Source organism: Capra hircus, chromosome 1 (assembly GCF_001704415.2).
Source record: "Capra hircus breed San Clemente chromosome 1, ASM170441v1, whole genome shotgun sequence".
In the NCBI taxonomy this organism is placed as follows: domain Eukaryota; kingdom Metazoa; phylum Chordata; class Mammalia; order Artiodactyla; family Bovidae; genus Capra; species Capra hircus.
The window spans coordinates 58,680,461-59,833,893 of record NC_030808.1 but is presented as its reverse complement, the minus strand read 5'-3'; the positions used below and the strand labels follow the sequence as shown (position 1 = coordinate 59,833,893).

General features: G+C 38.5%; 2 protein-coding genes across 16 annotated transcripts; one reads left to right on the top strand and one right to left on the bottom strand.

Annotated features, from left to right (window-relative positions):
- Positions 249,019-1,097,090, top strand: ZBTB20 (zinc finger and BTB domain containing 20). Of its 15 annotated transcripts, none has more exons than XM_018039833.1 (13): positions 249,019-249,090; positions 331,394-331,522; positions 421,931-421,982; positions 477,316-477,361; positions 593,284-593,357; positions 614,112-614,213; positions 716,242-716,289; positions 919,890-919,929; positions 1,039,687-1,039,787; positions 1,048,030-1,048,192; positions 1,048,576-1,048,763; positions 1,077,020-1,078,624; positions 1,090,299-1,097,090. In XM_018039833.1, the coding sequence occupies exons 10-13, from the start codon at positions 1,048,182-1,048,184 to the stop codon at positions 1,090,718-1,090,720; spliced, it is 2,226 nt and encodes a 741-aa protein (XP_017895322.1). In that variant the 5' UTR covers positions 249,019-249,090; positions 331,394-331,522; positions 421,931-421,982; positions 477,316-477,361; positions 593,284-593,357; positions 614,112-614,213; positions 716,242-716,289; positions 919,890-919,929; positions 1,039,687-1,039,787; positions 1,048,030-1,048,181; the 3' UTR covers positions 1,090,721-1,097,090. The 15 variants fall into 15 exon arrangements, with proteins under 15 accessions (XP_017895322.1, XP_017895610.1, XP_017895356.1 ...); XM_018039934.1 differs by lacking the exon at positions 249,019-249,090 and adding an exon at positions 296,043-296,238; XM_018040121.1 differs by lacking the exon at positions 593,284-593,357.
- TIGIT (T-cell immunoreceptor with Ig and ITIM domains) lies at positions 1,122,440-1,139,753 on the bottom strand. The gene is made up of 4 exons (XM_005674945.3): positions 1,139,575-1,139,753; positions 1,138,011-1,138,340; positions 1,135,239-1,135,345; positions 1,122,440-1,123,199 (listed from the first exon to the last, which is right to left on the bottom strand). The coding sequence occupies exons 1-4, from the start codon at positions 1,139,636-1,139,638 to the stop codon at positions 1,122,969-1,122,971; spliced, it is 732 nt and encodes a 243-aa protein (XP_005675002.2). The 5' UTR covers positions 1,139,639-1,139,753; the 3' UTR covers positions 1,122,440-1,122,968.

The window sequence follows — 1,153,433 nt, the reverse complement described above, 5'->3', positions numbered from 1 at the left end:
ATGAAAACATTTCACATTTTAATAGTTAACCCTCTCCTATGGCCCTTATGATGTTCTTTGGAAGGGTCAGTACATCTAGACTATAGTCCTCAGTTATTAATTAGCTATAAGCATATCTTGTATATGTGATTAAAGCCCATAATTTATTGACTTTATGTACAGGAAATTATCCTAGATAATCTGGGTAGGCCTGATTCTTACCAGTTGAAAGGCCCCAAGAGCAGAGCCCATACTTCCCTGATGAAGAATGAAGAAGAAATTCTGCCTGTGGACGTAATCTCCTACTGGTCTGCTTCTCTGGTTGAACCCTGACTGAGAGTGCTGAGTTAAGTTTTTTCAGTGTAAATTTCCAAAGGGAAATAAATTATTAGGCAACCGTTAGAGGTAACACTAACTCTTACAGTCTGCTCTACTAGTTTAGACAAGCATAAAAAATATGGTTGGGAAGAAAATACAGCCACATTCATACAAATATGATGACTGATAATATGGTTATGCAATAGCAGAGCCATCATGGGACAAGAGTAAATTTTTTAAAGCTAGCAATAAGTCAACAATTTCTGGTCATGTTTGAGAGAGCCATCTAGAAGGCATAAATCTCCAAACAGAGATAAGCACAGAGGGCTGAGTGTCTGGACCGTAAGGAACTAGACTGTGGAGAACTTCTCCGAAAAAAAAATGATAGCTAGTAGATACTCAAAGAAACATTGGTAAGCAGGCATTTGTGTGATCAGTAGTTTTTAACCATCATTATATATCAGCGGCATCAAGGCAGTGGGAGTGGGGTTGAAAAATATAGATATTAGAACACCAACCCAGAGACTGTGATTTTCATTGTTCTGGGAGAAGACTCTCAGCATTAACTTTTTTAATGAGTTAAATAATTCTAATGGGAAGGAAGAGTTGTAAGTCACTGGATTAGGTGAAACTGAGGAGGATAGACAAGAATGCTTCAAACAGTTATTAGCATGTTCAAAATCCTGAAAGCGGGAAGAGAATTCACCTCAGATCCAATTGTCTGCAAAATAGGAAGATATTTGCATGAAACATAAAGGCTGAACTTTTGTACTCCTTTATCATCAGTTGATTGGTTTAGACTGCTCCCGGGGAAGGCATGTGGCTTTGGACAAGGCAGGTGCCTTCAACCAAGGACAGTTTCAAGAAAGCATATCAACTACAGACTATCAGCAGCCCACACACTCACAGCTGTGGGGTGTATATATTATCAATAATTCTGAAAAGGGATCTAGGTGGTGTAACAGCATAGGTAAGCCCTTGTTCCACTTGGAGCCACATGGTGAATTCATCCCACCTGAACTCACATACAGAACCAACCCGTCAAAGAACCAAGCATGTCCTTTTCCTTCAGTATCAGCTGGTCAAAAAGGAAGCACCTTCCAACTTTTAGAATCATGGATTATTAGAGCAAGAAGGGTTTTTTAGGGTCATCTGCCATTCTGTAATTATGGTGACACTGAGAAAAGCGTCAATAACTCTAGTTAACTAGATTGGACTTCCTTTGTGGCTCACCTGGTAAAGAATTCACCTGCAATGCAGGAGATCTGGGTTTGATTCCTGGGTTGGGAAGATCCCCTGGAGAAGGAAAAGGCTACCCACTCCAGTATTCTGGCCTGGAGAATTCCATGGACTATGCGGGCCATGGGGTCACAAAGACATGTCTGAGCGACTTTCACTTTCACTAAATAACTTAGTTTTGCTGGAAACTAGCCATATAACTTGATGAACCCATTTTTTTTTCTCTGACTTGAGTTTTAGTTCTAAAATGCTACCACTGGCCTAGAAGCTATATGATTTATCTTTCTCTCTCTTTAGTCTTTATTGATATTTTCTGATTACAAAATTAATATATAGTATTTAAAAACTGGGCTTCCCTGGTGGCTCAGATGGTAAAGTATCAGCTTGCAATGCAGGAGACCTGGGTTCAGTCCCTGGATTAGGGAGGTACCCTGGAGGAGGGCATGGCAGCCCACTCCAGTAGTCTTGCCTGGGAATCCCAGTGGACAGAGAAGCCTGGTGGGCTACAGTCCATCGGGTCACAAAGAGTCAGATATGACTGAGCAATAAACGCACCCAGCACACATTTAAAAATTGAAACATTATAAACCATGCAATAATTAGAAAGAAAAAATGCCCCACAACTCTGTTCTCTGCATAGAGCCTATGTTAAATATATGTGACACATATTTAGGGTTCTCTTTTCTTTTTTTTCTTGTGTTAGAAGGAAAGATGTCTTACAGAACAGTTTTAAAGATCTTTCTGAAAATTTAGAGTCATACTGAGTGATTCCTGTCATTCTTTAAACTGATTTTTCTAGAGATCAGTTCTCTCCAAAAGTATGTGAACTAAAAGTAGGGTAAGGGCAGCTTTTTCTTCTCTCCTTTATGCCTCCCTGTCTTTGCATTAGAATGTGTCATCTGATTCTACAAAAGTCTGCAGATAAGGGGTAACATACCCTATTTGGCTGATTCAATATGGTCTGAAATACCTGCTGCTTATATTGTGACTCCTAGACTGGAACGCTAAAGGGCCTCTTTGGCTCCTATGGCTATATTTTGTTGCAGCGATATGCCTAAAATGAGCCATGGTGACAAGAGGCAGATGCCCTGAATGTCCCAGGATGAACTGTCATGGTGGACAGACACTCCACTGTGTATAGACTGTGGCTTGGCTACCAAAAGCACATGTCTGGAATGAATTTCTGGACTTTCTGTTATAATGAAGCCAATGCCATAGGGCTAATTAGCAAATGTGAATCCTAACCTGCCTATGTAGTTGTTGTCACTAATTAATGTAAAAATAAGAGAAAAGAGATAAAATGGCAAAATAGATATATAATTCTATCATACTTGTCTCAGTTACTACAAGAAGCCAGGAGGGACACAAAAGTAATTTGGAAAATATAAAGTTTTATTCAAATGTCAAGCTTAAAATAATTGTTTATAATACTTTCTTGCAGTATTTAGGTAGGTATTCTGGATACTTCTGTCATTAAGTTCTGCCTAAGTGAAATTATCATAGCTGATGTCACGATGGTGTGATCACTCACCTAGAGCCAGACATCCTGGAATGTGAAGTCAAGAGGGCCTTAGGAAGCATCACTATGAACAAAGCTAGTGGAGGTGATGGAATTCCAGTGGAGCTATTTCAAATCCTAAAAGATGATGCTGTGAAAGTGCTGCACTCAATATGCCAGCAAATTGGCAAAACTCAGCAGTGGCCACAGGACTGGAAAAGGTCAGTTTTCATTTCCATCCCAAAGAAAGGCAAATGCCAAAGAATGCTCAAACTACTACACAGTTGCACTCATCTCACATGCTAGTAAAGTAATGCTTAAAATTCTCCAAGCCAGGCTTCAGTAATACGTGAACCGTGAACCTCCAGATGTTAAAGCTGGTTTTAGAAAAGGCAGAGGAACCAGAGATCAAATTGCCAACATCTGCTGGGTCATTGAAAGAGCAAGAGAGTTCCAGAAAAACATCCATTTCTGCTTTATTGACTACGCCAAAGCCTTTGACTGTGTGACTCACAATAAACTGTGGAAAATTCTGAAAGAGATGGGAATACCAGACCACCTAAGCTGCCTCTTGAGAAATCTGTATGCAGGTCAGGAAGCAACAGTTAGAACTGGACGTGGAACAACAGACTGGTTCCAAATAGGAAATGGAGTATGTCAAGGCTGTATATTGTCACCCTGCTTATTTAACTTATATGCAGAGTACATCATGAGAAATGCTGGCCTGGAAGAAACACAAGCTGGAATCAAGATTGCTGGGAGAAATATCAATAACCTCAGATATGCAGATGACACCACCCTTATGGCAGAAAATGAAGGATAACTAAAGAGCCTCTTGATGAAAGTGAAAGAGGAAACTGAAAAAGTTGGCTTAAAGCTCAACATTCAGAAAACTAAGATCATGGCTTCTGGTCCCATCACTTCATGGGAAATGGATGGGGAAACAGTGGAAACAGTGGCTGACTTTATTTTTCTGGACTCCAAAATCATTGCATATGGTGATTGCAGCCATGAAATTAAAGGACGCTTACTCCTTGGAAGGAAAGTTGTGACCAACCTAGATAGCATATTAAAAAGCAGAGACATTACTTTGCCAACAAAGTTCCATCTAGTCAAGGCTATGGTTTTTCCAGTAGTCATGTATGGATGTGAGAGTTGGACTATAAGGAAGCCTGAGCACAGAAGAATTGATGCTTTTCAACTGTGGTGTTGGAGAAGACTCTTGAGAAGACCCTTGGACTGCAAGGAGATCAAACCAGTCCATCCTAAAGAAGATCAGTCCTGGGTGTTCATTGGAAGGACTGATGTTGAAGCTGAAACTTTGGCCACCTGATGCGAAGAGCTGACTCATTTGAAAAGACTCTGATGCTGGGAGGGATTGGGGGCAGGAGGAGAAGGGGACGACAGAGGATGAGATGGTTGGATGGCATCAGCAACTCAATGGACGTGGGTTTGGGTGAAATCCAGGAGCTGGTGATGGACAGGGAGGCCTGGCGTGTTGCAGTTCATGGGGTCGCAAAGAGTCAGACACGGCTGAGCAACTGAAGTGAACTGATGTTATTTTGGCCACATTCATTGGGTGAGTACAGTTATGGTGTTTCTAGAAAGTATAAAAAGAAATTAAGGAAACAATTCCATTCACCATTGCAACGAAAAGAATAAAATACTTAGGAATATATCTACCTAAAGAAACTAAAGACCTATATATAGAAAACTATAAAACACTGATGAAAGAAATCAAAGAGGACACTAATAGATGGAGAAATATATCATGTTCATGGATTGGAAGAATCAATATAGTGAAAATGAGTATACTACCCAAAGCAATCTACAGATTCAATGCAATCCCTATCAAGCTACCAGCGGTATTTTTCACAGAACTAGAACAAATAATTTCAAGATTTGTATGGAAATACAAAAAACCTCGAATAGCCAAAGCAATCTTGTGAAAGAAGAATGGAACTGGAGGAATCAACCTGCCTGACTTCAGGCTCTACTACAAAGCCACAGTCATCAAGACAGTATAGTACTGGCACAAAGACAGAAATATAGATCAATGGAACAGAGTAGAAAGCCCAGAGATAAATCCGCACACATATGGACACCTTATCTTTGACAAAGAAGGCAAGAATATACAATGGAGTAAAGACAATCTTTTTAACAAGTGGTGCTGGGAAAACTGGTCAACCACTTGTAAAAGAATGAAACTAGATCACTTTCTAACACCACACACAAAAATAAACCCAAAATGGATTAAAGATCTAAATGTAAGACCAGAAACTAAAAAACTCCTGGAGGAGAACATAGGCAAAACACTCTCCAACATAAAATCACAGTAGGATCCTCTATGATCCACCTCCCAGAATTCTGGAAATAAAAGCAAAAATAAATAAATGGGATCTAATTAAAATTAAAAGCTTCTGCAAAACAAAGGAAAATATAAGCAAGGTGAAAAGACAGCCTTCAGAATGGGAGAAAATAATAGCAAATGAAGCAACTGACAAACAACTAATCTCAAAAATATACAAGCGACTTATGCAGCTCAATTCCTGAAAAATAAATGACCCAATCAAAAAATAGGCCAAAGAACTAAATAGACATTTCTCCAAAGGAGACATACAGATGGCTAACAAACACATGAAAAGATGCTCAACATCACTCATTATTAGAGAAATGCAAATCAAGATCACAATGAGGTACCACTTCACACCAGTCAGAATGGCTGCAATCCAAAAGTCTGCAAGCAATAAATGCTGGAGAGAGTGTGGAGAAAAGGGAACCCTCTTACACTGTTGGTGGGAATGCAAACTAGTACAGCCACTATGGAGAACAGTGTGGAGATTCCTTTAAAAGTTGCAAATAGAACTGCCTTATGACCCAGCAATCCCACTGCTGGACATACACACCAAGGAAGCCAGAATAGAAAGAGACACATGTACCCCAATGTTCATCACAGCACTGTTTATAATAGCCAGGACATGGAAACAATCTAGATGTCTATCAGCAGATGAATGGATAAGAAAGCTGTGGTACATATACACAATGGAGTATTACTCAGACATTAAAAAGAATACATTTGAATCAGTTCTAATGAGATGGATGAAACTGGAGCCGATTATACAGAATGAAGTAAGCCAGAAAGAAAAACACCAATACAGTATACTAACACATATATATGGAATTTAGAAAGATGGTAATGATGACCCTGTATGCGAGACAGCAGAAGAGACACAGATGTGTAGAGCAGACTTTTGGACTCTGAGGGAGAGGGTGGGATGATTTGGGAGAATGGCATTGAAACATGTATACTATCATGTAAGAATCACCAGTCTATGTTTGATGCAGGATACAAGCTGCTTGGGGCTGGTGTACAGGGATGATCCAGAGAGATGATTTGGGGTGGGAGGTGGGAGGAGGGTTCATGTTAGGGAACTCATGTACACCCGTGGTGATTCATGTCAATGTATGGCAAAACCAATACAGTATTGTAAAGTAAAATAAAGTAAAAATAAAAATTAAAAAAAAAGAAGTTTGGTGTTTCTTACTGCTCAAGGATATTCCACACTGAGGGATTTTGATACTAGTCCCTTCAGTTTTATGATCAGATATATGTATGATCAGATATTGGTATAGTGTAGAAACTGTTTCATCCCTTTGGTTTAATAATCAGACAATGAAGTCATGTACTTACTTCTTTATCAGTTGACAATTTGAAAAAAATCCTTAAATTGTTTCTCACTTTAAATTAATCCAAAAGTAAAAGTAGGCTTCTTGATGCTCCTGTACCGCTTCCTTCTGCTCTCTCAGTTCTAGAGTTCCTCCTTTTCTATTGCTGAGGCTCACACTCCTTTGGGTATCTAACCTCTGCTTTATTTCAAGCCCCCTGTGTTCTCAGCTTTACTGTCAGGGACCCACTGCTGATTCTGTGTGGCACTATCTTTTGAGCTTCTCAGGCATGTATTATTGATGCTAACAATAAGGAATACTTTTATGCAAGCACATTTCTAGGACCTGGTAACATTACAAAAACAAAAACAAAAACAAAATAACAAGGCTGATGACATTTTTATGATTATCCAGTTCCACCTGGTTTGAATTTGATAGCCTGTTTAATAAAGCTCGGCAGAGATAACAGTAAGAGAAGATGGAGGTGTTTGAGAGAATCACGGTGCATAGGATCACACCTGCAAGTCCGAGCCAGCTCCTCCTGCTAATCAAATTGGTGACGCAATCCTCTCGTTTCCAAGGAGTCACCTCTCTCTCCAGAATGACAGAGAATACCTTTGAGTGCTTCTTTCTCTGCCCAGATTCACAACCTCCTACCGCTTGAATAGTCACTACTGCAAAAGAACCCAGTGACCCCATGGCATTCAGCCTCAGCCCAGTAGCTTGTTGTTGTTTTCTTTTAATCCTTGCTGCATTGAATTGCAAATCCAACCATGCCTCAGTGAAAGCACTTTTATTTCTGACCTGAATCCTAACTCCCCTCTTCCTCAGGTGCTCCAAAACCCTGAGGAAATGTAGTCAGCCCCAGTTAAGGCAAGACTCTGATCAGATTAGCTCCCTGTTTAATCAGACTTTGAGGTAGACACCAAGAATTGAAGAATCGATGGCTGAAGACCCTGATTCTGTAGAGTGTAACCTGTGAAGGTAACTTTGGGCCCAGATACTCCAGTTTTATCATGAAAATCAGGGCAGAAGGCATATTTGCATGTTTTAACAGGGAGATTTAAACCATAGAAAAAAGAGCTGAAAAACCTTACCAAGGGGAGGCAATAAAAGTATGGACTAATAAAACTTTGGATCCTGTTTACTTCTTTTAAGCATTTATCCCCAAAACAATTATTTTGATAGCATAGGGTCACAGTCCTTTCACTCTTAAGCCCTCTGGCTTCTTTTCCTAATATGTAAAATGTATTGAATGATTAACACAAGATGATTCTTAAACTTTCTGCTTTGAACTTTCTGCTTTGAACTCTCGTGAGATCCTCAGGCCCCATCAAGTTTTGTTTTATTTTTTACAGAATTGTTTTATAAACATTTTTAATTAGAGCACAATTGTTTTATAATGTTGTGTTGGCTTTTGCCAAAGAACAATGTGAATCAGCCGTAAGTATACATATGCCCCCTGTCTCTTAAACCTCCCTCCTACCACCCACCCCATCTCACCCCTCTAGGTTGTCACAGAGCACCAAGTTGAACTCCCTGTGTCATTCAGCAACCTCCCACTGGCTATCTACTTTACATATGGTAATATATATGTTTCAATGTTACTCTCTCAATGTGTCCCATCCTCTCCTTCCCCCACGGTGTTCACAAGTCAGTTTTCTATGTCTGCATCTCTATTCCTGCCCTGCAAAGAGGTTCATCAGTATCATTTTTTTTTAGATTCCATTGGCATTAGTATATGATATTTGTTTTTCTGACTTACTTTTCTCTGTATGACAAGCTCTAGGTTCGTCCACCTCACTAGAACTGACTCAAATTTGATCCTTTTCGTGACTGAGTAATGTTCCATTGTATATATGTACCAAAACTTCTTTATCCGTTCATCTGTCAATGGACCCTATAATGTTTTTATGGAAAAGATATTTTGAGGAAAGTATGAGGAGACTTCAACACTGATGTTCATTCAACTCCAGTATTTGGCAAACATTAACTCAGTGGTGATCACATGAAAGCACTCAGGTGAATAACCACAGCACTTAACTGCAAAGAACTTATATTTTACTGAAGAGACAGAACCATCAAGCATATTCATAATCCAATGTGGGCAGTATAGAGTCAAGAGACTGGAGTGGGGTGCCATTGCCTTCTCCATAGATGATATTATGAGTATACAAAAGAGAGCTGTGCTACAGTTTACCCTATGAGATCTCAGAAAAGAGCCTGTTGAATTTGTCTGGTTATCTTCCAACCCAAGTATGTCATCAAAATTAGAGGCTGGCCGAGACAACTTTATGTATTTGGTTATGTATCCTAAGGAAAAATAGGTAACCAGCAATGTTTTAAAATATTAATGTATCTGTTCCTTAAGACGTGCCAAACATTAGGGCTGGAGGGTTTGTTATTGAATGCTTTGCTACTCTTTGACTTTGTAGGTTGTTGCAGAGTGTGCTTCCTCAGGTACGGACATAGGCCTTTTCTCTTTCTTAGACAATGTCACTGCAATAGAAAACACACTGGATCACTAATCAGGAGACCTGGGTTTTGGTTTCGGCTCTGACACTAATTAGCAAAGTGACCTTGGCTAAATTACTTAAACTCAATCTTTTCTATTAAATGAAATGGTTGGATGAAATGATACCCAGGTTTCCTTCCAGTTTTGATAGGATAGTTTCTGTTTCCCTGTGACTCTCTTATAGTCTCTGATCTCAAGGGTATCTATGAATGTGTTGACAAAATAGGCTCAAAACATCAGAAATTAGTATGACGATGTGTCACAGGTTGGGTTCCTTGGGGAGTAGGCTCTGCAGATTATTAAGCAGATGGTTTATTGGGAAGGCTTTTGGGATGGATTCCAATGGAAGGAAAAGGAGGGAAGCAGAAATGAGCAGAGGGACAAGTAGAGCTTTGATGCGGTCTCAGAGGAAAACACAGATGGGGTGAAACTTCAGAGATATCCTGAGTTGGAAAGAGGGCTATGCCTCGATACCTTGTGTTGAGCAGTCGTTGGATACAGCCTGGGATGAAGCAACTCTCTTTAGTCAAAATAATTCTCAAAGAGGGCTGACAATCAAGGGCTTTCTGCCAGCAGCACTCTCAGTAGCTGGAAGAAAAAGCCCTTCATTCCTGAAGAGGATAGTACATCACAGCATCTTCCTCAGAATGTCTGTGTGCTCTCCCTTTGGTGCACATTGATAGGATATATTCGAAAATACATTAACACAGTGTCCATACTCAATAGATGTTCATTTGCCCATCTAGTCTACCCACCTACCAATCCATTCTTGTTACTTTTTTTTCTTTTCCAGAGTTTACAGAATTGAAAGGAGAGAATCAGTTGGTAATTTCTCTTACTAGCAAGAAGGGATTTGTGTTTAAGGAAGGAGATTAGACCTATTGATTCACTTCTAATTTGAAGCTACCTTCATTCTATGATTCTATACTAATTAATAATAACTATGGACTTGGGCTTCCCTCATAGCTCAGTTGGTAAAGAATCTGCTTGCAATGCAGGAGATCCTGGTTCGATTCCTGAGTCAGGACGATCCACTGGAGAAGAGAAAAGCTACCCACTCCAGTATTCTATGATTCTATACTAATTAATAATAACAATTGACCACTGCTACGATTTGCAGAGTTTTTGAAAGGTGCTATTTTATTTGATCCTCACAACTAACTAATGTGCCAGGATAAGCTGCTATTAATAATCTCACTGTAGAAATGAAGAAGCTGAGCACAAATCTAGTAACTTGTCCCAAACTAGGATGAAATGTTGAACTGTTGAATCCAGACCTGCTGATTTCTGGTCCAGGATTGTTTCCGTGATGCCAGAATCAGCAGAGCCTTACAGGCTATGAAGCAGCTGATAAGACCCAGGCCTGGGGTAGCCTGCCTCCCTGGGGAGTCTTCTCAGCAGAAGCTGTGTTACTGGGCAGCACTAACTTGCAGGTAGGCAGGAGCCCATAGGCCCCTTCCCAGTGTTTCAGTTCCCTACATTTCAGCCTCCTGCAGCTCTGAGCCTGTGCAGAATCCTATGTGTATATTGCCAGTGGACCCATTAAGCTGGTACAGTAGAAACTGTTTCCTGTGACTTAGTGTGAATTTATGATGAGGAAAAGTCCAGGCAGGAAGATAAAATGTGTCATCATCCCATAAACAGTGCTTCTCAAACCGTAACCTGCATTTGAGTCACCTGGAAATCTTGTTAAAGTGCAGATTGATTCTGGTTCAGTAGATCTGGGGTAGGAACTGAGAGCCTTCATTTTAAGCACGTGCCCAGGTGATGCTGATACTGCTGGCTCAGGAACTATGGTTTCCTTCTTTCCCAATCACAGAAACCTACAATCTTTCACAAAAGAAGCTCAAGACTGGTACTAGCTTTAAAGGCTAATTGAAGCCGATAATCTGAAAAAAAAAAAAAAAAAAAAAGCCATAATTTTAATGTAGTTGTAGTTTCTTATTTCTTACCACTTCTTCCTAACCTCCTGCACTTTCTAAGGGAAAAAGGAGGAAAAGATGGTAGCAGAGAAGGGAGAAAGGGAAGAAAATAAGAGAGAAGGAAAGAAAAAAGAAAAGTGAATTGGGAACATAGTATGTGGTCAGAACCAACTGAGCAATAGATTTCTGTGTTGCTAGCAACAGGTGCCCCCTGGAGCCTCTTCTTATTCATCAGGATCAACATTATCCATTTTGTGAAAGAGAAAAGGCAGCCATATGGATAAAACCTGCAGGCGCCAGAAGGAAAGATGCTTGTCTGCAGCATCTTTCCCTCTGGTAAGTAAGGGGAGTCCTTGGGGTTAGAAGCCCAGTGGAAAGCCCCATGATCCTGTTAAACCAGCTCCAGTTAATGGGCTGTGGCTGGGTGTTTGTGTAGCAGAGAGCCCCTCGCTGCAGTCCCTTGGGTGCTGGTTTGCTCCTTGATGGCTTCTGTACTGGAGAACATGGCTTCATTTCCGGGCTTCCGGGGCTGACGGAGGGGGTGGGTAGAAGCAAACGCTTTTGAAGTGATTTTTTTTCCCCTAAAACATTCAAATTGCATTTTCCTAAGGGGGATGAAATATTTTCTAAGTTTTTGCCATATAGTTTCTCCAAGCAATAGAAGGAGGGGGCAGGGAATGGAGGCTGGAAACAGCCTTAGTCAGGAATATTCTCTGGGGTATTACCGGCAGAGTTGCAGGGAGGGGAGATTTTTTTCTATGAGACAAGCTCTCTAAAAGCAAGGAGAAGAAATGTGAAAATCAGGCCTGCTCACCAGGGAAAAACTGTCAATGTGGTGGTGGAATATACATGTGAATGGAATATTTAAAACAGGCTTGGTCAAAGCTCCAATTCTGCGCAGAGCAGTATCTTCCTGCCTCTCCATCCCAGTCTCAGGGTCGGGGTGTTGAACGGGCCAGGGTTGGTGCTGACACGACAGCCTTTGTCTGTCTGTGTCTTCAAGGGTATGTGTGTGTGTTTTGGTGGGGGGAGGTGAAGGGTGTTGGGGGTAGGGAAGGGTGTGTGTGTGTGGTGGGGGAAGGGTGACAGCAAGGCTTTCCAGGAGCATGAGTCTCTGGAGACTTCGGGGTGGAGCTGAGTTCAGGCCCTGGCGCCAGCCTTCCAGAGAGAAATCAGAAGCATGGTAATTAGGCATCTCCCCCCTCAGGCAAATGGGGAAGGAGTTTGCTTTTCTTAAAACACCAGCCTGCAGAGATGAAAACCAGGAGGAAACAGCAGGATTCCCTGCCACCCCCCACCCCCACCCCCAGGGCTCCTGAGGCCCCTGGTGAGAGGTGGCCTTTCCCTGAGCATCTGTCGCCAGTGCCACTCACTGTTGGTTTGAGCATCCTGGTCTCTTTCTCAGAGAACAGTTTTTTACCCACTTGTTTGAATGATTTATCACCAAGAAATCACATTCTATCCGTGAACACTGAAAACTGCCGTGACTTTCTGAGGAAAAATGGCAGAGAGAGGCAGGGAGACAACAGGGATGTGTCATTTTACTTAAAGGAAATCTCCATGGGACTGAAAATAACTGAAAACTTAAAAGTCTGTTTTACGAGAATGGTTGCAGTTTTATAACTGATTTGCACATGTTATTCTATTGGGTTCCGAAAGAGGACCAAGGTGAGCACTGTGATTGCTGTTTCTTTGTGAATGAGGAGACTGAGAATCTGAGAGGCTGTGATTTGCCCAAGGTCACACAATTAGTAAGTGGCAGGTCTGGGACTCAATTAAATGTGCCTTCTGTATTATGACTATATTATGACAGCTCTCCAGAAATGAGCTGTTCCGTGGCTTGACAATAAAGAATCCGCCTGCAGGGTAGGAGACTGAGGAGATGGGTTCCATCCCTGGGTCAGGAAGATCCTTGGAGGAGGAGATGGCAATCCGCTCTAGCATTCTTGCCTGGGAAATCCCATGAACAGAGGAGCCTGATGGCTTACAGTCCAGGGGTCGCAAAGAGTCAGATGCGACTGAGCATGCGCACACACTACACGCTGTATCGCCTTCGCATGGCAGCCCTATCTGCCTTAGGACCGGTTTGACTATTGCCTGTAGAAAATAGATCATCCCCCTCCACTTTGTAATTCTGAGCCATGTCCTTGGTTTTTATTCTCATGAGGTTTCTTTTTTTTTAAAGATCAAAATTTCCCATAGTGATATAAGGGGAGGTTGCCAAGCCTGTCCTTCTACCCACTGTGATTTCAGGGGGAGCCCTGGGTATCAGTTTTGCACCCTGGTTTTAAAATGATCTGACACCCCAGCTTTCGTCACATTTTGGTATAAAGCAAGTTGGAGGCAGTAGAGTAAAATAGATATTAGCATGAGCTTTGAAGTCAGATTTCCCTGAATTGTTCAGCCCTGCCACTGATTAACCTTTCTAGGCCTTAATTTTCTTATATGTGAAGGAGAAATAATAATAATACATCTGTTAGAGGAACTCGGTGAGGGTGAGAGTAAAGAATGCATGTGAAATGGTAAGGAGGGTACCTGGTCCCAGAATGTTGAGTGCTAAGTCACTTCAGGTGTGTTTGACTCTTTGTGACCCCACAGACTGTAGACCACCAGGCTCCTCTGTCCAAGAGATTCTCCAGGCAAGAATACTGGAGTGGGTTGCCATTTCTTTCTCCAAGGGATCTTCCTGACCCAGAGCTCTAACCCATATCTTCTGTGTCTCTAGCAATGGGAGGCAGATTCTTTACCATTGATACATAAGAGCAGTCTACATGCTGAGATGGAGCAGGGAAGCTACAATGATATAAATGTCATTGAGAGTCCTGTTTATCCCAGGTCACTTTACTATTATAGTATTGAAAGGGCTTAGTGATTATTGTTTATTATTTTTAACACCCAAAGTCCTGTATTAGAGATTACAATCAGATTGAACCAGATAAATCCAAAATCCTTTTCTATCTTTGATCACTGTTGGATCTGTGGCCTCAGGCAAATTACTTTAGTTATCTCATTCTATAAAACTGCAAATATAATCTATCCCCTTTGTAATTGTGGCATGGAATGGAAATAATGGTTATAAAGTGACTCTTGATGACAAATATATATTCAATGCACAATAAATGGAATATATTATTAAAATACTGAAATGTTTATCAACTAAAATTTAATACAAATATTAAAATATTTACAGGCTATTCTTCCATAAACCACATGCTAAAATATGAATATACCCCTGGGGAAAATAATGCACCCAGTTTACTGGTTTAATTGGCTTTCACCTTAGAAAGAATTGGTGAGGTTTCAAGGTATAAGACAAAGAGAGAAGGGTTTTGGGGACAGTGAGTGGTGCCCACAGACTAGATTGGAAACAGATGCCTGTCATTAAAGTGTGCTAGCTGTGCACATGATGCTGGTGAGGGGGAATATGGTGGCTCAGACAGCAGAACTTCTAGCTCTGAGAAGCGTCCTTCATCACAACAGTACCAGGTGGGCACTGAAATTCCATAAATATTGTGTATCAAGTATCAACCAAAGTTTATAAAACTGAAGAATGAAAGAGCTTAGACCTAAATCCAAAGGCCGTTCTCCCCTCTTGTATCAAACTGCCTCATTACTTCTTCTTTTTCTCAGTTCGTATAATTTACTGCAGATAGCATGCAGTTTAGAAATTCACCAACTTATTCTTTAACAACACAAGGTAAATGTTGTTTTGCTATTAAACACATATTCCAGGAATTCATTCAATATTCATTTAACCAGTATTTGTTGGAAACCTCTTACTTGCCAGGGAGAATAGAGGAGTATGTCAAGGCTATATATTGTCACCCTGCTTATTTAACTTATATGCAGAGTACATCATGAGAAACACTGGGCTGGAAGAAGCACAAACTGGAATCAAGATTGATGGGAGAAATATCAATCACCTCAGATATACAGATGACACCACACTTATGGCAGAAAGTGAAGAGGAACTAAAGAGCCTCTTGATGAAAGTGAAAGAGGAGAGTGAAAAAGCTGGCTTAAAATTCAACATTCAAAAAACAAAGATCATGGCATCCAGTCCCATCACTTCATGGCAAATAGGTGGGGAAACAATGGAAACAGTGAGAGACTTTATTTTCTTGGACTCCAAAATCACTTCAGATGGCGACTGCAGCCATGAAATTAAAAGATGCTTGCTCCTTGGAAGAAAAGGTATGACCAACCTAGACAGCATATTAAAAAGCAAAGACGTTACTGTACTGACAAAGGTCCATACAGTCAAAACTACAGTTTTTCCAGTAGTCATGTATGGATGTAAGAATTGGACCATAAAGAAAGCTGAGTGTTAGAAAGTGGTGTTAGAGAAGACTCTTGAGAGTCCCTTGGAAGCAAGGCGATCACACCAGTCAATACTAAAGGAAATCAGTCCTGAATATTCATTGGAAGGACAGATGCTGAAGCTGAAACTCCAATACTTTGGCCACCTGATGCAAAGAACTGACTCACTGGAAAAGACCCAGATGCTGGGAAAGATTGAAGGCAGGAGGAGAAGGGGACAACAGAGGATGAGATGGTTGGATGCCATCACCGACTCGGTGAGCATGAGTTTGAGCAAGCTCTGGGAATTGGTGATGGACAGGGAAGCCTGGCGTGCTGCAGTCCATGGGGTTGCAAAGTTGGACACAACTGAGTGACTGAAATGAACTGACTGACAGAGGATGAACAATTCATAAAACAAAGCCCCTCACCTCCCAGAGCTTGCAACCTGATAGAAGAAATAATTGCAATACAAGGCAGAATGTAAAAGATGCCAAAAGAGAAGCATGTCTCTCTGCTTCCCCATTTCTCCTTCCCACAGATAATCAATAATTAATCCTACTTTGGATTTTGCTCATATTTGTCTTCCAAGGAAACCAAATGTTTTGCATATATTATTTTGTCATCCATTCCAAAGGTACAACAGCTTCATAGTTCAGTTCCAAAAACCTATCACCTTGTAAATCTGTGTGCAGCTAATCTCACTTTCTCATGCCATTCAGAGCAGTGACACAGTGTCTTGCAAGTTAGCATCAGTAATCTCAAGTAAACAGCACCAGCACTAAGGGTCACACATCTCAGTTTTTTTAGGTCTGTCTGGGAGAAGGCCATGGCACCCCACTCCAGTACTCTTGCCTGGAAAATCCCATGGATGGAGGAGCCTCGTAGGCTGCAGTCCATGGGGTCACTGAGGGTCAGATATGACTGAGTGACTTCCCTTTCACTTTTCACTTTCATGCATTGGAGAAGGAAATGGCAACCCACTCCAGTGTTCTTGCCTGGAGAATCCCAGGGACGGGGGAGCCTGGTGGGCTGCCATCTATGGGGTCGCACAGAGTCAGACACAACTGAAGTGACTTAGCAGTAGCAACCCTGATGGAAGACTGACTATGAGCTGGGCATAGTGCTGAGGGCCTTACTTTCATCATCTAACACACACATAAGTTTAAGAGGGTTGTACTTACTTTTGGATAAACACTCTTATTGCCATTTCCTTACAAGCAAAGGAACTGAGACTCAGTTTGGTTAAATAACTTGGTTTCAGCCAGGAAGTGAGTCTGGAATGAGCTGGGGCTCAACCACAAATCTGATTCTTTAAAGCTCAGGTCCTAATGACTATGCCATACCCTTTCCTGAGATTGGGAGATTCAAGTAAAGCTGCATGTATTTAAAGCCTGGGTGTCTGAGGAGTCTGTGGGAAAGAACCAGAAAGACAGGACTTGGGAAGCATCCAGGTTTAAGGTGAGGCCATGAAGCATGTAACAGTAAGAACTCTTGTTTGAAAGGACTGAAGCCCAGCTCAAGCTATCATAAATTATTGAGGAAGTTTCTGACTCAGAGAAGCAAACTATGGCCAGAGTGGGAGACAAGTGGGTCCAGCAGCATTCATCTAGGGAAATAAAGGCTTCAAGTCTCTGCCTGTCTCTGCCCCTCATACTGCAGCTCACCCCATGAGGCTGAAACCACGTCTATCAGCTGCCTTGGAATTTTATCTTTAAAACTTCCTATGAGGAAGAAAAAACTGTTCCTCATAAGATCCAGTTAGAAAAATCCCTAGAAAATTTCTGATTGGTTCTACCTAGCAATTGTTTACCTCCCTGTGGCTAGGGTAGCACTTTGATTGGAACATTCCCATCAACAAGAAGATAGGAGTAAAATTGTTTCCTCTTGTAGAAAAAGAAGAAAAAGAAATATGGGGGGAGCAGATCAAGATGATCGAGGAGATCAAGAGTAAGAGGATGTGGGGCTCACCTCCCCGCATGAGCCGATCAGAAATACATCAACGTGAGGAACAATTCTCACTGAAAACTAACTGGAAACTGGCAGAAAGAAGCCTGTACAACCACAACTGAATTTAAAAAAAAATTATCATATCAGGTGGGAAGGGAAGAAAAGCCATCTAGTCAGGACATGTGCCCCTGGGAGTGGACTCAGGAAAAAGAAGATTACACAGGTGGAAACCCATCTTGGGGAGTGAGTGGGTCAAGGTACAGACTGGGAGATCCCAGTCCTGGGGTCCTGCTCAGAGGAGATAAGCCCATTGACTGGTTGGAGGATAGTTGGCACAAATAGAAGGGCTGTGAAAGCCTGGACTCCACTCGTGAGTCACACTGGCTAACCCTACCCTTAAAAACATGTTGAAGGATCTTCTCCAAATGGAAAAGAAGTAAGAATATATAGGAAAGGGAAAGTTTTTACTTGGAAAGGCAAATAGTAAGAACTGAAGATCAACAATGTAAATAAGCCAATACTTTGACTAAAATACAAGAAGAAAAATGCAAAAGCAGCTATAATTACAATAAACATTTGAGGGAAAAGCAAGAAGATGTAAAATAACATGTGGAAGAGAGAAATGAAATGTGCTTGAACTTAAATGAATACCAGTTTTAAAAAGTATATACAATTACAGGGCAACGTATATGATCCCTACAGTAACCACAAATCAAAAACCTATGATAGATAACAAAGAGAAAAAAGAAATGAACCCAAGTATGCTACTAAAGAAAATCATCAAATTACGAAGGAAGAAACAAAAAGAAGAAATGAACAGAGATGAACTAAAAAAACAACCTGAAAACAAGATTTAAAATGCAAATAAGTACGTACTTATTAATAATTACTTTATATGTCAGTGGACTAAACGCTTTGGGAAAAAATGACATAGGATGGCTTACTGGATAAAAGAAACAAGACTCTTTGATATGCTACCTACAAGAAATTCACTTCAGGGCTAGAGGCACACACAAACTGAAAGTGAGGGGATGGTAAAAGAAGTGACCAAATTAGGGCTATGGGATTCACAACCTAGTATGTATAAAATACATAAGCAACAAGGGTAAGTTGTATAGCACAGAGAATTATAGCCATTATCTTTATGGAGTATAAACTATAAAAATATTAAATCACATTGCTATACATCTGAACTAATATTGTAAATCAACTATACTTCAATTTTTTAAAAAAGAGATGTTGAACAGAAAATAATAGCAAATTAATAACAAATGTTTACTACAAGTTGAAACCAGATTAGCTATCAGAAGCTAATTATGTATGGAAAATACACCTTAAAATAAGATTTTTTTTTTCCTACCTTATAAGCCTTCCTGCTGCCACATGCTAATCCACACCAATCTAAGATCTGCAACATCAGAGGACTGGAGCATCCTGTGTCTCAAACCACTGCTCTCCATGATTCAAACATATTGTTGTTCCTTTGGCTATTTGTTATACACAAACTCACTCTTTCTTAGATTATGCGAGCTGTTTCTCTGAAGTGATTTTCCCCTAATTATTCAGATCTCAACTCAAATAGCACCTCCTTATAGAGGACACCCCTGACTACCTTAAGCACATTTGACTTTATTTATTATTTTTTGGCTGCACCACACAGCATGCAGAATGTTAGTTCCCCAACCAGAAATCAAAGCTATAGCCTTTGCAGTGGAAGAGTGGAGCCTTAACCACCAGCCCACCAGGTAAGTCTCCCGACTACCTTTTTATGACAAAGCAATCCTTTGCCTTTTTTTTATCACATCATAGTGCTTAACACCACTGATATTCTTATTCTCTTTTCTCCTGTCCTCATTTCTTTTATGTTCTGTCTCAATTCCCTAAAAAAAAAAAAAAAAAAAAAGTTCTACAGGAGCAGAGATCTTTTCTATCTTTTGTCCCTTCATAATGCCCACACCTACAGTAGTCTGGCATACTGTGTAGGCCCTTAATACATCTTTGTTTAATAAATAGCAGAATGAATGAATCCTAGCCTTAGAAGGGACTATAGCATTTAACATGAAAATTTATATATAAGAGGTGCTTCAACTGTGTTTTTGAATTAATTAAAAACAGAAGAATCCAGAAAACCTATATTATTGGAATGTTAGAAATATTGCTGAATTAGAATCAAATCCTCACACCGAGGTTGAACAGCAAACATCCACTTTTCCTTTCTACATTCTTATCAGATTATATGAGCTATGTGAGAGTGATATTTCAGAAAGGCCTGGCTTCTTGCACAGCTATCATTTTACTGAGCGTATCTCATATTCCAGACATCATATCAGGTACTTTACATGCATCAGCTCCAACTCAGAGAACCAAAACTGTAAGTAATTTGTTGTTTAGTCACTAAGTTGTGTCTGACTCTTTGCCGCCTCCATAGACTGTAGCCCTCCTCTGTCCATGGGGATTCTTCAGGCAAGAATACTGGAGTGGGTTGCCATTTCCTTCTCCAGGGAATCTTCCCGACCCAGAGACCAAACCTACATCTCCTGCATTGGCAGGCAGATTCTCTACCACTGAGCCGCCAGGGAAGCCCCAGTAGGTAATTTTCCCAGGTCCCAATGTTTATTAAAGGCAGGAATGGGATAAGAACCCCCTCCACTCCATCACAGTGTAAGTGTTTTCACAAGTACTCTAGCACAGCAGTCTCCAACCTTTTTAGCACCAGAAAGGAATTTCATGGAAGACCATTTTTCCAGGGACCAGGAGTAAAGAGGATGGTTTGGGGATGATTCAAGTGCATTACACTTATTGTTCACTTTATCTGTAATCTGATGCTGCCGCTGATCTGAAAGGAACTACCAGTCCTTGGCCCAGAGGTCGGGAACCTCTGCTGTAGCAGATCAAGAAGATTTCAGAGTTGTGTGTTTGATGAGATTTAATAATTGGCATATGCCCACAAATCCATCTCATTTTTATCTGTGCCTGGCATGTGGATGAAGAAATGAAACTCTGTTCGTGGTTTTCCCAGTTTTTGTGTCTTAGGACAGTGGTTTAAAAGTATGATTCTCAGACCAACATGACGGCTTATCCTAAGGACATATTAAAATGCAGATTCTCAGGCTCCATTTTTTACTTACTGAATCAGAAACCTGGGGATGGCAGGGGAGGGCAAAACTCTTAAGGCCTCCAGATGACCCTGATTCATATCAATGTTTGAGAATCACTGCTTTAGGGCATGTTTTCAGAAGACAATTTCAACTGAAGGGTACCTAGGTATCAATGGAGAAATGGGGGTAGAGTGACCAGTTGTCCCATTTGTTCAGGCCTGAAGAGTTTTCCAGGATGTGGGGTTTTTAGTTTTAAAACCAGGACAGTCCTGGACAAAGCAGAATGACTTAGTTATTATATTAGTTTTTATTACTATTATAACAAATTACTAAAAACTTATAGCATGAAACAAAAATATTTGTTATTTTTATAATTCTGTAGATCAGAATTCTAACATGAGTGTTACTGGGCTACAATCAGTGTTAGTGAGGCTGTGTTTCTTTCTGAAGGTGTAGAAATGATGCCTTTTTTTTTTTTTTTTAAGTTTCTAGAGGCCCCCTTGCTCTGACTTCAAAGCCAGCAATGCTATTTTGCTGTAACTAGCATCCTCTAGTCATCTCTTCTTCTGACCATAGCTACGAAAGGTTCTTTGATTTTGAGGAAGGACCCATGTGATTAGACAGGATGATCCAAGATAATCTTTCCTTCTTAAGATCCTTAATTTTCTCACATTTGCAAAGTCCCTCTTGCCATGAAAGGTAGCATATTTATAGGTTCCAGGAATTAGAATTCCTGGATTAGAATATCGTTTGGGACCCAATATTCTGCCTACCACAGTTACCATGACTGGAAGTCTGGAGTGTGGGAATTTTCAGTATTGAAACCAGTAAAATCCTAGGCAGAATCAGGACAAGTTGGTCCCTTGATTGGTGGTAGAGGGCAGAGAGGAGCTTTATTGCTGCGGGAGTGGCCACATCATGCTGCAGTGAAAAAGACTCTAGAAGCAAACTCTGAAGTCAGCAAAAGTCAAAAGGAGGCAGGTCTGTTTTCCCGAATTGCCTATTCTGTGATTTTGTGTAACCTGATCAAGCTTCCTCTCTTTCATGCTTCTGTCATGATCTCCCATCTGTGGATTTGTGTGTGTGTGTTGAGCATAACCACACTAATTTATTGTTAGTCACTAACCATGGGTAATTCACTGTTGCTTATAAAATGCTACATTAACTACTGCTACCATTGAGTTACCAAGTTTGAGGGAAACAAAAACAAATCATGACTTTAATTGTCTGAATCTGGCTCTGTGTGTGTGATCAGCATGTGATCAGGGCCTTGCTGAGCCCTGAAGAGAACTGGGAAAACGTATTAGCAGAAGTGCAGGCTGTAGTAGTGGCTCTTGCAGGGAAGTAATGTTCCATGAGTATTTTATTGTATAGAGCAGATAGTCAGGATTTATTTATTCCCTGTAAATATCTGACTGTCTCTAGTTCTACCATCTCTTCAGGTGAAACACCTCCAAAGAAAATGCCTTCTAAAGTGTCTGGAAATAAGCGCACATATAAAGTAGTGATCATGCTGCTGAAGCTTTGTGAATTTAATATAAACATGGGTAGATGAAACCAACAAGTGTTCCTCTTCATGTTAGCCAGGAGACTCGGGGTGGAAGTGGTTGAAGGTTTTGCCCCTGGAAGGTCATAGGTGCTATCCTACTCTACATTATGACACTGACTCTTTTCTTTAAGGAGAGAGCATAGTCCTTGTAATGAAGATTGACATGGAAGGACTCAAATGCCAAATCTTTCCCTTACTCACTGTGTGAGCTAAGGGACATTTCTCATCTTTCTGATCTTAATTTTTCTCATATTTAAAAAATAATAATACCTTATATTCGTGTGAAAGTTAATAATGTTGTTTTTGTTGTTGTTTAGTCACTAAGTCATGTCCAACTCTTTGCAACCTCATGGACTGTAACCTGCCAGGCTCTTCTGTCCATGGGGATTCTCCAGGCAAGAATACTGGAGTGGGTTGTCATTTCCTTCTCCAAGGGATCTTCCCAACTCAAGGATTGAATCTGCATCTCCTGCATTGGCAGGTGGGTTCTTTACTGCTGAGCCACCAGGATATATTTGTTGTGAAAGTTAATAATAACATACATTTAAGTAAGTATAAAGTGTCTGGTACAGAGTTGTTAAAAATAAATAGTGATTATTAACATTATTGGTTCACTTTTCAAAGACATCTCCAGTAATAATTGAGGGTTTGTCAAGATTGTTTAGCATAGTAGTAACTATTTTCACTCCTTGAAAGGCCATTCATTTAACACACTTTCTATTCTGTGTCAGGCTGAAACTGAGGGGATAAACTTAATAAATGAATAATCCACATCTTCTAGGAACTCTCAGTTTCCCTGGAGAAATGACACTTGCTTGAATGGGAAGCATCGATTAATGATGTTTGGAGAAGAGAGCGTGCCACACTTTGGGAGCAGCATGACTGAACCAGAGCACAAAGGTGAGATCCAGCCTGGTCTGTGTTTGGAATTACACATAGCTTGCTATGCTACATCATTTTAGGAAGGAACTAGTCAGAGTTGAAGCTGAAAACACTAGCTGAATCATGAAAGACCTCCTTCCTGCATGTTGGCAGGAAGCTTAGACGTTATCTGTGCATGGTGGGGATCCATCGATGGTTTTAAGTAGGGAGTGATGTGATCTAATTAAGATTTTTAAAATGTCACTCCGGCCATTCTATGAAGAATGGATTGACAGGAGGGAAGGATGAAAGGAGATCAGCGAGTTGGCTTTTTCAACTATGTTATCTGCATTTAACAAGAACGAACTAAGGTTATTTCATGAGACTTCAATTAAAGAACTAAAAAGAGCAAGAACAGGGTTAAGGGAACCACCAAGACTGGTAAAGTACTCTGGGACCAGCAACGGCGGGAATGGTTACCAACCCCAGGCATGAGGGGTGGAAGGGAGAAAATAGTAAGAGCTGGAGCACCCGATGGGAGCTGAAACCTTGTTTAGGGCAGGTCCTCCGGAAGTTGACCCCAGAGGAGGGTTACTGTGTAAGTAATTTATTCAGGAAGTGCTTCCAGGGGGACTTGGTAAGGAAGTAGGGGAGAGAGATATGCATGGACACGGTTTCCCCAGCATCTGGTGGAAGGAAGGTGCTACACAATGAGTTATAAGGTGGAAGGGAGTCAAAGGGCCTGGTGCCAGGTCCTCTGCCATGTAAATCATGCATATCTCTTATTTTTAGTTTGACCATCTGCAAGGCAGGGAAAATGCATCCTTTCAGAGCCATTGTGGGCATGAAATAAGGAAGAATAAGGAAGGGCTTTGTGAGAGGGTATGCTAATGCCAGGTGCTCTGATGTAGGAAAATTGTAAATATTTTAACCTGACTAGTCTGGGGAATATGAGTTCAGAACTGGGGCCACGTGTGGGGGCTGCTTCTCAGGTCTCCTGGCCCCTGAGCCTGCGCTCTCAGCCTCATTTCAGACAGTCTTTGGACACTATGACGAGCCGCAAAGATACTGCTGAATAAATTTTTATCATGTTAAGAGTAATTTGGAGAGATGTTTTTAAATATTGTCATTTTAAAAAATTGAGTATAGTACTTAAATAATGGTATGTAGGTACAAAGTACTATGATGATTTTATTTTTAAAAGCAAAAGTATCTTTCAGCAACTGTGAAACTGGGGAGATCCCAGCTGGGAGAAGGATGTCAGGTCACATTGTCCTCTCAGCTCACTGAAGCCCCTCAATAAAATGGTTTAAACCTCCCCCTCCCCCCAAAAAAATCAAAAGTATCTGATTTAGAGGCATTATCACAGTATGGCTCTGTTGGCAATCAAAACTGTTATCTTATTGGAAATCTGAGGACATATCAAATGAATAGAATTGTTGCTCCCTTAAATGATGTCAAAATCTAATTAGTGTTATTATTGGCATTTTATGTTTCCCCAAACTTTTCTATAAACATCTGGGCCATAGAGTAATTTCTTACTAAATAATAACATCCATGACACTGTGAGAAACTTGGTAAAACTTTGATGTGGAGAACCCTCTTCATCTCTGAATGAGAAAGAGATATCTTGAGGAGAAAGGCAGAGTAGCAAAGTGCCGAGGCATCTGATTCCCTTATGATCGATGCACAAGTTAACTTCCTCTGGTGACAGCAGGAAATACTGGTAACCTTGGCAACACTGGTGGCCCTTCCCATCCTTTTTTAATTGAAATAGCTGTTGCTAGGATACACCCTAAAGCGAAACAGAAGAGAAAAGAGGGGGAGCAAGAAAATGAGAGAGATGAGAATGGAAGGGGGAGAGAGAGAAAAAAAAAATAAAGACAATGAGAATGAAAATGAGAAAGAGGGTAAAATGAAAATATCGGGTGGTATTTGAAGGGCAGACTTCCATTGATTACTACCAAAATGAAAGAGCATGGGGTGGGGTAACAGTACAATGTTAGTTCCTGATTTACTAAAAATCAATAATTCATAATTCATTTTGAGTTTTCTCATGCAAACTACATATCCTTAAATGTGGGGGTTTTCATATTGGGTTGGAAAAGAAATGTTTATTAGCTCTCTGTCACTTACCAAACCCCCATCTGCATTCTTTCTTCTGAGGCCTCATTTCTCCACTAGTCTGAAAGTAAAGTTACTGCAAAGAATAACATTATATTAAAATGCAGTGAATGCTCCCTGTCAGGAGGACACAGGTGAAGTTTCTCCAGCATCTCAGGGAGACCATGACCCCATCATCCATGCTTCTGCCCTCACAGCTTCCATCCACGCCTATGCTTGGCCATTCCGTGAAGACAACTTCAGCAGCTGACAACCTCTGAGTTCAGGGAACAGGTGATGATTGCCCTGGGTGATTGTAGCTTTTGGTAGCCAGGGAGTCATATTTTTCAGGTGCTTTGGGGAAAGGAGGAAAGCAGTCTGGGGCTAGGACTTGATATTATACCTATAACAGAATATAGACTAGGTTTCAGTATTTTTTAAAGGTTAAAAGGAAACAAAAATATGAATTAAAAGTTACGAGCAATTTCTGCCTTCTAGGAAGAACTTTAACGTTGAGCAGAATATCCTTTGTTTTGGAAAGAGCTGTCCTCTGAAGATTCCTACGTTAGAAGAACCTCCACTGCCACCCGCCAGGGGGAAGAAGTGTCTACACTAATGTTCTTACCCTGTTTTCTTATTTGTCTTGGTCAAACAAATGTTTATTTATCTGCTATAGATGTCCACGACTGTTGGGTTAAAGTTGGGATGGACACTGGTCATGTAGAAAAGTAGTGTTTCTTACAGTCTGATTCTTAGACCACTCACATCAGCATTACTATGCAGTTGGCTAAAAGTCTTTGTATATGGGCTCACATTACTTATTTTTGTGGATATTCAACACATTTTTCCGATGATCCTTATCAGTAGTATGTTCCTAAATGTTTACCCTATTGCCTCTTGAGTTGGGGGTGGGTAAAGCAGCAGCACTGATTTATATTATTTACCAATTCCTCCTCTTCCACTCCAAATAGGGAAATTGGAAGAATTATTTAACAAATCTGATGACAATAAAAGGGAGCTTGGTGATTTTCTTTTCTATCAAGGACTATTTTCACCACTCTCTAGATCAGGCTTGCAGCTGACATTTATATTTAGCAAGCTCTGCTTTCACCTTGCCTCCTCTCTTCTCAGAAAACAGATAAATCTTCCTGTTTGATAGTCGCTGCCAGTCACACCTTTCTTCCTCTGTGTCTCCCCTTCTCCCTCCAGCTAATCCATCTCTTTGCAGAGTATGTATCCCTTCCTCCCGCAGCACTAGGTAGATGCTCACTCTTTCCCCGTATATTGTGTTTATAGCTTTATTTTCAACATGACTAACAAAACTGGGATTTCCAGGGCTGATTCTCTGCTTTCCCTTCTTGAAATGATATCTACATAAGAAGGGGCCATAAGAAAGTAAGAAACTTAAAGAACTGATCAGACCCAGGAGAGGAAGTCTGCTATCTAAGACTAGAAGTTGATTAGCTCTCATCTGTTCACTCCAGAGAGAAGTCACTGAAAATTCACCTCCCTACCACAGAGTCAAATACATTGCCTTCTTCAACCTGAGGCTGACCTCTGAGCTGAGGTGTAATCTTATCACCCACCTCATCACCCTGTCACCTGATAATAAAGCCCTGTCAGAATCTTCTCAACAGACCTTATAATGTCTATTCTTCTCAACACCTGGGGCCTAACCTCAGAGCAATGATCTCAAAAAGATGACCCTAAAGTTCCTTTCATTGGTTATAGGATTAGCATTATACATCAATGTCCTTTTCTTTTCCCAGTAGGTTATGAGTTGGGTGGTTACAGAGCCAAATAGCACAAGGAGTTTAAGGATCAAAATTGTTTATCCTGACTCATCCTGCTGTGATTTAACAACCAAAGAGCTTAACAGTTCAGCCTTCATTATTTTCCAGCTATGAAAGACAAATAATAACATCATAAAAGCTCCCCTCCCACCATATACACACTCATTTCATAAGTGTTTTTAAAGGAAAAATGGGGACAGAAGTTTTGTCAGTTCAGGATAAATCTTCGGGTTGACTTGAGAACAAAGTTGGATGGTTTAATGTGTCATATAAAGGTTTAACATTTGCAAAGAGTTCTACTTAAGTGCTTTGTATGAGTCATCCCACCTGCTCTTTCCAATAACCCTGTCAGGCCTTTACGAAAGAGAAAACAGGTTCAGAGGACTTGAAGTGATGTGGGTGGAGCCAGAATTCAAACTTAGGTGAACTGGCTTTCCCTAATGACCCTCAACTCTATATCTCAGATAAAAGATAATTCTCTATCAAGACTTTTCTCTTGAGCTCCAGAATGTATGTCTAAGTACCTGTTGGGCACCACTACCCTTTGGAGATCGACACTGCAAGACAAAGACTGTTCCTGATCTGAAAGCTGCTTATCCATCAGGCCTTATCACTTATCCCCCTCTCCCTCTCATACTCTACACCTGATCCCTACTGAACGACTTGCAGTTCTGCAAAAACAAAAGCACATACTGTAATGGCTCCTGTGTTATCCCACATGTATCTTTCCTTTGGGATCGAGACATACATTTCCACAACTCCCAGAAATACTGGCTGTGGCCGACACATAGCTGAGAATTCCTGAAGGAACCGCCTTACATCAAAGGAAGATATCGTGCACAAATTTGCACCCCAATCCAGAAGCAGCATATACCCCATGACTGGTCAGTGGAGGTGTATAAAGCCCAGTACTCAAAAGGGGAGACCTCTGAATGCCATTCCAACTCAGTGCTTCCCCATAGGATGGACTGAGTTCTCTGTTGGTACCACATTGCTGTTCAGCTTCCCCCTCTGCTTAATCCTGCTCTCCTTACTCTTTTATAAGTATTTTCCTTCCTAAGAGTCCTCTCCATAATAGTGCATTCAAATCTCTGCTTCACAGTCTGTTTCCTGGGAAATAGTTGGTACCAAGACATGTCTTTGAAGTGCAATTTTGGAGCTGTATTAGTCTTCGAATAGCTGACGATGAGGAACCTGTTACTGGTGGTACATCGAATGGAATTTGGGTAATTCCTAGAATGTTGTCACAATGCAAAAGTTACATCTATCACTGATGGTAAATTGGAATGGAAACTAAAAGAGAATATACTCCAGGTGAACTGCCTCAGATAATCGAGAGGTTCTGGGAATGCAATGATTATAAAAGCCATAGAATCAGATGGGTTTGGCTGGGAAGGACTGAGAGCAATTAATCTCAAATTCAGGACAAAATTAAAAAGCCAGAGGGCCTGAGGGCAGAAAGGCAGAGGACCAAACCCAGAATGTGATTTAAAGTGTAGTAGATTCCAGAGAACATTGATTTGTTAACCTGGAAAATCTGCTTCACCAAGGTTAGCGCCTTAACTGAAAAGGAGTAAAGCTCTGAGGCTTGGGATGGGGTTATTTGGGTTGATACCCTTGAAAATCTTGAATCTCTAGTCTCCTCTGAACCCCTAGAAATGCTGTAGTTCTTCAGGTTAAAAGCTATCACATTCATTTTTTCTGCAAGACATCAAGATAAGATACATGCCTACACCTCCTTTCCCTTCCCCTTCACTTCACCATTTTCCCTCTTGGCCACCAGAACAATAACTAGGGTCACAACATAAGTGGCTTGCAAAATGTTTGGTCTGTCTACTAGCAGAAGGAAGGAACTATGTACCCAGAGAGCTGCAGGCCCCAGCCAACATGTGTTAACAGGACCAGGAAAGAATGAATGGGACTTGAGCCTGATCCTGGATCCAGGTAGTAGGGGAGGGAAATGAAGGCAAAACAAATTTGGATAAGGGAGAATTTATTTATGTGGGAACATTATCCTCTGATGCAGGATTTAACACCCAGTCAGCGACCCAGGAGACAGTGTTTACATGCTGCTTGAATGGTACTTAGAAGCTTGGGGAAAGCTATTCAGTTCAGTTCAGTCGCTCAGTTGTGTCTGCCTCTTTGTGACCCCATGAACCACAGCACTCCAGGCCTCCCTGTCTATCACTGACTCCCAGAGTTTACCCAAACTCATGTCCATTGAGTCAGTGATGCCATCCAACCATCTCATCCTCTGTCATCCCCTTCTCCTCCTGCCTTCAATCTTTCTTAGCATCAGGGCCTTTTCAAATGAGTCAGCTCTTCAAATCAGGTGGCCAAAATATTGGAGTTTCAGTTTCAACATCAGTTCTTCCAATGAACATCCAGAACTGATCTCCTTTAGGATGGACTGGTTGGATCTCCTTGTAGTCCAAGGGACTCTCAAGAGTCTTCTCCAACGCCACAGTTCAAAAGCATCAATTCTTCTGTGCTCAGCCTTTTATAGTCCAACTCTCACATCCATACATGACCACTGGAAAACCATATCTTTGACTAGATAGACCTTTGTTGGCAAAGTAATGTCTCTGCTTTTTAATATGCTGGCTAGGTTGGTCATAACTTTCCTTTCAAGGAGTAAGTGTCTTTTAATTTCATGGCTGCAATCACCATCTGCAGTTATTTTAGAGCCCAAGAAAATAAAGGCAGCCACTGTTTCCACTGTTTCCCTGTCTATTTGCCATGAGCTTAGTTTTCTGAATGTTGAGCTTTTAGCTAACTTTTTCACTCTCCTCTTTCACTTTCATCAAGAGGCTCTTTAGTTTTCTTCACTTTCTGCCATAAGGGTGGTGTCATCTGCATATCTGAGGTTATTGATATCTCTCCCGGCAATCTTGATTCCAGCTTGTGCTTTTTCCAGCCCAGCGTTTCTCATGATGTACTCTGCATATAAATTAAATAAGCAGGGTGACAATATACAGCCTTGACGTCCTCCTTTTCCTATTTGGAACCACTCTGTTGTTCCATGTCCAGTTCTAACTGTTGCCTCCTGACCTGCATATAGGTTTCTAAAGAGGCAGGTCAGGTGGTTTTATATTCCCATCTGTTTTCAGTTTATTGTGATCCACACAGTCAAAGGCTTGGCCCTTGCTAATTAAAAATACCAGAACTTCCATGGCACATGGTGAAAGAAGAGATCAAAAGGTTCAGAGAAGACTTGCTAGAGAGGACGTACTATGTAAAGCAGAAACCCAGTGGCTAACCATGTTTCACTTAAGAGTCCATAGGGTACTCCCTCTACCATAATAATAAAAAATGCACTGACGAGAAAGTCACCAGCATGAATAAGATGCTCAGTGTTTGCTGTCCTCTGTAGGCTAGTGCTGAAGATAGAAGATGCAATTGTAGAATTGGGAACCCTGATGGTAATGAAGAGAATGCCAAAATAATACACGTTAGGTGATAGCACCTACTGTCTAAATCAAGATCACAATCATCACCATAAATGGACAGTCTGAATAAGAGCCAGGAAGACCTAACCCACACAGGGCCAAAGAGATGGCTAATATAACACAGTGTGTCTCCAGGCAGTCAACAAGGGTATGCTTGATCTATTCAGGAGGTTAAGGGAACTTATTCCAATAAAAAGTCAAAATCCCTTGTTCAGTTTCTGAGCCAGTTCTCAGCCCCAGATCCCACTACTTGAAGAAGTCAGGTCTTCAGGAGGAAGAGATGTGAAACCACATATTAAGTGCACATGAGAATTCTCTCTGTACTTCCTCAAGGCATCTATGACTATTTTAATAATCATGCCCCAAGAAAAAATAGGAATATCCAGTAATTTCAAGTCAGAGAAGGCAATAGCAACCCACTCCAGTACTCTCCCTGGAAAATACCATGGACGGAGGAGGCTGGTAGGCTGCAGTCCATGGGGTCGCTAAGAGTCAGACATGACTGAGCGACTTCCCTTTCACTTTTCACTTTCATGCATTGGAGAAGGAAATGGCAACCCACTCCAGTGTTGTTGCCTGGAGAATCCCAGGGATGGCAGAACCTGGTGGGATGCCATCTATGGGGTCGCACAGAGTCGGACACAACTGAAGCGACTTAGTGGTAGCAGCAGTAATTTCACGTAGTGTGATACATAGGTTCTAAGTGAACAGTGGTAAGGGACCTGAAAAATTATGTGGCATTAACTAGAATATGAGCATATGAGAGCCAAATAATAAATAAACACCTGGTCTAATTCCATTTCAGTGAGTTCACTAGGTTCATGGATTCAGTATGTAATCATTTCCTTAATCCCCAAATGTAAGGTTGGAACAGGCACACTTCATATTTGGCAGAATTTCTGTATTGGTTCCTTGGCCTTCGGAAGACACATGCCTTCCCCAACCATCCAAGATTACTATCATATTTGTGAACAACCTAATGTATTCATGGGCTTTCCAGGTGGCTCAGTGGTAAAGAATCTGCCTGCCGATGCAGGAGACGAGGGTTCGATCCCTGGGTCAGTAAGATACCCTGGAGGAGAAAATGGCAACCCACTGCAGTATTTTTGCCTGGAGAATCCCATGGACAGAGGAGTCTGGAAGGCTACAGCCCATGAGGTTGCAAAGAGTCGGACACCACTGAGTGACTAACTACAACAACCCCAAAGAAAAAGCTCGACACTTTTAAGTCCTCTTTGGGTTCTGGAGTGACATATTTAATACTCAGAAATTTGCTTCATCCCATTCACCAATGTGACACAGAAAGACTATGAGCTTTGATTAAGACCCAGGTCAGAAAGGGCTTTGTAGCCTGAATGGCTGACATATATGAGCCTGCAGTACTGCAACACTAATGGTTATCTGTGATGGGAAAAGATATTTGAAGCTTGTAATCAGTCCCAGTAGGCAAATTTTAAAGTGGACTCCTAATATTTTAGAGTGATGCTATAACATCTGCAGTAAACTGCTAGAGATCAAGATAGCATTTGCAAAATGAGTCTTGCTGTGCTCCTGGGACCTGATAGAGGAAAATCATGGGACGCCAACTGATTATGGAGCCAAGACTGCCCATCCTGAACTGGGTCTTTTTGACCCATCAAGCCATGAAGTCAAGCTGAACTAAGATGGAAGGGGTATGCATATTCACTGGATTAGGAATGGCAGAACCATAAAGCACAAAAACGCTGTTAGGAGCACAGGGTCATCTGCCACTGTTGCAGCGATACACCTTCCTCAGATCACACCTACAGCTTCACTGTCCTCAGTGGAAACATTGTCCTCAACCGGGTGATCCTGTTATTTATTGATTAAAATAAGACATTTTGTGATTGGCAGAGGAGTACAATTAATAATTATTCCTAGACATCAGGTATAAACCAGAATCCTCTAGGTACACTGGGTTTTATGGTGACCCATCCTTAATTGACAACCACTTTCCAGACCCTTACTAGGATTTCAAACTTTTAACTTTATATCCAGTTGCCAGTATTTTTTAGAGTAATAGGTGATACAAAAGGAAATAAGATTTAGACTGTTGGTCACTTTTAAACAGTTTTAGAGACATATCAAATAGGGAAGCAAAATTTAAGCAGCTCGTACTCTTTCTGTTCAATGACTGATTGGAGCCAGGCTTGGAACAAGGCAGTAAATAGAATTACCAAATGTGGTAAGTTTTCAAGAAGCAAAACAATGGTAGGTAAAACTTCTGGGTGGAAGAGAGGATAAAGGACTGATCCATAATGGGCATACTGTCTAGTCACATGGTCCCCTCCAAAAAGTATTTATAACAAAGTCACAAAAATAGTAGTTTAGGCATCAGAATAAGTGGATGACATTGATAAAATATATTCAAGGTAAATACCATCCCTTACTCTGACAAGAGAAGTACTAACATGTAACGATGCTAAGCAAATATCACTTCCATATTTCCTGGCGTGGAGGCTGTTAAATTCCTAGTCATGATAATACATATTAATAGGAGGTTGGAAGTTAAATAAACATAATTTGAGCAAGTCAATTCTCTGTGGTATGCTTTTTGTAACGGATGAAAAGCTAACTGAAGTGATTAGTCACTGTAGAAATAAGGTATTGATCATATAATAAGATGACTTCGCTTTCAAACAGCATGGAGCCCTATTCAAAAGCAATCAAAGATACCATGTTATTGGGTCCTCTCAGCAGCCCCAAGAGCCAGGAATTATCTTATTGTCCCAATAGTATAAGTGAGATGATTGTGGTCCAGGGCAATTAAATAATTTGCTTATTGTTTTACCTCCACTGAGGAAATTGGAACTATAACCCATATCCCCAGGTATCCCTTATCCACCTCAGGATCCAGTGTTCATTGTACTTGAGTGCCTAGAAAAAGAATTGACCTTGTGAAAGCTGTGGGTTTAGTGACATCTGACCATCCATTTTGGCTGAAGTCCATTTCTTTGGTTTTCATATCCCCTAGGGATAATCCATCTCACTCAGCCCCTTCACATTCACCATCTGACCTGCCATGCTCTCTGAAAATTGCAACTGTGTTTTACCTTTGGAGCAACCAAATTCAATTATAGTTTCGGCCTTTGTGTTTCCTCAGCCTTTTTTCCTATACAAATTGATGGTGACAGCAGCGATACCAATTCAATTACATACCATCTTCTGGTTCCCAGTAATGATTCCGAGTAGGTCAACAGGGACTAGCTAGGAACAAGGAGGACCATGAATTAAAAGGAAAGGATAAGGAGTGAAAGCCCAAATTAGAGACCCATTTTCACTTACTGGGAAAATCTGAGCTAACTTCTTTCATGTAATAAGCAAAATAAATCATGGAAAGTGAAAGGAAAGAGTGGGTTGGCCAATTTATGAAAGAGTAATTCTAGAAAGGATTAGAGAGCTTTACAATTATATTGCCTAGGTGAGCAAAACCTGAGTGATACAAAATTAAGCATTGTCTTATCAAACAACTGGGTGTTGTAATAAACACATCACAGAAGGGTCAATTATCTTTGGCACTTCTATTCATACAAAATACATTTCTATACTGAATTCTCAGCACATAGCAGGTTGTTCTAGAGTAGAGAGGCTGCCGAGAACAAAATAGTTGAGCCACTGCCCTGATGGTGGTTACACTCCAGTGAGGGAGACGCAGGGGTCACACAGCTGCTACGGAGAACCAAAGGTAAAGGGACTGAGGGTCATGTGATAGATAAATGCTATTTAGGTAGAAGGGACAAGGAGGACCTCTCTAAGGAGGTGACATTCCAAAAATGAATGAATTGAGGCACAAACATGTAGCACACACTTCCATGGAGGGGCAGACGGTAACGACATTTGTTTAACCTTTGCGTATATGTCTAGTGGCAGACTTTAAAGGTTGCTATTTTTATAGCTGTCACTTATCCTGGAAATGACTGTTAAGAGGCAAGCAAATAATTGTCTCCCAAATGCTAAACTGAATCCTCTACAAAATGAAGCCAGCTTACCAAATTGAATGCCTTTTTTTTTTTTTTTGGCTCCTATGGCAATCCTTTAAAGCCAAGTTTTAAACAGCGATTCTCTTTCTCTTGCCCTATTACTTGTTACCTGATTATCCACTCTTAGTCAGCTATTTATTTTTTCTGTGTTTATAGACTGTTTTGTGGACTTCTATATTGTCTTGGGCAAAAAGCCTAACAATCAGTAATTTAGTCTGTCTTTTTTCTTTAAATCAGAGTTTTGGTTTGCACATAATAAACCAGTGTGCATTTCCAATTAAATCAATTCAGCAAATATTTGTGGCCTAAATATTATTAGCAAGATAATGTTTTTAGCACAAAATGGGAGAAAAAGATGAGCAAACACTGTGTAGCTCTTAGACAACATAGTATGTGTATAGTAGATAAGTGTACAAATAACAATATGAGGGAGAAATTAATTTCTTTCTCAAGAAAATCTCATAAAATTGAGAGACATTCGATGAGGAACATAAATTACTTCAAGAAGGAGGAATGATTTGAAATGAGTCTTAAAAGCAAGGTAGGATTGTAAACTATAAAAAGAGACCCAGACGGCATTTCAGACCGAAGGTACAGTAAAAATAAGTAAATGAAGACAAATAGAGGTAAGGCAGGTTTGGAGGACAGATACTCCAGGTTGGTTGAAATGCAGGTCATAGGGGTAAAGAGTGCTAAGTAGTTAGATGGTGTCAAAGAGGCCAGGTCAACAATATGAAGAAACTGGAATGCTGGAAAGCAGTGGGATTTCCCATAGGGTGTTGAGTTGAGAGGAAGTAGACAGAGGTGGGAGACTGGCTTGGAATGTACTTCTAAGGTACAGAGGAGAGATCATGAAGGTCTGAGATGTGGAGCAACGGCACTAGGAACCGTAATTTCTGAAAAGAAACACAAACTTGTGATGGTATCCTTAAGGGATCTTGGCAATTGACTAGATGTGAGGCAAGGTAGAGAAAAATGTAAAGAGGATTTTTTAATAATAATGGCACCTCTTGGGCTGAGTTATTAAGAAGAGCAAATGCAGAGTTCAGTTTAATAAATGGTAAGGTATCGCCAGGACAGGCAGGTGGAGATGAGTAGATGGCAATCTGGGATTGGACCTTGTGGGAGATTTGCTAGCAGAAATCATCTCAAAGGTGAGAACTGTGGCCGTAGAAGGGGATCGAAGCACTGGGGAAATAGCTGCAGAAAGAAAAGGGCAGGGAGCAGGGCTCTGATTTTAGAGGTACTTTCTTATTTGTTGGTTAGTAGCAGCAGGAAAAAGAACCAGAAATGTTAAGAAATAAGGAGCAGTAAGAGGTAGGATAGCAACTTACTTATGGAAACCAAGGGAGGTAACAGTTACAAGGGAAAAAGTGTAGTCAGTTGTATCATATATATCCTTGGGACCCAGGAACTAAGAAAAGGAACTAACTTTCCTAGAACTAACAAAAGGTCGTGGCATTTATTTCTTAGTGATGAAGGAAAGCTTGTTTCGAGTAGGGTGTGTATAAGCACATGTGTACGCAAAGGGAAAGGAGCTAAAGAGCTTATGTAAAAACCAAAAACAGGGTAAGAATTATTAACACAGCACAAGGGAAAAGGAAGAAACTAACATTCATTCTGTGCTTACTCTGTCCCAACACTGTGCAAGTTATGCTCCGTCACTCAGTCGTGTCCGACTCTCTGCTACCCTTTGGACTGCAGCCCGCCAGGTTCCTCTGTCCATGGGAGTTTTCAGGCAAGAATGGGTTGCCATTTCCTCCTCCAGTGGATCTTCCTAACGCAGAGACTGAACTCGTGTCTCCTGTATCTCCCGCATTGCAGGAAGCTTCTTTACCCGCTGAGCCATCAGGAAAGCCCTACTATGCAAGATACATTTATATTTTCTTATTTGGTACTCGTATCAGCACTCTATGGAAGATATTATTTTCTCCTATAGATGACTCAGAGGTTAAAGCATCTGCCTGGAATGCGGGAGACCTGGGTTCAATCCCTGGGTTGGGAAGATCCCCTGGAGAAGGAAATGGCAACCCACTCCAGTATTCTTGCCTGGAGAATCCCATGGACAGAGGAGCCTGGTTGGCTACAGTCCATGGGGTCGCAAAGAGTCGGACACGACTGAGCGGCTTCACTTCATAGATGAAAATACAAGGTGCAAGGAGGTTAAACAAGATGCTCCGGGACGTACATCTGTATCCACAATAGCTCTGAAATTCTAGCCATTGTGTGGCAGGGGCCAAAGGCCATGCTTTCTCTATGACACCATAACTCCCTCTTGAGGCAGGAGGCCTAGGAGCTAGGTTCAGTGCGTTTGGCAGGGAAGAATACCAGAACCTCCTCCTCAGAAATGGAAACAAAAGAAGTGAGGGATGGTAAAATACATACTAAAGCGGAAGTCATCTGCCGTGAGTGACTGACCAACACCTCCATGTTACAGGCAGAAAAGTGGAGGAAGGACTAAACGGTTCACACACTGTCTTGAAAGACAGGAAGTCTTCCTAGAAGACTCCTGCCTACGTTTCAGTAGCCCAAACTCATCGACACATTGCTAAACCTACTTGCAAGCTTGTCATTTTTATTTCAAGTTGGGATAATGACCAGAGCTTCACATATGTTAATGGCCATCCTAATCACCTGGAGATTTGCTTAAAATTGCAAACTATGAGCAGGGGCTTAAGATTCCTTATTACATACAAATGCTTAGTGATTGCCTGGCTGCTGGTCTGTAAACCATACTCTGAGTAGTAAAGTTGTGGACCAGTGGTACGCAAACATTATTGTGCCTCCGGATCACCTGCTAAACGAGATAAACCAGGCTTCTGGCCCCACCCTCAGTGTCTGATTCAGTAGGCCAGAGTGGGGCCTGGGAATTTGCATTTCTTAGACTCCACGGGATGCAGAATGTTGCTGGTGGGTGGGACCACACAGGAAGAACTACTGATATGACTTCTCTTGATGACAGATGGTTGAGACACTGGATGACAGAGAGACATGGCATCAAGAGGGGAGCAGGGTTTGTTGATATTTCTGCCTTCATTTGATTGTTGGTGATAGCAGTACCATTATATTCACACTCTCACTTGATTAAAAACAAATGTCCACTATCAGCTGGCCTGATATATATTCTCAAGTTTTCTCCCTCTACACTTTCTCCAAGTTAGGAGGAATCCTAACCAAACTGCAGTGCTTATTCAGCTAACCGTCAGTACTGAGTTTCACAGTGTGTGAGTGAAATCAATATGTAATACGAAGAAATTAAAATATCCTAGTGTTTCTGGTCAGAATAGTCTCCCCACCTTAAAGGGAGACTGTTTTCTTCATAGTTAGAAAAGTTAACGTACTCCACTCAATCTCTTGTTTGTTTTCTGTCAAAATTATTGGGTTACCTTACTGATTAGCAGACCTGGCCAATTAGCCTGATGATCTCATCACAGCTTCAACTTCTCCAGCTGTGAGTTACTTTTTATACTGACTCTTTCAATTAAAAAAACTCCCCCAGCTGAGACAAATGACGAGTAAAGTGATAATGCCCACCAGCAATGTATCCTGACTACTTATTTAGAGCAGCGTAAGTGGTACAGCGGATCCATGGGATAGAAACCAGGGAATGAACTGTGCTGCTGTGTGTTGAGGCACTGAGGAAGCCCACAGCTCCTGGCACATGTGAATAAAACTGGTGCTAAGTTCAACTGAATCTCATTCCTACTGCAGGCGATATATAGGAATCTATGAAAACAGATGAGAGTACTTGGGGAACATGCCCAAGATTTATTCACTTATGTCCTGGAGAGGCAAGAGTAAGAACAAATTGGCAAAGAAGTAGGAAATGAAAATGAGTAAGAGAAGTCCCCTTCACAAGAACATATCATCTTACTTTGTCTAGCCCTTGTTCCTGCCTCCTCAGAGGAAGTTTTTCTTCCCCTGAGAGAAAAACTCAGAGGTGATTTTGTTTTTCCATAGGTCCCTTTTTGTTCAGTGGGCAGTAGGGTAAAAGATTTGTCAAAGAATCCTCATAGTTCCAGCTTCTACATGGCTTCTTGGTCTTTAATGGACACTGTGTTTATGTTCCAAAGAGCCCCTAAAAATAGAAAGAACTTAACCTGCAGTATAAGTCTTTAATGAGGGCCACTTCTCTAGGCATGTTCACTTCAGACTTTTATTTTCAAAAGAAAAGCCACCTTAGAAGCTCGATGAGAAAAGAAGAATAGTCGTAGAACAGCTAAAAGCATCTTTGTCATTCAGACCCTGACTGCATTAACAGGATGGCTGGCAATCACCTTGTGCCTTGTTCAAAGCCTGCCATCTCTGCAGGCTTCCAGCTCCTCCCCTCCAGCTTGCTCTCTGATCAGTAAGATTCTCTGTGTCTCTGCGTAAAGGTCATGGAATCCTAACAGCTGCAAAACATTTCGAAGGGGGATTAACTAGCTTGATTCCAGCCTACTGACTGAAATACATGACTCAGAATGAGAATCTCAGATTAATACTATGGATTGTCATCCCAGTTGCAAGGGAATTCAGACACCTATGTAACCCCTCTTGGAAAAGGAGCTATCAGCATCATTTCCTCAAGGCTCCTGGAGAGAATAAGCAATGAAGTGCTCAAAATTCCTCAGTGGAGTTCACTTTCAGCCACAAGAGTTCCAAAGACAATCACAAGGACCAGATCCATTCAGTGTCATAATGCCTCAATTTTCTAGAGAATGTAGCTAAGACCAATGTAGGAAGAGACTGGATGTAGACAAAAGAAAAACACATACACAAAATTCGCTAAATTAACTGATTAATTGAAATAAACATAGAAACCACAGCTGGTTTCCAGTCATGGGGCGGAGTTTGTGAGGAGGGCTAGCTCTGACAATTTGGAGTGTGGTGTAGACCTAAGGAGTGTGGGAGCAGCAATATGTTTATTTGTGCTTAAATAGAAACACAGATAGCTAGTCCAAGCAAGAACTTCCTCCACAGAAAGAAACTGCAAATAACCCATCCCCTGGCTGCCAACTAGAGGCTTATTTTAGGAAAAGTAAGTAGGAACAGGCTGCAAGGCCAGTCCAAGAGAATTTAGAGGTGTTCCTCCCACACACCAGGCACTCATTAGCATGTCTCCTCAGCTTCTGAACCATGTAACAGCTGCAAACAGACAATAGGGGGAAACTGTCACAGAGAACGAAAAAGGTCCTGGAAAAGCCTGTTAATTAAGAAAAGATGGAGGGGGATGTGTTTTTAGAAAGCAATACAACTCCTGAACAGAGGGAAAAAATTTAATAGAGAGTTTTGAAAGACAATGACTCAAAGGAAAATAAATCAAAGTAAAATACGTTATCACTCTGCAAGGTGAAACCACAGTTACTTGTTCCTCAAGCATTTATCCCGCATTTACTGAGAAATGCTGAATTTCATGAGAGGAAAAGAAATGAAATTAGACAGTTTATATTCTTCAGCAATTGGCATTTATTTACAAGGATAAAATTATACCAACAACTGCTATGTAAAATTACGTTTTGGTCACTTATGAGGTGGAACATACCAGCTGTTTAGAACTGTTTACTTATTATAAGCACATCGCTAGGATGAGTTTAAAAGGATGACAACTTAAGATGCCACCATTGACTTTGGAAGAACAGGAATGTTAAATGTAGGTTGTAGAGCCAGGTTGACTGTCTTTTTTCATTTTTCATTTCTTAAAATCCATCAACTAAAGAAAATAGCCCCCTACTTATTAGCAGCTCACCCCTACCACAAGCTACATGTTATTTACCCAGCAGAGAGTTCAAGGTCACTGCCTAGAATAGAAGAAACAGGAATGGTAGGCAATGCAAGCCCAAGAGCAGCCAAACAACGCAGGTAAAAGTTAGACCAGAGCAAACAGAATCAAGGACAAAAGGCAAATGCGAGTAGGACTCCTGAGGGACTTAATGGAAAAAAGCTGCTTACAAAAAAAACAGGGAGAAGAGTCATTACAGAATTAAAATTCAGATCACATTTGATGAAAAAGGACAATAAAAATAATTTACTGATTAATCACCGTTACTCATAATCACCACCTTATGAAGTGGTGATAGCAGCCCCATTTTCCAGATTCAGAACCTTGCTATGGAGCAGAGACAGGGATCTGCAGAGCCAGAATTAATGTTATCAGCTGATGAGCTAACCACTACAACATCTGGACTCTCAGTTCTACTGGACTCTGGAAACTGCAAGTAGATACCAAGAGCAGTGGATTCTGGAAATTTCCATCCAATGCCCATGTTTCTTCTCTTATCATAGGCTTTAGGTTGGGCCGTGTGCATCTAGCTTCTATAGGTAAAGGATAGCACAAAGTCAAAATGAATGGCATCTTCAGCCCACAGCAGACCACAGACATTGCTATATGTGCCATTTTCAACCACTTGAGTCCGTTATCTCCCTCCTCTGGAAGTGTCAGCCTGGAGCCTTTGTTCTTCTGGGTAGGCCAGAGTACATGGAGAAAAATGGAGCTTGGCAATTGCAAGTAATGCCCTGATGTGCAGAGAACCAGGCTCACACCTTTGAGAAAAAAGGCCCTTTCTCAGAGGTGCTTCAGTACATCTAGCCTATATAGCTACCTGCCTCTTTAGTCTCTGCAGGAAAGAGGTCAGGTTCCAGGGCTCATGTGGGCACTTAATTCAAGTGAATGGACATCCAGGAAGTTGGGGATGAGGAACAAAACATTCAGTTACAGCACAGGGGCAATGCTACCCGTGTTTATTTGCAGGTTCCAATGGCTAACTTCATCCAGTTCTAAAAAATCAAGTTTGAAGACAGAGTGACAAACATGATGAGAAATATCCTAGATTCTCACATTTCTTATGACTGGCTCTGAAATGGATCTGATAAGCCCATGGATGTGCGTAAATGCTAATTGTCTGAGAGGAGCAACACCTGGAACTGAGGCTCAGTTTATTATTCTGTTGTTTTTAATCTCCATGTTGAGTTTGCCTCCTAACACACCCAGAGAGGGCATCCAAGTGAGAGACTGAGAAGGAGGGCGCCACTGGAGTGGAGATGTGCTTAATGTAGACACCATTAATAAATCACTGATAGTTAAGATATAGATTGGATGATGGGCGGCAGATGGGAAGGAGGTATGTCAAATTGCTTTTCTCATATAGATTATTGGATTAACAAGGAAGCAGCAGGCAAGTGGCAAACTGGTGTAACAAATTGCTATCATAAAAAAAAAAAAAATTGAACTTATCCCAGAATGGTAATAAGGCTCTGTAGGCCATTAGCCCTTCGGAGAGGTGCTAGAAGTGGGAATATCCCTCTGAGATGGTAATACAGAGAAAGCTCTCCATATGCCTCCTCCCCTCACTATTGTACCTAAGCACATCCTGGTGAGAGGAGGGGGATGGGACATAGCCAGACAGCAGAGGGAAATGAATTAATGAATGGCTTAGCAGGTGCATGCCCCACATGACAAGAGATAAACGGAAGTATATACACCGCACCATTCTGGCAACGAATGCTGGTTGCAACCAATACTGCTCTCTCTATTTGCCCCCTGCAGACTCTCCAGCTTCTTCTTTTGAAAATTTTCAAACCTACTGACAAGTTGCTGCTGCTGCTCGGTTGCTTCAGTCGTGTCCGACTCTGTGCAACCCTATGGACTGCAGCCGGCCAGGCTCCTCTGTCCATGGGATTCTCTAGGCAAGAGTAGTAGAGTGGGTTGTCCATGCCCTCCTCTGGAGGATCTTCCTGACCCAGGGATAGAAACCGAGTGTCCTGCAATGCAGGTAGATTCTTAATCGCTGAGCCACCAGGGAAGTCGTTAACAAGTTGCACTGGTAATAAAATGAGCACCCAGTATTATGCAAGGTTCACCAGCTGCTAATATTTTGCTACATTTGCTTTGTCTTTAATTTTCCTTCTCTCTTTTTGGTGAACTATTAAGTGGTAGACACGAAAATGCTGTGGTGGTATATGTATTTTCTGCAAACAAGGTCATTCTCCTACATATTCACAATGGATTGATCAATTTCAGGAAATTTTAGCTTTCACAAGTAATATTATGCAACATACAATCTATGTTCAAATTTCCCAAGTTGTTCCAATAATGTCTTTTATTCCTTTATTAAAAATCCAGGATTCAATTTAAAAAATGCACTGTTTAGTAATCATATCTCTTTAATAATTTATATTCTAGAACTGTGCCTAGCTTTTCTTTATAACTGTTAAGACACTGACATTTTGAAGTGTCTGACCAGTTGTTTTGCAGACCATTTCTCACTTTAGATTTTTCTGATTGCTTCCTCACGATTAGAATAAGGTTGAACATTTCTGGCAGGATGTGTCACTCGTAGTACGTCACTTCAGGAGGCATATGCTGCCAGTTCGTCAAACTTGGTGATTGTAAGTTCATCATTTGGTTCAGGTGATGTTGTCAAATTTCTCCATTGTAAATAGAGCCTGTCCCTTCTGTTATTAATAAATAATTCTGAAATGGGGTGATTGTAAGACCAATGTTTTACACAATAGTTTTAGCATGTTTTGATGATTTTTGTTTGAATCAATTCTTACAGTAGTCATTGATAGCCTTAGAAAATCATTTTACATTCTTTCTATGCTTAAGACTTGTTATTCTTTTGTAGAAATAAATGTTTCTTTTTATTTTCTCCATTCACCTCCGTTATTTTTGCTACCACTATGGCCTCAGAGAGGTTTACTGTAATCCATTCTAGCCAATATTTATAATAATATTCTAGTTGTCACAAATTTGTTCAGTGTAAGCCTCTTTAATCTGGCATCAATGATTTTTTGACATTGTCTTATCAGTGTTTGAGCACTTCTTTACTTTTTGATTCAATTCAATGCTCCTGGCTCACCCTGTACCTCACTGCCCCAGATATAGGGTTTGTCAGTTTTCCAGGGAGTCCTGGTTGCTTTGAATGGAAGCTGGCAGTTAGAAACCAAGATAAGGTGATAAGTACATTCATTGCTACTTAAGTATAATTACTTTTAAGCTCTTTCTTTGAGTTTGTACTGATACTTGCAAGTCTAATCCAAAACAGCAGAGTTCTCCTTTCCCCTTTCCCCATTTTTCGCCACTCTCCTACCATGAGAATTCCATGCCCACCAAACACCAATATATTTGCTTGTTTGCTAAATTGTGCAATACCCACAGAATTGTTTCAAACTAGTCAACCACCAAAAGTTTCTTTTCATCTTTAGAAAATATACCACTGAAGGTGGGACGCAGTCAGAGTGAGGGTCAAAGCTTTTACTGGAATTAATTCTGGCTTTGCTTCTTCGACATAGAGTTCAATTCATGTGTTTGTATTCAATTTCTAGATTTTACTACATGCTTAATAAATTAATAATGTTTTCTGAATATATAAAACATTACTGTGGTTTAAAGTCAAAAATAAATTGAAACATAAACTTAGAAAATATCAGCCCCTCAAATTATTGCTTCGTTTCACCCATCTCCAATAGACAACCAGTTACCTTAGTTTCTGTGTTAACCATCTTGTGCTTCCCTCCAAAGATGTTTATTTATATGCATGTGTGTTCAGATTTCCTTTTGTTACGAAAGTGATAGCAGACCATTTTTACCTTGTTCTTTTTCCTTTCAATATGAAATTTTGCAATTAGACACATCTTTCTAAATTCCTTTGCTCTGTTTTTTCAACTTCTCAGGTAATGAAATTGTATCTTGGATCCAGGTAAAATGAGTGGTTCCTGAAGAAAGAAGTTAAGAACATGAAAGAGATGAGGATTGTGTTAATTTTCTAACTGGCATACGAACTTATGTGTCAGTATTTCACTTAATATATTTCTGAGTGTGCTTCAGATGGTCCCTCAAGTCATAACCAGGTAAGGGCACTCACTAAAAATTCTAATTCCCAAGCTCCACTCCAAATCTACCAAGTCAAATTCTCTGTAGGGTAGAGGTCAGGAATCAGCATTTTCAAACTAATGGGTGATTCCATGGACCTTCAGAGAAGCTTAGGCTATTATGAGAAGAAGAAGACTCTGTTTTTCACTTGCATGTTTAAGGCTTAAGGCTGCTTTTCCTATAAGAGCATGATTTTCTTTTTTTTTTTTAATTTTTATTTTTTACTTTATTTTACTTTACAATACTGTATTGGTTTTGCCATACATTGACATGAATCCACCATGGGTGTACATGCGATCCCAAACATGAACCCCCCTCCCACCTTCTTTTTTTAATTTTAAGAAGTTGGTTTCTTTTGGAGTAAGGTCTGAGCCCATCTGCATTACTGGATTAAGCTAGCTAGATAAACTCTGTATTCCTTTTGGATCTTTGAGATGAATCAGAGTTGGATGGAGCATACTAGAACCACACCGAACTTTCTCCTAACTTCTAAACCTCAGAGTAGAGTTTCCAGGGAACGGTGGCCTTCCAAATGTTCCAAGTTTCAATCCATACTACATTTCTGCCAATGGATAACAGAGGGAAAAGGTGGATGGCAACTTTAAGTATCTCAAAACCCTACCATTTCCATTACTTCTTCCACACTCCTTAGCCCTTCCATGTTCTCCAGTAGGGATTTGAAGATGCCCAAGGGCACACTGTCTCATCTAAAGTTAATGGTTTTATTTAAAAATGAGATACTCTTGGGGGAAGGTAGGGGAAATTAATCGTCAACTCCATTTTGCAGCTATGAAAATTGAGATGCAGAGAAGCAGTGTGGATGAGAGGCTAGTTGAGAGAGCCCTTACAACACTGTGAAGTAGTTAAACCTTGCCTTTAATCATTTTCTTTGAACAGCCAGTGTTTATCAAGTACCTACTATGAGCCAAGGACTGTCCTCCATGCTTTTCCTTCTTCAGTTCATTTAATTTTTATACCACCTTTATGAAGCAGATACTATCACCATCTGTCTCTTACAGGTGAATACACTGCGACTTACAGATGGTATTACTTGTCCAATTTGCATAGTGAAGCAGGAGCTAAATCTATGTTGCTGCAACCAGAACCCAAGCCCTTAACTGTTACATAACTGAAAAGGGCTTCCAGAAACATGGTTCTTTATGATACTAATCCAGGTGCTCAGTGTCAGAGTCTGTTGACGGCTATCCTAAGGATTTCCACTTAACAGCTGACAAGCTCTTCCCCTCGAATTCTTAAAAGGGCAGGGATTCAAGAAACTTTTTTGTGACCTCAGCCAAGCCTCTGTGCTTTCCTAGGATTGTGTCCTCATGCTGTGAAAACGAGAGGGAAGAAAAAACATTTTTAAAAGTATATATACGTATGCGCACACACTCACACACACATATATATGTGAAAGATATAATCTTTCGCTACTGATATAATCCAAATGCCTAATTTACATTTTCACACTAAGGTTTTAGTAGTTTTGTTTGCTTCTTCTTTATTGCTTTAATATTTGAAGGTGCCCCTCTTTATTCCCAAAAGAGGCTAATGTATTAACTCCAAGAAATCTCTAATAGCGCAAATTTCCAGACAGAAAATCCAACGAGTATTGAAATGCTGCTATATCCTGATTACATTTCTTTTCCTGTTCTGAGGACAACTGTGTTCAGAAAAACACTCTCAGAGATAGGCTGGATAAATTGGGAACAAGGCCCAGCTCTCTGAAACAGGATTGGCAGAAATGAGGTGAGAACACAGGGCCCACAAGCCAGCTGGCATACATGGCAGGGGTCCCTCCCAGGCATCAGAGATTCAGGGCAACCATAGAAACCATATGCGTGAGAAACACTGGCAGACAAGGGATAGTATATCAGAATTGTCTCCACATGGGGCAAATCCCAGGAGATGTGGTGTGCTATTGGTTTCCAGGCCCCGATCTTCTGGTGTTGGGGAGCAAAAACTCCTCTGTACCCCACCAGTTAATGAGACAAGAATCATTCTCACCCTGCGTGGTGTTTTCTGTCTCAGGGACCCCTTTGCTGATGGTTGCTGGATAGAAATAACCTGCCATCAATTTTAAGGTTTATGAAGACAAGACAGACCTTACTTTGCTAGGCCTCACAGCTCATGGCTCTTCTAGACAGTGGGTTCTAACTGTATATTGTATTAATTGAAGAATAGGGAATGAAACCAAGTTCCCAAGGTGGAGAAATCCAACTCACCTTCTAGGTAAAATGAGATAACATGTAGCCCATTCTTCTATTGCTTGTAATTCATTAAATCATTCAACAAATATTTATTGAATAGCGCTTGCTTATGTATCAGGCACTCTATTAGAAGCTGAGGCAGTAAACAAGTCAGGTTTACAAGTCCTACCTTCTTGGAGTTGAGTACATATTGGTGGAGGCATGGAGTGAAAATGTAAACAAATAGGAATTTCAGATAGTAAGAATTGCTATAAATAAAATCTTGATATTGTGATTTGTAACAAAAAATACATATTTGATTATTCAGATGACCACAAGATAGTAATACTTCTCACATATATTTATTCCTCCTCCACAGTTCAAATTTTATAAGTGTTGCAAAAGTGATAAAGGTCTCTTTTGACATGCTGATGAGATCACTTTTTAAAAGCACCTAAAGATGGGGGCTGGTGCCAGTGGAGCCACCCTTGTGATTAGAGGGTTGGAACTTCCAGTCCTACCTCCTGACCTCCAGGCTGGGAGAGAGGCTGGAGACTGAGTTCCTTCATCAATGGCTGAGAATTTAATCAATCATGCCTATGATAATGAAGCCTCCCTAACCGCCACAAAGGATGAGTTTGGAGAGCTGCAGGGGTTGATATACATGTGCAGGTGTGGGGAGAATGGCACACCAAGGAGGCATGGAGGCTCCATCCCCTTCCCTACTCCTTGCCCTATGCATCTCTTCCATCTGGCTGTTCCTGAGTTATAACCTGTTATAATACACCTGTGATCTAGTAAGTAAAATGTCTCTCTGATTCCTGTGAGCCACTCTGGCAAATTAGTGAAAACCCAGGAGGAGGCCATGGGAACCTCTACTATGAAGCCAGTTGGTCAGATGCAGAGGTTACAACCTGGGCTTGCAGATGGCAACTGTCATGGGGTGAGGGGGGAGCCCAAACCCCATATTGGAATAAAGTATACAAAGAAAATTAAAGCAGGATAATTGAATAGAAAATGATTGAGACAGGGCATGGGAAATACCTTAGGCAGGAGAATCTGTGAGCAGGTGAGGGTATAAGAAACTCTAAGCATGTTGGTCATAGTCTTTAACTAAAGAGGGTCTCAGTGAAGCCTGGAAACTATTTCTAAATTCATCAAGAATTTTTGATACTAGCATAAAGGCAATACATGCACTTACTAAAACATTTTTAGAGCATAGTATGATATAGACTTGTATTAGGGCAAACTTCGGTAGATGGTGAGGGACAGGGAGACCTTGTATGCTGCAGTTCATGGGGTCACAAAGAGTTGCACACGACTGGGTGACTGAACAGCTACAACAACAGGATATAAAAAGCCCAATATCCTCCCCTCAATCCTACTACTCAGGGCGATGTTAATATTATCAATATACATAATATTATTACCTTATAATAATACTGTATCTTGTATATTCTTAAAAAACTCCTATCTTTGTATATGTAAATTCATGTATATGAGTAACGTTTATATACAAGTGGTATCATATTAGCTTACTCTTTTGAACCACTCAGACCCCCTTCAAGAAACAACTTCTTGCCTAGTTCCAAGGGATACGATGAACTGATGCCTCCTGCCTCCTTTTAAGGGTGACCTCAACTTTTGAGCCAACAATGTGGTTCCATCAGTGACTGAGCTAAACTATGGTACAAGGCCCACCCATTTCTACTAAACTGACAGGTCTCTAAGGTACATTTAAGTTACATCTAAGTTGCATTTAAGTTACTTTTTGCTTTGCTCTGTTTTGCTATTAACAACTATACAGCAATTATCATCCCTAAACATATATGCTTGGACTGCAAGGAGATCCAACCAGTCCATTCTAAAGGAAATCAGTCCTGGCTGTTCATTGGAAGGACTGGTGCTAAAGCTGAAACTCCAATATTTTGGCCACCTCATGCGAAGAGTTGACTCATTGGAAAAGACTCTGATGCTGGGAGGGATTGGGGGCAGGAGGAGAAGGGGACGACAGAGGATGAGATGGCTGGATGGCATCACTGACTCGATGGACGTGAGTCTGAGTGAACGCCGGGAGTTGGTGATGGACAGGGAGGCCTGGCGTGCTGCGATTCATGGGTCATAAAAAGTCAGACATGACTGAGCGACTGAACTGAACTGAAACATATATGCATGCGTGCCTGTTTTTCTCCACCTTCTATCTAACAATGTTCAATATCTAATTTTAATTTGTGCCAATCCAATGGAAGAAAAATCGCATTCTACTAATGCTTTATTTTGCAACTTCATCATTCCAAGTACATTCAAAATTACTCTCTTACTCATCATTTGTGTTTATCTCTGAGCTTCCTCTTTGTGTTCTTTGCCTTTTTAATACCAGGTTGTTGGTATTTTTCTTATTGATTTGCTGGAGTGTTTTGTAAAAGAAATTAACTCTTTTCCATAAATATTGCAAATACTTGTTCTTGTTTGTGGTTTGATTTTTAAAATTTTAATGGCATTTTCCTTATTCAATAGTCTTAATTTGCATGAGTCAAATTTATCTTTTTTCCAATATAGCTTCTGGGTTTTGTGTCATGGTTATAAAGCTCTTCTCATCTCTAATAATATTTTCAAAATAAGTCCTTATCTAATTATAGTATTTTTATATTTTTTTCCTTTAAAATTTGGGTTTCATCTGCAATTTTGATATAATGAAGTAGAATTTCAGCTTTTATTCTTTTGCCAAATAATCCTCATGGTCTCTAAGTATTCCATCTCTTATGCGCTAATTCTAGATTTTTCTTTTATAACAAACTCAAACTATGTATCTACTTGGTTCCATTTCTAAACATTGTATTCTATTTTACTGATCTACTTTGGTAGCCTTCATGGATACGAAACTTCTTTGTTATTGTAGATTTATCATCTTTTAATAGCTCATAGGAACTAAATCTTCTAATTTTTGACTCCTTTTAAGTTATCTTCTTTCTTTAGAATCTCCTAGGCTATTCACTCATGTTTATTAGTAATGTTTCTTTTTTACATTAGTTTCCACAGAAATCTTTTGCTTTTGGGTGAATAGCTAAAATGTAAATCTAAAACACCTTCAATTTTAATCTTTGATTTATTTTTCCAGGTGAAGTTCAGCATTATTTTAAGTTCTCCCCCCAAATTTTGTTACTTCAAATGGGATTTTTAGAGTAAACAAGCTTTTCATATTATACTATAATCTTGCAAGATATTACCACTGGAGGAAAGAAATGGTGAAAGATACATAGACTCTTTCTGCATTTTTATCTTACAACTGCATGTGATTCTATAGTTACTTCAAAATTAAAAGATTTTCTTTTTTTAAATACCTAGTGCAATGTCTGATACATAGTAGATTCCCCATATTCTTTAACATAAATTCTTACAGGTACTCTTCAGTTTGAATTCATAAATATATCTCTCAGGCAAAGGTTAAATTAGTGTTACATTCCCACATCTCTAGCAGACTGGTTTGAAAAACAGCAATTAAGCAGTAAGAGAATGTGCACTAAATTATAATAATTGTCTTCTGGATCATAGGATCTTCTTCATTAGGGTTCTTTTAATTTTTGTAGCAATTCCTATATTTAATCTTTTTTCTTGGTTTGAAATTTCTCCATAAATCACTAGCACCTCTTTCCCTTTTCAAGTTGGAAGGAATGGACTATGTACATGGGTGACATGTCACTTTGCATTTTTAATTTTGAAACCAGAAAATCTTCACTTACCACTTTTCTAGGAAATGCAGATTACTAACAGACTCAGTCCTAAGAAAACATTAGGAGGTCAATAAATCCTGCCTTGAACAGCAAGCTCATTTCCCCTCCAATATCATCCCTCAGAGAATTCCTAGGGGAGGGGTTATAGTTTCCCTTTGCTTCCTAAAGTCTCTCTAATGTTAGTTCACTTAAACTAGCTCTGGGTCTTTGCTCAACATGTATTCCCCCACCTACAGTGTTGTCAAAACTTAATTCTCTCCCATCTATGGAAATCTTATTTCAGAAATTCTGTTTAATTTTTTTGTTCAGAATATTTTATGTAAGATATAAAGGGCCCTTGAGATGAGGTAGTATAAATGTGAAATCAGCTGCTGTAGCAACAATCTGCTAGGCTAAGGGCCTTTCTATTAGCATGTGTGAATCAGTTTATACATGTTCTAGCTAAAGGAGTTGTTCTGTTCTTCTAAAGGGTGAGAAAGGATGAGTAACACATTCAGCAGAAATGCACACTGGGAAATTCCTGTAGTGTTGGTCAAACTGAGGATTTAGTTCTGACAAGATCAGTAGTTTTATCTTATTTATCTCTAGTACAGAATTGGCCTTTGCTATGAAGAAAAGTTATGATCAACCTAGACAGCATAATAAAAAGCAGAGACATCATTACTTTGCCAACAAAGGGCCATCTAGTGAAAGCTATGGTTTTTTCAGTAGTCATGGATGGATGTGAGAGTAGGACTAAAAAGAAAGCTGAGCACCGAAGAACTGATGCTTCTGAACTGTGATGTTGGAGAAGACTCTTGAGAGTCCCTTGGACTGCAAGGAGATCCAACCAGTCCATGCTAAAGGAGACCAGTCCTGAATATTCAATGGAAGGACTGATGCTGAAGCTGAAACTCCAATACTTTGGCCACCTGATGCAAACAACTGACTCATTTGAAAAGACCCTGATGCTGGGAAAGATTGAAGGTGGGAGGAAAAGTGGACAACAGAGGATGAGACGGTTGAATGTCATCACTGACTCAATGGACATGGGTGTGGGTAGACTTCAGGAGTTGGTGATGGACAGCGAGGCCTGGTGTGCTGCAGTCCATGGGGTCACAAAGAGTCAGACACAACTGAGCAACTGAACTGAACTGAACTGATGAGAGAAAAATAAAAACAAAAAAACTAAGATCAGTGATTGAAAAGAAGACCAATGGCTAATAGAGATAACTCTCTAATGATGACACAGTTTATCATCTTAGAGAGACAGAGAAGGTAAAACCACTAACCCCTACAAGAAAAAGCCCCCAAGGACTTTTGATACAAGATAAGCAAAACAAAATCTCAAATTTCAACAGGGAACTGGATTCAGATTCAGGGGAATAATCTGACTAAAGCCTATCACTAGCTCAGTAATAGATTTAACTATATTTAATGATCATTAGGAAAGTGTAACAAAAGTATTATTTTGAAGAAATAAAACTTCAAACTTTTAAGTTTTCTTAAAACTCTTCTCTGTCATACTGGCCCACAATAATTTCAACTGTCTATTAGAGCACATTGCTCTTGATATAAAAACACTAAATATTTTTTCTAATCTCAGTTTAGCAAGTCCAAATCTTAGGCCCTTGGATGACATCATAATAGACAATGGTCATTGGAGTTAAAAAAAAAAGGGGGGGTGGTTAAATCATAGAGCTATTAACTAGCTATGTAATCTTGGGAAATTTACTTAGACTCTAACAGTCTGTCTCTTAATTTGTAAAATGAAAAATATATAACCAATCAGTAAGATTTTATGGAAGAATTAGAGCAAATATACGCAAAATGGTTAGTACATGCAGAATTCTCTCCCTGACCCCCTAAGGCTGGGGTCAGGGAGGAAATGAGTTATTAGAACAAAGAAGTCTGGAGAATGGCCCTACAACACTGAGATCCAGAATCCTGAAGAAGAAGCTCTGCCTGGCTGATGCTGATGACTCTGATGCTCAGAGAAGAGTTCCCAGGAAGCAGGACTCAGCTGGTACAAACATTTGTGAGGAAGAGGCTGAGTATGGGCAAACGGAGAAAAAACTGCAAACAGAAACAAACTGCTGTAAGCCTTTGCCGCTGGGCCAAGACATGGCTCAGGCGAGAGCAGGAAGCCAGCAGGAAGAAGTGACCATTTTCTTCCCCTCCTCCTGCCTTCTAGAATCCCTCTAGTGTTCTCTGTTGACAGAACCTCATGATAACCAGCTGGCAAAGCAGCAATGCAGTCTGTGGAGTCCCAGACACAGCAAGACCAGAGTATAGAAGATTAAGTTTGAATCTGAAAATCAGTACCTTGATAACCAGCACATTATTTTGTTTTTAATCATTTGTTATTTACCCATAAATTCTGCTCACAGTTGTCTTGGGTCAGCTTCAAAAATGATATCTATTGATGTATCCATTGAAATAGTGACAAGGGAGATTTTTTTTTAAAAAGATTAAGTGTCCAAAAAATTAGACTCCTGGGCTTGCTCTGCCAGTATCTGGTATTTTCTTTAATTTAAGGAAAAATAAATAATATATTTGTGTTGCCTTTTGTGAGGTATCATAAGGGCCATCTAATATTATTCATTTGTTTTGTATAGTATCTTAGTAATTTTTTTTATAGTAGGAATTCTTGGCTAGCTATATGCAACCTGTTTTTCTTTTCTATGAAATAGGAGTCCTGGACCAAATGACCTTGATTCTGTGTCCAATATGAGTTTGTCCATCTCTGCCAATACTTCCTCCACCAAACAAGGCCTATCTTTCAGTAAGTATATAACTAAATGTTTGGCATTGTCCTAAGCCCTGGAGTGGATTTCCTGTATTCAGGATACTATAATCTATAAAGGAGACATAAAGACAAGTAGAAGATTATATCATACTCTTTTAGGTGTTCTGAAAGAGGTGCACACAATGTGTTAGGCAAGCATGGAAGAAGGGTGTTTAATCCAAACTAAATGTGGATCTTGAATCCTGAAAGAAGAATGAGAATTAGGTAGCTGAGAAGAGACAAAATAGGAATAAAAGGAAGAAAATGGGAGGTCATTCCAGGTAGAAGGATAGCATGTGCAAATGTGAAGACATGGGAGGAAGTTGCTTTCAGTACCCACCAACATGAGCATAAAGCCAAACAGATCACAATTTATATTGTACACTTTTAGCTAGAATTTTAAAATTACTAGATAGCAACATTTTAAAAGCACTATTATTTCACATAACAGGAAATCCAAAAGAAGGTATTTCTAGAATTGACTGATTAAGTAGTTTAGCAATATCAGAGCTCCTCTTTTATGTTGTTGTTTTTTGTTGTTGTTCTTTTGGCAAATTCAATCTTCTGTGATCCTCTGACCTTTCTTTTCATAACTCCAAGCATCATGTTCTCAACGCAATGCCCAAAAGTGAAATTAAAGGGCAAATCTTTCTCCATATGGATTTCTTCCTTTTTTAATCAGGGAGGATCATCTTTCCCAAAACCTCCATACTATTCTGAACTTCCCCAAAACACACAGCCTAGAATAAGAGATGCACAGAGGTAGTTTCTGTGGGGAGAAGGGCTAGGATGACTGAAACAACAGAAGAGGGAAAGTCAATGTACAGATACATTATTAAGCTGGCTACTGTCATAGGCAATTGTGTCTTCAGAGGCCTCTGAAGAACCATGTAGGCCATCCTTCAGGATTGTCCATTCAAGACACAGAAGAAGGGAACACTTACCTCTCAGCTTCTGTCCCCCACTAGACAAGGGTTGATGCAGGAAGTTAAACCTGTTGTACTTCTGTTCTACAAATGCATGAGTATATCACAGGGAGGTACAGAGATGGTCCAAGACAGAAAATGAGAAATTCACTGAGATAAAGTGCTGTGAGCTATACTGAAATAAATGCCTGCTTGTTGCAGCGATGGCCAGAGCAGAGAGGTGAGCTGAAGGTGAACCAGGTCCCATGATGATGTCTAACACACATCCCAGTGGACTTTCCTTCCATCTTCACTGTGAAGAATTATACCCTGACCCATCTAAGAACTGCAGAGGTGTTAAGGAGAAGCAACAAAAAGAGAGCTACAGGCTTATCTTCCAAAGCATTCAATTAATAGATAATGCCTAAAACGAACAAACAAACAAAGAGAAATAATTAGCAGCAATTTAGATGTGTTAGCAATACAGAGGTATATTTCAAAAGAAACGGTTTTAGTGTCGGAAGAATTTTCCTTGGCAGAGCAGGAAATAGGGCTACAGAGCGCTGTTAGTTTTTTTTAATGTCATATGTTCTTTGATTCCTTAAATAAAGTTCATTTTAAACTTTGATTAAAAAGAATCAAATGTTAAAGTTGTATGTGGAAATTAACAAATGCTGCATAACTTCCATGATGCATATACCTTATGCTTTCAGATGCCATAGGTGTCCTGGAGATGTCTGAGCTTAGGTTAGAAAGAGCAAAGTCAGGGAATCCTACTAGAGCATGGTACCTAGCTCACAGTAGTACAGAGCCAAGAGATGCTTAAGAAAGAAATGGAAAGAGGGAAGAAAAGAACGGAGGGCTGAGGAGAGAAACCTCTGATTAGTACCGCCACCATCACATGCTCATCCATCTGTGTATCGGAAAGGTGTCCAAACACAGCAAAGCCAGCCTGGAGCTTTCAACTTAGAAGCTTCACTATGAAATATTTTTAACACATTTACAATAAAGACAAAAACGGATGCCTAGGACTTTGTTTTATCTTTCTGTTCTTGATTCCAGGTGGATAAAATTAAGTAATGGCATAATGCTAGAGTCTTAAATATCAAGGCGGTGCTGGTTATACACATAAAGAATTCCTCTGATGAACACTTGTGCCAGGCAACACAACAGCAAACCATCCTCCTTCCCAGAACTTTGTTGTTGAGTCTTCAGATGCTGCTATTTTCGGTAACTCCATAGAAAACAGTAAATGAAAAGTGGAAAAATGACAATTCTGTCCAGTCGAAAGGAAACAATGAATTTCTGAATTTAATATACTGGAACATCCTTTAATACAATGACATGATAGCTTCTGCCTTAATGTCCCTAGTGCTTACTACGGTGCCTTGTATGTAGGAGGTGCTTTATAAATTATTGTTGAAGTGGATTAATTGTATGGAATAGTGGAATTTATTTGGCATGTTTCCCAGCTATTCTATCTCCTCTTTACCCTGCTATTATTTATTCCTTACACTTGTGTGTGGACTGGCATGTTTTCTATATTTCCTGTCACAAACCTCAGTAGTAAAGGAAAGAAGACAAGAAAAGAAAGAGGTAGGATGAAAGCAGAAGGGGGAAAAAGGTGGAGGAGAGAGAGAGAAAGGAGAGTAGGGAAGGAAAGGGAACTGAAGCTTTGGACAGGGTTCCTGAGGAAGAATTGGTGGAGAGGAGAATGAACTAAGGCTGAGTAAAATTTCTCCCCCAACATTCTTCCACCCGTGGATTGAGCCACGCTAATTCATTCAACTTATCAACATCTTCAAATTCCCCTGTTTCCTTTATGTTCATTAAAAGAAAAAAAAATCCCCATTGTAAGCTTCTATTTTAAAAAAAAAATCTGAATACACTTGTATCCTTTAAATGTCAATATCTTTACCTCACAATTCCTTTGATTATTTTTATATTCTTAACATAAAACTGATATTAAATAGGCTGGCCTCGGTGACATGGAAAACACAGTTTTGTTTCCCAAGCCTGACTTACTAGGTTAGAGTGCTATATTCAGCACAAGATAAATACCATTCAGCAATGGAATGCTGTGAACAAAAGCTGCTGCTCCTGCTGCTGCTAAGTCACTTCAGTTGTGTCCGACTCCATACGACCCCATAGTCGGCAGCCCACCAGGCTCCCCCGTCCCTGGGATTCTCCAGGCAAGAACACTGGAATGGGTTGCCATTTCCTTCTCCAATGCATGAAAGTGAAAAGCGAAAGGGAAGTCGCTCAGTCTGACTCCTAGCGAACCCATGGACTGCAGCCTACCAGGCTCCTCCGTCCATGGGATTTTCCAGGCAAGAGTACTGGAGTGGGGTGCCATTGTCTTCTCCGGTGAACAAAAGCTACTAGGCTTTAGAAGACTGTAGCACAGTATTTTAGACTGGATTTGAATTTCCTTTCTACTTCTAATATTTGTCTATCTTTAAAGAGAAAACTGTTGAAATTTTGGTGACACAAATGAACTGTGATATGGGGTCCTTGAAAGAGCTCAAGATGACAGAAACAAAAACGATTCCAGACTAGTAAAATGGGTACCAGTATGAAACCCCAAAGGAGCGGAGATTACATGTCTTAAAGAAAAAAATGTAGGAAGGGTCGGTTAATCTTTAAGATATTACTGGATATTGTAGGACTGATGGTGGGTGATTATTTTCTGTTCCTATTAAGGGAAGAACAAGTGCTTTATTATCAACCAAAATGATTAAATTTAAAAGAATCTCTTAACTCAAAGGTTAGTGATACCCTAGGCCATATTACTATACCAAATCCTCTGGGAAACCTTCTGTGGAATTCTGCTATTCAAGGGAACGAACTTACTTTTGGGTTACAGTCTAATTTCACATTCTACAGCCTTTGAGGTAGAATGTCAGCATGTGGCTTTTTTATTTAGCCATGTTATATAGAGTTTGCCTTCCTCTAGGATGAGGAATTCATACAGTTAAACTAACCATAACATCCAGCTTACCACAGTATAATTCAGAAAAGTGAAATTTATAAATCCAATCACTTTCATTCTCAGGCTGGTCAGCCAGTTCTTAGCCTGAGTTCTTAAGGATACTGTGTCTTGTTATACTCTAGATGTAATTCTAGTTTTTAGGACAACTGAGCACCAAGTTACATGTTCCCCTGAGTTTCATTCCCAAAACAAGTCTCCCTTGAATCAGTTTTGTTATTTAAAATGCCCACCACAGTTATTATCCTCCTACTTATCTGTACAGATTGTTATTATTTTCATTCACTGTTTTTCTGTTATGTTCTGCTGCTGGTCAGGCTCATTATAAAACTCACATTTAGAAACACAAATTTTCATCAGTATGTTTCAGCTAACTCAGTGGATGGGAAAGCAATTCACAGCTAGCGGGGAAGCAGAAAAATCCATCAAAATGATTGGCATTCTTAAGTCTCCATCTTTTTCCCAGCTTTATCTTAGGTCCTCATTGGCACCCCACTCCAGTACTCTTGCCTGGAAAATCCCATGGACAGAGGAGCCTGGTAGGCTGCAGTCCATGGGGTTGCGAAGAGTCGGACACGACTGAGCGACTTCACTTTCGCTCTTCACTTTCATGCATTGGAGAAGGAAATGGCAACCCACTCCAGTGTTCTTGCCTGGAGAATCCCAGGGACGGGGGAGCCTGGTGGACTGCCGTCTATGGGGTCGCACAGAGTCGGACACGACTGAAGTGACTTAGCAGCAGCAGCATGTTATTCTATTCCACTTAGGCTCCATGATTTTAGCTATTACTTATTCACTGATAGCTATATATGTTCAGCTTATCTCTTGAGTTCCTGATTTAAACATCCAAATGAATGTTTCAATTTGTACTATATCTCAAATCCAACTTGTCCAAATTTGAATGTCATAGCCTTCTCAACCCAGTTCTCTAAATCATAAACTTAGCTGTCATTTTGAATTCATTTGTCTTTTACCAACCTATATTTAAAAAATCACCAATTTCCATCAATTAAACTTCCTTAATAGTTTTCAAATACTCTTCTCCCCATCTTCAGCATTACTATTTTAAATCATTATTTTAGTCTTTTGCCAGGACTCCCTGGTCCAGATTGATCTATATATGTATTTATTCTTATCTCAACACATATCATTTATTCAACAACAACAACAAAACTCTGCAGAGGCCTATTACATGCCTAGCTCTGCATTCAATATTTAAAAGGAAATATACTGTTTTCAGGGATAGTTTGAGATCAGTGGGAGAAATGAACAAAAGTAGATGAAGGCAGTGAAGCCATTTAAGATTGGTTATCTGTTTTAATTAAAAAGAAAGTCACAACTTTCTAGTGAAAGAAATGGAAAAGGAGAGGGACTAAGAAAGTAATATATGCCTTATTTTCACTGAAGTCTGAAGCAATCAGAAAACACAAGCTACGGGTGCTGTAATAGCCTAGGGGGAGATGGTATTGATGTTGTTATTGCTTCATCTATATTGGGAGTGAAGCTGAGTGACTAAGCTATGAGGGAGAAGCAATAACTTGACCCAGGTTTTGATAGGTAGGGCTGGGTGCCCCCAGAAACCAGATTGTAGTTTTCTGCTATATTAAGTTAGCAGTGCTGGGCATAATGCACCTGTTTCTCACTTCTTGCTCTGCCTAACAATTTGCTTTTTACATTCTGGAGGCTGCATTCCATAGAAGCACCTGATTAAGTGAGCAATGAGCAAAATTAGATAATGATACAGTACCTAAATGAGTCAGTAAGAATTCAACCGAGCCACAGTCTAAGCCTGAGGAAAACTGTTTGCAACAACCCGTGTTTATGAGGAAATGGGAAGGGCTAGGAAGCATAATGTAATCAGTGTTCAATGTTATTGTGTTGGTTCAGACAGCAAAATCTTACTAAAGGTGTCAGAAATTTCATCAAACTTGGTATGAACTTAGTGCACCATCTTGATTCTACCCAGTGGATTCTGTAGAACCATAAAACTTGGAGCTGAAACAAGCCTCTGAGATAGTCTCGTCCAGTTCTTTCACTTTACAGGTGAAGAAATCAAAGCCTAAAGAGATTAAGAAAGTATGTATCTGAAAAGTACTTTGTATGTCCTCCTTCAGTGTTCTGGGTGAGCAAAAGTTACCTCCTTACAGTTCAAATACTCTAATCTTAGTTCAGGTCGTCAGGATAGCACAATTCACTAAACCTGTTGGGTCAGGAATCACTGATTTCTCCACACCATAAAGGCTACATTTTCAAGTTGCTTTAAAAAAAAAAAAAAAGGCAGAAGAACATGGCTGAGATTGTTTTTAATAGTTGCATCACTGATTTCTGATCCCAGTGTATTTTCTTTGGAAGTTTCAGCTGTCTCTTAGAAGGTCTGTAAAAGGTATTATTTGGTTGCCCTGAATATTTTACTTTATGATTTTATTTCACTGTGACCTTCACAGAGTCATGTATTTATCTGATATACTCCTTTTTTTCAGCTGTTCTTTCCAAGTAACAAAGGCTAACTAGGTTAAAACATTTAGAGGGAAATACTGGGTCAGGAAGATCCCCTGGAGAAGGAAATGGCAACCCACTCCAGTATTCTTGCCTGGAGAATCCCAGGGACAGAAGAGCCTGGTGGGCTACAGTCCCTGGAATCGCAAAGAGTCAGAAACGACTGAGCAACTAACACACACACACACACACACACACACACACACACACACACACACCACGCACCACACACCACACACGCACACACACACACGCACACACACACACACACACACACACACACACACACACACACACACTGCCTCAAAGGGGCTTCCCAGGTGGTGCTAGTGGTAAAGAACCTGCTCAAATGCACAAGACCTGAGAGACTTGGGTTCAATCCTTGGGTTGGGAAGTTCCCCTGGAGGAGGGCATGGCAACCCACTCCAGTATTCTTGCCTAGATAATACTATGGACAGAGGAGCCTGGTGAGCTATAGTCAGTCCATAGGGTCGCAAAGAGTTGGATATGACTGAAGTGACTTAGCACGCACGCACACACTGCCTCAAAAAACATGAAAAACTTACCAGATATATTTAGCATACTGATTTGTACATACGTACATACAGACACACAGCCTCACTATTCAGTCTAGCATTCATCTTTAATGTATATATATGTAAATATATAGTGTATATATATGTAAATATATGGTGATAATTACAGGAAACTCTCCATGCTTTACTTCTCTTAGACTATAATGATATACTTGCAGGTGATTGAGAAACAAAGGCTCTCTTCTCATTTTTCTTCTTCTTTTTTCAAAATGTAGCCCTAGGAAAAAGATCCAGCTTAATCCTTTCTTGACTGGAGGGCCCAGGACATGAAGAGTCTAGAGTCAGTGGAACACGCAAAGCTCATCCCTGCTGGCAATGAGCTTTAGAGAGTCACTCAAGCCAGAAAAGGCAATTTGGACTTCAAATTCTGCTGTCTGTCCAGGTAGTGTCCTTTCTGCTGAATCCAGAGAATTCTTGCCAATCTAGACACTCACAGATTGTAGTGTGGATTTCTGCCCAGGGAAGCTGGATGGCTACCAACTCCTGCTTCACAGAGAACCATTTATACTGCTGAAAAGTTTTCTCGTGGTCATGAATCACACACACAAACAAATGAAGTCTGAAAGGAAGTTTTACATGTGGGGAAGTAGCCCTGGGAAAAGGTAACAATTACATGGATAGGAGAGATGACCTACCAGATGGTTTTGAGAAGTACAGACTGGGTCAGTCCTAGAAAAACTTTGGGGGAGAGGGTAGGTACATTGGTGCAGAGAGTTGAGATTTACTTGTTATCCTTCCAACCCAGTTATTATACATCTTTACTCATTCTTGATACCCTAGTAAAATAATTGACCAAAGTTATTAATCATCAAGCATATATAAAATCAGTTAGATACTTCATGTAACTCTAAAGAGGTATAAAAATAACTCCTGCACGTAAAGAGTTTATTATATATAGTTGGGTAGAAAAGACAAGAAGGCAAGGAAGGTGGAATGTGATTTAAAAATCCAAATGAATCCTGCAAAGATTCTGTTTCAGGTGAGAGAATCTACAAGAGACAGTGTGTTTCAGAAAAAGAACCACATGGCCTGAGCTATAATTGAAAGACAGTGTGGTACAGACACCAGTTGCCACTCAACATCTATTTTCCTCTTTATCCTTAGGAAAAGAAACCTAACTCTATTTGTATGGAAACCAAGTCAAAAGACATTTCCAGGTGTACTATACACCTGGTTGTAACCATGTGATTGGGTTCTGGCCAATGATGTATAAGCTAAAGTGTTGTGTGGACAACCAGAAAGGCTGCTTAAAAGGACATAAATCATCAGGCTCCAATTTTATGTGTCCTTTTTTCCTCTGTCTCACCTGAAACTTGAACATCCTTATACCTTGAGGATAAGATCCATATTCTGGGATGAGAAGCAAAAGGGGCACAAGACCAAGAGAATCTGCAGGCTTTTAAAGGTAAAAGTCTAGACCCGTGGCTTCCAAACTATGGTCTTGACCAATCAGAAATATTTTTTTTCTTCTCAAAATTGGAAAGGATAAGTCTTTATATGTTTTAACATAAAAACAGAAAAAAATTAATCCTCTATCATTATTGTCATTTCATATAAATAAACGTTTTACAATTAAAAAATAAGATTAATCTCATAGCAATTATAGGTTGAATAATTTTACCATTAAGAAAAAATTCACACATTACCCTATTTTTAAAATTTATTTCAATATGGACCATCATCAATCCTTTAATAGATCAACAGAAGTCTATTCACTAAGGCTTGGAAATTGTTCTCCAGATTTTAGAGATTTTATTCTAGAGTGTTACCTCTCCTGGAGAAGGAAATGGCAGTCCAATCCAGTATTCTTTTCTGGAGAATTCCACGGACAGAGGAGCCTGGCGGGCTGCACTCCATGGGGTCAGAGAGTCAGACACGACTGAGTGACTAACACATACACACACAGTGTCTCCCCAAATATGATATTTAAAATAAATTTGAGTTGTAAATGTGATGATTTGGGGTGCTGTGTGAGAAGGTTTCATATCATGCCTAGAACAGGCAATAAATAACATTGGATCAAATAGTGAAAAAGTTATTATGCCTTTTCCTGTTTTCCTTCAGCCCTTCCAACTAGAGAGGAAACTCAATTTGATACTACTCAATCAGTGATCTGATACTAAGGTAATCTTCCATTTAATAAAGAGATAATGGATATCAATATCAGAGTCTGGAAAAATGCAGTAAAGAATAATGAGTTATAATTTAATTAACATTGCCTTGTTTCCATTATATTTATAGTTAGCTTTCTTTTTATATTAAAAAATTTCCACATTTTAAATAGTGATTTAAAAATTCCCTTTTAAAGAAGACAGACCTAAAGTTCAAGGTTTTTAAAATTTATATAAAAATATACTAAGTAGCTAATCATATAGTGTTACTTGAAAACTAATGAAGATGGTACATGAATGATTGAGTAAATGGAAACAATTACGTGAGGGCCATAAAGAGTTATCTGGTCGATGGCTCTATCTCTGAAACCAGGACAGTCACTCAAAATGAAACAACCTGGCTAAACTGGAAGGTTTGGTCTCATCCTTGCCTTCTCTTGGCCATGCCTTTGGCTTTGCTTTTGCTGACATCCTTTACCCTGATCTGGTTAACCTGACCCTAAATCTTGCCTATTCTTTATCTGAAGCTCTAATCCCTAGTGCTGAAGTTATGCCCACTTTAATCCTCCCTTGTCCAACTCTGGGCAGCTATAATAACAGCTGCTGACAACTTATTCTATGTGGTAGAAGTCTCATTCTGAACCTCGACCACCACCTTTACTAACGTACTCACCGCACTTAGTGAACTCCACCTCCATGCCAGAACTCATTGTCAGTCTGAGACCCCAGAAGTATTATCAGACTTCCACCAAAAATTCAAAAGGACAGGTTATAATTAAGGAACTTTTCAGAAAAACTGAGGGAAAAAATGTTTCTATGTTCTTACGGAACCAATCCATTTCAGCTCAGCTTAGTCATTAGTTTCACAAACTAGATATTTTCCTAAAATTCTATCTTATAAAAAATTTGATTCTATAGAGTAATCATTATACCTTCCAGAAAAAAAAAAATCTCCTTCTAGTAGAGCTTAGAGAAATATTCACCTTCCTTCTGCTCTATGAAGCCCATCAAAATTTCAAGTTTTCAAACAGATTTCCTTTCAACAGTCTGTGCTCTTTTCTCCCATAAGAGTACTGTTCTTTGACTCCAGAAACTCATACTTACTTTACTAGCTCTTAAATAAATTTAAGAATCAGACTGAAAGGGTCCTTACAGTTTGTCTAATTAACCTTCCATACAATGTTAAAACTCCTTCTACCATAAGCCTCTAATGGGAAATAGTTTTCACTTTAAAATGTATTAAATCACCAGAAAGTCTTATGGCATTAGCTGTTTTTCTAAAAGTGATTAAAATTGCACTGGGATATCTGCATGCTCAGGCTGAGGCCGGTCAGTCCACAAGAGATGGATGGCCAGGGTTGGTGATATGTGTTATCTGTGGCAATGTAACCATATTTCTTATTGTAGAACTAACTGACCCATATAAAAATGAACTGATGACCTCTTCATCACTTGGAACCAACACTCATCTGGACCAAATACTAACATTTATGGTAGTTAAACAGTTATATGGGAAAGATAAATGCCCTGAGATGAAAAAAAAGTCACATTAAGTTGGAAACATTTAAATTATTATAAAACTGCAATGTTGCATTTTAACAAAACTGCAAGTATTTGGCAAGACCACCTGGTTTCCATTCAAAAGAGAGTGGAAGAATATTAACACTTAAAGATGTCATTAATTATGATAGGTATTTTCATCTATTTTACCTTTTTTAAGCATAATAATTTATAGAGATTCAATGTTTGAAGTCACTCACTCAAGGTCACATAACTTAGTAAGCAGTTGATCTGTGATTCAAAAGTTTCACTGTAACCGGGGACTGACCCATTATACGCTTGTCAGAACTCATGGAACTACACTATACAGAGTGAACCCTAATGTTCAGTTCAGTTCACTTCAGTCACTCAGTCATGTCTGACTCTTTGCTACCCTGTGAATCACAGCACACGAGGCCTCCATCACCAATTCCTGGAGTTTACCCAAACTCATGTCCATTGAGTCGGTGATGCTATCCAACCGTTGCATGCTCTGTCGTCCCCTTCTCCTGCCCTCAATCTTTTCCAGCATCAGTGTCTTTTCAAACAAGTCAGCTCTTTGCATCAGGTGGCCAAAGTATTGGAGTCTCAGCTTCAACATCAGTCCTTCCAATGAACACCCAGCATTGATCTCCTTTAGGATGGACTGGTTGGATCTCCCTGCAGTCCAAGGGACTCTCAAGAGTCTTCTCCAACACCACAGTTCAAAAGCATCAACTCTTCAGTGATCAGCTTTCTTTATAGTCCAACTCTCACATCCATACATGACGACTGGAAAAACCATAGCTTTAACCAGACAGACCTTTGTTGACAAAGTAATGTCTCTGCTTTTTAATATGCTGTCTAGGTTGGTCACAACTTTCCTTCCAAGGAGTAAGCATCTTTTAAATTAATGGCTGCAGTCACCATCTGCAGTGATTTTGGAGCCCAAAAAAATAAATTCAGCCACTGTTTCCCCATCTGTTTGCCATGAAGTGATGGGACCGGATGCCATGATCTTAGTTTTCTGAATGTTGAGCTTTAAGCCAATTTTTTCACTCTCCTCTGTGTTAAGTATGTTTGGAGGCTTCCATGGTGGTTCTTCCATGGTGTCTCAGAGGTTAAGAATCTGCCTTGCAATGGAGGGGACACAAGTTTTATCTCTGGTCAGGGAAGATCCCACTCACCTTAAGGCAGCTGAGCCTGTGAGGCACAACACCTGAGCCTGCATGCAGAACTACTGAAGCCCATACACCCTAGAGCCTGTGCTCCACGAAAGGAACCCCCGCAATGAGAAGCCTGAGCAAAGCAACAGAAGAGTAGTCCCTGCTCATTGCAACTAAAGAATAGCCCATATGTGGCGACAGAGACCCAGTGCAGTCAAAAATAGATACATAAAATGCTATAAATAATAGTGTATCAGTATTGGTTCATAAATTGTAACAAATATAGCACATTAATTCAAGATGTTATTATTAGGAGAAATTATGAGAGTTAAGTATAATAGAATTTTCTGTATTTCTCAATTTTTTTGCAAAACCCACTACTGTTATAAAAAAGTCATTGATTTTAAAAATAATTTTTAAATAAATAAAATATTCATACACACACATTTAACTCATCATTCCTTCTCCCACTCTCCCCTAAACTCACTCCAGTCAGGCTTTCCATGGTTCCGCCTCTGCATGGACGCCGAGTGCATCAGGGTCATCCGAGACCTCCATTTCCACGTGTATAATCCTCAGGGTTCATCTTACATCACTTACGATACCATTAGACACATTAATCACAACCTCTTTGTTGAAATACTTCACTTTTCTTCCAGGCATCACATTCACATGTTTGTTTTTTGTTTTGGGTTTTTCTCTTTCTTGACCTCTCCTTTTCAGCTTTTGCTGATTTCTTCTTTCCTCTCTGACCTCTTAACATTGAAGGGCCCCAGAATTTAGTCCTTTTGACTTCTTCCCTTTTCTATCTACCTCACTTCCTTGGTAATTTTATTTAATCCAATGACTTTAGATTATGCTGGTGATTCTCAATCTTTTTAAGGTTCAGAGACCTATTCTTTCCCTAAAATTTAAACTTACATAACTGTTTAACATCTTATATTAGTTAGGGCTCTCCAGAGTAACAGAACCAAAAGGAAATTTATTATAAGGAATTGGCAAATTGGCTTACATGATTATGGAGGCTGGCAAATTCAAATATGCAGTGTGGGCTGATAGGCAGATATCCAGAGTCAACTGTTCAGGTAAGTCTGAAGGCAGGCTACTGGAGAATTCCCTCTTGCTGGGGAAAATCAGTGCTTTCGTTTTATTCCCTTCAGCTGATTGGATGAAGCCCACACATTATGAAGGGCAATCTGCTTTATCCAAAGTTTACCAATTTAAATGTTAATCTTGTCCAAAACATTCTGCAAGTAAGCACTTGTAATTAACCTTCACACATCTCAAACATAATTTGACCAATCTCCACTTGTTTTCTTTCCCCAACTCAGGTAATGAGAGCTCCATCCTTCCACTTGCATCAGCCAAAAACTATGAAGTCAGTCTTGGTTTGTCCTTTCTCTTACAACTCACATTCAGTTTTTTTCTCTCCCCCTCCACCTTCACTATCCTGGCCCGTGCCGTTATCATCTTCTTCCACAAGTTTAGCAAGAGCCTCTTACTGGTCACTGGATATTTCTCTTACCCTCCTCCTCAGTCTGCATTACTATTTCTCAAGCTGTATTGTGGATACACATCACCTGGGGATCTTGTTAAAGACAGATGCTGGTTTAAGAGATCTGCGGTGGGGCCTGAGAGTTTCCATTTCTGACATGCTCCAAGTGATGACCATTTTCCTGGTTCACAGACAACACTTTGAATAGCAGAAATCAGAGTGATGCTTTTAAAACACAATTGAAATCATGTTTCTCTTCTGGCTCAAAATAATCCAACTGTTTTTCCAATTCACTCAGTGTAAAAGCTGTACTCCTTATAGGGGCCAACCATCCTAAACGATCCAAACTCTCTGAGTTCTCTCTTTCACCTTCATTTACTACTATTCTCCCGTTTGCTGATTCTACTTCAGGCACACTGGCCTTCTCAGTGTTCCTCAAATAAGACAGACAAGATCCTACCCCGGGCCTTTCTGCCAGCTTCTCTCTGCCTGGAAGGCTTTTCCTCAGCAACTCTTTTAAGTCCTGACTCAATTGTCACATTATCAGCAAGTCCTACTTTATTATTTAAAATATTTTTATCTTAAGATGGATGATAATTGATTTATGATGTTGTGGTAATTTCAGGTGTACAAAAAAGTGATTCAGTTATACATATACATGTATCCATTCTTTTTCAGATCATTTTCCCATATAGGTTATTACAGAGTGTTGAGTGGGTTTCCCAGGTGGCACTAGCGGTAAAGAACCTGTCTGCCAGTGCAGGAGATGTAAGAGACTTGGGTTCGATCCCTGGGTTGGGAAGATCCCCTGGAGGAGGGCATGGAAATCCACTCCAGTATTCTTGCCTGGAGAATCCCATTGACAGAGGAGCCTGGTGGGCTACAGTCCATGGGGATCACAAAGAGTCAAACATGATTCAGCGATGAACACACAGAGTATTGAGTAGAGTTTCCTATGCTATACAGTAGATCTGTGTTGATTATTTTATATATAGCACTTGTATGTTGATCCCAACCTACTAATTTATCCCTCCCCCCTACCCTCATGTTTCCCCTTGGTAACACAAGTTTGTTTTCTAGGTCCCTGAGTCTGTTTCTGTTTTGTAGATAAGTTCACCTGTATCATTTTTTTAAAATTCCACATATAAGTGATATCATATGATATTTGTCTTTCTCTGTTTGACTTATTTCACTTGGTATGATCGTCTCTAGGTCCATCCATGTTGCTGCAAATGGCACTTCATTCTTTTTCATGGTTGAGTAATATTTCATTGTATATATGTGCCATTTTTTTCTTTATCCATTCAGCTGTTGCTGGACATTTAGGTTGCTTCAGTTCAGTTCACTTGCACTTTTCAGTTTCATGCACTGGAGAAGGAAATGGCAACCCACTCCAGTGTTCTTGCTTGGAGAATCCCAGGGACGGGGGAGCCTGGTGGGCTGCTGTCTATGGGGTCGCACAGAGTCAGACATGACTAAAGTGACTCAACAGCAGTTCAGTTCAGTTCAGTCACTCAGTAGTGTCCGACTCTTTGTGACCCCATGAATCACAGCACGCCAGGCCTCCCTGTCCATCACCAACTCCCAGAGTTTACCCAAATTCATGTCCCTTGAATCGATGATGCCATCCAGCCATCTCATCCTCTGTTGTCCCCTTCTCCTCCTGCCCCCAATCCCTCCCAGCATCAGAGTCTTTTCCAATGAATCAAGCCTTCCCATGAGGTGGCCAAAGTACTGGAGTTTCAGCTTCAGCATCATTCCTTCCAAAGAAATCCCAGGGCTGATCTCCTTCAGAATGGACTGGTTGGCTCTCCTTGCTGTCCAAGGGACTCTCAAGAGTCTTCTCCAACACCACAGTTCAAAAGCATCAATTCTTCGGCACTCAGCCTTCTTCACAGTCCAACTCTCACATCCATACATGACCACAGGAAAAACCATAGCCTTGACTAGACGGACCTTTGTTGGCAAAGTAATGTCTCTGCTTTTGAATATGCTATCTAGGTTGCTCATAACTTTTCTTCCAAGGAGTAAACGTCTTTTAATTTCATGGCTGCAGTCACCATCTGCAGTGATTTTGGAGCCCAAAAACATAAAGTCTGCCACTGTTTCCACTGTTTCCCCATCTATTCCCCATGAAGTGATGGGAATGGATGCCATGATCTTCATTTTCTGAATGTTGAGTTTTAAGGCAATTTTTTCACTCTCCTCTTTCACTTTCATCAAGAGGCTTTTTAGTTCCTCTTCACTTTCTGCCATAAGGGTGGTGTCATCTGCATATGTGAGGTTACTGATATTTCTCCCGGCAACCTTGATTCCAGCTTGTGCTTCTTCCAGCCCAGCGTTTCTCATGATGTGGTTGCCTCATGTCATAGCTATTGTAAATACTGCCTCAATGAACACTGGGGTGTGTGTATCTTTTAAAATTATGCCCAGACATATGCCCAGGAGTAGAATTGCAAAAAATTGAGTCCTACTTTAACTATCCTGCTTAGAATTAAACATACCTTCCCTCCCAGCATTTCCCACCTTCCCTGCTCAGGTTTATTTTTCTCCATAGTACCTTATCACCTTTACCACACAGGCTAATGTACACACTCATTAGCTGTATTGTCTATCTCCCCATCAAAATATAGTCTCCTTGAGGGCAAGGATTTTGTTTTCTATATGCTCACTATTATATCTCTCACTTACCAACAGTGCCTTGTACATGGTGTATACTCAATAATCATTTATTAACTACGTGAATGAAAGAATAAATGAATTCAAAGGCCATGCTTATTTCAGAATATGATTGTCTCTCCCCAAATCAAAAACTTAGCAAAGCTTCAGAAGAAACAGATTCAAAAGAATGTCTATAATAAAATTTTGATTTAGAAAGACAAATGCAGGTAATGCTTATTAAATACATATGACTAATGCCACCAATATAATATAATGAAAGGCAACTTAAACAGTGTGAGCTGGTTCTTATAAGATAGTATACTGTGTACAAAAAGAAAATGGAAGAAATTTTGTGTTAATAGTGATGAGTCATGGGTAATAAGTACATTTATACTTTCCAACATTTTTATAAAAATATAAATAAATTTGTAATAAAGATTTTAATCTATGCCATATAATTTTGGTTCTATAATGTCAAAGTTTAAACAATTATAGTTTCATTTATGATGTGCTAAAACAGAAATAAGCTGCTACATTAATGGACCCTTTGTTTCAAACCTCAGAAGCCATCTAGTTATTTCACGCTGAAGATAAATGGATGAAAGAGGAAGATCACAAAATTTCCAGAAGCACACAGTCAGAAAATCAGGCTGAGGCTCAGCTCCAAGGCTGATTAGCCCTGAATAAGAACCAGATCACCCATTTAGTTTCCTGAATGTGTGATCTACCCATCACAAGGCACAAGAGACAGCACAGTTTTCAACGCCTAGGAGACCCAGAAGGGTATCATAGGAGCAGCTCCACTACTGCCCCTGACTTTCCACACCCTTCCCTCACACTCTGCCAACACTGCAAGCAACAGAGATTCCAAGCAGCACCCCCTTCTTAGGTCACACACCTGTGCCTAGTGGCATGGGAGGTGGGAGAGCCATTTTGGACTCTAATACACTTAAGGGACTTACCAAAATATAAGAAAAGCATTTAAAATGTATTGAGTAACTACAGTTATGATGAAGGTCTACTCTGAGCGCCAAATCTGACAAACTCAGACTTCAGACTCTCAAACTATTAGGTCTCTGGATTCAAAGCAGTGATATGCAAGAAAATGTTTAATGACTAGCTTTTTGGACAGGAGACACATGATTCCTGTGCTGTGCTGTGCTTAGTCATGTCTGGCTCTTTGTGACCCCATGGACTGTAGCCCACCAGGCTCCTCTGTCCATAGGGATTCTCCAGGCATGAATACTGGAGTGGGTTGCCATGCCCTCCTCCAGGGGATCTTCCCAATCCACAGATTAAACCCAGGTCTCCTGCATTGCAGGTGGATTCTCTACCATCTAAGCCACCAGGAAAGCCGACATGATTCCTAGTGTGTGCCAATTTCCATGCGGTAAATACTTCAAACATGGCGGACATCTAGCTATCAACACATCATCATTGAATCCAGGGTTTGGGGAAGAGATTGTGCATGACTTCATTCCAAAGTGTTTCCACAACACAGAGATAATAAATACAAATCTGCTCAAGAGTAGAGCTAATAGCAAAACATGTTTGGAATCCTTATCATCTTTGTTTCAATATATTTAATTGAAAGTTTATATAATTTCATTTTTAGTAATGGATGTTTAACAACTGGCTCAGGATTTCTGAAAGTTTAAGAATTGGCTCTTGTGAGCTGAACTGCTGACTCCAATACACCATGGGCTCAAAGTAGATGATGTCCTTTTTTCTACATAGCTGGTATCTTTACAGTGCGTGCATGGATGCATGCTGTCTTTTTAGTCATGTCCAGCTCTTGCGAACCCATGAACTGTAGCCCGCTAATCCTGAAAGATGATGCTGTGACAGTGCTGCACTCAATATGCCAGCAAATTGGGAAAACTCAGCAGTGGCCACAGCACTGGAAAAGGTCAGTTTTCATCCCAATCCCAAAGAAAGGCAATGCCAAAGAATGCTCAAACTACTGCACAATTGTACTCATCTCACTCACTAGTAAAGTAATGCTCAAAATTCCCCAAGCCAGGCTTCAGCAATACGTGAACAATGAACTTCTAGATGTTCAAGCTGGTTTTAGAAAAGGCAGAGGAACCTGAGATCAAATTGCCAACATCCACCGGATCATCGAAAAAGCAAGAGAGTTTCAGAAAAACATCTGTTTCTGCTTGATTGACTGTGCCAAAGCCTTTGACTGTGCGGATCACAATAAATTGTGGAAAATCCTGAAAGAGATGGGAATACCAGACCACCTGACCTGTCTCTTGAGAAACTTGTATGCAGGTCAGGAAGCAATCGTTAGAACTGGGCATGGAACAACAGACTGGTTCCAAACAGGAAAAGGAGTACGTCAAGGCTGTATATTGTCACCCTGCTTGTTTAACTTATATGCAGATTACATAATGAGAAACTCTGGGCTGGATGAAGCACAAGCTGGAATCAAGATTGCTGGGAGAAACATCAATAATCTCAGATATGCAGATGACACTACCCTTATGGCAAAAAGTGAAGAGGAACTAAAAAAACCTCTTGATGAAAGTGAAAGAGGAGAGTGAAAAAGTTGGCTTAAAACTAAACATTCAGAAAACTAAGATCATGGCATCTGGTCCCATCACTTCATGGCAAATAGATGGGGAAACAGTGGAAACAGTGGCTGACTTTATTCTTTTGGGCTCCAAACTCACTGCAGATGGTGATTGCAGCCATGAAATTAAAAGACGCTTGCTCCTTGGAAGGAAAGTTATGACCAACCTAGACAGCATATTAAAAAGCAGAGACATTACTTTGTTAACTAAGGTCTGTCTAGTCAAAGCTATAGTTTTTCCAGTAGTCATGTATGGATGTGAGAGTTGGACTATAAAGAAAGCTGAGTGCCAAAGAACTGATGCTTTTGAACTGTGATGTTGGAGAATACTCTTGAGAGTCCCTTGGCCTGCAGGGAAATCCAACCCGTTCATCCTAAAGGAGATCAGTCCTGGGTGTTCATTGGAAAGACTGATGCTGAAGCTGAAACTCCAATACTTTGGCCACCTGATGCAAAGAGCCAGCTCATTTGAAAAGACTCTGATGCTGGGAAATATTGAGGGCAGGAGGAGAAGGGGACGACAGAGGATGAGATGGTTAGATGGCATCACGGACTCAATGGACATGGGTTTGTGTGGACTCTGGGAGTTGGTGATGGACACGGAGGCCTGGCTTGCTGTGGTTCATGGGGTCGCAAAAAGTTGGACACAACTGAGTAACTGAACAATACCAACGAATGAGCAACATGTAATATGGTTGATGATGATAAGTGCCATAGAGAAAAAATATAAAAATAATGAAAGTTATGGGGAATCCAAGGGTAGATTGAGGGGTGGGGCTGTCACAGAAGAACTAATAGGTAATTCGATACTTGAACAAAGCCCAGACGGAGGTGAGGAGACTAATATTAAAAGCCAAACGTATAGGATGAGGTCCTCCTCCTCTTTCACAGCACAGTATAAGACAGGATTTTTTGGGCTGATGTTTCAGACATGGATTGTTCAGTATGTCTGTTTCTCCAAACAGCGGCCACCCCCAGAGCAGTTGCAGTCTGCACACATTAGTCTCTCCTTTCCCTTCCTCCTCCTTTCCCATTCAAACTCTGGCTTCTCTCAGTCCTCTCTGACTCATCCTGCTGTTTTATTCTTGGTCATAATTCTGTGTTCTGACTCATTCAGTTCTAATCACTGAAAATTTACTTCCTTTGTAACAAGCGCTATGCTAAGTAAGAGGAAAGATTACAAAATAGCCCAAGATCCTTGAGGGCCTTCTGTCTAAATACAGACAAAAAAGACATAAACAAGCCCCTTCTTTTGACAAACCCTGTGCCAAAGTGTTACTGCCTACAAAATGATCTCTATTTTTCAAACAAAGAAAATGTATAACATTAAGTAAAAGGAAACATAATATGATATACATCAAATTGGGAAGAGGTTTATTCATTATCAATACCTCTACCTTTTTATTATTCCCCAAATCCTAAAAATGACATTTTTCTAGCAGACAGGTAGTAACAGGATATGTATTATTCATGCACTCAAAGCACCTGCAACGTTTGTATTTCAGAAAAATACCCAGATCTCTTCTAGATCACACAGTAACAATTATGCACCGGCTAAAAACGGAACAACTGGGGTTTTGCTGTTGATCATAAAGGTAAAGTTTATTGATTTAAAAAGAACTTGTCCAAATTGAATATTTATTTATTTGTGTTTCTGATTTAAAAGGGGGCAGTGTTTTGCAAGCAGGGATATATGAGTCAGAGAAAGCTTTTCCAGCATCCTGCTTTGGTTGAAAAGAAAGAAAAAAAGGGGATTAGCAATTGAACACCTGCTTGATGCCAGGCACTGTGGCAGATACTTTCCAATATATTATTCTATTAACATATGCCATTTCATGAGACACACACATATACCCAAATATAGGAGGAAGGTACTATTACTATCCTGAGTTTAAATAAAAGGAAACTGAGTTTCTGAGAGAACTTAAATGTTTCCAACGAGCATAGCTTATGAGTAGCAGACATACGATTCTAGGTGTGTCTGGCTCTGAGAACCAGGGTTACTCTACTCGTTATGTTTCTCTCAGATGAGAATGTCATGTTGATGAAGCCATAAGGTTGATCCTTACCTTGTGTTGGCTTAACTCTGAGCCAAAGCCTACTCTCTTCCACTGTCCAAATTCAGGCCAGAGCCTTATGTATCCAACGTGTAGTTCAGAAAGACACCAAATAAGAACGTGTAAGCTAGATGAGAAGAAACCCATCCTGACCCCTAGATAAAAAAGGGTAAACCTATACATTGATGGTGTGTCATCAGTGCCATTTTTTTTGTGCCCAAATGCTAGCAGGATTTGACCTTTGTCTTTCTATAAATCTAAGTTACTTTCTGTCCCTTAAATGATAGAGTATCATCCTTCATAATGCCAAAGAAGGCAATTATAAAGATCCCAGTGGTCTAGATCAGGAGAGGAACTAGCCAGATGCATTTTGATTAATCATAGCCTTCTTAGTAGAACTGGTTATTAGTCATTCAGTTATGTCCAACTCTTTGTGACCCCACGGACTGCAGCACTCCAGGCTTCCCTGTCCTTCACCATCTCCTAGAGTTTGCACAAACTCATGTTCATTGAGTCAGTGATGCCATCCAACCATCTTGTCCTCTGTCGTCCTCTTCTCCTCCTGCCTTCAATCTTTCCCAGCGCAGGGACTTTTTTGATGAGCCAGCTCTTTACATCCAGTGGCCAAAGTATTGGAGCTACAGTATCAGCCCTTCCAATGAGCATTTAGGGTTGATTTCCTTGCAGTCCAAGGGACTCTCAAGAGTCTTCTCCAGCACCACAGTTTTCTTTAGTGCTCAGCCTTCTTTATGGTCCACTCTCACATCTATTCATGACTACTGGAAAAACCATAGCTTTGACTATACAGACCTTTGTTGGCAAAGTGATGTCTCTGCTTTTTAATATGCTGTCTAGGTTGGTCACAGCTTTTCTTCCAAACAGCAAGCATCTTTTAATTTCATGGCTGCAGTCACCATCTGCAGTGATTTTGGAGCCCCCCAAAATAAAGGCTATCACTGTTTCCATTTATTTCCCATTTATTTGTCATGAAGTGATTGGACCAGATACCATGATCTTGGTTTTTTAATGTTGAATTTTAAGCCAGTTTTTTCACTCTTCTCTTTCACTTTCAACAAGAAGCTCTTTAGTTCCTCTTCACTTTTTGCCATAAGGGTGGTTCATCTGTATATCTGAGGTTTTTGATATTTCTCCCAGCAATCTTGATTCTAGCTTGTGCTTCATTCCAGCCTGACATTTCTCATGATGTACTCTGCATATAAGTTAAATAAGCAGGGTGACAATATACAGCCTTGATGTACTTCTTTCCCAGTTTTGAACCAGTCAGTTGTTCCATGTAAGGTTCTAACTGTTGCTTATTGGCCTGCATACAAGTTTCTCAGGAGGCAGGTAAGGGGATCCAGTATTAATATCTCTTTAAGAATTTTTTCCACTTTGATGTGATCCATACTGTCACAGGCTTTAGCATAGTCAATGAAGTAGATGTTTTCTTGGAATTCTCTATGATCCAACAGATGTTGGCAATTTAATCTCTGGTTCCTCTGCCTTTCTAAATCTAGCATGTACATATGAAAGTTTTTGATTCACATACTGTTGAGGCCTAGCTTGAAGGAATTTGAGCATTACCTTGCTAGCATGGGAAATGAGTACAGTTGTGTGGTAGTTTGAACATTCTTTGGCATTGCCTTTCTTTGGGATCGGAATGAAGACTGACCTTTTCTCGTCCTGTGGCCACTGCTGAGTTTTCCAAATTTGCTGGCATATTGAGTGCAGCACTGAAGCATCATCTTTTAGAGTTTGAAATAGCTCACCTGGAGTTCTATCACTCCCACTAGCTTTGTTTGCAGTGATGCTTCCTAAGGCCCGCTTGACTTCACATTCCAGGATGTCTGGCTCTAGGTGAGTGATCACACCATTGTGGTTATCTCGGTCATGAAGATTTTTTTGTACAGTTCTTCTGTGTATTCTTGCCACCTCTTCTTAATATCTTCTGCTTCTGTTAGGTTAATACTATTTCTGTCCTTTATTGTGCTCATCTTTGCATGAAATATTCCTTTGGTATCTCTAATTTTCTTGAGGAGATTTCTAGTCTTTCCCATTCTATTTTTTTCTCTATTTCTTTGCGTTGTTCACTTAAGTTTTTCTTATCTCTCCTTGCTATTCTTTGTGACTCTGCATTCAGATGGGTATGTCTTTCCTTTTCTCTTTTGCCTTTCACTTCTCTTCTTAGTAGAATAACCAGCCAAAAATTGCTGACCTTACATGTCTGCTTATCCACTACTGCCCTTTTACTAGGGATCTCAGTTGTGAGTTCTGAATTCCAGTCTCCATTACTACTGCTTCAGTGTAGAGAATGATGCTGAGTGTGTATGTTTATGCTGATAACTGGATACACATATGGCAATGATTAGAGTGGTTAATTAATAACATAAGCTGAAGGGGTTCTAGGGCTCCTCCAGGAGAGATTAAATGAATCTAAATCCAAACAAACAATAAATTAGTTGTCTTCAATCCGTGCTGCAGCTTATGTCATCACTAAATTTGATCAACATATAAAACTTATTTTTTACAACTGAGTGAACACATGGTCAGCAATATCTGTGAAACAGATGATGAGCTAGGTGGATTTTGACATAGTTTGTGGAATGAGGTACAACTTCATGCCAAATAATAGATAAGAGGTATAGCAAGAGGGCAGCCTGCGGTAAGGAGATATAGGAACTTTATTTTGTTAGTGTGTAAGACATTGTGATCACACAGTGCTAACACCCAGTCAAAGGTTCTTAAAAAAGGCTCTTACAGATTACGGGTGAATCCAGAAACCACCTCTAAGGAGTTAGTTTTATTTAGTTATCCCTCCATTGATTTAATCAGATTTTTCTAAGTGTGTACTGTGTATGTGAACAGTTTTAGGAAACTGCTTCAAAAGAGAGAAAATAATAGCAAATGAAGCAACTGACAAACAACTAATCTCAAAAATATACAAGCAACTTCTGCAGCTCAATTCCAGAAAAATAAACGACCCAATCAAAAAATGGGCCAAAGAACTAAATAGACATTTCTCCAAAGAAGACATACGGATGGCTAACAAACGCATGAAAAGATGCTCAACATCACTCATTATTAGAGAAATGCAAATCAAAACCACAATGAGGTACCACTTCACACCAGTCAGAATGGCTGCGATCCAAAAATCTGTAAGCAATAAATGCTGGAGAGGGTGTGGAGAAAAGGGAACCCTCCTACACTGTTGGTGGGAATGCAAACTAGTACAGCCACTATGGAGAACAGTGTGGAGATTCCTTAAAAAATTGCAAATAGAACTACCTTATGACCCAGCAATCCCATTGCTAGGCATACACACCAAGGAAACCAGAATTGAAAGAGACACATGTACCCCAATGTTCATCGCAGCACTGTTTATAATAGCCAGGACATGGAAACAACCTAGATGTCCATCAGCAGATGAATGGATAAGAAAGCTGTGGTACATATACACAATGGAGTATTACTCAGCCGTTAAAAAGAATTCATTTGAATCAGTTCTGATGAGATGGATGAAACTGGAGCCGATTATACAGAGTGAAGTAAGCCAGAAAGAAAAACACCAATACAGTATACTAACACATATATATGGAATTTAGGAAGATGGCAATGACGACCCTGTATGCAAGACAGGAAAAAAGACACAGCTGTGTATAACAGACTTTTGGACTCAGAAGGAGAGGGAGAGGGTGGGATGATTTGGGAGAATGGCATTCTAACATGTATACTATCATGTAAGAATTGAATCGCCAGTCTATGTCTGACGCAGGATACAGCATGCTTGGGGCTGGTGCATGGGGATGACCCAGAGAGATGTTATGGGGAGGGAAGTGGGAGGGGGGTTCATGTTTGGGAACGAATTAAAGGTTTTAAAATTTTTAAAATAAAAAACTAAAAAAAACAAAAAAACAAATATGCAGATCATTAAATTAAAAAAAAAAAGAGAGAGAGACTGGTCCCAGGTAGAAACAATACATGTATTAACGGCCGTGGAGCTCACCCATGGCCTTGAATCAGATGTGAAGAGCAGCATAATGCAGTGCACTTTTCCAGTTCAATGTGTGTTTATAGGACTCACTGGGGACCTTCAGTGTCTCGTAACTTTTAATTGCCAATGAGCCTCTGGCAGGTGTGGCTTACCCTAATGGACTGAAGATATATAAGATGCTTTCAGTTACCTCCGGGCTTCCAAAGTGCCCCAGTCAATGGCAAATCTTTTTTATTGGCTTTTACGAGGTCCTTCTCTGTGTCCTCAAAGCAGGGGAGGCTATTGGAAAGAGATCAGTGCAGGTTTTAGGGAGTACTGACACATGCTTTTGAAAATGAATAGAGGGGGTGACTTCTTTTGATACCATTGAAAATCGCTTGTGGAATCAAGCTGATATGGATCAGCCACAAGGACTGTAGTACTGATGGATGACACAAATGAATTTTCAGCAGCATCTAAGTCTATTGATTCTATCCCCTTTATATTTTGAAAGTGTTGTTTGGCCAGTAGCCTGAAGCTTTCCCGGAGGGCAAGATGTTTTGTAGAACTGACTACCTCAGAAAATTAATACATATCTGCTCACTTTACTGCTACAGGTATAACTTTCTAGGTCTACCACAAGAAAATACCTAAAACTGGGTGGCTGAAACAACAGAAATTTATCATGGCATTTCTGGAGTCTAGAAGGAGATCACAGTGTCAACAGAATTGTTTCCTTCTGAGGGTTATGGAACTGTTTTATGCCTCTAAACTTGTTCCAGTGGTTTTGTGGCAATGTTTGGTATACCTTGGATTAGGGTAGCACCGCTCTGATCTCTGCCTACATCTTCACATAGTATTCTCCTGGTGTGCATATCTAGAAGCTCCACCCTACTCCACCATGACCTCATCTTAATTAATTATATATGCAACAACCCTGTTTCCAAATAAGGTCATGTTCTGAGGTGCTAGGGGTTACAACATCAACATATAAATTTTAGGGAAATATAATTCAACCTTTAGAGATTCCCTGATGGCAACGATGGTGTGTTCACTCACCTAGAGCCAGACATCCTAGAATCTGAAGTCAAGTGGGTCTTAGGAAGCATTACTATGAACAAAGCTAATGGAGGTGATGGAATTCCAGCTAAGCTATTTCAAATCCTAAAAGATGATGCTGTTAAAGTGCTGCACTCAATATGCCAGCAAATTTGGAAATCTCAGCAGTGGCCACAGGACTAGAAAATGTCAGTTGTCATCCCAATCCCAAAGAAAGGCAATGCCAAAGAATGTTCAAACTATCACACAATTGTACTCATTTCACATGCTACCAAGGTAATGCTCAAAACGCTACAAGGCTTTAACAGTATGTGAAATGAAAACTTCTGGATGTACAAGCTGTGTTTAGAAAAGGCAGAGGAACCAGAGATCAAATTGCCAACATCTGTTGGATCATAGAGACAGCAAGGGAATTCCAGGAAAACATCTACTTCTGCTTCACTGACTATGCTAAAGCCTTTGACTGTGTGGATCACAACAAATTGTGGAACATTCTTAAAGAGATGGGAATACCAGACCACCTTATCGGTCTCCTGAAACCCGTATGTGGGTCAAGAAGCAACAGTTAGAACCACACATGGAACTAGTGGTTGAAAATTGAGAAAGGAGTAAGTCAAGGCTGTATATTGTCACAATGTTTATTTAACTTCTATGCAGAGTGTGCGTGAAAGTCACTCAGTTGTGTCTGACTCTTTTCAACCCCATGGACTGTAACCTGCCAGGCTACAGGAGTTCTCTATCTCCATGTCCATGGAATTCTCCAAGTCAGAACACTGGAGTGGGTTCCCTTCTCTAGGGGATCTTCCCAACCCAGGAATCATTGCAGGCAGATTCTTTATTGTCTGAGCCACCAGGGAAGCCCAAGAATACTGGAGTGGGTAGCCTATCCCTTCTCCAGCAGATCTTCCCACCCCAGGAATCAAACCAGGGTCTACTGACTCAGTGGACATGAATCAGGACAAACTCCAGGAGGTAGTGAGGGACAAGGAAACCCGGCATGCTGAAGTTCATGGGATTTGCAGAGTTGGACATGATTTATTGACTGAACAACAATGATGGATCAGGCGGTAAAGAATCTGCCAGCAATGCAAGAGATGCAAGAAATGTGAGTTCAATCCCTGTGTCCAGAAGATCTTGTGGACAAGGAAATGGCAGCCAACTACAGTATTCTTGCCCAGAAAATCCCATGGGGCAGAGGAGCCTGGCAGACTTCAGTCCATAGAGTCGTAAAGAGTTGGACATAACTGAGTGACCATGTATACTATACTATACACTTGATTCAACCTTTAATGATAGGAAAGGAATAGGCAGAACCTATAACCTGTTTCTAAGATCATGGCATCTGGTCATATCACTTATGGGAAATATGTGGGGAAACAATGGAAGTCATGACAGACTTTATTTTCTGGGCTCCAAAATCACTGCAGGTGGTGACTGCAGCCATGAAATTAAAAGACACTTGCTCCTTGGAAGAAAAGCTATGACAAACCTAGACAGCATATTAAAAAGCAGAGACATTACTTTGCCTACAAAGTTCTGTATAGTCAAAGCTATGGTTTTTCCAGTAGTCATGTATGGCTGTGAGAGTTGGACCATAAAGAAGGCTGAGCGTCAAAGAATTGATGCTCTTGAACAGTGGTGTTGGAGAAGATTCCTGAGAGTCCCTTGGTCTACAAGATCACACCAGTCAATCCTGAATATTCATTGGAAGAACTGATGCTGAAGGTGAAGTTCCAATACTGTGCCTACCTGATGCAAAGAGCTGACTTATTAGAAAAGACCCTGATTCTGGGAAAGATTGAAGTCAGGAGAAGAAGGGGACAACAAAGGATGAGATGTTGGATGGCATCACCAACTCAATGGACATGAGTTGAGCAAACTCTGGAAGATGGAGAAGGATGGGGAAACCTAGCATGCTGCAGTCCATGATGTTACAAATAGACATGACTGGGTGACTGAACAACAACAATATCTTGCTTCATGGAATGAATATAATCCAATATAAACTGTAGAATAATCTCAGAGGCCACAATGATGACTGAACTCCACAGACAAGACTCACAAAATTTGCAAACCTGACTCAAAGTGTAAAAGGTACAGATCAAGTTATTTTCCTTTCCCAACTTGGCAGCACTGTCTTGTGGCCATTTTACACAATCTGAGAGATCTGCTTATTCCGGTTTACTTGCAGTAAATGCTCTTGTTCAGTTGTGTCTCACTGTTTGCAACCCTTTGGACTGCAGCCCTCCAGGCTCCTCTGTCCATGGGATTTTCCAGGCAAGAATACTGGTTAGATTGCCATTTCCTTTTCCGGATGATCTTCTCAACCCAGGAATCGAACCCCCTTCTCCTAAGTCTCCTGCATTGCAGGTGGATTCTTTACTGTTGACCCTCACTTGTGGAACACTTAACTAAATAGTAGATCATTAAGGTAGAGAAATTTGCTTTTGCAAAGTAATATTTACATTATATTCTATTTTTCATATTGTTTGCTTTAGAATCGCACAGACATGTAGATAGAAAATACTTGTATATAACAAAACAAAACTATAGAAAATATTTGTAAATCATTTCTCATAGAAAAATTTTATTATAATAGTAATTACTAAACTCTAGAAAATCCAAAGAAGACACTAAAATTAAACTGTGAAATTGTATCTTATATCCCATGGCAGTCCTCTTAGCAGTTTGGCTGAAATTGTCACTAGTCTCAAGTTATGCTAACATTTCTACCTGTGCATGCAAGATAAATATTCTACTTTTTCATACTTTATTTCATTTTTGAACTTAGCAGCTGCTTACCCTAAATCTTTGCCAGGTAAGACTCGAGTTTTTATAATAGTCCAGGTGGAAGAGATAATAAGACCCAATTTAAGAGTTGAAATCCTTGCTTATCATTGGAGCTCAGCCTAAAATCTGCTAGGCCATGTGGTTGTCAAGCAACCAGCTAATATCCTATAATGATCTACAAATTGATGCCTGTGCTGAATGAATGTTCTAGTCCAAACCCAAAGCTTTACACAGTTAATTGAAAGCTAATGTCCTCATTAGTGGTTGTTAGAGAGGCTCAACAAGTGCCGTTTGCATGTGCTAAGCGTTGAATATTTATTAGACATGTTGTTTAATATCAAGTAGGAGGAACTGGACAGTCCATCTGTTGGTAACTATAAGAATAAAATGATTGTTTGGAACTGCTCAAACCATAAATATGTTCAGGAGAGCTGATGCCCACCCTACTGTTTACCACAACTGGTTAATCTACAGCACATCTTCCTGGTTCCTGACTCTTATTCTCTCTTAGCAGGGTCTCAGTATTACCAAGTCCAGACTACTTCCAACCCCGTGGGTAGTGCTCAGATCTCTTATTATAGTCCCTGTCAATCATCTGCCATACAACTTAAATTAGGTGGAAAAAAAGAAATCTCTGTAGTTGATGTCTATAAGGCCGTTTTGGTTGATATTAAATAAGGGTAAATTTAAAATACATTGATGTTTAAAAAAATTATATTTTTCTTAATTGCTCCTCACACAACTAACCCCCGTTTTTAGGATTTATCCTGACATGTTCTTCCTTTGACTGGTTGGTTGTCTTTTTTTTGAAATTTATTTTTAAGAGACAGCTACTTTAAGAAAAGTCCTCTAAAAAATGTTAAGTGATTGGTACTTGCTAAATTATTCAGTTGATGTACTGATCAACTCTTATGAATTTAGGATTATGTTAGATTCTGCAAGGGATAAAAGAGAAATAGTCATGCAATCCTTTTTCCTCACTGACATGGAACCAACCTTCTTTTTAAGTGTCACAAACCACTTTAAAAAAAAATTAAAATAGGACTCACAATAATTTCCCTTTGTTACCCAATTCCTTCCACGGTGTTCCCGCAGGACCCACTTTTATTGCCAGCCCCATAACGTGTGCCGTGTGCTTTGCTGTTCAGTGCTCTCGGACTTTCTGAGACCTCATGGACTGTAGCCCACCAGGCTCCTCTCTCCATGGGAATTCTCCAGACAGGAATACTGGATTGGGTTGCCATGCCCTCCTCCAGAGGATCTTCCCAATCCAGGTCTCCAACATTGCAGGTAGATTCTTTACTCTCTGAGCTCCCCATAATAGCCTAACTTAATTCTGTCTGCTCTGATACAGTTTCTTTAGGCCAAGGGCAGAATCTTCCTCTTTGTACCAGTGGATCTAGCATGAGTGAACATATGCGCAGAACATAGCAGGTGCTCAGTGAGTGCTTGATGAATGAATGAAGAATTGAATACTTATTTTATACTCTCTCTTCTAGTACCTGGGTCTACTAACACAACTGTGATGCTTCTGGATATGCTTAAGGATATTTCTATGGCCTCTAAAGAGAAAATTCTATGTGAAATTAAAGCCCTAGGTTGGTGCCAAAATTGTGTCTTATGAGTAACCTCAATCAATCAACTTAGATATAAAGCCAGTCCATTAACAAAGACAAATATCTTTTTGGTAGCTTTGTTTATTAGAACTATCCAACTATCCTTCTGAGATTATATAAATATTCTGTATCCAAGCAGTAAAATCCAATACCCACTAGCCATATGTGGCTGATATGACTGGGGAACTACATGTTTTATTTTACTTTATTGCAATTAAATTAAATAGCCACATTTATTAGACAATTCTATGTGGTTCAGAATATTAATGGACTTCAGTGTTTTGCTATTAAATGCATGCTGATGCGCTGCCATAGGTGGTAACACAATTTAGCTTCCTGACTTGTAAAGGTCCATATTTCTAGTACACTTCTTTGTCTAATGAAGTCTAGATTTATTATAGGAAACTATAACGAATGTACCACATTTACCAATTTTCTTCACTGTCTGATATCACTGAACAGCACCCTGATTTGATAGCAGCTTCCCTGAGTCAGGAAGATCCCCTGGAGAAGGGAATGGCAACCCACTCCAGTATTCTTGCCTGGAGAATTCCATGGACAGAGGAGCCTGGAAGTATATAGTCCATGGAGTCGCAAAGAGTCAGACATGACTAAGACTTTCAGAAAACAAAGAAAAAAGAAAAAAAAATTCTACCATTTTTCAAAACAGCTTTTTAAAAATTTTAGGAATATTATAATACAAAAATATGTTTATCTTACAATTTTAAAGCAGAAAATTATTTACACTTCTGATGTAGAAAACATAGGATAATTCCACTTGTGACTAGTTGTTTCTAAAAATGTTACAATACATACCACATTCTTGAATAAAGATTTGATTTATCTTTGAAAAACAATGTTTTTAACCTATTTATGCCTCAAATATTAGTGCTTTTTAAACTTTAAGCTAGTTAAAAGTTTCATTAAATGTGCTAGCTTTTTAACACTGAATTTTGGGGAACATTGGTGTTATTTTCTGCCTTTCTGTCTGTAATTTTTAACCTCAAATTTCTCTCTGTTTTTACACCTGGCTCCTTCACTGAGTCCTTAAAATCTCTTCACCTCAGAGAGATACTTTTGCCATTGATTCATTAACTAATTAGAACCTTGTTCTTTGTCTTTAAACTGATAATTCTTTCACTCTTAAAAATAAAATTCACTTGATTTTAAATTCACATAACTTCCAATTAATTTTCTACTTCATCTCAGTAGCCCTCAATTTTAAAAAATAGGTATTCCTTAAAAAGTCCTTTCATAGGAAGTATTGTAGGGTAAAAATGTATACTTTGAAAATTCAGAAAGAAAATTATTTCACTAAAATGATAATTTGCTGAGACAAACAAGAAAATTATTTTTAGGTATGCAAGAGCTGAGGGGCAAGTGTCTCTGTGGATATTTTAACATATTCCCTATGCTAAATCCAAGTCCTAGATGTTACACCAGGCACAGAAGCTGTGCCCTCCTAGATAAAGGTAATGATAACATTCGTAATAAAATAATAATGTACCCCTATGTGTCAGGCTGTCTCTCTTTCTCACTCTCTCTCTCTCTCCCTCACACACACACCCCATGCCCCACCATGGGACATCATTACTGTCATTTCTCAAAGAACAGAAAACAGAATCCAGCAGCCACAGCCAGTAACCCTTAGTGGTAGAAGAAACCTCCACAGCTTTTACTGACTCTCCCAATCTCTCCTTGAAATAACTGCCTGGAATTCAGAAGACTTCAAACTTCCAGACTTCCAGCTAGCCAGATAAGTAATATTTATTCAGTTTCCTCACATATATTGGTACTATTCTTGGTACAGAAGGAAATCTATGAACTGTAGATCCTTTTTTTTTTTACATTTATGCATATTATCCTGAAAGTTATTTTTTTTTGAACAGTTCTGTGGAGATATAATTCACATACCATAAAATTCACTATTTAAACACTTAAAGTACAAAATTCTTGTGGTTTTATTATATTCACAGAACTATACAACACTCACCACACACAATCTAATCCCAGAACATTTTCATTAGCCCCGAAAGAAACTTCTTACCGGTTAGCAATCACCCATTTACCCCCAACTCCAGTCCTTGGCAACCACTAATTTATTTTCTTTTTCTACGAATTTGCCTCCTTGGGAAATTTCATATAAATGGAATCATACAGTATGCAGTCTTTTGTGGTTGGCTTCTTTCACTTAGTATAATATTTTCAAGGTTTATTCATATGGTGGCATGTAACAAGCAATGGCACCCCACTCCAGTACTCTTGCCTGGAAAATCCCATGGACGGAGGAGCTTGGTAGGCTGCAGTCCATGGGGTCGCGAAGAGTCAGACACGACTGAGTGACTTCACTTTCACTTTTTACTTTCATGCACTGGAAAAGGAAATGGCACCCCACTCCAGTGTTCTTGCCTGGAGAATCCCAGGGACGGGGGAGCCTGGTGGGCTGCCGTCTATGGGGTCACACAGAATTGGACACGACTGAAGTGACTTAGCAGCATGCACAAAGATTCTGACTGTCAGTATCCCATTACATGAACATACTCCATTTTATTTATCCAATAATCAGTAGATGGATATTTGGGTTGTTTCCACTTTGGGGCTATTATAAATAAGCCACTATGAACACTCATGTATAATAATTTTGTGTGAGCATATATTTTCATTTCTCTGGGTTTAGACTTAGCTGTAGAATTGTTGAGTTATATGGTAAATCTGGTATAGAACTGCTGAGTCATATGGTAAATCTATCTTTAACATTTTAAGGAACTGCCAAAGCTGTTTCCCAAATGCGCTGTTTTACACTCACACCAGCAATGTGTGATGGTTCCAATTTCTCCATATCCAGCAGGATTCATCCTTACATCTTATCACATGAAACAGTTTAATAAAGGGGAATTTCACACAAACATAAAATTCAAGGATGCTTTTCCAAAGATTAATCTACAGTACTATTGAATTATCCAGAATGAAAAAGGAAGAGTTCAATAGAATTAACATTGGTCAATTTGAGTCCTGGCTTGAAAAATACCTCATTTAATAAAATAACTATTTTAGAGGTTCTGTCTCAAGTGTAGAATCTAATCAATTAGAAGTACCTGTTCTGTTGAATTTCTTGCTTTGATCATTGCATATTTCTTTCTGCTTAGTTAAGGACTTTAGCTCTGGGTCCCAGACAAAGTTTGATCATGCCACCATATATAAAGTGCCTTACAGAGGACTGAGATAGAAAATACTCAGAATGTGTATAACCGTTATTATCTTCATAGTTACTGATATTTTAAATATATCTACCAAAACAAGTACTCATTAACCATGCTGAAAGTTTAAATTTTGTTATGACCCAACCTAAAGTTGGCCTTTCTATCTACATTTTCTAAGTGGTAGAAATTTCAAAAGATATTCTTCATGTCTCCCTACGAAAACAAATGAAAATCATCTCCAGGCAAAATGGCTTTTATACATTCTAAGCTCATAAAACCTCTAAAACTTTGACTTGAAAAATGTTTAATTTGGATGATATAGCATATTCCATAGTGTCTAGCAAAGTACTAGACACATATTGGGAACTTAGTAAGTACTTACTGAGGGAAGAAAAAAGGGAGGAGAAAAGGGGGGAAAAAAAGAAAAAGGAAATAAGGAAGAAAGAAGAGGTAGAAAGAAGTTAAGAAAGAAATTTAAGGATGCCCCTGTGATATAGAAAAGTGGGTATTCACTAGAATATAACAATATCCAGAGATCAAGGGTCTGCACAGATTCTGAACCTCCATAATATACTGTATAATACCACAATATGTGAAACTTCATTAGTACTTGCCTATATATGAAAAGAGATGATTATAACTGAGTTTAAGTACCCTTTGATACCTGTCGCTAGTGACCAGATAAAAACCTGGGGTCGTCTAGAGGAATGGTGATGTATTATCATGAGGCCCATCAGGAAAGTTTAGAGGAGAAGATAGCTTTGTAGGAGGGCACCAGAGGTAAACAAATCAATTTAAGAAGTCATTAATGCTGAATAGGTTAAAAGAGAGAAAGGTATAAAACGTATAACTCCAGTAAGCTCTAGAAAAATATGACTTTGCAAACTAATTTGAAATTCTCTGATACAGATTTCAGAGGTTCCCACAGTCATCACCTTCAGTCATAGGAAACTTCTCGCCACTAAGTTTATCCTGAGTGAAGGGAGAAAAACAGACAAAGTAGGGGCACAATGACTCGGGAGTCAAGCACATGAGAGCAGACATCAGTTCCTCCAAATACCAGAGCTACAGAAACAGATCAGTGATGAGTGCGACAGAATAAGCCTCTCCCCGCCAGAGACCAAGTGTCCACATCCTTTAACCCCGTCTTCTGTCAACCGTCCTTCAGCTAGAGTGCAAGCTGGAAATAATTCAATCAATTCATTTGTGTGCAATACAATCTTTACTCCTCTAAGTATATTTGGGTTTTATTTAGGCATCGGTTCCTTCTGGTCAAATAAATGATGCTGTGTTAGTACTCACCCAAGTATCAGTGAGGGTCAGATGAGGGGATGCATTTTGAATAGTCAGGGAGAAGGGGTATGAAGAAGGCAGCAGGGAGGATCTCAGTAGCTCCTCAGAGCATACACCATAGTTAACACCTTCCCTACCTTTCGCGGAGCAATTGCTACACATCTTATGGGGGGAGGGGGCAGAATGATACATACCAAGTAGATATCGAAGCTATCAATCATTGTGCTCTGGAGATGTGGTCTGATTTCAAGGGGTCAAGAAAGCATGAGGAAGTATAGAATACAGGCAATTAGATTGGGGAAGAGTTCATGGTGTCAATTTCAGTTTCTGGAATCAAGGTCAAGGGACATGGATTTGAGTTCAACGATGACAGAAAGTTTGTGTAATTTACTTTCTCTCTCTTTTTTTTTTCCATTATCTGTAATGTTGAGGCTCATTTTAAAAAAGACAAAATCATATTCCTTGTACAGATGTAGAATCAACACAGGCCAAGATTTTGATGAGGGAACCAAGAAGATTCCACAACTGGTTCAAAACAGAATGCAAGGAGCCACATAATTGGAGCCAGGTAAGGAATGCTGAATTTACAAATGCAGTAAAATTAATATAGATTAGTAAAATATTGGTAAAACTAATATAGTAAAATATTAGTAAAACTAATATAGTAAAACTAATCTATATCCATAGAGTGAAAACTAACTGGACTCTACCAGAGGCATTTCTATAAATAGCTATTATCTGCACTACTATCAGTTTTTTATAATTTAACTTTTATCTTGGTAGAGTCGTAAAATATTCTCATCAAAGATAAGAATCAAACAGGACACTCATCAAATTTTAGTCTTTCACAATTTTTCCTTAAAATAGATTAGATGATCTCTTGGGCTTTTTCTAATTCTAATATTCAATTAGTTTCCACAATCAGTAAAGGGAATAATAGAATAAGAAAAAGGATAAGAAAACCAATGAGTAAAGAAGTCTGAAAAAATTTAATTTCCACACTGCTAACCTGGTCTCATCACCAATAACCTTCCGTCTGTCTGTCTCACATTCTGGAATTGTGTGCTTATTATTAATAGGTACCATACTAGTTTAAAGAGAAAGGGGGAAAATCATAAATCACAAGAGACTTTAACCTTATTATACTCATGGATAAATGGCAAAGCCTTCATTGCACATTCACTGGGTGCCAATGTAATACCATGATCCTTGGTTGAAGTAAAATTTGTTCTTGGTTAGACTGACAAGGGTAATTAATGCTTCTGTGGAAAAGCCCTGATGCTGGTTACTTTATGTCATGTGAAAAAAAATCCCCTATTCACTCCTCCCTCATCTGCAGTTAATGCTGAGTTATGAATCACACAGTGACAGCCCTGCAAAGACAAGCAAGGGGGGGGCCTGCAACAAAGCACATATCCAGGACTGCAAGAGGCGGCACGCTCACCTCCCCAGAGCAGAGCTCAGGAGGCCTTGACTCACAGGCTATAGTCCAAGAGGATCCCCAGGGCTCTTCCCAGGCTGCTGATGCTATTAGCTTTGGGGCCATTTGGCCAGGTTTGCCTCTCTCCCTCACACATATCCCTTCTTTTCTCTCTTTCATCAGGGCATGTCATTTAGTAGCAGGCCACACAATTAGGTGTTTTGGTTATTTTACTGTAACAACCATTATCTCAAGGTCTAGTGAAGAGAAAAATTATCTTGGTAACTGCATAGCAATAAAGTGGTAGTAATTTCAGAGGAATTTGTGTTTGTTTAAAAGAGGAAGTTCAAACAACTTTTGAATAGGGGAACTTTCTTGAACAATCAGTAGGTTTCACAGATGAAGAAGTGGGCTCAAAAGTGGTCAGGAATTAACCCAGTTAGTAGAGGATGCAGGTGAGATTGGTCTTCCTCCAAAATCTGATCCAATTTTACTGCCTCGCAATGCTGACCACAAAGGAAAGAGTTTCTTACAGAGGGAATTCCTGATGATGAGAATAATGAAATTACAGAGTTGTGAGGTCTTGCAGAGAACTCCCATACTTTACTGTGTTCATTTACTCTGCTCATGGAAAACCTTATTGCCCAGAAAAAATTCTGGTAAAAAGGAAACCCAACTTTCTTCTCTTTGTTAAGGTGGGCTCATTGAGGGGAAAAAAAGTGGAGCAGCGAGTGGGAAGCAGAGGAGCATGAGTTCTGTGTGCTCCTCAGGTCTTCAGTTTCTCCCTGGACCCATGTGCAGGTCTGTCTTTACCACAGCCTGGACAGAGTGTCTGGTCATGCTCAGACTGGGAGAGCATAAAATAACTCACCAGTTAGTTCTTTGACGGATGTAGAATCACTCTTAACCTGCCCACGAGTGGGGTTGGGGTCAGCAGGGATTGAGGGATGAAGCTCTATGAAAAGTGAAAGTGAAAGCTGCTTAGTCACATCTGACTCTTTGAAACCCCATGGACTGTAGCCCGCCAGGCTCCTCTGTCCATGGAATCCTCTAGGCAAGAATGCTGGAATGGGTTGCCATGCCCTCCACCAGGAGATCTTCCCAACCCAGGGATCAAACCCAGGTCTCCCACAATGCAGGCAGATTTTTTTACCAGCTAAGTCACCAGGGAAGCCCTTCACACAATTAGTGCTATGACTGAAAGGAACAATTACATGGAGCTCATATAGGAATTATTTAAATTAACAATTTTAAATTTGCTAACATTTATTGAACACAACCTCTATGTCAGACATGCTCTGTTCATTATGTCATTTGATCCACTCAAAAGCCCATGATGTAGGCCCTGATGCTATCTCATGTTATAAGTGAAGATGGTAATTAACTTGTGTGAAGTCCCATAGTTAATAAACAGCAAAACCAGGCTTCAAATCTGGGTCTGACTGACCGGCTCCCATCTTAAGCATTGTACACAGAGCTTCATGAGGCTTCCCTGGTGGCTCAGATGGTAAACAAACCCCCTGCAATGCAGGAGACCTGGGTTCGGTCCCTGGGTTGAGAAGATCCCTTGGAAGAGGACATGGCAACCCATTCCAGCATTCTTGCCTAGAGGATTCCATGGACAGAGGAGCCTGGCGGGCTACAGTCCATGGGGTTTCAAAGAGTCAGATGTGACTAAGCAGCTTTCACTTTCACTTTTCATAGAGCTTCATCCCTCAATCCCTGCTGACCCCAACCACACTCGTGGGCAGGTTAAGAGTGATTCTACATCCGTCAAAGAACTAACTGGTGAGTTATTTTATGCTCTCCCAGTCTGAGCATGACCAGACACTCTGTCCAGGCTGTGGTAAAGACAGACCTGCACATGGGTCCAGGGAGAAACTGAAGACCTGAGGAGCACACAGAACTCATGCTCCTCTGCTTCCCACTCGCTGCTCCACTTTTTTTCCCCTCAATGAGCCCACCTTAACAAAGAGAAGAAAGTTGGGTTTCCTTTTTACCAGAATTTTTTCTGGGCAATAAGGTTTTCCATGAGCAGAGTAAATGAACACAGTGAAGTCTAGGAGTTCTCTGCAAGACCTCACAACTCTGTAATTTCATTATTCTCATCACCAGGAATTCCCTCTGTAAGAAACTCTTTCCTTTGTGGTCAGCATTGTGAAGCAGTAAAATTGGATCAGATTTTGGAGGAAGACCAATCTCACCTGCATCCTCTACTAACTGGGTTAATTCCTGACCACTTTTGAGCCCACTTCATCTGTGAAACCTACTGATTGTTCAAGAAAGTTCCCCTATTCAAAAGTTGTTTAAACTTCCTCTTTTAAATGCAAATTCCTCTGAAATTACTACCACTTTATTGCTATTCAGTCACCAAGATAATTTTTCTCTTCACTAGACCTTGAGATAATGGTTGTTATGGTTAAAAAAAAGAGAAAAAAAAAGTGATTCAAAAATTGAAAGAATCAACATTGAAGAGAGAAGTGGAAAAATACCAAATCACTACCCCTAAAATCACAAAAAGCACCTAGAGAGAAGAAGTGATTCCAAACCTGTATCACAGGAAGTAAACAGAGGAGGTGAAGGAATGGACATTAATACAAAAGACTGAGAATGTGAAGGACACTAAAGTATCATATGTTTATTGCCTTGCAAAAATCTTTTCTCAATCAGCAATATCACCTTCAGGTTTTATACATATCTTCAATGCAGCAGACTTTCGGGACCATGCAGAGCCTGAGGACACCATTACATTTAAAAAGTATCTTTATGACTGTATCTTTAAACAATACCAAACAGATATGCTGTATTTATTTTTCATTTTGTTTCTCACTTACAAAAAAGATATCTGGCATAACCAACTAGCAGACTAAAGCTGTGAGTCAAAAGACTACCTACCAGTCCAGAAAGATTACTGAGGCCAAAAAAGCAATATAAGAGTGGTCATTTATCATTGCCCCTCCCAGCCCACTGTGTCACCAGCATCACTCCCACACACACATACTCATGTCCAGTAATTTTTAACAAAGGAATCGAAGGCATAACTAAACTCTGCTTCTGCCTGTGTGTGATTCACTTCTGTTAATTAAGACCAGTGTCTTGCATTGTTGGACTCCCAAGGATTCCCCAAGGCCCAACCTGTCACTAATTCTGTATCACTTCTTTTTTACAGCTCAGTGTCTTTTCTCTCTGATGACCATGTTGGAAAGAAATTTTAAAGTAATTATAATTGATGGGTCTATTTTGTTTGTGCTTCAAAGAGCTAACAGGAAAAGAGCCCAAAGAGGAAGAATGTTACCAGGATGATTCCACATTTAACTAAGAGATTCTTGGACTCTCATTTGAGGGGGAAAAAAAAAAATGGCCTAAACGTCACAATGAATATTTATTGAGCACTCACAGGTATGTTAATGGCAGTCACAATTTCAGACAGTAGCGAATGCGTTTTTTTATTAAAAAGGCACAGGAGTAGAAGTCAAAAGACATGGGATTCTGGTTGAGAATCTGAAAACATTCCCTTTCAATGCCCTCTGAGTTCTTCCCTCTGAAGAGGGTTTTCCTGGCAGCCTTAAAGGGTTATGTAAGAATCAAGAGAGATAATATATAGAAAAGTGCTTGATAATCTGCTAAGTATTATATAAATATATATATAGCTGCACATAAGATCATTATATTAAAAGACAAACACACCTCGGAAATTTAATGAAATCAAGATGAATACTACTATTGCAAATAATGCCTTTCATCTTACAAAATGTACAACAGTAGTAGGGACAAAATAAATGTTTAAACAATGTTTCAGGGACTGGGTAGTCAGTAGCGCTCACTCACTAGCAAAGCATCTCACTATTCTACCTCAATCTACCAGTATACATGACACTCCAATTTATGTCTTTGCAAAAGTAAAATATATATAATTTTTCAGTATTGCTTATGAACATCAGAAATTGCAGTGTCAAACCCACCTATGCCAAAGACTGAAGTATGTTTCATCCTTTGACACACAGATGTGGTGTTTCAAATGACAGGTATGGTTAGCATACAATGCCAAAACTTTTCTCAAATTACTTCCACCCAGTCTAACCCTTACTGTCCATCTCACAAGTCAGAAATAGTGTGAGATTACCTGGGGAACAGGGACTATTTCTCACCCACTTCCAAACTTTTAAGGCAGGAAAGATACGTATTCAACTTACTGGAAACATTTCAAAACTTTTGAAAATAGATAAAACTATATAGACTGAGGTTAAATGCTCTTTAAATTGCATCAATTAAAATGCAACAGTTTAATCAAAACAAAAATCTGTTAACACTGAAAATTTGAATATTTTAATGTAACTTAAACAATATAACATTTTAATTACTTTATTTCTATTTGGGTGACATTTTGCTGTCTACACAAAATTCATTGACAACTGGCAACATTGCATCATTTTGCCTCACTAGGCATAAATTCCTATTGGGGTAGCTACATAGTTCACAGTGATTAGTATTTCTCTGTTAACTGTTGCCAATACAGAAGAGTGGGTTTCATAAACAATGTCTATACTATGAGACCCTATCCCTGGTTGTATTTGACTGATTTAGGGTGGACACTTACCTCCAAATTTTCTCCTAGTATTTTATTATACTTCTGTACTAAAAGGCACAATTACTTTGGTCCATTAAAGAACTGGTCCACTAAATGAGTTCTCTAGTACTTTCCCAGAGCCTATTACTAATGGCTAGTTGCCCAATTCTTCCTTGGAATCTGTAAGATAGCTTGCTGCTGCTGCTGCTAAGTCGCTTCAGTTGTGTCCGACTCTGTGTGACCCAAGAGACGGCAGCCCACCAGGCTCCCCATCCCTGGGATTCTCCAGGCAAGAACACTGGAGTGGGTTGCCATTTCCTTCTCCAATGCATGAAAGTGAAAAGTGAAAGTGAAGTTGCTCAGTCGTGTCCGATTCCTAGCGACCCCATGGACTGCAGCCTACCAGGCTCCTCCATCCATGGGATTTGCCAGGCAAGAGTACTGGAGTGGGTTGCCATTGCATTCTCCAAAGATAGCCTAGTATGTGTCTAATTAATTATTTTTTAGCCTAAGTTATTTAGAATTCATACAGCTATTTGTAGTCAAAAGAATTTTAATAAAGAAGCTGTTACACAAGTTCATCTTTCCTTTGTTTATTGTAGTAGGCAGAATTCTAAAACGGCCCCCCAAATTCCACAACCACGTGTGCACCTCCCTGTATCATTCCTTCCCCTCGAGTGGATGCAGACTCTATGAATATGACAAGATACCACTCCTGTAATTAAGTTACTAAGGATTGAGTGAGTGAAAGTTGCTCAGTTGTGTCCGACTCTTTGCAACTCCATGGACTAAAGAGTCCATGGAATTCTCCAGACCAGCATACCAGAATGAGTAGCCTTTCTCTTCTCCAAAGGATCCTCCCAACCCAGGGATCAAACTCAGGTCTCCTGCACTGCAGGCAGATTCCTTACCAGTTGAGCCACAAGGTAAGCCCAAGAATACTGGAGTGGGTAGCCTATCCCTTCTTCAGGGGATCTTCCCAAGCCAGGAATCAAACTGGGGTCTCCTGCAATGCAGGCTGATTCTTTACCAACTGGGCTATCAGGGAAGCCCTAAGTTACTAATAAGATGACTTTAATAAAAAATGAGATTATGGGTGGGCCTGACCCGATTAGGTGAACTCTTAAAGGAGAGTGGGTGATTTTTGAAGTTACAGAGATTTTAAGCACTTATGAAAGAGATTGTGTGACAAGTAATTGTGGGTAGCCTCTAAGATCTCAAAGTGTACCCTGCCTAAGAGCCAACAAGAGTGAGGGTCTCAGTTTTACAACCATAAGGAACCACAAGGTTGAATTCTGCCAACAACCATATAAGCTTGAAAGAACAATCTTACCTCCAGGAAGGAATGCAAAAATTAACACCCTGATCTTTTCCTCACAAGACTGACAAGACCTAACTAACCTATGCCTAGACTGCTGACCCACAGAAACTGAAAGATTATAAATTATTTTGTTTGTAAGCCACCAAATTTCTGGAATTTGTTACATAGCAATAGAAACCAAATACAGTTATCCATTATTTTGCCTGACATGATCTGTGACTCTTTTCTGTCCCTGCAATTATTTGAAAATTTCCAGTTTCCCATGGTTATACCACTAGGACACTATCTTACTTTATACTCCTCCTCTTCTTCCCCTTCCACACCTCTGCCCATATGTGGTTCAGCATTCCGGAGAGTTTGAACCAATCAGCCAAGGTTAGGTGGGTGGTAGTTTAGTTGCTAAGTCCTGTCCAACTCTTGTGACTCCATGGGGGTAGCCCACTAGGCCTCTCTGTCCATGGGAATTCCTCGGCAAGAATACTGGAATGGGTTGCCATTTCCTTCTCTAGGGGATCTTCCCAACCCAGAAATCGAGTCCACGTCTCCTGCATTGCAGGTGGATTCTTTACTGAGCCACCAGAGAAGCCCCAGTCAAGGTTGCTGCTGCTGCTAAGTCACTCCAGTCGTGTCTGACTCTGTGCGACCCCACAGACGTCTTAGGAGAATTGATAAACTATGGTTCAGCACCTTGGAGAGCAGTCCCTGTACTGCCTGCCAATCCCTTCCTCCATACCTGTGCTCTCCACCAGACTAGCCATGGCTCCCTCAAGAAAATGAATTCTGTTGAACTCTGTACTCTTCCTATTCCACAGTATCTGTAGAGAATATCTACAGACAGTAACCAATAGAGGAATAACTACTACATGCATCAATGTCTGCTTCTGTCCGTAATTTAGACTTATCTCCGCCAGAAAACTTTCTACACTACTCCGGTCTGCACTGACATTTCCCATACTTACCTTTTACAGTATCAGTATGCATTATACAACTTGCATAAATTATCTTAACCCCCTCCCTCAATCTAATGTTCTCTTTTCTTACATGGTTACAACTAATTCCTTCAGGGAATGAATCATATTTTTGTACATTTTATAGCCTCAAGTACAAATCACTAAGCCTTTATTGGTTAATGGGAGCCATACACAATAACATTAACTTTAGTTAAACTTTTAGTTTAACTAAAAATTTGAGGAAGGATTTCTACCCCCCTGGTGTACACTCCCTTTATAATTCCCTTTCCTTGAGTGTGGGCAGAACCTGTGACTATGATGGGACTTAAAATATCAAACTGCAATTTTGTGGCCAATTTCTTCATTAAATTCTATCTTAGACGCTGGTCTAAAAAGATAAGGATTGGATCTGAGGAACTGAGGAAGAAACTCATGGACACTGGCCAATCCCATGTCCAGACTTCCTCAAACATCAAAATGATAGGAGAACCACAAAGAGTTACATCAGAGTGAACAAAGCACCTTGGGTCCCTTTCTGTTTATTGGAGGTAGGGTATCTACAGTGGTGCTGCTGGTAGGCACTCAGCATGGAGAAGGGAACCAGCTAGATCAGAGAACCTGAAAAGGAGTTTCCCAGGATTTTTTCCTACCCTCTGTGGGAGTGGCGATGAAGGTGTCCGGATATAATGTATGCTTCCATATAGAGCAAAAGTATGCTTCTTAGCAAAGGGACATTGCACAGGCTCATTTTAAGCATTCTGGGTACTTAAATTTTTGCTTGTGCAATCCTTCTATTTCTGAACCTCCACCTCAGATTATGCAATTCTCATTAGGTGACTGTGCACTGTAGAACCTAAGAGTTTTCTATTTCTGTTTATTTAGGTGCTTCCTGAGAACAGGCATGACTAATTCTGCCACATGTGTGGAAAGGTCAGTTCTGTAGTTGCTATTACAATCTTCCTGGAACTGACTGAAACAAAATAAAAGTTCTTCCTCAAGGGAAAGTGAGGCATATAAACATACAAGTATAATGCAGCATGAGAACCGACACAATGGAAACATGCTGCTGGCCAGACTGCTCCTGGAGAACAGAGACAACGGGAACTGGCTCCTTCTGGAGAAGGTTTTAGGTTGGAAGATACACCACGTAACAAATTGGGAAAAACATACAACTGGAAACCTAAAATCCCACGGACGGAGGAGCCTGGTGGGCTGCAGTCTATGGGGTCGCTGAGAGTCGGACACGACTGAGCGACTTCTCTTTCACTTTTCACTTTCATGCATTGGAGAAGGAAATGGCAACCCACTCCAGTGTTCTTGCCTGGAGAATCCCAGGGATGGGGGAGCCTGGTGGGCTGCCGTCTATGGCGTCGCACAGAGTCGGACACGACTGAAGTGACTTAGCATAGCATAGCATAGAAACCTAAAAAGTTAGATATTTGAGGGAGGGTGCTGATAATGGAGGAATCTATACATGTGTGGGAACCGGGGTATACAGGAAACCTCAGGACCTTTCTCTTAACTTTGTTGTGAACCTCAAACTGCTCTTTAAAAAAATAAAATCTTTTTTTTTAAAGTAAACGAATAGATCATTAAATAAAATTAAATTTTTATAACCAGTAAACACAAACTAAAAATTCCTGAACTAAACCATTTAATGTGGAGAATGACCTAAAGCTCATTAAAAAGATTACATGTGCATGCAAGGATTCATTAAGAACAGTGAGGGTCAAGAGTCATGTTACTGAGTTTAGAGTCAGGTGGCATTGTCTCTCTTTCCCCAGGACATTTTCCTTGCTCTCTGCTCCATGGGAGTGGTACATGGGAGTGGAATGTGACAACTTGGAGTGGTACTTTGTCTGCATGTCAGACTAAATTGACATTGATCCAAATGGATATCAAGACACGATTGCAGAGGAAGCACCACTGAGTCAGTGCTGGCAAAGGAGGACCCCAAAAAAGGAACAGCTGAAGCAGTGTGGTATGTGAAGTGTGTGGGCATAGGTGTGTAGGAAAGGATGTCAACACCGTGAGTCAATGACCAAGGACAGGTGGGAGTGCTCATACACGCAGGCAGGACAGAGGAAGTGGTCCCAGTGTATTATATAAATGAATGAAAGAGAGATGAACTGAAGCATAGAAGTTAGAGGATACAGGAGGAAGGAAGAAAAAGAGAAACAAGCAGAGTCCAAGAAGTAGATGGTAGCAGAGGTTCAAAAACAGACAAGGATACTAGGGGAAGAGAGAGGAAGGGTGGGAAGTGGGGGTGGGGAGAGTGAGAGAGGAGGTATTATCCATAATGGCAGGTCAGTGGGGGCAAAACTCCAGTTTGCCTCTGGGTTTCACAAGACTGTCCATTCAGCATGTTCTATGGAACACTATGCCCTAGAAATATTTTTATTTTTTTAAGCTCAAGGAAGAACTTTTCACAGTGTTTTCTCCCCTCCATCTATTCTGCCACCCCTCTTCCCCATTGTGCGATTTCAGCAATATTTCTCTGTATCTTGAAAGCACACATATAACAAGTAACCTATTATAATCATTGCAACATTTTTAATGAATTTAATAATTTTCTGATGGGGAATTGGAACTTATAGAAGAAACATATTTCGCCAATTCTTTAAAGGTAACTTCTGTCAGCTGGAAAGAGAGGCACATTAATTATACTCCTGTGATCCAGCAACAAACCCTACTAGGATAGCCAAGAACTGGGCAAGTGATATCTGCAGTTATATTTAGCTAAGGGCCAATTTTTACTTTGCACTCCAGTTTAACCCGTAAAGCCAAAGAGGAATGTAACAGCAGCACTGTGAGGACCCCCGAATGCAGCTATAGCATAGTGCCATGGTCAGACGTAAGGGCCCTTTCTAGCCTGTCATGTGTGGAGGCAGAGCAGCGTGCCTTCTTACTAACATATATAACTCTAGTACAAGCAGGCTTCCCATGTGGTGCTAGTTGTAAAGAATCTACCTGCCAATGCAGGAGACACAAGAGATGTGGGTTCGATCCCTGGGTCAGGAAGATCCCTTGGAGTAGGAAATGGCACACCACTCCAGTGTTCTTGCCTGGAAAATTCCATGGGCAGAGGAGCCTGGCAGGCTACAGTCCACTGGGCTGCAGAGTTGGGGGCAACTGAGCACACTGAGGACACAGTAGAAGAATAAAGGGACATCAGAAAAATCTTTCCCCTCCTCTTTTTGCAGCTCCTGTAGTCAGCCTCTCTTCTCCCTTGCTTCTTATTAGGAAAATGTGATGATCTGTTTCTCCAAATGCTGTAAAATCATACAATCATGTTCCAAATACATGAACTGATCTACAATGGTGATTTAGCCAAATATTCTACTTACAGTGGAATCTCATTAAATAGAAAAGAAAAATAGGCCCATAAAAGTGAAGAGAAAAATGAGATTCCCCCACTTGGCCACCAGATTTATGATAACATACTCTCTAATTTTTCTCCTAGACTAGCAGTTTCAAGCTACAGAAAAGGGTCAGGAGACTGGGCTGAACTCCAGATGGGTAAAATATTCCTTAGAGACTTTGGAAAGGAAATGGAATCAAACTAAACAGTCAGACAAATAAAACACAATCCAAAGGAGCTGGGAAGAGCAGCAGAAACAAGATAGTAAGTGATGAACTGAGAGAGTAGGTCTGTCCTGTGGTACTTCCTCAGTGCAGGACAGGGATTCAGGGGCTCACTGGAGAGCCCATGTCCCTAGTCCACCTAGCAGAGGGACCTCTGGGAGAAAGAGCCTGGTGGCTTTGTACTTGGCCAGCGATTTTCCAGCCATTGCTTGAACACTTCCCATGTCTTAAAAATGTACAACTTTGCCAGGCAAGCTATTCCATTGTTGGACACCTCCACTTACCAGAAAAGATGGTCACAAGACCTGAGTCAGAAAGTTCTGCCTCCTCTTTATCTCTTCATTATAGAATAACAGCAGAACTTGCCTATACATTTTCTACTTTCCACCCAAGATCCTTTATTATTACTAGTTGCCTGTTTTTTTTTTTTCCAAAAGTAAGCTCCTGTTAGATTTTTGCTTTCCTTGACTATTTATCCAAGTACCTGACACCCCTTTTGGAATTCATTTTTGATGTTTGCCTTGCCATCTTGAGCCTGGGTCCATTAAAAATGCCGAACTGGCAGCTTCCCTCTGTGCAGCCCCTTAGTTTCTAACTAGATCCCTTCTTTTCCTTCTCATACAAATTATTCACAGTTGTATCCACAACTTGTTCATGTGTTTCAACTCTTTGACCCATAGAATTATGTTTAGTTACAGTGTTTTTTAATATATAGAAGGGATAACATTGTATCACAGTGAAAAATACCATGGATCCCGAGGTACAAAGAGGGCATGTGTTGATAGTCGGATGAGCACTGCAATAGATGTTCCCCTTTACTTGGCCCCTCGGGAGAGTTACTGCACAGGACAGGAGTACACCAGCACCCCTTGAGAAGGGGGGTGCTGAGCCAAGCCCACTCAGAAACGAAATGGTTTACTTCCACCAACCAGGCTTTCGAGATGAGTGATTCTAATCTTTGCTTCAAGAAAATCACCACTCTCAATGAGTCGTAGATATTTGGGTGACTTCAGAATAGTGAAAATTACAAATATCAAATCCACAAATGTTAAAAGCCTACAACAGGGATCAAAACATTTACAGGAAACAGGCTGGAAACATAAATGAGTAACTCGAGACAGTTGGAAAACAATAGCAAGTGGTAAAGCCTATGTTTAATTGAGAAGGAATAATAATCACAACCACAGCAAACACTGATATGGCAGTTATTCTCTACCAGGCACAGGTTGAAGAGCTTGACACATATTCATTTATTTAACCCTCCAAACCATGAGGTTCCCTTGTCTCCCAAGGAAGGCAAAGGTAGGAAAACTGGAACACAAAGCACTTAGGTTAGAGGCGCATATCTCATGTAAAGGAGGCAAATACTACCCAGTTCAGTTCAGCTCAGTTGCACAGTCATGTCCGACTTTTTGTGACCCCATGGACTGCAGCATTCCAGGCTTCCCTGTCCTTCACCATTTCCCAGAGCTTGCTCAAACTCATGTCCATCAAGTCGGTGATGCCATCCAACCATCTCATCCTCTGTGTCCCCTTCTCCTCCTGCCTTCAAGCCCCACAAATTGTTGTCATTAAAACTAGTGTTTCAATGCTATCAAGACTTGTGATTTTATAAAAGAAGCTAGGAATTCAAATGTGTATGTGAAATCTTAGTTTTGAATTATGGCTTGTGATCCTTAAACATATTTTATGGACCAGACATGTATAGTATTCAGCCCAGAGAACACTAGCTTGTGTTTCTGATATGTAGTATACTTTAATAAAGGGATCTTCCTCAAGAATGACATTTCTTCAGTTAGTACTTTTAGCACTTTCTGGAAAAGTGACAAGATTAAGAACTCCTTCTGAACAAGCCAAAAATAAGGGAAGGGAGGAAGACAAAGAAAGGTAGAAATTCACTCATTCATTCCTGGGCTGTAAGTCTTTTGAGTACATGCACAAACCACACTGCTGCTATACTAGACCACAGTTTACAAATTTCAGAATGATACACGCACACACAACTAAGTGTATAGCAAAGAGAAGAGGATCCTTTCTGAATCTTCTATAGCCCAAGTGCATTACGACCATCGCTACATTCTTGCCCTCCTCTGATCCACTCCCAAATGAAGCTTCCGCAATCTACCTACTTCCAATCTACCTCCCTCCCAATCTACCTACTATTCCAGTCCTTTCAGCTGCCCCACACCAAAAATCTCTCCAACCATCCCAGGATTCCAATTACAGTATAAAAAGTCCCTTCTGGACATCTCTACTACCTTTTTAGAGGCCAGAGAAAACTCTTCTGAGGAGAGCATGCAATGTTAGAATAATAAAGTTCATAAGACTACAGATATTTTCTTTTAAAAGTAAAATAAGGCTTAGACAGATAAAGCAACCTGTGTAAGAGTTTAGAAGCAATCTGTGAGCCTCATTCCAGTGTTCTATACTGGTTTGGATTTAGGCTGGTGCAAATGTAATGGTGATTTTTGCATTGTTGAAATTTGCCATTTGATATTGGAATACATTCTTAAATAAATGCGGTTATGTTATACATCATTTTAATGTGCATTTCTCACTTTATGTTTTTTTGCTAATGACATTACTTTGCTGTTCATTTTATATTTATTGTATACTATGGAAATGATGTTAGACAAAAAGCTAATTCAAGCAACTTTCTCGAGTTCAAAATTGGTCATAAAGCAGCAGAGACATCTCTCAAAATCAACAACACATTTGGCCCAGGAGCTGCCAACAAATGTACAGGGCAGTGGTGGTTCAAGAAGTTTTGTAAAAAGACAAGAGCTTTGAAGATGAGTAGTGTGTAGCTGGCCATCAGATGTTGACAATGAACAAACGGCAGCAATCATTGGATCTGATCCTCTTAGAACTGCACAAGAAGTTGCCAAAGAACTCAATGTCGATCATTCTATGGTCGTTAGGCATTTGAAGCAAATTGGAAAGGTTGAAAAGCTCCTTAAGTGGTTGCCTCATGAGCTGACTGAAAATTAAAAAAATAATAATAATCTTGAAGTGTCGTCTTCTCATTCTATGCAACAGCAATGTGGCATTTCTCAATTGGATTGTGACATGTGATCAAAAGTGGATTTTATATGAAAACAAGTTCAGTGGTTGGACTGAGAAGAAGCTCCAAAGCACTTCCCAAAGCCAAACTTGCAACAGAAAAAAGGTCATGGTCACTGTTTGGTGGTCTGCTGCCCGTCTGATCCACTACAGCTTTCTGGATCTCAGCAAAAACATTACATCTGAGAAGTATACTCAGCAAATTGATGAGATGCGCTGAAAACTGCAATGCCTGCAGCTGGCACTGGTCAGCAGAATGGTTCCAATTCTTCTCCATGACAACACCCAACCACACATTGTACAACCAACACTTCAAAAATTGAACAAATTGGGTTACAAAATTTTGCTTCATCTGCCGTATTCACCTGACCTCTCGCCAACGGATTACCACTTCCTCAAGTATCTCAACTGCTTTTTGCCTTCTTCAAGTATCTCAACTGCTTTTTGCAGGGAAAATGATTCCACAACCAGCAGAAGGCAGAATATGCTTTCCACGAATTTGTCAAATTCCAAAGCACAAATTTTTATGCTAGAGTAATGAACAAACTTATTTCTCATTGAGAAAAATGTGTTTATTGTAATGGTTCTTATTTTGATTAATAAAGATGTGTTTGAGCATAGTTATAATGATTTAAAATTCATGGCCTGAGACCATAATTACTTTTGCAGCAACCTAATTCTTGCAACCCTAACTATCTGGGAAACTTTACAGTGTCCTGAAAGCAGATACAAACAAAATCCAGATCATTTTTTAATTTTTTGCTTTAATGTTTTTCCTTGACGCAAATATCTTTTTTTTTTTTTTCCCTCTTGGCTAATCAAAATTCATTGTTCAAACATGAATCACTACTCCCAAGAAGTCTTCCCAGATACCCTTTCCTTACATCAGGCTCAAATGAGATGTTCTTATGTGCTCTCTCCGCTAACATTTACAGTTCTCATCATGTTGTACTGTAGTGGTTCTTTAGGTGTGTTCCCTGTTTCCCTCAACTCCTTCCTCTTGAGGACAGTGGATAGGGTTTTGTTTTTGTTTTTTTATTGTTGTGAATATAGGTCCTGGCAAGTTACTGACAGAGGCGCAGAGAGCTGTCAGAAAAAGTTAAATGAATGGATGAGTAGATGCTCCTCTCTACCCTTTGGGAGACATGAGCAGCTGATACCTCTACCAAATTACCGAATGTCTGAGGATGAACTCTGACACAGAAGAAAGCAAAAACTTTCTTAATGACCTTATCCTTTAAGGGAGGTGAAAAAGTGAATCCCTCTTCCCAGACCATTTATTTCTATGATGATGGATTCTTAAGGAAAATTTGTTTTACCAAAGCTAACTAAAGTACTTATAATGCCACTGATTTTTACCGTTTAATTTTACAGTTACCTCTTCTGTTTGAATATGGACTCTGGTAAAGGGGGCATGGGAGGGAAACAAAAAGATAATTCTCCAAGCGTGGTCTTTGTATATGGTACAAATTAGAACTGGGCTTGTTTACTTGGCTAGAGTCAGCTATTGGAATGTCAGAACCTATATTACATTCGTCTGATGTTGCTTTGAGGCACACTTGTGTGTGCTGCGTGCTTTCTTTTCTTATTTCTCTTTTATTTATCCATGGGTCTTTTAGGAAAATTCCTTTTCTAAAATTCATCCGATCTCAGCTATATAAAGTCAGAGAATAGTTTTCCCAATGCTAGCATGATAAACAAAGGGAGAACAGCGGTGTCAGCAGAAATAAAATAAAGAACCCCCAGGGCCTGTATAGCTATCCTCTGAACACCAAGAAAATACAGGTTAGAGAATATAAAAATGAGATTTCTCATATACGGCCTCAATATATTTTGCTTTTAGCACCTCCTTTCAACCCTCATGCCAACAATCTCAATTCAGAACCTCGTCATTTCCAATTTGCATCATTTCATTATCTTCCAACTGATCTCCAAGACTCCAAATTCTAACCCCTCCCATCCTCACATCTTCTAATCCATTCACCATGTTCCGGAGTGACCCTCCTGAAAAATTATGTTACTCCTGCCTAAGTTAAGTTTTACCACCATTTACTTGCTTAAAGACCCTCAACATCTTCTATGAGGCCAGTATTACCTTGACGCTGAAACTAAAGATGTCACAGAAAAGTATGTACAGACCGATATCCCATACAAATATAGACACAAAATTCCTTAACAAAATACTGATAAACCAAATCCAATAACTTGTAAATAGTATTACATACCACACATAAGTTACATTTATCCTAAAAATGCCTAGGCTCCTCTGTCCATGGGATTCTCCAGGCAATAATACTGGAGTGGATTGCCACTCACGCTTCCAGGGGATCTTCCAACCGAATGATCAAACGCACGTCTCTTATGTCTCCTTCCAACCGAAGGATCAAACCCACGTCTCTTATGTCTCCTGCATTAGCAGGCAGGTTCTTTATCACTAGAACAACCTGGGAAGCCAAAGTTTCTATAACATATGAAAATAAATCAATGTACCACATTAATAGAACAAATGACAAAAACCATATGATCAAAAATACAATTTGACAAAATTCAACAACCTTTCATAATAAAAATACTTAAACTAGGAACACAAGGGAACTTTATCAACCTGATAAAAGACAGCTATAAAAAACCCACAGCTAATATCATACTTAATGGTGAAAAAGTGAATGTTTTCAGCCTTCTCTAAGGAATAAAACAGGACTGTACGCTCTTGCTACTGTTAGTCAATATTGTACTGGAGGTTCTATCAGGAAAAACAGGCAAGAAAAGGAAATAAGAGGGATACAAATTGGAAAGAAAGAAGTAAAACTATCTCTATGTGTAGATGACATGATCTAATATATAGAAAATCTGCAATATTCATCAAAAAGCTATTAGAACCAATAAATAATTTAAACAGTGTTGCGAGATAAAGATCAATACATAAAAATAAATAATTTTGTATATACTAGTAATGAACCACCTGGAAGTGAAACTAAGAAAACCATTTTTTACAATGGTATCAAAAAGAATAAAATACCTGGGAAAAAATTTAACCCAGGAAGTGTAAGATTTGCACACTAAAAGTCATAAAACATTGTTGAAAAAAATTAAAGAACCAAATAAATGTATAGAAATCCCATGTTCATGAGTTAAAAGACAATGATATTCAGATAGCAATACTTCCCAAACTGATCTACAGATTTAACATAATACTTATAAAAATGCAGCTGTCCAGATGATCCTAAAACTTGTATGGAAATGCAAAGTTGGAAGGTTTATATGTTCCAATTCCAAAACTTTCTACAAAGCTATAGTAATGAAGAGAATGTAGCATTGGTATAGGTTCAATATTTAAATCAATAGAATATAACTCATATCCCAGAAACAAGCATTTACATTATGGTCAGTTTATCTTCAACAAGAGTGATAATTTAATAAGGAAATAATAGTCTTTAACATGGCAACGCACTCCAGTATCCTTGCCTGGAAAATTTCATGGACAGAGGAGCCTGGTGGGCTGCAGTTCATGCGGTTGCAAAGAGTCGGGCATGACTGAGTGACTAACACTTACTTACTGGAAGAACTGGATATCTACATGCAAAAGAATGATGTTGGAGCCCTACTACATTCCATATACAAAAACTAACTCAAAATAGATCAAATAACTAAACATAAAATCTCAAGTTATAAAATTCCCAGGAGAAAACATAGGAGTAAATATTTGTGACCTTAGTTTAGGCAGTTTCTTAGATATGGTACCTAATGCACAGATGATGAAAGACAAAAATAGATAAATTGGATTTCATCAAAATTGAAAACCTTTATGCTTATAGGAACACCATCAAGAAAGTAAAAAACTAAAATCATGAAATGGGAGAAAATATTCACAAATCTTTATGTCTTACAGGATATTTGTATTCACAATACATGAAGAACTTCTACTTCTCAACAATTAAGTCATACAACCCAGCTTAAAAGTGGTGTTGCAGACTGAACTGGGTATCCCCTCATAATTTGTATGTGGAAGTGCTTATTCCAATGTGACTGGGAGAGAGGCCTTTATGGAAGTAATTGTGGTTAAATAAAGTCATAAGTTTGAGGCCCTAATCCAGTATGGCTGGTGCCCTTATAAGAAGAGTTTTGAGGTACATGCACAGAAAAAAAAATCTCATGTGAAGCTACAATGATAAGGAAGTCATCTATAATCTAAAAAGAGAAGCCATAGGAGAAACAAAATTTGCAGATACCCTAATTTTGTACTTCCATCTGCCAGACAGTAAGAAAATAAATTTCTGTCGTTTAAGCCAACGATTGTGTGGGATTTTGTTATGGTAGCCCTCACAGACTAGTACAAATGGGAAAGAACTTAGATAGGCACACTAATGACATATAGGTGACCAGTAAGCACATGCAAAGCTCAGGATCTGTAGTCATCAGGGAAATGCAAATCAAAACCACAATAAAATACCACTTCACACTCACTAAAATAACTAAGATTTTTAAAACACAATAATAAGTGTTGCCAAGGAGGTAGAGAAATTGGAACCCTCATACATGCTGATGGGAGTATCAAATGGTGCAGCCACTTTGGAAAACACTGTAGCAGTTTCTCAAAAAATGAAACATAAAGTTAACATATGACCTAAGAATTCCACTACTAAGGTATAACCTAAGAGAAATGAAAACATACATTCACATAAAATTTGTATGAAACTGTTCATAGTAGTTAAAAACTGAAAACATTCCAAATGCCCAAGTGATAAATGAATAAATAAAATGTAGTATATCCATAGAATGGAGTCCTATTCAGCCATAAAATGTAATGGACTACTGCAACATGCTACAACATGAATGACCCCTGAAAACATTATGTTAAATGAAAGAAATCAGTCACAAAACACTATACGGTTCCATCTACATAAAATTTCCCATAAAGGCAAATCCATATAGACAGAGGTAGATGAGTATTTGCTAGGGGCTAGAGGAAAGAGGAAAGAGTGGAGAAGGCAATGGCAACCCACTCTAGTACTCTTGCCTGGGAAATCTCATGGACAGAGGAGCCTGGTAAGCTGCAGTCCATGGGGTTGCTAAGGGTCAGACACGACTGAGCAACTTCACTTTTCACTTTCATGCATTGGAGAAGGAAATGGCAACCCACTCCAGTGTTCTTGCCTGGAGAATCCCACGGGCAGGGGAGCCTGGTGGGCTGCCGTCTATGGGGTCGCACAGAGTCGGACATGACTGAAGCGACTTAGCGGCAGCAGCAGCAGAGGAAAGAGTGACTAATAACTGATTACTCGTGAGTATAGAGTTTCTTAACAAGATAACAAAAATGTTCTGAAATTAGATTGTGGTGATCATTGTACCTGGCTCACCTGGTGGCCCAGATGGTAAAGAACCAGCCTGCAATGTGGGAGACCCAGGTTTGATCCCTGAGTCAGGAAGACACCCTGGAGAAGGGCAAGAAACCCACTCCAGTATTCTTGCCTAGAGAATTCCATGGACAGAGTAGCCTGGTGGGCCACAGTCCATGGGGTCACAAAGAGTCAGACACAACTGAGCAACTAACACTTTCACTTTCAAGAATGGTGAGGTCTAGAGTATCCATTTCTCTAGGGTTTGTTTACCCCTGCTAATGTGGTGCAGCATATTGGGATCTCTACTGAATATCCCAGGTATTTAACAAAGAGTCTTTACTCTGACTGATTAGATCTTGAAAGTGTCTCAGTTCTTGATATCTCTTGGAACTGTTCCGTTTATATCTCCCCAACGGTACTAATATGACCATGTGGAGCTGTGCTTTCCATTATTCACAGCTTCATATTCATCCACATATATAAGGAACCCCTATGCAAGTTTCTGGAGCTCTTTTTTTATATAGCTCGCCTCTATCCAGTCTTCTTCTCTGCAAGTTCCGGATACCATCTCCACCTCTCTATCCCTAATCTCGGTCTCCTTGATTCAGCGAGCACACCAGGCTTTGCTTTCATTTTCTCTTCCTACCTTATGGTCTAGAAGATACCTCGAGGTGCAAGCTGGGGCTATCATAGGGCACATTTCATTTGTTTCCCTCGTGTAGGAAACAGTCCTTATTCTTATTTCCAGTTATATGTTGGATAACAGTGGGAGGGCACATTGATTTTTTTAAGCTAGAATTTATTTGGAATTATTCATCTTTTAGTAAATAAATGAGCCCAAATGAATTAAATTGTGATCCTCTCTTATTGTAGATAAGGATCCCCTGCCACATTCCTTCAAAATTGCTTATAAAGTCTCCTTTGGAAGGATTATGTAGTTTGACTCTCTGATAAGAGCCATCTTCAGAAGGTGTTGTCTGAAATGTTTAGAAAGAAAATCATTCTGATACACGGATAGGTATCAGAAAAGAAATCTCAGCACCAGCTAATCCTTGGTAGGTGATGTTAAGCTGAGGGTTGAGGCTAAAGTTTCAGTACCCTAGGCATAAAACACCCTACTGTGAGCCTTGGATAAGCATAGTCAAATAGGCGGTGTAGGACCAGTCTTCATCTGTGGAACTGTTTGACAGTAAGAAACAACACTGCTAGCAGACTAATCAGACTCCAGTTCTCTCTCAGTGAGAGAGTAGTAGGTGAGTTTCATTTTTGGACTATCTAAGTAGATTCAGTTCAGTTCAGTCACTCAGTCATGTCTGGCTCTTTGTGACCTCATGGACTACAGCCCCCCAGGCCTCCAGGTCCATCACCAACTCCCAGAGTTTACCCAAACTCATGTCCATTGAGTCAGTGATGCCATCCAACCATCTCATCCTCTGTCGTCCCCTTCTTCTCCTGCCCTCAATCTTTCCCACCATCAGGGTCTTTTCCAATGAGTCAGCTCTTCACATCAGGTGGCCGAAGTATTGGAGTTTCAGCTTCAACATCAGTCCTTCCAATGAACACCCAGGACTGGTCTCCTTTAGGATGGACTGGTTGGATCTCCTTGCAGTCCAAGGGGCTCTCAAGGGTCTTCTCCAACACCACAGTTCAAAAGCATCAGTTCTTCTGCACTCAGCTTTCTTTATAGTCCAACTCTCACATCCATGCATGACTACTGGAAAAACCATATCTTTGACTAGATGGACCTGTGTTGGCAAAGTAATGTCTCTGCTTTGGAATACGCTATCTAGGTTGGTCATAACTTTTCCTTCCAAGGAGTAAGCGTCTTTTAATTTCATGGCTGCCGTCACCATCTGCAGTGATTTTGCAGCCCCCCAAAATAAAGTCTGTCATTGTTTCCACAGTTTCCCCATCTATATGCCATGAAGTGATGGTACCAGATGCCATGATATCAGTTTTCTGAATTTTGAGATTTATACATTCTCTGAGAAACTCTTTATGATGATATCACTCCACATACTCAAGTCTATAGCTAATATGAAATGAATTATAGCTGTGATACACAAATATGTTCATATAATTTTATATTTTGAATCAACCTCTTAAGACTTTGTCATTCTTGGACATTTCAAGAAGTCTGGATACGCTGCTAAAAGCAAAGGTGGAGACTCAAGAGGATGATTCAAAATATAAAATTATATGAACATATTTGTTTATCACAACTATAATACATTTCATATTAGCTATAGACTTGAGTATCTGGAGTGATATTATCATAAAGAGTTTCTCAGAGAATGCATACTTTTAAAAAGCATTTAATTTACAAAAAATATTCTACCACATCCCTAGTAGTTTGCACAGCAAGTTATTCTTACAAAAGTTAGCTCTGGAAAGCATTTAACTTTCTACAGTAAAACACGCACATACATACCACACACACATATAATTACATGTAGTACTATGCTGCATATAATGATATTTCTTTTCTGATTTCTGTGATTATTTTAGCAAGAGGTCAGCTTGTTCTCATTTCTGATAAAAATAAAGCTGCTAAAAACTAAGTGCTCAGATGTCTGTCACCTCTAATGAGAGAAAGATACCTAGTATGGACAAATTTTATCACATTTTCCTTGTGTGTAGGGAAGTGACTTCATTGAGCATCATAGTTTTTAAAGAATAATTGGTATGGGGATTCAATGATAGTGTATATAACCCTAATTAACAAAGTGAGGGTTCAAAAATGGCAAGAAATAGTAATGCTGTTTAAAAACAAATCTCTAAACAATAAAATAAACATCAGTATTTTAGCTACTCAGGAAAAAAGTATGTCAGATTTGCATTAGTAACATTTACTCTCTCTAACTCTGTGCTGATTATTTCCAAACGTTTGTCTCTTGCCTTCACCTCTCCCCTGAGCTTCGATTTCATATATTCAATTGCCTATTTGATGTGTATACTTAGGTGTCTAATGAAGGGCCTAAATTTAATGCGTCAAAAAGATTTCTACTTCTGCTCATACTATCCCAACTGGTTCCTCTAACTCCTCATTGGCCTTACTTGCCCAAGCCAAAAAGCTAAATCGTTCCTCAACTTTCCAGCAGGATCATTCATGAAAGACGATTCTCTCCATACTTCCCTCGGCAAAATTCAAATCCAATTTGAATTGCTGAGCGAAGAGAAACAACAGAGTCCTCTTCTAGTATCAAGCAGAAGATTTTGCATTTTAAGGACTAGAGATAAGTTCCAAATCGTTTGTCGCTCGTGTTCATTTTACGAAGCCTCCTCAGCAAAATCAAGACAGCATTTCAGCACAACGACCTCCCAGTGCTGCTCTATGTGCAGTGGGTGTGTTTGTTTCCTGTGATAAGTGTAACCGGTTACCCCAAACTTAGTGGCTTAAAAAATAGAAGTTTATTTTTTTGTAATTCTGGAGGCCGGAAGTCTGAAGTCAGTTTCATTGGTACTGGCAGGACCACTTTCCCTCCAGATACTATAGGGAAGAATCCATTCCTTGCCTCTTCCAGCTCCAGTGGCTGCCAGCAATCCTTGGTTTGTGGATACACACTCCAAGCTCTGCTTCCACGGTCACACCACCTTCCCCGTTTCCACCTGTGCCAAATATTCATTCGTTTGATGGGGTTTCTCTGTGCCCTTTTATAAGAATCCATGGGCATTTAGGGTCCACCAGGATAACCCAAGATAATCTCCCCATCTCAAAATTCTCAATTTAATCACACCTGCAAATATATATACATATATATTTGCAATATAAGATAAAATTCCCTTGTAGATGGGTTAGGATATAGATAGCCTTGTGGGTGGAGCTGGCATTCTTAAGACTATCACATTTGTATATGTATTTCGGGCAAGGCCCTTAAACATACTGCTGATAGAATGCAGAGACCTTGAGTTTATTAAAAATCCAACTGCAATCAACTTTGTATCTCTAGAAGTTGAATTGATGTCTTCTTCCCTAGATACTGTAGAGTAGAATCCTTTTTAATGTTTTCCCAATTTCTTGTTATTTATTATTACCTAGAGCACAGTTACCGGAGAAGGCAATGGCACCCCACTCTAGTACTCTTGCCTGGAGAATCCCATGGATGGAGGAGCCTGGTAGGCTACAGTCCATGGGGTCGCTAGGAGTCGGACACGACTGAGCAACTTCACTTTTACTTTTCACTTTCCTGCATTGGAGAAGGAAATGGCAACCCACTCCAGTGTTCTTGCCTGGAGAATCCCAGGGATGGGGGAGCCTGGTGGGCTGCCGTCTATGGAGTCGCACAGAGTCGGACGCGACTGAAGTGACTTAGCAGCAGCAGCAGCAGAGCACAGTTACAAATAATCAGTTCTTATATTAATTCCTGCAAGTAATTATTTTTTCTGAATTATTCCAAGACTTGTCAGCTTCTTGTCACTGAAGGTATGCATATTGATAGTTTCACTCAGTGAGCTAAAAAATCAAATCCATTTTCCTTATCAAAGGACTGTCACGCTAAAGGTCTTGGTGCTTTTCTTCTATTTTCAAAAAGGAGAATTGCGTCCTAGACACTGTATCTTGTGTGTTTCTTTTAATGTTATTCAGGGAATCATTGTTGTTGTTGCTATTATTCTCCCATTTTATGATCAGATCTTTTAAATGTTTATTTTGGAAACAAAGCTGTGTTCTCTCTGCAGAAGGGCTGCTTTATTCCCACCTAACAATTACATTTAATGCCAGGCATTGAAAAGGTTCAGTGCAGCCAAAAAATCCCAGAATTTGTGATCAGAGATCTAAGGTTTCAGTTCTGATTGTGCCATTTTCTCAGCTCAAGTTTTCTCCTTCGCATAATGGAGGTGGGTTATAATAAAATCTACAGAGCAATGTTAAGAGAATTAAATGAAGTATGTTCTGTGAACTGTAAATTATCATTCAAGTTATAATTACAGTTACCTTTGAGACTCTCTCATAGATGCCTTTGAAACAAGGTTTTAGTTCAAATGAGCCTCTGTTCATTAATTTCCACTTCTTCGTTTAACACTTTCACTGAGTACCTACTGTCTGTTAAACAATGTTCTTGGTTCTGGAGAGCCAACAGTGAATAAAACCAACTAAGTCATTGCCTTCATGGCACTTATATTCTAATAGAGATTGTTAAGCTCTTAAACCCTGTCTTTAGAGACTTTTGCTAAGAAACCTGCCCTTTCAGATGTCTGTTCTGTTCTGGTTTATGGGGAAGTGATGCATGCACTCATTTTTCATTGACTCAACACATCATCGTGCATCTGCAATATATCAGAATTTCCTATAGAAGCAGTCATAAAAATGACAATCCCTCCCTTTGAATAACTTAATCCCACAGGAGAAATAATAAACTGGCAATGCTACTAGAAGAGCTTCCCTGGTGGCTCAGCAATAAAGAATCCGCCTGCAATGCAGGAGATGCGAGAGACATGGGTTCGATCCTTGGGTCAGGAAGATCCCCCTGGAGGAGTAAATGGCAACCCATTCCAGCATTCTTGCCTGAAAAATTGCATGGACGGAGCAGCCTGACAGGCTACAGTCCGTGGGGTCGCAAAGTGTCGGATATGACTGAGAGACTGAACACAAACCACAAGCTGCTAGAAAAAGAAAAAAAGTGCAGCATCCTGTGAGAGCTCCTAAGAGAGAGCACCCAGCCCAGGTCAGGAAGTCTCATCTTCTCAGAGGTGATAACATCACAGCTGTGTCTGGAAGAGCTAACTGGGTTAGTAAGGGAGAGGTTGGATAGACATTCTGGCAGATAACTAATACCGTGTTAATAGTTAATTTGGGCATTTGAGCAGCTGCAGATGAGAACACTGAGGCACGGCGCTGCTCAACTACAGGACATTCAAATAGCATAATCTATAAATTTGGAAGGTTTCTCCTTCCCATCCTCCCATATAATAAAGTACTTAGAAGCCTCATTTTAAAATTATTTTTATCAGTATTTGATGCCTGTTAGTTGATATGCTAAGTAAAGGTCTTCTTTATGTTCTTTCTAAGTGAATGGGGAGTCAAACATTCTCAACTGGCTGGATCATAAAGAACTTTTAATGACACTCTCATTGCTTGGCAGGCAGGTTTTTCACAATAGAATGAAAGTCTTTGACATTTGTCTTGACACATACCTCTGAGTGACTGGTCTATCATTTCTCATAATTTCCCTTGGTTAGTAATAGAACCCAAACTGGAGCAGTGTGAAGAATTCTGATGGAGACTAAACAGATTCAGCTGTGGGATTTGGTAGTGTAAGGACAAGGACAATTCTAACGCCATTTATTGATCAAGTATTTTTTATTTCCAGTTTAGCCAATTCACCTTATTACTTGAAAAGTTACTGATTAACCTGGTATCTTTGGCTGCTGCTGCTGCTGCTAAGTTGCTTCAGTCGTGTCTGACTCTGTGCAACCCAAGAGACGGCAACCCACCAGGCTCCCCCATCTCTTGGATTCTCCAGGCAAGAACACTGGAGTGGGTTGCCATTTCCTTCTCCAATGCATGAAAGTGAAAAGTGAAAGTGAAGTCGCTCAGTCATGTCCGACTCTTAGCGACCCCATGGACTGCAGCCTACCAGGCTCCTCCATCCATGGGATTTTCCAGGCAAGAGTACTGGAGTGGGGTGCCATTGCCTTCTCCTGTATCTTTGGCACTACCCATTAATTGGGCTCAATATTTTTGTACTTTAGCCCCAATTTTATTTTTGAATACTTTTTAGAAATCATTTTGATTCTTCATCTTGGACTAGACATATATTTCATGTTGCCAAAAGCCAGATAGCATTGTAAAATTGACTATAGGGTGACCAAATTTCTATAGGACCAAAATCTATCCTTCATTATGTCTGGGTTTCTGTTCAATGGTTGCTCTAAAAGCTAAATCTTTTTTATGATGGTGTATGGTTCTATTGCCCTTTCATGGCCTGTTTATGTTGTAGTGAAGACTATCAAGAGATTGGTGTTGATAGAAATCTGATGAGTTGATTCCCTTCCTGGTAGAAATCTGATGGTTTTATTTCTTTCCTCACAAAGACAGCATTATCCCATTTTTTTATGGGAACATAGGTAGTGATTGGAGAAGGTGATGACGCCCCACTCCAGTACTCTTGCCTGGGAAATCCCATGGACAGAGGAGCCTGGTAGGCTGCAGTCCATGGGGTTGCTAAGAGTCGGACATGACTGAGCGACTTCACTTTCACTTTTCACTTTCATGCACTGGAGAAGGAAATGGCAACCGACTCCAGTGTTCTTGCCTGGAGAATCCCAGGGACAGAGGAGCCTGGTGGGCTGCCGTCTATGGGGTCACACAGAGTCGGACACGACTGACGTGACTTAGCGGCATTAGTGACTACTCATTGGTTTGTTGCCTGAATATAAAACATGCCTTTATTATGACTTCTGGCTTTTGTGAAGGCGTCATCTTTTGATTCAAACTTGAAGGGTTAGACTAAGCTAGTTAAATTGGCACTGAGTCCAGTAATAAATTATTAACCCCATTCAGTATTCAATAAGAAGGGTGGTTCTAAGACAGGAAAGACGCCTCCCCCTTTACCTCCCTGTGGAGGTGACTGTCATCTTTCGTTTGAGGTATTAAGAATGGCCTTCATTGTTTGTATGACTTCTCATAAGAAGAACTGGTTCTTACTGCTCTCTTCAGTGCTTCTCCTCTGCCACGAATTGACCTGACACCGCCACGTGTTATTGATGTGATTTGTTCCATCCAGACATCCCCTGAATTCACGATGACTAGGTTTCTTTTTCAACTGAATGCATTCTGGGATTGAAAACTCCCCTCTTCTTGACACAGTGCACTAAGAATCATGGTGCCAGAGCAGAGGGCACTTATCAGAACAGAGAAGAACCCCAGCGCAGAACACGCAGACCAGACCAACGGAGAGCTACAGTGCCCTATGGACAGCACCAGCACTCGAAGGAAAGGAAGCCTGATGAAGAGCTAGAATTGAAAAGCTGTTTCTGCAGCGATGTCACCAAGATGGTGGAGTAAGAGATCAGCGTCTGTCCCCTCACAAAGCTCCACAGTTAGACAGTGGACACTTGGACACAAAGACATTTCTGGGAGAGCTCTGGAGTTCACTTAGGAAACTTCAGCAACACCGTGGAACGAACAAACAAACAAACTTGAGAATAGCCACACACCAAGGAAAGATGAACAGCTCCATTTTGTCTGTGTCACCCCGTCTCCTAGGCCAGCACCGGTCCACAATGAGACAGAACTCCCCAGCCAGAAAAAGCTTCCTTCACTTAAACTCAGTGCAGGGTGAGTGACCAGGTTTCCTAGCCTTCCCAGGCACGATACAAAGAACCAGATTCATTTCACCACCGCCACCACTCCTGATAGGAGCGGGTATAGCTGAGATGAATAGAGATGGTTAGGAACAAGGAAGAAGAGCAGGAGCGACCAATATCCTCTGTGCAGTGGAAGCGACAGCAGTTCCCAGTGACCGTCCCTTCTGACGGCCCTGGCACTTTCCACAGCCGAAGAAGCTAAGGGCCAGCACAGCTGCTTAGAGCGCCTGCAGATTTCTCCAAGCTCTGCCCCAAGGATGTTCACACTTGCTGATGCCCACCAGCTGAGTTCTGTGGTCTTCTTCCTCCACCCCAACTCTTGAAGACTCTTGAAAGTCTGGTCTCTCTTCCTCCAACATCCTGGAGCCCCTGGCTAGAGCCAACTGGTGGCTTAAAACGGCACAAGTTTATTATCTAACAGTTCTGGAGGTCAGATGTCAGGAGCTGAATCCCCTCTGGGAGCTCCAGGGGAGATTTCAGTTCCTTCTTTTCCAGCTTCCAGAGGCTGCTTACATAGCCCAACCTCTGCTTCTGTGTTCCTGTCTGATTCTGACCCTCTTAGGTCTCTCTCATAAGGACATTTGTGATCATATTGGCTACACTTAAACGGTGCAAGACAGTCTCCCAATTTCAAGATTCTTAACTTAATCACATCTGCAAAGTGTCTTTCACCAGGTAAGGTAATGGACTCACAGGTTTCAAGGACTGAGACTTAAGATATCTTTGATAGGCCATCATTCAGCCTACCACAGTGGGGTGAACACTCAACAGTTATTTTCAAAGATGGAGATTTAGTTAACAATAGTCAATAAATCCTTCTTATAATCCGTGTAGTCCAATGTGGCTCTAGTTGACTCAGATTCACTGTGGTGTTCAAGACTCAAATCTGAGTAAACAGCATCCATGCAGAAAGTAACTGACGACATGGTGTCAGTCAGGCTCTCCTGCCCCACTCTCTCATGGCCTCGTACCTTATGTTCTGTAAACAATGTTGCTGACCTTGGTAGCACTGCACCTGCGCACCCACTTGGCCATGGGCCACTTTTGTCTGTCTTAGTATGTCAGTAGTCTTTGAAGACTCTCTAACGCTGCTGCTGGTGCCCTGAGAGAATAAACTTGCCTACAGTCACCATGGCTCCTCAAGTCTTCTTCCAGCTTCCCTGGTTGCACCTTATCTACCCTGGATTCAGTGAACAGTGTGAGTGGCAAAACAAGAGCCTACATAAAATTGTCTTAGTGAGATATATTTTATCTAGAACTCATGTGTGCTATATGGTACACAATATATTCCTTCATTCAAGTCACTGGTGTAAATTTTGACCTGCTAAAAATAGAACATTTTCTAGTCAAATAAAGACCTCTTTTCCTTAAGTATTAAACAGTAGCTACAAGTTATTAATTCATTTAATGATCCATGAAGTGTTTTACCATTGTATCCCAAATAACATGAAGGAAAAATAATCAAACCCTTCACTGAAATGCTTAGGTACTAAGTTAATGACACTTTTCCTGAATTACCAGTCAATCATCACCTTAAAATGATGTGAAACCAATATGGCTTCACCCGTGCTTGATGAGTGCATATTGGTTCTTGGTGATCCCTGTATTCTCTTCTAAAGGTTCACAAACTGTATATTTAAAAATCCAATCTCATTTGCTGATTAAAACTAAAATTCAGTTATTCAGTTCATACCTTCTGACATGAACATGTCTCCCTTTAAAAACTGGAATAGCATATGCAAGTCTCCAGTGTTTTGGTACCTCTCTCCTGCCACAGACCTAAGGTTCTTCTTACTCTGCATAGTTAGAACCATTTTTGTCAATGTTTTGTCTCTCTAAAGTTTACCTCATTCACTTCACTTGTGCCTTAGGCTTCTTGGTGCATTTCTTATATTCCAGCCATTCTTTTATATTCATCTTTATGTTTCTCTTTATGTCTTTTGTAAAAGTCTTTTATGAATCTGGACTTAGAGTAAAATACCTATGCAACTGCATTATTTTCCTTAGATGTCTTTCCTTTTGCCTTTCTCATTGAACTTTTAAAAACTTTTATACAGCCTGAATTACATTTATAGGACATTCTGCCCTTCATCATCTATTTTCCCTTTCAAAGTCTCAAGGAAGCATTTTAACAACTGGCTTTGAAAGTCTAGGGCACATGAATAACTAAGCCCAGTGTTCCTTTTCTTTGGTATTAAGCATTTACTGTTACGTTAACAATCAGTTTTTCCTTCTCAGTCAAAAGCAAGTCAAGGAAGAATTTGCCTGCATTTAATCTCTTACTTTCTCAGTAATAAAATAGTCAGGTAGTAAAAAATTTATCAGATGTCCTCCTTTTAGCCAAGTTTAGAGTTCTAACAGATTTCAAGAGAATTGAAGTCTCCTGAAACACCAATATATATCTTTATAATCTGCCTTAAGGAAGCATATTCTGTTGAGGAGGATTGTGAAACTTTACACAATATCATTTCATCCAGCTGCCCCCTGCCATGCTTACAAACTCAAGTTTATAAATTTGCATAAAGTTGGTATATTTTTTTCTGGGAGGAGCTTCTTCCCACCTCTTCTTTTTGATTGATTTCCACTTGCCATATTCCTGTCTAGAATCTATTAACATCATGCTTAATGATGCCTAAAATTGTGTTACCTCCTTGACAACATTTTGGGTTCAATTTATTACCCATTTTTTTGTGAACTAATTATGTGCCAATATAAGGCCCAAGTATCTTTCAAGATCAGTTTACAGAATGTTTTCACATGATAATTCCTTCACAATACCTATTTAAAAAAAGAGATATCATTGCATAAAGCTAATGTTAAGTTGAATCTTCAAGCCAAAGCTTACCAATAAGAAATAAACAGATTCTGACACATGTCACAGTGGAATATTATAGCTATACAAAATATAAGTATGTAGATGATCTTGATAAAGGGAATTAAATGCAGCCTTGTATATGGAAAATGTTATAAGAAAGAAGATTACTGTGCTGATTCCAGCTATGTGAAAATGAATACAAACATATGAACAGCAGTTGAAGAGTGTTAATCTCTGGTGTTTAGTTTTCAAGGGCAGTTTAGGGTATGTTCAAGGAATTCGAACTTTAAAATTGCAACTAAGTAATCAAAGCCATATCATATTTTTATTTGTACAATGAGACAACCATCCAATTGAAATCTACTCCGCAATCATCATTAGCTGAACCAGATGTAATAGATAAATCAATGAAATTCTTGTTAAGTATTATGGGACCAGAAGAAAGGGAAAAAATGATTCATTTGCTATTTTTAGTTGTATATCTATCTCTGGAAAGAGCAAAGAGTTTAATTGGAAGGTTTATGAACTCCTAGGTTTCTCAAATGAAATCAAACTCAAAACTAACCTGCATCAGACTCATCTGGCATTTTTGTAAAGAAAATGGACATCTCTGATCCTCATCTGGCCTGATCCAGTCACAAATCAAGACTCCTAGAGCCTGGAACTCAACCTTTGAGAAACACCTCAACTGATTTATAAGCATTCTAAATTTCGAGAACTCAAGCATTATCATATAAGATTTCATAGAAGCCACAAACCCCTAAATCCTGGGTGTACGATAACTTTTCATAGCTATTAATAGATTTATAATAGCTTCATGGAGTCAAAAGAAATTTTGAGATGACTTTTCTCCAAGCAAAGTATATAAGTATTATTTATCTACAGAGACTGTAGATTAAAAAGATTTTAAAAATGAGATTAAAAAAATGAACCCCCATCTACAAATTTTTCTTGAAGTGCTACAGTTTTCAAGGTATTTTTGACAAACAATTCTTTACAACTCTTTTCCGCTTTTTGTCTCAAATAAGATTTATGATGGAATGAGCCATCTGAAAGACTTATTTACCACATAGACTGGTCAAGATCACAATTTGATGGGACATTAACAGAACTGATTTTCTACAATGATAAGCCCTAGTATTTAATAACATAGGATGCTTATAGTCATTATGGCAGATCTAAAGGTTTTTTCTTAAGTCCCCCAGAAAAATCAGCTAAACCTAAGGTAGAAATTAGGGAGTAACTTGCATCATGAAGGATATCAAGAGTTTCTCTCTTTTTTTTTTTAATTTTTATTTTTGCTTTATTTTACTTTACAATACTGTATTGGTTTTGCCATACATTGACATGAATCTGCTACGGGTGTACATGAGCTCCCAATCCTGAACCCCCCTCCCACCTCCCACCCCATATCATCTCTCTGGATCATCCCCGTGCACCAGCCCCAAGCATCCTGTATCCTGTATTGAACATAGACTAGTGATTCGTTTCTTACATGATAGTATACATGTTTTTCTCTTTTAAAAATTGCATTTCTTACATGGCAGATCTCTTTAGCACAACACAATCTATGGCAGTGAAAATGATCAAGCTTTGTTCCAAGTTACATTGAGATTGTGGACTTCAAACTTGATAATGGCGCTGCATTGAATACCTTCGTGGCGAGAGAGTGAGTGCATTTTGTACTTCAGAGCCAGAGAATAGAATGCGGTAGATTGAAAAAATGGAGTGACAATATTTTACAGCTCTTAATATCAAGAAACAGAATCTATGTTTCCACTCTTTGGATCTGAGTAGTCTTATGACTTGCTTTGACCAATAGAATGTACCAATTCTGGTGACTGCCCCATAGCTTCCATATTTGCCTCTGGGAATACTCTGCTCCCACATAGGGAAATAGGCTAAACTACTGAGTGAGAGATCACGTGGAGAGAGACCCAGACAACATCAAGGCCCAAGACATGTGAGCAAGATCCCATTATATCCTTTATCCATGACAGAGAGGGAAAACGACTGGAGGTGCATGAGTCACTTCAGCCAAGACTGCAGAACTATACAGTTGGTCCCAGACAACACAAAGAATTTTGAGAAATACTAAGTCATTGTTACTTTCAGGCACTAAATATTGGAGTGTTTTTCTATATATCAATAATGCAAGTTGCAATATTATTTGCTATTTCATTAAAGAAGTAGGAATAAAGACAGAGATTTTTACTAGAGAAGCGCTAATAAAGACATAAAAAGCATAGAACATATTTTGAAGATAATATCTTATTGTGACAGACAAGACCATATATGATGCCCAAACCCTCCTTCAGGAAAGAACTTGCTGCCCAGATGTAGGAATGCAGTTAGCAGACAGCATCTACCTGTCAGCCCTTCAGGGTTTACCTCAGCTACTGAGAAATACCTTTCCTAAGGTCATGCCTTAACTAGGGAAGCCCACATTCAGTGACTTAGTGAGGTGGGACTACACAGTCCCAGCAATTTCAGTCCAAAAGCTGAAATGCTCAGGAACAGTTCTTGCCCAAGAACTCCCCACTGGGTTGTCCAAAGCTTTTAAACATTTTGTGAAAATATTTGTACTAGGGGCAGTTTCCAAGTGGTTGTAGAGTATAGTGGCAAGCATTAGCTCATACATGATCAGCTTCTAGGTTTACTCTGATAAAAATTCCCTCATTTTGTTCCCTCAAGACTGATACTACCAGGTATAATGGGGAAGTGACGAACTATTTCTCTACTTATTTGTCAATGACTGCCATGTTCTTGCCAGTTAGGCAAAGGAGGAAGTTTTCACCATTTACCTGGAAAACTTTGTTTTCCAAAGTACAGGGAAGATTTGATAACAAGTCAGACCCTGTCTTGAGACTTGTATTCATTTGTTTAATAAATTAAATAAGTTTCATCATAATAATATTGAACTATATATTTTTCAAACCATTTAAAGTTTTTCAAATCATTTGATCTTCATAATGATTCACCAGGATATGCATATTTATTCTCAAATTTTTTAAAAAAAGGAGCTTTAAAAAAACTCAATGTCATGAAAGTAGTAAATAATATGGGAAGGATTTGAACCTAGCTCTGTCTGACTCTTTAGCCCATGTTCTATCTGCAAGTTCACTGCCTTTTATAGAACTAAGCATTGACTTAAATGGAAGTGCAACATGATGGAATAAAGAGCATGGCCTAAAGGCCTACAGTGAATAGTTCTCCTTAGCATTCATTACTAAGAGAAAGAGAGAGGCAGAGACAGAGTACATGGCAGAAAGGCAAAGAGAAAAAAAAAAAACAGAGAAAGAGAGAGGGAGAGAGGAAGGAAGGAGTTGGAAGGATGGGAAGTGACCACAATAGGAAAGACCTAATAGAAGTCTAACAGGAGCAGCTGCGTGGCACTGGAATGACTTTCAGGAGAAACCCCACGTAAAAGGGCAAAAGAGAAGCCCCAGCAAGACAGCAGGAGGGGTGAAACCATGTTTAGAATCAACCCCATACCTGCCAGCGACACACAGAGGGCTCAAACAAGTCTTATATGCACCTGGACCCAGAGGCCCACAGAGACAGACAGAACTGTGTTTGAGTGTCTCCTGTGGAGTTGATGATCCTGAGGCTCAGAGAGAGAAATGAACTTCCCCGGATCACCCAGCTTCTGGATTCAGGGAGTTCCAAAGTCCTTTCTTCTTCACCACTGGGTCAAGTGATGCACCATATACAAGCCCTTTCAATGGCATGCCTGGGAAACTTGAGGAAGACCGCATCTCCTCAGCAAGACAGTAGGCACTGGATGGGCGGCCACACAGTGCTGGAGCGACTGTGAGGAGTTACCCCACGTCCAGGGGCAAAGGAGAAGCCCCAGAAAGATGGTAGGAGGGGCGAAATCGCATTTAGAATCAAACCCCATACCTATCAGAGATGCTCACAGGGCTCAAACAAACCTTGTGTGCACCAGGACCCAAAGACCCCACAGAGACTGAGGCACTGAGTGTTTGAGTGTCTCGGGTGGAGGTCAGGGGCAGCGGTGGACTGCTGCAGGGGCAGGAGCTCAGGGTGCAGCAGACCTGGGTGTGGCATAAGCCCTCTTGGAGGAAATTGCCATTAACCCCACCACAGAGCTGCCAGAACTTACACAGGACTGGGAAATAGACTCTTGAAGGGCACAAACAGACCCTTGTGTGCACCAGGACCCAGGAGAGAGGAGCAGTGACCCCGCAGGAGACTGAGCCAGACCTGCCCGGCAGTGTCCAGGAGTCTACAGTGGAGACATGGGTCAGCGGCGGCCTGGTGCAGGGCTGGGGGCACTGAGTGTGGCAGGGCCAGCATGGGACCTTTCAAAGAAGATCGCCATTGTCTTCATTATCTCCACCATAATTTGAAGTGAAGGGAAGTGAAAGTCACTCAGTCGTGTCCAGCTCTTTGTGACCCCATGGACTATACAGTCCATGGAATTCTCCAGTCCAGAATACTGGATTGGGTAGACTTTCCCTTCTCCAGGGGATCTTCCCAACCCAGGGATTGAGCCCAGGTCATCCACATTGCAGGCAGATTCTTTGCCAGCTGAGCCACCAGGGAAGCCCATTGTTTGACCCCAGGTAAATAACAGGGGAAACACAACTCCATCCATCAACAGAAAATTGGATTAAAGATTTACTGAGCATGGCCCCACCCATCAGAACAAGACCCAGTTTCCCCCTCAGTCAGTATCTCCCATCAGGAAGCTTCCATAAGCCTCTTATCCTTCTCCATCAGAGGGCAGACAGACTGAAAACCACAGTCACAGAAAACTAACAAAGCTGATCACATGGACCACAGCCTTGTCTAACTCAATGAAACTATGAGCCATGCCTTGTAACACCAAGACAGACGGGTCATGGTGGAGAGTTCTGACAAAACGTGGTCCCCTAGAGAAGGGGATGGCAAACCACTTCAGTACTGTTGCCTTGAGAAACCCATGAACAGTATGAAAAGGCAGAAAGATAGGACGCTGAAAGATGAACTCCCCAGGTTGGTAGGTGCCCAATATGCTACTGGAGATCAGTGGAGAAATAACCTCAGAAAGAATGAAGAGATGGAGCCAAAGCAAAAACAACACCCAGTTGTGGATGTGACTGGTGATGGAAGTAAGTCTGATGCTGTAAAGAGCAATATTGCATAGGGACCTGGAATGTTAGGTCCATGAATCAAGGCAAACTGGAAGTGGTCAAACAGGAGATGGCAAAAGTGAACATTGACATTTTAGGAATCAGTGAAGTAAAATGGACTGGAATGGGTGAATTAAACTCAGATGACCATTATATCTACTACTGTGGGCAAGAATCTCTTAGAAGAAATGGAGAAGCCATCATAGTCAACAAAAGAGTTCAAAATACAGTAATTGGATGCAATCTCAAAAACAACAGAATGATCTCTGTTCATTACCAAGGCAAACCATTCAATATCACAGTAATCCAAGTCTATGACCCAACCAGTAATACTGAAGAAGCTGAAGTTGAATGGTTCTATGAAGACCTACAAGACCTTCTAGAACTAACACCTCAAAAAGATGTCCTTTCATTATAGGGGAATGGAATGCAAAAGTACAAAGTTAAGAAATACCTGGAGTAACAAGCAAATTTGGTCATGGAGTACAGAATGAAGCAGGGAAAAGGCTAATAGAGCTTTGCCAAGAGAATGCACTGGTCATAGCAAACATCCTCTTCCAACAACACAAGAGAAGACTCCACACATGGACATCACCAGATGGTCAACATCAAAATCAGATTGATTATATTGATTATATTCTTTGAAGCCAAAGATGGAGGAACTCTATACAGTCAGCAAAAAAAAAAAAAAAAAAAGACCAGGAGCTGATTGTGGCTCAGATCATGACTCCTTGCCAAATGCAGACTTAAATTGAAGAAAGTAGGGAAAACCATTAGACCATTCAGGTATGACCTAAATCAGATCCCTTATGATCATACAGTAGAAGTGAGAAATAGATTTAAGTGATTAGATCTGATAGACAGAGTGCCTGAAGAACTATGGACGGAGGCAGGGATTATACAAGAGGCAGAGATCAAGACCATCCCCAAAAAAAGAAAAGCAAAAAGGCAAAATGGTTGTCTGAGAAGGCCTTACAAATAGCTGTGAAAAGAAGAGAAGCAAAAAGCAAAGGAGAAAAGGAAAGATATACCCATTTGAATGTTCCAAAGCAAGAAGAGATAAAAAAAGCCTTCCTCAGTGATCAGTGCAAAGAAATAGAGGAAAACAATAGAATGGGAAAGACTAGAGATCTCTTCAAGAAAATTAGAGATACCAAGAGAACATTTCATGCAAAGATGGGCTCAATAAAGGACAGAAATGGTATGGACCTAACAGAAGCAGAAGATATTAAGAAGAGGTGGCAAGAATACACAGAACTATACAAAAAAGATCTTCATGACCCAGATAATCATGATGGTACGACCACTCACCTAGAGCCAGACATCCTGGAATGTGAAGTCAAGTGAGCCTTAGGAAGCCTCACTATGAACAAAGTTAGTGGAGGTGATGGAATTCCAGTTGAGCTATTTCAAATCCTGAAAGATGATGCTGTGAAAGTGCTGCACTCAATATGCCAGCAAATGTGGAAAACTCAGCAGTGGCCACAGGGCTGGAAAAGGTCAGTTTTCATTCCAATCCTGAATAAAGGTAATGCCTACCACACAATTGAACTCATTTCACATGCTAGCAAAGCAATGCTAGCTTCATGCAAGCCAGGCTTTAACAGTGCATGAACTGTTAATTTCCGCCTACATCCACTGGATCATCAAAAAAGCAAGAGAGTTCCAGAAAAACATCTACTTCTGCTTCATTGACTATGCCAAAGCCTTTGACTGTGTGGATCTCAACAAATTGTGGGAAATTCTGAAAGAGATGGGAATACCAGACCATCTTGCCTACCTCCTGAAAAATCCATATGAAGCAACAGTTAGAACTGGACATGGAACAATGGACAGTTTCCAAATTGGAAAAGGAGCACATCAAGGCTGTATATTGTCACCTGCTTATTTAACTTACATGCAGAGTACATCATGCAAAATGCTGGGCTGGATGAAGTACAATCTGGAATCAAGATTTCAGGGAGAAATCTCAACAACCTCAGATATGCAGATGATACCAGGCTTATGGCAGAAAGTGAACAAGAACTAAAGAGCCTCTTGATGAAAGTGAAAGGGAAGAGTGAAAAAGTTGGCTTAAAACTCAACATTCAGAAAACGAAATTCATGGCATATGGTCCCATCACATCATGGCAAATAGATGGGGAAACAATGGAAACAGAGACAGACTTATTTTGGGGGGCTCCAAAATCACTGAAATGGTGACTGCAGCCATGAAATTAAAAGATACTTACTCCTTGGAAGAAAAGTTATGAACAACCTAGACAGCATGTTAAAAAGCAGAGACATTATTTTGCCAGCAAAGGTCCATCTGTCTAGTCAAAGCTATGGTTTTTCGAGTACTCATCTATGGATGTGAGAGTTGGAGTATAAAGAAAGCTGAGTGCTGAGAACTGATGCTTCTGAACTGTGGTGTTGGAGAAGACTCTTGAGAGTCTCTTGGACTTCAAAGAGATCCAACCAGTCCAGCCTAAAAGGAAATCAGTCCTGAATATTCATTGGAAGCACTGATGTTGAAGCTGAAACTCTAATACTTAGGCCACCTGATGCAAAAAAACTGACTCATTTGAAAAGACCTTGAAGCTGGGAAAGATTGAAAGTAGGAGGAGAAGGGGACGACAGAGGATGAGATGGTTGGATGACATCACCGACTCAATGGAGATGAGTTTGAGTAAACTCCGGGAGTTGAAGATGGACAGGGTGGCCTGGCCTGCTGCACTCCATGAGGTCGCAAAGAGTTGGACACAACTGAGCGACTGAACTGAACTGAACTGAACTGAATAGAAGCCTATGAAGTCATGAAAAAGATGGAATGAATGAATGTGAGAATCCTAACACTGCTATGTATGAATAAGGATCCACTCACTAAAACTCAAAGTGGTTAACTTTAGGACAAATTAAAAGCACCACTTTACACAACATTGAGTGAATTTAAAGTACTCGTTATCTCATTAAAATAGTAAAAATATAAGAGTTATAAGAAACACTTAAATAATTTTATGAGCACCAGATCCTTAATGATTCATTGGAGGAACTCAGAAGATTTGGGGTTGGGGGTACAAAAAGAACCCCATAATGCTCAGTTCCCACAGCCCTTCCCTGATCCTCTGCCAGAGGCAGAATTTTGGGTGGACTGACCTTCACCTTGCCCTAGTTTAGCATTTTTTATACTCACTTGCTTGCTTCTGGGAGAAGTAACATGCTGCTCTGGCAAAATTTGTCCTCATAGGACTCTGGAGTCAATTTCCAAACATTGAAAATAATCCCCCTTTTTTTCTCCCTTAGAGACAGAATGGTGTGGTGTAGGGGCAGGAGTGGTCCAAGGGCAGCTGAGCCCCTCCCTGAACTCCCAGAGTAGCTTCCCTAAAAGTCTAAAGCCTCCTACTTAAATTTAACTCCTAGATTTCTTGAGTACAAAGCTCTTCTCTGCCCCTGCATTGTGCCTGCGGTGAAGGGGGTTGAATCATTCCTTCTCACTCTGCAGTTCAATACACTTTTTTGTTCTCTCTTCATCTCCTGCCTCTCCCCTCTAGGGCGAAGTCTCTCTTGAAGAAACGGCCATGCTTCATTTAATCCTGCTGCAGCCAACTGCTGCAGATGTCATGCTTCTGATGAGACATTAAATCAAGGTAAACACTAATCCCCCAGGCTGAAGCATCTATGAAGACAAGAAAAAATGTGGCTTCACCTCACAGAAACACTGCCGTCAATTCAGGCCCTCCAGACCCCACACCCACAGAGTTAACTATAAAACATTCCCGCTGGAATATGTTAGAAGCAATATTTAATTTGGTGAGAAAAATATTTTCACAAATATTGCCTGAATACCCATACTTTTGAGAGTGATAGATGAAAATTAATAAAATTATGCATTGAAAGAGAGTGCTCACATTTTCAACTTAAAAGATCAATATAATCTAGATTCTTGTGTGACCTGAGTATAATGAAATGAGATAAAGATGTTTGAAAAAACCAAGATGTCAACTCTGAATTGCCATTTCAGAAGTTTTTCCTCTAGATGTTTTAATCTTTCATATTTCAATCTAATGCACCTGGAATTTTGATGTTACTTAAGAATATAATTCTTTTTTTTCTCTTTTTTATTTTTTAAATTATGAAAGTATGATAACACATTTACCAGGAGACTTGGAAAATAGAGAACAAAGTTACACATAATTCTATTATATATTACAGGTTTTTTAAGTAGAAAAATTAAGATATTTAGAGTTTTCAATATCAAACTTTCAAAATTCAATATAATAAATATACAGAAAAGTAGAAGGATATAGTAGACCTGAAAAGTACCATAAACCAATTCAACATAATTAAGATTTATACAATTTTCACACAATGGTAGGATACAAATTCAACTTCCCATAAACTAGGAGACACTGGAACATATCTAGGGGCATAAAACGAGTACAAAATTTTCATGGTCTAAAGGTAATGAAAGTACAGAGTCTGTTCCTTTATCACTATGGAATTATGTTAGAAATCAATATCAAAAGATATTTGAAAATAACCCACATATTTTCAAGTGCAATGTGACATTTATCAAGAGATCTTTGACTTAGCCATTGAAAGCCTCAATAAAGTTAGAAGACTAAGAAAGCACAAGGGGTGATTGCAGAGAAGAAAGCATTTAAATTAGAAATTAATATCAAAATGAGAAATTAATACCCAAGATACTTTTAAAACCCCATGTGTTTAGAAATTAAATATCTACTTTAAAATGATGAATGTAAGAATATAACTTGCATTTTTAAAACTAATTTTACCTGTATTACTTATTGGGAAACAATTTTATACTGATAAAATCATATATGTTAGCCTATGTCTAGGTTGTCTGTTTTGCCCACTGTTTCCTATACCAGCACCATACTGGTTTAATACTTGTGGTTTATTGTATGTTTTAATATCTAGAGCCCAAGTCTCTTTATTTTTATAAAATTCATTGTTATTCTCACACCTTTATTCTTCCACTAAATAATTCCTTAAAATGCTTCTCATTCAACATTTGTGAACAACTCCATTTATAGTAGTCAAGACTCTAGACACCAGAGGCAAAAACTCAAATTAAGTCAGCTTTAAAAGGGAGCAACACTACATGCAAGAATTAAACCCAAACTGGTCATAATTCTATATGGAAAATCTAAAACTAGAAAGTGTCTGGGGAAAAAGTTTAGGAAAAAAATGTCATGGCCTTAGGTTTAGTATTTTTTTTCTTTTTACACATAGGACACTAGAAGCATAACCCATAAAATAAAACAATTGGCAAACTGAAATTCTTCAAAAGTAAAAACTTCTGTTTTTTGAAAAACATTCCAAAGAAAATGAAAAGACAAATCACAGACTAGGAATAAATATTTGCAAAACATAAATTTGATGAAGGACTTGTATCCAGAATCTATATTCTAATCATATTATAATAAGAAAATAAACACAATTATAAGTGGGCAAAAGATTTGATCAGATACTTCACTAAAGATATGAATGAAAAATCAGCATATGAAAAGACGGTTGATTTTGGTTTGAAACCAAGCTGCTCCTCACATAGCCTGGGTAGTACCACCAGGGTTATTTAATTATGATTCTGTAGAAAAATTCCAGGAAGTCCAATTTATTCATAATAAATAAAATACTGGAAAAGCATTTTAAAAAGACACTTAGCATCGTTTTTCACTAAAATTACAAGAGATACCTATTAGAATTGCTCAAATTAAAAGAGGAAAATAAAACATGAAATGCTGGTAAGAAAGGAACAATAGAAATTTTCATTGCTGGTTGAAATGCGAAACAGTACAGCCACTTTGAAATAGTTCAGAAAATTCTTATAATATCAGAAATATATTTATCAAAGTACTCAGCCGATCCCATGTTCGGGTATATTTACCCAAGAGAAATGAAAACGTGTCCATACAAAACCCTGAGAAACAATTATTTATTGTGGCTTTCTTCATATTCACCAAAAGTGAAAGAGTCTATATACTCGTGAACCCATGAATAAACACAACTGTGATATATCCAAACAATGCGATACTATGGGCGTCCCTGGTGGCTCAGTCAGTAAAGAATCCAGCTGCGAAGCAGAAGACCCATGTTCAACCCCTGGGTTGGGAAGACCCCCTGGAGGAGGCCATGGCAAGCCACTCCAGGATTCTTACCAGGTGAATCGCATGGACAGAGGAGCCTGGGGCCTGCAGCCCACAGGCTCTCAGAGTCAGACAAAACTGAGGTGACTAGGCATGCAGGGAAAAGACAAAATTATAGGGATAGAAAAATTCCACAGTGTTTGCCAGGGCCAGGGTAAAGTAGGAGCCTGCCCAGGGGTATGATGAAGCTTTCTGGCGTGACAGCAATAATCTCTATCTTGATTGTGGCAGTGATTATACAATTTTTATACATTGATCAAACTTCATGGAACTACTCATCTGAACAGGGTAAATTTTACTGCGTGTAAATTGTTCCCCAATAAACCTGTCCAAAGAGGGGAGGGGGTGGAATTTAGAGGCTCATATAGTTAAGATACTGAGTGTTTTCTGATTTCAGGCACGTTTAGGCAATGTCCCTTGTCTTTCCTTCCTTCGTATTGGTTTACTCTTTCCAAGTGGTGTGGCCCACCATTTGCTTCCATTTTACAATGATCCTTATAGCTCATAAACTCAAAACAAATTCCTCTTCTCCCATAACAATGGAAATTCTTCCCAAAAGACACTAATTGGCCCTACTTAGGCCTTATATCCATTTCTGGTAATCAGTATCTGAGCTCTGGGAAACGAGATACTCTGATTGGCCACCCTGAGTTATTTGCCCACCCTTGGGTGGCAGGAAATATGGCCACATCAGATTTGCTTGATGCGGTAGAGGAGCAGTTTCCAACAGAAAGGGCAGCCAGGCAGACATAATAACAGATGTTCTGACACCCTCACTTGTGATTACCGCATACCAGTGATCTATCTGCTGCTGTTGTTGCTCAACAATACTCATCCAGGCCTTCCTCCCTCAAGCTGTGTTCCATGGAAACTGTACAGCATGTTTTCCAGATTTTCATCTTGTAGTTATAAGTTTTCACTTACAACACATCATTTGCTATGGACACTTCTCCCTTTTTTCACATGAGCCCACACCAGTGTCTTCAAGTTGGAATGGCTGTTCCATGCTGAGAGACTGACTTTAAGGTAGAATGCACAACTACCTTCCAGGCGGTGATCTGACCCGCCACTTTGATGACAGCACTCCTAGGAAGCAACACTGCTTTCACACTTGCCTGGGTCTCATCGGCTCACTCCGCAGTTGTCCTGATACAGAGCAAGAGAGGAGAAGACCAACAGGTGAGCCAGACTGACTTGCATAATTGATCTCACTATATACAAGCCCAACCCAGGTACAGTGCTGCCATAGCTCTCTTTCAACTTCAGAGACTGATTATACTGTCTGTGGATTTTTTCAGCCCCCTCAGGAAGTAAACAGTTATGTTTTGGAAGAAACCTTAGGGACTATTTAGTACAAAAGTCTTATTTTAGATTTCCTGCCCATTTGGGTCACCACAGAGCACTGAGTAGGGTTCCTATGCTATATAGTAGGTCCCCATTGCTGCTGCTGCTGCTGCTGCTGCTGCTGCTGCTAAGTCGCTTCAGTCGTGTCTGACTCTGTGCGACCCCATAGACGGCAGCCACCAGACTCCCCTGTCCCTGGGATTCTCCAGGCAAGAACACTGGAGTGGGTTGCCATTTCCTTCTCCAATGCGTGAAAGTGAAAGTGAAGTCGCTCAGTTGTGTCCGACCCTCAGCGACCCCATGGACTGCAGCCCATCAGGCTCCTCCGTCCATGCGATTTTCCAGGCAAGAGTACTGGAGTGGGGTGCCATTGCCTTCTCCGAGGTTCCCATTAGTTATCTATTTTATGCATAGTAGTAGGGCTACCCTGATAACTCAGTTGCTATCTGCCTGAAATGAATCTGCCTGCAATGCAGGAGACCCTGGGTATGATTCCTGGGTAGGGAAGATCTGCTGGAGAAGGGATAGGCTACCCACTCCAGTATTCTTGGGCTTCCTTTGTGGCTCAGCTGGTAAAGAATCCACCTGCCATATACATGTCAATCCCAATCTTCCAGTTCTTCCTACCTGCTCACTTTGCTCCCTCGGGGTCCATACATTTGTTCTCTATTTCTGCCTTGCAGAAAAGAGAGGATAAATGGCTGGTTCACTTTGCTGTACAGCAGAAAATAACATTGTAAAAGAACTATACTCTAATAATTTTTTTAAAAGTCAGCCTTTGCAAGTGAGAAAACAGAAAACCTGAGAGCTTCTGCTACAAGATCTCAGACTAGAATCTGGGCCTCCTTATCTTTTGACCTGTGCCCTTGCCACTATTTTTGATGCTTTTCTTTTTTCTGAGATTTCCCTCTGGTTAATGATTTGTCTCTGAACTTTTCTACCACAAATGAATGTAAATGTTTTGAAATGCAAATCAGTCAAGGTTGCCACTCATTTAGTAATACATTGTGATATTAGTGTGTTATCCTGGGAGGATGTCGAGTTTAGCGAGCTCTGAAGTCAGAAAGACTTGAATTTGAGTCCTGGTTATAAAAGTTATCATTTGGGTGACATTGGCAAATTACTCAGCCTTTTCTTATCAATAAAATGAGGGTAGTAATATTATTCCCTTTAGAGTATATTATGAAGAATAAGATTTTTAAAACATGTAACATATTTAGTACAGAGTCCTTAAAAGTGAAAGTGAAAGTCTCTCATTCGAGTCTGACTCTTTGCGACCCCATAGACTATACAGTCCATGGAAATCTCCAGGCCAGAATACTGGAGTGGGTAGCCTTCCCATTCTCCAGGGGAATCTTCCCAACCCAGGTCTCCCACATTTCAGGCAAATTGCTTACCAGCTAAGAGAGTCCTTTACCAGCTGAGAAAGTTCTTACTCCCAGTTCTCACTGAGAGACTGGAATTGACATATATATTGCAGGCGGATTCTTTACCAGCTGAGCCACAAGGGAAGCCCAAGAATACTTGAGTGGGTAATAATAATAATAAAGGACTGCTAAGTCCTTTACTTAGCAAAATTAACCATCTTATCAAGTTTTCTCATTGGTCTATGCTTCTACCCTAGTCAAGAGACTAGGTGAGGAGGGAAGGAAGAATAAAAATTTTTCAGTGGACCTAACAGACTTAAACTAGTGATTTTATTTGATGCTGTTTTAAGAAAATATTGATCTCTTATGAAAATACTCCATATCACTGTGTTGGATTTTGCTTTGGGGATGAATGATAGCTTTAGGGCAAGAAAAACAACTTTTGGTATTTTACTAGGTAACAGTGAAGTTTAATATCTTGGTCTCTTACAAGTCTGGGATTGTATAGAAGGAAGCTCAGGTGAAGATTTGGGAAGCTAAAGGACAGGATAGGACAGGAAAGACTTGCCAAAATGGCACAGAAGTGTAGAGCACGTACAGAGTTATTCTTGGGTAAGTCAAGGAAAAAGAAATGGAAAGGCATCTTGGCAAAAAGGTCAAGTCTAGGAGAGCAGCTGAATAGACAGTTGATTATAGGTCAGTGAAATGAAGGGTACTTTCAAGAACAAGTAGCATGAATCAGAAAATTAATTGAGGATCTGAGTTTCACTATAAGGAGCTGGGACAATAAGACAGTGGATCATTTGATGGGAATTACTAACAATGACCCTGGGTTCTAAGAAATGAAATTACCACTGCCACTAAGAATTCCACATATGTTATGCCCAGGATCAGGATTGAGCCAGACTGCTGTAAAGTCAACAAACAGGATAGAGGGGGAAATATTTTAGGACAGAATGGGTAGTGATGAAACAGTGTCCTGTTTATAAGAACGTCTTACACAGTCTTCACATGACAACAGACGTTCACAATCCATATAATTTGAAATAGAAATAAAGAATTGATTGAAATAAAGCATGATTGCAGAATTTATAAAGATATTTTGGTACATATGCCCAGAGGCATCTAAAAATATGGCCATGTTTTGCAAAATTAAGAAAATAAACTGAATACATTAATGATAGAGGAGGCATTGCACTAAAATCCAACTGACATATTTGTAAATTATTTTCAAGAATACTCTAAGACTCTTAGGATGCAGGTTATTTACTGAAGTGGGAGGTTTTCTTTCAAGTAACTTGCAATTATTCTATGAAATTCAGAAATGGAAAATTCTACAGCCGTGAATAGTTTTGGAGTCATGAATAATTTTAAGAATAAGTAAGGATGCCAAAAGGGATACTTTCATTACTTAATACAACTCTGTGTGTGTGTGCGTGTGCGTGTGTGTGTGTGTGTGTGTGTGTGTGTGTGTTAGTAGAGAACATTTAGAAACATGGATCAATGTGTGGGCATGGTGCAATGTGTGGGCATGGGAACTATTAAAGGAAAATGGAGGGACTGAATATAAGGCAAATCAGTAATTACAGAGATCATTTTTATGGTTTCCAAGCTGTGATTTATACATATCTAAAAACTCTGGATTAGAGTCTCAATGAAAAATCCAAGAGAAAAAATAAGGAGGAAGCTTAGTCAGAAGCCCCCATACTCATGTCAACCAAAGTGATTCTTCTTTTCATATGAGCTATGACTAGAGATTGATTCCATAGAACATTTTAAACAAAGGACTCCAATATTTATCTCAGAAAAATTGTTAAAGATTTAAAAATGAACAAAAATAGATTACTGAATATCCTGTCAAGTACCTCCTTCCAGGTTATTTTATTTGAAGAAGCCTATACCTTTCATTGCCTTTGAAGTATTTCACAGCTCTGTAGGTTATAAAATACAGTAATGCAAAAGGATTCTTGTCCATAGGAAGGCAAAAGATTTGTTTTTTCCTGAAATATTGCCTTGTGGATACTGACAAGTTAGTATCCATTACTAAACTTGTTTCTTGTTACTTATATGTGTGTGTGTGTTTAAATTTGGGAGGGGGAACTAATTGTTGCATCTTACTGGCTCCCTAATTAATTAATAAGTTAAATAAAAGTCTTTGACATTTGTTCATTTTATGTTAGTATGAGATTTATAATTTTACATTTGAAGAGATCATCCTTTAAAACTTATAATTATTGGCAGCTATTGATGTAAACACCATAATTCACAAATAAATTGTATGTCAAAATGACAGTATATTGTTAGTATCTGCACCGTGATTAAAACTCAGATTTCACAATTTCCTGCCCAGTGTTGATGATATTCATCTGAGACTCTGATCACTGATATTTATAATTTGATGAGAAGATTTAAACTTATTAACATACAAAGATTTACTGAATATCAAAATATAAAGCTAGTCAATTAAATTTTGCCACTTATAACAAAATTAGCTCTGTCTTATCTGAGAATTTATATAAAATATATGATTTAGACTGAAATAGGACATCGCTAGACTGAAAACAAATTATTCTCTACTTCCCCAAGGGAGGTACCTAGTATCAAAAAACTTTTGCGGTCTCATCCTTTTTTCTTCCTTGACACACATGATGGATGAGAGTCACATGTATGACACACTCCCATGGACACAGATAAAGTGGTCTATTCATTATATACAAATTCCTGTAAGCTGACTATAACTTTTCTTACTTCCTTCTTCAAGAGAACATATCAGAATATTGATAAATGGGAGACTATTAAGGGTTTATTCTGAGACAAAAATTTTAAAAAGGCAAGTCACTGCCAGAATTGGATGTTTACACAGCTATAAGGAATAAATTATCTGAACACGTTTCACATTTCACAACCTGGGGATTTACTCAACCCAGGGTATTTTAGCTCCCTGGTTGATAATCACTGGTTCAGAGAGATGTTAACCTTTCTTTTAAATAAAGGGAACAGAAGCAGGTATCCACAATGAAAAGAAAGCAGAAATATTTTTTAAAAAATGTTTTAAAAGAGATAACTAGGATTGAAAGAAAATAGATTTCTAAGGGAGAGTCCTGGACAAGAAAGGACTAAAGAAGAGAAATAAAGAAAGATAAAGGCCAGATAAAGTAGCCAAACAAAGGAGGAATGAATTCCAAAGCAACTCTTTAAGCATGTTTTGTCTTCTTGTATTTTCTGATACAGAAAGTCTATACTCCTGTTACAGGTAGAATCTTGTGCCCCCCAAATTCAGACGTCAAAGCCTAATCCTTAGGGCTTCACAACGTGACCTTATCTGGAGTTAGGGTTTTTACAAACAATAATCAAGTTGAAACGAAGGCACTAAGCTAGCTCTCATCCAGTCTGATTGCTGTCTTTATAAAAAGGGGAAATTTGTAAATAGATATGCCCACCAAGAGAACACCATGTGAAGATGAAGAAAGAGATTGGGGTGATGCTTCTACCAAAGCAAACTAAGACTGCCAGCAAGCCACCAGAAGCTAGGAAAGAGGTACAAAGCGGACTCTTCCTCAGAGCCTCGGAAGGAACCAACTGCGCTGGCACGTTGACCTTGGACTAACAGCCTTCAGAACTAGGAGACAATTAATTTCTGCTGTTTAAACTACCCAGTTTGTGGTACTTTGTTATCACAGCCCTAGAAAACTAATATAATTCCAAGGCAGTGGCAGCAATTCTCAAGAAGATGGGCCATATGCATGGGTTAGGTAAATGACTTTCTCCGCTGAGGGTCTAGAAACTGGAAAGAATTCAGGGCAAGGCAGACAAGGAACCAACAACTAAACAATGACTGCCAATTAATGTTAATTCAATGGAAAAGAAAGGAGGAAAATCAAATATTTTATTATGTATACCCAAAACACATTAAAATAAGGAGAGGGTTACCAAGTGCTTCTAGGGTTCAGAATTATATTTCTGGCAGCAAACAGGTCAGGCAAGGTGGAGTATGAGATAAGCCTGAAAAGTCAGACTCTTCCAGCAGCCTGGTTTTCTCCAGGTTTAAAATACTGTGGGGAATGCGACTGCCTGCAGCCTGAATGGTAATTAATTCTCTGGGTGAAACAAAACAAAATTAAAATGCATGCTAATTTTTAGCTATTCTCTTGAAAGTACGCCAAAGTGCAGCTCTGTAAGTTTTCAAGGGTAGTGAAGAAAGCATTACCATGCTTGTACTCACTTATAGGACCTCTGGCCTTTATATCCCTGCATATGATTTCTCATAAACCTTTTAAACAGGGAAGAAGGGACACACTGGAATTAACAACACTGTTAAAAATTAAGTGCATAAGAGTACATGGAGGATAAAGAAGATACAAATTGGCAAAAGACACATCAGACTGTTAAACCAGTTTGACTATCCTGGGGATCACAATAAACTGTGGAAAATTCTGAAAGAGATGGGAATACCAGACCACCTGACCTGCCTCTTAAGAAACCTATATGCAGGTCAGGAAGCAACAGTTAGTTAGAACTGGACATGGAACAACAGACTGGTTCCAAATAGGAAAAAAGAGTACATCAAAGCTGTATATTGTCGCCCTGCTTATTTAACTTATATGCAGAGTACATCATGAGAAACGCTGGGTTGGAAGAAGCACAAGCTGGAATCAAGATTGCCAGGAGAAATATCAATAACTTCAAATATGCAGATGACACCACCCTTATGGCAGAAAGTGAAGAGGAACTAAAAAGCCTCTTGATGAAAGTGAAAGAGGAGAGTGAAAAAGTTGGCTTAAAGCTCAACATTCAGAAAACAAAGATCATGGCATCCAGTCCCATCACTTCATGGGAAATAGATGGGAAACAGTGGAAACAGTGTCAGACTTTATTTTTTTGGGCTCCAAAATCACTGCACATGGTGACTGCAGCCATGAAATTAAAAGATGCTTACTCCTTGGAAGAAAAGTTATGACCAACCTAGATAGCATGTTGAAAAGCAGACATTACTTTGCCAACAAAGGTCCGTCTAGTCAAGGCTATGGTTTTTCCAGTGGTCATGTATGAATGTAAGAGTTGGACTGTGAAGAAAGCTGAGCGCCGAAGAATTGATGCTTTTGAACGTGGTGTTGGAGAAGACTCTTGAGAGTCCCTTGGACTGCAAGGAGATCCAAGCGGTCCATTCTGAAGGAGATCAGCCCTGGGATTTCTTTGGAAGGAACGATGCTAAAGCTGAAACTCCAGTACTTTGGCCACCTCATGCGAAGAGTTGACTCATTGGCAAAGACTCCGATGCTGGGAGGGATTGAGGGCAGGAGGAGAAGGGGACAACAGAGGATGAGATGGCTGGATGGCATCACCAACTCGATGGACGTGAGTCTGAGTGAACTCCGGAAGTTGGTGCTGGACAGGGAGGCCTGGCGTGCTGCGATTCATGGGGTCACAAAGAGTCGGACACAACTGAGCGACTGAACTGAACTGAACTGAAGATACTTTATTGTCATGTGAAAACGTCGTATCACCAGTTATCCCTCCAGTCATTCCAGAATCCTGCTTCCCTACAACAGCTCTCTACTGTCAATAAGGCATGACCAGTGTTCCCTCGTGTAGACCATGATCAGAACCCCTGGGGAAAGAAACGGAGAGAAGTGCACTATCTCGCCTTGAAAGTAAGTAGGATTCCTTAACTGTCAGTTGTCAAACAGCTGTCACCAAACTTGCATCACAATTCTGGGTATGTGATATTCTCTTATCTGAAATATCCCCTGTAGACACTAGGCTCTACCCTGGAGCATCATTCCTCTTAGCTTTTCTCCTTTCTTTGGTTTTTCACTCCTTGTACTTTGCTTCTTAGTCGCTTCTACTTAACTGTATTCACTTGCTAAATCAAGTGATTTTTACATTTTTTACTTCTGCTCTTCCAGAACCTGGTGAAGAGCTGAACCTGATGGTCCCAATTCCTATCCAGATGGACTTCCCCTTCTCACTAGGCCCATATCTTATGTACCTTAACCTTTCTTCCTCAAAAATGAGACTCTAATCCTAACATCCTTAGTTTCACAGCTGAGCAAATAATTGGGGTATATATGCCTGTGGTTGGAGAGGAAACTCGAGTCCTTTCTTCAAACATCCACAGATCTACTCCTATCTTTTAAAATAATTAAGTAAAACATCTTTACTTGCTCATTTTCAACATCTGTCTCTTCCCTTATTCTTGCTCCTCAGTCACTTATATTGTTTCTCTGAAAACATAAGATGAAGAATCAAAAACCTGGATGTAACTCCTAACCATTTTCCTGCTTTATAGAAGGAAAGTCCTTTAACTTTTTATTATTATTGCCTGTAAATGGGATGATTATCATCAGCCTGACTATGATACAACATTACTGTGAGAAGAGAATGCCTGAAAAATTCTGGATCTGACTGAAGTTTAAAAAGTTAGTATGTTAGATGTTTGATGTTTTACAGTTTTGTCTGAGAGAAGAAATTCATAAGCTAGAGATGGATAGGTTAATTAAACCTTATGTAAAAGTTAAAAAGGAGCATGAGTAAAAAGACATGGACCAGAAAGTGGTGTCTTTTTAATATTTCAGATTTTAAAATGTTAAACATTGACCAAAAAAACATTGTGAGTATAAGACTATCTGAGGACAGTTTGAGGAGGATGGCATTTGGCCAAAACCAATAAGAGCTTCTGCTCACGCTACTGCCTCTTTCTGGAATTCTATTCTGGCTCCTCTCCTACTGAGCTAAGTCTTTTTAGTTCTCTTTGATAATTCCAACCAAAATCGATCTTGTCTCCTCCTGACTGCCCAGAGCACAGACGATCTATATCATTTACTTCAGGCCTTAATTAACAGGTTATTGCACATCATCTAGATTTCTATGTATTCTTTAATCTGTTAATATTCAATAGCTTCTTAGGTTCAGGTGATTTATACCAGTCCACAAAGCTGAGCACAGTGTTAGACGAATATTATATGTTATCTATTTGCCTTTGCATTCTATCTTATGACGCTTTCAGATTCCTGCTTCCCTTTCCTAGATTTTATGTATGTTATTCTTTTTAAAGAGTCAATTTTCTAAAATCACCTTCTGGATCTTGGAAAATTCTTTTCATAGTTATGCTTTTTCTTTTGAGTTTCCACAATAACTTTACTCTCCTTGTTCCACAATATTTCTTCATGCCACCATACTGGTTCCTAGTCCCTATATAGCTAAGTATTGCTGAGTCCTCTTCTTTGATATACAAGTGGTCTGGACTGATATCTGCAACAGGGACTTCTACAACAGGGAGCTGAAATGGCCCACTTCCTCATTTTCTGACACTTCGAACAGTTGGGGTTCATGTACACTGTAGCCAACACTCTCCCTGTCCCTTTTCTCAACTATATTTTACTTGTGGAGACTATACTTCCAGACTTCCTATAATGCAATGCTCTATCAATCTGCTCTTCTCCCGCCTGAGTTATTTTCCCCCTTTTTTCTGGTGTTATAGGTTCTAGTTGGATATAAAAAGAGAGGTCTTCAAATATTATGAAAACGGTTGAAGAAGGAAAGTGAAAGTGTTAGTTGTTCAGTCCTGTTCGACTATTTGTGACCCCGTGGACTGTAGCCCACCAGGCTCCTTTGTCCATGGAGTTCTCCAGGCAAGAATACTGGTGAGGTAGACCTGCCCTTATCTAGGAGATCTTCCTGACCCAGATAGCAAACCCAAGTCTCCCAAACCCTGGGTGGATTCTTTACTGTCTGAGCCACTAGGGAAGCTGATGAATATGCTTAACACTACTGATTATGCTTAACACTACTGAATAGTAATCTTAAAAATGGTTTAGATGATAAATTTAATATTGTTTAATTTTTAACCACAGTTACAGAGAGAGAAAGGTCTTTATCTGGAACAAAGAAAAGGGAAAAAGCAGAAGACAGCATTATGGCTACCCTAAAAGTGATGGAGGTGCAGCTGCCAAGTTTTTATATGAAACAGAGCTTTTGTGAACCAAGGAGCATACCCTGAAGGTGAGGAAAGAGAGATGAAGGTCCTCCTAAGTACTTCAGTTATTCATAATAAAGGTAAGTCAATAGTTGAGTCTTTTAATCTAGATCCAAACACCTTGTAGTGAATGGACATTCCCTCAGATGCCAACAATAAGTTGATTATCAGTCATCCATTTTCAGCATTACTGCAAATTTCTACCTTTTTCTCATCTTCATAGGCATATTCATAGGAAGACATAACAGAACTTAAATTAGGAGCCACTATCCAGGTGATCTTTTACACAAGAAGCCCCATTTTTTTTAAAAAAATGCTCATTAAACAAATTTCAAGTCAATTCTCTATTCATGTTTAAAAGTTCTCAACCAAGAAACAAGCAGCCTAATACCAAGTCCCTGAAAAATTTAGAAATGGATTAGAAAGAGAGAAACAGTTATGAACTATCAAGATGGGAAATGACAAGTTCCAGGCACTTTCAAATATTTTAAGTACAGTCTAAGAACATGGGAAAAGAAAAAATTACAGAGAGCCATCCTGGTAAGTTCATTGCAAAAATATTTTTATTTAAGAGAATAATTGTCTTCGACAGTGACCTAATGAGCCTTAGATTGTTCATTAACATATCGCCAACATTCTGTTATGGTTTCCAGCTGTGCAGAGAGCACCAAGAAGACAGAAAACCAAGACAGCCCACTATCCTGTGGAATCAACAATTTGTGTATAAAGCTTATAGATTCCAGAAAAAGATCATCACTCATACCACAAATATTTACTGTATAAACAGAACCAGATCTAGATTTCAAATGAGCAGAACAAGCAGCTTGCTTCCAGGGTGTGTGATAACAGAGAATTTCAATGTTTCTTCAAATTATTCAGAGGCCTTCCTCTCTTCTCACCCAAAAGGCAATGCTCCCATTAATGCCAACTATTTGCATAACTATTTGCATTAACACCTATGCTTTTCTCATATCAACAAGTTGCTACCTTCAGAGGCAGGAAGAAGGAATCCAATCAAAAGGTAAGTTACAGTAGGAGAAAACATTTCATTTCCTTTTGTTGTATTTAATTTGGTTTTACTGGGCTCATACTATCTGAAGCCACCACGTAGGTATTGTGAAATATGCACAGATACCAAAGTACTATTTGAGCCCCCCAGGGAGCTTTATATTGGAGGAGGGAAAATGTACCATAGTTCAAGTGTCCATGGAGGAAACAAACAAAAAAAAAGAGGCAGTTGATAGTAGATTACACTAGGAAAAGGCAGTCTTAGGGTCCAGTCAGTGATACTATCCCAACATTTTCAAATCCAGATTCAGCAGCGCAGTCTTTAGAGACTTGCTCTGATCTACTGACTGGAAAAGAGGCTACACAGAAGGGTTGCTTTCAAAATTCTAGAATGTATCAGAGGCCCTGAATGATGCCAAATTATAAGAGTGGTTTTAGGGGAAAATAAACACTACTGTCCATGCCTTGCAGATTGATTATTTCACTCACAATATTTGTTGAGGGCCTTCTGTATGCCAATCACTATTTTAAGAACAGGGTATGTGTAAGATGTTATATAAACATGCACTACTGAGAATCAAACCCAGACCATCCAAATTGGATCTTCCCTTTGGCTTTCTTGTATTGCCAGTGGCATTTAAGGATTTTTCAAGATATTCACTTGACACTATCTATGTTATCAGAAACCATTGCAGTCAGAAAATTAGAATTCATTAACAGGCAGATATTGTACTTGCTACTAAGATATATGAAGCTATATTTATCCTGCAGTGTAACATATCTGCTTCATCAGTGCAGGAACAAGGCAATCTTTCATCGGATGAAATAGCCTTGAAAGCTTCGTCACTGCAGTGCAGCAAGAAGCTACTAAAATGGTTCTTCCTGGCCTCTTTCTTAAAAAAAAAAGACTGCACCACCTCCCAAGGGCTTCGGATGCAGTTGCTATAGCAACACTATATCTGAGTCAGAACTATTAACAATCACCATGGCAACAAGTGTCTCACTTGCCATTTCCAGAAACTCATTGCATTTGGACTAGAATCATCACACCATGTAAAAATGGGTGGGGCTTTCTTCTCACTAAGAAACAGGATACTTTCTCCACATAACTTAACCCTAAAATATTTTAAATAAAATAAAGCAAAAGGAATTATAAGGGAATAATACTGTCACAAGCTGATTATCTTCTTTTCTGAAATACTGTAAATTGATGGAAATAATGGTTAAATGTTAATAATAGATACAGTAGATTCATTTCTTCCAATAGGATCCAATAAAATCTTTGGTATACAAAAAGTTCCTTCCTATTTTGTAAATTCCCATAACTGCTTTATTTCTTTTGTGCAGTTCTTTTCTGCCTCTGCTAATTTCCCTTTTTCCCCCTCTGTCAAACACTCTCTTGAGTTGAATATTTAACAGAGCAGAATTCTTTAGAGATTTGTGTATCACACTTGTCAAGTTAGAAGCAGCAGAAAGAATCGCACGTATTTCTGGAATTACGTCAATAATGGAGTGTGTGGTACTCCATGGGAAGTGGTCACAATGGGGCTGCAGGGCCATCTTATTTCTTTTCTTTCTTAAACATAAGATGGTAAGAATGGGCAGTGTCCAGATTTTCATCCAGAGTATAACCTCTACTAGTGATTGGACGCTGGAGAAGAATCATGCTTTAATATATACAAAGCAGCTCTAGTCTCCAGATCTATTGGAGCATCATTGCTCTCACGTTACCTTCCCTCCTAGGTGTCCCAGTCTACCTCTTCACCTCCTGATCCCGGTGCCTTTATCACACCATGTCATGTCCCACAGTGACATTTTCATGGGGTCTCTGTCCTGGATCAGAGTTGCTAAGGCCAGATAATGTTGACAGGTAACTTTCAGAATAGGTTTTCCTGTGTATTGACCCAAAGAAGACAAAAACAAAACAAATTTTCCTTAACAAAAAGCCAAATTATACCAAACATCAAAGTGATCTTTTTCTTTTCCAAGTATCTTGTTCTGTGAAAACAAAATATTCTGTTATGATGTGCCCTTTCTTCCCTCAGAGCTCAGAAGAGTGAAGACAGGCTCCAGAGCAAGTGAACTTTGGTACAGAGAACAGAACTTTACTAGTGATGAGAGAAGGGAAACGGAGATGACCCTTCTTTTCACTGTGAATATCAGGTTATTTTTGCTCATGATTATGTAGAATGGAAACTGAAGAAGAAAGGTGGGCAATACCAAAGTGTCTTATTAAGCCAATGTGATTAAGTATTAGGAGGTCCTTGAGGAAAGGCTCTCTAGCCTATTTTTGAGAGGTTAGAAGGACTCCAAGGTCAAGGGAACATTGGACTGAAAGTTGCGGGCTACCTGTAGTCTAGGGTAAACAGGTGTTCAGAAAAAGGTTGTATTTTATAATGCACCCACCTCTGAGTGAGGCTATTACATTGCTGCCCTGACTTGGGTCTACCCAAGAAAATAGGAACTAAACTTTCTCCAGAAACTATAAGTGACATCAGAAATGTTCTCATTTACGATTTTCTTCTCTGAAATGCTGTAACTGTCTATAGCTGCTTAACTGTTGATTTTTCCATTTTTCCCCCTCCATGTTCTAAATGAAATTGAGCCCATGTCCTTCTAGAAAAGAAACCTGCCTTGTCCCATGGTGTGGATAGTCAGGTTAAGGGTCACCTTCATATTAGTCAATTAGGAGGGCTTTTGCTGGGAGAATCATACTCTAATGGGCAGTTTTCATGGTTATTTGTGTATCAATAAATCACAGAAGCACTAGCTTTGGACTCAAATCCCTCTTCCTTACCTTAATAGCTGTGAGACAATGAGTACAAACTTGATCACACTGATCTCATCTTCTCTCATTTTTGAGAGACAGCTAACAATACAGGGCTTCCCTAATAGCTCAGTTGGTAAAGAATCAGCCTGCAATGCAGGAGACCCCAGTTCGATTCCTGGGTTGAGAATATCCTCTGGAGAAGGGATAGACTACTCACTCCAGTATTCTTGAGCTTCCTTTGCGGCTCATCTGGTAAAGAATCTGCCTTCAATTAGGGAGACCTGGGTTCAATCCCTGAGTTGGGAAGATCCCCTGTAGAAGGGAAAGGCTACCCACTCCAGTATCCAGGCCTGGAGAATGCCATGGACTATATAGTTGCAAAGAGTCAGACACAACTGAGTGACTTTCACTCTCTTAACAATAATACATAGTTTATAGAATTGTTTCAATGATTAAACTAATATACATAGAATTCCTACTACAGTACTTGCCTCTCAGTAAACACTATTATTGCATTATTGTTGGATTCAATTTGTCTACTCATTGCTTCCTATTTGGATAGAAAATATATATAAAATATTTTTGACTTAAAGATTGTTCATTCGTTTATTCATAAATTCATTCAAAAAACATTTATCTGTGAGAGGCAGGGACAAGATGCAGGTCTTGCCTGGTAGGAGTTATAATTTTCTAATATTGAAGAAAATAGTAGAGGTGGGAAATCATTGTAAACGATATTTTGGCTTCAGAACTAAACAACAGATTTTCCTCAGCTGGGTGGAGTGTTCAAGATTTATCTTTGTGGACTGCTCTCCTTCTCTAACACAGCTCTTAATAGGTAAATATGCCCATGGGCTTTTTGTGCTCCATTTGTGAAGCTATAGTATAGGTTGTCCCAATACTGCCATTAAAATTGCCGCTTTAAAGTGTTTGTTTCTCTTGGCTATAAAAATGAAAGTTCCCTGTAGACTGGAACTTGGCAAACAGTTTGATTAAGTTGGGCTCTTTTTATTTTATGCTCAAAGGGAAGCAACATGACCTAGTGAAACAAGATGCCTGAGGTCAGAAAACTGGACTTCCCATTCTGACTCTGCCATTGAGTTATATTTGGAAAGTTCCTCAGTTTCTCCCTGCTTGAAAAAAAAAAATGGAGACTAGTTTCTGCCTCCTATATTTTATTATAATGTGAGTAAAAGGGTTAAATATTATAATAAACCCTAATTCTCTCACATGCTGTCTCAAAATAGTGAAGTGAAAGTCGCTCAGTCGTGTCCAACTCTTTGCAAAATGAATTCTCCAGGCCAGAATACTGGATTGGGTAGCCTTTCCCTTCTTCAGGGGATCTTCCCAGCCCAGGGATCAAATCCAGGTATCCCAAATTGCAAGTGGATTCTTTACCAGCTGAGCCACATGGGAAGCCCATGTCTCAAAATGGGAACCTGTAAATACTGCTTCTACTGCTTCCTAATTCAACCAAATAAGAGCAGGAAAATGTAATCAATCTGGCCTGGCTTATCCATGTGAAAATAGACATAGCAAGTGTCAGAGATTAAACCTCTAGTAAACAGTACATTCTAAAAGAATTCAGACATGTTTGCGCCCAGTGAGAGAACAAGTAGATAACGTGCTCATCCTCTGAGCCTCAGTTCAAATAGTTGTTTATTATTTGTGCATCACCACTGATTTTTCACAAATTTCCTCCTCACGAGAATTTAAAACATTATGAAATACACTGCTTTGTGATAACACTCTGCCTTCCATTTCTGCTGTCAAGGAAGGTCATGGAAGGCAGAAAACTGATAAGCCACTCTTTGACACTCCCTTATACATGCGTGCATGCACACACAGACACATACACACACACACACACACACAGACACACACACCCCCGTACAACTAAAATCATTTAGCTGTCCTCCATAGGGGCCATCTAATGAGTTAAATCAGCTGAACAATGGGCCTGACAAAGCAGTGACACTGTCCAGGCCTAGCCTAGGCTGGGTTAATTCTGTGAAATCAGCTGGGCGCTAAGAATCAGCAGTAATTCACATTGAATAGAATTCTGCTTTTCCTGGTGCTTCTGCTTAAAAAAGAAAAAAAATGTACCTTCTTTCTCAAAGAACTTTCAAGTCTGTTTATTTGGCAACCTTTTCAAAAAGGTCATGTCCTTTCTGTGGGCAGAAACTGTACCTTCTGTTTGTTTTCCTTACAGCAGCTAAGACAAATAACTTGTATATCCTTGTTAACAAATGTTTTGATTTCAGGGTTCTGTAAAGACTTTTCAAAAATTAATAAAATACTTCCTAACTGCTGCTGAGTTATGGACAAGGGAATCTAATCCATCTGGTCACAGTCAGAGCAGTTTTCTTTGTAACCCTGCCTACTGAGTATAGACAGTATCTGAGGTGTACATTGAATCAAGATCACTCTAAGTAACTTGGTCTTATTGTTTATGGGTCTGTTAGGGCCAGAAGGCACAGATGGCCCAACTCCATCCTAATTAATCAAGCTGTGACAAGATGACATAAAGACGGACCTAGAAAAAGGGAGGAAGCACCATTTTGAGATATTAGGATTATCCTTTTGATTTAGATAATCTGAATGCTATAATTCTGTATTCAGACTGATTATATTGTTACCAAAAATTCACTCCAGACTTTGTGGTCTTTCTGACCCTCTGCTTTTGTAAGTAGTTATTCTCAGTATTTTAGGTTAAAATGATGAAAATTATTTAGGGTTCTTTGATTGCTAGTAATAGAAATAACTAGCTAATAGCTAGTTAATTTGATCAAAAATTTATTATTAGAATGTTAATGGACAATGACCAAATAGAAGGCCTCAGAACCCAACTTAGAAAAATCAAGTGCAGGTAGTTTCTGAAGCTCTCAGCAAAATCTCATGTCTGCTGAAGTGAGCGAACTCTTTTCTTGTCTCTCAGCAGAGTGTGACTAGTCAAAGTTAGCTCAGGTCAGTTCAGTTGCTCAGTCGTGTCCGACTCTTTGTGACCCCATGGACATCAGCACACCAGCTTCCCTGTCCATCACCAACTCCCAAAGACTACACAAACTCATCTACATAGAGTTGGTGATGCCGTCCAACCATCTCATCCTCTGTTGTCCCCTTCTCCTCCCACCTTCAATCTTTCCCAGCATCAGGGTCTTTTCAAATGAGTCAGCTCTTCATATCAGGTGGCCAAAGTATTGGAGTTTCAGCTTCAACATCAGTCCTTCCAATGAACACCCAGGACTGATTTCCTTCAGGATGGACTGGTTGGATCTCCTTGCAGTCCAAGGGACTCTCAAAAGTCTTCTCTAACACTACAGTTCAAAAGCATCAATTCTTCTTCAGTGCACAGCTTTCTTTATAGTCCAACTCTCACATCCATACATGACTACTGAAAAAACCATAGCCTTGACTAGACGGACCTTTGTTGGCAAAGTAATGTCTCTGCTTTTTAATATGCTGTCTAGGTTGGTCATAACTTTCCTTCCAAGGAGTAAGCGTCTTTTGGTTTCATGGCTGCAGTCACCATCTGCAGTGATTTTAGAGCCCCCAAAATAAAGTCAGCCACTGTTTCCCCATCTGTTTGCCATGAAATGATGGGACAGAATGCCATGATCTTCGTTTTCTGAATGTTGAGCTTTAAGCCAACTCTTTCACTCTCTTCTTTCACTTTCATCAAGAGGCTCTTTAGTTCTTTTTCACTTTCTGCCGTAAGGGTGGTGTCATCTGCATATCTGAGGTTATTGAGATTTCTCCTGGCAGTCTTGATTCCAGCTTGTGCTTCATCCAGCCCAGCGTTTCTCATGATGTACTCAGCATATAAGTGAAATAAACAGGGTGACAATATACAGCTTTGATGTACTCCTTTTCCTGTTTGGAACCAGTCTGTTGTTCTATATCCAGTTCTAACTGTTGCTTCCTGACTTGCATACAGGTTTCTCAAGAGGCAGGTCAGGTGGTCTGGTATTCCCATCTCTTTCAGAATTTTCTGCAGTTTGTGGTGATCCACACAAAGGCTTTGGCATAGTCAATAAAGCAGAAATAGATGCTTTTCTGGAACTCTGTTGCTTTTTCAATAAGCCATCAGATGTCGGCAAAGTTAGGGTTCATGCTTATTGCTTGGCTGTCTTAGAAAGAGAATGCAGCAGAGTGAACCTCTAGGGAAGGCCGTGATCCACAGAGATGGGACAGAATCTACCAACTCACAAAGGTGTCACCCAACACAGGTAGAGAATCCACCCCGTTTTTGAAGTATCAAGAAGCCTTAAGCAATAGAAAAAGAATACTGGGTGCCTCCAAAAGCACAAACATTTACTACAGTCATCACCCATCTTTCTCTTCAGTTGTGGAGACATTATTAGATCTATTCTAAGTCTGTTAGCCCTTAATAGAAAAAGTGGGGAAACTTTGTGGGCCTGCTGTTTAGAACCTTGCTAAAGAACTTCTCCCATCAGCTATCCTCATCTCCCCAGTATACTGTAGTCACAGAAACTTCTAAAATAAAGATCCTGCCTATTCTTCTGTGCCCTTATGTATCATAGCATCTAATCCAGGTGCTCAATTTAGCAACATTTTGTTAACACTGATACTATCCCCATCTGATTTGCTTGGAAGATGATGATAAGCAAAATGACACTGGCAGCTTTTAATATTTTCCAAGCTTCAGAAAGGAAGAAGGGTTCTGTAATACTAACATAGAGTCAGACTGCAATAAGAAGCTACAGCAACTGGCTGTGTAAGGTTTATGATGTCTAAACTCCCACCAAGCTGCTATCATCTCTCCATATGTCCCCTGGTCACTGGGAGCCAAGTTTAGGATTTATAAAAAACAGGGCAATGCCTTTCTGGTCATGATACCTCTAAGTGAGCAAATGATGAGGATGAGATACTATTTACCAACCGGCGTGTTTAATAGCCGTCATCCAAAAAGCATGTGGGAGAGCCAAGAGGGTGCTTGCGTTCATACACGCCTTCAGAAGAAAGATTCTGAATGTCCATGTTCTACTGCTATTTATCTCCAATATTTACACATTATAATATGACAACATAATGTATATTTACTGTGATTACTAGGTCATTTTTGCTTCCCAGCTATTCGACTGGTAATTGCTATTCACTGTTTCCTAAATGCTAAATGAGCAACGTGCTAGTGCTGATGAAAGTAGTATGTGCCATTTTAGCACTCTGCCAGGAAAAGAAGCTGGGACCACATGAATGCCAGCTGCAAGGTTTATTCTGTACTGACCAAAACTTTGGTCCTCGTGTATTCATTCAATTTTTCAGAAGTTATAGCTGCAGTGATATATTTTAAGTAATATAAGTAATGATTTTTGTCTTCCATTTATGCTGTTGGTTGGCCCACTAAGTCCAAAAGATCCTGAATTATCTATGTTTTAATTGGCTCCTTGCAGTGAATACATGATCAAAATAACTGCCAACTCTTTTTTCTATCTTGTGAATTTATAAACTTCAGTTTTGGTTATCTTTCTTGCTGGTTTTAAATGATTTCCGATTTCTGTACCAGCTATAAGAACACAGGGCTACTCTTTAAGATATAGCATTTCCTGCCCAGTAAAAACCCATTGAAAAAATATTCCTCTTAAACTCCAATTTTAAATGCATCCTATCTGCAACTTTCCAGGTCAGGCAAGGAAAGGAAGATAAAAGCTGAAGATATCATGCCTGGCTTTGTTTCCTGAGGTTTGAGGTGGAGATCAGTGACAGCACTGGTTTGACTTGATGAGTCTCATACATTTCTGGTTTCAGGAGAGCATACATTCAGACCTAAGTTTGCAAGCTTTGTAGAAAGAGAAATCAGACACTAAGGAGTTAAAAAAGAAGAGATAAACTCTAAATAAAGCTCCATGTTCACCTGTTTGGCTACAGCCTTACTTTCCCACTAAGGTGCAAAGTGCTAGATGAGCAAGGGGACCAGAGCACAAAAGCAGGCAGGATAAAGGGGATGGAACAAGGCTTGGTATTCCGCAAGTCTGCTCAAGGTAAGCTACAAACAATGGAGCGTTATTCCCGGTGCCTGCTCCATGGGTTTGCAATTTAAATTGGACAGACATTATTAGGAGCTTATTATAGGTGTTTCAGCAAAACTAATAGAGAAGTTTAGGAGTTTCTGATTATGGATGGAGAGGTGTCTTGGTAGCAAGGAAAACAAGGGAAGTCACTCAGTTGTGTCCGACTCTTTGTGACCCCCGTGGACTGTTACCTACAAGGCTCCTCTGTCCATAGGATTTTCCAGGCAAGAGTACTGGAGTGGGTTGCCATTTCCTTCTCCAGGGGATCTTCCTGACACAGAGATCGAACCCAGATCTCCCGCATTGTAGGCAGATGCTTTACGGTCTTCCCACCAGGGAAGATTAGTTATTTTTAAGCCACAGGAGAGACAACAAATAATTATTCTAGAAGAGTGCCAGTGGGACTTCCCTGGTGGTCCAATGGTTAAAACTTCACCTTCCAATGCAGAGGGTAGAGGCTCAATCCCTGGTTGGGGAGCTAAGATCCCACATGCCTTGTGCCCAACACAAAAACCACAAACAGAAGCCATATTGTAACAAATTCAATAGTTTAAAAAAATGTATATTCCACATCCAAAAAACAGTAAATGTGTCAAAATTCAACAATAAGTATTTTTTGTTTATATGGATTTTGAGAGTTAAAAACAGAGTGGCACTACCAATAACAACAGCAAAAACTATTCCATAACACCATCGTTTCCAACGTCTTCATTTTACCCTCGCTTCTCCTTCCTAGTTCATTCTTCCCGCAGCACTGTCTTACCTCAATATGCAAACTATAATTACAAGATAGCCATCTGCTACTCTTCACTCTGTTTTGGACTCCAAATATTTCTGGTGGGCCTTGGTATAGCCCTTTGTATTTGTTGTTGTTGGGTTTTTTGTCTGAAACTTTACGGAAGGATAACTGGGCTTGTGTAAGAATGTTTGATAACATTCCCTTCTTCTAAAATAAGTAAGACATCAAACACCTCCCAGGGTCTTGCCATCTCCACTTGTAGAATAACATCTACCACTCCTAACTTACAGGATTATTTTGGGAATCAAAAGAGGTAAATATATGCTTCATAAATTACAAAGTATAAAGACAGTGAGAGTTGATTGTTTTTAATGTAATATTTTCCTGATTAAAAAGAAATTGGAAAACAAACACAAACATGGACTTATAGCTCTAAGTCAAGGCTGAAACGTCTCATCCCTCATTTCTGTGCAGTCATTCACCTGGGCAGCTCCTTTCCACTAAGGTGGCAGCATGTGTCACGTTTCTATATTGGTCTCTGATTCTCTGAATCCAGAAAATGCATGGGAAATGGAAATTTCTGTATGTTTCAGCGTATACTGCTACCTAGATTCCCTTAAGGAGCACATCTTCCAAGACGGAATGTGCTGTAGCACATTTGCCTGCACTCGCATGCGTGTGCACACATCTGGAAATACTCCTCCTACTCTGATGTTTAATTGATTTCTGTATGCTCTTTCAGAATGCATATAGATGGATTGTTAGGAAATTGTAGTGTCAGTCAAGATAACACAAAAAAGCACCATTCTATGGTAGACAGAAGAATACCTTAGATTTGTGGTAGGCACAGATGCTGGTGACTGGGGATATCTTTCTCTAGGTCTTCTCTAGCCTGCATCTGCCATCATTTTGTTAGTTATTTGTGTGTGTTTCTCTTGGTTTTCCTCAGAACAGTTCCATATGTGCTAAAAGTGGGAGAGAATATTTAAACACCGAAATGCTAAGGTGTTTATCCGTCTTGGTATGTGGTTGAACTGTTTCATCTTTTCCTATGTACTAAGAAAGAGTTATGCTCTTTTAATTAACTAGCAAATATTTTTTGTATTGATCCAGAAGACGTATTTTATCCATTGGTCTTCATCCTAGCATCACTGGGCCTGTAACACCACCACATCTTTGTCCACGTACCTATTCCATGATATGTGGATAGTGTTGCTAGGAGGCACTCTTGGAGTGTGGGCAGTGATAGATAACAGAACAGACATTGAAAACTTAGAACTGTGTGAAGTCCCCTAATGCAGCATCCCACCTTAAATTCTTGGCTCTCTTACTAGTGCTGGTTTCCATTTGCACATGTGTCTCATCTATTACATTTTCTTGTCTGAAAGAGGAATTTTAAAATAGCAGAAGCAGAGAAAGTTAGAGGCCTAATAATTATTCAGAAAGCAGGGTTGATGGTGGCAGGGAGCCAGCACAGGATGAGCCTTGTGAGCACTTCTATTTTTCCTTGAGTAGCGGAAAGAGTTCAATCACATTCATCAAAGATTAAAGTGCTTTGAGCTGCCCCTCCAGAGCACTTGGAAAGAGATGCTTTCTTCTGTCTCATCTAGGGAACCTTAAGTTTTTCCATCCATCTATTAATTTTCTACATCTGGCACAGTTTTTCAACTTTCCACCAGGGCTTCTTCTTAAACAAAACTGGTCATTCAAGACATTCATTTTTCCTTCTTTGGAAAACCTTTGAGATGCTTGAAGGGCAGGAAGAGAGGAATATAGGGTCACTCTGCAAAAAACGTGAAAGTAAGTTTTGTTTTTAGAACCCCTGATCTTCTGTTCTGTATGATGTATCTACTGAAATAGTTCTGAAGATTAAATAGAAATGAATTGTGTCTACAGACCTGACTCATTCAACACTGGTCAAAAGCATGAGTCTGAATCAGGTTCAATTCAATTCAACAAGTATTGATTGACTGCCTAGGATGTGCTATCACAGGGTTAGCAGGCTAAAAAGCCGAAAACCTACAGAGAGAAGAGTGATTAAGCCCCTTTCACCTGCCGTACTTGATGTTTTTATGCCTGAATCTTGACTTACAACTTAACTCATAAATTACAGAAAATTTTTGTGGGAAGGTTTTGCCTTCAGAGTATCCCTTCCCCTACCCCTGTTAATTAGATACTGATTTTCCTTGGGAAACACCTCCTCCCACTCTGAATCCATAACATTTGGTGAAATTGATTCCGTCACCAGTAAGAGGGGAAGGCATGTGAAGCAGGTTAAGGTGATCAGCATGACCTTGCTCTAGTCACAGCAACTGGCTCCAGGAAGAGCACCCACGACATGATATGATATGATATCATAGCATATTATGACATAATATCAAAAACAATCTGAGCTAATCCTGAGACTATTTTCTGGAACCACAATGAAAGAAATGCCCTCTCTCTGTTGAGATTTCTATTTTTATTTTTTAAATAACTTAATTTATTTATTTTAATTGGAGACTAATTACTTTAAAATATTGTAGTGGTTTTTGCCATACATTGACATGAATCAGCCAAGGGTGTACATGTGTTCCCCATCCTGAACCCCCATCCCATCCCTCAGGGTCATCCCAGAGCACCAGCCCTGAGCACCCTGTCTCATGCATGGAACCTGGACTAAAAACATAAGATTAATAGCCTAAAACTGCTGGCAAAGATACTGCCATTAAAATACAGAGACTACCTGAGAAATTGTTCTAATCCAGAGATAAGGAGAGGCAAGTACCAAAGAGAAGCTGTTGTTTGTTTAGTCCCTCGATCCACCTTTCCCAGAAGCCATTTTCCCTTGGAATTCCTATTATTTGAACCGATAAATTCCCCTTCTTCTTAATCCAGCTTGAATTGAATTTATTGTCACTTTCAACTCAAAGTTTCTTGACAAACTTATCCCTGTATTTTATGAATCAACCCAAAGAATACTAACATTCCTTCCATTAATCTTAATCTTAGCTAATTGAAAAAAAGAATAAGTCATTAAGAAATAATATTTATTTTATAAATACTTTTATAAGCATGTCATTCATCTTAATATACCTTCCCATTGGGATGGATCCTACAAATGGATGGATGCCAACCCTCACTTGCTAATGAGGGATGGATGCCGACACTCATCTAACCCTTTAGGAAGACTACACTTAAAACTACTGACCAAGAATAAAAGTTCATAGGGAATGAGAATGAATATTAGGGTATTGGTACACTGGAACATTCATGGTGGGATATTTGCCTGATGCTTTCTGATAATATAAATATACTATATGCAGTAAGGGACTAATCAAATTCCAAAAGAGATCAGCAATTCCACTGACCTGGTCTAAAACATCCTGGGACAATATCGATCTCCTGTTGCAGCAGCATGAAGTTCACCATCTCAATAAACCTACTGTTTATTAAAGAGTGTTTACTACTTGCCAACTATAAGAGCTACACATGTCAAACATTTATTGAAACGTCACAAGACTCTATTACAAATCCGATTAAAAATTGGGAAACTGAAGTTCCTGAAAATCAATAGCTAGTTCAGCTAGAAATGGAGGCCTAAACTTGAAACCATGTCCATCTTATGATCTCAAACATGTGACCTCAACTCTATTATTCTCATCCCATAATCCTCTCACCTTCCCATCCCTTGCCCACTCTTACAGATACCAACTGACTAAGCCAGCTAATTGACTAGCCAATTAATTTAACTATATTTCTTGAGATTCTAGCCCTTTTATGCCCCACATTATGCTCTTTTCTCTCTTCAGTGCTAGGATTCCCCAGAAATGCTCAGGCTTACTGTGGGAAAAAGGAAAGAGCATCAAGGGATCTTCTAGTCCTTTGAAAGTCACCATCCTATTATCAATTGATTGTCTTCCTTTTTAAACCAAGTTATTGGGGCAGATTCCTCAAATGAAGTATCCAATTAGTTGCTAAATTCTGCAAATTCCCCCTTCAAGATTGCTCCTGTTACTTTATAATCCTACTACAGCATTTGTTGCATTACCTGCTCTCTTTAGGATTGTTGTAAGCTCTTCATAACCAGTTCCTCTGTCTCCTATCTGTCCATCTCTAACTCCTCCTGGAAAGTAACCTAAAATACCCTTTTTATCACATTCAGTTCAGTTCAGTCACTCAGTCATTTCCGACTCTTTGCAGCCTCATGAACCACAGCATGCCAGGCCTCCCTGTTCATCACCAACTCCCGGAGTTTACCAAAAACTCATGTCCATTGACTCAGTGATGCCATCCAAACATCTCACCCTCTGTCATCCCCTTCCCCTCCTGCCCTCAATCTTTCCCAGCATCAGAGTCTTTTCAAATGAGTCAGCTCTTTGGATGAGCTGGCCAAAGTATTGGAGTTTCAGCTTCAACATCAGTCCTTCCAATGAACACCCAGGACTGATCTCCTTTAGGATGGACTGGTTGGATCTCCTTGCAGTCCAAGGGACTCTCAAGAGTTTTCTCCAACACTGCAGTTCAAAAGCATCAATTCTTCAGCGCTCAGCTTTCTTTATAGTCCAACTCTCATATCCATACATGACTACTGGAAAAACCATAGCCTTGACTAGGCAGACCTTAGCTGACAAAGTAATGTCTCTGCTTTTTAATATGCTGTCTAGATTGGTCATAACTTTCCTTCCAAGGAGTGTCTTTTAATTTCATGGCTGTAGTCATATTCAGTTCAGTTCAGTTCAGTCACTCAGTCATGTCTGACTCTTCATGACCCCATGAATCACAGCACTCCAGGCCTCCTTGTCCATCAGCTACTCCCGGGGTTCACTCAAAAATCATGTCCATCGAGTCGGTGACGCCATCCAGCCATCTCATCCTCTGTCATCCCCTTCTCCTGTCCCCAATCCCTCCCAGCATCAGGGTCTTTTCCAATGAGTCAACTTTTCGCATGAGGTGGCCAAAGTATTGGAGTTTCAGCTTTCGCATCAGTCCTTCCAAAGAACACCCAGGACTGATCTCCTTTAGAATGGACTGGTTGGTCCTTAACTTGTCAGTTAAAAAAACAAAACAAAACAAAAACCCAACTCTATATGCTCCCATTGCTTACTGCATGATTTTAAAAGTTTAAACTTACAAAACATCTAAGGACTTGGTTAAACTGGCCTTTGTCTTACTTTTCTCTCCCTTCACCTTCCTACATAAATTTTACTTTTACTCTAAAATGCTCTTGTTGCTGGCCTCTATATTCAGCTTGCTTTCTCAATTCTGTGATTCTGTTCACATCTTTTACTCTGCATGAAATGCACTTTCCCTCATCACCACTCACAGTGATTCTGTTTTATCCTTAGAGACCCAGATTACATTCCATTTCATCTGAAACTTCAGCCAGATCTTATTCCTCTTTCTCTGAACACCTAAGGAGCTTACTGATATCAATACTTCCTTGATATATATTCCATACTTCCTTGTACTAAAACTAGGCAAGTGAGGATTTCATTCTCCGCACCAAATATTAAGCTTTTATGAGCAGAACTCACAACTTGCACATCTTTATGCCTCAATATAGCACCTGGCCTAGTAGTGCCTTAACTGTAAGAGATAATGTACATATGATATACTAACTGAATAAAGATATGAAATGAGAAACGTTGTAGTAGTCAACACCCTAAGGATTCTTGCCTCTTGGTATCCACGCCCTTGTGTAATTTCCTCCCACACTGAATATCAATGAGATACTGCAGAAATGACAGAATATGACTTACAAAGTGAAATCATGAAAGATATTGTAAACTAAGGGTGACCAAAATGTAAACTATGGACGTTGGGTGATTATGATGTGGCAATGTCGTTTCATCAGTTGTAACAAACGCACCATTCAAGTGAAGAATGTTGATAATGGGGGAGACTGTGCATGTGAGGGCAGGGAGTACGTGCAGAAATCTCTGTATTTTCCTCTCAATTTTCCAGTGAAACTAAAACTTCTCTAAACAAATACAACCTTCAAAAAATATATTGTGGCTTTCACTTTGTGTTCTCTTCCCTCACTTGCTCTTAGGGAAGGGAGCAACCATGTCATAAGAACACTCAGCCAGACCTATAGATTGGTCACATGGTGGGGAACACTAGCCTCCTGCTCACAGCCAGCCCCAACTTGCCTACTGCATGAGTGAGCCATCATGGCAGTGTCCCCCTCAACCCCAGCCAAGTCTTCAAATAACTGCAGCCTTAGCCAACATGTTGACTACACTCTCCTTAGACACCCGAAGCCAGAATCACCCAGCTACACTGCTCCAGAATGCCTGGCCCACAGAAACTGTATGAGATAATATATGTCTATTTTTTTTTTGAAGATTCTAAATTTCATGATAATTTGTTACAAAGCAATACATAACTAATACATAAGCCCATCATGGTAGCTGTAATCACAGGAATAAGAAAGTCCAAAGAATTTCCACTGGGTTTGAAGAGAAAAAGAGAAAAATGGGAAATAATTTTAAAAAGAGAAGAGTTCAAAAATGTGAATACTTGAACTGTGCATGTGAGACATTTATAAAAGACCACGTTCAATATCCAAGTCTCTGCATGTTTCTAACTTGTGAGCCATAATCTCTAAGCATATTTGTACTAATTATCAAACATATGATAAACATTGGTGAATATCATTTTTTAGCATTCCTATGTGCAAGTAACTCTTCTAAGATCTTCCCAGCAACCCTAGGATGTTGGTAACTCATTATCCCCATTTTGCAGAAGAGCGACTGAGCTCACAGAGATGATATAACTTGTTCAAGGTATCAGGGATGGTAGGTAGCAGACCTGGTTTTGCACACAAGCCGGCTAGATATATAGCCCACACTCTGAATCACTAAGCTATATGGGACATAATACTTCTTTTAAGATTTGACCATATACACAACATTTCAGGAAAATCATTTAAAGTATTAAAAGTTTATTTAAAATCGGTGACTAAAAGGAACTCATAGATTGGCCCCAGCAATCCTCACTTGGTCACAAGATGGTCTTACTTTACCCCTTTGATAGTTAAAATTGTGAAGCAAAGTCAAGAGTCTGCTTCATTCTGAATTCCCTCAAGAGACACTCTCAAAGCTTTGAGTATATTTATCTTCAGCACAGAGGGATTTGAAGCATCCTTTGGTTCAAGTTGGTTGCATCAAACAGTGATATTTGAATCCATAGTGCAATTGTTGATTTTCTGAATACAATAAAATTCATTTTACTCTTTTGTTGAAGTCTAGAAGGAACACAGTAATTAAAGAAAACAAAAAGAAAGGTACAATTCAGCCTATTTTCCACAAACACTATTCAAAATTCTGAGAAAGATAGGGAAATCTAAAAGACTCTGCCCTCAAGGAGTTTATATCCTAACAGTTATAAGTTGATTAAAATAGCTTTTCATTATCAATAGGATAAATTATAAGAACCCAGATAGTAGACATTAGACATTATGAATTTTGTCAATCTAAACAATTCAGAAAAATTCTTCCACAAATTGGATTATAGATTAGAAAGTCAAAATAAATAGATTCTTTCTCAACAATTAATATTCTTAATACAAAAATCCAATAAATACAATAAATATTTTCAAAATGTATTAATTTTGCTTTATTAATAGTGTATAAATACCAAAATATAAGAAGTGGTTTAAAAAAAAGTCTTTTTCCTCACCCTTCCTCTATTCCCACTTAATCAGTTTATTATTCTCTACATATCTTGCCACAAACTCAAATGTATATTTGCAAACAAAAATATACATATACAGGATGCTTTGTGGTGGCTGCCATTCCTTATTTTTAAAAATGGGATTTCAAACACTACATATTACCCTTCAGTGAATACTGTTCCTTAATAGCACATGATAGACATTCTATCAGGTCAATAGATAAAGGACTTAACTCATTCATGGTAAAGTTTACAAAATTGTCCAAAACTATACATTAGTTTTATTCTATCATCCTTCTATTGATAGTAAGTCAAATCTTCACTAGAAATTTCTATCACTACCAATAGCACCACAGTAAAACATTCTTATGCATATTGCCTACATTCTGGTTTTGTTTCTATAAGATGAATTTTCATTAGGAAGTCATTGGGTCATGGATTGTTGCTGTCATTCAGTCACTAGGTAGGGTCTGGCTCTTTGCAACCCCATGGACTGCAGCATACCAAGCTTCCCTGTGCACTATCTCCTCTCTCAGAGTTTGCTCAAACTCATGTCCATAAAGTCAGTGATGCCATCCAACCATCTCATGCTCTATTGCCCCCTTCTCCTCCTGCCCTCAGTCTTTCCCAACATAAGGGTCTTTTCCAATGAGTCTGCCCTTAGCATCACATGGCCAAAGTATTGGAGCTTCAGCCTCAGAATCAGTCCTTGCAATAAAATATTCAGGGCTGATTTCCTTTAGGATTGCCTGGTTTGATAGCCTTGCAGTCCAAGGAACTCTCAAGAGTCTTCTCCAACACCACAATTTTAAAAATTAATTCATTTATTTTAATTGGAGGCTAATTACTTGACAATATTGTGGTGGCTTTTGCCATACATCAGCATCAATCAGACACGGGTGCATGTGTCCCCCCATCCTGAACCCCCTCCCGCCTCCCTCCCCACCCCATCCCTCTGGATTGTCCCAGAGCACTGGCTTTGAGTGCCCTGCTTCATGCATTTAACTCACATTGGTCATCTATTTTACATATGGTAATACACATGTTTCTATGCTATTCTCTCAAATCATACCACCCTCGCCTTCTCCCACATACTCCAAAAGTTTGTTCTTTACATCTGTGTCTCTTTTGCTGTCTTTCATATAGGGTCATCATTGCCATCTTTCTAAATCCCACACATATGCATTAATATACTGTATTGGTGTTTCTCTTTCTGACTTACTTCACTCTGTATAATAGACTCCAGTTTCATTCACCTCACAGAACTTACTCAAATGTGTTCTTTTTTTATAGTTGACTAATATTCCACTGTGTATATGTACCACAAATTCCTTATCCATTCATCTGCTGATGGACATCTGGGTTGCTTCTATGTCCTAGTTATTCTAAACAGTACAGCAATGAACATCAGGGTATATGTGTCTCTTTCAATTCTGGTTTCCTCAGTGTGTATGCCAAGCAGTGGGATTGCTGGGTTGTATGACAGTTCTAATTCCAGTTTTTTAAGGAATTTCCATACTGTTCTCCATAGTGGTTGAACTAGTTTGCATTCCCACCAACAGTGGAAGAGGGTTCCCTTTTCTCCACACCCTCTCCACATTGTTTGCAGACTTTTTGATGACAGCCATTCCCACCGGCATGAGATAGTACCTCATTGTAACACCATATTTTCAAAGCATCAGTGCTTCGGTGCTCAGCCTTCTTTCTAGTCCGACTCTCAAATCCGTATATGACTGCTGGAAAAACAATAGCCTTGACTACATGTATATTAGTCAGCAAAGTGATGTCTCTGCTTTTTAATATGTGATCTAGGTTCGTTATAGCTTTACTTCCGACGAGCAAGCGTCTTTAGTTTCACGGCTGCAGTCACCATTAGCAATAATTTTGGAACCCAAGAAAATAAAATCTGTACTGTTTCCACTTTTTCCCCATTTATTTGCCATGAAGTGATGGGACCAAATGCCATGATCATAGTTTTTTGAATATTGAGTTTTAAGCCAACTTTTCACTCTCCTCTTTTACTATCATCAAGAAGTTCTTAAATTCTTCTTTGTTTTCTGACATTCAGTTCAGTTCAGTTCAGTCACTCAGTCGTGTCCGACTCTTTGCGACCCCATGAATCACAGCACGCCAGGCCTCCCTGTTCATCACCATCTCCAGGAGTTCACTCAAACTCAGGTCCATCGAGTCAGTGATGCCATCCAGCCATCTCATCCTCAGTCGTCCCCTTCTCCTCCTGCCCCCAATCCCTCCGAGCATCAGAGTCTTTTCCAATGAGTCAACTCTTCACATGAGGTGGCCAAAGTACTGGAGTTTCAGCTTTAGCATCATTCCTTCCAAAGAAATCCCAGGGCTGATCTCCTTCAGAATGGACTGGTTGGATCTCCTTGCAGTCCAAGGGACTCTCAAGAGTCTCCTCCAACACCACAGTTCAAAAGCATCAATTCTTCAGCACTCAACCTTCTTCACAGTCCAACTCTCACATCCATACATGACCACAGGAAAAACCATAGCCTTGACTAGACGGACCTTAGTTGGCAAAGTAATGTCTCTGCTTTTCAATATGCTCTCTAGGTTGGTCATAACTTTTCTTCCAAGGAGTAAGCATCTTTTAATTTCATGGCTGCAATCACCATCTGCAGTGATTTTGGATCCCCCCAAAATAAAGTCTGCCACTGTTTCCACTGTTTCCCCATCTATTTCCCATGAAGTGATGGGACCAGATGCCATGATCTTCATTTTCCGAATGTTGAGCTTTAAGTCAACTTTTTCGCTCTCCTCTTTCACTTTCATCAAGAGGCTTTTTAGCTCCTCTTCACTTTCTGCCATAAGGGTGGTGTCATCTGCATATCTGAGGTTATTGATATTTCTCCCAGCAATCTTGATTCCAGCTTGTGTTTCTTCCAGTCCAGCGTTTCTCATGATGTACTCTGCATAGTGGTATAATCTATGTATATGAGGTTGCTATTTTTCCTGGCAATCTTGATTCGAGCTTATGATTCATCCAGCCCATCATTTCACATGATGTACTCTGCATATAAGTTAAACAAGCAGGGTGACAATATACAGCCTTGATCTACTCCTTTTCCAATTTTGAAACAGTCCATTGTTCCAAGTCTGGTTCTAACTATTGCTTCTTGACCTGCATACAGGTTTCTCAGGATGCAGGTAAGGCGGTCTGGTATTCCCATCTCTTTAAGAATTTTCCAGAGTTTGTTGTGATCCACACAGTCATTTATGGTTGTGAGAGTTGAACCATAAAGAAGGCTGAATGCTGAAGAATTGATACCCTCGAACTGTGGTGCTGGAGAAGACTCTTGAGAGTCCCTTGGACTGCAAGGAGATCAAACCAGGCAATCCTAAAGGAAATCAGTCCTGAATATTCATTGGAAGGACAGATGCTGAAACTGAAGCGCCAATATTTTGGCCACCTGATGCAAAGAATTGACACATTTGAAAAGACCCTGCTGCTGGGAAAGATTGAAGGCAAGAAGATAAGGGGATGGCAGAGGATGAGATGATTGGATGGCATCACTGTCTCAATGGACATGAGTTTGAGCAAACTCAGGGAGATAGAGAAGGACAGAGAAGCCTGACTTCTGCAGCTGGAGTCCAAAAGAGTTGGACACAACTTAACAACTGAAAAATAATAACACAGTCAAAGGCTTTCAAGTAGTCAGTGAAGCAGAAATGGATGTTTTGGTAGAATTCCTTTGCTTTCTCTACGATGCAACACATGTTGTCAATTTGAACTCTGGTTCCTCTGCCTCTTCTAAATCCAGCTTGTGCCTTTGGAAATTCTTGGTTCATGTACTGCTGAAGTCTAACTTAAAAGATTTTGAGCATTGCCTTGCTAGCATGTGAAATGAACACAATTGTATGGTAGTCTAAACATTCTTTGGCACTGACCTTCTTTGAGATTGGAATAAAAATTGACTTTTTCAAGTCCTGTGGACACTGCTGAGTTTTCCAAATTTGCTGATATATTGAGTGCAGCACTTTCACAGCATCATCTTTTAGGATTTGAAAGCTCAACCGGAATTCCATCACCTCCACTAGCTTTGTTCATAGTGATGCTTCCTAAGGCCCACTTGACTTCTTACTCTAGGATGTCTGATTCTGGGTGTGTAACCACACCACCATGGTTATCTGGGTCATTAAGACCTTTTTTTGTACAGTTCTTCTGTGTATTCTAGCCACCTCTTCTTAATCTCTTCTGCTCCTCTTAGGTTGTTTCTGTCCTTTATTGTGCCCATCTTGGCACAAAATATTCCCTTGGTATCTCTAATTTTCTGAAGAGATCTCTAGTCTTTCTGATTCTATTGTTTTCCTCCATTTCTTTGCATTGTTCTCTTAAGAAGCCTTTCTTATCTCTCCTTGCTATTTTCTGGAACTCTGCTTTCAGTTGGGTATATCTTTCCCTTTCTCCTTTGCCTTTTGCTTCTCTTCTTTTCTCAGCTATTTGAAAGGCCTCCTTAGACAACCATTTTGCATCTTTGCATTTCTTTGTCTTGGCAACGGTTTTGATCACTGCCTCCTGTACGATGTTACAAACCTCTGTCCATAGTCCTTCATGCACTCTGTCTACCAGATCTAATCCCTTGAATCTACTGTTCACCTCCACTGTATAATCATAAAGGATTTGATTTAGGTCATACCTGAATGGTCTAGCGATTTTCTCTACTTTCTTCAATCGAGCCTGAATTTTGCTATAAGGAGCTAATGATCTGAGCCTCAGTCAGCTCCCAGTCTTGTTGTTGCTGACTGTATAGAAATCCTCCATCTCTGGCTGTGAAGAATATAATCAACCTGATTTCAGTATTGATCATTTGGTGATGTCCATGTGTAGAGCTCTCTCTTGTGTTGTTGGAAGAGAGTGTTTGCTATGACATGTTCTTTTGACAAAACTCTGTTAGCCTTTTCCCTGCTTCATTTTTTACTCCAAGGCCAAACTTGCCTGTTACTCCAGGTATCTCTTGACTGTCTACTTTTGCATTCCAAACCCCTATGACGTAAAGGACGTCTTTTTTTTTTTTTTTTTTTTGGTGTTAGTTCCAGAAGGTGTTAGTTCCACACACTTCATAGAGCTGGCCAACTTCAACTTCTTCAGCATCAGTGGTTGAGGCATAGACTGGGATATGTTTTTAAATTGTAATAGAAATTTCTAGATTTTTCATGGCAAAGTTATAGCACTTCACCTTGCCAAGTGTCAAAGCAATCTATGTTGTATCTTTGACAGCTCTGTAGTTTTTGCTAATCAGATGGGTAAAGAATATCTTCTTGTTGCTTTAATTTTATTTTCCTGTTAATACGGTAAAGCATTTTAATAAATGTTTAAAGACCATGTACTATTTATATTTTTTGTACATCTTTCTATTAGATCTTTTTTTCTTATCAATATGTAGAATCAAATAGATTAACTTTTTGGTATCGTTTGGGTTGCAAATAATTTTTCCAGTCAACTCTTTGTTATTTTTCAACTTTATTTACTGAATATGTTAACTCAAACATTTTTAACGTAGTTTAATACCTCTATTTTTTTCCTATATGATTTCTGAGTTTTCTTTTTTAGTTTCCTACAGGTGCAAGATCATACAATAGTTTCTAAGTCTTCTTTAAATATTTTAATTACTTTATTCAGATCATATTCCTTTTTAAAGAAACTATGCTACAATATTGTTTCATTATTTTCCAGCTTTCAGTGTTGGAGATGAGCCGTTTCATGCTAGTATCATTTTCCTTTTTAAATAAACGGGACTGTCCTATATGTTTGGGGCTTGTGTGTGTGTGTGTGTGTGTGTTGTTTTGTTTTGTTTAAGTCAACTGACCGAAAGTTCGCAAAAATGTCTGCTTATCTTTGTAATTCAATAATTTCACCAAAGTGTCTATTTTCACTAATCTTGCCTGGGTATAGTAGCTCTGTACTTTAGAGGTACTCTGAAGTATCGTGAAGGCAGTAAATAGAAACTTGGATTATTCTTTGTGCTTTCTTTCCTTTGGAGATGAGTTTCTCCTGGTCAGCCTCAAGGGAACTGGAATATTTACAGTAGCAGTACACAAAGTTCAGCTAATCATTAATCTCTTGTATTTTTTTTAACTTCTAAATGGTTTCTTAAAGCCCTCTTCAAAAACAATAGTTTTGACAATAGTTTTGATTCATATGAATTTGGATCTGCAAAAGGTAAAATTTGTTAAGAGCAGAAAAGCTCTTGAAAAATAGACAAGGTATAGATTTATAGAAAATTGTAGATGGGACAGACAATAGATAGAAAGTCCCAGAAAACTTCTGTGAAGGATCTCTAAATGAAGGGTACACAGACTGGCAGGAAGGAGAAAGAATGGGGTACAGCATGATCATAGATGAAATGGATAGACACAAAAGCTAAGGGGAAAGACCTAGAATATCCTTTAAGGGCATCCATGTGGGAGGCCAAACCCACATGTGCAGACTATCTGTGGCTATTCAACTGAGCAAACACTGTGCTAAGATCAAAGTTGGATATCTACTCAGTGCTGTCAAGTCCTGCAGGATATCGGAATTTTGCTTTTATCAAACCATAACCTGAGACTTGACTGAATTCCATTTGAACTTTCTGGTATGACTATCTCCAGGACATTTGTAAGCCCCTGGAAAAAAGGTGTGCACTCTGATACCCAAAAGCTAATAGGTAGCAACGTGCATGGTGAAGTCCCCAGTGCTTGCATTTATATGGGATTGTAAAGTGTGAAAGCTACTCTATCACATAATCATTTTAAAGACGCTTCCATTGGTCCATTTTATTTCCCCTCAAAAAATAGTATGTTAAAATATTGTTTTGATGTTGTAAAGGCAATTTATATTTCAATGTAAGTTTGAGGACTCAAGAATTCTAAAAGGATATAAATGTTGATAGTGAATAAAAAGGGTTACTTTTAGTATTTTGATTCTATCCAATAGAAGGTAAGAAGAATGAATAGTTGAGTCACTGTCACTGATTCAAACAGTGAATTAGTGTCACTACTTCAGGATATTGCTCAGACTTATGCTTTTCAACTTCTAAAATACTTCTAACCAACTGGGGAAAAAAAAGTTAAAAGCAACCTGAAGACATTTTTTAAAAGAAATTATTATTATCAATCTTCACAGTGTACTTTTGGAGGAGAATTTTATTCTCTTTTAGAAAGAATCCTCTAATACTGATGATGGATTGAGATTCAAGAGAAAAGAAAACAATAAAGAATATTTCAGTATATTAGAAATATAGAAAAATATACCAGTCCCAATTGTAGAGAAAAACACAGTTTGGCCTTGGTCTGTATGACATTCCAGTTCCAAATTGAAACACTAGATTACATTGTTCCTTATCTCTCAATATGCTAAAAAACCAATTATGTTAAATAATATTGCCTGAAGGGATTTTTTTCTAGAGCCACTGGAGAAAGATCAATGCAATAATCCCAGACCTTAAATGTCAATATTTAGTTTCAGGAAGCATACAATTTTTTAAAATATATTTTCCTAAGTGTTATTTTTCAAAACACATTTTCAACAATTAACATTTTACAAACAACATTCCTATTGTGATCCTTTGGTGGACAGCAGTTGGAAAATATAGCAGGACAAGCAATAAATTATAAATACTGGATATTTACTGAAATAATATTTCAAAGAAAACATAAGGCTCTTATCATATCAACCCAAAGGGACTTATTTAACTGACTACAACCTTTAATATAACCATCAATCAGATGGGTTGAATATTCACTCCCCCCATTTCCCACACACTGCAGAAAGCTACACGTTTTTCTGATACACATAAATAATAAATTGTCCTTTGTACAGAGATGAGCCTTTATTGTTCGATCCCTCAATCAAAATGGAAGTGCCAAATGGAAAACTATATCCCCAGGCAAGAAAATGGTGTGCTTCAGGAGATAGGAGATTTAAAACAAAATTAATGTTGTAAAATAAGAAAGAAAAGATTGAAATACAAATCAGGGAAATAATATCTCAATGATAAAACATTAGCAAAAGATCTTTTGAGAAAATAATGAGTTATTTAAAGTATGTGTGCAGAACTCAACACAGACAGCATTACCTCAAAGGAAGGGGAAAAGCTTGATCTGGTCAGGACAATGACCGTAATGGTGAAAACTCTGGGTTCTATTTTACATTATGCCATTGAAATTTCTGTAAGGATTTGAGCCACACAATGCGTCTGCTGGTAGCATCCCAAATAGATTCCATTCGCTCCTTCTCAGTGAAAATGAAGCAAGTAAGCCTTTCAGCTTCTGGATATTTTGCTGTTCAACATATAGAAAGCTTAAGTAAACGACTTCGCCAAAAAAGTCTACCTAAATGCAGCAGAGCTCTGCATTGGAGTTTGGATGCAGTGCAGATAACAACAATATGATACTTTTATTTGCCTTCTCTATGCAACTACTTCATGGAGTCTTCCTAGGTGATAATGGCCAGTAAAGATCTGGATATGAATACTTTGGATCCCTTGGCCAAATATCATCATAATACTATCAACAGCATAAAGGCCTAGTCACTTGCACACAGTTTTGATAGGACTCTGTTACTACAAAAAGTACAAAATATACCAACAACACTTGAGCAAATAATCGTAAATCCTAGGAAGCTTGTGGGTCCAGTCTACTATTGTCTCACCAATGAAGCTTGTAGGCCTATATTAAGTAGTTTCTAACTAGATGGGGAAACACCTCTTCTTTGTACCTTTTGCAGAAGCACTTTGTACCTGCCAGAAGCACTGTTTTGGCTCAGGCCCTGAGACCAAAACCTATACCGGGGCTCAGATTAGAAACAGGCTGCGCTGAAGGGATATATTTTCATATCGGTGTCAGAACTCACTTATCACAAGTTCTGGTGACCCGGTAACCTCTGCCAGTCTAAGATGATTCTAGAGGACCTTGTGAGATCTAAATAGGACAATCTAAATAAGATTTTTACAGATTCTCAGAGTAGAAACTCATTAAGGCATCCTCAAACCTTTATTTACCTTTAGAGGAATACTGACTCATAAGCAACTTGAACCAGGAAAATCTTACGGATTAACTGTGGGTCCTGTGTGTATCACACTTAACTTACCCTCCATATTATACCCAGCACTGCCAGCCACTACCACCATCACCAGCTCTGCCAACTGTGCCTCATGTTTATAGCCATAGATATCTGACCTTTCTGTTGCTCCTGCTGCTAAGTCACTTCAGTCATGTCCGACTCTGTGCGACCCCATAGACATCAGCCCACCAGACTCCCCCCTACCGTGGGATTCTCCAGGCAAGAACACTGGAGTGGGTTGCAGTTTCCTTCTCCAATGCATGAAAGTGAAAAGTGAAAGTGAAGTTGCTCAGTCATGTCCAACACTGGGATGCTTTTAACTAAAGCGTTGTGGCAAATCCTACATGTCTTAAAATTATACAGAATATATAACAGTCTTCTGGCCAACAGTGGAACTCTTAAGGAACCAGTCACATTAGCTAACAACAGGCCTCCACTTAATTTGGCCTTATTTAAAAGAAATCTCATGGGCAGAGGAAACTGGCAGGGCTACAGTCCATGGGGTAGCAACAGAGCTGGACACAACTAGTGAGTAAATAACAACAAACAACAAAAATAAAGGATCCTGTAACTGCCAACCCCTTTCTAGTACCACCTTCTTTATCAAGTATCTTTTTTCAGATTTTATTCCAAAATCTCAAATCACTGAAGATCTAGTGTTCCTATGACTCTAGTCAACATTTTCTAGTGGAAGTCACCATCCTCTTTAACAAGTCATTTCTGTAAAATCTAACTATACCTTCCCCTGAAGTTACTGGTTTGCCCTTTCCCTTTCACAGAAGCTCATATAGCAGAAAGAATCTGTGGCTCCAAGCCCCTGGATAAAGCTTAGGTTTCTTTAGCCTCTCTTGAGAAGAAGCATTCTAAGAGATTTTTAGGGCCATGCTGTCAATCATTATCTTGGGAGTACCAGGTGAAACAATTTCTCTGGGCATCACATATTGTCACCTTCCCATAGGTGCTCCTCCTCTGAATACTGAAAGTCACTAACCTACTACAGTCTCCATTAGGATAGAATGATTCCTCCAGGCTGTGAAGAAATGTACTTTGAAGAGCACTATTGCTGAGGCCCTTAATATCTCTCAGCATCCTCCAAACCCAGATCTCCTAAGGCTGTGTGGACAACTACTGGTTGTCCCCAATATCTGCTTTCCATAGCAATAGTTTTACCAGAGTATCTCAAGACCTCTCTTAGCTTTCCTTGCAGGTGAATCTGTCCATAATATAGACTCAAACAAGTGGGATATGAGAAGCAATATGTGTCCCTTTCAGGTCTTGTTTTTAAAACAACTGGACACGCACTACCCTGACCTCTTCCTACTTTCCACTGGCTGCCTGGGAGGTGGAAAGAAATGGAACTGCTCTCTTGCACCCAGCAATAAAAGACTGAAGTTGAGATTGACAGAGCCACCTTACCACTCTGGACTACTACATGAGAGAGAAGTAAACTTTATCTTGTTTAAACTTCTGTATTTTGAGCTCTTATGACAGCAGTTTTAGTGTGTACATAGTAAATCACCTCCCATTTATTTTAATATACACTCCCCAAATCTTATAGCTAGTAGAGTTTTCCAAGATAAACAAGTAAGCCCTACTCTAATAATAATCACTGATTGCACAATTATTCATAAAGGACCTCAGTTCAGTTCAGTTCAGTCACTCAGTCGTGTCCAACTCTTTGCGACCCCATGAATTGCAGCAAGCCAGGCCTCCCTGTCCAGCACCAACTCACGGAGTTCATTCAGACTCATGTCCATCGAGTTGGTGATGCCATCCAGCCATCTCATCCTCTGTTGTCCCCTTCTCCTCCTGCCCCCAATCCCTCCCAGCATCAGAGTCTTTTCCAGTGAGTCAACTCTTCGCATGAGGTGGCCAAAGTACTGGAGTTTCAGCTTTAGCATCATTCCTTCCAAAGAACACCCAGGACTGATCTCCTTTAGAATGGACTGGTTGTCTCTCCTTGCAGTCCAAGGGACTTTCAACAGTCTTCTCCAACACCACAGTTCAAAAGCATCAATTCTTTGGCGCTCAGCTTTCTTCATAGTCCAACTCTCACATCCATACATGACTACCGAAAAAACCATAGCCTTCACTAGGTGGACCTTTGTTGGCAAAGTAATGTCTCTTGAATTTTGAATATGCTATCTAGGTTGGTCATAAGTTTCCTTCCAAGGAGTAAGCGTCTTTTAATTTCATGGCTGCAATCACCATCTGCGGTGATTTCGGAGCCCCAACACAAATAAAGTCTGACACTGTTTCTACTGTTTCCCCATCTATTCCCCATGAAGTGATGGGACCAGATGCTATGATGTTAGTTTTCTGATTGTTGAGCTTTAAGCCAACTTTTTCACTCTCCTCTTTCACTTTCATCAAGAGGCTTTTTAGTTCCTCTTCACTTTCTGCCATAAGGGTGGTGTCATCTGCATATCTGAGGTTATTGATATTTCTCCCAGCAATCTTGATTCCAGCTTGTGCTTCTTCCAGCCCAGCATTTCTCATGATGTACTCTGCATATAAGTTAAATAAGCAGGACCTAGAAGGGGGCTAATCACAGTTTCATAACCCTGTGTGGTCAGCAAAGTAACAGGACACACTGCTTATAACTGTTTTGATCTCTATTCTGCATTTTAAGCTCAAGAAGTTTTCAAGAACTCCATATTCTTCATTTACATCCTGTCTAATTCAGCATCCTGATGGTAACAGAAGTGTATAGGAGCTTTCTTTACTAGATGTGATTATTTGAAGAGAGAAACAACCATTGCCTTCCTTCAAAAGAAATGTAGGCATGATTATCAATCATACAAATCATACAATCATTCTCTAAACAAAACCGAAGGGGAGTTTTTTTAAGCAGTTATCAAAATTGCTCCCTTATAGCTTCTAAATTTTCCTTCACATCTCAGGCTAAGTATCAAGGTTGGCCCCCCAAGGGGAGACACGCTACAGTGTTGTTCTGTCCATTGGTGATAAGGAATACTATTTTCTCTCCATAAGGTACACAGGGAGAAGATTTGCCTTAGTCCACATGATTTATAAAATAGTGATAACCACATGCTCTCAACTGAAGTAATATTCTGTCTCAAGGATAATGATTTCACATCTTTTACCCTTTCTACCCTGTAGCAGAACATCATGTCATCCCCAAAGGGGACCCGTAACAACTATCAGGTAGGTCCTTCTGGCAATTGAAGGAGAAAACATGAACAGATTTTTATAGTAGTCATGATCCAGGGAATATTATGATGGCAACTCTTCAGGAACATGGAGATATTCCACCAGGACATTCTAGAGGATCCTTAGAGCCAGTCTGAGAATTACCTGTCCAGGATGCACAAATTCTTCTTCACCATCATCATCATCAAACATTACTAGCAACCACTGTGTGATTCTCAGTCTCCCTGTTAGGAATTATGACTGGAGACAAAGAGAGAAATCCCTTACAAACTAACTTTCAAAGGAGACAAAATGAAATATACAATTGTTCTACATTTTCCAACATCTGCTGCAGACATTAAAGATGCCTTTAGGAACTTGCTAACATTCTTTCATCTCTCTTATCAGCTTACTTCATAACAACCACCTGGAGTTTTTTATGTTATTCTAGAAATCATCCTAAAGAAGCCACTCCTCCTTTGTTAAATTTCCCCTCCCATTTCCCCCAACATCATCTGAACTGTTTAAGTACCAGCCTTTAGACTGATCTAAAACATAATAATCATTGTTTCTGTCCAATCTATACTTATCATAACTGATATACATCTATTCCAGTGTGTTTCACAGTCTATCATGCAATGCCATTTTACTAAACATTTACAGTGAATGAAAGAATAAATGGTACTTTATTTAACATTGAGTACAAGGTAAAAATAATTATTGCTCTTTGATTCCTTATGGTATGGGTGACATAAGACATAGATAAATTAGTATTCCACAGAGTAATAAGACATGTTGGGATTATTTTGGAGAGTATATAACCCTCAGTTGTCCTACCCTACCTCTTGGGTTACTGTGTTTAGTTGCTCAGTCATGTCTGACTCTTTGTGACCCCATGAACTGTAGCCCGCCAGGCTCCTCTGTCCATGGGGATTCTCCAGGCAAGAATACTGGAGTGGGTTGCCATGCTCTACTCCAGGGAGTCTTCCTGGCCCAGGGATCAAACCCAGGTTTCCCGCATTGCAGGAGGATTCTTTACCGTCTTAGTCACCAGGTAATATACACTAAATCTTTAGAATAAGAAGGCCTTTTGACTGCTCTGATGTACATTCCTTTCTAATTGCCCTAACCCCATCATTCTAATAGAAGGTTCCTAATGTACAAGAACTTTGTGAAACCAGTACCTTTATCAACACCAAATTTTGATTACTATAGCAGTAATTACCAGTGGTAATCACTGCCCAATTTCACTGCTCATTATCCCTTAAAAGTAATTTATAAATAATCACTTCCATAAAGTAGGTGAGAGCCTGTATATTGGCACCCACAATCCCAAACTTACAGGGTTTTCATATTATTCACCCAAGAAATATTCACTGTGCATCCCCTCCTCCTGCTCCAAGCAATATACTCTGCTAGGATACTGAAGGGCTGTACTCATTTAGCAATCCCAAAGCAACACCTTCCACTCTATAGCATGCTCTTTTGTTCAGCTCCTTTTCAAATCAGTGATACCTCGACAGTCACTAGGTGATAGCTGAAGGGAAAACAGAGAAAATCAAAAATTCTTTGTATGAACTGTTCTCATAGCCAGGCTTACATAAAATAGAAACTAATGATCCTACGGGATGTGTATTTTGATATATTATAATGTTGAAATGCTTGGTTCTACACTGAAATACATAATAGAATATAAAGTATTTCCGGTAGAAAAATGAGGGATACAGAACACTGTTTGCTGCTTTTAAATAAGCCAGTCAGATTGCTCAGTTTGAAAGGCTGTTTGTGTGCCAGTGTGAGATAATCCTGCCCTCTCCCTTCCTCTCTCCCATTTCTCCAGGGAAATGAGTCACACCTGGTCATTGCCCTTGATAAGACGTTTGATATTCTGAATTCCCATCAGCTCCACACAGCTAGGATGATGTCAGCACAGTTGACATTGTTAGATCCCTGCCCTGCTTACATCAGCTCCCTGTTGCTCGGGCATTAGATGAGTGTGGCGAAGGGAAGGCAGCATCTTCTTAGCAACCAAGCCCACGTATCCATGGTCCAGAAATGACATCTGGCACTTTGCTTTGGGAATTTCCAGCATTTCCCAGAATTTCAGCCAGATTGGAACACTGATGGTCTGAGTTAAAAAGATATTATCCTCTTTCCATCGGGACATGTATGCTTTTACAAAATTTCAGATCAAAATGTTTGTTATAAAGCATTTTTACCACAGTCCTCATCCCATATTTCCTTATTTCTCTGGGATATTCTTTTTGACTTTTGAAAAATAATCTTACTTCTGGTTAAAAATGGGAAAGCAAAAATGAGAGGTTTCTATCATCCTTCTACCTCAAATCAAACATGAAATGTATATTTAATATAAGCAATCAAAGTTGGATGAAAATTTAGATGATTGTGCTAATTATGATAATAATCTCTTAAAATTACTCTAGATAAAGTATGGCAATATTTCTGGGTCTCATTTGTACATTATACACATTTAACAAAAAACTGTACAATAACATCATGAATTCAGGCAATTGCAACCTATGTAGACATTCAGTTATAGACTGATTATTTGTGGGGTGGGAAGGAGAAGATTTTAGAGAAGAAGAGATCTAACAGGACATTTTGAAAATTACTGTGCTGCAGTGGAAGAACTGTGGTAGTACCATGCCACCATTTTGTCAGAATTCCCAATAGTGGATATGTAGTGTCTAATTTCCAAGCACAATTTCTCCAAGTTACTGTGAGCATCTTGACAACTTCATGTAGATGGTCCCAAGTATGTTGTAGCTCTCTTTCTACCTACTCACTTATTTATCCAGCAAATATTTCTAGGTAGGATTTCTTCCACCATGACACTTAGAGATAAATGGGAGTCAGGTAAAAAATGAAACAATAGTATTACACAGTTGTGGTTCTCATAATACATAAATCCAGGGTGCTGAGAATCAGAATCCAACTCAGCCTGGAGACCAGTTAAAGAGAAGTCCTTGGGATAGCTTTTTTGAGTTTTTATAATTCTTTTTCTGTTGTAATGCAAAGTATTTCCTGGAATCCTGACACTTTATCCATCAATCAAAAATTTTTTTAAAAAAGCAATGGCATTCAATTCATATAGTCTGTATGTCTTCTGACATGGCCTTGAGCATCCATATCCCACAAAATGGGAAGTGGGTATTACATTTGGCCTCCCATGACAGGAAATAAGAGGAGTTCAGGGGGTCTCTCTTCAAATCTCAAGATCTGAATGGGTGGGGGTTAGTGGCTGTGGTAAATATGTAAGGCCTTGTAGTTTGCTCATCCCTCAGTAGATTACTTTACAAGCTATTTGCATTGCTAATTTACTTGTACCTCACCTTCAATGGCACCCCACTCCAGTACTCTTGCCTGGCAAATCCCATGGACAGAGGAGCCTGGTGGGCTGCAGTCCATGGGGTTGCGAAGAGTTGGACACGACTGAGCGACTTCACTTTCACTTTTTACTTTCATGCACTGGAGAAGGAAATGGCGACCCACTCTAGTGTTCTTGCCTGGAGAATCCCAGGGACGGGGGAGCCTGGTGGGCTGCTGTCTCTGGGGTCGCACAGAGTCGGACATGACTGAAGCGACTTAACAGCAGCAGCAGCACCTTCAAAAGACTGAGCTCTTTGAAAGCATGTTTCTAATTTTTTAAATTACTCCACAGGATCCTCACATTCTGACCCAGGCACTGGAATAGAGCAAGTGCTCAATAAATACTAATGTTGAACAAATATTTTATACTTTTACATCCCTTCCCAATTTTAATCCTGGATTTATCCTTAGTGCCACCTAAACTTTTTCATATACTAGCCTACACAGAAAATGATGACATTTGTTAGGCACATTGGGGTGAAAAATGAGGAAAGCTGTTCCAAACAGCAGGCTGTTAGTCCCAGGACCTGCCTGATGTCCCAGTACCGCCTCCCCCAGAGTCTACTTCTTCCCCCTGCACCAGAGCTTAGAGGACCAGCATCAGAACATACCTGAAACTTCACTGAGGCTCACCAGTTGGGAAATTCTTCTGGTTTAGAGAATTAAAAATGAAGAGCAAGACAAGGGAACTTTCTTCCACTTACCTTTTCATAACCCAGCTTTCCTTTCCAACATTTTACAGTGTTTCTCCTCCTAATTTTCAGTTACATAAAATTTTGAGGAACATTTGTGCATTGCTGATTGGAATATAAAATGTCGCAGCCACTGTGAATGGTAGTTTCTCAAATAATTAAATATAGTATTACCATGTGATCAACCAATTCCACTTCTGGGTATATACCCCAAAGCACTGAAAGCAGGGATTTGAACATTCATTTGTATACCCATGTTCAAAACAACATTATTCACAATAGCCAAAAGATGGAAGCAACCAAAGTGTGTTGATAAGTAAACAAAGTGTATTTGGTACATACATACAGTGAAATATTATTCAGCCTTAAAAAGGAAGGACATTCTGACACAGGCTACAATATAGGTGAACCTTGAGGACATTATAACTGAAATCAGCTAGTCACAACAGAACAAATATTGCATAATTCCACACATATGAGATGCCTGGTGTTCTCCAATTCATAGAGATGGAAGAAAAATGGTGGTTGTCAGGGGCCCAGGGGAGGGGGCAATGGAGACTTATTGTGTAACAGATATGAAATTTCAGTTTGGGAAGATGTAAAAGTTCTAGAGGTAGATTTTGGTGATGTTTGCAGAACAATGTAAATGTACTTCATGTCACACTTCTGTACACTTAAAAACGGTTTAAAATGGTAAATTCTTTTATGTATATGTTACCACAGTAAAACAGAAAAGTACATATTTTTAAATGGCATTATTCAAAACACTTTAAATTATAATAATTATTACTATAATTATTTGTGTCATGATTAATGGAATGCTTAGATGCACTGTTGATTTGTCCAGACATCATGGAAGGCACTTTCTCATCTTGCAAATGAGAGATTGTCAATAAGTGTTCATTAGTCCTACCCCAACCCCAGCTCATCATTACTACCACCAGTATCTGTTGTCCAGAAGGGTCCCAAATATGCCACACATTATGAAATTCTCAAGCCATTTCTGAATGGATCTCAACTTGACTTATTTGTCATAAGCACAGACCCATACACTTTCCCATTGTCACACTTGCCTTAAATTTTTAATAAAATGTGATTGATTAACATTTAAATGCAAACACAAAGGACCTGATCGACCTGCACTTACACTGATCAATGCTTCCAAGAAATGCAAAGCTCTAGTCCCTTGAAAATAGAAAGTAGTTTTGGACTGACAGATTTTCATAGCGTGCTCAGCATTAGATCAACACTTTCCTCTTGATGTGTTTACACAGCACAGCACAGAATTTAATGTGACTCAAATAGCCTGTTCTTTTGCTCATTTCACTTGCTGCCTTTCCAAAGTAAAAATTACACATTGTTTGTTTATTTTTTTCTCACCCAGTTTCCATGCCTGCTTTCTCACCTTCAACTCTTAATTTAGACTTTTATTTCTCATTCTCAGATAAGAAATTAAATGGAGGACAGGTTAAAGAACTTGGAGTGAGCAGAAGGCGGAAACTGGCCAACACAGAGTCCAATTTTATAACCAGAGAGAATTCTATAATCAATCCAGGAGAAATGATCAGGAGCATATCCTCTGCTTAAAAAGTAACTTTATAATTTAAATCTCTTGAGGACACAATGCATAACTGAGACAAAGCAATTTAGAGTTTACTTTTCAAGTGTCTCATCACTGTCGTTTCAACTCCTTTCAAAGTACCTGGCACAAAGTAGGCCTTCAATCCTACTCCACAGTAACCACTTTCTTCTAAATCACTCAACGAAGCCAGTTCCTGGAAGTTGCCTAGTAGAAGGGGTGGATTAAGTAGAAATTGATTATAATTAATTGATTATAATACTTTCTGCTTCAGAGACTTGTCCCTAGGGGGTCTGGAAGGATTCCCTGGATGATTTAACATCCACATTGAAAATTAATCATCGTTATCATAAGTAAGAGAGGGTAAGAGTTTGAGCTTTGTCCTGGGGCAATGGGGAGCTATTTAAAGGTTGTAGGCAGGAAAGGGGTTTAATCAGATCTGCATTTGGGAAGACCTGCAGTTTGTAGATAAAATGGGATTTAAGTAAGAAAAAAAGAGAGAGAGATTATAGGGAGATTAACAATTATTTTTTAATCTAAGCATTTCTTGGGTAAAGTTTTGGAGAATAAGATTTTGGCCATGAAGAAGGCCTAAAGGTTCACTGGATCCTAAAACTAATTGTGGTCTATCTCTGAGCATAAATGACCACGCTTATTCTGCACTTAAAGCATTAGGCCAACTCCTGCTGCTGCTTAGTCACTTCAGTTATGTCCACCTCTGTGCAACTCTATGGACTGCAGCCCACCAGTCTCCTCTGTCCATGGAGTTCTCCAGCTGAGAATACTAGAGTGAGTTACCATGTTCTCCTCCAGGGGATCTTCCCAACCCAAGGATCAAACCCAGGTCTCTTGCACTGTAGGCAGAGTCTTTACCACTGAACCACCAGGGAAGCCCAGGACAACTCCTAGAATGGCTCTTTTCTCCTTTTGGAAATTCCTTCCTGTTTGTTCCATAGATGCCTCAGATTCAACATGCTTCAAACTAATGGCCTATTTCTGTCCCCTCTCTTTCCTTGACCACAGCTATGCATACCGTATTCTTTATTTCAATAAAAAGCATTACTTTCTCTACCAGAACCTTAAAACAAGAATTGTTGCTTTCCTAGATTTCTCCTTTTTCTTACCATTTACTTGGATGTACTATTTCCTTCTATCTCTTAAATACCTTCTAAAATCTTCCTTCTTCTCTGACCTCACTGATTGTGCCATATTCCAGACTGATGTGTTTTACTTCAGTGATTATAATAGCACCTACTAGACCTCATTGTGTTTAGTCTCTCTACCTGGTATTCCTCCCTCAACACTGTTGCTGCATTTCCCTTATGAAAATAAATATTATCACATCATTCTCAATATCTTGCAATGACTGGGGCAAATTAAAACTCAGATTCCTTCATTTGGCTCTGTGTGGTTCTTGACCTCCAGCTAAGCTGTCTATTTAGCACCATCATTGCTTGTCATCCACAAATTTAGCTTGTTAGTTACCATTTCTGATTGAGAAACTCTTATTCAAAATGTCAAAGTTTACATCCAACATCAATTTCCCTGTGCCCTAAGAGAAATTAGGCACTCTTTTGCTCTGGGCTCCCATAGCACACGTTTGGTTCTCATATTATCACATTGGATTGTAAAATATTCATTTACATGTCTTCCTCCCTGCCCTCTTTTAATAATTAAATTTATTTTTAATTGAAGGATAATTGCTCTACAACATTGTTTTGGTCATTGCCAAACATCAATATGAATCAGCAATAGCTATACCTATGTTCCTTCCCTTTTGAACCTCCCTCCCACCCCTCTAGGTTGTTACAGAGCCCCGGTTTGAGTTCCCTGAGTCATACAGCAAATTCCCATTGGCTTTCTATTTTGCATATGGTAATATATCTGCCTTCTTAATACTACGTCTTAACTCTGATTCCATTGGCTGCAGGATGAGTTTATACTTCAAATAGCGTTCATAATTTTGTGTGCAAGTGTGGCTAGACATATGCGGGTAATTTTTATAATCTCTTAAAGGTGTCTATAACCCCATCAAAAGTTAAATATCACCACTGCCCCAAACCATGAGCTTTTTAAGAGCACAGAATATATTGTGTGCTTTTTTTGTATAACCAGTTTATTGAAGAGTCTGATCTCAGTAGGATATAAACATGAAACAGTTTTATTTTTCTCTAATCCTTACTTTGAACTATGTTCTGTCAAATCTTCCCTTCCTGCTCTTTAATGACATGTCAGACAGATCTCACAGCTCTCTGGTCTCTTTCAGTTGTTAAAAAGACCAGTTCATTTGTTTGGTTCCTGAGTCAAACCAACCAACTCTCAAAATGTATTTTCAAAACAATCAGTGAATCTGAATATGGACTGAGATGTTAAAATTTCGTAAATTTTTTCTTATTGTCATGTGGCATAATAAAATTATATCTTTTTAAACACCTAGGCATTAGACATGTATGCAGAATTGTTTAAGATTGAAAACTATGATATCTGGTATTTGATTTATAATACTCCAGACAAAATGTTGATAATTATTGAAGTGGAGGAATGGGTACAGGGGTATTCTTAATATTATTCTATTTTTGTATATATTTGAAACCTTTCCTAATGAAGTACTTTTTTTCTGAGTTTAGTCCAATCCAGTCTGTCACCCTCATATACAGGGGTGCACTGCTAAATATTTAAAAACCAGCTTTATGGAAAAAGAAAATCTGATTTGTAGCATTTTCTAATTTCCATTGTATGAATACTACTGTGGCCAATTTCAAGAGAAACACAGCAGCGCACTATTTGAAGATATTTTCCCCATCCTAACACAGGAGATGTCAATAACAACATAAAGTAAAAATGTAGTAAAACAGTTAAGAAGTGATGAGATATATCTATTGCTCTTGTTCATACAATTTACTGGTTTAATTGTATGTTCAGTTCAGTTTAGTCGCTCAGTCGTGTCCGACTCTTTGCGACCCCATGAATTGCAGCATGCCAGGCCTCCCTGTCCATCACCAACTGCCAGAGTTTACCCAAACTCATGTTCATCGAGCTGGTGATGCCATCCAGCCATCACATCCTCTGTCATCCCCTTCTCCTCCTGCCCCCAATCCCTCCCAGCATCAAAGTCTTTTCCAATGAGTGAACTCTTCCCATGAGATGGCCAAAGTACTGGAGTTTCAGCTTCAGCATCAGTCCTTCCAATGAACACCCAGGACTGATCTCCTTTAGGATGGACTGGTTGGATCTCCTTGTAGTCCAAGGGACTCTCAACAGTCTTCTCCAACACCACAGTTCAAAAGCATCAATTCTTCGGCGCTCAGCCTTCTTCACAGTCCAATTATCACATCCATACATGACCACTGGAAAAACCATAGCCTTGACTAGACAGACCTTTGTTGGCAAAGTAATGTCTCTGTTTTTAAATATGTTATCTAGGTTGGTCATAACTTTCCTTCCAAGGAGTAAGCGTCTTTTAATTTCATGGCTGCAGTCACCATCTGCAGTGATTTTGGAGCCCAACAAAATAAAGTCTGCATACTGTTTCCACGGTTTCCCCATCTATTTCCCATGATGTGTTGGGACCAGATGCCATGATCTTCGTTTTCTGAATGTTGAGCTTTAAGCCAGCTTTTTCAGTTTCCTCTTTCACTTTCATCAAGAGGCTTTTTAGTTCCTCTTCACTTTCTGCCATAAGGGTAGTGTCATCTGCATATCTGAGGTTATTGATATTTCTCCCAGAAATCTTGATTCCAGCTTGTATTTCTTCCAGCCCAGCATTTCTCATGATGTACTCTGCAAAAAAGTTAAATAATCAGGGTGACAGTATACAGCCTTGACGTATTCCTTTTCCTATTTGAAACCAGTCTATTGTTCCATGTCCAGTTCTAACTGTTGCTTCCTGACCTGCATATAGGTTTCTCAAGAGTGTAATTCAATTTCTAATAATGGCTACATAACAACTGACTTAATAGATCCCTGAAAATTTAACAATCTGCTCTCATGAACTGGAATGAACCAGCTCTAAAACACCACTGCAGAGTCCATCTTTATATAGCCAAAGTAGAGAAGTGCTGCTGTAACCTAAAGTGATACATCTCCACTCCTTACGCTTTACTGTAAACACCCTGCTCTTCTCAATCAGGCATAACCAGTCAGTGAAAGGAGAGGCAGATAGATTACCCCCTCATTCTGCCACTCTCCCTTCATGCTACTCTGAATCCTTGATTCAGGACCGCCTCTCAAATGACAACCCAATTTGCCCCCTCTTGAATTTTGGGTTTGCTTAAAACTAGCTGTGTATATAGGGGCTTCCCTAGTGGTTCAGAAGGTAAAGAATCTGCCTGGAATTCAGGAGACACAGGTTCTCTCCCTGGGTCGGGAAGATACCCTGGAGAAGGGAGTGGCTCCCTACTCTCATATTGTGACCTAGAGAATCCCTTGGACAGAGGTGGGCTACAGTCCATGGGATCTCAAAGAGTCAGACAGGACTGAGTGACTAACACGCACACACACAGAGTCAGTTATGTATATAACTCTACTGTCTATAAGTGCTTCCATCTCTCATAAAGAGATGGCTGACATTGTCATACTTTGCATTTTTAATGGAAGAGCATGAGAGAAATCTTTTTATTCCTAATAAACACTGTTAGGGTACTGATGTTTTAAATCAGTGAGTAAGCACCCTCCTGGCTTAAACTTAAGTATGACATTCATTCATTTTTTATAACAATTTGAACTTTTTAGTATTCCAATCCATGCTGTTATTTACACTTGTCTTTCCTGCATTATAAGTCATGTGATTTCAATTTCATAACAAAAACTATATTATGTATCTTTATATCCTGATTGAGAAGAATAAATTTATTTTGACCACTTTTATTTTCCCAGAGGAATAATACACATCTTAGTCAGAACATTTTATCATCAGCAAAACAACCACAAAAAACTTACTAAACAGTACATACTGCACTTCTGGGGTCATCTTTACTCAACTTAAATAGCACAAATTTATATGGATTTTTAAGGTACAAATCAATTCTGATATGGCATCCCTAAACAATTCGGTTCATATTACAACAGATGACTACACGTAAATAGTAGGCTATACTGCCACAGTCACAGACTAATAACAGTGGAAGGGAATTCAGCCAACATCAAAATTCCAAGAAGGGGCCACTGGTTAGGACTTCACCTTCCAATGCAGGGGGTACGGGTTCCATCTCTGGTCAGAGACCTGAGATCCCACATGCCTCTTAGACAAAAAAAAAATCAAAGAACATAAAACAAAAGCAATATTGTAACAAATTCAAATAAGACTTTAAAAATGGTCCACATTAAAAAATCTTTTAAAAATTTTCCAGAATTTTTAATTATTATTTTTTTATTAAATCAATTTCAGTTGTCACACACAGGTAAACAGATAAATGCACACACACACACACACACACATCATCCATCTAGTTAGTAGCAAAAACAAAATAAAAAGAACTAATATTTTTAGCCAGAACTAGACCATTTGTATAAAAATCATTTAATATTCTAATTCTACTGAATATTATTCATTTTGAAGACAAGAGACAAAAATCTGAGTGTTTAAATAATTTGGTCCTCCAGTTAGGAAGTCAGAGAGCCTGATTACAAATAAAATCTCTCTGACGTCCAAAGCCATGATCTTTGCCCCAGGTCATGCAGTCTTCCAAATCTGGGGTTCCACCCTGGTCTACTGATTCTCATCTTTCCACTGCAACCCAGCACCATCTTAAAGCCCAAATTTAAAGTTTTATTATTGCAAACCCAGGCTGAAACAAGAAGCAAGTCCTGGTTTTCAGTGAAATAAATAAAATCTTAAACTCTTCCATTTCCCAGGCTCTCCTACATTGATGTAGAATTGGAGACAAAAATTCTCCAATCAAAATAGTAAGCTATTTTGATTCTTGGGATTCTTGCCTGTTATACCATCACATATCTGACATTGTCTATAAATTAATCCATACACTACAGGTCAGGAGAATCTCTCAGGCTTTCCCATCTCCAGCGTTAATCTCTGGTTCACTGCTGAAACCGCACCATCCAGAACAGTATCTGGACCATCGCAGGAGCTCAAGAAACGTGTTGACTCTATATATAGCTACTTCAGATGAGAGATTCTGAGCACAATAAACTGCCTTAGTGCATAGCTACTGTACTGTTCTCTCTTTGTACTGATTTAAAATGAGAAAAAAAGAAAAAATTCCTTCACACAGGAAGAAGGCAGTCATAAGATAAACAGACGTGCTGCATTGCAGAAGTGCAGGTTCAGAGGCTGAACTGAAAAATACTCCAAAGTAAAAACAGCTTTCCTTCTTGCAAATAAATAGTCCTTGCTGTTTGTGACTCTTAGATTGAAGATTATTTAAAATAATACTGAAGAATGCAGCCAGGCTGCTGTGAGATAGTCATTCATTCGTGGGGAATTCCTCAGAGGCTTCTAAACCACTGTGCACAGTAATTTTGCTTTATTTATTTATTTTTGATGGAGCCTTTCAAGGTTTGTGCCCTTTTCCTCAGCAATTTTTTAATTAGCATATCTGTTACTTCTGCATAGGACAATTGCTACAATTGCTTGCTACAATGACTGCCTCATTGACATGCAGGAAAGATCTCAGAGACAGTGAGCTTAAGAAAGAATCTATATAGCCTGCCTGTTGGGAAATTAATGGCCCTGATCCAGCGCCAGGTTTGGGGCAGTTCTGCTGCAGAAGGTGGTGGTGAAAATCCAGGAGAACGTATGTGGACAAATACTCCGGAAACAGCGAAGTGACTTCAAGAGGAATTGTTATTGAGGTGCTAATAACAGTGTCGAATGCAACTGAACAAACAAAGCATCATTTTTATCTTCAATTTTTAAAAAATCACTGACTAAAATGGAAACTTAGGCTAACTATTCAAGCAAAGGGATGCTGGACTCTTACTCAAGTTGATGCACGAAACCCTGCACAGAGAAGCAAGCATTAATCTTCTAGGAGGGCTATGATGTCACTAATGAAGTGACAATCACAATGCAGTCTGCCTGTGCTTTCCCTGTTTCAATAGCACCTTACCTATCAGGGGCACAGTATCATTTATTTTTCTTACCTAACTGGAATATGAGTGGGGTTGGTATATATGAGGGAAATGTAGTAGCCAGTGTCACTGTTAATAATGCTGTGAGCTAGAACATGATCAGAACCTAATCGTTTTTAGTGCACAGTTCTGAAGTTTGTCTTCCTTGTTGCCAAGACCACAGCAGATGCTAACCAACACATTTTTATTAGGGAAGAGACTTATTTGATCAAATATACTGTACATGGATAGTAGTGAGAAAAGGTACGTGTGGGATACCTGCAAAATTAAAGGCAATTAAGAGTGGTTACAAACTCAAATATTACAGCAATCTAGAAAGAGTAATGTAGAAGTAAGCAGCCCAGTATACCCTGATGGTCCTTGAGGGCATCATTGCTTTATAGAATAATCACTGATGTGCACAATGATGACCTTGAATCATCAAGAAAAGGTTAAATAACATTCAGTCTTTTTTTAATTAAGAAGGCAGTAAAGAAAGCAATCCATTTTAGAAATCTTTCCTTAATATTAATAGATACCTTAAATTTTAAATAAAATTTTAAGCAGACAAATCTGTTACCTAAAATGACTTATTTCCCAATAGTTCTGACTCCTTGAAACTTATACGTAAGTCTGACATCTTATTCTTCTCATTCTCAGAGCTGAGCCTATCCGTGCATTTCCAAGCACTTAAAACTAGTTCTTTCCTCCTTGATTTATCTTTCAGGTATCAGTTATAGTTATCAGAGGGCTTCTCTGGTGGCTCAGATGGTAAAGAGTCTGCCTGCAGTGCAGGAGACCCAGGTTCAATCCCTGGGTCGGGAAGATCCCCTGGAGAAGGAAATGGCAACCCACTCTAGTGTTCCTGCCTGGAGAATCCCATGGACAGAGGAGCCTGGTGGGCTACAGTCTGTAGGCTGGCAAAGAGTCGAACATGACTGAGCAACTGAACATACACACAGCACAAGTGATCTTATTACTGCCACCATCCCTTTCCCTCAAAACTTGTCGAGGATCCTAGTGCTTGTGGCTTCCAAAGCTCCAGGCTATGTAGCTAATGCTTAATAACTGTATCAGTGAGATCACTGTACTGGAAGTTACCAGGGATATGGAGGAGGGCTCAGGGATAAACTGGTAAAGGAGAAACCAGGAGAAGAATGTAATTATTATTGATTACCACCTGCTATGGGCTGAACTGTGCCCCGCTATTCACATGTTGAAACACCCCCAATGTGATGGTATTTAGAGATGAGAACTTTGGGAGATAATTAGGTTTAGGTGAAGTCATAAGGGTGGAGTTCTCAGGATGAGAGATTTATATCCTCTTAACAAGAGACTAGAAAATGGCAACTCACTCCAGTACTCTTGCCTGGGAAATCCCATGGATGGAGGAGCCTGGCAGGTTACAGTCCATGGGGTCGCAAAGAGTCGGATACGACTGAGCAACTTCAGTTTCAACAAGAGACTCGAGAGCTTGCTCTCCCTCCCAACCCTAGCCCCCACCCTCCATGCCATGTTTAGGATACAGAAAGAAGGCAGTCACCTGCAAGCCAGGAAGAGTTCTCACCAGAGCCCAACCATGCTGACATCTTAGACTTCTCAACCTCCAGAATCGTGAGAAACAGCTTTCTGTTGTTTAAGTCACCCAGTATTTGGTATTTTATTACCATTCCCTACCACCGCAACCAGCAACTCTTGTTCACTGTTTGCTATCATCCCTGGAAAGGGCTTCAACTTTTCTCCTTTCTACCTATAGGACAGCACCAGAAGGAAACACTCTCTTCAAGGAAGGGGAAGGGAAGAGCAAAGAACTCATTGATGAGGCTGATCAACCCATATGCATTTTCATCAGCTCTTTACTCCAGCAGGCTTTTGCTCTGCCCTGATACTCCCACTATGGATATCACACTAGCAGTCTGAGCCAGTGCAGTAAAGGAGTTAGTAATAACTATCTATCTTAGGAGCTGGTAATAATTATCTATCTTAGGAGAGAGGAAAGAACAAAATTTCAACCACAGAGATGAAGAATAATGTTGTTGGTAATAAGATTTCTACCACAGATACCAGTTTTTTCAAATATGATCAGATAAACAAAAAAATCCTAAAAAGTGTTCCTTATTCCTAAAAAAAAATAAATAAACTCAGCATTCAGTGCTTAATGAAAAGAAACCAAACTTCAAGCCAACGTGAGACACATCCTAGGGTGGGGTCAGAGAGGTTTGATGGACCACAAGGGAACAGCTGTGTTCAAGTCAAAACAACTGATTCCCCATTTCAATCGCATCTCCTTGAGCCTCCAAGATTTTCAAATGCTGCTGCAGCTGCTGCTGCTGCTAAGTCGCTTCAGTTGTGTCCGACTTTGTGCGACCCCAGAGACGGCAGCCCACCAGGCTCCCCCGTCCGTGGGATTCTCCAGGCAAGAACACTGGAGTGGGTTGCCATGTCCTTCTCCAATACGTGAAAGTGAAAAGTGAAAGTGAAGTCGCTCAGTCATGTCTGACTCCTAGCGACCCCTTGGACTGCAGCCTACCAGGCTCCTCCGTCCATGGGAATTTGCCACGCAAGGGTACTATAGTGGGTTGTCATTGCCTTCTCCGTTTTAAATGCTAGTTCCCCCAAATGTCTGATATATTACCAAAACAACTTGTTAGTAAGATAAAGCTCACTGTGGTAAGGGAGAGCACTGCCTTGACAGTCTTACTAGTACCTTAGAGGGGAGAGATAAACTAGGGTATTTACTGAGACTTAAAAGACTGGTTTAAAGCAGGTCTTTCAGTGATGAGGGGGTTAGAACTGAGCAATGACAACTAGATGATGGTTTAGGATTGGTAGACACAGGTATTTTTCAGTGAAGAGTTCTGAGGTCCTGTGGTGTAAGCTGTGTTTGATGCTTTGTACTAAAGGGTTGATGGGTCTTTTAGGAAGTTTCTGGAATGAACAATAAAGTTATTAGTAACTTTTGTCTTCCAGGACAAGAGCATCCTGCTGAATAGTAGCAGGATACATCATCACAAAATGTGCACCTTGGTATAAGGATTATTTTGAGCTGAAGGCAATTGAGAAGAAGCAGATACAAAACAAACAAAATCCCCCTCTTTTGTCTGTCCTTATTTTTCTAAAGGCAGGGCATAAATTTGTAAAGATGTCCCCCCTCAACTCTTTATCAGGAAGGACAGAAGTTAATCACCAGAGAGAACTCAAGACTCTTATCAGTCCTGAGACAGCACCAGAAGAATCTACATAACTTTACTAACTAGCCCTATCTTCCATTACTTCCTCCATACATTTATATTCCCACAGTTTTCTTCCCCTGGAACCTCAAAGTCCTTTTCCTTTGTCTTATCACTTCTCTAGAACTCATCATTCTTTTGTTAAAATGTTATATAAGCCCAAGTTCTAAACACCCCTTTGAGTTAGTCATCTCTGGTGCTCCCATCTGTGCAATGCACATGTTAACAAACCTGTTTATTTTTCTTTTCATCTGTCTTTTGTCAGTCTAACTTACAGGGCACCAGCTGGAGAAACTAGGAGGGTAGAACTGAGAGAGGAAAAGTTTTTCCTCCTCTACATGGAAATGATAAGGTTGTATTGATGATAGCAGTGAAGAATAAAGTCAGTTTAATCTAAAAATAAGCAGTGTGGATGGTTTCCATTCTCACTCCATGATACCCCTAACTGTATTCAGATGTGTACACATCTATTACCCACTCCAAAAGCTCTCAGAGCAGAGATTATATCTACTCTTGAAACACTGCCCATTGTCTTTTCTGTCCCCCATACTGTTTCAGCTTCAAAATTACCATCACCTCTAAGACATATATATATTCTAAAAGTATCTATTATAATTATCAACCCTGTTATAGGCAAAATGCTAAGCAAGATGAAAAACACCAGTGGTAGGGTTTCAAAATGAAAAACAAAAATCATCTTGTATTTCCTGAGCATGTTCAACATAATTCATTCAGAGAGTATAAGTTCTGAGCTAATTTTAACCTGGATTGATTGTTAAAACTTCTCAATTGTTTGCAAAATAGTGCTAAAATAAGATAGCTTGGGTGTGCAAATGTATATTGTATTTTTTTTCCACAGCAGAGCTAAGTGTTTCAGAATCACAATCGTAAAAATTCCATTTCAATGTGTCTTTACTTTTATTACACCAGTTTGTCATAAGCAAAACATTGTGAAGTTTCCTGAGGAGAGAAGAGTTTTTCTTCATTTGAAACACCTCAGAAAGAAGTGCTTTTAATTATCACTGGTATTATTTCAGATCCTATGTTAGTCACAGATGCCCCACTGATGACCTTTCCTATAAATCTGCTTTTATTTCTACCATATAAAATGCTTTTCTCTTTCACAAATGATGTTGGTCTTCCTTTTCTCACTTTTGTTGCATTTATGTATCACTTCATCAAATGCTATATGGTAGGGTTCTGAGATAAATTATAAGTTGATGGGAGGCTTCTCAGAGATGTCACTTGAAGCTGCAAGAATGCTCCATGAAGATAACAATTGTTGAATCTTTTTGTTGCTGTATTTACCACACCCTGCACTATGCCAAGCATGCTGGGCATTTTCTCACTTACTCTTTAAGCTCGTTTTATATCTAGATTAATAAATGAAACCCTCAGTTGACTGTGCTGCTGAGAATGTCAAATTCTACTTCTACTTCACATTATCATCAAACGTCCCTTCATTTTCTTAAGTAATCTGTTTAGATCTCTTCTTCAGGAGTCTCAGGCAAAATGAGACACTAGATATGGGACACTAGGTTCTCCACAGTTGTTGAGTGATGACTTCCAGGGTCTCTTTAAGACAGCAGAATGGTGTTATATAGGATTGCATAAGTCCAAATTGATGAAAACAAGCCCCTGGCTTTTACATTTCATAATTTGTTTTGAGATCATGAACTGCAACTTTGTGAGAGTTCCAAGGGAGTGACTGAGAAACACAGCCTAGAAAGATGTAAGAGAATGTGAGCAATGCCTTTTATACAGCTATTGAAACTTTGAATGGTGTAACTACAGGTAGTCAAATAAACACCTACAGTTGTATCTCCCAAAATGTGGATAACAATCAACAAATGTGGGGAAAAGGTATTTTCATTGCATAGCTTTGAGAAAGCTGAAGTGATCAAAGTTCAAATTCAGTTCTCTACTGCAGAATTTCTAGAGTCTTTAATATGTTCTGAGGGAGATAAAATGCATCATATTTTCCCAGTTAACATGTAAAATGGAACACTTTTTCACAGAATATTTCTTACGACTAATGTTCAAAGAAAACCTATTGGGAAACACAAGGCTAAAGAATAAACATAAATTAACAAATGTCTCCAGCTGGCTCTCACCTATACTTTATCAAAAGCAGATGAAGTTAATCTTATCTTACTGATAATTCCTACCAAAATCACAGGACAAATATAAATAAATATAATGAGTTATATACCTATCCCTCACCATTTGCTGGCCTTCCCAGGTGGTGCTAGGGGTAAAGAACCTCCTTGCCAATTCAGGAGACATAAGACTTGGGTTCCATCCCTGGGGCGGAAGATCCCCTGGAGGAGGGCGTGGCAACCCACTCCAATATTCTTGCCTGGAAAATCCCATGGACAGAGAAGGCTGGTGAGCTACAGTCCATAGGGTCGCAAAGAGTCAGACACAATGGAAGTGACTTAGCATGCATGCACCATTTGCTCTGTCCAGGGAAAAAAGAATATGCTTTTTAGATGGCTTGGGACATGTGCCTATCCCTAAGGTCCCCACCTCTGGGAAGGTGGGAAAGGCAATGGGGTCAGCTGTACCCACATGAACTAAGTGAAAAGTCATTGGCTAGTATACTGGTATAATACCACCTACTTTATATGATGGGCTTGCTTGGTAGCTCAGCTGGTAAACAATTTCCCTGAAATGCAGGAGACCCTGGTTCAATTTTTGGGCCAGGAAGATCTCCTGGAGAAGGGATGGGCTACCCACTCCAGTATTCTTGGGCTTCCCTGGTGGCTCAGACGGTAAAGAAGCTACCTGCAATGTGGGAGACCTGGGTTTGATCCCTAGGTTGGGAAGATCCCCTGTAGAATGGAATGGCTACCCACTTCAGTATTTATTTGTCGGTATTAATCAAGATAATGTATCTACAGCACTTTAGCACAATGCCTGGCCCATAGAAAGTGGTAAGTGGTAACTGCTATAACATCTTTAAACCATGTAATCTAGAGTAACTGCCTCCTGAATCTATCTATAATCCTGTCTGATAATTTCTCAAACTGCATTTAAATTATCTTTCAAAAATTCTTATCTGAGCATGCCCTATTCTCTATAGAGTTCTAGAATAAAGTTCAAACATTTGCCCACAGGAAAATCTACCTTTCCAAGTTCATCTTCCACCAGCTGCCTGGTCTCATGGTCTCTATATTTCAGCCCCACTGCACCTCTTATCCCCAGAGACACCACACACTTTTATTCATCTGTCTGTTTAATCATATGCTCCTGCTGTTTCCTGAAAATGAGATATGCTTCCCCTCACTACAACTACAAAAAGGCTCCAAGGCCAACTCAATTACTATCCACCCTTGAAATTCCCAGTCAGACTTAATCACTTTCCCCTCTCTGCTCTCATATCCTTTTTACCTCTATTATAGCACTTTCACACATTCTCATACGACAATTACTTGTGTATGTGGCTAGTTCCATGCATTACTCAAGACTGTCTGTTGCAGGTGATAGAAACCTAATTTGAACTTGCTTGGGTAAAAATACGAAGGTTAAATTGAAAATATCCTGGGTGACTCATGTAATTCATAAAGTACATGAATTACCAAACTTCAAAGAAGAACAGAGATACACTCAGATACACTTTCAGAAAAACACTTCAACCACAGATAAAATGCCAATTTTGTTCCAAAGAAAAACTCTCATCACAGTTTCTCTCTGTGGGTGGGGTTTCCTTTTCTCTGTGAAGTGTATTGGGGTAAAATTTATGTACAGGAAATATGCCCTTTTAATCTATGACTTGTGGCAAACACATACTGTTATATAAACACCATTATAAATGAGTTTATATCTATGTATACATATACATACATGTTTATATACAGAATGATTCTATGACCCTCCAAAATTCCTCTTTATAGTCAAATTCCCCCTGTAAATTTGCCTTTTGGCAACAACTGATCCATTATCTGTCCTCACAATTTGGCCTTTTCCAGACTGTCATATAAATTCATACAGTATGCAGCCTTTTGAATCTGACTTCTTTAACTGAACATAATCATATTTGAGATTTTTATCCATGTTGTTTCATGTACCAATAATTTCTTGATCTTGCCTTATTACATTAACTAGGACCTCCAGTGCGATGTTGAACAGTAGTATGAGAGAACATCATTGTTTTTCTTCTCCAGTGTTAGGGGGATAGTATTCAGTGATCGATTACTAAGTTTGAGATTGTTGTTTAGTTGCTCAGTCATGTCTGACTCTTATGTTACCCCATGGACTATAGTCTGCCAGGCTCCTGTATTCATGGGATTTCCCAGGCAAGCATACTGGAATGGGTGGCCATTTCCTTCCCCAGGGGGTCTTCCGGACCCAGGGATGGAGCCCATGTCTCCTGCATTGGCAGGCAGATTCTTTACCACTGAGCCATGCTGCTGCTGCTGCTAAGTCGCTTCAGTCGTGTCTGACTCTGTGCGACCCCATAGATGGCAGCCCACCAGGCTCCCCCGTCCCTGGGATTCTCCAGGCAAGAACACTGGAGTGGGTTGCCATTTCCTTCTCCAACGCATGAAAGTGAAAAGTGAAAGTGAAGTCATTCAGTTGTGTCTGACTCTTAGTGACCCCATGGAATGCAGCCTACCAGGCTCCTCTGTCCATGGGATTTCTAGGCAAGAGTACTATAGTGGGGTGCCATCGCCTTCTCCAACTCAACCATGAGGAAAGCCCAAATATGAGGTTACCCATATGTATTTTTGTACATGCCCTTTATCAGCTTGATGAAGTTTCCTACTCCTAGCTTGCTGAAAGTTGTATAACTGTATGGATCATGTATGGATATTAAATTTTATAAAATTTTTTTCACATTTATTATAAATATTATGTTTTTTTCTGTTAGAAGTATCTGCTATATGGTGAGTAACACTGATTTTTGAATATTGAACTAGCTTTGCCTTTCCAGGATAAACCCCACTTAGTCATAATGTATTATCCTTTTTATATACTGTTGGACTCAGTTCTCTAATATTTTGATCATGATTTTAGCATCTTCATGAGAGATATTAATTTTTAGTTTTATTTATAATATTTTGTCTGGCTTTGGTATTGAGGTAAAATGAGTTGACGAGTTCTTTCTTCTATTTTCTGGAAGAGTTCATGTAGTCTTGGTATTACTTCTTTCCTAAATGTTTAGTAAAAAGAACTGAAATCATTTATAACAGGATTATTCAGGTTATCTATTTAAATGAGCTTCTTGATAGTTGGTTTTCAACTAATTTTTTCATGTCATCTAAATTACTGATGTACAAGCATAGATGTTTGAAATAACCCCTTTTCCTTTTAAGATCTGTAGAATCAACAGTGATGTTCTTTCTTTCATTTCTGATATTAGTCATTTTTTGTCTTCTCTTTTTTCCCCCTTGCTTAGAGATTTATCAATTAAGTTGATCTTTTCAAAGTACCTGTATTTTGTATCATTGTCCCTACCTTCTTGCTTTTTTATTTTTACACTTACCTTTATGCTTTCCTTCAGTTTGCTTTAAGGTTTGTTTCTCTTCTAGATTCTTAAGGCTTAGGTGATTGAAACATTGAAATGTTCCTTCTCTTCTAATATAAACTTTTGATTCTATAAATTGAACCTATAGCATGCTTTAGATTCATCCCACAGATTTTGATGCATTGTATCATTTTGATTTAATTCAAATTGTTTTCTAATTTCCTTTGTGACTTCCTTTTTAACTTTAGAAGTTATGTTTTTTACTTTGCAAAATATATGTGGATTTTCCAGATTATCTTCCTACTATGTATTTATAGCTTAATTCTATTATGGTCAGAGAACATAGTTGGCATAATTTCAACCTTTTAAATTTCTTTAGGTTTGTTTTATAGTCCAGAAAGTCTCCCTTGAATGCTGTATATATATTTGAACAGAATGCGTATTATTTTGTTGTTAAGTAGAGTGTTCTGTCGGAGAAGGCAATGGCACCCCACTCCAGTACTCTTGCCTGGAAAATCCCATGGACGGAGGAGCCTGGTAGGCTGCAGTCCATGGGTTCGCTAAGAGTCGGACTGAGCGACTTCACTTTCACTTTTCACTTTCATGCATTGGAGAAGGAAATGGCAACCCACTCCAGTGTTCTTGCCTGGAGAATCCCAAGGACGGGGGAGCCTGGTGGGCTGTGGTCTAGGGGGTCGCACAGAGTCAGACACAACTGAAGTGACTTAGAGCAGCAGCAAAGTGTTCTGTAGGTGTCAGCTAGTTCAAGTTGGTTGATAGTGTTTCTGTCTTCTATAACCTTACTGATTTTCTGTTTTCTTGTACTCTGAATTACTGAGAATGTTGAACTCTCCAGCTATAATTGTGGATTCACCTATCAATTTTTGCTTCATATAATGTGAAATTCTGTTAGGTGTATACATTTTTAGAATCCATATGACTTCTTAGAGATTGCATTCTTGATTATGTAATATGCTTGGATAGGTTTTGAAGTGCATCGTGACTTCCTCACCTACAGAGGTCATAAGCAAGGCCAGATTCTGAGTTCCATATTTTGGTCCCCATCACCAGAGGTTAATTTTTTCCGAGGTAAACTTAACAATTTATTCAAATGACACCACCTGAGTTTAAGTTAGGTACTCAACTCAGGAACAGTCAACAGTGGCAAGATGGCAGAGCATGGGAGATTGTGGCATCTACCCTGTAAACTGCATGGTTGGGATGAAAAAAGGAGCAGTTCATAAGGGAAGGGATGCTGGGAAGATAGTACCCGAAGTGTCTGCCCTACTTTCTTCTAAATTACAGAAATGCTAAAGGTGTGACATTTGTTATATTGGTCATGTTTGTTTTACAGAATCCAGTACTCTTGCCTGGAAAATCCCATGGACGGAGGAGCCTGGAAGGCTGCAGTCCATGGGGTTGCTGAGGGTCGGACACAACTGAGCGACTTCCCTTTCACTTTTCCCTTTCATGCATTGGAGAAGGAAATGGCAGCCCACTCCAGTGTTCCTGCCTGGAGAATCTCAGGGACGGGGAGCCTGGTGGGCTGCCGTCTATGGGGTCGCACAGAGTCGGACACGACTGAAGCGACTCAGCAGCAGCAGCAGCAAAATACCCACCAAGGAGGGTTTGGTCAAGGCCTTTGACTGCTTCTCTCTCTGTCCAAACCTGTTTCATTCCTTTCTCCAACAGGTGTTAATGCTGCAAGCACTTCCATGTACACTTCCTGCACCCTGATCTCCATCTGAGTGCTCCCTAGCAACCTGACTTGAGATACAATCTCTTTTAATAATCTAATAAAATATATAGTTCTGTTCAGAAAAATATGGCCACATAAACATTCAACTTTATATAAATTTAGGATATTCACAGCATTCTGACTTTTACCATGAACTCTAAGAAAATGGTTTTGACCTCTCATTTTTAAGAAATTTAGTCCCAAAGATATTTTATAACTTGCCTAAAATTACATGATAACTCAGTGGGAAAGCTAGAACTAAATTCTTATTTCTAGACACATGGTCAGTTACATTTTCCACCATCTTGAGAAATTTGGGGAATTTGCCTGTTTCTATATTTTAATTACTTGAATTAATAACCTAATAAGGATGGGAAACATATCATGTTCCAGGTACTATGCTTAATATTTACCCTTTATTATTTCATTTAATCCTCAGAAGAAACTTTTAAAGTAGACACAATCATCCTCATTTTGCAAATGACAGAAATAAGGCTTTTTAAATGTGACTTTCCAGAGATAGTAAGAGAGCCAACATTTGGATCCAGTTGTCTTTCTTTAGAACCAATTCTCAACAGCAACACTACATACACACGCTGGAGATATTTTGTGTATAATACATTTTATTGATTTTTCCACATACTGCAAATCTATCAAATAGGAAGTCTACACAAAATTTGAAAACCTGAGCTCATCCTAATAGTTGGAATTAACTCATTAACTTAGGAAATAGCATTTATTAAACACTTACTATGTGCCAGGGACCTCAATCAACAATGACCAAAGAAAAAACAGTCTGTGTGTGTAAGAAATTTAAAATCTAGTAGGCATACAGATATTTAATTATTATAAGTGTAATTTTAGTATAATTCATGCTAACTTTAATTTTTATATCAGATCATGGTTTAAAAGTAAAGTGCAGAATGCTATAAAGGCTTTTAACAGGGTGACCTAAAATAGAATTAGAGGGTTAGGGGATGCTTTCCTAAGAAGACTCAGGGTGATATCTAACAATAAGTATAGAAAGAGCTACTGAAGTGAGACGGGAGTGATGCATCTGGCAGATCAAATAGCACATGGAAGACACAGGTCTCTATTTTAGTGAAGAATAACCTTGTACCAGGGTTCTGAGTGCCTTTGATTACTCTTGCCTCCATATTTTCTATTTTGAGCATGTTTTAACTTATTTGCACCATGTTTTCACCATGTTTGCTTTCTTCTTCAGTTCTATAATTATTCTCCTTGATGAATGGAAATGAAATATTGTTAGTAGTTCTCATTTTCTTTCTGGTACAGGCAGTCATTTCTGTGGAATGACTTGAAGAAAATGCTGAAAGCAGTCGTTACCCTACTTTCCACCAACTAACTCATCAACACACAGAGCTGTATAAAACCTCCCACTCAACCACTTCAGTCATTTAATTATTACCCTCCATGGTCCTCATGGAAAAGCAAATCCTCCTAGAAATGAACATAAATGAAGCCCCTAAATCAGGCTGACTGATTTAATTACACTTTCTGCTTTCCTTATGACCCAGACGAACAGGTGTCAGTAAACTGTCCCTTACTTTTGAAAGGCTGTGAATCCCTGATGTAGTCCAAGTCTCAGAACCTAGTCCCCTCCCCTCCCCCGCACTGTGACTGTGAATGCTGCACTTCTTTGATACTTTGCTGTGTCACTCAGAAAGATATAAAGCAGTGTTCAAGCTATTGATAAGGGTATCCTTTACTTGCCTTGAAAAATACCCAGGCATTCCCACAGTAAGCCAAATGACCTTCAGATCTAAGAATGATTACTCTTCTTTTTTATATGTTTATTTGTTTGTTTATTTATATATATATTTTTGGCTGTACTGGGTCTTTGCTGCTGCTCTGGATTTTTTCTAGTGGTGGTGAGCAGGGAGCTAGCTACTCTCTAGTTGTAGTGAGCCAGCTTCTCATTGTGGGGGCTTCTCTTGCTGCAGAGCTCAGGCTCTGGGGCCATGAGGCTTCAGTAGTTGTGGCACATGGGCTCAGTAATTGTGGTTCCTAGGCTCTAGAGCAGAGTCAAAAGTTGTGGTGCACGGGCCTAGCCACTCTGTGGTATGTGGAATCTTCCTGGACCAGGGATCAAACTGTGTCTCCTACATTGGCAGGCGGATTCTTTACCACTGAGCCACCAGGGAAGCCTAAGAATGGCTACTCTTGAAACCACTCAGTTCAACACTTAGCTCCTAGGCCGACTGATGAGAAAGGCCAGTTGTTTCTATTGATGATATTATGGTCTAAATTTAACATATGACCTGAGAAAATGGGAAAAGCATGACACATACAAGTATTAGGGAGAAAAATTTTTCTGCAGAGATCACACAGTAGATCTTAATGACCAAAGTCCTCATTTTTCTCAACTGTAAAATGAGGTCATGGGGCCAGATGGTCTCAAAGATCTCTTCCAGCTGGGGTGACCAACTTTTCCAGGTTTGCCTGAGACTGAAGGTCTCATCTCCTGGAGACTTTCTCAGTCCCTGGTGATGGAAGGTAGTCAGTCACCCAGGTTTCTCCTCTGGTAAGTCTTAACTCATCACTTGATACAAATGTTTTTAAATTCACTTGGTTTAAAAGGTAACAGTCTCAACTTTATGATGTTTAATTTCCACAGAAATGTAAGTATTTTTGTCTTATTTCTCCCCAGGTGGCTCAGTGGTAAAGAATATGATTGCAAATGCAGGAGATGCAGGAGATATGATCCCTGGGTTGGGAAGATCCCTGGAGGAGGAAATGGCAACCCATTCCAGTATTCTTGCCTGGAGAATCCCATGGAGGGAGGAGCCTGGTGGGCTACAGTCCATGGGGTCACAAAGAGTTAGATAGGACTGCGGATGAGCATGAGGCCTATTGTTTATTTAGGCAATTTAGGAAAACTGGTGCTGACAGAGTCGAAAGCTGATAGAGGGTTCTTTCTGTTTGTTGCCTTTTGAAATTCTTGGCTATACCACATTGCTTGTTTTTATTGACCCTGGTATAAAATCTTTAAAAGGGGCAGAGCACAGTGACATAATGTCATCTGTGATCTGCTCAAGAGCTATTGTCCCAGCATCACTTATCTGACAGGGCAAAACACTTCACAAAATCTGCAGCTAAGGGTACAGGTATTTGTATCTGCTACAAAAATTATTAGCTGTTATTTGATATTAAAATGAATGTAATTATTTCTGTAGCTCTTCCAAATTTACTCCATTTGTAGTCTCTGTTTAGGAAAGAAGCAATGACCTAATCCTTAGCTACTATTCTGAAATCAGTCAGTGTCTAAAACCCTTGTTTTCTTCACAAAAGAAAGAAATCAGATGATCTTTGCTCTGACCTTTGACTTGATATTTACAAAACCTAATTATGGGGTGGGCCAACTCTCCTTTATCATTCAGAGACATTTGGTTAAGGTCTAATCTTTAAATTAAAAAAAAAAAGTCCTTCAGAAGACTGTTTAGGGCTGTATACATTATGATGAAATCTAGAAAGGGATCCTTAATTTAGAATCTTGGCCATGAGCATTGATTTTCTCAAAACCAATCAAGTAGAACATGGGAGGCGATATAAGTTAGTCATTAACATCAGTGTTTCAACTAACAATATTACATAATCAGTCACCTGGTGGTCTTGTGGTTAGAGGTCAGAGAGATACACAGTCTGACAGCTTCGGCATTAACACCTCTGCAGTTTCCACCACCACACCCTCTGCTACTGCACCAGCAAGAAAAGAACTGCGGGAACTGTGCGCTCCTCGAACTGCCTAATAAAGACTGGCCCTAAGACTGAGGGTAGGCATATATCCTCACAGTGCACAGATCTCACTTACCTACCTTTAATATAGACTTTATGCTTATAAATAGAGGTTTTAAAAGGTTATGATTTCAAAAGAGGAAAACAAACAAAAAAGAGCATTTGGCAATTAAAACAATAATGGAGGCACACAGCATTTCTCTTCCTTCCCAAGGTTTCCTCTGGCAATCTTCTTCTCTGGGTGAAAGTAGAGGTCTGATTCCTTTTGTTCATTCCAGCCACCGCCCTTTAGCAATCTCTGTCTGAGCAAGACTGCCACGCCCAATCACGGGACAAAGGCAGAAATAAGGGAACTCTGGAGACAGAGACAGCCCGACTTTGTTTATAGATGTGTAATATATTGGTCTCAGTGACATGAAGGTGCGAATCAGCTGCTATCTCTACAAAGTGACAATTAAAACAGGGCACTTAAATATATGTCTGTTCTAAAATGCTATCTGATAAAAGTATTCTTTTCCTAGAAAGAAAGGGATGTGGCCAGTGTTCTCTGATTTTCAGAAAAAGGGTGAATGCTGCCCCCTTTTGACCGTTAAGAGCTATAGATACCATGCAGCCTTAAACTGGAATCATACCCAATGGACGGACTGTGAGAATAAAGACATTATTTTTGTAATGAGAAATCTGATTAAATCTTGGAAACTGGAAAGCAGAATAGGATTCACAGTTTATCTAGTAAAACTCTTAATGAGACTTTACTAGCTTCCTGGAAGATTGGTTACCCTTCACTCAGCCTCCTACATCATTATAATTGTGCCTCTTTTACAGGCTCTTAATTCTGCCTGTATTAATCATTTGCGTTCATTGCTCTATTTCCCCCACTAGTGATAGGCTTCTTGAGATCCCTGAGCCATGTCTTTTTTTTTTTGCTTATGTAACTGTCACAGCACCTACCAAGACCTGTAATGGCTGTTCCAACAATATGCTTATCATAGTCTAGTTATGAATAGTTCTTTCAGAGCAAAGTTAATGAGTCTACTTGGGGTTTAAACTCAGGATATCCACAGAAGTGGTGTCATACTTTAACTTAAAAATTCGAAACTTTTGAGCACACATCCCTGATAAATGTTATGCTTATTTATAGATTATATGGATCTAATACTGGACTATTATACATCAAAATACATAAAAAATAAAACTTAAAAAAGATGAAAAAGTTGGTCACACTCCACATAGACATAACATCAAGTAAAACAAACTAGATGCACAAAAAAGTGTATACTGTTATCATTTCATTGACATAAAACTCAAAAAACAAACATCACTAATGTATAGCATTAGGAGTCAGGCTAGTGATTACCTTTAGTGGAGTACTGATTAGAAGAAAGAACATGACTAAGCTCTAAGATGATATTAAAATTTTATTTATTGATCTTGATGCTAGTTGTATGGATGTTTCAGTTTTTGAAAATAAGTATATAAGCTATACACATATGATATGTGCACATATCTGTACATATTGTGTGTGTTAGTAACTCAGTCACATCTGATTCTTTCTGACCCCATGGCCAGACTCTGTCTGAGAAATTCCCTAGGCAAGAATACTGGAGTGGGTTGCCATTTCCCTTCTCCAGGGGATCTTCCCAACCAGGAATTGAACCTGGTTCTCTTGCATTGCAGGAAAATTCTTTACCATCTGAGCCACCGGATTATATCTCAATAAAAAAGATTTTTAAACAATATTTTCTCAAACTCCAGGAGACTGACCTGCATATTTCCTAGGGTACATGCTATTTGGTATAACTCTGCTCTAATTAACAAAGCCAATCAAACTTTTTCAGTTCCTGATCAGACAGAAAGACATCTCCTACCTATGAAAAGTCTCTAGCTGGAATGCCTCTGCATCAGTTTCCAGTTGCTACAGCAACTACAGGGCACCGATCCTCCTTGAGAAAGAGTTTGTTCATCTTCCAACACTCTCAGGTCTGTAAAATATTATTGTTCACCTGAGAAGGCCATTTCATGCATGTGAGCCTATCTTCTGGGGTGAAGGCAGACACTTTCATAATAAAGAACCTCATATTTGCCTCCCACAGCCTCAGATTTCCCATCTGTAAAATGGGAAGTAGGCTTCAGAGCTTTGAGGAGAGGATTTACTACATTAAGACATGAAGAGGACAGGACTTGGCAACTTATTGATCCTTTAATAAATTTATTTAGGAAATATCCTAATATTAGGGGAAATGTCCTGCTCTATCGATCAGAGGACCCATACCTTAAACTGGGTTTTAGCAGTCATTTGACGAAATCTCAAGTATTAAATATATCATTAAATATCTCAAGGCCAAATGGCCTTCAAGTCTTGATCGTAACCACTTAGATGTGAATAAAGACTAAAAGAACAATACAGAACTTTGCCAGCCAGTGAGCAGAGCTTCAGTGTATTCCTGCTGCGTCATTAGAATTTTATGACTTGCTAGCCAGTTGCTTCCTTGGCTTTTCACTTTATTACTACAATTTCCTGTGATAGTATAATTTCCTGTTTTCTCCCCTGCTGTCCTTTTACCTTGCTTAACCACACTGTGTTGCTGGACCATGAAGTTTTAAGGCAAGTACTCTGAAGAGACTTTAAGCCCTTTGTGACCGACTGATTAGCTCTCCTAACAGGACATGTCCTCTGACACACTTGAGGAAATTTATGGTAGTGAGAGCAAACAAGAATGATTTGATCTGTGTTGAAAGATTCAGTAAAGAGAGGATCTTTTAAGAGGAAGTGTGTCAGTTATTAAATTTGCAGAAGCACAGTAGAACAATGCAAAAGAAAAGAAAGAAGTCGCTCAGTCATGTCCGACTCTTTATGACCCCATGGACTGTAGCCTACCAGGCTCCTCCATCCATGCGATTTTCCAGGCAAGAATATTGGAGTAGGTTGCCATTTCCTTCTTCAGGAGATCTTCCTGACCCACGGATTGAACCCAGGTCTCCCCCAGAGTAGGCAGATGCTTTACCATCTGAGCCACCAGGGACATCCATTGGCAGGTCAGTATAAACCCCTGACAGGGTTACTGCCATAATGCCATATGGGGTCACTGCGGAACTGCAGAGCAGGGCTCCTCACTTGCTTCGCACAGGGCATGTCATTCATTCACACAGAACAATGCAAACCAATTGTTATATAAAAAAAAATGAACCATAGAGACGATGCTATTCAATAAAAATCTGTGGAATATTTTAAGCATAAGAAAGGCTAGCTAGAAAACTGGGAGCTTAGACTTTAAGTATACATCTGCTTTTAGAGTATAGTCAAGTCCTAAAAGCAAGGAAGGACACTGCTCAAGGTAGGTGAGCACAGCTCCAGAAAATACACTGATGCCCAAAAATAAATGTTTAGTAGTAGCAGGTATGTGAAAATATATAAAAGGGAAAGTATACAAAGAAGCTAAACTCTGAGGTAACTGAATAGAACTGAGGAATAAACAAAAGACTATGGAATTGTTGATATGCAGTCCTTCATATTTATCTCATTAATATACTTGAAACAAAGAGCTGGGTAACACTAAGGTTAGGCTATGTTAAGGACAGAGTGATAGAGGAATATAACTGTAAAGAAGAACTATGAGAAGAAAAGAAAATGGGAAATTAGAGTTAGCTTTTAAAGTCAATAGAGTAATTGAAAGAAGCAATCCAAGATAAGTATTCTTGTAGAACAGCATAGATAAAAAAACAAACACAGATATTTTCATCCAGGGAAGGCTGCGAGGTCAACGCAAATGCCAAATTGTCCATGGGAAAGGGTAGGATTGTGAAGAGTGAGGCGTACTCCCATTTGGGAGGGTGATTGCTTAAAAGTTACTTTGGAGAATTCATTATTTGAATACTACCTAGATTCAGGTGCATACATTTCTTTAACAAATGATAAAGATTTCTTCAGAGAAGCTGACTTTGTCATGTAAGGCAAAGATTTTGTGGCTGGTAGGAAAAGCTCATCAACTCCTAAAACTGTATACTCCATTAAAGTACGCATGTGAAACACTGGCAAGGGGTTTCTGTGTGTCCTGAATACAAAAAAAAACTATTAGGTGAAGTATCTCCCACACTGGTGCCTCTTAAACTGTGTTGTAAATACCACATAGGGATCTTAAAATGAAGATCTCTATTCACTGAGTTTAGCGCCTCAGACTGCATTTTTAAGAAGTTCCTTGGTGATGTCCATACCTGGGTGTTGGTGCACGGCCACACTTTTAGTATTAAACATGGACATTTTAAAAGGGGAAAGAAACATTCAGTTCAGCTCAGTTCAGTCACTCAGTGACTCTTTGTGACTGTCTGACTCTTTGTGACCCCATGGACTGCAGCACGCCAGGCCTCCCTGTCCATCACCAGTTCCCGGAGTTAACCCAAACTCATGTCCACTGAGTCGGTGATGCCATCCAACCATTTCATCCTCTGTTGTCCCCTTCTTCTCCTGCCTTCAGTCCTTCCCAGCATCAGGGTCTTTTTCAAAAGAGTCAGCTCTTCGCATCAAGGTGGCCAAAGTATTGGAGTTTCAGCTTCAACATCAGTCCTTCCAATGAACACCCAGGACTGATCTCCTTTAGGAACATTAACAAATATCAAAATCACTATTTGAGACAAATACGAAATCACTATTAATTCCAAGCTGAATTCCAAACTAGAAATTGAATGATTCATTTACTAAACAAAAATAACTAAGATATAATTCCAGCCCTCCAGAATTTCACTGTTTGAAGAGACATTGCATTGTTTGTAGCTGTTCACATGTCTAAGCACCATAACAGAGATAGGAATATGGTGCTTTGTAGTACAAAGACAGGGACATGACTGACAAGGCAGATCAACAAAAAGAAACACCATACACAAAAGCACAGAGGCTAGGGACTGTAAGTAATTTAGTATTGCTTAAATGTATAATTTATTTAGAAGAGGCAAGTAGATGAGGCTAGACAGGTAGGCAGAGATCACTGAAGTCTTGGTTTTTCATCCTGAGGCATTTAGACATTATCTAATAAGCAATGTTAAGCACTACAGGGAAAAAATTGACATAATTAGATTTGTGTGTTTAAAAAGTCATTCCTGCTACAGCATACAGTATGGGTCCTAAGTGTGGGTGCAGCCAGAGGTAGATGAACTATTGTAATGGTCCCAGGAGAAAATAATAGGAGCTTGAATAAATCAATGGCAATGGAAATAAAGAGGGAGATTCAGATTTGAGAGATGTGTATTTGAGCAAGCTGCCAGAGTACAAACCAAGACACAAGATGAAGCACTCAATAAAGAAACCTTCACATAAGAAAGGATACTCTTCTCATGCTTACATTCCAGAAATAAGTTAATAGAGGTTCATATACTTTACCTTGTGTCAATGATGTAATTATCAGTTTTGATTAAGTGAATGATGGTGACAAAATTATACATAAAATAAACTAGGGTTTTAAGATAAAAGAGCTAGAAACATCACACACTATCTTGGCATCTGAAAAGATGGAATGGAGAGAAGCAGCCTTTTTTTTTTTTTGCAGCCTAATACCAAGAAAATCTTTGTTCTAAGTATGTAAAGGAACTGAAAGCCTACTTAATAACAAATTGCTTGCATAGATAATGAGAGCCTGAATTAACCATCAAACAAGAAATATTTTTGTGAAGGACTTAGAAAAGATTATAAATATACAACAGATGCTGCCCCAAGCTCCATCAATCTGAAAAGATTTATTTTGTTTGTTTGTTTAAATTACTGTATGTGGGTCATGACAGCAACCAAAACTGCTTTCTGACTCAGGCCCTCATTAACATCACCCATGTAAGAGCCTTTTCCTGTTCCCTCCTGGAAAGCATGAGAAAAAGTTTCAGAACAGCTAACACCTCGTAAATTCACCATGAGTAGCTATGGGCCACATCTTGGTCTCTGGTTGATTACTGCTTCCTTCTTTTCAGTATTGCCTCGCTTGGCATTAGCGTGTGCTACCAGCACTACAGATACGTTCAATCTCCCACTTTTAGGTTCCTGGACCCAGTTCAAACATGGGAGGGGTCATTTTCCCCACACCAACAAGCAATTCTCTGACACCACCTGGGCATCCTACTAGTCAACTCAATATGACACTATCTACCTGGAGATAGCACCAGACTCCATTGGTTAAGGGTTCAGTCCCACCAGCCTGCCTGCCCCACACTCCCCAACACACACACACACACACACACATACACACACACACACAGAGGCACATACTTCAGACACTAATGGCAAGCCCAGGTTGTAACCTGTGCTTCTGACTCACTGGCTATAGATCAGAACTCTCTTTCCTTGGGTTCAATGCTAGAGTCACTCACAGAATTAAAAAAAAAAAAAAACTTCCATTCACCAGTTTACTGTAAAAAGATGATGGGGGATACAGATTAACATACTGATGGAAGAGATGTGGAGGGCAAGGTATGTAGAGATTCTATACCTTCTCGGAGCACTGCTGTCCCCACAGGTCCATGTGTTTACCAGCCTAGAAGCTCTCAGAAGTCCATATTTTGGGGCTTTTATGGAAGTTTCATTACATAGGCATGCTTGATTAAATCAAGCGGCCACTGGTGACAGATTCAATTGCCAGTCCCTCTTCGTACTGGTACTGGGAGGGGGAATGGGGGTGGGCCGTGGGACTGAGTGTTCCAACCCTCCAATCACATTGTTGGTTCTCTTGGCAACTAGCCCATCCTTAACTGCAGTCCAAAAGTCACCTAATTAACATAACAAGAGGCAAGTTGTTTCTTTCTGCACTTAAGAAATTGCAAGGGTTTTAGAAGCTCTGTGCAGAAGCAACAGGGACACAGACCAGACATACATTTATTATAAATCACAATATCACACCCCAGAGCACACTTACCAGCCTCCAGTGTGCAGCTGGGAGAAGTCCCTTGACACTGCCCTCTCCTCTGTCACAGGACTTTGTTCCCACTAGCATCCCTTTCTTGTGCATGCCATCCTTACCCCCAAGGAAGATTGCTTCTATCCTTCCCACAGTTTCCAGGTTCCTCTATCACTGGCTTCAGTTCCCAATCCTACCTAAGGGCCCCAGCTGCACAGCAAAATGCGACAATAAGAGCTAATATTGCTGCAGCTGAGGCCATTTTGACTGGAAAAAGATCCAGTACCCAACTGAACTGAAGTACATTGGAAAAATAAAGTGCTAATGAAGAAATGATCCACATCAGGCTAAATCTGCTGGCTATCGGGCTTCAAATCTAAGCTGTATATATCATGGCGGTTACTAGAACTATCCCTGATCATAAGTGAACCTATTCATTAAGAGGAAAAACTATTTTCTGAAATGCCAATGACTTCTTAATGACTACATCGTTTCTTTCTACATTAGCTTTTGTGATACTAGACTCTTCCAGTTCACCTACTGTGTATGCTTTCTACTGGTATCACAACAAACCACCACAAACTTAGCAGTTTAAAAGACTGCCCATTTTATTACCTTACAGAGTGGGTCAGAAATCTGGGCACAGAGTAGTTCACCTGGATTCTCTGCTCAGGGCCTCACAAGGTACTAGGATACAACAGTGAGTAAAACAGACAACTTTTCTGTCCTTGGGACTCATATTCTAGTTGAAGAGTTATCTGGAGAGCAGTAAGCTGGTGCAGCATGTGCAAGGAAGAAACTGGAGCAAGATGAAGTAGGAGATTTAGTAAAGGCTCAGATAACATAAGGTCTTGCAGATCATGGTAAGGAGTTTAGATTTTACTCCTCAGTGGTATAGGAAGCAACCGACCAGTTTTAAGCAAGTGTCACTCTAGTCGCCATGAGGAAGTCTAGTGGAAGCGAAAAGAAGGATTAGGAAGCTACCCAAGGTAGAGATAGCGATGGTTTAGAATAGAATGAGGCAATTAAGATGGAAAATTGCCATGGAAAATTAACCATTAAGATGGTTAACTTCTGGCTAGATTTTTAGGGCAGAATCAACAAACTTGCTAATAGGTGGAATGTGAGAAGGGAAAAAAAATGGGGATGATTACTAGGTTTTTACCTGAGCAACTGCAAGATGTGCCATTTGCCACATAAACATCAAGTTTGGGAGATTCAATTTTGACTACATTAAGTCTGAGATGCCTATTAGATATTCAAATACAGATATCAAATAGGAAGTTGGACAGAGTCTGGAAAAATGATGGAAAGAGGCCTTTGGGAGTCACTAGTGGACTTGTGTAAACATTTAAGAAAATATATTTACTACTGTGTTCTAGAGGAAGAAGAATCTATTCCCTTGTGATGTAAATATTTTTTTGCAGTGCAAGTCCCAACCCAGAGCCTGTATTACATTCTTTTGATTGCAGTCATCAGAAACTCTCTCTGGATAGCTCAAGCAAAAAGAAATTCATTGCAAGGAATATTTCAGTGCTCTCACAGAATGAAAGGAAAAGTTGAAAGCCTCCACTCAGGAAGGGCAGCAGCCCAGGCCCCACCAGAGACCAGAGTGATAAGAGTTTGAGGAACTGCCATTAATATAATACCATTCAGCTCCAATGATTTTAAGTCCACCAGAGTCACAGTCACATCCTGCAATGCCATGCTCCTTCCATGCCGATTCCTTCTATTAAACAAAAGAGTTGACATAAATACTTGGAATTCAAAGTATGGTCCCTGGAACAACAGCTTGTTTGGAATGTGAATCTCAAGTCCCACACCCTAGACCATCATCATAATTTTCATTTTAACAACATCCCCAAGTGATTCTTATTCATATTAAACTTTGAGAAACACTGAACTGAATGGTTTTCCAGCCATCAAACTCTCTGGTAGTCTGTATTGATCAGGTGTTTTCATTATCAGCTTCACTGAGGAAGGCTTTTTGGATTCTTATCCAAATAAACTTTATTTAAAATAGAATTATAGTTTTATATTGAATGATCACAAAATAGTTAAATAGTATGTTTAGTGTACACTTTGGTTATACACAGGTAGGTGACAGTATGTTGTAAAAACATTGTAAACTTCTTACAGTACATCTCAAGATCCTTCCTTTTAGGAAGTTCAGAGTTATTTTCGAGGGAAAATATTCTAGCAATCAATATGCTTACTGTATATAATTCAGTCTTTTAAGACTCAGAGATTTGATATTCTGATTGTGCGTAGGTACTCTAAAGGAGTCTTATTTCTATACTATGTAGTTGCTTTCACTAATCAGAATTCGGCATCTGTAGTGGTCTATTATCTATATTTTATCTGTCATTCTTTTACAACAATATTCTTGGGAACACTATATATAATAAGAATGAAAGGAAACCTATAAATATTAATGCTATTGTTTGAGAAAAAGGCATGACAGTTTTATCTGACAGAAGTAAACACTGGCAGCTCATTAAAATTTTGGCTCAAAGTTGAGGTCCAGAAAGTCAGCAGGTCTTAAATGGAATGTAACCTGCCTATGAACTCACAATGCCCCTAAATAAATTTCACAATCCCTTAAAGAACCTTGTTCAAAGAATTCTTCTGGAAATGTACTTAGTAGATAAGATTAACAAAAATCTGTCATTTTAAAAAGTAGATTAGCTATTTAAACTTACTCACTAGCATGTTTTTTTGAAATACAGATATTAAAACTCAGAAATGGATATAAGAATCACCTGGGAAGCTTATTAAATGACACCACTCAGATCTACCAAATGAGAATCTCAAGGGGTGGGTCTAGGAATCTACATTTAAAAATAGCTCCTTAGTTGAGTCTGACCACAGGAAGGTTTGAGAATTACTGTACTAAACATTACATTTTCAAGTTTGCTTTTCCACTGACACTAGTGTCAATTTCCAATGACCGGGTAAAGCATTCCTCTTCACAGGTTCACATCATATTAAGTCTCCATGCTTCACACACACTGGAATGACATTTTGACACCTACGTGGCTTAACTTTTTTTCTACCTTTCCAAAGGCTTTAAACAAATATTTCTTTTTGACAACTCATTAATTCAATATATGAATTCAATATTCAATATGCTAAGGCACAGCATTTCCAGAACACTTAAGAATACTGCCTTGGTTACAATTAGGAATCACTTTCTATAGAGGCTCATTGATCCACATGTGGGGGAAGAAGAAGAAAAAAAAAAGGAAAGAAAAACCACAAAAGGAGAAATCAATTTAATATTTGAAAACAGAAATATCCACTTGTTTTAAACTTTAAGACAACTCTTCTCTCACAGTTGATGCTACATTTGTTATTTTTCATAATATATGATTGTTAAATCCATATAAAGAGAAGATAGAAGTTCTCTCATTAACACCCCATATAAAACAATATGAATATGTCTATAGTGCCTCTATAGGGCTGAGCACATAGAAGGAACACAAAATACATATTGTTTGAATGAATAAACAGCATGTACAATATGTACATTTGACATAGTTTATTGAATTTGATTATTGTCTGGTTATCAATATACAATTTTCTATATTTTATTTATTGTATCACAATTTATTTAATCAATTCCCTACCAACTGACATTTGATTTCAATTTTATACTCTTAGAGGCAATTGTGAAAAAAACAGTTGTGCAAATGTCTGGTTATTTTTGACAAATACCTTAAGTGGAATTGCTGAATCAAAGTTTATGTATATTTAAAACTTTAATAAATGTTTTTCTCTTAAAATGTTGATTCAATACTATTATAACTTATTATTATTTTCCCCGAATGGATATCTTTGTCAATCCAATAGTCAATGACTATAATCTCATTATTTTGTGTGTGCTATGTTGCTTCAGTTGTGTCTGACTCTTTGGGCCCTATGGACTGTAACCTGCCAAGCTCCTCTGTCCATAGTATTCTCCAGGAAAGAATATTGGAGTGGATTGCCACGTCCTCTTCCAGGGAATCTTCCTAACCCAGGAATCAAACTCTTGTCCCAGGCATCTCCTGCATTGGCAGGCAGGTTCTTTACCACCTGGCAAGCCCCTTATACTAGTAAGAATATATCTGGTTTATAAATTGATTAGCCCACTTGTATTGCTTTTATGAATTGCTTGTTTAAATCTTTAACATGTTTACCTAACAAAATGGATCAGGAAATTTTAAATTCTAATTGACAAACATAACATCACAGCAAAACTCCAGTGTTTGTAATCATAAAAGAAGGAAGACATATGTAGAGAACTGAAAGACAAAAATTGAGAAAGCCATATGTAAAATGAAACTCAGAAGGACAATGAGAAAGAGAACGAAGTCATACAGAAGAGGAATATACTGAAACAAACATAGAAAGAGAGAACACAAAATTCATACATCTAGATAGACAGACATGCAGACACAAAGACACACGGAGACATGTATTAATAAAGGCACAGACAGAGATCACAGTAGAGACACCCAAAGGAAAAATAGACTGGGCATGCATAGACAAGCATAGAAAATGACACATAATCAAATGAGTACACACAGTGGTATACAGAGAAAAGGTCACAGAAATACAGCACAAACACATGGAGAAAGAATATTTACACTCAAAAGTAAAGAGAGATGCGAGAATGCAAGATGCAAAATCAGAAAGGAGGACTTCATGAACTAAACTCTCTAATATGATCTTTAAAGATGCCCTTACTAAAAACTTCTTAAATTTATGTGGCCTTATTATCTCTGATAAGCCAGAGTTAAAGCACTATTTCTTACTCTTTTGTAGATAGCATCATCTGAAATCAAGGACCATATATAATCACAAGCTTAGATTTCCCTCTTTATTTTGGAAAATTACAAAAATGAACCCTACTAATAAAACACACACAAAATAAAACAAATTATTTTATCTATTCCAAATAACTGTACAAAGGATTTATCCATTTCCTTTCTTCATTTAGATGGAGTCATGGAATATGAAAAATGATTTTTAAAAATGATGAAAATCCTATCTAAGAACCACAGGTCTCACTAAAACTACTTCTTTTACTAAATACTAAAGCTAAAATGATCCTAACAAATCTACCATTTTCCGAATTGCTGTTAGGAAGCAGATGAGGGAAAGAGCTAAAATAGCAACTGAGAATCAAGCATCTGAAGAGATTACAGTCAAGTCAATCTAATTTATTAAGTTCCCGATTCTGAAAAGAAAGTTAGTTCAAAACTCATTGGTTTTTATAGTCACCTATGGAGTCAATCAAATTAATTGCATGGAAATTCTATCAAACATTCATCAACCATTATGAATGACCAAAAACAAACAAACAAAAAGACTTAACTAGAAAACCATCAATTCAGCCTTGATATACAGACACCGCCAAAGTACTGCAGAGATGCATAAATATTTTGAAATATGTTTAAATAATGTGTCTTGACTGCCAGTAAAATTTTTCCAAGCAAATGTTATTGAAAATGTTTGGGCTATCCACAAATGTTTTTACAAGCATTCCTACTAGTCAACTACTGAAGCCTCAGAAAAAATTCTGGCCAGCAGGAGAATTCATAAAAACTGCTGAATAGAAGGTGACCTAAGGAAATGTGGACAGGAATATTTGAACTGTTGAGATGGTTCAAAAACAAATGCATGTTTCATGAAAGCTTTTGAAACAAATAGTTCTGGCTAAAAACAAACATTTGGACAGTGTGGACACACCCAACAAAAATGTCTGTGTGCTGATACTAACATTTTATTTGGCATGTATTTGTCAGAGCAGACGTGGGCAAAAATAAGATAAATGCAAACATCTTAAAGAAGGCAAAATTATAAGTACAAGAAAGACGAGAACATTTATTACCTAACATAGATAATAGTAAAAAATAGATATTTGTGGCTTATTTAAAGTAATGACAATTTTACCAGCATAAGATCAAAACAAAAACATCCATAAATATTTTATGTTGCACATTACTTTCACACATGCTGCATAGTTTTCACATTCGTACAATGCTGCATAGTTCTTTTCAATTAACTCATGACAACTTTCTGAGAGCAGCTGAGGACAAGTCTTATTATCCCCATTTTACAGATAAGATATATTAGCTAGATAAGGCTGTTTTTAATCCCTTTTATCACATTTGCTTCCTGGCACTGTAAAATATACTTTAAAAAATATAATAATCTTTTGTTCTTTTAGGAAAAAGATTTATACTATATATTACTGACTAATCTTAAGAAAGTAATGTATGATAAAGGAGAAAAACTGAGAACTGTAGAAAAATATAAAAGTTTACTTGTTGGTGCATTTCTTTAATAATTTTTAGAACACCTACTGTCCACTCTCTTTTTATCCTATATCATAGTCACTGCTTTATTAAGTCTTAAAATGCATACAATCCTATTTGTTTTTCTATTTTTCTTTCTTAATTCCTTGAACTAACCAAGCCCAAATTTTACATGTTCTATAGAGTAGTTCATCAGTTCAGTTCAGTTCAGTCGTGTCCAACTCTGCGACCCCATGAACCACAGCATGCCAGGCCTCCCTATCCATCACCAACTCCTGGAGTCCTCCCAAACCCATGTCCATTGAGCCAGTGATGCCATCCAACCATCTTATCCTCTGTCGTCCCCTTCTCCTCCTCCCCTCAATCGTTCCCAGCATCAGGGTCTTTTCCAATGAGTCAGCTCTTCACATCAGGTAGCCAAAGTATTGGAGTTTCAGCTTCAACATCAGTCCTTCCAATGAACACCCAGGACTGATCTCCTTTAGGATGGACTGGTTGGATCTCCTTGCAGTCCAAGGGACTCTCAAGAGTCTTCTCCAACACCACAGTCCAAAAGCATCAATTGTTCTGTGCTCAGCTTTCTTCACAGTCCAACTCTCACATCCATACATGACCACTGGAAAAACCATAGCCTTAACTAGATGGACCTTTGTTGGCAAAGTAATGTCTCTGTTTTTGAATATGCTGTCTAGATTGGTCATAACTTTCCTTCCAAGGAGTAAGTGTCTTTTAATTTCATGGCTGCAATCACCATCTGCAGTGATTTTGGAGCCCAGAAAAATAAAAGTCAGCCACTGTTTCCATTGTTTCCCCATCTATTTGCCATGAAGTGATGGAACCGGATGCCCTGATCTTCGTTTTCTGAATGTTGAGCTTTAAGCCAACTCTTTCACTCTCCTCTTTCACTTTCCTCAAATGGCTCTTTAGTTCTTCATTTTCTGCCATAAGGGGGGCAGATCATCTGTATATCTGAGGTTATTGATATTGCTCCCGGCAATCTTGATTCCAGCTTGTTCTTCCTCCAGCCCAGCGTTTCTCATGATGTACTCTGCACATAAGTTAAATAAGCAGGGTGACAATATACAGCCTTGACGTACTCCTGTTCCTACTTGGAACCACTCTGTTGTGCCATGTCCAGTTCTATTTGTTGCTTCCTGACCTGCATACTCAGACACAATTTTCCCTACTTCACTTGCCTTAGTGTCTCGATCTCCTTTCATTTCTGCTTCTCTTTCCCTACCAGCCCTTAAATATAGTTAATTTCATAATTTCTGGAAATAGCTTGCTCTTTCAGGCTGACTTCTTTGCTAATTCCGGTCACTTACAGGATTTCTACTGATGCTATTAAGCAGTCATGACTGGTTGAGAAGAGAGAGTGCCTTTATGTCTGGGCCCACTTGTCTCACGGCTCAAACACTGAAGTGCCAATGGCATGATGGAGATCTCCAGTTGATATTCTCCCATTAGTTCATCAAACTCAAAATGACTCAAAGAGTTTTCATCAACTCCCCCCACAAATTACCCTTTTCCACAGATGGCAATATCATTGGCTTTAGATTGAATGTGTCTCCCCAAAATCCATGTATTGAAACCTAATCCACAATATGACAGAATCTGGAAGCGAGTCTTTTAGAAGGGATTAGGACATGAGGTCAGAGTTCTCAATAGTGGGACTAGTGCCCTTAGAAAAGAGACTCCAGAAAACTCTGGTGTCCCCTTCCTTCATGTTAGGTTACAGTAAGATGATGGCAGTTTATAAAATAGGAAGGAGACTTTCACCAGACACTGAATCAGCAGTCTCCTTAATTTTGAACTTCCCAGCCTCCAGATGTGAGAGATACATTACTGTTTCTTTATAAGCTACAAGATCTATTGATATGTTATTTTCTTATAGCACCTCTAATGGACTAAGGCATTACCCTTCTAATAACCTTCTAAGTATCCTTTCAGCTCCTATATCTATAGGACCAATTACAAAATCCTATTGATTTTACCACCTCAATATCTGTCCACACAACACTTCATTATCACTCTCACCATTTCCCAGTTCAACCACCAATCATCATCAACTCAATATTGGCTTCTTTACCATTTCTTGGCTGCATGGTGCTGAGCGGGGAGCAGCGGAGAGGAGATACCCCATGTCCAAGGTCAGAAAAACCTCAGTAAGATGGCAGGCGCTGGGAGAGAGCTTCAGAGGGCAGACAGACTGAAACCACAATCACAGAAAAGTAACCAACCTAATCACATGGACCACAGCCTTGTCTAACTCAATGAAACTATGAGCCACACCGTGTACGGCCTCCCACGACAGACAGGTCATGGTGGAGAGTTCTGAGAAAATGAGGTCCACTGGAGAAGGGAATGGCAAACCACTTCAGTATTGCCTTGAGAACCCCATGAACAGTATGAAAAGGCAAAAAGATAGGACACTGAAAGATGAACTCCTCAGGCCAGTAGGTGCCCAATATGGTACTGGACATCAAGAGAGAAATAACTCCAGAAAGAATGAAGAGACGGAGCAAAAGCAAAAACAACACCCACTTGTGAAAGTGACTGGTGATGGAAGCAAGGTCCAATGCTGTAAGAGCAATATTGCACAGGAACCTGAAATGATAGGTCCATGAATCAAGGCAAATTGGAAGTGGCCAAACAGGAGATGGCAAGAGTGAATGTTGACATTCTAGGAATCAGCGAACTAAAATGGACTGGAATGGGTGAATTTAACTCAGATGACCATTATCTCTACTACTGTGGGCAAGAATCCCTTAGAAGAAATGGAGTAGCTGTCATAGTCAACAAAAGGGGCCGTAATGTGGTACTTGGATGCAATCTCAAAAACGACAGAGTAATCGCTGTTCATTTCCAAGGCATCCATTCAATATCACAGTAATCCACTTCTATGCCCTGAACAGTAATGATGAAGAAGCTGAAATTGAATAGTTCTAGGAAGACCTGCAAGACCTTCTAGAACTAACACCCGCAAAAGATGTCCTTTTCATTACAGGGGACTGGAATGAAAAAGTAGGAAATCAAGAAACACCTGGAGTAACAGGCAAATTTGGCCTTGGAGTACAAAACGAATCAGGGCAAAGGCTAATAGAGTTTTGTCAAGAGAACGCGCTGGTCATAGCAAACACCCTCTTCCAACAACAAAAGAGAAGACTCTACACATGGACATCACCAGATGGTCAACACCAAAATTAGATTAATTATATTATTTGCAGCCAAAGATGGAGAAGCTCTATGCAGTCAGAAAAAAACAAGAATGGGAGCTGACTGTGGCTCAGATCACGAACTCCTTATTGCAAAATTCAGACTTAAATTGAAGAAACAGGGAAAACCAGTAGACCATTCAGGTATGACCTAAATCAAACCCCTTATGACTATACAGTGGAAGTGAGAAATAGATATAAGGGACTAGATCTGCTAGAGTGCCTAAAGAACTATAGAAGGAGGTTTGTGACATTGTACAGGAGACAGGGATCAAGACCATCCCCAAGAAAAAGAAACACAAAAAGCAAAATGGTTGTCTGAGGAGGCCTTAAAAATAGCTGTGAAAAGAAGAGACGCTTAAGGCAAAGGAGAAAAGGAAAGATATACCCATTCGAATGCAGAGTTCCAAAGAATACCAAAGAGAGATAAGAAAGCCTTCCTCAGCGATCAGTGCAAAGATATACAGGAAAACAATAGAATGAAAAGACTAGAGAGCTCTTCAAGAAAATTAGAGATACCAAGGGAACGTTTCATGCAAAGATGGGCTCGATAAAGGACAGAAATGGTAGGGACCCAACAGAAGCAGAAGATATTAAGAAGAGGTAGCAAGAATACACAGAAGAACTCTACAAAAAGATCTTCATGACCCAGATAATCACAATGGTGTGATCACTCACCTAGAGCCAGACATCCTGGAATTCAAAGTCAAGTGGGCCTTAGGACGCATCATTACGAACAAAGCTAGTGCAGGTGATGAAATTCCAGTTGAGCTATTCCCAATCCTAAAAGATGATGCTGTGAAAGTGCTACACTCAATGTGCCAGCAAATATGGAAAACTCAGCAGTGGCCACAGGACTGGAAAAGGTCAGTTTCCATTCCAATCTTGAAGAAAGGCAATGTCCAAGAATGCTGAAACTACCACACAATTGCACTCATCTCACATACTAGTAAAGTAATGCTCAAAATTCTCCAAGCCAGGCTTCAATGATACGTGAACTATGAACTTCCCAATGTTCAAGCTGGTTTTAGAAAAGGCAGAGGAACCAGAGATCAAATTGCCAACATCTGCTGCATCATCAATAAAGCAAGAGAATTCCAGAAAAACATCTACTTCTGCTTTATTGACTATGCCAAAGTCTTTTACTGTGTGGATCACCAGAAACTGTGGAAAATTCTTCAAGAGACGGGAATACCAGAGCACCTGACCTGCCTCTTGAGAAATCTGTAGGGAGGTCAGGAAGCAACAATTAGAACTGGATATGGAACAACAGACTGGTTCCAAATAGGAAAAGGAATACATCAAGGCTGGATATTGTCACCCTGCTTATTTAACTTATATGCAGAGTACATAATTAGAAACGCTGGGCTGGATGAAGCACAAGCTGGAATCAAGATTGCTGGGAGAAATATCAATAACCTCAGATATGCAGATGACACCATCCTTATGGCAGAAAGTGAAGAACTAAAGAGCCGTTTGAGGAAAGTGAAAGAGGAGAGTGAAAAAGTTGGCTTAAAGCTCAACATTCAGAAAACTAATATTATGGCATCCGGTTCCAACACTTCATGGCAAATAGATGGGGAAACAGTGGAAACAGTGACTGACTTCATTTTTTCTGGGCTCCAAAATCACTGCAGATGGTGACTGCAGCCATGAAATTAAAAGACACTTACTCCTTGGAAGAAAAGCTATGACCAACCTAGAGGGCATATTTAAAAACAGAGACATTACTTTGTCAACAAAGGTCCGTCTAGTCAAGGCTACGGTTTTTCCAGTGGTCATGTATGGATGTGAGAGTTGGACTGTAAAGAAAGCTGAGCACCAAAGAATTGATGTTTTTGAACTGTGGTGTTGGAGAAGACTCTTAAAGAGTCCCTTGGACTGCAAGGAGAGCCAACCAGTCCATGCTAAAGATCAGTCCTGAGCATTCTTTGGAAGGACTGATGTTGAAGCTGAAACTCCAATAATTTGGCCACCTGATGTGAAGAGCTGACTCATTGGAAAAGATCCTGATGCTGGGAAAGACTGAAGGTGGGAGGAGAAGGGGACAACAGAGGATGAGATGGTTGGATGGCATCACTGACTCAATGGATATGGGTTTGGGTGGACTCCGGGAGTTGGTGATGGACAGGGAGGCCTGGTGTGCTGCAGTCTATGGTGTAGCAAAGAGTAGGACACAACTAAGCGACTGAACTTACCCTCACCATTTCTTCCTTTGTCTATTTCTCATTTTGTGGCTCTTGTCAGATGAATCATCTAAAAGCAATGTCAAACATTAGTGGAGTGAACTGAAACCCACTGGATTGATAGTCCCTCAGTTTATGGCAACCAGGAGAAAGAGTTTGAACTCAGTTCCAAGTACTTCTCATGTTTCCTTTAACTCCTCCAAAGAATGATTGAGCAATCCAGCCAGAGGTTGTTATCAGGGCGTGGTCTTCACTATCAGAAAAGCTAACCTATCATTTTATAATCTTTTCTCACAAGTTGTCTTCATACTCCAGAAACTGAATCTACATGCAAAGTGTAGTAGCAACGTGTAGTAGCTCTACACGTTTCAGTGTTTATGTTTCTGCTCAAGGTGTTTGTTGAACACAGGAGTGTTTAAACTCTCATTTCCACTTGCTCAATTTCTTGCATTCTTTTTGATATAAACTATTTCTTAGAGCTTTTCCTGATTTAGCCTCAAGTAGGAAGCAGTCTCTAATGCCTGAAGTATGTTCTCTGAATCTCTTATATAATAGTTAACAGTTTATAACAAGTAATATGTGCACATATCACCCTTACACAACAGTAAGTTCTAAAAACAGATTTCAATCTTCCCTATCCTTATAACAATATAACATAACAATAGTTACGGTGTACAGGTATTTGATCATTGTCAGATGAATGAATAAAAGAACTACAAGGGGATTCGAGTATAACTAGACTATAGGAAAGAATAGCAACCCACTCCAGTATTCTTGCCTGGAGAATTCCATGGACAGAGGAGCCTGGCAGGTAGCAAAGAGCTGGACACAACTAAGTGACTAAGTACACAGACTATAAGAAACCATTTTAAAATGACTTCTTAAAGCCTGTTTTAAAGGCTGTCATTTTATAGCATTCACAGAAATTAACTGTAGTAGTTGTTGAATGTAAAAATACTATAAATAATAAGTGTCATTTTGAGGAACCTTGGTGTATGTCTGGCAAGGACCTAAGCACAATATCTTTGTAGTGAATCTCTATTATTTTTGAAAACCCACTATGCATCTCTCTTTATTACAGCACTACAGCACTAATTTGGATTTGGTATACCTTTCCTTTTCAAGCCTCAGTTGCTGTGATTCAGCTGGAGCTGATCCCTTTGTATCTCGAGGAAGTATATCCATCCCCTCAGGCTACAAAATTGATTCAGGCATGGGGTATGGGCCCCTGCTACATCAATTAGAGTTAATCTCTGAACTTTTGTTGTAACTATTGGAAAAGAGGCACCAGGCTTATAATAAACCTGGAAACGCAATGTTCAACTTGGCGACAGCTGCAGGAGAATGAAATCTGCACTATGGAAAACAAAGATAAGTAGAGAAAATTTCTGAGAATGTGTGCCAACTTGGATCAAGTTGTGTCTAAAGTTAGACTTCAATATTCCCTGTTTTTTTTTTATTATTACTATTCTTTTCTTCTTCCTTTCTAGTTACATGAGTCAATAAATTTCTTTTTTATTTGATCCAATTTGTAGTAAGATTCTGTCACTTTGCAACCAAAAGAATTCTAAATAATACAATCTTTAATTCTCATACCAAATCTGCAAGGTAAGCCTTATTTTACCCCCGTTTTACTGGTGGAAAACAAACACTGAGTGTTGGAGCTTCACAAATATACATAGAAAATTTAAGAAGTCAAAACTGTCCCATAAAACATTAATAGTATTTGCTCACAGGGGCTGAAAATATAAATGACCTAAGTTTGTTTTTTTAATTCTCTATATTTTCAAATTTTCTATAATGAATATGTATTAATTTTGTTTGAAATAATTATTTTAAAATGTGTTGTTATATTGAATATATTTGGGATACTATGTAAGTATTGTGTTAAAATTTTATTATTTTAAAATTAGGTCATAAGTGCTTTGCCATGTTATTAAATTTTCCCAAAAACATAATTTTCAATGACTCCAAGTCATTTCTCACTATTATTTAAACAATTCCCTAATATTGGGCATTTATCTTGTTAAAAATTGTTTTCGCCATAAGAGTGTTATAGTGAAAACATTTTATTACATAAATAAATACCTTCTTCACATCACAGATTAATTCCTTAGGTTAAATTTTAGAATTATTTTGAGTAAAAGGTATGAAGTTTTGAAAAACTCTTTATAGATGCATATGGCTAAAATGTCCTTTATAAAGAGTTCTGATTTAGACTTCCATTAGAATTGTGAGATAACTGTCTTTTATTCACATTCTCACCAACACTGTATATTATCACTAATTTTTACCTACCTATCCCAGAAATTAAAATTAGCACTCTATTATTTTAAAATTTTGGGCTTCCCAGGTGGCTCAGTGGTAAAGAATCCACCTACCAATGTAAGAGACACTGGCTTGATCCCTGATCGGTAAGATCCCCTGGAGAAGGAAATCACAACCCACTCCAGTATTCCTGACTGAGAAATGCTATGGACAGTGCAGCCTAGCAGGCTACAGTCCACAGGGTCACAAGAGAGTCAGTCATGACAAAGCAACTAAACAACAATTGTAAAATTTGAAGTTACTATTGACTATTATAGCAATTATCATTGCTGAGTTGTAATAGTTTTATGCTTCTCAACCACTTGTAAATCTCATTTTACAAAATGTCTATTAATGTTCTTTCCCTATTTTTCATTAGGGTGTTTATCTTTTTCTTCAAATATTAACTCCTTTCTCTTGACTTTACCACATGCCTGAAAATTTTTAGGTACAAAGTAAAAATAATTTTTCACACAGTCAATTATTTGGTGTTTTTATTACTACTGTGTTTAGAAAGTCTTTTTCCTTCTGAAAAGCTGGTCCATCAGTTCAGTTCAGTTGCTCAGTCGTGTCTGGCTCTTTGAGACCCCGTGGACTGCAGCACACGAGCCTTTCCTGTGCATCACCAACTCCCGGAGCTTTCTCAAACTCATGTCCATTGAGTCAGTGATGGCATCCAATCATTTCATCCTCTGTCATCCCCTTCTCCTCCTGCCTTCAATCTTTCCCAGCATCAGGGTCTTTTCAAATGAGTCAGTTCTTCCCCTCAGGCAGCCAAAGTATTAAGAGTTTCAGCTTCAGCATCAGTCCTTCCAATGAACATTTAGGACTGATTTCCTTTAGGATGGACTGGTTAGATCTCCTTGCAGTCCAAGGGATTCTCAAGAGTCTTCTCCAACACAGTTCAAAACCATCAATTCTTTGGCACTCAGCTTTCTTTATAGTTCAGCTCTCAAAAACCACAGCTTTGACTAGACAGACCTTTGTTAGCAAAGTAATGTCTGCTTTTTAATATGCTGTCTAGATTGGTCATAGCTTTTCTTCCAAGGAGCAAGTGTCTTTTAATTTCATGGCTGCAGTCACCATCTGCCGTGATTTTGGAGCCCAGAAAAATAAAGTCAGCCACTGTTTCCATTGTTTCCCCATCTATTTGCCATGAAGTGATGGGACCAGATGCCCTGATCTTAGTTTTCTGAATGTTGAGTTTTAAGCCAACTTTTTCACTCTCCTCTTTCATCGAGGCGCTTTAGTTCTTCTTCGCTTTCTGCCTTAAGTGTGGTGTCATTTGCATATCTGAGGTTATTAATATTTCTCTTGGCAATCTTAATTCCAGCTTGTGCTTCATCCAGTCCAGCATTTCTCATGATGTATTCTGCACATAAGTTAAATAAGCAGGGTGACAATATGCAGCCTTGATGTACTCCTTTCCCAATTTGGATCCAGTCTGTTGTTCCATGTCCAGGTCTAACTGTTGCTTCTTGACCTGTGTACAGATTTCTCAGGAGGCTGGTAAAGTGGCCTGGTATTCCCATCTCTTGAAGAATAAGATATTTCTTTGACTGATTATATTTATATTCAATATATTATTTGAGTAACATTCAAAAATAATAATTTCTTTGAAATAAAATAATAAATTTGTAACTTCTCTTCAACCTCACTGTTACTGCCATAACTCAAATTTCCATCATCTTTTTATTCTTCCTTTTATATTTGTCTTCATAATCCCATCTATTGCAATAGCTTATCTCTTAGCTACCTCCTGACTCCATTCTAGTTCTTTTTTTCAGGGAAATCAAAGTAATCTTTTCCAGGTGTTAATCTATTTATTTTTCCAGTTTAAAAATCCCCACTGATTTCCCGTGTCCTTAGGGTAAAAACTAAAACTCTTAACTTTATGCATGTGGCATTTGCCTAACTCTCTAGTCACTGATCTCATGACACTTCTCTTTGACTTCCATATGTAGTAATAGTGGACATCTTTCTGAAGATGGCATTCACATGGACTTCTTACCTTGCCTGTCATGAGCTTTTGACTGTCTTCCCTCCTACACCTAGCTAACTAAAATTCTTGCTGTTTTAACTAAAGTGCAGTTTCCTCTAATACATCCTCTCTGCTTCACTAAGTACATTTGTAACTGTAAATAATAGCTAACTCCTACAATACACTGAATATGATCAGCCCACCCAAGATGACTGTTCTCTTGCTCTCTCTACATCCCTGTTCTTCCAGTCCCTGACTCACCTATATTACTCACCTGACTGACCTTCCCTCTTAATCATAGTGCCTAATCAATAAATGTCTATACACGCACCACCCACCTCCAGCCTCAGCCAGTGGTTGTCCTAATCTTTAGATCAGAACCATCACCGCTATGATAGTTTATCAAAGGGATGTGCCCCTCTGCTGGTTTCCCTGAAATCAGTTCCCTCTGTAACTGGTAACCTCCCTCTCCATCCCTGCCTTCCTGCTCCCATCTCTACATCTGCCCCGCGTAGTGGCGTATCATTCCAGAAACTTTCTTCAGATGTGTAACATTTCCCCCATCCATTAAACCATTAAACCAGCAGTCTCTTTTGCTGACTCTAGGTTCTTTCTTCAGTCTTGAGGTTTGGCAAGTACAAGGCTTACAGGTCTGCCGAGTGCAGTCCAATAGACTTGTAACCTCTATGAGGGCAGGGATAACATCTGACTTCAACACTATACTCTCAGTTCTATATGAAATTGATAAACAGGATGTATTTAAAGAGGGCTTCCCAGGTGGCTCAGGGATAAAGAATTTGCCTGCCAATGCATAAGACATGGGTTAGATCCTTGGCTCAGGAAGATATACTGAAGAAGAAAACAGTAACCCACTCCAGTATTCTTGTCTGGAGAATCCCACAGACAGAGGAGCCTGGTGGGATACAGTCCAAGGGGGTCGCAAGAGCTGGACATGACTTCATGACTAAACAACAACATATATCAAAAAGAGACAATTATTTTACCAGTGCTATACTATTTTAATGAGTATAGCTTTATTTTGTTGTTGTTCACTTGCTCACTCATGTCCAACTCTTTATGACCCCATGGATTACAGCATTTCAGGCTTCACTGTCCTTCACTATCTCCTTGAGTTTGCTCAAACTCATGACAATTGAGTCAATAATGCCATCCAACCATCTCATCCTCTGTCACCCCTTTCTCCTCCTGCCTTCAACCTTTCAGGGTCTTTTCCAATGAGTCAGCCCTTCACATCTGGCGGCCAGATTATTGGAGTTTCAGCTTCAGCACAGTCCTTCCAATGAATATTCAGGGCTAATTTCCTTTAGGGTTGACTAGTTTGATCTTGCAGTCCAAGGGATTCACAAGAGTCTCCTCTGGCACCACAGTTCAAAAGCATCAATTCTTCAGCACTCAGCCTTTATGGTCCAACTCCCACATTCATATATGAGTACTGATAAAACCATAGCTTTGACTATATGAACAATTGTCAACAAAGTGATGTCTCTGAGCCTCAGTATACATTCACTGTAACACATCAACAAGCTAAATGACACACCCACAGGCACTATGACAGTTCCAGGGTAGGAATTTTTCCACATAAATGACCTTGTGTATGCGCTCAAGTCGCATCAGTTGTGTTTGACTCTTTGCAACCCTGTGGACTATAGTCCTCCAAATTCTTCTGTCCAGGGGATTTTCCTGTCAAGTATATTGGAGTGGGTTGCCATTTCCTCCAAGGAATCTTCCTGACTTGAGGATCAAACCCACATCTCCTGTCTCTCCTGCACTGCCAGGCAGATTCTTTACCTGCTGGGCCACCTGGGAATTGGTTCCAAGGTGAAGCATGAAAAACCAGAAAGTGGGCCATGGCCCAGTTCCTGGAAATCTCCACCCCTTCTGCAAAATAGTTGGAATAATCCTCCCACTCATTAGCTTATGAAACTACCCAGTCCATAAAAGCTAACCACTCTATTTCAAGGCTGCTCTCTCCTGAGATGTCCCACACTATGGAGTGTGTTTCTCTCTAAATAAATCCACTTCTTATTTATCACTTTGTATCTCACTGAATTCTTTCTGAGACATCAAAAATGTGAACCTCGTTAAGTACTGAAACCAGGTGTGTGATCTCTGTTAGAAGAGGTTTTGGCCAGGTTCGAGTCCTGGCCACATGTGCTCAAGTCCCCAGTCTGAATTACACAGTTTCACTAATATGTTATTAACTAAAGCCCATACTTTATTCAGATTTCCTTCACTTTTACTTACTGTTTTCTTTTCCCTGTTCCAGAATACCATATTACATTCAGCATTGGTTATGATGGTTTCTCAAGCTTTTCTTGGTTTTGATGACTTTGAAAGTTTTGAGCATTATTGGTCAGATATTTTTATAGACAGTCCTTCCACTAAGATTTGATGTTTTTCTCATCATTAGATTTGGGTAGTATGTTTTGGGGAGGAATGCCACAGAGCAAAAGTGTCATTTTCATCACATCTTATCAAGGATACCTATTACCAACACAGTCACTTGGCTAGAGGTCATGTTAGTTAGGCTTCTCCACTATCAAGTTACTTTTTCCAGTCTCCTTTTCCATACTCTACACTTTGAAAGAAACTCCCTTATATTTCTAATAATTTTTTCATGTAAGGAAGGTTGATTTTAGCATTTCTATACTATTTTAAATTATAAAGAGCAGACAGTCCCCAAAATATTTGCCAGTTATAAAATAATCAATGATAAATGTGAGCACTCCATAAACAATGCCCAAGAAAATCTAGTGTTCTCAATCTCATGTTACAAAAATATACTTTCCTTGTTGTGGCTTAGCAGTATTTGTATAATTTCTGTACAATTCTGTACAATAAAATCTGTACAGTTTCTACTGAAATTGTGACCCCAATATTTTATGATTTTATAAAATAAGAACAGAAACTCAGGGCAAATGCCAGATTATAAGTTCCATGGAAAACTACTCTGAATAAAATTTGATTTGTTTAGAAGCATAGATCTTGTGTTTGGCAAAACGCAGCCTATCCAACTCTGTATCTATTGTGCTTATTGCCATAGATTACTTGACTCTTCACCAAATATTTTAGTTACTATTATTAGTTATCTGTTGCTAGTAAGAAATTACCCCCACAACTTGGTGGCTTAAACAGCAAGCATTCATTATCTCAGTTTTTGTGGATATAGAATGTGGACATGGCTTAACTGGGTCCTCCCCTTCAGAGTCTCATACAAGGCTGCAACCAAGGTGTCAGCCAGGGCTGCAGCCATCTCAAGATTCAACTGAGGAAGAATAGGCTTCCAAGCTCACTCCTTGGTTGCTGGCAGCATTCAGCTCCTTGTGGGCTACTGGACTCAACAGGAAGACTTCAGTTCTGTTCTGACTTTTGACCAGAGGTCACCTTCCACTCCTTGCCATGTGAGCTTCTCCAATATGACAGCATATTTTCCATGTGAGTAATCCAAGAAGGCAAAAGAAAGAAGGAGACAAGGCAGCAAGAGCTAACAAGATGAAAGTACCAGTGTTGGATAATTTTATGGAAATGATACTCCATCATTTTTGCTGAATTTTATTTATTAGGAAACAGTCACTAAGTCTAGGTTACACACAGGGAGAAGGGATGACACAACAGTGTGAATATCAAAAAGCGGAAACTATTGACAACTATATCAGAAGGTGCCTATGACATCATCCTGGGGATGTTCCTCTAGGGGAGGATTATCCCCATCTTATTAAGCAAAGAAATGACCATGTGACTTGCTTTGACTCAGGAAATCTAGATAGAAATGACATACTTTATTAGGTTTTAAAGCTTTTAAAATCCCGTTATGAAAACTGTTTCAGAGAGGCAGGTACTTCTGGGAAAGTGGAGGGAGAAGCTTGGCAAGTCCTCTCCCCAAAAAGAAAGCAACAACAAAAAGCCAAAAATATTTATTATTTTGAAAAAAATAAAAATCCCAATTATGAAAATCAACCAAAGGTATACAGATAACTGAGAAACATCTCCTCAAGAAAAACTACTGAAACTTGGGTAAGAACAGTAGGAACCTATGACATTTTATACTGGCGGGTACTCCTACACCTACCTCAGGGCAGGCAGATCATGCAAATCATCATCTTTACTGCGGAAGTACTTGGAAGTACTTGGAAGTAGTACTGTGGAAGTACTACTTGACTTGAACGGAATGGAAAATTTGTACATCCAGGGCACCGTCAAAAACAATAGCGAACTTTGTGACAATCAGTCAGGAGACAATATCACAGGAAGTCTTAAGTTGTGAATTAAGTTTAGGGCAAGCAATAGACAAACCAGTCAGAAATTTAAGGGGGAGAAATTAAGAATGAGACAAATTTCCTCATACTAAACATAAAAACTAACTCAAAATAAACTACAGACCTAAATATAAGAATAAAAACCATAAAACTTCTAGAGGGAAACAGAATCTTCATGACCTTAAGTTAGACAAAGTTCTTAGATGTGACACCAAAAGCATAATTCATAAAAGAATACTATTTGATAAACTGGATTCTGTAAAAATTTTAAAGTTTTCATGCTTCAAAAGATATTTTAAGAAAATAAAAAGACAAGACACAGACTGGGAGAAAATATCTTTCATTTATATATTTGAATAAGATTTTATCCAGAATATATAAAGAGTTCTTGAAATTCAATAAGACAACTAAAAAAAATGGTAAAGAATTTGAATAGATATTTCATCAAAGATGCTAAACCACATTAGAGATTTGACCTAGAAAAATATAAATTAAAATTGCAACGAACTACAACTCTGTACCTATTGAAATAGCTATAATAAAAAAGACAAAGAACAGTAAGTGTTTGTAAAGCAATGGAGAAAGTGAAACTCTCATATGTTCCTGGTGGGAACATAAAATGGTAAGTTACTCGATAAAATTTTGGCAGTTTCTTAATAAGTTACTCATGGATTTATGACACAACTTAGCAAATCTCCCAGGTATCTAGCCAAGAGAAAACATATGTCCACACAAATACTGTGTGTGAATGTACATAGACCTTTACATGTAATAGCTAAAAAAAAAAAAAAAAAAAAAACAAACCTGAAACAACACAAATGTCCATCAACTGGTGAATAGATTAAAAAAAAATTCAATGTATCCATACAATGGAAAATTATTTAGGAATAAAAGGAAACACTCTACTGATATATAGTGCAACACAGATGAGCCTCAAAAACATGTAAAGTGAAATAAGTTAGACACAGAAAATTACATATTGCATGTTTCCGTTTATATGGAATGTCCATAAAAGGCAAATTATTAGACAGAAAGCAGATTAAATTTTGCCTAGGGCCACGAGTAGGAATAGGAATTTGCTGCACATGGGGATGGGAGATGTTCTAGGAGTGATGAAATGTGCTTAAAGTGGATTGCAGTGATCAGCTGCACAACTCTATAAATTTGGTTCAAATCAGAAGCAAAAGGCAAAGAAAAGGAAAGATATATTCAGCTGAAAGAAGAGTTCCAAAGAATAGCAAGGAAAGATAAGAAAGCCTTCCTCAGTGATCAATGTAAAGAAACAGAAGAAAATAATAGAATGGGAAAGACTAGAAATCGCTTCAATAAAATGAGATACCAAGGAAATATTTCATGCAAAGATGGGCTCAATAAAGGACAGAAATGATACTGACCTACCAGAAGCAGAAGATATTAAGAGGTGGCAAGAATACACAGAAGAACTATACAAAAAAGATCTCAATGACCCAGAAAATCACAATGATGTGATCACTCACCTAGAGCCAGACATCCCAGATTATGAAGTCAAGTGGGCCTCAGGAAGCATCACTACAAACTAAGCTGTGGAGGTGATGGAATTCCAGCTGAGCTATTTCAAATCCTAAAAGATGATGCTGTGAAAGTGCTGCACTCAATATGCCAGCAAATTTGGAAAACTCAGCAGTGGCCACAGGGCTGGAAAAGGTCAGTTTTCATTCCAATCCCAAAGAAAGGAAATGCCAAAGAATGTTCAAACTATTGCACAATTGCACTCAGCTCACAAACTAGCAAAGTAATGCTCAAAATTCTCCAAGCCAGGCTTCAGCAATACGTGAAGTATGAACTTCCAGATGATCAAGCTGGATATAGAAAAGGCAGAGGAACCAGAGATCAAACTGTCAACATCCACTGGATCATAGAAAAAGTAAGAGAATTTCAGAAAAAAACCTACTTCTGCTTCACTGACTATGCCAAAGCCTTTAACTGTGTAGATCACAACGAACTGTGGGAAATTCTTCACGAGATGGGAATACCAGACTACCTTGCCTGCCTCCTGAAAAATCTGTATGCAGGTCAAGAAGCAACAGTTAGAACTGGACATGGAACAATGGAGTTTCCAAATTGGAAAAGGAGCACATCAAGGCTGTATATTGTCACCTGCTTATTTAACTTATATGCAGAGTACATCATGCGAAATGCCAGGCTGGATGAAGCACAAGCTGGAATCAAGATTTCAAGGAGAAATACCAATAACCTCAGATATGCAGATGACACCACCCTTATGGCAGAAAGTAAAGATGAACTAAAGTGACTCCTGATGAAAGTGAAAGAAGAGATTGAAAAAGCTGGCTTAAAACTCAACATTCAAAAAAGTAAGATCATGGCATTGGTCTCATCACTTCATGGCAAATAGATGAGGAAACAATGGAAACTGTGACAGACTCTATTTTCTTGGTTTCCAAAATCACTGCAGATGGTGACTTGCTCCTTAAGCCATGAAATTAAAACATTGCTCCTTGGAAGAAAGGCTATGACAAACCTAGACAGCATATTAAAAAGCAGAGACATTATTTTGCCAACAAATGTTCATCTGGTCAAAGCTATGGTTTTTCCAGTAGTCATGGATGGATGCGAGATCTGGATCATAAAGACAGCTGAGCACCGCAGAACTGATGATTTTGAACTGTGGTGTTGGAGAAGACTCTTGAGGGTCCCTTGGACTGCAAGGAGATCCAACCAGTCAATCCTAAAGGAAACCAACCCTGAATATTTATTGGAAGGGCTGATGATGCAGCTGAAGCTCCAATACTTTGGCCACCTGATGTGAAGAGCTGACTCATTAGAAAAGACCCCAATGCTGGGAAAAACTGAAGGCAGGAGGAGATGGGGGCAATAGCAGATGAAATGCTTGGATGGCATCACTGACTGGATGGATATGAGTTTGTTCAAGCTCTGGGAGTTGGTGATGGACATGGAAGCCTGATGTGCTGCAGTTCATGGGTTCCAAAGAGTCAGACACGACTGAGCGACTGAACCGAACTGATTGAATTGTACATTTCGAAAGGGTACATTTATGGTTATGGAAATTATACCTCAGTAAAAATATTAAAAAAAAAGACTCTGTACAGGTTGAGTCTCTTTCTCTGTGTCAAGATGACCAGCTGCATTCCAAATAAGCCTGTTTCAATAAACTGGGTCTCAAAATGAAGACACATGTGGAGGAGAGCTGCAGGCAAGCATAATGGATGTGAAGCAGAAAACAACCTTTGTTGCTGTGAACCATCGAGATTCAGGAATCATATTTTATCATAGCATAGCAGTCTATCCTGAATTACACAGTTATCTTTTTAAGAAATAAAATGTATTATTATATATTTCTACTAAATTCTTTAATGAAGAATTTCCATTTAAGGAGTAAAATTATTACTAAATGTGTTTTCTCAAGTGTTATAACTTTATGGTTTGTTTTTTTAATTAAAAACACAAAACCTTCGGTAACAACTGTTTTATGCAACTCTAAATCAGATGAAAAAATTATTTATACATATTTGCACAGCACTTTCCTTAGTGATGGGGATATCCTGATGTGTAGGAAAGACACGGCTCCTACCTTCACAAAGTTTATAGTCGGAAAAGAATTTATCTGTATGCTTGTATAATCTATTTAAATGGATTATAATTTATTTCTATACTCAATGTCAGCTCCTTTTTTAAATGAAGAGATTAGATGATCATCTTTTTAGCCTAAACTTCCAAAACTATCACTTTTGACTTAGCAGATAATCTTTAAAGTGCATTATTTTAATTTGTAGTCATTTTTAATTTCAACCAGCAGGTGGAACCCTTTAGATTTGTTTCTCTAACTGAAACACAGCAATAGATAAGCCCTTGTGATTTCAATTTTAAGAATTATTAATTTAATATTTATTTATAGAACTGAAGATAGTTGGCAATAATCATCATTCTACATTTACTCAAGTCTCTACATTAATGGAATCCACAATAGCCTATTCAATTAAAGTTACAAGTTCACAGATATTTTTTCATAGAACACTTGTCATGGGGTAAATGTTTAAAAGAGACTTTGTATATTCAATGGGGGGAAAAATCTGTTTGAGCTAAAATTCAAAAGGATTCTATCCACCAGAATGGGAATGATAAACTTTTGGAAAGAATAAATAGTTTAAGCTTTGTGGGTCATAAGGTCTCTGTCGAAAGTACTCTAGCTTACTACTGTAGCCCACAACAGCCAAAGACAGTGAACAAGGTTGTGTTCCAATAATATTTTATATGCAAGAAGCAGGTAGTTGCTCTTATAGCAGAGCATCAGAATCTCCTATAAGGCTTGTTAAAGCACAGATTGTTAGGCCTCATCTCTAGCGTTCCTGATTAGGCAGGTCTCTGGAGGAACTCAGAAATCTGTATTTCTACAAGTTTCCTGATGATCTTGATGCTGCTAGTCTCAGAAACACATCTTACTCAGGAATCCCTACTAAAGAGTGTATTTCATCATTTCTGCTCCCTTGTTTTTGTAACATTTTAAAAGAGCTAAAATAGACTTTTCTTAACATGGGCACTGTAAGATTTCCTAGAGAGATCATTTGGCAGGGAAAAAAGTTGGATAGTGGAAAGTAAGGTAATATTGTAACCTATCTAAATCAATTATCACCATTTATTATAATGATGTGGTATTCTGTATTTGAGGATACTGCTACAGAAAATACATCCTGCAGAGAATCATATACTGAAAATCTACTAGTATTAGTATGAGAAGGTGGGAAAAGAAGCACCCCCTACTCAGAGACAAACAGTGCTTTAAATCTTGACATAATTCCTTTATTTTTAATGCACATTTTTACATAGTTAAAGGCATAGAACACATTTAATTTTGTAATATGCTTTTTTAAGCTTAGTGATCAGAATAATTTCCCCTTTGATAATAAACACTGTAAACATTTTTAATGGATATGCAATATTACATTATATACATAATCATATTTGAAAACCATTCTTACCATTTCCATAATTCTTGAATTTTTATATTATCCTCAGTCTGTGTTAGAAGTAACCTTGCAAGTGCAAAAGTATGCCATCATTTCAGATTTCCTTCAAAATCAATTAATAGAAGTAGAATTTCTGGATTTTTTTGACTTGACAGATACTGGGATTATTTTGGTTATAACTTTACCCATGTTGTGTTCGAGATCCAACTTCACCATACCCTATCTGGTATTGGTAATTCCAGTTTGCTTTTTATATTTACATATAAAACAGAAAGTACCTGGAATTGGTTCAATTTTCCATATCGTATTAGAAAAGTGACTGTTTATCTCCTTCTGTCTCCTGCATCAATCCCTTGTCCCACTCATCTTTGCCTCATTCCCAAGCCTTCCGTAGTCACACATGCACAAAAAAATACAACTGCAAGACACATGTATGTATCTCTGCAAATGTGCAGAGCAAAAGCCGTACCCAAGGGCAAAACCACAGCAGAGTGCGACACTCCAAAGAACAGTAAAGGGACAGAGCTTGCCAGCTTGTGGCAGCCTCTACTCTGAGCACAGCATAGCCTGAGTTAAGTTAAGATTGCTAGGTAGAAGCGAAATGGCAGAAGGAAAAGGTTGACTGGGCTTTTACAAGAAGCCACAGATACACTTTCATGGCTATTGCAGCTCCCACCCAACGAAATTTCCCCGTAAAGATTAAGTGGAGAAGAGACAAACTTTGTAAGTGTCTGCTCTGTTTGGTTTTGAAAATAGTACACAGTAAGTTTATGCAGAAAACCTGTAAGACTCTTAATGTCAGGAAAAATAAAAACTCAGAAGTATTCTGTGCTGTTAGACAACTGAAGATCAGATGAGAAGGATGATGCTCCTGAAGGTGCCAGGACTGACAGATGCCAACCTATGCCAAATTCTCCCTCTACCCCCAGCCCCAAAGACTTGGCACTTTACAAGTTCCATGGATCTTGAACTCAGCACTGGGAGAACACTGGTAAAATCCCAAAGTGACTGTGCTTCCACCACTCAATAGAATGAGGTCTCAAAGTTGAAATTAAATTCAACAGAGAAATAAGAGATGCAAGTTATATTTATTGCAAACTGGCTGTGTGAACTAAGACTCAAACCCAAACTCCTATCATTTTCTGATGCTCTTCTACCAGGTATGGCACCAACCACTGCAGCCTCTTCTCTGTAGGAAAAGGATATTTAAAACTGATGATAGATAAAACTAAGGTTAAAAACATGTCTACACAGTATGAATGTTTTCCAATACTGGCTTTATTGGTGAAAATAATATTGTACCATGTGTTCAACTGAGCTGATGGTTAAAGGAAGCCCAAATAGTTGATCTACAAGCTCTCTGTAATCATATCCTTGACAGCTTGACCAAACTTATACAGAAAAACAGCAGCAGACCCAAGTTTCTGTATTTATATTTCTTGCTTGAACTTCATGATGAAAAACATAAAACTGTTCTGAGTTATTTTAACATTAAACACATTCGTCCTTGGAATTGGAAAATGCTAATGATTTCCTATGCCCATATGCTGAATAAAATTAAAAGTAAACAGAGCTAGCATATTTTGGGAATTGCTACTAGTCATCAAATCAATTAAAAACTCATTTCAAGGTGGTTATTATAGTGGTATTTGTTGCTATTTATATGTCTGAGGGAAAGACACTTATGTAGTGGTATATTAATCTACATATATTAACAATATGCAAAGAACCAAGAAATCTTATCCATTTCATAAATGCAAAAATTGGTTCTTAAAGCCTAAAATTTTCAGAATTAACATAATAAGGAAAGTCCTTTCCACATTCAGTTCAGTTCAGTTCAGTCGCTCAGTCATGACCAACTCTTTGCAACACCATGAATCGCAGCACGCCAGGCCTCGCTGTCCATCACCATCTCCTGGAGTTCACCCAAACTCATATCCATCGAGTCGGTGATGCCATCTAGCCATCTCATCCTGGGTCGTCCCCTTCTCCTCCTGCCCCCAATCCCTCCCAGCATCAGAGTCTTTTCCAATGAGTCAACTCTTCGCATGAGGTGGCCTAAGTACTGGAGTTTCAGCTTTAGCATCATTCCTTCCAAAGAACACCCAGGGCTGATCTCCTTTAGAATGGACTGGTTGGCTCTCCTTGCAGTCCAAGGGACTCTCAAGAGTCTTCCACATTATCTTAAGTTTATCATTTTCAAATAAAATTACATGTAAGATCATAAAAGTACGATACATTAAGAATAATGTTTGTCTGACTCATACCTATTTGAGTCTTCATTTATTTTCTCAGATTGCCATAGCATAAAAGGCTATTAAAGAATTAATAGTATGGTCTGCCCTAGACAATAGCATAGTTTACTATTTCTAACATAGTTACTAATTTAGAAAGAGAAAAAATTAAATGCTTTTGTTCCAGTCTTACATTTATTATGCTGAATGCTATCCTAAAGTATTTTATAGAATAAAACTTTTCTAGAAAGTTCCTTGGCCAATTAAGGTTTTCCCATGGTCAACAATTGTTTTCATATATTTAAGAATTTTGTCTTTTCAACCACAGGAAATGGTGTATGTACACTATTCCTTACGTCTTATAAGTGTTACACATTTCTTTAGGTTTGAGTCATATCTTGCCTAGGAAAATCTCACTTTACATTTGGGGAAGCTTTACACATAGTCCCATCTTTTCCTTGAAAACACATTAACCACAGAGTACCAAAAGAATTATTTAAATAAAATCAAGGTAAAATTATTGAATAGCATGTGGGAGGCAAAGTGTATTATTTGCTAGCATGCTTACAACTGCCCCAAGCATACTAATGGTGGTCACTCTTGCCCTGAGTCTAAGAAGTGATGGATATAAAAAGCTTCTCTTAGTCTCAAGCTTCTGCAGGATACTCTTAACAGCTACACTGACATTCCTACCTCATAAAACCAAGATCCTTCCCCAGAGGAAGTCTTGCTCTTGGATCCTGTGTTTTGGTCCAAGGCAAACCTGAAACCCCATGTGCACTTCCTGATTCTAATATCTATGTTGTCCTGCATTTTCTACAGCTCCCCATGAGTGCTGTTTATGGAATGAGAAAGTCTCACCTTGCCTTGCCTGGTTTAAAATCATTACATTGAATTTGCCATCCATATGCAGAGTCTCCAAGGATTAAGATTTTTGTATATGTTATAGTTATACAAGGAAAAGCATTCTTCCTTATTAGAGTTTTTTGTTTGATAAATTTTTGACTTGTTTGTGGTCTCTTTGTCTTGGGCTTCCTCCTTGCTGGAGGAAGGTCTGTGGCACTTTGAGTGCCTGTCATGCCCACAACCCCATTCTGGTTAAAGCTACTACATCTACAAACGTATTTTGAAGAAATCTGCCTGTGTCACCTCTTACTATGTGAAAAAGAACCTCTAAATCTCAGTGGCATTTACTTAGTTCATTTATCAGTGATTTGACTAGAGGCTGACCAGTCTAGAATGGGCTAGTAACCCAGCCCGGGCACTGACGCTCTGCATGTCTCTCTTTCCTGAATCCAGTGAGCTGCTTGGGCCTATTTTTCCTATGGCAATGGCAGAAGGGCACAAAGATGATTAAAAAAAAAAAAAGCAAGTCCTCTTGACTTAGGCTGAACACTGGCATACTTCTATTTCTGCCTCAATCTACTGGCTAATATACTTCACATGGAGCCTTAAGAAACTATCCTTCCTCTTTCTCTTTGCTAGAAATTTCCCCCTTTATCCTCCTCTTAGTTCATGAGGATGGCATTATAGTCAGCATACGGTTATCTCTACTTGGAGACCACATCTCTGCATAAAGACCCACTCAATTAGTACAGGAGAAAAAAAAACCAAACGCTCCTGGCTTCACCTCCATGCTAGAAAATTGGTCCTTAATCTGACTAATTAAATGCTATAAGTGTTTTTGGGCTCACAGTCAAACTTTTTAAGTTATATTAAAAATTCATCCCAGTTACTATGAATTTTTGTAGTAACTCAGGTGGCACAACACTTTTATATTAGAATCCCTCCTCCCTAGTCTCTACAACTCGATTCTTACTCATCATTCAGGACATAGTGCAAATCCCTCTTTGCCATGAAATCTCACTAGGCTTAACAATTCCATAGTTTAAGTACTCCCTTCTTTGATCTCTCTGAACATTTACTGTCAATATTCTTACTGCTGTTTTCATGTTGGTTACAATACTCCCTGCCACACACTCACAAAGCCTGGTGGAAGAGGTACCCCAAGGAAACAGTGTCCTTCATCACAGACCATGCTTGTTCTCCTCAACCCCAACAGTTTATCTACCCGCTGGGCAAGAAAAGCTCAGCAAAATTAGCTAAGTCACACAGATTCTCTCTTGGGAACTTGAACTCTAGAAGAGAGGACAGCAGAAAGGCAGAGAAAAAGAATATATACCCAAGTAGTCACATCACACTAATGGTAGAGCATTTGTGCAGGGGTCCTACCAGCTGCCCTGAATCCACAAAAAGTCTCTAGCCCTTCACCCTCCTATGTGGCTTTGGCATGAATTTTTACCCTGGAGCTCCATGAGATGTCCTCTCTCTTTTATCACATGAATTCTAATTAAAAATGCCAGCGAGTCTCTATGACTGGACATGAAAATAACTAAAACACTCTCCATTTCTTATATGCTCTCTTGGGTCTTTTATTGCAAGTTGCACATCTTTCTAGTTACTGAGACCATCAGTTCTTTGAAGGCAGAAGTATTATGTATCTTCCCAAAGTGGCTAGCACAGTGTTCACAAACAATGAGATCCTCAGGGAGAACATATTAAACTGGAGTGACATCTAATCCTATTCTAAAGCTAATTTAAAAATTATCCCAAGTGTATTTGTTATATGTCATTTTCATTAACGACAGCTGAATTCTTTCAGATGTGGGGTGTCCTGTAAGGCTCTTTCCCAGATAGCTGAAAGAACAAAACAGTTTATCTATTATTTTCTCCTGCATTTAATTTACCTCCACTAGAAATGAAGAATCAAAGAGCAACCTTTCTAAACCACTACTGTCTATTCATAGCACTAAATGTCTGCTGACGAAACTTCATTTCTCAGTTCTCTGCACAAATCAAAATCATACCTGGAGGTGAAAAAATAACTATAGAGGCAGAGTAACAAATGAAGGTGGGCCAGAAGACAGCTATGTGTTTTGTCAGCAGCTGAAATGCCCCACCACTAACCACCCCAACCTTGGGGCTAGAAGCAGGGGAGGAGGGGTATTATCTCTCTGCTTTCAGCTCCACACTGCTTTCTGACAGCACACTAAAGGCTCACCATATGTAAGTATACAGAGTAACTTTACAAGGCTTAAGTTTTTCTCAAGTCTGTGATGTTTTGACATTTCAAATGATTAATCTTTAATAAAAAAGATAAATCAAAGGTAGGGTACCTTGGAAGTATTTTACTTAGCAATATTCTTAAATTACATCTCATAACTTTGATCCTTCCTTGGAAGTCCATACTTGAATCTGAAACTTTTATAAATTTCAGCTTTAACTTTAAAAGTACCCAATAAAGATGCAAGAAAGACAGGAATATATATATATATATTTAATGTATTCAGGATCAAATTACTTGCACTATATTTTTCTAATTAAGAAAAAGAAAAAAATTGCATAAATAGTCTTCCTAATACCAAAGACTATTCTGTGTATCCCCTCATTAGAATCAAGTCCCTGTATCAGACATGAAAGCCATGGTAATTCTCACATTTTATGAAAGGATTGGGAGAAACTTTTTCCACCAATTTCTCCTACAACATGATTTACTTTCTTCCAGCTTTCATTTCCTGGAGAAGGCAATGGCACCCTACTCCAGTACTCTTGCCTGGAAAATCCCATGGATGGAGGAGCCTGGTAGGCTGCAGTCCATGGGGTCACTAAGAGTCAGACATGACTGAGCAACTTCACTTTCACTTTTTACTTTCATGCATTGGAGAGGAAAATGGCAACCCATTTTGCCTGGAGAATCCCAGGGATGGGAGAGCCTGGTGGGCTGCCGTCTATGGGGTCGCAGAATTGGACACGACTGAAGCGACTTAGCAGCAGTAGCAGCAGCTTTCATTTCCAGAAGAAGATATTGCTTCTTTCTATATAAGCAATGCTATTGCTATAAATCTCAATTTTTTCCTCCCACTAGAAAATATTATCTAATCTTTTCATATTGTAAGTAAAAATTCAGCTTTTAGTGTTTAAGAATTCTAAAATGTAATTTTTCTAGTCTGTGTCTCCATGGGAGTAGACAAGACTAATTTCCATGCAGAACATTAAACAGAACAATTGGGGATGTGATCTAAAAAGTATACTACAGTACAGAGACCTATTGCTTGGCCTGTTCCTCAAACTCTTCTCTGCCTTATGGAGACCCACTCATTCTCTACTTTTAACTCCAGAAGGGCCCCGATAAGCCTGAGGTTTGTGTCAGTCAATGAAACTGTCCCAACAGGATTCTGTCACTGCACCCCCTGCCCCCGGACTTTACAGAAATATAATTGGTTCTTCCATAGTTTTGTTTATTACCTTTCTCAGAATCCATCTTACCTGTCACCCATTATATAGCAGGCATCTGGTCTGGGTTGGATTGATATAACTCTAGAAGTGGGTCCTGATTAGTATATGTCAATCAGTGTTTCTCAACCTCTTGCTTCTAGATTTTGGTTCCAGAATGGGCAATGATTTTATCGTTCTTCACAGAACAAAATTAAGAATTTTTGTCCAATAATTGAGGGACAAGATTTGTTCTCTTACTCTGATGATATGGCATCTGTGAGGCCGAGGACCACTATAATGATAGCTAACACACAAAGATGGGCTAAGAGAATCCCAGAGAATTTGATCAAACCACAACCCAAACTGCACTGTATCTGGGCTTCTATCTGTTATGTGAACCAGCAACATTTATTATTTAAACCAGTTTGTGCTAAAGATCATGTATGCATAAAGTTCTTATTACCATCTTTGTCATTACATAGATAGGCCACTTGAGAATAAGCTAAAATGAAGGAAAAAAGCCAGAAAACAACAAGAGAGATTGTTTTCTGGTGATAGCAATGAGGTACCATCTTAAATGTAAATGATAACCTAATACAGTATAGTTTATCATTTAAATGAATTTGAGTTGGGATTCTTATACTTGCAAACACAGATTCCTGACTAATTCAGTAGTATTTCTGTTTTGAACAATCAAGGGGCTCCAGAACTGGATTACTCCTCCACTGAAAGAGCCATTACAAGAACTAGATTTAGAAACAAAAGAAAACAGAAATATTGCAAATATGATCTTTCAGAACCAAGTTTAATATAATATAACCACTGGTCAGGAAACCTTAATTGAAGTTACAATTCAGGCAAAATAACCAATTTGCTACTTTAAAGGATAGCAGTGACTAAAGTTTATGAAAGAGTTTCACTAATAGTATAGATAAATTTTATCACCATCTCAATACCTGGTTTGGTGCCCATTCTATATGCTCCCATTGGATGATTCTTATCTATTTTATACTCCAGTTTCTAAAGGAAGCTTAAGGCTTCCTCTCTTTCCACCACCATCATGAATAAAAAAGACTATGTGGATCAAGGCCAAGAGCACTGGTGAGCTCCAGTGCTAAGGGCTAAAACAAAATGACATCCCCATGTGTGTGACATCTATACGGTTTCTTTCTTTTCTCTGCAGTTATCATTTTGTAAATCTCTCTTCGGGTATTGTTTTTAACCTTTTTTGGACTCTTCTCCCAAGAATCTATTATTGTCAGAGGGGTTTTGGCTCCTTCTTTCCCAGAGTCTTCCTACCCCCACCACCCTGAGGCTCTGACAAATGGGCAGAACCCTGGGGGAAGCAGACAAGCAGGTCATAAGTTTGAAAGTTAACATAGAGATTGAAAGAGAGGATATGTGTATTAGATGATACTTCAATCAGTCTATCAAAAACAGAAAAATCTCAAGAATTAATCACACAAAAAGGATATCTCAACTGTAACAGATATCAATCAGTAAATTATTTGACACTATAAATTCACTATGCTTTTAACACCGTTAAGCCTCAATTCTTCATGTGTATTAGTGGAGATAATATTTGTACTTAACTCATAAAGCTATTAAAAAAATAAAGTGTAGGTACAGTCCTACAGGACCTTTATGGGTTATAGTATTTAACAAATGTTAAGTATTAAAACATACCTTTACCATGGCCCTTATTATATTGTAACAGAATTACCATAATTCTTTTAGTAGACTATATGATTATAGAGACCACAACTAATTTATATTTATGTAATATTTAGCAAAATTAGGAAGCTTTCAATAAACATATGTTCAATACATAAATAATTGCACATTTAGAGTCGAAACTTCTATTGAGGGAGAATGAGAAAAGGATTTTTCCTACAATAGTTAAGCCATATACAAATCATAGTTAAATCATCATATATAAATGGAAATAACAATGCAATAATTTGATAATTTTCGAGATTTTTGCTTTGCATTTCTACCAAATTCAATTATCTTATCTCTGAATCTGAAGTAGAGGTAATATGGACAACAAGAAAAGCAAGCACTCATCCAGTATGTACATTGCAGGCAGATTTTTTACCAGTTAAGCCACAAGGGAAGCCCCCAGTATGTAGAGAATAAAGTAAGTCAAGGTGATCAAAATGAGAATCAGGAAACAGGTCGAAATGGCTTTCCTTCCCTTTCCCTGGCTTTTCTGCTCCTCCAGGAAGGAGCTTAAATTTACTTCAGACGCAAGCACCACTCCTCTTAAACTGCTAATATGGAAAGCACTAACACGCTTGAGGAGTGACAGAAATGGAGGAGCTACCAAGGGCTGTGGTTATGTGCTCCTGGACCTTTTTATTTATAAGGAACCATTTCTTTCCTTGTCTCCCAAATCTAAATCATCCCAATTTTTGAAAATATAACCACCTACTGCAAGTGTTTAGTTCTTATATGCTTGCAACAGTACTAGTTTTTCAGTGAAACCCTTTAGTATTTTTAAAGCTCTTGGTTCCAGAACTAGCCTTCTGCCCCATAGTGAACCAGTACTGACTGGCCATAATTACAGATGTGTATGGATCCCAAAAAATATATATTTTCATTCAAAATGACAGTACTGCAGTCTCACAATTTTAAACATTATTTGCAAAGTGTATAGCTCATGAGATGGGCTTCCCCGGTTGCTCAGCTGGTAAAGAATACATCTGTAATGGAGGAAACCCCAGTTGGACTCCCACGTTGGAAAGATCCTCTGGAGAACAGATAGGTTACCCACTCTGGTATTCTTGGGCTTCCCTGGTGGCTCAGCTGGTAAAGAATCTGCCTGCAATGCGGGAGACCTGGGTTCGATCTCTGGGTTGGGAAGATCCCCTGGAAAAGGGATAGGCTACCCTCTCGAGTATTCTGGCCTGGAGAATTTGATGGACTGTATAGTCCACAGGGTCACAAAGAGTCTGACAGGATGGAACAACTTTCACTTATAGTCCATAAAGGCTTGAAAGAAATGAAAAACTAATACGGGAAGGCTTACATTTTGGGGGAGTTTATGATCTGTAAATAAGCCAAGAAGATCAAACATAATATACTTTGTATATTCTTGAACAACCAAACTTATTGCATATCTTTAAAAGGCACTGGAAGTAGACTTCTTTTTTTCCTTCAAAATACCAGTTTAGTTTTCAAACTTAAAAGTTTATTGTCATTTCCCCCTGTGGCTTCTGTACTTTCCAGTGATTTTTATGAGGATAGTTGTTTAAATTTGAATCTCAGAAAGGCATCCTGTTTTGAAACTTAAAATGTCCTTGGCATTTAGAGTATCACTCATTTAGGTGCATTTCATAAACTTGGAAACATTAAAATTCTAACTAAGATGCTAAAGAAACAGTAGAGTTAATAAAAGAGGTTTTAAACAAATCTTCTCTAGTGATTTAATTTTCTACACAATATTACATATATTAATAGTACACAGTACTATACATATTAATTTTCTACACAAATAGTTTAGGGATGCACAGTTTGAAAATAAAAGAAACTAATTTCTCAAGTTTCTTTTATACTTTCTCTAGCAGGTGATAATGTTAAATATTTCTTTACCTAGAGGGTAAAGGGTTCATAAAGCTAGAGACCTCTGTCATAAAGTAAAAATCATATTTTTCAGGGAAAAAAAAACAACAACAGGGTCACAAAGGTCTTTTTGTTTCTTTCTGCCAGTTACAAATAGACAAAATGTAAAATAAGTATTAGAGAACAGGATTACTGAATTTGTGGAAGGAGACAGAGAAGAAACTTTAGTGGAGTTCAGTCTTTCCTCTGATTCCAGCTTCCTGGCTGTGATGCTCGATTAGAGGCCACTGCATTTTCCACTGGCCTGTGAGAGACATGTGATTAATCTTTGGTAAACTGAACTATTTCCAAATGGATGCCTGGTGCATAATTTCACAAGACAGTACAAAAACAGATTTTAAACCTGTTCTCTAAAAAACAATTAGCAAGCTGAAACCCTCCTTGCTATCTCTACCTAATCCACGTTAGGAAATAGTCTAAAAATTCTTGAGCTATAGAAATTCAGCAGTTTAACCCTTGGGTTATGGGAATTCTATATAAAAAAGATCCACTCAAGGACTGTTGTTAAGACCTAGGGAAATATGTCTAGAATTAAATTCAGTTTTAAAAATTAGAGCCCTGTATTCCGTGGGCTTGTCTGAGGAGAATGATGCAAGTGGCAAGAAGCCTTCTGTGGTAAGATGAATAATCATCGCCTCTGCCCCCAGAAGAGTCCATATTTTAATTCTCAGATTCTGTGAATGTATTACACAGCAAAAGAGATTTTGCAGATCTTGAGATAGGGAGAGTATTCTAGATTATCCAGGTAACCTAGTGTAATCACAAGGATCCTCATAAGAAGGAGGCAAGGGATGAGAGTTAGAAAGTGTTAGAATTAGAGACAGAACAATTAGAAAATGCTATGCTATTGGTTTTGAAGACTGAAGATGAGGTCATGAACTAAGGAATGCAGTGGCTTCCAAAAACTAAAAAACGCCCTGGAATACCTTGATTTTAGTCCAGAGAGACTGATTTTGGACTTCTGATATAGAAAACTGTAATATAACAAATTTGTGTTGTTGTAAGTTGCTAAATTTGTGATAACTGTTATAACATAGTAAGAAATGCATACATCTTCTCTAGGTTTCCAATGTAAACCACATCAGTGGATATACCTTAACACAAAAAGCGGCCCTCATGTCAACATTGAGGGATTCACTGAACAAGAGAGACCCAGAAAGAGAGAACCTTGTTGGGTAAATCACATTTAAATGACTGCTCTTTGGTATCATCATAAATTTTTCCTTAGCCAAAATGTGATTTAACCAGTGACAGAATCCGGAGCAGACCTTAGGACAGTGAGTGAAATAATTCCATTCTTACTTGAGGATCAGGACACACCAAGTTTGCAGGAAAGGGCTTGTTCTGGCTCAGTATATGGTTGAAGCAGGAAATCCTTCTCATGCCATTACTTTCCAAGAGAAAATTCCACCTCTACCCAAAGATCCCTACAATAAAATCACTATGAGATTTGAATCCCAGGCTTGTGCTACTAACACAGGGAAAGGGGTTTCCATACTATAGAAATCAGGGTAGATCAGCTATAGTGACATTTGTATTATACACTAAAAACACTATCTACCACACAGAGATGAGGTGAGGTAAAGTCGCTCAGCCGTGTCTGACTCTTTGCGACCCATGGACTGTAGCCTACCAGGCTCCTCTGTCCATGGGATTCTCCAGGCAAGAATACTGGAGTGGGTTGCCATTTCCTTCTCCAACCACACAGAAAGACCCATCAATTTTCAAAGCAACACTGGATGGAAGCAACAGCATCAATGGAAACCCTCCCTAGTGAATAAATCACATATTCTGGTCATGATACTGGGAGAGTCAATTCCTAGGCAGGTTGACAAGAAGTCCAGGGTCCCCGAGGAGGAGAGAGGAGTCTGGGTCTCTTGAGGAGGAGATATGGGTCTGGAATTCTCAAGGAGGAGGAAAGGACAAACATTTTTTTCTATGTTCCTTAGTCTTAGTAAGGATTCTGTAACAACGATGTATCTTGCTCAAGGATATGTTTCTCCCTAACAAGAACCTTCTGACTAATTCTGTTATCTTAAGATGTATGTTGTGGGAGTAGGTCTGATAAAAGCATATAAGGCCTTGCTAAGACTAGCAAGGTGGGCACTCTGTGTCCCCCTTCTGATGTCTGGGTCAGAAGCTTTCTCTCTCCCTTTTCATACTTCAATAAAACTCTGCTACACAAAAGCTCTTGAGTGATCAAGCCTGGTCCCTGGTCCCGAAGCTCAATCTTCTCTTTCAGAGATCACGAATCCGACATTATTCACCATAAACTATCAATACAATGAGTAACAATGATCTTGTGGACTTAGTAAGGAACTCTGAAAATCTCAAGACTTATCATTAGCACATTCCCAGTTTAGACGAAAGTCATGCTTGGTCTCTTTGACAACAGTTAGGAATACTTGAGAATTAAAAGACTTGTGACCTTGTTTTGTATGCTCAGCTTGGTGAAATGATTTATATTAAATCACAGGAATTCTAGTTATAATGGAGTTCTCAGATTAATTCTATGTCAGAAACAACTATAAAATTAAAAATAAAATGTATAAAAACATCTCTTTGAAGACAACTGATACAGACAGGGTTTGAGGAGCTATGATTTCTGAGAAGAAGAGTAACATAATAAGGAGAGCTCTCAAGTCAACCTGGCCTTTTCCCTGAGGCATTTCTAATTCACAAAGTGAAGGAACTGAGTCTCAGTAGAAAGCTACAGGCTCACTGGGGAGAGGCAAGAGAAGACAGGGTTTCACCCAAAGTGATTGAAGACTGACAAAATTTCAGTGGAAGTGAAAGTAACTGAGAAATTTCAGTGGAAAAGAGTGACCGAGAAGTCAGTCTAAAACTCTATATTTGATTTTCCGCTTGAAAAATTTGTGAAGTTTCAATCTGGATATGCAACAGAGTAACTAAACAGTAACTATGAGGCCACTGCAGAGCAGAAATCCCTTGCTTGGCAGACAGAGGGATTGGAATTCAGAGGGTGCTAAAGTAAAGAGAAGCTGCAACACCCAGACTTTGACGTGAGACCCCAGAAAGGCTATGTTCATGGAAACAAATCAGTCTGAGATAGACCTGCCTGAATAAAACGAACACCGAACTTAATGATCAAGGTGATCTGCCTAGACTGCCTCCCAGAAGCTTAATCTCCATGATTGTTCATCACAATCTCTAGCATTCAGTAAAAAAAATTATGAGCCATACTAAACAAACAAAAAAAAGGAATGAATGATTCAAATGAAGAGGAAAACAATAACAAAAGTAGACTCATAGGTATGGGAGTTTTACTCAAGTATGTTACAGTAAGGGCTTCCCTGGTGGCTCAGACAGTAAAGAATCTGCCTACAATGCAGGACACAACAGTTTGATTCCTGGGTTGGGAAGATCCCCTGGAGAAGGGGATGGCAACCCACTCCAGTATTCTTGCCTGGAGAATTTCATGGACAGAGAATCCTGGTGGGCTGCAGTCCATGGGGTCACAAAGATTGGACATGACTGAGCCACTAACACATTCACTTTTTCATGTTACAATATATATGTTTACTATGTTTAGAATAAAAGGAAAAGAAGGAAAATTTCAGCATAGACACAACTTCATCAAAAGGAATCAAACAAATTCTACAACTGAAAAATATTGTATTTTAAATTAAATTATTCTCTTCTGCCTCCAGAAAGAATGGTGAAGATAGTAACAGACCATAACTCCCTTGAACTAGGAAAAAATATCAGATACATCACAAAAACTAAAGTTTTAAAAATATCAGAGACTTGTGGATGCAAAGAGGAATTGATGAATTAAAATACTAGAGAGAGAAGAGCTTCTCCTGGGTAAGCTGAATTCTCCAACTACTTTTTTCTGAGTATCTATTGAGTCTGCATGTACTGAGAAGAAGCCTTACAGAAGGACTCTAACAGCATAAATGGGAAACAAGTGGGACTTTATACATTTGTGTGATATAGAATGAAGCCCCAGACACAGAGCTGGGAGGACCAGGAGAAAAGCCACTCAGCAGAACTAGCCCAAACTGCTAATTCATATAATCAGGAGCACATAAAACTATGGTCGTTATTGGTCACTAAGTTTTAGAATAAGCTACTAGATTAAGTAAAATTATAAAATTCCCCTGATGTAGGAAGATGATTCAGATGTATGTAGCTAAAATAATTTTTAAAACTAAATAGAGAAATAACAAACACAATTATATAAACAAACACACGATCAAATAAAATGATCTGTTGACTAAGAAATAAATATGGTGTTGTGATAGACACTAATTATGGACACTTTAAAAAGATAAGTGATAAAATAACATTATGTAAAGTTAAAAAATAAACTTGAAAATCTAGAACAAAGATTTTTCTAAGCAAATTTAAATTACCAAAATATCTTAAGAAGAGGTAGAAAGGAACCAAAAACTACAGAATTGAGAACGTAAAGATCTATCATTTTTTAAAAAAGAAATAAGTCATAAGCATGGTAAAAGACAAAATTTTTCCAATTCCAAGAAGCTAGTCTAATAAAAATTTCAAAATTGGATGAAGGTTCAACAAGGTCCATGCTACTTAGGAATATCAATGTTTACAGCATGCACATCCCAAAATAAAAATAGAAAATTAAACACATTATTTATTAACTAGCAATAAAAGTAAGAAATTTATCTAGGTATATCTATCATCATAATTCAATACATTAACAGAACAAACAAAAATAATGATTCATATACTTAGAAGAGGTATTTGATAAAATTCAATTCTCATTCATAATTTTTAAAATTCAGTGTTTTGGAATTTATGATATAATACAGCAACTTCTTTAACAGAACTTTCAGCAAGAAACATAATTAAAGGTACAACAAAAATGCAAAAATAGGACAAAGATGCACACTACTATAACTACTATTTAACATTCTGCTGTCAGTCTAATCAACAAAATAAAAATAATATATTACAAACACTGAAGAAACAAAGTACTATCACTGTTAGATTATATGAATTTCTACATAAAATCGAGAGTCAACTGATAAATTATAATAAGAGTCCACCAAGATGTATGTATACAAAGTCAATACACGTAAAATTAACTGACTCTCCCTGGTAGCTCAGACGGTAAAGCGTCTGTCTACAATGCGGGAGACCCGGGTTCGAGCCCTGGGTTGGGAAGAATCCCTGGAGAAAGAAATGGCAATCCACTCCAATACTATCGCCTGGAGAATCCCATGGACAGAGGAGCCTGGTAGGCTACAGTCCATGGGGTCGCAAAGAGTCGGACGTGACTGAGCAACTTCAGTCAGTTAGTCTAGTTTACACAGAAAGTGAAAGCGAAAGTGAAGTCGCTCAGTCGTGTGCCGACTCTTTGCGACCCCATGGACTATAGCCTACCAGGTTCCTCCGTCCATGGGATTTTCCAGGCAAGAACACTGGAACACTGGAGTGGGTTGCCATTTCCTTCTCCAGGGGATCTTCCCGACCCAGGGATCAAACCCGGGTCTTCCGCATTCCAGGCAGCCGCTTTAACCTCTGAGCCACCAGGGAAGCCCAAAGTATATATAAAAATCCATATCGGGTGCTATAGGGACTAGATTCTGCATTTAACCTAAAAGGAGGTGGGCATTATATCTGGTAGTTCTATCTGAATCACATGACTGGATTTTAGGAGGAACAGTCCCTAAAAGAGCATATGATGAAAGGTAAATAAATGTTCAGCATAATGCTCAGGGACCTCCTTGAGCTCCAGATATAGTTGTGCTTGGGACAACTATATCCTTACTGTTCTAGTACCACAAGCCAACAGTTTTAACTGGTGAAGGTGGTTTGAATTGAGTTTCTGTCACTTGCAACTTGACATTTGTAAGTGTTAGTTGATATTCACTGGCAAGTTTACAGTTTTATTTACATAGATCACACAATGTTTCATTGTTCACACGGAAAATGTTTTATAGCTTTTTGCACAGCTTTAAAAAGGGATATTTTTTCTACTACATTTTCTGTTATTGCTTGTGTGTAGGAAAGCTATTTAATGTTACTATGGAATTCCTGCTACATTTTTTGGCATGTTTGTATCTCTGTGGTGTGTTGGGGGCGGTGGTGGTTGAGGTCTGTGCATGTGTAATGTAAATATAAAGATTGAGGCATTTCTTATAGATAGAAGCATTCTAACCCCAGATTCTAACATCAGGAGAACTGGTATAAATAACCACTATCTCAAATAGGGGCAGTAACATCCAAGGCCTCACCTGCTCACTAATATTGAATTAGAATATTTTACATTGCTTTCCTAATGCCATATTCTTATACTCCTAACAGCTCTCACGCCCTTATACTGAACAACTTTAAAAACCTTCAGGAAAGGACTGAGTTTTACATAGTACTTACAGGGAGTGTCCATTGTACTTCAGAAAAATTGTGGAATTAAACTATTTAAACACTTATGTTAACTTTTACTGAATTTTCTCATGTGAAGCTGATAATTCTGTGTGGAACGCTTAAACTGTGGTCACTACATTACTTTATAGCTAAGATTTTATACATAAATTCTGAAATGTTTTGGCTTCCAGATGCAATAGAAATTTGTATACTGGTTTTTAAATCTGCTGACATCTGATGCAGTAATTTTGTGGATTCTGAGACCCTCGTATAAATGTTCTTCAAAAGATAGATCTAATGTTATTTATGAAGGCAAAGCCTTGTACACTTTTTTTTTTTCACGAGGGCCTATTTATTTTGCTTAGATCATACCAAAACGCATTAACCAAAGCCAGGCATTTATTTGTACACTTCCTCACAAAATAGTTTTAGCAATTACTCTCCAGACACACACCGCATTACCCTAGATACATGATCAGGTTCTTCATCTTCCACCATTCCCAAGGTGATGTCTGATCACCTTGGCCTGTCTTCAGCAAGAATCATGCTTGATTGGTTTAGCCAAAATTTCCCTTACCCCTAACGTTTCCCTCTCAGCAATTTTCCAGCCACTGACCCTCACCTTGTTCCCACTTGACCGCTCTAAACACAAACGAGCTCAATCTCTCTACCCCCATGCAAAATTCGATTGCAACGATCCTATCTATACCTAACTCAATGGTCCTGAATAAAGTCTGCCTAATCATCTTTAACAAGTTTCATGACGAATTTTTTTTTATTTATGGCATGCTCTATAACCCAAGGACGCCTAGGAGAAAATTCAGAAAACCTGAGTCTACTAGAAACGACACATCGAATACATGTCTTACTTAGAAAAGTTTTCAAGCTGTAAATACACTGTATTGTTTGTAAGCATGGTATTTTTAATAAAGTCCCTTATTTTGTGATGAGTTCCCTAAATACAGCGACTTTCATTTTTGCAGTTTTTTTTGTGTTTGTTTAGTGAAAAGCGCCCTCCACCCCGCCCCCAACCCCCATCTTAGCCCTTTTTAGGAATCCTTTTTAGGAACCTTCCCTAAGCCTCCTGCTGGCTTTAATACTAATTTTTTACTCCTCCATGCCTGAGTACAGAACTAATACTTTGGTAAGAATTTGGCTCTGGGGAGTGCTATGTTGAGTGACAAATGGATGAGGATGAAGGTTTTATTGAAGCGTCTGAACCGCATTTAATTTTCCGTGTTGCTTTATTTGTTCCTCCTAGCCCTCAGGATATTGAATTTTGTGGGCTCCAGTTGGGTCGTTGGTACTTCAGGTTTTTAGTAATAAGAAACATAATCTGCTTTTCCCGTTAGGATAATATCCTCATTTGTATTACGGGCGGCTTACTCCGAACTGTTTCACATAGTCTTTTTTCCAAACCTCCTGAACGAACACATTTTCCCGTTGAGCACTGGCATTGCTTCAGCGGCCTCCGGTGACCTCCCGGCTTGGCAACCTGCACCCCACTCCACAGGAACCAAGCCTGGACTCAGCGGGGCCTCGAGCGCCTCCCCAGACCTTCTCTCCCGCTTTCCCTCCCATCACTCGGGATCCAGCTTCGCTCCAGCCGCCTCAGCTGTCTGCGACAGCGACACCCCCTCCTCCCCTCCTGCGGCTCCCCCGCCAGCTCGCCGCGCCAGACAGCGGGTAACCGCCGCCTCCGCCGGGGCATCCCGGCTCCATAGGCCTAGCGCGCTCCAGACACCTGCCTCTCACTGGCCACCGCCGCTGCCCCTCACCCGGCATCCCTCTCGGCAATTGGCCCCCGGCCGTCGCTCGTCATCCTCAGCCTCGCCTCGAGTCCCGCCTCCGTCGCCGGGTCATTTAAGTTTATCACAAATAAATAAATAAAGGAGGAAATAGAAATGCGTAGAAAGTAAAAGCAGTCGGGAGGGGGCGGGGGCGTGGAGAAAAAAGGGGGGGGAGGAATAGACAACCAAACTTGATTGTGTGTGTGTTGACCAATCACGACTCACCCCAGTCCAGTCTGACGGGCTCTCTCAACCAATTGCCTCCTAACTCTCGGATCAGTGAACAACGAGATATGACTGACCTCTCCAGAGTGGGCGAAGGTGCGGCAGAGGGTGGGAAGTGGGAAGACTCTCGACCAATCATCCGTTAACAGTTCTCTGAGCGAAGTTTCCATAATCCAATGTGTGTCTGGGATAGCGGATTGGGCTTCTCCTAGTCCAATCGAAGCTGGTAGAGATGAGGGAAGAGGCAGATGGGGTGGGGACAGGTGAAGGGGAGGAGGAAGAGTGTATTTTGTTTATGGGCGGCAACCTCACGAGGGGCGTCCCGTCCTTATTGGCTCATTGAAGCGAAGAGTGGCATTAGGGCAACCCAATGGTAGGAAAAGATAGAGGGTTCGCGATGTGAGGCGCCCAATGTGGGCCTTCTGCCGAAGAAGTAGGGGCGGGGGGAAGTTTAGGAGTTGAGGAAAGAAGATTAAAGAGCGCGAGGAGGTAACGCCAAAAACTCTAATTTGTTGTGAGGCGGGCGGGAGGGGTGTGTGCGAGCCGTGGGGGACGGGGCGTCTGTGAGGCGCTTGGAGTTGGGGGCGGCGGGACGGGAAAGGAGGGGCGCGGGGTGGGGTTGGGGGAGCGAGTTAGAGTGGCGAGCCCGCGGGCCGTTGGTCCGCAGAGCGCGCGCCCCTTCCCCCGGGCGCCCCGCCTCGCTCCCCCTTCTCTTGGCGCCCCTCCTCGCGCCGGGCTGCGGCGGCGGCCTCGCCCGACCCCGCGCGGAGGGAGGGAGCGCGGGAGGGTCCCGGCTCCTAGGAGCGGGCGGGGCGTCCCGCAGCTGGAAACGAGTCTTCTGCCTTCTTCTCTCTATTCCCCGCGCCTGGAGTTGCCGCTTCCAAGAAGAGGAGCTGAGGGGGACTAGCCTGGGCTCAGGAGCTACTAGAGGCGCCCGCTTGTCTTCCGCCCCCTCCCTTCTCGCCCTCCCCCGCTTGCCGTGGCTCTGGCGGTCTCTGGAGCGTCTTCTGAGAACTGGGGGGCGGGAGGGGTCCTGGCCCCAGAGCCGCTGGACGCCCCTCCAGACGCCCGAGCTACCGGCCGCCGCCTGCTTCGCTGCTACGACTCTAGAGGAGGGGGTTTGGGAAGGGAAGACACTCCTTTCCTTCTTTCTCTCCTCCTGTGGGTCCCCGTGGAAACATTAAAAAGAAAGAAAAAAAAATACGGTTTTCCATAGCCGAGAGAAATGGTTGGAAGCTTTTTGAAAGTTTTAAAGAAATGCACTGTTTTACACTGTTTAATGCATTACTATTCGTGTGGCATTCTGGTCTTTTCCCACCACCCGCCCCACGCCCCGCCCCTCTTGAAGCTGTTATCCTTTTTAAGGATGCTGAAGAGGCAGGAGGCAGGGATTTTCTAAAAGTTCTATTGATAAACACACTTGCACAAACATATGCTAGGCACACAAACTATAAACATTAGCGGAAAACACAATATGGCGTACAGCTATCCTACCTAGCGCGGTAATCCGCTGATCTCTTAAGGCAGCCTAGTTGAATGGGGTCAGTAGCAGGATGACAGTTCTCCAGTAAAAATCTGAATGAAGCAGGAAGTAATTTGGAAGCAGCCGGTGGGTTAAGTACTGTCTTCAAAATCAGCATTGGCCCAAGATAAGTTGAATTTGTTAATGTTCTAGACATGTGAAAACTGTCTCAGCTGCTGCTAAGCATTAGAAAAACCGAAATGTTGCTCAAGTGGAGTTTTCTTATCCTGTGGTCATGTGTAAATTTCAGCCAAGAAAATGAACAGAGAACAATGTTTTCAAGCAAACTCTTTTCTAAAGTTACTATTGTTGGTATTGAAAGTTTTAAAACATTAATTATAAATATGACTGTTTTGTAAAAAAACTTCTCCAGCTTTACACATTAAATAATCAGTTATAATTGTGCATGCGTGCAACAAATTCATAAATGACTTAACTTTCCTATCTGTTGCTCCTAATAGCATACACCCTTAGCTATCACTTGGGAATAGTTAAAATAAACCCTTCCACCCCACCACACCCCCACGTATAAATTTGATCAATCCAATTTTGACTAAGTCCTGCATTTCCCTTGTTTGTAGGAAAGAACCACAGCAACAATTTACATTATTTTTTTTAAATGCCCTTGTTGCTCTTTGTCATTCTTAATCAGAGTGTATCAAAGTTGATGCACATATAGTACATGGTAATACCGTTCACTGTGTCTTCTTGGGAGTAGTCTTGAGAAGTTTTGAAGTTGTCCTTGAACTGCTGATGTTACTCATTGTTTAGCTGTCAAGGCTTAAGAATACATGGTGCTCAAATAAACAGATGAGAAGAAAAAAAAGTGAGTTTTCTAGAAATACAATTAGCTGCCCAGTGAGTTTAGCAGTTGGTATTTTTGGCTTTGTAAAATCAGATCTCATAGACCAGGGGAATAAAGGCCATTTGCTTATGAAGATCAGGTGACAAGTTAACTGGCTACAGCCTCCAAAGCAATACGCCCTTTCATGGTGAGATCCCAGTTTTAACAGACTGAAGAAAGAAGTTTAAAAATTGTCAAATTTTATCCAGTTTTAGGAAGAAGTTTTTGTGCTTACCTGTTTAGTTCATTTAAGGTGCCAGTATTTTTAAATTGCTGCTATACCAGGAAAATATGTTGTTAATGTGTATACTAGCAACTAGCAAGTGGCTACTGAAAGACTATGAGTTTAAATGGATTACTAGAGGAAAGAACAGTTTACATGGGAGGGTTATAATTTTGGTGTGTGTGTATGATGGGAGGAAGAGGGGCGTTGTTCAGAACTACTAGTTAATGTGATGCCAGCGTCCGAAGCGGTCAGTAGGTTTTTGAGGTTCACATATATCCAGCTACTCTTGTTGTCAAATTAATATAACTTTGATTACTCCAAATAGGAATAAAGTCCAAGGTGGGGGGACATTTTAAATGAATTACTTTTATCTCAGTAGTCAGTCTTCAGGGACTTACTTGGTGGCTCAGATGGTAAAGAATCTGCCTGCAGTGCAGGAGACCCGAGTTTGATCCCTGGGTCAGGAAGATCCCCTGTAGAAGGGACTGGCAACCTGCTGTAGTATTCTTGCCTGGAGAATTCCTTGGACAGAGGATCCTGGTGGGCTACAGTCCGTGGGGTCGCAGAGAGTTGGACGACTAAGCCACAGACAGACACAGAGTCAGTCTTCAGGAGACTTTCCAACCAAATTGGAATTCCCAGAAAAAAATTAGGTCATTTCAGAAGATTAATAAAAGATACAACTAAGTTCCTGTAGAAGGATCTAAAATTTATAAATGAATTACAACTTATTCCAGATATTTTACAATAAGTGGTAAGAGATTCTTCAAAACATTTGGAATATAGAAGTGTAGCTTAACGGGTTCTAACTTATTCTCTGAAATAATTTGTTTATGAAATGGATATTTAAATTCATCTAACTGTTCTGGACACTGTTCTAGATGCTTGGGATGTAACAGTGAACAAGAGAAAAAATTCTCTGCCCCTGTGGAGTTTTCATTGTAATGTTGCATACACATCATGTATTTAGATTGCTAGAAGAAGGTTTTTTGGTATGAAACTTTAAAACCTAGCTGTTTTCTCATTTCAAGGATCAGGGAGGTGTTCATCAACTGCCAATGATAAGCAAGGAAGACCTTACAGTACTTTATTGCTGATTTGTACCTTTTGTTATTGTCATGAAACATTCTCCATACATTTCAGTAGATCTTTTTAACAGATAGGGTTTTATTTTTAAGCATGCCTTTGAAATAAATAAAATATTACCTTATATTAAAAAAAATCTGTGTCTTGGAATTTACTCTGAAATTCCTATGGAGCTTTTGTCGGCAAATTATGGTAAAACATAATCTAGAATATCTTAATTTTTTTAGTTAGTTTGTTTTAAGAATATGTCTGAAAAATCAAGTGCCTAAATCTTTTTTTCAGTTGTGGTTTTTTATCAAGAAAAGATGGAAATTTGTTGTAATTAATTTATAGGTGACTTTAAAGAGAGAAAAAGAGAGAGGCCTGCAAAAAAAAATGCTTTGTTATTTAAACCTTTCTTTCAAACTACAAAAGCATTTGATTGGCACTTCTCTGATTTAATAGCCCATTTGTAATTCAAGAGGAACATTACAGAAGATTTTAGCATTACTTTAATCATTTAGTCTGTAGGTGTAAAAATCCTAGGTTTCTAATTGAAGGAAACTTGGTGCCTGGTTAAGGGAGTAGATTTAGCAGTGAGTTTGTTACTTCAAGTAGTGGGTGTCTCACTTTTCCAAAACCTGGTTCACAGTTCTCAAATAACAAGTTCTGATTTTCTTATTTTTCTCTAACACAGTGAATTTTATTTTGTTAGTCAAATATGAGTTACACAATCCTACCTCCAGTTCTTCCGTTCCCTGCTGTGAAGAGCTTGAATTTCTATACCTACACTAGATCTCTATGCTAATTTGTAGCAGTAATCAACTCTTCCAGAAAGAGTACATGTTAATACACTTTACAGAACTTTGAGAGTGCCTGTGGCTATTTGAATACAGACCTGACAGAATCTGAAAGCTATCAATAGGAAGATTTAGGACAAAAAGCATAGAGTGTAACTAATAGAGCGTATTGTTCCAGCTGAAATCTTTTTTAGAAAGCAAAGAATGGTTGATAGAATGTTAAAAATTAGGAACTTTTTCTAATTCTAGTAAAGATAGTTGATCAATGTGTGTTTATGTGCATGTCCATATATATTTATATGTGATCAGTTTTTGAATAAAGATTTATTTCAGTACTATATAATTATAGTCCTGCCATGTGGTAGGCGTTCAAAGTTCCCAGATGATTTTGTTGAACACAATTTGTTACGTACCAAAACTTTGCTCTGAGTAACAACGTAGTAAATTTTGTGTTAATTTTGGCTTAAAATTTATTTTTGGAACTTTTTTGCTTTGTTTTGGCCATACAGTGCATGTGGCCTGTGGGGTTTTATGTCTTATTTCCCTGACCAGGGATCAAACCCATACAGTGGAAGCAAGGAGTCTTTACCACTGAACTGCCAGGGAAGTCCCAAGGAAGTTTTTCAAAGCATGATTACTAAGCAGCACATAAAATGAATGAAATCTGAAGTGAAGAATTGTTCTAACCCTGGATTGACATAATCAGATAGTTGCAAGTTTGAAAAAGAAGTATTTCATAGAGTAAAAGATAAAATCTTGACATCTGACATTTCAATAAAAATAAAATAATGACTAATTCTATTAATATTCATATTTTGAAGGTAAGTGCAAGTATGTGTACAATGCATTTTAAGTGAAAATTTGGGGTGTTATTGGCTAGACACAGTCATTTCTTTGCCAGAGATACTAGGCTGTGTAAAGGCTAACCATCTGTCAAGTGATAGAGACAAAGAAAGGTTTAATATACTAGCCTAAAATTTCCACAAACTGGTTTTGAATTTTATTGTCATTTTGTTTTGGCCTTCATATTCTGTGTTGAGTATGCACTGGGTCAGTCACCCCACTTTGTTTTATGAACAAACTATTCAAGGTCTAGATAAGGTTATTGTTGCAGCTGATGTGATCTCGAGGCAGGATAAAATATGTTTTGATTTTGCTTCAGTGTAATGATCAAAAAGCTCATAAGTGGGCCACCCATCGGCAGTTATACAAGTGACTTCAAGCACACTTATTTTCACCCACCCATTCTGAATTTTGGGTGTCTTAATTCTTTCGCTTTATATATTGAAGCTTCATATTTCAAACCCATTCCTGAACTATTGGGGGGGATGGGGAGAGTAGCAACAGGAATCCAGATTGCATGTTTTAGGTGCAATATGGTGAGATGTGAAATTGAAACAGCAGATTGGTGAGAAACTTTAGTTTCAAACAAATATAAACTCGTTTGTTTAGTGAAGTCATACACAAAACAGTAGTCTTTATTGACAGGGCAACTTTTTTTTCCTGTAACTTCCACATCATGAAGTCACCATTGTTGTTTGAGCCAGCAGTCTGTTTCTGAGGTATCATGTAAGAAAAAGAAGCCCCAATATTGCTGATTGTAATGATATACTTAGATATGCCAGGCCGAGGAGTTATTTATAGCAGTGCTAATTGTATCAATAAAAATAGCAATATTAATACTGTGAGTGTCAAAATCCATTCTTGACAGTATGAGGTAAACAGATCTATAGTCAAACAAAGCAGGCAGCCTGTCTCTACTGTCAGCTCATGAATATATACTTCAGGAAAAATGCACACACAGTTTAGAGAATTAAGTAGACTGCTTTAATCTCTTTTTCAATTACTTTTGACCTTTTTAAAAAATGTTTTAAATAATATTAAACAATAATTATTTTCAATTATTCAAACAATGTTTAAAAAACCTCAGATTTTCAGTTTTGAAATTATTGGCAACCATTTTCTTACTGACCTTTGTTTCTAGAGACTTATTTACTTATATATAACAATGCTTTATAAATTATCAGAAATTCGCTTTCTTTGTACTTCCATTTTGCGGATACAAATTAACATCACAAAAGGAACCTCAAACAATGTACAAAATGAAACAAACCCCATCACTACTATAGATGTACACACAACCAGTAAATCTTTGACTTCCTTTAGGCATTAAAAATATTTCTTACATGGTTTTAAGAAAGGGTATAAATTTTCTTTGTAATTGATATTACTTCTAGTCAGTTTTTGCAGATTTATGTTATTTTATTTTCCAGGAATATAAAATCAAGTGAGAAGTCATTAAGTCCAACAGTTTTTAACTTGAGGGGACAACATCTAACTTATTGGCTGATCCCTCATATATTACGTTGAATTCTCTTTTTACTGCACTTTGTCAGAAATTTCAGATGTAGAGTTTGGAAAAGATTGTTCTAGATCTAGTGCTACAGCCAACTAGTTGTATGATCTTAGGCATGTTGCATGATCTGTTTGGATCTCTACCTTCGCTTCCTTCACCTTCAGGGTCTCTCTCTGTTCTGTGAGTGTGGTGTTTTGATACTTGAATCTTTATCTTCAGGTAAAGTGACTAGATGTGATGTGCAGAGGGGCATAGGAAAGAGTATATGTAAAATATGTGTCTTTGCCTTTTACTTTCAGCCCTGGATAAAAGTTTCATTTTAATGATACTTGCTTTTAAATATAATAGTACAAGTTTAAGAGCCACAATATTAAGTACTGATAATCTTTTATAGTTGGTAACTATAATAAGTCTGGGCTTCCCTGGTGGCTCAGAGGTTAAAGCATCTGCCTGCAATGCGGGAGACCCAGGTTTGATCCCTGGGTTGGGAAGATCCCCTGGAGAAGGCAGTGGCAACCCATTCCAGTATTCTTGCCTGGAGAATCCCATGGACGGAGGAGCCTGGTAGGCTACAGTGCACGGGGTCACTAAGAGTCGGACACGACTGAGCGACTTCACTAAGGCCCACTAATAAGTCTATTTACGTAAATTTTTACCAGCTCATCTTCACTCAAGTAGATATATTGGTAATATAATTTATAAACATGATTCTTTGCATTTCACTCTGCATAAGTTGCTTAAGTGGAGAAAGGTAATAACAGAAAATTATCTCAGAGTCATTTTCTAATTCTGGAAAATATATGGATAGATAGATATATTTGAAGAAAGAAGATTAACTTGGTTTTTGTGCTATTTTAAAGTAAACCATAAATAAACTGAGTATGAGGGGCCATCTCCATATAGACCTTATAAAACTGGTAATTCTTATCTGTTGCATTTGATCTTTGATTCCACATTGTACCCACCCAGGGATAGATTTACACAGGAAGGACAATAAGATAGACCAAGGAAGCTGACTCTCTTTTGATGAAGAATAGTGGGAAGGACTTGTGTTAGAAAAGACTTTGCAACTATTGTGCTGTCATATACAGAAACAAATTGCACACAATTTTTGTGTACCTGCTTGTAGGTATTTGTTTAATGATGATCTTAAAGTTTTCATTTAGAATTTCATTCTCAGTTTCTTTTTGATTGACTCATACTCCTTTGGCTGGTCTGAGTGTTAGTGAGAGGCTCAAAACCATCAAACCCTTTACCTGTTCACAAATGGAAGCAGCTATCTGGAGAAAGCTATATAATCCTTGGTTTGTCTCCCTCTCATACACCTATCCATAACTCTTGATATTCTTGGTACTGCTCTTAACATTTTATAAATTACCTAATAGACAGAATATACAATAAACTCAACAATGTGTTAGGCAATGCTAAGCTATTTGGGGGTGCTTCCCCAGTAGCTCAGCAGTAAAGAATCCACCTACAGTGCAGGAGACCCAGGAGATGCGGGTTCAATCTTGGGTTGGGAAGTCTCTTGGAGGAGGGCATGGCAACCCACTCTAGTATTCTTGCCTGGAGAATCCCCTGGACAGATAGGAGCCTGGCGGGCTACGTTGCAAAGAGTTGGACACAACTGAAGCAAATGAACACCCAAGCTATTTGGGAGAAATGAAAAGAACTAAATCAACCATAGTGCAGAAAAGGTGCTGTGAGTACTTCAATGCATGCAAATAAGGGGGAAAAATAAGAGAGATATTTAGAAAGGAGGCTTGTTTTAGAATAGAAGTTAACTGAAACCCAGCTCATGTACTGAGGAATTAATGTAGACCCTTTCCTAATGGCATTGGTATCAAAAATACTAGCAAGCTTATTGATTGTAAGCATAGTGAGAAGAAAACAAAATATATTCTGTTCTTGTACTAAACAATGATAACAATAACAACTACAGTAGCCAACATTTATGAGCACTTATTCTGTACCAGACGTTGGTTATATCTACATATTTTGAGAGAGACACTGTTATTATGTCATTTTTAAAGATAAACTAAAGCTCAGGAAGGTTAAGTAACTTCTTAAAAGTCACAGAATATAACAGCTGGAAATGCAAACTCAAGTCCAACTTCAGAAAATCTAAGGTCTTAATCACTCTTCATCATGCCTCTTGTGGGACCATTTTCACTGAATACCAACCCTGGTTAGTACTGGTAATTTTATTTCAAGAAGGACATAGTGGATTTGGAGAAGGTTCTGGAGAAGGGCACAATGTGAAAGAGCTATAAGTGGGAGGAATGTTTGCTGTGCTAAAGTTTGTTTTTAAATTAACTTTTCAGTCTAGAAGTACAGATCCTGAGAGGGAGTTTGTCTGAAGGTTTTAACAGTGGATGGACCGGGTGGCTGCTGCCTGATTTGTTTGGATGCAGCATTGGAGCTGGGTAACATATTAAAGCAGATGGAAGGAAATGAGTAGGAGCAGGTCAAGGGAGCATTAGACACTGGGAGTACTGGGAGGGCAGAGGTCAAAAAGGAGACCTAAATCGAGCAGGTTGAGGAACCAAGAACTGGGATCATACAGAAAAATAAGGGTGACGCAGAATAGAAACAATATATTGAAAACTTTGGTCAATCCTACTGACTTTGGAAGGCACCAGTGTTTTTGTTGTTTGAACCCCTGTAGTTGTTTCAGAGCCAACAACTGGCTTAAATAGGAGCCACCTAGAGTTTGGGATACAAAGGCTGCTATGGTTTTGGCATAAAAAGCATGATCATCGATACTAACTTAAAATTAGCCAGTAAATTTAGATGCATTACCAAGAAATGCAATTTAGCACAAAAGCCTATATGGTAAATCTGAGAATAGCTGCCATTTATTGAGTACCTACCATGTGCCCCTCAATTCTGAAATCACTATTTCTGAAGGGCATTTATAGTACAAGTTTTTGTCTGCCGTCCAGTTTTTAAATATAAGAAAACACCTGTTAGCTTTGCTGAGAATTTGATGAGTAAAACAAATTAAATTATAGCCTAATTTTACTTCATTTCATTTTGTAATTTAGCTTATGATGTCTCCTCTTCCCATATTCATGGAGCCTGGCTCTAGCAGACTTAAGGTGGAATAGAGTCTAGACTCCTCTAAGTAACAGTAACTTTTCCTTCATTTGTTGCTATACCAAAAGAAAGGTTCAATTTTATTTGATAGGATGAATGCATTTCTATTGGAGTAATAGGTTCAAATGATCAGTGAAGGCAAAGTTAATATACATGAGTTTGGATTATATTTATGATTGCCCATATGAGTTAATGAAAAGGGAATTACATAAACTTTTAAAGTGATTTTTTTAAATTTAAAATAATTTTAATGACGTCAAACCAAATACGGATAGGTATACCTGAACGCATAGTCACCCTTTTTCTACAAGGTACTGGAGACTTCAAAAGTTTTTAAGAGGTAATATTCATTGTTGAGCTATATTACATATATATGGTGGGGCAGACTCAATGAATAATGGAAGAGCTACACTATCACTTATGTGTCTTTAGTTTTCCTTATGACGATATCTCTGATATATTCTTCAGACTACTCTCATTTCTAGTACATTAAAAAATATACTACAATATACATTTGTATGTTTCTAACACAATATACTGTGAAGTTAGAAAGATAATCAACATTCAGTTTACGTGTGACATCTTTCCCCTTCAAGTTTATTGTCATCGGTACTCTTCTGTTCTTTTGACATGCTGTAGTACCTAGTCTTTTCAACAGCTGTGTTGTTTGCATCTTACTTTCCCTTTATATATCTGACCCTTAGAGAAATACCTTTGAAAATTCAGCCTCTCGGTAATTTTTCTTCTAGCAAAGGTTTGAGAACAAGACAATAGTATGATGAAGGGGTGATTTGAGCTGAAAATGAACAGGATTCCAGACCTTTCTGATTCAGGTATTTCAGCAGTTATAAAGTGAATTGCCAGAGTGTATAAAACCCCAAAATAAATGGTGGTTCTTTTTCTGTAATTTCATGTCGTATATACCTCTGTTTCTATTATTTGTGTAATGATCAATTTTATTATGCAGAATTGGGTGCGTCCATTCTTTGACATTCATCACCTGGAAAGATAGCATTCAGATTTATACTACACTGAACTGCAGATCCTTGAGGGCAATACCATATTTTATTAATCTGTGAAGCCTTAGTGCTTAGCACAGTCTCTGGCACATTGGAGGATTCAGGGTTGATTAGACTGTTCGTAACTTTCCTGAAAGATTACCTTGATCCTTGCTTACCAGACTATCATTCCTTATTTTCTGTTGACTGGTTCAAATTTAGCATTGTTCCAGTTGTTATTACCTAATATAGGCTTTCTCTGTACTTTTCTAAGACCCAAATATTTTTACACATGCTCATGCTTTTCTATCCTTTTAGATACTTAATGAAATTCTGTCATGGCAGAAGTTGCAATAAAAAATTATATTTACCATGATTCAGAAAAGAAATATATCAGATATGGCCCATCAATGGTAAAGCAAATCTACTACAATCAATTCAGGATATTGTATTGAATAGAGTACACAGAATTACATTACCTAGTGATTCAAGGATGAAATCCAAATTTCATATCCTATATGATTCCTATCTGGATAGTAGAACAAACAGTCCAGAGTATTTTTTTGCACTTAATAGATTGTAATGAGATTTTTAGCATTTTACATGAGCTTCCTAATTCTTAAAATAAGTTCATAAAATTTCACACACCTATAAAACAGAGCTTTAGATTATTTTACCTTATTATGTTTAGAAGTCTAGTCCAGTGAAACACTTTAATGTTCCTGATATTATATCCTTAGCTCTCCTAAAAAGCAAAAAAGGTAATTGGGCTATGAAAAATATGGAGGGTAGTATCATATAAGCCACTGTGTAGGATGGATGTTTAATTCCTGTATAACAACTGACCTGCTTTTTCTTGTTTATAAGACTTGCTAGTTAGACAGTAGGAAACTTAGCATGACTGGCCGAAGTTGTAGTTTGTCTTTCTACTAACTGAAACAGCAGCACGTAGATTTGAAGTTGTTTCCAAAACAAAAGATAATTATGTCCTAGAATAATTAAAACTGGGATTTCATTAAAGTGTACTTCAAATGATTAATAGCAGTAGTGTTTTTTTTGGAATTTGTACCTAAGAACATAAAGAGAGCTTATTGCCATTTTTATATATTCAAGAGTATACTTTGTGAGGGAAGTATTGATTCTTGGGAATAATTATAACAAAGTCCCAGATAACTCCAGATTCATATGTGCCCCCCACCCCCTGCCACCAATATTTTTAAAATTAAGGATTCAGAAAACAACTTGACCTAGGTATGGCAATCTTCTCCTTCACTTCCAATTCCTGACTTTTGGTATCAAATCACTGCTGAGATCTGTGAACAATTGCCATGACACCTGGGACAGAAAAACTGCTTTGAAGGTTTTCTTCCTTCAGCTGGGCAAGCAACTAGAGAACAGTACTGGAGTTCAGGGATAAAGATCAGAAAACAGTAGACACTGTAACCAAGAGTTTGGGCTTCAGAGGTCTGTGAACCACAATGAGAAAAGGTTAATTTTTGCCTGTTTTATATATCCAAGTCTCTCCAGCTATCTAAAAAGTCCAAGTAGGTGAGTGCACTGGCTGAGTTTTCTCTGTCCCTGAGGCTGAAAGAAAATTCAGAAATAAGGCAACAGTGGTCTACCTCCTCATGACCTGGCAGGGAATTGGTAGACTATCTACATTTCTTTTCTCCAAGTGTTAACACTTACGCCATTTAGGATACTCCAACAACCAAACCAGAGCTCCAGTGAGATATCAATAAAAAATAACAAACCTTTTAAAAGGCCCTAGTGCACCCCACTCCAGTACTCTTGCCTGGAAAATCCCATGGACAGAGGAGGCGGGTAGGCTGCAGTCCATGGGGTCGCTAAGAGTCAGATACGACTGAGCGTCTTCACTTTCACTTTTCACTTTCATTCATTGGAGAAGGAAATGGCAACCCACTCCAGTGTTCTTGCTTGGAGAATCCCAGGGACTGGGGAGCCTGGTGGGCTGCCGTCTATGGGGTCGCACAGAGTCGGACACGACTGAAGCGACTTAGCAGCAGCAGCAACAATGGTAAGGGAGAGAGGAAGATCAGGCAGGAAAATTAACAGTACATACTCTAAGCAACTAGTAATGTTGGCAAAAATAAATGAAACCTCAATTTTGAAATATAGCAAGAGCACTTAAGGAAATACAAATACAGAACAAAGAAGAATTTCAGATACTAAGACAAACATATCTCAGTTGAGCTATTCGGTGGAAAAATCAGAAGAGAACGTGATCACTGTTGAAATGTGAATCAGTGAACCGAAAGACCAAATATGAGATACCAAAGTACATAGCACAAAAATAAAACATGATGAAAATCTTGATGAGACTCCAAGGATGAGTCTTGGAGGATAGTTTAGAAATCAAAATGTGAATAGTAGGAATTACAGAGGGAGAAATAAGAACAGAAAGAGGAGAAGTATAAATAAATAATAGAAGAAAATTTCTTTGTGTTTAAGAAATATCAGAGTCTGTGAATTGAAAGGGTTTATTGATTTACGGTCTTGATTGAAAGACAAGGCTCACTTAGGCATGTACTGGTAAAGGTTCTGAACTCTAAAAATAAATTGAAACTAAACTCCCAGGTAGAAAGAACAAGTTTCTCCTATACAGGGGTAAAATATTAAAGTATCATAGAACTTCATATCTCTGACATAGGAAGCAAGAAGATAGTGGAGTGACATTCAGTTCAGTTCAGTCAGTTCAGTCGCTCAGTCATATCTGACTCTTTGCGAGCCAGTGAGTTGCAGCACTCCAGGCCTCCCTGTCCATCGCCAACTCCCGGAGTTCACTCAAACTCATGTCCATCAAGCCAATGATGCCATCCAGCCATCTCATCCTCTGTCGTCCCCTTCTCCTGCCCCCAATCCCTCCCAGCATCAGAGTCTTTTCCATTGAGTCAACTCTTCGCATGAGTTGGCCAAAGTACTGGAGTTTCAGCTTTAGCATCATTCCTTCCAAAGAATGACATTAATGGACTGCAAAAGGAAAATGACTACAAGCCAAGAATTTCAGTGGCCAGAAAGTTGTTATTTGCTAGTCAAGGTGAAAGAAATACATTTAGGGAAAACCAAAACTCAGAACACAGGATTATTATTCCTTATGCAAGACCTGAGAATAAATTATAAGCAAACAACAAATAAACCAGGGCATAGATTTCCAGATGAAAAGCAAAAGAAATAGTGGTGAATAATGAACATTTATTTACAATTGTGTGAGTGTGTGTTGTGTGTATAATTTCATTAAGAGATACAGATAGATGGCTTGTCGTTGCTCAGTCTCCCAGTTGTGTCTGACTCCGCGACCCCGTGGCATGCAGCACTCCAGGCCTCTTTGTCCCTCACCATCTCCCGAAGCTTGCCCAAGTTCATGTCCATTGCATCAGTGATGCCATCCAGCCATCTCATCTGCTGACGCCCTCTTCTCCCTCTATCTTTCCCAGCATCAGGGACTTTTCCAGTGAGTTGGCAGTTGTATCAGGTGACCAAAATACTGAGCTTCAGCATCAGTTCTTCCAGTGAATATTCAGGGTTGATCTCCCTTAAGATTGACTGGTTTGATCTTGCTCTCTAAAGGACTTTCAGGAGTCTTCTTCAGCACCACAGTTCAAAGACATCAGTTCTTTGGCATTCTGCCTTTACGATGCAGCTTTACAACCGTACGTGACCACTGGGAAGATCATAGCCTTGACTATACGGACCTTTGTTGGCAGAGTAATGTCTCTGCTTTTCAACACATTGTCTAGGTTTGTCCTAGTTTTCCTGCCAAGAAGCAGTTGTCTTCTGATTTCATGGCTGCAGTCACCATCTGAAGTGATTTTAGAGCCCAAGAAGAGAAAATCTGTCACTACTTCCACCTTTCCCCCTTTTATTTGCCTTGAAGTAATGGGGCTGGATACCATAATCTTAGTTTTTTTAGTATTTTAAGCTAGCTTTTTCTCTCTCCTCCTTCACCTTCATCAAAAGGCTCTTTGGTTCCTCTTCACTTTCTGCCATTAGCGTGGTATCATCTGCACATCTGAGCTTGTTGATGTTTCTCCTGCCTATCTTGATTCCAGCTTGTAATTCATCCAGCCCAGCATTTCTCATCATGTGCTCAGCGTATAGTTTACATAAACAGGGTGACAACAGACAGCCCTGTCATACACCTCAATTCTGAACCAATCAGTTGTTCATAAAGGGTTCTAACTGTTGCTTCTTGACCCACATTAGATTCTCAGGAGATAAGTAAGATGGTCTGGTATCCCCATCTCTTTCAGAGCTTTCCACAGTTTGTTATGATCCACACAGTCAAAGGCTTTAGTGTAGTTGATGAAACAGAGGTAGATGTTTTTCAGAAATTCGCTTCCTTTCTCTATGATCGAATATGCCAGCGAATGTTGGCAATTTGAGCTCTGTTTCCTCTGCCTTTTCTAAACCTAGGTTGAACTTCGGGAAGTTCTTGGTTTTCATAATGCTGAAGCTTAGCTTGCAAGGTTTTAAGCATGACCTTACTAGGAAGGGAAATGAGTGCAATTGTTTGATGGTTACCCTTCTTGGGAATTACTAGATAATAGTAATGAAACAGACAATTTCAGGCTTTTGAAATAAGCATATTTATATAAAAATTTTTAATATGCTAAACTGATCAAAACTTAGTTGATGGAGGGAGTTAACAGAAATGTAAAAGAGGGTGAAAATGAGTGGTAGGAGATAAGAAGAAAGGAAACGAAGAGGAAGAAAAATGAGGATATCCTGAACATGTTATTTATGAGAAACAGTCGGGGAATAGAACCTCTTAGAGTAGAAAAAGGGAAGATTAGCATGATAGAACATCCTTTAGAACTTTCCTAGCAGCAAGGGAAAAAGAATGCAGAGCCACTTGTTTAAGCAAAAAAAAATCCAGAAAAGGGAAATAAGAGAAAAATAATGCAGGATACGCAACAAATATAACTGGAAGATATAATATTAAGCACATTATTATATTTAATGTAATAGACTAAATTCTTCCATTAAAAAAGATGTTAGATTGAATTTAAAAAATAAGCCACTCATATTTTATTACAAGAATACCTGCTGCTGCTGCTGCTAAGTCGTTTCAGTCGTGTCTGACTCTGTGACCCCATAGACGGCAACCCATCAGGCTCCACTGTCCCTGGGATTCTCCAAGCAAGAACACTGGAGTGGGTTGCCATTTCCTTCTCCAATGCATGAAAGTGAAAAGTGAAAGTGAAGTTGCTCAGTCGTGTCCGACTCTTTGGGACCCCATGGACTGCAGCCCACCAGGTTCCTCCGTCTATGTCAAAATTATAAAGAAATGTTGTTTGTAAAGTGGTGAACATAAAAAATATCACAAATTCAAACAAAAGGGAAATAGGAAAATGTAAGTTGACAGCATTGTTATCAAAAGGGGCACTATAATGATAAAAGGCATAGTTCATGAAGAAAATAACCACATAAATATGTATAGAGCACATTTATTTATAGTAGATAAATATGTACAGTAAAAACTATTGGAAAGATCTAGCCATCTCTGTTAAACATCTGTGAACAACAATTAAGAGAAATGGAATAATATAACTCTGAAACAATATATTTATAGAATATGATATTCTTTCAGTTCAGTTCAGTTCAGTCGCGTCCAACTCTTTGTGACCCCATGAACCGCAGCATGCCAGGCCTCCCTGTCCATCACCAACTCCCAGAGTCCACCTAAACCCATATCCTTTGAGTCAGTGATGCCATCCAACCATCTTGTCCTCTGTCGTCCCCTTCTCCTCCTGCCCTCAATCTTTCCCAGCATCATGGTCTTTTCAAATGAGTCGGCTTTTCAAATGAGCCTTGCATCAGGTGGCCAAAGTATTGGAGTTTCAGCTTCAGCATCAGTCCTTCCAATGAACACCCAGGACTAATCTCCTTTAGGATGGACTGGTTGGATCTCCTTGCAGTCCAAGGGACTCTCAAGAGTCTGCTCCAACACCACAGTTCAGAAGCATCAATTCTTCTGCTCTCAGCTTTCTTTATACTCCAACATTCACATCCATCCATGACCACTGGAAAAACCATACCCTTGACTAGACGGACCTTTGTTGGCAAAGTAATGTCTCTGCTTTTTAATATATTGTCTAGGTTGGTCATAACTTTTCCTTCCAAGGAATAAGCATCTTTTAATTTCATGGCTACAGTCACCATCTGCAGTGATTTTGGAGCCCAGAAAAAAAAAGTCAGCCACTGTTTCCACTGTTTCCCCATCTATTTGCCATGAAGTAATGGGACCAGATGCCATAATATTAGTTTTCTGAATGTTGAGCTTTAAGCCAACTTTTTCACCCTCCTCTTTCACTTTCATCAAGAGGCTCTTTAGTTCTTCTTTGCTTTCTGCCATAAGGGTGGTGTCATCTGCATGTCTGAGGTTATTGATATTTCTCTTGGCAATCTTGATTCCAGCTTGTGCTTCATCCAGCCCAGCGTTTCTCATGATGTACTCTGCATATAAGTTAAATAAGCAGGGTGACAATATACAGCCTTGGCGTACTCCTTTTCCTGTTTGGAACCAGTCTGTTGTTCCATGTCCAGTTCTAAGTGTTGCTTCCTGACCTGCATGCAGGTTTCTCAAGAGGCAGGTCAGGTGGTCTGGTATTCCGATCTCTTTCAGAATTTTCCACAGTTTATTGTCATCCACACAGTCAAAGGCTTTGGCATAGTCAATCAAGCAGAAATAGATGTTTTTCTGGAACTCTGTTGCTTTTTTGATGATCCAGCAGATGTTGGCAATTTGATCTCTGGTTCCTCTGCCTTTTCTAAAACCAGCTCTAACATCAGGAAGTTCATGGTTCACGTATTGCTGAAGCTTGGCTTGGAGAATTTTAAGCATTACTTTACTAGTGTGTGCTGCTGCTGCTAAGTCGCTTTGCTTGTGTCCAACTCTGTGCGACCCCATAGACGGTAGTCCACCAGGCTCTCCCATCCCTGGGATTCTCCAGGCAAGAACACTGGAGTGGGTTGCCGTTTCCTTTTCAAACGCATGAAAAGTGAAAGTGAAGTCGCTCAGTTGTGCCCGACTTGCGACCCCATTTTCTGCAGCCTACCAGGCTCCTCCATCCATGGGATTTTCCAGGCAAGAGTACTGGAGTGGGTTGCCATTGCCTTCTCCATACTAGCGTGTGCGATGAGTGCAATTGTGCGGTAGTTTGAGCATTGTTTGACATTGTCTTTCTTTGGGATTGGGATGAAAACTGACCTTTTCCAGTCCTGTGGCCACTGCTGAGTTTTCCAAATTTGCTGGCATATTGAGTGTAGCACTTTCACAGCATCATCTTTCAGAATTTGAAATAGCTCAACTGGAGTTCCATCACCTCCACTAGCTTTGTTCATAGTGATGCTTTGTAAGGCCCACTTGACTTCACATTCCTGATGTCTGGCTCTAGGTGAGTGATCACACTGTCATGATTATCTGGGTCATGAAGATTTTTCTGTACAGTTCTATGTATTCTTGCCACCACTTCTTAATATCTTCTGCTTCTGTTAGGTCCCTACCATTTCTGTCCTTTATTGAGCCCATCTTTATGTAAAATGTTCCCTTGGTATCTCTAATATTCTTGAAGAGATCTCTAGTCTTTTCCATTTGGTTGTTTTCCACTATTTCTTTGCACTGATCACCGAGGAAGACTTTCTTTTCTCTCCTTGTATTCTTTGGAACTCTGCATTCAAATGGTATATCTTTCCTTTTCTCCTTTGCTTTTCACTTCCCTTCTTTTCACAGCTATTTTTAAGGCCTCCTCAGACAGCCATTTTGCTTTTTTGCGTTTCTTTTTCTTGGGGATGGTCTTGATTCCTGTCTCCTGACAGGAGGTTCTCCTGTCACGAACCTCTGTCCATAGTTCATCAGGCACTCTGTCTGTCAGATCTAGTCCCTTAAATCTATGTCTCACTTCCACTGTATAGTCATAAGGGATTTGATTTAGGTTATACCTGAATGGTCTAGTGTTTTTCTCTACTTTCTTCAATTTTAGTCTGAATTTGGCAATAAGGAGTTCATGATCTGAGCCACAGTGAGCTCTTGGTCTTGTTTTTGCTGACTCTGTAGAGCTTCTCCATCTCTGGCTGCAAAGAATATAATCAATCTGATTTCGGTGTCTTCCATCTAGTGATGTCCCATGTGTAGAGTCTTCTCTTGTGTTATTGGAGGAAGGTGTTTGCTATGACCAGCCCATTCTCCTGGCAGAACTCTCTTGGCCTTTCCCCTGCTTCATTTTGTAAGGCCAAATTTGCCTGTTGCTCCAGGTGTTTCTTGACTTTCTACTTTTGCATTCCAGTCCCCTATAATGAAAAGGACATCTTTTTGGGGTGTTAGTTCTAGAAGGTCTTGTAGGTCTTCATAGAACCATTCAACTTCAGCTTCTTCAGCATTACTGGTTGGCGCATAGACTTGCATTACCATGATTTTGAATGGTTTGCTTTGGAAACAAGCAGAGGTTATTCTGTCGTTTTTGAGATTGCATCCAGGTACTGCATTTCAGACTCTTGTTGACTATGATGGCTACTCCATATCTTCTAAGGGATTCCTGCCCACAGTAGTAGATACAATGGTCATCTGAGTTAAATTCACCCATTCCAGTCCATCTTAGTTCGCTGATTCCTTGAATGTTGATGTTCACTCTTGTCATCTCCTGTTTGACCACTTCCAGTTTGCCTTGATTGATCAATCTGACATTCCAGGTTCCTATGCAATATTGCTCTTTACAGCATCGAACTTTGCTTCTATCACCAGTCCCATCCACAACTGGGTGTTTTTGCTTTAGCTCCATCCCTTCATTCTTTCTGGTGTTATTTCTCCACTGATCTCCAGTAGTATATTGGGCACCTACCAAACTGGGGAGTTCATCTTTCAGTTCATCTTTCAGTGTCCAATCTTTTTGCCTTTTCATACTGTTCATGGGGTTCTCAAGGCATGAATACTGAAGTGGTTTGCCATTCCCTTCTTTAAATATTTTTAAATATCTCTGTGCTTAGCGACAAAGAAAACTATAAATTTTAGAAAGCAGAGATTTTGCAAGGACATTCTCTGATTATAAGTTAGTATAATTAGAATTTTAGAAGTTTCTATAAAGTGACAAAATTATTATTTAGAAATTAAAGAAAATACCCCTATATAACTCTTGGATAAAGAAACAAGAAAACAGTGAACAAGAAAACAGTTTGGAAAACAGTGAAAAGAAGAATATGTAGAAAGCTGTTGAAAACATCTGAAGAAGCTGTCAGAGGAGAGTTGATAGCTTTAAATCCCTTCATTATTAAGAAAGCTGGAAAATAAAGGATTATGTAGGAACTTTAAGAAAGTAGAATAAACACTAAAATAAGAGAAGAAAAGCAACTTAATTTTTTGAATATGAAATTAATGAAATGCCAAACAAAACATAATAAACATCAGTCTTAAAGCTGGCTCTTTGATAAAACTAATACAATATGTAATCTTGTGAAGATGAAAAAGCCAAAAATAAAAATAAAAAGAGAACCAATAATTACACTCTGAAGTGGAAGAGAATTGAAAGCATATATATGTTCACATAAAACTTGTACACAATGTTCTTATCAGCATTATTCATTATAGTTGAAAAGTGGAAAACGCTTAAGTCTCCATCAACTGATAAATGGATAAACAAAACTGTGAAAGTGAAATTCGCTCAGTCGTGTCTGACTCTGTGACTCCATGGAATTCTCCAGCCAAAATACTAGAATGGGTAGCCTTTCCCTTCTGCAGGAGATCTTCCCAACCCAGGGATTGAACCCAGTATATTGGGCAGATTGTGGATGGATATGTGTGTCTCCTACATTGCTGGCAGATTCTTTACCAGCTGAGCCATAAGGGAAGCCCTAAAGGGAATACGTATACAATAGAGTGGTATACGTGTACAATAGAGTGGTATACGTGTACGATAGAGTAGTATTTAGCCGTAAAAAGAAACGACATACTGGTACAAGCTACAACAAGGATACAACGTAAGAACACTGTGCTAAATGAAAGATGTTTGACGCAGAAGTCCACATACTGTGTGAGATCACTATATGAAATTTCCAAAATAGGCAAATGGTGCTAGTGGTAAAGAACCTGCCTGCCAATGCAGGACACATAGGAGTCATGGGTTCTATCCCTGGGTTGGGAAGATCCCTTGAAGGAGGGCATGGCAACCCACTCCAGTATTCTTGCCTGGAGAATTGCTTGAACAGAGAAGCCTAGTGGGCTGTAGTCCATAGGGTCACAAAGAGTCAGATACAACTGAAGCAACTTAGCATGCAGCATGTTCAAAATCCCACTTATGCTTTTTAATAAAATTAAGTATATTTGGCTATACATGAAGAGATTAAAATGTTTAAAGGTATTACAACTAATTTTGGTGGTGATGATTTTATATCTCTGAGTATTGTCACCAAGGGTTTTTTTTTTTTTTTACATTTGTAGTTTATTTAATTTTGTGTCACATGCTACTAGAATTTTCTACATGTTCTAAAAAATCTTTAGATAATTGTCTAGCATTTTAGGCCAGGTAGACTTGATGATTTATACTTTGATATCAAGTCAAATTGCATAGATCATTCCATGTCAGGGCTGATAACGTAGCTGATATCCCTTGGTAAAAGTTAGGTGATGTGTTTTGCTTTGTTCAGTGTTTATTTTCTTTGATTGGTACCTTCTGTGTCATTTGTTAAATATTTCTAATATTACCCCTGTCATTTCACAAATTAGTTATAACAACAGTTATGCATGAATGGAAGACTTGCCTATAGAAGTTGACTGATAAATACTTGCTGATTTATGTAATAGATTTTAGTTACAATATGATTTTAATAAGGTAATAAAATATCTAAATGAAAGCATTTAAGGATGTTTAAAAATAAAAAGATGTTAGCATATAATATGATTTCAGACAAATCACTTGACTCTTATGCCTCAGAATCTTAATCTTTACGATAGTGTATTTTCACCACATACTTTACACAGTCTTTGAGGTTCAAGTGAAGTAGTAAATATATAAGTGCTTTGAAAAACATCATTAATTGTGCAAAGAATTATGATGATGATGAAAATCTGAAGGTGGCCAGTTTTTACACTTAATGGATATGTGTGTGTGTGTATATATATGTATGTATCAGTTCAGATCAGTTCAGTTCAGTTCAGTTTAGTCGCTCAGTCGTGTCCAACTCTTTGCGACCCCATGAATAGCAGCACGTCAGGCCTCCCTGTCCATCACCAACTCCCGGAGTTCACTCAGACTCGCATTCATCGAGTCAGTGATGCCATCCAGCCATCTGATCCTCTGTCGTCCCCTTCTCCTCCTGCCCCCAATCCATCCCAGCATCAGGAGAAGGAAATGGCAACCCACTCCAGTATTCTTGCCTGGAGAATCCCATGGGCAGAGGGGCCTGGGTAGCTACAGTCCATGGGGTCGCAAGGTTTGGACACGACTTGGTGACTAAACCACCAACCACCACCACCATATATATATTTGCATATTTGATGTTAGGTCTCTTGACATATCCATAATAGAATGTATACTGATGAAGCTATCAAAGCATCAAATGGACAGAACAGTGGGATCTATGAAAGGTGTGAATACATTCAACTGCTCGAAATTGAAGATGCGTCTCCGGAATTTCTTTATTTTGCTGGTCATTAAGGGAAATTCTTTATTTAGGTATATGTCTTGATGTCCTCTTTTTAGTACAGAGATATTCGTGTTTTGTGGGAAGTCTGGGCCTTCATCACATCTGGATGTGATAATAATGTTACACTGTGTTTTAACTTAATAAATGGCCTTGGACAGCTAAGCACAGCTGTGTAATCTGTTGTTATAGTTCATTAGAGACTCTCCCTTGTAATTTATAGCTTCATTTAACAGTGCCTATAGCATGGATGCTTTAAATAAATAGTAAAAGCTTTATCATGTTTTAGTAACCAGACACAAGTTGTGCCATTGGCTAATTTTGGGTGTGTGTGCAACTATCAGGAAATACTTATATTATGATTTGTGCTTGAAAATAATACTACAAAAGAGTAAAACCTTTACATTATTGAAGAAACAGGTATAATCTTAATACTAGAGAAACTATACTGTGCTATACTATTAGGAATACTTAGATTCTGTTTTGGAAAAAGTGGAGTGGATGGACTTGTTTCTCTAAGTCTAATTAAATTATACTTGACACTTTCCAAGAATATATTCTCATTTTAAATTTTTCTTGCCCCAGTAATTCTTCCATAAATATTCTTGCTATTTTGCTAGTCTAATTTCCCTTCAGTTTCTCTGCTATTCTTCCAGTAGTGGAAAGTGTTAGTCTCTCAGTCGTGTCTTCTTCTTTGCGACTCCATGTACTGTAGCCCACCAGGCTCCTCTGTCCATGGAATTTTCCAGGCAAGAATACTGGAGTGGGTAGCCATTCACTTCTCCAGGGGATATTCCCAACCTAGGGACTGAACCTGGGTTTGGCATTGCAGGCAGATTTTTTACTGTCTGAGTCACCAGGAAAGCCCCTCCAGTAGTGGAGACAATATTGCAAGAAAGTTGACAAGATAGATCCTAAAAGAGATATCAGTCTTTGTCTGCATTTCTTTAAATAGACTTTATTCAAGGTCAGTGGTAGAAACTATCTGAATTAATCTTTTCGATGTTCTCTATTTTACTTAATGAAGTCATTCTAATCATTATATTTATATTTTCTGTTGGAAAAAATAAAAGGCACTGAGTCAGGTCTGACTTTTTGCAACTCCATGGACTGTAGCCTGCCAGGCTCCTCTGTCCATGGAATTCTGTAGACCAGAATACTGGAGTGGGTAGCCAGTGCCGTCTGCAGGGCATCTTCCCAACCCAGGGACTGAACCTGGGTCTGCTGCATTGTAGTTGAATTCTTGATCAACTGAGCCACTAGGGAAGCCCGTACTTTCTATTTGTGTTTTGATTGTTTTATCAAATATGAGGAGTGAGTGGAGTGAGTGAAGTCGCTCAGTCGTGTCCGACTCTTTGCGACCCTGTGGACTGTAGCCCACCAGGCTCCTCTGTCCAGGGGATTCTCCAGGCAAGAATACTGGAGTGGGTTGCCGTTTCCTTCTCTTGGAGATCTTCCCAACCCAGGGATCGAACCCAGGTCTCCCGCCTTGCAGGCAGACGCTTTAACCTCTGAGCCACCAGGGAAGACCATCAAATATGAAGTTAAAAAAATATATATCCATCACAATTGAAGTTAACAGCAATTGTGATGGATATATTTTTATTATATCTCTTCGCTTTTGTCTAACAATACTAGTGTCACTAGAGCAGAAGTTTTTAGAATACTTTGTATGCATACTTAGATGTGTATGTTATTGTCAGTCATCTTTTAATTCTGTTCTTTTCTGTCTCCTTTCAAAATATTTTCTAACCACCAATGATTATTCCCCTCAAAGCAAGTTTCAGTTTGATAGGAAGTTGCAAGGAAGTCTTCAAGTTATCAGTTGATCTCAGCCCAACAAACCAAAGTGATTATCCCTTAATTCCTTTTTTTAAAAAAATTAAAATTTTTATTGAAGTATAGTTGATTTACAATGTTGTGTTAGTTTCTGCTGTACAGAAAAGTGAGTTAGTTATACATGTATCTACTCTTTTTTCACTCTATTCCCATATAGTCATTATAGAGTATTGAATATTATCCTTAATTCTTAATATTCTTTCAGTTTCTTCTTCTCAGGAAATAAGTTTCTTTCACTTCTAAGTAAATCCTGAATACCAGTTCTTTATATGTTCTAGATACTAATTCTATTTCTTCTGCTACCTCATAGGTTATCCTTTCATTTCCTATAGGATATTCCAATGAATTAATATGTCATCATACTTAGCAATATTTTCTTTTATGGTTAGTGCTTTTTCTTTCTTTTGCTAAATCATACTCTGAAGTTGATTTTTGTATATTCTATATGGATCAAAGATTAGGTTTCTTTCTAAAGGGATACAAAATTTTACAACTTTGTTTAATAAATGTTCTGGTCTTTCCTCAGTGATTTGCATGGCAAGAGTCCATATAAGTGAAGGTCTATTTATAGACTTTCTTTTCTGTGATCTTGATAGATTTGACCATCCCTGTGTTCATACATTTTCTTGATTACTGGAGCTTTATAATATGTTCTTTTGTGTGGTAGGGAGAGTTTCCCAGAATTCATCTTTTTAGTCTATCGTTTCTTAAATGTCAGACTCCCCCTACCCAACTAAAATTTAATTTAGAAGCTATATGCTTCATTCTTTATGTATGCAACCTAGTTATCAACGCATAATTTTTTAAATATCTTTAAGTTTATCCAAAGCATTTCTTACAGTAATGCTTATTTTGGCTTGCAGTTTGTTGATGAAGCCAGCCTATGAAACTTAAAAGCAAAAAACAATAAAATATAATGCCAGTCTTATAGTATTCAAGCTAATTTAACTTGAATACCACTCCAAATTAAGTTATTTATTTTAGGATTCCAAGCTGATATCATAATTTCTTCAATTTAAGAAAATAAAAATGTGTACTACTCACTTAAAATGCTTTTGGGAGTATTTTTGTGAATCTAAATATAAGTTACCCCATGGAATCTCATCCATTTTAGCTGTCTTTAATATCACCAAATGCCAGACAGGTTTTAAATATTTAACATTTTTTAGCTCATTGGTTCCTTGCAACTCCATGAGATAGTTAACATTGTTAATCCCCACTTTACAGACGAGTAAACAAAGGCAAAAAGATGTTAAGCAGCTTGGTAACTCACTTACTAGGAATTCAGATGGTAAGTCCAGGTAGTACTAAGGAATGTTTCCTTGTGAAAACTTCATTGAGCTATCCTTCAACAGAATTAATTTTATGATGATTACATACCTCAGCCTTCTTTTGTTTTGCCTTAGCACCAACTATTTTCATTCAGGAGAATCAGTTAAACATTAACATCAAAGTCATCTTGAGAGATAATAGAAAATATATGTATATATGTGTGTGTGTATATGTATACATATATAAGATATATATATTGCAAGCTTGTATATAAGCTTGAGAAAGTATGTAAAATTGTCTCAGAAGCGGAAGATTGTAAGTATAGTTACTGGTTGTGAGTAACAGGTTGATTGTGCATATGACGTGGCATCAGAGCTCAGGTCATATTTAGCTTTGGCTAGTGGAACCTCCCTCATTCGTTTGCCTTTTCCCTTCTCAGATGTCCAGAGCTTGTAGAGTGGCATATTTGTCAGGACTGATAAGTATTCTGCTTACTGTTTCTATAAAGACCTGATTTTGACAATTTAATCTGCCTCCATTCTTAATCCTTTGCTTTCTTGAATGCTTCTTTTGTTTTCTATTCTGTGTCTATTTAGATTTTTAAAATAAAAATATACAATCAGATAGGTAAATAATATGTTTTACTAATAAGTCGCACATTAAAATATATTCAACTCTTAATATGCTATTCTTGGTAATAGTATTTGTTAAATTACGTGATACGTCAATGTTAAGGAAAAAGAGTTTTCTGTGGGGTGGATGAAAATAGGTGCCCACAAAAATATGAAGAGATTGTGACAGAGAGCTGATATATGAGACTCCTAATTTTTCTACTGTGTGCTGACTGGATCTCTTAAGGGGATATGGATTTAAAGAAAGTAGAAGAAAGACTTCTCATTGATCTGGAGTGGCTGCAGTAGGCAGAGGTGTATAATGGCACAGCACACAGAACTAGCCTGTGACCAAGAAGCAAGAGTTAGAACTTTATGGAAAATCAGGTATGTTTTCCACAGTGATTGGAATTTTGAGATAAATTGCTTGGCCTTCACCTTTTAATTGATATAGTTTTGCCTCAAGAGTGGGTGTTCAGTATTGGAAATCAGTGTGTAGAGAAGGCAGAATTTAGAAGTTGTAGTTGGAAAGTGGTCTAGCTTTGTAAATGTAGGCTAGTGAAAAGCTGATTGCAAGCAGTGGATGGGCACTGAGATACTTGCAAGGTATAGAAATATATTACTCAGACTGTGCAGCAAGTGTGGGAATGTGTGGTCAGAGAGAGCAAAGAGTAGGATCAGTGTGTGAATGATCTTTATAGACAACTGTTCATCGAAAAAGCAGGCACTTAGACATTATGGAACAGCAGGGCATATAAAGGCATTACAGAATTGTGATACCTTTTGAGTGAATTAAAATCTATGGAGAACAAAGGATATCCCCAGAGATATAGGATTGTTCAGTTCAGTTCAGTTCAGTCGCTCAGTCGTGTCCGACTCTTTGCAACCCCATGAATCGCAGCACGCCAGGCCTCCCTGTCCCATCACCATCTCCCAGAGTTCACTCAGACTCACGTCCATCGAGTCCGTGATGCCATCCAGCCATCTCATCCTGGGTCGTCCCCTTCTCCTCCTGCCCCCAATCTCTCCCAGCATCAGAGTCTTTTCCAGTGAGTCAACTTTTCGCATGAGGTGTCCAGAGTACTGGAGCTTCAGCTTTAGCATCATTCCTTCCAAAGAAATCCCAGGGTTGATCTCCTTCAGAATGGACTGGTTGGATCTCCTTGCAGTCCAAGGGACCCTCAAGAGTCTTCTCCAACACCGTAGATCTAATTTAACTTAATTTACATGCAACATAGGATGGAATATGTTTAAGGAAATTTTTCTAAATTTAAGAGAGAATGGAGAGCAAGAGATAGCTACATGCTAACATTTTGGTAATTAATACAGAGGAAAGAACGCGTCTCTGTTCATTGGATTTGTAATTTAAAGTCAATCAGAAGGATGTAAATTTGAGGAAAAGAATGTTTATTTGATATTTAGATTTGTGCTTTAAAACTTAGGCTGTGCCTTGCTAGTTATTTCATTTTAATTCTTCTGTCCCCATCATCTCCAATCTCTACCTGCTAATTTTTGCCTTTTGTTTCATGATGAAAACTGAGACAGTTAAGCATGACATTGTTCACATAATCTTTTCAATGAAGATGTTTTAGATATGCTTATATTTGCTGCATACCCAGCTTCTAATGGTCTCTACCTTCAACAGTTAGACGGGAGACTTAGGTGAGATTTTTATTCTCCAATGTCTAGAAACCTTTATTAAGATTACAAAAAATATCACCGAACTTGCCAAAGTCACTTTATATTCTAATTTAAAATTTCAAAATCTAAAAATGGGAAAACTTTCTCAAGCACAGAAAGAGACTTAATGGGAAATAAAATGTTTTATTATAAAAACTTTGAGCTTTCACAATAAACTGAGACTTCAGTTCAGTTCAGCTCAGTCGCTCAGTAGTGACCGACTCTTTGCGACCCCATGAACCACAACACTCTAGGCCTCCCTGTCTATCACCAACTCCCGGAGTCCACCCAAACCCATGTCCATCAAGTTGGTGATGCCATCCAACCGTCTCATCCTCTGTCGTCCCCTTCTCCTCCTGCCTTCAATCTTTCCCAGCATCAGGGTCTTTTCCAATGAGTCAGTTCTTCGCATCAGGTGGTCAAAGTACTGGAGTTTCAGCTTCAACATCAGTCCCTCCAATGAATACCCAGAACTGATCTCCTTTAGAATGGACTGGTTGGATCTCCTTGCAGTCCAAGGGACTCTCAAGAGTCTCTCCAGCATCGCAGTTCAGAAGCAGCTTGGTGACACTGAAATTTTGCATATAGTACAGACTGTTATTTCTATAGATGCTTATTAGATATGTGAATTCAAACATGATGAAATTAATTTTTATGTTCCTCGAAAATAAGCCCATCTTTAGAAACTATAATCTCAGTGAAGCTTTATAATCTTTCTTGCCTTACTTCTTTGTGTCAGACTAAAAAGTTGGAAACTAGTTCTTTAAAATACCCTCCTTCCTCATAGACAATAGTTTCATTGATTGTCAAATAACATAGCTAAGCTATTCTAGTAACATATTTTCACTGTTATCCTCCTTCCTCTTGTATTTATTTGCCTTACAGTCTGGAATCTTTCTGGTTCAAATCTCAATGGAATAGCAGACTGAAAATATTGCTTCCATCCTTTCTTCTTCCTTTCCCCAAAGATGGTTCTGTTCTTCATCTTAAATTAGTTCAGTCACTATAAGAAAAAAAAAAAAAAAAAAACAAGATGCAATCAATAGATAAAATATGAAAGGTAAAATGTGAATTATTAGAAGCAATAATGGGTAAAAGAGAATTCATTGTTATATACTATTTTTGTGTGATTCAAATTTTTTATAATAAAAAAGTTTTTAAATGCAATCAGAATAATAAAAATTAAACTCAACCAACTGATGGGTTTGTTGCCTAGTTTTAAGAAGACATGGATTCAGGGAATTTCAGGGCACAGACTGTAAAATTGACCTTATCTTGACACATTATAGTTTTATGTAATTTAATGTAGTCAGTCCAGGCTTTAAAGTTACTTTGTATTACTATGTAAAAGGCAAAAGCTCAGGTCTGAAGCTACAGACAGAGAAGCCTGTCATCACTTCCCATTAATTTTGAAGTTTCATCTACTTTTAAATCTCTAGTGTCTTTATTTTCTAGTTAAAGCTGTTTTTAAATCCTGCTTATTCTTTGCCATAATAGGTAAAATACTTGAGTCTGACTCAAAGACTTTCCATTTTGTTATCAATACTTTTTTCTTTTTTTCCTTCAGTGTACCAAGTTACTGCCTTAAGGCAAACAAGTTCTATTGTGTCCGTGTGTCAGAGTAGAAAGAGCATTGGATTAGGAGTCGTGCTTTCCCACAGACTAGCTTTATGACTCTGGACATTTAATTTACTCCTTAAAAGTTTCTAATCTTAAATCTCCTTCAATTTCCCATTTGAGAATTTTTATCCATTCAAAGCTGTATATCTTTTAAAAATGCCTTTTCTGGGTTAAGGTACTAGGATACTCTGTATTTTGCCCCCGTCTGACCTAAATGCATCCTGACAGTATCTTCCCCCTCAAATCTTAATTTTTAAGTTTGCATTCCCAGAACAACTCCTCTTGACTTTTTTTGTTGAACTTTTTTTCAAATAGATATTATTTTTTATAATAGTTTTAGATTTATGGAAAAATTGAGAACATAGTATGCAAAGTTCTTATGTATCCCACACCCATTTTTCCTTAATATTTTATATTACTGTGGTACATTTGCCACAATTAATGAATGGGTGTTTATTAACTAAAGTACACGGTTTATTCAGATTTCCTTAGGTTTTACCTAATGTCTTTTTCTGTTCCAGAATCCCATCCAGGATACCATATTACATTTAAAGACTATATTTTTAGAAAAGTTCTACTAGGCTCAGTTGCTCAGTCATGTCTGAATCTTTGTGACCAATCACTTGGACTATAGCCTGCCAGGCTCCTCTGTTCATGGAATTTTCCAGGCAAAAATACTAGAATGGGTTGCTGCAGGGGTCCAGCCCCGGTGGATCCAGGGAATTCGAAGCGAGGATGGCGTTGGCGAGGAAAGACTTATTTGTTTATTAATATAAGATTAGATTAAGAAACAATAGTATAGTAGGAAAATTAAGTGGAAAAAGAAGGCTGAATAACTTGGCTTACGGGGAAGGCCAATAAAGTTCCAGACAAGGAGCTTGCACCATCTACGTTGGGCCGCCGGCGCCCACTTGAATATCTAAGGGTGCCCCTCCTTAGGCTCCCTTTCCCGCGGGTCTTAAAAGCGAGGGCAAGTAAGTAGACTTAGTGAGCCGCCCCGCTCCAGTTGGGAATTCAGCCTGAAATTAGAGTAAAGAGGAGACAGGGGGAAACCAGTCCAGCGACTGGCTCTGTCCTCTATTGTTCAGAAGGCCTTTTATACTTTTGATAAAACATGGAGATCAATGGGTAACACAAAGTTATGCAGTGTTAGCAGTCCAGACTCTTATCAAAACCAGGCTTTTCTCTCTGCATACCTAATTGTGTACACAAGTCTTAGGTGATTTACATCATCTTCCAGCCAAAAGGACCAATTAACATTTTACGGCCTTTTTCTGATAAGGGTTTGTCAACCAGAAGACTTATTTGTGTTGATCTTCCCAAAGTCTGGTGCCATTCTCAGAAAGCACTAAATAAAGTTACATTCTTACATAGCAAGGACACAAGAGGAGTGCAGTGTTATATAACAAAGAGAAAAGTAATTAACTCAAAAGTCTAGTGTTGCTAACATCAAAACTACTATATATCTTTTTCCATATCCCGTTTACATTGATTAACATCCTCCCAGGTGCCTAAAAGATAAAGAATATGGAGGCCTGGCAGCAGTCATTGAGTCAACAGTGAAAACCCTCTACCAATATGATTTTTAACTCTTTAGAAAAGTCTGTGTATCTTTAAGATGCTTTTAAGCTTTGTGCCTCTCGTGGTTGGGGGGCTGTAAGCAATTCACAAGCTGTAAGAGGTCCGGGGGAACCTGTTAGGCAAGCTGGAGAGTTATCAGAGGGGGTTTAAGCTGAAACATCCCTTTCAAATTCAGAAGACTAAAGCCCTGATTTGACTTTTTCCAGAGAATATTAGAAGAGTGGAAAAGCAGGCAGATTCTTATTTTTTGAGGGGTGGATGCTCAGGACATTCCAGGGGAAAAACCTGAGGTCTGATTAGCCTTGCCATCAGAGCTCTGCCGCATGACCTTGTCATGGGTGGAATTCCTCACACTGGCTCCCGGCAGGTTGCCATTTCCTCTTCCAGGGGATCTTCCCTCTCCAGGGATCTAACATGCATCTCCTGTGTCTCCCGCCTTGAGAGGTGGATTCTCTACCACTGGCCACCTAGGAATCCTAGAGCAGTTTTAGGTTTGCGATAAAATTAAAAGGAAAGTACAGAGATTCCCCATGTACTCCTCTCTCGGAATAGTATACTTTTTACTAAGGTTTAAACTACATTAACCTGGAGAAGGAAATGGCAGCCCATTCCAGTATCCTTGCCTGGAAAAATCCATGGACAGAGGAGCCTGGTAGGCTACAGTCCATGGGGTCGCCAAGAGTCAGACACAACTGAGATACTATCACTCACTCACTCAACCTGCATTAGAGGTTGACATTTAGGTAAACTAGAAATAAGCACAAAACCACAAACTAAGATTTATTAAACCTTTCATATGTGTCTGAGCTTATTGAGGGTTTAGCATTTGAGGGTTTATACTCCAGATGGTGCTAGTGGAACCTGCCTTCTAGGGCAGAAGCCGTAAGAGACACCGCTTAGATTTCTGGGCTGGGAAGATCCCCTGGAGGAGGGCATGGAAGCCCACTCCAGTATTCTTTCCTGGGAGAATCCCATGGAGAGAGGAGCCTGGCAGGCTGTGGTCTACAGAGTCCCAAAGCGTCAGACTTGACTGAAGCAACTTAGCACCCATGCATGCACACTCCAGAAATAGTCTACTGGATTTAAATCTTGGTTCTGATTTTCTAGTTGTGGGACAGTGGACCTTGTGTTTCTCATATCAGAAATGCTAGTTGTTACCAATGCTTGGATTACTATATTAGCACAAAAGCCCCTGTACTGTAGGTACTTTATTTCCCCATTTTAAAGATGAAGACAAAAGATTTAATGATATTAAAGGAATTGTCTGAAGTAGTAGGGCCAAGATTTGAATTTAAGCAGTCTGAATTTAGAACCCATACACCTTTAACTTTTATACTTTATTTTCTTCTAATTAGTAGGAAACAGATACAAAAGAAACTAAGGGATCACAGAAATGACTTTTTAAATGTGATCCTAAGAGTCTTGTGGTTATTTAAGTTCTTAATCAGCTATTCTTTCAGAACTGGTTCAATGAAATGGTGACCTTGTTTTAATAGACCACCCAATACTTTAGACATACCTACTTTCCAGTATTATTTTTTATGAAAAGTAATTATTAATATATTTTATAACTGTAAAAATAATGTATGTGCTGTATAGAAAGTATTGAAAATGCAGAAAAGTATTTAAAAACAAAGTGTATGATTCCAGTGCTCACAGACAACTGCTTTTTTTAAGATTATGTATACTTTTTATTTAAAAACTTTTTCCAAGTTTTATTCAGGTATGATTGATAAAAATTGAATATATTTAGCTTGTACAGCATGATTTTTAAAAAGGTATACAATGTGATATTTTAATAAACCTATACATTGTGAAATGATTACCATAATCTAGTTAATTAACACATCTATCACCTCACATAGATTTTTTTTTTCCTTTGTGGTGAGAACACTTAAGATTTACTCTCTTAGCAAATTGCAAGTATATAATACAGTATTATAATCAGCATGCTGTACATGACTATAATCAGCTTACTGTACATAGATCGCCCAAACTTATCTATCTTATAATATCATTTGGGAAGAAATAAACAGAAAACTTAGGGTTTACTGAAGAGTATAAAATTACACTCCAAATTTTATTTGAAAGTCAAGCTCCACCTTAAATGACAATACTAGCAATTACAAGTTTTTATGTGAGTATATCTTTGTTAATTGTTTTTTTTTTTTAAATAAAAAGCCATTTTCTAGGAATGTATTACAAAAATATTTGGCTTCACCAAACAAATTCTCAGATCCTAGAACCACTAGTAATAATAATGTGAATATGCCCTTTGTGTTCATATGTACTTCAGTTTGGGCCTATGTAAATAGTTTAATAATGTTTATTATTATTAGATATATCATTTTCTTAGTATAAAACATTCTGTTTGTTAGTTCTAGCTAGGATTTCTTTTTAGAGGCTGGGGAAGCAGGCTTTATAGAATGGTAGGTGAGAGTTCAATTTTTTAACTTCTTGCAAGATCTTGTGCAAATTATTTACTCTCTCTGGAGCTCAGTTTATTTCTGTGAAAAATTAGGATAATGTCCAATTACTTCACAGTGTGGCAGGGAGGGTTAAATTTAGTAATTATGTGAAGAAAGTTTTCAAGCTGTTATATGACAGGCAAAATATAAATTGTGAATGTGAATCATTACTAGTTTGAAGAGATTCATAATACATAAAAAAATGAGGACATCTGGTTTAGGAATAAAAGGAGAAGATATATTATCATTTAATGAATTTTTACTATGGGTCAAACACTTTGTATCTATTTTCATTGACTACATGTGCCCCATTTTTCCTAATGAGGAAATAAAATCATGGAAAATGAGACACTTGGTTTTCACAACTAGTAAATGTGGACACTTAATGCAAATTCAGGTTTATTTGACTTTAAAGCCCATGTTTTTTTTTTTTCCGCTAAAACACTCTTATTTCCTGCACACCTAGAGATGAAATGTACCATCCATGAATAATTGAGAATAAGATGAAAAGCTAATCTTTCAAGTTCTCATTAAGATACAATGATGCTTTGTAGTTATTATTCCTCCTTTTACTTTCTTTAAATATTTCAAAATGATTTCCTTTTTTTTAATCAGCACTGTGAGTTAAACAGAAAACTTTGTGAAATTTCTGGTATAATTAAGTAACTAAATATTATATATCACCAGCTAGGTTATCTCAGATCACTTATCTGAAGCATCACAAAGAACATTAATGGTTTATAATGTATTTAACAAATGAGTATTTTATAAAGAAATAAAAATTCTTAATTTTGGTGAAGCAAATGTTATTTAATATATTTCATAATACATTTAATATATTTAATACATTAATTATCTGTTAAATATATATAATACATTTAATATATTTACATAATATATTTCAATTGATATTATATAATATCTAGGCCATCATGATTTCACATTCATTGATGAGAATTGCCTACTTTATGCACAAAATATCCTGATGGAAACCAATATTTAAACATTTCTTATTCTCTGGAGAGGGTCTGAGAAAAGGCGAGTTCCAATGTATGAATAGTTTGAGTAATCAAAGAAATGTGGGTTACATGCATGGGTTAAGAAAACTTAACTTCCAAGTCACGCTTAACTTCCAAGTCAGCTTTTCATTGTGTAACTTATTTTGTTGGAAACATTGGGTTGACCAAAACGTTCACTCAGGTTTTTCCATAACACATTACTGAAAATTTATACATTTTTTTATTTTTTAAAAATCTAAGAAATTAAAGTTTACTAATACGTAGATTGTTGCTGACACTGTCAAAGTATCATTTACATACATTGTAAGTATATAAAGTGTTCTGAGGTAGGGGTGGGCATTGATTTGCTTTAAGATTTGGAGGTTTTAAATTTTATCTGTGCCTTGTGATGGGTCTTGGATTACATTGTCCAGTGTTAAATAGATAAACTCTCACAAAACAAACCAACTCTGGGAAAAGATAGCAGAATAAAGATAAATACTAATAAGCACATTTCAACAAGAATATCTCTAATGCATTGCATGAATCTTTTGTCGGCTATATTACAAAATTTTTTTAAAATGATGATTTAATCATATTTGACACTAAGTCAACCAAAAATAGGTCATCCGTGGTAGCTCAGCTGCTAAAGAATCTGCCTGCAGTGCAGGAGACCCCAGTTCAATTCCTGGGTCAGGAAGATCCCTGGAGAAGGGATATGCTTGGGCTTCCCTGGTGCCTCAGACAGTATCAAGAATCCACCTTCAGTGCAGGAGATTTGGGTCCCATCCCTGGATTGGGAAGATCCTCTGGAAGAGGGCATGGTAACCCACTCCATTATTCTTGCCTGGAGAATCCCCAGGGACAGAGGACCCTGGCAGGCTACAGTCTGTGGGGTCGCAAAAAGTCTGACATGACTGAGCAACTAAGCACAGCACAGCACAACCAAAAATAATGATCAAGAGGTCTATTTGAAATTTGGACTTACATTCACTGTCATTAAGGGATGAACCTCACCCTGAGTATATGGCATGCCTTGAGAAAAATGACTGAAATAATGCATGAAAAATATGACAGCAAGCAATATCACATTTATTTGTCAGCAAATGGTATTAGAAGATGCATAGAAAATATTGAAGATTTGAATAAATAAGTATCTGAATAAATTATATAGTATGAAAGGTTCATTGTATAGGTACATGGAAATATCACTATTTCTAGCATTTCAACCAATGATATTTGATAGGCTCAATTTTAGTAATACGAAGAACTATGATTTATGAATCACTGAAAGGATTACTGGAAAAGATACTTGCCAAGCATCAAAATACCCTCTAATTTAAAAATGCATTCTGAAAAAACTATGTTAACATAGTTTTGTAGTGTTGGAGTGGTCGGTGTGGTTGGAATGGAAAAAGATTTCTGGATAAGATTACTGAGCAACTTCCACACATGAAATTCATCTACTCATCACATATAAGCAAGCTATTTTAGCAAATCAATTAAAATGAAAGGATGCACAAGTGCTGCAGGTTGTCATTGATGTGACTTTTTAAAAATAAAATCTTTAAAATGTAGTAGAAAACAGAATCAAATATAGAAGTGGAGTCTTTAACAATACTTGGTAGTAAGATGGGAGAGTAGCTGTCATATTATTTGCACCCCTTGAGGTTTACTGGTTATTCAGTGGGAGATCATTGAGAAGTGATATGAAAGTTGTTGCAGTTATGCATTTTTCTTTTACAGAATAAGAATTCTAATTTTGCTGACTTTTCTGTGATAACAGGTGCTCTATTAACATATATTTTTGGAAAAAGAAACATACTTGATCTTTTTTTAAAAATAGTCATACTTACAGTGAATGAGAAGATAACTGCTTTTTGAAAGATCCATAGTATGGAGCGGACATTTTCATATTGAATGTTTGTTGTTATTTTCAAGTTGTGTGACTGTTGCCAAAGCCAATGTAATTGTAAAACTCTAGTTTCTGTATAATTTTAAAACTGCATAAAACTGTATCTGAATGTTTTTTAAAACTTGAAACAGAATTTTATAACTTGTTATAAAATCTTCCAAATGAAATCTTTAAATAGATTAACAGTTTTTTTTTGGTTAAAAAAAATAAAGGTGCTACATGTACCTCTTAGTTTTTAAGAATGACTAGTTGACACATGGGAAGATAGAAATTTACTAGCCAAATTTCAACAAAATCTTTTATAAAATTGGTGGTTGGGATTGAAAATTGAGTACTGTGATTTAATAAGCACAGCTAATGATGCTCTTCTTCCATTTGGATCTACTACTTTGTGAGGCTTTCCCCCCTCCATGGCAACCACTACAAGCTAAATATAACAATAACCTGAATGTAGTACCAGATTTTCAAATGACTGTTTCATAAAGGGTAAAACGAAGCTGAAATACCAAGAATGACAAATATTTAATCTTATTATACTCTAAAAATCTTATTTTTCTTAGTGACAACAAGAATGTTTGAAAATTGTTGATAAATAAAACATTAAAGTTTACTTTAAAAACTGTTTATTTCTTGTTTATCTCATTCTTAAATACACCTATTACTCCATATGTTCTATAATACAAACATATATATAATATGTTTATTAATATGTTTATTATATATTATATGTATAATACAAACGGTAGTATAAGTCTGTAATTTATAAATAATTGTATATATTGGAGTGTGGGCTTATATTTAATCAGTGCCTAGGCAGAGAAACAAACATGACTCAGAACAGAGGGATTTTAATCCAAGGAATTGGTTGCAAAAGTGTTGGAAAGTCTGGAGGAAAGAAAAGAAGGTGGCAGTGTTATTTAGCAATGAGCACCTGTAGGAAGCAGGCCTTCCCTGGTGGCTCAGACTGTAAAGAATCTGCCTGCAATGTGGGAGACCCAGATTCTATCCCTGGGTCAGAAAGATCCCCTGGAGAAGGAAATGGCAACCCACTCCAGTATTCTTACCTTGAAAATCCCATGGACAGAGAGAGAAGCCTGGCAGGCTATAGTCCATGGAGTCACAAAGAATCAGACACGACTGAGAGATTAACACTAACAGCTGTAGAAAGCAATGGAAAGTTTGGTTACTTAGAGCTTACGAGCACTGAGCTGCTGAGGAAGCTGGAGCACCGCTGAGGTTGTGAATGTTAGAATCGCCATGGCCACTGCTTCACGGGAAGCCAGGTAACCACACTCCTGCTGACAGGGCAGGAGCCCAGGGGTCCACAGTTCCTCCAGTGCTGTTGAACTTGTCAAGGCTGGTAGAGCTTCCAGTCACCTGTGATGGCTGCTGCTGTGCTGCAGCCAGCAGTCCTGAGAGCCAGATCCCAAGATCTGTGCTACAAGATCTCTGTGCTACAGAGGCTGCTGAAACACCATTGCAGCGATTGCTAGTTTCAAAAACAAAAGGGAAAAAAATTCCCTTTGATCATCTGCCAGTGCTACCCATCCCAGCAAAGCAATCTAGGAAATGTAGTTTTCAGGTTCAGCCACATAAGAGAGCATGGAAGAGGTGGGAATGGAGTTGAGAACCAACAGACAAATGATCTACATAGAGTTCAAAATATTTTTACTGATAGGATGTATATTTTTAAAAATTGGAGAATCTATTGATCTAGAGTACAGGGGTAGTAGCTCAGTAGTAAAACCACATATTCCTCCAAATTTTATAACTTGTTTTAGAAAATAGATTCTGGTTTGTTATCTAAAGCTAGGGTTGTTTCTCAGGAGGTACACACTGGCAATAAGTCATTTATTTATAGCCAGTGTCTGTTTTGATTAGTAGTTACCGTAACATTTCTTACTGGTCTGTGCCAATGCCTTTCCAGCTATAAATATTTTAGGTATCACCCACCACTGACTAAAAACTGCTCTGATTTATTATTTATTTCTATACACTCATTAATTTAACTTTAAAAATAATAGAGGTTTCCTTGATAGCTCAGTTGGTAAAGAATCCACCTACACTGCAGGAGACTCAGGTTCCATTCCTGGGTCAGGAAGATCCCCTGGAGAAGGGATAGGCTATCCCCTCCAGTATTCTTGGGCTTCCCTGGTGGCTTCGCTGATAAAGATATACCTGCAATGCAGGAGGCTTGGGTTCGATCCCTGGGTTGGGAAGATGCCCTGGAGAAGGGAAAGGCTACCCACTCCAGGACTGGCCTAGGGAATTCTATGGACTGTATATAGTTCATGGGGTCACAAAGAATGGGACATGACTGAGTGACTTTCACTTCAGTTAAATGTAGCACCGGGGAAACTTCAGAATTTTTTAAAAATATAATATTTAACATTTCATTTTATAACAAATATTTTATAATTTATTTTTAAGTATATTGTAAACATTCAATTAAACTGCTATAGGATTAATTATTGAATGGCATATTGAATTAAATGCATTTATTGGTGAAGAGAGTATAGTTAAATAAGTTTGTTTTATACAAAACCACATGAATTTTATTAAAATATTAGCTTAAAGTGCTTTTTGGTTTATTTCAGTATCAAATTTTGGGGTATGACTTCATAAGTAATGTGTATTGAAGTCCAAGATCATTAAATTTCTAAAATGAAATCCACAATGATGATTTATTTCATTTATAACCCTTTTCATAATTAATTCAGATTTAATTATGGGCAGTATTCTTCTCTTATTGATTACTAATAAAAGCTATTTCCTGGTGAGACACTTGTTTTATGTTCATATTCTACATAGATGATGTTGGGTGTATTATTTGTGTTGTGGAAGGTCCATTTATTACATTTTAAGTGGTAAAATGTCACCAGTTTGAAATAGAGGAGGACACTACATTTAATTTAAGAATAAGCCTGAATTTATAGCTATTCAACAGAAAGTAGAATATGTTTTGATAATCTGATAATTTTGAAACAACCAATATAATTATTAAAGTATAACGTAATTCATTTCAAAATTTCTATTTCACAAGAATCCTGTAAATGTATCTGATATATTATACATTCTGATTGTATGTACTCTGATTAATGAGGTTTTCCTGTGTTTGTTGTTAATAGAAATGAAGAAGATTGAGATTTCATGTAGATTCTTTTCCAAAAACTTGATATAACCTTATATGTTTCAAAGGTTATGGTTGTAAACCTGTAACTTATCAGGGTTAAATGAGCTTTCTTAAAAATAAGAGATACCGTTTCTACCTATTTTGAATTATCCCTGTGGCCTGTTGCCTCAGAGGAGCTAGCAGGCTCTTATCATGCTGACTCTATTATTAATAACTGGCTTCAATATTACTGGACAGATTGTTATTAATGTTTCCAACTCTTTAATCAAACTAGTTCCTGGTGTTTCTTTCATCCTGTTTGAAAGCTATTTATTTATACTCTGTTTTTCTTCATATCCTTTCTTTAAATTTTATTTTGAGATGTGTGTACTTTTTCTCAAATATGTTTAAAATAAATGTTGAAATTATCTGGGGAATATAGCTGTTCTCACACTTGTTTCTTATCATTATTTTTCCTTCCCAAATTTCTTCCTAATCTGGCCAGTTTATTATTCTAGAAAATTTTGGGGTAGTTTTGTCAAGCCACTCCCTTTATTCCTTCAAATTCCATTTGGATTGAGTTTAGACCTGACTTCTACCACTTATTTGCTACAAGACTTTGGGCTCAGCTTCCTCATCTATAAATGAAAACATTAATAGTACCTTTCTTATAATGCTGTGGGGAGGGGTAAATGAGTTACGTAGCACTAAATATAGTTATGTAGCAGTAAGGGCAGTTATGTAGTACTACGTAGTTATGTAGCACTAAGTATAGTTCCTGACTCTGCAACAGTGGCAACTTTTATTATAAGAATGCATCCTTACTAATAGTAGCAATGTTTTAGATGAGAACAATGTGGAGTTTGAGTTTTCGTGTATAGAGTTACCAAGCAGAACAGTGAGGATCTCCCTAACCTGCTGGACCAACAATGTCTATAGCAGTTAAGATACCTTTTTTATAACTTCTATGTAACTTTTATTTTTCCTGTGAAATACCCTCTGTAGTTTCTGTTTCTTTTCCTTGTGCACTGAATATAATCTGTACATATGAATAAATTATTACGAAGGTGTTAAAACTTAAAAGACAGTTACTAACACTGTTCTAGATTGTTTAGGAGAGAAGATTGAGCAGGGAGTTAATCTAGTACATATACCTAATACATTTTTCTAGAGCCAGGGAGATATTGAGAATGACATTTTTATGTTTTTAAATTTTTTGATTAAAATTGTATTGATTGTGTCATGAAAGTACTCTCCTCTAAATTTCTGAAGATATTCATGTCATTTAAGATCAGTTTATAGAGGTAGTATTTAATAACAGCAATAATAGTCAATGCTGCTGCTGTTGCTAAGTTACTTCAGTTGTGTCCGACTCTGTGTGACCCCATAGACAGCAGCCCACCAGGCTCCCCCGTCCCTGGGATTCTCCAGGCAAGAACACTGGAGTGGGTTGCCATTTCCTTCTCCAATGCATGAAAGTGAAAAGTGAAAGTGAAGTCGCTCAGTCGTGTCCAACTGTTTGTGACCCCATGGACTGCAGCCTACCAGGCTGCTCTGTCCATGGGACTCTCCAGGCAAGAGTACTGGAGTGAGGTGCCATCAGTAATCTTGTAATTCAGACAATCTCTGTGTCTTCTCACATGACCATTTTTCTCCTGTGTATTTGTGGGGGGAAAAGGTGATTGACTCATATCCATATTCAAGTCATTCTATGTAGAAGAGACTTTTGGCTTTTTACTAATCACTATTCACCATTTACTGGCCACTATTCAAAGTGCCACTGGTCACTCCTTGCAACTCTGAAGTATGTATTGTCTCATTAAGAAGTGCCTGTGTTTTCAGAGGTTATAGCATAGGAGCCATACGTTCCTATGGCTGTACTTTGATTTTTCCATCTTAGTCCAGGTGGCGCAGTGGTAAAGAATCCGCTTGTCAGTGCAGGAGATACAAGAGGCCCGAGTTTGAGTTGGCAAGATCCCCTGGAGTAAGAAATGGCAACCCACCCCAGTATTCTTACCTGGAAAATTCCATGGACAGAGGAGCCTGGTGAGCTACTGTCCGTGGGATTCCAGTCAGATGCGACTGAACGCATGTGCACGCACACACTCACACACACTCGGACAAGCTAATAAACAGGGTTATAGAATATACCAAGCTTTCCACGTTTGGAAAGAAGGTTTGTATTGCAAAAATGCAGACCTCTTAGAATTTCATATTAGGCAACACTTTGAAAAAAAACTACAAACAAACATCTGTGGCCACCTTGACATTGGGGAATTTCTCACTGTCCCGTCTCTTGTGATTCTCCTCTCTTCCTCCTCCCCTCTCATTTCTATGCTTCTCTACCTTCAAACTGTTATTTAGTTATGCAGCACACTTTAAACACACAAAAAGAATTATTCAAGTTTTACTCTTTGACCCTAACCAGCTTAAAAGCTATTTTTCTCAAAGGATATGGTTCCATTCCTACAAGGAACTCTAAGGCCAGTTTCAGACTTATTCTAGAACATATGTTGTAGATGTGAAAGAAATAATAAGTAAAATGTCCATCATTGCAACATGACTCATATTTTCACTCCTCCCCCTTTTTTTAAATAATCTATGCAATAAAGGTGTCTTTTGGAAATGTTCTTGTGAACAATCTTAAGCTATTATTATTTTTTTTTTCCTGTTTAGCTTCACATAATATAAAAACGTTAATGATCCCTGAGAAAGGACTTGGCAAAAGTATACCTGGGCTAGGGGTATGTATTCAGATGTTTTTGAGTTTAGTTGATTTGTTTTCAAAATTTAAAAAAATTCCGTCTTTTGTTTACTTTTGGAAGTATTCATTTGCCAAGTCAACAATCTCTGATCAAATTACACTGTAACCCTTAAATTAATGGCATTTTATGCTCCAGGGCAATAGGTATCACTTATTTCCACATCATTTAAGAAGTTCATGTACTGTGCACTTGTAGAAGACTCTTTACTAGGCACCTTGGGGACAATGGACAAAATTTACTTAATGAATCTATAAGCCACACTGTTGGAGAAAAAGCTATCTTCAGTCTAACGTCTGTACCCACCCTGCAACACACAGACACACACACGTCTTTCACAAGGCATATTTTAAATTTAGGTATATATGCTTGTTTTGTTTAATTTCACTTTAGTTTTTTGCGGAAAGTGCAGGAAGTCTAAGGCACTGCATTGTACGGGATATTACAGGAAGTAGTGGCAAGATTATCTGCTTGTTCTAATATGATTTACGTGTCTGTCCCCCACCAGCCTGTGAAATCCTCACAAGCAGAAACTACATCACACGTAGTATCTTCACTTTTCACTTTCAAGTACAGTAGTATGGCACATATTTGGGCACAAAATACATGTTTAGTTAACACACAAAGATCAGAGTGGTTAAATTCTCTCTTGCAGAATAAAACTTTAGTGTAAAAGTCTTCAGAATATATCTAAATGGTTCGAAGTTAAAACCAACTACATAAAAATCATAGGATATTATTCAGCATCTATAATAAATCATTTATAATTAAATCTTTGCTTTTCATGCCTCTCAGGCTACAGAAAACAAGAATTTTTAAATTATATTTTATATTATTTATTAATTATTTAAATAATCACTTGCATTAGTATTTGATATGTGAACTAGGGAAACTTTAAGAACTGTGTAGTTTCTTTCTTTCTTTCTTTTTCTTTTTTAAACATCGGGCTTTGAGGAGAATAATGTATGGGAACTACATATAATGCTACTTCTTGTGTAGTCACCAACTTGTGTTTGACCCTTTGCAACCCCGTGTCTCTAGTCCACTAGGCTCCTTCTGTCCATGGGATTTTTAGGCAAGAATACTGGAGTGGGTTGCCATTGGGTTTTATGAATTGATAGCCTTATTGGTTACAAATTATTATATTTTCCACTTCAAGCAAATGGTTGCATATACTATGGACATTGGGAAACAAAGAAAGATGATTAAATGGACTATGTAACCTTTTTAAAATAGAGTTCAGTTCAGTTCAGTCACTCAGTTGTGTCCAACTCTTTGCGACCCCAAGAACTGCAGCATGCCAGGGCTCCCTATCCATCACCAACTCCCAGAGTCCACCCAAACCCATGTCCATCGAGTTGGTGATGCCATCCAACCATCTCATCCTCTGTCATCCCCTTCCTCTCCTGCCCTCAATCTTTCCCAGCATCAGGGTCTTTTCAGATGAGTCAGCTCTTCTCATCAGGTGGCCAAAGTGTTGGGAGTTTCAGCTTCAACATCAGTTCTTCCAATGAACACCCAGCACTGATATGCTTTAGGATGGACTGGTTGGATCTCCTTGTAGTCCAAGGGAATCTGAAGAGTCTTCTCCAACACCACAGTTCAGAAGCATCAATTCTTTGATGCTCAGCTTTCTTTATAGTCCAACTCTCACATCCATACATGACCACTGGAAAAACCATAGCCTTGACTAGACAGACCTTTGTTGACAAAGTAATGTCTCTGCTTTTTAATATGCTGTCTAGGTTGGTCATAACCCCTTCCAAGGAGTAAGCGTCTTTTAATTTCATGGCTGCAGTCACCATCTGCAGTGATTTTGGAGCCCAGGAAAATAAAGTCTGTCACTGTTTCCACTGTTTTCCCCATCTATTTCCCATGAAGTGATGGGACCGGATGCCATGATCTTAATTTTCTGAATGTTGAGCTTTAAGCCAACTTTTTCACTCTCCTCTTTCACTTTCATCAGGAGGCTCTTTAGTTCCTCTTCACTTTCTGCCATAAGGTTGATATCATCTGCATATCTGAGGTTATTGATATTTCTCCCAGCAATCTTGATTCCAGCTTGTGCTTCTTCCAGCCCAGCGTTTCTCATGATGTACTCTGCATATAAGTTAAATAAGCATTAAATATACAGCCTTGATGTAATCATTTTCCTATTTGGAACCAGTCTGTTGTTCCATGTCCAGTTCTAAGTGTTGCTTCCTGACCTGCATACAGGTTTCTCAAGAGGCAGGTCAGGTGGTCTGGCATTCCCATCTCTTTCAGAATTTTCCACAGTTTATTGCGATCTACACAGTCAAAGGCTTTGGCATAGTCAATAAAGCAGAAATCTGGAACTCTGTTGCTTTTTTGATGATCCAGCAGATGTTGGCAATTTGATCTCTGGTTCCTCTGCCTTTTCTAAAACCAGCTTGAACATCTGGAAGTTCATGGTTCATGTATTGCTGAAGCCTGGCTTGGAGAATTTTGATCATTACTTTACTAGCGTGTGAGATGAGTGCAATTGTGTGGTAGTTTGAGCACTCTTTGGCATTGCCTTTCTTTGGGATTGGAATTACTAGACACTTAAACCAAAGGTACTGAGAGTTATGGGTGTAAATTAGAAGAAAAATTTGCACCATGCTATATTGGTAAGCAAGGTAAGAGGAAGCGTCAAGATATGTTGGGTTTGACTCATAAACACAGAATCTTCTGGGTAAATGAGGTTTGAGTTAGCATTAGATATTGGGAGACAATATGGTATAGAAATTAAACACATTATCTCTAAACCAGACAGGCTGGATTCATGTCTCATTACTGTTTTGCTGTGTGATCTTGAGCAAATCACTTAACCTCTCTGTTTCTTCATCTGGAAAATGAAACTGAAAATAATGCTTACCTCATAGGGTCATTATTAGGATTTAGTGAATTAATAAATGCAAAGTACTTATAGGAGTGCCTGGCACGTAGTAAGGACTTAAGCATTAGCTATCATCATCATCATCATTATGTTAACCTGGTCAATTCCTTCCTTTTAAATTTAATTTAATTTTTTATGTGAAACTGAGAATGGCTACATGGCTTGCTGAGGTTACACAAAGTATTCGTAATAACACTGGGACCAAAACTAGTTCTTAACTTCCCCCTTAGAATCTTTCTACAGGATGAAATTGCCCCATGGCATATCAACATATGAAACAATTTAACTTAATAACTTTATAACTTCAGAGCCTGGTTGTCAATTAGGATTATTGTTTCATGTGGTGCAATGGTTAATTTAATACATGGGTCACCAGTTCCAGCAGGGAAAGTGTATCTTGAACTCTAGAAAGTACTAAGAACATGTCACTTATTGTGCTTGGAATCTAGTAAGGTATGCAGATATGGAGAAACTGTTGAGATGTTGTGCATTTTTCACTAAGCCAAAATATTTGTTTTTCTTTTTAAATTCAACTAACTGGTTGTTCTTTAGAAAAGGTGAATAGACTTCATGGTCCTTTACATTCCTTTTGGTTTCTGTTGGTAGGAATCAAATACTGTCTTCTTATTCTCCTTGGGTTTGAAAAGGTACTTTTAAACAAAGGAATTGATGCTTATACAGTGAAGTAGTTTTGTTTATGCAAAGGAACACATCCTGCTTTGAGAGATAAACCAAATAAAAAGGATGATTTTACAGTTAATATACTTAATTATTGGTGCCTAAATGCAGAGTTTGAATAGGTCAGAATCAGTTATATTTTTCATTTTTATATAAATTTTCTTTAGAATATTTAGCCTCTGTTGTACTGTTCCTAAGTTCTCTCTAAGTGACACACAGCCAAACTGTACAGAAATATTTTAGGAAAGGTGGCTATCTAGGTACACAGGCAGAGTCTAGTTTAAAAAACTGGGAGACAAGGAGAAGGGCCTGAAACTAGTTCTGTTTTCTGATCTTTGTAATTCCATGGCTGCAAATGTATCACTTATGGGAGAAAAGGCACCTGGGAGTGGGGGAAGGGGTGGGGAAACACGTGATGGGGTAAGGAGTGCAGTATCAGCATTATTTTAGTTCAAGCAACATGTAGTGAAAAAAAAAATGATTAGAGACATCAGACAAAGACAAACATTTTTTTTCTTTTAAGGAAGCTTTATTTAGAAGCATTGATTATTTTTATTTTTTCCTCCTAATAAAAGAACAAGGGGTTTCTGCTGTGGTTTCAGATCCATATTCTATGTAATCTTGTCCTGCTAGTGATGGAAGCTTCTTGTGGGATTTATTTCTGTTGTTGTAACACTATGTACTATATGCATTGCACCTGTTCACACAAAGTACATGGGACTGTGATGTTTGTACAGATAGATGCTTCAAATAAGAAACCGATCTGCCTTCTTCTAGAGTACCAATCTATTAGTTACTTAATTCAACTGAATTCTTTTTCTGTCTGTGATTTTGCTTATGGTCTTGATTTATTTACTGAGGAATGATTTCTTCTTTGCAGTTACCAGTTTTGTCTGAGATCAGTTTTCCTATTGTATGGAGTCTGTTTCTTTCAGAGCCTCCTTTAAGACTGCTTTGACTTTAAAATCATTACTAGGCTTTTGTCAGAGCAGATTTGTTGACACTCTTTCCACATTAAAAAAAATAAATTTATAAGATTGCACAAATAGGCTATCTATTTCACTATTTCCTGCTAATATGCAAAAAATGTATTTATGATAATTACATGTACTGTATGCCAGAACTGAAACAATGCATTCCTCATAATGGAGCATAAATAAAGAAGGTGGAGCCAGCTGCTCTTAAACTGTTTATTTGCAGCAGTAATGCTATAGAGAATATACCTTTTTCACTCTGTTAGTCTGGCAATACTGAACCTGTTGCTGCATTAGACGAGTTGCATTTTGCTGGATAGGGGAAGGAAGGCTGTCTGCTGTCTGGTAGGAGGGCTTTGTCTGTGCCTTTCTCTCTCTGTTTCTTTCTGTTTTTCTTTCTCTCTCTCTCCCCTCTTCTCTCTCTCTCACTCGCTTGCTCTGTCTCTGTCTCTCTCTCCCTCTCTGCCCCCCCTCCCTCCCTCTCTCTTGCTCTCTCTCTCTCTTCCCGTCTCTGTGGTTTGTAAGGTAGGTTGCAGTGTGTGTATATACACAACATCAAGAGCAGGAAAATGGACTCATTAGGGAGGCAGGCAGTCATTACCACTCACACTGTACTTCCAGGGAGACACCGATTATGAGAAGAGAAACTCAGCGCTGGGGAAGAAGGTAGGGCAGACAACTTTCAAAAAAAAGAAATCCTGCTCCCTCATTCCCCCCTCTACCTATCATCTCCTTTAGCCCCCATGCTTTTATTCTTTCTCCCTTGAATTTTAATTTCCAGATTTAAGTTTGACAGAGCTATTGCTAGCTTAAAATTTGGAATATCTCTAGGAGGCCTATCCTCTACTAATTTTCTTCCTACTTATTTAAGGGTGTGCCCTTGTGATTTAGTTTAATTACTTTAAAAATAATTACAAACAAACCTATTTTTGTCACTAAAGTTCCAAATAAATCAGTATCTTTCACTCTTTTAAAACAGACCCCTCCGTATGTTTGTCAGTCTCTTTGCTTTTCTGGTCTGTTAATGCAATTCCATCTGTCTGTCTATATATCATGGTGTCCTTATTTATTGCAAACTGGGTTTTGTTAGTTATGTGCCAATGAGTTTTAGCTGCAGTGACAGCGTGGGTATTACTAAAGTGAGACTCTTGTTCTTTGTTTTACATTGAAGTTTAAAGTCCATATTTACAGTTTAAATCCTTGAAGCAGTTTAAATACCTTTTGCCAGTATATTTATTAGATGGCATTGGCCATAAGGTGAAAGGTTGTCACTAAGGGTGGGTAAAAATCTAGTAATTATTTTTATTATTACATACTCCTCTATATTACATCTGGGGATGTATTTTGAAAGGAATAAGTTATTCTGTTTTGTAACTTTTATTTTGCAGATGAACTTTTACATTTATAGGGCTATCACTGTGGTTAGTAAGAATGCAAACTTTCTTAACAAGTTTTTATCTTGGGACAGTTTCCTTTTAGTATGTTACTGTTTATTATGCTTGGGGAGGGAGGAGTCGGGGGCTGGCCATCTTTTCACAAAGTGGAAGCTATGAAGTGTATCAGGCCATCTTGTGCAACAACTGTAAGTATTCATTTAACATTTCGGGAACTATAAATAATATATTTGTTAGTTCAAGCATAGTTTTGAGGTGCTTTCTTTTTCCTTTATTATTTATTTTTCTTTTTTATGGTGGGAAAAGTTGCCTTCACAACTAGCTGACATTGTTGAAGAGTTTTCCCAGAACAGTGTTCTTTGATTCGAAGAAGTAGTTAAATAGGTCCATTTGAAATGGTCTCCTTAGTGGAATTTTATTTGGGTTTGTCTGAAAGTAAAACTGTTACTCCTTTGACAAAAATTAAGTCAGGTGGTAAGATACACAAATATTTTCAGCATACACATAGCAGTGATAGAAAATGGATGCTAATCTATAGAGATCTTTGATAATAATAATCACCTTTTTCATAATAAATTATTTATTTAATAGAAGTGACACTCTTTTTTTTTTTAAATTCCATTGGGCCTCTCTGACTACACAAAGAAGTCCATAAAGCAATATTCTTAACCCACCTGGGATGCTGGAGCAGATTCCCAAACACATTCTCGATGTTCAAACCTAGTAAAATGTTTATTAAAAATCCATTATTCCAAGAAGATGGTGAACTTTTGGTACTAGAAGGTTTTCTCCCCTTTCTTTTAAAAAATTTGTTCAGAGACTTTAAATTTGCTTGTATTACAAAAAGTGTCTTTTAAGCTGGAAGGCCAGCTTTGACCAAGAGTAGTACAGATGCTAAAGACACTCAGTCAAGTCCTGTCAGGGATTTTTTTAACCCTGAAGGTCTAAAGGGGAACTTTGCGGGAACCTACTGAAAGTGTATGTTCATATGGTATGCAATATATTGTGTTTCAAATGTGATTTTTTTTTTTTCCATTTGAGACTTTTGACCTAAACATTTGTTTAAAAATTTTAGTGTCAAAGTGTGCATGTCTGATGCACCTGTCATTTTCTATATTAATATTATGAGAACTGCCTAAAATTCAAATCTTTTAAAAATAAATCTTTACTCTATCTCTTGACTAATAATTCTCTTTTTCTGTACACATATATATGAACAGATACCTGTGTGCACATGCGTATATATTTATGTTCTCATACGTGTGTGGATAAACGAAACAGATTCTTTGAGGATATGACATCTTAAAATTTTGTGTTAAGCATATTTAGGTTAATTAGAAGCAAACAAAAAAAAATAGGTTTTAAAGAGAAGATGAAAATTTCCTTTAACCTTCTAGAAAGAGTAACAGTAAACATTTAGTCATTTTTATGGTTGGTTTGAGTTTTAGAATGTATATATATTTTCTTTTGCATTATAATTCTGAGCCTTCAGTAGATCTAAAATATTTTTAGCATGAAAAATAATCACAGCCTTTTCTTGGAGGGACTGTCACAATCTAAATACGGCAGGACATTATAAAATGTGCATAAGTAAACTTAAAACCAGTGTATTCTGCTATATAGGGATTTGGAAAGCTGAAAGGCTTGCATCACAGGAGGGCTATAGAGTGCCAGAAGAATTTATTAACCAGCCTTACTGGTTATGGTGGGCTTTTCCTATCAGCACATGAAATCTGCCTGTTGAAAGCCCGAAGTCTTGGTCAGGTCACAGTATGTTTCGTTTTAATGTTGGAGCAGACAGTTATCTAACACACCCACATGAGGAAGTGTTCTAAAGCAGTTATTTCATGCTTTGCCATGCCCTGTAGCTAAAACAATTTGGTATTGAGTGACGTGTTATGTGCTTTTTAACTCCTATCTGATGAAAATCAGTTTTGACTCCTTGAAAAGGACCAAAATAGTGGAATGCAAGGCAACGTAATTCAAATGCTAAGCACATGTTAGTTTAAACTTTTTTCTAACTTAAGGGGAGAATCACTATGGTCATTTTTAATATAAAGACTATATAGTGATTTCTTGGATTGTACTCATTAAGATTTCAAGACTTTTGGATACTTTTCTTCCTCACATTTTTTTCTCCAGAAGCCTACATTCATCAAAGAAATAGCAGCTGCATATTTTTCCCTGAAATGTGAACAAATAAATGGTATTCCTGTTTATTTATCTATTTTTGAATTTTAATGATTAGTCCTTGTGCTAATTAACAAATTCCCGTATTCATAAAATCTGGCACTTCATAAATATCCAATTGTGTGATTATCTACACATGTTCTGGCTTTCTATAAATATAGAAATTATCAGTGGCTGTGTTCATGAACTTACCCAAGCTTGAGTAGCGGCTAGTCCTGCTGCCACAGAGGAGCCAAGTTCAGACCCTGAGCAAATGCATTGCCCCAGGGTCTGGCAAGGTGTGTAGAGGCAGCATCTGGCTGATACTGCTAACTAGTGATCCTTTCTGGCAAAGGAAGCACTGATGTTGACATTCTTTGAATGCCACTAGTTCCAGCCTTCTTCAGTCCCAAGGGTGGCCTCTTTTAAGTCTAAAACTTGATAATAGATATTAGAGCTGACTTGTCTTGGAGGCCACTTTAGAAACATTTTAGCAAACTACATTTTTCAGTGGAAAATGTACTTTATTAAACTTCTACAAAGGAATAAGCTAGTACTTCACCTTAAGGTCCTTAGCCAGTGAGAATGTAATTAGCATGAAAAGTTGTGTAGCACTGAAAAGAAAACTTAAATATTTTCATTTATATGGCCATGTAACTATCACAAGCATATAGAAATCATATACTGCTTACATAGTAATAGTTCACCCCACATCAAGGGCAATAAACACTAGCAATTGTGCAAGTTTGTACATCTAAGAGTTATTATTCAATTAGAAATCAACCCTTTTGTATGATTTTTTTTTCATGTTGTATAAGCCATTTTGGTTAGCTTCTGCAACACTGGGTATTATTTATAATGTTTCTAGAGTCAGCATTGGCCATTTGATTTTTTGCTCCAGACTTTCAGATTATATATGCAATTCCTTGTTTATTTGGCAAAAACTTGGTGAATTTTGCAGTTTTCTTGTAAACCAGTCTTTCATGCATTTCCATTGCTTATGTAATTTCTAGCATTTTGTAGAATCCTCAGGGATTATAACCAATGGGAAATAACTAGCAAAATCCTTTCAATTCTTTACCAAAAACCCAAGGGCAATATCTGTATCCTAGAATTCCTAGAGAAAGTCTAAATTCATGTATTTTCCTGTAACATAGATATTATATATTTAATTATCAAATAACATTGATGTCAGTTATGTTTAATGTAGCAAAATAGATTCTTTGAGCTCTATTACTTCTAATTTCAATATAGGCTGTGGGAAGAAATAATGCCATCTATTATTACTATCATGTATGTGTAACCACTACAGCAGATGTTAGAAACAACATTCAAGGGCCTATAAGAAAAAAGGGCTTTTCTGCCACTCTAGCTGTTCAACTGTAATAATGAATAAGTGGCGTGCTATTTCCACACTAAACTGTGGAAAAATTATGCTTGACTTTGGCTTCATAACCTCTTCTCTAGGATCAAGCTTTTTTTGTGATTCTATAGTTTGCTTGAAAATAATCAGCTTGAGGACATGGAACTTGCCTCTCTGGAATCTTTTGACACTCAGTTGAACCTTCAGTTTAGGGTATTGTAGTTCAGTTAATCAGTGTACCCCTTATATAATTGCTTTAACTTAGGGAAAGTTAGCTACTGACTTCCAAGTGAGTATGCTGAGAAAGGAGCAAGGGCTAAATTCATTGATCCATCTACTTACCAGATAGAAACTAAAGGTATTATTACTAATTTCTGAATATGAAGTGTTACCTTTGAAACTTTGATGGGAAGGGTGGTAATTATTGTACTTTGTGTTTATTTTCTTGATACTACAAGTAATTTTGCCACTGTGTAATTCTGTCATGAGATATGATGAGTTCAACATACCTGTTACATATTATGCATTTAAAAATGTTAAGAATTTATTTGAAAGCTTTACATAATAAATAACTAATGTAAGAATTTGCATTCAAAAAAATGTAAAATTGTTTAATAGAGTTTGGGGATTTGGAGATTAAAAAGATGTCCAATACATTGAAAATAAAAATGGTAATAATTATTCATCTTAATATATAATAGTGTTATTTCATTCTTTAGAAATTTTCCATCTAAACTTTTTTAAAAAACCACATTTGAATTTAAATTATTTAAATTTTAGTTCTCTCTAGTGTTTAGAAGGCTATAATTTTTTATTAAATGAACCTGAATATTTGCTGTTTTTTCCTTTTCTTTCAGAGATGTTCTCTGAATTGCTATTGTAATCAAATTATGATTTGTTGTTGACAAATTTCTTTTATAGTATGAGCTTCTTTCCATAAATGAAATGCAAGTGGGAAAAAGTTAAAGGAATGTTGTCAGTTTGCTTAGGTACCAAATTAAAACTAAGTAAAAAAAAAACTTATGTAAAAAGAAAAAAACAAAAACAATTACTCGCAGAAAACTATGAATCTCCTAGGTGATGTAATTTTTCTGGAAGATAGTATGCATGTATATGAACACTGTATGATTATTAATATAAACAAAATCCCCTTATTTAGACACCAAGACATTTAAATAATGAGAATATGGGCCTCTCTTTTATTGTTTAAATAGGAACTAGGCAAACAAATACAGGGGCTTCCCTGGTGGCTCAGAAGTTAAAGCGTCTGCCTGCAATGTGGGAGACCTGGGTTCAGTCCCTGGGTCAGGAAGATCCCCTGGAGAAGGAAATGGCAACCCACTCCAATATTCTTGCCTGGAGAATCCCATGGAAAGAGGAGCCTGGTGGGCTACAGTTCATGGGGTCACAAAGAGTCAGACACAACTGAACAACTTCACTTTCACTTTCCGGCAAATATAGATAATCTCAGGGATGGCTTTATACGGTTGGTTTGTTGTTTTTTTACTGTTTTTGAATACTGGACACACAAATTCTTTTTGACCCAATAAACGTACTTTGGGTCTGCACATATTTACTAACATCTGCATCTTCTGGGTTGTTTTCACTTGTCACCCCCGCTTTATATTGGGCAAAAAGAGCTGAAATCATTCTTACTTTTTCTAGTTGTTCAAATCAACAAAAAGCTTTATCCCTTCACCTCATCTCTAGAGGAGAGAAGAATAGAGATGATTAAGAAGCAAATGAAGATAAGAATATGTATAAGTAAAGCTGAGGGTGAAGGGAAAGGGGCCTTTTGAAGCTTCTAAATGTATAAGTGCAATGAAAGAAAAAGACTTTCTCCCCAACACTCTATGAAAGCCACCTGACCTGTTGGACACAGCATTTTCTTCTCCCTATGCCTGTTTTAAAAAACAGATTTACCTAAATTCTCCTTCTCCTCCAAGAAAGAGTCCAATGGTACCACCAACACAAGATCATAGGAGAGAAAGTCGTAAGGAATCACATTTCTAATACATTCACTGCCAGATTTTCTTCATACCATTTTCCTTTTAAGCCTTAGGTTGGGGATTATGAGCACACTTTCCTAGTTGGTAAACTGATTTCGTTTTTTTTGTTGTTGTTGTAAGAAGCTTCCCAACAAAGCATTCCCAAGGCATGCCACAGAAGAGCATCATGAGTTTAATTAAAATGGGTAAAGTGATTGAATAAGTTTCTGTGCATGCGTGTGTGTGTGTTTCTTCTCTTGAAATAAAGTTAAATGCTTTTTATATGAAACGAAACAAAAACAACTCTAAACTTCATGTCAGTCTGAATGGATTTAATTTCTTTTTAGAGTAGCTTTCTGAAACCATTTTTGTATAGTGGTTTTGAGCAGCACATTCTATTCCCTGTCCACTTGGTTCTTCAGTTTTTAAATGTTAAATAAATGTGAATAATTCCTTAGTTTAAAAAAAAGCATGCTCTTTTGATGGGCTCAGAGTATACCCATAAATATAAAGATGTGCTAGGATTTCTTTAAAATACTATCAGCTTAGCATGAAAATACATGAGTGAAAGTTTTAGGAACTAATTTTTTTCCTAGTATGTTGAGAGAAACCCTATGGTGTGGTAAACAAACCAAACCAAACCAACCAACCAAACAAACAAAAGACAGTGTCTTAGAGAACCGAGGCATCAACTAATGTCAAAAAGGATTTAAAGTGGTTGAATTGCAGACCTGGTTTCTAGTCCTAACTGATTATATGACTTTGAATAAATCATAATCTCTCTGTTCCTCAGTTTCTTTGCCTGTAAAATGAAGGATAAATTTCCTTATTAGGTTTTCTTTTATCTTAAAAACTGTGTGCATTTATTATAAATTATATATATATATGTGATTCTGCTTGCATTTTCTACCTATAAATCACAAATGTATGGAGAGAAGTTTAGGTTGGCAATAATGGAAGAATAAAGGCAATTTAGGTGATCTAAGAGACCACACACACACTTTAATTTTTTGGCTGTTGTTGTCCTCAGCTTAAGTAGATATCACAATATATTATTAGGGCTAATTAATAATTCAGTGAATGCAGTATACAAAAAGTTGTCGTTTTTCAGACAAAGTGACATGATTGCCTATGCATGGTTGGATAAAAAAGCTACTTTTAACTGAATGAAGCACAGTATGGTTACTATGGCTCCATTCCTCTTCAGTGGCCACTAGGTGGAGAGGTGGTCCATGTCCATGGCCTTACCGGTGGTAAACAGCTCACTTCGAACTTTCTATTAGCAAAGCTGCACTACATGCATCTGAACGAATCTGTGAACATACCCATAACATTTGGCAGAAACCATCAGAGAATATATTCTCTTATATACAGGCATGATGTGGTAGTCATGAAATGCGAAATGATTTGCTCCTTCTTTGACCGCTGTTAATGTTGGTGGACCTAGGAGAAGGCCAGATGAGGACTCAGGTTTTAGTTGTCGCAATAGGGCCTCCTACCTTTTTCCAATTTGTCCATTTTGAAAGGGTCCTGAAATGAATGTCAGCACGACAGTGCCACCTTGTGTCCCTATTGCTGTGAGAGTAAGTGATGCATGACACAGTGAAAAGGAAAGAACAGGAATTTGAAAAAATTGGGCAAATGGTTTCAACCTCTAATTTTGCAGTAGCCGCATGAAAATCTATGTTTTAGTGTATTTGGCAATTCTTACATGCAGAGAGAAGTTAGGATGTGTTCACTTTGCCCATTCTCTCATTCCATTGTATATTAAAAATACTTTAAAATTCCAGGCACAAACAGGAATGTTTAGAATTGGGGATGAAGAAGGCAGGCATTGTCAGAGATACTCACCTAATTCTTAACACTTGTAAGGCCTCGGCCCTGTTGTTTTAGACTGTGAGGTGATTCTTGATCCAGCACATTGTCACAGCAACTTTTATAGGCATACCTTGGTAACATCACTTTTTACATTGTACTGCCATTGTTTGTAAGCATATCTTTCAACTGAACCATGATTTCCTCCAGGATAGTGTTTGGGTCTTATTCATACTTCTGCCTCTAGAACTTTCTATGGAATTCAGCCCAGAAACACTCAAATGTTTGAGATCTGAATAAATGATTATGTCTAGCTTGTTTATAACTTATTTGTTTTATTTTTATTTTTTGTTTTTTAAATTTTAAGTAATTCTAGAGATTTTTCTCTTTGGAAAAATGTCATCCGATACCACCCACTCTCCAAACATCTCTTTATAAATTTATCAATACTTTCTCTCTTATTAAAAATGATTGTTTTTGATTTTGAAAACAATGTATTGCCTTTCCATGAATGTATACTGTAGTTGACTTTGGGGTAAAGATAGTTAATCTCTAGTTCTATCTTTCCAGTAAATTTGCTGTATTACTTTAGGTAAGATACCTAACTTTTCTAGATTTGTTTCCCATTCATTAAATGGGCAGGCTAGACTAGTTGATTTTAAGATACTTAAGTTTTTTGTCGATATTTTTGCTAGATTTTATTGCAACAGCTGTGTGAAAAGAAAAGTGTCATGATCAGGTTTTCATTTTATAGAGACTATTTTGATGGCTAAGGAATAGTACTAGAAGGTATCAGGCAGAGGTGAGGAGACTAGAAAACTAATGAAAGCTAGTCCAAGTCAAAAGAAATGAGACTAGGGCTGTAACTGAAACACAAGGTGGGAAGGGACACATGAAAGAGACAATTAGGAAAAAAAAAAAAAGAAAGAGAATTAGAAGGTACAACATTTAGGACATATTGTATGTGGGATGAGAAAGAGCAAGAATCAAGGAAGAATTTGGGGGTAAGGGGGTTGGCTAATTGATTTTGGCTAATTAGGCTTTTTTCTAAACTTTATATGTAAAATAAATTATAATAAATACCAAGATGAACCTATGATTTGGTATATAACTATGGACTACTTGCAATTTAAACTTGTGTGATGTTCAAAATTTTTATATAACCCTTGAGTGTTATATTAAATGAGTGTGTAGTTTTAAAGTTTCAGATTTTTTCCATGAAATTTATATATGGAGTTTTTAGTCTTTGTATTACCTGAAACAAAAAACTATGACTTTGGCGAGTTGCTTAGGCTTGTTAAGCTTGGTTTTCTTATTTGCAGAAAGGTGATAATAAATGTTACCCTTCTTATCTACCCCACAGGGTAATTGTGAAGATTAAATGACAATGTATATGGAATTTCTTTATAAATAGTAAAGCATTATACCAATTTAAGAACATTTTTATACCAATTTAAGAACAATTTAAAGAAAGAATGGATAATTATAGACCTAAATCAAAGCAAAACACACAAATTTACAAAACACTGGAATTCCAGGCATTTCTTAGTTGGAGTGCTTCTCATTGGTATGGGCTCTCTGGCGATGACTAGATATGTTTAGCCAATTTTCTAAGTTTTTATTTAAAAACCTGTAATAATAATGACAACAGCAATAATGACAATGTTGATGAGCATAAAATTAGTGTTTTTTAAAGATAGATGTTTAGATAAATGTTTTATGCATCATTTATAAGTTCATTTTTTTATTGAAGGATAGCTGATTTTAGATACTAGTTTAGTTTCAGGTATAAAACATAGTGATTCAGTATTTTCATAGATTATACTCCATTTAATGTTATTACAAAACAATAATTATATTTCTCTGCTCTGTACAATATTGTTGTTGTTTAGTGTGTTGGACTGTTTTGTAACCACATGGACTGTAGCCCATGAGGCTGCTCTATCCATAGGATTTCCCAGGCAAGAGTACTGGAGTATGTTGCCATTTCCTTCTCCAGGGTATCTTTCCAACCCAGGGATCAAACCCATGTTTTCCTGCATTGGCAACTGGCAGGAGGATTTTTTTTTTCTTTTTTAACACCAAAGCCATTTTATATTGGGGTATAGCTGATTAATAATGTGGTAGTTTCAAGTGACGGAGAAGGCAATGGCACCCCACTCCAGTACTCTTGCCTGGAAAATCACATGGACAGAGGAGCCTGATAGGCTGCAGTCCATGGGGTCACTACTAGTCAGACATGACTAAGTGACTTCCCTTTCGCTTTTCACTTTCATGCATTGGAGAAGGAAATGGCAACCCACTCCAGTGTTCTTGCCTGGAGAATCCCAGGGACGGGGGAGCCTGGTGGGCTGCTGTCTGTGGGGTCGCACAGAGTCGGACACGACTGAAGCGACTTAGCAGCAGCAGCAGCAGTTTAAAGTGAACAGTGAAAGGACTCAGCCATACATATACAGGTATCCATTCTGGCAGGAGGATTCTTTACCCCTGAGCCACCAAGGAAGCCCTGCTGTACAATATGTCTTTTGGTAAATTCATTTTAAGAGTGATGTTTCTTAAAAAGTAAAAATTTTAAATAACCAAATATGAGGGAAAAATTTTATCGACCTTTTCGGTCTTGTATTATTGGACTCTAGTCCAGTAGTTCTTAAAATTTAGTGTGCTTAAGAATTACTGTGGATGTTTGTTACAGTTAAGGTTTCTGAACTCTCTCCCTCCTAGGATTCCGTTACGGGTTTCAGCTGGTCCACACATGTTAGAAAACATTTTACTTTTTGCTATCATACATCATCATCAGCTAGGGGATGTTAAATGCACAGATTTCTAGGTTCTACTCCCAGATATCTTATATCAGAATCTTTAGACTGATATTCAGGCATCTGTATTTTACAAAAACTGCATCGTAGATTCTAATAATATTGGAAGTTTTGAGATTCACTCTTGTGTTTAGAGTATATTGTTAAAATATATTTACTGTTGCACCTGAATTCATTCTCATCGTTCACATTATTCCTTCACTAAACATAATTTCAATTTAAATAGAAGGGTAAGTTGGTACTGTTGTGTAAGAGAAGTTTAGTCTTGAAAAACAGCAATTACCACTCTTGCCCTATGACACCAAAATTAAGGAAAACAGAAGTTCCTGAGCACTTTTCACATAAATTGCTTAATCTTCACAACTCTGTTGTATACTTTGTTCTTTGCTTTGTGTTAGAGGCAACAACCCTGAAGCTCATAAATTGCCAAGTTCACATACCTATTAAGTGTCAGTGCCAGGATTCAGAACATCTGTATTCTTTATACAGTATTGTAGTATTTTGTCTCTAATCTAATAAATCTTTACTAGGCTTCTATTCAGAGAAGGCAATGGCACCCCACTCCAGGACTCTTGCCTGGAAAAATCCCATGAATGGAGGAGCCTGGTGGGCTGCAGACCATGGGGTCGCTACTAGTCGGACATGACTAAGCGACTTCCCTTTCACTTTTCACTTTCATGCATTGGAGAAGGAAATGGCAACCCACTCCAGTGTTCTACCCGGAGAATCCCAGGGACGACGGAGCCTGGTGGGCTGCCATCTGTGGGGTCTCACAGAGTCGGACATGACTGAAGCGACTTAGCAGCAGTAGCAGCAGGCTTCTATTATGTTAAGTTATGATGTTTAGCTTTAAGGGCCACAGAGGGCTTTCCTGATACAGTGTAAGTATTGTTTATATCATGGAAAAGTAATTGAATTTTTTTCTTATTCTTCCATTGAGAAATAATTTTTAACTGTAGGTAGAATTCAAGTTTTCTGAATGGTTAAGGAGCTTAACTATAAATAATAATTGTTCAGTTCTGTTCAGTCGCTCAGTCGTGTCCGACTCTTTGCGACCCCATGAATCGCAGCATGCCAGGCCTCCCTGTCCATCACCAACTCCCGGAGTTCACTCAGACTCACGTCCATCGAGTCCGTGATGCCATCCAGCCATCTCATCCTCGGTCGTCCCCTTCTCCTCCTGCCCCCAATCCCTCCCAGCATCACAGTCTTTTCCAATGAGTCAACTCTTCGCATGAGGTGTCCAAAGTACTGGAGCTTCATCTTCAGCATCATTCCTTCCAAAGAAATCCCAGGGCTGATCTCCTTCAGAATGGACTGGTTGGATCTCCTTGCAGTCCAAGGGACTCTCAAGAGTCTTCTCCAATACCACCGTTCAAACGCATCAATTCTTCGGTGCTCAGCCTTCTTCACAGTCCAACTCTCACATCCATATATGACCACAGGAAAAACTATAGCCTTGACTAGACGGAACTTTGTTGGCAAAGTAATATCTCTGCTTTTGAATATGCTGTCTAGGTTGGTCATAACTTTTCTTCCAAGGAGTAAGCGTCTTTTAATTTCATGGCTGCAGTCACCATCTGCAGTGATTTTGGAGCCCAAAAAATAAAGTCTGACACTGTTTCCGCTGTTTCCCCATCTATTTCCCATGCAGTGATGGGACCAGATGCCATGATCTTCGTTTTCTGAATGGTGAGCTTTAAGCCAACTTTTTCACTCTCCTCTTTCACTTTCATCAAGAGGCTTTTTAGTTCCTCTTCACTTTCTGCCATAAGGGTGGTGTCATCTTCATATCTGAGGTTATTGATACTTCTCCCAGAAATCTTGATTCCAGCTTGTGTTTCTTCCAGCCCAATGTTTCTCATGATGTACTCTGCATATAAGTTAAATTAGCAGGGTGACAGTATACAGGCTTGACATACTCCTTTTCCTATTTGGAACCAGTCTGTTGTTCCATGTCCAGTTCTAACTGTTGCTTCCTGACCTGCATACAGATTTCTCAAGAGGCAGGTCAGGTGGTCTGGTATTCCCATCTCTTTCAGAATTTTCCACAGTTTATTGTGATCCACACAGTCAAAGGCTTTGGCATAGTCAATAAAGCAGAAATAGATGTTTTTCTGGAACTCTCTTGCTTTTTCCATGATCCAGCGGATGTTGGCAATTTGATCTCTGGTTCCTCTGCCTTTTCTAAAACCAGCTTGAACATCAGGAAGTTCACGGTTCACGTATTGCTGAAGCCTGGTTATTGAGCTACTAAAAAATGTTTTCTACAGGATTACTTTTAACCCCCATTTCTTTGCTATGAGGTATTTTTTTAACCAGTTTACAGATAAGGAAAGTCAGGTTTGGAATGGGTAAGTGACTTACCCAAGTTTTCAAATCTAGTAATCCCTTAGAGAGAGGAGCCTGGGATGCTACCATTTATAAGGTCGCAAAGAGTCTGACACAACTGAAGCTATTTAGCACGCATGTATGCACAAGTGGCAGAACCAGGGTTGACCTGTGGTTCAGTCTGATTTTGACATCACAACTAGTGCTCTTAACCCCCAGTACCTGCAATTCTAACTCTATTTTACAGGTAATCTGCAGAATCAGACTGTCCCACAGTTTGTAAGTACAAGCCACTAAGTGCTAATTACACTTTGTGGGAATTAAGTTCTTCTTCTTTTTTTTTTTTTTCAGGGAACAAACCATTTTGCCGCACTTAATCAGTCTAATAATATTTTTTTAAAGTCTTATAAAGTTTGATGTTAACTATGCATAAAGCCATAGGGAAGTCAGTTGACGTGAACTATCTTTTGTTTATATTTTTATTTGAGAGTTGAAACTCTTTGTTGGAACAGAATATTTGAGTGAAAAATTCAATCTTGTCTTGTAGGACCTGCCATCAACACAACAGGTTCATGGCCTCCATAGACATGTTATTGGTCTTAAAATAACTGGTTTGCATTTAAAATAAAATAAAAACATTAATAGAATCAATGCATCAGTACTTTATAAAATTCAAAAACTGATTCTTGAGCATTCCTGATGTCCTTATTATTTTGTTTTAATGACTCATGGTATAAAATGACAGCCTATGTATACATATGAATTACTAAAAATGTTATATTTGTGAGTTTTTATAGATTTAATAATATTTTAAATGCAATAGGGTTGTTAACAATTTTGGAACTCCGAAACGTATCTTTTAAGTATGAAAATAAGTATGAAAATATTTATAAATTTGGTATGCATATATTTTGAGGATATTATTGATTCCTCTGTAATTATATATGAAAACATATATTTTTAAAAGAGACTCACAAAATCACTAATCAAGGGATATAGTGCTGTCTTTAGCAGACTTTCAAGTTTATTAGAAAATTAGGTTTTATTTCAACATTTTTCTCTATGGGTGGTCTTTCCCAAACAGCATTCTTTAAATTCTGTTGCACAAATGAATGCTACCATGAAAAGAGAAGGGTGAAAACATAAAATGAAGACTTTCACCTATACTCCTTTTTCAGATATAGAAATTAAAACATGTACTTTTTTCTAAAGAAAGTCCCATTTAGCAGCAGAGCATAAATTGGAAAATTTGGTCAGTGATTTATTTAGGCTCCGCAGGGAAAATCTTGTAGGGTGTTTTTGAATATCCTAAATTTATTTTGATTTGAGACCAGCTTAAAGGGCATGTCTATCTTAAAACAGTTCTCCATTTTCCTGAGAAAAATTCCAGTGGAGCTAGTTGTGGGAGGTAGTATCCCAACAATGAATCTTTGGGGCCAAATGAGCACTTTAACACAACTTACTCCATCCATTTCCTTAAACCAAAGACTGTCTTGTCCACTGGGCTTGTTTAACTTTGACTGCTAATTTTATTTCTCTGCAGAGTCAAAGGAGACAGGGAAAAAGGAGGGAAAATAACTATGGCATGTGGGTGAGGTTTTGGCTCAGGGAATACATTTTAAAAGATCCTAGCCAGTGCAGGGATAAAGAAAGCAGTTGGTGTCTGAAATTTACCCCTGATTTAGAGAGTAAGAAATAGAAACCAATAGATATTAAACAACTTGCCTAAAGTTATATAGTAGTTTCCATTGTTGAGATTAGTCCTAGGAACTAGGTTACTTGTTTTAATAAGACAACTGGACAGTCCAGCTTCTCTGTTGATCATGATGCCTTTCTAATAACACTGCTTTTCCTTTTCCCCTCCTTTTCATTTTTTTTCTTTTTTCTTGGCTACTGTCTTTTAACATCTAAAAAAATATTTCTTCTTATAATTTCAGGCTTAGAAGCTAGTTGAATAAATATGTTTTGATTATTAAGGCCATTTAGAACTAGCTGAACTGTAAGAACAGTGTGCATCATGTTAAGCCTCTTGCCGCTGTTTTATTGGAGTTATGTAAGAAATGAACATGGAACCAGAAAAAAAAATGGCTTTGAATAAATTTGGTCTGAGTTCATGGCACATCTCTAAATGTGAAAAATGTGATGCTGTGCTGTGCTTAGTCTCTTTGTGACCCCGTGGACTGTAGCCCACCAGGCTCCTCTGTCCATGGGGATTCTCCAGGCAAGAATACCGGAGTGGGTTGCCATGCCCTTCTCCTGGCGATCTTCCCAACCCAGGGATTGAATCCAGGTCTTCTGCATTGCAGGTGGATTCTTTACCATCTGAGCCACCAGGGAAGCCCCCAAAATATGATGGACACCTAATAAATGACAGGGTATTATTTCTTCGCTTGTTTTTAGATTTACAAAAAAAGAAATGAGCCAGTGGTAAAGATTCCTCATAATACTCTCTCTCACACATGAATTCCTCTATTAGTAACATCTTACATTAACATGGTCCATTTGTTAAAATTAATGAACAGATATTGATATGTTATTATTACATAATGTTCATAATTTATTCAAATTTTCTTCAGTTCCATAAAGTCGCTCAGTCGTGTCAGACTCTTTGTGACCCCATGAATCGCAGCACGCCAGGCCTCCCTGTCTATCACCATCTCACGGAGTTCACTCAGACTCACGTCCATCGAGTCTGTGATGCCATCCAGCCATCTTATCCTCTGTCGTCCCCTTCTCCTCCTGCCCCCAATCCCTCCCAGCATCAGAGTCTTTTCCAGTGAGTCAACTCTCTGCATGAGGTGGCCAAAGTACTGGAGTTTCAGCTTCAGCATCATTCCTTCCAAAGAAATCCCAGGGCTGATCTCCTTCAGAATGGACTGGTTGGATCTCCTTGCAGTCCAAGGGACTCTCAAGAGTCTTCTCCAACACCACAGTTCAAAAGCATCAATTCTTCAGTGCTCAGCCTTCTTCACAGTCCAACTCTCACATGCATACATGACCATAGGAAAAACCATAGCCTTGACTAGACGGACTTTAGTTGGCAAAGTAATATCTCGCTTTTGAATATGCTATCTAGGTTGGTCATAACTGTTCTTCCAAAGAGTAAGCGTCTTTTAATTTCATGGCTGTAGTCACCATCTGCAGTGATTTTGGAGCCCCCCAAAATAAAGTCTGCCACTGTTTCCACTGTTTCCCCATCTATTTGCCATGAAGTGATGGGACCGGATGCCATGATCTTTGTTTTCTGAATGTTGAGCTTTAAGCCAACTTTTTCACTCTCCTCTTTCATCAAGAGGCTTTTTAGCTCCTCTTTACTTTCTGCCATAAGGGTGGTGTCATCTGCATATCTGAGGTTATTGATATTTCTCCTGGCAATCTTGATTCCAGCTTGTGTTTCTTCCAGTCCAGCGTTTCTCATGATGTACTCTGCATATAAGTTAAATAAGCAGGGTGACAATTTATTTTAAAAATTAAATTTCTGTAAACAAACAAGAAAACCAGTTCACCCATTTCACCCATCCCTAACTTACTGCCTCTGGCAATCACCAATGTATTTTCTGTGTCTATGAGCTTAGCCTTAAAATGTATATATTTAGATTCCACATGTATTTCTCTTTCTCTATCTGGGAATTCCCTGGTAGCTCAGTTGGTAAAGAATCTGCCTGCGGTGCAGGAGACCCAGGTTCCATCCCTGGGTTAGGAAGATCCCCTGAAGAAGGAAATGGCAACCCACTGCACTAGTCTTGCCTGGAAAATCCAATGGACAGAGGAGCCTGGTGGGCTACAGTCTATGGGGTCACAAGAGTTGGACACGACTCAACAATTGAACCACATCTGACTTACTTCACTTAGCATAACACCTTCAAGGTTCATCCAAATGGCAAGATTTCATTCTTTTTTTATGGCTAAATAATAACATATAGACAGATAGATAGATGAAACAGTTCAGTTCAGTTGCTCAGTCATGTCTGACTCTGCAACGCAATGGACTGCAGCCCGCCAGGCTTCTCAGTCCATCAACAACTCCTGGAGCTTGCGCAAACTCATGTCCATGGAGTCGGTCATGCCATCCAACCATCTCATCTGTCACCCCCTTCTCCTACTGCCTTCAATCTTTCCCAGCATCAGAGTCTTTTCCAATGAGTCAGTTCTTCACATCAGGTGGCCAAAGTATTGGAGCTTCAGCTTCAGCATCAGTCCTTCCAATGAATATTCAGGTCTGATTTCCTTTAGGATGGACTGGTTGGATCTCCTTGCAGTCCAAGGGACTCTCAAGAGTCTTCTCCAACACCACAGTTCAAAAGCTTCAATTCTTCTGTGCTCAGCTTTCTTTATGGTCCAACTCTCACATCCATACACGACTACTGGGAAAACCATAGCTTTGACTAGATGGACCTTTGTTGGCAAAGGTCTGTATAGATCAATGCATAGATAGATAGGTATTGATTTCTTTATGCATTCATCCAACGATGAACACTTAGGTTGTTGCCATATCTTGAGTTCTGTAAAGAATGCTTTCGTGAACATGGAGGTACATAAGTTTTTAGAATTAGTGTTTTTGTTTTCTTCAGAAAAAAGTCCAGAAGCGGAATTGCTGAATCATATGGTATTTCTAGTTCTGTTTTTTAATTTTGGCACATCTCCCTATTGTTTTTCATAGTGGCTGCTCTTATCATGCAGAAGGTTTCCCTTTTTTCCCATATCCTTGCCAATGCTTATTTCTAGTTCTTTTGATAATAGCCATTCTAACAAGTGAGGTAATATCTCATTGTGGTTTTATTTTGCATTTCCTTGATGATAAATAATGTAGAGTGTTTTGTTGCACAGGTAGTGACCAACTGTATGTCTTCTTTGGGAAACTGTCTATTCTGATCTTCTGTGCATTTTTAAAATTGGATTTTATTTTATTTTTTGCTATTGAGTTGTATGAGTTTTTGAAAATATGTTTTGGATATTAGCCCTTTATCAGATATATGGATTACAAATATTTTTTTTTTTCCCATTCATTTTGTTGATGGTTTCCTTTGTGCTGAAGCCTTTTAGTTTGATGTAGTCCCACTTTGTTTTTATTTGCCTCTGTTGCTTTTACTTTTGGTACAGATTTTAAAAATTATTTCTAAGATCTCTGTCAAGCAACTAACCTTGTTATCTTGTTTTCTCCTAGGAGTTTAGTTTCAGGTCTCATATTAGGTCTTTAATCCATTTTGAGTTAAGTTTTATGTTTGGTGTAAAGCAGCAGTTCAGTTTCATTTTTTTGTATATGACTATTTAATTTTCCCAATACCATTATTGAAGAGACTGTCCTTTCCCCATTGTATGTGTGTCTGTTTTTATGCCAATACCTTACAGTTTTAATGACTATAGCTTTGTAATATAGTTTGAAATCAGGGAGCATGATGCTTCCAGCTTTTTTGTTCTTCCTCAGGATTTTTTTGATTATTCAAGGTATTTCATTGTTCCATGAAAATTTATGAATTTTTGTTCTATTTCTGTGAAATGTGCCACTGGTCTTTTGCTGGGGGTTCCTTTGAATCTGTGTTTACTTTGGATAGTACAGATATTTTAACAATATTAATTCTTCCAATTTATGAGCATGAGATATATTTTTATTTATGTCTTCTTCAATTTATTTAATTTATGTCTTGTAGTTTTCAGTATATAGGTCTTTTACCTCTTTGGTTAAATGCATTCTGAGTTATTTTATTAGTTTTAAAGTAATTGTAACTGAGATTGTTTCCTTAATTTTTTTCTGATAGTTTATTGTTACTGTATGGTCACATAACATTTTTTTTGATTTTGTGTCCTACATCTTTACTGAATTCATTAATCAGTTCTAATAGTTTTTTTTGTAGGACTCTTTAGGGTTTTCTACATATAATATCAGGCTTCCTCAGTGGCTCCTAAGTAAGGAATCTGCCTGCAATGCAGGAACCGTAGGAGATGTGGGTTCAATCCCTGGGTTGGGAAGATCTGGAGGAGGGCATGGCAACCCACTCCAGTATTCTTGCCTGGAGAATACCATGGACAGAGGAGCTTGGTGGGCTGCAGTTCATAAGGGCACAAAGAGTCAGACATGACAAATGACTAAGAATGTATGCATGCACTGATATATCATTTGCAAATATGACAGTTTTCTTTCTACCTTTCCAGTTTTTTTCTTTTCGCCTAATTGCTGTGGGTAGGACTTCCAATACTATGTTGAATAAAAGTGATGAGAGTCGGCATTCTTCTTTTGTTACTGATCTTAAAGGAAGTTTTCAGCTTTTCATCATTGGATATGATGTTAGCTATTGGGCTGCCATGTATGATGATTATTATGCTGAGGAATGTTTCTTCCACACCTGCTGTGTTAAAATTTTTTTGTCATAAATGGATGTTAAAAATTTTAAATGCTTTTTCTGCATCTATTGAGATTATCATATGGTTTTTATTCTTCATTTTTTTAAAATGTGTTTCACATTGACTGATTTGTGGATATTGAATCATGCTTGAATCACTGGAATAAATTCCACTTGATCATTGTGTATGATCTTTTTTAATGTATAGTTGAACTCTGCTACTATTTTGCTGATGATTTTTGCATCTATGGTCTCAAGGATATTAGCCTATAATTTTCTTGCATCTTATTGTCTGATTTTGGTGTCAGGGTAATGCTGGCCTCATGAAATGAGCTTGGGAGAGTTTCTTCCTCTTCTATTCTTTTGAAGAGTTTGAGAAAAATTGGTATTCTACTTTGAATTTGAAAAAAAATTACTAGTAAATCCATTTGGTTCTGGAATTCTGTTTGTTGAGAGGTTTTTGATTACTAATTCAATCTCTTCAGCTATAATCAGTCTGTTCAGATTTTGTATTCCATCATGATTTAATCTTGGTAGGTTGTATGTTTCTATGAATTTATCCATTGTTCTAGGTTGTCCAGTTTGTTGGCATATAATTGTTCATAGTAGCCTCTCATGATCTTTTGTATTTTTTATGATAACATTTGTAATATCTCCTCTTTAATTTCTGATTTTATTTATTTGAATCCTTTCTCTTCTTTTCTTAGTGTAGCTGAAAGAGCTGTCAATTTTATCTTTTCAAAGGACCTCCTCTTTGTTTCATTGACTCTTCTATTGTCTTTTTAGTCTCTAGTTCATTTACTTTTGTTCTAGTCTTTGTTATTTTCTTTCTTCTACTAACATTGAGCTTTGCTTATTCCTCAGTACTTAAGCTTCATGGTAACTACAGACCTAGAACCTACAGCAAATACATGCACAGGAAGAGGGAGGAGTAAAAGTGTATTACTAACGAAAGACTAGGCTTTCCGGTGGTGCTAGTGGTAAAGAACTTGCCTGTCAGTGAAGGAGATGTAAGAGATCGGGCTTTGATCCCTGGTTGGGAAGATCCCCTGATGAAGGAAATGGCAGTCCACTCCAGTATTCTTGCCTGGAGGATCCCAAGGACAGAGGATCCTGGAGGGCTACAGCCCATAGGGCTACAAAGAATTGGATATGACTGAAGTGACTTAGCGTGCATGCGAAGAGAGAGCTTGTTGTTGTTTTTTTTTTTTTAATCTTGCAATTACTGTTAATCATAGGATTTTGAAAAGAACATATGCCAAGTTTTGATACTGTCTTTCCTAAACTGATGTCATTATATGGATTTAGGTTGGAAAAGAGGACCACAGTAGAGCTTTAAATCAAAACTTCAGTCTTCTATAAAGGGTTTAACTGCCCCAATATCCCTTTTGTTTGGACTCCATGAGAAAACTGCTGCTTGGCCCTAGAATCTCTCTGTTTGGAAGTTTTCAATATGTATTCAGTCAGTTTCTTACTGATATAATAAATATTTATTTTAAAAAATAGGTAAGACAATTTTGATGTAGAGGTGCCTATTGAGTATTACCCTTTACCTCTTAATACCATTAGTATGATTCTAGGTATCAAGCTCAACTAGAACATGAGTTTTACTTAGTTACCAGCAACTAACTAAACAAGTATGCCCCAGAGCGTAGAAGTAATGCCATTATATCAGCCATGGTACAAATAGGCCTTAATGCAATAATGGATTCTCTATGATTTTATTGTGAAACATTTAAGAATTATTCAGAACTGAAAAACTCCAGTGAAAGTCAGGTACATGTTCTCACCTTGACACATTTGCAGACTTGGTTTCTAAGAATTGCAATTTGAATTAACCGATGTCCAAAGCACCTACACATTTGATTCACCAAATGTGTCCTATCTTCTTGCAAATAGCAGCTCATTTCCTCTTAGGGTCTGATGAGGTTGTTGGTGTTTTTTTTTTTTTTGTCTTAGCAATAGAATCATTGGCAGCAGTACACACAGGCTAATTGTTAGAATATAAGGCTTTGTTAGAAATAGAACATAGGCTTCTGGTAATACGCTTAAATTCACACCAATTGGTAGGAAATTAAATATGGTTTTTAACAAAATAGATCTTAGAAAGCTTACACTAGAAGTGAAGTGATTAAAAAAAAAACTCTCCACAGGCATTTAATTATTTTTTACCCAAAAAAGTAATTTTCCTTTTATCTATATCTTTACTAAGCCTTTTAGATGAAAGGGGAAAGTGACAGCCACAGAATGACAGTGACCTAAAAGTATAGAATTATAGTTAGTGGAATTTGGGTAGTCTTGAGGACAAATAAAAGCCAGGATATCTGTCAGTGAGCTAAATGGAAAATGTTATTTTCAAGATGCTGCAAATAAAATGCTAATTAAAATTCCCTAAAAAGTAACCCTTGTTCCTAAGAAATTATTTTGCTTCTGAAGAAATTAAGATTAAAAAGAGACAGAAACTGATATTTATAATTTTTTCTTATATTTAGTTATTTTAAAAATGTTTTTATTAATTCTTAAATTTGAGTGAAAGGGAGATGGGCTTAGATTAATTACCATTTAAATATGCAGTGTCAGGTCTGTAGGCATCATTCTGAACCATGGTGGGGAGAGCATAGAAAAAATTCTAGTGTGGAAATTATATTTCATGTGGTAAAACAAAAATTCAAGAAGTTTTCTGTTATAATAAGGTGAAAGTGGTTACCAAAGAAACAAAAGTTTCTTATCACTCTGCCTGAGGCAAATGTGGCATATTAAGATTAAAATGAATTCTCTTCTCCTGAATGCACAGAACTCTTATTAATGTCTCAGAAATTATGCACACATAGGAAAAGAATAAGATTTTCTGGATACATGTGAGTAAGCATCCATTGGGGTATAGGGGCTATCTAATATCTATGGATACTTTATTGCTGAACTGACCCCAAATCAGTTTTTCTCTATTTTACCTTTTACTTGAGTCTGACTTGAAACTGAGTGACTTATTTTCATCTTGAAAGAGAACTTTCATTTTGAGAGAGTTAGGTTCCCTGGTGGCCTGAAAGAGTTAATGCAGTTTCCAAGAGTGTCCAACTTACTTCGAGGGAGTAGTGCGTGCATGTGAGAGTCTGGCTCCAGAATATTTGTTCACATCCCAAAACCAATTTGGCACAACTTAAAATGTCTGCTAGGGAGAGGATTCAGAGTGTTGTTAGGCCACGCAATTAGTGCTTTATTTCATGAGCACCAAATCCACCCAATAGTGTTTTGTTTTAAAGAAGAGCTTGAAATTCACAATAACGGGTTTCATTTATCAGAGCCATATGGGACTCACCATCTTTGGATATATTTGTAAGGCTTTCACAAAGAAGACTCTTTAGGCATCTCAGATTTCACGGATTGGAGGGCAATCTGGATGAATATCTTTTTTGGAAATGATGAACTATCTTTTTCATATGTAGTCTCTAATTTCAGTAATCCTTGAGAAGCTCATAAACACAGGAAAGAGTTAAGTAAACTTCAGTTTACCAGCTTTTATTGGAAAACAAAGACCATAATTCTTAGATCTGGTTCAAATGTCAAGTGTACTTTTGATGTTTGATGTACTTTTGAAATTTGACCATCTAGCCTTTGCAGTTTGTGATGTAGCATTTTTGAAAGGGAAGATGGGTTCTAAGTCTCAATCTATTTCTGCACTTTTTTGCTAGTTGTTCTGTCATGGACATATATCAATGGATCTTTGGGAAACTGGCTGCAAGGGAACAGACTGAAAATGGGATATTGTGGTTCTTTTTAAGTTTAATCAAGATTATTTCTTTGCTGCTTCCTCCTTTTCCAAGCTTCTCTGATCATCAGGGATATATCTTAATACAATATATTCTTTAAAATGTCAGTGTCAGTTGATTTTTTGAATAAATCTCATAATTTTTCACTATTAGAGGTTTAAAAATAAAATAAAATCAATCTCCATTTGGCAGTGGGTGCTAATACTTTAATTTTTGGTTCCCAGATTCTGTTACGCTATTAATGACCTATAAACAAATACTTAAGTGTTTACTAATTAAAACTAATACATTTTTTAAAGCATAGCATGCTATTGTGTTATGACAGACAACGACTGATTTTTCAGGTTTTCAAACCTAGATTTTCTCAGTTCTGTAGGCTTTCTTATAAAGGGCACCTTTAATTTTGTTTGATAAATCTGGTTAAGCAGAATACTTGCAAGCCATAAATAGTACTATAACAAGCTACTGACCTATACAAAGTCTATGAGTTTTATTTTGAATTGTTATGGTAAGTTGGCAATTAATTGACATAACTCTTTCTTAGTTTTAGATACCATTTTATTATATTTGGCCTTATTTTATTATCTTCTAGTTTATTTAGAAATACTCTTAACACTCCTTTTGCTTATGATATTATATTAGCATGTTTTCAACTTCCCAGAGGATGTCTGATAATTTTTTTTTCAGTTGTGAGCATGTTGTTTAACACTGAATTAAAATAAAATTCAGTATATTGTTTGCTTTCTTTTAAACTTCATATTGATACCACTCATTCATTTTAAATATCTCATGAAGATTAAAAAATCTTGCTTCCTATAAGTTCTACTCCAATATGCATTATATCCTACACAGAAAAAGCACTAAGACTTTTGTTACATAGCACACCTATAGGGTGCACACTTGCGTTGCTGTGTGTAATTGAGTGCCATGCTTTAGGCTGCCGAACAACAGGTTGAACATTGGAAATATAGAATGAGCTATATTTGCTTAAATCATCTTGAACATTAATTTTACTGGATTGTTGAATGTCTCAAATATATTTGACTATATTTTATTCTTAGTCAAATATTCTAAAATTATTTAATGAGTATATTCTTAGAATTAAGTTATTTCCTTTTTTTATAAACCTAGGTATTGTGACCAAAGGAGGTTTTTTTTTTTTTCCACTGAGAAAGTCATTACGGAACTACACATGAGGTTTTTTGGCTGTTGCCTAGTGTCTTCCATAGGGATTTTGAAATATTTTCTTTGGGAAAATGATATAGCATTGGGATAGTGATCACTGGCAACAAAGAAATTAAAGATGGCAGGAAGACTCAAGATAGAATGTGTGGATAAGGATACAACAGTATTACATAGGTTTTTGGATTTAGCATAAACTATAGGCCATGAAGAGAAGATAGATACGTAGATCAAACAAAAAACTGTAGATGTAATGGTCAGTGGTTTATTCTTTATGAATATTCCTACTAAAAGACACATGATGAGGGAAAGAAGGACCTAAGTTGATGGAGTGTGTGTGTGAATGGTAAAATATATTGGATATTGAGAGTGTGAAGAAAAGAGATACAGATTATATGTGGTTTTATGGCTTTAACTACCTAGTTTTCTACATTTACGTAGAGTTTCTATTGTTAAAAACTGAGGGGCTCCTATATATAATTTTCTTGGTATAAATAGAATATATAAATCACTTAGGTCGACTTGGAATTTTATTATTTGTGAAGATAGACCTGTTTGATTTTGACATCTGGTGTGCTATTATTCTTACTTTACAGTCGGAGTAAAGATTATATATATAGTTTTTCTCAAGTTATAATGTGAATATGATTATACAAAGCAAGTGTGTATATGTGCATGTGTGTGTACCTGTGTAAAAAAGGACACTTTCATTTCTATGCCTTTGTCTTTTTCTGTCTGTCCTGAGTCTGCTGCTTTTTGCTTGCCAGTTTTTCTTTGTCTCTATCATTTTTATCATTGAACCCATCTGCGTAGAAAATAGAATGCTTGGTTTTTAAAATGTTAATGATTTATTTTTTGTTATTTTGTTCTCTCAACTTGTTTTCACCGCAAGAGTTAAGGAGCAAGTCTAAGTCGTTTTAGTTCTCACATTCAAGAGGTGTTTCTGCCTTTTTTCCCGTCCGTTTGTCCATATGTTTGCCGGTATCTGATAGGCTGTGCAGTGCGACAGCAGTTTACTGTCTGTGTGTGTGTGTGAAATTAGCTAATTGGTGCTAGCAGAAATATTTTCACATGTTTTATAAGCAAAGTGCAGCAAGGTATATAAATGTAGATATGATCCAGACACGCGCACGCTCACGACTGCCACTGCTCATGCATAGGCGCTCAGAAGTAATTAATGTTAATAAGGTTTTAATGTGCTTGTGAGATCATAATGAGGAGAAATGAATGCTCTGATTAGGAAAAGGTAACTGCGTGTGTGTTTTGGCTTAGAACAAGATTTCAATTTTTATAAACCGCAATTTTAGAACTTGTTTGTGATTGCATCAATTGGTTTTTATTTTCAAATTAGAGGTCTGTTTAGCCATTTGAATGATTAACCAAATAAATGGGTAAAACCCTGATCATAAGGAACAGCGCAGGTTTTCATTTGCAAGGCAATGTTAGTGTACAGCAAGGCTCTGATCATATCTTTTGCCAATGGACCATTTTTATGTTGTTTTTTAAAAAGCTTTTTCTCCGAAGCTACTTGTGGAAATAGTTCTAATTTTTATAAATGTAGATGTTATCTGTATGTTCTGGAGATACTAATCAGCACTGTAATTACTGTGTCTGAAATACATTCCAATCAGTAAATAATGGTATGCTCAATGTCCAAAGAATCCATATCATGCCTCTTGAAATGTTGGGAAAAATATACAACAATCTAGATTTTTCTTTCTAAACATATATATATATATTTTTTTTTACAAATTTTAGAGGTTTGGCAACTTTTAAGGGTGAAGTAAAATATCTCAGAGTAAGCAAAGATGCTGTCTTTTCATGGACTCAAAGGCTGTGCAGTCAGCAGCTACAAAATTGACAGGCTTGAATCCAGCCAGATCCTTCTCCAGAACAAGTTTTTTTTTTTTTTTTTAAATATCATTTACAGTTTTAGTATACATTTGCATTATTATTTTAAATTATGGGATAAATCTAAATATCTACCTTGCTGCAGGGCACATAGAAATCACTTGCATGTTTTTTACTATAATAGTGCATTAAGATATTCAAGAATTGGAATCCCTTTAAAAGTAAGTATAATACTGAAGAGGCTTCCCCCATGACTCAGCAGTAAAGAATCCGCCTGCAATGCAAGAGTGATAGGAGATGCCAGTTCCATCCCTGGGTTGGTAAGATCCCCTGGAGAAGGACATGACAACACACTCCAGTATTCTTGCCTATAGAATCCTATGGACAGAGGAGCCTGGTGGGCTGCAGTCCAGAAGGACACAGAGTCAGACACAACTGAAGCAACCTAGCATGCTTGCATAATACTGAAATGCAAGAAGTCTTGGATTATATGGGGCTATGGAGTAGTATAGTTTAATTCCAACAAATTCTGTAGTTGTGGCTTAGATTCTTTTAGGTTTTGGTTATATTCCTACAGTTTTTGAGCTGGAGTTTAAAAATGGTGGTGAAGAAAGAGGGTATTAGAGTTAGTTCTAATGAATAATTCTGCAATTTCTGTGATTTCCCAGAGGTGTGTTGGATTTAGCTTTTCGTAGAATCCATGACAGAGATGATTATTGGCTAAAAGAGGCATTTGCCTTTAATATTGTTTAATTGACTCTGAAGTCTTATGTCATTGTGGCATCATTTGGAAAAATTTTTCCCACTTGAAGTTTGTAAAGAAGTTCATATATATTTTCTTCCAGTGCTTGCTTTTTCTATTGTAATTTTTTTCCTATGCTGCTATACATACCTTTAGGTTTTCTACTCTATGTTGGGCTATCTATTCATATGCCATTATTGCTTTTTTAATTATAAAAATCTAGAGCATGTTTTAATATATGAAGTGTTAACCTCCCACCTCACCCCCACCATTGCTCTTTTTGTCCGGGGTTTTTATGACTTTTCTTGCTTAGTTGTTTTTCTAAATGAACTTTATAATAAACTAGCAGACTTCAAGGGGAAAATAACCCTATTGGAATTATGATAAGTTCATGAATCAACATAGGGACAATTAATATCTCTATGAAGTTGAATCTCCATGTTTAAGAACCTGCTTTCCCCCTCCACTTAATTAAATAACTTCTGTGTCTTTCAAAAGTGTTATACAGTTTTCCTTATAAAGGTTTTAAATGTTTGCTACTAAGGTTCGGTGTTCTATTCATTTGTTTATTTAATTGCGTGCTTTTTTTTTTTTTGGGTGGGGGGGCTTCCCTAGTGGCTCAGATTGTAAAGAATCTCCTGCAGTGCAGGAGACCCGGGTTCAATCCCCTGGAGAAGGGAATGGCAACCCACTCCAGTATTCTTGCCTGGAAAATTCCATGGACAGTGGAGCCTGGCAGGCTACAGTCCATGGGATTGCAAAGAGCCAAGACATGACTGAGCAATGAACAGTTTATTTTTTACATCCTTCCTATCCTAAACAGTTTTTTATAATATTTTTTGTTTTGTTTGTTTGTTTGTTTCTGTATAGAAAGGCTATTTATTTTGTGTGTTAATTTTGCAAATTCCTACTTTGCAAAATTCTCTTAATTTTTGTGGTAGCCTGAGATGGGTTTGAGCTCCCATTCTAGCTCACTGCTTAGTAACTGTGAGACCATGGACAAGTTATTCTGAGCCATTTTAGTCACCTATAAACTGCAGATAAGAAAACCAAACTCCCACAATGATGGAGACTAAATGAGATCATATTGTAAAGCACCTAACATTTTGCCCAACACATAACAGGGACTCAATTACTGATGTCCATTGTTAATGTAATGTAATGTAATGTAATGTAATGTAATGTGATATGACAGTATTCCCTGGTAGCTCAGTGATGAAGAATCTCCTGCAATGGAGGAGACGTGGATTCGATCCCTGGGTCAGGAAAATCCCCTGGAGAAGGAAATGACAACCCACTCCACTGTTATTGCTCGGGAGATCCATGGACAGAGGAGCCTGGCAGGAAATAGTTCACAGGGTCACAAAAGAGTGACTTAAACACAACTTAGCAACTAACAACAGCAACCATTATGTTCTACCATAAGAAATTGGCAAGTTTATATTTTTTTAGTAAACAATGTGCTAACTTGTGAATGAGCTTGTGTGGAGTAGATATTGAACACAAATGAACTCATGATGGCATTAACGTATGTGGAATAATAGTGCTTGCCAGTCTATTATATAACACTTGTGAAACTGATGAAAAAAAAGGTAATTGATAAAAATGTAGTCCCATGATTTTTAAGCTTCTACTTTAATAAAATGGCTGTAAACTTTGTGAATGCACTCTTTTAAGGCATCTGACACTGTTGTTAAAAAATGAGAATACCAGAATTTCAGGATCATTATATTCCTACCTCATGGTTGTTGTAAGGGTTAAGTGAGATAATGCATTGAAATTATAGAACCATTATTAATAATTAATGCAAGTGCCTAGCTCATGGTAAGGGTTTGAAAATGGTAGTTTATTTTTTTGTTACTATTTTATTATTACCTTTGCCAGTTCTCTACTCCCACATATATTTCCCACCTCTATATATTCTTTTTTTTACTAGTAGTGTTGTTCTATGCTTAGAATAAATATATGAAATATGTCTTACAATGGTCATTAACATAAACATAAAAGAATATATCTATAATTTGTTAACATTGAAATTAGCTAAGAGTGAAGTAAGACTCCATCACTGGAGCATAAAAGAACTTTAATTGCTGTGGATGAAATTTCTGAGGAGTTGCAAGGATAAAGAATAATTTCTGTCAAAGAATTATAGATATCTTTTGTCATAGTTTAGAGATGCCCAGAGTTCTTGTTTGGCACTCAGTATCATTACTCCTCCACAGCCTCAGAATTCTCCTTTGTTCATTCATACATATGGAAAGCAACAGAATCCCAGGTGGTATAAGATATACAAACAGCAAGATTACCTAGATGAACTGTTCCTATTCAAGAAGTCTAGTAGGCTAGTCGGACAGGAAACAATTAGCTTGTATGCACGGACTTTGAGGGCAGATTATTAGGTTTGAATTCCTGCTCTGAAGCTTAGTTCAGTTCAGTTCAGTTCAGTCACTCAGTCATGTCTGACGCTTTGCACTCCCAAGGACTGCAGCACGCCAGGCCTCCCTGTCCATCACCAACTCCTGGAGTTTACTCAAACTCATGTCCATTGAGTCGGTGATGCCATCCAACCATCTCATCCTCTGTCGTCCCCTTTTCCTCGTGCCCTCAATCTTTCCCAGCATCAGGGTCTTTTCAAATGAGTCAGTTCTTCCCATCAGGTGGCCAAAGTATTGGAGTTCCAGATTCAGCATTAGTCCTTCCAATGAATATTCAGGACTGATTTCCTTTAGGATGGACTGGTTGGATCTCCTTGCAGTCCAAGGGACTCTCAAGAGTCTTCTCCAACACCACAGTTTAAAAGCATCAGTTCTTCAGACTCACCTTTCTTTATAGTCCAACTCACATCCATACATGACTACTGGAAAAACCATAGCTTTGACTAGATGGACCTTTGTTGGTAAAGTAATGTCTCTGCTTTTTAATATGCCCTCTAGGTTGGTAATAGCTTTTCTTCTGAGGAGCGAGCATCTTTTAATTTCACGGCTGCAGTCACCATCTGCAGTGATTTTGGAGCCCCCCAAAATAAAGTCTGTCACTGTTTCCACTGTTTCCCCATCTATTTGCCATGAAGTGATGAGACCAGATGTTAAGATCTTAGTTTTCTGAATGTTGAGCTTTAAGCCAAATTTTCACTCTCCTCTTTCACTTTCCTCAAGAGGCTCTTTAGTTCTTTTTCACTTTCTGCCATAAGGGTGATGTTATCTGCATATCTGAGGTTTTTGATGTTTCTCCTGGCAATCTTGATTTCAGCTTGTGCTTCCTCCAGCCCAGCATTTCTCATGATGTACTCTGCATATAAGTTAAATAAGCAGGGTGACAAAATACATCTTTGATGTACTCCTTTTCCTATTTGGAACTAGTGTGTTGTTCCATGTCCAGCTCTAACTGTTGTTTCCTGACCTGAATACATATTTCTCAAGAGGCAGGTAAGGTGGTCTGATATTCCTATCTTTTGAAGAATTTTCCAGAGTTGTTGTGGTCCACCGAGTCAAAGGCTTTGTCATAGTCAATAAAGCAGATGTTTTTCTGGAACTCTCTTGCTTTTTCCATGATCCAGCAGATGTTGGCAGTTTGATCTCTAGTTCCTCTGCCTTTTCTAAATCCAGCTTGAATATCTGGAAGTTCACATTTCACATATTGTTGAAGCCTGGCTTGGAGAATTTTGAGCCTTATTTTCCTAGAGTGAGATGAGTGCAATTGTGTGGTATTTTGAGCATTCTTTGGCATTGCCTTTCTTTGGGATTGGAGTGAAAACTGATCTTTTCCAGTCCTGTGGCCACTGCTGAGTTTTCCAAATTTGATGGGATATTGAGTGCAGCACTTTCACAGCATCATTTTTCAGGATTTGAAATAGTGTGTAACTTTAAGTGAGTTATTTAGCCTATCTGTGTTTCAGTTTCCTTATCTACAAAATGAAGCTGAAAATAGAACCTACTATATAGGACTGTCCCAAGGATTAAGTGATGGGGTTCATGTACATTGTATAGACCAATAATATATTAAGCTCTCAATAAACATTTCTTTACCCGCTGAGCCACAAGGGAGCCCAGGAATACTGGAATCGGTAGCCTATCCCTTCTCCAGTGGATCTTCCCAACCCAAGAATCAAACCCGGGTCTTCTGCATTGTAGGCAGATTCTTTATCAACTGAGCTATCAGGGAAGCCCTGATAAACATTGGTTTAAATTAATTATTAGATAAAGCAGAATAAAATTAATGCTGCAAACAATAAAAATGAAGTATTAATGAACAAAAAAATACAGTATTATAGAGGATGGTAATACTGATTTTTTTCTTTCTATGGCTGGGGCAATGGAATTAGGGGAGTTCTCTTGGATGAAGTGATGTTTAAACTAAAACCTTGAAACATAGTTTCTGTAGGGTGAGAGAATATGGAGGGGTAGGAGTGAGCTGATTTCTAGCCTAGGTGGACAGTCTAAGCAATGATTTAAAGGTGGTAGAGAAGTAAAAGTAAAAACTTCTTGGACTTTGGAATCAGAAAGACTGCTATCTGAAGCCCAAATTTACTCCTTATTAGCAGTGTAGCCCTGGGCAACACAGGGTCTATTTGATTTCTTCCCCTCTGAGATGTGATCTGGTAACTCTGTCTAGACAGTAAGTTATAGTGATTATGGGGCTGACCTTGTCATGTGCTGCCTGTTGTCCAATGTCTATAAAGTATTTTGTCCAGTTTTTAGTTGTTTAATGCAAGAGGTTAACTCCTGTGTTGCTTCCATCATTTTCAGAAGCAGAGGACCAAGATATGACTTTCACTTTTCTCCTCATTGAATTTGGGCGTTATCTAATTTTGTTAGCACCCTAGTGTTAGTTACCTTTGTTGTACTCACTTCATTGCATTACAATATTTAGGTCATTTATCTGACTTTTCATTGCACCGGCTTCTTTGAAAATGGGGACTGTGTCTGGTTCACGTTTATTCCTACTACCAACCCCCTGCTATGGAGTCTGGAACATAGCAAGCTGTTACTGAATATCTTTTACATTCAGTATAATTACCATGAGTTGTAGTTTAATGCTAGACTGTGAAAGACTGAATGTTATGCTAGAGTTTGGACTTTATTAGGTAAACCACCCAAGGTTTTTAAGGAGGTAAGGGAAATTCCTTGAGCCTTTATTTTTATGGAAGGTAATTCTGGAAGCATAAAGACGGATGACAGAGATTAGAGGATGACAATACTTACATTACTTAGGATTCTAGATAGTACAGTGGGAGTAGAAAGAACATTGACAGGATCTGGTGATTGTTTGAATGGGTGCTGCTAAAAGGAGTGGTGAAAAAGTGACAACTTAGGTTTTCAAAATGGTTGATCAAATCCTTTAGGATGAAATATTATGTTCTTCTGTCTTCTTTGATACCTAAATTAAGGATTTTAGTATAAAGATTTGAGAGCAAAAATTCACAATGCAAAGAAGTAATTAATGGTAGGGATTTAAATTATTTTTACTAGAATAAAGCTTGAATTTGAAATTTTTATAATTCTTAAAGGAAATCAATTGTGGGTCTTATTTTTTTATGTAGTAATATTCCATTGTACTCTAAATATCATTGTCTCTCTTTACATACATTTTCCCTCATTATAATCTCTTTTCTTTGGAAACTATATCTATGTGTGTATATATTTCTCTTTCCTTGTTAGTTTTTAGGTTTTTCCAAAAGATTGCTTCTTTCAGTCTTTAGAGTGTGTTGGTGTTGGACTCAGAAATTCATTTTGTGCAGTTGTGTGGGATAGTACCTGTAGAAGAACTGAGAGTAAGAATTAATTTTTCTCAAAAATATTTCAAAGTTTCTTTTGTAGTATCAATTTTCAGCCAAACTGTCTTCTCTTTTTGAGAGAAGTTAGAAGAGCTACTGAGAGTGCTGAAACTGGTAGAAATGGGGGGAACAAGAAACATTAGAACAATTATGGAAACCCTCCAATGCCAAACATTTATGTATTAAATATAATCATAGCTATTTGAAGAGTTAAAACACTTATAACAAGAACTTGTTTACAGTGGTCTGAAGGACATTAATTAGAACTAATGGATTGAAAATGTGGAAAGAAAATTTTTCTCCCAGAGACTTCTATTCATTCAATCCTGTAAGGAAGTAATGCTTCTTATGAAGTGTGATCTAACCTGAAAAGAATGATGCAATGCTTGAATCAACAATAGCATCCTGACAAGGTAGGGGAATATTTTTAATTTTGCATTCCATTTCTCATTTTAGTTTCTTCTGTAACCTATGTGTTACTCCTGTTATAGAGAAAGACACACACAGTGACTACCATTTATTGAGTCACTCTTTGTGCTGATAACTGAACTATGAGGTAAATATTATCTCCCTCTTCACAATAGTTTCATAAGGCAGATATTATTTACATATTATCAATGAAGAATCTAAGGCTAAATTAGATTAAACAACTTCCATAAAGCTACATATCTAGTTATAGCAAGTTATTTGGAATCAGTGGTATAATAGGTAAAAAGAGATTGTTAAATCTAATGTGTATTCTGTTATGTGCAGTGAAAGGAGTTTTTACCTTTCATCTAGTAGATAGAGGAAGATGATCTGTTTTGGAATAGGAGTTGAAAAGAGCTAAGGAACACGGGCAAGTGTTTGTGTTTCTGACTGGTCGGAGTGAGTGTATCCGTGAATGCGGATGCCTCACTGTGGCGTGTCTCTACAAAATTCTAGGTGCTGCTTTCGGCACTACTTTGTACAGTGATGTCCAGGGCAACTCAAAACTGCATTATGCCTTGCTGAGGCCACTTGAGGAGCCAGGAGCAATGGTGACTGCAGGGAAGTTTTTTTTTTTTTTTTTTTTAATAACTCTTAACTGTGTTTGGTACATCTTTTGTGGGGCAGACTTTCTCCATGAAACTATTCCAGGCCATTAGAGCACCTTGGACCCAACACCATGCATTGAAAGTCAAATCAGTTTCAACTCTGATCTAGTCTCAGAGTCTATGGTCCTAATCAGTGTTTTATTGTGTATAATAAGCATATTATTTAGTTACTTGCATCAGTTTCTGAAAAACACAACACTTATCCCTAGATACAGTTTTAAATGCCCAAGTGATTTTGAGTACCAGCCCTGAAGAAAAAAAAAAAATCAATTATATAGAATGATCTCTCACTATAAATGGAGAACCGCAAGAACATATAATCAATTAGAATTTATTGGTTTCTTTTAATGACAAGAATATTCACACCTGGGTGAATTTTAGTGATTAAAAAACCCGGTCTCTTCTAAGTTCCGCTGTAAAGAAGTCTAGTTATTTGCCTTAGTTTCAAAAGAATAATTCCCTAAGTATTTCAAAATGTCCGACTGACTGCCCCAGCTATTCTCTTTAGAAGCTTCTTTCTCATCCTCATGGCACATCCCTCTGGCATGCATGACCAGCTGCAAGCTAAACCCTGTGGAATAAGAATTCTTTCATCCCTTTGTGTGATGTGTTTCATTTTCGGAGTTTGGATGATCCTCTTCGGCAGCAGAGGCAGGCATTGTTAGTTTCAATAGGCGGCCTGGATGCGCAAGAACAGTCATCATAGAGACAGGCTCTCGGGGTCTGTCCCTTCGTGCCATGGTGTTGTGTTAGATCACTTTCCCCTGCTGGATTAATGGCCAGAGAAAAAGGAAGACAAACTGTACCCAAATCAATCCAATTAAAGTACTTGAACTTTACTGACGTGCATCCTATTGTTTTCTCAACTTCCTAACCTATGGTTAATTTCTCCAGCCAGTAGAAAGGAATCACATAAATAAGAGAATTATCTCAAATTTGCAATTTTTTTTAGTTTGAAAAGGCTTCAACATTTTGTTCTATAAGATGAAATAATAATGTGTGTTTTGTATAGCTGAACTTTTTGGGGGTTTGATCTTTCTATCTCTCCTCATATTTTCACTAAAATTACTGCCAGAACTTATTATATGAAACTGCTCAGCCTTTAACATATTATCTGTTCACAGTCTGCACTGCAGCATCAGTTCATTCTGGGCATTTTGGCTTTCTTGAATCTCCAACTGATTCCCACTCTCATGACTGGTGATATCCTTTCCAGGTTAATCGAGTATTCTCCACTTGTGCTCTGTCATCCATGCCACTTTAAGGAGGAAGGTAATTTGGGCTTTGGGCTCTCAGCCCCATCATTTGTGAAATGACCTCCCTGACTCTATGTTCAAAGTACAAGGTAGGATTTCTAGTAATAGTATATTATATATGTATGATGACTGATAGTTTGTAAAGTGTTTTCATATATTTTATTTCATGTAATTCTGACCATAGTTCTTGAGATGGAGAGAGCAAGTATTGTTGTCTCCTTTTTTAAATAAGGAAAGTATAATTCAGAGAGGAGAAGTGAATTATTCCACATCAAATAAGGAGTAACAGGTTGAACCTGAACTTTAAATTTAGAGCTTTTACCACATAAGGTGATGGTTTCCTCTGGTAGGGACTTTTCTTTCTTAAAGTCTGAGTTTCTTCATTTATTAATTATATGTTTTTATGTGTATGAGTTTATATGTACATACTCACACACATAGGGAACAGGTTTTGTTATACTTTATTGAGCTTAGGATAGAATTTTATGACTTTAGTTTTTATCATTGAAGTAGTCTCCCAGTATTTCTGTTTAAGAAACATAAGAAGGAATGTATTAACTTCCTAGTATAGAATTTTGGTATTATTGTAAACCCCCTATAAAATGTGATTATATTTTTCAATTGTAAATCCATTCTGCCAGAAACCTAATATACTTATTAAATAGTATTCTTTGTGATTAGGGAAGGTATGAATATAGTAGAAGCCCTCCTGGCCAATCCCTACTTTAGGCTGATAGGAAACTCTGAAATACGGTGTATTTCTGTCTCCCTGTTTACTTGCTGTTATGCTTACTTAGAGTCGTTTGTGTTTGTTTTTAAATTTGTTTATGCCAATTGAATGTGCAATTGTAATTTAATTATACAAACTGGTGAAATATGAGTAAAAAAAGTATAAATGTCTATTGGTATTATGAAATTTAAGTTGCCTGGTTTGGAAAGACTTTTTAAAGGTGAATCACTACAACAAATTAGTGTGGGTAGACAACAGTGAAAGATCTCCTAAGGCAAGGATAGCGGATGAATGTAAAAATTTGGAAGGGTCCTGCATTCAACTTGCTTTGCAAGTCTCTTTAAGCACTCACTGCCATTAAATAAACCAAAATCTTTAAACTCTCACTGACATTACATAAATGCTACATTGTGGAACAGTCTGAGTAAGGAGAATAATGTGACTTAGCAGATGAAGAGTCGATGACAGCCTTTGATCTTACATAAAAGATTGGTCAATCAGTGTAAATTTTACGTTTTAACTTTAAAGGAATGAAATATCTTAAAAACAACTTTCCCCCTGTTTTTCTGTGTCCTGTTTAAAAAATGAAGATAAAAATGATTTTACCTGACACGGAATTTTTTTGAATGTGTGAGGATTAAATGAGATGATACATGCAGAGTGCAGAGCACCTAGAACAATGCCTGGCACAGGTACTGAAAACATTAGCCATCATTGTCATCATCAGTATCATTTCCTCTCCCCACCTCCTCCTTCTCATCCTCTGAGTTTATTTGCTGAAGGGCTTACATACACCGATATTAACAAAAATAATCTTCTAGATCACAACAGCCAGCTATTGGAATATTATGTTTGGGTTGGCAGTGAAACTGTCCATTTCCTAAGCCCACCCCACCCTTCTCTTTCTTTCAGATTTATGAGAAGAGGAAGTATAACTATAACTCATTTATTCCCAGGAACTGCTGAGACCTGAAATTGTAGGTGAAACGTAAGTGAGAGGGTTAGATGCAGTCTCAGCTGAAGACTGTCAGAAGGATTGAAACTTGGAGAGTTTCAGGTGTATTGGTGGAGGTGTGTGTGGTGCTTACATGGCATCTACCCACACTGAGTCTTGATCCAGTCAAGATGCTTTTCCACATTTGTTGTTGTTCAGTGGCAAAATCATGTCCGACTCTTTGCAACCCTGTGGACTGCAGCATGCCAGGCTTCCTTGTCCTTCCCCATCTCCTGGATCTAGTCAAGATGTTTCTCTACAGAGTTCTGTCACAATTGTAAATAGAGAACAAGGAAAAGAAAAAAGAAATCTTGAGCAAAAAAACCCTGGTAGCTAAATGGGAATAAGGATAAGCATTGTACTGTATGCCTTTAATTCCTAAATGCTTCTGCTGACCAGTAGGTTACAGGTCTTTATTAAGGATTCCACATTTAGAAACTGCTTTTAGGAGGAGAATCTTCTAAGTGCTGACACACACATTTTCATATCATTTCACATCCTGTTGTCCTGTGTAAGAATGTGCTCTTCATAGAAAAAAGACCCAAACTCTAGGAGCAGAGATGTTACCAGGAATGCTGATAGTGTCCTCCAGGGTTTGGATGTTAGTGGCTCAATGGTAAAGAATCCTCCAGCAGTGCAGAAGCTGCAGGAGATGTGGGTTCTTTCCCTGGGTTAGGAAGATCGCCTGGAGGAGGGCATGTGAGCCCACTCCAGTAGTCCTACCTAGAGAATCCCATGGACAGAGCAGTCTGGCGGGCTACAGACCATAGGGTTGCAAAGAGGTGGATATGACTGAAGTGATTTAGCATACACACAGTATAATGGTTGACTCAGTGCTGGTGGCATTGGAATGAATGTGCTGTCAGTGGGTTCTTTTTAATTACTACTATTCATAGAAGTGTTGTTATTTACCTTCTATAGATGGCTTGCATGACACTTCCATAATTTTAAAAGCTAAAGCAAATAGGTAGCCAAGGGGAATGTAAGACATTTTCCAAAGTTGAGAAACAATTTTTAAATGGTATAATCTGAAGTTTATTAAGTACCACTTTGTGTCCTTAAACAATAGAGGTATCACTGTTGGTCACTTTCTATGCCTATTGTGGAATTAGGTCTATTTCATTTTCATATTGTAGTCCATCCTTACTGGTCATAAAACCTTTGAATAGAAGAAATCTTTTCTTTCTGCTTCATGACTCTTTATATCATTGGGATTACTTCAGTTTATACAACATACATTTTCCTTATTGTTGTTGTTCAGTTATTTAGCTGTGTCTGACTCTTTGCAGCTCCAAGTATTGCAGCATGGCAGGCTCCTCTGTCTTCTGCTGTCTCCCAGAGTTTGCTCAAATTCATGTCTGTTGAGTCGGTGTTGCCCCGAACCATCTCATCCTCTGTTGTCCCCTTCTTCTTTTGCCTTCAATCTTTGCCAGCATTGGGGTCTTTTCCAATGAGTTAGCTCTTTGTATCAGGTGACCACAGTATTGGAGCTTTAGCGTCAGTCCTTCCAATGAATATTCAGGGTTGATTTCCTTTAGAATTGACTGGTTTGATCTCTGTGCTGTCCAAGGAACTCTCAAGAGTCTTTTCCAACACCGCAGTTCAAAAGCATCAATTCTTTGGTGCTCAGCCTTCTTTATGGGCCAATTCTCACATCCATTGATGACTCCTGGTAAGACCATAGCTTTGACTATACAGATCTTTGTCAGCTAAGTGATGTCTCTGCTTTTTAATGTGCTGTCTAGGTTTGTCATAGCTTTCCTTCCAAGGAACATTTTGCATTTTTCTACCCACTAGTTATATTAAAGTCTCTCCTCTACTCTGTCTTTCCTGTGCTCTTGTTTCAGTCACTGTGTGGGCGGGTGTGCTCAGTCGCTTCAGTCATGTTCGGCTCTTGGTGACCCCATGGTCTGCAGCCCGCCAGGCTCCTCTGTCCCTGTGATTCTCCAGGCAAGAATACTGGAGTGGGTTGCCATGTCCTCCTCCAGGAGATCTTCCCAACTCAGGGATTGAACCCATGTTTCCTGCAACTCCTGCAGTGCAGGCGGGTTCTTTACCCACTGAGCCACCTGGGAAGCCCTTCAATCATCATATATCCTATCAATTTCGGCTGTTCTCAGCCTTTTGCCCAGGAGTGTGTCTTCACATATTTTTCTTTGCTCTTCCATATGTCAACATTTGTTAACATGTATAGCCTATACTTTTATTTCTTAGTTTGTTGATTTAAATTTCATCCCTTTTTTTTTTCTTTAGCTACACCATTTCCATAGTCATTTTAGGTGAGGACAGCAGTGGAATTTATAAAAACTAGATAGCATCCCAGAAAATACCCATCTTTATTCTGAAACATGATATGCTTGGTATTCAGACTTCTCCCTAGTGAGAATCTACACATTATACCTTTTTGTTATACAAGATATTTTTAAGCTGATGGGATTCAAGATAATTTCTTTTTTTCAGAGGAAATTCCTGTTATTCAACCTGATATTTAGAATCTTTTGCTAAGGACCTTTACAGAAATAGAAAAGATAGTCTCAGTTTGAATATGTTCACAGTGCTCTGTTTTGACTCATATCCCTTGGGCCTACTCCTTGATTTCTTAAAAAATTATATTTATTTTATTTTTTCCCAGTTTTATTGAGATATAATTGACATACAGCATTGCATACATTTAAGGTGTGTAGCATGATGGTTTGACTTACATACACCATGAAATAATTGATATAGTAACTTTGGTAAATATTCATCATCTCATATCAATGTAAAATAAAAGAAAAAGAAAAAAATTTTTTTCCATGTGATGAGACCTCAGGATTTACTCTTAGTTTCATACATAACATAAAGCGGTATTTATCTTGATCGTGTTGTATATTATATCCCTAGTACTTATTTATATTTTATCTTTTGATCACCTTCTTCCAATTCCCTTCCCTTCCACCCCCTGCTTCTAGTGATTGCAGATCTGATTTCTTTTTCTATGAGATTGTTTGTCTTGATTTTTTTCTTTTTGTTTTTTGGAAGTATAATCAACCTACAACATTGCTACTACACAACATAGTGATTTGATATTTCTATACATTACAAAATGATCACTATGATTAGTCTAGCTACCATCTGTCACTACTGTAAACTATTACGTTATTATTTACTATATTCCTCATGCTGTATATTTCTTTCCCGTGGCTCATTTATTTTGTAACTGAAAGTCTGTACCTTTTAATATCTTTCCTCCATTCCTCCCTCCCTGGCAACAATGTGTTTAGCGATCTCTGTATTTGTGACTGTTTCTGTTTTGTTATGTTTGTTCACTTGTTTATTTTTTCTTTCAAATTCCACATGTGAGTGAAATCATACAATATTTGTCATTTTCAGATTTATTTCACTTAGCATAATACCTTTTAGATTTATCTATGTTGTCACAAATGGCAAGATTTTATTTTTTTATGTCTTGGTATGGACAGAGAACAACAGACTGGTTCCAAATAGGAAACGGAGTACGTCAAGGCTGTATATTGTCACCCTGCTTATTTAACTTATATGCAGAGTACATCATGAGAGATGCTGGGCTGGAAGAAGCACAAGCTGGAATCAAGATTGCTGGGAGAAATATCAATAACCTCAGATATGCAGATGACACCACCCTTATGGCAGAAAGTGAAGAGGAACTAAAAAGCCTCTTGATGAAAGTGAAAGAGGAGAGTGAAAAAGTTGGATTAAAGTTCAACATTCAGAAAATGAAGATCATGGCATCCGCTCCCATCACTTCATGGCAAATGGATGGGGAAACAGTGGAAATAGTATGTTTTGGGGCTTCAAAATCACTGCAGATTTTGACTGCAGCCATGAAATTAAAAGACGCTTACTCCTTGGAAGGAAAGTTATGACCAACCTAGATAGCATATTCAAAAGCAGAGACATTACTTTGCCAACAAAGGTCCGGCTAGTCAAGGCTGTGGTTTTTCCAGTAGTCATGTATGGATGTGAGAGTTGGACTGTGAAGAAAGCTGAGCGCCAAAGAATTGATGCTTTTGAACTGTGGTGTTGGAGAAGACTCCTGAGAGTCCCTTGGACTGCAAGGAGATCCAACCAGTCCATTCTAAAGGAGGTCGGTCCTGGGATTTCTTTGGAAGGAATGATGCTAAAGCTGAAACTGCAGTACTTAGGCCACCTCATGCGAAGAGTTGACTCATTGGAAAAGACTCTGATGCTGGGAGGGATTAGGGGCAGGAGAAGAAGGGGATGAGATGGCTGGATGGCATCACCGACTCGATGGACATGAGTTTGAGTAAGCTTTGGGAGTTGGTGATGGACAGGGAGGCTTGGTGTGCTGCAATTCATAGGGTCGCAAAGAGTCAGACACGACTAAGTGACTGAACTGAACTGAACTGAAAGTAGATGAAGGAATTAGTAGAGTGGAGAAAGCTAAATACAAGTGCCTGGAGAGTATTATGCCAAGGAAAATGCAAGCCACTTCATGCTCCAGAACTGGCTTAAGAATTGGAGGCAGTACTTCCTCTGGAAGACAATGGCTGAAGTAAAAATATAATTAATATACTCAGATAGATAGAAGATAGTACTTCCTTGAAATATGACAGACTAATATAAGAAATGAATAATCAGAGAATAAGCGCTCAGCTGTAATAACTTTAACAGGATTGAAATTTTCAGAGCAGAAAGTCAAATGGATAACAGGAGAGCAGATAAAATCAGAATGTCTCACAAACAAAACTCTGATTAATAACAGTTTCAGAAGATGGGGGAAAGCAGAGAAAGTGATAGGGAAGAGATTAGCATGAGATTATATCAGAATTTTTTTTTCAAACTGAACAACAAGCATTTCTACTTTGAAAGGATTTACTGGGTGCCCATAAAAAGTGTAAAGGGGAAAATATTTTTTTTCTTTTTATCATTTTATCATATGTGAGGTGATGAATGTTAGGTAAGCCTATTGCCATAATCATTTCACAGTACATATAAATCAAACCATCACTCTGTATGCCTTAAACTTATACTGTGATGCCAATTATTTCTTCATAAAACTGGAAAAAATGTGAAGTAGATCTATACCAAGATATATAACTGGAAAATTTCAAACTACCAGTGGTTTATAGATGATGATAGACACTTTTAGAGAGAAAATATAAACCCTATGGACACATTGGTTCAAGAATCAGGATGGTATCTGATTTCTTAATGGTAACATTCAAAGCTAGAAGATGTGGCTTTTCAGTTCTGAGGCCAAATTACTTTAAATTTGGAATTCTATACTTAGTCAAACTGTTAATCAGGTGTGGAGGTAGAAAGAAAGACATTTTTAGGTGCATGATCTTCAAAATTTACCTTCCAAGGTTACTTTCTCAGGAATCTTTTGGTGGCTATGCTGTATCCAAATGAAGAAAAACTGGGGAGAGAGAAGAAGGAGAGGATTCAGGAAATAAGTGATGAGAATGAGATAAGAAAGGTGAAGAGAAGTTCCTGGATAACAACTGCATTGTTCTTAAGAATCATCTGTCCTTAATTGAGCCAGGAAGGTAGAAAACTCTAGAAAGGGATGTGTTCAGAAGGAAGATTTGGAATTAGCAGAATGCTTCACATTGAAGAGTGAGATATATTCAGAGAGATTTTATATTCCTCTTGCAAAACTTGGGATTGGCGAAAAAATGGGCAATATGAATTGTAGGAAAGAAAACTTTTTACTCAAGGAAGGAAATGTATTAAAAATGTACCAGTTGGCTAAATACTGGGAAAATGAAAGGAAAGTAGGTGGTGTAAGAGAGCTAAGGCTTTATCTTCTGTGGTAAGAAATTAATAATGTCTGTACAGTTTACAAATAAAAAATAACAATATAAGCTTATTATTTAGAGATAAACAGGTAAACACTAGAAAGAATTTCGACAGAGGTCTCAAAGGTTGAGATATGGGCTGCTGTTTTTTGTGTGTTTTAAGAAACATTGTGTTACTATTTAGTAAACTATGTAGATGCATTACTTTGAAAATGATGAGAAATTATTGCTATAATTTTAAAATTATAGCAAATTATGAATGTAAATATTTTTGATTTTGATTTTTCAGACAGAAGACTCAATGAAGTGTGCATGTTTTAGTTATCTAGAAGAATTAAATGGTTTATACCTAGGCAATGCTGAAGTTTAGACATTCTGTCTCTTGAGAATAAATATTATTTAGAGGAGTTCCCTCTTTTTTCTATAAGGAACTCATGTTGTTTACCTGGTAAAAGACATGGAGTTAAATCTAAAAGTGGTTGTTTACAATTATCAGGTTTCAAGTATGTGTTTCATATGAAAATAAGTCATTAACTACTTGTGGCTAAGGAGATATAGAAAAAAACAAAAGTATATTTTCATTTGATATGGTAGGTTTAGTCACATAAGACAGATTAAACATACTGCATTTATTAAAGAGTAGCTTTCCCTCATTCTAAGTAATGTCTAAACACTTAGGATTTTTCTATCGAGAAGTTCACATGGCTAGTTCATGCATTCTCATGGAATGCTTTTAACTGTTCACTGACTCATTACTTATTCATCTATAGTTAATGTAAAACCACTTTTGTTGTGGTTTACAAAAATATGGAGGTTATGTGATTCAGTGCTTGCACTTCAGAATTTAGATTATCTTTCAATAATCAAAAACATGCTTTGCCAAAAATTCTGGAATGAGTGTGCTCAAAATTTCAAGTGCCTTTTGAAGTTTTTAAATGAGAAACTCCAACTACAAAACCCAACAACAAACAAACAAACAAAAAACCCAAGACATGTCTTGTAAACAAAAGTGTTTAGCACAAATCCTTAAACCTCCTTGAGAAAATTTTTAGAACATAAGAGAGGCAGACAGAGATCGAGGAGGAAAAGGAGGGAATTTCTCCTTGATTTTTTTTTTTAAACCAAGGACATTTAGTGTTGAAAGGAGAAAGAGGAGAGGGGAAATGAAAAAGAACATGATTTGTCTCAGAGATTTATTTTGTAATTGATTGTAGCTTATAAAGGTTTTCATTGATAGTTGTATGGGAAGGAGAATTCTAAGTTTCAATGCTGACACTTTGAAGAGTTGCCCTGTTGTTGCAGCTGCTTGGGCAGCCTTGCTCAAGCATCAATGGTGCATTGTGGCAGCTTGCTCTGCTTCCCTGTTTCTGATGGACGTTCTCCAGGCAGTGAAGGGCAAAGGGGCTGGCAATGCTGGTAACTGGCATAATAGAACTTGTTGGACCAGTTTGGAGTGTATGTGTGTGAACTGAACACTTAATGACAGATTCTGTACTATGGTCAGTCTAGGTTCACGGTGACAAAATATTTTCTGGTCAATTAATAGAGATGGGAATATATATTTTTATATTGTCTTTTTGTGGCAGAGTACATATTATTTAGTTTTTGTGTGGTCATTGGTAGAAAAGACTAATGTCTATGGCCTGAAAGACAATCCAGCTTATGTTCAAGATAGCTACATTAAAATATTTTCACCATAATGTAATTGACACTTATTGTTTATAATACTTAGTTATTGATATTTTAGAATACCTCAGTGAAATTATTTCTGTTATCTGTGACAATTAACTTTAAAAATTTTCAACTTTCTTTTCCGTAATTCTAATTTAATCTCTCTAAAATTTTTTAAAGGTTTTTTTTTTTTTAATGTGGACCACTTTTTTAAAGTCTTTATTGAAATCTGTTACAATATTGCTTCTATTTGGTGTTTTAGTTTTTTGGCCTTGAGGCATGTGGGATTTTAGCTACTTGACCAGCGACAGAACCTGAATCCCCTGCATTGGAAGGCAAGGTCTAAACCACTGGACTGCCAAGAAAGTCCCTAATTTAGTCTCTTGGAAAAATAAACTTTGAGAAGGGGTATGAAAAGTCATACGTACCAAACAGATAAAGCCATTACTTGGAAGAATATGATATAATGTTAGGAGGTGATACAAAGTAGGAAGAGACAACAAACATTTATTTTGCTTATATTTTTCTCTGCTGAGAGGAATGGCATTCAGATTGAAAGAAGGCAATGGAAATCAATGATTGAGCTGGTTAGTAAGAGGCCACTTAGGTAAATTTATAGTCAAATTCTCAGTATGGCATTTTTTCTGGAATGATAATAATTATATTTTTGGGAAAAAAATCCTGTCCATTTATATAATGTGTGTTTTGCAAAGCACTGTCAATGTATATATTTCACTGGGTCCTGATGGTGATCTTGAGTAGTAAGGAGGGATGAATATTCCCATTTCATAGGTGAGGAAAAAGAAAAACTAAATAATTTTGAATACTTACTCTCATTTAATATTCACTATATCCAAGAAGGCAATGGCACCCCACTCCAGTACTCTTGCCTGGAAAATCCCATGGACGGAGGAGCCTGGAAGGCTGCAGTCTGTGGGGTCGCTGAGGGTCAGACGTGACTGAGTGACTTCCCTTTCACTTTTCACTTCCATGCACTGGAGAAGGAAATGGCAATCCACTCCATTGTTCTTGCCTTGAGAATCCCAGGGACGGGGGAGCCTGGTGGGCTGCCATCTGTGGGGTTGCACAGAGTCGGACACGACTGAAGCGACGTAGCAGCAGCAGCGGCAGCAGCAGCATACCCAAGAAGATGCTATTATCTCCATGTATAGATATGTTATGGAGAAGGAAATGGCAACCCACTCCAGTATTCTTGCCTAGAGAATCCTGTGGACAGAGGAGCCTGGTGGCTGCTGTCCATAGGGTTGCACAGAGTCAGGCACGACTGAAGTGACTTAGCATGCATGCATGCTTTGGGAGAAGGAAATGGCAACCCACTCCAGTATTCTTGCCTGGAGAATCCCAGGGACGGAGGAATCTGGTGGGCTGCCTCTATGGGGTCGCACAGAGTTGCATACTACTGAAGTGACTTAGCAGCAGCAGCAGCATAGATGTGTTAACTGAAACTAAATACTATTTTTCAAGCTACATAGTGGTCCATCAAAGCACCTGGAATCCGAACCTGTGACACCTTAACCAGTTTTTTTCCAATGGAAAACCAGTGTTTTTTTTCCAGTGAAAATTCATAACGTCTAGATATGATCACATTTAGAGAGTCGGAAAGTATAAAATACTGGATATAAGCAAATGTATAAAGTCTTAAAAATAAAATAAAGATGAATTCTGTAATCTACAGAGTTAATTTTATCTCCAGCAAAATTCTGAAATCTATTCTAAGCATGAATAGATTATTTGTGATCATGTACAAACCAAGGTGATTATTAACACCCATATCATTATTTTGCCGAGAGCAAGTCATGTCATACTAACCTCATTTTTCTTTTTGATAAAAGAAACTAGATTGTTAGATAAGAAAATGTTGCAAGCGTATGTATCTTTGTGTAAGCAAGGGATTTAACACAATGATGGCAGTAGGTTTAAGTAGATTCATGAACTTGTGAAAACCTTTTCTTAGTAATGCTTGATTATGTTTCTTTGTTTTTGGGAAATATTTATTAATGACTTATTTAAGAAAGCACACTTAGCTTGGATGTAGAGGAAAGACTTCTTATCGAGGTGCATTTTAACTGGATTTTGAATCATGAATAGTATGTGTATATACAGAAATAGGGAAAAGCTTTATGAGTAATAACATTAGCTCACATTTATTGACTATTACTCTGTTCTATATATTCTCCTCACAATCCTTTTGAGGTAGATTCTACATTACTCCCATTTTAAAAATGATTAACATTAAGGTTTAGAGAGGAAAATATGAAATACCATTGATAATAGCATAAAATCGGATATATTTAGGTATAAAATGAACTCCTAAATAGGTAGATAGATAGAAAGGATGTATACATATAGACGCATATATGACTTGTACATTGAAAATTCACAAAATGCTACTGAAAGAAGTTAAAGATGAAGTAAATAAAAAGAGAGATAAACCATGTTCATGGATTCAAAAGTTCAGTGTTGTTAACAATATTGGTTCTTACCAATGCAATCTGTAGAATCAATGCAAATCCAGTTAAAATTCCAACAGAATAAAACACTTTGGGGCACAAATTAGATACAACTTTATCATCATGCAGATACTTCCATTCCAAATTGTATGATTAAGTAGAAGAGGAAAAAGTGTTCCTTTTGCTATGTGTTTTCTCCCTCTCTTCTCATATTAAGCCCAGAAATGCTGTAAGGAAAATTAGTAATCAGTGTTGTAAACAACATGCTATAAATTGAAAAGATATGGCTATGGAAAAGCTAGATAGCTGTATGATTTGATCTTAGATATAAACTGAGGATTCCCCTGATACTCTCCTTATAGCCATGTGTGTATTCATTTGCTCAGTTGTGCCCGACTCTTTGCAGCCCTGTGGACTGTAGTCTGCCAGGCTCCTCTGTCCATGGAATTTTCCAGGCTAGAATACTGGAGTGGGTTGCTGTGCCCTTTCCAGGGGATCTTTCCCACCCAGGGAGTGAACCTTGGTCTCCTGCGTCTTCTGCATCACAGGTAGATTCTTTACTACTGAGCCACCAGAGAAGCCCTCATTTACTCTGCAGGTAGTCTTAATTTTTATGTAGTCCTACTTCTCAGTATTTGATTTAAAGTTTCTTACCTTGGCAATATGCTATGGAAAAATTTACTCCCTCAGTTCATTTCAGTCACTCAGTCATATCCAGCTCTTTGTGACCCCATGAATCGCAGCACGCCAGGCCTCCCTGTCCATCACCATCTCCCAGAGCTTACTCAGACTCATGTCCGTCGAGTCGGTGATGCCATCCAGCCATCTCATCCTCTGTCGTCCCCTTCTCCTCCTGTCCCCAATCCCTCCCAGCCTCAGAGTCTTTTCCAATGAGTCAACTCTTCGCATGAGGTGGCCAAAGTATTGGAGCTTCAGCTTTAATATCAGTCCTTCCAATAAACACCCAGGACTGATCTCCTTTAGGATGGACTGGTTGGATCTCCTTGCCGTCCAAGGGACTCTCAAGAGTCTTCTCCGACAACCACAGTTCAAAAGCATCAATTCTTCGGTGCTCAGCTTTCTTTAAAGTCCAGCTCTCACATCCATACACAATCACTGGAAAAACCATAGCCTTGACTAGACTGACCTTTGTTGGCAATGTAGTGTCTCTGCTTTTGAATATACTATCTAGGCAAATAATTTTAGTATTTTCTTCTAATATTTTTATTATTTCATTTTCTATTATTAGTTTTGATTCTCAGTAGTGTATAAATTTAATCCAAATAGCCAATGAAGTAAACATGAGGAAGCAAAATATTATGAAATGTGGTAACCTTCTATGACTACTAATGATAATATTTTATAACAATATTAATAGAAAATAATAATAATACTTACTGAGCTTTTACTATCTGCTATGCAAGCTGTTTTAACTTCTTTATCATTACAATAGTGCTATATGTTTGGGTTCAGTCCCTGGGTTGGGGAGATCCCTTGGAGAAGGAAATGGCAACCCACTCCAGTATTGTTACATGCGAAATCCCGTGGACAGAGGAGCCTAGTAGACTATAATCCATTGAGTCAAAAAGAATCAGACACAACTTAGTGACTAAGCAACAACAATAACATAGGTTAGCTATTAGTACGTCTATTTTCTCATAACAGTGAAAAAAGCAGATTCAGAGAGCTAACTTACCTAGTTTCTTATAGTAGGTGTTAGCATTCTGTAGTTATATAACAAATCACACCAGGCTTAGTGGCTTAAAACAACAAACCTTTTTTGTCTTATTGTTTCTGTGGGTCAGAACTGTGGGAGCTACTTAGCTGACTGGTTCTAATTCAGAATTTCTTATGAGGTTTTAATCAAGATGTTAGCTTGGGTATCAGTCTTATGAGAACTGGAATGCATCTGCTTCCATGGTGGCTGTTGGCAAGAAGTCTCTTTCTTGTTGACTGTTGATTGGAAGTCTCAGTTCTTCATTACAGGGGTCTTTCCATAGGGCGTGCTTGAGTGTCCTTGTGACGGATCAGTTGGCTTCTCCCAAGGTAAGTGACCCGAGAGAGAGAGAATGCAAGGAGGTAGCGAAAGTTTGTGACAGTTAAAATTGTTTTGTGGCTTTATATTTTAGTAATAGGAAAGGGATATTAAAAAAGCTGGGACCTGTGTTTTGTACATGTTTCTGATTTCAGGGAGCCTCTGGAATATTTATATGTTTTTAGGAAAATATCATTATCTGTAAAAATTGTGACTTCTACAACAACTCAGACTTGAGGTTGAAGACCTTCAGCATGAACTAGTAGGAGAACCGGAGCAAGTCTTGTAATTAATAGTTCTTATGATCAGTTTGTATATTTTTCCAGGGCCTATAAAACATTATAAAATTATTGATCATAAAAAGGGTAAAGTGCTAAAAAAATTCAACAAGACTGTGTTACTTGTAGTGATATTAATAATTCCTCTATGGGCCAACATAGGAGCCTTTTCTGATTCTTTGTTTTAGGTTTTGTATGGATCAGAATATCAAATCAACCAATTTTGTATTATCCAAGTAACTGTTGCTTGCGTGATAATGGATGACTTGAAGTTATTTTCATGGTTTTCACTTGAACTATGTAACCTAAATCTAGAAAGACTAAAACTAGAACATGATGTAGTGTTGAGTTGGGTTCTAATGCTGCTGTCAAATAACTACAGAAATCTTGGGCAATTCACATAATCTTTCCGAACCTAAATTATCCGTCTTCAATATTAGGAATTGGTGAGAAACTTCCAGACTTGAAATGAAAGCCTGATTTAATTGAAATTACAATCATTAGTAATTTAGGGTAAAGATAGTGGGGTTTTTATGGAATACAGTGTCAAACAGACCACAAGCTAAACCAAATAAAAACTATGTAGTGTATCCGATAATAATACACTTTTGTAGTCTGTTTTCGTCTTTTTTGTAGTTATTTTTGTGGGTGTTATCATACTGCATCTCTTACAAGTTTGATTCATAATTTAAGTGTAATGAATTGGTTCAGAGGATATTGGGATAATTTAAGTAAAGAGCAAATATAATTCTCCATTTTCAATATGGAAATTCCTGAATTATATAATGAATATATACTGTAAGAAAGTTAGGAAGAAGTGCAGTGAAATCTCATGAATAAATATGTTAATATAAGCGTATTTAACTTACACAAATTTAACATTCCTTGAAAGAAAAAAGAATATATATCTAATATGTATTTTGCTGAAATGAGCTTTTGCTCATTAGTGAGCTCATCATTCTCAGAGTGAGACAGGAGGGCGTGGTACTATTTGAACTCTGTACTATATCGTGTGAGCATGTTACATTCTGAGTGATTTGAATATTCATAATATTTGATGACACTTAAAAACATACTATGTAGCTTTTGAAATCAATCCCACTACATTCTTAATTGTTCAACTGAAAGAAAAACAAAACAAACAAAAAATAGTTCTAAAAATGAAGAAATAAAAGTCTCTGTTGGAATTATGGAAAGAAGGTGTATAGTCTTCAAAATGCTACATCTTTCAAAGGGATCGATTAAATGATTTAGATTTAAGTTTCTTTTGTTTGGAGTACACATTAAAACAACATTGGCTTTGCTTGATAATTCTTTATCTGTATCTATAATATTTAGTTGAAAAATAGCTGTTCTCAAAAAGAGAGGCAAAGTGGCTTTCCAAATAAGAGACCCCTGGGTCAGGAAGATCCCCTGGAGGAGGGCATGTCAACCCATTCCAGTCAGTATTCTTGCCTGGAAAATCCTGTGGACAGAGGAGCCTGGTGGGCTACAGTCCATTGGGTCGCAAAGAGTCAGACAGAACTGAGCGACTAACACACACATATTCTTGCCTATAGAATACCATGGACTAGGGGACCTGACGGGCTATAGTCTTTAGGGTGGCAGAGTCCAACACGACTGAAGTGACTTAGCACGCATGCACACATGCACCCATATTTATTTAGCGAAAAATAGCTGTTTTCAGAAAGAGAGCCGAAGTGGCTTTCCAAATGAGAGAATTATAGGCACAGATTTGTAGCATTCATTTTGGTCCTTATTGTAGATTTTACTTACTTAGTTGCTCAGTGGTGTCCAACTCTTTGCGACCCCATGGACTGTAGCCCACCAGGCTCCTCTGTCCATGGGATTCTCCAGTGGCCATTCCCTTCTCCAGGGGGGTCTTTCCAACTCAGGGATCGAGCACAGGTCTCCTGGATTACAGGCAGATTCTTTACTGTCTGAGCCACCAGGGATGTAACAGAGAGACTAATTATAAATATTTTAATATTTAATTTTAAACCCAATTAAACAATTAAATTGTATTAGTAGTAACTAAAAATTCAAACTCTACAATGTTTACAGTGCTTGTTTTGCAGTGATGTGATTCTGAAAAATTTCATTTCTTTACATTTTCTAAATTTCCTCCATAAGGACTTATGGTTTTATAATAAAAAATTAAATATACTTCAAAAATTATAATAAAACAAAAATTTAAATTTATGAATTTTAAAATTGAACTGAGTGGGTCTTTTTGTTCATTTGTTTCTTTATTTGTATAGGATAGTCAGTGGTAGGAGTGAAAGCTTGACAAGCCTCTTCCAAGTGGAAAATTTATCTTCTAGTTAAATATTTCAAGAAAGAAAGATGATGAATTCCCATTTAATAGTACAACATAATTTTAATCTCATCTTTTTGACTCCATATTTCTTTAGTACACAAAATAGTACTGTGGTCCAGGCACTTCTATCTTTAGAAAGCTTTAGTTTATTAAATTCTGAATAAAAGATATCACTAATTTCAAATTTAAAATAATTGGAAAAGAACTTGCTTAAATTTGACCTGTGTAAAAAAGGAGTTTATGAAGCACATTGAAATTATGACCAACATAACTAGAGTAGGTTTTAGCTTACTTAGCAGAACAAACTATCTTTCAGATATTGCTTTAGCAACATTAATTTCTCTTCCAACAATGAACTAACAGCTCTTACTAGCCTATATATTCATTTAAGAATAAACCTCTAAACTTTAATCCTAGCCCCTACCAGCTTTGATTTCTCACCCACTAAACTCGTACCCATCCATCACATTTCAGCTTTAACATCAGTTCTGCAAAGGAATGTTCTTAAGCATATGTCTGATCCTTTTCTCAAATACTATCATAAATTCCATTTTTTTTTTCTCCAAAATCTCTCTACTAATAGGTATGTAATCACTTGTATGGTAATAAATTAGTGTCTGGCTTCCAGTAGATGTTGGTTATATAAAAGCAGGGGATTATGTCTGTTTTATTCTTCTCATTGTCATTCTAAAAACTAACATATACTCAAAATAGAATCTCAATACTTATTGAATTAGTATCTAAAGATCTGAATGGATTATTGAATGGCTATGTCCAGCCAAAAATTTGACTGAGGCATTTTTAAGCTTAAAGCTTTAGCATTATGAAATTTCAATTAAGTCATTTATAATTTATATACCAATAATTTGGAATTTTTGAGTATTAAGATGAAAGTTTACATCTAAAATAGAAAAAAAGTGCTTGAAAATGATAGAGCAACATTTAAAAATCAGTATTCTATAATTTTGGCTTTTCTTAGCTTTCTGTTGTTCTAATTGAGTTTTATCATAGCTTTTGTTTTGTTACCATCCTTTTATTTTTACTCCTTTCTGTAGATGAAATGGCATAGTGGTGTTCTAGTCATATGTCCATGTCAGTTGACCTATTGATCATACGTTTAATCATAAATGGCATTTATACATAAAAAATTTTATAGAAAAGTTCTTTAAGATTTTATGCCAATTAACCTATATATTTGTGAAATTAAATGCTCTTTACTCTTTATAGCATGTGTTATACGTGAAATAAAAGTCAAAAACCAATGTGAGATGCAGAGGATCAAGCTGTGAATATACATATTACCAAGTAATTTTAATTTGTAAAATGTATTATAAGTTGTTCTTACATGAAAGTGTTTAATAATGTAATAGTTTGGTTTCTTTTTTTTTTCTTTTTGTTTTGTTTTTTAAAAGAAAATGAAAGAGAGTTGACGTCATTTGATCACTTATTTAATCACATGTTTATCAAGTTCTATACATGCCCCTAAAGAAGATAATTGTAAGTCACTAGAGTCCCTATTTTATCATGGAAAAAAATTTCCAGGAGAGTTTAGTAACATAAGTATAATTAAAATGCCACATAATATTTAAATTACTATATTATTTGTCAATCCTAATTTTATGAGCCAGTTTTATTCAACTTTTTAACATACATTTTCAAAAATTAGTGTCTTTTTCAAACTCTTCTGTAGCATTCAGTTTTATCTGTTACTGGAGTGGGTTACCATTGCCTTCTGCAGGGAATTTTCCTGACCCAGGGATTGAACCTGTGCTTCCTGAATTGTCATGTGGATTCTTTACCACTGAGCCACCAGGGAAGCCCATTATTTTAGTTACAGCATGTTTTAAATCCAATCTAATAAGTATTATATACTGTCACCTGTTAAGTCCATTATAAGATACAAATACCATTTGTAAAAGAATGAGATTGTTTTTAACATTTGTCCCTTAAGCATTTATTTATCACCTCTGTAATGTAACCATATACTTTTTCTGCTTTTCTAAGTGATCTTTGAAAGCCTTGCTTACATTGGCACCTTATACTTGCAGTTTTTAATATATTGCCAAGAATGAACAGTAACCATGTATTAAAATTTTGCCTTTATTTTAAGCTGTTTTATCAGAATGACCTATAAGACCATTCAAAACCAATAATGAATACAGTTATTTTTAGATAATACATCTTTTTAAAATAGTACTTTGTTGTTTAAAATAAGTAATTGGGAGTATGTTCCATAAACAGAGCCTTTCTTCTGAAAAGTAATATTGAGGAAACAGCTTACCTTATATTCTGAAATATACTGTTTTGTCAATATCTCCGATTTGTCTAGGTGCTAGAGATATAACAGCAATCACCAAATATCTCTGTCCTCAAAGAACATTTGGTTTAGAGAGAGAGACTGGCAGATCTTTGGACGTTTTCATTACTATACTGTAGTTACTATGGAAACATGCTACCTCAGAGAGGTATGGAGGTAGATAGGAGGGCACCTAACCCAAGCCAGGGAAGACTTCCTGTAGAATAGGATGGCTAATATGACACTGAAAAAGTTACTCAAAGATAGAAGTTTTCAGGATATCATAGAAACTGAAAATAGCTTGTCCAAAATCCTGGAGGTTTAAAAAAAGAAGAGAGTCTGTGAGAGGTTCATGAGTGTGTAGACACTTCAGTATGGCTGAAGTTTGCAGGTAAGAGTGTGTGTACTTGTGAAAAAAGAATTTGTTTTGGTAAGCTAGAAAATGCTTCCCACTGGTGCTAGTGGTAAAGAATCCGCCTGCCAATTCAGGAGACACAAGAGATGCAGGTTCGATCCCTGGTTTGGAAAGATCCCCTGGAGCAAAATATGGCAACCCACTCTGGCATTCTTGGCTAGAAAATTCCACGGACAGAGGAGCCTGGCGGACTACAGTTCATAGGGTCACAAAGAGTTGGACATAACTGAGCGACCTGAGCACACACACACACAAGCTAGAAAATGCATGGATTTTTATAAATGCCTTTTTAGTCTTTAATACTCTTGTAGATCATCCAAAAATTACTATTTTGAAACAGTTATTTAAGAAATAATCAATTAAAATGAAAATAAAAATCCAAAAGTATCACAACTTTATAAACAAAGGGCAGATCATTGATTTTGCTTCCTGCATGTGTGAGCAAAGAATAATGGTTGACCTTTCATAGAAGTCCTTAATATGTAAGCTCTGTGAGAGTAGCAACTGTGAATTTGATTCATTTTGTGAAGCTTATAGTTGCTGTGAAATGTACACAGTAATAATCATCTCAACATTTGTTTTAATTAAGCCAAGATTATTTATCTTACCTGAAATGACAGACACTTCTGTTGGGATATTATTATAATTATCATTATGATTTATCAATATAAATCAGATGAACCCAAGTCCCTGACTTTGGCATAGGTTTTAAACCATATTAAATAAGCAAGCCTTGAGATGGTCTTTAAATGAGATGTTGCACAGGCATGTATGGCAACTTTTTTGTCTTAGCCAAATTAATTCAGGAATAAAAGGCTAATTGGATTGAAATAGAAATAATAGGTTTTCCTGTGTATATAGATGTTCTTCAAATAAAAAGAGTTGGTACTTGATATAGAAACATTTTTCAGCTATTAATGTTATTTTTTTTTGTTTATACCAGCTTTATGATCATACTGCCTCTGGGATCAGGGAGTTACTACAATTCCAGGTAGTTGCATAAGAGACAAGCATTGTTAACACTCAGTTCCACCATGTATAGGGTAAACATATATGGGAGCAAGTTGTTCATCATCAACTAAATCATAATTTGTTTTTATTGAGAGAATTGTGACAATGTTCTGATACAGCCTCAGATTCTTTGTGTTTCTGTTTCCTGTAAAATATAATAATTCCAACCACATGAATTATTAAATAACTAATGAATAATTAAATAAATAATAAACACTCAGAATTTAATAACCAGAGAAAAAATTACAGTTTATACTCTTAAGTCCATTTTTGTTACCTAAGTTAATTTTGGTTGTAATATGTATGAAAGTGAAGTCACTCAGTTGTTTCTGACTCTTTGTGACCCCATGGACTATAGTCCATGGAATTCTCCAGGCCAGAGTACTGGAGTGGGTAGCCTTTCCCGACTCCAGAGGATCTTTCCAAACCAGGGATCAAACCCAGGTCTCCCACATTGCAGGCAGATTCTTCAACAGCTGAGCCACAAGGGAAGCTCAAGGATACTTGAGTGGATAGCCTATCCCTTCTCCAGGGAATCTTCCCAACCCAGGATTTGACTTGGGGTTTCCTGCATTGCAGGTGGGTTCTTTACCAGCTGAGCTATTATGTATAGGATAAGAAAACTCACCAGGGGAAAGAGAAGGAGGTAGCTTCTCCAGGTTGTATTTGTTAACCATCTAACCTATAGAACATTTGTTTTTGGGGCAAAAATGTCTGGTGTTCACAAAAGCAGAACCTCTTATAGTATACTTTTAATAAGTAGAAAAAGTTATTACCACTTCAGATATTATATCAATACTGCAAGAGAAAAAATGAAGACTTCATGAAAGTTGAGACCATGGAAGAAGGAAAGACCTAATTTGAAAGAACCTGCATTGCATATTTACAGTTTTCATTTTTCTTGGTTCTACTCCCATATTCTCCTAGGTCTTTCATTTTGCAAAATGTTTAAAGAAGTCATGGTACTGTGACTGAAGTGTACGGTCGTTAGAAGGTGAGAATTTACATAAGAATTTGTATCTTTAAGTGCCACATGCATGCATGAGCTTGCTGTAAAAATAAAACAAACACTGAGAAATCAGATCTACTGAAATCAGATCTACTGAAATCACATCTACAGTGTGGTGTTCTGTTTTGCTTATTTGTTTGAATTATTACTCAGGGGAAGATCCTTTTTAGATGCCATAAATGCCATTTTATACAAAGGAAGGCCACATTTATACAGATTGGACTGTGTATCTGAGTTTTATTACTCAAGAAATCTATTGACTATGGCTCATGTTTTATTTCACAGTGTTTCATAACAAGGTGTTTAGATGAAGCATGTTTCTCAGTCACAGATGATGGCAAAGAAGATTGTTTATGATGTGAATGGGTTGCTGTTTTTGAAAGTTTCTCAACTACTTCAAGTAATTCTAGTATGTAGTAGTTAATTATCTTATCTGCATCATCTATCCCAACTCAGACTTTTGGGTTTTAGCCTTTATAACAATATTTTCCTAATTTGTTGCTTGTGGACCTGGCAGTTTGTCAGAAGGCTCATAAATTTTTGTAGTTTTAGAGAAAAAAACCAGTGAAATAATTTTGTTCAGGGAACTTCCCTGGTGGTCCAATGGTTAAGACCCCATGCTCCTAATGCCAGGGATCTGGGTTTGATCCCTGATCAGAGAATCAGCTCCCACATACCACAACTAAGATCCAGTACAGCCAAATAAATCAATAAAACAAATAAAATAATAATAATTTTATTCACATTAATTTTACAATCATTTCACAACATAAGACATATTTTCACATACTGTGTGTTTAAAGTTTGCATGTTTTACAAAGATAGTTTATCTCAATCAATAATAATTGATTGATACAATATTGATATGTCTTAGCTGATATGTTTTATATAACCTGCAAATGTTTGTTGTTACTTTTCTATTATATTCCCAATTCACAAAAATGTATTAGTAGAGAAAAATAAATTCATTGAAATGTAAAGGTATTGGTGAAATTTTTAACTAAATAATTCATAATAATATTGCATATATATGTATATATATATAATTAGTACATATATCACTAATACACATAGTGAATATTCTGGAGCAATATAGACCTTATGTTTACTAAAAGCTGAGAAAAGTGAATATGCAGTTGTGACAATTTCGTACAAGTATTTTAAACAGTACAGGTAGAAAAGCCCAATGATAAATACCAATAGTTCTTTCTCCAACTAGTTCCTAATGTTGTCTTTTCTCAAATTTTGTCAAATAATCAAAGGAAGCTATTGAAGCTTTTTGTCATTTATAACACTTTCTGGTACAACTTGATGACTTTTGCTGCCAAGTGTGAAAAGATAAAAACTACAAAGGCTTAATTCAGAGTTGTACTCCTCAGAGAAAAACAAATAACTCACAGGGTTGCTTTAAAACTGGTAAATCAACCTTGAAGTTTGTGACAAATATGTTTAAAGCAAAAGTAGAAGAAAATATTCATAAAAGTACTTTATCAAATCACATTGTTTCATTTTGGATTATGCGTGCTAACTCACTTCAGCTGTGTCTGACTCTTTGGGACCCATGGATTGTAGTCTGCCCAGGCTCCTCTGTCCATGGGATTCTCCAGGCAAGAATACTCGAGTGGATTCTTGTGCCCTCTTCCAGAGCATCTTTCCGACCCAGGGATCAAACCCATGCCTCCTGCATTGCCCACTGAGCCACCTGGGAAGCCTCATTTTGAAATATATCAACATATTAATACAATTTAGAAAAATAGATACCATCTAATTTATGTGCTAACAAATAATTAAATTTTAAGTTGGAGGGTCTACATCAGCTCTTGGCATTTGTGCCAAGAGTATCTAAGGGAAGCATACTTGTTTTTTCTTCTGTTGTCACTAAAAACCCATATTCTGCAATAGAGATTTGTATTTGTTTTAATAATTATTTTCCAAGCTATGATGTTGACTGGAAAATTGTCATTGTTACAGTATGGAGTACAGTCTTGCCCATAGCAAGGTGGGATTTTGTTATATATTAAAATGGTTTCTCTTAAAATCTAATTCATAACCTATATTGGCAAATATGAATGAGGCATGAAAGAAATATTTCTTCATAATGCTTACAATGCTAAAGACTATTTCAGTAATTGCAAATAGCATAGTCAAGTTGTACATGTTAGTTCTTAAGTAGCCTTAAGTTCTTAATTTAAGGTTAACATGAATTTTAGTTGAGATAATAAAACAGAATTTCTTCAAAATAGCAACTCTGATACAAATGGCCCCATGATTACTGAGAGTGAAACCCTTACTCAACATTTGCTCTCTTCTTTTTCATTTTGAGGGCAAAGGATTGATGCTACACTTTTAATATGCCATTGGATGAATTAATAATCCAAGTTGAAACCTTCAGCCTTTGAGGTTTGAATAATTATTGATGCAGCACCGGACACATCCTAAAGGTAGTTCTCAAAGAGGATCTCCATAACTTTGGGCTTAACAGTTATTATAAGTAGCCCAGAGCTGCCTGACAGAGCCACCTCTAACTTGCTGCTAACCCCAAAGACCTATAATTGTAAATTATGATTCTCTGTTCAGTTAAAAAACATTAAAAAATTGCTTTAGTTGATCTATGGCTCAAACAACTCCTCATTGAGCCAGATGAAAATGTGCTGATGAAAGACTGAAATTGGTAGCATTATTTCGACTGAAATTGGTGGTCTACATTTATTGAGCCCTCATCAAGTGATCTAGGTAAAGTCAGTAGTTTTGAGGAACAGTCTTAGAATTTTACAGTATGAAAAGAAGGAGTAAAGAAAAAGATTCAGATCAGAATTTGAGTTTAAGGAAAAAATATGAAAGTGGCAGAGAGAAAGAAATATCACTGACCTGAATTTTTTTTCCTAATTTTCTGAAAGGGAGGGCTAAATCCTATACTCATATCCCCTTCCTGTTTTACTTAGTTTTTCTTTACCTGTTACAAGGCTTTTCCCTATTAGTGATGTCCTAGAGAATATGAAGCCCTCTGAGTTTAACTGAATTGATCACATTTAGTTGCTTGCCAGTTTTTTTTTCCTCTTAATTTAAGAAATCGTAGTCATTACTGCAATTAAAATTACAAATTTTAATTTTTGCAAATGGACAAATTTCTTCTGTATAAATGTAGTTTAAGAAAAGTGTATTTTCTCAATACTCTTTTTGATTTTTTTAATTATCATTGACATACAATATTATACTAGTTTCAGGTGCACAGCATAGTGATTCAATATTTTTATACATTACAAAGCAGTCACCACAATAATTCTAGTTACCATCTGTCACTATACAGTTATAACAATATTATTGACAGTATTTCCTATGTTGTACATTGCATCCCTGTGACTTATTTTATAGCTAGAAGTTTGTACCCTTTAATCCTGTTCATCTATTTCACCCACCATCCCCACCCCTTCCTCTGGCAACCAGCAGTTTTCTGTATCTGTGAGCCTGTTTCTGTTTGAAACTATGCTGTGTTTGTTTTCATCTGACTTATTTCAGTCACCATAATATACTCAAGGTCCATCCATCTTTGTGTTTTTTAATAGATAAAAATTTTATTTAATTCAAGTGAAAATAGCCCTATTGTTTAATACATCAAAAAATTACAAAAATTGATATAAGAAAAATCACCTGGCTATTTTAGTATTATATATAATATGTCTATATGTATGTTTATATACATTTGTATGTATATATAGGTAAGATCATATGCTACATTTTTTATAGTTGGTTAGAATTTGATATAGGAAAATTGAAGTTAAATATGATTAACGTCATGAATGGAATTGATAAGTTCTTACGGGAAGTTGAATGTTGGATACTACAGAGCTTTCTGTAGTCAGTCTTGTGTGTGACATAAGGATACTTCAGTGAGAGTAATATAAGAGGAAGCCGAAATGTGATTTGCTGCCTTTTTCCCTGTTTTACTGATGTAGCACATTGCTTGCTGAAGTTGTTGAAAGAGTATTCTTCCTTCTTATTCCAGGCACACCCATTTCCTCTCTAAGCTCTGCCCATGTAGAACAGTGCGAGGTCTAATTGCAACAACAGCAACAAATGTTTTAGTGCATACCTTGTCACTGTTCTAAGCTCCTGACAAGCATTATTTCATTCAGTTGTCACAATATCCACACAGTGTAATCATGCTGCCCATTTTAGGGATGAGGAAACTGACTCATATAGATTAAAAGCAGCCAGTATTTTTCATAACTTTCTAAACGTTAACAACAAAAAACTATGCTATGTATGCTTTAAACTTGAAAAATGTCTATTGTGATTTAATCAGTTAACACATTTCTATGTTTTATTTACTCATTTATTTAGTGTAATGATTTTTATTTTGACAATATTTGTACTGCCAAAACATTAGAAATAGCTGGACTATTTATCAGAAGAGTATGGGATGTAGGAAAACTATATGTCTATTACCTGAAATACCATCTAGTCATTAATATGTTGTTATATATATATATAAATGAAAGCACAGCAGTGTTAGTAAAATATATATTGTCATTTTTATAAAAAGGAGTATCCTTTTATATATATATGCTATTTTATAATAATGTAAAAAGATACATCAAACTATTGCATTTTAATGGGTGTTATTCCAAGGAGGCAAGAACACTCATTCTTTTGTTTTGGTACTTCAATACTGTTTGACTTGAAACAAAAAGCATGTTGTAATTTTTTAATATATTTTAAGTAATAAAATAAAAATGTAGAAAGAAAAAATCATGAGAAGAAAAAACTCCCTGAATTAAGCAATAACTTTCAAATGATACTTTCAAAAAATTGCATTTAAAAATGTATATAATTTTGAAACATTAGACTTACACTTCTCTCTTGCTTGTTTTCTCTTAACTTGACACTTCTAGTTAAAGTGGTGAAATATAGTAAATGGGGAAAAAGTGTGTGGGGGATCTTAGAAGAGCATTCACATTGTGGAATATACTAAATACTTAAGATTTGAACTTGACTGTTTCTGAATTCTAATTTTCAAGGACCCATTTTGGTTTGAAGAGCTTATCCCTCTCTTCGCTGCTAATACCCCCTAATCTGAGTTTCTCTGCTCTTCCATTCTATCTGCCCCCTGTGCCCCATACCTTTCTATTTCTCATACTATGCACACTGACATCCCCAGATCTTCTGGTCTCTGACCTAATCCCTTCTTTCACTGACATATGATTGATTTACAATATTATATTGGTTCAGGTATACAACTTTTAGTAATTGGGTATTTTTATATATTATTGACCAATCTAGTTATCGTCTGTCACTATAGAAAGTCAATATTATTGACTATATTCCTGATGTTGTACATTAGATCTCTGTGACTAATTTATTTTATAACTAGAAATCTGTACCTTTTAATTCCCCTCACCTATTTTACTGACCTCCCCTCATCCCTCTGCATTCTAGTAACCACTGCCTTCTCTGTACATGTGAGTCTGTTTATGCTTTGTTATGTTTACTTATTGTTCTGTTTTTTAGATTCTACGTATAAGTGCAGTCATTTGGTATTTGTCTTTCTCTGTCTGATATTTCACTCAGCATAATACCCTCTAGGTCCATCCCTGTTTTTGCAAGTGGAAAGATTTTGGTCTTTTTTATGGCTAAGTAATGTTCCTTTTGGGCTTCATGGGTGGCTCAGCGATAAAGAATCCACCTGCTAATGCAGGAGATGCAGGTTTGATCCCTGAGTTGTAAAGATCCCATGGAGAAGGAAATGGCAACACACTCCCATATTCTTGCCTGGAAACTCCACAGACAGAGAAGCCTGGCAAGCTATAGTCCATGGGGTCACAAAGAGTTGGATGTAGCGACTAAACAATAAAAACATTTATTTTTATATCTTTCTTTATTATACACCTATAGATATACCCCACGTCTTCTTTATCCATTCATCTATTGGTGTCATTTAGGTTGCTTCCATATCTCAACTATTGTTATTAATGCTTCTCCAAACATAGTATTGCTTATATCTTTTCAAATTAGTGTTTTTGTTTTCTTCAGAAAAATACCCTGAAGTGGAATTACTAGATCGCATGGTAGTTCTATTTTAAAATTTTCATGGAGCCCCCATATACTGTTTTCCATATTAGCTATACCAGTTTCCATCCCTACCTGCAGTGCACAACGACTTCCTTTCCTCCACATCCTTGCCGATATTTGTCATTTGTTGTCTTTTTGATAATAACCATTCTGACCGGTATGAAGTCATATCTTACTGTGGCTTTGGTTTGCATTTCCCTTGTGACTAGTGATGTTGAGCATATTTTCACATGTCTTTTGGCATCCATATGTCTTCTTTGGAAAACATTCAGGTTCTCTGCCCATTTTTCAGTCATGTTTTTGTCGTTGTTGAGTTATTCGAATTCTTGGTATATTTTGGATGTTAACCTTTTATCAGCTATATCATTTGCAAATATTCTCTCCCATTTGCAAATATTCTCTCCCATTAAGTAAGCTTCCTGTTTCCTTCACTGAGCAAAAGCTTTTTGGCTTGATGTAGTTCCGCTTATTTATTTTTACTTTGGTTTCCCTTTCCTGAAGAGATATTTCCAAAAAAATATTGCTAACTGATGTCAAGTGAATACTGCCTATTTTCCTCTAGGAATTTTGTGATTGTAGGTCTTACCTTGAAGTCTTTCATCCGATTTGAATTTATTTTTATATGTGGTCTGAGAAAGTAGTTCAGTTTGTTTATTTTGCATGTAACTGTCCAGTTTTCCCACATTATTATTTTAAGAGATTGCTTTTCCATACTGTATATTCTTCTCTCCTTTTTCATGGCTTAATTGACCATATAAGCCTGGGTACATTTATGGGTTCTTTATTCTGTTCCATAACCTGTTTTGTGCTGGTGCCATACTGTTTTGATTATTCAAGCTTTGTAGTATCATCTTAAGTCAAGGAGTATGATTCCTCCAACTCTGTTCTTCTTTCTCAAGAGTGCTTTGGCTTTTTGGAGTCTTTGATATTTCCACACAATTTTAAAATTATTTATTCTGATTCTGTGAAAAATACCACTGGTATTTTGATGGGGGTTACATTGAATCTGTAGGTTGCCTTGGGTTGTATGTTCATTTTAGTGATACTGATTCTTTCAATCCAAGAACATGACATATCTTTCCATCTGTGTCATCTTCAATTTCTTTCATCAGTGTCTTTTAGTTTCCTGAGTGCTTCTCCTTTACCTCCTTCGATAAGTTTATTCCAAGGTATTTTTATTCTTCTGGATAAGATGATATAATTTCTCTTTCTGATAGTTTGTTGTTAGTGTATATAAGTGTGACAGATTTCTGTATGTTAGGTTTACCAAATGCAGGTTCACTAAATTCACTGATAAGGTCTAGTATGACAATTTTTTGGTGGTGTCCTTAAGATCGTCTATATATAGAGTCATGTCATCTGTGAACCGTGACAGTTTTACTTATTCCTTATTCCAATTTGGATTTCTTTTGCTTCTCTAGTTGCTGTAGTTTGGACTTCCAAAATTATGTTGAATAAATGGTGAGAGTTGGCATCCAAACATTTAGAGAAGTGTTAACACCTGTCCTCGAAATATTCCAAAAATGCAGATGAAGGAACACTTCTGAAATCATTCTATGAAACCAGCATCAACCTGATACCAAAACAAGGCAAAGATATCACACAGGCCAGTATCACAGATGAATATACATGTGAAAATCTTCAACAAAATATCAGCAAACCAAAAAGCAATACATTAAAGGAATCATACATCACAAACAAGTGGGATTTACTCCAGGCATGCAAGAATTTTTCCATATCTGCAAATGAATCAGTATAATATATTACATTAAGAAACCGAAGAATAAAAACCATATGACCATCTTAATAGATATAGAAAAAAACTTTTAACCAAATTCAACATTCATTTATGATAAGAACTCTCCTGAAAGTGGGAATAGAGGGAACATACCTCAACATAATAAAGGTCATATATTAACAAACCCATAGCTAACACACTCTACAGTGAAAAACTGTTCAGCCATTCTTTCTCCTGAGTTCATGAGCGTCTTTATGTTCATTACCTTGAAATTTTATCAGGTTCATTGTTTATCTGTACTTAGTTCTACTGGAATTTTGTTCCTTCATTTGGAATATATTCTTCTATCTCCTCATTTTGTTTAATTCTCTGTGTTAGTTCCAGGTATTAAGTAAGTTATATTTCTGTGGTATTGTAGATGTGGCCTTGTGCTACAAGGGGCAGAGTAACACGTTCCTCTCTGGTCACCAGAGCTATATGCTCTAGGAATGCCCTCTGTGTGGCCTTCATCAGCCTTTTGTTGTGTGTGTGGTGGGATCAATTACTGTGGAAGTACTGGAAGGCAGTGTGGTCCCCAATCCAGTTGCCTGCCATGTCTTCCCACCTGCTGTGGGCTGCTAGCCCAGTGGTAGGTGAGGCTGGGTCCCAGTGTGCTGGCTGTGGGGTTTCACTGGGTCAGGACTAATGCTAGTCTGCTAGTGGACATGGCCTGGGCTCAGCACATCTGGCTCTGGGGCTGGTGCCAGCGTACTGGTGGGTGGGTTCCAGGTTCCAGGGTGGCTGGCTACAGAGCCAGGGGGCCCAGGATTGGTGGCAGCTTGCTGGTGGGCAGATAAGCCCTCTGCACTAATAAGCTAAAGGAAACACTCCAAAATAACACTTGCCAGCGCCAGTGTCTTCATGGTAGAAAGGGCTCCCCAAAATGGCTGTCAACAGTGTCTATGTCCTCACAGGGAGTCCCAGCTGCCTCCTTCTCTCTGGGAGACTCTCCAGTATCAGCAAGTTGTTCTGACCTAGGCTGCATTCATATTACTGCCTTTGTACTGGAACTGTGTGTGAGATTTTGCAGGCACCATTGAAGAGCAGAGTCTCTGTTTTATACAGCCCTCACGCTTTCCTGTATACAAGCTCTGCTGACAGTCGGACATTCTGGGGCCTCAGTGCAAACCCCCCAGGCCAGAGAGCCTAATGTGGACCCCAGAACCCTTGTTCCTTGGGGATTACCTTTGCAACTGTGACTATCCTCCTATTTGTGGGTCTCCTACCGGAGGTTTAGATTATTCTGCCTTTCTGCCTAATCTACTCTTCTGTGGTTCCTTCTTCATATCTTTAGTTATCAAAAACCCTGTCCACTCCTCTTCAAGTTTTTCTCATAGATAGTTACTCTTTAAGTAGTTTTATTTTGATGTGCCTATATGAGGAGGTGAACGCAGAGTCTTTCTACAGTGTCATCTTGGCCACACAGTAGTGTGCTTTAAAAATTTCAAGGCATTTTCCACAGAATTGCCTAGTCATTTGATTATGTCATCTCCTTACCTTAACTTTGTCCTAGTTTTACAACTGTTTTCAGTTGTGAAACATGACAAATTGAACCAAGGACTGGACTTATAATCAGAAACTAGAAGTTTGGTTTTGGCACTATCATTTATTAACTGTAACATAAACTGAGCTTGTAATCTGATTTATGTGAGCCTCAGTTTCATTCCTGCTAAAACAAGAATAGTAATGTTTGTTGGTTTAGGCATGATGAGTATCAAGAAAGAGATGAGAGATGTTGGATACAAAATGCCTTTACAAATTTTAGGGGGTGTATACATTTATTTAGGACTTCCCTGGTGGCTCAGATGGTAAAGCATCGGTCTACAATGCGGGAGACCTGGGTTCAATCCCTGGGTTGGGAAGATCCCTTGGAGTTGGAAATGGCAATCCACTCCAGTACTATTGCCTGGAAAATCCCACGGACAGAGGAGCCTGGTAGGCTACAGTCCATGGGGTCACAAAGAGTCGGTCAAAATAAATGGCAACTTCTGAAAGAGAAATTAAAAAGCCCAATGAACTCAAGGTTGCATTTTTAATTTGATCTAGATATTTTATCCTCTGTAAGTTAAATGCTTTTCCCTTTTATGCATCAGCATGGTCTTTAACTCTTTAAAAGGGCTTCCAGGTTGGTTAGTGGTAAAGCATCCTCCTGCCAGATGCAGGAGACACAGAGAAGTGGATTTCATCCCTGGGTCAGAAAGATCCCCTGGAGAAGGAATTGAGGACCCACTCCAGTATTTTTGCCTGGAGTATCCCCTGGACAGAGGAGCCTGGTGGGCTATAGTCCATAGGGTCACAAAGAGTTGGACATGACTGAGTGTCTAAGCACACATGCATGCATTTCCTTTCTAGCAATCTACTTTGTACCAGTCCAAATATGATTCATTCTTTTAATGGAATTTGAGTAAAGGAATTATTTAAGTCAAAAATAGAGGCTCAGAAATAATAACTGATATTATAAAGAATTGGGCACTCTATTCTGCCATCTGGTGCCTATTAACTTACCCTTGTTGATGCCAGTATTTGAAGGATTCAACTCCCCTTGAAGTATGTTTCAAAGAAAAAACTGATATTTGAAAGAAATGAATTTCTCACACTGTTGCTCATAAATTTTTTAAAATGCAAATCTGATCATGACACCGTTCTACCTGGAAGCATCATCTTTTTGTTCTGAAGGTAGACACAAGTCCTTGTATTGTCCTCTGGTATTTAACCACAAAATACTTCATCTTATTTTCAGTATCTCCTCACTTAGCCTCTTACACTTAGCCTTACCAATTTTTTGCCATTTCTCCTGAACACATGGTGTACTTCCATGCCTCAGATCACATCATGCTTCCTCTGCCTAAAATGTCATTCTCTTCCCTTAACTAATTACCTAGTGAAATTGTCGTATTTAAAAAAAAAAAAAATTCCAGCTCAAATATCAACTTCTCTGTGAAGTCTTGCTTGTTATTCCTGGGAAAGTTAACCATCATTTCACTATGCTTTCAGAGCCCATGCTTCTGGAATAAGACAATATAAAATGACAATTTTTGTGTGTGACTGTTATACTTACTCCAAGAGATTATAAGCAGAGGCCCTATCTTTTTCTCTCTTTTTGTCTGCCACTTTGCAGTCTTTGGCACTGTCAGGCTCTGAATAGTTATTTGTTGAATGAATGATTGAATGATTCCGTCCTGGAGTCATTTAGCACTTTGTCAGACCACACTACTTGAAGTAAAAAAATCAAGAACAGCATTTGAAAGCAATCGTCATTGTATAAACTACCTATTATAGGGAAATAGAACAACTTTTTAATATTTTGCTAATAAAAATCAGACAGTAGTAGATTGATAACTGCAGATTTCAGAAACCATCAGAAAAACATCCATGACTTAGTAGATTGAATATTGACTATTTCAGTTTTTAGTTTTGAGAAGAATCATTGAATCATATGGTAAAATTGCTCTTCTGGGTAATCTGGTCCAACTCCGAACTTTGTGAACAAACACCTCCAGTGTTCGTATTCTCACTAATATTTCAGGCAGGATATGTTATGTGCGAGCAATTCTGTTATTAGGAAGTTCTTATTTACTTTGTGTTGAAATCTGTATCTAGTATTTCCTACCCATTATTTTAGTATATCCCTTGAGACCATGCAGAGTAAATCTAATATAAAGTTTTCAAATATTTGAAACCTTTCTTACACTAATTATTCCCCTAATCCCTAAGTAGTAGCATCAATTCGCTTGATTCTTTCAACTGTTTCTTTTCCGTTATTATTCTATTCTTGTACCATTTTTGTTCCCTTTCTTAGAATATTACAGTAGTTCTGGGTCACTCTTTATCACAATATTGATCATGTCATCTGATCATTGCTGACAAGAGGGGGACTACTATCTCTCTCATTCTAGATGCTGTTAATCTGTTAGAACAGTTTAAGATTTAATCTGATTTTTTAAAATGTCTGTATCACACAGTTGACTCATACTGACCTTCTTGGAAATACTATCTCTTTCTATCTAAACATCCAGTAACAGGTCAGTGAGATATTATCTAATAATAATATTGGAGAAGAAGTAAAGTAATCTTCAGTAAAGAAGGAGAAAAAGTTGAATAAAAGGGTGAAAATTGTGTGAATTAAATTAAAACACATTGCACTGGCTAGACACTTGAAAATATTATGATAATGCTAAACTTTTAGATTTTGCCATTTTCATATTGCAGACATATTAATCAAAGTATTTAGTAGTTTTTAGAACTACAGTGTAATTTAAATTTCAATCTTTTTAGCATTTCTGTTGAATATAACACAATGTTAATGATTTATGAAAGTATATAGTTTTAAAAAAATTTGTGATTTCTCTAAGGTTGGAGGCATTCTTTATATTTAGAGATAAACTTGTTTCAGGAAAGTATACCTTCAATTTTATAACAAAAATTCCAGGAAAATATGGCTTCCCTCATAGCTCAGTTGGTAAAGAATCTGCCTGCAGTGCAGGAGACCCGGGTTCGATTCCTGGGTCGGAAAGATCCCCTGGAGAAGGAAATGGCAGCCCACTCCAGTATTCTTGCCTGGAGAATCCCATGGACAGAGGAGCCTGGCAGGCTACAGTCCCTGGGGTCACAAGAGTCAGACATGACTGAGCGACTAAACCGCCACCACCACCATGACTTATATAGCAAAAAAAAAAAAAAAAAAGTATATATATATATATATATAGAAAACTTTCTAGGAATGAGTTTAGTCCATTCAACAAGTAATGCATGTTATTTTCACTTTTCACATTCTTGAATAGTTAGGAATTTATTAGTTATGTGCAGTGTATTTACTGATGTGATTAATTGTGCTTCCATCTGTTTGTAATTTTTAACTTTCTTTTTAGATTTTAAAGCTGTTAGGCTGTCAGTTTTCTTCTCGTGTTGTATTTGCTCTTTTCGTGTTTTATGGTGTTATTCTGCACCCTAGGAGTAATCTTTGTCATCAAAGATTGTTAACTAGGTTTGTGAATACTTGCTTTGCTCTATTCACAAATTCACTTTGGATTGATATGTATTGGTTCAGTTCAGTTCAGCCTCTCAGTCGTGTCTGACTTTTGGTGACCCCATGGACTGCAGCACCCCAGGCCTCCCTGTCCATCACCAACTCCCAGAGTTTACTCAAACTCATGTCCTTCCAGTAGGTGATGCCATTCAACCGTCTCATCCTCTGTCATCCCCTTCTCCTCCTGCCTTCAATCTTTCCCAGCATCAGGGTCTTTTCCAAAGAGTCAGTTCTTCGCATCAGGCAGCCAAAGTGCTGGAGTTTCAGCTTCAGCATCAGTCCTTCCAGTGAATATTCAGGACTGATTTCCTTTAGGATGGACTGGTTGGATCTCCTTGCAGTCCAAAGGACTCTCAAGAGTCTTCTCCAACACCACAGTTCAAAAGCATCAATTCTTCAGCACTCAGCTTTCTTTATAGCACAACTCTCACATCCATACATGACTACTGGAAAAAACATAGCTTTGAAATAAACTTGTTTCAAGATCCTCCCTTAAAACTTATATAGATTTTTCTTGTAGGTCTTTGAACCTGTGACATTTACCATCCTATGTAGGCTTTAGATTGCAAGTTTAGTCCTAAGAAGTTGCTTATTTCTTTTTTATGCATTTAACTAAAACTTAGTAATGTGTGACTATGTAGATGGTAGTGGTAGCTGTTGAAACTTTATTGTTTGAATATAGCTGAATTTTCTATATTTAGTATAACTGAGTTATTTAATTATGGTTTTCAACTCATTTGTACTGTTTAAAAGTTAAAATGACAAAGAATAAATATTTCTAATGGCTACTTTTATTTTAAAACAGCACTCAAAACAAGACTGAAAGGAATAGCCACACCTAAGTACAGTTGTATATTTTATACTAATCTCTTATAAATCACTGCTTAAAACTCCTTCCCACCCCTGATTGTCATCCAGTATTTTCATACTTCTACCCCAAGTGTGCTAGCTCCTATGTGTCACAGCACCAAATGTTTTTTAGAATAGTTTAGCTTATAAGAGTATTTTTGTTTTAAACTACCAGCTATGTCGCAGTTTTGAAAGTCCTGCTTACCTAGTTAAGATTCATGACTTTAGGTAAATGTAGGTTTAAGGACTACTATACTCTGTGTTTGTGGCTTCGGTCAGTTTTCTTGATCTCACGATTTTATTTCTAAACTAGGTTGACCTCATCAGATTGTTAAGAATGAATTGTGATATTTTATGAAGAATGCTGAATAATGTGCTTGTCATTAAATAATAATCATAATTAATAAATAATAATTATCATAACTGTATATCATTATCCCATTAAATTTCTCTGTATCATCCATTTGGATTAGTAACTTCCCTGTATCTTAAAGGTTGTCCTGAATGTAGCTTTCACTTCATTGTAAAACTAGTTTCATCCTTTTAGTGATGAAACTGAGTTTTATTTTGGATTGCTTCCTGCTAATCTTAGGGAATATTCTTGGTTTACAGTTTGTGCATGCATGATAAGTTCTCTGAGGGATTAGAGTGCTTTCAAAGGATTATTTTTGCAATCTCTGACCAAATTAGAAAAAAGAAAGTCATACTATTTCTTCAGCCCAGTGCCTGCCAGTGTGATTTCCCCACTAATTTTTTATTTGTTCTTTTTTGGAGGGGTAAGAGCAAGTAAAAAGTTACCAGCTTTTTTACCATTTTTACCTATTTTATTTTTAATGTGGTAGAATTCACATAACATACTATTTACCTTTGTAACCATTTCTGAGTGGCATTTATATTGTGCAACCATCACTACCACCCAACTTCAGAACTCTCGATTTTGAAAAATTAAAACTGTACGGATTAAACAATAACTCCACATTCTCCTTTTCCCCCAACATTCCCTGGAAACCATCATTCTATTTTCTTTCTCTATGATTTAGACTTCTCTAAGCACCTCAAATAAATGGAATCATGCAGTGTTTGCCTATTATTGTTTGGCTTATTCGCTTATAATAAATATCCTCAAGACACATCCATATGTGATAATTTCTCTCCTTTCTAGGGTTGAATAATATTGTACTATATGTACATATTACCTTTTGCTTATTTGTTCATCCATCCATGGACACTTGGGTTTCTTCTGTGTTTTACTTATTGTGAATAATGCTGTTATGAACATTGGTGTACAAATACATTTTTGAGACCCGATTTTCAGTTTTTTTAGTATATACACAGAAATGGAATTGCTGGATCATATGATAGTTCTATTTTTAACTTTTGGAGGGACTTCCTTGTGGTTTTCCACAATGGTTGTAATATTTTATAGTCCTACTAATTGTGTACAAGGATTCTATTTTCTCCAGATCCTGTCAACACTTGTTATTTTCTGGAAGGTTTTGTGTGTGTATGTGTGTGTTTTTAATAGTAGTCATCCTAAAGAGTATGCAATAGTATCTTATTGTAGTTTTGATTTGCATTTCCCTGATAATTAATGATGTTGAGCATCTTTTCATATGTTAATTGGCCATTTGTATATCTTCTTTTGAGAAATGTCTATTCAAGACTTTTGCCTACTTTCAAATCAGGTTGTTTATCTGTTATTGAGATTCAGGTGTTCTTTATATATTCTGATGTAAATCCCTTATCAGATATATGATTTGCAAATATTTACTCCTATGCATTCCTGTTTTATGCTATTGATAGTATCTTTTAATGCAGAGATTTAAAAAAATTATTAAGACCAGTTTGTCTACTTTTTCCTTTGTTGCCTGTGCCTTTGGTGTCATATCCAAGAAATCATTGTGAAATTCAATGTTGTGAAGCTTTTTTGCAGTTTTCTTCTAAGAGTTTTATAGCTTTAAGACTTGTATTTAGGTCATGGATCTATTTTGAGTTATTTTTGTAAATGGTGTTAGGTAAGGGTCCAATTCATTCTTTTGTATAAGGATATTCAGTTTTCCTAGCAGTTGAAAAGACTACCTTTTCCATTGAATGGTCTTAGCACTGTTATTGAAAATCATGTGACCATAATATGTGAGAGTTTATTTCTGAACTCTAGTCTGTTTTAGGAGCAGGCAATGGCAACCCACTCCAGTACTCATGCCTGGAAAATCCCAAGGACGGAGGAGCCTGGTGGGGTGCAGTCCATGGGGTCGTGAAGAGTCAGACATGACTGAGCAACTTCCCTTTCACTTTTCACTTTCATGCATTGGAGAAGGAAATGGCAACCCACTCCAGTGTTCTTGTCTGGAGAATCCCAGGGAAGGGGGAGCCTGGTGGGCTGCCGTCCATGGGGTCGCACAGAGTCGGACACGACTGAAGCGACTCAAAGCAGCAGCAGCAGCAGTCTAAGATTCCATATGTCTTTTTTTATGCCCTACTGCACTGTTTTGAACACTGTGACTTTTTAGTAGGCTGTGAAATCAGGAGATACGAGTCCTCTAGCTTTGTTCTTCTTTTTTTCAGGATTGTTTGGACTGTTCAGGAATATTATATATTTGTCTTTTACCCCATAATTGTTTTTGTATGACTAATAGCAAGTGGCTTTTATAGTTTTTAATGCATCAAACATCTCCATTTCTATCACCAGCGAATATCTAAAATATTTGTGCAATTTTTCTTTTTGTAGTTATTGTATAACTTATCTCCTTCTGCTTCTTTTCTTTCCCTATTTCTCCTGCATCTACATACTTACTATTCTTTTCTCATAACTTAGGTTTAAAAAACAATCACAGGTTTCTTTATAGACCTATATAGTGATTTCTGCATAAAATCTAATGATATCACTCATTCAACCAATAATTTATTGTGTGCTTACTGTCAAGGAGATTTTATAGAAAGGACTCAATCTGGACCTTATTATGTAAAGTAGATACTATTATTTTTCCTTTTATTTCACATGAAAAATTACATAAAATATATTTTTAGAAGGAGTAGGACCACCAAATAAGCCCAAGAAGTCATGACTCTTACCACTGGTTAACTTAGCTCATTTAAACAATTTGAATTTTCCCACTTTTCTTGAAAGCTCCGAGAGAGACAATTTTGTCCTGATAGTGTGACACTAACTTATCTTTTGATAAATATGTTAAAAGCAACCAGTCTGATGTATTCAGGGTTGGATAGCATGCCCTAATTTTTGTTGACTAGTGACCTCTAAAACTTATTACATTTGAGTCCACTTAATATCAAGTCACCTAATGGAAGCACATTTCGTTCTACCAAATCATTTTGTACTAATTCAGTACAATTTTGCCCATTTAATATCAATTGACACTAAATGATTTCCTGTGCAATGTCAATTGAAAATCACTGATTTCCTGCTAATACAGCACTTAGTGTCAATTTTTGTGTGCAGCAAAAGCATTTTTTCAATTAGCTATACCATATAATTTTTTGTTTTTAGTTGTTTCCATGTCCTGATGATAATAGTTTTGTGAAACAAAGACATGAGAAGGAGAAAAAGATGACTTTCTTCCTTGGCATTAAATAACTGAAATATAGTGATTTTATTTTTAGTCTGTAGGTCAGTAGATCATTGGAAAACTTTGGAATATGTCAAGCAATGTTGTAGTAAATTGGCATTAGCAGTATATAGTACTGTGTATTTTTGGACATCATCAATACTAATATCCAAAACATGTTTTATCTGACAGAAAAATATTTTAACTGAAAAAAAAATCTTACTTGTGCCTCCTGTCATGATTTAGCTCAACGTGACCTATTATTGGGGACTTCCCTGGTGGCTTAGACTGTAAAGCGTCTGTCTACAATGTGGGAGACCTGGGTTCGATCCCTGGGTCGGGAAGATCCCCTGGAGAAGGAAATGGCAATCCACTCCAGTACTATTGCTTGGAAAATCCCAAGGACAGAGGAGCCTGGTAGGCTACAGTCCATGGGGTCACAAAGAGTCAGACATGACGAGCTTATTTCAATATCCTCATATACTCTTACTAGTAAGTGAGGCAATGTTACCTTCACCAAAAATTGGAAAGATTTATGGCCTAGCTGGGATAACACAGATAAAGGTGTTCTTTTGATTTGATTATATCAAGTTTATTCAGAAAGTATAAGTATTTCTGTATTACCCTGTATATAGCTACCATTTTGGAAGGAAACTGGAGTTGCTTTGCCCTGATCCCTGGGTCGGAAAGATCCGGTGGAGGAGGGCATGGCAACACACTCCAGTACTTTTACCTGGAGAATTCCATGGACAGTGGAGCCTGGTGGGCTGCAGTCAGTAGTGTTGCACAGCTGGATACAACTGAAGTGACTTAGCATGCATGCACATATATAAAAACATAGAAAATTATTTAAAGCTATGAATACAATATGTACATGTTAAAAGTTTATTCAATTGTTTAGCTATTTCGCCAAATATATAATATCTAACTAGAATAGGGCATTGGCCTCTTCTTGTAACAGAACTCAAAGTCTGTTGAAAGAGAAGATATTCACAAGTAAGAAATAATTAAATAAAAATAAACTTTAAATGATAAATTGTGGGACACAGTCTATAAGTGTGTTTCTAGATTTTTTTGAAAAAATCAATATGATCTGGGGGTACTCTAGGGTAAATCACTGAGTTCTATCCTGAAGGAAGCTTCTGGTCTCTCTTGGCAAGAAGGACAGAATGAATTCTCATTAAGTAGCTGTGTTTTTTTTTTTTTGTTTGTTTGTTTCTTTCAGCCTTATACTGTTTGATCCTTCTTATACTGTTCAACTCCCAGTTGACATTAGCTCTATTTTTGAATAATCCTGATTAAAAGAGTTTTCAACAGTATTTCAAACTTATACTTTTTGAATGTGTGGTGCATTTATAGATATAGCAGTAGGCACTGGGAATAAGAGAGAAGCAAAATGTAGTCCTTTCTCTTGGAACTTTACTCATAGGAGTGGAATGATATATGCACACAGAGATAGATAGTAATATTACATGATATTAACTTGATGGTGTGCAACAGTATACTGTGGGCAAACAAAAGAAGGAAACTATTGCAGCCTGGGAAAACTTCTTGATATCTGTAGAGATATGAGAAATGATCCTTGAAAGATGAAAAGGAGATGACTATACGAGGGAGGGATTGTTTCTTGGGTCAGAGACAACTATGTGAGTAAAAGCAAGGAGATTATCAAAACGGTGTGTGTGGGAAGTCATTATCCCCAGATAAGTATAGATGTTATAAAATTAGCATTGTAACATACATGCTGTTTTGTAACATTTTTTCATTTAATAGCATACACTAATCGTCTTTTCTCAAATTTAATTATTCACAGGACTTTAAAAAATTGTTACAAAGTATTCTGTCACATGTTGCAAATAGTTTTCTTAAGAATTTATTTTTTGCCTTGTAATATTTGTTTTTGCTATATAGAACTTTTTATTCTTTATATGTACAAATCAACTATTTAAAAAAAAATCTTTTATATTTCTCTTATGACTTCTGCCTTTGCGCTTATGCTTAGAAAGACCTTCTCTAACTTAGATTAAAAATCCTCCTATATTTGCTTCTGGTTCTTTTATGGTTTCATTGTTTACATATAACTCTTTAAACCATCTGGAATTTTATTTTGATATACAGGGTGAGATAGGCTCTAAATTTACTCTGTTCTAAATATTTAACCAGTTGTCCCAGCACCATCAATTGAAAAATCTATGTTTTCCCCCGTTGTTTCAAAATACATTATTTATCATATGCTAAATACTTAATTTACAAATGGGATTGTTTCATGCCTTTCTATTCCATTTCCAGCCTTTCTATTTTTTCTCTCCTGTTCTTTCGGTTTCTGTATTCTTTACTTGGACTATTTTAACCATTGTGGCTTTTACAATATAGTTTAAACCTGTTAATGAGAGTTCCCTTTTATTCTTTTTCATTTTATAAGAATATTGACTATTCTTATTCAGTTAATCTTCCGTAAGACCTTTAGAATAATTTAGTAACTGCCCTCTCACCCCTCAAACCTGCCCAGACTTCAATTTCATTGGACTTCTGATAGAAGTTGCTTTACATTTATGAATTGTTTTGGGGGAGAATTGACACATAGATTTGTGAAGTGGAAAAGCTGGATTGAAACTTTAGGCAAAGGGTACATTTTAGTTATATGTGACTATAAATAACATCTGTAAATAAATGTGTGTATTTGACAATAGGCATTTTTTGTTATTCTTGTTTTGGTTTGGAGGGTGTTTTTTTTTTTTTTGCTCTTGTTATTTTTGCTTTTTATTTCCTATACTTTTCTAATAAAATCCAATGTATATTTTTATACTGAAAAGTAAATTCTTTAAATTTTTTGTTTATGTAATCAGTGACCAGAAGTGAGAAAAGAAGGAAGAAATATTGTTAAAGGGAGACACTAGGTCAAGGGGATTTGCATTAGAATCAAGGTTATTTACATGTTCTGAAAAATAAAGAGCCCATAAAGAATTCATTGAAGGTAAGGAGAGAGAAGTGATAATTGATAGAGCAAAGTCTCAGAGATTTAAGGGAGATATAAAAATTAAGTATACAAGTGGAAATGGCCTCAAGTAAAAGGAAATGATAGTAGGTTGGAAATAAATTAATGAAAATACAGCATGCATTGAGTCTATCTGGTTATCATGTTCTGCAGATGAGGAAATTGAGTTCAAAAGATATTAGGTGAAGAACAATTAAATTTCGGAAAAGTTCAGTGAGATGAAATCTGGGATTTGTATAATTGAAGCAAGTGTGACATTTATATATTATAGATAGTATGATTTCAAACTACCAAGAAGTAATTTGGGATAGATGGCCAGTAAGCACAGTACAGTGAACATGCAGAAAGTGGATGAAGGAGAATCTTTATGAATAGGCTTCGTCAAAATGGACCTTATTTAACTTGAGTTTTCTCCATTTTTAAATTTGCTGCCTTGACACCCAAACTAAACATTAGTTATTTCTTAAGCTTCCCACTGAGACTTGAAATCTGTAAAAATACTGATTTGGGGTCTTCTGGTTCTATTACTAAAAGTCTTCATATATTTGGGTATATCCCCAACTTTGCAACATTCCTTGATGCATTTTTCTGATTATACAATCTTCAGTTTATCCACTTAAATTTTATTAAGCCACTTATTTTAGGTTAGGCATTGTTAGCATTGGGGATACAAATATAAAAGAGGTTTCAATTATTTATGTAACTCCATTATGATATTATGGAATCTGTAAACTTTCATGTCACAGGAGAATCAAAAAATATTTATGCAAATTATTCATATATGTATCAAGCCTAGGAGCAAACAGAGTTTATTCTGATTTAAACCCTTCATTTTATAGGGGAGAAAACCTTATTCCACAGATATTAAATTATCTTTTCCTAAACACATTATATTAAATAATCTCTGTTTTCCTCAATAGGTACACTTTTCATTATGTGATTCCATGAATCATTTTCTTGATATATTTAAATATGTATGATTTTATTTTATTCCTATTATTGTAAATATCATTCATGTCCAATTAGAAGAAAAATTTGTGCTATTTTTGTATCTGAGGTAAACCTTCGTAATAATGTCAAGCATTAAGGCAAACTTTTATAATTTTAAATCAATATAGTCCCTATTTTAGTAACAGCAGTTACTAACAGTAACTACTACTACCACTACTATTAACAGTAATAATTAGATTTGGTTGTATTTCCTAAGTGCATAAGTATCTAGTGTGTTGTTTTGTTTAATAATAATAATGTCAAGGCATAGAAAGGCTTATTTTATGTGGAATAGGTTACCCTTGCTGTTGGATTGTAGTGTATAAAGAAGTTCTTCCTAAGATTTCTTTCATAACAGCTTACTATGTTGCAGGAAGGGGGACCCCTTCCAGGGCCTGAAATTGGGCTCTTGTCTAACACTAGAAAATGAATTGTCCGAGGAGACACATATGCTGACAAAGCAAGAGATGATATTGGGAAAGGGCACCCAAGTAGAGAGTAATAATGTAAGGGAACCCAGGAGAACTGCTCTGCCATGTGGCTTGAAGTCTCAGGTTTTATGGTGATGGGATTAATTTCCAGGTTGTCTTTAACCAGTCATTCTGGCTCAGAGTCCTTCCTGGTGGTGCACACCTTGTTCAGCCAAGATGGATGCCAGCAAGGATTCTGGGAGGTGGTTGGACATGTGGTGTCTCCTTTTGACCTTTCCTGAACTCTTCTGGTTGGTGGTGGCTTATTAGTTATGTGTTCCTTACCAGGACCTCTTGTTGTTAAACAACTCATGCAAATGGTTACTATGGTGCCTGGCCAGGGTGTGCAGTTTCCCGAACAACTATACAACAACTAAAGTTGAAATTCTCAACATTAGCACCAGTTCTTTTCAAATGGAATGACCTCTGTCAATATGCAAAGAAGGTGTGGTGTACATGCTTTACTCTTTTAATACTCAGTGTGACAATTTGTGAGACTGTTTTCCCAAGCTACCTATCCAGGAGGTGTGTCTTGAGGGGAAAAATAGGATTAACCAACAGATAACAATGGAAACAGTGACAGACTTAATTTGAGGGGGGGGCTCCAAAATCACTGCAGATGGTGACTGCAGCCATGAAATTAAAAGACGCTCGCTCCTCAGAAGAAAAGCTATTACCAACCTAGACAGCATATTCGAAAGCAGAGACATTACTTAGCCAACTAAAGTCCATCTAGTCAAAGCTATGGTTTTTCCAGTAGTTGTGTATGGATGTGAGAGTTGGACTATAAAGAAAGCTGAGCGCCGAAGAATTGATGCTTTTGAACTGTGGTGTTAGAGAAGACTCTTGAGAGTTCCTTGGTCTGCAAGGAGATCCAACCAGTCCATCCTAAAGGAAATTAGCCCTGAATATTCATTGGAAGGACTGATGCTGAAGATGAAACTCCAATATTTTGGCCACTTGACGTGAAGAACTGACTCATTGGAAAAGACCCTGACGCTGGGAAAGATTGAAGGCAGGAGGAGAAGGGAAGACGGAGAATGAGATGGTTGGATGGTATCACCTACTCAGTGGACATGAGTTTGAGTAAACTCTGGGAATTGGTGACTAGACAGGGAATCCTGGCATGCTGCCATCCATGGGGTCACATAGAGTTGAACCCAACTGAGCAACTGAACTGAACTGAACTGAAATTGTAATGAGAAGGATAGTGAGGTTCTAAGTATAGGGAAAATCCAAGGAATAAAGGAGAAGACTCATTTATGTAATGGGGATTGCAGTCTGTTCTTGCTTCCATTAAGGGCCTTATCAAAATATACTGTAGTTACATTCCTGTCTCTCCACTTAGGTTGTAAACTTATCTTTGTCAGAGAAGGCCTATTTCATGTCTTTATCAATAGCAAATGCCACAGTTTCTAGCAAAGTAATTAGGATTCAGTAAATATTTATTGACTGGCTAAAGGAAACAAGGGGAATCTGGGAGGTCAGGGTAATTACAAAGAAGAAAGGGGGAGAATCTGAAGACAAACACTATTATTATGCTTTTTTTGCCTTGACCAATTTTGCCTTATGCCAGCAGTAGATCTCTGATCTAGTCCTGCAAGAGGTGAAGAACTACAGAAGTTTTTTATGTACTACAAATTATACTGTGTAGCATAGTTGGAAAATAGGATGTAGATGTCGACTAAAGCGTTCATCCAAAAAGTTGAAAGTTAGGTTTTATTCAGTGGGAGTGCTAGAACTCGAGCCATGGAGACAGTATTTCAGGTGACCCTGAGAGCTGACTCCAAGGAGGCGGGGGAGGAGTCAGGCTATATACAAGTTTGCAGCAAGGGGCAGGTAATCTGAATATTAAAAGATTACTGTTAATTAAGAGAAAACTAAATCTCTCACATGTAGAGATTTAGTGATCTTCCAAGTACTGGAAAATGCAAGTGTCTGGGCTTGTGGAAATAATTTCTTTCATATGCATCTAGCTATCTGGGGCCAATCCTGCTTACTTTATCCTTCACATACTAATTCCTTGTTTACCACAAGAGATGGTATTTCTTGTTTACCATAAGAGAATGTGGCAAATGGCTGCCTTTTCAGTTCCTCATCACTTACCAGGGAGGAAATAGCTGATGGCTTCCAAATAGCTGGCTTTGTTTCACCTGGGCTCAGAAATTTGCATTGGGAAAAGGCTTGTGTACTGGTAGAGTGCAGAGCAGAAAACATTTTATTTCACATAGACAACAAATGTAAATGTCTAGCTTTCTTAAACATGATTTGATAAAATGTGAAAGTTGCTCAGTTGTGTCCAACTGTTTGTGTCCCCATGGACTGTTTGTAGACTGCCAAGCTCCTCTGCCCATGGAATTCTCCAGGCAAGAATACTGGAATGCGTAGCCATTCCCTTCTTCAGGGAATTTTCCTGATGCAGGGATCAAAACCTGGTCTTCTGCATTGCAGGCAAATTCTTTATAGTCTGAGCCATCAGGGAAACCCCATTTTTATCTCTAAATTAATAGTCTTTTAGTGTTGATCTTGAAAGGAGATATAACTTGGAATCATCATTAAAATCCTATCTGAACTTTCATGATTAAACTAGCAATGCTTGGAGGTACTGTTTCGTAATGTTCTGATTGGAAAGAGTATTTGTTTTATTCTAGCATCATTCCAGGGCTTCCTTGGTGGCTCAGTGGTAAGGAATCTGCCTGCAAGGCAGGAGATGCAAGAGACTGGGGTTTTAATCTCTGGGTCGGGAAGATCCCCTGGAGGACGGCATGGCAATGCACTTCAGTATTCTTGCCTAGAGAATCCTATGCACAGAAGAACCTGGAGGTCTGCAGTCCATTATCCTCCCAGAGTCAGACACGACTGAAGGACTGAGCTTGTAGGCACCAATAGCTTCGTTCCAGACCCACCCCATCCTTTAGCAGTGTAATGTAAAATTAGGGAAGGGAGAGAGACAAGGGAGAAAGGAGGGAAAAGTATAAAGGTTGGAGGTAAGAAAAGGAAATGTAAGAGAGAATGAAAACTGGAAAGGAAAGAAAGAAGTATATAGAGAAAGGAATTGTTGAGAATCCATATTAGAGTTTACCCAGTTTTGGGTTAGTCTTGAAAAGAGTGTGAAGGGCTATCTATATATCCAGAATCACCATTATTGAAAATGACTGAAACATTGCCTTATTTATAATTTCTGTATGCAGGACTGAACATGCTAGTATACAGAAATATTCTGTGATCAAGAGTCTTACTCTTTCTTCTTCCTCCCTCGTTTTCTCCTCCCATCCCTTCCTTCCTTCCTTTTTCTTTTCTTTTTATGGTATACAGATTATTATCTTTTTTTTTTTTTTTTTTACAAGATAGCTATTTGGGGATTTAGACTGCAAGATTTGGCACCAAGTCTTGGAAACCAAGGTTCTGTGTAGTGTAATAGGCCTTGGGGTTTGTATCTTTTTGTTTTTTCAGTTTTATACATGGGCACAAGAGGCTCTTTCATTTGCCATGGTCCACTTCCTTGGGTGCCATTTCTTTCTTTGTTCAGAGATGAAGATTCTGTGTATTCTCACACTGACCACAGGTAGTTTTTCTCTTGCTCTATGTTAAAGGGTATCATATATTTTGAATTGAGGGACACATTTATAATTTGAAAGTGAGATTTTTATTTATCATTTTCGTGGAAGATCTCTAAATTTTTGATAAGAGATATTTGGCTATAATTGGTTACATTTATCTGTCTTCATTTTAAGGATCTCCATGGTACTGAAATTTCTGTTTAAAGAATTTGAAGAGCGTTCAATTATATAGAGCCCATGCAACATGTTTCCTTATTCCTCTTCTATCATGTCAGCTAATTATATTTCTTTCCAAATGCAAAACAAGATTGCTAAACGTTGTGTGTGTGTGTGTGTGTGTGTGTGTGTGTGTGTGTGTGTGTGTCGGTGTATGCTTATGTGTGTGTGTGTTGATGGAGGAGAAGCAAAGACAAAAAAGGAAAGTGAGCAGTCACTGCATTCCAGCCAATAAGCCCATGTCTAGGGAGAGGGATTTTATTATGAAGAATTTGTTTTTAATTCTTCACTTTTAAATTAGTAGGTTTTTAAAATATTTGTTACAATGTGATCGAAACTAATTGAAATAGAAAATTTACCTTTTGCTTTACTTTCTGTTGCAATAAGTTGGGTGTTGGATTAATATCTATAACTTTTATACACAACTGATAACTGAAAAACAGCAATTGTTATATAACCCCAAATATTTTATAAATAAAAACCTAAACATTTTACATTGTTTCTTCAGAAATTATATATGTTGGAAAGACAAAATGTTCATATCTTACTGGATATTTAGTTGCTATCACCAGTATGAACTTGGAGTGAATATTATCTTTTAATAAGTATTCTTAAGGTACTGAGATTTACTACAACTTCCCTTATATCAGGCGCTAATCTTGTCTCACATAATGCTCTGAAGATCTCTAGCATTGTATAAACTCAAATTTATAGAATATGAAATTAAGGCCCAAAGTATGTAGGTAAGAACTAAGGTGATTCAGGACCTAATTATAAAACTCTGTCCACTTCCCTTCATTTCCACTGCTGCCTTCTTAGGAGAGGTTACCATGATCTTTATCCTGAACCATTGGGTTAGTCCACTAACTGGTCTCCTCACTAACTGTCTTGTTGTTTGCAATCCATTCTGCTTGAGAAACAGGTTTGTTCTTGGATTATGTCCAAGAAGTATGCTTCAGTGAGTTCTCATTTCACTTAGAGTACAATTCTGTAAGGTGTATGTCTCGATTTCTCTCTAACCTCCCCTTACATCTTAGTCTCATAACTTACAACATTTTAGCCACACTGATGTCCTTTCTGTTTCTAGTCAATGTCAAGTGCTATTATTCTTTGGAGTTTTCCCACATGCTATTCCCTGCCCTGACTTTCTGCATTATTGGATGCATTTCATCCTAAAATATCACTTTTTTGAAACATTCATGTTTTCCCCCTTGCCTGGATCTTTATTAGTGATTGTTAAAGAATCTTCTTAATTTGTAATTAACTGTTCTCTTTTTGTTTGTTCACTGTATATCCTCCTCTCTTCTCATATAACCCTGAAATCTCTGTGAAGTCAGAAATATTTCATTTTATTTGCTACTCTTGTACAATGTCCAACACTGTAGGCACCCAGTAAATACTTGCTAGAAGAATATACAGTTAAATGTATACCTACATATATACATATATTCTCCACCATAAAATATTCTCATATTGATTAAATATAGCCATAAAATTTATCCTTTTGGAAATGTATATTTTATTCTTTAATACTGTGGGTAGTTTTGTTGTCTTCTAGCAAAGTTTGGAATATGTAACATGATGGCTCTTCTTTTATTTCCTTTGAATATTATTCCTTGTTCAGAACATGTTATCTTCCTAATAGGTCACCCTGAGATGTATTGTGGCTTTGTGTTTTAGCAAATATCTAACAGAACAATAAATTATAGTGTCACTGAACTGAAGCACACCTTAAACCCTATCTATTCCCATCAACCCCTTGAAACCTGAGCCTCCTTTACAGATCCTTCAACAAGTGGTCCAAGAAGCAGTGTTTGGAGATTACCAGGCTCAAGGAACTATCTTTTAAGAAAATCCATCTAATTTTTAATCTGTTATAATAGCCTGACATTAATGTTTGCTGCTGCTGCTAAGTCACTTCAGTCATGTCTGACTCTGTGCAACCCCCATAGACGGCAGCCCACCAGGCTTCCACATCCCTGGGATTCTCCAGACAAGAACACTGGAGTGGGTTGCCATTTCCTTCTCCAATGCATGAAAGTGAAAAGTGAAAGTTAAGTCGTTCAGTCATGTCCAGCTCTTCGCCACCCCATGGACTGTAGCCTACCAGGCTCCTCCATCCATGGGATTTTCCAGGCAAGAGTACTGGAGTGGGGTGCCAGTGCCTTCTCCCACATTTATTTTTAGTTAGAGTTTTATGCATTAATGCATTCCAAGATTCTCTTATTAAATTTTCACGATTTATAACCTTATATTAATTTATTTTTTTATTTTTTTAATTTTAAAATCTTTAATTTAAATTTTCTTCAGTTTAACCTATTTATGCTATATCTTTTTATTTAGAAACTCTTTTAAGGTAATATTTTCCTGAATTCAGTTCAGTTCAGTTGCTCAGTCATGTCCAACTCTTTGCGACCCCATGAATCGCAGCACACCAGGCCTCCCTGTTCATCACCATCTCCCGGAGTTCACTCAGACTCACATCCATCGAGTCCATGATGCCATCCAGCCATCTCATCCTCTGTCATCCCCTTCTCCTCCTGCCCCCAACCCCTCCCAGCATCAGAGTCTTTTCCAATGAGTCACCTCTTCTCATGAGGTGGCCAAAGTACTGGAGTTTCAGCTTCAGCATCATTCCTTCCAAAGAAATCCCAGGGCTGATCTCCTTCAGAATGGACTGGTTGGATCTCCTTGCAGTCCAAGGGACTCTCAAGAGTCTTCTCCAACACCACAGTTCAAAAGCATCCATTCTTTGGCGCTCAGCCTTCTTCACAGTCCAACTCTCACATCCATACATGACCACGGGAAAAACCATAGCCTTGACTAGACCGACCTTAGTCGGCAAAGTAATGTCTCTGCTTTTGAATATGCTGTCTAGGTTGGTCATAACTTTTCTTCGAAGGAGTAAGCGTCTTTTAATTTCATGGCTGCAATCACCATCTGAGGTGATTTTGGAGCCCCAAAAATAAAGTCTGACACTGTTTCCACTGTTTCCCCATCTATTTCCCATGAAGTGATGGGACCGGATGCCATGATCTTCATTTTCTGAATGTTGACCTTTAAGCCAACTTTTTCGCTCTCCTCTTTCACTTTTATCAAGAGGTTTTTTAGCTCCTCTTCACTTTCTGCCATAAGGGTGGTGTCATCTGCATATCTGAGGTTATTGATATTTGTCCCGGCAGTCTTGATTCCAGCTTGTGTTTCTTCCAGTCCAGCGTTTCTCATGATGTACTCTGCATATAAGTTAAAAAAGCAGGGTGACAATATACAGCCTTGATGTACTCCTTTTCCTATTTGAACCATGGAACCAGTCTGTTGTTCCATGCCCAGTTCTAACTGTTGCTTCCTGACCTGCATACAGATTTCTCAAGAGGCAGGTTAGGTGGTCTGGCATTCCCATCTCTTTCAGAATTTTCCACAGTTTATTGTGATCCACACAGTCAAAGGCTTTGGCATAGTCAATAAAGCAGAAATAGATGTTTTTCTGGAAATCTCTTGCTTTTTCTGTAATCCAGCGGATGTTGGCAATTTGATCTCAGGTTCCTCTGCCTTTTCTAAAACCAGCTTGAACATCAGGGAGTTCATGGTTCACGTATTGATGAAGCCTGGCTTGGACAATTTTGGGCATTACTTTACTAGCATGTGAGATGAGTGCAATTGTGTGGTAGTTTGAGCATTCTTTGGCATTGCCTTTCTTTGGGATCAGAATGAAAACGGACCTTTGCCAGTCCTGTGGCCACTGCTGAGTTTTCCAAATTTGCTGGCATATTGAGTGCAACACTTTCACAGCATCATCTCTCAGGATTTGAAACAGCTCACTTGGAATTCCATCACCTCCACTGGCTTTGTTCGTAGTGATGCTTTCCAAGGCCCACCTGACTTCACTTTCCAAGATGTCTGGCACACAATCATGATTATCTGGGTCGTGAAGATCTTTTTTGTACAGTTCTTCCGTGTATTCTTGCCACCTCTTCTTAATATCTTCTGCTTCTGTTAGGTCCATACCATTTCTGTCCTTTATCAAGCCCATCTTTGCATGAAATGTTCCCTTGGTATCTAATTTTATTGAAGAGATCTCTAGTCTTTCCCATTCTGTTGTTTTCCTCTATTTCTTTGCATTGATCACTGAAGAAGGCTTTCTTATCTCTTCTTGCTATTCTTTGGAACTCTGCATTCAGATGCTTATATCTTTCCTTTTCTCCTTTGCTTTTCGCCTCTCTTCTTTTCACAGCTATTTGTAGGGCCTCCCCACACAGCCATTTTGCTTTTTTGCATTTCTTTTCCATGGGGATGGTCTTGATCCCTGTCTCCTGTACAATGTCACGAACCTCATTCCATAGTTCATCAGGCAGTCTACTATCAGATCCAGGCCCTTAAATCTATTCCTCACTTCCACTGTATAATCATAAGGGATTTGATTTAGGTCATATCTGAATGATCTAGTGGTTTTCCCTACTTTCTTCAATTTAAGTCTGAATTTGGCAATAAGGAGTTCATGATCTGAGCCACAGTCAGCTCCTGGTCTTGCTTTTGTTGACTGTATAGAGCTTCTTCATCTTTGGCTGCAAAGAATATAATCAATCTGATTTTGGTGTTGAGAGTCTTCTCTTGTGTTGTTGGAAGAGGGTGTTTGCTATGACCAGTGCATTTTCTTGGCAAAACTCTATTAGTCTTTGCCCTGCTTCATTCCACATTCCAAGGCCAAATTTGCCTGTTACTCCAGGTGTTTCTTGACTTCCTACTTTTGCATTCCAGTCCCCTATAATGGAAAGGACATCTTTTTTGGGTGTTAGTTTAAAAGGTCTTGTAGGTCTTCATAAAACCATTCAGCTTCAGCTTTTTCAACATTGCTGGTTGGGGCATAGACTTGAATAACTGTGATATTGAATGGTTTGCCTTGGAGACGAACAGGGATCATTCTGTCGTTTTTGAGATTGCATCCAAGTACTGCATTTCGGACTCTTCTGTTGACCATGATGGCTACTCCATTTCTTCTGAGGGATTCCTACCCACAGTAGTAGATATAATGGTCATCTGAGTTAAATTCACCCATTCCAGTCCATTTTAGTTCGCTGATTCCTAGAATGTCGATGTTCACCCTTGCCATCTCTTGTTTGACCACTTCCAATTGGCCTTGATTCATGGACCTGACATTCCAGGTTCCTATGCAATATTCCTCTTTACAGCATTGGATCTTGCTCTATCACCAGTCACATCCACAACTGTGTATTGGTTTTCCTTTGGCTCCATCTCTTCATTCTTTCTGGAGTTATTTCTCCACTGGTCTCCAGTAGCATATTGGGCACCTACCGACCTGGTGAGTTCCTCTTTTGGTATCCTATCATTTTGCCTTTTCATACTGTTCATGGGGTTCTCAAGGCAGGAATAGTGAAGTGGCTTGCCATTCCCTTCTCCAGTGGACCACGCTCTGTCAGACTGAATTAGTATAGTGATATTTTTGTTTCAGACTTTCAGATTGTTAGTAAATTTAATAATGAAAATAAAAATACTGAAAAGTTTTCTGCAGAATAGTTCCATCTATATTTGTTTGCATTTTTTTATTGTGCCAATTCTGTTATTTCAGTCACTGTATTCACATCATAATCAGTCCAAAATTCTGACAAATTAATTTTTTTCTTGATTCCTCTGAAAAACACATCAATTTTATTGATAAATTGAGTAAAATATAATTTATGACTACATCATTTATTGTTTTTAAAATTTGATTGGAGTGTATTTGATTTACAGTGTTGTATTAGTTTCAGGTATACAGCAAAGTGAATCAGTTAGGTGTGCCTGACTCTGTGTGACCCTATGGACTGTAGCCCACCAGGCTACTCTGTCCATGGAATTCTCCAGGTAAGAATACTGCTGATTGCCCTTTCCTCTAGGGGATCTTCCTGACTTAGGGATTGAATTTGCATCTCTCTGTCTCCTGGATTGGTAGGCAGGTTCTTTACCACTAGTGACACCATACATATACATATATATCCACTCATTTTTAGATTATTTTCCCATATAGGCCATTCCAAAGTATTGAATAGAGTTCCCTGTGCTACACAGTAGGTTCTTATTATTTATCTATTTTATATATGGCAGTATGTATATGTCAATCCTAATCTCACGGTTTATCCCTTCCCCCCTTATCCTCTGGTAGCCATAAGTTTGTTTTCTGTATCTATGACTCTACTTCTATTTTTTAAATAACCATTTGTGCCATTGTTTAGATTCCACATATAAGCATGTCATAGAATATTTACCTTTCCGTGTCTGGCTAACTTCACTCAGCATGGCAGATTCTGTATCCATCCATGTTGCTGTAAGTGGCATTATTGTGTTCCTTTTTACAGCTGAGTAATATCCCACTGTATATCTGCACCATATCTTCTTTATCCATTCCTCTGTTGATGGGCATTAGGTTGCTTCCAAGTCCTGACTGTTGTAATTAGTGCTGTAATTAGTACACCGATGAACATTGGTGTACACATATCTTTTCAAATTATGGTGTTTCTCTGGGAAACACCATATATGCCTAGCAGTGGGATTGTTGGGCCATATGGTAGTCTATTTTGAGTTTTTAAGGAACCTCCATACTGTTCTCTGGGCTTCCCAGGTTGCAGGGTGGTAAAGAATCTGCCTGCCAATGCAGGAGATGCAAAAGACATGGATGCTGTTCTTGGGCAGGAAACATCCCCTGGAGAAGGAAATGACAACCCACTCTAGTATTCTTGCTTAGAAAACTCCGTGGACACAGCAGCCTGGTAGGCTACAGTCCATGGGGCTGCAAAGAGTCTGACACTGCCGAGCACCTGAGCACATGTACATACTGTTCTCCATAGTGTCAGTACCAATTTACATTCCAACCAACTGTGTAGGAGGGTTTACTTTTTTTCACACCCTCTCCAGATTTATTGTTTATAGATTTTTTTGATTGTGACTGGTGTGAGGTAATACCTTATTGTAGTTTCGGTTTCCCTTTCTCTAGTAATTATTGATGTTGAGTATCTTTTCATGTGCTTTTTGGTCATCTGTATGTATGGCTGGGCTTCCCTGGTGGCTCAGGTAGTGAAGAATTCACCTGCAATGCAAGGGCTCCAGGTTTGACCCCTGGGTTGGGAAGATCCCCTGAAGATGGGAATGTCTACCCACTCCAATATTTTTTCCTGGAGAATTCCATGGCCAGAGGAGCCTGGCATCTATAGTCCATGGTGTCCCAAAGAGTTGGACATGACTGAGTGACTAACACCCACTTTTTACCATGTATGGCTACAACTTCTTAGGATATTTTTCCAATGTTTCATCATTTAATTTACCAAATAATGCCTACTAATTTTGAAGAATATAGGGATACCATTTTCCAAAATTAAAACAAGAAGATAGAAAGAAAAGAAAATTAGAGAGTGTTTTAAATAAATTGTACTGTGTTCTGAATGCCATCACACTTTCATCCTTTAGGACTTTGCCAGTGCACAATCAACTGTTGAGTAAACACTTATTAACACTTGCTTTGTGTACTACTACTTACCCCTTTTTTCAACTATATTGTCAGCCTTTCTTCTTAGTATATAAACTTGTGTAAACATCTTCCATCAAATATGCAAAAAATAAGCAAACACAACACAGAAAGACAATCCTTTTTTTAAAGATTCGCTGTTACCACTTCTCATTTCTTCTTCTCTCCATTAAAAACTTCAGGAAGGAATTTTTAATTCTTCACTTCTCATTGCTTCTACAGTTCACTGAAAACTGACTTCTGTCCATTTAGTGTAATTTAAATTATTCCCAGAGATAAAATATCATAAAATTATCAAATTCAATAGAATATATTCAGTCTTGACCTTATTTTGTATCTTCAATGTTCTTAACATTTTTGACAGCTTTTTTCTTTGGAAATTCTGTCTTCTCATTGGTTTTTGGTTTTCTCTTGGTTCTCTCTGGCCTCTCTTAAGATTCCTTTGTAGGCTTGTTCTTCTTCCTGTCCCTGTATATTTCTTCTTCCTCCTTGAATATCTTTTCAAAAGTTTCTAGGACATTTATATATTTTTTCTTTGAGACGTGTTTCCATTTCCTTTTTTTTTTTTTTTTTCATTTTATTACAGGTAATTAGCCAACCACATTAGGCAATAATGAGAGTAAGTAATCACTTTTTTTATTAAAGAAATTAAATTGGACTTGTTTTAAAACAACATCCAATACATATGTTGTAATGAATATGCAAAAGGTGTAAGTTACTTAAGCAAAAGCTATAAGCTCTGGTCTCTGTTGGGTTATTTGTATTTTTTCTTCTTCACTTTTTTTGTTTGTTACTTGACTTAGATTTTTCTCCTGGAATGCATTCCTCAAATATGCATTTTTTTTCGTGCTACACACATTTCCTATACTATTTTAACATAATTGTTTCATTTAATATGAAATGCTTTCCTGGTGGCTCAGCTGGTAAAGAATCTGCTTGCGATGTGGGAGAGAGACCTGGGTTCAGTCCCTGGGTTGGGAACATCCTCTGGAGAAGGGAACAGCTACCCATTCCAGTATTCTGGCCTGGAGAATTCTATGGTCTTGTAGTCCATGGGTTGGAAAGAGTTGGACTGAGTGAATGATTTTCACAATAGGAAATGTAAAAATTACTATATAGCCCTTAATCTGTATGCTTGAAAACTGTGTGGGTAAAAGTTCCCTGATGTTCTTCACACCCCACCGGAATCCAAACTTACTGAACATTTTCTGTGCTTTTGTTTGAAAACTAAAATTTTACTTTTACAGTCAAGCAGCAGTTGCTTAGATTCTCCTATTCCCCAATTCTCCCAACCATACTTTCTCATACTTTTTTAGGCAGTGTGGACAAATTAGTTAAAAATTGTTGGGTTTTGCTATAAGATCATTAGACTATGTCAACTCAGGCTTCTATAACAAAAATACTATAAATGTAATGGCTTATCAACAAGGAAATTTGGAGGCTGAAAGTCTGAGATCATGGTGTCAGCATGCTCAGGTTCTGGTGAGTACCGTCTTCCAGGTTTCAAGCAATTCACTTCTCTTTATATCATCACACGGAGGGTTGGGGAGAGCTTCTTAGCTCCCTGGCCTTATCCCATTCATGAGAGCTCTACCCTCAAAATCAAGTTACCTTCCAAAGCCCCCTGTTCTAATATCACCATACTGGGTGTGAGGATTTCAACTATGAATTTGGTGGGGGGAGGGGGGCACAAACATTTACTCCATGATAGTTTAGAACTGGCAACTAGGGACTATGTTTGTGCCTATTTATGTGGCTCTTCCCTTCTGACTCCTCTGCCTTCTGAGGACTATGTATTCTTTCTTCTTCTCTTTTGCTTTCCATTGTATTAAGTGCCTTTTTATCACTAAAGGTAATTAGTTTTAAGAAACTAACATGACTTTTTCCATTTTTTCCCCCTACTTTCCTCCTAGTAGAGAAAAAACAAAGTCGTAAACATTGACCATTTAACTTTCCAAGCTAAGAAAGTTTGAAGGGCTTTCTAGTCTTGTCTTTTTTTTTAAACACCCCTACTCCAATCTTAAGGTTATCACACTTCTTTGTAAATGTTTTGCTAATTTGGGGGCTATTAATGAAGTTTGTTACAGGATTATGTTCATTCAGTTTTTTAAAAAACTATTTCAGATGGGAGAGAATGTTGCAAATTAGGAGCTATATCTGTTGTCTCTCTTTTCTTGGCTTCCAGTTTTCTAAAATTATGGAAGAACCTTGTGTCCTTTCTATTCATTAATTATTGCCAGCAATATTTTGGGGGTGAGGAGGTGAGAAAGCTGTCAGAAACCTCCAAACTTTTAAAGTTTTATTTTGTAAATGATAAAATATGTAATGTATATGTATATATTCTCATTAAAATTATTATGGAAAATCTTAAATTTACACAAAAGAAGAGAGTATGATATAATGAGTTCCTAAGTGTCCATCACATAGTTTCAGTATCAGTAAGTGGTCAGTAAAGCACATCCAAACTCAGTTAATTTAAATTAAATCCAGTATAAAATTTCATTCATAAAAATGCCACTATATCAGATACAGTTTTTAAAGTTCTTTCTTGGTCCTGAAAAGAGTTATTCTAGAGAAATTCTCTTTGTAGTCTTTCTTTAAATTAACACCCTGATTCATCGTATCCTATTTTATGACTTTGTCTAATCAGAATACCCAGAAAGGCAAAGGAACACAGAGCATTTGCAGTTTCAAACTGCTTGCCTCATTTAGCCCTGGTCTGTTGTATTTTTGTCATTAACGTGCGTATGCAAATCAATTCAATAAATATTTATAGAGGTTTTGCTGTGAATCACATAGTTTCCTAGGTACTACAAATATTTCAGTGAACCAAAAAAGCACTCTCATGGAGCCTATAGTCTAGTGTTAGCTTTGAGAGGTGGCTCTAAAATTAAGTATCTGTTTATCAAAGAATATTTCTCAGTGTCTTTATTTTTGGCTTTTTAATTTTTGTTTTTCATTTGAGTGTTAAAACATTTCTCCTTAAAACATTGGCTTAAGCGTTTTGTCAAGAAGTCTGGTGAAACAAAACAGAACAAGACATAACAAACTAGCTCTTTACTGTATGACCTTACTTATGAACTTATAAAGGTGTCGTCACTTGATAAGTATCTGAGGAAACAATTTCAACAAAAATTGTTGACTGTTTCAACATTATCACTTCTTGTAGTCCTTATATGAAAAAGATAACATAGAAGGAATGGGGAGAAGTTTAACTAGAGCTATGTTTGTTAACCTGCTGTGTGATGGGTCTCAAGTGACCTATAAACTATTGCAGATAGAAATCATTGCTTATTATTTTAATGTAAGTTTGATTGGAATGTGACTAATTACATGAGAGAGTTATATAAGAAACATAAAACAGGAGTATTCTAGATCTGCTAATTAAGATAAGCAGTATGAGGTAAAAATAAGGTATGATTTGCACACAACTAAAGAAACATACTGTTTTATTACTGCATGATAGGGTTGACAAAGTTATTTTGGACTGAATTGGAAATAAATCTTTTCAAGACAAATTTACAGTATAAATTAATACTTAAGATGACAATCTTCATTGCAGCAGACCAAGAAAAAGAATAATAAGCTATCGCAGAGAGATGTAAATTGAACTACCCATTGAGGAAATATGTGATCACTAATGATTTCCCAGGATTTCTTTTATATTTAGGATTTAAAATTTTTAAATTTTTTACTATTGTACTCATATTATCACCTACATATACAGATATATGTTGAGGAAATGCGGTGTTATAGGAATTGTGGTGGAATTTGGAGATTCAATGGTGATGGAAAGAAGCATGGCTCATGAATACAGCTTAATTGAGATAGATATGTATATTTATAGAACACACACACACATAGATACTCACACACAAACACATATTAAATAATTACATAAATATTTACTTTCAGGTAAAGAGTTGGACACGACTTAGTGACTAAACAACAATGCTACTAAATTGTGGTTAATTTTGTACTTGTATGAAATATCTAGTTGGTTGAGATTTATATTTTAGTAACTTTTTCCAAATTTAAACCTTCTTATGCCTAGTTTTCTTTTCTCCTACAATTTCAATTACACACGGAATCATTACTGATTTGTACCCATGAAAGTTACTAAGACTTCTTATTTTGCAGGAAGTTTATATGCACTAATATTTTCCATTAGTGCAATAGATTGACAGATGCCTCAATTGCCTGGAATTTATGTCACCAAGGGAAAACAGTGAATAGTGAATTAAAAGCATTAGATCATTGGGTTAATCATGTTTTGACAGAGTATCGTTACTATCCTTTAAATAAGAAAAAATTAAGTTAGAAAATTTTTAACAAGTTAAAATTAACCAGGGACTATAAAGGAAAGCAATTTTAGCAGAATTATTTATGCCCTCAATCAAAATTTTTAAACAAACAAACAGACCAAAAAAAGTGTGTATGTGGCATCTTCTTATTTTTTGAAGATGATTCTTTCTATCCTTTGTTCTTTGATCTCTACAGGAGCAGAAGCACTGAAAGTGGCAATGGGGCCAAGGGTGCTCAATGTCTTGGCACTCATTAACTATGGCAATTAGCACTATTTAGATTGATGTATTTCCAAGATGAAAGCATGACTGAGACCAGACAGACGAAAATGATGATGGCATTTGTGAAGGTAGAATGACATTGACCAATAAGAAACAGAAAAGAAATAGAGCTCACCTTAAGAGACGTGGATTATTTGAAAAATTGATTACATGATAAGACTGTTTCAATATAACTGCAGTTCTCCAAGGACTTATTAATGCTTCGGTAGCATTAAAGTAAAATGAAAAGACACCAGAGCAGTCTGCTTTAATAGCTGGCTGGCTTGAACCCCAATACATAATGTTCTTGTAATAGTTTATGGGTGACTGCAGTAAATTGATAGTGAATGTTTTCCATTTTTTGGCTCTTCATATCAGATCTGCTCTTAGAGAACATTTTGTTCTGAGAATATTATGAAGGCAATTGATCTAGTTTAGAAGTTGCTTGACAATTTAAAGTGTTAACTTTTCTCCTCTCCAAATTGTATGATTTTTGTTCTTTGAACTAAGGTAAAATTATTGTTAGTTTGGACTTCAGCAGTTTACTCACTTCACTTCACCTACTCTGACTAAGAATTTTTTAAGTACCACCACGAAGAAAGAAAAATCCATTTTTTCTCAATTCTTTTGTTACCTTTATCTTTTTAAAACAGCAGATTAACTATCCTTGACAGAGAAAACAATTTGAGATAGATTTAATTTGGAACTTAGCTTGTTGATGTGTCATTAATGATCATATTTGGGGATTGTATTTTAAAAAGAATTATGATCCATCAAAAGAAATTGCTGTATTTTAAACACAATGAAGGCTGAGAATTGCTGGCATCTAATGAACTGAATTATCTAATATGGGCTGCCCTGAGGCATTTAGTGCATCCCCTATCTATTTTTCAGTTTTTCAAAACTCAAATATTCATACTGTACATATAATAAAAATAAGTTACAGACAACAGAAATTGAAATGGTCTCAATGTTAACATTAGACCCATGGAAAATTAGAGGATATGTGAGTACTTTATTCATTCTTTTAGTTTTCAGTGTGCCTAGAAGCATTTGTTTCATATAAAAGTTATATTACAAAATTAATGGACTAAAGGCAGAAAGAGAATTTAGAAAAATGTTAAATGAAGTCTGGATATATACTGCATGCAGGTGGAGGATTTTTGAGGAATATTTATGGAACAAAGTTCAGTCTCTTCCTCAAAAGTTCAGGCATCCAAAAGAGACAGGAAGAGTCACTGTGGTTATGTAAAACTGCAGTGAAACTTCTGGTGGGACAGAGGGCTCTGAAGAGGTGGCAGTGAAGCAATAAAATGAAAACCTGAGCAAACAAAAAATGCAGAGAGGACTTAGAAGAAATTAGAAAAGAGATGAAAATGTCTCGACAAAAACAGGAACAACAAAAATTCAGAAATGTTAATGTCCATCAGCCCAGCTAATGGAAAAGCGTTTCAGTATTTTGAGTGCAAAAAGCAGACAACACAAACGGAAATGAAGTACTTGCTGTTTGGCATGAGTTGGAGAGCAAGATATTCCTGAGCAATTCAACTTTGCACTAGGGTTAGTTGTATTTTCTCAAATGAATTTTGAAGTGAAACCTTGAAAGCCAAATGTCTACCCACCTGAAGTGCCCAGGGTTTTATGTAACACATGATCTTTAGTGTTTTATGACTTATACAAAAAACAGACAAATATAATTTTAAAATTTATTTGTGTATGAAGATGGTTGTGCTGACGTATGGATTACCAAAAATAACACCAATAATAGTCAATCAGCAGTCAGTTTAGCCTCAGTATTTAAAAAAAAAAAACAAAAAACCCAGTGACAAAGCTTTCAGATCTTTGCAAATGATAATGAATTCAGAGACATAATGAGAAACACTGTAGTCAGGTCTGGACAGATTTAGATAAATTAATGACCCGACTAGTGGATGGCAGTCACAGTCTTTAACTTAAATCTTAAAAGCACGTCAATGAAGAAATATTTTCTTTCTTTCTTTTTTCTTTTTATACAGTTAATTGTGTATTTTGAGGCTGATAAAGAAAAGATGAAATCTAGGGACTTCATTGTTCTGTACTCATTATATTCTCTCTTCTGCCTTATACATAAACCTGTTTTTCTTCACATTTATTCATCTCCTTCTTTAAATAAGCACATGTGCATAATATTAGTCTTTCTATATGTACATATATAAATGTGCATATTCTCTTTTACTTATGTTCATTTAGTAAGTCTTTTAAAATATTTGTTGAAATAGTTATTTTGGGTGGATTTTACATGAGATAGTTTTATTACAAATTAAACACTTCCCTTCTGTTACATGAAAGCTTCTTTTAACACTAAATTGAAGCAGAACTGTATTGCTACAGTATAACTTTGTATGGCTGGATGTCCTATTAGTTGTAGAATTTAATTTAAATTTTCACAGGCTGTTAAATGGAGTAAAGAGCAAGATACAGTCATGGGCTGCAGATTTTTCATCCCTTGGTTATTTCTATAATTTGTACTTTACATTAATGGTCAATTTTAATCTTGTTATAAAAGTCAACTTTATATGTGTGTGTTATTTGATTTTTCCTTCATGTATTTGGAGTACCATTTTTATTTCTGATATTTATTTGCCCATGTGGTATGGCTTGCAGGATCTCAGTTGCCTGACCAGGGATCAAACCTGGGCCCGTGATAGGAAAAGCACCAAGTCCTAACCACTGGACTGCCAAGGAATTCCCTGGAGTGCCATTTTAATTTAGAGTATTTTTTAGAGAAATGTTCAACTATTTTTTTCTAGGTTAATAGCTTGCATGAGTTCAAATAACTTGATGTTTGAATTTCAGACATAATCATCCTGATTTCTTATTGAAATCAGGCTTAAACCTATGAAGGTTAACTGCAGAGACAAAAGGAAACTTACTAACTAAAAAGCACTTTTTTTCTCTAACAAGTTTATGGTAAAATGTATATATATATTTTTTCCTGATATTTCATATGAGTAGCATATATATATATATATATATATATATATGTACACAGACACAGCAAGTTTGTAAGTGAAAAAATCCTGTACTTATGCAAAATTAAAAATATGATTAAATAAAGTTTCTGTGTAATGAAGCTCTTCTTTTCAATGATGTCCTATAATGTAAAAATTCATTTTAAATTTTTTGTAAATGAATGCACCTGAGTCAATATCCAACATGACTTCCTATTAAGATAAACATATTTGCACATGTTTTACTATACACACTGAGGAGATCTGTTTAAAGGATAATGCCATTATCATAGTTCTGTCATCAAGAAGGTCTACTTTTACAAATCAAAAATACACTCTCCTCCTTATTCAAAAAGTTACCATCACTTAAAATTGGTATATTCTAAAAATCAAAACAAATTAACAAACATAACCAAACAGATATAGAATCATAGATACACAGAGCAAGCAGCTTGTTGCCAGGAGAGAAGGGAATGGCAGGGGGAGAGAAATAAGTGAGGGGGATTAAGAGGTACAAACTTTAAGTTGCAAAATAAGTCACAGGCATTATACATACAATGTGGGAAATGCAGTCAATAATTATGTAATATCTTTGTAATTTTGACTGAAGACATCTAGACTCATAATGGTGACCATTTTGTGTACCAGGAACTAACTGTATTATAGATCACTTATACTTAAAAAATAAACTCATAGTAAAAGAGATCAGATTTGTGGTTGCCAGAGGTGTGGGGTTAGGACTGTGGGGGAAATTGGATGAAGGTGGTCAAATGTAGTAACTTCCAGTTACAAGATAAATAAGTACTAGAGATGTAATATACTTGCAGTAAAGATAACATTGAAATACATTATAAATGAGTTGTTAGAGTAAATCCTAAGAATTCTCTTCAATTACAAGGACAATAATTATTTTCTTCCACTAATTTAATGTCCTATAAATGTATACACATGCGTGCGCGTGTGCACGCATGTGCACACACACACACACATATATATGATGGATGTTCACTAAACTATCATGGTAATCATTTCATGATGTACATAACTCAAGTCATTATATTGTACACCTTAAAATTACACAGTGCTTATACAATGTCAGTTATATCTCAGTAAAACTGAAGTTTATTGCATGGATCACAATAAACTGTGGAAAATTCTGAACGAGATGGGAATACCAGACCACCTGACCTGCCTCTTGAGAAACCTATATGCAGGTCAGGAAGCAACAGTTAGAACTGGACATGGAACAACAGACTGGTTCCAAACAGAAAAGGAGTACGTCAAGGCTGTATATTGTCACCCTGCTTGTTTAACTTATATGCAGAGTACATCATGAGAAACACTGCGCTGGAAGAAGCACAAGCTGGAATCACGATTGCTGGGAGGAATATCAATAACCTCAGATATGGAGATGATACCACCCTTATGGCAGAAAGTGAAGAGGAACTAAAAAGCCTCTTGATGAAAGTGAAAGAGGAAACTGAAAAAGTTGGCTTAAAGCTCACCATTCAGAAAACGACGATCATGGCATCTGGTCCCATCACTTCATGGGAAATAGATGTGGAAACATTGTCAGACTTTATTTTTGGGGGCTCCAAAATCACTGCAGATGGTGATTGCAGCCATGAAATTAAAAGACGCTTACTCCTTGGAAGGAAAGTTATGACCAACCTAAACAGCATATTTATAAGCAAAGATATTACTTTGCCAACAAAGGTCCATCTAGTCAAGGCTATGGTTTTCCCAGTGGTCATGTATGGATGTGGGAGTTGGACTGTGAAGAAAGCTGAGCAACGAAGAACTGATGCTTTTGAACTGTGGTGTTGGAAAAGACTCTCGAGAGTCCCGTGGACTGCAAGGAGATCCAACCAGTCCATCCTAAAGGAGATCAGTTCTGGATGTTCATTGGAAGGACTGATGCTGAAGCTGAAACTCCAATACTTTGGCCACCTCATGCAAAAAGTTGACTCATTGGAAAAGACCCTGATGCTGGGAGGGATTGAGGGCAGGAGAAGAAGGGGACGAAAGAGGATGAGATTGTTGGATGGGATAACAGACTCAATGGACATGAGTTTGAGTGAACTCTGGGAGTTGGTGATGGACAGGGAGGCCGGGTGAGCTGTGATTCATGGGGTCACAAAGAGTCAGACAGTACTGAGTGACTGAACTAAACTGAAAACAAAAAAAAAATAGGTGTATTCTAATGGAAATGTTTGTATCTTTGTCAAACTAAATATTATATTAAAATATTTCACACATCTCTACAGAGAATGTTGTTCTCATTCAAAAAATGAGTAGAGACATTTTGAAAGTGCATGGATTTTTGGATCAAAATAAATATGCAATTTACACACTAATAAATGATTTGGGGGACTTCCCTGGTGAATCAGACAGTAAAGAATCTGCCTGAACACCAGGAAACCTGGTTTGATCCCTGGGTTGGGATGACTGCTGGAGAAAGGAATGGCAACCCACTCCAGTATTCTTGCCTGGAGAATTCAATGGACAGAGGAGCCTGGCAGGCTACAGTCCATAGGGTCACAAAGAGTCAGACACAGCTGAGTGACTAGCACACACATAGTGGTTTTAGAAATTCATTGCATTTCAGTTTTTTTCTGAATAATAGCAGTATTTGGGCCTTACTGCTTATTATTCAAAATATTTTGAATAGAAGTTAAGACTTTTGTTCCCAAGATTAAAATCTGTCCATATGATAATTCAAGTGATCTCCACTTTAAAAAACCTAGTTTGTGAAAATTTAGGATTTGCATAAAGGGATAAATTAAGAAATGATGATTTGATACATAGATATTTTATAAAATATTTTGTAAGTACTGTTTCTTCACAAATTTTGACTTATACATGTTTAACAAAGAAAAAGAATTAACTCATTTTTCTAAAACTAATGTTTTTAAGACAAATACAACTATGTATTATGTAATAGACTTGTATGCATCCAAATAAATATTATTCTTTGTAAAGTAGTCACCTTGTAAGATATTTCTTCATTTAAGAAGTACAGCCCTTGTTCTAAATATTGTACTGTGTTGGAATTACCTTCAGAGCTGAAGACATATCCTTTTTAATATTTTTATTGACAAAAACGGATTTATTTTTTTGATTATCTCAAGGTAATTTAGAGTCATGTTTACAAGTTTATTGCCATAGCAAAACCTGGCCTCTTCTGACTGGTAGGGTTCTCTAAAACCCATATCTTCATTTCCTTACTTCCGCCTCTTCAGCCTACTCCAGTTTGGCACGGTTGCTCCATCTACTTCATTCAGACTACTCTTTGTAAGCCTATGGCCTGTCATTTTTTTGTGATCAAAAGAGTATTTTTTTTTTAACATTACAGACATAATAATGCCATTTATCTTGTGTGGTTTTGTGCAGTCTCCAAAGGCAATTTCAAAAGAGGTATAACTTCAAGAATGGTAAAATCATTGGAATAAAGACATTACTTCTACTGTAATAAAGGGTATTTGGATCTTTAACTTTTAGATATGTGATATGTATCTTCAATTCAGTGCAGTAAATATTTATTATGTGAATTATTCAAACCACTGTGGCAGGCACTAATACAAAATGCAAAGATGAAAAAATAATATGTTCTGTCCCAACTCATGGACAAATAGTGAGGCAAGGTAATATCCTTCAATGACTGGACTGCAAGACAGGCTTAAGTGTTCTTGAAGTTAAAAAGCACTATGTAAATACAAGGGAGGGTGAGATTCCTTGTAACTGAGGCGTGACAGTCAAATTGATCATAGAAGTACATAGATTGAAACTTTGACAGGTGGGTATAGAAGAAAAGATATTCTAGGAAGAGATATTGACTTGTTCAATTGTAGAGTGGAGTTTATGTCTTTTAAAAATGAACATTTTACTTTCTAATCACAAATTTCACTCTAAAAACTGTGCTATTTTCAACTTTATCAGACTATAGGATATGCCTGAATTTAATGCAGTTGAATCTCACAATGGTCTTTTCCAGTGGTAAAGAACCCACCTGCCAATGCAGGAGATGCAGGTTAGACCCCTGAGTCAGGAAGATCCTCTGGAGGAAGAAATGGCAGTCTATTCCAGTATTCTTGACTGGAAAGATCTCATGGACAAAGGAGGCTGGCAGGCTGCAGTCCATGGGGTTTCAAAGAGTCGGACACAGCTGAGCAATTGAGTACACATGCACGTGATTTCACAAAACCTTTGTCTTTTTTTTTTCTTTGTGTGTGCTCTGTGTATCTTTTCTTAGTGGTCATGCCTATGTCTTTCTCTTTCTCTGTCTCCTTCCTTTCCTCTTGATCTCTTTCTCACCTTCCCTGTCTCTTCCATTCCCTTGTCATAGTCTTCCTTCACTTGAATTGAAATAGATCTGTTAAACTTAGTTATGTTTCCTGTTCTTAATTTTAGGAATAGGTGGTTTTAACTCTTTAAAATGAATAGAATATTTTTCAGAGCAGTTTTAAGCTTAAAAAAAAAAATACTGATCAGACTATACGGAGTTCTCAAGTGCATACTGTTACCCTTTAACCCTTATTTCAGTTTTTCCCTCTTACTAACTAACTTCATGCTGGCGTGGTATATTTGTTATAATAGATGAACCAATATTGATACCTTATTATTAACTCAGATATTTAGTTTGCATTAGGGTTCACTGTGTATGGTACAACTATCTGGGTTTTGACAAATGCATAGTCTTATGTTTGCCTGAAAAGTAAAATTTCTCTTTACTCTACCTATTTACCCTCTCCCCTACACTACTGTCTGGCCGCCAAACCCTTGGAGATATTTTTACTGTCTCTATAGTTTTACTTTTTCCAGAATGGCATATAATTGGAATCATACAGTATGTAACCTTTAAGACTGAATTCTGCCATTTAGTAAGATACATTTAAGATTCCCCCATCTCTTTTAATGGCTTGATAGCACATTTTTAATGTTAAATAATAATCCATTGTATGGATGGGCCACAGTTTATGTATCCATTCACCTATTGAAAGACTCAGACACCTTGGTTACTTCCATGTTTAGCAACTATAAATAAAACTTGCTATAAACATTCATGTGCAGAATTTTGTGTGGACGTGGACTTAGTTTCAACTAATTTGGGCAAATGCCAAGGAATGTGATTACTGGATCATATGGTAACACTGTATTTTTCCCAAACTGTATTCCAACGTGGCTGTGCTATTTTACATTCCCACCAGCAGTGAATAAGAGTTCTTACTGTTCTACATCCTCACTACTACGAGGTGTTCTCAGTGGTTTTGGATTCTAGCCATTCTAGTAGGTGTGTACTGGAATCTCGTTGTTTCAACTTATAGCTCCATAATGGCTTATGATATTGGACATTTTTATGGGCTTATTTGCTGTCTGTATATTTTTTTGTAGGAGTGAGGTGTTTATTCAGATCTTTTGCCCATTTTTAAGTTTTTTGTTGTTGTTGAGTTGTAAGAGTTCTTTGTCTATTTTGGATACCAGTACTTTATCAGAAGTATTATTTACAAATATTTTCTTCTGTCTGTGACTTATCTTTAACAGAGTGAAATTTTTTTACTATAACTTATCAGTTATTATTTTCCTGGATCATACTTTTGTTTTTATATCAAAAAACTCATTGTAAAACTCAATATTACCTAGATTTAGCCCATATTATACTCTAGAAGCGTTACAGTTTTACACTTCGTTCAGTGATTCATTTTGAGATAATCTTTAAAATGGCACAATGTCAAAGTCTAGATAAATAGATTGATTGATTGCATGTGGATGTCCAGTTGTTATAGCAACACTTGTTGAAGATTATCTTTGCTCCATTGTCAAAGATTAGTTAGCAATATTTATGTGGGTCTATTTCTATTCCACTGACCTATTTTTGTACCAATATCACACTGTCTTAGGTTAACCTAGCTTTATAGTTAGTCTTGAAGTAAGGTAGTGTGAGTCCTCTGATGTTGTTAGTTTCTTTCAATATAGATTTGACTTTTTGCCTCTTCACATAATCTTTAGAATCAGTTTGTTGATATCTAAACAATACTTTGCTGGGATTTTGACTGAGATTACCTTGAATAGGTAGATCAAGTTGAGAAGAATGGACGTCTTGATGATATTGAACCTTTCTATTTATGAACTTGGGATATTTCTTCATTTCTTTGGTTCTTTGATGTCTTTCATCAGAGTTTTCTAGTTTTTCTCATATAGATCTCCTGTATATTTCATTAGCTTTAGACCGAAAATTTATTTAATATTTTCGTGCTAATGTAAATTGTGTTGTGTTTTAATTTCAAATATCAGTTGTTAATTAGTGATATATGAGAAAGCAATTGAACTTTGTATAGTTGTAATGCTTGACTCTTGTTTTCTCAAAAACCAACCAACCAACCAACCAACAAAACAGAAAACAAACAAAAACTCCCAGAAAACCTAGACTAATAAAAATCCAGTGTTCTTTGCTTCCATGTGATTTCCAATTATTCTTTTCCATGTGTGATTAGAAGACAAACAGCCTCCTATAATAAATTTATAATATTTCTATTGATCAAAAGCTCATATTTTTATTCTCATATTTAACTGTGTTCTGGAATATGTGTCAAATATACCATGAAGTGTTTCCAACCACATTATGAGTTTCATTTGTATATCCCATTGGAAATAAAACAGTAGTTCTGACTTTTTTTTATTGGAGGGCTGGAATTAATTTTGTAATACTTTTGTTAAAATTTTAAGTATTCATTTTTTAAAAACCTGTAAAACACTAAAGTGTATTTTTTTTTCCAGGATCCTACAGCACTTGTGATATTTTAAAGTATAGGCTCTTGTGGTTTTTTGATCTATGGGAAATGACAAGAGTTAGAAAGGGCCACTCAAGATATCATTTCTTCCTAGAAACAATCAAGGGTTGGGTATATGTAAGAGAAAGTTTATGCTAGTTCACTTAAATGTAGACATAAGTATGTCATTACTAGTACTGATAGACGAACTCTGTTACCTTATTTCTTTCTTCTCTGTTTGAAGCCACAGTTTGTACTGTTCCTTTTTCTTGACTTTTCATTTGTGATTATATTACACTAAACCTAATGGGTACCTTTTTGAAAATTAAGAATAATTCATATGCCATAAGATTTTAATGATTTAAAGTATGCAATTTTGTGGCCTTTAATATGTTCAGAAGGTTGTGCAAACATCACCATAATCTAATTCTCGAATATTTTTACCACCCCAAAGATTCTGTAATGTGGTCCTAAGCAGTCAGTCCTGGAGATCTAGCCTATAATATTTCAGTGATTTTGTAACTACCTGATCCTCTAGCTACCTGATAATCTATGAAGAATATGTTGATGCTAGAGATCTCTCTTGGTTTCCACTTTTTCAAGCCATCCCTCCCTAGTTGTGTCAACTGACCCCACGACTTTAAGGCTTCTCACTGTTCCACGTTTCCCCACACACACCCATAGGCTTTTTAATATGGCAATGTCCTTATCAAAATGGAGTGTCTAAAGTAAGCTTTGTAGTGTAATTTGAAATCAGGGAACATGGTAACTCTAGCTTTATTCTTTCTTTTTAAGAGTGCTTTGGCTATTCTGGGCCTTTTGTGGTTCTATGCAAATTTTAGGATTATTTGTTTTAGTTCTGTGAAAAATGCTATTGGTACTTTGATTAGGATTGCATTAGATCTCTAGATGCTTTAGGTAGTATGGGCATTTTAAAAATATTAGTTATTCTAATATGTGAACATGGTATATCTTTCCATTTATTTGTATCTTTTTCGCTTTTTGTTTATATTGAGAGAACAATAGTTTTAACTAATTTAATCTCTGAATATGGTGTGTATATTTAATATATTTTCTGATGCTGAACAGTTGTTACATTCCTGGGATCAATTCTCTGTAGTTATTATGTATTTATATGTATGCTGCTGCTGCTGCTAAGTCGCTTCAGTTGTGTCCGACTCTGTGCAACCCCATAGATGGCAGCCCACCAGGGTCCGCCATCCCTGGCATTCTCCAGGCAAGAACTCTGGAGTGGGTTGCCATTTCCTCTTCCAATGCATGAAAGTGAAAAGTGAAAGTGAAGTCGCTCAGCCTTGTCCGACTCTTCACGACCCCATGGACTGCAGCCTGGTAGGCTCTTCCATCCATGGGATTTTCCAGGCAAGAGTACTGGAGGGGGTTGCCATTGCCTTCTCTGATTTATATGTATACATACATATGAATATGTACATTGCTTTATTTGATTTGTTCTCATTTTATTTAGAATTTTTGCATCTAAGTTCTTAAGTGAGATCAGAATATACTTTTCCTTTTTCATGCTCCCTACATTTACTACCAATTTCACTATCAATTACTGATCATAACATTATTCAGTGTTTCTATTTTTTGCTGTATTGATTTCCATATGTTACAGTTTTCTGGGAAATTTCCTGTCTCATTTGATTTGTAAATTGATTGTCATTTAGTAGTTCAGTATTTCTTCCTAGATATTTTAATGTTTCCTCTATTTTTAGAGATATATCCTTTCACTTCCAAAGCTTCTAATTAGTTTCTTTTTTCTTCCTTAGTAGTTAATAGTTAATAATATTTTGATCAGTATATGCTATATTATAGGTTGACTGTTTGGCAGTTTCATATGGTTCAACCTAATATTTTATTTATCTTATTAAAGAACCAGTTTTGATTCTATTATATGTTTATTCTTTGTCATTTAATTTTTGTTCTAATCTCCATTATTTATTTCCTTCTTTATTTGGTTTATTCTACTGTTATTTTCTAGATTATTAAATTAGATCCTTAGACGATTAATTTTATACTTCTTTAATATCACATCTATGCATTAGAGGTCATAAATTTTCCACTAAGTATCACTTTAGTTGTATCCCACAGGTTTTGATATATAGTATCTTTGTTGTTGTTTAGTATCAAATATTTAATATTTCCATTATGATTTTTTTCTTTGACTCATGGATTATTTATAGCTGTTTTTTCTTTTTAGTTATTTTTTTTAATTGAAGTATAGTTGATATACAGTGTTTCAGGTATACAGCACATATAATTCAGTTATATATTCATATGTATGTGTGTGTATGTGTGAGTGTGTGCAAGTGCACTCAGTTTCTCAGTCATGGCCAACTCTTTGCAATCCCCTGGACTGTGGCCCCCCCAGGCTCGTATGTCCATGGATTTTTCCAGGCAAGAATACTGGAGTGGGTTGCCATTGTCCTTCTCCAGGGAATCTTCCCCACCCATAGATGAAACTTGCATCTCTTATGTCTCCTGCTTTGGCAAGTGGATTCTTTATCACTGGGTCACCTGGGAAGACCTATATATATATATATATATGTATATGCATACTTTTTCAGATTATTTTCCACTATAGGTTATTACAAGATATTGAAAATAGTTCTCTGTGATATCTAGTAGGTCCTTGTTCTTTTTTAAAATTTATTTATTTTTAATTAAAGGTTAATTGCTTGCAGTATTGTGTTGGTTTCTACCAAACATCAACAAGAATCAGTCATAGGTAGACCTATGTAAGAAATTTTGCTTTAATTTCTAATTTTATTGCATTATGATCAGATAACATGGTTTGTATAATATGAATTCTTTGGTGTTTGTTGAGTCTTCTTTTATGGATCAATAATTATTGAATTTTAGAAATGCTACACAATAGCTTAAAAAGAATAGTCCCTGGGGAAAAATTTCTACACACAATTTAGTTCAAAATTATTAATTATATTGTTTAAATTTTCTTTATCTTTACTAGTTTTATTTTTTCTTACTTCTTGAGGTGTTTTTTGGCTTCATGGTTCCCTTCTTCACTTTGTTCAGTGTTCCGCTGGAATTTCACACTCTTAGAAAGCCTTTCTGTCAACATTGTGGCAACACGTCTTCTACTCCATATCTTCAGTCTCTTTTCTCCTGTCCTGCTTTTTTCCTAGTGTGTTTAATAGTACTGGATATTATATTTTATATTGATATGTTCACTGTCTCCTTTACTACAGCATTAACTTGCTGAAGAGAGTTTTATTTACTACTCTATGTTCTGGGTCTAAAATCAGTTCAGTTCAGTTCAGTCTCTCAGTCGTGTCCAACCCTTTGTAACTCCATGAGGTGCAGCAATCCAGGCCTCCCTGTCTATCACCAACTCCCGGAGTTTACTCAAACTCATGTCCATTGAGTCAGTGATGCCATCCAACCATCTTATCCTTTGTCGTCCCCTCTCTTCCTGCCTTCAATCTTTCCTAGCATCAGAGTCTTTTCAGATGAGTCAGCTCTTCCTATCAGGTGGCCAAATTATTGGTGTTTCAGCTTCAACATCATCCTTTCAATGAACACTCAGGACTGATCTCCTTTAGGATGGACTGGTTAGATCTTGCAGTCCAAGGGAATCTCAAGTGTCTTCTCTAACACCACAGTTCAAAAGCAGCAGTTATTTGGCACTCAGCTTTCTTTATAGTCCAACTCTCACATCTATACATGACTACTGAAAAAACCATAGCCTTGACTAGATGGAGGTTTGTGGGCAAAGTAATGTCTCTGCTTTTGAATATGCTGTCTAGGTTGGTCATAACTTTCCTTCCAAGAAGCAAGTGTCTTTTAATTTAATGGCTGCAGTCACCATCTGCAGTGATTTTGGAGCCCAAAAAGATAAAGTCTGCCACTCTTTCCACTGTTTCCACATCTATTTGCCATGAAGTGATGGGACCGGATGCCATGATCTTCGTTTTCTGAATGTTGAGCTTTAAGCCAACTTTTTCACTCTCCTCTTTCACTTTCATCAAGAGACTGTTTAGTTCTTCTTTGCTTTCTGCCATGAGGGTGGTGTCATCTCCATACCTGAGATTATTGAATTTTTTCCTGGCAATCTTGATTCCAGCTTGTGCTTCATCCAGCCCAGCGTTTCTCATGATGTACTCTACATATAAGTTAAATAAGCAGAGTAACAATATATACCTTGATGTACTCCTTTTCCTCTTTGGAACCAGTCTGTTGTTCCATGTCCAGTTCTAACTGTTGCTTCCTGACCTGCCTATAGGTTTCTCAAGAGGCAGGTTAGGTGGTCTGGTATTCCCATCTCTTTCAGAATTTTCCACAGTTTATTGTGATCCACACAGTCAAAGGCTTTGGCATAGTCAATAAAGCAGAAATAGATGTTTTTCTGGAACTCTCTTGCTTTTTCCATGATCCAGCAGATGTTGGCAATTTGATCTCTGGTTCCTCTGCCTTTTCTAAATCCAGCTTGAACATCTGGAATTGCATGGTTCACATATTGCTGAAGCCTGGCTTGGAGAATTTTGAACATTAGTTTACTAGCATGTGAGATGAGTTCAACTGTGCTGTAGTTTGAGCATTCTTTGGCATTGCCTTTCTTTGGCAGGGTCTCAAATATTACCTGTCTAAAAGAGACATGTAATATATAGTTGTTGATTGAATGAACAAAAGCATAGCAGTTTTTGGTATTAAGGGGAGTTCATTTTCAGTTGAAGCAGATTGTTTTCTATGAGAGTTTGATGGTCTTTTCAGTGATATAGCATTTTCTTCTATACCATATCTTTAGATCTGTGTCCATAAACCTAAGGAAATCCTGATTGTTTTTGTGTTATTGTTTAAATTTGGATTTTCTGTCCCCAAAATACAGTATAAATGCTGATTCCTATGGTGGTGACCATGGAACATATTTTTTTTTCATTATTATTATTTTAAATACCCAGAGCACTAAGAAGAATTTAAGTTTTCTTACTGCTTCTTCAAGGCAGTCTATATGTTTTTTTCTGCTCCTAAGTTTACTAATCAACATGTCTCAGATGCTACTCCACCCCCTTACTGGCTGCTTCACCCTCTCATTGGCTTTAGATATTGTCTGTTGTCCACACATTGGTGTTAATTGTCCATAAATCATCCCAGATATTTCAGTATATGTGTGTATGATGTCCTAGGGTTCAGTAAGGCTTGAATTCTACCCTGGGCTCTAGCTTTGAGCTATCTGTTCTTTTCTAACACTTAGAGATTTCCTTTTCTATCTTTGATCTAGTTTGGTCAGCTTTTAATTATCAAAATTACCCTAAGTATCTGTGTATTTGAAGTGAGAGAGAGAGAAAAACCCATCAGTGGAATCTGCCATAGTTACTGAAATTATTAGCATTTCGTAATAAACTGTCTTTACTTCTAGTATGTCCAAAGTTGTTTACAGCATGGTTATCCCCTCATAGAAAATGTACAGTAATTATGTTAATATGTCTAGCGCTTAAGTTGAATCATGTTGCCCTAATTCTTCAGTGGTTGTCATACTTCTGTGTCATATCAATAATCATATGGAATTTTTTTCAAAGAGAATATCCTTTAATAGTTAACATCATGCAATGAGTACTTGTGTGTGTGTGTGTGTGTGTGTGTGTGTGTCTAGTGGAAGAGAGGTAGAGGAAGATAAAGAGAGATGTTAAAGAGCTTAGGTGGAAAAAGAGACTATTAGACTATTATGAAGAAAAAGATAGTTTAGGAGAGGAGGGGAGCGGGGAAGAGCATGGGAGTGGGCGAGATTGTATTGATAAGACAGCTTGTACCTAAACAAGACAAATCTTTGGCAAGGTTGGTTTAATTCTTTTCAGTGAGGCAGATGAACTGTAGCAGAGGCAATAATCTATTCTAATTCCAATCTGCTCTCCCCTTCAGCTCATTAAATCTGACTTCTTTTCACATGCAGCTAAACTGGTGCTTTTTGCCGATACCTGAGTGAAGTTGAGAGGTTTGCACTTACACTTAATTTTTTGGCACTTTACAATTTGTACTGTGCTCGTGTCTATGGAGGAAAATTGTTCCCTCTGAGTGCAGAGTAAGTGACTGTCAACTTGATTGTGTGTGAAAGCTCCTATTCTATCATGTGATATTAACAGGAACCAAGTATCAGCAAACCTGTGTTCTTTCGGAACTGCTTTTCTTCAACATTCTCTATATGTAGCAAGAATAATAAAGTAATTCAAGTTTCACAAGTGAGACCTGAACATTTCATCCATTTTTGCAAATATTGCAACATTTTCTGATTATCCTTCATATCAGAAAAGAGAAAAAAATCTTTCCAATTATTTATTTAATGAATCAGTTACTTTATGGAGCTTTTGAAAATGTTATTTTTCAGATAGATTCAACAATCTTATTCCTATTGTGTGATTTAGTGGTAAGCTTTCCCCATTCATTTTACCTGGGAAGGTCAAGCATTTTATAACCTCAAAAAGCCTCATCTTTGTTTTGAACAGACAATTACCTAAATGTTCCCATTATTTAAAAAGGATATTTCAACCGTCTCAAGGTTTACTTTTACTAGGATTCTCAAGTGTTTTCATTTATTGAATACTGACTCCAATTGAAGCAGCTTTTATAACACTGTCTAAAATCTAATATTTTTATATTATGTCTTAAAATTCATGATTATATGACATGCTTCATGCTGATGTAACTTAACTGTCAACTTTCATTTAGACATTATAACTTTAACATTTGTGCAAAAGCCTATTTGAAGCTTAAAAATATTTTGACACCATAGCTTTTGGAGATTTATGTGGTCAGAACAGATAAAGCAGAATTGGATGGTGAAAAGATAGAGTGCAATTTATTGGTTATCACAAACAGAAGGGCTGATAACCTAATGAAAGCTGATTGGCAGTAGAATTTATCATAGCAACTGTAGTACAGAGAATAGCAAGTGATAATGCTACTAATTAATAAATAATGCATCTCATGACAATGTAGAACAAGGTACTATCATTTTGAATGTTTGACAACCAAGTTTTATTTGTGTTGCTACTTCGATGCTGGAATACCATTTTGAGAAGTATAAAATGAGTTTAAAATACATTTTGAGATGGCTATCATCCAGAATCAGGTAAAGGAGGTTTTAGGCAGGTTTATTCTAATTGGGAAATTTAGAAGACCTAAAAGATTTTGAGTAAGAAACAATTCTTGTAATGAATGTAATGAAAATGTAACTTGAAATGGTTTGACAATATTTTCGATAAAGTACTGGAAGAAAAATCAGTAAACATCTTGAAGACAAAGGAATCATGAGCAATGAACAAGATAAATTTATTTCAAACAAATCATGTCTGACAAAATTAATAGTTGTTAAAATAGAATTGCAGGATTAGTGTGGATAAAGGGAATGCAGTTTTTAACTTCGATTAAAAATTTGTTGTAGCTTTTCAAAAATAATTTAAAAATTAGGATACAAATAGTCTAATGCATTGGATATTTTTAAATTAATTTTTGTCAGAGTATCGTTACTTTACAGTGTCATGTTTCTACTGTACAATGAATCAGCTATACATATATGTTTGTTCCTCTTTTTTGGATTTCCTTCCCATTTAGGTCTCCATAAAGCACTAGGTAAAGCTTCCTGAGTTATACAGTAGGTTCTTATTAGTTGTCTGTTTTATATATAGTATCAATAGCATGTATATGCCAGTCACAAGGGATTAAATATTTATGGAAAGACAATGAGTCTACATAAGGCCAAAATGTAGTGCCAAAAATATACCCAAATTGGGAAAAGATGGCAGGGACAAGGGTGTCCTGAAAGGTTTGGGTCCCCCATAATCTCTATTGATCCCTCCAAGTACCCATACAATTCATGTAAAAGCAACATGCATATCACATCACAATGGCTTCTAATACGAGTCCTCCAAGAGTCCCTTCTAATCCCTGGTGGCTCAGCTGGTAAGGAATCCACCTGCAGTGTGGGAGACCTGGGTTCGATCCCAGGGTTGGGAAGATCCCTGGAGAAGGGACTGGCTACCCACTCCAGTATTCTGGCCTGGAGAATTCTATGGGCTATACAGTCCATGGGGTCACAAAGAATTCAGTCACAACGAATGAAGGACTTTCACTTTTCACATGTTCTCCCTATGTAAGAATTCCAGAGGCTTTATTTATGGCTTTAGATCAGTAGTCAATATATTTCTTATTCTCTGTTTTGTTTGTCTTTATTGAAGTATCAGTTCAGTCGCTCAGTCATGTCCGACTCTTTGCGACCCCATGAATCGCAGGACGCCAGGCCTCCCTGTCCATCACCAACTCCTGGAGTTCACTCAGACTCATGTCCATTGAGTCAGTGATGCCATCCAGCCATCTCATCCTCTGTCGTCCCCTTCTCCTCCTGCCCCCAACCCCTCCCAGCATCAGAGTCTTTTCCAATGAGTCACCTCTTCTCATGAGGTGGCCGAAGTACTGGAGTTTCAGCTTTAGCATCATTCCTTCCAAAGAAATCCCAGGGCTGATCTCCTTCAGAATGGACTGGTTGGATCTCCTTGCAGTCCAAGGGACTCTCAAGAGTCTTCTCCAACACCACAGTTCAAAAGCATCAATTCTTCGGCACTCAGCCTTCTTCACAGTCCAACTCTCACATCCGTACATGACCACAGGAAAAACCATAGCCTTGACTAGACCGACCTTAGTTGGCAAAGTAATGTCTCTGCTTTTGAATATGCTATCTAGGTTGGTCATAACTTTTCTTCCAAGGAGTAAGCATCTTTTAATTTCATGGCTGCAGTCACCATCTGCAGTGATTTTGGAGTCCAAAAAGATAAAGTCTGCCACTGTTTCCACTGTTTCCCCATCTATTTCCCATGAAGTGATGGGACCAGATGCCATGATCTTCGTTTTCTGAATGGTGAGCTTTAAGCCAACTTTTTCACTCTCCTCTTTCACTTTCATCAAGAGGCTTTTTAGTTCTTCTTCACTTTGACATATAATATTATTTTCAGGTGTATAACATAGTTGTTTGTAGGTGTTACAGTGATAAAGAAGCTGGCTGCCAATGCAGGAGATGCCAGAGACATGGATTTGATCCTTAGCTCAGAAAATTTCTAGCTCATGCCTAGAAAATTCCATGGATAGAGGAGGTTGGTGGTCTTCTATTCATGCAGTCACAAAAGAGTCAGGCATGACTGAGCATACTTGTACATACATTTGTGTATATCACAAATTGACCACCACAGTAAGTCTAATTAACATCCATCATCCCACATAGTTACAGATTGTTTCCTTGTACTTTTAAGATACATTCTCTTAGCAAGTTTTAAGTATACAATACAGTATTATTAACCATATAGTCACCATGACATGCATTACATTCCCAGGTCATATTTATTTTATAACTGCAAGTTTGTATCCTTTGACCACCTTCACTCATTTTGACCATCCCAGCCCCAACCTCCAACAACTACCAATCTGTTCTCTATCTACAGTAAAACTTTTAGATTCCATAAGATACCCATGAGACTATATGGTATTTGTCTTTCTGTCTGACTTGTTTCATTTAGCATAATGCCCTCAACCATTCATGTTGTCACAAATGGCAATTTCCTTCTTATTGCTGAATAACATTCCACTGTATATATAAACCAGTTTTTAAAAAATTCATTCATCCATTGTTGAGTGCTCAGATTGTTTCCAAGTTTTGGCTGTTGTAAATGATACTACAATGACATGAGGGTGCAGATACCTTTTCAAGGTATTGTTTTTATTTCCTATAGATCAGTTCAGTTCAGTTCAGTTCAGTCGCACAGTCAGTCATGTCCGACTCTTTGTGACCCCATGAACCGGGCCTCCCTGTCCATCACCAACTCCAAGAGTTTACCCAAATTCATGTCCATTGAGTCGGTGATGCCATCTAACCATCTCATCCTCTGTCGTCCCCTTCTCCTCCTGCCTTCAATGTTTCCCAACATCAGGGTTTTTTTTAAATGAGTCAGCTCTTCACATCAGGTGGCCAAAATATTGGGAGTTTGAGCTTCAGCATCAGTCCTTCCAATGAACACCCAGGACTGATCTCCTTTAGGATGGACTGGTTGGATCTCCTTGTAGTCCAAGGGACTCTCAAGAGTCTTCTCCAACACCAAAGTTCAAAAGCATCAGTTCTTCAGTGCTCAGCTTTCTTTATAGTCCAACTCTCACATGACTACTAACCATAGCCTGGAGTAGATGGACCTTTGTTGGCAAAGTAATGTCTCTGCTTTTGAATATGCTGTCTAGGTTGGTCATAACTTACCTTCAGAAATGGAATGGCTAGATTATATAGTAGTTCTGTTTTTATAATTTTTTGAGAAACCTTCATGTTTTCCTTAGTGGTTATACCAATTTTCATTTCTATCAACAATGCATAAAAGTTCCCTTTTCTCCAACACTTATTATTTCTTGCCTTTTTGATAATAACTATTTTGACAGCTGTGACATATTTCAGTGAGTTTTTGTTTGTTTGTTTCTTTTGGAGCAGAAAAATTTATTGCAAGGGGCAAGCAAGGAGAAGAGGTGGCATATTCTCAAAAGACCTGAAGTTCATGATGATTTTTAATAAAGGTACATTTGGTGTGATCTCTTCAAGGTTTTTGACTTTCTTCTGTTTGATTGGTGATGAGGTAACAGGGTGATGTTCCAGGAATCTCAGTCATGAACCTCTGGTTCCTACTAGTCTAGGATCTCAGCATGATGTCACTATCCTCCACCTGGGTGGGGCCCTTAATCCCTGTGGCCTTGGAAAGTTTCCCATGGAAGCAGGAAGCAACTATAGCTCACCCTGGGGATGTAAACACTATCAGCAGCCATTCCTGGGAGTTTCTTCCACCATGTGGACGTTGGTATTTGTGGGTGCCACCACAGAATGTCATTGTAGTTTTGATTTTCATTTTTTTTGATGATCCCGCTCTCTATTTCTTAAATAAAGTTTTATTGAAATACATGCATCCTTATTTATAAATTCATTGCCTTTGGCTGCTTTCCTGCTCCAATGCAAAGTTGAGTATTTGAGACAGAAACCATATGACCTGCAAAACTTGAAATATGGATCATATTGCCTTTTACAGATAGTTTTCTGACTCCTGGTTTAAATGAAATATTTTTAACCCTTAGAAGCATTAGAATTGTTGTCATGTCTGTGCATAGGTAGAATATTTAGAACTGTATAAAGGAGGAAGTGAATTTGTACCTGTCACTTACTCTCAGGGTTTAGTTTTATCTAAATCTTCTGTGTTTCATCCATTTCAGGAGTGTCCAAAATGAGATATGTGACACCGTCACTGCCTTCACTAAGTTCCATTCAAGTGTGCTCGATATCATTAAAGTTGATGATGATATAGCAATAGGCTTAATGGGGGAATGTGAGAGGAGCTATGACTGAGAAAAACAATATTGTTTGTGTTAAGTATCAAGACATTTTAAGTCTTATTCTGTTAAAATCTATTTTGTTAAGAAATGTTGCAAAATAAGTGTCATCAAATTTATTTTAGACTTTTCTCCCAATGTACTTATATTGGGAGCAGAGCATTCCTCAGCTTGTGATTAAACTGAACAAAAAATCACCTGTACATGGTAGATGCTTGATAAATATTTATGGCTTGAATATTAACTTCATAATTGCTTTTTTATGTTTGTTTATTCATACCTCGAATATTTGAGTGCTTACTGTGTGCCAGGCATAATGCCCTGGAGCAAGTGATTTGGCAGTGAAAAGTGTGTAGACCATGACCATGCGTGCATGCTAAGCCCCTGACTGTAGCCCACCAGGCTCCTCTGCCCATGGGATTTTCCAGGCAAGAATATTGCTGTGGGTTGCCATTTCCTTCTCTAGGGGATCTTCCTGACCCAGGGATTAAAGCTGTATCTCTTGTGTCTCCCGCATTGGCAGGCAGATTCTTTACCACTGTGCCACTTGGGAAGTATGTAGCTAAGTGACAAGGTTCCGAATGTGTGGGCAATGAATGAGTTTATAAATAAAAAGAGAACGGGAGCAGAGAGAGAAAGAATGATTTGGGTCAGAAAGGGTGGATAGTGGAGTGAAGAGTAACGAGGTGCCATTTGAGTTAAGAATGAATGATGAGAAGGGGGAGCCGTCATGAAATGATCTGGAAGAAGAGCTTTTAGAAGAACAAGTTCAAAAGTCCCAAACAGTTGTGACCTCACAAAGTAACAGAAAGAAGATCAGTATATCTGGATGACACTAATGACAGAGTTTGTGTGTGTGTGTGTGTGTGTGTGTGTGTGTGTATGTTGTGTTAAGACCCACCATGTTTTGTGTCTGTGGAGGGGTGTTAGTAGAACAGGGTAGTCTTCTGTTTCTTGGGTATCCAAAGAATCAGTACTTTCTAAACAGATATGTCATTTTTTTGAGCTAAAATATAGTGATTAAGTTCATTTTATTTGAATCAATATTGGTTGAATCCAACAGAAGATCATGTGTAGGTATCTGGATAGGAATAAGAGCAGAGTGGGAAGGGCGGAGAATTCACATAGCATTTTGGAAAAACTGAAGGTTACAACTTGGTTCTTTGGTTCTAAGACTGTGTAGATTTCAGTTACATGAAAACTCCTAGACACACTGTAGGCTCACAGAAACATTTGCTGAATAAATGTATATTGTTTTGAATTCTTATTTGATAAGGTTAGAGGGTATGAACCAGATTGTGGAGGATTCTGAAAACCAAGAACAAAGGAATTGGTATTTTAAGTGGTTGGGATTCATTATAGGGAATAAGATCATAACTGGATGATTTCCAAATATTTGTTTTATTATGATATGTAGGATATTTTAAAGAGAAAGGAACCAAGGATGATATTTTATTCCAGGAATACTTTCTATTTTAACCAGGTTCTCATTCTCAGCATGGTTTGGCTACATTGCAGTCAATTACTTCACAAAAGTCCCTGGGTCCAATAAAGAAAAGCTGTCTCAGTTACCAAGGTTCGTTCTTGTTATGTAGTCTTGCATCTGTATTTTTATTTGCCTTATGCTATACCTTCTTTCCTAGCTATCTGATCTTTAACCATTTTTCAGGACTCTGAAAGGCCTTATTGTATCCTTTTATATTTGTCTCTCACTGGTACCAGCTTGATTATATTTATATGTAGGGAATAGTTCAATAAAAATTAAGTGGAAAAAGTATATAATGGAAAACATTCCTGTGCAAACTGTAGGGATGGAATTTTCTTCTTTCTTTTCTTTTTTTTCCTTCTTTCCTTCCTTCCTCTCTTTCTTTCATTAGTTATCAGCCTTAGCTTTTAATGGAACTACTGAAAATGTGAAGGTTGATACATCAAAAGCAAATCCTGAGAGACAAAGTGGCTGCTATCTCTGGGAACACTCAATCTGTCAGTGAGAAAGATATGCCAAGACAATTTTCATGTTGTGGCAGGTTTGACCACGGACAGAAACTTGAATGCCCTCACTAAATATACATTTTACTTTAATATTCCTATTTCATAGAAACTATTTTCAGGCTAGAAAGTAAAAATCATATAATTTGGTTTGTTCCTCTCTTCAGACAATTTAGGAACAACAGACAGTCTTCCCTTTGGGAACTGTTATTATGATAATATAACCCACTTCTCTTATTGCCTTGGTTGGCCCTCACTATGCATAATCATTCAGTTTTGTATCTCATCAGAGCTATTTCCAAAAAGGAAATGAGGGATCAGCCTTTGCTGTAGGGTTCTGCATTTACTGAGGTAATGGTGTCTTATTTTTCCTCTAGGTAGTTGACTCTGGGAAATTTACAAGGGTGTATAACTGTCGCAAAAGTGGTATCAGTTTTGTCAGCAACTTATGAACAATTTCCAAAATGACTATTTCTGGGCACAGCACTGTGAATGTTTCTTGTATGGTAGTGAAAAGATGGACTTGTGCTAAATATAAAACCCCACAAAATAACCTTTAAGCTCATGAAGAATTGAAACCTGGAAATGTAGTATGGTTTGTAGGAGTACAGACTCTGCAGAAAGATTGAATGTGTGAGAATCCTAGTTTGGCCGCTCAGTAGAGATGATCTTTGTCAAATGTCTTAATCTCTTTGTGTTTCAGGTTACACATCAATAAAATAGAGATATATCTGATATTGAGGTAGCTACCTCCTAGAGGTGTTTTTTTTTTTTTACATTAAGTAAATATGTAGAAAAGTACTTACAACAAAACCTGAGTATAGGAAATGCTTATGTGTTTGCACTAAATTAGAGATACCAAGGGAACATTTCATGCAAACATGGGCACAATAACATGACCTATGTCTAACTCTTTAGAATTCTGTGAAATTTGAAGACAAGTGGTCTTTATGTGGGTTTGTGGACTCCTAGAAATTTTATTTAAAATTCTGTGAACATATACACTTTTCGAGAGAAAGAGATTCTTGGTTTTACCATCATCTCAGAGAGACTTACGATCCCCCAAAGAGTAACAACCATCCTCTGAAATAATATAAATTTTTTGTCTTCAGTGAAGATAAAAGTGTGATACCCTATTTACGGAGGCAGCAAAACCTTATAGTATATTTTAGATTTTTAGTTTAAAAGGATCAAAATGAAAATTTTATTCTCTCTGGTGTACTTTTAGCTAGTCAGAAATTTTAATTAACCAGAATTCCAGGTAATCAAAGTTTACTTGTGTCAGGCAACAATCGTTCTTCAGTATATCAGCTGAGTATGTATTTTGTCCTGAGAAAATGGTGATTTTTGTCTATTGTTCATTCTTTTTTCTTATCATAGTTTCAGAATTATTAACACTTGCAGTATTTTCATAATTATATATTTCTTATACTTAGAAGTAAAGCATTATATGAATGCTTGCTTCAAACCATTATTATATCAATCTCATTAATATAATTTAGCACAGAATATTTCTACTCATTCTGTCCAAACATACTGTGGAATAAAGTATCTGAAACAGGACAATGGGAAGTGGGAAGAAAGGGAATTTTACTAGACTCTGAAATGTTCAAAATGTGTTGTATTTCCTATGTACTTATGCAAATATTTAAATTCACATTTACCTTGGTGTTTTTAATTGCTTTTATTAAAATGGCTTGATAGAATATTTTAAAATAATTATTTTATGAATCCCTAGAAAAGGTACACATTCCAAGCTCAAAAACTTTAAAGTTTTTAATTGAAGGAGATTAAGTAAATAATTCAGAAATGCATTCTGTTTACCTGTTAATAATTAAGCAGGTTAGACTATGTACTTTTTATAGTCATGGAGTTTTAATTTATTTATTTGTTGGTGTGTTGGTTTTTAAGAATTTATCTAAGGCATTCTGCTATTGGGAAATAAAAATAAACAGAGTGAAGCTATCCATAATAAAGGAAATGGCTTGCGTTACTTTTAAAGAGACAAGTGAGGGGAAAAAGGAATTGATTGGATTTTAGGGTTAAAAGCAGTATTTAGTACATAATCTTTCTGAACTTCTCCCCTCTATTTGGAAGGGAAACTGAAATACCTAACAGAAAGAATAATTGGGTTAAGTGAATGACCTTTTGTTCTTGCCCTAGAGCTCAAGCTCATTGGAATTTGATTTTAGATGGCTTTAGTGTAGGATTTAGCCAGGTCATTTTTATGGATTCTTGGAGAAGCCTATCATAGGACTTATCAGATTTTTTTGGTGTTTTAAAAACTCTGATAATACCCAAAGCCAGATTGAATATTTCTACCTTCAGAAGCACCATTATGAATTAACTGGAACTAAATTAGTGTTTTCTAGTCTTAGAATATATCTTATCCTCCTGACCATGTATGTATAGGTTTTTTCTTTCTGATGTTATTTAAGTATTGTAAATTGGTTTTCATTTGGGGTCTTTGATCAGATACAACCAAAATTTGTACTTCTTTTTTTTATTTAATGATGAATGCTTGTTTTGTGTAATTACTGATAGTGAATAGTCTTTAACAGTTTCTATTCATTTTGTCCCAACATGTCGTTTACTTGGTTTGAATTTTTACTTGTTCAAAATTACGCTACTCCTACCTCCAAAACTGCTTCATTTGTTCTCATGGCAAATTTTGTTTGTCTCTCTGTAGTGTTCCTATTGCTAAAATTAATACATGTTTTATCTGTTTTCTTTTATAATAACATGCTTAGTGTATCAATATAATGTCAAAATTCTTACATTTTCTGCATTCCGGGCTGTGCCTTTCTTTGAAAATTTGATCAAAGATGTAAACATTTAAAATGTGGCTTCTAGGAATCTAATAGGTATCATTATGAGTGATTTTTTTAAAGAAATATTATTTTTATTTCCTTTTACTTTCCTTTCTTGCTTTGTTGTTCTCTTTTTTCCCTTCTATCACTCCATCTACTTTATTTTTTTTTTTTAAAAATGTATACAGTTAATGGAGGTGACCTTCACCAAAAGTAGGACAGATAGACATTTCCATGTGGCTTTCTTAACATTCAGCAGATTTAATGATATATTACTTAATTTTTTTCTGCACTGTAGACTGAGTTTTTTTTTTTTTTTTTTAACTGCTTTTGTTTTTATGAAAAGTCATTTTTATGTATTGTAGACTGTTTGGTACAGTTTTCCCTGGTGACCCAGCAGTAAGGAATCTGCCTGCAATGCAAGAGACATGGGTTTGATCCTTGGGTGGGGAAGATCCCTAGAGAAAGGAAATGGCAACCCAGTCAAGTCCTCTTACCTGGGAAATCCCATGGACTGAGGAGCCTTGCAGGCTACAATCCGTGGGGTTGCAAAAGAGCCAGATACGACTTAGTGACTAAACAGCAACAACAACAATATTTGGTAGGAAATTGTAAAAACAAAAATATCTATTATATCTTAATATCTGAGATAAGCACTTATTATATCTTAATATCTGAGATAAGTCCTAGGAATAATTTAGTATATAGGTGCTTTGGTGTTTTTGTTTAGTTGCTGAATCAAGTCCAACTCTTTCGCCATTTACCGCATGGACTGCAGCCCACTAGGCCTCTCTGTCCACAGGATTTCCAGGCAAAAGTAATAGAGTGGTTTGCCATTTCCTTCTCCAAGATATCTCGACCCAGGGATGAACCACATCTCCTGCTGGGAAGCCCATGTAAAAGTGTTTACATGCTTTTTATAACACATATGCTTTTTCTAATACATATGCACTCACACATACATACAGATCAACATTTATATATGCATATGACCAAAAATTTGCATAGCCTATGTATATTATATATATACAAATTGTTAAAAATTGCTATTTTAATATCATGACCATTTTACAATCTGCATTTTAAGCTTAATGGTGTACTGTAAATTTTTGCTTGCGGAGAAGGCAACGGCAACCCACTCCAGTACTCTTGCCTGGAAAATCCCATGGACGGAGGAGCCTGGTGGGCTGTAGTCCATGGGGTCACTAAGAATTGACACAACTGAGCGACTTTACTTTCACTTTTCACATTAATGCATTGGAGAAGGAAATGGCAACCCACTCCAGTATTCTTGCCTGGAGAATCCCTGGGACGGGGGAGCCTGGTGGGCTGCCGTCTGTGGGGTCCCACAGAGTCGGACACGACTGAAGCGACTTAGCAGCAGCAGCAGCAGCAGCATATTTAATGGAAGGTTATTATTATATCACATATAATTTATTTAACCAGTTCACCATTATGGAATATTTAGGTTACTTTAATTTGCATTTCTTTCATTGCAATTACAGATCAATATTGTTTCATATATACCTTATGCTCTTCTGTTATTAATTGCCTATTCATTTTAAAAAATGAGATATTTGTTTTCTTTCCTCCTAAAGACTATTTACCCTATGAATATCATATACATTAAAAATATTTATCTTTATTTGTTGTAGGCATCTTAATTATGTTCAAGATATTTTTGGATTTATAAAAAAATTTTGTTTCAATTAATCAATTTAAGAAATCTTTGTGTTTATGTTATACTATTATCTGTGTGTTTCAAAAGGCCTTCTTACCTTCAAGTTTAGAAAATTATATACATATATTTTATTAAAGCTCTTCGATTATTTTACTTATTATATTAATATATACTTCTGATTTTTATTTTGGTACATGGCAAAAGGTAGGGAACAAAATTTGTTTGTCTTTTAATTACTCAACCAACTCAGCACTGTGGAAATGCAACTTGTAATATTTACCCCGTAATAAGTCCCTGTGATTTGTTCTACACATCTGTCTCTACCAATGACAGTTGTCACACTGTCACGTATATTTCAATCTGTGGTAAAAGTTAACCATGTTCTCTACTACTTTGCTGCAGAAGGGTTCTTGCACTAGAAATGTGTATTAACCTGATGGAGGCAGACAGAGCTTGTGAATGGTGAAGATAGTGACCTAGTATCAATGCCTTCATTTTTTTCTGATTATTTCTTACTTTGTTTTTAATATATGACTTATTGGCTATATCCATTTTATATTTCCCTTTTTTTCTTTCTTTTTAATCCATAAATGATTATTAAGTGACATTAACAGAATTGGATTGATTTATACCTATGAAATATGGTAACGTTCTTGTATTCATATGGTCTGTTTTTCTAATTAGTGAACTGATACTTGTGTCTTCCTATTTTCAGTTCTATAAATGTTTATTGAGAATTCTTGCTGGGCACTATTTAAGGAGCTGTAGGGAAAGAAAAATGGATGTCTTTGACAAACTTATAATCTTATCAGGCTGTTCACCATTTATAAAAATAATAGCAACATAATAAAATAATAGTTATTGAGAGTACTGTTTGCAAGCCATTATACTAAGAAAGGTAATGTGTATCTTCTTTAATCCTTGTAATAGCCCACATAACCTCCAGATATTTTTAGATATTTTCCCTTACTTCACTCAGCAATTTTATTATTGTTGCCTTCTCTGAGAAGCTTTTCTGTCCAGAACTATCTAAAATATCAGTCCATGTAACTGTCAATGCTATTACCTTGCTTTGTTTGTCCTTGTAGTGTAAATTATAGGACATTATTAGTTTAGCAATTTATTTGCTAATCGTTTGATTCCCCTGCTAAAATGCATATTGAGTAGAAGACTATGAAAAATGAGTTGCAGTAGTTGATAGTTGTAAAAGCTTAAAGTTTAACTAACATTTAACTTCTTTAAGCTTAAATTTTTTCATCTGTAAATAGATGTAGACTTAGTGCCTCATTTATAGGTTGGTCAGGCTGTTGATTCTTTGCTTCAATAAATATTCATTGATCTCATACTACGTGGCAGACACTATTCATGTACATGGGGATACAGTAAAAGAGACAGGGCCTGACATCATGGAACTTCCATTCTAGTAGGGAAGACAGAAAATAAATAAATAAAAATCGCTTTTATAACATAATATGTAATGGCTAAATTAATTTTCTCTGAAGTATCCTTCCCTACTTCATCCCCATAAGCTCAGTATTTTTTTCTTTTCCATTTCAAGTTATCCTCTGCTTATCCATGCTTAATGGGTATTATCTCACTCCTTCTAGCAGATTCAAATTTTTAGGGCCTCTTCTAAAGATCAGTGTTACAGAATAAGTGTGGTATTACTCAGGTACCCTACTATGGCAGAACTATAACCTTCCTTTTCTGGATCCTTTTTTTCTATGTACATCATAAGCTCAGGGTTGCTGGTATGGATTGCTGTTTGGTTCTTTGTTTCCCTTTTGTTTTTGCATCTTAAAGATCTAGTCAGTTGAAAACCTTAGACTGTCTTCATTTTAATAAAAATTTTACTGTAGATGTACTGGTTTACAGGATTTGCTTATGTTTATGTATGTTTTTCCATTAGTAAGACTGCTTTTGAGACTTTGAATGGCTGAAGGTCTGTGAAGATTATTAGCAAATATGACATCAAGGTTCTCAGTGTGATTTCATAACAAATTTAGAGAGATTACTTTTCAAGGACATACAATATCAAACTCAGTATTTAATAGGGGAGTTGTTTCTAATTAAATCTTTTTATATTTTAGCTCACCAAACTGGCGTTAAAATCACCTCAGCATCTGGCTGCTTTACTGCTCCCAGTCCTAGTTTGGATTCTATACTATCAAATGCATTTGGTTGGAAAATAACTGATCTATTTGGCTAACCTCCCTGCCTCTGTGTGTGTGTGCATGCACCTCAGTTGTGCCCAATTCTATGCAATCCCACGGACTGTCGCCCACCAGGCTCCTCTGTCCATGGAATATCCCAGGCAAGAATACTGGAGCGGGTTGCCATTTCCCATTCCAGGGGATTTTCCCGACCCAGGGATCGAACCTGCGTGTCTTGTGTCTCCTGCATTAGCAGCTGGATGGATTCTTTACCAGTGTGCCACTTGCAAAGCTCATATCTCTGTAGGACCCTCCTAGAACCTTGCTTGCTGAGACTGGGAACATAAAGCCACATTCTAATATCAGTGCATTAGGTACTGAAGACCAGTTCAAGCTTTACTGAATGTATTTCCTTCTACTCCCTACTTCTTTCTTCCCATTTATTTTTTATTCTCTTTAGATTATGCACTTTATGAAAATCTTTCCCACTGCAATCATATTTTTTGGATAGGGCCTGTATCTTATCTTGTATACATCCTAACTTACCAGTGCTTCAGTTCAGTTCAGTCGCTGAGTCGTGTCAGACTCTTTGCAACCCCATGAATCGCAGCATGCCAGGCCTCCCTGTCCATCACCAACTCCCAGAGTTCACTTAAACTCACGTGCATCGAGTCGGTGATGCCATCCAGCCATCTTATCCTCTGTCATCCCCTTTCCTCCTGCCCCCAATCCCTCCCAGCATCAGAGTCTTTTCCAGTGAGTCAACTGTTCGCATGAGGTGGCCAGAGTACTGGAGTTTCAGCTTTAGCATCATTCCTTCCAAAGAACACCCAGGGCTGATCTTTAGAATGGACTGGTTGGATCTCCTTGCAGTCCAAGGGATTCTCAAGAGTCTTCTTCAACACCACAGTTCAAAAGCATCAGTTCTTCGGCACTCAGCTTTCTTCAACAGTCCAACTCTCACATCCATACATGACCACAGGAAAAACCATAGCCTCGACTATACGGACCTTTGTTGACAAAGCAATGTCTCTGCTTTTCAATCTGCTGTCTAGATTAGTCATAACTTTTCTTTCAAGGAGTAAGCGTCTTTTAATTTCATGGCTACAAACACCATCTGCAGTGATTTTTGGAGCCCCAAAAATGAAGTCTGACACTGTTTCCACTGTTTTCCCATCTATTTGCCATGAAGTGATGGGACCAGATGCCATGATCTTCATTTTCTGAATGGTGAGCTTTAAGCCAACTTTTTCACTCTCCTCTTTCACTTTCATCAAGAGGCTTTTTAGTTCCTCTTCACTTTCTGCCATAAGGGTGGTGTCATCTGCATATCTGAGGTTATTGATATTTCTCCCAGCAGTCTTGATTCCAGCTTGTGCTTCTTCCAGCCCAGCGTTTCTCATGATGTACTCTGCATATAAGTTAAATAAGCAGGGTGACAATATCCAGCCTTGACGTACTCCTTTTCCTATTTGGAACCAGTCTGTTGTTCCATGTCCAGTTCTAGCTGTTGCTTCCTGACCTGCATACAGATTTTTCAAGAGGCAGGTCAGGTGGTCTGGTATTCCCATCTCTTTCAGAATTTTCCACAGTTTCTTGTGATCCACATAGTCAAAGGCTTTGGCATAGTCAATCAAGCAGAAGTAGATGTTTTTCTGGAACTCTCTTGCTTTTTCGATTATCCAGCAGATGTTGGCAATTTGATCTCTGGTTCCTCTGCCTTTTCTAAAACCAGCTTACCAGTGTATTATATGTAGTAGATTTTTGCTAGATCTCTGGTAACTAAGAATAAACAAATAAATGGGATACAGACTATTTGATATTAGTGTTTTAATTTTAAAATATAAATGTAAAAACATTTGTATCAATTAATAAAGCTTCTAATAATGCTATAATAAATATTCTGTTCTCCAGCTAAACACTGTACAGTGGTTTCCATTGTAAACTCATGCTATATTTTACCAAGTACTTGTTCTGCACATAGACAAAGTAACGTTAGCCTTTATTTATCTTTTTAAAACTATAGATATTAGTTGAAATATACGTATTCGACTACCTATGTCTCATGACTAATCATAAAGATATTATGGAAATGTAATTCCTAATTTTAAGTATTTCTCTTTTACAGTCACACAAAAAGAAGTATTAAGAATTTCCCTTTGAGGCTCTGAAGGCTAAAGGTAATGTCCAATATTTTGTTCGATAGGTTTTCATCTTCCTGAAAAGTTTCGTAGTGTTAATGACCTTCAGCTTACTCCCTCAGGTCTTTTCTTTATTTCCCTTTAACACATTAAATAAACATTTCTATGTATACCTAAAAATAATCTAACATTATGAGTCAAAAAAGAAAAGATTTGTTGTCTCAGAATATATCAGCCTAAGTAGGTGTTGCTGAATCCCTTCAGCCTTCTATTTGGGAATGTACTATGGTCCCTCCCCTGATTTTTGAAGCACTTTGGAACTCTTCTGATCTTATGCCTTGCCCTTTTCCTAAATAGACATGTTGGCTCAAAGTAAAAAAGTCAGTACCTGACTTTTTAGGAAGAGCTTTACAACTAACTATAAGAAATAAAAATACATTTTTGAGGAGATAACAAAACCATATAGACAAGATTTAGTGGCTACTCATAGTTAGAAATCCAGAATTTCAGGCAAGAAGTTTACAATAGATGTGTTGCTGCCTTGTGTATAAAGAGCTCGTAGGGTTTGAAGAAAGTTTCTGATACAAGAGGGGGCTGTAATTACTTTGCTTCTTACACGCATGGTTAGATCTTCCAGCAAGAATAACATGGTAGGGTAATTTATTACAGAGGAGTAAATCACAGATTACATTGGGGGGGATAGGGGTGGTGTGATCCAACCATCAGTTTTGTGAACACATACACTTAAGCATGTGTGATAGCTTGTTTTTAATTTCTTTACACCAGTGCACACCTCAAACATTCCATTTAGCAGTGGGATATGCAAATTGTTCCAAATGCAGCAGCAGTACTTTCACCTGAATGTCAAAACTGTCAGGGAGCTTTAAATCAAATCTTTATAACATTAAAAAAAAAAAAAAAAACCAGCCAGCCCCAAGATTGAGGCACCAAACTCACTTCATAAACTTGATTCCCATACTTTCAAAAAGCTTCTGTATGTCAACAGGGTAATGTCAAAGTTCTCATTCACCTGCTTTCTAATTTTAACCTTTTAAGGATTTTATTTTATTTGGCTTAATTATGATATTTTCTACAAATTAATGATAAATGCCTTGATTAATAAAACCAAATGTCAGAGAAAATGACAACTTGATGAAAAATTAATACTCGGCAATATTTTAAGGTACAGAAGTACTAAAGATGTACTCTTAGACTTCATACTTCATCAGCTCCTTCTGGAGGTGGGTAACCAGAATATTTCTTGCACTTAAGTTTTCACAGCCACATGTGTAGAGGCATTTTAGCGTAATTTTAAGCTGTTGTTTTGACTACTAGCTGTTATAAATATACATATATTCTTATTTTTTCTCGTTCTTTTGCCTCATAGTATTATTTATTTTTACTTCAAAAAATCAAAGTAAATTATATTTTGAGTTGGTTATATTGATGAAGCTATCATAATAAGCATCCAAATAGTAGTGTGTGTGTATCTTATAAAGCAAAATGTAGTAACTAGTGATTGGTTACCTGCTAGACTATTAATTTATTTGATTATGAATATTCATTTGTTATACTTTAACATTATTAAGTAAAAATAATCTATATATAGAACACAGCCTTTCAAATGAAAATAGATTTTTTTATGGACATTTGCTTTTTAAAAGTACATTTTCCCTTATCTTTCCTTAAAATACCTGAATACCAAAAAAGAGTTGTAATTTGCCAATAAACAGTTGGTAAACAGTTGGTTAGATAAAATTAAAGAATAAGAAATATGGCTACTTTATATTTTCTCCTTTTACTGGAGATCATGGTATTGAAAGTTACAAATATCTGATTTGTTTTTCCATCTTCACAAATATCTGGATGATTTTTGAATGTGAATACTTAAATAGACAATTAAATATGCAGAAATGGTACTGTGGAGGATTATAGTCCATGTCAGTTTTATTTTCATATTTCAAAGATAAAGCTACCAAGCCAATCAGAGAAGGCACAAGGACCTCTTCCATGCTATGCTTTTGTTTGGTTTGGTTGTTCAAAGATAAAAAGACCCGCACAATATACTGTCAGTGAAATGGACTCATTTTGACCATCTGTTCATGTAACGACATGATGGTCATACCTATCAACAGAAATTTTTGCCAGCTAATGCTAAAAATTCCTTTTTTTTCTGTAATATACTGGAAATTTCTGGGTACGTGTTTTAGGCATGTTACTAAGTGCAGTAAGATGAATCAGAGGGGAGGGTTGGTCTACATCCTATAAATACAATATATTGCCAATCCCAAGGAAAAACCTTCTTCAATGAAGATTTCTAGTACTATTTAAAATTGGAGATGAATTGTGCTGAATCTTCCCTTAGCTGGCGCGAGGTTTTATTGTTGTTGTGTCTTGCCTGGTTCCAGACATCCAGTCTGTACTGGCAAAGCTGCTTGATGAGGAGAGGCCACCAACATCGCTGCCCTGACTGCTTACATACCTGCCATGAATAATAGATCTGTCAGCTAGTTAATCACTGCATTGTAACCGGCTCTGTTTCTCCTTAGCTGGTCACTGCCCAGAGAAGTTTTAAGTTCCATTGTAACATGAAGCTTCTATTATGTTTCTATACCTGCATTTATTTGTATGCAAAAGCATTCCTTCTTCTCTTTTCATACACCAGTAAATAAGACATGCCCCACTTCTCTGACAGTTCTTAAATTACATAGTAAACAATGTACTTTCCCCCCCTTGTTTATTCTATTCTTCAGCCTCTCATAAATTTACTTCTACATATAAGCCAATTAAATTTTATTCATTAGTTGTAAGATTTGAAAATATTTACACCTGCCTCACAATCCACAGTTTTGTTAGTTTTTAGTTGAGATTATAGTTATTTGGTGTAAGTATTATAAGAGAAAATCATCTTTTCCCCAGATGAACAAAGGAGATAGACTAAAACCTGAAATAGCCCCTTAAAAGACTTTTGCTTGGTGTTAAGTTGTTTGATCCTAGAAATGAGGACAACCAATTCAACCTTACACAGTTAGAATCTTTAGATTTAGGGAGTTGAGTTATGATATTTTAAGCCTGATGCTGATGTTCTTTGACACATCTAAACCTTACAGGAAAATAAACCACATTAGATTATCTCTTATCCAGTGGGAAAACAAACAAACAAATTAGACCATATATTCTCTGTAAATGACTTTTTAGAAATTGCGTTCTCTCCTCTAAACCTACAGTATTTTATACTACAAGGTCAGGCAAATGAGACCTTACTGGTTTGAAACTATTAAGGTAGTTTCCAAAGTTGCTTAATGTATAAGTTAAGTGCCAGTAGAATGATCAGTTCTATTAAATAGGATTCATTTACCATATGTGTTTATTTTGGAAGATTGTATTTTTATTAACTGAATAAACTACACTCATGGAACACAATGATAAGTAGAGTAATCAGAGGATACCAAGAAAAACCATACTGTTGTCCACGAAGTGCAGGGGTTTTCCTGATGAAAAGCTGCACTCATTTCTCCTCCCTACCTACCATTTCTCTAAATATCCAGGTCTCCTTTGTATCCTTTAGTGATGACAAGATGTTTTTTATTCCTCTAATGAAGTGGGAAGCAGATTAACATACTTTCTTCTTGGGAATTAGATTACTTATTGTAGTACTGCTCAACATATCTTTGTAATACTCCCCGACCCCTACCCACAACTAATTAGTGACTTTCAGAATTAGGGAAAATCTTAGTTGTGTGGTGGCTCTATATTTACCAGCAATCAAAGAAGTGTTGCTAATACACTTGTCAGTGTTAAAAAAGAATTAAGTAAAGGGCCAGATGGTTGAGCCCAGGACCTATCCAGAGCCCAGTATGTGTGGGCTGGTCCAATGGAATGAGAAACATTAAAAGGCTAAGGGGAATCAGAGTTTGGCTTTCACTTATAAGAAAAAAGAATATTTTTCAAATGTGTTTTCTTATGATATAATGATTTACATGTTTGGATCTCCTTTGTACCAGTAACATTTGAGTGCATATATTTCCTTGTGCATCAAGAGCCAGTAATGTTTATGAAAGTCTCTCTTCTGAGATGTGTAATAGGACATAGTAGTAGCATTGAAGTAAAGCAGTTACTGTGCAGCAAACATTTTTTTCTGGTTCAGAGAAGAGTTTTTTGTTCTCAAAGTTATGTTTCTACTATTATAACTTACTTATTATACTTTATTATACTTGAATATCTGTCTCTTTCATAGATTCTATGATTCATGATATGAAAAATCTGGTTATGTAATGTTTCTATAGTACATGAACAGATGAGGAATTAGTAAATCTCCCTTAATGTTTTATTGTAATAAAAGCATTGTAATAAGTGGTTATAATAAGATTTAAACTGAAGAAATTAAAACAGCAAATTCCTTTCTTTTCCTGTAATTGTCTTTGCATGCATACATAAACATCTTATTTCCCAGTCTTCTTTCAATCCTTTTCATTTATTTTATCTTTAATATGTACTTTTGGAAGCTGTTTTAAATCTTTTTGGTTTCTAGAATAGATGCATGCGTCAGCAAATTGCTGGGTAGGTAAACTGAGTAAATAGAGTATACATTATTTTTTGGATTTTTCTTCCCACCATAACATACATAATTCTAGAAGAGACTAACTAACTATAAGCCTCCTGCCTTTCTTCTCTTCCTTCTTTCCACCCTCCAGCAAATATTTATTGAACGTTTGCTCTGTGGCAAGAACTTCCTAGGAGTTAGACGTAGCTATAGAAAAAAATGAGACATAGTTTTTCCCCTTTGGGGGACTCATAAGAAAGGGTGAATGAGTGAAAGTTGCTCAGTTGTGTCTGACTGTTTGCAACTTCATGGACTATATGGTCCATGGAATTCTCCAGGCCAGAACACTGGAGTGGGTAGCCTTTCTCTTCTCTGGGGAATCTTCCCAACCCAGGGATTAAACCCAGGTCTCCTGTATTGCAGGCAGATTCTTTACCAGCTGAGCCACAGGGAAGCCCTGATAAGAAAGAAGAAGGACTAATAAGAAAATAAAATACACACATAAGTAAACGTTATAACATAGATATATAACTGGCTTATTGTATATATAAAAAGATATAAAATGACTTATTTTTATGGACTTCTGAATTCTGACATGGGTTAAGAAATTTGGTCTTCAATGGCATGCCTTCTTAATAGAGGAAATCTTCTAGATTTAAAAAATATAGGCAGGCAAAATTATTTCAGATTTTGTCTTGAAGGGTGGTTGGCCTTGGGATCAAGATAGGTGCAATGATATTTACTTACAAGGTGAGTCATAAAGAAAGCAATTTTATAAATCTGGCTTACTATATATAATATAGGTTACCTCCATAAGTATTTTCAATCTCAGATTAAAAAACAATGGGAATTTCTAGTATTTTTTAAATTATAAAAATTATTTCTTTAAAAATTATTTATTAATGTTCCATAGTTTGAGTTTATCTGTAAATTGTGTAGTAGTAGTGGTGATGAAAGACTAAGTGATAGAAGTGTATATTTTTTCCTTCCGTTCTTTGGACATGTGTGTGGAATATTTTTGTCTGCAGATCAGATTGTTCATTATGCTCCCTTTGGATGTGTATACAACTTGGCCTTCCAGCCTTGCATGCTCATTCAAAGTCATTCCAAGTCATTATGCTGGACTTCAGCCTTGTTCGGTAAAAAGGCCATTTCCTCCATCAACTGTCCACTTGGACATGCATTCTTTTTACTCTCAAAAAGACTTTATATGCATTCAGAGTATATTAGCTGGATTTGTCAAATTACTCACAGATAATCAGTTTTTTAAAGTTATAATTTAAGCTACGACCTCTCAAACTGTGAATTATAAGGTTTGACCCTTTGCTTCACTATTTGACACAGCAGCCATTAATTACAGTTTTTAAAGAACATTTTATTTCAGTTAGAATTTGTGTTATGAAAACAGTTTAAGTATTTTCCTTTTAACTTTATGGGAAAAATGTTGACATGTAAAAACAGTAATATAAATATAAAATATACACATTCAAATATAACAAGTAGCTGTCCTGCATATACATGCTATATTCAAGTATATTTATGTATATTTATATATGAAGTCTATTATACATAACTATAGTTATTTTTATATAATAACCTATGAGTTAACACTAAGACCATACCTATTTTATTTAACTGGTGTCAGAATGAGACTGAATTTTTAATATTTAGCAGGGTGAGAGGAACTTTATTACTAATTGATTCTAGGTTTTTCCCTTTTTTGTGTTGAGCAAGGATACAGAACTAGGTGCCTATGTATTATGCCCAGTGTCTGTTAGCAATTTGAAAGTCATCAAGATGGTTCTACGTAACATGGTGAGGGAGAATATAAACTAGTCTGCTACTGCTGCTGCTAAGTGGCTTTAGTCGTGTCCGACTCTGTGCGACCCCATAGACGGCAGTCCACCAGGCTCCCCCGTCCTTGGGATTCTCCAGGCAAGAACACTGGAGTGGGCTGCCATTTCCTTCTCCAATGCATGAGAGTGAAAAGTGAAACTGAAGTCGCTCAGTCGTGTCTGACTCTTTGCCATCCCATGGACTGCAGCCTACCAGGCTCCTCCATCCATGGGATTTTCCAGGCAAGAGTACTGGAGTGGGTTGCCATTTCCTTCTCCGATAAACTAGTCAGTGGTTTTCAAATGTGCATAGCTCAGGGTACTGAGATGGAGAGTACATGCAGAAAGGTCAGTTTAAGTAAGTGCAAGAAGACATCCAGATATGTGTACACTTTGCTGGTATCCTCCGTATTTGAAATGGAGGAATGTAGTGTCTTCTTATGGTATAAAAAGAAGATATGTATATATCTGAAAATAGTTCTGCATATGGTTTTCTGTTCCTCTTTAATAAAAATCTAATAATATTGGATGATTTCTTCACTTCCAAAGTAGTTATCTTCTCATTTTGTACTAAACCAGGTTTTTTGCTGCTAAGTTCACAAAATTAAATCTAAAATATCATGGGGAGATGATTATTTAAAAACATCTGAATATTTTTCTTAAAGGTACATAACCATCCCTTTGTATTTCAAGTATATTTAAAAAAATGGTTAATTTAGTTTTGGTCAGATTCTTCTCTAGCTAAGTTTACCATGATATTTTTCATAAGAAAAGTTAATTTATATGATGACATTGAAAATAAAGACCTTTTAAGGAATGTGACCCTTATAGGATCTATAGTATTGTTGCTAAAATTTTTCCTAGGAAATATATTTCCCTGTATGTTCTTTGTACTTTAAGATTTAAAAGAAAAAAAAATATTTACTTTATAGAAACTCCAAAAGAGGAAATTGATATTCCAAAAATAGGCAAATACTTATCATAAACTATGTGTCTGCTGCTGCTGCTGCTAAGTCGCTTCAGTCGTGTCCGACTCTGTGCAGCCCCATAGACGGCAGCTCACCAGGCTCCGCCCCAGGATTCTCCAAGCAAGAGTACCGGAGTGGGTTGCCATTTCCTTCTCCTATGCATGAAAGTGAAAAGTGAAAGTGAAGTTGCTCAGTCGTGTCCGACTCTTCTCAACCCCATGAACTGTAGCCCACCAGGCCCCTCCGTCCATGGGATTTTCCAGGCAAGAGTACTGGAGTGGGGTGCCATTGCCTTCTCCAAAACTATGTGTTTAGTTATTTCTAAATTACTTTTAAAACAGGATCTAAGCAGTAGAAAGTCTTTTTCTAATTAAGCATATAGTTTGGATTACACTATTTTCCTTTAAACCCATTAAATTGTGGTTTTTAAGGAAATAGTTGCCTCTCTTCTTTTTTTTTCTAAAAGCAAATATTAAGTCAAGTTATATTAACTAAGGGTAGAATTTTTGAAAGACAAAAAATTTCTGAAGCTAATTGTAAGCAAATTTTTATTTCACCAACTATGTATGTTTCCTTTCCCATGCAGTAAGCTTCTTGAGGGAAGGGAATATGCTTTCTTCATTCTTTCTGTTTAGCTCAGACCAGATACTTAATAAATATTTATTGAATTGATCAACCTATCAATAGACTTAAAGAAACTAACTGTAGTAATTGATTCTACTTAAAATTTGTCCACAATACAAGCATAGCAAAAAAAGGATTCTTAAAAAAGTATATGTCTACTAAATCTCCTTTGGATCACTGCTACAGGATTCCCTCTAGGTCTGAGCATTTGTTTTCATGCTTATTGTGACAGCTCAGTAAGGAAAGAACGGTTTTGTCCTATATGCTACAATGAATTTAAATTCAATTTTAAGACAAAACACATTTTTTAGGTGACAAAAAGAAAGACCAAACCAAACCAGTGACTTGTCAAGGAAGTTTTATATCTTATTACTTGATGACACTAAAGGATTCCTAGTCTTAGAAGTGTTTGAAAGTGAAAGTGAAGTTGTTCAGTCATGTCCGACTCTTTGCGACCCCATGGACTGTAGCCTACCAGGCTCCTCCATCCATGGGATTTTCCAGGCAAGAGTACTGGAGTGGGTTGCCATTTCCTTCTCCAGAGGATCTTCTTGACCCAGGGATGGAACCTGGGTCTCCCGCATTGTATGCAGATGCTTTACCATCTGAGCCACCAGGGAAATATTCTAAATTTACACTATCCACTAGTGATGATAGTACTTAGTATGAAACAGCTTTTTCTTTGTATTGACTTACCCAGGATCTGAAACTTAGGCAATAATTAGCCTCTTAAATGGATCTGTTTGGAAAGCATTATAAAATAAGAGCTCCCTTCCCAAAGAAAGGTGCAGTTGTATTAAGGCTGTACTCATTTAATGGTGTCTCAAGTGAAACAGGTGTCTTCCCCACTTTGTTCTCCAGGAGCAGCTTTATAGATCTAAGCACTGTGTATACAGCACACAGTGGCACTATTAAAAAATCAGAATGAGGCCAAGGGAAAATTCATCTAGGATCCACACACCTAAATGCAGTTAGTAAACAGAGACACCAACTCTCATTAAGCATAATTAAACCTAATATTGACTGTAAACTGTTACTTACCTTAAACTTCTCTGTAGAGAATGTGGAAAGGGATTAACCTAGCAGATTGGGACATTAATAACTACCTCTTTCACATTAAAGTTACCATCAAGAAGGGCTGTATTCATAAATAAAACATACAGGGGATTGAGAGACTGAAAATATGTAAATTTACTTTATAAAAAGGAAAGAAAAGCCTAATTTAAAAAAAAAAAGTGAGCTGTGAGCAATGCCAGCCCCAGCAAAATGGAACTCTGGCTAATCATTACCTAAAAAACAAAGGCTGAAATAATCACAGAAATGTGTCCTTGCCTTCTGACTGACAGCATCTGCTTCACAGGAGACTCCAGTTCAGCCAAGTCCATTCTTTGTCATGCATAACCTCCTCCACTGCTGAAACTAATGTGGGGTTTGAGGAGAGGATGAAGGAACTTGGGAGAAATAGGATTTCTTTCCTGTTTTTCTCCAGTTGTTAATAGTTCTTTATTTATTAAATTGATTATACTGATTGTATAAATGTTGTTTCATTTGTCAGTAAGAAGTCACAATGCTGTTTTTTGTTCAGTCAAAATGGTTTGGTAACTGGTCTCCTGCTACTATTTAATAATCTCCTTCTTGGGTGCAATCTAAAGAGTGTGTTGTGAAGGATATAAAAATGTCAGCTAAATTTAAGATCAACTGTTACATTTTTATATTATAGTGCTGCCCCAAGGGGGGAAGCTAGGATGTAGGAGATAAGAATTTAAAGAGAAAAGAAAAGTAATGACAATACAAACTTACCTACCAGCCTAAGACACATCTTTAAACTCTATCATCCTGTCTGTTTGCCGTGAATTTGTGCTATTATCTATTACTTGTTTTCTATCACCATTCCAGTAAGGAACCATATACTCATTTCTGGACTTTCTTGTTACTTAACAGGGTGGGGTTTTTCTAATTTTTGGAATTGAATCTCACATACAACCTTGGTTATGGTTGTAGTATTTAAACCGTACTTTAGGTAATACATGTTAGGCCCACAGGAACGTCTTAGTGCTAGCATGCTAAATTTTATCATTGGTGAGCACCAGAGTGATATAGTGGTTGTATATGTAGAAAAGAGAGCTTAGAAATTAAGCCTGGAGCATGTATTCTTTTTTTTTAGAGAATGTGAGATTTAATTTTAGAATAAAACCCCTAATTTTTTCCCTGAATTTAAAGTTAGTTTCACAGCTTATGACATGAACTAATGAAATAGAAGTAATTAATGGACAAAAGTCTATCCTTCATTTCCCTCATTGAGCAAAAATTCACAGACTGGTTGGTTGACAGAGGATGAACAAAAACAGCAAGAGTAAGAGTACTTCTATCCTCCCTTCTTGTAGCAATTGTGACATTATGAAATAACCATAACAATGGCACTCTTATTAATCAGACATATTTATACAGAATTAGTGTTGGCTTCTGCTCTATATTACCTTTAGTTTTACATGAACTTTTATTATCTGTGCATATCAAAAGAGACGTGGTGAATGAACAAAGAAACCCTGTTATGAGACAAGTATTATTTGACATTTTGGGAAGCTCTTATTATAGGGTTTCCTCTTAAGTGAGAATAACGGGAAGGTTGTCATTAGTTGCACTATTACAGACACTCTGGATTTTTAAAAACAGAAACGGAGCCCACTTTTTTCCTCGAAGAAGATTCATTAGTTAGAATAATTCTAATGATCTAAGACTTCTGAGACTTGGCCCCCTCTTCTTCTTGCTTTATCATGTGAAACAATGACCCCATAAGGCATCTCTTTAGATACTTTTTCCTATGGTTTACAGAGCAAAGTTTAGTGTATGGTTCTCTTATTTTTTTTTAAGATGTCTCATCATATTCAGACTTTGGGAAAATCTCTGATTAAACCAAAATACAGATGACTTGCAAGGTCTATACCTGTACTGGAATCCAGATGCCTGTTTTGTTTTTTTTTTTTTTCTTCCATCTAAAAGAGGACAGCTCTAAGTAAGTTCCTTTGAGGTCTTCTGGCTGGCTACAGTGCAAAGGGTCACAAAGACATGTCTGAGCAAGTAAGTGCGTATGTACGTGGCAGGCTTATGACAGGTATGACTGGGAATTATGGTGGAAAAAAAGCCTGACTATGGGTAATATTTAATCATCTCTTAAAATTACAGGAACTATGTGTTCAAAACCTGACCAGTTGCCATGTATTTATTTTTTCTAGAGTTTAGGATAAAATTTTAAATCTGAAAGTAAGAAAAATAGGTGAATCACCACAGCTTCAATACATCAGCTGCCTGAATAAGGAGAACAGTGATTCTCAAAGTGAAGAAAGTAGAGATCAAAACTACCACCTGTGGGGTCTTTTGAAATTAACCTTCCCCAAGTAGACAATTATGTGTATAGATGCTTATCTGAGAGCCAAAAATACTAGAAAACAGTTTACCAACTGATAATTAGGCTGCTTTTAATCTTTTGAAGTTTAAATATAGAAAACTGAATAGCAGTTTTTAAATCACAAAATTTTCCTCTATCCTTGTCATATCTTCCTATTTTATGTTAACACAGACAGAATTTGGATTTCAGTGAAAAAAGAGCAACCCCCCCCCCAAAATAACACATAAACGTTCAAGAAGAAAAAAAAAAAAAAGATTGTCAAGTTTGAGGTTTGAATACATGTAAAACAGGCCAAGTTTTCTGAATGAGCCACAAAAAATCATTAAGCTTTTCCTAATTACCCATCTATCTTGCACAGCAATAGAGAAGGACCTTTTCTGTATCTTGAAGTACTTAAACTGAATCCTTTAAAATTATTTCCATATTTTTAACTTTTCATGTTTTCGATTATACATTTTAAATTGGATGCTAGAAAGACAGGCAAAGTGATCTTACCTGTGGCCATTCTGCCATCTCTACATAGAGGGGATACTTGAAACCTACTTAAAATAGGAGAGATCATCCTTGTTGAGATTCATGGTATTTCTTGGCTTTAAACTCTAGAATGAAATGTCTTTTCATTTTAGGGACAGTAACCGAACTGAACATTTTATACAGGTTCACTATATACCTTTTTTGCTACTTATAAGGTACTTATTGCCCAAATAGCACTTGAAGGTGGTTCAAAGCAGAATATATTTGAATGTTTAAATTCTGACCAGATTATGGTGTGTGGGAGCACTCTTCAGTGTTCTGGGTATTACAGGTATGCAGTAATACCTGTAAGTAAGTACCAACTCGTCTTAAATGCAGAGAAGCTGAGGTCACTGAGGAGAGCCACCAAATTGAAAGGTAGTTCAGTAAACTTCTTTTACATCAGAATGTAATTCATCTTAACTTTCACATATATAATTTTCAAGGAAATAAATTCACCGGTGACTTAAAATCACTAATTTTCTTTAGCAACCAATTATACATATATATATATATGAAAAGGCCCTGATGCTGGAAAAGATAGAAAGCAAAAGGAGAAGAGGGCAATGGAGGATGAGGTGGTTAGAGAGCATCACTGAATCAATAGATGTGAATCTGAGAAAACTCAGGAATATAGTAAAGGACAGGGAAGCCTGGGGTGCTGCATTCCATGGGGTTGCAAAGAGTCGGATATGGCTGAGTGACTGAACCAACAACATATATGTGTGTATATATATATATATATATCTCCCTCCTATGACCTAATCTAAAGCTAGTTATATTTTGGTATAACACATCTTTGGTAATAATTGCATCCTTTCATTCACCGCAAAACATTATTAGTGCCAGCTTTGTGCAAAGCCTAGAGATATACAAGTGAAAATATAGGGTATCTGCTTTCAAGAGACCTATGGGTGGCTGAGGTCTCAAACACAAAAAAATTCTATAAGTATTAATACTTTAAGAGGGGCCTAAAAAGTTATAATGGGAACATAAGATCTACTTGGGAGATTAAGGAAGGATTTACAAAGATCATGTTCAAATGGAGATTTGAGAGATTAATAGATTTGATAGGTGAAGGGTGGACAGAGGGTGGGGGTGGATGGGTAGTTGCACTGGGAAGAATATTCTAGGACAAGGTAACAGTATGCATGAATGCCCTGGGGAATGAAAGAGTCTGGCTCAAAAAGAAATGGCAACTGGTTTAGTAAGGTTGCATCTTAGGGTGGAAGTAAGAAGTGAGATTGGATGGGTAATGTTGGTCAGACTATAAAATGCCCTAAATCCTATACCAGGGAGGTTGGGTTTTATCCTGTCACTGTTGATCAGCCACCGGAAGACCAGTATAAGATGATGTACTTAAGAGTGGAAAGACAATGATCCATATGATGATCAAGTGGGTTTGGAATATGGTGGAGGAGTTATAAATAAGCCAACTTCTTGGATTTGGTGAATGAAAGGTTCATATATAAAGACAGAAAATGCAACTAGCTACTGCTCTCTCTCTTCCATATCTATACTCAAACTTCACCAGAGACATGTTTATATTGTTTCCATTTCCTCACCAGTGCAATCATCAATTCACCCCATCTGCCTCCAAGACCTGTATCACTTCACTAGTGTAACTCTTATTGAGATCTCATTGAGCATTTCATGTTTCTGACCACTTCCTCCTTTTTGAAATGCATTCTGCCCTATTTTCCACGGCATCAGTCTCTTCTGACTTTCTTCCTAAGCCCCTTGTTTTCCCTTGATATCTCTTTTGTCAGCATCTTTTCTGATATCCAGTTGTCAAGTGTTGGTGATCCTAAAGTCTGGTCCAACAGGCTTCTATCCATAACCAGTATTTTTGGTGTTGGTGTAGCCATAACACATTGAGATGTTTTTAGAGGAGGTACTGTAATTATTTTAAGGTCTTTTTTTTGGGGGGGGGTCATCTTTCAAAGGTTAAATTTAAATATGCAGTCTTGTATTGTTTATTATGGGCTTCCCTGGTAGCTCAGCTGGTAAAGAATCTGCCTGCAATGTAAGAAACCCTTGTTCGATTCCAGGATCAGGAAGATCCCCTGGAGGAGAACATGCAAGCTATTCCAGTATTCTTGCCTGGAGAATCCCTATGGACAGAGGAGCCTGGAGGGCTACAGTCCATAGGGTCACAAAGAATAGGACACGGCTGAGCGACTCAGCACAGCACATATTATGTGTACTTGCCTGCTAAGTCATTTCAGTTGTGTCAGACTCTGTGCAGCCCTATGGACTGTAGCCCACCAGGCTCCTCCATCCATGGTATTCTCCAGGGAAGAATAGTAAAATGGGTTGCCATGCCCTCCTTCAGGGAATCTTCCTGATCCTGGGATCAAACCCACGTCTCCTGTGGCTTGTGCATTGCACATGGGTTCTCTACTGCCAAGCTACAGGAGAAGCCCATTCTTTATTACAGTAATATAGTCAACCACATGCCTCCCGGTGAACTCTTATGGTAAATTCATTTTGTTTTTGAACAACAAAATGTTGTTCATTTTGTATTATGAACAACATAACTTTTGTTCTAATTTGTACATCTTATAAAATCTTCCTGATGTTTATGCTTTAATATTAGGCCATCAGTTTCTTAATCTATATATATGAGGAGCCATACCAGCTCCTTAGGATTCCATGGTGCTGTGGCTTCATATTTTACTACTGAAGAGGCCAGTGGACTGGAAAGGATGTGAGGCTATCACTTTGAATTACATAGTCAAAGCTTATACAAATGGCTGCCTGTCTTATCTGTTATACATCTACACTTCACATTTTACTTCCTATTTACTTCCTATAGTTCCATGTGTGTGGAAATATACATATGTATTCCTAATTCTGTGTTTACTTAAAATTTTTTGCACATTTTTTCTTTGAAATGTTGATCAAAATATTTTTTAACATGTGAATAGATTTTATATTATGTTGGCTGCACTAACCAATGCCTATTTAACCCCATAGGAAACCCAGATGTGAGAGTCTGTTAACCAAGTGAGGTTTAAGATTTTCACGTGTCTTACAGTTTTGTGCATATCTCCCTTCTTTGTCTTTGGTTAACAAGGTTGCTTCTAAACCCTTTCTTTTGTGATTAGATTGCATTGCCAGTGTATTTTCAGTTCTCCGTAAAAAATGGCCACTTTTGAGACAGGTTCGTTAGATATTCAGGACAGTTTTCTACTTAGTCAGATACAATGTAATGCTAGTGATTTGCCTGTGTTTAACTTATTAATGAATTTTAGGACAAGCTTTGTATTTGTCATTATTTTGAATCCAGAACCTCTAAATTTGTCTGCTTCAAATACATCTGAGGCATGGGAATATATTTAATGCCTTCCATATGCATGTGTGTATGGGTGTATGTATTTGCTTAGTATACACGTATAAATTTTTATATTAATTTAATAAAAATATCTTTGAATTTCTGCATACTACTAGCTGATTTAGTCCATTGGTGTAAAAAAAATGAACAGACAAAGTTGAAATAAGAGCAATAAAAGAATACTCACTTGATTTTGGTGTTGCTATCTCTGCAAATTGGGCTTCATTTTTCTTCTTATGGATTTTATTTATTTAATCTTACCTATAGCTAATGGATTTCCTTTCTCAATTTGAATAATTTTTACTGCACATTTGCAATGTGCAGTCTATCTGGATTTGTCCCCAAGATCTTTCTCTATGTGGTCTTCTTATACTCATTTGAGCAGTCTTTCAACTTAAAACAACTAAGTGGTCTTTCTATCCTCATATTTCTTTGTTCATTTTATCATTTAAATATACAGTATATTATTCTCCATTTCCACTTTTATCTTCCTTCATGTCCATCTTTTTGTTTCTTCACATTTTATCCAATAAAATATTTGAAGGTAAGCTGTAAGCTGTGTGATTTTCTGTTTTAAAAACTCTCCTTTAGGGTTTGTTTGTTCATCTCTAACTAATCGTCCTTTGGTGCTCATTATGAGATGTGAGGAAAGTGAGAATTCTATTCAGTTCCTCTTGGGATCCTGGAAGGAAAATAGCTGGGTAGTTTGGAGTAGTTCTGAATTTTAGCTTCTGGTCTATTTAAATCTGGGTTTACATGTAGTTTGGTCCCCAGCTAGCCAGAGATTGGAAATTTTGTGAAAAATTCAAATGCAATTTTACCATTTTTGAGTAATTTATAAATTTAGACTATTTCTCTTGATATCTTCAAAATATCTATTATTTAAAACTTGGGAGAGCTAATTTATCTGTAAAGACTATACTCTGCTCCAGAGAAGAAAAAATTACCCCACTCAAGTGCAAATGTAAATATTATGCTTCAACGGGATGTTACCAGCAGATTCTGTCTTTATTTTCAAAATTTTATATATTATACTGTTCCTAGATTCTGTGGGTAAGAATGACAGATGAAGCATTATGAGCTGTTTATCACTGTCATAAAAAATAAGTCATAGGAAGTAAATATCTGAACTCTAAAAAATATTACAATTTCAGTTCTTTAGGCCAGAGACCATAATTTCTCCTTATTGGATCTTGTCTATAGAAGAGAGAATCCACCAAAAGTAAATACTCAGTCAACATAAGCTGACGGTGAAAATTCCTAAAGTCTAGCCTTGAAAGGGAGCTTTATAAAGTGTCTCTGTAGCCTTAAGGAAAACCTCCCTCCTGGAATGCTATGTATTAAAAAGTACAGATACTTGTGCATTTTTAGTACATTGTGTGGGGAGTGACATACGTGGAACTCCATTAATAGCAATTTATGTTGTGTTCTTTTAATTTCATTTTGCTAATGAATTTAGTATCAGACTGATGGGTGCTTGGAACAGAAGGCTTAATTTGCAGTTTAAGTAGAACAGTGTATATTTTCCAGATAAGGGCCTACAAAGTGATCTCCATTGGAAGTGAAGCTCTCCATATGAAAGGATACTTGGAAACACTCTTTTCAGCAGGTATGACTTGAGTTAGAGATCTTTGATCTATAAATTCACATTTCTTTAAAGAGGGGGACATCACCTCCCAGGTAGCACTTGGAAATGGGTGGTTGTTACAATGACAGGAAGCACTATTGGAATTTAGTAAATAGGGAAAAGACATGACCTTAAGTCCTACAATAGGTGGACTAATTACTTAAAAGGTGGCATGATCAGCTCTCAAAGCCAATATTTGGGCAATCAGAGAGGTATCACTTAGATTTAGTAGTTTTCAAGCATTTTCATAAACCACACAAAGAAATGCATTTAAATCATGACTTTGTATGCTCACATAGATATATATATACAAAACAAAAATTTTACAATATTTACCCTTTCTATGCATGATACCATTTTTCCATTCTATCCATGATACCAATATTTTCCATTCTGTCAATTTTATCTCATTCTATCCTATTCTATGTTTCCTTTTCTTTTAAAGTCTAAAACCGCTATCTTAATTTCAAGACCACTGGACAGTTTATTTTTATTTTTTTATTTTATTTTATTTTTATTTTATTTTATTTTTATTTTTACTTTATTTTAATTTACAATACTGTATTGGTTTTGCCATACATTGACATGAATCCGCCACGGGTGTACATGAGTTCCCAATCATGAACCCCCCTCCCACCTCCCTCCCCATATCATCTCTCTGGATCATCCCTGTGCACCAGCCCCAAACATCCTGTATCCTGTATCGAACATAGACTGGCAATTCGTTTCTTACATGATAGTATACATGTTTTAATGCCATTCTCCCAAATCATCCCACCCTCTCCCTTTCCCTCGGAGTCCAAAAGTCCGCTCTACGCATCTATATCTCTTTTGCTGTCTCGCATACAGTGTCATCATTGCCATCTTTCTAAATTCCATATATATGTGTTAGTATACTGTATTGGTGTTTTTCTTTCTGGCTTACTTCACTCTGTATAATTGGCTCCAGTTTCATCCATTTCATCAGAACTGATTCAAATATATTCTTTTTAACGGCTGAGTAATACTCCATTGTGTATATGTACCACAGCTTTCTTATCCATTCATCTGCTGATGGACATCTAGGTTGTTTCCATGTCCTGGCTATTATAAACAGTGCTGCGATGAACATTGGGGTACATGTGTCTCTTTCAATTCTGGTTTCCTCGGTGTGTATACCCAGCAGTGGGATTGCTGGGTCATAAGGTAGTTCTATTTGCAATTTTTAAAGGAATCTCCACACTGTTCTCCATAGTGGCTGTACTAGTTTGCATTCCCACCAACAGTGTAGGAGGGTTCCCTTTTCTCCACACCCTCTCCAGCATTTATTGCTTGCAGACTTTTGGATCGCAGCCATTCTGACTGGTGTGAAGTGGTACCTCATTGTGGTTTTGATTTGTATTTCTCTTATAATGAGTGGTGTTGAGCATCTTTTCTTGTGTTTAATGTTTTAGATGCCTTTAAATTTCCTAGTAAGATCAGAATAAAAGACAAAATAACTTGCCTTAGTATGCCTCGGTTTCCTTTTATTCTAAGCAGAGTTTAGAATTTCCATATGAGACTGTGGTCCAGATTTCTTTGGGGGAGAGGCCTGGGCCTATAGCCAGCTGTCCTGCTATAAGGCCTAATTGCCACCTTGCCCCTCTGTTGCTGAGGGATAGGGAAGGGATAGGGGTGATAGCTAGGGAAGGGAAACAGAGAGCACTACCCCAGCTCACTGCTGGCATTTGGATCTAAAGACTCAAAAGTTGCCCCTGTGGTACATATTAGAAACCACATGGTGTTATGTGAAAGGGTACAAAGTTCAGTGAGATGAGAGTGAAACTCTCTGCTCTTCCTGTCAGAGTGAGTCATCTGTAAACTGTGGGATGGTGACTTGGCATATTGGGTCTTTCCCTGGCATATTGTTGATTGAGGCAAATGTGGAGTCAAATAGCCTCCATGATTTGGTGCAGTGTCTAATTTATCATGGTTGTGTAAAGTTAACCAACTTTCTTGGCTTCTCAGAATATTGTCAGAGTATTAGTTTGTCAGAGTATTTTTGATCGGCATAGTTATTGATGGCAGTTCAGTTCAGTTCAGTCGCTCAGTTGTGTCTGACTCTATGTGACCCCAGGGACTACAGCATGCTACGCCTCCCTGTCCATCACCAAATCCTGGAGTTTACTCAAACTTATGTCCATTGAGTCACTGACGTTGATGGCAAGCCTACCGTTACACCTTAATTTTCTTCATATCCTTTACCTAAAGGGATTATACCAATTATATCTATTCTCACCTGAAGGAGAGAAAGGTTAATTTGGGGAAACAAAGCTGCCCTAATGATTTCAGTATGTCTTCTTCATGGGGGTCCATTGTTTGCCTATTTTTAGGATGCCTACCCTGCTCTCTAAAGTCGTAAGAAAACCTACAGAACAGGGTTTAGTCACGGAGAGGGGAGCTGAGTATGGGTAATTTTCTGCTATCATCTTCCTGGTCCATGTGCTGTTCTCATGAGTATTTGTCTATCTGTTTGACTGAAAAGGCCAGGATTTAACTTAATCTCTTGCTTTTGTTGTGTTGACCCAGTGACGAGTGCAGAATGCCTTGAGTTGGAGATTTATATTTAGGGAGTGAGATCATAGCAATCATTTCCTCATCCTATGAGCTGAGTTTATTAGCATTTTTTGCACTCTTTGTCAGTATAGTATGTTCTTATCTGGTTGTTTAGAGACCTTGGTCCTATTTGCAATAGTAGAACACTTTTAGTATTAAATATTTAGCATTATACATGGTACTTCAGATGCATCTATAAAGTAAAACAACACTAACTGGCACCAAATTTTAAAAGGGATTTAAACAATTTGACTTAGTATGTCACAAAAGTTGCCCTTTCTTATTTCACTTTTTCTAGATTCCTTTCTGAGTTACTTTCCACTCATTGTTTTGTGAAAATAGATGCATTTATTTATGGACAAAACAAAATAAAATGTGTTCTCCTCTTTCCAACTTTTAGTTCAACTTTGCCCAGATAAACAGACTTCATAGAAAGCCAAAGTTAGAGATGGAGTGATGGAGTGACAGTTCTATTTTCCTTTCTTCATTTAGAGCCACCATTTCTTATTTGAGGAAGGAGAACTACCAGTGTCATAACCATCCCTTACAATGAGAAAAAGGTTACCTATGAGACATCTTTGTGGATGATGTCAGGGCTGAGTACAAGAGCTAAGATAATTAAGACTTGTCCCACTTGAGTTGGGCAGCATGAAAAGAAACAGTAATTTTTTTAAATTTTGTTCAAGTCCTTTGAGAGTAGTTGTCATTAAGTCAGTGAAGCCAAGATCAGAGGACAAACCCAAAGCACAATAGTGCAGCTAAGAAGTGAATTCAATCCAAAAGCTAAAAATGAAGAAAAGCAATGTGGAGAGAAAAAGCAAAACATTTCCGGGAAAGCTGTGTGAAAAGAACTGAGGAAACTGTATCTTATTTATATTGGTCCTAACCCCTTGGCATATGAATAGTATGTCTGATTGTTCATTAGTGTGCAAAGGTAGGTAGCAGGAGGCTCTTTTTGTCACTGGTTACTGCCATTTAAGAAGTTGCCCATGAGATACTGGAGTTGGAGTTGTCAGGATTCATCCACAGTCATGGAATGCTTGATTACCCTGTGCTGATAAGGGGCTCAATGCTTGATCTCCAACACACCTACCTTGGGGAGATTTTTGTATGGGATGAAGCAGAGTTCCAGACTTCTTGGTGGCCATGATCAAAGTGCTTTAGGAGCTTTGTTCACAGCAGTGATGGCTGTAAGTGAAAGCATCTTTTTTCCCTTGTTGTCCACGATCAGCCAGGGCAGAGTGGGATCTATCTCTGCAGGATTTTGTTCCAGACAGGACCCAGTGAAGTTTTTCCATTCCTCTGATATTTCCCTTGGGGAGAGCTTGGTTTCTAACAGTATTTGCTGTTGAGGGCATTTGTTGTTGTTGTTGTTCAGTCACTAAGTCATATCTGACTCTTTGTGACCCTAGGACTATAGCATGCCAGGCTCCTCTGTCCTCCATAATCTCCCAGAGTTTGCTCAAATCATGGCCACTGAGTCAGTGATGCTATCTAACCATTTCATCTGCTCCTCCCCTCTTCTCCTTTTGCCTTCAGTCTTTCCTGACATCAGGGTCTTTTCCAATGAATTGGCCCTGCAAATCTTATCTTGCTTTGGAAGAAAACTGTGACTGTTCAACTTTCACTTTTTCTCAGTGCTCTGTTGAAGCATGCTGGAACTGGTGCTTCTTAAACTCACTCTTTTCTTGGATGGATCTTTCTAGACTCCATAATCTCAGCTTAAATGATACTTCTTCAAAGCAACTTTCTTAGATCATTCATACCATGGCACAGTGTTTATTTCTTTCTTAGCATGTAGTGTTACCTTTGTATCTGTGGGGGAATTGGTTCTAGAACTCCCAAGGATATAAAAATCTAGGATGCTCAAATCCTTTATATAGAATGGCCTATTATTTGCATAAAATCTACATACATCCCTTTTTATACTTTAGATCATCTCTGGAAATTTTAAAAAATACTTTTGATGGTTGTGTGATTGTTTGAATCCACAGATGCAGAACCTGTGGATATCAGCTGTATATGGCTCCAGGAAATTGTAAATATCTGTATCAATAATTACATTTACATTTATTATAAATGTATATAATGTGGTATATTTGGATTTATGTCTACCATTTTTTGTTTCCTGTTTATTCCTTCTGTTTTCCATTCCTCTGTTTCCCATTTCTTGTCTTGTTTTCAGGTTATGTGAACTTTTTTATCATTCATTTTAGTTTATCTATTGTGCTTTTGGCTATTTATCTTTGTATATTTTTAGGGGTTATTCTATAGGTTATAGTATGTATATGTAACTTTTCGCAGCCTTTTTAGAATCAATTTTTGTCACTTCAAGCAGAATGTAGAAATTTAGTCACCATATAAGTTCTTTTACTCTCAAAGTTTTGCAGTATTGTTGTTATATATTATCTTTGTATATATGTGTACTTAGTTGCTCAGTTGTGTCCCACTCTGCAATTCCGTGGACTGTAGCCTGCCAGGCTCCTCAGGATTCCACCAGAATCCATGGGGATTCTCCAGGCAAGAATGCTGGAGTGGATTGCTATGCCCTCCTCCAAGGGATCTTCCCAACACAGGGATCGAACCCAGGTCTCCTGCATTACAGGTGTATGGATTCTTTACTGTCTGAGCCACATCTTTACATACATTGAAAACTGTATCAGATAATGTTGAGATTTTTTTCTTTCAACTATCAAACATATTTTAAAGAACTTAAGAGGAGAACAGTTCATTCTGTTTACTCATGTAAACTCATTTCCTTTTGCTTTTCCTTTGTTATTGATGTATAAAGTTTCCTCTGTTATCATTTTCTTTCTGTCTGGAGAATTTCCTTTAGCAATTCTTTTTTTAAAAAATATAAATTTATTTATTTTAATTGGAGGCTAGTTACTTTACAATATTGTATTAGCAATTCTTTTGGAGCAATTCTTCTGGCAACCAATTTTCCTAGTTCTTTTTCACCTGACAATATCTTTATTTCACTTTGATAAAGCTATTTTTTACTGTATATAGAATTCTATGTTGATGGTTCTTTTCTCTCAGCACTTTAAAAAAAAAAAGCATATCATTTCCTTCTGGCTTCTGTGATTTCTGATGAGAAACCCATGGTCATTTGGATCGTTGTTCCCTTATAGGTAATGTGTAATTTTCTCTAGATGATTTTAAGATATTTTTCCTTATTTTCAGTTTCCATAGTTTAGTTTTCACATATCCAGATATAGGTTTTTATTGCTGTTGTTGTTATTGTTGTTTGTTTGTTTCTATTCTGTTTCAAGTTTGCCATTCTTCTGAACCTGTATATTTATGTATTTCACAAAATTTGGGAAGATTCTAGTTGTGGTTTCTCCAATTTTTTTTTTTTTTTTTAAGCGCTAAACTCTTTTTCCTTTCTTTCTGATACTATGATGACATGAGTGCTGATTTTTTCTTAATCTCACAGGTCCTTCAGCCTATACTATTCTCTTTGTTGGTTCATATGGAATCTGCCCTGTTTTAAAGCTCAGTGACTCTTTTCTCTATCATCTTTATTTTGTTATTGAGTGATTTTGTTGTTGATTGTATTTTTATATTTCAAGACTATTCCTTGTTGGAGCATTTTTATGATAGCTAATTTTAAATCTTTCTCAGATGATTTCAGCATCTGTCTGATTTCAGTGTTTGTGATTGTTAATTATCTTTTCTCATGTGGGTTGAGATTTTCCTGGTTCTTCATATACCTAATAATTTTGGATTGCAACCTGGACTTTTTTACATTATAAGATTTTGAATCTAATTTAAATTCTATAGAGAATATTGCTAATTTTGTTTTATTTAGTATGTAATTAATCTGATTAGGTTGAGGTCACAAGTTAAAAGCTGCCTTCTATGGTTTCAATGCCAGTTTTTTTTCAGTGCTTTTTCAGATCTGTATGTGTACAGTGGTCAATTAATATGTTAATTTAGTTTTCAATTTCCTTTGTATACTGATTAAAATCAGATCTGCATATATGTAGCTTGAAATGAACCATATATAATGTAATATTCCATATATATATAGATATAATATAATATTCAATTAGTAAAACCAGTAGCAACAGATACATATCAGTGTTTGTCCTAGGAGATCCAGAACTGGAAAATTCGGTAAAATGAAGCAATTATAATGGAAGTTAAACAGTGAGGACCTAGATGAGCATACCTACTTAGACAACTAGAGATTTTTTTTTGTTATTAATAATTCATTGTATTTTACAGTGATGAAAATCTCACAAGTTGAATATATTTTGAAACAATGAAAATAAGTAAAGGTACTAATTAATTATTCCAAGTGCTGTAGAATGTTTAGATATCTTTGACTTATCTTCCCTTTTGCCCTGCTAATTAGATACATAGCCTCCTTTCTAACTTGTAAATTGTTTATTGCCGGGAGCCAGCGTGAGGAATCCCACCCGTGACAAGGTCATGTGGCAGAGGCCTGATGGGCAAGGCGAGTCAAGCCTCAGGTTTTCCCCCTGGTATTTCCTGAGCATGTACCCCCAAAATAAGAATCTGCCTGCCTTGTACTTTTCCACGCTTTTGACACACTCTGGAAAAAGTTAACTCAGGGCTTTAGTCTTCTGCATTTGAAAGGGTGTTTCAATCCAAAAACCCCTCTGATGACTTTCTAGCCTGCCTGCAGGACTCTATAGCTGCGCATGTGATAGTTTGTAGCCTCCCTGCCGTGGGTGGCACAGGAAGCTTAAAACATCCTAGGAATGTAGGGGCTTCTGAGGAGTCAGAATCATTAGAACAGGACTGATTAAAGGTTTCATTTGTTGAGCCAATACTTGCTGCCAAATTTTCATATCTTTTATTTGTAGATATAGTTGGTATATAGAAAAACAGGTAGTAGACCTGGTATTAGCAACATTAGATCTTTCAGTTAAGTACTTTCTTTGTTATAACCCACTGCACCTTTGTTCTACAGGAATGTAACTTTATTTAGTACTTTGAGGGTGATGCAGAGTAAAGAAAAAACACTTCTAGGGAAAAGGAGTTTTCTGGTTGATAGACAATTATCCAGGAAGAGAGCCATAAAAATGTTAACAGGCTTCTTGGCCTGAAGATAATGTAAACCACCTGAGACCTTTTGTATACAGGAAGATATGCAAAAAGAAAGACTGGTCTCAATGAGGGTCAGGACTGCTGCCCCTGCATAACTCTGCATATTCCATTATTTGTTTATGTACATCTTGGGGTATATAAGCTGATTTTGAAAGTGGAGTCTTTGGAGTCTTGCACCGATGATGGGCTTCCCCATGTCTTTCTTTTCTCCCCTTTTCCGGCTGAATTCCCATCTGGAGTGGGGAGGCTCACCACGTCTACTTACTTGCCCTGGCTTCTAAGACTCACGTGAAAGGGAGCTAAGGCGGGGCAACCTTCGATATTCAAGTGGGCGCCGGTGGCCTAACGTAGATGGTGCAAACCTCTTGTCTCGAGGTTTTATTGGTTTTCCCCATAAACCAAGTTATTCAGCATCTTTTTCTCCACCTAAATTTCCTACTATACTGTTTCTTCCTAATCTAATCTTCTATTTCTAATTAACTAAATAAATAAGTTTTCCTCGCCTATACGTCTCCCCTTCAAATCACCATGGATCCACCAGGGCTGGACCCCGGCAAGTGGCGCCTGAACCAATTGCCTGTTTTAAAACTGCTATGTTGATAGAAATTAGTTTATACAAAATTTCTATACAAAATTAGTTTATACAAAATTAGGAAAAATATTGCAGATCATGGATTCTTTTGATTTGAAAGTATTAAAAAACAAACTCTGAAACAGGAGTCAGGTGGCCAATAACCTAGCTCCAGTTTTGTGTTGCTGTCAGGCAAGTCTCTTATCTTCTTTGGATTCTAATTTCCTCCTTCATAAAATGAGACATTTTAAAACATTTACCTTACATTTTCAAAAAATCATCATGAAGATCAAATGAAAAGATGTATTATAGAAGTCTTTTCTAAAAGTAAAAGTATTATGTAAATGTAGGAGATTACTGTTACCCTCATCATCATTCATTAGTGGTACTGATGATAGTGGATGACTATAGCACTGCTGAGAAGCATAAAACAATTTTGATACAAATTTTCTCTAGTTTGCCTGATGATAAAGTCTACTTTCCTATCGTACAACTTATTTGCATCCTTTGTATTTTTATTCTGGTTATGTTATTATTTTTTTTTATGGTACCAAATTTGGTCTGTGAGTATTATGAGATCAATCAAATAACAAGCTTGGATTAATTGCTTGATCAGTAACAATGAGTTAGAAATTCAGTGAATTTTGCAAACTGGGATAGGATTCTATCTTATTAAGAATAGGTCCCCTAAGATCCCTCCCTGAATGAATTTTACTCATTTTTGAGTGGAGAAGCCACAGTCTCTTGGAGCAACTTACTGATTTACAAAGAAGAAACCGTTTGTCCTTAAAGCATTATGAAATTCAGGGAATGAATGATATTCACCCAAGGACAATTTTGTAACATAAATATAGAATATATTGGTTTCTTCAAAGGGTCATATATTATTTTAATTCATGTAATCATTAAATTAGTTACTTGAAGATCACAGATTATTAATGGATGAATTCTAAGTGAAAAAAAAGTATACATAGGCTGAATAAGAAGATAGGTATGCATTACATCAGAGATGTCATTAAAATATACCTGAAAAACACATTTGTGTAATTAGAGAGGATGACAGCAATCTATGAAACCTTTGCTTGTGAGCTTTTTTAACTTACATGTAGAGTACATTATGTGAAATGCTGGTCTAGATGAAGCACAAGCTGGAATGAAGATTGCCAGGAGAAACATCAATAACCTCAGATATGCAGATGACACCACACTCATGGAAGAAAGCAAAGAACTAAAGAGCCTCTTGATGAAAGTGAAAGAGGAGAGTGAAAAATCTGGCTTAAAACTCAACATTCAGAAAACTAAGATCATGGCATCTGGTCTCATCACTTCATGGCAAATAGATGAGGAAACAGTGGCTGACTTTATTTTTGGGGGCTCCAAAATCACTGTAGATGGTGACTGCAGCCATGAAATCAAAAGATGCTTGCTCCTTGTAAGAACAGCTATGACCAACCTAGACAGCATATTAAAAAGCAGAGACATTACTTTGCCAACAAGCATCTGTCTAGTCAAGGCTATGGTTTTTCCAGTAGTCATGTATGGATGTGAGAGTTGGACTATAAAGAAAGCTGAGTGCCAAAGAATTAATGATTTTGAATTGTGGTGCTGGAGAAGACCCTTGAGAGTCCCTTGGACTGCAAGGAGATCCAACCAGTCCATCCTAAAGGAGATCAGTCCTGAATATTCATTGCAAGGACTGATGTTGAAACTGAAACTCCAATACTTTGGCCACCTGATGCGAATAACTGACTCATTGGAGAAGACCCTGATGCTGGGAAAGATTGAAGGCGGGAGGAGAAGTGGATGACAGAGGATGAGATGGTTGGATGGCATCACCGACTGGAAGGACATGAGTCTGAGTAAAGTCCGGGACTCGGTGATAGACAGGGAGGCCTGGCATGCAGCAGTCCATAGGGTCGCAAAGAATCGGACATGACTGAGCAACTGAACTGAACTGAACGGAAGTAAATTTCTACCCTGAGAGATTCTGACACACTGCAATATAGGATACCTTCCACAGTTTGAAGAGAGTCAGAAATGAATGGGTGACATCCTGTTTTCTTCATTTATAAGAATTAATGAAATTATAATCACACTCTGTCACTCACGTCCATATTGAAGAGAACTAAAAAGCAATGAAATGCACTATACTTGAAATATGTATTTACTATAAACACTTTTAGAATATAGATATAAAGCATACATTTAATCACATTATACTGTGATCTTTGATTTACCTGCACAGTGCCTAGCATATGATGACTCTCAAAAAATTATTGTTATATGCTGGAAAATGAATACACTAATGAACACACAGGAATATGCAGACAACATTCTGTAGAGTGATTATAGAATACCTATACTGAAGAGTCACAGAAGAGTGTATGAAACATTAGTTTTCATTCAAGTACCCAATACCCTAATTAAAATTTTTAAAACTTCCCTTTTCAGTTCCTATCTTTTGGTTTGTTTTATGGTATGCTGAATCTATGAAGTTGTTTTCCAGAATCTTAAAGATCGTATTCTTTAAATTATTTTGGTCTTGTTTTCTCAGATATATGTATATTTTCATGTCCCTACTTACTTTACATTCTAAATTTTTAAAAATATTAAGCTTTTTTTCCTTATTTTTCATACTGTTTTCTCCCAATTAAAAGTCATATACAAAATTTGGAAAACTTTAGAAAGCTCAAAACACAATTCTTATTACCATTTTGGTTTACTTTCTTCCAGTCTTAAAAATATATATCTTTAGAATATTTTAACCTTAATGATTATACTATATTGTATCTTGATTGTAAATTTTACTTAAAGTATAAGTATTTTTTTCATGTAACAGCTGTAGTGTATTCTATTGAGTAGATATACCACAGTTGGCTTCCTAGGTGGTGCTAGTGGTAAAGAACCCGTCTGCCAACACAGGACACATAAGAGACTCCGGTTCAATCCCTGGGTTGGGAAGATCTCCTGGAGGAAAGAATGGCTACCCACTCCAGTATTCTTGTCTGGAGTATCCCATGGATAGAGGAGCCTGGAAGGCTACAGTCCATGGGGTCGCAAAGGGTCCGACACAACTGAAGTGACTTAGCACCCATTCACACACTATAGTTACCCAGTTCTTATCCTTGCACAAAAATTGTTTTCAGCTTTCAGTTATTTTAAAAAAGAACGTGATGAGTTTCTTTGTGCATACAGCATTTTTTTTCTCCTAGAATTTAGAGTATTTAGTTGAGATAAATTCCTGGATTTGGAATAAAACCTTATGTGGTGGCCATAGAGGTGTCCTTTTTAGAGCTCCTGTCAAAAGAGGCAGTTGTGGAGAGCATAGATCATTGACAACCTCTACCTGTCACACTTTTGGATCCGCCACAGCATGTAGACATTCACATGGGAGGTGTGCTTCTCCTGTGAGGCTCCTCGCCCAGGAGCATATCAGTAGTATTAGAACTGAGGCATCCCTGCACTACAGGAGAGTCTTCTAAGTGGCCGCTTTGCTCAAGGACTCCCCACCAACCTGGCTGAGACTTTCTCAGAACTGCTCTCCATGTGAAGCTCTTCCATCCCTCTTTCCTTTCACAAGGGTCAGACTTTCATCGATGTCTGAGCAGATTCCTTGCCTAAGCGCCTCCTTCTTTATCACTCACAGGTTATTCTCTTGATAAAGATCTCTTAAGCCCAATGGTTCTTGGCACCAGAGGACCTAACCTGACACAACATATAATCATTGTTCAGTCTCTTGATATATAGTGTCCAGTTTACTTTCAAAGCACCTTGTACCAATCTAAACCTCCATTGCAATGCAGCTTTTCAGCACGGTTCTTTTCTTTTTAAAATGTTCATTAACTTGATAGATGAAAGAATGCTATTCCACTTTTAGAATTTGTTTCCTTCATTAGACTAAATATCCCTTTTTTGCCATTTGAGATCTACAAAACCTATTCATATTTCATCGAGAAACTTTTCTTATAATTCATGGTCATAATTATAATACTTTTTGCTGCATTTTTGACAGTGTATTTGGATGAAAGCCTCATTCAATATTCATTTAAAGTAGTTGGGGTAAATTAAGAATGTAAGACAAATATCATGATCACTCATTTACTCAAGCCTAAATTAAGATCACAGATAATATTTATGTTTTGCTAGCAGTGGTAGTAGTGGAATCCAGGCCTACAGTGTGTCTCCAGGAAAGGCATATAGTTTGACATTTCTATAATTAAAATGTGTGTGTGTGTGTGTGTACATATCCATGAACATGCATGAGTAGCAGTTGTGTAAGGAGGCAAAATTTGTTGGAAAAGAGGTAAGCCTTAAAATTCCTTTACTTCCTTGTCTTATTTTTTTTTCTGTTAGTAGTCTTGCTTTTTTTCTTTTGTTTTTCCTTCATTATCTTTTTCACACCTTTATTTCCAAGGTATCCCTGATCATCTGATATTTATTAGGTAGTTAAATTATGCACGTGCCAATCTCTGTGTCCCCAAACACACATAGCTAATCAAGAATAAAACCATTTATTGTAAATTTGCCTCTAGAATGAGTCCTCCTTTCTCTGATTTTGAGGATGGATAGATACTCATTATGATCTGGTAGACAATTATAACATGCACATTTAGAGTGTAGGTGGATAGAAGAGTACTCTGTGTTAGGTGTTAAGACTTTTATTTTACTCATTTAAAGACAAAGATTTAAATGTGCTTGTTTAAATTCAACAAGCCCTTAGAGCGATGAGGCCTTGGGGGTAAGAGGTGCTTAAAACCAAATAGCACAGGAACTGAAGAAGTAATTATATGCCAGACTGAAGATGGAGCTGAACAGAGTGAGCTGCTCTGGGAACAGGAGATGAAAAACTGAATTATATCCCAGGTATCTGTAGACCAAGAAAGCAGACTGGGAAACATGCATCTTCCTTCATCCTACCAACTTTTGTAAATGACAGAGCTTTTCAGATGATTTGGTAATCTGATTACATCCTTCTTTTCTGCATTTTGCTTTAATCTAAACTTAAACATTTAATTAGAAGGTTGTTTTTAATGAAGAACACAAATATTTCATAATATAGTATATATTCAGGTTTTGAAATGGTAAGAAATAAAAAATAATTAGAATGGAATTTCAATGTCTTTATCTCCCGGAAGACCAGCTTTTAAAAGCCACCTCAGCTCCCTCACCTTTTCCAAAAGATGTCAATGGAAGGGAAGGGGGAAGGTGGGAATCATTCTGAGCAGATTTCAGGCATACCAAAGCAGTGGAATTAATACTATGTGAAAGACTTAACCCACTTTCTTCAGCTGCTTTGAACATAGGAGGGAGGAGGCAAAGAGGTATATATTCTTTGTTCCAAATCCTTTCCCAGGGAATCTGGTTTATGGCTTAAGAAGGCTCTAAAAAGCCTGGCAGGCTACAGTCCATAGCGTCGCAAAGAGTTGATCATGACTGAAGTGACTTAGCACACACAGCACAGAATTGAACAGGAGGGATCAGAAGTGATCATAAGCCCAAATTGATTCTTTTCTCATTTCTTTTAAAATTGAGGGCTCATTTTTTGATGAAAGTGAAAACCATACCTATAGAAACTAATATAGTTAAGCCCATCAATCTGACTGCTAAAAAAGAAAGTTACTTTACATTTCTAGAAACATTTTTTAAGCAACCCATTGTGAATATACAAGTATGCATTTTTGCCTCTGAATATTCTTTTAAAACTTAAAAAGTTCCAAATTTCTGTTGATGAGAAGTACAAATTCCATTTTAGAATCCAGTGTTGAAGTCTGATTCTTCACAGCATTATAACAAAACAAAAAGTTCCAGGTTAACAATGGATTCCTGAGCTTCTAAGCAAGTGTGTTTTGCCTTTTTTTTTTTAACACTAAACTGCATGCAAATTAAAAACGACCACATTATCATACTTTATAGCAGACTAAATGGAAGCAAAGATAATGGCAAAGAAAGGGCCACAGTATGGTATGTCCTGCTTGTGACTTTCACTAAAGTTACTCTGGTATGGTGAGGAGAGAATGAGAGGAGCCTGTTCATTTATTTATTCAGTAATTATTTATTAAACACCGATTGTGTTCTAAACATAGAGACTGTGGTTTGAAAACTTTTCTTTTTTTATCAACCAAGGTTTATTTTTTTTAATTTTTTATATTTTTTTGCATTTTTTGATCTTTAATTCTTATATGCGTTCCCAAACATGAACCCCCCTCCCACCTCCCTCCCCATAACATCTCTCTGGGTCATCCCCATGCACCAGCCCCAAGCATGCTGTATCCTGCGTCAGACATAGACTGGCGATTCAATTCTTACATGATAGTGTACATGTTAGAATGCCATTCTCCCAAATCATCCCACCCTCTCCCTCTCCCTCTGAGTCTAAAAGTCCGTTATACACATCTGTGTCTTTTTTCCTGTCTTGCATACAGGGTCGTCATTGCCATCTTCTTAAATTCCATATATATGTGTTAGTATACTGTATTGGTGTTTTCTTTCTGGCTTACTTCACTCTGTATAATCGGCTCCAGTTTCATCCATCTCATCAGAACTGATTCAAATGAATTCTTTTTAACGGCTGAGTAATACTCCATTGTGTATATGTACCACAGCTTTCTTATCCATTCATCTGCTGATGGACATCTAGGGTTGTTTCCATGTCCTAGGCTATTATAAACAGTGCTGCGATGAACATTGGGGTACATGTGTCTCTTTCAATTCTGGTTTCCTCGGTGTGTATGCCTAGCAGTGGGATTGCTGGGTCATAAGGTAGTTCTGTTTGCAATTTTTTAAGGAATCTCCACACTGTTCTCCATAGTGGCTGTACTAGTTTGCATTCCCACCAACAGTGTAGGAGGGTTCCCTTTTCTCCACACCCTCTCCAGCATTTATTGCTTGCAGATTTTTGGATCGCAGCCATTCTGACTGGTGTGAAGTGGTACCTCATTGTGGTTTTGATTTGCATTTCTCTAATAATGAGTGATGTTGAGCATCTTTTCATGTGTTTGTTAGCCATCCATATGTCTTCTTTGGAGAAATGTCTATTTAGTTCTTTGGCCCATTTTTTGATTGGGTCGTTTATTTTTCTGGAATTGAGCTGCATAAGTTGCTTGTATATTTTTGAGATTAGTTGTTTGTCAGTTGCTTTATTTGCTATTATTTTCTCCCATTCAGAAGGCTGTCTTTTCACCTTGCTTATATTTTCCTTTGTTGTGCAGAAGCTTTTAATTTTAATTAGATCCCATTTGTTTATTTTTGCTTACCTGATCTGTTGGACCTTACATTCAATGGAGGAGAAAGGAGAAATATCAGGAAAGGAAATGTACAATTTCAATACAGAGCAAAGCACTGTGATGAGGGAACCTTAGATCTGGTAAGTGGCAAGGTTAGTGAAGGCTTTCCAGAGGCTGTAATAGAAGGCTGAGCCCTAAAGGATAATGAGGAGTTTGCCCAGCAAGAGTCTGAGGGAGGCCTGAGGGGGAAAAAAAGAGTAAATCTCAGGCAATAGGAACGCTGTGTAGTATTTTAATAGATCATATCCTTCCATTTCCTCAGAATTTGTGTGTTAAGAGAGACAAGTAGGGGCAGTTATATAAGAGGGGCAAAATCCCAAAGGCAGAGGGCTCCACTGGTGGAGAGGTGGATGGATTAGCATTGGAGTAAGGTGGATCCTTTCCCGTAGTAATAGTAGGCAAGGATAAATAGAAGTGTATAAAGGCAGTTGTTTGTAAGGGAGATACCAAAAGTTGATATAATGGTCTTTATTTTCTCATTGGTACAGATAGCCAGTTTCTTTGCAGATGTTGAAAGAGGAGGGGTAGAATAGGAGATTTCAGGAAAGAACAAAGATCTGAAATAGCTGTCATATATAGAAGTCGAGAAGGAGTTGATTAGGGAAACCTGAAAGGATTTTAAAATAATATTTAGGGTCCAGCTATGTGGAGAGGCTGAGGCTGAGTGGTGGTTATAGTTAGTGATTCGTGAGACCATCTTTAGCTTCTGAAATATACGAATAGAGAAAGGCAGATAGTGAGACTGCTCCAGGATTGGGTCTTCACTAATACTGTGACTCTTTGTATTTTTCTCCACGACTCATTTCTTGTCACTGAAGAGGTCATATGACTGATACTCTGACTCTCTAAGCGTTTTCCTTTCCTCGATATTCAGCAAGTTTGGCTCAAGTTCTGGCCATGCTTAAAGTGTCAAAGATTTAATGTCCCTAGAAGATGCTTTAAGCAAATAATTAGTGACAAGTTAGTGGATAAATATCCTAGCATCCCCCACCCCACTCCAGTACTCCTGCCTGGAAACTCCCGTGGACGGAGGAGCCTGGTAGGCTGCAGTCCATGGGGTCACTAAGAGTCGGATGCGACTGAGTGACTTCACTTTCACTTTTCTCTTTCATGCATTGGAGAAGGAAATGGCACCCCACTCCAGTGTTCTTGCCTGGAGAATCCCAGGGACGGGGGAGCCTAGTGGGCTGCCGTCTATGGGGTCACACAGAGTCGGACACGACTGACGTGACTTAGCAGCAGCAGCAGCATCCTAGCATCCCCACCCTTTATGTGGGATGACTGTGAAGCATGTTCTATACTGTTTGCCAGAATAGCCCGAAAGGATTGAGCTCCAGTTCATTATAGTAGTAAGATGCTTAATAAATGTACCCTTTATTGACTAACATTTCCTTTATGGCTGTGTAACAAAATACCTCTTTAGGTAGTTTGTTAGTTGCTTCAAACAGTAGGATTTATTTTTTCTCACAATTCTGTAGGGTGACTGGGCTGAGCTGAGAGTTCTTCTGCTTTGCCTAATAATACCAGAATTCACGTATACAGCTGCACTTGACTGGGAGTCTGACTGGGACAGGAACGTCCATGGAGGCTTTATGTACAAGTGTGAGGCCTCAGTGCAAAGGGTGAAATAGCTGGAGTCAGAACTTCTTTTTATCTACATGCTTTCTAGTTATTCGTTAATGTAGTCAGAACTTCTTTACATGGTGTCTACATCCCAAGAAAGCAAAAAAAGTAGACTGCTAGAACTCTTCTGACCTTGGCTTAGAACTGACACAGCGTGACTTCTGCTGCAATATAATAACCAAAACAAGGTATAAGGCCAACCCAGATTCAAGATGGGGAACACAAATTTTTCTCTTGATGGGTGGGCAACATGTAAGAATAGGGATCTAGAACCACTGATGGTGATCTTTACAGACTCTCTCATTTCCCTTCTCTGTCTCACTTTTCTCCTTCACTAGTGTTTCCAGGGATCAGATTCCAAAAAACTACTTACGTAGAATTCTCATCTCAGAATCTTAACCAAACAAAGTAGAGGTAAATGAGACAGAGGAAAGCCAGAGTGTGAACACAGAGTATGAGTAAAAGAATAAAGTGATGAGCCACAGGGTTTGGGCTGCATGAAAAAGAAGATGTTAAAGGGTTCAAAAAGAAGCCTTGAGACACTTAGGGCCTGATGATATCTGTGATATCAAAGAACTTGACGTGTTAAGTTTGGCAGGGAGAAAAGCCTGAAGAGAAAGGACACCATGGCTGTAGGCTCACCCATGGTAGAGTGACCCTTGGTGACTCTAAGGAGCAGACACAAATGGGGCAAAGACAAAATTTCATCAGTCTTTGAACAGGCTGCTGCCATCACTGTGGTAGTGAGACTCACCACTTTTCAAGTCAATTCTCTGGGTTGTGCGTTAGATAAATACTCCTTCAGCTTGTATTACAGTGATCCATAACACTAGATCTGAAGAGGCGGCGGATGTCAACACAAACAGTATTACCCCTGGCAAATAAATTCACCCCAAAACAGCTTGAGAGGAATCTCTTGCCTGTCAGAGATGTGACCCTAATGAAGTATGCTTTTTTTTTTTTAAACTGGGACATAAACAATAATAAATTTAAGGAAATAAAGAAACATCAGGGTCAAATTAGACTTAGGTCATGATGTCATCAATTAGGTAGTACATGACATCATGAAAGTAACTTAGCCTTTTTGAATCTCATTTCTTCTTGTATAGTTGTTTTTGTTCAGTCACTCAGTTGTGTCTGACTCTTTGCAACCCCATGGACTGCAGCACTCCAGCTTCCCTGTCCTTCACCATCTCCTGAAGCTTGCTTAAACTCATGTCTGTTGATTAGGTGATGCCATCCAACCATCTCATCCTCTGTCATCCTCTTCTCCTCCTCCTTTCAATATTTTCCAGCATCAGGGCCTTTTCGATTGAGTCAGTTCATCTCTGTGGCCAAAGTATTGGAGCTTGTTTCAGCATCAGTCCTTCCAAAGATCATTCAGGGTTGATTTCCTTTAGGACTGACTGTTTTGATCTTGCTGTCCAAGGGACTCTCGAGAGTCTTCTCCAAACAACAATTCAAAAGCATCAGTTCTTCAGTGCTCAGCCTTCTTTATGGTCTTCTTTTTGTATTGCATGGTATTAATACCTCATCTGATTGTGATTAGATTAAGTTGTAAAATATTTGCTAAGTGCCTAGCCCAGAAGAGGGTGCAATTAAATATTAGTTCCCTTTCTCCCAATCTTCCTTTCCCCATCTTGTAAATCAGGATTCATAGGTAAAACATAATACACCTGATCTTTCTTGCTGTTGTAGCTTGTCTCTAGAGAAGCATAATACATGAGGTCCACTATCAGTATTCATGTGGCCTAAAGGGTTCATTCTATCTCCCTTAGTTCTGTTCACTGCTAAGCAGTGATGAGGGAGACTGTAAGTTAGTTGCAAGTGCCCAATATGAGGAATGTTTTTCAAATGGAAGGCAAGAGGATTCATTTATACTAAGTGGCTGGACAGTCTGCTTGGAAGGTATTTGGCATTCATATGGATTTGGGCAAGAAATAAGCTTCATCTGAAGAACTCTGTTGCACTCTTATTCATTTTGTTAAAACTGATATTCAAGAGATTATAGTTATATTCAAGTAAGAATAAGTAAAATTTTCACTACATAATTTATGTTTATAGATTTTTGTGGTTTGTAAATTAAACTTGGAAGCTCTTGGCTAAATTATTTGTCTCTTCATTTCAAAAGAAGGAGCTAAATTCTTATTCTTGCCGCTGGTGTGATTATAGGTTAGTTCATTCTTTTTGCCCCTTAAAACAAAATGAAAACCAATGATATTTGATTCCAAATATTTCACAATTGAATAGAATGATTTGGAAAGGATGCAAGTCAGTTACACATATAAGCTGTATAAATAGCCTTTTAGGGGATAGAAAGTTATAAATAGGAACTTGAAGGTAATTTTGTCCTCATCTTCAGGTTTAATTTAGCCTGCCAGAATTTGTAAACTGATAGAAACTGTTACTTGTTCAGATAATTTCTGCTTACATAACATGTTCATGAGACAGAACACTAGAAAAAAAATTCCTTCTGCTATTCTTGCTATTTCCTCAACTTGGAACATCCTTCTTTCCATAACAGAGTACTCATTCTGTTGCTTTCCTTTTGCAACTCTCACCTGCACAGAATCATCCTTGGATCCTGATTTTGTCCCAGAAAGTGAAAGTGAAAGTTGCTCAGTGGTGTCCGACTCTTTTCGACCCCATGAACTTTACAGTCCATGGAATTCTCCAGGCCAGGATACTGGAATGGGTAGCCTTTCCCTTCTCCAGGGGATCTTCCCAACCCAGGGACTGAACCCAGGTCTCCCACTTTGCAGGCAGATTCTTTACCAGCTGAGCCACAAGGGAAGCCCAAGAATACTGGAGTGAGTAGCCTGTCCCTTCTCCAGTGGATCTTCCCGACCCAGGAATTGAACCGGGGTCTCCTGCATTGCAGGTGGATTCTTTACCAACTGAGCTATTGGCCCAGAAATTAGATGCTATCATCCAGACAGGAGACAGGTGCCTGTTAGATCTTCAACTGACTGTTTGTCCTGTAGGTCCACTGCTCTGCCGCGGTTTCTCCATATTCCTCCAGCAATCCCTCTGTCTCTTGCTTCCTGGACTAGCTCTGAATGCCCTGCATGCTGTGTGGTTGACCACCTTCTGCAGTATGATCCCAGATACCATAATTCCCTATAGGGAATCAAGCCTGAGACACAGGGCTTTCTGTTCCCTTCTTCACAGTCTTTACTGCTTGCTTCTATGCACCATTATTATTTACATAATGCTGCTGCTGCTGCTGCTAAGTCGCTTCAGTCGTGTCCAACTCTGTGCGACTCCATGGACTAAAGCCTGCCAGGCTCCTCCATCCATGGAATTTTCCAGGCCAAAGAGTACTGGAGTGGGGTGCCATTGCCTTCTCCGTACATATGTATGTCTGTATGTATATATTCTTGTGTATATCTCTTCTGGTAGATTATTAACTCTCTAAAGGCAGACACAAAACTCTGTCTTACATGTTTGTGTCTACAAGTGAATAGTACAGCACCTTGTACCAACCAGGTGCTTAATGCATGTGTGCATACATGTTAAGTCGCTTTGTCTGCCTCTTTGCAAGCCTATGGACCATAGCCCACCAGGCTTCTCTGTCCATGGGATTCTCCAGGCAAGAATACTGGAGGGGGTTGCCATGCCCTCCTCCAAGGGGATCTTCCTGACCCAGGGGTCGAACCCATGTCTTCTCTTGTGTCTCTTGTATTGACAGGCGGCTTCTTTACCTCTAGCGCCACCTGGGAAGCCCCAGGTGTTTAATAAATGCTTATTAATGTTGTTTGATTGAATGGAATCCAAGCAGTTATAAACAATATTGTACTACTTATCCTGTTTTTGCTTCTAGATAATAGATAATAATATAATAATAATAGATAATAGATATAAAGATAATATTAATAATAGATTTTTATTATTTATATTATTAATACAATAATATTAATAACAGATAATTATCTATTATTTTCTATAATAATAGATAAATTCAGATAATAGGTATAAAAATTTCAGAATCTTAATATGCAGCATCTTTTCTTGAAATTTTTAGTCAGTGTCCACTTGTTTAATGTTCAAACTGAAAATTATTTTTAATATACCATTCACAGCGTTCTCCCACTCATCTGAAGTACTGATGTAAACGTAAACAAGCTTCTTATCTCTGTATGGCATGACAGCTTTGGGTGTCAGTTGATGATTTACTTGAGATTGTATGTGAGAGCCTGCATTTTTATCCCCACTTTTCTTCAAGGGACCATTTGTCTCTCTTGAATATTCTCTATGGTCCTGAAATCTGAGGAATTATCCAAACTTGTTTTGTAGATATCATGCAAGTCTTCAAATATGAAAATTCCAGAAATAAGGCTGTTTAGGGACTTTCTTGGTGATCCAGTGGTTAAGACTCCATACTGCCACTGCAGCAGGCATAGGTTCCATCCTTGACCGGGAGCTAAAATCCTACAGGCTTTGCAGCCAACAACAGCAACAAATGGAGGCTATTTGTATAGTTGAAGAATGATACAATTGGAAAGTAGAAAAAAAATCTCTTCTAGCCTCATATTTCACATAAGTAAACTCAAGCCTTGATAGGAACTTTTCCAAAGTCCCACAGCTGCCTAGTAGTGGAACCATATCTTCTGATGGTTGATGGTGGTAGGGGCAGTGTTTTTTGCTGTAGCCTAATAGAATTAGATCCAGAAGCATACCAAAGGAGAAAAACGTATCTCTTGTAGAGACTATATTCTTGCTGAATTTTAAATAGGATTTTCTTTCCTTACCATCTGATATAACCATATCCTATAATGCATCAGGATCTGAAACTAGACCTTGTAATGATAGAAATATATGGGCTCTATGGTCAACTATAAAGTGAATTTGCTTTAGCTTCAATTGAAAAAATATTTTGCATTTGAGTGTGTGCTTGTTTTTAATTTAAAAAATATAATTTACTTGGGAACTTAATTATTACTAGTTCTTGAGATAGTTTTTCAAGCTTTGAGATATGTTATGGATTACTGTAAATCTTGGCAAAGAATTTTGGACAACGATTCTTTTAGTTTCTTTGGTTTTTCCTACTTTGGTTTTGGGATCTGATGAAGGGTGTTGGTCTTGAGACATTTGACTGACATTATTTTTTTCCCACTCTCCAAAGTTTTGAGAAATATTGCTCAAAAGTTTGGGAACTGGGGAAAAAAAATATATATATACATATGTGTATATATATTGACTTGCATTCTTAGCTATTTGGTGGTACATTATTTCATTAAATTTGCTTATTATCCACTTTATTTTCCTCTTTCTTCATGTGTTATTGTTTAAGCCTCTTCCAAAAGCAAGTGATGTGTTTCTAGCCCATTGACTTCAAATCCTATCTGTACTTCTTGGTACCTATTTAGATCCTTCTATTCCCAGAATTAAGCATAATTTATGAGTTACTTCTGGTGTGGAGAAATAAATCTCTAATCAAATAACCCACCTACAAATAACAACCATAAACTCTAACCAGAAACAAAACCAAAGAAAAACTAAACAAAATACAATGATATTAGCATTTTGGAGAATGAACAATAATAGAAGGAAACTTTTTGGAAGGGAGTTGAAGCTTGTATTAAGCAATTAGCAGAGGGTGGGGTGAGTTTCACATTTTTGTGGCTTTTCTTGAGAGCGTCTGCAGTTGTAGTGGCAAAAAAAGGAACTAAACTTCAAAAGAGAGCCTAATGCTTTCAGACTGGAGGAATATGGGAAGGGACAGGGATGCCAGAGAGTGAGAGGTGACTTAAAGAAAGAAAGAGACAGAGATGGGAAAACTCAAATTCCATATTCAAGCTCTGCCTACCACTTTTTGGCTGACCCCAGAACCATACACGCACAGGGCAGACTGAAAGCAATTGGAGCAGGTCTGAATAGGACAGAGTTTGCAGCTTGAGATTAGCCAAGCTAATGACTGGCTGGAACAAAAACACCAGCTTTCTCTGTTTCTGTATAACTGAATCCAGAATTTTTACCGTTAACATTGACAGTGTCCAAGATACAACCCCAAAGTAGTTCAGATACAAAAAACATGGTAAATTGTAATCCTTTCTCAAAGGGAAAGAAAATCAATAGATGAAAATTCTGAAATGATTCAGATATTAAAATTATCAGAAAAGAAATGGAAAGAAGCTGAATTATTAATTATAACAGCTGAATAAAATAAAAGAAAATATGGTTAATATGAATAAAAAGATAGGAAATATCAGCAGAGAAATTCTAAAATATGTATCTGTATTAAAGAATGAAAATTTTAGAACAGAAAAATACAGTATCTGAAATAAATTACCAAGTAGGATTAATAGCATAATGGATGTGGCTGAAGGATGCGAGTGAACTTGAGATAAATAAATCGAATTCATCCAATCTGAAAAAGAGTAATTAAAAAAAAGAATGGAAAGAATAAGCAGAAATTCAGAAGCCTGAAGGAAAATTTTAAAGCATCTACTATATATGCAGTTGAGAATGGGAAGGAAAATTATTTAAGTATTTTAAGAATAAAAGTAAAAGCTTCCTAAAGGTTTTCAAAGACATGCATATTCAAGGAATTTACCAAACTCCAGACACAACAAATTTGATGAAAACAATGCCTAGGCATATCACAGTAAAATTACTGAAAGCTAAAAATAATATTGCACTCAAAATTATATTTAGTGTTCTTTAGATATTACAATGTTGCATTTGAATATATTTTTTAAAGATGAAGAAACAGTAAAATATAGTCTTTAAGTAATAGGCTTTAGTCTCCTAATATCACGCTCTGCCACTTATTAAGTCTATGACCTTGAGACAGTTTCTTTTCTTAGAACACCATTTTCTGCCTTTATAAAATGATGATAAAGATGCAAATAACTCTACCTTATATGGATGATATATAGATTAAATTATATATGCAGGACTCTTGCAAATCACTTAGTGGAGGTTAAATAAATGATAGTTCTTGTTACCTTTTGTTTTTTCCTAAATGCTCTTTGCTTGGTTGTACTTCTTAATCCTTATTATAGAAAATAATTTTCCTTTCTTATAATGCCTTTTTCTAATTTGGTATGAATATTTAATAGTCTTGTATAATAAGTTAAGATGCTATTCCAGTTTTTTCAGTATAGTTTTTATAACAGACTATACTGGTTTTTAAAGGTTTATTGTGTTGCCTTTAAGTATACTTGGACTTGTGTAGGTGCCTGTGTGTGTATGTGTGTGTGTGTGTATCTAGATTTCTAACTGCTTAGGTAATATTTTAATTTATAAAAATCTATCCAGGTTTTCTAATTCCTCTCAAGCTAGTTTTATTTTCAACAAAAATGTCCTTTGAGCTTTAAAATAGCTTTAATAATTGGCTCAAATAAATAGCATACAGTTGCTCATGTACATGTATGCTCAGTCACTAAGTCTTGTCTGACTCCTTGTGACTGTAGCCCACTAGACTCCTCTGTCCGTGGGATTTCCAAGTCAAGAATACTGGAGTGGGTTGCCATCTCCTCCTCCAGATCTTCCTGACCCAGGGATCAAACCCATGTCTCCTGAATTTCCTGAATGTCAGTTGTGTCAGACTCTTTGGGACACTATGGACTGTAGCATGCCAGGCTCCTCTGTCTATGGGATTCTCCAGGCAAGAATATTGAAGTGGGTTGCCAGGCCCTCCTTCAGGGGATCTTCCCAACCTAGGGACTGAACATGTGTCTTCTGTATCTCTTTGTATTGGCAGGTAGATTCTTTACCACTGAGCCACCTGGGAAGCACTTGTGAGTTTGTGAAAGTGTTAGTTGCTAAGTCATGTCCGATTCTTTGTGACCCCCTGACTGTAGCTTGCCAGGCTCCTTTCTCCATGGGATTTCCCAGGCAAGAACACGGGAATGGGTAGCCATTCACTTCTCCAGGGGATTTTACCAATGCAAGGATTGAACCCTGGTCTTCTGCATTGCAGGCAGATTCTTTACCATCTGAGCCACCATGGAATCCCTTATGAATATATAAGGGAAGCCTTTATAGATACATAAATTTAAATTTTATATTTTTATATTTATATATTATATATATATGTATATATATACCATTGTATATATTGCTATCCATTCATCTGTCAGTGGACATTTAGGTTGCTTGTCTTCACTATTGTAAATAATGCTGCTATGAATATTGTGGTGCATGTATCTTTTGAATTAGAGCTTTTGTTTTTCTGGGCATCTGCCCATGAGTGGGATGCTGGATCATATGGTAGCTCTATTTTTAATTTTTTAAGGAAGCCCCATACTGTTCTCCATAGTGACTGCACCAGTTTACATTCCTGCCAACCGTGTATGAGAGGATTCCATCTTCTTCATACCCTCTTCAGCATTTATTATTGGTAGACTTTTTGATGATGGCCATTTTGACTGGTATAAAGTTATGTCTCATTGCAGTTTTGATTTTGATATTCTCACTTTTAAAATGACATTTTATTGACTATATAAACTACGGTACTTATTTTCCCTCAATACTTTGAAGATACTATTCCACTGTTTTCTAGACTGTTGTTGCTGGTGAGGTGTTAACTATCAGTTTACTTGAGCTTCCTCCATAGATAATTTGTCCTTACTCTCTGTCTTTGGTATTTGTACAGATTGTGGATTTTTTGACTCTAAAATTCATTCTTTTCTCTTCTTCTTGGTTGTTTTTGAAGATAGCTGACAATTCAGGATGAATTTCCTAGGCTCCAAAATCAGTTTTCTTCTGCCTGGGCTCATCCAATGGGAATCATTGGTAACTGACTGGAGGAAAGAAGAAATAAAAATATTCCTCCTTTGTCAACTTGGGTTACATTTCCAAGTACCGCTACTTCTCTGTGGTGACTCAGCTGGTTCACCAGGACTCCCTATTTTACCCCTCTGTCCCTTGTCATTGCTAAAAAATTTCTGGGTTGTGTCACCATACCTTGGTTCACTTATCAGCCTCTTCTGCCTACTTCATATTATCTCATTTTAAACACTACGAGTTGTGTTTTCTTTGATTGGATCATCAGTGATACAGTGTTCAAGATTTCACTATAATGTCTCTAGGTTTGAATTTATTTTTAATTATTATTCTTAAGACTTGCTTTATACCTCTGACGTTTCATATCTTTCTCAGTTTTGAAAAGGGTCCATTATTGCTTTGAGATGTTGCCTATTTGTCTTTATTTTCTCATTCCCAACTAAACTTTAGACGTATGTTAGATATTTTTATTCTGTTCTTCATATTTCTTAATCTCTTTTCTTAAATTTTTCATTATAATCTTTTTATTCTAGGTAAATTCCATAGAATTATCTTTCATTTCAGTAATTCTTCCCTTGTCTGGCATCTAATGTGATGTAGCCTCATTTCAAATGTTAACTTTAATATAAATTTTATTCCTATCACATCTGCTTTTTCATGTTTTTTCTTATGTTTGCCTCTTTCTGTAAATTTTTTATCATTTTAAATATTTTATCCCACTAAATTCTGATATTAATATTCTCTCATTTCAGTTCTTAAAGCTGTGCCCTCAAAGCACTTTTGTGCCTGCTGATTCATACGGAAAAGCTTTCCTTTATCTCTGATATTTCTGATATGTAAGCTCTTCTTAATTGGGGCTTGCTTTACCTGTGAGACCCCCACATGATCTAGGTTGTTGAAGGTGTCCTCCTAGAGAGTTGTTTTTTTTCCTTCTTCTTCTTTCTTTCTCTAGGCAGTCCATGCATATTACCTGATGGCCATTCTCTGTGATTGCCATTATTGTACAACTGCCTTTTGTCCCTGAGTCTTCCTGATTATTGCTGAATTGGATAATACCCCCGGGATGTTGTGGGAACATCATAAGGCCTTGTCCTTCACATTCCTTTTCTTCCTGTCTTTTTAGAATTTTAATTTATTGAAAGATTAAACATTTTAAAGGTTTTGTTAGTGTATATGTTTGTATATTTTCTGTTTTCAATATGTTTTAACAGGAACATTTCTAAGATTTTATAGAGAAGAGTAGAGCATACTTCTCCCAGGGGAATTTTTACCATTCCTTTGGCTTAAATGTTTTTGTTTGTATTTTTTTCCCCGAGGATCCCTACCTAACTCATTTTTGTATTTATTCAGGTCTTTACCTGAATGTGATCATTCAGTGATACCATCACTACCCATCCTATCTGAAATTTTAACCACAAATTTCCCACCTTAGAATGTATTTCTCCTTTCCTCGCTTCATTTTCATTCTTAGCATTGACCATTGTCTATCATTTTATGCATTCAAATTATTTTCCTTGCTTATTGGCAGTTACTCACACAAATACATAACTTCCTTGAGATTAGAAATTTTCATCTGTTTTGTTCATCCCTATATCTTTACCATCTAAAATAATGACTGGCTCAAAATAAAGATGCAATAAATATTAGCTTAATGGGTAAAATATTCAGTGGCTGTATATTGTGTGCCTCTCCCTGAACTGGGTGGTGATGATAGAAAGGAAAGTAAAATAGGCAAGATTCCAGCCCTCATGAAGATGGCAGTCTTATAGAGAAATAGATAGACTTAAAAGTCAGTTTATCACAAGTAGACAAAGGTTGTAATTTCAAATGAACTCTTCTAATGAACTTATTGATATCAGGTGGGCATTCTTTGAGGTTGCATGGTGCCTACTGTTGATATGCAATGCTTCTAAGACCTTTTATTCTTTTTCTTATTTTGAGAAGAGACCAAAGAATACACACAAAAACACATCAGAGACAATACTTAGACAGAAAACAATTTTAATGAAGAAGCTGACATAAGTTTGACTAAAGTAGTAAGAAAATGAAAGCAACTAATTATGAAAAATGATACTGAAAAGTATCTTAAATAATACTTTCAGTTCAGTTCAGTTCAGTCGCTCAGTCATGTCCAACTCTTTGCGACCCCATGAATCGCAGCACGCCAGGCCTCCCTGTCCATCACCAACTCCTGGAGTTCACTCAGACTCATGTGCATCAAGTCAGTGATGCCATCCAGCCATCTCATCCTCTGTCATCCCCTTCTCCTCCTGCCCCCAATCCCTCCCAGCATCAGAGTCTTCCAATGAGTCAAGTCTTCGCATGAGGTGGCCAAAGTATTGGAGTTTCAGCCTCAGCATCAGTCCTTCCAGTGAACACCCAGGACTGGTCTCCTTAGGATGGACTAAAAGGCACCTTATCTGACTCCTATGAAACCTGTATGCAGGTCAAGAAGCAACAATTAGAAATGAACATGAAACAGTGGACTGGTTCAATTGTTGCTTGAACAATTGGTAAAGGAGTACATCAAGGCTGTTTATTGTCACCCTGCTTATTTAACTTATATGGAGAGTGCATCATGCAAAATACTGGGCTGGATGAAGCACAAGCTGGAATCAAGATTGCCAGGAGAAATATCAATAACCTCAGATATGCAGATGACTCCACATTATGGCAGGAAGCAAAGAGGAACTGAAGAGCCTCTTAATGAAGATGAAAGAGCAGAGTGAAAAAGCTGGCTTAAAACTCAACGTTCAAAGAACTGACATCCAATCCCAAGACTTCATGGCAAGTAGATGGGGAAGCAATGGAAACAGTGACAGACTGTTTTCTTGGGCTCCAAAATCACTGCAGATGGTGACTGCAGCTGTTACATTAAAAGACACTTGCTCCTTGGAAGAAAAGCTATGACAAACCTAGAGAACATAATAAAACGCAGAGACACTAGTTTGCTACAAAGATCCATCTAGTGAAAGCTATGGTTTTCCCAGTAGTCGTGTACAGATGTGAGAGTTGGACCATAAAGAAAGTTGAGCACCAAAGAATTGATGCTTTTGAACTGTGGTGTTTGAGAAGACTCTTGAGCATTCCTTGGACTGCAGGGAGATCCAACTAGTCCATCCTAAAGGAAATCAACCCTGAATATTCATTGGAAGGACTGATACTGAAGCTGAAGTTCCAATACTTTGGCCACATGATGTGAAGAGCCTGATTCATTGAAAAAGACCCTGATCTGAGAAAGAAAGAAGGTAAGAGCAGAAGGGAATGACAGAGGATGAGATGGTTGTATGGCATCACTGACTTGATGGGCATGAGTTTGAGCAAGCTCCAGACGATGGTGAAGGACAGGGAAGCCTGGTGTGCTGCAGTTCATGGGGTCACAAAGAGTCAGATGTGACTGAGTGACAACAACGACAACATGAAAAATGAACTTTCAGTAAAGTTTTCATAATATTCAGTTTCTTCCAGTGCCACTGCATGATAATCACAAATGCAAAGAAGGGGCCAAATTCTGATGCCCTGTAATTGTACCTAAAGAGCTGGTACACATTTGCCTTTTACAACTCTGCAGGTAGTACACAGAAGAGGATATGCTTTTGCCTTATCATAGTAAATAATAAAGTTCACAGCTATATTTACACAGGTTGAGTTTTCAGCATGTAAATTCCTGTGAAGAATGTTAAATCTCTGCTGCTACTGCTGCTGCTAAGTCGCTTTAGTTGTCTGATTCTGTGCGACCCCATAGACGGCAGCCCATCAGGCTCCCCCGTCCCTGGGATTCTCCAGGCAAGAACACTGGAGTGGGTTGCCATTTCCTTCCCCAGTGCAGGAAAGTAAAAAGTGAAAGTGAAGTCGCTCAGTTGTTTCCAACTCTTAGCGACCCCGTGGACTGCAGCCTACCAGGCTCCTCTGTCCATGGGATTTTCCATGCAAGAGTACTGGAGTGGGGTGCCATTGCTTTCTCCTGTTAAATCTTTAATAGGTATTTAATATACATTTCAGTTGATTTTTCTACCAACTGTAATTGTAGTAATTATTTTATTTATATGTGGGAAAGGTCTGTCACCTAAGAAAAAGCTAATAGATTTTTTGTCAGTTTTTTCTTTATGTTAAAATTCTTTCCATTTCTAATGGCTTTTATGTTCCTACTGCTGTCTTATGTTTTTTTTTTTTAAACTTATTGTCCCTCACATCTACTTACTTTTTTCTTGTCTTTAAATCCTTTTTCTTTTCTTTTTCTCTACCCAAAATGTCCATTCCTGGGCTTTTAGTCAAATCATCTCTCTATTTTGCTGCAGACATTGGCTGGCCAACACAAAAGAACTAATTTGTAGTAAGCCCCTTCTCCTAAATGCCGTGAATTATACTATCGGTTGCTTTCATATATACAATCTTATTCAATTACCATTAAAAACTCTGCATGTTAGACAAAAGCCACCCCATTTTAAATAAGATGAGACTGAGTATTTAGGGAGAACATGTAAGTTCCCCTAGGATCCACACTTAGTAAGCTGGAATTCAAATCCTAAACTTCTTATTGGAAATGGTTGCTGTTCTTATTATAATTCCATTGCATCTCCTAGATATTGTACCTCCAGCCTCCCTAGTATTGCTTTTGAAGTTTGCCATTGATTGAACAAAATTTATAATAAAAGAGAGCCTATAGCTTCAAGTCTTCCATGTGGCAGATAGACTTGGAATGTAGAGAAAACAACAGTAGGGGTAGCTGTTACCTATCTAATTTTACAGTCTCTCTTGATTGAAAACTGCTGCTCCAAACCTTATATTTACACATCTGACCAATATTTATGGAGTGTTTTATTGTGTGTCAGGCACTAAACCAGACCCTGAGTATAGAGTGCTGAACAAAATAATGTGGCCTCTCTAGCATGTACAACCTAGTGAGGGAGAGGGAATAAACAGCTAAACCAGTAACCACATGGATAATTCAAACTGCACTGGATTCCAGAAAGAATAAAATAATGGTTGGGTCTGTCTCAGGAACAGTAGTCAGATCCAGTCTCTCTGAGACCGAGAAGAACTACACAATTGGTTAGGAACTGCAGAGCTCTTTCAGGGACCTGTGTGTGTCAAATTCTAGCATACCAGCTATCTGCTGAAGAGGGAGATAAGGATCAACCTGTCCACCTCGGGATCAAACCAATCAGGCTTTGTGATCTGTTATTAAATTTGAGACTCAGATTCTGATAATTTAGTTTTGTACTGATTAAGAGGAAAAATAGGAAAGAGGAGTCAAAGAAAGAAGCTGCAAGATCAGGCCTTTAAAGATTGAAAAATATTTTGTTTAGAGATGTAGCTCTTTAATTTTTCAATGCATTGTGAATTATTTAATCATTAGGAATAGATGTAACACAATTCATTCGGTATTCCTATACCCAATATTTAACCCAAATACCCAATATTTAACCCATGTGTGTGTTAGTCACTCAGTCATGTCCAACTCTTTGTGAACTCATGGACTGTAGCCCGCCAGGCTCCTCTGTCCACAGAATTCTCCAGGCAGGAATACTAGAGTGGGTAGCTATTCCCTTCTCTAGGGATCTTCCTGACCCAGGGACTGAACTCAGGTCTCCTGCAGTGCAGGTAGATTCTTTACTGTTTGAGCCACAAGGCAAGCCCCATTTAACCCATAGCTACTATTAATTCATTTGGTTCTGTACTAGGAACTAATGACATAATGGTGAATAAGACAAAACCTGTGTTTCCTATTTTACAGTCTTATGTGAAAGACAGTTACAATGTGTGATGATTATTATGACAAGTTTAAACACAGGACATCAGATTCTCGAAGAGGTAACACCTAAATTAAGACCCCAGGAATGTGTACAAGCTGGTCAGTAGAATTATCACATTCCATAAAAATAAATCTTTTCCATAATCATAGCTTCAAGTTGAGAATATTTTGAAAATATTATTTTTAACATTTTTTAAGCTTTAATTTTGTTAATTTTCTTTACTAACCCTTAAACTTTAATGTACAAAGTTAAGTTTTAAAAGTCATCTATTAAACAACTATTTTCTATTTAATAAATTCCAAAGTGTGACTTACAGGATAGAATTATTAATATTAAGTATATTGTGGATCAGGGTCCTATGGAGAGTCCAAATTCATCATGTTTATACATAAAATTTGATATTAAATTGTTTCAAGTGGTAGCCAATAATAATAGAAATTTTACATACAGAATTATTGTGTAGGCTTAGCTTTTATTACACTCTGTAGCTTTATTAGAGCAAGTGTGACCTAAAGTCTAGACAGACCAACTATGCCTTTGGATTAACGGGTGTTTATCATATGATTTCCTTTTCCTTCCTTATTGCCTTTTATCTGTTTCCCGTTCACAGAGCTGATAAATACATAACTTTTGCTTCTCTCTATTCTCCTTTCTGATAGGGCTAAATCTAACTTAGTAATTTATAAAAATAAGCATAACTAACAAGTTTTTCAAGTCTGCTTTTAAAATTATATTCCTCTTAATCTTCATAAACTTTCAGTTCAGGTAAACGCAGAATTCAGGACACCTCAATGTAAAAAAATAAGCTGGCTTTATTGGTTATTAAAACATTTTATAATATAATAATAATTGAGCACCCAGATCAATTGTAGGTCTGGAAGAAGTGAATACATATTAAATAAAATAAAAGTATTTTAGATTACATAGTATCTTTTCTTAAAATAGGCCAAATTTAAAATGTAAGACACTATATATTCCTAAGAATGCTCATTCAGTCATGGGGGAAATATTTTTTAGTTTAAATTTAGGCTCAGAGCTCTTTTATGGAGCCATTTCTCCTGCAGACCCAGCTGAGACTCTTTTCAGTGCCTTAAGTGAATTGCTGTTGTTGTTGTTCAGTTACTAAGTCGTGTCAGACTCTTTGGGACTCCATGAACTGTATCACACCAGGCTTCCGTGTCCTTCACTATCTCCTGGAGTTCGCCTAAATTGATGTCCATTGAGTCAGTAATGCTATCCAACCATCTCATCCTCTGTCGTCCCCTTCTCCTCCTGCTCTTAATCTTACCCAGCATCAAGTTCTTTCCCAATGAGTTGGTTCTTCATATCAGGTAGCCAAAGTATTGGAGCTTCAGCTTCAGTGTCAGTCCTTCCAATGAATATTCAGTGTTTATTTCCTTTAGGATTGACTGATTTGATCTCCTTTTAGTCCAAGGAACTCTCAAGAGTCTTCTCCAGCACCACAATAAGTGAATTAGGTATTTGATTTATTAATGGCTCAAGAAGTAACATTAAACACCCCCTCTTCCATCACTAGCCAGGCCCATCCAGTATGAAGGGAAGATAAACTTTTAGTCAACACAGCACAAAGTTAGACCTATTCAGTTCCCACTGGGGAACACAGCTATGCCAACCTAGAAGTAGAAAGAACTTGAAAAATAAATCCTCTATAGTATATCTCCATCACGAATGGTACTGATAGTAACTTCACCTTCATAAAACCCAAACAATTCTAGGGATTATGTAAACTGCAATGGATTCTAAAGACACTGTGTAACAGTTCTTTGTGCTGTCCTCCAGATCAAATCAGAAGGTCTAAAACCTCAGTATGTATTAATTTTTGTATTTGAAGCCCTGAGAGCAAAGCCAGTTGTAATACTTTTTACTTCTATTTGCAAAACCTTGTGTTTTATGTGAACTCAGGTCATTTGCAGAGTCTCTTTAGAATACCTAAAAAAGTGATACTGTTCATGTGTGACTTTTGGGGAGCCTACAACACCTGATCCTCATTCCAGCTGAATAATTATGTTTACCTTTGCCCTTATAGTTCCATTTCCTGATTGTTTCAGTTACGTGTAGACAGTGGTCCTTCATTTTTCATTCAGAAAAGTGGGCACATATTACTGCCTTCCTCTTGCGTACTCGAATCGGTGCTTTAAAATGCTGGTTAGAGTTGCACATTGTAGCTATTAATATTGTCCGAGTGTTTACTGATTCAGAAATGTTCTGTGAACGTCCAGCACATGACTGGCTCCTAGATGAGCTGTAGAATAGAAAGTGATATATTGAGCAAGCTATCTTTGTAATGCCTTACTTCTTCTTTAGCTTAAAGGTACAAACATTCTCTCCTTTCCTCCTGCAACTAGGACAATACTAATAGCTTCTGTTCAGCAATGTTTGCTTTCATACTGTGCTATCGCATATAATGTGTGCTTAGTCACTCAGTCATGTCCAACTCTTTGGGACCCCATGGACTGTAGCCCACCAGGCTCCTTTGTCCATGGGGATTCTCCAGGCAAGAAAACTGGAGTGGGTTGCCATGCAGGGGATCTTCCCAACCCAGGGATTGAACCCAGGTCTCCCGCATTGCAGATGGATTCATTACCATCTGAGCCACCCAGGGAAGCCCAAGAATAGTGGAGTGGGCAGCCTATCCCTTCTCCAGGGGATCTTCTGGACCCAGGAATCGAAACAGGGTCTTCTGCATTGCAGGTGGATTCTTTACAGGCTGAGCTTCCAGGGATACATAGGCACAATCTTATAGGTTAGGTAACATGGTCATCATTTTTGTTGTTGTTTAGTCACTAAGTCATGTCCGACTCTTTTGCGACCCCACGGGTTGTAGCCTGCCAGATTCCCCTGTCTATGGGATTTCCCAGGCAGGAATACTGGAGTGGGAACTCCTGAATACTAAATACTGAAGTGGCAACTTCCTTCTCCAGTGGCTCTTCCCGACCCAGGGGTTGATCTCACATCTCCTGCATTGGCAGGTGTATTCTTTACCACTGCACCGTCAGGAGAGCCTGATCATCATTTTACAGACAGGGAAAACGTAACTCATTTAAGATCATACAATTGAAAAGAGGGATCTAGAACTCAATTCTAGGTGTCTCTGGTAGCAAAAGCTAATCAGCTATCCACCATCCTGCCTCATATAACTCTGCTGTTGTCCCAGACCCACAAGTCCTTGATCCCATAAATAGCTTCTCTTGCTGCGTGGCACAGCCTCACACAGGCTGACCCCATTGACTGAACCAGAGGGCGATCGTGTGGCATTAGCTTGCGAGAGGCAAATGCCCACTCTGGTTACAGGTCATAAGGATACTGTGTGCTACATTCTTTTATCTGCACAGCCAAGTGCTTCACATCCCTCACCACCACCCACCCTGGCTAGGGATTCCCTCAGCCCTGGTCTGTCCAGCCTTACCTTCTTTTCTTTCCCTGGAGGTGATTGTACAGCATTGTCTTTGGCAAAGCTAGAAAGTAACTCACTTATTTACTTCGGGTGACAATAAATAACTATATCTTGTTAATAATTGTGCATGTTCTCTGTAGCTTTAGACAATCAGAGACAGTCTTACACATCTGGTATCTGAGATTGAATCAATTTTCTTTCATACTGGTCTCCTAAAATATAATTCTATTAACAAAAATTAGACTCAGTTCAGTTCAGTTCAGTCGCTCAGTCATGTCCGAGTCTTTGCGACCCCATGAATCGCAGTACACCAGGCCTCCCTGTCCATCACCAACTCCCAGAATTCACTCAGACTTGCATCCATAGAATCAGTGATGCTATCACCTCTGTCGTCCCCTTTCCTCCTGCCCCCAATCCCTCCTAGCATCAGAGTCTTTTCCAATGAGTCAACTCTTCACATGAGGTGGCCAAAGTACTGGAGTTTCAGCTTTAGCATCATTCCTTCCAAAGAAATCTCAGGGCTGATCTCCTTCAGAATGGACTGGTTGGATCTCCTTGCAGTCCAAGGGACTCTCAAGAGTCTTCTCCAACACCACAGTTCAAAAGCATCAGTTCTTCGGTGCTCAGCCTTCTTCATAGTCCAACTCTCACTTCCATGCATGACCACAGGAAAAACCATAGCCTTGACTAGATGGACCTTAGTCGGCAAAGTAATGTCTCTGCTTTTGAATATGCTATCTAGGTTGGTCATATCTTTTCTTCCAAGGAGTAAGCGTCTTTTAATTTCATGGCTACAGTCACCATCTGCAGTGATTTTGGAGACCAAAAAAATAAAGTCTGAAGGATAAAAACATACACACTTATAGTAATTTACTAGGGCATTTTATAAGTGATACACATTCATGTACTTAAGACTTTTTGAGTGTTATGTAAATATCAGTTTTTGCTCAATCATACAAAAAAGTCAACCTGATATGTTTTCTCAAAGTGTGGCAGATCTGTCACAAGTTCCATAAACTGTATGTATTGTGTTTATGTCTTTATCTGAGCTGTAGTAAATATTTTAAATTTTGTTTTTTTTGTTGTTGTTGTTTTAAGACTATTATTTTGGATCAGTTTTGGATTCACAGTAAAATTAATAGAAACATTAATTTTTTAAAAATATAAATTTATTTATTTTGATTGGAGGCTAAATACTTTACAATATTGTATTGGTTGTACCATACATCAACATGAATCTGCCACGGGTATACCCGTATTCCCCATCCTGAACCCCCCTCGCACCTCCCTCCCCATACCATCCCTCTGGGTCATCCCAGTACACCAGCCCCGAGCATCCTGTATCATGCATCAAACCTGGAAATAGAACTGCCATACGACCCAGCAATCCCACTGCTGGACATACACACCAAGGAAACCAGAATTGAAACGTGTACCCCAGTGTTCATCGCAGCACTGTTTATAATAGCCAGGACATGGAAGCAACCTAGATGTCCATCAGCAGACAAATGGATAAGAAAGCTGTGGTACATATACACAATGGAGTGTTACTCAGCCATTAAAAAGAATGCATTTGAATCAGTTCTAATGAGGTGGATGAAACTGGAGACAATTATACAGAGTGAAGTAAGCCAGAAAGAAAAACACCAGTACAGTATACTAATGCATATACATGGAATTTAGAAAGATGGTAACAATAACCCTGTATGAGAGATAGCAAAAGAAACGCATTAATTTTAAAAGTACTTTTAAATTGTTAGTTCTGTGAGGGTAAGGTGTTTTCTAATTTATCTTTTACAGTATAATGCTGAACAGTACTTTCATGCAATAGATGCTCACTAAATATTGTTGACTTATTAAGTAAGTTTGTAATAAGTTGAACAGATTTGTAGTCCTAAATTGTTCTTGCCATCATTTCACTCTGCATAATTAAGGAAGTTTTACTAAGATGATTAAAAAATGTGTTATCAAATTACTGGTTTATATTCTAAAGCAATGGAATAGAAGAGACCCTGGCTGTACCCCTATGAGGAACCAGGGAGGATGTGTTTTTCACTGTAGGTATTCTTAGTGGATTTCATGTGTGACTGAGTTAACTTATTTCACATATGAAGGTTAGATTTATCATTTCCATATGGCACTCTAAAACTTTTTTCCTTTACCCTTCTCTGACAACTAGTTTTTCTTATTATAAAAGTAATGTTTATTGTAGTGATTAACTGTGTATGAAAGTAAAAAGAAAAAATTAAAATCATGAATAATCTTATTATCCAAATATAATCATTTAATTTTTTGTGTTCTTATTTTTTCTCTCAGCCACACAAATTCTATTATGTCCATACAATTGGTACTCTGTATAACATACTTTAGAATATTTCTTTATATGGATGTGCTATACATTATTTTTCTACTGTTGAAAATTTAGCTTAGCTAGGTTAGTTTTAGTTTTTTGCTAACATAAATCTCTGTTGATGTTCAGTTATATAAGGTAGAGGTTTAGAATTAAAATTACTGTAGAAGTAAAGATTCAGAGTTTTAAATTCTTAATCGTATTACTTAATAGTTTTCCAGAAAAATTTTAGCAATTCCTACTCCCCTCAGAAGTGTATGAAGAGGTGTTTCACTGTCATCATAAAAATTGATTATTTTTTTCACACTTTTAAGCAAGTTTTATCAACTAGACTTAATGACTTTAATATGTTCCTATCATCAACTATGTTTAGAAGTATAGAGATTAAATATTTTAGTTTGCTTTCAGAGAGATTACGAAATATGTCTAAGGGTCACAGTAGTTCAGAGGCTGCATTTTGCAATACAGTTTCCACCTTCATGCAGATATTTTTTTGGTCTAATTGTACACTCTGCATACTTAGTTTAAGCTGACTTCTTTACCAATACCTACTTCGATGGCAGTTTTTTCACTGTGTTGCATTGAGGCATCATATCTAATGTGGCTTTAGCATTTCCTCTTACAGAAATCTCATTTCTATTTGCTGTTGTAACTTTAAGTTAATGAACATAGAGCTTATGTTTATTTATTTATACATTTCTGTGGACTGTTCTACAAAAGCGCATTTCTTCCTCACCAGTCCAAACTGAGTGTTGATGAATCTGAGTAGCAGTCATATTTCTATTAGGAAGGCACTAGTCATGGAAGAATACCAAAGAAAAAAATCATTTTTAAGTGTTTATTTCATCCTCTGGTAAAAATATTTTCGTTTTAGAGACCATGGTGAGTCTTAGTCCCTTGCTGGTACTTGTTTTTGATCACATTGCTCCAGGAAGCTGTGTGTGCATATACTCACACATATGAATTTAAGGTGAACTGAAATATCCTATGGGGAAAATTCAGATATAAAATAGCCTACTTGTTTAAGGACTACAATCTTTTCTACTTGTCTGCAGAAATTGTCTCAGCATAAATACTGGCTCCACTTCAAAAATTATTTTTACTTACAAAATATATTTGGTTTACATTTCAGAGTACCTGATAAATTACAAGTCTGTCTGTGCCCCATAGCTGCACAGGTATGTATATGAATTACCTATAGTTATGTTAATCTATATATCAGCTGGTAAGTGATTACATTTGGGGGCATTAAAATTGCTTACAGATTTCATTATGTGAAAATGTTAATTTTTGAGTACCTTCAAATATTGACAAGCATCAAAGGATATTACATTTTATATATACCTTGCATTTCACTCTATTGTAAGAATCAAATAAACATTTCTAAGATTTGATGAAGCAGAATAATTCTAGTTACAAAGCATTCATCTTAGAAACTGTTTCATGGAACTGTTCTATTAAAGTGGCTCCTGATGTGGGATCAGAGACTCTTGCAAAACTACTGTTTTTGACACTATTGTTTTAAAACTTTTTTTGTGTTACTTTTGAGTTTGTTTTCTGCGGTGGCTGCTTTAGGTAAGGAGTAGTTGCACATGTACTTCCTGCCTGCTGCACTGTCTCAAGCACTAGAGTAATGGGAAAAAAAAATGTTTGCACCTGTTTGAAAACCTCAACTGTGTGGTGTTGTGGTTTCTGGGCAACAGGCAGGAATTCTCAAAAGCTTGGTTGCACCTGGTCAATTGTTGTTTGCAGCTGTGTCGTATGATTGAGTACACAGAGAAGCTTGTTAGCAGTTTGCTTGTACTGGTACATATTTTGTGTCCTCCAAGTTTGAAAGATTCTTGCTTGATGTAGTCCTTGAGCTATTACACTGGTTTATTATAAAACTCACTGATTCTAGTTCCCAAATATTTCATCCAAATTCTTTGTTCTCAGTCTCAAATATTATCTTAGCAACTGTTGACTGCCCTAGATAATGTGTATGCTAAGTTCTCCAAATACTTGGGGAGAGTAGATCTCTCAGGATAACTGGGTTGATAATAATTTTTGTCCTCATAGAGACATTTTCTGTTTGGCTCAATTTCACTATGTTGGCAACCCCACGATGTGAGGCTGGATGTAGTTATTGATCCATTTAGCTGAACAGATTTGAAAGCATTTGGCTATTAGTGGACACATGGGGCATATTCAGAAAATTTAAGTGATATTAAGAAAATTCAAGATGATTTCTTGATTTGTGCATGTGTCTCCATTGCAGCTGAGTGGAAGTGAGAGAGAAAATAAGGAAAAATTAGATAATTATCTTTGAAAAGGAACTAAAATCCAGATGTAAAATTTAAGACTGCAATATCATCCTTTAGCTTTATCAAATCCTGAAACTGAAAGTGAAAGTCGCTCAGTCGTGTCCGACTCTTTGCTACCCCATGGACTATACAGTCCATGGAATTCTCCAGGCCAGAATACTGGAGTGGGTAGCCTTTCTCTTCAGAGAACTTCCCAACCCAGGGATCGAAGCCAGGTCTCTCGCATTGCAGGCAGATTCTTTACCAGCTGAGCCACAAAAGAAATCCTTTATCAAATCCTAGTCTCATGATGTTTTTTCCTAAGCATTTCTGTTAGTGATGTTTCTTTTAGGTAACAGCTCTACAAGTTGTCTGACAAGTATCTATATTTTTAACATAGATAAGCTCTTATGAACTATATCCTGTACTAGTTAGCTAATGTTCTATAAATATATTATAGAAAGTGGCCAGTCAATATACAAAGCATTTAATTAAATAATTTATTTGGTAGTACCAAATTCCTGATATTGAAAACGTATTCAACTAACTTGCATTAGTCTTTTAAAAAATGCTTATGAGTTTTTATTGGTATTTAGTAACATAGAATCTTAGAGCTTGTATATCTTCTCCTTTTATTGACCTGTTTAAATGTGGTTTTTTTTTTTAACTACCATAATATGAATTTAATTGACCTCCTTGGGAGTAAGACACATAGGTACTGAGCTAAGCGTATGGGTTTCCACAGTCTCTTAGTACAATGCCTTGTACATACTAGGTGGTAAGTAAATGTTGAATGAATGCATGTATAAATAGAACATTTCTGAAAGAATAGAGACCTAGAAACTTGTTATTTGCTTTATATTTTGGATTGTCTTCATGTGCTTCCTTTAGCTCCCACACTGCGGATGAGACGGAGATGAGACTACTGATAAATTCTTTCCTTAAAATGAGAAATGAATATATAAGAATTGATACTTAACACAATCAAGAACTGCCATAACACTATTTGCAATATACTTTGCATTCATTTTGCTGACTATGAGAAAAGTCTTTACATTATCCCTATTTTACACAGAATGCTAAGGCAGTCAATGACTAAGTCACTAGTCACCTTGAAAATGTTTTTAGCGTAGATATAAATAAAATTCTGTATTATGTGAGCAATGCTATGGCTTTCCTAAGCAATCATTTTCTCCCCCAAACCCTCCTACCCCAACCCTATCACTATCTCAATGAAAACACAAACTATGCAGGCTTTCTTAGGATCAGGTAGATCAGGTCACATTTAAAAATTTGTGTTTTCCTAAACATAAGTAATGGGCCCTGTATTTACTGTACACATGTTTATAATTATGCTTTCTGTTATTCACTGAATTCCAATTGTAAATAAATGAAGAAAAAGCCAAGTAGAAGTAGAGTCAAAATAGTCTTTGTCGTGACCTGCTTTAGTTAACGCCCCTCTAAAGTTCCATTAAGTATGGCACGAGGCAGTCATATAACAATGGCAGAGGTACCAAAGTGATCCCATTATCTGCATCAAAACATCTTTCTTAGGCATCTCAAATTCTGGTTGATGATATTCATGTGTACTATTAGGTATGGAAGTACACAATCTGTTTCCTCTGGGAACAGCTTTTCTTTCATCTTAGTTTACACCAGTGGGTGAGAGACCAATATCAGGGACATTATTTTTTTCCAGAAACTTAGTGTGGTAGAATCAACTATGTCCTTTTGTTAGACTAATATTAGAATTGAGAGAGAACCAAAACTATGTATTAGCTAGAATATGAAACCAGATGATAGCAGATGCTTCAGTGACCTGTACTAGGAATTACAGTTTGGAATACTCAGGAGGGAGACATCACTAAACCCTAGGATTCCTGAGCATAACTGCAGATTTCCCCATGATTTCAGGGTTAAAGAAAGAAAAGGTTAAAGGAAGAAAATATTTATTGAGGACATAGCATGTCTAGATATAATTTCTTTCTCTTTCCCCTTCCTTTTATCCCTCCCTCCCTCATTTCCTTCCTTCCCACAATAATTAAATACGTACCATTTGTTAGACACTGAGTTAGGCTAAATAGATAAAACAGGGTCCTTGCTCTCAAAGAGCATACAGAGATATGTCACCAGAGTCCTTTTGTCTTCACCACTTATTAGTATAGACCCAGTCAAGGTAACCTAATTTTTTTGTTTGTTTGTTTGCTTTGTTAATCCTTTGGAAAATTGGAAAAAATAGTAGTATCTACATTATATATTGCTGTGTTGAGTTAGATATAACAACACATGTAAAATTCTTAGTTCAGGGGTTGGTATATAGCAAATGCTGAATAAATCTTAGCCAACTATTATTATTTCCAACACTATCCCCACCACTACTACAACTTAGATGCTGAAGGAAGATCACCTATTTGCCTGAGAGCAAGTATCTTGGTCTGGACATTGTCACATTGATTGTTCTAAAAGTTCTAACTAATCACCTCTAATTTCTTTTAGAAAAAATTATAAAAATCACATAGGGTTAGAACTTGAAGGGATCTTCAGTCAGTTCAGTCGCTCAGTTGTGTCCAACTCTTTGCGACCCCATGAATCGCAGCACGCCAGGCCTCCCTGTCCATCACCAACTCCTGGAGTTCACTCAGACTCACATCCATCGAATCAGTGATGCTATTCAGCAATCTCATCCTCTGTCGTCCCCTTCTCCTCCTGCCCCCAATCCTTCCCAGCATCAGAGTCTTTTCCAGTGAGTCAACTCTTCACATGAGGTGGCCGAAGTACTGGAGTTTCAGCTTTAGCATCATTCCTTCCAAAGAAATCCCAGGGCTGATCTCCTTCAGAATGGACTGGTTGGATCTCCTTGCAGTCCAAGGGACCCTCAAGAGTCTTCTCCAACACCACAGTTCAAAAGCATCAATTCTTCGGCGCTCAGCCTTCTTCACATTCCAACTCTCACATCCATACATGACCACAGGAAAAACCATAGCCTTGACTAGACGGACCTCAGTAGGCAAAGTAATGTCTCTGCTTTTCAATATGCTGTCTAGGTTGGTCATAACTTTTCTTCGAAGGAGTAAGCGTCTTTTAATTTCATGGCTGCAGTCACCATCTGCAGTGATTTTAATAGTTATCTATTTAATGTTTTTACTTTATCCATGATGAGAAAATAAGCTTAGAAAAGTTCATGTACTTGTCAGGGTTACACAGAATAGTGGGTAGTTCAGTTCAGTTGCTCAGTCATGTCCAGCTCTTTGTGACCCCATGGACTGCAGCACACCAGGCTTCCCTGTCCGTCACCAACCCCTAGAGCTTGCTCAAACTCATGTCTATTGAATCCATGATGCCATCCAACCATCTCATCCTCTGTCAACTCCATCTCTTCCTGCATTCAATCTTTTCCAGCATCAGGGGCTTTTCGAATAAATCAGCTCTTCGCATCAGGTGGCCAAAGTATTGGAGCTTCAGCTTCAGCATCAGTCCTTCCGATGAATTTTCAGGGTTGATTTACTTTAGGATTGACTGGTTTCATCTCCTTGCAGTGCAAGAGACTCTAAAGAGTCTTCTCCAACACCACAGTTCAAAAGCATCAGTTCTTTGGCGCTCAGCTTTCTTTATGGTCCAACTCTCACATCAGAACATGACTACTGGAAAAACCATAGCTTTGACTAGATGGAACTTTGTTGGCAAAGTAATGTCTCTGATTTTAATATGCTCTCTAGGGTGGTCATAGCTTTTCATCCAAGGAGTGAAACTCAACTCAAGGAGTGTATACCAATACAGAGTGATTTTTATATTCCAGAGAAATGTTTATATATAGATACGTTGTGTTAGTTGCTCTGTAGCATCCGACTCCTTGTGACCCATTAGATTGTAGCCCTCCAGAATTTTCTGTCCATGGAATTCTCCAGGCAAGAATAATACTGGAGTGGGTAGCCATTCCTTTCTCTAGGGAAATCTTCACAACCCAGGGATATAACACTGAAGAAGCTGAAGTTGAACAGTTCTATGAAGACCTACAAGACCTTTTAGAACTAACACCCAAAAAAGATGTCCTTTTCATTATAGGGGACTGGAATACAAAAGTGGTAAGTCAAGAAACACCTGGAGTAACAGGCAAATTTGGCCTTGGAATGCAGAATGAAGCAGGGCAAAGGCTAATAGAGTTTTGCCAAGAAAACGCACTGATCATAGCAAACACACTCTTCCAACAACACAAGAGAAGACTCTACACATGGACATCACCAGATGGTCAACACCGAAATCAGATTGATTATATTTTTTGCAGCCGAAGATGGAGAAGCTCTATACAGTCAACAAAAACAAGACCAGGAGCTGACTGTGGCTCAGATCATGAACTCCTTATTACCAAATTCAGACTCAAATTGAAGAAGGTAGGGAAAACCGCTAGACCATTCAGGTATGACCTAAATCAAATCCCTTATGATTATATAGTGGAAGTGAGAAACAGATTTCAGGGCCTAGATCTGCTAGATAGAGTGCCTGATGAACTATGGAATGAGGTTCATGACACTGTACAGGAGACAGGGCTCAAGACCATCCCCATGGAAAAGAAATGCAAAAAAGCAAAATGGCTGTCTGGGGAGGCCTTACAAATAGCTGTGAAAAGAAGAGAGGCGAAGAGCAAACAGGAAAGGAAAGATATAAGCATCTGAATGCAGAGTTCCAAAGAATAGCAAGAAGAGATAAGAAAGCCTTCTTTAGCAATCAATGCAAAGAAATAGAGGGAAAGAACAGAATGGGAAAGACTAGAGATCTCTTCAAGAAAATTAGAGATACCAAGGGAACATTTCATGCAAAGATGGGCTTGATAAAGGACAGAAATTTTGTGGACCTAACAGAGGCAGAAGATATTAAGAAGAGGTGGCAAGAATACACAGAAGAACTGTACAAAAAAGATCTTCATGACCCAGATAATCATGATGGTGTGATCACTCATCTAGAGCCAGACATCCTGGATTGTAAAGTCAAGTGGGCCTTAGAAAGCATCACTACGAACAAAGCTAGTGGAAGTGATGGAATTCCAGTGGAGGTATTTCAAATCCTGAAAGATGATGCTGTGAAAGTGCTCCACTCAATATACCAGCAAATTTGGAAACCTCAGCAGTGGCCACAGGACTGGCAAAGGTCCGTTTTCATTCTGATCCCAAAGAAAGGCAATGCCAAAGAATGCTCAAACTACTGCACAATTGCACTCATCTCACATGCTAGTAAAGTAATGCTCAAAATTCTCCAAGCCAGGCTTCAGCAATATGTGAACTGTGAACTTCCAGATGTTCAAACTGGTTTTAGAAAAGGCAGAGGAACCAGAGATCAAATTGCCAACATCTGCTGGATCATCAAAAAAGCAAGAGAGTTCTAGAAAAACATCTCTTTCTGCTTTATTGACTATGCCAAAGCCTTTGACTGTGGGGATCACAATAAACTATGGAAAATTCTGAGATAAATGGGAATACCAGACCACCAAACCTGCCTCTTGAGAAATCTGTATGCAGGTCAGGAAGCAACAGTTAGAACTGGACATGGAACAACAGACTGGTTCCAAATAGGAAAAGGAGTATGTCAAGGCTGTATATTGTCACCCTGCTTTTTTAACTTATATGCAGAGTACATCATGAGAAACGCTGGGCTGGAAGAAACACAAGCTGGAATCAAGATTGCCAGGAGAAATATCAATAACCTCAGATATGCAGATGATACCACCCTTATGGCAGAAAGTGAAGAGGAGCTAAAAAGCCTCTTGATGAAAGTGAAAGAGGAGAGTGAAAAAGTTGGCATAAAGCTCAACATTCAGAAAACGAAGATCATGGTATCCGGTCCCATCACTTCATGGGAAATAGATGGGAAAACAGTGGGAACCATGTCAGACTTTATCTTTTTGGGCTCCAAAATCCCTGCAGATGGTGACTGCAGCCATGAAATTAAAAGACGCTTACTCCTTGGAAGAAAAGTTATGACCCAGCTAGATAGCATATTCAAAAGCAGAGACATTACTTTGCTGACTAAGGTCCGTCTAGTCAAGGCTATGGTTTTTCCTGTGGTCATGTATGGATGTGAGAGTTGGAATGTGAAGAAGGCTGAGCGCCGAAGAATTGATGCTTTTGAACTGTGGTGTTGGAGAAGACTCTTGAGAGTCCCTTGGACTGCAAGGAGATCCAATCAGTCCATTCTGAAGATCAGGCCTGGGATTTCTTTGGAAGGAATGATGCTAAAGCTGAAACTCCAGTACTTTGGCCACCTCATGCGAAGAATTGACTCATTGGAAAAGACTCTGACGCTGGGAGGGATTGGGGGCAGGAGGAGAAGGGGACGACAGAGGATGAGATGGCTGAATGGCATCACTGACTCGATGGACGTGAATCTGAGTGAACTCCAGGAGTTGGTGATGGACAGGGAGGCCTGGCGTGCTGCGATTCATTGAGTCGCAAAGAGTCGGACACAACTGAGTGACTGAACTGAACTGAACTGATATATATGTGTGTATATATCTATGTATATATATATATTATTATGTATATTATATTAATATATTATATATATATTTGATAATTCTTTCAACAATGTTAGGTAGATGCTGTTTTGCCCATTTTACAGGTGGGAAAAAAAAACCTTACACACAGAAAGACTAAGCAATTTGTCCAAGATCATAGTGCCAGTAAATGTTAAATGGTAGTATATGAACTCAAAATTCATTCCTGCCTTTTAAATGTATCAGTTTCCTAACAACTCAGTCAAAAGCCCCCAAAATACTCTGAGCATTTAAGGGATTTTTTTTTTCTGCCATTAGGGTTTGTGCCAAAGGACATTTTATCCATCAAAATGGTGCATTAAGCTATTGTATAAATGTCCAACATTGACTGTCTACCTCTTCACTCCTGAGTTTTTTGCTGACAGTTGTCTTTGAAGGCTGTGTTTTAGCTCTTCTGCACCTGATGAAGCTTTTGGATAGGATGGATTCTGAACATAGACTGCATGGGTTGATTCTGGCCCCAGTTTGTGTGGATGGCATTGAGAGCCAAGTCATGCTCAGAGTCTGCTTCTCAACACATGTGCACTCTGCTTTCCTTGTCTCTCTCTCTCTCCTCTCCTTCATCTTTGTTTTCACTCTTAACAGGTAGTTTATGATTTTTTCCCCATTTTTTACAATATCTACCATGAGTTATTCCTTGAAAAGAAGTAAGTGTAAAGAATAACAAAATAAGGAATCTCTCTGCTTATGTGAAAGCCAGTGTTGCCATAGGTATTTACGATAAACTGGTCACAGCCTTGTTGTTACTCATTTACACTGAGGAGCAAGGGGCATTGTGCACCTCATTTTAAGTTTTCTATCTTACCATTGGAACAGTTTGTCTTCACTTTGAAGTCTTAAAGCAGACTTGCTCATGACCCAATTTCACTAATAATTCTCTTAAGTAACCCTTGTACTCATTTATAAGATTTTTTTTCCACCCACTGTCTGTCTAGCCTGGTTTAAAATTTTTATATATGTACTTTTAAAAAATTGATTAGCTGGAGAGCTGCCCATTCCTCTGTGCTGTATAATAAGGATTTAAAAACTGCACACAGAATTCTGTATCGTGTAATTAAAACTGACCCACATTTGGACCTGAGTACACCAGGACTTAGCCAAACTTGCCATGAGCTGAGTTCTGGTGGCAGATGGGAACTAATGAGGACACACTCCACTCCAGAATTTCCCAGCTGCTTGGCCCCTTTTTGTACAAACAAGGTTTGGAGCGAAGTCCAGATCCCAAGAGCATGTTCTGTAAATGCGCTGAACTCAATGATTTGGGAAATGTTATCACAGAATCAGACTGTTTCAAAGTCTCCTTAAGACCTCAGCTACTCTCAGATTTTAAGGATGAAAATTCAAAGGGACCTTTTGTGTTCTCTCTCCAACCAATTTTTAATTTTAAAGTGAATTAAAATCACATTCCCCTTCCCCCACGCCCCCAACTCCAGTCTGTTTTCCTGTGCCTGGGGACAGAATGATCACGTTTATCCAAACGTGGAGATTTACAGGTGATTGTCTCAGGATAGACAAGGTCTCCTTGCAACCTATAGATCTCTTCAACTGGTTTGATGTCCTGGGACTATTCAGGCAGATGTAATTGAATCAGTTTGAACCAGCTGTAGCTGGCATGTGGTCTCTCAGATTGCTAGCACCTGCTTGTTTTTTTGCAACTCACTAGAGTGAAAGAAGTGCCAAAACCAGCATTGGTCTTGGAGCAGATAAAGCACTTCAAATCCTATATTCCATTCTCCTTCCAATCTAGCCACATCACCATTGGTGCCTGAATTAATAAAGCCCCTTTTCATGATTATGTCTGAGGTAAACTTTTCCTTCTCATTCTTCTCTGTGTTGAGATCCTGACAGTATTGACCATGCTGGTCCAAAAAAATAAGGGAGTATAATGGTGATCAGGTGGCTTTGAGACTCTCTTATCATTAGACAACTGAGTAGCCTGTGGTTTGCAGAATCATTTAAATGAACGTACCAAATTCATTTGCTGTTCCAACACAGTCTTATTGGCACAGAGAATGAGCAGTTAATGTATAACAAACTGTGAGCTGTTATGGAATATGATAAATACATTTGCTAAGCAGGAGGGAATATAAAATGGAACTATTTTTTTAATGTAACTCTAAACTAATCGACATGGATTTCTTCAGCACTTACTAGATATAAGAAGATGCAGTCTACTGAAAAAGGTATAGAAATTGTAGGGCATACTAAATATATATAATGTATTTTTTAAAGATGTATATTTAGAATTTTAAAAAACTTAAATCTATTTTTTGAATGCTTGTTTTCTTTATCTTCGGTTTGTTCCATTATTGTAACAACATATTATTTGGCAGGCATATGTTTAATTTTGAAATATTATTGATTTACTGATGTTTAATTTGAACCTGGAATTGATGAAGTCAACACATTTACCTAAAATTGAGAGTTTATGTAGTAAAGTTTCTTTCAGTTCAGTTAAGTCACTCAGTTGTGTCCAACTCTTTGTGACCCCATGGACTGCAGCACACCAGGATTCCCTGTCCATCATCAACTCCCAGAGCTTACTCAAACTCTTGTCCATTGAGTTGGTGATGCCATCCAACCATGTTATCCTCTGTCGTCCCCTTCTCTTCCTGCCTTCAATCTTTCCCAACTTCAGGATCTTTTCAAATGAGTCAGTTCTTTGTATCAGGTAGCCAAAGTATTGGAGTTCCAGATTCAGCATCAGTCCCTCCAATAAATATTCAGGACTGATTTCCTTTAGGATGGACTGGTTGGATCTCCTTGCAGTTCAAGGGATTCTCAAGAGTCTTCTCTAACACCACAGTTCAAAAGCATCATTCTTCAGTGCTCAGCTTTCTTTATAGTCCAACTCTCACATCTACATATGACTACTGGAAAAACCATAGCTTTGACTAGATGGACTTTTGTTGGCTAAGTAATGTCTCTGCTTTTGAATATGCTGTCTAGGTTGGTCATAGCTTTTCATCCAAGAAGCAAGAGTCTTAATTTCATGGCTGCAGTCACCATCTGCAGTGATTTTGGAGCCCAAAAAAATAAAGGCAGCCACTGTTTCCATTGTTTCCCCATCTATTTGACATGAAGTGATGGGACTGGATGCCACAATCTTAGTTTTCTGAATGTTGAGTTTTAAGCCAACTTTTTCACTCTCCTCATTCGCTTTCATCAAGAGGCTCTTTAGTTCTTCGCTTTCTGCCATGAGTTGTGGTTTTATCTGCATATCTGAGATTATTTTTATTTCTCCCAGCAATCTTGATTCCAGCTTGTGCTTCATCCAGCTGGGCATTTCTCATGATGTACTCTGCATGTAAGTTAAGTAAGCATTCTAAAGTTTCTTTAGAATGGTTTAATATTAATAATCTTTTGAGATATTGTTTATGAATAATAGTAATATGAGTAAATAGTAATATGAGTAAAATCTTAAAAAGTCATTTTGTTATCAGCAAATGCCTATTTTGCAAGGTATGACTGAACCTATGCTATAGACATAAAGTATATATGGTTTTTGGCTATAAGAATATTATAGTATACTTGAATATATAGGATATAAATTAAAGTAAGATACTCCATATTAAATGTATACTCTAGATCTGGATTTGGTGAAAAATAATTGCTATAAAAGTACAAATACTAGCACTCTTGTTGTCAAATATGACTCTGGACCCATGTCCCCCTACTCCCCTTCACTGCCCATGAAAGACAATGAATCTATCGATCATCTATCATGGTTCTCTCTTCCACTAGACCACAGCCTGGTCTGAGTATTCTCCTGAGGACAACACTTCAGCTAACTTACCAGTTGATGGCAGTTGATTTAAGATGAAACCCATTTGTTATCGCTGAACAAGCCATTAAGTACAAAATATTTCAGTGGAAATAAGAGCTCAGTGAGCTGCAAGTAAAACACAGGATTTGAGCTAGGCCTTGAAATAACATGAAACGTAGGATTTATTTCGTTAGAACATTATACTTATCTAAAAAGAAACAAGAATTTAAGAAACACTCTATAACCTAGTCATTACTAATACTGTTGAATCATTTGCTTCTTAGTAACAATGTTCTTTCCTCTGTGACAAAGATTTAATATTAATTTATAAAATAATAGTTTCATGCTGATCCATGTTCAACATCACCTTTTCGTTTTATTTTTTATTGATTGATTCATTCAATGCAAATGGTTCTAGCTATTGACATAACTGTATTCGTTTTCGACCTGATTAAATGAATACCATAATCATCTGCTGCTACTGCTACTGCTAAGTCACTTCAGTCGTGTCCAACTCTGTGCGACCCCATAGGCGGCAGCCCACCAGGCTCCCCCATCCCTGGGATTCTCCAGGCAAGAACACTGGAGTGGGTTGCATTTCCTTCTCCAATACATGAAAGTGAAAAGTGAAAGTGAAGTTGCTCAGTCGTGTCCGACTTTTAGCGACCCCATGGACTATAGCCCACCAGGTTCCTCTGTCCATGGGATTTTCCAGGCGAGAGTACTCTGGCAGCATAACTTCAAACTCTGTTTCTACCTTTATGTGTCCTCCCCCTCTGTGTGTATCTCTCTGTTCTCTCCTCTTCTTATAAGAACACCAGTCATTGGATTAAATGACTTGAACCTTAAATCCAAGATGATTTCATCACAAGATCCTTAACTAGTTATATCTACAAATGCCCTGATTTCCATAAGTGTCAGATTCTGAGTTTCTAGATAGACATGAAAATTTGGAGGATATATTCAACATACTACAGAGTGTAACTTAAATTTTCTGTAGTAAATAACTACAGATTGCTTATTTGTACACTTACACATTAATTCTTTCTCTCCTCTGTAGTTGACGAAATATATCTGTTCAGCGTTTGTAGAATACTTGCTGCATTCAAACTTTGGTATTTTTATGGATGTAGTTGAATCGTGAGTACATTCTGTTTCATACTCTTAAACTACTGAAATTTCCCCTTCATTATAGATGCTGAACTTAAGGCATAGAAGAAATAATCAACAGAGTTATAGTTCCTTCACAGATGCAGTACAAAATTAAAAACTGACTTTGGTATGTCCAAATTTTCTGTGAATGTATGTGTGTTGAGATACTAAATATATTTTTAAGGTCCATAGTATTTTCAAGTAACTTCCGGTTCACTCAGTTCAGCCACTGAGTCATGTCTGACTCTTTGAGACTCCGTGAACTGCAGCATACCAAGCCTCCTTGTCCATCATCAACTCCTGGAGTTTACCCAAACTCATGTCCATTGAGCCGGTAATGCCATCCAGCCACCTCATCCTCTGTCATCCCCTTCTCCTCCCACCTTCAATCTTTCCCAGAATCAGGGTCTTTTTCAATAAGTCAGTTCTTCTCATCAGGTGGCCAAAGTATTTGAGTTTCAGCTTCAGCATCAGTCCCTCCAATGAACACCCAGGACTGATCTCCTTTAGGAGGGACTGGTTGGATCTCCTTGCAGTCCAAGGGACTCTCAGGAGTCTTCTCCAACCACTGTTCAAAAGCATCAATTCTTCGGCATTCAGCTTTCTTTATAGTCCTACTCCCACATCCATTTATGACTACTGGAAAAACAATAGCCTTGACTAGATGGACCTTTGTTGGCAAAGTAATGTCTCTGCTTTTTAATATGCTGTCTAGGTTGATCATAACTTTCCTTCCAATCACCAAGTATCTTGTAGTTTCATGGCTAGAGTCAATATCTGCAGTGATTTTGGAGCCCAAAAGAATAAAGTCAGCCAGTTTCCACTGTTTCCCCATCTATTTGCCATGAAGTGAGGGGACCGGATGCCATGATCTTAGTTTTCTGAATGTTGAGCTTTAAGCCAGATATTTTACTCTCCTCTTTCACTTTCATCAAGAGGCTCTTTAGTTCTTCTTCACTTTCTGTCCTAAGGGTGGTGTCATCTGCATATCTGAGTTGATTGATATTTCTCCCAGCAATCTTGATTTCAGCTTGTGCTTCATCCAGCCCAGCATTTTTCATGATGTACTCTGCATATAAGTTAAATAAGCAGAATGACAATATACAGCCTTGACATACTCCTTTTCCTATTTGGAACCAGTCTGTTGTTCCATGTCCACTTCTAAACTGTTGCTTCCTGACCTGCATATAGGTTTCTCAAGAGGCAGGTCAGGTGGTCTGGTATTCCCATCTCTCAGAATTTTCCACATTTTATTGTGATCCACACAGTCAAAGCCTTTGGCATAGTCAATAAAGCAGAAGTAGATGTGTTTTCTGGAACTTTTTTGTCTTTTTTATAATCCAGCAGATGTTGGCAATTTGATCTCTGGTTCCTCTGCCTTTTCTAAATCCAGCTTGAACATCTGGAAGTTCACGGTTCACATATTGTTGAAGCCTGGCTTGGAGAACTTTGAGCATTACTTTACTAGCGTGTGAGATGAGTGCATTGTGCCATAGTTTGAGCATTCTTTGGCATTGCCTTTCCTTGGGATTGGAATGAAAAGTGACCTTTTCCAGTTCTGTGGCCACTGCTGAGGTTTCCAAACTTGCTGGCATATTGAGTGCAGCACTTTCACAGCATCATCTTTTAGAATTTGAAATAGCTCAACTGGAGTTCCATCACCTCTACTAGCTTTGTTCATAGTGACGCTTCCTAAGGACCACTTGACTTCACATTCCAGGATGTCTGGCTCTAGATAAGTGATCACACCATCATAATTAATTGGGTCATGAAGATCTTTTTTGTACAGTTCTTCTGTGTATTCTTGCCACCTCTTTTTAATCTATTCTGCTTCTGTTAGGTCCATACCATTTCTGTCCTTTATTGAGCCCATCTTTGCATGAAATGTTCCCTTGGTATCTCTAATTTTCTTGAAGAGGTCTCTAGTCTTTCCCATTCTATTATTTTCCTCTATCTCTTTGCACTGATCACTGAGGAAGGCTTTCTTATCTCTCCTTGCTATTCTTTGGATCTCTGCATTCAAATGGGTATATCTTTCCTTTTCTCCTTTGATTTTTGCTTCTCTTCACAGCTATTTATAAAGCCTCTTTACTTGTGACATAAATTATTAGTTACAAAATTTTTTCATAGTGATATCAAGATATTATAGGCCAAGTATGCACCTAAAATTTAGTGTCATAAAGTGACAAAGGACATTGCACTAAATAACAGCTTACTGTAGCAATGAGATAATATAATCTTCATATTTATCATAGGATCTCTATATTTATCATATTTATCATAGACAAGACCTTTATTAGAGTGTTATGAATCTGGCTGTATAAAAATACACCTCCATTAAGTAATAACTGGGAGTCATGAGCATCCAGGACTGAATTGAGAAAGCAAGACTCAACTCAGAGAGGTTAATATCTAACCTTACAGAGCCAGTAAGTGACTGAGACACAATTTAAAAAACACTCTATTCACGTGAAAAACCTGCATTCTTTATACCTCTCCCAAGTTAGTTTCCAAAGGGTTGAAATATTTTTATGCTGAAAATGTAAGTAAGAAGTATTATTAGATAAGAGTAAATAGACGGAGCAGAAAGTAAAGCCAGTCCTGAGAGAATTGCAATAGAACTGGAAGCATTTGTTGGTCCTTTCCAACTCATGATTGTGTGATATTACAGGTGTGTTTTCTTTGCAAATACTCAATAGGCCAACAATTTGAATTTTTAAAAATATATAATTATGTCTCATCTACTGGAGACAGTTATAAGTTGGAGCTCCTCTGCTGTACTTCTGTTCTGGATAATACAATTGTATGCTCAAAGGACAGACAAAATTAAAAGTAGATACTAGATATCCCTGTCAGAAAAAAATAAAGATTAAATAGAAATGAAAAGTAATCTCTGAAATAGTAACATAGTTAAATATCAAAGTGATTTTGATATACAAAATTATGATTTGCTTCCAAAATATACTAATTGAATTAACTCTTTTAATTTGTCTTGTTCCTATTGCTATAAGAACCAAAGAGAAAAAAGTATCTTTCTGCTGAATTCCAGATTACTTTTTGGTATGGATCAAGTTTCTATGGTGGTTAACATCAGACCCAGTTTGGGGCACTAGAAATACAGCTCTGAGCAAGAAGACCTCGATGCTGTAACTCATGAGTTAAGATGGCAGGAGGATGGCAGTACGTGTGTATCAGTCAGTGCAGTTGCTCTTTGTGTCCAGCTCTTTGTGATCCCATGGAGTATAGCACGCCAGGATTCCCTGTCCATCACCAACTCCTGGAGCTTGCTCAAGCTCAAGTTAGTCATGCCATCCAACCACCTCATCCTCTGTTGTCCCCTTCTCCTCCTGCCTTCAAATCTTTCCCAGCATTAGGGTCTTTACCAATGAATCAGTACTTCACATCAGGTGGCCAAAGTATTGATGTTTCAGCTTCAGCATCAGTTCGTCCAGTGAATATTCAGGACTGATTTCCTTTGTGGATTGTCTGGTTTGGTCTCCTTGAAGTCTAAGGGACTCTCAGGAGTCTTCTACAATACCACAGGTCAAAGGCATCAGTTTTTCAGTCCTCAGCTTTCATTATGGTCCAACTCTCACATACATACATTTCTACTGGAAAAACCATAGCTTTGGTTAGATGGACCTTTGTTGGCAAAGTAATGTCTTTGCTTTTTAATATGCTGTCTAGATTTATAATAGCTTTTCTTGCAAGGAGCAAGCGTCTTTTAATTATAAGTCTGCAGTCAACATCTGCATTGCTTTTGGAGCCCAGGAAAATTAAATCTATCACTGTTTCCACTATTTCCCTATCTGTTTGCTATGAAGTGATGGGACCAGATGCCATGATCTTAGTTTTCTGAATGTTGAGCTTTAAGCCAACTTTTTCACTCTCCTGTTTCATCTCCATCAAGAGGCTCTTTAGTTCCTCTTCACTTTCTGCCCTAAGGGTGGTGTCATCTGCATATCTGAGATTACTGATATTTCTCCTGGCAATCTTCATTCCAGCTTGTGCTTCATCCAGCCTGGGATTTCGAATGATGTGCTCTGCATATAAGTTAAATAAGCAGGATGACAATATATAGCCTTGATGTACTCCTTTCTCAGTTTGGAACTGGCCTATTGTTCCATGTCCAGTTCTAACTGTTGCTTCTTGACCTGCATACAGATTTCGCAGGATGCAGGTCAGGTGGTCTGGTATTCCCATCTCTTTCAGAATTTTCCACACTTTGTTGTGATCCAGAGTCAAAGGCTTTGGCATAGTCAATGAAGCAGAAGTAGATGTTTTTTCTGGATTTCTCTTGCTTTTTCAATGATCCAGCTGATGTTGGCAATTTGATCTCTGCCTTTTCTAAATCCAGCTTGAGCATCTGGAAATTCTCAATTCATGTACTGTTGAAGCCTAGCTTGGAGAATTTTGAACATTGCTAGCATGTGAGATGAGTGCAATTGTTTAATAGTTTGACCATTCTTTGGCATTGCCCCTCTTTGGGATAGGAATGAAAACTGACCTTTTCCAGTCCTGTGGCCACTGCTGAGTTTTCTAAATTAGCTGGCAAATTGAGTGCATATTTCACAGCATCATTTTTTTAAGGATATGAAATAGCTCAGCTAGAATCTATCACCTCCACTAGCTTCGTTCATAGTGGTGCTTGCTAAGGCCCACTTCACTTCGCATTCTAGGATGTATGGCTCAAGGTGAATGATCACACCATCATGGTTATCTAACTCATGAAGGTCTTTTTTGTGTAGATCTTTTCTTCTGTGTATTCTTGCCACCTCTTCTTAATATCTTTTGCTTCTGTTAGTTCCATACCATTATCTGTCTGTTCCATACCATTATCTGTCCTTTATTGTGCCCATCTTTGCATGAAGTGTTCCCTTGCTGATTGTCCTGAAGAGATCTCTAGTCTTTCCCTTCCTATTGTTTTCCACTATTTCTTTGCATCAATCACTTAGGAAGGCTTTCTTATCTTGCCTTGCTATTCTTTGGAACCCTGCATTCAGATGGATATGTCTTTCCTTTTCTCCTTTGCCTTTTGCTTATCTTCTTTTCTCAGCTATTTGTAAGGCCCCCTCAGATAACTGTTTTGCCTTTTTACATTTCTTTTTCTTGGGGATGGTCTTGATCACTGCCTTCTGTATGATGTCATGAATCTCTGTCCATAGTTCTTCAGGCATCCTGTCTATCAGATCTAATCCCTTGAATATTTGTCACTTCCACTGTATAATCACAAGGGATTTGATATAGGTTGATATAGGTCATACCTGAGTGGTCTAGTGGTTTTCCCTACTTTCTTCAATTTAAGTCTGAATTTGGCAATAAGGAGTTCATGATCTGAGCATAGTCAGTTCCTGGTCTTGTTTTTGCTAACTCTTTAGAGCATCTCCATCTTTGGATGCAAAGAATATAATGAATCTGATTTCGGTATTGACTATCTGGTAATGTCCATGGGTAGAGTCTTCTCTTGTGTTATTGAAAGAGAGTGTTTGCTATGACCAGTGCATTCTCTTGGCAAAACTGTTAGCCTTTGTCCAGTTTCATTTTGTACGCCAAACTTGACTGTTAACTCCAGGTATCTCTTGACTTTGTAATTTGCATTCCAGTTCCCTATGAGGAAAAGGACATGATTTTTGCTGTTAATTCTTGAAGGTCTTGTAGGTCTTCATAGAACCATTCAACTTAAGTTTCTTCAGCTTTAATGATTGGGGCATAGACTTGGATTACTCTGATAGTGAATGTTTTGCCTTGGAAATGAACAGAGATCCTTCTGTTGTTTCTGAGATTGTACCCAACTACTTCATTTCAGACTCTTTTGTTGACAATGAGGGCTACTCAATTTCTTCTAAGCGATTCTTTCCCACAGTAGTAGATATAATGGTCATCTGAATTAAATTTACCCATTCCAGTACATTTTATTTCACTGATTCCTAAACTGTCAATATTCACTCTTGCCTGACTATTATGTGTGTATGGGAGGAAACAAAAAGAGAAATTAATAAGATATGTCTAGAAAGCAGCTATTCCTTCCAGGGTGGAATTACTAGATGGCCCTCTTGTAAATGAAATTCTGCCTCTTGGAGAATGCAGTATGAATTTTCCAGGATCTACTGGTAATACAAGGATTTCATGGTTTTTTAATAATACAATGGGCATATAGTAAGATTTTAGAATTGATACTAGAAGTTGAGCGGCTTCCCAGGTGGAGCAGAGATAAACCATCTGCCTGCCAATTCAGGACATGAAAGAGATGCAGGTTAGATCCCTGGGTTTGGAAGATCTCCTGGAGGGTACAACCCATTCCAGTATTCTTGCCTGGAGAATTTCATGGACAGAGGAGCCTGCTGGGCTATAATCCATAGTGTCACAAAGAGTTGGGCATCACTGAATGACTGAGCAGAAAACACTATAAGCTATTTAGGAAGTACAACAGGAAAAAAAAAAAAACACAAGAATAGCTGGGGAAGTGGAGAGGGTCATTGATGGACTTCCTGTGGAAATAATGCTTGAACTAGGAGCAGGAAAATATAAAGAAGCCAGTGAGGGAAAAATCTAGAGTACAAAAAATTTGATCTCTAAATTCTTACAAGTTGCTAAATGTTGTGCGCACAAGGTGTGTGTGTGTGTTAGAGTAGTCAGGTAAGGGGGTGTGTGTCCTGTCTGTCCACTGTTAACAATGTAAAATTAAAATGTCTGCTTCAGGGGCATCCAGTTGACCTTCCTCTTCATCCTGATAGTAAACACAGCAAAAATAAGCATTCAGGAATGGATTAAAGAAGCTTAACTATTTCTTCCTAAAATCTTGCAAATCTCTTATTTGTGAAAGCCAGAGTTAGTTAAGCTACAAGGAGAGGGACTGGATTTATTGTTATTCTTAGCTGCCTTTATTAATTCCATCACCTGCTTTGATCTCAAGGGTTAGTAGAGGAGTCACACGAATTCTTGATCATTTCTCCCTTTGCGAAATTGTCTTTTCTAGGAGTAATATCATAGCCTTTCCTCTTTTTCTGTATATCAAGGGCATAAATGAAAATGGAAAATCAAATGGAATTTCCTTAGATTTGATTTTTTAAAACTATTAGTTTTATAATTGTGTGCTTAGTGCTGAGTCGCTCAGTCGTGTCCGACTCTTTGTGATCCCATGAACTGCAGCCCACCAGGCTTCTCTGTCCATGGGCATTCTTCAGGCAAGAATACTGGAATGGGTTGCCCTGTCCTGCTCCAGGGAATCTTCCCAACCCAGGGATTGGACCCAGATCTCCTACATTGCAGGCAGATTACTTTACCAGGGAAGTCTTATAATTAGGTTGCTGCTGCTGCTGCTGCTAAGTCCTACAGTTGTGTCCAACTCTGTGCGCGACCCCACAGACAGCACCCCACCAGGTTCCTCCATCTCTGGGATTTTCCAGTCAAGAATACTGGAGTGGGTTGCCATTTCCTTCCCCAATGCATGCATGCGTGCTAAGTCGTTTCAGTGGTGTCTGACTCTGTGTGACCCCATGGACAGCAGTCCAACAGGCTCCTCTGTCCACGGGATTCTCTAGGCAAGAATACTGGAGTGGGTTGCTATGTCCTCCGTATAATTAGGTTAAGCTATAACTTTTTAGGAATATGTAGTTATCTTTCCCTGCTATCTCAGCTGGTAAAGAATCTGCCTGGAATGCAAGACCCAAGTTCAATTCCTAGGTCAGAAGGATACCCTGGAGAAGGGATAAGCTACCCACTCCAGTATTCTGGGACTTCCCTCATGGCTCAGATGTTAAAGAATCCACCTGCAATGCAGGAGACCTGGGTTCGATCCCTGGGTTGGGAAGATCTCCTGGAGGAGGGCATGGCAACCCATTCCAGTTTTCTTGCCTAGTGAATCCCCATGGACAAAGGAGCCTGGTGGCTACAGTCCATGGGGTCCCAAAGAGTTGGACATGATTGAGCAAGTAAGCACACAACACAGTTATCTTTCCATTTGAATTGCACATAAGAAATCTGTTCTCATCTTTACCTTCATTCTCAAGCAGGAATTTCTCCAAATACTTCATTCAAAATTAAATTGTTTATCCATAACTAGACAAGAATATGTGGTAGTAAATTATTGAAATTGATGAAATTTGATTGAACTTTTCTGAGTTTAATGTGTCTAATCAACATTACACTCAGGGCATCATTACTGCCCATTGCTTGCTGCTATAACAGATGACAGTATTACCAGGACCCAGGATGATACTGTATGAAAACCTGCACAATGAAGTACACACTCTATTGTGAGTATTTGAAAAATAGAGCAGAATAACACTTTCAGAAATGTGTTTTTCGATGAGCAGATTTACATTTTTTTGACTAGAGAAACTAAGAACCTCTCAGTATAAATTTTGATAGGCTTTGCGTTCGTGCATGCTCAGTTGTGTCTGACTCTTTGGAACTCCATGAATTGTACTCTGCCAGGCTCCTCTGCCCATGGAATTCTTCAGACAGGAATACTGAGTGTATTTCCTTCTTAAGAGGATCTTCCAGACCCAGGGATCAAACTGGTATTTTCTGCATCTCTTACATTCGCAGATGGATTCTTTACCACTGTGTTGATAGACTTTCAGTTCAGTTCAGTTTAGTTGCTCAGTCGTGTCCGACTCTTTGCGACCCCATGAATCACAGCACGCCAGGCCTCCCTGTCCATCACCAACTCCCAGAGTTCACTCAGACTCTCATCCATCGAGTCAGTGATGCCATCCAGCCATCTCATCCTCTGTCGTCCCCTTCTCCTCCTGCCCCCAATCCCTCCCAGCATCAGAGTCTTTTTCAGTGAGTCAACTCTTCTCATGAGGTGGCCAAAGTACTGGAGTTTCAGCTTCAGCATCATTCCTTCCAAAGAAATCCCAGGGCTGATCTCCTTCAGAATGGACTGGTTGGATCTCCTTGCAGTCCAAGGGACTCTCAAGAGTCTTCTCCAACACCACAGTTCAAAAGCATCAATTCTTCGGTGTTCAGCTTTCTTCACAGTACAACTCTCACATCCACACATGACCACTGGAAAAACCATAGCCTTGACTAGACGGACCTTAGTCGGCAAAGTAATGTCTCTGCTTTTGAATATGCTATCTAGGTAACTTTATGTACATTCTAATTTATAAACCAAATCGTGGTGTGATTGATAACACAAATTGTTAGCAGTTATACCATTGAATATTATCACACAAATTCCCATAGTTTTGTTTTTATCATGATAACAGAAATCAAAAATAAAGGCAAGAGCTACTTCCTTTTCAGAAATACTACAGTGCACAATTTTTATTATGTAACTGAATTAACCATTCAATTTGTTATCCAGCCATGACTGAGATTTTGCTTTTACAAACAGCTATCCAAATGTCAAGAATATTAAGTTGTAATGGAAGAAGGCCATTATCATACTGAAGCTTCAAATATCATAAATAAAAAACACACCAATTATATTTTTTATAACTTGTAAGCATGCACTATAATGTCACAGAAAATCACAAACCTGTTAAAGAGCATTTGTGATAATATATACCTGAATTGTAAACCAATTTTGAAATTTTGTTCTACTCAAGTTGTGTATCTGAAAGTTTATATCAAGAATAGATTCAGGAAAACTCCAGGGCCAATGGGGATTCCCAGGTGGCACAATGGTAAGGAATCCATCCACCTGCCAATACAAGAGATGCAGATTCAATCCCTGGGTCGGGAAGATTCCCTGAAGTAGGAAATGGCAAGCCACTCCAGTTCTTGACTGGAAAATTCCATAGACAGAGGAGCCTGGTGGGCTGCAGTCCATGGGGTTGCAAAGAGTCAGACATAACTGAGCAACTGATCAGGCACACACACACCAGGACCAATATTAAAATTTGACAATGAATTATATAAAAAATACATTTCTCATTAGTCTCATTTGGTGTGTTTCAATACCTTTGCAGAACTAAACTGTAGAGACCTAGAAGCACAACTTGCTCAATGAGTGTAGTATTTAAGACATTATTTAGTTTTTTCAGCTTATGAAGATTTTCACCACACACATTGTTTCCTGTTTTCATGTAAACATGATTACAGTCCATCAAAAAAGTACCAAGTAGATATTTATTCACTGTGGTAGCTAGATGCTCAAAATAGATATTTAAATCTCAAACATATTTCCCACTTTTCTGTATTAGATTGTTGTCGTTCAGCTGCTAAGCCGTCTCTGACTCTTTGCATCCGCATGGACTGCAGCATACCAGGCTCACCTGTCTCTCTGAGTTTGCTCAAATTCATGTCCATTGATTCAGTGTTGCTGTCTAACCATCTCATTCTCTGCTGTCCTCTTCTGTGTTATATAATTAAGACGTAGAAGTATAAACTGTTAGATCTATAAGAAAATTTGCATTATCTTTTTAGTATAATCTAGTTATCTACAGATGAGGAAATGGAAACACAGTGAAACTGAATAGGACTAGACAAGTGCAGAATGGAGAACTGAGTAAAGCAGTACTCTTTACTTCCAGCTTCACCAATTTTGCTTCACTTTTCACCATCGACAACAATTGTTCTGCTATCTTTATTTTTAAAATGCATGCACATGGTGAAAATTTTTAAAAATAAAATGGCACACAAAGATGTAAAATGAGAAATATGTTTTTACCAACTTAAAGCGCTATTACTAGAAATAGACAGATTCAAGTGTATATGTAGAAAAATGTACCTAATATACCTGCATTTTAAAAATGAACAAGAGTCACATCATTTAGGTTTTCTTTGTATTTTGCTTTCTTTTTAGTACTATATCTTAGAGATTTTATAGAATTTATATTATAGTATATTATGCTATGTCATCTTTTTTATAGCTTCATAATATTTCCATTCTATGAGCGTAACAAAATGTATTTAACCATGGTCTAATTTATGGATACTTGGTTATTTTCAATTTTTTCCCTCTTCATAAAACATTACAATAAACAGCCTTCTAAATACATCTTTAATTATTCTAACGTATGTGCACAGTGTCTCAGTTGTGTCCGACTCTGTGGACTGTAGCATGCCAGCCTCCTCTGTCCATGGAATTTTACAGTCAAGATTACTGGAGCGGGACACCAGGGGATATTCCTGGCCCAAGGATTGAACCTATGTCTCTTGTGTCTCCTTCATTGGCAGACAGATTCTTTACCATTAGCATCACCTGAGAAACCCATTCTAAAGTATATATAATATAATTTCCTAGGTATACTTTTGTAATTAAAATTTTGATAGCTTTTACAAATTTTCCTTTAAAAACATAATTCTAATATATACTTCTAACAACAGTGTAGGAGAATACCTACTTTCTTTCACCCTTATCAGTACTTGGCTTTAACAAATTTTTGTTCTAATTTGAAAAGAGAAAATGATATTTAATCACTGTGTTGATTTGTATTTATTTATTTATTAGTAGAGCGAAACACCATTTAAAAATTTTGCTGTCTAAATTGTGAGTGGCTGTTAAATGCTTCCTATTTTTCTATTGTTTTATTTTTTCTATTGATTTGTATAACCTCCCCATATATGAAAAATAACCATATTAGGTTTTAAATTATATCTCAGCTTTTAATTTACTTTTTGACTTTTGTTATGGTCTTTTTACATACCAGCCTTTATCAATCATTCCCTTTATGAAGTAGAAAATACATAGAAAAACTATCCATATTTTCTTCTAGGACATTTGTAATTTGGTCTCTTTTAAATTTTATATCCTTAATTCAACAAAATTTTATTTTTATATACTATTTTTTAAAAAATATTAATATGTTTTGAGGAATTAAAATAAGCGTTTTTTATTGTATCACTTGAAAAAACAGACTGAGTTTTTTCTTTCTTTCTTTTTTTTGTTTTTGTTTTTTTGCCCCTGAGTACCTCAGAAAGGCAGAGTTCAGCACTTTAATTAAAAAAAAAAAATTGTCAGAGTGAGAACTGAAATGTCAAAATTGACCTATTTTTCTTTATCAATCACTAATGTCTATTGTTAATGACATACAAAAATCCCAAGAAACTTTTACTTTTGAGAATAAATTATTATATTTAGATAATCTAAGCAATGATTAAATCAGTGAAAGTATCATAGAATAAATCAAACCCCTAGCAAGATACTTTTAACAGCAATTTCAATTCATATGGTAATGTTAATTTTACTTAGGAAAAGCACTTACTTCTCAGTAAGAACCTATAGCTGTACAAGTAAAATAAAAATGTAAATGTTCTAATTTAAGCAGGATGTAGTAGCCTGGTGATGAACAAATGTATCTGTTCCTTGAAAAGTTCACTTCAAATCATCATCATCCCTAAAAGACGATTACTTTGAATGGTTTTTGTAAGCTTGCAAAGCAGCTTCGAAACTCTTAAGAGTTCTGATAGCTGACGTCTTTGTATGGTTTGTAAATAAGTAAAGGAGCCATTCAGTTAGAAAATTGAATATTTGTCAATAAAAGAACAATACTCAGTTTCCATGTGCGTGCCCTAATTCACTTCAGCCATGTCCGACTCTTTGCAGCCCTGTGAACTGTAGAACACCAGGCTACTCTGTCCAAGGGATTTTCCAGGCAAGAATACTGGATTGGGTAGACATGACCCCCCTCCAGGAGCTCTTCCCCACCCAGGGATAGAACCCGTGTCTCTTATCTCTCCTGTATAGGCAGGCAGCTTCTTTACCACTAGTGCCACCTGGGAAGCCCATATTCAGTTTAACATCTATTATATTTATGACTAAAATTGATTAGGAAAGAAGTATGTGTGCATGCTCATTTACCCAGTCATGTCTGACTCTTTGCGACTCCATGGACTGTAGCCTGCCAGGCTCCTGTTTCCGTGGAGTTTTCCAGACAAGAATACTGGAGTGAGTTGCCATTTCCTTCTCCAGGGTATATTATGGATTGAACCCAAGTCTCTTTCCTCTCCTGCATTGGCTGGTGGATTCTTTACCACTGTGCCACCTGGAAAGAAGTAAGGACAGATGAAATGTGAATCTGTGAGGGAGAGGAATCAAGAAATGCAACTTAATTTCTTCCTATCCTTTGCTTTATTTTTAATAGACTATTCTCTTTTTTTCATTATAAAAGTAACAGAGCATCATAGTAAAACTATTTGGAAAACATGGAAATGCAGAAAGAAGACAATAAAATCACTCTTCATGTTTATGAACATTTGTTTCTGTTAATAAATGATTTTTCTCTGGCATGATTTTCTTTTTGGTTATATAATATTCCATATGGTGGATGTGTTAAATTATTTTAGTCCATTTCTTATTCCTGGACTTGAAGTTGCTTCTAGTTTTTCTCTATTACAGATAGCCTATTTATTAATATCATTGTGCACACATTCTTATGAACATCCCTGATTATGTCCTTAGCACAAGTTACTATATGTAGAATACTTGAGTTAAAGATACACACATTTTTCAAGTTTTTAGTGCATCAGTTATACCACTTACACATTGCTGTGGCCTCAGAAGCAATCTCATAGAGTGTATGCTATTGCTCATATTCTACCAGTTCTTGGTATAACTCTGTGTGGTTCACAGAAAAGCTGTCAGTGGTCTGGGAATGGTGAGTACAAAGAGGTGGGAAGACGTGAAGCAGAGTTGAGAGCCATTTTTGTTAATGAAATATGGGAGGCTATTGCAGGCTTTGGAGAGCAGCTTTCCCCAAAGCAAACTTGTACTTTTGGAGACAGCTCAGATTCTGCATGTTAACTTGCCATAGTTGCCACGTCCCTATTTGCTTTGACTCAGTGACCCAACCCTTCAGGCACACCTCATGTATTCAGTGATTGAGACCACTTACTCATACTAATCATTGCACACAGAAAATACATTAAAAAATTTGTATTCATTACTCAATATATTTTGCTCCTCAAGTGTCATGAAACATTCAGGGTATATTAACTGGCAAATCCACACCTGGAGTATATTACTGAGCTTTAGAAACTGTTAATTTAAAAATCAAATATTTAATTTTGAGGAAAAAATCAGTTTTGGATTTTAAGCATATATATCATCTTTCATTTTGGCCCAATTAACCCAGCAGGTGTGTGCAAATTAGGTCACTACTTTGTCACCGTGGTAACATGCTTTGGGGAGGTGGATCTTAACTACCTCCAGCACAGGGGATGTTGGCTGAGTAAGTATTAAGAGATACTTTACAAATAAACAAGGCACAATTTAATACATTAGAGTATAGAAAATAGGTCTGGTGCTAGGTACCAACAGATAATCTTCCATGGCATGAAAACAAGTACTACCTCAAATTTATATTAACTAAAGAGATCTAATGAGCTGCAGAAATAGAACTTTCAAGACTTAAAATCTCTGATAGGACAGTAAAACTTACTGATGATCACTCATAAGGTGATTGTCCCATTTTCCCATTGAGTAAAGAGTTCGGAAGACAGATCAGGTTCCCTATAGTTTAAGGACATTTTTAGAAATAAGCTGTGGTTTTCAGGGTGTCAACACCTTCCTGCTTACTCATTCCAGTGACTAAAATCTAGTCAGGGTTTTTAAAAGGACAGTGTCTAAACATTTAAGTGCTATTTTTTAAATCATTATTCATAACTGCTAATGGGTTAAGAAGTTGGCAGACTTGGTCTATGCCAGCACTCCAGCATTAATACAAGTCTCTAACTCAGGCTTCTTCTCACCAGGTGGAAAAAGCAGACATACTTCAAGATTGCTGGTAGAGATTGTGCAATCTGTTGGGTTGCTGAAGGTTCCAAATCATGTGGGCATTCTGCAGCCCCACAGAGTGGTAGAATTTCTTCACTTATCCCTGACAAGTTCACACCTCTTTTGGTCATTAAAATTGTAAATCTACATTATCAGATGCAGAAAACAGGCCACATTAGTGATATTAAATGTATTTCCAAAGAAGTACATCTCCTCGGACCTCTTTCAGCACTCAGTCACAAATGATATTTCCCTTAAGCCTATGTCACCAGTTCATATGCAGCTTTATGTTTTTCAATTTGCCCCAAATGCTGCCTTATATTTGCATCACTTGTTCTCATTTTGAAGTATTTTTGTATATTGTATTTTTTGTGATATTTTACATATGGGGTTTCAAAAACTTGAATCCCTCTTGTGTTTGTTTTCAGTTGATTGTAACTTCAGTTTTATTACTTATTTCTTGCGTTTTCAGTAGTTAATATTTACAAAACACCTGACTAGACTTTTCAAGATTCCTCCCCCCAATCTCCCTCTCTATGCGTCAAGGATGAGAGGCACATAGAAGAGGCAAGGTGACTTGTGACTTAGCCTGTGTCACAGAGTATGTGAATTCACTTTCAAATGAGAAGTTTGGAGACTCACAAAGGGATCCTTGCTAAGTGGAAAAACAGTTGACTCAAGCACTCTTTTACCTCTAACTTCTTTTTCACCAGCACAAACTCCCTCCCTGTATTCAAGACTTCTTTTCTCATCTACTCCTCAGTGGACACTGAAAAAAAATTCTTTTAAAGAGCTGGTTCATAACATAAAAGCCTGAAGTCTCAGTTAAACCTGTTAACTTGCTAAGGGTAAGGGTATGTATTGTTCACTGGAGAACAGAATGCTATATTCTCCCAGATCTGCTGGGGAACAGGGAGGGTGGCAGTACAAATTAGCATCAGAACAAAGCTTTATCACAGTGGGATCCCAGGTTGTCTTAGGTATAAGATTCGAAACAAAAATGTGGGAAGGGATTGAAGCCATCAAATCTAATAAAGAAAATTGTAGTAGATTCAGGGAACTTGGACCCATGAATTGTAGTAGCCAGGTTGGGGAGGAAATGGGCAGTTAAACAAAGTAGTGCTGTATCTTTCTTTCATTGTTTGATGAAATAATTTTTACCCCTTTTAACTGGAATGTTTTTTTAAAAAAGAAATGAGCCTGGTATATCTGAAACAAAGAGCTTACACAGTCACCGAGCTGGTTGGTTTTTATACCTTCCTTTACTGAGTATTGTCCTTCAGTACAATACAGAGCCATTTCTTTGTTCTCACAAGCTAGCAGTTAAATTGTATGTAAATGTATGCAAATTAGATGCTGTCTAATAAAGAGAGTCATTAGATGGAAGAAATATTTAGTTTAGAAAAAAAAAGCAGGTGTATTGTGTAAAAGAAAATGTAAGGCTACAAAAAAGCCCAAACTTTTGTGGACAGTTTTAGAAAAAAATTATTAAAATAGATTTTAAAAGACTTACGTCTTCCTGACCTTTCTTTTGTGCTTATATATATGTGTGTGTTTTTAAAATATTTACATATAAAACTAGAGGATTGGCTTCTTTCCCAGAATTACTGGAAGCACCTTCACCAGGAACATTTGGACTTGAATAATCTCCACAGCAGCATTTTCTTTCTTGAATTAAATGAATTGTAAAATGGGTGATTGGCCCAGAAACACTGACTGTTTATTTGGGTTCCTTTTCTTTAGGTGGATAGAGGCTCAGTGGCTCCATGGTGGGTACCTTGCAACTGATCACCTTGACTGCTTTAAGGTTCCCCTTTCACACTTTTCCACCCCAGCCTCTTAAAGGCTACCATAGGCTTCTTACATAGTATATGTCCCTTGAGAGGAACCCACAGTTCCTTTTGAACTTCATCAATGCTGTATTAAATGTTTAGCATAATGCTTAGCACTTAGTAAGCACTCATATTTATTTCTGAATGGTTAAGAGAATGAATGAGTTGATAAATAAATGAAATGTAATATCACATACATTAAATATTTTAATAGTCAGTAAAGTGGTTATGGGTATGTCAATATCCTTATAGTCCTCAGAAGACAGTCATTGAAGCAATTCCTCAGGTTTGCATATATAGCAGTTGTATGATAAGTGTGCAGCGAAAAAAATAAAATACTTTGCTGTCCTGTTTTCTCAAGTAACAAAGATGTTGAGTGCTAAACAAGTGTGTCACTTCTCGTGGCAGTTATTGTGGAGGCAAAAATAAGTAAGCAGTGTAGTCTCTCTAGGAGCTCCTAGTTTCTAGAGGAATCAGCCATACCCATACTTAACACACAGCAAATTGTACAATGTGGAGTTACAGATAAAATATTATGAGGGCATGAAAGAGAGAAATTCTGATTAAAAAGTGTCTGAGATAGTTTCTTAGAAGAAAGTAGAACTGAAGTAATAAGTCTTGAAAGTCATGAGGAGCAGATGGTTGTCTTTGGTGGAGTGGAAAAGTGCAAAGTTGTATGGTTCTCTACATTGCAGTCCCAAGTTAATGGAAATATACTGGATTTTCTTCTATTCTCTCATGAATTTACAGCAACAGCTTGATTTTAACCTTTGTGGAAACACAAATGAGGGCTGTGATGGATACAATAATGACTAAAGTAAAATTATAACGCCAAGTCAAAATTTTAATCACAGTTACTGAAGAGGAAATAAGGTAAATATGCAAAAAAGACTTTATAACTTTTAAATTCTAAGGTACTAGAAATATAAAATTTCGTTATTATTCATAATGTGTAATGTTTCCATGGTATGAAATAGAATTTAGGGGATAAGAGATTTAGGGACAGAAACAGTACCTCATCAATGTTTTGTACCTTATATTTTAGTTTACAAAGTATCTTCCTGAATTACTGTCTTATTTTATTTTCACAACAGCCCTTAAGGTTGTAGAACTTATTGTTTCTATTTTACAAGTGAAGAAACTGAGGTTCTGAGATCTTCAGTGACTTAACCAAGGTCACACAGTAAGTGTCAGAGCCAGATTTTCCTGACAGATTGTCTAGTTCTTTTCAAATACTTTGTTATTACCTAGAAACAGTGTATGGGAGAATTGTATAGCTAGAGAATCAGCATTCATCTTGGTTCTAACTTTACTGCAAATATTTTTCATCAGTTTGGTTTTATATCCACATTTTCTTCATTTTGGCAAGGGTAAAATATGCAAGATTTAAAGTGAGGAAGGTATACATGGACAGGAACAGATGATCTGGGTAACTGATAAGGATAGGAAGAATTGTAATGGGTCTGTGGACTGAAAGCATTTTAATTAGTTTCTTGACTTTTGAGTTAAAAGATTTCAGTGGGAAGGTGCAAAATATGCTGTATTGAACTCATCTTGGAGGTAACCAAAGGTCTGTGGGACTAACAGCTTTTGATATTACTTAGTGCTTATTATTGTTATTATTATTATTTCTTTTTAATTATGCAAAGTGCTAATCAGTTTGATTATGCACAGTGCTAATCAGGTTAATTATGCAAAGTGCTAATCAGTTCTTCTTGAAGCACACGAGGAGAGCAGAGGTGCTGGCGGTGAATGGCGTAAGCTAGATGGGGGTAGTCACGGCAGTCATTCCTTATTAAGGTAGGGGTAGACAAGATAGCAAGGGGAATTTATCCACAAAACTATAGAGAAAAGGAAAGATAACTTTGGGCACGGGAAAGATTGTGGTTTTGGCAGAATGGTGCTTACACATAGAAAGCTGATTTCCTCCCCCTGTTGCATAGTTTGGTTAGATAGTCTCTGCTATATTTTGAAGGCACTCATTTGAAGCCAAAAAGACTGCAGAGGGAAAGAAACAGAGTATTGTATAGCTAGACAAGTTGTCAAAACAACTTATTGTAGTTGGCAAGCACCAATTCCTGGGAGGACAGTAGAGGAAGTAGAATCTAATAGACCTATACATGAAAGAGGACATCAATAAAGAGAATTGAAAAATTAAGGGAGTGTCATTCTGATAAAATAAACAGGGCCATCTCACCGCTGTATTGTTATTGGGATGGCTGTCTGAGCAGCATATTTCCTGAGGTGAACTGAGGGTTTCTTGGTGCTTGCAGTGGTCTCTGTTGAGAGTGGTGATGACGAATATGACAATAAGGGTTTTATGTAATAGCTCCTAGTTGGATCAGCTTTGTTGCTGCTGAAATCAAAGTGAATTTTAATATTAACTTGCAGGTCTGTGCTTATTAAGCTGGGTGACTTCCTGTGAAGATGAGTTTATAGCAATATGTTCATATGTTTTTATAGAACAATGACCGTGGAGCTCCCTTAGGAAAGCCCTTTTTATTCAGTTCTCCTGTTCTGTTCTGTGGTTTGATAAGCTATCAATGAAATACTGTGATACCTACTTGTTTGAATGTATTCAAAAAGCAGAAAGCATTTCAGGATTACTAAGTGAATAGTAATTTTTAAATACTGGTTTTAGTCCATGTAACTTTTCATTTAGTCTGGAATTTGAGCAGGACCTTTTTAAGTCACTTATATAAGGAGAGTCTGCTTCCCCTTTATAAGCTGAAAAACTGAGTATTTATTTACCTTCCTTTTCTTAGGCCTCTGTCTAAGCACAACTCATCTTCACAAATGCCTATATTGAGCTTGATTTCTAGAAATGTCCAAATCATGGTAAGAATGCTGCAAAGTTGTTGGGACTTATTAATGAGGTATTTGTCCAGGAAGCATTGGTACTTGGAATAAAGACAAGCTTTCAGTTTTTTTTTTTTCTGTAAGACCAATTTCATTTTAAAATATGAAGAGAATGACATAAATCTTTGGTTTCCAAGGAGAATCTGAAAAGGAGTAGATTGTTAGAGGACAGCGCCCACAAATTGAGAAAGCCTGTTGGGGGCCCTTCGAGAATTTGGCTGGAAAATTCCGTTATAAGCCATCCTTCTGCTCAGCTTCATGGGAACAGGGTTTTATAAATGAAACATCACTTCTGTATTTCCCAACCCCCTGAGTCCAAGATAAGGATGAAATGTTCATATTACCACTTTATCAAAATCTATTGAGTTATTTCTTGACAAATTTAAAAAGATTTCTTAATGGTTCTACACAAAGGACACCTTATAAATTCCATGTATTGGTAGTATACTAAACTCTTGATTCCTGATAAAGGTATTTGAACCCCAAAACATTGCTATGTAAGGCATTTAAAATGTCACTGTGTCAAGGAGAAAATGATGTGATCCAAATGGCACTTAAAATTAATTTAGTACCATCTAACATGGACAATCTCTTGATTAATTATACACTTGCACCTTCATCGTATACCCTCTCATCCACAGACCCATTCCTTACTTCATTTATCAAATATTATTTGGGCACTTCCTCTTATAAAGTGTGTACTAGTAACTATATGTTAATAACAGTACCATTTATGTCCCAGATAATGGAAATACAATTAGCCAAAAAGTGACAAGATAGCTGACATCATAGAATTCACTTACACAAGATGAGATGGTATTTTTCTCATTGTCTTCAGCCTTAGGAGCAAGGAGTTTGCTCTTCATTTCTTCTCAGAACTTCTCCCTTTAGTAATCTGTGTAATTCAACTAGTTTGTCTTAGTATCTTCAATATTTACAAAATAAGATGTCGGGCTACAAGATTTCCAAAGTATTTCCCTCTCAATGTGCTATATGAAAGTATATTAGCTGAGTATACTCAAATATATTAGCTATTCAAATGTATAAATGCACATTATCATCATATTAAGAGCCTTACAATAATAGAAATTTTTGTTAGGCTTTGGTCTTTGAGGAAATGAAGTAATTTTTGGCTGATTCCATGGACACAGTCTCCTTGGAGGTAAACTAATATTGAATATATAAACGATGGACTTTGGAATCAGTTCTGAGTTTGAATCCTGGCTCTTCCAGTTATTAGCTGAGAAGTCGTAGCTGCTTTGAGCCTCTATTCCTTCACAGATCCTACCTCACAGGGTGACTGTATTAGTTCAAATAAACAATATAAATCACTGAGCTCAGTGCCCAGGGGCACACTGGAGGATAGCTTTGCTCCAAAGTCAGTCCCTTTCTCATTTATGGCAACTGTAGTCTTTCTGGCTCTTGCTACCAAGAATATCTCGAACTAATTCAACTTCCTTTCCCCAAGCTGCTTTTTCCTGCATTTAGCCCATACTTCAATTAGCTCAATATTTTTTCTCCCATTACATTTTTATAGTTTATTTCTCTTTGTTCTCCTTTTTATGTACTTTGACCACTTCCCTGCTTATACTGTGTCAATTTTGGGGTGCTTATGTTCGCTGTATGTAACGCAGCCTTGACTATGACAAAAATGTATACAATTATCTTGTTGTTTTGTTGTTAGCTGCTAAGCTGTGTTCTTTTCTAACCCCAGGGACTGTAGCCTGCCAGGCTCCTCTGTCCATGGGATTTCCCGGGCAAGAATACTGCAGTGGGTTGTCATTTTCTTCTCCAGGGAATCTTCCTGACCCAGGGATCGAACTTACGTCTCCTGCATTGGCAGGCAGATTCTTTACCACTGAGTCACTAGGGAATAATTCAAGCCAATTATGTAGAAATATTTTGTCTGTGTCAAAATTTGACTGGAGTTGTTTACACTTTTGACCCCCTAACTATACTGGAAACTTCTTGAGGCCAAAAGCAAGTATATTCCCTGTGTTTAGAATGTGCTCTGCCAACAAGCTAGCAAGGGACAACAGTTCTAAAACAGTAGCATATATGATCTACTGGGGATCATATATATGATGAAAATGTTGTGGAAGTGGAGATGTTGAAAGCTTCATGGAACAAATATTGGAAAGGCTTCCTGGAACAAATGATGTTTGAATTTGACCTTCAAAAAAGTACTTATTTCTTTCTTTGTGGAAAAAGAGAAGATAAAATGAATTCTAGGCAGAGATAAAATCTCATGGGTACAAAAAGTTGATTGGCAGCTGGAAGGCAGGGGATCAGGTGACACAAGGGAAGACTAGAAAGGTAGATTGGAAGCATTTCATGAAGGATCTCTGAGTTGATTAGAGTCTTGTATGAATAATCCTAGCTTTCAAAAATAAGCGAATATTGGTGGTAAAGAGAACATTTCTTCACAGGAATATAGACATTAACTGTTTGTGTGAAAAAAGAAATGATAACATTTAGCAACCAGTGTATACAGGAACAAGGATAATCTCAGAAAGAAGGTCCAAATCTGAGTTGAAGCCCTACTCCACCCTTGCTATATTATTACCTTAAGCAATGTACTTCATCTTTCCTTACCATATATTCATCAATATCACTTAGTAGCTCAGATGGTAAAGAATCTGCCTGCAATGTGGGAGACCTAGGTTCGATCCCTGGTTTGGGAAGATCCCCTGGAGAAAGGAATGGCTACCCACTGCAGTATTCTTGCCTGGAGAGTCCCTTGCACTAACACTTTCACTGCTGGAAAAGTGACTATGGGTGGGGGAAGGGTGGAGAGTTCTTCATTAAAGTGCCAGAATTTCACTAAAGTAAGAGGGAAAAGTATAGATGGAAAGGAAAATAAACAGGGTGGGGGTTGGAAAATGCTTGTGGGTGATAGATGAGTTGGAGAGAGGTCTGAGCTGGGAGGGAGAGGAAGAATAGAGATTCTGAACCCAGGTGCTATCCATTTCCAATGTGGTCAAGACGGAGAAAAGGGATTAATTTCTTTCTCTTTTTGGTGTTTTTCTTGAGAAACAGAACAAAAGTTGAAATCATTTTTAGTATGCTTTTTATGTGTAGCTACTATTTCTTTGGGTCTAATCTAGGTATAATCTGGATTACAGCCTTGTTCCCATATTGCCACTTCCATTACAAACACAACACAGTGAGGAAGTAAGGCTCAGAATTGTGCCAGTGTTTCACAAGTAGACTTCTTTGGTGATTTAAGCTCTCTTCATCAGTTGTTCTTGATGTTGAGTTTAAGCCCATTAAAGTATAGAAGTGAAGGGATGATGGCCAACCAGTACATGAGTCATACTAAATAGCAGTCCCTCGATATGACCTAATTTCTAGTACATGCCACCTGCATGCTGAACTTAATTCACGTGTTTATACTTGTTAGGGGTCAGATTTGCAAAGCAATTTTATATCAGTCAAAACAAATTTGTGTTTAGTTTCAAAGGATGGAACTCTTCATTTTAGGCATTTTTGGAATAATTTTTGGAAGATTAGATAGACAATTAATCAAAATGCCTAAAAGAAATGTTAGCAATTAACCATTATCCAATAAATACTATTAGTCATTATTATTTAGGAATTAAATGCTGTTTAACCAGGGTAATTGTTGAGTCACAACATTGTTCTCTGTAAGATTAACCACTGATATATGTGGATGTGCTTCAGTTAATGTATCTAGGAACTTGGTGTCTCCCCAGGGCTGGGATTTCAAGGAATAAATGAAGACTTCTTGATGTAAATAACACACTTTTTGTAAGGTAGATTTTATACATTATCCAATGTTTATTTTATAACCATTCTTTTGTTTTTACTTTTCACATTAAAAAAGAATACAGTTTCATAAATTTCCATTTGATTTTTTTGTTTTTATAAAAGGAAGTCCCACTGGATTATGCAACATTAAGCATATGGCTACACAGAAATTAAAAAAAAACTGTGGCCATCAGAAGTAAATATTCGTAATAACACTCATGGAATTTCACACATGTAGATTATTGTGAGATAAGTAGAAATACTTACATAGAGCTTAGATAGAGAAGTAGACTTTTTAATACAAATATAAATGGAGGCATTTGTTATGAAAATGGTGGCCCTTGAAATTGGCTTCCTGCTTTCACTAAGAAGAACACCTTCAATCAGATGATTTTTTCCTCTGATAAGAGTGAAAAATAATCAATCTAAACACATTTTATTTGAAAGATACTTGGAAGAATTCTATTGATATAAACTAATGCAAGATGGGAATTTGCTTATTGCAGTGTTTTGAATGTCTTCTTCCATTGATCACGTGCAATTGGTATAAACAGAAATCCTGTGTATGGTAGAGGGCCTATATTTGCATCCTTTTGCATACTTAGACATTCTTTAGCAGGGTGTATTTTTGTTTATTGACAGTATTTCTCAGTCCTTTGTACAATTATAATGTGTATAGCAGCAGCAGCATTTGAGTGTGCAGTAAAGGTAGGTTCTTCCATCAATGCAGCCAGAAGAACATAAAGAATTCATTATACTGATTTTGATTCTGTGGGTGAAATAGGTTTGCTCCATGAACTTTCATTGCACAGGACAAAATGCTATGCTCATGAGACATGCAGGCAGCTGAAGAGTCAAGAAAAGCTGTGTTGGTTTTATTTAGGAAGTGCCTGGCTTCTCATCTGCTTGGGAAAGGAGCAGGCCATATCACCAGTTGCCAAGTGCTCTAATGCTGAGAAGAGTGTCAGCTGTGGTTACCCTGGGGATTTTGGCGGCAATAAGCACTTTTCCTTGAGAAAAATCAGCATAGATGCCACACATTGGAATTGGAAGAATTGCTTTTATTTTCTATTTTCTTTAAAAATCAAATTTGCTTTTCCTTCCTTCCCAGCTGTTGCAGCTTCCTTGATTTTTAGCTCAGATGATGGGAGTAACACATGTTCACTGAAACCCAGAGGAAAGCTCCCTTCTTTTCTTCTGATATGAACTCATTGAAGTCACGATACTGACTAACCCAAACTGAATAATATATTCAGAAAGAGATTTGTCCGGGAGGGGTGTTCATGGGTGAAGACCACAGTGGTGGGGGTAATCGAAGCAGTTTTTCAAGGATATCAGTGTCAATCACATGTATTAGGAAACTTGAATATGCCATCTCCAGGATGTTTTTAGCTGAAAAACCTTGGAGACCTAACCTGTTCCATGGAGAAGTCTTTTTTTTACTTTCTATATTCATCATAGTTTTTAGCTGGGAACAAAATGCATATATAGAAATGGAATTGGCTGAATTAATATGCAGTAAGTCGGACATTAAATATACCTGACTTTTTCTGTTAATTCTCTCCCTTCCCTATTATCTCTTACTTCTCAAATGGGAAGGTCACATCTTTCTCACCAAGTTTTGCCATCATGTTAAAGAACCAAAGTTCCTTTAAGGTCAATATAGGGGAGGATTAGAGTAGCTTTTATTCTAGATGTTCAGTTTTTCTACCATCTTTTATTTTATATAAAGAAACTAATCATCTGACTTAGCTGGAGATTGTGTGTTTTTTCTTTTAATTTTCCCCTCCTTTCTTAAGAACCTATTGCCTACAAATTACTTATTCTCCTCCTCTAGATTTATCTACTTTCATTATTGAAGGAGACTTTGCCATCGTGTAATTTCTTTTCTGTTGGCTTTTCTTAAGATAGCAATTTGAAAAGCAATTATTGACCATTTCTGTATGACTATTTAAGGTACTTTACATACTGTATTTGTTAGAGTTCTCCAGAAGGAAAAACCCAATAGGATGTATAGATAGACAGATAGATCTCTGCTGCTACTGCTGCTAAGTCACTTCAGTTGTGTCCAACTCTGTGCAACCCCATAGACAGCAGCCTACCACACTCCCCTGTCCCTGGGATTCTCCAGGCAAGAACACTGGAGTGGGTTGCCATTTCCTTTTCCAATGCATGAAAGTGAAAAGTGAAAGTGAAGTCGCTCAGTCGTGTCTGACTTGTAACGACCCCATGGACTGCAGCCTACCAGGCTCCTCCATCCATGAGATTTTCCAGGCAAGATTACTGGAGTGGGGTGCCATTGCCTTCTCCAAGATAGATCTCTATATGTATCCAACTAACTGTATATTTACACACACACACATTTATTACAAGGAATTAGTTCACACAATTATTACAGCTGACAAGTCCCAAGATGTGAAATTGTCAAGCTGTAGACCTAAGAGAACTGATGATGTGGTTGGAGTATAGTTTCAAGGTTGAGAACTAGGAGAGCTGATGGTATAGTTCTAATCAAAAGGCTGGTAGGTTGAACTCAGGAAGAGCCAATGTCTCAGTTCAAGTCCAAAGGCAGGAAGAAAACTAATGTGCCAGCTCAAATATAGGCAAGCAGGAGGAATTCCCTGTTATGATAGGCTTTCAACTGATTGGATGGGGCCAATCCTAATAGGGAGATTAATCTGTTTTACAGGGAGATTAATTTGTTTTACTCAGTCTATAGATTCTAATGTTAATATCATCAAAAAATACCCTCACAGATATACCTAGCATGTCAGTATTCTTGCCTTGAAAACCCCATGAACAGTATGAAAAGGAAAAAAAAAAAATATGACAGTGAAAGATGAACTTCCCAGGCTGGTAGGTGTCCAATATGCTACTGGAGAAGAGTGGAGAAATAACTCCAGAAAGAATAAGGAGACAGAACCAAAGCAAAAACAACGTCCAGTTGTGGATGTGACTGGTGATGGAAGTAAGTCTGATGTTGTTAAGAGCAATAGTGCATAGGAACCTGGAATGTTAGGTTCATGAATCAAGGTAAATTAGAAGTGGTCAGACAGGAGATGGCAAGAGTGAACATCGACATTTTAGGAATCAGTGAACTAAAATGGACTGGAATGGGACTCAGATGACCATTATATCTACTACTGTGGGCAAGAATCCCTTAGAAGAAATTGAGTAGCCCTCATAGTCAACAAAAGAGTTTATAATGCAATATTTCAGTATAATCTCAAAAATTACAGAATGATCTCTGTTTGTTTCCAAGGCAAAATATTCAGTATCACAATAATCCAAGTCTGTGCCCCAACCAGTAATGCTAAAGAAGCTGAGGTTGAATGGCTCTATGAAGGCCTACAAGACCTTCTAGAACTAACATACCCCAAGGATGTGCTTTTGATTATAGGGGATTGAAATGCAAAAGTAGAAAATCAGGAGATAACTGGAGTAAAAGGCAGAATTGGCGTTGGAGTACAAAATGAAGCAGGGCAAAGACTAACAGAGTTTTGCCAAGAGAATGCACTGATCATAGCAAACACCCTCTTCCAACAACACAAGAGAAGACTCTATACATGGGCATCACCAGATGGTCAATATGGTGACTATATTCTTTGCAGCCAAAGATGGAGAAGCTCTATACAGACAGAAAAAACAAGACCAGGAGCTGACTGTGGCTCAGATCATGAACTCCTTACTGCCAAATTCAGATTGAAATTGAAGAAAGTAGGGAGAACCACTAGACCATTCAGGTATGACCTAAATCATATCCCTTACGATTATATAGTGGAAGTGACAAATAGAGTCAAGGGATTAGATCTGATAGAGTACCTGAAGAACTATGGATGGAGGTTTGTGACATCATCCAGGAGGCAGTGATCAAGACCATCCCCCAAAAAAAGAAATGTAAAAGGCAAAATGGTTGTCTGAGGTGGCCTTACAAATAGCTGAGAAAAGAAGAGAAGCTAAAGACAGAGGAGAAAAGGAACAAGATACCCATTTGACTCAAAGTTCCAAAGAATAGCAGGGAGAAATAAGAGAGCCTTCCTCAGTGATCAGTGCAAAGAAAATGGGAAAGACTAGAGATCTCTTCAAGAAAATTAGAGATACAAAGGGAACATTTCATACAGATATGGGCACAATAAAGGACAGAAATGGTATGGACCTTACAGAAGCAGAAGATATTAAGAAGACGTGGCAAGAATACACAGAAGAACTATTTTAAAAAATCTTCATGACCGAGATAACCAAGATGATATGATCACTCATCTAGAGCCATACATCCTGGAATGTGAAGTCAAGTGGGCCTTAGAAAGCATCACTATGAACAAAACTAGTGGAGGTGATGGAATTCCAGTTGAGCTATTTCAAATCCTAAAAGATTACCCTGTAAAATATGCAGTCAATATGCCAGCTAATTTGGAAAACTCAGCAGTGGCCACAGGATGGGAAAAGGTCAGTTTTCATTCCAATCACAAAGAAGGGCAGTGCCAAAGAATGTTCAAACTACTGTAAAATTGTGCTCATCTCACACGCTTGGAAAGTAATTCTCAAAATACTTCAAGTGAGGCTTCAACAGTACCTGAACCATGAACTTCCAGATGTTCAAGCTGGAAGGCTGAGGAACCAGAAATCAAATTGCCAACATCCATTGGATCATAGAAAAAGCAAGAGAGTTTCAGAAAAACATCTACTTCTGCTTCATTGACTATGCCAAAGCCTTTGACTGTGTGGATCACAACAAACTGTGGAAAGTTCTTACTTAAAGAGATGGGAATACCAGACCACCTTACCTTCTTCTTGAGAAATCTGTATGCAGGTCAAGAAGCAACAGTTAGAACCGGGTGTGGAACAACAGATGTTTTCCAAATTGAGAAAGGAGTATGTCAAGAATGTATATTGTCACCCTGCTTCTTTAACTTATATGCAGAGTTCCGTTCAGTTCAGTTGCTCAGTCATGTCCGACTCTTTGCGACCCCATGAATTGCAGCACGCCAGGCCTCCCTGTCCATCACCAACTCCCGGAGTTCACTCAGACTCACGTCCATCGAGTCCGTGATGCCATCCAGCCATCTCATCCGCTGTCGTCCCCTTCTCCTCCTGCCCCCAATCCCTCCCAACATCAGAGTCCTTTCCAATGAGTCAACTCTTTGCATGAGGTGGCCAAAGTACTGGAGTTTCAGTTTTAGCATCTTTCCTTCCAAAGAACACCCAGGACTGATCTCCTTTAGAATAGACTAGTTAGATCTCCTTGCAGTCCAAGGGACTCTCAAGAGTCTTCTCCAACACCACAGTTCAAAAGCATCAATTCTTCGGCAGAGTACATCATGTGATATGCCAGGCTGGGTGAAGCACAAGCTGGAATCAAGATTGCTGGGAGAAATATCAATAACCTCAGATATGCAGATGACACCACCCTTATGGTAGAACGTGAAGAGAAACTAAAAAGCCTCTTGATGAAAGTGAAAGAGGAGAGTGAAAAATCTGTCTTAAAACTCAACATTCGAAAAACTAACATCATGGCATCCAGTCCCATGACTTCATGGCAAATAGATGGGGAAACAATGAAAACAGTGACAGAGTTTATTTTCTTGGGCTCCAAAATCACTGTAGATGGTGACTGCAGCCATTAAATTAAAAGACACTTGCTCCTTGAAAGAAAAGTTATGGCCAACCTAGATAGCATATTAAAAAGCAGAGACATTACTTTGCCAACAAAGTCTGTATTATCAAACCTATGTTTTTTCCAGTAGTCATGTATGGATGTGAGAGTTGGACTATAAAGAAAGCTGATGGCAGGAGAATTGATGCTTTTGAACTATGGTGTTGGAGAAGACTCTTTAGAGTCGCTTGGACTGCAAGAAGATTAAATCAGTCAATGCTCAAGGAAATCAGTCCTGAATATTCGTTGGAAAGGCTTATGCTGAAGCTGAAACTCCAATACTTTGGCCATCTGATGGGAAGGACTGACTCATTGGAAAAGACCCTGATGCTGGGAAAGATTGAAGGCAGGAGGAGAAGGGGATGACAGAAGATGAGATGGTTGGATGGCATCACCGGCTAGATGGACATGAGTTTGAGTGACATCCGGGAGTTGGTGATAGACTTGTAAGGCTGGCGTGTGGCATTCCATGGGGTTACAAATAGTTGGACATGACTGAACGACTGAACTGAACTGACATACCTAGAAAATATTTGACAAATATCTCTTCATTGGTGTCTCAGTAAAGCTGACATACAAGTAACCATCACACATTCTTTGCCTCATTTGTGTGTGTGTGGTATGTATGTGTGTGTGTGGTATGTATGTGTGTGTGTGTGTGCAGTATATATATGTGTGTGTGTGTGTGTATGTGTTAGTTGCTCATTTGTGTCTGCTTCTTTGCAACTACATGGACTGTAGTCCCCCAGGCTTCTCTGTCTATGGAACTCTCCAGGCAAGAATACTGGAGTTGGTATCCATTCCCTTCTTAAGGGGATCTTCTCAACCCTGGAATCAATCTCTGGCCTTCCGCAATGCAGGCAAATTCTTTACTATCTGATCCACCAGGAAGCCCCATTTAGTCCTGACCAAAATACAGTCCAAAGCTTGATGAGGTAAATGCTGTTTATTATTTTGATCAGATTTAATGGTTAAACATCTTGGTTTCTGGAATGAGGTTAAAGTGGAAGTGAAAGTGAAGTCGCTCAGTCGTATCTGACTCTTTGCGAACCCATGGACTGTAGCCTATCAGGCTCCTCAGTCCATGGAATTTTCCAGGCAAGAGTACTGGAGTGGGTTGCCATTTCCTTCTCCACGGGATCTTCCCGACCCAGGGATTGAATCCGGGTCTCCCACACTGTGGGCAGACGCTTTACGTCTGAACCACCAGAGAAGCTTGAGTGAGGTTATCCTTGTCAAATTCTGATTCCAACACTTACAGTAGAACAGTAGGCAAGTTACTTAACCTCAGTTTCCTCATCTCTAGTCTGGGGATGATAATACTTCATACCTTGTTGAGATATTATGAATTAAATGAGATAATAGATGTAAAACACTTTGATGACTAGGACATAGCTTTACTACTTAATGAAGGCTAGCTACATTTGATACACACAAAGAAATAAAGGCTTATAGAGGTTAAGTTCCATGGCCAAGCTCAAACAGCCAGTAAGTGGTTAAATTAAGATTTGAGCTTATGCTGTCTGACTCTAAAATCATGCATTTAAACATTCTTCTCTACTAATCTCTACTTCACAGAGAATCAGTATAATATAACGGCTAAGGCCATGGTATCGGACACCAGTGGGTTCAAATCCTGGCCCTTTGACTTACCAAAAAACTTTCGGCAAGTTACTTAACTTCTCTGTACCTTGGTTTCTTCATCTCTAAAATAAAAATAAAATGGTACCCTTCTCAGAGTAACAGAGAATCAAATGATTTCTGCCTTTCTCTATGAATTTCACATGATAGAATTTCAGACACAGGAAGATGGTGGAGAGATTTCTTCAGTTGCCCTCAAATTGTATCAGTTGATCCCTGAATAGGTAAGATTTATGAACTCTAAGGACGTATTGAAAGATACTGGTGTATTCTTAGTGTTACAGATCACCTTGTTTTGAAGCAAATTTCTTAGGAAACTCTTTTGAGAGAGTGAAAATGATGATTTCTTTCAAAATAATTTTATGTATCCTCAAAATGAAGTTGAAACCAGTGGGTGTGAGTCAGAGGGAAATCAAGGAGACCATTACAGCATGAAAACCCAAGGGCCTCTTTTTGTGACTCTTTTGTCCATTTAATAGAAGCTATGAACAACTCACTACTTGGGACAACTCTTTCTGTTTCAAGACAAGAAGACTCAGAATTTCAACCAAGAGCAGCTGAAAAGGCGAGAGCCCTGGAGAACTGTTTTCCTACATATGTATTTGTTTTTAGACAAATGTGTTTGTTTGAATGTCTGAACACCATGGAAATGCCCATAGTTGAGGGACGTAGAAGCCCTAGAAGTGTTGACTCAGTCCTTGATCATTCTGTGTGATGGATTACATGCCACATACTTCAGCTTGCTGTGTGTGAGGTCTTTCAGCACGATTTGTAATAAACACTAATCCTAAATGAGGGACACAAGAAACTTACTGATTTTCTTCCCAGGAGATTAATGAGTGTTTGACTGTTACCTTGCTGTTGCTTATAGAAAGAGAATTCCAGAGAAAAATCATACTGTGTGTCTTGCTCAGTCGCTTCAGTTGTGTCCGACTCTGTTGCCACACTGTATCCCAGCAGGCTCCTCTGTCCATGGGATTTTCCAAGGCAAGAATACTGGAATGGGTAACCTTTCCTTTCTCCAGGGGATCTTCCTGACCCAGGGATCAAACCTGCACCATCTCCTGCATCTTTTGCATCACAGGCAGATTCTTTAATACTGAGCCACCCAGTCAGACCAATTGTGTCTTCAGTTCAGTTCAGTTTAGTTCAGTCGCTCAGTTGTGTCCGACTCTTTGCGACCCCATGAATTACAGCACGCCAGGCCTCCCTGTCCATCACCAACTCCTAGAGTTCACTCAAACTCATGTCTAGCAAGTTGGTGGTGCCATCCAGCCATCTCATCCTCGGTCGTCCCCTTCTCCTCCAGCCCCCAATCCCTCCCAGCATCAGAGTCTTTTCCAATGAGTCAACTCTTCACATGAGGTGGCCAAAGTATTGGAGTTTCTTATTCCCCCTCAAAATGTTTATAAACATATGAAATCAGGTTAAAATTAACATTAACAGCAGGTTTGAGGGGGAAGCATAGAATCCAGGTGCAGGCTGAAGGGAGTGTGGAAATGAAGGGAGGAAATGTACGCTTACCCTCATGTCTAAAAGTGATGGGAAAATTGTAAGCCAATTGCATATCATCTTCAACACTTACTACTTACTTCCTTTTATAATTTAACTCTTGAAGCCAAAGCTAGAAATCTGTCTTCCTTACCCAATTTCTCCCTGTTACCTACCACCCATATACCATCTACAATTTAGAATCTTCTCAAAGTAAGCAATACTTGGGTTTGTTATTATGTGAAAACTATTAGAATCAGATGAAAATTTTATGGTAAACATCAGATGGAAATGTTGTCTCTGATATACAATAGCAGTTACTTTATTATTATATTCATTTTATTTTCATACAGTTATATAAGGATTCTCTCTTTCTTTCTGTCTTTTCTTTTGGCAGTTGACATGAACAATCTTTCTCAGAGAAAAAATACTTAAGAAACAGAAAACCAGGAGGAAAAGTATAATTGAGTCTGGAAACCTTTTTGCCTCAGCTAAATAAATAAGAAATGATAAGACATACAATATAATAAGAGATGAGAAATACCGAGGTTCAAGAAGACCATTTTATTTAATTCCATTTAATTTTATTGAATCAAATTTGATAGAGACAATGTCAATGGACATGTACAAGGAGATTGGTAGTAGAATGCCTGGGGCTGTCATATCACTGAATGAGGTGTATAAACAGAAAAGGAATGTTGAGTAATTCTGAATAGAAGGGTGATTTTTAGATATCAAATTTCAGTTTTTCAAATGCACAGAGCCAGCATGTTAAAGCATATCTGTCACTTGAATCTAGTTCTTGAATTCAATATACTAAAAATCAAATACCTCTATACCATATTTGTAATTTTCTTCCTTTGCCAACAGATTTTTAGAGTGTTTCCCTGGCATTGCTGAACTCCCAGCCAAAATATGTATTTCAGTTTAATTTTTGGAGGAGAAATAACCTTAACTGGGCTGCTAGCACTTATTATTTGCTCAGTCATGTCCAATTCTTTGCAACCCTATGGACTATAGCCACCTAGGCTCCTCTGTCCATGAACTGTGGCCCACCAGGCTCCTGTATCCGTGAAATTCTCTAGGCAAGGATACTGGAATGGACTGCCATTCCCTTCTCCAGGGGTCTCCTCGACCCAGGAATTGAACCTGGGTCTCCCACATTGCAGGCAGATTCTTTACCATCTGAGCACCATTAAACATCAAACTTAGATTTTCTTGTATCTCATTGATTTACTTACAGAGTGAAGCTTCCGTAGCAAACTTGAGGAGTCCATTTATAAGCAGAAATATTTGGAAAGGCTTGATATTTTGTCCTAAAAATGAAGGCAAAAGAAATGAGATTGTTTTTTAAAAACTGACAATTCTAGTGGATTATCAGAGTGAAATGAATGCAGTTATGCTTACTTATCAATAAGCCACACTTGGGTCAGTTATGTTGTGAGAGAGTCTGTGTAGTAAAAAAAGAGATAGCACCCAAAGGTGACCGTAGAGAAGATTGCCAGCCTCTACAGGGAGTTTGTGAGGCCTTTTTATCTTTTAATATTTTGTGTACTTTTAAATTTCTTTTGACTGAAATGCAATTTTATGCAGTCCAAATGGAAGCTCTAGACTGTATTTGTATAGGTAGAATTAGAGAATTGACAATATGAGTAACTAAAATAGATAACTAAGACCTTTCAGAACTCATTCCAATGCCTCAATTAAACTTCAGACATTGATCACATTGTCTAAGTAATTGTCAGTTAACCATCAAATTTATGAATATATAGTTTAAATAATCAGTATACCTACATTTCTTTACAGTTTCCTTATAGATGCCCAGGAAGAGACTGAACTGTCAAAGCAGTGGCAAATTAGGATGATAAAATGGTAAATCTAAACAAACAGGAATTACTTGTTTATTAAATTTCTTGCCTCATAATTGCGTAAATACAAAGATACCCTCCTCTCAGATACATAAGGAATAATTTAAGCTCCATAACAAAAAGACATTGTATTTATTCCTAGAATCCCTTATAATACCTGAAATATAGTGTGTTCAATAAATATTTGTTAAATCAATGGATTCTATTGTAAAGAGGCTCACTGCTATCCTAGATTTAGTTACACATCAGATCATATCAAATCTCTTCCTTTCTCCTCCACTTTTAAGAGCAAGCATTCATATAGGCTGCTTCTAACTTACAAACAGGTTGTGTTTAAAAATTCATACAGTCTAGTCATTTGGAACCAAGAATGCTTCTCTCATTTGAATGTGTATAGCAACGAGTACTGATTCAGCATTCACTCTGGCCCCGTCACAGTTCTAGGCTTGGGGCATACCATGGTGAAAAGTCATGTTTCCCTATTTCCACTAGCTCTTAGGACAGTGCCAGGCACATAATAATAGCTAAAAGATAGCTTAAAGAACTATATTCAAGAACTTAAAGAACTAATAATAGCTTAAAGAACTTAGAACTACTTAGTTCTACTAAGTAAAACTACTTAGTACTATTATACTTAGAACTACTATTCTTAAAGATTCACCCTACTAGTTTCAGGGATGTTTAATCAGAGTCCTTAGCCTCTGAACTGAGCTATTGTTTTATTTTCCTTCCCAAAACAAATTTGAATGAGGGTACTGGATAAGAAAAACCAGGTGCTATCTTAGGTGTTTTTTTAAATCATGTTTCTTTACTCTTCCCTGAGCACCCGCTTTCAAAACAGAAAAATCCTGCTCTTTTTTTCTTTAATGTTCTTGCTATATGATCTTGGCAATTCATGGACATGTCTGTGTGATTCTCATCTGAAAATAATAAAGAAATGATAAAATTCTAATTCACATGGAGAATACAGCAGAACTTAGTAAATTAATGTTTGCATAGTGCTTAGAAATCTGAGGTTAAAACTGCTAAGAGAAATGTACAGAACTATTATTGCCACTAAAATTATGATAGACATTTTTTCTCTAATTAAAAAATACCTCATTTAATTGATGTTTGTATTTTAAAAGTTATATGCCATCTTAAAGCAAATGTTTGATGTTTATCTGAAGGAAAAACAAAGATCATGTCATTTCATTATTATGTGATATAAAATATTTTCAAGGAATCCCTGCTGCTGATGGTGCTGCTAAGTCACTTCAGTCATGCCTGACTCTGTGCGACCCCGTAGACAGCAGCCCACAAGGCTCCCCCGTCCCTGGGATTCTCCAGTCAAGAACACTGGAGTAGGTTGCCATTTCCTTCTCCAATGCATGAAAGTGAAAAGTGAACTAGTTTCAGATAAATAAATGACACTTAGAACCTTATGACCCACCAGTCTGGATAGATGGATTATTGCCTTTTCTTACATGAGTGATAGGTGGCAGGTTCAGTGAAATAGCTTTCAAAATTCACCTGATTTATGCCTCTCTTCTTTAGCTGTTGTTGGCATGGAGTAAAGGAGCAAGTACTCCAATTCCAAGAGTAAGGAGGATTTAAAGAGGTTTTGTTTGCCTTTTTTTCGGTAGTGGTGGCAGGGCGGGGGGTGTTTGTGTGCTGTGATCTATCAGGTCCTTGGTTAATTCCATCAGTTCAGTGGTCTAGCTAAAATGGCAGACAATAAATAAACACTCCACAGCAACAGGCTGTGATTTCAAGCTATGTCTGAACACACTCTTCCTAGAGTAGGATTCTTCCAAGTTGACTTCTTCCTTCTCTAAAATGTGAGAGGTCACTGTATGATACCTTCTCTTCTCAGCAGAAGATGGAAACTAAATTGTGAAATTTAAGAGACAGTATCTTAGCCATAAGTTTTCTCTTTTGAGAAATATATAGTGAACAGCTACCATGTGTTAGACACAGTTCCAGTCACTAGTGGTGCTAAGTGATGGGGAGTAAGATGAAAGTCTTTGAATCACAAAGCTCATATTTTATTGAGGAAGATAGATAATAAGCAAGTAATTATATAATTTAAGGAAGAAATTTCTTGTTCAGTTGTGTCCAATTCTTTGTGACCTCATGGACTGCAGCACTCAAGGCTTCTCTGTCCTTCACCATCTCCCAGAATTTGCTCAAACTCATGTCCATTGAGTTGGTGATGCCATCCAACCATCTCATCCTCTGTTTTCCCCTTCTTTTCCTGCCTTTAATCTTTCCTAGCATCAGGGTCTTTTCTAATGAGTTGGTTCTTCACATCAGGTGGCCAAAGTATTGGAGCTTCAGCTTTAGCATCAGTCCCTCCAATGAATATTCAGGACTGATTTCCTTTACAATTGACTGGTTTGATGTCCTTGCAATCCAAGGGACTCTCAAGCATTTTTTCCAAAACCACAGTTCAAAAGCATCAATTCTTCAGCACTCAGCCTTCTTTATGGTCCAACTCTCACATCTATGCATGACTACTGAAAAGATCATAGCTTTGATAATGCGGACCTTTGCTGGCAAAGTAATGTCTCTGCTTTTTAATAAGCTGCTTAGGTTTGTCATAACTTTTATTCCAAGGAGCAAGCATCTTTTATGAAAAAAACAAATCAAGCTAAGGTAGGATGAAGGTGAGAAGCTGTTTTAATATGATTGTCAGTGTAGGTCTCCTGAAATGATGGTATTTGAGTAGAGACAAGAATAAAGGAGGAGAGCAAACAAGCCAAACTCTAGAGGAAGAACATTCCAGGCATAGTTAAAAAAACGTCCTCAGGCCCTGAGGTATGACTTAGTCTAGTGGATGCCAAGGAAAAGAAAAGAATGCTTTATGAACTTTGACAGCCTTCAAAATATTGGAGAGTCAGGTAGAGACTGGCTCATATGATGTATACATGTTTGCCCTATACAACCTGTAGGTCTAAAAGACTTTAAGGCATCCTTAAAATATGATTCCCAGACTTAAATTTTAAGGTGTATTCATGATACTTTTGATTTCAGTAAAACCATTAATGGAGCAAATGCCTTCAGTCGGTGATACAGGACTGAATCTACTTTCATGAGACTTAAGTTTTCTAAAGTGCTTCAAGAGGAATGCCACAAGACAGTAAGAGCACATGAGCAAGAGATGCAGGGTGACTGGGAGGGCAAGGAGAAAGATGAAAGCACAGCACTGTAGGTGTGACTTTATTTTCAGCCTCCTCCACTTCGAAAGTACCTGCCCTCACAATCACCTGTAGGCACCTCCTACCCACTGGTTTAACTGATCTTATTAGATGCATGAGTATGAGCAGTGTCTGTTGTAATGTTGTAATCTCTTCTTCTGAAAATCTCTGAGCTGAAAGTACTGACATTTCTTATATGATAGCAATCTTTCTTTAAAAGGTATATGAATATTAAAAAGTTAAACCACAATTTTTGATGCACTTTGAATTGCTATCTCATCAATAGAGGCCTGTGAAAAACCATTTTGTAAAACATATACATTTGTCATAACTTCAGAATTTTGTATATTGAGTGTTTATTGTGACAGACACCTATAGAAAGAGATTATTCTCCCATATTGTCTTTGGTATTGGAACACGAAAGACGTGTTTGTCCATCTCCCCTACTTTGTCTGTAAGACAGTTTAAAGCCTCAGACTTGAATCTATATATGTAGACCAGCAGGGGAGATGATGCCTATTAGTGACATTGTAGTTGTTAAGTATAGTCTGAACCTTCACTTTATTTATGCACACACTCCACTGGCATTTACTTTGTGCCTTTACAAAAGTAATTGAAAAAAATAGTTCTTCACTAGCTATTGCAGTCTTTTGTAAAAGAGTACCTTTGTTAGGATATGTCACGAACCACAGTGTGTAGTACTGGAGGCCATGATAGGAATGTGTGGAAACAGCTTGATCCCCAAAGGCTATCTGTGGACACTAAGGGAAAAAGAGAAAATGTTGTAAGAAGTCACCAAAAATCTTTGTTTAAATCAGTGTTTGGGGTAGTGAAAGCACATGAATTTTGAAACATAATGTTATGTCCTTACTCAAAGTTTGCCATCACCTCCTCCATATTAGAGAAAAGAGGAAGGGAAGGAGGGAGTTGGAAGGGAGAAAGGGGGGAAAAAGGCAAGAAAAGGAAGGAAAGAATGTTCAAAGGGAAAAGAGAGAGAGAATGCTTCTGTTGGCATGAAAATACTTCTACTAAAATCTTTAGATGTTTTCTGTTTTTTTAAAAACTGTTGTTTTGTTTCATTATACAATCTTGAAAGTTTAAAATGGACTGATTTACCGTAAGAAGCATTAAGTAAATGCAATTTCTATTTTTAATAAAGATAGCTCAAGTTTCATGTGAGATCACACCAGCCCTCCAACGTAATTAAGTGTATGGCTTTCTAATGCATGTTGAGTACCCACGATGGGTAGTTAATAGAATTTTTTAGGTAAGAGTCAGGACACTGCTACAGTGAAACTACAGTGGGATGATGTTGGTCAGTAAAATAGAGGCCACCAAGTAATGGAAATTACAACATATTTTGGTATAATTTGTCTAAAATGGTTCATGACAGAGAAGTCGATTTTAGCTGAATGTCCAAATGAAAAAGGGCTGGTGTATTTGAATGAAGCAAAAGGGTGTGAAGGAAAGATTGTACTTTGTAGGCTGTAGAAACTCTTTGCACTGCACAGGTATTCCTAGGGGGCTCAAATGTATCTTTACAGGAAGGAGAGTGTGCTTGAGATTAGAGTAGGAGTTCCTAGAGCAAATACGATGTCCCATGATTTCTTTTAACATCAGAAGAAAAAAAAAACAAACCCACAAGTAGAAACTGCAGGTGCTTCCTTTTTATTGCACGATGTAAAGAGAAAATGTAAAATGGACAAGCTTTCGACAATCATGTTCTCTTCATCAAGCTGTTATTGTTATTTTAGTGAGTCCACTAAAAAGAATTATCTAGAGCTTCTTTGTGTCCTTGATGAATATGATTACCATTTTTACCTCCTATATTTAAACCCCTCTGCCATAATCCCATATTCTGCCTAAAAGCCATGTCTGTAGGAGCTGTCTCCCCTTCACTGGAATGGTTTCTAGGGATATGACTGCATTTAAGCAGGTGCAGTAAATGCACTTTTGGTGATTTTCACTTTCGTGTGTAAGTGCAAAACATCTGACATAATTAAGCTACGATTAATCGAGACTGTTAGTAAAGTAAGCTTGTTTTATGAATGAAGACCTCACACCCATTCAGCATAGCCTTTCTCTGACAGATGCACAGCATTCACTTATGTAGCACAGCTTTGTACGCCTGGAAAGTGAATAAACATTTGCCAGGCTACCTTCCAGAGTTTTCCATTAGCTGTCTTCAAATTCCCTTCTTGTGTTGTGCAGAGGGAACCCGGTTTTATTTTTAAATAGAACAAAGGGACTGGCCCAGTACCACAAGGGCCAGTGATTGTCAGATTCATGAGAAATCTTTAGTTACTTTTGGTCCTGAATTGTTCTTATTCTTGTGTTTTACTCACTTTAGAATTTAAGGCATCCTATTAAAAATGGCCACCATACAAGAGAGGAGGCAGTGAAGGAAAAATAATAAAGAACGGTGGCAACTGAGTTGATGCTGTATAAATAAGCGCATTTGCTGTGTCTCTTTTCTGCAGTTTTTATGTCTCACTGATGAGAGAACTGGTTTGAGATGTAAATTGCTTCCCTTTGATTGAACCAGGGAGGAGATGTCATGTAACTCATCTCATCAGCATAGAGCATTGTGCGCCTTTGGTGAATTATAGGATAACACAGCTAGGAAGAATTCCTTAACCTCTCTCTGCAGCCCTGTTCCAGTCTTTAATAACCACCAAAGGGAAGTACTTCCCTTCTGTTCACCTGACTACCTTCTGCGGTTTGAGCTCGTTTCTTCTGATCCTGTCCTTAAATATTCTGTAAAGGATCACTGGAAAGTGCCACGGTTTTAACTTGCCATGTATATCCTGTAAATTAGAATATAGAGTTTTGGGGAGGTTTTTGCTTTGAAACGTGAGAACAGGGACGAAGAAATGAACTGAAGACAGTATTTTCCACAATGTCTCTCACTTGGCTAGCTTTAGGGTAAATCCAGAGGGGCAGCTCTACATGAAACCAACAATGAGGTAGGAGCAGAGGTAGAAGTCGGGGGTAGGAGCTCCCTGTGATCTGCGTGAGATTGTATGCTGTATGAACAAAGAATTAGCAAATGGATTTAAAACAAAAGAATTGAAAATAGGCCTGCAATCCATCTAGGCTGGTATCTCGACAAACCAGGGACTTTTTTTTTGTATAAGAAATTCAGGGCAGATATCACAGCCGTATCATGACAGCACGGCCTTTGCTTCCTCCCCTTCTATTAAATCTACATTTTGAAGGTGGATGGTGCTGACTCATAAATTAAATTGGAGTAATACATACAGTGTATATATATTTCTGTCACTTTGTCTCAAATTAAACACGAACCTTCTCCCCTGACAAGATGATAGAAAAGTTAATTGCTCGCCCTGGCTTTAAATTGGAATTTGAATTTGCAAAATGCTAAAGGTTTATGAGATCTAAATCATGAGGAGCTTAAATTACATTCCTGTGATAAAATATTAATAAATCAATTAAAACATAAGCCGAGTATAATATTACTTTCCTTTTTGTAGGAACCTTGAACACAATAATTCATTAGGGTGTAGTGCAGTAACAATTATTGTATCTTTTTTTAATTTTCTTTTTATTAGTTTTTTTTGATAAATACATCATCAGATAACATTCCACAGGGTAGATTATCATTGCCCCAGTGCAGCATCCAGAAATTCCATGGCACCCCCTAAACAAGAGCTCACAGCCTAGATTATCTGCCATTACTTATCCTTGTTAGCATTAGCTAGTTCTTTTACCGAAGGGGTATTTTCTTCTCGGGAATGTCTGTTCAATGCCAACTCTGCCATTTGTGGTTTCTAAATCTCTCCTCTAAAATGGTCATACTCATAATACTGCCTCAGATCTGGCACAAGAATCAAAGTAGATAATGTATGTGAAAACCATTTGTAGGTGGAAAGGCACTGTAAAATGTTAATTATTGCTATTATAAATTGGGAAATTTCGATCTCTAGAACGACTCTTAGACATTACTTAGTAACCAACTCCCTCATTTTCAATATGAAGGATCAGAGGCCCAGAGAGTTTAAGCCACTTGTTTGAAGTCACACAGTTAGATATGTAACTGCTCTAACTAAAACCAGGACTTCTAAATCCCAACTCAGGGTGTTTTCTACTCTCTACCCTAAACCCACAAAAATGCTAGATGGTTACATCAAATTTTATATGTTATTTAATCTCTCTACCTTTTTTCTCTTTGAAGCTGTGTTTTGTTTGCTTGTTTGTTTTGACTGACTAAATGATAGTGATTTTAGGGAATAATTTTCTAGTACTTAACCCCACATCTGTCAGGAAGGGATCCTTTTGGCTGCAGAGACACTGCCTTGTCCTGCTGCTCCCCGAATGAAGGCACAGCAGTATTTCTTCGTCTCCCACAGGTTCTGGAGGAAACATCAATGAGAAAAGACAGTGGCCTGGCTTTTTAACTACTTCTCCCATGTGATGATAGACTGAGGATTCACCCAGCATCAGTTTTTTTTTTTTTTTTTTTCATCTCTTTTACTTCCTTCCTGCTCACTGGCCCTACATTGCAATTTTCTTGCCTCCCTTCCCACCTCCAAGTCCCAGGAATCACTGGGATTTGCATTTTATTTATTTTGAAAATAAAGAGAACCTCCACTTTAACACTGAACAGATCGTTTCCAAATTATAATCCTTGGAAATGAATGGATTTATTTCTTCCTCTGATGCTAAGATAACTCTAGCTCAATGGATATCAGCAGATCAGAGAATAAGCGACTGAGTGCTAATCCTGTTTTTCCTGGTAGTAGGAGATGTGATATCTGACAAGTTTTCATCATTTCATCTTTATTTCCTCTTCTCAGCAACAGTAATAACAAGATCAACCTATTCTAGTGTTTTGAAGACTTCCATTAAATGATTATGGGATGTTTGCAAAATGATAAAGGATTATGTAAGTGCCATGTAATAATATTCTGTGATCTTCTAGGAATGAGTTCAGGCAGAGTGGGTAAATTCATGGAATCTATAATATTCACATGCATAATCACTACTTAATACTGGTACAGATTTTACTTAATATTTAGAGCACTGTGAACAGAGATAATATGGTCTCTGTCCTGAAAGTTTATGATTGGAATATATTATTTTACAAGAGAGAAAAAAGTTAATTAAGACAAAAAGGTCTTAATTGAAACAGAGAAACTGTTGGAACTATAAGATTAGTCAAGGATATCAACAAAGAGTAGATCTTATGGAAAAGTAGATTCTATGGTAGCATTTATAAAAAAGTGAAATGGTTCATGCAAAAATAAGCTATTGATCAAAGTATTGTAATATATCAGTTGTTGAATGTCTTAAAACCTCAATTAAAGAAACATAGAAATAAGCAAAATATGCTTTTAGGAAGGCAAATGAGATTTCATGAAATCCAAGAGCTTTACCCATTAGATAGCTCTTCAGAGTATCTCTGATTTTAAAATCCATACTAGGTACCAAACATTACATAGATATTATACAATTTGTTTTCTCATAACTATACTTATAACTCATTTTATGAATGAGGGAATAGATTCGGGGATATTAAATGAAGTGCACAAGGACAGAGAGCCAGGATTCAAACCAGGTCTGTCTGACTTCAGAGTTTCTTTCTCTTTTCATTACTGTATGCCATTGTTCACAGCAGATTTGAGCAATTTAAAAAAAGTACACAATGTCTATATAAATGTACTGTGGAAGAGGAAGCAGAGAGAAAGTTTTATTCCTAGAGGCAGGGTCACTGAAAGCAATGAGAAGTGAAATGGCAGTTCAAAGCCTAGCTGAACAATGAGAAAACACACTCAAAAAAGTCACAAAGCACATCATGTTTATAGGATAAACGGCCACCTTGTTTTCATATTATCTTTGACTGTATCGTAATACCTTATTTTTATCTCAATCATCCTTTATTATTATGAACCTTTTGTTTTTCTGGTTGTTTATTAGTTTACAAAGCATTTTGATCTTTGCTATTTATGGTTTTTTAAAAAAAGAGTATCTCTGTTCCAATTTTACAGATGGGAGAACTGAGGCTTGAGTAGGTTAAACAATTTGCCAAAATTTTATTGATAGTACATGGCAGGCAGAGTTTAAGAATTCAGAATTTCTCATGCCAGTATACTTTCATAATATCATTTCTTTAGAAACTGGAAATATAGATTTCTACCTTAATGTTTAAAAGAAAATTATTTAAAGAGTTAACTAGAAAATTTACTTACTCTCTCATATTATTCTCCTGTTGTAGAGAAAATGAGGCATTGTAGTAGCAAATTCTAGAGATTAAAGCAACTCAAACATATCTATCAGTCCCTCACTTCAGGTAATTTTTCAGATGCTAATTGCAGCCTCGTAACTTTTTCAAGCTGGTTTTAGGAAAGGCAGAGGAACCAGAGATCAAATTGCCAATATCTGCTGGATCATCGAAAAAGCAAGTGTTCTAGAAAAACATCTATTTCTGCTTTATTGACTATGCCAAAGCCTTTGACTGTGGGGATCACAATAAACTGTGGAAAATTCTGAAAGAGATAGGAATACCAGACCACCTCTTGACCTGCCTCTTGAGAAACCTGTATGCAGGTCAGGAAGCAACAGTTAGAAGTGGACATGGAACAACAGACTGGTTCCAAATAGGAAAAGGAGTACGTCAAGGCTGTATATTGTCACCCTGCTTATTTAACTTATATGCAAAGTACATCATGAGAAATGCTGGGCTACATGAAGCACAAGCTGGAGTCAAGATTGCCGGGAGAGAGAAAATAAACTTAATAAATAAATAAAGATTCCTGGGAGAAAGATCGATAACCTCAGATATGCAGATGAACCACCCTTATGGCAGAAAGTGAAGAAGAACTAAGAGCCTCTTGATTAAAGTGAAAGAGGAGAGTGAAAAAGTTGGCTTAAAGCTCAACATTCAGAAAACTAAGATCATGGCATCTGGTCCCATCACTTCATGGCAAATAGATAGGGAAACAGTGGAAGTAGTGGCAGACTTTATTTTTGGGGGCTCCAAAATCCCTGCAGATGGTGACTGCAGCCATGAAATTAAAAGACGCTTACTCCATGGAAGGAAAGTTATGACCAACTTAGATATCATATTAAAAAGCAGAGACATTACTTTGTCAACAAAGGTCCGTGTAGTCAAGGCTATGGTTTTTCCAGGAGTCATGTATGGATGTGCGAGTTGGACAGTAAAGAAAGCTGATTGCAGAGTTGATGCTTTTGAACTGTGGTGTTGGAGAAGACTTTTGAGAGTCCTTTGGACTGCAAGGAGATCCAGCCAGTCCCTCTTAAAGAAAATCAGTTCTGAATATTCATTGGAAGGACTGATGCTGAAGCTGAAACGCCGAAACTTTGGCCACCTGATGTGAAGAGCTGACTCATTTGAAAAGACCCTGATGCTGGGAAAGATTGAAGGCGGGAGGAGAAGGGGACGACAGAGGATGAGATGGTTGGATGGCATCACCGACTCAATGGACATGAGTTTGAGTAAACTCCGGGAGTTGGTGATGGACAAGGAGGCCTGGCGTGCTGCAGTCCATGGGGTCGCAAAGAGTTGGACACGACTGAGCGACTGAACTGAACTGAGCTTTTCCCCCACATCTTTCATGTTATTTGTCATTCTACATCCATAGCTTCATTTCATCAGTTTAGTTCAGTTCAGTCACTCAGGCGTGTCCGACTCTTTGTGACCCATGGACTGCAGCATGCCAGACCTCCCTGTCCATCACCAACTCCCAGAGTTTACCCAAACTCATGTCCATTGCATCAGTGATGCCATCCAACCATCTCATCCTCTGTCGTCCCCTTCTCCTCCCGCCTTCAATCTTTCCCAGCATCAGGGTCTTTTCAAAGGAGTCAGCTCTTCACATCAGGTGGCCAAAGTATTGGAGTTTCAGCTTCAACATCAGTCCTTCCAATGAACACCCAGGACTGATCTCCTTTAGGATGGACTGGTTGGATCTCCTTGCAGTCCAAGGGACTCTCAAGAGTCTCCTCCAGCACCACAGTTCAAAAGTATCAATCCTTCAGCACTCAGCTTTCTTTACCATCCAACTTGCACATCCATACATGACCACTGGAAAAACCATAGCCTTGACTAGACGGACCTTTGTTGGCAAAGTAATGTCTCTGCACTTTAATATGCTGTCTCGCTTCATTTCATAGCTTCCTCTGAAAGTCTCAACTTTAGGGTTTAAATGCCTCTATTGCAAATATGCTTATAAGGGGATACATACAACAACCAACTCATGTAAATACTTAGTTGGCCCCTTACAATGGATTTGTCCAGTTTTGGAGACTGGAAGTCCAATCAGTTGAGGGAAGAGTTAAAGAGGTGCTAATAAGTGAAGTACTCTGTTTGCCAATTAAGAGGACATAGATGAAAATGTAAATGCAGTTTTACTTCATACCTCCTTATACAAAAACTAGTAAGCAATGAAACAAATAAGCAAATAAAAACGAGGCACCTAAAACCCGTCTTCTTAGGAGACAGACACAATCCCAAATCACAAAGGAATACTATGAAATTTAGACCAAGTCAAACAGGATACAAGAGTATGTTAAACATATTGCATAGCCAGAACATCCAGAGTATTTGAAATGACTCTGAGGGACACGTGCTATATACATGAAACAGGAAAATCTAGGCTCTCAGTGGTCTGTGGATGCAGCTTGAGCCCTGTTCTACAACACAGGTCAGCAGAGAAGCTGGCACCAGCCTTGTACATGTACCAAAACGGGATGTAAGGGTGGCACGATGGAGATAGTAACCCACATTAGCTTTTGCCATGTTGACACATTTATGAAAAGTAAAACAAACATTAATTATGACCAGCAAGATCTGAGACATACAGGGCTTCTTGCAAGTCCTTTAGGGTTCCCGTCAACCCAAGTGGGGAGTTACAGAGCAGAGGCAGATTCCCTGAACAGTGTGCATAGTAGAACTGAAGAGAAAAGATACAATGTGCAGCAAATATGGCACAAGGTGAAACTCCGTACTGCCCCATTTCACTCCTCCAGCCTCTCCTGTTCAGCAAACAGCTAATAAAATTGGCTGACTGAAAGATGATGAATAATCAGAAAGGATCCGGCATGAACCCATTCATAGCTAATTTAAATCAAAAGTGACATAAGGAATAGAAGATCAAGACATATACCAGTAAAAGAGTTGTACTTGAAAACAATATCTTTTCCTCATAATAGCAAAGAAATAGAAGAAACTGTAGCTTTATAAAAATAAGAGGTCATAAATTAGAGATACAGGATTAAAGAGGTAAGACAACAGAAAGAGTGCTGTGACAGAACTAAAAGCCATATTAGATATAGAAAGTAGCAGAAGGAAAGAAGTTCTAATAATATCACTAGAATTGTGAATGAAAAAAAAAAAACCTTAAAAGTACTTTTCAAATGATGTGAGAAGGTGATAATTATGATTGGCAATTCATATCTCAAATAAAAATATTATCTCCCTAATAAATCAGAACTCCTGCAAATTGATAAGAAAGAAGACCAACAACTCAATAGGAAAACTGGCACAAAACATTCAAATGGCCCTTAAACATATTAACATATATTCAACTCAATAAGATAAATAAAGATTAAAATATTCATGATAAGAGAAATGCAAATAAGAAAAACACCAAGATGCATTTTCAACTATCAAAAGGCCAAAAGTAAACAACTTCAAATGGAGAATAAATTTTATAATATCTACCAAAATGCCAAGTACATATGCTCCCTAACCCATCAACTCTGATTTTAAGAACTTATTCCATAAATAAAATAATATATGTTGTTGTTGTTTAGTCTCTGAGTCAAATCCAACTCTATGTGACCCCATGGACCATAGCTCACCAGGCTCCACTGTCCATGAGATTTCCTAGGCAAGAATACTGTAGGGGGTTGCCATTTTGCCATTTCCTTCTCCAGGGCATCTTCCTAACCCAAAGATTGAACCTGCATCTCCTGCAATGCAGGTAGGTTCTTTACCACTGAGCTACCAGGGAAACCCAAAATAATATATACACAAGACTATTTACTACAGCATTGTTTGTTGTTGGGTATATATAGGAAACAATCTAAATGCTCGTCAGTAGAGCATTCAGTTAATGAACTATTGAATATCCATTCAATATACATATTTTAAGTGAAAAATGCAAGGTGTAGATCAGCATGTATTGTATAAAACTATACATATGAAGAGAAGAATGTGAGTATTGTTGTTTTTTACTGGCATATCTGTTTTTAAAAAGCAAGCAAATTAATAGCAGTAGTTACATGTTATAAGACTGTATAAGAACTAGGTGAATGAAAAAAGGATAAAAGGTAGACCTTTTACTGTGTATCATTTCACACATTTGTATTCTGAAGTCATGTAAAGGTATTATCTGTTAAAATTGAATAAACACAATTTAATGTTATACCTTTGGAAGGTAAAAGAAATATAGGGACAACTGATATTTGTGAAGGAAAAAAGAACAGAATGAATGGAAAACAATTTCAATGTGTAATAGAATAAAAATTTTCTGGAAATTGTCCTGAATTTTTATGTGGAACAAGGCACACTATATCATAGGAAATTCATGGTGATGAGCAGTAAGCACTGATGTCTATGTTGTTGAAATTACAGAACTTTATGGCTGAAGAAAGACACCTGGAAAGCATATATTATAAACTATCAAAAGGGGAGAGATTTAATTTGCCTCAAAATTTTGAAATGCAAGTATTCATAGCACCATGAACTATTCTGGTAAACAAATAAGACAAAACAAAATGTTTAATGATGAGTTTAGGCTACCAAAATATTAAGAGAAGTCATTATAAAGTAAACATTAGTGAATCTCAGATCAACTTAAAAATAGACTTATGACTAAACAAAGCAGGTAAGGAAGAGAAGATGTTATATAATAGAATATAAATGGCATAAACCTTGATGATATAAAAATAATAACATGACAGAACCTAAGAGGTTTGAAAGGTAAAGAGGAAATAATGAGGCAAGTTAGATTAATTCACCTGTGTTTAAAAGCTGGGAACGAGGAGTCAATACTGCCCAAATTTAGCAAACCTAGTAACAGAGATGTGCATGCATTGTTGTTAAGTCACTAAGTTATGTCCATCTCTTTGCAACCCCATGGACTATAGCCCACCAGGCTCATCTGTCCATGGGACTTCCCAGGCAAGAATACTGGAACAGGTTGCCATTTTCCTCTCCAGGGGATCTTCCTGACTAGGGGATCGAACTTGACTCTCCTGCATTTGCAGACACGTTCTTTACCACTGAGCTACCTGGGAAGCCCCTGTAGATGCATTATAAAGCTATAAAAAGAGTAATAATAATAATTAAAGGTAACAATTTAATCAAAGTCCAGCCATAAGAAGAAAGAGAGAGAGAAGGGTAAAAGGAATATAGTAGAGTGCTTTCATGATTTTTAGAATAATTTTTTAGTTAAACCAAATTTGTATTATAAAGTCATGGAATAAAAAGACTTTATCTCCATTATTAAAATGTATAAAGTTAACCATTAGAACAGTTTGCTCAAGATGTGCTCATCAGACCATCAGAATGTGTATTATAAAGCCTTTTTAAAAATACTCAGTACATGTGTCTCTTTCAATTCTGGTTTCCTCGGTGTGTATGCCCAGCAGTGGGATTGCTGGGTCATAAGGTAGTTCTATTTGCAATTTTTTAAGGAATCTCCACACTGTTCTCCATAGTGGCTGTACTAGTTTGCATTCCCACCAACAGTGTAGGAGGGTTCCCTTTTCTCCACACCCTCTCCAGCATTTATTGCTTGCAGATTTTTGGGGAATTTAAAGAGACACATGTACCCCAATGTTCATCGCAGCACTGTTTATAATAGCCAGGACATGGAAACAACCTAGATGTCCATCAGCAGATGAATGGATAAGAAAGCTGTGGTATATATACACAATGGAGTATTACTCAGCCGTTAAAAAGAATTCATTTGAATCAGTTCTGATGAGATGGATGAAACTGGAGCCAATTATACAGAGTGAAGTAAGCCAGAAAGAAAAACACCAATACAGTATACTAACACATATATATGGAATTTAGGAAGATGGCAATGACGACCCTGTATGCAAGACAGGAAAAAAGACACAGATGTGTATAACGGACTTTTGGACTCAGAGGGAGAGGGAGAGGGTGGGATGATTTGGGAGAATGGGAATTCTAACATGTATACTATCATGTAAGAATTGAATCGCCAGTCCATGTCTGACGTAGGGTGCAGCATGCTTGGGGCTGTTGCATGGGGATGACCCAGAGAGATGTTGTGGGGAGGGTGGTGGGAGGGGGGTTCATGTTTGGGAACGCATGTAAGAATTAAAGATTTTAAAATTTAAAAAAAAAAAATACTCAGTATCTCAATCCAGACCTACTGAATTTTTTTGGTGGAGAGGGATGAGACATGGAACCTACATTTAAAATAAAGCCTGTAAGTTTGAGAAACACTTCAATAGGAGAATTAACAAACTGAGAAAAATCTTCCAAACTATTAATGTGGAAGAAAACACATTAATAAAGTAAATCAGAGAAAAGAAATGATTTTCAAATAATATAAAATAAGGTGGCAGATTTAAGATCAAGAATATATTTTATTTTAAAGCAATAAATATGAGACTAAAAAGTCATCTGTTAAAAACACAGTTTATTTTTAGGAAGTCTGCTAATACATTTAGCCATGTTAAAAGAACAAAGAAGAAAAACTATTATGCCTGAAGGACAGTTGAGAAAATTCAGGCTATATTCAATCATAACATAATGATTTAGAGATTAATATTAAAGAAACAATTAAAAGTATTATCTCTTGGTAAAATTTAAACTTTTAAAATCTATTTTTTTAATTAAAAAGGGATGTTCAGAGGAAAGTCTGTGGCTTTAAATATTAATATTATGAGGAAGAATAATTATAAACATACTAGCATTCATCTCAGGAAGTTTGTTAAAAGAAAAAAATATGCAAAGTAGAAGGAAAAAATTGATTAAGAAATCAGAAATTAATGAATTAGAAAATAAAGAGAAACATGAATTATATTTTACAAAGAGAATGACAAGAAATAAATCAACATTGCATGCATATGTGCCAAGTCCCTGCAGTCCTGTAGCCGTGTCCTACTCTTTGCGACTCTGTGGAATGTAGCCTGCCAGATTCCTCTGTCCATGGAATTCTCCCATTAAGAATGCTGGAGCGGGTTGCCATGCCCTCCTCCAGGGGATCTTCCCAACCTAGGGATCAAACCTGTGTCTCTTATGTCTCCTGCACTGGTAGGTGGGTCGTTTACCACTAGCTCCACCTGGAAAGACCAAGTCAACATTACATGATTTAATCACCAAATGAGAAAGCCCACAAATACAGAAAGTTAGAAATACAGGAACGGGAGTAATCATAGAAATAGAAGAAGTTAAAATAATAACTATGAATACTTAACACATAAATTTGAAAAACTTGGACACAATAGGTGTTTTCTGTGTAAATATAGATTACCATTATGAGATCCAAGAGAAATAAAAAGAAATTTCAAGAATTCTTAAATTTGTATCTCTTAAGTGTTCCCTCACCTTTTCCCCATTAGCTCTGACTATCCAAGAGCAGACTCCACGAGAGTTTCTGTTCTTGTCTCCTTCCTTTGCATTAGTGAGTGATAGGGAACTGGCAGAGGTCAAGTCTCTGTGTCCTTCACTCAGGTTTCTACTGCCATGGAAGGCCAAGTCAGCTGAGGGAGTTAGGGTTGAGAAGATACTGAGGGGAGCTCTGGTTTCCAGGCTGCATTCTTCTACTTTTTTCTCATTCAGTTCCCAGCATACATACAAATGAGTTCTGTTCTGAGAGCACATTCATAAGTCCAATTTGTTCATAAGTCCAGCAAACCTAGATACCCAGCTAACACAATTGGTTATATAGTACTGCACTGTAAGAGGTTTGTAATACTTTTCACACAAATAATATGTAAAAAACAAACAAACACAAAAAGTAAAGAAAACATTTTTAATCTTCCAGTACAGTACCTTGAAAAGTATAGTAGTACAGTACAATGGCTGGTATCACATGTTCAGGCAAGAAGAGTTACTGACTGGAGGAGGGAGAGAAGGTGGGACATGGTTGAGCAGGAGGATCGTCAGCCATAGGAGACAGAGGGAAAGCTGCAATTCCACTCACACCTACCTTGATGGAATGCACAATTGCGTCTTTGAAAGTTTGCAACCTGAAGGTTCAAATGTGAGGGACTAACTGTAATACGACATTTATATGAGTAGCTTTATTTCTTTAATCTCTCACTTGAGAAATTTAGACTAGTTTCATAGTCCATATTCTTTTCTCAGAAAAGTATATCTATTTACAAAATTTTGAGGCTTCACAATCTTCCCAAACCTCGTTTCCAACCTGGAATTCTAGAACCATGAACTGCTGCTGCTAAGTGACTTCAGTCGTGTCCACCTGTGTGACCCCATAGGTGGCAGCCCACCAGGATCTCCCATCCCTAGGATTCTCCAGCAAGAACACTGGAATGGGTTGCCATTTCCTTCTCCATTGCATGAAAGTGAAAAGTGAAAGTGAAGTCACTCAATCGTGTCCGACTCTTAGTGACCCCATGGACTGCAGCCCACCAGGCTCCTCCGGGCAGGGGATTTTCTAGGCAAGAGTACTGGAGTGGGGGTGCCATTGCCTTCTCCGGAACCATGCACTAGATATTTTTAAATTGCTTTAGCACTAACATTTTACAGGCCTCTGGGACCACGTAGCTTTAAATTAAATACAGACCTCAGATGGACTGATCAGTGCTATTAGAGCCTGCCTCAGGCAAGTTACTTAATCTCACTGTGCCTCAATTTCCTCATCTGTAAAATGGTGGAAATAGTAGTACATGTTTATTCAGTTGTGAGGATTAAATGAGTGCATTCATATAAAGGTCTTAAAGGAGTATCTAGCACATAGTCGTCTGTCAACCATAGGAACTGTTACTAATGTCTCTGCCTAGTTGTGAGTATTTTGTGCAAAGATAAATACGTGTCACTCATCTTTAATCTACTCATTGTGAAAAATCCTGGTTCATATTTTTGTCATGACTGAAATAGCACTTTTCCTTTTGTGAACCTATAATTGGACCCATTGCCCTGCTGTTAACTAGCATTTATGAGCATTATTGTATGCAGGATGCTTTGAGAGAAGCCCCTTGATTTTAGAATTAACTTCCTTAATTTGGGGCTGTCTATGAAGTATCTCTAATCAGTAGAAGAAATGATTAAATTTTAAATTAGTAATTAACTTTATGCTAAACTAGGAAATTATTTTTCCATACCTGCTCTGTTGTTGTAGCTTTCTTTACTATGTATGTTTATCTGACCTTTGACCTATGGACAAGTACTTTCTTTGAATACATAATAAAATGAAAAATATAAAATTAACTTTATTCAGCTATACTTAAGATATATTATTTTCTTTGAGTGGCATTTAAACTTGAGAGATTAATAAGGAAAAACACACAGATTATTAATGAAAAATAAAAAACATTTTGATATTTCAGTATGTAAATCAACTGTCAATTACAAAACAGAAAAATTAATATACATTGTTTCAGGTAAGACATTATGTTTTATTGTGCCTCTCTCTTCATTGGTAGACAGCATTTTGGTGATTTACTCATGATCATAGGGAAAGTATCCAAGGTACAGTTAAGTTTCAAAATATTGAATTAGTTTACATTGAGCCCATTTTATCTCAAATTTATTTAAAAATGTATAGAATGCATGGTATCAAAAGCTTGATATATATTGTATATATTGAAGATTGGTGTATATTGAAGATAAAAGCCAAGATTCTTACACTTAAAAGAGTGGTTGATTTATGTTAAATTTCAAAGAAAATGATTAGATGACCTGTGTTGCCTAATTAATACAATTGTCTCATGTGCTCTGTTATTGTTGTGACCCCATGGACTGCAGCACGCCAGGCTTCCCTGTCCTTCACTATTTCCCAGAGTTTGCTCAAACTCGTCCATTGAGTCGGTGATGCTATCTAACCATCTCATCCTCTGTTGCCCCTTCTCCTCCTGCCCTCAATCTTTCCCAGCATCAAAGTTTGACCTTTTTTATTTATTAAAAATAATTAGTGCTTTCCTAAGGAGCCAGAGACTATCTCAATACTTACCATTTTTATTTTTATATCATATTTAATATTTTGAAAATCTATGAACCCAACATGACTACTTTCTCTACAGGTTTTATGTTGAGCTGGTGCCATCTGTGGTTGTAAAGCCAAGTGTTCTGGTGGGGCAGAATAATCAAATCAAAGTTAATGGGGTGACCCATCTAAGCAGGGCTCTTTGTTATTAAGGTCCTCTCTTGTGATAGTTGCGCATTATCCAGCTGATTGGATTTGTAGGCAGGCATCCACCTGTGGACCACATTGGCAGAGAAGACTTACTGCAGAGGCAGTCCTGGCGAATCAGGAGGTAGGCGTCATGTGCAGCAAATTCTTTTGCTGGAAAGCCAAAGCATGCCGGCTAGCCTGAGCACTATTAGTAGATGGGCGATTCACACATTATTTGGTTGATTTAGGTCCCAAAGGAGAGTAACCAAAAGCAGAGTCACATGTCATTGAAGAGGAATGACTAGTCTTAATCAGAGGAAAAGCAAGTACAAGTAGAGACACTGAGCAGATGATCAGACAAGATTTAAGCACACAAAGCCTTTTACCTCCATCTCAGGAGCTATGTTCTGTTTGGATGAGAGCTGTTGTAAGAATTTCCATGTCTGTTGGGGGCACTGAGGTTCTCACGGACTATGGTAAACACGATTTGGCTCACACGCTCTCATAATCAGGCTGACTTGCACTGAAACAGAGAGTGCTCTATAGTGGTGCCAGGCCTCTAGCAGTACCAACTGTTAAATAATAAACAGGCCCTGTTTGTTGGCAGCCTCTTCCCCTCCCGCCAACATGGAGTGCCCATTCTCTGGGTTTACCTGCCTGCATGTGTTCAGATGCTTAGAACAGTCTGCTTGTTGTGTGAGGTGGTGGTGGCATTGAGGCATCAGTCTACAATCTAATCTGCTTAGTTTATTATTCTCCCAGGACCTCGGGTGAGCTAGCAAACATGCAGGGCTCTGGCAGCCTGAACAATGGCCATGCTATCTTTCTAGATAACGTTACAGGCTTTGCAGACTGCAATGGCTAATTGTTTTTCTTACAGTCACTTTCCCTTTGTATTCTTTTCTTCCTTTGAATTGGTTTACCCGGAGAGGGGATTAGGAAGGGTGAGAGTGATTCTGCAAGTTCGCTTTTTTACTTCCAGGAAGGTAGAAAGTATTTGTGTTGGTTGTTTTATTTTAATAGCAGCATGTATGTGGTTTATTCACACTGAAAGTGAGTCAGACATAATTAGCAAATTCTTACTGAAGACCCACAGGGTACATAGAACCCTAACTAGGTGCTCAAATTTAACTCATTATACTTTATTTACTGTGTTACTCTATGACAACTGTCCTGGTAAGGACAATGTTCTCCCTCAGATTCTAGGCACCATGTACTGGAAAAGCAGGTCAATTAAGAGCCAAGCCAGAAACACAGAAGCACGCAAACTTTAGACGAAAATGATTCCTAAAAGTCCTCTTTGTTATGGAGAATTTTTATTCTCTGGTCCTGGGTTTAGGGCCTTGGTAATCTCAATTTTATATTGCTTTATGGCCAAAGGAATTTGGTATGCCACACAGATTCAGTGGTCAAAAATAGACTCTCTTAAATCCCATAAACCCTCTCCAACCCCCAACCCTGAGCAAAGCTCAGGATAAGTAGACCATGATACCAAATCCAGGAGGAGGCTTTTTGTTAATCAGTGTAAGTGAGGCACATTCACAGTAGGGTAAACAGCAGCATGTGGTGGTAGAGAAAGGGTAGCTATGAAGCAAAAAGGCTGTTTTTTTTTTTTCTTTTCAGAAACTAATTCTAAAGGCAATGGCCCCAACTTTCAAGTAATCACAGTATCCCTGGAGTAAGTTTCTACCAGGGTGACTGCTATGAAAAATAGCCCTTATTAGAGGTCTATGTTAAAACACATCTTAAAAAAAAAAATCAGTCATATTCCATTGTAATGATGGCTCTTATATGATGAAGCTTTCCCTTGGTTGGAAAACCAAAACCATTTGCTTGACTGAAATGAAATTTCTCCTATCTCAGGTCACTAAATATGCTTTCAGCTGAGGGGTAATCATTCAGTTTCTTGGGCTAGCATATTTTTAGATCAGGAGTACTTATTTGAATTAAGAACTCTGGTGACAGTTCAGGGGGGTTGCAGAAAGTTAAGATAGTATTCCATATTCAGCCTGTGTGTGTGCTAAGTTGCTTAAGTCATGTCCGACTCTTTTAGATCCTATGAGCCATAGCCCTCCAGGCTCCTCTGTCAATGGGATTCTCCAGGCAAGAACACTGGAATGGGTTGCTGTGCCCTCCTCCACGTGATCTTTCTGATCAGGGATCGAACCCCCATCTCTTACATCTCATGCCTTGGCAGGCAGATTCTTTACCACTAGTGCCGCCTGGGCTGTGCTTAGTTGCTCAATCATGTCTGACTCTTTGTGACCCCATGGACAGCAGCCCCAGATTCAGCCTGTGTGCTCAGCTGGTTCAGGTTCTTTGTGACCCCATGGAATGTATCCTCTGTCCATAGCATTCTCCAGGCAAGAATAGTGGAGTGGGTTGCTATGTTTGCTATTTCCTCCTCCAGAGGGTCTTCCCAACCCAGGGATCAAACTCACATCTCCTACATTGAAGGAGGATTCGTTACCCACTGAGCACCAGGGAAGCCCTATATTCAGCCTAATTTTTCCTAAATTCGTACCTCAGTGGTTTATAATGGATACACTTGTGATGGTTCTATTTTGCTCTATGAGAAATGCAAGTTCTCATCTTCTCATTATCTTTTAAGAAAGAGTTAGCTAATCTGTAGTGTCAAAAGTGCTTTTTAAAAAACATCAGGCAGTATTAGTTCACTCAGAATGTTCACAAATACATGGTGGTAAAGTTTATAGGGAAACAATAATTTAAAAAGCAACTTGCATTATATAACAAACTAATGAATTTCTATTACTGTCAGTCTCCTATTGGATCCATATCACCTTGTCACTGAGTCTCAACAATTTCATCCTTTGAGAATGTTCAAGTGAATCAAACCCTTCCTCCCAGAAATTTTGCCCATTTCCACTAGGCTTCTTCCTAACCAGCAGGCTCAGTGCCCCCATTGCCTAGCTGCTCTATTAGAGCTCTATCAGCTCTCTTTTCTCCCTGTGTCAGGCTACTGGCAGCTAGCATCAACCGCAAACTCCCCTCCACTCCTGCATTATCAATATTTAATCTGTTGAGGATAGGAAAGCAGATCCCAAAGATTTTAGAATTGCGCCTAGTAGAGAATATATAAGTTCTGAGTGAGGAGGACCTGAGAAGCTCTCTTAGAATTAAAGCTCCTCAGTGTGGCAAATTCTGTTGGTTGCTCGACCATTTTATCTCCTGTGTTCCAGCTGAGTTGAGTTTTTATTTCATACACACACACAAAACATGCAAGTGTATATAGTTATACATATAACATGTAAAACGTATATCTACAATATCATGTGTTTATTTTACTTATATAAATTTCTGGTAATTGTTCCTAGTGATTTAGATGCTAGAGTATAATAAACTAAGTTTTTTCTTATGAGATATACCTATTTAAGCACCCATATATGTAGACATCCTTGAGGTGCTTATAAGGCTCTGTTTGACTGTGTATGGTCAAGATGTGCAATTGAGTACCAATATAGTGCATTATCTTATAAGTAGTCGTGTCCCACTCTTTGCAACCCCATGGACTATATAGCCCATCAGGTTCCTGTGTCCATGGGATTCTCCAGGCAAAAATACTGTAGTGGTTGCGATTTCCATCTCCACATTATCTTATTACTTATTAGAAAAAACTGTAATGGTCTAATTAGTGTTTTGCATAATATAAGAATGTTTTAGTATATTTAATTTAAAAATATATGTATATAGTTATAGTTGATTTTGGTTATTGAGAAATGGGATTGCTGGAACAGCACTTAAATAAAATGAATAGTACTGACCTACTTAGAAAAATTAATTATGAAAGAAAAAATAATGGATTAGAGTTTCAGATAATGGTTTTGGGGACGCTGCTGGTTGAAATCCATCCCGAGGCTTATTTATAATTGGCACAATTAGAGTTTTCAAGAATTCAGCAGCTTTAATTTATTTACAAAAATTCATATAGGATTTGAGTTACTGGGGGTGTGGGGGATGGAGATGAATAGGAGACTCATTATTTACATTTAAGTTCTACAAAATCTCAAATTCATATTTTGGGGGAGAATTATCTCCAGGCAAAGCATACCAATTCTTTAACTGAGAGGATTTATTATATTGGGTATTTATATCAATAAATGTTTGTAGTAGATCAGATAGCAAAATTGAATATGTCCTTGCACTTAAAACTATTTTCTTTTCTATGTTGTCTACAAACTGTCTCCACAATTTGCATTTGACTTATAAAAATTTTTATTTGTTAACCAAATGTTGATTGAATACCTACTATGTATTAGGTACCATTCTAGATACTTGGGATCCATTAATGAAAAAGATAAGCTAATTATGAAGTATGTTAGGAGATGATAAATATACAATCCATTTACACATGATCCATAAAAAAATAAATTGGACTTCATCAAAGTTAAAAAATTCTACACTTTGAAAACATTATTAAAATAATGGAAAGATAAATCACAGACTAAGAAAGTATTTGTAAAGAATATATCTGATAAAGAACTTATATAGCCAGAAAATATAAAGAAATATCAAAATTCAATAATTATATAACCCAATCTTTTTAAAATGGGCTAAAGAGTTGACCACACTTTCCCAAAAAGATATAGGATTGATAAATTAGCACATGAAAAGATGTTCGACCTCATCATTAGGAAAATGCAAATTAAAACCACAAAGGGAAACTGTTGTTGCTAGTTGCTCAGTCCTGTTTGACTCTTTGCAACACCATAGACTGTGCCTGCCAGGCTCCTCTGTCCATGGGATTCTCCGGGCAAGAATACTGGAGTGAATTGCCATTCCCTTTTCCAGGGGATCTTCCTGACCCAGGGATAGAACCTGAGTCTCAAGTATTAGCAGACAGATTCTTTACATTGAGCCACCTGGGAAGTCTCAATGAGACACTGCTCTACACTTATTAGAATGGCTGAAATTAAAAAGACTGACCATACTAAATATTGGCAAAGATGTGGAGAAATCAGAAACCTCATACATCACTGATGGGAAAGTAAATGGTACAGCCGCTTTGGAAAATATTCTGACAGTTGTTTTTGAAGTTAAACATATACTCATGTGAGCCAGTCATTCTACTACTATGTATTTACACAAAAGAAAGGAAAGTATGTCTTTGTAAAACCTTGTACACAGATGTTCCTAGCAGCTTTATTGTATAAGCTAAAAATTATAAACGACTTAAATGTCCATCAAGTTGTTAATGGATACATAAATTGTAGCATATCTATACAATAGATACTACTTAACAATGAAAAGGAGCAGTTTATTGATACATACTACACCCATGAAAATAAAACTTCCTCCTTGGAAAGAAAGTTATGACCAGCCTAGATAGCATATTAAAAAGCAGAGACATTACTTTGCTGACAAAGGTCCATTTAGTCAAAGCTATGGTTTTTCCAGTAGTCATGTATAGATGTGAAAGTTGGATCATTAAGAAAGCTGAGTACCAAAGAATTGATGCTTTTGAACTGTAGTGTTGGAGAAGACTCTTGAGAGTCCCTTGGACTGCAAGATCAAACCCTCCATCCTAAAGGAAATCAGTCCTGAATATTCATGAGAAGGACTGATGCTGAAGTTGAAGCTCCAGTACTTTGGACATTGATGTGAAGAACTGACTTCTGAGAAAAGACCCTGAAGCTGGGAAAGATTGAAGGCAGGAGGAGAAGGGATAACAGAGGATGAGCTTGTTGGATGGCATCACTGACTTGATGGACATGAGTTTGAGCAAGCTCCGGGAGTTGGTGATGGCTGGCCTGGTATGCTGCAGTCCATGTGGTCGCAAAGAATTGGACATGACTGAGCAACCAAACTGAACTGAACTGAACAACCTAATGGATCTCAGAATTATTATACTAATCAAAAACAGGCAAAACAAGTTCATACTATAAGATTCCATTTATATAATATTCTGGAAAATATAAGCTAATGTATAGTGATAGAAGGTAGGTCAGTGCTTGCATAAGGAAAGTTTTGAAGGTGATAATAATTTTGCTATCTTGATTGTGGTAGTGATTTCATTGGTCAATGTGTCAAAACTTATCAAATTTAAATTTGTGCAATTATTGTCTTAAAATTATGCTTCAACAAATTTGTTTTTAAATATAGGGCAAAAGAGATGAAGACTTATATATAGTGAGTAGGTAGGTAGTAAGTTTAAATAGGGTATCAGGCTAGTATGTTTAGAAACATTTTTTATCTTTCTCCTAAGTATGTATTAAATGTTTTCATTCCTCTCCATACCAAAGCTAACACTCTAGTTTACAGTACCATCTTATTTTACCCAAGTTATTGCAGCATTCTTCTGATGTCCTTAATACTAATCTTAAAATCTAGCCCCTGTCTCCTCTTCCAGTCTGCCTTAAATCACTTTTTCCCTGGCTTCTTATGTTCCAGTCATGTGTGTGTGAAAGTTGCTTAGTTGTGTCCACCTCTTTGCTACCCCATGGACTATATAGTCCATGGAATTTTCCAGGCCAGAATACTGGAGTGGGTAGCCTTTCCCTTCTCTTGGGGATCTTCCAAACCCAGGGATTGAACCTAGGTCTCCCATATTGCTTCCCTGGTGGCTCAGAGGTTAAAGCGTCTGCCTCCAATGTGGGAGACCTGGGTTTGATCCCTGGGTCGGGAAGATGCTCTGGAGAAGGAAATGGCAATCCACTACAGTATTCTTGCCTGGAGAATCCCATGGACGGAGAAGCCTAGTAGGTTACAGTCCACGGGGTCGCAAAGAGTCAGACACGACTGAGCGACTTCACCTCACCTCACCTCCCACATTGCAGGTGAATTCTTTATCAGCTGAGCCGTAAGGGAAGCCCATGCTCCAATCATACTGAACTTCTTTTCATGCTTTCAACACACACCTCACTCTCATTTCTGGTCTTTACAGATATCCTCCATAAAGATGGAAAACGTCTCCATTTTCCCCTTCTTCCCCTTATAGAAATAACTTAGCAGGTCTCAAGTTATAGTGCATTTTCTTTGAATGTCTTCCCTCTTTCCCCAATTAATTGCCTTACATTGTGCTCCTGTAATGTAAGCCTTATTTTAATTGATTGTTTTAGGTAAATCTTCTTTAAGATAGGAAATGATATTATATCTCATTCAATGATATTTATCTCTTATACCTAACATAATGCCTGGTACTGATGAGACATTTGATAAATAGTTGTTGAGAGAATGAGTGAGTGAAAGAATAAATAAGTGTTTTAATAGCCATACATAGTATTATATCTAATCTGTTATATTTTTCACTTTTTTTACAGTATTTATTCTTATAAATATTTATCCTTAGAAAAGCAAAAAACATCAATTCTTAAAAATTTATTTCACTTTTGTTGCATGTATTTTCAATAGCTTTACTAGAGTCTCAATTTTCTGATATTAAGGAGTTATTCGAGAACATGAAATACTCAAACTGCATGATTCCTGTATTGTCCTTCTAGGAAAATTATCGTTAGAGTTACTTTTATTGTTTTGTCTGCCTTAATGTCAAGAATAACCAAAGGTGTTCACGATTGGTATGAATTTGATAACTTTGTCCTGGAGATTATTATGCTATTGTCAATTTTCTTAGACTAACATTTAGGAGAATTCTATTAACACGGTCTTTGCTTCTTTATCTGGCTGACTTAAGCCCAGGCTAGATGCAAATATTTTCCAATAATACTCTGGCTTTGCTTTTTATTATTTGTCTATAAGAAACTAGGGAGGATATTAAACTTGAGACAGTAAAAGAACATGACTGAATATGGTTCCACTGACAACTGAGGAGGTGGCTTAAAATGGCATGAATAGTAAGTTTGAAATAAAAGTTTTTTGAAACATTTGGTATTGCACAACCAGTTTCCACATTAATCAATCCCCTATGCTCTAATTAATACCTTGCTAAAATGTTTATTCTCAAGGAAAACAACAGTTTTTAACTTTTATAGATATTTGGCACTTTTTTGAATTAATTATTAATAGGTTAATCGAGTATTGAATATTGATCAGAATAATATTCTGCTGTTGTAATGCTTACAGTAAGTGAGGTGTTTTACATATCTCCACATCCCACAGTGACCCTACATTGAGAACTTACCATCGCTTTACCAATGAGAAGCGTGATGATCAGAGATATAAAGTAACTTCCTTTTTCATATCACACAATTTGTACAGAGAAAATCTAGGTTAAAATCTGAATCTGTCTTGCATAAATGTTATTTCTAATCCATTCCATTACCTCTTTGTGAAACAATTCCTTGTTCTAAGTATATCAGTTTCCTGGGGTTGCCATAACATACTACCACAAACTTGATGGCCTCAAACAACAGAGGTAGTCTTTCACAGCTCTGGAGGTCAGAAATCAGAAATCAATGAATCAGAAGGGCCACATTCACTCTGGAGGCTCAAGGGGAGAATTACTTGCTCTTCCATGCATTCCTTGGTTTGCAGCTGTTTATCTGCCGTCTATGCTTCCTTCTTTACATGGCCTTCCCTTTGTGTCTGTGTCTTTTCCTCTGTCTCTTATAGAGGCGTGTCATTTTATTTCTCTGGGCCAGGAAGATCCCCTGAGGGCACACAGCCCACTCCAGTATTCTTGCCTGGAAAATCCCGTGGACAGAGGAGTCTGGCAGGCTGAGTTCCATAGGGTCACAAAGAATCAAACATGACTGAAGTGACCTAGTATGCACACAGGGTTACAAACTTGGATAATCCAGGATGATCCTATCTAGAGATTCTCACCTAATTAGATATGCAAAGACCCTTCTTCCAAATAAGGCCACGTTCTCAGCTTCTGAGGATTGAGATGTGGGCATATCTTTTAGGGAGCCACCATTCAACCCACAAGACTTGGCATCAGAGAAACTATTTTGCTCTCAGAACAGTAGGTATATATCTTTGGAATATGCAGTAGTCAAAGTTCAGAAATCTAAAGTGTACAAATGTATAGAGAAATGTTTACAAATGGCTGGGTAATGCTGATTCTCCATGAAGACCAGCCATAAAGCAGTGACTGTTACTCTGTCCCTAACAGGACAAAATGATAACATCTTAAAGGAGTGCTGCTCATACTTCTGGAGTAGCTTCATCAAAGCTGTGATTCATCCTGCCGGTTTGGTTGCAAAAGGAGACATCAATCAATAGATTGAAAGACATTTGATTTTCTTCCATGATGCCAATCTCAAACATAAATACCATTGTAGTCTATTTTTGTATATCCTCCATAAAATTTCTCCAACTGCTTAATGAATCTCTAAGTCTTTGCTACCTTTCATTTCAAGGTAGGTATTCTTTAAAATACTGAAGAGGGTTTCATTCTCTGACTCTGTTTGTACTTTTCCAAACTTCAAGTTTTCCCTGTAGTATTGATAATCTAGGGTTTCATGAAAAATTCTGTGATTACCCTCTCCAAAACTATTATAATCCCATTATGTAATAGGCCAGGTTCAATGCCCTTCCTTTAACTTTTCAGACACTTTAACCCCAAGTCATGCTGTGGATCTTTCTATTCCAACACTGCACACAGTCAGTTCAATCGCACAGTCGTGTCCAACTCTTTGTAACTCCATGGACTGCAGTGTGTCAGGCTTCCCTGTCCATCACCAACTCCTGAAGGTTGCTCAAACTCATGTCCATCGAGTTGGTGATGCCATCCAACCATCTCATCCTCTGTCATCCCCTTCTCCTCCTGCCTTCAATCTTTCCCAGCATCAGGGTCTTTTCAAATGAGTCAGTTCTTTGTATCAGGTGGCCAAAGCTGAAACTCCTGAAACTGCACACATCCTTCTCTATTTAAGCTTTCATGGATTACATAGCTGGAAATGTATCACTACATATATCCAAATGTATCGTAATTTTACATAAAAATAGTAAACCTTTCTACCTTGCTTTCAGTACACGTGATGAGTCCCAACATTTTATTAGTCTTTTCGGCTACAGGTTTTTATTAAGCTAAAATCATTAGTAAACAGTTCAGAGTAATTTACAGATACTTATTTTTTTTTGCTATATCTGATAAATCATCTTAAAAATACAATTTCTGTTATTTTTCCCCCAAAATATTTGCCTTGCTGTTATTCTCACTAAGAATACTAATTGATAATTTGTTCAGTGCCTTTGATTTGGAGGCCATGTATATATTCCATATGAGTTACCTCAGTAAATCTCCAACATGTACAAGTATTTTCTATGTTTTGCAGATGAAGAAACTGAGACTCTATTGCTACTTTTTGCTTACTCGCATAACTTGATTTCCTGACTGATTATCTGTTTGGTTTGAATGGCTCTATTGTCACTCTTTCAGGGAGATTTTATTCACTACTTTTCTTCATCATTGACAAAATATTGACTTAGGACAGTTTCCAGTACTAATCTGGGGAGATTCATTTCTATTCATTCACTTATTAAATTCCAGGAGTTATATACACTGAGAATACAGAGGTAGTCAGTTGTTGTAGACAACTCCTAAGATGGCTTGCAGACTCTCCATATCCCATGTGTATTTCCACTCCCTTGTGTATTTTCCTCTCCTTTAGTATTGACTAGACCTAGTGACTCATTTCTAAAAAAGATAAAAATGGTGGGATGTAATATCTCAGATTAAGTTTTAAAAAAGACTGTGGCTTTAATCTTGAATGCCTCTCTCACTGTTTCCTGTGTTACTCTATCTGGGGAAAGTCAAATGCCATGCCATCACACAGCTCTGTGGAGGCACCCACCTGACGAAGGGCTCAGGCCTGCCAATAACCAAGTGAGTGAATTTAGAGTATGGCTTTCAGTTCAAACCACAGCTCTGGCTGTCAGATTGATTGCAACCTCCTGAGGGACTTTGAACTTTGTCCCAGAGGCACCTAGGTACACTGCACACAGATTCCCGGCCCACCAGGAACCCTGAGATAATTTTTTTTTTTTTAAGCTACAAAGTTTTGGAATAACTTGTCAGGCAGTAATAGATAACTATTATAGGAGTATGGCTGAGAGTCTCATTCTCATTGAATTTATATTCTGATAGCAGTTATATGTCCCCACAACACACAAAATATATACAAATGAGAAAGATACTAGTAATTCATTCTAAGAGGAAAATAAAACAAAATAGAGTGAATTGGGGATGTTCTGGACACCATGATCAGGGAAAGAAAGATCGCTCTGTAAAGTACTGTTTAGGTCAGGAAGCAACAGTTAGAACTGGACATGGAACAGACTGCTTCCGAATAGGAAAAGGAGTACATCAAGGCTGTATATGGTCACCCTGCTTATTTAACTTATATGCAGAGTACATCATGAGAAACACTGGGCTGGAAGAAGCACAAGCTGGAATCAAGATTGCCGGGAGAAATATCAATAACCTCAGATATGCAAATGACACCACTCTTATGGCAGAAAGTGAAGAAGAACTAAAGAGCCTCTTGATGAAAGTGAAAGAGGAGAGTGAAAAAGTTGGCTTAAAGCTCAACATTCAGAAAAGGAAGATGGCATCTGGTCCCATCACTTCATGGCAAATAGATTGGGGAACATTGGAAACGGTGGCTGACTTTATTTTTCTGGGCTCCAAAATCACTGCAGATGGTGACTGCAGCCATGAAATTAAAAGACTTTTACTCCTTGGAAGGAAAGTTATGACCAACCTAGATAGCATATTAGAAAGCAGAGACATTACTTTGCCATCAAATGTCCGTCTAGTCAAGGCTATGGTTTTTCCAGTGGTCATGTATGGATATGAGAGTTGGACTATAAAGAGAGCTGAGTGCCAAAGAATTGATGCTTTTGAACTGTGGAGTTGGAAAAGACTCTTGAGAGTCCCTTGGACTGCAAGGAGATCCAGCCAGTCCATCCTAAAGGAGATCAGTCCTGGATGTTCATTGGAAGTACTGATATTGAAGCTGAAACTCCAATACTTTAGCCACCTGATGTGGAGAGCTGACTCATTGGAAAAGACCCTGATGCTGGGAAAGATTCAGGGCAGGAGAAGGGGATGACAGAGGACAAGATGGCTGGATGGCATCACTGACTCAATGGACATGGGTTTGGGTGGACTCCGGGAAGTTGGTGATGGACAGGGAGGCCTGGTGTGCTGTGGTTCATAGGGTCACAAAGAGTTGGACACGACTGAGCGACTGAACTGAACTGAATGAGGAGTTAGTTCATCGTGAAACTATCGAGGCAGGAGAGCTCAGGCAGAGGAGACAGAGTAGGGGTATCAGGAATAGCGTTGGCTTGTTTGAGGGACATCATGGGTCAGTGAGGCAGAAGCACAGTGAGTAAGTGAAGAGTTGTAGGAGATGAGATCAAACAGGTGGACGTACTAAATCACTTCCACTCTGTGTGACCCCATGGACTATAGCCTGCCATCGTCCTCTGTCCATGTGGATTCTCCAGGCAAGAATACTAGAGTGAGTTGCCATGCACTTCTCCAGGGAACAGGTGGACAGGAACAGATAATGGAGAGATGTAGGTTAGCGTTTTGGATTTGAAATATCATTCTTACAACTTTATATATTGTAGATTTTATGCAGGGTCTGCCTTGCATTTCAAGACCACTCTGGCTTGTGTTTAGAAAATGGATTGTCAGAGACAAGAATGGAAACAGAGAAATCAATTCGGGGACCAGTGAAGAGATAATCATGTTTGGGTTGGCAACAACAGAGATGGTGAGAAATGGTTGAGTTTGGAATGTACTTTTCAGGTTGAGTTAATGGGGATTATTGATGGATTCAGTGTGTTGAGTGAGACAAAAGGAACTCAAAGGCTGCTAATGTTTGGTCTAATCAGGTGGATGATGGCACCTTTCACTGAGATGGAGGAAATGCGGTTTGGTCGGAGGAAGGGGTGGCAATATGGGTGTCACAGACTTGGGAGTTTGGGGTGTGTTACATTAGTCTCGAGCATGTGGCCCTAGCAAGGGAAGTGCACACTGATCTCTACTCTGTGGTTTAAGCTAGTTTCTTGCTGTGGAAAACCACCTCTAACATCTCATAATATGTTGAATCTTGGTGAGTTTTATTTTTTTTAACTTTTGTGGTAGAATTTTGTCAGAGGCTATTCGAATGCTGAATAGCAAAAATTAACTTCCTCCTTTCAATATAGTGAGTTAGTTAATCAGATATAATTTCTCTTATGGAGTGCTACAAAATTCACTGAAGAAAAAAAAATCAGGGAAGTATTTTGGTTATAATTTATTACAACACAGATATTACCTACGAGATAACCTTTGCTCTCTCCTTCATTCAAACTTTGTAATAGCTTCTAATCATATGCTTCCATATTTAGAGTAGTTCATTCATGCTACCTCATTCACCTTAAAAGTTAGTAGCAGCTTTACTGTAAGTCTAGTAAGTTCAGTGGGGAATTTGAGAAGATCATTGTCCCCTTCCTGTTCAACCTCTGTAGTAAGAATAAGTAGTGAGAATGATTGTGGTTACGTACACGCATTTGTCCCATGAGAAAAAGTGATCAGAAAAGTCCAGAAGAAATGCTGATAAACCAACAGTGTTTTGTAGTGAAAGAGTGAACAATTGCCCAACAAATGTTTTTTTTAAAGGTAAATATCACCAAGGTTATTTGAACACTAGTGCCTTGCATGAGTAGTTAGCAAAAATGTACTTAGGTATCTATGTGTTGCCCAATCTGAGGAGATTCTCCAGCCCACTGGAAAATTTAGACTTGCCCCTCAGATACTAAAATAATAAACTGAAGGGCACAGGCATGATTTGTTAATTCTGAGCCAGTGTATTGCAACTGCTGTGCATTGTGAGATCCCGGTATGAAGTGGCAAAACAGTATAAAATTACATTGTATTGTATATTGCATTGTATTGTTTCATCAGATTTTGATATCCTCACTTTAAATAATTCATGGGAAGAAATGATCACTTCATAATGCCACAAACTCACAGCAGGCAAAACTAATTTTACACAATATGAAAACAGATTTTATTTATTTAAAAGGAATATTAAAAAAAAACACAACAACTTTTTTGACACCAGCTGCTGAGAAATAAATAGAATACTTTATGACAAAAAAATATCTAAATCTATAAAAACTGTTCCTGGGAGACCAAGTTGAGGATTGTAAAGATACATTTAACTGCCTAGGTCAATACCATAAGCCTTATTTTGAGGGAAAATAGCCTTCCATCTTGTTTACTCCCTGTGGGGGTAAAATGGAACTAAGAGAGAAAATTAGCTTTAGAAAATCCTTCCTAACAGCTACAACATAGTACCAAGGAAGTGGCAAACTCAGGTATCATACCACGGACCCCTCACTAGGCCAGATAACCTCTATAGGTAGATGGTAACTAGTATCCTAAATGCAAACTATAAATGATTGCTTAGTTTTGCCCAAACCAGACTTTAACTGGCAGTGCAAAGGAATATTTTGGTGTGACCACAACAATTTTCCTTTCACTGTGGCTTTAAGAATGGAATGAGGAAGTAAGGTAAAAATATAATGAGGCTATTTTCTTTGGGAGAGTTTATTAGTCATTTTTATACAAATATTATATATTTGTATATAAACTGCAAGAAAATACAAGCTTGCTGTTCAATTTGATAATGACTTCATATCTGACTCAATCAGACGCTGGCTTCAGACAAAGAATGGGACCCATGCCATGGGTGGATCTGGGTTTAATCTCAGAATCGTGAGGGTCCAGGCATCCAGGCAGTTTGCAGTCCTCTTCCTTGAAGCTTCAGGGAAAGAACAAGTGTGAAGAGGGGGCATGGCTTTTAGTGAGGTAGCTAAGAGATGGACAAAAGAAAGAAGAGAGCAACATCTAAAATAATCAGATATTTTATCACCAAAGCAAAGAAAACATATCCTGTTGGTAATATAAATATTGTTTATTGAATTTTTACTTCTAAAAAATGTTTAACTTAAAAACTGTTGCTGACAGTGGGAATGTAAATATGAAACTGAGCGACTGACTCACCAGAAGTTTATTATTATCTCTGATAACAGCTGAATTCCAGTCTTCTTAGTGTACTATAAAATGGGGCAGATTTGTATATCCATGGTATCATAGGCAGAGTTGGAAGAGCTTTGTCTGGTTTTCTTATAAATTTCCTTCCTCGGGGTTTATAAGTCAGGAATTAGAAATTCATTTTAGGGTCCTTAAATTTCAAAGGGTTACAAATTTAGAGGGACTGAACTTTGGTGCTGTTCTTTAACTTTCAAGATTTTAAATACTTTACAATGCAGCTAAGATTTAAAATGTTCAATTGTTTTTACCAAACTCATTGATGGGGTGGTGTTTTTAGCAGGTTTCTGTATTTTCTAGGAGCTGTATGATTATACAGAGATAATGAGTCTCCTTTATCCTCAGTACATCAGTGCAGTCTGATATGGATATTAACAAGGTGCTTTGGGAAAAACAGAAAAGAAAGTTCAAAGCCTGGCTTAATTCCACTTGCTAGTTGTTGACCTTATGCTACTCATTTTAACCTTTCTGTGTCTTACTATTATTATTAATCTGTAAAATGGGGTTAATAAAATCTTACTATTTTTATTAATCTGTAAAATGGGGTTAATAAAACTTACTCTAAGATTCTCTTACCATGTAGTAACAGAAAATTCTTGTGCTGTGCTTAGTCGCTCAGTCTTATTCGACTCTTTGTGACCCTATGGACTGTGGCCTGCCAAGCTCCTCTGTCCATGGAATTCTCCAGGCAAGAATACTGGAGTGGGTAGTCATGCCCTTCTGCAGGGGATCTTCCCAACCCAGGGACTGAAACCAGGTCTCCAGCATTGCAGGCAGATTCTTTACTGTCTAAGTTACCAGGAAGCTTAAAGTTCTAAGAAATGATGATCTAATCCTTTAACTGAATATTATATAAGGACTGTTTCTCAAAGGCAGTGTTGAATTTTAAGGGAAAATTTTGTACATATATAATGTAAAAAATGTAAAAATGACTGTTTCTGCTGAGTATTCTGCTATAACAACCAGAATTATCTTGCAAACATTAACCAAAACAAAACTGGTATAGCAGAGTTAGCATCAATCTGAGTGATATTGTAATGATTTTTCAATAATCAGTATATATGGGCCAGACTACTTTCTTATGTATCTAAAGCCAGTAAATAAGCCAGTTTCCAAATTTCTAATGTCCTTTCATTTTCATTCTAATGTTTCTAACCTTTCATAATATAAGGCTTATATCCTTTTTACTGAAATCTTTACTTCAGCATCAAGCTTTTCTTCACAATGCAAGGGCTACAGATAGAATGTGAGTTAAATGTTATTTAAGCAGAATTATTTAAAGGCCATATTAGTGTTATGAAGCTGTAGATATCCTGAAATAAGCTGTCACCTTTCCACTTACTGAGACAGATGCTATATAAATCAATTATCAAAAATAGAACTGGCCTAAAATATATTCATATTTGTTTTTAGGTAAGAACAGAAATGGTCACATCTAAGTGGGGGAAGGGAGATTCATTCCATGCACAAATTTAGTATCTAAGATTTGAAACATCAGAACTGTCCATGCAATTAAGAACACTTAATTAAACTTACACGTTGACTTTGAGCAGAGAGATTTTTAGAAATAGAAAAGATAATGTTTCATGGCTTTCAGGAATACAATGACATGATTTTTATTCACTGAAAAGTGCATTTTTAAAAGGCACTCAGTTAAAAATGTCAAAGAATTTGTCACTAGTGAATTTGGGGTGCTTGTCCCTTTGCCCCCTTGTGGAATTTACTTTGTTGAAATAGACTGTCACTCTCGTGGAAGACAATTGCTTTGATATTGACAGCAGGCCTTCATTTGATCTAGAAATGAATCATAAGACACATGGGTAGCACAGCCATGTTCAGCCGAATAAAATTAGATGAGTGTTACACATATCACAAAATACGGTGATTTGGGACAGGGAAGTAGTCCAACTTAGATTCACTTTTGTGAAAAAGAACACTTAATAATTATTGTATCAATTTAGCATTTTATCCAAACCTGGAATTTGTGTCTACCCAAAGGACTGCTCTGAGATTGAGCAAGATGATTGAAAATGGACTGGACCAGGTAGGCCAGAGAGAGGGCAGGATCAGCTGACATGGCAGAACAGGGTTTTGTGTTATCACCTCAAAAGCAACATTAAATTCCTTTCTGTGAAATTATAGCGTCTTTCATTTTCCAGGAGAATCTAAGAAGTTTATTCTCTGTCATGGAAATAATGCAGTTAAATGGCTTGAAATTTCAACAGATTATTGTAAATGCTCAGATAAAAAGTTAGTATTTTAATGATAGCCTTCAAACATAATCAGTAATGAAATTTAAGCAGGCCCTAAGGGAATATGACTTAAGAATCTTAGAATCCTTCGATAAAATTATTTAAGAAATAGAATGGTCCTGTTCCTGGGTAATATATGATGTAGGTAAAGTGACTAATCCAAGATCCCTAAGTTGGGGTATGTGGAAGAGCTGGGTCCAGTCAAGTGCTTTTTCTCTTGTAGAGCTTGATTCTTTTATATCTGCACAACAGAGTCAATCTCACAGGTCATACATTTTTCTAGGCAGTTAAGTGTTCATACACTCTTACAACATCGATAACAATGGAAAGCATTTATTGCCCTTACAACCTGCTAGGCAGGACCCAAATTATTTAACTTACTGCCTGTCTTTTAAATCTTCACAAAATGCCTTACAAAGAATGTACTATTGCTATGTTCATTCGATAGTATGGTGGAGGTACTAAAGCATAGGCAGGAGACTAAGTAAATCCACAAGGAAACAGATGGACTAAGTGATGAAGCTTAGTTGTGAATGAACTCAGGCAGTCTGAGTTCCAGAGCTTGTGTCCTTATCCTCTGTGCAGCCTCTCTCAAGCATTTGTTAGTTACGCACTTGCTTAGAAATGTCATAGATGACTTCTGAGGGCTTCAGAAGAACAAGTTTCAAGAAAGAGTAACATATACGTGAATAGTAGACATACCCATTGAATAAAATATAAGATGTGTATAACGGACTTTTGGACTCAGAGGGAGAGGGAGAGGGTGGGATGATTTGGGAGAATGGCATTCTAACATGTATACTATCATGTAAGAATTGAATTGCCAGTCTATGTCTGACGCAGGATACAGCATGCTTGGGGCTGGTGCATGGGGATGACCCAGAGAGATGTTATGGGGAGGGAGGTGGGAGGGGGATTCATGTTTGGGAACGCATGTAAGAATTAAAGATTTTAAATTTAAAAAATAAAAAACTAAAAAAAAAAATAATAAGGCTGGAAGAACTGAAGAATTTCACCTGGAAAAGAAAGCAACCATGAGAGAAATATATGATAGTGATGCAGAAATCAGGTTATAACTTTTTAGCAACCATGTACAAAACTAGGACCAATAGGTGGGAACTATAAGAAGATAGGTTCTGGTTTAATATAGCAGTGCAGTCATCAGAATAGGCAGCCTTGTTAGTGACTCCTCCGTCTCTGGGGATAGAGGCCACATGGCAGGTCTCTATTTCGATAGACAAAATTGCTACACTGGCATCGTACATTGAGTACAACTATGCTCAGCTAGGTGAAAGGAAAGGGACACCATTAATTTCATCTGAAGCTGTATTGTAAGGCAAGTAAGAGCAAGAGCTCTGGACAGATACAACTTTGAATTCTGGCACCATCACTTGTTAGCTGCATGAACTTAGTCAAGTTACTTAACTCTAAAACTTCTCTGAGTCCCAATTTCCCTATCTATAATTGGGATAATTGTATTAAACTTCTAGAATTGTAGTGAAGAGGAATAAATGAGACTATTATGTAAAATGCCTAGCACTGTGCCAGGCACATAGTAAGTGCTCAGAAGATATTCATTTTTCAGGAGTGAAAGATTCTTTAATTATTCAAAAATGAACTACAGTGCTAATTACTCTTTCATATGGAAAAAGAATCTTGACCTAGCAGGTAATAAGTGGTAGGACTTTATGCTTACCAGTCTCTCACTGCCTTTGGATAAGGTTACCACAGACTCTGGATTGTGAAAAGTGCTTATAAAGGAAGCTTTGTAAATCAACTTATTTAAAATGCAGTAGAGAAGCTTATGATTTAAAAGCATCCTGTGGTGAATCCTTTTATAGTGAATAATCACCCCCTAATTTATCTGTTGGGTAAGTTTAGAGTTTGGTGCATTGAGTCTTCTCAAAGCAATGAGTACACCTGCACTCATTCCTACAAGGTAGGCAGTGTTTTCATGCTGGGCTGACTTTCAGAGACATACAGGGTGCCTCTTAGATTCAGGATGACATAGGCTGGGTAACCACAGGAACATACAAGGTTGCTCTAGTTAGTTAGAGCATTAATTGTGTACTTGGTGACACATACATTTCTAATGAGCATGTAAGCTCATATAGGTCAGTTGACATCATTAGACCATTGCACGTAAGAATTTTTCCTGAATTGAAGAGTTGGATACTTAGATATATTTTTCTTTATATCTCTTTTTCTTTCTCTGAAATTTCAATGGAAATAAACATGAAATTATGACATAATATAGATCCTTCAGAAAGAAAGCAAAAAAACAAACAAACAATGGAAAGTTGTGAAATAGAAAGAACACTGAATTAGGAACCTTGGATAAGACCTGCCATGTACTAACTGCAAGGCAGGGGATAGGAAGCTACTAATTTTTTTCTGTGTCCTAATTGGAACATAACAACTTCAGACTTAGATCTCCTATATAACTTCTAGATTAAAAAAAATATTGCACCTGATTCATAAAATGAGGTAAAACTATTTTGTTTCTTTCCAGTAGAAAGAACAGGAAATTAAGAGAAGGAACACTTAATAGTTAAGAAGTTTTCTTATTCCCAATCAACAATACTTGTCACTCTGCCTCAGCCTGAACTCTCTTTTGCTGATATGATGATTTAAAAGACATTGCATTTTGCTATGACATAGAAATGAATATGAACATGAGAAAACTTAGACCAAATGGTTGTTCCTCCCGTGAGCCAGCAAACACTGACCTGTGTTTGAGAGAAAATGACCTTACCCACAATTAATTACATATAGGGCTAAAATAATTATATCTTTTCATTGATTTTCTTTATTTTCACACTATCCATGGGAATTTTGCCAATTCTTTATAGAGTGCTTTAAGCTTATTTGCAACAGCTTGGATAAAATACGCTCTGAATATATGCTAGTGACTCTGCTCTGCAAGCTGAATGGGGGATAACATGCCTCAGAAGTGTATGCTTAAACTCTTTGGTCCTTCTCAAAGAGAGCCCCTCAAGAGCTCAGGAGAATAAGAGCTCTGAATCCACTTAAGAATTTCTCAACTTTTCATGCTTCTTACATTCTATGCAGGGTGATGAAAGGACAGACTTCGCAAGTGAAACTGGCTTATCTTTTATCAAACGAAAGTTTTAAAACATATTTTTGTACAAATGTATACACTATAAAGGACTACTATTTAGCCCTGAATTTCTTATTTGTCAGAAACTTCAGAGTGATTTTTGAGAGAAACTTCTAAGCTTAATTCAGTCATGTAATAATGAAACTTCAATTTAACCAAACTGGAAATGCAGACAAAACCTTAGTATCCCATAATAATCTTCATAATTATCCTATCAATCCTAAAGATGCTAAAGTCATTAAGATTGCAAAATGTGATGAGAAGGTCAACGTCATAACAGGCATAATGACAGGTGGCCATCAGGGGCTGAGAAGAAATTTTATATTATGAAGGTGAAGAAGAACTTTACTTAGTCTTTCATTTTTATTCTGAAGAAGAACATTACTATGTGTGGTTATACATCATTGCCAATTTCTTAATGTATAAACAAGCAACCTACTCAATCTTTCTAGTAAAAAAAAAATTAATAGTTAACCACATAACAAAGCAATTTCCCTGTTCCATTTTCTCTTGAGTACATCACAAAAACAGGAAACATATAGAAAGCAGCTATGATTAGAAATAACTAGAATAAGTCATTTAGTATAAACTCAGAGTTACAGAAACAAATTCTAACATATGGAGTAGAGATTAAGATTTAATCATGTCATTCTATCAGAAACATACTACAGAAATTTCTCTATGCAGTAAGGGATCAAGGAATATTTATTGAGTACTTATTCAGGGCTCAATATTGGATTTCATTATAAATATGAATAATAAATATAAATAACTGCTTCATATTGTTCTATTTGACAGTAAAATTATATCTATAGGTCCTATAGAATAATTAAAATCCTTTCAGTAGGTATACAAATTATGAACCTACCAATCTTTAACCAAAGATTAAAACCTATTTGCAAAAATAGCTCCATCAGTTAACCCCATTTAACTTTGCTGACATCTCAGGAAGTTTCTGTAGTTATCTAACTAGAATGTAGACTTCTGGAGACCTCTTGTGGGCCCTACATTTATGAAGCCTACAAGTGTTCTACCAGTAGAAACAAGGCAATTACGAAGGAAAATAAGAACAAGGCCCAAGTCTACTTGAGATATCCTTACATCTATATGGAAGTGTTGGATATGGGTTCCATGATGAAGCCCAAGTATGCGAAGGCAGAATGTGTTTTCTAAGTGACGCTTGGTTTTCTTACTGGAGAATTGACAACTCATAAAAGCCCAAGAGCACCCTCTAGTGAAATTTCTGGAGTAGGCCTAAGGGGCTTGCTCTTGACCTGGGCTCTCCTTTGCAAATGACCTCTGAATGCCCAAAATATAGAACCTGGGTTTCAGCTATCTGGTTTTACCTTCAAACAATTTCCAAAACACAGAGAAAGTAGTATTCTTGTCAAGTATTTCTAGTGGTAGAAATGCTTAAACACTAAGACCTATTATTCCATTGTTCCCCTGATTTTTTGTTTTTTGCTTACAATATCAGCCTGCCACACATGATTTCTATTCATAGTCTTGTGTTAAAATAGTTCCTGAAACTAATATAACTAAAAAAATAATGAGAAGCCTGAGAAATGTCTTACTGAATTATACTACTTCTGCCCCTTCCTCTGCCTTTCTCAAGCCTCTTACTCAGCTCAGATACTATATCCAGAAAGTTTTTTTGTACTTGGCAATACTAGAAGTCAAGGGTAGCAGGTTGAGATTTTAAATGGTGGTCAAAAATTATAGGAGAGGGTCTAGAAGATTAAGTCCTTATATTTATGCACTTCTGATTTTTTATATTATCTGATTGCTGCAAAGATATATTTTGATCTAAATCTTGAGCAGAAATGAAAATTGCACATCCCTCAGTGTTCAACATAGTGCCTTATTAAATTGAAGCTGCAGTTAGATAACTACAGAGCAGCTCAGATAGTTGCTGTAGTTTAGTTAAAGTTGTGAGTCTACCACTCACTTAGATTAGTAACTGTTACATAATAAATGAAACAAATCATTGCTTGACTTCATAGGTAGCTTACTACTGACTACTCTTATTAGAAGGAACTTTGAGATCTAAATCCCCCCATTTTAGGAAAAATTAAAATTGGTGCCCCTATTAGTTAAGTAACTTGTCCAAGATGATACAATTTGATGGTGGCAGCTTCAGGACTATAATATACATCTGTTTTGCCCATTTTAGTGTTCACTATTCTATAAGAATTTGCTTGTTAAAAAGCTTGTTATGTCACTTCAAACAACTTCATTCACATTGCTTATTGGATTTTATGTGTCTAATAATTTATGGGTATATCCTCGAGCTTATGGGCTTCCCTGGTGCTCAGATGGTGAAGAATTCGCCTGGAATGCAGGAGACGTAGGGTCGATCGAACCTCATAGGTTTGATCTCTGGGTTGGGAAGATCCCCTGGAAGAATGCATGGCAACCCACTCCAATATTCTTGCCTGGAGAATCTCCATGGACAGGGGAGCCTGGCTGGCTACAGTCCATGGGGTTGCAAAGAGTCCTACATGAATGAGTGACTAAGCACTTCAAGCTTATAGTGAGAAAAAAAGTGTATACCTTCCAATTTCATTTCTTCTGTTTTTACTTTCATATATAGAAGAATAAATTATTCATGTAGTTACTGTTAAGAAGAATACAAAAATGTAATCATTTTATATGAGTCATATTTATTGAAACACTGTGCTGCACTGTGTCAACTTTGCAGACTGAAAAAATGGGGATACCCACTGATAGTCTAGCATTACTGATAGCTATCCCTATGGTTCTGTGTTCTAATAGCACTTACCTTATAGCTGATGGAAGGATTACATGAGTCAATGCAAATAAAGGATGTGAAACATAGTTAGCGTTAATTAATTGCAGTATCTATATTAAATGTTAGTCTTATTTTTAAAAAAATGAATAAGATATTCTTAGGATTATCCAGTAGAGGTCAGCGCTATGAACTATGTTAAACACTTTTTTAGTATTATGATTTGACTTCTTGAAAATAAAAGTAAAAACTCCAAGATCTCTCCAAGTTGTTGTTTCTGAGTAAAATTGTATAAGAAATTTCCTTTTGTCAAAGAATATTGCATATTAATTCAATAGAAGTTTATAATTCTTTCATTTCTCAATTCATTATTATATTCTTAATCTTGATTTTAACCTTAGTCGTATCACATATGACATTAATATTCAACCTTTCCTTCATATTATTAATGATATTTAGTAGGTGAAGTGTTTCTGTATGACAACTCAAGGCAGAATTATTCACCTTCAATTTTACTGTGTAGTTAGTACCTTAATGAAGTTTTGTTCCTTGTTCTTTGCCTACTTTGCTATCCCTCAATAGACAGTGTTGATGTTTAGAATCGTAAAACCAGCAAATATAGAACTAGAAGTGATCATAGATATGAATTGGTCTGATTCCTTCATCTTACAAATGGAGAAACTGACATCTCAACAGGGAAGATAGCAGGCTGAGTTTCAGTGAAAGAAGATTATATTTCCTTATATTTATAAAACAGTTGAGTCTGGAGAAACAGGTGATTCTTTGATTTTTCACTAATACTCTGAACCAATAGATTGACAATATATCTCAACACTATCTACAGATAGAAAATACATAGTATTTTAAAATATCTACTCATTCAGTAGTACAGTATGCCATCAATGCCTGCCAGTTTTTTTAAATTCCTGTCACTTTACAATGTTAATAACCCTCACTGAAACTCTTTAGTGATTATCTTTAAGGATTTTCTTCTCCAGCTATGCAGCTAAACAGTTTGAGTAATGAGATGGCATGGCCTCTGCATGGTCTACTAAACACTTCTAGGAAGTGGAACCCCCTTCTGGAGTTATGAGAGAAACATCACTTCTAAAAGGCCTTTAAAAATACTCCAGCATAAACATTACACTGGAACATTTCATTAGCTTTTTGAGAACAATAAAGAAATGTGGAGCATAATAGGCTAATATGTTTAAGTGGTCTTGGTAGAACCCTACTTAACTCAGTGGGATTTTCTGCAGCACGCAGAGGTGGAAAACCATTCCTTACATATTTATTGTGTGGGACTGCCTCCTTCTTTGTTGCATGCAGTTTGCATCAAAGAGAAGTAACTTTCCACCTGTAATTCTAAAATGAGGAAAGTCTCAAAATACAAGTTTTAGAAGAATCAATATTTAGATATGATGATCAGCAACCAGCAGTGCAGGCTATTGGCAGTCAGAATTGCTGTCAGTAAAGATGGAAGAGGGGCCAACTTCTATCTCAGTGTTTTCTGTCCTCTTCGGACTTAAATATCCATAAGGATATTAAGATTTGTGAAGTCTCTTAATTCCTGAAGAAAAAGACAAAATGTAAGCCAAAGCTTATTGTTTATGAATTACAAAAATAATTCAATTAATAAATTTTTTCAGTTGCTTAAGCCAGCAATAAAACTGTCCTGCACAATGTTTTGAATTAAGTAAAATGATAGGTTAATAAAAATGTAAGATGGTAATTTCTATGGTTTTATTAGGATTCCAAGTGACTGTAGTAAGTATATTGCGGGGCTTGCCGTATGATCCCTGCCAATACTCTTTATCTCTCTGAGCTTCTATTTTCTCTGACATAAATTAGGACTCATTGGTCTTAGGAACAGTAAGATCATTGAGATATTTGTTGAGCTTTTCGGGAACAAAAGTGTAAATTAAATAAATTATAATATTTTAAGTTAAAATGAACCTACATGATGACAGAAGTTTCCCTGTAGGTGTTGGTTTCCTTTGTGTAGACAAGTTGTCACCAAAATTTGTTGAAAAGTAAGAATTCCTCTTTGTGTGGCATTGAATTAATGATTCAAAAAAACACCTCTTAAATGACAGCTCTAGTGGCTGAAGTGGCATATTTAAGCCATTATGTTTGCTTGTTTCACTCACTGTCAAACTCTGTCTTAGAACTACTATCAACTGGTGTATTGATAGACGGAATCTGTCTTTCAATTCCAAGATATTTTGTATCAAAATTTTTCTTCATTGGTTTTTGGAATCTATAGGCAAAACAACACATAAACACAAATGTAAATCCCAGCTGTAATTGTTTCTCAGCATCATAAATCTCTTAAGATTTATACTTGTATCGTATTGTAAATATCACCAGAAATATTCAGTAGGAGGATGAAAAAACTCTAAACAAAACTTGAAAATAATGCATATGCTTCTTTCTCACTATGAGGAGCGTTTCCTAGCTACCCTATTTACCCCAGTGGAATTTTACAAAAATGTTCCTGGCGCTCAAAGTTGATCTAACAAAGCATCAAGTGGGCTTATTTTAAAATTCACCCCTAAATATGTTTGCTGGTTTTGAATTTCTGATTTTGTGCTTATGTAACACAAAAACAGCTTTGGTTTTAAAACAAAAATTGGCAAAAATACTAGTGCATTATGTGTTCTAATCACGTATGGTGTTTTGAAAAAAAATAGATTCAAAATTGACAAAATTGTTTCATTGGCATTGCAGTTCAAATGTCTGACTTTTCTTTCCCACAAGTTGCTTAAAATAAAAATAATACCAACAGATATTTCTTAAATAAGTATGAACTCAATTGATTTTCATAGTATATAGCCCAACAACTGCACTACAGACATAAATTTTCCTTCTATGTTTCCACATCCTTTGTTTTACAGAGTTTGCTATGTTTTAGTTTATGGTCAAGTCTGTAATGTGCTCCAGCATCAATTTTAAAGTCTCTGAGGTTCTCAGAAAAGTTTCTACCAGTGATGTGAATAGTGCTCAAATTCTATTCTAAATGGCCCAGCTTTCTTTGATTTTTCTTATAAGTGCTTTTTGGGGGTAAAAGATAGAAACTTAGAAACAGAAGTTTCCCTGGCTCATATTACACTCAAGAGACAATGATGATACTGAAGTCCTTTTCATAATCAGGGCCTTTGTAGAGACTGTCCAGGTATTCTTAGCCAAAATATCCGTCTCATTGTACACCACTCCAGGGCAACATGTGGCGTGCCAGCTGGATGTCCTCCCTACATGCCTCAGGTGGCCACATTTCAATGGTGTCTATAGAGCACAGGCCAAATTCTCATTCTCTGTGTTAATCAGTGGGAGAATTCCCATAGAAAATGGGATGGGAGCATATTTTAGGAAAACTCAAAGAGATTATCCAGATGATTAGACTGGTACATTGTAAGTTCGGGTTTTATGTGGAATTTCTTTAGCGTTATCTTACTTGACCAAAGAATGCTAGAAAATTTGGAAATATTTAGAAATTAAAAATAATTCTGCTTTTTATTCCACTGTAATTTCTCCAAAGAGAATTCTACAAAAATTTTCTTTAGATACAATAGGAGCTCTTCTTGATTCATAACATCAAAGACAACTGATGGTACCCAGTAATATAATCTGATTGAACTTTTTCCCATGATCTTGAAAGGATCTGAATTCTACTTATAGAAGTCTCATTATACCTCTCCTTTTAATTAAATTCTAATCAATTCTATAAACATTTAGTAAGTACTTACTATATGCAAAACACTGTAATAGATGCTGTGAATAATTCTGTGTATGGTGCCTTATGGTATATAACATTTTCACATTCATTATCTGATTTATGTGGTAAGGATTCTCTTTACAATTATTAGTTATTTAAAGAGCCTACAGTTTCACATGAGTGATATGTTGAATTTGGGCAGAGTTTTTGCTTTTTTTTTTTTTTTTTGGTAAATTCATAGACCATTCTAGAAATACGTTTAGTACCCCTTGAACAAAAAATAAAGGCACATAATTGTATCAGCATATTAAATTGATTTTGGTTGGAACCAGTGGCATTTCCTGAAATTTTCTGTTTGTTTTATATGATGTTAGTTTCAATCTGAAGTGTATTTTTAATGACCTAATTGAAAAGATTTGTCAAAATGTTCGGAAAACTAATTTTATTTACTACTTTTTAAGGCAGTGTTGATGCATTATATTTCATATGTCTTTTTTATGATCAGAAAATTTGATTTCCACAGAAACTATTTATATTTAAGATTGCATCAAATTCTTCTGCTCTACCATAAAGTCTCTGTAAGTGCTATACAACTTCTGGAGAATAAGTCTGAAAGCTATTATTCTCCACTTAGCATGTGTAATATTCTCTAATATTGTTTCATCTAATGCAGAATGAAATGTTATACTTCTATTTTAATATTACATTATGAAATCTTATTCCTATATATTTTTGAAATTTTCTTCAACTCTTTTTCTTAAAACTTCATCGTGGATATTTTAAAACAATCTCAGTTTTATCTTTATGTATTTGTTTTATTTCCCTTATCCTTAGTTTTGAAATGAAATTTATTCTTTAGTATGTTTAACATTTTCAAAGAATTTAAAGGGAAATCATATTCACTTTAACCACTGAACAAAACACTTTATTCGCAAACCTGAAGCTAAAGAATTGATAGAAACTTTGTCATTTGCTTTGTTTCTAACATCGAATTTGCAAAAAAAGCACTATCCTGGTAACCCTTCAGCTATGTTACCCTGGGTGTTTGGCCAGAGGGCAGTCATGTTGACCCCATCTGCAAAGCCTGGCTGAACTAGAATCTTGGACCATTAGAATCCCATTCATCAAGGTCCACATAAAGTAAGGTAGGTGGGAAGCAGGAGGACAGATGGTAGGGTCGGCAGCAAGGAACTTGTTTGTTGACATTGATATAGACCCTTCTTCTTGCCAGAGTGACTCCATGGACTTGTTTTGGCATGGAAGACTAGGCCAAAGCTATCATCTTAATAGAAGGTGAGCTGCAGGCAAACTGGAGAGCTCTATGCTCAGTAGGTGTTTAGGGTTGGCTTTGATTTTGTCTATCAGCTTGACTGTCATTCGTACTTGATTGATGTTCAGTGGGGCTTGAAAGTGCTGCATTGATGTTGAGGACTGTGTCATAAGGTTCCTGATATGGTGCACATGTCAGAATGGAGTTGGACATTGACTATCCTTGCCTATGCCAAGCAACACCAGACTTGAGTGCATTATTCTGCAGTTGAGTAGCAGATGGCGAGTGCAGACGTTTGGAGGGGGTGTGCCTTCAAGCACAATATGGAGCCAGCAAACTTACTTAGAAGGTTATTGCATGTCTTGACTTTGGCAGCTATTTTTAAGCACTGATGAAAAATCCTACTTCCATCCATTGTTACTTTCAGAATACTCAGCATGGTTGGTGTTCCAGGCAAAAGAAATGAGAAAATCAAATGCGCAGTTCACTATGTCTGTCACAGTTGGTTGAAGGTGACTTCCTTGGTGTTGGCTGAATGGGCCAAATAAACATTCTGAGACTAAGTATTGATGAGCAGGTAAACTTTATCTAGAAGTTGTTAGAGGAAGGGCCATTAGAGCACTTGAAGAACACTGTGGTGAAATCTGGAACTTAAAAATGACTACATTTTTAGCTCTTAATTTAGAGAAAGTATCAAGTTTTTCAGATATAAAAATTTAAAAAATCAGGTATCTCAGTAGATTTTTTTATAAAAAAAATTATGGCAATTCACAGATGAATGGGCATAGTAATTCCATATGTATAAGAAAATTGATTTTTATTGATGCTTGAATTTTTCTCTCTTGAGTAGATTCTGAATACATATACATTATTTTTAAGATTAATTTTTTTTTCATATTAAAAGTAAAGTATGCTCATAGAATAGAATAACTGTGAAAATAGAAATATATATCACATAAAATTTAAATAGGAATGAATAATTCTAAGATTTTGGTCTGCTTCTTTCTAATTATAGGTTTATTTCTAAGTATTTATTTTCATATATATGTTTGTATGTGTATTTTAAAATAAAAATTGGACTGTACTTTTTAAATTAACATTTATTGCATTATTAGTTCTCACAGTCATAAAGTACTCATTTGTAATGGCTACTTAATATTGAAATATTTATGTAACAAGAATTTTTAAATCCTCCATATTTGACATTTTGGCTATTTTTCGCCAGTGTTCCTACTGCTGTAAGGACTAGTCTTATATTTAGATTTTTATCTCCATCTTGGATTATATTTTCAGCATTAATTAGAAGATTGACTTTTGGGTTAGAGTATATAAACTTTTCAGTCCTTTTGATAACTCCTCCCTAATTATATATGAGAGTACTTTTCTAACTATACTCTTACCTGCTTTAAATAGTACCCTTTATAAATATTTGCCCAGTTTGGCAAACAAAAAGTGGATTTATTTTGTTTTAATTCGCATTGGATTGATTAATGCAGAGCCACAATGTTTTACATATGCTTATTTGCCATTGTTTTCATTTTAAATATTGTTTGCTCATATCCTTTACTCATATATGTCTCGATGATTTATAAGATTTTTAAATGCTAAGTTATTGATTTTGTCAAACTTGTTGCAAAATGATTTTTCCCAATTTTCATATGTCATTTTGCTGTTGTTGGTGTGAGAAAATTTTAAATATTTATATGGTCAATTCTGCTGTATTTTTTTCTTTCTGACTGTGGCCTTTGCTTTTATCTTCTTTGCAAACAACTTGAAGTCCAGTAAGTATTCATCATATTTATAATATCACGGTTTTGTTTTGTATTTTTAATTCTCTATCCTTTCCAGAAATTAGTTTAGCCTAAAGTATAAGTGTCTTAATTTTGTTACCAATAGTTAATCAACTGTCCCAGCACCATTTCCTCACTAATTTGGGTATCATCTTTCTTGCTTACTAATTTTTTAATCAGCATTAGGATCTATTTTTGAACTGTTTTTTCATTTTTCTCACTGGTTGCGTACTGTTTCCATTAGAACTCCACAGTATGTTTACAGCTCTAAGTCAAATCCTTCCTTTTTTTCCTTTTTTCAAGAATACTTTGGCTATTTATCACCTACTTATTATTCAAGATTAATTTACTTCATTGATTTTATAAAAATGATCCATTGAAATTTTGTTAAACCTGTAAAGTAGTATTCATATATTTGTAATATTTAGCCGTCACCTTTAGAAGCATTGCATGTGTCTATTTATGTAATGCTTCTGATGTAAATAAGCTGCCTATATTCACTTAGGTCTCCAGGTTCCTTGTTTAATTCAAGTATGAGCATGCTGTGTTCTTGTTATTGTCCTTAATTGCTTATATTTCATGTTTTAATTGTTCAGGAGAAAAGCCATATCTTCTTATGATATTTATAGCCTAGCGGTTTTATTCAACTTTCTTAACAATTTTAAGAGCTTCTTATAAATTCTCTTGAGTTTTCAAGATCATGAAATTGTCTGCAAACAATAATGACTATCTTCTTTTTCCCTCTTATTTCTGTTTAATGTTCTGTTTCATTGACTAGAAGTTAATAATCATTGTGATAGGAAACATTCTTGTTCTTGATTATGTGATAGTGATGCTAGTTTATTCCATTGTTAATATGGATATTAATTGCTGATTTAAGACAGATATTCTTTATTATACTGGGAAGGTGACTTAGAATACTATTCTCTAACACTTTCTTTGTTTATTAAGAATGTATTAAAGTATATCACATGCATTTTGGGGTCAATATTTTCAAACTCTTAACTGGTTGATGGATATAGAATTTTCTTGTGATATCTTTTTCAATTAAAATCAATTCCAACACACATTTATTCTGCACTTACCATGTGCCAAAAATGGTTCACTAAGCTTTGGAATTCAGATTCATGACCTCTTCCCTTAAAAACATAAGGATTATTCAGACCATGATAATTCACTAAGAGATTTATAATGAATGATTTCCCATTATTAAATTTCCCCTGAATTGCTAGAAAAACTTTACGTTTAAGAGTTTATTAAGAATACTTTGAAGGCTACCTGATTGTTTACCATTTCAAAATGTGATTTTTAAGAATTGTTAAAACTAAAATTTTGATTTACAATTGAAATTATGAGGTTTTAACATCTGAAGTCGTAGTGCTCCAATTCTCATCAAGAAAATCTATAAAATGAAATTTTTAAAATTATTGTAATATATATAGTTCATATGCTATACAATCAGGAAATTAGAATTCTTATAATTTATCACCTCTTATAGAATATGACAGAAATGGTATGTGATATTGAGTCAAATCATTTTCATGATGCCATCTTCATGTTTTCATTTCTCTGGAAGTCTTAATTGTCTGTAAGTTTTAAGTGTGCATTGACATTGATTTATTTTCAGTTGAAGATAGTTTTTTGTATTAATTTTAGTGCTTTAGGGCAGTTTAGCATAGTTTATCTCATTTTTCCCATTTAGTGTTATAATTTAATTCTTAGAAACATTTATTTTGTTCTTTTATACAGTATGCATGAGTCTTTATTTTTAAACTATACCCTCTTGGCCAGGTACTTTATATTTCACACCAAACAAATAAAGAAATATTGCAAATCAATTTCCTACTCAGCATCATGCTAATTATTATGAATTATAGTACAGGAAAACAAAAATTTCTTACTTGCAATGAGCTTACTTTCTAGTTGGCAGATTAAGATATAAAGGGAAAGTGCAAAAACAACAAATGCTTATGAAATATTTACTTTTTATAATGGCTAATACAAATATAGTCTTATCTACATTTAAGCAAATATATTAAAATTCACAACATACCTTTTGTATGTTGTCCTCACCTTGGCCTCTTTGTGCTTTTCCCATCTTTATGATACTTTTATCATTATTTTCTCAGTTTCTGCTTGAAAATTTTATTTACTTTTTCAATATTCTTAAAAATTCTCTTTGGAACAATGTTGGATAGCTAAATGCCATGCACATTAATCTTTGAAATATTACCAGTAATAATTTGTCTTAAAAGCAAAGGTGACCTGCTCAGAATTTGGAGACAGAAATAGTACAGACTACTATAATAGTAGACTGAAAATTGTTGTTTTCTGAATTTCTTTTTTTTTTAAAGAACTTGCTTTGATATTTATAATCATTCACAAAAGGATTAACATGCTAAGTAGGAGACATCCAAATGCTAACACAAAGTTAGCATCTCTACTAAAAGGAAATTTTAACAGTAAGGTTTTGTATATTAGGGAAGCATAGTCCTATCCTTTGGACTTTGATGGGATTTTTATATCGTAGGCCATCCATTTAAAACTTTAGCATTTGATGTATGTTCCAAGTTACAACCTCAAAAATTTATCATATTTTGGAAAATTTATATCCCCCCTTAATTTTTAATGCCTGCATTGAATAATATTTGTCACAGACCACAGTACCTATCCCTGTGGGACTGTTATACTATCTTAATTCAGAAGCAATGCTATTGATTAAGTAATACTTAATGGCTTCCAAACTTCAAGGCATTTTTCAGCCACTATTTCTTCATAACCTCACTATGAGCTTCCTGTGTGGTATCATTCATCTGAGGTCTTACTAAAATGTAAATAAATTACATCCAGCACACTTCCTCTATTTGCCCAGCTTGTTACTATATCGAAACAACTGTCTTAATGAAACACATATTGATGTATTGTGTATTTCTGTGCTAAACCAGTGAGGAGGAAGTTACATGAATACATAACAGAACCCACTTAATAACAGTTTTTGTTAAAGCATTTTATGAATTGGAGATAATCTGAGCCATGGGAGATGATGTAATTCTACATGACAGAGTTCGCAGAAAGAGGACAGCTCCTCAGATAGCTCCTCTTGAAAGAGATGCATTGGGGCTTTTATGGTGCTTTACCTTTATAAGCATAGTTAACTCTCAGTTTTTTTTCCATACTAATAATGTAGTTTGAAATAATACAGTAAAAACAAAAATAAAGTAACAAGTGTATTATCAAAAATGATTTGTCTTTGGTATTGTACATTTACCTTTAGCGTAAGTTCACCATTTTACTTCTTGTTTTTCATAGGTTAAGGAAGCTATTCCTGGCATCCATATTATGAAACAGAAATGATCTGACACAAAGTATGTAATGTCATACTTTGTTGTGTATAATAGATAATCTTCATAGGGCATGATTGGATAAAATTTAGCTTATATTCTAATGAATAGCTCAACAACAACAATGAACAATAAGAATGAATAATAATCTATATCAGATCTATGAAATAAAATCATATTTGGTTAATTACTAAATTAATTTGCCAAAAATCATTACTATTGTTTGAGTAAGTACCAAATAGTGAAAATAAGAGGCAGAGGAGAAAAAGAAAGCTAAACTGGGATTAAAATTGTCATGTCTGAATTAAATGCTGAAGTGTCAGTAGTGGTTGATTGACCCTGTGATCAGACTTCTGGTGTTTGTAGTTTTTTTCTTATACTTTTTTGTATTTTACAGTTCTTTTGCAATGACTATGTGTTAATTTTGTAGTCAAAAAAAGATTAATATAAAATATTTCATGCTTCACTCACTTGCAAATCATTTATTGAGAGTTAACTGTATAAAATTTCTCAGGGAGAGTGGACACCACCAGCTAAATTTAGGGCAAAGTATTCCATTATACTGAAGAAGGAAATGGCAACCCACACCAGTATTCTTGCTTGGAGAATCCCAGAGACAGAGGAGCCAGGTGGGCTGCCATCTATGGGGTCGCACAGGGTCAGATATGACTGAAGTGACTTAGCATTCCATTATACAAATAATCCATTGTCTCTAAACTTATTTAAGATTTTTTAAAAATTTCTTTTCTCATTGCTTCAAAATTCCACAATGGAGACAATTTAATCAATGAGATCACAGTAACATGAATAATATTTTGCTCTATACTCACTTCTCAACTCTATTTCATAAGAAAAGCCTTTAGTATGTTGAGAATATAATCTAAGGTATGTTTTCCTACAAAGAAAGACAGTAGGAGCATCCTTTTCTCCTATTTCAAAGTTAGTCTCCTTGAGGAAAGCTGTACTTATAACTAACATTCTATTTTTTAAAAACTGCTTAGTCCAAGTCATGAAGACTCAAACTCAAGTGGTAAGCAGACTTACCCAAGCATTCATGTAACATGTAACAGCTAGAAAACTGACTAAGTATCAATGCAATCAATTATATTTTGTTAGAAATACTACAGAGGGCTTCTGTTACATGCTAAAAACACGTTATAGAGGGCTTCTGTTACTTGTGCCGAGGTTAGAGCAACTTAGGAAAAGGTTCCACCTTTGTATAATTATTAAAGGAAACCCTCTTCCAGATGATGTAGCTTGGCCAGGGAATGTGGCTTATAAAATAGAACACACTTTACTAGGTGCCCTTGTATAGGGTACAACCTGCACGGTCAGTCATAGCTGCCCTCTTTCATATGCTTTATTGGTGAGTTGAAAATAGCTACTATTGCTCCATGGGTTCCAAATTATTCTATTCTTGCATAGACAGCCAAGAATCACCTTCAGATGAATTTGTAAAAGGTGCTTATCTAAGTTTTAATTTAGTCTTGAACCCTCATGATATAAATATGTAACTTTTCTTCAGACGTCTAATTTGAATAGCATTGAGGGTAGAAGAAAATGAAATTAAGTAACCATAAAGGTATAAATAAGTCTATCAAGTCCACTTCCTAGAAGAACTAGGTTGATTCTTATATGTTTTGAAAAACTATATTGCTGATATTAAGACTAAAAATAAATATCTTCCTATGATACCCATCAGTGTATAAAGGGATCACTGTGTTTTACCATGAACAGCACGATCAATATTCATTTCCACGAGAAACAAATATTTTATAGGTGCACTTCAGTTGTGGCCCTCCTTATAGATTGATACATTTCAGGAATGTGCAATTTGGTATTTTCAATCCCATAAAATACAGACCAGGTAGAATACACTTCATTCTGGTATAACTCAAATTAGGATTTTAGAATTTATCTAGATACTGAACTCCAGTGAAAGAACTGTATAACTTTTAATTTCCTATATATACTATTTCTCCAAGTTAGGCCTTCGATTGGTATTGGATGACTGTGAATTCTAGATGGTATTACTAGGAGACACTTAGAATACAGCTATTCTTTGTTAATTAAAGGCGGAAATAGTAATCAGGTTAGGAGATGTATTAAAATTCTTCTATAGAAATTGAAAAGCCTAATAAAAACACACAGCTTAAAAGTATCTACCTTCTTTACCTGAGATATTAGCTGGAGAAGTATTATTAGATCCAAAAAATCTTTCTAAACATTTATTTTTATTTTGCTGTAATCTACATAATAGAAAGACGGAGGTTCCAAGTTTCTTCTTTGTTGTACCCTGTGTATTGCCTAACTGATACATGCTGCAAGTTGATAAACTTTCATCAAATACTCCATCATCAGACTTATTCATGTCCTTAAGCAATTTATATGATGTTTGCATGTTTTGTTTCATGGATTAGATTCTTTGTTTTCCAAATAGAAATAGTAACATTTACTATTACATATTCCTGGGTCAAAAATGAATTATCATGACATTTTAATTAGATGAAGTTTGGTGAACACTTTGATGTCTTCAACACTTTGTAAACTGTGAAGCATAATGTTGATTCAAAAAAAATCAGTAAGATATTTGAAGTTAATGCATCATATATTCTGAATTTCTACTGCATAAATTTTTGCTGATTTTCCCATTCCTTGCAGTCTCTTTCAGGGGAAAAAAAAAAACAGTTTTGAAAATTCCTAGAAGCAGATACTACATGTTTATCTCATTTTATGTGATAGGAGTGATTTTGTAAATCTATTCATAATTTAAATGCTCTGGGAGACTCTCTCAAGGGAATTTTTCGTGGATCATCATGTAAAGCAAAAATCACTTCTAAAGTGCATATTACTCCCATTTCTATATGGGAATTTTCTGTTATAAGAGTTATTTAAGCTCCCGGAGGAATACATCACCTTAGTATGTTCCTGGGCGGATATAAACTAAGTGAGACAGAAAACCATGAAAGAATAATTTGGTGAATACTAACCTGATCCAAGTAAGTATTTGAACCTCTTTAGTGAGATCTCTGAGCTACTATTTTATAAAAGATTAAGTCTAGATAACATGTTCTCCACAATCACTTGGAATGGATTTATTTCAGTTCATTCAAGCTCTAAATTTCCTAGCAGTCCTCTATAAACCATGTAATTCTACCTGTTCTCATTGAGTAACTCCTCTTAGCTCTGTAATGCAAAGCAAAATTATTTATCTCTGATGGGTGAAGTTTAGCACCCTCATCCTGATCCTCCATCAACCTCCCAATTCTCATAAAGTGAAGTGAAGTGAAGTTCCAGTTGCTCAGTCATGACCAACTCTTTGCCACTCCATAAGACTATACAGTCCATAGAATTCTCCAGGCCAGAATACTGAAGCAGGTAGCCTTTCCCTTCTCCAGGGGATCTTCCCAACCCAGGGATCGAACCCAGGTCTCCCACATTGCAGGTGGATTCTTTACCAGTTGAGCCACAAGGGAAGCTCATGGCCCAACCCCAGTTAAGGATTTTCAGAATTGACAGACATTCTTGTCTCCCAAAATGTTTGTACTTTCTAACGCTGTAGGCAGACAGGCAGGTGAGGATATTCTGTACACATCTAACCATCACAGAAACTTTCATTCTATAGCAGTTGGACGTCCTCACCCACCCATACACACATCCCTGCAGTTGGGCCTCTGATTCTTGCATTAAAAGGCAAATAATTTTGCTAAAGGAATATTGTAAATTGTTTAGGATCACTGTGTAGAAGGAGACTATAAATTTTATTACCTAAACTGGATGTTTTTGAGAGCAAAAGGAGCTACAGTAAAGATTATTGTGATACAACTGGTGTAAGTGGGGTCTGGTGTTTCAGCTCCACTCCTCACCCCTCCCCAAACTTGACTAGCACAATAGTTCAGCCAGGGCAGGGCACGCCATGAAAACCACAGCTCCACTGCTGGCTTGGTGGAATAGAACGTGAAAAACCACATGTCCTTGGGTAATGTCAAAATAGTAGCAATCTCAGTGGCAAACCAAAAGGAAGTGTAAACCTCATAGCTAGACTGAGATTGCAGTTCAGGTTGGGGTAGGCAATAGACTGGCATATTAACCAGAAATTTAATACGAAGGATTGGATGAGAAGACTACCATAAGGCTCCTTGATAAAACTAACATGTTTCTGGTGGTTTGGAAGCCTTCATGCATATTTCAGGAAAAATCAGAGAAGGTCCAAGATATTCACATAGCCTAGACTGTAGAGGAGATAAGAAAGAGCCTAGTAGAATGTAAGAACCAAGGAAGGCTTGTAAACTGACTGAACTGTGAATGAGTTCTCCAACCCATATGCATATTTATCAGCAAAGTATGTTAGTTTATTGGCCTAAGTTGAGTACAGCTCTGACCAGCCATTGGACATAAACTGCAAATGATGCTGATACTGGGGCAAGTCTCAGTTAAGAAATTAAAATGGAAATGGTAAAAACTGACCCGAGACTTCAGTAGCTACGTAGTATGAGGGAGACCGATGCCACAGAACTAGACAGGTAAGTCACTAAAAAGCAAATAAATAGCAATAGCAGCAACAATACCCTGAGGGAAAAATTAGAAGTCATAGTTCAGTTCAGTCGCTCAGTCGTGTCCGACTCTTTGCGAAGTCATAGTTACTACAACATATTATATAAAATGTCAATTTGCAAGAAAAAAAACTTGAGACATGTAAGAAAACAGGATTTTAACCCACACCCAGTTTAAAAAGCAGTCAATAGAAACTATCTCTAGGTTAGGGGAAGAGCAGAAGTTGAATTCAGCAAAAAAAGACTTGAAAGTAGCTATTACAAATATGCATAAATAAGTGAGGAAATCATGTTAAAACAATTAAATACAGTATTACTACAATTACTAGTCATATAAAGTGTACTAATATAAAGGTACAAATTATTTTTAAAACAAACAAAAATCTGAAGTTAAAAAGAACATTAATTAAAACTTAAAAATATCCTAGAGGGACTCAAAAGCAGATTTGAGATTGCATAAGAAAAAAAAAATCAGTGAGCTTGAAATTGATCAGTAGAAATTACCTGATTTGAATAACAGAAAAAAATGATGAAGAAAATAAATAGAGATTCAGAGATCTGTGAGAAACCAGCAAGCATATTAACATGTGCGATGGAAGAGAATGAGGGTAGAAGAGAAAGAGAAGAAAAAGAATATTCAAAGTAACAGTGGCCAAAAACTTGCCAAATATTACAAATAATATTAATCTACATGCTTGAGAAGCTCAAGAAATTCCAAACATCATAAACATGAAAAATCTATACATAGTCACTTCACAATCAAACTTAGAAAGCCAAAGAGAAAGAGAGATTCTTGAAAGCAGCAAGAGAAAAAAAGACTGATTCAATACAGGGAACACCACTATGATTAGCAGTTGATTTCCCATCAAAAACATTTAAAGTCAGAAGGCAGAGAGGTAATATATTCAAAGTGTTAAAGGAAGTAAAGATTTTTAAAATGATGATCAAGAATTTCATATCCAGAAAAACTGTTCAAAATGAAGGTAAAATAAAGATATTAAAATATAAATAAATAAAGATAATTCACTGCTAGCAGATGTGCCTTATAAGAAATACTGAAGGAAATTCTTTAGGCTAAAAAGAAATGGCAGCAAACATTATTTAAAATATGCCCAAATAAATAAATAACAGTGATAATGTAATTATTTTAGTTCAGTTCAGTTCAGTTCAGTTCATGGTATGGATTTACAACAGTTTGTTTAACCATTCATCAAGGGTTGTTTCCAGTTTGGGCTATTATTTTACATTTAATAAAGCCACAGTTCAGTTCAGTTCAGTTCAGTTCAGTTCAATTCAATTCAGTCGCTCAGTCGTGTCCGACTCTTTGCAACCCCATGAATCGCAGCACGCCAGGCCTCCCTGTCCATCACCAACTCCCGGAGTTCACTCAGATTCACGTCCATCGAGTCAGTGATGCCATCCAGCCATCTCATCCTCTGTTGTCCCCTTCTCCTCCTGCCCCAATCCCTCCCAGCATCAGAGTCTTTTCCAATGAGTCAACTCTTCGCATGAGGTGGCCAAAGTACTGGAGTTTCAGCTTTAGCATCATTCCTTCCAAAGAAATCCCAGGGCTGATCTCCTTCAGAATGGACTGGTTTGGATCTCCTTGCAGTCCAAGGGACTCTCAAGAGTCTTCTCCAACACCACAGTTCAAAAGCATCAATTCTTTGGCGCTCAGCCTTCTTCACAGCCCAACTCTCACATCCATACATGACCACTGGAAAAACCATAGCCTTGACTAGACAGACCTTAGTCAGCAAAGTAATGTCTCTGCTTTTGAATATGCTGTAATTATTTAGGTAAACATAAATATGGTTGGAGTAGGCAATGGCACTCCACTCCAGTACTCTTGCCTGGAAAATCCCCCGCATGGAGGAGCCTGCTGGGCTGCAGTCCATGGGATTGCTAAAGAGTCGGACACAACTGAGCAACTTCACTTTCACTTTTCACTTTCATGCATTGGAGAAGAAAATGGCAACCCACTCCAGTGTTCTTGCCTGGAGAATCCCAGGGACGGGGGAGCCTGGTGGGCTGTCGTCTATGGGGTTGCACAGAGTCGGACATGACTGAGGTGACTTAGCATAGCATAGCATAAATATGGTATAAGTATATAAAAAACTCAAAGGAGAAGGATCAGAACATAAATCAATTGATATATAACAAGAAAATAATAGAGAAAATCAATGAAACCAAAAGTTTATTATTAGAAAAGAGCAATAAAATTGACAGATTTTTAGCTTGGCTGACCAAGATAAAAGGATAGGATGTAACATATACTTGAATCAGAAATGAAAGAGGAGACATTATCAACCCCATAGAAATTTAAAAGATTAAAAGCTAATACTGTGAAAAAACATATTCCAAGAAATAAGGCAACTTAGAAAAAATAGTATCACTTCTAGAAATATATAAATTACCAAAACTGATTCAAAAAGGAATAGAAAATCTAAATGAACCTATAACAATAAAAAAGATGGAATTATTAATTAAGTAATCCTACTAAGAAAAGTCTGGATGCAAATGACTTCACTGTATCTTATCCAATATTTAAAGTAGAAATAACACCAATTTTTCACAAATTTTTCCAGAAATGGAGAGAACAGGAACACTTTTCAATTCATTCCATTACAATAGTATTACCCTGAGACCAAATCCAGACAAACATCATAAGAAAGTAACGCAGTATTCCTCATAATTATAGAAACTAAAATCCTCTGCAAAGTATTCACAAAGCAAATACAGCAATTTGTACTATTATTATATACCCTGACCATTTATCCTAGGAGTGCAATTGGTTTAATATCCAGTAATCAATTCATGTAATATAAAGGTCCATATAGTCAAAGCTTTGGTTTTTCCAGTAGTCATGCATGGATGTGAGAGTTGGACCATAAATAAATCTGAGCACTAAAGAACTGATGCTGTTGAACTGTGGTGTTGGAGAAGACTCTTGAGAGTCCCTTGGACAACAAGGAGATCAAACCAGTCAATCCTAAAAGGAAACGAGTCCTGAATTGGAAGGACAGATGCTGAAGCTGAAGTTCCAATACTTTGGCCACATGATTTGAAAAACTGACCCCTTAGAAAAGACCCTGATGCTGGGAAAGATTGAAGGAAAGAGGAGAAGGGGACAACAGAGGGTGAGATGGTTGGATGGTATCACCGACTTGATGGACATGAGTTTGAGCAAGTTCCAGGAGTTGGTGACAGACAGGGAAGCCTGGTGTGTTTCAGTCCATGGGGCCTCAAAAGAGTCAGATAGGACTAAGTGACTGAACTGAACTAAACTGAACATATTAGTAAGGGAGAGAACCACGTAGCTATTGCACTAGATACACAAAAACATGTGGGAAAATCCAATATCTATTTATGACAGAAATTTCAACAGTCTAAGAATAGAATACATGTACCTAACTAAGAAGCATCCAAGAAAAAAAAAACCCTACAATTAATATCCTTAATGATGAAAAACTGAGTGGTTTAAGCTAAGGGAAATAGGCAAGGCTGTCAGATCTCACCTCTTCTGTTAAAGACTGTACTAGCATATCTGTCCAAAACTGTAAGGAAAATAATGAGAAAGAGGAAATAAAGCAAAGAAAGAAAAAAAGGAACAGAAAAGAAAGAAATCAAGTGTCTCAGCCCCACTTGACCTGACCCTTTGACAAAGGAGGCAAGAATATACAATGGAGTAAAGACAATCTCTTTAACAAGTGGTGCTGGGAAAACTGGTCAACCACTTGTAAAAGAATGAAACTAGATCACTTTCTAACACCCCACACAAAAATAAACTCAAAATGGATTAAAGATCTAAATGTAAGACCAGAAACTATAAAACTCCTAGAGGAGAACATAGGCAAAACACTCTCAGACATAAATCACAGCAGGATCCTCTATGATCCACCTCCCAGAATTCTGGAAATAAAAGCAAAAATAAACAAATGGGATCTAATTAAAATTAAAAGCTTCTGCACAACAAAGGAAAATATAAGCAAGGTGAAAAGACAGCCTTCTGAATGGGAGAAAATAACAGCAAATGAAGCAACGGACAAACAACTAATCTCAAAAATATACAAGCAACTTATGCAGCTCAATTCCAGAAAAATAAACGACCCAATCAAAAAATGGGCCAAAGAGCTAAATAGACATTTCTCCAAAGAAGACATACGGATGGCTAACAAACACATGAAAAGATGCTCAACATCACTCATTACTAGAGAAATGCAAATCAAAACCACAATGAGGTTCCACTTCACACCAGTCAGAATGGCTGCGATCCAAAAATCTGCAAGCAATAAATGCTGGAGAGGGTGTGGAGAAAAGGGAACCCTCCTACACTGTTGGTGGGAATGCAAACTAGTACAGCCACTATGGAGAACAGTGTGGAGATTCCTTAAAAAATTGCAAATAGAACTACCTTATGACCCAGCAATCCCACTGCTGGGCATACACACCGAGGAAACCAGAATTGAAAGAGACACATGTACCCCAATGTTCATCGCAGCACTGTTTATAATAGCCAGGACATGGAAACAACCTAGATGTCCATTAGCAGATGAATGGATAAGAAAGCTGTGGTACATATACACAATGGAGTATTACTCAGCCATTAAAAAGAATTCATTTGAATCAGTTCTGATGAGATGGATGAAACTGGAGCCGATTATACAGAGTGAAGTAAGCCAGAAAGAAAAACACCAATACAGTATACTAACGCATATATATGGAATTTAGAAAGATGGCAATGACGACCCTGTATGCAAGACAGCAAAAAAGACACAGATGTGTATAACGGACTTTTGGACTCAGAGGGAGAGGGAGAAGGTGGGATGATTTGGGAGAATGGCATTCTAGCATGTATACTATCATGTAAGAAACAAATTGCCAGTCTAGGTCTGACGCAGGATACAGCATGCTTGGGGCTGGTGCATGGGGATGACCCAGAGAGATGTTATGGGGAGGGTGGTGGGAGGGGGGTTCATGTTTGGGAATGCATGTAAGAATTAAAGATTTTAAAATTTAAAAAATAAAAAAATTTAAAAAAAAGAAAGAAATCAAAAGTATCCAGATGGGAAAGTAAAAAGTAAAACTTTTATTTGCAGAAAATGTTATAAGTATGAAGAGAACATTAAGGAATGCATGCACACACACACAAACTAAAAAATGAGCATAACACGTTCACCGAGTACAAGAGCATTATACACAAGTCAATTGTTATTTCTGTATAAAAGCATATTTCAGAATTATTAAGGGTTCAGTTCCAGACCACTTCAATTAAGCAAGTCACACAAATCTTTTGATTCCAATAATTCATATAAAATTATGTTTATACTATACTGTAGTTCTATTAAGTGTGCAATAGCATTATGTATGTACACACTTTCATTTAAAATACTTTGCTGCTAAAAATGCAAAGACCTCACCTAGTTGGAGTCTTTTGCATCAGAAATCACTAATAACAAATTGCCATAAGAAATAAAATAATGAAACACTGACATATTGAAAGAATTACCAAAGTATGACACAGAGACATGGAATCAGCAAATGCTTTTGGAAAAAATGGTACCTGTAGACTTGCTTGATGCAGTTACCACAATCTTTCAATTTGTAAAAAATGCAATATCTACAAAGTACAGTAAAGCAAAGCACAATAAAGTGAGGTATGCCTGTACTAGCAACAACCAATGAAATTAAGACAGCAATTCTATTCACAAGAATAGAAAAAGAATCAAAAAGAATAAAAGCATTTTTATAAAAACTGAGAACCTGATCCTAAAGTTCATGCGAAAATGCAAAGGACTCAGAACAATAAAAATAATTTTGAAAAGGAGAACAAAGTTAGATAACTTAAACTTCCAGGTTTTAAAAACTGTTTCCTAAATCTATAATGAGGAAGAAAATACAGTACTGATACAGATGTCAGTAACTGTAATTGTAACTAATTTTATTATGTGAAATATAAATGAATATCCATGGTGCTAAGACTATACAAAAATTTTTTTAAAAATTAGATTTCTACCTCACACCACACACAAAGATTAACTCAAAATAGATCATGGATCTAAATGTAACAGCTAAGACTATAAGACTTCTATAAGGAAATGAGAAAATCTTCATGACCTTATGGTAGACAGAGTTTTATATCTGACCCTAAAAGCATGATACAAAAAAGAAAAAATTTTGGTAATTTGGGTCTCATCAAAATTAAAACCTCTTGCACTTCAAAGGATTCCACTAAAATTAAAATACTGGGAGAAAATTTATGCTCTACAAATATATACCTAATAAAATATTTTTAAATTTCATAATTCATAAAGAATTCTTCAATCATAAAAACACAAACAACCCAATGAAAAAATTGGACAAAATATCTGAATAGATATTTCACCAAAAAAGATATTAAAATGTCTAATAAACACATTAAAAGATGTTCAATGTCATTAATCTTTAAGGAAATGTAAATTAAAACTGAGGTGAGATACTACTTTACAGCAACGGTTGTGGCGATAATAAAAAGACAGGCAGGGTAACAAATGCTGGTGAAGACAGAAAGGAACTGGAACCTTCAGGTTGCTGGTCAGAATTCAAAGTGGTACAGCCGCTTTCGAAAATAACTTGATATCTTAAAAGTAAAACTTATTTTTCTGACCGAGCAATTCCACTTCTAGGAATCTCCCTAAGAGAAATGAAAACATGTCCACAGAGAGGCATATATATGTGAATGCACATAGCAGCATTATTCATAATAGTAAAAAATTGGAAGCAATCCACGTGTCCATCAACTGATGAATGGATTAACAAAATGTCATGTATTCATACAGTGGCATACTATTCATACATAAAACGGAATAGATTATTGCTGCATGCTTTGTGCCTGTGTGTTCAATCACTCAGTTGTATCTGACTCTTTGCAAGCCCATGGACTGCACCCTGCCAGGCTCCTCTATCCATGGAATTTTCTAGGCAAGAATACTGGAGTCAGTTGCCATTTCCTGTTTCCGGGGATCTTCTTGACCCAGGGATCAAACCCCCGTGTCTCCTGCATTGGCAGGCAGATTCTTCACCACTGTGCCACCTGGGAAGTCCCACTATATACCACAGCATGTATCAATCTGAGAAACATTATGATAAGAGAAAAAAAAAGCCAAATGCAAGAAACCACATATTGTGTGATTGCATTTATAAGAAATGGTCACAAAATCTAAATGTTTGGAGACACAAAGGACTGGGAATAATAGTGGGGATTGACTGCCTAAGGACATGAAGGGTCTTTTTTGGAGTGACAAAAATGTTCTAACACTGAATTGTGATGATGATAACTGAACTCTAAATTTACTTAAAATCATTAAATTTTACATTTACAAGGATGAATTTTATTGCATAATTATACCTCAATAAACTTAAAGAAATTATGCTTATTAAAACTAAGGAAAGAGATACTGGCAGATACTCCCTTACCCAAATGACCAAGATTAGCACCCCTAGTGATAAGTCATATGGATATCAGAGACCCCATGACATGATGTTATCAGAAGAGCACTTCATTCTTTTGCATTCTTCTCTAAAACTGTAATCCCAGTCTAATTATAAGGAGTGCAGTGAAGTGAAAGTCTCTCAATCATGTCTGACACTTTGCGACCCCATGGACTGTATAGTCCATGGAATTCTCCGGGCCAGAATACTGGAGTGGGTAGCCTTTCCCTTCTCCAAGGGATCTTCCCAACCCAGGGATCGAACCCAGGGTCTCTCCCACATTGCGGGCAAATTCTTTACCAGCTGAGCCACAAGGGAAGCCCAATTATGAGGAACCATCAGACAAATCCAAACTGAGGACCATTTCACAAAATATCTGACCACTACTCTTCAAAACTATCAAGGTCCTGAAGAACAAGAAAAAACTGAGAAATTGTTACAGATCAGAGGAGATTTTAGAGAAGAGCATTTTGGCAACCCACTCCAATATTCTTGCTTGGAGAATCTGAATGATGGGCTACAGTCCATAGGGTCGCAAAGAGTCAGACATGACTGAAGTGATTTAGCATGCAGAGGAGATTTAGGATAAATGATGGCTAAATGCAGTGTGATAGCCTGGATTAGATCCTTGAAAGAGACAAAATTTATTAGTGGAAGAGCTGGTGACATCTGAATAAAGTCTGTAGTTTAGGTAATAGTACTGTATCAATGTTAATTTCTTACCTTAGTTATGTACAATGTTAAAGTTAAGAGAACATAGTGAAGGAAATATGAGAATTCTTTGAGCTACCTTTGCAACTTTTCCATATATGTGAAATTATTTCAAAATTAAAAATTAAAATGTTTAAAAGAAATGGGAAATTTATAGGTTAAATAGGAATTGTGATTCAAATATAATGTGCAGATATTGTTCAGATCTTAATTCAAACTAGTCAGCTGTTAAAAAAAATAAAGTCAGTCATTTGAGAGAATATTTAATAACATTTAATAATTACTATTATTTTTGATGTGGTATAATGGTATTATGATTTTTTTAAGTCACTATTTTTTAATAATACATACTAACATTAATGGATGGAGTAATATGACATCTGGGATTGTCTTTAAAATGATCTGGTGGAAGAAAAAGTTTGTTAGAGCATAGATGAAGTAAACACTGACCTTGGGTGATAAATACGTAGGAGTTCTTTTATTTTGGGGAGAGGGGAGTTCTATTTTACTATACTCTAACTACTCTTGTATATGTTTGAATTTTTTCACAATAAATTTTTAAGTGAAAAGGAAACAAAGACTGAGAGAAATAATCAAATATTGTCATTTGGTCTCTATGCTGACCACAGGCGAGTGTGTGCATCCAACTCTGTGCGACCCCATAGATGGCAGCCCACCAGGCTCCCCCGTCCCTGGGATTCTCCAGGCAAGAACACTGGAGTGGGTTGCCATTTCCTTCTCCAATGCATGCAAGTGAAAAGTGAAAGTGAAGTCTCTCAGTTGTGTCCAACTCTTAGTGACCGCATGGACTGCAGCCTACCAGGCTCCTCCCTCCATGGGACTTTCCACGCAAGAGTACTGGAGTGGGGTGCCATTGCCTTCTCTGAAAACTATCTGAGCAGGATATAATTGGTGCTGAAGAATTGGGAGAGCACTAAGACAACTGCCTGGATGAGCTCAGACTTCCTAAACTGGAGTGCTTTGTTGCTCTTTCCTTGAAGTTCTATGACCTGGTGATATCTAAAACCCCTACCTATGTGATGATTTTTAAAAGTAGAGTGTAGTCAGAAGCAGCCCTTTTTTCCTCGTCAATACTAAGATCTATAGTTCTTCACCCCTCTTGAGTTTTTTATTGTCTGGGGATTTGTTTTTTGGCCTTGTGACTTAGGATGGGTTACTGTAATATAATGCATTTGCTACTTCTCTGGAAAGACATTCCGAATCTTTAACTAGTGCAGAATGTACAACTCTCGTTGCTAAAGGGTCTCTGCCAAGAGGAGCATTCTTACGGGCTTTGTAATTTGCATTGATTACTGAGTTGTTTACCAGTGCATCACTGGGTGTTGACTGTATTCTATAAAGCCTGGCAAAGTTCTATCTTGATTAAAGAAATCTGACGTTGGTGGTCAATTTTAATAATAACTGAGGTTGTTCTGGATAACTTGAAAAAAATTTAACAGATTTTGGAACTTGAAATGTCAAGAGCAAGTTATTCTTATTGATGACACATACTCCGGAAATCTAGTATTTTAAAGGTGGATTCAGTGTACAGTACTGAACTTGACAAAAATAGAAGTTGAAAAGTAGACAGTAGTGCCAAAAATAAGATCCTAGTCTTAACTTCTCTGCTCCTTAATCTAATCTGGCATGCCTTCAGAATATTCCACTTTCTTGATGACCAGTCTTCCAAACAGTTTCTAACCAATACTTAACTCCACTGCATAGTAGCAGAGTTAATGATTTCTCATGAGGCTGATATGAATAGGAACCATATTCATATCAAAGACAACTGGTCCCACTTCCAGGTCCATCTTTGGGCCAAGATACGTAGTCGCCAACAGTGAGTTGGCGACTGTATTTTTTGAGTCCTGGCGCAAAGTAAGATCCATCTGTTTTGCCCAGCCGTTTGCTTGAGTGCCACAAAATGGTCCTGTTATTAGTCTTATTTGCGGTCCTATTTAAGGTTAGGGGATAACTAACATAAATAAACTTCAGTCCTCCTTATGATGAATGTAGCATGGGAATTAAAAGTGGTGGTGGTGGTAGTGGTAAGTGATGTTGCGTCTCTATTTTCTCAATTGCTCTGTTTTCTTTGGATTGGAAAACAGACATTTAAGAATGAGTTTGTCATCTGGAAGGATAGTTGTGACCAAGTTTCCCTCAACAGGATACAAGATGTTATTTTTGAGCTTCATTACCCACACCAAGTGGGAAAAAAGAGAAAGGGAAAAAAATAAATAAAGAGGAAAGTGAAAGTTAGGAATAAACAGGCAGAGACGGAGAAGGGAAAATAAAGGTCAAAGGGGAGAAAGGAATGACATGCGAAGAGGAGAATATAACTTAGTAGACTTTCTATTCATAGAAACTGCTTTATTGTTTTGAACTGAGTTCAATTCACTCAACATCTGGTGAATTAAGGAAAAGGAAATCTGACACTAAATTGAACTGCAAGTTGTCAGTTAAACAGTTTATATATAAATATGCAGTCTCGTTTCTATCACCTTTTCTTATCTAAACTAGGCAGTGAATCAGTTTCACTAACCATATGTGATTGGTGAGTGGAACAGTATCAATTGGTGATTCAGATTTATATAGAGATGGGCAGCTCTTATATTTCTGCATCATTTATTAGGGATTATTGTTATTCGACATTATTTCTGAGCATGAGTTATTTTTGTCAGCTTCTTTTATGAATGTTTTGTTGCCTTATAAGGAAATATGTGCACTCCCCTCCTCATAGTCAGTTGTCCCTGGTGACGCCTCCATAATTTCTGTCTTTACACTGGTGCATTTTCAGTCTAATTCAGGCATGTGAGAAGCAGGGGAAAAGTTTAGTTAGTCAGTGATTTGTGTGTGTGTGTGTGTGTGTGTGTGTGTGTGTGTGTGTGTGTGTGTGTGTGTATCCATTCATGGATAGATCTAGTGAATTTGAACCAATTTGAACTTACAACCTATGTGCATCAAATAGACACAATACACAAAATATTCTTTTATATAATTCAAGGGAAAAAGAAAGTAGAATTCACAAGTAAGAAATAGACACATTTTCAAAAATAGATGCAGTTTCAAGGCTGATTTATGATTATGCTCTTATATGTGGAGATGTTAAAATATTACCTTGCATTAATATGAAGACGGACATAAACATACCACATTTAGTGCTACAAATATATAAAAAATGGACTGCCATGATGTAAAGTAAAAGATAATTGCGTTATCTCCTTTTTATACTAAAAATCTATATTTTTCTAAACCTGTTGTATCAGTTTTTTGAAGCTAAAAATAAGGATGACTTAATCCTGTCTGTTTTTTTTAACTATTATCTTATTTATAGGTGATATTGTATGAAAAAATAAAGGACTACAAAAATTAATATGACATTTTAAGCCCAGATAATACTTTTACCTTAATGCCTGAACTCTTAATTCAAAAATTAAAAATAGATATTTTAAAAGATGCATTTATGGTTATTTAAACCAAGAAGGGTAGTTTAAACCCTGATGGCCTTCCCATGTTGCTTCAAACAGCAGTGCTTCATACAATAAGCTATATAGTATGATGTAATCTGGAGTGCACTAAACCCTTAATACCTTGCAATGGGCATTTGCGTTGCTAAATATGTTTCTTTGCTTCTGCTTCACCGTTTGCCCCTCAGTCATTTGAAAGCAGTGGGTCTAATGTTATTTTCCAATTTTATTTGAAGTTGTAATTTCCCTTTAATATGTATATTCAGACTGTAGATTTTCTTCTTTATTCTCTGAAATAACATTGTATGTAATCTTGAAGCTTTGAAATTGTTTAGGAGTTTTGTTTTGTTTTTTTAATCAGAATATAGGTAAAATTTAGAACCACTGACTTTCTAGTCATATCATTATGAAGTCCTTAACATGGAGGCATATTTTGTTTTTCAGAATTGCTCTTTTTCCTCTTTAGATCCTTTTCTTTTCATTAAAAAACTACTCTGGGAAGAGGGTTTTTTTTTTTTTTTCCTTAACAGAAAAAAAAGCTACGCTTGACTGATAATGCATTGCTTTGGATGGTGAAACATTATGAAAGTTTAATTTTTAATTAAATCTGAAATACCAATTATAACTGAAAGAGATTTTAACCTGTTTCTTTTCAGACTGCCTGAAGTTACATTTAGAGACTGAAATCACTGCACCTTAAAAACAAAAGATTGAGCTGCACTGCGTTCCTGTGAGTGAAAGCTTCCTCTACCTTCCTCTGTGTTTTTGTGACCCACTCAAAAAGGGACAAAAATAGTGGTCACATAGTAACCAGACATGAGTAAGAAATTTGAATATCCCTGAAGAAATACATGTTTAAATGATTTCCTTCTTTAAAAAAAGAAAATTTGTAGGGCTCAATATTCAGTATGTCTTTTTTATCCAACCTAAATTGTGCATCCTTGCTCTTGGCTGGTTTGAATTGCGTTCGGGAGGGTGTCACCCACCGTGCATCAGCACAGTGACACACACCCTGTCAGGAAGGATTCTTACATTTTGGTACAAGTCTCTTGGACAGTAACAGATTTCTAATGGAATCACAGTAGACTCCGTTTTTCCTTTGTGATGTCATTAGAAATTTTTAGCCTTTGTGTCAGTGTAAATGGAGAGAAAGAAAGTTCATGATGACATCACAAGATTCTGTTGCCTTGAGGACTTTGGGCAAAACTAAGTAAAATGCATAATTCCCTTGTGTGCGTGTGTTCCCCATTCTGCTATGAAGCAGTCAAAATAGCACATCTTATGTCTTCCCGTGAGCTACAAGGCTGTCTCTCAGAGCCCCATTGTTCCATAAATGCATGTCAGAGTCTACCACAGTCTGGTCTACCCTTATTTAGCTGCTGTTTTGTCAATGTACTTGGAAGAACAATTAACATTTGGGATTTCAATGTCTGAATAACAGGCAGTGAATAGAACCCAAGCATATAAAAGATTCAGACGCCCAGGGTAAGAAAACAGAAGCTTATAGCTGGTGGGGGAAAAGGAAAAACACTTTAATGCCTCACGCAAAGGTTATGAAATACTACAAGGAAATTCAGTGTTATAATTTTAGATGAAAATATATATTTTGGTAATGAAATCCAGCAGGTTGTGATGTCTTCCTAAGTTTCCATTTAATGTGCTATGAGGTCTTTTGCTAGAGAGTCTTAAACACTTAAACAGCATTCATCCCCTTGTGTCATGTTGGAATGCTGAATGCGGGCTGTATTGCATTGTGGTTTTCAGAGTGTCACGGTGCCTTTAGACAGAGTATACTAAAGGTGATTCACATGACTTCTTCCATTTTCACTTTGGTTTACTTCACTCTTTCATTATCTACCGCAATTCTCATATGTTTACTGTAGACAGTTCTGACATTGCTTAAACAGCCCTGCCTATTGTCTAAATTCTTGCTAGGTCCATTTTTTTAGGAAAGATGATGCATGGACAGAACAAGATCACCTCACTGTCAGGGTATCTGGTGAACTGGAGGGAACTGTGGCAGCTTATATTAATGTATGTGGTCCACTGAGCATAGTGCCTGGCTGATATGAACGAATAAATGATGATTATTGTTATTTTTGTCATAACTACAAGAGTCAGGAACTATAGATGGTAAGCTCTCTAAAATCACGGTCTATTTCTTATTCACTTTTGTGATCCCCAGTGCTTGGCATAGTAATAGTAATCAAGAAATAGCTATTGTTATTAGTACAATTAGGAAATTTAAGTCAGAACTTTAGGATTTATTCATTCAAAAATTATTTATTGTGGAGATGTGTTGAGTGAAGTTTTTGACAGTGAAGAAGATAATTATAATGGAATTTGTCAAAGACAAACCTATTATTCACCATATAACATTAGATATCAGTCTCCTAGCCCTTCTCTTCTTTGACTTGATACTTCTTTCTCCTGACCAGAATGAGAAGTGCCCATTCAAACCATATCCTTTTTGTCTGTGAAGTGGTCTTCACTAGTTTTCCATCTAGTTGTGTCTTACATCTCATATACTGACGTCGTCTCCAAAGATAAATCTGCCCGATTCTAGGATGGATGGTGCTGTGTACCTGCTTGTCTGTGTAGTAAATTGTGCTTCAAGAAAATGGGGCAAATGGTACAAAAGAGATTGGGTCAAGAGACCAGAGATTTGGGAAGTTGCCATTAGAAACTTCTACTTTCAGTGCACTGAGAGCCAGAACCAATTTCTCAGCACAAATAAGATGACAGCATTCCTTAGAACTCAGAACCATTTGACCCCTTCTAAGTTTAGCTTCTTGGTTTCTTTCTCTTTTTTTTGGCTTGTTTTGCTTTGTTTTTAACATAAAGTTATCTGTCCCCCAACACCAGTTTAATTTATTTCTAAAAGGGGTTCCTTTATTTTTATTAAATTAGCTTCTGGTGATGCAAATGAAGGCTCTCATAAAACTTGGCCTCTGAGGCAAAGCTAAAATGATAAAATTTAAGCTTCATGAACTGTACTGTTATCATGTGGAATAATGTTTAGGGACATCAAATAACTTTATAAACACATTTCATATTTTTTAAGATTAAAAGATTGAGGTGAAAGGGATTTAAAGGCAAAGCATCATCAAAAATTATAGGTAGAAACTATATAAGAAATAAAAAGTCCAGTCATCTCATTTTGAAATAAGTAAATTGAGGTCCAGGGTAGGGCATGTAGGTTACCCAGATGATACTGACTACCAATGCAAATCATCTTCAGACATCTAGGACTGAGAGCAAACCCAGTTTTAGACTCTGAGTGTTTGATCTTTCTTCTACACTCAGAGTCTGAGCTGTGTTTGCTGAGGAACAAACTATCTTAGGCTCATCTTATGAGACCCACTTAACTGTGGTGCCCTCTTCCAACTAATCCAAAATTCACATATAAAGAGCATTATGGTACATTTTTATATTATGCCTCTGGTTGTATATTGAGTCACATAGAGGCAAAATTATGTCATATAGAGGCAATTAAATTTATTGATTTAATATTCTTTATGATGATTTATGTGGCTTCCCAGGTGGCGCTAGTGGTAAAGAAACCATCTGCTAGTGCAGGAGACATAAGAGACATGGGTTCAATCCCTTGGTTGGGAAGATGCCCTGGAGGAGAGCATGCAACCCACTCCAGTATTCTTGCCTGGAGAATCCCATGGACAAAGGAGTTGGTGGGCTACAGCCCATAGGTTTGCACAGAGTCAGACATGACTGAAGCAACAGCATGCGTGCATGATTTACAAAGCAGACAGAAGGCCATTAGAAACTTCAGTAGTCTAATTGGGCTTACAGGCAAGATAAAACCGGTAATCTGAACAGAGCCATTGTGACACGGAATTCAGACTTCCCAAGAGGGTGCATCATGCATGGTGTCAGAATGTCATTGTTGCCAAGGGTCATTTCCATCAGAGAAAAGTTTTTTGGGTCTGAAAAAAATTGAAATAAACTTTAATAATTTAAAATAAATTACTTGCTCTAATAATTTATTTCAGGTTTCCTTTATTGGATTCTGACATTTAGCAATCCGAAGAGACCATTGTAGTAACTTTTTTTATTATTTTCAGTTCAGTTCAGTTCAGTCACTCAGTTGTGTCCGACTCTTTGCAACCCCATGAATCGCAGCACGCCAGGCCTCCCTGTCCATCACCAACTCCTGGAGTCCATCGAGTCCGTGATGCCATCCAGCCATCTCATCGTCTGTCGTCCCCTTCTCCTCCTGCCCCCAATCCCTCCCAGCATCAGAGTCTTTCCCAATGAGTCACCTCTTCGCATGAGGTGGCCAAAGTACTGGAGTTTCAGCTTTAGCATCTTTCCTTCCAAAGAAATCCCAGGGTTGATCTCCTTCCGAATGGACTGGTTGGATCTCCTTGCAGTCCAAGGGACTCTCAAGAGTCTTCTCCAACACCACAGTTCAAAAGCATCAATTCTTCGGCACTCAGCCTTCTTCACAGTCCAACTCTCACATCCATACATGACCACTGGGAAAACCATAGCCTTGACTAGACAGACCTTAGTCGGCAAAGTAATGTCCTGGGTACATCTTAGTTTCTTTCTCAAAGGTATTTATACCCTCCAGAATTTCCCAACTCCCACCATGAAGAAACTCAAGTCACTGTGGACAAAAAATTGGTGGCCTAAGTCTTTGTGTCCCAAACAAGGAGACATTGTTCTGCCTTAAAACATTTCATGGAAGCTTTGACATATAGAGAAGGGAAAATTAGAGAATGAGGATGCCAGAGCAAGGCCTTAGAAGTAGGTACCCAACAAAGTTTCTCCTCCAACCTCTTCCCTCTTTATTCTATAATAATGAATTAAAATTTATTCTATGCCTCTTATGAGCAATTAATTTTGCCAGAATATATAGATAAATAGTGCCTATTTTCTATTATCAAGGAGTTCATAATCTAGTTGGACAACAGATACATCTTTCTCATAGATAAAATATTTTATAGATATAGTAGAGGAAGTAAATTGTTATCACTTCTTCTGGGCCATCAGGGAATAATATAATATTAATGAGCAGCCTAAGCAGAGGGAAAGTGAAGAAAGAATGGTAACGGTGTGATCTGATTATAGAATGGGGCTTCCCTGGTGATTTAGATGGACTATGCAATGCTGGTTGGGGCCAGTGTTTCCCAAAGTATGGGTTGCACTTCATTCATAGGTCATGAAATCTGTTTACAGGATCATAGTCATCATGCTTTTAAGAACTAGAATCAAAGAAAAAAGTGTATAAAAATATGGTGTTTCAAATTTTTAAGATAATGGATTGAAAAATAAATATATTACTTACTGGGAATCACACTATCAAAATATGAAAGTAGATATAAAATACTCAACTGGTATAATTCTGACTAAGGGATAATATTATTTCCCCCTTGTTTTCACAAATGAGAAAGTAGAAGAAATAAGCAGTTTGTCCCAGGTCATACAAAAGGCAAATGGTTGAGATAGGATGTGAATATGTCTGTCAAACACCACATGCATACTTTTCCCATGATTTGACACTTTTTGAGGGTTGTATGACTTCATTTATTTCACTGTTGATACTTCACGCATTTGTATCTTAAGTCTCAAATTATAGTCTTATATTTCCAATCTCCTTATTTAAATCTTCAACTAGATATTACACCACTTTCTCAGAATCATTATATCAAAATTATAATTCAGTTCAGTTCAGTTCAGTCGCTCAGTCATATCCGACTCTTTGCAACCCCATGAACTGAAGCACGCCAGGCCTCCCTGTCCATCACCAACACCTGGAGTCCACCCAAACCCGTGTTCATTGTGTCAGTGATGCCATCCAACCATCTCATCCTTTGTAGTTCCCTTCTCGTCCAATCTTTCCCAGCATCAGGGTCTTTTCCAATGAGTCAGCTCTTTGCATCAGATGGCCAAAGTATTGGAGTTTCAGCTTCAACATCAGTTCTTCCAGTGAACACCCAGGACTGATCTCCTTTGGGATGGACTGGTTGTATCTCCTTGCAGTCCAAGGGGCTCTCAAGAGTCTTCACCAACACTACAGTTCAAAAGCATCAATTCTTTTGTGCTCAGCTCTCTTTATAGTGCAACTCTCACATCCATACATGACCACTGGAAAAACCATAGCCTTGACTAGACGGACCTTTGCTAACAAAGTAATGTCTCTGCTTTTTAATATGCTGTCTATGTTGGCCATAACTTTATCTTCCTAGTTAAAAAATCATCCTCCTTTTGACTATCCTGATATTTTTTAACCCCAATTGTCAAGGTCATCTTGACTCAAAATATCTCATTCTTGCCTCTCCTATGCCCCTGTGTATCCAATAAATGGCCAATATTTCTCCATTTTTGGTACCTCTGTCCTCGTCAAGTTTTCATCTTCTCTTGTTGTACTAATCTCTTGGGAGAAGCAGAGGGAAGGGAGATCTGTTCATCCTAAATACTGTTGCCCACTGGGGTTCATAAAGCAGGAGCCCTAAGATCATGTCACTTTTTTTCAGATGAAACTTTAATATTATATATTAATTTCCAAACAATTCCTAACCAATATTCCTGAACACTCTAAAATCTAATTGTATCCCCATTGTTTACTTAATTTTATGCTTTAATATATCGTACTCTTAGGCCATAATTTCCTCATCCACATCTGTTAGTGTTGTTTCTGTTATCTGAAATGTTCATCATTCTGTATTTCCATATGCAATCTAACACATCCTTCCTGGCTACTTTTAAATGCTATTTATTCCATGAAACCTTCTCTCCCTGACCTAGCCAGAAATAATATACTCTCCCCTACCTACCAAACTCACTTAGCACATGTAGTAGCCCTGCCAACAGTTTCATTTTGGACTTCTAGTCTTTAAAGCTGTGAGAGAATGTATATGTTTTAAGCTAACAATTTGGGCTTCTGGGTGGCTCAAATGGTAAAGAATAATTTGTTACCAAAGGCTAAAAATCTAGTACATCACCCACCTACACTTTTTTGAGATATGAGTTACTTTCTCTATTTTTAAACAATATTTATGGACATGCCTTTTCTTTATTTTTTACTAGAAAGCAAATTCTTTGAGTTAGAGTCCATATTAATTGATATTTCTCAACCCTGTAGAATCTCCCACAATAGAATCAGTATTCAACCATGCCAAATAGTGGGAATATAGAAATGATCCCTTAGGGTCACATGAAGTTTATAGTCTTCTAAGGAAATCAGACATTAATAAGTAAACAATTATAAAATTAAAAATTGTAGTCCATGAGAAGAGCTAATAGATATGCAAGACAAGAATGGGTGGAGAAAATCTATTATACTTTCCACTGGGTGCTCAGGAAAGAATTCTTAGAGAAAGGGTAGTTTAAGTGGAGACTTTGAAAGACAGAATCAGCCAGGTGAAGAATTTGGGGTGGGGATGGAAGCTTGAGAGGGGAAAAAGTTCCAGACAGAAACAGCATGGACAAAGCCCTGAGGCAAGGGCAAACTGTGAATTCAAGGCAATAAACAGATTCCAGAGTAGCTAAAGCAAAAGGAGGAAAGGAGGAGGGTAACTGGAGGTGAGGTCAGAGAAGTAGCCAGGGTGGGGAATTTGGATTTTATTCTGAATACACTGGTAAAGCACATAGTAGACATGCAGAAAAAGTGAGTAGATGGATAAATAAATATTAATTGAAGAATAGCTTAAGAATAGAGCAAGATGAAGATAATTCAAAGGTACCTTGTAAACAATAGATCTATATATTTGTTTTAAAGCCTTACTGAAAGTTTACTTCTGAATTTGAGGAGGGCTTGGACTTTTGAAACAGAGGTCTACTAGTTCACAACATGTTCCCCATCTACATAGCCAAAATAGTCTCTGACAACCTTCTAAGATAAGGTCAAGTTAATTTTATTTCCTTTCTAGTTAATAATTATTAAAATTCTGTTGCTGGTTAATCTGTTATTTTTGTTTATTTTTAAGTGCCCCTTCTGTAATGTAGAAATGAGTACCAAAAAAAAGTGTTTTACTCTTAGAATGTATTTTTAACTGTTAAACCTTAATCTTATTTTTAATTTGATTGTATTTTATCATGTGCAATGTCCAGGGGCCTGGAGGCATAAAAAGTCTTGAAAATAAATCCTCATTTTCCTCATTAATACTACCTATATTATAACTGAATTTCTGGATTAGAAACAAGCCAGACTGCCTTAAAGTATGATGCATTAATATTCTGGAATGCCACTAAATCAGAAGAGAGATATTGGTTTGTTTGCAAAGTGATGGAAATTATCCCCTTTTGCAATTAAAGAAGAAATAGGGTAGAGAGAATGTGAAAATTAAACCATAGAGAACTAGGTTAAGCTCTAAAGATATGAGTACTTATCCACTGTAACTCAGTCAAAAGACACTAGAGTCTTAAAATATTACATCTACAGAGAATTTTAGGAATTATTTATTCCAGTCTCCTCATTTTGGAGATGAACATAATTTAGGCCTAGAATTCCTGTTCAAGTTGTACAGTTAAACACTTAATGGCAGGGCTGGAACTGTAATTCTTAAGAGCTAGATTATCACAGCCAAACCAGCTAATCTATGATCAAAGCCCCTATTGTAACCCTTTCAAGGTCTTGGGTGGAAAAAGGAATATTAAGTATAAGAGATGAGTCTACAGACAAGTTTTAATTAATAAAAATCTGAACAAAGAGTATTACTCACAGTATGTTTACTTAATGTACCAGATGCTTATAAAAGTTGTCTTTAATCCTCACTACCACACTCAGCAACCACTCAGCAAACTCGAAATAATTTCCATTTTATAATGAGAATACTGAGATCCAGAAAGATTAAGTAATATCCAAAATTGCAGACAGTAAATGAGTTTTGTATTGATGCCAGACCTAACTGATTCAAACCCTGTGCTGTCTTCTGCTGGGTGTTTTTATCTGGCGAATTTTGTTATCACTTTAGGTCATGTAGTCACAGAGGTCACTAGTTCTCTAATAGTCCAAATGTCTCAAAAAAGTTAGGAAGTTTTTTGAAAAAAGTTAGGAAGGTAAAGAAAAGACCTTTACCTTTTTCTTTAGGTAAGGTACCCTGTCTGCATAAAGCTCTTTACATTTAATTCTTAAAACGTCTCAAAATAGATGCTATAACCTTTAGTTTACATTTTTAGGAAACTGAGGATCAGGGAGATTAAATAGTGCCATCTTCAATTCCCCACGTTATTGTAAAAGCCCAAGCCAAGATTCAAACATAGGTTTGTCTGAGCCGTGATTTTCCCATTATTATACCCGCATGCCAAGTCTGCCCGTCTCCTGGACGCTAGTCTTCTAAGGTCCACACACCTCAGCTCCTTGTATGACAAAGTAGAATTTAATACATGGTCTCATAGACGTCCCAAGAAAAAAGAATATGTTGAGATGATGCTTTTATAATTAAGTTATGTTATCTGGCCTGGAAATAAATACAGAGCTCCTGTACATGTTTCCATCTTTGAGAAATGAAGAGCTGGGAAAGCAAAGAGAAAGTGAAAGTTGCTCAGTCATGTCTGACTCTTTGTGAGCCCATGGACTATATAGTCCGTGGAATATACTCCAGACCAGAATACTGGAGTGGGTAGCCTTTCCCTTCTCCAGAGGATCTTCCCAACCCAGGGATCAAACCAGGGTCTCCTGCATTGCAGGTGGATTCTTTACCAACTGAGCTATCAGAGCTGGGAAGATTGGTCAAATCCATGACATTAATCTTTCATTTCTACATCACCTGACTCACAGTGTCTCTGAGTCCAAGATCCCAGTCATATCACAGACAATGGTGCTACTAACTTTGATTGTCCTTGACAACTTCTTTGAAAAAAGAAAGAAATAAAATATTGTGTTAATTAGACTAATGAAAAAAAGTGAGGTGTACATTTTCCTTCTGAAGTCTAGCTTAATTGAAGCTTTATAAGCCTGATCTAGGTCAATGAAAGTACACATCTTACTGCTACTAAAAAAAAAAAAAAAAAAAAAGGCAAAGTAGAAGCAAAGAAGAAAACCCAAACACAGTTATCAATTGTTACTGTTATTTTGTAATGACCACTGAGGACTACACTAGAAGTGAATTCCTTGTTGAAAGTAAGAGAGAGAGAGAGAGCGGAAGGGAAAGAGCAAGGGAGCGAGAGGGGAGAAGAGACTATGGATGAAGAGGAAGAGGGAGATGTTGGAACTTGGTGACGTCACATCCTACTGCAGACATGATCCTGATTCCTTCTGTGTCAGCTTTTGCAGCACCAAGTATATATATCTCGATTTCTAAGGAGGTCATTTCTATTGTTGATACACTTGAACAATTATTCTAAACCTGTCACTATAGAATAGCACCAGTGTGCATAACAAGTTTATGATAATTAAAAGCAGTGCCTGTTACAGATCTGGAGTTGTTTTTTTCCCCTCTGTTTCTTGAGTTGGACTTTCACGTCTTTTTATATGAAAGCCCTTAGCAGTCCATTCAAGTCTTCTAAAATAACTCAGTGAAAAACATCCTTCCTGCTTCACAGAAAGGACTTTGTTTTTTTACCTCATCCTTGCTCTTTTCAATATGTGGCCAGTAGCCTTAAATGAGAAAGTACACGAGTATATATTTTGAATTGCTGGGTCTCCTCAGGAGAAAAAATATGTTTCCTACAATATTGTAATATTTTGCTAAAAATCCAATTCTGGTTCAGTGTTTTGCTCTCAAAGGAATGAAGAAAATGCTTTTGTAAGAAGGAGGAAGCTTATCTAATCTCTTCAAGACTGATGAGAAGCAATCAGGAGACTTGTGACTCTCTGAAACAGTAAATTTCCAGGGAATTAGGCACACGTTTCTCAAGAACAATAAAGAGTGTTACACTTCAGGTTGCAGCGCATTGACTCCAAACGCACCGCTTCATGTATCCCAAATGGCAATTTGAAAACACCATTCTTTGAATCAACTGGAAAAGGAAGGAGGCCATGCTGAACTGACATTCTTTCAGGAGGTCATGAGAAATGGAATACCAAATGAAGTCATTCTTCTGGTTAGTATCAATTCTCAGGGTTATAAACGTCTTATGATAAAATGTCTTCAGAGATAGAGGAGAATAATAGTTATTGAGTATTAGGTCTAGATTTTTGATGACGTTGTTTACGTATTTGCAGTTTTACCAGCTTAACCATATGAAATTTGCATAATCTTCACTGCAATTTTACTGAACTATTCTTTGTTTACTTTATTTGAATGCTGTAGAACTTTATCAAATAATCAATAACCAAAGTATGTCTAACATTGTTATCATTGCCATTGTTGTTACTGTATTCTCTTTTCTTCTATGAATTAGGGCTTCTAGGAATAGCTGTGAGCCTGGGTTACACATTCAATGCTACATGTGTCTTTTCTTCTTATAGAACTGGAAAGTGGGAGGGACCAACTAGATTGGTTGCTGAGATTCATCTCACCTAGAAAACTTGTCAGCAGAGTTTTATTTACAAGTCCTTTTAGTAGACAGAGGAAACAGTTTACATGAAAAGCTCTCTTTTTGTAAAATAAAAACTGACTCTGTCATGCTACACAAGACTCTGATTGATGACATAATACCATCCACATAATCTCTGCAGTTACCAGTAAGAAGGCAGCCAGTATAATTGAGAGGAAGGAGTGTGGGGCTGACTATCTGGAGACTTGACTCAGGCATTGCCAAACAGTTCTGTCTTAAGATCATTTTCCTTATCTGTAGAGGACACTTTTCTCTGTCTTATAGATATTATGCAAAGAAGTCAAATGATATATGTTAAGTATTTAGAGTTCCACAGAATAAAGATAGCTTATAAATATCATGTATTACTATCACAGTAAAAGTATTAGTAGAATTATAAATCACTCTGAGGTCTCAGGAGTAAGGTGCTTTATCTGAGCTCTTAGTGATTAGAAATTAGTTTGTTTCTTGAGTTGCCATGTAGAGAAGTACTCTATTGTTGCTAAGTACTATTCACACATTGGAAACAATGACTAAGAATGAATTACTAGTGCTAAATTGCTTCTTTTAAAGATTTATGTTAAAGCATTCTTTATTATAAATTCTCTGAGCAGATTCTCTTCAAATTAAGAAATATTTTTAAACTGCTATATTTTTCACATTAGACTGATTTTATTTTTTGAGGGAAAGTACCATGGGTAGTTCATTAATGTTCACAATCATTAAACTGGCAGCAGATAGGTATTCAGTAAATGTTTGTTGAGTATCCTGTGTAAAGATTTAGTAAGGTTTTAGTAAAATTTGCTTTAAAAAAAAGAAGACTGAATTCATTAATTTGACTACATGTGTACCATGTGATATGTGATGATATTTAAGATTGTATGTTGTTGTTGTTGTTCAGTTACTATATCATGTGTGACTTTTTGCGTCCTCATGGACTGTAGCACACCAGGTCCTCTGGCCTCTACTATCTCCCAGAGTCTGCTCAAATTCATGTCCATTGAGTCAGTGATGATATCTAACCATCTCATCTTCTGTCACTCCCTTCTCCTTCTGCCTTCAGTCTTTCCCAGCATTAGGGTCTTTTCCAATAAACTGGCTCTTCACATCAGGTGGCCAAAGTATTAGAGCTTCAGCATCAGTCCTTCTAATGAATATTCAGGGTTGATTTAATTTACAATTGACTGGTTTGATCTCTGTACTAACCAAGGGACTCTCAAAAGTCTTCTCCAGCACCACAATTTAAAGCATCAATTCTTCAGCACTCAGGCTTCTTTATGGTTCAACTCACACATCCATACATGACTATCAGAAAAACCATAGCTTTGAATATACAGACCTTTGTTGACAAAGTAGCATGTTTTTTAATACTCTGTCTAGGTTTGTCATAGCTTCTCTTCCAAGGAGCGAGTGTCTTTTCATTTCATGGCTGCAGTCACTGTCCCCAGTGATTCTGAAGAGCCCAGGAAAATAAAATCTGTCACTATTTCTACTCTTTGTCCATCTATTTGCCATGAAGTGATGGGGCCAGATGCCATGATCTTAATTTTTTGAATGTTGAGTTTTAAGCCGGCATTTTCACCCTCCTCTAGAGGCTCTTTAGTTCCTCTTCACTTTCTGCTATTAGAGTAGTATCATCTACATTTCTGAGATTGTTGATATTTCTCCTGGCAATCTTGATTCTAGCCTGTGATTCATCCAGCCCGGCAGCTCACATGATGTACTGTGCATATAAGTTAAATAAATAGAGTGACAATATACAGCTTTGTCGAACTCCTTTCCCAATTTTGAACCAGTCAGTTGTTCTTTGTCCAGTTCTAGTTATTGTTTCTTGATCCCTATACATGTTTCTCAGGAGATAGGTAAGGTGGTCTGGTATTCCCACCTCTTTAAGAATTTTCCACAGTTTGTTGTGATCCACACAGTCAAAGGCTTTAGCATAGTCAATGGAGCTGAAGTTGATGTTTTACTGGAACTCCCTTACTTTCTCTATGATTCAGTAAATGTTGGCAATTTGATTTCTGGTTCCTCTGCCTCTTCAAAACCCAGCCTTTACATCTGAAAGTTCTTGGCTTATGTACTGCTAAAACCTAGCTTAAAGGATTTTGAGCATAACCTTTTCCAGTCATGTGGCCACTGCTGAGTTTTCCAAGTTTGCTGACATAGTCAGTGCACCATTTTAATAGCATCATCTTTTAGGATTTGAAGTAGCTCAGCTAGAATTCTGTCACCTCCACTAGCTTTGTTTGTAGTAATACTTCCTCAGGTCCACTTGATTTCATACTCCAGGATGTCCAGCTCCAGGTGAGTGACCACACCATCATGGTTATCTGGGTTATTGAGACCTTTTTTGTATAGTTCTTCTATGTATTCTTGCCATCTCTTCTTAATCTTTTCTGCTTCTTTTAGGTCCTTACCATTTCTGTCCTTTACCATGCTCATCCTTGCATGAAACTTTCCCTTGATAGCTCGTTTTCTTGAAGAGATCTCTAGTCTTACTCATTCTTTTGTACTCTTCTATTTCTCATTCTATTGTTCATCTAAGAAGGCCTTCTTATTTTTCCATGCTATTATCTGGAACTCTGCATTCATTTGGGTATATCTTTCCTTTGATCCCTTGTCTTTCACTTCCCTTCTTGCCTCAGCTATTTGTAAAGCTTCCTCAGACAACCACTCTGCCTTTTTGAATTTCATTTTCTTTGAGCTGGTTTTGGTCATTGCCTCCTGTACAATGTTGCACACCTCCATTCATAGTTCTTCAGGCAGTCTGTCTTTCAGATCTAATCCCTTGAATCTATTTGTCACTTCCACTGTACAATCATAAGGGATTTGATTTAGGTCATGTCTGAATGGCCTAATGGTTTTCCCTACTTTCTTTAACTTAAGTCTGAAGTTTTCAGTAAGAAGCTCATGATCTGAGTCACAGTCAGCACCAGATCTTGTTTTTGCTGACTCTACAGAGTTTCTCCATCTTTGGCTGAAAGGAGCATAATCATTCTGACGTTGGTATTGACCATCTGATGATGTCCATGTGTAGAGTCGTCTCTTGTCTTGTTAGAAGAGGGTGTTTGCTATGACCGGTGTGTCCTCTTGGCAAAACCCTGTTAGCCTTTGTCCTGCTTTATTTTGTATTCTGAGGCCAAACTTGCCTCTTGCTCCAGGTATCTCATGACTTCCTACTTTTGCATTCTGATCCCCTATCAAAAGAAGGACATCTGTTTTGTGTGTTAGTTCTAGAAAGTGTCATAGGTCTTCTTAGAACTGGTCAACTTCAGCTTCTTTGGCATCATTGCTTGGGGCATAGACTTGAACTACTGTGATTTTGAATGGTTTGCCTTGGAAATGAATAAAAGATCACTCTGTCTTTTTTGAGATTGCACCCAAGTGATGCATTTTGGACTTTCTTTTGTTGACTATGAGTACTACTCCATTTCTTCTAAGGGATTTTTACCCACAGTAGTAGGTATAATGATCATCTGAATCAAGTTCATCTGTTCCCATACATCTCAATGCGCTAATTCCTAAGATGTCAATGTTCACTTCTGCCATCTCCTTCTTGACCATGTCATATTTACCTGGGTTCATGGACCTAACATTCCAAGTACCTAGGCAACATTATTCTTTATAGCATTGGGCTCCACTTTCACCACCAGACACATCCACAACCGAGCATCATTTCTGCTTTGGCACAGCCGCCTCATTTATTCTGGAGCTTTTAGAATTTGCCCTCCACTCTTCCCCAGTAGCATATTGTACACCTTCCTACCTGGGAGGCTCATCTCCTGGTGTCATATCTTTCTGCCTTTTCATACTGTCCATGGGGTTATCTAGACAAGAATACTGGAGTGGGTTGCCATTTTCTCCTCCAGTGGACCACATTTTGTCAGAGCTCTTCACTGTGACCCATCCATCTTGAGTGGCCCTGCCTGGAATGGCTGATAGCACTGCTGAGTTGTAGAAGGGAAAGAATGAATTTTATCTATTGCTGTCAACCTAGAAGTATGATCATAATTTATTAAGCGAAAGAGCAAGTTTTCAGGGTAATGAATATTTTTGAGTAAATTTATTTGTGTGTTGGTACGAACATGGAAAATAATGATGGGATTAGTTCTTGTTAGCAAGCACAATGTATATGTGTATGTGTGTGTGTGTGTGTGTGTGTGTGTGTGTATGAGGCTTTTCATGATATAGGTTCATACCTAGGGCCACATACAAAGAAATAATTGTTGAACAAGCAAAAGTTATTAAAAATAACTCAGTTCTTTAGTTTCTCTGGATATATAACCTGAAATGCAAAAAAAAAAAAAAAAACCTGTTAAGAATTCTCTTTTATTTGTCATCTCTCTCATGCACAGTACATCTCTCCATTATAGACACCCACAATGTTTCTCCTACATTTTCATCTCTCTCCCCTTTAAGAGTTCTCACGAACCCTCCTTCGCCTAGGTCAATTAATTTTTCTGCTCACTTCCAAATTCCTTGCTGGATCTGTCTAATTCTTCTCTTTCTGTTGTAAATCTCACTAGAATTTCTGACTTCTACTTCTCTCACTCACTGAGGAAAAATAAACAAATAAAACCTTCTGCAAGATAAGTTTCCAAGACTATATTCCCAACACAAAATTCATAGAAGTTTAAGTCATTGAAGGAGCAGACCCAAGGCCTTAGCTTAAAAAGAAACATCAGAAGTCCCCTTCAGAATGTACTTGAACAAACTGGAGCCAATGAGTAGGGCAGAATATCTGAACTGGAATCAGCAAGAGAGAATTGCACAGTCTAAGGTGCTGTATTTCCCAGAACCAGTACATTCTGGATCACAGCACAGAGTAATCCTGACAAAGATTCACCTATTATGGATCAAAGACTAGTTACCATAAGCTAAATTAAAAACACAGGAAAGCTATATTATAATAACCACAGCTAAACCTAGATGTACTTTACTTCATGTTATAGTCGGGTCTTTTAAGAAAAAGGAGGGAGAGGAAGGGAGAGATGAAGGAACTCGGAGAGTGAAGGGATAGAAATGGAGAGCGTCCTCCTCCCAAATAAAAAAGGAGAGAGAGTACCAGAGTGGAAGAAGGTGGTTAATGTGATGAAGAAAAAAGTTAAACGTATTTTGATACCCCAAGCTTTCTCTACATCTGCAGAAATCTTCCCTGGTCCCTTAGGAGTCCTACCCTGAGTGGGCTGGGTCTTTTTGTCACTTATAGCCAGTCAGCTGTCCTCTCCTTCCATTTAGAGAGTGCTGACTCAGAGTGAAACATTTACAGTTGTTGGAAGCTCTCTTTAGAATATACTTGCAATTACTTTGTATTCCTTCCCTCCGGGGACTGAAGACATCAGTAGGCAGCTGATCATGGCAAGCTTATCCAAAGTTGTAAGTTTGCTCTATGCCTTCAGTTTAAGGCATTTATGCAGGAAAAATATGAATTCTTGTTTATCTTATGTGACTCCTACCTGAATCCTAATAGTGTGGGAAGAACAGTCACTCTAGCTAGAAAGGTGATACATAATATAGGTATGGTTAAAAAAACAAATGTTTATGATGAGATGTTAATGACATGAGAAAATGATTATATAGTATCAAGATATTAAAACAAAATACAAAACTTGCCTAAAATATTATGTTTATTTCTGGAATGTTATTGTTCCTTTCTCTCCTTTTGTTTTCATTTTCCAAAATGGCAAGAAAGAAATAGAAAAGAAAAGGAAACATGCTCTTGGAATATCCTTCTTTTTTAGTTTGTTTGTTTAATCTATGAAGTAATTTTAATGGTTACATTGCTTATAATGAAGAGACTTCATCTCAAATTTGAGTGACATGATATTCTTGCTGAGAATTTGTTGTCTTTAGAAATGCTATTATAGTGTGATGTTCTGGTCATTTTTAATACTCAGACAGCCCTTCAGCTTTAGTGGAGTGATTGAGAGAATGGGATTGTGAGGTAGATGGTTCATTATCTAATTATTGGTGATGGATTACTATAACTCAAACAGAACACTTGTCCCTGAAGGTAAGAATAGTCAAAAGAAGCAAGGCAGGTCAATGGATATATTCAAACCACACATATATATACACACACACATGTGCTATGTTGTGCTTAGTCACTCAGTCATGTCCAACTCTGTGACCCTGTGGATTGTAGCCCACCAGGCTCCTCTGTCCATGGGGATTCTCCAGGCAAGAATACTGGAGTGCATTGCCATGCCCTCCTCCAGGGATCTTCCCAACCCAGGGATTGAACACAGGTCTCCCACATTGCAGGTGGATTCTTTACCATCTGAGCCACCAGGGAAGCCCAAGAATACTGGAATGGGTTCCTATCCCTTCTCTTAGGACTCTTCCTGACCCAGGAATTGAACGAGGGTCTCCTGAATTGCAGGTGGATTCTTTACCAGCTGAGCTACCAGGGAAGCCTTATACATATACATATATATTATATGTTTACTTAAATGATAGATTACTTCATATTCCACTTACAAAGCTCAGTTGGTACATACATTCAAATGAAGCAAAAGGCTATATAATAAAGGGACTTGATATTTCCAAAACTCTATAACTCTTGGTCTTCTAAATATTTACGTATTATCTTATTCTCCCCTTGTGAAGTCCTTAGACCATTTGCAAGGCTTATGTTCTAGTTTAGGTTCTGCAGCTCTTTAAAATGTAGATATGTTAATTATCCTTATAATTGACACCTCTTCTGCTTTTAACTATCAATAAAAGGCTACTTAATTTCTCCCAGTTTGAATAGATCCTCTGTCATTTACAATTCTAAATTTCTCTGTCCTCACTTTTGTGTGCTTTAGACCTGAACTGCCTTTTATTGTTACTTTCATTTTTTTACTCCCCTTGACACAGGATCTCTTTCTCTAGCTCACAGATTCCTAATCCTGGCTGCGCATTACCTATGAAGCTAAAAAAAATAAAAAATGCATTGACCTTACCCTTAAAACAGGTATTCTGTTTTAATTGGTTGGGATGGAGTTTAGCTATTAGTACAGTGCTAGACCCTTACAGGTACCAAACTCTTATTTCATCTCAAAATTTTCAATTCAATTAAAACTTAGCATGCTTCTTCACACTGGAAAGCCATTTCTTCTAGATGACTACTTTCCTAACCAGGCAATAGTAGAGTTTTAACATTATGCAGAATACAGCTGCATCTATATATCATCACATAGAGATGCATGTAACACACACACACACATTATGCTAATGACCAAACCTGAACAAAAATTTGATATACATAGAACTGCTTGTATCATAATATTTAATTTAAAATTAAGTATTGTTAATGAAATTCTAAAAGTCCTCTTTAAACCTGACTATCGAAAATGAAATGCCCTACATTACTCAAGGGTACCAGAATATGCCTTTAGTCTGATTTGTGGGGACATAAATTGTATCTGACAACAATGTCAAAGGGGTGTAAAATTGATAGTCAAAAGGTGAGAGCATCTTAAATGACCACCACTAGATGAATGGATAAATGAAATGTGTGTAAACATACAATAAAATATTAACCTTAAAAGTGAATGACGTTCTGACACATGCTAGTGGATGAACCTTAAGGACAGTATGCTAAGTGAAATAAGCCAGACACAAAATAACAAATATTGTATGATTCCATTTGTATGAGGTACTAGAAGAGTCAAATTCATAGAGACAGAAAATAGAGGTTACCAGCGGCTGAGAGGAGGGACGACTGGGGAGTCACTGTTTAATGTGCTCCAAAGATTAAAAAGTTCCCCAGATGGATGATGGTAATAGTTTTCAATAATATTGATATACCTAATGCTATACTAAAATGTATACCTAAAATGGTTAAACTGGTAAATTTTATGTTTTATATATTTTACTACCATTTAAAAAGGAAATGTACATTTGAAAACTTCTAAGACATCAGTGAAAATGGATTACAGCTATAGGGTTTAGACAGCAGAATCGTTAGGGTTTTATGACATATAATAATTTATTACTTTAATTAATAGTCTTCACTTTGTTATCGAGGCCATTCATACTTATAAAACCCAAGTGCTGGTATTATCCTTGATTCTCAAGCAGTAATGGTTATAATAAACTACAAAGACCAAATTTTAAGTAAATATGCTTATTATTGAATGCTTATAGTTATATTAGCATTCTCATGTTTTAATCAACTGATGGTAGGGGCAGAACTTCAGCTTTCTTTTTCACCAACAGCACTATCTCTTACCAAATTATCTTCATGGTAGGAGAAGCCATGGCTTTGTATGAGTCCATACTTTTCCAATAATTCAGTATGTGAGCCTTTATTTTCCTGAAAATGCTGAACATTTTAATTGAGTCATATATTTCTTGGTTTAAAGTTCTGTGAATGTTAACGTGTATACATTTTTGTAACAGCCACCATTACTGTCAGGTTGCAGAACAGGTTCATCAGCTGGAAGAACTCCTTTGTGCTATCTCTTTAACACTCCCCTGACTACCAACCCCTGGTAACCATAGTTTCTTCTTTATCACCATAGTTTTATTTTTTTGAGAATTGTCTTATAAAGGGAGCCATATAGTATGTAATCTTTTGAAACTGGATCTTTTCACTCAGCATGATGTATTTACAACTCAGCCATGTTGTAAGTGCTGGTGGTTTGTTTCTTTTTATTACCATATATTATTTCTTTGTATGGATGTACCACAGATTGTTTACGCGTTCACTGATTAAATGACATTTCATTTTTTTTTACAAGTTAGGGCAATTATGAATAGAAGTGCTATAAACATTTGTGTATAGGATTTTGTGTGAACATACTTACCATTCTCTACGGTAAATATCTGGAAATCATATTGCTTGGTCAGATATAATATGTATGTTTATTTTTATAATAGAAACTCCCAAACAGTTTGCTGAGTGGCTATACCATTTTGCACTCCCACCAGAAATGTATGTGTTCCTAAGGGAGAGGATATATGTATACCTATGGCTGATTCATGTTGAGGTTTGACAGAACAACAAAATTCTGTAAAGCAATTATTCTTCCATTAAAAAATAAATTAAAACATTTAAAAGTCTAAATAGAAAAAAACAAAGGAATGTGTGTGTTCCCATCCATTGTTCTACATCCTTGGCAACCCTTGGTATTGTTAATTTTTTTTAATTTTAGTCATTTTGATAGGTGTGTAGTAGAAACACTTATTTTTTTCTTTTAAGTACATTTTTCAAAGCTATAGATGGTGTGCTTCTGGGGTCATAATCTTTCCTGACTCATTTTTAGAGATACTCCATTCATATGTATACTTTTCCATAGAAAAAGAAAATGTAGTCTATTATCTTTATATTTCTGACTCTGTTGCTTTTACCCTACTTTTCCCAGAATTGCTATTTTTCTCTATGATAGTGTATTCAAGTTTTCAGATATTTCTTTCTTAAAGATCTAAAAAAAATCACCTGTTTATATCAAATTCTAATGTAGTTTAAAATAGTGTATGTACCTATATAAATGTAGATATCAGGGATAAAAAATTAATGTGTTTGTTCAACACACATTTGTTGAATACTTGCCATATCTCAACCCATTAGGTAAAAAATACATAATACAGTAGGAAAGGACAATCTGAAAAAAAAATTAAATTATAGTTCTGTTTGTACTTCTAATGTTGAGGCAAATAATGTTAAGAATGTGGTTGCTGAAATAAAATTCTTTGAGATCAGCACATCAGGTGTTGAATGGGTATTCGTCTCTACTTTAAAATAGCATTTTGGAAAAAATGAAAACAAACATATGTCGATGAACACACATTTTATTTTAGAGAAAAGAGCCCTGTCCTGGAGTTAGGAAACTTACATCACAGACCCACTTCTGCCATTTTGTAGTTTTGGAGCTCGAGCAAAACTTGACCTGGGATCCAACCCGCAGCCCCTGCAGTGGTAGTGTGGAGTCTTAACCTCTGGACCACCAGGGATGTCCCATCAACAAGATAAACATGAAACCTGGAAATTCTGTGTTTACTTTTTTTTTTTTAGCTGACCCCATACTCTACTCATCTCCACTTTTCTCAGTTTAACAGATATGGTTATCTGGAGCCACTGGAAACAACAGGCAGGATGCGAAAGCACACCCTTAACCCACTCTTGCTCTAAGCAAGTGTCGTTGTCTGACAGGTAATACTTAAAGGGAAATGCTTATCTCCTGTTAAGGCTGCTGCGCTGCTTCACTTTGGGGTACAGAAGAAGTTGGCTCTAAGTTAAGTAAGACTCTGATGTTATCTCTTTGCAAGGATTGCTCTTCATTGCCTGGTCTCATGCCCTCTAGATACATCTAATAAGTTCCCTCCAACTGGATAGGTCTTTTTTCCCTGTTCCCATGTTAGAAATGATTTATTATGAATGAGGGAGATGGGTTATTCCCCTACTCAGAAACTGGCAGTGATTCCTTATTGTCCATAGACATGTTATCCAACTCCAAAGTATGACAATTAAGGTCCTTCAGAATTGGACCATGAGAATTTCTATATATAATAAATTTTGTATATAGAAATGTATTAATGCTTTTAAAGGGCATGCCACACTGCCTACCTAGAATGTTAGGTGCTAAACAGTGGTAATTATTTTATTAACAAATTTGCTTGGTGTTTTAATATTTAAAGAAATCACCTTCTCACCTTCTGTAAAATCTTTTAAGAGGAATATATCTTAAGATTCAGCAAGCCATATCTAGCAATCTTTCCATAAGAAATACCTGCACATGTTTTACAACAATTTTCATTGCCGCTTTATTCAAAGTAGCAAAGATTTCAAAGTATACTAGATTTCCATCAATAGATAAATGGTTTAACATACAGTAGATTATATCTAGCTATTACAAAGCATAAAATAGACCCATATATACTGCCCTGAAAATTTACATAATATGTGTTGTTTGTTATAAATTTGTAGGTTTAATATAGCTGATTCTCTTATTTTAAACTGATACAAGTAAACTACAACTGTTACAAAGAATGGGAAGAATACATGTCAAACTGGTTATCTTAGGGGGCGACTGAGGAGAATGCAGGAACAAACCAAACTTTCTTTCACTTCTTTTTAAAATTTATTTTTAAGTGATGGAATTGTAAATTTTAACTTTATTTTATGTTGTCTGTGGGGGAATGAGATAATTTTCAGTAGTTTTCAAATTAAAAAATATTTAAGTTGAAAAAGTCCCTGTCAAAATTAACAGTGTTGCCTTGGAAGAACCACTAGGAACTGTATATGAAGTAGTATTAATTGATTTGTTGATTCGCTCTTACCAGGGAAAATAAAATGTGTTGTGGGAAAATACAAAGTAGAATTTTGTACTTATATAAAAAGTAAGCCTTTCTGAAGACTTAGCAATTTTGCTTAGGGCCAACTTTATTTAGCACCATTAAGGAATTTTAATAAAACTATTTTATAGATCTTTAACTCCATCAGAAACCAGACACCCACACCGTATTTCTTCTGTACGTTTCTATAAAGTCACTCAGAACTATTAATTATTTATTATTTTATCAAATCTTTTGATTATGCCTTAAATAATTGATAAATCATATGACATTTGACCTTGAATATCATAGACTGACTTTTTAAAAAAATAGGTATTTAAGTGTAAATAAATGTGTGATAATAAGTTCTTGGTATTTTTGCCATACAAGGACAAGAAAACTACTTCTTTGTGTATTGAAAAGATTCTATGTATGCTGAAAGCCATATGTTTTTACAACCTTCTATGAAAACTGTCAGGGAATCTAGAAGTTTCTTGAGAACTTACCATGACAAACCATAGGAGTTTCAGTAATAACAACAACAGTATAATAAAAATAAAGCAGTATAAAAGTCACAGCTTGCAAATACAATGCCAATTTATGTGAAGTATGAATCTATACTATTAGTGTAAGGTACCAAATATTAGTATAGAAGCATAGATTAAATCATATAAACATTCCCTTTAGTAAGGAAATTATCTGTATGTTGTATTTACTCATTTCTTGTTTCACTGTAAGGCTATGTTGATTGTCTCCCTGTCTCTAACATACCACTCAAGAGCTTTTTCAACAAAAACCTTGTTCCTTTGTGATGACATTCAAAGGGGCCCCTGGAATTGCAATAAAATCTGAATTGTCCCAAGGAAATTAAGAAAACAATAATCTGCAAAGCAGATATAAATATTCGATGCTATGGTTACATTTGTCTATTCACTTAATTATTAGAATGTGTCAAGTTTTTAAATGTTACTTTTTAGCTAAGTGTACTAAAGGCATTGAAAAATCAAGATTATTATACTTGTAAGCAAAATAGTGCCAAAAAATCTTTTTTTTTATTTTTTATTTATTTTTTTTTTTTAAATTTTAAAATCTTTAATTCTTACATGCGTTCCCAAACATGAACCCCCCTCCCACCTCCCTCCCCATAACATCTCTCTGGGTCATCCCCATGCACCAGCTCCAAGCATGCTGTATCCTGCATCAGACATAGACTGGTGATTCAATTCTTACATGATAGTATACATGTTAGAATGTCATTCTCCCAAATCATCCCACCCTCTCCCTCTCCCTCTGAGTCCAAAAGTCCATTATACACATCTGTGTCTCTTTCCCTGTCTTGCATACAGGGTCGTCATTGCCATCTTCCTAAATTCCATATATATGTGTTAGTATACTGTATTGGTGTTTTTCTTTCTGGCTTACTTCACTCTGTATAATCAGCTCCAGTTTCATCCATCTCATCAGAACTGATTCAAATGAATTCTTTTTAACGGCTGAGTAATACTCCATTGTGTATATGTACCACAGCTTTCTTATCCATTCATCTGCTGATGGACATCTGGGTTGTTTCCATGTCCTAGCTATTATAAACAGTGCTGCGATGAACATTGGGGTACATGTGTCTCTTTCAATTCTGGTTTCCTCGGTGTGTATGCCCAGCAGTGGGATTGCTGGGTCATAAGGTAGTTCTATTTGCAATTTTTTAAGGAATCTCCACACTGTTCTCCATAGTGGCTGTACTAGTTTGCATTCCCACCAACAGTGTAGGGGGGTTACCTTTTCTCCACACCCTCTCCAGCATTTATTGCTTGCAGATTTTTGGATCGCAGCCATTCTGACTGGTGTGAAGTGGTACCTCATTGTGGTTTTGATTTGCATTTCTCTAATAATGAGTGATGTTGAGCATCTTTTCATGTGTTTGTTAGCCATCCGTATGTCTTCTTTGGAGAAATGTCTATTTAGTTCTTTGGCCCATTTTTTGATTGGGTCGTTTATTTTTCTGGAATTGAGCTGCATAAGTAGCTTGTATATTTTTGAGATTAGTTGTTTGTCAGTTGCTTCATTTGCTATTATTTTCTCCCATTCAGAAGGCTGTCTTTTCACCTTGCTTATATTTTCCTTTGTTGTGCAGAAGCTTTTAATTTTAATTAGATCCCATTTGTTTATTTTTGCTTTTATTTCCAGAATTCTGGGAGGTGGATCATAGAGGATCCTGCTGTGATTTATGTCTGAGAGTGTTTTGCCTATGTTCTCCTCTAGGAGTTTTATAGTTTCTGGTCTTACATTTAGATCTTTAATCCATTTTGAGTTTATTTTTGTGTGGGGTGTTAGAAAGTGATCTAGTTTCATTCTTTTACAAGTGGTTGACCAGTTTTCCCAGCACCACTTGTTAAAGAGATTGTCTTTACTCCATTGTATATTCTTGCCTCCTTTGTCAAAGATAAGGTGTCCATATGTGTGTGTTTGCAATTGGAAAGATTCTCAGAAATCATCTAGTATAGTAACTTTGTTTTCTAGATAAGGGGTTGATAAACTATGGCTTGTGAGTTAAATCCAGCTTGCTGCTTGTTTCTGTATGGCCTGTAAGGTAAGAATGGCTTTTACAGATGTACATTTGTAATTGATTTCCTGATAAGGACACTGTCTTTGAACCTCAGCTAAGCAAAATGTTATGATATAAAAAAGAATTCTATTCTTGCCATTAGGAGACCTGTCCTGAAAAAAAAAATATGTAGACCCAATTGTTATTGTATTTTAAATTGTGTTAATAAAATAACAATGTGATTTATTTTTTGAATAATTTTATTTAAAATTAAAAATTTTTAAATAAATATTTTTGATAATCTGTATTTAAAATATACAAGGTAATTGGTTTTCTCTCTTGTTATATAAGTGCTTACATGATAGAGCATATCTGATATTGCTGTTTGAACCACAAAACCTAACCTAAAATATTTATGATCTGGCTCTTTATAGAAAAAGTTTGCTAACCCCTGTCCTAGATAAAGGCCCTAAAGTTGAACAAAACTGAATGATATCCCCAAGGTATCGGTTAGATACCTTTCATCTCTTTGGGTCACAGTATTCTAACATTTAGGGGCTCTGGAGTTTCTGGTTTGAATCTTAACTCCACCTTTCCTTAGCCTGCAGATCTTAGACAAGTTATTTCACTTCTTTGTCTCAGCGCTCTTACTTGTAATATAGTATTGTAGTGAGCATTAAATAAGATAATATATGTGAAATGATCATAACAATGCTTTCCACATGGTAAGTGCTCATTAACTGTTACTGTTATAATTAGTGTTAGTATCTTTAATTAATAGGATATCCTTAAGATAAGGGGTTAATTCACATCCTATCTTTCATTTTCTTACAATAAGAGTGAAGGTATCTCATCTCAGATCTGAGAAAGAATTGGCATTTATTCACATTCTCATTTTCTCAGCATGATTTGTTCATCCTTCTTTACAATAGCTCCATGAGTTAATCCAAAAAAATATGTACTTCTAAAATACAAACATGCATGCATAATTTATAGTATTGATAGGGAGAAAAACATAGAACACTTAAATGACAGCCACGCAGCACAGCTGCCCCTTTAGTCCAACAGATGAGAGTGAGCCCATTTTGTTCTCTCATCCTGTATATTCTGAGGACATTTTCAGCTTATTTAAGGCTAGCCGAACTGATCACATTCCTTTCAATGATGAGACAGAGAGTCAGCTGCTATTTGTTATTTTTTTTTTAACAATACAATTCTTGTATTCTGTGCAATGGCGAAGTGTTGTATTTTTGTCCATTCTTCTCTATGCTATTCATATAAAACATTACTTGCTCAGTTTATTGATGCTCTTCATCTATTGCTTAGACTATAAAGTCATGATGCTGAACTAGATGAAATCCAGTGAGATAAATGCCCTATGTACTGATCATTTGATATTTTACCCTGTTAGTCCTCTACACTGTAGCAGTTAAAAGTACAGTATAACTATACTTTTCATGCAAAGAAAAAAAAATGACAATTTTATTCCTCCCCAAGAGCTGAAATGAAAGAAAGCAATATGTTTTCTGCTTTAATAAATCTAAAATTTTGATTTTCTAAGACAGATCCACTGTGTGGTTGACACTTTGAGTGGAAATATTTGGTATGGGGAATAGACTGTGGTTTGGATTTGAAGAATCACAACAAAAAGATGAATTCAGACCTTTACTTATTAAAATGGTAAGAATCAGTGTTGACTATAATTACTTCCTCTGTGATTCCTATTAACATTGGAGTTCAATTTACTGGTCCAAGCAAGATTTTACTTTTCTCAGGTCTATAAATATAATCTCACAAAAGAAAGCATATTTTTCATCTATTTCATACATCATCATAGTCATCTTCCTGAAGTTCCTGTCATTTATAATAAGCATTAAATAGTATATAGTTCATGGCTATATAGTTGATAATTATGTCCCTGAAATGGCAACAAATCTAGGTAAATAAAATAATAATAATCCCCCTTAGAAAATTTATCCATTTATGAATATTCAACATCCTTTCATTCTTTCAACCTAATGTAAGGACCTATTGCATATCAGATTTTGAACTGTTCTGAGTACACTGCATAACAGAGTGATTAAGATGGAATAGCCTTAACAGAAAAATAAATAAATAAATAAAACCTGAGGTAGGAAAAATGCTGCCATGGTGACTTTTAAAGAAATTAAGAAAATTAATTTTTTTCTGCTCAATGTATTCATAATTAGATAGATAGTTCAAATGGTAAAATTCTGAAGAGCAAGCAGTGTGCAAAACACCCACATGTGGCAATCTACTCTGTAGATTTAAACAAGACCAAATCAGAAGAAATTCAAGGTCAATAAAAACCACTAGCACTTTATATTTGTCCAAATATATTTCTGCCATATTTCTGGAATGAGTTAAAGTATAAATAACTTACAAATATGTATTCCCATAACATCCATTTCCTCATCTTACATAGAATCAAAGCCTATTCCATCTTAATCACTGTGTTATCCAGTGTACTCAGCGCAGTTCAAAATCTGATATGCAGTAGGTCCTTACATTAGATTGAATGAATAAAAGGATGAATGAATATCGCCTAACTGAATAGATTTTCTAAGGGGCATTATCACTATTTTATTTACCTATATTTATTGCCATTTCAAGGACATAATTATCAGCTAATAGCCATGAACTCTGGTGGCTCAACTAGTAAAGAATCTGCCTGCCAGTGTGAGATGAAGAAGACTCGGGTTCGATCCCTGGGTTGGGAAGCTCCCTTGGAGAAGGAAATGGCAACCCACTCCAGTATTCTTGCCTGGAGAATCCCATGGACAGAAGAGCCTGGTGACTGTGCAGTCAGACGTGACTAAGCACGCACACAAAATTACCTTTATTTGTCCAGCTATAAGTACTTACATACATGCTCAGTCATGTCAAACTCTTTGCGACTCCATGGCCTGTAGCCCGCCAGGATCCTCTGTCCTTGGGATTTTCCAGGCAAGAATACTGGAGTGGGTTGCCATGCCTCCTCCAGGGGATCTTCCCAACCCAGGGATCGAACCTGCGCCTAACCGTGCCTTCTGTGCTCCTGCATTGCAGGCAGATTCTTTACCTGCTGAGCCACTGGGGAAGCCCCTGCTATTAGCACTTACTTATTCTCTCATCTTCCACAGCACATTGTGTAGGACTCTTGTTGAATTTACTTTCAGACTTTTACCATGGCTTATTAGTCTGATTACATTTCCTCCCCACATTGTACTTGGTTCTTCTGCCTTCTAAAGTACTATATAGGAGATTCTCGAATATTTGTGAGTTTTTTAAAAAGAAAGCTATGGGGGGAAACTCACAAAATTTACACAAATTAAGACTTTAAAAATATTTTTTTCTTACTGAGAGCGTTTATCCCCAGCACAGAGATCAAAGATCCATCACCAGATCCATGGCCAGTCACTTCTACCTCAACACTTCCTTCCATTGAATACAAGTGTCTAAGAGAGTCTTAGCTCTTCTTTGTGGGACTGTTAACTCACCTCCCCCATTGTAGTAATTGTTCTTAATTAACTATTTCATTTATTCAATGAAATTTTACTGAGCAACTGTTGAACAAAAATGAATGGACTACTTTTTGTCCTCAAGTGGATCACTGTACAACTGGGAGAAAAAAATGCGTGAACAAATAATTACATAGTAATTACTACATAGTAATCACATGACATCGAGACATGCATAAGAAACTGTGGGGCCATGTAAGCGGGGCATTTACACCCTCACTTTCCTCTTAGAGTGTTCTCTCACGATCCCCACAACGTCAGATGATACATGCATCTTTGTAAGCGTCTCCTGCTCTTTCGTTTTCTCCTTTGCCTTCTAAGAGTCCCCTCTCGGTTATTTCTAAGTCAGAACCAGGTGCAGCCTTTTAGCTTATTCCTTTTAAAAGAATGATAATCCCTGTCTCAAACACATCTAAGTAAATCAAACTGAGGCTTTTCCTCATACTACATTATTCATGCTGAGCTGGAATACTGGTATGAATTAAATTAGGCCACAGATGGAAATACAGAATACTTAAACAAGTCTCATTAATGAGAATGCCCTTACCCCCTGAAAATGTTTAACAGGCTTGTACATATTAGTGCCAATGGCTTTTTATTGAGTAGTTACTATGTGCCAGTTTCTGTTCTAAGAGATTTTTATATGAAGTTCCATTAGTTCATCCTCCTCACTACTACTCTTAAATAGTCACTGTTGTTATCTGATTTTACTGTTGTTTAGTCCCAAAGTTGTGTCCGACTCTTTTGTAACCCCATGGACTGTATCCCGCCAGGCTCCTCTATCCATGGGATTTCCCAGGCAAGAATACTGGAGTGGTTAGCCATTTCCTTCTCCAGGGTATTTTCCTGACCCAGGGATTGAACCCAAGTTTCCTGCATTGCCAGGGTGATTCTTTACCATTTAGCCACCTGGGAAGACCAAGTAGTTTAGTGGCAATCTCTATAGGCATGTATATATATATATATCATATATATATATATGTATATATGTATATATGTATGTATGTATGTATGTATGTATGTATGTATGTATTTGCCCAACGTCAACTAAAAGGCAAAGCCAATATTCAGCCCCAGGAAATCTGACTCCAAAGCCTACACTTTTAACAAGGTTATATAGTTCCTAGTAGCAAATATCCAAATTAAAACTTATCTTTATGTAACTCTAAAAAGTATTCAAAAACAAAACAAAACAAACAGACAAAAAATTTAAAAAATTTACATTTTCTGTATTTTGGAGGATCTAACCGTTATCTTAATATAGATTTTAACAATGGTCTTTGTATTTCCCTTTAATCTGCATATCTGCTGGGGAAGTGAGAGGTGATGTGCAGAATAAATGAATGGACAGTTACCATGTTAGAAGTGTTTGTTTATGTTAAGTTATGCGAATCCCTAGAGGTAAATCTGTCTAAACTGTGTATATGTTAACAATCTAAGAAATTCATTAAGAAATGGATGCTGCCATCTTTGTATTATTCAAGCCAGCAAAGACTTGGATGAACTTTAGAAAATGCACCTCTGCTTAGCACTCTACTCCACTGAAAAAACGCTTCTCTTTTCTGCTCCCTCTCCTTTATCAACTTTCTACTATTAAGTCTTTTCTGTTTCTCTCATGTAGCATCCATTTTGTATCAAGGCAAATATTAAAATAGGCTTTATTAAAACACTCACATATTGTTTCTTCATCTGTAAAATGAGCAATTGAATTAGATGATCTTAAATGTTCCTATGGGAAGACTCTATGATCTTATCTATATATGACGGAGATCTCATTTTATTAAGAAAAATATACAGTAATATGTAACCAAGACACATCACAGTAGTCATTGATGTACAACATTTTTATCCATATTTAAAGTCTGATTTTATTCGTTACAGATTCATAAAAATTCACTAAACTGCTTCAGAGAAAAAAAAGACTAACTTTTCACTTTTTGTATGTATAATTTGCCTGTGTAGAGGGGGACATATCAGTCTTCCCACTTTGAAGATCTAAGTGCATATCAAATTTTATTAATTGGAAAACTTATACTAAGTGACTAATGACTTATGACTTTGATTAATTTAAGTCCCAGAAACATGATGCCTAAAATGCTGTAAAGAAGTTTTGTTCATTTAAAATGTACCCAATTACATCTTACATTGTTCCAAAATATCTTTCTTATATCTTGTATGTTCTTATATCTTCCAAAAATACTCTTGATTTGTATGTCCATTCATCTCAATTATTTCTCCATCGCAGTAAAATATATTATTCTAAACTCATCCTTCTCTATTTGTTATGGTTCAATGTATTTGTTATGGAACAGTAAAAATTTTTAACTTCCAGGATCATTATCTCTGCTAAAGGAGTAAAGGTACTTTTGTATTAGTATTTTTTTTAATCTTTTATTTATTTATTTATTTATTTAATCTCTTCGGTAAGCAGTGTTTTATTACAAAGTTTGGAAAGCCAAATGGGTCAATCCACACTGATCCTGGCCACCCATTCTCCTGTGCCTTGAGTTATATGTCAGCTAGTTACTCCTTAAGAGTTTATTAGGTGTTTTAGAGCTTTGCGTGTTTGTTCAGTCACTTCAGTTATGTCCAGCTCTTTGTGTTGGACTGTATGGACTGTAGCCTACCAGGCTTCTCCGTCCATGGGATTCTCCAGGCAAGAATACTGGAGTGGGTTGCCATGCCCTCCTCCAGGGGATCATCCCGACTCAGGGATTAAACCCACATCTCTTAAGTCCCCTGCAATAGCAGGCAGGTTCTTTAACACTAGCACCACCTGGTAAGCCCCAAGGAAAGCTACTTGAAAGAAAAACATATTCTCTGCCCTCCAGGAACTCACAGAAACAACTGGGATGGTGATAAATAGGAAAGGTAACATTTGCCTCCTGAGTTGTTGGGAGGGTTAGTACATGAGTAGAGGGCAATTATAATTATATGGTGCTGTGAAAATCTGTACCACACTCAAAGCAAAGATATGCATTCTGACCTTCCAAAGATAAGGTGTACATAGTGCTAAAGCAAATGAAACAGTGAGACATGGGAGTATGAGGGTGGAATTTGTACCGATTGCTGTTCACTCCAGATAGGGAAACTCTGAAATCCTGAGTGCTTGAACTGCCTCAACTCAGGGTACAGCTAGTAGTGGCTGGAAGTGGAGAAGAAATGCTAGGAGAGTCTCATTATTCTTCCTTTCCCAAATGTAGGCTCATGGGGACAAATACCAGTTTCTTTAGCCTCCTGGTACCCTGAATGCCTTGGGATATCTTTCTTCAGTGTCTTAGTTGTACTAACCATAAGTTTATCATCTGTTTATTTTATTAAAAGATAGAGTATTATGTTTTCCTGTTTTTAAATCTACTGTCAAATGAATACGCAGTCGTAGCCAAAAAATAAGCAACCACCTTTAACATACTTTGTCATTGGAGTATCATCTTCAAAAGGATGGCTCAATCTCTATTTGCTTCTCAAAGGTCCTGAAGAATAGAGTCAACATTTCTACTTGATTTTTTCAGTTCTATTCATTTGCTGATTGATCTAGAATCTCTTTAGGCTCTCCAGATCTTTTATTTCTTCATCTATATTAGTGGTCTAGGTCTACTGACCTCAAGTTGTCTATGAAGGTTAATGGTTGGTTGTTGAAAAGCCCAATAGCTGAAAAGAATTATGGGAACTGAGGAGTCATTCTTGCTCTTTTAAATAATACATCTGTCATGGATTTTTAATGATGAACTAGAGAAAATGATAAACTGAGCAGTTTGGTCACATAATAGACCTTTTGCTATTGGACCACCCCAGATTTATTTTTTTAATGCATCTACTTAAGAATTCTTGGGTTTAAATTCCAAATTATCGCTGAGTTAATCTTTAAAATGAACTGTCCTTTGAATAGCAAAAAGAAAGTTACTTCAAGTGCAGACAAAAGACCTTAACTTTTATAGCATAGTCTGTATGTGCGAAATATATATGTGCGAAAACAATTGTTGCTGTGGTTCATGGTATTACTGACAATTTAAGAGAAAATGACTCCTAATACATCATATACAAGTAAGGGAAAGTACAATACATTTGCCCTACTTCATAAAATATGCAAACTAATATTAGAAAGTTGGAGTGTTTACATTTACAATATGTAGAATCTGTTAAATGATCTCATGTACTCTCTTTTCTGTTTATTTTCACTCTCAACTTGCTGTAAATCACAAATGCTTTTAAGAACTCCAGCATCTCCACAAAGAGTTTTGTCAGGTCTTAGCGCCCTATTTTTCACTCCTTCAGTTTGAAACTTTGGATGATTTCAGGAATGTGCTAAACACTGGAGCCTCAAAGCAGTTAACATGTGAGTTAGTTTCCTGTAACTGCCTAACAAATCACTAATACAGTATATCAGAAACTGCTGTCACAATTCCGGAGGCCAGAAGCCCAAAATTAGGATCAGTGGGCTGAGATCAGGGTGTGAGCAGGGCTGTGTTCTTTCTGGAGGCTCCAGGAAAGCACGTTTCCCTGTCTTTTCCAGCCTCTGCTGACTGTCAACAGGTCTTGGCTTGTGGCTGCATCGCTTCAACCTCTGCTTTCATGGTCGGTTAACTGGCTCTCCTGTGTCTGCCTGAAATGTCCCTTTTCTAAGGATTCATCTTATTGCACTCGGGACCCATGTAGATAATCCAGGACAATCCCCCATCTTAAAATCCTTAATTACATCTGAGTAGTATTTTTTCTCATATAAGGTAACAGACAGTTTCCAGGGATCAGGATGTGGCTGTCATTTGTGGGGAGGGGTGTTTATTTAGCCTAGCAGACCATTTTTCCCTGTGCACCTGTTACTCATCTCCTGCCTTGTTCTCCCTTCAATTCTACCAGCACATTCAGCCAGACCAAAAAAATACAAGAGATGTCCAGAGATTTCACTTTCCTATTCACTGTTTATATTTTAGGCTGGACAAGTGGGCAAGTTACATGACAAATCCAAGCATTGATATTTTATAAGATTGGATAAGGCTAGGTCCATGAACAGTGGTCTTCAGATCTGTGTATTTTGGAGTGCTTCCCCAGTGGCTCAGCAGGTAAAGAATCTGCCTTTGATGCAGAAGATGTGGGAGACACAGGTTCGGTCCCTGGGTCAGGAAGATCCCCTGGAGGAGGAAATGGCAACCCACTTCAGTATTCTTGCCTGGGAAATTCCATGGACAGAGGAGCCTGGCGGGCTACAGTCCAAAGGGTCACAAAGAGTAGGACACGGCTGAGCACACGCTGAACTGGATTGGACTTGGCCTAATTCACATAATTCTTGTCTTCATTCTAAGGGGATTTGCCTGAATAGCCCCAGTTCTGCCTTCCTCCATCATTGTGCCTAAGGCAAGGAGAATCCAATGGCTCAATCAGATGTCAGCTCCCTGTCACACTCCATTCAGGAGAACTGTATGCTGCAGCCGTGGGTCCTGAGTGTTTCTCCTTACGCTATGTAATGAAGAGGGACATTGCAGAAAGGTGGCTGTGGGGAAAACATCTGGAAGAAATAAACTTCCTAGGATCAAAGGGCTCCGTGTGCAGCCCAGAGGGTCCTCAGGGTGCTCCTCAGAGCAAACAAACAATTCTCTTGATGAGTCACTGCAATTTTTTTCTGCCAGAAGCCCACATGTGTTGCAAGATCTCAAGGAAAATGGGTGGAGTATGGAGAGACGGAAAATTAAAGAAGGCAACAAGAGCGATTTTTAAAAGATCCTAATCATGTGAATAAAGGAAATCTCAACATGATTACAATCGTTAATATGCCCACCATCCTTAACATTGTATCACTTCTATTGCAGCAGATTAAAACTATGGATAACAAAATATTTTTTTAAAACACACATTAGAAAAGCAGCAGGACAAAGAAAGGACGTTTGGGAAGAATACAACACTCTGAAACAACATATTTTTTTTTCCTCTAACACATGAAAATTGGCAGAGGAGGGGGAAGCCCAGGACTATGTCCCAAGCCCTAGCCAGTGGCATTTTACTGAGGAAAAAAAAAGTTACTTATGAATCAGTACAGCCATGCTTTGTTCTGCATGAGTGTTTTAATAGAGCGAGTGTAATATAAGGATCAGGTGGGCTCGTGGGAATGGAACAAAAGGTTTTGTAAAATTAAAGCAAAATAATTATAGCTCTAGGTGCAAAGCGAGCATACTCCAGCAGTTGATAGCGAGGACCTGCTCAGAATGGAGAAGGGAGGGGGCAATGTTGGAAGTTTTTTTTTTTTTTTTTTTTTTATTCACTAACAAAGGCTTTTAATAGGTAACAGTTGTAAAGCGTCTTTGAAAGTAATTAATGCACCCACACAAAAATTTATTAAAATGAAAATTTAAGGAATTGTCTAAAGTGAATTAATTAACAAAAAAAGAACATCATGCCTTTCTTATTTTTTAAAGAGGGAGAGAAGGTTAAGCAAAGCAGATTTTTATGAGATTGCATTCTAAAATGTTCCTGGTTTATTTAGTATCTGAATAGCCCTTAAAAAAGAGAGCTGGCAGAATTTATTATTATCCACCCCCTTTAGAAATACTAAGTTGGGACAGACATAAAATGGGGATTAATTTGCTGTATCTGAGACTCAAAGTTCCTCACGATTATCATAACTCTTTATAAAATGACCAAACTTTTCAGCAAGTTTTCAGGGACCTATAGTAAACAGAGTGTAGTGTTCAAAAGAAAAGTATTTTTTCTCATATGGTCTTCATCCTACACAGTTCTTAACCAGGTCATTAGAGCGACACTTCCAGTTGTGACCTCATGTAACACAAAAGGAAAGCTGCAGAATGTGGTGTTAGACAGTTTTACATCATGTATTTCCTGTCTCTGCAGAAAAATATTAACTACGTTTATCCTGTTTCTGTAAGAACTTTTAATCACTCTATTTGTTCCTCCTCCTTTTTTCATTTGTATTATTTCATACTGTGATATAATTATAATGCGGACTATATACAACCTGCTGAGAATTTACCCTTTTTTGGGAGAATCATTTCTAATTGATTACAAAGGTATCTGTTTTCAGCATGATGTTATAACTCAAAAAAATTTTAGGTTCTGAACTTGAGTATACCTGCAAAAGTCAAGTTCTCTAAAACTTCCATGCTAAAAAGTCACTGGAAACGGCTGCCTTTCCTCCAATATTGTTTTCATCTGTCAAGACCAGAATCTGGATTGCCAAAGGGGAAAAAAAATGTGAATAAGAAAGAAAATAGTTTGGAAGCTACATTTGAGAAATAGCTCTGTCAATGCCATAAAAAATATGCAACCATAGTTTTGAAGATAGTTTTATTTACGTGTATGTTTGTAAGACAACTTGTATAGTGGGGAAAGCACACCCCAGTACACATATGAATAAATTTGCTTGGATTCTGTCTTCCTTATCTCTTAAATGGCCATTATCATCTTATCTTTATAATCCTTTGAACCATTCTCTGATTTTTCTTTTCCTTTTTTAAGACAGTGGGCTTAGTTGGTATGAGTATTGTAGCACCATTGGTATAATACTCTTGCCTGTGACAAAAGGTATATTTATGAAGCTTCTTGTTAAGGACACTGCATTTAAATTGGCTTCCCAGGTGGCTCTGTGGTAAAGAATCTGCCTGTAATGCAGGTGACTCAGGTCGAAAAGATTATGTAGAGAAGGGAAAGGAATGGCAACCCACTCCAGAATTCTTGCCTGAAGAATGCCCATGGACAGAGGAGCCTGGTCGGATGGAGTCCATGAGGTCGCAAAGAGTTGGACACGACTGAAGTGATTGAGCATGCATACCTTGTGATCCTTGTCCTTTAGTCCTTTGTTATTTCACTTTCTCTCAGGATATAACTGAAAGAAGGAAAATTAAGGGGAAAATGTGTTTGTAGTGTCAAGAGCTGTTTGTATTCATAATATTGGTTCCCATTCCAACTCTTTACCACACAAATTTAAACTATTGTAACTAGCAGCCATTGAACTAGAATGGTATATTACATTTCTATTGCTGCTATAACAAATGACTGCAAATTTAGCAGCTTCCAGGCTCATTCAGTTCCTTGTGGTTATGTGACTAAGATCTCCTTTTCTTTGCTGGCTGTCAGCTAGAGGCTGTCCTTTGCTTTTTGCACACAGGCCCCTATATCTTTAGGCAAGAGTGCTTCAAATCAGTATCACCCAGACTTTTCTCTGTCTTCTCCATATACCACATCTCTTTTTCAAATTCCAGCTGGAAAAAAGTTCTCAGCTATTAAGGTCATTAGATTGGGCCCACTGGATAATCTAGGATCAATTCAGTTCAGTTCAGTTCAGTTCAGTCACTCAGTCGTGTTCGACTCTTTGCAACCCCATGGACTGCAGCATGCCAGGCCTCCCTGTCCATCGCCAACTCCCAGAGTTTACTCAAACTCATGTCCATTGAGTCGGTGATGCCATCCAACCATCTCATCCTCTGTCGTCTCCTTCTCCTCCTGCCCTCAATCTTTCCCAGCATCAGGGCCTTTTCAAATGAGTCAATACTTCACATGAGGTGGCCAAAGTATTGGAGTTTCAGCTTCAGCATCAATCCTTCCAATGAATATTCAGGACTGATTTCCTTTAGGATGGACTGGTTGGATCTCCTTGCAGTCCAAGGGATTCCCAAGAGTCTTCTCCAAACCATAATTCAAAAGCATCAATTATTTGGCGCTCAGCTTTCTTTAGAGTCCAACTCTCACATCCATACATGACCACTGGAAAAACCATAGCCTTGACTAAATGGACTTTTGTTGGCAAAGTAATGTCTCTGCTTTTTAATATGCTGCCTGTGTTGATCATAACTTTCCTTCCAAGGAGTAAGTGTCTTTTAATTTCATGGCTGCAGTCACCATCTGCAGTGATTTTGGAGCCCCCAAAAATAAAGTCTGTTACTGATTCCCCATCTATTTGCCATGAAATGATGGGGCCAGATGCCATGATCTTAGTTTTCTGAATGTTGAGTGTTAAGGCAACTTTTTCACTCTCCTCTTTCACTTTCATTAAGAGGAACTCATTAGTTCTTCTTCGCTTTCTTCCATAAGGGTGGTGTCATCTGCATATCTGAGGTTGTTGATATTTCTCCCAGCAATCTTGATTCCAGCTTGTGCTTCATCCAGCCCAGCGTTTCTCATGATGTACTCTGCCTATAAGTTAAATAAGCAGGGTGACAATATACAGCCTTGATATACTCCTTTCTCTATTTGGAAACAGTCTGTTGTTCCATGTCCAGTTCTAACTGTTGCTTCCTGACCTGCATACAGATTTCTTAAGAGGCAGGTCAGATGGTCTGGTATTCCCATCTCTTTAAGAATTTTCCAGAGTTTGTTGTGATCCACACTGTCAAAGGCTTTGGTATAGTCAATAGAGCAGATGTAGATGTTTTTCTGGATATTTCTCTATTTTAAGGTCCATAATCTTAACTTTATCAGCAAAGTTCCTTTTCCCATGTAACATTTTGCCATGTACTCAAGTTTCTAGGTTTTTGAGAGTGGATACTTTGGGGTATAATTGTTTTGTCTACTACAGATGAATTCTAGAATAAAGGGTTACTTCCAACATTTATTTTGGAGTACTCTGAGTATTCTTTTTTTTTTTTTTTACTTTTGGCTCTAGAAGCAGAAGAAAAAACAGTGTGATACTTACAGAGTCTATTGTAGGTTTCCTCCTGAAAACAACTTAAATGTTTATCCTCATATGTCTCATGGTAAAGAGTACTTCTTTGTCACTTGATAAATAAAACAACTAGGGCACATGAAAAGCCACGTTGGTCATGAGAGCCTGAGCTAGACTGGAAGTTTTCAGGTTTATGGTGACATAACAGGTGGCATTTCAGTTTTATGGCTTGTTTGTTTACTGACAACCTTTTATACACCTCAGAACATGCTAGGACCATAGTGGTAGCCTGACCGGGGAAGGAAAGTAAGCCAAAATTGAATGAACCTGAAATGGGATTCCTAACATATTAATAGAGATGGTTTACATGGAGGGCTGAGATAAATGCAGTTATAATTTTCCAGGAAATAGGAAAATCTTAAGTCTCTCACTGGCACCTAGGATTTGGTGAGTTAAGGTATGACAAGACAAAGTGAAATTGGTCAGATACATGGCAGCGTTCCAATGGAGGGATTGGCAAGGTAGGCTAAAGATGTGGTAGGAGGAATCTGAGTTGAATAAAGACCGCAGATTACAGCTGAAAATAAAGTAGAATTTCTAGCATCCCAGGGAAAGGGACCAGAAATAAATTTTTTAGTAAGATTGAAGGAAGCGTTCAGTTCAGTTCAGTTCAGTCACTCAGTCATGTCTGACTCTTTGCAACCCCATGAATTGCAGCACACCAGGCCTCCCTGTCCATCACCAACTCCCGGAGTTCACTCAAACTCACGTCCATCGAGTCAGTGATGCCATCCAGCCATCTCATCCTCTGTCATCCCCTTTCCTCCTGTCCCCAATCCCTCCCAGCATCAGAGTCTTTTCCAATGAGTCAGCTCTTCACATGAGGTGGCCAAAGTACTGGAGTTTCAGCTTTAGCATCAGTCCAATGAACACCCAGGACTGATCTCCTTGAGAATGAACTGGTTGGATCTCCCTGCAGTCCAAGGGACTCTCAAGAGTCTTTTCCCACACCACCGTTCAAAAGCATCAATTCTTTGGTGCTCAGCTTTCTTCACAGTCCAACTTTCACATCCATACATGACCAGTGGAAAAACCATAGCCTTGACTAGACAGACCTTTGTTAGCAAAGTAATGTCTCTGCTTTTGAATATGCTGTCTAGGTTGCTCATAACTTTCCTTCCAAGGAGTAAGCATCTTTTAATTTCATGAAGGAAGCGTAAGAAGGTCAAAAGGAAACAGATCAAAGGAAGATAAGGAATAGAAACTGGGGACAAATTTCATCTGTATTTCATAATTTTGCTCAAGGTAGGTTATAATATCTGGGATATAAGGCTTACTTTGGACATTAAGAGATTAAAAACAGGTAAATCCACTAGATTGTAATTTGTTATACCCTTTCTTCAAGGAAGGAGAAGGAAATGGCAACCCACTCCAATATCCTTGCCTGGAAATTCCCATGAATGGAGGAGCCTGGTGGCCTACAGTCCATGGGGTCGCAAAGAGTCAGGCACAACTGAGCCACTAACAGTTCTTCGAGAAATAAATTAACTCATCCTAGCAATCTACCATCTTATTGTTTTAAAATATGACCATCTATCTCAAATTAAAATTAAAAAATAAGAAGGAGGATTTCCCAGCTAAAACTCTAATTTCCCAAGTGAAAACAGGGAATATAAGGCCACTCAAATTGTAAAACTTTAACAACTAAATTTTGGATTCTAATTATAATAGAAGATTAAAAATATACTAATATATTTGTAAGTCAGTTTTTACCTCTAATTTAATAAATCCAAGTAATCAGTTTTATCGACTAATAGGAAGGATAGTTGAAGGTAGATATATGTGTATTTATATTTTTTCTCAAAATATTCCCTGCTATGCCATTCATGTATTTATGTTGATTTGATCTATAAATGATTTGTGAACATGTACCACCCACTACTAAATGCAAGATTAATAGTAAAAAGTGCAAGCTTAACTTTACAGTATTGTTTTCTAATGGGTTGAGTAAGCATACCTTTAGTTCCCACACACCCATGTATATGCATGGGCATGCCTATATACATGTACCCATTTATAGAAACGATCCACAATGTGTACACTGTACATTTAAGTATATATCTGTGCACCTATAAAATAGCTAATATTTTCTGTTTCACTGTATGTCATCCACAAAATCCCAGCATGGGAAATAAATGTCTTGTATATGGACCTAGCATCATCCTCATTTCTAAAGTAAGACAACATAAATGCCTGAATAAGTTATGTGTAATGGACATTTTTTTGAGTGCAGTATAGGATAGCAGAAAAAATTACTGGGTAAGTTATTAAAGTTCCTGAATTCTTAACTTTGCTTTGCCACCTGTTAAGTATATTAAGCATGTTACTCACGTAGAGCCTGTTTCCTCATCGTAGAATGAAGATAATATCTCTTCCATTTACTTAACAGAATTGAAATCCAAATCAGATGAAATAAAGATACCTCAAGGCATTTAAAGGTTGTGAAATACTATGAAAAAATTATTTTTAAAATGAATATAAATAATTTTCATTATTGTAGCTAAGGCATGAGCTGTGTCCTCAAACATATGCAGCCTAGTTAAAATGTTGAACTACACAGTAGATGAAAAGTTTATTATTCTTACTTGATTTTTTACACATCTGTGACCAAGTCTCCATGTCATTTCTTAAGAATTCTATAAGTTGATATCCACAATATTAAGTAGCATTGCTTTTCAATATTAGTGTTATTATTAGAGTGAATATTAAAAATCAGGACAGTATTAGATGTCAGTGCACTATCAAAGGCAATTAACAGGGAAGGATGTTTAAAACATGCAGAATCACTAAAATATCGTACATCTTGCTGTATATTTTTGTTAAATAGTTCATTAGTCTTAAGTTCTAATGAAAAGAGTCAGAAGCTTAAGGGTTGGTTTAGAGACAAACATTTTTTACATAAGTGTTTGTTTGTTATTTATTTGTTTTATATCCCATTTCCCCTTCTGCAAGTCCCTACCCTTTTCTATTTATTTTGGCTTCTTTCAGATTCTAGAGCCAATAGTTCTTTACACTGAGCTAATGAATGGTTAGAGAGTACAAGGATCAGTTTAGAGTTTATATGATCCTTTTGAGAATGCATAAAAATATGTTTCCTATGTATGTGTTTGTATATTGTTTAAAGTATGCAACACGTACTTTATATGTCTTGGTAGACATGCCGTTTCTTTCCTCCTTGGAAAGATTCATGGATTTTAGCAGGTACATGAGCTTAAAAGCACTAGGAGCTACTAAATTGCAGATATTGGTACCTAAGTAAGTGAAGTCGCTCAGTTGTGTCCAACTCTTTGCGACCCCGTGGACTGTAGCCTACCAGGCTTCTCCATCCGTGGGATTCTCCAGGCAAGAATACTGGAGTGGGTTACCATTTCCTTCTCCAGGGGATCTTCCCGACCCAGGGATCGAACCCAGGTCTCCCACATTGGAGGCAGACGCTTTAACCTCTGAGCCACCAATGAGCATCAATTAAAGGGAGTAATTTTCCTTCCCCACTCCCTTTCAACCATCCCAGTTGTGTCTGAAACATTTCAGTTGGAGTAGACAGTAGATAAAAAAAGGTTAGAGGGCCAGCCAGTGAGAAAGGGATAAGAGAGTACCTCTATAATGGTTTTCTCTCTTTCTCTCCTTCTTTCCTACTTTCTCACCTTCTTGGTGGTGGTGGTGGCTTAGTCACTAAGTCCTGTCCGACTCTTGTGACCCCATGGACTGTAACTCTGTTCCTGGATTCTCCAGGCAAGAATACTGGAGTGAGTTGCCATTTCCTTCTCCATCTCAACTTCTTACTTTATGGCTCTTATGCTTAATCACTCCATTGTTTTCTTCTTTTCCTTCCCTCCTTCTCTTCCTCCTTCCTTCCTTTTTCTTTCTTTATTCGATTACTCCTCTTCAGAGGAGAAGGGTTAAAACAAGCATTATTTTGAGTTAGGGTCAAAATATATTTTTTAATGCTGTAGCAGTATCCTTTTCCTCATCCCCTTCTTATTTCCATTGATGTGAATGTATTCATTTTACTACTATCTCAGTTTTGAGAGTATTATTTCTCATCCACCAGAAGCTGTAGTGCTAGCAGAAGGCATTTCTATAGCAGAACTAATTTAGAAATCAATAGAGAGGAAAAGAAATACCTGTGATTTTTTTTTAAAAAATATATTTCATTTTTAACATTTTAGCTCCCTACTTGAATGTCATCATCTAAGCTAAAATCTCCCTCAATGAATAAATAAAACAAATAAATTGATTTGTGAGTTATTTAACATAGAAAATAGATTAAATTAAACTGTAATGCTTCTATTTAGTGATACAACTGAGTTATTTTAGAGACATGAACAAGGCCATCTCTAGCTTCTATGAAGGATATAAAAAGATTATAATTTGACCATCTCTAACAAGAACTTCCTATTACCTTAAAGACTGAATGACTCTCTTCACTTTTTCATTTTACCCAAGAATCTCATTGTACTATCATTAATTTCTGTAGAGGAAATGAGTTTGGGAAAGGAAGAAAAAGATGATTATAATATCATGAATTTTTGTTGACAATTGAAAATGTTGCTAGGCAGAGTTTTCCCTGTGCCCTATTCTTGTAGGATTAGAATTTTCCAGTTGGATTGGCTTGGCTGTCAAAAAGTCAAGTTGATTTTTCTTTCCCTAGATTAAGTTGATAATTGGCTGAATAAAATGTTAAGAACAATTAGGAGAGGTAGGATTTTAAAGCTACTTAACAAAACAAACAAACTTTGTGGAACTATTTTGTACTTTTTTTGTAACTTCTCCAGAGAACACATTGTATAAAGTTATGGCTTCCTGTCCATGAAGTATTTCTTCCTTGACCTACCTGCCGTAACTCCTTAGCTTACACTTAAAGGGAAAAAAGTTTCCATTCCACTATTGAATCTTTAAAGAAAAATAAAACTACAGTCTTTCTTTTTCACACAAAAGCATTCAGAGCACTAGTTTTAAGAGCATAATTCTTGCACTAGATGTTTTTAACTCTTTGTTCAGAACACAGGAATGCTACCGTCTCTTGTCTTTCTTAACATGTCTAAGACTTTTTATCATTTTCTCTGCCTAGTTCAGATTGTTTTGCTCTCAATGCCAGCTACTTCTCTCATTTTCCTCCACTATTGTTCCACCCCTTCCTTCTTTCTCTTGCTTTGCCGCAGTCTTCTTAGCCCATGCATTCCTCATATTTAAAGTTATCTGTAACTTCTCATCTGGACAAATGTCTCCTAGTTTTTACCTAGACTCAAACCGCATTTCTTAATTGATCTCTTCTAAGTAGCCAGCCTCTTCTCTACCAATAATTTCTCTTGGTAACCATCCCAACCTCATTGGGCTATGTAATAACAAAAATAAATTCAAATTTATCTGCCTTGTTCATCAAAATGCTTCTTTTCGGGGTTGGGGACTCTTTCATGTCTTCTGTAGAGCACATATCACTTTGTCTTGTTAGTAAAGGTGGCGATATCTCAGTGCATTAGCAGAAATTGAAAACTGTGTTTCATGTATATTGGTCATCAAACATGAAGGAGTTTGTTTATTTAAAGCATATCAATGACACTTTTTCTGAAGTGAATCTTATATTTTTCAACCTTCTCAAGTGTTGCAAACATGAGTTAACCTTTACATAGTGATTCTGTGATCATCATTACTGTACTAGTTTCCTAGGGCTCTAACAAAGTACCGCAAACAGGATGCCTTAGACAACAGAAGTGTCAGAGTTCTGTTGAGGAAAATCAGCAGGGTTGATTTCTTCTGAGGTTCTGAGAAGAAATCTGTAGCATCCCTCTTACCTAACTTCTGATTGTTTGCTGGCAATCTTTGGTGTTCTTTGATTTGCATCTTTCTCATCTCTGCCATCATCCTCGGGTATTGTTCTCCCCATGTTCACATCTGTGTCCAAAATCCCCCTTTATAAAGACACCAGTCAAATTGGATTAGGGTTCCAGTCTACTCCAATATGACCTCATCTTAGTTAATTATATCTGCAATGACCAGAATGAATTCACATTCTGAATTATTGGGGGTTAGAACTTTAACATATGAATTCTGAGGGAGTATAATTCAAACCAGAGCAAATGTAAATATTTGTGTGGAGCTCTATCACAATGATATCTGTTGGACACAATTATATGTATGTTTGCAAACTGTACATAGTTCTTGGACTTCCCTGGTGGCTTGGACGGTAAAGTGTCTGTCTACAATGCGGGAGACCCGGGTTCGATCCCTGGGTCGGGAAGATCCCCTGGAGAAGGAAATGGCAACCCACTCCAGTATTATTGCCTGGAAAATCCCATAGACAGAGGAGCCTGGTAGGCTACAGTCCATAGGGTCACAACGAGTTGGACACGACTGTTCTTAACCTTGAATACCTCGTCCCTTACCTCCTCTGTTTCTTCTTTATTCTAAGGCACAGAGGGGCTATTTCTTACAGTTCCCATTGTGCTTTCTTCTGAAAGTAACCCATCTTTCCATGTTACATGAATGAAAGACCCTGAAAGATCAGCATAACTGATGCTACTGGGTATTAAGGAAGAATATATAGGTTCCAAGTTAAAGACTCACTGATGAATAAAGATAAGTTTGAACAATTGTGTGTGCTTTATGACATCTTTGTTTGTTTTAGTTTCTTAAGGACTCTGTATTTTCTTTTATCTGGGTTATTGACCATGTTAAATCATGATATACTTATAGGTGAATATGAGATGGCTGGGTAATTAGAGGCATTAATGTATTGTTTTTTCAAAAGATATTAAAGTTAAAGCAATATATTGATTAAAATATTAGATAGAGAATTATCTTGTTTACCACTTAGCCAAGAATCTACCCATTAGTATAGGAAAATCTGAGTTCCTCGTACTGAAATTAGTAGTAGATAAGAAATTAGTAGAACAGAATTATGCTTTTGTATAGTGTCTATAACACTGAGGTTTTTCAGCGAACATAATGGAAGTACAGAATTGTGTTGAAATCCAATGCTGTGGGTGGGTAAGGAAAGACACACTCAGTTCTTAGCAGGCAGTTCTACCTGGCAGGATGAGGGGCCTGTACCCCCAGGTGCTGACCTACCAGGAGTGGCCCCTGTGGTTCTCAGGGCATCTTGCTGATGAGCCACCCACTGTGGTTCCAGTTCTGGCAGCCACAGCCAAAGTGGCTGTTTGATCTTTGGAGTGGCTCCTGCCGCAATGACTGCCTCTGTTTGTGTTGCCCCGCCCTTTTGTCATTACTCCCACCTGGCATTATAGAACAAAAAATGAGAAGTGGGAGGAGGTTCTGAGAAGACAGTGCAGGAACATGACTTTGCCGAATACAAAAAGCTGCTTAAGCAGTTCTTGTTCTAAAAGCGTGTGTAAGATTTCTGCGACCTATTAGTGAATATATTTTACTTTATATATCATTCAACAGTCTGCTAAAAATTGCTTTCCCTGATTCGGCTTTCTTGTTACTAAGATCTTAGATCCATCCTAGAATGCAGCCAGCCATTCAAATAAAAGGCAGTATTGCTTCCCATCTTAGAAAGAGTCTTCCTTAATAAATATATGAATATGCTTAGAAATATTTACTTCATCTTGAAGGTGAAGGTGAAGGTGAAGTCACTCAGTTGTGTCTGACTCTTTGCGACCCTGTGGACTGTAGCCTACCAGGCTCCTCCGTCCATGGGATTCTCCAGGCAAGAATACTGGAGTGGGTTGCCATTTCCTTCTCCAGGGGATCTTCCCGACCCAGGGATCGAACCCAGGTCTTTTGCATTGGAGGCAGCTGCTTTAACTCTGATAAAATCAATTTCTCTAATAAATTTGAAAATCAGTTTTGGTGACTTGATTATATTGGTCATTTTTTTTTTACATTATATGAAATTTTGTTGAAAAGTTTTCATAGATTATGTGTTTCTCTATTCTGATATATTATTTGATAAAAGTGTAAACATGACTATGCTCATTTTATAGCATAAAAAAAGCAAAAAGCTGAGATACTAAATAGGTTATTTAAGATGATTTAGGGTGTTGATGTCCTTCTCTCCACTTGATACTGGTAGTTTCATTTGGATACTCTGAGATATAGGGCTTTTGCATGTGCTGTATGAGATGATCAAAATATTTTCTCCATATTATCTTGATAATATTTTTTATCATAGATAAAGAGAAGGAAACTGACATGCAAGGGGATATTAATGACTTGTAGCAAATCACATAGCGAGGTCACAGGAAAGCTGATAAGATCTTGGACTACTTCCCTCTGTGAACTAGCCATGACGAGTTTTCTGACAAGAAATATTTTTCTCCTTCAGGGAATCCCAGTTTTCACACTTGTGAAGGTTGGAGACTTTCACTGAAAAAGTAATGCCTCAAGTGACAAGGACCTTTTGAGAAATTTAAGGTTTTAATCTCAACCTAACTCAGCCAAATATATTGACTACCACTTAACAACTTATGAATATTTCTAAAATTCTTGTTTCAACAGAATTCTAAATTTGAAACTAGAATTAAATCATTTTTACTCTCCTTTGTTATCTAGTTATCACTTAGTAAAGCAGTTAGATATTAGGTATTTATGTACATATGTAAAAATGCATAAGTTTGGAAACCATAAAGTATATGGAATTTATTTGGGAAAATGATATAAAAATATACAAAGTAGTATCAGTTTTGAAATGTTTCTATAATAATGTCTCAGTTCATTTCAGTTGCTCAGTCATGTCTGACTCTTTGTGACCCCATGGACTGCAGCATGCCAGACCTCCCTGTCCATCACCAACTCCCAGAGTTTACTCACTCATGTCCATTGAGTTGGTGATGCCATCCAACCATCTCATCCTCTGTCATTCCCCTTCTCCTCCCACCTTCAATCTTTCCCTGATAATAATGTCTGCTTGTCATCATTTTTAACCAGAAGATTAATTTTCCCTAAGTAAGGCTGGAGAATTAGGCAGTAGAGATCCAGTCTGGCTAGAATTTTACTAAATTGTTGTTATCAAACCTGTTATCCAGAAAAGAGTACATGAAATAGTCATCTTCCATGCTTCTGTGTGTGTGTGTATGTGAGAGAGAGAGAGTTAGTTGCTCAGTCGTGTCTAACTGTTTGCAACCACATGGACAGTAATCCACCAGGCTCCTATGTCAGGGTTTCTTCAGGCAACAGTACTGGAGTGGGTTGCCATGCCCTCCTCCAGAGGATCTTCCTGACCCAAGGATGGAACCCTGGTCTCCTGCATTGCGGACTGATTCATTCCCATCTGAGCCACTAGGGAAGCCCCTTCTATGCTTCTACGTTCTACCAATTAGGAGTTCCAGCTGAGAAATAAACAGATTCTAGAAAGCTCTGACTCAGGATATCTCACTCAGGCTAGTGTGGCTCAGAAAATTCCTATACTTATTAACTGATCTGCTGATTTCCCCATCTGATGATCTCAGCTAGAGGCCATCAAATAAGAACCAATAATAGATCTAGGCAGTCGCTTATCCCAAAGGAATCCTCAAAGGAGAAATGTTACTTACCCATTCAAGTAAATGAGAAGAGCCTTCTTGAAGCCCCTCCAATGAACCCTTCTGTGAAATAATACCCCATTTCACCTACGACCAGCTTCATCACCATCAGTAAATGTGTGTTCTGTTAATATTTACTCTACACTTTAACTCTCTGAAGCTATACAATACTGGAGATGGTTGGACTAAATCAAGGTCAAGTGAGAAGAAAGTATGTGGAAAGGGCATCAGGGTTCCTGGAGTTGGAGAATGCTGGGAGTTAACTGCTAGTTAGTAAACAGTGACATCAGATTGGTCAGAGGAGACCTTATGACTGTGCTGAGTTCTGTACTCTCCCCAGTGAGTCCCAAAGAAGTTTTTACATCTCCATGAAATAAAATGTAGCATTGTATTAATCACTTGGAAAATTAAGGTTTTTTTTTTTTCTATAATTAACTGGTAAATTCTTGTGTTGTCTATCTCTATTTTGTGGGTCAGCTCTTCTCTGGCAGCTCAGCTGGTAAAGAATCCACCTTCAATGCAGGAGACCTAGGTTTGATCCCTGGGTTGGGAAGATCCCCTGGAGAAGGGAGCAACTGTCCACTTCAGTATTCTGGCCTGGAGAATTCCATGTACTGTATGGTCCATGGGGTCACAAAGAGTCAGACACAACTGAGAGACTTTCACTTCACTTTTCTGTTTTCTTAAGCACCACCATTTCAGCTATATTATTAACATTCTCAAAGGGATTTCTACCAGACTACCAAGTCCACTTTGCTTTAGCTAAGTCTTATCTACATGTATTGTCTAAGGCAGACTAAGATATTAAATGTGTCATTTGATTCCAAAACAGTAAACTTTAGTTGTATGTGATAAGCTTTAGCTCTGAATGCTTCAAATACCATATATTTACACCTATTCAGGGCTAATTTCTATGCTTTTTATCCTAGGTACATCATCTGCTTTAATTTTTCACAACAAACCATTTTAGAGATAAGAGATTTGAGCCTCAAAGAACCTAATTAATTTGATAGATGGCATACACCTAGTAAGTGGCCAAGCTAGGATTCAAACCTAAGCCTTTCTGACTCAAAGTCTTCCTCTCACTTTTTAGACCATTATCTCATTCTTCTTGTAAAGGTGTAAAAGATTCTGAATTACCTTCTGAGATTCTGAGAAGTTTTAATAAGGGAGAAGGGGGCTGCCAAAGCATGTGATGTAATGCTAGTTTCCATCATCTAAAACATGCCTAACTCAAGCTAGCTGTCAGTTTGTCTCCCAGTGCTAGCCTATTGGTACAATAAATTATTATTTTCCAGTCTTATTTTGAGACATGTCTCTGATTAAATACAGGAGTTTAGCTTAATTCTCAAATTAACCTCAAAACTACCCTAATGTTTTTCTAAATTAAAAGTAATGACATAAATATTATATGTGACCAAGTAACTATCAAGTAATGAAACTGATGGTGCATGGGTATTAGTGGCACTGGTCTCATTATTTAGAATGAATCCATATAATGCATATCCAGAGTCACCACTTGTGAGTTTCATAACCTATTAAATGGAGATGGTAATAGTACCTACTTCATTATATTGTGAGGATTAAATGAGATAATATATGTAAAGTCCTTAGATCAGTTCCTAGCATATAGGAAGCACTCAATAAATGGTAAATTTATTTAATTATTGCAGAAATAAAAATCAAACAGTAACTGGTAAGCACTTGGTAGATATCAGGATTTCCATACATATGTACTGAATAAAGTAATAAATTATATCAGTTCTCCAAATTGGCTAGCTGTTAATGATTTATGGTAAATACGATATGCTGGTGGCTGTCTCACTATTGAGTTTAGTATAAAACAAAGTGTTTAATGTCATTAAGAACTCTGTGCAATTTTCAGGAGCATTTCCTAGCTCTGAAAGAGCTTTTTTGGTATTGGGGTATCATTTCTTTTCTTCAACATCTTCTGCCTTAGTACTGTATAGCGTAAACTCTCTGGTTAGAGTTGTAGGTGTGACCACTAAATGGAAATAGGTTTTCCCCCTCCTTTATTAGCCATACAGATATGATTTCTCTTATGGTGCAATGAAAACAGAAATTGTGTATAAGTTTGTACATAGTAAAAGTAGAGAAGTGCCTGGAAAAAGCAGAACCAGTATATGTTGGAAATGCTTCCTATTTGTGTAAGACAGCTGAAACACACTGAAAGTCAGAATGACATACATGGTCACTATTTGTACCAGTTATGGAGGCACTGCTTACTTTTCTGATGATGTCAAGATATTACAATACAGGGAATCTTTTTTCTTAAGAAATTGTTTTTAAAATCCTGAAATGTTTTATGATTATGTACCTGACTTTATCATGCTTTAAATATCATAGTTTCTAAATAACTAGTAATCTAATTCTAATGAAAGTTTTAGAAAGGGTTCAAAAGTTTGCTCTGCTTAGAATATTCCTTTACCAATGATATTACTCCTCTACCTTTCAAAACAGTCCCTGGATCACTTCTAGAACCCCTGCCTCCTACATTTATACATATTTATGTCATTCGCTTTGCTATATTGTATTGTAGTTTTATGAGTCTGGTGGCTAAATTGTGAGCTTCTTGAAGACAAAAACTGTGTTTTATTTATCTCTCAATACATAGTATTATTCAGTTCCTAGAAATGAGTAGGGTGCTCAATAAATATATATCCAATGAACTGATGAACTTTCAGTCACACACATACACACACACATATATTAGATCAGGGCATGAATAGAATGTCCTGTATCTTTACATATTCTTCAAGTGCTTATGAACCTTTTAACATTCCTTATAAACTTATTGATATACCTCTGAATGTTCTAGTCACTTTGAGGGAAATTTTCTAATCTTTGGAAAAACTCTTTTTTTTTTTTTTTTTTACCTTTTCTTATTCTTTGTTTTTACTTTTGAGCATCACTTTTGTCATGGACACAAGTGTGCTGTCAAGTATTGATTGTTTGACTGGACCATACAGTATTTTGAATCCTTAGTTTCATTCACACATTGCCTGTTTGGTGGCTTTGGTCAAGCATATTATCTGTATGTTACATAATAAATCCATGCATTGTTTCAGTTAACTATAAAAATAAAAATCTTACTTTCAAAAAAGTTCTCAGCATTTAATACAGTGCTTGGCATATTGTTAGGACTCGATAAATGTTTGTGGAATGCATGAATAAGTCAGCCATTATTGTTAACTGTTTTGAGGTATGAGATTCTGAAAAAAAAAAAAAAAAAAGACTAAATGAAATGCCCAGTTTCAGGCAGCTGGGGTGACAGCAAACCTGACATTCAATAATTCTTACCGCTGTGTTTCTAGACTGTTACACAAGCTCACTGAGAAGTGCTGTATATGTCTGATTTCTCAACTTCACCCTGCAGTAAACTTTTGCAATCTGGAGGCTAGAGACCTCTTTTGTAAATGTTGTCTGCCCGATGACTGTGTTGGCACTGAGAGGGCCTTAGCAGATAAAGTGGAGGAACATATGGCTCCCATCTGAATACAAATTGGTGGACATAACGTGGTAATTCAGCAGAGATGTCCTCTATATTGTAAACCGAAAGAGTATGATTAGAGGTGTTTATAAACGGCGTCTGAATTCCCCCCACACACACCCTCCCCACCTCTTTCCACTGTAGTTTTATCGGCCTGAATCATAGCCATCTAGCGTCCCAGGCTCACTGCGTTATTTGTTAAAATGGCCAGCATGAGGAATTATTAATTAAAGCTAACAAATCACCCTGACGAGCTGTGCCCTGGCATGGCTGAAGGTTGATTGGCGAAAGTGTTCTCCTCTGGAGAAAAGACTTTTTGTGCTTGTGACGCAGTCAGGGACGGATTATTGAATATGCAAGTTAGAAGAAAAATCACAGGACAAGCAAATTGAGTATTTACTGGCAAATAATTGCTCTCTTAAGCTGTGGCTCTCTTCCTAAATTCTTAACATTCCCGAGGGTTAGAAAGAAACAGAAAAATGCATCGGTACAGAGTACATTTCAAAAAAATTACCTAGACTGATGTTTCAGACTTGTGCAGGTAAGTGCGATTATGTGTGCATGGAAAGTGAAACAACAAGGGGAAGCAAGGGGAAAATGGGGGAAATGTTTAATCTGGTGGGTTTTTAAAAATCAATTTGTTGTTTATTGAAATACTGCTCGGTGTATTTCTGCCTTGACTGAGAGTTTAGTTTCAGTGTTGCATTTATTGTGAAAGTTAGAGAAATGAAAAGGAAGGAGGTTTCTCAGAGTTACTTTGTGCCTTTATCAGCAGAAGAGTATGTTAATGCTTTGCCCCAATAATAGTTATAAACTTTGCTCAGATATTTGTGGATATTTGTATAAAACTATCACTTGATTTAAGACTTTTCAATTATTCTCAATATTATTAATTATGATCTGTCTTAAGAGCATCCCAAACATGTTTGGGTACAACTATTGCTTTTACTTTTCAGAGTAAACTCTGTTTTATATTAGCACCAAGCTAGTCCTTGTTCAGAATTTCTAAAGGGACATTACAGTTCCGGAATAGTTACTTAAACTTCGGGCTTCTGTAATAACCAGAATGTCCTTATTGTCAACTGTGTGGTCTTTTTATCTGAAGTGTTAATCAGACTACTGAGTTTCGTGGGCATTTTAAGATAAGTGAGACTAGGTTAGAGACTTTTTCAAAACGACATTTAAATACATAAAAACATAAATGTGGAAATGAAGGCTCACTTTATGTATAAAATGCTGACATTAAGAAACAGAGGTGTATTGCTAATACAGCTGGGTTAAGTGAACAACATTATCAAAACACATATATCCACTGAATTTCATATTCTGTGAAAACCTGGAATATGTGCTTTCATCAACAACAAACTGTTTTTGAAATGAGAGTAACTGGCTGGCGAAATAGCATTTGAGGATTGTAATAACTATGAATAACATGGATTTAAAACAAAGGCATAAGCATAATTTAAACTAAATTAACTAATTAATAACTGCAAAGTGCTTTAACAATAAAACATCTACAAGATAGTAAGAATAATAGTAATAATAATAAAAATGGAAAGTCTGGCAATCACTCAAAAATTAAGTCACATAACTATCATAAGTTTTTAGATAATCAGAATTTTAAAATGTAAATATTTAACTCATTTTACCTTCTAATCTATTCCTGAACTATGCAATATTGTGCTGGCTACAATTTTTCCTTACTATATCTACTTTATTAAAAAATGACTTCTCTTAATATGTAGAATAGAGCTCAGAAGAACGTTTAGAAAGTGTATTTTTTAAAGGTTTAATTCCCACTGGATAACATTCTGTCCTCAAATTTCAAGAGGCAGCCCCCTTAAAGTTTCTTGTGACTATCTGAGGGCACAATTTGGTCCATTATTTTCAAATAGCAAAGGGGGCATTTAAAGCATATGTTCAGAGACTAAACCATCTGCCTGCTTTATTATGAATACCACAGAATTATGAGGACTTGGAAAGGCTCAGAAACTGAACCAGAGTTCTGTACAAGATTTTTTAAAAAAATACAGCACTTTTGTTTTACAAAGTGCTTTGTAACCACTTACTTTTGCTAAGTATTTCATTAGTTCTTCTGTGAGAGAATTGTATCATTACACCATTTTGATGTATGGGGAGTCAATGGCGAAATGTAGTTGAGTGACATGAACCTATGGCAAGTTAATGGTAATATTTTCCCTCTGATTTAACTCACTCCATTTAAATGCCTCTTAGAGTTTTGGATTGACTTATCAATAGTGAAACCCACAGTGAACTGAGGGAACATTATAAAATGGTGACTGCTAGAATAAAAATGAAATCCAGCTGCTAGCTTCTGGACTGTCTACAAATGAGTTGCAAGAAACAAGTAGAGGTCAGACTAAAGAGCATATCTGTAATCCAAATGTGATGTATTCCAAGTATCAATCAACTATTGGTAACCATGATGGGAGGGGATTAAAAAAAACGAGGGCAACTTGGCATTATTCCTGCAGGGTGCTATATTCTTTTGATATCTGAAAGAATATGAGATCCAGAAATTAATATAACAAAAATCATATTTGGGTCTCAACACAAAAATATTTCAGCCCAAAGTGGTTAGATAAGGACAAATTAAGATGAGTGTCATTGTTAAGATGCCCAGTGCCCAATCAGAGTTCTTCTAACTTACCTGGGTTGTTACTAGAATCAGTCTGAGACTAGCTTGATCATTATCAGAGGAAATACAGAAAATAGGCTAAACCCATTTTGAATAGAGGCTTTCATTGTTGAAATGACTTATCACTGTTTGTTGCTTAATGAAAATTATTTAAGAAGGTAACAGTGGAGGCAAAGGACTAAAGAGGTTCATTGAAGACTTTAAGATATATACATATATATGTATGGAAGATCATATAAGTAAATAATTATACATATATATTTATGTGCATCCATTTATAATTTTTAAAAGAAAAAATATAAATTACACACCTTGTTAGTCTGATTAAACCTAGGAATTTGTTGTTTCTTTTTTTTTTTAATACAGTCAGTCTAAAAGACTGAACACACAGATTTTAACGCAGCTATAGTTAGCTTTCAAAACTGAAGGATGTCAGAATTAACGATCTGGTGCCAAAAATACCTATGTTCAAATTCACATGGATATTCTCATAGTAGTAATTTTAATTTTATGTCTTTCTATATTGCAGTCCTACAAATAATCAAATGAATTTATTAGCCCAAAGACTATAAAATATTTCCATTATTTCAAAAGGCTAGTTTTTATTTTTAATTTTAGGTGAGTTTTATATATATATACACATATATATGCATACATATACATGCATACATACATATATACACACATACATACATATATATATAGGCTTCTCTGGTAGCTCAGTTGGTAAAGAATCTGCCTACAATGCAGGAGACCCCAGTTTGATTCCTGGGTTGGGAAGATCCCATGGAGAAGATAATGGCTACTCACTCCAGTATTCTAGTCTGGAGAATTCCATGGACAGAGGAGCCTGGCAGGCCGCAGTCCATAGGGTCACAAAGAGTTGGACACAACTGAGCAACTTTCACACACACACATATATATAAATATGCAGAGACACACATACTCTTTGTTTTGTTTTTCTCATTTATTTCTACCATCTAGTTCCAAAATGGGAATTAAAATGACTGAGAAAGGAAAAGATGCAAGTAATACAGTGAAATACATGAAGTAAAAGTAGATAAGAGAGGCAAAAAAAAAGAAAAGAAACAATAAGCAAGGACAAAGATATAGAGTCAAGAGTGAAGTTGGTACACAAACTACATTCGATGAAGTGCTATACATTTTCCTTTAAACTTGCATGCAGTCAAGTCAAAGAGAAAACCATGACAAGTTATGCAATTTATAACATTCATAAGAATAATTTTAAAATCTCCATCGTTCATTGCTAAGGTTCTTGAAAAATGACAGACACTGAATATTTAGAACTCAGTCCTAATGGAGCGTCCACTGAAAATAATTATAGGCTACAGAGACCTTGGTGGCTCAGAGGTTAAAGTGTCTGCCTGCAATATGGGAGACCTGGGTTCAATCCCTGGGTGGGGAAGATCCCTTGGAGAAGGAAATGGCAACCCACTCCAGTATTCTTGCCTGGAGAATCCCATGGATGGAGGAGCTTGGTGGACTATAGTCCACGGGGTTGCAAAGAGTCGGACACAACTGAGCGACTTCACTTCACTTCTTCACAGAGACCTAGAGGTCAGGGCAGAATCAGCAGTTACACTTTTGTGAGGCACGTGTAGAGGAATAGACTATAGTAATCGTTTTTCAATCCCAGGCGAGAAGTTTCTTGGCAGGAGGAAGGGGAAGCTTCAATTAGTGCAGTTATGTTGGCAAGACCAAGATTTTATGGAAAATAGGGATTTCAGGAGAAATTTTAATAATTATCTCATATAAATATATGTATACATGTATAGTTTAACAATAAATAAAAAATTTAGAAGGCATCCACATTTATAATAGCCATTAAAACACATTTTATCAAATAAAGCTCTTGAATCAACACTGCTTCCCTAAATTGTTATTGAAATGTTGCTATACTCCTGCCATTTTTTTCCTACTCTTACTTGAAGCACGCTGTCAGTCTTTGTGAAGTTTCAAAAGGAACCTTTTCTGGCTTGAATTGAATGTTTCTTGCCTTTGCGTCCTTCCTTGGTTCATTTTCAAAAGTCTTAGCAAACTAACTTGTCTTTTCATGGCAGTTTTGATGGTTAAGTCACATTGGAAAAGTGAAGCATAAAGGTTTTTTTTTTTTTCCACATTTCCCTTGTAGCACAATCCATAGTAAGTAGTCCAAGGATCACCTGTATCAGAATTACCTAGGGTGTTTGTCAAAATGAAGATCCCTAAATTTCTAAATTAGAAGCTCTGAGATAAGAGTCTGAGGATCTGCAATTTAGGAAGTTACCCAGGTTAGTTACATACACTAAAGTTTGAAAACCACTCTTACAAGATTGTGACTTTAAAATTTCTAGTATATGCGTATAAAATGGTAGAATTTCCACTCTACAGTTGATGAAAGCTAATTATATATAACAGACCAAAACACTAAGGCATATTAAGTGATGATGGATGGCCTGTTCATGAGACTGGGAAGATCAAGCTTAGAAAAACATTCTGAATTTGTTTAAACCCTTCAAGTCATATCTCACCATTACAGGAAGATGTTCTCAAAATTTTTAGCTACCATTTACTGAAAACTACTATGTGCTAAGTCATGTGTTGCATCTGGGTAGTAGAGATACAAAGATGAAAAAGAACAACTCCATCCATTGTCTGAAAAAATGCATATTCTAGGATAATTTATTACTACCAAGATATTATCTTCTCTGTACTAGGATAAGTATGAATTGCACATAACATTCTCTTGAGTAAAACTGAAGATTTCTGTGGCAGATTCATGTTGATGTATGGCAAAACCAGTACAATATTGTAAAGTAATTAACCTCCAATTAAAATAAATAAATTTATATTTTTTTAAAAAACTGAAGATTTCCATTGTATTATATCAGTATGAATTTATACTTGATAGAAATTTTATATAATAAACCCTGCTACAACTTGGAAGCTGCAAAATGCAAGAAACCATTGTTGGTTCCTCCTTCTTCCCCTCAGCAATAGACTGCATCCCCCAGTACTGAAATGGGAGGTATCATGGGGACCTACTAATTCCATCTTTCTCGTCAATCAGTGATTTGATACTGGGATTCCTTTTGAAAAGAGGAGAGGGATGTGTAAGTAAATGCACCTGACGTTATGAAGACTTGCATGTCCTTTTCTACTGCCTCATCTAAGGCCTCAGCTGACCTATAGGAAATGCTGGAGCCCAGCCTCCCTTGTTGACAGGTAGGGCAAAATATGGAGGAACTTGAGTGATCCTGCCTAGTACCCTGCTCCAAAGTCTCATTAGTACCAGGAATTTGTATCAACAGGCTAGAAGAGACATTTTATGCATAAAGGAATCTGGTAGCTGGTCTGAGGAACAGGATAAAACTTGCAGTTTCATTGATGATTCATGTTTTCCTGGAAAAGTACTGGAGATACTCTCCCCCTTTATTATTTCCAGAACAATATGGGAAATATTGTGAGACCTTCCATATCTTTTTTTCTTTTCCTTCCCTTCTCTTCAACATATATTTGCTATGAATTTAGTGTCATGCTTTCTTTTAGGAACTTTAGGGAGAGAGTGATGAATAAAGTTTCTACTTTCCTGAAATCTACATTAGGGTATATAATGTATTAGGGTTAGAAGGGGAATAAAATTACTAAATGTAAAGTGTAAAGTAATGTAAGTATAATATGATTCATTTTAAAGACATTGCCTGCTGCACACTCCATGACTTACAAGTATATTCATGTTATTTCATAATGTGTGTATATATATATATATATCTGTATATGTGCATGTGTGTATAAAAATCTATTTCTTGATGCATTTATAGACTTCTTTGGGGAACAGACTAGTCAATCCAAGACTCTGCTTATTGTGGGAAGCTTTTTTTCGTAGGGATCTGTACAAAATGTAAGGGGAAAAACAAGCACACTACAGGGATCAATATGTGTGCATGGTCAAACGCAAGACCTTTCTTTCCCATCTTTTTGCTTACTTGTGTGTATGTTTCCTGGGTTTTGTTTTTGTTGTTTAAGATCTAAATGCTAGGCACTCCAGACATCCAGGGGTCTAAGAGTTAGGGTCAATCTTCAAGTGAACAAAGTAAAGATGACAAATGATTAATAACAGTATGTGCCTTGATAAGGTTCTCTGAAGGATGCAGTGCTATCCTAGAAGAGATCAGAGCATAGGCAACAGGAAAGGTTTCCCAGAGGGATTCAGGGTTTAACTTAGACTAACAACACAACAGTAAAACAAAACAAAAATATTTTTTAAAGTAAACTAATTTTTCACCTGATCACAAAGGTATGATCCAAGTGTGTCACCTAATATGTATCCATGATGAAAATATTCTAGACAGTAAGACAACCTATATTTTTTTTAAAAAAAAGGGAGTATTGGAAATCATTGGTTAACTCAGCACTTGAGAGAAACCATTGTTAACATTCAGAAGAAACTTTTTCAACATGTATTATGTTCCAGGGTTATGCCAGCCAGCCACGGTCTTCTCAGAAGGGAACATTTTAATTAGCAGGCAATATGAATAGAAGCAACTCAAACTTTAACTCCTGTTGGCTTTCAGATTTGGTATTACAAACCAGCTGGGTCCCAACTGGAGTTAGTGTAGCTAGAAGAGCATATATGAGTGTTCTCCAGAACAAACACAGCACCTGCTGTCACTGTCACCTGGTAGAGGTGTGAAAGTCAGGTTCATTGACATTGCTTCTTCTCGGCCTGTGTGGCCTTGGGCGAGTTATTTGGCCTCTCTGTGTCTTGGGGTCCTTCTCTGTCAACTAGATTATTAACAGTATATACCTCACAAGATATTTTGAGAAATGAATAAGATAATGCGTATAAAGTGCTAATCACGGTTCTTGGCACCTAGTGTAGTATTCAGTAAGTGCTGTCATTATTACGATGCTGACTACTGTTACTATTACAGTTATTTTCATTGCCAAGGAAACTTGCTGAAATCATATTTTGTCCAGTGCATCTGCACTGTCACTACTGACAAAACAACTCAAAACACACTTCTTACTGAGGGTGGGACAGAGATATCATCTTTGCGACACACATTAAGAATCTGAATATATAGCTGAAAATTATAATATAATTCAGTAGATAAATGACATTATGCAGACTAATTTTCTGTTTCTAGATAGAAATGATGTTTAAATCTGCCTTAAATGCCCTTCCTGTTACAGATTTTGTTTCAACAATTTGTGGCTAACTAGGTTTGTTTAATTAAAGGAACTTTAAATCCAAAGCCCTAATGTTTTTCACACAGTACTGTATTTTTTATACCATCAGTGACTGAAAAAGATTAGAAACGTAACTTGACCTAATGAGGCATCTTCAGGAAGAAGAGACTTCTACATTGCCAAGATCTGTATTTTAACATGATAGTGAACAAAAATATCTAGCCTAGCAGTGCCACATGTTAGGTGCTTAAGTACATATTTTGAATTGATTTACAATTTGCAAGAAAAAGCACATGAACATCAGTGTAGATGTTCTGTAGATGTGTAAATGATTTTAAGAGAAAGATTGCACAGTAGAAAAACAATATATTAGAAAAATTCATTTGTGTGGAATCTTGACAACATATCACATTAACTTTATAAAATAGTAGGCTTACCTCAGTATGAAAGGCAGAAATGTACAGTGAAAAGAATGTGGACTTTGTAGTTGCACAGCCATGTATTTGGTTATTCCTCTATTTGCAAATTATATAATCATGGATACGTTATTTCTTGTGGCTAAGTCCTTAAACAGAAAATGGGGCAATAATGGCCTCATTGCATGGTAAGTTTGTGTAGTGCCTAGAAGAGTTCTTCGAGCATGATAGATAAATGATATTTATTGACAATGGCAATAACAACAATAAGACAGAAAAACCTTGTGTACAATGAATATAAGCCTATTATTTTTAGAATATATATATAAATATAAATATGATTCACATGAATTGGTATATACATTCCAATATAATAAATACTAATACCTGAAATTGCCTTGCTTAATATTTGACATACCATCAAAGTGCTGCATGTAAATTTTACCTATTTAAGTGCTATTATGAAAAGGTCTGCCTTATTTATTTTAGTTAAATGAAGATAAAATTAAAAAATCTAAAACCAACTCTATCTTTTGAAGAATGACAATAAAAGCAAAAGCCACCAAAAGATCTGTTACTAACATAGTCAAATAATATTGAACTTAATGCAAATAAAAAGCAGGGAAAATACTCCATTTCAAATGATAGAAAAAGTGAATTAACTTGAGAGACTCTTAGGTGACCCCTAATCTGGATAGTATTAATTGGAAGCATTTTAAAGATCATAGAGCTATTATTTCTAGTTTCAGTGGTAGCTACATATGGAAAATGGCTGCAGATATTCACAATACAAAAATAGTTCATTGCTAAATTCAAAATTCTGTTAATGTCACAAACAGTGGGATGTGAAACACAAATGGATTGTGATGACAGTTGAATCCCAAGCTGCCTATTTTTTTTTTCCCTCAGAGCTGCCCATATTTGGCTGTATATTTTCTCCAGTCCTGATTTAACCCATCAATATTTGTATTTTCTGAAGCTAGCACCACCTTGGAGCAGATCACTTTTAAGGATTTTATTCCTAAATGCATCTGGTTCCTAGGAATCTTGCTCTCACTGCTCTTCTTCCTACTGATAGGTATTCTTGAATCTTTCTTTACCTCTCACCTTAGAGTCAGAGTTTCAATCACTTTTGAACCTACAGGCTTCTAGGGCTTGGGATTGTTTTTTACTCCATCTCTCTGAAGTAGTGTCTTTGCATTTTTCTTCATCTGCTGGATACATTTCTTCTCTGTGTTGCTTTGACTTCCTGTCATCCTGATAACCTACATTCATTTCCTACTATAGTTTTTTTTAAAAAATACTTGTTTTTCTAAATGTCACTCTTATCTTCTTTGATGGAAGATCTTTATCATCCTAGATTTGGGGAACAAAACTGGATACACTATTTTATGAACTCAATAAAGCTCCCTTTTAAATACAGCAATTTGATATAGCCATAAGCTAGCTTGACTTTGGGAAAATGTCATTTTAAAATATCTCTAAAATGCATTGTCAAAATGACCAAGTTATTTTGGCTTAATGGATTCTGTAGCTTGGACACCAAACCTACCTCACAGAGCAACAGTCTGGGTGAAATATATTTTATCTGCATTTTACTACAGACAGTGCTTTGGCTACCATTTATTGAGTGACCTCTCTGCACCAAGAATTTTACATATAATTCTTAAAACAATCCTGTGAGATAGCTACCATTATCTTCATTGAATAGATTAGAAAACTTTGACCTAGAGAGGTTAAATAACTTGTTAAGGGGTGTAAATGAGATACACACCCAAGGTTCTAAGATGCTAAAACTCACCTTTCCTCCTTTTCCACATGCTTGTGCCTGGTTATGTATTTATATTTTGGTAATGGGAAAGAAGTTTATAGTATAATTTAATTGGGGGCATAGCCAATTTCCTCAAAGCAAACAAAGTAATGATGAGATTTCACTGTTATCCTTTTTATAGAAATATGAGCCTCAGGTTGTGGATTCACTAGGTCTCCAGAAGGCTGAAGCACGTAAATGTAGGTAACTTTCTTTACTACTCCCTTTGGTTTCAAGAGACAGGTTATTATTAGCTCTGAATAAACTGGAGCTTAAAATGGGTGGTTCATAGACCAGGGATTTCAGGTTTCCCCTCAAAAGTCTCTGGTGACTTCTCCAAGGTATTTTCTCCAAAATTGAAATCTGATGGTTTTTCTCAGCAAATGTATTCTGTAGATCTTTTCTCCCACCAGATTTCTGAAGAATTGTTATTAGTAGCACTAGTATTAGTACTTTTATAAAGTAAACACGCAATGCAGTTTTAATACATTCATCTTGTTTATCTTATGAGGCATTGATACTATTTTGCTTTTATATAGCACTTCATGGTTTACAGTTTGGAAAATACATATGAAAGAGATAGCATTTAGGAGGACATTGCCTTTTCCTTGGGTTCACTTCAAATGGGGATATATAATTTAGCTGGAATTTGGACATACAGTAAAGCAGTGGTAGAACTACCCTCCTGCCAAGATTGAGAATCTTTACTCTCCAGATTAATACTTAGTATTTGCCCTTGTGCAGTTGGACCGTTGAATTTGCCAGTTTGCAATCCAAATCCTAAGACCTTGCTTTGAGCAAGGACTGAATGTTAGTGTAGATAGGCTTAATCTATCTCTTTGCCACAACCACTTAACTTCATTTGGGTCAAAACCTCCAAGAGGAACTCTGGAAATTTCACTAGCATTTAGAATGAAATTTTAGCTTAAAAAAAGAAAAGAAAAGAAAAACAATAACAAGAGCCCTGGAACTGTCTTTCTTCAAATATTCCCCAGAGAAGAAAAATATAAAAACCTTATTGTATGATGCTGAGTTTTGGTTTACACATCATGAGTGCTCTTCTTAGCCTGCAAGCTCACCCTTCCTCCACTCACAATGAATGTTCAATTTCCTTCTCTTGAATTCTGGCTATTGCCAATTTTGATATATGTCTTCACTATTATTTAATACTCTAAATTTAAAATAGATGTTTCATTCTTACACTCTTTGAAGATTCAGGAGGCTTTATTTACTTATCAAAAATTACTGTAAAACTCAGCCCCAAATCCTGTTTTTTAAACAAATAAATATTGCCATTTTTTGCAAATCTGAATACCATAGACTATTTTTACCCCTTTTCTTTATCCCATAGTTCAGCTTTTATCCTTCTTTGTATAGCATAGAATCCAGGAAATATAAGTGAAAATGAACAGTTCCAGAAGGTTAGCATAGGAAAATTTCCTATTCTTAGTTGTATTCAAAATGTTGTTTCTAACTTATAATGTATCATTTTCAGAAATATAATATTACATACATATTAAGATATATTCCCAGATATTTGTTATCAAAAATATGGAGGAAAATTCCACACATAAATGTCCCAACTCCTTGCCCTACCCCAGATGAATTTTGGACATGAGAAAGTTTCTTTCCAACAGTGGGATGTCGTGTTGTGCTTGATGAATTTTAACATTTGCATCCCTTGGTGCTCATATTTGTGAAGAATATTAAAGACTTATGACTTCTTTTTCCTTTTAGCTGCACATGGCTCGATCTAATAAATTTTAAATACAGAATCAATATGGTTATAATCTCAATCATACCACATTTAAAAGCAATGTTATAGACTGTGTTTCTCTCTCAGCATGACTCCACAAAGAAAGGGAAACCAAACAAAACTTTCCTTAAAACAGAGTAAAATGTGACTTGCAAAAACTGATTTTAAAAGTGGTTTCAACAGTGAAGAACAACCAATTTCGCAAACACCATGGTAGCCATTTCAAGCTGTAGAGTGGACAGTATACAGGAAAAATCAATAAAGGGAAAAAATCTCTGTCACATATGAAACCTAAAAATAACATTAAAGACCACTTCCCTCTCTATTCACCTATTATTGCATTCCACTAAAAGGTGCTAAAAAAAAAAAAATCAGCCAACTTCTACAAAAATGAAGTGTCCAGGCAAGCAAGTCTGTAAATAATTAAAAGAATAGATTAGAAGAGAGGAAATGGTTTGGGAAGAGTGAGGACGAGGAAGAGATCAAGCACTTAAAATGTTGAATGTACCAGAACCAGAAAACAGGGAGAAGAAGAACTTGTTCTTCCAAAGAAGATAGTTTCCATCCTTCATAGCAACACAGACTTGATAGTCTGATAATAAAGCCCTTTGGGTAGGACCAGTGGGAAGAACACGGTCTTCGCAAAGCCTTCACTAAATGTTCAATTGCCCAGTGCAATCTGATCGACGTGTCCTTGTTTCTAGAATTGAGTAAAACAAATAAACATGAACAACATATGGTTTAATAGTTAACTTTTAGAACAAGGGACAGGGAGATGCTTTTATGCCCAGGGCCAGTGTTCATTTATTACTAAAGTCTGTTCTGAGACCATTCACAGCTTTCCAGAGAGTCTGACTTTGGCTTAATTCACGCTTTGTTCTGGAGTCTCCATTAATACTTGTGAATCTTTGTGATAAAACATCTTCTAGAATCCAAAGTATTAGTATTAATATCATTACTATTAATATTATTCTTATTCCTTTCTTATGTTGGTAATTCTGTCTCCATTTTCTTATTCCAGAAATAAGTGCAAATTTTTTGAATACACCGAGTTAGTTTCTCTGAAAAAGTTTGTGTTTTCTTCCAAGTTGGAAATTTGTGATATTTGAAATATCTGGATTTTTTTAATGATCAGAGACAGAAAAGATCCTAGAGACAGAAAGGTCTGCAAAGGAAGAGGACAAAGGAAGGGAAAGAATTGTGTGTTTAGGCTGATTCAATCTTCAGTGCTCTGTTGTTTGGCTAGTGATCTTTTTATTAAGAGCTCTGCTATCTCAGAATTCTAATCAGACTTTCCCTCTGTAACTAAGAGACTCTCCAACTTTTAGCATTTTCTCTAGCTCAAGAGTAACCGTGGACTAAGGTTTGCTGCTACTGCTAAGTCACTTCAGTCGTGTCTGACTCTGTGAGGCCCCAGAGACGGCAGCCCACCAGGCACCCCTGTCCCTGGGACTCTCTGGCAAGAACATTGGAGTGGGTTGCCATTTCCTTCTCCAGTGCATGAAAGTGAAAAGTGAAAGAGAAGTCGCTCAGTCCTGTCCGACTCCTAGCGACCCCATGGAGTGCAGCCTACCAGGCTCCTCCGTCCATGGGATTTTCCAGGCAAAAGTACTAGAGTGGGGTGCCACTGCCCTCTCCACTAAGGTTTGGTATACCTTAATGAATGGGCATTGGATTATGAACAAGTACTAAGGAAAAAAATAACAAGAAAATTGAAGGCAAATTTACGATACGCACTGAGGTCATGAAACTGTTGGAAGTACCTTGTATGGAATTTCTGTTAGCAATATAGCTAAGGTAAACAGTAACAATAATAACAATAAAAAAAAAAACCATACTTCTCACTCCCCTCTCCCTGTTTTCATTTAAAAATAACTACCATCATAAAAATAGCCCAGGAAAGAGAAAGAGCTCATGTCTGTATTTTTGGTGTATGACCATATATCTTTATTGTAGTTCCACAGAGGCCACACATTAACAGAGTTACTCGTCCCTGATGTTTCTCAGAGATCGTCTTTGTGTATGTCTCCATAGCTGTTATGATAGTGTTACTATTTACTCTTCTTCATTTTCCCCTTTTATTTGGGCATTTTTTTTTTCTTGTGAAAGAGGCTCTTCCTCTAGCCTCTTTAAACACATTCACCATTTCACTAGGACAGATGGGTCCTTCTATATGATGCCTTTTAAAGTGATAAGATAGTAGGAAAAGATTTTGAACAATATTTTACCAGCACTGTTGAAAAATTAGCAACTGTTTATTCTATATACACACACAGAAGCTGCATAAAATGCAAATTCTATTCATGTCTGATCTCTTCTGCATTTATATAGTGACTATTGCTATAGCATCTAAGCACTTTATGCTATTTCCTCTTATTATTATTTACCACCTGATCATTTCAAAGTGCTTTTTACAATCAGAGAATTTCATTAACAACCCATTCCCTTGCTCTTTGTTTTTCTGCACCCTTGCATGTAAGGCTATCAAGCATCTTAGTAGCTATATCAGATAAATTACAGTGAAAAGATAGAATGCTGCTGAGGAGGGATAGAGGGGAAAAAAGCATTCCAAAACATCTTCTGAAATCCCTTTTGTGTTTTATAGCATCCAAACAATAATGTTGTAGAAATGTGCATGTATATGCATATATATATGTTTTATATATATATATATGTGTGTGTGTATATATATATATATATGTTTGAGTGAAAACTCAACCACTAGACACTTTCATTTCTCATGGTTTCCACCATTGCAATAATCAGAAATGTGACATGACCAAGGGGAGTACTTGTCTGCAGTTCACACATACAGAAGTCTGGGCACTTGCACCTTCTCACTGTAGAAAGCTTATGATTTCTTATTGCTCCTTGAGCTGCCTTTAGCCCAGAATTATAGAAGTCAATCCATTTTAAAATCCAAAAAGCTACCGTTATACTTTTTTAAGCTGAGAGATAGAGACTTGTTTATAAAAAGGTTCATTGTGATTATAGATGAAAGTGCGTGGTTGGTACTTTAACAGTTTGATTGAATTAAAATCAAGTTCATTCTGGGGTTTCCTTCTCAGCTTTACTCCTTGCTTTCTCTTTGACTCTAAGCTAATTGCATAACCTCTGGTTGACTTGTGCCTCATCTACACATTCAAAGTGAAATTCAGAAATGAGGTTATTAATCTAACTAATGTACACTGTAATATTATTTCTCTGTTTCTGCTAGAGAATTTGAGATTTCTGACTTAAGCAGATAGCAATAAAAACTAACACAATATCCTTTTGTCCTTAGAGAACAACCGTATGAAGTAGACGGGCTTGCCAGGTGGTGCTAATGGTAAAGAACCCACCTGCCAATATAGGAGATGTAAGAGATGCAGGCTGATCGTTGAGTGGAAAGATTCCCTGGAGGAGGGCATGGCCACTGCAGTATTCTTGCCTGGAGAATCCCATGGATAGAGGAGCCTAGAGGGCTACAGTCCATAGAATCGCAAAGAGTTGGACATGACTAAAGCAACTTACCACGCACACGCGCACACACACACACACACACACACACACACACACACACACACACACACACACAGATGAAGTAGACACATCAGAATCACCTGGAAATTATCTGAATCACATGGACTGCTTGTTAAAAATGCAAACTGCTAGGCCCTACTCTCAAGGTTTCTGATTCTGAGTCTAGCGGTAGGGACTGATAATTTGCATTTCTAATAAGTTCCCAAGTGATGCTGGTGGGGACCACACTTTTAAAATCACTTCACTAAGGGAGATGTAGCTTCAGTACAGAAAAGGAAACTGATTGTAGCCTCATGGCAGTAAAGTGGCAGAGTACAGACAGAAACCTAAGACTTCTGACTTGAAATCTCACTTGGTTACAACATACATTTCCTCTTTACTTCTACTACTTCTTTGTTTGGAATGGCTTTTGGGTGCGTTGAATCCTGTACGAAATAGCATTGTAAGGGAATATTCGGCCGTCGGTTTTTGCCCTTGGGTCTAGTAGCTACTCATTAGATTTGTGAAAGAAAAGGAGGAGGACTTTCCAAATTTTATTTATTAGCTTTGGTATGAAGGGCTTTTACGGCCAGCTTTATAGTTCCCCTTTGGAGATGAGAGTGATAAATTAGGGTCTTTGTGTTCACACATAGCCTGTAAGTAGATATGAACGGGTATCTCTTTGATTGGACTTGTGACCATATTCTACTATAACAATGCTTTTTAAAAACTTTAACGTATATATTACTTTTCCAATATCCTTGATGAAGGAAATAGGAAGGAGTATGTAGTGGGGCTGGGGAAAAGCAACTGCAAAGAGACTGAGCATGGTGCAGTGGTTTGCAATCCAGGCTGCATATTATAATCACCCAGGAGAGCTTGGAAATGAACCACATATTTGTGTCCCATGCACAAGAAATTCTGGTTAGTTGTTCTGGGGGTAGGGTCTGAGTATCTGTAGATTTTAAAAGCTTCCCAGTTGATTCTAGTGTGCAGTCTGGGTTAAGAACTATTGGCCTCGTGGTTAAAAGCCTGGATTTTGGAATCATACAGATCTTAGTTCATATATTGGCTCTTCTATTTAGTTACTGTGCAACTTAAATAAGTTAATTATTCTCTGTCAGCTTTAGCTTTCTCACCAGTGTAATGCAAATTATAATAGTTGCCTTGTTGGATATTTGTGAGAGTTAAATGAGATGATGCATTTAAGTATTTGACATAGTTCTAGGCTTGTGGTACAAGTATATTATATGTTTACTGCTTTTATTATATTTCACTTTGGCTTCCTTATTGATAAAGTGAGGAGGTACTTTATGAAAGAAAAGGCAGGTATCTTGGGATTCTCTGTGGATACTTGGTTCTCACCTTATCCACAGTATCCTGCTCAGTTCCATCTTGCCTTTTCACTTCCTAAACATGCATATTTTGTTAGGCACTGTCTTTGAAAGACATATTTTACCAACTATTTATTACTATATTTTACCAACTATTACTACTCTGTTCTTGTTTTCCATCAAGATTGAGAACTTGATGAACAAATTGAGATGAACTTGATGAGAACTTGGTAGAAAAAATTTACTGAAATTTCCATATAGGATAATGGAACTGTGGTGCATGGTTGAATATAAATTTTAAAAAAACAATGGCAAACCTTTATAAACCTACAAAACTAATCTGGCCCTATAGTTGATTGCTATTTTTCTGCCATCACTCAGTCTCAGAGTTCATTCATTGGTAGCTTTCATCACAGAGAAAGAAGGGTACACAGATCCCACTGCTTGAAGATTGTGCCATCTTGTTGGTTGTGGTGAGTTAGTTGCTAAGCAATGTCCAACTGTTGCGACCCCATAGGCCGTAGCCCTCCAGGCTCCTCTGTCTTGGGATATTCCAGACAAGAATACTGGAGTGGGTTGCCATTTCCTTCTCGAGGGGATCTTCCCAACCCTGGCATGGAACCTGAGTCGCCTGTCTCCTGCACTGCAGGTGGATTTTTTACCGACTCAGCCACCAGGGAAGTCCCTGTGCCATCTTGTTAATTACCTTTCTTTTCCTGGATTTCCTCCTGTAAGTCTTAAAGAATCTTTAGTACACAGATGAGTAGTAAGAATTTCTGAGAGCAATCATGGTTCTCTTAAGCAATTTTTGCTTATCTCTACCTATGTTTACTAGGTTATATTTTGTATCACCAGTTTTAAAAATTAGATCCTTGTATCTCTCTTCAAGTATACAAATTATGTTTTTGGATAGACAGAGAGGAATTATTTGACTGTCCAATAAAAGTACAGATGGTTCCATTTTCCTTGACTCATCTCACAGCACACATTAGTCAGGTCACATGCCTATTCGGGAATTTTTGTAGCACTAGGTCACTTGCTTAGCTTTAGGGCAAATAAAAGACTATTTGCCTGGCTTTTAAGTTTGTGGATCTTACACTGTGCCTGGCATGGAGATAGGAAGGACATTTTTTTTCCATTAAGCTTTTTCACTGTGTTTTGAAAGGAAAAGTTGAAACAGAGTCCCTACTGAGATTTTAACATGTTCCATGGTGGTAACCATAGGAAATAGGGAAACAGAAAATTTTTGGACAGAAGGAAGCCAAGGAGTCCATCTCAGCCTGTCCTCAACTCTCAGATACCAGTTGGACTCTACAATATTATTTTTATCTAGGTGTACATCGATTGCTTTGTGTTTCTATAGTTTGCCATCTGATAGAAGGGAAACATTGCTACCAATCATCACTAAAAAGGTTGCTCTCCAAACTGTACTTAGATCCCTCTTCTGGACAAATCAATGGAAGCATTCATTTAGATTTTAAGAATGCTAAACCATGGAAGTTTTTATTGGGAAAAATAAATTTTGATGTTTAAAGAAATTCTCACAGGGTGTTACAATAGAGCCTATGTAAACTTCAGTTTTAGAGAACAGTACTTGTTTCACACAAAGATATATAAACACAGAATAATGAAATTTTTCTTCATTATACTCAGGGTGCTTAAATTCATACAAGGAGGCACCTTCCTCCACGTTTACATACCCATCACCTACTCTTCTCTGCCCTAACCTCTGGGGATCAAAAATACTGAAATCAAATCCACCTCCTATTTCTGAAAGGTTTTCTAATGTTTTTTAAGTAAAGTGTTTAATAAACAGGTCTACTGGCACTCTTCTCTAAAAACTTAAATATGAAGATTTTTAAGGGGGGAGGCAAATTTTTCAAATAATCTGATCTGATAGAACCCTATTGAAAGTTCACCAGTTTATTAATGTTATACCTATGGTAGTACCTCCTAGTTCCTTTCATTATATGGCAGTTATTATGAATGAGTTTCTAAACTTCACTTCCCATGGTTATATTCAAATAGTATAGCTAACCAAGTAGTCAGAGAAGGCAATAGCATTCAACTCCAGTACTCTTGCCTGGAAAATCCCATGGATGGAGTAGCCTGGTGGGCTACAGTCCATGGGGTCTCTAACAGTTGGACACGACTGAGCGACTTCACTTTCACTTTTCACTTTCATGCATTGGAGAAGGAAATGGCAACCCACTCCAGTGTTCTTGCTTGGAGAATCCCAGGGACGGGGGAGCCTGGTGGGCTGCCATCTGTGGGGTCGCACAGAGTCAGACGCAACTGAAGTGACTTAGCAACAGCAGCAACCAAGTAGTAGTCATGGCTATTAGCAATTTTTTGATACATATTCAACATGACAGCAGTTGTTTTTTCTTTCTCATATCTACAGTAGTCAGTCAGTCAGTCAGTCAGTTCAGTTGCTCAGTCGTGTCTGACTCTTTGCGACCCCATGGACTGCAGCACTCCAGGCTTCCCTGTCCATCACCAACTCCGGAGCTTTACTCAAACTCATGTCCATTGAGTCAGTGATGCCATCCAACCATCTTATCCTCTGTCATCCCCTTCTCCTCCTGCCTTCAATCTTTCCCAGCATCAGGGTCTTTTCCAATGAGTCAGCTCTTCACATCAGGTGGATGAAGTACTGGAGTTTCAGCTTCATCATCAATCTTTCCGGTGAATATTCAGGACTGATTTTCTTTAGTACCATCTACAATAGTACCAAACCTTAAAATGAATTATGAAAATTCAAAATGATAAACTTTTTAAAATGTATCTATTACCAGGTCAGAAATAGTACCTCACATGAATGGCACAGCATCGTTATTATTGCCATTTTAAACTGGACTGCCCAGAATGCATAATCCTATACCATACAGTAAAACTGGGTTTTCTGTCATCCATTTCTGGAAGATAAATATCAGGTACATTCTAGTATAGATGAAAATGTCTCAAAGATACAGACCCCATAAAATGGGCGTATTCCTTAAAGTCTGGGAAAGGTTTGCTCAGGAAAAAGGTTGAAAGGCTATGTGGTATCATGTTTGAATACCTATGCTCTCATTCATACTTTGCCACTTAATGAGTCAATCTTAGTTAAAGGATTTAACCTCCTGGTGCATTGGTTTTCTCATCTACCTCAAAATCGACCTCCTATATTTTAATAATGATCAAAATAGTTAGTGTCATAAAGTTTTTTTGAAATATTCAATGTTACACACAAAGATAGTCTGTTAATCATCAAGTTTTACGTGGGGATTGGGACCAGCTTTTGGGGAGAAGATCCTCTGTTCCAAATGTTGGAGACTAGTTGAATGATGTCAAAGACTGGAAGTCTGCTCAGGTTGACAACAAAGGCAGAGCCGGAAATAAGGAGTTGGCTTAAGTAGGGCAGTTACAGGGTAGACTGTGGTTTTGAAATTAATAGAAGAAATCTGAGACACTGGAATCTTTGAGGAAGCATATTGCTTGATCAAATGTGTTATATCTTGTGAGTCTCTAATGTTCAACACAAATGATGAATTGAAAGAGCATGTCTAACAATGAGGAGCTCTGGTGACATACAGGGGTTTGCCCTAAGACTATTGTCAAACTTAAATCTACCTCAGGAGCTGGCTTCAAGTGCAGATTCGAGAGCCACATCCCTACAGATTCTGATTCCACTGTAATTCTTGGGCAAGCCTGTGATTCTTCATTGACATCAGCCTTGGTAATTTGGTTGCTGATGTCCTTGAGACCACACTCTGAATTTTCTGTCACAACCATTCATTGCCCTAGCCTTCACATTGTGTAGTTTCTGATTATGGGCAGAACTGAAGGGGTTATTTAATGCTCCATAAAGCCCTACAGACAGAGCTTTTTATTTGTGTCAATGGAAATTCCATATCTTTGAAATTTTCTGTTTGTTCCTATTAAATTTGCATGTTTTAGCATTTAGGAAAGAATACAAATAGATCTGTTTGGTCAGAATTTTTACTTAATTTGCACTTTAGCATCTATCAAAATAGGGAGTCTTTCACAAATTTTGGTATTTTTTTGTCTTCTTCCTATGCTTGTACCCAGCTGTCTTCACAAAACTAAAATGAATTTTAAGACATAAATGAACAATTCCATTCAGTATATTTATCTTACATTGTCATGTGAGGCACTGGTGCCATCTGATCTAACCTCTCCAAAATCCTTGAGTCCACAGGGTAAGCAAGAAACATCCCCATTACTAAGAAATTTTTGTCATATGAGAGAAAATCTCTCCATCTTATTTCACATATTCAATTCCCTTGTCATTTTACATTATAAATAAATAACAAACCAATTTGGCACATGCCCACCGATTAAAAATAAAAGTTGTCAGAGTGAGAGGGAAAAGACAAAAATATGAATTATTAATTATAATATTAAGCAGCACAAAAAAGCATAATATAAAATGATATCACCTAAAAAGACATTTTATCAAAATGAAAATGAGACAATGATATAATCTTTATCATATACTTTGCATTGTTGTCATTTTTAGCCAAAAATATATTTATTATATCTAGTGTATTTATATAAAATTTGATAAAAAGATACTTTAATTGTGGTAAAATAAAGAAGTTATTTATAAAACAGCATGAAAAGAAAAACTGTATTTAAAGTTATAGATTAAGTTGTTATTGACCTGGTAATGATATTCTCCAAATCTACTGGAAAATGCAAAAACACTAAACTAAAAGGAACAGTGATTTTTTTTTTAAAGATAATTTTCAAAGTTCACATAGTTCATGTTGGAATGGGAATGAATATGATTTTTTTTCCTAAATGGAGATTTCAGATGAAAATTCATGAATAAGGGTTTATAACTAAGTGCAGGTTTTCAGGCTTCCCTGGTGGCTCAGTCAGTAAAGAATCCACCCACAATGCAGGAGACTTGGGTTCCATTCGCTGAGCTGGGAAGATCTCCTGGAGAAGGAAATGGTAGACCGCGCCAGTATTTTTGCTTGGCAACTCCCATGGACAGAGGAGCCTGGCAGGTTACCACCTATGGGGTCACAAAGGTTGGACAGGACTGAGCAACTCAGCATGCACAGCAAGCAGACAAAGCAAAATGGACTGTAACACAGACAACAGGATGGATGAGTTTTGGAGCTATGTTGTGCAAAAGAAGCTGGAGCTCAGCAGAGTGGATCACTTTCTTCTCAAGAACAGAAGATATTGGGCTTTAATGAAAATATTTCTTATATGTCTCCCTAAATCACAGATACCTCAGCATTTGTGCTTGATGAGTTTTCTTTTCCTAAGTAGGCTCACCTTTTATTTTTAGTAATTTAAAGGCTTATTTCTGATAAAGTTCCACTTGTTTCATGAAATGCCTTAAAAATTTCCTTTGAAAACAGAGGCAGTTCTGAAAAAATTCCCCATGTTTGGAGTAATCTCACAGGAGTTATCAGCATAGATTCTGAGAAAAAAATTCTTTGTTTGCTATGCCCATGAATTCCCGTGAATAGCAAGTTTGGTTCTGTTTGGTAGCAGTTTTATTTTAACACTATAGACAGCTTCCTTGACTTGTGTTAAATTTGCTTGTCTCATCTCAGTTGGTTTTGTTCGTCTTGTCTCAATAGTTTATTCTCTCAGGCATAATGTTATACTACCATCCCAATTTCTTTGTTTTTAGTTTTTAACTGAATTTCGTGTTCATGGATGTTGAGTGGCAGGTCTGTATCCAGGTATAAGGCAAAAAGCCATATGTCTGCATGCAGAATGAACTATGTGTTTTTGTGTTGACTACATAAAATATTTTTCAAACAAATCCTCAGAGCCCTATTTAATAAAAGCTTTTGTGTCACAGAATACCTTGCCACAATGCCTGCCAACATGGGTTCTAATTTTAGTTTATCTTGTCCATGAACATCTAACTTGAGCTCTTGAAACTATATCATCCTCGTTGTGGTTGCTGTTATTATCAAACATTTCTTAAACATCGCATCTATATTGGTATACACAAAAATATTGTCCCCTCATTGCAGGTTATACCATAAAGAAATCAAACACAGTGAAAAATTCCATTTGTCTTATTTCTCATTGTATTCTCATTAGTAATTCCCATTTGATAGAGAAATCAGTCCTTCCCATGTTACTGTCTGGTCCAAATATTCATCCGGAAGTGACTTTCCTGGCTTTTGTGGTCTTCAGTGGCTGTTCAGTAAGTTTATACTTCCCTTGTAAATCATGTAAGTTTCATGGCCTTCCATTATTTTGTTTTCTTTTGTTTCTTTGGGGCTCACTGGTTCCCACCATGTACAGCCATTTCACAGCTGCTATCATCTTCCTTAGTGTGATTAATTTTTAATAAATATTCTTTTTTGCCCAATTGTGGTAACCATTCATCTCAATATATTGCTCATAATGTTTAGTTCTTTCTTGAGTTTTACTTCTTGAACCGTTGAGTAGGAATGAGAAATAAATCAAGCAGTGACAAAAAAGCTAACACAGAACTACCAAAATGAACCCCCACAATCCCATGTGATAACTCGGATGGAGCTGAAGAGATCTTATTCATAGAACATTCTAGAAGCAAAGAAAAAAACTCTAAATATAAAAAATTAACCAGAAGGAAACAACTAGCTTTTAGGTGTTTACCAATTTTGATTATTGCAGTTAATAATATTTATTAGAGCTTTTTATGCAGTGGGCAATACGCTAAGTAACTTTCATTCATTATTATTAAGAATTCAATGTATTTTTTGTATGAGGAATGGACTACCGTATGGTGTCAATAAAATCATTATATACAGTTAAGTAGTTGCATATATAATAGGATTTTTGTTTTCTGACTTTTGTTATTTCTTTTAAAACAGTCTGCCTTCCAATTTCAGGGTCTTAATTTGAGGCTATGTGAAAACTAGTTAACCTTATTGTACATATTTAACTTGTAACAACACATTGGCCTTTTAAAAATGTATATAATACACTTAAATTTGCATGTCATTATTATGACAATTATAAATGGACACAAGTATATTATTTTTAATTTATATTTTAATTAAATATTTAACTGCTTGATCATCTCTTCTTAAACTTGAGGACATGAAGCATTGTATTTTAAAACCACTAATTTGGTTCAAATTTTTAGGAAGTAACCATATTCCCTCTCTCTGTTCCTCTATTATTTAAGGACATTTTGATCATTTGAGGATGGTTTATTTGGAGGTTTTGGTTTATTTAAATTATTTCTTCAACTGGAGGTTAAACTCCTGAAGAACAAGAATCTTTTATTTTATCTTTTGCTTTGTTCTCTCCATCAGCCTAACATTTATACATTGTACATAGACCTAGGGTTTGTCCAAAGTCTTGTAGTTACCATCTATGTACACCAGAGAATTTGGAAAGGGACCCAAATCTCAGTCTCAGTCCTCTTCCCATTTCTACTCTGGCTTCTGCTTCTGCTTCTTCATGATGATAGCAAAAAGTAATCCAGTGAATTCTCTGGACTTCCAGTTTTCAAAGTTCCTAAGACATGGCTATGAATTGATAAATTGTGGCTTTCAGAGGGTGGAGCTTTGAAAGAATAAGATGAGTATAGTAGTAGAACAAAGTTCAGCGCATAACTTTTCCATGAACTTGAGCAAAAGGACAGAGGAAGACAGGGCTTAGAGGTAGAGAGGGACTGGGAAAGGGTAGGCAAGTGCTAGGGTAGAAGAAAGAACTATTTATATGGTAGAAGCAGAGTAATGTTGGTACCATTAGTGTCTTCTCTAGAAAGCTTTGACGTGTACAAGAGACCACAAATCAGAATTAACTGTCTGGGCCACAAATGAAAAATCAAATTAAATGAGAAAATGTGATGTATGCTGTGATACCAACCAAATGATATCAGAGGCAGAACTAAAAAGCCTGTATAGAATCCAGAATACTCTGCTCTTTTCCAACCTTCCATCATGTGTTGGGTATCCAGGTAGGCTGAACCATTAGGGAACCACCTATTAAGAAAGCCACGCCTTATTAAGACTTCTACTTGAGCCAGTGAGAAAACAAGAGCAAATACAGTATGTTCTGAATCCACAGATCCCAAACTAAGTCTCTGTTTTTATAATTGGGTAACTTTTCCTACTAATATATTTGAAAAAAACCATTTTTGTAATATATGTGTTTATATAAAGCCAGTAAAATGTCTTGTGTGTGTTAGAACATTTTGCTTTTATATCTGGTAGACCATTTACTCTACCTCCTCTGCAGTGTCATTTGGAACATTTATTTTATACTCTCTTTTTCATTCCTGTTGGAGCATTTATGTATGATTTGTTTGTTACTTTTATCAGTTGATCTTGCCCTCCCCATATGCTCATGTCTGACTGGCCTAGTTTTCCACATTCAGCATGTGATCTCTAGCCCTTCTTAAATATTAATTAGTGTAATTGAATTCCCTCCAGTATTTCTAACCTCAGGCACCTGAATCTCAGTGTTTTTATTAGAACTGATTTGTGCATTTAAAGTCCAACCTGCCTCCCCATCTCCCATCCCCCAAACAACTTTTCTTGATTAGGTAAAGGTCAGGGTACATGCCTGCCTCGGAGAGAGTCTTCATGGGAAAATAAAGGAATCATATATCACAACATTTCGCAGTTAAAGACTGAAAAATACAAAGCTGTCTTGAATCTTTGGCAAAGAAATCAACCAGAATGAATAGGAAAAGGATATAATCCTATCCAGGTTCACAGCCAGAAGTGAAAAACTAAAGTTAGGCAGAGCCATACACAGAGATGAGCACAAAGCCTCCGCTGATCACAGCCCCCTTCTCCTCTGCCAGCACAGCCAGGCCCCAGTCAGCACCCTAAGTACTCTCTACTCTTCTGGTTTACAGATACATGTCTGATGATCAGACTGTCTCTAGGTGTTATTATGATTACACATGTGTGTGTGTTAGTCTCTCAATCATGTCTGACTCTTTGCAACCCCATGGACTGTAGCCAGCCCGGCTCCTCTGTCCATGAGATTCTCCATGCAAGAATACTGGCGTGGATTGCCATTCTCTTCACCAGGCGATCTTCCCAACCCAAGGATCAAACCCGGGTCTCCTGCATTGCTGGCAGATTCTTTACTGTCTGAGCCACCAGGGAAGCTCATGATTACACATAAAGACTCTATTCCTTGGGAGGACACAGAAAAAAGGGAAAACAGAGAAGCCTAGAAATAGGGTAGAGAGCTGTAGGCTAAAGAGAGGGTTTATTAATACGATCAGTTACTGCCATTCATATCTGAGGAGAAGAGAAAAATATTAGGCAACCAGAGATATAAAAAATGTTCTAATTTTTAGAAAGTATAAGAAGGCAGTTTATACATACAAACAGCTTGTTGTCAGTCCTGAGAAAGAGCCCCGAATGGGTTATTAAAACAATAAAGCATAGAGCCATGGTTTATGATCCCCAGAAAGAAATGGTGCTTGCTAGAAACCAGAATGGCTTAAGTGAAAGCATGTCTAGACTCTGTGATCTATCTCACCTGGGTTAGATGTACAGATATATTAGGAACTAATCTAAGTACAGAAATGTCCACATTATTAGATACAAACAAATGGCTCAGTGTCAAAGTGGACGGAAATCTATGGCATATTGCAGGAATATTCTAAGCTTCATTTTGACCACCATTTTTGTTTCAATAACTCGGATAAAAACATTTTCAACAGAGTTGCACATGCCATGAATCCAAATGCATAAAAAAGTTGTTAAATGATGTAATCAAGTTCCCAGAACATCTTGAAAGACTGGAATGATGTGCTACATCTAACTAGATGAAATGTTTTAGATGGATAGATAAGGATTTTGTCTTTACATTTCTAAAAGACTACTCACGGATGATATAGGCAAGATAGCTTAACAATCCAGTATAAGAAATATGAATAAACAGCAACATCTTTAAGAGTAGGTGACCAGGATGGTAGGGAAATGAAACAAATGATATGAGGAATGGTCAACAGAACTGAGACTGTTTGAAAAGTTAGGACTGTCACAAAGGAGATAAATAATATAGTTTTCTGTGATCCCAAGTAGAACACAAGCCAGTGATGAAACATACAATAATAAAATATTCAGGTCAATATAAAAACTAACTTTTTAACACTCTTATGTGCTCAAAGGTAGAAAATAGACAAGGAGGAAAAAATATTGGTCTAAAGGAGAGACCTATCTATGTTTAATCTTGGTTATTCCACATACTCTTTCTGTGTCACTTGGGACATTTCACAACTCTCCCATAATCTGTTTCTGTACCAGTAAAATGTCGTCACTGTAGTGTTAGTCACCCAGTCGTTTCTCATTCTTTGTGACCCCGTGGACTGTAGCCCACCAGGCTCCTCTGTCCATGGGATCCTCCAGGCAAGAATACTGGAGTGGGTTGCCATTTCCTTCTCCAAGGGAACTTCCTTATCCAGGGATCAAACTCGTGTCTCCTGCATTGCAGACCGATTCTTTACTGTCTGAGCCACCAGGGAAGCTAAAATAAATTTAATCGATTTCCAGCTTGCAGATTGTTGTGAAACCTTAGTGCCTATATTAGTTTTCTAGAACTGCCATAACAAAATATCACAGAATAGGTGGCTTAAACAACAGCAGCTCTTTCCCAGTTTGGGGGGCTGTAAGTCCAATATCAAGGTGCCAGCAGTGTTGTTTTCTCATGAGGCCTCTCTCCTTGGCCTGCAGATGACTTTCTTCTCACTGTCTCCTCATATGGCCTTTGCTCTATGTACACTCATCCCTTTTGTCTCTTTCTCTTTTCCTAGGGGCAACAGTCCTATTGGATTCCAGCCACACTCTTATGACCTTATTCATGGTGTCAGTTTCAGGTGTGAAGCAAAGTGAAAATGTGATACAAATGCATATGCCCACTCTTTCTCTGGCTTTCCTGGTGGCTCATGAACCTACCTGCCAGTGCAGGAGATGTGTGTTTGATCCCTGGATTGGACATTTCCCCTGGAGAAGAAGATGGCAACCCACTCCAGCATTCTTGCCTGGGAAATCCCACGGAAAGAGGAGCTGGTGGGCTATGGTCCATGGGGTCACAAAAGAGTTGGACATGGTTTATTGACTAAACAATAACAACAACTCCTTTAAAGGCCCTATTCCCAAATACAGTCCCATTGAAGGTTAGGGCTTCAACATATGAATGGAGGAGGAAGGGAATGTATTCAATTTCCAACAGTCCCTAATATCCACCATTATTAATTCCCTAATATCAAGGTATTTAAGCATAGACAAATGCTTTACATGAATATTTATAGGATATTCAAGCCTTAGACATATGATTGTAATCTATAATTTTAATGAAATCCAACATGAATATGAAGGCAGGAGGAGAAGGGGATGACCTGGGATGAAATGGTTGGATGGCACCACTGACTCAATGGACATGAGTTTGAGCAAACTCTGGGAGATGGTGAAGGACAGGGAAGCCTGTTGTGCTGCAGTCCATGGAGTCGCAGAGTTGGGCAGGACTTAGTACTTGAACTGAGCTGAACACAGATGTTCTGTCATTATTAAAATGAATCCCCCAGTATAGCAGCAACTGTGAAATTCTGGAATTCTCTGAAAATGCTCAGTATCAGCAAGGTAATTGTTCAGTACATACAGCAATCTTCTTTCAATAAATGTCTTCTTTACTACTTAAATATTCAATCTATTTTCACAAACACTGACTTATATCCTAAACTCCCTTAACCCCTGCAGCCCAAATTCCCAGTAAACCTTCTCAGTGAAACCTTTGTCTCTTTTGTGGGATTTTGCTTTGCTGAACCTTTAAATACTCTAAATCAAAAGTTGTACATACTAAGTGGAGGGAGACTAAAACTTGTATCCTATTTTTTAGTTTTCTTTAATATAATTTATTTTCCACAATTCAATCCATTGTGATATTTACTCAAAAATTTTTTATGATTTGAATAATATGCTTATTCAATATACTGCATAACTTATTCTTATATAGAAACATAAGACAATTTCAGTTCTGAAGCAAGAACCCCCCCTCACTCTTCTCTTTTTCTCTCTCTTGATGTATAACTTGTATTTTAAAACAAAACAAAATAGAAAGAAAACAGAAAATCGTATAAGTAAATGCAAATGAAAAATAAAAAATGGTATTACCAAAAAGTTTCAAAATCTGAATCTATAGCTTTGAGACAAAATAAGGAATGGGTGATTTATTTTGTTAATACACATTCTACTGTTATTCCTTTTTAGTATGGATATGTATTTGTCATTTATCTAGATAAGAGTAGTTTAAAGTTGAGCCTATGCCAGAATCTAACCTCTGAGAATGGTTAGTCTTTTGGTTTCTTGTAATGAGTATTTTGTTGGAAATGGGACTGTGCTGTCTCTTGTGTCTGTGAGTAGTTGGATTTTAAAAGTCAGTATTCTAAGCCAATAAAATAATGTATTCTCTCTTCTTTCCCCTTATCATACTAGATATTATAAAGGTGTACATTTTCTCAAGTAACATGTACCTTTTTCATCAGACTAACTAAAAATACACAAAAACCCTAAAACTAGTAGTGGTTATGCTATTTGGCAATTGAACAAGCTTCCTCTTGAAAGGGCCAGTTACTGTAACTAGATATTTATAACTGAGAGTCAGGTCTAGGGTTTGGTGGAAGAGCAGGGTATCTTGAACTGGGTTATCTACATTCAAGTCCTAGCTCTGCTATTTGTAATCTTGGACAGGTATCAGACTCTCTGAGCCTACTTCATGTTATGTAAAACTCTATATGTAGGATTTCTTTTCAAGTCTAAATGGAGTTTGACCCAATGCAGATATTTGGTTAAGATTAATTTATTTCCTTCTACTCTGATCCTTTATTCTCTCATCTTCTGATGGGTATAATATTAATACTTTCCCCTACTTACATATCCCACAGGATTGTTGAGACAATCAAATAATATGATGTTTGTGAAAGTGCTTTATACACTGTAAAACACTATACAAATGCTATTTCTTTCTTCTTATGAGTGGATGGGGATGCTTAACCAGAAATGGAATTGGGACCAGACAGGAATTAATGTTGATACTGTTTCCTAAGAGACGTTAGAGGCCTCATGTTGTTGTCTATTTAAATTGCCTGAACTGATCTGTAAAATGAAGATCCTTAACAACAGGTATTAAAGTTTATTGTCTATTTTTCTGTAGTATTTTCCAGGGAGCATAAGAAAGATTTTTTTCCCCCTGTATTATTGGGCTGCTGTCTGTTCTTGAGAATACTAAGACAAATTCTTATCTTTTGTAACTATGGGGATCTGGGCCCATGGTGCTTACTATCATTATTTCTGTTGTACTTGTGGTAATTGTTGTTATTATTATTAATTATGCTTTGTAATTATATAGCTTCTTATTTTAAGAAAAGATAAATAGCTAGGGAATAAACAAGCTTCTCTAATTGAGAGATTTTTGGAGTTTCAAACATTTTAGTTCCATTTTTGACTTTTTTCTTCACAGAGACTTCTACATGAATCTTAAAACACATTTTCTTTTTGTCTGTCATTGAAAATAGAGTACTAACTTGTGATATTATGCCCTTGGAGCCACACATAGAAAATAGAGTCTCACAGAGCTTTCTATTTCCTCTTTCTGCCTTTTAAAATATATCTTACAGTATAGCCTCTGTATAGTAGTTGTTTGTTTTAGAGAAAGATTTTGAAGCAGGAGATGGAGGTGCTTAAGCAGTGACCCAGGTTTAAGCTGAGAGTTCTTGTTTCCCTTGCTCGTTGCTGAGTACCTGTTGAAGAAAGGAACAAGGTAAATGAAGAAAAACTGAAAATAGTTAGTGGATGATTATGGGGCAGGCAGTTAAGTATTACCTAAGTACAAAATGTCTAGCACAGATTGATAGAGGTTCTTTGTAATAAAAAGTCCACCCGCTTTCTCCAATCTCTTCGCTTTATTATTTTCAATTATTCAAGATCCTTAATACCAACTAAGTCTTTTTTAAGTTTCCAGGCTGGTTGGCCTGGGGTCCTTTGGATCAGGGGTCCCTCATTATCACAGTTAAGGACTTGGGCTTGATTAAGAGAGTTAAGGACTTGGACTTGATTAAGAGATTAGGGAGTCAAAGTAAGCATTTTTTTTTCCCCTTAAGTAATCACCATATAGTTTTTTCTATGACTTGGCATAAAAGTGAGGATGAAATTGTATAGGAACTAAAGAGGGCTATTCAGTTATAGAATTGTTTATTATTTTAAGGAAAATCCTCCTCTCTCTAAGAGGAGTTAAGAGTTAGTCTAAGAGTTAGGAGTTAAGAGTTAGTCTAAGAGTTAGGAGTTAAGAGTTAGTTAGTTAGCTAGTTAGTTAGTCTTAGAGTTAGGAGTTAAGAGTTAGTCTAAGAGTTAGTTCCCAACTCTGTCTTAGCGTCTTCTAAAGCCATGGTTCACAGTGACCAGCAGCATTAACATCACCAGGAAAACATTATAACACAAACTCTTGGATCTCACCCCGATCTACTAAATCTTAAACCTTGGGGTAGAGTACAGCACCTTGCCTTTGAACAAGCCCTCCAGGTGACTCTGGTGTTACTATAATGTGAGAACCACTGTTCTAAAGAACCACTGTTCTAAACAGTTCTAACCACTGTTCTATTTACACTGAGAAAATATTTGAGCGATTAAAAATTCTACCAAAAAGTCAAAGTGACTTTTAAAAATCAGAACCTTCTTTTGTTTTATCCCAAGTTAACTTTCAATTTTATCCTAAACTATTAAGCAGTCCTTAAGGTGGCTCTAGTGATAAAGAACCTACCTGCCAATGCAGGAGACACAGGCGATATGTTCAATCCCTGGGTCAGGAAGATCCCCTGGAGGAGGGCATGACAATCCCCTTCAGTATTCTTGCCTGGAGAATCCCATGGATGGTAGAACCTGGCTAGCCACAGTCCATGAGGTTGCAAAGAGTTGGACACAACTGAAGCAACTCCTCTGACCTGCAGCTCATATAAAGACCCACACCTCCCCACCCAGTCTAAAATGGTCTTTGTCCCTTTGTCTAGTCAAATCTTATCCATTCTGAAATATCTAACTTAAAATCATTCCAATCATGTCAACATTCTCTCAATCTGAGGTTTCTATAGCTCTCAGTGTCTCTGTCATTCATTTAAGTCTTACCTGTGACAGATCTCATCTAATAAATTGTCAACTATTACAATAAACAACAGCTTACATTTATTCAGGACTCACTATGGTCACCTCAACCCTCTCAAAGAAATACTGTCCCTGAGTTTCAGAGATCTTAAGCAGCCTGCCCCAGCTCACATATTATGTATTAAAAAGACTTGCACTTGACCACTCAGCTATATTGTCCTGTAAGGTTGATAAACTTTTCTCAACTGGTATGTTTTTTCTCCCAGCTTAACTCTATGCTCAGTTGTAGTTGGAGACCATAATTTTCTTGTTCTCTTATACAGTAACTTTTAGAATATAGATGATGTTTATCTGTTAGCATAGTATATTAAACTAAACTTAGTTCTGGCATTTGTCTCACTGTCTTTCCTTAGGAAAATCTTGAAAATGAAAATGCTTTAAGTTTCTCCTTAGATCCAGAACAGTCTCCAGTAGTAGGTTGCTGCTGCTGCTGCTGCTGCTGCTAAGTCATTTCAATCGTGTCCGACTCTGTGCGACCCCATAGACGGTGGCCCACCAGGCTCCCCCATCCCTGAGATTCTCCAGGCAAGAATACTGGAGTGGGTTGCCATTTCCTTCTCCAATGCATGAAAGTGAAATGTAAAGTGAAGTCGCTTAGTCGTGTCCGACTCTTAGCGACCCCATGGACTGCAGCCCACCAGGCTCCACCATCCATGGGATTTTCCGTGCAAGAATACTAGAGTGGGGTGCCATTGCCTTATCCAGTAGTAGGTTGGGTAGTAGGTTGGGTATCTTCATTTTAGCAGATTAATTTATCAATTACATTTAAAGTATTCAACTTATAATTGTCCACTGATTTTCATCAATTTTAATTAAGGCATTTAAGAAACACTTTATTCTATGAAGCATTAAAGAAGGAAATAGCTACTTTTGTTTATTTAGATAATTTACCAATTTTCAGAAAGTTATTTTATTGCTTTATAAAAGAAAAAAGATGAGTTGATAATGAATCTGACCCATGACTATATACTTACATATACCTAGTGGAGATGAAAAAGTTGAAGATAATATGAGTGGCTAAATGATAATTATTCAGAAAGTATATTTAATTGAAGAAAAAATAGACTTTTTAGTTGGATCATAATCATACTCTATGAAAATGTTCATTTGTGCATAACTCAAATTCATCTGACTGAATTCTGACCTAAGGAACAGGAAACATGATCTCTTCCAAGTCAGGCTGCACTGTGATTTCAGGGGGGGAGGGGGGATAAATATTTGGCTAATTTCTATTCCTTTATAACTGTTTTACCCAAATGAGGATCCTCTACCCTAACTCAGAATCACCTAAATGGTAGCTAAAATGCATATTCCTCCCTAAATACAGTATCAGAATCTTTGGGATTGAAGTCCAACAGATTATATTTTTAACAATCATTTCAGGTGATGCTTATGCAAAAAAGAAGTAATGAACACCATTCCTATTCGGACTTATTATTTTTTTCCCTAGTGGATCATATCTTTCAGATAACCGATCTGTGAATCGGAAAACTGACAGTTTTAGGCACAGAGGCTCAGTGACAACCTTTAGTAAATGCCGCATTTGCAGTTCAACAGATACTTAGTTCTGATACTTTTGTTTGCCAGGCACTCTTATCTAAATTAATCTGTGTAAAACCCAAATAGCTCTGTGAGATAAGATTCTTAGCCCCATTTTTAGAGATGTGATAATTGAGACTTAGAGAAGTAAATATTTTTCTGAAGGCCAACCAACTGATAACTGGATTCAGTTGAGTCCAGAATGAGTGTTCTTAAACTCTAAAACAAGACAGAGCCAGAATTTGAAATCAGAGCTTTTCAGTCCTGCCTTTTTCTAAAAAGACAGCTGAGGAGTAAAAGTATTAAAGTAGATAACAGCTAATTCCAAGTTTGTGTCCAAACTCTGAGATTTTATGATGTTAGTCAAGAGTCATCTTAAATTATATGGTTGGTAGCTATGGTATTATCCTGTGATGAGCTTAGTCAATAAATCATCACCTTTAATGTTATCAGGTGGATCAATGGAAGCATTGTGGACATAAACCTGTCTGTTTTATAGTCTGTCTTGTTTTCCATAGCTCTTGAAAGACCTGATATGTATTTTTCTATGCAAATGTTACTAGAATAAACATTTTTATAATTTTATTAAGAAAATTATTTTCACAACAGTATCAACCTTCATTTCCCTTAACAATGACTTGTTTTGATAAGTCTTTTGCAAATACTGCTGATGTGCTATTTAGCTAACTCAGTAGTTCTCAACCCTGGAAGCACTTTCAAATCACCTATGAACTTTTAAAAACATACAGATGCTTGGGCCTAACCCCACAAATAATGAAGCATCAGGTCTGGAATGGGGGCTAGATCGTTGTTTGCTTACAAAGCCTCACAGGTGCTTGTACAGGGATTGAAGGTTGAGAATCACTGATCTAACTCATTACGTTATAAAGAATTTGGGAATATCATATACATTAAAAGAGCAATTGAAGGAAGCAAAATCCCTTCATAAATTCTACATGGGTGAGTCCTTTGAAATCAAAGGGGACCCTGTGAGCAGCTTGAGAGGCTGTTGCTTGGGCCATCCAAATATTCAGATCTGAGCCTCACAAAAAGAAAAGGCAGGAAATAAGCAGCCATTAGAGCATGGAGCTAAGTGGAATTATGGGAACTCATTTGTAAAATGCTGTGGGATTTAGAAGAACCTGTTCTTTTCAGTAGAGATTTTTGTAATAGAAAACAGGGTAATGGAAATGCCAGCATATTTGAATTTATCTGCATTTTCTTCAGATAAAAATAAAAGGAAAGGGTATAACCTTGCAAATGTATCTTGATCTGATATTATTTTTGCCGGTTAGACAGATATGAGGCCACCAGTCAGCTTGGCTGAGGGCTAGCTATCAAATCAGAGCTCACTCTTCAAATCTCAGCACTAATCGAGATGATAAAGAGCTACCTTTAGATTAATCCTGCCCTGGACTTCAGACGAAAGATACTGCAGTTTAATTATGGAGTGAAATTCACTTTGTCTGATCTCCATGTCTTTGCTGTAATGTCATAATATAATCAGCATCACCCCCATCTGAAACACGGGGCTGTGAAGTCCAAGAACCTGTGTGATTGGAAGAAATAAAATCATGCTCAAACAACAACCAGCCGCAGTGCGGTAATTATTCAAGCCTTGTTTTCATCTGTATGTCATTCTCCCATTGGCTTGTCATGGCAGCAACTGAGAAAAAGATGGAAGAGACCATGATTGAAAAGGATATTGACCCACTGGAATGAAACTAGATGTGGGAGGAAAGAGCCAAGTTGTATAAAATCTTAAGGCTAATTAAACTTGGTTTTTCTTTAATATATATCCCACTGGCTGCTACTGATCCCACAAGTCCAAGCTAAACCATTCAGCTGATATGTCTCACTGCAATTAAAATCTCCCCTTCAGTTGAAACTCCAGTTTTCACTTCTCTGAAAATAATTTATTTTTTCTTTTAAAACTGGCAATTACTTGGCAGACATTTTTTGTATAGGTCTCAATGTAATTTTTGTAAATTAAACAATTTTTGTAAATAAGAGAAGAGTGTTGCAGATTTTCTGTCAGAGATAATGGCCTTTGGAGGCATCCTTTCTAGACTTTCATAGACCCACTGCCTTACAAAGAAGTACTGAATCCAGAAAGACGTCTGGTTTTTCTTGAATTATTACCCTGTATTATATAAAATGTTTGAAGTAACTTGCCCTGTTTCCTGTAGTGGTAAAGCTGCTGAGCCAGGATTTGAACCAAGATTTGTCTAACTCTGGGTCATACAATTCTGACACTACTGCCTACCCTCCTTTTATGCTCATTTATTTATGATTAATAATCCTCCAGTGATTTATTTAATGCATTATTGTGCATCTCCCCAAATACCAAGCACTATGCTATATTCCGCATATTCATTATGTGGATTCATAGAAAAGAATAATCAGCCAGGATCTGTCTGCAAAAGTTTTTAAGTTTTGTTGTTCAGTTGCTTTTGTGACTTTAATGGTAAATTGACATGTTAAATACAAAAGGCAATTGGACCATTAAGAGCAAGTGTAAAATGTGAAATCCAGAAGTTTTTTTTTTATTTCCCTGTTTTTATTCATAGTATTACTACCATTCTACCCATCACTCCAAAATGTCAGAATCCAGATTCCCAAGAATATGTGTCCTATGACTCATATGTCATCCACCAGTCATCAGGTTCTATCAGATCTTGGTCATATATAAAGTACCACCAAAACCCTTAAGCCAGTGCTTAACCACTAAGCCCAGAGGTTAAGCAGGCAGGCTCTGGAGTCAGATGATCGGGGTTTGAATCCTGTTCTGTCACATATTAACTATGCAGACTTGGATAACTTGCTTAATATCCTCATCTATAAAATAGAAACAATAAAGTTACTTGCCTTCTAGGGCTATCTTGAAGATTAAATGAGTTAATCTAGATAAAGTAGATATCCACTGCCAGGCACATAGTAGAGGTTTAATAAATATTAGTTACCATTTCTTCTTCACAGTGTCTCTGGAACATCTCTCTCTTTTTTTTTCATTTCTATTAACACTGCTAAATGTTGCCTGGGTTACTGCAATGGTCTCTCTTTCTCTCCCTTTCTCCATCTCTCTCAATACCTCTAGGCTCTCCCTGTTTCTGCCCACCATATCCAATTTTTTATACTAAATACTAAAATACCATTATGATGTGCCTTTGTCCTACTTACAAGCCTTTAATAGATCTTTTTTTGTCGATAAAATAAAGCGGGTTGATCAGCCCAATATTCAAGGGTTCCCTTTCCATACCAGGCTCAACCTATCTTTCCAACATTATTTCCTATTACAGTTACAGGTAACTTATTTGCTGCTCCCAAATATATTTTTCAATTTTCTGCTTGCCTGCCTTTTCTCATGCTCTTCACATAACCTGAATCTTTATATCACTTCCCAACTGTTACACAGAATCTTCACAAAGTTCAGCTAGATTCCTTCACTATAGTCAGGATTTCCATTGTCAGCCTATTAGAGATGGTTTTCTCTAAACTCCTATCCTGAATATCTGAATTGCCTTGTGTTATACTTACTTCTGGACTTTGTCTCCAAAATTAGATTTTAAGTACCTCCCACAGGTCATCACTGTTTGCCCAATGGCTTCCAGAGAAATTCAAACATAGTAGCTATACAATTAAACAAGTAAGTGATCTGAATTTGCAGTTATTTCCTTGCTCTAGTCACTTTTTCTTTACCACAGATCATTCTGAATTATTTTTATTCCTAGTGCTTGTCAATGCTTCCTTTTGAATATTTTGAAACCTACCCCTCTTTGATGACCCTCCTCTGACCACTTATAAAGCCTTTCCATTTCATAGTCATCATGCTACCCCCTCCCTCCTCACGTTCATGTAGATTGCCAGGATGCTAATGATTCCTGGTTCCTCTGTTCAGATTCACTCTGTACCAACTACGTGAACTCTGGGGTGATATTTCTTTGTCTATAGAACAGAGTTGGAGAACCTGATCTTTTTTGCTTTTTTGAGTTATCAGAAAGTCAAAAGCTAACATAGTGAAAGTATTTTATAAACTGTAAAAAGCTCTATGAGTTTTTTTATATATAGTTTATAGTGTTTAAATATTTTCCAATAAGCATGTGTCCATGTATTAAATATATGATTAAAAATACAAAAAGTAAGGTCTGAGGGGCCATATTTCTTGACTCTTAGTAAGATTTACATGTGCATCTAAGGTTGATACTTTCTGCATTCATGTACCTTCCCCTTTTTTCCAGCTAGTCTCAGCCTTCTCATGAGCACCTCATGTTATTTGATCTCACGGTTTTCATCTACAGAGCAAATGGGAGCCTTCCTTAAAAGATCTTCACTGAGAATATTTTCTTTTTTATAATTTTTTTTTAAATCAGCAAGCAAGACTGATCTTGAAGATCAGTCTTCAAGACTGAGAGGAAGAAACTTAACAGTGCCCAACCATTCCTTGCTGCTGCTGCTAAGTCACATCAGTCATGTCCGACTCTGTGCAACCCCGTAGATGGTGGCCCACCAGGCTCCCGTCCCTGGGATTCTCCAGGCAAGAATAATGGAGTGGGTTGCCATTTCCTTCTCCAGTGCATGAAAGTGAAAAGTGAAAGTGAAGTCGCTCAGTCATGTTCGACTCTTCACGACCCCATGGACTGTAGCCTACCAGGCTCTTCCATCCATGGGATTTCCCAGGCAAGAGTACTGGAGTGGGTTGCCATTGCCTTCTCTGTAAAGTCAGCATAGTGAATACCTTTTTCCATAGGCAAGACACCCCCTCAAACACACAACTTAATTTTAGGATACTCAACATACAAGAAAAATTATCTCTAAAATACTACCATTAATAAAGGACCCTGCAGCTTCAAAGCATCTGTGTACAAGGTTTATTTCAAGCTAACAAAAATCCTGTGAGGTAGGTAACTTAGATAGTACTACTGACATTTTCTAGATGAGAAAACTGAAGCTAACGATGCCTGAACTTTACCAAAGCAATGAGTAAGCAGGAGCGACCATGCCAATCCAGATATTTTTCTAATCACAAACAGCAGGCTCTTAAGAAATTTTCAAGAGTACAGACTAAGCTAAAATACCCAAGAGGACTTAGAATAACGTATTATTTGCCTCCTAGATGCATAGTAGTTACTGCTGCTGCTGCTGCTAAGTTGCTTCAGTTGTGTCCGACTCTGTGCGACCCCATAGATGCAGCCCACTAGGCTCCGCTGTTCCTGGGATTCTCCAGGCAAGAATACTGGAGTGGGTGGCCATTCCTTTCTCCAAACCATTCCTTAAACAGCCTTAAAAATAAATCAACTTTATCCTACATCACAGATATCAAGATTGTGCAAATTATCTGGCCATGTGGATTCTCTGGAAATTTTTGAGTCAAAAAACCTCACCAACATCAATGTTTATAGTATTGCTCTTCAGACATTAGTCTACTGCCTAGATTCAATTTTTTAATAGGTGAGTATTTCTACTTATTTGGAGAAGGCAATGGCACCCCACTCCAGTATTCTTGCCTGGAAAATGCCATGGACAGAGGAGCCTGGTGGGCTGCAGTCCATGGGGTCACTAAGAGTCGGACATGACTGAGCAACTTCACTTTCACTTTTTACTTTCATGCATTGGAGAGGGAAATGGCAACCCACTCCATTATTCTTGCCTGGAGAATCCCAGGGATGGGGGATCCTGGTGGGCTGCCGTCTATGGGGTTGCACAGAGTCGGACACGACTGAAGCGACTCAGCAGCAGAGCATCTCTACTTATTAGGGGGTAAATTGATGGGCAGTTTGATGATAACTTGAAACTTGAAATCATAGTCCCTTACAACTCAGTACTGCAGGAAGACATCTTTGTTTTCCTCTTATTATTGAATGGAACCAGGGAAAGTAGATTAGTCTTCACCTCATTGTTCCTAGTGAGAGAGAGGTACGAGAGTGCTCCACGTGAGGATCACTGCAGGCTGGCAGTGTGGGCCAGCCAGCTCTGCATTGGATAGCTTAAAGTATGTTGATTTTTTTTAAGTGTCCGTATTCTTGCAGTGCGTACATCTGTCATCCCTGAGTTCCTATGGACATTACCAGTTGAGTCATATTCTCGTGAATTTTCTTTTCTATAAGGTCTGACCTGTCTGCTCTAAGTTTAGAGATTTTGATGACAAGCAGTAGGTGCCTTCCATGCTCCTTACTTCCTCAATCCTTTGCCCCTATTCCTACAAACGATCCAGCTACCACCAAAATGCTCCCTCGCTTTACTATATCCCATGCTTCCAAAGGAACCTAATATAACAAAGGCAGGGAAATCTTCACTCCTTCCGACTGGCCTTTTGGCTCCTGCTTGTTTGGCGTTTTGACTTAAATTTTTCAAGTTACTGTTTAACTCATGAGATAACTGTTTACAAAATTGTTGGTTGATAATCAGGGGTTTTTCCCTGGATTAATATAGTTAAAGTTTAACTTTGTGGAACAGCACATAAAAATAAATGTATTTGTATATAATTAAATAAAGGTATTAACTCTGGGAATTTTGCTGATAATGTTCTCATGACTCTAAATGGAATATTTGTTCTAGGCTAGATAAAAGAAGACCTTGCATATAGACCTGGCAGGTGGACTTTGTGGAAGAATTTAAGCAGAAAGGAAGATAGAGTTTACTTCTAGGTGGCAGGTGATTTGCAAATAGTGGAAACATACCTGTTTTTCCTAGGAAAATGCCTTTTGTTCATATTCCTGGCAATACCTCATTCAAAAGAAGTTGTTGCTATTCTCTTCATATAGTATATTTGAATAATTTTTGGCTTTGATTAGCCCTATGCTGCCTTGTGATATTTTATCATGTCATTGACTTTATATATTACATCATGATCAAAACTTGCTGGAGTCGGACATAGGGTGAGAAATCACTCTGTTCAGGTACTGCCCTCCAGCTGTTTTCATAAGTCAAGAAGGACTTTCTTCTCCTGAGACAGACAAACTCAAAGACAAAGACAAGTTCCCTCTGATGATTACTAGAGTATATCTTAAAAAGAAGTCATCATTCTTTTCCTAGAAGTCAGGGTACAGCCTAGCACTGAAACCATATTCAAGTTGATTTGACTGACTTAGAAATAGTTTTCATCTTCACTTCTTGCAATGTAGACGTCAAGGAACAATTACTAAGAAAAACTGGGTGGAGCAATTAAATGAATCTGAGAGAACTATGAGGTGTTGCATATATGTGAATTTCAAATTCAATATAGAGGTCTCTGAAATTCTGGTCCAATGAAGACACTCTGTTTTACCCATATGTAGAAATCTGTCCATTTAGCAAGTTTCTAGGTAAAGGATCATTTATGGATATTTTAAAACTAGTTGCTAATAACTTTTTGCAGCAAGACTAAACAAGCATCAAGCCGAAGAGCTGGACTTTCTTCTCTGTTCCGCATTTCAAAGTCATAAAGCCAGACATTCAAAACCTAGATATCTCATATGCACTTTACAAGAGTTGGTTATGTTGCCAAGTATACTGTCTTTATCCCAAATCAGAAGTAACTTGAGATTGAAGTGCTCACAACAGATTTCAAATTGATAGGACTTAAATAATTTTTTCCTTTTTTTTTTGATAGTGGAAAATTGTTTTACAGTTTTGTGTTGGTTTCTGCCATACAAAACGTGAATCAGTCATATATATATATATGTATATCTCCTGGAGATATCTGCTAGAGAAGAAAATGGTAATCCACTCTAGTATTCTTGCCTGGAGAATTCCATGGACAGAGGAGCATGGTGTCACCAAGAGTCAGACACGACTGAAGCAACTTAGCATGCACACACACACACATATATGTGTATGTATGTATGTATGTATACATGTGTATATATCCTCTCCCTTTGAGCCTCCCTCTCCTCCCCACATCCTACCTCTGTAGGTTATCACAGAGCACCAGGCTGGGCTCCCGGTGTTATTTAGCAACTTCCCACTAACTATCTACTTAACACATGATATTGTATATATGTCAGTACTACTTTCTCAATTCTTAAGTGACCGATCAGGTGGTAGGAAAATTTGGAAAGAGAAGTGTCCCAGAAGATAACCATGGGGTTTTAAGTAAGAGGAAGTGGCTAACAATGTTAACTTGCTGCTGAAAAGTTGAGTAAGATGAGAATGAAAATGTAACCATTGGATTTGGCAGCAACAGATATGGTAAAATAGAATGAATAAATGTCTCATTGAACTAGCTTGAGGAAAGAATAGGAAGTGAAGATATGGTAATAGCTAATAGAGACAATCCTTTCAATAAATCTTGCTATGAAAGGAAAAAGACAAATGAGAAGCAACTGGGGAGAGATTTAGAATCCAGAGTGTATCATCAAGATTTGCAAAATGCAGTAGTTTTTTTGCCTTGTTTTATGCTTTGCATTTGTTTAATCTGCTTCCCCAGTTGAAAAACAACTTGATAGAGAATTAAAGCCTCAAATCTAGAGTAAAAAGAAATATGGAAAAAGCAAAACCAGTCTGGTAAAATGTAAAAAGTATTGGTTAATAATCAACAGATCTGGGTTCTAGCTCGAGTTCTACCAGCTGTTGGTAATATGGCCCTAAATAACATCTGTGACTATCAGTCTGGTTATTCATTGATAACGTCTTAAGTTCATTTATGGTATCCTAATTCTATGAAAGAAAAAAATATCAGGCATATTTCAAAAATCTCTCTCTAGTAGAAACAGAATTTATAACCATTTTTAACCATTTACAGAGCACCTTATTATTTCAGAAGCACACACATATCTTGCTAATTAACCCTCACAGGACTGCAATAAAGTAAATGATTATATTGGTGTGTTAACAGATAAGGAAACCAAGGCTCTGAAAGACTAAGTAATTGTCAAAATAATTTAATCTGCAGGCAACAGAGGTAGGGTTTTAAACATAAATTTTCAGACTATTTTAAAATATTTCAGAATATTTTAAACACAGATTTTCAAAGTTCTTCCCACTCTGCCGTGGTCTCCCTCTGTTCGTCCAGTAGTCTTTTGTTTTGTTTTGTTTCTTCCCCTCACTCTTCAGCGAATGTGCTTTTTATTTTCATTTCTGGTCCAGGCTCCCATTATTTTTCTATCTTTCTATTCTACTTTCCCCGAGGCTTTCTGGGTATATCCATCTCCCTACATATCTGCATTTCTTCTTAAAACATAGCCAAGTGCATAGGGTTTGAGAGTTCTGTATTAAGAGCTTAGGAAGGACAATCCCACACCAAAACAGTTTACTAGGCTAGTGAAATTGTGCTTCAAACAGCTCATGGAAAATCAATGCCCTGACCACAGTGACCAATGTTAGCAGTGGAAACTTCATAATATCTCATCATTTGGGCTCATAAGCTTTTAAAACCAGAGAATGAAAAGAGAAGAGCAAGAAGGTAGGAGGGGAAAATGGGAAATGGGAAGGAGGGGAAGAGATGGCACGGAGAGTACAAGTGTTGCTTAGTGTAGGCCCTGCAGACCAAAAATTATTGTGTTTCTAACACTATTGATTTTTTCAGCAGCTGATATTTCAATCTGGGTGCAGTGTGTCTGTGAGTCTACGCACACTGTCAAGAAGAAATATGATAGTGTCTTAAAAGATTAATAATATCGCTGGTCCTCTGGAGGCCTGTCTTAATTCACTGGCCTGTTCCCTGGCATGTACTGTAATTTATCTAGTCTGATTTGAATAGCAAATGGCAATCGGCTGCCATTAGGGAAATGGGCATCATTCTTATTGATCCAGCATGGGCTGGATTTTATTTAAGGAGAACTGCAAAATGTTATTACCTTCAGGAAGAGGAACTGAAAAGGGAGCTTTTCCCTCGTGTATTTTGGAAGTGTTCTACCTTAAAAAGCGGGGAATGGATTGTGAATTTGGGAGAATAGAGGGAGATGACGATCCTATTGTGTGGGGACATGGCACAGACTGTTTCAGCATGATTGTTTACCAGCAGGAAAGAGTGCTCATGGTTATGAGAAAGAAGCCACGGGCCTCAGAGGCTATAACACTGAAGAATTTCTCAGATCCAACCTGTTTCATTCTCCAGCTTTGTGAAAACCCCCTAGTTGCTTAGAATCCATTTTTAAGTCTGTAAAATGGGCTAGAAAAATCTATTGGCCATACACAAGGTTTACTTCAGGTGTTTCACATCCTGAGAGTCTTGGACAAAAGGTGATATGGAATAAAACAGAAAAATCAAAGAGATTCTGTTTAACATTGAGAGGTGGTTTTTCAATATGTATTATTGCTCTTCGCTTAGATCTTTTGAAGGGACACGTTATGCGCTGAGTGAAGCATGACAAACTAGCCTCATAATTCTCATTAAACATGATGGGCATCTCTGAGCTTAACACTGAATACATTACTTTAATGTTCACCTGTTAGTGGCAAATCTAAACCTGCACTTTTACCTTGTTTTACAGAATCAAGGAAAGCTGGCAACATTATGGTGGCAAATGTGGGCGACTGTCAGATCCAGGCTTTCTGCCTGCCCCCAGTCCTCTTTGCCACAAGGATAGGGGCTGAATGTGCCATTCCAATCAATGCTTGTTGAAGATGTGCTGTGAAGGAGCACACACAACCCTAATAACCTCCCTTAGCAGCCCCAGGAAGGGAAAAAGGTGCGACAGAGGTGGAGAGAGGAAGTGCTCATTTCTACTGAAATTCTTCTCCATTCCACCTCGGGTTGTTATGGAAAGAAACGATAATGTGCTACAGGAAATGGCCAAGTATAAAAACAATAAAATAAATTGAAAATGACTTTGTTTTTTTTGAGCGGCAGTAATTGCTATATGTTGTGATGTTTGCATAAGGAATTAGTTAATGTGTAGCAGAATGGCATGTGATACTTTTTATTTGCCTGATGACTATAGTCTCTGAGTGAATGACTTATTAAGGTTAATAAAGAAAAATTTGCTTGTGACTTGTAATGATCCAATTGCTAGAATTTAGCATCCCCTTATGCATTGTTGCCTAAAGGGGAGAAGGAAAAAAAACCCACACACATTAATGGCCGACTGGCTATGATTTTTTATAGTGGTGTGAGAACAAACAATGTCTTCTAAATTGTTGGTCTGTCTATCTTTCTGCCTGCCTGGGCAGGAACGTTATGGCTTTCTTAATTCTCCTGTGTGATTTATCATCCTAAATTCATTGTTTTGCATAACTCTGCTCAAAATGAAGAAATGTCATTATTTTGCAGCGAAAAAGTTGTCATTTGCATAATGCCTGCCATTAATTATTGTGAGACTAATGCAGTTGTTGATATTTTTAGGGCACAGTGGTACAGCCTGCACCTTGTATAATGTCATTCTGAAAACATTGGTAGTTAATAGGTGCCACAACATTGCACAAATGGAAAGGAAGATGATGAAGAAGAAGGGGACACAATGGAACAGGCTGTGATCTTTATTTAGCTTTTTTTTTTCCCCCTGAAATGCTTGGTGAGGAAAGACTATAAAAGGAAGCGCGAATAGAGCAGGGAGCTGTGACATCCAAGAGAACAAAGGGATAGAAAAGCAGAGGTTTTCTATTTAGACTGAATTAGCTTAACCTGGGTTCTAGCCAGTTAAATGGAGGAAGGCATGTCTCCTCTGTTTTGGCTTACCTCCTTAACCAAAGCTCTGAACAGAATGTAGGGTCGGGCTTCCTTAAACCCTCAGTTAGAATAAGGGTTTGCTCTGAAATATGCTCATCGCGTGGAAGAATCCTCTAAACTGGGCACTTGGTCAGAGTTCAGAGCACACGAGACAGTTTATAGAAGAGAGGGGAAGGCTATGATTTTTAGGTTTAGATTCATCATCTTCTGTACTTCTTGAAATTTGGCAATCATATCTGGAACTCAAAGCTTTTCTCCTTCAAAAACCAGAGGAATGCTATAGTAGCATATTAGGGTGACTTTTTTTTTTTCCTTCTGTTCCTTGCAACAGAACAAACTTTTGCATCCGATTCTGTAGGGCAAGAGCCTACCAAAACTTTCTATTTCACAGGTAAATGAAAGTCAGTTATAAAAATTCGATCAGAGATGAAACTCATTACACTGAGTCTAGGAGGCATAAATATTACAGATGTAGGTAACTGTTGATTTTCTTAGTCATGAGAGCTTAAAAAAAAAAAAAGAGACTCACATCAAATAGAATTTTTTCCCTAATTTCTCTGTTTCATGGGTATTATAAATTTAGATGTTTCTTCTTTATCATTAATTTAAAAGACACGAAAGAAATGGAGCCTCAAAAGTAGGTCTAGTTGCTAAGACTGACCAGACATATTTAGAAAGAAGATATTTCTCTTTGATATTTAAAATCTGGCATTGTAAACTCTTGGGAAAATGCACTATTTTTCAGACTACAGGCCAGATTCTGATGGCTATTCTGTGCCCAAACACTGAGGATTACTCTTTCGGAGCCTCTTAAAGCCAGATGATGATTGTGAGACGAGCCATAGAATCTGGAGGAGATTGCAAGGGTCTATCTCAGTTTGTCATAATAAATTCCTCAGCAGAATTTGGGCTGAGATAGTTTTTAATATCTCACCTTGGATTATGGAACTTAATCTCCTTGTTTTCAGTTCTGGAATATGTAGAAAACACACATTCTGAGTTAGGAAAATTTTAATTCTCCACAGTGATATCACCATCATAAATTACCACATCTGGGACTGTAAAAAACAGATGAGCCCATGCGTCAGTCGAGACCAGTCTCCACTGCTGGTTCTCACTTTTCCCTTTCTTTTGAAGAGACAGTAATTGCCCTAACACCCAAATTAATATCTGTTGACTATAATAAAATCAATACAAGCATACAATTTTAAACATAAGTCAGAAGGTGACCATAGGAGGGAAATGGAGAGAAAATGAAAAGAGAAGGGATTTGCACTTCTTATGGTATACTACAAGGCTAATTCCTCACATGCCTGTATTTGTAGCCTGGTAATACCTAGTTATCTATCTTATATTCTATAGCTATATAGAAATCCTACATATAGATACCTAAGAAATCTGATCATTTATTTAGCAAGCTATATAGAAATCCTACATATAGATACAAATGAAATCCGATGATCTGTTTGACAAACTATCTTAGTCACCTTGGCTAGTCCAGAATTTTCCCTATTTTATCCTTGACAGTTGCCCAACCCCCATGCATCTCCTCAATCTCAGGCAAAGCAAGGCAATTAATACTCTAACCATGATGGATACTCTCAAGACATTTGACTTAATGGTTGTATTCTATATTTCATCTTGTATTTGAAAAAGCTTTCATATTTAGTGAGAAAACAGCTGTTAAGACCCCTTTTTAAAGCATCCATTTGCTAAAGCATTTTATCTGACTATAAGAGAGAGTTGAGTAAAGAGGTGTAGATTTTCATGCGTTGAGCGTCTAGCACTTTGATCAGCAATATTCTGAAAAGTAGCAGTCTCATAGTAAATAATCAGAATCAGTTCTGATCCCCTGTGTTCAGGAAATAATTTTATATCTTGAGTCTTCCATAGAAACAGGGTAGGAATCCATATGTTAGTTGGCATGGTTTTCATCACCTAACATCTGATAATCATGTCAGACTGCCATTCCTTAATATTCACAGATTCCTGCCAGGACTTCAAACTTCTTTATCCTTTGCTTTGGAATTTTTCTCCTTTTACCTCTAGACACCATGCTAAGGACCAAGGATGCAAGATAGATATGACATGGTCCCTCACAATGAGCTTTTAATCTAATCTACGAAGAGAAAAAAGATTTTGCAAGAATGAATTTTGCATATCATATGTCTAATTGAAGCAACCTCTTTATTTACTGAGATTAGTTAACACTATCACAAAGCCTAGACAGAGAGGAATGGCACTTAAAATCCTGTTACTGTATGTTTCATGGATCAGTTTGTTCATTTGTTTAATAAGCATTATTTGGAGCTTTACTGTCTACTTAGAAATGTTCTGAACTTTTTAGACACAAAAGAGAATTTTACTTGGTACTTTCACAAATAAAAGGGTATCTCACTTCCCCTCTAGATCCAGAATTCCTCAGGCACAAGATCAGCATGTCAGCATCCATCCCATGCCAATCTAAGTCAACAGGGTCAGTTGGGCTGGAAAACTGTTCCCTTCATAGACTCGGAGATAGGAATTTTAGTTAACCGTCTAATTTGACTTTACGTTCCCCAAGACCAGTAATCCTAAGACCTGAACTATATAGCATGTAAGTGGGTGCCCAGATTGGCCTGTGCAGTCAAGTGGAAAGAACAGAGGCCTCTGGGACAGGGTAGACCAGCCAGTACATCAGGCAGAACAAAGGTTTTCTATTTGAAGTTGGCATGACTAGGATGAGAGTGATCAGTACTGGGACACTCTATCCATGCATTTATTCACTCAGTCACTTATGATCTCTCAACCAGCTATACTGCTTCAGGTATTATTCTAATACTAATTATGCGAAATTAAACAAAGTTCCTATAAAATTTGCATTGTATTGAAAGGAGAGAGGGGCCATAATAAAGGAAGCAAAAGAAATGTATCATTAAGCCTTTGACTGTGTGGATCACAATAAAATGTGGAAAATTCTGAAAGAGATGGAAATACCAGACCACCTAACCTGCCTCTTGAGAAACCTATATGCAGGTCAGGAAGCAACAGTTAGAACTGGACATGCAACAACAGACTGGTTCCAAATAGGGAAAGGAGTACGTCAAGGATATATATTGTCACTCTGCTTATTTAACTTCTATGCAGAGTACATCATGAGAAACGCTGGGCTGGAAGAAGTGCAGGCTGGAATCAAGATGGCAGGAAGAAATATCAATAACCTCAGATATGCAGATGACACCACCCTTATGGCAGAAAGTGAAGAGGAACTAAAAAGCCTCTTGATGAAAGTGAAAGAGGAGAGTGAAAAAGTTGACTTAAAGTTCAACATTCAGAAAACGAAGATCATGGCATCCAGTCCCATCACTTCATGGGAAATAGATGGGGAAACAGTAGAAACAGTGTCAGGCTTTAATTTTGGGGGCTCCAAAATCACCTCAGATGGTGACTGCAGCCATGAAATTAAAAGACGCTTACTCCTTGGAAGGAAAGTTATGACCAACCTAGATAGCATATTCAAGAGCAGATACATTACTTTGCCAACAAAGGTCTGTCTAGTCAAGGCTATGGTTTTTCCTGTGGTCATGTATGGATGTGAGAGCTGGACTAGGAAGAAAGCTGAATGCCGAAGAATTGATGCTTTTGAACTGTGGTGTTGGAGAAGACTCTTGAGAGTGCCTTGGACTGCAAAGAGATCCAACCAGTCCATTCTAAAGGAGATCACTCCTGGGTGTTCTTTGGAAGGACTGATGCTAAAGCTGAAACTCCAATACTTTGGCCCCTCATGCGAAGAGTTGACTCATTGGAAAAGACCTTGATGCTGGGAGGGATTGGGGGCAGGAGGAGAAGGAGATGACAGAGGATGACATGGCTGGATGACATCACCGACTCGATGGACGTGAGTTTGAGTGAACTCCGGGAGTTGGTGATGGACAGGAGGCCTGGTGAGCTGCAATTCATGGGGTCGCAAAGAGTCGGACACAACTGAGCGACTGAACTGAACTGATGGTAAAAAACAGAAAACAATGCAGGGTTCAGTTCAGTGTGGAAGTAGAGAGCTTATTGATCTTTCTTCCAGCCATCTTGATTCCAGCCTGTGCTTCCTCCAGCCCAGCATTTCTCGTGATGTACTCTGCATATAAGTTAAATAAGCAGGGTGACAATATACAACCTTGACGCACTCCTTTCCCTATTTGGAACCAGTCTATTGTTCCACGTCCAGTTCTAACTGTTGCTTCCTGATGTGCATATAGATTTCTCAGGAGGCAGATCAGGTGGTCTGGTATTCCCATCTCTTTCAGAATTTTCCACGGTTTGTTGTGATCAACACAGTCAAAGGCTTTGGCATAAGCAATAAAGCAGAAATAGATGTTTTTCTGGAACTCTCTTGCTTTTTTGATGATCCAATGGATGTTGGCAATTTGATCTCTGGTTCCACTGCCTTTTCTAAAACCAGCTTGAACATCTGGAGGTTCATGGTTCACGTATTGTTGAAATTCTCTGTCTTGGACAATTTTAAGCGTTACTTTACTAGCATGTGAGATGAATGCAATTGTGCAGTAGTTTGAGCATTCTTTGGCCTTCTCTTTCTTTGGGATTGGAATGAAAACTTCCCTTTTCCAGGCCTGTGGCCACTGCTGAGTTTTCCAAATTTGCTGGCATATTGAGGCAGCACTTTCACAGCATCATCTTTTAGGATTTGAAATGGCTCAACTGGAATTCCACCACATCCACTAGCTTTGTTTGTAGTGATGCTTCCTAAGGCACACTTGACTTCACATTCCAGAATGACTGGCTCTAGGTGAGTGATCACACCATCATGATTATCTGGGCTGCGAAGATCTTTTTTGTATAGTTCTTCTGTATATTCTTTCCACCTCTTTTTAATATCTTCTGCTTTTGTTTGGTCCATACCATTTCTGACATTTATTGAGCCCAACTTTGCATGAAATGTTCCCTTGGTATCTCTAATTTTCTTGACGAGATCTCTAGTCTTTCCCATTCTATTGTTTTCCTCTTTTTCTTTGCACTGATCACTGAGGAAGGCTTTCTTATCTTTCCTTGCTATTCTTTGGAACTCTGCATTCAAATGGATATAAAACAGGGATAAGTAATGGAGAAACTGTTATTTGACATAAGGATGATAGGGAATGTCTCACGGAGCAGGAGATATTTGAGCAAAGATATCAATAATGAGAGGGAGCTAAGTATGAGGTTGGAGAAGGGCATGGCAACCCACTCTATTTTCTTGATTGGAGAATCCAGTGGACAGAATAACCTAGCTGGCTACGCGTCTGTGGGTCTCAAAGAGTTGAACATGACTGGGCAATTAACTCTTTCACTTTTACAAGTATGAGGTGATCAGAAGGAAGAGGAATTTAGGCAGAGGGGATAGATGTTGTGAAGTAAGAACAACTTTTAAATATTCCAGGAAGACCATGGCAAAGACTGATGGGAAGCCATAAGAGGGTTTCTTTTAAGGGCATATGATCTGATTTATAAAGAGACCTCTGGCTACTTTGTTGAGAACAGACCTAAGGGGTCAAGAGAACTGGTTAGGACTTACTGTGGTAGCCAAGTATGAGATGGACCATGGCAGTTGAGAGGAGGAAAAGTGATTCCCTTGGGAATAATTTAGCTGTGATTTGAAGGCAGTTGCAGAGAGATTTGATGCGGTATAGAATAAAAAGAAATACATCAGGTGTGATGAGTCACAGGTATTTGGCCTGATCAACTGAATGAATGGCACTGTCAGTAACTCCAGAACTGGGGTAATATAGGGATGTTGAGGACAGGGCAAATTTAGGGGCAGAGATAATTATGAGTTCATGTGGGGACATGTTGACCTTGAGATTCTTATCTAAGTGAAGAAACTGAGAGGGCAGTTAGATATATAACTCAGGAGCTCAGAGAGGGGATTAGGGCTAGAGATGCAAACTGGTTTGTTTGTTTTTTTTTACTTCTACATAAGTATTTTCTTTAGAATGTAAGCGTATGGAGTGTAAGGAATGGACACTGAGCAGTTTCTGAAGGTAGATGTGTACACCCTGTATTATTTGATGATGAATAAACAGGTGCTACTTTCATTCGTCTGTCTTTGGAAAGTCTGGGATGTGTATAGTAAAGAGGTAACAACAAAACCACATGAACACTTCCTGAGGACACATATGGTTTACATTCTCACTAGAATATAAGACGAACATAACTTATTGTTTCCATAATAATGCAAAACAGAGGGGCAAACACATTTTCTGTAATTTATTAATGTGAGTGGGATTAGTGTGAGTTAGAAGGAGACAGGTAAAACTGGAACCCAGTTTTGGAACTGAGGAAGACAGGCAGGACGGAGCAGGCAGGGCTTCCCAGATAGGGAGAAGTCAGGAGTGCCACTTCTGGAAATTCTTATTCCATAGCTCTTGGAAGGGCCCTACCATTTGTTCTGTTTGTTTGTTTGCTTGTTTTTCTCCTCACATGGGGAACTTCTTCCAGGGCATACCTCTTCCCTAGAACTATGATTATTTACTACAGTTAATAGGGGCTTCCTTGATGGTTCAGTGGGTAAAGAATCCATCTGTAATGCAGGAGACACAGTTTGATCCCTGGGTCAGGAAGATCCCTTGGAGGAGGGCATGGCAACCCACTCCAGCCTCCTTGCCTGGAACAATCCCACGGACAGAGGAGCCTGGTGGGCTACAGTCTCTGGGGTCTCAAAGAGTGAGCAACTGACACTCTCTCCAGAGTCAATAGTCCTGCTGAGCTCCTAGGTAGTGTTGCTTCCAGTCACCATACTATTGTGGGCGCTCACGCTGACTCTTCCTGTTTTAGAAGATTTATTACCCTACCTTCGCAGAACTTGAGGTTTGTAACTTTGTCTCTCTTTAGTTTGTGCTGTAGGCATAAGTTGTGGCTTTATTTTCTCTCCTTTTGATCTACATTACTTTTGAAAGATGTTTGTAGGGTTCAGATTCAGTTTGCTGCCATTATCCAGAGCCTACAAATTGATTTCAAGTGTAACTCCCTATCTTTGTAAGTGGTTGCTATGCTATTCTATATCATGGACCTAAATTTATAATCCTACAGACCCGACATACAAACTTGTGGTGCTCCACTTCAGCTATGTGAAACTGCCATGGTGAAATCAAAACCTCGGGCTTCAGGAAAGTCTGTGTTTTAGATTCTAAATGTAGCCTCCAAGTTTGGCTGTCAGATGTTATTGTTTTATTATTATTATTATTTTATTTAAATGAATAGAGACACAGTTTGCGCGAGTGAGGATGATATGTTTTGAGATGGCACAATAAAGAAATTCTAAGGAGAGGTTCTGGAGAGATCATTCCAGATGTTATTGTTTTATTATTATTATTATTTTATTTAAACGAATAGAGACACAGTTTGCTCGAGTGAGGATGATATGTTTTGAGATGGCACAATAAAGAAATTCTAAGGAGAGGTTCTGGAGAGATCATTCCAGATCCCGGACTGCTCCAGGAACTTTGTGCCAGAAGTTCATGAAACTTTACTATACTAGACTAAATATCATGGCTTGGCTTTTCTCCGCAGTTCTGCCTAGTGTTCTTTTAGTATTAATAGACTGTACATCGTTTTCCTGCTTTCTATAACTTGGAACCACCTGTGGCCTGTTATGGCTCCTTCATTTTCTTCCTACTTCATGGTCCCTTGCACAGTCACCTATGCCTGGGTATAGATGTGCAGGTGAATATTAATCTCTTACAAGGAGCAACAAGTATGAGAAGTACAGGGATTATTGCATCAAATACCACATAGGGAATTAGACTGCATTGAATTAAGCTCCTTCTTATTTGACCAAACCTATGATGACTTTTTTCTGGATGGTTGACTCTATGTTTTATTTATTCTCTATAGCAGTGGTCCCCAACTTTTTTTGGTAGCAGGGACTAGTTTCATGAAAAACAATTTCTCCATGGACTGGTGTGAGAGGGGATGATTTCAAGATGATTCTCATTAGGTGTGAGCAATCTAGATTCCTCACATGTGCAGTTCACAGTAGGGTTCACAGGCCTATGAGAATCTAATGACACCATTGGTTTGACAGGAAGCAGAGCTCAGGTGGTAATGCAAGCAGTAGGCAGTGGCTATAAATACAGGTGAAGTTTCACTGGCTTGCCTGCAACTCACCTGCTGTGCAGCCCAGTTCCTAACAGGCCACAGACCTTGTAATAGTTCGTGACCTGGGGGTTGGGGACCTATACTCTGTAGCATCAGCGTCTATTAAACAATATAGCACTGGTGAAATAAATGAAAGAGTTTGGAAATCCTAAAGGATTTCCACATATTAAGCTGTGGGCCTAAATAATTATCTTAATGATATTAATTGCTGTTATAAAGCCTGAACTGAAAGCAAAATTTAGGACTTTACGATAAATATGTACAGAAGCTCTGTTCTAATTTTTAAGATTAACTCACATGTCGTTGGAATGTTTTCAAGGAGACAACCAAGACAGTCTTAGAGTTATCAAAGATTTTGATTTAAGAAATTAAGGATCTATTATAACTACATAGTCTCAGACACTGAAAATTTTACAAAGCAATATATACTATCTCTAAAAAATAGGAGAGAGAAAACTGCTAGGAACAAAAATTCCTATAGAAAATAACTTTATAGAACTTTAGAGAAGGAAGGTTAGTGTAGATTAATATTTTAGTGATATTTTGCTGTAATGTTAATTATGGAAAAGTTAAAAATAAATAAAAATTATTTAAAATTCCTCTGTCCAGAAACAATGAATTTTAGTGTTTACGTATATATTTTCCAATCTTCCCATTATGTGTGTACACATCTACCACTTAAACAATTTTTAACATAGCAGTAGTTACTTATACAATAGACCTTTTCATATGATTGGTTACTATGCATTTTTCATTTATTCCATTCCTAATATTACTTTTAATAGCTGTATAGCATTCCACTATTTGAGCTCCCTAGGTGGCTCAGAGGTAAAAAATCTGCCTGTGGTGCAGGAGACATGGATTTGATCCCTCAGTCAGGAAGGTCCCCTGGGGGAGGACATGGCAACCCACTCCAGTATTCTTGCCTGGAGAATCCCACGGGCAGAGGAACTTGGCAGGCTACAGTCCATAGGTTCGCAAAGAGTTGGACATGAAGCGACTGAGCACACACATTCCACTACATGGATGTACATATCATTTATTTAATCAGCCCTCTATCATCAGACAAGGTTTTCAGTTTTTCACAGTTGTAAGTAAACCATGATAAGCACTTGCTTCTTAATCTTTGTGCAGATCTTTGATTATTTCCTTTAGATAAATTCCTAGATGTGAAATTTCTGGATCAAATAGCATTTATATCTTTTAAAGTTTTATATACATATTGCTAAGACAGCCTCCCAGGAGTTGTGCCAATTTTATTCTGTCTGTGGTAACATCTGAAAGTTTCCTTCCAAAAGAAACTTAAAGTGGTACCAGTTACTCTTCTCTGAGTCCTGTCTGGTCCACCAGTTACAGCAGACCCCACTGAACTCTTACCTTAAGGTTATACATAAACCTTTTTTAGGTCATTTATGCTTTAAATGAGACAGATGAAAGAATATAATTTGACAGTGGAATTAGAATGTATTCCTATCTTATTCCTGCTCTGTAAAAGTGTTCTGCTTACCCTGGACAAAAAAAAAGCAGACAAAGAAAAAGAAAGAAACAACAAAAAAATCCACCTCTTTATTTGGACTGATTGAGCAGTCCCAATGTGCTAGCACTGACCTGAACATGCAGGAGACATGAGTCCCGCCCTCTGAGACCATACAACTCCATGTACCATTATTCATAAGGCATTATGTGAATTGTGTTTAAGTGCTTGAACCATATGATACAGACAGACTACAGGATACCTGTGATCCACCCTTGTGGGAGGATTATGTGAATAAGTCTTAGTATTTGTGGAGTCAGGAAGAAGGAAAAGTGTGGCTATCTGCTTCAACTCTAGAATAATACCAAAAACTCAGAGGACTCCATACTGGGAAATCGACATAAGTGGTAAACTAGCAGTTGGTGATGAGTTGGAGACAGAAAAATCTACTTATTCCCATTTCTCCTATTGTGTCTCCTCCAAGGGAGTCTGTGCCACTTGGAAGAGCCAGTTTCCTCCATGTGGTAGCTTAGAGTTTCTAAGGCTTTCAGAACTGCTTAGGGAAAGGGTGTAGTATGAGGACAAGGGGAAATATTTGCAATTGGGCCTCTCATTAGTAATCAGAAAGGCTGTAGTGGACCTGGGACTTCCTGTAGGGTTGGAGTGCTAGTGTGCAGTGTCACTGGGCAAGGAGGTTTGATGGGGGAATGGGCTTCCCAGGTGGCTCAGCTGGTAAGGAATCTGCCTGCAATGCAGGAGACCCCGATTCAATTCCTGGGTCAGGAAGTTCCCCTGGAGAAGGGATGGGCTACCCACTCCAGTATTCTTGGGCTTCCCTGGTGGCTCAGATGATAAAAAATCCACCTGCGAGGCTGGAGACCTGAGTTGGGTTAGGAAGATCTCCTGGAGGAGGGCATGGCAACCCACTCCAGTATTCTTGCCTGGAGAATCCCCATGGACAGAGGATCCTGGCAGGCTGTGGTCCATGTGGTCGCAAAGAGTCAGACACGACTGAGTGAGATGGATACAGGATACAGGGTATTGCTTGACTGAGAATTAAAATGAGAGTCTGTAGTGGACTGCTTGGACCAGAAAGGCTTTCCCATGGTTACCCAATTAGCAGAAAGTGGCCTGAGTTAGAGGGACAGTTGTAACAGTGACATAAAAATTCCAAATAATCCTTCTGAATAGATATGCACACATTTAGAAAATGCATAATAAATGACATATAGTGAAAATGTAAACAAGCCATTTAATAACATTTTAATGCTTGATTCTGATCTCTTAATTAAAATGTGCATAAAAGAAAACAATGGTGGAACATCTGTGTGTGTTATTGGGATGGCAGGATTTATGCTGCACCCTGGGCTTTTTTGTTCATGTCTCAGTGTGAGCGAACACGGGAGAGTTTCCTCTGGGAGGCACAGATTTACCCATTTGAGCCCCACAGAGTCTGTGTTCCCACCCACTCCTCTTGGCTGTGGCTGTCTCCCTTGCCTTTCCTCTTACATTCAATACTGTATGGCTCATTCTCTGCTTAAATTAAACTACTCTGATCATTTGATCTGAAAGCCGCTCTTCACCCCACCCCTATAACCTGAAACCCTGACCTAACCCTGACTCAGCCCTGTTATCTCAGCAGCTGTACACAGCATTACCTAATGTTTTTGGCCTCGGTGAACAGTCTCTAAGAGCCTTGGGGAAAGCATGGCCCTTTGTATCTGTGACCTTGCAGCAGTTATTACTCAGCTGGACACTATGGGGTTTAGATGTTAGAGAGAGAAATTCTACTCACTCCTGCTGGTGAATTTTTTTATTACAAATCATTTGGGGGATGTATCCTGGAGCTTCATTTTGCCCAATCCTTAAATGAGAGTACCAGCAATCACAAAAGTCGAAGGTTATTAAGTACTTTAAGATCTTCCAGTGAAAATATTACTCCTTGAAGTGATTTTTTTTTTCCTATCATTACTTGGAATATACCTGATCACCAGAAAGTTTATCTTTGATTAAATGAACATAAAAAGTACTCCAGAAGAATTCTGTATCAGATCTACAATAGAAAGTCACAGCCAAAAGACTTTCTTAAACATACAATAATTAATATTTAATGCCCCTCTTTATTAGTAGGACATTGCACTGGGACTATCTCTAATCCTCATAATGTTCCTGAAAAATAGGTAGTTTTATTCTTCATTCCACAGGTGATGAAACAGATTCAGAGTTGCTTAAGTGGTGTGCCTATATTTATATTGCTAGCCAGCAGAAGACCTGGGATTCAGACAAGTCAGTCTCTGTTTCAAGGCCATAATCTTTCCACAAAATCAGACTCCATCATACGACAGCTCCCATTTCCTGTACACCCATATTGAGATGCTGTTCTGAAAGAGTTAACTAGAATATATCCTGTTTGTGACAAATGTCTGAAACTTGTTTTTATAACTTGGATGTAATTCACAAATAAAGAGTAATTATCAATATGTCACAGATGAAGAGCTGCACGTATGGATCGGTGTAATTTCTGTTCCCTTGGCTTATGGATGCAGTATGCCCCAGGGAGTTTCACAAATCCACATGGCATCTCCTTGTACCGGGTTCTGTGTGAACTGAACAAAGTGGAAAACTCCTGTGTATTGGGATAGCTCATGACTGGTTACCAGCTGAGGAAATATGTGTAAAATTACCTTACCATATGTAGACATGGTTTCTTTTCTGAATGTGTTCTGCACCATTCAGTGTAGGCAAAATACCAAGTATTGGTACTAGCTCTGTATTTCTTATTTATTTCTTTTTAATTGTGGGATAATTGCTTTCCAATATTGTGTTGGTCTCTGCCATACATCAGCATGAATCAGTCATAGGTATACTATGACCTCTGTCTTGAACCTCCCTCCCACCTCTCACCCCACCCCACCCCACCCATCTAGATTTTCCCAGAACACTGGTTTGATCTCCCTGAGTGGTCATATAGCTAATTCCCATTGGCTATCTATTTTATGTGTGGTAAGGTACCTGTTTCCATACTACTCTCTCCTTTCGTCCCACACTCTCCTCTCCCACTCCTGTGTCCAAAAGTCTGTTCTCTATGTCTGCATCTCCACTGCTACCCTGTAAACGGGTTCATCAGTACCATCTTGTGGTACATATACACAGTGAAATATTACTCAGCTAGAAACGAATGCATTTGAGTTGGTTCTAATTAGGTGAATGAACCTAGAGTCTATTATACAAAGTGAAGTATCAGAAAGAGAAAAACAAATATCGTATATTTGGAAAATATATCTGGAGTATATATTCCAGATATATATATGGAATCTAGTTTTGTACATCTTGATGGGTGCTTGTTTTAGAAGCGTTGCCCCAGGAGAGGAGAAAGAGGTGAGGGTGTCTGTCTTCCTTTTGCTATCTTCCTTTTGCTTTCTTGTGCCTCTGTTTCCCATCTGATCCCCTTCATCAGTTTGCTATAATCGTTTGGTGAAAATGACATCAAACATTCATAGACCAGAAGTTACTAAGACTTTAAATCACAGGAGACTCCCCATGGGATAATTTTTCGATCTGCCTTTTGCATGTTTCAGCTTCCAGCAGTGGATATGTACTGCATACTGGAGGCATGTAACTTATACCGGTTCCATTCTTTTTTACTGTTTTCTTAGTCTGAGAGAATCTCTGCTTTAGGCTTGTTATGTGTCTGAGACAGACCAGTTATTAGGTTTGTATGATGGTTAGGCTGTGGGGCCGAGAGGAAGTTCATAGGATATTGAGGTGTGTATTAAGAAAAGCATTATAATATAGTGGAAAAAACATGGGCCTCATAGTATCACAGGAGCTCAGCTCTTTTACTTATGAGCTGTGTCACTTTGAATGAGTTATTTAACCCACCAAGCCTGTTTTGTTTTGTTTTGTTTCTTAATCTGTAAGAATAATAATACCTGCTTTATAGAGATATTGTACAAATTAAATGAAATGGCACATTTGGTACAGTGATACAGTGCCTGACTCTGTAATGTTGGTTGCTTAGATTTCATGCAGCAAGGAAAGAGGAAACTAGAAAAGAGTGGAAATTAGAAGATGATATTGGGTTTGATCAAAATGTTTTCATTGTTTCCATTCAGCATAATAGAAGAGTGTCTAGAAGCTGCTGCTGCTGCTAAGTCACTTCAGTTGTGTCCGACTCTGTGCGACCCCATAGATGGTAACACACCAGGCTCCCCCATCCCTGGGATTCTCCAGGCAAGAACACGGAGTGGGTTGCCATTTCCTTCTCCAATGCATGAAAGTGAAAAGTGAAAGTGAAGACGCTCAGTCGTGTCCGACTCTTAGCGACCCCATGGACCGCAGCCCACCAGGCTCCTCCATCCATGGGGTTGTCCAAGCAAGAGTACTGGAGGCAGAGACCCCAGTTCTGTTTCCAGCTCTGCCACTGAAAAGCTGTAACATCTTTACTCTTAGCCTCGCAGTATCTGTTTTTCATCTTAAAAGTGAATAAATCAGAATGAATGCTCTCTACTTAGTTATATAGTTTTTCCTTCTGAAGACTTTTCTGCTTCCCAGAGTTGCACATAGCTGTCACTCAGCAGTGTGTAAAACCTCAAAGGCCAAGAGCCAAGGATCTAGACAGGCCTATTGCTGAGGTGTCCTTCTCGCCGTGCAGCTCTGTTCACATGTGCATTTATGTTCTTTGTATATTTGTCCTGTGTCTGAGTATGTATGCACCTGCATGCTTGTTGAAGTAAGCACACTAGCATACATTCATACATTTTTGTGGGTATGTGTGTTTATATATAACCTATATATATATACAGTATGTGTGTATATATATAAATATATGTCTGTGTGTATGAGAAACAGATGCTCTGTAGGCAGATAAAGCAGATAAATATAGATCCAAATAGAAGCAAAGTATATAAATATAGACCTTATATAGAGTGAACGCAAGCAGATCAGCACCATTTCATTATTGCTGGAAGTCTTTTTAATGAAAGAGGTGAAAATCAGTAACTGACATTGAAATTATTGATTGAACTACACTGTCAGATCGGAAGGCATGGTGTAAGGTAAGAAAATAACCTTTCTTTCAACTTTGAGGAGCAATTAGCAGGAAGATTTGTTACTTTTAATTATTTGATTTATGAAAGTTTTTAGATGCTATGTAGTGTGATGTTTTTAAAAGTACAGATATATCATCACCCTTCCTAAAAATACTACCAGAAAACAAAAAAATAATGCATAAGAAAAGAACACCTGTTCCAATCCTGAGAAAGGACTTGACAAAGGTGACAAGATTACTCTTCTTTGCAGGCTGTGATTGGCAGCTCTTTCCCATTTCTAGGTATGGACAGATGAGTTAGTTTCATTCTATGCTATTTTTCACAAGCCCCCTGAAGTCTTCAAGGAAACCCACATAAAGGAGATATTTTGAAGCATAAGGCCATAGTCACCATTGTTAAGTTATTTTCGTGGGACTGCGTGTGATTGTGTTTAGTGAGTATGTTGTGTGAGTAAAACTGGGCTTCCATCTGTTACTTTCATGTCACTGTTTGCACCAGTCAAAATAACTGGTTGCGAGTTTTGCTTTATTTTGTTTTGTTTTAGTGGGGAGGGTACTGTGAGTTATTTTGAGCAGGTTCGAGTTAACTGGGTAATTTTCTTTAATGTTGAAAGTTACATCTTGGTCATGAGTTTAAATACCATATGAAAATAAAGAATGCCTCCTCTTTCCTATAAATCTCACCTATTTCCCACAACAGATCATGTGACTTTTTCAGCATCATTATAAGAATATCCAGAGAAGCTCAGTTTTGAAGAAAGTCCCTGAAATTATGCAGATGCAAATCCTGCTTTTTCCTCACACCACAGAACTGTCAAAGTCCTTGTCATCGCTTTTCCTGTTGATCATTTTACTATTGCTTTTCCTTATAAAGGCAGGAAATGGGGGCCCAGAAGGTGGTCTAGTTCTCTCCTCTTCTGTGCTTCTTTGAAGCCAGAAGCTACTGTTTCTTCCTTCTTGCTCTCAAACACATTCAGGCTTGAGCAAGAAGAGGAGAGAAGGACAGAGCAAGGACTCTTGAGAACTTGAGAAAAAAATTAGTGCTGCCTAAGAGCTGTTCATTCTTCCTTTCAGGCCTGTTTTGCTTCTATTACTTTAACTTCCTCACCAAATTTTGACTTTAAACCTTTATTAAGAAAAGTGTCCCAGAGGTCTTGAGAATAATATGTCACACACACACACACACACACACACTAATACAGTTGTGAAAAATTCATTCCAAAAGTCTGTAGTGTGTGAAAAATGGAGTATGCTGCTGCTGCTGCTGCTGCTAAGTTGCTTCAGTTGTATCCGACTCCATGCAACCCCATAGACGGCAGCCCACCAGGCTCCCCCATCCCTAGGATTCTCCAGGCAAGAACACTGGAGTGGGTTGCCATTTCCTTCTCCAATGCATAAAAGTGAAAAGTGAAGGTGAAGTCACTCAGTCATGTCCAACTCTTCGCGATCCCATGGACTGCAGCCCACCAGGCTCCTCCATCCATGAGATTTTCCAGGCAAGAGTACTGGAGTGGGGTGCCATTGCCTTCTCCAAAATGGAGTATACTCTCCATTTTATTAATTATTTTCAAAGAATACTTCCTAGCAATGTGTAAAGTTGGTAAACTCAATAGTACTTCAAACTATAGACTTTTCAAAACTGCTCTTATTTATTTGATGTGTTCTAATGATATTTTCAACAAGTGTTTATTTATGAGTAAGTATGAAATGATATGTCTACATATAAAAGATTCAGTATAGAAAAGCAGACTTTTGAAAAATAACTGTTTGCCAGATTAACAGAAGAAAACTTTTTGTCTACACACACACACACACACACACACACACACACAAATTCCTTTTTTCTTGTTCTTTGCCTCTTTCCCTTTGTCCTGGCCTAACATATTCAGACTTTGCTTAGATTTTGTCAAGTACTTTATAGTAATTACCCAAAATTTTGGCAAGGAGTAAAAAAATGTATGCACACAAACATATATACACAATGTAGACTTACAGCATTATGGCTTATTTAGCTTAAATATTTTTGGACTAAAATTCTGAGGAAAGTTATGTATACACATACATATACATGCACACACACACACACACGCACACGAACACATGCTTCTCCTTTACTTATCCTTGGTTTTGTTCCTTCTCTCCTGGCTTATCAGATCCATTGTTTAGACTTTGTCAAGTACTTCATAGTACAATAATTATCATAAACTTTGGCATAAAGGAAAAATGTATATAACACACATAGGCACAAATATACATACATAGATACATCAATTGTTAATATGCAAATCATCAAATTTTATTATATTTTTTACCTTTATTCAGTATAAATCTTTAAAGGAATTTTTGAAAACACTCAAATATCTGGTGTGATTTAAAGATTCCTGAGAAATTGTATATTTCTTTACCTTTGATAAGGAACATTTTCCAGATATGAGTTTGGAAAACAAGGATTTGTCATAGCCAAGAGCAAAGCTAGACTCTATTTTTTTTAGGAGTCATTTATCCTTCCCACCCCCAGCTTGGGACTTTTAGTGGTTCTCATCATTGGTGTGGAGAATTTTCTCTTTGGTTAGATGGCTTTATATTCTGTTCCTGGCCTTGTGGTACATTACACTATGTATGAACCACTATGGGAGTCCAATAGGTCCTAACTCTTCTCACTGCAACTTTTTGATTAGCTGTGTCCTTAAGCAAGTTAAGCCAACAGCTCTGTAACTAGATTGCTAATCTATGAAACTCGCTGCTACTGCTAAGTCGCTTCAGTCGTGTCCAACTCTGTGCAACCCCATAGACAGCAGCCCACCAGGCTCCGCCATCCCTGGGATTCTCCAGACAAGAATACTGGAGTGAGTTGCCATTTCCTTCTCCAATGCATGAAAGAGAAAAGTGAAAGTGAAGTCGCTCAGTCGTGTCCAACTCTTAGCGACCCCATGGACTGCAGCCCACCAGGCTCCTCCGTCCATGGGACTTTCCAGGCAAGAGTGCTAGAGAATCTATGAAACTTAGGCCAGTCTTAATTCACAGGGGATTTGTATTAAATGAATGATATCATGGAAGGATGTAGCACACAATATGTATTCAATAAATGCTACTTTGCTTCTGGCCTATTAATTTTAACTTCTGTCTGGGACTTCCTCCTCCTGACCCTTCTCACCATTGTGGCTAGTTGCTAGAGACATAGGAATAAGGCATTTAAAATATTATTGATTATTATAGCTACCCTGGTAATAGGCTTACAAAGAAGGAGATCTAAGGAAACCACCAGGAATTTCTGCTTCCTGTAATTGTGATCTTTTCTAGTCAAGAAATAGAAATGGTAGACGTTTACCAAAGTATTGCCAGAATCCTATTCATTCCAATAAAGTGTAATGAAATATCTATCCAAGTGATGTACATTAAGCCTTTTGAAATAATAAAACATCCACTTACTGCCCATGCTTGTATCAGCTTCATATCCTTCTTTCCACAGTGGATGTTACTCACTTTCACTCACTGTAGATTAGTCTCCTTGATTAGCACCTACTCTTTTTTAGGGCGAGGTGTGCAGCCAGAAAGGGCTTCCTAGGTGGCCCAAGTGGTAAAGAACATGCCTGCTAATGCAGGAAACTTAAGTGATGCGAGTTCGGTCCCTGGGTTGGGAAGAACTCTGGAGGAGGAAATGGCAACCCACTCCAGCATTCTTGCCTGGAGAATCCCATGGACAGAGGAGCCTGGCAGGCCACGGTCCATGGGGTCACAAAGGGGTGGACACAACTGAAGTGACTTAGCACACATGCATGTGCAGTCAGAATTCAGATGACATTGTTATTGTTCAGTTGCTCAGTCATGTCCAACTCTTTGCAACCCCATGGACTGCAGCATGCCAGGCTTCCCTCAAGTTTGCTCAAGTTCATGCCCATTGATTTGGTGATACCATCCAACCGTTTCATTCTCTGTCGCCTCCTTCTCCTCCTGCCTTCTATCTTTCCCAGCATCAGGTCTTTTCCAATGATTTGGCTCTTTGCATCAGGTGGCCAAAGTATTGGAGATGTCATTGAAATGGCTAAATAGTTGCTGTATACCTTCTTTGTTAAGGAATAAGCAGCAGGGGCGGGGGGGGGAACACCTCTCACTCTAAGATATCTAGAGCTGCATTTCAGCCTAGAGCCAATCATTTTAACTGAATTGTAAACCCCACAGGAGTTAAGCTTTATAAAGGAAACAATGACACAATCTAAATGATTCTTGCAGCAATGTCCCTGTTATACAGAGATCTCTTTATCGGATCTAAGCTCACTCTGAACCTCCTCAGACTTTACTTTCTGTGTATCTGCAGATTCAGTATGCAACTCTCTGTCTTTTTTTGGCATTGAGAGTTTGGCCAGTGTCATTAAACCACATTAAGTCACTAGGACTTCTCTAGATCTCTTCCTGCTATGCCGCAATCAGTCTCAAAATAGTTGTGACTGTGGAATAGAAAGAAAGAAAAGGAAACAGAAAGGTGACCTGATGTGATAGAAAAAAAGAGTGGTCGTGTCTGGAGATTGTGAGCCTTTGCTCTGTATCTTGAATGAGATTCCTATAACACAAGGCCCACTGTCCTCCCCAGCAGTTTGTAACACAGGCAGAGTCTATCGCTGTAGGTTACCCTCAGGTTGTCAGGACCTTGTTTCAGTTTATAAAACATTTAAATGTATACCAAATACCTATTCATTGTATAGTGCTAAATCCAAACTTTTTCATCCTTTAAGATTTCTGAGACTCTCAAAACACATTTAAAAAAAGAAATCATTTTTATGAAGAAGACTAATAAATAAACATAGAAGCAGATAAAAAGTGAGAAAAGGGGAAGAATTTAAAGCCAGTGTGTATAAGTCACTCCGTCGCGTCTGACTTTTTGTGACCCCATGAATTATAGCTCACCAGTCTCCTCTGTCCGTGGAATTCTCCAGGCAAGAAGACTGGAGTGGGTAGCTATTTCCTTCTCCAGGAGATCTTCCCAACGCAGGAACTGAAGCTGGGGCTCCTGCATTGCAGGCAGATTCTTTACCATCTGAGTCACCAGGTAAAGCCAGGTACAGAGAGAAATGAGTGAGAAAGTAAGAGAGACTGAGTCCAAAGGTCTAAAGAATAAGGAGGAAGAAAAAAGGGAGGAAGAGGAGACTCAGATTAAAGATGGAAAATTATAAGATAGCTTTGAGGGGAACATTTTACATAATGTAAGTAGTCTTTATCTTATAAAAAATCTTTTGAAATCTCTCTTTATAGCATTTAAAATAAGATTGACTTTATGCAACTTTGACTTACCCTGTCCTGTGGAGAAATGAACTGTGAGCCTTAAGGTACAAGTCTCAGCTCTGTCTCAAAATATAAACTCCTGAGAAAATTACCTTCTGAGCTTCATAATCTTCACACACAAAGTGAGGGGTCCAGGCATATTCTCATCCACTTTTAATAATCCAGTACATGAAACAGCACATGGAATGATCTTGTTGACCTGCTGCTTGGATGCTTGATGAAGGAAATTCTGACTTAGATTAGATCATACTAATGATTAAAAAAATAAAAAAACCTTCGGAAGTTTTTACTGATTTGTACAAGCTTAGTCCCAGATGAGTTAATAAGAAGGTAGCCCCACTTTATAGAAAGTACTATGGCTACCATTGCCAAACACACTTAGTTAAATCTTCAACTGAAATATTATACTTGCAACTCTTTCTCTAAAGGTCTTATTCACCAATTAGCTGAAAGATGGCATTTCTGACTTTCTAATCCAGAAATTTAAAACTCCTATGTAACCAAGAAAATGGAAATCAGTACATTCTTGGTTGCCCTTCTATTAATTTAAATTTGCATAACCTAATCAAAACTCAACCTGCCTTGCCCTTCAACAAAAAGCTATATTTTCCCCCATTACTAAATAGCTACATTCTTCTCAGGATTTTTTAAAAGATGAATTATGTTGCTATCCCATGACTTTTCCTTTAGAATGTGTCCATGGAAATTAAAATGGATTTTTCTGTGCCTAAGACTGAAATGAAAAATAGTCCAAAGGGATGGTGGAAATGAACACAAAACTTTGCTGATATTACTAGTATTACAATTTTGTTAAGCTTTGTTTCTAATAAAACGAAGCTAAAGTCAACTGATCCCCAAATAACTGTTTGACACTTTATCTACATCATTATTTTGTGTCTACAGTCTAAGCATAGCCTAAGATTTCCTGTAAATCTTTGGCCTATGTTTTCTGAGGCTTTTCTAGTATACTATTCCTACTGGGCTGTTTCTTCCATAACCATTTTACTGTTTCAACAAGTATTGCTGAACATAGAGAATGTGCCAAGCACTGTGCTAGGTGCTAGGTATCAGCTGTGTGCACACGACTGCCAGTCATTGAGTCATCCTTGAAAAATGGGTGGAGTAGGCATCTATTTTTATTTTCTAAGCTGAAATGGGAGAAAAGAGAACATTGGAGGATCAGAAATGTAACCTCAAACTCTTATTCTTTCCTTTAGGTGACCTCCTATGATTTTTTTTCTAGTCACCATTTACAAACACACTCAAGAAGGGTAGTGCCTTGCTCTCTAACTGGCTGCTAATAAAGAGAATTTCTATTTATTTTTATCACGTTAGTGATTGTCCTCAGCCATAGGAGGGCACTCAGGTACGGGATGGTCCCGTGCCTAGCAGCACAGTCAACTTCACCCATACTTTCTAGCCTCAGCTTTGGGAACTCATTATGTGGCACAAGAAGTATCAGACAGGCTCAGAGGACTGGAGATGTCTGTAGTCATCCAGATCAAAAGTTAATTTTAGGTGCTCTCCATAAGCACAATATTAGAAATTATTGAAATTTCTCTTACAAGCATCTTCATCAGTTTAGAATCTTCTCTCATTGACCGTTTCTCTTTCATTGCCCTATATTGGGCTGTTCTGTTTAGTCAAATAATGTGTATATACTTTCTTCCAGGGCTTCCCTGGTGGCTCAGCTGGTAAAGAATCTGCCTGCAATGTGGTAGACCTAGGTTCGATCCCTGGGTTGGGAAGATCCCTTGGAGAAGGGAACAACTACCTACTGCAGTATTCTTGCCTGGAGAATTCCATAGACTGTATAGTCCATGGGGTCTCAAAGAGTCGGTCAGACACGACTAAGCGACTTTCACTTATACGTTCTTCCAAAGTAAAATAATGACCTATTCAAAGATTTCCATATGCATTCTTCATGTATTTTTAAAAGGGAAGGGTAACATTGAAGATATTTCTCTCTACCCTGGTGATATCTCTGTGTGTTTTTCAAATGATATTTGCTATTAAGTAAACTAGTTAGGCCATAGCATTGGCTAGCACAGGTATGGATTCCCAGAGGTATCGAGAGAATGACAACAGCAGCATATGGAGAAGTCTGACAGTGTGGTGGAATTGCTTTTAAGTGATTTGACACATTAGTACTTTCAGGCACTCTCCTGCCAGTAATCCTCATTAGACATACGATCAGAATATTGGGGTCACTAACTCAAATCCGTTTTTCTGAGACCTGAACAATAACTGAAAATCAGAGCTGAAGGTAATAAGAATGAAACTATTCCAGATATTAGAACTGTTTCTCTAGTTGACTCTTACTCTCTCCCCTCTGTTTGGTCCTTTTTTCCTCTCCCTGTCTCTCTTTCTCTTTTTTCTTCCCTGCCTTCCTGCTCCTTTCTTTTTAGTGTTCTGAATTCATTAGATGGCATAGTGTAAATCAATAGTAAACGCTAACCGCCTACTCTGTACTCAGTTACGCAACATCGCATAACCGGTACACAGAGACAAAAAGGGAAAAAGCACACACAGCCTTTACATTCAAAAGCTCTTGCATAATTTTACTTTTCCACAGCCAAAAAGAAAAAAAAAGGAAATAACAGATGGGGAAAACTTACAGTTTTTTTTCCCTTTTTTCAGACTGTAGAGAAGGGAGTTAGCTAACATTCATGACCATTTCTAGTTGCCCTGAGCTGCAGCAAAACATCCCATAATTGTCAGTGCCTTCACTGGCTTTAGAACAAGATTTTGTGACCCTCCATGCTGTGGTAAATTTTCCAGGTAACATAAGACTAAAATTATTCTGAGGTGTTTAATGCTGACTTGGTTTTTACTTATTTTGTGAAAAATCAACAACATTTAAAGTAAGAAATGAATTTTAAAATAGAAAGGATAAGGAAGACAGCTGTGCGTGTGTATGTGTGTGTTTTCATTTGAAATGTATCCTGATGTAATATTTATGTAAAAAGCTGGTTATATAAACCCTGTCTTTCTCTCGCTTTTTACTTTGGGGGCTGGATAAAGCCCTACAGTTTTTTTCTCATGACAAAGTATATTCAAACCTCAAAGTCTTAATGAAAGAGAAAACAACTAGATGCTACAGTAGACACTTAATTCGAACTCCCTACAGAATTCATCCCTTAAACAACAGATCCATTTAAGAACTTGTAGTTTCTGGAACTCTCATTTAAAAGTTTCTGTCGCACTATTCCCTGGAACACCTTTGGATCGTTGCACTGCCTTTAAGTCTCCAACGTATAATAAAGTTTTTTTGTTGTTGTTCTTCACTTCTTTCCTACACCCCCTACTTTTTCACTGGAATAACTCCCTTCCCAAAGGGGAACATGGTGAGATTTGTAGGAGGTTTATCAGTCTTCCTTCCCTGTTACAAATTTTGTTTCACTTAACTGGCTGATGTCCTCTGGGCACCAGGCATTTGTCTGATGAGGGAGTTTAGAGGTCTTTGGAGGTTTGTTTTGTTCTTCCCTTTCAGCTTCTGCCTATCAAATGGTTCTAAAATAGATACAAAATGCTAGTGAGCACAGCATTAGGTACTCTGAGGTTTATGCCAGAGGAAAGTAAGATCAGGTATGTGCTAGTAGTTCTGAAGGTTCTTAATGCAATCAGGAAAGGTGAAACGGGGCCGGAGAGAGGATGGATCTGAGTAGGAACTGCTGAAGCTCTTGATAGCTGTGTGTTTGGCATCAGTATCATTCCTTTAGATCATGCTTTACTTCTGGATGGTAAGGCCGTACGGAATTGGTTCATTTGATTTACTAAAGGAGGAAGGTAGATTTTTCTCTACTTTTCATAAAAGATTCAGGCTATTTCCTAGTTTGTTTGACTTTCTCTTAAATGTTCGCTATTGCATTTTAGATTCCTTTTGTATGGAAAAGCCTGGTGCATAAAGATAAAAATCAAAGCCAGGAGAGTTTTGTCTGGTTTTTCAGGTTTCATTATCTAAATGTGTGGTTCACTGTTGCGACAACTGAATGATCAAGATCACTGGGGTTGTAGTATCTCTGTATGTATGAAGACATGGGTGCATCTTTTGTTGTCTGAATAGGAGTAAGGATTAAGCTAACATATGTTTTTAAAGTATTTCGTAAATACATTTCCTTTCCAATTTTTTTCCTTGAAAGAATCTATAGTTCAGACAGATTTGTTTGTGAAACATAATGAAAATTGGTCACAATATTCTAGTCTTTAAGCAAGATATTCACATATATATTTATGCATATATCTTTTCTGTGTACAGTGTTGTGTTAGTTTCAGTTATACAGCAAAGTGATTTAGTTATATATAATTCTTTTTAAGATTATTTTTCCTTATAGATTATTATAAAATATTGAGTATAGTTCCCTGTTACTGTGCAGTAGGTCCTTGTTGGTTATCTACTTTATATATAGTAGTGAGTATATATTAATCCCCAAATCCTAATTTATCCCTTTCCCCTTTGGTAACCATGTTTATTTTCTATGTCTTTGCATCTATTTCTGTTTTGAATATAAACTCATGTGTATCATTTTTTTTTAAGATTCTATATATAAGTGATATCATATGATATTTGTCTTTTTTAGTCTGGCTTACTTCACTTAGTATGATAATCTCTAGGTCCATCTGTGTTGCTGCAAAAGGCAATATTTCATTCTTTTTATGAGTGAATAGTATTTCACTGTATAAATATACCATATCTTTATCCATTCATCTGTCAATGGACATTTAGGATGTTTCCATGTCTTGGCTATTGTAAATAGTGCTGCTATGAACATTGGGGTGCATTAATCGTTTTGAATTGTGGTTTTCTCAGTTGTAGCTAAGTGTGGATTCCAATAGGCAGTTTTGTATGTGTGTTCTTGATTATCAAATTGAATACTGCACCATGTAAAATGTTTCTTTATAATGTAATTTTAACATGATTAATCATCTGTAGCCAAATACTTAGTTTTGGTCTACAGTTCTGTATACAAGGAATCATTTAGAATACCCTGATTTTCAAATGGGTTTGCCTGAATTTGGATGAAACGTTATTCCTCCATGGAGGAGCATTTTCTTGATTGTCAAAAATATTTGGAGCTATCTGGTTATCAAAAGAGTAGGGAAAACGTCTTTGAGTAAAACATATTTGGACTTTTTCCTGCCTCAGTTTATCAGAATAACTTTCAATTCCCTCTCAGTAGATTTTTGCGCTCTGTGAAACATACTTAGGACAGAATTGACCTTGCAATGCCCCATTAATTCCAGCTGCTTTGGAACAGCACTCTTTTTTGGTTGTAACCGCGGCCCTGGGAACTTGTAAGCTACTTCTAGTTTTTTTCTGCAATATGGGATCCAGGCCTAGGAAGGGTTGACAAGCCTAAACTTTCTATTTCCAGGCATACAGGAAGATAGGGCAAAATTTAAACTTCTAATTTTTCAGGAGTCCTTAACAACTCTTAGGGTAAACCTGGCTTCTCTTTGCTATTGGCAATAGTAATGCTGCTGCTGCTGCTAAGTCGCTTCAGTCATGTCTGACTCTGTGCGACCCTACAGACGGCAGCCCACCAAGCTCCCCCATCCCTGGGACTCTCCAGGCAAGAACATTGCAGTGGGTTGCCATTTCCTTCTCCAATGCATGAAAGTGAGGTCGCTCAGTTGTGTCCGACTCCTAGCGACCCCATGGACTGCAGCCTACCAGGCTCCCCCGTCCATGGGATTTTCCAGGCAAGAGTACTGGACTGGGGTGCCATTGCAATAGTAATAGATATTTTTAAATGTTGCAACAAGAACCTCAGTCACTAACTTATACTCTTTCAACAAGAATCACTCTAGTTGTGCCCAGCACATAGTAACTGCTTTAGGAATATTTTACCTAAATATTTTGGTGAGCTGCAGTGACTGTCCCCTCTTAGTGCATATGCAAGTAAGCAGTAAGCCATGATAGTAATAAAGGGGTCAGATGATATCAAATACAGTGTTCTTCAAATTTCAGTCAAGGGCGACCACCCCATTTTATAAGAAAGCCCTTATTATCCTGTCTCTATCTTTTCTTAAAAAATAACAAATTGCAGAAAGAAATTTTATATCTTTCCTGGAGGTCCTTTTTAATGGTCAGTGATACACAGACCATTGGATCGTTTAACAAACATAATTTTGAGCAAGGTACTTTAGGGATCCTTATTGAGTTTCATATGCAGATGTGTTAGGGCCATATGATTATGGGTCTCAAATATACTCCTCTTACACTCTGCCACAGGGTCTTTTGAATCTTGACTTTACTCACTTTCCTTAGGCAATTAGTTTTTAGGCTTCTTTTATTTATATAAGTCATAGGATGATGACAAGTTTTATACAGAATTCTTCTTTTATAATGTTTCCTTATCTTTAGCTACAGTAACTCCTGATCTTTCTAAATCGATTTTGGCTTAAGTTATCATTCTGGTTATTTTCAGGGCTTCATTCTGATGGTGATACTGTGGGTGGGAGGTGATCTCAGGTAAAACCATCTATGGCATCTCCATTATAAAAGCAGTGGAAAGACCTCCATGTGGAATTGTTGATAGACCTGCTGCTTGTTAGGGAAGCAATTTTTAAAATGCAGATTATATAATATTTGGGGATTTTGCTGCTCCGCAGTAGAAGCTTTTTAAATGTTAATTTGGGGTTTGTTTTGTTGCTCTGTGACTTAGCATAAAAGGTTTTGGTTTTAAAAGGTTTCAGTTCACTCATTGCAGTTGTCTTACAGGACTTGGAATATAATGCTATACATTTATTTATACACATGAAAGAGGATAAGGCCAGTAACTCACAACTCATGAAACCAGGGGTAAATAATCCATAGCTTGTTCCACCACTGTTGCCACAATATTTATATCCAGAACACAAGGAACAAACAACCCCAAACAAGGAGAAACCAGTTTGTTTTTATTTACAAAATGTTTAATCAAAAGTACAGTGAAGTTCAAATGAAGCTGCAAATCCTGGTGGTTCACAATGGTTTGATTTATTTTTTTAAACAGACCATGGATAATTAACCATAAAACATAACTTTCTCAACACAAGTTACAGTGAATTACAGCAATAGGCAAGTCATTCACAACTGGTTGCAACTGGTTAGAGCCTTAAAGTTAAAACACACAGGCAAATACAAAAGCCCTTTCTCGGGGTGCAGTTGTATTTTCATTCCCAAAGGGGAGCATCCTTTATTTTTATATAGTGTCAGTATGTCAGTGTCCTGAGTGAGAAGTAAATGTGTTATTTTCTATGATTGCCATGTTGTTATACATTTTACCTATACCTAGCACTAATGGTATTCTTTTCATTTCAGAATGCTTCACTATCACTAACTGGATATTCCTCGTGACATTGCTGTCTGGTAAGCAACTTTTCATTATCTCTAAACGGCGGCCCAAAATATTGAGGTGCAAAGAAGTCAAGTATATTTCTCCCAACCTCAGAAAGAATTAGACCTAAAGCTGTGGCGAGTCCACCACCTCAAATGCTAAATTTGAACAGAAAGTATTTTGACACTGGTGAAGGGTACCTGTTCCATTTCCTATTTATTCATTTGAAATACCATCATTTAGAATGGTAAGAAACATGATCTTAAGCACCTATCGTCACAGAGTTCAGCAAACAGTTTACACTGATTTCGCTGCGCGGGGGAGGAAGTATTCAAAGGACTTGCTTGAAAAACTCTTCAGAGATAATATATGTCTATTTCCAAAGGAGTCCCCTGAGTGGACAGAGAAGGTGATTTGATGAAGCTGAGCATGGATGTTTCTATGTGGAACACTGGGTGTTTTTGCCTTATGCAGACAAAATTCTCCAAACATATTTTACGATGTTTTGAATTACCTGCTATTATTTGATGATATGCTACAAATGTGAAATGCATTTGCTTCATGTGAATCGATGATTGCTCCTGGGTATACCCACAAACGCAAGGGACATGAACAACCCTCACCACTACCACCACCATTACCAGTTAAGTAAGAGGATCAACATCAAGGCTGCAAGGGAACCTAGGTTTGAAACGAGGTCTGTGTGTCTTGTGGTGAGAATTTGTAAAGTTTTAAAATTGAGAATTTCAAGAATTCTTGAGAGTTCAGTGGCTGGGAGGAGAGTGCAGGTCTGGACTGAGGGAATATTGGTAGAACATCATCAAGACAGGACCTGAAAGAGTTGAGTGTACTAGAGATTAGCCTGCATAGAAATGCGCTGACAGTTATACCAGAGAGGGAAGAGTGAAAGGGTGACTTGCCTGGCATCTGAATATATTCTGCCTGGCCCCGGCCAGGCCTATTTAGTTATATGAACATCATATTCTCCAAAATTTTAGCACCTATACTCTTGACTTCTGTTTGTGTGAATGTGCATAAGATGAGGAAAATAATCTCTTGGGTAATAAAGACAGCTTTCTAGCAGAGACTTTCCATATCTATTGCACATAATCTACAGATGTCACTGTATTTTTGTTTCTAGTTCTATTGTACATCTATCTGTACAATAGATAGGCCCCTGTGCCTGTGTGCCTTACTCCAGTTTATCCTCAGAATACTTAAAGAGCCTCAAGTCAGTTTCCCATAGCTAGACCACCTGCTATACACCCAGATCCGCAAGGATGAATGCTTCATTTTTGTTTCTTCTTTATTTTTGTTTCTAGTTCTATTGTACATTTATCTGTCTCTCTGAAGGTACCCATCTTGCCAGTGAAGGGCACAAGCCTTTAGGTTCTAACTCCCTACTCTCACTTCAAACTTTGCTTGTTATGCTGCCCGAAAAGAAACTTGTATCGGTGTGAATGTTTAGAACTCAAGAGAGAGGCTCATTGGGTAATTCCCTTTGCATTCATTGTGAAATGATCTCATCACAAAATGGCCTGAATTTCACACTTTTTCTGGCTTGCAAAGAAACCAGTTCCTCTCCTATCTCTATCCAACACACAGAAACCTCTTTATGTTTCTGTGATCAGATAAAATCTGATGGGTGTGTTTCACATCTAGGTATGTAGATTTAAACTATCAGGGCAATGCTGGGTGTTTGTAGATTCTCTGTTTTAGTAAATGAAAAGCTCCTTCGGAAAGGAGAGCACATCTTATCCACTAATGAATAAATATTTATTTTCATTTTAAAATGATACATGCTTATTAAAAATAATTTGAAAAAACACATTGGAGTAAAATGAAGAAAAATTAAAGTAATTATTTCTATAATTTAAATCCAACCATTAATAACCATTTGATATATTTCTTTACTCTCATTTTCCCCTGAGGATATATTTTTTAAAACGTGCTGTAATCATACTTTCCATATAATTTTATGTCCTGCCTTCAAAATTTAACCTAAGAATTCTACGTGTAATTACATAGTCCTTATAACCATCATTTTAAATAAATATATACTGTTTCTGAAGAAGAATAGCTTACTTCACCTAAATGTCCAAGAATATTTTATTTTTGTTTTTATGTTTTGTTTCCATAATCTTATGTATAAAAAGTAAATGAATCAGTCAATAAATTATGAGTAAATGAAAGTTCAAATCAGTATAAATTTTTAAATTGTTTATATGAGCAGTTTTAAATACCCGAGTGTAGGCAGATCGCTACTGTGAATCCCATGTACTCATGACCCAGCTTGCACAGTGACTAAACCCATGGCCTATTGTTTCCGGTGCTACCTCCACGTTTTTCTGAAGCAAACCCCAGTCATTATAGCATTTAGCCCATCAATATTTCAGGCCCATTTGAACCTTCTACGTTTTAATGTTAAAAACATTCAGATCATTATATACAGGAATATTTTTCTTCTGAGTATTACTGTCATATTTTCTGAAATGTAAACACTGATCATAAGATCTCAGACATGTGTTTCATAACATTTTTATGCACATCTGTAAGCCAAAGGGCAATTTAGTTGACTACAGAGTTATTTTACAAGTTTAGCTAGGTTTCTTGGATGAGATTTTTTGGGGGTTTTTTTTTGGGGGGGTGTTTTTTTTTTCCTTTGATTCAAACTTAGGATGATGATTTGCATGCCAGATCAATACCATATTAACTACACTCATCACTGGATATATTCTGTGCTATATATAATTCCATATTTGATGTGAAAGGAAACATAACCATCTGACTACTGAGAAGTCCAGCATGGCTACACCCAACACATCCTAGATAAATATGGCAAACCTACTTAAACCAAATGTAACACAGGATTTAAACATTTATTGGTATTTTTTGTTTGTTTCAATTGGCCAAAACAAAAGGCTTCTTCCTAAGGGGGAACTTAAGAAGTCTGAAAAGTGAGGAATTATACATTAATAGTGTGAATAATTTTTCAAAAAAAAGCACTATGTCTGGGAAAGTGGACATAGAGGGAGATGGTGCATTGCAGAACAAGGGGTACTCATTGCCTCTGTGCCTGTGTGTATTACTCGAGTTTATCCTCAGAATATTTAAAGAGCCCCAAGTCAGTTTCCTATGGCTAGACCACCTCCTATACACCCAAATCCACAAGGATGAATGCTTCATGCAGCTAGGCTGTCTGCAGAGGACCAGTAGTGAAGGTTTTATCCTGCCTGGCTGTCTTTGACCTGCAGGTCAGTGACTGTTCCAACAGGTGTATTCCACTCATCAGAGATTCAGGATGTGAGTAACTGCGTACCATCCTGCATCAGTATAAACTGGATTTATGTGTTACTCAGGTCTATTTAATCTTAGGAGCACATTTTCCATTGGCCTCGAAAGTGAGTAGCTGGAATATTGATGTGTCTTAACCCTTAGAGGAAAAAAAAAAAAGAGTTCTTCCACCGCACTAAATCTAAAAAGATATGAGGGTTTGCAGTATGGACACATAAAAAATAATTTTGAACAAAGTTGGTGGAGGAAAGCACATAAAAAAAAAAAAGAAACATAAGAAATAACATAAGCAATAAACTGTCTCAAGCAAACAGAAAGCATCTGTAAAAATTGCTAGACTGGATGGTGTCGACAATATGAACTATTTTTTTTTCCATCCCACGTCTTTTTCCCCTCAGTCTTCTGATCATTTCTGTTTTTCTTTATCCTGGCCTGGCATTACCATCATTATAATGTCCGCAAAAGGTCAGGAATGTATCTGACAGCTTGGCATTGAAGTGGGCATTCCAGGAAAAGATAGGTAGGATCTAGCTATTATACTGTTTTAAAGCTACTGCTATTTCACCATAATCCAAAATACCCATATTTGGAAAGAGTTAACTTTTCATCATTATTTTAAGATTGATATTGCCAGCACAACAACTGAAATAAAGGCATAAGTTTTCACTTTTTCCTGCATTCTCTCTTACATGTGGTATTGGATTATGTAGCTCATGTCATATAAACCTGGAATATAAACTGGGTTTTAAAGAGAAGAGGAAGTCTACCCATAGTTCTTTCTAGCTAAAGTATTATTCACTATGCCCAAGTGAACTTTAAGTGTCTCATCGCAGTAACAGATACTATTATTATTACTACTATGCTTAATGATAGTGTTTGAGTCTTGGTGTGTGTGTGGCATTTTCTTATGCTTGGCCTTGGGGTCTGGTGTTTATTCAGTTCTTGCATTTGCTATAAAACCTTTCTTGAAATAAAGTAGTATTCCATATTCTCTACCTTCTTCCCTGTAGTATAGTTCAAAATCATGGTTGGATGATTCTAGTTAAATAGGGCGGGAAATTTTTTGCAAATGCCCCCATCAAGCCAAGACATTTAAACTTAAATACAGATAGTTACAAAAAGGAAAAATGTTTTGTTCATAGCATCAGACCCGTCTTTCAAGAAGTTGGCATATTTTTTGGATAAATTTTATTAGGCACATAACATATAATCACACACAATTAACACAAGGATGGGAATTACAGCGTGCTTTTACTGAGATGACTTTGGTGATTCTCCCTTACCTGGAGGGGTGAGAGAAGGATGAAGACTCCATTCAAGGCAAAGATATTCAAGGAGATGACTTTGTAGCCAGCTCGGTTCTTTTACATTGGAAATGCGAAGTCTTCATTGTTCATCCTTCACTAGAGATTACTCAAAGTCTGTGATATATAGAACTTCCTTTGAGATGGTCTGCTTTTGAGGGGACTACTCCATTAGCAAATCATGCTGAGCTCCATAGAGAACTGATTCTATTTATTTTATCCTACTCTATGAAATATTCTTATGATGCCGTCGATGTATACTTTTTTATCAAAAGTCACTTGCTTTTTGAGTTTTTGATGGCCATTCTATGAATCAACCAACCCCGGTGGCTCAGACAGTAAAGAATCTGCCTGCAGAAATTGCCGGTGACCCTGGTTTGTTCCCTGGGTTGGGAAGATCCCCTGGAGAAGGAAATGGCAACCCACTCCATTATTCTTGCCTAGAAAATCCCATGGACAGAGGAGCCTGGTGGGTGACAGTCCTTGGAGTCACAAAGAGTCGGATTTGACTTGAGTGATTAATGCTTTCACTATGAATCAACCTAATGTATTTGTGATGTGGAGATCTATAACTGCTGAATGCTAAGTTTAAAGACTTTTATAATTACTTACTTAAAGACACGTTAGCTTTTAACTCTTTCTCTCTCTTTATCCACAAACAAGTTGATTGGATAATCATATCTGTTTATTGTTGTTGTACACAATGCACATAAAACAGGAAAGAGGAAAGGTTATTTGTAAGAGGTTTTTACAATGGCAAAATTGTACTTTCTTTTATTGTTCTCATTTTCTAATTTCTGATTATATCAAGACCTACACTCTAAGAAGTATATTTCAGTTTTGCTGAGAAAATGACAGAGGAGAAAGATAAATCCAGTTCTATAAAGTGATGTCAAGCACAAGTTGGCACAACTACAGCTATCAATAGTTCATTCGAACTCTATCCCTCCACTCTGGTAGGACTTTGATTTCTGCCCCTCCTTTAATAAGGAACCAGAGCAAGGAAGAAGCAGACTTTTTTGGAAACCCTGGGAGGTCTGATCTTCTATGAGGACATGATCAATCTAGTGGATTCTTAGGAGCCTGAGTTATTTCTGGGACGGTTTATCCAACCCTTCGTGGAATCAGAACTCATACCATTTTCTGTAAGTTAAGTTAAAAACCCAGAGGTTTAATGAATCTTTACAATTGTCTCCTGCTCACCCTTTCAACAAACTTTTGTTGATGCTTACTACGTGACAGGTACATGTGAACCCATTTCTTTTTTTTTTAACCTTCCTAACTTTTTAGACTTTTTCACTTACGCAAGGAGAAAATTCCTTTGAGTTTGTAATAGCCTGTGCATATTTGAGTATAGCCAAAGATTCAGTCTCTTCCAGGAACTCAGGTTGTCACCCGGTGAGCCTGCCTTTGTCTTTTCTCCTAGTTCTGCCTGTGGCGCCTGTCACTAGCAGTCAAATAAGGACAATTTTACCATTCTCTCCTGCTGTTCTAATTTTTTTTTTTTTTTTTTTTTACTGCTGGTACATGAATTTGTTATTCTTTATAATTCCCTTTGAAGTTGGAAATCCAAGGGGAATCTAAAACCGACCAGATGTTTCTGCTGCTGGGGAAGGAAGAGAGTAAGGATTAAGTTTAACAAAAACTTGGTCTCTAGGAAAAAAACATCATTTCAGCTGGAAATCATCATGAAGTGCATTCATCTGCCTCATATCTGTTAATTTCCATTTACTAGTTCTTTATAGACAATATCACCTGTCAATTTTCTCTGGGAGCAAAATCATAAATTCTGTGAACAAAGGAGTTCAGGTGGTGGTTTGCTCAGGCCTGTTTCCCTTTTGGAGTTTTCGTTCTGTTGCCTTATGCAGTCCCTTCACCTGCTTTGTGAGCATTTTCTGTTATCTTTATCATTGTCTTTGTTATTACTGAAGGATCATATCATGTCCCAACAGGCTAGAAGGCCAATGATGCACACTTTTCCAAGAGAGTGAGGTCAGTGCAGCCTGCAGTGAGGGAGGGAAGGAAAGAAGACTTGCCAAAGTGCTTAGCCTTTATGAAGAACTTCATCCTCTTTCAGTTCACTTCAGTTCAGTCGCTCAGTCATGTCCGACTCGTTGCAACCCCATGAATCACAGCATGCCAGGCCTCCCTGTCCATCACCATCTCCCAGAGTTCGCTCAGACTCACGTCCATCAGTCAGTGATGTCATCCAGCCATCTCATCCTCTGTCATCCCCTTCTCCTCCTGCCCCCAATCCCTCCAGCATCAAGGTCTTTTCCAATGAGTCAGCTCTTCGCATGAGGTGGCCAAAGTATTGGAGTTTCAGCTTTAGCATCAGTCCTTCCAAAGAACACTTAGGACTGATCTCCTTTAGGATGGACTGGTTGGATCTCCTTGCAGTCCAAGGGACTCTCAAGAGTCTTCTCCAACACCACAGCTCAAAAGCATCAATTCTTCGGTGCTCAACTTTCTTCACAGTCCAACTCTCACATTCGTACAGGACCACAGGAAAAACCATAGCCTTGACTAGAGGGACCTTTGTTGGCAAAGTAATGTCTCTGCTCTTGAATATGCCATCTAGGTTGCTCATAACTTTCCTTCCAAGGAGTAAGCGTCTTTTAATTTCATGGCTGTAGTCACCATCCGCAGTGATTTTGGAGCCCCCCAAAATAAAGTCTGCCACTGTTTCCAATGTTTCCCCATCTATGTCCCATGAAGTGATGGGACCAGATGCCGTGATCTTCGTTTTCTGAATGTTGAGCTTTAAGCCAACTTTTTCACTCTCCTCTTTCACTTTCATCAAGAGGCTTTTTAGTTCCTCTTTCTGCCATAAGGGTGGTGTCATCTGCAGATCTGAGGTTATTGCTATTTCTCCCGGCAATCTTAATTCCAGCTTGTGCTTCTTCCAGCCCAGCGTTTCTCATGATGTACTGTGCATATAAGTTAAATAAGGAGGGTGAGAATATACAGCCTTGACGTACTCCTTTTCCTGTTTGGAACCAGTCTGTTGTTGCATGTCCAGTTCTAACTGTTGCTTCCTGACCTGCATATAGGTTTCTCAAGAGGCAGGTTAGGTGGTCTGGTATTCCCATCTCTTTCAGAATTTTCCACTGGTAGAGATCTGTAAATCAAAACAAGAGCAAGAGTGATGGAGACCTTCAGGATGAAGAAGGAAAATCTTGTGGTCTTTCAAGGATTTAGATAATGTTACAGACAGTTTGAATAAACAGGTTAGGAAATGGAAAATGATAGGTATATGGAAACACAGAAGAGAAAAAGAGAAGATGTCATCTGTGAGGCAATATTCAAGGGAACTCTCAAAGTAGGTGTCCAAGACTTTAAGCCTTGGTGTGAACTGAAAATTAAAAACAAAATTGGAGACAAGTCTTAGAAATCAATCAGGTTGTTTTGGTGGTGTGCTTAGTGCTTCACAAAAGCTTTGGGTTGCAGAGTGCATTTTTCTGCTTCCTGCACAGCATCTGTCACACGATCCGCTTACATTGCTCTCTGGATTTCTCAGGTTTCCCAGAGGACAGAGAAACCTGTGGATAACTGCTTTGCACCCCTTACCTTGCTCAATGGATTAAACGTTTGGAAACATTCCCCATACCTCACAAGCGATGCATGCTCATAACTCAGCTTCTATTGCCCTTGCCTATCTTGTATTTAAATAGAAAGTCTGAGTCCTCAATAATTATATTAAGCTTCTTAAGCAGCACATATCAACTGCATACACCATTTTAAGTATTTTTCCAGCCTTTTGAAAGGGAGAGTAGAGAAAGAGACAGAGAGAAATCACTTAGCAGCTGATTCACTTATTTTAAGCAGCTTTCCCCATTTTAAAATATAAAAAATTCAGGTCCTGGAACATTGGGTGATTTGAATGTTCTGCAAGGATTTGAAAAAAAAGATTTTAAAAAAATCATATGTTCCACATTCAGGGACACAGATTTTCAATTTAGTCCTTTAAAAAACAGGTTAAAATAAAAGAGTCAATCCAAATGGTTTCTCTTCTTTTTCGTTTATCACTATTATTATTATTATTTGTCAAAGCAGATGGTATGAAAAGCGTTTATATTGGTCTCACTGATGACAGAGCTTAACCTAATAATCCATGGCTTGGAACTTGTGTTTCAATAAAGAAAACGCTGTTTGAGGTATTTTCCATTCAAATCAGCATCAAAAGTTTTTAATTAACACCATCAGAAATTACTGGACTAAATGCAGGACAGGGTCCCTATGTGTCCCATTACTGAGAACAAGACAGCCAGGAGGACCCATTGAGCACATTTGTATTTTGCACCGGGTTTTTATTTACTCTTGGAGCAGAATATGGACTCCATGTTGAGGGGCAGAGCAGCAGAGTGAACCCTGCAGGGCCGTTCCTCCCCAGCACTCTCACACTGCTCCTCTGATTATTGTCCAGAGTTCGTTGTGATAGTAATTGGTTAGAATGTTTGAAATTAGCAAGTCCTTGTCAGCCCAGGAAAGCTTTGAAATCGGAGGCTTCATACAGCCATCAAGCCTGCAGAAGTCTAATGCTTCTTTCGGTTGAGAGTCTCAGAGCCCTGAGCACTAGTCCTCAGGCTTGGCCCCAGTCACCAGCCACCACCCTCCAGAGTGCTCTGTCTTGGAGGACAGCTTTGTTTGAGGCCCTTTCTTTTCCATCACTGAATCCTCTTTCAGAATGTACAGACTGTGGGCTGATTATTGGGCATGAGAAAAATGAGAGTGAATGGAATAGAGGGAAGAAGAGGATCAAAGAAAAGAGAGGAAAGAAAGGGGAAGAGAAAGCATAAAAAGAAAAGGAAGCAGGATATAAGATGGAAAGAGCTTTGTAAATATTGACATTTGGTTTCTGTGCAACTGGATTTGATGTCTCAGATTGGAACTTACTGACAGAGCCCAAGTGATCCGTGGAGCTCTTCCCCACCCCCCAGAACTTTTAAAAAGACTTGTCCACTCATGGTCAAAGAGAAGTTACATATGCTCATATAAAGGGCCGTAATGTACCCACATCACCACCAGCACAGTTTCTAGGGATTAAGAATAGTTATTTCCTTATATGTTATGATAGAAGAGAGAAGAGTATATATATGTTCTCTTGTAATCATAAAAATATCTATTGTTTAACCTTGGGCCTCCAATGAAAATTCTCCAGAAAACTCCTATACTGCTTGGTAAATTGTAAAATACACTCACCTTCAGCCTTACAGCAACACAAGAACTGCTTTGGCAGAGTTAATGAGAGTAGATATTGTCAGCAATGATGAAATTTTTATAGAAACTTTAAGATCTTAATAAGTTTCTATAAATCTTTTCATTTATGTTGAAGCCTTCACCCTTAATACATTTAGATGCAATCCTTAACCTTTTCTTATTTCTCCTCTACTTTAATACAAAACAACAACAACAAAAAATACAAACCAGCTACAACAGCACAAATATTATTGCCATGAATTCAGAATATCAGGAAATTTTCAGTAGGTCCAGTCATGACAAAATGATGCAAAACTACATCACTGTTTTTGGAAAAACTCCCTAAAGCAATTCAAAGATTTCTGTCCTGAAACACAAGAAGAGCAATACGCATCAATTCCTAGAAAATAATTGGTGAATGAGTGTCAGGATTTTCATAAGAACTGCTAAGACTCCAGTCTTGACCTCATAGCCAGAGAATCAGATAGGCCCATGAGCAAATCAGCATTTTCCTGTTTCTTAGCTGGACAGTGTCAGGATTTATTACCCCTAAGTTTGACTGCTTGCAGGAACCAGAGACACTTTCTGTGGAATGTAATTTAGTAAGATGTCCGTCTAAGCTTTCCTCAACCATTCTTTAGGTCAGATTGTGCTAGATCAGATCCCAGATGTCCTTACAGGTTACTCTAGTCAATGTATTGGGCATTCTGTTGTTATCCCTCAGCTCACCTCTAATTTTAACCACACTGAAACAGTTCTGTATTAGCCCAGACTCTAGCCTCTGTAGTGTTCTTCCACATTCTGGCCCAGGGTCTTTTCTAGTGCTGGGAGAGCTCAACAAATCTACATTGGATTTGGGAGAACTAGCATGGCAACTTATTTCCCTGTGGGGGTAACTCTTAACTAAACGGGGAACAGAGCTGGAAAAGAAATACTCCAGCCTCTACCAGATGTATATCTTTGGAGGCACTGTCTATATATCTCAGAGATCCTGATGACATTGCACTGCTGGTGCCCTCTTTGACATAGCTTTACTATTGCTAATTCTTCTCTCTGATTCACTCATCACTGCTTCACTCCTGCCTTCTGAGGTCCCCTTCCCAATTACTATCTGCACCAAGTCCTTGTCCCAGACCCTTCTTTGGAAGGAGCCCAAAATGAGATAGGTAGTCAGATGACTTTTTGTTTTCATTAGTCAGTTCACAGCATCTTCTTTTCTACTGTTTGTACTACCCTCAGTGAGTTATTGCTCATTTATAGCCTGGTTCCCAAAGCTAGATAGAAAGCCCTTTACTCATATCAATAGATTGTAACCTTTGGAGGGAGAGATATTGTTTATTCGTTTGTGGTCTCCCGTGTCTAGCACTGCCCTGACACATGTAAGTACTCAGTGTTAGTTGGATGTGATGCAAAATTTAAACAATGATTTTTATTTTCGTATTAAGAAATACTCTATTTCAGTAAACTGAGATGTATCCCTTGCAGCATAGTTTTCTAAATGTTCTCGTCTTTTCTCCAGTGATTATTGATCAACTTCCTAGGAAACCCATTTCCACACTAATGTCTTCCAGAAAGATATCAGCTAAATCATGAAAGATCCAAAATGAGGTTCTGAGACAGTGATTATAATGGCTGATACTGTTTGTGTTCTGAATAGTTTATGGTTTGGTAAGGCGTGTAGTTTGCCAAACTTTGTAGGATATTTATTGATCCCTTCTGGGAGGCCAATGGGCAGTCATATCTGTCCAGGGCCAGTCATATCTGTCCCAGCAGAGCCTCCCTCAAGGCTTCAAATCCCTCCTGGTTTATCCCAGCAAGCACGCAAAACAAATACTACCCCTTTCTATGTGTGCCATGACATGAAAAAGTTTGGGAAGTGCTAGTGTTATGGACTGAATGTTAGTACCCCCTCCCCACAAATTCATATGTAGAAGCCGTAACTTCCGATGTGGTGGTAATAGCCGCCTACTTGCAACTTTATTCAAACCATCCCATTAAATACCCTTACAGCCTAATAAGGCAGTATAGCATAGTAGTTAAATTCTATGAGCTATAGAAAAAGAAGTGTTACTATACAGCCACTTACCAGCTTAGTGACTTCATGGGAAAGTTTATTATCTTCTCTATGGCTCAGTTTCCATCCTGAAAAGTGATAACAGTACTGTTAAAAATATTGTTGTGCTGGTCAGTCCTAAGTTGTGTCTGACTTTGCCAGCCCGTGGACTGCAGCACACCTGGCTTCCCTGTTCTTCACCATCTCCTGGAGTTTGCTCAAACTCATGTCCATTGAGTCAATGATGTCATCCAACCATCTCATCCTCTGTCACCCTCTTCTTCCCTTGCCCTCAATCTTTCCCAGCCTCAGGGTCTTTTCCAATGATTTGGCTCTTCTCATCAGGTGGCCAAAGTATTGGAGCTTCAGCATCTGTCCTTCCAGTGAATATCCAGAGTTGATTTCCTTTAGGATTGACTGATTTGATCTCCTTGCAGTCCAAGAGTCTTCTCTAGCACCACAGTTTGGAAACATCAATTCTTTGGTGCTCAGCCTTCTTTATGGTCCAACTCTCACATCTGTACATGACTACTGGAAAAACCATAGCTTTGACTATACAGGCCTTTGTCAGCAAAGTAACGTCTCTGCTTATTAATATGCTGTCTAGGTTTGTCATAGCTTTTCTTCCAAGGAGGAAGCATCTTTTAATTTCATGGCTGCATTAAAAATAATCCATAATCCACAAAACCCACAGTGATTTTGGAACCCCCCAAAATAAAATCTGTCACGGTTTCCACCTTTTCCCCAGTTTTTTGCCATGAAGTGATGGGACCAGATGTCATAATCTTATCTTAGTAACAATAATATTAGTAATAGTATTAATCACCTCCAAAAAATGCTGTAAGGATTAAATGAGTTAATATATCCAGAATGTATCTCTTGCATCTCCTGCAAGAGAGACTCAATAAATATCCCTGTTAATCTATCTTTTGATCTTTACATTAAGATCCCACTGTTCCATGAATGCTTCTATTAAAATATATACCTACATTGATTTCAACTTCTTTGATTTAGAAGTCGATCCTAATAAATAACATAAATGGAAAAGTCTAAGATTTCTATGCTTTTTAATTCTGGCTCTTCAGCCTCCTAATATTATGGCCTCTGGGAATTTGATTAAAATTCTCATACTCAGTTATATTTTTACTTAAAGTGTGTAAACATTAGCCATTTTAGTGTTTTTAAGAGGATTTAATGAGATAATATGTTTGAATTCTATAGTCTTGTCTGGACAATAAATAGTTTTGTAAACATTAGTCTTTTCTCTCTTGTGGTGCTATGAAATTGTTTTGTTTGTTTTAATATCTATATATGTCTATTAGTATCTCTGGGCAGGTAATTCATATACTTCTGCCAGTACCACAGTGCACTTTAGTTTAAGCCAGTCAATAAATATCTACAGGCTGTATGGAGGCAGTGATGTTAAACAGTGAACTGGTACAATTCTCCGTTTATCACAAGTTTTCCTGCCTCTAAGATGATATGTACTCTTCAGATGGCCCATTGTTGGATTCAATAATAGTAATTATAATGGATTTTTTTCTTAGCCTGTTGATTTGTAGAAGAGTTTTATTCAAATGAACAGAAACTTTTTTTTTCTTTTTACCAAAGCAGCCTTTAAGTGAAGTGAAGTCACTCAGTCCTGTCCGCTCTTTGTGACTTCACGGACTGTTGCCTGCCAGGTTCCTCCATCCATGGGATTTTCCAGGCAAGAGTACTGGAGTGGTTTGCCATTTCCTTCTCCAGGGAATCTTCCTGACCCAGGGATTGAACCCAGATGTCCTACATTGTAAGCAGACGCTTTACGCTCTGAGCCACCAGGGAAGATTAAGCAGCCTTTATTGTCTACTAAATATGAGCACATAGAATTGTTGATTGAGTGAAAAAGTGTGAATAAATGATTGAATGAATGACCATCTCATTCACCAGTCAGTTACTGAGCATTGGTTATGGCAGTGTGTTGTTTGGACACCATTACTTTGCCAACAGTATGATACACTTTGCTTCTTTTCTGGTGTTTTTTTTGTTTTTTTTGTTTTTGTAACCTTAGATGAAAGATTCAAGAACACTACTCTCAGGGTGTTTACCAAATAGATTCTGTCAATAGAAGGAGGGAGACTCAGAAACAGAGAGCTTCAATATAAAGCAGAATGAAAAGGTGCTATTGGAGAAGGCGTAAAAAAAGTAATGAAGGAGGCCAGGGGGAAAAAAAAAAGCGGTTGATCTAAGATGAGTGAGAGGTGAAACTGTGGAAAGAAAATGATCTTTAAGTAGATGTTGGAAAATGAATGAGGTTTTCACCTGATAGAAGAAAAGAACAAGGCAGTCTAATTTGATGGAACATCAGGAGAACTAGGGTCCGGAGCCATGACAGAATCTGATGTGTTCAGAAACAGTGAGGAGACTGGTGTAGCGAGACATTTAGGGTTTTAAGGAATTTAGTGGGAGACAAGGCTGTTCAGTTTTCGGGAGTTGATCATAGATGTCTCAGAATGGAGTTCAATTGGTTAATTAATGGGAATCATTAAAGATAACCATGAAAAATATAAAGAATAGTGATATCAAATCTATGTTTTTCGGAAATCATATAGTATTTAATCTATACCGGGCTTTATAGGCGCTGCAATCTGGATTAGTTAGAGAATTACACAGTTTCACCCAAAATATCATATCTTTGTGTAGTGGACATTTTAGCTAGTGAAAGTGATCCTATATCAAATATGAACTCAACACTAAAGTTATCTTTCTAAAACAAAAGGTCGATTCTGTCATTCTTCATCTTGAAAATGTTTCCTTTTACATACAAAATAAAATATAAAATTTGTTGTATGTCATTACAAAGTCCTTTATCAGCCATCAACCATTTGGTTTCTCATCTCTGAGATTATGAGTGTTGGTGGGAAGTGGTTTTTATAAAGTCATAGTACACGCCCTCGATATGTAATAGGACCTCAGCTCGTGACAGCTACGATTATAATCACTTTATTATCTCATCTCTGTTCTCTCTCACCAGCACTATCTATATACCACATACTATTTTTCAGATCAATTGGATTACTCTTTGTAGTTTCATTGTCCATTAAATGCCTAGTACATAGTACATACACAATAAGTGTAGCTTTAATTAATGAATGAATTTAACATCCTAAGGTCATTCTCATGTGTATGCACTCTAGATAAATAGAGAATGTTCTTCTTTGTTATTACATTTTAAATAATTCTGCCTAGTTGAATCATTTAATGACAGAAGTTTAGGGACTTTCTTTTATTATAAACTCAATATAACTTAAAGTCATACATAAGAAATAATGATTCTGCAAAGTATACCTGAAGCCTATTGACTTTTGAATTATCCACTTAAATCCTTAAATAGATTTATTTTTAATTCACAGATAAATGAAATACTTTATGTACAGAGGTAAACAAAACATTCACAAAGTTTGTTAATATCAATAATCATGGTCTCCCATTGCCCTTAAACATTTTCTCTTCCTAAGATAGTAGTCTTGGTTTTGTGTGAGTTCTGTGGGTGCATTTTCAACTCTCTTTTTTTTAAAGAATTGAAACATAGTTTTCAGAGTGATGCTGATATTAGTTGATGATGCCAGGGCACCAATGACGAGTGTATTTTAAAACCTGAATATGCTCTTGTTTTCCTCCTTGTTGACTTTAAAGGAAATCCAAACATGTGAAGAAAAAAATCAAATTTTGCCAATTTGAAAAGAACAAAAACAGCTAAAACCTTCTTTTAAAATTTCGAAGCTTTTATGAGAATATTACAGACAAAAGATTGTACATGAAAGAATTTTTTTAAATCAGGTTGCTTTGCCTTTATTTAGTCACTTCAAAAGTCTTTGTCAGATATGAAAAAGAAATATCCTCAAAATGAAGAGTAAATATAATTAAAATGATTCCTTGCCTTGACATATAAGCTTCTTATTGGTGAAAATCTATATAAATTTAATACTATGAAACTTGGGTTTAAAAGAAAAAATAAGAAAGAGTGGGCAGGGAGGGAAAGGGAGAGAGGAAGAAGTTTGATTTTTATAAGAATTGACATAGAAAATGATAGTAAGTGAAATTATATTAAATTCTTAATTACTTTTGATGAGAAAATTTTAGATCCATAGTATTCTTTTTATTGCCAGTATGTGGCATGTACCTAGCACACAGTAATCTCTTTTCAATAGTTAACTAATGAATGAATGATATTAGCTAGGCCACATTAGTTTGCTTTAAGCACGGTTTCCTGGTAACAGAAATAATTAAGATAATAGTCAATTCATCATCAGGAACAAATATTTATTGAATACCTACCTTACATTCATTCTTTACCAGATTGCATAGGGTTATGATTAAAGATTCACATTCTGAAACGCTTAGCTGTGTGACCTGAGGGCCTCAGTTTCCTCTTGTGTAAAATGGAGATTTTAAAAGTCCATAGTTGAGAGGTTTGGGGAGAATTAAATGAGATATTGCCATAATGCACTGGACAGAGTTCCAGGCAGATAATAAGTGCTCACTTAATTTTGGATATTGGTCTAAATACTTTATTATTTAGACTATTATAAATACATATATTACCTGACAGAATTGTTAATGAAATTTAAGGAGTTGTGTGTATGTGTGTACTTGGTTGCTCAGTTCTGTCCAACTCTTTGCAATGCTACAGACTGTAGCCCACCAGGCTCCTCTGTCCATGGGATAATCCAGGCAAGAATACTGGAGTGGGTTGCCATTTCCTCCTTCAGGGGATCTTCCTGACCCAGGGATCAAACGTGTGACTCCTGTGTCTCTTGTATTAGCAGGCAGATTCTTTACCACTGCACCACCTATATTATTACAGTGATGCCCAAGACAACTAAGATTTCAGCCACATATATTAAACAGTTGGAAAGCCCAACACAAAACAATGAGAATTCATAATGATAATTTCTGTGAAAAGAAATGCAATCTAATTGGGGAAAGGGATTATATATATATTAAGAGATTAAGCTCAGTAATAATGAAGCTAACATTTATTATTCATTGACCTTCCATTGAGCTTTAAATGTGTCTTATCCCATTTAACCTTCACAACAACTAATGAAATTGGTATTATTTATTACCGTTTTACATAGGAGGAAGCCGAGGCAGATATTGGTAGAGTTAAACACTGCTGATATATAGGATAAATCTCTTATATATGCTTCCAGATACTGAGCTTTTAATCATGAGTGTTATTCACAACAGGCTATGTGTCAACACATACATAAGTGTTCAGCAGGGGAAGTAAACACTGATCACTGGCCACTTGGGGAAGAGCTTCAGGAGAAGAAGGAACACTCAGCCCTGTGGGGTCAAATGCTCATTATGTGGCAGACTCTGGCTCCCTCCATTTGAATCCCGACTCGTCTACTTACTGTCTGTGCAATCTTGCATAAATTTTAACCTCTCTGTGCATATATTTTCTCATCCAAAAAATGGGAGTGATAATACTATTACCTGGTAGAGTTGTTGTGAAGATTTGATGAGTCAGTTCCTATGATGATAGTGGTGCCTAGGGCATCTAAGGTGTTAGTTGCTCAGTTGTGTCTGACTCTTAGTGACCCTATGGATTATGCACCACCGGGCTCTTCTGTCCATGAGTTTTACCACGCAAGAATACTGGAGTAGGTAGCCATTTCCTTCTTCAGGGGATCTTCCTGACCCAGGGTCTCCTGCACTGCAGGCAGATTCTTTACCATCTGAGCCATCTAAGAGTTCAATAAATGTTGATGTTAATATCATTATCGTTACTGGTGCTGCTGTTATTGGTGACAGCAGTACATTGAAATGTTTTCCTTCATAACTGGCTAGCATTTAAAACTAAAGAGAGGCTAACATTTCAAAGGTGTAGATCACGAGAAGACTGAAAGTATGTTTTTTCTACTTTTGCCCAAGAATTATCCTTCAGTCTAACATGATGGGAAAAGAAAACATATTGTGCAGAGGATTGCATTATATATTTAAGTGAAAGAAATTCAGTAAGAGAGTATGTTTGCTAGCCTCATGTGCTTTTTTCTTTGCTTTGTGCCTATCCATTGAATATTTAGTTAACCTTCTTAAGAAAACAATAATGTCAAGTAAAAAATTAGTGTAACTTTTATTTCTTCTGGACAAAGATCGTTTTTTAAAAAAATATGAACACAGAGGCTTTAAAACAGAATCTTGAGACTGTTAGGCCAAAGCTCACACTGTCATGTTTAGTCCATCTCATTAAAAGAATAGTAGTGTGCTTAGTGGCTAAGTGTGTAGGAAAAAAAAAAAAGAAAGTACAGTAAACTTATTCATGAGAAGAATATGATAATATTCACTGACAGGGGAACTACAAGGAGCAATTATCCCAAGCTGTGTCTTTCAGACAATGCTGTCAGCTTCTCCACTTTGATGAGTACAGCTGAGCTTGTGATGCAAGGGCAAGAAATGCCAGTGTGACTAGAAGATCAGGGCACTGGCCACCGTATTAGCTATACTGGGGGAAAGGACATCTGTCAAGAAAAGATGGATTTTTAAAATGTTTGTAATAGAAATGATTATCGGCAGCACTTAGCTAGATTTGCTCTCTGCTGGTGACCCCAGTTGATTCATTTGTTTTGTATACCCGTGTTCTTCTCCCCTTTTTAGAGGTCCTTTAAAGTGAGAACACCGTATTTTTGATGTATGTGTGAATGTGTGCACATGTGTGTTTATGTATTTATGTGTTTAAACACATCACATTTGGAATATTTTGTAATCTTAGGGATTAGGTATCACATGATTTCTTGTAAATCAGAATAAATGTAAATGTGTATCTAGCATTAACTCAGAGAAGGCAATGGCAACGCACTCCAGTACTCTTGCCTGACAAATCCCACGGATGGAGGAGCCTGGTAGGCTGCAGTCCATGGGATCGCTAGGAGTCGGACATGACTGAGCGACTTCACTTTCACTTTTCACTTTCATGCACTGGAGAAGGAAATGGCAACCCACTCCAGTGTTCTTGCCCGTAGAATCCCAGGGACAGCGGAGCCTGGTGGGCTGCCGTCTATGGGGTCACACAGAGTCGGACACGACTGAAGCAACTTAGCAGCAGGAACATCAGCATTAACTACTTCCAGATAAGAGTACTGGAGTGGGTTGCCATTTCCTTCTCCAGGGGATCTTCCCAACCCAGGGATTGAACCCAGGTCTCCCACATTATGGGCAGATGCTTTCCTGTCTGAGCCACCAGGGAAGTATTAACTTCTTCAGGCTAAGAAAATTCATCATAAACTATGTGGGGTTTTTTTCCTGCCTTTCTCCTTATAGAGAGAGTAAAGCTTGATTTTAGTATTTTTAAGATAATTTGAAATACTGATTAACTTTATTTTCTGGTATTCATTCACCGTAGTCTACACCTGTTTTTACACACTCAGTATTGAATAATTTAAAAGCGTGAATCTTTGAGGCTGGAATTAATAATGAAAAATAGAACAGGGTACCACATGCTCAATTCCTCTCCTAGCTTTCTTTCTTCCCTTTCTCCTTTCAATACTCAACTCAAACTTTGTCACGTGAAGTACAGTACCGCCTTACATACACATCGAAACTGCTGTGTGTGTGTGAGCTATAAAACAACTAGAATTAAAACTTGTCCAAGGCCCCAAAGCCTATTCTTCACAAAAGAACCTTTCTTGCCCGATTTAGAAAGTGTTTTGAATGATGCATAACTAAGTAGAGTAACTAAACAATTGCTTTTGAGCATCTGAAGCTTGCCCATTAAGATTTCTATAGCTCTTTCTTTTGCTTTTTGTGGTTTAAGAAGTGATTCATGTTCAGTATATGAAAGTTCTGGGTTTAGCCCCTTGAGCTTTTAGTGGAAAGATCTGCATGAAATGAATCAAATAAATACAACGAATAATGTAAGAACTGAGGACAGTTGAACTTCTGTAAGTTCATGTAATGAAATATTTTCTTGCTGGGAAGAAAAGTTATCTCCAATACATTTTAGTTTCCTAGGAAGGAAACTAAATCCCTAGTGTTCCTAGGAAGATACATGGGAATCAAATTGTTTGCAAATAACTGATTTAAATATTACCTGGAATTTCATAGAATAACATCAATATCTTTCAGAGAGGAAAACCATTATCTACCACTAGGAGTGAATTGTGAACATAGTCCAACTGAACAAAAGCACAGTCGAGTGCCTAAAAAAGTGAAAGTGAAAGTCGCTCAGTCGTGTCTGACTCTTTGAGACCCTTTTGACTATACAGTCCATGGAATTCTCCAGGCCAGAATACTGGAGTGGGTAGCCGTCCCCTTCTCCAAGGCATCTCCCCAACCCAGGGATCGAAGCCAGGTCTCCTTTATTGCAGGCGAATTCTTTACCAGCTGAGCCATCAGGTAAGTCCAATCAAATGCCTTAATAATGCTAAATTTCAGATGTTGCACTGGTAAGATATTTTCTGTACCAATAAAAGACCAAAGTGTGTAAAATCTCAGGATTTTTTGTTTTTTAATCTCAGGATTTTATACCCTGAGTTAGAATTACAATGCAGCTGTCATTTTTACATTTCCTGGCTTTCATGAGCCATTACTAGTGATCCTCTGTCATTTAAATCAGTAGAGAACATGGATTTATCTTAATTTTCACCCTTTGTTTCCCCTTTTTGTGATAACAGTTATGAGATATGATGATGTAAAATGTTCCTGCTTATAATGGTTTCAGCCTTGTCCCTTGGCAGCCTAAATCTTCTGGCTAATTCACTGATCAGTTAAATAGTTGAGGTTATTATTATTATAATTATTATTTTACATTTATATAGCACTTTCCTCCAAGGGGCTCAAGGCATTTTACACACAGTAAATTACCAAATAGGAATTAATCCTTATATCACCCTGTGGGGTAGGTATAGTCACATAAATGAAATTCTGCAGAAGTCCCATCTGTGTCACAGCCCTCAGCTCTGCTCCCCCCACTAACCCCCAGTGAACCTACCTGTCTAACTGAAGATAAAGCGGAATGCTGTTGGCATGGCAAGAATGGCTTGAAGCAAGATCTTTGGGAAAATGGTCCTTGCTTTCATTCTTTGAGCTACCCTGGAAAATATCACTAAATGAGAGCAACTAAGCACACACATCTTGATTTGCAGTTAACATAAATTTCTTCTATGCGATTTAATTTGATTCTGATCCTTTGGTCCAAAAACTTTAGCATGTACAAAAGTTATCTGGGAAGAGGGCTTCGAATGCAGATTCCAAGGCTTTCTAACTTGCAGAGAATCAGGAAATTTGTATTTTCACCTCAGGTGATTTTCGAGATGGTTGATGCTTACCTATGAAAAGCTTGAACTGATTAAAGAAGAATTGTTAGTTCCCATTCTACAGATCAGAAAATGATGGCTCAGGAAGGCAAGGTGTCACGGTGTTTGGCAGAACTAGAAAGCAAGATTTCAAATTTCAAAACTTTCCGTTATATTAGAGTGCTTCCCAGAAAGGGAAAGCAAAGAGAGAAACAGATAAAACAGCATTTAAATGTAAAGGAAACAAGAGAATAGTTTGAAGTGCATATGAAACATTTTGCACTGTTATTAACTGGTGTCTGCTGGGTCCTTTGGAACTTGGAGTTGCTTTGCGATGCCTGGATGGAGAAGCCCAGCATGCACAGGGCAGGGCTAGACCAAAGCCTGTTCCCTGATCTCAGAGCAACCTTGTTTCCTCTAGTCAACAAGACCCTCAACTAACTCTAATCCTGTGGGTGCCTAATGGATTGTAATGTTTAATTTTTCACCCCACCCACAAAAAGACTTCTACTTAAATAGGTGCTGCCACCAAAATAAAATGTAGTCTTTTCCAGGAAGCCAAGAAAAGCTCTTTTAATAAGCTTCCTGTTTACGTGAGTTAGCCCTTTATAGGATGGGATGGGCTTTACATTTTTTATTTGAAGCATTCTTAACTCCATTTCTAAGAGTGAAAGAAAAAATATAACAGGAAATAGTCATGAACAAGGTAACTATTATTTTTCAATTTAATATTTCATTTGGGATAATTCCGTTCATTTTTTGAGTTATCTTTTATTCTGTTTTCTTTAACAAGCAGGACAGGGCATTATAGGAAAAGCTGTAGACAGACATAGTGCATCCAAAGTTTTTCTTTTCTTCTGAACTTCTTACTCAGAAGTGTCAGAATTCCATGGTGGGCTTTAGAGGTGCCTGTGGGATTTATTTGAGGTTTTCAGAAACCAAAAAAACAGACACGTGGTGTTATTTGTGGTAAAAATTCCCACACTCTGCATAAACTCACCATGCTTTTCAGTAGGTGCCACTGTAAATTGTATTGAGAGAGTTTCCACGTCCTTCCTTTTCTCAAATGTATGTATCCCTTCGCTGTGTATAATAAGTATTACTGTTTACTTAAAAACATTTTCTGTCTCTCTTTTTACTCTTAGAAATTATCTTATGTCTCTGAATTTTTCATCTTTTATTGAAACACTATGATTATTCCCAATCACTGCATGGACAGATTTTATTTAAAAGAGTCCAGAGACCTTGTAACAGTAAGATGGCATCTAGCCCTTGCCTGGAGGGCAGGGAGTTGAGGTGGAAGATGACAACAATAGGAGGGATACATTTGGAAATGTCATTTGTATATGCTTGTAAAAGTACATCTTGTATCACTCTTTGAATTGGCCTTTCAGGGTAGTCAGGTTTGACTCCTTCAAGATTGTTTTATACCCAAGGTGGATCAAGATTTTGCCAGAAACTTAAGCTATTTGGGGGATACTCTTTAAGGAAAAGAATATAGAAGTATGATTAAAAGTCAAGTACAGGGTCTTTGCGGGGGAAGGGGGGGACTGTGCAAGTGAGGGACCCTGAAGTTTAAGTTCCATTAAATTCATAGTAAATCCACCTCTGCATATCCCCATTTGGAGCCTTCCAGAAGCACCCTTAATAATTATTACTGTTTCATATAATAACAAGATTATTTGAGAATAATGTCTAGTCTTCAGGGTGAAAATATTAATAATAAAGCATTATAAAAATAGTGAAAGCCTAACTACAAACCATCTGACTAACTGGTTACCTGTATAGCGTACATCTCCATTTATTCAGGCTGACCCAAACTTAATGTAGGTCAACAAATACCGTTAGAGCAGACCTCACTGCATGTAGCCGATATTTCAAGCAGTACTTAAGACAATAAACTACAGGGCAGAAAAAAAATGTCATCAGTTCCTTGAAGTTCTTTGTAATGGGATTATAGCTGTATTACAAAACTAGTATCAAAAGCTAGAGTAGCTTGCATTTGACCCACTGTCTCTTTCCTCTAGCTGGAAAAGATGTAAAATACACGACTTCCCCATAGCATTTTGCTTCTACCACGCCTTGTTACCTATACTGTTTCTTTCTGTTATTTAGCTATTTAAAGTGGAATTCATTTTTTTTTCTCTAGAATAAGATTGTAAGTATCTTGAAAGCAGATATCGGATTTTTTTTTCTGAATCTTTCACAGTGCCAGAGTTTTGTAGTTTCCTTTCATATTTTTTTACCCATATTTTAATCTCTCCCTTTGCCTTGTTCTGTTAAAGACACGATTTTAGTGGTGGTCGCTTGGTAGGAGATACTTAATAATTTTGAATTAAACTACTATAAAAACCTAAAACCATCTCTACCCTCCCCTCAGAATTTCCCCTTAAGGGAGAAAGAGCAAATGTTTTGGAGCTAAATCTAGAAGTTAAAATAGGAAAGAGGAGAAGAAAAGATATTGGCAGCTCAGAAATCAGTGATCTTCCTTCCATTCTCTTTGTGGCTAAGCCAGTTATTTCACCTTGGATTTCATCATCAATAAGAAGTGCCTGCCTAGGAAGCAACTAATTGGGGTTCCAAGTGGAGATAAATAAAAGTCAATTTTTCTGAGACCCTCAATTCATTTTAACTCCTGGTACCATGAACCAAAATAAAATTCAAAAGCATGAGGATAATTCTGGAGGTGAGCAATTTTGTGCAACATCACACACTGGTAGTGTCCAAATGCTCACCTGAATGTCAATTTCAGTCATCCTCCTTCATTGGGAAAATATGCCTGTTTTCTTTAACAATGAAACCTTTAAAAAAAATTCCATATTTGAATTTTAGCCATGTTAAAAATAACTTTCACATATTTTATCTTCTTCATTTTCAATTTCCATTTATGTTGGTCTTCCTTTCATATGGAGTCAATATTCTATAACAGTGGTGTGGTTCTGAAGTAATGTTTGCAAAATAGTTGTGGCTTAATTTAAAAATAAATTTCACATCTACCTTAGAGCTTGTGTTGTGCTCTCTTAGCTGAAAGTTACTCTAATACAGAAATGGTTCTTAAATTCTTAGTTTTAGCTTTATTTGCCATCAGAGAGAAATAGTGTTAGAAGTGTAGTTTGTGATTTGCATGAATGCTTGCAAAACATTTGAAAAATACAGTCAGTAGGGGAAAAAATCTGATGTAGAAAAACGACTTTTCATTCTTCATACCTCATTTGGGCTATCTTTTTAAAATATACATATATATTTACTGCTTTTTATAAACTGTTTCAAAATATCTGTGTCAGGATAAATTTGCATAGTCCATAACTTCATATTGTTAGACCTCCTGGGGTTAAAGAAAAAATTAGTCTAATTTTCTCAGGAATGTAAAATTATGTTTTATAATTTTTGGCATAAGTAGCTACCAAACAATCATTTGCTTTACCAGTTCTTTCCTTAGCACTGTATCCAGATCTGCCAGTTATACATTCAAAGTGGTATTCCTTCTAGGTGTATCCTTCAACTATCAGACTACTCCATAAACTGAGTATCTTAAATGTTGAAGTGGCTGATAGCTCAAGGTCAGTGTCTTTGTGATATCAAATCAAGACGGGGTTTCTCAGCACAGTGCTATTGACAGTTTGGACCAGAAAGTTCTTTGATGGGGGCAGATTGGTATTATCCTCTGCACCATAAGATGTTTAGCAGTTTTCCTGGCCTCTACCCACTAGATGCCAGTGGTACCCCTCAGTTGATCATCAAAATTATCTTCAAACATTGCCTATTGTCCCCTAGGGATTGAGGGAAGGACGGGATAAAATTGTCCCCCTGTTAAGAACCACTAGAATAGTAGTACACATACAGCCACTATACATAAAACCAGAACCACTGTTGTTGTTATTCATTTGTTGTTGTTGTTGCTATTAATGAGATACAGAAAAATATGATCCAAAGAAACTCGGTAAGTCTCATCTGCAAATTTCTTCCATAGAACTATGATAGGTTCTATTTTAAATGTTGAATTAATAGGCAGGACACAACGTTTCCTTTAATGACTTGCGTGCTAGAGAAAGGGTTCTAAGATTCTGCACAGATGTATATTTTATACCTTTAATTTATTTATTGGTCTTTTTATTACAGTGATCTTTCTGAGAGGCAGACCAAGCTAGCACACTTCTATTGACTTAGCTAAATTCCCCTTTCAACATTTGCCTGCTTCAAAGAGTTTAATAGTTGATATTTCACCCTTACTACACACAGCTGAAGAGAGATCTTTAGTGAAAACTAAAACTTACAGGTAAATCCATCTTGGCTTTGAGGCAGAAAGATGGCAGTTATACAAGCAGCTCTTTGCCCCACTGATCTAAGACTTGGAAGTGAATTTACCAAACAAAAACACCAAAGCTTAGTCAATCTGATTTCAAACACCTCCAGAGACTCAGAAAAGCAGCTTCACACTGGCTATATGAAAATCTTTAATCACCCTAGTAACCGTAGGAGGTAGGTACAGTTATCATGCCATTCTCAGTGGGGCAGGAAACTGAAATATTAAGAATTTTAGTAGCTTGGTCAAAGTCACACAGCCGGTAAGAGATGGAGGCAGGTTCTGGGTTAGTCAGTACTCCAGAGTTCATGATCTTCTAAAGTTCCTTAAAATATGATAAAGGGAAACTGATGGGCTAGATTTCAAGCATCTGTGAACATGGTATTTATCCAAAAGACTAGATGAAGAAATTAATCAACTCTTCAGATTTAAAGGAGAAGGATTGTTAGAAAGAAACGAATTACATATTTAATAATCAGCTATGTTATAGTTATACTATTTTTAACATATATAGCACTTAAAATTTTTTCAGAGAATATTTCAGTTCTTTCTAGAGTCTCAGATTATTTTATATTATTCCTTTCCTTTCAAGGATTGAGAATATTGTTTGTTCATAAGCCTAGTTGGCATAGAACAGATGGTTTCCATTTTCCTTTCTTAACTGTCAAATAATGCTCCTCTCTCATTAATACATTTTCCAGAAAACACAAGGGCTTAGAAGATAAATAAATCAGATACTATTATTTTTAAGTATGCATATCTAAGCATCTTTTCTCCTATACTAAGCCCACTAAAAACTACTGTGGTTGAAAGAACGTCTTGGCACCTCTAATTTTCTAAATATCAATATTAGTCAGCAGATTAATACCCTGAATTATCCAGTTACACCTTCAGTTCAGTTCAATTCAGTTGCTAAGTCATGTCTGACTCTTTGCGACCCCATAAATCTCATCACGCCAGGCCTCCTTGTCCATCACCAACTCTCGGAGTCGAACAAAACTTATGTCCGTTGAGTCGGTGATGCCATCCAGCCATCTCATCCACTCTCGTCTCTTTTTCCTCCTGTCCCCAATCCCTCCCAGCATCAAGGTCTTTTCCAATGAGTCAACTCTTCACATGAGGTGGCCAAAGTACCGGAGTTTCAGCTTTAGCATCAGTTCTTCCAGTGAACACCCAGGACTGATTTCCTTTAGAATGGACTGGTTGGATCTCCTTGCAGTCCAAGGGACTCTCAAGAGTCTTCTCTAACACCACAGTTCAAAAACATCAATTCTTCGGCACTCAGCTTTCTTCACAGTCGAACTTTCACATCCATACATGACCACAGGAAAAACCATAGCCTTGACTAGATGGACCTTTGTTGACAAAGTAATATCTTTGCTTTTGAATATGCTATCTAGGTTGGTCATAACTTTTCTTCCAAGGAGTAAGCGTCTTTTAATTTCATGGCTGTAGTCACCATCTGCAGTGATTTTGGAGCCCCCCCAAAATAAAGTCTGACACTGTTTCCACTGTTTCCCCATCTATTTCCCATGAAGTGATGGGACCAGATGCCATGATCTTCATTTTCTGAATGTTGAGCTTTAAGCCAACTTTTTCACTCCCCTCTTTCACTTTCATCAAGAGGCTTTTTAGCTCCTCTTCACTTTCTACCATAAGGGTGGTGTCATCTGCATATCTGAGGTTATTGATATTTCTCCCAGCAATCTTGATTCCAGCTTGTGCTTCTTCCAGCCCAGCATTTCTCATTAATTTAACATATAAGTTAAATAAGCAGGGTGACAATATACAACCTTGACGTACTCCTTTTCCTGTTTGGAACCAGTCTGTTGTTCCATATCCAGTTCTAACTGTTGCTTCCTGACCTGCCTACAGGTTTCTCAAGAGGCAGGTTAGGTGGTCTGGTATTCCCATCTCTTTCAGAATTTTCCACAGTGTATTGTGGTCCACACGGTCAAAGGTTTTGGCATAGTCAATAAAGCAAAAATAGATGTTTTTCTGGAACTCTCTTGCTTTTCCCATGATCCAGCAGATGTTGGCAATTTGATCTCTGGTTCCTCTGCCTTTTCTAAAACCAGCTTGAACATCTGGAAGTTCATGGTTCACGTATGGCTGAAGCCTGGCTTGGAGAATTTTGAGCATTACTTTACTAGCGTGTGAGATGAGTGCATTTGTGCGGTAGTTTGAGCGTTCTTTGGCATTGCCTTTCTTTTGGATTGGAATTACAACTGAGTTTTCCAGTTTGCTGGCATATTGAGTGTAGCACGTTCACAGCATCATCTTTGAGGATTTGAAATAGCTCCACTGGAATTCCATCACCACCACTAGCTTTGTTCGTAGTGATGCTTTCTAAGGCCCACTTGACTTCACATTCCAGGATGTCTGGCTCTAGATGAGTGATCATACCATCGTGATTATCTTGGTCATGAAGATCTTTTTTGAACAGTTCTTCTGTGTATTGTACCCACTAAATATTCAGTAACCACTAAAACATTTGTCATTTCTTTTGGTTATGTATACTTTTTTAAAAACAATACCAAATTGATGCTTCATCCAGTTTTCTAACTTGTTAGCTAGAAGTTAGGCTGCCATAGATCTGTGGTGGAAGAGGAAAAGAGGTGTGGACAGCTGGAGGAATAGAGGAGAGACTCATTTCTTTCCAAATGTGTTTAATCACTGTAATCTATAATTAAGTCGCATTTTGGTTGATATCAGAATAAGTTGGTTTAACCCACTGATTATCTTCAAGTCTAATGACATCCATGTTTCTAGAAATGATGAAATTATATATATAGACTCATCCCTTAAAAATTATTTTGCTTACAGTTATGCCATCCTTATCAAGGTCATTCTTCATGAACATAACAAAGTTACTTTTGATATACATTGTAAAAGGCAAGATTACAGTGGAAGGGAAATTCTGTTGCAGCTTTTTAAAAATTAGAGACCTTTTCATTTTATTCTGTTACACACTTCATATGTTTTCTAGACTATCACAGTAGGTTATATTATTTTCTACTTGTATTATAAAATTATCTTGTCTAGCTTATATGATTGTAGTATGTGCAGCTCACTGGAAAAGGCATTGGTAGCATGTCTCTTTGCAAAACACTGTTAGAGATGGGATATCCACTCATAGAAATGAGATAGTCTCTCCTATTTCTAAGGAGAATCTCATGAATAGATGTTTAAAAGAAAGTCAAGTTTATCATATTTTACATACTCTAAAACCCCTTTTAATATTCCTATTTGTCCCTTGCAAGTGAAGAGTACAGTCTCATCTTCCATGTGGGAAATCTTTAGCAATTTACTAATCCCTAGCAGGGATGTAAAATCACAGAACAGAATCAGTGTTCTTCAGTTCTAAACTTGGAGTTCCTGATAATTGAACCGTGGTTGCCAAAAGAGAAAAGAAACCTATCACCACTTACCAGAAGTTCTAATAAGCAAAGAGAAATCATACTTCTTTCTCTTTGAACACAAAAAAGAAGCAGCTGATTAATCTTTGTTGCCAGGTGAATTAACTATATTCAGAGGAAATAGGCGACTTGTAGAAAGAAAACTTAACATGGATCTTAGCTTTCTATCAGGATACAATTTAGCAACTGATGTTGGTAAGCAGACCACTTATTGTGGTTTATAACAGGAGACCTCTGTTAACTTGTAATATTTCTACCTAGGCAAAAGAAATCAAATCATTTCTTAACTGTGGAAAGTACATTATATCTCTGTAGCAAGGCAATGTGTTTGGGACTGATGGAGTCCCACGCTAGAAGCACCATGGCCACTGCTAAGAAATGTACAGCCTCTTATTACTCATAGGAAGAAAGACATATGGCGAAGGGAAATAAATTTTTTTAAAAAGTAAGAAAGGAACTAGGATCAAGGATCTGAATTTGCAATCATGAGAGATAGCCTCCAATAAAAGCAGAAAATGCAAGGGGTAAAGGAAGTATGGTGTTCATTTATATAGTGACAATACGTAAAGAACCCAATCTGATCTTACCAGACTGGTACAATTGGAGAAGGCACTCAGTAAAAGTTTGTTGAATGGATAAATGAATATAAACATCCAGACTACAAGTCCATAAGACGCTAGTCCATAAACTCAGAGAGTGGGGGAAATTGGAATTATTAGGAAACTGACTTGGTAGCCAGTTACTAAGAAATGTCAATATGACATCAGCTAAACAACATTTATTAACAACCATGTTTGTTTGCATTTTTCTCATAGTCAATGAATTGTTATGAAATCACGAAATTTCTCTCTAGTAGAGAAATTGTTCTCTACTAGGCAATGGCAACCCACTCCAGTACTCTTGCCTGGCAAATCCCATGGACGGAGGAGCCTGGTAGGCTGCAGTCCATGGGATTGCTAGGAGTTGGACACAACTGAGCGACTTCACTTTCACTTTTCACTTTCATGCATTGGAGAAGGAAATGGCAACCCACTCCAGTGTTCTTGCCTGGAGAATCCCAGGGACGGGGGAGCCTGGTGGGATGCCGTCTATGGGGTCGCACAGAGTCAGACACGACTGAAGCGACTTAGCAGCAGCGGCAGCAGCAGTTTACATTATACTAATCTAGTTTGAATTTATTGACTCTAAGAGAGTTCCAGAAAAACATCTATTTCTGCTTTATTGACTATGCCAAAGCTTTTGACTGCGTGGACCACAATAAACTGTGGAAAATTCTAAAAGAGATGGGAATACCAGACCACCTAACCTGCCTCTTGAGGAATCTGTATGCATTTCAGGAAGCAACAGTTAGAATTGGACATGCAACAACAGACTGGTTCCAGATAGGAAAAGGAGTACATCAAGGCTGTATATTCTCACCCTGCTTATTTAACTTAAATGCAGAGTACATCATGAGAAACGCTGGACTGGAAGAAACACAAGCTGGAATCAAGATTGCCGGGAGAAATATCAATAACCTCAGATATGCAGATGACACCACCGTTATGACAGAAAGTGAAGAGGAGCTTAAAAGCCTCTTGATGAAAGTGAAAGAGGAGAGTGAAAAAGTTGGCTTAAAGCTCAACATTCAGAAAATGAAGATCATGGCATCTGGTCCCATCACTTCATGGGAAATAGATGGGGAAACAGTGGAAACAGTGTCAGACTTTATTTTGGGGGGGCTCCAAAATCACTGCAGATGGTGACTACAGCCATGAAATTAAAAGACGCTTACTCCTTGGAAGAAAAGTTATGACCAACCTAGATAGTATATTCAAAAGCAGAGACATTACTCTACCAACTAAGGTCCGTCTAGTCAAGGCTATGGTTTTTGCTGTGGTCATATATGGATGTGAGAATTGGACTGTGAAAAAGGCTCAGCGCCAAAGAATTGATGCTTTTGAACTGTGGTGTTGGAGAAGACTCTTGAGAGTCCCTTGGACTGCAAGGAGATCCAACCAGTCCATTCTGAAGGAGATCAACCCTGGGATTTCTTTGGAGGGAATGATGCTAAAGCTGAAACTCCAATACTTTGGCCACCTCATGAGAAGAGTTGACTCATTGGAAAAGACTCTAATGCTGGGAGGGATTGGGGGCAGGAGGAGAAGGGGACGACAGCGGATGAGATGGCTGAATGGCATCACGGACTCGATGGACGTGAGTCTGAGTGAACTCCGGCAGGGAGGCCTGGCGTGCTGTGATTCATGGGGTTGCAAAGAGTCGGACACGACTGAGCGACTGAACTGAGCTGAACTGAACTGTGTAAGGAGCTTTGGGATGTTATGTCAGAAAAACTTAATGTTCTGAGTGCAGATGGTTTTACCTAAGTGCAGAGACTTTATAAAGGAAGTATAACTTTTATTTTAATGCTTTCCTTAATAATGACCAAGTTTTTGAAGTACTGTTTTTATTGTTTTTGTTTTTTGCCTGAAAAAATTCAGTGATCTTCAAGTCCCTTTCCTGGTTAAGACTTATAGCTATCTTTTTCATATATTTGAATATTTTGGTTGTCCATGTTCATACTGCCACCTTTCTGCACACCTGGACATATGCTGTGCTCCATCAGTTAGCTTAATCCTGCTCAGGAAAATCTAATTCCATCCATATGCTTGGATAATTTATTGTATACTTTTAGTTTCAGATTACTCATTGGTTAATTCAGCAAACATTAATTGAGCTTCCACTATATGCCAGGCCTACTGCAAGATGCTTGGGTGAGCAAGTAATTTATACAGGTTTTAAGTAACGTTAGTCCTATCTTCAGTTCCTAAGGAATCCTAACTTGGTCTCTATGCTCATCCCTATCCATTTACCTTTAACTTGCTCTAAGCCTATTTTCTTTCTTTCTGATAGTATCCAAAAACCATGGCTACGCCCGTTTCCTCACTTTCATTCTTCTATGGTGTATATATAAAGCAGCTGCTGACTGTTTCCTAGATGCAAATTAACACAGTAGCCATAGTCTACTACTACGTGTACGTATACGTGTATGTGTGTGAGAGAGAGAGAAAGAGAAGAGGGAGAACACACCTGTGAGAACGTTGCCTACAGATCCAGTGCAAGTTGTGCTTCAAGAATTGTACACAAAAATACCGCCAGTGACGCTGAGGCTGTCCTTCAGTTAGTTTTGCTGTAACAGCTGGTGCATAATTGCGTATTGATACACCACTGCTCTTGTTTCTAAAGCCCAGTATTGTTTTGTTGTCTTCTCCTTCTTGAGTTGGTATATTTACAGGCTCTTAGTTCCTTGGTTTTCAGCATTAATCCTAATGTTCTGTCTGAAGTATAGTCAGGGTTTCCTTGTATTTCAGTTCACTATGCTTGAGGGAGAGTCACCCTAAGTAATGATTTTGCTTTACTCTTTGGCAGCACAACCACAAACTAGACAGCGATTCAGAATCTCAGGGTTTCCAAGGGTCTGTGAGAGACCATATGCAGCCTCAGGGAACTGCTAAAAAGCTCAGATTAACTGTCAAGATACAAGTTCACGAGCCTCATGAACATTTACTTTAGAGTTAGAAGAAACTCTAAAATCACTAAATCACTGTTAAATGTCAGGGTAAACCACATGGTTTTACTGGAAGAAAAATGGAATCCGTTTAAGCAGCAAAACCCTAATATCTAAGAAGAAGTTAATATAGAATAGCCCATGCAGGAGGAAACTCCATGAAACTTGTGGCAGTAATTTTGACATCTGTAAACTTTGTTCCATGCAGCTGCTCTTTCCTTCTCCAAATTCACATTATAGACAAAATTTTGTTTATTCACGTGAGTAGACAAACCCATGAATTTGTCTAAACCAGCAAATGGTTTTGGAAGCCAGGTAGAGCAAACCCGTCTTTGGTTTATAAATGTGCTGTGATGCTAATGGGATGGCTGCATTAACAATCAACTTTAACAAGGAAACAGGGGTTTGAGGATAAGAAGCTAAAATGAGTGAAGAACAACAACAAAGCAAATGACATGCCTGAAAAATAAACTTCATGATTTAAAGGAAGATTATGCAAAATCCACTTGAAAATAATGAATGAGAGGGCCAGCTTGATATGTTCTCAAGAGTTGGTTGAGATAAGGCCTCAGTTTGGCTTTGACAGGGCTATTGTTAATGTGGGGAGAGTGGGATTCACAATCCCCCAAAATCACATCTTTCAGTCTTTATTTATGCTGAGAAAAGATAGCAAGAAGGTACATTGTTCCTCCCTCATTACCAGACCTTTTTTCTTTCTTTACTTTCTTTGTCCCCAGACTATAAATCATTTAACTAGGCAGGGTCATTTTCAAGAGCTTTCCTAATGCCAAGAGACACCAAATGGTGAGGTACATCAAAGGGACAAAGAATTATAGAGGCATTGATCCATTTTCCTTAAGACCCCGAGTACAATGTGAATAGACTACTTAGCTCCAGGCCGCAAACCAAGTGTTTTGCAGCAGACCCAGTCTGGATTTCTTGGGAAGTTCTCCCTGTTGCTTTTCATAGTTTAGATAATCCACATGAACAACCCTGATTAAATCAGTTGCCCCAAGGCAACAGGCAAAAGCATAAATGGTTTTCAGGAGAGAATGGTCCAAAAGCTTGCCTCTTTCTCTCTCTTCTATGTACTTCCTTGTTTTTGTTTCTTTTAGTTACTCAGTTACATTTTCCCCTTTAAAATTCTCTATCCAGTGTAGTGGTAAGCAGAGTATTACTGAGAAGGTGCCATTCCCCTCTTCTTTCACGATTCAAGTTTTGATTTGGAATTACGTTACCTGTCTTGTACTGATTATGAACCGTTTTTTGAAAGGCTGTTATCTAGGGAGTGGTTATCCGATAATATTATGTAAGGTCACCAGGCATTTGTTTCTCACATCTGATTCTTTTTAAACCAGGCAATTACTCTATCATTTAATAATTCTTACCTCAAAGTTCACTTGAAAGAAAGCTCATAAGATTTGAGGGGGAGAAAAAAAAAAAAATCCCTAAAAATAAAAGTTAGGCTAGTCTAGGCCAGGGTGGGAAATTCCATTGTGGCTAGAAGCCCATGGCAGGTAGAGTGGAATTTAATGAAGGAAACTGCTGTGTTTTTGTGTCTTTCTGTATGTTTTTCCTTTAAAACCAAGAGCTGGGCAGGCATCCCATTCGACCTGACGTGACCCAAGCAAATTGCTTCTTATATAAAAACAACTGCAGACTTTGAGAATGTGAAAATGCACTGTATCCTTCTCCAACTGAGGGAGACGAAACCCTGAGAAACAGGACGGCCTTGTCAATACTCGCTGAGCAGAACTATCACTCAAACCTGATAAAGGGAGATTAGAACAAGCTTCCTTATGCCAGAGGGATTCATTATGTTAGACTTCTTTATTTATTTTTTATACTCTTAAACAAGCACAAGTGGTGGATGGAAACTGCATGTTTTAAAGACAGGTTTTATGTAGGAAATGATAGTACACACACTTTTTAAAAGTCTTTTCACAGAACTCACATTTTTAATTAAAGAAGTTATACTAAATTTTAAAAAAAGACGAAGAGAAGCATTTTCTCTTTCTGCCACAGTCTTGGACAAGCAGAGGAGAAGGGATTCAGGGTGTGTCTGATATTGCATTCAGATGTGTTGTCTTGGCTTGTGTACTGACAGATTTATTTAAAAAACAAAGTTTAAAAAATGCATTGTGTGCTAGTGAAGTCACTTCATAAATCTTTTCCTTTATGAATTATTTTGATCACAAGGCTCGTTGTTTGAATCACTGAAGGACTATTCTCCCTAAAAGAAAAATGCCTTCATTTTCAAACTGTCAGTTCAAAAGCCAGCAACTTCCCCTGAACAGCATACAGGGATCCAGAGGGGCAGAGAAAAAGGGACCACATGAGTCCTGACTCTAATATGAGGCATAATTCAGTTTAGATTTGTCGTGGTTCACAGAAGAGACATGTTTTGAAAATTTGGACCCAGAGTCCTTACTTTTCTAATAAATGACTTAGTTTGAAATACTGATTCTGCTTTAGGAAAAAACAAACAAATAAGGGAACACAGCCTTTGATGCAGCTGGTTCGTCAGATGGCGGAAGGTTAGGATTAGAATACCCTTCAAGCTGTGGCTGAATAATGAAGGGTAGGGCTTCCTAGCTGGGCAGTGACCACAGTCCCCTGGGAGTACCGAGGACAAATATTACCTAATGTGTACAAAGACTTTAACAGTTAAGTTGATTACAAGCCGAGTGCGGAAGGCTGGATGAGGCAGCAAGGACTGAATTCCTCCAGAGGGACCTGATAAGTTCCACAGGGCTCCACTAGGCCCTCAGTTCTCAGGCCTTACGGGATGAGCACCAATAGAAAGCCAGTCAGGTTCTTGAAATGAATAGCCTGCATGGAATTGTTACAAAGAAGAAAGAAAAATGAAACGACATATTAGAATGTATACATACATAAAGATTGATCAAATAAGTTGGATGAAGGTTACACTGTAGATGACTGTGTGATGGGTAAGAATTTCCCTAACCAAAATGTAATTTGTTTGTAGCTAAGGACCTTGTCTTGTTTTTAATTTATTTTCCTCAGGGCACCTGGAATGTTGTTGAGATATAAAAATAAATATTAATAATTGATCTATCAGTTTGCCATGGAAATTGGTGAGATAGAGTAATAGGTAAAATACTCCAGGTTAGATACTGGAGGCTATCTGGAAGAGAGAAATTTGAAACTGATTTCCAAAGGACAGAACTGGACAGGTTGTTTAAGGTTCATTGATTCCAGAAGTATTTTTTGACCATGTACTGCTTCAATCTGAGATCTCCATCTTTCTGCTGCTTTATGAGATGAGCAGGAATTGTCTGGGATGGATGGGGAGCAAGTTTATAAGATAGAAGAGGCAAGTTGCTAATATAGGAGATGGGAAAAATATTCATAGGACATGCATACTGTTAGAACAGGTGATAAGTACTGTAAGTGAGTTTGATCTCAATTCTAAGTAGGAAACTTGAGAGAATGGTTGAAATTTAACTCTGGAGTCTGACTATCTGGGCCACTTTATAAATTCTCTACATAAAATATGTAGTAAACACTTACCTTAGAATAAGACTTTATAAATGGTGAGGATGAAGTTACCCATTTTCCCATCACAGCTGTACCATACATTCAGATTCTCTGTCATGACCAGAAATATCTCACACTACTAATGTAAGCATGCTCATTCAGGGCCCTTTCTTTGGTTGTAACTGTATTTCATTTCACTCATATATTCTGTTGAATTTAATTATACAACTATTTCTTACTCATATTTAGTGGGATACATACCATTTTCCTAGGCACTGTGAATTACTTTTTTAAATGATGAAAAAATTATGACCTTTCTCATAAGGAAGAAGCAGTCTATTGAAAGAGGAAAATTTGCTGACACTTTACTTATGATACGATTTTCCAAATCAATTTCTAAATATCTACCGTAAAACATGTTTGGTAATTCTGATTTTCTTAATGGAGGAGTAGCTTGTACTATTTCAAGACAAACATATCCTCACATAAGAATTTTAAACTCTGGTTACAATTTTTAAAAAAACAATTAAACTACAGTTGAAAACTGATGAACAGTTATTTGAAGGCACTGGAAAGTGACCAAAGGCAGACAGAATCTGGAGTGAAACGTGCAGGGTGACATCCACATTTATGATAGCTTTTTCCCTCAAGGAACTCCCTAGTCTATGTGATGTGGGGCAGTTAGAATTGAAACAGCAAGCCAAAATCTTATTGGATTGAGGTGTCAGAGGATGGAGTTTAGAGTTGGCATACTGACTGAATTTGAGGAAGCAAATTTTGGAAAGGATGGAGCCACAGAGGGAGGGAACCCATAAGTCTTCATGTAATGTCTCCTAATGTCTTAGCTGATTTGTGAACTGTGCAAGTAGAGGGGAGTCTGTAAGGACTTGGGAAAAGAAGTGAAAAAGTGAAATTTGCCCAGTAGTATCCGACTCTTTGCAACCCCATGGACTGTAGCCTGCCAGGTTCCTCTGTCCATGAAATTCTGCAGGCAAGAATATTGGAGTAGGTAGCCATTCTCTTCTCTGGGGATCTTCCCAACCCAGGGATTGAACTGAGGTCTCCTGCAATGCAGGCAGATTCTTTACCATCTGAGCCACCAGGGAAGCCTGGAGAAAAGTAATAATTAAAAGGCTAAAAGAGCTGAGGAAGTATCTGATGAAAGGAAGATAAAATGAAGAGTATGAGTTTAACTAAGTTGTAAAGATTTGGTAAATGTCTAAGGGTTTACTTACAACACAGAAAGAGCCACACTATACAAATATAGATGATAAATCAGGACTAAGACATTAATTTGAGAAAAAGGGACAAAACTGCAACATTGAAAAACCTAACAAAGACAAATCTAAGCCACCACAATGTCAAGGTTGTCAACCAGTAATTTGCCTGCTAGAATTAAAAAAAAAAATTATTTAGAGGAAGATAACAGAACCAAGGGTCTTATACATAAGGTAAATATGCACTTAAATAAATGATTGGACATTGGACATGGAAACAGGAAAATGTGACTTCTAACCTAAAATACAAGACAATTGACAGAAATAAATCCCTAGGTAATCTAGATGTTTAAATAAGCATACAAGAACTTTAAAGCAGAATTTATAAATATATTCAAGACTCAAGAAAAATATGGTCATAATGAGGAAACAGTTGAAGACATGAGCAGAGAAATGAAAATGATTTTTAAAAACCAAAAAACTAAGGTACAATGTAGGAAACAAACAAAAAATAATTGGAAAGGCTTAACAGCATATTGAAAGCAGGAGAAAGTGTCAGTAAACTTGAACAGAGATTAATAAAAAATATTAATATAAAGAAGATAAAGTAAAATATTAATATAAAGAACTGAAAATATGCAGAGTGTCAGTGATCTATAGAACAACATTAAACCATCTAATATTTTTGAACTATCTCAGAAAAAGAGAAAATCAGTTGAATTATTAAGAAGAGCCAAAGGGGTAAAGTACAATAGCTGAAATAAAAATAATTCATTGGGAAGACTTAACAGCAAATTGGAGATGGCAGAAGAGAAAATGAGACAAAAATGACATTTGAAGAAATAATAGCTAAAAATGTTTAAAATTAAATGGAAAGCAAAATTATACAAAGGAAACCACATGTAGGCCTTGTTTTCAAACTTGTGTAAGCCAAATATAAAAAGGAAAATCTTGAAAGCAGCCAAAGGGATATGGGAAATAGATTGCCTATAGGGGAACAATGGGCTTCCCTAGTGGCTCAGATGATAGAGTCTGCCTGAAATGTGGGAAACCCGGGTTCGACCCCTAGGTTGGAAAGATCCCCTGGAGAAGGAAATGGCAACCCACTCCAGTATTTTTGCCTAGAGAATTCCATGGACAGAGGAGCCTGGCCGCAGGCCATGGGGTCACAAAGGGAGCTACTGACACGACGGAGCTACTGACACTTTCACACCAGAGGGACAATTAGATAAATGTCAGCTGACACCTCATCATAATTGAAGGAGGCTAGAAACAATGATTAGAAAGAAAAACTACCAGCCCAGAATTCTATTTACAGTAATAACATCATTTAATAACAAAAAATAAAAATTTTCGTATAAATAAAATTTGTCAGCAGAACTCATACAGGAAATGTGAAAAGAAGTTGTTTAGGCTGAAAGGACAGCAGATGTAAACTTTGTTTTAAAAAGGAGATTAAAAACACTAAGAGATGTAAATCTAAGTACATGTAAAAGAATATGTTTTTTATACTGGTAATTAAAAAATACTGTCTAATGCATAAATTATAACTTTATCATGGATCTATAATATTTATAAATGTTAAAATATATAAAAGTACCATAGAGGACAGAATGGTGATAAACAGAATTATACTCTTATTAGACTCACGTATTTACATGAAGTGATACAATATTAAGTCCCACTCCAGTACTCTTGCCTGGAAAATCCCATGCACGGAGGAGCCTGGTAGGGTGCAGTCCATGGGGTCGCTGAGGGTCGGACACGACTGAGCGACTTCACTTTCACTTTTCACTTTCCTGCATTGGAGAAGAAAATGGCAACCCATTCCAGTGTTCTTGCCTGGAGAATCCCAGGGACGGGGGAGCCTGGTGGGATGCTGTCTCTGGGGTCGCACAGAGTCGGACACGACTGAAGCAACTTAGCAGCAGCAGACAGCGATAAATTGAAGAAACATACTGTAATCCCTAGAACAATTGTTAAAAAATAATACAAAATAAATGCATTTAAAAAGCCAATATTGGATTTTAAATGAAATAATAAATTACCTGCTAAGCAATTAAAAACAGAAAGGAAAGCAGGGTAACAAAAAAGAAAAAAAAAATAGAAAGCAAATAATGAAATGGTAAATCTAAACTCAACCATAGCAATAACTCCATTCAATGTAAATGGCCTAAATACTACAATTAAAAGACAGAGACTGTCAAACTGGATTTAAAAAAATTAAGTATGACTTGACTATATACTGTCTACAAGGAAAGCACTTTAAATATCAAATTATGGTTATACTGACAGTGAAAGAATAGGGAGATATACACAATAAACATACAATATGAGTAAGCATGAAAAAGCTGGATTGGCTGTATTCATATTAGACAGAGGAGACTTTAAGACAAGGAGAATTATTAGAGATAAAGAGGGATTTTCATAATGACATGTATGTAGTTATCACGAAGACATAAGTAATAAACATCTATGTGGAAACTGACAAAAAATAAAAGAGAAATGGAGAAATTCATAAGAAAACTGGAGATTTTAATATCCTTCTCACAGTAATGATGGCATAAGTAGATAGAAAATCAGTAAAGACATAAAGATTTTAAAAGGACCATCAAATGCCTCAACCTATTTGTACTGAATAGAACACGGTTCCCAAATGCAAACCATGCATTCATTACAACTCCTCATGGAATTTTTTATCACGGTAGACCATAATCTGGGCCATCAAATGAGTTATAAACATTTTCAAAACATCGAGGTACTGCAAAATATGTTCCCTGATCATAATGTAACTAAAGTATAAACAAAAAATAATAAGTAAATAAATGAAATTTAAAAATAGGCAAACAACGTGAATAGGCACTTCACAATGGAAGATCTAAAAATGGCCATAAACTCATTAAAAAGTACTCAGCCGTCATTAGTCATCAGGAAAATTCAAATTAAATCCACAAGGAAATCATAGTTCATGCTTACTAGAATGACTAAAACAAAAAAGACTAGCACGTTCAAGCATTGCCAGGGATGAAGAATACTTGGCATTCTTATATCACTACTGGGAATGTTCTACTTTGGGACACTTAATATCATATAAAGTTAAACATATATCAACCTACCCTATTGCTTGGTAATTGCATACCTGGGTATTTACCAAAGAGAAATGAAAACTACATCCCCAAAAAGACTTTCATAAGAATGTTTATAGTAACTTTATTCAGAAGTGCCTAAAAATGGAAATATCCAAATATAGAAAATGGTATCCAAAGTGTGGCATATTCCTAGAAACTGCTAATGGGCTTCCCTCATGGCTCAGTGGTGAAGAATCCACCCGCAATGTAGGAGACACAGGAGACACAGGTTCAATCCCTGGGTCCAGAAGGTCCCCTGAAGGAGGAAACGGCAACCCACACCCGTATTTTTGCTTCAAGAATCCCATGGACAGAGGAGCCTGGAGAACTACAGTCCAAAGGATCACAGTCAGACATGACTGAGCAACTAAGCATGCACAGCAAGCAAACGAAACCAAATGGACTATAACACAGGCAACAGTATGGATGGATTTTAGAGACAGGTTGCACAGAAAAAGCCAGAACCCAAGAGACTGCATACTGTATGATTCTATCTGTGCGAAGGCAAAATTATGGTGATACAAATCAGAATGTTGGTTATTAAGAGAGATGAGAATTGACTGGAAGAGGGCACAAAGAAGCTTTATCTTTGCTGGGATAGTGGTTACACAGGTATATACTTTATCAAAACTATTACACTTTGTACTATATATACTTTAAAATCCATGGACTTTGCTTCCTGTAAATTTTACCTCAATTAAAAAAAAAAAAAGTACATATTCTTGACTCTAATCTACTCTCACCTGAAGTACTTTATCCATATTTGCCAGCAGTTTCCCTGGACTCTGTCCTAATTAACCTTCAAAGCTATGTTAAAACATTTATTTTTGCCTATTGTCTTAATTCCAAGGGATACGGTAAAATATAAGTTATCAAGATTTGGAAACCCAAGAAATGTTTAAGGTTAAGAAAAGAGGAATCTAATATGTCCAGATATAGCCTTGGCTAGGCATTGCTACTCCAAGCAAGTTTTCACTGATTATGTTCAGTTTTCTTTTATTAATGATATTGTTTTCTAGATTTGCTTTATTTCTGAGCAAAAGGGATATAAAGTCCTTTACATGTACTTTTTGTTTGATTACATATTGCAAAGTTAATAGCAAACTCTAAGCTTAAAAACTTCGAAGAATTTCAGGGCTTTAAAGATTTTTCTTTCTGCTGTCAATGAAAAATTTTGTTTATTCTCTGGTTTACTCTATACTTTTAAAGAGTCATAGTCAAAGAAAAAACAATTGAATATTCAAAGCTGACAATAAGCAAGATTTCAGTTTCTTTACAAATGTAGGCTTACCACTTACCTGCGGTTAACCTTAAAGCTGTTGTTTTGGCAATATTATCATATGATTGAGAGTTCTGCTTTACTTAAACCCTATTGTTTTTAGCTTACATATGTGTCATCAGGTCTTGTCTTATTTTACTCCTCTTCATCCACCCCCAACAAATACTGTACAAGTCAGACTGTAGTACAGTCTTTCTTTTGTAGGGAATATTTTTTAAACCACCTACTACCTGAATTATGAAACATAGACAAGAGCATATTAACCTGGCTGAGTTATTTCCTCTCTTGTTTTTTTATAAACACATATTCTAGCCCAGTCTATCAATGCCAGATGGCAACTGCATTTTGATACACTGAATATTTACCAAGTTACGTGGCGTGCTTTTGAAGTATTTCTTACCCTTTCCATCAAATGAGCTGACTCATCCCTCATTCATTTATTCCTGCTTTTAACAAGTTGCATTTTTAGAAACTTGACCTCAGCTTTATCAAAATGATAAAAAGATGTTTTAAAATTATGCATCAGAAATTCTAAAATCCTGACTACATGTTACGTCCTGTGACTATCGTGTATATTGTTACATTTTTAAATGTCAGTAATGTACTAATTTCCCTCACATATTTTAATGAAACTTTGTTCCAGCTACATTACTGTTTTAGCATAGAAGAATGTGGTGGGAGTATATTTGTACCTAGACTGCTTTAGGATATTCAGGAAATTAAAGCATTTAAGGTTGAAATCACTTAAAATGACTATGAAAATAGCAACTGAACAACTGATATTTATGTCCAAGTCCTAAATAAAATCTGCTATATTTGGGGTCTAATGAAAGATTCAGCCTATTAGAAATAGGCAGTAGGCCTAAGAATAGTGATAGTAATAAGGAAAAAGACTAAATGGCCTCAGAATACTATGACTCCCATATTTTCTTGGTCTTCATAAGAATATGCATTTGTGGAAGCACCCTCAGTAAACAAATGCTGATATTCCTCAATCTAAGAACATAAAAACAACAAAAGAGACAGATGAAAGAACATGGCTTTGAAAAATGCGCATGGAGGCCAATGCATATTCTAAGAATTCTTCTTGGCCTGTTAATCCCTGAAGACTATTTTAAGTTATTTAAGTTTTTATGGCTATTTGTCAATGACTTTTCAGAAACAGTAGAGAATATTGTATGTCTTAAGAAGTTAAGACTAAGAGCTTTATATAAAAGAGTTGAGAGTTTTCTTTGTGAATATTTTTTTCAAAATTTTTTTTTTTTTTTCTGTTTAAGAGCAGACATTAGGGATGTTTGGAAAGATTCAAACAGTGAAATATGAAAAGACCTATTCAGATTTACTAAAAATCTCCCATGATACCATTATCCATTATATTTTCTAGCTCTGTTGTATAATTAAAATTGCTTCTGTCTTTTGTGTGTATTTGTGACACATTCTGTATAGTTTCTAGTCTAGAGTAGGATCTCAAAAGTATTGACTGCCTTATTAGTTTACGAATGCACATAAAACGCTAATCATAGGGCTTGGTACACAGTGTGTGTCCAGTTGTTCATTCTTATTCTACATATTAGTATTCCTACTGTTATTATTGCTACTTTTAAAAGAATATTTCCAAATTGCCTTTAGAAGTTCTCTCATTAAGCCTATCTTTCTATAAAAGATTTTGGAAATATATAATATAGCTAGTGTAAATTTAAAGCAACTTGAGTTTGACCCAGAGAGATGTTGTGGGGAGGGAGGTGGGAGGGGGGTTCATGTTTGGGAACGCATGTAAGAATTAAAGATTTTAAAATTTAAAAAATAAAAAAAAATTAAAAAATTTAAAAAAAAATTAAATTCTCAAAAAGGAAAAAAAAAAAAAAAGAAGCAAAGGAAGGGGGCATTCTAGAGGCAAAACACCACTAACTTTGGGTTAGAAATACTTTTCAATGTATGTAGAACTTGAGGTCAAATCCGTTTTATCCCTGTAACATGTGTGGACTTCTCTCTCTATAAACTGTGTCAGTTCTCTCACCTACACGATCCTGTGAAAGATGAACAGCCTGATAAAGCACACCCATGTGTCGCGAAGCAGAGACTCGAGTCCATTGTGCACCCGTTTAGGTTTGGTAGGTTTACAACATTGTTAGCAGTTTCTTTAGAAAAATATCAGCTGGAATTCCACATTTTCTTATTAAAAAAGCTCAGAAGATTTTCTAAATCTTTCTTTTTTAATAACCCTTTTATGTGTAATTAGCTTCTCAAAAACTACATTTCTGGAACCTATTTCTCCTTTTTTAAGTTATTAATTTCTCTTGAATGTTTCTGACTTTGTGGGGACATACACACACATACACACAAAAGTAAGGTTTTCCATGTGGTTTATATTGTATTCCGTACACTGAAGTAAAGCAACTATGAAAGAATATCACATCCTCTTTGGTCCCTCTGCCATATTAAACTATGGTATAAGTAAATTATTGTATTATCTAGAGAGATAAGAAATTGATGTGTGTGTGTGTGTGTGTGTGTGTGTGCACGCGCTCAGTCATATCCAACTCTTTAGGACCACACAGACTGTAGCCTGCCAGGCTCCTCTGTCCACAGGATTTTCCAGCAAGAACACTGGAGTGAATATAGGTTAAATTTTTGAACTGGGAGACACTTCAAATGTAATTGAAATCATTTATTTAGTAACATACTGGTCAACTGCTTAAAGTTGCATTGTTTTAAGATACTGACATATTTTTGAGCCTTCTGGTTTAGTCAACTCTTTACTCCTGTAAGAGCTGGAGTAAATCATAATATTTGCTCTACTTTTATTTTGGAAGCATTACTTTCTGTATTTGCATGGTTTGAATTTGTTGCCTTTGTGTTGAAACTTAAAGGTAATTCTTTTGACAGTGACCTTTGCCAACTATATTATGAACTTTAAAATACATTAGGACAAATTCTAGACAACCTAATGTATTTGGATTTTCTAAACTTTCTCTGTACTTTAGACAGAATTTCATTCCTCTATTACGCTGTTATTCTAATAGTTTATTGTATATAATTTATCAGTGCTGTCTTTTAGGGGGAAGCCAGTCCTATGTAATATAACTTTGCTACTGTATAGAACACAAATTAATAAAGAAGAGTACACTTTTTTGATTGGCACTTTCAAATTTAAGATACTACTCTTCTAGCCTATCAGTGCTTAGAAGATAGGGTGTGCTGAGTTTTTCCTTAATAAAAGATTATCATGTCTCTTTGTTTATCTTACTATACTTAACCCATTAGGTTAATGAAAACTATTAACTGTGAAAATATTGATTTAAAATGTATATAAAATGCTTAGCAAAATGTGGTACACAATAATCATTCAATAAATGGTTCCTATTTTTATACTATACATAATACGTCCATAATTGTGTTAATAGAATTAAAATACTAATACGACTGTGATCAGTACAATGTCTAGTATGTAACAAATAATAAATATTAGTTATGTTAACTAATAATTTCTTTAGTAAACTTTTTATTAACTGGAGTGCTAAGGCAATAATGGAAAGACTATCATAACAAGGTCATTAATACAGGTAAAATGACTATAAAACAGCACAAAATTTAGGGAATATTTATATTTAAAGTGCATCTTTTTACTCTTCTGATATTACAACCATATTGCAGTATAAGTGGAAAATATGTTCTGTAATGTGGGAACCCTAAACATGATATAATTATGAAAAATCTCTAAAGGATTAACCTTAAAAATAATCTAGTATGGTTTTCTGTTTCTTAGTTCTGATCTTTAGTTTATTTTCAAATGATGGAAATTAATCTTTTTTCTTCTACTTCTAACATTTTATCAATTAGCAAATAAAGGGATGTCAACAAAATGCCATATGGCCAATTGTCAAATGATTGTTACAAAGAGTGAGTGCTCTCAGGACTAGACATCTTTCCTTTCTCTCACATAAATGCCATGATTACTAGCTCTTTACTTCATATCTGGTTTAGAGAGATACTAGAGAAGTGCTGGCGACCCACTCCAGTACTCTTGCCTGGAAAATCCCATGGACAGAAGAGCCTGGTAGGCTGCAGTCCAGGGGGTCACTAAGAGTCGGACACAACTGAGTGATTTCACTGTCACTTTTCACTTTCATGCACTGGAGAAGGAAATGGCAACCTACTCCAGTGTTCTTACCTGGAGAATCCCAGGGACAGGGGAGCCTGGCGGGCTGCCGTCTATGGGGTCGCACAGAGTCGGACACGACTGAGGCGACTTAGCAGCAGCACCAACAGCAGAGAAGTACCTGCATAGTATGTATAACATATAGGTAATCACCATCTTGGAGATGATTATGGTTTAAACAGGCTGGTTAACTTGCTCAAGTTCATACTGGTCATAAGTAATAGAGGTGGTTTCAAATTCACAGCTGTCCGACCCCAAACCAATGCTTTTCTTAGCATATCACTTGGCTTTTTCCACTCAACCTTAGTAAATTGCCAAAAGCTTTTCCTAGAAGTTTAACCTCACTTTAGAGACCTCTAATTGTCATCTAAGCTTCCTATTCTTAGTTCCTATTCTCGGTTACTAAAGGAAGAGCTTTAGAGGTAGAGGGAAGAAGAAAAGGAACGTTGTAAGGCGGGGAGTGATGAGCATTCCTCTTCAGCTTCCTCTGTGATAACTCTTACCTTTATTCCTAAGAGGAAAAACGTAAAAGTCCTCCCTTTTTAAGAAGTGTATAACTACCTTGACAAAGTTTCTTCTAGTAAGTGATTAGCAACTATAACCCAGAATCTAAGACTTTTCTTTTGCTTACTAAAGGTAACTCTTAAGCCTTCCCCTCTACTTAATCTGCATATTGTACTGAGGTTATTTATCTTCCAACATTTTGCAGTTTCCCTTAGGAATACCCTTAGCAACTGACTTCCATACAAACTGTCTGGGAATGTTTAAGAGAATCATATCCCTTGTAACTAAACAAAATAGAACATTTGAATGGAAATTTAACAGCAAATTAGATTGGCATGATTACAGAAGATTGAATGAAACTTTTGTTTTCTTTATGTTTGCACTATAAAAGTCAACTAACTCTCCAATATACAATAGAAGGGAAGAAAGAGATTATTCTATTTTGGGCTTATTGTTCAATATAGCTTGAGCACATTCTATCAAGTCAACCTCCAGAGAAGATCTTAAAACTGATCTCTCTTTTCCACTGCCATTGCCTCATGCCTTAACTACTGCAAATGTTCTTAGTGGAGTTTTCATTAGGAAGGAGTTTTCATTAGGAGAAAGTAGACCCTTTTCCAAATACAAACTCTAGTACAAGGGAGAAAAGATAGGCTTTTTGCTCTCTTTAAACTAGACTTTCCATGTTTTATTTTCATCTCCACATCAATGTTTTCCTAGTTTCTCCCATTCACTATAATCCTATGAGAGGGTATCATGGCAAGGGGTGGCTTGGGTAACCTCCTTTTTGGTCTGTAGACTCCTGTTGTCTTCCTTCTTAGCTGCTTTTCATATAGACTTTTTTGTGTAGAGATTTTTTGAAAACTGAGAAATTTGAGAAAAATTTGTTCCTAAAATATTTATGCCTAATTTTTTTTATATAAAAGGCCTTAGGAAAATGACTAAGGATAAAAAAGTGACTCTTTTCTGTCAGTTTTTCTGATCACCTTCAATAATCCTACTAATCTTCTGCATTCTTTTCTGACCGTGTTCTGGACTTGATACCATAGTTGAAGGTTCTGTTCCATCAATCTTTTTTCCTCCAGTCCTCCATCTAAATAGTTTGTTCAGTGAGGAAACGAGCATGAACTATCTCCTGCTCTACAGTCTTCTTACACATTCTTTGTGATTTTATCAAGTCAGATAATGTGGCTGTGTCTATTTTGTAAAGCCAAGTGGCTATATAAATCCTAATTGAATGGATAAAATTAACTTGGCTACTCCATAACTGTTTAGCTTCAGTTCAGTTCAGTCACTCAGTCGTGTCCAACTCATTGCGACCCCATGAATCGCAGCACGCCAGGCCTCCCTGTCCATCACCAACTCCCGGAGTTCACTCAGACTCACGTCCATCGAGTTGGTGATGCCATCCGGCCATCTCATCCTCTGTTGTCCCCTTTTCCTCCTGGCCCCAATCCCTCCCAGCATCAGAGTCTTTTCCAATGAGTCAACTCTTCACATCAGGTGGCCAAAGTATTGGAGTTTCAGCTTCAGCATCAGACCTTCCAGTGAATACCCAGGACTGATCTCCTTTAGGATGGACTGGTTGGATCTCCTTGCAGTCCAAGGGACTCTCAAGAGTCTTCTCCAACACCACAGTTCAAAAGCATCAATTCCTTGGTGTTCAGCCTTCTTCACAGTCTAACTCTCACATCCATACATGACCACTGGAAAAACCATAGCCTTGACTAGATGGACTTTGTTGGCAAAGTAATGTCTCTGCTTTTGAATATGCTATCTAGGTTGGTCATAACTTTCTTTCCAAGGAGTAAGCGTCTTTTAATTTCATGGCTACAATCACCATCGGCAGTGATTTTGGAGCCCCAAAAATAAAGTCTGCCACTGTTTCCACTGTTTCCCCATCTATTTCCCATGAAGTGAAGGGACCAGATGCCATGATCTTTGTTTTCTAAATGTTGAGCTTTAAGCCAACTTTTTCACTCTCCTCTTTCACTTTCATCAAGAGGCTTTTTAGTTCCTCTTCACTTTCTGCCATAAGGGTGGTGTCATCTGCATATCTGAGGTTATTGATATTTCTTCCTGCCATCTTGATTCCAGCTTGTGCTTCATCCAGCCCAGCATTTCTCACGATGTACTCTGCACATAAGTTAAGTAAGCAGGGTGACAATATCCAGCCTTGACGTACTCCTTTTCCTATTTGGAACCAATCTGTTGTTCCTTGTCCAGTTCTAACTGTTACTTCCTGACCTGCATATAGGTTTCTCAAGAGGCAGGTCAGGTGGTCTGGTACTCCCATCTCTTTCAGAAACTGTTTAGCTTGCTGCTGCTGCTGCTGCTAAGTCGCCTCAGTCGTGTCCGACTCTGTGTGACCCCATAGACAGCAGCCCACAAAGCTCCTCGTCCCTGGGATTCTCCAGGCAAGAACACTGGAATGGGTTGCCATTTCCTTCTCCAATGCATGAAAGTGAAAAGTGAAAAGAAGTCATTAAATAGCTATGACTCAACAACCCCCGCTTGAGGCGCTGGGTGGGGGTGGGGAAGAGAGTGAATGTGGGGGAACTAATAATAATATTAAAATAAAATAACATTGAATTTCAAAAAACACTATCCATTGTAAACTGATGCTAGCCTAAAAGATAACAGGAAACAGCTGACTGAAACAAATATAGTTGAAACATTTCTGGAATTAACAAACAAGTCCAGCTTCCGGATAGTGCTATCAAGACAAAGGAACATAGTCTTTGAGTGATTGGGAAAAGGGTGAGAGGTGAGTTTGAGAGATCCTCATCATTTGGTTAGATATTTAATTAGATTTGTCAGTAATGCTTTGGATTGTAGTTATAAGGTCTAAGGGAGCTATTAATTAATCATATACAGGAATTCTTTGATAATGTATATGTGTTTGAGAACAGTCAGTAGTAAAGAAAATTTCTGTACATACTTATTTTACATAAAAATGTATTATGTGAATTTTTAAAGATAAGAGTAAGTGATTTTTGTATTTACTCACCAATATAGTCTCCTTCAATGAGTCCTTTAGAATATTAACATTTTACTTTTATACAGGGAACTTTTACTATATTTTCATATGCCTTTGATATTTGTAATAATCCCTTCAACAAATAACTATGGGGCCCACATGTCTGTATATAACAAACTATGTTATATTTATGATGTGTGTGGGGTTTAAAAAATATGCTATTGAATATCCATTATCCATAGAGAAAGATTTTTTAATTTCCATATTAATTTTCTGATTATTTTTTCATTTCTAGAGCTAGTGAATTCATCTAAATTATATCCTAAATATACTTTATCCTGCCTACTCACAATGCCAAAATATAAGGGCTTATTAGTCCCATTTTCCTGGCTTTCTTACCACATCGATAGCAACATTAGCAACATCGATAGATGGATAGTTAGACACAGAATGAATGAACCGCAGTGATATGAGAGCCTGCCTGCGAGGTAAGTCGCTTCATTTGTCTCCAACTCTTTGTGACCCTATGGACTGTAGCCCGCCAGGCTCCTCTGTCCATGGGATTCTCCAGGCAAGAAAAATGGAGTGGGTTGCCATGCCCTTCTCCAGAGGATCTTCCCCACCCAGGGATCAAACCAGCGTCTCTATGTCTCCAGCATTGGCAGGCGGGTTCTTTACCACTAGCACCACCTGGGAAGCCCTGCAGTGATGTGCAACATGGATAAATGTTAACATTGTAATATTAAGAGAAAATAATTAAATCTTGAAACATTATATAGTGCATAATAGCATTTAATAAAGCTAAAAGTGGGCTTACCAGGTGGCTCAGGGGTAAAGAATCCACCTGCCAATGCAGGCGACACAGGAGATGTAGGTTCAGTCCCTGAGTGGGGAATCTCTCCTGGAGTAGGAAATGGAAACCCTCCCCAGTATTCTTGCCTGTAAAATTCTGTGGACATAGGAGCTTGGCAGGCTACAGTCCATGGGGTTGCGAAGAGTCCCACATAACTGAGCACTCACACACATAAAGTTAAAAGCAACCGAGCTATATGCACACTGCATACATAATACCTGCACATATACGAATGTATGCCTGTTTGCTCAGGGGCTTCAGTTCTCTCAAACTCTTTGTGGTCCCAAGGACTGTAGAGTCTGCCAGGCTCCTTTGTCCATGGGATTCTCCTGGCAAGAACACTGGAGTAGATTGCCATTTCCTCCTCCAGGGGATCTTCCTGACCCAGGTATGGAACCTGCACATCCTGCCTCTCCTGCATTGCAAGCAGATTCTTTATCACTGAGGCACCAGGGAAGCCCATGTATATGTATATGTATACATGTATACTCATATACACACACAAACATACATTTAAGAATACCGATAGATGAGATGAAACTACATGAAAAGGGAAACAAAGAAATGATAGACTTAAGAATCAGAATAATGGCTATCTTGGGTGGAAGAGGCAAGAGTGTAAATGAGCACAGCTAGAGTGATAGGCGTAGGTTATTATAAAGCTCCTAACTCTTCTTTCAAGGACATAGTTTGCTGCTGCTGCTGTTGCTAAGTTGCTTCAGTCATGTCCAACTCTGTACGACCCCATGGACTGTAGCCCACCAGGCTCCCCTGCCCCTGGTATTCTCCAGGCACTAGTGTTTATTAATTTTGAAAAAAAAATACGTGAATAAAGTAGGCTAGATGAGATCCAGTAAGGAGTATGTATCATGTAACCAAGGATTATGATTCATCTAATTCCATATACCAGAGGTACAAAAAAAAAAAGCCACAATAATTACCTTATTTCAGTTTAGTTAAGTCACTCAGTCGTGTCCAGCTCTTTGGGACCTCATGAACTGCAGCACACCAGGATTCTTTGTCCATCACCAACTCCCAGAGCTTACTCAAACTCATGTCCATCTCAACAGTTATGCCATTCAACTATCTCATCCTCTGTTGTCCCCTTCTCCTCTTGCCTTCAATCTTTCCCAGCATCAGGGTCTTTTCAAAGCAGTCAGTTCTTCTCATCAGGTGGCCAAAGTATTGGAGCTTCAGCCTTAGCATTAGTCCTTCCAGTGAGTATTCAGGACTGATATCCTTTAGGATTGACTGGTTTGATCTCCTTGCAGTCCAAGGGACTCTTAAGAGTCTTCTCTAACACCACAGTTCAAAAACATTAATTCTTCTGTGGTCAGCTTTCCTTATAGTCCAACTCTCACATCCATACATGACTACTGGAAAAACCATAGTTTTGACTAGATGTCCCTTTGTTGGCAAAATAATGTCTCTGCTTTTTAATATGCTGTCTAGGTTGGTCATGGCTTTTCTTCCAAGGAGCAAGTGTCTTTTAATTTCATGGCTGCAGTCACCATCTGCAGTGATTTTGGAGCCCCCAGAAATAAAGTCTCTCACTGTTTTCATTGTTTCCCCACCTATTTGCCATGAAGGGATGGGGCTGGGTGCCATGATCTTAGTTTTCTGAATGCTGAGTTTTAAGCCAACTTTTTCACTCTCCTCTTTCACTTTCATCAAGAGGCTCTTTAGTTCTTCTTCGCTTTCTGCCATAAGGGTGGTGTCATCTGTATATCTGAGGTTATTAATATTTCTCCTGGCAATCTTGATTCCAGATTGTGCTGCATCCAGCCTGACATGATAAATTCTGCATATAAGTTAAACAAGCAGGGTGACAATATCCAGCCTTGACATACTCCTTTCCCGATTTGGAACCAGTCTGTTGTTCCATGTCCAGTTCTAAATGTTGCTTCTTGACCTGCATACAGACTTCTCAGGAGGCAGGTCAGGTGGTGTGGTATTCCCATCTCTTTCAGATTTTCCACAGTTTGTTGTGATCCACACAGTCAAAGGCTTTGTCGTAGTCAATAAAGCAGAAGTCGATTTTTTTCTGGAACTCTCTTGCTTCTTTGATGATCCAACAGATGTTGGCAATTTGATCTCTGGTACCTCTACCTTTTTTAAATCCAGCTTGAATCTCTGGAATTTCATGGTTCACGTACTGTTGAAACCTGGCTTGGAGAATTTTGAGCATCACTTTACTAGCGTGTGCTGCTGCTGCTGCTAAGTCGCTTCAGTCGTGTCTGACTCTGTGTGACCCCATAGACGGCAGCCCACCAGGCTCCCCCGTGCCTGGGATTCTCCAGGCAAGGACGTTGGAATGGGTTGCCATTTCCTTCTCCAATGCAGGAAAGTGAAAAGTGAAAGTGAAGTCGCTCAGTCGTGTCCAATTCTTAGCGACCCCATGAACTGCAGCCTACCAGGCTCCTCCATCCATGGGATTTTCCAGGCAAGAGTACTGGAGTGCGGTGCCTGTGCCTTTTCCACTAGTGTGTGAGATGAGTGCAATTGTGTGGTAGTCTGAGCATTCTTTGGCATTGCCTTTGTTTGGGATTGGAATGAAAACTGACCTTTTCCAGGCCTGTGGCCAATGCTGAGTTTTCCAAATTTGCTGGCATATTGAGTGCAGCACTTTCACAGCATCATCTTTCAGGATTTGAAATAGCTCAGCTGGAATTCTATCACCTCTACTAGCTTTGTTCATAGTAACACTTTCTAAGGCCCATTTGACTTCACATTCCAGGATGTCTGGCTCTAAGTGAGTGATCACATCATCATGGTTCTCTCGGTCACGAAGATCTTTTTTTTATGTTCTTCTGTGTATTCTTGCCACCTCTTCTTAATATCTTCTGCTTCTGTTAACATCCGTACAACTTCTGTCCTTTATTGTGCCCATCTTTGCATGAAAAGTTCCCTTAGTATCTCTAATTTTCTTGAAGAGATCTCTAGTCTTTTCCATTCTATTGTTTTCCTCTATTTCTTTGCATTGATCACTAAGGAAGGCTTTCTTATCTGTCCTTGCTATTCTTTGGAACTCTGCATTCAAATGGGTATATTGTTCCTTTTCTCCTTTACCTTTAGCTTCTCTTCTTTTCTCAGCTATTTGTAAGGCCTCCTTAGACAACCATTTTACCTTTTTGCATTTCTTTTTCTTGGGGATGATCTTGATCACTGCCTCCTGTACAATGTCATGAACCTCCATCCATAGTTCTTCAGACAGTCTATCAGATCTGATCCCTTGAATCTATGTCACTTCCATTGTATAATTGTAAGGGATTTGATTTAGGCCATACCTGAATGCTGCTGCTGCTGATGCTAAGTCGCTTCAGTCGTGTCCGGCTCTGTGCAACCCCATAGACAGCAGCCTGCCAGGCTCTGCCATCCCTGGGATTCTCCAGGCAAGAACACTGGAGTGGGTTGCCATTTCCTTCTCCAATGCATGAAAGTTAAAAGTGAAAGTGAAATCACTCAGTTGTGTCCGATTCTTCACGACCCCATGGACTGCAGCCTACCAGGCTCCTCCGTCCATGGGATTTTCCAGGCAAGAGTACTGGAATGGGGTGCCATCGCCTTCTCCAATACCTGAATGATCTAGTGGTTTTCCCTACTTTTTTCAATTTAAGTCTGAATTTGGCAATAAGGAGTTCATGAGCTGAGCCACAGTAAGCTCCTAGTCTTGTTTTTTCTGCCTGTATAGAGCTGCTCCATCTTTCGCTGCAAATAATATAATCAGTCTGATTTTGGTATCGACCATCTGGTGATGTCCATGTGTAGAGTCTTCTCTTGTGTTGTTGTAAGAGGGTGTTTGCTATGGCCAGTGTGTTCTCTTGGCAAAACTCTGTTCGCCTTCGCCCTGCTTCATTCTGTACTCCAAGGCCAAATTTGCCTCCAGGTATAACATGGCTAAAGGAAGATGGGATCAGAGTAGTTTTGTCAGATGTATTCTTGAAGGACTCGGGCAAGTGCATGCTTAGACTTTAAACTATGCCAAATTGGCAAACACGGAACAGCAGGAGAAGGAAGCTCCTGGTAGATTCCTAGATAGACTTACAGGAGCCCTTCACAGACTCACTGAGATCGATTCCGAACGTGAAGAGGGAAGAGTGATCCTAAAGATAGGTTTCTCACTCAGTCAGGTCCAGATATCCACCGTAAGCTATTAAAACAGGCATATGGACCAAATCGGGCTTCCCTGGTGGCTCAGACAGTGAAGTGTCTGCCTACAACATGGGAGGCCTGAGTTTGATCTTTGGGTTGGCAGATCCCCTAGAGAAGGAAATGGCAACCCACTCCAGTACTCTTGCCTGGAAAATTCCATGGATGTAGGAGCCTGGTAGGCAACAGTCCATGGGGTCACAAAGAGTCAGACATGACTGAGCAACTTCAGTGGTTACCAGGAATCTCTTGACTTCCTACTTTTGCATTCCAGGCCCCTATAATGAAAAGGACATCTTTTTGGGGTGTTAGTTCTATAAGATCTTGTAGGTCTTCAGAAAACTGTTCAACTTCAGCTTCTTCAGCATTACTGGTTGGGGCATAGACTTGGATTATTGTGATACTGTATGATTTGCCTTGGAAATGAACAGAGATCATTCTGTCATTTTTGCGATTGCTTCCAAGTACTGCATTTTGAACTCTTTTGTTGACTATGAGGGAAACTCCATTTCTTCTATGGGATTCTTGCCCACAGTAGTAGATATAATGGTCATCTGAGTTAAATTCACCCATTCCAGTCCGTTTTAGTTCACTGATTCCTAAAATGTTGGTGTTCACTCTTACCATCTCCCGTTTGACCACTTCCAATTTACTGTGATTCATGGACCTAACATTCCAGGTTCCTATGCAATATTGTTCTTTACAGCATTAGACTTTACTTCCATCACCAGTCACATCCACAGCTGGGTGTTGTTTTTGCTTTGGCTCCGTCTCTTTCTTCTTTCTGGAGTTATTTCTACACTGATCTCCAGTAGCATATTGGGCACCTACCGACCTGGGGAGTTCATCTTTCAGTGCCCTATCTTTTTGCCTTCAGTGTCCTATCTATTTGCCTTTTTATACTGTTCATGGGATTTTCAAGGCAAGAATACTGAAGTGGTTTGCCATTCCCTTCTCCAGTGGACTACATTTTGTCAGAACTCTCCACCATGACCTGTCCATCTTAGGTGGCCCTACAGGGCATGGCTTATGGTTTCATTGAATTAGACAAGGCTGTGGTTCATGTGACCAGTTTGATTAGTTTTCTCTGATTGTGGTTTTCGTTCTATCTGCTCTCTGATGGATAAAGATAAGAGGCTTCCTGATGGGAGAGACTGATTGACAGGAGGAAATTGGGTCTTGTTCTGATGGGCGGGCCATGCTCAGTAATTCTTTAATCTAATTTTTTGTTGATGGGCGGGGCTGTGTTCCCTCCCTGTTGTTGACCTGAGACCAAAGTATGGAGGAGGTAATGAAGATAATGGCAATCTCCTTCAAAAGGTCCCATGCACGCACTGCCACACTCAGTGCCCCCAACCCTGCAGCAGGTGACCACCAACCCACGCCTCTGCCGGAGACTCCTGGATACTCACAGGCAAGTCTGGGTCAGTCTCTTGTGGGGCCACTGCTCCTTTCTCCTGGGTCCTGGTGCACACAAGGTTCTGTTTGTGCCCTCCAAGAGTCTGTTTCCCCAGTCCTGTGTAAGTTCTGGTGGCTCTATAGTGGGTTAATGGCGACCTCCTCCAGGAGGGCTTATGCCATACCCAGGTCTACTGCACCCAGAGCCCCTGTCCCTGTGGCAGGCCACTACTGACCCATATCTCAAACACTCAAACACTCAAAGGTAGGTCTGGCTCAGTCTCTGTCGAGTCTCCTGGTGCGCACATAGATTACTGTAGTTATCTATTGCTAAAAAAAAAAGACCTCAAGACCATAGTAACTTAAATCAGAACATGCGTTATCTCTCAGGAATCTCTCATGATCAGGAATTCAGGAGCAGGTTAGCAGGGTGGTTCTGGTTTCAGATCTTTCATTTTTGTGATTCTGATTTCAAGATGTTGGCAGAGGCTGCAGCCATCTGAAGGCTTGACTGGGGCTAGAAGATCCACTTCTAAGGTGGCTAACTCACATGGTGCAGAAGGCAGTGTTGACTCTGTCTCAGTTTCTTGCCAGTTTCCTCCAATTTGTTAATTTGCTTAAGTGTCTTCACAACATGGAGCCTGACTTCACAGTGAGTGATCAAAAAGCAGAAAGAGAAGGAGCAATGGATTTCCTAACCTCAAATTGAGAGTCATACAAATCACGTTTGCCACATTGTTTTGGTCACACAAGTCAACCCTGGTAGGGGTTGTAAGTTGGACTATACAAGGGTATGAATACCAGCCAGCAGGGATCATTGAGGGTCATCTTGGAAGCCAGAACCACACAGCCCAATGTGGCTTACCTTGAACAACTAGCTTTTTTATATACTGCAACTCTTATATCCCAGATGTTATGCTCTATTCTGTTCTTGGTGACATTAGAGAATTTTATCTTTAGAGTTGGAGAAGAAAGAAATAACTCTCTGCTTTGATACAATAATACTAACATTCTAATTTCAGTCTTTCCATTAAATTCTGTTAATAATCAATATATTAGCTTCCTTCTACATGTGCTTTCAATTGTATCAAACTGTATTTCTTTTTTTTTTCTAATTCCATGGTTTCCAGTTTTTAACTTTCTGGCTTCATCCCTCCTAATATACTTAAAATTATTAATTATTTTGTTTCTTTCATGGATTTTTTCCCTCAAGGTTGTAGATATGTTAATTTGCTTATTTTAAAGTTTTTCTATTTTTTCTTTCAAAATATTTGTTCAAGTGGACTTGTGCATTCAACAAGCATTTATAGAGAATCTTTCATATGCCAAAACAGTAAAGCCCCTCTATCAAGCAGAATTGAGAAGATATGGAAGTAAATACATGTAGGGGAAAAAGGAGGAGTATTATGAGGAAAGGTAAGGACAAAATATAAAGTAAGAAAAAATCAGATTAAATAGTTGGAGGGAATCTCAGTTTTTCTTCAAGACCTTTCTATTTGAAAGACCTTCACTTCAACCATGCCAATTTAACAGTTGACTATTATACTCAAGTATCAACTGAGAATCATATACTCAGAGTCCAAGATCAGGCTTTGTGAAATTTTAATACCTTTGGGACTTTTCACTGTTAGTTATTGGTGACATAGCTTAAAATGGTAGTTCACTGATCTTATGGATCAAAAAAGTGGGTAGATAGTAAGAAATTAAAAAAAAAAAAAAAAAAAAAAAAAACGTGTTTAGCACTTTACAGGTAACTGAAAATTAGCCACACCAGTGATCCCTTTCCCACCATTGCTTCACTACTCGTCAAAATACATCCAGGTGAATAAACCTCAAAGAGATCAGTTACTTGAAGAATGTGTGACGTAATGTTTGCTGTCCCTCTGTGACCTATGTCAGTTCCCAGCGTACATCTACAAGAAAGAGATTTTCCTTAAAGGGATTCTTTTTTTTTTCCTTATTAGAATTTATTTCATGAAGTATGGAAAAGGAAGAAAATTATTTAGAACAAGAAGCCATCAGCACAACAAACTAGCTCATGGAACAACTAAGGAAAATTTTGCAGCCTCTAAAGAATACTCATGAAGGAATAAGCATGTTCCCACCATATGTTTTCATGTAATAGTTTACAAATGTATCCAACCACATAAAAACTAAAATTAGCCATTTTGGCGGGAAAGATGACCCCCTTTCTTAACAATGAAGATTTTAGCCTATTTATTTTTCATATAAAAGGAGAGGTGATTAATAATGGTTTAAGATGTCATAAAATATTTTTCCTTGAATTTCTGTCTAACTAGGACTTGCAGTTTAATTCAACTGAAGTCTAATTCAAATTTTGCAACCTTTTGATATCAGATTGAATGGCACTTACTAAAACAGATATATAAATATCATCTTATATTCCTCTGAAACTGCTTTCAGTATTTTCTAGGATTACATACTAACCATAATCTCCAAAACTGTGAATGACCAGGGAGACAATGAAAAAGGGCTGGCCTGCATTCAAATTCTTTTTGTGGGGGTGGGGTGGAATTCAGTTGCGCTTTGAATCTGGGAGGCTGAACCATGGGTCTTAGAATCCCAGGTTGCTGTTGAGGAAATAGTGAGAATTAGCTAGAAAGGTTTTCAAGAAAGAGTAAATTCAGTTAACTTGCTATGGCCAAATATTTCAAACCTGAAAATTTTCAGGCTTCCAGACTTGTTCTGATCTCAGTCAGGCGCTGACGATCAAGAAAAGTGCTCGTTTTGTAGTACGTCAAGCTACTGCCACTCCCCTGGGTAAAACTGCAAAATATCAGTATGCCCTCTTGCCTACAAAGACTTCCCTGGTAGCTCAGCAGGTAAGAAATCTGTCTGCCTTACAGGAGACCCCAGTCTGATTCCTGGGTTGGAAAGGTCCCCTGGAGAAGGGAAAGGCTACCCACTCCAATGTTCGTGGGCTTCCCTTGTGGCTCAGCTGGTAAAGAACCAGCCTGCAATGTGGGAGACCTCGGTTCTACCCCTGGGTTGTTAAGATCCCCTGGAGAAGGGAAAGGCTACCTGCCCCAGTATTCTGACCTGGAGAATTCCATGGACTCTATAATCCAAGGGGTCTCAAAGAGTCAGACACAACTGAGTGACTTTCACTTCACTATTGCCCACAAATGAAAGCCTTACTCTACCACCTCCAGCCCCACTCTACCCAAATTTCCCTTTTCCCACCCTGAGCTATTTGTTCATTCCCAGATTGCCAATATCAGTTAAGTGTTGATCAGATTCTAGGACATAAAAGTAACTAACAGTAAGGTGTGAATGAGGTTTACCGGTTCACAAGGAAGATTTGCATTTTAAAAGAGGAATTTGTTAAACACAAATGAACTTCTAATAGATGGAATGTGTAAGAGAGATTTTTTTCTCTAAGGGATGGGAACATTTCCAGAGCTCTTTGTCAGCTCAGGGGTATCAAGTACAGCCTTGACATTCCTCTTCCATCTGCAAGCTCTTACTATTCACACCTCTATTTATCCTACCAGTAACCTTTGCAAATAGTACCTATTTAAAACAGAATTATTAGAGAGTTGCTTGATAGAACTTTATATAAACCTGAAGGTTCTTGGGCCTCCAATTAGGTACTAGAGCCCTAAATTACACAGTAGTCCATTTAAACAGGGAAAAATGCCATACATTAAAAGATTAACTCTCATTAGGTGTATTTATCTATTTAATTATTTAAATAAAGAAGAATTTATAAGAACTTTCCTATAATTACTAAAAGAAATAAATGGTTTTTAATTGGGGGAAAGGTTCAGATCAGTTCAGTTCAGTCGCTCAGTCGTGTCCAACGCTTTGCAACCCCATGAATCGCAGCACACCAGGCCTCCCTGTCCATCACCAACTCCCAGAGTTCACTCAGACTCGCGTCCATCTAGCCAGTGATGCCATCCAGCCATCTCATTCCTCTGTTGTCCCCTTCTCCTCCTGTCCCCAATCCCTCCCAGCATCAGAGTCTTTTCCAACGAGTCAACTCTTTCAATGAGGTGGCCAAAGTACTGGAGTTTCAGCTTTAGCATAATTCCTTCCAAAGAAATCCCAGGGCTGATCCCTGGTTGGATCTCCTTGCAGTCCAAGGGACTCTCGAGAGTCTTCTCCAACACCACAGTTCAAAAGCATCAATACTTCGGTGCTCAGCTTTCTTCACAGTCCAACTCTCACATCCATACATGACCACAGGAAAAACCATAGCCTTGACTAGAAGGATCTTTGTTGGCAAAGTAATGTCTCTGCTTTTGAATATGCTATCTAGGTTGGTCATAACTTTTCTTCCAAGGAGTAAGCGTCTTTTAATTTCATGGCTGCAATCACCATCTGCAGTGATTTTGGAGCCCAAAAAATAAAGTCTGACACTGTTTCCACTGTTTCCCCATTTATTTCCCATGAAGTGATGGATGGGACCAGATGCCATGATCTTCGTTTTCTGAATGTTGAGCTTTAAGCCAACTTTTTCACTCTCCTCTTTCACTTTCATCAAGAGGCTTTTTAGTTCCTCTTCACTTTCTGCTATAAGGGTGGTGTCATCTGCATATCTGAGGTTACTGATATTTCTTCCGGCAATCTTGATTCCAGCTTGTGTTTCTTCCAGCCCAGCATTTCTCATGATGTACTCTGCATAGAAGTTAAAAAAGCAGGGTGACAATATACAGCCTTGACATACTCCTTTTCCTATTTGGAACCAGTCTGTTGTTCCATGTCCAGTTCTAACTGTTGCTTCCTGACCTGCCTACAGATTTCTCAAGAGGCAGGTCAGGTGGTCTGGTATTCCCATCTCTTTCAGAATTGTCCACAGTTTATTGTGGTCCACACAGTCAAAGGCTTTGGCATAGTCAATAAAACAGACATAGATGTTTTTCTGGAACTCTCTTGCTTTTTCCATGATCCAGCAGATGTTGGCAATTTGATCTCTGGTTCCTCTGCCTTTTCTAAAACCAGCTTGAACATCTGGAAGTTCACCATTCACATATTGCTGAAGCCTGGCTTGGAGAATTTTGAGCATTACTTTACTAGCATGTGAGATGAGGGCAATTGTGCAGTAGTTTGAGCATTATTTGGCATTGCCTTTCTTTGGGATTGGAATGAAAACTGACCTTTTCCAATCCTGTGGCTACTGCTGAGTTTTCCAAATTGGCTGGCATATTGAGTGCAGCACTTTCACAGCATCATCGAGACCTTTTCAAAATAAAATCATTTAATTACATAAATATAGAGGAAAAACTAAAAAAAAAAAACTTTCCATATAATTTTAATGTGAGATAGATCAAGAGAATTAAGTTTGAACACTTAGAATTTTTTCTGGGCCGAAGAATTTAATATTTCAGAGAAGAAAGAGGGGATTCAACCACAAGAAGAAAGAGGAACATAACAGTAGGGATCCAGGAATCTCTTTAAAATGTGATGAGCAGAGAGAAAATTGATCTGCTCCACAAACTAATTCCTTCTCTAGCTCCCCTAGCTCCCATTTTGAAGAAAGATTATCTGTATCAGGTGACTTCTCTGTGGCTCAGCTGATGAAGAATCCGCCTGCAATGCAGGAGACCTGGATTCAGTCCCTGGGTTGGGAAGATCCCCTGGAAAAGGGAAAGGCTATCCACTCCAGTATTCAGGCCTGGAGAACTGTATAGTCCATGGGGTTGCAAAGAGTTGGACACTACTAAGCAACTTTCACTTTCACTTATATGTATCAGAAACTCATGAAACCACTAACAAAACTTTTGATCAGAGTTGTGCACTTGAAATTTCAGACTTTCATTCTCTGGCCTCTGTGCACAGGGTCCGTCATCTTTCCCCCTTAGATCTCTGCAGGCCATCAAAGTTCACACACAGGTATTACCCAGAAATGTGAGGAAGCCATAATTCTAGAGACAGACTCCTGTTCCCACACATGTGACTCAGTCTTCGTTGTTGTGGACAATTTTTCTGAACCCCATCCAAAAACGGTCTTTACTATAAAAAGAATAACAACTACTTTGAAATCATTTCAGGTTTTTATAGACTATATAGCTGTTTCACTTCCGATTTTTAAAATGCCCTTAAAGGTGGCTTAGAAGGGATTAATAACGATGATGCTCACAGAGATCATTTGAATTTGACAACTGAGCAAATAGTTAAATTAGGATTCAAATCCTAGAGTTAAAGAATTGTTTTCAGATCTTGTGCTTTTTTCATTAGAACAAATTTTAGTGGCAGATATACCTTCTTGCATGAAGGGCTAAGCCACCCCAGTGCTGCCTAAAATTAGTTATGGTAAATAATCCATAAAAATATGACTTTCCAAAATTATTCTTATCTTGAACTTGCATATCATAAAATCTCTCTGGTTGAAGCAGTAGGATTAAAATAATCAAGTTTTATTTTAATAGTTTATCTCTTTCACTTTACAGAAGTGGACCAATAGTGACTATTTTAATTTGCCCTAAAGACAATCATTATGACTATAAATAATGTTATAAGTAATTTTTTTAAAGCTTATGTGTAGGATAACCCCATAATTTATCATCCAAATGAGGGCACTTTTGAGAGTGAACGTGGTCACTGTTCCACTGAAACTATCCTAAGTAAATGGAGAGATATGATTACTCAACTTATAGGACATAATTCTTGGTTCCAGAGTGATGCATTTTGAATGAACAAAGCCCAGAAGAATGAAAATCTAGATACATATACCTTACCAGTAAGTTTCCCTGAAACCCAGTTCTCATGAAGTATTCCCCAGTAAAACTTAGTCACTTTCAGAGGGGTCTAACTAACAGGCACTAAGCAAACATTTGAAATGTCAAGAGGGAAAAATCTATCCAATAGATAAATTTTTACAGTTGATCAAAACAATATTATATAATACTACATTTTTCAGTCTCTAAGTCATGTCTGACTCTTTGCCACCCCATGGACCATGCCAGGCTCCTCTGTCCTCTACTATTTCCTGGAGTTTGCTCAAATTCATGTCCATTGAGTCAACGATGCTGTCTAACCATCTCATCCACTGTCACTCTCTTCTCCTTTGCTTGCTTTGATCTCCTTTATATACTACTACATTAGTAATTGATAAAGTAATTAAACTGCTAAGCAAAGGATTTTTATATACAAAAATTAAATTTGATAATGTAGGACTGTATTTAATCTTAAAATATCCTCATGACTGGCACAAAAATGAATTTTATTTTGAAGAAAATATACTATTTAGGGAATGTATTGCTATATAGCACGCATGCAACATGCTGTCTTCCCATTTTGCCAATAAATTGTTATACTGAACAGTGACCCTCAGAGAATTGGTGTGCTTAACAGAGTAACATTATCAGAAAATGAGAGAATTTGATAACTGTTTCTAACTGTTGCTTGAGTTATTTGGAAATTCTTCAAACGAAATTACATTGGTCTACCAGGGCTTCCCTGGTGGCTCAGACTGTAAAGAATCCATCTGCAATGTGAGAGACCTGGGTTCGATCCCCGGATTGGGAAGATCCCCTGAAGGAGGGCATGGCAACCCACTCCAGTATTCTTGCCTGGAGAATCTCCATGGACAGGAGCCTGGCAGGCTACAGTCCATGGGGTCCCAGAGAGTTGGACACGACTGAGCAACTAAGCAAAACAATACCTTGCTTAAGAAGTATTTTCCTGGTCTGTATGAAGTTCAGCTTGACTTGATTAAGTTCATGGGAAAATGTCAGTTTTCTTACAATTTAAACTTATAATTTGAGGTAGAAAGTTTCCCTTTTGGACAGAAAGTTGCAGCCTGGAAGTGGTAAAACGTCTTGCGGGGTGGGGAACTAATGAAACTTTGTTGTGGACTAGTTCACAAAGGAATACAAGATGTGTTACATAATGCAGCCCTTTGTTTGTGGAGCTTCTGACAGAATCCTGCAGTTTTAGCTCAGTTTTCGCTTGAACTGAAAACTGCCACCAAAGAAGTCCTCCCAAACTCCAGGCAGCTCTGAGTCTTTTTCCCCACCTCCTGCCATGATTACTCTGGCTTCTGATTAAATCACACCTTATATTTAAGGTCACTAACCTAAAACGACCCAAAGCTACTTATTTCTCTCAACAGTTCCCCATTATTTGGAATACTTGGAATACTTGAAAATAGTTTCTGTCCTAACTTATGTAGCCTTTTCTCCCAAAGCAAATGCTCTAAAAGTTTCCTCATTCATGGGTTCAAACATCAGGTGAAAGATTTTGGAAACCAGTTAGCATGCTAAGGAGTCTGGAGCATTTGCGTGAGTTGCAACCGTGCTACCTGAGGGACAGAGAAAATGTCGTGCTATTTAACGAGTGCCGGCTCCTCGCTTAGTTTTAACAGAACCAGAACTGCATTGCATTGTCATCTCTATATTTAATAGAAATCTTATTTGTATCATCTCTTCTTTAAAATACCCATGCCTTTGGGACTTAGTCTAATGTCTTCTTTCTTACTTAAAATATATTTCTACTATTTTTAGAAAACTTTTACAAGTTTGTTTTTATTTTATTACTAACTGAACTAGGTTGTAACAAATTCTCGACATAGAACTTCTTATTTTAGACTCAGTTTTTTCTGTTTTGACCTGGTTTAATCCTCCTTTCTCAGTACAGATTTCCCCTTTGCTTTCAGAGTGAGCATTTCATTACATTTATTGAATGTCTAGTATATATCATCAAGATATGAAGCCAATGAATATTTATTACATACCAAGAATGTGACTGATGATTACCATCTAGTTAGGAAGAACAGTTTGGATAATTCAACTTATGAAAGTTATTTCTTGGCTAGAAATGTGTTCTGTAGCAAAAATTCTGACCTGAGTATCTTAAACAAATAGGGGTTTGTGCTTCTCACATAACAAGTCCAGAGGTAAAGAGCTGCTGGTATGTGATAAAAGTGAGGGCCAACATCTCTGTGTTTCTCTTTGCTTTTTTATTTCTTATTTCATGTTTGTTGCTTTATGGTCAGAAAACAGCTGCTGCAGCTAGAAGTGTAATGTCCACATTCAAAGGAAGAAGAGGTAAGCAGAAGGATTGCTTTTTACCTCAATCAGAAGAGAAAAAACTTTCTCAGAAACCAGCTTCTCAAGCAGATTGCCACATAGATCTTATTGACTAGAACTGGGTCCCAAGGCCCCCCTTGGTTGCTAGGGAGGCAAGGAAATCAGGGAACAGATTTGTCATAATTGGCTTAGAAATATCATAACTCATCATTCAGGACTGAGCACACTGCCACTCTGAACAAAATAGGAGTCTGTAGGTAGGAAGAAATTGGGGAATGGATATTGAGTAGGCAATAGTGTCTATTCCAGCTGTACCAGTCTGAAAAAGAAGAAAAAAGAGAATTAATGTGGACCACAAAAACTGGGAAACAATTTATAGATACAATAGAACATAACCTAGGCTACGAGGTAGTTAAAGCAATTAGACTGATAAAAGAACGACACTAGGACACTCCAACTAAGAGAAGAACAAAAGCTTTAAGAAAGGAACATATGCTATTTACAGGAAGTAGACACTGCATTGTGAATTCCTTAATTCTTTGAAGGCAGGAAGTAAGGCTTATTCCTATTTATTTTCCTAGTGTCTCACACATAATAGATGCTTATTGAATCATAGTAAATGAATGCATAATATTCCAACCCAGAAGTCCAGACATGATTTAATAAATCATGGAGATAATAGAATAGAAAATTAAAATTTAAGACTCCCTTGGCAATGCCAAGAAAAGGGGAATACTTCTATAGTGTGGCTACACTCTGGAATACTTGCTGGGTAGTACTGGAACCTGGGACATCTAAGGAAGGTCGAGCAAGAAATGGAGGCTGAAATATCATGTTAGTAACTTGAACTTTATCTGTGAAAACCTGATTATGTTTCCAGAGTAAAGTTTGGGTAATACACAAATGTTAGCCTCCAGCAGGCCCTCCAGGTATTGAAAGCATCGAGTCTGTTGCTGTCACTTGTCCCCCTTTTCTTCAAGTTCTGTTCTCCGTAACCCTCAGAGATTTCTACTGTGAAAGGAGCTCTGGAAAAATGTGAAGTGGTTCATGGGAGATTCCTAGATTCCTGCTTTATAGTAATCGACATTTTTCTTTTGTCCAGTTTCTATTCTATGCCAGTCTCTCCGCTGCAGTTTTTAGGAGATCGTTAAAATACCTGACTCCAAATTGTTTATATTCTAACCAAGAATTTAAATCTCTTGATTGTTTTAAGTGAAGAAAAAGAAATTTAATACTGTCCACAAAAATTAAGTTGGTCAAAAGGATAATTTGACTGGCTTTTATTGTTATGGGGCAAATTCACCCAGACAACTCAGGCAAGAGTCAGACAGACTTGTTTCTGCAAATACCAAATGAGTAACTTCCACTAAAGGGAAATTATCTTTCTCATAGTCTTGCTCACTTTCTATTTAACCAAGGATAAACTGTCTTGTCCTACTTTGTTTCCTGAACCCTAGAATTTAAATTTGGCTTACCATCTATAATATTGCTAAGTAGTAAACTGAAATAATAAATGAAAGTAATTTAATTTTTGAATTGCACATCCATAAATCCCACATAATTTCAATGATTTGCAACTCCTTTTTGTTTTCAACACCTTAACTTTACACAAAAAAATATGCCAGTGGAGTGGAGTTAGGCATAGTATTAAACTGTGCCAACTTAGTAATGGCATTTCTAACATGCTTATGGTCTATGGTCATTTGGTGAAGTTTACTTATTGCTTTAGGCTTCAGCCTCCATGGTTTAGATTAGAACGTGTGTGTGTGCTAAGTCACTTCAGTCGTGTCAGACTCTTTGCAACCCTATGGACTGTAGCCCACCATGCTCCTCTGTCCATGGGATTCTCCAGACAAGAATGCTGGAGTGGGTTGCCATGCCTTCCTCTAGGGGATCTTCCTGACCCAGGGATCAAATCCAGGTCTCCTAACATTTCCTGCATTGGCAGGTGGGTGCTAGCACCAGCTGGGAAGCCCTAGATTAGAATATTTTAGGCTATTTAAGCTGAAGAGTACTTTTTATTTTGACAAAAAAAATTTTTTTAATTGATTGAGTTATATATTTCCAGTGACAGATCTTTAACTATTCCTAAGACTTCACATAATTAATATTGCACTTGAATAAGTCACTCAGTTTATCTGAGCATCAGTTTTCTCATCAAAATGAGGCAACTGGACTTACATGATCTCTAGCTATTTTCACCTCTGAAATTGTATGATTTCATTTTCCAATTCAATTCAACAAACATTAATGAAGTACTTATATTTACAAATCAACATGGTAGAGCCCCGATGGATACAGAGATAAATAACATGATTGGTTCATGCAAGGAGTTTGCAGTTGGCTTCATTCAAGATTGAGGTGTATATTTCTCGACATGTCCTAGCTCCTCGTGTTTGGGATGTCATTTATGAATGAAAGCATATAATTTATTACCAAAGGGGAGGAAATTCATTCATTTGTTAATGTTTCTCATATCTGATTTTGGAGAAATTAAAAAGGGGTCTGAACTATTATTTTAATTATGTTGTGCAATTGTATCCTACCCTCATTGCAGAGAATTTGGAGCCTTCCAGACCATTATCACATCCATCCCTAAAGAAGTCCAATGAAAATAGAAAGCGGTAAATATAGTTATCCATATTTTAGTGATTAGAAAAATGGGCCCTAGATTTCCTGGAGATATACAATGAGCAAGTGAGCAGGCAAAAAATCTAGGAACCCTCACCCTAGGACTGCATAACCAGCTTCCCTTGTGAGTGACAGTTTCTTTTAGCAGATTCTGCAGAGCCTGATTGCTAACCTGTCTTCCACACCTGATCCTTCCTTATTCTTTATCTAAACAGCAGCTTAGTCACTGATGACTTCAGATGTATCACCAGGAAAAAAAAAAAGGGTATAGTGGGAGAGTGGAATGTATACAACAACAGATGTGACATGCAAGCTGTGATATAGTGATAGAATGTTCCAGTCTTCAGTTTGCATTAAAATTAGAAGTGAAGAAGAGTTGAAGACTCAGTCAATCTTATCCATAAGCATTTATCTGTAGGCCCAGCAGCCATAAAGAAACCTGTGTCACTCTAAACATGCCACCCTGGAAACTCTGTCTCAGTCCTTAGTATTACTAGAATTTTCCTAACCTGCTTATGAGGGAAGTTAAGAACATAATGAATTTTCTTCTTTTTTACAAATTCTGCAAGCAGCTCCTTGGAAACAGTTGATTATATTTCCTTCTTTACCTAAATCTTCCTAGGTAGTAAAAAAGTCATATCCGTGTTTCGTCTCATGGTTTCCTTAGTCAAAAATTTGCATCCAAGGCCTAGGAAAATGTTTGGTCTTCACGATTGAATGTTTAAACAGGTGCACACTTCACTGGTCTGGCTGAGGAAAGGTAGTCTCCTCCTTTCGGAAACCGTGACGTTAAGAGAAAGATTCTCATGCCAGCTTTTATGAATGCCTGTGAAGGAGAGTCAGGTAATTCTTAAGACTTATTACCTGGGTTACCAACCCACTTGCATCCCTCCTATTTTGTGTTCTCATGAAGAAATTGATTTAATAGATTCAAGATATTATTAAATACATTCTGCATTAATATTATATGTCCTCTTTGAATCCAAGTGGCAATACAATAGAATTTCATTTTATAAATAACACCTTTCAAGCTAACACCACAGGGCACAGTACAAAAGAATCAAAATAGAACACAAATGCTGTAATCAAATGCAGACCCCAGGAAGGCTGATTAAAAAGGCATGTTGCTAGTAAGAGCAGCCGACAGGGTAAATATAGTGGGTCAGAGCAGAACAGCCAACTGAACAGAAGGGCACACTGAAATAAAATGGACTTGCCTGCCTGGTTCACATGGACTTATGATTCTCCTTTGTCATTTCCTTTTGGACTCAACAGTTGCAGGGGAGAGGTGTGCATATCTGTTTGCTGGGGAGATGGGGATCAAATGTTTGTAAGGTCCTTAGGTTTACCCTCACACACAACACAAACAAACAAAAAAAAATCCTAAAGACAATCACTTGTCTAAAATCCTAAAGCAATGCCTACAGTATGATTGTGAGACAGCCCAATAGGGCTGGCTTTGCTTGATAATCCCACTGGTTTTCAGAAAACACGACTGAAGGAAGCCAGTAGATCCTTCCCATAATAGTGAGAGCAGAGAGTACTGCTATGACCAGGCATCAGTAAAAACAGACAAATGGGTAAGACAGGTGCTTTGTGGCCTTAGTCTTGAGCCAGTCTCCTCTCCATGGTACTCGCTCCACACCCAGTTGCTTTCTGTGCTCTCAGCCTCTTACCACCACACAACCCTTTCTAATGTCAAGGGTTTGTGTTTTTAAACCCTACCTCTAGGTATAGAATAAACAGTTCTGTCCTCTTCTAAAAGAAAGAAAAGAATTAGGTGAAAACAGTTGAGATATTTAAGTATACCTCCCCATCCATATGTAAAATCAGTTCTGTCAGTGATCACTGTATACCTTAAGGAATGCTTCCCATTGGTCATTTACTTAAGCTTTTCTATATAATATTGAAGGTAGAACAATATAGGACAAGACTCATAGGGAAAATTTCCTACTAAATATATGATACATTTTTCTAAAATACAGCAACCCATAGTTAACAGCCTCCCCCAGAATGAATCATAGAACAGCAAATATGGGTTCTAGAGTCAATCAAAAGAAAAGGAGAGAGAAAGGAGAGAGAATAATTGAGCTCATTTTTGCCACTCTTGAAGCTGTGGATTGTTCATAATGACTCTCTTGATTTACCCACTTAGTTGAAATTCTGGACTGGGATCACCAATGCATAAATCTAGGTCAATAGTTTAGTATTTCTTTACATTTTTCCTAATCTGTTAACTGTAAACAATTGAAACATATGTGGGCAGCATTTGGGGCTTACCCAGTGGTTTAGCAGTTAAGAATCTTCCTACAGTCCAAGAGACACAGGAGATGTGAGTTTGATCCCTGAGTCAGGCAGATCCCCTGGAGGAGGGCATGGCAGTCCACTCCAGTCTTCTTGCTGGGGAAATCCCATGGACAGAGGAGCCTGGTGAGCTACAGTCCTCGGGGTCACAAACAGCCTGCATGACTGAGAGACTGAGACTGAGCACTCACAGGCAGCATTTGGGTGGGGGGAGGTCATTATGCAATTACTAGTAATGCCACTCTTATTCAATGGAATATTATTGTCCTTAATTCTGACAATACATTTTTAATTATACAGAGTCAGTGTATTAGCAAAGATAAACAACTCTAGTTAGTAGTATAGTAATAGAACACTGGATTGTAATCTCCAAAGTGAGTTATTTCATAAAGTGTATAATCTAATAATTCTGTCTGTTATCCATAATTCACCCTTCCTTGCCTGCTCAACAAAAATGTATCTGGCTCCTTTAACTATTTCCCTTTCCTATCTGTGTGTGTGTGCGCTTTGCCAGTGAGGATTCAGAGAGACGTTACAGGAGAAAGAGGATTTCCTTCCAGGTTGCCTGTACATTTTCGGCAGGCTCCTGCACCGTGCATGGTTCTCTAGGGCCTGGCTCCTGCGGCACACACTTCTGCCCTGTTGCCCAGCAGCTGAAGTTTAGGTAGTTTCTCCAATGTCCAGCAGCTACCTCCATTACCCACCACACATGCACACACACACACATGCACACATAGGATGGTGGTTTACACGGTAGTGTGCCTCGGATGAAACAGCTTCCCTGTGAACAGTTTCCCGGACACCCTAGAACATAGATTTCCAGCCAGTTTTTCTGACACGCTTCTCCAGCAGTTTCTCTGCCGTTCATTCATTGGCTTGGCCTTGTCCAACAATGGGCTCCCCTGGTAGTTCAGTCAGTAAAGAATCTGCCTGCAATGCACGACACCCAGGTTTGATCCCTGGGTCAGGAAGATCCACTGGAGAAGGGAATAGTTACCCACTCCAGTATTCTTGCCTGGAGAACTCCATGGACAGAGGAGTCTGGCAGGCTACAGTCCATGAGATTGCAAAGAGTCAGATATGACTGAGTGACTAACACTTTCACTTCGCCCAGTAAAGACTGGATCCTGGTCCAGAGGTATAAGGGACTCTTGATCGGGCACTCTCTATCAGCCTTAGAAGTTATGGGTCCTCTTTATATTTGTTTGTTCTTATATAATTTCAGTTCAGTTCAGTTCAACTCAGTCGCTGAGTCATGTCCAACTCTTTGCAACCCCATGAACCACAACACGCCAGGCCTCCCTGTCCATCACCAACTTCCGGAGTTTACTCAAACTCATGTCCACTGAGTCAGTGATGCCATCTAACCATCTCGTCCTCTGTCGTCCCCTTCTCCTCCTACCTTCAATCTTTCCCAGTATCAGGGTCTTTTCAAATGAGTCAGCTCTTCGCATGAGGTGGCTAAAATATTGGAGTTTCAACTTCAATATCAGTCCTTCCAATGAACACCCAGTACTGATTTCCTTTAGGATGGACTGTTTGGATCTCCTTGCAGTCTAAAGGACTCTCAAGAGTCTTTTCCAACTCCACAGTTCAAAAGCATCAATTCTTCTGCACTCAGCTTTCTGTATAATCCAACTCTCACATCCATACATGACTACTAGAAAAACCATAGCCTTGACTAGACAGATCTTTGTTGACAAAGTAATGTCTCTGCTTTTTAATATGTGATCTATGTTGGTCATAACTTTTCTTCCAAGGAGTAAGCGTCTTTTAATTTCATGGCTGCAGTCACCATCTGCAGTGATTTTAAAGCCCAGAAAAATAAAGTCTGACACTGTTTCCACTCTTTCCCATCTATTTGCCATGAAGTAATGGGACCAGATGCCATAATCTTCGTTTTCTGAATGTTGAGCTTTAAGCCAACTTTTTCACTCTCCTCTTTCACTTTCATCAAGAGGCTCTTTAGTTCTTCTTTACTTTCTGCCATAAGGGTGGTGTCATCTGCATATCTGAGGTTATTGATATTTCTTCTGGCAATCTTGATTCCAGCTTGTGCTTCTTCCAGCCCAGCATTTCTCATGATGTACTCTGCATATAAGTTAAATAAGCAGGGTGACAATATACAGCCTTGATGTACTCCTTTTCCTATTTGGAACCAGTCTGTTGTTCCACATCCAGTTCTAACTGTTCCTTCCTGACCTGCATACAGGTTTCTCAAGAGGCAGGTCAGGTGGTCTGGTATTCCCATTTCTTTCAGAATTTTCCACAGTTTCTTGTGATCCACACAGTCAAAGGCTTTGGCATAGTCAATAAAGCAGAAATGGATGTTTTTCTGGAACTCTCTTGCTTTTTCCATGATCCAGCGGATGTTGGCAATTTTATCTCTGGCTCCTCTACCTTTTCTAAAACCAGCTTGAACATCTGGAAGTTCACCATTCACATATTGCTAAAGCTTTGCTTGGAGAATTTTGAGCATTACTTTACTAGCGTGTGAGATGAGTGCAATTGTGCAGTAGTTTGAGCATTCTTTGGCATTGCCTTTCTTTTGGGATTGGAATGAAAACTGACCTTTTCCAGTCCAGCAGCCACTGCTGAGTTTGCCAAATTTGCTGGCATATTGACTACAGCACTTTCACAGCATCATCTTTCAAGATTTGAAATAGCTCAACTGGAATTCCATCACCTCCACTAACTTTGTTCGTAGTGATGCTTCCTAAGGCCCATTTGACTTCACATTCCAGGTTGTCTGGCTCTAAGTGAGTGATCACACCATCATGATTATCTGGGTCATGAAGATCTTTTTTATATTGTTCCTCTGTGTATTCTTGCCACCTCTTCTTAATATCTTCTGCTTCTGTTAGGTCCAGACCATTTCTGTCCTTTATTGAGCCCATCTTATATAATTTACAGTTGTCTTATCATTAGTCACTCCCTCATTACTCCAAACCCCTGTTACAGTTAATAATTCTTTACATTAAACTTCTCCTCTTCAAATTACTGTGTGGTTTCTATTTCCTGATGGACCACGACTGCTCTGTGACTAAAAAAGATTGAAATAATCTGTATTGTTTGGGAGTAGGTAGCAGTAAATCATCTCTTTATGGAATGGATTAGCATTAGTATGATGGGCCTTATCCCAGCCTCGCTGTTAGAGGAACAAAGAGTTTTGAGAATTTGATGCTAGATTGAAAAGTGACTTAAGAATATGATGCTGTGTACTATTTTTAACTGTACATATGGTTTTAAGGATCTGATTTTAAAATATTTTACTTGATCTCACTGAGAGTTTTGTAAAATGTAAACTGTAGAAAGGCAGACAACAAAAGCCTGAACTCAAAAGAAATTCATTGGCCTTGAAAAGATGTTGCAAAATAATAACACTATAATGTGAATATTTAGATTAGTAATGCTAGGGAAATACTGGTTCCCATGGTTTTTTGAGAACTCATAGCAACAGGGGTAGATGGGGCTTCCCTGGTGGCTCAGAGGGTAAAGAATCTGCCTGCAGTACAGGAGATGTGAGTTCTGTCCCTGGGTCAGGAAGGTCCCCTGAAGAAGGGAATGGCTACCCACTCCAGTATTCTTACCTGGAGAATTCCACAGACAGAGGAGCCTCAAAGACTACAGTCCCTGGGGTTACAAAGAGCAGGACACGACTGAGCGACTAACACACACACACACACACACACACAGTTATTATCCTTATTTTACAAATAGAAGTTCTCGAAGGTTAAGGAACTGACCTAACATGCTTTGTGTAGTACATCTCAGGGCAAGGTTCTGAGCTTAGATCTGACTGTGAAGCCTGACTCTGAACCATTGCCCTCTGCTATCAGAGGGCTAATACTGAAATAAATAGCAAGCTACCTGGGAGAGAAAACACAGAAGACTTGCTTGTGTTGTTTTCATCAAAGATCCAGAAAGAGATACTCTTAACATATCCTTAAAATGTATAGCACACTTTGAGATATTTCTGAGACAATCTATTACTCTTACCTAAAAATATATGGACAAGCTGGGTGAACACTGATGATCAAATCCCCAGATCCAGAGTGTTAACTGTGTATCAAAACCCCAGCAGCCTTGATTCAGAGCTGAATTGAAGGCAGATGAAATATTAACAGCAGTTCTAGCAGCACAAAATGAAATATGAGATCCTGTATCAGAAATTATTAGTAACCTGTTAAAAGAAATGCTGAAAAATGGCAGTTACCAAATTAAAACTGGGAAACAGAGCCCAAATGGGAAATTTTGAAAAGTTTGGAGGAAAATAAATGACAGATTGTCCTCTTGGCTCTTATTACTATGCCATCCTAAATCCTACTTGGCAATACATGGTGGAGGTGAAATAAGAACTGCATCACTGCCAGTGCTGGTCCTCAGATTTGTAGTTCTAAGTGTCTGTGAGGGTGTCTGTGATCGATTGGAAAAGTAGCTAGAATTTGGTAGCTTTATCTAAATTGGAGAGTCTAGAGACTCTTATTATGAAAGGCTTCCTCTCATTTGTGAATTGGCCCCTTTGCTCCACTTTTGGATGCCTGGCTTCCTCCATGCCGAGCTGCACTAAATGTTTCTACATGGGAAAGCTATTCTCCTTAAATGCTTTCAAATTTAAAGCATCTATCTGGATATGTTCATGTTTATGACTCAAAATATCTAGCATCAAAAAAAAAAAAAAAGAGAGAGAGAGAGAGAGAAAGGTTACAAATACCAAATACTGGGTAGTAAATGAAGGCGATGTTTTTCCATCAGTAACTGAGAGCAGAGAAATGACTAGAAGCAGAGTTGCTGAGCAGTTGGTGCCAGAGAGAAAAAGGAAATGAGCTATAGAACCATAGAATCTTCATGTTGGCAGAGACTATGGAGTTCATGCAGTCCAACCCTATCATTTTTCAATGAAGACACTGAGACATGGGGAGTTAAGGGACTTGACTTGCCCTAGACACATAGCTGTTTACTGACAGTCAGGCCAAAAACATTTCCCAACTCCCAGTCTGGAACTCTGTAGTTCAGCATGCTACTGCCATTCTCTACTGAAAATTAACACTAACCCAGCCTGGAACATAGAAGAATTCAGCATCTGTGAGAAGCAAGAAAAATGAATTCTGAGATGAAAATCAGTCCGAGAAAAAAGAGAGGGGAAATGAATGATTCTCTTTCACTGTGATTCTTTGGCCAACTTTTCTAAAGATATTTTATATCAGTTTATTCCTCCATCCCTTTCTACAAAAAAAATAAAATAAAATAATTTGGTTGTAATTCCCCAGGGTTTATATTTACACATTCAGATTTGATTTACTTTGAGAATTCTCCCACGTACAAGTTGTCTTGATTAGTTCGTGTGTGGCATTGCCATTGATTCCTGTTATTTACATGGGCGTGACTCTTTTTTCCTAGCACGTAAATGTGCTTCACAGTCCTCGTAGGGAGAATCTTCTCCCAGGGACACCCTAACTAAGGATCAGATGTAGATTTAAGATGCAAGAATTATATTCTATTAACCTTTGTATTCTGTTAACCTCCTGGAAAGCTTAAGCCATATGTGGGCCTTATAATAAGGCTCATGAGTTAGGTGAAATAACTTTATTTGGAAGCACAGGATACTTTGAAATAAACCAGTAACAAAGGAGAGACAATAAAAATGTTTCCGTAGGATACCCTGTTAAATAGCAGTATGGGTCTTTCAGACGATTTGAATATGTTTCAGAATAGAGCAACCGGAAATGAGAGAGTCAGACAGTATGATGAAAACTACAGATGGAATGCTTCGCATGGGAAGTGATTTTATACAAGAAGAGGGCTTAGGAGCAGGTGGGCGTGGAGTTGGAAAGGAGTGGGTAACTGAAATAAGAGAAGATAATGCTTGACCAGGTCTAGTAAAATATTCCCTGCCACAACCACTGTTCCATGAAGAGACTGAGCCAGGAGGCCTGAATAAGCTAACCTGAAGTTCAGTGTTGCCATTATTGTGGGAGGCAGCAGGCAGAGCACACCCGGATTTGTGTTACACAGTAATCACTGCTGGGTGTCAGCATTCATCAGCCAGATGGTCAGACCCACAATTAATCAATTAGGCTGGGATGATCAACTGGACTAAGTTTTCCCCTTTGGTGAAAAACCCTCATCATGCAGTCAAGGCCAATAGCACTTTTATCCTGTTGCTTTTGGAGATGCTTCTGAAAAGCCCTCTTTTCTCTTTCAGGCTTCTAGTTACTTAGTGTTATTAAGTTCCAAGCTGCGTGGACAATATAGATACCCCAAATCAAGATTTTAACATAATAGGTTTTTAACATCCTCTGTGTTCATATATAACGTTTCAAATCTCCAGATAGAAACAAGATTTTTGAAGCAACATTCTCTGAGGAATTTACTAGATTTAAGGTCTTCCTATTGGATCCTCGGAATCCATTGTAACCACACTGGAAATGGTTCTTTCACTGAGTACTTATGAAGATGACATGTTAATAAGATACAAACAATTAACATTTCATTGAGTATCCAACCTGTGATAGATACTACCATGAAAAAGATCAGCAAACATTGATTCCATCTTTATAATAATTCAAGGTGATAATATTCCATTTCAAAGAAAAGAAAACTGAGGCTAGAAAGTTCATTTTCTTAAGGTTAAGCATTTATCAAAGAGGTGGTAAGATGATTTAATGATCTTTGGAATGAAAACTAAAAAATTATTCTACATTTTTTTAATACATCTTACGCAACTGCTCATCTTTAGACAATAATAGTTAGGAATATATAGTGGGTCCTTATTAGCTCTGTCTAAAGCTCTGGAAAGAAATCTTTTACTAGTGTTTCCCAGCCCTGTTGATGGTGTTCTCTTTTTCCTGCAATTCTTGCTGTACCTCATCTGACTTTTCAAGTTGCTTTCTCCCTTGTTTGGGGGCCATCACCACTATTTGCTGACCATTCTGTCCCCACCTCAGTTTCCTTATCTAGAAAGGCTTCTTCTGAGTTTGTTTCCTACACTAAGTCTTTTCTTTATCCATTGACTCATTCAGGCTATTAGCCTCCTCCAAAAAAATGTCTGTTAATTGATTTATTTTCTATGTTGAACCTGTTTTTCTCCTCGGGCTGTTTTATTTTCCTTCTCCTCTTGCTATATAACAGTACTACTACACAGGAAGAGGCGTTGGAAAGTCCTGTTGACAAGAGGTGTCACTTGCTGATGGAGGTCCATGCTGACCCCATGGAGCAGAAATATAGACACAATCTCATATTCCCTTTGTGTTTCAACACTGAACTTACTTCTCTCCTTTCTCTTAGCTCTTTTCTACTGCCACCCAAGCTTAACTTGAGTGCTTCTCTTTAACCATTTTGTGACCAGATTTTGCAAGGATGTCATTGACCCAAATGCACATCTTTGAGATATTAGGCTTTTACTTATAATCACATTATTTTATGGAACATGAGGCTTCCTGTTGTGATTTTACTGTAGTGCTTTTCTTTTATTTGTTTGTTTTACTACTTATCAAATAAGGAAAGCAATACCAAAATACCACAGGATAGTGTATAGGCAACTACTTTTTCTTAAATCAAGTTTAGGAGCACATGGAAAAAAAGGTATTACAGAGATCTTAATGAGCATCTTTTCTCCTCCAGGGCTCTCCTGATGCCCTCTTTTTCTGTCTGCGGTACTCTAATTTGTTCTTGCTATGTTTGGTAGGCAGCTGTTCTAAGTTTTTCCCTTGCTGCTCCTTTTTGTACGGTCCTTCAGTCTTCACCCCAGAGCTGATGAGGCTCTTTCATTTTGACCTGCAGTATCTCTGTGAATTGCAGAGCTGAGCCCTGCCATCTAAACTGCCTTTCTGCTTCATTTTGCTCCTGACCTAACGCCCCCCCTCCCCACCCCTGCTATTCCAGGCCTGGCCTCTCATGACCAGAGACTGCTGACTCATCCTGGCCTGTGCCAAGCTGTGCAGTCGCTTAGCGATGTGGACAGGAGTCGAAGGACTAGAATGAGATCACTGAGCTCATTTCACTTGTTGCTTACGGTACAGTCCAGCATGAGCTGGAAATGTAGGAACCTCAGCCTCTCGAGCAGAAAGAGTAAGTAGATTAAACACACTGCATCACCAAGCCCTCAACAAGCAATAGTAGGGTGGTGGGCGGGGGCTGGCTTTTTCATGGCCGTGTCTAGGCCATTCTGGTTCATCAGGAATGTTCCTTTGTCCTCTCTTCTTCCTCTCCTCCACAATCGCACCCTCCCCCCCTTCCCTGAACTTCCCTTCTGAAAATGTCCGGATGGCACAGCAGTCATCTGGGCAGAAATGAAATTTTGCTAATAAGCAGCCTCCACAAGAAATCCTAGAACAGTGACACTGTTGAAACTGCGTATGTGTCTACTGGGAACTGACATGAACTTCCCAACAGAATTCAAGGAGATGAAAAAAAAAATCTCTTTTTGTTCTCCTTTTCTTTCTGATTCTCTTTTCCTTTCTGTTTTGAGGGAGGTAGTTTCAGGAGAAATGGCTGCATTCTGGTGTGGTGTAAAGTTTTCCGTCGGGAGACAATAATGTACATTCCTCTGGCAGGACGGGATGGGTTTTTTTTTTTTTGTGTTTCTCTTGCTGTTGTTTATTTATAAGACATTTCCTCTCAGTTAGTGGAAGTTAGATCGTAAGAGGCTCCAGTGATTTTCCTTCCACCTCCCCTCCCTAATTTCTGTGCTTCAGCACTCTGGAACACCGTGAACTCGACGAACTAATCAAAGCAGGGAGCTTAGCAGCCAGGCCTGGACAGCCTCGGGAGTCTGTGCTGATTCTCAGGCGACACTCCTTGGATCAGGAACCACAGTCCTGGTGAGTGGTGAGGTTCCAGAATTTGATGTGTCAAGGATTCTATTCTTGGTGTCTCTGAGGCAGTCAGAAAATGAGTGTTTTTTAAATGGAAAAAAAAATGGAATTTTTTTTTTTTAAAAAGCTACCAAACAATCCAACGGCCTGATGAAGATTTTACTATGTACAGCTGAGAGCACTCTATGGACAATGGCTGAGCCTTGAGTCTGTGCTCAGGAGGAGCCTGCAGGCTTAGGCTTCATGCTGCCACCGATGGATGTCAGCCTTGACATGCCTAGCAAACATGCTGGTGGGAGGAGAAAGATAGGTGAGTGAGTGCGGCTGGGAGGTAGCAGATGGGGTTAGAGGAGGGGGAAGTGAAAGTGGGACTCAGGATCCGTTTGGAGTTTCTCTCTACCAGCTTTTCGTGCATCTCTCCTCTGCACGTTTACATTATGCTCAGAATACGTAACGTACCCAGTTAAGCAAGGAGTAAAAGTGGCTGCGTGGAACAAGAATATTGTTTAATACTGTTCTTCTGAAGATCACTTTGCTAAGAACTGGCTGTTTTTAAATGTTTGGGAAACGTCCCCCACCCAACCTTTGGAAAATATTATTTGTCATACCCTTGTCTTTATTCTTCTGCGTTCATGGTATTAAACAGAAGAATGCAAAGGGAATCCTTATTTGGTTCCAGGGAAATTTATCATCATGACACAGGAAAACTAGATGACTGTCCTCACAGTATTAAACCCAAATATAGTATCGTCCTCAATATAAGAGCCTCTGATTGAGTGTGCTCTGAAGTTGTCAAACGAATGAGATGGGGGTGGTGGCACGCTGTGTGATATGAGACTAGCAGAGGAGTCAACAGACCAGCTTCTGGTGCCAATACTTGCCTTCCATGTCCTTGTTAATAATTCACACTCTCCCTGGAAGTGGAGTTTCAGTTGGAACGTGTATTTATCTTTTGCCATCAGGTCCCTACTTAGTTGCTTTTTCAGAGGTATTTGATCTCACTGTGTTTTCTTGTTTTCTTTCCAATTTTAAGAAGCCAGTGTGTTCCAAAATATTAAGAGTGGAAAAAATAAAAACCAAAAAAACATGGTGGCCATAAAAGCATTTGACTGTGTGGCAGCATCTGAAGTGAATTGCTCTTTGGAGGCAAGGAGGAGTCTTTGATGTCCCCAATATGGTTCTCATAGGCTAAAACTTCCAAGAACCACAACCCAGCCTAAGGGGCACTCACTCGATGTTCTTAAATATTTGGAAAGAGATGCTATTTTATTGTTTTAGTTTTCCTTGCTATTAACACATTGCCAGTAGATTCTTCCTCAAAGTTGGAAATGCTGTCGTACTAGTTGATTTTGCATTTAACCAGATGTGTATTGTGTGTGCCTGTTGTGTGGACTCCTGTCCAAGCTGGTGCAGTCATTCAGCATATCACATTGATACTTAACTTTTGGAATTTTGTTTGCTGCTCTGGGTGATTCAGATTCTTAACCATAGAACTCATGCATGCTCAGGGCTCAGTCATGTCCAACTCCTGCAACCCCGTGGACCACAGCCCACCAAGCTCCTCTGTCCATTGGACTTTTCAGGCAAGAATACTGGAATGGGTTGCCATTTCTTCCTCCGGGGGGATCTTCGCAACCCAAGTATTGAACCTGTGTCTCCTACAGCTCTCCTGAATTGGCAGGAGGATTCCTTACCACCTCATGCTTATATAGTCCCACGTTCCCTACAGACACTGATCCCTGCTAACAGCCTCATGGGGCTCTGTCAGTGACTTCTAGAACACAGTCAGCTTACTTTCATGGTTCCTATAGTTTGTGAGGCACATCAAATTCCTGAGCTGTCATTGTGATAGGAAGCAGTCCCAAAGTTTTATTAGGACCAGTATGCTCAAAGTTTTATGGTATTTAATGGAAAACTTGCTGATTTCAGTTAGGCCATGTTAATTATACTACATGTATGTGGAATATTTCTTGGGGATTTTCCATTAGTTCTCTGTTTTTCTGAAGAAAGAAGCTGAAAGGGAAAATAGTGTTAAAATTTTTTAAAGTGTGATATATAAGTGTAACTCACTTTTATCCATTACTACCAAGACCTATGTGAGGTTGTGCCTTCCACAGTTAACACCTGGGCTCCACAGACTCCTGGGAGAATTGTCCATTATCTCTGGTAGAGATGATATCTGCTAGGACTGCACTCAGGGTAAGCTGGATAGCTAACATTTAGAAAAAGTTTTACTATTGAAATCCTCTGTGCTTGTACACAAAATGTTGTGAGCATATTTAAGCAGAAAGTAGGTAAACACAAATATCTAAGATTATATCCCAAGATGACATTTTAAAAAGATAACCTGCCAGAGAAATTTTCCTTATTGTTGCCAAGACCTGGAGTTCCATGTGGCTGTGGAAGATAGAATTCCATGGCTGAGCTGGAGTATTTAAGTTAGAGTTTGATCAGTACACCTTTGACAGAAAGGCAAGATAATGATGTATTTCTTTCCATTGAAATGGTTGTAAATAGTTACCTGATCTTTTCAAAACCTGTGTTATAAACCTCCATAATGTACTATTGATAATTCGATTTTCCGAGTGCTGATTCTAAAAATTTTATTTTCATTTCAGAAGATGCATGGTATAAAATGTCTATTTTCCTGCATGTGCATTTTTGCTATGAGCACTTCCCATGTGTTATATTCATTTAATTAGGCAGTCACAAATAGATTCAAATAGCATTTCTAAATGACAGAATTATTATTATCTCGATAAGAAAGTATTCTTTCTTATTTATATAGAAATGTTTTTTGTTATTTATGTGATTCCTTTTAAAAGATACCCGTTTTTAAACATTAGGAAGAAGGCATCGACTCATTGTATCATGTGATTATATATGTATGTTATCTTGTGTATAATCTGTATTCAGTATACCTGTGCTCATGCTCAGCTGCTAAGTTGTGTCCAACTCTTTGCGACCCCTGGACTGTAGTCTGCCAAGTTCCTCTATGAATACTGGAGTGGATTGCCATTTCTTCCTCCAGGCAACATACCTATATTCAGCTATTAAAAATATAACCACATCCTTAGGTTGACTTGCCTCTAAACTCAATCAAACGTTTTACAAATTAACCATAAGTGAAATGTAGTTGACGTTCTATCACACTGACAACACAGAAATTTTACACAAATATTTATGCACAGTATCTGCAAAAGATAAGATTTGGTTAGCTGATAAGATTGGTAATTATCCTTCATCAAACACACATGTTAAATTATGAGCCTAAATTCTATTTATGTTCAACTTCAAAATATTAATTGCTATATGTATAAAGTAGTTTAAAATTAAGTAGAAAGAAATTAAGGTGCTTTTAATTATCTGAAAATTCATAATATATTTAATGATTCACTTTATTTTGTAAGAGTGAATTTATATCCAAATGACCCAGTTTATTCTAGTTTCTCAGCGATTTAGTTGTACATTAAATACTTTGATGCTGTATTTACATATCAACATCAGCAGCTATAATTTCCCAGATACCTTTTCAAGATACCCAGCCAAGACATATCCTTGTGAAGTCACACTTTTTTCTTTGAAGCTTTCTGTAAAAACCTAGATTAAAAGTGAACTTTCCCTTCTGACATTAATTGCATTTTAAAAATCTGTAGCTTTCATTTGACACATCATATACTGCTTTGTATTGAAGTTTTTTTATACGTATGAAACTACAAGTGGTTAAAGGGCAGGTGCTACATTTTATGTTTGTTTATCTCCCTTCCAGCCAGTGTTGAATTGCCTCAATCTGAGTGGAGGATCAATGACTAGGTGATGAATGAATGGATGGATGAATGGATGGATGATATCTGTATGGCAGTGTATTGACATTGAGTACATATTGCTAATCATAAGGAAGAAATATGTCCAGAAAACAAATCAATAAATTCTTCTATACCTGAATCCTTTCAACTCCCATATTAGATCTTCCAACTAGCTGATGGCATCATTTGCCAAGGTAGCTTTTCTAATCTCCGCAATGCCCAAGTGATTTCTGATGGGATATGGAGTCTTGAGCATGCAGTAGTTCCATTCATTTCCTGGGACTCATGAGGGTGCCAAATACCTAGGTTGGTCTGCTCCTGCAGTCTGAAAGTACCGAACTCACCTGTAAAGTATCATATTGACCCAAAGCTTCTCCAGTTTGTCAGTATTTGCTTATAGTCAGTCAGTGGTTCTTCCTCTCCTCAAACTCAACATCTAAGGAGCTCAGGTTGACATCAGATGTGGAAAGGCTATGAATACCCATGAACCAGACAGGAGAGGGTTGGGGCAGACAACACAGTAAAGAAAGAGTCAAGAGGACAGGCTGCCCAGTCATTTCCACTATCTTGCTGCTGCTGCTGCTGCTGCTAAGTCACTTCAGTCATGTCCAACTCTGTGCAACCCCATAGACGGCAGCCCACCAGGCTCCCCCATCCCTGGGATTCTCTAGACAAGAACACTGGAGTGGGTTGCCATTTCCTTCTCCAGTGCATGAAAGTGAAAAGTGAAAGTGAAGTCGCTTAGTCGTGTCCAACTCTTAGCGACCCCATGGACTGCAGCCTACCAGGCTCCTCCATCCATGGGATTTTCCAGGCTTAACAAGTACTAATTAAATGCCCTGTCTTAGGCAAATAGTAACCGACAATAGCCAAGTGCAATTGTTTCTCATGAATGCATAAAGAAATTGGTGGGATCTCTAGGTGCTTCTTCAATCAGTAAGCTGGCGCATCCTAGGGCACATTTGGTGCTCTGGACACATCGGAGGAGAGGGAACCATTCCAGCACCCTAAACCGTACCCTGCTGACATGAATAACATCCAGAGACTAACTTCATATGCAACAAACTGACCCTAATAAACAATAATTAAAAGAATCCAAAATATCTTGTGAAATTTAATGATATCTGTCATCAATGGTCAATCAATGTAGCAATCACTAAGCTACATCTAATTCTGTCTCCTGCATTGAATTCTTTTCTAGAGCTTCTAATATATATAAATGAAATGTACTGGTTTTATTTCCTTCTCTTTTTATTTTTCCCCTTTATCCTCTAGTAAACTGAATTCCTAGATGTAAGCAGCCAGAGGGAGAAAGAGAAATGATTCACATAATGGATAATTAACCCTTGAACAATGGAAAGTTAACTCTCCATAGACATGCCAAAAACTGAAATGTTTTGTTGTTGAATATGTTCTCCTTTGGGTGTTAACACATAGAGGACATCTCCATTAGCTCAAACTTGGCACCAAACAACCTGTTCATTTTCAATCTACAAATGCCACACTCACCTTCCAGTTCATTCTGGCAGGATTTGTAGCATGATGCCCTCTTGGGTAGTCATGTACAAACAACTCTGAGGGGCAAAATTGTATGAGTGCCTAATCCACTTTTGAAAATGAAAGAAAAGGATCTGTTTTTATGAAAAGCACCTAATAAGGAAAGACACAAATTGTAATAAAAAGTGTTAGCACCTTGCATCTCCTGTTAATTGCCTTCCTAGTCAAAAGGAACCAAAATAGTGTAATAAATGTTAGACATAGATCATGAACAGAGTGCAAAAAAAAGTCTCTTCCTTTTAACAGTGAATTGAAAAAGAGTAGCAAAGCTTCAACTACCCACATTGCCTTAACTTAGGCTCCTAACCTTATTCATTTACTTCATTTGTCTAATGAGGATAATAGTACCCATTTGACTTATTTATCAGCAGTGTTATCAGGATCAGATTACAAAGACTGTCTCTTCTTTACATTCATTAAATGCAGATTTAACATTCATTCATTCACTCATATACTTATTAATGCAAGAAACACTTTTGAACCATATTCTGTGTCAGGTGTTGTTCTAGCAGTTTAAGATTGATTCATTTATTAATAAGTATTTATTAAGGTGCACATACTGTGAACCTAGGGCTTTTCCAAGGGTTAGGGATACTACAGTAAACAAAACCAACAGAAGTCTCTATTCTCAAAATACTTGAATTTTAGGCAAGGGAGAAAGATGACAAACAGGTACATATGTAAAATATAAAGTATGTTAGTGGAGAAAAGTGAAAAGAGAGAGAGAGAGACAAAGAGGTTGTGTGAGGGCTAAGGTTGCGATTTTAAAATAATGGAAACAGAACGCCTCCCTAAGGGGACAACATTTGAGAAAGGTGAAGAAGCAAGTCTTGTGGATATCTAGGCAAAGGCATTTCTGATCCACAGCTAGCAAGTGCAAAGGCCCTGGGCAGGGCTGTGTCAGGCAAGTTTGAGTGGTAACAGGCAGTCTTCGTAGCAGGATGAGAATGGGCAGGCAGCAGAGTGGTAGACGTGACAGGAGAGGCGGTGGGAGCCTGAGCACGCAGGCCTTTATATGCTGTTGTGAAAGTTCTGGTCTTGTCATTGACAATACAAAAATTAAAAGACATGACCTCAGGTTGCTCATTGGTGGAGAGACAGATAGGGAAACAAGTTGGGATAATGCCATATGCTAAGAATCATAACTGAAGGATGCTCCAGGAACCTTGGAGGCACAAAATAGCAAAAGTTTACCTGAATGTACTTTGTGGTAGAGTTAGGAAAAGCTTCATAAAAGACCTAATAAATCCCTTCTAAGCCTTGAAGGATTTTCCCAAATGGTCAGAGGGAGGAAGGACATTCAGTAAGAGGACCAGCAGGGGCAAAGACACTTCAGTAGGAAATAGCATAGCAGAGTTGGGGACCAGTATCACTAACGTTTAGTAGAGGAGTGTGGAGAAATTATGCTACTGATGTAGGCAGGGAACAATCCTGTTGGGTCTTGATTGCCACACAAAGACTTTTAACTTCATCCTAGGGTATGTGGGGAGCCATTTAAAAGTTTTAAGTAGAGAAGGTTAATGATCAATTGTGTTATAGAAGATCACCCAGGCAGCAGGGTGGAGGATGATTGGAGGAATGGGAGAAGAGAGACAGAAAAATGAGTTAGGAGGCAACTAAAACTGTTAAGACAGAACACAATGAAGCTCTGAACTAGGACAGTAACTATGGGAATAGAAAGGAAGAGACACGTTCACGAGATAAGAGGCAGAATGGACACACCTTAATAACCTTTGGGCTGGGCATCAAGAGAAAGGAATTTTGGATTACTCCCAAGTTTCTGCCTTCTACAACTAAGCAAGATAGCTATGAGGAGGAGGAATGGGTCTTGTAGGCTGGAGGAAGGGGATAAATTTGTCTTTGAATGTGTTCAATTTGAGATGTTGGGGAAACATCCAGACTGATGCCTAGTAGGCTGTTGGATTTAGTCAGGGAAGTGGTAGATAGGTCAGGAGTAGACTTAAGTTCAGCAGTCATCTAAAGCGTCAGCTTCAGCATCATAGCTAAAATTAAAGAATGGACCTTTCTCAAGGAAAATGTATTGGTAGAAAGCAAAAGAGAGCAAACCCCTGGAGTAAACCACATTTATGGAACAGAGAATAGAAGAAGAGACTTAAACAAAATTATTATGAGCAACTATTATGCTCCAAGTGCTGTGCTAGATGTTGGAACCAGGATGACTAGCACCCAGTTCCTTCCCTGGAAGTACCCACAGTTTGTAAAAATATGAGATTACTATCACCATCAACAATGGACAGTGCTAACAGAAGAAATGTACAAACGTAACAGAGAAAATAGTATAAGATATTTAAGTAGCATTAAGGGAGATGATAAAGGCAGAATCCTGGAAAGTCTGCTGCATGCATTTTGCAACACAGTTCATTTCTGATTCCTCTAATACTTGTATGTGTATGTTCCAGTGTTAGCATGGGTTCAAACTATTGGCAAAACAAGCCAGGTGTAAATTATGGTAGAATTGAAATCGATAGTGCTTTGAAGCACTGGAGTGCCCAGTTCACATCAGGGCGTGCATGTGTGTTCACTGAAACATGGCTATCAAGTGCACCCCGAGTCATTAGATGTGTTATCCAGTGAATAACAGCCTAATGATATTTTAGCAGAGCAGCCTTATGATAAATTCTGCCTTAGTGAAACTCCATGTACAAAGCAATTTCTCCTGGCCGTGTATATTGCATGGCAAAGAAAGATATCCTGCTGCGTATCAGAAGGCTGTAATTTCATTTAGGGGTTCTATTGACATCGTAAACTGTGAGAGCAGAGCTCAAGTGGCTATTTAAGTCATAGGAACTTCAAGCTAAAATTACTGCCTAGTCCTAATCGCCACCTCCAAGGGACTCCTGCCTATACATATGTGTTTTATGTTTCTATCTTTGTGTCTATAAATACTCTATCATTCCAGGGGTTAAGATGATAAGCTGTCCTAAAATATGACAGGTATCTGTCACCTTTGCAACTGGTGTGAGCTAAGGGCTAAAAGCAGTTGTATTATTCATTGAAGGTCAAATGTTAAAAAGGGCCAGAAACTCTCCAACAGGTTCAGAATACAGGTGTTTTGGTTTTCCTGCTTGAAGACATTCCCTATTCTGTTTAAGGTCAGAGTCTTCCAGCATGTTGAGGCTAGAAAAGTAGGGACCTTTAGACCTGCCTGTACAGCAGGGATTACAGCTTGTAAGTATTTGCCCCATTCTTTCCTCTCTTTGCCTTGACCCATGCTCACTTGTGAAAATACTGGTACTGAAGAGTTAGTGTAGTACCCAGTAAGGTACAGATGATACAATGCCCCACATCTAAATGATTCCCTAGACGTTTAAGGAGTCCATTCTGTCCTGAGATATAGTCGAGCTGAAAATTGGAAGCCAAAATAATTGACTTGAATGTTTATATACTAAAGAAATTTAAATAAAATTGCAAATCGTCATCATGTTTATTAGATGATGTTTGGGGATTGATCTAGGAGACCAACAAGGGAAGATTCAAAGTTATGTATGTTTCTCTTTGGTTTTTAATGAAAATGTTTGTGCCCCCATGTTAACTATCAACTCTGTCCAGAGATGCCACTACAGAATTAGACATTGGAGTTTGAACTTATCAGTCATGATGGCTAACATTTTATTTGGTCACTCTCTTTCCTGGACGTGGGAGGAAAGTCCCAAGTCCCATCTACATACTGCCTTAAATACAAATTCCCAAAGGATTACCATGATTCAGAAATCCACAATAGTAATAGAATTTGACTCCTCATAAGGCAAAATGTGTTTTTCAGTCATCTTATAAACCCTTGTATCACCCTGAAAAGGAATGGAGGGTGGAGAGGTAGATAGTGGGACCCACAGTTAGTGGCAGAGACTAAAGTTTGACTTTCCATATTAGCCTGATTATTGTTCTGCTGCTGCTTCACCACAATATTTCTTTGTTGGTTACATAGCATAATTAAAAGCTAAAGTCTATAAGAGCTGAATCTCTCTCATCTGTTACCACAATATTTTCATTATATTCCTGAACAACATAATATGTCATTGTCACATTTCTGAGAAGTGCTACTGTTCTTAGTAAGAGTATCCTCAAATCATCTATATCTGTGGGAATAAAAAAGGAGAGATTATGTAGACGTAGATAAGCCCCATCATGAGGAAGTACAACTCTCCTGTTGTTCTGGATTTAGGCAGCACAGCAGAGTGATTAGGAGGGCAGACTCTCCGGGTCTGGGTCACTCTCTGGTCTCTGAGTCACTAGCTCTGTGATCCTAGGGATGCTATTTCATTCTTGTGCCTTAGTTCCTTAGTACCTAAAATGGAGATGAGGATGATACCTTCATCATAAAATTATTATGCAAAGTAAATTATCCAATAAATGTAAAATATTTATATGTTTTACTGGTATATACAGTAAGTACTCAATAAACATGAGCTGCTATTATAATTACCATTATCATCCTGGTCTTCATCACTTATTCTTTTGCTATAGAATAAGAATAATGTTAATATTCTCGGTTAATACGTGTCAGGGAAATACCTACACATGTGTGTGCATGCACAAATACACACAGGCAAACACGCTTGCACACACCCTGTCCAATTAACAATGCTTGCTTACCTCAGCCTTGGGCTTAAGCTTCACCTGTATGTTAATTTCAATGTTACTATTCTGTCTTCCAGTCCAGACTCTGCTATCTATTTTTCTCCCCTTGCCTAATTTGAACCTCTCAATATTGATATCCAGTCACTACAGTAGGCTTACTCTCCTGTCTTACCCTCCTCATTTTTCCTTTAGGATCCACAGACAGTATCCTCAGAACTGTGTTCATTATGCCTCTGCCTGTACCTTCTTCCCATTCGAAATTTGAACTTTAATCTTACAAGATGTATCATCCACTTGTATTTTAATATGATACCCTTGGTTCTAACCTTGATTTTGCTCTTCATGCCATATATTCACATATCCTTTTCTATATTGATTATATTTTGAGAAAAATATGCTTACCTCAATCATAATTGAAACCTGATAGCCCTATCTGTAAGAAACAGCATTCATCCACCTTGGCAGACCATGTGTTGAACCATTCATTATGCCGGACACAATGTCCTTATCTTAGCCTCTTGATGAATATCAGAGATCTGATATCCTGAACCTGGTCTCACTTGCCCTATACCTGCTCTACCCCTAGGCTGATGCTACCATCCAAAACTTAATTAATATAAAATTTAATTAGGCAATATTGGCATTAGTGTAGAGTATGTATAATAGTAAATATCCATGTCAAAAGGAGAGAAACTAACAGCAAAATCCAACATCATTGCAACTGGTAAATATCACTTGCCATTACATTTTAATGTATTTGTGTTCCTCTTTTTGTTACCTTTTTTTTGACAGGATTCATAAAGAGAAAAAGTTTTTAAAAGAAGAGGTACAATTTAAATTTAGAAGCAAGTATGATGCTAAACTTAATTATTATATCTCTCAATAATTACAAGTGTCACCATCATCAGAACCATACCTGCTTACAAGGAGCTTCTAGTTTGTATAATCTTGTTGCAGAGATTAGTAATTAGATCCTAAAGCTAATTAGGTAGAAATCACTAGCCTGTTATTATGCACCAAAATGAGCAGTAAAGAAGGGCAGTGAGTACTGTGAGAATTCCCATTCGAGTGGCTTCTAATGGTATATGGAAGGCTTGACAGTGGAGGGAGAACTTTAGCTGTAGCTATAAAAGCTGGGCATTGAAGGTTGAAAACTTAAGGGTGCTTTGGAGAGAAGGGAAGATGGAATGCAGTGAAGTAATATCAGATAACAAAGAAATAGGGAGAAAGAAGAAAAAGAAATTAACCTGAAAGAAGGCACAGCAATGGGAATGAAGTTAATATGTATAGGAAGTAATGAAATTAGAAATGAGATCCGTGTTGCTGAAGATTTTTAGGACATGAATTTAAAAAGGCAGGTGGAGTCTAAAATCTATGTTATATGGCTGATGAGAACAATGACTGTTACACAGTTAGAACTCAATACGGATTTGCTGAATAACTGACACGTTTTAGTGAGGCTAGCAAAAATAAATGAAAGCGGCGTTATAAGAGTTAACCTGCCTATAATGTGCAATGTGGATTGAGGGGGTTAAGACTAGTCAGAGATGCCAACTGAGAGGCAGTTATGGTCACTCAGATGTTGAGCAACCAAAACTCAAAAAACAGGATGACTGTGAAAATAGGAAAGGGACATTTTTAAAAACATTAACAGCACTCTCCATGTCTCTTTCCTACCAACTGTAACCCTAGTCCCACCATAACTTTAGCTGGAAAGTGTCTCCTAAAAGTGGGATCCTCTTTGCTTTTTTAGTGAAGTCCATCACTACTTATAAGGCAGGATCAGTATGGAGAATGGACCCTCAGGCTTATTCAAGCCTCTAATCAGTAAGGGCTTAATTGTATTATATTCCTGAACAATGTAATGTGCTCTAGAAGTTCGACTCCTTGGGGAGTAAACTCAGGGGACACACAGACTCCTTTGGGTTCACACTTATGGTTCCTGATAGGCAAGACTCTGTGGGAAATCCTGCATATCAAAGCATGCTAATTTGCTCAGAGAGATTCTAGAGGACTGTTCTCAACTATATAGCTCTTAACTCTCACTATCTAACTCCTGAAATAGTGGTTGAACCCTTTCCCCACATTTTCTCCCTTCCTTATGCAGTTAAACCAGATCAACATCAAAAGGAAGCCTCAGTAAAGACTATATGTTAGCAGAGATTTCAAGAACATCCCAAGCTTTGTCTTACTCTTAAACAGTCTCAGAGATCCCAAAGGTATCCTTGTACTTGGTTGTAAGAAATGGTGCTCATTAACTTGTCTCTTGCTGTGTGCGATTATTATCAGTCATGGACTCAATTGGCCTTTCTTTGGACAGTTCTGACATTTCTTGAAGGGTAACAATTTGGCCAGCATATCACATCTGTATTCAACTTTTTTATTGGCCAAGAATCATATGTACACATTGCTGTGTTCCATTCCTAAGACAAGTGCCCCATTTCATCTTATGGCTCTTTAAGTGACTGCCTTTTCTTGCCTACACAGAACTCCTTCTACAGAAGACCATGCCTTGCTGTTCTCTTTATCTTCCGGTTTCAACATAGAGTATGCCCTGAAGTAGACCACTAGTACACATTTTTGGACTCTCTTGACTTCATGCATTTTGAATAGGAACAACCTTCTATGAGGCTTACATCCCAAGTTCTGATATGGAAAATACCTCCTAAGTGCCAAATTCGTTTGCCTCCCCAGCAAGTCAATCCCGGGTACTTACCGAGACTAATTTTTCCCAGCAGTTGGCATAGGGAGTGTGAAATAGATGGCTCTGCCTGTCAAACCTGTCTGTCTGCACAGCATAGAGTGGCACCATTTAGAGGAAGGGTGTTTGGAAAATTAAACAAGGACTGTCTGAATAGGAGACCTGTCGGCCTGCAATGGAATGACAGGTTTCTGCCCACAAACTGGGGTTAGGACCTGCATATTGATGCTTCTTTTCACCCATTTGTGAGTAATGGGTCTCACCCCATTAGTGGGTGCATGTGTTATACCACTGGAAGCTGTTATGCATTCTCCGTAGGTCTGGATGAAGGAGCTGTAGCTACACGTAAATATGTACTTGCCAACAGATCTCTGTATTTATCTGCCTGTCAGTGGGAGCAGACAGGTCGCAGCTCTTTGATGGGCAAGAACTGTAGGTCAAAGCCGTGCTCTTGCTGCTGCGACCACCACTGTGATTGCTGTGGCTTTATCATTTGAATCCTGGAGGAGGCTAGGGGCAGCTTGTTAGCTGTTGTTCCAGCCCAACCTGGGCAGTTAGTCTGGTCACCGACATAATTAGAGAGATTTTTTTAAATGTTGACTACCAGTGTTGCAGTGGCCAAGGTTATTGTTGTTGAGGATGGACTCTTAAAAACCATGGTCACCCACCATCGATCATCTTTCGATCATGCCTCAAGGGCCCACACATTTCTGCTGTCTCCTGGCACTGTATTGCTGCTCTGAGGCTGTCTGATGCTCCTGGATTCTGCCTGTCAAGTGTATTTCCTGCTGCAGGCTGTACCACTCACTGCCTCTCGGCCTTTGCCCCACTCAGGAGACACGCTCCCTCCCAATAGGAAAAATTGCCATGCATCAAGCTTCCTAATTCTAATAGTCTACTAAACTAGGTGCTTACTGTAGTAGCTGCCACACCCCCACAACTACATACACCATTGACTGTGGACTTCATCATCTCGGTATGAATAGTCCTTGTGAGGAAAAAGATATTTTCCCCAAAAAATGAAAACATACTAATAATGGCAAACTGAATTTATGATTACTTTGTGTAGAACTGAGGAAAACAATCAAAGCAAACATGTGTTTTTATCTAGGCTTGTTTACCAGTTTAATTTGATAAAGGAAATTGTGCAATTCTTAATATAACTACAATACAACAGCAACTAACAGGTCTTCTCTTTAGTCACTGCCCCTCCTCTCATGCTTATATGAGGACATGGACTGTTCTTTTCCCCAAAATTCAATTTTCCTCAAGATTGTGGCATTATTGTAAAAGAAGTGATGGGCGTATTTTGGTTTTTTAGTGGGTCTGTGCATTTATCCATTTAACAAAAGTCTGACTGAAAGATACAAGAAGTGAGCTCATTTGAGACAGTGTTTGCCGATTTTGCCTTTCTAAAATATAGGTAGGAAAACAGGAGAGTTAGTCTCAGGGAGAATTTAGAAAGAAATAGACTGTCTTATCAAAGAGGGGAGAGATGATATGAAAAGGGCCTGTTTCTATATGTCAAAAAGATATATGACAGATGTTTCACTGAATAGGAGAAAAGGGACTGGGTTCAAAGGTAGAACTTTCTTTTCCTAGTCGTTTTTATTTCATATGCCTTCCTCATTATTATTCTTAATATCTATGCAAAGACAGGCTGATTTTTCTGAATATCATCTTCAGCAGGGTAGAAATTAATTTGATCAACCAGACAGACAGACAGTGAACTAAAAATGAAAAAAAAAAAAAGGAGTCCTATACTCTATTATATGTTGCCTGAGCAAAAGCTTGTTTACAAAAATAAATTAGGGATTGATAAGTGGGAGCTGAGAGTTGCTGCTTCTATGAGAATGAGCTAGGTAAGAACCCTGTTTGAACTTTCGCTGTTGCTAAAAGCCCTTAAAACTCTGTACATGTATCAAAGTCATGTTAAAGAACTTGTAAGTTCATGGCTTGCTATGAGAGTCTGCTGCTGCTGCTGCTAAGTCGCTTCAGTCATGTCTGACTCTGTGTGACCCCAGAGATGGCAGCCCACCAGGCTCCCCCATCCCTAGGATTCTCCAGGCAAGAACACTGGAGTGGGTTGCCGTTTCCTTCTCCAATGTATGAAAGTGAAAAGTGAAAGTGAAGTCGCTCAGTCATGTCCAACTCCTAGCGACCCCCTGGCCTGCAGCCTACCAGGCTCCTCCATCCATAGGATTTGCCAGGCAAGAGTACTGGAGTGGGTTGCCATTGCCTTCTCCGCCTACACTTGCTTAAAAGGCACAACAGAAACATTGAAATGGGACAATTCATTAGGAATGAAGAATTTTCTAGCTGCTGTGGCAAAGGTTTGTCTAGGACATTGTTTCCCCAGACATCCCTGATCCTGAGAATCATCAGAGTCACCTATGAAATATACCCATTTTTGGGTCCGCCCTCCCCCGAACCAGACCTAGAGAATCAGGAACTTCCGTGGAGTGACCTTGGCATTTGTATCTGAAGCAGGAAACCCAGTTGATGCTTATGATCAAGGAATTTTGGAAAACACTGCTCTGAGATTTTTTTTAAGAACGTATAAAGAGGTGGGAATGATGATCTTATATACATGCTTCTTATATTCTTCCCAAGATTTGAGAGGCATTTCAAGAAAGTAAAGGAGAGCCTTTCTTTAGCCCAGTGATTTTTTAGCATCTTTTGTCTCTCCATATCAGTGACCTTAAGACTTTGTATCCCTCTTTTCCCCATCCCTCAGACCTACCTAATAAATGAGATAAAAGTCCTTAGGTTAGGAATTTGGAGCTTGAATTCTAGTTCTGGCTGGAACTCAGAGCTCTGTAACCTTGCCCCTTCCCTTGTCACTTTTTTTCACATTATAACAATGATGAGCTTGCACAAAATGTTCTTTGTGAACTATACCAGCTCTACATTGTTACAAACATGAAATAACTTCTTCAACTTTGTTTGGGACCATATATGATAACTTCTGAGCTTAATGGGAATGTGTATTCAGGTTTAGACATATCCCTAAGTATTGTTTACAGATTTATTACCTATTTCTGAAATCAGATTGAGTTATGGTTTAATCTAAAATAATAAACTCTTTGGAAAATTTATTTTCTTCTTTTGACAGAAGTGTCTTCCATGGGAACTGTTGACAAGGTTTTGTCATATTGACAGCCACATGGTGGATACTGACTTGTTAAAAGAGTAACAGAAGGTATGAGTGAATGAATGAACCGTGTGTTCTCCATGTTGACACTTTCAAGTTCATGGGGGCAAGGATGGTTATACTCTTCAGCTAAACATCGGAAGACTGGCAGTCAAAATAATTTTTTAAATACCTATACATGTCCATGACTTGGGGTTGCTACAAAGCTAAAGAGAAAGTCCTTAGCTGGAGATAACAATAAAAGTAGGAAAGGAAACAGAATGTGGCTTGAGTTTCAAAGGTGCAGATAGAGAAGCATAGCTGTAGAGGTATACATTTCCTGAGCTCCCTTGTCGGCTCAGCATGTCCTCAGTGTAAATACACATGTGACAGTGGCCTCTGCACTCATTCACACTTCAGAGAAATCCTCAGTTTCCTTTTCTCCCTCCATTTCAGCAGTGGGCAGCCTGCAACCTTTTGATCAAGTTGACTTTGTACGTTACATGACTGAACTCTGCTATGCCAAACATCCTTGAGGAAGTTGACATTTGTGTACTTTGAAAGAAAAAAAAAAAAAAAGAAAAGTGAATCCCAACTGCTTCCTCCTGCCCTTTTGATTAAGAGAATGGTAAGTCAGCAGGAGAGGTGCTGCTTTTAACAAGCAGGGGTGTGCAGAACTGATTGGTATCTTTCTTTGAAAAAAAGTAGAAAAGATTGATGTTAAACAACACTAATCAGAGTTGATTACAGGGACTGAATGAATTCATTGATGGGAAAGAGCCATGGTTCCAGAGACAACAAATGAGATTAGATAAAAGTCAGGGGAATAGTATTTGGAATAGTTCTGCTCATCTCTGACAACCAGGAATCAGAGCCCTCGCCCTCTAACCACTCCTTGGAATAGACTCATCTGTACACTAAGTACAGTTCTCAGCAGGGAATGCTCTTCTTGCTGAGTTTTGCATGGCTGACTCTCTTCATTCAGGTCTCAGCCTTCCCTGATCATCTTATCTAAAGTGGTACTTCCATCACAACCTGGGTGAGCTCTACCCACCCCTGAAGCCTCATTTCCTGCTATTTCCAAATGCTACCCAGAGCTCTGTCTGGAGCCACCTGCGGTTCCCTCCATAGACTATATTCTGCCTTTCTCTGTAAATTATTTTTTTCTGTTGCCTCTACCTGTGTCCCTTTCCACCTCACCTCACTAAAAGTCAGTGTCCCGTACCTCTGTTTTCCCATGGTGATTTGTACTTAACTCATTTATAGCAGGCATCACCCCCATGTTATAAATATTTGCATATTTATTTTACATTCTCAACAATAGACCAAAATATTTGAGGGCAAGTACTGTATCTTTTGGAGAAGGAAATGACAATCCTCTCCAGTAGTCTTGCCTGGAGAATCCCATGGACTGAGGAGCCCAGTGGGCTAAAGTCCACAAGGTTGCAAAGAGTCGGACCTGACCGAGCGACTACGCACACACACGCTGTATCCTTTGGGCTTCCCTGGTGGCTCAGCTGTCAAGAATCTGCCTGCAATGCAGGAGCTGCAGGAAGCATCGGTTCGATCCCTGGGTTGGGAAGATCCCCTGGAGGAGGGCATGGCAACCCACTCCAGGATTCTTGCCTGGAGAATCCCATGGACAGAGGAGCCTGGTGGCTACAGTCCGTAGGGTCACAGAGTCAGACATGACTGACGCGACTTGGTATGCACGCCTGCACTGTATCCTTCATCTTTGTACCTTTAATGTTCGCAAAATACCCAGAATGTACTGGATGTTTTCCTAATGAAGAATCAATCAATACTCGCTACCTACCTACCTACCTCATTGTTTTAAAATAATTGCCTAAAATAAATAACAGAACACAGAGGAAGACATTTCGACCCAGAGGGATAACCCACTGGTTACCTGTTTATCAAAATAACTAATGACCCAAAGGAAATAGGAAATCAAACTTAGGAGTATAACCCCTGCTTTTTCCTGTGATCTCTGGGTTCTTCCAAATAGCAGTCTGACTACAAATATGAGGAAATCTTTGGGGAAATGGGTTGTTGGACTACTGTTATAATTTCTGACTAGTGAATGAATGTGTTGCTTATTTGACAAACAATTAGGCTGCTGCTATTAAATTTATTCTTAATCATAATGCACTGATTATATAAGCTTCCAAAGTATTCAGCATACATCATCAGCCTAATGCTATATTCTGTCTCATGTTAATAACCTCATGGCTACTTTCAGTGCTCAGACATCACCTGAGCATTTTAGAATCTTGATAAATATTATCAGATAAATATATTATACCTATTATTTTCAATAATACATATAGACTCCTAGAGGAATGTGTTTTCTTTTTCTTTTATAGTAACAAGTAGATTACCAGATCTTTTCCACTCAACACATGGAAAGTAGAACATATTGGGAATCACACCAGACTTTTAGATGGGATTTGTCCCAACAAGTTCATGGTTGAAACATTTTATGGCATTTTAAATTTTTGCTAATAACTCTATTGGATTTAGAAAGGAGCAGGTGTCTAATAATATCATAAGAAAGCTACAGAGCTAGGGAGGGAAGAACCTAGAGCATTTTATGATTCAAGGTGATAGAGTCCCAGGGATGCTGAACACTGGCCACATTTGCCCAAATATTGGCTACACCAGTGGCTAAAAGATGGGGGAGCAAAGGAACCTTTTTGTCATAGCTAAGACACTTCATTTTCACTTTTATATGAGATTATTCTTGAATTAGCCATCTCACATATTTCAATGCATTTTCAGTGCAGTTCTCAATCTTGCATTCTTCACTATATCTTGGAGATCTTTTTATACCGGTATATAGAGAGCTACATTAATCTTTTATTCAGTTGCACAGTATTCCATTATGTAAATGTATCATAGTTTATTCTACCGGTTCCTATTTATAAACATTTTTTGTCATTTCAAACAATGCTCCAGTGAACAACCTTGTACATAAATCGTTTCATAGATGTGCATATTTTTTGCAGGATAAATTCTCAGAAGTAAAATTGTTGGTCAAAGGATTACATGCATCTTAAATTTTGAGAAATTTTACCAAATGGATCTCGACAGGGGTTGTATTGCTGAGTACTCCCATTGGCAATATATGAAAGTACCTTTTTACTCCCAGCCTCAACAAAGTAGTATTTTTTTAATTTTGGATTTTTGCCAATTGTATAAGTAAAAGATGATATCTCACTGTATTTTCAATTTGCCTTTTCTTTATCATGAGTGATGCCAAGAATCTTTTAATATGTTTTAATGATTTTGGTAACTGTTTTTTATAGGCACCTATTTACCTTTTGTCTTTTCTTTTAATTAGGTCCTTGATCTTTTTCTTATTGATTTATTGCTATTTTTTTCTATATGAGTTGCAAATATTTTTCCCAGTTTGTTTTTTTTAATTACTTTGCTTATGAGATATATATTTTTGCCATACAGAACTTTGCTTTTAATATAATCAGATTTACCAATCTTTTCCATTATGGCTTCTAGATACTGAGTCAGGTAAACAGTCCTTCCCCTGCCAAGATTATGAAAGGATTTTTCAGTGTTTTCTTTTGACACGTTGATAGTTTAGATTTTTGTATTGAAAATGAAATCTATTGAATATTTCTAATCCAAAAGATATTTTCAGAATAAAAGAGGACCTAGGAAGGAAAAGCCATAATGTTCCCAGAGCTTGATAAGCTATGGTTGACCTGCTATTATTTGCATGTGCTGTGTGTGCTGTGCTTAGTCACTCAGTCCTGTCTGACTCTTTGCCACCCCATGGACTGTAGCCCGCTGTCCATTGGGATTCTACAGGCAAGAATATTAGAGTGGCATGCCCCCCTCCAGGAAATCTTCCCAACCCAGGGATCAAACCCAGGTTCCCCACATTACAGGCAGATTCTTTACCACCTCAGCCATCAGGGAAGCCCCCAAATATTGAAGTGGGTAGCCTGTCCCTTCTCCAGGAGAGCTTCCTGACTCAGAATGGAACCAGGGTGTCCTGTGTTGCTGGCAGATTCTTTACCAGCTGAGCTACCAGGGAAGCCCATCATTTGCATTGTATACTAAATCTCATTCCTCTCTTCCAGGAGCTTCTCTGGTGGCTTAGAGGGTAAAGAATCTGCCTGCAATGCAGGAGACCTGGGTTCAATCCCTGAGTTGAGAAGATCCCCTGGAGAAGGAAATGGCAACCCACTCCAGTATTCTTGCCTGGAGAATTCCATGGACAGAGGAGCCCAGTGGGCTGCCGTCCATAGGGTCACAAAGAGTCAGACACAACTGAGTTACTAATGCTTTCATTTTCTTCCAAAAGCATCAATATAATTACTATGAAAAGGCCAATCTGTATTTTAAAAGGAAAATTAAGAATAGCAGTGTTTAGCCTTTCAAGGTCTTCACCTTTCTTCTTTCTGGATTGCTGTTTGTTTCTTTGTTTCTGTAAGAAAGCCATGTCCTAGCAGAGGCTACAAGCTAATGACATTATTTATTGGTTTGAATTCTAGTATCCGATGCAATTCAGCACTAAAATCTTATTAATTATGAGTTACAAGCTGGTATAAAATCGTGCATAGAACCTAGCCCCTGGAGTCAGAAGTCCTGAATTGATCTGCTGTACCCCAAAGCATCTCTCCTTGCTATGATTTCCATCTGCAGTCAATGGAAAGAATGAAATTCTTATTTCAAAAACAGTAAAAAAAAAAAAAAGCAAATAGATAAAATTTTAAAACATGTTCTATGGCAAAACCAATTAATAAATTAAGAAAGAAAAAAATAATAAAATATGTTCTATAGAAAATTAGTTCATGAAGTCATTAGCTGATGATGTTTTCAAATGATACAGCATGTGAATTTTTGGACGGAAGTTTTATATAGAAAACTTTATTTTCCCACACTCTAGTTAGTATTGGCTCACCGTCTTCTATATTTTAGATCTGATAGATAGAGTGCCTGATGAACTATGGACTGAGGTTTGTGACATTGTACAGGAGACAGGGATCAAGACCATCCCCATGGAAAAGAAATGCAAAAAAGCAAAATGGCTGTCTGCGGAGGCCTTACAAATAGCTGTGAAAAGAAGAGAAGCAAAAAGCAAAGAAGAAAAGGAAAGATAAAAGCATCTGAATGCAAAGTTCCAAAGAATAGCAAGAAGAGATAAGAAAGCCTTTCTCAGCGATCAGTGCAAAGAAATAGAGGAAAACAATAGAATGGGAAAGACTAGAGATCTCTTCAAGAAAATTAGAGATACCAAGGGAACATTTCATGCAAAGATGGGCTTGATAAAGGACAGAAATGGTATGGACCTAACAGAAGCAGAAGATATTAAGAAGAGGTGGCAAGAATACACAGAAGAACTGTACAAAAAAGATCTTCAACCAAGATAATCACAATGGTGTGATCACTCACCTAGAGCCAGACATCCTGGAATGTGAAGTCAAGTGGGCCTTAGAAAGCATCACTACAAACGAAGCTAGTGGAGGTGATGGAATTCCAGTTGAGCTATTTCCAGTCTTGAAAGATGATGCTGTGAAAGTGCTGCACTCAATATGCCAGCAAATGTGGAAAACTCAGCAGTGGCCACAGGACTGGAAAAGGTCAGTTTTCATTCCAATCCCAAAGAAAGGCAATGCCAAAGAATGCTTAAACTGCCACACAGTTGCACTCATCTCACATGCTAACAAAGTAATGCTCAAAATTCTTCAAGCCAGGCTTCAGCAATACATGAACCATGAACTTCCAGATGTTCAAGCTGGTTTTAGAAAAGGCAGAGGAACCAGAGATCAAATTGCCAACATCCGCTGGATCATGGAAAAAGCAAGAGAGTTCTAGAAAAACATCTATTTCTGCTTTATTGACTATGCCAAAGCCTTTGACTGTGTGGATCACAATAAACTGTGGAAAATTCCTAAAGAGATGGGAATACCAGACCACCTAACCTGCCTCTTGAGAAACCTGTAGGCAGGTGAGAAAGCAACAGTTAGAACTGGACGTGGAACAACAGACTGGTTCCAGATAGGAAAAGGAGTACATCAAGGCTATATATTGTCACCCTGCTTATTTAACTTCTATGCAGAGTACATCATGAGAAACGCTGGGCTGGAAGAAACACAAGCTGGAATCAAGATTGCCAGAAGAAATATCAGTAACCTCAGATATGCAGATGACACCACCGTTATGGCAGAAAGTGAAGAGGAGCTAAAAAGCCTCTTGATGAAAGTGAAAGAGGAGAGTGAAAAAGTTGGCTTAAAGCTCAACATTCAGAAAACGAAGATCATGGCATCTGGTCCCATTACTTCATGGGAAATAGACGGGGAAACAGTGGAAACAGGGTCAGACTTTATTTTTCTGGGCTTTAAAATCACTGCAGATGGTGACTGCAGCCATGAAATTAAAAGACACTTAATTCTTGGAAGAAAAGTTATGACCAACCTAGATAGCATATTGAAAAGCAGAGACATTACTTTGCCAACAAAGGTCTGTCTAGTCAAGGCTAAGATTTTTCCAGTGGTCATGTATGGATGTGAGAGTTGGACTGTGAAGAAAGCTGAGCACCGAAGAATTGATGCTTTTGAACTGTGGTGTTGGAGAAGATTCTTGAGAGTCCCTTGGACTGCAAGGAGATCCAACCAGTCCATTCTGAAGGAGATCAGTCCTGGGATTTCTTTGGAGGGAATGATGTTAAAGCTAAAACTCCAGTACTTTGGCCACCTCATGCGAAGAGTTGACTCATTGGAAAAGACTCTGATGCTGGGAGGGATTGTGGGCAGGAGGAGAAGGGGACGACAGAGGATGAGATGGCTGGATGGCATCACTGACTCGATGGACGTGAGTCTGGGTGAACTCCGGGAGTTGGTGATGGACAGGGAGGCCTGGTGTGCTGCGATTCATGGGGTCGCAAAGAGTCGGACATGACTGAGAGACTGAACTGAACTGAACTGAACTTCTATATTTTACCTTCATTTTCAAAAGTGGTCTTTCAACAAGTATCTGTCTTCAATACTGGCATTATAGCAGTGAACAAACAGACGCATACCAAGAAAACAAAAAATAATAACTCATCTTCAAAGTGCTAATATTTGGAGGATAAGGGCAGAAAATAAACAAATACATGCCAAATATAAAGCATATCAGAGGACTGAAAGTACTATAAAGAACAAGAAAGAGATAGGGGGAAAGGAAGTACTAGGAAAGGGGTATTTTTTGGATGACTAAAGTCAAAGAATCCTACACATTTAGCAATAAACTTTGAAGGGTATGTGAGGATATCTTAAAGTTCCAAATGCATTGAAATGACCTTCTGTATCATAGAAAGAACCAGAGCTAAACATAGGTAAGTAACAAATTATGTGTGAACATATTAGCTCTATTCAAGTTCAGCTTGTGTCAAACTTGACTACAGACATCTCACATGAAGTTACTCAGCTCTCCCATTGAAGCCAGATTCATCAGCCTTTAGGCAATGCTATAGAATTTATTGGGCTTCCCTGGTGGGTCAGATGGTAAAGAATTCACTTGCAATGCAAGAGATCTGAATTCTATCCCTGGGTTGGAAAGACCCCCTAGAGAAAGGAATGGCAACCCAGTCTACTATTCTTGCATTTTATTATTGAGAATGAAGGACTAATGTTAATGTGATTAGGCGCTGGTAAGATTCTTGTTTAAGTCATGTGATATGATTAATCTTAATAGGTGGAACCTTAGCTGAAATAAGACTCAATAGCTATGAGGACCTTTTCTCTACTACTAATGTAGTGTCTCCCCCATGGAACCCCAAACCTCAGAGTCTGTGATATAATAAATGCTGTCTATTAAAATTATAGTACTTCTGAGTTGTTTACTGAGCTTCCTTCAGATGTAGTTTATTAACAGAGTGATGTTCTTTGGTTGTCACTCAAGTTCCCCTGTGATCTAGCCCTAATTTGCCTAAATATTACCAGTTTATTTCTTGCTGCTCTCTTTCACGAACCAAATTATTTGCTTTTCCCAATGATGACCTTTTTTGTTCCTACAATTTATTCTTCTTGAAATGATTTATCTTCCCTTTGTATACTTTGAAATCCCATCTATCCTTTAATACCTGGTTTAAAGGATTTTCTATCTGAAATCTCTTTCCTTACATTTCTTAAGGTCACTTCTCATATATTTTGTCAAGCCAGCTCTCTACTATTTATTTATTTATCTATCTATTGATTGATTGATCTGTTTATCAACCATCTATCTATATACCCATCCCCTTAGGTGTTTAATATTTTTATATACTGAATAAATGGATGAATGGTAAAATGGGGGGAGAGAGGACTGATGTGGGAAAATGAACAAGCAGTAAAATAAAAGTGGTCCTGAGTAGATCCCATAGTCTTATGAAAAATATTAAATAAAATATTAATGAGCCTTGTTTGAATTGATCTAGAACTGACCTAGAATTGATCTAGTGAGGCTGTCTGGTGGCTTCCAAGCTGCTATCATATGTGCTGCTGTTGCTGCTAAGTCGCTTCAGTCGTGTCTGACTCTGTGCAACCCCATAGATGGCAGCCCACCAGGCTCCCTTGTCCCTGGGATTCTCCAGGCAAGAATCCTGGAGTGGGTTGCTTTTTCCTTCTCCATATGTAAGGTAACCTGAAACAAGGTTTCCTTTTAGAAATTAAGAATACTTATAGCTGATGTATCTAATGTAACTTCCCTGGTGGCCCAATGGCTAAGACTCCACACTCACGTCTAAACTACCTCATAAGGGTGCAGGGTCTGCTGACCTCTCTCGCTTGATACCCATTGGTACGCTGAGGTTGGATTTTGTTTCCTACCTGAGCTCTAAAGATAATGCATTTAATAAGGCTTCCATGCCTTTGATTAGTTGAATCTGATGCTTTAAAACATCACAGCTTTTCCTAAAATCTGGGCAGCACATGGTTTATTTTTAAAATTCCATTCTTTCTGAATATTTTCCACATGTAAAAGATGTGCTGAGAAAATTAAAGCATCAATATGACAATAAGTCCTGGTACCTCAAGAAAAGGCAAGTACTGAGGCGCAGCCAGTTGTTAGAAGTGAACTGTGGGAGCATATAGTTTGGCCTCAGTTAGTAACATGACACACTCATATCTGATGAGGCTACAGGGAGAAAATAGCACTCCAAGCCCAGAGTCAGGTTTAGTTATGATTTGAAGGTGAAGTCAGTACTATTTAAAGTTTCCTTTTATTTATAGGACTCACTAGTAAGTGTAGGGTTTCCAAAAAAGTAGAAGACATAGTTTCTGACCCAGAAGCCTTTCAAAATAATAAACATGAGGAAGCTAATGAAAATATTATTAATACATATGACTGAAACTTTAAACATTCAGAGAAAGAAGGGCACTAACAAATTTAGTTGGAAATCTCAAGTTAAAGGAATTTCTAACATTCTGTATCATGTGTGAGATAGGGCCATCAGGTGAAATACTGTTGCATACAAATTCCATTGGGCCTCATCACCAGACAAAGGAAAAGAAGGAAAACATCTCAGAAAACTGCTAGAGTAACTGAGCTGAGAAATTACTAGACCAAGGAGGCTGAGGAGAGGGAGATAAGAGAATCTAGAAAGTGCTGCCAGCATACAGACTGCTCCCAGTATGACATTCATAGACCCAACCTCTACCCGAGCCCCTGCCTTATATCAAGTCTTCCTCTAATCTGTTATGAGTCTTTTTTTCTATGATTTTATAATGCAATTGCTCTGTGATTTGATAATAGAAGTTAAGCCTATACATTTTCATAATCACCTTCTCTAGAACACATCCATTATGCAAAGGAGGGAAACTTGTACAGCAATAATGATGATGTTTTATTTTAGGTATACTAAGTGCTTTCACTTATATTATCTCATTTGGTCCTCACAATAAACCTCTGAGGTAGATGCTATCAATTTTAGAGGTGAGGAAAATGGAGTTCTAGAGAAATTTTATGACATTTTATCTGAGGCTCTCTTTCTCTCTCTCGCTCCTACACACACACACACACACACGCACACACACACACACACACACACACCAGTTTTAGAAAGATAATGAAGAGGGAAGAAAACTCTGGGCATGATTTGCACCTGTGAGTGAGGAGTCACATAAATTTAATCTGGAAAATAATCTTAAGTAAGGTTTGAAGTCAGTCTGGTATAGATTTGAGTCTTCATCTGCTTCTTAACTAGATTTGTGACACTTGGCAGTTTTTCAATATTCTTGAATCTGAGATTTTTCATCTGCAATAAAGGAATAATAATAATAACCAAAAGGAGTATTTTGAGAATTAAATGAAATACTGTAAGTAAACTGCCTAACCCACAGAAAGCAATCAATGGACGTTACCCATAATAAAGATAATGATTGTCAGTCTTTTATTTTCAAGAACAGCAACCATGAAGGTAGAAGATGCTTGAATTTGTTGAGAGGAGGATAAAGTACTTAAAGGGTATACAGTAACAGTAATACTCTTGTGTCTACATGGAAGAGAGGGTTAATACCCTTTTTCAGAAAATAATCCTGAGCAAATAAAAGTGTTGTAATCATTAGGTCAGTTGCCTAAAAAAAAATGTATATCACCTCTATGTCTGTGTTCTTCCTTCACTTTTCAAGATCTTATAAGGCCAGATACTTTTCAGAGAAGCATCTCTGTATGTTCAGGAGAACAGAGCATTTCTGAGTCCTCCAGAAATGATTTAAGTGCAAATATTACAATAATTGTGGGGCATCATGAGGTCCCCTCAGCTCCAACTCTGTGGAGATCAGGAGGTAGCACAGGGATCACACTTTTCAAAGAGCAATACCAGATGAAGGAAGACCTGTGAAATTTTGGGAAGTGTCACATATAGCTTATGCTGCTCCAAGAATGTCCTAGAAATTTTAAAAAAAAAAAAAAAGTGTGGTATTGGAGGGTGTTCAGGAAGCTATAGAGCAAAACATCTCCTGAAACTCTTTTGGGTCCCTCTGCCTAAAAGAATGAAAAGGATCCTTCTTAATTTCTAAAGTAGAACAGAGAAGAGGCTTTGCAAACTGGACACAACCCACCAAAAATTCAACAGTGGTTACTGTTGGGTCAGAGAATTATAAGTTTTTTTTTTTTTTACTTTATTTATGCTTTTTTAGTGCTTTCAAATTTCTTAGAACTAACCTGAATTACTTTTACATAATTTATTTTGAAGATTTTTTTAGTTCCTATATTGTTTTTTAATACAGAGAAAAACAAGGAAAAAGTTCTCTCATAACTTTGTACTCAGATAGCCTTATTGGCATTAACTTTTAAATTGAAATAGAGTTGATATACAATATTATATAAGTTATAGGTGTATAATATAGTAATCACAGCTTTTAAATGTTACAACCATTTATAGTTATAAAACGTAGGCTACATTCCCTGTGTACAGTATATCCTTGTAATTTCTTTTATACTAAGCATTTTTACCTCTTGATTCCCTACCCCTTATTGCCCCTACCCCCTTCTTTCTCCCCACTGGTAACCTCAGTTTCCACTAGTTTTTTCTCTATATCTGAGTCTTCCTTTTTGTTTTATTCACTAATTGCATTTTTTAGATTCCACATATAAGTGATATCATACCGTATTTGCCTTTCTCTCCGACTTGTTTCACTTAGCCTAATGCCCTCCAAGTCTATCCATGTTGCTGCAGATGGCAAAATTTTTCCTTTTTATGACTGAGCAGTATTCCACTGTGTGTGGCCACATGTATAATATACATGTAATGTATATACATGCCACATGTTCTGTATCTATTTATTTGTTGATGGACACTTACATTGTTTCCATATCTTGCCAGTTATGACTAATGCTGTGAACATTGAGATGCATTTATCTTTTCAAATTAGTGTTTTTGTTTTTGTCAGATATATACCCATGAGTTGAATTGCTGGGCCATATGGTAGTTCTGTTTCTAGTTTTTTGAGAAACTTCCATACTGTTTTCCACAGTGGCTCCAACAACATAGTAGGATTCCTTTTCTACACATCCTCTCCAGCATTTGTTATTTGTGTTCTTTTTGGTGATAGCCATTTTGACAGGTATGAGATGATATCTCATTGTGGTTTTGATTTGCATTTCCCTAATGATTAACAATGTTTAGCAGCTTTTCCTATGCCTATTGGTCATCTACATGTGCTCTTTGGAAAAATGTCTATTCAATTTTCTACCCATTTTTTTGTTTTAATCAGGTTTGTGTGTATGTGTGTGTGTGTTGAGTTGTATGAGTTGTTTATATACATTGAATATTAATCCCTTATTGGTTGTATCATTTGCAGATATTTTCTCCCATTCAGTAGGTTGTCTTTTCATGTTGTTGATGATTTCCTTCTCGGTGCAAAAGCTTTTAAGTTTAATTAGGTCCGATTTGTTTAGTTTTGTTTTTTATTTTATTTACTTTAGGAGACAGATCCAAAAATCATGCTACTGCAATTTATGTTAAAAAGTGTTCTGCATATGGTTTCCTCTAGGAATTTTATAGTATCTGGTCTTACATTTAGGTCTTTAATATATTTGGAATGAATTTTTGCTTATGGTGTTACAGAGAATGTTCTAATTTCATGTTCTTACATGTAGTTATCCAGTCTTCCCAGCACTTTGGCATTAATTTTTAAACATGTAATTGAAAAAATATCTGTTGTTCAGTCACTAAGTCATGTCCAGCTCTTTGCAAGTCCATGAATTGCAACACGCTAGGCTTACCTGACCCACTCCAGTGCTCTTGCCTGGAGAATCCCAGGGACGAGGGAGCCTGGTGGGCTGCCGTCTATGGGGTCACACAGAGTCGGACGCGACTGAGGCGATTTAGCAGCAGGAGCAGCCTTACCTGTCCTTCACTATCTCCCAGCATTTGCTCTTAACTCATATCTCTTGAGTCAATAATGTCACCCAACCATGTCCTCCTCTCCTCCTCTTGCTCTCAGTCTTTCCCAGCATCAAGTAAAATTCTCCTCATCCCTCCAATCTTAAATGTCTCATACATCCTCCCCACAAACAGTGTTTGTGTATATGCCAGTTTGTACCTATATGTGTCCTCATGTTACTCATACAAGAGAGACTATACAGTATATGTCTTATACCTTGTCATATAGCATATAAACCTACTTCATTCTCTTTAACAACTTCATGGTATTCCTTGTAGGGGCATACCACAGGTGTTTAATTAGTTGCTAAGTATTTGAGGATGATTATTATCACTACTTTTATAATCAGAAAATTTTAATGCCCATTTTTACATATTTGCTAGACCTTAACCTAGAGTAAATCAAAATCTCTCTCTGCCTATTGCACAGTCACAGAGAAAAAAATAACGGTGTGTGTGTGTGCATATTTGTATGAACATGATAGAGATAGTTGTCTTGACCCATAATTTTACAGTATAAAATGTTAGAATGGCCAGAGGTAAGGTGGAGAATGTCTCTTTATGATTCTGGCTGAATTGTGGCCTCACATGGAAATTGGCAGACTTTTTGAGAGCTGTAATACAGTCACTGATTACAGTATCTGAGATTTTACAGCATTTTCCACTTGAGTTAAAGCTAATTTTGTCTTCAAAATAAAAGACTTCAAAAACACAGAAAATAATTATTTTTCTCATGGAAGGAACTCAGTTTATCTCCTATCATAAAAAGAAAAGCACTAAGAAGTGATTGAAAAGTTGATGGAAAAACAAAACTCCTTTAGCGTATTTGAGCTGTGGAACTTTATTCTTCAAGTAACTTCTAATGTCCCTGGTACCCAAAAAAGAATCAGATGAAGAAAAGTAATTCGTTAATATATCAAGACTTACTATGATACTAGTAATAAGGCAAGTGAGGCTTCTCAAAACCACACTGCTGCAAGTTAAAAAAATAATTACCCACGTGCTTTTGAATAGGAGGAAGAATTTTGTTTGTGGGCATTGGCATGATTGCTCTATGTAAAATGTGGAGATTGCACAACTCTAATATGGAGAAGTAAATGCACAAGCAAACCATGTTCTAACTATTCTAATCTTGAAAATGTGGTTGCTTTTAATGACACAGTGCATCAAGGTCAAGGGAAGGCGCTCTCAGCAGATGGGAGACTTTCAAAGTGAAAAAGCTTCATTTACATTTAAAATGGGTTGAGTTACACATGATTTCTAAGGAACACTTGGTTGTTCTAGTTATAACCGTGGCTCATTTCTGTTATCGTGTGTCAACTTACCCCGTTTATTTCCCTGGTAGATGTTTTCTGTGGAAAGTCAGGGAGAGAGGTAAAGAAGGAAAGTATTCCTCAGTGTCTTGTTATAAACTCACTAGGTGTCATTGCTTTCAGTAGGACTCTGGAAAGGAGACTGTCAGAGGATGCATCTGTGCCTTGGCGAAAAACAAATGTCATGGTACCTTGGCTTTTAACCTCTAATATACATAGAGAACAGCTTAGAAGTTGTTCTGATGTTTACGTGTACCTATGTCCTTTATTTTATTTTGAAGTTTGCAACATTGAGTTCTGCAATATTTACATCTGAACTAGGTTTTGTTCAGAAATGGTTTGTTGAAGCTATTCTTTATCATGTATCTCCCTTAACTTTTTAAAAACACTATGAAATTATTCAAGGTGATTTAGCATTTGGTAACACAGAATGCCTTCAGAAGGCTTGATTCTCATCCTTTGTAAGGCTCTTTAGAGATGAGATGCCACATGCTTTTATGTCAGTGGTTTAAAACTGATTTTATTCTTTTTCTTCTTATCCTGCTTCCCATTCTGTGTTCTTTCTTCTTGTCCTTCCTTTCTCTCTCCCGGTTTCATGAAAATTCATTTATCTGTGACATTTAAAGACTCTGTCTGAGAGGTGTCTGGAGCTGTGGCCGGCTGTGTACATCAATAGTTTCTTAGAATCTGGCACTCTGTCAATATTTGGGGGCCTCTGTAACCGCACTTAAATGTAATGCCTGCCAGCTATCAAGCTCTTAGTGTCTCAGTAACGAGTCCAAATGAGTGGATATTAGCATGTCAAATCTTTCACAACTGGCAACACTTGGTAGACAGTATATGGGCATCTTGCATTCGCCCTCTGCACTTTCCTGTTTGCTTCATTTATATGATGTCATTTTCCCCTCGATGTACAAAAAGAGGAATCTAAAATAAGTGCTAAAATGAAACTGAAGTCAACAGCATTGTTGCACAGTCTTGACTTGGTGGGTTTTAAAGACAGACTTATAATGGTTCCACTTAACAATTTTTTGACTTTACAATGGTGCAAAAGCAATATATATTCCGTAGAAATGTTACTTTGAATCTTGAATTTTGATCTTTTCCTGGGCTAATGATATGCAATACAACACACTCTCCCGATGGCAGGAGTGGCAGTGAACCACAGTTCCCAATCACCCACACAGTCATGAGGGTAAACGAGTTATATTCTTACAACCATTATGTACCCACACAACCATTCTGGTTTTCACTTTCAGTGCAGTATTCAATACATAATATGAGATATATTTAACACTTTATTATAAAATAGGCTTTGCATTTGATAGTTTTACCTAACTATAGGCTAATGTGTTTTGAGCATGTTTAAGGTAATGGCACCCCACTCCAGTACTCTTGCCTGGAAAATCCCATGGATGGAGGAGCCTGGTGGGCTGCAGTCCATGGGGTCGCGAAGGGTTGGACGTGACTGAGTGACTTCACTTTCACTTTTCACTTTCATGCATTGGAGAAGGAAATGGCAACCCACTCCAGTGTTCTTGTCTGGAGAATCCCAAGGACGGGGGAGCCTGGTAGGCTGCCGTCTGTGGGGTCGCACAGAGTCGGACACGACTGAAGCGACTTAGCAGCAGCAGCAAGGTAAACTAGGAATAAGCTGTGACATTCAGTAGCTAGGTGTATTAAATGCATTCCTTACTTAAGATATTTCCATGATGGGTGTATCAGAATGTAACTCATCATAAGTCAAGGAAGATGTGTATATAGCTTTATACTTTGGCCACCTGATGCAAAGAGCTGACTCATTTGAAAAGACCCTGATGCTGGGAAAAATTGAGGGCAGGAGGAGAAGGGGACAACAGAGGATGAGATGGTTGGATGGCATCACCTACTCAATGGACATGGGTTTGGGTGGACTCCAGGAGTTGGTGATGGACAAGGAGGCCTGGCGTGCTGCAATTCATGGGGTTGCAAAGAGTCAGATACAATTGAGCGATTGAATTGAACTGATATATACATATATATATGTGTGTGTGTGTGATGCACTTTATTATATGTTAGGTGTTTCTTTTTGCTTAGGTTATGATGTTTCAACCAGAATTGTTGTTGCCATTTTATGGTAGAAATGCATATATATAGTTGTCCCTTCATCTCCATGAGGGATTCTTTCCAGGACCCCCACAAATACCAAAATTCACAGATGTCCAAGATTCTTCCATAAAATAGCATCCATGGATGTGGAAAGCAGACTGTATGTTGGAACTTTCTAAGTAAAATCTTCCTAGACTATGTATCAACCTAGTGTGATAGAGATTTAGCTACATAGTGAAGAAATATTAATGATTTAGAGAGAAAAGGTTGTTCTCTGGAACAAAAACTATTTACCATTTCAACTGCTTCTTAGAGTCCGCCCTACTTTACCAGTGAAATGGCCCATTTATAAACTGAATCATTAAAGTAGTATTATGTCAACTTCCCCATGAACTGCCATAGATAATAGTATATTGACCTTTCAAGGTTTGTAAGGGAGACCGATAATAAGGCAACACTTTAGTTTCTAAACTATCATGTGCTCTCAACCCATGTGTAACCTGTCCATACCTTATAATGAAAATACCTCCAGAATCTGAACTTTAACAATAGGAAGTAGAAGATAAGAGTGTCTTGGAGATCTGCATAGCTTTAGGTCATGCTCAGGACAAATTGGAGAAGGAAATGGCAACCCACTCCAGTACCCTTGCCTAGAAAATTCCATGGATGGAGGAGCCTGGTGGGCTACAGTCCATGGAGTCACAAAGAGTCGGACACAACTGAGCGACTTCACTCACTCACAGAACAAATAATCCAGGTTTCCAGATAGCCAAGAGACTACCCTGAAATTCTTGAAGCCCCTTGAGTGGGTCAGTACCATTACTTTTCCTTTTCCTTTAATCCATTGGACCAGCAATAAATTCTTCAGTTGAATGAATTCACCCAAACTTCATGTAACTCACAGATCTTTCCCAGTCTGGATTTTCACTAAGCCCTTAACATTTGAGCATTTGCTTTCATGTGGGCTTCTATGATCTGTTATATACCACAGAAGATTTTAGGGTGGTTCTTGTTGGAATTGAGAAAAGAAATGCTTAAGGAACAGCATTAGTGCAGTTTCAATATAACAACTGAAGATAAACTTAGGAATTCCAGGGCTTTTAGTTATACTACAGAAAGGGAAATACACATATCTATTTGCCTAATAATTAGGAGTTATTTATAAGACTAAAAGTTCATTTTAACTCCAGGTTTTTTATGACATAATACAGAAGTCATCATTTTAATTCAATCAGTTACCATGTTTGGTAGGAGAAAAGCCCCTTGGGAGTTTGTATTGAACTAGACAGTGTGGATGGTCAAAGGAACGTCACAGGGGCTGCAACCACCAGAAGTAATCTGGCAGTGTAAGGGTAAGCCTCAAAAAAAAAAAAAAAAATGGGCACAAAAAATGAAAGAATAGGAAAAAAAGAAAATATAGATATACATGGATATGAAACATCAGATCTCCACATCAAGGCATTTGGTATTTTTCTTTCCAGTTCATTTACAATAGAATATAGTAACATGTATAACTTCTAAAAGAGATAAACATGCTCTTCTGCCTCTGTCTATACTTAACTATGATCCTGTGGTCCCAGAGAGGAGGAAAATAAAAAACAGCAATATGCCATATTAGTCACAAGATTTTTACACCACCAAAACCTCATCTCAAGACATATTAGAGAACATTTTCAGAATCTTCTATGGATGAGTTAGAAACATGTCTTTGTTACTGTCAGTAAGACTCATCTGCTGGGCTAAGAACTTACCCTCCTTTTGCCCTGAATTCAGAATTTTATGAGCATACATTGTTCTTTATTTATGTTCTTTATTGTATATTATATGTTTAATGTTAGACACTAATCCTTTCTAGGGCAGAGCAAGAAACAGGCATAAGATGAGAACAGGATTAGCCTTCAGAATTTATAGTTAAGAACAGGAGGAATTTTGTTTTAGTTTGGATCATTTTTAGACATACTTTGGAACTGTATTTGAAATTTGATGGGCTATAATTTAGCCATCTCTTTTCAATAATAGTAAAATGTTCTCTTGCCTAAAGCAGGAAAGATTTGGGTTCTTCTTCCTTAGAAATCCCAGCAACTTCTTCAGCTCTTTTCTTTCCTGGTGTGTATTTTGTTTACTCTCATAGAGTGACATGAGAAAAATGAGAACAGTGGGACCGAATTGCTGGGAATATGTCTGAGCCTACTGCAGCAGGAAAGGCACGTGTATTACCTCTTCTGCCTTGGCTCCCCCTGCCAAAAGAGGAACAGCTGCCTGACTATATGGCTGTAAGCAACTGAACAGTTGATAGGGTTGTTTAAAAGGTCTATCTTGTATACATGTATATGTATATATATATATATATATATATGCTCTTTTTTAACTTCTTTCCACATAGAGGCCATTACAGAGTATTAAGTAGAGCTCTGTCTACAAAACAGTAGGTCCTTCAGTTCAGTTCAGCTCAGTTCAGTCGCTCAGTCGTGTCTGACTCTTTGCGACCCCATGAATCGCAGCACGCCAGGCCTCCCTATCCATCACCAACTCCCGGAGTTCACCCAGACTCACGTCCATCGAGTCAGTGATGTCATCCAGCCATCTCATCCTCGGTCGTCCCCTTCTCCTCCTGCCCCCAATCCCTCCCAGCATCAGAGTCTTTTCCAACGAGTCAACTCTTTGCATGAGGTGGCCAAAGTACTGGAGTTTCAGCTTTAGCATCAGTCCTTCCAAAGGAATCCCAGGACTGATCTCCTTCAGAATGGACTGGTTGGATCTCCTTGCAGTCCAAGGGACTCTCAAGTAGGTCCTTACTAGTTATCTATTTTATATGTGCTAGTGTGTATGTGTCAATCCCAATCGTCTAATTTATCCTCCCTCTTTACCCCCCAGTGATGATAAGTTTATTTTCTACATCTGTAACTCTATTTCTGTTTTGTAGATAAGTTCCTTTGTTATTCCACATATAAACAGCATCAATATGACAATCTCCATGTCCATCCATGTTGCTGCAAATAGCATTATTTTGTTCTTTTTCTGGCTGAGTAATATTCCATTGTAGATGGGTATCATATCTTCCTCTGTTGATGGTCATTTACTTTGTTATACACCTGAAATTAACACAACATTATAAATAAACTATATCCCAATAAAAATTGAAAAAAAATAAAATCACATTATTAACCTAACAATCAAAATATAAAAATAAAACTTTTTAAATTAAAAACCTTTATCTTAACATAAATTCAAATCTATTGTTATGTAGATGAGCTTTGTTGATGCTTCTATGATACCTTAGTGCTAGGCACCACTAAACTAGAGAACCACAACCCCCATCCCAAAAGGCAGCAGAACCAAATGGCCCATCTAGTGCCAGCCACAAGGTTACCTTTATTCAGACATCTGCCCTCCTCTATTTTTGGCCAATAAAATGTCATTTTTATTTTTAGTTTATTAGTGACTGAATGATTTTATAATGACTACTGCTTCTGCCTTCCTAAAAATCTGCTTGCCAACTTTTAACTCAGAGTAAGAGGTGTTATTATTACCAAAGGAGTGCTTTTCAGTACTCACTTTGAGATCTACTTTTCAAAAGGGTAGAGGGAGGGAAATAATACCGAATTTCTGAGACTATTTATGAGAATGGGGATCATTGCTTTTGAAAGCCATTGCTTTTGAAGTAATCATATGTTCCTCCATAATGAAAGTGTTCTCCTACCCAATAATTATAAAGCACTTTCTACTCGTGTAATAGTGGCTCAGAAGTGACCTGCTTAACTAGCAGTCACGGACCCAGAGACCATCCATGTACCCCAAAGTAATGAATGTTGAGTTATTTCTGTGAATCTCTTGGAACTGAATGTTGGGAGTGGAATACCTTGGGTATAAGAATGGATTATGCTGTTTAGAAAATATATAATGTAGATTTTTATAAAATAAAATTCTGTAAAGGCAATATGTGGGTCAAAATAGACAATAGATTAGATGAAATAATAGATTAGACTAAGTATACTATTTTGGAGAAAGTTTCTTTATAAATTTAATAAATGAGCTGCTTAATAACAACATTATTATATTTACAATCAACAAAATTCAAAATTAAAGTCATGATAGAAATTCAGACTCTTACATAAATGGTGCTCTGTGACCTGGAAAACAAATTTATGGTTACCAAAGGAAAAAGGGGGTCGAGGAGGAATAAATAAGGAGTTTGAGATTAGCAGATACAAATTATTATACATAAAATCAATAAACAATGTTCTACTGTATAGAACAGGGAACTATATTCAATATCCTATTATATACCACAGTGGAAAAGAATATATATGTATATATGCACATAACTGAATTACTTTGCTATACACCAAAAACTAACACAACATTGTAAATCAACTATCGGTTCAGTTCAGTTCAGTCGCTCAGTCGTGTCCGACTCTTCGCGACCCCATGAATCGCAGCACACCAGGCCTCCCTGTCCATTACCAACTCCTGGAGTTCACTCAGACTCACATTCATCGAATCGGTGATGCCATCCAGCCATCTTATCCTCGGTCGTCCCCTTCTCCTCTTGCCCCCAATCCCTCCCAGTATCAGAGTCTTTTCCAATGAGTCAACTCTTCACATGAGGTGGCCAAAGTACTGGAGTTTCAGCTTCAGCATCAGTCCTTCCAAAGAAATCCCAGGGCTGATCTCCTTCAGAATGGACTGGTTGGATCTCCTTGCAGTCCAAGGGACTCTCAAGAGTCTTCTCCAACACCACAGTGTAAAAGCATCAATTCTTTGGCGCTCAGCCTTCTTCACAGTCCAACTCTCACATCCATACATGACCTCTGGAAAAACCATAGCCTTGACTAGACAGACCTTAGTCAGCAAAGTAATGTCTCTGCTTTTGAATATGCTGTCTAGGTTGGTCATAACCTTATAGTTTGATTTAAAAAGAGTGGTGCTCTGTGGCTGATCACCCAAGAAACAGTTATGCTTTAGCTCACCTTTCTGGTTTGTGAGTGATGATACCTTTATATTTACCTTCACTGTCTCTTCTTGCCAAAATGAAACTCACTATTTGGGAAACTACCATTTACAACCATTTAACACTACTATCACGGAGAAGGAAATGGCAACCCACTCCAGTATTCTTGCCTGGAGAATCCCAGGGACAGAGGAGCCTGGTGGGCTGCCGTCTACGTGGTCGCACAGAGTCAGACACAACTGAGGCGACTTAGCAGCAGCAGCAGTAGCAGCAGCAATACTACTATCTGCAAGTTATAAACATGGCAGTCTAACCTATGTGTGATAAACTATCCCAGGGAGGCCTTGGTAAAACTTATTTGGTAATCCTTTGACAATACCAGGACTCTGGATATTAACCATCTTAAGGCCATGCTGTATAATACCTTGTCTTCTTTCTGAGTCCAATGAGAGCTTTGGTGAACTAAGGCAAAGCTAGAGTTATGATCTAACTCCATATAAATGGCAGAACTTTTGGTTTTGTCTCAAATGACAAGCAAACAAAAACCATTTCTAAACTGCTTATTTGATGCTAAGAACTTCAGAATTCTCAGTAGTCAATATGGAAAAATGTAGAAATGGTATGTCATCTTGGATTCTGCTTTTTAATATCTTGATTAATAGATGCATGTTTTCCACTATTAACAAATCCAATGTATTCTAAATCATTGGTAGCAGCATTTCAAAAATCTCCAAAAAAAATGAGTTTTGGTGTAAAATTATATTTTAAGGAGGAATAGTCAGGGAAGAGTGATGCAAAATCCCATAAGCAATGGGACACCAGGAATTCTAAACAGCTATTTGTAAATCACTGTTTTAGACGTCAGACAGGGAATGCATGCTTTGAAAGTAAAGTGCTTTTATGCACAGTTTCCAAATAACAACAATTTAAGATATAGATATGACCATCCACTTCAGAAAAAAGATAGTCATTTGAAATTAACATTTCCTAAAACAGAAAATCAACAGAATGTTGTTAAATAAAAGGTAATGTTAATATTCTTCAGGAAGAAAAATAAACATCACAAGTGGCAATTCATCCCACTCTCTCATCACTCATATCTGAGTTCATATAGACATGTTGATTTGCACATCTTTACTAAACTAACACCACATACTTGAATATGAATATCCACATTTTTTCTTCTCTTTAAGGTTGTCGTCTTTCTCTATAAATTTGTTTCATACAAAGCAAGGCTTATAACTTTGTTTTTAAATCTTCTTGCAAGTCATATTTTCCATTATCTATGATGGTTTGGTAAATGTCACTGATGGACTGAAAATAAAGAATGGCTAGTTTCAAGGGAAAAACAACATCTAGAAGTAGAGCATAGAAAGTTAATCCAGAGTATAAAATGTAAAACTGAGATTTAAGCCTAGTTGTACTAGTTGATTATGTAAGAAACATGAAGAATCTAGATGTATCTACTGTTTCCTCTATGCGTAGAGCATACACTTAATCATGTTTATTTGAAATGTAACTGAAATTAGATATGAACACCTTGGAGAGAAGAAGTTATTAAACCCCTCCCAGTAAAATTTAAAATTAAAGACATGGAAACAACCTAAATGTCCATTAACGGATGAATGGATAAAGAAGATGTGGTACGTATATACAATGGAATATTACTCACCCATAAAAAGAATGAAATAATGCCCCTTGCAGCAACATAGATGACCCTAGAGACTGTCATACTAAGTAGAGAAAGTTGCACAGAGAAAGACACACATCATATGACATTGCTTATATGTGAAATTTTAAAAAAAAGGTACAAATGAACTTATTTACAAAAGAGGAGCAGAGTCACAGATGTAGAAAACAAACTTATGGTTATCAATGGGAGATAAGGGGAGGGATAAACTGGGAGATTGGGCTTGACATGTATACAGTGTGTGTATGTACACAGTCATGTCTGACTCTTTGCAACCCCATGGACTGCAGCCTGCCTGTCTCCTCTGTTCATGGAATTTTCCAGGCAAGAGTATTGGAGTGGGTTGCCATTTTCTACTCCAGACATATACACACTACTATATATAAAACAGATAACTGAAAAGGACCTACTATATAGCACACAGAAACTCTACTCATTACTCTGTAATGACCTACATGGGGAAAGAATCTAAAAAAGGGTGGATATATGTATAACAGATTCACTTTGCTATATACCTGAAACTAACACAACACTGTAAACCAGCTATACTAAAATAAAATTGTTTTGAAAAAAAATATTTAAGGGGAAGTCGAAACACTGAGATTGTTTCATCTTTTAAAAGAAAAAGAAGGTTGAGATAGTGAGCTGAGACTAGTTTTTTTAAGCAAGTTATGAGAAGTAAGAAATAAGACTTTCTTTTCTTCACTGAGGCCACATAGTGACGAAATAGGCTTACACAGCAATGGAACATGTTTAGGTTTGAAAATGAGATAGACTGTTGCTATTGAGGCTTCTAAACACTGAAAGAGAAGTTCTGGGTTTGTCTTCTGTAAAGTTCTTAAACCAAAACAGGATAAACTCACATCTTTATGGAATATTCTAAATATGTCAAGAAGGGAATGAGTGCCTTTTCTAGGTGATTCTCATGATTCAGGACTTTCTTTTTCTCTCTCTTTTTAAAATCACGATTACTCAGAAACAAACACTGCTAAAAAGCCACCAGGACTACTGAATGTCCTTGGCCAAAGGACAGAAAAGGGACACTTCTGAAAGCATCAGAAGTGCCACCAATGTTTTAGTGGAGAAGTCTCAGGAATCTCCCTATGCTATCCTTTGTTCCATAGGATCACAAATATAACTGTCACCCTATGTTACCATTATTGCCTATAATAATTGATTTACTATGAACTTGGAATTGTGGGTACAGCTGCTGAAAAAACTACTTGTGAACAAAGAGATTAGAACTTATTGTTCAGTGTTCTGTAAAGAGGTACAGTAGACTTTTAGTGGAAAAGTTAGCACATTTCACTCTCTGCTTATTGCTCTCAGTATTCAAAGTCACTCATTTCTATTAAATCATTCCCTTCCTGTGACACTAAGTATTTCTGATTCATCTCCAGAAATATGAAACCAATGTGTGTTGGTGGTATTTGCTTAAGAAATAAGGGGAGAAGTCCACAGTACACAGGGAGGAAAAAATATATATATCCCCAATTTAAAAGAAAAAAATACATATAGCTTACCTCTTCCTACCTGCCACGTTCTCTTCTAGGAACTAGAGATGCATGGATAAATGTGCCCATTGCTAAAGACTGCACAGACAGGAATGAGAAGCAGACCTAGAAATGGAGACCTAGGGTGTGAAGAGATGGGAGCTGGTGAAAAGGAAGGTGAAAAGTACTGTATAGATATGCCCAGAACATTTCTGTTCTATGCCTGTGATCTTGGTATAATTATTGATAGAGTCCTTTTACCCTCAAAAAGTGGCCTTGTTTGAACAGTAAACTCTATGTTCACCCTATGAATAGCTGTAGCTGTCAAGTCTGCCTGACGTGGTCTAGAAAGATCTTCCCCAGGTTAGGACAGAAAATCAAAGAGATTAAGAATGCTTTGCCATTTGTGTTATCTACATCCAAAAGGAAATTATAAAACTGGGTAGACTGACTGCCTTTCATTTCTCCCAGGGTTGACAGAGGGGTAGAAAAGATATTTAAGTTCTGTGTGGTGAGGGAAGAGGGACAAGGCAAAAAGATGATCTAAACCCCCTTGTTTGTATATGAAATGCACAAGAGTTGTCATTAAACGAACCATTAAATTACGAATTCCCAGAAGTTCTCAGGATTGGAGGACATAGTGAAAAAAAAGAACTAGAAGCCATGATGGGGAATTTTAGAAAGACATGTTAAGATTTAATAAAAGGAAGAACACTTTGTACAAACAGAAGTCCTAGAGCAGGATTGGGTTGCCTGCGAGTTAAGTGCGCCGTGTCCCTGGTGGTGTGCAACAGACCCAGCAAGCAAATTCAGGCACCAGGTCAAGACTCAGACCACAGACTTTAGGGTCCTTTACACATTGCCTTGAGATTTTATGATTCTGTATGATGCATGATGTCTTTTTGAGTAGCTTTTAAGAATCTTGTGCTTGGGGAAGTATAAATACCAGAAAACTAAAAGTTTGTGTAAGCTAAAATTCTTATGGTCCAGTCTGAACACACACTAAAAACGAACCAAGGAAAGCCACTGCAGATCTCACTGAGCTCGTTCTTTGCCACTCGCGCAAGGTAAGCAGCCGTTAGACGTGCAATACTCAGAAGACGTGCCTCACTCAGGCCTCCACCTCTCGGACTCATTTTAAGATAGAACAGCTGCAGTCTTGCTACCCAGTTTGATTTGCATAGCTCTCAGTTACATAGGGAAAACCTGTGGCAAAGCTATCATTAAAGAGAAACAAAGCAGGAGACTGAACAAAGGCTACATTCTGCACAAAGTTGGAAGTTTAGACTGTTTCAGTAATCCTTGTCATGGTAAGAAAGAGTCCACCCTCCCCCACACCTGAAAACAATAGCAGACAAGTGATAAAAGACATCTAACCGGAGGTAACTTAGGAGCAAAGAGTAGGGTGAGCTAGAGGCTATGCATGTGAAGAGAGAGAAAGAAATTGGCATGGACACAGGGAGATGCAGCCAAACACCACCGCACTCATGGCACAAAGATATGTGATTAGGTCAGAATCCCTTCCACCTCTTTCACAGTGCATTTCAGTCGGACTAGTTTAGGTCGAGGCAAAAGAAACGACATCTTGATGAAGCTCCGCTTTCCCAGAGGCCTAACAAGGATTGCAACACAGTTAAAGTCACAATACTCTCACCAGGCCTTTTATATCCAATTCTTGAATATCTACATTTTAAGATGAAAAGGTTTTCCAGTAAACTAGGGAGAAATGTCTTCTGCAGGCAGTGGAAGTGACTTTATTTCTTTAGTGGTTAAGAGTATCAGGGCTTTGGATGAAGGGAAAATACCTTCACACCTTTGCTACATACAGATTTATGGTGAAGTATTTGAATTTCTCTAAAGTTTTAGTTTCCACAAGTGAAAAGAAATTGATAATACACACACCATAGAGCCATTGTAAAGAAGATATTAGGCATGTAAATTGTGTAATGCTTGCAATGTCTGGGAAATGATTATTAACAATAAAATTTTTATTCAGCAAGGACAGTTATCCATTTCTGTAACATTCTTTAGTCATCCATACCAAGCTCCACCTCATGTTTCATCATCACGTTCTGGCTGGTTCTTAACACTCTAACTCTGTTCCAGCTTTGACTTGTTTCCCTAGATATTGTGTCTGCCTTCCCGCTTCAGAACTTCATGCTTCCATCTTCTTCAAGAGGTATACCTAGAATCATTTAGAAATTCAATGCCAATAATGGACAGAATTTGAAATCATAAGAATACATGGCTTTTAGGAAATACTGTTCTTGAGTTCTGAGGGCATTCTTCATGTTTTATGACATGGACCATGAGACCATTCACGGCAGGTAAACAAGCAATAGGTATTATTATTTTGTACCCTCCTCCTAGGAGGTTAAAATGACTTACTAAAAGTCGCTCAGCAATCTCAGATGAAGAATCTAAGGAGACAGTCTTGAATTCTTGACTCCAAATCTGCCCTTTGCTGTGCAAAAGTCACCCTTGGTAGGATGATCCCAACTATTAATTTTAGATTATGATATTACCTTTTGCCAAACACTTAAAACGTTTCCTGGATTTGGATAGGGCCTCCGGTTACCCTCAGAACTTGGGGAGAAGGCCGTGTAAGTTCTCTTCTCAAAAGTTAAAGCAGTCCTTGCCACCAAGACTATCATATGTTAGATCACATGTCAGTGTCTGTGACACAGTCAGGCCTTGGCTTCTCAGGATCTGCTCATTACAAGTGAGTTTATGGGCCTTGAAGCATATGGCCTTGATATATGATCCTAGAGCAAAAGAGCAAGGTATTTCAAGCTGGCCACAATTTTATTGACTCTTACAGGCTTGCTTTGTAGTCATTCCAATAAACTAGATGAGAAATTTCTGATGCTCCAAGCTATCCAGTCCCCAGGACTCCATTTCATGATTCAGAGTCCAACTAAACAGCTCAAGAGTGCTTTTGTGTGACACTGTGACCACAGGGATAAATAATTGCTTAGTAATTCTCTTTGAGGCAGAAAATTCTAAACATGGAGAAACCATTTCCCCTTAATGGGAGCCAGAAATCCTGTAAGTGCTTGAAATGGCATTCACAAGTCTGAATGGTAAACAGATAAAAACAGGAGCGCACCAGTTGCACAAATGACTTGCTTGTCACAAACTTGTCATTGCAGTAATCTAACATTTCTTTCACAGAGCCCGATGGAAAGTATGGAACAAACAGGCCCTGCTGACGTTTTGGCTCTGCTAAGCCTTCCTCCAAGCTAAAGCATCTGCAGCATCTTCCTGTTCTAGACCCTTTATCTGCTGAAGTTAGCTGATACTGTACATGTCAAAGAAATGTTTGACTATTGCATTAACAAGTTGATGACAAGCAAGTTATTGCTGCAACTGAAATGCTTCTGCTTTTAGCAGGCTGCCATTTTGACCTTCATCGTATTATACAGAAGAACCAGAACAGAGCAGAGCCCTGGGAACATTCAGCATCCCGGTATCATTGCCCTAGACTTGAGACCGCTGTCTAGGGCTTAGGTGCAGTGGTATAGCGAACATACCTGGCAGTTCCATCAAGTTTATATATGGGATTTTCTGGTAAAACATAAATGGTATAAACACATTGGACTGTCCCAAGACTTCCTATTACTGAAATAAAGTGAGCCACACAGAAATTCATTTCCTCCTCAACCCCTCCACCCTAGACACACACATGCTCATACACGGGTCTGTATATAAAATGTTAATACAAAAGTCCCTTCTTATCCTCAGTTCCACCTTCCCCAGTTTCGGTTTCAGTTAGCCACAGCCATCTGCAGTCTGAAAGCATTAAATGGAAAATTTCAAAAATAAACAGTTCATTAGTTTCAAATTGTGCACTGTTCTGAGTAGCATGATGAAATCTCCTGCCATCCCACCTGGGATGTGAATCATCCCTTTGTCCAGAGCACCCCACCAGTTACTCACTTAGTAGGCAGCTCGGTTATGAGATCGACCGAGACGGTACTGCAGTTCTTGTGTTGAAGTCACCCTGTTTTACTTAATAATGGCCCCAATGCATAAGAGCAGTAATGCTGGCAAATCAATTATGCCAAAGAAAAGCTGTAAAGTGTTTCTTTTTGTTGAAAAGGTGAAAGTTCTCAACTTACTAAGGAAAAAAAGTGGTATGCTGAGGTTACTAAGATCTATGGTAGGAATGAATCTTCTCTCAGTGAAATTGTGAAGAAGGAAAAAGAAATTTGTGTTAGTTTTGCTGTCTCACCTCAGACTGTGGCCACAGTGCATGATGCTTAGTGGAGACGGAAAAGTCATTTGATCTGTACAGAAAGATATTTTGAGACAGAGAGATCACATTCAACTTAAATTACAGTAATTTTTATTACAGTATATTGTTGTATTATTTCTATTTTATTAGTAGGTGGTGTTAATCTCTTACTGCGCCTGATTTATAAATTAAACTTTATCATAGGTATGTATGTACCGCAAAAGATAAAGTGGATATGAGGTTTGGCACAATCAGTGGTTTCAGGCATCCACTGGGGTTCTTGGAACCTAGCCCCCTTGGATAAGAAGGGGGTACTGTAGCTGAAAGAGTTAATGAAAATTATAACCAGTTTTACAGTTTTTGCCAGTTCTTGGATTTCCTCCTATCAGTAAGCTCTCCTCAACTGCTTCTCAAGGAGCATAACATCTGAACCAGTCTAAGCCTAATCAGAGCCACGCCCTTATCCCCTAGAAAAAGAGCTGAGTCCTTCAGCCTCCTCACAGAAACCTGGGGCAGCCCTTTCTAAAACACCACTGGCTCACCTCCCACTTCAGCAGCCAGTAGGGAGTGCTCACACACTGTGCAACTTCGGACTCTTGCCTTGCTGTTTGAGAGGCCCTCCCCTGGCAGGGGGACCCACCCTTGGTGTTCCCTGAGTGTGTGTCTGCTGGGTCCCAGGCTTATCAGCGTGCAGCCAGAGCTGGAGCCTTAAACAGGAGTCTGACCTGTTGCCCCCGCACATTCTGCCTCTGCCTTACGTGGATCAGCACTTGGAGCAATGGCGCTTTCGCCCCAAAGACTTAGGCCTTTTCACAAAGCGGAGCTTCTATTGTTCATCAAGGTGTCAGTCGCCCTGCGTTCTTTCCTACCTCTCTCTAGGGGTTAAGGGCAGTTGCTTGTGTCTTACCTGGTTTAAATGTTGACAGAAAACGCTGCATTCTCAGATTTTGTTTCTGGTTGATGCCCCAGGTGCTTTCATTTTTAAAAGTCTTGTGTAAAAATGATGATCATTGTTCAGCCACGAGAACTCAAATTTCTTGCCAGAGTAGTGATGGGGCTTAATTTTCTTTTAGATTTGGCAAGCTGATCACAATCCTGTCTCCCAGATGAAATGTTTAATTCCCATCCTAGGTATCTCAGACTGTAATCTATCCCTCAGCCTTGTTACCTCAGAAGGCAGGTGGGAAAGGTATGTGAAGAGGGTTCTGTGTTTTACACAGTTAAGATTATTGCCCCAGGGAAAGGAAATGAAGGTAGTTTGAAGTGGCAGTTATATCTTCGGTCACAGAAAAGATGTAAACAAACCATTGAATTTTAAAAGAAATTTAGTGACTTTTTTCTTCCTTCTTAAAGTTCCTAATATGATTTCTATAATGATTTTCTGTTTTCTTTCTTCATAGAACTTAAATGGCAAAGAAATGATATGCTATTTTTGATTCAGGAAAAAATAAAGATCTTTTTATATGGGAACTCTCTTTTTAAATATACGTTAGGGAATAGATAATGGTAACAAAAAAAAATGTTCTCTCTTCCTGTTCAGAGAGATAGAGGATTAGTATATGTGCTTTTAATATATATTTACTTACTTATTTGGTTGTTAGTTTAAGAAAGGAAGGAAGAAAACAAAAGCTCTTGTGCTGAAGTGATTTCCTTGGGTTCATAGAATGGTGAGACTGGAAACAAGCTTGACGACAGGGCTCAATTTGTGTCACACGTCCACTTCACAGATATGGACACTGAGACCAGACCTGTTTCATAACAGGAACAAAGGTAAACGCAACAGGACTATGGCAGAGCCAGACCTAAATCCTGGTCTAACTTTCAATCCAGCAATATTCTCTCAGAAATTACATAATTTTTTAAAAACTTTTTCTTTTAAACAAAGAATAATTTACATTGGCGTGCTTAAATCTAACAGGATGTTTGCTTTTGGAAAAACTGTCTGTAAATTAGCTAAGCTAATTCAGGAATGTACAGTTGAACAGTTTTGAGACATTTCTTACCAAGCTATATTTTATCTGAGTTGTATAAGGAACCATTATAATTTCAATTATTTTTCTCTTATAAGATTTCATAGAAACACTTTTCCTTTCCCATTTTGGCACCTGAAAACATGAATTTTTAAATGAATCTGTTTCTTTTATAAGTATTCATTTAAGTAGGTCATATTCTAGAATTCTTTGAGGTAAAAGAAATCTTATCAGATTAAAATAAATCTGTTTTTTATTCCCATTTTTAGCCACATACGAGTTGGTCCTTGTAATCGTCGGTTTCAACAAAACATTAAGTTAAAACATCAATGTTTTTGTTTGTTTTGGTTCTTTCCGTTTAACACAATGGGAAAAAATAAATGTATTTACCTTTTTGCAGCTATAATAATTATATACTCCATTTTTCATTTATGCAAAACTTATTTTTGAGGGTTCCCTTTTTGTTTCATTTCTCTATTTTCGCATTTTCCAAACATCTGTACCGTGGCTGGTGGCGGGAGTAGCAGTGGCTGGCACTTTTCCTCCGCGCTTTGAGACAAAGAGAATTGGCTGGAATAAAACCTTGCTTTCCATATGGTTAACTTGAAATACAGCATTGAAAAGGTATTGTCTCTTTTTCTTTTCTGAAACCAGAGGTGAAGCCCAGAAACTAATAGCAATATTAATGCCAAACCACCTGTTGATTCACATCAAAAAAAAATCCTTGGCAATCTCCCACTTCATGTTTGAAACACCTAAATGGATGACTGGTCTTTATGCATTGGAAGCATTGTATTAATACATGATGCTGGTCATTCACTTAAGAAAGCCTAGATTTTACACATGTCGAAAAGTGAATTGAAAGTTTTGCTTTGATTCAACTAAATGATCACTTTGTAAGTACACTTGGCTGTGAAGTGTTTATTGATTCCTGGAACAGTTGGACCTAATGTCAGGGACAGTGAAGAGGAAAAGATGACACTAGTGTTTTCTTTTACCTTGATCAGTTCTAGTTAGGAAAAGCAGTAGTCTGTCCTGTCATTTTTTAATGTAAAATGTTTCAGACATAAAAAAGTATGAATTATAACGTAAACATACAAGAATCCAGCACCCAAGTTAAACAAACCTCAATGTGGAAATTTTATTTCCGAACATGTTTTTATCGTGTATTATTCTAAGCTATGTATAGTGAAGTACACAAATTAATTGTATGGCTTGATGAGATTTTATGTGAGTATACATCCATGCAACAATATTCAATCCAACATACAAAACATTCACAATACCTAGGAGAATCCTTCATGCCCCCTTACAGGCTATATTCTCCAAAACTTTAACAAAAGATTAAAAACTGCACAACTCTTCTGATTCCTATCATCATGAATTAGTTTTACATAAGCTATAAATTATGAGTTATATAAAATGAACTTTACTGTATGTGTCACTAAAATCTGAGTCTCTAATTGTTAGACATTATTTCTGGTATTTCCCATTTGCCACCAAAATTGTACTTAACATTTTTGTACATGTTTGGAAGCAAAGGAGGAAATGCTAAACTGTAAGAAAAAATGCATTTTAAAATTTTATTAAATAATTTCTTATTTTTAAAGTTTAATAACTTACTAAGAATTATGCAATTTTTCTTTTTAAAGTGGTAGTATCGATTTATATTCTCATTAGCAGTCCATGAGACCTTCTCCATATGCTTCATAACATTTGGAATGACCAAGGTTCTTACATTTTTGTCAGACTGAGGGGATTGAATAATATATCATTAAAAATTTTTTTGACTTATAAACCACTGGGATTTCCTCATGTGTGTTCATGTGCGTTGCCATTGAGTTATTTGTTGAGCTACTGTTATGGACAGCTTTTGGTTTTGGTTTTGTAGTTGTTGTAATATTCTGGATTCTCATCTTTTGGGCAATATAGATTGCAAATATCCTTTCCCAATTTTTAGTATTCTCTTTTAACTGTATATAGTGGCATTTATTTTTAAACCTTCTGATTTTAATGCAGTTAAGTTTATTGATGTTTTCCTTTATGGTTTGTCCTCTTGTGTCATTTTAAAAACCCTTCAATATGACAAGATCCTTAAGAAACCATCCTATATTTTCTTCTAACAGTTTTAAAGTTTTTCTTTTACATTTAGATCTCTAATCCTCTTGACATTTGTTTTTGTGTATGGTATCTTACATGCATCCTGTTTTATTTTTTTTTTCCTTGTGGGTAACCCAGTCATCCCAGCACCATTTAACAAATTAGTCATCCTTACCCACTAATTTATAATGCCTCTTTCACCTATATCAAATCTGTTTTTAGTATCTTTTCATTTCATCCAGTGGATTATTTCTCTATTCTTGTACTAACACCAAAGTGCCTTAATTACCACTGCTTTATAATATTCTTATTACTTGGTAAGGTAAATCTCTTTACATTGTTCTTCCTTAAAATTCTTTTTGCTCCTCTTGGCCTTCTGCTATTCAAGGTAAATTTTAGGGTTGTTCAGTCAAGTTTAGCAAAAGCCCTGTTGAATTTTACTTATTACTAATTTTAGTTATTACATTAACTTTAGATAGTAATCTGGAGGAGAATGGATATTCTTATGACACTGTGTCTTTTTAACATTGAGAGCTGTACTTGATGAGCTCTTCCTTCCAGTTCTATAATAATGTTTTTTTAATTTTCACCATAAAGGTCTTGCTTGATCTTATTTGTTAGAATTCCTCTCATATAACTTAATTTTCATGATATTATGTATAAAGTCTGTTTTCCACTTTATTGATTATTTGTTATTATTGGTGTTTACTCAACAGCTTTGCTGAACTCTCTTACTAGTTCGACTGGCTAAACTGAAATTCTCTTAGGTTTTCCACATGGACATGTATATCATGAGTAAATAATTCCAATATATCTCTTAATTTTCAATTCCAATTTATCGATTAATTTTCAACTCAATTTATTTTTCCTGTCATATTGCATTACTGAGACCTTTATAGAGTGTGGAGTAAAAGCCATGACATTAGGAATGCTCTGTTTCATCCTTTAATGGAAATGTTCTGGAAATGTGATATTTGCTTGGGATTTTGATAAATCAAAATTATTATTGAAAAGTTCCCATCAGCTATTTAAAGTTTGCTAAGTATTTTTAATTAAGAATATTCAGGACTTCCCTGGTGGTCCAGTGGCTAAGACTCCATGCTCTCCCAGTGCAGGGAGGCTGGGTTTGATCCCTGGTCAAGGAACAAGATCCCACATGGCACAACTGAAAGAGTTTGCTTGCCACAACTAAAGACCCAGTACAGCCAAATAAATAAATAAATATTTTAAAAAAAATAAGAATACTCATTAAATTTTATCTAATGCATTTTCTGCATCAATAATGTGATAAAAATTTCCCCATAATATGTTAGTATTTTATATGATATTAAAACATTTCTTAATAGTCAACATTTCTTATATTCCTGGAAAAGAATTTTTTTTTTACTTGGTCCTGGTGTGTTTTTTAAATCCAGTCTTGAGTTTAATTTGCTGATAACTTTGTATATATGTTTGCATGGGGAGATTAGTCTTTTAAAATTTTTATTATAGACATTTGGTGTTATGGTGATACTAGCCTTGTAAAATAAGTTGAACAACATTTTTCTCTAATTTTTTTCTATTTCTGAGACATTTTTATATTATACAGATTACCTATTCTGAAGATTTGGTTAGATTTACCTCTAAAATCATCTGGACCTAATATTTTGTATTAGTAGGTGGTAGGTAGTGTAAGGTAGATGTTATATTATCATCAATTCCTTTACTTACATACCTATTGCTTTATTCAGTGTTATAGTTCTTCTTAAGTCAATTTTAAGGAGAAATTGGATGTTTTTGGAAAATATACAGTTAACAGTTAATCTACACTTCAAATTTATTTGCACAAAGCTCTTCATAAATTCTTATGATATTTAATTTTATCTTTAGATATGTTCCCTTCTTATTCCTAATATTATTTATATTAATCTCTTTTACTAGCTATTAGACATTTTTGTGCTTTATTTACTTTTTTTTAAAATTGGCTTTTGAGTTTGCTTATTGACTTGATTATGTCTTTGCATTCCATATCATTACTTTATGCTTTTGTCAACATTACTTTTTCTTTTTATTTTATTATTTAGATCATTTTTTCTAGATTCCTGAGTTGATTTTTTCTCATTCAATTTTAATACTTTTTATTGTTTTTGAAATGAATCTGTCTCAAAATTCTCATTCAGGTGTCTCATTAGCTGCATAACATATCTTGATACATAGTTTTGTTTAATTTTAAATATTTTCTAATATCTCTTTTGATTTATTTTTAACCCTTAATTAGAACTGTATGTTTCTAGGGACTTCACTGGTGGTCCAGTGTTTAAGATTCCATGCTTCCAGTGCAGGGGCACAGGTTTAATCCCCAGTCAGGGAAATATGATCCCACATACCATGCATTGCAGCCAAAATATATATATATATATATATGTTTCTACATGGCAAACATATATTTGCTCTATTTTTATTACTGATTCTGAATTCAACTGCATTACAATGAGATGTGTTTTATATAGTTTTGATTGAAAAAAAAGTTTAAAAAATTCTTTTCTGACCTAGTACATGGATTTTATTGCTGGGCTTAAAGTTCATATGTGGCTTATCTTTATTTTCAGTGCTCATACTAAAAATTTTTTATGTGTACTTAACCTACCTAATTTTCTATTAACAAATAAAATCCACTTTTTAGTATTTCTGACTTACTCCTTCATGCAGAAATAAAAGTGTCTAGCGTGTTTTATCCACTTCTTAAATATCAATCTCATTATTATAAGTTTTGAATGGAGTTTTAGTTTTACTTACTTGCTTTAATCGTATCAAAAGATAATTATCATTTATTTTTATAATCAATACTTAATTGTATTTACTCATATGTTTTAGTTATTACTATGCCCACTATTATTTGTAGATCCTATAGCTTCCTTTCTGGATTTCCTTTCCTTCTTGTTGAACTACATCTTTTCATAATCCTCTATGGAGGGCCCTGGGTAGCACACTGTGTGTGTCTAAAAATGTCTTTATCTTTTAAATAACAATTATCTGGGTATTTTGTGTAGCATTAGAAGATATTTCTCAATTACATCTTAGACTGTTGTTTTGTTAACTGTCATTACATAGGACAAGTCTACTATCAATCTGTTTTTCAACTTTTTGTAAGTACTTGGCCTTTTCCCTCTGGTAACTTCTTAGAGTTTTTATATATCCTTAATATCTTATAGTTTCCCTGAAATGTGTCTTTAATGTGGATTTATTTTAAATTATCAGTCATGAACTATAGATATATTTTCTAATTTCAAGACTCTAATTCTGGAAAATTCTCAGCTATTTTTTTTTCTTCTGTTATTTCTTTTTCATTACCTTCATTTTATTCTGCTGGGATTCTTATAATATTAATAGCTGTCTATTGGTGTTTCCCTGTCAATTTACCATATGTCAGCTGCTCTTTCATTTTCCTAAAACATACTTTACTTTCTGTGATTTTTTTTTCTGAATGAATTCCTTATATCACTTTCCAACTCACTTAATCCTCTCCTTGAAATTGCCCAGTCTTAAATTATCCTACCTATTGTATTTTTACATGTACATTTTTTTCACTTTTAAGATTTTTTATTTATTTTCTGCACCTATTCTTATCTTATTGTTGTCTATTCTTATCCAGTAATTTCTTGTTCTTTTTACACATGAGTCTTATATATCTCTGAACATTGCAAATATACTCATTTTGAAATCATTATCAGACAATTCTATAAAATCTAATTTATCTGGAGTGAATATTCCAGTTATTAATTTTGTGGTTGTTTTGCATTCCTATAGACTAACAACAAAGGATCAGGAAGAGAAAATAAGGAACAATTCCATTTACCATCACATCTAAAGAATAAAATAGCTAGAAATGAACTTCCCTTTCTGTGTTTTAGAGTTTTGTTTTGCAGGTTAATGTTGGTCATACAGCTTTTTTGTCTTCCCTCTTAGCACTCTCTCTCTCTCTCTTTTTTTTCATACCTCCTTGACTGATGGTTTTCCAGTTGCCTCTATCTGCATTCCTGGCTTTCTAGTCCCAATCCAAGTCTTATAATGGTGTCTTTAGCTTGCCTTTAAGAATATTTGGTCACGAGACTGAATCTATACCTTCATCCTTCCACGTTTCAGTGCCTGCAGCTCTGTATGAGATATTGCCCCAGGCAGCAGATGGCCATATTTTTTACAGCCTCTTGTTGAAGTAGCAAAACAGACTTAGGTCCACCATTTCATATGGAACATTTTTGGCCCCATTACTCCAAAGACCTAGATTCCCAGCCACCTCTGTGTGCTTTATCTGAATTTCAGTAGGCTTATGGCTTCAGCCCTCCTCACTGCTTTTAGTTTCTTTGCAGAAATGGTTACTTTCTTCTTAAGCCTCACTCTGCCTCTTTAGATTTTTTCATTTTGTATTGTATCAGTTTTTTTTTTCCCTTTTTTTTCTTTTCTTTTTTTTTTTTTTAAATTTTAAAATCTTTAATTCTTACATGCGTTCCCAAACATGAACCCCCCTCCCACCTCCCTCCCCATAACATCTCTCTGGGTCATCCCCATGCACCAGCTCCAAGCATGCTGTATCCTGCATCAGACATAGACTGGCAATTCAATTCTTACATGATAGTATACATGATAGAATGTCATTCTCCCAAATCATCCCACCCTCTCCATCTCCCTCTGAGTCCAAAAGTCCATTATACACATCTGTGTTTCTTTCCCTGTCTTGCATACAGGGTCGTCATTGCCATCTTCCTAAATTCCATATATATGTGTTAGTATACTGTATTGGTGTTTTTCTTTCTGGCTTACTTCACTCTGTATAATCGGCTCCAGTTTCATCCATCTCATCAGAACTGATTCAAATGAATTCTTTTTAACGGCTGAGTAATACTCCATTGTGTATATTACCACAGCTTTCTTATCCATTCATCTGCTGATGGACATCTAGGTTGTTTCCATGTCCTAGCTATTATAAACAGTGCTGCGATGAACATTGGGGTACATGTGTCTCTTTCAATTCTGGTTTCCTCGGTGTGTATGCCCAGCAGTGGGATTGCTGGGTCATAAGGTATGGAGAACAGTGTGGAGATTCCTTAAAAAATTGCAAATAGAACTACCTTGTATCAGTTTTTTCACTTATCAGTATATCTTGTATAACACTCCTTTGATTTTTACCTCTCTTTCATTTAGATATACCATTTTAAAACAAATATTACAAATAATATTTATTATTATTATTTAGTGGTGCTGGGCACTGAACTTTATAGATATTGTTTTATTCAATCCTCTCTATATAGTCAGTTACTTTCATTCCTGTTTTATAAACTAGGAAATTGATATAAATAAGCTAAGTAAATTTCTCCTTAGGAAAGAGGTGATGACTAGTAAATGCAGAAGTAATATTTAAATTCAGTTTTCTCCACTACAAAACTAGTATTCCTAAAGTACTATTGTATGGTTAGATTTTGTGGAATTTTAAGCCTATGTTATGGTTTTTATTTTAATAATAAATTAATTGACTTAATATTTATTGTTGTAAAAAATGAGTATTTTCTATGTTATTCTGCCTCCTTGGTTCTGTCTCTCTTTTTCTCTTATGGTATATGACTATTTTATTTGTTTATTATTAGTATAGCAATTTAAAAGTTTTAAAGCAAAGTTTATTTTTCTAATAATGAAGAATACTAGAAAATAATAAATAGTATATATTATTAGTAGTAGATGTAATAGTAGATAAAAGAAATACTATAAAATAATATTAGAAAAAGTAGCAGTTATTTTTAAAAACATTCAGACTAGTTTTTAATTATCGCTGTTAAAGAAATCATATGCTGCGTGAAATGAGAAATGTAGGGTGCTGCTTATTCGTTCCTCTCCTCCTGCCCACTTTCTCAGTTTTTGTTATAATGCATTAGTCAGGTATAGATTATTATCCATCTCTGTGACATAGCTGTGGAGAGGATAATCACAAAAAGCTGGATCATTTCTTCAGTAATAGAGAGCTTCTGGTAGGTGCTTAAAAATGTTTGTTGAGTATGAAATGAATAGGCCTATTTTGTGTGCACACACATGCGCACAGAGAAAGGAAACATAGCTAAGATCCTTAGTGTCCCTCTAGCACTGGATGACCCGCCTATTCATTTAAACATCGGATATTGTAACTGTTTAACTGCCGTATGATTTAATAAATACTCTTTCTGTCAATGATTTAGTTGGGCAAACACATGCTTTTAAATCAACCCTTTACAATCAATGAGCTTCTATCCAAGTTAGTTCAAGTCATAGCTATTCCCACATCTACCCCTTCTGCCCTGCCCTATCCCTCTAAATAATTAGTATATTTGGCAACTCCCAGTCTCACAGCCCATTCTCCTACAAAATAGTTTGTGTTGTTTACTATTTAAATAGAGGAACATTGACGTAGTTCTTTTTAGGGTAGTTCTTATAATCCCCAATTATTGTCAGAGGAAATTCTTTATAGAAGTTGCTAGGAAAATTGGATTTTCCATTGAATACCACAAGATATTAGCAAGAAACTTAATGATGATCTACAACATGCTAAAATAAAAACACCATGCTTCTACTGAAGCAAAACAGATTAAATAAAACAATGTAGATTAACGAGAAGAAAGCAAACTAGTATAAACTGGGTCATTTGCTGGTGTGCAAATTTTATGAAACTTTTAATGACACATTTGATCAATATATAAGTATATTATTCATGTTTATAAGAACACTCAAGCCTTCTATGTGACAGGATTTTCACAATCTTTTATACATAAGAACAGATTTAAATTAAATGGGTTTCCTAGCTGTTTCTAATCTTTAAATTATACAAATGATTTTTTTATTATTCCCTACTTAAAGGCATTGAACTAGGAATCGGGAGACTTGGTTTCTAGTCCCAGTTCTATCATTTAGCGCTATGACTTCGAGTACTTTATTGAACTCTTTGAGTCAGTTTCTTCATTTATAAACATAAAAAGTTGGGCTTCAAGCTCTGTAAATCCCGTTTCAAGACTCATCTCTAGTATTCAGTATTAGGTGTGTGTGTCTCTGTATATACGTACTCACATATAAAAATTTAACTGCATATAAGTTCCATATCTCAATAACCTATGTTAATCAACAGAACTCATAAGGACATAGCCAAGAATGGGATTAATTTCCCCCTGAAGATGGCAGTTGAATTTAGCTAATAGATAAATAATAACTGGGAGTTAATGTAGGATCTTAATCAGGACTGACATGACAACAGCAGTATTTTCAAAAGTGCTGTTAGGCAGCAGTGTACGGAATGGATCAGAATGGAAGAAACATGACCTGCAGACTAGGCAGACATGATGTCAAGGTTCAGGGTTAGGTAAGGAGAGTCTAGGCTTTAGTGACAGCATCAGAAATGAAATAGAAGCGAAAGATAAGAAGGTACTGAGATGGTCAGTACCTATTTGTCCAAAAGAATCTAAAAAGATTATAAAAAGAAAAATTACGAAAGAGGAAATGCAATTGTCTGATAAATGTATGAAAAAGTATTTTAACTCACTAGTAGTCAAAGACATGATTTATAAAAACAGTGATCTTTAATGCTGATAAACGTACAGTAAAACTGTCATTCATATAATAGTAATTGTGGGGGATCATGTGTTGACACCAAATTCTGTGAGGTAATAGGCATTACATTATCAAGAAACTTTCTTTAAAAATGTATCTTTTGGCCCAATCATTTAATTTCTAGGAACCTGAAATTACAGGAACCTGAAATTCAGACAGAGATTTGTATACAAGCCTATTCATCACAATGCCATTTATAAAAGTAAAAGAAGAGAAAATCTTAAATATTTAATCAAAGAAATTATTAAGCAAATTATGGAACATATGTATATTATTTGTATAAGGTTATTAACTATATAATTATTAATTTTAAAATATTTTAAATATTAATTTACTAGGAAATGTTCATGAAACATTGTAACTGAACATGCCTGATCCAAAAGAAACTTGTATATCTAATATGGTCCCAAATTATCAATAGAAAAATGAATGAAAGTATTTGGTTACATCAAAGGAAATACATTAAAATGTAAATAATACTAGTACCTCCTCTGTATGATGGAATTAAGTGATATTTTACTTCTTTTCCTTAACTTTTCTAAATATTCTGAAAATACTCTAATGATTAGAAAAGTAAAAAATGTTAAGCAAACAGTAAATAATGTAAATAAAAATAATTCCAAATCTGATAATAATTCAGCTCGAAAAAAGAACAGATGTCTATTATTTATCACTTCATAAAGGGATTAAAAGGTCTTCCTTTTCCAATTTATTAAGCTTTGGAAGTACTTGAGATATCAATATTTAGAATCTTCTCATCTAAAATATGATATATATTTTCTAAATCATATCATATGCTTTCTATTGCCCAGTGTTTCCCAGAGTTTCTTTTTTTTTTTTGGATTCTTGAGCATTTGCTTAGGTCATCTGCCTGTGCTTTGACATTCCAGAACCTCATTTTTTTAGTCCATCCATCAGCTCTGGCATTAATATGTTCAGGTCACATCTGCATGTGTATGAGCTTATCACAAGGGAAGAAATCTTGAGTACTCTTTGTTCTCAACTGTTTTTAACTTCTTAATTTCTCATATTGTAAAAATTTCATAATCTAATAATAGCATTTTAAGTAACTGAAACAGATGAAAACAAAGTAAAGGACATAGCCAGTGTATCTACAGGTCACTTTTATTGAGTGGCATGACCTACTACTGATAACATTTATCAGGCACCCATCTCAGAAGGAAAATTTCAGCTGCTTTATGTAAGAATGAATAAACATAATGACTAACTTGGCTTTATACCCAGAATTTAGCCAAAAAAGGAACCCGGTTGGATGCCAGAAAGAATAAGCCACATAAAGGTTTATCAGCCCAAAGTTCACGAGTAACTCAGTCTGCCCTTTTTCTAACAAAACTATATAAGTAAAAATGTAATCTTAAAAAATCAAAATTCCTTACACTGGCCAATGGCAAAGTGCTAGAGTAACTAAAAATTTCCAGACCACACCCTTTTTGCTTTCTGCCCAGAGAAGAACCATTCTCTTTCCAACTCAGGCCTCCACTGACCACAAGGTGAACCGGAACCATTTGTACACATGTTCATCTCTTTTCTCTGAACTGTAAACCCAGTTGAAGGCAGAGGCTTTGTCCTATTTACCTTTTATACCTCAGGTTTTGGCAAAGTGCATAATGGATTAATCAAAGATCAGCAATTTAATTTAGATGATTTTAGTAATTATAGAAATACAGAGGAGAAAAGTTACATGAATACAAATGCTCACATCCTATGTATTATAATAAATAACCAATTTTATTAGTATTTAGGCACTTTATCTCATTTACAGTAATGTTATGGTTTTATTTTAGGTGCTTAACACCCTTTACAATGATTTTATCACCAAATCATGAACATCTTTGAAAGTAAACACCTTTCAAGAACGTATTTTTCCACAAGGCTAAGAGCTAAAGGGTTAAAACTTAGGAACTCTCACAATACTCAGTGTGACATTCAAAACAAGAAATTACTACATCTCTCTGAATCTCAGTTTCCTCATCTGAAAGATGGGAATATTATTATGGAATAGTAATAATACTTAAATCACAATCCTTATTGTAGGGATCAGGTGAGATCATGCATGTTAAACATGACTGTCTAAGCCCTTGGGCTATTGTCACTACCATTAATACCTCCCAGGTCAGCTATTTGTACTTGCACATATATCTTGACAACTGGGACAGAAGGAACAAAGGTATACTAGCAGGGCTATCCCTGGGTGTAGAATCAGAGAACTGCATCAGTTCAGTTCAGTTCAGTCGCTCAGTCGTGTCCAACTCTTTGCGACCCCATGAATTGCAGCACGCCAGGCCTCCCTATCCATCACCATCTCCCAGAGTTCACTCAAACTCACGTCCCATCGAGTCGGTGATGCCATCCAGCCATCTCATCCTCTGTCGTCCCCTTCTCCTCCTGCCCCCAATCCCTCCCAGCATCAGAGTCTTTTCCAATGAGTCAGCTCTTCACATGAGGTGGCCAAAGTACTGGAGTTTCAGCTTTAGCATCAGTCCTTCCAGTGAATATAAGCCAGTGCTTTTCAGGCTTCAGTAGCGTAAGAATTACTTGGGAAGCTTGTTTAAAATGTAGATCTTTGAGTTCCACCTCAAGAGCTACTCATTCAGTTTAGTTGCTCTGGGGTGAAACTCTGAAATGTCTTTTTAACATATTCCTCAGGAGATTCCGATGCAGGTGGTTCCAGACCAAGCCCTAAGTGACCTTGACATGATAATTCCATCCCAGCCTCGACTGTGGATTCCCTCCAGTCCATGGCATCATTCCTCAGGACTCGGTCTGTCTGCTTCATCCTATGTGGCTTCACTATTCCCACCCCTCACCTCACCCACTAAAAGCAGAAGAGAATAGAAAGATAGGATCAATTGGGAAAACTTGAGTAGCTGCAGTTAATTATCTGTTATTTTGTATTCTTTGCACTAATGATGTTCTGCGTTAGTCCAAAAGTGAGCAGACTTGAGAAGTAAGCTTGAATTTAAGAATGATTGTTTTCCCCAGGTAATTATAGAATGACTAACTATAGTGAAGTTTATCTCTCTTTTTTTTTTTTATGGAATTGCTATCTATAGAACTTAGACAAATAAGCACAATTGAAGTGCAAAGTGTTAAATGCATGCTTTGATTTAGTCAATGCATTTGCACATTGAAGTAATTAGGATGTATTTAAAAGCATTCTGCTTACAATACTTCACTCTCCATTTCCTACAAATCGAATTAGTAAGGGGTAGATTTGATTTTGACATCATTTTGAAAATATTTTCTTTTTCTTTTTTTAATTTTCTTAGAATTACATTTTTACAAAGTTCAAAACACAACCAACTGTGACTAAATTCATAAAAACAAAACAAAAAGTCCAAAGTGCAGGAAAATGAAAAACAGCACAGGGTAATATGCAGTAGAACAATGTAAATCATACCTCAAAATATAGTTGTAATAACACACCTTATCCGTGTCTGATCAATTAACAACAAATACTTATGCAGATAGCAAATAGCTCATTCTTTGATCGAGAGCCCCAAATTTAATTATTCATCTCAGTCCAAATAAATATGAAAAGGCAGCCAACTCTTAGAAAAATCTTAACCATCTCCTGTTTTCATCATACTATATGTAATGCAATGAATGAATGTGAAGAAAGAATATGAAGATTGTTTTCCTTGGTTGTTAACAAAGCATTCAAGCAGGATTATTTATTTTTGAATAGACTTGGCAGAACCAAGACATGTTTATGGAGCTATGTTTCACAGACAAAGACAAACCCTAGTTTAAATCCCAACTCTGCACACTGTATTATCTTTGACAAATTATTTCACCCTTCTCAGCCTCAGTTTTCATATACATAAAATGAGGGTAATAATATCCATATTGCAGAATCATTTTCTTATCATGCAATATTATATTGGAAGTGTTTATGGTTTAATATGCACTCAATAAATGGCAGTTATTAGTATTAATTCAAGAAGAAAGTTTGAAGGAATAAGAACCTAAAATCCTCAGAAGAAAAAAAATACTAAAAAAAAATTCTGTATTCTTACTTCCCTAGAGACTATTCACTGATTTTATCCTACAATTTTATCAGGATTACTACAGGAAGGATTGTTTTGCCTTTATAATCTTCTTGCCACCCGAATTGCTGTTCTTAATGTACATCAGTGACCTCAAAATACATGTTGATAAATACCGTTTGTACAATTGAAGTGCACATTTGAATGACTATCATTTTTAATCTCAATTATTATCATAGTCTTTTGCTGACGATAAACAGCACTTTGAACTGGGCTCAGATTAGCTAAGTCTGATTCCCCTTATTTTTTCTATGCTACATTTATAGTTTTAGAAGTATACATTGTAATGCACAGAAGTGAAAGGGAGATGGAATGGCAAGAATAGTAGACTCATTTGGGCTTCTTAGGAAACAAAGATGGTGTCCTGTTTTGCCTTGTCTTCAATGACTAGTTCTGTGTTTCATATGTAGAGAATATTCATTAAATGTTTGTTGAAACAAGGAAAAACGAAATGCTAAGAAAATACTTGTATAACATCAAGGAGCTGACTCAGAAGTCATAGATGCAGGTAGAAGGCAAAGAGCTTAAGACTTATTTACAAACATCAGTACTCCCTCAGTTAGATTCCGTGTGGAATATCAGCCATTTATACTCAGAGCTACTAATTCTTAGCTGGAGGAAGCAGCTAACCTAGGAACAGTAACTGATCTTCAGTCAGACAGCCGTGACACGACCTTCACTTCAGAGCTAGATAGAGCCTTGGAGATTTTCTAATCCAAGGACCTCATTTCTCAGCTAAGAGAACATAATGACTTACTCAAACACATGTTGGCAGGGTTTGTTGATGTTCAAACTTAGATTTCCTGACTCTGGTCCAATTCATTTTATCTTGTACTGTGCTGCCTTTGTGTCCCCCACTATCTCCCAGAGGGTTCCTATATATCCACTGTGGCTTCTCTTTCTATGACCAAGGCCATGCAAGGAAGCATTCAGCAATGCCTCTGACGACAGTCATCTCATCTACTATGGCGTTCTCCATAGATGCTATAAAGCCACAATAAAGAGATTCTTCCTTATCTTTTAGTACAGTTTTTATCAAGAAATAATCTTTATTGAGTTATTATTAACCATTAACAGCTCATCCAAATTACTTAGCTCCTTTTTAAATAATTGTTAGCTGATGCTGAAGGGAAAGGAGAAGAAAGAACCGTTATAATTTGAGGAGAGAGTGGAGTTCTGTCCTTAGGGTGTTATCCAGGGGAAGGCAAGGCCAGGTGGGCTGTGACCAGGGGCGTCCAGAGTACCTAGGAAGTCACTCAAGGATTTGAATCTTAGAAAAGGAGAGGGGAGATGAGAAGAGGTAAAGGAATAGAAGAAAGAGGAAGGACAAAAGGGGATGGTTCTGCAGCTAAACTTAATAAAGTTTGGTCTCCTGGTTCATTGCCTACTAAATTTCTCCCTACTGTGCTCAATGGAAAAGCTTTGTGTTCAGGTCAGTTGTGTCCTGTTAGAATTTATTTATATTGTCCCTGTCAAGTAATGACTAGAATTCCTTGAATCCAGTATTAATGACAGCCATAAAAGGAGAAATAAAGCTTTCGGTAGGTAAATATCTTCCCTCTCCACCTAAAGAATGAAGAAGTGTTGATGGGCTGTTGATGGTGAGTCAAATTGGCATACCAGGAATTTTTATAAATGGTTTTCCCATGCCTCACTGAATTTGTAGCTGAGACTTTAGTTGTATACCAGCTGTGCGTGCAAAATCTCATAATTATTCTTACTGTATTAAGCATTTTATAGCAATTTTAGCTCTAAAATGCTATGCAATAGTTTTTATGCAAGCGTACCAGACATGTAAGCTGTTCCAATGAAAACATTTCCTTTCATTTAGACACGTGGTTTTAGGTTTCCAAACTTAGCTCTTTGCATTGAAGGAAGAATCTTTAGGAAAGCCATCAGGTTTTTTGGAGGGAGAAGGGGGGAGGCAGTTGGATGTTCTTGCACATACTTTATTTCTTCAAGCAGCCTTATCAGAAAAGGGGCATTTCACTAATTGTACATTACTGATATTAGTAAATACTGCTGCAGAGTACTGGCTCCCCCACAGTCTGTCCTGTTGAGAAAGGCACTGAAGAGGAAGCGAGGGTTATCTCTGCATCCCTCTGGGGTATAATGACAAGCAGGCAGAAGGACTTGGACTTAACCTCTCTGCAGAAGGCTGACACCTTTAACACTGCTGCACATGCTGCTGCACCCTGCAGTGTCAAGTCTTGGGCCTGAGCCCAAAGCTGGTGTGGAGTTTGAACCCTTGGCATTCTGGCTCAGGGCCAAGTGCTATCAATGGAACCCCACTGACACCTTTAGTTATTCTTCCTAGATTAGGATAGTAATTTACTTGTCTCTTTGATTTCAAGTGTCTGGTTTTGTTTCCAGATGCCTCCCAGCTCATCTGTATTCCAGGGATTTCAAAAGACTTTAACCTCATTGGTTCTTTGCTTTGTCAGTTCCATTTGGTGAACACAGGAGGGATACAGAGACTAGAGAGCAGTAAGGGAGGGGGTGGTGTATGTGTGTGTGTGTGTGTGTGTGTGTGTGTGTGTGTGTGTGATGTAGTGCGCATGTGGGGAGGGCCTGGTGAGACTGCAGGAATAAATAAAAGCCATGTTCACTTTCAGAATATCAGCTATTATCCCAGAGCAAGTCAGGATGGAGTATAAGAGGTGATGCGTAGGACAATGTAGTGAAAAATGTCATTAGACAGATTCATGTGTAAAAGCCCTCCAACCAGCAGTAATCTCAAATTCCCCCAAACGATTGCAATATATGGAAGAGATGGAGAGACCATAGAAATTTTATCCCAATGCCAATAAGGTAACAGCACTTGGATTTAACATGCTATGGTAGGAAAAGGCATTTATGCTGGGGTGTCATTTCATGTTTACAAGGCCCTGTCTAGAACCATTTATTGATTTTACTGCAGTTCTTTCCCCAGGACCCTGTGGATAGATAATCGCTAGAAATGTCCATCATTAGCAGGGCAATGAGTACAACCATCGCGCTAAGAAAAAGATACACATAGGACCCTGCCAGCAGGCATCAAATCAGGGGGTGGGGGGAGTCACACAATAACACGTGCAGCTATAACTCCAGGCAAACACACACACAACACCCTGTGTAGCCATTGCACTGAGAAAATACACACAGCCCCCTGTGCTGCCATCACACATCAGGAAAATACACACACGACACCCCTATGTAACCATCACACCAGGCAAAAGCAGAGACATAAAATGCTAAGTCAATAGGAATGAACAGCTCATAAAAGCCTACTGGAATAGATCACATCACAGCCAGGTACATCTGTTCTCAGCACTAACCATTATCGTTAGCTTAAAATGCTTAAAATCACTGCGCATCCTCAGGTCTAGGGACAGATTATTCCAGGAAGATTCTGCTAAATAGATTTGGCAATGCAGTGAAAGGGACCTCTACTACATTTAAGTGATGCATTTTGCATCTCAAAGGCCATCAACTATATTTAGAGGAACTGTGTGATTGAAGAACAATGCTCTAGGATGGGATGGCAATTTTTCTGGCCCTTCTAAATCTGGGGGTGATTTTGACCCCAACTTGAGTTAAATGTACAGTTGAATGGGAAGCGATCAGACTGGGAGATGACTAATAAAAGCAGAATTGGAAACAGCTTTCATCTGTGCTGTAAAGTAAGCCACTCTATCCTGTTTTAAACTGGAACTCTCAGGTGGGATGTCATATCCAGAGGTCTTGGTGAGGTCAAACTTCAAGCCTTCGACTTGAGATAAATAAGTAGTAACTACAATTCTTGTCTCATAGGGGTATCTGCTCAACTAGGGGGAATAAAGGAACCACCCACCTCTTCTTTTGCCAGCGCCTTCTCTTTATCCTCTTGCCTTGGTCTGTGATGTTATCCTAACTGTGTGACACGGGGGTTATGGCACTGTGAGGGAAACTCGGCATGTCCTTCTGAAGAGAGGCCCAAAAAAATAGAAAGAGTTTCAAGCTCACAGTTCCATGTTTCAATTACAGTGGCGTTATGTGTTTCTACCAAGTGAGACATGTTTCAAGCTAGCTTGTTAAGAATGATTTACACCATAATTCTAGGAAAAAACAAATGTGAGTGACTGAGATTTGAAAGGGAAGAGTAGGGGGAAGTGCCAGACTAAACGAATCCTAAGTAAATAGGGTGAGGTTGGGTCTTTTTTTCTTCTTTTGGTGTTTTTTGTTTGTTTGTGGGGGTTTTTTTGTTGTTGTTGTTTAAAAAAAAACAGAAAAAAACAGAAGAGAAAGATGTATTGTTGGTAGTTACTTCTTTCACCTGGGTTAAATAAAGCAAAAGAAAACAGAACTGCTCCATTTGCTCCATGTAAAAGCAAATTTTTAGGAGAGGACAGGTATTTCTCTTAAATTTGCAAGATAGCATCTTATTGGGAATAAGTGGGACTGGAAATAAGAACTAAGAGTTACACTTTTTTATCAAATGTGGCAGAAAAGGTTTTGTTAGGGTGAGATAAGCATTTTCCAGAAAACGATGAGGTCGTGACATGAGGCAATTACATGGTGTCTGGGACACACCGCATGGCATACTAGAGAAATTGCATGACACCTACGTGGTAGCACTAGTAACTCTCGTTATCACTGCCTTATTATCTCTTGATAACTATATAATTAGTTTGTGTCACCAAAGTTCCCTAAACGTATGCCTGTTCCAGCTACTCTGGTAGGAAAAAAAAAATAAACTTTTTTGCAAGGGGGAAAAAAAGCTAATGAAGAAAGTTGCCAAGAACAGATATTTTGTAATCTGTGCTAAATCTCTGCTGGAAAACATGAACAGTAACGAAGCTGAGAAGACAGTAAAAGAAATTCGGGGCAAGGTGCCAGACGCCCAGACGGAAGGAGAATGTGGACCAAAAGATTGCGACAATCGGGTAATTATGGTTTATGAATTTCAGCTTTAATCTGTAGTTCAGTGAGTCCTGATTAAATATCTGTTAAACACAATTAAAGTTTGTTTTTGTATTTCACCGTCTTGATCAGAATAATTAGAGACTGCGTGTTTCATGTCAAAAGTAGCAAGAGGAATTTTAGTGAATGAACATCGTTTTTAAAAGCCATTTGTAGCACCAGCTGTTGGCATTATTTTATATTTTAGTGTTATCAGCATAAAGATGGTCCTCTGGATGCTGAACAGTTTCTAGCAGGACAAGGATATTATGCCGTCATGATGGGCCTGTGCTGATGAGGCTGGAATGTTTAAGGGCTAGTGTTCACTGAGATAGTGGATGGGCAAGATGCAGGTCAGGGAGACAGGCCTTTTTAGGTGAGATAAGAAGGAAGTCATCTGAGTTAAACTTATCCAAGCAAGGATCAGAGGGAGGAAATTTCTCATGGTAGAGTCATACATTAACACCTGCAAACTCCAGGAGACAGTGAAAGACGGGGAAGCCTGGTGTGCTGCAGTCCATGGAGTCACAAAGGGTCAGATACAACTTAGCAACTGAACAACAGTCAAGTGTTAACATCTGCAAATGCTGGTTAGCTTATTCAGACAGATTGTATACAGTGCCTGAAGGCAGGGCACAAGACAGATATGATGGGAAGTGTGGGAATCTGTCCTGGTTGGTTCTTGGTTAAAAATCTGTGTCTTTATTTTTAGAGTTAATAGAACGTACTACTGAAAGGACTTACCATATTAATAATTCTTTGGCTAGAGATAGCAGTATGAATTCTGCCAAAAGGACAAGTTAGAATATAAGTAGGACTAACTGAAACTAGGTTTGGTTTGTAAGACCCTACAAACCAAAACTTAAACTATGATTTCCATACACATGTGCCAAAAGTGAGGCTGGAGAGTTAAGTTTCTGTGTCTTTAAAAATTATAAGTGGGTATATGTGAAATTTTCTATGCAGCTATAAAGAAATATGATACTATCTTGCTTTCAATTTGAGTCCTGGAATATTTTGAACCCAGCAATAGAATAATGGACCCGTTCCCCAAAGAGCGGGCATGCGTGCTTAGTCACTTCAGCCATGTCTGACTCTTTGCAACCTCATGGACTGTAGCCTACCAGGCTCCTCTGTCCATTGGATTTTCCAGGCAAGAATATTGGAGTGGGTTGCCATGCCCTCTTCCAGGGACTCTTCCCAACCCAGGGATCAAACCTGCGTCACCTATGTCTCCTGCATTATAAGCAGGTTTTTCACTGCTGAGCCACCAGGGAAGCCCTCCCTAAAGAGGCCCATGTCCTAATCCTCAGAACCTGTGAATAGATTGCCTTAAATAGCAAGAGGGACTTTGAAGATGTGAGTAAATCAGAATCTTAAAATTGAAAGATTACCTTGGATTCTGGATAGGCCTAAAGTAATCTCAGGTGTTTTTGTAAAAGAAAGAAGGAGGAAGGAGGGTCAGAGTCAGAGAAGGACATATGACAAAGGAAGCAGAATCAGAGAGCAGGGGAAGCGAGGGGAGCGCAGAGATTTGAAGATGCTGCACTGCTGTCTTTGAAGATGGAGAAGGGACCGTGAGCCAAGGAGTGCAGCCTGCCTCTAGAAGCTGGAAAAGATAAGGAGAGGGATTCTGTCTCAGAATCTCCAGAAAGACGCAATCCACTGACACCTTGATTTAAGGATTTCTGACCTCCAAAACTCTTTAGATTTGTTTGAGACATTAACATTGTGGTATTTAGTTATAGCAACAATAGGAAACCAGTATGGTCCCCATGAGCCTGCTCCATGGATTTGACATCCATTTAAAACTTTTCCAGCTAAAAGTGCATCTGGGTATGAGAAAAATAAGCCTCTGTGAATTTAGTTTTTTAATACCTATTCTCCAGGCTCTCTGTCATTTGGAGGTACCTGCTATAGTAAGAATTAAGAAGCCCTATGCATTATGAATTAAAATAATGGGCAAATTGAACCCCACCCCCCAGCACCAGTTACCCACAATACATTTCACATGAATAGAAATGTTTACAGGAAGGGAAAATTGGAGAGTAAGAATCATTTTTCTAACAACAATAGCAGTTAACAACCCACGGGTTGAACCATTTCACTTTGCCAGTATTCAACCATTTTGATTCACAGAAACAGCAATTTCATATGGTTCAGCACACCCAGTTTTTTTGTTTGTTTTATTTTCCTATTGTGTTATTTTTTTTACCCAGTGTTATTTCATTTGAAACTTCTAGGACTTGGATTAAACTTAAACCCAAATTTTATAATTAATAAATGCCAGAGAATTTCAAAATGATTGTATATAACATATTCAGGTGAAAATGAGATTGAATCCCAACTGGTCAAAGGTATTTTAGCAGAATTGAGGATGTAGACATGTATCTCTTTCCAAAAATGTCAGTCTTAAAACTGTAAGAATGCTGTAGGGCAAAATGAGCTTTACCTAATAGTCAGAAACAATGAGTATGAAAAAAACACTCAAATAGGCAGTGGTTGAAACTTGCTACCTAGCATCTTTGTAGTCAAAAGAACATAGTAGCACTATCACGGAGGAAGGGGTGGGATAGCATAGTGCTTTACAGTGCTATTGCTTGAAAGGATTCCTAGCCTCCTCCCACTTACGGCTTCCTTTGAAATTTTGGTGAAAGCTGTTGACCCTCTCCCCAAAAGATGACATAATACCTTTTCAGAGGATTCACAGACCACCTAAAGCCTAATGTTGGACCTCAGATTAATTACCCCTGGTTTATACTTTCTTCTAAGAAAAACACTGTGGAACTAATTCATCTGACATAATTTGAGATCAGAATTGTGAAATCCTTATTTGTCACATGATTTTGTACCAGTCATTAATGTACATTGAGGCCTAGTCTTTTAATTAGTAAAATTAGCAATTTTGATGCTAATGTGCTAGGAAAGTGCATTTTTGTTTTTTAAGCATTTGAGGTTCATTTAAAGAACCATTGGGATGAAAAGCACACTCCAGTATTCATTCTGTTATTTTTCAGTCACTCTTTTACTCATTCATTCAGCAAATATTTATTGAGCCCCTACTATTCTAGGCACTGGAAATATAATGGTGACCTGGACTTAACAGGTCCTCTTTCCTCATGGAACGTTCTAGTTAGGGGAGAGAGTTAATAAATATGTAGACATACTAACACACACTGATAAGTGAAATGAAGAAAATAAGAGTATAACCTAACAGATACAGCATGTACAAAGATGGCCTCTGGCTAAGACTCTCAAGTGATGTTAGAAACCAGTCATGTGAAGATCTGGAGGAAATTGGAATAGCAACAGCAAAAACTCTGAGCCTAAAGTGAGTTAGGCATGTGAATTATGAAATAAGGTCAGGGAATAAGCAGAAATATACTGGAGATGTGATCAGAAAAGAAGTTGGAAACCAGATTATGCAAGCTTCAAAGTGAGAAGTTTTGAGTTTCCGTCTCATGGTGGTGGGCAGCTATTGGAAATTTATGTAATAGGATTTGATTTCACATTTGAGGAAATCACTGTCTTTGCTGTATAGAGATAATGAAGAGTAGAGGAGCAAGAAGAGAAGTAATTCCTACTAATAGGTTAAGAATATTTCCAAAACTGAAGATAGGAAATAATCTCATGACAATGTATATTACTTCATGGAGATTTTGCAATATCTTATGTTGAGTAGCCAAGAGAGCTGAAACTGATTTATGATGTATAGCAGTCCTGTCTTTGGCCTATTCAGGATTATTTTGGCCTAAAAACATTCTTCCTTAGAGGAAGAGGAAAAGGAACTGTGAACACAGCCCAACAGTGTTTGCAAATAAAGCAGAGTTATTTGGTGGGGAGAAGACCGTTAAAGTAACTGAGAAAGTCACCAGCAACTGAGCACCTCAGTAGGTAAGGGAGTGATTAAGAGTTTGGGCTTATTTCACTAAAGGTCATCATAAGTCTGCCTCTTTTCCTAAAACTTGCCTAAGATAACTTGTCATCTAAACCCTTCTTCTGCTCCTTTTAAATGTGAACTGATATGTCCCGATTCTTCACCACTCTACCCCTCAAAGTAGTCTACAGAGAAGATAACTACAATGTTTAGGGACAAATGAATTTGAATGAACGTCAGAAAAGAAATAAATTATGTCATGTTTATAGGTGTTTCCCAATAGAATTAAAAGATGAAGTCCTGGGATAGGTATTAGTACAATGTATTGGGACGTTAGTGAGTCATCCTCGTTCCTTGGAAGAAGTTTAGCTCTATTATACTTTGTCAGCCAATAAAGACCCTTTAATAAATGGTAAATCGTAATAAATATACCCAGGAATAATGGCCTGTGTAAAAATGGTAATTTATCGTTAGCTTCTGGACAACTTATTTTCACTAATTAACTAGAAAATTATATGAATCATTTCTCAATAATATTCATAACTGGTATTAATTGGTAAGACATGCAATTGTATTTGAAAATATATCTAGAAAATAATTCAGAAAGCAAGGAACAGGAGGCTTTTCCAATGGAATGTTCCTATGAAACCAGAGGTTTCAGCTTCAGGGTATGTGTAAAGAGATGAGAAAGCTGCGCTAGAATTAAGGGTAACTAGCTGAAAGTGATATTGAATTTCATAATCAAAGTTTCTAGAATGACCTTGTAAATTACATTTCTAGGGAAACATGCACATAATAGTTTAGCATTATGGAATAATCTTATTCCATGTACCAAAAACAATTAGGTACTAAATATGAAAGACATATTGCACATACTAAATGTACTGGGCTTATTTAAATGAAAGCTTAACAAAATGGTTGTTGTTGTTTTGCTGTTTTAATTAAAGTTGAAAATCTTATAATAGAACTTCCTGCCCTTCTGCCGCCCCAGGTCTTCCTGCTATTTTAAACCCTTCCCTCCCTTCAGTTCCCAAACTGCCCTTTCTCTGGGGAACAGAATATAAATTATCCTATCTAAATTTCAGGAATGACTATTCCCATGTGAGAGCATATCAAAGCTGGGAAGAGAATACAGAACTTTTAACAACCAGTGCTATTCAGACTAGCTCATCTGCTACCTTCTAATAAAACTGGTTGTTAATCTTTCCTGATTTGTCTACATCTTTCAGGTAATAAAAGTGTCTAAACCATAATGCATTCTTCCAGAGAAGATAATCAGGTAACTTAATACCTCTCTGCTCAGTGACACAATGTCCCTTTGTATCCAGTCTTGAATTGGATTGACATTTCTAGCTGACACTTTACATCAAAGGTCACTCAACTCAGTTCACTGTCTGATCTTTTGTCTTCTAGCATATTCTTAATTCTCAAAAAGATTTCTTCATCTCTGGCAGGATACTGAGAGCTTCCAATTTCATTATCTCATTGGTATATTTCACTAATTATTAAGATTTCTCTAATTGTGAGTCTCTCTTTCCAGGAAAATGTCTGAGTCCCATCATTAGAGATATTAATAATCAGAAAATTGTGAACACAAAAAATGTAGTTAAGTTGGGCATAACACTGAACTGCCAAAGGAACAGAGAACTCTCAAGTAGAAAGAGCTCTTCTAACTGTAATGATTTCATAAGGACCCATTTACCATATAGAGAATTTTCTTAAAATGAGCCCATATGAGTAAAGGATTTCATTTCCTTTATTTATGTTAAGCCATTCACCACATACACATTGAAAAATAATTTTCAAGGCAAGACCAACCAGTGTCTTGTAAATTAACATACATGTGACATTCTGAAGGGTATCTTTTATTGTCCCTCCAGTTTTGGCTATCTCTACCCCCTTAAAAAATGCATAAAAATATCATGAGCTAGTAATAGAACTACCAAAACTTATTTACTGAAAAATACAATCATTAAATATTTGATGCTGTTGAAGTTATTGGCAAAAAAAAAGATTGAACAGAAATTAAAAGTTAAAGGTATATTAGCTGAGGAAGAGATATATTGGAATAAAACTTTCAAATAATAGAGCATTTACCAAGGTATGAATAGTTTATAGAGTGCAAGTTAGCCTATCTCCCAAGGAGATTTCATAGTAAACGTAGATGAGATTGGGAGTGTAGGGAGGATTTAAAGGAAAAGGTCAATATAGGTTGAATGTGGAAATAGAGCCGTTGGGAGACATTTTGAAAATCACGAGTTCATACTATGTAACTGTTCATCTTTATCCTACTTTGTAGAAACAATGCATGAGCAATCCAGAAATGGAGGGAAACCCACAGGAAGTAAACAAAGAATTAACTTTTCATAAGCATGCTTACCCTGTTTTTAAAAAAATTGTGTTTATATTGGAAAGTGGGATGTTGTTACCTTCCATAGCTGGAGAGGATTAAAAAAAGGAAAAGAAAAAGGAATGGAAGGCAACAGTACCTACATTATTTCCCAATGCATTTTTGAATGACTCTGATCCAACTTTCAGTTTCAAGCTGTTTAAATCTATCTCACTGACAGGCCCAAATCTAGTGCTCACATGTTTGGGACAATTAAAGTCAGCAGGGTCTGTGGCTCCCTAACCCAGGCTTTATTGTATAAGGAGTAAACAGCCACTTGTAATTTAGTGAGTAAGTGCAGGTCTTTCATGATGCACATACCAGCTCCACTGAAAACCGATCAATTTCTGTGCTTGGCAGTGGCATTCATAAGGCCCCTATGGAGCATTATCCCATGCCTGAGGGTCATTACTCTTCCACAGAAGCACTGACAGTTGTGATGAATGGCAGTACCTGGGAAGAAGAGTGTTTGGATGTTTAAACAGATTACATTTTCCTTTTAGAGCAGTAGACATTAGATCACATCTTTGACTGTCTACCCGTGTGGACAGTGAGGATGAAATCAGTGCAACTCATATGTGACTAGTGAGATTCAGATGTACCAATAATCATTTCTACTGAGAGAAATGGACTTGAGTTTGCATCCTGTCACGATACTGTGCGTGCTACCAAGCAATAGGTGATAGCCATATACAGCAGCTGAGATGCTGGGCTGTCAACAGGCACGAGAGCCCGTCCATCACTATTATCTACAACAAGACTCATTACCTGCCAGCCAGTAAACATCCCATTTACACCATCTGCAATGAATTAAAAAGTGGCGAAAAGAATCAGGATCTGTTTGAGTTGCAACATGATTGTCAAGTTTATTTTAATCTCTGGACGCCTTTCAGTTCTTTGAGAGACTTTAGGGAAAAGTATATGATGAAGAAGTCCAGGAATAGTCTGGCATTGACGATTGTCAGGTTTTTAAATCAGGAATTTACAAATACAACTGGCCTCTTAAAATCTAAGAAAGTCCAGGTCTTTGTCAATTACCCTTTTCAGCTCTTCCCTCTCTTTGGTTTTGAGGTATGAGAGGGCTGGGAATCAATGTTCGATACTCCTAAATTGATGCTGTCTGCAGTGAGAAATATTTCATAAAGATGTATATTTCAACATAAACTCTGAGGCAAAGCTGGCACTGTATCCAGAAAGGAAGTAATGATTAGTTTCTAATTTACATGTGTAGTGATATCTTTGACAAGTGCAGATTCCATGTCCTATGGTAAGGTTCAGCCTTCCCAGGTGGCACAGTGATAGAGAATCTGCCTGCCGATACAGGACCAACAGGAGATGCAGGTTCAGTCCCTGGGTTGGGAAGATCCCCTGAAGGAGGAAATGACAGCCCACTCCAGTATTCTTCCTTGGAAAATTCTATGGACAGAGCCGCCTGGCGGGCTATGGTCCATGGGGTCACAAAGAATCAGACACATGGTAAGGTTCTCTGTAACTGTTCCTACTTGAAGCAAGTATTGAGGTATTAAAAAGATAAAATGATCTACTGCCTCTAGAGACTATTTAATTATGTATGAGCAAACTAGTTGTCTGTCTAGATTACACATGTGGGCTGCCCAGTGGTAGAAACAGCAGAGCAAGAGAGTGAATAGAGGTATGAGACACAAACCACATGAGAAATAGCAGCAGGATATGACATTTATTCATATACATCACCTTATTTTAGCAGAATCACTTGTTTTTGCATCTTCCTTTTTCTTCATCAGGTATTCCAACAACAAGTAAATAACTTTCATTCCTGCCTTGAAGATAGGGGTTCTCAGTGTTGCCCAAGTTACTGCTCTGAGCAAAGAGACCAATTCTGAAATGAGGATATTGAAGATAAGCCCTTCTGAAAATAGCCCTGGCCATGCAATAGGATTTTACTCCCAGAAATCCATCTCTTCCTCCCACAAATTGCCCTTGTGGTAGTCATATAGGAAGGAGATTATATATTACCTCATCTCCTTACAGAAAAAAGAACAAGTGCTATGGGAAAGCTTTGTGTCTTTTAATCATTCTAGGCATCCCCTGCCTTCAATATTTCACTAAAGAGGTCCTCCGTTGCCTTTAGAAAGACGCTCTAGTGAGAGAGAAAGAAACAGAGTAATGAAACTGATGACCTCATCTGGAAAGGCTTTCTAACCAAAAGAGATAAACTAGCTGTGACCCCAGTCCTCAAATCTGTGAAGCAGACAAGGATAGAAAGGTAGCATGAAGTGTGACTAAATCTTCAAAATTTTACTTGGTAACTGTTCCATCTTGACACTACAATTTAGCAGGAGACATCATTTTTTTTTTTTAACCACAAGCTCATCTTTATGTTTTTAGGGGAAACATGTAAGTCTCTATGTAGAAGATTTTTAGGGCTACTGACCTTAACTATGCTGGAAATAAGGAAGAGAAATGTCACGTTGTGGGAATAAGGAAGCTATTTTGCAGAACCTAGCAAGGGAGTGAATGAGTTTCATTCTCCCTTCCTCTTCTCATCTACCCAATTCTGAACTCGTATGCTGTATTAATTCCATTAGGACATAGTTAATTGTTGATGGGGTCACATACAAGTATAGAGTTTGCTTCTCTAAAAATAAAACCTGATTATGTTTGAGCCATTCAGCCCTGAAGAGCATATTTTCAAACTAGAGTAGAAGAAATGTACCAGATAAGTTACACTGTGAATTTATGGTGCTCATTTTAACTAATAAAATTTACCTGTCTAATACTAAGGTTGGATTAGGAAAGCCATAATTAATCTCTAATAGTATCAGAAAAGGGAAGCCCAGTATGCTATTAATAATTGTACACATAATCAAACACAAAATCCTGATTTTTTTCACTGACTTTCCAAGGATCAAAGAAATACTTCAGGAAAGATGGTAAGAGGAGGCTAAGTGTTTGGGAAAATAGGAGTTAAATTATACTTCAATTTATTACGTTTTCCTGCAAAATAGCTTAATGTACATGCCAGGAATTAGTAAAAATTGAGCTACTATCTCATGAAGTGTTAATACTTTATATGAAACATCCTAGATCTATGTAGCAAACAAAATGCTGGAGTTCTTAAGGTCTTTTGTATTGTTGTGGATGTCTATGACAATAGATATGGTATTATGGTAAAGTCTTGGACTGGATTACTTCTCAAGTCTGCTGCTGCTGCTGCTGCTAAGTCGCTTCAGTCCTGTCCGACGCTGTGCGACCCCATAGACAGCAGCCCGCCAGGGATTGCTGGGATTCTCCAGGCAAGAACACTGGAGTGGGTGCCATTTCCTTCTCCAATGCGTGAAAGTGAAGTCGCTCAGTCGTGTCCGACTCTTAGCGACCCCGTGGACTGCAGCCCACCAGGCTCCTCCGTCCATGGGATTTTCCAGGCAAGAGTACTGGAGTGGGTTGCCATTGCCTTCTCCGTTCTCAAGTCTAAATGCCCAATTAAATGTGAGGCAGTATTCTCAGTTACTTTCTTGAAAGATACCGTATAACTGTTCCATGAAATAAACCTAGATTTAGAGAGAAGGTAAATTTTTGAAGCTATATTGCAGACGCTTCTTGGAGTGACCCAACATCAGTAGTCAGCTTGGACTTATTTTGTCGTGCTTATATAAAACAGCATTGTTGAAAAAAATAATTCTGAGGTCAGAAATGTAACACAGGGTAATAGATACAGTCTTTACATGCATCAAATGTGTAAGCTTTCACCATGGTTATGAACAAGCAAATAGAAAGAAACCATATTGGAATACCTGACCTTTGTGTCCAGCTTCATCCTACTCTACAAAATACAAAAAGATTGTGTGTGTGTGTGTGTGTGTGTGTGTGTGTGCACATGCACGCATGCACTTGCATGCACGTGTGTGTTTAAAACAACAAACATGTATCAGATTTCTGGGGATAGCAGCCAGTGGCCACATCTGCAGCAGAGACTTTGTTGTGGCAGCTCCTAAAGCTTATAACCATAGAATGAACCATAATTGTATTGTTTAGGAACTCATGTCAGAGAAAAAGCTCCTTTGCCTTTACTTCTCCCATTAATGTTGGGCTGCTTGGAAATAGGCCACAGGAACATTTACTGAATCTTTGTAGCTTTTCTATTATTTCAATGGTTTTAAAGTAGAATAGAGTAGTGAATGATTTAAGGAAGTAAAAAATCAGGCAGATTCAAGTAAGAAGTTTAAAAAGGTGCCACTGTCCTTGACTCCATCATCTTTTTGGGTTAGATTTCATAACTCATGAGGTCTTCTCCCTTGATGTCTGTTGCCAGAGAACTTTAGCTAGAGACAAAAATAATAAGGAAATATAGTTAAGCTCTAATAGGAAATAGACACCTAGATATCTAGAATCTCCGTGTTTCTGGCTGCAGATGTTTCCATTTATTTATGGAATTAAAAGTGTTCTAAAACAATAAAAGTTCTGTGAGGTTTATTTCTTTAAAGACCGTATTAGAAGTTTACAGAAACATCTGAGGCACAATCAGGATATGTCCAGTGACAGCCTCAAATCTACTTACTTCCTTTCTAGCTTCACTAGTAATGTACCTTAAAGGCTAGGAGAAAATTTTACATTCAATACCACATAATGAGTGGAATTTTGCTTAAAATAGTTTTTAAGAGTATAATATGAAATATTACCTGTGGTTTCCATAGAAGAGCACTTTCTATCCCTGAATATCTCGCTTTTGACCTAATGCTCTTTTCTTTACTTGATTGCATATCCACCTTTTCTTCATTTCCATTTGTCAAATGTTGTCTATCTTTAAAGTGTGAAAGCGTTAGTTGCTCAGTTGTGTCTGACTCTTTGTGACCCCGTGGACTGTAGCTCCCCAGACCCCTCTGCCCAAGGGATTCTCCAAGCAAGAATATTGGGGTGGGTAGCCATTCCCTTCTCCAGGGGATCTTCCTAACCCAGGAATAGAACACAGGTCTCCTTCACTGCATGTAGATTCTTTACCCTCTGAGCCACCAGAGAAGCCAAAATAGAAACACAGGAAAGGAAGCTAGACAGGTGGCTTGTGGCAGAGCCAGGATTTAAACCCAGGAAGCTCAACTGAAAATATCCATACTCTTAACCATTGTGCTATTCTGTCTGTCCATCTCAAAGTTCATTACTTTTATGCAATCCTTCATGCCTACTTCTTTTCACCTTTCTCTCTAGCAAAGGTCACTGATTCCTCCTAGGCATCCCTCTCCGTACAAATTTTTGGTGGTGCTTGTATGAAACTTAGTACTTAATTTTCATCATCATCTGGTATTAGTCTGATTCCTCTGCTAGATGCAAATTCTTTAAGTGAAATAAATTTCCTTGGTATAATGTCTTAGACATAATAAATTCTCAATAAATAGTATAACTCAAATTGAATTTCTTTCATTTTAAATAGGAAATTTTTTGAGAGTTTTCCATACTACTTAAAGGACAGACTTATAAATAAAAGCATCTTTATATCCAAAATTAGAAAGACAATAAAAGTAAGCTATAAGCTCCCTTTGTTTCTTAAACTTGGATATCTTTTACTCCAGATCCTTTTTAGAAAAATTTGTCTTAAGCTCTGTGTGTTCAAAACATAACTCATGAATTATAATTTTTAAGATGGAAGAAAACTGGGAGAAAGAGATCAAGTATGAAACCAGAAAGTGAGAAATTTTCTTCCTAAAGGGTGAATGTTAGTCCTTAAGGATAACCAAAAAAGATTACAAAGCTAAAACAACACATTTATTGTCTTCAAGGCTTCCTCTATAAGTGAAGAGGAAACAGAGTTAAAGAATGGTAGTCTTGTCTAGTGCCATGCTTATACAAAGCTATAGACAAATCCACTTGCAATTTGGACTTTGGTTTATTCCCAGTGAATGTTAGTCAATTTGATAAATATGTGTACTTTAGGCAAGTAATCAAGCAAACTATGGATTAAGTGATACAAATACAACTAATTACTGAATTAAAATATACTCAGGAAATACTTTAATTGCATAAGAAAAATAGGATCAGATGTGATGATTGATTAAAAAAATATAGAAGATATAGTTAAATAGAAGTAGAAAGGAAAATGAGAAAAGCAACATAAAAGTAGGATATTTGGAGTCAATTGCTCAAGCAAGAAAAGTGTCACGTACAAAGTCTACTTCTTGACTGATAGGTTGACCAAAAGTCTGACATCAGCATCAGTTCAAAAAATGTCAATTTGTAACCCATTATGAAATCAACCCTGTCCATAGCTTTACAGGAAAGAAAATTCTTTGTGTAATGAGTTAGAGAAATTAAAAAAGAGAAAGGCTCAAAGGAGGACAGTAGTAGATTGTTTATGTCCTAAATTGGGCATCATTAGCACTTTTATAGTTTGGTGGAAATTGCTATGTGAAAGCCGAATTTCTGTTTACAAAAAGAAGATGATACTATAGTAGAGAACGGATTGCACTATATAGACGTAAGACATGAGGGGCCATTTTGGCACCAGTAATAGTACCATGGTGAAAAAAACCAGCAGTGCAGGTGTACACTGAACACTTCACAGAATTTTGCCATTAATTGAAATCTGTTTTAGAAAGGGAAATATAAATATGGGACTGATAGAGCTGTGTATAATTGTCCCACTCTACTACATCATGTACTATAAAATTAACACTTGAAGAAAATATTCAACACACACACAAGGTGGACTGCTTAAGGTAAGGTCTTATTTATAGTTATAAGGACTGGTGAACAAGACTGTCTAAAGTGAACACATAAAATGCTCTTTGGTTGGATAGACATTTAGTGAAATGTCATAACAGGATTTTGTTTCCTTGAATAAGAGGAGCATCTGCCATTATATAGAATAGCTATAGAATTGTCATCCTTCATATTTTGTCAGTAGCCAAAGGTCAGAAATAAATATAGTAATACCTTGGTATATTAAGAGGCTTTCATATGTTTGTTTATTTCTTTGGGTACTTTTTAACTGCTGTGAAAAAGTTATTTTCTTTTCCATGACTAGTTTTCTTCAAAGTAGGTTTTCAGGTCTTAATAGTTATAAAGAAATAAGATTTCTACATCCATTTCTTGTGCTCTTCTTCCTTTCTATTAATGGTTAAGAAAGAATCCAGCCATGTTTTTAAAACTTGATTTCCTTTTGGCACTTACAGGTGAACCTGACTCTGAGACTGACTGATAGCCTGAGGCTCTGCAGCTCCTTAGACATCAGCTGCGTGAGAGAAGGGAGATGGTGTAGGAGATTAGTAGAGGGGTATAGGTCAGCTCCCCATGGCTTTCATCACACTTGAATTGAGGATGAACAGAGGCTACCACCATTGGATTCTTGCACACTGCTTTGTGCAAAATAACTGTGCATTTTTCTTTTTCCTCTCGACCCTAAACAAGCAGGAACTCACAATACCATTGATAGTAGTCCTAACACAATGGCCATAAGGCCAGAACTCGTGTGAGGCAGAGAGTGAGCATGTATCCTTTCCAGGAGCTGCATGGTTACTAATCAGGACTGATCTGGGTAGAAATTTAAACCTGCTGTAACCAAAAGACATCTTATTCACTGGCTTCATTTAAATGCATAAATGCTATTTGAGAGGGAAAAAAAAAAGATATCCAAGTATACTAATACAAATTACTTGATTATAAATTATGTCAAGATGGCACATCTATCACTGATGAAAGCACTTTTCTATCGGTGGCCCGAGAATTACAAACAATAGAAAATTAATGTAAAAAATGAAAATGTACTCTTTACATAACGCTGCAAACAGGTTTAAACCATTTTCCATTGAGTGATGGAACTTTTATGTCTCTTTAGTATAAGCTTTACACATAGTTGTATTGTAAACCTTACATACATATAGGTCCTTCGTAAGTACTTGTTTAATAAAAAATTAAGTAGCTGAATTAAAGTTGTAAGCTGTTATGTAACATTAGAGAAAAGAGGGCTTTACCTCTAAATCTGTGTGTCTATAATTTACACACACACACACACACACACACACCCCTAATCATATGGATATCCCATCACTGCCCAAAGCATCTTCCACTCCAGGAATATACTTTCTTTTCTAATTACTGTCCTTTAGACCCTTTCCTCAGGCCCTGACATTAGTATCATTTTAAAATTCTCTTCTTTTGCCCTTCACTTCCCATTTAATCAGTCACTAAATTCTAGTTCTCTCCCAACATCTCTTGAGTTGTCCTTTTTCTACTCTTTATTTTCAGGACCTCACAGTAGGCCTGGAGAAAATGGCTCTCGTCTCCTTTCTGAATCAATAGAAATAGGCCACCTTTCCTTCAGGCTGTTTTCAGAAAACAGTCTTTTAAGCGTCTAAAATCATTGCTGTCACCCATCATTTCTTTATCTCATCTTCTTGGTTTAGGATACTACTCTTCTGCTTTTCTGTCTCTAGATTAAAATCCCAATTCATCCTCTGATTGACAGCTCTCTAATAACACTTATTCTCCTTGGCCTCTCTTCCCCAACACCAAGGTCACCATTAAGTTCTGTCTCCCCCAAAGCAGAATGAACAGGGGTTTGGTTGGCGGCTGGGCAGTCTCTGTAACCAAGTGGATCAGTTCCTCAGGCACCCACAGTGTCCCTCCTGCTCCGATTGCCCTGTGCGCTCTACCTCAGGGGTCAGTGAGCTGGTCCTTTCCCATCCCCATGCCCTGATCCATGCGCTCTCTCCACTCTCAGATGCACTTCCCTCTCACTTTAGAGAGTGTAGATCCATCACTCCCTTCCCCATCCTCTGTTGTCCTGTTACCCTGAAGTCTTTATATATCCTGTTGGTACTCACTTGTCTGTTGATCTGTAAGTGTTAAGTAGTGTTGCCTGTATAGGTTTTGTTGCTCCTAACTCCCAGAAAGACTTACAGACATCTTAAGGGAATAGAGAGCGTTGCTTTAAGTATGGTGCAGAAGTCTCCACATAGAACTTCTTCAGCAGACATTTGCTTTCTTCCTAGTGAAGCATGTGACTACTGGATCTCAGTAAGACATCTGGATTCTCCAGACATGATTGAAAATAGCCATATGTTGCAAAAGGATGCAGCACACATCTGTAACCCACTGGTGCAGGTCAAGAGCTTGAAAATGATTGAGGAGCAAGACTTATTAGTCGGGAGGCCCTGAATATGGTCCACCATGTGAAGAACATCAAAGGACCTGTGTTTCCTAGCCAAGCAATAGTTCTCAGAGGCAGTGGGCCAGGTTCACCATTCGGCAGAGGAAGTTTGCCAAATGTTGTTATAATATTCAAATGGGTTTGTCCTTAAATGAGCACATCTGATGAGCATCCCCACCCAGGCTGCTCTCTGAAGATGTAAGTGGGCAGCAAAGCACAAGTGTGACTCAGTCAGCTGCCAGAGACTGACTGGCTCCGAAAACATCCACACCCACCACTTTACACTCTGCAGAATTTTACTCTGGTTGTGCCAGCCCCGTGTTTGAGAATTATCAATGAACCAGTAAGGGAGAGAGGCCATCAAGATTTTTCCTGTACTTATGGATCTCAAAAATTCTTCATTAGGAAACTTTAACTGACTCTCTGAAGGTCTCTTGGGGACAGCTATTATGTAAGAAAATCTCCTTCTGACTCTGTTTTAGCCCACCTAATAAAATCTGATGGCAGCACATGGATTGCTTCAGGGAACATAGATTCAGGGTTAAAAAAGACCTAGAATTAAATTTTATATCTTGCTTCCAAAGAAGGGCTGTCTATCTGAGAGTATATAGAAAGGTCTGTTTTGGCCATGAATTAAAGAAACATTTTATGAAGATGGTTCAGATCAAAGGTTTGAAGAGACCATTACTTTAACTAGAGGCTTAGATTATGTACTCTTAAGTAATGGGGTAGAACCCCTTCCTCCAGCCTGATAAAGAGAAGCAGCCTATTGAGAAGCCTTTGGTGTCCCTGCAACGGGTTGTTGATGACGATCGCACTTTACCAGCACCATAGCTAACCTCTACCTCACTGCAGGTAGGCACTATTATCCCAGTTTACAAGTGAGAAAAAGATCGAGAGTGACCAAGCAGCCTGCACACAGGACACAGCTAGTAAGGGACTGGTGAACAGCCTGGTCTCCCTGGTGCCAAAGCCGTTTCTCCTAGTCCCCACTCTGCTGCCTTCTGACTGAGCAACGCAACACACGTGAAAGCATTTTGCAAACTATAAAGTGGCTCACAAATGGTAGTTTATGTGGGAAACAGAAAGTCCTGAGAAGGGCAATGTTCAGATTACCCCAAAAAGAGAATAAATGGATTTTATTCTAAACACTCTAAAGTTACTAGCAGCCCTCTTTGTTATATACGAAAGGCCATCTGGAAGCATCCAGTAGCAACGAGGTTCATGTTCTTTTTTCACTAGCCTAGCCAGGTGCATAAATATCCAAAGCAATTTTCCCTCCTTCATATCCAGGGATTCTCATGGATTTTGCCATTCCAAGGAGAAAGAAGGGATATGGGCAGAATTCTTGTATTTTATTTAACCTATATATCAACTTCATGAGCCACTTCATTTTAGTTTTCTGACAGGGTTCCTTCATGATAACTGCTTGAAATAGGTAGTCATTCCTCTCAATATATTGATGGAATAAAAGAAAGTAGTTCCTAGAGATACTATCTTCCATGTTCTATTAGTAAACACTAATTAAATGCAGGCTGAATGAAAAAGTTTCAACATAGCTGGAGATAAAAATCTAGTTTTTAAGAACACTTTTCATTTAATTTTTTGGTCTTTGGTAATATGACATTTTTTAAATAAAATAGATTTCTTCACCCAAATCACTGGGGTTTTTTTGTTGTTGTTACTGATTTGTTTTCATTATTTCAAAAATGGCTCTAGGTAGCAATTCTCAGCATTTTAGCAAGGAGATCATTTGTAGACAAACACTTAAATGATGTAAATGATTATTTCAAATTCTTTAATCAAATAAAACTTAAATGATCACTGTTTTGAACTTCATTTACCTTATAACCAAAACCACTAAAGCTGACTATGACTAGTCTTGTTTTTATGATACTAGGTGATGGTGTTGTGTGCTGTCTATGAACGCTTTGGTTCACTGCCTCATGTCAGACATAGTAGGTGCTTGTTAAATTGTTGCTGAATGAATTAATTAATGAAATACCTCCAATTTGTTTGTCATCTAGTTTTGTGAGGTTTCCTGGAGTTGGAGGGGGAGGTGTTTAAATTAACAATATTTACTCATTTCTTGAGATTTTTTCATGCATAAGGTAAATTATGAAAATCTTTAAAGAAAAGGACTTCAAAAAAATTTTTTTTTACTTCAAACATTTTTGAGTTAAACTATCATAGAAAGAAAAGTCTTGCCTTTCTCAGAAAATAGCCATTGCTTTCTTCATGACCATTGAAACCTTAACTACTTTCTTAGTCTTAAAAGAGTTAACTGCAATATTATAAATGTATGCTGATATTGCTAAAAAGCTTGGAGAATATAAGTCTTTGGGTTTAGATAGCTAGGGTCCTTGGCTTATTCTGGAAACAGGCCACTTTCTAATAGAATTTATATTAGTTAAAGGTTTTATAGTCAGTTTATTAATTGGTAAGAAAATGAAGTACTAAGAAGATAGGTTAATTTGCTCCACATCACAGGAAGTCAGACATGATGTGTGATGCTGACATCATTGATCCAGCTACTTCCCTGTTTGAAATCTCATCTCTACCACTGTTTTAACATAGGAAAAGCCAACAAGGTTCAGAAATTATTGGTTATCTATTTTTTTCTGGGTATTACATGTGTGTGAAATTTTTGCTTTCAGTAATTATCAATTGTGATTCATGGCTTCAGTATAAATCTCCCTACCTTTCATTTAAATCCACTTATTGCATTGTAGTACACCCAGGAGCAAATCCATTTGGCTGTGAATGTGCCAGGAACTGTGCAATAAATTATCAGTCTATTGAATAAAGCTATTGAAGAATATGTATTTATACCTTTGGAAAGGAATTTGGCCATGTAACTCTGAGTGGGTTTGATTAACCTGAACCTTGCCTGTATACCCCACTGCCAGAAGAGAAAAGCCAAGTAGGTGGAACACATGTATCTTTTCTGAACCTGTCTGCTAGACCTCAAACAAGATTACTGTTGACAGGGAAAAGCAAATTTCCTTTTCATTCCACAAAGTAACTTAGCTGCTTTTAGATGCAAAAGCCCTTCCTCCCAACCTCCTTTCTCCTTCCCTCACCCCCCTCCCCCTTAATTCCTGCCTGGAATGGATTCCTCCCAAATGAGGATAATCCTGCCTTACTGTTTACTCACTTGGTTGCCTTCCTGGGCTCTGCATTGTCCACAGCAGGCTCTTTGCTGCTTTTATTTATTCGTGCCAGAATGCACTTAGGAGTTTTTATTATTGTTTTGGTTGAGGTGGCACTTTAGCTTTAAGTCCTTATATTTATGATTTATAACTTTCTCTCTAAATTGCATGTTGGACTAGAATTTCTCAAGCATATTCTTTCTTTAGACACAACTGTTTCATAGCATTTGAAGAAAATATTGAGCATGGCACCTCAATATCTAGGAATTCATTTCACTCGTTTGCTTTCAGAATTAGCTGATGTACCTGATGCATCATGTATTGAACACATCTGTATGCTCAGTAATAAGCCACAGACACATACCTATCCTAAGGGAACTATTATGAAAAAATAAATATATATACATAACACCACTATATACCTTTTAATAGAATAAATCTAAATGATAATTTTGTGTTTCAGAAATACATATGGACAACCAAATGATGGTTAAAGTATGGTTATTCATTCTGTAATGGTAATAGTTGAAATGGTACTATAAATTCCAAGAGAGCTTTACAAAACCTGTGTGACATACGTCACTTCATTTAATCTTCACGATAACCTTACGAAGTGGGCATAATTACTCCAATAATAAGACTCAGAGAGGTTAAATAATTTGCTCAAAGTCACCTTGGCTAGTAAGTAGCATTAAAAGGACTTGAATCCCTATTGAACCATCCCCAGAGTCTTGGTTTATCTATTAAATATACCCATAAACTTGAATATTCTGATATACTCTCTTAAGTCGTAGTTTCACATGAATACCTTCTGTCAAATGTTGGAAGAACAGACCCATATGTACTATCCCAGCCCACAGATTGATTGTTTTTACATAAATTGTCTTTTCTTCTCCAGGGGATGGCTAGAAGTGATGGTTAAAGGATTTATAGGGGAAATGGACAAATTCCTAAACAAGAACATGATAATCACTCAAATGGGGCATCGTAACTTAAAACTAATTGCATTTTCCCAATACTTTTGATTATATAAAGCTCTAAGCAGACATCTATGAGTTGAATTCAAGCCTATTGTACTTTATACTCTTTCTTAGGAACTCGGTCACAGACGCATTTAAATGAAACATATATTGCAGAAAATCATATGAGGAATGTTGCAGAACTAACAAGATAGTGGCACTAGAAACCTTAATTTTAAATTTCGAGATTTTTGTGCAATTAGAAGCTCAACCTTAACATTGCATTAACTTAGCATTTTTTTGCATTTAATTATAGATATTGGGTTAAAGCTATGGAAGTTAATATTTTAAGCCTCCATTAATGGTTGTAATCGATTTTTTGTGTTATTTTTTGCTATAATAACCTAAAGAGCACTTAACCTGGACAGGAATAAATCTGGGATTCTAGAGATTAATATTAAATCTGATAATGTATTGTCCTACCATTCCCTGGAAGACTGGGTTATCTGATGCTACGTGCAAGAGTTTACAGGTGACAAGAATCTGTAGAGCATAGCCTAGGTTTCAGTAATTTCCCTTTGAACTGTCAGAGTAACATTGTTTTTTCAGTTTCACAGTAGGATGTATTTTAAGCAAATGGAGGATGGGGATTCAAAGATGAAAGGAATTGACATAAAAACTAAAGGAATTGCTTAATTTGTAAAATTAACCCTGTGTCATGATTCTTCATTAGGGATATTTGCTACACTGATTCAGTACCAAGCACAGGGGGCAAATGGGACAGAAAGGGCACTAACTATATTGAAGATGGCACTAGAAATTTGGAGGGCTCTTAATAATTAGGCACTTAAGCTCACCTAGAGAAGTGATTAGTGTTTAGAAGCGAAGACATGGCTACAGGAACACAGATAAATTAGAAGGGAACAAAATGTCCAGTTTGCCACAGTTCTTTTAAACAATTATAGCCTGCACGGAGGATGTGGAAATACTATATTCATGCTGCTTGCACAGCCCCCACAGTCTGGTCCCAGTGAGTTCGACTGTGGTGGTCGAGATGTAACATGAGCATAAGATCCCTGGATTGTTTTTGTTTCACATCTCTATCACTGACTCACTGATACTCTCAAAGAAAGCTACTCACTCTTGATTTTTCCATTCTCCTACTTGTGACATGGATGAAATGCCTTCCTCTCAGATAATACTAACCTTTATATCTTTTTTTTTTTAAATTCATGTGTTGAAAACAGTTTACAACTAAGAGAAGGTGAATATTTACAAACACATGGTAGGATCTCACCAGGGGCTAGCAATACAAACATGGATGAAATATGGTCCTCAAGTAGTTCACAGTCTAGTGAGGGCCATGAAGAACTGGAAGGGTGGATACAACCTAGGAAAGAGATCAGATAAAATAGGTTAAGTATATCGGTGCCATGACGAGAAGGACATGATGGTTGGATAATTAAAAAGCAATGATAAGTATGCTGCTGCTGCTGCTGCTAAGTCGCTTCAGTCGTGTCCGACTCTGTGTGACCCCATAGACGGCAGCCCACCAGGCTCCCCCATCCCTGGGATTCTCCAGGCAAGAACAGCCTTCTCTGAATAAGTATGCAGTGGTAAATAAATGTTAATGATAATAATGTGATGTAGTGAAAAGAGGGCTTCCCAGGTCCCGCTAGTGGTAAAGAAACTACCTGTCAGTACAGGAGATATAAGAGACGTCAACTCGATCCCTGGTTCGGGAAGATCCCCTGGAGGAGGGCATGGCAACCCACTCCAGTGTTCTTGCCTGGAGAATCCAGTGGACAGAGGAGCCTGGTGGCTACAGTCCATGGGGTCACAGAGAGTCAGACACGACTGGAGAGACTTAGCGCACAGGCGCGCGTGCATGTGGTGGAATGAACCCTGGAAAAGGAGTTGGTTCTGGTCTTGCTGCCAGCCATGTGTGATCCAGAGTAATATTAATACTCTCCGTTTCTGTGTTTCTTTATCTCAAAAATGGCTGTAATATATGATTGCTTATACGAAAGCATGCTGCTAAGTCGTTTCAGTCGTGTCCGACTCTGTGCGACCCCATGGACAGCAGTCCACCAGGCTCCACTGTCCCTGGTATTCTCCAGGCAAGAACACTGGAGTGGGTTGCCATTTTCTCCTCCAATGCATGAAAGTGAGAAGTGAAAGTGAAGTTGCTCAGTCGTGTCCAACTCTTCGTGACCCCATGGACTGCAGCCCACCAGGCTCCTCCATCCATGGGATTTTCCAGGCAAGAGTACTGGAGTGGGGTGCCATTGCCTTCTCCAATATTGAGCATTAAATAAGAACTGTGTATATGGCAGCACCTCGAAAACTTCATAGTGCTGTGCAGATATCTGGCATTATAACTATTATATCACCAAAAGAGATGGAGAATCAACATAGTTAAATGGGTGATTGAAACCAAACTCATTTCACCAAAAATGCCAAATAACTAAAACAGAATTAAACTTTGGTGCTTAAGTTGTATGAATAACGCCTCTGACTAAAATTTTGTTGTATGAGGTTGATATGTTCTAGCCACAAACTAGCAGTATAATTGTGAGTTTCCAAAATTATAATTTTCTGAAGCTAGGAGAAAGAAACTTAAAATTGGAAAAAGGCTGGACACTTATACATTAAAAATGACAGGATGAAAAAGAAGGAAGATTGTACTTTTTCCAAATGTCAAAATTTAAAATGCTAATAAAATCCAATAAACAGGATATTTACCATGGCTACAACAGCTAGCAAAGGTTAGCATGGACAAGGATTGGAAACCATTGAAGGTGCTGAGGGACAGCAATCAATGAGAATGCCAACCTTGGATGAGTTTTAATCTCACTGGCATGTGCTCAAGTCATGAGCTGCTTCTTTCATAGACTGTACTGAATCATAACCATTATTTATAAGAGTTTTTTAATGCACATATGATTTCATTACAGTGCTTTTTTATTTTCCATAACAGAAGTTACTTTTGACTCAAAGTGAGAAAACTGTTCTTATGTGATTTAACTCCAACAGTTTGAGTAGGATGACAGAGTGCTCAGACACAAACAGGACCTGTCTCTACACATCTCAGACAGAGAGAAGAATATTCAAACATGTGTATCTTGCACTTAATTTAAACTGCGTGGTTGGTTACCTATCTCTTTGGCAATTCAGTATAAAGTTTTATTACTGTGAAATAGAATAGGGTAGGGATTTATGTCACACAAAAATGAATTTCCATGGATGGGAACACACATGAAATAATTTAGGTAAGCAGTATGTCAAATGAAAATTTAAGATGTTAGAGCTGGTGGTGCAAAGGGAGGAAGCAAAGAGGAGGTTTGTGTAATAGATGATAAATATATCACCAAGGAAAGAAAAAGAACCACAGTTGCTATAGGAAGTTATTATTAATGTTGAAAAATTGTAGAAAACATTGAAGAATGAATTTTAAGATCAAGAAATCAAAGTAACTGATTAGATGAGGGAGGAGTCTCATTTGAATGTCAGTGGAAAATAGAACACTTATAATCAATGCAAGCCTTTACAATTATACCCAAAAGAAGAAGTGAAAGTGTTAGTTGTAGGTCATGTCCAACTCTTTGAGACTGCCATGAACTGTAGCTCACCAGGCTGTTTTGTCCATGGGATTCCCCAGGCAAGAATATTGAAATGTGTTGCCATGCCCTCTTCCAGGGGATCTTCCCGACCCAGGGATCAAACCTGGGTCTCCTACATTGCAAGCAGTTTCTTTACAGTCTGAGCCACCAGGGAAGCCCTCACAATTATACCCAGGAAGGGGTGGAAACCACAGGCCTAGAGTTCCTGCAGGTTTGGGCCTTTAGGGACAGTTTTTAAACTCTTCTTTTGCAGAGGTTATGGAAGGAAGAGCAGTGAGCACAGCTCCTGTCACCTCTGAAAATATATTTTATTTCCATTCAATTTGGTTTCAAAGCAGTCCCAATTGAAGAAATGGAATGTGAGAATGTTCACTCTCAGAACAGTTCTCGTGATTCTCTGCCAGTTCACGGGGTAACTCAGGTATGATGGAAGGGTATGAAAATCTTTTTGTCATTCCATTCTTCTTGCCTCTTTTATATGTTTGTGTGAAGAAATTCCTAGTGGTAGGTCTCGACACTGAGTTAAAAGAAGTCCTATTTTTAATCTGCCTCTACTTCTCTAGTCCTCAAACAGGATAAGAATCTCAAAACGACTGTAAAGACACTTGAAGATTTAGAATTTAATTAGCTAATTTAGATCAGGGACAGAGAGAGAAAGGAGAGTTTCATGTGTCTAACTCAGTGTCATCCACCAAGACAGGGAGCAGAGAAGGAGGGAGGGGTTTGCCAGAAAAGGGCAAGTCATGCTTTTACTTTGGGACTTGCCATATTCAAGTTTGCTACAGGATGTTTAGATTGTCTTAAAGTGTCCAAGAGACCATAGACAATACAGGTCTGAAGCTCTAGAGAAAGTGAGTGCTGGGCCAGATATACTCAGGAGTTATTTGTGAGGAAGTGGTCAGTGAAACCATAAGACTGAGATGACTCAAGAACAAGCTGTGAGGGAAAAACCCAGAGCAGAATACTAGGAAATTCTAATACTTAAAGAGTGGATAAGAAAGAGAGCCAAAGAAAAGATGAAACAGGACAGTCGGAGACAGAATGAGAAAATCCGGCCAGTGTTGAGGAAACCAAGGGTGAAGCGTTTCAGGGAGGGGCTGTGGTGAGGCCAACTAAAAATAGAACAGAAAATGTCTAAGGAATTTGGCTTAAAAGAGGTCAATACTAACACTGAAAGTAAGGTACTAAAAGCACGGTGATTTATCTGAGGTAATAGTTTATAGCTATAATTTCATAAGGGCCAGTAGAAGACCCATGTAATAATGATCCAGACAATTTTTAATCCTTTATTTTTCACATTTCTCAATTCATCTCTTCACGTATCTCCTGCTTTTGTATTTTTTAATTTTTTAAAATATTTAATTTGCACTTAACTTTTGGAGCATGATTATTAGGAAAGCTATACATAAAATATATTAAAGGCTACATGACTAAGCACACACACCCACATACATGGTGGTCCCAATACAGCATTACCACTCTGAAAAAACTCATCATTCCTACCTTCCACCTAAGTAGGACAAGAAAAAAGCTAGGACTTTTTTTAAAATCAATACTTCTTTTACTACATTCTACAATTTCCAAACTGCCCATGTTCTATTCAGCACTTATTCAGCTGACTCGAGTTCCATGGAGGATGAGAATATGAATAAAATACATATTATCCTCAAAAATCTTACATATCAGTAAGGAATCCACTACAATTGAAAACCTGATCACTGAGACATAAAATGTCTTAGAAGGAGAGCAAATCTCTGATTTAGAGAGCTTCTTAATTAAGATAATATTAGTTTCTATACTATTTACTTAAACCTCCATGTCTCAGAGGCCTAATGCAAAATTTCATCTGTTGCTCATGTAAAGATTGGTCGGATCCAGATGGGCCAAAGCTTTGTCATCTTCAGCACATAGCTTCCAAGGTCACCTTCAGGTGACCAGCCAGAAGACTGCTGATGGAAGAAAGCAATAATTGCGAAGGAACTTTTATGGGTAAGCTCTGGAGCAGTGCATGTCACTTCTGCTGGCATCCCGCTGGCCAGAATGTGGTCACAAGGCCGTGGCTGTCTGCAGGGAGGGCTGGGAAACAGAGTTTGGCTCTATGTCCAAGAGGAAAAGTAAAGGGTTTGGGGAATAATCAACCAGGGAGCACCAAGTAGGTCCCCTGGGGCAGGACTTAGATTTATGGACCATGGGGGAGTCTGTGGAAGAGTGAAGCAGAATGGAGAAAGAAAGAATCAATTCCACTTCCCTTCTGTGAGTCAGATCCACTATGCTGATTGGGACGTGTTCGCTTTCAGGACAAAGTCCTTAACAGCATTTTTCTCTCATCTAAGAAAATTCGTCTGTTTCTGAGAATAAAAATTATCTGGGATGCATGGCAATTCACTTCGCTGAATATTGAATGTTAAACCAGAGAAGGATCCCAGACTTTCTCCTTAAAGCCTCAGAGGTGAGGAAGAGGAGCCCAGAGGGAGGCCATACCCTCTGGCTCTCACCCTGTGAAATACCCTCAAAATCAGGGTAGAGCCCAGGCTTCAGCTTCCATTCCAGTGCTTTTTCTGTGAGGCAGCCACAAGTTTTAGCATTTTTGGTGGGAGGAGAAGAGGAGGTTAAATTCCATTCACCACAATTATGTAGAAATAACCATGGAACTTCATCATAAATTGTTTCTGTCATCGTATTTTAAATTCTACTGCCAAACGAAAGGAAGTCAGCTAGTGCTGATGTAAAATCTCTTCTTGCTAATCAGGATAGTCCATATTTATTCCTTATAAAAAAAAAAAAAAAAGAAGCTTGTTTCTTATTCGGAAGAATAAGAATAAGTATATGTCCTCTTCTCATGTCTCATGTAGACATTTAACTGTCCAAAGATACGGAGCAAGGGTAGATGAAATCAACTTGTTTACTATTATTCTTTTACCTAAATTTAATAAGAAAGAGGGAACAAAAGGTGAGTGATGAGAGAGTTGTATGGCTATAATTGAGTTTATGTTGCTTTCATTGTTACAGAATTTTAATTGGCAAGGATGCTTAAATGTATATCAAAATGCATGTCATAGCTTTTGTACAAACATAAATTTGAGTTTAGAACATATTTTCTCAAGTGAGAAGGATAAATTATCTCAGAGCTTGTGATTCTTTACTTTTAAAAGTCATAAGGTCAGTTCTTTAATTAAAAGGTAAAGAAAAGTGCTCAGTGTCCATGTAGTCAAACCACTTATGTCAGGATAATCTAGTAACCAAAAAAGAAAAAAATCCTGAAGAGAGAGATGCAATCTACCTTCAGAATAACTGGCTTAAGAATGACTTCTTTCGTAGCCTCATAAGCTCCACTCTTATAAGTCTTCCATCTCAGTCCAGGAAAATGGAAACAACATTGGGTGCAACAAAGATCTTTTCTAAATTTACTCATTACTCATATGTGCTTCAGTCATGGGGATTACTTGTTTTTCCTATTAAATAATGTCTTCCATTCTCTTTTCTAAAACAATTTACATGGATATAAGGTCAGCCTCTAGTACAGAAAATAAAGATATAGATAGACATATAGACAGATATATAAAATTCTAAATTAGAATTACTGGTAAATACATTTTGCTAAGTGATAGAGAGTGCAGTTTTATTTGTGTGTGTGTGTGTATATATATATATACACACACATATATATCTCCCAGCCTGTTTGACAGTCTTTTCTCTGTGTTCTCACAGAGGCAGATTAAACAACTACATTTTATAACCCCTGAGATTATGGCAAGGTAGTGCCAGGACCATAAGATAAATGAAATACAACTGAACATTTATAAAAACCAGGTCTGAGAAAGTCAGTTAATAGAAGTCTAAAAATCTAGCTGTATCTGGATTGTGTGTAGACAATGCTTTACACACCTAGATATCAAAGGGCTTCCTTCTCACTGCAGTTCTGTGAAATCAACATGGATATTGCCTTGTCCACCGAATGTTTTGGTGAACAACAGAGGCTTATTGATAAACCAGTGCTGAGTACCAGAATTATTTTACTTCCCATGTAAGAACTGCCCTCCTCTGAGGTTCCACTCAGATTTTTGGACCTGCCATCTAGTGGCCACTGCAGTACCAAGGCAATGGTAACATTTTTGTCTTCATTTGAAAACTGGAGTTTGAATGTGGCTCATCTGTGGATAAATATGGAGACACTCCGCCCATGACCACAGTCCCCTCCTCCGTTAGACATACAGCAGTTTTCATAGAGCAGCTTCAATCAGAGCATTTGTTATACTCACAGGAAAAGCAGATTTTTCATACAAAATGATACACACTACCCACCTGGATTAAAAAAAAAAATAGAAAACGAAAGAAAGAAGAAAAAGAAAGTCATCCGTTACTGAGAAGAGTCTGGAGTGGAGGAGAGAAAGGGAGGGGGAGGAGGGAACTGGAGAGCAGGCATGTATTCTGTCAAGTAGTTCTGCTTGTGAGACTAATTCTTACAAACTGTGCACCCAGCAGAGTAAACCTCTTATTTTGCTGCTTTCGCTCTGATCCCCCACATAGCTGTAATGTTCTAGTTGTTTTTCTCTGTCCTAAAAGCCACATAGGCATTTGATATGATACACAATGTTGGCAAAGGAATGATTTACAAATGACTTAAGTAGGTAATTATTTATTAGAATATGGGCCTAGAAGTCTATGTTACTGTAGCAAAACCTAGTAAGAGGTTAGTTTTGTTTCAGTGTTTCTATTATAATCCCTGGTTATTAGTTTTCATTTTTCCAGGGACTTATGCCTGGAATGTGAAAAAGCACAATGGGCTATTATTGTTATTTATTATTTGTCGAGAAATATGAATATAGAGAGCAAAGGCCAGTTTGTGAACTCTATGCCAGACAATCCCCAGCCCCAAAGACCTCACAATACAACTCTTAAACAGGTCTTGAAAAATGCAAGACAGAATGAAAGCAGATGGATGAATGATACTTATTCAATATCTTAAATATAGAACTCAGTGGTACAGGTGCATCTTCAGATGTTATTTGAAAGAAGAGACAGAATATCTTGGCATTGTGTCACTTATTCATAAATATTATAAATTTTATATTATTTGAGAAACCTATTCTAAATATACAGGGTGGTTTGAAGGAAGGTGTGAAAACCAATTCCTTTAAATGAGACAAAGGGCAAATCTAGTGAGAAGCAGGGACTGAACACAGTTAGAGAAACTAGAGAAGAACCAGGCCAAGGATGGAGCCAAGGAAAAAATAAATCCCAAGGGGATACATAAAGTGTGATGAAAAAGAACTGCAAAGATTTCTTTTTAAAGAAAGAATCAAATCAACCAAGAAGAAAGATGATCTTAGCAGCTGTATCCTGAACATACTAAAATTGCCAAAAAAAACTCCAGCAACAAAATGGCAAAGCCAATGATTTAGTTATGAAAATTGCAATGCAAGGGTGTAAAACTCTGCTTCCAACAGGAGGGCATGGTACTGAAGACAATATTGGTACAGCAGAAAGAATACTCAGATTTAGCAAAAAGCACAATGAAAAGTGGGAAAGGAGTCAAGTTGTCAGATTGCTGAGGATAATAGAAGTCAATGAAACTATTCCATGAAGCCATGGTATTATTTGGAACATTCATTACCTGTTCTATGTTATGTTAATTATTATGGAGTTACCATAGATTACCTAAATCAAATCCCTTATGATTATACAGTGGAAGAGAGAAATAGATTTAAGGGACTAGATCTGATAGAGTGCCTGATGAACTATGGGCTGAGGTTCGTGACATTGTACAGGAGACAGGGATCAAGACCATCCCCATGGAAAAGAAATGCAAAAAAGCAAAATGGCTGTCTGGGGAGGCCTTACAAATATCTGTGAAAAGAAGAGAAGCAAAAAGCAAAGGAGAAAAGGAAAGATATAAGCATCTGAATGCAGAGTTCCAAGAATAGCAAGAAGAGATAAGAAAGCCTTCCTCAGCAATCAGTGCAAAGAAATAGAGGAAAACAACAGAATGGGAAAGACTAGAGATCTCTTCAAGAAAATTAGAGATATCAAGGAAACATTTCATGCAAAGATGGGCTCGATAAAGGACAGAAATGGTATGGACCTAACAGAAGCAGAAGATATTAAGAAGAGGTGGCAAGAATACACAGAAGAACTGTACAAAAAAAGATCTTCAAGACCAAGATAATCACGATGGTGTGATCACTCACCTAGAGCCAGACATACTGGAATCTGAAGTCGAGCGGGCCTTAGAAAGCATCACTACGAACAAAGCTAGTGGAGGTGATGGAATTCCAGTTGAGCTATTTCCAGTCTTGAAAGATGATGCTGTGAAAGTGCTGCACTCAATATGCCAGCAAATGTGGAAAACTCAGCAGTGGCCACAGGACTGGAAAAGGTCAGTTTTCATTCCAATCCCAAAGAAAGGCAATGCGAAAGAATGCTCAAACTACCGCACAATTGCACTCATCTCACACGCTAGTAAAGTAATGCTCAAAATTCTTCAAGCCAAGCTTCAGCAATACGTGAACCGTGAACTTCCAGATGTTCAAGCTGGTTTTAGAAAAGGAACCAGAGATCAAATTGCCAACATCCGCTGGATCATTGAGTGAGCAAGAGAGTTCCAGGAAAACATCTATTTCTGCTTTATTGACTATGCCAAAGCCTTTGACTGTGTGGATCACAATAAACTGGAAAATTCTGAGAGAGATGGGAATACCAGACCACCTAACCTGCCTCTTGAGAAACCTATATGCAGGTCAGGAAGCAACAGTTAGAACTGGACATGGAACAACAGACTGGTTCCAAATAGGAAAAGGAGTACATCAAGGCTGGATATTGTCACTCTCATTATTTAACTTCTATGCAGAGTACATCATGAGAAATGCTGGGCTGGAAGAAGCACAAGCTGGAATCAAGACTGCTGGGAGAAATATCAATAATCTCAGATATGCAGATGACACCACCCTTATGGCAGAAAGTGAAGAGGAACTAAAAAGCCTCTTGATGAAAGTGAAAGAGGAGAGTGAAAAAGTTGGCTTAAAGCTCAACACTCAGAAAACTAAGATCATAGCATCTGGTCCCATCACTTCATGGGAAATAGATAGGGAAACAGTGGAAACAGTGTCAGACTTTATTTTTGGGGGCTCCAAAATCACTGTGGATGGTGATTGCAGCCATGAAATTAAAAGACGCTTACTCCTTGGAAGGAAAGTTATGACCAACCTAGATAGCATATTGAAAAGCAGAGACATTACTTTGCCGACTAAGGTCCGTCTAGTCAAGGCTATGGTTTCTCCTGTGGTCATGTATGGATGTGAGAGCTGGACTGTGAAGAAAGCTGAGTGCCGAGGAATTGATGCTTTTGAACTGTGGTGTTGGAGAAGACTCCCGAGAGTCCCTTGGACTGCAAGGAGATCCAACCAGTCCATTCTGAAGGAGATCAGTCCTGGGTGTTCTTTGGAAGGAATGATGCTAAAGCTGAAACTCCAGTACTTTGGCCACCTCATGCGAAGAGTTGACTCATTGGAAAAGACTCTAATGCTGGGAGGGATTGGGGGCAGGAGGAGAAGGGGACAGCAGAGGATGAGATGGCTGGATGGCATCACCGACTCGATGGACGTGAGTTTGAGTGAACTCTGGGAGATGGTGATGGACAGGGAGGCCTGGCGTGCTGCGATTCATGGGGTTGCAAAGAGTTGGACATGACTGAGCGACTGAACTGAACTGAACTGAAGTGATACCATAGATGTAAGTCAGGATCCCTGAGCCAAAAATAAACCTATATTCAAATTGAAAAGAGAAGATGAACACTCCTTAAACAACTACAAAATATAAGGCAGCTGATGTTATTAAGCATAGCAGGTTTTTCAAGAAGGGAGAAATCAGCAGGTCTCAGAATAATCATGCAAGAGCCATCCAGGAGAAGAGACCAAAGCTGAGCCTTAAAGAACTGGTGGGGGGCGGGGGGGGGGGCAGGGGACTGACATTAAAAACAGGGGAGAAATATTATAAAATCACCAGGATAGAAATTAACAAAATGTTCAGGGGGAGCAGTTTAATGCCCTTAACTTAGTGAAATGGATGGTTTGAGCAGGAAAGGAAGTAGAAAGAGGTAGTAAGTAAAATAATGCCAGTGTGTGAAACAGAAAATTAGGATTCATCAGCATGAAACAGGGGGCCATTCATTAATTCATTCTAGGGTTATTTATTACAGAGGATATTATATTTCAAACACAAAACAGTCAAGGCTTTTCCCCTTCCAGAGCTCACATTCTCATGATGGAAAATAGAAGCTCCCTGCAACAAAAAGCAAACAAACTGAACAAGATAATTTCTGACAGTGCTTAGTACCATAAAGAACATTAAATGAGTTATAGAGGAGAGTGACTGGCAAGGGTAGTGATGGCCCAAAATAGGGAGAAAGAAGAGCAAATATTTGAAAGTGGAAATTCTTCAGACTTAGGAATAATTTAAATAGAAAGAACAAAAGGAAGTCATGGGTTACTTACAGCTAGCTAGTCTGGGAAATTAAAAGTTTGCTGATGCCGTCATATAAGCTGTGAAGATAGTGAGAGAGAGGGAAAGCTGAGGAGGGGTAGGAAAGTTTTCTGTCCCCTGCCGTGATCTGCTACATCTCTGGCTGCCACCTCCAGTTTCTTGACAATTTTAGCCACTGGCTCACTAATGCTCTTTCATTTCTACCACATCACCATACAAAGTCATTTCAGTGTCTAAATATATAATCTTTCTGATACTTTACCTCTCAATCCCTTAATTCTCGTGATCTGTTCTCTACCCTATCATAGCTACTCACCTCCGTGGTTATACTTTTGACCTTTTATTTACTAATAATTACAAATTTTCCATAATCTCAATTTCAAGCATCCCACTCTCCAACCAACCACCTAATATTCTCTTAACCCAATCCCACTGTCCCCTCTGTTACAGCAATCCCTGAAGCCTCCTAGTGCCTCCAATACATTGATTCTACCCCGAGGCCCTCATATTACCCCTTCCTTGTATGACTAGATTCCATGGACAGCAATTCTAATCATGTCTTTGCATACATCCTTAGTCCCCTTGATCGTCTCTTGCTTCATTGTCCTCAACTGGCAAGTCTCAACTACACTGATCATTTGCAACTCCCCATCTATTCCAGGCCTACAGGCTAGCTGAATGTGGCTGGAGAAAAACACACAGGTCACCTGACTCTCCCTTTAAACTTTAATTGCTCAGAGAGGCTCTTAGTGCTGCCCTGCAATTACATCACACTTCCCTATCCCTTCCCTTCCCCATGTTACTATAAGAATATTTCTCATCTTTGCCTCTCTCAAACTTTCAACATTTCCTTCCCCATCCTTAATCTCAACTTATGACCTTCCTTCCTACTCCACTAAGAAAATAGAAGCACTCAAAAATGAACTTGCGCATTCACTCCCCATCACACCTACCCTCCCATCTGCATCCATGCCCACATACCCTGGTTTCTCTCCATAACTGTGAAGAAACTCTGCCCGCTCCTGTTCAACCTACCCTTCTGTGTGCGTTAGACCCCACCCTCTTTCACACACTCATCTACACTGCTCTTCTAAAAGCTCCCCCCTTTCTCTTCCATCTTCAGTTTTCCCTATCTACCAAATCTTTCCTATAAGCACACAAAATACTGTCATTTCTCTCCCCCTAAAAAATACTCTCTTCTGACACACACTCACTGTAGCTACTATCCTATTTCTTTGATTCCCATTTCAGCAAAACTTCTCAAGAAATGTCATGATACTCACTATGAACACTCTCCAATCCTATTCTCCAGTTCTCTCTTGAGCCCTCTCTGATTACCTTTGCACCCACGAATGTGGTAAAACAGTTCACACTAAGATTATAAGTGACCTCCATGGTTCTAGCTCCATCAACCAATTCACAGTCTTCCCTGACCTCTCAGCATTGTTTGCACAGCTTTCTCCGTCAAAACACATTCTTCGCTTAGCTTTCAGTCCTCCAAGCTCATCTGATTTTTTTCCTACCTCACAGGCCATTTCTTCTCACCCTTATTGACTGATACATTTTCATTTCCCAGCATGTAAACACTGGAGGGTCACACAGCTCATTCCTTGAACCTCTTTTTTAATCTCTGTTCACTTCCTTAATATTCATACCCAAGCTCACAGCTTAAGCTTGTATCTCTAGTCCAGGCCTTTACCCTGGGCTAGAATATGTGACTTCTAGGCTCACATATTCGATTGCTTACTCAAAATCTCCACTGGATGTCTGATGAGCACCGCAAACGTAAAATACTCAAATGGAATTCTTTTATTTTACCTAACAAATAGAAATTCTTTCCCAGCGTAGTAAATAGCATCTCCATCCTTAGAGTTGTTCAAGTCAAAAATTTGTTTCTCTCACAGTCTTTTATTTATCTCACAAATCCAACCTACCAACAACTTCTGCAAATCTACTTTCAAAATACATCCAAAATCTTACCACTTTCTCATCCTGACCACCACTACTATCCTAACTCGAGCTATTGCCATCTCTTACATGGATTACTGCAATAGTCTCCTATCTTTACCTTTTCTGTTTCTGGACTTGCCACAGTTTGTTCTCAAAATAGTAGGCAGAGGGATACTTTGTAATGCATGTAATGTAAGTCAGACCACATGTCTTCTCTGCTCAAAAGTCTCTGATGACTCCCCATCCATCCAGAGGGGAAAAAGCAAAAGCCTACACAATAGTCCACAAGGGCTACACAATCAGTTTCCTCTGTTATTTTGTGTCCTCATTTAGCACTTGAGCCCTCGCTTATACCTTCAAAGCTTCATTGACCTCCTTGCTTCCCTCACCCACCATACATGTTTCACTTCAGAGCCTTTTCTCATCGCTTGCAATGCTTTTCCCAGATAAGTCTTGGTTGCTCACTATCTTCAGGTCTTTACTCAATTTTCACTTCTAAGGAAAGCCTTTCATAGCAACCATATTTAAAATTGTACCCCCTTCCTTTGCTTCATTTTTCATCATAGAAATCATTCTCTTCAGATGAATGCTTTATTTATATATTTATTTCCCCTTGTCATAGAGTATAAGCCCATAATTGCAGGGGATTGTATCTTGGAGGGGTAGTTTTGGCCTGTTTTGTACTCTAAGAAATTTCCTGTGTCTATAACAGTGCCTGGTATATAAAGGGTACACAAATATTTGCTGGATGAATTGAAGAAAAAAAAATGAGTCCTTCTTTCTCTGTGTTGCAGGCATTTTTATTAGATCCAAGACTTAATATTGTAGCAAGGCCCCCATGATTCTCCATGGCAAAATTTTCAAGTTCTTCAAAATTAATTTTGAGAGTAAGAGCACTTTTGTGCAGGTTTATCTAGAATATTAGGTAGGCTACTATTTCTGTTTAGTACCCAAAGCAGCAACATCTAAAGCATTTGTTATTTTTTTCATTTGGTAAATGCTTATCAGGGAATATGGCTGTTCTGGACACGGGTAGTGACATGTGCAAAGACTCAGAAACAGAAGGGGACACAGTAAAGTGGAACATTACCATATTACAAATGACAGACAGTGGTGGCCTAAGTTAAAGTGGTGGAGTGGGAACAAGACACCTAGAAATGTGAGAAACATCAAAAGTAAAAGGTCACCAGAGTCAAGGAACCTGGTTAATGGAGAAAACAAAATACTGTCTACCTTTATTAGGCTACAAAGTAGAAAGTTTATTATAAAAGAATTAGGTAAGAGCAGAACTCCTGGGGAGCTCAGCTGGTAAAGAACCCACCTGCAATGCAGGAGACCCCCTTTTGATTCCTAGGTTGGAAAATTCCCCTGGAAAAGGGAATGGCAACCCATTCCAGTATTCTTGCCTGGAGAATCCCCGTGGACAGAGGAGCCTGGTGGGCTACAGTCCGTGGGATCACAAAGAATCAGACATGACCGAGCAAGCAGCATAGAACTTGAGCACAGAAGACACGGGTTGTAAAATTCCCTTTGTAGGATGTTGCCTTCAAATTCATCGTCATAGTCACTCTAAGAATATTCAGTGTGTTCATTGGTGACACCCCAGAGAATCATTCTGGAAGGTCCTCCTAGATTAGATCCAAACTCTTCCAACCCCCTGAATAGTTGAAATAGTTAGAGGTCCCAAGGTTTCTACCTAGTAACCTCACCCTTCCTGGAAACATTTTCATTTTTTGTAGAGGAATTGTTTAGACTAATAAATAGGATAATATATGTGTATATAGATAGGTACACACATACACACACGATAGTTTAAAACCCAATTAACTGTAAATATTGCTTTCTATGCACAAAAGCCTTCTTTGATTATTAAAAGAAATTACATTAGAATTACAAATCTGGTGATTATTTGAGGGGTGATGATTCCCAGGTATGAGACTTGGACATATGGGTGAATATTGATGCTATTTGCTCACATAGGGAGCATAGGAAGAAGGGAAACTATAAAGGAAAAGGTGATTGAACTTTAGACATGCTGTGCTATCCATCCAGTTGGAATTGTCCAATAAGTCATTTGATATAGAGGGCTAGAGGTCAGGAGAGAATTAATGGCTCAAAATTGTAGATAGATTTGAGAACTAATGGCTCAAGATATAGATTTCAGATATTATTAATATATTGATAATTAAAATTTGGAGACAAGGATTTCCAGTGGCCTGTGGCTATATTGTTGTTCAGTCGTTCAGTCATGTCCAACTCTTTACAACCCCATGGACAGCAGCAGGCCAGTCTTCCCTCTTCTTCACCATCTCCTGGAGCTTGCTCAAACTCATGTCCATTGAGTTGGTGATGCCATCCAACCATCTTGTCCTCTGCCATCCCTTTCTCCTCTGCCATCCCTTTCTCCTCCTGCCTTCAATCTTTCCCAGCATCAGGGTCTTTTCCAGTGAGTCGGCTCTTCGCATCAGGTGGCCAAAATATTGGAGCTTCAGCTTCGTCATCAGTCTTTCCAATGACTATTCAGGATTGATTTCCTTTAGGATTGACTGGTTTGATCTCCTTGCAGTCCAAGGGACTCTCAAGAGTCTTCTCCAATACCACAGTTCAAAAGCATCGATTCTTCAGCATTCAACTTTCTTTATGGTCCAGCTCTCACATCCATGTATGACTACTGGAAAATCCATAGTTTTGACTATATGGAACTTGTTGGCAAAGTAATGTCACTGCTTTTAATATGCTGTCTAGGTTTGTTATAGCTTTTCTTCCAAGGACCAAGCATCTTTTAATTTCATGGCTGCAGTCACCATCTGCAGTGATTTTGGAGCCCAAGAAAATAAAGTCTGTCAGTGTTTCCACTGGCTTATTAGGCTAAAGTATATGTAATAAAACATTACCAGACATAGACCTGGACATCACGGAACTTATGATCACTTACCTGACATTTCCCTAGACTGGTTTTCTCCTAAGTTCATTCTCACTCATCCCCTGCACTGACCCACATCCTATCTCCAGCCTTCTTTCCTGTTTGAAAATATCTACAGTTCAGCACTTGGACCCTTTACATGGCACACATGCCTTGATCTTCATAAAAATTCTATACCTCAAAATGTATGCAGAGAAATAGCATGTACATGAAAACACAGTCAGTACACTTTAAGCTCTCATTATTTTATGAAACTGTGGAATGAACCAGCTTGCATCATGGGCAATGTTCTCTAATTTATGTATTTGCTAAGAGTTTTTGTCGGATTTTCTTTGACTGGCATGTATCGTATTCATCTGCTATAATGTCAAGCCATTGGGAGGTTTACAGAGACCCTTGTTAAAAATGAGAGGGGACTCATCTTTATTCTTTTCCTTTCCACTTTCAGGGCAGGAAACATAGGCACTCAGAACTTAAGTTACTCTTTGCCAGCCTTTCCATCAATCAGCCATCCTCAGGAATGTAACTTTTGATTTTATTGTTCTCTTAGATCCCTTTTTTCTTCCTTTGCCTTGAATCACTTCAAAATATTTTCTTGCCATATCATTTTTGTTACCTCGAGACCTTGGTAGGTTCATTTGTTTACTTTTTTGTTTGAGAATATTTTATATCAGTTCTTTCTCCTCATACTTGAAATTTCCCTGACTTGACACAGCCTTGGGGGGAAAAGTTTGTGTTGGCTTTGTAATAGAAGTTGCAATCTCTATTGTCCTGAATTTGTAGAATCTGTGATGATCAGGGACTTCTCTTTGCTGTGCCACTTTATTGGGAGCCTCCCTTTCCCGTGTCTTCTCTCTATCTCTCCAAAAAGCTTCTGCAAAATATGCCTTCCTCACCAATCATAATGCTGCACTGTCAGTGTATGCAGTCTCTATGGTAACTGGGACCCATGCCACAATACCAGGATTCCTGGAGCAACCACCATCATGGGGAAATCGGCACATGTACTCTTCTGGCACCATGGGAGTTTCCCAACTGAAACCGAAACAAGCTCTGCTGTTTTAATACCCAAGGCAAGGAACAGAGCAGACGAAAAGGTGTCAATCCAGTCTCTCTATACTGTATTATTATTGGGGTTTGGTGAATTCTTGAAGCTGATCTTATTTATTATAAAGCTAGACTGGTGTGCAGGTCCTGATCAGACATAGAGAAACTGGTTGAATTAGGGGAGGACATTTGTTTTTCTTACAGACACATGAGTAGACTCTAAACAAGCTAATTTTATTTAAATTAGGTTATATTCTTTGATAAGCTCAGTGAAATTACCAATACACAGTAAAAATTTTTCCCTACCATTGTAAAGACAGATCTTTTTCAGCTGGTTTCCCCAGCAACTGCATATTGATCCAGTGGGGCCAAAAGGCCCAGTGGGGCAGTTCTGTTGGATCATGAAGGGAATGAGGATGAAGCAAGGAGGCTCTTCAGGTTGGTGCCTCCAGGACTCAACTTCTCCCAAATATATGGAGTCCCATACTCCCAAATACAGCCCAGTAGTAAAAAGGGGCCTAAGGCAGAGTTTTACCACGTTGTCCTTGCTGAAATTTGGGGATAGGTAAATGTTTGTGGTGCAGAGTATCCTGTGCATTGTAGAATGTTTAGCAGCATCTGTGGTCTCTACCCACTAGCTTTTGTTGTTCGGTCACTAAATCATGTCCAACTCTTTGCAACCCATGGAATGCAGCACGCCAGGCTTCCCTGTCCTTCATCACCTCCCAGAGTTTGCTCAACCTATGTCCTTTGAGTTGGTGATGCCATCCAACCATCTCATCCTCTGTCACCCACTTCTGCTCCTACCTTCAATCTTTCCCAGCATCAGGGTCTTTTCCAATGAGTTGGCCCTTCATATCAGGTGGCCAAAGTATTGTAGCATCAGCTTCAGCATCAGTGCTTCCAATGAATATTCAGGGTTGCTTTCCTTTAGGATTGACTGTTTTGATCTCCTTGTGTCCAAGAGCTTTACAACTAAAAGTGTCCCTAGACGTCGCTAAACATCTCCTGGCGGGTAAAAATTGCCCCCAAACCACTGGACAAAGCAAGATGTGGGGCTTGGGTAAGAAAAGAGATCAGGAGAATTCCTTCAAAGGCCCAGAATATTCATTCAATTAGCCATTCAGCATTTATTGAGTCTCTGTTGTTTTCCAAGTGCTCTTCTGTGCTTTAGGGACATAGCTATGAATAGACCAAGGCCTGATCTCATGGAGCTTACCTTCCAGTGGAGCTACTCCATGTGTTCCTGACGAGCTGGATCCGTTTTCCTCCATACAGCTCCACAGCAAATGCTTCAGGCCAACTGTGGGCCAAGCAGAGAAAAACACAAGTTCACATTGAAGACTCTTTTTTAGTTTATGAACCTCGAGAACGGCTATGATTTAAAAATGAAACTTGGCAAGTGATTAGTTCATATGTTTTAGCTTATAATGTGTTTTAATCATTTTGGATGTTTTCAAAACAAATGGTGAGATTAGGGGGTTTTTTTCCCCTTCTATTTTTGGCCCCTTTCCTCTGAAGAGTTCTTCTCTTGTGTTTAGTTTTGGTGTTCTTACTGTATTTGAAGAATGCTTTTAACTATTTGAAATGTGTACATGGATGAAAGGAGAGGAGGAGGAAGAAACATAAGAGTCTGTGATCCCTGCTGAAACAAAGATCCATACATACCCCAGCCCCAAAGTCAGTACTGAGGTACCACTTCCTCAAGGAGGCTTCTCACTAACCCCTTGTGGCCGAGTCCCCTAACCCCACGCTCTCTCAGCTTTCTTCATACAGCCCCATCACAGTTGTAATTAAGAAAGAGACTGTGAAACTAGCTGTTCAGGTGTTTCCCTTTAGAACATAAGCTTGGTGGGGGTGAGCACCATGCCTGCCTTTCCCACAGTTCTACTGTCTTCAGCATAGGGGTTGACATATTGGAAGCAATTAAGAAATAGGTGTTGAATGACATTGTCTGACTGAGAAAGCCAACTTTGGGTGTCCTACCCAAACATTTTTAGCCTGTACACTGCCTGTGGATTATCCTAACTCCACTCTCAGACTTCAACGTGTTGATCTTTATTTTGTGACTCTGAAGTAATGTGTAAACTCCTAAAATTATGCTTAGATCAGAAAGTCTAAAGAAAAGCTTAAGAGAATTAATCACTCAGTCCTCTCCAACTCTATGTGACCCCACGGACTGTAGCCCACCAGGCTCCTCAGTCCATGGAGTTCTCCAGGCAAGAATACTGGAGTGGCTTTCCATTGCCTTCTCCAGGAGATCTTCCCGACCCAAGGATTGAACCCAGGTCTCTTGCATAGCAGTTAGATTCTTTACCATCTGAGCCACCAGGGAATATTAATGACTTTAAATATTCAGGCTTATATGGAGATTGCAGGAACATAAGGGAAATAACAGGGAGTGGTATTTAGGAATATTTTAAAGTATCAGTATTGCCCTGGGCATTGTTCAAGATTTAGGGAGTTTACAAGATAAATACTTATGATTGTCATTGTGGGGCACAGAGTGAAATTACATAATTTATTTCCTTGTTGTTTTGTCTGATGTCCCCCTATTAGAACTCAAGTTTCATGAAGGTAGAGAATTGGCCCTATCTTTAATTTTATCCTCTGTGCTTAGAATGTTATTTGACACATAGTAGGCATGCCATAAATATTTGATCAATGAATAAATGGTAGACATTTAATCAGTCCTATGTTGATGAATAGATTAACTGCTTATTAGTAAATACACAAAAAAATACAGTAACATGATGAAGTTCTTATTCATTTGTGCAACAAATAGCTTGAGTTTTTCATATGTACCTGGCATTATCACATCCTGGAACAGTGTCCAGCACCTAGTTGCTGCTGTTGTTTAGTTGCTCTGTCATGTCTGAGTCTTTGTGACCCATGGACTATAGCCCACCAGGCTCTTCCATCCATGAGATTTCCCAGGCAAGAATACTGGAATGGGTTGCCATTCCCTTCTCCATGGGATCTTCCTGGCCCAGGGTTCAAACCCACATCTCCTGCACTGGCAGGAAGGTTCTTTACCACTGAGCCACTAGGGGAGCCCCTGGCACACACTAGGTATCCATTAAGGACTTGGTAAGTGAATGAGCAAAGTCGTATTCCAGCATACTCAAAGGTGTTTATTTACTAAAGGTATTAGTTTACTAGAGCTGCCATAACAAAGTGCCACAAAACTGAGAGGCAGAAATTCTTGTCTCACAGCTCTAGAGGCTAAATACCCAAGATCAGAGTGTCGGTAGAATTGGTTCCTTCCACGAGCTCTAAGGAAGAATCTGTTCCATAGTTCTGCCCTGCCTTCTGATGGTTGCTAGCCATCTTTGGTGTTCCTTAGCTTATAGAAGCATCACACTAATCTCTGCCTTCATTTTCACATAGTGTTCTCCTCATGTGTTTGTCTGTGTCCAAATTCCCCCTTTTAAAAGGATGCCAGTCATATTGGATAGTAATCCACCCTACTTCAGGATTGCCTCATCTTTATCAATCAACTCAAATACAGTCACATTCTGTGGTTCTAGGGGCTAGAATTTCAACATAATAATTTGAGGAGGACACCATTCAACCCCTAACACTAAAACAGCAGAGACCTTTAAAGTTACACTCTATTTTGAAAACATCAATTTCTCAAAATAGCATCTAGTTTTATAATTCTATATGGAAATTGATGTGATATTAATACAGCATTTACTATATTACACAAAAATGTGTATGTTTACAGGGAGGAAACTGAAGAAAGTTCTAGAAGCTAAAATGTACAGAACTCATCTCGCTAAAGGGTACATGACCAGACAGTGGGTTACATGGGGAAGACTGTTCAGAGATTTTGAAGAGATTTGTGTATGAACTCAAAGCATTTGGATTTTACTTTACACATATCAAGAAACCAACTCAGAAGTCAAAACTTATTGAACTGTAGAAAGATATTAAAAGGAAAGGTGAATTTTATTATATGCAAATTATTTATCAATGAACCTGACTTTAAAAAGAAAGAAAGATAGCAACAACATTGGAAAATGGATTTTAGGAGCTAGCAATCAGAGGCTTTTGGAGACCTTGATCATTTAATTGGCAACACAGGTAGACAAACCAGATTTTACTGTGTGGAGGAATGAATCGGTTTAGAAAGCTTAAAAGTGGTTCAAAGGAAGGAAAGACTGTGTCCGCAGAAGATGATCTGTTGTTTATTAGTTTGCTGTGATTGTTATTGTTTGTTTCACATGTGGGCAACTGAAGCATGTTGGCATGCAGCAGGAAAATGGAAAATGGCAGAAGATAGAAGGAGTAACTGATATAGTAAGATCTTGGAGGAGATAATTAATGCTAGAGAAAAAAAGCATCTGAGATGTCAGGGATGGGTTCCGACAGAGGTAGCGTGATAGGACTGACATTTGATAGCTCTGTCTTCTGTTTGAAAAGAAGGCAAGGTTAATACAGTAGCTGAGAATAAAGGGCAGGAGGTAAGTTGCAAGCAGTTAATTACATGACAAAAGGAAACTGGGGACTGAGAAAGGAAACTGACTAAGAAAAGATGGAAGAACTGCAAAGTAGTTCCAAAACTCCAGCTCAGGTTGGAAACCAGAACTCGGAAAGGGCACCAGGCTATCCAGTTTCGTAATTTTCCCTCAGCTTTGCTCAGCAGCCTGGGAGTCGAGGCAAACATACATGATGGGGTTCATATAGCCTCAAGAACTAGTGAGGAACATTTCAAAGTCATAGACGACAGAACTGATGGTGGATGTCTTAAAAGCTAACCATGAGGGCCCAGGCTGGTAGAGAAGGTATTGAAGATTAATAGTCTAGGAGAAAAGAGAGAAAAATGAAAGTCAAAAGTCATGGTGAGAAGGTATTTATTTTCTGGAGCTGTATATATCCTAAGAAGGAAGTCTGCCCCTACCACAGGTATCTTTTGCCACTGGTCCTCCAAAAAAAAAAAAAAAAACCACACAGAAAACAAACTGAACACTTTGGAGGGCATAGACTGGACTTAGAAACATAGCCTGGAAGTCACAGTTTCATTTTCAACTTTGCCAATAACTTAAGACTGTCATTATCACAGAAGGCTGACCCTTAGGAAAAGAACGCACTTGTGTATATTAAAGTGGAAGAAAAGGGAATCTTCCATGAGACAATGGTGAAAATTGGCAAGGGACAAATATTTTTCGTTTTTGCCTCAGATTCCGAAAGTATACTGATGTTTCCCTCAACACATGCGCTCTTTTTTCTTATTTTAAGATTCTCTATTTATTCTGTAAGAGAGTCTCCAGAGCTGGCACCCTTCTTTTGGCACTCGTTTGTGCTTTCTGGGTTTCCTCTTTCTTCTTGCTTCCTCTTGTCTCTGGCCATTGAATGTTGTCATAGTCCCAGCATCCTCCCCCACCCAGTGACCAAATAAAGGATTCCCATAAGCTCTGTGTTGAAATTTTTTTCCAAGAAGGCAAGGCTCAGAATGACAGTGCTTGGTTAGAGAATACATTAGGTACCTCACAGCTGACACCATCCAGCTAATCCTTCATTCTCTGAGCATTCAGATGAACTTGAGCATCTCTCTGTAGTATTCATAAGGAGACCCCTGGTCCTGTGGGCCCTGCCTCCATATGTCAGAGTGGCAGAGTAACCAACCATGTTATTCACTGTGAGATACCATGCTCTAGTTATCCTTTATTTGCTTGAATGACTGTAATGAACATAATAGACAGGGTTTAGTTCCCTAAACCCAACAAGAATTCCTAAATTCCTTCCCTTGGTATTCTCATAGATAAGTCCAAAAAATAATTTGAGGGGAATTTCAATAGACAACTCTAAAGCCCCTTTCTCTTTACAGGTGTAAATCCTTATAAAATTCCATTTTTCCTTATTTTTTTAATGCTCATGATTCTCTTATAGCTCTTTCCAGTGATGCTAAAAAAAAAACAGCTGGTCTGGAGATTAATATGACCAGACATACCATGAATTTTTTAAATCTCAAAAGTCCCAGTTTCTAGTTCTTGGTCAATCAAATATAGGTTGCATTTTCTTGTGTACATAAAAATGTACAGTATGTTATCATAAGTCTCCTCCCATTTTTGGGGGGAGGGGTCTCATGGTTTCCTAAAATTTTCTTAAATGCTTCTTTGCTAGAAATAGGCAGAGGAAGACCTGAAGAATGGAGGGAGAAGTAGGACGTGATAGAGAAAGCATACTGAGGAAGAAGGGAAGTGAGTGAGGAGGCTGAAGGAAGAGTGGTTTCGCTTTTCCCTAGTCGCCTCAGAGCACTCTCATGGTTGGTTTTGATATTTCTCTCACCTAATGCCCCCGGATGAATTCTTCCTAGCAATGTGCTCTACAAATATATATATATATTTTTTTTTTCTTACATATGTATATTTCTCACATATATATTTTTTTTCTTTCATTGCCAGTGAATATCTCCTCCTGCTCTAGCTACTTCACATCCTCTCCCGCTGACTCCAGGGACTTGGACCCAAGGCTACTAGTTCCACTTTCCCTTGGCCCAGGCTGGCATGGAGAGTGTTAATGGCTGATGTAAATCTGAAAAGAACGTAGGCAATAATTTGGTTTTACTTTATTAACATTCAAAATATAAACAGATAAGCTGCCTGTTGAATTCATTATTTCATCCTCTTCTATTTAAAAAGATGAAAACTGCATTTTTAAGAAAGGGATTGATTGGTGTCATGTATGTATTCATTCACTCCTGTTTATACAAGGTAGTAAGAATATTAACATGGAGGCAGAACAATGGCACTTATAATTCTATCACCACTATTTATATGAGAAGAAAGTATCTGAAAAGAAACAGGGGGAGAATGTTTGCTGCTCTGGACATACATTAAACGCTTGTGTTTTTGTATATAAGGCATTTGAGGTGGAAAAATTTAACATGTTAAGGAAGAATTCATGTTCTCCATACCAAGTTCACTGTAACTGACCTAAGAAAAGACTAAAATATAATGGCACGGTACCTCCTCACAAGGTGCAAGGGACCAGAGATGTGTGCTCCATTAAATCCTTCCAGAGACTGAGCTTATTTAAAGTTATGATCCTCTGCTGGATTCTGAAGTGTTCTCCCCAGAGAGTAGTGAGTGTTGTGTCTGGTAGACCATTGACTCATAATTTGCCTGAAACTCAAGATATATATCTCAGGAGTGGAGACCCCATCAATTGTTCAAAAAAAAGAAAAGAGAAGAATGCTGTTTTAAATAAGATCGTAAGGATCCATTTCAAACAAATAGTACTGGGCAGACATATATGATTTTTCTTGACTGTTTGAAAAAGACAAAGTAGTTGATGGTGGGGAAGGAGTTTCTTACCTAAGTTGAAATGAACTGAATTGATATATATAGGCCACAAAGGGTCAGATTATTGATAAGGGCTTAATGGATGTCAGGGTTTCCCTGGGTGGCGCTAGTGGTGAAGAACCCATCTGCCAAAGCTGGAGACAGAAGAGACCAAGGTTCCATCCCTGGGTTAGGAAGATCCCCTGGAAAAGGGCATGGCAACCCACTCCAGTATTCTTGCCTAGAGAATCCCGTGGACAGAGGGGCCTGACAGGCTCTAGTCCATAGGATCTCAAAGAGTCGGACACAGCTGAAGCGACTAGGACATGCCAGTTCTTCCCTGTAGCTCAGGTGATAAAGAATCTGCCAGCAATGCAGGAGACCCAGGTTCAATCCCTGGATCGGGAAGATCCTCTGGAAAAGGGAATGGCAATCCACTCCAGTTCTTGCCTGGAGAATCCCATGGACAGAGGAGCCTGGCGGGCTACAGTCCATGAGTCAGACATGACTGAGCAACTAACACTACTACTACTACTGCAGCTGCTGCTGCTGGATATCACGGGGCAATTGAAAAGAGTGAATAAGGAACAAGAAGTTGTTATAGGCAGATGATTATGTTTAGGATAACTTACAAGAGTGAGCTAGTAACCTATCAGTAATATTGGAGACATAAAAACTGTAAAGTATGCATTACAGTAGAGGTCCTTGAGAGCTGCAATGGGGTCTAATCAGCAGAGTAATTAATAGTAGACTCTGGAAAAACTTCTGTTAAATTAATGAATGAAAGCATGGCTCCATATCGACAGTGCTTTGCATGTTCTCCCGTATCTAACTAATTCCCAAGGAAGGTTCAGACACTGTGTTCAGTTCAGTTCAGTTCATTTCAGTCGCTCAGTCGTGTCCAACTCTTTGCGACCCCATGAATCGCAGCACGCCAGGCCTCCCTGTCCATCACCAACTCCCGGAGTTCACTCAAACTCACATCCATCGAGTCGGTGATGCCATCCAGCCATCTCATCCTCTGTCGTCCCCGTCTCCTCCTGCCCCCAATCCCTCCCAGCATCAGAGTCTTTTCCAATGAGTCAACTCTCCACATGAGGTGGCCAAAGTACTGGAGTTTCAGCTTTAGCATCAGTCCTTCCAAAGAACACCCAGGGCTGATTTCCTTTAGGATGGACTGGTTGGATCTCCTTGCAGTTCAAGGGACTTTCAAGAGTCTTCTCCAACACCACAATTCAAAAGCATCAGTTCTTCAGCGCTCAGCTTTCTTCACAGTCCAGCTCTCACATCCATACATGACTACTGGAAAAACCATAGCCTTGTCTAGACGGACCTTTGTTGGCAAAGTAGTGTCTCTGCTTTTCAATATGCTATCTAGGTTGGTCACAACTTTTCTTCCAAGGGGTAAGCGTCTTTTAATTTCATGGCTGCAGTCACCATCCGCAGTGATTTTGGAGCCCCCAAAAATAAAGTCTGACACTGTTTCCCCATCTATTTCCGATGAAATGATGGGACCAGATGCCATGATCTTTGTTTTCTGAATGTTGAGCTTTAAGCCAACTTTTTCGCTCTCCTCTTTGACTTTCATCAAGAGGCTTTTTAGTTCCTCTTCACTTTCTGCCATAAGGGTGGTGTCATCTGCATATCTGAGGTTATTGATATTTCTCCCAGCAGTCTTGATTCCAGCTTGTGTTCCTCCAGCCCAGCGTTTCTCATGATGTACTCTGCCTATAAGTTAAATAAAAAGCAGGGTGACAATATCCAGCCTTGAGGTACTCCTTTTCCTATTTGGAACCAGTCTGTTGTTCCATGTCCAGTTCTAACTGTTGCTTCCTGATCTGCATATAGGTTTCTCAAGAAGCAGGTCAGGTGGTCTGGTATTCCCGTCTCTTTCAGAATTTTCCACAATTTATGGTAATCCACACAGTGGTAGGCTCAGTTAAAAACATAGGTATCTCTCCAATGAGAGAGCTGAATTTTCTCAAGAGCATAGAGTCACTAATTCTAATTGCTTTATTCATTTCAATCCTAATTCACATTTCTATTCTTGTTCCACTTAGGTAAACATATTTTATTGCAGTTGGACCAGTGTTGCATGCAAATGATGAGAAATGAGATTAGAGAAGTAGTGAGGGATTGGACCCCGTAGACCTAAGTCCTTTAGAATCTGAAGAATCAATGATGGGCAGGAATCTTTGAAATCAAATGAAGCAATTCCAGTCATAGACTGGAGGCACTGATATAAGAGCTTGATTTGGGCTATAAATCAAATATACAATTTCCAACCAGTGTAAATAAAAACATGGTTCATCCGGCACCTTTTTTGCCTATTAAACCAGTTTTACCAACCTAACACTCTCAGTTGGCAGCCACACCTATAAGACACTTAGGGAGAAGCATTCAATTGTTTTAGAACTTTCATAAGGTTTTTAGTTCAAGAGCATAGGATTTAAGACACTCTAAACATGAATTTTAAATATTAGATGGTTTTCCCTTGTATTGACTGACCGCTGTGCTAAGAATTATAGAATTCTTGGACATTAAATATTGTGTACATGAACCATTCTGCAAAGGAAGGAGAGGTTAAAAGTTCACACAAGATGTGCATGTTCTCCCACCAAGCCCTACCAAAATGAGCCAATCTGCCCACTTACTTTTGAGAATGCAAGAGACATTATGGTTTGCCTAAAATGGGACATTCACGAAAGGTCATTTTCTTGTCCTTTTATGTATAAATCACTAAAACTTTGAAGCTATAACTAGTATTACTGAGAGGAATTGCTGAGAATTTTTCTTATCACATATGAGAGATGACAGACTTAAAATCTGATGGCTCTTTTGATAGCTTCTGAAAGAACTAGAACTTGTCTGGCTCCATTTGTCTGGCCAAGATGTATTTCTATGATTTATCCATGGAGTTTTTAGCAGAACCTTACACTTACTGTCTAAATTAATGATATTCTCTTCTTTTGCCATAACAAAAATCACGCTACACTATATACATTATGTTAAAGATTTTTTATTTTAGCATGTGGACATATTCTGTAGAAGCTTTTTCAGTTTCATCATGTTGACAAGCTGATTCCATTAAATCACCCACCATCATCATGTTCACTTTTTTCTTTTCTTTTTTGAAAAGTTAGAAAACAGCGATCATCTCAGAGTTTTCAAGACATTCACTTTGGCAAAAATAAATCTGGAAAAACATGAGCCTATTCCTTGAAATGGAAAAAGGATGGGTTGTGTCATTCTTCTCATTGGCCCTTCTTTTTAAGTTGTTAAAGATGAGGAAGGACGCTATGGGTCTTTTTTTTTTTCCCCCTAGTAAAAGGAGATTTAAAATTTTTTTTCTGGATATAGCTCAAACTTTTCCTCCTCAGTATTTATTACGTATTATTTGTTATTTAAAAATAGAAACTTCAGTAAGTTGGATGAATATCATGAAAGATTTCATTCAAGCATTTTTGATCATTTCTGCACTGCTGATAAAAAGCTATTTGGTAATGTTTTAGGGTCCCACTGCTGTTTTGAATTAAAGCAGACATATCCTAGCTCTTCCAACACCATGTTTTCCTCACTGAGAAAAAAAAAAAATCATCTGATCATGCTACTGCTGGGTCATTTAAAACACTGAGTGGATGTGTGAGATGAAGGAGGGGTAACCCTCAGGATGGGGTTAATTAGCTCTGTGGGCTTGTGGAGGGTTACTTCCTTAGGACCTATTCATGCAGGAGGAACCAGGCATATACAGACTTATAAAATTAAAAGAAAGCCATGAACCCTCAGCCTCTGGGGCATAAACTGATTGCCTTTGGAGATGAGAAATATTCACTGCCTTTTGTGCACGGGTATTGGGGCTTCATTGGTCAGAGACAAATGGACTTCCCTTAAAGTGTCTGGTGCAGGTCAGACACTGAAAATATACCTACAGTTTGAGAAGACTCTGGCTAATCTGGTGTTTTTTGAAATTTACCTCTGCTGACTCTTTTTAAAGTCAGAGCTTGCTCAGTGTCTTGTAATGTGTCTTATTTTCTAGGTGTCATCTTGGAAACAACGTAATTTCTTCCTGAAAGTATGAGTGAATCCTTTCTATTTTCATAATTGTATTTCATAGGCTGCCACGGGTTCCCTGCCTGCTGAGATCAGCTCAGCCAGGGTTTGGCCTGAAGGATTCTGCTAGGCTGTTTACAATCTAATCCTTTTATGAAGTGAAAGGTGAAACAGCAGACAGAAAACATCCTCAATTCCTAGGCCATTAATAGGTGAATACAAGTATTCAGGTATTTATAAGTAAATTTCACCCACAGGAAAGATACTGTGAAAAAGTCTACTTGAGCACATGCTCCAAAGAGCCAGGAATGAATGGCAATTAACCAGGAGGAAATCACTAAGGAAGAACATGTTTGTAGTGTCAGAGGAAACCGTTTATGTTTCCTTATGTTTCTACCTAAATTACTCTGACATCAGTAGGAACACTTCATAGAGTGTATAGACAGAAAGTCCCCAAATGTTTATAACTTTCAATCATATATATATATTCAGTTCAGTTGTCTCTCAGTCGTGTCCAACTCTTTGCAACCCCAAGGACTGCAGCATGCCAGGCCTCCCTGTCCATCACCAACTCCTGGAGTTTACCCAAACTCATATCTGTTGAGTTGGTGATGCCATCCAACCATCTCTCCTCTGTCATCCCCTTCTCCCACCTTCAATCTATAAATATATATATAATATATATATGATATATGCATATGTATGTATATATCTTTATTTGCAATTAAACCATAGGCAACATTGTTTCTTGAGATAGGAAATCAGGTGACCCTCTTGGGCAATAAAGCTGCAAAATCTATAGCCCAGAGCAGAGTCCACCATGACCACTACCGCTTACCACCATCACCATCACCACCACACACACACAAACACAGAATCACCAAATACCTTCTTCATTACCTTGGAAAGACCTGAATTTGGATCTTGTGGAGATAGTTTACGGAGAAGGCAATGGCACCCCACTCCAGTACTCTTGCCTGGAAAATCCTATGGGTGGAGCAGCCTGGGAGACTGCAGTCCATGGGGTCGCTAAGAGTCGGACACGACTGAGCAACTTTACTTTCACTTTTCACTTCCCTGCATTGGAGAAGGAAATGGCAACCCACTCCGGTATTCTTGCCTGGAGAATTCCAGGGACGGGGGAGCCTGGTGGGCTGCCGTCTATGGGGTCGCACAGAGTCGGACACGACTAAAGCGACTTAGCAGCAGCAGCAACAGCAGCAGCAGAGATAGTTTAAAACGCCAGTTCCCCTAAGAAGAAGTATTAAAGCATTTCAATTAATAATTTTTCAGACAGCTGAGAGCAGGTTACAGTTGGGGAGGATCGAGAACCGACTGTGTCCCCAAAGAGGCAGTCCCGATCACATTTGTTTCTTTTTCTTCACCTGCCTAATGATAGGAATGTGGATGTGAAGCCAGGAAGGGATGGACTGAGGGAACCAGGAGTTAAGTTTCATGAATTCTAACATTATTATCAGCTTCTTGAACCATAGCCTTTCAAATTCCAGTTGCTGGTTAGCTTGACACCTTTACTGTTCAACTCATTCTTCACATTCAAAACAGCATAAGGAGTGAATCAACCATAATGGTAGATAGGTTATCAAAGTCAGCTTAATGCTGGCTTTATTTTCTGAACTGATATTGAACAAAATGTGTCTCTTGAAAGGTCTTAGGCCTCTATTCTCCCAGCTCCTGATCACAGCAATAACCAACTCCAGAAGTCATTAGTGGAGACGAGAACAATATTCTCCAACAAGTCAGCTATGAAGAAATTGTCATAGTTTATCTCTGATTTGTGTTCTTATGAAAATAATGGTTTGAAAGATAAAACTACATTTCTCTGTCTTGATCTCTTTTTTTAACCAGATCTTTATGAGTAACACTAGGACTGATTTTTTTTTTCCCCTAACAAAAGTTGAATAACACTCAAAGGCTTTAAGTAGCCAAAGTCCATCTTTAGAAATAGCTTTTCTCTATAATGTACTGCCAATTTCTTATGTGTGTGTATTTTGACCTTCCTGATACCTCTGCTATGGGCTGCCTATTGATTGGTACATGTTAGTGCTTTGCTTATAAGAGTTGGGCAATAGTTCAGCGATCCAACCCAAATCTGGGCCATAGATAGAAAGGGCTCATCTTCTATTTAAGAAATGTGGCAAACTACATGAAATGGATTTGGTTCAGACAAGGTCTTTGGAACTGCTCATCTAATCTTGTGTGCTTGTATGGAATGGACACTTCTGCTGAGCTCCAAAGCTGAAAGGTAAATAGATAAGAAAGCCAGTAATTTGCCACCTCTGTTAGAGCTCTCCCTGAGTCTGTCATGAGATTTACATTCTTAATCATATGGAGCCCATTTTGGCCATTTAAAAGTATTTGCTCACCAATTCTCCTGATGTCTTAGAAGATAGTCCTGGGAATAATAACAGTGAAATCTTATATAATTTTTTGGTCTTTTTTCTAACTTTTTAAAAAATTGGGTATTGAATTTATATGCATATTCATAACAGGTTTATTAAATATTCAGCTAAAATGTCTTGGACATGAAAGAATTAATTGTTAGAATGTTTCGCTCTAGCTAATCATTATGTTAGAAACCATAGTAGATTCAAGTATATGTTTGCTCAATTCTGTTTGAGTAATTAATATACACTTGGCAAACTGAATCTATACATAAGCAGTCTATACACTATTTTGAATTTAGTTACAGACTTCTTGTGTCACACTGTCCTCTTCAAACCATAGAATGTATTTTATTCAACTGTGTTGTAATTCTGTACAATTCAGGGAATCAGCATGTTATGGGATTTTGTAGTAATATAGAGCAAAACGAGACTAGAGAGGCTATTGAATTCACCCTCCTGACTGGAAATAGAGCTGCTTTTATTCCATCTGAAACAGACGAGGATCTTTCCTATTTTTAAATAACCGTGAAGATAGAAATTTCATAACAGCTCTTAGCAATCTATTTGATTATTTACCACTTGTACATTTAAGATGTTCATCCTAAAGCCTTAAATTCTCCACTGGACAGTTTAATATCATTTTGCCCTAGGACAAAAATGCCTATCATTATCCTCTTTACAGCCCTTCTTAGAGTCAGAAAACTATGAAGATATACCTCAGCTCTTTCTTTTGTATGTCATATTATTCCAGTTTTTTTAAACATTTACTTTTGTTTTTATAGCTCTTTCTGTACATGAATGGAAAGGGGCAGTATTTTTAAAAGGTCTGTCATACATGATGCCCCTGAGAAAGGCACTGCATATTTTAATTTCACTGTGCTGATGTGGAAATAGCCACAGCTTTTTCATTATATGCTGATGGACAGAGCATTTGTGTTCATTTAACCTTGAGGTTGAAACTTGTTCCCAAAAAAGTAACTGACTCATAGCATTGGCTAGACCCAAGAATAAAGAGCATCAGTTTTCCTAATCTTAAAGGCTCATCTTGCCCCCACTCTGAAAACGCACTAAAATTAACTTTTCCTTGACCTTTTCTGCTGCAATTCCTTTACTGATTTAACAACTTTTTTCTATCATCTTTGTCTTATAAAATAAATAGACAGCTTTTATTCAACAAACATTGGAGGGTCCTGCTGTGTTTAGGACACTGTGCTAGGCTTGGGAGGTTCTAGTGTGAACTGTTAGCAAAGGCTCAGGGGCAGAGGTGTCCTGGGCATGTTCATGGAAAGCAAATAGTCTGTCACAGTGTGTAAGGAAGCAGTGGTGGGGAAAACAAGAGAGGTGGATTGGGGCTAGATCCAGATCATGAAAGATCTTGGATTGCTCTTAAACAAATAGTTGGTGGTAACAAAGACAGAAGTAACATTTTCCAATCTGTATTACGGAAAGCTCTTATCAAATCTTTAAAACACAGACTGTGCCCACATTGTCCTCTTGGTTTAGTATCTAACAGGCCATCGGGTAAAAGTACCTGCTTAATTTATATCTTTTTATATAAATTCTGTGTCATAATTTTTCCCTTTGTATTAAAAAATTCAAGGAAACCATTTGAGTAAAGACAGCCTTCTGTTCACACTGATCTGAATGGTTCTTCCTCCTGCTGTGCCCATATTTATTCCAAAGCCCTCTGTACACTAACATGTTACTTTCTGTGTTTATATATACCAAGGAGTCTGGAGAAGAGTTTGTCCTATAATAGGCACAACTTTTTTTACCAAATGGCATTAATGATGGGCTGTAAGCAGCATTATGACCAAGTGTTTCTACTTGATTGGGCCACATGATAACAATGCCAGATCTTTACAGCATCTCCTGTTTGCATGCATGCTAAGTTAGTTCAGTCATGTCCGACTCTTTGAGACGCTATGGACTATAGCCCGCCAGGCTCTTCTGACCATGGTGTTCTCCAGGCAAGAATACTGAAATGGGTTGCCTTGCCCTCCTCCAGGGGATCGTCCCTGACCCAGGGATTGAACCTGCATCTCTCACATCTCCTGCATTATCAGGCAGGTTCTTCACCCCTTAGTATCACTTGAGAAGCCCTTTCAGTGTCCCTTAAAGAATATTAATGTACTATATAATAAAAGGTCCTGGTATACCAATCCATTTGGAATCTATAAAGCTATAACTTCAGGAGTTTGAAATATGGAAGGAAAAGTTGTTTGGAGTCAGATTGTAAAGAGCTCCTAAATTGTCATCATGCCATCGAATTAGGTCTGTTTTAGGAGCTGTAAGAAATTGTCCTAAATATATTAAGCAAATTCAGTCCCTGACACTACCTCCCACCCTGCTCTGCCACCCCTCCCAGCCCTACTGATTTTACTTCATTTCTAATTCCTCAGGCTTTCTATCTGTAAGAAGCAGGAACACTCAAGGGGATTAGTGTGGGATGGGGTGGAGTCTCAAGTTATATCTCAGCAATGTCTCAGAATCAGAAATGGCCCCAAATCTAACTGCTGAACTTGAGTTTTTTATTTTTTAATTAATTTTATTAAAGGATAATTGCTTTACAGACTTTTGTTGTTTTCTGTCAAACCTCAACATGAATCAGCCATAGGTATACATATATCCACTCCCTTTTGAACCTCCCACCCATCTCCCTCCCCATCCCACCCCTCTAGGTTGATACAGAGTCCCTATTTCAGTTCCCTGAGCCATACAGCAAATTCCTGTTGGCTATTTTACATATGTAATGTAAGTTTCCATGTTATTCTTTTCATACATTTCACCCTCTCCTCCCCTCTCCCCATGTCCATAAGTCTGTTCCTATGTCTGTTTCTTCATTGCTGCCCTGTAAATAAATCCTTCAGTACCATTTTTCTAGATTCCGTATATATGCATCGCTCAATCGCTATATAGGCTGTCGTATATAGTCTCTTAGTTGTGTCCAACTCTTTGCGACCCCATGGACTGTAGACTATATACACTCAGTCGTGTATAGTCACTCAGTCATGTCTGACTCTTTGCAACCCCGTGGACTGTAGCCTACCAGGCTTCTCCATCCATGGGATTCTCCAGGCAAGAGTACTGGAGTGGGTTACCGTTTCCTTCTCCAGGTGATTGTCCCGACCCAGGGATCAAACCCGGGTCTCCCACCTTGGAGGCAGACGCTTTAACCTCTGAGCCACCAGGGAAGCCCATATATGTGTTAGAATGTGATATTTATCTTTCTCTTTCTGACTTACGTCACTCTGTATAATAGATTCTAGGTTCATCCACCTCATTAGAACTGACTCAAATGTGTTCTTTTTTAGGGCTGAGTAATACTCCATTGTGTATATGTACCACAACTTCTTTATCCATTAATCTGTCAATGGACATCTAGGTTGCTTCCATGTTCTAGCTATTGTAAATAGTGCTGCAGTGAACAATGGGATACATGTGAGGTTTCTATTTTTTAACATTTATGAATTTGGTTGCATTGGGTCTTAGTTGTGGCATGCAGAATCTTCATGGTGTCAGATCTTCCGCTTTGCCACAGTGACTCTCCAGTTGTGGTGCACAGGCATCAGTACTTGCGGCACGTGGGCTCTCTAGCTGTGGCACTTGGCTCCAGGATGTGTGGGCTCAGTAGCTGTGGCTCATGGGTTTAGCTGCTCTGCAGCATGTGGGAATCTTAGTTCCTGACCAGGGATCCAGCCTGCCCCTACACTGACAAGAAGATTCTTACCTACTGGACCACCAGGGAAGCCCCTGAACTTTAGCTTTTGAATTCTCTCTTTTTACTGATCGTTATTTCATCATCTAAATGTTGAAGGTAGGCATTATTCAGAATTATCATAGCGTTTTAAGGAATGGTAAAGCATCACTATGATATTCCTATTGTTCTTCTCAAGATGGTCTTGAAAAGCAGGCCCCCAAGATATGAATGACCATTTGTGGCATTTATAGTCAGTCTCCTTAAGACCAAGAAACTTGCAGGAGACCCCGGGGTACCTAATGGGAAATTGAGCATGCTTTGTATGCACATCTGAATAACCCTTCCACCTGACTTTAACTTGTAAATCTTTTGCCAGGTAGAAAATACAGAATTAAAAACCTCCAAATTCAGGGTGCATGAAATGTCATTAAATCTAGCATAAAATTTCTTGAATCTGTCAGATAAAGGAAATCATGTATCCAGAGTGAAGATGGAATATCAATTGACAGGAACCTATGAAGCTGGCACTTATTCTGAGAGACATATGAATCTAAAAATCCAATAATGCCTCTTCCTTTGAAAACACTGGAAGCCAGAAAGGTATTAGAAAAATCAATAAGGTAAAAATCTTCATCCTACTGTTTGGAATGACTCCCACATAAGAATTAATTAACACAATACTTCTAGAACATAAAAAGAATGTTAAAACGTTACCTCTACCCATAGTAAACAAAGATGTAAACCCACCTAAATACTAGAGAAAGTAGTTGGAAAAGAAAGATTGGAAGGATTAAAGGCATGTCCAAGAGGTCATTTCTGTCCTGTTGTCTCACCATTTACCCTATTCAGATAGAAGGATAAGTGCTGAACTTCAGTTCATCTGAATTCCTCAGCTCTGTCATCAGTGCTGTGACACATTCTAATTTTCTGATTCATTTGTGATGAATAAGTTCTCTCTTTTCTATTCACAATGCTAAAAGTAACCAGTTTTTGTAAGTGAGTTATGATTATTTCCCATTTTTTATTGTACTATTATTTTCCCTTAGCAAATTTCTCTCACTCTTTACCAACCAGTGTGAACCCCACTTGCAGAAAAGCCCCTGGACAGTGCCATTGCCTAACCTTGGAGTTAGTCAAGAGGAATGAGAGACTGACACCCTGGGCTCCTTTTCTAATCCAGCCAGTTACCTCAACTGGCAAGTGGCTCAGCTTCTGCCCATAAAAGAGGTGTAATATTAACCATAGCTTTCCCTTACCACCGTCCAATATGTAGAGTCCAAATCAAGCCAAATATGTCTCCTTCCAAAGGAGAAGCCTAAAGTAGCCTAACAAATTCCTGAATTAGTCCAGATGTCAAGGGCAAACATAAAGAGAGAAATACCTAGAGGTACGGGAACTTAGGATTTATAAATATATAGATTTCGGAACAGTACAAACATTAAATCCAAGAAACTGTCTGATTTAAGGTGAGTTTTCTAATTTCTCAAATCTCATTTTTTCTCTGGTAAAGTAGAAATGACAGTATATACTCTTTTGGTCAGGATTAAATGATACACTGTTAGAGCTGCTTTTTAAACTCTTCTAGGCAGGTGATCCTCAAGCTAAGGTGAGCATCCAATATTCGGGGTGCCTGATGCCTGAAACAGTGTGCCACAAATTAGGCTTTCAGCAAAGTCTCAGGTTTCATGCTAAAAATATGTACATATTCTGCTTTCCGCTCCTCAAGAAATCCTTGTTTGTTTCACCAAACTGGAAGTTCCATGGGGACAAGAACAGGGTCTGTTCTTTTTGTGTATAACTTTCAAGAAGTAGTTATGGGATAAATGAGTACACGTACAAATAAGATTTTGAATTACTTAGCCACAAGGACAACTGACTGTCTAAAGAGACAGCCACATCTTTATTATTTACTTTGTGGCTTTGCATACTCGTCAGACTGCTCCACTTCCCTGGGTCTGCCCATATTCAAACTGAAGAACATTTACTTAGGATACCTGAAACCATAGAAGGTCTTCAGTGAATAGTACCTCTTATTATCATTCCTTTGCTCATTATTTCCTCTACCTTATTGTTCCTAAGGCTCTATGGCCTTTCTCATAAAGAAGTGATCAAGGACTAGGAAAGAAGAGTCTGGAAGTCCTGTGAAGGAATCTGTGTGTCTCTAGCCACACACACTTACCCATGTAGTATGCTCCATTTTCATACATTTCATTTACTACTGGCTTTAACTTGATAGCAACTTGTTAAAACATCCTAGAAGTGATGACCAAGGGGACTGAAAGAACACTTTCTCCCCTCTCCCTTTAGGCCGAGGGTTACTAAACTGGAATTCTTAGAAGACCTCCTTGGAGTTTGGGAGACGCTTGAAACTTGGTATTTTTGAAGAATTTCTAGGAGGAGAGATTTTCATAGGGATCTGCATCACCTCCAAAAGTTGGGAATCACTGCCCTGGAACATTACATACACAGAAATCAGAATGGACTAATCTTTCAGTTACTATTAACTAAAAGTTAATAATACTTTTACTTCCATGGAGACTGATACTATATAGTAAATTCTACTCAGATATCACAAAACTAAAATCACACTTAACCCCTCTCCCTCTCTCTACTCTTGCCTCCCCTACTGTTTTAAGGTCCTGATTCATTTGCCCTTTACAGTTCTATACTCTTTGCTAGATATTTGTTCTTTGAACCCAGCGTGCTTAATGCAAATGATTTTAATCTTGTGCAAAACAACTGTAGATAATTCTTTGCGTTTCAGATGAAAACAATATACAGACATACAAAGTGAATATCACTTAGGCAGAAAGGGCACATATCAATAAAATAACAATTTGAGCTGAACAAAAATAAACCCATGCAGATTAATACATATTTTCAAAATTGCATAGCAGATTGTAATTCAATCGAGAAACGGGGGCCTTTTGACATTTATGAATGTTTATAAATTGTAGAAGAACTCTGAGATTAAATTTTTAGCCTTAATATTAAATTTGGGATAGATATTATTGATTTTCATTAATACATAAAGACAACAATTATATCCAATAAAATCTTTAATTTAACTTGGCTTTAATTTGTCTTAGACTGTGACATACACACTGTGAATTTTCTCTCCATCTTGGATTCCTGTCATTGACAGCCTGTGTGTCATTTGACATCCAGGAAAGATAGTTTTTCATTCCAGACCTTGGATATATTAGTCAATCTGGGTATAATTTACATCGATCTCTTTTGATCACATCAAAAATTTAATTTTGACTGATTAACTTTTATGAATAAATAGTCCTTGAAATTTAGAAAGTTGTATGCTTAGATATAAGAACATAAATACTGAGTATAGTTCAAAAAGAGCATAATTATTATTAAGACTTATTGGGTTTATAACATACAACAGAAAAATAAGCGAGCACACTGCACAGATTAACCACCAATCATATTTTTCTCCATTTTTTTCAAAGGTTGGGAAAGAAAGCAAGTTCAAAAATATTGGAGGAGCAGGCGGGAAGGAAGGAAAGGAGAAAAGAAGAGAAGAAAGGAAAAATACTTTAAAAGATGCACCAGTGCGATAGTCTAGGATACCAGCTTGTAGACGGGACTAGAATGTAGCAAAACTTAGAGTTTTAAAGTCTTTGAAGCTAGTTAGTCTATATATATATATAGACACACACATGTATATTTCAAGTTTGTGTATACTTTCAATGAATCATACATAAGTTAATTATCTTGCTTAAAATTTTCATTAAGCTCATCAATTTTGTGAAACAATTTAAAAGCATTGGAGACCCCCAACCTCTCTTTATGGTCCAAGCTGCAGATTTTCAACTTAACTCTTCTTGTCTAAAGAGATGAACACCATCCTTCACTCCTGCATGTTCATGGAACAGGGTTTCACCTAGTCCACAAAAAGAAAAATGTATTCTTTGGAGGAATCTCTACAGTGGTGCATTTGTCCAGAAAACTTGCTGAGAAGTGAAGCTCTAATTGCCAGTTTTCTGCTTTATCCTTATTCTATGCTAATTTATTTAATCAGGTCTTTCTACTTGATCTTTTTTAATACAGTTTGTTTCGCATTTTTCTGGAGGCCTTATGTGAAGTGGCTAAAACCATAGTGTCAGAGACACAAAAATTCAACCAGCATATTTTAAGTCCTTGACATATTTGAGTGGGGTGGGATAAGGAGACCTGCTTTGTCTTCTCAGCATCCTTGTTTGGTTTATTCTCTTGAATCTTCTATTACTTCAGTTTTATTTCTCTGTAAGAAAAGCTATCAAAACAATAGTGAGCAGGCCAGTCCATTAATCGCTTATTTGGCTTGTGTGTTGATGATTACAAACGAAAATTGTCAGACTTGAAATACAGAATGAGAAACTGTTAAGGTCAACTCCCCCAAAAACTGAAGTTGGTTTTTTTTTTCCGCCTTTTACATTTATTTATTTTTAATTGAAGGATAATTGCTTTACAATATTATGTTGGTTTCTGCCTATGTTGATTCATGTTGATGTATAGCAGAAAACTGAAGTTTTTATTATTAGAAATGCATTTTGGGGGACAGATGCTTTTGTTTAAAATCCTTTTGTCAGAGGGCACATTCCTAGCCTGGTGCTATGCAGCAGACAAGGCAGTAACTACTGTCAGTTAATGACTGACAGCACATGGAGGTTTTGAATTTATCCAAAGCATGAAACATACGAAGTCTACCCTTCAAAGAAACAAAGTCTATGAGTTTGATTCATCTTTGTCAAAATTAGCTAAGATTTGTCATGTACAACATAGTAAAGCTTTTACTTGTTCTCATGTGCTACCCAATAGCTATTTAAGCAACAATAAAAATGGTCTGTCTGTAAGGCAGCCACCAGCCACAGGTGGCTGTGGAGCACTAGGGATGTGACTAGTAGACCAAGGAACCAAACATTTACTTTTTTTTAAATTTTAAGTATTTTACATTTAAATAGGTAGATATGGCTAGTGGCTACTGTATTGAACAGCACAACTCTAGAAAATGTTCATATGATTCTGATCAGAATAAAGCTGACAAAGAAAGAGGTTACCACCCCTTCTACACTGATCAAACAGCAAGAGGCCACATCTTTGGACATTTTATGAGTCCTGAATCTTGGGCTCCAGGTGACAAAATGGGCTGTTACTGCTCATGCTTTAGGAGCAACAAGTCCTATCTAAACTTAATTTGCTTTCCTTCTCTCCACAATATCATTGGGTTTATTTTTAATTCCTTGTTTTGTCTTTGATTTTCAGTTCCTTGACCATCAGCCTGTGGCCTGCCCCTTCTCTTTGGGTAAGTAAAAATGGTTTCTTCACTTTTCAAAAAAAAAAAAAAGTGCCTGATTTGGGAAATTTGAGTCTTTATTGGCATGTTTTCCAGTTGAATTTGTTGTGGTTTCCAGGGCGTCTTCACTGTGTATTAGCTTCTTTCATGTTTGGAATCGATGCTCTTGGTGATAGTAGTAGTTGCCATCATGAGGGGGCTGAAAAGGCCAGCAGCCCAAGCCACTGGACTTGTATTATATAAAGACTGCCTTTGACTTGGCCACAGCTGCTGTTTGCAAAAGTCACTGCTCTTCTAGACTACAGCTTACATTCTTCAGTCAGATACCAGCAACAGTTGGGCTTTTGCTCTGCTGTCAATCAATGGGCAATTATTTATTCTTCAGTTATACACCATCTCTAGGTTCAGTAGTTTTCACTTCAACTTCTAGATCAGAGGTTTCATTTTTTGTACAAAATTTCTAATATCCTTTTACAGGAAGTATAAGACTGAAGTATAAAACTTCAGTCACTTAGGCTGAAATCCTGTGAAATTGTAAAGTCCAGGAAAAAAAGAGAGAAATCCAGGATTACATATGCTAGGAGGTTTATAGAAGGTACCATTCTCTTTTTAGAAAAGATGGAAAGTCATTTGGGGAAAAATAATAACTTGATTTCAGGTGAAAAGAGAGAATATTTATTATTTAAAGCCCAAATTAGGCTGCACTGAGTTGGTTTGGATAAATTTTACCTCGAGCTGCTTGAAAGAGATTCTGGGGCCATGAACCCAGATAATCAAAGGCACTGCGTATGGCACTACCCAAGTAATGTTACAGGTAGTAGCAGTCACCTCACGTGATAAATATTATCAGTGTCCTGCCAGCTGCTTCTCACTCCCTGGTGAACACTGTCCCCTATTCACAACATTCTATCTCGCTTCACTGACACCTTCGCACTGTGAGGTATTTCTTGTGTTGCAAGCATTTGCACAGGAAGGGAGTTCCCATGGCTCTTTCGCTTGTGTGTGGCTTCCACTCACATTCCTAGAAGCGAGTTGCAAATATATTTAGGGGAGCAATATCCTCCAAAGGATGCTAAGGCTAAAGTCTAAAGTGACAGTTATTTGACAGAGAAAGGAGATTGATTAAACTCCCCAAAGACTGGTGCTGTGTGTAATGCATTTATACAGCAGGGGTGGGTCCTCTCTGCCCCTGACAAGTCTTGTTATTCCTCATTCTCGGTGTTGATAGAGTGGGTCTGTCAGTGCTTTGGAGGGTGTCGGCATTCATGCTTGCGGTTACCACTTTACATCTCTCTGTCCCTACTCCAGTTACCTAGCACTGTGTATTTCTAGTCCTCTGACTGGCAAATCATTTTTGTTACAGTTCTTTTGTGTAAAAACAGTTCACATAATAGCTGCGTGTTAGACAAGGCATTAATCCTCACATCACCGGGGATGAGTCAGCACTGTGCACTCCTGCCCGCCCGGCTCAGCTATTATGACGTCAGCACTGGAGGGCAAGCTTCAGACACAAGCAGTTCAGGGGCCTGGAGACCTGGGTCATAGATTAGAAATCGAGGGGAGACCTTTGAGATAAAAAACATAATTGAAAGGCCCTGCCTGGCTCATAGGAAAATGTGAAACTGATTCTATACTACATCAACCATCAATCTGGCAGCTTCTAGAAAGATCCAAGTTTTAACCAGAGATGTGGCTGAGCAAATGACCTGGAATAGACTGAGAGCCCATCCATGTACCCACTAACCTTTTCCCACCTCCCAGGCCAGGTTTCATGCTTGCTTAGATTGTTTCAAATCCAGAGACTGCCTTTATTTCAAGGGTGACAGGGCCTGTGACAGTTCTGCTGACCTCATGTGCCCACAGACACAGGTGATGGCTCCGGAGGTGGTGCCCCAGGGGCCCGTCAGAAGGGGAAGAAAAGTTCCCTGGGGACAGGTGAAAACATTATCCTTTAGCACTTCTAGCTCCTAGTGCCACTGAATGGCCTTCTCCAGGCAGGTGCAACATTCTGCCTGTTCGAATTTTTTCTCCTTGTCACTGCCTTTAGTCCAAAGTCTTTGACATAGATTTCAATAGGAGCTGAATAGCTTCCAGACATTCCCCCGAAAGTGTTTCATCCCATTCATCTTTAGCAGAGCAGAAAGGAGCCCTCCATGACCTGACATGCTGCCTTGAAGTAGATAGCACAGACTCACCCTATTTGAGAACCGGGTTCTTAAAATGTAGAACTGTCCGCAGTTCAAACTCAGATGCATTCTCAGAAAGGACCTTTCCATATTGAAAACTAAATGTTGAAAAGCCTGAAAATTCACTGCCTACCTTCTCTGTTAACAAGACATTCCTCCATCACACCCTCAACCCCTCATTCTTCCTTTCACCCAGTGATAACCATCCAAAGTGCCTTACTACTGGGGTCTTCTGCCTTCATTGGATTGCTTGGAGGCTCCTATCCTACTTGTAGAAGTTAATACTACTGCTTAGCTTAGGTTTTGATGGATTATCACGTATGGCTCTTTATTCAGTTCTCAGTCAACAAACATTTATGGAAAACCAGTCACTATTCTCGGTTTTAAGAACTGCTAAATAAATAAGAAATGCTCCCCATTGTTAAAAATCTCAGCCTGATAGGGAGATACACATAAATAAAGGCCATGCCATGTGATGGCCACTGGAATGGAGGTGTATACAAGATGTAGCAAGGGAACGAAAAAGAAGCAGGAGCACCTACCTGCACAGGGAGGTGCCCAAGCGGAACCTAAAAGCCTGAAGAGTCAACTGTAGTTTACCAGGGAGGGGCAAACAACAGAAGATCATAATCAGAAAAAAAGAGCGCAAAGGAGGTGACATGCAGCAGGGAGATGACACACAGCAGGCAGGTTCCGAGTTCTCGGCTCAAGTTTCGTGACTGAAGGAGATCCTTTCAAAGGTGATGAGGCTGGCCAGTAAGCAGGAGGCAGATCATGGAAGGCTTTGTGTGCTGAGCAAGGAGTTTGGACTTGAAGTAACAGGCTTGGTGAGGCTTTGAAGAATTTTAAGTAGATTTATGTTTTAGGAAAAGAGCAGTCTGGTGACTGACGGAGAAAAGGGAGAGCAGGTCAAAGATGAAAACCAAGGGCTTCAACTGTGCAGTGGGGCTGGGAAAGGAGAGGAGAGGCCACTGGCTAGTGCTGCATAGACACTGGTGTTTGCCTAACGCCAGCCTGGCTTGGCCCCTTCTTGGATGAAGGCTCACATGTTGTGTGGGGCCAAATTTCAGGTGAAATGTTCCTTACAATCCCTTCACTGGAGACCTCAACTTGAACTGGGCCTACTGGTCTCCAGAAATATGTATCTCCTCCTCTCATAGTGGCCTTGGCAGGCCAAGAAGGAGGGGACATTGCCAGTCTGGCTTTTCTCTTCTTTCACCTGAAAATGAAACCAGTTCTTAATAAGATCCTCCTAACGTCAATCAAAGCCCCAGTTCCTATCATTTTCCCATGGCTGCCCTTTTCTGAGAAGAAGTTCCAAGCCATTGAACTGAATTGCAACTTATGCACAGCCGAGTGCTGAAACAATGCCGGATATTTGTTCCTTCCTTCTGAATTAGAGTTCACCGTAAGTGTGCTTTTCTCTTGTTCGCGCTGGGCTGCCAGGACAATTTAAAGGAGGTTTTCAGCGGCTTCTGTTGCATGTGCCATGCTCTCTTTAGCAAATGGGAAGATATGTGTGGGTGTGCATAAGTCTTCTCTGTATTACTTTCTGGAGAAATGTTTGCGGAGATGAACAAGATAAGGAGTAAGGGACCTATTGAAAGCCCAGGTCCCCTCAGTGACCTGAGTGCAGAACGTAGGCTGGTGATCAGATGGTCAATTATGTGTTTGTCAAAACACAGTGGGCTGCGTTCCAGACTGCCAGCTTTGGAGGCCCAGCTTCTGCCAACCAAATGTCATCTGGGAACATGCAGCACTGGGCACTGTGAAGGAGTTTGAAATAGACCATGCCACAGCCAACCTACTGCCAGTCTTATAGCACCAATATGGCATGCACAGCCGGGCCCCATGTTTCAGAGCTCAGGAATTCACTGTTCTAAATTCAAGAGGTCAGATGGGTTCATGTTTTCAAAGCCTATGTTCTCTGCTTTGAACATTGTGACTTGCTCCTCAGCGATTTCCAAGTGATTTTTTCCAGTCACATCTCTGTGGAAACCACTCTTTTTATGATGGTTATGAGAGCCTTGTAAATGTCCCAGAGGAGAGAAAAAAAACAAACTTGCTGCGACAATGACTATGAGATTCTGATAGAGGGATTCCAAGTCTTAGGAAATTACATGAAAGGTGCATAGCTTTTAAAATATCAGGAACCACCTTGGCAACTTATAAAAAGCAGAAGGGCTTTGCCTATTTTATAAAGTGATTTGCATATACCTGCATAAATAATGTCCCCACCTGTACTTTTATGCATTTAGGTTGAATAAATTAAATTCAGTGATCTTTAAAATATTCACTGTCTTTCATTGCTCAGATATCATTTTCAGGACCCTTCCTCCTCATGTTATTTTCCCTGTAGTAGTAGTGGCTATTTTTTTCTATCTTTGATTCAGAGAATCAAAACACACTGCAGACCAGTCTACCGCAGCCAGGAGCATTACCTCTCTCTGCTTCCATTCCCTTTAGCCTTTCTATCTATTAAACAATGCTTCCCATAAGCTTTTCATAAAGGAAATGGGGGAGTATATTACTAAAATGAAAACACAGCACAAGCTAGGATTCAGAGTCATGTTTAGTGGAGAGTTAAAACATAAACAAGCACATTGCCCTTGTGTGTTCTTAAGAAACTTAAAATTGAGTTACGAAAAGAAGCCATACTATTGAGTGTTCCATATGCGCATAAGATAATAACAATTCCAAAAGGAATGATACTCCAATAAGTACTATAGGATTTCATTCATGAAAGAAAACTTATGGGCTGGAAAACATCGTGTAAAATGCGATTTTTGTTGTTGTTCAGTTGCTAAGTGGTATCCAACTCTTTGTGACCCCATAGACTGCAGCACCCCAGGCTTCCCAATTAGCTAGTCTTCAAAAATGGCTTGAATGTAAAAAAGAAAAGAAAGAAAGGAAAAGTAAAGAAATGATATCCCGAGCAAAAGCATAAACCTAAGTGTAGGATTCTTTGAAGGGGTACAATAAAAAGCAGTTTTTCCCCACTCAAATTTTAAACCCATTGAAAAATAAAAAACTGATAGCTGGGGAGCCAAAATTTTTGCTAAAGTCTAGGTGGAAGGACAGAACTTAGTATGAGAGATAGAAGGGGCTCACTGACTGTCTTCCTCCCAAGGGAAAATCTGGATCTGCATAACAGTAATGATTTTCTAGGTCGCTGACTCCCACTAGTCTAAGCAGTCTAGAAAGGAGAAAAACTCAGAAACTTCAGTAGATAAGTCCCAGCCAACTGAGAAACAGGGACCAAGGGCTGCCTTACCAACAAGATGATTCTCCTCCATGGAAAAGTATTAGCATAAGGAATGAGGCAAGATATGTTTAGAAAACTTCTTTATGTAAACTGGGAACCCTAAGATCCACAAGCTGGGAAACAAGAGGAAGAAGTATTTTATGAAAATGGAAACCAGAGTCACGAGGTCAAATAAGGCTCTCAAATGCCTAAGGGGACATACCTGAGGTTGAAACCAGCTGTCATAGAATTATTGGAGTTCTAAACTGAGGGTTCCTTTTTAGACTCTTAAAAATTACCAGAATCAGAATCCCAGGAACAAGCAAGAAATGAAGACAATTAACTAAACCCAAGTTGGAAACAAAAACAAAAACTCATATCTTTTGTGAAACTAATGATAAAATTTGTTGAGTACTTGCCTTTCTTTGGGTACTAGACAAAATATTTTTAATGGTTATATGATTTAACCTTTTAAACTACTCTTATTAAGTATATAATGTTATAAAAATGAAATGGATATTTAGCATGTTTGAATAACTTTTTTCCAAGAATGCCTAGGAAGTAACAGAGACAGAACTTGAATCCAAGACTATCTGTCTTAAAATCCTTGGTGGAATTTCATTAAACACAAAGTGAATGTCTACTAAGTGCTGAAAACCTAATAGCAAAACACACAGAGCCTCTGCCCTGCTGGAGTTTACAATCTGGGGGATGGGAGAGAGACATTAATCAAATGGTCACACAAAAGAACTTATAACTGCAAGCTGTGCTTACTGCTGTGAAATAAAAGTGCCAGGTCCTCTACAAGCAATATAGGAGAGGGATCTAAGTGAGTCTGGAAGTACAGAAGACACTTCCCTGAGGAAGTGACTCTGAGCTGACCTCTGAGGTTGAGGAGATAATTCAGGGCCTGTAGATGTCAGGATCTCTGACGACATGTTAAGGACCTGCCTCAGGGCAATGGAAAAGCGCATTTAAGAATGAAAGTGGCATGATCAATTTTGTATTCTAAAAAGATCTTGCTACTCTTGTACATTTATCCCAAACAGATGGAAACATATCCACACAGATAACAAAGTTTATGGCAGTTTTACTCACAATAGCCCCAAACTGGAAACAACCCAGATGTCCTTCAATCAGTAAATGGTTAAACCATAGTATGACCAAACCATGGAACTGCTCAACACTTGGAAGCAGTGAACTCTTGATATGTATAACTTGGATTAATAACAGAGATGTTACACTGAGTGAAAAAGCCAATTTCCTTTATATAGCATTCTTATGATGACAAAATTATAAAATAGAGAGCAGAATAACAGTGATTAGGGAGTTAGGGAAGATGGGGCTGACTGTGGCTACAAAACTGTAGCCCGAAATAGTCTTAGGATGTAGCCGTCCCGTATTTTGACTGTGGTGGCCATCATGCAAATCTTACATAAGGACGCGATAGCACAGAGCAACGTGCACACACTTATATGAGTGTATGTAAAATGAGTGAAATCTGAATCAGGTGCATGGATTGTACCAATGTCAGTTTCCTGATTGTGATATTGTACTATAGTTTAAGATATTATATTGGGCCATTGTGAGAGAGGGGTAGAGGGCATACCAGACCTTTCTGTATTCTCTCTTACAATTACAAGATAAACTACCATAATCCGGAAATTAAAAAATTAAGCTAGGTTCATTGTGGTAAATGGCTTAGGAAGAGCAAAAGTAAGGAGACTATAGTAGTAAATAGACTTGTGTAGAGACGATGGGAATGGAAGCAAAATGAATGCGACTGAGAGAGAATTCAGAAATGAAATGTGCAATTTTGAAACAAATCTATGGATTGTATGTGGGAGATGAAGGAGAAAGAAGTGACGACTGGTTTTATGTTTGTTAAAAATATGAAGGATGGTGCCACTCAGGGTTCTATGAAAGACCAGAGGAGAACTGGGGTTAAGATCTGTTTTTGAGATGTCTAGTGTCAAATGCTTTCAATAGAGAGAAGTAATCATGTTGGGTGTGCAGATGAATATATACAACTGGAATTCAGAAGTAAAGTGAAGACAAAAGAAGCTGTTGGCATGGATGATGATTGCCTAGGGACAAGGTTAGATGGAGAAGAAGGCCCAAACTGGGACTTGAAGAACTCAATATTTAATCACCTGGAAGGGAAAAATGAGGCTGTGAATATCCTCAGAAGGAATAGCTAAGGGATAGTAGGAAAATCAGAAAACATTGACACAGAAGCCAAAAAAAGAAAGTGTTTCAAAGAGAGTGGTCAATAGTGACCCCTGAGAAGTCAAGTAAGTTAAGGATTGAAAAATATATCACTTAATATATTAGTCTGGAGGTTGTTGTTGACTTTAGCAAAAGGTGGCTTGTTGAAGAGGTAGAAGCATTAACTTATTTGTTAAAGGATGAGGAAAGCATAAGAAGTGAAGAAACAGAGCAAATGTGGGTAAGTCTTGGACATATTACCTTAAAGGAAAAGAAAATGAGCTGGTATAATATCTTAGGAATGTGGGCGGGTGGGGTGAGGTGAAAAGAAGTTTCTGGAAGGGAATGGAGATTTTAGCATTTTTATACGCTTAGAAAAATACAGTAGAGAGGAGAGATTCAGTGTGTAGGAGCGATAATAGGATAGGATGACCGTTGAAGGGATGGTTCCTGGTATGGACAGAGACACGGGGTCCTGAGCACAAGTAGAAGGATAGACGGAGGAACATCTCTCCCATAGTTACAAGAAAGAAGAAGGAAGGGTAGAGATAGATGCAAGCTGTGTGTAGGCTTGGTACTGAGAGGCCGAGAGGTGTCCCAAATGGTCGCTCCTAGGGAGCAAGGTGCTGCCAAGAATAAGTGAGGAGGAGATTTGAGGAAAGTAGAAGTTTAAAATAGTTCTTGGGACAAATAGGATGGCAGGTTGACCAGAAGAACACAGTGGGATTCTCCTTGTGCAGAAGGCCTAGGTGAGTCTGGTGGGTTTTTATAGTGCCTATTCTGTCTTGTGTGACTTTCTCCAGAAGTTCAATGACCAAGGTGGAAACTTAGAGAAGATGTGCCTTTTAGTTCAAATTAGGGTGGAATTTTACATAATAAGCATGAAAAGATATTATGGGTTTTAGTTTCTTTTTGATCCAATCTGAGGCCAGAATGAAAAGGCAGTAAAGGGGCTCTGTTCAATCCTCTAAGCCTCTGGTGAGCATCTACATTGCACAAAGCACTGTGTTTCGTATAGAAAAAACAGTCTAGTTTAGTTTAAAGGCTAATATCTAGTCCAAAAGGCCAAGAACAGGTGATTAGATAACCTTTGCCAAAAGACACAGAAATCCACGCCGCTACTTTTTCTGCCTTCTCCTTCCTCCCATTCTGGCATTACCTAGTTATATTCTTGCTTTCTCACTCAATATCTACTCTCTGCCCTATTGACAAGCCTCTAATATACAACATACATATGTAAGTGACAATTCTGATTTCTTCCATCATCATTTTGCTAACACATGATCATTTAGGAACAATTAGGTCATCTACTTGAAGTGTGGTATTGGTCCTGGGTGAATTTTCTCTGAATTTTAAGAGCTTCCATCTAACTGTACATAGACTGTTAATTAATTAATTAATTAATTTTCTTGGGAAAAGAGATGGAGTGAGGAAGAGTGGGTAGGTAAGAGAGGAGACGGATAAAAAGGGAAAGAAAGCTAATGATCTATAGAAGACCTGGTATAGCAGCTCACCCTTGTTACTCTAGGGAACTCTCACTTTAAATGAATGGATGAGCCTCCATTGCTAATGGTGTCCTATGCCAGCAGGCTCCAAAATAGCTTCCAGACCTGGAGACGTTTCAGAGTACTAAAGATTAACTAAACTTCAGCTTCTAGTAGCATAAAACAAGATATAAAAAAGACCTGAAGAATGTGTAAATTCCTAATTGCCAATAGCACTAGGATTCCCCATTCAGATTTATTCTGTTATAAAGTGGTGGCTTGCAAAGAGGTGGTGGCAATGACAGCTTTCCTTTATTTGAACACATTCCATTCTACTAGATTTCCTTTAGGAAATGACATTAAGACCATTTGACTCAAAACTCAACTGTAGATACATCTGGGATAAAATTTGCCAGCTGTTGAGCAACACAGCTGTATTTTTTTTTAATAGTTAACTTCTTTCATGATTCTATAATTCACACTTATTGTAAAATATTAAGAAAGTATGGAGAAAATATTCACAATCCCACTAAACATAAAAAGTGATTATTAACAATTTTTTAGATCACCTTCTAGTCTTTTCTCTGAATTTAACATGATTGAGCATATACTGTATGTATAAGGCTGTATTCTATTGTTTACTAAATATTATGTAAGCCCTTCTCAGTGTAATTGCATACTGCCACCAAAATGTCTGAATAGTTTCCTATCATATAAAACTCCCGGAATTTTCCTAACAATGCCCTAGGTATAGATATTTGGGTTATTTCCAGTATGTGAGCTTTTATACTTTGAAGTCTTTTAAGATGTAATGCGTCACCTGAATTGTCAAACTTGGAGGAAACTTGAGGAAGGCAGTGATGCCATCCATCAAGAGAATGGTCAGGCAATAGTGTCACCCTATTCAGAGAGTTACTAATTGCTAATGACTATGAAACTCATGTTTGAATTTTTAAGTAGTTGTTACAGAATTTATCTAAGCTTTTTTCCCTAAAATTCAAATTCTATTTTTTTTCTTTGCTTCTAAAGTATACATTTAGTTTGGTTTGCATTTGTTATAGTAATGATGTAAAAGAAAAAAATCCATTCAAAATCTCACCACCCAGAGAGTTAACACTTTGGGGAATATATTTCCAAAAATATCTACTTATCTGTCTGTTTTTCTTTGTCTTTCTCTTTTCAAAATAAAAGGAAAATCTGCTGGCTGTTTTGCAATCTGCTTTTTTACTCATTGTAACAGGCATTTTCCATGATAATAAATATAGATCCACATTATCTTTTTGACAGCCACATTGTACTCCAGTAGAGGGTAATTTATTGAATAAGTCACTTACTGATGGACATTTAGGATATTTGGAAATTTTTTCTAACTAAACAATGCTACAGTAACCATCTCTATACATATATGCATTTTTTTTTAATTCACTTGCCTGATAATTTCCTTAGGGTAAATTTCTAGTAGTGGAACTGCCAAAGTAAAATTTATCTGCTGCTTAAGTGTCCTCCAGCAAAATTGTGTCAACGTATATCCCCTGCTGCTACTGCTGCTTTGTCGCTTCAGTCAAGTCCAACTCTGTGCAGCCCTATGGACTGTAACCTGCCAGGCTCCTCTGTCCATGGGATTCTCCAGGCAAGAGTACTGGAGTGGGCTGTCATGCTCTCTTCCAGACCCAGGGATCAAACCCAGGCCTCCTGCATTGCAAGGCAGATTCTTTACTGCTAAGCCACTAGGGAAAGCCATGTATACCCCTACCAGCAAAGAAAGAGTCTGCCCATTTCTCTGCATCTTCACTAATTCTGTAATTGTCAATTGTACTTTTTGCCATGTAAGTGAATGTTTTTAAGTTGGGGTACAAGATGCTTTTTCCAAGCATACAATCCCATCTGAAAACTTAAAAGAATATTACATTTTATTACATGAAGATAGAAATCACTATGATGAACAGTATTAAAAAAAAAAAAACCTGGGGAAATACTGTGACATATCCCTAATATTTTAAAAGTAGATGTGATCAACAATGAAAAGGTGAATAGTACAGTAAAAACGTGCAAAGGGCAAATGAGCAGCCTCACAAGCATTTTGTTGTTCAGTCTCACCCTTTGCTGCAAAGGCAGTGCCCCCTCTTGTCCTGTGAGGTCGCCTCTAGCACTGTTTTCTGTGGTCTGCTGGCACCCCCCATCCTCACCGCTCTCCCAGGGAAAGTTGTGGGGAGAGAAGCACCACTCGGGAGACCAGCAGAGTTTCTGGGTGAGGGACAGTCAGTACTTCCCCTGGTTTCATACGTGTTTATTTGACATCGCCATTCCCCCAAAGGGACAGGCTAATTGTTCACTCATATGAATGTGAAAGTGATCATCTGAGCTCTGCCATCAGACTCCAGAATCAGTAAATTATTGGGAAGGGAAAAATACACACTAGCAACACTGCCTGATCTGTGTCTCCAGGGCAGAATTGACACTATTCTTCTACCAGATGTAGATAGAGATTTCTGGATGTTCTCATAAATAAAGTGCTAGAGGCCATGTCATCAGTGTCCTCTACCTTTCCCTCTCTCTGACTCCCTTGTGTATTACTACATACTTAATGAAATGGAATATTTTTCAGCAACTTCAGGGAAAGTGAAAGACGCTAAGAGGCAGAAATGCCACACTGACAGCATCCGCCCCTGCCCTTCCCAGCACAAACTCACAAGAGCATCTTCCCTGTGTTTTGGGATAGTGAGCATCTGGCTCCCGGCATGTGTACCCCAAGTCTCTCTGAGGGGCAGGAGTTGTGCAGCACTGTTCTGAGTGGTAATTGGAGCATGCCTTCAGCACAAAAAGTTCATTTGCAGATGATAAGGGATGCCATGTGCTCTGGGGCATTTTTTCTACGTCTTTAAAGAAAAACCATGTCCAGAAGTCATCTGCAGTTCCTTAAATCCTTAGGCAGTGTCCAGAAGGGAAGTAGAAAAGAAACCATCATGTTCAAGATTGTACAGACGCTCCTTTAGGCCACTTACAAGCTGAGGCAAGTGGTAGGAACCAGGCCTAGTAAATAACTCCTCTACCTGAGTAGTGAAACTGCCCAAGAAGTGGGAGCACGTGACTGCCGGCTAGGTTTCAGTGATGCCCCTGGAGCAGTTAAAGGCTGGCACTGCATACTGTAGGCTCAGAGTGCCGAATGTTTAACTTTCTTATTGATGCCCTTAGAAAACGTCACATGTTATACCCCAGCCTCTATAACACGGCCTATACTCAGAGGCCAAGCAGGATCCAATAATGATGATTGGTGTTGTGTTGTTTATTAGCATGAGTCTTCCCTCCATTCTTTCTCACCCTTTTCTTCGCCAAACATCATTGCTGATTGAAAGCTGGGCAGTGGTGTATGCGTAGGATATACATTATATAGATGTTTGGTACAAATGGCCTTTCCCAATGGCTCAGTGGTAAAGAATCTGCTTGCAGTGCATGAGACATGGGTTTGATCCCTGGGTAGATCCCCTGCAGGAGGGCACTCCAGTATTCTTGCCTGAAAAATCCCATAGACAGAGGAGCCTAGCAGTCTACAGTCCAAAGGGTAGCAGAGTCTGTCTGACACAACCAAGCCACTGAGTCCAACAACAACAATGGTACATATACCACCTACTTAGTCAAAGAGTCTTTCTACTTTCTTGTAGAAGAGGTATTTGTAGTGATAAAATTAAGGGTTTTTTTCCCTTTCATTAGATTCTTTCTGCATTCTTTCTGTAGTTTCTGTTTCTCATTTCTTCTAATGTGAGGTTATTGAAGATAAATCAGAAATATCTTATTTCAGAGAATCATTTCCAGATATTTATTTAGAATGGCCACCTTAACCTCTCACACTTTTAGTAAGCTAAAACTGATTCCACTTTTAGTTCCCCCCTGGAAATTTCTAGACTTTTGGTACCTGGGAAGTAATTATCACTTCTAATTTAAAGTTAATCCTATATTTTGAATGCGAGAAGCATGTGTTTCATGAGAGAAATTGAGCAAAAATTACACCTAAATCCTCTAGCAATGTCCTTCATTCTGGTCCTTATAAGTTAGTCAAGGGTGCATAAGAGAAGTAGTAGGAAGTCTCTGATTAGAATCATTTTCTGGGATTTTTTTCCCCCTCCTTTTTCCATCATCATTAAACTCGAATAGTACTACACTGGTTCTTCACAAGAGATTCTGCATGCTCCTCTACCACTTTTTCTTTATTTTATTGAAGCCTAATTGATTTACAATGTTGTGTTAATTTTTGTGTGTAGCAAAGTGACCTACATATATATATATATATATATATATAGAAGCCTAATTGATTTACAATGTTGTGTTAATTTTTTTGTGTAGCAAAGTGACTTAAATATATATATAATTTTTTAATTTTTAAAAATTCTGTGAAAGCAGTAATAAACATGGTGGAAAAAAATTAACATGAAGATGCAAAAGAGGACCTCAAAAATCACAAAATGTTGGGAAGGAGAGTAAGAAAATGTAGATTTTTTTTCCCTAGAATGTGTTCGGGCCTATATGACTACCAGTCTACCAGTTTTAATAATACCACTTTTTCAATGAAGATTAGAAAGAATCTTAATACTGTTTAGTTTTCCCAAAATATATGAAGTATCTGTTGAAAAGGTGTCTATAACAATCTATCTATCTCTATTTATTTATTTATATATAATACAAAGGGTCAATTTCTTGGTCATCTTATCACCAGTCATGAACATCTCCTATCTATAATCTGTACAGAGGTCAGCCACCTCACAGTAGGCTGTGTGTTCACCACTCCACTCCAACTCTCTAATATATTTAGAGAGACAAATTTCAGAAATGTACACTAACATTCAGAAAACTACTTCAGAGATCTGAATCTTGGAGCAGGAATCCAAGAGAAATCTTACTGGTCACAATTATTGGGAATTTCCCCCTTTTCCCCAGACAATGAAGAACTATAGTGAAAACACTTTAAAGACTACCTTTTGAGTGATTTTGGTGTTGGATTCTGATTTATTCTATTTTAGAAAATGAGGGACTATGTTTAAATTCCAAATAAATGCTTTTACCTAATAAGATATGAATGTACAATTTTTGACTGTTGTGATACAATGATCGTTCATAAAGTCCAGTGTCTAATAATCATTTCCTCTTTAGCAATGACCAAGAGATAGAGGCCTTTTTTAAAGGGTAGATCAGAGTTTTACGGGTACTTCCCAAGGGGACAGAGTTGAAATAAGGAGGGATGTAATTAGAAGCCAGAAAAACAAGGGAGAGCTGGGTGCACATTAACAGTGCCAGCAACTCTAAAACAAGTTAGGCTTTAGTCAAGATGTAATCAAAAACATGTACTCTAGATATTCATCCATTTCTAGGATTGAGCAGGGTTTAATTTCCTCTCATCTCTTAGCAAAAAATAACTTGATCTAAGAAGAAAGATTTCTCCACACCACAGTCAGATTATTTCCTGGGACCGGTACACCCTTGCAGACCACACTGACTTGTGGACCAGCCTGAGGATCCAGGGAAAACAGACAGAGTGACCCAGAGGGACAGAGTCAGGGCCAGCTGTGGACTGGAGTCTATGCCATCTTCCAAAAGTGACCCCAAATTCAGTCTTTTATTTCCTTTCTCAACAACAGTCATTAGAAAACCTAAAGATCAAAGGTGCTTTTCAGGCCTGAGCTATTGATGTGCTTGTAGGGATTATTTCTAGGTCAGCTGCAGCTACCTTTTGCTGTGGCTGGACGCTCAAAGCAATCCCGAACAGGAACACATGAGCACACAGTCTATTGGTATGGGCTTTTCTCCTGCCTATTAGATGCATTACAAATTTGCTTTTAATGGGGCCTCTCTGCATTCAACAGGAATATTTCTGGAGCTCTCCTGGCTCCCACAACATTTGCTGGGTGCACGCTTAATATGTTTTAGCTTTACTGCCTGAAGATGGAATCAGGGACATCTACCTGCTCATGACAGTGCTTTGGCTCTTGCAGTTGCAGAACTTAATATATGTATCAGTAATGAAAATCTTAATTAAGAAAGCTGCATCATTGTCCATGAACACTCATTTTTCTCCCCCTGCAAAGCCCTTTGTGTATTTCAGTATATACCTGGTCCAGACAGACAGAGCCCTCGAAGAGCTTGTCTGGCAGATCTTCTCTTGATTATTAACAGCTAGCGAATGACAAAGTCTCGCGTTCCTTTTGTCTTGAAACTGAGGCTTGGAACAGCACAGCACACAATGTACTGTAGGATTTGTTTGTGTTTTTTTAAACTTGCTTTTATTACGTTGGTGGGTTTAAAAATCCGACAGTGTTGATCAAAACTAATTTAGGTAACTTAGAGTTGCCAAAACACTAGCAGATGCATATTTACACATATACTCTCAGAGAAATGTAATTTTCCATATAGAAACAATGCACAAACATAAGAAGGGACAATTTTAAGCTGTTTGCCCATGTTTCTGGCGCCTTTGCCCTCCGTGCTTGAAGCCTGCCAAGTCCCAACTTCCACAACCTTAGCAGTTCCTTCTTTCTCTGCATCAATATCCACATGCCAGCTGTCATTTGTGCAAAGTAACATGCTTTGGAAGATGGAATCACTTTAGGCAGGCAACTGACCATACCCATAAAAAAACTGAGTTATTGAGATCTTTTGAAAAAGGTGGCCTATAATTATGTTTATGAAACAATATCCGACTGTAATACTTTAATCATTCCCAAATCATAGTTCCCAAAATAAAGTTAATTCATTTGAAATTCTCTTAAAAGCCTCAAAACATTTTGCTCTTAAAATGTAGCAACTCCGCAACCTTGAATTAGGACCTACTTGATGAAGAGAGAGAGAGAGAGACTCATGTCTCCTCCACCTGTGTGTATCATCAGTCCCCTGCATTTTCTAAGTCCGTGGTCTACAGTGTTAACCATTTCCTGGAAGAGCCATGCAAGTAATTGAATTGGGCTCCAGCTTTGTACTTCCATAATGCTTTCTACTGGAATGGAAGGACACGGCCATCTAAAGAGGGTCTGGTAATAAATATTTAGAACTTGTCTTCTTATTGTACATATACTGCCCTCAACAAGAAAAAAGCAGACACACTGTCTCTGGAGATACTAGTATGATAATCTTTATTTACTTTGCTTCTTAGAACTTCACATGCTTTAGCACATTTATTTTCAAAACAACTACAAAATAGGTAACAGTCAGCTTTCTGCATATCTGTAGCATGGAAAATTTGTGTAAATAGCCTCTATGTATCACATATATATGAGGAAGACCTTATTATGCAAAAGTTATTTTCAAATATACTTATGTTAAGCCTCATGGCTGCATTCAACATTTTAAATTAGGATTAAATATGTAAAGTAAATAAAATAGACTGATGTTTTACCATAAGAGGTTAGGAGAAAAGCTATCAGAACTCTTAGGTGCTAGATGGGAAGCACTATGAACAAGTTGTTTTACTCTGGAAGATTCTCCTTTTTGAGAATTATCTGGCCAACCCTGCCATAAATTCTAAAGAAACTGTGAAGTAACTGGCCTAGAAACAGGCCAGTTGCAGGTATATAACGTAAGGCATATAGCAGACTGTCAATAAATGTTTGGAGAATGAATAAATTATGAATGAATGAGGGAAAAGTAAATTTTGTTGGCATTTCAAAGACTAAACCAGAGATCAGTTACTTTTCTTAATCTTGGAAAGTACTTGATTAGAAATTTGAAGTGTGCTGAATTTCTCATCCTTGATATTCAACTTTCTAAGCAATAGAATACTCTATAGAGAGGAGAGGGATAGGGGAGCAGGGGGAAGGATGGATTAGGAATTTGAGATTAATAGATGCAAACTATTATATACAGAATGGATAAAAAACAATGTCCTTTTGTATAGCACAGGGAACTATTCTATATCCTGTGATAAACCACAATAGAAAAGAATGTGTGTATATATATATGTACCACCCCACTCCAGTACTCTTGCCTGGAAAATCTCATGGATGGAGGAGCCTGGTGGGCTACAGTCCATGGGGTCGCTAAGAGTCAGACACGACTGAGCGACTTCACTTTTCACTCTCATGCATTGGAGAAGGAAATGGAAACCCACTCCAGTGTTCTTGCCTGGAGAATCCCAGGGACGGGGGAGCCTGGTGGGCTGCTGTCTATGGGGTCGCACAGAGTCGAACACGACTGAAGTGACTTAGCAGCAGCATACATGTGTATATATATGTTACTGAATCACTTTGCTATGCAGTAGAAATTAACACATTGTAAATCAACTTCAATAAAATATCTTTTAAAATACAATAGAATTATGAAGAATCCTAAGGTTTAAAATGTGGGTAGATTGGTTACCTTCTGTCTCTGGAACCCTGTGTGTGTGTGTGTGTGTGTGTGTGTGTGTGTGTGTGTCTGTGTAGTACCTGTGTGTGTACATGTATTTCCATTCATGTATGTAAACAATCACTGGATCACAATGTAAAATGAACTTACTGTGAGTCTTGAGTAAAAATGTTTGGAAAAAACAGGTAGATCAAGATAATATATTTTTCTATTCAGCATACCTTCAATGTGCTTATAACTGAAGAGTGACTAGACCCATTGATAGACAATGAAGCCTGGCGTGCTGCAGTCCATGGGGTCGCAAAGAGCCGGACACGACTGAGCAACTGAACTGAACTGAGACCCATTAAATAGGCAGACAGCAGGCCTTCTGATGATTTACCCTCATCTCTGCCTCTCTATCGAGACCTCAATGCGTTTCCTCATTTTTGTGCTTAAAATACCATATGCTGTCTCAACTTTGGCCCAGTCAATAAGCTGAGGAATCAAGCAAGTTTAGGGCCAAAAGGTGCCATGCAACTGGGGCAAAGGGTCTTGGGAAAGCATACCAGCTGACTGGAAGGATGCTCTTCAGTCCACACCTGGCCATCATTTGCTCCCACACAGAAATACACCCACTACCAATGTCATAGGTGATCCCACCAGCAAACCTTGCTCCATGGTCCTCCAGAACAGCATATTTATGTTAGCACCTAATGAAATGTCCATAAAGCAACATACGGTCTGTTATATTTAAGTACCCATGACTTCCTTATTTCAAAAGTACCTTTAAACATAGTAATAACATTTCTCTATATGCAAACCTCTGTACATAAAAAGGTTTACATTTTAAAACAAACATATTTTTGAGTTTTATCCAAATTCAAAAAAAGCATCTGAAAAATTTAACAGCTGAAAAACACTTTCTTCTTGCTGGGAAAACTTAAACCTTGCTAGGCTTTATGCAACTTAAAAAAAAAAATCACTTCTGTGCTGAGAACTAGCATGAGAAATCTCAGCATGAAAGGTTGTTGGAATTTTTTTCTTCAGAGAGCAAAAACCAATCTTTGGTTATAGAGTGATGCCACAATATGCATATGCTTTGTTAGGAACAAATATGATCTAATTTCAAGGGCATCTTCAACCAAAATTAGGGGGGAAATGATAAAGGCTACTTAAGCAGCAATCCAGCATCTGAGAGCAAAGCTTGAGGACCTCATTGTCCCATCAAGGTCTTGAAACACTGCTAACCCTGAACTGGTTGTTACTGTTTGAAAAGCCTATGGGTATTTGTTTTATTATTGTCTCCCTCAAACCTTCCTCAACCGAGAGGATCTCACAAGGGAAGCGCAGCTCTGTGATGGTGTCCTGGACTTTGTTTTCTGTTTGTTTCAGCACTTCAATAAATGGTCTGTTACCTGCCATTATGACCTGCATGCATTTGCCGAGCAGTTTTTCAAATCAAAACAAATTATGTGGCTGTGTTTCTAGAAAGCCGAACCATTTGAAGATACTATGGAATTGGAAACACGCGTAGACGTGGCCATGCAATTGTAGGTTTGTACACATATGTTCGGGCATATTCAGGAAAATAGGAAAAACGAAAAAAGACTGGACAATGCAAATATGGAAATACAGCTTGTTCAAACGTTTGCAGCCCATACTCCTAACAGTGCACATATGTAGAAGTGACTTTGTAAAGAAGGCCCACACTCAAGCATATTCCTCTTAATACTCTCTTGGAAATTAAAGAACATAGCATAAATTTCAATATCATAATGGCTTCCTTTCGAGTGTGATGCCTTTGGATAGGACTCAGGGGGCCACTTCCTTTATGGGAAGAGACATAGCAACAACGTACTCTATTATTTACTGGGTGATTTTTGAGAGAAACAAGTCCTTCCTTGAAGACAGGCGTGGATATTTCAAGACCTCCTCAGAAAATTTTTTCAGCACCTTCTGTGCTCCAAATCTGAGGCATCGTGTTTCAGTATAACTGAGTAACAGGCTGGCAAATTCCCTGCTTTCCTATTCACCAAAATCCAAAATAGAACTCAGAAAAACTCCCTCCTTCATCACCATACCCCACAAAAAAACAGTCCATTGGGACCCCCAGGGAGAAATAGACACCCCCCTCCCCCCCAAAAAAAACCAAAAACAAAAACCACCAACCAGTAAATAGAGCCAGTCCTGAAAGACAAATTCCCAGCTGTAACTGTAGCACTTTGCTCAGTACTGTGAGCTTGCTAGAGCTGGCACATTTTTTATAATACAGAGGCATAAATGTGCTGTCTGAGCCAGAGGAGATGCAGCATTCCCTTTGGTATTTCTTATCTAGACTAATCGGCATCACCCGTGCAATTGACATGAACTTGGGCAAACTTTGGGAGATGGTGAGGGACAGGGAGGCCTGGTGTGCTGTACTCCATGGAGTCGCAGAGAGCTGGACGCGACTGGGGGGACTGAACAACAACATCTAGATTACATTGCACAGGAGTAGCCTCCTGAGACCCAAAGTGAAAGACTCAATTTGCCATCTGACCACTTTTTTAAAGTTAAGACTTCCTGTGACTTAATTTCTCATAACATCCGTAGAAAACCACCTTTTTCAGATTTTTGAAGCATTCTCTAAATTCAAACGTTCACTGTCTGTATCTTACACATATACACATATGCATACACATTTAGAGATTATATATTTAAAGTGAAATATGTAATATGGACCGCTTTATAAGTTTTCAAAAGAGTGTGCATATGTGTGTGTGTGTTTGATAATTATTTTCCAGTGGACATAATTTAATCAAACCAGTGGGAAATCTTTGTAAACTAATATGTATATTCAGGCTTCCCAGTTGGCTCAATGGTAAAAAATCCACCTGCCAATGCAGGAGACGCAAGAGATATGGGTCCAATCCATGGGTCGGGAAGATTCCCTGGAGAAGGAAATGGCAACTCACTCCAGTATTCTTGCCTAGGAAATCCCACAGACAGAGGAGCCTGGCAGACTACAGTCTGTGGGGTCACAAGAGAGTTGGACATGACTTAGCAACTGAACAACAATATGCATATTCATTTTTTTGGACCATGAGATATGCATTCTTTAAAAATAGCTTATTTTATTAAAATAAAATAATTTTTTAAATTTTATTTAAAAATAGCTAATTTTGTGGAAGACTTCTTTTTTCTTGTCTAAATGGTTTTCTAGAATACATTTTTTAAATTAAATAATAACGAAAGTAAAAGGAAAGAAAATGTGCTCTAACCAGAGGTCCAGTTTAACTTCCAAAGTTGGGCCAAAATTTTGTCCAAAGCTTAAATCTGCCTCTGAGGGATAAAGATTAGAAACACTGAGGTCTTTACAAAAAGATCAAGGTCCAAAGGCCATTCCCAGTAGCTTAGGGATGAATTCCAGGGGTTCAGACCTGTGTTTGACAACATGCCCTGTCTATTCTTATGTCCTTGGGGGCAAGTTAATTAATCTTTAAGCCTCAGGTTCCTTGGTTATATAAATAGAATAGTAATAGTAATTGCTCCCAAGAATTCTGGTGAAGATTAAATGAGATAAAACATGTGAAACATTTGTTCCAGTATCAGTCACACAGAAAGTGCTCCATAATGGTAGTTAAGAGTCTAAATTATTTTAGCATTGGCACTATCTTTAGAATAAGCACCTCACCTGGAGATGGCCATGATGAATACTTCAGTGTGTTATTTCTGGCTTGTCTCTCAGTTTATATATGATGATTTTTTTATAACCACAACACATGTAATTATACTACCAGCATTTTGGTTTTTCCAGGTAATATTTATTGCACACTAACACCATTCCAGGTGCTGTGGAAAGCATGTGAAGCCTATCTTGTCATGTGATAATCCTTACTACAGGCCCTGCTGCTGCTGCTAAGTCGCTTCAGTCGTGTCCGACTCTGTGCGACCCCCATAGACGGCAGCCCGCCAGGCTCCCCCGTCCCTGGGATTCTCCAGGCAAGAACACTGGAGTGGGTTGCCGTTTCCTTCTCCAATGCATGAAAGTGAAAAGTGAAAGTGAAGTCGCTCAGTCGTGTCCGACTCTTCACGACCCCATGGACTGCAGCCTACCAGGCTCCTCCATCCATGGGATTTTCCAGGCAAGAGTACTGGAGTGGTGTGCCCTTGCCTTCTCCAACTACAGGCCCTATCAGTTACCGTTATTAAACCCATTTTTCAGATGATGGGGACTGAAGCAGAGGACACATCAGCAGTTTGCCTACAATTACATAACTAGGTAATGATGGAGTCAGACCTTGAACAAGGCAGCTAGTACTAACATCTAAGCTAAGAAAATAGTTACAAATAAAAAACATTGTATATAAAATGTTTATTATAAACATTTTCTACCTTTTCACTGTAGATATTTTGAACATATACAAAAGTAGAAAAAACATCATAGTGAACCTTCATGAATTCCTCACTTAACTTCAACAATCAGCTCATGGCAAATCTTCTTAGACATAAAAGTGAAAGTTTAGTCACTCAGTCATGTCCAACTCTTTGAGACCCCATGGATTGAAGCCTACCAGGCTCCTCGGTCCATGGGATTTTCCAGGCAAGAGCACTAGAGTGGGTTGCCATTTCCTTCTCCAGGGGATCTTCCCGACCCAGGGATTGAACCCGGGTCTCCTGCATTGTAGGCAGACGCTTTACTGTCTGAGCTACCATAGCTATGTTATAAAACTGGAATTAAGCCATATGTTCAACTCTAGGGAATTGGGTTAAGTGCTTTATGATTTATCCATTAGATAGAATTTTTGAATCATTAAAATGTTTATGAAGAGCTTATAATAATGTGGACTATTTATGTTATATACTCAAGGATGGCATAAATAATTACATAATTATACATATTATGTAATCACAACTATTTTTTAGTAATAAGTTATAGATCCTGGAAGACTGTATTTTTTATCTTCCCCCTTTTCTGTTTTCCTAAATTGTATATCATGAGCATATTTTATTTTTAATGATAAAAAAATATTTTTTTATATTTAGAAAAATATATGTCTGTAAAGGGAGAGGGTTTATCTGACTTCACTATGGAAATCAGTTTATACAAACAGAGTACCCCACGTAACAGATACAATCTCCTCTTCATTATCAAAAGATATTTTCTTTTATTAAGTTTCAATATATAGTATCTTAAACTGATATACACATTTAGCTTCCTTAGAATATATTTACCATAATTCATACTTTTATAAATGAGTGCGGGTCATCATCAATAAACAGCAATTTTGTTGTGTTTCTACTGATTCTGGTGAGGATGTGGAAGTATAAAAATAATTCTGTATATTTGAATATTGTTTTGTGGTTTCCAAGCAGTTGCATGTGGCATTAACTATTTGGTCCTTAGTCTCTAAGATTATTTGTTTCTGTGCTTATTTAGCCCCAGACTTCCATAATATTTTTAGTTCTCATGTCTCCTTTTTATAGTTTTTATTCCCCTTCTTTAGTGATTAAGTTTCTTCTTGTTGTGCCAGCCTCATCTTAATCCTCATTCCTTCTCTAATGTGCTACTTCTAATCTGCTTCAGACTGGAGGCGGGGGAACTAACATCACTTAGGTTGCCCATAAAGTCCATGCATTTACTCATTCACTTGACAAATATGTAAATGAGTACAGTACAGTGTGTACTCAGCAGTACACAGATAAACAAGACACAAATCCTGCCATCAGAGAAGTTTTAATCTGGCAGCAGGTCTGAGATATGTGCCTACTTCACTGGAAGCCATAGTAGAAAGTGATGTGCTCTCTGAAAGCAGTACAGATTTAGTATTACAGTAGTTCAGAAAAGGGCTAACTGGGGGCTTTACCAGAAGAGGTGATGCTGAATTTGGGCCTTGAAAGGCAAGCAGGACTTGAGCAGACAGAAGAAAAGAACATTTCAGAAACCATGAGCGAAGGTTAGAAGAATCAAATGGCAATGACTCTGCAAAGGAGTAGTTGGGTTTACCTAGAGCGTGGAGTGTGTGAAGGCGAGTAGTGGGCAATAAAGTGATAAAAATAAGTTGGGACCAGAAAATGAAAGGACCTGATTACCAGGCCGGGAGTTTGGACTTTATTCAGTAGACGATAGGGAGCTGTTGAAAGCTTCTAGTAGGAGAGTAACATCCTCAGAGCTGTGCCTCAGAAGATGAATCTGGCCACCGTGAGCAAGATGGATTGGACAAGGGAGAGACCAGAGGACACAGACCAGGTAGGAGACTATCTCAATAGTCCAGGAAGAGGCAGTGAGGGCCCTAACTAGGGCAGGGGCAGAGGGAACAAACAGAGCCAGCAAACACTGATGAGACGTGGCAGAAGGAGAATTATATCCGGTATATTTGGGAGCAAGGGAGAGGAAGGCACCAAAGACATCATTTTACTGTTGAGCCTAAGTGGGGCCATAAACAGAAGCAGAGGGCTAAGAATGGGAGCAGACTTGGAGCGGAAAGCATGAGTTTAATTTTGAACATAAGGCATGAAGGTACTGACTGGGTAGCCGTGAAATTTCAACTGGGCCTTTGGAGACAGGAAGCTACAGTGCAGCAGAGGGGCCGGGCTTGGAGATCAGGACTTTGTCTCAAAGACAAAGAGGACACAGCGGCAAGAGCAGAGTCTCTCTGAGAGATTTGAGGGATTTATGTGTGGTCTACTTTACTTCCCTGGTGGCTCAGACCATAAAATGTCTGTCTACAATGTGGGAGACCTGGGTTTGATCCCTGGGTCAGGAAGATTCCCTGGAGAAGGCAATGGCAACCCACTCCAGTACTCTTGCCTGGAAAATCCCATGGACGGAGGAGCTTGGTGCAGGCTACTGTCCATGGGGTCGCAAAGAGTTGGACACGACTGAGCAACTTCACTTTCTTTCTTTACGTGATTCCAGTTCTGGCTGCTTGCATGTCCTTTTCGCTTACTTTCTGTTCTTAACCATATTTGGAAAGTTGCATAAGTGGCTTGCAGATGTATGAATTATACATAAAAACATATAAAATATACTCTAAAGTAATCAATTTCACATTACCCACAGCCTTTATCTTCACATATAGTATGTTCCTGTGTGGCTTTAGTGTAGTCACTGCACCTGTCTGGGTCTCAGATTCCTCATCACTTAAATGAAGATGTTGATTAAGATCTGTGGTCAACGTAACTGGCTGCAAGCAGCCAAAACTGACATTATAGAAGAATCACTTGGAGAAGGGAGGGGCAGAGGCCAGGGCTCAGGGATCTGTATTCTTTAAATCTAGGTGATTCTGGCATGCAGCCAGGGTTAGTAGCCACTGGGCTACACATTCCAGCTCTTATATTCTAAAGTGTTCCCAATCTTCAAACAAATGGGTATTTTTTGCCACAATTCACAAGTAAGAAAACATATCCAAAATAACAAGCTTAGGGTCAAATTCCATCTATAGTAAAATATTGCCCCTCTCTTCTTTAAGTCAACAGTAAGATAGAAAACATATTTGAAAAGCACATAATTTAGAAGATCCTGTGATGTTATAAAATGTGAAAGATAAGTGTGAAAGGGGAGCTGGAAGGGGCAGAAAACCAGGGAAGATAAGGCTTGTGCACACATACAGGAGCACTTCTCTGTGCACCTGGGGACCAGCCATGCACCCCAAAATCAGTGACGCCCGGGCTCTACACCTGATTCTAATGCTCCTGCTGTAGTTGTTGAGATTGCATGGATCAGCATTTCACAAGTACCTGTGTAGACTGTTTTCATCTGTCCGAGCTATTATAACAAAATACCATAGACTAAATGACTTATAAACAACAAAAATTTATTTATCATAGTTCTGGAGACTAGAAGTCTGGGATGAGGGCACCAACATGGTCAGGTAACGACCCTCTTCTGGGTGGCAAACTTCTTTCCTGGCCCAAGGGGCTGGAAAGCTCTGTGGGGCCTCCTTTAGAATAGCACTGATCTCATTCATGAAGGTTCCATCCTCATGACCTAATCACTTCCCAGAGGCCCCACTTCTAATATCACCATACTGAGAATTAGAAGCCCAAGATGGGGGAAGGGAGAGGGGCAAGACACACATTTAGACCATAGGACAGACCCAGAACAGGTCTAGAGTGAAACTTTTTTAAAAATCTCTTGCAATTCCAGTGGGGGATGAAGCTTCTCCTTAATTAAAGGGCTCATCTTTAACACACCCTCTTTGCTTTGTTCACTTTTCTTCATGCATTTCATAGTTTGAACTTGAAAATAGCTCCATTATTTCAGCATTGCATCAGTAATAAGAGGTACATTCTAAAGGCTCCAGAATCTAGAACATGCTGTCCTGGGCCATGCAGATGAGAAGGAGAGCGCTAAGGTGTCAGTTCTTCCTTCACTTTCTCTAATCTTTCTCCCTTCCTCCTGAGGAAACAGTCTTCTGAACCTGAGAGGTTGGACTGGAGAAACAGGTTGGAATTCAGGAAATCTGAAATTTTCCCACTTCCAGACTAGTTTTGATATCCCATTTGCCCAGCTAGTATTTACTGAGAAGCTGCTATAAGTAGGGCATTCTGCTGAGTCTTTATTTACATCAGAAATTAGCAGCCAATTGTGATTTTTAATTGATCTCTGGCTACTATCAAAATTCTAGACCCAAGTGCAAAGGAGAACTAAGGATATTGATGATGCTGGTACATTACATTCACGTACATCTCAACAGTATTTTCGCAGAAGTAGATTTGGCGCCTTCCCTCTCTACCAGGGAAATCCTTCTCTCCCCCTCATTTGTATCACCACGCAGCACCTTGCTTCTACTCCTCAGCCCCACAGTTATCCATCACCTTTCCCCAGTCAAACTGAGGCATCTTGACTATTTACACTCAGTTAGGTGGTCTGGTAGCCTCATTAAAATCATTTACTCTAAGGTGTGAATGAGGTTTAGACCTCTTAGAGAAATTTGTATTTTAAAAGGAATCTCATTAGACAACCAGTTTTGTTTTCCTCCAGTTAATAATGACATGTGAAGAGAGATAGTTTTGAGTAGGGCTCTCAGACACGTTTATTTGCCCACTGTGTCCCAACACACAAGTTTTATTTACATGTGTAGGAGAGAGTAACAGGGAATCAGCCCAACAGCCCTATGTATCTTCTCCACCGCTGCCCACACACATGCCCCCACTGTCTTCCCCCACCCCGCACCCCCGCCTCTCCTTTTCAGCTCTACACGTTGCTCTAACTCTACTATCCCATGACACCCCATGTATCAAACACCTACTGGCCTCTGCCATGCTGGACCCACTGCCTTGCTCCTAATCTGTTCCCCCTACAAATTCGGAGTCTTGGTTCCATTTTCCATTTATAATCTTATAACTGCTCTTTAAATTTTGTTCCCCTCATCCTGGAGATAGTTTAGTAACACAGATGAAGCTTAGCTCTGGAGACAGATGCCACTTCCTAAGTGTTTGACCTTAAGCGAGGTATTTATCATCTCCAAACCTCTGTTTCCTCATATGTAAAATGGGCATATTGTGAGGATTAACTACGATATATAAATAGAATCAGGAACATTTGTTAATAGTGCAATACCTGTAGTTACTATTATTACTATTATTTATTATCTGCACTTCCCTCAACAACACTGATTCGGATTTCCTCTGCTGGTTCTGTCTTGGAGGAGCTAATCCTTGAGTGTGCTGGGCTGGTCAAAACCAGTTTCCTGCACCTGACCTTTTTTTGGCTACTTGACATACAAAGTTGATAATGATAGGGACCATATTTTCTGAACAAAAACAGGACATAGTTTTATAAATACAAGCATATTTGTGGAGATAATAAAAGGCAAGCTTTGAACCAGGTCTGTTGCAGGAAATCAGAGACATGACTTCTTATACTGTGAATTTTATACTCTGAATGAAGATGAATTTTAGAGTCATGAGGGACACTAAACATAATTAAGTGTCCTCTCTGATAACCCACTGTATTCAGAAAGCAAGATCAGTAACACAGGGAAGAGTTGTCTACTCTTCAGGGAGGTGTTTTTCTGCCCCCAAAGAGAAAGCAAACGCTTTGAAGTCAGATCTGGGGTTACATCCAAACGCCACTACTTAAAATTCAATGACAAAGAGACTCAAAAACTCCTATGATTAATCTGTTACTGGTGAGGAAACTGAGGCTCAGATAAATCAAATATTTCAGCCAAAATTAATGATACCCATCTTGCAGACATATCATGAAGATTAGAAATTATATGTAGAAACCTGATGTTTGGTCTAAATAAAGGAATTTCCTGGAAATCTAGAGCCAGGTTTCTCTTCAAGATGAAAGAGAACTGAAATTTTGTCCACTTTCCACATATAACCAAGCTCTCAATTTAAAAACAAAAACAAAAAACTATTTAGCTACTATAGAACATGGAAATAATTTTCCACATTTACGTTTTTGACCCCAGTTAGGGTCTCAAAGAGTCAGACACCACTGAAGCAACTTAGCACGCATGCACATCCGTTAAGTATATCCAGACAGACAGACTGGATATATAAACTATACTTTTTCAGTATCTGTGTCTAAAAAGAAAGCTTTCAAAGGATTTCTAGTGTTTTAGCAGTTTAAAGGTGTCTTTTGCTGTTATATAAGAGAAACACAGATGATATCCAGGGAAACAGAACTTTCTGACTGTGTCATTTTTAAAAAGCCGTAAAAAGTGATCACTTAACATTTTATGGAAAGAGACCCTGGCACTTAGAGAAACTTTACAAAAAAGGATACTCTATATTTTGATATATTTAATGCCTGATTTCCAAGTAGAAATACTATTCTGGTCTAAATAAATCTTGAACACATTAAATTGAAAATGTCTATGCTGAGGGTTTATTTCCTGTTTCTAATGAATCAATAATTTTAACTTCATTGCATATGCCTCTTTAATTTATAGTGAATAAAACAATACTGATTTTTCAAAAATTAATACAGGATCTCAAGCTACCAAGTTTCTAAATGATTATATTTCCAATGGCAAATGAAATAACATGCTGTCCGTGCAGTTAGTGATTTTAGGCAATTTGAACATCATGATAAAAGGAGGGGGAGGTGGGGAGATTACAAGCAGTGTTATAATTAAAGGTCTGTTGATTCTTCAGTTTAAATGCCATTGTTGAAAGATTTTTCACTCAGATGTCAAAGTCTGTGGCCAGCCAAAACTTGGCATGCTAGAACTCAGCCCAAGGAAACATTGTGTTCTACAGATTTAAAAACCAAAATCTGTTAAGAACAGAAATGTTGGTCTTGGGCTGATTTCTCATGAATCAGAACCAGAGAATGGCCAAATACCACCTCCTCTTTATGAAAGGAAGTAGTGCAGGTGGATGTTAATGTGAAATATGTGTTTAGATGGAAAATTAAGGGAAATGATGGTTAGATCTCATCATACAGTGCACTGGGTTAAGGTTTTATGTAAATAAAACATGGTCCTTTGAGAGTTCTGAAACATTTGAGAAGCTTCTTCTAGCTAATCTTGCATGGATAATTAAATGGGGAGCAGAATTCACCTGTCTTCCAAGACTTTCATGTTTAGGTTCAGTTTCTCCAATACTATCATCTCCTGTTACTACCAACACTTAAAGCAAGCTTTATTTGTTTAACTCACTGCCTAGAAATATATTTCAAACACAGCTTTCCTTTTCTTTAATTTGAAGCTTACACACCAGCGACCTGTGAGCTGCATCAAACTAGCCTATAAAAATTTTTGTCCGTACAATACTTAAAAATAATTTGAGAGTTTGAGCCAACATTTAAAGATCAAAAGGTCTCACCAAAAAGAAACACAGATCTTTTACAGATTCTAGGAAATATGGCAATCTTAAAATATTAGACCTGAATTTTTGCATGGGACAGATATCTGGAACTGAGTAATAACTGTTCCCTTCAGACAAGCCGTGTCTTCTCCAGTGAGACAAAGTACCTGTCACCCCACATTTTATGCCACATCCACTTCACTCATTTGTTCTATCACCCTGGATACTAGCGGCACTTGGCTTTTCTTTCTTTGCTTACAATATATGTATCGTTTCCTTGCTTTCTTTGCTTGTGGTATTAAGTTTTAAAGCTTTCCAATAAATGATAATATTGCAAAGGCTGTGTACATACCGGTGCTTCTGAACAAAGCATTATTGAAAATGACAAAATTGGAGTGCAATCAAATTATCCAAAAATAGAGAAGTGCTTTAAAGTATGTTGATATAGCCATATAATGAAATACTATACAGGGCTTAAAAATATATGTCTTGAAAGAATGAAGTTTACAATGTATAAGATACCTATTTTCTAGGAGAAAAAAAATATTTATACATATAGGGAAAATGCTGAACTGATATCTTAGAGCTGGCTTTAAAAATGTATACATGTACAAAGAAATGTATACAAATAAGTTAATAAATAAGCTTCAAGGGTATCTTTTGTAGAACCCCTTCCATGTGATTTCTTTATTCCATTTTTAACCCATCAGTTAGAACATATCCTGAAGCTGTTTTTCAACTCTCTGTCTGAAGCTGATTATTCTTCTTGCCTTTATTCTTTAGAGGATACAATTAAGAATAAGATTTTCAAAGTTGTTTTAAATACTTGAGAGGCTCTTCCTGCTTGCCCACGCACTAGACTACCACCATGGCAAAGCAATGCATTGACCTGGAATTGGTCTGTTCTTCTAAAGCACCCTTTGCTGATACCAAAAAGTATTCAAAACATTTTGAAAGCATTTTGGAGCAGAAAATTTTCACATAAATATGTACTTCGTACTATGAACACAAAAACTCGTGCATCAACTTGTGCCAACTATAGGAGGCAAAACTCACAGGTAAAAGCCATTTAAGCATTTGTGGAAACTATTCTGATCCCAGCACTTAGCACAATGCCTGGCAGATAGGAAAATATTCGTTAAATAAAATGTGAATAAATTTGCACTCCCATCAAAAAGCAGCTGACTTGAGCATCAAAAATTAGTCATCTTTTAAATAAAGATCAAACAACAAAATCTGAACTTTACTCATAAAGCTTCCAGATGTAGGTTGGGTGCTTCAGAGTCAATAATGCCATAAATTTTTCCCAGAAAAAAAAAATGGTTTGTTTATGTATGTGGCTGAGTACATATACAAGTTTAGGCATAGAGTAAAAAGGGATAAGAGGTGGTCCTTTCAAAGATGAGTTTAGTGATAAAGACTCCAGCTCTTAAATATGCCTCTTCTTCCAGGCGGTGCTAGCCCCACCATTACTGATTTGACTGTTTTGACCATCTGTCTCCACTTCTCTAGATCACTTTCCCTTTGAGCTTCGTAACATCTGTTTTCCTGAGTCTCCTGTTCATCAGAGTGCTCCTTCTTGCCCCTTCATCCATTCTCTCTGCTTCTGCCCATAAAATTTACATTTGCCTTCCTTTCTTCCCTCACTGAATTCTTGACGTTTGTGAGCATTTTAGCTTCAACCAGACATTCCTATTGCCTCCCTGAAGATCTGAGTATCTCATCCTGGCTTGTGGGCTCTGCTACCACATATATAGGTTTCCAGCTGCCAAATATACATCCCCACCTGAATGTGCCATCCAGCATCTCAAACTCCTGCTGCTATCCTTCAAGTATTCTAGAAGCTAGTCATATCAGCCACAAAATCAGTTTGTGATTTCCTATCCCCATGCTTTTATTCATTCTGTGTCCCTAGCCTAAACTCTAACAGTTGAAACTTTTCCCATATTCCAAGGTCCATCTCAAACACTGCCTTCCTAGAATAACTTTGTCCTGTGTCCATCATCAAATGATATTTCCCAAACCACTGAGCCTACGGAATTTTGTTATCAACCCTTTATGGTAATGATCTTATTTTGCATTGTATTTTAGTTACGTGGTGTTTATTTTCTCGCATATTCTAAACATCAGGTTTCTGGCTTCTTACCCATTTATGTAGCTATTTTCTAGAGCAGAGTCTTTTGCTTGTAGCAGGTGCTCCTTAAATATATGTTGAATTAAACTGAGTTTATGGATCAGTGGTTGTATGTGTTTTAGGGTTTGACAGACCCAGAAAGTGCCCCCTAACCAAAGTGTTTCCCTTACTTTCCAAGCCATAATATCTTGCTTTGGAGACTTTCTCTCTACAAATGGGAACATTCCACTTAAGTTGCATCCTTTTTGTTCCCTAGCAAGTAAACTATTGACTAGTAAGTAGTTAAATTGCTCCACTTTCTAAGATGTACTCATTGTCTCCTAAGAAGGAGCAAGTCTTGCAAGGATAGGTGGAGGTCAAGTTGTTCTCAAGGTAGTAACAAACAGGAAGATGTACCTGAGAGAGGTAGGGCAGTGGAGAGGAGCTTGGGTGATGCCACTTTCTAGTTGTATGCCTTATTTTCTCATCTAGATGTTATCTCACCTAATGTTATCTAGATGATAACAGTTTCTACCTTACAGACGTTATAAGTCTAAGTGAATAGTAATAAACAGTAAATAATAAATACTAAATAAAAGAGTACTTGGAATAATATCTGGTATACTGTAATTGCTATGTGTTGGCTATTAAGTATTCACATACATGGCATATATAGTATATATAGCCATATGTATATGAAGCATATATATATGATACATAATATTAATACATATACATTTAACAATTATTATAGCTGTTATATGGAGAAGGCAATGGCACCCCACTCCAATACTCTTGCCTGGAAAATCCCATGGATGGTTGAGCCTGGTAGGCTGCAGTCCATGGGGTCACTAGGAGTCAGACACAACTGAGCGACTTCACTTTCACTTTTCACTTTCATGCATTGGAGAAGGAAATGGCGACCCACTCCAGTGTTCTTGCCTGGAGAATCCCAGGGATTAGCAGCAGCAGCAGCATAGCTGTTATAATTGTTATGTCACCTCATGAACCTGATGTCACATCCCAAAGAAACTTCTGGATAGCCAGAGACCTTCTGGAAATGGAACATGTAAAAGAAAATAGAACAGGCATTGTCAGACAGACCAGTGTGTGACACATAGCACTGTACTCTGCTAAGTCGCTTCAGTCATATCCAACTCTTTGTGACCCCATGAACTGTAGCCTGCCAGGCTCCTCTATCAGTGGGATTTTCCAGGCAAGAGTACTGGAGTGGGTTGCATTTCCTTCCCCAGGGGATCTTCCTGACCCAGGATCAAACCCAGGTCTCTTATATCTCCTGCATTGCAGACAAGTTCTTTACCACTAGCAATACCTTGGAAGCTTCAACACACAGTATTGCCACCTCTCAACTCTGCACGTTACAGAATTAACTTAAACTCTCTGAGCCTCAGCTTCTTCATCAACATAACCAGAATGCCTACTTTTACATTTTCCTTGAGGATTAAGTGAGCTTTTGTTCTCCCTAGCGATTTTAAATGGAGAAGGAAATGGCACCCCACTCCAGTACTCTTGCCTGGAAAATCCCAGGGGCCGAGGAGCCTGGTAGGCTACAGTCCATGGGGTCGGGAAGAGTCGGACAGGACTGAGAGACTTCACTTTCACTTTTCACTCTCATGTACTGGAGAAGGAAATGGCAACCCACTCCAGTGTTCTTGCCTGGAGAATCCCAGGGACGGAGGAGCCTGGTGGGCTGCCGTCTATGGGGTCGCACAGAGTCGGACACGACTGACGCGACTTAGCAGCAGCAGCAGCAGCGATTTTAAAATTGGATCTCATTATTTTGGTGATTCCTATCCTTTTTCTAAATTTCACAGTTGTTTTCTTGACAAATTAGATTCTAGACTTTTTGTTTTGAACCAAGCTTGAAAGAAATGGGTGGCATTTTTCAAAAAAAAAAAAAAAACTGGTGGCAGTACTGGCTAATAATTTCAAATTATCAATAATTTAATGCAGTAGTGAAATGTTAAAATATGCATCAATTAATATGCACCAAGCCTGATAGACAACAAATACTTATCAAACTGTGGCTAACTCCTTAATCTAGAACAAACTTACCAGTCAGACCAAGTTTGTTTTTTTTGTAATGAAATATGTTCTATCTATGGAAATAATTAACTGTACTAATTCACAGGCCTTACAATTCGTCATTTTTTTAAACACAAGAATTGAGCTTTTTACTGAAAACAGAAAGTCCTTTCTATGTAGTCCTATTAGTAAGGGTTTTTGTTTTGTTTTGTTTTGTTTTGTCGGGGGCAGAGGGGAACAAAGGAAGAAAAAACGGTCTTGCAGATATCTACAAATTCCCGGATATTAGGATCTGAAAGAGAAAGAAGCTTGGAATGTACCTTCTCACATTTAGTCCTGTAGTTGTAGTGCTGTGATGTGGCACTTAATGCTCTAGGGGACCTCGAGCATTACAAATGCAACCAAAAGTCTCATAAAAAGAACGAGCCTCTTAACAGTATGTGAGCTGGTCTGCAATGGCCTCAGGAAATCCCCCCAGCTATTCACGTCCTTTTTATCCACTACATTCTCTGACTCAAAGGGAAACCTCACTTCACCTCCTTGACCAGAATTGAGCAGACATTGATTTGGTTACCCGGCGCTTTGCTTATTCATTTATTAGTCTTCATCGTTTGTATTCCACTAGAACAAAAGAATATATCTCTTCTTTGCATTAATTTAAGTTTAAGGATGTGCACATGTGAGTTTGTGAGAGAGTGCGTGTTTATGTTTTCGTAACTTTGTGGGTAGCTTGCTTTAATCTATCTGGAGTCTAAGCTGGAGTATGTACTCACCATCCCCTTCATTGTGCAGAGTGAGTGATTCTGCTTGACATCTTAGCTGAAGTCCTAAAAATGTTGCAGATAAAGTGAGCTTTTTAAAAGAGAATCATGTTTTTCTATTCACTTCTGTAATTACTCAGGTTAAGTGTCACATGGGAAAAAAAAAATGTCCCAATCCATAATTTAAAAAAAAATTAAGAATCACAACTTTCACCTCAGTGGAAATGATGCCTTTATCTATGGGCACTTTTGTGGCTTAATTGCCCCCAAGAAAAGCCAATAAGAAGTGAATCCAATTAAAAAGCAGATATTTTGCAAGCAAATGCTGTGTATAAACGTCTGTACTGGAGACAATAGGAAATTCATAGAAGTATATAAATCAGGGTTTATCCTCAACAAGCATATAGTCTAATTAAGGATATACAACAGAAAAGATAGGGTTATATATCAAAATTAAAGGTTTAAATAACCATTTTAGGTATTTAGATATATTTGTTACACAATTACATTAATTATTTACAGTAAAATATACCAGGTAATTTCCCTTCCATTGGAAAGACTCATTGATTTGGTACCATATATTCTTATAGCTACTGAATGGCAACAACCTGTGACCACTTCATCTGAACTCGACTCATAGGTTAATTTAAACAAAGGTTAGGCAATTCAAGCAATAATAATTTGCCAATAAATTGGCAAAATATATGTTCCTGTCCTTTTAAATGTTGGGCACTCAGTAACTTCACTACAGATTTTTCTTCAGGAATACTTGTTGAACTGATAGACATTTCTAAGTAGATGTTTGATGTTAATTAACTAAGAAATGGGCTTCCCTGGTAGCTCAGCTGGTAAAGAATCCACCTGCAATACAGGAGACCCCTGTTCGCCTTTGAAGATATTTTCACTCCTCAGAGGTTAAAGGGTAGATGACTTGCTTAAGGACACAGAGCTCTTACAAGGTGCAGCTGCTTCCCCCGATGCACACGATGTGACTGGTTCAGAGGAAGCAGCAACCCAAAAGCAACCCTTTTCCACACCACAACCATCCTGCAAGGCACCAGGCACCAAAGAGTTGCTAAAATGTGACACGTAGACTTTAATCATGACAGGATGGAAGAGCCCGTGGTCCAAAAGGCATACTTGCTATGATTTCATGCAAGAAGGAAAACTGATGGTTAGCTATCTTTTACAACATATATGTGCCCCGCCTTTATAGAGCATTGGCCATTACTGTGAATTTTCATTACTAAGAGATTGGATAAAGTCCTGATGATTTTCCATAAAAATTATGAATCTGTCTAACCCATTGAGAGATTTTTTTTTTGGCTCCTTAAGAGCTTGGACTTCAATATTTGAAAAACTCTCAATCTGGACAACCCTTTCTACCTACTAAGATTTATGTCTTCTCCGTTGAAAAATCTGAGAATATAGTCAGTTGTCTTTGGGCTGGCTTCCTGGAGCTTCTTGCTTAGTTAATATGGTATGGAAATGAAAGCGACCATGGGCCACTTTACTAAAACTGCCTGGCGCTGGGAATTTATAAAGAAATATGACTCTGAATCTCACAAGCCGCAGGCTTTCATTGGCACTATAGCATTCAAAACTGCCACTACATTTTGCTACTTGATGAACAGAAAGGTGGAGTTTTTGAATCAAAAGATTCAGCACCTGGTTCTAGAAGCTAAAACTGTCAGTGGGTTCTCCACTCATTATCACATCCTTTAAAAGTCTACAGACTTACAGGCTTCATTTTGGCTTGGAGAATTAGACCTAACATTTGAGGTTCTTAAATTCTTTTTTACTAGTATTACTTAGTTAATGTGATTATTAAGGGGATATCCCCCACACTTTGGTCCCAGGACCCTTGCAATTCAAATAGATATTTCTTCCATAATAATAATGCTGTATTTATATCCCTGGGACATGAACCCCTGGAGAGGGGAACAGCAACCCACTCCAGTATTCTTATCTGAAGAATCCCCTGGACAGAGAAGCCTGGTGGGCTACAGTCCATGGGGTCACAAAGAGTCAGACACAGCTGAGGGACTAACACTTTTATAAAGCATATGAAAGTGAAAGTGAAGTCACTCAGTCGTGTCCGACTCTTTGCGACCCCGTGGACTGTAGCCCACCAGGCTCCTCTGTCCCTGGGATTCTCCAGGCAAGAATACTGGAGTGGGTTGCCATTTCCTTCTCCAGGGGAATCTTCCCGACCCAGGGACCAAACCCAGGTCTCCCACATTGCAGGCAGACGCTTTAACCTCTGAGCCACCAGGGAAGTGTTTTCATATTCATGATCTGTTTATCATTTTGCATAGAGAGGGCAATAATAATAATATTGTCATTCCCATTTTGTACTTGATGACATAAACTAAGAACATGATCTAAGGTCATATAGTGGGCACACGACAGAGCCACAATTAAATCCACCCTGATGAACAGGTGATATCACTCATAGTCCAACAGGTTTTTCACTATACTTGCCAGATCTCACAGATTTGTCCTGTGGTTCTTAACTGGACTTTAGAATTACCTAAAGGACTTCTTGGGCTTCCCTGGTGGCTAAGCTAGTAAAGAATCTGCCTCAGTGCAGACTTGGGTTTGATTCCTGGGTTGGGAAGATCCCCTGGAGAAGGGAACAGCTACCGACTCCAGTGTTATGGCCAAGAGAATTCCATAGACTATATAGTCCATGAGATCACAAAGAGTCGGACACAACTGGGCAACTTTCACTTTCACTTTCAAAGGGCTTCTTAAAACATAGGCACTCATATTTTCACAGGCACTCAGACATCCACCTCTGAGTATCTGGTTCACCAGGTCTAGAGTAGGATCCAGGCATTTATTTTTCTAAGAAGTTTCTAGGTAATGCTGATGCTGCCAAGAACCACTCTTTTAGGAGCACTGTCCTACAGATTGTGCATGTATCTGAGTGGCCATGATGTATATAGGCAACACAGTCCTAAAAAGGAAGTTAGTTTTGCATGATGTTACCTTATGCTGCTGCTTTTCTCCCTTTCTGACCTCCACAAGGTAAAAGTGAAACAAATGTGGGATGCAGGGCTAGCAAGGGAGCACCTCACTGTTTAGAGAAAATTTGGGTCGCCTGGTACTCAAGAATCACACAGCAAAACCCTTCAGTTTTCTTTTAACTAGAACCTACTGCTAAGTGTGGTAGATTAACTTGGTGATGAGTACCAACCCACCAATGAAGAACTGTTTGTTATAAGACTGAACATAGGCAAACAGGATTAGATGGATCCATAGGCAACTCATCTGTTAACCAAGATATCCATTAAGATAGATTTCTCCATGTCAGCTTAGGAGGAAGTTCTTAGAGGAAAGAGGGAGAGATCCATTCTTGACCTATTCTAATCAATATTTTTCTGAAGACTGGTAAGAAGTCTTGTATCACAAGCTCAGTTTGAACCAACAGGTAATATATCTACTTTTCTTTAAAAAAAAAAAAGCTAAGAGATATTTTAGCTGTGTTTTAAAATGATGTCCAGATAGAGGTAGCTGGTGGTAGAGCTGGTTCCCCGGGATCTCTAGGGAAGAATCCGTTTCCTGACCTTTTCTAGCTTCCAAAGGCCATCTGCACTCCTTGGCTTATGACCTCTTCCACAAATAACTCCGACCTCTTGTTTCTGTCACCACATCTCTTACTATTAGCTCTGACCCACCTGTCTCTGTCTTAGAGGAACACTGGTAATTACATTTAGCTCACATCCATAAGGCTGCTTTGCTGTATAAGGTACCATCTGTAGGTTCTGGGGTAAGAATGTGGATATCTTTCTCAGGGTCATTATTTGGCCTACCATAGTCCTGTTGTGGCATGTCTATCAGACTACAGTTGAAATATAGTTCCCTTTCTCAGCACCAGAATTTAACAGGCTCTTTAATAAAATAAAAAAAAAAATATGTGCAAAAGGTGTGTGGCCAGGACTAAGAAACGCAAGAGTGTGACAGCCCTCTTGCCCAGTGTGACTAAGAAGGGCATGGGACCAGGAAACAGACAAAACTGGGTTCTAGTACTTATCAGATAAAATAAACCACTTAGCTTTCCTCTGTGAACTGAAAGAACCAAAGAATCTCCTAAATACTCACCCACGTCTAAGATCCTATGCTTTTATAAAATCAATCAGGCTGTTTCTAGATGACATTTTAAATTTAAAACCAAGAGTTTGTTTACTGTCCCTAATATTGAGTATAAATATTGTCCACTTTTCTTTTGAATTTAAAAACTCAACTAAATTTAGAACGTGTTATCCAAGGACTTCTTACTGAAAAAAAAAGTGTTTACTCTATTAAAATCTCTAGTACAAGTGTTTCTCCCTTAGTAATTCTTAAATATCCCATCCAATAATACTACTTTAGTCTAAGCATCAAATCACTAAGCTTACACTAATAAGTATACCCCTTTTATATATTGGAAACTTAAGGCGCATAGAAAATAAATTGCAATTGCATATGAAGAACTACAAATGTTAACAATTGTTGCCTCCAGCTTGTCTGAGATATCATCTGCCAATATGGCCAGTTGTGATACCAGACAATACATTGAATACGGCAAGTAGAGTGTAAAGACATCATCCTGAAGATCTCAGTCTCAAGGCATGAGTAACAAAGTAGAGGACAGCCACTGATGACAGCTGTCCATTATTACAGGAGTCGAAGAGGTAGGAAAGGGCTTGGGTTTTATTCTTTTTTTTTTAATTTGTCTTGTTCTCTGATAAGGGCATGGAAGTTGACCATTGATTCTCAAAAGGAAACATAGCTGGTTTGATACAGATCTCTCTACAGTATTAGAGTCATCCCACAAACACCAGTTTCAAATGATGATTTACAGAGGACCACAAGGAACAATTTGGAGGAAGTTTATAGGAAGGAAAGCTTTGAGAACTGAACTAGAAAAGGTGCTTGAAAGTAAATCAAATTATGGCATACATTGAATTATGGCATTTATTATTATGTGCAGAGTATGCATGGAATTTTGAACTAAAAGCTGAGGAAGCAAAGGTCTAGAAACTCTCATGCATAGTAAATAAATTAACCCTTTATTCTCTTTCTGTGTTCCTTATATTTGGCAATTTGTTCATACAAATGTACACTGAAAAGGACTAAAAAACCTTTCTCTGCAGTGAAGTATTTAACTATTTGTGCACATGATTCAATGGATGCCTGTAGGAGATTTTCTTTCATATCACGTAAACATAACCAGTATTTCAAAGGCCAAGAATTCTTTGGGTAAAGGAGATGGGTGGTGTCTGTTTATGATGTCAAACTTTTCAAAGCTTATTGAATTGGGAAGCCTTTTCTGTTTCTTCTATAACTTGAAGATTATTCTATTAATATGTTTGGTGAAAAAAAAATGTTGCTAAATAAGTCAGGATCTAATAACTGGATTAACAACTATTTTAAAACCTATGAGTTCAGTATACTGTGTCATTTATGTCCTTGTCTTACTTTCTACTTTAAAATGTTAGTTTTCATTGATATTTTTTATGCTGGAAACTACATGGTATAAGGAAATCAGCTTATCATGAGCAGGTCATCAGTTCTTGAAATATCTGCCCATGATAAAAAAAAATGATTGGAATCCTGTCACCAAGGAAATGGTTTAAAAATCTGTTTATTTCAGTGCCAAATGAAAATCTCAGCTTCAACTAGTTATCTGTATTTTGCAACGACTTTAATTCTTTTGCCCATTCATTCATTACATGGCTACTATATATTAATCATTTAGAAAAAAGAACACCCTAGATAATTTTACAAACCTTAAATATAACTATATGTTTGTGTGTGTTCCTATGCTTTTTTAAAGAGCACATTTGTGACAGGAAGTGAAGAATGGCATAGTCAGGGAAAAATTAAAGAGACACGATGTAATTATCCGAACTGGAATTAAGCCAATTAATAACCCGTGTGCTAACACTACCCTCAAAGTGCTGAAAATGCCGTCAGATATTTAAATGCCCTGGGTGGTCATAGCCAGCAATGTTCACCTCATCCATTTTCAACACCATCCAGGGACATGGCTGACCCTGGCTTCTGAGGAAGGGCTGCCACCTGAAGCAAGCTGCAGAGGTTGTACAGCCCGAGCGCAAGATTCACTCAAGAGGTTGTGCATAGATTTTCAGTTGTTTTCTAATGAAATCAATACACTGGTATTTTATGCATCTGTTCATTTATTCAACACATATTTACTGAATACCTTCCATGTGCCAGCCCAGCATCATGGCTGAGGATGCAGGCTTTAAAGTCAGATTGCCTGGGTTTCATCTCCAACTCCACACTTGCTAGCTGTGTGCTCTTGAGCAAGTCACCTAACTCTTCTATGCCTCGATTTTCTTTTCTATGAAGTGAGAATTGGTAGTACCTAATTCACAGGGGTGTTGTGGCACTAGAGTTTGATGAAAATAAGTACTTACCAGAGTGCTTATCACAAATCAAGTGCTCAGTGATATATTGAATATGATTGTTGTTGTTATTATTATTATTATTAACTAGGAAATATGCCAAAGTCTGGCAACAAGAAGATCAAATACCCCTCAGATAATCCTTGAATTTTAGATTCCAGAACTTAGGGCCCTAAACTTTACTCTTTCGAATAGAAATCTGTGTATTAGATTCCTGATGTACTATGTGTCTTGAACTTGCATGCTTTGACCATAACACACTCAGCACTTCTATAGTATGCAGTTTTGTTTATTCACACCGTCATTGTCTGCCTGCCTCAATAAAAACTACCGTGTAATTAATGACCATGAACTCTGTCTGTATTAACTCATGTCATCCTCAGAATAACTTTAGGAGATGAGTATCACCACCTTATACAGGTAGGGAAACTGAGCCTCTGAGAGCAGCTGCGACTTTCGCACTGTTATAATGGTCCATTTGAGGCTAAAGCTCATTCCCCTTTCACACAGATCACCCAGAACGCGTTCACTAAGGCCTGCACTGTCTTCCCTGGGTTCTTGCCTATCAGGTGCTTTGAGACCTACTGCAGAAGGCCCTGCCGGTGTCAAAATCACTGATTCCTCTTTCCCCTAAATCAACTGATGATGGAGAATGTGTTTTAGACATGCTGCAGCAGCCATTGTTAAAGAGGTTGGCATGCAAATAAACTAAATTACTCTGGCCATGACTTCTCTCAGAGTACTTGCCTTCGAGTGGGCTCCTAGGTGCCTGACATTTCTTTCCGTTTTCTTCTTTTCGCCCTAAGTAGCAATGTCGTTGCTGAAGCATGACTGAGGGTTTTTTGCTTTTATGTACATCACCATTCTTGTTTTAGGACAAGAGATTTAATCTCTCCAGTAACATCTGATGGCACTGTTCTCTTCATAAGCACCTCTTCCCCCTTAAAAGAAATTTTACCTTCAATTATCTGCTGTAAGAGGGAGATTCTTCCTGAATATGATCATGTGTGTCCTAAAAGATACCGTCAGTTACCTGGGTAGATGACGCAGTGTCCCCTTTCTAATTTAGTAACTCGTTTCAATTGAAATATATAGGAAGAGTTGCCTATAGCACATCTTCCAGGTAACAAATGTCATCCGTGACCAAAAACGACACTATAAGCTAAAAGACAACCACTTTCACCCACAGTGTGCCTATATTTTAAAAATGAGCTGTATGAAAGAACCACATCTTTTTACCTGGTGATATATAGCAGATGATATTCACAAAGAGAATTGCAAACTCTGGGAGAGGTCTTTGTAGATCAAACCACTGGTCTTCACCAGCTTGGAGTGTGGCACCAGCTATACCTTGCTGAGACTGGGCCTGTACAATGTTATATTTTTCTGCTTTTCTCTGAGAACAAATTAAGCACTTAAATCCCTAGAATTCAAAATGAACTAAAAAAAAAAAAAAAAAGATTTTTTTTTTTTTTTTCCCCACTTAGCTACTTCGACGTTTTTAAAAATTAGAGGTCTGGGCACTAACTATATAGATGGACGTATCTGGTTATTCTGGAGACAACAGTGATTTCCATACCTGTTGGGCCTGAATTTGTACTGAAAGCTAGAAGTTGGCTCATCTGATAGAAACAGAAACAGCACTGGTGGGCCACTTGAGCCCTGGGTTCTGATGTCAACGCTGCTGTTGCCCTTGTGATTTATTAGCCTGAGTCTCTAGTCCTCAGTTTCCTTATCTGCTAAATGAGGGCGTTGGAGAGATTGAGCTCTGTGGCTTTTCCCGGCTCTGGTACTCTTGGGTCTGCGAATCGCCTTCAGTGTCTGCCATAGTCTGCCTTGCCAGCTCTGTTTGTCACAAAGATTAATCTATTTTAACTGTACCTTGGAGTGCTCCCGGGAGAGGAGGATGGATGGATTGTTTTGCACCTATTATTGCATCAGAACTTTTGCCTTTTTAGACGAGATCGTGCCGTGCCTAAAATCTGTCTGCCTGTCTGCCCACTGACTTTGTCTGTGCTGATCTCTTGCCACGGTGCCTCTTCTTCCAGCATCCATCTCCCTCCAAGATCTAGACTCGGCATCCGACTGTACCTGTCTTGTTCTCTGCAGCATCTGTCTGCTACACTCCTAGACCATCGTTAATAAACTTTCACACATTACACACAGACCCTAATATGTTGGCACCTGCATATAAATATCTACCGTTGATAAAACTAGGGGAGAAAACTCCATTTTTTAAAATAGACCTCTATCTAGTGCGATTTATATTTGCACTTTTTGTTTAGTTGTAAGTTTTAATAGTTCCCCCTTTGAGGATTTGTCAGTACGAGCAGTATTGCTTATCAGAACACACCAACAGTCTTTTTGTAATATTCGCTTTTCCCCTTTGGTTCAGCCGAGCCTGCTGACAGATCATTCAAATTCAATTGTTTTATGTCTAAGCCGAACAGCTAATTAAAGTAGGGATGATTAACCTGACTGGCAGTGTCGCTCTCCCTCTCGCGCGCTCTCTCCCTCTCCCTTTCTCTCTCTCCCTCCCTCCTGTTCCAATCAGTCTTTCTCACACTCTCTCTCTCCTTCCGCGTCTCTCTCTCCCTCTGTCTCTCTCCCCCCCCTCTCTCTCTCCCCCCTCTCCTCTCTCTCGGTCTCTCCCTCCCTCGGTTGGTCTCTCTCTCTCTCTCTCTCTCTCTCTCTCTCTCTCTCTCTCTCTCTCTCTCTGTCTCTTGCTCTACTGTTTTTTTTTTTTTCCTCTCTCTCTCTCTCCTAAACGTGGTCTGCTTGCTGATGGCAGAATGGCACTCGGAGATTTGTGCATTGTGTCTGGTTTCCTACGGGCAGGCTGACCCAGTGCCTCCAGGGACTTATCAATAGACCACTCAGAAGAGACACAGACAGGAGAGAGGAGGAGGGGTGGGGGGAGAGAGAGAGAATCAATATCAAGAATAGAAGGAGCTCCGAAGCCATTTTTTTTTTAAAGAAGTATCGGGACTTGGGAGAGGGTGACAAAGAAGGTTTTTCAAAGAGGCAGTGGAGGAGGTTCTAATAAATTTGGAAGGAAACAGTTCCCTGTCTTGGGAAAAGGAGAACTCCTGACTGATTAGCATTCACACCAGGTATGAGATGTTCGCTACCCCTTATCACTGTGTCGCAACGGAGATGGAAAAGCCTTTTTTTTTTTTTTTTTTTTTTTTTTTAGGAGACTGAGGGAGCATGTATTTCGCTGTGTTTGTTGTTGGGGGGTAAGGGGGTGGTGTGAGATCTGTGGGCATTTGTGTATGGGAGCAGAAAGAATGGAAGCAGTACAACGGGGGGTGGGAAAGAGTATGGAGTATGTTACTGTCTTCCCTGTCTTTGTGCACCCCTGGGGGGTTACCCAAGTTCATTTCTAGCAGGTGGATTTAGACGGGAGTTACTTAACGCTTGACCGCCAGTTTTGAAAAAAAGAAAAAGAAAAAAAACGCTGCTTCCTATGTCTATTAAAGGAAGCTCCAATTTCTCTCTCTCTCTCTCTCTCTCTCTCTCTCTCTCTCCCCCTCTCTCTCTTCCTCTCTCTCTCTCTTCCTGTCTCTCTCTCTCTCTCTCTGCCCCCCCCTCATCTCTCTTCCCCTCTCTCCCTCTCCCTCTCTCTTCTTTTTTTCCTCTTCTAACCAGACAGCGGGAGGGTTCCTGGCTCCCAGCCAGCCCAAAAGCCTCTAAGTGTTTTGCACTTGTTTCAGGGAGTAGCTGCCCGGGGATTTTTCAGCATTTTCACTAGAGAACAAAGAGTTCTTTACAAAGGGAAGGGGTGGTGGGGGGAGTGAGCTTAATGTCTGATATATGTTTTTCTATTTTTATTAGTTTTTCGCCTAAAAAGAGAGAGACAGGAACAGAACATTCACTCTATAAAGACACAAAGACATTCCCAAAGAAATCCAGTTATCTTTTCTCCCCATCACCCCAATATATATATATACATAAAAAATAAAAAGGAAAAAGACTAATTAAGTTGGATATGTTGCTCTTTTCTCTTCTTTTAATCTTTCTAAATCTGACTGTTCTTATGCTCACTCCCTGGTATTTTTTTTTCTACTCACAATAAAAGTTGTTCAGGATACATCCTCTCTTACTATCTCTTTTACCCATTCTGAGTCCCTAAAATCCTGTGGAGCAGAGAACAAGACTCCACAAAATAATCAGTTTAGTGGCAAGAACATCTTCTACTTTTGCCACTTGAGTAAAAAGTTAATTATGGGATTTGGGTTCCCAAAATACCAATGGGGTACATTAGTTCATTTGGTCTCACAAGTTTTTGCATCCGTTTAAAAGGTACCGCTTGTGTCGCTTGTCAGTTATTAAGACAAGGTACTAAAGGAACAGATATTTTGTATTTTATTTTTGTTTCTATTTAATGATGTAAATGGCAAAAAAAAAAAAAAAAACCAGAGAGATTACTGCCCATCCGTGATCTACTAGTTCAAGCGAAATATAGTCTAGACAGAGATTTTTCTACGATTCTGATTGCCACGTAGCTTTGCGTGTTCTCCATTTGATTTTTTTGCCTATGCATGTGTATTTTCACCATGAATTTGTGTTTGTAGCAAACATTCCAGAGTGCTTATCATTTTCAAATTAATGCTCCAACAAAAGAAGAAAGAAATCGTGTGAACTGTCTGTGCAAGATGTGTAAACAATTCCACCTTTTATATATGCTGTACATTTATATCTTTATACTAACATCCTTGAATTGTAAACTCAATGTTTTCTTTCTAAAAGTTTTCCTCCTAATGCATTTATATTTTGATTGCTATTTGAAAATCTCTTTGGGATACTTAATAGACATAAAACTGAACAAGGGGGAAATTCACAAGCACCACAAAAATCCTTAAATATATACTATAGGCAGTACCTAACTACAAATAACTATTTAACTAAGTGGAAACCAGCTACAACAGTTGTTTCAAGGTTCAGAAACTCTTTCCTTTCCTTTTGGTTTTTTTTTTTTTTCATCCACTGAAAATATAATCTTTTTGTCCCTGGGGTGGGAAACTGTAGGGAAAATATAGATATATACATTTTTCCATATTTTTAGAATACGTTTAGGTAACTGCTTCTCAGGGATGTAATACATAACAGGGCAGAGAGTGGTGTCTAGTCAGTAAGCCCTTCTGGCTGGGAGGTGTGAGCGCCTTATGTTTGAAGTAACTTGATAACAAGGAGTCTTTTCGGAAAACCTTAGTGTGTATGTGTTGCCTCAGTAATGACCCATCAGAGAAAAAAACAAGAGCTAGGTGGCCAGTGTTTGCACTTGAACTCGCTGAAAGACATTAGAATGAGGGGAACTTTTGGCAAATCCAAATTTCTCTAGGGTAACTCACTTCTTATAGTGCTTTGCCTTGAGACTTTTCTGTATTTCTGTAGAGATTTTTAATGCTGTTAAGAGTGCTTAAGAAGAAAAAGATCTTTAAAAAGAAAGTCATCAAAATAAGAGAAAAGGAACTCGGTCTTGAAAAAGTTTTATATTGAAAGCAAGAGCCCTTTTTTCTCTTCTTTTTTCCCTTTTACTTGTTTCTGATTTTTTTTTTTTTCTGTCTTGAACTCTTTTGTTGCCATGGGCTGTTGTGTTTGCATTTTTGTTTTTCGCTTGTACTTTTTAGGGGGTGTCTGTTTTTGATGTGACCAGAGGGGTTTATGGAAGAGACAGAGGGGCTCCTGAAGAGGCTCGTATGAAAGCTGCACCAGCCCCTCTCGATCTCAACTCAGGCAGCTCCTATCAGCCAGTCGTGCCGCCAGGAGTAGAGAAAGGTGATAGCTGTCATTCTGCGATTCTTCGTGCATCTGACCTGAGAGTCACACATTCACAGTCGAGGAGAAAAGGGAAAAAAAAATAGAGGAGGAGGAAAGAAAAGCTCTTTGAGCTGGAATACACTGGCTCTTTCTTCCTGTAGGCAATCCGCTCCAGTTCTTGGCGACGTGTCCTGCACTATCAGATATCATATGACTTTTTATTTAGATTCCTTTTCGGAGAATGGCCTGTTAGGACTCTGTTTGTTTTCTTTTATTTAATTTCCCTCTCCCTTCACCCTCTAGTTGTGTGTATCTGTGTGTGAGAGAGTATGTGTGTACATGCATATGTGTGTGCAATTTTTATCTTTGTTTCTGTTCTGTTGATCTGATGCTTTCTTTAAGGACAAAGCTTTAATTATTTCAGTATACTGGTTTAATCATTTGCCAAAAAGAAACCTCCTTCTAGGCGTTTTGGGGGGTCCATTTTTAGACACGTCCATTAACACATGAGGCTAGAGATCCGAAATGCTTGCTGGTCCTGATCGGTGTTTAGCCCACTCTCTCACCTTAATTTCACCCTCCCCCTCATCAGCATGCACAATAGTATAAGTTAGGAAACACCTGTGCTGAGTTGAGAGGGAAATTAAAGTAGAAGCAACTTATTCAAATCTGCACTCCTAGTTTCACTTTAATAAACTTTTTTTTTTTAATATCGGGTTGTTTTTTTTTTTTTTGGCACCCTCTGCTGAGCTTGAAAGTGTCAGAAATACTGAACGATGTGTCTGTGGAGCTTTTCTGAGGCCAGATGAGCACCCCTGGAAAGTAGAGCAGGGGCTGAAAGTCATTCAGAGACTTACGTGAGAAATTTAAATAAGGTCTAGGAGATCTGTGGGCCATGCAGGGTTTGGTGATAGATGATAAAATGGAATACTTAGGGACACTCAGGAGGAGAAAGAGGAAAAATTCCCAGCCAGGGGGAACAGGGATTCCTGCTGCAGTAATTAGGACTTTAAAACCCGTATTTGATCCAATTTTTATTTTGTATAACTCAAAATTTAATGGATATGTGATTGCCTTCTTCTCCATGCCTGCTATGAAAAACAGGAAATATACTGACATTATTCCTGGGTTTCTCCTGTATTTTTGATATATTTCTTTTTCAGTTTTCAGGAGTTCAGATTTTAGTTAGCAAAAGTAAAACATAACTTCTCTAGATATGCAAGAGTTGTCTGTGCATTATTCTTATCAATGCATAACTTATGTATACATAATATATCTTGTTTGTATCAAGATTTTTTTTTTTTGTATAGTAACAAACATGACTGCCTAGAAGGTACAGATGACCATTAAATTCTTTAAACTCATAGTTTTTAGTTCCTTGTTACTCTTTTCAAAATTATTTTTTTTATAGATCTCCAATTTCGACTGCCTTATCTTAGCCCGAGGTAGATTTTGTTGAAACTTAGAGCAAATTTTATTCCACCTCTTTAAGAGTACCCAAAAGGGAAAAGAGAACTAAATTTTCGTTCAACAAAAAATTTTAGAAGCCCTTTTTTCCCCAGCGGAAAACTCCAAAACAGCTTTGTCTCAGAACGTTAAACTTGGCATGGATCAGAAATGTGAGTTTTGCTTTGTTTGAGGAAATTTGTTTTTGAAACAACAATGTTATAAATATTTTTAAATTGTCTGCTGAGCATGCGCTGTATCTGACTTTATTCATAGTTTTAAACACACACCAAAGTGCAGTCTTCTGAATGGCCACAGGTAAGGCTGTTGATTTGTAAGATCTTTCTGAAAGCCACCTTCTGTGAGTCTACTCAGTTTTCCAGAAGGGAAAAGGGCAAGAGCTGAGTTTAGACCTGGATTCCTTTCTAAAAACCCTAGAGCAGAAGTAGATTCCCCCTTTAAGGCTTGCACATTATACTTAGGGTAAGTACTATTCAACTTTCCTTTCTTATGGGAGTCGCCTGCCTTAACTTTTCGGCTTAATACTAGCAGAGTGAAATAATAAAAAATTGAACTCAGTGAGGTATTTGACTGAAGTAGAAATTTTTAAGAGCATCTATTGTGTATAAATTTGGGGATCCGAGAATTTGCCAGTGAGATGATAGCAGCTCTGTGCTTACAGAACAAGGATGTGCTAGTCTGAACATGTCTGATCTCATCTGGAATCGAAAGCTAAATCTAAATCTAGGTGGGCCTGTAATAATACCAGAAAAAGAACACATGTATCTTTTGTGCAACCTTTTTTTTTTTTTTTTTTTTAAGCAAGGCTTCCAAAGGGAGTGACAAAGAAGTAGGTTCTCCTCTTGCTGAATCAGTAGTCATACTTTGCTCCAGAAAATATATATTTCCAGTTGTTTTGTGTTGTTTTGTTTCATTTTCTTGTTGTCATCCCTGTGGAAGTGTATTCTTTCCTGTCGGTGATTATTAACACTTTCCATTTTTTAAAATGCTTTATCTCCATTAACTCTGTTTGATGTTTCCTCACTTGCTTACCTTTTTCAAGTCTGCGATGACCCTCTCAGGCTTTGCAGTTCTTATTGATTCTTGTCAGACTTTATTTATTCATTAGCTGTTTGTTATAGTTATGATGGAGATAATCTCATTTTTCAGGCCTTTATAACTATCCAAATAAATTTCATTTTGAGGTGAAATTTCTCGTAGTTTTTCTTGACTCAGAACTGAACTTGTGTCTTGCAGAGGCTTGAAGAAAAGCCAATTAGCCGTTTTTTGAGAACTAAATATTCTAAGAAATGCAAATGAAATTTTTTACAAAATACATATTGTGCATCTATGCAGTGCTTTTCTATTTTTTCTTTCCATGATTTAAAACAGAACTTGAAAATGAAATATATTTTTTTAAAAGAAAAAAAAAACCCAGCCCCAGGTTAATTTGATACTTTAAATGCCCAATTTAAAATAATTCAAAGTTTTCATTTCTATGTAACATAGCATCTTTCAATGTCAGTCAATAATACTTTGTGCAAATACACATACAGACACACACACACACAGAGCTTCATTTTACATTTATTTTAATTCTATTTCTGCATAAAAGAGGATTAGCATTCATCCAAACTTTTATTAATTTATTACATTTTAGTATTTTTCTATAATTTAAAAATCCAACTAACTGTTGCCTCCCTCTTATTATTTAATATGTGTATATACTTATTACTGTCTTTTTGTATTCTAATAATTTAGCTTAACTTATAAAGTATTTTTTTGTCTTACATACCCTTGAATCTTACGCAGCTATATTAACATTCAGGTTTATTCAGATACGATTTGCTTTGTTCCGTATTAAAAAGTTTTTTCTTTTTTACTTTCTCAATCTAGCAAGACTATGGCTACTTTTTCTTATATATGATTTCTATATGTCTTCAGTATTCTGAAGAAGGAACTTTGTAACCTCATGATGCCCTGGAAAGCTTTCAAGCAAGTAGAAGTAATCTTTACCTTGCTGCTCCCCAGTCTGTTTGCTGTCACTGTACCACCCCTTGCCACCAGCAACCCTGAAAAAACAACAATAATAAACACGATATGATAACTTTTCTGATCATAGAACCAGGAAATACCAAAGAAAATCGTGGCATATGTAGGAAAATGCCAAGCGCTTCCCCAGTCAGATCAGCTGTTTTTGTACTTTTTTTTTTTTCTCTCTCCTGAATTTTGTTTGTGACTTTTTTGGCTTGCTGAAGCATATCCCCATAATCTTACGAAGCCACAGCAAATTCCCAATGCCACAACAACACTGTGCAACTGGGGAGAGCCCAGAAGAGCTGATCCTGGGTGGCTGCAGACTTCCCTAGCGATGATGCAAGGCAAGAGGAATAAGTAGGCTACTCTTCTCTTTGCTTCTTACCTGGGCTGCCAATGGGTCAGGTAGAGTGAATTTTTTCTGTTGCTTTCCCGTCAGCTATCTGGGGCTTTTCTTTCTATTACCAATGGTTTTCTACCTTTTCCCAAGTATGATTCATACAGCAGAGCATCCCATTTTTCTTTTATGTTGAAACATGGAAAGCTTTGGAGATTGGGAAGGGCAAAGGAAAGAGGCTCGGGGTAACTGGAAAGTATTCAAAATGGTATCAGACTCAAAGCTGTTTGGGGGGTCTGTAACTTTTCAGTTCTCCTCAGAGTCTTTAAGAGGTTGAAAGTAGTGAATGGGATAACTATAGGGTACAAACTGTGATCTAACTGATTCAGTAGATGGAGCTCTTCCCCCTAAGTCTGTATTTAAATTAACGTCCCACTCTGGTGTGTGTGGCTCTCTGTTTCAAGGTGTGTCATGCTACACACGGAAAATCAAGGGCTTAGATTGCCAGAGAAGAGATTTTGTGACTCTTCAAAAAAGAGTAAGCATTTCGCTCTGAAACACGAAACAGCGCAGGGGAGAAGTAAGGATGGGGTGGGAAATGAAGGTTGTATATCTTAATTTCTCCCTATGTTTGTTGATGTTCTTAAGTGTGAAGTTAAATCATAACAGTTTTTTAAAAAGTGATTGTTACTGTAAACATAGAAAAGTGTATTGTAACATATAAGATTTGGACTGTGTTGGTTACAAATCTTCCAGGCTATATAAACTGTGCAGATCTCCTCTGATCTGATTCTGCAAAGGAATCTTAATACTGTAATGCAGTTGTTTCATCCAATTAGTCTAGGGAACCTGGCTGCAATGTGACAAATTCTGAATTGTGACAATGCAGAGGAGGGCAAAGCAGCGGTGTTAGGACGGTTCCTTTATGGAAGCCAAAGTATTTTCAGCGATAACTGAAAATAGATCTTCAGTGTATCTGCTTTAATATGGAAAGAACTACTTGTTTATTTCTGTTTAAATTAATTGAAATGAATAATGGCATAAAATTTGCATTGGTGTTATATTATTCTCAGTAACAATAGGATAAGTTTGATCATGTCCTTCCCTGGTACCGGATGGGAAGATATATGTATTCTGTATGTAGTAAATGATCTTTCTTAGTGGAATGTCTTCTCCCAGATTGGAGATATTACTGAATATCTCTTGTAAATCTTGATAAGATCATTTGGCCAAAGTAGAACTGGGCTTGGCTTTAGTACCAAAAGAAATAGCATTTTTAAGGGACTTGGATTTCCTTTGCATACCACGTGTCTGAGTCCAGTACAGTCCAGGAAAATAGAGAGGATGAGATGAAATTATTCCTAAGCAGCCGACGTAGGCCAAACACTGAAACAGTGCCAACCTGGACCAATCAGGCCAGCTTCTCAGAAGATACATGCTTTTGTCAAACACTTACATGAAGAGAAAGAGGGGGAAGCCCTTGAAATTGCATTCATATGAATGATTCTTCCCTAATTTCAATAAAGTCCATAGCAATAGATGCAAATTTTTATTTTTTTTTTCTTGAAAAGTAGAAAATGTTAGTTTTCTTGTCCAGCTAAGGATCTCTGAATGCTGTACTCTGACATCTTTTGAACAAAACTATCCTTCTGAATTTAAGCAAGTGAAAAACTTCTCACAGAGAGCAAAGAGTAAAATTGATGGAAACTCAAAATCAATTCCAAACCCATTTCTGGCATGATGAGAATAACATTTGTGCTGTGTTTAAAGCAGTTTAAAACAAGAAAATGATAAAATGATCAATATACTTAAAGCCAAAAATAACCAGGAGAAAACGATCTGTAATCCATTCCTAGACCTGAAACTCTACACTTTTGATTGAACATGAAAATAAACAAATGTATCTTTTATAAGGTGGCATTTGTGAGCCTTATAATATAGAGAAATGATGAGATGCCATGCTTTCAACTCTACTTAAGCTATGTTTTCAGAGTTTAGCCAAAAAAATTTTTCTAGACTCAAACTATTGTAGATTTATCTATTTGTACACACCCTGACCGTAGAAAGAGCTAAAGTTGAGGAATATATAGAAGGCCACAGTGGTCTGCATTGCCACTTCACAGTCTATGTATATTCTTTATCTTGAAAAAAATGAGGTTAAAGCTACAGCAAAAAATATTTTAGGCTATATCTGAGAGTCAGTGAATTAGTCACTGTGGACAGACTGAATTCTCTTCAAAAATACCTTGACCCCTAACTAATTTATTAAATTCAACACACACCTAAATATAAAGCATGTTTATTTTCTCCTTATTGCTTTACTATATTGGAAGACTAATTTGACATCAATATATTTTGAACCTATGGATTCTAGGTCAGTGAAATGCCACTTTCCAGGTTTCTAAAAACCTCTCTAGACTTAAGGTTTTGCCCCAAAGAATGATTTTCTACCAGTCTTTCCAGAGTCATTTGACTGGCTATTTATTGATCAGATAAAATGAAATTGTCCTTCTGGATGAAGAAATCCTGGCTGAAAAATTAAAATGACAACAAATCACATAAGCACATTTAAATTCCGTTGACCTAAGGTGCAGTAGGAATGATGATAATTCTAATGAGCACTGTGACGAATGTAACTACAAAGAAGCATGCTTGATTACATCAGGAAGAGTGACCTCAGTGGCCAAGGTCAGAAGGGTGAGATACAGAAGTCATGACAGAGTGGGAGCTAATGATGAAAGTTATTGGAGATGCTTAAAGCTTATATCTGGCTGTGGAATTAACAGATACCAAAAAAAAAAAAAAGAGTTAATTTTAAAAGTAGATAGAAAGGCAATACTTCTTCATTCTAGAATCAGAATTTGCTTTTGCAGAGAATTTTAACAACCTCCTAAGCTTTGGCTGTGGCTGTCCAGTGTGATAATAGTTGTAAAGAGCTGTTATGTACATTTGCTTAAAGATTCATGTAAGTGTAATTGTTATAGCAACTTATGCTATTGTTTGAAGTTGAAAAGCTCCGCTTTGAGTGTCGACAAAGCAAGTGTCAGCATCATAGAATCATAATCATGGCATCTTAGAGCTTGAAGGAGCCTTAGATATCTCAATAAGGATGAGTGAATTATCAAACTCTACAGAAAAGAACACTGAATATCTGGTGCAAGACCATGCAGAATTTTTTTAAATATGTATTTCATATATTATGACTTACATTTCGAAAATGCTATTTAAAATAAAAGCTTAAAAAGCAGAGAAACTGTATCTCCATAAATTCATCTTGACTAGTGGTGCTATACATTGGATTCTGTAAACCAGTGGTTCTACAGAGAAGAATGGCAAATTTTTGGAAAAGCACAAGATTTTATTTTCACAAGAGGGGCAGGCTGTTCAACAGAAGAAGAAATGCTCTTTGAGCTTATACCATGCTAATAAGAAAATGTAAACAGAGAAATGATAAAACTTTCTCAAGATGAGGAAGGCAAATTGTACTACAATTCAAGTTTTCTAGCTACTACTCTATATCCTAAGCCTGACCCCCTAAAACAAATTTCTAAAATAAAAAAAAATTCCAGAAGTAGTTGAAGAAGAAAGCAGGGTAACCAAGACTTTAGGATTCCTATTTTGATACCAATAACCCTACTATATATTGGGCAAGGGTCAAATATGTGTGATAAGGATACAGCATTCTGGGAAATGAAAGAAATTGCACCCACCCTGGGACTCCCTGGACACCCTCTGCTCCTAACATTGCTCCCCCTACATAATCCTCATATCCCCTCCAAGGTAAGCTTGTATCTTGTTTCTCTTCTTCCATCTATTCCCACCAATGGAAAAAAAAAAAAAAGAAAACAAATTTTTTTTGAGAAATTGTAGTTAGAAAATACTTTAGAAAGAAGTCCTTCTTTTTAGAAATCTTCCTGTACAGATCAATATATCTTACCGTGTTATCAAAATATGACTTCTAATCAGAAATATGACTTCTAATCAGAAAGTGCTTGTCTCCTAAGCACACTCTACATTCCCACGCCCCTGTTCCTTTTCCCCTGGTAGTCCCAAGCAGAAGCAATTCTGCCGTCTTTATTTCTACAATACTCTGTCCTTTAATGGCTTCTGTCACTCCTTATAGATTAGCCATTTGTGTGTTTATTTATAATGTAAGGAACAGGTCTGTGTAATTTGGGGTAATGCCCTTAATTTCGCTGGACCTCAGTTTCCACATCTGTAAAGGAGAAAATGAACACTACTAACAACCTTGCTGGGAAATTGTAAGAATTCCTGAAATGGAGTATATAGAAGGCTTAGCCCCGTGACTAGAGAGTAGTCATCACTCAATATCATTGTCGTTGTTACTGCTACTATTGTTAAGATTCCTTTTCCCTTCAAGCAACAATCACAATTACTGTTACATAATAGAAACTGAATAAAACTGTATCCAATCTTTTATACAAGTCCATAGGTCCCATTACTTCCTTACAAAAATCTTTCCATTTTTTTCCTGGAAGTTTAGAATAGTCAGCCCTGGCTGACCTGTGGATACCATAAAAGACAGCAGTATTGCTCACTCTAACCTGTCGGTTCTGCCTTCCCTTTCAGGTTCCCCACAGACCCCCCAACCGTGCAGGACTGCTCTTTGAAGCATCTCCAGAAGTGTCAGCTTATAGTTCTGGTTCATGTGATTAATGAGCTGGTTATACCTCTGTCTGCAGCCTGAACTAGAAACTTTCACTTTGGAGAGCAGGTCAAGATATCGAATTTAATTTTAGTTGCATCTGTTATAAGCCAATTGTGTATTCATTACATTTATAGATTCCCTCTCCAGCCATATATTTTCATGGCTGTTGAGAGCACCTGAATCTGTGTTGAATGTCTTTAGATTTTACTTTGGGGACCAGAAAATGATACAGTGAGACATTTTTGATAGCTAGCTGTCATCTTTGGCATTTTTCTCTTTTAGTGTCTAATTTGGTATGTTTGAAGAAGGGGGCAAGTATAGAATTTTTTGTCTTAAGTTGAATATGGTCTGATAATTCTGTGTCAATGAAATCTAGGGTCAATGCGGTTCATCTTCACATTTCTGTTTTCTGGGCGTACAACTCCATTCTGTGGAAATGAGAGACTTCTAAAAATGGGAAATGAAAAATAACTTGGGGCATGTCGGGACAGAGATATAGCATTAAATGTATAGTCAACTGTAAGCAGGATGGCCTACAAGGTGGACTTGGAATGTGTATGGACCTGCCTGGTTCTTTGGGGTTACAGTGAATAGTGAGAAAATTTAAAGGGGCAGGTCACATGACCATAGTCAAGGAGATCCTGACGGCAGGGTGTGTTCAAATCAGGAAGAATGCTGCATCTTTATCAGCCAGAAGTTCCATTTATTTGAGAGCGAGTTGGTATTTGTGAGGGGAACAAGGTCACATTTAGTAGAACTGGTAATTCAGTAAAGGGTTCTGACTTTCCCAGAGTAACAGTGTTGGCATCAAGAGAAGAAAGTTTTGCAGATTTCTCTGTGTGCACTTGCTGTTACTGGTGTTCCTGGTGGGTGGCTGAATCATCCTGATGGCATTCAACAGGAACCAGCTGCTGAGAATATTAAAATGCAAGCATTTATTCCTCTAGAGAGACAGTAGCATCTGCAAAGTTTTCCTATCTTGATAGTACAGATAATCCCAGGGAGCATTCTCTAGTAGTTTTAACTCTCTATTCATTTATACATTTTCATTTTATCATTATTGTCAGTATCTCAAATTCCAACAGGAGAGAAGAATGCCTGAATCCACACCAGGTTGTAGAGACAGATAGAAAGCACTTGGCCAAGGACGTGGGATTGCCTCTTGGGCTTTACCTTGAATTGTGATTCTCAAGAGAAGAAATTAGCATTTTTCTCCCTTGACTTATCTTCACAGCAAAGGGCTACCATACTCTTAGTCTTCAGAGCTCCACCAGCAGGAAGGGACAGTCTTGGACTTCCCCACCCTCAATACAGACTTCATTGGAGCTTTCCTTTTTACTCGTTAAACTTGTGAATTTGTTCCTCTCCTCATGTGATATTGTTGTCTTGTTTTGTTGAGCTAGCAACAACAGTTGGGGGGAAAGGGCAGTGCAGAAAGAAAGTTTGGACTCGGTAATCAACAAGGTCTTTTCCATCTCTAATATTTATGAATAATGTATTGAACTGATGGAAAAAAATGTTGAATATGTTCATTATGACTTATATTCACCAGTGTGTTGCCTGGAATATAAAAGAGCAAAGCAGTTGCAGCATAACTAGTTCCTTACAATAAACGTGCTGGTACGACAGAGCTCTGTAGCCTTTCCTATTCCACTGTGTGTCGTCCCCAGACGCATGCTCTACATGACTGAGTGCCAACTGCAGACTGGATACAGGATGGGATGACAGCCAGCCCAGGTTCTGTAGGGAACCGGGACGGTCCTTGTGGAGCCTGGGTCCTAAACAGCAGCAGCTTGCTGGAAGGTCTTGACTGAGCAGTCTCCATTAAGAGAAATCACTGAAGCCAGTTTCACATCTCAGACGCCACTCGGGTGCTGTTACACTGCTGGGCTTGCAGTGCTTATCATCAGAAAAGAAACATCATTTTGTCCCTTCGTTAAAAAAACAGTTGGCATGGGTAACAAGTTTCTTGGCAATATTGCATTCTATTATAAAGGACTAAGAGTGATAGATATTTCAGAACTAAGTAACTCATCACACTTACCTTCAAATTTTATTTTAAATCATTCTCTATCAGTTTTCTTTCACAGTTGTGTTTTGTTTAGGACTTAGTAAAACTAAATTGTATTTCCCAAGGATTTTGTGAGATAACATTGTGAAACATTAACCAGAAGCATGAAAAGAGGCAAGAAGTTGAGGATATTTTTTATTCACATAAATAATTAGCAAAATAGATGATAAAGAATTAAAGTGATAGCAAAGCAGTCTTTTCTTGGCCAAATAACAGTCAGACCAATATTTTAAGTCAAATATAGCACCATGAGCATTATGCAAATATGTACCAAAATAGAGAAGGACTACCTGAGGTCAAGAACTTAGAGCATATAGCTCTAGCGTAGAACAGAGGACAGCTCCAGGTTGCAGCACTTCAGAGAAAGGTGCAGCAGAAAGGTTTGGCCCGTGTCTGAAGTCCCAGGAGGACAGCAGAGAATTGACAAGTGTGTTCTGCCTCAGAGAAGCCTTTGCTTCTTCTTAAGTCAACTCAGAACCAGTAGACTAGCTCTTATGAATGGTGAGTCCAAAACCTCACTTGTACCCATATCAACTGACATTAACGCAAACCCACTGTTTCAGCATTATGTATCATTATTACCTTTCAGAGATGATTTTTTTTCCTTATGCTTTCTGAAGAGCTAAAATCCATCTGAACTCATGAAGAGCAAACATAAACCTACAGCAGCCACATTTACCAATAGTTTATAATGATCTCAGAGGGGAGGAAGAAAGAGGCAGAAGAAAAGAAAGAAGTGTAAGATCTTTTTTCAGGAAAGTTGCCTTGCCAAACATTTAGATCAAGTTGCTCAAAAGCAATAATGTCTACACAATTCCAGAGTGGTAAAACCCGAGGACAGATGTGACAGGTTTTGTTGGTTTGTTTTTTTTTTTTTTCATCTCCACCCTTCCTTATAGGACAAATCACTTACCCTGTCTATGTAATAGTGTATTTGTCAAATAAATAGAAAACCATCTATCCTCATCTCCTTCACAGCGGTATTGCTAAGGCTGATTGTGCACACATATATAAATGTATATATTATAGCTATCTATTTCCAGCAGGGGAGAATGATTTCAAAGTAAATGGATCAGGATTTTATATATGCATCTGTGGTGAAGGTCAATCACTATATTTTTTAAGATCTCTTCTGCTAATTACCAGTTGTTAAAAATGTTAGTGGCTCCATTTTGTCCGACTCCTTGCAACCCATGGACTATAGCCCTCCAGGCTCCTCTGTCCATGGAATTCTCCAGGCAAGAATACTGGAGCAGGTCACCATTCCCTTCTCCAGGGAATCTTCCCAGACCAGAGGTCAAACCCAGGTCTCCTGCACTGCAGGCAGATTCTTTACTGAGTGAGTCACGAGGGAAGCCCTACCAATTGTTACAACACTTCAAAATGATGACCAAGCCTATATCATCTCTGTGGAATGGAAGGTATTTTGAAAACTAAGTGTAATTAGACAGAGTCAAATGCATTTCCATCTACTTACGGACCCTAGTGGCCTTACTCAAGGCAGTACAAACCTGTTAAGCAAAACAAAAGATATCTTTTTTAAGTCCTAAATCGAGGTCTAGTATCAAAGTATAATTCTGGCTGTAAGACATGAACTAGTTCTCTATATTAGACACGTTTTTTAGAAAATGGAACAGGGATATATAGTTAGGGGAGGGTCAGCGTCAGCCCACACAAACATCCCAGGCATCTGCCCGGGCTCTTGGTCTGTCCCTGTGAGAATCAGGCTCAGTATATATAAAGCCCCTAAGGCCATTGGGAAAGAGGCCACATTCATCTATTCGGTACTGCTGTTATTCTTTTGATGTTCATCTTGGCTATTTAATCTCTGCTTTCTATATACAGACCTCAGTGGAATGATAATGACGTGAGGAGGGCAGGTGAAGATAAATAAATGTGATTTTTTAGACATGACCATTACCCTCTAATAGCTTTTCTCTGGCCCATTCCAAGCATCCAGGAAAGAGAAACTTAGCTTCCACGGAGAGTGAAGTCATAGCTCCAACTTAGCATAATGAGACAGACTGACAGAAAGAGAGAACAAGTACACAGCTAGTGAACCCAGCGAGTTTCTACTGGGCTAAGACCAGGTTCTCCTGTTTCCTCTATTTTTTCCTAACTGAAAAGACTTATTGTGGTAATTCACCTGTTTTCTGAGCCTGTATGCACATGCCCAAGACCTGCTCAAGGTAAGGCCAGAAAGAAATCAGGGGTCGGACTTATATCCAGGAAACTCAACTTCTTTTTCATTATTTTTGCTTGTTTTTCATTTTTCCAGGGAGATTTGTATTTTTACGTCTCAGTTCCCAGTCACTGATATCCTGGGCATCCTTAGGTTGTAACAGAAGTGGGGATTAGTGGCTGTAACAAATGGAGCAGAAGCCAGCACAACTGCAATCTATCAAACATGTTGGCAGATAATTCTGATCCTCCCTGCAGAAATCAGTTGCGTCCGCACCCTAAGAAGACAGGGTGAGCTGAGAGTTTTGAGAGTGGGGCTGCATCTTCCTTACTTTAGTCCTTGGTGACAGTGGGGCTAGAATGCCTTGGTGAAAGCAATACAGCTCGAATTAAGACCACCTTCTTGTCTGTACAACCTGTGCAGTCACACCGAGCCCTGCACTCAGAAGGGCCCTTGGTGTGGTTTAATGCGCTGCTATTGTTATAGTCTTGAAATTCTTAATGATTTTTAATAAGGGATCCTGCATTTTCATGTTACCTTGTGCCCCACAGATTATATAGCCGATCCTGCCTGGAATTTATCTTTTCCTAGCATGCCAACTGAAGGTATCAGTCACATATCCTCTTCTACTGAAAATGAACCCCTTTCTCAATTTCTCAAATGCTAATTCCTGCATTCAACTCGGAAGATTTCTATCTGTACATTAGGTTTCAAAAGAACCCATCTCTCCTTCTTTCCTGCAAACACCTCAAGCTGGTTATCATCCAGATGGTCTTTTGTTTGTAATCAGAAATGTTGTAGTGGTCTCAGCCAAATATTATTTTTGCTAGAGATTGATACTTGGGAGAAATAGTTGTGGTAATGAAGTATTTGCCTGTTATTGAATAGTTAAAATAGACTTCAACGATTCAATGGAGATTTTAAACAGGACATGTAGCGTAGACTAGGAGTTTCCATCCATTGTGTGATCAAACACATCCATGGAAGCTAAAAACAATTCCATCTCCCAGCTCTAGCCTTGCCTTCAGGCTCTCTTAAGTTCCTACCATGGCTACTGCTGTGTATTCCACATCTTTCTCATGACCCCTTCTGCTCTCAGCTCCTATCAATCTTTCCTTCCTTCTTACCCAAACTGGCATTCAGTTCAGTTCAGTTCAGTCACTCAGTCGTGTCCGACTCTTTGCGACCCCATGAATCGCAGCACACCAGGCCTCCCTGTCCATCACCAACTCCCGGAGTTCACTCAGACTCGTGTCCATCGAGTCAGTGATGCCATCCAGCCATCTCATCCTCTGTCGTCCCCTTCTCCTCCTGCCCCCAATCCCTCCCAGCATCAGGGTCTTTTCCAATGAGTCAACTCTTCACATGAGGTGGCCAAAGTACTGGAGTTTCAGCTTCAGCATCATTCTTTCCAAAGAAATCCCAGGGCTGATCTCCTTCAGAATGGACTGGTTGGATCTTCTTGCATTAGGAGGAGGGAATTCCTCTCTTTAATCTACATGCAACATCTAATGAGAATGATTCTGTTGAGTTTGGTGCCCTCACACCCCTGCCACCACCTTGATGAATGTGAATGACAGGGATGTAAGGTCATGACCGGATCCCATACAAGTGTCTCCATGTGTCTTTAGTGAAGGTTAGTAGGACTAGGTCTTAACCAGAAGAATCCAAAGCTCCTGACTCCCAGCCAGATATATCCTTGATGGTTCAGGGCATCCTCAGTATTCCTGAAAGATATATTCTAGATGACTGGTTTGTAAACCAGTTTCTAAGCACCCATCATCAGGTGCATGTGCATGCTAAGTCCCCTCAGTCAGGTCCGACTCTTTGTGAGCCATGGACTGCAGCCCACCAGGCTCCTCTGTCCATGGGATTCTCCAGGCAAGAATACTGGAGTGGGCTGCCGTGCTTTCCTCCAGGGGATCTTGCCGACCCCAGAATCGAACGTGTGTCTCTTCTGTCTCCTGCAGTGGCGGGCAGATTCCTTACAACTAGTGCCACCTGGGAAGACCCATTACCAGGAGGAGGAGGAAATATGCCAGAGGAACTAGGAGCGGGGAGAAGGAGCCTGACTGGCCACCTTAAGCTAGTTAGCCTCCCTGAACCTGTAAAACACTTCCTAACACTAACAGTGTCTGCTGGACCGCCGGAGACAACCCAGAGAGAGGCTTACCTGACACAAAGCCTCACTCACATCAGAAACCGAGCCCTTCCTACCCTTCCTGCCTCCTCTCCTGGCGTGCTCTCTTCCACACCTCTGCTCTCCCTCATGAAAGGAAGGCAGGCAGAAGGAATCTGGTGGGAAAGTGGCAGACTGTGCAGTCTCTATAAATTTAAATTACAGGCGATTAGAATAACCTTGATTTGCCTGAACCAGGTAGGCTGAAGTTTGCAAGTTTTCAAATCAGCTGACCTCCTGTCTAGTGACAACACAGCTGTGGCACAGAGGAAAGCTGAAAACCACGACTCACAGACCATAGGGTCTCTCAAGAGATTTTTCAGTGGTTCACTAGCTCTGGACCGGGCCCTGAGCAGAAAATGCTCAACAGATTGAGTACTTTTCGCTCATGGCCACCCCCTTTTTCCTCTCCTCTGCCTTGGAGACCCAGGGTCCTTGTGTTTATCTGATTTTTTTCCTTCAACCTCCCTGTTCCAGAATTATCCCTCTCCCCGCAACCCCCGCCCCCAGCTCCAATTCAAAACTACTTTACACTGAGGTAACTCCCTGGGGATTGAAGCCATCAGAGCACCCAGGCATGAGGGGTTCAGCCACCCTAAGAAGGGTGTTCATTAGCCTCACAGAAGATGTGCTGGAAATTGAACTGTACCTCATTAACAAGGGGGCTTGTGCTCCTGGCCCCAGGAAGGTGGCCTCTCTTTGGAGTCAGACTGTCTGCCTAGAATCAGTTGTGCCCTGATACAGCTGTGCCCACCCCTCCACCTCTTTATCTTTGGTCACATACATGATACGAACTCAGAGAAGCCAACTTTCTTCCTGGGAGAGAAGAAGGGGTGAAAAAATGTAGGTTTACATAGTGAATAATCAAACCTGGGATGATTGCAGAGGGTCTCTGTCACAAAAACATGCTGTGATGTCATTTCTTTATATAAAAGTAAGTTTCTACCTCAGAGAGTCAAGGCTCTAACAGGTATAGTTATGAACGTAGTATGCATAAGTTTAAAACCCCACTGCTTTGAGATTGGTCAAGGCTCTTATCTCCTGTGAACTCTGAGCATTTTGCAAATTTGAATAATCAGTCATCTTGAGTTTTCCTCTTTTGCATAGGAGGGTATGAAGGCTCATATGGGACATGGCTTTTTTTTTTTCTGGGTCAACTAAGCGGCAGAGCTGAGTTTGGGGCCCCTGGCCCCTAGGGAAGTTTAGCTTTTCTATCTGAGAACTGGGGGAACTCCTGAGACCTCCTCTATCCACGGCTGCCAGCTTCTCCATCTTCTAGCATTTCTCTTGACTGGTTGTTGTTCCTGTGATGTTAGAGAAAATGTTAGCAGGAGAATCAAAGGGAGGAGATGGAACATTAGGGGAACATTAGCAACTATTGAAAAGACATTTTGACCTATTTCTGTAGTTATCAATTTAATAGTATTTGTTGCCAGGAAATGCACTGATGGCAGGTGGGAGGTTGGATTGCACTAGCAGCCTGCTCTCAGGGGCCCTCCAGTTTCAGGAGGTGGTAATTCTAGTTAATAGAAGGGTGGACTTCAAACACATTTTAACCAAATCAAATTGTAGCGGGAAATATCATATTACTGATGTTCAAGCCGACTCACAGCTGGTAATATTAGTCAGTATATAGGCCCCAAATTCTGACTTTTCAGCATTTTCAGATATGTTTTTGGCAGTGAGAGAGTCCCCCAGGCACATTGTTATGTAGGAATAGGAGATTTTTAACTAACATAGAAGCTAGCCTAAATGAAAAATTCTTTATTCTTGTTAGACTTTTTATAAGATTGTCAAATATTCAAATAATATGTAACCAAGCCAAACTTCAGGTGGTTGATAGGAAATCTCCTAGAGCCAGGAGTTTTAATTTTTTTTTTTGTTTGTTTTGTTTTGGGTTTTTTCTATGACATGTTGGCAAATGATAAAAGCAATTCACTCTGCTAACCAGAGATGCTGGGCAGAGTTCCCCCAACACTGATTTCATGCCATGAAAAGCACAAGGCACAGAAAAGAGTTCAGCCACTCAGATTGGAATCCCAGCTTAGCCTCTGCTAGCTGTGTGACCAGAGGATGCTCACCTAACTTCTCTGAACCTTAGGCTCCTCACTAAGAAAATGGGCAAAATATCAACCTCCTACAGTTAGCACGAGGATCAAATGAGATGACATACGTAGAGAAATCCACATAGGAAGAAAAACTGATGAGAATACACCAAGTGTTCAAAGATGATCGTTATAATCATCTACCCTTTTTGCCTCTGTGGTTTGCAGGGTTTTTTTCCCAATAAAATGCATGGCTTTTAATATGATAATAAAATGCAGCGCTGCTATAGATACCCTGCAGACTGGTCTGGTCAGTCCTTTCTGAGTGAATAGCTATTGGCCACTTCACCTTAGCCCCAGTTAACCTAGACTTCCCTTCATCAGCCTTCTCTGGGTTCCTACAGCCAGACCACAAGATACATCTTAAGCAAATCAACTAGACCCCTTGATAACACAGACTCAAGGTAAATGAATAGAATCAAGACAGCAGATCACATGGCAGCTAGAACTTTCCATGGCCCTACTTCACCTGTTCTCATCTTAAATTAGGGGAGATGTCAGGCATCTTTCTGTGGGACTGCCTCCTGCCCAGATTTCTTTTTTTTCTAAACTTTCTCCATGTGCCCGAGTCTCCGTTTTCACAGAGATTAATTCCAGTTTGGTTCGCCTACACTTTTGAAGCTCTAAAAGCTTTCCATTGTAGGCAGATTGTCTCAAATACTGTATTTGAGGATGGAAAAAGAAAACTCTGCCCAAATGTAAGCACCATTGAATCAAAGAAACAGTATTTTTTTTTCAATTGCATTCTTTGAAGATCCAGACAACCTTGAATTCTTTACAAAAGGCACATCAGTAAAGCCATCCTTCCTCTTAAAAAGACACAGACAGAGAGAGAGAGACCAACTACAGAAAGCCACTATTCGTGATGTAAAGGGCTAGAATGTCCAAGAGGAAAAAAATATTGAAAAAGAAGGTGATTCTATAGATAGAACCCAGACCTAGAAGTCAGGATACTCAAATTCTGTTTCCTGCTGAATGGTAACCTGCCTTCTTGTGTGATCCCAACATAGCTGCCACACCCCAACTCCATTATCATTGTTTCTAGGGAGCATGGATTCTGACTCACCCACCTAAGGTGCGGTGAAGAACTTCATTTGCTGTTCTGAAAAACATTATGATTTCTGTACCAGTGGCATTCTGCATGGGCAAAGTGTTTTCCTCACTTCCAAGGAAGAGCCCTGAATTGTACCTCCCATTACTCTGTTGTGGATAAAAGACAGAATTTTTCATAATTCTATGGGGAAAAAATATGATGTTTTTGTAATGCCAACTTTGAACAGTGAATTAATAATCACCTGAATATCTAGGGCTAATGCAGAACCTGGCCTAACATCCATATTGATTCCTTTTTCAGCCATGTAAGTTCTCGGTCAGCATTGATTACAGGACAACTCAGTGTGAGAGGTGCTTTGATAGAGGGTCATATCCCTCCCTTCATAGATAGCTAAACCCCTCTGTGTACTGATGGCTGGTGCCTTAAAGTTTGGTTCCAATCCCTTCCTTTTTGTGCTTTGAGCAACTTTAGTAAATCTATGAAAGGGCTGTTCCATAGCCAAGAGGTCTTGCTTCTTCTCAACTGTTAAAGCACTCATTTCTATGTCTCGTTTGGCACTGATTACATACTATCCTATACCAGAGTGTGTTTATGTGTGTCTCATTCCTCCTATCACTGCGCAGTAAGCTCATAAATACAGAGATTGTATTTATGCACAGTTTGTATCTCCTTCAACACCTAGAATGTACCACCAGAAATAAAAGGTACATAGTGAGTAATATAATTTTAATGAATGAAATTAACAGTAGCATATAAGTATTTGGCAACAAACTAGCATTTCTAAACTCCATAAATGCCAACCCAGAAGGCAGCTTACAGAGTTTATCATTCAGTTGTATCTGTAAAGCTCTAGGATTTTTCCCCCAACTTAGTATTTATAGGTTTCATTTTTCCCTCCTCTTCACTAACAGCATTTTCACATAGTAGGTTTTTAATAAATGATTCTTGATTTATCAATTAAAATCATAGAATAAAGCAATAATTTCCCATTTCTTTACATTGAAATACTTATTTTGATCCCCATCTACACCTTTTTTTCAGACCTTGTCAACACTTGCAACACAGGTATCTTGAGACTTCATTCCATACAGTACCTGGCTAAGGCTTAAAAAATGGTCATGAGTTTTAATTTGGTTTCTTTATCAGGCCTCTTACAGGGCAGAAGAAAAATCTTTTTTTTTTTTTTTTCTGTCTCCTCCTCTTCCTCATAGGAATGTTAAATAGTTGAATGAGACCTAGTCGCTATAAAAGCATTTTAATTTCTGGAACAAATGTAATATCAGATTCATAATGTCAGATTGAGGAAGCTTTGGCACCCCGGCACACCAAATGATTGTGAACATCATGTGTGTTGAGTTTCTGCATGGACCTGAGGCGAGAAGGGTTTATTACGCTAAGCTTTTACTTTAGGTGCATGTGACCTATTAGGTGCATTCACTGTTTCCTCTGCCCAAATGAGACAGCCAATTCCTTAGAGCCCGTCCGGCCATGCAAAAGCATCACCATTACTCTCCAACCTGATTTGATCCTCCACCTCAGCCACACAAAATGATCTGAAACCAGTCACTTCCATGCTAGGTTGCAGATTTCCAAATTAGATACATTATTCCAGTTTTGCCTCCGTTCTTTCTCAGCGAGTCTGTCTCGCAGAAAGCCAGGGGAGCCGTCCCAGGCTAGACGTTCTGTTGAGTCATGTTTACTGTCCCCCCGCAGAAAGGTTCCAAAAGCAAATGCAAGAGGTTGCCGAATGCAGGGACATGTGGCGTGCATGCTACTGAAGTGAGAGGCATAGCACACACCTGCTTTTTGGCTGTGGCAGGCCATCTCGACTGTGCCATGCCACAAGTTAGCATTTTGGATGAGCAATTGCCATTCTGTTGTTTTCTTCTCAACACATGGTGTTCAAAAACAGTTAAAAGAAAACTGTACCCATTTGCTCATCCCAGAAATCTAAAATTTCAAAGAAGCATGCCAAATTAATTTTCACATAATATTTTCCAAGCTTTTTCTTTGCACTGAGAACTGATATTTCACTTTTTGAACTCACAGTGTCCCAGCCTGAGGTAAATGGGTGCAGTTTCTCTTTAAATGGCATTAAACATATCAAAGCAGGATTATATCTGTCACTGTCTTTTTTTTTTTTTTTCTAATGGAATCAAAATCCTTCAGGGAGTGTCCCAAATCCACATTAATGTCTTTGAGTGCTAATGTTTCCACTGGGACTTTTACATTAGCAAAATACAAGTGTGTGGATCCCCCCCCACCCCACCCCACACTGCTGTCTGTGGAGAGAGAGCCGACTACACCTCTGTTATTCTCCGTGGCCTTCTCCTCACCCCCGTCAAGGTGGTAGATGAGGATGCTTTCTTTTCCACCCTTCCCCTCCCCTGTGTGTAACGACACCCTAGAAAAGCTAATGTGAATGCAGGTTCCAGCATGAGAGAATCTTTGGAATCCCAACTGTGAATTTTATTCAAAAAAGACTAACAGCAGTAGCCATCATTACCACCTATTGAGGGCCTATCACACCTTAAATTTCACCTTTGGTTCTGACAGTGGAAGAAGCAGACAAACCCCTATGACTTCAGGACCGTGCCATCAACACTTTTGCTGTTGATTTGGGGATATTGGTCATGTGTCCTTATTATGGACAATCCCTGTCTACCTCAGTGCCTCCTTTTATAGTTCTTTCACAAAGTAATTAAAACGACATGCTATCAATCATGATTATCAAGTGGCAATGAGAGATTGCGGTCGATAAATAATAATTCAAATAAGTAATCCTGACATAGTAAATAATAAAAAGATTCTCACATCACATTTCATCTTAGTTGCACCTCTTCCTTGCATTCGGATATACCCTGGGAAGTTACAGTATTTCGAGAATAAATTTGTTTACAATGTGGGGTGGGAGGGCTGGAAAGCTCTACAGTATTACTCTCCAGCCCCTGCCCAACGTCTTCCTTCTTTCAGCGCCGTCCTGGCCACAGAAAGCTTGAGTTCTGCAGCTGATGCTCTGCAAGAGCCATCCCTGGAGAGCTAGGAGCTGAGAGCTTCTAAGCGGGCTCTTCGCATACTTTCACTTTCTGGAGCACTCTGGAGCTCGGCACTACTTCCTTAGCAACTCTTCCTATCCCTCCCTCTTTTCCTTCCCCACTTTTCTTGCCCCCTCTTTCTTTTTCTACCCCTCAAGCTTGAACTGGAGTGTGTGTGTGTGTGTGTGTGTGTGTGTGTGTGTGTGTGTGTGTGTGTGTGTGTGTGTGTGTGTGTGTGTGTGTGTGTGTGTGTGTTTGTGAATGGTGGAGCGCAGGGGGGAGGAGAATCTCCTGATGCCCCAGCCTACCACTAGGAAAGAAACTCGGTGTTTTTATTTAAACAACCTCTCCCCACAGCTAAGCCTTCATATGTGGAAGAAAAACTCAAACCTTTTTCCCTTCCCACACTTGACGAAGACAAGGTAAGCAGAGGCAGTGATAATGTCAACCCTGGATTGAAAAGGAAGCCTTTATGCACAAACTATGTGCTCACCTTTAAATTTTTTTCAAGGGGAAAAAAAAAATCCCTATCATTGGCAATTATTGGAGAACTGATTGTGCTAGATTTTTGTGGTAATTGTGCATGTTTTTCTAATACTGAAAGAGTTTGGAGATTTTTGTTTGTTTGTTTGTTTTAAGCACTAGTTTCACAAAAGCTTTGCAGTGTCAGATAGATTGTCTTCTATAGCTGGAAAAGAATACCCTTCTGTACATGAGTCATTTGAGTTGTCTACATGTAATATTCTTTTTTTGGTGGGTCCAATGTCAGTTTGTTCATGCTAGCATATTTAAATGTCAAGGTGGTAGTAAATGTGTGTTTGTATTTGTATAAATGTCTGCACACAATTTTAGCAGTGTATAGCAGTCACTAAAAATATTTTCTGATGGCAATTCATAGTTGTTTCACCTCTGGGTTTCCTGCTTGGCAAACTTTGGCAAAGAATACAAGTTTTGTAGCTGGACAAACTTATAGGAGTGTCATAAAGCACTTTCTACTTTTTGAGGCTGGTTAAACCACTGTCTTGCTGTGCCTCAGTTTCTTCACCTGAAGAACAATGGATGGTAACTTCTATTCCGGAAGGCTTCTGTCAGAATTAAGTGAGATAATATATGTAAACCCCTAACATAGTGTCTGAAACATGGTAGACACTTACATGTATTGTTTCTCTCCTCCCTTCTTTTTAAGAGAAATGCCTGGGTGATCTGATCACTTCTTTGGTCTTAAGCTTACTATTAGTGATTTTTCTCCATATCCGGATTACTCGAACCAATCATATTAATTAGGTTTTAGCCTCTCGATTTTTGTTCACCACATAGGAAATCATTCTCCTGTGTTGTATACTAAGATATAACTGTAAGCAAAATGACTAGGAGATTAGGTAGTGTGCCAGGTTCTTTGCTGCTTCATCCCCAGCTCCACCCTCATCCTTGACCTAAATACCCTCTCAGAGACGGGCAGGAGTGGAGCAGCCAGGCCTCAAGAGCCCTGTTTCTGAGCTACTTAGGGCAGTGAATTTGGAGTAGATTCTGAAGGGAAAGCATGCCCAAATGCATAGAACAGCTGAAATCAATGGCTCGACCTTTAGATTGAGGGTACTAGAAAAATTCCAAATTCTTTCCAGTCTCTAATACATGGTTCTTCCTCTCTGGATTCAAACCTAATGATTAGGTTTTATATTCATCCAATAGGAACAAGTATGACTACTCGATTATTCTATGTGATTGTGTTGCAGATGTAAAATTCTTTGCAGTAACACAAACTATGTCTAATCATACCCTTTTTTACTTTCCTAATACACATAGGTTGGAGCTCAGTAAATGTTGAGTAAACAAATTTACCCAGTGACTTCTGGACCATGATAGTGACACAGGATCCTATTTTTACTGTCCAGCAATATATTTTATGTATAAATACCTGTATCAATACATCTCTCCCTCTGTGTATATACTTATATATGTGTATGTATATATATTGATTTATTTATATAATTGTTTGAATGAAAGACTTTGAGGGACCCAGTTCCATTGGGTCACTGATAGCCCTGAATCTATTTATAGATTCATTACTGATAAAGTTGCCAGCTGTATAATTAACTCTGTGATCACTAGCCAGTCCTCAGTCTCCTCATTTACAAAATGACTAGATTAAATAATCACTGAGGTAGGAAAACTTTTCAACTCCATAATTCTTTTTTTTTTCCTCCTCAGTAAGAAATGGCGTGTGTTTTTTAGAGCTATACTATTATTGTTTGAACTTTGTGCCAATTTTTCCCCTAATGCAGGAATCACAAATGAAATCTACTAAGGGGCTGGGAATTTGTACTTGCTTTTAAAATTCAGAGCAGCTATTGAAACTGGTGTCTTTTCACTTCAATTACTTATTTAGACACAGACATTCAACATGGTGGGGCCAGCCTGACCCCCAGAGGAGCCTGCCTTGCTCCTGTTATTTTAAAAAAGAAACTGAAAGCTGCCCAGATCGCCACTTCTGGAATCCTTAAGGACACTTCCTCTTTGGTGGAAAAGAGGCCTGCCAGCTCATTATGGCTTCATAGATGCTTTTCTAGACTCTCAGGATATGCTTGATATTAGTAACAGTCTGCCCTAGTCAGCCTCACCACTTCCAGAGTGACGTGTTACTGGTGTTTTTTTTCCTCTTTTAATACCAGCATATTTAATGTTGTGTGATTGTCTCCATCAGGAAAGTAGGTGTTCATGTCATTAATGTGCTGATTTTGTTCATGAAAGAGTAAACTGCCAGCGTGGTACAGTACTGCTGGGCTGTTTTTTGGTTTTTGTTTTTCCCCTCTTCCTTTTACGAGAAGAAAAAGACCCTAAATTGTGCCTTTGGATTAACATCTTCTCCTTTCACATTTGAATTTCAAAACCCTCTTTAAATGAGCAATTCTCAGGGTTTCCATTACTGACAGCTGCCTTTAGGTGTGTCCCTGTGACTCTGAGGCTTCCCTGGTGGCTCAGATGGCAAAGAGTCAGCCTGCAATGCAGGAGTCCTGGGTTCAATCCCTGGGTCAGGAAAACCCCCTGGAGGAGGGCACAACAACCCACTCCAGTATTCTTGCCTGGAGAATTCCATGAACAGAAGAGCCTGGCAGGCTACAGTCCATGGGGTCACAAAGAGTCGGACACGACTGAGTGACTAACACGCACACATGGTGACTTAGTGGTGGGCGTTTCTTCCTTTCAGCTCTTTTAGAGTGTTCTGTGTCCTGGCCAGCACTCGGAATCTCACTAGTGCTCTCAATAGCCTCCCCCACACCTGGCCTTCCTGACCAAAGTGAGCACACTGTCTCTGTCACTTGACCTCTCTTTCAGATGCTCCCACCTTCCTGAAGCAAAAGAGTCTTAACATTTAATTTCTTACCTGATAATATTTGATTAGCACCCAAGTATTCGATTTTTATGAATGCTAAGGGGAAAACCCAGACAATAGGCACCAAGTCTTATTTTTAGACAACTCCTTTGCAGTACAAATGAACAGCACTTGGGAAGAGCCAAGTCTCACTCATCTGAGTAAAAGAACAGGGTTGTTGCCTGCCCTGTATCAGGATCTCCTCCTCTTTGGTCTGCAGTGCAGTCCCACTTTGGTTTAATTAATCCATTAAGGTCCATCTTAACCCTAGTCAGTAATGATGGAGGGGCTCACCGGAGCCATCCAGAATGGGAGAAATTAGATGGATAATGATTTTTGTGCTGATGATGTGTTCTGTCTTTTTATATAGTTGATCCCGTGAGGGACATATTTCTTTGGTGTATTCCTGCTGATGTTCTCAAGACAGATATATTACAGAGAAATAAATCAGACCATGAGATTTTTCTAGTGTCTAATTCTTGGTGTGTAAATTTAGTGTTTTAAAATCAAAGCTCTTTTTAAAAATATATTTTTATCAATATAATATTAAATAATCAAGAGGATGAGAGAAATTTGAGTAACTCTCATTTGAGTATTATTTTTATTACACTTAGATGCTGTTATAGAATATTTATGTTAATAGTCTTCTTCTGATTACTCCCTCCTCCAAGAGTAAACTGTTTAAGATGATTCCTCTTCAATCCAATTCAACAAGTGTTTATTGATGCCTATCACATGCATAACAGTTGACAGTTCCCCAAACTCAGGAGACTTAAGTAGCTTTATATGTCTTAAAGTAACAAAACAGGACCGTGTGTGTGTGTGTGTGTGTGTGTGTGTGTAGGTACATATATATATATATACCATTTAAAATTAAGACCTATAGTTGCAATGCAACAAATTAATCAAACTGTACTGGGTGACTACCCACTATATTTTTTCCTACCATCAGTGGAGTTTATAAGCAATTATAATGTACATTTATTTTTTAATATCTATTTATTTATTTGGCTGGAGCAGGTCTTAATTACATCATGCACGATCTTTAGCACTGGCATGTGAACTCTTAGTTTTGGCATGTGGGATTTATTTCCCTAAGTAGGGATCGAACTTGGACCCCCTGCATTGAGAGCACGGAGTCTTAGCCACTGAACCACCAGGGAAGTCCCATAAAATACATTTAAAGTACAATAAATCTTTTAAAGTGTAGTAAAGCGGATGCAGTGGTTTTTACCTTGTTTAAGAGGATTGGCCACTGGTTGACAGCAATCTTGAAAGTCTCTCTAGCAGAAGAAGCCTTTAAGTGATCATTTGAAGGAAGGAGAGATGTTCTTCAGTGCTAAGAAATTATTCCACAGACACAGGCTTGTGTGGGAAAGATTCAGAGATGGACTTTTCCACATAAAGGAACGGATCTCAATGGGAAAAAACCAAAAGGCAAAGCAGATGATGTCCTTAGTGGATATAGGGGGACCTTCATGGCACCATTTTCTGAGAGATTAAATGAGCAAACCTATAAAAGGCTTTCAGTGCTGATAGTCTGGAATTCATAACTGATCTGAAGTAGGATAGAAATCTTCTGGAGGACTAAAAAGGGAACTATGACAATCAAACCATTGAGAAGATGTTTGGAGTGAGGAGGCAATTTTCATATCCTACGTATAGTGTGATCAACAGTTGTGCTATGCTCTGCTTAGTTGCTCAGTTGTGTCCAACTCTTTGTTAACCTCATGGACCATAGCCTGCCAGGCTCCTCTGTCCCTCGGGATTCTCCAGGCAAGAATACTGGAGTGGGTAGCCTATCCCTTCTCCAGGGGATCTTCCTGACCCAGAAATTGAACTGGGATCTCCTGAATTGCAGGTGAATTCTTTACCAGCTGAGCTTCCAGGGAAGCCTGATCAAGAGATAGCTGAGGATAATAGTAAAAAATGTATGTTTGAGTTAAGATCATTTTAAGAAATTTTTTATATTCTTACATACATATTGATTTTTGTTTGTCTTTCAGATTTATTTGGTTGGTTTTTTAATTAGTTTTTTCATTGGCGTATAGTTGCTTTACAATGCTGTGTTAGTTCCTGCTGTATAGCAAAGTGAGTCAGCTATATATACATATATTTCCACTCTTTTTCAGATTCTATTCCCACACAGATAATTACAGAGAATTAAATAGAGTTCCCTGTGCTATTCAGTAGGTTCTTATTACTTATCTATCCTATATATATATAGTGTGGAAGTCAATCCCATCTCCCAATTTATCCCTCCTCCCCTTCCCCCCTTGGTAACCACACGTTTGTTTCTATGTCTGTGACTCAACTTCTGTTTTGTAAATAGATTCATTTGTACCATTTCTTTAAGATTATATATGTAAGTGATATCATATGATATTTGTCTGTCTTTATCTGACTTACTTCAGTCAGTATGACCATCTCTAGGTTCATCCATGTTGCTGCAAATGGTATTATTTTGCTCTTTTTTATGGCTGAGTATTCTTCCACTGGATATATGTATCACATCTTCTTTATCCACTCTCTTGTTGATGGACATGGAAGCAAAATATTTTATTACAGAAAGTTCAGCAGAAGTTTGGGGGTTTGGATGGTGTCATGGATGGTGGTTTTGTAGCATTTGAATAGCAGAATGATTTAAAAGGAAAGAGAGAATGCTCTGTAGGGAATTTGAGGTGCTAGCCCTCAGAATAAAGGTATTCTGAAGTGTTGACTAATTAACTTAATTCACCATAACTGAAAGAGGCAGATTATAGGAAAAGATGAATGTGTGCATCAACCCCTCAAATGCATGAATATAAGAAGAAAATAACTATGAACCTTAAGATGATGACTTTCAAGGGACAACCCAGTTAGGAGACAGTAAAGGAATGTTGAGGTAACAATTGAAGGGATAAAACTGAGCCAAGATTTTAAACGTCAGAAGAAAGGACTAAGAAGTCATTTTTGAGAAGCTTTTTAGAGAAACAAGAAATTGAAGGAATGTTGCAGTGCTATCTTAGCCAATGCTCAATTCTGTATGTGGGGAAAAAGGAAGCCTCAGAGAGAGAAGTGGTCATGTAAGCAAAGCTAACTTGTAGACGAACCAGAACTAGGTCATAATGGTGTTTGATCCCAGTGACGTGCTCCTTCCAGGTGCTGTGCTGCCTCCATGGAGGACCTGTCCAGTCACTTCCTGTGGATGTCATGAATTAAGCAAAGAAAGGCTGAATTTGTAGAGACCAGACTGACACAAACTCACTTGTGTAAATCCGTTGATAAGAGAAAAGGAGAGGGTGATGTTGGAATCTCCATCACTCTATCAGCTGCGGCCAGGATGGTCAACAGAATAAGGGGAATGAATAGTTTTTAGTATTTCAGAGCAACTTCTGATTGCCTGCTAAGTATCAGGATCATGTGTAAGCAGGCACAAGATGCACAAAAGTCTTGCAAGTGTAGAAGCATATTTATGTTTTCTTTAAAATATCAACTCTTCTCAGCTTGATCCTTAACATTGAGGGGAAATTCTAGGGGCTGCATACTGGATTAAAATAATTAAAATTGAACCTAGACTTAGCTGGTTTAAAAAAAAAAAAAAGACTGAAACTGAAGAATATGACACTCTAACCTAAACTGAGAAGCTAGTTTGCTTTGGACCTTGACTGGCTTTCTTCAGTACAGCCATGCAAAGACTTGGCCAATGCTATGGTCCAGAAAACATGTCGTGCTTTGCTTGTTAAATATTTTTAAATTGGCCCCTTTTCTTCAGGAAGACCTCCTAGGTTTTGCCTGAGTAAGGACCATAAACTTGGGTCCATGCTAACTACAACTGTAAAGATCTTGAGAGAGATGGAGGAGATTCTGTGTGATTGTGACACGTTGAAGGGGGCTCTCCTGCATAATGTGATCCATGTCTTTCAGAATAGAGCTTTGCTCCCATGTTAATACATTCTGGAAATTGCTCAAGAGGCAGCTTTGGCATTAGAATAGCAACTTTCAAAGCAGTGAACGTCAGCACTTCTATTTCTCCTTCTTCTTGGCGTGCATTACATGAAGCTGGAAAGACTAATTGGCTAAATGAAGGGACTCAGTGTCGCAGAGTTGAAATCCTGGCATGTAAATGGAGAGGTGGGGAGAGACTTGCATGCATATCTATATGGCCTCCCTTTGTGAATTATCATAATAGAAATGGTTCTGCCCCTTCTCTAGTTTCCCTGCGAGATGAGTTGGGGTGTGAAGTGCATGGCACAGAAATTCGCCATGCTTTGTATCTATGATTACTTGTCTCTGTGCGCATCTTTTCCACTCCTAAATTGCATGTTTACTGAAGGTTGCTGAATAATACATTGTTTTAAAAGATGTGTCCCTGAAGTAAGGTTATGACAATTATAATATGACTGCATACAGCTGAATACTATAATGAAAAAAATCAGTAAATATCATTTTTAAAAGCAAACAAGGAAATACATTTCTTATTTGCTTTATAGGTATTGTATCTGCTTCCATGACCTCTGCCAAGCATTTATAAGGACTTGATCAATACCTGGATCAGACATTTCAAATGAGATTGGTTCCCTGAGACAGCAGTCAACTTGGCATGGAGAGGGAGTGCCAGTCCTCATATCACACATATGCTTTTTGTGAAAGAGTATTTCAAGATAAGCTCTATAACTCACTCTTAACTTTTTTAAAAAGCTAAAGTCCAAGACTCATTTGGTTTACCTACCCTGCCTTCTAGCTAGGAAGCCTATTATAAAACTTATAATAGAACATCACAGTACCTCATATGAGGATTTAATAGCCCCTGAAATATATCCAAATATTATAAATAAACTAAATCCCTGATGTTTCTTAAACCCCCCTTTTAAATGTTTGATCTGAATTATGGATGAAGAACATCTATTAATACATCTTGCTGAAAACCATTATCAAATCACCTCTTTTTGAAATTTAATCACTTTTTTAATTTAATTTTTTTAACACCAAAAGCATTTTGTATTGGGGTATAGCCAATTAACAACGTTGTGATAGTTTCAGGTGAACAGAGAAGGGGCTCAGCCATACATATACATGTTTCCATTCTCCCCCAAACCCCTCTCCCATCCAGGCTGGCACATAACATTGAGCAGAATTCCAGGTGCTATTCAGTAGGTTTTTGCTGATTTTCCATCTTCACTATAGCAGTGTGTACATGACCTTCCCAAAGACCTCAGCTATGCCTTCCCCAGGCAACCATGAGTTCATTTTCTAAGTCTGTGAGTCTCTTTCTGTTTTGTGCATATGTTCATTTGTATCATTTCTTTTTAGATTCCACATATAAGGGATGTCATATGATATTTCTCCTTCTCTGTCTGGCTTACTTCACTCAGTAAGACACTCTCTAAGTCCATCCATATTGTTGCAAATGGCCTTATTTCATTCTTGTTAGTGGCCGAGTAATATTCCATTATATATGTATATATATATATATATATGTATGTATATATATAAATATACCACATCTTTATCTTTTCCTCTGTCAATGGACATTTAGGTTGTTTCCATGTTTTGGCCATCATAAAGAGTGCTCAATGAACATTGGGGAGCATGTATCTTTTCAGGCCATGTTTTTCTCTGGATATATGCCCAGGAGTGGGATTGCAGGGTCATATGGTAGCCCTCTTTTTAGTTTTCTAAGAAACCTCCACATTGTTCTCCATAGTGCATGAACCCATTTACATCCCCACCAACAGTGCAGGAGGTGCCCCGCTCTCCACACCCTCTCCAGTATTTGTCGTTCATGGATTTTTTGATGATAGCCATACTGACCAGTCGGAGAAGGCGATGGCAACCCACTCCAGTACTCTTGCCTGGAAAATCCCATGGATGGAGGAGCCTGGTAGGCTGCAGTCCATGAGGTTGCTAAGAGTCAGGCACGACTGAGCGACTTCACTTTCACTTTTCACTTTCATGCATTGGAGAAGGAAATGGCAACCCACTCCAATATTCTTGCCTGGAGAATCCCAGGGACAGAGGAGCCTGGTGGGCTGCCGTCTGTGGGGTCGCACAGAGTCGGACACGACTGAAGCGACTTAGCAGCAGCAGCATACTGACCAGTGTGAGGCGATATCTTATTGTAGTTTTGATTTGCATTTCTCTAATAACTAGCGAATTTGAACGTCTTTTCATGTGCTTATTGGCCATCTGTATGTCCTCTTTAGAGAAATGTCTATTCAGCTCTTCTGCCCATTTCTTGAGTGGGTTGTTTGTTTTGATGCTATCAAGTGTTATAAGCTGTTTATAAATTTTGGAGACTAATCTCTTATCAGTCACATCATTTGCCAATATTTTCTTCAAATCTGTGGGTTGTCTTTTTATTCTGTTTATTGTTTCCTTTGCTGTGCAAAAGTTTTTGAGTTTAAGTAGGGCCCATTTGTTTACTTTTCTTTTAATTTCCATTATTCTGGGAGATGGATTAAAAAAGATTTTGTTGTGATTTATGTCAGGGAGTGTTCTGCCTATGTTTTCCTCTAAGAGTTTTGTAGTGACCAGTCTAACATTTAGGTCTCTAATCCATTTTGAGCTCATCATTGTGTATGGGGTTAAGGAGTGGTCTAGTTTCATTCTTTTACATGTGGCTGTCCAGTTTTCCCAGGACTATTTGTTGAAGAGACTGTCGTTCCAACATTGTGTAGTCTTACCTCTTCTGTCATAGCTTAAGTGACTATGGGTGCATAGGTTTATTTCTGGATTTTCTATTCTGTCCCATTGATCTATATTTCCATTTTTGTGCTAGCACCATACTGTTTTAAATGCTGTAGCTTTGTAGTATAGTCTGAAATCAGGGAGCCTGATTCCTCCAGCTCCATTTTTCTTTTTCAAGATTGCTTTGGCTATTCGGGGTTTTTTTGTGTCTCCATGAGAAATGCTGGGCTGGATGAGGCACAAGCTGGAATCAAGATTGCTGGAAGAAATATCAGTAACCTCAGATATGCAGATGACACCATCCTTATGGCAAAAAGTGAAGAACTAAGGAGCCTCTTGATGAAAGTGAAAAAGGAGAGTGAAAAAGTTGGCTTAAAGCTCAACATTCATAAAATGAAGATCATGACATCCAGTCCCATCACTTCATGGCAAATAGATGAGGAAGCAGTGGAAACAGTGGCTGACTTTATTTTGGGGGGCTCCAAAATCACTGCAGATGGTGACTGCAGGCATGAAGTTAAAAGATGCTTACTCTTTGGAAGGAAAGTTATGACCAATCTAGATAGCATATTAAAAAGCAGACACATTACTTTGCCAACAAAGGTCCATCTAGTCAAGGCTGTGGTTTTTCCAGTGGTCATGTATGAATGTGAGAATTGGACTATAAAGAAAGCTGAGTGCCGAAGAATTGATGCTTTTGAACTGTGGTGTTGGAGAAGACTCTTGAGAGTCCCTTGGACTGCAAGGAGATCCAACCAGTCCATCCTAAAGGAAATCAGTCCTGGGTATTCATTGGAAGGACTGATATTGAAGCTGAAACTCCAGTACTTTGGCCACCTGATGCAAAGAGCTGACTCATTTGAAAAGACCCTGATGCTGGGAAAGATTAAGGGCAGGAGGAGGAGGGGACGACAGAGGATGAGATGGTTGGATAGCATCACCGACTCACTGGACGTGAGCTTGGGTGAGCTCCAGGAGTTGGTGATGGACAGGGAGGCCTGGTGTGCTGCAGTTCATGGGGTCGTGACTGAGCAAGTGAACTAAACTGAACTGATACAAATTTTGAGACTTTTTGTTCTAGTTCTGTGAAAAATCCATTGGTAATTTGATAAAGATGGCATTGAATCTGTAGATTGTCTTGGGTAGCATAGTCATTTTGGCAGTATTGATTCTTCCAATCCATGAACATGGCATATCTTTCCATCTGTTTATATCTTCTTCAGTTTCTTTCATCACCATCTTAGTTTTCAGAGTACAGATCTTTTGTCTCCTTAGGTAGGATTATTCCTAGGTATTTTATTCTTTTTGATGCAATGGTAAATGGTATTGCTTCTTGAATTTCTCTTTCTGATATTTCATTGTTAGTGTATTGAAATGCAACAGATTTCTGTATATTAATTTCGTAACCTGCAACTTTACCAAATTCATTGATGAGTTCTAGTAGTTTTCTGTTAGCATCTTCAGGATCCTCTGTGTATAGTATATCATGTTATCTGCAAACAGTGACAGTTTAACTTCTTGTTTTCCAGTTTGGATTCCCTTTACTTATTTTTCTTCTCTGATTGCTGTAGCTAGAGCTTCCAAAACTATGTTGAATAAAAATGGTGAAAGTGGGCATCCTGTCTTGTTTCTATATTAAAGGGGATGCTTTCAGCTTTTCGCCATTAAGTATGATGCTAGCTGTAGGTTTGTTATATATGGCCTTTATTATATTGAGGTATGTACCTTCTATGCCCACTTTGTGAAGAGTTTTCATCAAAATGGGTGCTGAATTTTGTCAAAAGCCTTTTCTGCATCTATAAATAATTGTATGGGTTTTATTCTTCAATTTGTTGATATGGTATATCACATTGATTGATTTGCAGATATTAAAAAATCCTTGCATCCCCAGGATGAATCCTAGTTGATCATGGTGTATGATCTTTTTAATGGATATGGATTGCTAGTACTTTGTTGAGGATTTTTGCATCTATGTTCATCAGTGGTATTGGCCTGTAATTTTCTTTTTTTGTGGTATCTTTGTCTGGTTTTGGTATCAGGGTAATGGTGTCCTCATGAAATGAATTGGGAAGTTTTCCTTCCTCTGCGACTTGTTGGAACTGCTTCAGAAGGATAGGTGTTAACTCTTCTTCAAATGTTAGATAAAATTAACCTGTGAAGCCATCGGGTCCTGGAATTTTGTTTGTTGGGAACTGATTTATCATGGATTCAATCTCAGTAGTTATGATTCAGTGCTTATGGTCTGTTCATATTTTCCATTTCTTCCTGTTTCAGTCTAGGGAGACTGTACCTTGCTAAGAAATTGTCCATTTCTTCCAGGTTGTCCATTTTATTGGCATACAGTTGTTCATAGTAATCTCATATGATTCTTGGTATTTCTGTGAAGTCAGTTGTAACTTCTCCTCTTTTTAGTTCTAATTTTACTGATTTGAATCCTCCCCCATTTTTTCTTGATGAGTCTGGCTAAAGTTTTATCACTCTTGTTTATCTTTTCAAAGAACCAGCTTTTAGTTTCATTGATGTTTGCAATTGTTTTCTTTGTCTCTGTTTCACTTATTTCTGCTCTGATTTTTATGATTTCCTTCCTTCTACTAACTTTAGGTTTTGTTTGTTCTTCTTTCTCTGGTTGTTTTAGATATGAGGTTAGGATGTTTATTTGAGATTTTTCTTGTTTCTTAAGGTAAGATTGTATTGCTATAAACTTCCCTCTTAGAAGTGCTTTTGCTGTATGCCACAAGTTTTGGACCATTGTGCTTTTGTTTCCATTTGTCCCTACGTATTTTTTTATTTCTTCTCTCATTTCATCAGTGATCCAATGGTTGTTTAGTAGCGTATTGTTTAGCAGCCACATGTTTGTGTTTCTTACAGTTTTCTTCTTGTAGTTTATTTCTAATTTCATAGTGTGATCAGAAAAGATGCTTGATATTATTTTTATTTTCTTTAATTTACCAAGCCTTACTTTGTGCCCAGCATGTGGTCAATCCTAGAGAATTGCTAGGATTGGTTGCTCTTGAATAAAATGTTCTGTAAGTATCAGTTAGGCCCAGCTCATCTAAAGCATCATTTAAGGCCTGCATTTCCTTACTGATTTTCTATCTGGATGATAGGTCCATTGATGAAAGTGAGGTATTAAAGCCCCCCACTGTTATTGCATTTCTATCAATTCCTCCATTTATGTTTTTTCATATGTGCCTTACATATTGAGGTGATCCTATATTGGGTGCATATATATTTATAATTGTTATATCTTCTTCTTGGATTGAACCTTTGATAATTATGTAATGTCCTTCTTTGTCTCTTGTAGCAGTCTTTATTTTAAAGTCTATTTTGTCTGATACGAGTATTGCTACTCCAGCTTTCTTATGATTTCCATTTGTGTGAAATACCTTCTTCAGTATTTCCTTCATCCCCTCAATTTCAATCTGTCAGTGTCCCTAGGTATGAAGTAGACTCTTGAAGACAACATATATATGGATCTTGTTTTTGTATCCACTCAGCCAGTCTATGTCTTTTGGTTGGTACATTTAATCCATTTCCATTTAAGCTAATTATCAATATATATGATCCTATTACCATTTTGTTAATTGTTTTGGGTTTACTTTTTGTAGATTTTTTTCCTTCACTTGTGTTTCCTGCCTAGAGAAGTTCCTTTAGCATTTATTGTAAAACTGGTTTCATGGTGCTGAATTCTCTTAACTTTTGCTTGTCTGGAAAACTTTTGATTTCACCATCAAATCTGAATGAGAGTCTTGCTGGGTAGAGTATTCTTAGTTCTAGGTTCTTTCCTTTCATCACTTGGAATATATTGTGCCATTGCCTTCTGGCTTGTAGGGTTTCTGTTGAAAAATTGGCTGGTAACCTTATGGATTTCCCATTGTATGGTACTTGTCTTTTTTCCCTTGTTGCTTTTAATAATTCCTCTTTGTCCTTAATCTTTGTCAGTTTGATTGCAATGTGTCATGGTGTGTTCCTCATTGGATTTATCCTGCCTGGGACTCTCTGTGCTTCCTGGACATGATTGACTATTTTCTTTCCCATGTTAGGGAAGTTTTAACTATTATCTCTTCAAATATTTTCTTGGGTCCATTCTCTCTCTTCTTCTTCTTCTTCTGGGACCCCTATAATGTGAACATTGGTGCATTTAATGTTGTTCCAGAGGTCTGTTAGGCTGTCTTAATTTTTTTCATTCTTTTTTCTATATTCTGTTTTGCAGCACTGATATCCATCATTCTATCTTCCAGGTCACTTATCTGTTCTTCTGCCTCAGTTATTCTGATACTGATTCCTTGCAGTGTATTGGTCATCTCTGTCTGTCTGTTCTTTAGTTCATCTAGGTCCTTGGTAAATATTTCTTGCATCTTCTCAATGTTTGCCTCCATTCTTTTTCTGAGATCCTGAATTATCTTCACTATCATTATTCTGATTTTTTTTTTTTCCTGGGAGGTTACCTATCTCCATTTCATTTAGTTGTTTTTCTGGAGATCTATCTTGTTCCTTCATCTGGGACATAGTCTTATTTCTTTTCATTTTGGGTAGCTTTCTGTGATTGTGATATTAGTTCTAGAGGCTGATGGGATTTCAGTTCTTATTTCTTCTTTCTGCCCTCTTGTGGATGAGGATAAGAGGCATGTGCAAGCTTCCTGATGGGAGGGACTGGCTGTGGGGGCAACTGGGTCTTGCTCTGATGGGCAGGGCTGTTCTCAGTAAAACTTTAATCCAAATGTCTGCTGATGGATGGGACTGTGCTCACTCCCTGTTAGTTGTTTGGCCAGAGGCACCCAGTCCTGGAGTCGATAGGTTCCTATAGTAGGGCTATTGGTGACCTCCAAGAGGGCTCATGCCATGATGCAGCTCCCAGGACTGATACTGCCAGTGCTCCCTATCCCTGTGGCAGGCCACTGCTAACCCATGCTTCTGCAGGAGATCCTCAAACACTCACAGGTAGGTCTGGCTCAGTCTCCTGTGGGGTCACTGCTCCTTTACCCTGGGTCCTGGTGCGCACAAGATTTTGTTCGTGCCCTCCAAAAGTCTGTTACCCCTAGTCCTATGGAAGCTCTGTATCAAATCCCGCTGACCTTCAAAGTCAGATTCCCTGGGGATTCCCAGTTTCTTGGCCGAATTCCAGGCTGGGAGCCTGATGTGGGGCCTAGAGCCTTCACAACAGTGTGAGAACTTCTTTGGTATTGCTTTTCTTCAGTTTTCCCACCCAGCAGGGCTAGATTTTATTGTAATTGTTCTCCGCCTGTCATTTTACTGTGGCCTCTCCTTTGTCCTTGGATGTGGGCTATCTGTTTTTGATGGTTCCACTATCTTCCTGCTGATGGTTGTTCAACATCTAGTTGCAGTTTTGGTGCTCTTCAAATCACCTCTTAAAATATTTGAGGCAAGGAAGGAGGGAGAGTTCTTTGACCTTTGCCCTGAACTCTCTTTAAGCTTTTTCCATCTCCATTAATTATGGAACCCTGAATCCCAAGGTTGATATAAAAGACGAAGTGAATTTAAGTTATCCACCTCTTTGTTAACTTTTGTCATTTTATTTTTAAAGCACATTTTATGCTTAGCAAAATTTATGAGAGCAGAACCTGATACAGTGATGGGTATAAATACCCACAGACTTATAATTGTTAACGTGTTGATTGTTGAGAAAATAAATTGAAATCACAGGGTACCATTGTATGAAATTTTCTGATTAAAGAGTGTTCCATGGAAGTTTATTGCTGCAAAAAGGGTCTTGGTGACTCAACTGAATCCTAGGTGAATTTTAAACATTGGTAAAATCAAATTTGAGGATGCCAAATCTGATTCAAAGGTCAAATATTGAAATGTTTCCCTTTGACTGTGGAAGAAAAGAGCTTGCTTAGAGTAGAGCTTGGTTAGAACAAAAGCCAATAAGTAGGAGGTGTCATTTCCATGTAGTATTCTACCCAAGAAGTGAAAACAGTGCACTGAACTTTGACTATTATCAGTCATTGGTCATGACACTCTAAATGTGACTAACCTTAAATATGTAACAGCTTTCTGTCTAGTGTTATATTATTATATATATTATTATGTAATTTCATTCATCACATCAGCAAATGAATATACATGAATGTGAATGAATATAAATATACGAGTATGCTTCTCTCCACTTAGTGTTACCTATATATTGAATGAGAATAAAAACCAGATCTAGGTTTGATGTTCAGAATTCACAGACTGTTTTTTTCAAGGCCAAGTGGAGCAAGTTATGTTTAGTTTGATTTTAATCCCATTTCAGAACCTAGACATCTTACAAAATGTCTGATTGTATCTTGTTTTTCCTGTAGATTTCTAGAAAGGGAGCTACACTTGAGGGTGGAGGGTAAATCTGTTTTCTAACAATGAGGTGTTTTTGCTCTGATAATCTCATCAGTCGAATTACCAGAAAATTCATATTCTGTGTCAAACTCACATAAGGCAAGTAATGACAGGTAGCATTACATTCATGAAATGTACCTCCTTGCTGTGTACTCCTCACACAGCAGACCAGAGTTGCTTTCAGAAAACTATAACTGGTGCTTATAGAAGGCCCTGCCATGATGACACCAGGGAAACAGCAGCCACAATTCCAAGAGGGTCTCTGCCCTTTGCTGTCTCAGAGCGGCAGCCAGGTGCGCTTTGAACCCCATCTAGAGAACTTGCAGGACAAGGTAAGGAAGCTATAGTTCGAGCAAAAGAGGCAGTGGCCTAAGCAAAATGGAGTTTGTCTTTCGTTTATTTTTTTATCCTGCTGTCATGCCTGAGGGAGAGAGAAAAATGGATTTAAGTAGAATAAAGAATCCCTCAGATTTGGTTTCCTTCTGTGTTCACCAGAGCTAGGGAGGGGCTGCAGAAACAGCTGGGACACTGAGGTACCCTTGTACTCGGCCAGTGCCAGCAGCAGACAAGGCCTCGGGCTCATTCTGTGGGAGACTGCACTAGGGTACAGCTGGAAGCCAAATTAGGAGTCGAGGGAGGGAGAGGAAGAGGCAGAGTGATGCCAACCAGATGAGGGACACTGAGGAAAGGGAGCGTGTTCCCTTAGAGGTTTAACAAGCAAAGAGAGCTGGGGAAAAAAAAAAAAAAACCTCTAGCCTTAAAATGATTTTAATGTCTTTTTTCCTTCATCAGGAAATTAGCATTCTGAAAGTTATGTTGTGAAGTGTGTCCTGAGGTATGCCTAAATCAGGAATGCATTTTCATGGCTGAGTTATAAACCCATCATAATAGTGAGGGGTTAAAATGAAATGCCTTCAACAGATAACCTATACCTACTGAAGGCTTGAAGCTCGATTAGCCCAGCTATTAAAACCAGGAGGACAAACTGTTTCTTCCCTGGATGCAAAAGCTGTTAGGCTACAGCCTGACCCAGTACAAAAGTTTTCTGAATCTCTCTCCACTTTACAAAACGTCGGCTCATTGCTGCCGTCTGCAGTGAAGCTGTTTACAGCTCTGTGCTAAGTGGAAAGTTCAAATCAATTATTGTCCATTAAAGTTTAGGTATAACTGATGAAATATCCCCAGAGGAGTATTGTAAATGTATCAAGACATCCTTCCCCATTATAGAAATGGGGACGCATAGTGAATTACTTACCTTCTCTCTTACCCTTAATGCCTGTGAAAGGCTGCTGGGCAGACAGAGTTTATCTTGTCTTGCTGGGATTTCATGTGAGGACTTTACCATTTGGCGAACATGGGTAGTGAGCTGACAGAAATTCCTGGTTCCGACTACCTTTAGTTCAGTTCAGTTCAGTCCCTCAGTCGTGTCCGACTCTTTGCGACCCCATGAATCCCAGCACGCCAGGCCTCCCTGTCCATCACCAACTCCCGGAGTTCACTCAGATTCGCGTCCATTGAGTCAGTGATGCCATCCATCCATCTCATCCTCTATCGTCCCCTTCTTCTCCTGCCCCCAGCCCCTCCCAGCATCAAAGTCTTTTTCAATGAGTCAACTCTTTGCATGAGATGGCCAAAGTACTGGAGTTTCAGTTTTAGCCTTTACAGCCCCTTAAACTCCTTTGTGGACATAAGGGCCTAAGAAATAATAGTAATCAAAGAAAACCCTTAAAATCCTTTTAAAAACTGCATCCCAGATGTTCCCTGCAATCAGGTTCTTTTAGAAATGATAAGTTTTTTGTTAATCAAGTAGGAAAAGCTTAGACCAAATTTTCAGCAAGTGACAGTAAGATTTAATGTCCGATAAGTCATGCCAGGATGCTTTCTTTCATTAAACTAGGTCTCTGTGTCAAGCTTCAGCAGGGCAGAAAAGGAGACCCACTCACTGCTCAGGTGTAAGAGAGATGACATTAATTTCCCAGATTCTGTTATTCAGCTATAGAACTAAACAGTGCTTTTCACCCTGTAAAGACCAGAACTAAGAGAAAAAAGAGGGTCGTCTGATTTGTGATCTGCTATAACAGGAGAAGGCAATGGCACCCCATTCCAGTACTCTTGCCTGGAAAATCCCATGGACAGAGGAGGCTGGTAGGCTGCAGTCCATGAGGTCTCTAAGAGTCGGACACGACTGAGCGACTTCACTTTCACTTTTCACTTTCATGCATTGGAAAAGGAAATGGCAACCCACTCCAGTGTTCTTGCCTGGAGAATCCCAGGGACGGGGAGCCTGGTGGGCTTCCGTCTCTGGGGTCGCACAGAGTCGGACACGACTAAAGCGCCTTAGCAGCTGCAGCAGCAGCATAACAGGAGATGGAATAGAGGTACTTGACTTTGTTTAAAGGTTGTTTCTACTTAGTCTCTTCCCTTAGTTCTGCCCCATAATAATTTCTATGCCCTAGAGATCCTAAGACTGAAATACATGTGGACTCATCTCATCCTGGGAAGGCCTGGGTACAGTATTCCTCAGGGTTCTATGATTTTTCAAAAACCAAAAGTGACAGAAAGGTCAAGGAGACATCCTTCTCTGATATCAACCTTTCCTTCCTCCATGCCCCCAGGTGGGCAAGACGCCTTTTTACTCAGAGCTGGTCTTTCCATCTCCAATGGCTGCACTGTAGGGAAGCCACAGAATGCATTCCAATACAATCCCACAAGCCAGTTATACTGGGGATAAGAAGCATCTTTAAATGCAGCACTGATTTCATTATTTCTTTAACTCCAAGGAGAACTTCAAGGATGTTCCTTTCTGCTGACAGCTCTGTCCGTGGTGCTAAATAGGAAATTGGCTGGATTACTTCCCTTTGGCCCCATACTGCTTACCCCAAACTCTCCTGGGGCTTCCAGTCATCTGTCTGTAGGGATGCTAACTGCTGTATGGTAAATCTAGTTGAGCTACCCTGATGGCTCAGTGGTAAAGAATCTGCCTGCCAATGCAAGAGACATGGGTTCCCTGGGTCAGGAAGATCCCCTGGAGAAGGAAATAGCAGCCCATTCCAGTGTTCTTGCCTGGGAAATCCCATGGACAGAGGAGCCTGGTGGGATACAGTCCATAAAATCACAAGAGTCAGACGTGACTTAGCAACTAAGCAACAGCAACCACAAATCTAGGTGAGGTGAAAACCAAGTTTCTAGGATATTTATTGAGCCAGATTTTCTTCTGGGTCAGTTAGGGGATGAGAGATTTCATGTTGTAGATACATGCCTGCATGCCAGTCATGTCTGACTCTTTGAGACCCCATAGACTGCAGCCCACCAGGCTCCTTTGTCTATGGAATTTTCCAAGCAAGAATATTGCAGTGGGTTGCCATTTCCTTCTCCAGGGTATCTTCCTGACCCAGGGATTGAACCTTGGTCTCCCACACAGCAGACAGATTCTTTACCATTGAACCACTAGGGAAGTCCTGATCTAGGTAGGTCTGTTGCTTTTTTGAAGTTAACAAGAAGTCCTCCGGAATCTACCCTTGATTGCTAAGCCTTCGCTCCTCTACCAAATCAGGTGCTGTGAAAACTGTCACTTCTTCGAGGGGAATAATCTGGCCTCATGCCCATGCAGATCCCCCTCCTCTCATATGTCCACCTATCTACACCATCCGCATCACCACCGGCTTCTAATAATTTATGATATTTACAGAATTGGTGCATTTCACCCCCACCTGCCATTTGTAGTAACGGCCATTGGCCCTCTACACTCAGCATGCATGGCATATGTTTCTCTTCATTCTGATTTCATTTTTTCTACCTGGTATTTCAGTTGTTTTTGCAACTCAGATTTTACAGTTGTTCCCTCTCAGTATGTTAAAAGGATGATTTTACATGCTATGTTTGAAACTAAAGTTTATTGATTAAAGAATAAATTCTTTAAAGCAGTTAATATTATACAAAGAGAACTGCCTTCAGATTTGCCCCTTGTCTTAATGCCAAAACACTAAGGAACTATACAGAGCCATGTATTTCTTTAGTGCATAGAGTATCTGGATTCTACATCTGAAAAGCAACTTAAATACGATAGCATTTAAAATGTACTCACAGCACCAAATGTATATTTTGATTTATTTTCCTGTCCCATTACTCTGGGTAAGAGTGTGTTAGTGCGTACTTTTTAAACCAGCTTCCCTGTTCTGAAGCCTGTTTTCCCTGCCCTCTTCTGAATATCAGCCAGCACACCCATTGCTTGCTAATATGCTTGCTCAGATTTAAAGAGTAGTCCTGATTTTCAAGTTTTCTTCTAGCCATTATTTGTGTTTCAAATTATTGTACTGTGTCTGTATTAATTTTCTGTTTCCAAAAGTAAACTCCATGTATTTCAAGGCAGCACGATTTCTTTTTTACATTTTCCAGGGAACTGGTGTTTTTAATGTCATGTGAGGACAACATTACACAATGGATCTTTGGCAGGGATACACAGAAATGAATACCGTGTGCGAACAAACATTAAATGGCAGTCTTAATTACAGAGTTTGACTCTGTTGTTTTTAATGCCCTTCAATTTTATAATTTGATGGAAAATGCATCAACACAGCTATTTTCTTTCTACCCTAAATGATTAAGGATTGATATATCCCCGGGCCATAGTAGCTTGCTAGATTGGGCTGATCAGGTAGGTCTTACATTTCACCCACTAGAGGGCAGTAGGGATACACATCCACACCAACCAATATGTGCAACATATGGTCGATGTGGAAACATAGTAGCCATAGCTTTCCTGTGTATGAAAAATTCCCATTACAGTGTTGCTTCACTTATAATTATATTGAAAGTAAACACTAATTCACAGACGGACTTCGCATATTTTATTTCAACATACCCCACTAGTGTTTTGTCTACTCTCATTTTAAATGCCCTGAGTAATGAAACTTCCACTACTTCCCTTGGGAAACTGTATCAAACCCCAACTGTTTTCACGGCTTGACTTTTTTTTTCATGTCCTCGAGATCTATCAGTCCTCCTGTAAGCTCATTTAGAACTCTATTATGTACTCTCTTTTCCTTTGCATTAAAGCTAGTTCAACCCTGGAAAGCAAGTGTTTATGGAGTTCCTACTATGTGTCAGGCATCACTAAGTGAAGAGACGGTCACAACTGACAAGGGTTGCAGCTCTGCATTAAATGGATTTGCATGAGTCAGAAAGCTTTTAAAGGAGGAGCTCTCCCAGGCCAAACATTCTACCCCCCACCTCAAAAAAAAAAAAAAAAATTCTAAAGTGAGTGAAATACATAAAGCTGTCACAGCTTGGGGAAATTTTTGTTTGTGCTTTGATTTCTGTTTAAGAACTCAAAAGGTGTTATAAATGTATCATCCAAAGAACAGTGAGGTGTGCGTCTGACACCGCAGTGTATTCATGCTAAGAAAATGACCTGGGTGTTTACTAGAGAAGGTTTGCTCTTTCTTCCTTTTGTAGCTGGTTGTTAGATTAGCTTAAAAGCTTCAGCCTCTCTATATCCATTTATAGAGGATTGGAAATAGATCTGTGAATCTGCCCAGGGTAACAGCACCTTCGGAGAGATCACGTTGGCTTGCCTCTTTTCTTTCCTTGACTTTCTGGGTCCAGTCTTGGTCACACTATGCACACTACACAGTGGGAAAGAGGTCCAGGTTCATTGCGACGCTCTGGTTTGCATCATTAGTTTCTTGGCATATACTTTGATTATTAAGTATCTGAGGGGGAGGGTGGAGGAAAGCTGAGCCAAGAGAGTTCCTTTAAGGCTAAAACTCACAATTACACAGTTGTTAAAAGTCCTTTCTTCCTTTACATTAGAGACATTGCAAGATTTTTTGCTCTATTGGGTGTATTCATCTGGAAAGATTTCCATAAGGCTGTCCTGATCACCAAGAGCAATCCCTAGATAGACATGTATGCAAACAAGAACTGCTCAGACTCCAAGAGCAAAAATTGAACATTGCATAAATTCTAGAAATGATACTATTTTTTTTTTTTTATTAACATCCTTTGAGCCTTGGTAGGAAGTAACCTATTCTCCAGAGTTCTTGAAATAAAGTGCTTTCCTTTGCCAATTAAGAGAGCAGGAATGTGGGTTCACAGACTGTCTTTCTTTAGGAAAATAGCAGGGAAGGGCACAGAATCTACACAATACCTTAGCCCAGGTTTTCTATTGCAAACAAAGCTTAGGTTTGTAGTGTTTGTCACCTATAATAAAATCTACATGGGTATTTTATATGGAAGTAATTAAGTGCAAATGTGCAACAGCCATTTTTGTGTTTTTGTTTGTTTCAAAATACCAGAGGTGATTAGGCCATATTATGAACTAATTACTTACTTAATTTATTTAAGTTGAAATGAGTTTTTGAGTTATACAAGGGCCAAAACAAGAACTCATTAATCCATTCTGCACATCACTGAAAGGAATGAAACAAAGGAGTTTAATGCCTTTATTTTATTTTATTGTGTTACAACACACCAATATTTTGAACACTGATGAGAACCCAAGTGGTCAAAACATCTGTATTTGGTAAGAAAATAAATAAATTCTTTTCTGTCCTACCACTTGGTCCTTTCAGTGGTGTGCTGAAATTCAGAATGACTTACCAAAGGTACTAAAATGGTGTGTCTTTTTTAGTACATTTTCCTATGGAAAGTTTAAAAGACTCTTCAAACATATTTGAAAACAGTAAACAAATAACCTACAAAATTCAATATTTTCTTAAATTTGGAAGTAAACCACAGTCATTCTGGGGCTTGGGACTCTGTACACCAAGTTTCAAACCAGAGCATATTTTGGTATTTTGATGGTTGAGTTATAACCCCCCGAAAAGAGGGACTGCTTGTGTGCAGTAAGGACAGCTGCCTGCAGAACTACAACAGAGCTGCTAAAATAAAACCAGTGTTTACCCGTCACTGCTGGCCAGCCCAGGAGACCTGAGGCTTGAGAGGGCTGCTCTGTAAGCCAGTAGAGGAGCTCCGTCAGGCCTGTGTGATGGGGTTTTCCCTCCACATCGATAGCCAGACTCTGAAAGAAAACGGAAGCACTGCACCATCATGAAGCCAAAACGAAGCAAAACCCTAGATGTTGGGAGCAGATCGAACAAATCTGAGAGCGTTCATGATTTGAGGCAACTTGTTCTAATGTTCAGTTCATCTTCCAAGGTTCCAGTCCCTCTTTTTAGTTAGTTTTCAAAGTACTGCCAAAGAATTCAAATTATGGTTTATCTGATCATGCTGGTCAGGTGGTTGAGCTTGTCTCATTTAATTTATATTTTACATGTTGTTTTATGACACAATTCTCATTGTCTGAAGCAATATTGGGCCATATATTGCCCCCTGAATCACTGGATATCCAATATAAGGGCAAAGCCTAAACTCAAATATTTTACAAAGAGGTAGTGGTTCAAACTTTAAAGTATTAAAGGTGAACTTCTTTCCCACCCCTGTTGCAACTAAGGTGACCCACAGTGGAAGCAGGCTTCTCTTTTCCCACGTGAAAAATGAAGAGAACTTTATCTGTGATTTTCTTACGTCATGATTGTCATGAGGATTTGATGAGCTATTCCATAATCTCAAGTTCAGAGAATTCTTTTAGAACCAATATCTTTCTGGAAGATCATATTGAGAAGAGGATTCTTTGTTGATTTGAGGAGTAGCAAAGGGTGACCTTGTTCTTAGACCACAACCAGCTATAGCAATACCACTGACTCAACATTAGTGAGACCTGTGTTTTGAATTATTTTGCACAGGGGCTCAAATACATTGGTATTAAACCCTATGGTCTCTCTTGGCAGCTCTCTGTTTTAACCTAAATTAGAATCTTCAACTATGAAACAGTTTTTCTCTATATCAAAAAATTTAGTCCTTGAACAAATGTTCATTGAGCAAGTGGTATGTGTAAAGCACTGTACTAGGCCGTCTTACTTGCATGAGAACTGAATTTGTGATGTTAACCTCATTGAAACCAGGTTCTAACCAAGAAAACCAGTCAGACAAAATCAGAGGTTTAGATTTGAAAGGAGTCCTTCACTTTTCAGATGAAGGCATTTGGGCCTAAACAGTTCAGTCATTTTGCCCAACTCAACACGACTCATTAGTATCAAGAGCCAGAACCAGAGCTCAAGGCTGCTGGCCCTCACTCTCATGTTCTATCCACTGTGTGTCCCTCCTCCCCCAAGTCAAAGGGCATGAGCCAAGCAGAGATCAGTTCCACACCTTAACATTGTCAAGATTCAATTCAAGGAGGCTGAGCTAACCAGTCTTCAGTGGTATTTTATCAGTAAGGAAAAAATATGTTGTGAGTCTTTCGTTGTTGTTGTTGTTGAGTGCTTGGGAACTATTCACATAGCTCTTACATTGCATGTCAACCCAGTCTCCCAAGTCACCCCACTCGCATTTCCCTCCTTGGTGTCCATACAGTTGTTTCTATGTCTGTGTCTCTTTTTCTGGTTTGCACATAGGTTCATTAGTACCATTTTTCTAGATTCCACATACTTTCATTAGTATACAATATTTGCTTTTCTCTTTCTGACCTACTTCACTCTGTATCACAGTCTCTGGGTCCATCCATGTCTGCAAATCACACAGTTTTGTTCCCTTTCATGGCTGAGTAATATTCCATTGTATATATTTTAACACAATGAGAGGCCTAGACAATAATCCCCTGACATTTTTCTGAGTCTAGACAATAACTCCTGACGTTTCTCTCATATTCTGTTTTTCTTGGGTACTTACCAGTTTCTTTAATTCAATTAAGCATTGGCATCATGGCATAACTTTGCAAGGTTTGGTAATGCCACATTCCCAGGCTATATTTGGGGTGAGATTGTCAAATTGGTGTTAAGGGAAAGTAAGTCTTTAGGTAAAACTTATTCTTAAATGATAAAAGAATTTCTACTCAGACAATTATTTCAATCCTTTCTAAATAACATTAAACCATACTGATTTTTCACTGGCAAGTGATAGTCACTAGTTGGGTAGTCTTTCTCCTAGAGAATATTTGTGAAACCAATGAGTTCTCAGTTATAGAAATGTATTATACGTGTGGCTAAAATCCTGGGAAAAGAAAAAATTGAACAGGAATATAAAAAGAAAATGGAAGGGAACTCTGGGTAAAGGATCGTAGGTGACTCTACTTTCACCTGAATTTTTAATAAGACACCTAAGTAGCTCCCATTCACTTACAAATGTATACAAAAATCCTGACTATGTAAAAAAATAAAAAATAGCTAGCCCCACTTTACAAGAGTAGAAATTATGATACAACTTATCCAAAGGCATAGACAGTTTTGAAAGGCTTCTTATTTTTGTTACAAGGGACAGAAGCCTCCTAAAATGCATTATCTATCATAGCCTTTAGGTAAGCAGCAGTCTTACTTCCAAAGTCTTCTGCAACTGACTTTAAACTCTTCAAAATATGGAGGAAACCAAGCTCATGAGGACTAAATCACCTAGAGTCTGAGAAAGTGAACCGTGGACTTTTCTCTAATTCCTCTGCTTCTCTTCACCATGCTTCTCCCCGCCACCCAGATCTTTCTTGCATTTTTCCATCTTCCACTTTGATAACTCAGTCATTATTAGAATTAGTAAGGCACGGAAGCATCCATGATAACCCTTCTTAGAGGTTTCTTTTATTGAAATACACATGTTAAGATTAGGATAACTAAGAATGAATCCTTAGGTAAGTTGATGGAGAAGTAAGAACTGCTGCTAGTATACATCATAATCAGGGGTACTGAATAGTAATGCATGGCTCTCTGTGTTACTAGCCACAGGCCTTTACCTTTCCATGATCTGCTTGCTTCTTTTTGTTCCCTCCTGATGAGACCCGGAGTCATCTTAATGTAAAGCTGTGAATGTTTCTTAGCAAGAAACTACTGCACATACAATTTAGATATGGAAGGACATGAAGAGCAAGACTTCATATAGCTTTAACAAGTGACACTGGTCATTTGTAAGCTGTCAGTGCATCAGGTTACTGGGAAGAAAGCAGCAACAGTGGAGCAGCGCAGCTTCGGAAGCAGATAATCCTGAATTCACATCCCAGATCTGAGTAACCATTATTAAATCCCTGTTCCTCTCCGAACTTCTCTGATCCTTCGTTCTGTCATCTGTAACATGGAGATGATAGCAGTTACTACAGACAAAGGCACGTCTCGGGCAGTCTCACACATGTGGCTGTAGGTTGCAAAATTTGTGGCACATCTGGCCTCAGCCTGTCTTCTGCCCCCAGTTTCTTAAGAGCATATGGTTGTGAGAAAAGCCCCACTGGGTGGGCCCATGGACGTTTCAGCTCAGCACACACCTTCTGATCACAGGCCCAGGGAATTGTTATATAAGACACAGTTGTCCTTTGCTGACTTCAAGGATTAGAGTTGCTTTCCTCCAGACATCCTAGTTTGCCTGAACAAACCACTATAGACTTATTATCCATGAATTTAGCTAAGCCTTCATGATACTATTTCTGTCATCAACCTTTAATGAATTTTATAAGCTTACTGCCTGCTGTATAAAGCATTTTTTACTTTTCTTTAAATTGTTTCTTTCAAAGAGTAATAAGATAATGTCTGTATCACAGATACTAAACACTACCCAGGCCTATCATGTTTTTATGGACATATATCATATCCCTTCCTGGATTTGGTCATTATAAATGGAAATCTTCATCTTATATGATGACTTTTTTTCTGTTGATTCTGAGTTTCCTCGTATTCTTATCTATTTATTTGCTTGCTGGTTTGTTTATTGAAGTGCTTCATCCAGAAACAATGTCCCACCAATGGGCCACCGTTATCTTTACTAGAGTTGTTGTCATTTAACTCTCCCATCCTCTGTCAAAATTACATCCTAAGTATAGTCATTCTGGACTCAAACCAGAATGACCTGAATGTGAACACAGTTGTATTTGAGCCAAGGTTCAGCTTAGAGGCAGCTGGCAAAATATCCAACAAACAGGACCAAAAGGAAGAATCATAACCGAAAATGTGATTCTGTCTGTGGCAAAGTGAGAAACTTGTCTAAATGGGAAGGTAGAGGCTGAAATTTTTACACGTTTTGGAGATCCTAAGATCTATCCACTTTGTTCCACTGAAACTGGAACTTTTGAGCTTGGAGCACTCGTGGGCCCAGAACAAAGTCTAGGTTGGGCTGACTGACAGTGAAAGGAGGGGGCTACCATTTTGACAATTCCAGCAGAAATCTGCAACTGAGAAGCCTAAACCTGCTTACCTCTACATTAGCATCCTAGCACAAAGATTTGAACTTTATATGACTCATTCTGAGTGGGTGGCAGCCTACTGTGAAGGCAATCTGTGAACTCCAGGTCAGCATCCCGGTGAGAAATCCCTGCAGGTAGCGAGCGATGCAACCAGTCAGCACTGAGATGGAAGATCCGTGTCCCCCTCAGTTTAGTCAGAGCATTACCTGCTTTGTTTCCAGTTCTGTTTCTAAGAATATTTGCCTCATTGTTTGGCTTGTACTTGGCACCACGGTCTTTCAGGAAATAAGAATGTCTTACATGTGTACGGTGCTTTGGAGAACACTTTTACATAGATTGTCCTACTCCTTCCTCTCAACTCTGTGGTAACTGTTCATGGTCCCATTTTATAGATGAGGAAAACTGATTAAATCATGTGTGCAAGTATAATGAGTTTGCCGAGCAAGGGCTGGTCTTGCCAAGACTACAGTGACAACCAGGTAATCTGTAGATACCATCCTAAAAATATACTTTATTTCATTTTCCCCTTAATGTATTGCATTAGACTTGCTTATACTTAGGCTGATTGGAACTGTTTTGGACCACAGCAAGACTCATGAGTTCATCGTGAAGACTTAACCTTTTAGTACCCAGAATGCCAATAACACAGATATTTCTCTGTGTTCTACGCCGTCCCTGTCAGGTGGAGACTGTTCAAGAGCCCTAGCCTCAACCTTGCATCTGGACATTCAGTCCAGAGAAGAAGTCACCTATCCGAGCTTTTTCTTCTTTTCCTGAACTTCCTTTCTATTAAAATCCCACGCCAACTCCTTGCTTCAAATGCACTTCAGTATTTCAGTAACTCAGTGGCATCTGTGCCTTACTTCTTTCCGTACCCATTCCCTGCTCCTGAGGCAGACTCCCTGAATGATCCTAGTAAGCTCTGAAAAGCCTTAGTAGGGTAGATAATGGGTGAAGATCATTGCATTTTAGCTCCCTGATCCATTACACCCCTGCCTTTCACTAGCCTGCAGAGCCATGTGTGTGTGTGTGTGTGTGTGTGTGTGTGTGTGTTTTCTAGCAGAATAAATTAAATATGAAAGAGAAGGACTAATGTAATTCAAATAAACATGTTAATGACCCTATTTTTCCATTTGGTAACTAGACCGGATGTGGTGGAATGCCAGTTTTTTACTGAGCCTGTAATTTAAAACTTTCAACAAGGATACTTTTTTCCCCTTTTATTTCCATCCTCCACTCCCACCCGCTTTTATTCTTACAGACACTCCTTACTGTCGAATTAGTTTTGGAACATGGAAACTGTCCCCATTGCTGCCTGCAGTCGCTGGGGACCTGGGGTGGTTTATCTTTGTGGGGTGGCTTGGAAGTCTCTGCTTTCGCTGGCAGTTTCCCTGCTGGAGCCCTGGGCTGTCCTGGGGTGTGCATGAGGAAGGTGGCATGTTTCACACACCCCCGTTCTGGCCCCAAACCCCCATTTGGTGGCGTTTTGAAGTTTTGCGTGCATATGCTTGCTGCTCTAGGCAGGACGTCAGCATCAGGTTTGGAAATGAAAAAACTTAGTGTGTTGTTAAGCCTGTAGGTAGCCATCCGTTCCAGCGACCATTTTTTCTAAACCTCAGAACCAGGTTCTCAGAGTCTCTTATCATCCAGAATGAGCCCTGACCTGACTCTATGCCCCCAGATGACTCCCTAGTTTGGTTCTTTCCCTTCCCTCCTCTCAGCCTCTTGTCTCCCCCGCACCCCAGGAGGAGTCATGTTCCCCAACATTCCCCACCCCTCCTCCAGAAAGTGGACTGCCCGAAACAAAGCCCTTTCTCTCCTCTAGCCTTCTAATTCGCCACATGTCCGCTCCATCCTTCCTTATCAGCTAGAGACCCTGACTTTTCCCCAGACTGTGTGGGCACCTTTGATCCCTAGTTTCTCCTCTCCGCAAAATATGATGTCCCTTTGACATTTTACCTTCTAAAACCAACTCTCTTTTCTTTTACTTTGGTCACTTTCTAGCATTTGAAAGAAAACTTTTTGATCTGAACACATTTCTGTTTTGTTTTGTTTTCCCTAAGTTTACTTGGGAGGGAGGTATGGGGGAGAGAGACAGCTCTGGCCCTGTTATTTCCTGTTTGTTTTTGTTCTGGAGAGTGCAGACCTTCTGTGTCTCGCAAAAGCTAGTCTCCAGAGGTCATGCTAATTCTGATACTTAACTTCTTAGTTTTTCCCTCGTTTCTCTCTAAATAATTTCCTATTCCTCTCCAAAAACTCCTAAGCCCCTCATTAAATCTTTCTGCCTGAAATTTCTGATCTTAATAGTACCTCTGGATACAGTTCTGTCCACAATAAGGCCAGATTTCAAATTAAGTAAACAATAATGGGAGAGGGGGAAAAAAAAAAAAGGAGGGAAGGGAGAGAGGAAGCAGTAGGTGTGGGGGAAAAAAAGTAGGTTGACTTTTTAGAAATGGATTTTGCTAATTCCCAGACCCAGTCCCCATGTCCTCAGATCCACTGTTGAGCTACAGCCTCAGCGGTCAGGTGGACTTGTCTTTTTCTGAAGACACTTCTGTAGATGTTGAGTCTCTCTAAGAATGATCTGAGAAAATCCCTACTGAGTTTATTTTCCCAGCCACACAGATTCTGGTTAAGTTCTGAAGATTTCTCATCATAACTAAGATGGTTATTTTCCAGAGATAGTAGAGGTCTCTCTTTTCAGAGGACTGCTCGACGAATCTCAGTATAGAGTCACCCTGCATAAAAGTCCTGTATTCTGTTTCATTTTCATGCAGTTTCACCCACCAAGGGCTCCAAGCAACTGGATCCTCTTTGGGTAGATGACTAATTCCGTAACAGATGAAAATGTAACTTCTTCATAAAGCAGTTAAATTAAGCTAGCTCCTGAGAAGCAGATTCCCAGCTTCGTGTCAGATGTCATCATAATTTAGGACAGAGTATTTTCCCTATCCATATTTCTTTAAAAAAAAAAAAAAGGACTTTGATTTTTTTTTTCCTTTGATACTTAAGGTCAGAATTTAAAAAGCTAAATGAATTCCAGGCTTTAAACTCCCAGAATTATATTCAGCTAGTCCAAGTCTAAAATGTGCTATCAACAGTCCAGCGCTAGTAATTACGGCCTTTGTGAGGCCCCAGTGAGTGTGAACCTGTGGCTTTTCTGCGCTGTGGCCTCCGGTCTCCATCCTCATTCCTTCAGCAGCTTCTGCCTGCTCCTGCTCGGGTGCCTTGAGCCACGAGCACACCATTTAATCAGTGGTGTATGAAAATGGACCCAGTACAGTCAGCAGTAGCTAGGCCAAAATCGATTGGCTATTTTTAAAAGGAAAAAAAAAAAAAGAGGATAGAAAATTGCTCTTTTAATCTAGGTAATTCAAATCGTGCCTGCTTGCTTTCCACCTGTAGCTAAGTGCAGGCAAGAGCATTCAGAATGATGATAGTACTTCTTTGTCCTTCTTTATTTGCGCTTATCCACTTGGGGTAAAAGTGCCAGGGTATCTTCAGAACTCAGTTTTCACATTCACTTAAAGAAAGCCTGTGCTTTTTCCCTCCTAGCCAAAAAAAAAAAAAATTATCTTCCCTTGTGCCCCATCTTAGAAGATTTGAATAAAGGCAGAATACTTTCAACTTGTCCTGCCTTTTGGTTTCTTTCCTGCCAGGAAATCATATCTGACTGTGGCTTCACCGTGTGCTGTGTTGGGCAGCCTTGCGATGTATGAAAGTGAGGACCATGATCGCATTAAGGAAGCAAACCAGGAGGATAGAGTGCTGCCCTCCCACTAGGCAGTCTCTGTTTTAGATGGTGAGGAGCTCTTTTTCCCAGACATTTTTTTAACCTCTGGGTCTTTCTCTCTCTTTTTAAAAAATATATTACCAACCAATGAAATTAATTTTTCGAAGAAAACTGTCCTTTGTTTTTCAGAGTGCAAGAGGGGATGGGGAAGTGGGAATGCACTGGCAGGTTTGTTCTATAGCATCGATTTGTAACCAACAAAGGAAATGTCTACTTATGAGACACAAATCAATGCAACCAGACTACGAAAGTGCAAACAGAGATGTGAGAAAATTATTCAATCGTTAAGTCTTCTATGGAATTTCAAAACATGGAGTCTTTTGACTATTCCAATACCAAAAAAAAAAAAAAAAATAGGTGAATCGCTAGAAGGAAGGGAGATCATGATGACAGGTTCTAATTCTGTCAAGGTTTTTCTCCCATGATGATGGAAATGTCGGGCAAGGTTATAAGGTTCCTAAAAGATTAGCAACATTGTGAATGAATTTCGGAGCTCATTAACCATGTCTTCAGATGCTGTTGTGGAGAATGGGTGGAACTTCTGCTTTAGTCTGCGTAACCTTGGCTGATGTAAAATTGATAGTTTCTTGCAAACTCTCTTGATCCAAACATAATCTCTAACAAATAGTTCTCACACTTGGTGTTTCTTTTTATCATATAAGCACTATTACAAAAACCCACAATATGTCAAACAAGTAAAAATGTAACTCTCGAAAGCTACCGATGTTTATTTTATAGACCTTCACCAGTTCAGATAAACTGGGAAAGAGAGACCAATCTGAACTGGCTGAAAGTATGAACCATGGAATATTTTAATGTGACTTGAACTGACGTTTCAAAGTGTTCACAGGTAGAGTTTCTTAAACACTGATATCAATAAATAAGAATTTTCAGTAGCAAATAAAGAATGAGTATTTTTCAATATTGTAAGTTTTCATTTTTCTCTCCTATAAGTTAAACATTGTTCTCTTCCTTCCCTCCCAACAGTTTAACAGTATTAGTTTACTTTGAAATCCTATTTTCAGAGATGAGGAAAAAGGTAAATTTCAACAAAATACCTATCCCAACTATCACAGATTGTGAATTACAGTGATTTCTTCTTTACGGGAAAGGGAAAAAGGATAATCAGATGTTATTAATACATTTCTGAATGCTTAGGTTAACATAAATAGCTTTATAGTTTTTTAATGTTTTTCTAATATTCAGCAAGGCCAGAGTCCTGTTCAAAATCTAGGAAAAAATTAGAAGTCCAGAGAAATTTTCCAATGACTATACTTTTGCTTCCATCCCTATGATGCAGTTAATTACCAAGACTCTGCCATCTTATCCTTAAAAATGTGTTATTTATTTACTTCTCAACATTATCATGTTAGTTCCATTGCTTGCAGAAATCAAGGGAGTGAAATGGAATGGATCAGAGACTTAACAAATAAAATGATCAAAAATGGATTTCTGGGTAACCTCTTCAAAAATAAAAACCCTTGCAATAAAAAAGCATAAATGTCACACTGTGTTATGCAGTAATATCTGGAAGTCTGATTTCTTGCAGTTCAGACTTCTGAATTACAATCCTGAACAAAGAAATAAATAAGATCTTCAAACATCAAAATGAGTGTCCCCAAGTTTCCAACCAAACCCTTACAGGTAATATTGTCTCTATAGCACTCGTTTATCTGATTTTCCAATCCAAAGCAGAGTAGAAAATATACCTACCGTAAAAGGTAAGAAGGAGATGACTCTTTAAAACTGGGACAGTGACACTTTGAGGTATGGCCATAGACCATGGGCTGCAGTTCCTGTGGCCGTTAGACTGAACAGTGAGAGAAGAGGTGGATTCTCAAGAGAAACAGAAATGTATTCTGAAAAACAGGGGTAATGGGCCTTTGCAAGGATGACCCTGTGTTATAAGAAGAAACATAAATGATAACAGCCTACTATGTTTAAGAAAACAGGGATACATAAAATTTCTCTATTTTTTAAAAAAGTGTAACATATTTTATTGCTTAAAGAGGCAAGTTTGTGTCATTAAAATATAAATATATGACCATTTGACTCCCCAGGATAGCTTTTTTTGTTTTTCTTTTTTCAATTTATAAAAAAATAGATATGATTTTGTAGTGACATTAAAAACCAATCTAGCCAAAACTACTCGACCAACACCTTACAAGGAAGGATATTTATTCTTGAAATTTTTTTAGTCTAAATGTCTTAAAATAAAGATGTTCTCTGTCACTGGTCTTAGTTACATAATGTATGTTGTCATCTGGAGTAAGGCAGAGTTGCTCATATTTAGCTGGTTTACTTTGTAATGCGTCATCATGAGTGACCAAAGGCATGGTACAGGAAGTTGTTTGTATGTTTTTTCATTGCTTATGCAACTTCCAAGCAGAAAATGTTCTTGAGACCAGATGGTAAAGAGCAGTCAATTGCAAGTTCTAGTCTCCAGATGTATTGATGTTTCATGTCTTCTTGAAGCCAGTTCAAATACATTTGTAAATGCAAGTCTTAACTTTTAGTAACTCTTTCACTTCTGCTAGCCCCTATTTCAGCTGACCAAGAACTGAACTAGAATACTGATTACAGGCTCCCTGCAGCCAGCTGTACCTTGGAGTGGCAATGCCATGGCCACATAATTCAGCCGGGTCAAAGTTCCTCACACGTGCTTTTGCACCTATCCGGTCACTGAACTACAGTGACAGCTATGTGTTTATGTTTATGGTACCAAACCTCTTTTCAACTTGATCCTTTCCAAGAGTGCACTTTGTAAAAGACAATTTAAGAGTCTTTTACCCGCTGTTTCTACTTGGCATGTAGATTTTTTTTCTTTTTTTTTTTTAATCTGCTCAGCAATTTGAGAGTTTGCTTGGAACACAGATGAGTTAAGAGAAAAAGCTGTTTTTCAAAAAATGTCTCTAGTGAGTAAAAATGAAGATACTATATCTGAATGAATGTGAAAAGTTGTCCCCTTGTATATTTTTAAAGCTTCCCAAACCATCCCCAGTTCTCAGCCAAATGCAACCTACCCAGATTGTCTTCAGGAAAGTAGCAATTCACAGAGATTTGCAGTTACCCGTATATCAAACTGCACTCCCTCTCCAGTCCCTGCTCACAGCTCCACCGTTTTAGAATATGGTGAGATATGCCAGAGCCCTACCATCTGTTTAATGGGCTAATTATGTTTACCACATGCCTACTTCACAGGAATACCATGGGTGCGGTTGCCAAACATCATACAAATATATATGTTTGTATATATAGATATAAAAATATACACATAAATAAAATCATATACATGTATAACAGCATCCAGCATTCCTTAGCTTCATTCAGTCTTTTACTATCAGAATATATCATGGCCCATCACTTAAGCTCAGCGAAGCGCTGGCAGAGTTTATCATAGTGCGTGGTGTGGCCATTGGACTGAGGTGGGGGTAGGGGGAGATGAAATTCAGATTTTATACACACACCTCTGTCTTTGCCTTTTTACTCTCTGCCCCATTTTCTTTCTAATTAAGATCTTGATATTTTAGCTTCATAATTAATGCAATCAAACTTCATGATACTATGCATTGCTATATCCAGTGTCTTAACTCTCGAGAAAGAATATCTTCCACTTTCTTTAAAAAAAATAAAAGGTCAGGCAATTCTAAAAAAAAAAGTCCCTGCTGCACAAGATACAACCTTTCTTTACAAGGCTACAACTGTTACTTTATGTACCACAGCTTCTATGTTGGACCTCTTCTTAAAGCCAGCCTTCTTTCTCCTTTTATGAGGACCCTGCAACTCTAAAACTTCTTTCTCTGGTGTTCTCTGAGAACTTCTTAGATATGTGTTTTCAGCGACTCCAGTTATTACAAGGGCTGATTATTGATTGCTAGCCATGAAAATTATTCCTGGGTCCCAAGTTGGATCAACCCAAGTTGCTTCTTTAAAGTGGGGCTTGAGCTAGGTGGGTCTTGAAAGATAGGGAGAATTTTGAGCAGTAAAGGGAGGCAAAGAAAGGGCATTCTAGGTGAAGGGAATCAAACAGCAAAGGAACAGGACGCAGATGGAAAAGAACGAGTCATGAGCACTGGAGTGCCTAGGCAGGATATGATATAAGCCCCAGGTACTGGGTTTTCTGTGTGGCTCCTTTGTCTATGTAAAGCCAGCTCGACGGGCTCTGGGCCTTCTTGGCTTCAAGGATGCAGTGGCCTGAGAAATATTGAGGAAAATATCCACGTCTGTACAATAGACCATGAACCCAATATGTAACATTCCCTGTGATGAAAAAGAATAACAACATATGCAGTTATCACTGATAAAACATTTTATTTAGTCTTTTCTAGGGTATGGGAGTGTTTTATTTTTAAAGCTTTTCCCCCGTTAGAATGTTTTCTTATATTCCCTTGACTGAAGTAAATTATTCAAACAGAGCTGTTTTATTTGTTTGTTTTTGTTTTTGCAGCTTTATGATTACCAGGGATTTCATAAACAAGTTGGAAGAGAAAAAATAGCCAGGACATAAATACAGAAATAACCCGATCTGATAAGCTTGCATGAGCCTGAGTGAGGGCCTGTGACGAGGATGATTGTGTTTTTATGGTAGACGTGTGAGTCTGATATGAGAAGAAACAGTGATATGGAAGGAAAGAAAGAGTTGTTTCACTATCATTTTCTCATGTACATAGGCAAAATGACTTGAAAATTTACTGTGGGACTTCTAGAACCCAGAAACCTAAAACTGATTGCGAACCGCGTAGTCACAGATCAGGGGAAAGCAACCCTAAACTGTTTAGCAAAATGAGAGGAAGCGGGAATTACTTTGTCATCTTTCCTTACTTTAAAATCATCAGATGTTACAACTGGAAGGAATCAGGGACCATCAGATCCAGGACTCCTGTTTTATGCAAGTGAAAGTGAGATTCAAGAGAAGTTTGATGACTTGTCTTATCTAAGTGAGTGAGTCATAATCACTCAATCGTGCCTGACTGTTTGCAACCCCATGGACTATAGCCTGCCAGGCTCCTCTGTCCATGGAATTCTCCAGGCAAGAATACTGGAGTGGGCTGCCATTTCCTTCTCCAGTGTCTTATCTAAGGCACTTGACAAACATGACTGGGGACCCACATATCTGATCTATAGTCAGATGCCTTCCAACCAAATGGGCCGTCATTTCTTCAGTTTCTATGCAGTCATTTTGGAGAATTCTAACTTTGCGTTATCCCACCATCCTCACTTTGTGTATCATGATTATCAATGAGCTCCTTAATTAACTGCTTTGAAGTTTATTTTGTTTATTTCTGTATACTTGGCTGTTCTGGGTCTTCGTTGCTGCTCAGGGCTTTCTCTAGCTGCAGAAGCTTCTCTTCATTGTGATGTGTGGGCTTCTTATTCTGTGGTTTCTCTTGGAGCCTGGGCTCCAGGGCATGCGGGCTTCAGCAGTTGGGGCATGAGAGCTCAGTAGTTGTGGCTCACCAGCTCTAGCGCACTGGCACAGCTCCAGAGCACAGGCTTAGTTGCTCTGCAGCAGGTGGGATCTTCCCAGAGCAGGGACCCAACTCACATCCTCTGCATTGACAGGCATTCTTAACCCCTGGACCACCAGGGAAGCACTGAAGTTGATTTCAAAATAATAAATTACTGGAGTCTTAGAAATGGTTCTAAAATGTAAGATGGGTTCTCAGAAGTATTCTAGGATTCCAGGTGACACTTGTGGTAAAGAACCCCCTTGCCAATGCAGGAGATAAAGGAGCCTTGGGTTTGACCCCTGGGTTGGAAAGATCCCCTGGAGGAGAAAATGGCAACCCACTTCAGTATTCCTGCCTGGAGAATCCCATGGACAGAGGAGCCTGGCAGGTTACAGTCCATAGGGTTGCAAAGAGTTGGACACGACTGAAGTGACTTAGCATGTTCAGAAGTATTTTGAGTATTCTACAAACACAGAGAAGCTTACTACATAAATGTAGATGCCTCTTCTTTAAAAAAAAAAAAATTCCTGTAAAAATGGCATGACCATGTTATTAGGTGTTTGAAGGTTAATAGAATTCTAGATATTTGTTGGAATGCATAAATAGGTCAAACCAGATCTGCTTAGGTATTCCCTCTGAATTGTCCCTGATAGTGGTGGTTTAGGTCTTAAATCACGTCTGACTCTTGCAACCCCATGAACTGTAGCCCCTCTGGCTCATTTGTCCATGGGATTTCCCAGGCAAGGATACTGGAATGGTTTACTATTTCCTTCTCCAGGGTGTCTTCCCCACCCAGGGATCGAACCCACATCTCCTTCTTTGCAGGTGGATTCTTTACCACTGAGTCAGCAGAGATTCCCTGAATTGTCTCCGAAATGTTCTTAACTAACGTGCTTTTGTAAGGAAGCTTCCCACTGCCATCACGATCACCAGTTCTTTCTCTCATCTGCATGGCCAATTACTACATACTGATTGCCTATCAGGTTTAAAAAAAAAATGCTGTACTTGATATTTTACTGATATTTTGTTCAGTGTTAAAAGAGAAAGAACATGGTGAGAGTCTGGCATAGCCCAGCTCCCTTCTATGAATAAAAAGTCCATCACTGACAATAGGTATTCAATAAATACTTGAAAAATATTGAAAGTGGGGAAAGCATCCATCTTTTCTCTATTAAAAAAAAAATCTCTGGGTCATTGGAAAATATTGCCTCTAAACTTCTGATACAGTGTCATGTGGCTTGTTGCACTGCATATGGTTATGATCTGCTTGTCAGCCACAATCCAGAACACTATTACTATTGCAATGCAAAATAATATAACAATCCACTCTGACATTTTAAATGTGTCTGGCCCACCAAATCCTAATTTGAATGCCAAACATACCATGGTGAACAGTGCCCTGAAATTTCAGGTGGGTGTAATCGCTTCACAGTTTTGTAGAAGAGGCTGGCTTTTGAGGCCAAGAAAAGGAGGAGGCAAGCCACCTGCTCTTCCAGAAACAGGAATCATTCAACAGCACATTCACAGTAGGTAGAGGGAAAAGCCTCACCTGAAAGAAAGTGTGGTGTCTCGTGGCTGTTTTTATTATAACATCTAGTCCACCAACATACCAGCTCTGAGAGCAATTTAATTCACAAAGTGAATGAAGTAAGAGTCTAGCCCCATCGGTTACCTTCCACTGCTGTTATGTGGGGGTGATTTAATGGTCAAGAGCCCCTGCTTTCTGCATTTGGATATTCATGAGAAAAATCTAGAACTTATTTCCTTCAGAAATCATATCCACATGGTACGTAGCAAAGACTACTAGACAGCAGTAGTTAGAGGTTTTGTGTCCGCTCCTGCCAGGTTTGCAGGCGGCGATAATGGGACGTTAGTCATCTTCTTTCCTACTCCTCTCTTCTCGTTTATTGTTTTTCTTTCTCCTCTTTCCTCCTCTTATGCAAAAATCTTTTGCTTATGGATGTGGGACATATTCCAAAAGGAAATAGGCAGAATAAATCCTATTTTGAGGGCACACACAGCCATCCTGACACATAACTATATCCATATGCCTTTTGCGTTCCTAAACAGCTGAAGAGACTACAGAATAACCCAGGTGTTGGTCCTCAAAGTGGGTGTGTCCTAGGCCATTCTTTGGTTTGAAATAGCCAAGCTCCCTGTTTCATGCTGTTGAACAATGAAAACAGAGAAGAACATTTCCTTCTGTGGTCCTAGCCCAGATGAGTGACTAGATGTAGCCTCTCGATGATTTTCCAAGAAGTCCTCCCTTGGTCCAGTTTCTCAGAGCTGTTGGGCTCCTGGGAATGCATACTCCAAAAACATAGCCTGAATCGATGTGTTCTTAAGATGGTCATGATAAGGAAATGGAGACATACATGATACAAATTTAGATTATTTTTTTCTCATTCACTTTTTAGCTTGCTATCTAGAGCCCTTTTTTTTCCCCCTCAATCAAATAAATGTTTTAAAGGAAAACTTAGATTCGTAATTTTTGAGTCATTCTTTTCAGCCTGTCCTCTTCTTTTGTTCTTTGGTCATCACCTTAATGGGTGGTGGAGTGGGGGTCATATATTAAGACCCCCACTCATATGACCCCCCCATGTATGACCTCATCTTGACCTGCAAGGCAGAGATTATGTTCATGGGAAAAACACAAGTCTTCAGATGCGAGGTTCTCCGTCCCAAAGACAGAGGCTCAGGGAATAGCACCCGACAAGGCATTTCCTGCAGAGTGGGACACTGCAGCCATGTTTCCAGTCGCTCTTCACTCTCCGGAATTTTGCATAATACCTATAGCCAGGAACCTTTGAGATATCTTTCTCTGGTCACACAAAAAGGAGAGGAGAAAAATGCCTGGAAGATTAAACCTACCTGCTGTAAGCTAGTTTCAAATTCAGTAAAACTTCTCCTTCCTAGCCCCTGCACTTCCTCCCGTCTTTGGAGTCTGGGGGTTTTATACAGTCATAGAATGCTAGAGGAGGTATGTTTGGATTCCTTGCTGTTTCATATACATTAAAGAAGAATGCTTGATTCTTACAGTCTGTAAAACTTACTTTAGTTAAACATGTTGGTCCTCAGGTCCCGTGATGCATGATTATTCATTATTTTTTCAAATCCTCCGAAGTCGATTGTGTTGTCCCCTTTTCCTTCTGCCTCCTGCCTGCCTGCCTCACTTTACTGTGAGACACTGGGAGTAGTGTGTGTGTGTGTGTGTGTGTGTGTGTGTGTGTGTGTGCGGGGGGCGTGTGTGTCTGGGAGGAAGACAGACTCTCTACCTGTAAATGGCTTGCTATTATTAGACGTTCAGTTATCAGGAGTTATGTAAGACAATTGAAGCTCTGTTTTTTAACAGAGACATGATTCATGCTGCTTGTAGTAACAGTAACCACCTCCAAACGAGACGGAAACCAGATGCAGACAAAGGCCAGAGAAATCAATGCCGACTCAGTACAGCCACTCTGCTGATACCCTCTGTCTTTCCGTCAGAGCACTTAGGTTACCCAGCGGGGAGGCTCCTGCTCTTTTTGGGCCTGTTCTGTCTCCTGGGGCTGCCAGGTGACGTCGCGTGGGATGGAGCTGTGTGTGCAGGAGGAAACTGGGCCTGGGCAGCAGGGAGGTCTGACGCCTTCCCCCGGTTCCTGTGCTGCCCTCCCGGGTCTCCCCAGTGTTTCAGCACACCTGGAGGAGCAGCGGTTGTCACCCGCAGGGCGGCTCAGGATTCTCTGTGGCCTCTACTCAGCAGAGCTGGAACTTGAACGTTTGGCTCACCTACTCAAGTTAACTTCGCTTCGGTGACACTGAGCAGCTCCCTGGAAGGGGAGGGCTTTGAGCCTCTGCCAGTGCTCTATCACAGCTTATCCCCAGACCCGAGTGGAAGTGGACTGGCTGTACATGTGGACACACACAGAGGCCCTTCCCTAATCCCTCCAGTGGCCATTCTTTGAGACTATGTTGATTCCACAGTTCACAGAATGCAAAGCACTTCAGTGTACATCAGCTTACTTTAGCTCACAACTTTGGGAGATAGGCCATGCACCCATTATTAATCAGTATCATTGTACAGGTGAAAGATTTCATGGCTAGGAGGTAATTATATCATTCATTGTTTCCTCGTTCATGATTTGATAAGACTCAGAAAAGTTAGTGATTTGACCAAGATCACACAACTGGTATTTATCAGATCCAGGAAGACAAGGTATTTCTGATTTCCCATCCAATCCTCTACTTCTCAGATTCGCCACAGAGCTTGTTGGCAGCCAGGGACATTTTGGGTGATAAAAGATTTTCTACTGAAAATCATGTTTTTTTAGATTAAACTCTACTGCTCATTAGCTGGGCAACTTTACCCTCCCTCCCCAGCCCCAGTCTTCTTCTCATCTTTGTAAACTCATGGTGGGGAGAATTCACTTTTAAAACGTGTCCATGGAAGTACCACATAAGCTTTGATGTGTCTAAATCAGTGCAAAGATTGCCAATAGTGTCCCCTTGTCTCCACCACATGTGACAACAGGAGAAAGTTGTGGAGACCTCAGATTGCGTGTAGAATATAAAAGTTAACTATTTTACCACAAAGAGAAGAAATTAAGATATTGTACTGCAGAAACTGCCCATGGTTCTTAGATGGCAACAACCTTGCCCTGGTGGCCTAGGACACATTCAAAAGTCAGGTCACCCTTCATTTTCACTTTCAAACGTGTAAATTGTCTAGAACGGCAACTCTGAACAGGGGCATGACAGGAAAATAGCTAAGCCATTTAGCTTCACCAACCCAGTAATCTCCCACAATAAAAATTCCAGTTTTAAAAATGCTTATTATTGCTTATTGCTACTAATACTCTCATACATTGTTATGAATTTTAATGAAAGACCAGCACAGAATTTTCTATTATAGCATTTTTACCTTTATCCTACTATTTTCATACCTTATATAATACAATCTGTACCTATTTTGAAGTAAGCCTAAGTAAAACATTCTCGTTTATAGTTTTTAATTAGATCTTTGGTTTGCATACCACTTTTTATCCAGAAAGATAGCAAAATATTTCACAAGCTGTACCTTAATGACATGCATTTTCTCCTCTACCAAAATGTGAAAATCGTAAGTTGCTGCAGTTTTAAGGGGAAAAGATATACTCTGTCTCTCGCATAATCAAACTCCCTGACTAGGCATCAAGAGAACAAATTTCTAGCCCTAGCCTCACTGCAAGCTCGCTATTAGGGAATCCATTAAGTCTTAACTTCAAATAACATCTAATTTGAAAAACTCAAAGCTCCTTAATGTCTGGATATTGCAGACCTACCTGAGACTGAAAACCTGCCCAGCAGCCCATGTGATGGGGCAGTAAAAGAGCTTTATGGGAATGACCCAGTTCACTGGGGGTTACATGTTGGGCTGGTGGCAGCCAGATTGTCTTGACGTCTTCAGTGCAATGTATCTTGAGACTGACCCGGCGAATTAGGCATTGGAAGCCTCCTGGAAGGCAGGGGCACGTTTGGTCCATGGTCATCTTGCAAGTGATTACCACCCTGCAGAATGGCATACTCTGTATTCCAGTGCTGTGACCAGGAGCAGTGATAATCCTCTCATGAGACTGACTTCCTTCTGTAGAAAAAAGAGGCTTGGTTTTACCATCGAGATACCATGATACAATGATTGTGAATAATGATTGCGTCACTGGTAGAGAGGCATTTGTTCCACTGGTTTTGGATTATTTTAGCTTTCTCTCCATTTGCTGTCAATTAATGCATAATCTCATCTTTACCTAAGGACAGAGCTGCCTCTGCTCTTCTAGATCTGGCCTTCATCTCCCCAAAGCATACAAGTTTCTATTTATGGAGGTGATGATGGCAATAGTGAATGGTGCTTCTTCCCCACAAGGTGGTGGTACATTCACCTGGGCCTTTAGCATATTAAATTGTCTCCATAGCTACGGAAATCAAGTATATACCTAACATACCCCAGTGTTAACTATTTCTGTTCCTGACTACTGTTAATATGATTATAACCCCCTAGTATTGCAACAAAGGGTGACTGGGTGCTGGAATTTCTGTAATGTGTAAACCAAGGTCCAGGTCCTGGAGAACTTGCATTCTTACCAAGTGATAGCGGAAACAGGGGTTAAACTATAACCATTTACCCAAGTGTTATTATATGAGTAGCAGAGGTCAACACGGGCTGAAGCAGTTTTCATAAGATACATGCTTTGATATGGGCCTTGAAAGAAGGAAAGGTCTAAATGAGAAAAAGATCACAGAGGCCTTTCCAACAGCCAAAATGGTATGTTCAGGGGCTCAGAGATTCGAACAGGCTTAGTCTTTCTGACATTCTGCAAGTTAACTAGATTAAACCAAATGGAGTATTGAAGGAAAGGAAATGTGAGAGGGCTTATTTGATACAGATTCAGTGAACCAACATACCCAGGCTAATGACTTTAGAACCAGGAGAAATCTACTAAAGCATCTTTTCTCTAAGCATATTCTGAAGTTACTAAATGTGCCATTAGAAAAACTGGGGAATAAGGGGTGGGTCTGTAATCCTATAAGTTTGGACAATGTGCATTTTGAGTGTATAAGAGAGGCATATAGTATTCAGTGTCTCCTGTATTTGTTTGACTAAAGGACTTTTTTGAGGTTCATCTTGAAGTTCTAGTGTTCTATAAAACTCACTTTGAGATGTACCACCTGAAAAGATTTTGAAGGGCAAGAGCAGATGACAGAGAAAAACATTATATTTTATGACCAATTTAGTACTGTTGTGAATGAATATGTCTTTAAATACAGAGGAAAACACCACTGATGGAGCCAAATGAGTGAGTGAAAGTTGCTCAGTCATGTCCAACTGTTTTGCAACCCCATGGACTGTAGCCCACCAGGCTTCTCTGTGTATGGGAATTCCTAGGCAGGAATACTGGAGTGGGTTGCCATTGCTTTATCCAGGGGATCTTCCTGACCCAGGAACTGAACCAGTGTCTCCTGCATTGAAGGCAGATTCTGAGCTACTGTCTGAGCTACCAGGGAAGCCCAAAGGGAAGGAGAGGATAACCTCTAAGATAGGAGGAGATTGTAGAAAAAGGTATCGATGTATTTTAAGGAAACAACATGAGAAAACTTCAAAGATATTGGAGATGGAGGTGAGAGCTTGTGAGCTTACTGCACTAGACGGTCTATTTCCTCTTACTAATGTAGGAGGCAAGATCATCAACTGAAAAAGAGAAAGAAGAATGAGACTTGATAAAATGAAACATATGAGGAAAAACTACTGTTGGCTTGTACTCAGAAGCAACACCAAGCAGGAGTGAGGTCACAGATGGTGTGCACATGTAGAGTTTTGAGCTAAGAGTGGCAGGGAATGGTGAGTGGTGATACGGATTCGTGATTGAATAACATAAGAAGAGGCCCTGTACATAGAAAATTAGGGGAGTTACTGAGAAGAGTGTTGAAATGGTTGATCATGGGGTAAGGTCAGAATGAACAGACATTTAGTGAAGTCAGCAGGAGCCTACTAATGGACCAGGTGAAAAGTGAAGTTTCTTTAGGCATTAAGGAAGGGAAGTTCTCAAGCTAAGGCTGGAACATTTGAGATCAAATGGGAGGCCTCAGATGAATAATTTGGAATGAGAATGAGGGCCAAAAAGTAGCTAGCAAAATGATGATCAAGATTTGTTGAACAAAAAATGGTAGTGGGTTTGGATTGATGTGTTCATCAAAGTGAGGAAGGAAAACATAAGTCAGGTAGAGAAGGTTTTGGAAAAGGTTAAAAAAAGATTGGAGGTGGCAATCGTGGACCATGATGGAGAATCTAATACCATAAGTCTACGATGAGGACCTCAAATGAACAGCAGCAGAGTGAAAGCAGGAGAGCAGCTGTTTAGCAATCAGAAGCCTGGAGTACGTTAAGCCCCAGAGCACTGTGCTTAAAGTCTGACCCTGGAGCCCTGCTTTGCTACCCTCTAGCATCATGATCTATGGCAAAAAAACTTCACCCCTCGCCTTTCCTAAACATCAGTTTCCTCATGAGTAAAATCAGAAAATTCCCACACCCAAAGAGTGAGTGTAAGAGATAAGTTGTTGTTCAGTAGCTCAGTCGTGTCCAACTCTTTGCAACCTCATGGACTGCAGCACACCAGGCTTTCCTGTCTGTCACCATCTCCACAAGCTTGCTCAAACTCATGTCCATTGAGTTGGTGATGCCATCCAACCATCTCATCCTCTGTCGTCCCCTTCTCCTCCCACCTTCAATCTTTCCCAGCATCAGGGTCTTTGCTAATGAGTCAGCTCTTAGTATCAGGTGGCCAGAGTGTTGGAGCTTCTGCTTCAGCACCAGTCCTTCCAATGAATATTCAGGATTGATTTCCCTTAGGATGGACTGGTTTGATCTCCTTGCAGTCCAAGGGACTCTCAGGAGTCTTCTCCAACACCACAGTTCAAAAGCATCAATTCTTCGGCGCTCAGCCTTCTTTATGGTCCAAGGGATGTTAAATAATATATAAAAAGTGCCAAGCATAAGGCCTGCTGCACGGCATGCATTTTATAATGGTAGCCACACTACAGTGGAGGCTATAGGAGCAGGGAGAAGAAAGGGGTTTTTGCTTTGGGGACAGTGACAGTATCTTCTTTCAGGTAATGCCATTTTGATGTTTCTCCATTTAGACACAATGCAATGATTATTCCAGAAAATATACTCAGTTCAAGGGGCAAAATATAGATAACTCTAATATAACACCAAGCCGTGTGCTGCACCATATATTGTTCCCATGTTGGAATCCTCATTATGGAATTTAAAGTGACCTTATCACTAGGTCCTGTGGCAGGCTTTCTTGACCAGAAGATTCCAGTATCTAATGACTTTGAAAAGGGGTTTCCATCACAAGTATTCATTAAAACAAGAAAAACATGTTTATATGCATATGTATATATCCCAAAGATCTCTTATTTTGAAAACAAAAATCAACTTTCCCTAATAGCACTAAGGTTCCTGGATGAGCAGCTCTTATTAACAGAGTTTGTGAGTTGTCAAGGAGGAATCAACATCTCTGCAGAGAAAATTAACACAAATTTAAAGGGACAGATAGTGGGACCTTCTATTGGCAGGGCTATCCCAGGGGTCTTCAGGCCATCAGTGACGCTTCTTCTGGACATGGGTGTTAACTAGTGGTTAATTAAGGAGCTAAATTTTTTAAGTAAAGCATTTCCTATAGCATCACAAAGCTGAAGATAGGGTTCCTGACTAGTTTTTCTGGCTATGATACCTCTGGCGCCTTATTCATTAAATGATTTTCTCATCAGTTTCCAAAAAGGTGAGATTGGTGACAGACTTGGGAATTCCTTTCAGGTAATTAGTTAAAAAGTTAAAAGTCAAACGGATTTCTTTAACAAGTTTAATGGTTTAACAGGTGGATAAGCCACTTAATCCCCCCATCTTTCTTCTCAGGGGACTATTACAGTTTTAAGGGGTTTCCCTTGTGGCTCAGCTGGAAAAGAATCTGCCTGAAATGCGGGAGACCTGGGTTTGATCCCTGGGTTGGGAAGATCCCCTGGAGAAGGAAAAGGCTACCCACTCCAGGATTCTGACCTGGAGAATTCCGTGGCCTGTATAGTCCATGGGGTAGCAAAGAGTTGGACAAAACTGAACAACTTTCACTTTCAGAGTTTCAAAGGACTTTAAAAATCATAAAATCTTTTTCTTGCAGAGGGAAAAGCTGAGCCAATTAGAGGTTAAATGACTGGTCCAAGATCATGTGTCCAGTTCTGTGATTTTACTTTCTCTTTTCTTTTCCTTACTCCTTCTCCCTCTCTCCTTTCCCCTCTCACCAATATTCTCTGCCCCTCAACCATCTTTCTGCTGATTATTTCTTGGATTTACCCTTGCCTTATAAAATTTCCTGTGCCTCAAATGAGGAGCTAGTGGGTCTTTGCCAATTAGTAACCCCTCGCCACTAATTCGCCACTACATTTGGGGCGAAGAAAGGAGGGAAGTGGGACAATTTTAAATTTACTGTGATCTTTGAGACAGCTCTATCTACACCTGGGAATTGCTGTTAGACAATTAAGGTTAGTAAAGCTCATTGAATTTCTCAGAGGAAAGGTGTTATTTGAATTATTACCAGATAATTATTGTTAAAAATAACAATAATGTAAAAAATAGGAACTTTACATGTTAGAGACATTATCATTTTAATTTCCAGTTGGGGGGAAGAAAGCCCTGAGGGATCCAGAAACTTTTTTTTTTTATCCCATAACGTGCTCTCTGCCAGAAACTCTATGAATTCTGCCTAATGTCCGATGATTTGAGAAACTGGCCCTGCATCAGAAGCTAGTCTTGTTGTGTGAACTGGTAGTCAAGTTTTTCAGCTTGAGTTGCTCCTTTAAAAATGACCCTCAGTAGGAAGGTGTCAGACATAGGACCTGTGGTACCCAGATTGATGTCATCAGCATCACCTGGGAGCCTGTAGAAATGTAGAATCACAGACTCCATCCCCAGACACGCTGAATCAGAAATCCTGGGTGATTCATTTGTTCATCAGCATTTGAGAAAACCAGCATAAAGCATCCTCATCTTCAAACAGAAAAGAGCTAGGAAGGAGTCATTGTTTCTGAAAGACTTCCTTCGCCTGAGATCTCTGCCCCCAGTGCTTTCAGTGACTGTGAACCATCATGGAACCAACATAAACGTCTTTCTTGTGCTGAACTCACAGTGGGAACTAGAAACATGCTCGTGCTGTGTTGGAGCAGTTGTTGTATAGTGAGAAGAGCACAGATTTAGAGTCAGTAAGATGTGAGTCTCACACTACCCACAGCTTCCTAATCTTGAGTAGTTGATTGAGGAGTCCTGGTCTCACTTTTCCACGTTTATAAAATGGGCATATTAACACCTGCATCACGGCATTGCTGTGAGGATTGAATAAGAATAGATTTACACATAAAAAATTCCTCATACAGTCCCTAACAACATTTAAACATCTAACAAATTATTGTTACTTTTTTTTTTGGTAAGCTTTTGTCATAAAAGTCCTATCTGTCATTTTAGAATGATTTGATATGGAAATGGTCATACTGAAATGAGACCTCCACAGAAAGTTCCACACAGCACTCTGTGGCGGCATGTTATATAACAGCGCTGCTCTCTAAGGACTCCGAGACAGATCTGCAGAACCATCAAGAATAGAGCAGTCTGGAATGGAAATGACCCACTGTCTCCTCTGCCTCTGACACCATCCAGAACCTTGCCAGCTGGGCTCCCAGAGAAGATGCATTTTTACAGCGATGATATAAGAAGCAGAGAGAATAGCTGGATTTCCAGATTCTGGGGGAAATCTAAGACCCCCAGCAGCCTCTTACCTTTTGACTTAAAAACTGAGTACATTGGATATGGATGCCATTGAAAAAGGATAAATATGAAACCTCATGTAGTCAATTTCCCTGAGTCTTTTTTAGAACATCACTACTCCTTAAGCAGTAGAACATGACACACCATGCAGTAGTTCTAATTAAAAACCTTCGGGTGTGTGCTGTGGCAAGAGGGGAAATAAGAAGGAGAGAGGTGACAGTTTGCCCAAAAAGGAAAGGAAAATCATAGCAAGAGGCTGTGGAGCTGATAAGAGGAGTGTGATTAAAGGACAGAAAGATTATGTCTCCATTTAAGTATAATATGCACAATTTAAATCAAATGTTAGACATATTTAAAATGTACACTTACGTAATCACACAATGGATGTGTACGCTTCCAGGTAATTTTTCATTGCAATGCGCTCGACATATCGACAAGTGATTTCCTCTATCATTTTAATATAGTTGCCAAGGAAGAAAAGAGAAGGAAGCTCTGTCTGGTGACCTGTTGATAATCTATCCAGCCATCTGACGATTTAGCAAGAACTGTGAGGAGCTCTTGAACCCAATTTGCTGTTTATGTGGCTCCTGGGGTGTTACTATATAATGGATCTCTCAGCACATCACATGGCTCCACCATATTGGCCAAGAGAATATGATAACCAATACCAAGTTTTCCTCTGGGATTATCAGTGAGTAACATGAGTAACATGCTCACTTGGGGGAGGCAGATGAAGTTTGATAGGACTGGTGGCTAGCACTTAAGAGCTGAGTTCTTCTGGACACATAAAACCAACTGAGATCCCCTGGAAAACTCTGTTTTCCTCACTTAGGGAAACACTGCTATCCCCACACCATGTTTTCTTGGGCTTTACAGCATCAGGTGAAAGAAAATGATTCTGTTTGAGGATGAGGATAGAGAGGAGATTAAACAGTTAATGTTTCTTCTACCACAAGAGAAGAATAAGGGACGAAAATTAGAACAGTCTTGGGAGCAGTCACTATGCTTTTCTACAAGGAGATTGGAGATATAATGAAAGGAAAATAAGTAAATGTTTAAACAAACCTATAGGATAAAAACTGGGCAAAGCTAGGTGGGAAAAGATTTATTGGTGTGGCATAATAGCAGGATTGCCAATAGCCTATGTGTCTATAAGGAGATGAATTTAACCATAGAATTACCACAGCCTGTTCTCACCTAGAACTTCAGCTGAATGCACTGCTTTTCCAAAGCGTGAGAAATTTCTTCATTCTGCTTTTTTACCCTGAGTTGATCACTCCAGTGGTATTTGCAATATTGTCACAAATGTTTCTGCTTGTATTATTAGAAAGATTTGCTCCCTTGTTCTTTAAATCCACCCTCGTTTTTAAAACACTTAACTATAAAAGGCATTTATTAGTTTGGTTTATTAAAGTAAGGGAAACAAAGTTCTTCATTTTGTGGAACCCAGTGTATCCTTGCAGATTATGCACCCCAACCCCTCACTGTCTCTGTCAGGTCACTGCTGATGGTCTGCTGGGCCTACTTGTTCTGAGCAAGCACTGGTAGGTATTTAGAGATTTGTGACTTTTTCTATCAGTTGTCTTTACTCAGCCACTAGCAAGGATGTGGCATTGAGCAACTCAGTTCCCTTGATCTCCTCATCTGAAAAATGAGGGTTTGGAGTAGATGAGCTTCAAGGTCTTTCCAGTTCAGTCTCAGCTTCCATGACTCCAAGAAAGCATCTTTATTCCTTTTAAATTCGGATCCGCAGATAGCCGCCGAGTGCTAAGCTGTGTGCAAGGCACTGAGCACAATGGGGTAAAAGAGAGTAACAACGGTCTCTGCCTTCAAGAAGCTTAAGCAGGAAGAAATACTACACAAATAAATATTAGAGTCCATAGCATATGTAAGGGCCTTCCTGATGGCTCAGACTGAAGAATCCAACTGCAATGCCAGAGACCTGTGTTTGACCCCTGGGTCAGGAAGATCCCCTGGAGGAGGAAAGGGCAACCCACTTCAGTATTTTTGCCTGGAGAATTCCATGGACAGGGAAGCCTGGCGGGCTACGGTCCATGGGGACACAAAGAGTCAGACACAACTAAGCAACTAACGCTTTCTTTTCCTTTTTTATAGAACGTGCAAAGGGAACAGTGCAAAAAGTTCTTTAGGATTCAAGAAAGGGCACTTTCCTTTGGGAAATGTCTTATAAGTGAGATGGTATTTGGATTGCCCTTAAGGAAGCTCTATGCAGATGTTAGGAAAAGGGAGGAAAGACCATGATCCTGATGGGAAGGAATGGAACTTCTGCAATGTAGAACAGACTATAGAAAAAAAGAAGAGAAGGAAATTAGAATGGGGCTATATTGTAGACACCTTAAATGCCAAGCCAAGAAGTCTGCATTTAGTCCAACAAAGAGCAAAAGAATGATGTATTTAGAATGGTACTTCCGAACAGTAAATGCATTGCTGGTTTGAAGGATGAACAAGAGGTAAAGAGGATCTGGAGGAAGGGAAGCCAAGTAGGAGGCACTCACAGAAGTCCAGGCAACAGGTGATAAAGGGATAAAAAATGAGTATTGATTCACAGCCTGAGTAAAAACCGCAGAACTTGGCAGCTTATTGGTTATGGGAAATGAAAGAAAAGGGGGAATTAAACAAGACTCCTCAGTTGTAGGTACAAGTAACTGGAGGGAAATGGTACCAATGGCAGGAAATTGGAAGACTAGAGAAGGCACTTATTTTGAAGGAAAAGCAATGAATTCTGCTTAAAACTTTCTGAGTTAGAAGTGCCTGTGAAGTGTATGATGGAGATGTGAGCTTCTCAAAGTCAGAGGCCCCATCTTATTCATCTTTTCCAGGTGCCTAGTAGAGTCTGTGTAAACAGTGAATGAATGAACAAACAAGCAAATGAATCAATGAACCAATAACCAGGAGTTATTCAGAATGTGTGTCTGGAGCTCTGTAGACAAGTGAGAACTAAAGGCAGCCATGTGGGTGTTCTCTATGGAGAAGTGATTGTTGAGGCCATGGAGGGTGGGTGTGTAGGCAAAGCTTGTGAAGAGTATGTCTGCATTTGGGGAAAGAGAAGAGGCCAAGGAAGGAAGCAGAAGAGAGAACTGAGAGCAGGAGCGAAGTCAGGATGGTGCCGTATCCTGATGAGAAGGGAGGAGAGCTTCCAGATAAAGTGGTTATCAGGCCCAGGTGACCAAAGGGCCAAGGCCTGGGGAAAGTACCTCTGGGTATGAGTCTCTGAGACAGATGGGAGTCCAGTCTGTAACCCCTGAGGCTGCACTCCTCAGGGTTAGAGGATGGAGCAGGAAACAGCCTGCAGTGAAGGGTGGCAAGAAGGCCAGAGGTCAGAAACACGTTCGGGTCCATGGGCATCTGTAAACAAGCAGGAATCTTGGAGCAACAAAGAGGGAGAGACTGAGGGGAAATGAGCATTGGAGGAGTCAGCTGTGGCCAGGTGGAGGGGCATCGCCCCCACCCCCTGCTTCCTCTCCCCAGGGGTCCCTAACCTCCAGAATGTGATGCCTGATGATCTGAGGTGGAGCTGATGTAATAATAATAGAAATAAAGGAGTGTTAGAAAGTGTTAGTCGCTCAGTCGTGTCCAACTCTTTGCGACCCCATGGACTGTAGCCCGCCAGGCTCCTCCATTCATGGGATTCTCCAGGCAAGAATACTGGTATGGGTTGCCATTTCCCTCTCCAGGGAATCTCTGGACCCAGGGATTGAACACAGGTCTCCTGCATTGCTGTCAGGCTCTTTACTGTCTGAGCCACCAGGGAAGCTCAGAAATGAAAATAAATAGAAATAAAGTGAGCAATGAATGTAATGCATTTGAATCATCCTGAAACCATCCCCCATGGGAAAATTGTCTTTCACGAAACTAGTCCCTGGTACCAAAAGGTTGGGGACCACTGCTCTACCCGCATGCTCAGCTCCAGCTTAGGACCAACGTCAGCTCCATTGTCAGCTCCGTCAGCTCCATCCGTACTGGCGGGTACTATTGACGTTCTCAGACCAGACGGGCAGTCGGGTAGAAATGCTGCAAATGGGGTCTGGCAACGTGGTCTCAGTCTCCCTCCCCTGACTTGCCAAGTCTCTGGTGCAAAATGCAGAACCAGACTCTCAACCAAGTCCAAGGGTTCTGGCTCTCTCAGAACTAGTGACCTCCATCGCCTCCTCCTTTGACAGCCTTGTTTTTGTTTGTCTCTTGTCTGATCCAGATGCAGCCGCTCTGTGTTCCCTGCCCCAATGAACAGCTGCACTAGGCCCAAGCCTTGGAGTGATTTACCTGAAGAGTGACACCATTTATTTGAAAACTACTGTGAGTACATTATGCCTCCAATGAAAGGCTTCTCAGTTCACTTTGTTTAATTAAAAAAAAAAAGCACTCACAATTGTAAGAGCAGATGAAATTTTAGATGGCTTCATCTCTTAGATGCATTGAGGTAACCAGACTCAGTCCTGAGGTGCCCACACTGGTTCTCGGCTTGCAGCCTGCAGTGTGAGCCCTGGGCAGCATCGCGCCCGCTTCCCAGGTGGCTGGGCTGAGCTTCACGCACTTTGCAGGGACCGGTGCTGCTCTGCTGGGTCATCTGTGCCTCGGCCTGAAGCCGTGGCAGCTCCAGCCCTCTCTGCCTCTCATCGCCCTTCTGTGCAGCCCTGTTGCCTCTTGCTGCAGCTTGTCATTTCACGCTGCCCTGGTCACATTTGTGAGCCAGCTTTCTGTGCTCGTGTCCACCTGCGATGTGGCTGCCTGTCTGTGCCCCCATGCTGTGGTCTCCTTGCTACCCAAGGGGCCAACACCCACCCTTGCATCTGTGGGCTCCTTCAGCCACATCTCTAAACCACTGTGCCCAGGTCAGCTCTGCCCTCTGGATGCAAGGCTCAGGGTAATCAATTGAGTTCCCTTCAAGTCAGACATTTACATAGGAGAAGTACAACCCTTGCAAGTCAAGTTGAAGAAGTAAGTTGGGGTAGGAGCTGGACACCAACAGGAAATACTGATGAAAGAGTGACATCAAGTTTTGATTAATCATTGCTAGAAGTAACAGATAAATATATGCTTCTTTCACTAGAAAAGCCAGAACTTTAAATTATTTAGAGGCTATGCATGCAAAATAATTATACATTTTTAAAACAAAAACTCATGCTGGTTGCTGTACTTGCTCGTTTTCCTGTATGGTGTGAGGCAGGTAATGGGATGGTGTTTTACAGACATCTCTGTTACTGGAAAATGCTAAACCTAGGAAACTAACATTTCTCCCAGGCTTCAGGTAGGATTTTCACAATCATATTCTTTATGTCTTTAGCTACTCTGGGCACAAATCAAACCCAAAGAGGAAGAAGTCAGGGTTTGGATTGTTTTGTTTTGCATTGCTTTCTACCTTTAACACTGTCAGTCACGTGGATTGTAATTGGTGGTGGTGGATGTGTAGAGAATCAGGCCTGCCTGGCCAGAATGGAGATCGAACTATCAGACTGATCCACAGGACTAATGGGCTGGAGAGACTGAGGACTAAAGACATGACAAAAGGTCAAAAATAGAGTGTCCTCATTCTGTACCCATGTGAGCAACTTACTTGTGTAAACACCATCACCTTTAAGTTCAAGCGGAAGAGTGCCTTAGAAATCCCCACATCCGGACAGCTTTCCGAGTTTGTTTCCATCACAGAGCACGGTACCACAAACACAAGGGCACAGCTGGTTTCAAAGTCTCAGCCTGGTTTGTCCTTTGGGAGGGAAAAGATTCTGGAGAATCCAAAATCAGGACAGAAATTGGGACCTAAGATTTCCTAAAAATTTCTAGGAAGCCCGCAAGGGAGCCTCTGTGCCAAACACCAGTGCCTGTATTCATGATTTGCGGGACCTTGAGGATGGAGACATTGGGTTCAAATTCTTGCAGCATTTACTTTTCGGAAGCTCAGCTGCCTCATATGTAAAAGAGAAATAATAATAAAACTTACAGGGCTTGCATGGTGCAAAACCTTCATTCAGTAAGATGAATATGGTATAAACATCGCTCAGATGCTCAGTCGTGTCCGACTCTTTGTGACCCCGTGGACTGCAGTCCTCCAGGCTCCTCTGGCCATGGAATTCTCCCGGCAAGAACACGGGTAGCCCGCAGCTGCCATTTCCTCCTCCAGGGTATCTTCCCGACCCAGGGATCGAACCCACATCTCTTAAGTCTCCTCCATTGGCAGGCAGATTCTTTACAAACTAGCACCACCTGGGAAATCCGGTATGGTATAAGAATGTGTTCTAATTACAAATGAATCCCTTTCTGTGTGTTTACAATACCCGGCTGAAGTCTCCAGGCTTGAAGGGTGAGTAGGGAGGAGGTAAGTGTTAGATTTTAAAACCTACCTACTCCCATAACACCTTCACAACCAGGCTCAGCAACCTGCCTACTTACCTGGATTGTTGCGATGACTAAATGAGATAATGTATGTATAGTGTCTGGCGTGACAGACGTGAGTATATTTGCTCAGCCCACCAAAATTTACTGGGTATTTGCCAAGTGCCAGGCACTGTTCTAGGGACCAGAAGTATGGCAGCAAATAAAACAAACCTAAATCCCTGCTCTCACAGAGCTTATGTTCAGTTTTTTCCCCCCCATAAATTGCAGATAGACAGAATAGGGACTTGGACACTAAGAGAAAATTGCTTTCATTTTATTTGCTGTGTCTTTCCTTCTGGAAAGTATAATGGGAGAAAAGGTAAAGGATATGGAGAGGGGAGAAATAGTATGCTAATTCATCCCTCCCTCCCCCCTGACACACACGCAAAACCATAGGGCATTCCCTGCCCTGATACATGGCCCAGGATTATGACACCCAGGCTTCCTTTTTCTCTGGCTACCTTTGAATTTGGCCAAAAGGAGTTAAAAGATGCTTGCTCCTTGGAAGAAAAGCTATGACAAACCTAGACAGTGTATTAAAAAGCAGAGACATCACTTTGCCAACAAAGGCCTATATAGTCAAAGCTATGGCTTTTCCAGTAGTAATGCACAGATGTGAGAGTTGGACCATGAAGAAGGCTGAGCACCAAAGAATTGATACTTTCGCACTGTGGTGCTGGAGAAGACTGTTGAGAGTTCCTTGTACAGCAAGGAGTTCAAACCAGTCAATCCTAAAGATAATCAACCCTGAATATTCGTTGGAAGGACTAATGCTGAAGCTGAAGCTCCAGTAATTTGGCACCTGATGCAAAGAGCTGACTCGTAGAAAAAGACCCTGATGCTGGGAAAGATTGAAGTCAGGAGGAGAAGGGGGCAACAGAGGATGAGATGATTGGATGGCATCACTGACTCAATGGACATGAGCTTGAGCAAACTCCAGGAGATGGTGAAGGACAGGGAAGCCTGGCGTGCTGCAGTCCATGGGGTCACAAAGAGTCAGACACGACTGAGCAACAACAACAAAAGGAAGCATTAGCAAGAGACAGGAGAGTAGGGTCAGGGTGCTTCTCAGTCAGGCCCCTTCCCAACTCCAGTTCTGACTGGACATGGGGAGCTCCATACCTTTCCTCACCCCCTGGGTTTAGCAGTTTAAAGCTGAGATTAGCATCCTCACACTGTTGCTAGTCCTTGGTGCATCACTTCCCTTGAGGGTCCTTTAACCTCCTCTGTACCTCAGTAGAGTGTCCTTTCATTAAACTCTCTTCAGTTAAAACCTTTCAGTGTGCCATCTGTTTCTTGCCAAGATCCTGACTGATACAGTGAGGGAGAAATATACTGGAAAACATTGTAAATCAACCTTGCCAAGAAGGTTAAAAAAATTGAAAGAATAAAATATTTTAATCATGAAAACATCTTAAATGGATCTGAGAACATTAGACCAAGCGGTGAAAGGATAAACTGTAAGAAAACGTGATAAGCTCGAGTGCCAAAGGTTGGTTTCTATGAATAGACCATAGTGCTCAGGTTTGATGGGCTTCTCTAGGCCAAGTGTAGCTTGCTTGACCCCCAACTTCAAGAGGAGCTAATGGTGTAGTAGCAGCAATGACGAACACATGAACAGAAAGAAGGTGTCAGGAGGGTGATACCATAAAAAAAAAGTGTTGAAGAGGAGACTGCTTATCCTAGCATTCTTTCTGCCTTTGCTACAATTATAGTCCATTTGCCCCTGCCCAAATCTAGATATTTTAAAATATGACTAAAATAAAAGAATTGCCTCCTTCCAGCTGAAATGAAAACTGCAGAACCGACACGCTGTGAAAGAGCTACCCTCCCAGGGCACTGACTGTGTGCCAGCGCTGTGCCCATCACTCAACAGGAATTATTTAATCTTCGCATCAACTTCCCAGATGGTGCTAGTGGTGAAGAACCCACCTGCCAATGCAGGAAACACAAGAGACCCAGGTTCAATCCCTGGGTTGGGAAGATCCCCTGGGGAAGGAGATGGTAACGCACTCCAGTATTCTTGCCTGGAGAATTGCATGGACAGAGGAGCCTGGCGGGCTGCAGTCTGTGGGGTCACAAAGAGTCAGACACGACTGAAGCGACTTAGCATTGCATAGCATAGCAGCCCTAGAATGTTTGTTATTTCCATCTTACAGATGAGAAAACTGAGGCCCAGAGAGGCAGAGGAATCTGCCTCAGGTACACGGCTACTGGATGGTAGAGCTCAGTTCTACCACCAGCCGCCACTGAGGCACCATATCCCCTGTGCCCTCCTCCCCAAATACCGTACTAAGCCTCTTCCATATATTATTGGGAAGCAGAATAAGGAGACGATGACCACACCGAAAAGATGGGGGACAAGCGGGACAGGGATCAAAATTGTCATGACCCAGTGACTCAGTATTTATGAAAAAGGGGTTCTAATTCTTTTCCACCCAACCAGGCTGATGAGTGGAAGGCATGTTAATGTGCAGGAGAGGGTGGGAGCCCAGTGAAGAGAGAAAATTGGTGAAGAGAACACTCTCCCTCAGCAGCCCCCGGAGACTGATAAGAGCTCACAGAGATAAAATATTTATTTTCCATATGTCGCAGAGAGCATTGCCATCGCTGTATGTGTGCAATATGTGCAAAGAAGTGTGAAATCTATACATCAAATGCCACCAATCTAGTTAATTTCCATGCATTTAACAGGCTTATTACCTACCATCTCCTCAATATGTTTTCATGTATATTTCTTGCCACATACAATATGGTCTAGTAAGGAAAGAGCCAACATCACCCACAACCTTACTCACTGCTATGTTTCAGCCCCAAACTTGTTGTCCTGGCCGGCACAAGGAGAGTTAAATACCAGTAGGTCCTGCTGGCCAGCTCAACCGCCCGTCACCTTAAATCGCCTTCCCACTCCTCGAAGCAGCCTTTTTCTCATAACAGAAGTGTTTGCTGTGTGGAGATGAAAATGTTTTTGTTCTCTTTGGATAATTGGGAGATAGTCAGCATGTCAGAACTGACCGTTGAAAGGCAGGTGCCTGTGGCCACACTTTTTTTTTTTTTCTTTTTTTTTGAAAGCAGAGCTCCACCAGTGTGGCGGGAGGAAGTGCACAATGATTGGCCTGTTTCTCTGTGGAAATGTTCAGGGTACACCCAGTTTTGCTTTGCATATATTTACGAAACATCTGCCCTTTTCTTGTTCTTAAATCCTTCCCCCTCACCAGCCCCCTTTCCCCTTTCTCCCAATTTCTCTCTTTGTTGTCATTGGCTCGTCTAACTTTTTCATTGGAGCTTTCATTTTCCGGTTGAGGGGCGACTTCATCAGAGTGTATAATTTTAACATTGAGGAGGGAGGGAGAGAGGGAGAGGGAGTGTGGGAAGTGGGAGGCGAGAGAGAGAGGGAGAGAGAGAGAGACAGAAAAGAAAGAAGGAAGCTAAGCGGCCAGAGAGCTTGGCAAACCAACCTTTGGCATGGTGACCAGGAGGAAGGTTCTGGTCTGGTGGGGAGTTTGCCTGACACGCTGCCTGGAGTCAGCTGGTGCGCTGCTGCCCTCTAAAGGCTCCAGGGACTAGTACACAGCTTCTGAGGCTTGGTGAGACCTGCCCTCGAATATGCCATGTTCATGTAATTCTTTCACACGACCAAAGAAGGTATTTTCAATTAATTACTACAAGACTTCCTTTATCCTCCTCAACAAAATATGAGCTGCAAAACTAGGGTCAAAATAACAGCACCTGTGCATGTCTAAATGTAGATGGTTGCTATGTTTTAGAGTTTCTCAGCTCTGGAAAAAGGAGTCCACTATTAGAGAGAGTGAGATGGAAAACGCGTTGTTTCTAAGGGTCAGTGAATGTCTCTCTGGTATGTGCACTTGGGAAATAGCCCAATGGTCTAAGAACAAGTAAAGGGATTTTAGGCAAATGAAGGAGTGAGCCAAAAGGTTGAGTTTTCAATATCCTCTATTCGTAGAGATGGTTTCAGTGTCTTTGTGCTATGAATGGTCCCCAGTGGTGATCCTTGAGATGACAGACAGGAGGGTATGATGCAAGATGTAAGGTGGGAGGCAGGATCAAATCTAGAGAAGGAAGCGATGCCATCAATAGAAAGAACAATACAACTTCTGCAAAGTTAAAATTAAAGAGTAATGTTGGTGGGCTGGCCATACACTCACATTTGAAAGACAGCTTCTTCAATTTCCTGAAAGAAACCAAGGAAATTAGTACATCTGAAACTAGCCTAGACCTTATTTATGAACATCAGGAATAAATTTTTTATGTTAAGTGATGTCTGTCATTAGTGTTTCATCTCGATATTTAAATGACCCATGAGAACCAGCCTAGCTTTAGTGGGCATAACGGTCCTGCTCTTATCAAATGTACTTCATGGATTCCAAGGAAAACAGCCTGTCAAGGTAGATTTCCCTGCTGCATAAAGAGTAGGAAACTTAATTTGGATTCAGACTATAACTATTCTCAAAATATACTTTAATTTTAACTCAATTTCATTCCATCAACAAACCTATATTGAATGACAGCTTTGTCTAAGCTACTCTGCTTCACGCTATACACTAGACAGCAGATCTGGGAGGGGGGCAGAAACCAGGCTTGTTTTATTTCCCAGCCCATGCTGGCACATTGCAGGCACATAGTAAGTCTTTATGAATAAATGAATAGGTGGAGGGAAGGAAGAAGGAACGGATGGGTGAACGCAGGGAATTCAAAAACAGCTATGATGTTTTCTACCCTCAGAGAGTTTGCAGTCTCACATACATGGAATCCACCTGGAGTTGTCAGCCTGACATGGCCATTCAGATCAGTGAAGGCAAAGCTGTGGCAGTAGAGACGTCAAGGAGGATGGGAGTCAGAAAGTAAACAGCAGTCTAAATAAAAAGTGTTAAGGTGATGGCAATGCAAACGGAAAGGAAACACAGGTGTGCAAAGTGTGAAGGATGTACAACTGTCAGGACTTGACAAAATGGCTTTAAGGCAGAGGAAGATGTGTGACCCTGAGGTGTCCAACACGGTAACAAGCCTGGCGACAGACAGCAGTGAGAGAAATAGGGACTGTGGAGGGAGCGCTGGTTTTCATGAAGAAAAAGCAGTTGGGTACTTCCTTACACTGAAAACCGGAAACCAGTTCCTAGAAGCCCACATAGACGCTCAAGATTTGGAGGTTCCTTCCTTAGTCACCATTCGATAGTAAAGGATTGCAGTTTGTTGCTTTTGTATTGGCTTCCTCCATCCTAAAAATATGTCTAAACGCTCTCCCTCTATTTTCATCTTCACCGTGCCATCTCTGCCTCCTGCCCTCTGGAAAAGCAGATTTGATTTCACAACCTGTTGGACCAGAAACACAGCATGCTAATTCATAACACCATATTCTGCGAGGGCAGATTTAACTACCCAGTACAACAAATTTCAATACAAAATATTCTGTATAACAAGTCCATTGCCATGCTTAGAGAAACAAGGGAAACATGGGAACAGACCCACTTACAACAAATTCTGTACCACACATAATCTTCTACCAGAAAATATTTTAAAAAATACTTTTTCTGTTCACTATACTATGATGATAGAAAAAGCTTAGAGCCAAGGAAACTGGTGGGGGTGGGTGGGATGGTGTTCAGAGTATGACAAATAATTTGGTTTGACTAGGGCCAAGGGTGCATGCAGCGTAAGCTAAGCATGTATTCATTTCTGTCAGTTGCACGGTCCTAGGGAGAGGAGCTGACTGATGGCTGAGCTCTGCTACTTCCTATTCCTGGTCCCAGATCACAATTACTTTCTACTTCCCTCCACCCTTCTCTTCCCAAACACACAGTCACACTCCTGCACTCCAGGATCATGCACTAAATTATGTTTTTAAAAGGGACTCTTAAGCTTCAGATGAGTAAAGCTGGAATAGAGGATCTCTATGTGACATCTTCCTTCCTTACCTGCTGGAGTCTAAGCTCTTCTTTTCACTTTTCATTTGCTGCTCTAACAGTTTTTCATCGCTCTCATTGGTACAGCCTGCAAGTTTAGATTGTGATTTGAAATTATGTGTTGATCTAAAACAAAATCTAATAACAGCAAGAAAGTTGACTGTTCCGTAATGTGTTCCATGAATAGAAACTGAAAGCCAGAAGGAACCTTTAAGGCCTTCTAATCCAAGCCCTTTATTTTACAGATGAGGAAACTGAAGCCCAGAGAGGTGAAGTGAGGTGCCCAAGTGCCACACAGCAAGTTAGAGGCACAGCTAGTACCATAGCTCAAGTCTCCTGACTCCCAGCCCAGTGCTCCTCCCATTACTCCACGGGTCCTGTCTAAGCTTCCTGACAAATGCTAGAACGGTAAAGCCTCCACTAGTATTTTTCCAGACCATGTTAAAACTCTTACGGGGGGAAGAAAGGATGCTTTCTTGGATAATGTCAGCCATACGTAGCTCAAGCTGTCTAAAGTTCTGGGACAGGGTCTTTTTATGCAGCCAACAGAGTCCAAATGTGGCGCTGTTTGCTTGGCCCATATGCTTTCATGTGTTCCCAGTTAGGCCATTACTGGAGGGAAAAAAAAAAAAAAAACAAGAATCAGCTTGTTTTAAAACAAGGGACATACTGGACTCCTTCCCATCCCCCCTCAGAAAAAAAAAAAATCAAGTTATCTTTAACAGATTCTAAAAATGCCTTTTCCCAAATATGCAGTCAGTTCCTTCAAAGGGCCCTTTGTTTATTTTCAGGAAGAAACCCAAGACAGCTGAAAACCAGAAGGCATCTGAGGAGAATGAGATTACTCAGCCGGGTGGATCCAGCGCCAAGCCGGGCCTTCCCTGCCTGAACTTTGAAGCTGTTTTGTCTCCAGGCCCAGCCCTCATCCACTCAACACATTCACTGACAAACTCGCACGCTCATCCCGGGTCATCTGACTGTGAGTACACCACTTGCACCACTGAGGTGATGGTGTCTTCACGGTTCTCGGAGCAGGCTTCTCCCCGCCGGGTTCGGGCTTTTCTGCATTCAGAGCAAGCTGTTTCCATTCGGTCTTCCAAAGTAGCCAAAAGTAACTTGCCACCATTTTGAGTCAGCCAACATCTATATTTTCAAAGCTAGAGTGTGTTTTAAAACCAGGTGACCAGCCATTTGGCCTCAAAAGGCGGATTAATTACATGAACCGCATTCTCTTTCATAACATTAACTCAAAAGCAGAAGCCCTGTTGCTATTTTCTAATTATTCTTTTGTCCCTGTGATCTGAATACTGGTACTTCCACCATGACGAAATTCAGCGACCAAATATGGACCTCAAAAGGAAACTTCCATTTTGAAATTACATAACACAAGTCAGCTTTGCATTAGTTATTGTAGCTTGGCTGAATTTCTCTTTCCAGTTTTTAATTTATTTTGAAGTGGTTAAAGGACAGCATAAATTTACAGAAGAAAAGAGAATGGCTTCCAAGAATTCAGAAGCCACCCAGACTTCACGTAGCCAATAAGAACTCAGGTTAAAAATATTTTTTAATTAAAAAAACTGCCTACGGGCTAAATTTGGAAATGGGCAGCTTAATGAGATTGTCGCTATTGAAATCACTCCATTGCTGTTTATTTTCGCTGTCTTCCCACTAATCTGAGTGTCACTTCTTCAAATTCTATTTTAAGAAAGTTGATAAATCACGTTTAGAAGATATTTTCTCTTTCTGAAACATAGCTCAGTTTTTCAGAGAGAGAGCAACACGTGTGTTGACGATGGAAGGGGGTAGGATAACTTGGAGTCCATTGGGAAAGAATATTCCTTTTATTCCAACAGCTATTCAGAACTGACCTCCACAGTGATGTCAGGCAGAAAGCTGGAGTCTTCTTCTTTGGATTAAGCTAAGACCAAGAAAGTTTTCTTTTCAAAAAAGAACTCCATTTATCCTGTCCACAAAGCAAAAATTATTAATTAGGAAATGAGATTCTAAATCTCCTATTGTTATTTTTCTGACAAAGCAAACATAAAACTTCGCAGAAAGGGCGAGAGGTGAATGAAGCTGGGACATTCCATTCTGTGCTTTCTTCATCATAATAGCCTCTAGATAAAGGGACCCCACCTTGTTCTGCTCATGACCGAGCTGAGACCACACTTCAGCTGTCGCAAGAGAACGAAACGAGAAATAACAAGAGCCAAGTCTCTGCAACCTGTGTGCATTGTACCAAGCTGCTAATTCCATAGAGAAACTTGGGGGTCAGAAGTGGGGACTGTGTTCAGTGGACCGTCAAAATAGTAACATTCTTGGCCTTCTTGCCTGGCAGTCTCCAGCCTAATAGTAATTACAGGAAGAATTGGAAAATAGCATGGCACGGTGCCCATAGACATGTGCGCACTGTCCCTACCTACCAGGAAGGTAGCCTGTTCCTGTGGAGAAGGGCCTGGAGCTCCTGCATGCAAGCCTCCAACGTCTGGCTATCTGCCACAGCTTATGGGGAAGATTACATAGAACGGCCTTAGCCCAGAAATCCCGTTACAGCCAAATGAATGTTTTGCCGAATGGAAAAGAAACAGCACTGGGCTGTTGATTATACTTTACCATAAGCATTCTTTGGCCTGCCCGTGGCATTAACATGAAATATGTACAAGGAGCAGCCCCTTGGTGACCCTGAGGAAGCTAGTGGATCTGAGCTCAGTTAGGTCTGAATGCCATTGGAAGGGGAACAAATAGGGAGGAGAAACCTAATCTCCAGCTGTTCAGAAAGTCATTCTGATTTTGCCATTAAGATGTGTAGGTCTTTTCTGCTCCAACCTGTTGTTTAAATTGATTATACTTTTCGCCAAATATATTTGGATTGTAGTTTGTCCTGATTTGAGCCTACACTTAGAAGAAAATTGTTTTGAGGAAAGATTCACAGAAATCTGTCCATTTGGAGATTGCTTGAGAGAAGACAGGAAAGAGATTTATTTTAAGCTGTTAAAATTTTTGGATGCTCTTCTTGCATTCAAGAGAATTTTTTTTTTTTTTACTTTCAAATGTCATTCTTACCATAGATTAATTTAAAAGCCTAATTTCTCTAAGGTAAAATATTCAGTTTCTATTTAGAACTAACAGATTTGGGGCATTTAAAAATAGTGCCCTTGACTTGTTAGTATCTTTAACTTCAGAAACATTCCACCAGTATGTGGTGTTCTAAGTGTTTGCAAGTGCCTGAATTTTTATAGCACCTTTTTATTTGTCATGTGTTTAGCAAAATTATTCTTAGGTATGGCTTAATGACCATTTTCTGTCAGTCATTATAATTCTTCCCAATTTACAGATGAGAAAACTGAGAAAATGGACACCCATATAGATGAATGCTTGATAATTAGGGGGAGGAGAGAGGGGGATGTTTGTGGATTTGCCGTCACTGTGAGCAGCCTGAATTCTCTGTTCCGAGCCTGGAGATCGTATTCCTGGCTCGAAACAGGTTTCTTGAAAATGTGCAACTACTCATACTGGTGACAGGAACACGATGGATAAGCATCCCCATGAATGCAAAGTCACTTCTGCGTATGAACTGGTCAGAGTGGGCAACCCATGGTGCTGTTACCTCTAAAAAACACAGCCCGTATTTTGGAGCAAAAAAGGGCAAGTGTGACCTCTGAAATTCTCAGATGGCTATTTAACCTGCTGAGCCACTTCAAATCCAGCTAAAGATTCCAGTAAAAGTCAAAGCAAGAGGGAATATGGCTGAGAACTGCTTTCCTTGGTGAAGTGATGAGGTTAATATCACTACTGAAACACGTGCTGCTTGCCAGTGTGCCCACTATGATCACCTAGAAATATTCCCCCCCACCCCTTAGAGTGTCACCTCCTCCCCACTGCTAACAATCTCCTGGCAAACAAGTGCAGATGGTGGTGATGGGAGCCATTAAGATGCGCTTCGGAATGCAAAGGGCATGGAGCCCCTAGGCGTCTGGCGGAACAGTTCCCCCTGCGTAGGCTGAGGATGGGCGGAGCCAGGCTCTCCATGTAAACACTCCATGTAAACCTAGAAGCCGGGCTGAACCAAGGCAGGAGAGCCGTCGGAGCTCTTCCCAGGAAAACCTTTCCTGACAACTGTCAAGCCTAGCACGTCTCAGTCATGTACACGTGACAGGCACTTGCATTTTGTCTTCCTCCAGATGGAGGAGCGATTTCCCCCACCCCCTTTAGCCGCCTCCCTACTTTGGAAGGACGTAGTTTGATGTCTTTGTTTTTGTTGGAAGCTGACATCTGTGGTTACTTACCTTCTCGTGTCTCGCACTGGCCTCATCAGATTGTCTCATTTTTTGTGTCCTTGCCAAGATGCACTTATGCATTAACAGTTTTTATTTATTTTTAATTTAACCTTTACACATTACCAAACTGTTGTGTGGGCGGGTTTAACTTTAGCCCTGTAGGTAGCAGGAATCTTGAGGGGCTGAGCACTGTTGAGGGAGGAGCCGGGTGGTCTCTTCCTTTGCTCCCTCAGGCCGTCTGCCTCCCTTGGCCTTACCCCCTCCCAAACCTTTGCGTCAGTCCCCCAGACTGAAGATTTTAGTACACTTGGTTCATTATGAACTTTTAAGCAATTTTTTATGAGAACAAAACAAAGAGGATTTCTTTATGACAAACTCCATTAATGCCACATTAAGGCTGACATTTTAATTACCCCAAAGTCAGGAAATGCAAAGTTCAGGTTCCCACAGCAACAGAAACTGTCCCCTTGAGTGCCAACATCACAGCGGATTCTTTCGTTCCCGGATTACACAACACCCGGCGCGGGGACATTGTTTTTTATCCACGTACGTGGACAGGAGCACAGCTTTTATCCTTTGTTTTTTTCCAGTAACTACAGTTGAGGATATGGGTCTTGAGCTGCCCTTCCCAAACCATCTATACATATTATCCTGGAACGGAAGACGATTAGAGCTCTACATGTGCACACGGACAGAATTAAAGTTGCTGTGGGAACATTAACTCTGATTTCCGGACTTCCGTGCCAGTCACATTTAAACCATAATGTTGTAATTTTTGGCATGTAATAAATGTGTATTTCATGTACACAGACAGAAAGAAGCATAAAATGTATTTTAAAGAGCAATTAATTACTAACTTTGTGATTAAAAAACATTTGGTGCATGTTCCTTCCCATTTAGCATCAGCTGCTGGTCTTAGCCAGGCCTAATAGATGACATACTGTGTCTCATCCTGTATCTCAGATGTACTTACTGTATGTTCCTGTTCTTCTAGATAATTAATTCCCTTAGTAAAGCTGTAGGGGGAAAACAAAATGGAAGGAATATGCAAGCATGTAAATAAGGTAAAGGATATTTTGAAGGAAATGATTCATTTCTGCAAATAAACCTCTTAGTTCCTGATAAAGAGCCAGAAATCTGCTAAGTGGGTGTAGACAAAGGTTTCTGGCCACCTTGGAGCATCTGGTCCAGGGCCATCAGACAAACTTGAAAGCAGATTTCCCCTGAATTCCGGGCATGCCCAGTGGGGAAGTGATTTTCCTCTGTAATTGTTCAGGCGTAAGGCTTCAAAAGTTGTCTTACTCTGTAACAGCTTTTCAGTTTATATTCAAACTGGAAAAGAAAAGTTGTAGGGACTCAGGTAAAATAGAAGTTTTTCCAAAGAACTCTTGATTTAGAGAGTAGTTTTTCATTCCTTCAGATTTGAATCTGGCTGACCTATTTGTGTTAGAGAAGGAAGTGTTTCAAAAAGAACTGTTTGAACAGGTTTGCCAGTGAAAAGAATTAGTAGCCATCCCCCGCCACCTCCCCCCCCCCCCCCCCAGCCACAGTCTTTAAGAACACAAATGTTTGGAACAGTATTTGAAACTAGGGTGGATTTTTACTGAAGGGATGTGTCATCTAAACTCTCAGGTAAAGTAAATTTAAGGGGAACATGCTTATGGAGAAGTTGAACAGAGGTTCTTGTTGTTTATTCATTATCTCTCCTGTCATGTATTTATTCCTTTTGTTTAGTTTGGTTGTGTGTCGTATTTAACCTTTAAGAGAAAGACTTCAGTTTTACAGAGCTCTGACTTGCTTTCACTAGGGCTGTCTGTACGTGTGAATGTATGTCTGGATGAGTGAAAACTACTCATGCAAGTTTGAAGGTCTCTTTGGCAAATTTGACTGCGTGTTCAGAAAGTTTCCAATCAGAAAGCTGATTCAGTGTAAAGCATTCCAAAAACTTCCTGAGGCACCTGTTCGCATGAAAAGATTGGATTTCTGCTGGAGGTGCTCAGAAGGCAGTGTTTATAACTGAAGATCTCTGTTTGGAGTGCCAAAAAAATGAAAAACATTTTGGCCCCCAAAAAACCTTCGTAAATGTTCAAAATGTATCATCAAACAAAAGCTTCATTTGGATTCAGATGCGTGTATCTCAGCAGATGTGTCTAAACTAACTGGAATCCCACAGGAGCAGCTGAACTGGGTTTTGGTATGTCTTGATAACTGAAAGAGTTATTCTTAGACTTTGGAAGGACAAAAATGGTCCATCTGTGAAGAGCTGTAATAGAGACATGGCAAAAAACAGCATCCTCTGAAAGAGTTTATTTATGGAATTTAGGACAAGTTGGACAATCCTGAAAACATTTTGGGGTCACACTAATTTGCAGAAGAAATAGAGCCAAAATGGGATGAAGTAAGTCACTACAGATCTTTATTATCTTATGGCTTTCTATTAATTTTCTAATAAGATTCCATATCAGTTAAACAGTAAATAGAACATCTTTGATGTAACTAAATGCTCTCATTATCCCAAGTGTCTCACATTTCTCTTTATTCTACTTCCTATAAAGAATTATATATTTACCTTTTCATCACCAACAGTTTAAACTTGTTTTTCCTGCTATTTCATTAACAAAGTAAACCTTTTACTTATTATGTGTGGGTTCATTTCTTTAAAGATAGCCTTTCCCTTCTTTCCTTCTCTGAATTAATTGACACATAATTTCTTTGGAATTATTTTTATTACCTTTGATACCCTCTTATTTAGAGGTTTCAGTTCTTAATCCCACACTTATACATTAGAAGGCCAGTTAATTTTTATTTGCTCTGATTTTCTAGAGTTTCCACATAGTATATCTGGGGATACCTTTATTTTTTTTAATTATATATCTTGGAGTTTCATGTCATAATCTACTTTTTATAAAATTATCCCTCTTTTTAATAAAAATTATCCTTTCCCTACAATGCTAATGTAACTGGATATCTTCCATGGCCACTTGATGCAGTAACTTCTGGAAGTCACTCTTACCTCGTTCACTCCTGCCTTCTTCCGTTCAGTCACACATTAAATGCTGTCAAACCCCTGCGTCTGTGCCAAGACCTCAGCTAGGGACCAGGGCTGAAGATACAGACAAAATACTGTCCCCAAACTTTAGGAACTCGTGGTGTTCCCACACACTTTCACCAACTTTTAAACCTGTGCAAGGGACAGGCGATTACCATATGGAAGTGTCTGACAATGCACAAAAAGCCCCCAGGCCCCTGAAGCAGTGGGAAGGGCTTCTCAAGAAAGGTGACATTAGCCCTGGATCAGGAAGTAGGTGTATGTAAAGCAGCGGAGGGAGTGAACGGCCTTACAGCCAGAAGGGACAGAAGCAAAACCACAGAGGCGCAGAAAGAGCATGGTGTTCTCAGCAAACAGAGCGTTCAGTCACCAGACTCAGACTTGCTTACAGTTTGCCTCATTTTAATGTAAACTCACAGGACAGTCTGTATTTGAGTCACACTGCCTGTCATTAAAAGTCAGCTGGGCTGAACTGCATGTTCCTTTGGAGACATTTGCTTTCCAGATAAATAAGAAAGCAAGACACCACTTATTTTCTAATGGGTAAAAGTGCCTTTCTTTGCATGAGATCAGTCGATGTGGGCAAATATTAGGCAGCATCTAGAGATAATTTGATGAAATGGTTCAAAATAACTTTTCATATTAAGAGGTTCCTTCCAGGAGGCACAGAGTCCTCTAGAAGTGCCTTGCTGGAACTCAGTCACTGACTCGTGGTCCCTCCAGACTGTAGCAATCAGTCCCTTGGCAAATCTGGTCCTCTGGCCCATTGCTCTGAGTCACACCATGCCTTTCACTCTGCCAGATACTACGTGAATGTTCTTGTGATTGTCCATGTGTAATTGTCAAAGCTGACTGCTGATCTTCAGGGTTCCATTCTTCATTTTGCCATCTCTTATCTTGCTGGAGCATATCTTTAATTTTTATCTGCAGCCGCTGGTGACAGTTTCATATGTGCTTCCTCTACTCGTGGCAAATTTCATTATATAAAATTAGTGTTCCTTCATATCTGTCAGGGCTTCTCACATGCTGACTTAAAAGAATGTGGTGCTGTCTTCAGAGACAGATATGTGATCAGCTGAGAGCATGCATGAGGAGTCTAGGAATTCCTTGCTCGAAGGTAATTTCAAGTCAGATCCTTCAACCAATCACTTCATACCAGGTACCATAGTAAAACCTCTCATTACTACATGGGCTGAATAAGCACAGCTGCTTTTTTTTTAGCTTTTCTTTGGCTCCTACATCTTTTGTTCTCTCTAAGGAACGTATTGCAGTTAGAACTTTTTATCAGCATTGAAAGAGAGTAAAGTTAAGCTGGTCTAAACCTATTATTATACACATGGGGAAACTGAGGTCCAAAGAGAACAAAGGCCATACCAAAGGGTTCTCAATATAGTAAGTAGAAGAGTCAGACATATAATCTCACTCCTTCCATCCTCACCATACTGTGTTGCCTGTTACTGAGTCTGCGAATAAGAGAACTTACATTTTCTGAATCACAAGGAGTCAGCACTATTCATCCATCAATTTACTGAATGCTTTCAATGTAGAGGATCAAGCCTAGGCATCAGACAGGATACAGCTTTTCAATATAAACTGGAGCCCTTTGCTCAGAGCCTTAGAGTCTCATGGAAAAGTTTAGACATATTCACACCAACTGCCCTGCAGGGTGGTTAAAGCTATGTCCCTATATACCTGGATGCACCAGAGCATCTATTCACTCAATTCACTGGCTTGGCAACCATGTGTAGAATACATCTTAGGTGTCTGGCACTACAGTGAGTTCTGCAGAGGCAGATAAGTGGAGACAAACAGACCCTGCAACCAAGAATTCTTAGTCCATACCCTCAAATCACCATTATCTTAGAAGTTAGAAAGTTCACAAAATATATTATAATCCAGTTAACATTAACTTCCAGTTTAATTTATCAGGAAAGGTTCCATTTGAGCTCCCTTGAAGGATGAACAGAATTTTATTGGTGGTGAGGCATTAGGAAAAGGTATAAGGTGTTTGCATTCTGGGGCAAAGCTGTGGCGGGGTTTTAGGTAAGGGGTTGCCATGACCTGGCCTTTGCTTTGGGAAGATCTAATCTAGCAGCAGGGATGCGGAACATGCTTGTACATGGAAGAAGGTGACTAGAGAGAACACAGGGCCCAGGAGGCTTTGTCAGCAGTTCAGATTATTGGTTACCTGAGGGGGCTGGTGAAAGGGGCATGGGGAGGACCTAGACTCAACAGACTTTATGGATGAGGGTGGGCAGCTCTCTCCAATGCATGCAAATGAAAAGTGAAAGTGAAGTCGTTCAGTCGTGTCCGACTCTTCACGACCCCATGGACTGCAGCCTGCCAGGCTCCTCCATCCATGGGATTTTCCAGGCAAGAGTACTGGAGTGGGGTGCCATCGCCCTCTCCAAGATAAGAGAGAAGAAATCATCAAAGATAGTTCTAAGAAATCAAAGAGAGAAGATGAAAAAGAAGTAACTAGATGACTGAGCGTCTTCACTTTCACTTTTCACTTTCATGCATTGGAGAAGGAAATGGCAACCCACTCCAGTGTTGCGGGATCCCAGGAAGGGGGCTGCTGTTATGAGGTGCAGAGTGGACCACTGAATGATAGAAGCAGCAAACAGAATAAATCAATTTAACAATCTAGTGTGAATGTCCTGGTCAATGTGAAGAAATGTGAAAAGAAACGATTAGAAAGATCCTGTAGAGAATATAATTATATATTGAGAATAAAAGAATAAAAGAAAGACAGAAAAAAAAAAAGACATCAGAAAAAAAAAAAAAAAAAAAAAAAAAAAAAAAAAAAAAATGCGACAAAAGCCATACTTTAAGTCATGAATGTGAAGTAAATTCGAAAAAGATTTAGTTGAGAGAAAAAAAGAAAAAAGAAAATAGAACCTTGAGAAATATTTATACATTGCATGATAAGAAAGAGAAAGAAAATGGTGAACCCTCAAAGGAGGGAAAGAAAAGATGGTCTAAGACATAGCATATATACAAAAATATATGTAAGGGAAATTTGGAAAGCAGGACAATTGAGAGAGACCACCAGGTAGAAGAAGGGTCAGTGGTGCTGGGTGCTCAGACAAGGAGGATGGGTAGCTTCCTGGAGGCTGCCGAGAGAGAAGAGTCAGATGTGTCACGAAACACCATACAGAAGGGTTCAGGAGCAAACAGAATTGAATAGGAAAGCAACAATTATGAGCCAGTTTTTTTTTTTTTAAACTTAGTACTTTAAAAAGAAATAATGAACAGCTAATGCAAAAGCAGGGTATGAATATTTTTATGATACAGCAGCCCCAAGCCCATTTATAGACCAAAAAATAAAAACCAGTGTTAAGGGAGACTCTGCAATTAAATAGGCAAGGTGAGAGAATTAGATCTCTCATTTTACAGGGCAATTGGGATGATAAATGTATGTAAAGGAAATTTGAAATCACTACCCAAGCCCAAAGAATCAGTAATTTTATTACATTAATTCTTTCTCTAATTCTTTCTCTTCCCTGTAGCTAATAAGAACTAATGTTTTGCAAGAATTGTTACATCCTCTTTGGATGACTTCACAAATATTCACTAACCCTCAGTAATCTCTGAGCATTAGGTAGAGGACAGGTATTATGTCCTTTGAGCCTTTCAATTTTCTAAAAACTTTTAAAACAAGTTACTTCAAATCATAATCCGTTTTTAAAATGCCACATTCTGTGGCTGTCTTTCACGATAGATCCCATTCAAGTAGTTACAAACAACAAGCCTGTGTGTTGTTCTCATGTACTCTCTCACTGTCACAGACATCGTCAAGTTCATTATTTTGTGGGTCGTGCTTAACTTGTTTACTTAGGCTTATTGTTCTCTTTGATGGTTAAAGACTTCCCTAAGGCCACAGTCCCCTGGAAACAAAGTATCTGCAATTCCTCCTACTTCAGGGTGGTGCTCTGGAAACAACTAAATGAAATGTTATTTTGCTCTGCTATTAAATTACTGTAAAACTAAGTAAGAAAATTATTTTATCGCTACTAGAAATTATACAAACAGCCACATGGAGGAATTTTGAGTACGGGCTTTTATAGTTTCACAGGGAACAATGAATTCATAGTTGACGTCAACATGGACCTTGAGGAGGTTTTCCTTTCCTCTCCACCTCCAGAAAAGAATTCTCCCTGACTCATTTATCCTCAGTGGTTTTAGCTAGGTTCATGTTATCAATTTTACACCAAAATCTCATGCAGTCTTAGATGAGGGCAGACATAATTTTTAAGAAAGCTTGATGTGGCACGTAGAATACCATATAAAGAGTTTCAAGAAGCGGTGACTAAATTAACTTTGCCATTCGTTTTCTGCCGTAATCATTTCCTTTCCTGTATAATCACTTATTGTCTCTTTGCCTCATATCTCAACTGCTACTTGGATATAAAGGTGATAATGAAAAGAAAGTGTATATAAATTTGAGCTACAGGGTGTAATCCCACATCTTATGGAAAATGCACTTGCAAATTCTGAACTTCAACTCTGAGAACTTAACCCCATGGAAGAGGAAGTCTACCTTTTTTTTTTTTTTTTTCAGGGAAATATCATAGGTTTTTCCAGTGGGCCTGGGTTTTTGTTTTTTGGGTTTTTGTTTCTAATTTGAAGAAAAAAAAATCCCTAAATCTAGCCTATTCCATTTTATTCCTGACTTCAGGTTCCAGAGTGGTAATTGAAGCAGCCTCATACACCTTGGCTGACAGGCTGAGCAGCATTCCTCCGCAGCCTTGATGTCCTCCAGTAGTGACAATGCGCTGAGGCTTTAAGCAGAGAGTAGAGCTTCCCTGATAGCTCTGTTGGTAAAGAATCTGCCTGCAATGCAGGAAACCCCAGGTTCAATTCCTGTGTCAGGAAGATCCGCTGGAGAAGAGATAGGCTACCCACTCCATTGTTCTTGGGCTTCCCTTGTGGTTCAGCTGGTAAAGAATCCGCCTGCAATGTAGGAGACATGGGTTTGATCCCTGGGCTGGGAAGATCCCCTGGAGAAGGGAAAGGCTATCCACCCCAGTATTCTGGCCTGGAGAATTCCATGGACTATCCATGGGGTAGCAAAGAGTTGGACATGACTGAGCGACTTTCACTTTCACTCTAAGCAGAGGGTAACCTCTCTCTCCAGGCTTCGCTCGTGGCTCAGATGGTAAAGAATCTGCCTGCAATGCAGGAGACGCAGGTTGGATCCCTGGATCGGGACGATCCCCTGGAGGAGGGCATGGGCAACCTACTCCAGTATTCTTGCCTGGAGAATCCCATGGGCAGAGGAGCCTGGCAGGTTAAGGTCCAGGAGGTCACAGAGTAGGATGCGACTGAAGTGACTTGGCACGCATGCAGCATTGCCCTCCAGAGGAGGAGTTCCTGATGTGGAGGCCTCGGGTGCTCCACCGGCACCATGACTGCGCCTGCCTCTCAGAGTCTATGACCTCCCTAAGAAGATAGGCACACAGATGCAGGCCAATGTGGACACCAGCGTGTAACTTTCCGTAGACTGGTGTCAGGAACTAAAAGAAGGCAAGAGGCACTTCCCCAAGATGAACCCCAGTCAGAACCTGTGTCCTCAAACCCGCCCCCTAAAAGGAAACCAAGATTCAAAGGAGAAAGTCCGACATGGGTTCTCAGCGTGCCCGCAGGGGACGGGCAGGTATGCTGACAGACTTCGAAAGCTGTTTCCTGAACATGTTGATGATGAACTAAGGGTGTGACCCTGTGTTGCTCTCACCCCACGGCCTGGCTGGTTTACCCTTTTACCTGTGGGCTTCAGCCTATACATGAAGTTTACGTGCCTCTGGTTAACCTCCCTATGTTTCCGTGTCCTCGAGTGCATGATGAGAATGGCAATAATGTCTACCTTGCAGCGTTAGTATAAGGGTTAGGGAGTGCTATATGGAAGCCCCTAGAACAGACCAGACAGTGCTCAGTGAATCTGAGCATTTGCTTATAGTGTAAGGGTTTTAAATTATTAAATAAATATGGACTCAAAGTGATGCAACAGAAGTGAAGCTTGTAGCAAGTTTTCCATCCCTCCCTCCTGCTGAGAGTGACTGAGACAGAAGCCCTGGGTCTGTAGGAGGGTCTACTCTCCACTTCAGGAAAGGGCCATGCCCCTCTCCTTGTCCCTTCTGAGATTCAGGCCTGGGCAGACAAGGAAGCTTCTCCATCATCTTTTTTCCTGCTTTTATTCCCCTGTTTTTCTTGTGTTTTTCTAAATATTGGAAGAGAATAATACAACTAAGCATCTACTTTGTGTCAAATACATATCACTCTTACAAAACACTCCATTTTACATATAAGGAAACTGGCTCAGAGAAGTTTAAAAAAAAAAGTTCCTGAATCTTTTTTTATGGACTTGGAAAGGTTTAGCCTATTATTTACATTATAGTGTAGTATTAAGCTACTGTGTTCTTTCTTGTCCTCATGTATATTCTAATCTGTGAGATACTTTCAAATTATGGAGAGTGGATGCGTGTATAATCTGTCCTCAGAGTGCATTGTGGAACCCATGGCTGTCCCTCCTGTGCTTTTCACTGTTCATCTTTTCACTGTCCATCTCCCGGCCCTATTACCCGAAGAGGCCAAAGCATCAGGTCCTGAGAATGGGCACACTGCTGTGCTGCCATGTCAGAGAGAGGAGAGGGCCCCTTCTGAAACGACACATTTACAACTAAAGAAATGCATCTATTATCTTTTTGAAAGGCGGTCTTCCTGATGGCTTCAGAGTATTTTGAAATAAATCAAAATAGAGGTAAAGTTAGAAGTGTAAATGTGTTTTAGTGCCAAGGAGGATTGCTCTTAATCACTCAGCTCACTTACCTTCCTCCATTCTGAAGCAGTTTTCAGCAGTTGGGGAAAAAAACATGGTCTTGAGAAATTCAGTAAGACCTGTTGGTTCATTGTACCCAGTGAGCCTTTCCTGTCCTGTGGTGCCTAAGTGGTTTGAGGTAATGGGTGGAGATAACTTCAGGCATTTGCTTCTCTCACCTGTGGAGCCCTTTTGCTGCTGAGTATAGAATTCCAGAGACACATGGGTATGGAACTTGAGCTATAAGACTTTTAGTAATAGTCGCAGATCAAATGCTTAACCAGATTGTATGCAAGTCAGTATAAATCCCAAGTCAGAGTTTTAAAATAATAACTTACTGAGTCATGATTTGTACATCTCATATGCTGTATTCCGTAAATCACATGTTGATGGCTAATCAGCAGAACCCAAAGATGCAAATTAGATGATACAATATTTACAGAGAAAATACATATGTAGCTTGCAAAGTAATGATCCTGGATCCTCAGGGTTGCAATTCTACCAAAAAAAAAAAGAAAGAAAAGATACCAGTTGCAATCTGAACTCTCAACATTGTATCCAAGAAAGGAATGAATATAACAATAGAGAGAGTTTCAGGACAGAACTTCGTGGTTAAAGGAGTTTGGACCTTCAAGAGACATGTTTGAGAAAGAATCAGAAGAAATACTAGGTAAGACAAATTAATTATTCTAGTCCTCAAATAATATTCCAGAAGTTAAATTATTAACTCTTTATTTTGTCTGGGTAGAAGAATCTGGTAAGGCAGAAATTCTATCTTGTTCACTGCTGATTTCTTAGCACCTAGCAGAGAAGTGCTTAGTCGTAATAGGAGCTCAGCAAATCTTTATTGAACAAATAAATGAATGAATGAATGTGGTAGGGAGAACTGAGCAAAAGTGAGAGTGTGTTTGTGAGACTTTCTCGCGTTTGTAAAAGTAGAGTTACTGATTTTTCACCTAATTGTTTTCTTTCAGCAGACCAACAAAACAAAGTGTATCACAGATACCCACTGGTTTTATGCTGGGAAAACAGAACCACTTTCTGTTGGATGTAGGCTGCTACATGTTTTGATTCGAGTAGCAATATGGGAGGGTTAAGGTCGACTTTGTAGGATAATCTGGTGCCTGTTTTTGATAGATATCATGAAAATAGACACTTATTTTCAAGATGCTCAAACAGATGATTAGGCAAAAGCTCCAGCAAACCTTGAAACAACAAAAAGGAAAGGTTTTCCCTCTCCCGCTTCCCGTTACTGTACCATCCTGCACAGCTTTCAGCAACCCCACACCCTCCTCCTGGTCTCACCCTTTTCCCAGGTCTCAGCTGGGCCTAGGGAGTACAGCGTGTGTCAGTCTAGCAGATACGGTTCTTGAGAAATCCATTCGGCACCCATGCTCCCGAGCCTCTCTCCAGGGAAGGACGTAACGTGATCTGCAGCAGACGGAGCTGGCCCAGGGAAACAAGCAGTTGGTATGGAATAGAATCCTGGTGCCCTCCTGCTGAAAGGGCCCTCCAACTCTATGCCCACCCTCCCTCCACTGGCTGGACAGTAGAAAGATGTGTCAAAAAACAAATTCCTGGCTGAATGCAGAGAGGATTATATGAATGAGAGATGAGTTCATGCCTCGAGAAGCCTCCGCCATCCCACTTGAATAGAAAGCTAACTTTGAAGCCACTCTGTTCTCCATGGCACGATTTCGTACAGACTCAGCTTCAGAATATGGTTGCCATCTGCTGCCAGCACACAAGACTAAGGAAGTATTGGGGAGGGTAGGAGCGGGCCAGGCAGGAGGGAAAGAAGAGAGACACTCAAAGTGGGCTAATGATCTCCTTTGTGTTGGAGTCCAGGTTTCAGAACATCAGTCCCGTCCTTCAAGAACAAAACGTCAGTGTGTCTTAGACCACACCAGGCGCCGGCACATCAGATAAGACCTGGGCTGTATGGTGCTCGCCGAGCCTTGAGAAGTGCTCAAAGTGAAATTAAAGGAGCAGGCTGAGAAGACTGAAAGGAGAAAGGCTTAGGGTAGAACACAATCAGGAGGGCTCTGCAGATACGTGTTAGGGTTACAGTAGTCCAGAAACGAATCTACTAATTAAAGGGCCAGAAAATGCTACAGAGAACAGAAATCAAAGGATATGAGAAGAAATGAGACACTTCTCCCTATACTTTGAATACATGGTGATCCTTTAGTAGAAACTCAGGGTGAAAGTGACCTGGCTGTTGTGTCCTGTTGAGGATTTAAACAGCTGATTAAGAGTTGCAGATGGTGTACTAGAGGCATGGCTGTGTGGTCCTTTAAAAACAGAAAAGGCTGTTAAGCAAAGCCAAGCAAGACCAGAGAACATCTCTGCAAGGCAGTGACTAGCTCGTGGATCTTCATAGTTTCCCTGATATTATCTGTATAAATAATTGGTTATGGCGCAGAATCATACTGCTAATTTATATCCTGAAATGACATGCCAGAGAATAATTATTAATCTGGGGTATATACTAGTGAAAAAAACATTACCGTTAATTTTGCTTTTGAGAAAGTTCAGCTAGTTGAAAGCAAGTACTCTTATAGTCAGTAGTAGTTTTGAATCTCCAGTTTGAGAATTTGCAAGGTGGGGAGATAGAAATCCTTTTGGCCATACAAGGAAATAATCTCATCAACGATGTGTGTAATATAAGCATTGACAATCCTAAGCATGCAAAAATCACTTTAGGGAGCACGAAGTGATAGCCCAGCAGTATGTCACACCCAGTGCCTTGGTGTGGCCAAAACAGTTTATTTGTTGCTGCGTGAGCTCTGGCCTTGACTCCTGTCTGCCATCAGGAACAAGTCACACAACTGTGACTCAGCCACAGTTAGAATATTAGTAATGCCCTTAATCTATCTTGTATACTCTTTCTCCTTAGGAACCCTAGTCTATTTGTCCTACAACATTCCTTGTGAAGCACAAGTATCTTTCTTTTACACGTGGGATAACTAGTTCCCCAAGGAATAACTTAATTCTTTGTCTCTAAATATGAAATGATTGATAACCATTATATGGCACAGCTCATTTTACTATTTTTCACATTATTTCAGGTTTCCCAAGCAAAGGGCATATTTTATCTTTCTCATTATTATTTTTAATTGGTTTTCAGAAAACTTGAGATAAAAACAGAATTTAACAAATATCCCATGGAGATATTTGGTGTTCTCTTTCCTTTCAAGAATAAATTAAGACCTTCTCCACTCCTCTCTCCTGACTCTCTCGGCAGATAGTCAAAATCCCATGCCAATTTTCAAATGAATAAGGGTTCATTCTATTAGCTGGATCACAGTCCCCCTACTAAGGAAGCCCAGCCTTGTAAATTCATGTCTGGAATCTGCAGAAGTTACTTTTGATTATAAACTTTAACAGTATGACCTGAAGGTTTTTAAACAGTACTAATATGTGACCTGGTTATGAGTTCAGCAATAAATTTCTACCCGGTATGCGAGAGGCCAAAGAGAAACCAGTGTCTTTTATTCTCTCTGGTGACCCACAGCAAATGTTGCATATTTACTTTGTAAATGAGGACACCCAGTGGCCACCAAGTGAAAATATTCTAAACAATCCCTGACAATGTTTATGCAAATATAAATACCCATTGTCAAAGCTGATTGGTAGATCATCTCTGTAACATCTGTTACCAAGCAGTTGAGCTTCCCTAAGTTAAGCAAGAGTGGTGGGAGTTTGGTCTGATCGCTTTGGTACCACTTCACAGATTGGCCATCTCTTCTCATTTTGAGTTGCAAAGTGTGGCTCAGCTTTGAGTTCCACTGCACCTTCACATGACTTGAGGCCCCAGTGAGCTGCCTCTTGGGGGTAATGGAACCAAAGAGATGTGGATGGTATGACGTGTCAAAAATCACAAATGAAGGAGCACAGATTGTGGGAAATGCAGTGAACACATAAAAACCCACTTGCCTTAGAGCTTGAATTCATACTGAACACTGAACTTCCCCAATGAGAAGGCGTGCTGCGATAAAGGACAGGGGGAACAGCATTGCCCACAACTGCAGGGGTGAAAATAGCCCTGGGCCTAGAGCCTGTAGACACAGCTCAGAGAAAAGGGGCATCCTCAGGACCCATACGTTGTCATCAGCACATCTGGGATATGCAGGGGAGAAATGAGCAAACAAATGCTTAGATGAGACCTACTCAGTGGAAAGAAGTGTGGTGGGCAACGTGAGGATTCGATGATCTGTGATGAAGCTGTAGTTATAACAAGGCAAGGTACCAGCCTCCAGGAAGCTGAGAGCCTTCTTATAGATATAATATGTGTTTAGTCGCTCTGTGGTATCTGACTCTTTATGACCACATGGACCATAGCCCACCAGGCTCCTCTGTCCATGGGGATTCTCCAGGCAAGAATACTGAAGTGGGTTGCCATACCCTCCTCCGGGGGATTTTCCCAAGCCAGGGATCGAACCCAGGCCTCCCACATGCAGGTGGATTTTTTACCATCTGAGTCCCCAGGGGAGCCCAAGAAAACTGGAATGGGAAGCCGATCCCTTCTCCAGGGGAACTTCCTGACCCAGGATCAAACCCGGGTCTCCTGCATTGCTGGCAGATTCTTTACCAGCTGAGCTATCCGGGAAGCCCTCTCATAGAAGTCAGGCACAAATGAAGAAAAATGAAGACATAATAATCAATGGCATACTCTTAAGGACTATGAGAAAGTTCTGATCTATCCTACAACGTTGAGGTACAAGAAATGTTTCCTTACTTTTCTATAGAAAATTAAACCAAGGTCCCTATTAGTAAGGTTAGTCACGTTTCAGGGCTTCCTTCCCTTCTCTAGACTTGTACAAGACTCATGAAATCTAGGGAGGGGTCAGAGTCTTAGTCTATAATAGTCTTCATCATCAGTATTACTTGTCTACCTAACGAAGTTGCCAGTTTGACTGGTCCATCTGACTGCCCAGCACTGCTGTAGTCATGGTCTTTACTACTTAGTATGGGCCCAGCCCAAAATCATCATTGTCCCTCCCAAGTGAGTGCCTTTTTATTTCTAGCCTCCAAAAGTACGCCAAGCAGTCAACCCAACTGGAGTCATGTACCTCACATTTGGCACCTTCCTCATTTGAGGGGAAGTTTGGGCTCAGAAGCAACAACTACCAAGGGAGCCCAGAAATGAGGGCAAGACTTGGTCTTTCTTAATTGCCTTATTATTGTGAAAGTTTTATAGTTCCATTAAAAAATAGAAATTAGTGTTTCAGTTTCTTACCTCACCATCAGTGGGAACTAGGAAAAGAAAGAACTCAGGATGGAGTTCAGTAATCACAGACAGCTCCACAGAAAAGAAAAAATTTTGAATTGGGTTCTCAAATGGTAGCTAAGATTTGTTAAGTAGAGAAAGCACAATAATCTTAGGACTCGGGACAAATTCAGCAGCAGAAGAGAATTAAGAATGAATGAATGTGCTACATCAAGATATTTGCAAATGCAGGAGACACGGGTTCAGTCCCTGAGTTGGGAAGATGCCCCGGAGAAGGGAATGGCAACCCCCTCCAGTATTCTTGCCTGGAGAGTCCCATGGACAGAGGAGCCTGGCAGGCTACATACAGTCTAGTCTACAGGGTCATAAAGAGTTGGACTCCACTGAGCAACTAACACACAGCTTCTTGAATTCATGCAGAGATTTTATCTGGGGAAAAATGAGAAAATAAGATCAAATCAAATTGGTGAAATAAGTCAAGATAATTAAAATGTTACCTAGCAATAGAAGACTCTTAAACAGCTTAATATCTTTTATCCTATAATATGTAAACAATATAATAAAATATTATATAAAAGATACAATCAAGAATATCATAAAAATAAGATTAAAATATAGTACCTTACTCCTAATTAGAATAATCGCAAATTATACCTTCCACTTCACTTACTTACCAGTGCTTTCCAAGTTTTTAAGTTCTAACAATGTTTATTTAGACTCTTCTTCATCTCAGCATGAGCCAAAAAGGAACTTACATCTTATTTTTTCTTAAGGAAATCCTGTGCCTGCTTTTATAATCTATTACCCTAGGTGGGCTGTTGAGATGTAGTTTCTGCTACTTTCTTAAACTGGCCCACATCAAATCACCTCCATTCTGTCTTAATCAGTTATCCAGCAAAACAAATTTACCTCTTTCCTTGGCTTTTCCTTGTTACTTTGAGAAGCTGTATGCTGTATGTCAGTCATGTCCAACTCTTTGCAACCCCATGGATCGTAGCCCATCAAGCTCCTCTGTCCATGGGATTCTCCAGGCAAGAATCCCACTGGAGTGGGTTGCCATTTCCTTCTCTAAGGGATCTTCCTGATCCAGGGATTGAATGCGGGTCTTCCACATGGTAGAAGGCCTTCATTCCTCAGAACAGTCTTTCATGGCTCCAGTCCACACTTTCCATACCGAAAAAGTTTATCCATCTCCTGCCAACAGAGAGCAATGCTTAAAAACTGGTTGTCACAATGAAAGCAGCTTATTTTTTTCTAGGGAGACACAAGCAAAGAGAGCATGAATCTGAATGTCTGCTTCGAAAGCAGTCTCAGAACAGTGAGCGGCAGAGGAAGTTTTGTGAATTGAGGCGCTCTGTGATTATTTTAGTCAAAAAGCTTTTGTAAAATGACACTGTAGGGTTCTGTTTTCTCCCTTATTGAAGTTCAGATAAAAGTTTTCCCAAAGTGGAAAAATTAATTTCTTACCTAACTATACTTCGTCACCAGTTGATGATATTTTTCAAAGGAGTACCTCAAGTCACTGCAGTTAAAATTTTGTTTTTCCTCTAAAAACTAAGTATATGATGATGAAGAGATCAAAAGGGGAATAGATAAGTAAAAAGATGCTGGTTTTTATAGAAACACTTTTTAAGCGTACAGTTTCCTCCGAAGCAAAATAAAGGACTTATTAGCTATGCATTTGAATATATAGACCCTTCTGTCAAAGCCAAGTTCAGACTGCATACTTTGTGAATTTAAGTAGATCCTTTTGTTCATTTTTTTATCCCACCCACAGATGCAGTATCTCTGTGTTTTTGTTCCTCAGGTTTAGTGAACAAAGGAAAAGGTTACAATAGGGCAGCAGCTAAATTTGTAAGGAAAGAGCTTTGGGGGGGCGGGGTGGAATCCAACCCCTAAAGGTGTCTCAAAAGGTTTACAACATAAGAGGATTTAAAGGCATCAACCTCAGATTTCATTGACTTTTTCCCTTAGTCCCAGCAGGTCCTCCCTCTTCAAGAAGAAGCCATTTCATTTCAGCTTTAGAATGAGGGCATAGGTGTCTTTCAGAATGTTGTCTAGGATTATAGCTATCCAATGCCTTTGTTCACAGAGTTAAAACTTAGCTTTCGCCACTTGTACTGGAAGAGGGTAAAGGTATTTGAACTTTAAGTCTTTTGTTCCACTGGAATCAGATGCTCAAAGTATGTAAATTCATAAAGTATGTAGCTTGATAATACCCCAAAATGAAGTGTTAACTTATGTTTATAATTGGTCCCATAAAGTTGATGTACAATTATTTGTTGATCAATTGTTTGATAATAAACTCACCTCATAACTAAAAGGATTTAAGTTGGCTTGAAAAAATATTCAATACATTAATAAATAGGAAAATATATTTGTATATGACTATAAAAAGAAATCTGAATAGAAGTGAAATAAGGAGTTGAATGAGGGTGAGGGTAAATTTTACATAGAAGAGTGCACCATAGGTCCTACATAGTTGCTAAAGTGTGGCCTAATTTTATTTTTACTCTTTCAAGTAAAAATTTAATGTTAATTCATCACAAAACTTTCATTTATTCATTTATGTATATACATTTATTCATACAACTGTAATGCTGATACTGGTCCCTTCTTTGATTTTATAGTTATATAAGTATATGAAATATGCATTTTAGAATAACTTTTTATTTTTTATACAGTTTTTATGGAGAAGGACTTGGTGACCCACTCCAGTATTCTTGTCTGGAAAATCCCCTGGACAGAGGAGCCTGGCGAGCTACAGTCCATGGGGTCAAAAGAGTCAGACATGACTGAGCAACTCAACAACAAACATACAATTTGTAAAGTTTACTTTCCATTTACAGAATATTAGCTATATTCCCCACGTTGTACAGTACGTCCTGGAGCCTGTCTTACACCCAGTAGTTTGTACCTCTCACTTCCGCACACCCTATGCCACCCTCCCCCGTGGGTAACCACTAGTTTGTTCTCTGTATCTGTGAGTCTGCTTCTTTTCTGTTATAGTCACTAGTGTGTTGTACTTTTTGTATTCCATATATAAGTGATATCATACAGTATTTGGGAGAAGGAAATGGCAACCCACTCCAGGATTCTTGCCTGGAGAATTCCATGGAAGAGGAGCTTGGTGGGCTATGGTCCATGGGGTCGCAGAGCATCAGACAGGACTGAGTGACTATTATTCAATCATTCATACAGTATTTATCCTTCTCTATCTGACTTATTTCACTTAGTATAATGCCCTCCAAGTCCATCTATGTTTCTGCAAATGGCGAAATATTATTCTTTTTATGGCTGAATAGTATATATTATATATGTGAAAGTGTTAGTTGCTCAGTCGTGTCTGACTCTTTGTGACCCCATGGACTATAGCCCACCAGTCTCCTCTGTCCATGGAATTCTCCAAGCAAGAATAGTGGAGTGGGCTGCCATTTCTTTCTCCAGGGGATCTTCCTGACCCAGGGATCAAACCCAGGTCTCCTGCATCCCAGGCAGATTCTTTACCATTTGAACTACCTGGGAAGCCTGGGTATATATACATATATGCTGCTGCTAAGTCACTTCAGTCGTGTCTGACTCTGTGCAGCCCCATAGATGGCAGCCCACTAGGCTTCCCCGTCCCTGGGATTCTCCAGGCAAGAACACTGGGGTGGGTTGCCATTTCTTTCTCCAATGCATGAAAGTGAAAAGTGAAAGTGAAGTCGCTCAGTGGTGCCCAACTCTTAGCGACCCCATGGACTGTAGCCTACCAGGCTCCTCTGCCCATGGGATTTTCCAGGCAAGAGTACTGGAGTGGGGTCCCATTGCCTTCTCCGATATATATATATATACACACATATGTGTATATATATATATGTGCTTCTTAAGGACCTTTAAATACTTAAAATGTGCTCCAGAATGAATGAAGTTTCATTACATGCATGAATTAATATATGAATGAAAATTCAAGTAATACAAAACATACCTAACCAAAATATTGAGATCATAAATTAAAAATCATTAGTAATTTTAATATTTCCATCTATCTGAAATAATAACCAGTAAAGTTTCATACAGAGTGCTCCCAACTTTTATAGGTTGTATATGGCTCAGATGGTAAAGCATCTGTCTACAATGCAGGAGACCTGGGTTCCATCCCTGGGTCGGGAAGATTCTCTGGAGAGGGAAATGGCAACCCACTCCAGTACTCTTGCCTAGAAAATCCCATGGACGGAAGAGCCTGGGGCAGGCTACTGTCCATGGGGTTGCAAAGAGTCAGACCCGCCTGAGCAACTGAAAAAAAAAAAATATATATATATATATATGTATGTATATATATATATATATATATATATATATATATAACTGAAAATATGTTTGAAAGTCACATTTCTAAAAATTGAAGAATTGATTTCAGTTTTAGGAGAAGAATTCTGTTACCAATCATAAAAAAAAAAAAAAAAGATGGAATAGCTAATGGTTCCTGTAATCCAGGCTACGACAATCTGGAAGACAGGGAAAACTCTCATTGGGAGATAGCTCAAAGCACTCCCTGCTCACCAGGAATGGGTAAGCGTATGAGGCATCTCCTTCTCAAACGGTGATGACCTTCCCACAGCTCACTTACAGAGGCAGTGAGAGCAGAGATATGCTAGGTGTATGGAGCCAGGGGGCTTCCCAGGTGGTTCAGGGGTAAAGAACCTGAAAGAACCTGCCTGCCAAGCAGGAGACATGAGTTTGATCCCTGGTCAGGAAGATCCCCTGGAAGGAAATGGCAACCCACTCCAGTGTTCTTGCCTGGAAAATCCCATGGACAGAGGGCCCTGGTGGGCTACAGTCCATGGGATAGCAAAAGAGACAGATACAACTTAGTCACTGAACAACAACAACAGATGGAGCTAGGGTAGAGGAAAGTCTTGCTCTGCCTACTGCTTCCCACTTGCATTAGTGATTTCCTCAGAGCCACCCTGTGAAGACGCCAGGGAGATAGAGAGAGGAGGGACATACAGGACCATCTGCTCTAGATGGTGGAATCTGTGAGCAAGCAACCCCTACCTCCCGTGGTGCAGAGACTCAGCAAGTGTCTACCCCAGGGAAAGAGGTAAAACAGACATGACTGAGGTCAGGCATCTGGCAGGACAACAGATGTAGATTTGGGGAGAAAGGGGCCTTAGTTGCACATGTACCCCAGCTTTCTCCAGTAAAAACTGGATTCTTCCCAATGGGATCAGCTTGGGAAGTAGCACCAAAATGTGAAAGTTCAACATGATCACTCATCCCCTGATAATATGAAAGAGCAACTTCGGTGTGCTATTGAGCACAATCTGGGAAAGGGAGTGATAAGAGGCTGGGTGGAGGCCTGCCACCTGGCCCTGTTTCATGTGCTGACCCACTTAGCACACATGAGCCTGGTGGCCCAGATTGAAAACTCAAGGGCTCTTTGGCCCTGACATTTGACTTCGGTCTGTCAACCAAAATTCATCTTGGTTTTAATTTGAGAGCTAGTGTTTCTTTCCCAGCCACAGAGTCTTCCAATTCCCATCTCTCTCTACAGCATCTCGCCCTTGCACTAGTCTCATTTTATAAATCTGGACTGAGAAAGGACTGGATTTCACACCTAATTAAAAGAGATTGTATTGCCTGCTGTTTCCTTTTCTTATTCCTTTTCCCTTGTGAACAGGCAGCGTTTTTATTCTGGTGCTTAGTCCTATCCCTGAACACCCGCCATTTCAGGGACAGGCAGGAGCTGGGTTCCTACGACATAGATAGCCAAGCCCTCCATCAGCTATTTCACCACGAGCAGAATCCCCCTCCGGTGTTCACTCCTGCCTCAGCCTCATCCATACTGTGCTCATCCGCAGATCACAATCACTTAGAGTACATGATCACATTCAGGAATAGAATTCCTTGCGTGTTCCAGTGAATGCCATCACAGGCTGACTCTATATTTTTTACTCTAGTGGAAAGAAGATGGGTTACTATTTTAAAACACCCAGAGAACTATTTTTGTCAGTTTTTTTTTTTTTTCATTTTACCCCATCAGTTCTATGTTCACACCACCATGGGGGATTTTTGGAGGGAAGGGGGGAGGAAGTGTATCATGGCTTCCCCAGATGCACAAAATCTTTGTAAAGTTGTATGGTTTTGTAGAGTCGAAGGTTGGTTTTTTTTGTTTTTTTTTTTTTTGAATAGCCCAAATGCCTATTCACTGCCAATCTAAGAAAGAATGGAGTTAGCATTTTCACACCATTCCTTCCTATACAGTCTCTGAATAACCATCTAATCAAGATTTGTTTTCAATGGGGAACAAATCTTCTACAGTAGAGTATTTCAGATTTATTCCATTGGAATCTATACATTAATGCCCACTGGATGAAAAGGACCTGTTTCACAAAAGCCTGGACATTGCCTTGCCGTGGCAGAAACTCTTTCCCACTGTATTAGTGTTAAAAATGAAAGAAAGCCTGGGAAAGGACTTGCTTCAGCATTGTGTGCTGGAGGGCCGAGGCATGCTTGAATGGACCGGCAGGGTCCCCCGTCGCATCTGTACACATATCAGCAAAAACCAATTCAGCCTTTCACGGCTGCTCACTGTGGTGCAGGACCAGTGCACTCAGAGATCTTTAAAAATTGTGTCTGCAAAAATCCAACTAGGTTTGTCAGGTCAGGTTGTATATGTGTGCAGGTTCAAGTTTGTCTCTGTGGTTTTTAATGAAGTTGGCAACAGCATTACTGAAAAAAATCATAACTCGGATTATTTAGCAGACAGTTTTTTGTTATTATTGCTATAGATTTACCTGATTATTTAGACTTGAGTAGATCAACCCAACAAGCAGTTTGAACTTTTTTTCATGAGTTTGTGTGTGTGTGTGTGTGTGTGCATGTATCTACGAATGTGTGTGATATAATGACAGCTCTTATTGGTGACCATATCCATCTCTACAGCAAGCTCCATCATCACTTTCTGTGTCTTTATCTTTTCTTCTATGTTCTGAGAATTAGATGGCCCTCAGTCTTTGGGTAATCCAGGTTTGATTTGTCAGTGATCCAGTATCATGTGATAAGAAGAGCATCAAAGGAGCATGGGTTCTAATCCCACCTCAGCCACTTACTAGCTCTGGAAAACCTTGGGCTAGTCATTTAGATACTTTGAAACCCTCAACTTCCTTTTACATCAAATAGTAATAATAGGACCTGTCCTGAAAATATATAGGATTGTTATAAAGAGTAAATGAGTTTACACCTGTGAAAGAGTTTGTACACTGTAAAATGCTACATGGTTATTAATCATTATGATAATTGTGATTGAGCTTCTTCCCAGAATTATCAGAAGGAAGACAATTCTTTGTCATATATGACAACTCAAGTGATATAGCTGTGACTGCTGCTATGAGCAATTGTGTGTTTAAAGAGTGTTTTTACCTGTGTGGAAAAAAATTTTAATAAATCCATCCTACTCAGAGACTTAGCCAATTTTAGTGCCTACCATTTTACTTAAATGAAAGAGACCTTGGTGATAGTCAAATTGTATATAGAAACCTCTACATTTTAGTGCCAGAACTCTCTTTTATCTCTTGCATTGTTCTATTTATAAGTTTTTAAAAATGTGCTTTATCAGATGACTGAGGCTGTGAGACAGCACGCTAATTTATGGACAGGTATATAAGTAGCTGGAGGGTACACTGGACAGGCCTTATTACACACCTTTATGGCAGACCTGTACCTAAGAACCGGGCATCATTCAGGGGCAAAGCATGCAATACAGTGAAGCAGAAAAGAGTGTGAACTCTAGACACAGACTGCTGGGTTCAAATGCCAGCTTGACCACCAACTACCTGTGTGGGCCTTGAGTGGTTTCCCAGTTCCTCTGGCCTCAGTTTCCTCATCTGAAATATGGGGATAATACTACTACTGACATCATAGGATTGTTGTGAGGACTCAATGAAATAATGTATATAAAGTAGTTAAAACTTGACACTCTTAAAAAAATTGCTCTTATTATTATCACAGTGCACAAGCATGAGGGACTCAGTAAGACATTAGAATATGATCTGCTGACTGATTTCCTAAATTTTCCTTTTTAGGTTTTTGGGGCCTTCCTCTGGTGCTGTGTTTTGTATTAACAGTTATAGGGGATTCACCTTGATTCCTTAACTTGTCAAGGACAATCGTTTTATATAAAAGGAAAAATAGAAACAGTCATCTCATGAAACATTTTAGATAACAGACCTAATAGAAATTGGAAGGAAAAGGAATTCTCTTATGTGAAAATTTGCACAAATCATATCACTCAAAGATAACATAGAACCTGTAGGCAGCATTTATTAAGTTTAGTGGATTTCTGTGAGGCTGACGGAATGTAAAGTTGGGAGCAAAGGAAATGAATGAGTATATAAGGATGCAGTCACAACAGCTGAACTCAGAATGAGGAGATGGATTGTACCAAAGTAGAAAAGCTAGTTGAGCTCAGACTTCTCTGCGCAGGTCCTCTTTCCTAAGGCAGAGGAGAAAGAACCTGAAAAGGTGGGCATTCCTCTGTGTGCAGGCCATTACCTCTGGGTTACCTCTAACAAGACACAGGGATCTGGGTCACACCAACAATCCATACCTAGGTCACCTAGTTTTGAAAGCCTACTTACTTGACCTCCCTCAAGCTGATCATTCAGTTGTGAAGGCAAGAATGGGGAATGACTGAAGAATGACTTGGAGAGAGGGATTCTTTAGAGAATAGGAAAACAATAGGAAAGCCCTCAGCCTAGTGTTATAGACACTTGTTTTCCTTCTCAATCTGGGCTCTAGGTGTTACCAACCTATCCCTTGTCTGTACAGCCTAGGATATAAGGGTGGCAATAGGTCAGGCTGTCCACGTGTGCCACGTTTCAGACTGCTGCCTTCCTCCTGGCAACTGTCTGATATATCCTTGCAAGAGCAAAGAGCACCCAATTCCTGAGATAACTGAACATCCCACTCCAGGTTAACCCTACTGTCCCGACCTGCTTACTAACAGTTTTCCCAAGTGCCCAGTTTGAATGACAAATATGGTCACCTCCTAGTGTATTCTAGTCTTTCAGGTCAACACTGCCATCTTTGACCTTTCTGACGTTTCTTCTTCCTTAAGCCTCAGAAAATTTAGACAACCACCATATAACATACAACACCCTAAAAAGTACTCAAACAGGTCTCACCAAAGAGATAAGAAAAATGTAGATACAGACAGTGGGCAAGTGCTCCTTTAGCAAGAAGATTGCATTCTAGAGCCTGTCCCTCCACTGGAAAACTCTGTGGTAGCAATTTGATGTCTATCTTAGTCTAAGATGAATTTTCCAAGAATTTTTGCATATGTGGTGTGGATTTGTGGAATGTGCCATGTTAATTAACAGGAAGGGAATTAAATATTATGGTCTATGAATAAAATAAGGAATTTTGATAAAGTGAGAAAAATACAAGCTTTCCCAAAGGACCTGGGCTTAGGCCTGTCTAAAGAGGAGGCAGAGTTTCCTGAGAACAAGTCTTCATTTGCCTTTTGGTTCTTATATGCTGAAGCCGTAGGAATAGCAGGCAATGACCGATCTATTTTTTAGACTGCTGTACTTCAACTGACAACCCTGGCTGAAGGTCTAGGGGGTCAATTATGGATTCAGTACCCCCAAATAGCTGGGGCCCTGTTGCAACAAAATCCAAGGCCTTGTTACCATAGGGCGTCATACCCACAGGTCGACCTGATGCAAAGCATATCCATCTTGCCAGAGAGCCTGCTTGTGTCTGCAAAGGGGTGCTGCTAGGAGCCATGAGCATTGCCCACCTGAGACCCAAATGTTAGGAATGCAGCCAGCTCGCTCTGACCCACGCCCTGTGTTGTGTCTGTCTCCCCGTGCAGGTGACATCAGTTGCAAGGGGATGACCGAGCGCATTCACAGCATCAACCTTCACAACTTCAGCAATTCCGTGCTCGAGACCCTCAACGAGCAGCGCAACCGTGGCCACTTCTGTGACGTGACGGTGCGCATCCACGGGAGCATGCTGCGTGCACACCGCTGCGTGCTGGCCGCCGGCAGCCCCTTCTTCCAGGACAAGCTGCTGCTGGGCTACAGCGACATCGAGATCCCGTCGGTGGTGTCGGTGCAGTCGGTGCAAAAGCTCATTGACTTCATGTACAGCGGCGTGCTGCGCGTCTCACAGTCGGAAGCCCTGCAGATCCTCACGGCCGCCAGCATCCTGCAGATCAAGACGGTCATCGATGAGTGCACGCGCATCGTGTCGCAGAACGTGGGCGACGTGTTCCCGGGGATCCAGGACTCAGGCCAGGACACGCCACGGGGCACCCCCGAGTCGGGCACCTCGGGCCAGAGCAGCGACACCGAGTCAGGCTACCTGCAGAGCCACCCGCAGCACAGCGTGGACAGGATCTACTCAGCGCTGTACGCCTGCTCCATGCAGAACGGCAGCGGCGAGCGCTCCTTCTACAGCGGCGCCGTAGTCAGCCACCACGAGACTGCGCTCGGCCTGCCCCGCGACCACCACATAGAAGACCCCAGCTGGATCACGCGCATCCACGAGCGCTCGCAGCAGATGGAGCGCTACCTGTCCACCACCCCCGAGACCACGCACTGCCGCAAGCAGCCCCGGCCCGTGCGCATCCAGACGCTGGTGGGCAACATCCACATCAAGCAGGAGATGGAGGACGACTACGACTACTACGGGCAGCAGAGGGTGCAGATCCTGGAGCGCAATGAGTCCGAGGAGTGCACGGAAGACACCGACCAGGCCGAGGGCACCGAGAGCGAGCCCAAGGGCGAGAGCTTCGACTCGGGCGTCAGCTCCTCCATAGGCACCGAACCCGACTCCGTGGAGCAGCAGTTCGGGCCGGGGGCGGTGCGGGACAGCCAGGCCGAACCCGCCCAACCTGAGCAGGCCGCGGAAGCCCCGGCTGAGGGCGCCCCGCAGCCGCACCAGCTAGAGACCGGTGCCTCCTCCCCTGAAAGAAGCAACGAGGTGGAGATGGACAACACGGTGATCACTGTCAGCAACAGCTCCGACAAAAGTGTCCTGCAGCAGCCTTCGGTCAACACGTCCATCGGGCAGCCATTGCCAAGTACCCAGCTCTACTTACGCCAGACCGAAACCCTCACCAGCAACTTGAGGATGCCTCTGACCTTAACCAGCAACACGCAGGTCATTGGCACAGCCGGTAACACCTACCTGCCGGCCCTCTTCACTACCCAGCCGGCGGGCAGCGGCCCCAAGCCTTTCCTCTTCAGCCTGCCGCAGCCCCTGGCAGGCCAGCAGACCCAGTTTGTGACAGTGTCCCAGCCCGGCCTGTCGACCTTTACTGCACAGCTGCCAGCGCCACAGCCCCTGGCCCCATCCGCAGGCCACAGCACAGCCAGTGGGCAGGGCGAAAAAAAGCCTTATGAGTGCACTCTCTGCAACAAGACTTTCACCGCCAAACAGAACTACGTCAAGCACATGTTCGTACACACAGGTGAGTGCGGCCAGGCTGGAAGCCTGGCAGCAGGGGGAGAGGCCGAGGGGGCTGGGGGAAGGGAGGGGCAGGACCTGTAGGTGGAAGGGAAAGTAGGAGTCATCTTTCAGATTTTACAGAAAGCCATATTGTAAACCATCTTCTAGAAGCCCCAAGTATGCCCCCATCCCACGAACCAAGCATCCTTCACCAAAAGACAAAATCACAGAAACCCGTTGTGGGAAAGGGCCAAATGAGAAAACCTGATACAGAATTTGCAGGCACAACATCCTTTAAATACATGGAACTTTGAAACATATTTTTGATCCTAGATGTTTAGAAGTGGAAAAGTCCTTGGAGATCACATACTCCAGTCACCTCATTCTACAGACCCAAGTCATATAGGCCAGACAGGAATAAGGCTTTTGGTTTGTATTAAGTTTCATATGAACCAACAGCTTGAAGAGGCCACAACAAGGCTAATGCCAGTGGAGGCTACACTTATGGTCCCTGAAATGAAGAGGGGTGATAAGCTCACTCTGTTTTCTAGTGCTGGTTCTCTGCTTCCCACATCTAGAGACCACAATCAGTTCTGGGTTCTCCTGTTTAAAAGGCCAGTAGACTCTTTGGGGCACACTCAGAGGAGTATGATTAAGATGGAAAGGGCTGTGAAGCCATGGCATATGAATCATGTTTGAAGGTGCTAGAGGTGTTTGGCAGTACGTAGGTTTGAACTGAAAGTGCCTACTGAGCTTTGTCAGCTTGGCAAAATTACTTAACATTTCTATACATTAGTTTCCTTGTCTATATGATGGGGATAATAGTGATGGTAGTACTGTTTTGAGGATTAAATGAATTAATCCATATGAAGTTCCTAAAGCACTCTCCAGCACACAATAAACATTCTATAAATGGTAGCTCTTGTTCACACTTTTAGGATTATTTAAATGATTTGAGGGAAGATGCATTAAGTTTGTTCTGTTTGTGTTCACATATATAGAAATGGACCAATGATTAGAAACTATAAAGATAATTTAATTAAATAAAAGAGGAAGTTTAAGCAGAGATGCTCCAAAGATAGGTAGACAACCTCCAAAGGGAGCATGAGTTCCTATAATTAGAGGTGTTCAAGGAGAGAATGGGTGATCATTTCATAGTGATTTGCTATAGAGGGGATTCAGTTATCCATCAGGTGAGTAGTTAGGCAAGATAGTGCTTCATCCCTGGAGCCCATGATTCTAGAGCAAAGATCTCCTGACCTCCCAGCCAGTGAGTGCCCTTTCCTAGTTCTACAATGGACCAGACAGAAGCAAGAACTCCATGGATGCTCCTCCATATAAGGGACTATATATGTGATATGATTTCACATGGATTCTCTTATACTAAAAGTAACTAACTCAGGGATGATCACCATATTTGAAATTCCTATTATGACAGTCATAATTCCTATGAGGAATTATATATAATTATATAATTCCTATTATGAGGAATTATCGACACGATGGACATGAATTTGAGAAGGCTCCGGGAGTTGGTGAGGGACAAGGAAGCCAGGCGTGCTGCAGTCCATGGGGTCGCAAAGAGTCGGACACAACTGAGCGACTGAACTGAACTGAACTGATTAGGAGAGTCATTCATCTGCTCACCCTCTAGTTCTAGAATATCTCTGTTAAATGACAAATAAATTGTCAGGGGAATGTTACATACCTGAATTACAATACGTGAAAATAAGTGAGCTCCTCAAAGCAACCTTGTTTCTCAGGTCAGCCAGCAGGACTAGCTAGGGGATAGGACATAAAGCAGATCAGCTTAAATTGGGGAATAGAAGGGAAGGACTACAACAGACATGCCAACATGGAAGTGAACAACGGAAGCAAAACATTACTTAAGACGAAATTTTCCTTCTGTGCAGTTCAGCTTAAGTCAGAACAATATGTAAATCTGTGTATGTGCCCTTGTGTGAATCAGTTCTTAAAGATGACAGTTTTCATACCTCTAAAAAACATAGTGACTACTACTGAATTTAGGAGAAAAATCAGGTAGTGGTAAGTCACTGTATTTACTTAGGGTAAATGTGAATATCTAATAACCTGAGGTCAACCAAGGACATTTTCCGTGTGGTATGGTATCATCATTATTTAGTAAATTAATCAAATAGTAATATTTTTATTTACAGGGTATTCTCCCATAGTTTATGTCCTTTCCTCCTCTGAGCACCTACCTTGTAAATCCATCAAATTAAGGATTAAGGGGGGGAAAAGAGACCATTTGTGGAGATGTATTCTTAACCAAAGTTGACATCTCTGGTCTTGGATCCATGAATGTTTCTACTCTCCCCATCTTTGCATCTCTTCCAGTAGACCAAGCAGATATAAAGTTTACTCTATTAGATCACATGTCAAAATAAGGCTTTAAATCTGGGGCATAACATTTTTGGTGTACTACAGAAAATTGTCTCTTTGGTGTATGAACATATTTATTCAATTTTACCAAAGGATTCTGTGGTTAACCCAAATAACTTGATTTGCCCATAAGAAAACCAGCAATGGATTTGCAAATTTAGACATCATAGATACAAAGGCTACAAGTAAAGTCATTTTATAAATCTGAGTTATGCTCAAAGACTGGCCTTCAGATCTCTGGGAAACTATGAAGTTCCTCATAACTTATAAAGGTCTTTGTAATGGTGTGTATAACCTGACCACATCCAGGAACAATAAATAATGTACATCTATCACTTGAGCACCTTATCTAAAAGAATCAACACTTCCATTTCACCCCTGAATCATTTGGCAGTGGCAGTTTGGAATGGTCAGCTCTCTATCAGTACTTGTCTAAGTGAAGAACTCTATAACCTAACAAAGTTTAGGAACAATTGGTCTCGGTTTTCAAAAGGCAAGACAGCCTGAACATATGGAAGTAATTCAGGACCTGGATTCACTTTGGCTGACATTTCAAAACAAAGTTCTCTGCAATGTCTTGAGAAAACATCAAAAAAGTGGAGCCTCACAACTTTACAGGAGCCCAGTGGAAATGATAGAAATCCACAGCAAAGAGTCCAAATGTTAGTCTAAAATAAGATTCTAGAAAGTCCTGGGTATACTGGAAGAGTAGAGATGGATTCTGTTTCCTACCTTGAATCTAACCAAAAAGAATCTTACTAGGAAAGAGTAGCTTTACAGAGTTAAAAGGAAAAAAACTTAGGTTTTCAGCTTCACAGCCACTATGCATGGTAACCAGCTTTGCAGTTTAGCAACTGCAACTTTTAATGAATACTTGCTTTCAAGGGTCGGGGGCTTCCCTGGTGCCTCAGTTGGTAAAGAATCCACCTGCAGTGCAGGAGACCTGGCTTCGTTCCTGGGTTGGGAAGATCCACTGGAGAAGGGAATAGCTATCCACTCCAGTACTATGGCCTGGAGAATTCCATAGACTATATAGTCTATGGTGTCGCAAACAGTCAGACACAACTGAGCAACTTTCACACTTTTAACGATCGTAGAGACTCAGTTCTGAGATCTGAATTCCAAATGCAATTCTGTGTAAGTCTATGTTAATTATCCACATAGTCATTAAAAGGACATGTTTGTGACAAATAAGTAGTCCATTATGTTGACCTTGGAGCTAACCTCTACCTTAGAGCACCAAGGGCGTGCTGGTTGTAGAGCATATTTCCTGATGATTATAACACTGATAGTTAGAGTAGGGACATAAAGATGACTGTGCTGGAATTAGATTATTTGGGTTCAGTTTTGGTTCCTCTAATTGTGACCATATACAGGTCACTTAATTTCATTACCCTCAGTTTATTTGAGCTTAAAGTGGAAACAATAATCTTCCTGCCTTTTGAGCTACTGTAAAGGTATTATGCATGTGAGAGCTCTGCATAAACGGTAAAGTACTACTTAATGCTTTCTTTAAAAAATCATGCTCATTACTTTAGCCTCCTCCTCCCAGAGACATTGAGTTTCTTTGCTCTGTCTCCAGTCTCTGAGTAATAGCTGTCAACACGTTTCCTTCCTCATTGGAATTCAAATGCCAAAGCAATGTGATACCCCTTGGGTTTCCCTTGAACTTCCTCCATAGCATGAATTTTTTTTTCATTCCTTAAAGATTTTTTTTTTTAATCTCTCTCTGAACCACTCTATCTACTGCCAAGCAAACCACGAAAGGACTTCATCTCTTCTAGGAATTTCTCAAGTTTGCTCTACTAAAGTTTCATAAATGTTGTGGGGCAGGAAAACAAAAGTTAAGGACACATTTAAAAACAAGAGAATTAGAGAAAAGGCAAAGATAACACAAACCATCCTCTCATGGAACAAAGCAGGACTTCTCTGTGCCCTCTCCCAAGAGAAAAAGCAAAAAAAGGCATGGGATGAAAGGGAAAGACAGAGAACACAGGTGGATAAGCCTGAATGTGGGCATGGAAGGCACGCAGTAGGGAAAATTCAGAGATAACGTGGGAGCAGTGCTTCTCAAGCTGCGGTCCCCATAACAGCAGCATGTGCATCCTCGAGTGCAGCCCAGACCTGAATGGGAACCCAGTGACCTACGTCTTAACAAGCCCTGATTTACACTGAGTTGCGAATCACTTCCCTAGATGGCCTGGGTGGTTAGGAGGAGGATGGCTTCAGGTTGTTTTTGTTATGTAACATTGTTCCCCAAAATTCTACTCACAAGAACCTATGTGTTTAAAAAAGTAAATCAAAGTACTGAACAACAGCTTGATTTTATAGTGATAAATTATGTTAATGGAAGCAAATATCTTGCATATTCAAGGTTCCATGGCAAATGTACTCCTTTGGGCACTTAATATTATAACAATAACTTATAGCAATAGCTTAACTTATAACAATGACTTATTATAATTGTGCTGTACTTAGTCACTCAGTCATGCATGACTCTTTGCAACCCTGTGGACTGTAGCCCACCAGGCTCCTCTGTCCGTGAGGGTTCTCCAGGCAAGAATACTGGAGTGGGTTGCCATGCCCTCCTCCAGGGGATCTTCCCAACCCAGGGATTAAAACCCAGGGCTCCCGCATTGCAGGCAGAGTCTTTACCATCTGAGCCACCAGGGAAGTCCATGAATACTGGAGTGGGTAGCCTATCCCTTCTCCAGGGGATCTTCCTGACCAAGAAATTGAACTGGGGTCTCCTGCATTGTAGGTGGATTCTTTACCAACTGAGCCACCTGGGAAGCCCTATATTATCTTTATGTGAGTGTCTTTATGCTTTCCCATTAGAATGTAAACTTTATGAAAGCAGAAACAATTTTATATATAATTATATGATATATCATATATATCTTACGCTTCAATATACCCAACATAATACCTTCCACATGGTAAACATTCAGAAAATATTTGATCAATGAATGAACTGAATTCTTCTCTAATGATATCTAATCACTTTCAAAAGGGAAAATTTTTTTTCTACAGAGTTGTTTATTTTAGGATGTAGCTCCATAGAAATAATGCAAATACAAGTACTCTCCAATGATCAGAACAAATTTCAGATACCACATGCTGTTTGTTGTACCTTGCTCTATACAACAAAATTGCATACAAGGCTGACCTAAGATTGCATACAAGGCTGACTAAGATGGCGTTCAGGGTATTTCTTTATCACCAGGTATAAGGTTGCCAGACTTAGAAAACAAAAACACAAGATGCCCAGATGAATTTTTGGATAAACAACAAACATTTTTTTTAGTCTAAGTATACCCCTTCAATATTTGTGATGTACTTATACTAAAGAAGTGTTCATTGTTTATCTGAAATCTAGATTCAACTGGGTGCCATGTATTTTACCTGGCAGTGCTGTCCAGGTGGAACTTTCTTTTAAGAGCCAGTGTTAGGACTTCTGCTTTAAAATCCATAGATTAATACAGGGTAGCATATGTATTTGCTTAGCAAATATTGGTTGAGTGAATGAGTGAATGTTCAAATATATAAGCATACTTTCCAGGAGAATTTAATTTGGGGAACTTATACATAAATTCATTATTTTCTTACCAAGACTTAAATTTCTTTTTCTTCTCGTCTTTTTCTTTATACAAAGACTGTATTGTACCTGTGTTCCCACCTGTGTTTTCTTTACCAACAAGTGGTAGACCTTTTCTGAGTCATAGTATCCACAGTCCACCAGTGGTCACTAACGCTCATTATTGTTCTCTGCAGAATTGATCATTTTTTCTGTTACTTTGAGATGCTCAGCTATTTTGGCCTTGAATTTTACAAAAATAGGTATAGCGATGGTAGTAACATAACAATGGTATCCATAGAGTAATAACAGTGCAATCAAGATCGTGATGTTATAATCCTCATATAGAGCTTGGGCTACTAATTGTATCAAGCCAGTGGAGTAACAAACAAGTATAAGGTTTGAAGTGAGAAAGCCTTGATTTTACCAGTTTCTGAGTGACTTGAGGTAAATTCTGTAATCAGTCTGAGTCTCATTTTTCTGTCATGTAAAATACAGATCTTAACCGTACTTAGTACTGAAGGATAGAGGAAAATGTTAACATCTACCCGCTCATAAAGTTGTAAGAAAAGCCAAGTAATGTGGATGAAAGTCACTGACATCTTTAAAAGTCTTCTTGACATCAAAAATTTTACTTGTCACTAAAGCCACAGAGGTCTTGTAAATGCAGTACGTCCTCAGTAGGAAATTCCACCCCTTCCCAGACAGCCTCACAGTCCAAGCTGGCACCAGGACTGCACTCTCTAACCCCAGACTGGGAGAAAGGCTGGTAGGTGGTCTTGAATGTCCCCCTCCAACTAGAGCTCTCTGGTGGAAAGCAGATTCTTCAGCCAGTGAAGGCTCTGCGTGACTCCATCTGAGCACCTTCCGTTCTTGTCACTGGACCCTTCCCCCTTTCTGTTCCAATCTTGATTGTCCCCATTCAGAGGACTTGCAATTTCCAAGACCCCTTCTGTTTTCCTCGGCAGTAGCTGCCTCCCCCTGTGCCTACTCTTCCCTCCCTGCTCTCTGCCCCCTCAGCAGACACCATGTTTTCTGTACACTGCCCCACACTGTACTCACCTGAAAGAAGGTGTATGCTAGAGCAAATGATGGAGAGGCCAAGAGAATGTGAGAACTAGATGGGGACAGATTTCAAAAAAGTGTCCTGTAACAGCAGTCACTGTCCTCTTTGCAGCCTAGGAAAAGCCTGATTAGAATGAAGAAGAATCCACAGAATAAATGGATTCTTGCTGAGCCCCCAACACAGAGGTCATTCTTCAGAACTGGAGTGCATCAGCCTCAAATTTTAGGCAGACCTCCTGCAGCCTCTAACCTGAAAATATCTTTCTTTCTCTCGTTTTTTTCTCACTGTCAGTCATGGTAGAGTGTCAGTCCCAGTCCGCAAGAAGCAGTTGAAAAGTGATGCTTTAGAGAGCAGGCATCCGAAACTGGAGAAAAATATATGCATTCACTACTCCTCCCTTCTCACACATACACACACACAGTCAGAAAGGACACTGCCTCCTCTTCTGTTCCACCACTTGCTGTCTGGTTTTGCAGCCTCCAGAATACAGTTGCTGCCTGCTAAGAATCCTCTGTCTCTTTGCTGGCATTTGTTTCATGGTGCCACTTCTTTCCATTGGCATATGTAGCTGAGACTAGACTAGACCCTTAACTCCGAATTGCATCGGTGAAGTCGGTGAAGTCGCTCAGTCGTGTCCAACTCTTTGCGACCCCATGGACTGTAACCTACTAGGCTTCTCCGTCCATGGGATTCTCCAGGCAAGAATACTGGAGTGGATTGCCATTTCCTTCTCCAAGGGATCTTCCCGACCCAGGGATCGAACCCAGGTCTCCCGCATTGGAGGGAGATGCTTTAACTGAGCCACCAGTGCATAGCTATCGTATAATTACTTGCTTTATTGATTATCTGAAACAGTTTTTTGCAAAATCCTAAGTTGGCTTCCTCATGCCATGCAAGTCATTTTTCAGTTGACTTCATTTATCACCAGTTCCTCTGTGCTGAAAGGAACAGTTGAATTTTTCTTGAAATGATCACATACTCTGTGCAAAAGGGCTTTATTGCTTTAATTTTCAAAATACCTTCACAAGACAGGTGCTTACTGTATTATTCTCAAGTTATAGATAAGGAAACTGAGGCTTACAGGGGTGAAGGAACATGCCCAGGTCATTCACCCAAGGAAATGGAATTCATATCTGACTCTGGCATCGGTATGGTCCCAAAATGGATCATTTTAAAGTACAGGGGCTTATATGAGCTTCCTCATCCTGTGTCTAATCCCAGTGTCTGCCTGGTACTGTGTCCCTTCTAACCTATCAGACTTGCTGTTCCTGGCCATAGGCTTGGACCCAGAAAGCCATCTGCTACCACACATCCTAATTTCATTTCTCCACATCGAGAGCACCAAGCAACACCAGCCACATCCATTTCATATATAATGTTGAAAGCCGTTTGGGGTTCGCTCTAAGTAATGTGCAAGAAAATAATGGGAAAGAATCACTCATTTCTAGTGAGTGATACTGTTTCAAATCTAAACATAAAGAAATGAGTTGTTTACACCTGACTAATCTGAAAACGCACCCTGTTTAGTCAGGCAGTTTCTGGAATGCCTATGCTCTGCCAATGAGGCACCTGAATAATTTCAGCGCACTTTCCTGTATGGAGCTCCCAAGTGCTTTGCAAACATTTTTCCTCATTAACGATCACACCATTTTTTCTGTGGCAGAATACATTGTCCTATTTAAAATGTGGGACTGCTGATGCCTTGAGTGATTTAAGCAAGTTGCCCTCAGGTCACGCATTGACAAGACCTGGACCAGAGTCCTCTGGGGTGTGGGCCATGGTGGACAGAAGGCCACTAAATCTGCAAGGGAATGTGGCAAGTGCTTGGTCCAACTCCTCACTTACAGAAGGGAACAAACCCACAGAGATGAAAACACTTAGAAAGCCCAGGGTGACACGGATAATTAATGGCCAAACCTTGGTGCTAGGTGCACAAGGGGCATATAAACAACATACATATATAAGCTATGGAGGGAGAGATGACACCTGTGAAGAATCACCTGATAGATTAGAAAGGTGTGAAAGTAAAAAGCCATCATCCCTGACCTTGTCTAGAGGAAAAAATACACTATAAGAAGGTGAAAGTTTCAAACAGCAGGAGAATTTTTAACACAGACCAAGTTTCAACTTCCTAGCAGCCAAAATACCATCTGGAACTTTAAGAAGGCACACTTCCCATTAAAGGTGACAGGTGGACATATTTTAAAAGATAGTTGGCCGGCCTGTCATAGCCTCTAGAAAGTGTACTGAAAGCACAAGGATGGCAAAGACCAGTTTGAGTTCCAAGCATGTTTACGGCTGACAGAAGTGTTCCAACTAAAAGTGACATGCATGACTGTTTCTCTTAGGGACTCTCTCATTTCAAGAAAATGTGCCTATATAAACACCATGCAGGGATTGAACTCTTCATGTAGGAACAAGGCTTCTAAATTCTCCCATTGTAGCCTAAAAGTGAAACTCTTCTATCCCTGTGACCCTATGGCTCATGTTATTTCATCCGTGAAGATGAAGGGAAAGGAAGACTGGAAAACAGCAGAGGGGAGAGAAAGCCAGGCCAAAAAGGTTGTGATTAACTAAAGGAAAAAATTCAAAGTTCCATGAAATTGGTTTAGAAATTTGTGGAGTTATAAATGAACCAAACAGCCATTTCTTAGGATCGTGTGCTTCAAAATATATCTTTTTCTGTTTACAAACACATCAAAAAAGCTTTCCAGTGAGATAAAGTTTCATAAAACATATCATGAACAGAAAGCACTAACCCTGAGCTTGGCACACAGTCAGCATGTATGTGATTGTGTTCCTCACCGTCACCACTAGGACACACCAAACCTCGTCTGTTTCACGATGGAGGAAAATGGCAAGACCATCAAGGCACATATTTTAAATGGAAGTTAACTCAAATTCAAGATTTCGTACCCTGATGCCTTGTTCAGATGTTGAAATATTACTGAAGAGTTTCAGAGGCTTCTGGCTTTAGTCTGGGTTGTGGAAATGGCTTCCCAGGTGGCGCTAGTGGTAAAGAACCTGCCTGCTAATGCAGGAGACATAAGAGATGTGGGTTCGATCCCTGGATTGGGAAGATTCCTTGGAGGAGGGCATGGCAACCCACTCCAGTATTCTTGCCTGGAGAATCCCATAGACAGAGAAGCCTGGTGGGCTACAGTCCATAGGGCTGCAAAGAATTGGACATGACTGAAGTGACTTAGCACACATGCGTGGAAGTGTCAACCCACACCAGTGTTTGGACACGACTTAGTGACTAAACAGCAAACAACAATGGGAGGGTACATGGACAGGCTTTCCGTGCTGGCTGCCGGCCTTGGGCAGTCAGTGGTGAGGTGCGAAAGATGGAAACACCATAATGCGGTTCATCTCACCCTCCAAGAGCAGAGATGAGGGCAAACAGCACCAACAAAACCAAGTCTCTATCGATTCAAAGAGATGTTAAAGGCCCATGGACGTTACTTATAGAAGACTATTTCATGTGGTCATTCAGTGACAATATTTTTAACAGCTTTTAGCAAGCTTGATCATTTGGTTTCTAAGCCAAGAGCAAACCAAAGCAGTAAACTGAGGAGAAAGAAGGGTTTCAGCCAACACACTGAGAGCAAAGAAAGAGAAAACTATTTTTAAAATTGACCCAAGAGCTCAAAAAAAGGCATATGGAACCATTTAATGGTGGAGGAGGGATGTAATGGTGGAGGAGGGATGGATAGTCTTATAATAAGAACACCATGCAAGTATTCCCACACCACTCTTGGTGGTCTGCAAAGTGATTTCACATGTATTTTATGTCAACACCAGCACAGTGAGGTAAGCAGAACTGTGTACCTCAGAGGCATTTGGAGATTCGTCAGAGTGGCAGGCTGTGCCTTGGTGCCCAGATTTAAACAGGACCATTTGACTCTGAGATCATCATGCTATCTCCCACCTACTCAACCTCCACACAAGACAAGGCCAATCGGCAGCTCAGGGCAGTCTAGACAGAATAACCAATTAACTCTCTAAAGTTACATTTTGGGAAGATTTCTATCTAAAATACGTTTTTTAAAAAATCAAAGGCATAGCTCTTTAGAATGACTTATTCCTACAAAAACCAACATTTTCCAGACGTATGATCAAGGCACGAGTGCATTTACTAGACAAAATACTGGAAATGATTATTGTCCCCAGAGAGGCAAGCTATGTCACCACCATCCTTAGTTCCCAAAGATTCTAGAGATCCCTATGTTTCCAAAGAACTGTTCTCTGTCTTATTTCTTATGTGCTTGATGATGCAAAAAGCAGACATAGAGCTAATGAAGGCACTGAAAGTGACCCCCTTGGAGTAGCACTCTCTCTCTCACGGAATGATCTTAGAAGACTTTTACTGGCGAATGTCATGTAGCTTTCCAAGAGAACCATTTTCTGGCATGGGGACCTGAAGCACTCTAGGCTTTCCTGGCAGCACCTTAAAGCAAGGTTTCTCAGCACATGAGAGGCCAGGAAGGACTGGATCTTTCCAATCAGGGGTGCTCCCTTAACCAATCGGATTTTTTTTTAATGTTTTTGTTTTTGTTTTCTGTTGTCTTGTTTTTCTCTCTCTTGTTCTCCCTCCCTGGCTGTGTCTCGCCCTGTTCGTTCTGCCTGCTGTCTTTCCCCTGTGGCCAGGTGAGAAGCCCCACCAATGCAGCATCTGCTGGCGCTCCTTCTCCTTAAAGGATTACCTTATCAAGCACATGGTAACACACACGGGAGTGAGGGCGTACCAGTGTAGCATCTGCAACAAGCGCTTCACCCAGAAGAGCTCCCTCAACGTGCACATGCGCCTCCACCGGGGCGAGAAGTCCTATGAGTGCTACATCTGCAAAAAGAAGTTCTCCCACAAGACCCTCCTGGAGCGACACGTGGCCCTGCACAGTGCCAGCAACGGGACCCCTCCTGCGGGCACACCCCCGGGGTCCCGCGCTGGCCCCCCCGGGGTGGTGGCCTGCACGGAGGGGACCACCTATGTCTGCTCCGTCTGTCCAGCAAAGTTTGACCAAATCGAGCAGTTCAACGACCACATGAGGATGCACGTGTCTGATGGATAAGTAGTATCTTTCTCTCTTTCTTATGAACAAAACAAAACAACAAAAAAGAAACAAACAAACAAAAAAGCTATGGCACTAGAATTTAAGAAATGTTTTGGTTTTGTTTTTACTTTCTGTTTTCGTCTTCGTTTCGTTTCATTTTGTACTACATGAAGAACTGTTTTTTGCCTGCTGGTACATTACATTTCTGGAGGCTCGGGGGGAGTAATAGTTCTCCCAGTCTCCCTTGGATGGTGGCCTTAAGGCCTGGTAGTGCTTCGGAGGTCCACTGGTTGGATCTCTAGCTACTGGCCTCTAAATACAACCCTTCTTTACAAAAAAATCTTTAGAAAAAAAAAAAGTAAAAAAAAAAAATTTTTTTTTTCACTTGTGAAGAGCACTACAAAAATATATAACAAAATCTAAAAGGCCTACTGTCTTTAAGTACACCGCTTGCAGTGTTTCAGTGGACATTTTCACAATTCTGGCCGCTTGGACTTCACAGTAACCATTTAAAACTGTGGAATATATCACTTTCTGGTTGAAAACCCAGAGGGAAGGCCCTGCTCTTTTCCACCTGCCACGTTGTCTGATTTCTGTAAAAAGGGCTGTGGGGGTGGGAGGGGGTATAGGTTTGATGGTGTGGGGAAGGCAAATGGCAGGCTTCTCCCCCAGATTCTGCTGGGTCCACACACCTTGGCCCACCTCCTCCACACCCCCCTTTCAGCAGAAGCCAGGAAGACTTGGACAAGCATCAAGCAACAGTGGCTATCGTATTTATTCAGTGTCTTCGCTGAGCTCCAGCCTCAGCACAATCAAGAGGGACTTTCATGAAAGGCAGGAATGCAGATAAAACAAAGATATCAGAGGTTTGCACCTACGTTTCTAGGTACAAGAGAAGGATTACTTCCAACAATCTTTGCAAAAAAAAAAGTGTCAGGATATATTCTTGTGGAAGAGGAAAAGAAAGAGAAATGGAGGGTGGGGGGAATAATAAAAAGTTCTTGAGGCTTTTTTAATTCAAAATTTTATAGAGGGGCAAAAGTGACGTTTACCAGATAGAATGCTGATTTTTTTAATATATTTACAACAGTATTTGTGTAAAAAAAAAATACAAAAAAAGTGAGATTGTTAAAAGTAATTTTTTTTCATTTTGGTTTTGCATACACTGCCACCAATCCCTTCTCTTTTATTTTATTTCACACACATATATATATTTTTTGGTAAGTCAAGACTGTTAAGGTTAGCGATACTGCTTCCAGATAGAAAGAATAAAAGGCAATTAAAGTTATATTTGAAAGAGAGGAAGGATATTTTCTTCATATTTTTTTAAATTTTTCTTAATTTTTATTATTTTAAGTATTGCCTGGGTTGAGGGCCTCTGGCCAGCCCATCCCTGCTGTAATTTGAACTGCTGCTTTGTATTTTGATATGTAGTTTTTCAACTTTTAGCAAGCTTATGTTGCTCCACTGAATATTTTTTTCACCAATTCATCTAGAATTCTGTTCTTTTTCACGGGAGGGACTTTATCGTTCAGTAACAGATGTCTTGCTTCTCTGAAAGTTTCATTGAGATCTTGTGATTCTAGAATTTCTATTGACTTTACCTTTTTTCTCTGATGAAACACTAGTACTCTAGAAGTCTTGACAAATGGGTCCTTTCTGTTTGTGGTCAGCCGGGAGGAGGAGTTCACGAAACTCTGCTGTTCCTCCTCACCCTTCACAACTGCAGAGAACGGTATTATCAGAAGCCTGTTGCAGATCAGGATGCCTCAATGCCACAATCACTTTCTTCCTTTCAAAGATCAGTTTCTGTTCCCACCCTGGTTGAGAGGGCTAAATAAGATGATTATTCTTTAGATGCCTTATCAATCCTTGCTCGTTGGTAAGGTTTTAAAGAAACTAACAAAAATCTCCCAGATGCCCAACATCCATCATCCGGAAGACCACCAATTCATTGCATCATCTTAGATGCCACTCTCTCTTCCTAGTTGAGATTTCTCTCCTCGGTCCTGAATAAGGTATCAGAATAGAGATTTTTTTCCATTATAGACAGTGTCCTAAAGGGATTCCAACTCAAACATAGGAATTCTTAAACCTTATAAAAACTCCAAAGGTGATTTCACTGCTGGGCATATTTTAATACATGTAAGGGGGAAAGTAAATCTTTAAACAAAGCAGAAACACTAAACTACAGTTTAAAAAAAAAAGAAGGAAAGATGTATCTCAGTTTCAAAATTACTTTGCATTTGCATTTAATTTTCCTATCAGCAACTTATTTATAAAAAAAAATTAAAACTGTGCAACAAATGGGGAGAAATCTTCCAAGGGAAGCAAGTGTATAATAACTAAATCGGTTTTACTCATCATTTTAGAATTGGTTCACTTGCATCTTTTCCGTAAGGTTTTGCTGATAATTAGTAAGGTTAGTACAACTGGCGTATGTGTGAGTTTGATTTGGTCCTTGGTCCTTAATTCAGTAAATATTTTGCTAGAAATTTTAAAGTAGCCATGGATGATTAACTGACCTTCAAGTATTGCCCGTCATGATTTCTGAGAGGAGTCCTACCACAAACTATGTATCCAAAATTGACCTGTTTTAAAAGCTGGTGGGAAACAGCTTCAGAAATAAGAAAAAGTCTATTTTCTTTTGCTAATTGTGCTTTTTGAAGTAGCTTAGATTCCAGTGTTTCCACCTACTACCAACAGAGGGAGCATTAGTTAATTAACCGTGTCATAGAGTTTTGATATTTTGAAAAACAAGTCATTCAACCCATGATGTAACACAGAAAAAAAAATTGACATTAAAAAAGATCTTTTCAATCTAAAGGAAAATAACATGAAATCACTCAGCATATGCTACAAATGGAAGAAAGTCAAGAGCCACTTTAAAATATTTTGAATTATTTGACAGTAGCTGGTTTAAAATGGTGTCCTTACTCAAATCTTAGCAAAGTAGACAACATTGTAGGATCCCCAGAAACTTGATCCTGGGTGCCAGTATGGACCACATTCAGCTATTTGCTTCTCAAATCTGAGGGAGACCCATTTGCCTAAATGCTGATTTGTCACATAAAAAAACTAAGCAATTGGGTTAAAATTTACCTTTTGTTCTAGAACATATAGGGGAAAAAAATTCAAGTTGAGTTTAAACCCTACTTTTCATCCTTCTCCTTCAAATGAAGTATTTCTCTCTCTGTTTTTTAAATGTGGGAGGACCGCTAAAGAATTCTTAATGAGATAATCATTTTAATGATATGTGCTATCCAGGTTTACGTAGCAGTAGACTTTTTCTTACTGTTTCTTTTTTCTTCTTTGTATATTCCTCCCAGACATCTCATAGTCCAAAATAGTTGACAGATTGTCTTCTGGAGAAAGGAAGAAGCTAGATTGAAGTTGGAGATGTAAGCTTGGGGAGCAGGGAACTTGTTGTGGGGTCGTTACTCCATACTCTGGTCTCTGGAAGAGCTGCTTTCCAAACTGACCTACATTAGGGGAAATAAACCAGTCTGTACCTGTTTCAAAAGGATAAAGGAGCTTTTAGTTTATCAATCCTTCCTTTTAAATTAAATAATCATCAACATCTTAGGAAAGGGGAAACATTTTGCTTTAAGAACAGAAGATGAGCATGGATTCTTTTTTTATTTTCTAGTTTCAAATTCAAAAATCTTCTTACATTTCAAACGTCATGCTAGGATGTTAATGAGTGCTTTTAAAAAAGAAAATTTTCGGTAGCCAGGAAAAAAAATAGATGTAATGGAATCAAATGTTCCAGATATAAGACCTCTTAGGATAAGTACAGGGAATAAGAACTGGTATGGAAAAGTCCTTTTTTTTTTTTTTCTAAGCAATTTATGATTTAAAACTGGATTAGCTGGACAAGGGAAAGGAGAAAAGTCAAAGGGGAATGTTTATCTCAAGACATTTAGATGTAGTTTATAAAATAAAATGTCCTAGCTCTAAAACATCAGTAGCATCTTAACAGACCAGGCCATTTTGCCCCTATTAATATAATAAATGCTAATAATTATACCCACTCCGCTAACTCCCAGTAAGTAAAATAGAACCCAAAAAAGGGAAGAAATTGGGACACATGCATCTGATACAAATCTACACAGGGGAAAAGGTTGAGAAACAAGCCAGGCCAAAAAAGAATCTGAAATGAAAATCTCTATATCAAAATATTTCTTACTGTATAGTTTGCATTGTAAACTTTAGCTTTTAATACCATTTTATAGACTTTTTCTTCCCCAGATTCCTAATGCTCTATGAGTAAGTGTCGTGGAAAATTTCCTGCTGTTGTTCAGGCTGAAGCCCATTTCTTCCTAGGCATCTTGGAGGTCACAGTAGCTCCTGACCTTAGAAAGAAAGACTTGAATTTACTTTGTTTAAAAGTCACAGGGTTTTGTTTTGTATCAGCCCAACATTCTGTAAGGACCAAGAAGACTTCTAACTCATGAACAGTTAGAATGCATGCATTGTGATATGAGAAGAGAAAAGGTTTCCTCTGGGTGTGTTACTTTCACACTGATCCTGAAGACTTCCTGTGCCCCCATCATCCAAGTACACCAACAGTGCGTGCAAAGGAGGAGCAGGCACCACCTGAGATGCTCTTGGAATTTAGGAGAAGGGAGGGGGTGCCCTGTCTGTTGTGACCTGACTTAAAAGACATTGTATAAAAGAATTCTTTAATGTAGTCATGAGTTGAAGTCCAGGGACCTGGGAGCCGTAGGGAAGAGAACAGAAGGTTTGCAAAATGTATTCAGCATCCAATAATGCGAAGCCAGAAAGCATCCAATCACAAAACTAGGAGGTTTGGCAAGATGTATTTAGAGAAAGCTCTGGGGTTTTCCACGGGTAGGGTCAACAGACTTTCTTTTGAGTGATTTCTGGCTCTGAGAAACCTCTTTACTCACTATAAAAGAACTTTATTTAAATGGCCAATTTTGTCCCCCAGAGAAAGATTTTATAAAGAGAAAAACAGGACACTAAAGACACAACCATGTGACTTGGTGTCAAACAAAAGGAAGGGCGCACTAGAATTTCAATAGACTCCCTGATTCCACAGAAGAGCCAGGCCAACCCAGTGCCCCTCGGTGCCTAGTGTGTGAAGAGGGTGCTTGAGCCGCACCCGGCTCCCCAAGGCCAAATGCAGCCTTGCACTGGAGCGGCCACAGCTGCTTCCCCAAGAAAGAAAGCTGTGGTGACTCAGTGTTCCTGTAAACACAGAGCCTGGAAACTACTAACCCAAAGCATCATTTCTAGTACTAGATACTCAAATGATTAACCTGACCAAAACACCCCAAAGATCTTGCTCAGTCTCTGAATATCTACAGAATACTGACTCAGTATTCTCTGCTACAATACTGTAGCAGTGGTGCACGTTAATAGATCCCAGGAAATGGTGTGAAACACTAGGGTCTGTTTGGATTCTTTCTAGGGTGAAGAGGTAGAAGATGAGGGCTGCACAGCATGGGTCCCTCTTCAGAACTATGTATTTCACTGAATGAGGGGTAGAACTGCCCTTTGTTGAAACAAAAAACATCATTTTTCCACACTGCTGACCAAAAATGCCTGGATTCCAGTGTTTCTTCAGGCCCAGCCTATTGCTCCAAAAACTGAATAATTTCAGACTAAATCTAATCTGAAGTGACCTCAGTTAAGGTATTTTCACAGGAAGCCACTTATAGTAAAGAATTACTGCCTTAAATCAGAAAGCCCAGGGAAGAGAACAGAAATAGAAAGATTGGAAGGGTGTGAAGACGTGGCCCTTTCTTGCCTTTTAATGGTTGCATTATCGCAAAACTGAGCCCTATTCATGACTGAAGACTATGGAAACAGTTACTTTACAGGGAGGCACCAAACTTGTATGGAACTGGCTGCTTTTAGGAATGGCTGCTATTTCTTATCCTATTTCAGTAACATAGGTCTGGGCTGGATGTAAAATAGACATCCTATTAGCTAAATAGTGAGTCCCATGAGACATGATCACAGGTGCCTAAGATGCTAGTTTGAATCATTTCCTTAGCAGGGAGAACAATCTCAACAAAAAGCTTTCTCTTCCTGTACAATGTATATCGCTAAACTTTTTTTTTTTTTTTCTCAGTTTCAGTGAGCATCTGGTTTATCTGGTGGCTTTTTGTTTAAATGCAAACTCACAACTTTCAAATCCTCAATGAAGGAGTACAATCTGCAGATCGTAGGGAAAATCTAGCCACAGTTATTGGAGTCCTGGCTTTTGCGATACCTAATTAGAGTGTAAAAAGTCCCTAACTAGCCCTCTTTCAAATTCAGTGGTTTCTTTGATTCAAAATGCTTCAGTGAGATTCTAATACACCCAAGACAGAAAAAAAAAAAAAATTAACCCCCTAGGAGACATCTGTTTCTACTACTGTTGCAACAGAAGTTTGTTATTGCCCAGCAAAATCATTGCAATTTATATGTAGATTCTAGTAATGAAAGGGACTTAACCCATCTAGTATGTCACAGCTGCTGTCCAAAATGTCTGTAAATGAGTATACATTATGCATGTACACACGCAGTGTGAGGTGCTCTCAGTACAAAACCGTTCCACGTTCATATTCCCCGGTGACAACAAGATAGAGTCTGGAATTTCTAGTTAGTCAGAGGTCTCACGCATCTCATGCTTCTGCTCTGTTGCCTTAGTTGGATGCGTTAGTGCCATCCACTGTCTGTGATGAGGCTTCAGGACATTCTGAAGGAGCCCAACCATCAGTGATTTCTGTATACCCCTTTCATGAGAAACTTGAATATGCTTGTGTGAAGTAGAGTGCATTTAACCAACTGCGCTTCTATGGGGTTTATTGACGTGTGTGTGGACATGTGTTTTTGCATGTGCTTGCTGTAGTCTGGTCATGTGTGCATCTCAAACAAAGCACACATAGGCATAGGTCCTGGTGCATAGATACCGTTGCCTCTTCCCACCATTGCGCTCAAGGCTGGTGGCTCCCTTCCCAGGAACCAGTCACCTGCCCACTCTGTTGCTTTTTGCAGCGTGTCAGAGTTGGGAGAAACAAAGGCAGCTTGTTGGATCCACAGCGAACCCACAGTGACAGGCTGCTCTCCTCCAGAAGAAGGTAGAACAGATGTCCTCCACTGGCAAGTAGACAAGAGGGAGAGCAGTCTGGGGCACCCCTTCTCGCCCAGGTTTCCTGTGGAGGAGGGGCACCGGGGCCAGGCAGGCAAGGCCCGTACAGACTTTGGCCCTAGCCCTTCCGTGGCTGAGGCCTCCATTCCTTTCCTCTATGCAGCCCAGTGTATGCGCACCAACACCCACCCACTTGTGAGTTTGGCTCCCAGACTAAAGCTTCCTTAATCCTGCCTGCATCTGCAGGAAACCATCATCATTCATAAACTGTGTCTCCTGAAACCAGTGTGGCCTTCGCCGAAGTCTTTCCAGGAGTGGGTTGTTTACCATGTCTAGCAGACCAATAGACTCTCAGAAGAATCTTTTTTGGTAGTCTCTAAGAATTGACGGCTCTTGCCCTTCTCAAACGTTAAGTAGAATGCGCTCTACTGGACTACTCTGAACCAACGGACCTGGCTCTCGCAGCTGACTTTGAAGGGTGGCCTGGAAACAGTCGAACTCAGTTTTCTCCACTCCCACACCCTTCTTTTATTAGGTGGCTTCTTATTTTTTATGACATGTGGACTATTTCTGCTCACAGAATTCAGAGGACATTTTCTTTCTTCTTCTATTTTGGTGACTTTTCCCCTCTCCCATTAAGTAAGGCTACTTACAGTTGCAATATTTTTTGTTGTTATTATTTTTTAAAATGTATATTGTCTTTCTATATCCAAAAGAAGTCTGTGACTGTAACCATAGGTATTTCTTTTTACTGGAAAAAAAATGAGGTTTTTTTTTTTTTTTAATTAACAGTACTAGTGACTTCGTGGAAGAATATCAGTTACTATTTAGGTATGCTTACTTAAGTACAGTACACTACATTGCAGTATTTCTGAAAGCTAGAACATACACATTACATATAACAACTCTATATTGAAATATATATTACATTATATTCATTTTTCCTTTCGAATCTGCCTACAGTCATAAGTTGATTGAAATATTATTTCTTCACATTTATCACCCATCACCAACCTGCTGCAGTTAATCTGGTGCATTTAATAATAATCATTACTGCTCTAGTTTGCTTTTTATATTATCAGCTTCAGTATTGTCTTTACAGGATTTTAGAATTTTTTTTTAAGCTCGGACTTAGCAAATGTAGGAAAGTGAAAACTTTGTTAAGTATGGTTGACACAAAGAGATTAATAGTCAAAGTGATCTTGTTTAGCTGACCCTCTCAATATCTGAAGAACAAAAGAAGTGCATATGAATGTATCTGTGATCCCCTCAAGGACTGTCACTGTCTATATTTGCTTTTAAAAATATGACCAAGGGGCCATGTAACCTCCATAAGATCTGGCCAACAGTTACAGGCTGCATTTCAAAGGGCTGCTCATCCGAGAAGCAGAGGCAGTTAAATGCCTAGTTGTCCCAACTGTATTTTCAAATACTGATTTTTAATACTAGTTCTTTACTGACTCCTTTCTGTTTTCAGTATGCCTGCAATTATTTTAACTTGTCTTCTGTGCTTCCCTGGAGGCAGTTTAGCAATATAATATTCATTTTCCTAGGAGTTTTTTTTAATAAAATCAGAATTTGAGGAACTTTTTCATGACAGAGGCTGATAGAACTAGAACTCAGAAATGTGTAGATACTATGCTGCCCTCAGCATCTCCAGTTGTCTGGTAAGGTGGGGACTTGGCGCCTTCCTTCTTTAAGGCCCCCATGGAAACATCAGAAATAGGCATCCTGTTTCCCTAGCAAGAAGTATTTTCAAACAGTAATTTTAGATAAAGAGCTTCTTCAGTTTCCTTCAGCTACTCAACATAGTGCCTAGACAACCCACGGATGGATAAACTTCACATCTATCCTGGGTGCCCGAGACCAGCTCCACATTCAGGACAAGATGAAAGCAGCTGTTCACCATACTCAGCGTGAGAGCCCTTCCCACACTGAACGGCCATTAAGGCTTCTCAGTGTAACACCAGTTCCTCCCTTTCATCTTTTCTAGTAGATGTTTATTTTCGAATCCCATCCCATTCTCCTGTGCCCCTCCAACAAGTACTCCCCCCTCCTGCCCCCGTTCCTTATCCAACTCCCTCCGTGCCCTCCACTCCCAGTACCCATTAAGGAACTACCTGCTCTGATCTGCTTGGAAGGACTATTGATTCCAAAAGCAAATTATCCATCTGTTTCTCCATTCAACTACATATATTTCTACTGAAAAGAAAGTGAAAGTTAGTCGCACAGTCGTGTCTGACTCTTTCCGATCCCGTGGACTGTAGCCCACCAGGCTCCTCTCTCCATGGAATTCTCCAGGCAAGAGTACTGAAGTGGGTTGCCATTTCCTTCTCCAGGGGATCTTCCCAACCCAGGGATCAAACCCAGGTCTCCCACATTGCAGGCAGATTCTTTACCAACTGAGCCACCAGGAAAGCCCATAATTGTGAGGTGAGGGTGAGGGGAGCTGTTCCTTTGCCCCAAACTGTATGAACTGCACTATTTTTCTCTTTCCTTTCCCCCACTCTTTTCTCCTTTTAATTATTATTATTTCTTGTTTCTCTTTAATGCTTTACCTGTTCCTCTCCTCACTGCCTTAAGAAAGTCATCATGACCCCTGAGGGCTTGTTTCCCTCCCTTCCCCCTGCCCACTTCTGAATGTCCTTCTTTATGTGGTGAACGAACATTGTCGCGAGTGAGCTCAGCAGACTCGTAGGCAGAGTGAAGCATGTCTTCGCTGTACTTTCAGGTCTTAAAAGTTATCAATATTCTTTTGCGAGTGGGAGGACCTGAGTCACAGTTTCAAATGTCAGCCGTATTAGCTGAGGTCATGAATTCTTTTCACCTTCACATCTGGCCAAAGATAAAGAGAAAAATATTTTCTGGCTTTTTTTTTTTCCTCTTTTCTTAAATACCAGTGTTCGAATTCATGATATGAGTAGACCATTTCTGAGGGGGAGACAAAAAATCGTCAATGATGATTCTTTCAACTCCTACTAATATTTAGCCAAATGACATAGTTGCCAGATGCTAGACTTAGAGAAATCTAATGAAAGGGGTCACATTTCAGAATAATTTTGATAATTATTCAAGCCGTAATGAACTTTTCTAAAACAAGTAAAGCCCCTTTCACTCAAAGGCATAGGAGACAATTAGGAATAATTTTTTTTCTTTCATTTATCTTTTTGAAAAACAATTGTTGATTGGTTTAGAACTTTAAGCAGTAATTTACTAAGGGATGAAAGGATTCCTAAAGTTTCTAAAATGTCTATTTTGCAACCAGATGTTTTTTAAAAGATAAAGTTAATCTGTGCTTAAATAGAATAGTATTAGGGCAGATCAGATACTTGAAGAGCCATGTAATACACTCCCCAGTACCTAAGCATTCACCATGTGACTTGGTCATCATGCTAGGTCTCATTTCAATGAGTTGCTCCCATCTAGTTGCCAGAGCATTGTCCTGAAGGCTCATAGAGTTCTGGGTCTACCCCTTTACAAGATGCTTAGGACACAGTCCAAGCAACTCTGTAACACAGTCTTTCTTGACCTGAAAGTCCAACACTTACTGTGATACTGCTTTGGCTCTCTGCTCTTGGGAGGACCATTCTGTGGCCTTTAGAGTGCTACCTAAAGGTTCTGAGCACACAGGGGTATGCTTTCATTTCTTGCTTTACCTGTTGACAAACAGAAGCAACGTTCATGTCAGAAATGGAGCCTGAATTTGATTTGAGGCTTGACCCAGCTTTTACTGTAATCAAACCAATTTTTAACATCATCTCACACCATAGAGAACGATGAAATAAAGAAGAGATTCAACAGACTCTCTGAGTCATGAATGTAATAGGAAACCGACACTTCTTCATGTCGGTATCAGGTTGCTGTGACTGTCAGTTTAATTGAACATGTTCTCCCCATCATTCCTATCTCCTTCTCTTCCTTCGTCCCTTCTGACTCCCTGTATCTATTTTTTAAAGTACTCTGCATCTAAAGTATTCCTCTCCTCAGGCATTAACTTCTGAAAGAATAAAAGACTCTCTTTTAAATCCTGAATGCCATCATTTAAAGTATAATGTGGAGGAGGAGAGGATCTGGTTCTATAGGTCTTACCTGGTCCAGTTTATCACCAGGATTCCCCCAGGATCCCTTCTTCTTCTTTTTTTTTTCCAGGATGCCTTCTTAACATTGTTCCCTTAGCTCTCCAAGAAGAGCTCTAGCCCCAAGACCCTGGATTTTTCACCACAGCCTCTGCATGAGTCTAGATTAATGTCTAAATCCTGTTTAATATTCTAGCTAGTCCAGGACGTGAATTTCTTATTGCTTTCAAGCCTCCTACTTTTCTAAGCTGACATCTGTCAGGAGCCCTAATGTAACTAATGCAGCAAAATAATGGTCAGAAACATGATAGTATATATTTGGGAGGACAAGAAGGGATGTCCTTTTTTTTCCTCCATAAAATGCTTGCTTTCTTCCCCTGTCCCCACCACCACCACAATGCATTTCAGGAACTCTGCATCTAATTTTACAGATACGTAGTTTTAGGATTTGCAAATATAGCTTAGGAAATGTTCTGAGATTGAGGCTGGTAGCAAACCAGTTTATTTTCTGCACTGGACTTTAGGACAAGTGTGCACAGATACAATTCCTTCAAAGAAAGTGAAACTAACATAGTAAAGCAAAGGGATAATACTTTTACACATTAAAACAGTTGTTTGCTATCTGTAAACCTTGATTTAAGCATAATTATTACTGTTTAGAAACCTGAAACTGGAGGAATGTGTATTTTAGTAAAGTTTGTTTGTTGATTTGTTTGTTAGCCTTTATCTCTTTCTTCTCAAGACAGTCAAGTTTTGATTCTTTAATTTGATACTGTTCCTGGCCCTAGGCATCAGTCAAATCACTGCCCGCTTTTATCTTACTCCTTTCCCTCTTAGAATGAAAAGCCTTCCATTCTATCATTAAGGAGTCTTTTCTCCATGAAAAGCATATCTTCCTTTTCCAGTAGCACCTAAGAACTTTGAGGAGAAAGATTCTCTCTTCACTTTCAGGGTAGAATAGTTAAATTCTATTCCTTGCAAAAGAAACCCCATTTACCTAAACTTATGGGAATTGATTGCAGAAGAAGGTCATAGAGTTACACACTACAAATCTTATTGCCTCCTCAAATTTTGGAAATAAGGCTGTGGATAATGTAACGAAAACCCTCTTTGGATATTTTTAATTGCTATAGTACAGAATCACCAGAAAAGAAAAAGAGAATACTACGAAAATGACAAAACCAGTGGATCTATGGATTGCTATAATTGTTCAGATTTCTGTTCTCTTCATTTCAAAACTGCCTGTGTTCACAAAGTCATAAATGGTGAGACATCAGTCCTCCACTGCCTCATATCTCCTTAACCTGGCGCTGGAAGTGACAATCACAGAGAGAGATTGGCGTTTGTCAGTACTTCACCCATGCATATTCGCACCACTGTACAAGAAGGAAAGACCAAATTAGAAACTTAAAAAAAAAAAAAAAAAAGAGGAAATTGTATTGCTTCATTTGAAAGCATACAAGCATACTGTTCTCAACTCAACTCAATTTACAGATAGCCTGACAACCTTTTTATAACCTGTCTTTTGTGCTATAATTTGCATTCTTGGCTGAATCTTTAAAATAATTGCAATTTCAATTAAGTGAACAGAGGAAAAGCAAAGAGGGAAAACAGGACAATGTGATGGGACCAAATTTGATACAGTTCTGGATTCCTGAAGCCAGTTCTTAGAGTTAGCAGGGAAAGTCAGCACCATTCACCCTTTGCCATTCTCGCCCATTCTCACTATTATCAGCCTAAGAATTAACCTATTTCTTTGTGATTTAAGACTTCTCTTAATACTATCAAACAAATATAAGAGAAATTATAGAATTCGTCTGCCTCTATTCCTAACCTGCTCACTGGGGCTTATGCAGAAAGAACTGACAATAAAATAATGATCAAATTTGATACAAGATTTAGACATGGACCAAAGTGCTTAGTATATGTTCACTACCAGAGGGTTCTTTGAAAAGTAAGGCGAGTTACTCTGCCCCTGGCAAAACTTTGATTTGAAGCGATCTATATGTCGATTTGAGGGAGAGAATTCTCAAAAGCGTTGTCATCATTTAAACCCTTTCCTTTGTCCCATTGATTACATTTTCCCAGGGGCCTATTGAGATATACATTAAGGGTAACTCTCATATATCTAATTACATTTAGTTTTTTGCTCTATTGTTAAAAGAATTGTGGTTTTCAGAGCAAATGAAAGTAGAGTCTCTTCATAATCCTCATGGCAAACCAAGGCAAGAAATTGACAGAATCCAGAAACTCTGTGGGAACATACTGTTTCAAAGTACTTTGAGTGTGCTGACCCCTCCACCCCACCCTGCCAAATGTTTCTAGAATCTATTCTAAACTGCATGTTGATTCTCCTGAGACTTCCAGCGTGTGTGTGGGTATGTGCAGACAAGCAGACTTACACCTGGAGGGTAGAGACACAAACAAACTGGAGAGAATGATGCTGGAGGATGGTCAAAGGCAAAGCATCTCTCCAAAACCACTCAATACTCCCATATCCCAAACCAAGTCCAGATGAATCACAAGCAAAAAGTAAACTCCTTCAGACATCCTGCTATGAATTTTTCTTTTCTTAATAATATTAGAAGAGGTACAATGCAGACTCAATTTCGGTGTAATAATTCACTTTTATGTTTAATAATTGTACTTTTTGTGTTAGTGTGTCATTGAGCTCTTTGTACCAGTTTTCAACCTATCATCCTGAGAGGGGCCTTGAGAATTTCTGTGTATGTGTATGTAGACCTGTATTTATGTGAAGTCAGAAAAAGTGGACAGGACAAGATTGAGGTGAGAGATGAGGTCAATGTGAAAAAGTGAGTGCTCTTAGTATCTCTATTTATGTTAGGTAAGGTGGCTGCTGCCTGAAGCCCTTGAGGAAAAGCTGATTGCACTATTCAAAAATAAGAACCCAGCACTGTTAAATTTAGGACCGTGTTTTGGGAAACAGGAAAGCTTTATCTTTTTCTGTACCTATTCCCTTTAGCATCGGAGCCATTTGACATGATGAAAACCATTCAATAAAAACCACTACTGACCTTTGCATTAAAATAGCTATTTTCCTCTTCTAAATACTACCCTTGGTTTCAACTCAACTCCTTCCCTTTATATTCTGCCTATTGGCTTAACATTTTACAGAATAATGCCTAGGTGTTTGCTAGTTGTTTCTTTCCTTTGAGCTGAAACAAACAGGGACAACAAAAGAGATGACTCACAGAAGTGTGAGGTGAAGACTGAATTTCCCACTTTTGTGGCACTGGTAACTTTTAGTAAGTGTTGTTTAGGGTTGAGCTTGGGTCTGTAATAGGGCTTTCTGGTTTTTGTTTTTGTTTTTGTTTTTGTTTTGCACTAAATAAATATGACTGCACTGCATTGCACTACTGAAATGTATTTACTTGTGCCGGGAGAGGGTGCGAGGTATGGGAAAGAAAGATGCAAGTTATGAAACTAGAAGCACCACAGAAATGGAGGGTTGTTTTCATCACGCTTGGTCTCAGCAAGGTTGGTGAGAATCTGTGGAATCTGCCAACTCTTGATCGGGCCTAGCAACTGCCATGCTGATAGGATCTGTTTTCTTATTATAAAGAAGCTGAGTTAGTACTGTACATTGAAGATGTTTAAAAGGAGAAGTTTGCCCAACGTTGTCGCCAACTAAGCTTTCAGTAAGAGTTTCAGTGGTGAGGAAGCCAACAGAGGTGACAGCAAAGTCTTCACCTTGGCCAGGGGTAGGGCCTCCTTTCAGAAAAACCTCACCTTGTCCGTACTGGAGGCACCCTTTCAGCCTGAGCATGCTTTCTCATCACTGGGTGAAACCTAGATCAGGCTAACCAAAGAGGAAGGCCATGCATGTGGTTAAATCCTTTAAGATGACAGTAAGGGGACAGTGCAATAAACATTGAAAACCAGTGAGGTGAGAGGTTTATTTTGAAACAAGCTAGGCCACCTTTGAAACTGGAGGAAGAGTTGGAAGATTAATTGGAACCTACTTAGTAGCTGCTCCATCAGAGACTATCCTTTATAAAACAGACCTTAACAGTGCCTAAAAGCCTAGTTTTGAAGTTGGATTGGTTTTTGTTTTGTTTTGTTTTCAGTATTCCTTTATTTGATTTATTTTTATTGCCTTTTTAAATCTCAGAAATAATTAGAATTTGACAGCTCTATAGTGACTATTAATAAAAGAATCTTTCGCCACAGGAAAAGTAATGGATTGTGTAGGGAATAGTAATAGGAGAGTGAAGATGCTGAAGGACTCTTCCAGTATCCAAGGTGACAGCTTTGAAGATTCTGGTTCAGTAGGAAAGGATCACAACTCGTATCAATGGGTATTGTTGAATTTCTCTGATCGCTGTCACATGTTGGAGCATCAATGTGGAAAATCCTTGGGTGATACCTGTCTTTCTCTCTCCCTCTTAGTATCCATCCAAATCTACTTTTCCAAGTTGAAATTTTTTTAAGGAAGCCATCAGCCTTGCTAGGCAGAAGATTCCATTTAGAGCTTTCAGAACTAATGAAAGCGATCCCTTCAGCACTCAAAGTATTCTCTCCCTTTTAAATAAGAAACTCTAAGTTCAGAGCTCTTAACAGATACTTAGAGATATGTTTTGGGTAAGCACTGAGAAGATACTGACTGCACCAAACCAAAGTTATATATAGAAATAATTGACCTTTTAAAATATATTCACATGAACTGTCCTAGGATACTTCTCTTGAGGCTTTTGGTAAATAACTTCTTAAAGCTTACATACCCACTCCAGCTTTGTCACCAAAGATTTTAATCTCCAGAGCCCCACGTCCTCTCTTACAAGGCAAAAGTAATACAACAGGCTCGAGGGATATGCTTTGGTGGTCAAGTGATGATACTTAGGTTTTCATTCTGTGCACAGTGATATTTAACAGGAGACTTGCTGTTAGAGGAGCTACTGAATTGTCTCTATGACCTAGGGATTGGTTAGAAGTTTAAAAAAAATAGGGAAAAAAAATAAATGATAGTACTTGACACTGTAAACTAGTCTTTAATAGAGTCATGACCTGGAGACTGATGGAGAGAAAGAAACTTCCATGGAAGAGAGTGAGCTAAATCATTGAGAACCAAACAAGGATCATTGGTAAAACATGGGGCAGCGCATACACAGAGCAGGTCCGTGCTCTGCATGGCTGGAGCCAACAGCCGGGGCCAACAGGGAAATCAGATAACTAGCCAATGAATTCAAGTACTGGAAAAGCCACAGTTTGGGTTCCATTGTGGTTGCTGGAGGGGTTAAAACATCCATGCCCATGGCAAGGAAAATGCTGAGGCTGGTCTGTTGTGATAGTGCCTTTCTTGTTGTAGCAAGTACTAGGTTAATAATCTGTTCAGTTATGCTTTCCTGGATCATTGCCCCAGTCTCCTGAGGAGGTCTGAAGGGATAATACTCACCTAGGATGAAGGGATAGGGTATTGCTCCTGGAATGCTGTGATGTGATGATATTTGCACTAGATTCTAAACTTTAAACTGGAGCAACTGAATGAGAGAAAAACCAAGGATAGTTCCAACTTAAAAGAAACCAAAAGCAGTATTTTCTGACTGATGCCATTTCTTTGTCTTCTTCTTTTTTTTTTCCTGGAAGAAACTTCACACTTGTTGATTACCAGGCTCAACTCTTACCAATTGTTTTCCTTCTTATTTTATTCCCACACTGGACCATTGGTGTGAGTTAACCGTCAAGTAGGAATGGTTAATGGAAAGGCTTCTGTCATTACAACTTGGTAACCCTTCTCTCCTTCATAAAAGGCAGGGGGTGGGGAGGCTGCAGAGCCATTGAGCCCTTGGCGAAGCCAGTAGGCATAGATGTCATGTCAAAAGCTGAGCTGATGCATGTTTGCTCAGAGGATGTTGGGACCCAGAGCTCATCCTAAAGGATGCTCAGAAAGAAGGAAACCAATGTGTTAAAGAAAACAAACGGAGGTGGTGCCCAACGGTTGCCTATTTCTCCTCTTCTTTTCCAACTCACCTTCATATCCCCTCTATTGGAATTATATTTCATTTCAAGTCTTATATGGTACCAGAAGAATTATTTGGTTCCTTGGTTTCTCTCTTTAACAGTGGTCTGGGAACTCCTCCAAAATTAAAAACAAATACCATCAGTGTCTCCCTTGTGGCCTACCAGTTTCTCGAATGCTGTCCAGCTGGTCTTGACCAGTCAACTAAGATAACTTGGAAGCTTTGGCTTGCTCAATCACCTGTCCACTTTTTTTTCATTTTGTTTCCATTTCCATTTGAATTTTGAGTGATCCTATAGAAAGGTGGAAATCATGGGAAAGGTTTGGAGGCTGCAATTCTAGGGCATACTTGTCAGGAGTTTGTATTACCCCAAATATCTCTTTTTTGCCCTGTTTTCAGTTGAATCTGTTGCCCTGATTATAATTTCTATCCTATTTGTGGTTATTTTTATGAGAATAGAGTCCATTTGCTACGTCTCTGTGAGTGCTTTTTTTCTATTTTCCCCACATGAATGCAGTACCAATCTGTTAATGAAGTATCTGTTTATTATATTATTAATATGTAATTCTACTGTAGACCAAAAATATAAAAACAAATTTGTTCATTTTAAAGATATAAAGAACTAGTGAGTGGAAGATTAAGAAGGAAAAGACCGAAGAGCAGTGGTTAACTATGTCGAGTTAGAAAGCTAAGAGTAGCCTTACCTGTTTTAACCAGTGCTTGCCAGTCATACCATAGTTGGGATTACATAGTCTTGGCTCCTTCATGCTTATGTTTTATAATTCTTGTCTGTTTGTTTTTCTTTAATGTAATTGAGGTTGCACATCATGCTGTTTTTGGCAATGCCTGATTTTATTATATTGTACTTTTGTCAGTCGTTTCCTTTACAAGGATGGGGGAAAAGTTGTATTTCTTCTTTTAATTTAAAATTTGTTTAATGCACTGGAAATAAAATTGGACATATTTCACTGTTAAAAATCAGAAACAAAACAGAACAGAAACCACAGAGAAAAAACCAGCAACCAAGTAAGTAATAGGGGAAAAAAAAAATCCATTTGTACTGAAAACACCATACAAAATACATCCCACATGAAAGAGAAATACCATCAAATAAGAAAAAAATAAATCGTTTAAAAGCTACAACATGTGAAATTAAAAAGACACCTGGATTCAATGGGGGTGGGGAAAATAGGACATTCCGTTAAGATTAGAGATCTCATTATTGTTACAGTTAATGCCCAATCTTGTTCAGTGTGGTCAAGGTGACTACAGAGAAAACGGCCCCAGCCTCCCACACACCACTGGAGCTCTCTGTTGCCTTTTCTTCTAGGCTTAAGCTCTATTGTAAGGGGGAAGAAAAATGTGCTATGATGGAGAAACTGGCTTGTATAGAGGTATTTGTACAGTACAAGTGTGGACACAGCTTAGTCCTCTGCCCATCCTCAGGCAGGATGTTTCTTTTCTCCTTGAGGATTTGCAGCAGGTAAGCCCATGACATGGGAGACTGTAAAGGAGTCTCAGAACATCAGCTCATGCTAAAGAGCCTCTTGACTCCAATCTGATCTCCCTTCTTGAGCATTCCCAGACACTGACAGAGCCAGTTAACCCATACAAATGCACAGTGAAAGGAAACAGAGATGTTTTTTCCCCTAGTCAACCAGCTGTATCTTTTGTTTAATGTTTGCTGGATTTTTCTGGTTTTGTTTTGTTTTAGAGTTGGGGTGGGAGTAGACGTAACTTCACAAACCTTATACAGTAATTGTTTTGCATCTTCCATGTTTTATGCAAAAGCAGACATTTAAATCAATAAATAATCGTGCCCTAGACTGAAAGTTAATGTTTAGGAGAGGAAAAAAATTGTTGGAATTTTTTCTACATTTTTTTGTGAAGAATCTTTTTTGGAAAGGAAGGATACATATTTTTGTTGTGTAATATTTTCTATTTTTGAATGCATTTTATTGGTACAAGACTGTTTTTTTGGTGAAGACATTATTTAAAAAAAAAAAAGAAAAAAACTAATTGAAAAGTTTGCCCTTAAGGATATGCTGCAGTTTTGAGGTTAAAAAAAAAAAATAACTGATTCAAGATGCGTGTTAAAAGTTGGGATTATATTGTTGTTTTTTGTAATTGTTACAAGAAGAAGTTTGTACCCACTGCTGTTTATTTTGTTTCAGATGAGTAAGTAAAGGGATTGTTCTTGTTTTATTCTTTTTTTAGAGAAAAAAAAAAGCTATTTATGAAATGTCAAAAACACTGGACTGTGAGTTTAAGTGTGGAAGCATTTTACCACCCTGTGTCTTCGACCAATTATGGGAAACCCCTTTTCTCTTCCCCCCCGCCTTAGCCTTGCCAAATGAGAAAAACGTAACAGCTGTCAGATGATGGAAGCCACTGAAGCCCTGCTTTAATTTTTATGGTTTGAAAAAGTTGGAAAACCAAAGTTAAATTTCTTTATGAAATCCCACTGTCCGTAGCCCTTTTTTGTATGACACAGCCGGTTGACTCCACCTCTCTGTCTTGGATCATTGCCTTCTTAAGGACTGGGGGCCAACTCTGGGGCCACAGAGGCATAAAGATGGCAAGCCTGGGAGCTGAAGGCTCACGAAGTCCGTGTGAGTGCCACTTCACCTGGTCAGTGGGCAGTTTTCCCATCCTGCCCAAGAGCAGCTCTGCCTGAGGGGAGAGCTCCCCCACCCCTGTCACCTCCATCCTTGTCTTCTGAGACCTCTGCTCTCTGGAATGGCTTTGCCTCTCTCAGCAGCCCACCTTCCATGGATGGGGTTGGGTAGGGAGGATCCAGTTGAATGAAAATGCTGTGGATGCTCTGAAGGGCACCCCAGCCCTGGGGAAGGTGAGGCAAGGGACCTCTAGCACAAAGGAGCTTGCCTGCCTCATCTTTGACTCTCTGGCTTGTCTATCCATCTGCTCACTGTGAAGATGGAGAGGCGGAGTGCCCTAAGGCTGTTCAATAGCTTTTCCATATTTTTTCAACATTGAAAAAATAATTTTTTAAAACTGTGATTTTTTTTAAAAATCATTTGGCTGGAGGGAAGGGAAAAGGGAAACACCAAAAGCTGTAACATTATTAACTGGAGATACTTAAACTGGGGGCACTTTCTAGACCAAGACAAATGAATTTCGTTCTGGACCCAAAAGCAGCCAAATCTGGAGACTGTCTGTGACAGAAAGCTGAAGAGAGGCCTCTGTTTCCTCCTTTCTCCTTTCTTCTCTCTGTCTTGAAATTCTCTCTTCTCCTTTTCCAACTTTCCTTTGACTGCCCCAATGGCCCTTGGTCTCCCATTTCATACGTGTGTGCACGTGTACACACACACACACACAGACACACATACTTGGAAAATACCATTTTTCTTAAGGATTGTGGGACCGAATAAAATCATGTGCCTTCATTTTTTCCTTTTATAGCTAGATGAAACTCTTCTTTTTTTTACAGCATTTAAAAAATAGAGGAGGTTGAAATGTTAGTGGGGGAGGACTTGGGTGTCATTTAGGAAGTAATTTTTGTTTAACACATTCCCTCAAACATCAGTACAAAGATTTCGACCCCTTAATCATATTCTTTGGACATTTAGAGCATCCAGTAACCAGATACATGACAGCCTACACCCATTTAATTTTAGAGCAATTCCTGAAAAATTTGATTTCATAGACTTCTTTGATCCTTCTCAAAAATGAGGTGAGCAATGGCGCACGACCTTGTTCTCCCAATCTGGTGCTTATGCACGTGGCGTGGGGTGGGCATGGGGGTGGGGGGCGTGGGTGTGTTTCGACAAAGGGTGCATTCCTAAAGATCTCTGGTGCTGACGGGCCTCCAGTTCCTTTCAGAGACTGCATTTGACACATTTTACACACGAATGGTATCACATGCAATATTTTAACGGAGCAATGGGAGAGGCTCTTTGAAATGGGGTTTTGCATCTTTTTTGTAACATTTTGATTTCTCTGGTGCCTTATTCCTACTGGACGCTGGCACTCAAATCCCCACAGGGAGCTGACCCAAAGTCAGCCTGGGGAGTGGGGACGCCTGGGCAATGCTGGAGTGGGCGGGGCGTGGGGAGGCTGGTGTCCATTGGTGGGGAGGGGACTAGATGGCATCTCTTAGCCGAAGCCGAGCAGGAACTGCACACGTCAATACACAGTGAACACATCTGACCTGTAACACGCCGCAAACTCATCCTTCCTCACCTGAGCTTTCCTTCCTCCTTCCTCTTCTATCTCTGCCTTCTCCCAAAGGTGCTGCTGCTGCTGCTACTGAGGTGCCCGGAGTCCAGAACGCCAAGTAATCACTCAGGCACAAGCCTGGCACTGCCACGTCAGCCCCTGGCACGACCGAACCTGGGTTTCTCTTACTGGGGGCTGAGAACCGTCAGATTTTTCTCATCAAAAATGTTTTCCAAGAAATCATTGGATTACAGTTATTCTGCATTGAAAATGCACTTTAAAAAAATAAATAAAAGCTCCAGACTGTTTAAAATGTACAGAGGGGGCAGGGGAAAGATAAACATGTGCTAGTGTCTGAACCCAGTTCAGTTTATCTCCAGTTGAAACATTATACACTATATTATGTATAAATGTATACACACTTCCTATATATATCCATATATATATAGTGTATATATTATACATGTATAGGTGTGTATATGTGCATATATACACACATGCACATAAATCCAGATGCTCATTACAAAACCAGATGCTACACAAACAGCAGCAGAGGAAACAAGGTTGGACTCTTGCAACAGATCACAAAAAATAAAAACAGCCACTTGCAGTGACTTTGGTCATTTCTGTATGTTCACAAGGAATGGATTGTAACAAAGAAAAAAAGGAACAGTGTTAGTGAAAGAGGAAAAATGGGCGAAACCATTTTGATCCAATGGGAATGCAGTAATGTTCTATACCATTTCACCTATTTCTTTTCGTCATGTTGATTTGATTTCAGTTTTCGGCTATTCAATTTTCTTTAACTCAAATGACCCACCACAAACTGAGCAAAACGACTACAGCGAAAGCCCTTTTCAGTGGAAGAAGTCAGAAATCTCAAAACCCTTGGCCTGACTCAGAACTACCATGTGCAAACCAGTACTCTTTTAATGTTTGAAATAAAACTGAAAAAAAAAAAAAAAACAAACCTTTTTTGAAGCACCTTAATGTGGCCACCCATTCAAGGAATGGGTGCCACTTTTTTCTTTGAGCACCTTATTGACGTGTTTTGCTATCTGCTGTCTTTCTGTTACCTGTTGGCTGAATGGCTAGCTGTTAACACACGCATGCGCACAGACTAGAGGGCGGGGCCTGCGTGTTCTCAATGAAGTTTACTGTGGTGACTGCTGAAAGGTGAACCCGTTTCCTGATCTTCCCGCCACAGTGTTGTGATAAGATTCGAAGAAACCGTATTCCCTGCACAGAAATGTTTCTTATCACATGGTATCTTAGTATGGAAAGGAACATGGTCCCTTTTTTGCAATTGCTACTGTACACACACACACACACACACACACCACATGCACAAACATATTCATTCGTCCAAGTGGTATTTTCAGTGTCTGTGTGGTTGTCACTGTTTACGCGGTTGCTATTTCCCAGTGAATTTTGAATGGAGGGCAACTTTTCTAACCAGATTGCCTTTTCAGTCTGAGGACCTGGGGATTGGGGAGGAGTTTGGAAAGAGGGAGAGGCAAGGAAAAAGAGATCTTTAAACTGAAAGAATAATTTCCCACGAGGAACCTAGGCTTGATGACTGCAGAGATTGTCCCCTCCAATCCTTGCAGGCGGGCAAGGGACACTGTTGTATCAGTCTGTGTACCGTTCAACCCATGGAAACACCAACACACGCACCCATCCACCCGTCAATATATACATGTGGTTTGGAATGAGCAGGTCAATAGTTTTGAGAGGGAGTTTGTTCCTTTTTTTTTTTTTTAACTCATTATACTCTTAAATTGTTGTCAGTTATCAAACAAACAAACAAAAACTTGTTTTGAAAAACCTTGCATACGCCTTTTCTATCAAGTGCTTTAAAATATAGACTAAATACACACATCCTGCCAGTTTTTTCTTACAGTGACAGTATCCTTACCTGCCATTTAATATTAGCCTCGTATTTTTCTCACGTATATTTACCTGTGACTTGTATTTGTTATTTAAACAGGAAAAAAAACATTCAAAAAAAGAAAATTAACTGTAGCGCTTCATTATACTATATTATTATTATTATTATTGTGACATTTTGGAATACTGTGAAGTTTTATCTCTTGCATATACTTTATACGGAAGTATTACGCCTTAAAAATACGAAAATAAATTTTACAAGGTTTCTGTTTTGTGTGGAAGAGTAATTGATGTTGCTAAGAATGATGTTTGTTTTTTGGGGTTTTTGTTGTTTTTTTTTAAATGTTACCAGCACTTTTTTTGTAAGTTTCACTTTCTGAGGTATTGTACAAGTTCACACTGTTTGTGAAGTTTGAATATGAAGGAATAATTAAAAAAAAAACTCTTCTCTTGGTTTCCTATTGTGTCTTCTTTATATTGTGGCACTGTTTTTACACATTCTTTCATACATTGTGGCCTGGATCTAGTCTGAGATTGTCCAAATTGAAGATTAAACCTAAAGGGCCCGAAAAATTCTCAACATATCAATCCTCTTGCTACGATAAGTAAGAATTCCAGGACTGATGATACTGAAGTCACTTTGGGGAAATACAAGGCCAGTTGCGCCTCCTGACAACACCTCATAAATGGCACATTTACGGACCATTTGTTGTTGTTGCATTTGTTGCTTAGCAAGTCATGTCTGACTCTTTGCAACCCCATAGACCATAGCCTGCCATTCTCCTCTGTCCACAGAATTTTCCAGGCAAGAATACTGTAGTAGGTTGCCATTTCCTTCTCCAGGCGATCTTCCAAACCCAGGGATCAAGTCCACATCTCCGCTTGCAGGCGGTTCTTCACCAGCGGGAAGCCCTATGGCTCATTTACTGTTACCTAAATTGATTCACCTTTTCCCCCTTCTCCTTGTACCAGTATCTCTCTGCCTACTGTGGAAATAACCAACCTTATATGACATTATGCCTATCTATCCCTGTATCTTCGTATTCAAAGAAAATTCATGGCTCAAAATATGTCTTCATCTGATGACTTTGGGGACTCCCAAGGACCTCCTATTTGCTCCATAGGCTCTTTCTCATACCCTACTATAAGAGCTCTCGAACCTCATCATTCTCACAGAACTTGCTGGTGTAATGGAGAAATCTTACCTCTTGTTCGTCCCAGGTGAAGTCTTCACAGCTGAATCAGATATGCTATCTTCAGTAAGCACCTACATTTCACTCAGAACTGTGCAGTTTATGCAAGAAATGGAGGAAATTATTTCAGCTCTGGTGAACTTTAAAATTTAACAACTAGAAATAAATAAAGATTCATATATGTCAAGAGTTAGATTCTACCATTCAAACTCTCAGTGGTGTGAAAGTTTATTATTATTACTGTTGAAAGTTGCTCAGTCGTGTCTCACTCTTTGTGACCCCATGGACTATACAGTCCATGGAATTCTTTAGCCCAGAATACTGGAGTGTGTAGCCTTTCCCCTCTCCAGGGGATCTTCCCAACCCAGGGATCAAACCCAGGTCTCACACATTGCAGGTGGATTCTCTACCAGCTGAGCCACAAGGGAAGCCCTGTAAACTAACAAAAAGATACACGGGCAGGTACATCAAGGATGGGTCCAAGGACTAAGCAGTCTAGTCCAGAACTCTCAGGAACATTCAGGCTTCAGGTTGGAGGAGGTGAGTGTAGATGGACATTTCCGCCAGTGTGAGGAATACAAAGAGACCCAGGCATGGACCTGGGATGGGGAGAAATCTAGGATGAAAGGTGACCTCTATGAATTAAATATTGACTTCTTGCAACTTGCTCACTGAACACCTAAATTCACCTGATATTCTAGGAAATTAAAAATAGGAAGAAAATATTTTCCGGATGCATGATCTTCCCCTATTTGATTTCTATGAATCTCAGCAACATGTTAATGCCAGCCAACTTCACCCAGAGCCTTTGAACTCTATGTGAATTGTCCACAGACACTTTAGGCTTCTTCCCTACCTGTTGAAAATGTGGTTCAGTTCAGTTCAGTTCAGTCACTCAGTCATGTCCAACTCTTTGCGACCCCATGGACTGCAGCATGCCAGGCCTCTCTGTCCATCACCAACTCCTGGAGTTTATGCCCAGCCTTATGTCCATTGAGTTGGTGATGCCATCCAACCATCTCATCCTCTGTCGTGCCCTTCTCCTCCTGCCTTCAATCTTTCCCAGCATCAGGGTCTTTTTAAATGAGACAGTTCTTTGCATCAGGTGGCCAAAGTATTGGAGTTTCAGCTTCAGTGTCAGTCCTTCCAATGAATATTCAGGACTGATTTCCTTTAAGATGGACTAGTTGGATCTCCTTGCTGGCTTATATATCTATAGTAATGGCACATAGATTATTCATATGAAACTTAACAAAGTTTTTTCTTCATGTACTTTAACCGTCCCTACAATTGCCTTATGAAACATTAGTACACTTATTTATAGAAACAAAATTTAGAAATATGTGTCCTTCTCAATATAAACAAATTAATAAACTAGTACTTGAAGTCAAGCTTTCAGAAATCCAATGATATATACACCATACCAGTGTTTCTCAAACTTAAGTATATACACTTACAAAGGAAAAAACGTTAAGTCAGAAAGAAAACAAATATTTGTATTAACGCATATATATGGAATCTTGAAAAGTGATATTGATGAAACTATTTGCAGGGAAGGAATGGAGATGCAGATACAGAGAACACGGGGAGACGGAGAGAGTGGGTTAAATGTAGAAAGTAGCATTGACATATACACATTGCTGCTGCTGCTGCTGCTGCTGCTGTGAAGTCGCTTCAGTCGTGTCCGACTCTGTGCGACCCCGTAGACGGCAGCCCACAGGCTCCCCCGTCCCTGGGATTCTCCAGGCAGGAACACTGGAGTGGGTTGCCATTCCCTCCTCCAATGCACGCATGCATGCTAAGTCACTTCCGTCATGTCTGACTCTGTGCGACCCCATGGACAGCAGCCCACCAGGCTCCTCTGTCCACAGAATTGTCTAGGCAAGAATACTGGAATGGGTTGCCGTTTCCTTCTCCAATATATACACTACCATGGGTAAAACAGCTGGTGAGAAGTTGCTATATAACACAAGAGCCCAGCCTGGTGCTCTGTGATGACCTAGAGGAGTGGGAGAGGGGAGGAGAGAAAAGCTCAAGAGGGAGGGGATATAGTATAATTATGGCTGAACTGAATTGTTATACAGCAGAAAGCAACACAACATTGGAAAGCAATTTTCCCACCAGTTAAAGAACTGTTTCTAAAAAAAAGGAAAAAGTACTTCTCACATAGTAACTCTACTGCAATAATTAATTAATTAAAAATAAACTTACTAATTCATTTTTTATAAGTACTTCTCATAGACTTCTCATAGACTTCTCCGCATGGGAGAGTCTGATTATTTTTGTTCTAATGTCTATTAATACATTAATCAATAATTAATGGAATGTTTTTATTAAACTCTCTCTTAAATATTCTCAAACATAAAACCAAGTAAATCTTTCATGCTTGTGCCTCTTATAGAATTATAAAACTAAAATATGAACATATTTGCAAAACAGATGTAAATCCACAGACATAAAAAACAAAGTTATGGTATCAAAGGAGAAGCAGAGAAGGGATAGATTAGGAGTTAGGGATTAACATATACACACTACTAAATATAAAATAGATAATCAACAAGGACCTGCTGTGTAACACAGGAACATTTTGTAGTAATCTTATATATATGTGTGCACACATATACATGTATAACTGAATCACTTTGCTGTAGACCTGAAATAAACACAATATTGTAAACAACTATACTGTAATTTTAAAAAACTAAAATAAATACAGATAAACAACATGAATGTAACATGTTGGGTGATACTTCCCTGGTTGAAGTCACTGCTCGCAAAGGGAGGTGCACTGCCTGCCCTGGTCCAGATGTAGCAGCCCTGCGTGACGGTGTGCAAGGTGAGACGGCTCTTCCCTCACTTTCCCAGGATTTCAACTCCTGCAAACTCTTCCACTGCTTCACCCTCCTGGAGCATGCTACTCTGTTCCGATTTAAGTTCACATGTCTTGAAATCAACTTAATTAGAAACCCAAATATGAAGACTGAAGACAACAACAATACCCTATTATAAGAAGATCATCAATATCCAAGATACGTTTGACTTTGCTAAAGACCATCATCTCACTTAACACACAAAAGTTGTAAATACTTACCAAGAGCTTGCAGGGTGCAAGAATATATCTGCAACTCCTTAGCATTCTTTAAATCCCAAGATTTGATGCCACCCCAGGGACCCCTGTGGCATCGTTAAAAGCAATGCCTAGCACAATAATAACATTAATCCTGCATTTTACAGCTTACAAAAAACTCAACCACGTTATCTTACTTCACCTCTCCAAGAACCGTATAAGGTAAATACTAGTATTACCATTTTACAAATGAGGAAACATTTGTAATGAAGATCAATAGGTTAAATGGCTTATCCAAGGCCATGAAACTAACTAGTAGCATTCAGTGCTTGGACAGGTATCCTGGCTCCCAATCTATGACACACACACACCTGCTCTTCTAACCCCTATACAATCAACTAGACTTTGAGCAGCAGGGGTGATGCTCTTCACAACATTCTGATATGAAGTCAAGATGACTGTAGTCCAGGGAAAGTCCTGCGATGCAAGTCTATCCCTGCATAACACCTGTGAGTTGCAAACTTCTTGCCAGTTCTTGCCCTGTTTACAGGAACCACTTAGCTACCTCAGATACCTATGGGGAAGCATGTGAAATAAGGAAATGCATAGCTTGCGTTTGGTACCATGCTTGTCTTGATCAAAGGAAGGACAGAAGAGAACAGACCTCCGCATTTCTTCCTGTTGATAGCCCTTTCAAGTGTATAACATCTGAAGATCTATCCAGTGGCTGATAGATACACCTCTCTGTGTTTTATCCATACACAAGACAATTACTAGAATTGTGACATCTAATATGCTAGGCACCAGTCACATTTACATTAAGTTTATCAAAATTAAATAAAATTTAATGTTAACACCCTTAGTCACATTAGCCACATTTCAAGTGCTGATTGAAATCATGACTACTTATGGCTATTTGCTGCCATATTGGAGAGCACAGATACAGAAGATTTCCATCATTATAGAAAGCTTTATTGGATGGCTTGGACTGTAAAGAATCCACCTGCAATGCAGGAGACCTGGGTTCAATCCCTGGGTTCAGAAGATCACTTGGAGGAGGGCATGGCAACACACTCCAGTATTTTTGCCTGGAGAATCCCCATGGACAGAGGAGCCTGTTGGGCTACAGTCCACGGGGTCACAAAGAATCAAACACAATTGAGTGACTAAGCACAGCGCACAGCCCTAGACTCTAACTTATGCAAAAATTCTCCCAAAGTGTGTTTGTTAGTTGCTTAGTTGTGTCTGACTCTTTACAACCCCATAGACTATAGCCTGCCATTCTCCTCTGTCCATGGAATTTTCCAGGCGAGAATACGAGTAACAATTCCCTTCTCCAGAGGATCTCCCCAACCCTGGGATTGAATCTGTGTCTCTTGTATTGCAGGCAGATTCTTTACCATCTGAGCCACCAGGGAAACCCCAAACATCAAAGAATATAATTGTGACTTCCAGAAAACTCACTCTTTGACACACATAACGCTCTCCTGGGTCTCTGGGAAGGTGTGCTTAGGAGTGGATATGGGAGTTGACTGCAAGGTTGCAGGACTGGAAGAACCAGAAAACTGAGCAAAACACTGATTTCTCATAGTTGGCAGCTACACCCATGCTGCTGACTCCCTCCTTTGATGGGGTTTGAGCCCACCAGAACCCTGCCATTCTTGTGCAGCACACACAGCCACCCCCTGTCCAGCTGAGAAGGAACAAGTCATAGGATAAAATTGCATGGGAAGCTTCTGTCCACTCATGAAGATCATCTGCCTCAACGGTCCATGACTCGTAATTTCTCTTACTGCTCCGTGTAATTCACTGGGTTACAGATCAGTTCAGTGTAATTCACTGGGTTATATGCCCAGGCTTCGAATGTGAAGTGATAAGGGGTATGGTGTAAATGTATTCTTCTTCAAATTCACATTTATTGATTCATTTATTCTCCCTTCCCCCTATCATGGACTCTAAGAGGGAATCCAGAAGCTCTTAGGAGCTCTTGTCTACACTTAGTGGTCCGCCAACTCAGTCTCTCTTGTGATCTTTTTCCATATTTCTCAAAAGGCACAATAAGAGAGAAAACCTTCCTCAGGCCCTATTTTGAATGATAGAGAGAGAGACAGAGCCCGCCAGTCAGAGATAGACACCCATCTTAGGTACCACCTTGACTGGGATTTAAAGTCTATGGCTTCACAATCCAACACAAATATAATGGGAGTTACATATGCAATTTTAGATTTTCCAGTAGCCACATTAAGAAAGTAAAAAGAAACAGGTGAAATCCATTTTAATAATATCTTTTATTTAACACAATATATACAAAATATTATAATTTCAACATGTAATCAATATTTTTCAATTAATCATGTGACCACTTACAGTTCTGTTACTCACACTGTTTTCAGAATCTGGTGTGTATTTTCTACTTCTAGCACAGTCCAGCTCAGTAGGACTAACCACACGGCATGTGAGAGCCGCACATGGAAAGTGGCTGCTGTCCTGGGCAGGCATGTATGCAGGTACATGGCGTTAGCCGACTATCTTCCCAGTTCTCCAAAGAAGATCTGCTTTAGTGAGTTCCACTTTCAGATTTATTTTTTTGTCTAATTCAATCTCATTTTAATAACCTGAACCATAACATCTATGGGTCCCTTTGTATTTTTAGTACCATCCAAATGACATTTGGAAATGTTTCCCTATCTAATCATGTTAAATAACTATCATCGTCATGTTAAAGAGCATCCAACTCTTAGTCCGGCCTCAACCAAATTTGTATCTTCTTCAAATCAAAATACCACTCCCTTTTTGTCATTCTATGTGAGTTGTGAATTGTCTTCTACTCCCAACCAATCTGCACTAGCTTTGCAAGAAAGAAATTGTGAACTGCCATGGCAAAAAGCAGCATTTTTACAGGTATCTATCTCTCTTCCAAAGGACTTGGCACTCTGAACATATTTCAGTTCATTGCTCCTGACTGCATACCCGTTTGATACAGAAGTGAGAAAAATCAAAATCCAAGGAGGAGAAGGAGTTGAATTGTCTTCTCCCTCAACAGCCTGATTCTGAGAGAGCAGGGCAATGCTCTCTTTTGAAGAAAAGAAAGTGAAAGTGAAGTCACTCAGTCGTGTCCATCTCTTTGTGACCCCATGGACCGTAGCCTACCAGGCTCCTCTGTCCATGGGGTTTTCCAGGCAAGAGAACTGGAGTGGGGTGCCATTTCCTTCTCCAGGGGATCTTCTGGCAAAGGACAGACTTGCTTCACATTTTCTCTCAGTTCCTGTGCCCATTGAAGAAAATCAGTCTCTTCTAAATGCCACTTCCCTCATTTTTCTAAGGAAAGTGGTGGGAGGATAAATCCTGAATGCCGGAAATGAGCCACTCCGATGCTACTTCAGCCCCAGCACAAAAAGGTAAGGGCGTGATTGTAAGGGTTCCAGGCAGCTAGTTTGGGGAGCTCATTTTTTAAAATGTGTTATCCTCTTTTGTTTTTCTAGGAAGTGTCTCTATTTTAAAAAGTAAGATTTCCTCTTTGGTGGGAAACAGATTCTTTCTTCAAAGACTCAGTGGTAGATTGATAGAGAAGAAGTAGATCACAGTCCAAGGATCAACCTATAGCTCCTGCAGTAGGCATGCACCATTTCTGTGGGCTTCCCCAGCACATGTGGCTGGAAGAGCCTAGAGTTCTCTGTATTCAGCCATCACTGGCCTCTGAGTACGTCCAGCAAAAGGAGATTTGAATAGTCTGCCCAGAAAATAAACTCTGAAGTCTTGCTTGCTCCCTTGGTGCCAGGGTCCTCTAAGTAGGACTTTTTACCTCTCAAACTTTCTATCTATGATTCCCTAGACAAAACTGCTCTCCCAGCCAAGCCTCACTGTTCCCCACATCCTCCCAAGCCACTTACCCACAGAAAAGCTTATCTTGACCATCTCACCCTGAACTGACATCTCTTTCCAAAGGCCTGTGTCTTAGACCCTTATCTCCTCACTACCTTTTAATGTAAATATTGTCTCCCCACTTAACTGTGAGTTCTTACAGGACTAGGACTCTGAAAGAGTCTGCACTTAGTCATCCTCCAAGCACTGCACAGAAGCAGGTGCATGCGTGCTAAGTCACTCAGACGTGTTCAGCTCTTTGGGACCATGTAGACTGTAGTGTGCCAGGCTCCTCTGTCCCTGGGGATTCTCCAGGCAAGAATACTGGAGTGTGTTGCCATGCCCTCCTCCAGGGCATCTTCCCAACCCAGGGATCGAACCCGCGTCTTTTACATCTCTTGTATTGGCAGGTGGGTTCTTTACCATTAGCACCATCTGAGAAGCCCCATAGAAGCTGGTGGCATGCCTTATTCCTAAAATGCCTCCAGTGTGTGAATGTTGATGAAAACGACAGTGACAAATGAAATGAGGCTTCTCTGCAGTCACCTCACCACCATCACCCACCACAAAGCCCTGTAGCCCTGAGCCCTGCCCAGCGCTTTCAGGGGGGATGCAGATCTCAGCCGCCGGATCTGCTCCCACTGCCAGCTTCAAAACCAGCTCAGGTCTTTGTTCCGTTTTCTAACTTTGCATTTGTAATCAAACACAAGCTCCTCACCAGGGTCTGCACCATGGAACTGGAGGGGCTGGTAGAGGAAAAACATAGACACGGAGGAGGCTGACATGCATTCACTCGACAGAACACACATGCACAGACGTACACACTTTCATACACACAGAGCCGTGACGTGCAGATGTCAATACGACCATCTGTGATGACAAAGACCAGACTGGGTCTCCCGGAAGATGCCTGGGCGCTAACCGGTCTCAGTGGGGAAGCTGAAGCTGGCCAGGCTTCTGTAGCTCAGGACGTTGAAGTACTCGTGCGGCTCGGCCTCAGCTTGGTCCTCTCTGCCCTGGTCACTGCACAGCCCGGCATCCGCCTGCACACAGCTGCCAGGGGAGGACACGACCCTGGGTCTGCACGCCTCCGGTTCAGACGGCCCCCTCCCAAGGTCACCTTCCGCAGAATGGATTCTGAGAGATTTCTTCCCAAAACAAACAAACAAACAAAAAACCCACAAAGTGAATATGTGGGGATATCATTCAAAAGTGACTCTCCAACGTGATCCAGTAATAATATCGTTTTTGTTATTACAGTAGTCATATCTTACACACACGCACATTGTGTTCTTATCAACATTAGTTCCTTAACCCTTAATTTCCTGATCCGTCTTAGCCAGCTTTCAGCCCCAGCTGCTCCACTGAAAGTCTCCAGGCTCCCCCACATTCTCCTTCCGGTCGGCTGAGCCCGAAGGCGGCTTCCGAGCCCGTCTCTCCCCGCTCCCTGGCTGCCTCTGGCGCTGCTGGCCGCTTGCTTCCCTCTGAGATGTTCCCCTTCCCTGCTTTGCTGCTATCATGGCATCACTCTCTCTTGCTTCTCTTCCTCCTCCTGAGGAAGTCTCCCACCTCCCTCCATAGCTGAGCCTGCTCTTTTCCTTTTCTTTTTTTTTGCTTACACCTCATCTCCCCAGATAAAGACGTTCTTCCAGGCTTCCGCCTCTGGCCTGTCACACTCGACACTCTCTCTTCCACTGTGTAGCAGCTCAGCAATTCATCCTTATGTACATCTCCACCCACCCTCTGTCCTCTGAGGATCCCCACATCCCTATCCAAACTAGCCCGGGCTTCTGCCCTGAGCTCCAGACACAGAGGTCCAGTTGCTGACCTGGAGCCTCACCCCTCACCACTGGCAAGCAGCAAGCAGTCCCGATTTATGATACCAGATGACCAGAAATCTGGAGGCTACTACTAAACTCCAATGGGCCAGGACTTCCCTGGCAGTCCCGTGCTTAAGATTCCTGTGCTTCCAAAGCAGGGGATGCTGATTTCCATCCCTGGATAGGGAATTAAGATCCTATATGCTGTGCAGTTGGCCAAAACATAAATAAGTAAATATCAGAGCTTGGACTTCTCAGGTGGTTCAGTGGTAGAAGAATCTGCCTGCCAATGCAAGAGATGCGGGTTTGATCCCTAGGTCACAAAGATCCCCTGGAGGAGGAAATGGCAATACTCCAGGATTCTTGCCTGAAAAATCCCACGGACAGAGGAAACTGGCAGGCTACAGTCCATAGGGTTGCAAGGACCTGGACACGAATGAGCATGCACACAAATATCAGAGCCTAATAAATAACTTTTTAAAAATTCCAGTGGGCCATAAAATCCCATCTGATTTTATTCCAAAGCAGCTCTGAAACTGAGCCCCTCTTTCGCATCCACTTCCATGTCTCATCTCTCTCCTGCACTTCCAGACTCACCACTCTCTAGATTCCCTCTAACCTCTGCTCCAATGTCCACACGGCCACCATCCTTCAAAGATGGAAGTTGGATCCTGCCATGCTTCTGCCTAAAACTCATCATGGCCCCCAGTGTCTATGGGCAGGTGCTTGCTGCTGCTGCTGCTGCTGCTAAGTCGCCTCAGTAATGTCCGATTCTGTGCGACCCCATAGACGGCAGCCCGCCAGGCTCCCCCATCCCTGGGATTCTCCAGGCAAGGACACTGGAGCGGGTTGCCATTTCTTTCTCCAATGCATGCAAGTGAAAAGTGAAAGTGAAGTCACTCAGTCGTGCCTGACTCCTAGCAACCCCATGGACTGCAGCCCACCAGGCTCCTCTGTCCATGGGAGTTTCCAGGCAAGAGTACTGGAGTGGGGTGCCATCGCCTTCTCCGGGCAGGTGCTTAGCCAACTGTAAATGCCACAGGTGGCCTTCAGACCCCTTGAGCTGTATTAACAACGTTGTGTAAAGCGCATTGTTCTGGGAAGAAAGTCCCCAGTTTCACCATATGCCCCACAGGAGACTGAGTAATGCGCCCCAAAATGCCTTTGGGGATCTGGTCATACTTGCCTTTCCAGCTTCATTTCCTGCAGTGCTTCCCTAACCGACACCCCAAGTTCAAGTATAGGGCCTGGGTGCCAAAGAGGCACCATTTCTTGCGAATCTGCTATGAGCACCAAGTGGGCTAGTTTCTTTACGTCATCTCAGCAACCACCTATTGAAGTTTCTGCTTTTGAGTGAGCTGGTAGGCTCAGATAGGTGAAATCTCAGTTCTGACTTGAGTTTGTCTGACTCTGGGCCATGCTCTTCTTAGCCAAACTGCCTCTCATCTTGCAGTTTCCAAATGCTAGGCACTGCTTCCTGCCTTTCCAATTGGGTATATGTTACCTCTACTGTCCGTTCCCCACAGCTCCCTGAAAAGTTGTTTGCCCCTTCCTCCAGGCTCGGCTCTACAGCACGCTGTTCAGGAAGACATCCTTGATCCTTCCAGCAGAGTTACATCCCTCCTGTGTGCTCCACTGTGGTCCTGGGTGTTCTTCATTGTAACCTTCGATGCTGTGTATAATTGTTTACCCTTCTGTCTCTTTAGACCCCAACTGTGAGCTCTCCTGAGGGAAGGATCTGTGCTGTGTTCTTCTTGGTAACCTCAGAGCCCATAACAGATGCTTATTGTATGTCTTAGGACTAAAACACACACACACACACACACACACACACACACACACAACACTCTCTCTCTCTCTCTCTCTCCTGGCCCACCCCACTAGCCCCAAATCTAAATGAACAGGATTTTTCAAATCAAAATATAGACTCATGGTGAGATGGGTACATATGTACTTATGAGACAAGAGGATGGACAGTGAAATCTGTTTGGGAAAATCAAGGATGTGAAATCAGCCATCACATCCCCATGACAGTATCACAGGTGAGGGTCATGCTTACAGGCAAAAAAATCAAAGAACAGCAGGCACAAGCGGGGTGGCAGGAGAAATGCCTGATGGCACGCCATGCAAAGGTGACAGTCTCTCAGCTTTCACAGATGCTGCTCCAAAGCAGGTCACCTAGCCCCACCATAGATCCAAATGACAGGATTATAAAGAGCTGCACACAGTCTTGGAAAATAACAATGAACACAAACCACATTTCATTCTGTCTACCTCATTGCTTCAAAATAAGAATCAGCACCATCTTCACTGGCTAGTGTCAAGCTCAACAGGATACAAGTATATGCAGAGAGGCTGAACAGAAGGGTGGGTTGCCTGAATGGGCACCTTGGACACATATCACAAATTAGGAGCAGGGTCACACTGCTGGCCTTGAGGAGCTGGCTCCTGCAGGCTGTTTCATTCACTCCTTTTCAGTAGAAGTGGCTGCACCTTACTGTGGGTGTGAAGGAAAGGGTTGTTGTTGTAGGTCACGTGATGCTGTACTTAAAAGGAGTCCTATATCCCTTAATGCAACTCTATCCATTTAAAACAATACTAATACCCAGTTCTCAAAGAGCTGATTGTGACTTTTCCTGATGGTATATGTATTCTCCTTCCCATTCTTAGCCTGCCTACCCTTGTCTTTAAATCACAGGACTATTTTGGCTCCCAAAAATCCTCTGGGAAATGTAAATCTATCTGAGATGGGTCTCTCAGCTGGTCTGTTTTCATTCCATCCATCCTGTGTTGGGAACCCTACAAAATCAGCATAGAAAACAAGTCTGGGATTAATGCACTGATGTTGTTCTAAAGGACCAAAGGGAGCTATGAGATTGCAGTATGGAGATTTGCGGGACACACACTGTCCTCTTGGGGAACATAAGGACAGTTAGCAGTGACTGTCCTGGAGCTAGACACACCCATCTCTCCTTTCCCTTACAGAAGGTCCCCTGGGGGCACTTTTCCCAATAGTTGGTCATCAAATAACATCCATTCATTTAGTCCTCATCGGGCTATGCACTATAACTATTGAGCACCAGGTATTATGAAGTGCTATAGTAAATAAATTTTATAATTATAAGAACTTAATAAAGAACAGTTATTAATCCATATCAGGAAAACCGCCAGGTGCCTTACTTGAATTATTTGACTTGAGTTTTTCTACAACTCTAATAGGGCAGTGCCATAATTATTATTCCCATTTTACAGATGAAGAAACTGAGGGTCAGCAAATTTAGGTGGCCGAGCTACTCAAGTGGTAGAGCTAGGATCCAAAACCTAGGTCTGTCTGATTTCAAAGCCCAAACTCCTAAATAATGCAACCTACTGGCTCTCGGGGTCTGAAGGAAATGCAGCTGGCATTCTGCTCGGATCGCCTCCTCACCCGACGAGTGTTCCCACTCCCCAGACACTGCTATCACAGACCCGTGTGGAATAGTAAGAAGCATATGTTGGTCTCTACCCCCAGTTAATATTTGGTCTTCATTAAATCCCAGTTCCTGACCCTAACATATCCCGAGTGATAGGAATGTCATACACAAAGTTCCTAAATCCCTTGGAATATCCTGGATGGCAGGAGTGTCTTTTGTCCCAGTGAAGTGACTTTCGGTGGGCCCTCACGTGGAGGCTGGTCACCAGAATGACCAAGCCATGAGGAGAAGCTTGGAACTTCTGGTCCTTACCCCTATTCTCCAGGGAGAGGAGCAGACTGGAAAATGAGTTAATAACCAATCGTGCCTGTGTGATGAAGTCTCCATGAAACCCCGAGCAGTATGGGACTGGAGAGTTTCTGGGTTGCTGAATACAGCCACGCGCCTGGAAGGCAGCACACCCAGCTCCATGAGGACAGAAGCTCCTGTGCCTGGGACCTTTGGAGACCCCATCCCATGTATTTATTTCATTTGGCTCCTCATCTCTATCCTTTATCAAATTCTTTACTGTATAATAAACTGACGCATGTAAGTGTTCCCGTGAGTTCTGTGAGCCATCTTAGCAAATTATCAGACCCAAGGAAGGGACTGTGGGAACCTCAATTACAACCAGTCAGGCTTCCCTGGTGGCTCAGATGGTAAAGAATCTGCCTGCAATGTGGAAGACCTGGGTTTGATTCCTGGGTGGGGAAGATCTCCTGGAGGAAGGCATGAAAACCCACTCCAGTATTCTTGCTGGAGAATCCCCATGGACAAGGAGCATAGCAGGCTACAGCCCATGGGGCTGCACAGAGTCAGACGCGACGGAAGCGACTCAGCAGCCGTGGCAGCCAGAGGCACAGATGACAGCCTAGGACTTGCAACTGGCATCTGCAGTGAGGGCTGTCTTGGAGGGCTGAGCCCCTAACTGCTGGACCCGGTGTTCCCTACAGGTAGATAGCATCAGGACTGGCTTGCTTATAGGGCGTTCAGATAACGTGGCAGAATTGGTCAGTGTGGGGGCTTCTGGTGGCAGAAGTGTTCTGTGCACTCCTAAGAGCAGAGAAGAGGAAAGAATAGAGTTTTTCCCAATGGTAGTGGTGATTTAGCCGCTAAGTCGTGTCTGACTCTTGCAACCCCATAAACTGTAGCCTGCCAGGCTCCTCTATCCAGGCAATAATACTGGAGTGGGTTGCCATTTCCTTCTCCAGGGGATCTTCCCAACCCAGGAATCTAACGCAGGTCTCCTGCATTACAGGCAGATTCTTTACTGACTGAGCTTCAAGGAAAGCCCATTTTCCCCAATACAACTTACCAAATCAGGAATTGGCAAACTAAGGCCCATGGGTCAAATCTGGGGCACCACAGGCTTTTGCACTGCCCATGGGCTAAAAGTGGATTTTATATCATTAAGTAGTTCAAAAAATTCAAAAGAATAATATTTTCTTAAACATGAAAATTACATAAAATTTAAATTTCAGTGTTTATAAATAAAGATTTATTGAAACATGGCCAACTCATTCATTGACATATTATCTGTGGTCCCCTCACAGTATGATGGCATTGTTGAATTGGTGCAGCAGAGACTGGAAGGCCCACAAAAGCTAAAAGATCCTGGCCCTTTACAAAGAAACTTTGCCAATCTCTGAACTACAATAATTTTGAAACCTCAACAGCTGCTTATGTTTCTGGAGAAGATCCAGAGGACACCCTTTTCCTAAGGTGGAAAGGAATGTGCTAGTGAAGAAACCACCAGCATCACTGCGGGGCTCAGAGGTAGCTCTCCTCTGTATGCTGGGGTTGAAGTAGGTGATGATGTATAGATCTGGGTCCCCAGCAGTGACAGGGATGAGGCAATCCCCAAATAATATCGGGGCAGATGGCAGCATGTAAGAAACAAAGTGGATGCAGTTACTGAAATGGCAGCCAAGGGAGCCTGGCCCACAGCAGTACTAAGGTGGCTAGTAAAGCCCAGTGGCCCCAGGAGAAATACAGATGGACAGCTGACAAGGGTATTGCTTAAATGTGTAATCAAGAGTTCAAGGATACATGAGAGAAGACTGAAGTGTGGCAAGTCAAGATCTGTAATAGTAACAGTGTGGATGCTGTCTGTTCACCCCTCAGCGTCACTCTCCATCCTTCTGTGCCTAAGGAGACTGAAGCACAGGTGCGTGCTGTGCTGTGCTGTGCTTAGGCGCTCAGTCATGTCTGACTCTGTGACCCCATGGGCTGCAGCCCACTAGTCTCCCCTGCCCATGGGATTCTCCAGGCAGGAATACTGGAGTGGGTTGCCATGCCCTCTCCAGGTTATCTTCCCAACCCAGGGGTCGAACCCAGGTCTCTCGCATTGCAAGTGGATTCATACCAACCCAGTGATTTCTCTTGCTCTCTGGCTTGAGTCTGGGTTCAGTCAATGCAAAGCAACAGTAGGAGAATGGCGGGAAGGAGAATGAGGTCGAGGGCATATGTTCCCCAGCATTCTCTCTGCAGAATGGACTTGGACTGGCTGCGACCTTCAATCAAAGATTATAGTACTTCTCAAGGTGGTCCCCTCCACGCAGCTCTCTCTTTCCAGGGCCTAGTCATCACCCTTCCTTCCAGGTTTCAGTAATCATTCTCTCTCCTTTCCCCTAAAGATCTCAGGGTGGTAACAATACATTCCTACACGCCCCCTTATGCTTTCCCTCTAAACTTTCCAATACTTTGTAAATCCTTTCATTAAACTGTCCTCAAACTACTCAGCTTAAGAGTACTATGTTTCTCTGCTGGGCCTTAACTACTACAAGGATAAAATACATTTGAGCAATAAGAGAAAGAAGACAAGAAGCCGTAGCCAAAGCATAGGAAAAAGCAGAGAGGAACTGATTTAGACAGGAAGCAGCAGACAGGTCAAAGAGGGGGCTGGTGAATAAAACACTTTAGAAGGGGAGCCACAGAATTCAATACCTACTGGACTCTCTTCACCTCTTCCCCTTTCCCTTTTACAAACTTGTCTGGAATACTGGCCTGAGAATGAACCAGTCTTAATCATTAACAGGAAAATGTGTTCTGCTGCTTGTAAAGAACCTTCCGTATTTCCATGTGCCCAAGCTGCAGAGTACCGGTGACAGCAGGGGACATCTGCTCACCAACTACCGAAACAACTCCCTTCCAGCCCGTGGATCAACCATTATTCTCTTCACCTCTTTCCTCTAGTTCATCACTTTTCTAGCATTCATTTTCCCCTCGAGGTTTCATTTATGAAACCTACCTACTGCGATAGCTAAGACATAAATGAAAATACTGTAAGTCATTAAGTCATTGATTTCTCCAATAGTGCTAGCCACATTTCAGCCACTGCTGGATCCCCAGCACTCTGTTCCATGATGCCTACTGAACAACAAGGAATAGTGGCCACATCCTTATGAACCGAGTCAGTCAGCAATCTAAATGTTTGCCTCATGAACATGGAAGTGAGGGTTTGAACCATAGGACAAGAAATTTTTGCAGGCAAGTTGGTGGACCGTATGCTAGTATTAGACTTTATGTAACTTTCACCTATCACATGAGTTTTCCTACCATTTGGAAAATCTCTTTCACTTCCTCTGGACCAAATCTGCGAAGTCCAACAGGTGCCTGAAGCACTATTAGACCACTGACTGGGGGAGACCTGGGCAATTTGTCACTTAGAGGGGAATAAGACTTTGGTTCTGCTACCAAAGTCCTTTCCCCATCCTCATTCCAATCTGTTCTCAGTAAAATAAGGTTAGAGTAAGTGCTCCTGGGATTTCTTCCCTTTCAGATCTGAATGAAGACAGAATGTGTGTCAAATGGAACATGTTACTGTTACATCAATACCCTGGTATTGACGATAGGTTACAGAAAGCAAAGTGGGTTTATCTACACAAACTAAGAATTTAAGATGTAAGATATTAGACTGAAAATTCAAGATTAGTCAGTGGTGATAGGCATAAGTATGCACAAAAGTGTAACTCCATAAGCAGAATTAACAGTAGGAAAATATACACAAAGTCTAGACACTTATACAGTATTAAGGCTATTTTCAATGTAAATCATGAGGTCTAAGTGGAAAAACATTACAATAGCACTTTCTTATTAAGCGATTCTCATTTGTGCAATTTCATCTCAACTCTGAGGCCTGGAGAGGGAAGCAGCTCTTGAAGATCTTCAGAGGGGTAACAGGAGGAAAATAGTCAAATAGATGTTAAATAAGAAAGAAGAGAAAATCAAAGGATGGTCCACTTCTGAGAGATGGAGAAAAGGAAAAAGAAGAACTCAAAATAAGCAAGACACATGGAATCTGAGCCTAAGAACACACAGCTGTCTAAATCTCTCTGTCTGGACTGGCAGTGGCCCAGCCAGATTCAGGCTAAATGGCTGATGAGGAATCAGGTACAGTGGGGCTAGAACTCAAGTTGGGGGTCTTAACCCAATATAGCCCAAGGTGGGTGGGCTGGCTAAATATGTTCTGCTTATAGTTCAGCCTTTGAGGGATTTCCCTGGTGGTCCAGTGATTAAGAATCTGCCTCTCAATGCAGGGGATGTGGCTTCAATCCCTGGTTGGGGAACTAAGATCCCACATGCCATGGGGAAGCTAAACCTGTACACAGCAACTACTAAAGCTCACACACCTCAACTAGAGAGAAGCCTGAGCACCACCCCAACAATAGATCCTGCATGCTGTAACTAAGACCCAACACAGCCAAATAAAATAACTATGAAAAAAAAAAAAAAGAGTCAGCCTTTGATTGCAGATAGGAAATGCAATGTCAGAAACAGGAGTTCTGATTCTAGTGGAACAATGATTACCTATGTTGCTTTGAACCAAACTTTCCATTGAGAACAGCGAGAAAAGCTAAATAATATAAGTGTCTGTTTGTAGTCATCTGAAATCTGTCAAATCAGTGAGAAATTTTGGGCTAGGGAGCAAAGTCTACGAGTAGGAAGCCCAGAGAGATGAGATGAGCATTGAGGGAGATTTTCTTCTAGAGAAATTTCCTGAAAGTCATGGCCAAGAAGCAGATAAACTCCACAGAGTTTCTGGCTGGAGGGACAAAACTTTGAGTTCAGAAATCACTGAGGCTGGAGACTTTGGCAAACACTATAGGCTTTGAGTTAGAATCCCAAAGGACTACCCTCTACCAGTAAGGAAGTAGCAAAGTTGGGTCCAGCTTTCAATTCTCTCACCACTGATTTAATTAAAGTGACAGGAATGCCAATGCTTTCGTACTAGTCCTCTGGCAGAAGCCAAAGGACTCCTCTCTAGAGGAAGGCGATATTACCTAGAGCTTCAGATCATTGCCACAGGTCTTGAAGTAGAAAGCACAGCACTCAATGAAAAATAAACAGTGAAGAAGATAAGCTAGGTCCAAGAAACAAGCAAGAAGAGAAACTATTAGAAGACCATAGAGAACACAACTAATAGGATTATCAGGCACAGATTTCAAAAGAACTATGATTAATATTTTCAAAGAATTAAAAACAAGATAGGGAATTTTGGCACACTGTAAACTATTCAAACAAAGAGCAAAATAGAAGTTGTGGATCTGAAAAATATGATAACGGAAATTTAAAACTTAATGGACGGGTTTAGCAGAAGATTAGATACATCAAAGAAGACACTTAGTAAATGGGAAAGCACATCCAAAGAAAACACTTGATGGGACAAGTGGATGGGAAATTCCAAAAAGAGGGTAAGGGATGTGCGGGAAAGTGAAAATGTTGAAGATATCACCCGTGATTAGAGTTCCAGAAGGAAAGGAAAGCAAGGACAGAGAATTAATATATGAAGAAATAACAGCCAAGAATGATACAAAACTGACGGAAGATATCAAGTAACAAATTCAAAAAGCACTCTGAACCTCAAACAGAATAAATACATAGATGACTATATCCAATTATATCGCCGTATAATTGCTGAAAACCAAAGAGAAGGACAAATTTTAAAGAACAAGCAAACAAAAACAAACACTGTCTTTCACAGAACAAAAATAAGACTCCCATATAATTTCTCAACAGAAATACGGGACGTCAGAGACAATGGGGCAGTATTTTCCATGTGTTGAAAGAAAATCACTGCCAACGTAGAACTCTATACCAAAAAAAAAACCAAATAGATCACTTCTAAATTAAGGAAAATTAAGATATTTTCAGACAAACAAAAAGTGAGATAATTCACTGCTAGCATGCCTGCCCGCAAGGAAATACTAAAGGATATTCTTTAGGCAGAAGGAAAACGATTCTAGTTATAAGAAAGAACATTCATGAAGAAGTGAAAAGCAATAGAAAGGTAAATCAAAACAAACGTTGACTCAAAAGACAATAATCATTTTCAGGTGGGTGGTTAAGATAGAAAGAGAACTAAAATCCATGACAGTAGTAGCAATAAGTTGGGGAGGTAAGAAGAGAGTTAATGTGTTCTAAGGTTCTTGCAAAATCCAAGAGATGACAAAAGTACTACTACATGTTAGACTTAATAAATCAGAGGTCTATTTTATAATCCCTAGTGTAACTACTAAAGAAAAGAAAAAATGCATAACTACCAAACATATTTTTAATAATAAAAATACTTAATTCAAAAGGCAGCAAGAAAAAGATTAGGGAAGTAAACAGGCAAAACAAACATGAAGAGAATAAGGTGGTAGATGTAAACCCATATGTATCAGGAATAACAGCACCAGGTACCAGTCCAGAGAATAAGGCAGGCTGTAGAGTTGAGTTGTTGACTGAGTACAGTCAGAGTTGGAGGGAAAGTAAGGCGGGCTGGGGAGGAGGATCTGGAATGAGGTGGAAAACTGTTAAGAATCACAGGCTTGTACTCTCCGAAATGTTCGTTTAGTAACTTAAATTAAGGCAACCTTGGATGGCTTAAAAGACCCAAGAGCGCAGGTAAAAAGGAGTGGGAATTCTTCTGTTCATCCAAATCAGGAGCTTCCCAGCTGGCACTAGTGATGAAGAACCCACCTGCCAATGCAGGAGAGGCAGGAGACTTGGGTTGATCCCTGGGCCAGGAAGATCCCCTGGAGGAGGGCATGGCAACCCACTCCAGTATTCTTGCCGAGAGAACCCCACGGACAGAGGAGCCTGGCGGCCTACCGTCCAAAGGGTTGGAGAGAGTCGGACACGACTGAAATGACTTAGTACACTTGCACACAACAGTAGCTGCCAGTTACCACACAAGGACATGAGTATATGAAGAAAATATATTTCTTCACTGTTTACAAAGCTTCCACGTGTATTATGCTAGCTGTTTATCACAATTCTGGGATATAGAGCAAGTAGAATCATAATCCCTATTTCACATATGAAGAACTGGAGACCCAGAAGATGAAACAACCACCCTATCACCACACACTCCATGCTGAGAATAGAAATTTCCAATTTCCCATTCAATACTCTCTCAGCCACATGACCTCTTAAGCAAATGTAATGGAGGATTTACAACCTACTGATCTTGCCATGCACCTTTTGCCCCTAAATTTTTGGAGTGTTGATTTTTCATCCTGCAGAAATGCTAGGTAACCAGTGATTAAAATTAAGGAGCTAATGTTCAAAAACCCCTGGCACAGAGCAGATGCCCAGGATGCATCAAGCTCACAGTAGATAAATCAGACTCTCAGAGGAGTAGCTTAAGGCCCAAGCAGAAGCCAGGAATTGTAGGCGACAGCATGATGTGGAGGATACAGGTCCGAACTTTCAAGAGCTCCTAGACAAGGGAAAGGGGCAGTTAAAGAGCACAAGCAACGCCGCTGAGAGGCAGAGAAAGTACCTCGGCAAAAGGCAGAGAGAGCAGTGTGGGGGGAAGGGGAGGGAGTCACACCTAGACAGCAAGGGGACAGGAAAGGACCAGGGGTGGGATAGGATGGGTGGTAGGGGTGCGGTGCCCAGGACTGAGAGGTGCAGCCAGAGTCGTTACCTTTCTGGCCAGCGTGGCCCCTGCGATGACTGCTATGCAGATGACCGCCAGCACTGCGGCCGCGGCTCCAGCCAATGGGATCTGGAACCCAGCGCTGTACTCAGCCACTAGAGGGAAGACAAAACTAAGATGAGTGGGTAGAGGCCAGAAGCAAAGGGCAACCATTAACCAGGGAAACCTCAGTGTCCGGGCACCAGGGGTAGGAATTGGCCAGGCTAGTCTCAAACAGGTCTGGAGTCTTCAAACCCAGCTCTTTGGATAGCAGAGCATCTACCAGGCCCATCACAAAATGAATAACTGATCCCTCCAGGACTGTGCCTCACACATTTGACACCACAGCAGACCATTTTTAACACTCCCTTCTGTTCAACAAAACCACTTTCAGTAATAGTCACAAAGTGAAACAAATAACATTCAGTAAAAAAAAAAGAAAGAAAGTGAATACTTTCTTTTTATTAAACTTTGTGTTTGTAATCAATCTGATATTTTGAAAAGTTTAATTAAAAAGTAAAATCAACATTAAAGTACAAAGAAGAAAAAAGGCATATAAGCTTTTACCTTAAGCCTGTAACACATCTCAACTAGGCTGTGAGACCCTGGAGCAGGTAAGGCTCTGGAACTTTACCCTTTGCTGTTTTGCCAGCACCTGGAACCTGCTGCTGCTGCTGCTAAGTCATTTCAGACTCTGTGCAACCCCATAGACGGCAGCCCACCAGGCTCCGCCGTACCTGGGATTCTCCAGGCAAGAACATTGGAGTGGGTTGCCATTTCCTTCTCCAATGCATGAAAGTGAAAAGTGAAAGTGAAGTTGCTCAGTCATGCCCGACTCTTAGCGACCCCATGGACTGCAGCCTACCAGGCTCCTCTGTCCATGGGATTTTCCAGGCAAGAGTACTGGAGTGGGGTGCCATTGCCCTCTCCTAGCAGACACCTAATGAATACTCATGATACGAGTTAAAGCATGAACAGGAGAATCTGCATCAAGATGTAAAGTGTAAACAAGAAGGAGGAAGAGTCAGGGAGCTCAGAGAGACGATGCTTGACCCAAGGAGGGTGTGAGGGAAACAAGACAGCTGCTAGGCTGTGTGCTGGACTATAGGCACACGAACTTCCAGGTTGCCCCCTCCCATGCCCACCTCCTTCCCAGGACCTTGGGCAGAATCCAGCTGTCCAGGGAAGTCTTGGAGGGAGAGGGGTGTAGCAGAGGCTGAGCCCTCTTCCCTTTGACAGAGGACTCCGAATGCCAGGAAGGTGGTTAAGGCCTGCCATCACTTGGGATGGGACAGCACACATGCTACCTGCAAGGTACCAGGACAGGGAGGCGAGCCCAAATTGCCCAGCTTGTTTTCCTCCTGTCCTGAGGACCTGGTCTCCTGCCTTGGCCACAGGTAGGCAGAGAGGACTGAGCAGGAGCAAAGCTACAGAGAGCTGTCCACAGAACCAGCAAAGGATGGAGGCTGGAGGGGGTGCGAGGGCCTGCAGAGGGCCATCCATAGAACCAGCAAAGGATGGAGGCTCTTCCCCACATGATACTTGCGCCTATGTCGGGGCCCCTCAGGAAGCAGCGCTTGAGAAGAAACTTTCAGGCCAACTTTTATCTCCTCAGTTTACACACACACAGTTTGCTAACTCATAAGACTTAAACTCCCACACCACTGATGGCAGCAGACAGCAGCTCTGAGGGTGTGGTTGAGTGGAACCTGAAAACCTGTATTAAAATCAGCTGTACCACTCTGAGCAACGGTCAGGCTCAGCTTCTTCCTCCACCCTACAGTCAGATGGGGTTTGGGGGATCCTATTAATGGCTAACACTAACCTCATGCTTGCCACATTCCAGGTGCTATATTAAGGGCATTTCTTTTAGTCAGTAATCCAGTCCTATGTTCACACCTCATAAGGTCTTACATCTCCTCATTTCACAGTTGAGAAAAAAGAGGCACAGAGAAGCCCAACACTCTTGTCTGAGGTCACAGCAACACTAGGATTTGGACCCAGGCCGTCTGAGCCCATCATCACTTTTCTATCGTGTCCCTCAGCCATTAGAATAGTCATTTCCCCTCTCCAAAGAGGTTTAGTGTTCAGGTGGATAATGAAGGTGAGAGCATTTTGGAAACCATCAAGTACCACAGAAATGCAAACTGTTGTACATTCACACTTAGCACACACTGAGCTCTAATCCCTCATAAATGGAGAGGCTAAATCTAATTGGCATGATCACTGCTAAAGTAATTAATGTGATCCCTTCTCAAATGGGTTCTTCCCAGGCAGTGCAGCAGTAAAGAATCCACCCGCCAATGCAGGAGACACAGGAGACTCGGGTTCAATCCCTGGGTCAGGAAGATGCCCTGGAGTAGGAAATGGCAACCCACTGCAGTATTCTTGCCTAGGAAACCCCATGGACAGAGGAGCCTGCTGGGCTACAGTCCATAGAGTTATAAAGAGTCGGACATGACTGAGCGTGTACACGCTTCTCAAACGACCTGAACAGCCGGTCTTCCTAACAAAAACACGTAAGATGTGCTTTTTTACCCAAATAGTGGTTCTCAGTCATGACTGACTATTCAAACCATCAGGAGTGCTTCTAGAATCTAACACACCCTGCTCTGCCCCTAGAGGCTCTGACTGAACTGGTCTGGGCTGCGGTGCCAGCTTCCGTACCATTTGAAAGCTCCCAGGTGATGTGAATGTGAACCAGGGTTGGGAGGTCCCGCTCTGCAGTGTTTCGATCATCAGGCATGAGGGTCCTCAGCCACCTGGCCCCAGAGGGCGTACCTGAGTGTCGCAGGACTTGCAGAAAGAGGGCCCCTTTGTAAATGCCGTCGGGGTAGGTGTGATAGATGCAGGTGTACCGTCCTGTGTCGTTACTGGTCAGCGACCGGAGGGTGAGGCCCAGATTGGAGCCTGGCACCACTCGCTCCCTGAAGGCAGGCTCGATGTGCCACCCCAAGCTGGCATGATGGACGGCCACGACTTGGTCTTGCAGATTCCAGTTGACTTGGGTCACTTTGGCAGTGGTGGAGGAGAGGTGACATTGTAAGGTGACAGAGCCACCTTCCGCTGCAGAAATGTTCCCCATTGTTACTATTCTGCCTGTCACAGCTCCTAGGGAGGGGGAAAGAAGTGTGCATTTTTAGCAGCTGGTCTTGAACCTTCCCCTAGAAATTCCAGGGAGTCTTTGAGGCCAAAATTGGTTTTCAGTGGTTTGCTTGGTTTTTTTTTTTCAAGATTTTTTTTTAATGTGTGCCATTTTTAAAGTCTTTATTGAATCTGTTACAATATTGCTTCTGTTTTATATTTTGATTTTTTGGCCACCAGGATGTGGGATCTTAGCTCCTCATCCAGGGATTGAGCCCACATGCCCCCTGCACAGGAAGGCAATGTCTTAACCACTGGGTCGCCAGGGAAATACCAGAACTGGATTTTGGAGGGACAGTCTCTCCAGTTCATCCTGTCTTTCCCCTATAAACGCCATAATTCCTATACAGTGTAGCTGCTTCACCCTCTCAGGACCCTCTGCTGGAATATTATTTCCTGATGAGCTCATTGATTTTTTTCCACACACTTACTTTATCTCTCTACCTAGAATATAGGCCCTTGTCGGCCACCACCTCTGTTTCTGATTGTATCTTTTCGGCAGCCAGTTCTGCGCCGGGCCCATTATCCTTTGAAATAAGACCTGGCTGTTTCGATTGACTGCAGTTGGGGGTGCCTGGAAATTTTTCAGAAAAGCCCCAAAATCTAAAGGAAAGGAAGCTTGGAGAGCAACTATATTTCTCCCAGGCAAAACTACCCTACTCAGCAATGGCCCCCCACAGATGGTTCAGAAAACAACAGGGAAACAAAATTATAACAGTTTTTAAATACTTCTGCCCCCCCCAGACACATTTATTTATGATTTTTAATACAGAAGGAAATAAGTTTAACATAAATCAATCTATAGCAGTAGAATATCTGTAATCTGCGACGATGACGTTTTTGACCCACAAAAAGCATACTATGCCTTTCTAGAAGTTTCCTCAAGGACAGAAGAAAGGAGGTTAGAGCAGGAGGGAACTTCGCCCAGCAAACCCATCATCCCTCCTCCTTAGTCCCTTTCTCACCTCCTGCTTCTTTTTTTGGGTCAGCCAGGCAGGCACCCCACAACCCCAAGTCCTTCATCTAGCACCGAAAACAGAACTGGAGCTCCTTCTCAGAGACAGCGTTTTCTCCCACGAGGGGACACAGGACTCTGAAAACTGTATTTCCTTCCGTCAGATGGATGAGGCCTTGGCTCCAGCCTCCCCTTCCCGCCTGCTCTCCCTCCCGGCCCTGTCCTGGGCTAGACTTCAGATCTTACCTGATGCGGGGAGGAGCGCCTGCTTCAGCACCTGGGCCCAGATCAGGAGGAGACGCCACTGCATGCTTCTGCCCAGGGGGCTGACAGGAAGCAGCTGTGGCCCCTTCTGCCACTGAAACTGGCTGACTGCTGATGGCAGGGTGAAACTGAGCCTCTGAGGAGAGAGAGGGTCTCGGAAAAACCAAGCTCAGCAAAAACAATGTCAAAGACAGATAAAGCTCACAACAAGAGCACAAACTGCCCTGGGCAAGCCACAAGAAAAACCATGAAGGAAACACTTTAAAAATAAACAAAACTGTGGTTAGAGATACACTGGTCTTGGGATTACTATTAGTCAGCCTATAGTTTTCAAGTTCTGTCTCAATGTACTTTTTTAAAAAATCAGCCTTTATCGAACAAGCTCAAAAGCATCGGTGTAATGCCCACGATTCTGGGGAACCTGTCCCTGATGGGGTTCACTGGGTTGCCCCGACTTCTTCCCACTAAAGAGTGTGCAGTGAGAAGAGAAACTTACGTTTGTGCACTTAAAGGCCAGGAACTGCATTTGGAATCTAATGATCATGGGAACAAGAGCCATTTACTTCAGAAACAAGATGAAAGTCTTGACCAAACAGAGCAGCTTTCCCATGAGTGAGGGAAAGAACTAAGATTCCCTCTCCCTGAATCTTATTTCTTCACTCTTATTTATTTGGACTGAGATGTTGTTGAATTCAGGCTTAGTCTCTCTGACCCAATAGAATCAGAGGAGACCAGAAGAGTGAGTTTTCTCATGAGTGGTGACCCCACAACCACTGGGGATGCAGAGGGTGAGCCCCAGTTGCCTGACCCTGGATTGAGATTGGCTGACGCTTGCCTGGAGCTCCCAGCACATCATCAAGCCCTGCTGCTGGCCCAGCCTTACTTCCTGCTTCCCTCCCCCATCTCTCTGTTCATTCACGTGAAAGTCCCTGAGTGCCTGCGAAGCACCAGACTCGAGACTAGGCTCTGGAGATATGAGGGTGGATAATCACAGCCCCCTGCTCTCAGACAGTCCACAGCCAAAACTTGCTCTCTGGTGAAGCCTCGCTCTGGGGAGAGGAGGTGGAGGCTACACATTCACCCGCCCTCCGAGCTTGCCATTGCTGCCTTGGACATGCCCCATGGTGCATGTCCTAAAAGTCTACTGTTCCGCCAGGGGGGAACACTGGAAGCCTGGTGCTTTGCCCCTCATTCCAGCCTGCACCCTGAGCATCCCACACTGCCCAGACTCCTGTCCTCCTTTCCTCCTGCAGGACGCCCGATCTCGAACAAGTTTCCTCCCCTCCCTGGGTACTGCCTACTCCCAAGTCTACACCATGACCCATATACAACATACACCTCAGCCCCCACCTCAGCCTCTTAGACAACACATGCCTCACCAAGTACTTTCTGCTCACCCCAATTCAACCTGTCCTTCAAGGCTCACATCAATACACCTCCTCCACCGCCTCTCCACAGTTACAGAGCTGCAGCTAAAGACCTAATGTGGGTGCAGAAGTTGAACCAGTGGGGCATTTCCAAAACTGGTTGCCAAGGCAGAAGAGCCAAGGGTGGGAGAGCAGCGAGCAGCTGACGGGAATAAAGCACAGAGAGAAGTGGACTCTGGCATTTGGACCATAAAAAACTTAGATTGCTTCTACAGTGGGGGCTGGTAGAAGCCACAGAGGCAGGACCTGTCTTATACAGCTGGCCTTCTGGAATTATGAGTTCACCATGTACAGATTCAACCAACCACAGATCCGGAAAGTTTCAAAAAACAAACTTGTCTCCTACTGGCAACTCTTTGCGTAGCATTTATATTGTATCTGTAACTAGCCACATAGTGTGCTTGCGTGCCAAGTCACATCAGTCGTGTCCAACTCTTTGTGACCCTATGGACTGTAGCCCACCAGGCTCCTCTGTCCATGGGATTTTTCAGGGAAGAATACTGGGATGCCATGCCTTCCTCCAGGGGATTGCACTGACTCAGAGAGAGAAACTGTGTCTGTCTCTTGCATCTCCTGCATTGGTAGGCAGATTCTTTACTACTAGCGTCACCTCGGGAGCCCCATTCATGTAGTATTTACATGCTATTAAATCGGAGAGTGAGTGAGCGAAGTCGCTCAGTCGTGTCCAACTCTGCGACTCCATGGACTGTAGCCTACCAGGCTCCTCTGTCCATGGGATTTTCCAGGCAATAGTCCTAGAGCGGCTTGCCATTTCCTTCTCCAGGGGATCTTCCCAACCCAGGGATCGAACCCGGGTCTCCCGCATTGTAGACAGACGCTTTACCATCTGAGCCAGCAGGGAAGTCCTGATGGCAATGGCATCCCACTCCAGTACTCTTGCCTGGAAAATCCCATGGACAGAGGAGCCTGGTAGGCTGCAGTCCACGGGGTCTCTACGAGCCGGACACGACAGAGCAAATTCACTTTCACTTTTCACTTTATGCATTGGAGAACCCACTCCAGTGTTCTTGCCTGGAGAATCCCAGGGACGGGGGAGCCTGGTAGGCTGCCGTCTATGGGGTCACACAGAGTCGGACATGACTGACGCAACTTAGCAGCAGCAGCAGCAGTTAAATATTATAAGTAATTAAATATTAAATATTAAAAGTAATTATAATTACTTATAATTATATTAAATATTATTAAATATTTAAATATTATAAGTAATCTAGAAATGGTATAAATTATATGGGAGGCTGTGCTTAGACTAGATGCAAATACTATGCCACTTTATATAAGAGACTGTAGCACCTGCTTGGTTCCTGGAACCAACAACCCCCATGGATACTGAAAAATGACTATACAATGAGAAATCCAAAGAAACTTAGACTAGGTTAAAGAATTGTTCTTTAAGCAATCAGTCCAAAGAAGAACGCAGGCAATTCTACTCTGATCAATGGTGCTCTAAACACCACTGAAGGTGGTGACTAACACCCTATGGAATGAAAGCTACCTGGGGCCAGAATTCATACTGGTTTGGTGATGTTGTGAAATTGCTCAACCTCCTGAAGCTTCAGCTTCCTCATCTGTTAACAAAAACAGTAGTGGCCCCTCCTCACCCCCACTCATGGGGTCATTGTGAGGATTCGGCGAACTGATGTCTGGTAAGGTATTCGGCACAGTGCTGAACACAGAAGAGATTACTAAATCAATGATAGTATTGCTGCAAACATTAATTGAGGAAGTGAAAGGAAGATCAGAGAAGAATAGCCCTGACTAAGTAGAGTATTTTGCCAGGAGTAAAACCCTAGTCTCTGGACTGCAAAGCCAGTGTTCTACAAACCTCTTCATTCTGGCTTAGGCATCTGATATCAAATAAAAGGATTATATGTTACTGCAGAAAAGTAGCCACTGTACCAGTCAAACCCTGAGAAGGCCTTGGAGGAAGGTGAATGATGGACGAGTCTCCCCAAGGAACCTTCCGAGTTCCTCTGAAGCCTCCTCCTGGGACAACTCCTGGAAAGGTCACTGGCTGCAGCCAGAGCCGAGCGCCACAACCACAAGGAGCAGGTCTGAACTAACAGTTCCCCAAGCCACCCTGAGCCTTTGGGGCCCATTGGCAGTCCCTGCAGCAAAGCATGAACCCCTGTGGTTGTGTGCGTGCTAAGTCGCTTCAGTCATGTCTGGCTCTTTGTGACCCTATGGACTGTAGCCTGCCAGGCTCCTCTGTGGTTAGCTGGGCGCTAACTCATATTTGCATTTAAAGCTCTAAAAGGAGCCACAGTACTTTTTCCCCCTGACTTCTGGGGTTGTGGGTTGGACAGGTGTGGTTAGCCTTGAGGCAGTGGGGTGGGTGAACCTACTGGGGAAGGGACTCCATTTGCATGTAAAGGGGGAAGAAGCCCTGGCCTGGAAGGTAAAACTCTCCCCAGGCCCTTCAAGTGCTTTCACAGCCCAGCCTTCCCTTTGCCCTATAAGCCTCCCCTGAGCCCACAGCCTACTTCCCAACTTCAGCTGAAGCCCGTGGCCTGGCAAGCGTCACAGCACTGGACCCACAGGGCTGAGAGTGGTCACACTTTCCACAAGGCCATGTCTCATACATAGGAAACACAGCCTAGGATTTTCTCGGGGCACAGGCCCATCTCTCAGCTGTGTCTTTGAACTTCAGACTCTCCGGAGTCTTCCTTCCGGCTCAGAAGGGGTGCGGAAGCCTGAGGGGTATCATGACTGTCTTCTCCCCACTCTCCCCAGCCTCTTACCAAGTGCAGCATCCAGCAGCTGCAGAGGCGGGGGCCTCCCCGGCCAAGTGCTCCCACTCTCTGCCTCACAGGCCGGCGCCTCCTGCTGTGGGCTGTACTGTGGCTGCAGGGTCTACAGAGAGCTGCGAAACTGGGGAGATAAGGGGACACAGCCACCCCGGGTACCCAGAAGAGCCTGCCCTGCCTCCCCCTCAGCCCCACCCACCCTTTGCCACCGCGAAGTCATTTTACTCAACATGAAAGGAATATCTCTGACCTCATGGTGTTTAATAATTTTGTGAGCCACGAGGTTTGTGGGAGGAACAGCCTCAGAGCAAATGCAAATAGGAGGAACTCGGGAGTGGGATTGCTGTTGTTTGTCCAAGCCCCCTTGGGTGAGGTGACCCTGAGGACCTCCCCAACAAAGGCTGCCAAGGAGGTTCATGGATTATGGGAAATTCCCTTTGCCTTCCCAGCTGTGAAAATAGGACAGAGATTCCCAGGAGAGGCTGGAATGCAATCAGAAGAAAAGTCTTGGACGGAAGCAGCTGATCTTCTGCCCTCAACTTAGGCCTTTCCGGTAGCCTCTCTCACAGCCCTCCCACCCACAGACATTGCTCCTCTCCCATCCTCCCCCATCCTGGATGTGATTTTCTTATCAGTCATACCCTAGCCCTGTCTCCCACGGGAACGATGTCCTCTATCCCTGGAAACTTACTTCCTACTTCCTACTACCTGCATGCCTCAGCATCCGGGACAAGGAGGATTGCGATAGAAATACATGTGAGTGTGTGGTTCAAAGAACATCTCAACAGTCAAGCATCCTCACTCCACCATCAAAACAATGCCAGAGCAAGACTGTTTCACAGGGGAACTATAACAAACCCGTAAAGAGAGGATAATTCCAATACTACTTAAAATATACAGACATAAAACATAAAGAAACACTTCCAACTTTGTTTTATGAAGTGAATTTCAAGTTATTATAAAAATGATTAAGATTGCTCACAATAAAAGAAAATCAGATCTTAATCTCTTACCAATAGTGTGGGGGAAATTCTAAATAAAAAATGTCACAGAGATGCCAATAGCAAATTAAACAAAATACGTAAGCACCAGTTAGAGTTTATTTCAGGGTGAATAAACATGTACGTGAATCATAAAAGGATGATTCAATACTAGGAAATCCTTTTATATTAATATTAAATACAAGTTCTACATAGGAAAAACATATGGTCATTTCCTGACACTAAAAAGAAAATTCAATCCCTATGACTGGCTGGAAAAACAAACCAGTCAGTAAAATAAAAATTAATTTTTTCTTAGCATAATTACACACACACCAGCCAACATCTGATGTGTGTGTAACATCTCTTTTGAAGGAAACATCTCTTTTGAAGGAAAAACACTAGAGGTATTCTCAGTAAATTCAGAAATAAGACAAGGATACTCAGTATTGCCACAACTAGTCAACAAGTTATCAGAAGTATTAACAAATGCAATTAAAAAAGCAATTAGAGGAGTAAGAGTTACAAATAAGGATATAAAACTATTTCTAGTTATGTTATCGTAACAAGAGACTCAATGAGGGAAATATCACAAACAATAGAATTCTGTTAAATTGGCAGGATATAGCATTAATATAAATTAAAAAGTAGTCTTCTTATATACAATCATTAACTAGTTAGAAAATATTTTGGAAGAGAAATCTCACAACAGCAAAAATAAAATACTCAGAAATAAATTTAGCAAGAAGTGGTCAAAAGCCATACTAAAAATCTTTACTCCAGTGTATCAGCTATCCAAAGACATTTTCAAACGGAACCATGTGTGTGTGTGTGTACTTAGTCACTCAGTCATGTCCCGCTCTTTACATGGACGCAGCCTGCCAGGCTCCTCTGTCCATGGGGATTCTCCAGGCAAGAATAGAGGAATGGGTTGCCATGCCTTTCTCCAGGGGATCTTCCCAACCCAGGGATTGAACACAGGTCTCTTGCATTGCAAGCAGATTCTTTACTGTCTGAGCCACTAGGGAAACCCATGATACTAGAGCAGGTAGCCGGTCCCTTCTCCAGAGGATCTTCCCCAGTCAGGAATCAACTGGGGTCTCCTGCACTGCAGGCTGATTTTTCACAAGCTGAACTCCCAGGGAAGCTCCAAATGAAAACTGAAAGAAAATACGGGTAAATTCGTTTAACACCTAAAAGGAGAACACTTTTTAAACTGTGATCAAAATCTGGACTCAATAAAAACAACTGGTGAGGAATTTGACTACCTAAAGATTTTTTTTAAAGAGTCTTTTACATTTAAAAAGTCATAAAGGTCAAAAGACAACTGACAAACTAGGAAAGAATATTTGAACTTATTTCACAACCAAATGATTCATTTCCTTAACATAAAGCATTTCTAGAAATCAATATGAAAAAGACCAAAATTCATGAACTGAAAGTTCTTAGAAAAAGAAATACAATATCCCTTCAACATTTCAAAAGTTCACTCTACTCAGTAAAGAGAGAGATACATTAAGACTATACTGTGATACCATTTCTACCCCACCAAATTGGCAAAAATCAAAATTTTTTCAATATATTCTATTGGTAAGGCTGTGGGAAAACAATGTCATTTATTATTGTTAGGACTAAAAAAATCATACAACTCCTTTGCAGGAGAATTGGTCCATAGCTATCAAGATCACAGTACTGTTTACCCTTTGGCCCAGGAATCCCACTTCTAGAAGTGAATTCTGAAGACCTAACTGCCCAAGTAGGGAATGGCATGTGCACAGTGTTATTCGTCGAGGCATAATTCACTAGCAAAAGCAAAAAATATCAGGTAACAATCCAAACATCCATCAGTAGTTTCCTGGCTGAATAAACTGACACCCAAGTCCCTTATCAAATAAACTATGGTGCTGCCACATAATGGAGAACTGGGCAGCCATAGAAAGAGTAAGTACAATCTCAATGTACGGATGTGGAGTGATGGCGAGGAGACTTTGTTAAATGATAAAGTGTGGAGCGAGAGTGTTAGTGTGCAGCCTTTATGGAATGGGGCAAAGGGAGCAAGAAGATGAGTAAAAATTTGCCTATATCTTTAATAAGAAACATTAAGAATTGATCAAAATTAATTTTAAAACTTGGTTACTATTAGGTGGTCGGAGAAGGTATAGAAAGAGGGGGAATTGTAATGGAAAAGAAACTTCTTGGAATATAGCTTTGAACTTCTAAGACATATGAGTGCTTTACATATTCAAATGATTCATGTTAGATACAAATTAAAAAGAAAAAATCCATAAAAATCAAAGAAAAAAGAAACAATCTAATCGAATTTAAAATGAATAACACAATCACACAGAGAAAATAATCAACCCTGTTTAAAACTTAGCACTTTGTATCTACTCACTGGAATATATTCTAGGATAAAAACATAGTATTATAGTCCTTCCACTGTATTATAATTTTGAAATAATGATGCAACAACAAAGTCATTACATTAATATTGTTAGAAGCCAAGTTTTTCAGTGTAAGAGAAAACAGAAGTATAAATTCAAACAATTAAGCAAAACCTGGAAGGTTGAATTTGAAAATTTGATCAATATAAAGCCATGAATTATGTATATATATTATATATATTTTTTACATATATATATAATATATATACATACAGGGGAGCCTGGTAGGCTATAGTCCATAGGGTCACAAATACACAAATGAAGCAACTTAGCACAACACACACACATATAAATATAAAATCTAGTGTGGCCCATTGAAAGAGCCCCAAAACAACGATATTTCAGGAGTAATGAGTATCCCTAGAGGCAGAATGCTTTCTAAAACCATTCTGCATCTGAGGGCTTCTAAGAGAAACAACTGACTCCAAGTTTGTATCAAGGAGTATACAAGACAAGCCCAGGACATCTCACTGTTTCCAAGATTAATGGAATCATGTCAAGAAGACCAGACCAATTTGCAGGGGCTACAAATGGCCAAAGTTGGGCCCATTAGCATGTGACAAAGAAAATGGCTGCAAGAATATTTTAAAGGCCATAGATCCACAAATGATTCTCCAAAAACAGAAAATTCTAAACAAAGCAAGCCTCATTTGTCACTATTGGAGATAGTTAACACACCAACTCCTTGTTCTAAAAATTGGCAGTTCAAGTTGACAGGATTTATCCTGTCTTTCTGTTTGGAATTGTATTTAAGGATAACTAAATAGCCCAGTTGGCTTCCTAGGTGGTTCAGCAGTAAAGAAACCACCTGCAATGCAGGAGACTTGCAGGAGATGCAGGTTCAACCTCTGGGTTGGAAAGATCCCCTAGAGAAAGAAATGGCTACCTACTCCAGAATGCTTGCCTGGAAATCCCCATGGACAAAGGAGCCTGGCGGGCTACATCCCATGGGTGTCCCAAAGAGTCAGACACGACTGAGCAACTAAACAATAACAACAAAAAATAGCCCAGTTGATGAGGGAAAGCACTTGTTTACAGAATAATTCTAGCTAATAAATAGAGAACAAATTTAGTCAACCCTAATGGAATAGTTGATTCAGTTAAGGATCTCTGATGGAAATGAAAACCATTAGGTGAAACGTGATGGCAAAGCAGATGTTCCAAAGTGCTAAGGCAGCCTTACAGATTGCTTTCTGGTCACACAGGAGAAAGTGCAACAGCTCAAGGGAGGGATTAAACTATCCCCACTTTTTTCCCAGCGACTAATCTAAACACCACTCAAACTTGAACAGCTAGACATATTGTGCAATCTAATAGGACCCAAAATTAAGTGTAGCTGCCATCCATGAAATATTCATTCCCAAAATGCTTGTTGTTGTTGTTCAGTCACTCAGTCATGTCTGACTTTCTGTGACCCCATGGACTGCAGCCTGCCAGGTCCCCCTGTCCTTCACCATCTCTCAGAGTTTGCTCAAATTCAAGTCCATTGAGTTGATGACACCATCCAACCATCTCATCCTCTGTCATCCCCTTCTCCTCCCTCCCTCAATCTTTCCCAGCATCAGAGTCTTTTCCAGTGAGTCAGTTCTTTGCATCAGGTGGCCAAAGTATTAGAGCTTCAGCTTCAGCATCAGTCCTTCAAATGAATATTCACGGTTGATTTCCTTTAGAATGGACTGGTCTGGTCTCCTTGCAGTCCAAGGGACTTCCAAGAGGCTTCTCCAACACCACAGTTCAAATCAATTCTTCAACACTCAGCCTTCTTTATGGTCCAACTCTCACATCCGTATATAACTATTGGGAAAAACAAATGTTTAACCTGAGTCTGAGCAGACTTCTAGTTTATAGAAAACGCAGTACAATGTATAGGTGAACAGGTTAAATTACCCCCAATTACAGAGCAGAGAAAAATGTAAAATGCAAATGTGGGGCAATTTCTTTAAGACAAAGGCAAGGAAAAAGAAGGAGGGAGAAGGACCATTTTAGAGTAAAACAAATTTAGGAGACATAACAGCCAAATGCAATTCACGGTCCTCAACTGACCCTTCATTTGAACAAAGACATTTGGGGAACAGCTGTCAGAAATCAAATACAGATTGGGCATTAACTATATTAATAAACTAATTATATTAATAAACAGTTAAGTGTGCGTTATGGCCTGAATTGTGTCCCCTGCCCCCCACAACAAATTCTTATGTTGAAGTCCTAATCCTCAGCACTTCAGAGTGTAACTATATTTGGTGTGCTGGGCTTAGTTACTCAGTCATGTCCAACTCTTTGTGACCTCATGGACTCTAGCTTGCCAGATTACTCTATCCATGGAATTCTCCAGGCCAGAATACTGGAGTGGGTAGCCTTTTCCTTCTCCAGGGAATGTTCCCAACCCAGGTCTCCCACATTGCAGGCAGATTCTTCACTAGGGAAGCCCATGAATACTGGAGTGGGTAGCCTATTCCTTCTCCAGAGGATCTTCCTGACCCAGGAACCAAACCCAGGTTTCCTGCATTGCTGGCAGATTCTATACCAGCTGAGCCACCAGGGACGATGAGGTCTTTAAAGAGCTGAGTTAGTTAAAATGAAGTCTGAAGTGTGTGTGAGTGCTCAGTCAAGTCCAACTCTTTTCAACCCCCTGGACTGTAGCCCAGCAGACTACTCTGTCCATGGCATTGTCCAGGCAAGAATATTGGAGTGGGTTGCCATTTCCTCCTCCAAGGGATTGTCCCAAACCAGGTACCGAACCCAAGTCTCCTGCCTTGGCCAGCAGATTCTCTGCCACTACACCATCTGGGAAACCCAGAAGTCTTTAGGGTGGGCCCTTATCCAATATGATTGCTGTTCTTAAAATTTTAAAAATTTAGAAAAAGAGACAGATACAGACAGAGGTACAACCAAGTGAGCACACAGTGAGACGGTGGCTGTCTATAAGCCGAAGAGAGAAGCCTCAGCAGAAACCAAACCTACGGAAGCCCTAATTTTGGACTTCTGGCCTCCAGAGTGCTGAGAAAATTACCTTCTGTTGTTTTAGCCACCCAGCTCTGTAGTCACAGAGAATTGGACATGACTGAAGCAACTAACACTTTCACTTTCATTTTCAGTGGTATTTTGCTAAGGCGGTCCCGATAAACTAATACAATGTAACAATGATATCGTGATTATGTAGAAAGTTTTTCAGACATCTGTGCAATTTTTAAGAGTGAAAAGTATTAATGTCTATAATTTTTAAATCCTCATATGATGAAGAATGGGTGGCAAAATGTGGATTGTTGCATTTAGGCGATGGGAATATAGGTATTAATCATTATGTGTCTCCATCTTTCTGAATACAAAATTTATAGTAACAATTCGAAATTAAACGCCAGGAAATGTTCAAGTGTGGCTGGGAGAATCAAGGCACCAGACAGGATGTGCAGGTAGTTTGGGGGAACATGAAGATGAAGGGGTCCCCTTCCAAGGAGACCCCTGCCTGTTGTGGGAATCAACTCAGGGCCTCTATCTCTCAAGCCATCTGCACGTGAGACTGGGTGATTGCAAAAGCACATTGCATCCGAGAAATTGTCAACAGTGAGGCTGTGAGAAGAGAACTATGAAAAATGAATCTGGTTTAGCTGTAAAACATTACTAATTTCACTCACTTACATGAACTACTAAACATTTAAGTATAAATACTGTTCAGCATAATAATAATTATGCGTACAACTGAAAAATACAGTTGAAAATATATAATTAATTTTAAATGTCATAATAATTAAAGGAGCTTTTCAGTAGTTAGCCAAATTCCTCATATTGGATAGGCAGATCCTCGTCTGAGCTGAGGCTGGTTGATTCTGTCATAACAAATCTAACAGCCCCAACACATCACTTCATGTCAATCAATCAACAAATATTGAGCACTTACTTTGCAAAACTGCTGTGCTAGGCATTATGGCTGAAGAAGAAAAAGTTTACTCAAGAAATTTACAATCGAGTCAGGAAGCTTTATACCCAAACAAAAATAATTTAATATATAAGGTAGGTAATGGGTTGCAAAGGACTTGTACACGTGAACAAAGGTGGGTTTATAGGATAAGCATTTGTGTCAGGTAGAATGTGAAAGAGGTGGTTGTGTGGATGTAGCGAGAATGCCTCATCTCAGAGCAAGGAGATAAATAAAATAAAAGTAAATGCAGAAGCAGTAACAGCCATTGGCAAGCAGCCAATGCCTGGACAGAGTTGCAATGACAGTGTTGATCCACACACCCAGATTCTTGTGCTCCTAGGCAGCACTTCTAAAAGGAGATGGGACACCCCACATGTTTAGATGCATGTTTCCAAATATATATTAGGAAAAGCAAAACATTATAAATGTGGATGATGTCATGGCTCAAAGGAAGGTATAGTAGAAGTCTCAGTAAAAGAGGGACCTATTAATTCAGGAGTCCCTGCCTGGTCTCATGGAGTCAATACATGTGGCCTGCTGCCGATGTCCAGCAGGTCAAGTGTAAACACAATGCCAGATGCTCCCATAACATGGTGAGGGAGGGTGTGCCCCTGTGGGGCCAGAGGGCAGGAGCTCAAGTTAGATTTCTGCAGCTGTGTGATGGTCAATGATCAACAGCAGATCTCCAAGGAAAAAGTCCCCCATTTGTAGCCTCAGTCAATGTCAATGGTGTAATAACCCCACCATGGTGATTTCAGCTACCAAGAAGATATCACACAATGTGAAGTTAGGGAAGAGCCCAATTGTCTCGTCCAAGCCAGTACAAGCCAGCTCCAGCACTGGATTTTTGAGCCCAAAGCTTCTTGATTAAGGTTTCTTTTTTAGTTAATTCTCTTTCTTCTAGGGAACTGGTTTCCTAATTAAGCATTTTCTAATTAATGTGCTCCCTTTTCATTTCTCAAAGCCCTGCCATGGCTGAAGCAGATCTTTAGTTCCTCTGGCTTTGGTGGGGGCTTCCAGTCTGATACAAGAGCTGGATGCTCACCTGCGGTTTGTCCACTTGAGAATGAGGGTAGGGGGAGACAGAAGCCCTGCTTTGGCAATCCTAGCCCAGTGCCCTGCATCACAGATACGGGTGCATGCAGATTCACGAAGCCTCCATAAACGGGAGCTGGGTGTTAGATCTCTCCAGAACCCATGCCTCTGGCACTTCCCTGATGGTCTAGTAGTTAAGATTCCATGCTCCCAATGCAGGGGGCCTGGTTCCATCCCTGCGCAGGGAACTAGATCCCTCATGTCACAACTGAAGATCCACATGCCACAATGAAGACCTGGTGCAGTTAAAGAAGAAGAAAAAAAAAAAAAAAAACCCACGTTCCTTGACTCCAATAGTGTCTGCTCTCTGCTCCTCTCCCCACATGCAAACCCCAAAACTGACATTAGTGAGTAGGAGGGTAGAGTCAAATGAAAGAGGAAAAAAAAGCTTATTAATGTGAATATATACAATGTAAAATAGAGCATTTACTAGGTGCCAGGCATTGTCTCAACTGCTTTGTAAAGTAGCTACTATTAGTATCCCCATTTTGCAGGTGAGGAAATGGGTTTTGGAGAAGTTAAGACGATTTGCCCAAGGTCACCTAGCAAATAAGAAGTAATATTTGGGGCTTCGCTGGTGGCTCCGTTTTAAAGAATCTGCCTGCCAATGCAGGGGACACAGGTTTGATTCCAGGCCCAGGAAGATCCCGCACTCTCCAGAGAGACTAAGCCTGTGCACCACAATTATTGATCCTGTGCTCTAAAGCCTGGGGGCCACAACTGCTCAAGCCCTCATGCCCTAGAACCTGTGCTCAGCAACAAGAGAAGCCACCGAAATGAGACGCCTGCACAACACAGCCAGCAAGCAGCCCCCGATCACCGCAACCAGAGGACATCCATGCAGCAGTGAAGACCAATCACAGCCAAATAAACAAGTAAAAAAAAAATTAAGAGAAGAAGTAATATCTGGATTTGAACCCAACCAGGCTAAGTGCAAAGCCCAGGCTTCCGGTGACTCACGATCGACCATCTACCTCTGCTCTCCGAGATCTCTTGGGCGGCTGATGCTGACGAGGGCGCTGCCCTGTCCTCAAGATGCTTTCCAAAAACTCATGGGCTCCTTAAGAAAGCAAGACTAATGTAAGTGAAGTAATTAGAAAATCTTAGCAGACAGCATGTAATTAGCTATAATGTAATATCCCCCACAGCTAAGAAAAGTGCTTCCTGGTAGAGGCCATGAGACCTCACCCCTGCCTCCAGAGCTATAATCACTC

What these genes read in the sequence shown, in the direction of transcription:
- ZBTB20 (XM_018040121.1), top strand. An exon ending in TCATCCCGGGTCATCTGACT is followed by an intron (nt 1,048,764 to 1,077,019) that starts GTGAGTACACCA and finishes CTCCCCGTGCAG; the next exon opens with GTGACATCAGTTGCAAGGGG. An exon ending in GCACATGTTCGTACACACAG is followed by an intron (nt 1,078,625 to 1,090,298) that starts GTGAGTGCGGCC and finishes CCCTGTGGCCAG; the next exon opens with GTGAGAAGCCCCACCAATGC.
- TIGIT (XM_005674945.3), bottom strand. Translation starts at nt 1,139,638, where the DNA reads ATGCAGTGGCGTCTCCTCCTGATCTGGGCCCAGGTGCTGAAGCAGGCG. An exon ending in GGCGCTCCTCCCCGCATCAG is followed by an intron (nt 1,138,341 to 1,139,574) that starts GTAAGATCTGAA and finishes CCCCCTCCCTAG; the next exon opens with GAGCTGTGACAGGCAGAATA. An exon ending in GCAAGTCCTGCGACACTCAG is followed by an intron (nt 1,135,346 to 1,138,010) that starts GTACGCCCTCTG and finishes TCTTCCCTCTAG; the next exon opens with TGGCTGAGTACAGCGCTGGG.